The 1,059,814-nt window shown below is 47.6% G+C and overlaps 37 protein-coding genes and 2 pseudogenes across 44 annotated transcripts; 23 read left to right on the forward strand and 16 right to left on the reverse strand.

Moving 5' to 3' along the window:
• Nucleotides 1-518: 518 nt before the first annotated feature.
• LOC132585811 (sialic acid-binding Ig-like lectin 10) lies at nt 519-24,504 on the forward strand (the record flags this gene model as incomplete). The annotated part of the gene is made up of 7 exons (XM_060257690.1): nt 519-606; nt 4,109-4,516; nt 11,687-11,740; nt 14,524-14,790; nt 15,901-16,206; nt 17,937-18,021; nt 24,477-24,504. Coding segments are annotated over exons 1-7 (1,236 nt in total), but the record flags the coding sequence as incomplete, so codon positions are not given.
• A 213-nt stretch (nt 24,505-24,717) lies between these two features.
• On the reverse strand, nt 24,718-25,804 carry LOC132585812 (probable G-protein coupled receptor 33). Its single transcript, XM_060257691.1, has one exon. The coding sequence runs from the start codon at nt 25,801-25,803 to the stop codon at nt 24,718-24,720; it is 1,086 nt and encodes a 361-aa protein (XP_060113674.1). The 5' UTR covers nt 25,804.
• Nucleotides 25,805-43,512: 17,708 nt separating this feature from the next.
• LOC132585813 (chemerin-like receptor 1) lies at nt 43,513-44,524 on the forward strand. The gene is given in 2 exon segments (XM_060257692.1): nt 43,513-44,036; nt 44,038-44,524. Coding segments are annotated over 2 exon segments (1,011 nt in total).
• Nucleotides 44,525-61,120: 16,596 nt separating this feature from the next.
• On the forward strand, nt 61,121-62,203 carry LOC132585814 (chemerin-like receptor 1). The gene has a single exon (XM_060257693.1). The coding sequence runs from the start codon at nt 61,121-61,123 to the stop codon at nt 62,201-62,203; it is 1,083 nt and encodes a 360-aa protein (XP_060113676.1).
• A 22,072-nt stretch (nt 62,204-84,275) lies between these two features.
• LOC132585815 (chemerin-like receptor 1) lies at nt 84,276-85,382 on the forward strand. Its single transcript, XM_060257694.1, has one exon. The coding sequence runs from the start codon at nt 84,276-84,278 to the stop codon at nt 85,380-85,382; it is 1,107 nt and encodes a 368-aa protein (XP_060113677.1).
• Nucleotides 85,383-94,048: 8,666 nt separating this feature from the next.
• On the reverse strand, nt 94,049-95,104 carry LOC132585816 (probable G-protein coupled receptor 33). Its single transcript, XM_060257695.1, has one exon. It carries the CDS (start codon nt 95,102-95,104, stop codon nt 94,049-94,051), a length of 1,056 nt encoding a protein of 351 aa, XP_060113678.1.
• A 14,513-nt stretch (nt 95,105-109,617) lies between these two features.
• Nucleotides 109,618-110,625, forward strand: LOC132586187 (C3a anaphylatoxin chemotactic receptor-like). The gene has a single exon (XM_060258170.1). The coding sequence runs from the start codon at nt 109,619-109,621 to the stop codon at nt 110,588-110,590; it is 972 nt and encodes a 323-aa protein (XP_060114153.1). The 5' UTR covers nt 109,618; the 3' UTR covers nt 110,591-110,625.
• Nucleotides 110,626-127,473: 16,848 nt separating this feature from the next.
• LOC132585817 (hyaluronan synthase 1-like) lies at nt 127,474-152,624 on the forward strand. The gene is made up of 6 exons (XM_060257696.1): nt 127,474-128,094; nt 130,418-130,643; nt 133,804-133,936; nt 136,337-137,038; nt 141,962-142,064; nt 151,848-152,624. The coding sequence occupies exons 1-6, from the start codon at nt 127,474-127,476 to the stop codon at nt 152,622-152,624; spliced, it is 2,562 nt and encodes an 853-aa protein (XP_060113679.1).
• A 14,774-nt stretch (nt 152,625-167,398) lies between these two features.
• On the forward strand, nt 167,399-168,559 carry LOC132585818 (chemerin-like receptor 1). Its single transcript, XM_060257697.1, has one exon. It carries the CDS (start codon nt 167,399-167,401, stop codon nt 168,488-168,490), a length of 1,092 nt encoding a protein of 363 aa, XP_060113680.1. The 3' UTR covers nt 168,491-168,559.
• Nucleotides 168,560-180,113: 11,554 nt separating this feature from the next.
• LOC132586101 (chemerin-like receptor 1) lies at nt 180,114-186,950 on the reverse strand. The gene is made up of 2 exons (XM_060258048.1): nt 186,779-186,950; nt 180,114-182,011 (listed from the first exon to the last, which is right to left on the reverse strand). Exon 2 carries the CDS (start codon nt 181,970-181,972, stop codon nt 180,896-180,898), a length of 1,077 nt encoding a protein of 358 aa, XP_060114031.1. The 5' UTR covers nt 181,973-182,011; nt 186,779-186,950; the 3' UTR covers nt 180,114-180,895.
• A 9,564-nt stretch (nt 186,951-196,514) lies between these two features.
• LOC132585819 (chemerin-like receptor 1) lies at nt 196,515-197,561 on the reverse strand. Its single transcript, XM_060257698.1, has one exon. The coding sequence runs from the start codon at nt 197,559-197,561 to the stop codon at nt 196,515-196,517; it is 1,047 nt and encodes a 348-aa protein (XP_060113681.1).
• A 9,624-nt stretch (nt 197,562-207,185) lies between these two features.
• LOC132585820 (chemerin-like receptor 1) lies at nt 207,186-208,281 on the reverse strand. The gene has a single exon (XM_060257699.1). The coding sequence runs from the start codon at nt 208,279-208,281 to the stop codon at nt 207,202-207,204; it is 1,080 nt and encodes a 359-aa protein (XP_060113682.1). The 3' UTR covers nt 207,186-207,201.
• A 13,813-nt stretch (nt 208,282-222,094) lies between these two features.
• Nucleotides 222,095-223,168, reverse strand: LOC132585821 (chemerin-like receptor 1). The gene has a single exon (XM_060257700.1). It carries the CDS (start codon nt 223,166-223,168, stop codon nt 222,095-222,097), a length of 1,074 nt encoding a protein of 357 aa, XP_060113683.1.
• Nucleotides 223,169-235,209: 12,041 nt separating this feature from the next.
• Nucleotides 235,210-245,172, reverse strand: LOC132585822 (chemerin-like receptor 1; annotated as a pseudogene).
• A 4,780-nt stretch (nt 245,173-249,952) lies between these two features.
• Nucleotides 249,953-250,612, reverse strand: LOC132585823 (chemerin-like receptor 1). The gene has a single exon (XM_060257701.1). It carries the CDS (start codon nt 250,610-250,612, stop codon nt 249,953-249,955), a length of 660 nt encoding a protein of 219 aa, XP_060113684.1.
• Nucleotides 250,613-258,132: 7,520 nt separating this feature from the next.
• On the reverse strand, nt 258,133-268,823 carry LOC132585824 (chemerin-like receptor 1). Its single transcript, XM_060257702.1, has 3 exons — nt 267,860-268,823; nt 264,021-264,073; nt 258,133-258,381 (listed from the first exon to the last, which is right to left on the reverse strand). Exons 1-3 carry the CDS (start codon nt 268,821-268,823, stop codon nt 258,133-258,135), a joined length of 1,266 nt encoding a protein of 421 aa, XP_060113685.1.
• Nucleotides 262,140-738,502, reverse strand: LOC132586006 (uncharacterized). Of its 5 annotated transcripts, none has more exons than XR_009556342.1 (4): nt 734,111-734,248; nt 728,855-728,944; nt 723,568-726,479; nt 262,140-262,154 (listed from the first exon to the last, which is right to left on the reverse strand). XR_009556342.1 is itself a non-coding variant. In XM_060257918.1 (3 exons), exons 1-3 carry the CDS (start codon nt 734,174-734,176, stop codon nt 724,317-724,319), a joined length of 2,319 nt encoding a protein of 772 aa, XP_060113901.1. In that variant the 5' UTR covers nt 734,177-734,256; the 3' UTR covers nt 723,512-724,316. The 5 variants fall into 5 exon arrangements, 3 of the variants coding, with proteins under 3 accessions (XP_060113901.1, XP_060113902.1, XP_060113903.1); XR_009556343.1 differs by lacking the exon at nt 262,140-262,154 and having other exon boundaries at nt 724,106-724,138; nt 724,176-726,479; nt 734,111-734,239; XM_060257918.1 differs by lacking the exon at nt 262,140-262,154 and having other exon boundaries at nt 723,512-726,479; nt 734,111-734,256.
• LOC132585825 (chemerin-like receptor 1) lies at nt 288,394-289,467 on the reverse strand (annotated as a pseudogene).
• Nucleotides 298,472-299,479, reverse strand: LOC132585826 (chemerin-like receptor 1). Its single transcript, XM_060257703.1, has one exon. The coding sequence runs from the start codon at nt 299,477-299,479 to the stop codon at nt 298,472-298,474; it is 1,008 nt and encodes a 335-aa protein (XP_060113686.1).
• On the reverse strand, nt 330,697-338,260 carry LOC132586138 (chemerin-like receptor 1). The gene is made up of 2 exons (XM_060258101.1): nt 338,206-338,260; nt 330,697-331,813 (listed from the first exon to the last, which is right to left on the reverse strand). Exon 2 carries the CDS (start codon nt 331,798-331,800, stop codon nt 330,727-330,729), a length of 1,074 nt encoding a protein of 357 aa, XP_060114084.1. The 5' UTR covers nt 331,801-331,813; nt 338,206-338,260; the 3' UTR covers nt 330,697-330,726.
• On the forward strand, nt 389,481-426,123 carry HAS1 (hyaluronan synthase 1). 2 transcript variants are annotated; one of them, XM_060257922.1, is made up of 5 exons: nt 389,481-389,555; nt 415,683-416,380; nt 420,069-420,294; nt 422,896-423,028; nt 424,227-426,123. In XM_060257922.1, the coding sequence occupies exons 2-5, from the start codon at nt 415,685-415,687 to the stop codon at nt 424,900-424,902; spliced, it is 1,731 nt and encodes a 576-aa protein (XP_060113905.1). In that variant the 5' UTR covers nt 389,481-389,555; nt 415,683-415,684; the 3' UTR covers nt 424,903-426,123. The 2 variants fall into 2 exon arrangements, with proteins under 2 accessions (XP_060113905.1, XP_060113906.1); XM_060257923.1 differs by lacking the exon at nt 389,481-389,555 and adding an exon at nt 410,182-410,396.
• On the forward strand, nt 591,342-597,589 carry SPACA6 (sperm acrosome associated 6). Its single transcript, XM_060258645.1, has 3 exons — nt 591,342-591,486; nt 593,160-593,373; nt 597,473-597,589. The coding sequence occupies exons 1-3, from the start codon at nt 591,375-591,377 to the stop codon at nt 597,510-597,512; spliced, it is 366 nt and encodes a 121-aa protein (XP_060114628.1). The 5' UTR covers nt 591,342-591,374; the 3' UTR covers nt 597,513-597,589.
• LOC132586337 (protein BTG3-like) lies at nt 604,998-633,041 on the forward strand. The gene is made up of 5 exons (XM_060258371.1): nt 604,998-605,112; nt 618,618-618,798; nt 627,604-627,741; nt 629,761-629,965; nt 631,506-633,041. Exons 2-5 carry the CDS (start codon nt 618,626-618,628, stop codon nt 631,689-631,691), a joined length of 702 nt encoding a protein of 233 aa, XP_060114354.1. The 5' UTR covers nt 604,998-605,112; nt 618,618-618,625; the 3' UTR covers nt 631,692-633,041.
• On the forward strand, nt 671,871-717,086 carry KCNN4 (potassium calcium-activated channel subfamily N member 4). Its single transcript, XM_060257926.1, has 8 exons — nt 671,871-672,212; nt 701,997-702,092; nt 706,498-706,907; nt 710,180-710,315; nt 711,575-711,685; nt 712,744-712,862; nt 715,130-715,199; nt 716,934-717,086. The coding sequence occupies exons 1-8, from the start codon at nt 672,012-672,014 to the stop codon at nt 717,084-717,086; spliced, it is 1,296 nt and encodes a 431-aa protein (XP_060113909.1). The 5' UTR covers nt 671,871-672,011.
• A 2,690-nt stretch (nt 738,503-741,192) lies between the features above and the next one.
• SMG9 (SMG9 nonsense mediated mRNA decay factor) lies at nt 741,193-761,405 on the forward strand. The gene is given in 14 exon segments (XM_060257924.1): nt 741,193-741,210; nt 741,212-741,337; nt 741,425-741,499; nt 742,799-743,042; nt 744,899-744,996; nt 746,899-747,011; nt 747,842-747,953; nt 749,191-749,286; nt 751,046-751,131; nt 752,819-752,925; nt 754,595-754,702; nt 756,265-756,390; nt 758,536-758,680; nt 760,637-761,405. Coding segments are annotated over 14 exon segments (1,533 nt in total). The 3' UTR covers nt 760,716-761,405.
• A 5,893-nt stretch (nt 761,406-767,298) lies between these two features.
• LOC132585828 (interferon-inducible GTPase 5-like) lies at nt 767,299-771,739 on the reverse strand. Its single transcript, XM_060257704.1, has 2 exons — nt 771,717-771,739; nt 767,299-768,546 (listed from the first exon to the last, which is right to left on the reverse strand). The coding sequence occupies exons 1-2, from the start codon at nt 771,737-771,739 to the stop codon at nt 767,319-767,321; spliced, it is 1,251 nt and encodes a 416-aa protein (XP_060113687.1). The 3' UTR covers nt 767,299-767,318.
• Nucleotides 771,740-783,601: 11,862 nt separating this feature from the next.
• Nucleotides 783,602-789,641, forward strand: LOC132585688 (interferon-inducible GTPase 5-like). 3 transcript variants are annotated; one of them, XR_009556335.1, is made up of 3 exons: nt 783,659-783,812; nt 786,683-789,224; nt 789,404-789,641. XR_009556335.1 is itself a non-coding variant. In XM_060257556.1 (2 exons), the coding sequence occupies exon 2, from the start codon at nt 786,699-786,701 to the stop codon at nt 787,932-787,934; it is 1,236 nt and encodes a 411-aa protein (XP_060113539.1). In that variant the 5' UTR covers nt 783,602-783,812; nt 786,683-786,698; the 3' UTR covers nt 787,935-789,641. The 3 variants fall into 3 exon arrangements, 2 of the variants coding, with proteins under 2 accessions (XP_060113539.1, XP_060113540.1); XM_060257556.1 differs by having other exon boundaries at nt 783,602-783,812; nt 786,683-789,641; XM_060257557.1 differs by having other exon boundaries at nt 783,602-783,781; nt 786,683-789,641.
• A 4,915-nt stretch (nt 789,642-794,556) lies between these two features.
• Nucleotides 794,557-804,880, forward strand: LOC132585829 (zinc finger protein 665-like). The gene is made up of 6 exons (XM_060257705.1): nt 794,557-794,640; nt 796,902-797,031; nt 798,659-798,849; nt 800,505-800,634; nt 802,968-803,596; nt 803,681-804,880. The coding sequence occupies exons 1-6, from the start codon at nt 794,560-794,562 to the stop codon at nt 804,878-804,880; spliced, it is 2,361 nt and encodes a 786-aa protein (XP_060113688.1). The 5' UTR covers nt 794,557-794,559.
• Nucleotides 804,881-824,467: 19,587 nt separating this feature from the next.
• On the forward strand, nt 824,468-825,766 carry LOC132585830 (interferon-inducible GTPase 5-like). The gene has a single exon (XM_060257706.1). It carries the CDS (start codon nt 824,468-824,470, stop codon nt 825,764-825,766), a length of 1,299 nt encoding a protein of 432 aa, XP_060113689.1.
• Nucleotides 825,767-836,430: 10,664 nt separating this feature from the next.
• LOC132585831 (interferon-gamma-inducible GTPase 10-like) lies at nt 836,431-838,931 on the forward strand. The gene is made up of 2 exons (XM_060257708.1): nt 836,431-836,921; nt 838,337-838,931. The coding sequence occupies exons 1-2, from the start codon at nt 836,431-836,433 to the stop codon at nt 838,875-838,877; spliced, it is 1,032 nt and encodes a 343-aa protein (XP_060113691.1). The 3' UTR covers nt 838,878-838,931.
• Nucleotides 838,932-841,880: 2,949 nt separating this feature from the next.
• LOC132585833 (interferon-inducible GTPase 1-like) lies at nt 841,881-842,882 on the reverse strand. Its single transcript, XM_060257709.1, has one exon. The coding sequence runs from the start codon at nt 842,880-842,882 to the stop codon at nt 841,881-841,883; it is 1,002 nt and encodes a 333-aa protein (XP_060113692.1).
• Nucleotides 842,883-855,157: 12,275 nt separating this feature from the next.
• On the reverse strand, nt 855,158-857,643 carry LOC132586009 (interferon-inducible GTPase 5-like). The gene is made up of 2 exons (XM_060257925.1): nt 856,236-857,643; nt 855,158-856,003 (listed from the first exon to the last, which is right to left on the reverse strand). Exon 1 carries the CDS (start codon nt 857,617-857,619, stop codon nt 856,459-856,461), a length of 1,161 nt encoding a protein of 386 aa, XP_060113908.1. The 5' UTR covers nt 857,620-857,643; the 3' UTR covers nt 855,158-856,003; nt 856,236-856,458.
• A 9,540-nt stretch (nt 857,644-867,183) lies between these two features.
• Nucleotides 867,184-892,617, forward strand: LOC132585834 (uncharacterized). Its single transcript, XM_060257710.1, has 5 exons — nt 867,184-867,845; nt 871,316-871,912; nt 873,636-874,842; nt 888,895-889,598; nt 890,851-892,617. The coding sequence occupies exons 1-5, from the start codon at nt 867,184-867,186 to the stop codon at nt 892,067-892,069; spliced, it is 4,389 nt and encodes a 1,462-aa protein (XP_060113693.1). The 3' UTR covers nt 892,070-892,617.
• Nucleotides 892,618-900,489: 7,872 nt separating this feature from the next.
• LOC132585835 (uncharacterized) lies at nt 900,490-930,667 on the forward strand. Its single transcript, XM_060257711.1, has 6 exons — nt 900,490-900,669; nt 904,444-905,171; nt 906,190-907,403; nt 911,545-911,566; nt 926,953-927,660; nt 928,838-930,667. The coding sequence occupies exons 2-6, from the start codon at nt 904,462-904,464 to the stop codon at nt 930,054-930,056; spliced, it is 3,873 nt and encodes a 1,290-aa protein (XP_060113694.1). The 5' UTR covers nt 900,490-900,669; nt 904,444-904,461; the 3' UTR covers nt 930,057-930,667.
• A 31,814-nt stretch (nt 930,668-962,481) lies between these two features.
• Nucleotides 962,482-965,777, forward strand: LOC132586388 (interferon-inducible GTPase 5-like). The gene is made up of 2 exons (XM_060258430.1): nt 962,482-963,183; nt 964,361-965,777. Exons 1-2 carry the CDS (start codon nt 962,501-962,503, stop codon nt 965,577-965,579), a joined length of 1,902 nt encoding a protein of 633 aa, XP_060114413.1. The 5' UTR covers nt 962,482-962,500; the 3' UTR covers nt 965,580-965,777.
• Nucleotides 965,778-973,398: 7,621 nt separating this feature from the next.
• LOC132586012 (interferon-inducible GTPase 5-like) lies at nt 973,399-979,932 on the forward strand. Its single transcript, XM_060257928.1, has 3 exons — nt 973,399-973,516; nt 975,602-975,699; nt 977,098-979,932. The coding sequence occupies exon 3, from the start codon at nt 977,126-977,128 to the stop codon at nt 978,308-978,310; it is 1,185 nt and encodes a 394-aa protein (XP_060113911.1). The 5' UTR covers nt 973,399-973,516; nt 975,602-975,699; nt 977,098-977,125; the 3' UTR covers nt 978,311-979,932.
• Nucleotides 979,933-986,398: 6,466 nt separating this feature from the next.
• On the forward strand, nt 986,399-987,586 carry LOC132586011 (interferon-inducible GTPase 5-like). The gene has a single exon (XM_060257927.1). It carries the CDS (start codon nt 986,399-986,401, stop codon nt 987,584-987,586), a length of 1,188 nt encoding a protein of 395 aa, XP_060113910.1.
• Nucleotides 987,587-998,516: 10,930 nt separating this feature from the next.
• On the forward strand, nt 998,517-1,017,053 carry LOC132585836 (interferon-inducible GTPase 5-like). Its single transcript, XM_060257712.1, has 2 exons — nt 998,517-999,719; nt 1,015,862-1,017,053. Exons 1-2 carry the CDS (start codon nt 998,536-998,538, stop codon nt 1,017,051-1,017,053), a joined length of 2,376 nt encoding a protein of 791 aa, XP_060113695.1. The 5' UTR covers nt 998,517-998,535.
• A 6,788-nt stretch (nt 1,017,054-1,023,841) lies between these two features.
• LOC132585837 (uncharacterized) lies at nt 1,023,842-1,044,183 on the forward strand. Its single transcript, XM_060257713.1, has 3 exons — nt 1,023,842-1,023,883; nt 1,027,800-1,029,053; nt 1,042,937-1,044,183. Exons 2-3 carry the CDS (start codon nt 1,027,819-1,027,821, stop codon nt 1,044,147-1,044,149), a joined length of 2,448 nt encoding a protein of 815 aa, XP_060113696.1. The 5' UTR covers nt 1,023,842-1,023,883; nt 1,027,800-1,027,818; the 3' UTR covers nt 1,044,150-1,044,183.
• Nucleotides 1,044,184-1,059,814: the final 15,631 nt, after the last annotated feature.

The following is a 1,059,814-nucleotide window of genomic DNA, read 5'->3' on the forward strand; positions in this document are numbered from 1 at the left end:
GGAAAGATACTATCAAGCTGGTGTTTTGGACCCAGAAGCAGAAATCGGTGTTGCTCAGCACCCCACACTGTTGTTGGGGAGCATCTAGAAACCAAGACTGTAACTTGGCACAATCGAATCCCAACTGCGGAGCGAAAGTTCTTTGAGACCCTTTGCTTAAGTGACCTTCAGTCTTTTTTTCCGCTTGTACCTGTTCCCGTGTTGGAGAATGCTGCTTCCTTACATGACCCGTTAAAAGCATCCTTGAACGTCAACAAAAATCATTTAAAAGATGGGTCCCTTAGCTAAAAGCCCGTGCACAGAGAAATGGCTTGCAAAGGAAAGCTACTCAGGGAAATCACTGAGATACGAACCAGGCACTGCTTAATTTCTTGTGCTCTCAACCTCGGATCTCTGAGCACCCTCTGCGGTCAGTGTGGTTTCTGCTGTCTGCTCACGCACTGACTCTCATGTGCTACAGATCTCAGGTCAAAGTCCCGACTCACAAGAGGAGGTCACAAGGCTGGAGACTCGGGCAGATGATTGGTCGGTTCAGGAAGATGAAGTATCCGGCTTCCTTTAAGGCCAAGCTGGCTGTTGTGGTCTTCTTGACCTTTCTCTGCAAAGGTAGGTGCCACGGGCAAAAATGAGAATCACTTGGAAATATATCCTCTGGCTGTGTGCAAACGGGCTAGCTTCCATTTGCTCTGCTTTGGAAAGGAACACTTCATGAGTGAAATGGTCAACGAAGACTTCCGCCAGGGTTGCCAGTCTCCAAGTGGTGGCTGGAGATCTCCTGGAATGATAACTGGTTTCTAGGAGAGAGTGACCTAGCGTTGCCCATCCCCAGGCGGGGACAGGGGATCCCCGGTTTTGAGGCCCTCCCCCGAGGTCATCAGAAAGTGAGACGGGGAGGGAAATGTCTGCTGGGCATTCCGTTATTCCCTATGGAGACCGATTCCCTTAGGGAATAATGGAGAATTGATCCATGGGTATCTGGGGCCTCGGGGGCCTATTTTTTGAGGCAGAGGCACCATATTTTCAGCATAGCATCCAGTGCCTCTCCCCAGAATACCCTTTATGTTTCAAAATGCTTGGACTAGGGGGTCCAATTCTATGAGCCCTCAAAGTAGGTGCCCCTATCAATTATTTCCAATGGAGGGAAGGCATTTAAAAGGTGTGCAGTCCCTTTAAATATGATGGCCATAACTCCCTTTGGAGTTCAGTTATGCTTGTCACAACCCTACTCCTGGCTCCTCCTTCAAAGTCCTCAGATATTTTTTGAATTGGACGTGGCAACCCTAGAGTGATCAGTTCACCTGGCGAGAATGGGGTGTGTGGCCTAACATGCAAAGGAGTTTCTGCTTAAAAAAAAAAAAAGCCCTGTGCAAATAAGCTTATTACGCTCAGCTGAATCTGCTCAGGACAATATGAATGGAGTTGATTTAGTGCAGGGGTGGCCAACAGTAGCTCTCCAGATGTTTTTTGCCTACAACTCCCATCAGCCCCAGCCAGTATGGCCAATGGCTGGGGCTGATGGGAGTTGTAGGCAAAAAACATCTGGAGAGTTACCGTTGGCCACCCCTGATTTAGCATGTAGACTTCTTCCGTAGTGCTTTCTGTAGAAATTACGTCCCACTGCTTGTTAGTTATTCAGGGCCTTGTCCGGAAGCCCACAAACCCATTGCCTTCTAAACCACTTCCTTCCTCTCAGTGTCGTTGCTGGCATTATTAAAGCCCAGAAGTCTGGTCAAAATGTAAAAAGGAGATTTATCTGGGAGAACCAGGTTTGATTCCTCACTCCTCCACTTGCAGCTGCTAGAATGGCCTTGGGTGAGTCATAGCTCTCGCAGGAGTTGTCCTTGAAAAGGCAGCTTCTCTCTCAGCCCCACCAACCTCACAGGGTGTCTGTGGTGGTGGTGGGAGGGGAAGATAAAGGAGATTGTGACCACTCTGAGACGCTGAGATTCAGAGTATAGGGCGGGATACAAATCCAATATCATCATCATCTTCTTCTTCTTCTTCTTCTTCTTGGATATTTGGATAAGTTTTGTCCAGGCATAGAAGCATGATACCGAGTGCAGTAAATAAATCTCTCAAGAAGTATATCACAATAAATAAATAAAAATAAACTTACATTTATTTAAGTAGATTGAGTTCACATTCAGATTACAGTCGCAAGGACAGAAAGAAGCCGAATCTAAAGAGTCCTTTCCCTATCACAAAATGGGCCACCAATCCAGCAGGAGTATGACGGCATTCTATCTACAGAAGAGACGCACAGAGACATGTGTCTCTGTGGAAGGCCATGTGAGGAAGTGAGTGGACACAGGGAGAAAGGGAGGGGTCAGAGGGCAGTTCCCAGGTTAAGAAAAAGAGAGACATCCCATTCAAGGAGGTAACCCCTACACACACTTAGAGTGATGTAGCGTCCCCCAATCTCCGGGCATGTTGAGTTGCTCAGTCCAACACCACGTGAGCCGATCCCAGTTTTCTCTGAGACCAACACCAGGTTCTAAGCAGAGGCTTGCTGAATGTTGCCTAATTCAAGCAAGACGGTTTCTCTGCTTTTGCACGTGTCCTGGCATATCCCACGGCCACTTTCATGAAGCTGGGCACTATAACCTTATAACTCCCTCCTCCTCAGAATTTCTCCACTGTGTGCAGGGCATTTTTTTTGGTAGCAGGAATTCCTTTGTATATTAGGCCACACCTCATCTTTTGTCTTCTTCCTTTCCTACTGCCCCCAGCTTTTTCTAGCATTACTGACTTTCCCACTGAGTCTTCATTGTAGGTCCTCAACTTCTGTGTTCCTTGATCAGGGAGTTTGTTTCTCCAACTTTGCACAAATGCCTGAGAACGTATATTACCTACATTACAAATTCCTAGACAGGCTCAACGGTATATTTCCCCATGGTTGCCAACCAGCGATTAAAATTGGTCTGGCTGACTGGGATCAATTCCCCTGAACAAAAGGCTTTGGAGGCTGAGCTTTGTGGCACTATACCATGCTGAGATCCCTCCCATCTGCCTTTCCCTGGTTCCGCCCCGCCCCCGCGCCCCAATATTCCAGGATTCCTAACCCAAAGCTGGCAGCTCCTTCCCAGGATAGCCCGATCTCATCAGATCTCAAAAGCTAAGCAGGGTCGGCCCTGGTTAGTATTTCGATGGGAGACTATCAAATAGGGTTGCCAAGTACAGTTCAAGAAATATTTGGGGACTTTGGGGGTGGAGCCAGGAGACATCGGGGGTGAAGCCAGGAGCAAGGTTGTGACAAGCTTAATTAAACTCCAAAGGGAGTTCTGGCCATCACATTGAAAGGCACTGCACACCTTTTAAATGCCTTCCCTCCTTGGAAATAATGAAGGATAGGGGCACCTTCTTTGGGGGCTCGTAGAATTGGACCCCCTGGTCCAATCTTTTTGAAACTTGGAGTGTGTTTTGAAGAGAAGCACTGGATGCTATGCTGCAAATTTGGTGCTTCTAGCTCAAAAAACAGCCCCTCGAGCCCCAGATACCAGCCCAATTCTCCATTATTCCCTATGGGAATCGGTCTCCATAGGGAATAATGAGTGCCCAGCAGACATTCCCCCCTGCTTTCTGATGACCCTAAAGCATGGGGAGGGCCTACAAACCAGGGTTGTCAGGTCCCCTTGCCCATCTGGTAGAGGGATTTGCGGGGGGCATTCTTGGGGGTGAGCGGGGACATTTACAATGTCCCCGATTTGATGTCATCACCTAAAAGTGATGTCATCATGCCAGGGACGTTTTGCTATTTGGGTAAAACCCTACCAGGGTTTTGCCCTCAAAATCATAGAGTTTGCCCAAATACCAGAGCATCCCTGTGTAACGTCCCTAACATGATGACATCACTTCTGGGGTAGAATCTATGGCATTCTACTCCATTGAAGTCCCTCTCCTCCTCAGGCTCCACTTCTCAGATCTCCAAATATTTCCCAACTAGGAATTGGGGATCGTGTGCAGACGTCATGAAAACCTTCAATTGCTCTCCAGCCTGTAGGGTGGTCTTAAAAGGAAGTGGCAGAACTACTGAAGCACCAGTCCAAAACAGGACTTCTTTAGTCCACTGTTCACAAGCCAGTTAACTCCTTTCCTTTCTCCCTGGAAGGTTTGTGGAGCCAGAATTCGGATTATGTGCTGAAGATGCCTGCCTTCGTCTCTGTACGTCAAGGCCTCTGGGTTTACGTTCCCTGCAAGTTCACCTTCCCACATCAGGCCAGGTCTGAAGAACTCCATGGCTACTGGTTTAAGAAAGAGTCCCACGGCTACCCACCCCGCTTTCAGCCAGGCTGTCTGGTGGCTACCAATGATAAAAAGGCAGCAATTGCAAGATCTGCTGCAAACCGTTTCCAGTTCATTGGAGATCCCAACCAAGGCAACTGTTCCTTCGGTATTAAGAATGCCCAGTGGAAGGACGAGGGACAATATTACTTCCGAATTGAACAAGGAAGTTTGAAGTACACTTACGTTAACCACAGCAATAAAATCTATACTTCACCCTTTATTTCTGTGTTAGGTAAGAGATTTCCTTCTTATTCGTTTTACTTTCCGATTCCTGAGCTGGGAGTAGGGTTGCCAACACCCCTGCAGCTGCCAGTGGGGGGCTTTTTTTTTGGTACCATAGAGTTTCCCCTCCAAATTGCTAGAGTGTCCCTGCATGAAAACATAGAGTTCTCTGCAAATTCCTAGAGCGTCCCTGCGTGGCGTGCCCGACACATCACCTATGGGAGCTGCACATACTGTGTGGTGATGGGACTCTTTGGGTGGCGGGGATCCCCCAGAGGCCTCCTCCTTGCCAGCAGGTTGGGGCCCACCAAACTAGGGGAATTTGGCAGCCCTAGCTGGGAGGCCCCAGCTAGCCACATCTCGGAAGCTAAACAGGGTTGACCCTGGTTAGTGCACGAAGGCAGGCAATGAGAACCACTTCTCTTTGTCTCTTGCTGTTATGTATGTAGATTTATGTCAAGTATCTGAGTATTCCTATTTAGCTCATGGAGTCGGAAGAACGGAGCTAGGGAACTAGGAACAATTGGCGGCAGGATACCTGCTGCCCTGCATCAATCATAGGGCTCCGGCCAGTTTGAATGAACCAATAACCTGCTAGTGTGGGAACCCAGAGTTGTATGTAATTATGGCCCCATTGGCCGGTTCTCCAGTCTTGTTAGTGCAGCCACATATCATGCTGCCTCTAAAAAAGAGCTGTTATCACTGATACCTCGTTTCCTCGATACTTTGAACCCACTATATTATATTTGCCTTGAAAACCCTAGGGGTTATGTTAAATTAGCAGTGATTTGACAACACATTCCACCACCATCATTCCCTGCTTTTCCTACAGTTGGACTGAGAAGTTGAAAGCTTGGGAGAGGGGCAAGCTGAGCAGCCCCTGTGACCCTTCAAGCCAGCTCTTCAGGGGATGCTCAACTCAGACCCAGCCCGTATTGCCCATGATGGGTCTTGATTGACACATTCCTCATCTCCCGCTGCACTGCAGCCAACCAATGGTAATTCAGGAAGTGGCAACCGTTGTGGTGACACTGAGTGATCGCCATGGAAAGGCTCAAGCCTATCAGCCCCCAGGGCATTGGCAGAGCTACAGGGGGCTTCCCTCTGCCTCATCCTGGTTGCCAGGCTAGCAGCCCACCAGGAATTCGCCCCATATGTCAAGCGGCCATTTCCCCCTTGCTGGTGTGCTTCAGGGATTGGGAAAGGTATACTTACAATTACATCAGCCAGTCTGCACTCTGTGTTGATGTGATTCCTCATAATGCCTCAAAATGGCTGCCTCAAAATGGCTGCCTCAAAATGGCTGCCACAATTTACTTTCAGTGAAAATCTTTTTCCTGTGGTGGCAGCTGCTGCCCAGGCAATCTCTTCAAAAAGCTGCAAAGCCATTCAATTCTCAAATGGCCACTCAGAAGCCAACCTGGGAAAAGCTTTATGCAGAGGTGGAATTCTAGCAGGAGCTCCTTTGCATATTAGGTCACAACCCCCTGATGTAGCCAATCCTCCAAGAGCTTACAAGGCTCTTTTTTTGTAAGCTCTTGGAGGATTGGCTACATTGGGGAGGTGTGGCCTAATATGCAAAGGGAGCCCTGCTAGAATTCCACCCCTGGCTTTATGTATAATTACATCAGCAGGTCTGCACTCAAAATGGCTGCCTCAAAATGGCTTCCAGTTTACTTTCAGGCACACAGTGAAGATCCTCATGCTGTGATGGCAGCTGCTGCCAAAGCAGTATCTTCAAAAATCTGCAAAGCCTTCCAGCTCTTCAAATGGCCAATCAGAAGCCAATTTGGAAAAGCCCCACACCCATTTTCTATAGGCATCAGGAAAGGACACATGAGGCTGCCTTATACTGAATTGGACCATTGGTCCATCAAGTCTAGGGGTCCCAACCCTCGCACCCTGGCGGGGGACCCCAGGATTTCCACCCTCTTCCCCCGCTCCGCAAAAAAACGGAAGCGGGGGGAGGGGGGAAATGGTGAGCTGCCCCATCCCGGAGCGGGCGAGGCCGCCGCGCCGCTGCCGCCCCCTCCCCGACCAGTGAGGTCATAGGCGGCGGGCCCGCTGGCGCCCAGCAGCAGGAAGAGGCGGCGGAGGAGCTGTCGGCCGAGGGCCTCGCCGGCGGCGTTGGCACAGCAGAGGGGCAGCAGGAGCGCGGCGAGGAGGACGGGCGCGCTGGAGCGGCAGAGGCGGTGGAGCCAGGCGCGGCCACGGGCGGTGAGGGAGCCCTTGAAGGGGTGCAGGAAGGTGCCGCACAGCACCACCGCCCCGCAGCACAGCCCCGCCAGCATCAGCGCGGCAGCGCCGGAGGCCGAGGAGGAGGCCCCGAGCCCCCGACCCCGCTCTCCATGCCCGCGCCACTGCCCTGCTTCACCCAGGCCTCCAGCCTCAGGCGGCGGCTGAGGGGCGGGGAGGTCGAGCGGGAGGAGGAGGGAGGGACAGCTGCTAATGCGGCTGCGGCGCGGGAACCTCCGGCCCGCCTCGCCCGGGGCCTGCTTGCGTCAGGAGGGAGGATGGGCAGGCTTCTCCCAGCGCTCTTCAGGCGCCGGGCCTTGATGGCAATTATGCTTGTCACAGCCTTGATATTGGCTCCACCCCTAACATCTCCTGGCTCCACCCCCAAAGTCTCCTGGCTCCACCCCCAAAGTCCCCAGCTATTTCTTCAATTGGACTTGGCAACCCTAATCAAGTCAGTACTGCCTACTCAGACTGGCAGTGGCTATCCTGGGTCTCAGGCAGAGGTCTTTCACATCATGTGCTGCCTGGACCTTTTAACTGATGCCGGGATTGATACTGGGACCTTCTGCATGCATAAGAACATAAGAGAAGCCATGTTGGATCAGGCCATCTAGTCCAACACTCTGGGTCACACAGTGGCAAAAAAACCCAGGTGCCATTAGGAGGTTCAGCAGTGTGACCAGGACTTTAGAAGCCCTCCCACTGTTTGCCCCCCCGCCAAGCACCAAGAATACCTAGCATCACTGCCCCAGACAGAGTTTCATCAATACCCTGTGGCTAATAGCTGCTGATGGACCTCTGCTCCATACGTTTCTCCAATCCCCTCTTGAAGCTGTCTATGCTTGCAGCTGCGACCACCTCCTGTGGCAGTGAATTCTGTGTGGTAATCACCTTTTGGTCATTCTAACATCAAGCCACTCTTGATGTTAGAATGACTCAGGGCTTTTTTTTTTTAAAGTAGGAATGCACAAGAACGCAATTCAGGCTGGCTTAGTGCCTGAGGGTGTGACCTAATATGCAAATGAGTCCCTGCTGGGCTTTTTTTACAAATTACTCTGTGATAAGCAATGGTAACATCAGGGGATGTTGCCTAATATGCAAATGAGTTCCTGCTAAGCTTTTTCTATTTTTTTAAAAAAAGCCCTGGAATGACCTGTCCTTCTTTGCTAGGAGAGACCCTAAAGCTGTTTTTCAGATAAAAATCCTGATCCTAGAAGCTGGAGGGAGTCATACCACCCTGGTCCCTTCTTGGCCATCAAAATATCTGAGCAGCAGCTGCTCCTTGTGTTATGTATGGGAAGGCATGCCTGGACATGTATTGTGTCCTGAGCTTGAGACACAACACGGTAGACTAAGAGGATCCAAAGATCTGCATCCCGATTGGCTGCTTAATTCAAACTGGCCAATCAGGAGGCAGTATCAGAGGATCCTAGGATCTGTCAATAAGAATGCATATTCTGATGAAGGATCCAGAAAGGGCACAATCACAAGAGGTTTTCTGCTTCTTGGGGGCTAGGTTTCCCATACCCCAACTGTATATATTGCCACATATTCTGGTACTTAGCAGTAGTTTGTAGTCACTTAGTACAGATGCTGAATCACTAATAAAGAGCTTTAATCAGTATGCAAGAGCCTCCTCATGCATCAAACCCAGTATTTATTTCTCCCCTTATGATTTCTTTTTTGGCTTCTTTCAGCATATTGCCTTATACTCAGAGGAAGAATATAAAATTTTCCAGCATTGCTGTGTCAAAACTCACCTGCCCACCCCATTTTCCAGTTTAGAACTCCAGTATACAAACTGAACTTGTGATTCTTCATGTTCAGTTACTTCATGCCAAAGTTCTCCCCATATTTGTGCTGTACTCAATGGTATTTGTTCTTCTCTCAGTCAGCATTACACTTTGATTACGCAAATAAATCCTATAAACCACAAAAGACTGCATGGTTTCCATACCAAAACTGTACAGTGTGCTCTCAAAATCTACAGAACCTAACAGGAAGAAAGCAGAAAAACTGTGGCCCAAAATAGAAACCAATATAAACAAGGATCAAAAGATGGAACATTGTGTCCCTATTTAATATAGTACCGGTGGTCTGGTACATATAGCTCATTATTGGGTACTCTGACTCACAGTAGCTCTCCAAGGTTTCTGGAAAGAAAAGTTCTCTTCCGACAGCTGATCGCTCCTTTAAGTGGAGATGATGGGGAAATGAACACAGTCTTGCATGCAAAGCAAATTCCCTTCCATTGAGATGCAATTTCTTCCCCTAGAGCAGGAGTGGCCAAACTGTGGCTCAGAAGCCACATGTGACTCTTTCACAGTGGCAGACTGGGCCAGGGTGTCAGCTTGCCCGATAGCAAGTGGGCCCCTGATTTATTTATTTATATTTATTTATATTAAGATTTATACCCCGCCCTTCTCACCTAAGTGTCTCAGGGCGGCTTACAACATAATAATTGAAACACTTCAGTTTAAAACATTTAAGATACAGTTAAACCATAAATTAATAAAAACAAGATAGGATAAAACCGGCGGTCTGTAGCTACATTTTGTTCCATCCAAGATATTTTTCATAGTCAGTTAATGTCATAGGCCTGCCGGAAGAGGGCTGTCTTACAGGCCCTGCGGAATTGCCCTAGATCCCGCAGGGCCCGCACCTCTTCCGGCAGCTGGTTCCACCAATAAGGTGCCGTTATTGAGAAGGCCCGATCCCTGGTGGATTTTAGACGGGCCTCCTTTGGCCCGGGGACTACCAACAGGTTTTGTGAACCTGAGCGTAGTACTCTCTGGGGAACGTGTGGGGAGAGACGGTCCCTAAGGTAGGCAGGTCCTAGGCCATATAGGGCTTTAAAGGTAATGACCAACACCTTGTACCGGACTCGGAATATTACTGGCAGCCAGTGCAGACCCTGGAGCCCCTGATGAAGTGGGCCCCCTTAAACATTAGGCAATCTGTTAAAAATGTTAAAGTCCTTTTATTAGCTTGAAAATGTAACAGAAGTTCCACTATTATTACTGTAATGCAACTAAAATGTACATTGTATTTAAGGTTGCCAGCCTCCAGGTGGGGCCTGGGGATCTCCCTCTTTTACAACTGATCTCCAGCTGGCAGAGATCAGCTCCCCTGGAGAAAATGCAATCTGTATTTACATTTAATATCTACTGCATACTGCCAGCAAAATGTACAATATATGTACACTGTAATTACGAAAAATACATATACATTTATTTCACAAAAGTTTTAATTGTATCTTTTCCCCACTTCTGTATTTTTTGAAAATTTTCTTTATTTCTTATAAAAAATTAAATGATAGCCTTATAGCTGTGGGTGGGGCCCCTTTGTCTCCTGACAACCATTATTTTTAGACTCAGTCCGCCAGTGCTCTTTCATACCTATTGTGTGGCTCCCAGTGGTTCAGGAGGAAATTAATGCAGGCTTGCTCTCAAGTAAGCATACATAGCCTCATGACCTCAGTCAGCCTCTGAGCGCTGACCCACAGGTAGGTGCCTATTTCTGCCCTGTGTGAAGCAGGGAAGGAGGGGGAAATAGGCAGGTTTACACGCTCTTCTCCTCCACCACAGAGGTTGCACAGAGACCTAGAGCAGAGAAAGAGAGTGAAAGAGCCAAGGGAGCCACTGGAAGGAGGAATGGAATTAAAGAGGTTGGCACAGGATTCCCCCTAAATTTAATAGCTTTTGAAGGAATTGCTGTGACGGACTCAAGCCCTTAGCCTGAGTAGCTGAGAAGCAGGCTTGCAGCGATTGGCTGGAATGTTGCCCAAGCAACAGAAAAGTATCCTTTGGAGGTTTGCTCAGCAGAAAAATAACCTCAAGATTTTTAGTCTTAGTCAGGGTGTCTTTGAGAGAAGTCTTCAGAATACCAGTCTGAAGTGAAGACAGTGGGCTTAGGCCGGGCAGTTGTAAAACCAACTGGACAAGGGGCTGAGAGTGGCCAGAGTGGCTGGGCTCCTTGTGGCAGACAGAGCTGAGTGGACTCTGTCTGGAAAAGGGAGTTTTCAGACGGTTTGAAACTCTCTGAGGGAGATTTTGCCAGTGCATCAGGCAATCTCCAGCTACAAACAAGATCACACAAATACACACTGAGGGGAGAACTGGATTCTGGGGCTCAGCAGAAGTACCCAAGACTCAGACCAGAGGACTAGCTGTGGGGCTGAGACGCATCGGTATTGAGGGGTGCAAGTCCTGGAAGATAGCTAGTGTGAAAGGGTCTGTAAGGAATACTGACACCAGTCAGGAGTTCTCTATGTGTGTGTGGAAGAGTGACTGAAGTTTGTTATTTATATGATTTGGCACTGCCTAAGTTAGAGTAAAACATCTGAAGAAACAGCATTCTGAGTGCCCAGAAGGCACAGACAGTCTATGTGAAGTAGAATCTAGTGGGACTCTGAAACCTGCCTGGTTTATTGTTTATTTTAAGGATCTTCTGCCAAAGTCTATTCTCTGTAATTATTTTATTCTGCCAACCAGCTGCCAACTGATTTGCCTTTTAATATTGAACAGTTGTAATCAATATTATTTCATCCCCTCCTTGCCTTTTGTTTATCCAATAAATATTTTGTGGTTGTTAACATTAAAACCATCTGGTGGCTCTCAAACATCCGACGTTTACTTTACGTGACTCTTATGTCAAGCAAGTTTGGCGCCCCTGGGCTAGAGCAACCGATATGATAATGATTTCCCAATCCGGGTTTCTCACTCGTCTTCTCCCCTTGTCACTTGCTTGATAACAGACTGAGATAGTTGCATTACCAGGGATGGAGGTGGAGGAGGAATGTGTGGGTATAGAACTGGGGTCGCCAACCTTTTCCAGCTTATGAGTGCCAATGAAATTCTGACATTACGTGGTGTGAGCAGCCCCGAAATAGTTGCATTGAATTTTTGCTTCCCTGGTCTCAGGGTTTTTTTTTCTGTTTCAGGGTTTCCTCAGGTTGTCAAAATGCTGGCAAACATAACAAGCCATGGACATGCAGGTAAAATGAATCTCTAAAGGAATTTGCTTATCATTCCAGTCCGGCTTCCGCCCGGGCCATGGGACAGAAACAGTTCTGGTCTCCCTCATGGATGATCTCCGGCGACATCTGGACTGAGGCAGTGCGGCGGTATTGCTGTTGTTAGACCTTTCGGCTGCGTTCGATATGGTCCACCACCGGCTGCTGACCCGCCGCCTCGCCAACGCAGGGATTCAGGGGTTAGCCTTGCAGTGGCTTTCCTCTTTCCTGGAGGGTCGGGGACAAAGGGTGGCAATTGGGGGGGAGCTGTCCTGGAGGCACCTACTTAATTGTGGGGTGCCCCAGGGAGCAGTTCTCTCCCCGATGTTATTTAACATCTACATGCGCCCCCTTGCCCAGAGGTATGGGCTGGGCTGCCACCAGTACGCTGATGACACCCAGCTCTATCTATTGATGGGCGGCCGGGCTGTCCATGTTCCTATAAATTTGGACCGGGCGCTGCAGGCCGTAGCAGATTGGATCAGGTTGAGTGGGCTGAAATTGAATCCAGCGAAGACGGAGGTCCTGTGCCTGGGACGCGGTGCTCCGATGGAGGGATCTCCCTTCCTGCTTTTGACGGCGCGTCACTGGTACCAGTGCGCAGGGTCAGGAGCTTGGGAGTGCTACTGGAGTCTTCCCTGACAATGGAGGCCCAAGTGGCAGCCACTGCCAAATCCGCCTTCTTTCATCTTAGGCGGGCGAGGCAGTTGGCTCCCTTCCTGGAGCGCAGTGACCTGGCAACAGTGATCCATGCAACGGTCACCTCGAGGCTAGACTACTGTAATGCCCTCTACATGGGGCTGCCCCTGTGCCGAACCCGGAAACTGCAGCTAGTGCAGAACGCAGCAGCCAGACTGCTATTGGGCCTACCCCGGTGGGAACATGTGCAGGCTAGGCTGCGGGAGCTGCATTGGCTGCCAATTGTTTACCGAGTTCGTTACAAGGTGCTGGTTATTACCTTTAAAGCCCCATATGGCCAAGGACCTGTCTACCTTAGGGACCGCCTCTCTCCATATGTTCCCCAGAGAGCACTACGATCTAGCTCACAGAATCTCCTAGAAGTACCTGGGCCAAAGGAGGCCAAACTAAAAATAACTAGAGAACAGGCCTTCTCTATAAAAGCACCCCAATGGTGGAACCAGCTGCCGGAAGAGGTGCGGGCCCTACGGGACCTTAGTCAATTCCGTAGGGCGTGCAAAACCGCCCTCTTCCGGCTAGCCTTTCAAGATGGAGCTTGAAATAAACATCACGCCATCACAAATATTAATAACTGAGATAACACCGAATAGAGATATTTTAGACTGTTTTTAGATTGTTTTTAGATTATGTAAAAATTTAATAGTAAATTGTAATTTTATTGAATTGTACAACTGTTTTATTGTTCAATGGCTTTGCCATGCCTGTAAGCCGCCCTGAGCCTGCCTTGGCGGGGAGGGCGGGGTATAAATAAAATTTTATTATTTATTATTATTATCACAGCTAGCAAACCCTAGAAAACTGATGCTTCCTAGCACATTTCAAAACATCAATAGGAATCTGGAGTGGGTGGAGGAATCTCTATTGTACTCAAAAAACGCAGTTCCTGAGGTTATTTATTTATATGCTTATTTTATTTACTCTACTTGTTACCTTTCTTGTTGCTATCTGATGCAATCAATAGCACAAGACAGCTAAACATTTATATCAGGGGTGGCCAAGCTTGCTTTTAAAGTAAGAGCCACATAGAATAAATGTCAGATGTTTGAAAGCCACGAGAGGAAGGAGAAGAAGATATTGGATTTATATCTTGCCCTCCACTCCGAAGAGTCTCAGAGCGGCTCACAATCTCCTTTACCTTCCTCCCCCACAAAAGACACCCTGTGAGGTGGGTGGGGCTGGAGAGGGCTCTCACAGCAGCTGCCCTTTCAAGGACAACCTCTGCCAGAGCTATGGCTGACCCAAGGCCATGCTAGCAGGTGCAAGTGGAGGAGTGGGGAATCAAACCGGGTTCTCCCAGATAAGAGTCTGCACACTTAACCACTACACCAAACTTTCTTCCTCCAGGAAGGAAGGAAATAGATGGGAGGGGAAAGGAGGGGGAAAGAAAGCAACTGTAACTTTAAAAGCATTTTCCAAGTTGCCAGCTGGCTTGGCTTGGAAAAGTGATTTAAAGAGAGAAATACCTTCTCCAAGCTGGCTGATGGGGCAGAGGGGGCTTTGAGAGCCACAAGTGTGAAAGAGCCACATGTGGCTCCCAAACTACAGTTTGGCTACTCCTGGTTTATATCCTGCTTTTCTTCTCAACAGTGATAGCCCCTCTTCCTATTTTATCCTCACAACATCCCTGCATGGTAGGCTAGGCCGAGAAACAGTGAGAGGCCTAAGACATCCATAGCAGAGTGAGGATTCGAATCTGGGTCTCCCAGATGCTAGGCTGACCTGCTCAGCAGTACATTCAGCAGTGCAGCCCGCATGCCTGTCTTGCAGCTCTGAAGCATCTGAAATTTATTCTCTGTGGCCCTTTCGTTAAGCAAGTTTATGACCACCCCTGACCTCTGCCGGAGTTAATTGAAATGGGCTTTTGATTCATTTTACATTTGCTTCTGAAGCTGCGTTCTGAACAATGCTGTACGCTGCCCTGAGCGGTATAGCAGTACAGAAATAAACAAAGAAAATGCACGGTTGTTTGTGCTATAGCCCCTACCTCATTACAGGCCTCATCCCAGCATCCTTAGCAACAGGCTTCTCAAGGTAGTACTAGCTCTTTGTTTCTGTTTCTCTTTCAGCTTTGTGCTCCCAGGAAGCAAAAGGGAATGTGGACGTAGCAGTGGCTCGAGAGGGTGAAAGCATCAGCCTGCACTGTGAGGCAGAGAGCAGACCTGTCCCCACCATAAGCTGGAGGAAGGAGAACGAGACCCTCAACTGCACCAGGCAGGGCGAGGAGTGCGTTCTCTTGCTGTCCGATGTCAGACCAGAGGATGCTGGGGAGTATCAGTGCCAGGCAGAAACTCCCTATGGCTCAGCCAAGAAGACCCTGTGGTTGTGTGTGCAATGTAAGATCTGTGCACCTTTAGATGGGGGTTCTTGCCTTTGGTTTGGCGCTCTTCCTCCTCCCCTTTTGCCCTGAGGCGAGGCAGAAATCTAACAGGCAGACCTCATTTTGGGCAGCAGCTCACAGGAGCGAAGCTCTGGAACCCCTAAATTTTATCGTGCTCTTTCTTTGTTACCCCCACCCCCATACTTGCTTCTGGGCTCCATGGTTCAAACCCTCTGTGAGAATTTTGCTGAACTCTAAGACTGGACAAACGTTCTAATATTTTCCCCCACGAAAACAAAAAGGGAAAATAATAAAAACCTATCAAGCAGACAGATGGATCTTCCTCATGCCACTGCGACCACAGAGGAGAAAGTGATTTCAAAAGTATGATGGGAGTAAGGTTTTATTATGACCATTCTAATTCAAGAATAGGGCTGCCAAGCTCCTGGACCAGGTGGGGGTTGCCCCGCCGCAGAGATTCCCAACCCACCGGCCCACATTGGGCCGGCAAGGAGGATCCACCCCTGATGTCGCTGGCACTATGTTAGTGACGTCATCGTGCCAGCGATGTTGCACGCCAGCTGCTCTAGGAGCTTCCAGGAAAACTCTATGGTTTTCCCAGACGCTCTAGCAGTTTGGGAGGGAAGACTCTATGGTACCTATTGTATCATAGATGACGTGACGCCAGTTCACCGCTGGAGGTTGCAGGGGACTCGGCAACCCTATTCAAGAAGCATTTTAAGGTAGAAACTACCGTGAAACAAGGGCACAAGTACGACCTTGTTGCTATTCTGGACTGCTGGCTGCACATATAAAGAGACGTTGAACTGCTATTGAACTGATTTGACATCAACTATTAATTTTCATTTCACTTGGACTTTCCTGATATGAACTGGCATTGAGTTGCCAAAAAAATGGAGCTAGTTTCCTGGTGAATATGTTCACCAATGAGAAATTTACAATATATGATATTTATTATTGTTATAATTTTTCTGTATTTTTGTTCTTTTTGAGGCTGGCTTTCATAGGAGCGTTGTGCTTTGTATTCCCCTGTCCACCTGGAAGTTGGCAGCCTTATAGCTTGCATTTCACCAGTTTTCCTTGCACTTTCTTTGCACTTTCCCAGATGGGCCCAGGCTCAACAGCCCCCAACAAGCTTCCACGTGTCGGCGTGAGGACAATGACCTCTGGTGCACTTGTTCTTTGCACTCCTGGCCTCCACCCCGGATCCAGTGGCGAGTGGATGGGGAGACCATCAACCAGAGCATCCCCAGACAGGCACCGTGGGTCACTTTCGAAGCCCAGGGGAATCAGCTCACCAGCATCCTCAACTGGACTGGGACTCAGAACGGGGACCACAACATCATCTGTTTTGCGACCAATCCTTCCGGGGCCCACACCCTTCAGTTTGTTCTCAGTTCCTCCACAACAAGTGAGTCTCTCTCTATCCCAGACCCGGGGCTTTTTTTGAGCCAGAACACACAGAAACAGCGTTCCAGCTGGCTTGGTATCAGGGGGTGTAGCCTGATCTGCAAATTAGCTCCTGCTGGGCTTTTCCCTCAAAAAAACCCTGTGTGAAACAATGGTGATGTCAGGGGGTGTGGTCTAATATGCAAATGAGTTCCTGTGCCCAGATAATTTAGCCTAACCACTATTTTTTTTTAAAAAAAAAACAAGCAAGGAAAGAAAGAAAGAAAAGTTGGAGCCTAACCCTGATTCAGAAAACCCTCCTGCGCTCCTCTTCTTACAGTGCAGATGCTCACGAGGCAGCCAGTCATGTTCCCAAGAGGCTAACCCTGTAAGCTCCCAGGATGAGCACTCACAAAAACCAGACTGTTGCCTGTAAAATAATATTAAACTTATTCAAAAGATATAAATAAGGGGGGGGGAAATGATTGCCGACACATTACTCAAAAATCATGCAGGACAGAAAATAACAAAGCTAGCTGTCCAGAACTGAATTAAATGGCACCAACCATAGAGTTTCTTCTCAAATTCTTAGAGGGCCCCCCATGTGACATACCCAGCATGATGATGTCACTTTCTGAGTAGCATCATCATGCCAGGCACGTCGGGCGTGATGGAGCTCCTTGGGGGGTGGCAGGTTGGGGCCCCCAAAACCAGGGGAAACCCCACCCCCAGTGGGAGGAAGAAGACTGCAGATCTATACCCCGCCCTTCTCTCTGAATCAGAGACTCAGAGCGACTTACAATCTCCTGACCTATGTCTTCTTCCCCCACAACAGACACCCTGAGGAGGGTGGGGCTGAGAGGGTTCTCACACCAGCTGCCCTTTCAAGGGCAACTCCAGCGATAGCTATGGCTGACCCAAGGCCATTCCAGCAGGTGCAAGTGGAGGAGTGGGGAATCAAGCCCAGTTCTCCCAGATAACAGTCTGCACACTTAACCACTATACCAAACAGGCTGGGAACCCTAACTGTAATAGGTCCTACAGGGCCCTGTGGGACCCTGTTCTACCAGGCCGGGGCCAGGGCAGAGAAAACCTTGGCCCTTGTTGAGGCTAAACGAATGTCTTTTGGGCCCAGGATTACCCACTGAGCGTAAAGCTTTTTGGGACAGATATGGGGAGAGTTGGTCCCTGACAGCATAAGGCTTTGAAGTTCATTAACAGTACCATAATCTTGAATGAGATCCGGTACTTCATTGGCAGCCAGTGCAGTTGGCATAACACTGGATGAATGCATGCCCACACAGATGCTGCAGTCAATAGGTGTGCTGTGCTGCCACATTTTGCAGCAACTCCAGTTTCCAGATCAGGTTCGAGGGCAGCCCCATGTAGAGTGAGGTACAGTAATCTAACCTAGAAGTGACCATTGCATGGATCGCTGTAGCCAAATCCCCAGGGCCGTCCATACCAGTAGGCAAACTAGGTGATTGCCTAGGGCGCCAGCTTTCTGGAGGTCCCGAATTGGGTGCTCCCATGTGACTTGGTGATGTTATCAGTGCAGAAGGGGGCACCAGAAGTTAGCCTTGCCTAGGGTGCCAGACAGTCTAGGGCCAGGCCTGCAAATTCTGAGAGGAGAGATAGGAAGCCAGTTGTCCAGCTACAGATGGACAGATATTATGAAGCCAGAGCAGGGAGAAGAACTTGGCCTGTTGGGTTCTGCCTCAGTTTCTTCCAGCCTCATTTTTACCATTGCAGGAGCTCATCCCAACATCCTGATCTCTGCTTTCTGTGGGCCTTTGATCACAGCCAGCCTCTTCTTGCTAGGAATGTGCCTGATTCGGTGAGTTATTTTCCCTCTGCTTTTCTATACTTGCTCTCTACCCACCAGCCCAGTTCCAAGCAGTTCCTACCCTCCACTGTCTAGCTCAGGGGTGGCCAAACTGTGGCTTGGAAGCCACACGTGGCTCTTTCACACATACTGTGTGGCTCTCAAAGCTCCCACTGCCCCATCAGCTGGCTTGAAGAAGGCATTTCTCTTTAAATTACTTCTTCAAGACAAGCCAGCTGGCAACCTGGAGAATGCATTTTAAAGTTGTTTTCTTTCCAACTCTCCCTTCCCCATCTATTTTCCTCCCTCCCTCCCTCAAAACATTTGACATGGTGGCTCTCAAACATCTGACATTTATTCTATATGGCTCTTATGTTAAGCAAGTTTGGCCACCCCTGATCTAGCTTATCTCTGTGTTCTGATGGAATTTACTTTTAGGCTTTTGAAGCATAGGAAAGTTCCATCCCCTTCCAAAGGCCAACAGACAGCTGACGAAGCCAGCGAAGTCTACAGCAATGTCATGCTCAGGGAAGGCGTTGCACACAGCTGTGTCCTCCAGGATCCCGTTGGCCGATACAGCGGGCTTTACTGCAACATGCAGCCCCAGGAAAGCATCACATACAGCTGTGTCCTGGAGTGAAAGAGAACCAACATCTGGAGTGAAAGTAAATGTACAGAAGGGATCCAAAGGCACGCCACCCAAAATCATGCATTTTTATTTCAGGATTAATATTCCCCTGTTGATTTTGCACTCATGGCTGAAAATGCAGATTGAGCAGCAACTGTTCTAATTATTGAATGACTGTTAAAATCACACTTTTAGGCAATGCTGATATGGCGGTATAGGTTTGCTCCAGCCTGCAGGCCCTGTTCTGCCCTATCTTTTTAGGTTTTTCTCAGTACCTGGAGAGGCTTTTCTTTCACTCTCGGGTAGCTCACCACCGGCGTTTCCTCTAAGCTGTTAGTGTGAGCTAGCTCACAGTTTCTTAACTCCTGACTCACACTTTTTTGTCTTAGCTCAGGAGAAATAGCCACAGAGCAAACTAATTTATGCAGTTGCTCACAACTATAATGACAGTAGTTCACAATGTAGAATTTTTGCTCACAAGACTCCACAACTTAGAGGGAACATTGCTCACCACCCCCACTTGACCTTTGTATGGAATTGCCCACTGGGAGGGTCAGGACTTCCAACTTCCTTTCCATGTTCTGAGGCCTTGCCTCTGTGTCTCCTGCTGCCCAGCACCTGGTTACCATGGGGACAATTTGGTGCCTACATGCCCCTAGAGGAATGGCCACTTGCCAACTGCCTGCCGTCATCCTGGCACTCCTTTTAAAATAGCATGTCCAAGATGGCGGGGATCTGTGTGGTACAGAGAACTCCCAGCATCAAAAGTTATAAATTATTTATTAAAAGAAAATGTTCACAAGCCTTCTTTTCGCCCAGCTCCAGATTGGGCAAGGGATTCTAAAACAGATGGGTAAATCTAAAACAAATGGGCAAATCCTCAGTCCTTTTCTCTATACATGCCTTATTCAGGGATGAAATTCTAGCAGGAGCTCCTGTGCATATTAGACTACACACCCCTGATGTAGCCAATCCTCCAAGAGCTTACAAGGCTCTTTTTTGTAAGCTCTTGGAGGATTGGCTACATCAGGGGGGAGGTGGCCTAATATGCAAAGGAGCTCCTGCTAGAATTCCACTCCTGGCCTGATCCCATTTTAAAATAGGCCATGCTCTTTTTGCTTAGGATGTTAAAGATCCCTATGGAGTTACCACTGCCTTGAAGCTGGCTCCAGCTCTTGAGGTGAGCACATGGTCTGGGCGGAGGATGGCCTCGTCTCATTGACTCTGCTCCTAAGGGCAAGAGCTGCTTCCTGCTGCGAGGAGTTTTTATTGTATCTGTTTCTCCACCAGGGCTGGTCCTGCCACAAGACAAACTAGGCATTTGCCTGGTGTCAGGGGTGTAGCTTAATTAGCAAATGAATCCCTGCTGGACCTTTTCTACACCCCCCCCCCGTGCGCGACGATGGTGCTGTCAGGGGGTGTGGTCTAATATGCAAATGAGTTCCCGCTGGGCTTTTTCTACAAGAAAAGCCCTGAAAAAAAGTTAAGGGATATCTTTTAACTGTTTCTCTTATTTGTTTGAAAATATATCAAAACAATGATACATTGTTTTAGACCAGGGGCGTCAAACATATGGCTCGGGTGATGAATCAGGTCCCCTGAGGGCCCCTATCAGGCCCGCAAGCAACTCATCACAACTTGCTTTGCCAGGCTTGCTCAATCGCACAGGAGCAACAGAACAAAGCTCCTCCCTTGGGGAGGAAGTGGGGAAAGGACAGCTAGCTTTGCCAGGCTCTCTCAATGGCACAGCAGAGCTACTGAGCCAAGCCTCTCTTCTTTCTGTTGGCTGAGGCTCAGCAAGTCAGTGAGGTGGATTAAGCTGAGTGTGTGTGTGTGTGTCCTTTATTAAGTTTATATCTCCCTGACCTGGCATTACATTTTATGACACACATGGCCCGGCCTGACAAGGTCAAGATCTGGCCTTCATAGCAAACGAATTCGACACCCCTGCTTTAGAACATGTACAAAGAATGCTTAATTATCAAATAACGGTTGCCAACTTTGGTTTGAGAAATACGTGGAGAGTTTGGGGCAGATCCTGGGGAAGGGCAGGTTTTGGGAGGGGAGTAGGCTTCCCAATCCCCAGGTCCCAGCGGGGGATTCCCCGGTTTTACAGGCTTCCCCAGCCAGCTGGCCGGCGGGGGAAGCTCCTCCCCCACAGCCACCCTGTACCTCTAGATCTTGGGCAGGACCTGCAAACAGGTCCAGTTTTAAAATGTGTGTGTGTGTGCCTTTAAATTGGAGCAGGAAGTACTTCATGGGGAAGGGTTAGCAACAGCAGACCTCGTGAGAGTGCAGCCCCTCTCTTTGTTTTGCTTTCCTTTCGGACAAGTGAGTGTGTGTGTAAAAGAGCAGCGTAGCCCCTGTACTTTCCAGACCTGGTTGTGGAGGCACCAGAGACTCCTGCTTTGTTCTGCTGCTTCAGACCAACACGGCTGCCCACTTGCACCAGAGACAGTTAAGCGTGTGTGTGAGTGAGAGAGAGAAAACGGGGGGAGGGGAGGGAACTCTATTATTCCCTATGGAGACTTATTCTCATAGGAAATCATGGAGAATTGATCCGTGGGTATCTGGGGCTCTGGGCGGGGGCTATTTTTTGAGGTTGAGGCACCAGATTTGCAGCATAGCATCCAGTACCTCTCCCCAAAATACCTCCCAAGTTTCAAAAAGATTGGACCAGGCGGTTCAATTCTATGAGTCCCAAAAGAAGGTGCCCCTATCCTTCATTATTTCCTATGGAGGGAAGGGATTTAAAAGATGTGTGGTCCCTTTAAATGTGATGGCCGGAACTCCCTTGAAGTTCAATTATGCTTGTCACACCCTTGCTCCTGGCTCCGCCCCCAAAGTCTCCTGGCTCCACCCCCAAAGTCCCCAGATATTTCTTGAATTGGACTTGGCAACCCTAGAGGGGAGGGACCTGAGCAGATATAATGCCATAGAGCCCACCCTCTAAAGCAGCCATTTTCTCCAGAGGAACTGATCTTAGTTTCCTGGAGATCCACGGTAAGAGAGGGAGATCTCCAGGTGCCACCTTGGGGCTGGCAACCCTACAATTTATCAAAAGTCTTCGAAAACGCTGCTAGGAGCGTAGAATGTTCTAACAAACAAGGCTTTTTTGGTAGCAGGAACTCCTTTGCATATTAGGCCACACACAGCCCTGATGTGGCCAATCCTCCAAGAGCGTACAGTAGGCCCTGTAAGAAGAGCTTTGTAAGCTCTTGGAGGATTGGCTACATCAGAGGTGTGTGGTCTAATATGCAAAGGAGCTCCTGCTACAAAAAAGGGTCCTGCTAACAAATATTGTGGATGGTGCAGAGTGGTCACCTGCAGTACTGTAGTCCAAGCTCTGCTCATGACCTATGTTCAATCCCAGCAGAAGCTGGGTTCAAGTAGCTGTCTCAAGGTTGACTCAGCCTTCCATCCTTCTGAGGTTGGAAAATGAGTACCGAGCTTGCTGGGGGTAAAGCGTAGATGACCGGGGAAGGCAAAACAACAATAATAACAACAGCTTCTGTTCTCTCTCTGCATTTATCTAAGTCAAAAGCAGCCGGGAAATGTTTTCAAGTCACAATTTATTTCTGTGCACCAGCGGTACATTGTTATATATGTAAAATAAAACCATGATTTCTCTAGAAAGAAAGTAATTGAAAAGGAAAATGTCAAATAAGTGCAGTGTCTTGCATGAATATACATTTTACCAGGCTCCAAGGAGCTCCATTGTCTGTAATTTATTAACAGATAAAAATGCAGGCAAATTTAAAACCAGTCCCTTGGAAGCTGTTTATTTACAACATTTGCATTTCATTTTTCTGCTCAGGGCCACCAAAGTAGCTAACAGCATAAATTAAAAAGAGAAATACACAATGAACAAACTGGAACACCAAAACTCAAAAATACACATATAAAAGAGAAAACTGCTTCAAACTAGAGTTGCCAGGACTCTTGGCAATCAGCAGGAGGTGGGGGGGGGGCACTTACCTGGTGTGGGGAGAGGCCCAGGCATGCACCAGAAGTGATGTCCTCATGTCATGACATCGTGGTGACACTCTGGTATCTAGGCAAAAACCCTGTGGCAGCAATGGCTTCTCCTATTAGAGTTTTTGCCCAAATACCAAAGCATCACTGTGACGTTGCCAGTGTTTTGGCAAAAGTGATATTACAATGTCACCAGTGATGTGGCAGCAACAGGCCGGCAGCCCTACTTCAAACTTCAAACCCTGAGGTGGAGCAGCTGCCAGGGTCCATGGCTGCTGGTGAGGCCCCCTACTAATGACTCCCTACTCAGGTATCTCCTACAATACCTGCACTCACACCTTCCCACTGCCTGTTTGTGAGAGTGCTTTGTCACCTGTGCTCCCATCTGTCTGTCCGTCCGTCTGTTTGTCTGTCTATCTTTCTATCTATCTATCATCTAGCTAGCTAGCTATCTTATCCATCCATCCATCCACCCATCCATCCATCCATCCACCCCCCCACCCATCCACCCCCCACCCCCCCATCTATCCATCCATCCATCTATCATCTATCATCTATCCATCTATCCATCTATCCATCTATCCATCTATCTATCCATCTATCTATCTATCTATCTATCTATCTATCTATCTATCTATCTATCTATCTATCTATCTATCTATCTATCTATCTATCCATCTATCCATCTATCCATCTATCCATCCATCCATCCATCCATCCATCCATCCATCCACCATCCTCCATCTTCCATCTTCCATCCATCATCCATCCATCATCCATCCATCCATCCATCCATCCATCCATCCATCCATCCATCAAGCACATTTGAAAAACGGTGTCCAATAGAACATCAAAACTCCATTAACAAGCAGGGCTTAGTAACAAGACCAGCGGTAGGAAAGTTGCAAATAAAAATCATACACATTGTAGAAACTGTCCACTGACTTCCAAACACAATGACACATATGCAATATTTTAATGGTATAATGGAGACTATGGAAGAGGCATGGCTTGACAGGTGGAGTGTCATCTTCACCTTCAGAAGATCCCTGGTTCAGTCCCTGGCATCTCCAGTTAAAGACACTGGTAGCGGATGATGCGAAAGTCCCTGGAGAGCAGCTGGAGACCCTGGAGAGCAGCTGCCCATCAGATAAGATTGGCTTTGGTCTGGATCAGGATAAGGCAGCATCATGTGAACCTGTGAAACAGCTAGTCTCCTAAAGTGTATATATGCCTTTCTTGTGCCCAGGGGTCATTTTGTAGAACAATAGGTGGCAGAGTTCATTAGCATATGCTGCCCCCCCCCAGCCAAAAGCAACCCTATGCAAGAAAGGAGAGCCCTGGGTGAGTGAGGCCTGCTTGGGCTGGCTAGAGATTCAGCCAGCCCAAGCAGGCCTCACTCGCCTGGGACTCTCCTGCCCCCCCCCAATCAAAAGGCCAGCAAGCCACCTGCCACCCAAAATCACATAGGAAGTGGAAAAGGGGTGCTGTGGGCTTCTCCAGGGGTTAATGAGGGCTGCTGGGGGCGTGGCAAAGCCGCTGGTGGCTGCCTGGCTGCCCGCTCTCCTAATCCAGATTTTGTTATGCAGCTGCACCTCCTATTCAATGGACAAGGTAGGAGGGGAGGAAGAGGGGGAGCCCTCAGAAAGGTTCAGGAGCTGCGTTCCTGTGAGCTCCTGCTGAATCTGAGAGCTGATTGTGCCTAAAGATTAATTGCCCCAATGACTTGTCTTAGACTGGATTCTTCTTGCATGGAGATTAGACTTCACGCTTTGCAGACTGAACAATTAGTCCCGTGGTTCCATATGGAGTTCATGGTGGAAAGTGCCGTCAAGTCACAGCCAACGTACAGTGACCCTGTAAGGTTTTCAAGGCAAGAGTCATGGCCTGCCTCTGCATGGCAACCCTGGAGTTCCTTAGTGGTCTCCCATCCAAATACTGAGCAGTACATTTGTTCTTGAAAGAGCAGCTTCTCAGGGAGCCCTCTCAGCCCCGCCTACCTCACAGGGTGTCTGTTGTGGAGCAGGAAGATAAAGGAGATTGTAAGCTGCTCTGAGACTGATACAGAGAGAAGGGTTGGGTATAAAGCTACGGTCTTATTCTCTTCAAAGAGATGGCAGATGATTGCCCTCCTCCAAGTTGCTTTGGTTGTTGTTCAGGTGGCCTTCATCATCAGCACTGCCATCATCCTCAGGTGCGATGGAAATGCCCACAAAAGCTTTCTTCAGCAAAGCAAGAATGGACGTCTTACAGACTTGCTGGAATCTCTCCCCAACAAAGAGGTAGAGAACAGGGGTGACCCAGAAATTGAAGCACATGGTGATGAAAAGAATGACACGCAGAGTCAGACGTAATCTGTCGGGTCCTACCTTAAAGAGCAGTGAAGCATAGTAGAGATGGTAGGGAAGCCAGCAGACAAAGAAGGAGGCCACAGAAGCCACCAAGACACTGACAGGCTTCCTGTTCCTCACCAACTTTTTCTTCTTAATTTCCCGGCCCATCCCACAGTAGCAAGCCATGATAATGCAGAAGGGAATCAAGAAGGCTAGCAAAAACCGAACCAAAAAGAGAGTTAGGTGAACGTGATCCCTCAGGGCTTCTATTCCGGGATCTTCCCAGTCTCCAGAGAGAGCATAATTGTTGACACACTCGATCCTGCTCTTCTCTACTACTCGAGTCTCCCGGAATGCTAGGTAAGGAACACTCAAGATGAAGGAAGTCAACCACACTACTACGATCATTCTCTGTGCTCGGGAAATGGTGCGGTTATACTGGGACCAAACCGGGTGGTGGATGAGGAAGTAGCGGTCAAGGCTGACGATGGTAAGGAGAAAGATGGTGGTGAACATTCCCAGTGAACCAAAGAAGTTGACAGCTTTGCACATTACTATGCCAAAGACCCAGTGGAAGCCAAGGAGGCTGTAGACAGCGAGGAAAGGTATGTAAGAAGAAGAGACGACATAAGTGAGAATCAGGTGGAGGAACCACAAAGTATTCACTGTTCTCTTCATCTTCATCCCCAGTACCCATAGGCAGAGCCCATTGATCAATGTCCCCACGAGGAAGGACACCAAAATAAAGATGGCAACAGCCAGGTTCAAGGGACTTATGGCCACCAGGGAGTGAGTGGTGCTTATGATTGTGGTTGAGTCATTCTTCTCTGAGAGGACGGTCATGTTGGCTTTCTCCATAAGGTTCTAGAGGGAGATAAAAGAGAGAGTTAAGACTAAAGCTTATATTGTGTCAGGGCATAGAATATGCTAAAATTTCACCTTCCATACCACTAGACAGGGGTTTTTTTGAGCTGGAACACACAGGAATGCGTTCTGGCAGGCTTGGTGTCAGGGGGTGTGGCCTAATATGCAGATGAGTTCCTGCAGGGCTTTTTCTACATAAAAAAGCTCTGCCATTAGAATTACATGAGAATCCTCAGGCCTTGCAGAGAGAAGGCATGCTACATGCACTCCCCACTCCTGTGGTTACGTGTGCAGACTCTTATCTGGGAGAATTGGATTTGATTCCCCATTCCTCCACTTGTAGCTGCTGGAATAGCCTTTGGTCAGCTATAGCTCTTACAAGAGCTGTCCTTGAAAGGGCAGCTTCTGTGAGAGCTCTCTCAGCCCCACCCACCTCACAGGGTGTCTGTTGTGGGGAAAGAAGATACAGGACAGCGATGGTGAACCTTTCAGAGACCGAGTGCCCAAACTGCAACCCAAAACCCACTTATTTATCGCAAAGTGCCAACACGGCAATTTAACTTGAATACTGACGTTTTAGTTTAGAAAAAACAACTCATAGTGACATTAACAAACTGAAAGAACATTTGGTCTGGACAGCATTTGTTTAGGAAACCTACAAAATAGTAACATGTCAGAATGGGGGAATGATGATGGGAGTGTCATAAGGCAATAAATGGAGGCTGTTCATTGCTCTGTTGGTTGCAAGTCTGGGTTAAACTGAGAACATGCCTTTCCCAGAGGTGTTCCTGTCCACCTAATTTATTTTTGAACATATAACATACATTATAAACCTCAGTCTAGTTTGCCATTAGGACAAAAGAATCCATTAAAATATAGTGTGTTTAGTAGGAGCTGGTGGTTAGGGTGTCCAAATCCGATCTGGGAGGTCCTGATTCATATGCCCACTCTGCCCTGGCAGCTTGCTGGGAAACCTTGGACCAGTAATATACTCTGAGTTAACCCGCCTCATAGGTTCATTGTGAGGATAGAAGAGAAGGGGAGAGTGTGTCAAACCACTTCAGTGTCTTTGGGGGGAGGAAGGCAGGGGATACATGATGTTAGTTCATAAATTAAGTTGATGAAAGGAGTCAACTGATTTATATGGCTAAATCTGAGTCCAGCAGCATCTTAGAGAACAAGATTTTTGAGAGTCAAAGCTCCTTTAATCGAGGGAGCTCTAATGCTGGAAAGCTTGTGCCCCCTCCCCCAAATCTTGTTGGTCTCTAAGGTGCTCTTGGGCTTGAATCTAGTTGTTCTACTATGGACCAGCATGGCTACCCTTGGAAACTTCAGAGACAGTCTGAATTGTATTAACTAGAAAGTCTGATGTGAGAAAGGAGGGCCAGTTTTGTGTAGAGGTTAAGTGCATGAACTCTTATCTGGGAGAACTGGGTTTGATTCCTCACTCCTCCACTTTCAGCTACTGGAATGGCCTTGGATCAGCCACAGCTATCGCAGAGCTGTCCTTGAAAGGGCAGCTTCTGGGAGAGATTCTCTCAGCCTCACCTACCTCACAGGGTGTCTGTTGTGGGGGAGGAAGATAAAGGAGATTGTGAGCTGCTCTGAGACCCTGAGATTCAGAGTGAAGAGTGGGATATAAATCCAATAGCTTCTTCTTTCTTTAAACTAAAATTGAAATCCTGTGCAGAGAGTAGGTGCCACAGTGCTCATTGTAGATTACTCCAGAGTAACCATGGAGAGCAAGCCCAATGAGGAAAGGCTAAGAGACTTGGGGATATTCAGTCTGGAGAAGAGGAGGTTGAGGGGGGAGACATGATTGTTCTTTTGAAGTATTAGAAGGGCTGTCACTTAGAGGAGGGCAGGGAGCTGTTCCTGCTGGCAGCAGAGGAGAGGACTGGCATAGGAGAAACTTTTTAATAGTAAGAGTTGTTCAACAGTGCAATCAACCTCCTCATTGGCAGTCTTTAAGCAGTGGCTGGACAAATACTTGTCGAAGATGCTCTGAGAAACCAGAACAGCGATGTAACAGTTCAAAAACAGCTTATCAGCAGTTTGCCTTATGGTCCCTGTAGCTTGAAAGAGCTCTGCTCAGATACTGCTATCAGAAGCATTGTATTTGAAAGCAAGGAAGCCTGCAGTTGCTTCCTTTCCACTCCTAAACCAGAGGCGATCCTGGCCACTGTTTCTGCCAGATTAGTGGGATCCAACATTTCCTGTAATAAACCTACATTCCTTCAAAAAAACATGCTTGATTCAAGGTCCTGATCTCTCCTCTCCCCCCCCCCCCATCCCCACACACTGATGCTCTCTTCTTCCCTTCGGCTTGGACTGTGCCACAAGAATTTTGAAACCAGGGGATCCCCTGCCCCCACCTGGGGATTGGCAACCTTACACCTGAGTGAGTGCTCCAACCTGGGAACCCACTGCCAAAGGGGGACGTTATATGCTGTCAGAAGTTGGCCTGTATCTCCTTTGAGTCTCCAGCACTGAATAGGAAGGTTCCAGAATGTATCTCGCATAGAGCAATGGAACATTTCAAGCCTCCACCAGACCTACCCTTTGTGGGGAATTTAGGGAGGAACTGGAAGAGATGGGAACAAAAACTGAAGCTGCGCCTTGAAGTTACAAAGGCTGGAAAAGAGTCTGAGGATTACAAAACTGCAGTCATGCTTTATTCAGCAGTGTGAGTTTGGTCCTTCTCGGGATATCATGTTAAAGGACAAGGACTGGTAGCAAACGTCTGGAGAAACTCCTAGAGGAGCCTGATCTCACCATCCAGCAGACAATTGATATGTGCAGAACCAGGCCTCGGATTCAGTGGGAGCTCACAGGACCGCAGCTCCTGAACCTTTCTGAGAGTTCTACCTCCTCCTCCTGAGAGTTCCACCTCCTTGTCCAATGAATAGTGTGTGCAGCTGCATAACAATCCCTGGATGAGCTCCACCACCTATTTTTCTACAAAATGACCCCTGTGCAGAACAGAGGTTCTTACAAGTGCCCAGGCCTGAGCTAGGTCTGCAGAAGCAACACTGCGTGTCGTGGAGCAAAAGTGAAACTGTTCCACTCCTTGCCACAAGCATGCAAGCCTCCAGCACACCTCCCAACACAAATGTCTGCCCCATCTAAACTACAGAAGGTTTGCTATACATGTGGGAAGACACACAAGCCTAGGCAGTGTCCAGCCTTTGGGATTACTTGTTGCAAATGCTCAAGGAACAATCATTTTGCCAAAGTTAGCAGAATGAAAATACTATTTATGGGCTCACTGTCTACTCTTGATCGTTCTAAGACGGGGTGGCCAAACTTGCTTGACGTAAGAGCCACATAAAATAAACATCAGATGTTTGAGAGCTGCAAGACACGAGCAAATATTACATGCAGGTCTTTATTAGAACTCTTAATACTTTTTTTGCACAGAGAGATAAGATACATATGTATGCACTTTACAATATGACCATGCTAGAAGCAGACTTGAAAAAGAACAAAAGCTGGGAATAACAGTCCCCATAAGACCAGCCTAGGGAAAGGTTAGGGAATTATTTTTTGACACTGGTAGGAGAAGGAAATACACACATGCCATATAAATCCCTGACTACTGTTTGCATCCTTATGCATCTCTCTTTGCCTCGACATCAAAGTTGGTAAATAAAGCACCTTCCTACAAGAGCTATGAAACTAAGGGGGAACCCTGTGCAGCCCTCTTTATTCCATCCATCCTCCCAGTGGCTTCCTTGGCTCTTGCATTCTCTATGCCTGCTCTAGGTCTCCAGGCAACCTCTGTGGTGAAGAGCCTGCAAGCCTGCCTACTTCCTCCTCCTTTCCTACTTCACACACAGAAGAAATAATTGCCAACCTATGGGTGAGCACTCAGAGGCTGACTGAGATCCTGATGATAAGCATGTTTACTTGAGAGTAAGCCTTCCTTAAGCTCCTCCTTGATCTCTGGGAGCCGCACAATATGTGCGAAAGAGCCACATGTGGCTCCCAAGCCAATTTGGCCACCCCTGCGCTAAGGCATGGCACAGCACAGTAATAATAGCAAGCAGGGGTCGTTTTGTAGAAAAATATGGGGTGGAGCTCATTAGCATAACTCATTAGCATATGCTGCTGCCCCCAGCCAAAAGCAATCTGATGCAAGAAAGGAGATCCCTGGGCAACTGAAACCTGCTTGGGCTGGCTAGAGAAGCAGGCCTCGCTCACCTGCGGCTCTCCTGGGCTGGTCAAAAGGCCAGCAAGCCACCTACCACCCAGAATCACATAAGAAGTGGAGAAAGGGTGGTGCGGGCTTCTCCAGGGGTTAATGAGAGCTGGTGGGGGACTTATTGGGATGCTGTGGGAGAATGACTGCTCCAAATGTGATGTGCCTACCTTTGCATATTAGGCCACACCTCCTGATGTAGCCAGTCCTCCTGGAGCTTACAGCAGGCCCTGTACTAAGAGCCCTGTCAGCTTTTGGAGGAATGGCTACATCAGGGGTGTGTGGCTTAATATGTAAAGGAGTTCCTGTTACAAAAAAAAGCCCTGAATGTTATATTGAACATCTGCTAGAAGGTCATAGAAATGGACCTCTTCCCATCATTTCCTCACTAAACCTGCCCATCCACCCATTTTTTCCCACAAAGATGTTGAGCCTGATATCGAGGGAGAAGTGCCAGCTGCCTAAGTTGACCAAGGACAGCTTCTGTTATCTGAAGGTAGTTTCCACCACTGATGGACTAGCGGCCACTCCTTCCGGCACAATGAGTGACATTCTGAGAATTAGGAAGTTTCTCTTCCCTTTCTCTGCCTCCAACACTGAACTAGATCCCTGCATTGCCACAGAACGAGTGGCATTCTGCAAATGATTGGCCACTGGAGAGCTGACCGGCTGTGCAGATTAAGATGGCATCGCTTCAGACTGAGGCAGAACACACGAAGTTGCCTTATACTGAACCAGACCCTCGGTCCATCAAAGTCAGTATTGTCTACGCAGCTGCCATAACAGTGCTGATTTTATTCCCTGTCCTCTTTCCCAGTGTATTGTTAATTCTGGGCAGGTTCTGGAATTACTCCTGATCTCTGGACAACAGAGATCAGTTCCCCTAGAGAAAATCACAGCTTTGAAGGGTAGACTCTGTGACATCATAACCCGCTAGAGATGCCAACCCTCAGTTGGCGGGCAGGGGATTTCCCAGTTGGAGGCCCTCTCTCCACTTCAGAGTTATCAGAAAGCAAGGCGGGGTAGGGAAATGTCTGCCAGGCACTCCATTATTCTCTATGGAGACCAATCTCCCTAGGGAATAATGAAGAATCGATCCGTGGGTATCTGGGGTTCTGAAGGGGTTGGGGTTTTTTTAAGGTAAAGGCACCAAATTTTCAGCATAGCATCTGGTGCCTCTCCTCAAATAACCCCGCCCCCCCCCAAGTTTCAAAAAGATTGGACCAAGGGGTCCAGTTCTATGACCCCCAAAATAAGGTGCCCCCATCCTCCATAATTTCCAGTGGAAGGAAGGCATTTAAAAGGTGTGCAGTCTGTTTAAATGTGACGGCCAGCACTCCCTTCGGAGTTCAATTGTGCTTGTCACAACCTTGCTCCTGGCTCCACCCCCAAAGTCTCTTGGCTTCACCCCCAAAGTCCCCAGATATTTCCTGAGTCAGACCTGACAACCCTTTAACCCGTTAAGGTCCTCCCCCTCCCCAAACCCTGACTGCCCCAAGCTCCACCCCCAAAATCTCCAGGAATGTCCCAACCTGGAGATGGCATCCCCAGCTGGTATTCCATGCTGCTCCCCGTGGTTGTGCCCCTAACCGGAAAGTACTGGCTAAGAAACAGTAATAAAAACAGACAAGGACAGAAGGCAACAAAATTCCTGCACAGTTTATAACTTCAGGTAAAAACCCTACCGCTTGCAGGTTAGGCTGGCACTCCAATGACCAAATGGGAGTCACCCTTCGACACTCATGTGGGTCAGATTTCGCAAGGAAGCTTTGCAGAATTCCAGGAGCAACTAACAGCAGAGCTTTTCCTGGAACAGATCTTGGGCTACTAGTTTCTGGTGTGACACAGAGGAGGCGCAGGAAGTCTGCCAAACGCCAAGTGGGTCAGTCAGACCTCGCAGTGTTCCATTTGAAGCAAATTTGCCAGAACCTTCCTGTCCAGCAGTTCCACCCACTGCAGCCACAGGAAGTTCAGTCTCTCTCTGTTGCTATCTCAGTACACGGGCAGGAGGGAGGTGTTAAAGCGATAGCAAAGGGACAACGATGCGATACCTTTTAAAAGAGGAACCTGCTTTCCCGTACGCTTTCTCCTGAGCTGCAGAAACATAGCTTGATGTGTAGTCCTGGCCAGGCTCCTCCTGTGTATTTGTCTTACAAATATTTTATTTCTTTAAAACAGTTTTATGCCACTTTCCCACTTCTTCACCCAAAGAGTGATTCACACACGGAATTCACTGCCACGGGAGGTGGTGGCAGCTACGAGCATATATGGCTTCAAGAGGGGATTGGATTAACATATGGAGCAGAGGTCCATCGGTGGCTATTGTCTGGGGCAAGTGATGCTCTGTATTCTTGGTGCTTGGGGGAGAGTGGAAGGGCTTCTAGTGTCCTGACCCCACGGGTGGACCTCCTAGTATCCTGACCCCACTGTCCTGACCTCCTGGTGGACCTCCTGTGTGAGAGAGTGTTGGACCGCATGGACCATTGGCCTGATCCAGGGCTTTTTTATATATCAGGAACTCCTTTGCATCTTAGGCTACACCCCCCTGATGTATCCAATCCTCCAAGAGGTTACAGTAGGCCCTGTACTAAGAGCCCTGTAAGCTCTTGGAGGATTGGCTACACCAGGGGGGTGTAGGCTAATATGCAAAGGAGTTCCTGCTACAAAACCCCCCCCTAGCCTGATCCAACATGGCTTCTCTTATGTTCTTCTATCTGGGTCACTAAGGAAGTATAACAGCTGCAGCTTTTCTTTTCTTTTTTTAACCACAGAAAGGGAACTGTTGTCATCATGGAGAAAGCTACACCTGCTGAACGTCTGTCATAAAACAGTTCAAGGCTCAGGAACCTGAACACGAAAAAAAGGAAGTCTTACTTCCCACCTGTGTACATTTATTTCCTAATGCTGCTGCTGTTCATATTTCATGTTCCTCTAATTACGAACCTGGCCTTAGAATGCGGATTAATAAATCTGCAAAATGGAATTAGGGACAAGATAGCGGGGATTTGTCTACAAACCTGAAGGAATTCCTCAAATTTCAGAATATTCTGAAATGAAAAATAAAACAATAACAAATCTGGGGATCAGAAACCCCTAAAGATTTGGGGAAATGCCTGTAGCTTTAAGAAAAGAATGCCCACTGAGCTCTCAGTCAACACTGGAGGCCGCTAGGCAACCACAGCAATGTCGCTGAGCCTTCTGAGCCTTGATTTTTGGAAAACAAAGCCATGGATGAGGATTGACTGATTGATTGCCAGAACAGGTCTAATAAGTCCCCATTCTGTTATGGAGAAGGACTCATTGTGGCTGCCGGGGCGGGACTTCCCCTCACCAGCCAGCTCACCATTTATATGTTTTTAAAAATTTATGCCTTCCTTTCCTTGCAAGGTGGTAGACATTTCCAAATGTCATTCCATAAAGTACATATGAACATATGAAGCTGCCTTATACCTAATCAGACTCTGGGTCCATCAAAGTCAGTATTATCTACTCAGACTGGCAGTGGCTCTCTAGGGTCTCAAGCTGAGATTTTTCATGCCTACTTGCTGGGGGGAAAGTGTAGATGACTGAGGAAGGCAATGGCAAACCACCCCGTAAAAAGTCTGCCGTGAAAACGTGAAAGCAATGTCACCCCAGAGTCGGAAATGACTGGTGCTTGCACAGGGGACTACCTTTACCTTTTTTCCTTGCAAGGTGGTAGACATTTCCAAATGTCATTCCATAAAGTACATATGAACATATGAAGCTGCCTTATACCTAATCAGACCCTCGGTCCATCAAAGTCAGTATTGTCTACTCAGACTGGCAGTGGCTCTCCAGGGTCTCAAGCTGAGGTTTTTCATGCCTGCTTGCCTGGACCCTTTTTAGTTGGAGATGCTGGGGATTGAACCTGGGACCTTTTGCTTACCAAGCAGATGCTCTACCACTGAGCCACCGTCCCTCCCAGTGTAACTCGCTTCTCCCCCAAATATATGCAGTCTAAAAACTCCATTAAAAACTCCAGTGAATAAAACAGTCTTGCAACACCTCCTAAAAACTTCAACAGATTGTAACTACTTCACCTTTCCAGAGTGCCCATTCTATAGGCTGGCAGCTAATATAGAAAAAAAATTGGACTCCGGATGATGCGCCGTTGGCTACTTTAACAGAGGAAACAGCCACACAGCCATAGCTGTTGCACAAGGACATAGTTTAAATTCCCATTCCAAATATAAGATTTAATTCTTCAAATCTCATGTAAAAAATGGAGTATGTGAGCATATGAAGGCATTGTATTTGCAAGAGAGACCTTCAGAAACGTGCCTCCATGGAAGGCCATGTGCAGAAAGGGAGAGGACAAAGGGAAAGAGAGGTGGGGTCAAAGGGCATTTCCCAAGTAAAGACAAAGAGAGATATCCCATTCAAGGAGATAACACCTATAGACATTTAGAGTGATGTTTTGCCTTCCCCAGTGTCGAGCCATACTGAGTCACTCATACCAACACCCACCCTCTCTGCACCACGTTTTTTCCTGAATGCTGCTCTTCACTTTCTGTATTTATTTGCTTCATAACAGTTGGTCTTCTGCTACTTTCAGACACTGAAAGTTCAGTGTGATATATAACCATGCGAATTTTATTACAGAGAGAATTTGTAATCTTACAGGCAAAAATTTTGAAATTACAAATTTTGAAACCACAACAAGCTAATCCTTTGAATGAGAAAATTTTTTAAAAAATGTTTCGAAGGGTAGCTGCAAGAAAAATGGTTAGATATCCATATAAGACATCCAGGCTCCATAATGTAGGGAATTTAGTCATGTGTCACAAGACACTAATGATTACACCAGCATTACAGCAAGGATTCTTAAGAAATATTAGCTATTTAGAAAAAAGAAGAAGAGAGTGAATTTATACTCCGTCCTTCATGAGGAATCTCAGAGTGGCTTACAATCTCCTTTCCCTTCCTCTCCCCACAACAGAAACGCTGTGACAGTGTTTCCTTTAAGCTGAGTTAAAGTGAGCTAGTTCACAGTTTTTTACTCTCCAGCTCACACATTTTTGTCTTAGCTCAAGAAAAATAGCTCCAGAGCAAGCTAATTTATGCGGTAGCTCACAACTTCAATGCCAGTAGCTCACAAAGTAGAATTTTTAATCACAAGACTCCACAACTTAGAGAGGTATTGCCCTGTGAGGCAGGTGGGGCCAGGAGAGCTCTCAGAGAACAGCTCTGAGAGAACTGGAGCTGACCTAAAGTCACCGAGCAGCTGCATGTGAAGGAGTGGAGAGTCAAACCCGGTTCTCCCAGATTAGAGTCTGGCACTTAACCACTACACCAAACTGGCTCTCATGTAATTTGCTAATGTAACTCACCAGTACAACAGTCCTCCCTTCTCTTGATGCAGTGAGGAAACTGAATTGTGAGTTCAGATTGTGACGTTTCGGCAGACAAATGAAATCATAGACGCTTTGCTCGATTACGCTGAAACATGGGCAGAGTCCCCACGTAGTTTCTCCACCAACAACTGCATACAACTTTAGAGGTTTCTGCTGCTCCTTTGTCTCCAGCGGGATGGGTGCTCAATCAGAACATGAAAATAAAGTATCATCACCTGTGAAATACTATATCTAACTGCTGTCGTAGAGAGTGACGGCATTATTGAAGAGCATATTTGGTTGCCAGGGGATATCACTGATAAAACCTAAACAGATAACAAGCCCCAGTAGTACCCTTCAATGGTTTGCAGATGACTTTGATTTCAAAGACAGCACCACAATCTTTCCTTATCTTGATGTGGAATTTGAATAGACAGGTTGGATGGTGAAGTGGCTGCAGATGAATTAAGTCATATGCATTTCTCAGTTCCAACCCTTATAATCCCTACTGTTTGGAACCCCCCACCCTCACTTCCCTTGAAGTACTCAGGAACTTTTGCAATAAAGATCTAGAAATTTCTTTTAGTCAGTCACTTCTGAAGAAATGGATTTCCATTTCCGTTCACTTTTAGAAAGCCCAACCAAGAAATGAAAGGAAACCGTAATACAAAAATATCTAGCCAGGAATGTCATCAGTTCAATGTATACTAAATTTATCAACAGCCAAAGCCAGTTTGAATCCTAAAAAGCACACACAGGTGCATAAACACTTATGTCATTAGAAAACAAAATACAAAAGCAGCTGGCGGTGGCAGCTAACCACTGAGATGAGCACGCATCCACACAAGAAGATAAACTGTTTAGGGGTGTGCATTCGGTAAACAATAGTTTGGGAAAAAAGCTGAAATATGCCCTTTTCGGCATTTTTAGGCTTTTAAAAAGATGAATCAAATTATCTGATCTGATTCAGCAGCCAAATTAGAGAATTCTGAGGAAAAGCCTAAAAAGTTTGGCGCCCCCCCCCCCGCCCGCCCCCCTGGAAATGAGGAGAATGGCAGGGGGAAGGAGAGAACATTACAATCTTAACAATGAACATCCTCTTCCTTTCATACCTCAGGGGAATCTTTTGTCTCTAGAATCTGAATCATTAAGAGGTCTGAATTCACTCTGACCAGTCTTCACTCGGCCATCAAGTTAACAACTGTTTTATCAGTGAAGCAAAACAAAGATTAACTCCATCAGGACAATGGGAGGGGGGCGGGGAGGAATCGCATTTGCAAGATCGTTGCAACAAGTTTATTATTTGGCTGCAAATGATAAACGCTGAAGATTGGTTAATATTTATAATTTCGCACATACTCAGGAATGGATAGGAAAGGAATGGACTTCTGGAATAAAGCAATAGCTAAAAACAAGGCTGGTATGTAATGTATCACGCCTAATCTTCTTTGTGTTTCCTTAATTATGCAGTATAAATTTGCATAAAGCTAAATTTGCTTTCCTTTGTAAGGCTGTTGTAGCAGGTTGGGCTGCTATTGGCCAGCAGATTGCGGGGGGGGGGGGGAGAGATGGGCAATCTGGCCAATGGGGCAACAGAAAGTCATGCCAGTCACAGGGTTTTTCACATTTTGAAAATCTGTGCATGGCCAGAGAGCACAAAAGCAATCAGATTCCATGCTGGTTTGCTGTGCTGCCCGCTGCCTGAGATTGCGTGGCTTGCTAATTCAGCAACTGCTCTGTACTGGACCTGACTGACTGCTGTCTGTCTTTTGTATTACCCTGAGTGTTGCCCAGTGGATGCTTCTGGGTTTTTACAACTTAGTTAGGGCTATTATTAGGCTTTTAAAAATAATTAGGGTCTGAGACAGGAAATCCTTTGGGTAACATGGTTGGCATAGAGCTTTAGCACTTCCCCTGTAAGTAGGCCAAATAAGATCTTAAAAGCAGGAGATCTCCAGGCCCCACCTTGAGGCTGGCAACCCTAATTTAAGCAGCTGTTTTCTTCAAGGGAGCTGATCTCTGCTACCTGGAGAGCACTCCAGGCCTCACCTGGAGATTGGCAACAATGGTTCCCCAGGAAATCCCTCCTACCCAATTTGATCTTTGTCCTGTTAGGGTTTTTGTTGTTGTTGTTTTTTGGCAATGCCGCAGTAGCATTGCTTCTGCTGGGCACATGCACTGATTCTGCTGCTGACTGAAAAAACACTTTTTTAGGTAAGAGATTCTCTTATTTGACCTTAGTCATTTTTACCCCACAACTGAAACCAATGGAGTTTTCGCAGCCATTGATTTCAATTGGGATAGGGGCACCCTCTTTGGGTGCTCATAGGGTTGGTGGTTTGAAACTTGGTGGTTCTTTTTGAGAGAGACTCCAGCAGGCACCCAGCAAATTTGGTGCCTCTCACTCAAACCCCTTCCTCTCCAGCCCATGGAATGTACTCTATGGGATTTTGCTATTGACTAAAATGGCCCATAGAGTATAATGGAGCAAAAAAAAATTGGAAATACCAAATTTTTTCAGGTTTTTTTTCCTTTACCTAATATGACAGGAGTGGCCAACGGTAGGTCTCCAGAGATTTTTTACCTACAACTCCCATCAGCCCCAGCCAGCATGGCCAACGGCTGGGGCTGATGGGAGTTGTAGGCAAAAAACATCTGGAGAGCTACCGTTGGCCACCCTTGTAATATGAGATTCAGCTTTCCAAGGGAATAACAATTTTCTTCTGTTTAATCGACCCCAAACCGAATTTTAATGATTTTTTTCCCCCTGCACACCCCTAAAACTGTTACTTAGAAGTAGTAGGAGTCATTTTGTAGAAAAAGAGGTGCCAGAACTCATTAGGACAACTCATTTGCATAAGTTATTTGTATATGCCACATACTGAAGAAGAAGAAGATATTGGATTTATATCCCGCCCTCCACTCCGAAGAGTCTCAGAGCGGCTCACAATCTCCTTTACCTTCCTCCCCCACAAAAGACACCCTGTAAGGTGGGTGGGGCTGGAGAGGGCTCTCATAGCAGCTGCCCTTTCAAGGACAACCTCTGCCAGAGCTATGGCTGACCCAAGGCCATTCCAGCAGGTGCAAGTGGAGGAGTGGGGAATCAAACCTGGTTCTCCCAGATAAGAGTCCGCACACTTAACCACTACACCAAACTGGCTCTCATCACCGGAAGGTGTACTAAATTATATCAGCTCAGCATCTATCTTAGAATGCTTCTTGAATTAGAATGGTCATAAGAAAACCTTACTCCCATCATACTTTTAAAATTACTTTCTCCTCTGTGGCCACAGTGGTATGATGAAGATCTTCATCTGTCTGCTTTATATGTTTTGGTTATTTCCTCATTTTTGCGAGGGGAAATATTAGAAAGTTTGTCAAATCTTAAGAGTTCAACAAAATTCTCACAGGGGGTTTGAACAATGGAGCCCAGAAGCAAGTATTGGGAGAGTGGGGTAGGAAAGCAAGAGGGTTCCGGAGCTCCTCTCCTGTGAGCTCCTACCCAAAATGAGGCCTAAGAAGTAGTAACATAAACCAACAGCATTTTGTAACAAGAGGTTCAAATAAATATCTTTCCAGCAACAGTACAATCTCAGCAATGAACCATCATGAAACCTGTGAATCGTGACACAACGCTTGTCCTGGTGTACTTCACGTTTTGGTGTCCAATTTGTAAAGGTTGAAGGCTTTCTTTCTGGAACTGTAAAGAAGATAGACAATATAACAATACCCAACACTTCCCGTAAAGTTCTATTCCATACAGAATGAGTCATACCCACAAATCCTTTCAAAAGGCTCATGGCCAGCTGCACAGTTTTCATTAGACGGAAAGGTTCTCCAAGTTCTTCTCACGTCTTCCCTCTTTAAAGGGGCCATGCTCTAATTATTTGCAGCTGTCACTTATCCTGCACTAGTATATTTCACAGGGCTGCATTTATACATTTTTAGAAAAAAGAACAGTAATCCAAACTTTGGTTTAAACTGCGTGGTGAAAAAGTTCTCAGTCTACAAATGGTTCCTTTTTGCAGAAGTGTCTGTGTAATATCTTCTGCTCTATGTAGTTTATCAGTATATGCAAAGATGACACAAAATCTAATCTCTTCTGGTAAATGACTAGCACCAGGGCTTTTTTGTAGCAGGAACTCCTTTGCATATTAGGCCATGCACCCCTGATGTAGCCAATCGTCCAAGAGCTTACAGTAGGTCCTGTAAGAAGAGCCCTGTAAGCTCTTAGAGGATTGGCTACATCAGGCCTAATATGCAAAGGAGATCTTGCTACAAAAAAACCCCTTGGGCAGCACTTAGATAATGCTGAACCAGAGGCACCTCCCTAGCCTGGTTTCGAATTCATGACTAGTGTTCTAGAACAGATGTATGCACAGCATATGTAGAAATGCCCATATAATACAGTCCACAGGGACACTGAATTAAATACGCTACATTCTTAGTTGGACGTGCTGCAAAAAAATGGAAATGAAATACAGGTATTCTTAGTGCGGGGGTGGGGAACCTTTTTTCTGCCAAGGGCCATTTGGATATTTCTAACATCATTTGCGGGCCATACAGAATTATCAACTTAAAAAACAGCGCTCCGCCAAGGGAGAATGATTCAGAGCAGCAAAATTAATGCAAATAATTGTTTTTCTATTTGAAGTCATGTGAGCCTAATTTGGCCTGCTGCCCTAGGCAAATGCCTAGATCCAAGGCTTTTTTTGGAGAAAAAGTCCAGCAGGAACTCATTAGCATATTAAATCACATTCCCTAATATTAGGTCACACACTCATTAGCATATTAGGCCACACCATCTGGGATAATCAAGCGCATCCCTCCCTCCCTTCATGCGGAAACTGCAGTTGCTCCCAGCAGACCTTTAAAGGCATCCACATACCCCAACAGCAGTCCTTCACAATGCCCACCACTCAGGCTCCACAGAGAGAGAGGCGGAGAGAAAGAGAGAGAGGAAGGAACAGAAATAAAGAAATGGGGGGGAGGCCATGCAGCGTGGCTGGGCCCTACAATCTCTGCTAGGCCCCCGGGGTGGGGCTGCTGCACAGCACGACTGGGCCTCACAATCTTCGCCGGCTAGCCAGGCCCCGGAGAGGCCGCCATGTGGTTCGGCTTGCCCCAGTAATCCCCAAGGGCCACACCAAGTGATCTCAAGGGCCATAAATGGCCCTCGGGCCTGATGTTCCCCACCCCTGTCTTAGTGGGATCAGAAAAACTGCTGCCTTCTATCATATTTTTACAAATTTTACAATCTCCACAATGATGGTTCCCTTTACTTCCATCCTCCTTTCCTTTATTATATCTCAAAATGTCTGTGCTACCTTTTCTTTCTACCTTTTACTTTCTCCCTTTTCTAAGTCTAATCTCAGGTAAGTTCATGCAGCCTGGTGTGTGTGACACAATGTGCCAAATGTTTTGGTTCAATTGGTTTAATTGTTTAATATTGATTATATTCATATTTATTGTATTTGAAATGAAAGCCACCCCAAATCCCCTGTAGGGTAGAAATGAAGCCCAATTGCAGGGAGGGTGAAATAGAAATCAATCAATCGATAACTCAGGATTTCCCAAGCAAGTTCATCAATGGCTGGTTATATAGAAGTGCTTCTTCAAACCATGTTTAGTTAATTAAACTCAAACTGGGTGAAACCTGTAGGGCAGGGTCCAAAAGAAGATAGGACTTTAATTTGGTATTTGCTCTCAGCTGCTAGGACATTGTATGCGCAGTTGTGGAAGCAAGAAAAAATACCAGAGAAATGGGACTGGATTGTGAAAGTCTTATCGTGGAGCAAGATGGACAAATTAACAAGAACTTTAAGAGACTATGACTTGGACGTGTTTAAAAAGGAGTAGAAGAAATTTAGAGGATATATAGAGCAAGAGTGGAACGTAAAAAGATGGACAATTTTTTTAATATGAATGTGTGAAAAGAAAGACATTGAATTTTGATTGGTTAAGGGTACCTTTATAATTGAACTTAAGCATATAACCTCGGCGGGAGTCTAGTAACGGAGGGGGGATTGAAAATATCATATGGGTTAGAGATAGTAAGGATATAATTAAACATTGTAACCATATGTTATTAATAAATTGTTTAAACCCGAAACCTGTAGGGCAGGGGAGGCCAAACTTGCTTAATGTAAGAGCCACATAGAATAAACATCAGATGCCTGAGAGCCGCAAGATACGAACATCAGATGTTTCAGAGCTGCAAGACTGGCAGGCAAATAGATGGGGGGAGGGAGGGGTGAAAGAAAGCATCTTTAACTTTAAATGCATTCTTCAAGCCACTGGTTGGCTTGGCTTGGCGAAGTGATTGAAAGAGCCAAATGCCTTCTCCTAGCTGGCTGATGGGGCAGTGGGGGCTTCAAGAGCCACACAATATGTGTGAAAGAGCCACACGTGGCTCTTGAGCTGCAACTTGACCACCCCTGCTGTAGGGCTCAGTCATCAAAAAAGAGCCAGCCTAACAGCATCAAGATGGAACTATTGCAACTTTCTAGAAGTCTGTTTTGTGGTGGAATTATGGCTTTAGAAAAGAGGCAAATTGTGGAAGGTCAGGTTATCTGCAGCTGTCACAGGGAACCTTCTAATTCAGAAATGAGATGCTTTTAGCAACTACATGCTGAAGACATCACCAGGGATGTACATAGAGTCACTGGGAATGTATGTGGGGTCACTGGGGATATAGGTATGTGGAGGAGATATTTGTGAAGTTCCTGCATTATGCAGGGCTTTTTTTGTATCAGGAACTCCTTTGCATATTAGGCCACACACCCCTGATGAAGCCAATCCTCTAAGAGCTTACAGTAAGCCCTGTACTAAGAGCCCCGTAAGCTCTTGGAGGATTGGCTACATCAGGGGTGTGTGGCCTAATATGCAAAGGAGTTCCTGATACAAAAAAAAGGCCCTGGTGCAGGGGGTTGGACTAGATGACCCTAGAGGTACCTTCCAACTCCATGGTTCTATGATTCTATGATTTCAGGGCAAAGCTGTCCTTTTCATGTACTGCTTGTGAGGCTCCACAGGTAGCTGGTTCATTGCTGTTGAGTACAGATTGCTCAAGTAGAAGAAGATAATGGATTTATATTCCACCCTATAATCTGAATCTCAGAGTCTCGGAGAGGTCACAATCTCCTTTACCCCCCCCTCCCCACAGCAGACACCCTGTGAGGTAGGTGGGGCTAAGAGAGCTCTCACAGCAGCTGCCCTTTCAAGGGCAACTCCTACAAAAGCTATGGCTGACCCAAGGCTATTCCAGTAGGTGCAAGTGGAGGAATGGGGAATCAAACCCAGTTCTCCCAGATGAGTCCGCGCTCTTAACCACTACACCAAACTGGCTCTCAAAATTAAATTAAAATATAAGTAGGTGGACAGTGATTGGTGCCCTCAAGGTAGTCCTTACATTCTTGCGTTTTTCATCCAGAAGATGAGAGTGAAGGAGAAAGGAAATGGAGAAGACAACTCTACGGGTTACTCTTGCCTATAATAATCCCAATATCAACAATGTACATTGTGCATCCCAACAAAACTTGCAGAATGGGTTGCGCATCTTCTCCATGGCCGTCCACATCCTTGTCTTCTTACTGGGCATCAATGGAAACAGCCTGGTCATTTTCATCACTGGTTTCCATATGAAGAAGCCTCAGACTATTTTGCATTTCATTGTGAGTACTACTACATGTTTGCGATTTCTGCCACGGCTTTGGGTTCATGCTGCTCTTAACTACCCCAAAACATGTGGAACTCACGGCCACAAGATGATGCAGCGAGGACCGTGAGTTTAGAAAGCTTTAGAAAAGACACCTTGTGGGAGGTCAGGTTATCCGCAGCTGCCCCAGGGTACCTTCTAATTCAGAGGTGAGATGCTTTTAGTGACTAGAAGCTGAGGTGCACATTTCAGGGCAAAGGTGTCCTTTTCATGTACTGTTTGTGAAGCTCCACAGGAATCCAGTTCGTTTCTGTTGAGTACAGATTGCTCAAGTAGGAGGATAATGATTGGATCCTACAAAGGCAGTGTCTACATTTGTGTGTTTTTCATCCAGGAGAAGACAGAAGACGAGAGTGAAGGAGAAAGGAAATGGAAAAGAGAACTCTACCAGTTACTCTTGCCTATAACAATTCCAATATCACAGATGCACAATGCACAATACAAGAAAACTTGCAGAACGGGCTGCGCATCTTCTCCGCGGTCATCTACACATCCTTGTCTTCTTATTGGGCATCATTGGAAAACATAGTCTGGTCATTTTCATCACCGGTTTCCGTATGAACAAGATGGTCAACACTATCTGGTTCCTCAACTTGGCCATTTCTGATTTCATCTTAATTTCCTTGCTGCCCCTGAGCATTACCCACCTAGCTCTCAACTATTGCTGGCCTTTCAGGGAGGCCTTGTGCACAATCAACAGTGCTGTGACCTTCGTCAACCTACATGCAAGCGTCTACTTCCTCACGGTCATTAGCGTAGACCATTGTACTCCTGTTGTATTCCCTGTGTGGGCTCGGAATCACTGGACCCCCCGCTGGGCTTCTTTTGTGGCTTTGGGTGTTTGGATTCTGACTCTGACCCTGGGCTTTCCAAAGCTCCATTTCAGGAAGGTCACAAATGAGTCCTGCTGCATTAAGGGATTCAGCGGTGATGAGGAAGAAGCAAAAATCATCCATGGTGATCAGCCAGTTCATCTTAAGCTTTGCCATCCCGTTAAGCGTCACCACTGTATGCTACATGGCGATTGTTCTGAGGCTGAGGAGAGATCGCTTAACCCCGTCAAGTAAGCCCTTCAAGGTCATCACCGTTGCCTTTTTCATCTGTTGGTTCCCTTGCCAACTCTTTGTTCTCCTTGAGTCAGGCAGCAAAGGCTCCAAGATGTTTTGGGTATTCAAAAATTTTTACCCGTTAACGTACAGTTTGGTCTTCATTAACAGCTGCCTCAACCCCATCCTGTATGTATTAATGGGGCATGATGTTCAGATGGGGCTGAAATGCTCCATCCTCACAATGTTTCTAAATGCCTTGTCTGAAGAGACCAGCCAGAGCACCAAGCAAGGAAGGGTGACTGATACGAGCCATAGCAGTATGAATATTTCCAGGCTAGACGTTTTATCACCAACTGCAGAGAGACAGAAGGGAGTAATGGACATGAATGGATAAAACAGATCTATTGTATCTTGCTAGAACCAAGGGAAACTGGGGAAACAAATTCACTTTACGGTTTAGGAAAGCTCTCCAAATCAGTCAAAGTTGGAAATTTTTTGGGGAGGATGGCAGGGGGATATTCATTTAATCTAGCTTGGGAAAATATGTCATATGTATCTACATATTGGTATGTATCTCCCCATTAACTGGGCATAGCTAGAAATATATAACAACCAAGCATAAAAAAGGTAGTGCCCTGTGCAAGCACCAGTCGTTTCTGACTCTGGGGAGACATTACTTTTACAACGTTTTCACGGTAGACTTTTTACAGGGTGGTTTGCCATTGCCTTCCCCAGTCATCTACACTTTTCCCCCAGCAAGCTGGGTACTCATTTTACCAACCTCAGAAGCATGGAAGCTTCCACTGGGATCAAACTCAGGTCGTGAGCAGAGTTTAGGACTGCAGTACTGCAGCTTTAACACTCTGTGCCACGGGGCTCTTGCAATAACCAAGCATACATTTCCTGTTATTACTGGCTATGTTACTTAGCAAGACATTTGGGAGGCAAATTGTGAATATATCAATAAAACCGTACAGGTAAATTTGCTTCTAGACCTTGTTTACTAACCTTTTGGGGGGAAGTAGAATAGTCCTCATTTTATACCAGCTGTAGCCAGAATCCTCTTGGCAAAATATTGGCTTGCTCTGTTGCAGCTCCAACTTTGTGGAGTGGCGTGCCCAAGGAAGTCAGGAACACTTCTCATCTCCTGGTTGTCCACAACCTCTGCAAAGCTGAACTATTCAAGAGGACTTTTCGGCAGGCCCGGCACTAGGGGTTCTGCTGCCCCAAGCAGAACCCCACGCCCTGCCCCCCCCCCCCCCCGAATGCTAACCGCGCATGCTCTTGTGAGCTCCTGTTCAAAATGAGGCCTGGTTGTGGGCAGAAATTCTACTCCATGAGTGGAAAAATCTAGTAACATTTAAGTTGTAAGCAAGTCTACATTTGACTGTCATGTAAAAGAGTTTTTTTAGATTACTTCCATAACCATGCAAAAAAAAATTATCTCAAAATAGTTTGTATGTGCGTGTATTAAGAATAAACATTATAAGAGAAAACAGAATGAAGTCAAATTTCACCCACCCCTTTCCACTATATTGGTTGATCTATCCTCCAGAGAACAGGTCTACCCAGCCTTTTCTATTATATTGGTAGACCTGGCTTCCAATGAACAGGTCTGCCCAGCCTTTGCCACTATATTGGTAGACCTGGCCTCTGATGAACAGGTCTACCCAGCCCAGTCCATGATATTGGTAGATCAGGCCTTGGACTGTCACCCTGTGCTGAGCCTTAGAAAACATGCCATTTTGGGGAGTGGGAGGGAACTCTTGTTGTCTAATTTGATGGGGGGGGATGTAGTGAAATATGACAGCCCGCATTACAAGTAAAGAATAACAGAGGAGGAACAATCGCTAACAGAACCCAACCTATCCTAACAAACAGGAAGTTGCTTAAATGTTATCAACCTGACCAAACTACTTATTTATTTGAATATTTATATCCTATTTATCACTGTGACTTGAGGCAGCTTACAAATCATACTGAAAAACATAATAGGGCTCTGCAAAATAAAAAAAATAATAATTCCATCCCCTTCCCAGTTCCATTGTAGCCTACAGGGGATTATTATAGTCAGTGGCCCCATAGGCTATAATGGAGAATCAATCTGGGGGTATCTAGGAAACAGGGAGGGCTCTTTTTTTTTTAATGAAAAGGCACCAAATTGGTAGCATAGGTACTGGTGCCTCTCCTCAAAAACCACCCCAAATTTCAAAAATATTGGACTGGGGGTCCAAATCTATGGGCCCCAGAAGGAGGTTCCCCATCCTCCATTGTTTCCAAAGGAGGTTCTGAGCTGAAGCAGAAATCCCTTGAACTGGCTGTTAAAATAAAAAGTGTAGGGGCATGGCTACAGGAAGGGACGGGGAGAGAATCCATATTACCCAATCAGACCAAAGGCTCATAAGAACATGAGAACATAAGAGAAGTCATGTTAGATCAGGCCAATGGCCCATCCAGTCCAACACTCTGTGTCACACAGTGGCAAAAAAAAATTATTTATACACACACACACACACACACACACACACACACTGTGGCTAATAGCCACTGATGGATCTCTGCTCCATATTTTTATCTAAACCCCTCTTGAAGGTGGCTATGTTTGTGGCCGCCACCACCTCCTGTGGCAGTGAATTCCACATGTTAATCACCCTTTGGGTGAAGAAGTACTTCCTTTTATCCGTTTTAACCTGTCTGCTCAGCAATTTCATCGCATGCCCACAAGTTCTTGTATTGTGAAAAAGGGAGAAAAGTACTTCTTTCTTTACTATCTCCATCCCATGCTATTCGCTCTAGTCCGGCCTCCCTTCGCGAGGTGCATGCTGGGACTCGTAGTACTTGTGTCCTCTCCGGCTGCCGGGCGGCGTCTCCTCGGGGACTATGTTTCCCGGTGTGTCCCACGCGGCTCCTTCCGCAGCTGGGCAGCTGTGTGTGGCGGCCGAATGGCAGTGCGGGGCCGGCAGAGGCGATGCCGATGAGGGGAGCCAGGCCGTAGCCAGAGAGCGGAGGCAAGGCGAGGCAGCCGCCGGCATGTTTGGGTGGTCGCGCAGCTGGGGCGGCGAGCACGGCAGCACCGCCCACAATGTCCGCTCCCTCGACAACCTCAAGTGAGTCTCCTGGGCGAGGGAGGCGGGAGGAAGGGGGCTCTAACACGGATTCGGGATGGGGCACGTGGCCTTGATCTTGGCTCCACCCCTAATGTCTCCTGGCCCCTCCCCTAAAGTCTCCTGGCTCCACCCCCAAAGTCCCCATATATTTATTGAATTGGACTTGGCAACCCTATACATCAGGGATGTGTGGCCTAATATGCAAAGGAGTTCTTGCTACAAAAAAAGCCCTGCATCTCAAGCATGCAGCTTACTTTGGTCTCCTAGCTTGTGTAATGGCTTGTTTTCCCCTCACATCCAGTTAGTCTGGATTAATGGTTCTAAACAGAACGTTACTTATTCAAAAATGTTTAGTGGTAGATTTTTCCAGGATCTCTGTATTAAAAGCTGTCTATCAGTCTTTACATCTGATAATGTAAGTGGGTTATGTGTGACTTCCGTTCTTTGAACAATAATGAGCAAATGAAACTGAAAATCTTCAAAGGCTTTTACTGGAAAAAAATGAATAATTCTCTTTATTAAACAATATGCTAAGAAATACAGGCAAGTGAAAATTAATCCTATAATTAGTGTAAGAACTACTGCTAAAATTATCAAAGTTCCTAATATTTGCTAATCATTATAGTCAGTAATATTTTAAGAGCAAACCAGGTTTCAGGTTTTTTGTTTTACTGCTTCTAGGGATTATCAAATAAGACCCAGTCACACACACCCAGAAATTTCACCTAAAGCAAGATAAGAAGGCCAATCGAACTTTTACTCTCTGTCAAAAATAATTAATCTGATTTTTCTGTAACTGTTTCAATTCACTGCCAAAGATTAAAGTGACCTTCTCAGGCCTGGATAGCCCAGGGAAGCCTGATCTCGTCAGATCTCCAAAGCTAAGGAGGGTTGACTGTGGTTAGTACTTGGATGAGAGACTTCATAAAAACATAAGAAAGCCATGTTGGATCAGGCCAACAGCCCATCCAGTCCAACACAGTGGCAAAAAAAATTATATATACACACACACTGCGGCTAATAGCCACTGATGGACCTGTGCTCCATATTTTTATCTAAACCCCTCTTGAAGGTGGCTATGCTTGTGGCCGCCACCACCTCCTGTGGCAGTGAATGCCGCATGTTAATCACCCTTTGGGTGAAGAATTACTTCCTTTTATCCGTTTTAACCTGTCTGCTCAGCAATTTTATCGAATGCCCACAAGTTCTTGTATTGTGAGAAAGGGAGAAAAGTACTTCTTTCTCTACTTTCTCCATCCCATGCATTATCTAAATACCTAGTCAAGAAGTTGAAATACCTAGTCAAGAAGATGGGCAGATTATATTCAGCCACCTCTCTGAATATCCTCCAGGCCCCCAGTACGGGTCAGTCACCAGAAGTTGCCATGACTTCCAGGTGCATCTACCCCTACAAAGATATACCAAAAATACAAAAAAAAGATTAAAGTAATTATGCAACCAGAGTTCACCTACAGATGAAGATTACACAAATTTAGTAAGAAACAGGACATTCAGCAAGAAAACAGGTGACAGTACCACAATCCTCACTTCCCTTAAAGTAGTGAGGAAGCTGAACAGAGGGTGTGAATGGTCAAGTTAATGTCAAGAAATGAAACAGTATATGCTTTGCTCAGTTCCACTGAAACATGGGCAGATTAAGCAGCATGGTTTGTGAATCAACAGCTCCATACAACCAGGGCTTTTTTGGGGCAGGAGCGCACAGGAGCAGAGCTCCACCTGGGCTGGCCAGGGCTCCAGCTGGCATGCTGGGGAAGACACAAGGAGGCATCTTGAAACACCCCTGTGATGGCTTCAGCACTGGGAAGGTATGGGAGAATTTCTGCTGCACTTTTTCTACAAAAAAAAAAGCCCTGTATGCAACCTTAGAAACTTCTGCAGCTTATCTGCCTCTAACAGCACAGAAGTGTGAAAAGCATTTGACAATAGAACATTGTCAACTGTGAAATGCTCTATCTAACTGCTGTTCAAAACGAAGGGCAAGGTCCTGCAGAAAAAGTCTGCACAACCCCAGAAACAGGGTGTAGGTGCTAGAAATGGCTTCCCCAGATTCTCTTCTTTACCTTCAGAATGGTCATTTCCCCAGAATGCTTTTCCTATAACTTGTTTTGTCTCTATGCCAGGAGAAGCACTGACTAACAAAGATGATTGCATTTTAAATTGCCTCACCTCGCACTCTATACACTAAATTAACAACACCGACACAAGTGCACCAAAAACTCCGCATGATGACTGCAAGAGAGGCTCACATTTGATACATTGGGCAACACTGCTTGACTTCCTGCCCTTCCAAACCCACGACGTTTAGAGGCTGATGCAGATGATCAGATACGGCCAAACCCTCTGATAGTCATATGGGTTGAATTAAAGGCAAAGGGAGAGAGGTGTAGGTGGAATGGGAACAGCAGAAGACATTGGCTGTTATGGACAGAAGTTGAATTAGCCATCTTTTCGCCTTTAAACTATTGCGCTGAAGGCAATCCTGCATTGGATTCTGGGACACTGCTTCACTTCACTGCAGGTCAGTGCCAGAAAATCTGGGACCAAATGATGTAAAGATTGCTTATTTCCCTAGCTCTTGATGCCTGCGGATTTTTGGCTCAGTGGTGTTGTCCATCTCTTCTGAACTGTGGGGACTCTGCACTGCTGAATTCAAGCTATATTGAACTGGTTGTGTGTCTCTGCTTACGTAAATCTGAAATAACAATAGGAGCAGTTTAATTTGTCTTGTTCAGGCTTGGGGGTACAGTCATATTCAGAGTTATGGTTGCCAAGTCTGACTCAAGAAATATCTGGGGGTGGAGCCAGGAGCAAAGGTGTGACAAGCATGATTGAACTCCAAAAGGAGTTCTGGTCATCTCAATTAAAGGGACCATGCTCCTTTTAAATGCCTTCCTTCCACAGGAAATAATGGAGGATAGGAGCACCTTCTTTGGGGGCTCATAGAATTGGACCTCCTAGTCCAATCTTTTTGAATCTTGGGGAGGGGGTGTGTTTTGAGGAGAGGCACTGGATGCTGTGATTAAACTTTGGTGCCTCTATCTCAGAAAACAGCCCCTCTGAAGCCCCAGGTACCCTTGGATCAATTTTCCATTATAGTCTATGAGAATTGGTCTCCATAGGGTATAATGCAGTGCCCAGCAGACATCCCCCAAACCAGGGGATCCCATGCCTTCAATTAGGGACTGGCAACCCTGTTCAGAGTGCTCTGCCCAGCCTGAAGCAATGATTTACCCCATCTAGGAATTTCAAAACAGAAGTCATCTTCTGTTCTTGACGTGGCATTTGAGGAATGAGATTTTGTCTTTCAGACAGGAATTAAATTATGTCCTTGTATACCAGCTATGGTCATCTGGTTGTCACCTACCAGTTGTTCCCCCATTCAAAACAGGCTAGGTGGCATCAACCAGAGCCGATTGTTTTTTTTCTATGGTGGCTCCCACCCTAGAGAATGGGCACTTTGAGGAGGTGAAGTGGGCACCACCTATAGGAGGTGTTGCAAGGCTATTTTGTTTGCTAGGGGTTTTAAGGGGCTATAAACTGCAGGCATGAGGGGAGGATGGGGCATTGAGTGTGTTGCTGTCAAGTTGTTTCCAGCTGGCAGCAACCCTATGAATGAATGACCTCCAAAATGTCCTGTTGTTAACAGCCTTGCTCGGTTCTTGCAAGCTGACGGCCATGGTTTCCTACAGGGCTCTTTTTTGTAAGCTCTTGGAAGATTGGCTCCATCAGGGGTGTGGTCAAATATGCAAAGGAACTCCTGCTAGAATTCCATCTCTGCTGCTGCCTTTATCTTTTCTCCTAGCATTATTATTTTTTAAGTGAGGCTTGTCTTCTCATGATGTGGACAAAGAACTCAGTTCAGTCATTTTAGCTTCTATGATGAATCTAGGCTTGATTTGTTCTAGTACCCACTCCTTTATCTTTTTGGTGGCCCGTGGTATCCCTAAACCTCTCCTCCAACACCATATTTCAAATGAATCGATTTTCTTCCTGTCAGCTTTTTTCATGACCCAGTTTCTTGGGGTTTTACTGGACTTCATACAGTTAATTTGGATTTGCAAACCGTCTTAGAGAAAGAAGCTGTAAATATTTAATGTATAATCAATGGCGAGAAAGTTATTGAATTATGGTTTCCGGTACAAACATATTTACTAGAACAGAAGGCAATACCTGATAATCCTGCATATGAAGACTTACTTTATTTTTAATTTGTGAAATGAGCATATTGGTTATATTGTATGGTACTGTTTTGTGTTATATGAGTCTATTGTAAACGTATGAAAGAACAATAAAGAAAAAATTAAAAGAAATATAATCCATGGTGGTCGGTGTCCCCCAAAAGCAGATCAGGCTTCTATTTCCTAATCTTGACCTCCACCATTCTGCCCAATCCAAGATTTACCCTGCAATTTTTTCACAAAATTCACAATCGCAATTTGCTTTATCATAGTGTTCAAGCGATCCAGAAGAAGAGAGCCATTCCTTTGTAGTTGTTACAGCTGAACATAGGAGGCTGTTTAATGAGTTAAATCAATGACTGGATTGTTTATCTGTTGAAGGTGTTCAGTATCAATAAGAATGTTCTCTTGAACTTGTAAAAAAAATATTCTGATTCTGTTTTTATATTTCTGATGCTAACACTTCATAGACTATCAAATTATCTGTCCTGGGCTTTGAAATACTGTTCCAGATATTTCCATCATTTTGAGGAAATCGTTGATTCTGATTTCCAAAATAATCACCACAGTCCTCATTTTGAAGTACCAGTGGTGATAACCACGAGTTTAGATGGTTCTAGAAAATAAATTCTAGAAATGTCTATTTGTCACTTCTGAGGAGCATTTCACTTTTTCCATTCATTTTTTAAAAAAAGCTGGCTGAAGAAACAAGACAGCCACATATATCAGAGTAGGCTGGCTGTGCCTCCTGTGTATCTGTGTTAATCCAAATCCTACATAACCAAAATTTGATGAAGAATTATAATGCCTCTGTTGTGTCCTAGGTTCAAATGGAGAACTGTTACTTTTGGAGGGAACTGTTACTTTTGGAGGGAAGCTGAACAAGCCAAGCTTGTACTCCACACCAGGGTTCCAGAGAAGGCCTAAGCGTGCCCAATCAGGGGAAGGATTGAAACATAAGTAGCCAATCAACATCTAGGCTCATACTGTACCCTGATAGGCCCTTAGGCCTCTGTAAATAGCCAATCCATGTACATAGTTAAGGTCCAATCAGAAGGGGGCAAGAATTGTATAAAAGGAGCGGGAGGTTTGAATAGAGCTCAGTTTGTGTTGGTGTTCCTGAAGTAAAGCTTGCTGAAATCACTCTCCGACTCTGGTCTCTTACTGCGCCGACCCCAGTACTTTACACTGGCGACGAGGATGGGATGCCAGTAAGAACCAGCAACAAAACCAGGAACACGGAAAGGTGGCTAAATCCAAGCCATCTGGGTCCCCACCTCCGCTCTGCGCACACCCCATCTCGCAAGCCGCCCAGACACGCTGCCAAGAATGGAGGCTCCAGCCAACCTCCTGCAGCCCTTTAGCATCGATCGCCCCGAGCTGTGGGACTCGTGGGTCGAAGGCTTCCAGTCATACCTGACCTTCCGGAAGATTACAGAGACTACCATGCAGAGAGCTCTGCTTATCAGTACGTGTGGCACGGAGACCGTGGACTTAGCCAGGGCTCTTCTCCAACCCAGGAAGCTCTCAGAGACGCCGGTGGACGACATCATCAGCGCTCTGGAGAAGTATTTCCAGCCCCAGCCAACCAAGCTCACCCGGCACTGGGACTTCCGACAAAGGACACAGAAGGCAAGCGAAACCACGATGGCGTTCTTGACAAGCCTGCGCCGGGTGGCAAGCCGATGCAGTTTCGCAGACCTCAACGAAGCCCTTCTCGACCAGTTTGTATGGGGCTTGAGGGACGAAAAGCTAGTACAGAAACTCCTGTCCCTCTCCGAGTGCGACCTAACAAAGGCAATCGATGTGGCCACCAGCTGGGAGAAGGGCAGATCAGCAGGGCCACGGCTGACAAGACAGGCTGCGGCACACCAGATCAACCCTGAACCATCTACAGAGGACTCAGACAAGGACAAAGCTCTACAAACCGGCTATCGTTCAGCAGGAAGGAAGACCACTCATACCCCACAGGGCATGAGACACAAGACACCACCTGCATGTGCAAGCTGCGGGGGCCAGCACGAGCGAAAGACCTGCCAATTCCGGAATGCCACCTGTCAACTCTGCAGCAAGGAAGGCCACATCGCCTGCGCCTGCAGATCCACATCCCGAGCACATGTCCCGCAAAGATCTGCGCACTCCGAAGGCCAGCCAGACTTCGAGACCGACGCTCTCCACGCCCACCAATACCCGGTACAGTACCTACCCTCGCCAGTCAGGCCCTCCAAAATCCGGGTCAATGTAGAGATCGGGGGGGGTGCCCTGCCAAATGGAGGTGGACTCTGGGTCAGCATCATCTATTATAGCGGCAGAGACATTTTTTAAAATCCCCACCAGGCTGAGGCCTCGTCTCAGGGACCCGGGGTTTACCTTAGTGGACTTCCAGAAGAATAAGGTGCCTATCTTGGGAGTGGGCCTGGTCCCAGTCGAATACAAGGGGTTCAAGGGCCAGCTACAAGTGCTAGTGGTCAAGAACCACCTTACAAACCTTTTGGGTCTCGACTGGTTCAAGCCCCTGGGAATAGAGATCAGGGGGGTCAATAAGACTGTCGGAGTGGACTTTAACAAGGTTTGCGAAGAGTTCCCGGCCGTTTTCGATGGCACCTTGGGCTGCTACACGGGTCCCCCGGTTACACTACACCTCGACCCCACAGTGCGGCCTATTAGGCTTAAAGCGCGGCGAGTTCCATTCGCGCTCAAGCCTAAAATTGAGGAGGAACTGGATAAACTGATTGCACAGGGAATACTAGAGCCTGTCACCCACGCAGCCCATCGTGACTCCAGTCAAGCCCAGTGGGGAAGTGCGGATTTGTGCAGACTATAAGTGCACCCTCTACAAGGCTCTTCAGGCCCACGCATACCCTGTGCCCATCGTCAGCCACGTTTTAGCCACCCTAGCTGGCGCAAAAATTTTTGGCAAGTTGGACTTGGCCCAAGCTTACCAACAGCTGCCGGTGGATGAGGCCACGGCCAACGCCCAAACAATTGTGACCCACCGGGGGGCCTTTAGAGTAAAGCGGTTGCAATTTGGAGTGAGTGTGGCTCCGGGGTTGTTCCAGGAACTCATGGACTCTCTTTTAAAAGGACTTCCCGGAGTCACTCCATTCTTCGATGATGTGCTGATCGCTGCAGCCTCGCCTGAAGAATTCGCCGCCCGCCTTAGAGGAGTCCTACAACGTTTTGAAACAGCCGGCCTCAAGGTCAAACGGGAGAAGTGCCTCCTGGGCGTGGATCGGGTGGAATTCCTGGGGTTCTCCATCGATGCCCAGGGGGTCCACCCCTCCGACGCCAAGCTGCGTGCCATCAGAGATGCTCCAGCGCCCACCAACAAGCAAGAACTCCAGGCCTTCCTCGGCCTCCTAAACTTTTATCATGCTTTTCTCCCCCACAAGGCAGCGGTGGCCGAACCCCTGCACCGGCTTCTAGACAAGAACCGACCCTGGGCGTGGGGCCGCCAGCACGCTAAAGCCTTCCAGGATATCAAGGGCCTCCTGATGTCCAACTCCGTCCTTGCCCATTTCGACGAGACCCTGCCCTTGGTCCTTGCATGCGACGCATCCCCTTATGGCGTGGGGGCAGTTCTGGGCCACCGACTCCCTGATGGGACCGAAGTCCCTATCGCGTACTACTCGCGGACCCTCTCGTCGGCGGAGCGGAACTACGCCCAAATCGACAAAGAAGGGTTGGCAGTTGTGGCCGGCGTCAAAAAATTTCATGATTACATCTACGGCCGGCCCTTTACCCTCTATACGGACCACAAACCCCTCTTGGGCCTCTTTGCATCAGACCGGCAGACCCCTCAGGTGTTGTCCCCACGGGTCCTCCGTTGGTCCATTTTTCTAGCCGGCTACACTTACACCCTAGTGCATCGCCCGGGCAAGGCAATGGGCCATGCTGACGCCCTGAGCCGCTTGCCCTTGCCTGACGTGGATCCCGATCCAGCCCCGGCTCATCAGATCCTACTGATGGACATGCTTCCGGACAGGCCATTGCTCGCCCGCGACGTTGCTGCCCACTCCGCTCGTGATCCAGTCCTCTCCCGTGTCTTGGACTGGGTGGGGAGGGGGTGGCCCAAGGGCTCGACTGGGCCGGAATTTACTCCGTTTGCAGCCCGGAAAGACGAACTATCCACCCACAAAGGCTGCCTACTATGGGGCAACAGAGTCGTCATCCCCAAACCCTTGCAAGACCAAGTGCTTAGAGCCCTGCACGAGGCACACCCGGGCATAGTCCGCATGAAGGCTCTCGCACGAAGCTATGTCTGGTGGCCCGGCCTCGATGCAGAAATTGAGGCTTGGGTTAAAAGGTGCCCGACATGCCAGGTGTCAAGGCCTGACCCCCCACGTGGCCCAGTGCAACCATGGGAATCCACCAAACCCCCCTGGTCAAGACTGCATATGGACTTTGCTGGCCCCTTCCATGGGCGGACTCTACTCATACTAGTGGATTCATACTCCAAGTGGTTGGAGGTGGTCCAGGTGCCCTCGCCATCATCGCAGGCAACCATCACGGCTCTGAGGGCCATCTTTGCAACCCACGGGTTGCCGGAGACCATCGTCACCGACAACGGCACAGCATTCACGTCCGCAGTGTTCCAGGACTTCTTAGCCAGGAACCTCATCAGGCACATTCGCTCTGCCCCGTTTCATCCAGCCACCAACAGCCAGGCAGAGCGGATGGTGCGCACGGCAAAGGAGGCCTTGAACCGTCTGGGCCCCTCAGACTGGCCAAAAGACTTGGCGTGTTTCCTAATGGCCTACCGGACCACACCCACCGCCTCCACAGGTCGCAGTCCAGCCGAACTCCTCATGGGCCGCCGCATCACCACCCTGATGGACAAGCTGCACCCTGACCGAGCCCCAGACAGGCGACCGGCGCCGGAACACCTTAAAGCCCCCAGAGGGTTCTACCCAGGTGAGACAGTGTGGGCACGGAACTATGCCACCACTGGCCCCGCCTGGCTCCCTGGAAAGGTGGACCACGTCACAGGACCGGTCTCCTATGCAGTGACCTTGGAGGGTGGACATCTCCTGAGGCGACACATCGACCAACTCCGTGGTCGCCTGCCTGCCGGGGAGCCAAGGTCAGAGGCTCCAGATCCGGACAACGTAAGTCCCCGTGAGCCTGACACAGAACAGGGTTCCGTGGAGCCCGCTTCGGCCCAGCAGGAGGAGACCCCCGACCGCGCAGCTGAACCCAGGTCTTCCGGGGCCGCCGTCCCAGATGTCTCCAGCTCTGCAGCCGCGGAACCACCAACCGAGTCAGAACGCCCAGTCCCCTCGGAGCTCCGACGCTCGACACGAGACCGCCGCCCTCCGGCATATCTCCAGGACTATGTCACCTGATAGCTGGAACTATGGGGGGAGGGGTGTTGTGTCCTAGGTTCAAATGGAGAACTGTTACTTTTGGAGGGAACTGTTACTTTTGGAGGGAAGCTGAACAAGCCAAGCTTGTACTCCACACCAGGGTTCCAGAGAAGGCCTAAGCGTGCCCAATCAGGGGAAGGATTGAAACATAAGTAGCCAATCAACATCTAGGCTCATACTGTACCCTGATAGGCCCTTAGGCCTCTGTAAATAGCCAATCCATGTACATAGTTAAGGTCCAATCAGAAGGGGGCAAGAATTGTATAAAAGGAGCGGGAGGTTTGAATAGAGCTCAGTTTGTGTTGGTGTTCCTGAAGTAAAGCTTGCTGAAATCACTCTCCGACTCTGGTCTCTTACTGCGCCGACCCCAGTACTTTACAGCCTCCTAATCAGGACTTTTTTGTAGCAGGAACTCCTTTACATATTAGGCCACACACCCCTGAGGTAGCCAATCCTCCGAGAGCTTACAGGGCCTACTGTAAGCTCCAGGAGGATTGGCTACCTCAGGGCGGGGAGGGGGTGAGGGGATTATTATGCAAAGAAGTTCCTGCTACAAAAAAAGCCCTGGTCCTAATATATGACAAAACAGAGCAGTATAAGGTGCAGATCTGTCTTCAAACATCAGTCGCTGCCAAGAACACCTAAGGGGAAGGAATTTCCTGTTGAAAATCAGGATGAGGTAGGTGGCTGCTGAACTCCCCCCTCCCAATTTTTCTCTTTTTTTAAATTAATAAATGTATTGAAAAGTTGCCTACAAAAACACAATATTCATGGAGCTCTCTGAGAACATTTTTCTCCACTCTAGAAATGAACCTGCCTGGGTGGGAAAACAGGTTAGAGAGGAAGTTCTGATAAAAGGAAGTAGCAAGTGGAGTTAGAGTTCATGCCTCGTCCCTGACTCCAGCTATTCTACTTGAAATGTTCTTCCTCTTGTAGAAGTTCCTTTTGGTGACTTGTGTTTTGAAAACCCTGCCATTCCAGCATTGAGATGGAACTATTGCTGATCTGGTCTCCCTAATTCTGCCTTTGGATGAAATTAGAATGTGGGTGTAAGAAAAAGCCCCCTACTTTTCATACACATGGACATCGTGATCACCAGTACGGTTGCCAGGGTGCCTGGAGTTTTGACTCGCACATATCTGCTCTAAGAAGTGGACTTTGCCCACGGTTTCTAAGGCTTATGTGGATACTATAAGCCTCAGCTTTGCAGCAGCATTCTACATCTCTGGATGGGTGTTAGCCAGAACTACAGACGAGCTTCCAGCTGCTCCTTGCGTGCCCAGTCTTGGCCGCTGCAGTGGAAGAAGCCACACCACCATGAACTGTACAGGCAAACAGTTTCCAGCCTGTTTCCATAAACCAAAGGCTAACACCACCAGACTCCATCTTGTTTTCCTGATTCCATATCCAACAGCTGCTTCAACTTCTACATAAGGCAATCAAGTTTATCTTAGGCATGGATCCTGCCAGACCGCCTAAGCCTTTGTCTAACGGAACTCAAGACAAAAACTGAACAAGAGGAAGACCATCTTCAGCCAGAGCCAAGTTCCTTTGCGTAAACCGAGTGTTACCTTAGGTAGCAATTTGGCCATCTATTGTCACCTTTTTAGATAAGTTTGGTAAACTCAAGCACACCTCCACCCAGTAATTTCCCCCATTCTTTTCCCCATTTGGGGGCCTCACCCTGGTCCATTGCAACCTGAAAGTCCAACCAGCTACCCCTGGACCAAGCTTGTTCATTGGTCAGTCATGGGCACCCAATTAGGTGCCACCAATTAACTTGCTATTGGCTACTGCAGAAGTCCAGCCCTTATGGTCACTGCAGAGCCTCCCCTTTTCTGAGGTCATGTACCAGCTGACCACCTGTCATCCACCCCTGTACCTCCCATCCCCTAAGGGCTCAAGGTAGTCTATATAACCTGTAACACAGCTCCCCACATGTGCTTCTAGAGGTAACCCAATTCCGCTGTCTAGATCCATCCCCAATTCTAAGGCCAAGTTTCTCCCACTTCCTCGCTCATCACCATTGGAGCCTTCCTCGGAGACTACGATCGGTAAATATCACCCTGTTCGTCTACCCATGTGTTTCTCTATCTCTCTATTTTTCTTAGGACTGTATGTATGATTTTATGAGTATTTTATCTTGTATGGAAGCCTATATTTTTCTGGAATAAATTGTAATTGTTTTACTTAATTAGAGTCCCTAATATTTTTAAGCATTAATTTCTGGATGTGGAATCCTGTATACACAGGTAAAAGATCCTGATTAAGCCAGGTGCCCACCTGACAATTCCCCAACCTTGTTTTGAGGGCATTTTGGCTTACATGGGCTTAGTTAAATTACGTTAGGTTCCAGGGCTTTTTTGAACACACCAGAACAGAGCTCTGGAACCTCTTTGTGGGAACAAATTAAAAAAAAAATTCTAGCAGCTAAAAAGGCAAATGCAATTCGGGGCTGTATCAACAGAAGTAAAGTGTTCAGATTACTTGATGTGATGGTATCGCTTTACTCTGCTCTGGTAAGACCTCACCTGGAGTATTGTGTTCAGTTTTGGGCACCACATTTTAAGAAGGATATAGACAAGCTGGAATGGGTCCAGAGGAGGGCGATGAAGATGGTGAGGGGTCTGGAGACCAAGTCCTATGAGGAAAGGTTGAAGGAGCTGGGGATGTTTAGCCTGGAGAGGAAGCATCTGAGACGTGATATGATCACCATCTTCAAGTATTTATCATATAGAGGATGGTGTGGAATTGTTTTCTGTGGCCTCAGAAGGTAGGACCGGCACCAATGGGTTGAAATTAAATCAAATGAGTTTCCAGCTCAACATTAGGAAGAACTTCCTGACCGTTAGAGCGATTCCTCAGTGGAACAGGCTTCCTTGGGAGGTGGTGGGCCCTCCTTCCTTGGAGATTTTTAAACAGAGGTTAGATGGCCATCTGACAGCAATGAAGATCCTGTGAATTTAGGGGGAAGTGTTTGTGAGTTTCCTGCCATTGTGCAGGGGGTTGGACTAGATGACCCTGGAGGTCCCTTCCAACTCTGTGATTCATGAAGGGCACCAGGGGAGCATGACAGTCTTTGATCCAACAAAGTATGTTAAAACATGGTTGCTTCAAGGTCATTGCTCAGCATTAGGCACCAAAACCAAGACACGAAAAGAACTGAGGAAGTTGATAACATGTTTGGAAACTGCTTTAAAGTAGAGAGCAGGAAAATAATATTATTTCAAAGAATCCTATGTGTTTCTCCTTCATTTCCCTCTTGAGAGTTCTGGCACCTTTTTTCCTGGGTTTTGCAATGCTTTGTCTTCACATGTTATAGCCAAATTATTTTGAATTTTATTCGGGGTGTTAAATACATACATTTTCTGCGACAATCTTGGATTGATGTTGCTCTTAACTACTCCTGAAACATGTGGAACTCATGGCCACCAATAGTGGTGGTAATATTCATGAGTTTAGATGGCTCTAGGAAAGAATGAGGCATATTGCAGAGGGCAAGTTGATAGACCACTGTTACATATTCTAGTTAAATTGTGCCTTCTTATTCAGAAGTGAGATGCTTCTTTCAAACCAGATGCTGGGACACAAATTCCAGAGCAAGGCTGTTTTTTATGTACTGCTTGTGAAGCTCCACAGGTAAGCTGGCTAGTTGCCCTTTGGTGTAGTGGTTAAATGTGCAGACTCTTATCTGCTAGAACCACATTTGATTCCCCACTCTCCCACATTTTTTCTGCAGATTTATACCCCACCCGTTTCTCTGAATCAGAGACTCAGAGCGACTTATAATCTCCTATATCTTCTCCTCCCACAACAGACACCCTGTGAGGTGGGTGGGGCTGAGAGGGCTCTCGCAGCAACCGCCCTTTCAAGGACAACTCCTATGAGAGCTATGGCTAACCCAAGGCCATTCCAGCAGGTGCAAGTAGAGGAGTGGGGAATCAAACTCGGCTCTCCCAGATAAGAGTCCGCACACTTAACCACTACACCAAACTGGCTTACATGCCACTGCTGGAGTGATCTTGGGTCAGTCATAACACTGTCTGAAGCTGTTCTTCTCAAGAGCAGTTCTGGAAGAGCTCTCTTAGCCTCTCCTACCTCCCAAGGTGTCTGTTGTGGGGAGGGGAAGGGAAAAGAGACTCCTTAGGGTAGTGAAGGGCTGGGTATAAATCCAATCTCTTCTTCTTGTTCTATGGGGTACAAATTACTCGAGTAGGTGGACAGTGATCAGATCCCAGAAGGCACTACTTATATTCTTGTGTTTTTCATCCAGGAGAAGACGGAAGACAAGAGTGAAGGAGAATTCCCCTAAAAGAAAATGGAGAACACAACTCTACTGGTTACCCTTGCCTATCATAATTCCAGTGTCATGAATGAACAATTTGTGTGCCATCAAAACTTACTGTGTGTCTTCTCCATGGTCATCAACAGCCTTACCTTCTTATCTGGGGTCGTTGGAAATGGGCTAGTCATTTTCATCACTGGCTTCTATATGAAAAAGACGGTCAACACCATCTGGTTCCTCAACTTAGCTATCGCTGATTTCACCTTCACCTTCTTCCTGCCACTGAACATTGTCTACCTGGCCCTGGGCTTTCACTGGCCCTTTGGGGAGGCCATGTGCAAGTTCTGCAGCACCACAGTCTTAGTCAATCTCCATGCCAGCGTTTATTTTCTCATGATCATTAGCGTAGACCGCTGTATTTCTGTGAGATACCCCGTGTGGGCTCGGAATCACCGGACCATCCGCCTGGCTTCCTTTGTGGCTTTGGGTGTTTGGATTCTGGCCTTGGCATTGAGTTCTCCAAATCTCCAATTTAGGAAGACCGTGCGTGACAGGGATAGCGTCTGGTGCCACAGGGAATTCAGCAGTGACGAGGAACAAGCGAAAACCATCCACCGTGCCGTGGTGATCAGCCAGTTTATCTTAACCTTTGCCGTCCCCTTCAGCGTTATCGCTGTCTGCTACGGGGTGATTGTTTTGCAGCTCAAGAGCGAACGCTTAACAAGCAAACCCTTCAAGGTCATCACCGCAGTTATTGTGGCCTTTTTTGTCTGCTGGTTCCCATATCATGTTCTCGCTTTCCTTAAGGTTCAGGCCGCCGAGGACCATACCCTAAGTCCACTAATCACTGTTGGTGCTCCTTTGATATCCAGCCTGGCCTTTGTCAATAGCTGCCTCAACCCCATCCTGTATATCTTCATGGGACGTGGGATCAAGCAAAGGCTGAAACGCTCCATCCTGTCAATATTTGGGAACGCCTTCTCTGAGGAGTTCAGCCAGAGCACAAAACAAGAAAGGATGACTGATAGGAGCCATTGCAATGTGAATATTTCCAGACTAGTGAATTTTTCACCAATTTCACAGGGACAGGAGGAAGTGACATCTATACATGGATAAATAACGCCCCAATTCACTGTAAAAATGTCATGTCTTTTTAGAGTCAGGGGGGATAAAATTCGGTTTAAAATTAGGCAAGCTCTCCAAACCAGGCTCAAATCGACATAGTTGGAAACGGGGGCGGGGGAGGATGATGGGGGTATTCACTTGATTTAGCTTAGAAGAAGAGGACATGATTATGTACAAACTGACATGTCAGTGTCCCCATAAATTAACAAACCTGGGGAGGACTAGAAATATATTTCAACTGAGCATTTGTTTCCCATTGCTAGGGGCTATGTTGTTTGGAGTTGGGTATGTTTAGCCTAGAGAGGAGACAACTGAGGTGATATGATAACCATCTTCGAGAACTTGAAGGGCTGTCATACAGAGGAGTGGTGAAGACTTGTTTTCTGTTGCCCTAGAAGGTTGAACCAGAACCAAAGGATTGAAATTAAATCAAAAGAGTTTTCAGTTAAAGATTAGGAAGAGCTTCCTGGCAGAGTGGTTCCTCAGTGGAACAGGCTTCCTGGGGGGGGGGGGGGCTCTCTATCTTTAGAAGTTTTTAAACAGAGGCTAGATGGCCATCTGACAGCAATGCTGATTCCGTGAACTTAGGAAGACACTGAGACAGAGGGCAAGGAGGGTCGCATCAGCGCTTAGTTCCCATGGCCCTTTCTTACACGCTCAGGGAAATCCTGATTGCCACTTTGGGGTTAGGCAGCAATTTTTCTCCAAACCAGTTTGGCCAGGGATCCTGGAGAGGGTTTTATTTTTTTCTGCCATCTTCTGGGGTTGGAGCAAGTTTCACTGGAGGTGTATGTGGGGGGGGGGGGAGGTATTTGTGAACATCCTGCATTGTGCTGGGGGTTGGTCCCTTCCAACTCTATGATTCTATGAAAGACATATTGGGGGCAAATTGTGAATATATCAGTCAAACCTTACAGGTAAATTTGCCTTTAGATATTAATTAAGAAGGGTAGCCATGTTAGTCTGTAGCAGTAGAAAAAAAAAAACAAGATTCCAGTAGCAAAGCCTAAGCTTTTAATATGTTGTAAAGCACCAATATTTTGCTTTAAATTGTAAATGATGATGTCTTATTGTTTTATATCTGAAACTGAGATGTTGGTTTTATTTTGATTGTTAGCTGCCCTGAGTCCATTTGGAGTGGGCGGGATATAAATTGAAAGTAAATAAATAAAATAAATAAACATCTTCAAGACTCACAAAAATGGTTGCTAGGTAGGAGTTTTCTAGCTAAAGGTGACTCATGACAAACTCATACCTGGTCACAAATTTTGTTAGTCTTTAAGGTGCTACTGGACTCTTGCTATTAGCTGCAGCCAGAATCCACTTTGCAAGACAGCGGCTGTTAAAATCCCCCTCGCTTGAACGCATGACTCTTAACGGAAAAGAGAGGGAAAAGGTGAATGTGAATGAGCTCAAGTGTACTCAGGTCTGTGAAGGCCAAAGAAAGAACTGAGCGGGATATTTGACACAGGGATGAACCAGCACTGCCCTCTGCATTTTTAGCTGAAGTTTCTAAAAGTCTGCACTCCTCACCTCACAGGACAAGCTAATCTAAACCAATCTTTAACACAGATCCTGTTTTCTTAAACTACAGTAGTCAGCAGTTTGTGCTGCGCTTGTAGCATACCATAGATAAAGTAGTGGCATTCCTAAAAGTTTGCTAAGAAGGAATTGCAGATTGCTTTTCGATTAGTTTAGACCTGGTGCACTATTGAATTGTCGTTTTGTAATTGGTCTAACACTTCTGCAAAATCCTGATGTCAGTTTCCTAATGTATGCTTGTGCTTTTGTCTACAAAGCTGTCAGTGTCTTGAACTTTTGCACCGACAGAACAAAGTCTGAGTCCAGTGGCACCTTGAAGACCGACAAAGTTTTATTCAAGGTGTGAAGAAATGTTTTTTGCTTGGGAGGTTGGAGAGGGGCCAAAGGCTCGGCTGCGGTTTTTAAATGTCACTTCCCCCCCCCCCTCCAGACAGAGAATAGGCTGGGAAGGAGGAAGTCCATCCATGGCTGTCCAGGCTCGCCTCAGCTACCACTTAAGAAATGCTAACAGATCTAGTTAGAGACAATGGAATGGGCAAGTCCCCCCCCCCCCCCCGCACTTTCTCCACCTTCTCCTAGTAGGGAACAGAGGTTGAGAGGGAAAAATCCTCAATAGTCTCCTGGAAGGAAAATCCTGGAGGTCTCCAAGAAATGTCTCTTTGACCTAGTGTGACCTGGTAAGTGAGTGGAGTATGAGCAGGGTTGCCAATCCCCAGTTGGGGGCAGGGGATCCCCTGGTCTGGAGGCCCTCCCTCTGCTTCAGGGTTATCAGAAAGGGGGGGATGTCCACTGGGCACTCCATGATACCTTATGGAGACCAGTCCCCATAGGATATAATGGATAATCACTGTGGGTATCTGGGGCTGTTTGTTTGTTTTTTTAGATAGTGGCACCAAATTTTTAGCATAGCATCTGGTGCCTCTCTTCAACCCCTGCCCCCAAGTTTCAAAAAGATTGGACCAGGGGGTCCAATTTTAAGAGCCCCAAAAGAAGGTGCCCCCATCCTGCATTATTTCCAATGGAAGGAAGGCATGTAAAAGGAGTGCGGTCCCTTTAAATGTGATGGCTAGAACTCCCTTCGGAGTTCAGTTGTGCTTGTTGCTCCTGGCTCCACCCTCAAAGTCCCCAGATATTTCCTAAGGTTGGCCTGGCAACCCAAAGTACCAAAGTTAATAAAATCTCCTTATAACAGGAAAGTGTTGCTGGGTTTATGAGATGCTGGGTTTATGAGCACACACAAGACCTCTCATCTCACATTGAGGCAGCCATTGATCATGTGCTCACCTCAAGAGCTTAGGCAAACTTAATAAAACATTGCAGAGAGCTAGAACTTCTTAAAGCTAAAGAGGCCTCTCCTATTTTAACATCTGATAGGGTCTGCTTAAAGAAAAGGACAGCGGATTTGCTTTCCCCCCATTTCCTTTGCATTCTTTGCTCAGTTTGGCTCAGTGCTACAAGTATGCTTGTAAACATTTCCTTTTTAATAAATGCTTTATAACTTTAGATGCTGGCAGTGGTTCTCTGTATCACATAGACCTCCACGATCTAGGATGTGCTATTCTGAAAGGGGTGTGGAAACTGTATTATAATTAGGTCTTAATTTAAAATTGTTTTATCTGGTTATTTATGCCTTGAATTCTCTACATATGAATGTGTTTCCATGACTGGTCAAATGACCATAATAAAGAAAAAACTAACGGACTGAAAAGGGGCACCAGGGAGGCAGCTGACAAGTGGCTATTCCTCCAGGAGCAGGAAAGGCAGAAAATTGTCCCCATGCTAGCCAGGTACTGGGCAGCAGGAGACTAGAGTTGCCAGGTCCAATTTAAGAAATATCTGGGGACTTTGGGAATGGAGCCAGGAAACTTTGGGGGTGGAGCCAGAAGCAAGGTTGTGACAAGCGTAATGGAGCTCCAAAGGAAGTTCTGGCCCTCACATTTAAAGGGACCACACACCTTTTAAATGCATTCCCTCCACTGGAAATATGATGGATGGGGGCACCTTCTTTGGAGGCTCATAGAATTGAGGGTGTTTTGAGGAGAGTCACTAAATGCTGTTCTGCAAATTTGATGCCTCTACCTCAACAAATGCCCCCCCCCCCCCAGCTCCAGATAGCCATGGATTGATTCTCAATTATACGCTATGAGAATCGGTCTCCATAGGGTGCCCAGAAAACATTCCTCCCCCCCACGCACACACTTTCTCATGACCCTGAAGTGGGGAGGAGGGCCTCCAAACTGGGGGCATCCCCTGCCCTCAACTGGGGATTGGCAACCCTGCAGGAGACACAGAGGCAAGGCCTCAGAACTTGGAAGGGAAGCTGGGTGTCCTGAGCCACCCAGTGGGCAATTCCGTACAAAGGTCAGGTGGTGGCGGCGGTGAGAGAAGAAAACGTCTCCAGATATTGGGAAAACCTATGAGGTCAAGGTGGAACAGGGCCTGCAGGCCAGAGCAGGCCCCTTCCACCACAATACTGTACATCAACCCTCCATTTCCATGCTAAGAAGCATCTATAGGAAGCAGCCAGTTTGCAAAGGACAGCGCTGTTGATCTTTTCCTCCTGGGAAACGGCATCCCCAGTGCCCTCACAAAAGGGAAATTACCAGGGAAGGAAAAACCACCAATGCCATTTTTCAGGTGTGAATCAGCCCCTTCCCTTTTTTCAAAAAAGATGCAGGTTTCATTATAACATACTCCCAGGATCTAGCAGCAACCTCAGCCCCTAGACTTGACATGCCCTTCACAGTGTGGTGGTAGTTGCATAGATTCCAGCCGTATTGACCAATCCATTGTTCTGGGCTGCACTTCCTGGGGACTCTCACAGTCTCACTCATTCAGAACTGACAGTGAAATCAGCAGGCGTGAACTCGTCTGAGCTGGTTTTCAGGAAGCTGGTCACTTTCAGCTGCCAAGCATTCACTACCTGTTCAGGGACTCCACCCCAAATCTCCTGAAGCATCAAGTTTAAGAGTTATGGTACATCTCCATGAAGTTTTTGACACAGTCAACAGGAGCTGTACCTATGGCTCCATCACCACCTTCACATCCTGGGGAGTTGACCGAATCAAAACCCTGATTTGAGACCCTTCAACCACATATTTTCCCACTGTTCAATTTGTATATTACATCCAAAGTTTGCTGCCCATTTTATCATAACCTCTTTAATCTGTCGATGATACTGGATTTATATCCGACCCTATACTCAGAGTCTCAGAGCACCTCACAATCTCCTTTACCTTCCCCGTCCCCACAACAGACACCCTATGAGGTGGGTGGGGCTGAGAGAGCTTTTACAGCAACTCCTACGAAAGCTATGGCTGACTCAAGGCCATTCCAGCCGCTGCAAGTGGAGGAGTGGGGAATCAAACCTGGTTCTCCCAGATAAAAGTCTGTGCACTTAACCACTACACCAAACTGGCTCTCAGAGCTGATGACCGAAGAGGGTACTCACTTAATGTGCATCTTACAAAATCCTAGGTACCATTGCTAGCCTTTCTTGTCTAGTTCAACTTGTCTTATTGACTAAAAAAATATCATATATTTACCCTCAGCCAAGATTTTTCCCCACTGGATGACACCTACACAGTGCCCTCTAGTGCTCTATTGTAGTATAACAGGTTTTTTCACCCTCTAGATAGGCACATCTCAACCATTTTGGGTAGGAGTTAGGGTTGCCAAGTCCAATTCAAGAAATATCTGGGGACTTTGGGGGTGGAGCCAGGAGACACTGGGGTGGAGCCAGGAGCAAGGGTGTGACAAGCATCACTGAACCCCAACGGGAGTTTTGGCCATCGCATTTCAAGGGACGGCACACCTTTTTAAATGTCTTCCTTCCCTCCATCCTCCCCTTCTCTCATTTTACCTCAGAGGCGGAGCAGAGTGGGCTACGCCGCTGCGCTGCTGCTACCTCTTCTCTGCTTCACCGTAGCTGCTCCTCCGAGATGGGCTCAGGCTGAGCTTCAGTTGGGGGGAGGGGCTTGTTTTAATAATAAAGAAATACTAGAAGTGTGGATTCTGATCCAGGGAAGTTCAAATTCTAAAAAACAAGCAGAAATACGGGGCAAACCCACAGCCAGCTAACATTGGAAATACAGTTACTTAACACTTAAATGTGCCAGAACACGTTCTTCAGTGACAGAGCAAGCCAGTCTTCACATGCCCAGGAACCCTTTTTTTTTCAGGCATCGCTTCACACATTTATGAGACTTACGATCTTCAAAAAATAATTCCTGGAATTTAAATTAAGCCCTGGGTAAGAGCCCCGTGACGGAGAGTGGTAAAGCTGCAGTACTGCAGTCAGAGCCATCAGCTCACGACCTGAGTTCGATCCCAGCGGAAGCTGGTTCAGGTAGCCGGCTCCAGGTTGACTCAGTCTTCCATCCTTTTGAGGTTGGTAAAATGAGTACCCAGCTTGCTGGGGGGAAAGCGTAGATGACTGGGGAAGGCAATGGCAAACCACCCGTAAAAAGTCTGCCGTGAAAACGCTGTGAAAGCAACGTCACCCCAGAGTCAAAAACGACCGGTGCTTGCACAGGGGGACTACCTTTACCTTTACCTTTAGGACCACAGAACTGTGGAATTTCAAATAACCAGTGCTGCCCTTTACACACAGAGAACAGCAACAAATCTCTGTTGGTGTCTGGGATGAAGAGGTTTAGAAACCGAAACCAACAGTGCAATGGGTTTAGAAATGTGCAACTCTTTAGGATTGCCTTGCAAAATGAGAAAGAGCTTACCTAGACTGGAGTCACTCTGTAGATAGCTGGACTGGTGAGTTTTCCCCCACCACTTTCCCCCCTCCCGTAAGCAGTGTTCCCTCTAAGCTGAGTTAGCGTGAGCTAACTCAGTTTTTTAGCCTCCAGCTCACATATTTTTGTCTTTGCTCAGGAAAAATGGCCCCAGAGCAAACTAATTTATTTGAAGTAGCTCACCACTTTAATGCCAGTAGCTCACAAAGTTGAATTTTTGCTCACAAGACACTTGCAGCTTCGAGGGAACAGCAGCTTAGAGGCCGTAAGAGATGTTTACTTGATGCACCTCCATAGAACAATTATTTAATACCAGTATGTTAAATGACCTGGAAGCACCAAAGCCAATAACTAGATGCAAATTTTTTTAGAGCCAAACCCAGGATGCTGGTGGTGGATGGGAAATCCCAAGGACTTGGGGGGGGGGGGGGACGAAGGCCTTGGAGGCAGCAAGGAACAAGCCTGGGAGATGCAGCGGCGACCGGCCCAGCATCGCCCAAGGGGGCGAGGGTTTCCCTTTCTGCAAAGTTTCCCCTTTTGCAAACTCCCGCCCCCCCCAAGACTTTGAAGAAACCTCATCCCCATCCACCGTGTGCCAAGCAGTTGCCGGCAAAGGGGTGGAATAGGTGGCGGGCAGCAGCAAGGCTGGCAGCAGAGAAGGCATCACTGTGGGGGAAAAGAAGCCCGCCGGGGTCCACACCATCTGGCAGAGCTCTTGGCTGCCCTCACGGCCTTCCTCCACCCCGTCCTGCAGGCCGGGCGTGACCCCCTCAGAGCTCCTCCTCTGCCACTCGCTGCCTGCCTCTCTCCAGCGGCCAACCCACCAAGGCTGAGGGGGGCAGGCTGCAGAGCTGCTTGTTTCTCCCCCCACCCCAGCACCCAATCTCTCATTTTACCTCAGAGGCGGAGCGGGCGGTGCCGCTGCGCTGCTGCCGCCTCTTCTCCGCTTCACCGTAGCTGCTCCTCCGAGATGGGCTCAGAAGGACCCGGACTCGCGGCTCGCCACGCTCCTTGGCGCTGTTTCCCCCCTCCCCCCACTTCCGTTTTTTTGGAGAGCGGGGGAAGAGGCTGTAAATCCTGGGGTCCCCCGCCAGGGCGGGAGGCTTGGGAAGCCTAGTAGGAGCTCACCTCTAAATTTTATTGCGCTCTTGCTTTCTTACTCCACCCCACTCAAAAAAAAAGACTTGCTTCTGGGCTTCATTGTTCAAACCCCCAGTGAGAATTCTGCTGAACTCTTAATATTTGACAAACTTTCAGAAATTAATTATCTTAAAACTGTTTTGCAACATATGGGTTTTGGCCCGCATTTTTAAAACTCTATAGCAGTCATCTACAAAGCCCCAAAAACTCAAATAAACATTAATAATTATAAATCATATGAGATATATTTATCAAGGGATACACGTCAAAGATGTCCCTTTTCTCCAATTTTATTTGCCCTTTCATTAGAACCCCTAGTACATGTGGTGTGCTCAGATCCAGAGATAGAAGGTATAACGGTAAATGGTAGTTCTCATAAGATCTGCCTTTTTGCGGATGACAAGGGTTTTTATTTAAGTAATCCCCTACAATCTCTAGCTAAGCTAATGAATTCTATAACCACATTTAGCAAATACTCATGTCCAAATCGGAATTTTTTCCAGTAACTGTTCCTCCAGATGTCTACCAACAAATCTCGCATTCATTTCCTTTTAAATGGGTCACTAAATCGTGGCGACACTTGGGTATTCATATCCCTCTGATACTAACAAAATTATTTGAATCAAATTATAAACCACTTTTCACAGCAACTAAAGCCAATCTAACCATATGGTCTAAACTTAATCTTAACCTTTTGGGAAAAATCGATTTGTTAAAAACATTTGTTCTACCTAAATTTCTTTTTTTTATTTCAAAACCTTTCCATACCGATACCATGTAACAACATGAAGGCTTGGCAAAAGTGTTTGTCATTGTTTTTATGGAATAATAAAAAAACAAAGATCTCCTTTCACTTACTTTCCAAACCAGTAGCTCAGGGCTGGTTGGGCGCACCAATCTTAGACAAATATTATGTGGCGGCCCAACTTTGTAATGTTCTGTTATATGCCAGAAAGGATTGTCAAATACCTTGGATTCAGATTGAATCAACAAGTATTTTTCCTATACGTCTTAATGAATTCTTATGGAATACTAAAGCAAATAGGAAAAAGTCATACTGACTAATCCATATTTACGTTTCACTCTGGAGATTTGGGACAAGTACAGGTCTTCTGTCATTCAACCTTCCACACCAGTAACGGCTTTTTTAGGTCAACCCTGGTTTCCTCCAGGACTTTCAACAGTAAATTTTAAGATTTGGAGGCAACAGAAAATTCTCAGGATTTCAGATGTCACTTAAAAAAAACCAATTGTGTACTCGCAGCCAGCTGGAATCTTAATTTAAAATTAATATCCCATGGTATGAATATCATCAACTACATGGTGTATTAAATAAAGTAATCCTGGTTATGCAGACGACAAATCAGCTAAATGCATTTGAGAAACTCATACAGAAAGAAAAAACAAACATGAGAGGAGTAATTTTGAAATTATATTTATTATTAAACCAGAAAAATTGGTCACTTTTCACGTCACAACAAAATGCATGGCACAAAGATTGTGCTATTCAGTTCTCAGATGAGCAATGGACTACAATTTGAACTTCGCCACTCCGTAAGTCTAAATCTACTATTTTTAAATTGCAGCAATACAAAATATTTTTTCGCTGGTATCTTACTCTACTTTCTTTAAGTCATGCAAAGCAGAGTTCTAATCCCCTCTGCTGGAAAGGATGTGGTGAAAAGGATCCTTCATACATTGCTGGTGGACTTGCCATAAAATTCAAACATTCTGGACTACATTAATAAACAAAATTGAAGCCATTGTCAATGAAACCATTCCTCGCACTCCTGAATCTATTCTTCTTAATTTTTGGCCAAGCAATAACTTTTCTCCTTTAAAAGCTGAACTTATTTCCCCACCGCTTTTGATGGGGAAAATTCTGTTGGCAAAATTTTGGAAAGTTGCTAGAATTCCATCCATAACTCTATGGTTCCAAAAGGTATGGGACATTGTAGTGCAAGACAAAATAGCTTCCCAGCTTATTCTCAGTGACAATCCTAAGGCAGGGAAAAAATGTATTGAAAAATGGGATGCTTTTCTTGAATTTGTTTATAATAACTCAACAAAGAAGTGTAAGATGCCCCCAAAATACCTGAACTTCGTTCTATATTAATAAGCACTTGCCAGGGTCTCTATACGGCCCCTTTACTTCAAACCTCTAGGTTAGGCTGAAGAAGAAGAAGATGATATTGGATTTATATCCCGCCCTCCACTCCGAAGAGTCTCAGAGAGGCTCACAATCTCCTTTACCTTCCCCTCCCCCCACAACAGACACCCTGTGAGGTAGATGAAGATATTGGATTTATATCCCGTCCTCCACTCCGAAGTGTCTCAGAGCGGCTCACAATCTCCTTTATCTCCCTCCCCCACAACAGACACCCTGTGAGGTAGGTGGGGCTGAGAGGGCTCTCACAGCAGCTGCCCTTTCAAGGACAACCTCTGCCAGAGCTATGGCTGACCCAAGGCCATTTCAGCAGGTGCAAGTGGAGGAGTGGGGAATCAAACCCGGTTCTCCCAGATAAGAGTCCACGCACTTAACCACTACACAAACTGAATGTTATGTTTTTTTTATAAAAACGTGGTATTGTTAAATTGTGTTCATCATAGCTTGTTTTTCTGTTTAATTTCCTTCATATATAATGTATTTTGTATTTTGCTTTTTATGTATATTTGAAAATAAAAAAATTAAGTATTAAAAAAAAGATTTGACAAACTTTCTAATATTTTCCCCACTATAAAAAGGGGGGGGGGACCAAAACATATAAAGCAGACAGATGGAAATCTTTCCCGTGTCACTATGACCACATAGGAAAAAGTCATTTTAAAAGTATGATGGGAGTCAGGTTTTATTATGACAGTTGTAATTCTCAAGTTCATGACAGGCACTTGTGTTTTTCCTTCATTTCCCTCTTGAAAGTTCCGGCACCTCTTTTTGCAGAAAAAAAGTCCTGTTGGGTCAAAGAAAAATAGGGCTGCTTGACCAAACCTGAAAACTGGCTAGAGGGCTACGGGTGGGGATTTCGGGAGACATTTGTAATATCAGTGGCATTGCTGCCGTCACCACATGGATGCAAAACCCAGAAATGAAAACAGGTGGTTCTAGGAAATTGCTAGAAGTGTGATATGCAGCAATCCTTTTTTAACATAACAACATTGCTATTTTTTAATTTTATTTTTCTGCAGCTGGTGCTGAAGAGACCTTTGCATTGCTGGATCCCGTTGGCTCATGGACCTTACATCTTTTATTCCAGCTAAAACTGGATTAAGAGGGAAATGTCAAAAACTTTCAGAATGTTTATTTTGCACTATGATGGGCACAAACCAGCTCATGAAGGAAAGTTCACAACAAATTTTGGCTGGTTAGTGGCTTGCAAACTGAAGTTCTCAAACTTGAAGACCTACCACAAACTTCCATTAATTTTAAGGCAGTTTGTAGTGGTTTGTGAAGAGCAGAAAGCAGGAGTTTAAATGGCTCAGAGCCATTTAAACTCCTGTTTCTGCTCTTCATGAAAACAGCTGAACAGGCAGAACCCCAATGTGTGCTCCCAAAGTAAAAACTTTTGTGTGCACAAAGTGTGTGCGTGGGCACTCAGTGCCACTCTTTCAGCTCTGAGGGATCGAGAAAAAACTCGTTTGATCCCTCAAAGCCAAAGCAACACTCGGCCTTTCCCTTCCCCTGCGCCCTCAGAGGACGTCGGGGGGGGGGGGGGGAACATGGCTCTTTCATCTCTGAGGGATGGGGGAAATTTCTCCAATCCCTCAAAGCCAAAGCAACACTCAGCCATCCCCTTCCCCTGCACCCTCAGAGGATGCAAAGGAGGGAAACGTGGCTCTTTTGACTCTGAGGGATGGGGGGAAATCCTCCGATCCCTCAAAGCTGAAGGAACACTTGGTCTTTCCCTTCCCCTGCACCCTCAGAGGACACGGGAAGACGGAAACACAGCTCTTTCGGCTCACCTCAGAACCAAAAGAGCGGCAGAGGCTCAGGGACAACACGAGTGGGGAAGGGGCACCCGCCCCTGCTGGGAGCTGGTGCCCTAGGCAATCACCTAGTTCGCCTACTCCCACGTGCCGGCTCTGCAGCTGAAGAGGTGGGGAGCAGAAAGCAGGAATGACAAAGCGACACAAAGCAGTTCTGTTTGCAACCCAACCTCCTAGGCTGTATCGGTTCACGGTTCAGTTCGCCATTTGACCACAAGCCAAAACATTTTTGTGGTTTGTGCCCATCCCTAATAGTTAGTAATGTCGAGTGCCTTAAAACTTGATGCTTGCTTCAGGTTTCCTTTGTGACAGTGTTTGCTCTCTGCTCCTAGTTTGTTTTTTTTCTTATGAAAAACTTTTGATTTATATTGCTTACATAATAATAATAATAATAATAATAATAATAATAATAATAATAATAATAATAAATTTATTCTTATATCCCGCCCTCCCCCGCCAAAGGCGGGCTCAGGGCGGCTCACAAGCATGGAATTCCATGGTTCAATAAAACAATACAATACAACAACAATTTTAAATGTGTTTACATGTGTTTATATATCAAAGATTTCAGGTTTTCACGGCTGGTAACATCATTAGGGTTTGTAGAATCTTTCGGGCTCAAGTGCCGTGTTCTACTGGAGAAAGTTTTCCTTCCAGACGTTTCGTTCTCAGCTGCGGAGAACATCCTCAGTGGCGTTGCAGCCGGAGCAGGCGCTCTGACCTTCTTGGCTGCTGTGCATTGTGTGAGGCCAGGGCTGCTGGAGAGCTGCTATTTCTAGGCTGGAGGGGGTGGGTTCCTTATCACTACCCTTCTAGGAAGCCCCACCAAACAATGGGCACATCTACAAACCTATTGCCCTTTACCACACCCCCTCCAGCCTAGAAATAGCAGCTCTCCAGCAGCCCTGGCCTCACTCAATGCACAGCAGCCAAGAAGGTCAGAGCGCCTGCTACGGCTGCAACGCCACTGAGGATGTTCTCCACAGCTGAGAACGAAACATCTGGAAGAAAAACTTTCTCCTGTAGAACACGGCACTTGAGCCCGAAAGATTCTACAAACCCTAATGTGTTTATATACTTTGGATTTCTGGCAAAATATTTAAATATAAAAATGGAGAACAATGAAAAAAAATAGCTGTAGCGGTTATATCAAGTCATTGATGGTATGAAAAACTGTGGCTTGGGTCTTTTTTTAGTTCAGTGCATGAATTGTGAGGGAAAATATATGGGGGCCCCTTATTTAATCCCACAAGCCCCACACTCTCGACTCCTCTCAATATTAGTCCCTCTCACTGGGCTTCATAAGCACAGCTGTTTTTGCAGTAGGACTGCCAATCCCCAGGTGGGGGCAGGGGATCCCCTGGTTTGGAAGCCCTCCCCCCACTTCAGGGTCATCAGAAAGTGGGAGGGAGATGTCTGCTGGCCACTCCATTATTCGCTATGAAGATTGATTCCCCTAGAGTGTAATGGAAAATTGATCCGTGGGTATCTGGGGCTCTGGGGGGGGAGCTGTTTGTTGAGGTAGAGGCACCAAACTTTGAGCATAGCATCTGCTGACTCTCCTCAAAACACCCTCCGAGTTTCAAAAAGATTGGGCCAGGGGATCCAATTCTATGAACCCCAAAAGAAGGTGGCCTTATTCTTCATTATTCCGAATGGAGGTAAGGCATTTAAAAGTTGTGTGGTCCCTTTCAATACGATGGCCAGAACGCCCTTTGGAGTTCAATTGTACTTGCCACACCTTTGCTCCTGGTTCCACCCCCAAAGTCTCCTAGCTCCACCCCCAAAGTCCCCAAATATTTCTTGAGTCGGACTTGGCAACTCTATTTTGCAGAATGATAAGCCAAGTGCCATCAAGTCCCTGCTGATTTATGGTGGCCTTATGAATTAACGACTTCCAAAATGTGTTATCATTCACATCCTTGCTCGGGCCTCACAAACTGAGGGCTGTGGCTTCCTTGACTGAGTCAATCCATTCAATGTTGAGTCTTCCTTTTTTGCTGCTGCCTTCAACTTCTCCTGGCTTTATTGTCTTCTCCAGCGAGTCTTGTCTTCTTGTAATGTGACCAAAGTACAACAGCCTCAGTTTAGTCATGTTAGCTTCTAGGGGGAATTCAGGCTTGGTTTGATTTAGAACCCATTTTTTTTTTTTTTGTCTTTTTGGTGGTCCACAGTATCCATAAAACTTTCCTCCAATAAAAAAGGTCAAGGTAGTCCCCTGTGCAAGCACCAGTCGTTTCCAACTCTGGAGTGATGTCACATCACGTTTTCATGGCAGACTTTTTTTTTACGGGGTGGTTTGCCATGGCCTTCCCCAGTCATCTACGCTTCTCCCCCGCCCCAGCAAGCTGGGTACTCATTTTACTGACCTCGGAAGGATGGAAGGCTGAGTCAACCTGGAGCTGGCTACCTGAATCCAGCTTCAGCCAGGATCGAACTCAGGTCGTGAGCAGAGAGTTCGGATTGCAGTACTGCAGCTTTACCACTTTGCGCCACGGGGCTGTTTTTCCTCCAATACCACACTTCAAATGAGTCTACATTCTTCCTATATGCTTTCTTTATTATCCAGATTTCACATTCATACATAGCAATGGGGGAATATACCACAGTCATTTACCTCCTTGCTTGTTTGCAGTTCTCTAAAGTTTAACTATAATCATTACAATATCTTCAGTTTACCCGCTAATCTTTGCTCTCCCTCTTGTTCCTTTGTTATCTCAGCTATTTTAATCTTGTTTCCCGTCACTTGACATTTTCTTGTTAAGTCCTTATCGTTCTCGTGATGGCATGTCGATTTTTATCCCTTCTCACACCAAGGTTCCCCACCCACTCCGCATCATGCTTTTTTGATTCCTGGTTGTCCTTTTCTGTATTAATTGACTTTCGCAACAGATGGCCTTTTGGGTGATACAGTGGTGTGGATTTTATTACAGAGAGAGGCTGCAGTTTTTCAGGCAGGGATTCTGAAACCACAACAAGCTAATCTTTTGAGCCTTGTCCCAGTCTCACGCTCCTCTCCTCCACAGGGCTTCTGTCTGATTTTGAACAAGCTACTGCTGGGCTGCAACTCACTCCGCAAGCAGAAACTTCCTGTGGCAAGCAGAAACTCGTTTTCAGAGGATCTTGCTTGCCATGCAAAAGAGGCAGAGCGAATCGCAGCCCCGCGGCAGCTTGTGTGAAATCGGAAGAAAGCCCTGTGGAGAAGCAGAGTGTGAGACCAGGACAAGGCTAGTGGGGAATTGGTCCAGGGCATCTTTCCTCTCAGAGCAGCATGCACTAGACAGCCTGGTTGCCTCCCAATCCATATGCTGGCCCTCCTCCTCCTCTCTCACCCATTGGCCCCATTCCTTTATTGGCAAATCACTATGTCCAGGATTTGGGGGGGAATGGCTGAGGACTCTGCTGGTGGGGGGGGGCACAGATAGGCAGGTGTAGCTTCCACAATGGGGGCCCAGGCAAGCAGATGATGGGGGGAGGCAAGCAGAAATCCATCAATGTGGGGGGGGAGGAGACGAGACAAGATCTGATGATGTTGGGGAAGGTGAGACAAGAGCAGAGAGCCAACAATATGGGGGGAAGGAGAGCAGATACCTGACCATATGGGGCAGGATGGTGAGAGGGCAAGCAGAGAGTTGAAATAAAAAATATGACGTAAAGAAAATAAAGTTTTGGGGGGAAGAGGAGAAAAGGTGAAAAGGGAAAACATATAGGTGGGGAGATGAGGAAAACCAGGGCTTTTTTTGTAGCAGGAACTCCTTTGCATGTTAGGCCACACACCCTTGATGCAGCCAATCCTCTTGGAGCTTCCAGTAGGTCCTGTACTAAGAGCCCTGTAAGCTCTTGGAGGATTGGCTACAGCAGGGGTGTGTGGCCTAATATGCAAAGGAGTTCCTGTTACAAAAAAAGCCCTGGAGGAAACAAAAAGGGTGAGTGTGTAGGCATAGAAGCTGCCTAAACAAAAAGGGGGGAAACCAAGAAAGAAAAAAGTGGGGTAACCTCCTGTGAGTCCTGACAGATCCTCTACTTGTCTACATACTGATAGCAAAGTTGGTCAATTTTTCGGATACTTAAATCAAGTGACTGGGACTGTGAGCAGGTAAGACAGATTTTTCTACAAATCTGAATAGAGCCCTGTGTATGCAGAAAATGTGAAATCTAAAAGAAAAATACATTTGGAGTTTTTAACCCCCCCCCCCCCCAAAAAAAAAAAAATGATAAAAAGGAACACCTGCACATTTCAACAACATAATCTCTCAGTGGCTGTTGCTAGGCAATCACAGCATTCTAAGCTCGGTGCTGTCAAAACAAGAGAGGGGGAGGGACCTTTCCAGGCATATTTTGGCCTTTGAGGGATGACTCAATGGGGCCAGACCTAACTAGGGTTGCCAGCTTCAGGTTGGGAAATTCCTGGGAATTCTGTGGCAGAGTCTGAGGAGAGCAGGATTTGAGGAGAAGAGAAGCCTCATCAGGATGTAACACCATGGAGTCCACTGTTCAAAGCAAGCATTTTCTCCAGGGTGACAAATGTCTGTTGTCTGGAGTTCAGTTGTAATACTGGTATATCCCCAGGTCCCACTTAGAAGTTGGCAACCTTAGGCCTGGCAGCAACCTCTGAATGACTTGATACCAGCTGACTTGCATACCTCAACTGGGCCTGGTTGCTTACTATTGTTCAACAGCAGCTAGGCTTCCCAACCCTCCCGCCCTGGCGGGGGACCCCAGAATTTCCAGCCTCTTCCCCCGCTCCCCAAAAAAATGGAAGCGGGGGAGGGGGGAAACGGCACCAAGGAGCGTGGCGAGCTGCCCCATCTTGGAGCGGGCGATGCTGCTGCGCTGCTGCCGCCTTTTCTCCGCTCACCGTAGCTGCTCCTCCGAGATGGGCTCAGGCTGAGCCCATCTCGGAAGAGCAGCTAAGGTGAAGCAGAGAAGAGGCGGCAGCAGCGCAGTGGCATCGCCCACTCCACTCCGCCTCTGAGGTAAAATCAGAGGAGGGGAGGGTGGAGGCAGGCCAGGAGCGTGGCGAGCCGCGAATCTGGGTCCTTCTAGGACCCGGACTCGCAGCTCGCCACGCTCTTGGCCTGCCTCCACCCTCCCCTTCTCTGATTTCACCTCAGAGGCGGAGCAGAGTGGGCGACGCCACTGCGCTGCCGCCTTTTCTCCGCTTCACCATAGCTGCTCCTCCGAGATGGGCTCAGCCTGAGCCCCTCTCAGAGGAGCAGCTACAGTGAGCGGAGAAGAGGCGGCAGCTGCGCAGCAGCGTCGCCCGCTCCGCTCCGCCTCTGAGGTGAAATCAGAGAAGGGGAGGGTGGAGGGAAGGAAGGCATTTAAAAAGTTGTGAGGTCCCTTTAATAGTGATGGACAGAACTCCCTTTGGAGTTCAATTGTGCTTGTCACACCCTTGCTCCTAGCTCCACCCCAGTGTCTCCTGGCTCCACCCCCAAAGTCCCCAGATATTTCTGGAATTGGACTTGGCAACCCTAACAGCAGCCAAAATCTTCAAGTCAGTGTGGAATAGTGGTTACAGCTTCAGAGTCTGGTGTGGGAGACCAGGTTTGAATCCCCATCTTGTTGTTGAAGCTCACTTGGGTGGTTTTGGACCCGTCACATTTCAGCCCAACGTACCTCACAGGGACTCTGCTGGGGGTGGGGCACAGATAGGCATGTGTAGCTTCCTCAATGGGGGCCCAGGCAAGCAGATGATGGGGGGAGGCAAGCAGAAATCCATAAAGAGGAGAGGAGAATAATGTCTTGGTCCCTGCTGTGGAGACTAGTGGAATATAAAGGAAGTAAAAAAAATAAATATAGCTGAAGAAGGGAGGCAAATACATGGTAGGCTGGTGAATGACTGAGAACAAGAAAATGAGGCAGGTAAAGGCAGGCCTCAGATTCAGCAGGAGCTCACAAGAGCACAGCTCCTGAACCTTTCTGAGGGTTCCCCCTCCTCCTCCCACCTTGTCCATTGAATAGTAGATGCAACTGCATAACAATCCCTGGATGAGCTCCACCACCTATTTTTCTACAAAGCCACCCCTGGGTAAAGTGGAGAGGATATGGGAGTAACCAGGGGCAGGAAAGAGAAAATGTGGGGCAGGGCATACAGAGGAAAGTGAGGTGCCATGACTGTTCAGCTAAAATTGACTGAAAGAATATTTGATTTAAAAATGCCTCATCTTGTACTCTGTTCCCTTTCCTAACAACAGAGACTCAGGCACACACAATTATCATGAGTAACTGCGTAACGCTACCCAACTTCCTGCCCTCCCAAACCCACACTGCTTAGAGGATGATGTAGATTAATCACACACGCACACACACAGAGAGAGATTGCCATATAGAATCAAAAGCAAAGGGAGAGAATAAGGAGGTGGAAACGGAACAGCAAAAGACACTGGCCGCTGTGGACAGAAATTGAAGAAGCCATCTTTTCTCCTTTCCAGATTCCTTGCACTATTACTCTGAGGACAATCCAGCGCTGGATTGTGGGACATTGTTTCACTTCACTCCAGGTCAGTGGCTAGGGTTGCCAGGTCTGTGTTGGAAAATACCTGGAGTCTTTGGGGGTGGATCCAGGAGAGGGTGGAGTTTGAGGAGGGGAGAACCCTCAGCATGGCATAGTGCCCTAGAGTCCACCCTTCCAAGTAGCCATTTCCTCCAGGGGAGCTGATCTCTGCCAGCTGGAGATCAGTTGTAAAAGCAAGAGACCTCCAGGCCCCACCTGGAGGCTGTGTAAACCAAACAGAGAGTCACAGCTAAGAGCAGAAAAAGAAAACCCAGAAGGATTACATGATAACCAGCCTCACAAAAGAAAAAAAAAACCCTGATCCAATAAATTAGAGATTCTCAATATTCTCTTATCACTCTCATACAAAATGTCTTCCACAAGTCATACCCTGACAGCAAACACCATTATAGAGTGCAACAGAAGGACATAAATGAAATGCAGTCCAATCCTGGAAAAACACCAGAAAAATCCTTCCATTTGTAAAGGTGTCCCCAGTCCAATTCCTGAAGAGACTATGTGATGGTAAAAATTCCACAAAGTTCAGTAGTCTTGTACTGTAGTCTTTAGGAACATAGCAAACACAGCGACGAGGTAGTACCTTTATCTTCCCTCATTTCGATAGAAGCTTGGACCAGCTTTTCTAACAATGTCAGAGCATGGCAAAATTCCAGAATTTTAGTACACAATTAAGTTTCAATTTACAGGTCTTGACTGGGTGCTTCCCAGTCTGTGATTTGGGACCCAAAATTGGATTGCAAACAATGTTCCCTCTAAACTTCAGTCTTGTGAGCAACAATTCTACTTTGTGAGCTACTGGCATTACCATACCATACCATACCAAACCTTTAATAGCATAACAGTTGCAAATAAAAATACACAGAATATAAAAATTTAAACATTGGAGATAAAATCAAAATGAAACCGAGCTTACAGATGCATTCATACATGGTCAGATTTAAATTTAAAGATGTCAGTCAAAAATTTTGCCACCGCCTCGCTAACCTCCCCCTCAGTATTGTTCAATAAATAATAACAGGGTGGCAGAATAGACAATACTGGGGAGAAAGAAAGCTTGCAAAATAAATCTTTTTGGAGATTATGATAAAAGGAACAATCAAGCAATATATGCTGAATTGAGTCGGGAATATTAGCTCCACAGGAACAGAGTCTGTTGAACATATGAAGCTGCCTTATACTGAATCAGATCCTTGGTCCATCAAAGTCAGTATTGTCTTCTCAGACTGGCAGCGGCTCTCCAGGGTCTCAAGCTGAGGATTTTCACGCCTACTTGCCTGGACCCTTTTTGGAGATACCAGGGATTGAACCTGGGACCTTCTGCTTACCAAGCAGATGCTCTACCACTGAGCCACAGTCCCTCCTGTTGCCTAAAGGGACTCGATGACATCTCCCGTGTAAAACTTTGGAGGGAAACGCATTTAGTCTAGCCAACATAAATGCCCTGCGATGACTTGGAATGGTTAAGTTTGATAGATAATGGGGCATTTTGCCGCAGAAAGCATAAAGACCTAAGGAAGCTGGGGAGCAAATATAAGGGTCTGTTGGATGTAGTTTCGTTTCCTCCGACTCCAACAGTCTCAGCTACTGGCATTAAAGTTGTGAGCTACTGCATAAATTAGTGTGCTCTGGGGTCATCCTTCCTGAGCTAAGACAAAAATGTGTGAGCTGGAGGCTAAAAATCTGTGAGCTGGCTCACACTAATTCAGCGTAGAGGGAACACTGATTGAAAAGCCTCTGATGGTGAATCATGAGCCATCCCTCCCCTTTCCATTACTCTCTTTTGCAAACCAAAATCTGACCCTGGAAACAGTATCTTCCATGACATACATTAGTTCCTATTTTTTCTTCACTGCATATGCACATTGATAAAATAAAACATGTCCCGATGGTTATATAGCATGCTTCTTGGAATCATACAGGGGATTAGAGGGGCTAATGAAGAAAGAAAGGGAGGTCAAAGGCTGGATTGTTCAGGGCTTTTTTGTAGCAGGAGCTCCTTAGCATATTAGGCTACACCATATTAGGCTACACTATTTCTCCAGCCTAGAAATAGCAGCTCTCCAGCAGCCCTGGCCTCACTCAATGCATAGCAGCCAAGAAGGTCAAAGCGCCTGCTCTGGCTGCAACGCCACTGAGGATGTTCTCCGCAGCCAAGAACGAAATGTCTGGAAGAAAAACTTTCTCCAGTAGAACACGGCACTTGAGCCCGAAAGATTCTACAAACCCTAACAAACCATAGTTTTGCAGAGCCCCAAAGTGTATGATTCTTGGTTCCCTCCACTGAATCCTAAAACGGCTGCTGCAGAAGAGTTCCAGCTGCATTTGCAGGAACAACAGGAAAAAAACCTTACCTTTTCGCCGAGAACTCTGCATCTGCCATGCTTCCTTGTTGGAGGCTATTTGTATCCTTTCACAAAGTAAAAGTGTCTTTCCAGAAAGCCTCCCCCCCCCCCCCCCAATTCCTTTTGTCAGCCGTTACAGGGACTTATGACAAGCATGCCTATTGAAAACAATAGCAGGAGGGCCTTGCTGCCTAAAGGCCAAAAATGCCTATTGATTTGCATAGGTGCCATTGAAATAAAGCACCCAGAAGTTTCAAAGAAAAGGTGGACTGGATTAAAAGAAACTTCCCTGGACCTGGAATGAGATCCTCCGGAGTGGAATGATGATTCCTGGGAGTAGAAATGATGTCAGCCCTGTTGAGTTTGCACTGCTACAGTAGCATTAGGTTCTGCTGGGCATTCTGTAGATTCCCATATGAAGGGCTTTTTTTGTAGCAGGAACTCCTTTGCATAATTAAGCCACACACCCCTGATGCAGCCATTCCTCAAAGAACTTACAGTAGGCCCTGTACTAAGAGCCCTGTAAGCTTTTGGAGGATTGGCTACATCAGGGGTGTGTGGCTTATTATGCTAAGGAGTTCCTGCTACAAAAAAAAAAAGCCCTGGCCATATGTTATGTAACATGTTATGCTGGACTTGCACAAGTTCCCATCCCTCTCATTTTCAGTTTCTATTGCAGAGATTTTTCTGGTTTTACTTTGGTTCTGTTGGGCTTGCACTGCCACAGTGACACTGGGTTCTGCTGAGCTTCTGCACATTGCCATTTGTTCGGCTGGGCTTGCAAAATGCCCCCCCCCCCTTCGGTTTCTACTGTAGAGATTCTTTGGTTTGACTTTGGTTCTATTTTGCTTGGCACATTACCTTGTGGTACTACTGAGATTATTGGGTTCTGGAATGGTTCTATTGAGCTTGTTGCTGGTTCTTCCAAGGGAGACATTTGACCAGTGGTTGCTGTTTGCAGGCACTGATGCTTTCACCCTGGAAGTAACTTCGAGGTTTTCCCTTCTCCATAGGAAATAATGGAGGATTGCTGGGGGCAGTTTGTTCAGAGGCCCATCTAATTGGACTCCATGGTCCCATCTACTTGAAATCTGGTGGTTTTATAAAAGATAGGTGCTAGAAGCCCTGGTGCAATTTTGGTGCATTTATCTTTAAAAACAACCCTCCAGGCCAAATTGATGGGGAATATAGACCCCAAAAATTCAGATATCTTCCCAAACGCAAACACACACAAACACAATCCAAATCCAAATACCATATCAGTATTTGGAATTCAGGAATCTTGGGAATATTGATGGTCAGAGCATTTTTTGTAGAAAAAGCCCAGAATGAACTCATTTGCATATTAGGCCACACCCCTGACATCGCCATGGTTTTGTAGAAAAAGCCCAGCAGGAACTCATTTGTGTATTAAGCCACACCCCCTGATGCCAAGACAACCAGAACTGCATTCTAGTGCCTTCCTGCTCAAGAAAAGCCCTGCTGATGGTTTTTTGGTCCAATATATCTGAAACGGGGTGGGGGGAACCTGATTTTTATTTTTATTTTGCACGCCCTAAGTCGAATGCTTCTGATAGCCAGATGCTGGGCACACATTCAAGGGCAAAACTGTCCTTTTCATGGACTGCTTGTGAAGCTCCACCAGCAATTGGTTAGTTGCTGTTGGATACTGATTACTCAAGTAGGTGGACAATGGTCTGACCCCACTAGGCACTACTTATGTTCTTGTGCTTTTCATCCAGGAGAAGATAGAGGACAAGACTGAAAGAAAACCTCCCTGAAAGGAAATGGAGAATACAACTCTACCTGTCAGTCTTTTCTGGGCTAATTTCAGTTTCATAAATGAACGGTCTGCATTCTCGCTAAGCTTGCAAAAAGGGCTACGCATCTCCTCCATGGTCATCTACAGCCTTGCCTTCTTCTTGGGGGTCATCGGAAATGGGCTGGTCATTTTCATCACCGGCTTCCGTATGAAGAAGACAGTCAGCATCATCTGGTTCCTCAACTTGGCTATTGCTGATTTCACCTGCACCTTCTTCCTTCCGCTGAGCATTGCCCACCTCGCTTTGGCCTATCAGTGGCCATTTGGTGAGGTCATGTGCAAGGTCAGCCCTTCCATGATTATCCTCAACCTCCATGCCAGCGTTTACTTCCTCATGATCATTAGTGTAGACCGTTGTATTTCCGTGAGATGTCCCGTGTGGGCTCGGAATCACCGGACCCCCCGCCTGGCTACCTTTGTGGCTTTGGGTACCTGGATTCTGGCACTGGCACTATGTTCTCAAAACCTCTATTTCAGGAAGACCTCGAGTATTGGTCATATAGTCTTTTGCTATAAGGAATACAGCAGTGATAGGGAGCAAGCAAAAATCATCCACCGTGCCACAGTGATCAACCGGTTCATCTTAACCTTTGCCATTCCCTTCAGCGTTATCATTGTTTGCTACAGGGTGATTATTCTGCAGCTTAGGAGGAACAGCTCAGCTTGGTCAAACAAGCCCTTCAAGGTGATAACTGCAGTGATCGTGGCCTTTTTCATCTGCTGGTTTCCCTATCAAGTTTTCTGTTTTCTTGAGGTTCAAGCCCATGAGGACCCAAACCTGAATTCTATAGTCAATCATTTTTTCCCTTTGATAGCCAGCTTGGCCTTCATCAACAGTGGTCTCAACCCCATCCTGTATGTCTTCGTGGGGCGTGAGATCAAGGAAAGGCTGAAACGCTCCATCCTCTCAGTATTTGAGAATGCCTTTTCTGAGGAGATCAACTGGAGCACAAGACAAAAAAAAATGACTGATGATGTGACCCATTGCAATATAATTATTTTCAGACTGGACACTTTCTCACCAACTGGAGAAGAACAGGAAGTCTCATGCATGGATGAAGACAGAAAATAGAACAAAGAGACCTAATTCAGTGTTAAAATTATCCAGATCTTGCTAGAATCAAGAGAACTATGGGAAGGGGGAGGATTAGGAACGCTCTCTAAACCTGGCTTTAACCGGGCATAATTAAAAATGTTTACCTTATAGGTAAATTTGCTCTTAGATGTTGTTCACTATGCCTTTAGGGGGCAGGATGGTACCTATGGAAACTGGAATAATCATTTTCTAACCAGTTGCAGCCAGAATCCACTTTGCGAAATATCGGCTGTTGGAAATACCCCTGTCTTGAAGGAGTGATTCTTCAAATTTGGGGATCTAGCAAAAATAAGATAATCTGTTCATGAGTCTGGGTGAGAGTGAGGCATGATATTGCATTTTTTTAAAAAGCAGAGACATTAGTTTGTTCTGTGGTTCTGGGATGAATTCCATGTGCTGGTTCTTATCTTGGGCCTGTATATCTGAAGGACTGACTGCACTATGTTTGTCAAACAGGAATGTATTGATTTTGCTTCAGTGTATTTCTATAGAGATAATACTTTTCTCCAGTATATAACAGTGTGTTTCTTTTGTTTTCCCCCCATACTGAATTAATAACTGTTTCATATTTTCCCCCTCTAGTGCTAATGTTTTATCAACAATACTAGTATCTATCTAATGTCATACTAATAGCTATCTAACGGCCTGGAATCTATCTAATGTCAATACTATCTATCTCATGTCAATACTAATCTTTATCTAATGGCCTGAAATCTAGGAGAACCATTGCTGGTCTTTACTAAACAGATCAGGAAAAGTTTTTCTACATACCAAAATCAGGGCTGGAAAGGGCTGACAATTACGTGGATGAAGACTCTGTAAATATTACTTCCAATATTCATTGTTATCAGGGGTAGAATTCTAGCAGGAGCTCCTTTGCATATTAGGCAATGATGATGTAACCAGTCCTCCAAGAGCTTGCAAGGCTCTTTTTTGTAAACTCTTGGTGGATTGGCTGCATCACGGGTGTGGTCTAATATGCAAAGGAGCTCCTGCTAGAATTCCACCCCTGATTGTTATGATTAAAAGTGGCAAGAATGTACTGTGTAATTTTAGAGGGCATATGAGTATTGATAACTTTTGATGGCTTTAGAAGTTATAAAGTCATTAATTAACAAAGAATGTAAGTCCTATTAAACAGGACAGTTACTTATCATTGAAATTATTTTGAAATCGGATGAATTGCCAAATTCCCTGTGGCCGCTGGCAGGGGACTATTTTGGTACCATAGAGTTTTCCCCCAAATTGCCAGAGTGTCCCCACATGAAACCATAGACTTCCCCACAAATTCCTAGAGTGTCCCCGCATGATGTGCCTGCCACAATACATCACTTCTGGGCACTCCACATGCCACATGGTGACAGGACTCTTTGAGGGTGGGGATCCCCCTCCCCCAACAGCCTCCTCCCTGCTGGCAGGTTGGCGCCCATCCAGCTGTGGGATCCCTCACCCTTGGTGGGAACTCTGCAATCCTGTGAATATCAGAGTCCTTGATTGGTTATCAGCTTCTTAAAGGAAGCAACTTGCCCTGTGTGACCCCATGTGCTCTTGGGTAATACAACTATAGAACACCCTAAGGTAACTTTCTAAGGTAAGGAGACTGCCTGATATTTAACATCTGCCAGAAGGCCATAGAAATGGACCTCTTCCCATCACCCATCATTTCCTCACTAAACCAGCATATACACTCATTTTTTCCACAAAAATGCCGAGCCTGATATCCAGGGAGAAGTGCCAGCTGCCTAAATTGACCAAGGAGAGCTTCTGTTTTCTGGTCCTCTATCTTATCTCAACTGCTGGTGATGACCAATGATATCCCTAACTTAGTAGGTCCAAAATCCCTTTAGCCAAGGTACAAAAACACCCTTCTGCTTGCTTGCTTGTTTGATGAATTATAAACTATTTCAGAGAAAGAGTATTTCAGAGTATTTCAGGCTATTTCAGAGTAAGATAATCAATGGATTCATGCAATTGGTCTCCTTATTTTGTAACTATATATGTAGAATTAATAGTTGGTAGTATCATATTTGTGAATTTTTAAAAAAACAAACCTTTGGAGGCTTGAATTTAATTTTAAACAGTTTTTTCCTCTTGGGAAGGAGATTGTAAATCATTTTAAGATTCCTTAACAAAGAGAAAAGCAGAGTATGAAAACAACTCTTCTGCTTTAACAACACAGACACGAGCAAACACAATCACTGCAAGGGGCTCACGTTTGGTGCATTGTGCAACATCGCCCAACTTCTTGCCCTCCCAAGCCCACAATGTTTAGAGGCTGATGTAGATTATCAGACATGGCCACACCCTCTAATAGCCATCGAATGAGTAGAATCAAACGGCAAAGAGAGAGGCACAGAGGTGGAAGTGGAACCACACAGAAGATGTTGGCTGTTATAGACAGAAGTTGAATAAGCCATCTTTTCTTCTTTCCAAATTCCTTTAACTTTACTCCAACAGCAATCCTGGAGCATTGTTTGGCTTCACTCAAGGTCAGTGTCAACAAAGCTGAGGCCAAATGAACCGTCTGTGAGGTAAAGAGCACTTTTTTTACCCTAGCAAGTACTTCCGGGGGCCTGGCGATTCTTGGCTCAGAGCTGTGCTTCTTCTCTCTTGCCTTTTCCTCAGACCACTTGGGTCTTTTTAAAGTGTAGTTCAGTGCTTGAATTATGAGGAAAAGGCTGGGGGGAGGGGCTTTCTTTCTTTCTTTTTTGTATTTAACCAAGGGGGGAATTGCAAAGGAAACAAGAAGATCAGTTGTACTGCATATACCTAATATATCAATAAAGATCTAGCAATCCAGGGGTGTAATTCTAGTAGGAGCTCCTTTGCATATTATGCCACACTCCCTGATGTAGCCAATCCTCCAAGACCTTACAAGGCTCTTTTTTGTAAGCTCTTGGAGGATTGGCTACAGCAGGGACTCAAAATTTTAAATACTTGGGGATCACTTTTAACCACAAGTTAAGCTGGGTTTCACATCGTAACAACACCGTCAACTTGGCTAAATGTTCAGCTGCTCAAATTAAACAGTTTTTTCTTTGCAATTAGTTCCAGCAGCTATTAAAGTGTTCAAAGCCAAAACGCTTGCCCAAATCCTCTATGGTATCCCTATTTGGATCTCAGCTTTTACCAGGAAAGTGGAGGGCATTCAAGCCTCATTCTTTAGACAAATTCTTGGTTTGCCAAAATGTGTGTCCTACTTTGCTCTCTGCTCTGAAGTGGGTCAGTCTTTGGTGGAGACAAAAGCCTGGATTGCAGTGTTTAAATTCTGGCTCAAAATTCATTTTAGAACAGATCCCAACAGCCTTCTTGATTGTATGAAAAGAGACCCATATATTTCATCCTGGACAGCAGTGCTTCTGTCTAAACTCAATCAATTGGGGTTAGAGGTAGATGATTTTTCTACCGCTGATGAGTCATATATCTTCAGATGTATTAAACTGAGACTATGGGAATCGGAGGATACGAAATTACGGCCAACTGACCCTTATATTTGCTCTCCAGCTTCCTTAGGTCTTTATGCTTTTTGTGGCAAAATGCCCAATTATCTATCAGACCTAACCACTCCAAGTCATCGCAGGGCATTTATGTTGGCTAGACTAAACGCGTTTCCCTCCAAAGTTTTACAAGGGAGATATCAGCGAGTCCCTTTAGCCGACAGACTTTGCTCCTGTGGAGCAAATACCCCTGACTCAATCCAGCATATATTGCTTGATTGTTCTTTATACCATAACCTCCGTAAAGATTTATTTGGCAAGCTTTCTTTTTCTCCAGATTTGTCTATTCTGCCACCCTGTTATTATTTATTGAGTGATACTGAGGGGGTGGTTAGTGAGGCTGTGGCAAAATTTCTGGCTGACATCCTTAAATTTAATTCTGACCATGTTTGAATGCATCTGTAAGCTCGGTTTTATCTTGATTTTATCTCCAATGTTTAAATTTTAATATTCTGTGTATTTTTATCTGAATCTATTATGCCATTAAAGGTTTGGTATGGTATGGTACAGCAGGGGTGTGTGGCTGAATATGCAAAGGAGCTCCTGCTAGAATTCCACCCCTGCAGCAAACTATAACACACTCTAATCATATGTGTGTGTAAAGTACCATCAAGTCATAGCTGCAAGGGGCTCACACGGCAACTGAGAAGCAGAGGTGTTTGGCTGTTGCCTTCTTCTGCAGTCCTCTTTGGAGGTCTTCCATCCAAGAGCTAACCAGAGCTGACCCTTCTTAGCTGCCAAGATCAGGCTGTACCACACCAAATAGTCATTATCTTATTTGCCAACAAAATGAACCAGATTTTACATATTGATGCTATTTGTCTTGAAAGTATATTTCCCCCCCCCCCCTAATGGAACCATGAGGTATTTTTAAGATGTCTCCCAACACCTTCAACACGTTGTGCCAATATTTTTGCTACTAGAGATGACCACCATATATGAAAGAAATAGTTCCTTTTCCCTTTTACATCTCCAACGTCCTTTGAAGATTTTGTTTCCTATTTTTGTAAATCTGTCAAACAGGGGTTTTTTTGAGCAGGAAAGCAATTCTGACTGGCTTGATCTCAGAGGGTGTGGTCTAATATACAAATGAGTTCCTGCTGGCCTTTTTCTACAAAAAAAGCCCTGCTGTCAGATATCATCTATACATTATTTTCTCATATGTGTGTGTGTGTGTATTTTTATATATTACTCTTTATATTTAAGTCATTTTTAATGTCTTTATGCAGAGTGATTCATTTGTCATTTGAAATCTTAATCAATAAACCTCCCCCCCCGCCATCTTGTCTTATAAATTAATGGTTTCTTGTCAGTTTATAATAAAACCCAGAGACAGTGGACAGTAATTTAAATTGTTTTGGGTTCATTAACAATAATCTAAGCCCCTGAGAGTACAAGAAGATCCATATGAGACCGCTTAGCATTTCTCAAACTTTTAATCTGAAGACACTGAAATTTTGAAGGACATGTATTACCTGCTTTTGAGTTGACTTTGTGTAAGCTAATCTCTACAATATTGAATGAAACCTACTAACCCTATTAACCATACTCCAAAACCCCTGGGTTTTTGGTTCAGTAATAAGGATCCTAAGATCACTCTTTTAAAAAGGTAAAGATAGTCCCCTGTGCAAGCACCAATTGTTTCCGACTCTGGGGTGACGTTGCTTTCACAATGTTTTCACAACAGACTTTTTATGGGGTGGTTTGCCATTGCCTTCCCCAGTCATCTACACTTTCCCCCCAGCAAGCTGGGCACTCATTTGACCTACCTTGGAAGAATGGAAGGCTGAGTCGACCTGGAGCCGGCTACCTGAACCCAGCTTCCACCGGGATAGAACTCAGGTTGTGACTGAGCAGAGAGCTCAGACTGCAGTTTTACCACTCTGCGCCACGGTGCTACAAGATCACTCTAGCAATTGTGAAATTTGTCTCCTACCTTTTAGCCCTTGCATTTAAAAAAATAAGAAAGAAGTGGTTTTTGCTCCTCAAGATCTGTGAATTAATAAGCTTCTAACGGTACAAAAGGAACTAACCTTATAAATTCTAAATTTATCCAAGGTTTGAACATCTCTTGATCAAAGACTGGCATAAATTCTTCTCCTGAAAGGACAGGCATGCATAGTGAGTGCTTTAAGTCTAAAGATCTCTGACCTATCTCCCAGTCTCATACTATGGCTTCACAGATATCATATTCAAATACTAGCCAGGGTCAACTCTACTTAGCTTCTGAGATCTGGGCAATCCAGGCCAGGTCCACTCCCTTAACTCCTCTAAATAATATTAGTCCCTCTCTCTGACCTTCATATGCCCAGCTATGTTCTTGCAGAACAACAGGGCTTTTTTTGAGCAGGAACGTTGTTCCAGCAGGCATGGTATCAGGGGGTGTGGCTTAATATGCTAATGAATTCCTGCTGGGCTTTTTGTACCAAAAAAGCCCTGCGGTACAACAAACATATCATTCCTATGTAGATAGATCCAGGTGGGCAGCCATGTTGGTCTGAAGTAGCAGAACAAAACTGGAGTCCGGTAGCACCTGCAAGAAAAGCCCCGTGGCGCAAAGTGCTAAAGCTGCAGTCCAAACTCTCTGCTTATGACCTGAGTTCGATCCTGGTGGAAGCTGGGTTCAGGTAGCCAGCTCAAGGTTGACTCAGCCTTCCATCCTTCTGAGGTCGGTAAAATGAGTACCCGGCTTGCTGGGGGGGAAGTGTAGATGACTGGGGGAGGCCAGGGCAAACCACCCCGTAAAAAAAGTCTTCCATGAAAACATTGTGATGCGACGTCACCCCAGAATCGGAAGCGACTGGTGCTTGCACGGGGGACTACCTTTACCTTTAGCGCCAATAAGGGCAACAAAGGTTTATTGAGAATGGAAGCTTTCATGTGAATGCACACTTCATCAGACAATGAAATACTGTACAGTGAGTAGTGCTACATATAGCTTGTGGGTAGTGGTTAAGCACACAGAATAGTACAAACCCACCCTACTGTGGCTAATCCAACGAACGATGCAATCCTATGCAGAGTTGCCCAAGCTGAAATCCATTGAAATCAATGGATTCAGGAGGCTTTGCCACTAGACTCCATTTCTCACTAGACTTCCAGTTGGATAGCCCAGGCTAGCCTGATCTAGGGTTACCATTCCCCCAGCAGTGTCAGGGAAACCCCTGGCTTCCAAGGCTTTAGCCCACTGCCAGCCAGCTGGCCAGTGGGGGAAGCCCCATCCCCAAGCAGGAACATTACCATGTGACATCCCCAATGTGATGACATCACCCCAAAGTGACATCATTGTGCTGAGGATGTTGCACAGGGACACTCTGGTATTTGGGCATACACTATGGTTTTGAGGGTGAAAAAAACAACATAGTTTGCCCAAATACCATAATGTCCCTGGCATGTCATCAGTGGTGTCATGACATCATGTCAGGGTGACATCATGTCAGGGTGACAAAGTATCTCGCTCCAGCAAAAGCAAGACTTGCCAACCCTAGCCTGATCTCATCTGGTCTTGGAAGCTAAACAGAGACAACCCTGGCTAGTAGTAGTAGAAGAAGATGATATTGGATTTATATCCCACCCTATACTCTGAATTTCAGAGTCTCAGAGTGGTCACAATCTCCTTGACCTTCCTCCCCCAACAGACACCCTGTGGGGTAGGTGGGGCTGAGAGAGCTCTTACAGCAGCTGCCCTTTCAGGGACAACTCCTACGAGAGCTATGGCTGACCCAAGGCCATCCCAGCAGCTGCAAGTGGAGGAGTGGGGAATCAAATCCGGTTCTCCCAGATAAGAGTCTGCCCTTTCAAGGACAACTCCTACGAGAGCTATGGCTGACCCAAGGCCATTCCAGCAGCTGCAAGTGGAGGAGTGGGGAATCAAATCCGGTTCTCCCAGATAAGAGTTTGCACAGTTTCCCACTACACCAAACTGGCTCTCTTGGATCTCCAGGATTGCTACACAGAGGCAGGCAATGGCAAACTATCTCTGTGTGTCTCTTGCCCTTAAAACCCCAAGAGGGGCTACCATAAGTCAGGTGCAATTTGATAGCACTATCCACCATCACCAGACTCCTCTCAAATCATACAGTAAAAGGACATCGAGAGCATCAGAACAAAGTTTGAGTCCCGTGGCACCTTGAAGACCAACCAAGTTTTATTTCAGGTATGAGCTTTCACGTGCACACACGCACTGAAATGGAATTTACCAGTCCATACATGGAAGGCAGAGTATGAACACCAAATTAGCGTACAACATAATGAAGATGTTTTAACAGACTGAAGACCAAACAGCTGGTTTGATATGGTCGCCGTTGTTTGGGTTTAATTCCGGGGAGTGGAGGGAAATGAAGCAATAAATATGTCAAAATTGGAGATAGACGTGTAAATAAGGAGCATGAGACCGGAACAAGGCTAGTGGGGAATCGGCCTCTGTGTGTATGATCTTGAAAGCATTGGATGGCTTTTACATTTGCTTCGTCACTAATTGCTGCTTAGCTAATCAATGCGCTAGATCCAGGTGAACCTCCATGCTTGAGAGGGGACAGATGGAGCATGACAACAGGGTCTCAGGTAATTACTCTCAGTGCTCCACAATTGAGAATGATATATTCCCATGGTGCTTCTGTCCGATTTTGCACATGCTGCCGCAGAGCTTTGATTTGCCCTGCCTCTTTCCCAAGTTCTCTCCACGGCTTCAAAATCTGATTTTCAGAGAACCCTACAACCGCAAAGGGTACTTGGGAAAGAGGTGAGGCACATTGCAGCCCCGTGGCACCATGTGCAAAATCCGGCAGATGCACACGAGACTGCGACAAGGCTAGTGGGGAATCGGCCATAAAGAATCCTTGAACACAGTGGTTTCGTACACACTAATGCCTGTTCATGATATTAAGGAAACTGTCTAGATTTATAACATTCAATGTCCTTCTCAGCTTCAGTGGATGGCTGATCAAATGGTTGTTTCACATTGGATTTCTCCTCGTGGAGATTATATTTTGTAGACTACAGGCTGAATATCCATCCATGTGACTTCTCTGAGTAAATGGGGGTGGGGAAGATATTTGCATTCTTAGGAAGGGAAAGTCACTTTTGAAAGATATAGGAACCTTCTTTCTCTTGATGTGATCCAAGCGAGGTTCTTTAGATGGCAAGTCACTCCCTGATGTTTAGCTCCATTCTGCTACTGGCACGAGTCTGGGGTCCCTCCTCACCCGTGTTAACGTCCTCAGGTACAAAGAAAACATTCGCAAAACTTTTGTTAAACAGAAGAACAAGGGACATCTTGAAGACCTGCTGGAATTTCTCCCCAACAAAAACATAGAAAATGGGAGTGAAACAAATATTGAAACCCGCTCCAGTTAGCCCCAAGACATACAGAACCTGTATTACTACTTTAGGCATATCTGGAAGCAAAAGCGAACCGAAGTAGAGATGGCAAGGAAGCCAGCAGATGAAGAAGGAGGCCACGGCAACCGCCAAGACTCTGAAAGGCTTCCTGTTCTTCGCCCACCTTTTCTTCTTCATCTCCCATCCTATCCCACAGTAGCAGCCCATGATGATGCAGAAGGGGATCAAGAAACCCAGCAGGAACCGGACCAAAAAGAGAATCAAGTGAATGCGATCCCTCAGGGCTTTTATTCTGGGACCATCCCAGCCTCTGGAGAGAGCATAATTGTTGACACAATTGATCCTCCCGTTCTCTACTACTCGAGTCTCCCGGAAAGCCAGGTAGGGAAGGCTCAGAGTGAGGGAAGCGAACCAGACTCCTGCAATCAGTATCCGTGCCAGGGAAATAGTGCGGTTATGCTGGGACCAGATAGGGTGGCGGATGAGGAGGTAACGGTCCAAGCTGATAACGGTGAGGAGAAATACTGAGGTGAACATCCCCAGTGACGCGAGAGAGTTGATAACCTTGCACATAATTATGCCAAAGACCCAGTGGAAGCTGAGGAGGGTGTTGATGGCAAAGAAAGGTAGGACCATACAGGAGATTAAGTAAGCGAGAATCAGGTGGAGGAACCAGAGCGTATTCACTGTTCTCTTCATCTTCACTCCTAGTATCCAAAGGAAGACCCCATTGATCGATGTCCCAATCAGGAAGGATACTAAGATGAAGGTAGCGATGGCCACGTTCATGGGAGCTGTCTCTGCAGGAGAAAAACTGGCATTCGTTCTTGCAGCTGAGGCGTTCCTCCAAAGGATGGACATGTTTCCTGAGGAAAGATGGAAAGCTGATTAAGGATGGGATGGGAAGAGAGAATAGAGGAAAGAAGAAGAGACAAGAAGCCGTTGGAGGCATAGAATCTCTGGGGGGGGGAGGAAAAGGGGGAAAGTAATATTTCAGTCAACTTTATGCACTGTGCACTGTGCCAATAAACAGGGAGCATGAAAAATAACCAGCCAGCATGTGTGTGACTTCAAACAATGCTAAATCAGAAGTAAATCCCATTGAGGATAAGAGGCTTCCTCTCTCGTAAATGTGCTTAGTGTTCCCTCTAAGCCAGGGGTGTAGAACTTATTTGTTATGAGGGCTGGATCTGACATAAATGGGACCTGGCTGGGCTGGGCCACGTCAGGCCGGACCATGTGTGTACCGATTTAAGATTAGGTAGCAGAGATATGCTCAAATTCGTGTTTGATACATCAGTAACGCTGTCCAGCCATCTCATCTTTTGCCGTCCCCTTCTTCTTTTGCCTTCTGTCTTTCCCAGCATCAGGGTCTTCTCCAGTGAGTGCTTCCTTCTCATTTGGTAGCCAAAGTATTTAAGCTTCAGCTTCAGCATCTGACTTTTTAGGGAACAGTCAGGGTCGATTTCCCTGAGGACTGACTGATTTGATCTTCTTGCAGTCCAAGGGACTCTCAAGAGTCTTCTCCAGCACCACAGCTCAAAAGCATCTATTCTTCTGTGCTCGGCCTTCCTTATGGTCCAGCTCTCACAGCCATACATTACTACTGGGAATACCATCGCCTTGACTATACAAACTTTTGACCCTGATGCTGGGGAAGACGGAAGGCAAAAGAAGAAGGGGATGGCAAAAGATGAGATGGCTGGACAGCGTTACTGATGTAACAAACAAATTTGAGCAGACTTCGGAGGATGGTGGAAGACAGGAGGGCTTGGCATGACTTTGTCCATGGGGTCGCAAAGAGTCAGACTCGACTGTGTGTCTGAACAACAAAAGCAGACATATGAACTTTTAAAAGGACACAAACACGATTAAAGATTTTTTGAAAACAAACCTTAAAATAAACCATGCTTAAAACATTAGCACTTGTTGATCTTAAAGGTGCTTTCTTTGTATTTATCCCATGGGATCCAGGGAACTGGGCAAAGGAAGCTCTGGCTCTTTCCCTCCCTTCCCAGGGGATCAGGAGGGGGAGAAGCCTCAGCCAATGGAGAAAATCAAGGTTTTGCTCTGTAGCTCCTGTGTGATTGAGCAAGCCTTGCAAAGCAAGCTGTTATGCAGAAGGAAGCAAGAGAGAGGGAGAAGGAAACAGACATGAGCCAGTTGCTCAGGGGGCTGATAGGAGCCTTCTGGGAGCCTGTTTCGGCTCCCCCGACACATGTTTGACACCCCTTCTTTAAGCTGAGTTCAAGCGAGCTAGCTCAGTTTTTTAGCCTCTTGCTCACACATTTTTGTCTTAGCTCAGCGTGCTCAGGAAAGATGGCCCCTGAGCACACTAATGGATGCAGCAGCTCACAACTTTAATGCCAGTAGCTCACAAAGTACAATTTTTGCTCACAAGACTCCACAGCTTAGAGGGAACATATATTGTGAAGTGATTAAGAAAAAACAATGGTGCTGGCATGGGGAAGAAATTCTTTATTCCAGACATCAATACTGCTGCATGTTTTGCGCCTAGCTTCTTTGGTGGGGGGAGGGGGTTTTCTACACATATTTTACAAAATGAAAGAGAAAAGACAAAGGTCAACAAGCATCTTATTGCTGTTTCTCTTTCTTATTTGTTAAGAACACATCAAACCAATGATAAAATCATGTTTTAAAACACGGGTGTCAAACATGCCGTTCAGAGGCTGAATCAGGCCCCCAGAGGGCTCCTATCAGGTTCCCTGAGCAACTGGCTGTCATCTGCTTGGTTCCCCTTCTCTCTTGCTTCCTTCTGCATCATAGCTTGCTTTGCAAGGCTTGCTCAATCACACGGGAGCTACAGAGCAAAACCTCTATTTTCTCCTTTGGCTGAGGCTCCTCTCTTGGAGAGGAAGGGGGGGGAGGAACAGCTTGCTTTGCCAGGCTCTCTCAATTGCACAGCAAAGCTACTGAGCCAAGCCTCTCTTCCTCCTATTGGCTGAGGCTCCGCCACTCCTGTCCCCCGGGGAAGGAAAGAAACAGCCGCAGCTTCCTTTGCTCAGTTCCCTGGATCCTATGGGAGAAATACAAAGAAAGCATATTTAAGACCAATGAGTGCTAACGCCTTAAGCACATTTTAAGTTGTTCTTTTTGTTTTTAAATGTATTTGTGTTTGTCTGTGTTCTTTATAAAATTTATATCTCTGCTACCTAATCTTAAATAGGTACACGCATGGCCCAACCTGACATGGCCTAGCCCAACAAGGTTTCATTTATGTCTAATCTGGTCCTCATAATAAATGAGTTCGACACCCGCATTTTAAAAGATAGTAAAAGGAGTGTACAAAAAGAGCCAGCAGAAACAGTACTAGCAACCAGAGCTTTTTCTTTTTTTCTTTTTAGCAGGAACACACAGGAACACAGTTCCTGCTGGCTTAGCATCAGGGGGTGTGGCTTAATATGCAAATGAGTTCCTGCTGGGCTTTTTCTACAAAAAAGCCCTGCTAGCAGCTTAGAATGATGTCTCAATTATCGTATGTACAGACACAAGAGCTCCCAAGCTATTAATTTTTTTTTTAAAAAAAATCTCATACTAAAAGCTTTTTTAAAAAATCAAAACTCTATACTAACCCCTAGAATATAAATGTTGCACAAATCTCCTGAAAAGCCGAACAGCATCTGATGACCCTGCTATGTGGAACGCCCTCCCCGCAAACATCAGGGCCCTGCGGGACTTGCCACAATTCCACAGGGCCTGCAAGACAGAATTGTTTAAACTAGCGTTTAATAAATAATGGGGAGGCGACTACTATTCCACCATTCCACAGCACTGACACCTGAACCATCCCAGTACAAATCCAGAGTGCCAAATAACATCTTATAATATCATTACATGCAATGCTCAATAAGAATTAAAACCCACCATCTGGATCCTGGAGAGTGAACCTGGAACCGTACGACATATTTTAAATTGTATGAACTGCTGAAATGTTTTAATGATTTTATTGTACTTTGATTTTAACACTCTGTTATTTTAACTGTTGTTAGCTACCCTGAGCCCATTAGGGGAGGGTGGGATATAAATGCAATAAAATATAAATAAATAAATAAATGACTTGTATTAAACCAGCACTACACTGAAGGTTATCTTTTTGAAAGCTGAAGTCATGATCCAACCTCAAAGTTCAACTTCTTTATTTTATTTTTTTTGTCTTGCACATCTAGTTTCGATCTTACTCTTTATGATTTGTTGTATAATTTTGGATAATTCTGTATATTTTGGTCTCTCCAATACAAGTATATGTGCCAGAGAAGGACAGGTCAAACGGAGCTGAGGGTACGGGACTTCAGTTGGGAGCAATAAGATGGAAAAGCTTGAGCTTCTAAACTCATTTGCATATTAGGCCACATCCTCTGACATCACCATTGATTCACATAGGGCTTTTTTGTGGGAAAAGCCCAGCAGGAACTCATTTGCATATCAGGCCACACACCCGGACACCAAGCCAGCCGGAACTGCATCCCTGTGCTTTCCTGCTCAAAAAAAGCCCTGCTACTAATACTCAGGGCTTTTTTGTAGCAGGAACTCCTTTGCATATTAGGCCACACACCCCTGGGGTAGCCAGTCCTCCTGGAGCTTACAGTAGGCCCTGTACTAAGAGCCCTGTAAGCTCTTGGAGGATTTGCTACATCAAGGGGGCGTGGCCTTATATGCAAAGGAATTCCTGGACAGAGGGGCATGAAATAACAGACATTACAGATATTTGGTGGGATGGTTCCTATGACTGGAATGCAGCAGTGGACGGCTAAGAGCTGTTTGAGAAAAAGGAAAGGGTCAAAGAGATGCCACTGTTTGCAGGCAGGCCCAGCGCGTGGGAGTAGGCCATGTAGGCAGCAGCCCTCAGTGCAAATGGGGAGCCCTCAATGCAGACAGGGCAATCTGGCCCCACTCAGCCTGTGGGAAGGTTGAGGGGGGGGTTGCAAATGGGGCTTCCAGACTTTGCCGGGGTCTCCCGAGGCTCAGGAAGCCTCAGCAAAGGGGGGAGGGTGACAGTGACATCACTGTGATGTCATGGGCGTGCCCGCAAAGCACTCACGAAATTCACAATGGGGGGGAGGCGGAAGATCATGGCCCAGCCTAGGGGTGCAGGCACCCCTAGCGCCAAGCCTGTGCGCAGGGCTTTTTTTCTGCCAGAACTCTCAAGAAGGAAATGAAAGTGAAATACCCTGGTGTCCCTCATGAACTTTTAAACTTTTTTTGAGAAGTTTGTTTCCACAAAGAGGTCCTGGAACTCTGTTCCACTGCATTGCCCCAGAAAAAAAGCCCTGGCTGTGTGTAAGCAGAGGGTTTGCTTGTCAGGAAACTTTGGAGGAGGTGAGTCCCTCTGTATGTTGCATTAGTCAGACTCAGGGCTTTGTTTGTAGAAAAAGCCCAGCAGGAACTCATTTACATGTTAGGCCACACCTCCTGACATCCCATTGTTTCACATAGGGCTTTTTTTGTAGAAAAAAAGCAGCAGCAGCTCACCCCCTGATGCCAAACCAGCCGGAACTGCTTTAAATAAACCCCTGGTCAGACTGCACCTGGAGTACTGTGTGCAGTTCTGGAGGCCTCACTACAAAATGATGTGGACAAAATGGAGCCTATACAGAAGAGAACAACAAGGATGATTGGGGCCTGGAGACCAAGCCCTATGAGGAAAGGCTGAGGGATTTGGGAATGCTTAGAGAAGAGGAGGTTGAGGGGGGGACTAGGGTTGCCAGGTCTGGGTTTGAAAATACATTGAGGCTTTGGGGGTGGATCCAGGGGAGGGCGGGGTTTGGGGAGGGGAGGGGCCTCAGCAGGGAAGAATGCCATAGAGTTCAACCTTGAGAGCAGCCATTTTCTGGAGGGGAGCTGATCTCTGCCAGCTGGAGATCAGTTGTAAAAGTGGGAGATCTCCAGACCCCACCTGGAGACTGTCAATCCTAGAGGGGACATGATGCTGCCCTAATTATTTGAAAGGCTGTCAGTCGCAATAATGGGTTTACGGTAAATTATGAGCAGAAAAATACCAGCTGGATATTAGGACAAACGTTTGTCAGGGATGCCTTAGGCTGATCCTGCACTGAGCAGGGGATTGAACTAGATGGCCTGTGTGACTCCTTCCAACTCTATGATCTTATGATTCTATTCTATGGTCCTGCTTTTTGTCTTGCTTATTTTTATGGTCTTCTCTGTCCTTTCCCCCCATTGTTTTGTTTTTGAGCTTCTTTCCTCCTCCTCCATTCCTTCACGCACCTTGAGTTCTAAACTAAATAATTTAGCATTCGAGGCTCAGGATAAAATAAGCTGTGAACGTCCTGCACATTTTCAGCTGGTAGTGATCTGCAAAATGCATTTTAACACTGTGTTTAAAAGGTCTCAGCTCACTCATAATTGAAACACAAATGCAATTAGCCTTTCCAGTTGTTGGGAAAGGGTCCGTGACTCAGTGGTAGAGCACCTGCTTGGCATGCAGAAGGTCCCAGGTTCAATCCTCAGCATCTCCAGTTAAAAGATCTGGCAGCAGGTGATGTAAAAGACTTCTGCCCAAGACCCTGGACTGCTGCTGCCAGTCTGAATAGACAATATAGACCTTGATGGACCAAGGGTTATTCGGTACAAGGCAGCTTCATGCGTCATGTTTCATGTGATTCCAAGAATCAGGTCATCAGAAATGCACTGCTTCTGGTCATGGAAGTTTAATTTCTCATGCATTCATAGGCCTGACTTCCATAAATGTTTCTAATCATTTTAACCTGCTTGAACCAGGTTAGCCCAGTCTCCTGACAGCCCAGGAGCTAAACAAAGTTGACCCTGGTAAGTATTTGGATGGGAGACCACCAAGGAGGTTCAGAGTCACTATACAGAGGCAGGCAACGGCAAACCACCTTTGTTCATCTCTCGCCTTGAAAACTCTAATCAGCCGTGACTCGACAGCACTTTCCACTGGGGATGGGCATGAACTGAACAACAAAGCAAAATTCATGGTGAATTCTGCCCTGTTCGTGGTTCGTGAACCGAAGTTTGTGACGAGTCTACCATCACGAACTTCCATGAATTTTTTAAAGCCATTTCTAGCAGTTCGTGGTGGTTCATGGATAGAGCTTTTTTTGGGCTAAAGGGGCTGCACGAGAAAGCTTGGAACAGCTGAGCATCAAAATACAACACGCTCCACCACGTTACAATGAATTATGGACTAGTGCAATAATATAGGTTTACTTATAAATTGTAACAATTACAATATCAATTACTTATAAATTGTAACAATTATAACATCAGTTCAGCTGTTCTTAATATATATCCATGTTTTCAATATCTTATGTAAATATGTATATACAGGACTTTTTTTGTAGCAGTAACTCTTTTGCATACTAGGCCACTCCCCCCTGATGTAGCCAATCCTCCAAGAGCTTACAGGGCTCTTATTCCAGGGCCTACCGTAAGCTCTTGGAGGACTGGCTACATCAGGGGGAAGTGGCCTAATATGCAAAGGAGTTCCTGCTACAAAAAAAAGCCCTGTATGAGATAGAACATAACAAAACTTGTGAGGATGCTCCAGTGCACTAAACAAAATTTACTGGCAAAAGTCCATTCTTCCGTCCTCTATGAGAGTCAGCAGAAAAACTGTTACCTCCCTCCCCGCCCCCTCAAAAAAAAAGCCCCAGTGACAATGCACTCTCCAGATCTAAATACATTTTTGTAATCTTCTTCAAGGTCACAGTCTCAGCAAAAACCTGAATTTATTCTGCTTTATTTCCTTTTTACACAGCATACAATCATTCCATTTGTTCTTGAACTTAATAACTCTCTTGCCATGAGCCTACCAGTTTGCTTTGGTTCGTGGTTCGACCATGAACCGAACTGCATTTTTGCTGCTCATGTCCATCCCTACTTCCCACCAGGGCTTTTTTTGTAGCAGGAACTCCTTTGCATATTAGGCCACACGCTCCTGATGTAGCCACTCCTCCTGGAGCTTCCCTGTACTAAGAGCCCTGTGAGCTCTTGGAGGATTGGCTACATCAGGGGGGTGTAGCCTAATATGCAAAGGAGCTCCTGCTACAAAAAAAGCCCTGCTTTCCACCACCAAACTAGCAGGGTCTGTTTCAGCCTCTTCCCTCTCCTTCCCAAGGGAAGGTGGGATCTAAATTTGATAAAATAAAATGAAATGCAAATTTCATTTTTCTTGTTTTCCCTGCCTCCTTTTCTAGTCACAAAGCACAGAATAAATCGCACAGTGACTGGCATTTGCTTGCCACAATACAGCTGGGGATCCAGACATTTACGATCTGACTTTAACTTCTTCATTCTAACCAGGAAAGCCCCTTTGGGAAATGAACTCCGAGACAGCTGTGCATCTGCCCATTCAAAACTCTTGCCAGTAGGCTTCACATAGCCAAGAACTTTCAGGTCCCAACACCCATCCTTCTCTGTCTCACCTTTCAAAGCCATGAACAGCATCTGGGTCAGTCGAGTCCCAAGTACTCCTTCTCTCCTCCAGTCTTTCAGAGTATGCCCCACTCAACTGGTGGAGTCAAATTTCTTGCTTAGAAATGGTTCCCCTCTCGATGTTCACACGTCTGAATCAAAGGTAACAAAAGGGGGAAGACTACACCAGCCACACCAGCTCTTCCTAAAAATCAATCATTTGCAAATACCACACCGGTTCCTTTTTTCCACTCTCAATTCCTCAGATGTTGTTTGTTTCCATTAACCTCTCCACTTTCACTCAGGATCACAATTTTACTTTTGATTTCCTTTGGTTATCACTTTCTCTTTCCTCTGCATGGGAGAGAGCAGGTGACTTAATGGTGTCTTTGATTTATTTCCAAATATGCAGGCAGAGCATAGAGGTAAACGAGAGCTGCCAACTCTAGCTTGGGGAAATCCCTGCAGATTTGGAAGCAGCACAGGTGGATGCTGAAGTCCACGGCTGGAATTCTAGCAGGAGCTCCTTTGCATATTAGGCCACACACCCCGGATGTAGCTAATCCTCAAAGAGCTTACAAAAAAGAGCCTTGTAAGCTCTTGAAGGATTGGCTACATTAGGGGTGGGTGGCCTAATATGCAAAGGAGCTCCTGCTAGAATTCCACCCCTGCTGAAGTCTAAGGGGTGTAGAGAGCACAGTGGGGGGGTGCAATTCCTTAGAATCCACCAGGGCTTTTTTGCAGCAGGAACTCTTTTGCATATTAGGCCCCATCCCCGGATGTAGCCAATCCTCCAGGAGCTTTCAGGGCAGAGGTGCTGCTTCCCAGTCCAGGTGAGCCCTGGAAGACTTGATGGGTTGGAGAGGGAGTCAGGAAAGAGGGTCCCAGGGCTGCAAGGTCTCTTAAGGACCCACCTGGCTCTTTCCCTTTCCAGCCACCCAGGAGGAGGGTGAGAGGGAGCCCTGCCTTCAGTCCCTGAGCATCCTGGGTGGCTGCCTGCTGCTGAGGGGCTGTGCTGCGGCAGCCAGGTGGCACGAAGCCCAGTAGAAAGGTGGTGCTGCTGGGGAACATGAACATAGGCAAAATGTTGCTGCTGAATCACCACTGCCGGCTGTGCTGAGTCACATGGGGGGGGTGCCCAGTTAAGCACCCCCAGAGGTCCAGTGCACCCTAGGCCAGGTGAGAAAAAGAAAATTGTTTCTTTCTGTACCTTCCCTGCCTCGTACATAATTTTGTAAACCTCTGTGATGTCACCCTTCAATCTTCATTTCTCTGAGCGAAAGAGTCCTAATCTCATTAACCTTTCTTCATAGGGAAGATGTTCCAGGTGCCTCTTTCTGCACTTTTCCAATGCTATAATGTCTTTTTTGAGGTGCGGTGACCCGAACTGTACACATTATTTCAAATGAGACCTCAACATAGATTTATACAGAGGCATTATGATGCTGGCTGATTTGTTTTCACCCTCCATCTGTCAGATCCTGACACTTCCCTCAGAATATAGTTCAGAGTGCAGAATCTCTGCATCGTTTTGTATCAGACTGTAATGGAACCTTTCCATTACTTGAAAGTTAGTGCTGCAACTTGAAAGTTAGGGCCTGGCATGACTTCATCCATGGGGTCGCAAAGAGTCGGACTCGACTGTGCGACTGAACAACAACAAAGTGCTGCATAACGGTTTGTGCTCTGATCAGGGCTTTTTAGCAGGAGCTCCTTTGCATATTAGACCACACACCCCTGATGTAGCTGATCCTCCAAGAGCTTACAGTAGGCCCTGTATGAAGAGTCCTGTAAGTTCTTGGAGGATTGGCCGCATCAGGGAGTGTGGCTTAATATGCAAAGGAGTTCCTGCTACCAAAAAAAAAGCCCTGGATCCGACCACCGCACTGCTCTTTCAAGTCAAGTCAAGTTAGCCTTTATTGGCATAAAATATATAGATGTATATATCAGAGCAAGTTGGTTAAAAAAAAAAAGATAAAATGGAACGATTGCATACATAGACATCAGGAAAAGCATAAACATAAAATTATTTCTATGATATCCTCTGGCGTGCCTTTAAAATAGAATAAAGAAACTTAGCCACTTTCTCAATGACACTAAATGAAGTATCATTCAAAAGACTATAGACCTTAAGTGCATCAGAACAATCAACCATGCTAACTAAAAGAGGATGTAAATACTTGTGACGAAGAGCTGTATATAAATTACAATCAAGAAGAATATGAGTTACTGACTCCGCACATTTTTGCTTACAGAGACAGTATCCGACTGAGTAGGCTGTCTTGTGACATCTGCCATGAAGAATGGCAGAGGGCATGGCGTTGCATCTTTCATACAGTAGTCTCCTGAGGGCGCTAATATTAGGATGTCACTTCTTGTCACTTCCTTGCATTGTTTGTTTCAGTACTGTGATTTGGCAACACGTGGGCGGAGCTGGGGAGATCTTTCATTCTTTGTTGCAATCTGTTTCCTGCACTGTTCTTGTACCCAATTTGCGGAATCTGCCGAAGAGCTGACTGTTCAAGATACTTGCTGTCAGATGCTATTGTTGTTTTGAACCTGTGCAAGGTAAGCAGAGTGTGTGCAAAGTGGACCACGGAGTCTCCAGAAGGGATTTCAGATTTTGCATCACAAAGAGAGACTTGCAGTTTTGACCATGTCCAGATGATAGGGTTTTAGAAGATCAAAATGCATTATCAGTTTCTGCATTGCTCTAGTGCCTAGGTCAACAGGTTTTTGCAGTACTTAAAAACTTTTGCAGTACTTAAAAACTGTTTGGCGAGAGTGCCCAGCAGAACAGGACAAAATAAAGATGTGTCAGGGAGTCAAAACTAGCTCCGCTGCCAACTCCTGGAAACAACTGTCTGGTCGATGTCTTAGTTGTGAAAGGAGCCCCTCTGTAGAAGTTTCCTTCCAATTTTTCACAGATATGGAGTCTCCAGCAGAATTCTTTTCTCTTTCTGGAAAGGGATAGTCCCCTTCTGGCCATGAAGAACTGCAGGGGCTGGAAAGCATACAGTTGCATGCTGGTTCTGAGTATTTCTTTTTTTGACAAATGTGGTGATGATCAGGGGTGGAATTCTAGCAGGAGCTCCTTTGCATATTAGGCCATGCACCCCTGTGTAGCCAATCCTCCAAGGCTCTTTTTTGTAAGCTCTTGGAGGATTGGCTACATCAGAGTTGTGTGGCCTAATATACAAATGAGCTCCTGCTAGAATTCCACCCCTGGTGATGATGATCCATTCAGAACCTGCCAGATGGCAGCAACTGGAAGAGTTGGGTAGGATTACTCTGTTTCGAATCAGCCAAAGAGACCCTGTTGTTATGGCTACAGTGGGATGGGGGGGGGGAGGATTTTTATTTTGGGTAGTATTCCAGCCAGTCACCTGTGTGTCTCCATTAGCCAAAAATAAGGACAACTCATGGAGCCCAATGAATTCATGGTAGCATAAGTTCTCATGAGGCAGAGCTCTCTCAGCCATGATTTTGTTTCAGCAGGGGTCGTTTTGTAGAAAAATAGGTGGTGGAGCTCATCCAAGGGTTGTTATGCAGCTGCACCTACTATTCAATGGACAAGGAGGTGGAACTCTCAGAAAGGTTCAGGAGCTGTGCTTCTGTGAGCTCGCACTGAATCTGAGGCTTGTGTTTCACGCTGCTTTGTAGATTCTTTTACTAATGGCACATAGACTCTTGAGTAATTTAAAAATGCATGAAGAACCCTGATGGATCTGACAATTCCATGTCATCCAGCACCCAATTCCAACCATGTTCCTGTGGGCTCCATACAGGGCTGCCCTCCACCGGAGGAGGGGAGTCTGGTATTCAGAAGTATACTGCCTTCAGACATCAACCGTACAACTCCAAGCAGATCTGGACCTTTGTAAGGCCATCAAAGTCAATAGTCTTAACTCTATTCAGATTGCCAAATAAGATTAAGATTCTATTTAGTGGTCATCGGCAACAGCTGTTGATAGACCTCTTCTCCAGGATTTTTGTTTTTTAAAAAAACAACTAAGCTAGTGGCCATCTCCACATCTTGTGGCATCCAGTTCCATAAGAGTTTTGTGAAGAAGTATTTTCTTGTATCTGTGCATAAATGCCAATGAGCTTCACTGTACATCCCTGAGTCTAGTAAGCCTTCCTTTAATTTGACCTTCATTTGAAGGAAGAAAGGTTGGTGGTTGGAAAAGAAGCAGGGTTGTCTCCAGATTTCAGAAGAGGTTGAAATCTACTAGGCCCTGAAGGGTTCTGTGGTCAACTGAAGAACATCTGCTGGTAGTCCCTGATCCAAAAGATGTCCACTTAGTTCTCTGCCCTGGCCCTGATCTGATGGCACACATTCCCACTTGAGATTAGGCCCCTATCAGACTTGAGGCAATTCTAGGGTTGCCAGGTCTTACCTGGGTCCAGCAGGGGAAGATCCTAGCAATGACATCACCAGGAAGTGACATCATTGCACCAGGCATGTTGCGTGGGGGATGTTCTAGCATTCAGGTAAAAAACTCCTATCGTACCAGAGCTCTTTGGAGCTTTTGGGGGGTGGGGATCCCCCCACTGGCCAGCTCTGTTGGGGGTCCCAAAACTGGAAGAACCCCACCCCCAGTGGAAGACTGGGAACCCTATGCAATTCTGCAGGGCCTGTAAAACAGCTGTTCTACCAGACCTTTAGTTGAGGCGACAGACCCCTGAAGATCTTGGGTTCTCCTCCCTCTACTCCCCAGGTGAACTGCACTCTCTAAAGAGTGTATCTCTGGCATCTGCTGAATGGGTCTCATAAGCATCAAATGCCCTAAGGCGCTTTTTTGAGCAGGAATGCACAGGAATGCAGTTCCAGCTGGCTTGGTGTCAGGGGTGTGTGGTCTAATATGCAAATGAGTCCCTGCTGGGCCTTTTCTACAAAAAAACTTTTATGAAACAGTGGTGACATCAAGGGGTGTGGCCTAATATACAAATGAGTTCCTGCTGGGCTTTTTCTGCAAAGCTCTGTGCCCTGCTATTGTGAGAGGTGTTTGTGGCATTTTTCTGATGTTCTGAAGTTGTTATGTCTTAATTTATATGTTATATTTCAGTTGTTGTTACCTGTCCTGAGCTCTCTTGTGGGGAGGGTGGGAAATAATAATAATAATTGGAATCTCATTGGTTTCAGCTCTGTTTGCACTCTGGCCTGTTTAGTCATCTTCCACCTGAAATGGAGTAATTCTATTGTTTTAATTGTTTATTTACTTCTAATTGTATTGCCTATTGTTATTATTTAACCCTGTCATGATCCGCCCTGAGCCCGCTAGTGGGGTAGAGTGGACTAGAAAATAATAATAATAATAATAATAATTATTATTATTATTATTATTATTAGTGTTAATTTCTAGTCCTCCCTATAATAAAGCAGATGGCGTTCTAATCAATCTGGGAATGTAAATGGAATAGCTTATCTTCAGAAAGAACAAGGAGAGTTGTGAAAGGAAGTTGCATAAATCCTACCCAAGATTTGCACTCCAGAGAACATAATGGAGTCTGGGCCCCTCAAACCATTTCTGGTTCCCCAAGCTGTCCTCTGTCAATAAGCACAGCCTGCTCTTACTCAAGGGCCTGTTGTTACAGCGGGTCTCCTGTCCTTGACAAAGAGAGGGAAGCGGGCTCGCTGGTCCAAAATAAGGAAGTTGTGGTCTCTTCTGAGCTCGCGTTGCTGGGTGGTTTCTCAACTGCTTTTTCAGGATGTAAGAAATCTTTATGCACAGAGTAAGATCTGAATCTGGGTAGCCCACTCCAATCTGAAGTTTCTGCTTTGAGGAGGAATCTAGGAGAATTAAAGGTCTGAAACAAGCCTTTCTGGAGGTATGAGCAAGTGCGGTTGGAGGGATATGAATATTTCTGGTAATGCCATGGCCACGTCTCACCAGTGGCAAATGTGCTACAAGTTCTTCAGCCAAGAGATTCCTAGCCAGGGAATTACTATGAACCTCGGCCTTGGTAGCCCAGGCTACCCCGATCGCATCTGATCTCAGAAGCTAAGCATGACTGGCCCTGGTTAGTATGGGAGATCGGCAAAGAAAAGTCTAGGATTGCTATGCAGAGGGAGGCAATGGCTGTCCACCTCTGAACAACTCTTGCCCTGAAACCCTTACGTTGCCTATGACTTGATGGCGCTTTCTGCCACTACATTATTACGCTCTCCAAAACTATTTTTCATACTCAGATTTACTGCCTTCTTACAGGCTTCGTATACCGTGTAAGAGCTGGGATTTAAAGTTGGTCTAAAGCAGGGGTGGCCGCACTTGCTTAATATAAGTGCCACATAGAATAAATGTCAGAGGCTTGAGAGCCGCAAGACGTGAACGTCAGATGCTTGAGAGCCATAAAGGAAGGCAAATAGATAGGGGGAGGGAAGGAGAGGTGGAAAGAAAGCAACTTTAAATGCACTGTCCAAGCTTGCTTGGCTTGGAGAAGTGATTTAAACAGACCAATGCCTTCTCCAAGCCAGCCAATGGGGTGGTGGGAGCTTTGCAAGCCACATAACATGTGTGAAAGAGCCACATGCGTCTCCCAAGCCACAGTTTGGCCACCCCTGGTCTAAAATGCTTGAGCAAATTCTCTTGATTCAGATTTCATTGCAAAGATTTCAAGCGGGTAATCATTCAAAGGGAGGGAAGGTGGCATGGTATAGCCCAGTCTCGTCAGATCTCCGAAGCTAAGCAGGGTTGGTACTTGGAAAAGGAGACCACTAAGGAAGGCTTTGCAAAGGAAGGCAGCGGCAAACCATTTCTGCTTCTCACTTGCCTTGAAAGTTCCTTGCTGAATCACCATAAGTCAGCTGTGACCACACTGTACACAGAGTGGGGAGAGAGAAAGAGAATCATTCAATGCATTTGTTTCTTTGTTTACAGTATTGTCTATCACAGTTTGGGGTTTGGAAAAACAGGGTTTAGGTATTAAAATCTGGTTGCTTTCTTGCTTCTTACAGGCATCATGAACATCTCAGACGCTTACCAACACAACAACACCTCCAGGGTGGACGAGGCCATGCGCCATATCGCCATAGTGACCAACGTCATCATCCTTGTCTTGGGTGTGTTCGGCAACGGGCTGGTGGTGTGGGTTACCGCCATGAGGAAGAAGCGTTACAATTTTACTTCGACCTGCTATCTCAACCTGGCTGTGGCAGACTGTCTCTTCTCCCTAGGCCGCATCCCCGCCCTGGTACAGGAGGTCATGTACGGTCACTGGCCCTTTGGTGATCCCTTGTGCAAACTCCATACCTTTGCACGCTACCTCACAGTCTTCGCCGGAGTCTTCATCCTCACTCTTATCAGTGTAGACCGCTGCTTGCTGGTGGCACAACCCGTCTGGGCCCGGAACCACCGAGGGCCTCGCTTCCAGGCCCTATTGTGTACTGGGGCTTGGATTGCAGCTTCAGCCTTCAGTTTCCCCTATCTGGTGGTCCGGGAAGTTACCCTCAAAGATGGAGCAATGTCCTGTGTATATCGGAGAGATCTCAAGATCTCCACAGAGCTGCCCCTGAGGCTAAGCAGGTTCTTTGGGGGCTTCCTGGTACCTTTTGTCATTATTCTCTCAGCCTACCTGGTTCTGATCTTCAAGCTTCGCAACCGACGCTGGGAAGGGTCGCACCGAACCTTCGGTCTGGTGGCTGCCATTGTAGCGGTGTTTTTCATCTGTTGGCTTCCTCATCATGTCGTAGCGCTTGTCAGCACCGTGGGGGGTTCCAAGGAATCCTGGGGCATCGCCCTCAAGCTTTCAAATGCTCTGGCCTACCTCCACAGCTGTATCAACCCTGTGATCTATGTCTTGGTGGGTTATGTCCGGAGCCAAAGACTCCACCGCCGAGCCTCTTTCCTTGGGCTGTTCCGGAAGGCTCTAACAGAAGAGGATGAAAATTCCACGGGGGCTGAGGTGTCACGGAGCCTTAATCAGAAGGCCTAAGGTGCAGTTAGACACTCACATTCTAGTCTCACTGGAGAAGCACACTCACATTCTTGCCTAGTAAGCAAGGATCATAGTTTTTGTGCACATTTGTAGAATATGTGGAAGCTTACAAAGGAACTGGTGGCCTTCATTCTGATCACTGACTTCTGAGCTTCTTGATACCAAAGACATTTTTTGGTCATGCTGCTTAAGGTTTGCTGTAAATTAAGGTTGATATCCTTGGATAAGTTCCTGGAAATCTCTGATTCAGATCTCCAGTCATTTTCTAGTAGCTCTCAGAAGCAGTTGTATATGTGTGTGCACGCAGGGACTGAATCAGGACTTTGGTGCAAGAAGAAGTGAGTAAGCCTTTGCCTGAAACAATTTCCTGAACCGAATCAGCTTCCTAAAGCTGCTGTGTCCCCGTAGAGTACCAATATGAAGAAACCAAACCATGGCAAGGAGATTAGACATTGAAAGAGAAGAGTGGTTATGTGTCAGTGTTCACATTTCTGTGACAAAACTTGACGAGTGTCTTATCTCTCTATTCATTTGGTCATAGTCTATCTATCTAAGGCTTGCCACTTCCCTGGTAGGAGCAGGCAGTCTCCTGCCCCACTCTCAGTCCTCAATCATTTGAGCAGCAGGAGAAGAAAAACAGGAGGAATGGCATCAAAGGTGATGTTCTAGTAATTTTCTCTAATCTCTATGTTCTTTAACACAGAAATTGCAGCGATTGCTAGAGTATCACCCAGAAATGTCAACAGATTCATCAGCCTTCCACCTGGATGCGAAATCTGTCTTCCATGCTGCTCTAGGCATTCCCCCAAACTCTATGGTAAAGACCATAAAAACTGGGGGAAATCCTACAGGATCACCTGCAAGTCATGTCATATTCCTCTGAAATTCCACCCTCCACAGGCACTGCCTCCAAAATTTTCCAGTTAGTGTACAGTTGGAAAACCTTATCTATCTGCTGGTTGTACTCTATCTGTCCATCCAGATAATGTGAATATTTTCTCCATGAGAAATACTTAGTGCAAAGGACCTGCTTGGGATGTTTGTGCTGTGTCACAAATTGTGCTGAGACATGAACAAGCTTGTCTCATGCATGGGCCTACAAAGCACCTGAGGCCCACTGTCCAGCTTCATACTATTATTTCTACAGCCCCAGTTTCTCCCACCAACCCCAGTTAAGGGAAGAAATTACAAGTCTTGGTCTGGTTAGCGGAGTGGGGGGTGGGGAGGAGAAACTAGTGGTACCTCCAGCCCACTGGCCTCCGCTTCCTAACAGAATGGCCAATAGGCAAAAAAGAAGAAACCTCCCAAAACCTCCTATCACCTATAACCACACAAGTAAAACTTAAAATAAAAGTTGGGTTTAATTCAACAAACAGGGACAGGGAATCAAAGCACAACACACATATAAAACTCAGACTTTGACAACACAACTTAAAGTTGGAAACAAATAAGTAATTTGTCTTTCATTGTCTTCTGCAAGTCTCTCACACTCTGCGGTGATTCTGCTGCTCTTCAGGCTTTTTCTATTGAGGGGTCACTCTGTTCTCTGCCCATGAATGCAGATGGATTTTGTCTTGCCTTTTCTCCTCAGAACTGCCTTTTCCCTCAGGTCTCTTCTTTGGCTCCCTCTTGTGGCTCCTCAGGTCACTCCGTTCTGTGCTCAGACCCAGACATCTTCTGTCTCCCCTTTTCTACTCAGTACTCTCTTTTCCTCTCAGAACTATCTTTTCCCTCAGGCCTATTCTTTGTCTTCCTCTTGAGGCTCCTCAGGTCACTCTGTTCTTTGGCTTCCTCTTGGAGCTCCTGGGACCAAGATGACTTCTGTCTCCCCTTTTCTCTCTTCCTTCAGGCCTCTCCTTTGGCTCCCTCTTGTGGCTCCTCAGGTCACTCTGTTCTCTGTGTTCAAACTCAGATGGCTTCTGTCTCTCCTTTTGTACTCAGTACTCTCTCTTTTCCTCTCAGAGCTCTCTTTCCTCTCAGGCTTCTTTGGCTTCCTCTTGTGGCTCCTCAGGTCGCTCTCTTCCAGGGGTGGCCAAACTTGCTTAACATAAAAGCCACATTAAATAAATGTTAGATTTTTGAGAGCTGCGGAAGAAAGAAAGGAAGGACGGGCAAGGGAGGGAGAGCTGGAAAGAAAGTAATTTTAACTTTAAATGCATTCTCCAAGTCACCAGCTGACTTGGCTTAGAGAAGTGATTTAAAGACACAGACATCTTACCCAAGCTGGCTAATGGGGCGGTGGGGGCTTCAAGAGCTTCACAATATGTGTGTGAGAACCACATGTGGCTCCCAAGCCGCAGTTTGGCCACACCTGTTCTGTTCTCTGTCCTGAGACCCAGACAGCTTCTGTCTCCCCTTTTCTCCTCAGAACTCTTTTCCCCCTCAGAAATCTCTTTTCCTTCAGGCCTCTCCTGTGGCTCTGTCTCAAAGACACAAATACCTCCCCCCATTAGCCTTATTATTTCTAACCCCATCCCTCCACCATAGGAGGATGTGTATGTAAAAACTGTAAAGAGGCAGCCATGTTTGTCTGTCATAACAACCTTTATTTTAATATAAGCTTTCTGGAGTTACAGCTGGCTTGATGTAAATTACACCATAAATCCTTCAAATAAGTGTAAATCTCGATGTAAGGGGGAAGTTGTAGAAAGGAGTTGATGTAGAAAGATTAGGTGTAAACTCCATCATAAACCCACAGATTTAGCAGTTACACATTCTGGATGGTGAGAGAGGTCAGAAGTTGAAACACATAAACAAATAACTTAAGTGAAAAGTAACTGATATTTGTTCAACATTATAGTCTGAAAAAACATATCAAGGATAACCAATTAAAATATCCCTAAACAGAGTACTATAGAACTATCAGAGATTGTAGTGATTGAGGAAATCCATGTCTCTGTTTAAGCCAGGATGACACACTGCTGCTTAATTTGTGTGTGTGTGTTCCAATTCAATACTTTCATATTGCATATTCCCTTTGGTTAGTTAGCTAGTTAATTGATTAGTTAGTTAGTTAGCTTGTTGTGGAACAATGACTCTCAGGCCTGTAATAACGTGTCCAGGGAGATTAAAATGTTCTCCTGATGGTTTCTGCATGTTGTGATTTCTTATGTCTGATTTGTGCTGATCGATTCTCCCACACAGAGATTGACACGTTTGTCTAATGTAGACAGTAGAAGGTCATGGTTGGTGCAGGATGGCAGATCTGAAATTGGATGATGCAGATGTGGAAATTCACAGGTTGGTGTTGTGACCGCTCACTGCTTGGCCAGCTGGTTCCTCTCTTTCTCAGCCGCCTGTGCTTCAAGAGATTTGTGTTACAAGGATCCAGTCTCTAAAGGTCACTCTTTCATCCTCTCAAGCCTTTACAAACAATGCAGTCTAGACAATCCAATAAAAATATATATTCTCCGTCAGCCCCGTTTGTTCTCTTTTTATCTGCCTCCACTCAGCATTTTAGGGTGCTCCTCTCTTCCTAAGCCTTGTTCAGTCATTACAATATTGGTGCTTGAATGTTGTGTGGTGAATGTACCTATGACCTGCTGCAATTCTCTTGATATACACAGTCAACATAGGCATCTTATGTACATTCAGCTCTAAGACGTGCATATCCTCAAGAATCTGTGTTTATAGGGGGTATGTACCATTGGATATTGACAAGCTCCTGCTATCTGTGAAGGCCAGGGCTTTTTTTGTAGCAGGAACTCCTTTACATATTAGGCCACGTCCCCCTGATGTAGCCAATCCTCCAAGAGCTTACAGGGCTCTTAGTACAAGGCCTACTGTAAGCTCCAGGAGGATTGGCTACATCAGGATGCGTGGCCTAATATGCAAAGAAGTTCCTGCTACCAAAAAAAAAGCCCTGGTGAAGGCTACTACTCGTGCCCTGGAACTTTGACCATCTTGGCTGCTAAAATCATGTGACGGCCACGTCAACAAACCTCTGGTACTTATTATAAATCAACCTCTAACTCAGGGTACCTTTCCTCAGCAATTCAAAATGGCGGTTCTCCATCTGCTGCTAAGAAAAACTCAATCCTACAGAAAAATGTTGTACCAAATTATCATCCTGGGTGGTTTCACACTGGGAAAGTGATGCGATATTATCCCATCAGCAAAAAAACCCCACTTGAGTTTGATCCGTTTCAGAGGAATTGGACGCCAGCCGTTGAGGCAGCAAGATCCTGGCAGTGGTCTGTGGCTGCACTGCACATTCACACTGCTAGCGCGCCTCAACCATGGACCCACTGCGGAAAGGGTTGGGTTTTTTTAAAAAAATAGTCCCCTGATGTGTGCGCTCAAGCAGAGAAGCACACAAGGACTCCTTCAGAGAGGGGTTGGGGGGGGGGACCAACCATGCCAAAAACAGCTTGGCCCAATTACACAGGTCTTCTGCTTATAAGTGACACCCAGGTGTTCAAATGGCCACCAATTATGCGACCTAAATGCAATTCAGGTGGAAACTACCAGGAAAATCCAGGTGGCTTTTTAATCCAAATAGGAGGCATATGGAGATGGGGTGAGAACGGATGCGGCTCGGAGGGCAGGTGTGCTGGTGTGATCATGCGCATTTAATCCGAATGGGAGGCTAAGCTAGGTCAGGCCAACTGTCTTGCGCAAAACCATCCCCTGTCTTCAATCTGCCCTTCCTGGGCAAAGTCACTGAGAGAGCGGTAGCAGTCCAACTCCAAGTCTTTTAGGTAATTCATCTGCTCTGGATCCCCTTCAGCCTTGTTTCAGACCACATTATGGGACAGAGATGGCTCTCCTGGCTTTAACTGAGGTAACCTCCATGTGCAAGATCCAGAAGTCAGCAGGCACCTAAAATATTTGGATGAATTACAATATTAGTTTGCAGAGTGACCCTGCGCTTCCTTTGTGGTCCAGTATCTTTCAAATATATTTTATTGCATTTAAATCATCAGATACAAAGGTCACGCATATTATGTAGTATGATCATGCACCAAGCATATAACATAGTAATCTATAGTTTACTCATTAAAATCGGGGGTTTGGGGGGTGGGCTCCCTCTGGGAATCCTACCCCCCCAGGGAAAGTGCATGCGCAATACATAGCCTCTCCTCTCCCGGTGTAGTGAACGCCGCGTGGTCACTGTCTGGCTATGCCTGGCAGATGGTCACTGCAATGGCCTCTCCTGCATTACTGCATCCGTAGCAACACCTTCTCGCTGGTCCCCCCCGTTTTCACAGAGTTTGCTACGTCATGGTGCGACCGAATTGTCCGGCGGTATAACCGGATGGGCAGGCTGGGCCCACCAACCTTGCCAGCCTAAGAGAAGGAAAACTCTAACATCAAACCCGGGCAGATAGAGCTCGTTAATGTAACACCTACCACCTGGAGGACTCACTGCCGGCGTCCCGGCTTACTGGGCCATGGCAGATGACCCCCAGGTGAAAGGGTGGAGCCAGTACCGCGCACACTGCGCTTCACCTAAAAAATTCCTCTGCGCAGGCCTGAAGGGCATATCCACACACACAACCCACAACGCATCAAGTCCTGCAGCGATAGGCAAGGGGCGAAACGGCAGGTGGAAGGTGCCACTGGAAGCCGCAGTCCCGATCCTGCATGTAGGCGGTTCAGGATATTGGTCGCCTGATGCTAACCCGGAGACGAAAGCATCTTTCGGCAGCACCCTGAACGACCAAGCAGCCTTATCTAGGGACAGCACTGCTTGCTCCACACGGAGAGGGGCCTAGAAAAGGTGGCCTAAACAAAGCTCGTCTCCCCCACCCCAGTTGGCTAGCCGCGGTCAACGGGCATCCTTACTTGCGGTCGAAAAATAACAACAAAGAAAAGGCATGCACCTGCCTCACAAAGTGTGCAAAGACTAAAGCTTGCGTGTTGGAACATCAGAACCATGCTTGACACAGTAGGCAGTGGTCGCCCTGAACGACGCTCTGCTCTCATTGCCCACGAACTTCTCAGGTTGAATATCGACATAGCAGCTCTCAGTGAGGTCCGTTTCCCTGAGGAAGGTAGTCTTCAAGAACACGGTGCTGGCTATACCCTCTACTGGTCGGGTAAGTCAAAGGCTGAGAGCCGCCTTTCTGGCGTTGGCTTCATGGTCAGGAACTCCATTGCCTCCAAACTCGAAAACCTTCCAACAGGTCACTCAGATCGCATCATGTCCATGCGCCTCCCACTTCAAAACAAGCAGCATGCAACACTCTTCAGTGTGTATGCCCCAACCCTTCAAGCAGATCCTGCAGAAAAGAACAAGTTCTATGCTGATCTACGCAACCTCGTACGGAAGACCCCTACAGAGGACAAGGTGATCATCCTTGGCGACTTCAATGCCAGAGTAGGTAAAGACTCGGAAGCCTGGAAAGGAGTACTTGGCAAACACGGCATTGGCAACTGCAATGACAACGGGCGCCTCCTGCTAGAATTCTGCATGGAGCACCAGCTCACCATCACCAACACTATCTTCCAGCAGAAGAACAGTCTGAAGACAACCTGGATGCACCCACGGTCCAAGCATTGGCACCTTATCGACTACATTCTGGTGCGCCAGAGAGACCTTCGGGATGTCTTACACACCCGAGTAATGCCCAGCGCAGAATGTCATACGGATCATCGTCTTGTACGCTGCAATCTCCGTCTTCACTTTAAACCCACACCCAGGAGAGGAGGTATCCCTCGGAGGAAGTTTCAGGTTGGCAGCCTCCAGTCAGCCGAAGTTAAATCTGCCTTCCAGGCAAAACTCCAGTCAAGAATTGAGGACCTCAGTTGCCCCACAGACCCTTCTCCAGAAGCACTCTGGGAACACCTAAAAACTACCATCCTGCAGATCTCTGAAGAAGTCCTCGGGTTCTCCACAAGGAAGAACAAGGACTGGTTTGATGAGAACAATCAAGAGATCCAAGAATTACTGGCAAAAAAGAGATCTGCCTACCAAGCACATCTTGCTCAGCCCTCCTGTCCTGGGAAAAAAGCAACCTTTCGCGCTGCATGTAGCAACTTCCAGCGCAAGCTTCGAGACATTCAGAACGAGTGGTGGACCAAGCTTGCAGAGAGAACCCAGCTGTGTGCAGACACTGGTGATTTAAGAGGGTTCTACGAAGCCCTGAAGGCAGTATATGGTCCATCATATCAGTCTCAGAGTCCCTTGCATAGTGCAGACGGCCAAGTGCTCCTCACAGACAAGGCATCCATACTGAACCGGTGGTCGGAGTATTTTCAGGTTCTCTTCAGTGCCAACCGCGTTGTTCAAGATTCAGCAATCCACCTCACCCCACTTCAACCGGTGAAAACAGAGTTGGATGAGATCCCCACCCTAGAAGAGACTGTTAAAGCCATCAAGCAACTGAAAAGTGGCAAGGCAGCAGGAGTTGATGGAATTCCACCAGAGATCTGGAAGCATGGGGGCACAGTACTACATAGCTCACTTCACAAAGTACTTGTCACCTGCTGGGAACAAGGCAAATTACCACAAGACTTTCGCGATGCAATCATCATCACCCTATACAAGAACAAAGGGGAAAAGTCAGACTGCTCCAACTACCGGGGGATAACCCTGCTCTCCATCGCAGGCAAAATCCTTGCCAGAATACTCCTGAACAGACTGGTGCCCACCATTGCAGAAGAACTCCTCCCAGAGAGCCAGTGCGGCTTCAGAGCTAACAGGAGCACCACCGACATGGTATTTGTTCTCAGGCAGCTCCAAGAGAAATGCAGGGAACAGAACAAGGGTCTGTATGTGACGTTTGTCGACCTTACCAAAGCTTTCGATACCGTTAGCAGGAAAGGCCTGTGGCAAATCTTGGAACGTTTAGGATGTCCCCCAAGGTTCCTCAGCATGATCATCCAGCTACACGAAGACCAGCGAGGCCAAGTCAGACACTGCAACGACCTCTCGGAGTCCTTCCCAATAGGCACAGGTGTAAAGCAAGGCTGCGTTCTTGCGCCAACTCTCTTTACGATCTTCTTTAGCATGATGCTTCAAAGAGCCGCAGTAGATCTAGATGAGGACGATGGTGTCTACATCCGCTATCGCACCGATGGCAGCCTGTTCAACCTGAGGCGACTAAAGGCACACTCCAAGACAATGGAAAAACTCATCCGAGAGCTACTGTTTGCTGATGATGCTGCACTCATCTCCCACTCGGCATCAGCTCTGCAGCATATGACGTCCTGCTTTGCAGAGGCTGCCAAGCTATTCGGCCTAGAAGTTAGTCTGAAGAAGACAGAAGTTCTCCACCAGCCTGCACCCCAGGAAGATTATCACCCTCCCTGCATCACTGTGGGTGAATCAGTTCTGAAGACAGTCCAGCAGTTCAGCTACCTGGGGTGCATCATCTCCTCAGATGCCAAGATCGACAAGGAGATTGACAACAGGCTGGCAAAGGCAAACCGTGCATTTGGCCGACTGCACAAAAGAGTGTGGAGCAACAAGCATCTGAAAAAAGGCACAAAGATCAATGTTTACAAAGCTGTTGTGATGACAACCCTCATCTATGGCTCCGAATCGTGGGTTTTATACCGTCATCACCTGCGACTCCTTGAGCGCTTTCATCAGCGCTGCCTTCGCACCATCCTCAACATCCACTGGAGTGACTTTGTGACCAACACTGAAGTCCTCAAGCGGGCAGAGGTTACCAGCATCGAGGCACTGCTGTTGAAGACGCAGCTGCGCTGGGCAGGGCATATTTCTAGGATGGAAAACCACCGCCTTCCCAAGATTGCCCTGTATGGCGAACTCTCCACCGGCCATCGAAATAGAGGGGCACCAAAGAAGAGGTACAAGGACTCCTTGAAGAAATCCCTTAGCACCTGTCACATCAACCATCACCAGTGGTCTGACCTAGCCTCAGATCGCAAAGCATGGAGGCACACCATCCACCAGGCTGTCTCTTCCTTTGAGAACGCTCGCATAGCTGGTCTTGAGGACAAAAGGAGATTGAGGAAGAATCGCACTGCTACAGCACCAACCCCAAATCAGACTTTTCCCTGCAGCTACTGTGGCCGGACCTGCCTGTCCCGCATTGGTCTTGTCAGCCACCAGCGAGCCTGCAGCAAACGTGGACTATTGCACCCTTCTTAAATCTTCGTTCGCGAAGCCAAGCCGAGAGAGAGACTCATTAAAATTGGTTATACAGCTTTAACCTTCATATGAAAATGTACGTATATCATATTTAAACGTATTAACTGCGAACAAAAGGATGTCCTATTGTAAGCGCTAACAGCAGAGATGAGATAAAATTCTACTATAAAGAAAGACCATTAATTATTTTAGGAACAGATTCTTGTAAAGTGAGATATTCTAAAATAGGAAACCAGCTAGCAGAGAAAGTAGAAGATAAGAGAGGACGATCAAGTTGATTGATGTTATCAGAGATCTTAGCCATTATGTAAGCATTCCATAACTTTTGATGCCGGAGCTTTAAATCAGGTGATTTTTGTGGCTCACTATCTAAGAAAGAACCATGAAGCTCTAGAGAAATCCACAGCACCTGCCGATGGAGATGAAGTTGAGATGAAAGCACGGAACCCAGACAATGGTGTCCATGCTCACTACTGGCTACTTTCCACATACAAGGATGGATCTCATCCTATCTAGCTCTACACTATCCTATCTCTTCACTAGGCAGTCAAAATCTCACCCCCACCCCCCACAAATGATTTCAGAGTTGGAGTGACCGCCCTGCTGCCTGCAGCCCCTGCTGCAGCCTACACGTACCTTCTCGAAAGCCCCTTTGACAAGGCTGAGGGGGAGAGGCAGAAAGAGGCAAACTTGGCGATGACTCCAGCATCAGCCACACCAGGCAAGTCAGGCAAAGAGCGGTTCAGTTGCTGGCTGTGTGTGCAGGCTGGGAGGGCTGCAAACATGGGGAAAATCGGAGGGGGGGGGGTGGAGAAGCTGGCCCGGGGCCCCTAAAGGCATGGGGGCTCATAGGCCAGTGCCTACTTGGCCTAATTGTTAATCCGGCCCTGACTCCACTGAGCGAAGTCTGAAGCATTCCACCAGCCCTAAAGAGCCTTCTTCTGACTGTGGTGGCTCTTTCTCCAACTAGGATTGCCAACTCCAAGTTGGGCAATTCCTGGAAGATTTGGAGGCAGAGCATGGCAAAAGTTGAGTTTGAGGAGAGAAGGGAGTTCAGCAGGGACATGATGCTATGGAGTCCACCTGCCAAAGTGGCCATTTTCTCCAGGCAACTGATCTCTATACTCTGGAGATGAGTTGTAATCCCAGAAGAACTCCAGCACATACTGCTTTTTTTGTAACAGGAACTCCTTTGCATATTAGGCCACACCCCCTGATGTAGCCAATCCTCCAAGAGCTTACAGTAGGCCCTGTAAGAAGAGTCCTGTAAGCCATCAGTGGCTATTAGCCACAGCGTATTGTTGGAACTCTCTGCCTGGGGCAGTGATGCTCTGTATTCTTGGTGCTTGGGGGGCACAGTGGGAGGGCTTCTAGTGTCCTGGCCCCATTGGTGGACCTCCTGATGGCACTTGGGTTTTTTGGCCACTGTGTGACACAGAGTGTTGGACTGGATGGCCCATTGGCTTGATCCAACATGGCTTCTCTTATGTTCTTATGAGTTCTTGTTACAAAAAAAGCCCTGCCAACACCACAATGGAATTGGCAATTTCATCTTTGATGGAGGAGTCATTTAACTTGGAGGACAGATCTTTGGAAGAAGGTTGGGTCCATGCTACTGCGTAGGGTTGCCAATCCCCAGGTGGGGGCAGGGGATCCCCCGGTTTGGAGGCCCTCCCCCCGCTTCAGGGTCATTAGAAAGCGGGGGGAGGGGAGGGAAATGTCTGCTGGGAACTCTGTTATTCCCTATGGAGATTTATTCCCATAGAAAATCATGGAGAATTGATCCACAGGTATCTGGGGCTCTGGAGGAGCTGTTTTTTGAGGTAAAGGCACCAAATTTTCAGTACAGCATCTAGAGCCTCTCCCCAAAATATCCCTCAAGTTTCAAAACGATTGGACCAGGGGGTCTAATTCTATGAGCACCAAAAGAAGGTGACCCTATCCTTCATTATTTCCCATGGAAGGTGTGCGGTCCCTTTCAATGTGATGGCCAGAACTCCCTTTGGAGTTCAATTATGCTTGTCATAGCCTTGATCTTGGCTCCACCCCTAATGTCTCCTGGCTCCACCCCCAAAGTCCCCAGATATTTCTTAAATTGGACTTGGCAACCTTTCTACTGCGCTTAGTGGGGTTTTTAAATGGAGAATTTTTATTTTAAGTCACCTTGGGTGTTCTTTGAGTAGAAAAGTGGAATGCAAATCACCTGGTTTGATGGCAATAACTACTGCAAACCAGCCTGTTGTCTCCCACTGTCTTATTGTCCAACCTGGCAACCACCCCCTGTCCATATATATAATCCTCCTTATTATTCTATAGTTCCCTAACATCCTATCTTGTTTTCCTCAAATCACAGCAAATCCAGCAACCCCGCGTTGGATCCAGCACGTGCCGCACACACAAATGCACACACACTAATCTACTGTCTTCCCGTCTCCCCCAGCCTTGAATGCTTCAGACGGTTCTAAATGTCAAAGTAATCATAGCATTTCACCCAGAAAACGCCAGCTCAGCAACCAGTCTAATCTTCTGACTCATCCCTGCCAAACAGATAAAAAAAGCTTTTATCAATATCAGGTTTATGCTGCCACCTAGAGGCCCCTGGCATCATTGCTGTTCCTCCAGTTTTCCAGCTGTTATGTGAACTTTATGAGTTTACTTTCCAAGGTATGCTTTTCTTTTTAAAGCTTACGGGCAATTTTGCCCCATTGTTTGTTTGTTTGTTTGTTAAAAATATATATACCTTATGTTATCTCCCTGGCCTATTTCATTGTTTTTATCCTTTAAAGAAACCCTTCTCTGTCCTAATGAGACGCTGAAACAATTACAATATGTTACCCAGTTCATAGAATCCAGTCGTCTTCCCTCATGGTAGCACTTCTGCTGAGAAACACCAGAGCAGAAATAACCAGAGACAGGAGATGCAAAACCTTACAGAATCAAAACACACACACTCCAGTTGTTATATGGACAAATATTAAGTATTAGAGTAACGTAAGGAAGGGAGATGATGGGCTTTCCTTCCTTGGAGGTTTTTAAACAGAAGCTAGATGGCCATCTGACAGCAATGCAGATCCGATGAATTTAGGGGGAGGCAGGGCTTTTTTTGTAGCAGGAACTCCTTTGCATATTAGTTAGGGCTGCCAAGTTCCCAGGCTGGGTGGGGGTTCTCCCACCCTGGAGATTCCCAGCCTGCGGGATCCTCCCCCAATATCGCTGGTGCAATAACGTCACTTGGAAGTGATGTCATCACGCCAGCGATGTCGCACGCTGGCCGCTCTAGGAGCATCTGGGAAAACGCTATGGTTTTCCCAGACGCTCTAGCAACCCTCTCAAATTGCTAGAGCGTCCAAAAAACCCATAGAGTTTTCAAGGACGCTCCTAGAGCAACCAACATGCAACGTCGCTGGTGCAATGACGTCACTTCTGAGTGATGTCATCACGCCACAAGTGCTTCTTGCGTGCGAAAACAGTCCCATGCTGGAGGCCGTGGGGGACTTGGCAACCCTAATATTAGGCCACACACCCCTGATGTAGCCAATCCTTCAAGATCTTACAGACCTCTTATTACAGGACCTACAGAAAGCTCTTGGAGGACTGGCTACATCAGAGGTGTGTGACCTAATATGCAAAGGAGTTCCTGCTACAAAAAAGAGCCCTGGGGGGGAGGTACTTGTGAATTCCCCGCATTGTGCAGGGGGTGACCCTGGAGTCTTCTAGATGACCCTGGAGGTCCCTTCCAACTCTATGATTCTATGATTCTACATGAAAGCACAATAAATATCAATATATAAAACATATCAAGGGGGGGGGGGGAAATCAAACTATTCCAAACATGAATGTACAATAAAGACAACAGCCAATAGGTAAAGTTCATAAACAATGTTCCATCAGGAAATGCAATAAGCAATTTATGAAAAAAAATTTCAAGCAAAGATCAATTTTTCCAGTTGCAGACAGAAACTGACAGGTAGAGTTCATAGACAAGTTAGGTGAAGTTCATAAATAACATTCCAACAGGAACTACAATGTGCAGTCCACCAAATAAAGAAGAGTCTCGCATTTTTCAAGAGGTAAAGACCAGTCTTTCATATACTTTCCCACTGCAGGCAGAAACTAACAGGTAGAGTTCATAAACACTTGAAGTAGTACTCATAAACAATGTTGGCATTTGGGTCTGGGGTATTGGCTCTGCAATGGAGAACACAATCCATGGAGCTGCTTTTATTTAGACCAGCCGAAGGGCACACATTTTTCTGTGTCTACCACAAATAAAGGCCTATCTTGAGATCAGATTAAATGGGACAGTGGAGCTCTATCATTTTTAGTAGCGCCTATGATGGTGGACCCTCATCTGGATAGCCCAGGCTATCCTGATCTCATAAGAAGCAGGGTCAGCCCTGGCTAGTATTTGGATGGAAGACGTCCAAGAAATACCAGGGCCAGGATGCAGAGGTAGGCAATGGCATATGAACATATGAAGCTGCCTTATACTGAATCAGACCCTTGGTCCATCAAAGTCAGTATTGTCTTCTCAGACTGGCAGCGGCTCTCCAGGGTCTCAAGCTGAGGTTTTTCACACCTATTTGCCTGGACCCTTTTTTGGAGATGCCGGGGATTGAACCTGGGACCTTCTGCTTACCAAGCAGATGCTCTACCACTGAGCCACCGTCCCTCCCCCCCAAAACACCTCTGAACGTCTCTTGTCTTGGAAACCCTATGGGGTCACCATAAGTCAGCTGTGAATTGATGGCACTCTCCACTACCATGATGGTGAAAGTTGAATGGGCTCAGGGTTGTCCTGTTGGATGGGGGGGGGGGGGCGTTAATCCTTTCTCCCCCACCATTTTCCTGTTCTAAGTCCCTCTTCTTTCCAAACTGCTCTTTGTGCCAGTAAAAGTATACGTTGCACGGGATTTCTTACATTTGTTTCCTGACTAGGGTTGCCAGGCCTGTGTTGGAAAATACCTGGAGACAGTGTCCCCTCTAAGCTGAGTTAGTGTGAGCTAGCTCACAGTTTTTTAGCCTCCAGCTCACACGTTTTTGTTTCCGCTCAGGAAAAATGGCCCTAGGGCAGGGGTAAGGAACAGTGGCTCTCCAGATGTTTTTTGCCTACAACTCCCATCAGCCCCAGCCATTGGCCATGCTGGCTGGGGCTGATGGGAGTTGTAGGCAAGAAACGTCTGGAGAGCCACTGTTCCCTACCCCTGCCCTAGAGCCAACTGATTTATGCAGCAGCTCACAGCTTTAATGCCAGTAGCTCATAAAGTAGAATTTTTGCTCACAAGACTCCACAGCTTAGAGGGAACGTTGCCTGGAGATTTTCAAGGCAGATCCGAGAGAAGGCAGGGCTTGGGGAGGGGGCCTCAGCAGGGTATAATTACACAGAGTTCACCTTGCAAAGCAGCCATTTTCTCCAGGCGTGATAAACACAACTGGAGCCGGTGTGTTAGATAAACAATATAAGGAAACCACTGGAAACAATGTAATCTCCACGTAAACCGTGTGTGAATATATTTAGTGCAAAATTGAAAAGAACAAAAAACACAGAACACTGAGGATGCAATATATGAACTGTCCCCACAAAGTCTTGCCACAGCCTGATAAATGGTTTCTTCGACACAGAGGTGGGTGAAAACTTTACAACTCGGCGTTCAGCTCCAAACGGTATGGAGAAAGCAAGGAACCGCTTATTGCAGGACTCCTCGCGATTTCGATAGTCCTGCCATAAGCGGTTCCTTGCTTTCTCCAGACCGTTTGGAGCTGAACGCCGAGTTGTAAAGTTTTCACCCGCCTCTGTGTCTACTTGAAGAAGTCATTTATCAGGCTGTGGCAAGACTTTGTGGGGACAGTTCATATATTGCATCTTCAGTGTTCTGTATTTTTTGTTCTTTTCAATTTTGCACTAAATATATTTACACATGGTTTACATGGAGATTATATTGTTTCCGGTGGTTTCCTTATATTATTTTCTCCAGGGGGGTGGGGCTGATCTCTGCCATCTGGAGATCATTTGTAAAAGCAGATCTCCAGGCCCCACCTGGAGCCTGGCAATTCTATTCCTGACACGTGGGAAACAATGATCTCCTCTTCTGACTTCGGAAGTCCACCCTGCAGACAGCAGTGACGTCACAGAAGGTATCGGCCAATGGCAACCTGGAATCTGACGGTTGTCTTTCAAAAAGAAACTGTTGGAGGGCCGTCTCAGAAAGATTCCATTTTCGTCGCCAACCTGGTGTGGAGCTTTGTTGGGTGTTAGAGATGGTATGCTTTTAGCAGAAGGATATATGACTGGAGGTGGGGGGGAGGAGCTGTACACAAAGATGCCAAGAAGGTTACCAACTGATCCCTGCTTGAAGAATCGTTTGCTCTGCAGGCACAAGACATGTCGTACAATGCTCCGTGTGCTTATTTTGGCAGACTAGGGTTGCCAAATCCAATTCAAGGAATATCTGGGGACTTTGGGGGTGGAGCCAGGAGCAAGGTTGTGACAAGCATCATTGAACTCCAAAGGGAGTTGTGGCCATCACATTTCAAGGGACTGCACACCTTTTAAATGCCTTCCCTCCACTGGAAATCATGGATAGGGGCACCTTCTTTGGGGGCTCATAGAATTGGACCCCCTGATACAATCTTTTTTAAATGTGGAGGGTCTTTTGAGGAGAGGTGTTGGATGCTATGCTCCAATCGTGGTGCCTCTGCCTCATAAAACAGCCCCCTTAGCATCTCAGATACCCGCAGATCAATTCTCCATCATAACCTCTGGGAATTGGTCACCATAGGGTATAATGGAGCACCCAGCAGACATTTCCTCCCCCCCCCCACTTTCTGATGACCCTGAAGTGGGGGGAGGACCTCCAAACCGGAGGATCCCCTGCTTTCACTTGGGGATTAGGCAAACCGGAAACCACAGCGTACTGGTAAGTAACCACTAGAACAAACCACTTTATAATTATATGTTGCAAACGAATGCTAGAGAAATTTATTTTGTATTCTAATTCAAATGCATATATGTTTTTCACAAACCAAAATTCTTATCAATGTCCATGAATGCAGCACAGACAAATCAAAATGCAAATACTGCTACACGGGTGAAAAGTGGCACAATTATCGGTACTGTCTACATTTTTCAAGACAAGGAGTTACAGGACAGTGGACTTTAGCACCGTTTTTTAAAAGTATCGGAGAAGCATTTGCATTTTGATTTGTCCGTGCTGCATTCATGGGCATTGATAAGAATTTTGGTTTGTAAAAAACATACATGTATTTGAATTGGAATACAAAAGAAATTTCTCTAGCATTTGTTTGCAACATATAATTGCTCAGTGGTTTATTCCAGTTGTTACCCACCTGGGGGTTGGCAACCGTATTGCAGACTGAGCAACTGTTCTCTTGTCCTTTGTCAGCCATGTATGGAATCCTGTCAGAGGCTGAGAGGGAGACTTCAGGAAGCCATTGTGGCTGAACGGCTGCCCAATTTTGTCAGACTCCGATTGGGTCTGGTGTTTATGGCATAGCTGAGTCTAGGTTCTGGGATGGTGACCAGGCACTGAGGAACAGGAAAGGGGTCTGGTAGACAGAACCAGTGTGGTGTCGTGGTTTGAGTGTTGGACTAGGATCTGGGCTCGAATCCCTGCTCTGCCATGGATGACCTTGGGTCAGTCACACATTCTCAGCCTAACCTACCTCAAGGGGTTGTTGTGAGGGAAAAAATGGAGGAGAGTGATGTCTGTTGCTTTGGGACCCATCAAGGTGGAGAACATTTCATAGCTGTATCCTTATGTTTTCTTCTCCGTATGTTTTCTTCTAGTCCGTAGTCATGCCATTTCCTGTGGCCTCCTCCCCCCGCTGCTTCCTCACCTACTTCCTCTCTTTACTTCTCCTGACCACCATCTTGGCCTCCTACACTTTGGGCTTCCAACTGGTGAGGCATCCGCTGAACCTGGCTTCTCTAGGCCTCTATGGAGCTTTCTTGAGCCTCCACTTCCTGGCTCAGGGATGTTTTGCCTACATGGAACTACGCAAGCATCAGGGACCTGCCCTGCCTTGCAGCTTCTCCAGAACTGTGGCCCTCACCATTTCTGCCTATCAAGAGGACCCTTCGTACCTGCGCCAGTGCCTGGAATCAGCCCGAGACATGGCCTATCCAAAGCACCTTCTCTCCGTGGTGATGGTTGTCGATGGTAACAGCCCTGAAGATCAGTACATGATGGAGATGTTCCAGGAGATCTTTCGTGGTGAAGACTTGGGTACCTATGTGTGGAAGGGCAACTATCACAGTCACCCAGAGACAGAGGAACTGAAGGAGTCCCAACAGCGGGAAGTGGAGACATTGATCAGGAACAAAAGATGTGTTTGCATCATGCAGAAGTGGGGTGGGAAGCGGGAGGTGATGTACACAGCCTTTCGAGCTCTGAGGGACTCAGTGGACTACATCCAGGTATGAATTTTTCATTTCCACTGCAGTATATGTGTGGCTTAGTACAGAACCAAATCTGAGGAGCTGGGACTCAGTAGCAGAGCTGCTGCTTTGCATGCAGAAGGTCCCAGGTTCAATCCCCAGCATCTCCAGTTATAAAAACCAGGTAGTTGGTGACATGAAGGACCTCTACCTAAGACCTTAGAGAGCCACTGCAAGTCTGATGACCGACAGACAGCCTCTCTCCAAGGGCAACCAATGAGAGCTGACTGAATATGTTATTTATTATATTCATGAATCACCCAATCCCTGCTACTACAGGGCTCTGAGTGATGCACAATATCCATAAAAACAACAACAGGATAAAAACCAATTTAAAACTTTAACAGAACAGAACTACTCTGGTAAGACCTCACCTGGAGTATTGTGTTCAATTTTGGGCACCACATTTTAAGGATATAGACAAGATGGTGATGAAGATGGTGAGGGGTCTGGAGACCAAGTCCTATGAAGAAAGGTTGAAGGAGCTGGACATGTTTAGCCTGGAGAGGAGGCAGCTGAGAGGTGATATGATCACCATCTTCAAGTACTTGAAAGGCTGTCATATAGAGGATGGTGTGGAATTGTTTTCTGAGGCCCCAGAAGGTAGGATCAGAACCAATGGGTTGAAATTCAATCAAAAGAGCTTCTGGCTCAACATTAGGAAGAACTTCCTGACCATTAGAGCGGTTCCTCAGTGGAACAGGCTTCCTCAGGAGGTGGTGGGCTCTCCTTCCTTGGAGGTTTTTAAATTGAGGCTAGATGGCCATTTGACAGCAATGAAGATCCTGTGAATTTAGGTGGAAGTATTTGTGAGTTTCCTGAATTATGCAGGGGATTGGACAAGATGACCCTGGAGGTCCCTTCAAACTCTATGATTCTGATTCATTTTAACAACCGGATGGCAAATAGAAAACAAACCCAATGCTGACTACCAGCTACATTCACAGGCAAGGTGGAAGAGGGCAGAAAGTTGTTAATAGTAGAGAAGGGTGCCAGCCAGATGGAGGCTGTCGTTGTCCTCAACCAAAGGCCTGGCAGAACATCTCTTACAGACCCTGCAGAAATCCATCAGATTCCACAGGGCCCTGATAGTGTTCAGCAGAGAGTTCCACCAAGCTGGGGCCAAAACCGAGAAGGCCCTGGCCCTGGTCAAGGAGAGCCAGATGTCTTTAGAGCCGGGGACCACCAGAAGATTGTGGTCTGAGGAGTGCAACCTGGGGACATAATGAAGGAGACCAGCGGGGGGGGGGGTTGTAGCAGGAACTCCTTTGCATATTAGGCCACACACCCTGATGTCACCAATCCTTCAAGAGCTTACAGGACTCTTAGTACAGGGCTTACTGTAAGCTCCAGGAGAATTGGCTACATCAGGGGTGTGTGGCCTTATATGCAAAGGAGTTCCTGTCTCAAAAAAAGCCCTGGAGGAGACAGTCCTATAGGTACATCAGTCCCTGACCGCTTAAAGCCTTATAGGTCAAAACCAGAACCTTGAACTTGAGCGCAGACTAAAAAAAACGATAGTTAGCAGTGAGCAGCAGACAAGCTGAAAAGAGCTGATGTGAACAGAGGCTTTTCTGACTGAGGGCGATCGCCCCTTACCAAACCCTGCCCTCCTCAGGCTCCACCCCCCAAATCTCCAGGTATTTCCCAACTAGGGTTGCCAAGTCCAATTCAAGAGATATCTGGGGACTTGGGGGGTGGAGTCAGGAGACACTGGGGGTGGAGCCAAGAGCAAGGTTGTGACAAACATAATTGAACCCCAAAGGGAGTTCTGGCCATCACATTTAAAGGGAACACACACCTTTTAAATGCTTTCCCTCCTTTGGAAATAATGAAGGCTAGCGACATCTTCTTTTTGGGCTCATAGAACTGGACCCCATGCTCCAATCCTTTTGAAAATTGGAAAGTATTTTGGGAAGAGGTATCAGATGTTATGCTGAAAATTCGGTGGCTCTACCTCAAAAAAACAGCGTCCCCCCCTCCGAGCCCCAGATACCTGTGGATCAATTCTCTATTATACCCTATGGGAATCAGTCTCCATAGGGAATCAAGGAGTGCCCAGCAGACATTCCCCCCTAGCTTTCTGATGACCCTGAAGCAGGGGGAGGGCCTCCAAACTGGGGGAACCCCTGCCTCCACCTGGGGATTGGCAACCCTATACCCAACCCAGAGCTGGTAGCCTTACGGAGCTGAAGAGAAGTGTTCAAGAGGAAGTGAGATGGACAGGAAGGAGTTATGCAGGAAATGTGGGACGTGTCCACAAGCAAAGATCTATGGTTAAGAACTCCCCACTTCCACCCAGGTCTGTGACTCAGACACCAGACTGGATTTGATGGCAACGGTGGAATTAGTGAAGGTACTGGAGTCCAACGAGCGCTACGGGGCTGTCGGAGGGGAGGTGCGGATCCTCAACGTATCAGACTCATTCATCAGCTTCATGAGCAGCCTGCGCTACTGGATGGCCTTCAACATGGAACGCGCCTGCCAGTCTTACTTCGACTGCGTCTCCTGCATCAGCGGCCCCCTGGGTGAGTCTGGTTACCAGTTGCACGCAAACTTTGTTTTGGAGGGAAGAGCAGGGCCTATAGCTTGTATGGCCCCAGGACTATGGGCAGATGCTTCAGAGTCCGGGAACTCAGGATTGGGAACTTCAGTCGGCAGCCTTTGTTAGTTATTTGGGCATTTCCTGTCAAAAACCTTGCAAAAATCCGATCACTATGTGACTAATTTAAGGAATGTCTGATGATAACCAGAACTTAAAGAACTGTTCCCATGAGAGACTGAATGTGTAATACAACAGGTGTTCTGATTTGATCTCTGAGGTAGTTTTTTGAGCCAACATAGGACAATTTTATGGCATAAAAGTTCAGATTTTATAGCCCAACTCAACCCCAAACATGGAATCCAATCCGAGTGGACTCAAATGAGATTTGGTGGAAAGTGTAGAGAGCCAGTTTGGAGTAGTGGTTAAGTGCACGGACTCTTATCTGGGAGAACCAGGTTTGATTCCCCACTCCTCCACTTGCAGCTGCTGGAATGGCCTTGGGTCAGCCATAGCTCTTGTAGGAGTTGTCCTTGAAAGGGCAGCTGCTGTAAGAGCTCTCTCAGCCCCACCCACCTCATCAGGTGTCTGTTGCGGGGGGAAAGTAAAGGAAATTGTGACCACTCTGAGATTCAGAGTTTTAGGATGGGATATAAATCCAATATCAACATCTTCTTCTTCTTCTTTCAAGGAAAGTGAGAATCAGAGGTGGTTTCTATCACTTTCTCCTGCAGAGCCTCCCTTGGTGGCCTCCCATCCAAGTACCATCCCTGTTTAGCTATACCATGCTGCCTTCCCTCCCTAAATGAGGCTTACTTGCTAGTAAACATGCCTGTCATGGTGTCACACAGGAGACCTGCTTTCTGTATAAAGACCTCAATAGAAAGAGATCTGCATGGGGTGAGTTCATGAGGGCATTATCTTAGGAGGAAACTGAAAGGAAAGGTAAATACGGTCAAAACCCTTGGGGAAGCTTGGAGCCTATTTAAAACTATAATCCTAGAAGCTCAGATAAAATACATACCACAAGTTAGGAAAGGCACAAACAGGTATAAGAAGAGGCCAGCATGGTTAACAAACAAAGTAATGGAAGCTGTAAAAGGTAAGAAGGACTCCTTTAAGCGGTGGAAAACCAGTCCAAGTGAGATTAATAAAAGGGAACACAGGCAGTGGCAAATCAAATGCAAGACTGTGATCAGGCAGGCAAAAAGGGACTATGAGGAGCATATTGCAAAAAACATAAAGACCAACAATAAAAATTTCTTCAAATATATTAGAAGTAGGAAACCAGCCAGGGAAGCAGTGGGGCCCTTGGATGACCATGGGGTAAAAGGATTACTGAAGGAGGATGGGGAAATGGCTGAGAAGCTGAATGCATTTTTTGCCTCCGTCTTCACCGTGGAAGATGAGAAGTGTTTGCCCGCCCCAGAACCACTAATATTGGAAGGGGTGTTGAAAGACCTGAGTCAGATTGAGGTGACAAAAGAGGAGGTCCTACAACTGATAGACAAATTAAAAACTAATAAGTCACCGGGTCCGGATGGCATACATCCGAGAGTTCTGAAAGAACTCAAAGTTGAACTTGTGGATCTTCTAACAAAAATCTGTAATCTTTCATTGAAATCTGCCTCCGTTCCTGAAGACTGGAAGGTAGCAAATGTCACCCCCATCTTTAAAAAGGGTTCCAGAGGAGATCCGGGAAATTACAGGCCAGTCAGTCTGACTTCAATACCGGGAAAGTTGGTAGAAACCATTATCAAGGACAGAATGAGTAGGCACATTGATGAACACGGGTTATTGAGGAAGACTCAGCATGGGTTCTGCAAGGGAAGATCTTGCCTCACTAACCTGTTACATTTCTTTGAGGGGGTGAACAAACATGTGGACAAAGGAGACCCGATAGATGTTGTTTACCTTGACTTCCAGAAAGCTTTTGATAAAGTTCCTCATCAAAGGCTCCTTAGAAAGCTTGAGAGTCATGGAGTAAAAGGACAGGTCCTCTTGTGGATCAAAAACTGGCTGAGTAATAGGAAGCAGAGAGTGAGTATAAATGGGCAGTCTTCGCAGTGGAGGACGGTAAGCAGTGGGGTGCCGCAGGGCTCGGTACTGGGTCCCATCCTCTTTAACTTGTTCATAAATGATTTAGAGTTGGGAGTGAGCAGTGAAGTGGCCAAATTTGCGGATGACACTAAATTGTTCAGGGTGGTGAGAACCAGAGAGGATTGTGAGGAACTCCAAAGGGATCTGTTGAGGCTGGGTGAGTGGGCGTCAACGTGGCAGATGCGGTTCAATGTGGCCAAGTGCAAAGTAATGCACATTGGGGCCAAGAATCCCAGCTACAAATACAAGTTGATGGGGTGTGAACTGGCAGAGACAGACCAAGAGAGAGATCTTGGGGTCATGGTAGATAATTCACTGAAAATGTCAAGACAGTGTCCGTTTGCAATAAAAAAGGCAACGCCATGCTGGGAATTATTAGGAAGGGAATTGAAAACAAATCAGCCAGTATCATAATGCCTCTGTATAAATCGATGGTGCGGTCTCATTTGGAGTACTGTGTGCAGTTCTGGTCGCCGCACCTCAAAAAGGATATTATAGCATTGGAGAAAGTTCAGAAAAGGGCAACTAAAATGATTAAAGGGCTGGAACACCTTCCCTATGAAGAAAGGTTGAAACGCTTAGGGCTCTTTAGCTTGGAGAAACGTCGACTGAGGGGTGACATGATAGAAGTTTACAAGATAATGCATGGGATGGAGAAAGTAGAGAAAGAAGTACTTTTCTCCCTTTCTCACAATACAAGAACTCGTGGGCATTCGATGAAATTGCTGAGCAGACAGGTTAAAACGGATAAAAGGAAGTACTTTTTCACCCAAAGGGTGATTAACATGTGGAATTCACTGCCACAGGAGGTGGTGGCGTCCACAAGCATAGCCACCTTCAAGAAGGGGTTAGATAAAAATATGGAGCAGAGGTCCATCAGTGGCTATTAGCCACAGTATGTGTGTGTGTGTATATACATATATATATATATATAATTGGCCGCTGTGTGACACAGAGTGTTGGACTGGATGGGCCATTGGCCTGATCTAACATGGCTTCTCTTATGTTCTTATGTTCTTATCTTTTGGGGTGTATCATCTTTCCAGGCATGTACCGTAATGACCTCTTGCAGCAGTTCCTGGAGTCCTGGTATCATCAGACCTTCATGGGTAACAGGTGCACCTTTGGGGACGATCGGCATCTCACCAACCGTGTCCTGAGTCTCGGCTATGCCACCAAGTAAGGCCATGTGAGAGAAGAGCCCTTTGGGTTCTGTTTTTCCATGAAAGTTAAACATAGCACTAAGCAGAGGTAGAATTCTAGCGGGAGCTCCTTTGCATATTAGGCCACACACCCCTGATGTAGCCAATCCTCCAACAGCTTACAAGGCTCTTTTTTGTAAGCTCTTAGAGGATTGGCTACATCAGGGGGTGAGGCCTAATATGCAAAGGAATTCATGCTAGAATTCCATCCCTGGCACGAAGTGCACTAAATCACACATCCCAAGTCAGTCTGCACCTCTATTTTGTGTGCACTCAATGAAATTAATGAGCAGTAAGCAGATTAAAGGAAGGACTTCTTCACCCATAGAGTAATTAACATGTGGAACCGAGGGCCTCAGGTAATGGTGGTGGCTACAGGCATAGACAGTTTAAGATGGAACAGAGGTCCATCAGTGGCTATTAGCCACAAGGTATAGATGGAACTCTTTGTCTGGGGCAATGATGCTCTGTGTTCTTGGTGCTTGGGATGCAACAGTGGGAGGGCTTCTGGAGTTCTGGCCCCACTGATGGCACCTGGGTTTTAGCCACTGTATGACACAGAGTCTTGGACTGGATGGGCCGTTGGTGTGATCCCACATGGCTTCTCTTATTGTCTTATGTCTGGGGCAGTGATGCTTCTGTGTCCTTGGTGCCTGAGGGGCAACAGCGGGAGGGCTTCTGGAGTTCTGGCCTTGCTGGTGGCCCTCCTGATGGCACTTGGGTTTTGGCCACTGTGTGACACAGAGTGTTGGACTGGATGGGTCACTGGCCTGATATGACATGACTTCCCTTATATGATAAGGGTAATTCCCAGGGTCATAGAGACGAATCTAGCAGTTGCCTAGGGCGCCAGAGGACAAGGAGCATCCACCAAGCCAGAAGCTGCATGCAGGAATTATTTTTGTCCTCCTTCAATGGAGCGGTTGCCAGTTCTGGCTCAGGAAATCCTTAGATATTTGGGGGCGATACTTGGGGAAGGCAGTGTCTGGGGAGAGGAGGGAGGTCAGCAGGGAAGGGTTGCCACAGAGCCCGCCTTCCACAGTGGCCATTTCCTTCTGGTGGCAGATTCTCTATTGGCTGGAGATTGGTTGTGATTCTGGGAGAATGCTGGTGCCCCCCTGGAGGCTGACAATCTCGTTTGATGGTAAAGGGTGCAGGTAGCAAGCAACCTTGATTGATAGAGAAATTCCATAAATAGCTGTGATTTAATATCTCAAACATGCATGAACATAAGAATGTGAGAAGCCATGTTGGATCAGGCCAATGGCCCATCCAGTCCAACACTCTGTGACACAGTGGCCAAAACCCAAGTGCCATCTGGAGGTCCACCAGCAGGGTCGTAAGAACATAAGAGAAGCCATGTTGGATCAGGCCAATGGCCCATCCAGTCCAACACTCTGTGACACAGCGGCCAAAACCCAGGTGCCATCTGGAGGTCCACCAGCAGGGTCGTAAGAACATAAGAGAAGACATATTGGATCAGGCCAATGAAGCTGCCTTACACTGAATCAGACCATTGTTCAATCAAGGTCAGCACTGTCTTCTCTGACCGGCAGCGGTTCTCACAGTAGAGGTCTTTCATGTCACCTACTACCTGGTTCTTATAAGCTGGAGATGCCAGGAGTTGAACTAGGGATCTTCTGCATGCAGAGCGGGAGCTCTTCCAGAGCCACAGTCCCTCTTGCTATTAGGAAAGGCTGCTAAGAGACACCAAGACAAGATACAGACAAGTTTTAGTAAAATCCCAGCCCCAGGCCCATAGGTGGATGGTGAATCAGGGCTTTCTCAAGCCTCCAGAGTCCCCATGCCCATTCTCCTCACTCAACCCAAGCATCGCATGACCTTTGATTCCCCACTCCTCCACTTGCAGCTGCTGGAATGGCCTTGGCTCAGCCATGGCTCTCGCAGGAGTTGTCCTTGAAAGGGCAGCTGCTGTGAGAGCCCTCTCAGCCACACCCACCTCACAGGGTGTCTGTTGTGGGGGAAGAAGATATAGACAGGGGTTGCCAATGGTAGCTCTCCAGATGTTTTTTGCCTACAACTCCCATCAGCCCTAGCCATGCTGGCTGGGGCTGATGGGAGTTGTAGGCAAAAAACATCTAGAGAGCTACCATTGGCCACCCTGATATAGGAGATTGTAAGGTGCTCTGAGTCTCTGATTCAGAGAGAAGGGCGGGGTATAAATCTGTAGTCTTCTTCGTCTTCTCTCTGGCTTCATGGGCCCCACGTTGACTTGTGCTCCTGGACTTTGCCCAACCTCTCACCTTGAATGGGCAGGCGTATGAATAGAAGCAGCCATCTGCTGCCATCCTCTAACTGGGCTTTTAGACTTCCACCACCAGGCTAACCCTGTGCACCTTTCCCCTCTTCTTCACAGGTATGCCCCCCGTTCCGTCTGCCACTCCGAGACACCTTCCGTCCTCCTTCGCTGGGTCTCCCAGCAGACGCGCTGGTCTCGTTCGTACTTCCGTGAGTGGTCCTACATGGTCCTGTGGTGGCCCCGGCAATCCCCCTGGCTGGCCTACGAGGCCATCGTTTCGGGACTCTTCCCCTTCCTGGTGGCCGTCACGACGCTGCGGGTCCTTTATAGCGGCCGCCTCTGGTGCTCGCTGTGGATGCTCATCTGCGTTCAGATGGGTGGCCTGGGCAAGGCCTTGTACGCCACCATCCTCCGCCGCAGTCCCATCATGCTCCTGGCTTCCCTCTACTCTGCCCTCTACATGGCCATTTTGCTGCCCACCAAGCTCTTTGCCCTGGTCACCCTGCCCTGGGCAGAGGGTTGGGGCACCTCTGGCCGGCTCCATATCCGCACTAACTATTTGGGTCTCCTGCCTCTGCTCGCGTGGTGGGGGACCGTGGTGGGGGGATTGAGCTTCACCCTCTGTAATGAGGCTGCGAGAGGCTGGAGGGATCTGGAAGCGCTGAGCTACGGGTTGTCCGCCTGTCTGGCCCACTGGGGGATTCTGCTGGGCTTCTACTTGGTGCGAGTGCGTCACGTCTGCCGCCGCCGCCGTCAGATCTACAGGTTAGATCGAGCCTGGAGAGCCTGGGAGTGTGGAGAGCTGGGAACTCATGGAAGGTACAGATCGACTGCAGAAACAGGGTTCAGGTTGGAAGCTTGTCAGAGTTCCTATGTGTAAGGAGGAGACAAGGGTCAAGTGGTTTGATTCAGTCACTTCCAAAGGAGCTTTTCAAAAGGCAGAAGGACCCCTGTTTTTCCAAGGTGGACACCCAAAGGAAACAACCTTCTTTGGCCTTCCTTTATCATTATCTTGAAACCCCATAAAGAGTGCTTCATGCCCTTTTCCCATCATTGTGCATCATGAAAACTCCCTTGTGTGTGTGTGTGTGTTCGTATGTAGTAACCTCTTCCCTCTACAACGTTCCTCTTCCCTCTATCTAGTCCAGGTCCTCCACTTGGTTCCTCAGCCCTCTACCTGGTCCAGGTCTCGTGCCTTCCATATGGTTCCTCTACCCTCTACTTGGTCCATATCTGTTGTCCTCTACATGGTTTCTCTACCTGGTCCAGGCCTCTTGCCTTCCACATGGTTCCTCTACCCTCTACTTGGTCCATGCCTATTGCCCTCTACATGGTACCTCTACCAGGTCCAGGCCTCTCGTCCTTTTACATGGTTCCTCTGCCCTCTACCTGGTCCAGGACTCTTACCCTCCACATGGTTCCTCTGCCCTCTACCTGGTCCCGGGTCCCTTGTCCTCCATATGGTTCCTCTACTATCTACTTGGTCCAGGCCTCTTGCCCTCTACATGGTTCCTCTGCCCTCTACTTGGTCCATGCCTCTTGCCCTCTACATGGTTCCTCTGCCCTCTACTTGGTCCATGCCTCTTGCCCTCTATATGGTTCCTCTGCCCTCTACTTGGTCCATGCCTCTTGCCCTCTACATGGTACCTCTACCAGGTCCAGGCCTCTCATCCTTTTACGTGGTTCCTCTGCCCTCTTCCTGGTCCAGGACTCTTACCCTCCACATGGTTCCTCTGCCCTCTACCTGGTCCCGGGTCCCTTGTCCTCCATATGGTTCCTCTACTATCTACTTGGTCCAGGCCTCTTGCCCTCTACATGGTTCCTCTGCCCTCTACTTGGTCCATGCCTCTTGCCCTCTACATGGTTCCTCTGCCCTCTACGGTCCATGCCTCTTGCCCTCTACATCCAGACCTCCTGAATTCTTAACTTTGTGCCTTTAGCCGGTGAAACTTTCTAACAACACAACCTACCCTTAGTCAGTTTGGGATCTGTACCCCACTTCTACATGTACCTGGGATACCTAATATTATGTTGTTCGGTACTGACTATCATTATGTTATTAATTCTGCACTTCTGTTAACATTGTTGCATTCAAAAGCTATTAAAGGGATATATATTTATGCAATTTTTGCATTCAAAAGCTATTAAAGGGATATATATTTATGCAATGGTCCTTTGGTTTCTTGCCAATACTTTGAAGGAATCCCAGGGGAAGGGGGAGGGGGTCTCAGTTACAACTTGCAAAAAAAAAAAACCCACCCCAAACGCAAATCCACCTGCCCTGCATTGAAAATTGCACACCGTTTCATTTCCACTGTATCTGGAGATATAAACGAGTCAAGAAGTTTCCTTCTGGCCCCTCAAGGCCTGCTGTGGTTGAGCTGACCATCCTGCACAGAGCATAAGGGAAAGAGTTTGCAGCAAGTGGTTGCAAAGGTATCTGGTGGCATCGAGTAGGGGTTTCCACGTGCGCATATCAGACATGGTGAACGTGGCCTGAGGTTTTGCACAGGCAGCCTCTTTGCCTTTGAGCTGCCTAGCAGGTCACATTTGATAGACAGGCACTTCCTGTCACCAAGGAAGCAGGACTCTGTCTTAGCTGCAGATAAGCCAGAATGCGCTCCTCCTCTACCTGAAGTCAAGCACAGGTAAGATATTTTGATGACACAGATATAGCAAACGTAGTTTAGGGATTTATTTGTCTTGGCACTGGGAAAGAACAGGCTTGCTAACCTCCCAGTGGGGCCTGGCAATCTCCCAATATTACCGCTCATCCCCAGACAACAGAGATCAGTTCCCCTGGAGAAAATGGACGCTGAGGAGGGTGGAATCTATGGCCTTGAGCCATTTTGAGCATAAGCCGGTTTGTAAAATTGTTTTGGAGACTTGGTGTCCCTGATGGTGGATTTGTTTGAAAGCTTTTGGGCAGTTTTGGAATGCTGAAGTAACTTTAAAAGTTGAATTTTGGATTGTCTTCCTTGTATAACTTCTTGAAGTATCCTATGCTGGAAGAGTGGGTTAAAACAATTTTATTGGTAACATATGGTAATAAATCTATTTCTTACATCTTTAAAAACTTCTTTTATCTACCCCATATATTACTTTCTACCCACCCCTCCCCCCGTTACTTGACCCCCGCCGGTGTTATTTACTTAAAATGCAAATATTTAAAGGTACCCTTAACTATTAAAACAAAAAATTATATTCTTCTCTTTTTTTAAACTTAATCATTATCAAAAATTGTCCAATGTCCTTTTATTTTCCACTCTTTTTCTACATATCTTCTAAACTTTTTCCACTCCATCTTAAAAATTTCTAAATCATAGTCTCTTAATATTCTTGTTAATTTGTCCATTTCACTCCATGTCATAACTTTTATAATCCAATCCCATTTCTCTGATATTTTTTCTTGCTTCCACAACTGCGCATATAATGTCCTAGCAGCTGAAAGCAAGTACCAAATTACAGTTCTATCTTCTTTTGGAAATTTTTCCATTTGTAATCCCAACAGAAAAGTCTCTGCAACTTTCTTGAATTCATATCCCAAGATCTTTGAAATTTCTTGCTGAATCATCTGCCAATACTTTTTTGCTCTTTCACAAGTCCACCACATATGGTAGAAAGAACCTTCATGTTTTTTATAACTTCTTGAAGTATCCTATGCTAATAATAATAATAATCTTTTATTTATATCCCGCCCTCCCCGCTGAGGCAGGCTCAGGGCGGCTCACAAGACATGGTGTGTACCATGATTATAATCAGGGGTCCTCAACCTACGGCCCGCGGGCCAGATGCGGCCCACTGAGGACGTTTATGCGGCCCGCCGGGTTATGGCAAAATCAGACCGGAAGTGACGTTCGACCTAAACTCGCGTTAGCAACGCACCCTTCCGGCACTGGGCTGAGGCGGCGGAGAGAGTGTGAGGCGATACCGAGGTGAGGTGAGTTCCCAGGCCGGGGTGTGTGGTGTGGGGAAGGGAGAGAGATGCAGAAGACGGAGAACTGACAGCCCGCGGCCTTGTACAGTAACGGCAGCCCGGCCCTCCAACAGTCTGAGGGACAGTGAACTGGCCCCCTATTTAAAAAGGTTGAGGACCCCTGATTATAATAATACAATTGATATAATAAAATGCAATTAATAAATACGGTTAAAAGACACTTACATAAATATTTTAAAAACCACAATAATTAGAGGTGCTACATTACAGTAATATATATATCCAGATGGCCAGATGTCACTTTCAGGGTTCCACCTTATAGGCTTGTTGAAAGAGGACAGTTTTGCAAGCCCTGTGGAACTGGTTATGCGCAGGGCTCGCACTTCCTCCGGTAGCTGATTCCACCAGTGGGGAGCCATTATTGAGAAGGCCTGCTCCCTCGTTGCTTTCAGTTTGGCCTTCCTAGGCCCAGGGATTTTTAGGAGATTTTGGGAACTAGATCTCAATGTTCTCTGGGGAACATATGGAGAGAGGCGGTCCCTAAGGTAGGCAGGTCCTCGGCCATATAGGGCTTTAAAGGTGATAACCAGCACCTTGTAGCGAACTCGGAACACAATTGGAAGCCAGTGCAGCTCCCTCAGCCCAGGCTGCACGTGTTCCCACCGAGGTAGTCCCACTAACAGCCTGGCCGCCGCATTCTGCACTAGCTGCAGTTTCCGAGTTCAGCATAGGGGCAGCCCCATGTAGAGGGCATTACAGTAGTCTAATCTTGAGGTGACCGTTGCATGGATCAGTGTTGCCAGGTCGCTACGTTTCAGGAAGGGGGCCAACTGCCTCGCCCTTCTGAGATGGAAGAAGGCGGATTTAGCGGTGGCTGCTATCTGTGCCTCCATTGTCAAGGATGCTATGCTGGAAGAGTAATCGAAGCTGGAGTGCCAAGTCGACTTCCTGTTCATCGGGACTCCTTCATGTGATTCTTTGTGAATTCCACCAATTTAAACCTTCCAGTGGGGCATGGTGGTCTCCCAGTTTTATCACTCATCTCCAAACAACAGAGATCAGTTCCCCTGGAGAAAATGGCTACTTTGGAGGGTGGAATCTGTGGCATTGTACCCCAATGAGTTCCCTCCCTCTTCCTCTACCTAAACATGCCCTCCCCAGACTCAACCCCTAAATCTCCGGGAACTTCCTTACCCAGTGTTGGCAACCATAGGAAGATGGCTAGGGGGAGAGGTGTTTGTTTCTCAGCTCAGACAGAGATTCTCCGTTGGGTCAGGTTGAAATTACCGGGAAAATAAAGGGGAACGAATGCTCAGTCCCGGTCTTGTTTGGATGGCTGTTCCTAGTTCCATCCTCTCCTCTGGGCTTGAGTCAAGTCCAGGCTTAACTTACTTACTTGCAAAAAAAAAAAAGTCAGGTGGAGGGGAAGTGGCACATGTTCCCTCTGCAGATAGGCCCCCAGAATGCAGTAGGTTTAGAAGAGGGTCCTGCTTCAAAAAAATGCAGACTCTCCTCAGTTAAAAAGCACACAAGAATCCAGCGTCGCTAACAGAAACCAGGACTTTTTTTGTAGCAAGAACTTTGCATATTAGGCCACACATCCCTGATGTAGCCAATCCCCCGATAACTTACAGTAGGCCCTGGAATAAGAGCCCTGTAAGCACTTGGAGGATTGGCTACATCGAGGTGTGTGGCCTAATATGCAAAGGAGTTCCTGATACAGAAAAAAAGCCCTGACTCTCTTAATTCCTCTCTATCGTATTTATCCCTGAATCCCAAAGAGCCATTTGTTTCCTCCTTTTTAGGAATTTGGAGTCAGGTTTTAATCCGTTCGGTTTTGTTCAAAGAGGCATTCAAAGTGAGGAGGAGCAGGGAGGCCGGTTCCACGAATTTTCAGAATTTCGTTCTGTAGTGCAGATGCTCAGAGGCAGACAATACCAGTCTGAACCAACCTGTCCTATCACTACAGCACCATCTGGTGGTGCATAAAAACCATGGCAAGGGCTGAAGTTAACATTAGGTCTGGACTGATTTCCCGTGAGTGAAACCTGTCCCCTAAGAGTTATAGTCCAGTAGCACCTTTTCCGTAATTGCTGCTGCCTCTGAAATTTTATTCTTTTGATGTTTTTAAATTTTATTGTAATTTATTGTAACGAGTCCTTGACAGGGCCAGCCCTCCCACTAGGCAAACAAGGCGATAGCCTAGGATGCCAGCCTTCTAGGGGCGCTGAATTGGCCGCCCCCATGTGACTCGGTGACATTCTCAGCGCAGGGGGAGGGGCAACAGACGTTAGCCTAGCCCAGGGTGCCAGACAGGCCCTGGTCATTGACTCTGCTTTGTTGGAATCCGCTCTGAGCACATTTGGGGAGGGTAGAATAAAAATCTGATAGATGATAGATAGATAGATAGATAGATAGATAGATAGATAGATAGATAGATAGATAGATAGATAGATAGATAGATAGATACTAACAAAATCTGTGATAGGGTATGAGCTTCTGTGAGTCACTGCATAATTCACAAAAGCTCACACTCTGCCACGAATTGTGTTAGTCTTTAAGGTGTTCCTGGACTCTTTTCTTTTGCTACAGATAGGCTAACATAGCTACCTGTCTTAAGAACATAAGAACATAAGAGAAGCCATGTTGGATCAGGCCAACGGCCCATCAAGTCCAACACTCTGTGTCACACAGTGGCAAAAAATGTTATATACACACATACACTGTGGCTAATAGCCACTGATGGACCTCTGCTCCATATTTTTATCTAAACCCCTCTTGAAGGTGGCTATACTTGTGGCCGCCACCACCTCCTGTGGCAGTGAATTCCACATGTTAATCACCCTTTGGGTGAAGAAGTACTTCCTTTTATCCGTTTTAACCTGGCTGCTCAGCAATTTCATCGAATGCCCACGAGTTCTTGTATTGTGAGAAAGGGAGAAAAGTACTTCTTTCTCTACTTTCTCCATTCCATGCATTATCTTGTAAACCTCTATCATGTCACCCCGCAGTCGACGTTTCTCCAAGCTAAAGAGTCCCAAGCTAAAGAGTCTTCATCTATCTTAAAAGAGAATGAGAGGAATCAATAGCTATATCTGAAAAAAAGTGAATTGGGGAGGGGGAATCCCCTCACTATAGCAACACCACAACAAACCCCTGTTTTCTGGCCAAGGGGCAGCCCAGCCAGTTGGACGTGGACAAAACAATGTCATTTCCCCCATGCTACAAGTCCTTGGCATGCCTCTATACTCAGACATTAGTAGGCATCTCCAGGGCTTTTTTTGTTTGCCAGAAAAGCCCAGCAGAAACTCATTTGCATATTAAGCTACACCCCCTGACATCACCATTGTTTCACCCAGGGCTTTTTTGTAGGAAAAGCCTAGCAGGAACTCATATGCATATTAGGCCACGCACCCCAATGCCTAGCCAGCCAGAACTGCATTCCTGCTAAAAAAAAAACCCAAAAAAACTTCCCTGGGTGTCCCTATTAACTTTAGTGGACGAGGCAGATTCACAGTTGCGAGTTTCTTTAGAAGTGTCCTTCTGTGAGAAAGAACAGGGAAGCCCTTAGTGCTTTTCTGAGTTTCTTTAGCCGTTTAGGACTCGCCGGATCAAAGCAACAGCTTCTCAACCTCCCCGCCCCGATGATTAAATGGAAAAAGCCGAGATCTGTCTCTGGGCGACTCGTGAAGCTGAACGAGAGAGGCAAGTGTTATTACGCGCCCTGAACTGATGAAGCAGCAATGGCTTATAAATCCTGAGCAATAAAAGCAAAGCCCTCCAGCATCCATGTAATGCAATATAGTCTGTCTCCGGACCTGCTCCATTTACTCCTGGCTGAATCCTGCCAGGCAGCATTCTCATAAGCAAACAGTTCCCTAAACACCTGGAGCTTTTAAACAAACCAGTTAAAATTGCACTCCAGAACCTGTATAAATGATGACAATTAAGCAGTGTTGCATTAATCCCACCCCCTCTCCCCCGGTCTTGCTAGGTGTATTTAATTTGGTTGCTGCTGAATCGTAAGCAGCACCAGCCCACAGGCAGGTTCCCCCTCCTGCTCCCCTGACACCCCCCGCCACCGCCCCCCACTGCCGCCACCTTCCCTCCCCGTGCGCCGCACCGAGGCTGGTCCTTACCAGCTTCGATGTGGCTGGTGCAGTATCTTATCCTTTGAAGAGCCCACGGGAGAAGACTTCGCTTCCCTTCCTTCCCGAAACCGGAAGTGAGGGGGAGCGAAGTCTCCTCTCACTGGCTCTTCAAAGGATTAGAAGCTGCACCAGCCGCATCGAAGCCGGTAAGGACCAGCTTTGGCGCGCTCCTCTGATCGCGCCGGGAGCCTAATATGCAAAGGAGCCCCTGCTAGACACACCCCTGATGTAGCCAGTCCTCCCAAAGCTTACAGGACTCTTCTTACAGGGCCTATGGGAAGCTCCAGGAGGATTGACTAGATCAGCGGGGTGTGGCCTGATATGCAAAGGAGTTCCTGCTACAAGAAAGCCCTGCAAGTGTGAATGCGGCAGTATGGACAGGAAGTGACAGCCTCTGGCCTCATGGCCCACCATTCTGTCGGCCTCCACCTCAGGACAACCAGTTTTGCCTTTTGGATGGTTGTCATGCTGGAAGGCGGTGCAGGAGGAGCAGAGTAACAGGAGTGGATGTTTTGAAAGGATTGAGTTCTGTATGCCATTGAAATGTGGAGAGCCAGCTTGGTATGGTGGGAGAACCGGGTTTGATTCCCCACTCCTCCATTTGCATCTGCTGGAATGGCCTTGGGTCAGCCATAGCTATAGCAGGAGTTGTCCTTGAAAGGGCAGCTGCTGTGAGAGCCCTCTCCAGCCCCACCCACCTCACAGGGTGCCTGTTGTGGGGGAGGAAGGTAAAGAAGATTCTGAGCCGCTCTGAGACTCTTCGGAGTGGAAGGCGGGTTAAAGCCAATATCTTCTTCTTCTTCTTCTTCTTCTGAATCGGGGCCAGTTCCAGGGTTTGTCTTTTTATGGGGGGGAGCAGAGATTGCCAAGGTGCCCTCCCCTTTCTCTGCCCGCCACCAGATGCTCCTGCTCTCTGCTAAAGATACCAGCCTCCAGGTGGGACCTGGAGATCTCCTGATTTGACTACTGATCTCCAGCTGGCAAAGATCAGATTCCCTGGAGAAAATGGCTGCTTGGAAGGGTGGGCTCTGTGGCATTGGACCATGCTGAGGCACCTCCCCTCCCCAAATCCCGCCTTCTCCTGGCTCCACCCCCACAGTCTCCAAGTATTTTCCAACACAGAGCAGGCAACCCTAGTTCTCTCACACATCTACATGCCTTCCATCTAGAATTGCCAGGTCCCCCTGGCCACTGGTGAGGGGTGGGATGGGGTTGCCGGCTCCAGGTTCGGAAGCTCCTGGAGATTTGAGAGTAGAGCCTGGGAGGAGAGAGACCTCAGTGGGGTACAAGGCCATAGACTCCACTCTCCAAACCATCCACTATCTCCAGATCTCTGTAGCCTGGAGCTAAGCTGTCATTCAGGGGATGGAGACTGGCATCCCTAATTCTGCCCTCCACCCTTCAATCTAGGGGTGCCAAGTTCAATTCAAGAAATATTTGGGGACTTTGGGGGTGGAGCCAGGAGATTTTGGGGGTGGAGCAAGGGTGTGACAAGCACAATTGAACTCCAAAGGGAGTTCTGGCCATCACATTTAAAGGGACCACATACCTTTTAAATGCCTTCGCACCATTGGAAATAATGAAGGATATAGGCACCCTCTTTTGGGGCTCATAGAATTGGATCCCCTGGTCCTATCCTTTTGAGACTTGGAGGGCATTTGAAGGAAAGGCACTGGATGCAATGCTGCAAATTTGGTGCCTCTGCCTCAAAAAACAGCGCCCCCTCCAGGGCCCCAGATACCCACAGATCAATTATCCAGTACACCCTTTGGGAATTTGTCTCCCTAGGGAATAATGGAGTGCCCAGCAGACATTTCCCTCCCTTCCCCTGCTTTCTGATGACCCTGAAGTGGGAGGCGGGCCTCCAAACTGGGCGATCCCCTGCCCCCACCTGGGGATTGGCAACCCTACTTCAATCTCATCTTCAGTCAGCTCCACGCTTCCTCGTTTATGTCAGAACTTGTATCTTTGCTGCTGGTCCCCTATAATGTGACCAATGCTGTATGGTAGTTTTACTGTGCCTTAAAGCTGTATTGTAACTGAACCAAACTGACTCCATGTTGTAACCTCTGCTTAACCCAGAGTGCCTGAATAGTAATTAACCTTGCCCCACTGGTATCCAAAATATTTGGGGCTGTAGAATGAATTATGTCTTGTCTCTGCACATTCTCACACTGGGACCCTTTGAAGCCGAACAGCATGGCCTTCGAAGTAGGGAGGCATCCTCTCTACTGATAGTGATGGTGAGAAGACAGCTGCGCCCTGAGATGTGAATTGTGGCTTTGTGAGATGTTTGCTTTACGTGTATAAAATCAAGCTGATGCTGGCTCTCGCCATTACTGTTATCTTGCCTTTTCCAGCACCTAGTTCTCTTCAATAAAATCCTAGCTTTGTAACTAAGTATGGGATCCGTTTGACGTTCTTGAGTTCTGACATTATAACAGTAATCCCATTGTTCGTGGCTTATCTGTACTGGAGGCTTGGCCCGATGGCGGCAAAAGTACCAGACGACGGAGAGCCCACCACCCCATCGGAGGACCCGCCGCTCGACCCAAACGTGACGGGGGTCCGACGCAAAATTAAGGTTCCAGCGCCCTTCTCGGTCGACGCCGCTTTCCCGGCTCCGCGAACCTGGAGCCCACGGAAGTCCACGGCAGCCATCGACGCCGCGGAGCAGCGGTACCGAAGCATGTTGGGCGAAGGAGGGGCAGGAGACGACGACGAGGGCCAGGCGGAGGGCGCGGAGCCCCGAGGGGGGGAGGACCCGATCCGGACCCTCCGCAACGAATTATTCGATTGGGTGCGGGAGATCCACGGCGACGTGCACCGCTCCCGCGTGACGATGGCCGAGGAGATGCAGCAGAACCTGGGCGCTATCCACGACCAGCTCCGCACCTTGCAAACCGCGGTCCTGGGGATACCGTATGGAGTGTTGCCACTGGGGCAGCCGCCCGTCGCCCCACCGGCCCCCGCCCCGCAAGCTCCGGCCGCCCCGGCGCCGCCGGCCCCGGTGGGCCCAGCAGCCCCGGCACCTCCGGCCCCGCCGGCTCCGGCACCGCCAGCGCCACCTGCACCAGGGGCCCCGGCCGCCCCGGCGCCGCCTGCGCCACCCGTCCCGATCCCGCCGGCCATACCGGGCCCAGCGCCGCCGCCTGGGGCACCGCGAGCGCCAGGTGGGGCCGAGGGACGGGGAAGAGAGTTGAAGATTACGTTCGATGGGAATCCGGAGGACGTGGAATACTTTACTATCCAGTGCGACACGTTCTTCACCCACTGGGGTGCCGATTACCCGACCGAAGCCAGCCGAGTGTACCACATAGCGTCTCGACTGAGAGGGGCGGCCCGCAAGTGGTACGTGGGGCTCTTCATGGGAAGAAAGCCCGAATTAGCTACCGTGGCAGGGTTCCTGCACGCGATGCTCCGCCAGTATGGAGATCCCTTACGGGAGGAGAAGGCGGTCGCTGCCCTCCAACGCATCGAACAGGGCAACCGCTCCACCCGCGAGTACGCCACCGAATTCCTGGGGTACTGCGCGGCAGCAAGGGGATGGAACGAGGTCATGAAATACACCGCGTTCATCAACGGGTTGAATCCGAGCATCCTCGACCGCTGTTACAGTCAGGGAAGGCCCGATACGCTGGTCGGCTGGATCCAACTGGCCGGGGAGGTGGAGACCAACCTCCAACACGTGGGGATGAGGAGACAGCAACTAGCGAGAAAGGGAGCCAAACACACCCCAACTAAATCTGAAGGGAAGAAGGCCCCGACGACCTCCACCCCGTCTCCCGCCCGCAAATGCTTCCAATGCGGGGACCCAAATCATCTTGCTGCTAACTGCCCTGGGAAAGCGGGATCCACGCCACCCACGGCGCGGCCAACCACCCCGGGCCCGAAGAAGAAGAAGAGCAGCCGGTCGAAGGAGCCCAGTCGGGGCTCCGTCGCCACTTCCTTGGCGACTGACGAGGATTTTACCACCAGCCTGGCGGCAGTCGAGGAGTCGACCGAGGAGTCGGATGACACCGAGTCGGCGGGAAACGACAGCGACCTGCTTTAATGGGTGCCGCAAAGCAGGTCCAGCAACAGCCGGCACTCCTCACGGTGAGAGCAACTGGGGGTTTACTTTTTATGGCCGTTACCCTCCTAAACCCGAACCTAAAGAGATTCATGCACGCCCGAGCCCTAATCGACTCAGGGTGTAACAGGGACTTGATCACCCCCCGCCTAGTTGAGGCGCTGGGATTAGCCACTTCGCCCCTGCCACAACCGATGCAGTTTCAGCAAATGGACGGGGGGCCCATGAGGGGGGAACCGTGTGTTTTAGAAACTCAGGCGGTCCCGGTAGGGACCGAGGAGCATTGGGGAATTGAAACTTTCGTAATTGCCCCCTCCTGCTCTTTCGACGTGGTAGTTGGCTCAGCCTGGCTCGCCCGCCACCAACCCGACATAAGGTGGGAGGAACAGATCGTCCGGTTCCCAGATTGGAGGTGCGAGCATCACCACTGGCGCCCCGAGTGGGGGCCGCACGCCCCCCCCCCCCAAAACATGCGGGCGTGCCTCACACTTGAGGAAGTCGCCTCCATCCCCAAGGAGTACCGAGACTTAAAGCTGGCATTTAGCGAGAAGGAAGCGGATGAACTACCGCCCCACCGCCCTACAGACTGCGCCATTGAGCTAATCCCCGGGCAGCAGCTTCCCAAAGCGAAACTGTACTCCATGGGTTGGGCGGAGAAGGATGAACTACCGCCCCACCGCCCAGCCTTCTAACTTTTTAATTAAGGTTTCAAGTTGTCCCTGGCAACTCAATAGAAGGAGGGAAAACTCTTTGCCCCCATGCAAGAAAATACCTAGCGGGGCTTTCAGACAAGCCTCCTGTCATGTAGCAGCAGCCTCCATGTGACCCCCCTGAAGAATCAGCTGCTTAGAACGTTTTCTTACAAGCGGTGCCAAACGAGAATGCATTTTCACCCACAAGGCCTCGCGTTGAGAATGCCACGAACGTTGGCTTGAATGCAGAAGACGTCCCATTTAAAAATCAAATTTGCCTTCTAGCCCTCGTAGAGTAAACTTTTGCATCGGAATTCAGGGCACCTGGAACGCAAAAACAAAACAAAACAAGACAGCCCCTGTGAAAGGGCCCCAGAGATTTACTCGAATGCAGAGGCTGCTAAGGTGTACAGAAACACCACCTCGATAAGGGGGCATCTTCCCACAGCTGGTGCATTGCTCCTCCATTCCACATTGATCTGAGCTGATAAATATTGAGACCAAGGGCAGCTGCTGCGTTCAACCTTTTCTTGTAGAAAACTGGCAACAGGGAAACATGACTGCAACTGTGTCTAACAGGCTGGAACCTGAACTGAACTGCCTGCTTTTCTCCCCAGGGGAGAGCTGGTGGCTCTGCTCCCCAAGCCTACAGGGGCTCAGACAGTCCAAATTCATTATGGAGGCTAGATATATTTTAAAAAAACCCTCCTGACCTGGATTGCCCAGGCTAGCCCAATCTTGTTAATGCTCAGAAGCCAAGCAAGGTCAGCCCTGACTAGGATTTGGATGGGAGATAGAGTTGCCAGCCCCCCCAGGGGGAGCGGGGGAACTTCCACTTTCAGAAGTTCTTGCCCACCACCTGCCAGTTGACTGGCAGGGGGAAATCCCACCCCCAACTGACCTTTTCAAGTCTACTTCCGGTTTCTGGTTTGGGACAAAACTCAACGGTTTGAAGCCAAATATACCACAGAGCTCCATTGCACACAATGTGCTCAGCGCAATGACAGCACCTGGAAGTGACATCATCATGCCAGGCACATTGTGAGGGGACACTCTAGCAATTTGGGTAAAAACTCTATGGCACCATAGAGTTTTTTTAATCTAAATTGCTAGAGAGTCCCCGCACAATGTGCCCAGCACGGTGATTTCACTTCCAGGGGACGTCAGTGTGCCATGAGCACAAAGATTGCACACAAAGTGTGCTCCCCCCACTGGGAGCTAAGTTGACAACCACACTACAGAGATTAGTTCCCCTGGAAGAAATGGCTGCTTTGAAGGCTGGACTCTGTTATTGTACCCCACTGAAGTCCCTGCCTTCCCCAGGGTCCATCCCCAAATCTCCGGGAATTTCTCAACTTGGAAGTGGCAACCCTACTCCCATCCCGCACCAGCGGCCAGGGGGGACCTGGGATAGGGATGCTAGCCTCCCAGTGGGACCTGGAGATCCCCCAGAATTACAGCTCATCCCCAGACTACAGAAATCAAAGCCCCTAGAGAAAATGGATGATTTGGAGGGTGAGTAAAGTTGCCAATCGCCAGGTGGGGACAAGGGATCCCCCAGTTTGGAGGTTCTCCCCCTGCTTCAGGGTCATCTGAAGCTTCAAAAACATATCTTACAGAATAAAGATAGGCAACTGAAGTCTGTGAAATCTAAGTTCGCATTTTAATGTGCTTATGAGTTGTCTGCCGGGTTACTGTAAACCAGTTTATCGCTACAGTGCTGACTGAAGTGACAGCTCTTGGAATCTTTGCTAAAAGAATTAATCACTATACCCAATAGCCGAGGTCTGGGTTCCATGAGGACAACTAAACCTACACAATAGGGCCATTTGCCAACTGTTTCAAGGCACTCCTCATTCTGGGAGTCTTTATCCATGGACCCAGAAACAGCGCAACCTGGAAATCTTTCAGGGGGCATCGCCTGACCTGTTGTGGCTTGCTGCTGTGGAAACTTTCTGACCAATTCAGTGTGGAGAACTGGGTTTGATTCCCCATGCCTCCTCCACATAAGACCAATTGGGTGACCATGGGCCAGCCACAGTTCTCTCAGAGCTCTCTCAGCCCCACCTACCTCCCAGAGTGTCTGTTTTGGAGAGAGGAAGGGAAGGAGATTGTAAACCGCTCTGAGACTCCGAGTGAAGGACAGGTATAAATCCAATCTCCTCTTCTGCCTCTTCTCCTCTTTCTCCTCTTCCTTCTTCTTCCTCTCTTCCTCCTCCTCCTCCTCCTCCTCTTCGTTTTCCTCTTCCTCCTTCTGCCTCTCCTCCTCCTCTTCCTCCTCCTCCTCCACCACCTCCTCCTCTTTCTGCTCTTCCTTCTTCTTCCTCTCTTCCTCCTTCTCCTTTTTCTTCTTTCTCCTCCTCCTCCACCTCCTCTTCCTTCTCCTTCACTCCCTCCTCCTCTTCCTTTTCCTCTTCCTTCTTCCTCTCCTCCTCTTCTTCCTTCTTCTTCATCTCCTCCTCCACCACCACCTCCTCCTCCTCTTTCTCCTTCTTCATCTTTTTCTTCTCCTCCTCGTCCTCCTTCCTCTTCTCCTCCTCCTCTTCCTCCTCCACCTTCTCCCCTTCCTCTTCCTCCTCCTCCTCCTTCTTGTCACACATTAGCTGAATCCCCCACTTCTTGTCCCTCAGCAGTGCCTGTCAAAGTCTTTCCATGGGCTCTGCTAAGACAGACATCCTATTAATGCAACTTTTCAGCATCAGGCAGCCTCATTGCTGCCTGCTGTGCCCCTCACTGTTCTCTTTATTGTTTCTGCTTTGTTGTTAAATTTCTTCAGCACAAGTCCTGCTGTGCTGTGAGAGGCTCTCAGAAGAAAGAAGAAGCGTGGTTCACACGAGTCTCGCTAAAGATGCTGGCGGCGGCGTATGGCCTGGCTTTCCTCAGCGGGCTGATGTTAAACGGCTCCACCGTCCTCATCCTCTCCCGTGGGAAAGAGAGAGTCATTGACCTGATGTGGTCTCTCAACCTGGCCATCGTGGATTTCATCTTCATCTCGCTCCTGCCCCTCAGAGTTTGGTCCATGAGCTCCAGCTTCAATACCCTCCTGATACTGAACAGCAGCATCACCGCCGTACACATCGTCGCCAGGGCTATTTTCTTGGCCGCCATGACCACCTGTTGTACCATCTCCGTGGCCTGCCCTGCATGGCTTGAACAACCCCAGGCATTCTGGTGGGCTTTGATGGCCACTCTGGTCATCTGGGCTTTGTCCTTTGCATTCAGTGTACGTTACGCTGACCTCTGGGAAGCAGTGATGTTGTCCAGTGACACCCCAATTGACCTGGATGGATGGATGACCATGAGACCTCTCTCCACCACTCTCCTGGTCTGGTTCCTGTGCTTGCTCACCTTAATGATGATTTGCTATATCCTCCACACAAGCAAGCAAAAGAAACCCCACCACACCTGGTCCAGGGAGCTCATCAAACGCCCCTTCCTTTTCCTCCTTACGTTTTCCTTCTGCTGGCTCCCTTATCACGTTCTCTACTTCCTTCTAGTGATGTGGCTGGACTCACCTGACAAATCTTCTCCAGGCTTCATCTCAGGCTGCTAGGTGGCCCTCTTCCTGCCTTATTTCAGCTGTTGCTGTGATGCCATCATCTGCCTCTCCACGATCCAAGGACTTGGAAGTCATCTTCAACAGGAAGGCGGCCAACAGACTCCCAGGCACCAACATTCAGAAGTCCAGCACTTGGAGACTTTGGCTTAGGATAGTGGATCCTGGTTGAGAAATTCCTGGAGATTTGGGGGTGGAACTTAGAGAAGGTGAGGTTTGAGGAGGGGAGTTTGCAAGGACCCCTATCCAAAGTCACCATTTTCTCTGGGGAACTGATCTCTACAGCCTGGAGCTCCATTGTAATTCCTTGAGATCCCCAGGTCCCACCTGGAGTCAACCCGACTTTGGATTAAGGTAGAGGTGGTGGGAATGCATTCCAAGACATAGAATGGGTTCCAAATCCACTTGTACCAAGGATCAGACATCTGGCAAAACTGGTTCTTGGCCCGCTGGCAGAATTATCCTAGCAATATCTCATGCTTTCCTAGCATCTACGGTATATCAGATCATTTGCCTGCGCCTCACCCACCCCCCAAAAAGAATGAGGGCAGGAGGAGTGTAGATCTACAATCCACTCGTGGTTCATAGCTCCCAAATGTGCCATATAAAAGGAAATTTGGGGAGCTTACTTTCAGCATTGTTGTAAGGTGGGATAAAAGTCCTGAAAGACATTTAGAGGTCAGAAGGAAAAGGGTAAAAGAAAAATGAAACCACCTATATCAGGGTTGTGCACCCAGAAGGCCAGCGCCCTAGGCAATTGCCTAGTTTGCCTTGTGGCAGGGCTGGCCCTGTGCTGGCCCCCCACCTGAGTGCCACCAGGCAACACCAGGCTGGAGTCCATGCCAGGTTTTGCTGCACATTGCCACTTGCCTTTGGGAGGCAGCGCTCAGGTTGGCCAAGCCTGGCCCTCTTACGTCACAGCAGCAGCAGCATTGCATCTGGCTCTGTGCGGCCACCATAGCCAGCCTCTCATGCCAGACCCCGCTCCTTCCCCTCTCCAGCCACCAGGTCGTCTTCTGTCCCCTGTTGCCAGCTCAGGGGGCCTGGGCTAAATGGGAAGTTGAGGGCCTTTCCATGGGGCTGCCAAGCCCCTGGTCTGGGCAGGGATTCTCCTGCCTGGGAGGTTCCCAACCCGCCAACCCACACTGGGCTGGCAGGGGGAACCTCCCCCGACATCGCTGGCATAATGATGTCACCCGCGAGTGACTTCATCGCACCGGCGACATCGTGCACCGACTGCTCTAGGCATTTCCGGGGAAACTCTATGGTTTTCCCGAACACTCTAGCAATCTGGGAGGGAAAACTCTATGGTACGGAGACTGGAGGGGACTTGGCAACCCTACCTCTGCAGGAAGTCAGGGGTCTGGGCCCCGAGATGCCCCAACTTAGCTATGGGCCTGTGTGTACGCTTCCACAAGAAATGTCAATTGTTCCCGCCTCCCCTGTGCTTCCTCTTTAGACTTGGAATATTTAATGTATATGTGTTAACCTTTAAAAAAAAAAACTTGGTTCAGTAAAGGCTGTTAAAATCTACTGTCCATGTGTTATCTCGAATGCTAGTCCTGAGCCTTAAGTCGATTGCCAAGTCCCTCCGCTGCTGTGGTGGGAGCTCCTCTCATGTGCACTTTGCTTCTCAGCACCCAGAAGTGATGTCATCGCATCAGGCATGTCACTCCAGGGATGTTCTAGGCTTTGCAATAAAACTCTTTGGTATCATAGACAATGGGCCTCTTTGGGGAGGGGATCCCCCGCCCCCGGTGGGTGCATGGCAGCCGTAGCCTTAAAGAGAAATGAACTAAACACCAGTATGTCTCCCATATCTTAACTTCCATGCAGCTCCATTCCAATACCACATTCTCAGGCCTTGTGCATGGGCCATTGCTGGAGTGTACCCAATCCCCCTCTTACTGTGAACAGGAAACTAAGATCAACTGCAATATCTTGTACCGTTGAGGCAGCTCAGACGTCCGAGCCACAGATGAGATGGCCAGATGGATAGCTACCAAGCTGTACCGACAAAAATAAAGCCGTTGCTGGTGGGAGGAAACTTGCATGATCCTCAGGGCAGAAACCAGGGATGGCACAAAGCTGTCGTTCAGGTCTCAAAAGGACCAGAGTTCCCAAGCTCTCCTATAGCGGCAGACATGCACTCTTCTATCTCAACCACACTGTCCTGGGACTATGGTAAAAGTGACTAGTGCTGGGTCTGGTTTAGGATGGCTGGACTGGTCAGGAAGCCGTCCTTACCTTCACTTAGCAGAGCGCTACTTCTGAGCTCCAGCACAGCAACGTGGTCTAGTCTAATGGTTTCCACACTATCTCAGAAACTGCACAGAGAGCCCTTGCTTTAAGTTAAGAAACCAATATTGGTGGGTTTATTTAAATAAACATAAGAAATAAGTACTGTGGAGAGAAAGAGTAACTAAACCATTACCTGATGAGATATGGCTAGCCAGGGCTTATCAAGGTCCAGGCCTAGTCTGGTGCAGTGGTTAAGTGCATGGACTCTCATCTGGGAGAACCGGGTTTGATTCCCCACTCCTCTGTTTGCACCTGCTGGAATGGCCTTGGGTCTGCCATAGCTCTGGCAGAGGTTGTCCTTGAAAGGGCAGACTCTTATCTGGGAGAACCGGGTTTGATCCCCACTCCTCCACTTGCAGCTGCTGGAATGGCCTTGGGTCAGCCATAGTTCTGGCAGAGTTGTCCTTGAAAAGGCAGCTGCTGTGAGAGCTCTCTCAGCCCCACCCACCTCACAGGGTGTCTGTTGTGGGGGAGGGAGATAAAAGAGATTGTGAGCCGCTTTGAGACTCTGAGATTCGGAGTGGAGGGCAGGATATAAATCCAATATCATCATCTTCTTCTATATTAGAGAGCCAGTTTGGTGTAGTGGTTAAGTGCATGGACTCTTATCTGGGAGAACTGGGTTTGATCCCCACTCCTCCACTTGCAGCTGCTGGCATGGCCTTGGGTCAGCCATAGTTCCGGCAGAGATTGTCCTTGAAAGGTAGGCTTCCCAACCCTCCCGCCCTGGCGGGGGACCCCAGGACTTCCACCCTCTTCCCCCGCTCCCCCAAAAAATGGAAGCAGGGGGAGAGGGGGGAAATGGCGAGCCACCCAATCCTGGAGCTGGCAAGGCCGCCACGCCACACCGCTGCCACCCCCTCCCCGCCCACCGCAGTTGCTCCTCCGAGATGGGCCCAGGCTGAGCCCATCTCGGAGGAGCAGCCAAGAGGCGGCAGCAGGGGAGGGCGAGGCAGGCCAGGAGCATGGCGAGCCGCGAATCTGGGCCCTTCTAGGACCCGGACTTGCGGCTCGCCATGCCCCCGGCCTGCCTCCACCCCCCCCTCCACTTCCACCCCAGAGGCCGAGCAGGCGAGGCCGCCACTCCGCTGCCGCCTCTTCTCTGCTCGCCGTGGCTGCTCCTCCAAGATGGGCTCAGGCTGAGCCCATCTCAGAGGAGCAGCCACGGCGAGCGGAGAAGAGACGGCAGCTGCGGGGCGGCTCGCCACGCTCCCCAGCGCCGTTTCCCCGCTCCCCCCTAGCTCCACCCCAGTGTCTCCTGGCTCTACCCCCAAGGTCTCCTGGCTCCACCCCCAAAGTCCCCAGATATTTCTGGGGTTGGACTTGGCAACCCTATTGAAAGGGCAGCTGCTGTGAAAGCTCTCTCAGCCCCACCCACCTCACAGGGTGTCTGTTGTGGGGGAGGGAGATAAAGGAGATTGTAAGCCGCTCTGAGACTCTGAAATTCGGAGTGGAGGGCGGGATATAAATCCAATATCATTATCTTCTATATTAGAGAGCCAGTTTGGTGTAGTGGTTAAGTACATGGACTCTTATCTGGGAGAACCGGGTTTGATTTCCCACTCCTCCACTTGCACCTGCGGGATATAAATCCAATATCTTCTTCTTCATACCATCTATCAAATCAACCATGAAAATATGTAGTCTTGTTTTAAAATTTCTTGAGCACAGAGTTACCTTTCCCACAGTTAAAACTGACACCCATTTTTGTGCAGCAATTGCTTGTAAGTGGCACAGCATAAAAAGAATGGAAAATGGAAAATGCCCCAGAGAAATGGCTGGGGGTGAAAATGGACAAAAATTCAAAGCGATGAAATAGACATCCAGACATCCTTAGATTAAACCCGGGATGTTCTGCAATGGCTGGGGTGAAAATGAACAAAAATTTGAAGCAATTAAAGGAATACATCTTTAGATGAAATCTGGGCTGTTCTGCAAAGGATACACCCTGCCACTGTGCTATAATGACCTTCCCCGTGGATTCTGCCAGCCACCCTTGTCTGCCATCACCTGCAAACTGAATGCATGACTTGGGCAGAAGGCTACAGAAATAGTCTTGAAGCAGCGGTCACGTTCTGCACAGTTTGCAGCAAGACAACAAAGATAAACTCATGATGGAAGAGATACCAAAAGCAGGAAGCAATCGAACAAAGAGCTGGGTCCAGCTGCCCAAATTTGCTAAGGACTTCATTAAACAAGAAGAAGGAGCACGACATTGGGTGAGTATTACCCTGTGCGGTTTATATGTTGTCTCTCTATGGGTCGGGGAGAGAAGCAAAGTCCAATACTGGGCACTTGGAGTGCCCAAGAAAGACATGCAGCAGGGAGGAAGCATGGCGTTTCAGCTTGAGTTTATCCAGGGCTTTTTTTGTAGCAGGAACTCCTTTGCATATTAGGCCACACGCCTCTGATGTAGCCAATCCTCCAAGAGCTTACAGGACTCTTCTTACAGGGCCTCCTGTAAGCTCCAGGAGAATTGGCTACATTAGGGGAGTGTGGCCTAATATGCAAAGGAGTTCCTGCTACAAAAAATCTTTGATTCACTGATCCTGTTCTGAATGCCAGAAGCATAGAAAGCAGTAATAATAGTACCTCTAGGGCTTTTTTGTTGAGCAGGAACGCACAGGAACACTGTTCTGGCTGGCTTGGCATCAGGGGGTGTGGCCTAATATGCAAATGAGCTTCTGCTGAGCTTTGTCTATAAAAAAACCCCTATACTAAACAATGGTGATGTCAGGGGGTGTGGCCTAATATGAAAATGATTTCCTGCTGGGCTTTTCCTACAGAAAAGGCCCTGAGTACCTCTGAGCATGTACAGAGTTCTTTTGTTTCTCCCTGGTAAGGAACAGCAACGAGGGCTGAGAGTAGGAGCTCCTAAGTCAAAAAGGCTGTCGTTTTTCATTGGCAGAACTTATTTTCATTTGATTTTACTTCTACCCTGCCCTTCCCGCAAGCAAGCTCAGGGTGGGTTGCAACATAAAAACGACAATAAAACCAAGCACAGCTCGTATAAATCTTTTAACCCTTAAAAGACAAGATGACAGCCTGACAAATCATTCCACAGTGTCCCAGCACTATATCACAGTAAGGAAAAGAGAGGCCAAGACCTTTAAAATTTCCCAGTGGCACAGCTTACAGCGAGCACAGGAGGAGGGGCCAGGTGGCATTCGACATCTGCTGCCTCACCCAAAAGCCACATACACCATGCCTTGCTGGATCAGACCAGCGGTCCATCTATTTCAGCATCTTTTCTTACCGAGGGGCCAACCTGTTGTCCCGAAGGGCCAACAAACAGGAGAAGCCAAGGTTTTCCCTTGATGTTCCCTCCTAGCTGCCTCTGAATAAGGAGGATCTCTTTAGTCCCCATGGCTAGTAGTCTTCTTCTCCATAAATCTGTCTAAACCATCACCCCTATTAAAGCCATCTGTGTTCGTGGCCTTCGCTATATTCGCTAGCAGTAAATCTGTAAACATGTCAGGTCATATATGGTTCTTTTTATGCATTTGTCATGTTCAGGACTAGGGTTGCCAATCCCCAGGTGGGGGCAGGGGATCCCCCGGTTTGGAGACCCTCCCCCCGCTTCAGGGTCGTCAGAAAGCGGGGGGAGGGGAGGGAAATGTCTGCTGGGAACTCATGATTCCCTATGGAGATTTATTCCCATAGAAAATCATGGAGAATTGATCCGCGGGTATCTGGGGGCTCTAGGGGGGGGGTCTGTTTTTGGGGTAGGGGCACCAAATTTTCAGCATAGCATCTAGTGCCTCTCCCCAAAATACCCCCCAAGTTTCAAAAAGATTGGATCAGGGGGTCCAATTCTATGAGCCCCAAAAGAAGGTGCCCTATTCTTCATTATTTCCTATGGAAGGAAGGAATTGAAAAGGTGTGCCGTCCCTTTAAATGTGATGGCCAGAACTCCCTTTGGAGTTCAATTATGCTTGTCACAGCCTTGCTCCTGGCTCCACCCCTAATGTCTCCTGGCTCCACCCCCAAAGTCCCCAGATATTTCTTGAATTGGACTTGGCAACCCTATTCAGGACTTCTTTTTTTGTAGAAAAAGCCCATCGGGAATTCATTTGCATATTAGGCCACACACCCCTGACATCACCATTGTTTCATGCAGGGCTTTTTGTAGAAAAGGCCCAGCAGGAGCTCATTTGCATATTAGCCACCCCCACCCCCGGTGCCAAGTCAGTTGGGACTGTGTTCCTGTGCGTTCCTGCTCAAAAAAAGCCCTGGTCATGTCGATTACTTTATGAGGCTTTATTTTGGCCACTACAAGGTTTTACATGTTTTTGTAATAAAAGGGTGGGATCCCACCCGGGTGGGATCCCACCCGACACCACTGCCTGCTGAAATAACCAAAATGTGCCGCGCAAGCAGCAGCATCTTCAAGGAAGTGGCGCCAGGTTCTACTGGGAGTTGCAACAGACATGGCTGGATGCCGCAACACCTCTGGCCACGTTTCATCAGGTCTGCGCACTGCGGTTTCCTCTTTGGGTGATTGGGAGTTCCCTTCCCTTCAAGACCATAGCATGGTGAGAGGGGAGGAAAAATCCAGGACCGACCTCAGACCTTTGGGCCAGAACATCAGTGCATCTCCCTGGTCCCTTTCTAGCTGCTTGTTGCTCTAAGATTATGGGAGGCTATGGGACGGGGAATGTCCACTGTCACAGGATACAACCTGAAAGCCACACAATCAGGGCTTTTTTCTTTTTCTTTTTTTTTTGTAGCAGGAACTCCTTTGCATATTAGGCTGCACCCCTTGGTGTAGCCAATTCTCCTGGAGCTTCCAGTAGGCCCTGTACTAAGAGCCCTGTAAGCTCTTGGAGGATTGGCTACATCCAGGGTGTGTGGCTTAATATGCAAAGGAGCTCCTGCTAGAATCAGGGATGTGTGGCCCAAGGGTGGAATTCTAGCAGGCGCTCCTTTGCATATTAGGCCACACACCCCTGATGTAGCCAATCCTCCAAGAGCTTACAAAAAAGAGCCTTGTAAGCTCTTGGAGGATTGGCTACAGCAGGAGTGTGTGGCCTAATATGCAAAGGAGCTCCTGCTAGAATTCCACCCCTGTGTGGCCTAATATGCAAAGGAGTTCCTGCTACAAAAAAAGCCCTGCACACAATTAGGGTCACCAAGTAGGAGGGTTTGGAGGTGCAAGTAGGGTTGCCAATTGCCTGGTAGGGGCGGGCCGTCTCCCAGTTTTGTGAGCTTTTGCCTACCACCAGCCAGCTGGCAGGCAGGAGCAAACAGCAACATTGCCTGCAACAGGTCTGTGTCACCCAGAAGTGACATTGGCACATCGATGATGTTAGGGGGAGGGGGTGGTGCTCTGGCTTTTGGGCAAAACTCTATGGTTTGACGCTAATTATATCATGCAGTTTTTCTCCAAAACCAGAGCATTGCCCTCAACATCGCTGATGCGTCAAAGTCATTTCTGGTGGTGATGATGATGATATTGGATTTATACCCTGCCCTCCACTCCGAAGAGTCTCAGAGCGGCTCACAATCTCCTTTACCTTCCTTCCCCACAACAGACACTCTGTGAGGTGGGTGGGGCTGAGAGGGCTCTCACAGCAGCTGCCCTTTCAAGGACAACCTCTGCCACAGCTATGGCTGACCCAAGGCCATTCCAGCAGGTGCAAGTGGAGGAGTGGTGAATCAAACCTGGTTCTCCCAGATAAGAGTCCGCACACTTAATCATCGCACCAAACTGGCTCTCCAACACCAAACTGGCTCTCCAGGAATGATGCAGGAATGTCACATACGACGTCACTGTTGGGGGGAATGGGGGGGACAATATCACTTCCTGCTTGTGGAACATCCCCCCCCCCCCATCCCCCTTCCAATGGGTGATCTGGACCTGACAACCCTAGGGGCTGGAGTATTTGGGGCGGAGAGTAAGGGAAATGATATCACAGGTCACTCTAGGAATTCTCCAAGGTTAAAAGCGCCTTTGTCTGGGTTTGTTCAGTGTCTAATTCCCCTGAAACTCCCTGAAAGCTGCCTATAGTTCCGTGATGGCAAAAAGGCAGATTGTAAATTCAGCTAATACAGTTTATGGTTCTCAGCTCCGGAACTGTAACCCAAATTTCAAACTAAAAAGGCAAGGAAATACGGATTCCTTCATTTAAAAAACAAAACAAAACTGGGATCTACAGGCCCAACCGACCATCATTCTGGAGTCCCATGACTGGAAGTCCCATTGTGCAATCTGATCCAAATAAGCAGTCAGTATCTACTTCAGATCCATCGCAGGAGAAGGGGGGATTTAACTTCCCCCAATGCCATTTCCTTAGGGGGAAATGCCTTCACATATGAATGAAGCTGCCCTCTACTGCGTCATACCATCGTTCTGGCCCTGACCAGGATAGCCTGGACTAACCTGATCTCATCAGATCTTGGAAGCGAAGCAGGGTCGACCCTAGTCAGTATTGGGAAGGGCAACCACCAAAGAAGTCCAGGGTCACAACACAGAGGCAAGTAATGGCAAACCACCTCTGAATGTCTCTTGCCTTGAAAACACTGTGGGAGTAGCCCTAAGTCAGCTGTGACTTGATGGCAAAGAAGATGATTAGATAGATAGATAGATAGATAGATAGATAGATAGATAGATAGATAGATAGATAGATAGATAGATAGATAGATGATAGATAGATAGATAGATAGATAGATAGATAGATAGATAGATAGATAGATAGATAGATAGATGATAGATAGATGATAGATAGATAGATAGATAGATAGATAGATAGATAGATAGATAGATAGATGATAGATAGATGATAGATAGATAGATAGATAGATAGATAGATAGATGATAGATAGATAGATAGATAGATAGATAGATAGATAGATGATAGATAGATAGATAGATGATAGATAGATAGATAGATAGATAGATGATAGATAGATAGATAGATAGATAGATAGATAGATAGATAGATAGATAGATGATAGATAGATGATAGATAGATAGATAGATAGATAGATAGATAGATGATAGATAGATAGATAGATAGATAGATAGATAGATAGATAGATAGATGATAGATAGATAGATGATAGATAGATAGATAGATAGATAGATAGATAGATAGATGATAGATAGATAGATAGATAGATAGATAGATAGATAGATAGATAGATAGATAGATAGATAGATGATAGATAGATAGATGATAGATAGATAGATGATAGATAGATAGATAGATAGATAGATAGATAGATAGATAGATAGATAGATAGATAGATAGATAGATAGATAGATAGATAGATAGATAGATAGATAGATAACCTCCAGGGTCATTTAGTTCAATGCACAATGCAAAAAATTCACAAATACCTGCTCCTCCTAAATTCACAGGATCAGCATTGCTGTCAGATGACCATTTAGTCTCTCTTTAAGATAGATAGATGACAGACAGACATATGCTGGCAGGGTCAGAATAATCTGTTCTGACTGGCAGTAAGTTTCCAGGGTCTCTGATGAGGGTCTTTCACACCGCCCCTACCTAATCTTCTTAGCTGGAGGTGCCAGGGATTGAACCATGGACCTTTCACATGCAAAGCAGACAGTCTATCATTGAATCAGCCCCACAAAACTAAAAGGGTGTCAGATTTTCAAATCCATAAAATTGGCGGGACTTTGTATTAATAAAGAAAAATCGAAACTTCTATGTAAAAATATGCAAGTAAATAAACAAAAGGAATTGCAGAGGCTAACGGGTTGTGAAGTTACCTCTAAGGTAAAATATTTGGGTGTGGAGATAACAATGAAGAATATTGATTTGTTCAAAAATAATTATGAGAAGCTATGGTGTAAAATGGATATGTTAAAATGGAATAAACTTAATTTGTCATTGCTGGGCACAATAGCTGCAATTAAAATGAATATTCTACCAAGAATAATGTATTTGTTGCAAACTATCCCGATTGTGAAAGACAGTAAACAATTTAATAGATGGCAAAGAAAAATTTCAGAGTTTGTGTGGGCTGGAAAGAAACCAAGAATTAAAATGAAAATTTTAACAGATGCAGAAGAGAGAGGCAGATTCCAATTACCAGATTTAAAATTATATCACGGAGCAGTTTGTTTAGTGTAGATAAAAATGGATGCTGTTAAACAAAAAACTCTTAGCATTGGAAGGTCATGGAAATAAATTTGGCTGGCACGCTTATATGTATTATGGGGGAAAAAAGATGGATGGTTTTTTCTCTCACCATTATATAAGAAATAATTTGCTAAATACATGGATGAAATATAAGAAATATGGAGATGAGAGAAAACCATTATGGATAGTGCCAGCAGAAGTAATAAAAATAACAGCTGAGACGGGTGAAGAAAAGAGGTTGTCATATAATCAACTATTAAAAATACGAAGAGGCAAAATAGAATTGAAAACTGATGAAGAGCTGAATAATAAATATGATTGGTTCCAAATGCAACAAATAAAAAGCTTGGTGGATAATGATATTAAAACGGAAGGAATAAGAAAAGAGCAAACAGAAATGGAAAGAGTTCTGCTTGGAGACAATGAAAAATTAATTTCAAAACTATATAAATTATTTTTTAAATAGTCTATGGAAGATGAAGTAGTGAAATCTCAAATGATTAAGTGGGCAATAAATGTAAATAAAGAAATACAGATGGAAACTTAGGAATATTTGTGGAAGAACTCTATGAAGCTTTCGATGTGTCATAGAACTGTTTTAAAATGATGTATAGATGGAATATGACTCCTAAAAAGTTGGCAAAGATGAACAATAAGATGCCAGACAGATGTTGGAAATGTAAAAAACATGAAGGTTCTTTCTACCATATGTGGTGGTCTTGTGAAAGAGCAAAAAAGTATTGGCAGATGATTCAACAAGAAATTTCTAGGATCTTGGGATATGAATTTAAGAAAATTGCAGAGATTTTTCTGTTGGGATTACAAATGGAAAAATTTTCAAAAGAAGATAGAACTGTAATTTGGTACTTGCTTTCAGCTGCTAGGATATTATATGCGCAGTTGTGGAAGCAAGAAAAAATACCAGAGAAATGGGATTGGATTGTAAAAGTTATGACATGGAGTGAAATGGACAAATTAACAAGAATTTTAAGAGACTATGACTTAGAAGTTTTTAAGATGGAGTGGAAAAAGTTCAGAAGATATGTAGAAAAAGAGTGAAAAATAAAAGGACATTGGACAATTTTGGATAATGATTAAGTCTTAGAAGGAAGAAGAATGTAAATTTTTGTTTTTATTAGTTAAGGGTATGTTTTAATATTAGTATTATAAGTAAATAACACCGGCGGGGGTTAAGTAATGTGGGGAGGGGTGGTTAGAAAGTAATATATGGGATAGATAAAAAGAAGTTATTAATGATGCAGGAAGAAGAAGAAGAAGAAGAAGAAGAAGAAGAAGAAGAAGAAGAAGAAGAAGAAGAAGAAGAAGATGATGATGATGATGATGATGATGATGATGATGATGATGATGATGATGATATTGGATTTATATCCCGCCCTCCACTCCGAAGAGTCTCAGAGCGGCTCACAATCTCCTTTACCTTCCTCCCCCACAACAGACACCCTGTGAGGTGGGTGGGGCTGGAGAGGGCTCTCACAGCAGCTGCCTTTTCAAGGACAACTTCTGCCAGAGCTATGGCTGACCCAAGACCATGCTAGCAGGTGCAAGTGGAGGAGTGGGGAATCAAACCCGGTTCTGCCAGATAAGAGTCCGCACACTTAACCACTACACCAAACTGAATAAGATATTGTTACCATATGTTACTAAATAAAAAAATTGTTTTAACATAAAAAAAGAATTCTCTGAAAAACTTCTACATGCCTCAGCTATATTCCATAATCAAAGTAAATGCATAAAGGACCCAGTGACCCAAAGGTAACTGTGGATGTCTTCTTGTTTCAGTATCCTCTTTTTCAAGAATCGCTGTAATCTTTCAAACCAATATTTTACGAATTTCAAGGGAAACTATTGAAGAGCCTCTTTCTGACAGGAACACACCCCTCTCCTCTATGTAGATTCTTAGCTTGGGTTTGGTGCTCTTACTATTATTTCACAGAACACTTCTTAAGAAACTACTAAGGAGCCTCTTTCTAATCTGAACACACCCTGTTCCTTTCCGTTGATTTTTAATAGGGTTTGACATTGAAAGGGTCCCTGGGTCGTTTTATGCATTTACTTTGATTCCTTGAATATAGCTGAGGCACATAAAGGTTTTTCAGAGAATTCTTTGTTATTGAGAATTTCTTCTCAAGATCATGTACAATGAGAACCCCATATTTGTATAGGACCTATGTAAGACTTTTGAAAATATTGTACTATTTAACCCTGTATTTGTATGAGACTTATGTAAGAGTTTTGGAAAATACATTAGATTTTGTCAGGGCTTTTTTGGTAGCAGGAACTCCTTTGCGTATTAGGCCACACATCCCTGATGTAGCCAATCCTCCAAGAGCTTACAATAGGCCCTGTAAGAAAAGACCTGTAAGCTCTTGGAGGATTGGCTACAAACCGGAGGGGGGGAGGGGGTGTAGCCTAATATGCAAATAAGTCCCTGCTACAAAAAAAAGCCCTGGGTTTTATCATGATGAGTGTGGTTCTTCCATGGTTTATTCCACCGTGATCCCATTCTTGTTAATTTCATTGTACAGGTTCAATCCCTGGCATCTCCAGTTAAAAGGCTAAGGTAGGAGGTGATGTGAAAGACCTCAGCCTGAGAAGACAATGGTGACTGGCAGTGGCTCTGGAGGGGCTCAACACTTTCATATCACTTACTCTTTGATCCTTTTCACTGTGGATGTTGGGGGTTGAAGCTGGTGCTTTCTGAAGAGGCAATTTAGATTGGAAAACAGCACAGGGGGAAAGTTAACCTAGCCACCTGTCCAGCACCACAGGCCATTTTGATATCCTTCCCAGACCACCTTTGTATATTTTTGAAGTGGGGCCTTTAAAAGGCAGGAACATCTGTGCCAGAAAATCCAGAAGTTACAAAGGGTAGCTCTAGGAATCACGAGAAACTCTATAGCTTATCATAAAGTTTCTGGCAGTTCCTAGAGCTGGTTTGCATCACTTCTGGATTTCACCTGAAATTGATGTGTCAAGACAGATGGTGTCATGACCCTCCATCACCCCACCCCTAGACTTCCTGTTGGTAGCTAGGCACAGCCTGGCAACCCTATTTTGGAGCCGTAGCACTACTGGGTTAAATTTGAAAACATATCATTTGCCTTGGAAGCACAGAAGCTTAAGTAGTATCCCCGATCCCCCTTGTTTCCCAGTTAAGGGGCAAATGCTATTCAAACCAATTACAAAGATGATCTGACTCCAATGATAGCAAGAGAAAGAAATTTAATTACAAAAATGGAAGCACATCTTACATGGCATATATTCACGTAAGGGCATTTAACTTATTGTAAACAGATTAACTTCCAAAAGGTTAACTTGCTAGAGCTCCATGCCCAGGTTAAAGACAGAAGAAGAGAGGTCCCATAGAAGAGGAAACAGAAGGCAAACAATTGTCAGAGTGGCCCAGCAACATCTAAGTGATGAGAGGATGGGGCCAATTGCCTTGTGTAGCCGAGTTAGAGAATTCTCCTAACCTTTTTCCTCCCACATCCTCTTGCATGCAGAGTTAACAGTAAGTCAATAAGTACACACTTAGGGCGTTTTCGCACTCACCTTCAGCCGGCGCGACCCCCCTCTTCACTACCGCCAAAAAGCAGTTTGGCGTTTGCGCCGCAAAAGCGCCGGGAGTTTCCGGCTCTTCCGGCTGCTCCACGGCGTTTAGTGCGAAATCCGCGCAGATCCTGCGCGGTGAAGAGGGGGGTCGTGCCGGCTGAAGGTGAGTGCGAAAACGCCCTTAGTCTCTTTTGGTGTTGGGTATTTATTTATTTATTTACATTAGACTTTTATCCCACCCTCTCCGCTTACAACAGTCATTTACACGATTTAAAACAATAAGTCAATAAAATCTATAAAACATTAATACAATTAAAATTTAAAAACTATTCCACGGTGCTGTACCATTACTTTGTTGGCGGCTCTGCTTTTCAGACGGTTGGTCACCGGGAACTCTAGCTGATGTCAGGTGGCAGCTCTCACTCAGTTTAAGCATCGAAGGCCTGTCGAAACAATTCAGTCTTACAGGCCCTGCGGAATGTAGGAAGGTCCCGCAGGGCCCTTATGGCCTCCGGGAGAGCATTCCAAAACTCTGGTGGTGCCACCGAGAAGGCCCTGGCTCGTGTCAAACGCAACCTGGCCTCCTTTGGTCCAGGGGTGGACAGCAGATTTTTTGTCCCTGAACGCAGTGCTCTCTGGGGGATATATGGGGAAAGGCGGTCCCGCAGATAAACAGGTCCCAGTAGCCAAGCCCTACTTTTCTGCTCTGCGATAAAATAATGGGTTTGTGTGGTTGTTTTGCAGGCAAACTCAACGGAAAGAGACAGAAAGCCATTCCAAGGAGGTATGGATCTCCTTACCACTGTTCCAGATTATGCCACCGAATCCCCACCAACGAGCAACTCTGAATTCTACAACAACTGGAATGAAAGTTGGGCCTCAGAGTCCTTCTATAACAGTGCCCAAATCCAGCAGGTCATGAAAATGGTTTCCATGGTAATTTATAGCATCACTCTGGTGCTGGGCACCACAGGCAATGGCCTAGTTATCTTCCTCACTGGCTTCCGCATGAAAAAGACAGTCACCACCATATGGTACCTCAACTTGGCTGTGGCCGATTTTGTCTTCGCCCTTTCGCTCTCCTCAGAGATAGCGTACTTGGCTCTGGATTATCACTGGACTCTGGGAAGGCTGATGTGCAAACTCGACAGTGTGGTGACCTTCCTGAACATGTTTGCCAGTGTCTTCTTCTTAACAGCCATCAGCGCCGACCGCTGTGTTTCAGTGATGTTCCCTGTTTGGGCCTTGAACCACCGCACTCTCCAGTTTGCTTGCCTTGTGGCTGGGTGCATTTGGGCGGGCGCCTTGGCCCTCAGTTTACCATACCTCAGTTTCCGTGATACGAAACACCTTCCGGATGGTTCCATTTGGTGTATCTATAGCTTCGGTTCTGAGGATGACGACGATCTCAGGACACAGCGGCATTTTTCTGTAGTGATGACCGAATTCACGGTTGGCTTTGTCATCCCCTTCACTATCATATTGACCTGCTACTGTGCCATCATTGTCAAGCTGAGGGGAAGCCTCTTCAGTCGTTCCAGCAGGTCCTTCAAGATCATCGTGGCCGTGGTCCAGGTCTTCTTTTACAGTTGGTTCCCATACCATCTCTTTCTCCATTCTCGAAATTCTGGGAGAAGACAGTCTCGAAATGGAAAAAACCTCAACATAGGAGCACCGTTAGCTCATTGCCTTTTCTGCCTCAACAGTTGTCTCAATCCTCTTTTGTACGCCTTCATCGGAACAGGCTGCAAAGCAACTAATGGCCGATCCTTCTTGTCTTCCTTTAAAGGAGCTTTTGGTGAGAACTGGGTCCCACATGCCCTCTCCAGCATCAGAAATTCCAGCAGCACTTCAGCAGTGGAGTCCACCATGGTTTGACTTGTTCTTTTCATCCCCAGGCCTATGTGCATTCTTTGTACTCTCTCCTCCATGTACACCATTGTGCAACCAAACGTGCAACTTTAGCCCAGTTTTGCATCAGTTTTCTGTCTCTGTTAGCTGGAGGAGAGGGAAGGTGCTATATAATGAACATGAGGAGTCCCATTAGGTTGTCATCCTCCATAAGACCTTAAGAGTAGTCATGTTGGAACAGGCCAATGGCCCATCCAATCCAACACTCTGAATCACACAGTGACCAAAACCCAGGTGCCATTAGGAGGCCCACCACCAGGGCCAGAACTCCAGAAGCACTCCCACTGCTGCTCCCCAAGCACCAAGAATACAGAGCACCACTACCCAAGACAGAGTGTTCCATCTACACCTTATGGCTAATAGTAGCCATTGAAGGACCTCTGCTTCATATGTTCATCCAATCGCCTCTTGAAGCTGTCTATGCTTGTAGCTGCCACCACTTCTTGAGCAATAAATTCCACATGTTAATTATGCTTTGGGTGAAGAAGTCCTTTCAGGGGGAATTGGAGTTCTCCCAGAATTATGACTGATCTCCAGACTACAGAGATCTGTTCCCTTGGAGGAAAATGGGCATTTAGGGAGTCAGACTGTATGGAATCACATCCCTGCTGAGCATCTTCCTGAAACCCCGTCTTCCCCAGGTTCCACCACAAAATCTCCAGGAATTTACCTGCATGGAACTGGCAACCCTCTGTCCCACCTCCTGATGACTTGAAGCACGACACCAGCTTTGGCTTGAGATTCCCCCAGACCTTTGCCAAAGATTGCTGTGATCGGACTAGTACCATGCTCCCTGCACCACAGCTATAGTTCCCTCTAAGTTGTGCAGGGGGTGCTGGCACACACATTTTTAAAAGGCTGCTCATGGATTTCTGCTTCTTCCCACAGATACTGCTTCAGCCTTTTGGAAACAATGGAGAATAGGGGCACCTCCTTCTGGGTCCCATAGAATTGGACCCCCTGGTCTAATCTTTTATACATTTGGGGAGGTTTATGAGAAGAGGCACCAGCAGCTATGCTTTAAATTTGGTGCCTGTACTTCTAAAAACAGCCCCTCAGAGCTCCAGATGACCCCAGATTGATTCTACATTATATCTTATGGGGCCCATTGACTAATGTCAATGGGCCCCCTCCACTCATGAGGTAGAATTTCTGCTCACAACACTGTGGAGCTTAGAGGGAACATTGATTCCATTGGGCTTCTGTTTGGAGTGATGCAGGGATAATTCCAAGGCGTAGGAGATGCTTCCAAAATATTTCCAGCTACCGCTTGTGCAATCCTGCCCCAACCTTAAAAGAAATATATTTGATTATATGAATTCATTAAATACTGCACAATGTCATAATTCACCTTTGTGGCGTAGTGGTTAACATGTCAGATTAGGATCTGGGAGACCTAGGTTCGAATCTCTACTTGTGCCATGGTAGCTTGCTGGGTGACGCTGCGCCAGTCACACACTCCCAACCTAGCCGACCTCATAGCGTTGCTGTGAGGAAAAATGACAATGACTGAAAGTAAGGTATATCCTGGGTGCTTTTTTTGTAGGAAAAGCTCAGCCGGAACTCATTTGCATATTAGGCCACACCCCGATGCCAAACCAGCTGGGATGGCTTTCCTGTGTGTTCCTGATTTTTAAAAAAGCCCTGGATATGTTGCTTTGGTGAGAAGGGCAGGGTATAAATTATGCAAATAAACCAAATAAATATAACATTGCCCTGGGATAAAGTCAGAAATATATAAGTGATAAGAATAGCTTGTTTTTTAAAAAAAACTGGAAGCTTTTATGCACTCAAACATTTTTCTTACACAGTCAGAACAAGTGAATGTTCGTAAACATTCCGTAGCAGCTCAACAGCTGAGACAATGATTGGGGAAGGCCCCTCTCAGTTAATTGAAGCCAGAGCTGTTACACCCATCAGTGAGGATGATCTCAAAAAGTGCATCCTGCAATTCCAAAGGGACTGTAGCTCAGTGGCAGAGTCTGCTTTGTATGCAGAGAAGGTCCCAGGTTCAATCCTTCTCAGGGGTGGAATTCTAACAGGAGCTCCTTTGCATATTAGGCCACACACCCCTGATGTAGCCTTGAGCCCTTAGGGGGTAGGAAATGCAGGGACGGATTACAGGTGGTTAGCTGGTACATGACCTCAGAGAAAGGGAAGGCTTCGCAATGACCATAAGGGCTGGACTTGTGCGGTAGCCAATGGCCAGTTTATTAGGGGCACCTGTTTGGATACCCATACCTGGCCAATGAGCAGACCTGGCCCTAGTTACCTGATTGGGCTTCCAGGTAACAATGGGCAGAAAGGGGGAAGCTCCAGGGTGACCATTAGGGCAAAGAATGGGTGAGGGTATTGGGGTGGAAGTGATTTACAAGCTATTAAACTTATCTAAAGGTGACAATAGAAGGCCAAGGTGACACCCAATTTATACAAAAAAGTCTAGCTCCAGGTGAAGATGTTCTTCCTCTTCTTTACTTCTATACTGGCACCATCTATTGTTTTGGGTTCCGTTGGACAAAAGCTTAGGCAGTCTGGCGGGGTTTATGCTTAAGATAAGCTTGGTTGCCTTATGCAAAAGTTGAAGCAGCTGTTAGATAAGTGAGTCTCTTGCTTTGCTGTAATGGAGTCAGGAAAACAAGATGGATTCTGGTGGTGTTAGCCTTTGGTTCATGGAAACAGGCTGGAAACTGTTTGCCTGTACCATTCATGGTGGCATAGCTTCTTCCACTGCAACGGCTGAGATGGTGCACTCAAGGAGTGGCTGGAAGCTCATCTATAGTTCTGGCTAACACCCATCCAGAGATGTAGAATGCTGCTGCAAAGCTGAGGCTTATAGTATTCACATAAGCCTTAGAAACCATGGGCAAAGTCCACTTCTTAGAGCAGATGTGTGCGAGTCAAAACTCCAGGCACCCTGGCAACCATCCTGTTGATCACGATGTCCATGTGTATGAAAATTAGGGGGCTTTTTCTTACACAGGTCCAATTCAAGAAATATCTGGGAACTTTGGGGGTGGAGCCAGGAGCAAGGTTGTGACTAGCATAACTAAACTCCAAAGGGAGTTCTGGCCATCACATTTAAAGGAACCCCACACCTTTTAAGTGCCTTCCCTCCACTGGAAATAATGAAGGATAGCAACACCTTCTTTTGGGGCTCATAGAATTGGACCCTCTGGTCCAATCTTTTTGAAACTTTGGGGTATTTTGGTGCAATGCACTGGATGCTATGATGCAAATTTGGTGCCTCCACCTCAAAAAACCAGCCCCCTAGAACTCCAGATACCTGTGGCTCAATTCTCCATTATACCCTATGGGAATCAGTCTCCATAGGGAATAACGGAGTGCCCAACAGACATTTCCCTCCCACCTTGCTTTCTGATGACCACGAAGCAGGAGGAGGGCCTCTAAACCGAGGGATCCCCTGCCCCCACCTGGGGACTGGCAACCCTATCTCCCACCCAAGAACTACCCAGAGCCAACCCTGCTTAGCTTCCAAGATAGCATCGCTGTTCTGGGGGTGGGTGGGACATTGTGCACAATGTCCCCAACATGATGATGTCACCCAGAAGTGATGTCATCACATCGGCAACATCTGCATGATGCTCTGACTTTGAGGCAAAATTCTATGCGTGGGCAGAGCTTATTTGTAGCAGGAACTCCTTTTGCATATTAGGCCACACCCTTCTTACGTAGCCAATCCTCCAGGAGCTTACAGAGCTCTTATACAGGGCCTACTGTAAGCCCCAGGAGGATTGGCTACATCAGGAGTGTATGGCCTAATATGCTACCCCCAAAAAAGTCCTGTTGTACCACCTGGAAGTTGGCAACCCTGTGCTGGATGATGTAATTTCCTGTCACTGTTTCTGATCTTCCTTGTAACAATACAATAGGCCCTGTACTAAGAGTTCTGTAAGCTCTTGGAGGATTGGCTACATAAGGGAACTGTGCCCAATATGCTAAGGAGTTCCTGCTTTTTTTAAAAAAAAGCCCTTATTTATTTATTTATTTTATGACTTATATCCCGCCCTTCCCAACAAGTGGCTCAGGGCGGCTCACAACATAAAAAATTTGACATAAATAGAATTTAAGCATAAAAACAGTTAAAATAATTAATACATTTAAAATTTTAAGACATTTAAACCATTTAAAACATTGGGGACAGCAGACATCTAGTATAACTACACTTGGTACCATACAAACATAAAATGTACCTTGTACCATACAAACATAAAACGGAGAAAGTTACTCAAAGTAGCTTACAACAACAACAACAAAAATGCCCCACGACATCATAACCAAATAACTAAAGAACAGCAGGGCTGCTGGAAATTGCTTCTATAAATTTGTGAAGAAATCATTCTGCGGAATTAAAAAAAAAATTCTGCTGTGTATGTTATGCCATTAAAGACCTGGATGGATGGATGGATGGATGGATGGATGGATGGATGGATGGATGGATGGATGGATGGATGGATGGATGGATGGATGGATGGATGGATGGATGGGTGGGTGGGTGGGTGGGTGGGTGGGTGGATGGGTGGGTGGGTGGGTGGGTGGATGGATGGATGGATGGATGGGTGGGTGGGTGGGTGGGTGGATGGATGGATGGATGGATGGATGGATGGATGGATGGATGGATGGATGGATGGATGGATGGATGGATGGATGGATGGATGGATGGATGGATGGATGGATGGATGGATGGGTGGGTGGGTGGGTGGGTGGATGGGTGGATGGGTGGATGGGTGGATGGGTGGATGGGTGGATGGATGGGTGGGTGGGTGGGTGGTTGGTTGGATGGATGGATGGATGGATGGATGGATGGATGGATGGATGGATGGATGGATGGATGGATGGATGGATGGATGGATATCGAAGTTGTAAGTACTGGCAGACAGTCTTCTTTTGGAAATTGCTTCTTGCATTCAAAAATGCTTTTTAAACACTCATGGGGAGACCCTTCAACAACACAGAGAGACTCATTTGTGTGAGGATGGAGTGACTATGTTATGCTAAAATTCTATATATTGATTTTTTTATTCAGAATAGGGTTGCCACGTCCAATTCAAGAAATATCTGGGGACTTTGGGGGTGGAGCCAGGAGACATTGGAGCCAGGAACAAGGGTGTGACAAGCATAACTGAACTCCAAAAGAGTTCCAGCCATCACATTTAAAGGGACAGCACACCTTTTAAAACGTCTTCCTTCCATAGGAAATAATGAAGGATAGGGGCACCTTCTTTTGGGGCTCATAGAATTGGACACCTTGGTCCAATAGTTTTGAAACTTGGGGGGTACTTTGGGGAGAGGCACTAGATACTATACTGAAAATTTAGTGCCTCTACCTCAAAAAACAGTTCCCCCAGAGCCCCAGAAACCTCCAGATCTATTCCCCATTATATCCTATGAGAATCGATCGCTACATAGGGAATAATGAAGTGCTCAGCAGACGTCGTCCCCCCCCCCGTTTCTGGCGACTCTGAAGCAAGGGATTGGCCTCTCTACTCACGAGTTGCTGCCAACTTCTTCACAGCAACACAGACACACCATCCCAAGAGGAAGCCTTTCCAATCAGGGACTGAAGCCTCCGGAGGTAGAAAGGCACATTGTCCTCTGGGGGCGGGGCTTCCCCCCGCCAGCCAACTGACTGGAGGCGGGAAGGAGTCTGGGAAAGCGGAAGCACCCCCGCTGGGACCTGGGGATTGGCAAACCTAATTCAGAATATTATAGAGTGATTTTTGAATTTAAAAATTCGGTAGCAAATTTGCTACTGTCGTTATGCCAATAAAGGTTCTGTGACTATGAAAAATTCAGTGGATTTATATTACATGAAGTTTCATTGTTTTAAAAGTACATGAATTGGGAACATAGGTGTTCTTTAGTTTCTTGGTTATGATACTGTGTGTTGTTGTTGCTGTAAAAATCTCCAGGTGGTGGCTGGAGATTACCCGGGATTACAACTGATATGTAGGCGACAGATATCAGTTCACCTGAGAAGATGGATGCTTTGGAAGGTGGACTCCATAACATTATACTCCATTGAAGTCTCTCCCCTTCCCACACCACCCCCTTAAGGTTTCCAAGTCCAATTCAAGAAATATCTGGGGACTTTGGGGGTGAAGCCAGGAGACTTTGGGGCTGGAGCCAGAAACAATGTTGTGACAAGCATAATTGAACTCCAAAGGGAGTTCTGGCTATCAAATTTATATGGACTGCACACTTCTTTAAAAACCTTCCCTCTATTGGAAATAATGAAGTATATTAGCACCTTCTTTTGGGGCTCAGAATTGGATACCCTTGATAAGGGTAAAATACAGGTCTCTTGGGGCACCACACCCTGAACTGGTTACAAGACTATAATACAGGCCCTGTCAGCAGTTGCTTGGACTTGTGAGATACAGCAGCAATTGCTCAAGATTAGACCAGGTTGTGAAAACACCTTGCTAGCAATTACTCATGGAAAGTCTCAAACTTTGCTAAAACTGCTATCTCTTCAATTTATTTTTCTCCTCATGCCATTAATCATGGAAAAGTCCCAAATCTTAAAATGCTATCTCTGCAATTCACTGTTTTTCTTCTCGCTCAGCAAGTATTAATCATGCCGGACGAAGAGGGGCGGAATGTCCATATAGGGTTATCTGCGTCGGTTACAAGCCAGAGTGGGAGCCCTTCGTCTACGACCCGATTGGTCAAAGGGACAGTTAGAGGCTGGAGCGTCGGGAGCCTTAAAATGAGCTGTGTTGTACACAGACTTCAGAGACCACACCTATCTCAGGTGCTGCTCTCTCCATGCCTGCAGACATGTATACCAATAAACCTGCTTGTTGCTGCTGAAATTTGTTTGGTGTTTTCTTTATAGGACAAAAACTGCCCATAACACCCTGGTCCAGTCTTTTTGAAACTTGGAGGGTACTTTGAGGAGAGGCACTGGATGCTATGCTGAAAATTTGGTGCTTCTACCTCAAAAAGCAGTACACCCAGAGCCCCAGATACCTGCAGATCAATTCTCCGTTATACCATATGGGAATCGGTCTCCCTAGGGAATAATGGAATGCCCAGCTGTCCCTCCCCCCCCCTCACTTTCTGATGACCCTGAAGCAGGGCGGAGGGTCTCCAAACCAGGGGATCCCCTGCCCCCACCTGGGGATTGGCAACACTGCCAATCAGAGAAAGAGGAGAGCTGGAATAAAAGTCCAGGGCAGTAGAAGCCTTTGGTTCTTTTCCTAGGAGGCAGAGCTGAGGAAGGGCTACTGCAGGGAAGAGACCCTCACCTTTAGAGGAAGGGTGAGTAGGCCCAAGTCTGACTGAGACAGTCTAGGGACAGTAAGTCCAGATGCGTTAGGGCATTTATTTATTTTCCCTTTGCCCCTTTTACTGTTTAATGCACCTTGTTCATTTATATTGCACTGATCTGTTCTGTTGTTCACTTTTGTTCTGTTGTTCACTCTGCCTGGTCCTCACACCTATTATTCGGCCTTAGCTAAAGCAGGCCTGAAGGGATTGGGAGGGTACTCTGAGCCTTCCCAAGGGGGATCCTTAACCCAGAGTGGTGGCAGTGATTGGTAACACCCCCCTGAGTTGTGACAAAGCTCTTGGAGGATTGCCTAAACCAGGGGTGTGTGGCCTAATATGCAAAGGAGCTCCTGCTACAAAGTGAGCCCTGGATTACCGTTCTTGCTGCAGCACTAGGGTTGCCAAGTCCAATTCAAGAAATATCTGGGGACTTTGGGGGTGGAGCCAGGAGACTTTGGGGGTGGAGCCAGGAGACATTGGGGGCGGAGCCAGGAACAAGGGTGTGACAAGCATAATTGAACTCCAAGGGAGTTCTAGTCATCACATTTAAAGGGACAGCACACCTTTTTAAATGTCTTTCTTCCATAGGAAATAATGAAGGATAGGGGCACCTTCTTTTGGGGCTCATAGAACTGGACCCCCTGGTCCAATCATTTTGAAACTTGGAGGGTATTTTGGGGAGAGGCACTAGATACTATACTGAAAATTTGGTGCCTCTACCTAAAAAAAAAAGCTCCCCCAGAGCCCCCGAAACCTCCAGATCAATTCCCCATTACACCCTATGAGAAATATTTCACATAGGGAATAATGACGACGTTTCCCTCTCCTCCACACACCCCCTTCTCGCAAATCTGATGTAGGGGATTGGCTCTCTACTCACCAGCCAGCTTCTTCACAGTAACAAAGACACAGACACATAGACAGAAAGTTGAAGCCTTTCACCACCTCCGGAGGTGCAAAGGCACATGGTCTTTTAGGGCGGGGCAGGAAGCAGCCTGGGAAAGCTCCGGCTGCTGCGATGGAGCTGGAAGGGGAGGGGCAAGGAGAAGCTGCTGCGATCGGAGGTAAGAAGGGAAGGGAAGGGAGGAGGAGAACCATCAGGGATCGGTGGGAAGGGGAGAGGAGAAGCTGCTGGGCTCTAGGCTGCGTGGGAAGGGCAGCCACCCCCCCCCCCCGCTTTCTGGATTTTTGCCAAGCGGGGGGAGGAGGAGGCTCCAAATCGGGGGTCCCCCGCCCAGGCGAGGGATTTGGGAAGCCTGTGCAGCACATAGTTTCACAATTAATTCCTTTCATACCGGAGGAATTATTTTCAATTCTTTGTTACATAATTTGAACAGCAAAAAAAAAAAATCTATTCTCAATGGAATTGTATGACAGTAATAATCTGGATGGGGCATAATCTGGATGGGCCATTGGCCTGATCCAACATGGCTTCTCTTATGTTCTTATTAAAAATATGGAGCAGAGGTCCATCAGTGGCTATTAGCCACAATGTGTGTGTGTGTGTGTGTGTGTGTGTGTGTGGTTATAAAAATTTTGGCCACTGTGTGACACAGAGTGTTGGACTGGATGGGCCATTGGCCTGATCCAACATGGCTTCTCTTATGTTCTTATATTCTTAATATGATAAATTTGCTTTTATACTCAGGCCCAGCACCAGGGGTTCCGGTGCCTTAAACCCTGTCCCTGCCCCACCAGACCTGAGAGGGCAAGAAGGCCTCTATGCTCTTTGGAGACCTGCCTTCTCATGCAAGGGAAGACAGGCTCCAAAAGCACAAGCGTCCCACCCCGCTGCTTTTATCTTTGGGGAGGTGAAAGCGGCAGCTCAGTGCCTGCACCCCCGCTTTCTGGGGTCAGATGTGCAGACCCGGAAAGGTGATAGCAGCAGGGTAGCATGTGCACTCAGAGTGAGTGTACTATAAGGGGAGGGAGTGCTCAGAGCCTCAGTAGGTCAGGCGGTACCATAGGCAACCGTAGGGTTGCCAAGTCCAATTCAAGAAATATCTGAGGACTTTGGGGATGGAGCCAGGAGACTTTGGGGGTGGAGCCAGGAGACATTAGGTGTGGAGCCAAGATCAAGGCTGTGACAGGCATAATTGAACTCCAAAGGGAGTTCGGACCATCATATTTAAAGGGACCGCACACCTTTTCAATGCCTTCCTTCCATAGGAAATCATTAAGGATAGGGGCACCTTCTTTGGGGGCTCATAGAATTGGATCCCCTGGTCCAATCTTTTTGAAACTTGGGGGGTATTTTGGGGAGAGGCGCTAGATGCTACACTGAAAATTTGGTGCCTCTATCCCAAAAAACAGGCTCCCCAGAGCCCCAGATACTCGCAGATCAATTCTCCATGATTTTCTATGGGAATAAATCTCCATAGGGAATAATAGAGTTCCCAGCAGACAATTCCCTCCCCTCCCCCTGCTTTCTGACGACCCTGAAGCGGGGGGAGGGCCTCCAAACCGGGGGATCCCCTGCCCCCACCTGGGGATTGGCAACCCTAGGCAACCGCCTACCTGGCCATCTCATACTCTGTACCATTGGTCATTATGTTGTTAGCCGCCCTGAGCCTGCTTCGGCGGGGGAGGGCGGGATACAAATAAAATTTTACTTACTTACTTACTTACTTACTCATACGAACCGGCCTTGTTTGTACTTAAACTCAAAACTGCAGGATAGCCCTGTACTCCCAGTAGCAATGTTTGTATATGCCTTCAACTCCACAACCCTTCCAGCAGGGTGGACTGAGGGCATATGGTGTAATTTCTGTGGCAAGAGGTACCGTCTTGATAGTGTTTTAAAGAATTGCATTTTTATCACAACAGCTTTTGATCAGAACAGCTGAGGTTTTGTGAAGGGTTCTGCATTTCACCGTAGCCCTTTTGTGGTGACACTTTGTAGACTTGCTCATGATTCTGAGAGTAACCACAGTCTTAATTAGTTAGCGACCTTTGCTACAAACATTACAATGGAAAATGCAAGCCAATTAAACCAAGGATTTAAACATACACACTCTTCATCAATGCAGCATATGATACAGAGAGAGCTAACCTAGTCACAAGTGGGATAAATTGTTCAGGTGGGAGACTTTCCCTGCCCCATTTATTATAATCCTTGGCAGAAGGGAAACTCAACATCAAATGGAGCCTAACAGAATCTAACAGAAGGGAAGCTAAACATCAAATACCAAAATACCATTCTTCAGTGCTGCTTTTCTCCTTAAATCAGGGATGCAAGGTTCCAAATTACTTCTCAGGGAGAAAAGCTACTTAGAGGAGGTATTTTGAGGAGGGTGGGAGAAGTTTTGTCCCGCTCAAACTCAGTGGTGAGTTCTCATCAATTCCCCTGTGAGGGCTGCCTGATTTGTATCAGAACCACGTCATGCATGGATGCCAGATTTCCTTTATGTGCCATCTTCCTGAACTGAAGACATCGTCTTGGGCACTATTTGGCCTACTGGAGAAAGTCAGGTGTTTGCTAGGCTACTTGGGGGTTTCCCATCAGCCAGACCACTTCAGTTCAGGAAAATGGTACAGGGGGAGGCTGAAGCTGATTCATCACATGTAATGTAGTCCTAATCCAAGTTGGGCATTGCAGCCCTGGGAACTGAGAAGGACCCATAACTGCTATGGAATTGTTGTACAGGGTGTGGATTCCAGCAGGGCTTTTTTGTTGGAAAAGCCCAGCATGAGCTCATTTGCATGTTAAGCCACACACCCCGATGTCACCGTTGTTTCACACAGGGCTTTCTGTGTAGGAAAAGCCCAGCAGGAACTCATTTGCATATTAGGCCACACCCTCTAACACCAAGCCAGCCAGAAGTGCGTTGCTGGGCATTCCTGCTCAGAAAAAGTCCTGGACTCCAGTCCAGACTCAAAACCAGCGTGCTCTGTAATGTGTGACTCAGCAATCACAGAGCTTCCTGTCCTAGCTCATGAGCTCAACAACCATGTCAAACCAAACCTCTTTTTTGGTTTTAGAAAGGAGAAGGAAAGAAAACCACAGCGTTCACTGGCTTAACAAAAAAAGGGAATTTCACTTTTAAAACGTAGGGGAAAATGTCGACAATTTAGTTATTTCCCTTGTTTGTAATCCACCTTTATTACTGAGAGTGGAGCTCTATTACACATTGAAAGTGGATGCAGTCAATAGGATAAGACATCTGTATAATGTAAAAGGACTAGGATTAGTGAAACATGAAACAAAGCATAAATATAAGACAGGATATGTTAAACTCAATTTAAAAGGCAAGGGCAGTCCCCTGTGCAAGCACCGAATTGTAACCAACCCATGGGGTGATGTTGCATCACGATGTTTTATTGGCCGACTTTTTACAGTGTGGCTTGCCATTGCCTTCCCCAATCATCTACACAATTTAGGCCGCTACAAAATTGATAAGGGGAAAAATAAGATATAAGGGGGAAAATTAGAACTAAACACCCTGATGCAAAATAATATATGTCTGCTCAGACCCATCTTGGATCCTGTTTCTTGATCATAGAGCAGGAGCGATTGATTAAGAAACCATGGAATTTCTGTAACCCATTGTCACCTCTGGGTACAACCACATATTCCTAGATAATTCTAGGAATTGACAGAAAGTCTACGATTTTACTATAGAGTTTCCATCCATTCCTGGACCTACCCACTGCCACTTCCAGCTTGTACCCAGAGCTGATGTACCAGCATGGAAGCCAGCAGTGATCTTATTATTTTCTTCTTGCTGCCACTCAAGGCACAGGTGGGCAATGGAGAAGGTCAGTGAGGAGATTCCCCACGGGTGGAATTCTAGCAGGAGCTCCTTTGCATATTAAGCCACACTCCCTGATGTAGCCAATCCTCCAAGAGCTTACAAAAAAGAGCCTTGTAAGCTCTTAAAGGATTGTCTACCTCAGGGGATGTGGCCTAATATGCGAAGGAGCTACTGCTAGAATTCCACCCCTGAGCTTCCTTGTGTAGTGAGAGAATTCGTAGTCCTACAGACAGTACAGAGCAGGTTCTGTGTGGAATTATGAACAGAGACATCAAATGGTCTTGCAGGGAAAGCGGGAAATTTTAGAAACCAGGATCAGCAGCATTTATAAGCCCTGAGGGTCCAGGTCCACTGAGGATTTGGTCCTAGTTTGTGTTGTACTCTGGCTTTCCTCCTCAGCGAAGGCGTTCTCAAATACCGAGAGGATGGAGCGTCTCAGTCTTTCCTTGAAATCATGACCCATGAAGACATACAAGATGGGGTTCAGGCAGCTGTTGATGAAGGCCAGGCTGGATGTCAGAGGAATGCCAATAATGAGTGCCAGATGCAGGGTGGGGTCCTTGTAGACTTGAATCTCCAGGAAAGAGAAAACATGATAGGGGAGCCAGCAGACGAAAAAGGCCACAATCACTGCAGTGATGACCTTGAAGGGCTTGCTCGACCGGGCCAAGCGGTCCCTCCTCAGCCGCAGAACAATCGCCCCGTAGCAAATAAGGATGACTTGAAAGGGGATCACAAAGGCAAAGATGAAACGGCTGATAATCATGGCACGGTGGGTGACTTTTGCCTTTTGGGCATCATGGCTATAGTTGCTATAGCAGTAGATCCCATCCTCCCTCTGGAGGGTCTTCCTGAAATGGATGTTCGGTGAACTCAACACGAGGGCCAAAATCCAGACCCCGAGAGCCACGAAGGAAGCACATCGGGGGTTCCGGTGATTTTGAGCCCACACAGGGCATAACACGGAAATACAGCGGTCAATGCTGATCACCATGAGGAGGTAGACGCTGGCATAAAGGTTGACGAAGGCCAAGCTGCTGTTGAACTTGCACATGGCCTCCCCAAAGGGCCAGTGAAAGTCCAGGGCTAGGTAGGCAATGCTCAGGGGCAGGAAGAAGGTGAAGGTGAAGTCGGCAATGGCCAAGTTGAGGAACCAGATGGTGTTGACCGTCTTCTTCATACGGAAGCCGGTGATGAAAATGACCAGCCCGTTTCCAATGACCCCCAGAACAAAGGCAATGCTATAGATGACTATAGACAGGATGTTCAGCCTTTTCCGCAAAGTTTGTTGGAAGAGAATCGTTTCATCATCATCATAATAATAGTCATAATAGACGGCTGTGGTGACACTGGAACCAGGGTAAGCAACCCCATGAGGGGTAAGCTGAGTTGTGTTGTCCATGGCCTTTTGATGGAGACTCTCCTTTTTGCTTGTCTTCTCCTGGATGGAAAAAGAAGGAAGAACGTAAGTACTGCCTTGTGTGATCAGGGGATTGTCCATCTATCGGAACAATCGGTTTCCAACAGCTACCAACCACCTGTGGAGCTTCACAAGCAAAGACCTGTAGAGGACAGCTTTTGCCCTGGAATTTGTGCTCCACCATCTGGTTGCCAGAAGGCTGAACCACAGAGTTTTGGTGGGGTGCTAGAATGGCCATACTGATGTCACTTCCAGTCATGTTAGAATTGACATCAGCATGACCAGGGGTGAAATTCTAGCAGGAGCTCCTTTGCATATTAGGCCACACACCCTTGATGTAGCGCTTACAAAGAAGAGCCTTGTAAGCTCTTGGAGGATTGGTTACATCAAGGGGGTGTGGCCTAATATGCAAAGGAGCTCCTGCCAGAATTCCACCCCCAAGCACATCAGTATGCTGATGATTGTTCCTCTCAACCCCCTATGTTCTCCCATGGCTCAGATGACCAGCAGCAGGAAGAGTCCACTGAAGATGAGAGATTCCCCACTCCAGCAGGAACTTGGAAAGCCTATGGGCCAACCTGGCTCTGCCCTTTTGGAAGTGCTTGGTGTGATGACCCTGGGTCTCAGACTTGCAGAAGCAAGTGACCACAGAGTGTGCTATCAGATTGGCCAACTCTAAGCACCTTCCTATCTACTCTCTGCTGTCACCATCTCCCTTTAGAAGTGGAGATGAACACTCCATAGGGAGAAAGCAACTTCCATATTCTCTCTGACTGATTTTGCACTCAGCGCTTGCTTCACTTTCATCATGTGGTTGTTGGCTGAGGTTGGACTTGCCGGATTTCCCATTTGAGAATTTGCTGCGCCCGTGCTCTCAAGCCGATGGATTTCATATTTGATATTAAGCATTCTGGCCCACTTCTAACTCCCCAGTATGCCGGCGTCTTGGGTGTGTTTTCCCCCTAATGCTTCCTCTCTTCCCCCAACCCTTTCTCCTTTTTTTAAGGCATGCTTGGTCGCATTACAGCATGAGCATGAAAAAAAATGAGAATGCCTCTCTCTATTCCCCTCTCGCATCACTTCCTCTCCTCCCTGCCCCTTTCACCTTTTTTAGGCATGTGTGGTTGTGTTACAACATGAGCACAAACAAAAGGAATTGAGAACTTCCCTTTCTCAGTCCACCAGCATGCAAAGCATCATGCTGCAATAGGGTTGCCAAGTCCAATTCAAGAAATCTCTGGAGACTTTGGAGGTGGAGCCAGGAGACTTTGGGGGTGGAGCCAGGAGACACTGGGGTGGAGCTAGGAGCAAGGGTATGACAAGCATCACTGAACCCCAACGGGAGTTTTGGCCATCGCATTTCAAGGGACGGCACACCTTTTTAAACGTCTTCCTTCCCTCCACCCTCCTCTTCTTTGATTTCACCTCAGAGGTGGAGCGGAGCGGGCGACGCCGCTGCGCAGCCGCCGCCTCTTCTCCGCTTTACCGTAATTTCTCCTCCGAGATTCGCGGCTCGCCACGCTCCTTGGTGCCGTTCCCCCCCCCTGCTTCCATTTTTTTGGAGAGCGGGGGAAGAGGCTGTAAATCCTGGGGTCCCCCACCAGGGCAGGAGGGTTGGGAAGCCTATGCTGCAACCATGTGTGATAGGGCCAGTAACAGCTGTAGGTAGAGTTGCCAATCCCCAGGTGGGGGCAGGGGATCCCCCAGTTTGGAGGCCCTCCCCCTGCTTCAGGGTCAGCAGAAAGTGGGAGGCAGAAAGGGAAATGTCTGCTGGGCACTCCATTATTCACTATGGAGACCGATTCCCATAGGGTATAATGGAGAATTGATCCATGGGTATCTGGGGGTCTCGGGGGCTGTTTTTTTGAGGTAGAGGCACCAAATTTGTGGCATAGCATTCAGTGCCTCTCTCCAAAATACCCTCCAAGTTTCAAACAGATTGGACCAGGGGGTCCAGTTCTCTGAGCCCCCAAAGAAGGTGCCCCTATCTTTCATTATGGAGGGAAGGCATTTAAAAGGTGTGTGGTCCCTTTAAATGTGATGGCCAGAACTCCCCTTGGAGTTCAGTTATGCTTCTCACACCCTTGCTCCTGGCTCCACCCCAATGTCTCCTGGCTCCACCCCCAAAGTCCCCAGATATTTCTTGAATTGGACTTGGCAATTGGGGGTGGAACCAGGTTGTGACAAGCATAATTGAACTCCAAAGGGAGTTGTGGCCATCCCATGTAAAGGGACCACACACCTTTTAAATGCCTTCCCTTTTAAATGCCTTCCCTCCGTGTGTGGTCCTTTAAATATGCTCAGTTTCCCTCCATTGGAAATAATGGAGGATGGGGACATCTTTGGGGGGGGGCTCATAGAATTGTTCCCTTTGGTCCAATCTTTCTGAAAACTTGGGGGATATTTTTGAGGAGAGGGACTGGATGCTCTGCAGAAAATTTAGTGCCCCTACCTCAAACGACAGCCCTCCCAGACCCCCTTGGATCAATTCTCCATGATATACTGTGGGAATTGGTCTCTATAGGGAATAATGGAGTGCCCAGCAGACATTTCCCTTCCCCACCCGCTTTCTAATGACCCTGAAGTGGGGGAAGGGCCTCCAAACTAAGGGATCCCCTGCCCCCACCTGGGGACTGGCAACCCTACCACCCACACTCCAGATCTCCAGGAATTTCCCAACCCAGAGTTGGCAACGCTACTTAACCACACCAGCACCACCCTGGGGTACAACGCAGTTCAGAGTGGCACAAGTCCAGTTCCCTGTTTTGGTCAGCAGAAACGTAGATCCTGTTTCACGTCTCAGGCATTCGGCTGCAGTGCCAGTTTGGTGTAGTGGTGAAGTGTTTGATTCCCCACTCCACCACTTGCACCTGCTGGAATGGCCTTGGGTCATCCATAGCTCTGGCAGAGGTTGTCCTTGAAACAGCAGCTGCTGGGAGAGCCCTCTCAGCCCCACCTGTAGGATGTAGATTCAGATTCACTAGAGCATGCACAGAGTGCCAGATAGATTTCCACTAATCCAGATCACAGAACTCATTTTGCTCTATCCTGCCTTGCACTACTGTTATATTTGCAGGGCTTGCTTTAAAGTATATAGTACCTTTTCCTATGGATTCTAGGCCTAGTGGTCTGGGGTCAAAGAGTCCTTGGTAAGCACCAAAGGAAGCCTCTTCTCTAGCAAAATCGGGTTATCAGAGTTCTGTTAGCATCCTTTGATAAGGAAAACTTTTCTCCCTACCTCAGGGAGGACCCCCTAGCCTGAAGGAGCCCTCACGCCCACGTAGTAGAGATTGTACTTACTGACGCATTCTCTGGAACCAAGCCATCTGCACATTTTTAAAAGGAACACCTAACCACAAAGTTCCATGCAGATGCTAGATGCCAGGAAGACGGGAGACTGGGAGTAGAGAACAAAGAACTCCCTAAGAAATTACCCCATTCTGAGAGAGACGGGTTTCTTTAAACCAATGAGATACCATAAATTGCCAGAAGTGAGAACTTTGTAGCCAATCAACTGAATTTCCTTTGTTTACTGTGCGACTGAACAACAACGAAAAAAATAAATAAAATGATTATGTTTTGTAAAGGAAGGTCGAAGGAGAGCGGAGAAAGGGGTGGTTTGTTTTCTCCTTACCACATTAACGTGAAAAAACAATAAAAGAGATCTGCACATCAGCTCTTCTGCACCTCTGTCGTTTGGGAAGTCCTTTGTTTGGGAAGAAGGGGACTTTGTCTATGTGCAACAAGCCACCTCACAAGGTGTCTGATGTAGGGAAAGAAGATAAAGGAGATTGTAAGCCGCTCTGAGTCTCTGATTCAGAGAGAAGTGCGGGGTATAGATCTGCAATTCTTCTTCATCTTCTTCATCCCCCACTGCTGGCCAAGGGGGGCTGGCGGTAGGGTTGTCAGGGGATGGAGCCTGGGGAAGACAGGGACCTCAGTGGGGTGCAGTGCCACAAAATTCAGCTTTCAGACAGGGTCTTTGGGGGAGCAGCGGGGGCACTGAGAGACCCAGATTCAAACCCCCACCGGTGCCATGGAAGCTTACTGGTGTGACCTTGGGTTAGTCACAGGATTTCAGACTAACCTACCTTGCGGGGTTGCTGGGAGGATAAATCAGAGGTGGGAAGGGAATCATAGAATTATAGGAAGCAAGGAAGGATCAGGGTCATCTAGTCCAACCCCCTGCACATTGCAGGAAACTCATCAATACCTTCCCCCACACACAGCATCAGTTTTCTAAAAAAAAAAAACAACTCCATAAGGATATAAGCCATTTTTGGGTTCCCATTGAGGAGAAAGGCAGAATATAAATGAATTATTTGACAAATAGTTTCTGAGGGGCTACCAGATTCCTATTGAATTCTGCTGCTACAGACTTGCATATCCGCTGGAATCTCCTGACCTTCTAAGCTGATGGACTTCCATGGAATAAAATCATAGAACCATATAGTTGGAAGCAACCTCCAGGGTCATCTAGTCAACCCCCCTGCACAATGCAGGAAACTCATCAATACCTCCCCCCCCCAAAAAAAAAACACCCCTGTGACTCCTGATCTACACCCAGGAGATGGCAAATATCCCTCCAGGATCCCTTGCCAAACTGGTCTGGAGAAATTTGCTTCCTGATCCCAAAGTGGTGATCGGCATTTCCCTGGACAGGTAAGAAAGGACCACAAGTACTAACCACTCGTGCACCCCTTCCTGCCCTCCTTCTCAGCCCAAGTTCACAGAATCAGCATTGCTCAGAAGAATTTAGCTCTGCATGGTTCATTGGCTTGCACTGACCTGGACGGAGGATGAACAGTGTCCCAAATGGGAGAATACGGACTCCTGTGAGGGATTTCCCTCGGAAGAACAGATCAAGAGATTCTGGACGAACGAAAAATGAAGTCTTTCGGTCAACTGACAGCTGTTCAGTTGTGAAACTGATCCTCTGCTGACCCTTTTATTGCCCCACCTTCCTAGTTCTGCTTCTCAAGCCTTCCTCTTATAGTGGAGCTCTCAAGGGGGTGTAGAAATTCTGGGTGATCCACACCTAGGCGTCAACTTTGTGTGCAGATGGGGAAGTTGAATGCTGTTCTGTGACACACTCTTAACGTAGTGCTGTTAATGTAGTGTGTTTAAAAAAAAAATGCAAGATGAAAGTATGAAAGAAAATTGGGTTAAATGGATGCAGGACTTTGGTTATGCTATTGAATTAAGTGAATGGGAGAAAATATGGAAAGAAAATTTGAAATTGACAAGATCCTCCCAGTTTAAAGAAAATTTATACAAAATGGCCCATCGATGGTATTTCACCCTGGAAAAGCTTTCTAGGGCCTTTCCGAATACATCTGAAAAATGTTGGAAATGTGGCAAAGTAAAAGGTTCTTTATTTCATATGTGGTGGAAATGCGACCTTGCCAAAAAATACTGGATACAAGTATCGCTTTGGTGCAAAAAGATATTAAAAGTAAGCATTCCCCATGTACCAGAATTATATTTATTAAATATATGTAAAGTTCCACTACCTAAAACAACGAAAAAGTTACTACTCCACATTAATACAGTAGCGAGGATTTTATTTGCCAAATATTGGAAAACGTCTCAGATACCGACTAAAAGGGAGTTTATGTTTAACCTTCTTGATGCTGCAGAAATGGATACGTTAACTTATAGGTTGAAAGATGGTAATCTGGAAGAGTGTAAGAAAACTTGGTATCCAATGTATGAATGGGCCAAACAATTGGGATTTGAATGGATATAATAATATTACTTGTATTAGTCTCAGTAATTTCGCTCCATTAGATAAATGTATATAGGTTTATCAATAATGCTTTTCTTTTTGTTGTTGTCGTTGTTGTTTAATTGTTTATTTGTTTTTTGTCTTTTGTTGTTGTAAATAAAATTCTTTTTTGTGGGAAAAAAAATCCAAGGATTCTTTCAGCAACGGTTGAGTTTGCAGATACGTAAGGTGGAGCGGAACCCCACGTCCTGGCTGGCTCTGCTCCAAAGCCTTTAATATAAATTTGGTGTGGTTCTTATTGGCATAAACTGCAAAAGAATGGGAGCGGCTTCAGCTGCTTCATCTTGGTACGCAGGGGGGGTTTTTTCTGGAAAAACTGTTGCTGGAAATCTCAAGAGGGAAATGAAGGAGAAACACATGAGTGCCCCTGTTGTCTATGTGAACTGAAACCCGCTTATTATATGTGTTCCTGCCTGGCTCATTGGAGCCGGTAGGACTGGGCTAGGGGTCTCAGGAACAATGGGCAGTAGGATCCAAACCCCTACTGCCCTGCTCCAATCACGGGGCCCTTGCTGGTTTGAATGATCCAATGGCATGCCAGCATGGGAACCTGGAGTTGTATATAGTTGATCCATTGGGCCCAGTTAGCCAGTCTTGAAGTGTAGCCCTATACTACGCTGTACCAAACAAAAATATGATCACTACCACTTCGCCTCTTCAGTGCATCAAGCCCACTATACTATAGCCCCTCATGAACCTTTAAACATTTTGTGGATTTGTTTCCACAAAGAGGTTCTGGAAGTCCATTCCACTGTGTTCCCATAAGGGAGGGAGCCCTGTTGGTACAGCTGATGTCTGTCACCAGCAGAAGAATACAGCTGGAAAGAAGGGAGCAATGCCTCTGGCCAGGATGCAAAAAGACAAAGGGGGGGGGAGGGTGGAGAGAAGCATTTTTAATTAGTGTGGGGAAAATGTTTAGTCTGCAAGGTACCAGAAACCATCAGCCAGGGCTCCCACATAGGGCCACTGTGTGATAGTAACCGATTTCGCACACAGCTCACCTCGGAGTCACGTCCCTCTTCACTGCGCAGCATCTGGTCGGATTTCCCACCATCTGCGCCGGAGAAGCAGGAAGAGCCGCAACTTCTGCGTCACAAACAGAAATCGCTAAAACCCAGTTTCTGTTTGCGAGGAAGAAGCTGCAGCTCTTCCTGCTCCTCCGGCGCAGATGGTGGGAAATCCAACCAGACGCTATTTATTTATTTATTTATCTGGGATTTAGGGTTGCCAAGTCCAATTCAAGAAATATCTGGGGACTTTGGGGGTGGAGCCAGGAGCAAGGTTGTGACAAGCACAATTGAACTCCAAGGGAGTTCTGGCCATCACATTTCAAGGGACTGAACACCTTTTAAATGCCTTCCTTCCATAGGAAATAATGATAGGGGCACCTTCTTTGGGGGCTCATAGAATTGGACCCCCTGGTCCAATCTTTTTGAAACTTGGGAGGTATTTTGGGGAGAAGCACTAGATGCTATACTGAAAATTTGGTGCCTCTATCTCAAAAAACAGCTCCCCCAAGAGCCCCCGATACCCACAGATCAATTCCCCATCATTCCCTATGGGAATCGTTCATGGAGGTGCATGATGGCTCTGGGCACAGGGCTTCCCCCGCTGGCCTGCTGGCTGGGGGAGGGGGGAAGCCTGTAAAACCGGGGGATCCCCCTCTGGGACCTGGGGATTGGGAAGCCTACCAGACGCTGCGCGGTGAAGAAGGACGTGACTCCTAGGTGAGCTGTGTGCGAAATCAGTGTTGGGAATGGATGAGCTATTGGCCTGATTCAACATGGCTTCTCTTATGTTCTTATGGGTCTGCCAGTTCCAGGCTGGGAAATTCTTGGAGATTAGGAGGTACCATTGTGCAACCAATCATGCAACATTAGCCTACTTTTACATCAGTTGTTCTGTGTCTGCTAGCTGGGGGAGAGGCAAGGTGCTGTAGAATGAACATGAAGAGTCTCATTAGGTTGTCATTCTCCATAAGACCTTAAGAGCAGCCATGTTGGATCAGGCCAATGGCCCATCCAGTCCAACACTCTGAATCACAAAGTGGCCAAAACCCAGGTGGCATCAAGAGGCCCACCAGCGGGGCCAGAACTCCAGAAGTTCTTCCACTCTTGCCCCCCTGAGCACCAAGAATACAGAGCATCACTGCCCTAGAAAGATTGTTCTGTCTACAAGAACATAAGAGAAGCCATGTTGGATCAGGCCAATGGCCCATCCAGTCCAATACTCTGTGTCACATAGTGACCAAAACCCAGGTGCCATCAGGAGGTCCACCAGTGGAGCCAGACTCTAAAAACCCTCCCACTCTTCCCCAGGAATCTCCCTACATGGAGCTGGCAACCCTCTGTCCCACCTCATGAGGACTAGAAGCCTGACACCAGACCTTTGCCAAGGATTCCCCCAGGCCTTTGCCAAGGATTGCGGTGATCAGACTAGTTCCGTACTCCTTGCACCACTGGCATAGTTCCCTCTTAGCTGTGCTAGGGGGTGCTAGCGCACATCTTTTCTAAAGGCTGTTCACAGATTTCTGCTTCGGCCCACAGATAGGGCTTCATCCCATTGGAAATAATGCAGAATAGGGGCACCTCCTTGTGGGCAGTGGCAGCGCTGGGGGTTCTGCCAGCCCAGGCAAAGCCCTCCCCCAGCCCCTGGCTTCCAGTGTGGTGAGGGGGAGGCACAGCAGCGGGCTGCTCAGAGCTTGGGTCCAAGCACACTCACTGCTATTGGCACCCCCTGACCTCGCTCAGCCTTCCCAGATCCCAGGGGGGCTGAGCATGGTTGTGGCTGCAGTGGGCATGTCACTTTTGCATGCCGCCCACTTTTGCATTCCTCAGGTCTGTACATGTTACATATGTGGACTCAAGGGAGAACTGAATTGGGTGTTCCTGCCTGGCTCATTGGAGCCAGACGAACAGAGCTTGGGGACTTGGGAACAATGGGCAGCAGCATCTTAATTCCTGCTGCCCCGCTCCAATCACAGGCCCCCTGTGTTTGCGCGGGAACCCTGATGTGTATATATAGTTGGCCCTGTAGGCCCAGTCTTCATTCTTCAGCTTAACCTTTACTTTGCTGAAATCAATAAAAAGCAATACGGTGGCTCAGTGGTAGAGCATCTGCTTGGTAAGCCGAAGATCCCAGGTTCAATCCCCAGCATCTCCAACTAAAAAAGGGGGTTCAGGAAACCTTTAAACATTTTTTGGGAGGATTTGTTTCCACAAAGAGGTTCTGGAAGTCCATTCCACTGTGTTCCCATAAGGGAGGGAGCCCTGTTGGTACAGCTGATGTCTGTCGCAGGCAGATGAATACAGCTGGAAAGAAGGGAGCAATGCCTCTGACCAGGATGCAAAAAGACACTACCAACGGTGGAATTTTAGCAGGAGCTCCTTTGCATATTAGGCCACACACCACTGATGTAGCCAATCCTCCTAGAGCTTACAGTAGATTCCGTGCTAAGAGCCCTGTAAGCTTTTGGAGGATTGGCTATATCAGGAGTGTGTGGCCTAATATGCAGAGGAGTTCCTGCTATAAAAAAGCCTTGGCTTTTAATATAAACTTGGCGTAGTTCTTATTGGCATTAACTGCAAAAGAATGGGAGCAGCTTCAGCTGTTTCATCTTGGTACACGGGGGGGGGGGGGTTCTGGAAAAATTGATGCTGGAACTCTCAAGAAGGAAATGAAGGAGAAACACACGAGTGCCCCTTATGAACTTTTATTTTATTTTAGAATTTGTTTCCACAAAGAGGTCCCGGAACTCTATTCCACCGCGTCTCTCCAGGGGGAAAAAGTCCTGTTGGTACATCTGATATCTGTCCCAGGTAGGGAAATACAGCCAGAAAGAAGGGAGCAATGCTGGATGCAAAAAGACAGGAAGGGGGAAAGCATTTTTAGTTGGTGTGGGGGAAAAGTCTAGTCTGCCAGGTACCAGAAGCCATCAGCCAGGGCTCCCCCATAGGGCTGCCAGTTCTAGGTTCTGCATATTCATCGCCTGGAAATGACTGTCATGGGTACCAAAGATACTGGAGCAGATTTGAGTTCCATCAAAAAATCTTTGCTGGAAGGAAAGAACGCGCCTTATATAGGCTTAATGCATGTAGAGCCATATGAATGTTCTTCCAAATTAATACCTATTGTGAAACTGCATGTTAAATTTAGAAATTATTAAGAAATTATTAGGGCTGGTCCAGAGCTAGGGTTTTCTATGCCCCAGGCCGAAAACCATTCCTCCGTCCCCCCCCCCCCCCGAGTATATTTGGACACACGAAGCACACACACCCCAATGACATCATGTCACACACACCCTTACGCCAAGGTCTCCCAAGCCTCAGGAGGCCTCAGCAAAGTTCCGAATGCAGCGTGCACACTCACAGCCTGGATCTGAGTGTGCGCATTGCCACCTCCCCCCCAAATTTGCCATGCTCTACCAAGCCTTGGGAGGCCTTGACAAAGTTCCAAAGGCAACATGCGTGCTCAGAGCCCGATTCTGAGCGTGTGTGCTCAGGTCTCCTGAGCCTCGGCCCTCGGGAGGCCTTGGTGAAATTCTGAAGGTAGCGCGCATGCTCAGAGCTCAGATCTGAGAGCATGCGCTGCCATGCCCTTCAACATCGCCAAGGTCTCCTGAGCCTCGGGAGGCCTCAGCAAAGTTCCAAAGGCAGTGCGCTCACTGCCATGCCCCCTCCAACTTCGCACTGAACCACTGCACTCTTCAGTTTGCTCCCCTTTTGGCTGGGTGCATTTGGGCGGGTGCCTTGGCCCTCAGCTTACTGTACCTCAGTTTCCATATTACAAAACACCTTCCAGATGGCTCTAGGCTTGGATTTCCAGCCTCTTCCCCCGCTCCCCAAAAAAACGGAAGCGGGAGGAGGGGGAAACGGAGGGGGGAAATCTGGGTCCTTCTAGGACCCGGACTCGCGGCTCACCACGCTCCTGGCCTGCCTCCACCCTCGCCTTCTCTGATTTTACCTCAGAGGCGGAACGGGCGACGGCGCTGCTGCCGCCTCTTCTCAGCTTCATTTTAGCTGCTCCTCCGAGATGGGCTCAGCTTGAGCCCATCTCGGAGGAGCAGCTATGGTGAGCGGAGAAGAGGCGGCAGCAGCGCAGCAGCCGCATGCTGCGAGATGGGGCGGCTCGCCATGCTCCTTGGCGCCGTTTCCCCCCTCTCCCTAGCTCCACCCCAGTGTCTCCTGGCTCCACCCCCAAAGTCCCCAGATATTTCTGAAATTGGACTTGGCAACCCTAAGTCCTTCTGTACCACATAGTTTCCCCAACTGCCTTAATCCACACTACTGTAAGAGGGGAGTACAGGGAAGGGAGAAAGCATGCAGCTGACAAGGGTGCCAATCCTCCAGGGGTCTCCCAAAGAAGGACTTTGGTCTGTGTGGTAACTAGGTGCTGGGTTGGCAGAGGACCTTGAGGCCAGGCCTCAGAACTGGCAAGGGGGATTGGGAGTCCTGTTCCTCTCAGTCAGGAGCCCCTAAATTGAGCAGGTGGTGGCAGCGTGCCCAAGTGGCAGGAAAAAGATTAGCTTCCTCCAGGAGTTGGTGAAGGGGAGACCCCTGAATAATTAATAACTCTATAAAATAATAAATGAAAATATGCTCTTGTGTTTAAAAAGCAAAAAGGGCGTCTGATGTAATGTTGAAGTTGCAATGTGATAAGAAACCAGACAGCCCAAATGGGTGTGAGTCACAGATGCGTATTGATGGCAGACACATTTCTATAAGGAAACTCCGTGTTGAATAGATAAGCAGACACACTGGAAAACTACCAGGGAGAACGGGGAGGGGGGAAGTGAATCTGATAACTATGAGGGCCAGCCCGCATGCCTGCTTTGCTTAAAACGGATGGTTTGAGAAGTGAGCGGGGTTTCATTATTTTGGGGAGCTTTGCTGCTCAAATGAACCTTGTTATTAGTGCCAAATAGTAAAATACCTCATTTTCAATCAGTAAGTGTGCGGCCTCGTTATTCTACTGCTACATTGGCAAGCCAAAAAGAAGTTGACAGGACTGGGTCTGAAGGCTGAATCAGACCGGTTCCGTCACACACTTTTCCAGGGTTCCTCTAATTTTTATTTTCCTTATGGAATGCCCCTGCCAATTTCCTATCTGTTAGCAATTAGATCCGAAATGAGATTGGACCGGTTCTTTTATCGTCAGACTTTATCTTATGAATGTTGTTTATTATGGACAGTAGCTAAGTTGTGTGCACAGGATGGTCGTTTCACTGTACCATTACATTGTATCTCGTATATGAAATGTTGAATTTATTCTAATTATATTTAAATGTTGTCTTGTACACGGAGGGTATCGTTGTTATTTCTTGGAACACAGGACTTTGGCAGAATATACCAGACAGTTTATGAACAACTAACTGAGTTCCATTGCTGACAAACCAATGTGGTATGTTCTGCCACATTCCTGGCCAATCAAGATGGCTTCCTTCAGTTGCTGCTAAGAGCCCACAAAGAGGTACAAATGAGTGGCCTTAATGCTCCAATGAAGAGAGGTGGAGCATAAGGACTCAGCTGTTGCCAAGGTGATAGCAGTCATTGGGATCGTCTAAGAAACAGCATCCCTTTCTGCAGGTGCCCCTCAAGAGCTTCTCTTCTCACTTCAACTTATTGCCTGAATAGCCCATCTACCAGGCCAGAATAGGATTGCCAGACTGTGGCTAGCAACCAACAGGAGGGTTTGGGGTGAGGAAATGGAGGACCATGACATCACCTGCCTCAATACATCCAGGAAAAACCCAAAATTAGGACCAGAGCTGGGGTGTTTGCTGCTCCAGGCAGGCTCTGCCCCCCCGGCCTCCAGTGGGGGAGGCCCCCAGCACTGGCTCAAATCAGGCCCCATTTGCACAGAGGGCTCCTTCTCCACTCAATGCTCCCAAGCCGTGGGAAGTCTGAGCGGGGACAGATGGCCTCACTTGCACGGAGGGCTCCCAAGAGGTCTCCTCTATGCAAACACCCCCTTCAACCCTCCCATACCATGGGAAGGTCGAGTGGAGACAGATGGCCCCATTTACATGGAGGCCTCCTCTTGAGGAGCCCTCCATGCAAAGGCCCCCCTCGACACTGCCATGGCGCGGGAGCTTACAAAAAAAATGAGCGGGAGGCTCAAGGAAGGCATGAACAAAGTGGAGGCACCCGCCCCCCCTATCCTGCAAGGAGTTGGCATCCTAGGCAATCGCCTAGTTTGCCGACTCCCACACCCCAGCCCTGCCCAAAGTGATGCAATGTAGTTCTAGGAATTACCAGATACTATGATAAGCAATGGCCACCAAATGAGAAGGGAGCACTCACTGGAGAAGACCCTGATGCTATGAAAGACAGAAGGCAAAAGAAGAAGGGGACGGCAAAAGAGGAGATGGCTGGACAGTGTTACTGATGTAACTAACATGAATTTGAGTGGACTTCGGAGGATAGCGAAAGACAAGAGAGCCTGGCATGACTTGGTCCATGGGGTCGCAAAGAGTCGGACTCGAGTGTGCGACTGAACAACAACAATAAAATGATAATCTATAGAATTTCTGGTTATTCCTAGAGCTTGGAATTACAGTGGTATTCTGGGCCACTGCCTACCAGCTATGTACGGCTCTACTCAGCTATGTATGGCTTTGCTCATTGTGCTGGATTCCTCGTCTGATGAAGTGTGCTTAAGAACACACAAAAGCTTACGTTCTAAATAAAAATTGGTTGGTCTTAAAGGTGAAACTTGACTTCTGCTTTGTTCAACTGCTTCATACCAACACGGCTGCCCGCTTGGATGTGAATACTTCCATAGTTCAGTTCCTCCTTCCTTCCCAAAATGTTATTTCAGCATGGAGAAGAGCTGCTTGAATTTGAATGGAAAATCAGGGGAGGGGAGGGGCTGTTTAACTAGTGTTGCCAACTCTGACTTGGGAAACTCCTGGGATTTGGAGTCAGTAGCTGAGTCCTAGATTCTATGGCAAGGATGGGGAACAATGGCTCTCCAGATGTTTTTTGCCTACAACTCCCATCAGCCCCGGCCAGCATGGCCAATGACTGGGGCTGATGGGAGTGGTAGGCAGAAAACATCTGGAGAGCCACTGTTCCCCGCCCCTGTTCTATGGGATACCTCCAAAGCTATCAGCACAAGTATACAAGAAGGAGTAACGGTATATACAGTTGAGAACATGCAGAACCATCACTAGCACACCATTAATCTATACCGAGATCAATGCAATATATGTTGGTAAAATCACTTAAATTGCATGCAGGTGTTCTAGTTGTCCACAAGGTCCATACAAAGATCTCAAGTTATTTTATTCTTCATTTCAATTTAAAAATCTTCTACAAGAAGAAGACTGCAGATTTATACCCCGCCCTTCTCTCTGAATCAGAGACTCAGAGCGGCTTACAATCTCCTATATCTTCTCCCCCCACAACAGACACCCTGTGAGGTGGCTGGGGCTGAGAGGGCTGTCTCAGCAGCTGCCCTTTCAGGGACAAACTCTGTGAGAGCAATGGCTGACCCAAGGCCATTCCAGCAGCTGCAAGTGGAGGAGTGAGGAATCAAACCCGGTTCTCCCAGATAAGAGTCTGCACACTTAGCCACTACACCAAACTGGTATACAGCAGTGTATACTTCATTCATTCAATGAGAACACCAAAAGGAGGGATTTTGTGGTCTGCTGCTGTAACAACTTATCTTCCTTTCACATTATTCCTCAATTAGACTCAGGAACCAATCCGCAATCACATGTTAGGTAGGCATTTAAGGTAATTGTGTGCTTGACCTTTGCTGAGGACTTTCCTTCTCAGTGAAGGCATTCTCAAATATGGAGAGGATGGAGTGTTTCAGCCATTCCTTGAAATCGTTCCCCATGCAGACATACAGGATGGGGTTCAGGCAGCTGTTGATGAAGGCCAGGCTGGACGTCAGAGGAATGCCAATGATGAGTGCCTGATGCAGGGTGGGGTCCTTGTAGACTTGAATCTCCAGGAAAGAGAAAACATGATAGGGGAGCCAGCAGACGAAAAAGGCCACAATCACTGCAGTGATGACCCTGAAGGGCTTGCTCGACCGGGCCAAGCGGTCCCTCCTCAGCTGCAGAACAATCGCCCCGTAGCAAATAAGGATGACTTGAAAGGGGATCACAAAGGCAAAGATGAAACGGCTGATAATCACGGCACGGTGGGTGACTTCTGCCTGTTTCTTATCATGGCTAAAGTGGTTATAGCAGTGGATCTTATCCTTACTCTGCACGGTCTTCCTAAAATGGATGGTCGGCGAACTCAACACGAGGGCCAGAATCCAAACCCCAACAGCCACAAAAGAAGCACATCGGGGATTCCGGTGATTCTGAGCCCACACAGGGCATAATACAGAAATACAGCGGTCTATGCTGATCACCATGAGGAGGTAGATGCTGGAATAAAGGTTGACAAAGGCCAAGCTGCTGTTGAACTTGCACATGGCCTCCCCAAAGGGCCAGTGAAAGTCCAGGGCTAGATAGACAACATTCAAGGGCAGGAAGAAGGTGAAGGTGAAGTCAGCAATGGCCAAGTTGAGGAACCAGATGGCATTGACTGTTTTCTTCATACGGAAGCCGGTGATGAAAATGACCAGCCCATTTCCAATGACACCCAGCACAAAGGCAATGCTATAGATGAACATAGGGAGGATCTTCATCCTTTTCCGCAAAGTTGTTTGGAATATAACATCTCCATCATCATAATGATAGTCAAAATAGATGGCCATGGCAACACTGGAATCTGGGTGTGCAACCACAAGAGGGATAAGTTGAGTTGTGTTGTCCATGGCCTTTTCGGGGAGACTCTCCTTCTTTCTTCTGTCTTCTGGATAGAAAAAGAAGAAAAAGAAGAACATAAGTACTGCCTTGTGGGATCAGATCATTGTCCATCTATCTGAGCGTCCAACACATACAAGAGGACTGTGTACAACCTAGGAAACACATGTAAGCCTATGCCTACAGTCCACAAGATCAAATAATCATCAAAATCAAATAAAGGAGGTATTCATTTCAATATAAATTAATCACATGTAAGCTGACTCGGAACAAAACACTCATAACGTCATAAGATGAATGCGAGTCCTTTCAGCTTCAATGGCAGAAAACCACTCTAATTCATACAGTCCACGTAGATCCCGACGTTGCTAATCATTGTAAAATTCAGATAATCACTTCCATGGTGCAAATCTCCAAAATTATAAATCCAAATAAGCAGTGCTATGGTACACCATTTCTCTGATACATCCACTATAATATAATAATTTGATACATCTACTATAATACTATAATTGTATTGTACTATAATACTGTAATTGTATTATAATAGATGTACCTGTTGTACTTCAGTCTGATGATAATAGCAATGGTGGCAGATCACAGCTGAAACCAATTAGGTCTTTTTAGAATGTGTGTGTCGGGACGCTTGGTTTGAACTTTCTTGTTGTTGGGTTTTAAATTTGTATTAAGTGTCAATATAAAGGAAAAATGATGGTGCAGGGGTACAGAAGCAAAAAGTTGGGGAAACTTGGTGAAAATACAAAACAGAAAAAGAGAAGCAGTAAATATAGCTGTTACAGTTCCACATTTCGAACCTAATACTAAATTCTTTCTACCTTCAAGTCTTAAATTTTAATCCAATCCAACCAATATATTTTACAGTCTTATTATCTTATTAAACATTTTTGACTGATTATTACTTATTATATGATACTAAACTATTCATCTTTAATACCCACAGATAAGGAGAGCCCAGAAGCCAACCATAAAATAAAATCCACTAGCTAGTTTTAACCATATTGAAGATAAGTACTAACTTTAACAATACTGACAATAATCATAAGCAGAGAAGATCTCTTATCCTTGGCACTATCTTAATTATTTCCAGCCAAAAAAGAAATGGCAAAAATAACACAAGACCAAAATAAAACCTAGCAAATACTTTATCTGTTTCAGTATCAACAGAATCTACTTCTAAAAGAATAACCAAGAGCAGGACTTTAAAATTTTTAGATACCTGTGTTGTCTACCTTATTATAAATTGACCCAAATTAATCAATTATCTAGATTAAATATTAAAATATTTAACTTCATTGAACTTCTTGGGAAACTATATCTGTTAAAATCATACATTCCCTAAGACCCGCTCCCTGTTAAATTGCTCCATTTAACGTTATAAAAAGAGAGTAGAATTTCTAAGGAAGAGAAAAATGGCCTATAGAATCCATAAATGAAAATAACAGACAGCAGAGAAACAGTCAGATTAAAAGTCTCATTTGCCATTTCAAAGCTACACGTCTCTAGGAATCTTGTTTGCCATTTTCAATCTGTTTCACGGCCACATGCCAGTTCCCTTTTATTAATTCCATGATAATCAGTTACAAGAAAGAGCATCAGTTTATAATCTCTTCTTTTAAAAAGTTTTCTAGGACTTGAGCTTCTTAAAGTAGCCCGCCTTTTCTTCCTTCAGAATATGCATCCGTTGTATGAAAAGTGGTGAAGTCTCCACTCTCCATGCCGTCACTTCCTTCTGCAAAAACTATAATCAAGCTTGATTTCACCTCCTTTTTGTAACTGCACACAATGTCTCCATTTTGATTTTTTACGACTCCTTTCCCACCGGATCTTTATCCACCTCTCTCATCTCTGTAGACATCAGAAGCTTGTTAAAGAAAGAAAGCAGTCGGGCATTCATCTCTTACTGCCATCATGGCGACCGCAATGGTGGAGCATTGGGGCAAACAGGAGGAACAGGGACCAGCCATCTCCATTTCCCTGGCTCCTGTCGAGCCCCTTGCCATCGGAAGACCCCTTCGTGGTCTTCTGGGAGATGCCACAGCTGTGGCACCCCTCCTACCATCCAGTTCAGGGGGGCCGCTAAGAGCGAGCTCCACGGGCCCCACCAAGCTCAAGATCCCGCAGCCCGGAAGTTTTCTGGTTTCGGCGTTCTTGATGCCAGCAAGCAAGTATTGGCTTGACTCAATGTATGATTGATCATTGTATCATTGGTGAGCATTTGAAACATTGCATTATAGTGGTTGTATATTTTAGGAATGGTATGAAAAGAGCACTGGGGTGCAAGGAATGTACATGTAAGATGGTGTAATGCTGTGGGCCAAAATTATATATGGTTCCTCTTAATTTTAAGTTGGGCCGGCTTAACGCCTGCTTATAAATTTTTAAATGTTTAATTTTTCTTTGGCAAAGCCCTAGAACCTAAAGGTTAGGCCCATTAGAGAGGGCCTTGAGTTGGTGCACCTGCAGATTTGTTGCCTAGGGAACTGATGGGAGTCACCTGTGGCTGACACCCATATCTGGGTCTCATTAATGTTATTTTGTAGAGTGAGTTCTGATTGGGTTTTTCGAATCTACCCACAAGGGCTCCTTAGGAATAAAATATTACCTTTTTCTTTGCTCTGGGCCCTCTACGGGACAATTGGACTAGACTCTGGGACCCTAGACTCTACGTTGGGATTCCTTGTTTATGGACTCAGTGGACTTTGTTGCCTGATTTCTATGGAACCATATGGTGTCTTTAGTTAAGTATATTTTGCAACGTTATTGTTTTGGCTCACTGCTCTTAATGATAATTTTTAAGCTTATCTTTAAATAAACTCCTTTTTTGTTTTAAAAAGAGAGCTTTCTTGTTGCTTTGTGTGGGGGGTTGTAGCAACATGCCAAAAGCTTACTCGACCGCCCCGAAGGTCGCCTAATCTACCAAATAAGAAAAAATACCTTGTCTGGGGAACTCCCAGCCACATCAGCTGTGGTTGGGCTTTCCCTGGTCTTAGAGGATAAAACTCGGAGGTTGGGCTGGGATCTCAGAGTGTAAAAAGTAATCCAGCCTGGTGGCAGCTTACCCAAGGACCCGGTTTTGGACCTGGATATTTGGATTTTTGTTTGAGCCACCATTTTAATGGCCCGCCTGGTCTCGGCCATTAGGGTTGGTCCGTTACATGGTAAGCAGTGGTGGGATTTTGGCATTGTTGTATACCCTACCAAACTTGGCTGGTGCAAAAAATTATCATTAAGAGCAGTGAGCCAAAACAATAACGTTGCAAAATATACTTAACTAAAGACACCATATGGTTCCATAGAAATCAGGCAACAAAGTCCATTGAGTCCATAAACAAGGAACCCCAACGTAGAGTCTAGGGTCCCAGAGTCTAGTCCAATTGTCCCGTAGAGGGCCCAGAGCAAAGAAAAAGGTAATATTTTATTCCTAAGGAGCCCTTGTGGGTAGATTCGAAAAACCCAATCAGAACTCACTCCACAAAATAACATCAATGAGACCCAGTTATGGGTGTCAGCCACAGGTGTCTCCCATCAGTTCCCTAGGCAACAAATCTGCAGGTGCACCAACTCAAGGCCCTCTCTAATGGGCCTAACCTTTAGGTTCTAGGGCTTTGCCAAAGAAAAATGAAACATTTAAAAATTTATAAGCAGGCCTTAAGCCGGCCCAACTTAAAATTAAGAGGAACCATATATAATTTTGGCCCACAGCATTACAGATGGTGTTGTAAATTTTATATGTTTTATCTTTCAGTAATATGGTCTCCACAACATGCATGCGCCTGAGGAAGCCATTAGAGAAACGGTGTCTTACTGGTGTACAGTAACCCTATTTATTTGGATTTATAATTTTGGAGATTTGCGCCATGGAAGTGGTTATCTGAATTTTACAACGATCAGCAATATCAGAATCTACATGGACTGTATGAATTGGAGCGGTTTTCCACCATTGAATCTGAAAATACTCGCATCGATCTTATGATGTTATGAGTGTTTTGTTCCAAATCAGCTTACATGTGATTGATTTATATTGAAATGAATACCTCCTTTATTTGATTTTGATTATTATTTGATTCTGTGTGAAGGTTTTTGCAGTCGTGTACTATGGGCGTAGGCTTACGTGTGTTGCCAACTATCTGAGCGATCAGTTTCCAACAGCTACCAACCAACTGCCTGTGGAGCTTCACAAGCAAAGACCTGTGGAGGACAGCTTTTGCCCTGGAATTTGTGCTCCACCATCTGGTTGCCAGAAGGTTGAACCACAGAGTTTAGGTGGGATGGTAGAATGTCACCTGTAACCCACTGATGTCACTTCCAATCATGTCAGAATTGATTTGAGCATGTCCAGGGGTGGAATTCTAGCAAGAGCTCCTTTGCATATTAGGCCACAAACCCTTAATGTAGCCAATCCTCCAAGAGCTTACAGAAAAGAGCCTTTTAAGCTCTCAGAGGACTGGCTAGATCAGAAGTGGCTTAAAATGCCAAGGAGCTCCTGCCAGAATTCCACTCCTGAGCACATCAGTATGCTGACGATTGCTCCTCTCAACCCCCTGTGTTCTCCCATGGCTTAGATGACCTGCAGCAGGAAGGGCCCACAGAAGATAGGAGATTCCCCACCTCAACAGGAACTTGGAAAGCCTACAGGCCAACCTGACTCTGCCCTGTTGGGGAAGTGCTTGGTGTGATGTCCGTGGGTCTCAGACCTCCAGAAGCAAGTGAACACAGAGTGTGCTGTCAGGCCAACTCTAGGCATCTTCCTATCTACTCTCTGCTGTCACCGTCTCCCTTTTGAAGTGGAGATGAACACTCCTTAGGGAGAAAGCAACTTCCAACTTTAAATAGAGGCTAAATGGCCATCTGACAGCAATGAAGATTCTGTGAATTTAGGGGGAGGTATCTGTGAGTTTCCTGCATTGTGCAGGGGGTTGGACTAGAAAATATGGCCATTTGACATGCATATGGAGGGATATAGAACTGGTTGCTCTTCATGACCACTTGAAACGAGTGTTTACAGTCATAAACAATACTCCCTCTAAGCTGTGGAGTCTTGTGAGCAAAAATTCCACTTTGTGAGCTACTGGCAATAAAGTTGTGAGCTACTGCTTAAATTAGTTTGCTCTTGGACCATTTTTCCTGAGCCAAGACAAAAATGTGTGAGCCAGATGCTAAACAACTGTGAGTCAGCTTACACTAACTATTTGGAGGCCATTTATACTGCAATCCTAACAGGTCTCAGTTTTGTAATGCTTCCCCATTTCCATCTTCCTGTTGCTCGTGACTCAGCATACAAAAACTCCAGGGCTTTTTGTGTAGCAGGAACTGCTTTGCATGTTAGGTCACACACCCCTGATGTAGCCAATCCTCAAAGAGCTTACAGGGCTCTTTGTTCAGGGCCTACTGTAAGCTCTTGGAGGATTGGCTACATCAGGGGGGTGTGGACTAACATGCAAAGTGGTTCCTACTACAAAAAAACCCTGCAAAACTCTATTTTATGGATGGACACTCTGTGCATGAAGTGCATCCCCATCACAAAAGCCCAAGCTGGGGTAAATTCTGTTAGCATGTTATAGTGGTGAAGAGGGCCAGACTCACATCTGAAAGACACAGGTTTGAACCCCCACTTGTGCCATGGAAGCTCATTGGGTGTGACCTTGGGTTAGACACATGCTTTCAGCCTTGCAGAACTGCTGGGTGGATGAACCAGAAGAGAGAATCATGGAATTATAGAACTGGAAGGGACCTCCAGGGTCATCTAGTCCAACCCACTGCACACTGCAGGAAACTCATAAATACCTCCCCCCACAGCTCCAGTTTAAAAAAAAAAAAGATCCAGAAGGATATGAGCCACTTTTGGGTCCCCATCGAAGAAAAAAGCCTCGATGAATTACATTAAAAAATTAAAATAAATAGTTTTTTGAGGGTCTCTACCAGATTCCTATTGAATCCTGCTGCTACAAACCTACATATCCCCCAGAATCTCCTGCAATCATAAGCAGAATTACACACCTTCTAAGCTTATGAACTTCCATGAAGTAGTAATAGAATCATAGAATTGGAAGGTACTCGCACATTTGGGATCCTGTCTATGTTTTATCCCATTTAAGGCTTTAAAAAAATGTTTAATCATGTCTTCTGTTAAGCCCTTTTACTGTAAAATTTCATTCTATTTTTGTTGTATTTCAGGCTCAAGATTAAGATTAGTGTCCTTTTTATCCCTATTCTTATTAATTATCAACCGGCATCACAATTTGATGCAACTATATTGTTTTATGTTGACATACGGACAAATTGTATGCTCGTTCCTTTCTGTAGAAAACAACAACTGTGTACAAAATACACAATAATATTTCACAAAAGCTAGAGCTAGTGCCAATTGGAAATATTGTCAAGTGGTCTTAGTTGACATCAAAAAGAAAAACGGAGCAGATTGGCTCTTCGAGGAAGCATTTTATGCGAAACGTGATCCAAGTTGACGGGCACGTAAAGGGAAATCACCTTTGGAGCCAGGATTTGTAAGGAATTTGGATACCACACAGGACTGAACTGGAAGTGAGAAGGACGGGATATTCTCTGGACATAGAAACACTGTGGATTCTTTTCTTTTGTGAAATATTTTGGTATACTGTGTATTTTGTATTGTTGGAAACAGAGACAAATAAGAATTACTTTGTATATACATATATTTTTTATTGTGTGTTTTGTACACAGTTGTCATTTTCTGCTGTAGACTGTGTTGCCATTTTTGTAAGGCATTCCCTTCTGTAAGTTATTGTTATGCCATTAAAGGTTATTGGGATTGGAAAGTACCACCAGGGTCATCTAGTCAACCCCCCTGCACAATACAGGAAATTCACAAATACCTCCCTCCCCAAACCCCCTGTGACCCCTGACCTACACCCAGGAGATGGCAAAAATCCCTGCAAAATCCGTGGCTAAAGCAGCCTGGAGAAAATTGCTTCCTGACCCAATGTGGTGACTTGCATTACCCTGGACGTCTAACAAAAGCGCCACAAGAACTAACCATTCATGCACCCCTTTCTGCCCTCCTTCTCTGCCCAAGTTCACAGAATCAGCATTGCTCAAAAGGGTTTAACTCTGCATGGTTCATTGGCTTGCACTGACCTGGACGGAGGTTGGACGGTGTCCCAATGGGAGAATACGGACTCCTGTGAGGGATTTCCCTCGGAAGAACAGATCAGAGATTCTGGACGAACGAAAGATGAAATCCTTCAGTCAACTGTCGCCTGTTCAGCTATGAAACTGATCCTCTTATTGCCCCACTTTCCTTGTTCTGCTTCTCAAGCCTTCCTCTTATAGAGGAGCTCTCAAGGGGGTGTGGAAATGCTGGATGATCCACACCTAAGCCTCAGCTTTGTGGGTAGATGGGGAAGTTGAACACTGTTGTGAGACACACGGCAGTTGTTGTTGTTGTTCAGTCGCACAGTCAAGTCCGACTCTTTGTGACCCCATGGACAAAGTCACGCCAGGCCCTCCTGTCTTCCACCATCCTCCAAAGTCTGCTCAAATTCATGTTAGTCACATCAGTAACGCTGTCCAGCCAACTCATCTTTTGCCATCCCCTTCTTTTGCTTTCCATCTTTCCCAGCATCAGGGTCAAAAGTTTGTATAGTCAAAGTGATGGTATTCCCAGCTTCAGCATCTGACCATCCAGGGAACAGTCAGGGTTGATTTCCCTTAGGACTGACTGATTTGAACTTCTTGCAGTCCAAAGGACTCTCAAGATTCTTCTCCAGCACCACATCTCAAAAGCATCTATTCTTCTGCGCTCGGCCTTCCTTATGGTCCAGCTCTCAAAGCCATACATTACTACTGGGAATACCATCGCTTTGACTATATGGACTTTTGTTGGCAGACTGATGTCTCTACTTTTTATTATACTGCCCAGGTTTGCCATAGTTGTCCTCGCAAGGAGGAAACGTCTTTTCATTTCATGGCTACAGTCACCATCTGCAGTGATCTTGGATCCCAGAAATGTGAAGTCTGTCTCTACTTCCATGCCTTCCCCTTCTATTTGCCATGGTGTGATGGGGCCGGATGCCATGATCTTAGTTTTTTTGATGTTGAGTTTCAAGCCTACTTTTGTGCTCTCCTCTTTCACACTCAACAAGAGGTTCTTTAGATTCTCCTCACTTTCCCCACCCCTGCTTTATGGTCTCTCACCCAAGTACTACCCAGAATCAACCCTGCTTTGCTTCCAAGATAGCATTGCAGGGTCCCCTCGTCATCACGGTGGGGGGATTTGGGGGGTGTTCTGGGGGCGGGCAGGACATTGCGCACCACGTCCCCAACACGATGATGTCACCCAGAAGTCATGTCGGCAACATCCGCTCTAGTTTTGGGGTAAAACTCTATGGAAATTACATCACCAAGTTGGGGTGGGGTTTCCCCCAACTAGTCAGCAGCAGATCGAAGCCCCCAAAAGCAGGGGGAAACCCCATTGGGACCTGGGGGCTGGCAACCCAACTCCCAGATCTGATGATATCGTGCCAGCCTGGGCTTCTGATGCAGCAATTATATTTGACTTTCCCGCTGAAATAAAGTGAGTTCAGCCAGTTCTGAATCAACCAAGAACACTTTATTGCAAGAAGAAACGGTCACAGAGGAACACAAGTAAAACTGCAAGTATATACAATCTGGCCATGGTTAACCACATCCTCCTAGCAAGCAACAGTTACTCCCAGGCCTGGTGCATGGGGTTCTAAATCCCACCCCTCACCTCCCAGGAAAAAGCCATTGTGCGCATGCAAAGAGCAGGAAGAAGAAGAAGACGATGATGACTGCAGATTTATACCCCGCCCTTCAGAGACTCAGAGTGGCTTACAATCTCCTATATCTTCTCCCCCCACAACAGACACCCTGTGAGGAGAGTGGGACTGAGAGGGCTCTCCCAGCAGCTGCCCTTTCAAGGACAACCCCTGCGATAGTTATGGCTGACCCAAGGCCATTCCAGCAGCTGTAAGTGGAGGGATCAAGTGGAGGAGTGGGGGATAAAACCTGGTTCTCCCAGATTAGAGTCCACACATTTAACCACTACACCAAACAGGCTCTCAGGAGAGATTGATTAAGAAACCACGGAATTTCTGTAACCCATGGTCACTTCTGGGTACAATCTCCTACCCCCAGATAATTCTAGGAATTGACAAAAACTCTATGATATTATCATAGAGTTTCCATCAATTCCGAGAACTACCCACTGCCACTTCCAGATTGGACCCAGAACAGACATTCCAGCATGGAGGCCAACAGTGACCTTTTTTCTTGCCACTCAAAGCCCAAGCAGACAATGGAGAAGGTCAGTGAGGAGATTCCCTCTATAGCAAGGGAACTCAAAGTCCTACAGACAGTACAGAGCTGCTTCTGTGTGAAATTATGAATAAACACATTGAATGATCTTGCACAGTGCTTTTTTTGTAGCAGGAACTCCTTTGCATATTAGGTCACACCCTGTGGTGTACCCAATCCTCCTGGAGCTTACAGTAGACCCTGTACTAAGAGCCCTGTAAGCTCTTGGAAGATTGGCTACATCAGGGGTGTGTGGCCTAATATGAAAATAAGTTCTAGCTACAAAAAAAAAAGCCCTAGTTTTGCAGGAAAGGTGGGAACCAAGATCAGCAATGTTTATAAGTTCTGAGAGTCCAGGTGCACTGAGGATTTGGTCTTAGTTTGGGTTGTACTTTGGCTTTCCTCCTCAGCGAAGGCGTTCTCAAATACCGAGAGGATGGAGTGTTTCAGCCTTTCCTTGAAATCGTGCCCCATGAAGACATACAGGATGGGATTCAGGCAGCTGTTGATGAAGGCCAGGCTGGAAGCCAAAGGAACACCAATAAGGATTGTCGATTGCATTGCGGGATCCTTGTAGACGTGAAGCTCCAGGAAAGAGAAAACATGATAGGGGAGCCAGCAGACGAAAAAGGCCACAATCACTGCAGTGATGACCTTGAAGGGCTTGCTCGACCGGGCCAAGCGGTCCCTCTTCAGCCGCAGAACAATCGCCCCATAGCAAATAAGGATGACTTGAAAGGGGATCACAAAGGCAAAGATGAAACGGCTGATAATCACGGCATGGTGGGTGACTTTGGCCTGTTTCTCATCATGGCTATAGTGGCTATAGCAGTAGATCTTATCAATACTCTGCAGGGTGCTCTTGAAATGGATGGTCGGCGAACTCAACATGAGGGCCAGAATCCAGACCCCGAGAGCCACAAAGGAAGCACATTGGGGGTTCCGGTGATTTTGAGCCCACACAGGACATAATACAGAAATACAGCGATCGATGCTGATGACCATGAGGAGGTAGACGCTGGCATAAAGGTTGACAAAGGCCAAGATGCTGTTGAACTTGCACATGGCCTCCCCAAAGGGCCAGTGAAAGTCCAGGGCTAGGTAGGCAATGTTCAAGGGCAGGAAGAAGGTGAAGATGAAGTCAGCAATGGCCAAGTTGAGGAACCAGATGGTGTTGACCGTCTTCTTCATACGGAAGCCGGTGATGAAAATGACCAGCCCGTTTCCGATGAACCCCAGAATGAAGGCAATGCTATAGATGACTATAGACAGGATGTTCAGCCTTTTCCGCAAAGTTGGTTCAAAGAGATAGTCTTCATCATCGTCATTATCATAATAGACATAATAGATGGCCGTGTCAACACTGGAATCTGGGTGAGCAACTTCAGTTGGGGTAAGTTGAGTTGTGTTGTCCATGGCCTTTTGGGGGACACTCTTCGTCTTGCTTCTGTCTTCTCCTGGATGGAAAAAGAAGAACATAAGTACTGCGTTGTGGGATCATATCATTGTCCATCTATCTGAGCAATCATTTCCCAACAGCTATCAACCTGTGCAGCTTCACAAGCAAAGACCTGTAGAGGACAGCTTTTGCCCTGGAATTGGTGCTCCAGCATCTGGCTGCCAGAAGGTTGAACCACAGAGTTTTGGTGGGATGCCAGAATGTCTCTGGCAACCCTCTGATGTTACTTCCACTCATGTCAGAATTGACATCAGCATGTTAGTATGCTCATGATCGCTCCTCTCACCCCCCCCCCCATGTTCTCCCATGGCTCAGATGACCAGCAGCAGAAAGGACCCACTGAAGGTTGTAGATTCCCCACCCCAGCAGGAATTTGGAAAGCCTATGGGCCAACTAGGCTCTGCCCTGTTGGAAGTGCTTGATGCGATGTCCCTGGGTCTCAGACCTCCAAAAGCAAGTGACCACAGAGAATGCAAGCAGATAGGCAAACACTAAGCAACTTCCATTTGTCTTCTCTGTCTCTGTCTCTCTCTGCCTGTCTCTCACTGTCCCCCTCCCTCTCTCCCCCCCCCCCTTTCCCTTTCCATGCACACAAGATGGGAATCCAGAGTGCTCCTCTCTGTATCCACTCCCATCTACTAGCTAGAAATCCTGTAACTCTTCACCCTGAACTGTCTCACATGTATTAAAGTAGTTATTATTTTGTTTCAATGTGAAACATGGCTCTGTGTAACTTTATAACATTGTAAGCACATGGTCAGGTCTAAGACAAGCACTGCTGCATTAAAACCTTGTGCACTTTGCTAACAAAAGAAGGATCTGGACCACCAGAACCAGTACCCTTCCCAGCAGGTTATAGGCCCAGCCTATTGCACCTGCTCAGAACTGAATCAGAAGCTGAACTCAAACGACTTGATGATGTTACACACTATCAAGGCATACAGATACCAAAAAGTGGGTCACAAAGCCTCTGAAAGTGGGGCTTGGGCCAGCCCTCCCTAATTGCCTCCCTTGCCTTTTCCATTGCTCTTTTTTTATTTTGGAAGCCAAGATCTGATCTTGAAAAAATGTCTTCCATGTCATACATTAGTTGGTATTTTTTTTCTTCCCTGCTTATACATGTTGAGCAAGGAAAATGTGTCCTGATGGTGGCTAGAGGGAGTTGCTTAGAAGTTTAGGGGAAGGGATTGAAGTAGGGTTGCCAGCCTCCAGGTGGGACCTGGAGATTTCCAACTGATCTCCAGCATTAAGTTCTCCTTTCAGAGTGATCCAGATATGATAGACTTTCTGGACATGCTGGTTTTTCAGTTTGAGAACAACACAATAGCCATCAGAAACCATAAGAAACCTGTGGCTAAGAATAACTATTTACATTTTTCTTCATATCACCCACCCTATTTACGCAACAATTTGCCATATGGGCAGTTTCTATGGATAAAAAAAAATTGTACTCTGGAGAAAGATCTTTCCAAGGCAAGTAACCATTTGACTACACAGTTTAGGGAGAGAGGATACCCAGAACAAGTGATTAGACAAGCTAGATCGAGGTCAGCTCAAAAGAACAGGTCCAAGATATTAAAAGGCAGCAGGGCAGATGGGAAGGAGAACAGATTGTCATGCTCCTTTCAATACAGCCTGCGGGCATTAGAAATAAAAAAAATTATTCTGCCAACACTGGAATATTGTAGCAGACATCTCAAGTTGTCCCCTCCCCCCACTAGTAGGTTTCTGGAGATCCCGAAATATACGAGCTATTTTAATTAAAACTGACTTACCGAGTGAAAGTGTTCCTTCACGTTTGCCTGTTGGACATTTCCGGTGCGGGGGGTGCAAAGCTTGTGGATATGCGTTAACTATTACATCAGATAATGACCCTAGGTCCAATGTAAAGGTTGATCTAACTTCATTTACTAACTGCAACTCTAAAAATGTGATTTATGCCTTGATATGTGGAGATTGTTCTAAAATATATGTGGGTTGTTCAAAGAGAACTATAAACACACGTGTCTTAGAACATATTTCCCATGTTCGTCACCAGGTTCCGGGTGCTTTTCCAACATTTTATAGAGACTAATCATGATATCGAGTCCTTAAGGTTTGTTGTAATTCAGAAGTTGGAGAGATCTGAGTGTAAAGGAGGTGATCCATATAGGATTTTATTGGAAAACGAGGCTCGATGGATTCATCGCCTCAACTCAATGGAAACCTTTGACTTGAATCAATCTAATGATTTGTCATGCTATATCTAAGTGTTTACTGGAGTACATGTTGTAAAATAGTTTACTGAGTTTTATAGTCATGGTCATGTTGCGATTATGCGCAACAGCTGTGGTAGAAGTTACATTGCTTGTGTGCGAGTGCAATTCAAGCCATCTCTTGAAAAGAATGCCTAAAGAAATGGTGTTCTCCCAGAATTAGAACTGATTTCCAGGCTACAGACAAAATGGCAGCTTTGGATGGCCAACTCAATGGGATCAGATCCCTGCTGAGCTGTGTCCCCACCTCACCCTCCACCCACAAGGGTTGCCAGGTCTGACTCAAGAAATATCTGGGCACTTTGGTGGGTGGAGCCAGGAGACACTGGGGGAGGAGCCAGGAGCAAGGGTGTGATAAGCACAACTGAACTCCAAAAGGGAGTTATGGCCAGCATATTGAAAGGGACTGTGTGCCTTTTAAATGCCTTCCCTCCATTGGAAATAATGAAGGATAGGGGCATCTTCTTTGAGGGCTCATAGAATTGGACCCCCTTGTCCAATCTTTTTTAAAACTTGGGAGTTGTTTTGAGGAGAATCCCTGGATGCGATGCTAAAAATTTAGTGTTTCTGCCTCAAAAAACAGCTCCCCCCCCCCCCGAGTCCCAGATATCCACAGATCTATTCTTCATTATACCCTATGGGAATCGGTCTCCAAAGGGAATAATGGAGTGCCCAGCAGACATTCCTTCCCCCGCTTTCTGATGACCCTCAAGCAGGGGGGAGGGCCTTAAAACTAGGGGATCTCCTGCCCCAAAATGAGAATAAACAATTATAACAAATTTTAAAAAAACAAGAATAACAATTTAATAGACCAGGTATAAGGTTAAAAATCCATAGTTTGCAATGCACAATTCCATACAATGCCCTGTATTTCAGGCCACGGGTTGCCCCAACTGTGGATTGGCAACCGTACCACTGACACTCCAAATCTCCAGGAATTTCCCAACTCAGAGTTAGCAACCCTACTTAACCACACCAGCACCACCCTGAGGAACAAGGCAGTTCCGAGTGGCACAAGTCCAGTTCCCTGTTTTGGTCAGCAGAAATGTAGATCCTGTTTCACATCTCAAGCATTTGGCTGCAGAGCCGTCCCCACCATTCACCTCCGCAGCAGCGCTCCCACCCACATGAGGCCCCCCAGAAGCATTTGACAAGGAAAGGAGCACGCATCCCTTACGTGGCAACTGCCATTTCAGTGGTTCCCATGGTTTCCAGTGTTTCAGGCAGGTAGCCATGTTGGTCTTCAGTTGAACAGCAAGATTCGAGTCTCAGAGCACCCTGAAGACCACCAAGATGGCCAAAGCTCTCAAGAGTCAAAGTTCCCTTTGTCTGTTACAAGGAGGTTTCGATGGAGGGTCACCAGGTCTCTTCTGGGCACCAGAAGGTAGGGTTGCCAGCCTCCGGGTGGGACCTGGGGATCCCCTGGAAATACAGCTTATCACTGGACGGAAAATATCAGTCCCTCTGCAGAAAATGGCCACTTTTGAAGGTGGACTCTGTGGCATTGTACCTCACTGAAATCCCTGTCCTCCTAAGGCCCCATCCCCAAATCTCCAGGAGTTTCCAAACCTAGAGCTGGTAACACCAGACACAGTATCCCTGGCCAAACTGGCCTGGAAAAAATTGCTTCCTGACCCCAAACTGGTGATTGACATTCTCCTGGGCTTATAAGAAAGGGCCATAAGAACTAATCACTGATGTGATCCTTCCTGCCCTCCTTCTCTGCCCAAGTTCACAGAATCAACATTGCTCAGAACTCTGCATGGTTCATTGGCTTGCACTGACCTGGTTGGAGGTTGAACGGTGTCCCAAATGGGAGAATGCAGACTTCTGTGTGGGATTTCCCACGGAAGAACAGATCAAGAGATTCTGGACGAACGAATAATGAAGTCCTTCAGTCAACTGATGGATGTTCAGCGATGAAGCTGATCACTTGCTAGTCCTCTTACTGCCCCACCTTCCTTGTTATGCTTCTCAAGCCTTCCTCTTATACATGAGCTCTTAAGGGGGTGTGGAAATTCTGGATGGTCTATATCTAAGCATCAACTTTGTAGGTCGATGGGGAAGTTGGGCACTGTTCTGTGACACACTGTGGTTCATGTTGTTAATGTAGAAAAGCAACCCAAGGATTCTTTCAGCAATGGTTGAGTTTGCAGATAATGTAAGGTGGAGTGGAACCCCAGGTCCCAGCTGGCTCTGTTCCTAAGCCTTTAACAGGGCTTTATTTGTAGCATGAACTCCTTTGCCTATTAGGCCACACACCCCTGATGTAGCCAAGGAAGGACTTCAGTTCCTCCTAGGTTCTGTGCTATACCATAGAAACTGTCCTCCAAAGCTGCCATTTCCTTCCAGGGAACTGATTTCTGTTCTCTGGTGATCGATGGTGATTTCCATGTGATCTCCAGGCCTTACCTGGTGGTTGGCAACCTATCTGTTATGTATATGACTCTATGTGTACCAATGGGTGTTCCTGCCTGGCACATTGGAGCCTGAAAGACTGACCTTGGGGCCTTAGGAACAATGGGCAGTAGGATCTGTTGTGTCCTAGGTTCAAATGGAGAACTGTTACTTTTGGAGGGAACTGTTACTTTTGGAGGGAAGCTTGTACTCCACACCAGGGTTCCAGAGAAGGCCTAAGCGTGCCCAATCAGGGGAAGGATTGAAACATAAGTAGCCAATCAACATCTAGGCTCATACTGTACCCTGATAGGCCCTTAGGCCTCTGTAAATAGCCAATCCATGTACATAGTTAAGGTCCAATCAGAAGGGAGCAAGAATTGTATAAAGGAGCGGGAGGTTTGAATAGAGCTCAGTCTGTGTTTCTGTTCCTGAAGTAAAGCTTGCTGAAATCACTCTCCAACTCTGGTTTCTTACTGCGCCAACCCCAGTACTTTACACTGGCGATGAGGATGGGATGCCAGTAAGAACCAGCAACAGAACCAGGATCACGGAAAGGTGGCTAAATCCAAGCCATCTGGGTCCGCACCTCCGCTCTGCGCACACCCCAGCTCGCAAGCCGCCCAGACACGCTGCCAAGAATGGAGGCTCCAGCCAACCTCCTACAGCCCTTTAGCATCGATCGCCCCGAGCTGTGGGACTGGTGGGTCAAAGGCTTCCAGTCATACCTGACCTTCCAGAAGATTACAGAGACTACCATGCAGAGAGCTCTGCTTATCAGTACGTGTGGCACAGAGACCGTGGACTTAGCCAGGGCTCTTCTCCAACCCAGGAAGCTCTCAGAGACGCCGGTGGACGACATCATCAGCGCTCTGGAGAAGTATTTCCAGCCCCAGCCAACCAAGCTCACCCGGCACTGGGACTTCCGACAAAGGACACAGAAGGCAGGCGAAACCACGATGGCGTTCTTGACAAGCCTGCGCCGGGTGGCAAGCCGATGCAGTTTCGCAGACCTCAACGAAGCCCTTCTCGACCAGTTTGTATGGGGCTTGAGGGACGAAAAACTAGTACAGAAACTCCTGTCCCTCTCCGAGTGCGACCTAACAAAGGCAATCGATGTGGCCACCAGCTGGGAGAAGGGCAGATCAGCAGAGCCACGGCTGACAAGACAGGCTGCAGCACACCAGATCAGCCCTGAACCACCTACAGAGGACTCAGACGAGGACAAAGCTCTACAAACCGGCTATCGTTCAGCAGGGAGGAAGACCACCCACGTCCCACAGGGCATGAGACACAAGACACTACCTGCATGTGCAAGTTGCGGGGGCCAGCACGAGCGGAAGACCTGCCGATTCCGGAATGCCACCTGTCGACTCTGCAACAAGGAAGGCCACATCGCCTGCACCTGCAGATCCAAATCCCGAGCACGCGTCCCGCAAAGATCTGCGCACTCCGAAGGCCAGCCAGACTTCGAGACCGACGCTCTCCACGCCCACCCATAACCGGTACAGTACCTACCCTCGCCAGTCAGGCCCTCCAAAATCCGGGTCAATGTAGGGATCGGGGGGGTGCCCTGCCAAATGGAGGTGGACTCTGGGTCAGCATCATCTATTATAGCGGCAGAGACATTTTTTAAAATTCCCACCAGGCTGAGGCCTCGTCTCAGGAACCCGGGGTTTACCTTAGTGGACTTCCAGAAGAATAAGGTGCCTATCTTGGGAGTGGGCCCGGTCCCAGTCCAATACAAGGGGTTCAAGGGCCAGCTACAAGTGCTAGTGGTCAAGAATCACCCTACAAACCTTTTGGGTCTCGACTGGTTCAAGCCCCTGGGAATAGAGATCAGGGGGGTCAATAAGACTGTCGGAGTGGACTTTAACAAGGTTTGCGAAGAGTTCCCGGCCGTTTTCGATGGCACCTTGGGCTGCTACACGGGTCCCCCGGTTACACTACACCTCGACCCCACAGTGCGGCCTATTAGGCTTAAAGCGCGGTGAGTTCCATTCGCGCTCAAGCCTAAAATTGAGGAGGAACTGGATAAACTGATTGCACAGGGAATACTAGAGCCTGTCACCCACGCAACCTGGGAAACTCCCATCGTGACTCCATTCAAGCCCAGTGGGGAGGTGCGGATTTGTGCAGACTATAAGTGCACCCTCAACAAGGCTCTTCAGGCCCACGCATACCCTGTGCCCATCGTCAGTCACGTTTTAGCCACCCTAGCCGGCGCAAAAATTTTTGGCAAGTTGGACTTGGCCCAAGCTTACCAACAGCTGCCGGTGGATGAGGCCACGGCCAACGCCCAAACAACTGTGACCCACCGGGGGGCCTTTAGAGTAAAGCGGTTGCAATTTGGCGTGAGTGTGGCTCCGGGGTTGTTCCAGGAACTCATGGACTCTCTTTTAAAAGGACTTCCTGGAGTCACTCCATTCTTCGATGATGTGCTGATCACGGCAGCCTCGCCTGAAGAATTCGCCGCCCGCCTTAGAGGAGTCCTACAACGTTTTGAAACAGCCGGCCTCAAGGTCAAACGGGAGAAGTGCCTCCTGGGCGTGGATCGGGTGGAATTCCTGGGGTTCTCCATCGATGCCCAGGGGGTCCACCCCTCCGACGCCAAGCTGCGTGCCATCAGAGATGCTCCAGCGCCCACCAACAGGCAAGAACTCCAGGCCTTCCTCGGCCTCCTAAACTTTTATCATGCTTTTCTCCCCCACAAGGCAGCGGTGGCCGAACCCCTGCACCAACTTCTAGACAAGAACCGACCCTGGGCATGGGGCCGCCAGCACGCTAAAGCCTTCCAGGATATCAAGGGCCTCCTGATGTCCAACTCCGTCCTTGCCCATTTCGACGAGACCCTGCCCTTGGTCCTTGCATGCGACGCATCCCCTTATGGCGTGGGGGCCACCGACTCCTTGATGGGACCGAAGTCCCTATCGCGTACTACTCGCGGACCCTCTCGTCGGCGGAGCGGAACTACGCCCAAATCGACAAAGAAGGGTTGGCAGTTGTGGCCGGCGTCAAAAAATTTCATGATTACATCTACGGCCGGCCCTTTACCCTCTATACGGACCACAAACCCCTCTTGGGCCTCTTTGCATCAGACCGGCAGACCCCTCAGGTGTTGTCCCCACGGGTCCTCCGTTGGTCCATTTTTCTAGCCGGCTACACTTACACCCTAGTGCATCGCCCGGGCAAGGCAATGGGCCATGCTGACGCCCTGAGCCGCTTGCCCTTACCTGATGTGGATCCCGATCCAGCCCCGGCTCATCAGATCCTACTGATGGACATGCTTCCGGACAGGCCATTGCTCGCCCGCGACGTTGCTGCCCGCTCCGCTCGTGATCAAGTCCTCTCCCGTGTCTTGGATTGGGTGGGGAGGGGGTGGCCCAAGGTCTTGACTGGGCCGGAATTTACTCCATTTGCAGCCCGGAAAGACGAACTATCCACCCATAAAGGCTGCCTACTATGGGGCAACAGAGTCGTCATCCCCAAACCCTTGCAAGACCAAGTGCTTAGAGCCCTGCACGAGGCACACTCGGGCATAGTCCGCATGAAGGCTCTCGCATGAAGTCCGCATGAAGGCTCTCTGGTGGCCCGGCCTCGATGCAGAAATTGAGGCTTGGGTTAAAAGGTGCCCGACATGCCAGGTGTCAAGGCCTGACCCCCCCACGTGGCCCAGTGCAACCATGGGAATCCACCAAAACCCCCTGGTCAAGACTGCATATGGACTTTGCTGGCCCCTTCCATGGGCGGACTCTACTCATACTAGTGGATACATACTCCAAGTGGTTGGAGGTGGTCCAGGTGCCCTCGCCATCATCGCAGGCGACCATCACAGCTCTGAGGGCCATCTTTGCAACCCACGGATTGCCGGAGACCATCGTCACCGACAACGGCACAGCATTCACGTCCGCAGTGTTCCAGGACTTCTTAGCCAGGAACCTCATCAGGCACATTCGCTCTGCCCCGTTTCATCCAGCCACCAACCGCCAGGCAGAGCGGATGGTGCACACGGCAAAGGAGGCCTTGAACCGTCTGGGCCCCTCAGACTGGCCAAAAGACTTGGCGTGTTTCCTAATGGCCTACCGGACCACACCCACCACCTCCACAGGTCGCAGTCCAACCGAACTCCTCATGGGCCGCCGCATCACCACCCTGCTGGACAAGCTGCACCCTGACCGAGCCCCAGACAGGCGACCGGCGCCGGAACACCTTAAAGCCCCCAGAGGGTTCTACCCAGGTGAGACAGTGTGGGCACGGAACTATGCCACCACTGGCCCCGCCTGGCTCCCTGGAAAGGTGGACCATGTCACCGGACCGGTCTCCTATGCAGTGACCTTGGAGGGTGGACATCTCCTGAGGCGACACATCGACCAACTCCGTGGTCGCCTGCCTGCCAGGGAGCCAAGGTCAGAGGCTCCAGATCCGGACAACGTAAGTCCCCGTGAGCCTGACACAGAACAGGGTTCCGTGGAGCCCACTTCGGCCCAGCAGGAGGAGACCCCCGACCGTGCAGCTGAACCCAGGTCTCCCGGGGCCGCCGTCCCAGATGTCTCCAGCTCTGCAGCCGCGGAACCACCAACCGAGTCGGAACGCCCAGTCCCCTCGGAGCTCCGACGCTCGACACGAGACCGCCGCCCTCCGGCATATCTCCAGGACTATGTCACCTGATAGCTGGAACTATGGGGGGAGGGGTGTTGTGTCCTAGGTTCAAATGGAGAACTGTTACGTTTGGAGGGAACTGTTACTTTTGGAGGGAAGCTGAACAAGCCAAGCTTGTACTCCACACCAGGGTTCCAGAGAAGGCCTAAGCGTGCCCAATCAGGGGAAGGATTGAAACATAAGTAGCTAATCAACATCTAGGCTCATACTGTACCCTGATAGGCCCTTAGGCCTCTGTAAATAGCCAATCCATGTACATAGTTAAGGTCCAATCAGAAGGGGGCAAGAATTGTATAAAGGAGCGGGAGGTTTGAATAGAGCTCAGTCTGTGTTTGTGTTCCTGAAGTAAAGCTTGCTGAAATCACTCTCCGACTCTGGTTTCTTACTGCGCCAACCCCAGTACTTTACAGGATCCAAATCTCAACAGCCCTGCTCCAATCACAGGGCCCCTGTTGGTTTGAAAGACCCAATAACATGCTAGCATGGGAACCCAGTGTTGTATATCAGGGGTGGCCAACGGTAGATCTCTAGATGTTTTTTGCCTACAACTCCCATCAGCCCCAGCCATTGGCCATGCTGAATGAGGCTGATGGGAGTTGTAGGCAAAAACATCTGGAGAGCTACCATTGGCCACCCCTGTTGTCTATAGTTGGCCCAGCAGGCCGCATTTGCCAGTTCAGTTAGTGCAGCCAGCCACCATGCTGTACTCAATAAAGAGCTTGTTATCACAACTACATCGCCTCTTCAATACCTAAGAACCCACTATATTTTACTATCTTTAAACTTTTCCATTTCCATTGTTTGCACAAAATACACCCCTCCACATACAAGAGAGTTGCTGCTATTTAGTTATGCCTTTCATGACATATTTAGGATCTCACAAACCCCACTGTTTTCTTTCTAGACATCAGCCAAGCAGCTTCCAGTCAGAAACCGTTCAGTAGCCCAAGCCCAGGAGCTAGCCCCCCTCCCCACATCCAATAAAACGGGTGAAACTGAATATTTCCTCACATTTCTTCACTTTCTTCCCTTAAAAAATTGCTAGAGCTCCTTTCTTCCCTTTGGCTCACATCCTGCTCTGGCAGTCGAGTTGGTTATGCCAGTTATTTCCAAATGACGTTCTTTAAGTAAGAGGGCCAAAGCTCATTTCCTTTAGTCTCTGATCTGTTTACTTGGTTACAACCCTTGGCCTGGAAGGGAATATTTGTAGTCACCTTCATTGATTCTCTCCAGGCCTAGAATCCTGTAGAGACCCCAGAAATATATATATATTTTCACCCACTGACAGGTTCTTATGTGGCGGTGATGGAAAGCACTTTCTAGTCACAGCTGACTGCCGGAGATGTTGTGGGGTTTTCAAGAGAAGAGATGTTCAAAGGTGGTTTGCCATTGCTTGCTTCCTTGTCACAACCCTGGACTTCCTTTATGGCAGGGGTGGGGAACCTTTTATGCCAAGGGCCATTTGGATATTTATAACATCATTCGCGGGCCATACAAAATTATCAACTTAAAAAACAGTGCTCTGCTGAGGGAGAACGATTCAGGCCGGCAAAATTAATGCAAATAATAGTTTTTCTATTTGAAGGCAGATGGGGAGAGCCTAATTCAGCACACACACACAACGACCCACCACGCTAGGCAAATGCCTAGGTCCAGGCATATTAGCCCACATCCCCTAATATTAGCATATTAGGTCACATTAGCATCAGGTGTGATGTCAGTCTGTTGCTACCATCTGGGATAATCACTTGCAAATTGAACTAGTAGTAGCTGGCTCCCACCCCCCAACCCTGCCACCCCTCCCTCCCTCCCTTCAGCTGCTCCCAGCAGACATAAGAACATAAGAGAAGCCATGTTGGATCAGGCCAACGGCCCATCAAGTCCAACACTCTGTGTCACACAGTGGCAAAAAATTTTATATACACACATACACTGTGGCTAATAGCCACTGATGGACCTGTGCTCCATATTTTTATCTAAACCCCTCTTGAAGGTGGCTATACTTGTGGCCGCCACCACCTCCTGTGGCAGTGAATTCCACATGTTAATCACCCTTTGGGTGAAGAAGTACTTCCTTTTATCCGTTTTAACCTTTCTGCTCAGCAATTTCATCGAATGCCCACGAGTTCTTGTATTGTGAGAAAGGGAGAAAAGTACTTCTTTCTCTACTTTCTCCATCCCATGCATTATCTTGTAAACCTCTATCATGTCACCCCGCAGTCGACGTTTCTCCAAGCTAAAGAGTCCCAAGCGTTTCAACCTTTCTTCATAGGGAAAGTGCTCCAGCCCTTTAATCATTCTAGTTGCCCTTCTCTGGACTTTCTCCAATGCTATAATATCCTTTTTGAGGTGCGGCGACCAGAACTGCACACAGTACTCCAAATGAGACCGCACCATCGATTTATACAGGGGCATTATGATACTGGCTGATTTGTTTTCAATCCCCTTCCTAATAATTCCCAGCATGGCGTTGGCCTTTTTTATTGCAGATGCACACTGTCTTGACATTTTCAGTGAGTTATCTACTACGACCCCAAGATCTCTCTCTTGGTCAGTCTCTGCCAGATCACACCCCATCAACTTGTATTTGTAGCTGGGATTCTTGGCCCCAATGTGCATTACTTTGCACTTGGCCACATTGAACCGCATCTGCCACGTTGACGCCCACTCACCCAGCCTCAACAGATCCCTTTGGAGTTCCTCACAATCCTCTCTGGTTCTCACCACCCTGAACAATTTAGTGTCATCCGCAAACTTGGCCACTTCACTGCTCACTCCCAACTCTAAATCATTTATGAACAAATTAAAGAGCATGGGACCCAGTACCGAGCCCTGCGGCACCCCACTGCTTACAGACTTTTAAAGGCACCCACATATCCCACCAGCAATCTTTCACAATGCCCATGAGAGAGGGGGGCTCAGCCCAGCAAGCCCCGAGGCCCAGACCAAGTGATCTCAAGGGCTATAAACGGCCCTCGGGTCTGATGTTCCCCACCCCTGTTTTATGGTCTCCCACCCAAGTACTAACCAGAATCAACCCTGCTTAGCTTCCAGGATAACATTGCCAGATCCCCTCGTCATCATGGTGGGGGGATTTGGGGGTTGTTCTGGGGGCCGACAGGACATTGCGCACGACGTCCCCAACACGATGATGTCACCCAGAAATCATGTCGGCAACATCCGCTCTAGTTTTGGGGTAAAACTCTATGGAAATTACATCACCAAGTTGGGGTGGGGTTTCCCCCAACTAGTCAGCAGCAGATTGAAGCCCCCAAAAGCAGGGGGAAACCCCACTGGGACCTGGGGGCTGGCAACCCAACTCCGAGATCTGATGATATCATGACAGCCTGGGCTTCTTATGCAGCAATTATTTCCCGCTGAAATAAAGTGAGTTCAGCCAGCTCTGAATCAACCAAGAACACTTTATTGCAAGAAGAAACGGTCATAAAGGAACACAAGTAAAACAGCAAGTATATACAATCTGGCCATGGTTAACCACATCCTCCTAGCAGGCAAAAGTTACTCCCAGGCCTGGTGCATGGGGTTCTACCGCCCAAGGCCCACCCCTCACCTCCCAGGAAAAAGCCATCGTGCGCAGGCAAAGAGCAGGAAGAAGAAGAAGACGATGATGACTGCAGATTTATACCCCGCCCTTCAGAGACTCAGAGTGGCTTACAATCTCCTATATCTTCTCCCTCCACAACAGACACCCTGTGAGCTGAGAGGGACTGAGAGGGCTCTCCCAGCAGCTGCCCTTTCAATGACAACCCCTGCGATAGCTATGGCTGACCCAAGGCCATTCCAGCAGCTGTAAATGGAGGAGTGGGTGATCAAACCTGGTTCTCCCAGATAAGAGTCCACACGCTTAACCACTACACCAAACTGGCTCTCAGGAGAGATTGATTAAGAAACCACGGAATTTCTGTAACCCATGGTCACTTCTGGGTACAGTCTCCTACCCCCAGATAATTCTAGGAATTGACAAAAACTCTATGATATTATTATAGAGTTTCCATCAATTCCTAGAACTACGCACTGCCACTTCCAGATTGGACACAGAACAGACATTCCAGCATGGAGGCCAACAGTGACCTTTTTTCTTGCCACTCAAAGCCCAAGCAGACAATGGAAAAGGTCAGTGAGGAGATTCCCTCTATAGCAAGGGAACTCAAAGTCCTACAGACAGTACAGAGCTGCTTCTGTGTGAAATTATGAATAAACACATTGAATGGTCTTGCACAGCGCTTTTTTCGTAGCAGGAACTCCTTGGCATATTAGGTCACACCCTGTGGTGTACCCAATCCTCCTGGAGCTTACAGTAGGCCCTGTACTAAGAGCCCTGTAAGCTCTTGGAAGATTGGCTACACCCGGGGTGTGTGGCCTAATATGAAAATAAGTTCTAGCTACAAAAAAAAAGCCCTAGTTTTGCAGGAAAGGTGGGAACCAAGATCAGCAACATTTATAAGTTATGAGAGTCCAGGTGCACTGAGGATTTGGTCTTAGTTTGGGTCGTACTTTGGCTTTCCTCCTCAACGAAGGCGTTCTCAAATACCGAGAGGATGGAGTGTTTCAGCCTTTCCCTGAAATCGTGCCTCATGAAGACATACAGGATGGGATTCAGGCAGCTGTTGATGAAGGTCAGGCTGGTAGCCAAAAGAACACCAATAAAGATTGTCGATTGCATTGCGGGATCCTTGTAGACGTGAAGCTGCAGGAAAGAGAAAACATGATAGGGGAGCCAGCAGATGAAAAAGGCCACAATCACTGCAGTGATGACCTTGAAGGGCTTGCTAGACCGGGCCAAGCGGTCCCTCCTCAGCCTCAGAACAATCACCCCATAGCAAATAAGGATGACTTGAAAGGGGATCGCAAATCCAAAGATGAAACGGCTGATAATCACGGCATGGTGGGTGACTTTTGCCTGTTTCTCATCAGGGCTATAGTTGTTAGAACAGTGGATCCCATCCTCCGTCAGCATAGTGTTCCTGAAATGGATGGTCGGCGAACTCAACATGAGGGCCAGAATCCAGACCCCGAGAGCCACGAAGGAAGCACATTTGGGGTTCCGGTGATTCTGAGCCCACACAGGACATAATACAGAAATACAGCGGTCTATGCTGCTCACCATGAGGAGGTAGACGCTGGCATAAAGGTTGACAAAGGCCAAGCTGCTGTTGAACTTGCACATGGCCTCCCCAAAGGGCCAGTGAAAGTTCAGGGCTAGATAGACAATGTTCAAGGGCAGGAAGAAGGTGAAGGTGAAGTCAGCAATGGCCAAGTTGAGGAACCAGATGGCATTGACCGTCTTCTTCATACGGAAGCTGATGATGAAAATGACCAGCCCATTTCCGATGACCCCCAGAATGAAGACAATGCTATAGATTACCATAGAGAGGATGATAAGCCTTTTCTTCAAAGTTTGTTCAAAGAGATAGTTTTCATCATTATTACGCAAGACATAAGAGATGGCCGTGTCAACACTGGAATCTGGGTGAGCAACCTCAGTTGGGGTAAGTTGAGTTGTGTTGTCCATGGCCTTTTGGGGGAGACTCTTCGTCTTGCTTCTGTCTTCTCCTGGATGGAAAAAGAAGAACATAAGTACTGCGTTGTGGGATCATATCATTGTCCATCTATCTGAGCAATCATTTTCCAACAGCTATCAACCTGTGGAGCTTCACAAGCAAAGACCTGTAGAGGACAGCTTTTGCCCTGGAATTTGTGCTCCAGCATCTGGCTGCCAGAAGGTTGAACCACAGAGTTTTGGTGGGATGCCAGAATGTCACTGGCAACCCTCTGATGTTACTTCCACTCATGTCAGAATTGACATCAGCATGTTAGTATGCTGATGATCGCTCCTCTCACCCCCCCCCCCCCGTGTTCTCCCATGGCTCAGATGACCAGCAGCAGAAAGGACCCACTGAAGGTTGTAGATTCCCCACCCCAGCAGGAATATGGAAAGCCTACGGGCCAACCTGGCTCTGCCCTGTTGGAAGTGCTTGATGCGATGTCCCTGGGTCTCAGACCTCCAGAAGCAAGTGACCACAGAGTGTGCAAGCAGATAGGCAAACACTAAGCAACTTCTTATTTACTTTCTGCTGTTAACAGTGTCCTTTTGAAGTTCAGATGAACATTCCTTAGAGAAAAGCAACTTCCTTTTGTCTTCTCTGTCTCTGTCTCTCTCTGCCTGTCTCTCACTGTCCCCCTCCCTCTCTCTCTCTCCGCCTTTCCCTTTCCATGCGCACAGGATGGGAATCCAGGGTGCTCCTCTCTGTATCCACTCCCATCTACTAGCTAGGTAACCTAGGAATCCTATATCTCTTCAACTGTCTAACATGTATTAAAGTAGTTATTATTTTGTTTCAATGTGAAACATGGCTCTGTGTAACTTTATAACATTGTAAGCACATGGTCAGGTCTAAGACAAGCACTGCTGCATTAAAGCCTTGTGCACTTTGCTAACAAAAGAAGGATCTGGACCACCAGAACCAGTACCCTTCCCAGCAGGTTATGGGCCCAGCCTATTACACCTGCTCAGAACTGAATCAGAAGCTGAACTCAAACAACTTGATGATGTTACACACTATCAAGGCATACAGATACAAAAAAGTGGGTCACAAAGCCTCTGAAAGTGGGGCTTAGACCAGCCCTCCCTAATTGCCTCCCTTGCCTTTTCCATTGCTCTTTTTTTATTTTGGAAGCCAAGATCTGACCTTGAAAACAATGTCTTCCCTGCCATACATTAGTTGGTATTTTTTTTTATTCCCTGCTTATACATGTTGAGCAAGGAAAATGTGTCCTGATGGTGGCTAGAGGGAGTTGCTTAGAAGTTTAGGGGAAGGGATTGAAGTAGGGTTGCCAGCCTCCAGGTGGGACCTGGAGATTTCCAACTGATCTCCAGCATTAAGTTCTCCTTTCAGAGTGATCCAGATATGATAGCCTTTCTGGACATGCTGGTTTTTCAGTTTGAGAACAACGCAATAGCCATCAGAAACCATAAGAAACCTGCGGCTAAGAATAACTATTTACATTTTTTTCTTCGTTTAACCCACCCTATTTATGGAACAATTTGCAATATGGGCAGTTTCTATGGATAAAAAAAAATTGTACTCAGGAGAAAGATTTTTTCAAGGCAAGTAACCATTTGACTACACAGTTTAGGGAGAGAGGATACCCAGAACAAGTGATTAGACAAGCTAGATCGAGGGCAGCTCAAAAGAACAGGTCCGAGATATTAAACGGCAGCAGGGCAGATGGGAAGGAGAACAGATTGTCATGCTCCTTTCAATACAGCCCACGGGCATTAGAAATCAAGTAAATTATTCTGCGACACTGGAATATTGTAGCAGACATCTCAGGCTGTGCCCTCCCCCCAATAGTAGGTTTCTGGAGATCCTGAAATATATGAGCTATTTTAATTAAAACTGACTTACCGGGAGAAAGTGTTCCTTCACGTTTGCCTGTTGGACATTTCTGGTGCGGGGGGTGCAAAGCTTGTGGATATGCGTTAACCTTTACATCATATAATGACCCTAGGTCCAATGTAAAGATTGATCTGACTTCATTTACTAACTGCAACTCTAAAAATGTGATTTATGCCTTGATATGTGGAGATTCTAAAATATATGTGGGTTGTTCAAGGAGAACTATAAAGACACGTGTCTTAGAACATATTTCCTATGTTCGTCACCAGGTTCCGGGCGCTTTTTCAACATTTTATAGAGACTAATCATGATATCGAGTCCTTAAGGTTTTTTGTAATTCAGAAGTTGGAGAGATCTGAGTGTAAAGGAGGTGATCCATACAGGATTTTATTGGGAAAAGAGGCTCGATGGATTCATCGCCTCAACTCAATGGAAACCTTTGGCTTGAATCAATCTAATAATTTGTCATGCTATATCTAAGTGTTTACTGGAGTACATGTTGCAAAATAGTTTACTGAGTTTTATAGTCATGGTCATGTTGCGATTATGCGCAACGGCTGTGGTAGAAGTTATATTGCTTGTGTGCGAGTGCAATTCATGCCGTCTCTTGAAAAGAATGTCTAAAGAAATGGACAAGTAAAAGTGATACTTGAAGAGGTATTTTTGTAAGTTTGTTTCACAATTTACCCCCCTTTTTTGAATGGTGGAGGTTAGGCTTGTAACTCCTTTATTTTTCTACAGCAAATGCTAAGGTTGTTATTCGGCTTTGTTTAAGCGCAACATGGATCATATAGCCGGACACCACGTGAAGGAAAATTACCCTTTGGAGCTGAATTCTGAATATTGACTCTTTATGGATTGAACTTTAGATCTATTGTGACCTTTACTAAAGAAGAAAACTCGGAGGAGTCATACAGAACGAACTTCTTGTTGCTTTAAGAGACACTGGACCTTTGGAAGTACTGTTTTGAATTGTGCTATGTATCTTTTGTATTTACAGTGTTAACTTTATATTATATAGTTTTTCAATAGTTTTGTTTTTCAGGGGCAGTTGTTTTTTCTATTTTGTTATCACTGTACCGCAACTGGTTTGCTCTCCCCCTGGAGAAAATGGCTACTTGGAAGGGCTGAAGATATTGAAGAAGAAGATATTGGATTTATATCCCGCCCTCGACTCCGAAGAGTCTCAGAGCAGCTCACAATCTCCTTTACCTTCCTCCCCCACAACAGACACCCTGTGAGGTGGGTGGGGCTGGAGAGGGCTCTCACAGCAGCTGCCCTTTCAAGGACAACTTCTGCCAGCTATGGCTGACCCAAGGCCATTCCAGCAGCTGCAAGTGGAGGAGTGTGGAATCAAACCCGGTTCTCCCAGATAAGAGTCCGCACACTTAACCACTACACCAAACTGGCTTTCTATGGCATTTGACTCTACGGCATGGTACCAGGCTGAGGCCCCTCTCATCCCCAAACCCCATCCTCTCCTGGATACACCCCCAAAGTCTCCAGGCATTTTCCAACACAGATCTGGCAACTCTAAGGAGAAATGGAGAAGGAGAGGGTGGTCAGAGGCTGGAATCTCATCTCCTTGGGCAAACACCCAAGAAGTCAATGTTAGAATGTCACTTGCTTGGAGTTCAGACTAGGGTCAGCTGTGTCCTTTGGTTTGTCACTGTGTACAAAATGAAACGTTGACCTAGATGGGTGCCAAGTCTGGTTGTTTTTTGCCCAGGGTGCCAAAAAGCTCACCATACCAAGGCAATCTGGATTTGTTGGTCACCATACTGAAAAAGTTAGGGACCATTGCCCTCAGGGAAATGGCAGCTTCGGAAGGTGGAGTCCATAGCATCTCATCCCTACTGACCGCCCCAAATTTCTCCCTTTCCAGGCTTCGTCCCCAGGTCTCCAGGAATTCCCCAACCTGGATAGGGCAACAATAGACACAGGCAGCAGTGAATTTTATACAAGCCAAATTTTGCGGTCTGTATAATGAGGGTTACCAGGTCAGAGTTTGGAGGTGGTGGCAGCTACAAGTATAGCCAGCTTCAAGAGGGGATTGGATAAGCATATGGAGCAGAGGTCCATCAGTGGTTATTAATCTCCAGGAGTTTCCAAACCTAGAGCTGGTAACACCAGACACAGTATCCCTGGCCAAACTGGCCTGGAAAAAATTGCTTCCTGACCCCAAACTGGTGATTGACATTCTCCTGGGCATATAAGAAAGGGCCATAAGAACTAATCACTGATGTGATCCTTCCTGCCCTCCTTCTCTGCCCAAGTTCACAGAATCAACATTGCTCAGAACTCTGCATGGTTCATTGGTTTGCACTGACCTGGTCGGAGGTTGAACGGTGTCCCAAATGGGAGAATGCAGACTCCTGTGAGGGATTTCCCTCGGAAGAACAGATCAAGAGATTCTGGACCAACGAATAATGAAGTCCTTCAGTTAACTGATGGCTGTTCAGCGATGAAACTGATCACTTGCTAGTGCTCTTACTGCCCCACCTTCCTTGTTATGCTTCTCAAGCCTTCCTCTTATACATGAGCTCTTAAGGGGGTGTGGAAATTCTGGATGGTCTATATCTAAGCATCAACTTTGTGGGTCGATGGGGAAGTTGGGCACTGTTCTGTGACACACTGTGGTTCATGTTGTTCATGTAGAAAAACAACCCAAAGATTCTTTCAGCAATGGTTGAGTTTGCAGATAATGTTAGGTGGAGTGGAACCCCAGGTCCCAGCCGGCTCTCTTCCTAAGCCTTTAACAGGGCTTTATTTGTAGCAGGAACTCCTTTGCATATTAGGCCACACACCCCTGATGTAGCCAAGGAAGGACTTCAGTTTCTCCTAGGTTCTGTGCAATACCATAGAAACTGTCCTTCAAAGCTGCCATTTCCTTCCAGGGAACTGATTTCTGTTCTCTGGAGATCAATGGTGATTTCCAGGTGATCTCCAGGCCTTACCTGGTTGTTGGCAACCTATCTGTTATGTGTACTAATTGGTGTTCCTGCCTGGCACATTGGAGCCTGAAAGACTGAGCTTGGTGACTTAGGAACAATGGGCAGTAGGATCCAAATCTCAACTGCCCTGCTCCAATCACAGGGCCCCTGTTGGTTTGAATGACCCAATAACATGCTAGCGTGGGAACCCAGTGTTGTATATCAGGGGTGGCCAACGGTAGCTCTCCAGATGTTTTTTGCCTACAACTCCCATCAGCCCCAGCCATTGGCCATGCTGAATGAGGCTGATGGGAGTTGTAGGCAAAAACATCTGGAGAGCTACCGTTGGCCACCCCTGTTGTATATAGTTGGCCCAGCAGGCCCCGTTTGCCAGTTCAGTTGGTGCAGCCAGTCACCATGCTGTACTCAGTAAAGAGCTTGTTATCACAACTACCTCGCCTCTTCAATGCCTAAGAACCCACTATATTTTACTATCTTTAAACCTTTCCATTTCCATTGTTTGCACAAAATACACCCCTCCACATACAGGCAGCTGCTCTTCTCCTTAAATCAGGGATGAAGAGTTCCATATTACTTCTCAGGGAGAAAAGTCACTAGAGGAGGTATTCTGAGGAGACAGCCAGATAAGAGTCTGCACACTTAATAGGCCAACTAGTGCCCCCCCCCCCCCCGTGTTTTCAGTTCAGGAAGAAAGCTGGCATCCTTGCATGACATGGTTCTGATCCAAATAGAGCACCCCACGCATGAATTGATAAGAACTCGCAACTGAGTTTGGGCTGGACAAAATCCCCCAGGGGGGATTCTACACTGGGCAAAAGACCCAGTAATACTACCCTTTCAGATGTGACAATCTACACTGAAAACTGGCCTCACTACTGTCTTGCTCCAGCGTTTTTGCTACCATCTACACTTGAAATCCTGGAACAGCAGTGAAGCCGTATCCGGCTCGGTGTTGCTCCTTATTTTCCAAGACCAGAAATCCAGCGGAGTTTAAGTGGAGTTGATTCTTTTGGTTGCTTTTCTTCATTACCACCAGCAGGTGCCGTTTTCCGCAGCAATCCTCATAGGTCGGTCCTATGTGACGTCCTATGTTATCTGATCGGACTACCAGGTAACAATGGGCAAGGGGGAGGCTCCAGGATTACAATTAATAGAAAGAATGGAGAAGAAAACTTCTGGTATGATGGTGATGGAGAGCTGTTAAACATGTCAATGGATGGCCAAATTGACACCTAGGTGACACGTCTACACAAAGCTACTTGGCTTTCAGGTGAAGATGCCTTTTTTCTGCTGGCACAATCCTTTGTTTTGGGTTCTGTTGGAGAAAGCTTTAGGCAGTCTGTGCGCTTGAAATGAAATTGAGAAGGCAGTCCCTTTCTCAGTTCTGCTACCCAAGAATCATGAAGGAAGAATGGTCTCTCAGCCTATGCAGAGTTCCACACTCATGTCACAAGGCATTCCTTTTAGCAAGTACTAGCTCAAGCACTCTCACATGAGGAAGCCCCAGTCCTTTTCCCCAGAAATGTTCTGTTCTTAGCTCATCCCATTTGGGGAACTTGAAAGCCATAATTCTGGGGAACTTCAGAGAATGGCAGCCGGGGTTCCTTTGTCTGTGAGCCTCCCCTCCTCCCAAGGGAAATGTAACTTTAAAACTTGAATGTCTCCTAGAATAGAGAAACCTTCTTGTTTTGTAAGGTTAACAGGTAACAGAGGCATCTTTTCCCATAAAGAAAAAAAGAAGTAATATTAGACAAGGGCAGTTCTCCAGCCGAGAGCTAGAGACCCCCTGGAATCCCAGCAAGGTTTCCAGCCTTTAGTTTTCTCTGCAGGGTGAAGGGAGTTTGATGTAATATCTCTATTTTAACCCTTTAAAATGGCAGAATCAAGAACCCGAGAAAAAGAGGTTGAAAAAGGGTTTTGTTTTGTTAATTCAAAGCATTCAGGGCAAAAGGTAAGGAAATGATCATTTCAACTTTCAAATTGGCTGAATGTAAATCTTTGAAACTCCCAAGCCCATCTTTCTCTGCCACTTATAAAACCAGAAAGTATTCATTGCCTCAGCTCTATGAATTTTACAGTGGTATAGCCTCTGAGCTTGTACGGAGTGCCTGAAGACTAGCCCAAATAGAGCTGGCTAAAGCATTGCAAATGCTCAGCACTCTTGCTACTCCTCCATCAGGAAGAAATGCTAATCATCCCCCCTGTTGCTCACAAAAGCCCACCGTCAATCTCGGTAGGCTATATATATGTTTTATTTAAGGCAACTGACATAGGAAACTTTGTTCATCATGCAGTGTCCCTGAAGAGTCTTGGTAAAAGTCGGATCTACACGGATCTTCATGAATTCATATGATTTTTACATTGAAATGAAATCAAACCACTGTAATTCTATAGATCCTGTCTTAGACTATAGGCAGGACCACAAAAATCATGCCTCCACAAATTCGTGGCGCCTCAGCAGTGCAAAAACTGGGTTGCAAAGCACGGATCCTCATGAATTCATATGATTTTTATGGTGAAATGAAATCAAACCACCATCATGTTGTAGATCCTCTCTTAGACTTTAGGAAGCACCAGAAAAATCATGCCTCCACGAATTTGTGGCGCCACAGCACTGAAAAAACATGTTTCCAAACCATGGATCCTCATGGATCCTCATGTTTTTTGCTTTGGGCCACTCCAAGATAACCAGCCAATCACATATCCTGTCCATGGGAAGAGTTTGCACAACAGAAATCATGGATCCACGGCTTCGTGGCAGCCCCAGGGACCAAAAACTTGATGTTGGACCATGGATCCTCATGGATCCAGGTGATTTCTGCTTCGGATCCCCCCAAGTCCTCCATCCAGTCACTTATCATGTCCATGTGCAGAGTTTCCACCACAGAAATCGTGGATCCACAGCTTCGTGGCAGCGCCAGGGACCAAAAACTTGCTTTTGGACCACGGATCCACATGACTCTACATGATTTCTGCTTTGGATCCCCCCCAAACCCTCGATCCAGACACATATCATGTCCATGGGCAGAGTTTCCACCACAAAAATTGTGGATCCACGGCTTCGTGGAAGCGCCAGGGACCAAAAACTTCGTTTTGGACCACAGATCCTCATGGATCCACATGATTTTTGCTTTGGATCCCCCCAAGCCCTCCATCCAGACACATATCATGTCCATGGGCAGAGTTTAAAGCACAGAAATCATGGACTCACGGCTTCATGGCAGCCCCAGGGATCAAAAACTTGGTTTTGGACCACAGATCCTCATGGATCCACGTGAGATCTGCTTCGGATCCCCCCAAGCCCTCCTTCCAGTCACTTTCACTTATCATGTCCATGTGCAGTGTTTCCACCACAGAAATCGTGGATCCACGTCTTCGTGGCAGCGCCAGGGACCAAATCTTGGTTTTGGACCACGGGCCATGCATTTGGATCCTGGTGCGCATTGTGCCCAGTTTCAAAAGCCCAGTTTCTATTGCCCCATTTAGCCTGGCAGTAACACCCAATTATTGACCAGAGTGGCAAATGCAGTGAGCAGTACATGTACATGCAAAAGGGAGACGAGAAATGTGAGGATGACAAAAGGGCAAGCTTAGCGATTCAAGGATGGTATTCAAAAGCTGAAAGGAGACAGCTTTATATGTGTAACTTTTAGAAGCGATATTATTGTTTTCTACATGGAAAACCGGAAGATGCAAATCTCGCAGCTCTCCGACACTAGAGAAAAAAAAATGGTTTCCAACGCTTACTTTTCAATGGGCGCCAGAAAGCGATTAGCGACACCCTGGCAAGTCATTCGATTTAAATTTCAAAGTGAATGCAAGGGCAGCTGCCTTCAGGCCAACCAGCGAAATGCGGCTCAGTTTGGTAATAGAAATACGCCCTTGCCTGCTTAAACAAAAAAACCAGCCACAGCTTAACAGATGAAACAGCAAACCTTTATGGCAAGTCATTCATTATAGGTCTCCCCTTCGTCAAACTCTCTCCTTTTACTAGGGTTGCCAAGTCCAATCTCTAAGGCAGGCAGCAAGCTATGGCAAAAAACTTAAGGCTTATATAGAATCTGGCTATGAGAACGGGATGGTGGCTCAGTGGTAGAGTATCTCCTTGGTAAGCATAAGGTCCCAGGTTTTATCCCTGGCATCTTCAACTAAAAATGGTCCAGGCAAGTAGGCATGAAAAACCTCAGCTTGATGATGATGATGATGATGATGATGATGATGATGATGATGATGATGATGATGATGATGATGATGATGATGATATTGGATTTATATCCCGCCCTCCACTCCAAAGAGTCTCAGAGTGGTCCACAATCTCCTTTCCCTTCCTCCCTCACAACACCCTTGAGGTGGGTGGGGCTGGAGAGGGATCTCACAGCAGCTGCCCTTTCAAGGACAGAGGCTCAGAGTGGCCTACAATCTCCTTTCCCTTCCTCCCCCACAACAGACACCCTGTGAGGTGGGTGGGGCTGGAGAGGGCTCTCACAGCAACTGCCCTTTCAAGGACAACCTCTGCCACAGCTATGGCTGACCCAAGGCCATGCTAGCAGGTGCAAGTGGAGGAGTGGGGAATCAAACCCGGTTCTCTCAGATAAGAATCCACGCACTTAACCACTGCACCAAACTGAGGCTCTCTTAGCAGAAGTGAAAGGTGATTGTAAGCCGCTCTGAGTGCAATGGTTCCACCTTGTGGATAAAGTGCATCAATACAGCCCTCGTGTTCAGATCAGGCCCAGCAGTGTAGATGGTTTGAGAATACTCCGGATTTATATAAACCAGCTTCAGTTCACACAAAATCTGGCTTAAACATGAATGTAGAATCCCCCCTTGGAGAACCGGGTTTGATTCCCCACTCCTCCACTTAAACCTGCTGGAATGGTCTTGCATCAGCCATTGCTTTCTTAGGAGTTGTCCTCACATCGCATTTCCCCAGTATTTAGCTATCCTCACCTAGAAGCTTTTCAAACAGCCTATATATTCCACTTCAGGAACTGGACACTAACAGAATATTTTTGACATTGCTGCTGGCTTATTTTTACCTTTTCAGGAAAAATCAACTCTCGCACTCTGTACTATCTGCAGGGAGGCATGTCCCATTCAGGAGGTGCACCTGAAGCATTTTAGCTGAAAACTGCTTTCTTCTGTTTTCAATTCTATCTTCCGCTATGAATCGCTATAGTGGGCTGTTCAAAATGCCCCATAGCACTTCCTCTCGTGACTGGTTTTTCGCACCCTTTTTTCTGACTGCTTCATGTAATGCCACTTCCCCTTCTCACCCTGCTAGCCTTTGTGAGATCTTCAGCCGTGCGTGTGTGTGTGTGTAGTTGTTTCCCCCACTCTCTCCCCAAAAGAGAGGGAGGGAGGGAGGGGGAGAGAGAGAAAGTGGATTTTCCCCCCCTTCTTTCTGTTTCTCTGCTGCAATCTGAGGCAAGAGAGGGGGGGTTGCAAATGAGGCAGAAAGTTTTTTGGGGGGGGGTATTTCAAAAGTTTTCTTTATTGAAAATATAAACAGCTTACATAAAATCATAAAGCTTCAAAATATGATACAACTTAAATTCCATGCATAGATAATAACACAAACAATTAAATCTAAGTTAAATAATTAGCAAAACGAATTATTCAAAAAGGTGACCACGTTTCCATTACAGACTGATATTGAGGTTACAGCCCGTGACTGCACCTCATCAGTGATCTTATCAATAGCAAAATAACCCCAAACTTTGAGATACCAAGCCTGAATATTGGGAGACTGCACCTCTTTCCATTCACAAGCGATGACTGCTTTAGCTAATGTAAGTAAATTCATTATAAGCTCTCTATCTTGTTTTGAGGCAGAACCAGATTCCCATAGATTTAGAAGAATCAAACTTGGAGAAAATGGAATCTTAACACCTGTGATCCTGAAAATGGTAATTGGAGGGCAAGACCACCAAGCATGAAAAAAGGTTGCCCTAGAACCACAACCTTTCCAAGTGGCGGCAGGTCAGAGATTGAGTGCGAGAGCTGATTGTTTAAGGGATCGCCCTGAAGATAAATTGCTCTGGCTTTTTGGCTTTTTATCCTCTCAGCGATCCTATTACAGCCTTCACACACACACACAAAAACCACCAAAGGCTAAGAAAAAAGATCGCTGGTGAGCAGGAATGGGAAGTGGCACTTTGTGAAATGGCCAGATCGCTTCAGAGATGAGCCCTTAACGGACGGTGAACGACCCCCCCCCTCCCGCTTTACTCAGAACCGGCCCAATGACTGATATGATCCAGAATATAAAAGTAATGCGAAAAGGACCCTAGTTTTGCCCCAAGAACTAATACAGTTGCCTGGGGTGTGATAGCTTGCTTAAATGCTGCTCTTTGGTGTCAGGAGACCCAGAAATCATTTGTTTCCTGAAACAAATCTGTTATTGAGTTGCGACTGACACAGTTCTAGGGGCTTTAGGGGGAGTGGCATATGCAAATGAGTTATGCTAATGAGCTCCAGCAGCTCTTTTTCTACAAAATGACCCTTGCCCAGAAGTGGCATACCACCATGGAGGTCAGCAGTGATCTTTTTTCTTTATTTTCCTTTTGCCGCCATTCAAAGCACAGGTGGGCAATGGGGAAGGTCAGTGGAAAGCTTATAGTGGGAGAATGCATAGCCCTACAGATAATACAGAGCTAATTCTGTGTGGAACTATGTACAGAAACATTGAAGGTGGGGAATTTTGGAAACCAAGATCAGCAACATTATAAGTCTTGAGAATCCAAGCCCACTGTAGATGTGGCCTTAGTTTATGTCGGCCTGTGGTTTTCCTCCTCAGCAAAGATAGTCTCGAATACCGAGAGAATGGAGCGTTTCAGACTTTCCTTGAAATCGTGCCCCATGAAGTAGGGGTCCCAATCCTCCCGCTCTGGCGGGGGCCCCCCGGGTTTGCACCCTCCTCTCCCGCTGTCTCAGAAAACGGAAGCGGGGGGGGCGGGAAGGGGAGAATGGCGCAAAGGCTGCGAGTCCGGGTCCTTTGGAGCAGCAAGTTGAAGAAGAGGCAGCAGCGGCGTCGGCCTGCTCCGCTCCCCCCTCCCCTCTGAGGTCAATCAGAGAAGGGGAGGGGGCAGGCCAGGACTCAGCAAGAGCAGGCAGCAGCACGCAGCGGCCGCGGCCTGTTCCAGTCCTCTGAGGTGAGGAGGTCTGTCAGAAGGGGAGGGGGCAGGCCAGGCCAGGACTCAGGCAGCAAGAGCGAGCGGGCAGCAGTGCACAGCGTCGTCGGCCTGCTCCGCTCTCCTGCAGTCCTGAGGTGAGGAGGTCTGTCAGAAGGGGAGGGGGCAGGCCAGTGTGTGCGCGCGCGAGTGAGAGAGTCTGCTAAGGGGCCAGCCGCAGCGTGTGGGAGCCATGGATGGAAGGGGGGGGGGAGCCATGCACGCTCACTCTCCTTTCTCCTCCTTCATCCCATTGAAGCACCAACAAAGTTTTTTCCCCCTTCAGTGAATGTTTGGAGGTGTCCTTTTTCTCCCCCTCAACATCCCGTTCCAGCAGCTCCTTTAGAATCAACGATCTTCCCTGATTTGTTTGTGTGTGTCCTCGGTATCCCATTCCAGCTTCTTTAAGATCAACAAAAATCTTCCGGTATTTGTTTGTTTGTGTGTGTGTTGGAAGGGAGACTGTCGTCTCTGTTTCTCCCCCTCCCGTTCCAGCGCCTTTCAGTTCTCCCCCTATTCCACTTTCTTTCAAATCAACAAAGATCTTCCCTGAGTGTGTGTCGGGGATGTTCTAAAACCTATGACAAGATTGTCCATAGGGAACAATAGCAGAGCTTGGATTGTCCATTGACTTGCATGGGCTTAATTGAAATACACTGAAACACAGAAACAGCTGCAACAAAAACTTGGAATGGATTCTTTCAGGAAATTCAAAAGATACTACAAGTGTCCTGGAATGGAATTGTCAGGGGGAGGGTGGGTTGCCACACTCTGGGACTGCAGGGTAGAAGGGCAGCCTTGGGGACTGGAGGTTGGCAAAGTACATTTTCCCCTGTCAATCCAGTCCTGGAGGATGGAAAACTACCTTTTCCCCTGTCAATCCAGTCCTAAAGGCTGGCAGATTAGTTTTCCCCCTGACAATCCAGTCCCCTAGCCTTGCAGTCCCAGAGTATGGCGACCCACCCTCCCCCAGGACACTTGTAGTATCTTTTGACTTTCCTGAAAGAATCCATTCCAGGTTTTTGTTAAAGCCGTTTCTGTGCTTCAATGTATTTCAATGAAGCCCATGCAAGTCGATGGACAATCTTCTCTCCCATTATATCCTATGGACAATCCAGGCTCTGCTATTGTTTTCTATGGACAATCTTGTCTTTACATATTTAGTACTAACTACATATTTAGCTTTTCTTAAAAGTTTGTTAAAGATTAGATAGAAATAAAGAGTCTGTAACTGAAGAGCAACAGATTTCAAGCCATTCTTCCATTTACTTCAACAGTATATTGGCTACTGTGTTAAGACATTACTACTGATTGAACTTAACAAAGTTTTATAAAGCAGTGGATTTCATTACAGCTCTACTATTGTCATTTTTTCCTCAAGATTTCACTGTCTCAGAGAACTCAGCAGTTCCTCTTCTTGCTGTCTTAGTAGTGCAAACAAAGTTGTGACTTCTCTGTTCGTATAATGAGAACTTCAGAATTAACAGGAGGGCTTATTTCTATGAGTTGATGTCTAACTAGCATTCTTTGATTTCTTTGCTATTAAGTGTTCATCTCCATATTTCTGAATACTGTTTATTAAACATACAGGTCTGGTTCAAAACTCTGGTTTGGTGGTTTTAGAATACCAAATGAGCAGGGGAGTCCTGGGGAGAGAAGGTGTCAAGCATAGGTTGTATCTTTTGTCATCTTGCAGCCCATCCTTCTCCAATGATCAGCAAAGATATTCCACAGCCATTTGGAGCTGGGGTTGGGGGTGGGGAAAAGACAGTAAATCAGTTTTGCTAATTATTTAGAAATCAAAGAAGAGAACTGCCTATGTAGCTGGAATTTTATTTCAGAGTTCTCAACATCAATTAGTTCCAAATGCCCTCAAACACAAACCTCTGTGCAGTTTTCAGTACACCTTGCCTGGTTAGCAAAAGAAATTCCTGCAGTGAAGAGTACAAGCAAAGCTCCTGCTGTGCATGGAGTAGTTCTTTCCCTTCATATTATGTACCCATCCTTTGGATTCCAGCTTTAGAGTGCTGGACTAGGGTCTAGGAGACCTGGGTTTGAATCTCTACCTTGCCAAGGAAGCTTGCTGGGTAACATTGGAATACTCTCAACCTCTGATGGAAGCAGCTTGGGTTCCCACTAAAAGTAGGGTATAAATCAGGATTGCCAGCCTCCAGATGGTGGCTGGAGATCCCCTGCTCTTACAACAAAGGTTTGAGGGTCAGAAATCAATGTAAAGTGAGAAATTTAAATTTGGAAGGGGAAAATGACGTCACAGGAAGGCGTTTGGATGCAATATTCTGGAAGTGACATCATTTGAAGGGGCGGTGCTTGAGAAATGACATCACTTGACCTTTGACCTGTAAGTGACATCACAGGATATGACATCACAAAGTGATGTCACATCCTTTCTCCTGGCTCCACCCCCAAAGTCTCCTGGCTCCACCCCCAAAGTCCCCAGATATTTCCTGAATCGGACTTGGCAACCCTACCATGAAGACATACAGGATGGGGTTCAGGCAGCTGTTAATGCTAAACAGGCCGGTAGCCAAAGGAACAGCAGGAAAGAATATCCACTTCTTTGCGGGGTCCTTGTGAAACTGAATCACTAGGAAAGAGAAAACATGATAGGGGAGCCAGCAGACGAAAAAGGCCACTATCACTGCAGTGATGACCCTGAAGGGCTTGCTCGACCGCGCCAAGCGGTCCCTCCTCAGCCGCAGAACAATCGCCCCGTAGCAAATAAGGATGACTTGAAAAGGGATCGCAAATCCAAAGATGAAAAACTGATAACTATGGCACGGTGGGTGACTTTTGCCTGTTTCTCATCACGGCTATAGTAGCTAGAGCAGACGGTGGCATTCTCAGTCTGTATGATCTGCGTAAAATGGGTCCTCGACGAACTCAATGCCAGAGCCAGAATCCAAATCCTGAGAGCCACGAAGGAAGCACAGCAGGGCTTCCGGTGATTTTGAGCCCACACAGGACATAACACGGAAATGCAGCGGTCTATACTAATGACCATGAGGAGGTAGACGCTGGTATAAAGGTTGATGATGGACACACTGCTGTTGAGCTTGCACATGCCTCCCCAAAGGGCCAGTGACTGCCCAGAGCTAGGTAGGTAATGCGCAGGGGCAGGAAGAAGGTGAAGGTGAAGTCAGCAATGGCCAAGTTGAGGAACCAGATGACATTGACTGTCTTCTTCATACAGAAGCCGGTGATGAAAATGACCAGCCCGTTTCCCATGACTCCCAGAACGAAGGCAATGCTATGGATGACCACAGAGAGGGTTATAAGTCTTTGCTTCAAAGTTTGTTGCAAAATAATCTCTTCATAATGAGAATCATGGTCATAACTGATGGCTGTGACAACACTGCAGTCTGGGTGAGCAATCTCAGTTGGGGTAGGTTGAGTTGTGTTGCCCATGGCCTTTTGAAGGAGACTCTCCTTCTTGCTTCTGTCGTTTCCTGGATGGAAAAAGAAGAAAAAGAGGAACATAAACACTGCCTTGTGGGATCAGTTCATCGTCCATCTATCTGAGCGATCAGTTTCCAACAGCTACCAACCCAGTGCCTATAGAGCTGCACAAGACCTGTAAAGGAAAACTTTTGCCCTGGAATTTGTGCTCCAATATCTGGTTGCCAGACAGTTTAACCACAGAGTTTTGGTGGAATGCTAGAATGTCTCAGCAGCGTTTCTTCTAAGCTGAGTTAGTGTGAACTAGATCACAGTTTTTTAGTCTCCAAATCCCTGCAGAGCTCCCTCCTCTCCTCGGTCTCCAGCCACCCTCCAGATCTTCAGGAATTTCCCAGCCTATAGTGGGCAATTCTACTTGACCACACCAGCACAACCCTCAGGAACAAGGCAGTTCTGAGTGGCACAATTTCAGTTCCCTGTTTTGGTCAGCAGAAATGTAGATCCTGTTTCCCGTCTCAGGTATTCGGCTGTAGAGTCATCCCTGCTGTTCACCTCTGCAGCACCCCTCCCGCCCACATGAGGCCCCCAGAAGCATTTGCCAAGGAAAGGAGCACACATTCCCTATATGGCAATTGCCATTTCAGTGGTTCCCATGGTTTACAACATTTCAGGCAGGTAGCCATGTTGGTCCTCAGTTGAAGAGCAAGACTGAAGTTCTAGAGCACCCTGAAGACCAACAAGATGGTCGAAGCTCTCAAGAGACAAGAAGATCTGGAGGGAGGGTCACCAGGTCTCTTTTGGCCACCAGCAGGTAGGGTTGCCAGCCTCCAGGTGGGACCTGGGGATCCCCCTAGGAGAAATTAGGGTTGCCAAGTCCTAGCCAATCACCAGCAGTAGGTGGGAGGAGCTTTCTGGGAGTAGGGGGTGGGACAGAGAGATCCCAGGAGAACTTGGAGGTAGGATTGGCAGGGGGTGGAGGCTGAGTGTGGGGGGGAGGGACAGAGAGCCAGTTTGGTGTAGTGGTTAAGTGTGTGGACTCTTATCTGGGACAACTGGGTTTGATTCCCCACTCCTCCACTTGCAGCTGCTGAATGAGTTGGATCAGTCATAGCTCTCACAGAGTTTTCCTTGAAAGGGCAGCTTCTAGCAGATCTCTCTCAGCCCCACCCACCTCACGGGGTGTCTGTTGTGGGGGAAGAAGATAAAGGAAATTGTAAGCCTCTCTTGAGACTCTGATTCAGAGAGAAGGGCAGGGTATAAATCTGCAGTCTTCTTCTTCTCAGTGGGATACAGTGCCACAGAATCCACCCTCCAGAGCAGCCATTTTCTCCAGGGGACCAGATGTCTGTAATCTGGAGATGAGCTGTAATGCCAGGAGATCCCCAGACTCCACCTGGAGAATGGCATCCCTATTTGGAGGCATTTTACACTGCAGTCCTCAATTTTGTACTGCTTCCCCGTTTCCATCTTCCTATCCTTGTAACTCTACATACAGACCTCTCTCTTACATGGCTGTAGCCAGGATTCTAAAAGTCAGGGGGCTTTTTCAAAAGTCAAGGAGCACCCTTCCCCATCCACTGAGGGGCTTGCCACTTCTCAGAAGCTATATGGGGTAGGGGCAAAAGCTGGAGGCTCTGACTGTGACCACCTTGAGGCAGCCGACCTTAAAACTTTGGAGTCAAGAAGGGACTGCAGCTTGTGTGCAAGCAGGGGGATTTCCTTCCACCTCACTCTCCTCCACCCCAGCACTCTGCAGCCACCAGCTACATCCATCCGCCGACCGCACCCCCGCCCATTCAATGCAGCTTCCTCTGCCTCCTTCCTCTCTAGAGTTGCCAATCCCCAGGCGGGGACAGGGGATCCCCCAGTTTGGAGGCCCTCCCCCCGCTTCAGGGTCATCAGAGAGTGGGGGGAGGAGAGGGAAATGTCTGCTGGGAACTCTATTATTCCTCATGGAGACTTATTCCCATAGGAAATAATGGAAAATTGATCCATGGGTATCTGGGGCTCTGGGGGGCTGTTTTTTGAGATAGGGGCACCCAATTTTTCGCATAGCATGCAGTACCTCTCCCCCAAATACCCCCCAACTTTCAGAAAGATTGGACCAGGGGGTCCAACTGTATGAGCCCCAAAAGAAGATGCCCCTATCCATTATTTCCAATGGAGGGAAGGCATTTAAAAGGTGTGTGGTCCCTTTAAATGTGATGGCCAGAACTCCCTTTGGACTCCAATTATGCTTTTCACACCCTTGCTCCTGGCTCCACCCCCAATGTCTCCTAGCTTCACTTAGGCTTGCCAATCCCAGATCCCAGCAGGGGTTCTCCCGCTTTCCCAGGCTCCTTCCTGCTTCCAGTCAGCTGGCTGGCGGGGGGGGGAGGCCCGCCCCCACAGCCACCATGTGCCTTTCCACCTCCAGAGGCCTTGGACTCCGCTTGGAAAGGCTTCCTGTGTCTGTGTCTTTAAGGCTGAATGGGGGCCGGGGGGGAGTAGGCAGAAGAACATGGCTGCTCCCAGTGACTTTGAAAGCAGCCCAGACCCTCCGTTGGTTGCACAATCTTTTCAGAGGTCCTTTGTATAGGAACGATAAACTTGAACCTTTGGTTGCTCTGTGTTACTTTGAAGAAATTGGAAGTTCAGCAACTCCTGAGTAGAGATGCCAATCCCCAGGTTGGAGCAGGCCCTCCCCCGCTTCTGAGTCGCTGGAAACGGGGGAGAGGGAAATGTTTGCTGGGCACTTCATTATTCCCTATGGAGATCGATTCTCATAGGGTATAATGGCAAATTGATCTGGGTGTATCTGGGGCTCTGAAGGGATTGTGTTTTGAGCTAAAGGCACCAAAGTCTCAGCATAGCATCTGTTGACTCTCCTCAAAATGCTCTCCAAGTTTCAAAAAGATTGGACCAGGGGGTCCAATTCTATGAGCCCCGAAATAAAGTGCCCCTATCCTTCGTTATTTCTAATGCAGGGAAGGCATTTAAAAGGTGTGCAGTTCCTTTAAATGTGATGGCCAGAACTCCCTTCGGAGTTCAATTGTGCTTGTCACAACTTTGCTTATGGCTCCACCCCCAATGTCTCCTGGCTCCACCCCCAAAGTCTCCTGGCTCCACTCCCAAAGTCCCCAGATATTTTTTGAACTGGACTTGGCAACCCTATGCAGTGCGCTGTGCCCAGCTCAGCTCTCCCCGCTCTGTCTGCTGCTGCTGACACTTCACCAGCTCAGCCATGGCAAAAAGAAAAAGGAAAAAGCAGGCTGCGCCCCGGGACTGGGGAGCCATACTTGGAAGTCAGGGACAGTGCCCCCATAGCTCCCCCCTGTGGCTCTGGGCCTGCTCTCTTATGGATGGACACTGTGGATTGGATGAAATGAGTCCCCATCTAGGATAAATTCTGTCAGTGTGGTTATACTGGTTAAGAGACCCAGACTCACATCTGAGAGACCCAGGTTTGAACCCCCACTTGTGTCATGGAAGCTCACTGGGTTTGACCTTGGGTTAGACACAGGGCTTTTTTTTAACAGGAACTCCTTTGCATATTAGGCCATGCCCCCCTGATGTAGCCAATCCTCCTGGAGCTTACAGCAGGCCCTGTACTAAGAGCCCTGTAAGCTCTTGGAGGATAGGCAACATCAGGGGGTGTGGCCTAATAGGCAAAGGAATCCCTGTAGGCTTCCCAACCCTCCCGCTCTGGCGGGAGACCCCTGGGTTTGCAGCCTCATCTCCCGCTCTTTAAAAATCAGGAAGCGGGGTGGGGGGTGGAGGGTGGGGAGAACATACCTGTAGGCTTCATGTTATTATAGAGCTCCTGAGCCGTTTGTAAAATGTATGCCCCTTTAAGGCTGGGCAGGAAGGGCTTGGGAGAACGGCCCCTTCCTTTCTTTTGCTTTCCTTTTCACAGCAAGAGTTCTCCGGAAGAAGATCTGGTAAGTATTTGTGTGTGAGAGAGGGAGGGGGCAGGGGATTCCCTGGTTTGGAGGCGCCCCCCTCCTTTAGAAAGCATGGGGGGGGAATGTCTACTGGGCACTCTATTATTCCCTATGGAGAACGATTCCTATAGGGAATAATAGGGAATTCATCCGTGGGTATTGGGGGCTCTTTTTGGGGTGTATTTGGGGTGTATTGGGGTGTATTTTTTGAGGTAGAGGCACCAAATTTTTAGTATAGCATCTAGTGCCTCTCCCCAAAGTACCCCCCAAGTTTCAAAACGATTGGACCAGAGGGTCCAATTCTATGAGCCCCAAAAGATTGTGCCCCTATCCTTCATTATTTCCTGTAGAAGAAAGGCATTTTAAAAGGTGTGCTGTCCCTTTAAATGTGATGGCCAGAACTCCCTTGGAGTTCAATTATGCTTGTCACATATTTGTTCTTGGCTCCACCCCCAAAGTCTCCTGGCTCTGCCCCCAAAGTCCCCAGATTTTTCTTTAATTGCACTTGGCAACCCTAAGTCCCTGCTACACAAAAAGGCCTGGTTAGACACAGGCCTTCAGACTAACCTACCTCGCAGGGTTGCTGGGAAGATAAACTGAAGTAGAGCATCATAGAATGATAGAGTGGGAAGGGATCTCCAGGGTCATCTAGCCCAACCCACTGCACAATCAGGAAACTCATCAATACCTCCCCCCCCCCCCAGCTCCAGTAAAAACAAACAAGCAAACTCCAGAATGATATGAGTCACTTTAAGGTCCCATCGAGGAGAAAGGCAGGGTATAAATAAATTATATATAAAAAATATAATAAATAATTTTTGAGGGGCTGCTACAAATCTGCATACCTCCCGGATTCTTCTGCAATCATAAGCAGAGTTATGCACCTTCTAAGCTTATGGACTGCTGTGGAATAGAATCATAGAACTGGAAGATACCTCCAGGGTCATCTAGTCGATGCAGGAAATTCACAAATACCTCACCTCTCCATACCCCCGATCTACACCCAGAAGATAGTAAAAAAAACCCTCTGGGATCCCTGGCCAAACTGGCCTGGAGAAAATTGCTTCCTGACCCCAAAGTAGTGATCGACATTCCCCTGGGCACGTAAGAAAGGCCTATGAGAACTACCCATTGATGTGACCCTTCCTGCTCTCCTTCTCTGCCCAAGTTCATAGAATCAGCATTGCTCAGAAGGGTTTAACTCTGCATGGTTCATTGGCTTGCACTGACCTGGACGGAGGTTGAACGGTGTTCCAAACGGGAGAACACGGGCTCCTGTGAGGGATTTCCCTTGGAAAAACAGATCAAGAGATTCTGGACAGATGAAAAATGAAGTCTTTCAGTCAACTAATGGCTGTTCAGCGATGAAGCTGATCACTTGCTAGTCCTTTTACTGCCCCACCTTCCTTGTTATGCTTCTCAAGCCTTCCTCTTATAGATGAGCTCTTAAGGGGATGTGGAAATGCTGGATGGTCTATACCTAAGCGCCAACTTTGTGGGTAGATGGGGAAGTTGGTCACTGTTCTGTGGCACACTGTGGTTCATGTTGTTGATGCAGAAAAACAACCCAAGTACTTGAAGGGCTGTCATCTACAGGATGGTGTGGAATTGTTTTCTGTGGCATGATAACATGATAACGTCACCCAGAAACAACATTATCACACTGGACACTTTGTGGGGGGATGCTCTGTCACATGATAGAGGGTCTCCTGGTGATGTGCCCAGCAATGTCACTTCAGCACTCCTGAACCAAACAAACCAATGAACTACGATTCGTTCAGAACAGCAAAAAACACACAAAATGAAATGAACCACCAACTCAGGCAAACCAACGAACTACAAAATGAAACAAACCACCATTTTCGCATTTCATGCCCAACCCTATTTACAATCCTTGTCTTGGGAGGAAATATTGTCACTTTCTTTGATTCTTTCCAGGCCTAGAATCCTGTGGATACCTGAGAAACATTTTGTCAGCCATTGATAGGTGTAGTGGAAATTAGGTAAGTGATGAGCCATACAGCCCTTCTCCATGTGAATGGCAGTCCCAGGACAGCGTTAAATCCTACACAGCATTGTAAATGAAGAACACCTGGGATGGGAGAGCTGTGTAGATAAGAAGCAGGTAACTGTGGAGAGAGGGCGACGTCGGCTTCGGTGACAGATTCAGCAGCAGACGGTGGCTTCCGACAGCAGAGGGAGAACATGGAGCATAAGGGTCCCATACTAATCTGTGTATGATGCAGTACTAATAACCAGGTGTAGATAGTTTGTGAATATATGAATGGATAAGCTTTTTATTTGTGCAAGTTGAGAAAATGTTGAATGTAGTCTTGTAGACCTATACAAAGATCCCGGCGTGGGACTAAATGCTAAACATTTGTAATATATATTTCCAGGTGAATAACCCTTGCAGCAGAAATGAAACGTAATGTTTTGAGTGGAGCACAGAAGAGGAGAAGGAGAAAACTGGAAAACTTCCAAAATTAACATTGTGGTTCAACACAAGTGCAACGTCAGCCACTTATACCATTCCTTCAGATATGGCATCCACATCGGATATAGCATCCACATCTGCAGCCATTTCTACTCCTGCAATGTCAGACACTAGTACTGTTCTTTCAGATATAGCATCCACATCCAAATCCATTCCTGCTACCAATCATCCAGTTTCAGCAGACATACCAATAGTATCACCACCTGTTGCTGCTGCTGGTGACATTTCACAAGAGGAAATACCCAAATCTGTAACAGTAAAGGAGTTTCCAATCCAAGAGACAGATCCGGGGCTATGGAACATTAATGATGCTAACACAGTAGATTACTGGATTCGTAGTGGGCCCTCGTTATGTCAGAATCATGATAGCAACCTTTCAAACTCATGCAGAGTGTATAAAACAGGTGGAGTAGAGAGTATGAAGACAAGGTATTTATCAAATAATGTGTTCAAACGTGAACTGCGGAATGGCAAGTGCGTAAAACGTGAATGGCTACTCTATTCCCCATCCCAAGGTCATTTGTACTGTTTTGTATGTCGCTTATTGTCAAAGAAAGAATCTCCATTTGCTGCATCGGAGTTCAATGACTGGAAGCTCAGCAATGTTATTGTAGAACATGAAAATGGAGAAGAACATCAAAAGTGCATGACGACATATTTGATTAGGCATAAAGAAACTGGAAGTGTAGATTCTTTATTACTTAAACAACATCGCTCAGAGCAGGAATATTGGCATAAAGTGTCGACACGTGTGGTTTCTGTAATTCGCTTTCCTGCCTCCAGGGGATTGCCATTTCGTGGAGTAAATCAGATTATTGGGTCAGCAAAAAATGGAAACGTTTTAGGCATACTAGAGCTGTTGAGTGAATTTAACCCTTTACTTCAATAAATTCTTCACAAATGTTTGCAGATAAATATGATGGGTTCCCTTTTCCAGGATTTCCATTCAGTTTGAGATGTTCTTCCAAGAAAGGGTCAAATTCACTCAGACACTGTTGTGGATTTTCTTAATGAGAACAAAATTCCACTATCAAACTGCTGTGGTGAGTCCTATGACAATGCCTCAAATATGTCTGGACGATATACTGGATTGCAAGCACGGATTCATCAACTCAAGGAGTTGCCATCTATGTCCCCTGTGCTGGACACTGTCTGAACTTGGTTGGAGTAAAAGCAGCAGAGCGTTGTCTACAAACGGTGAAATTCTTTGACTTTGTTCAACAGCATTTTTGCTGCTTCTACTCATCGATGGAATGTATTGACATCATCTTTAGGAAAAGATTTTGTGGTCAAGCGTCTTTCTGACACACGATGGTCAGCACATTTTGATGCTGTTGTGTATGGGGGTTTCGAGAAAATAAAACATGCACTGGATTCTGTATCCTCTGACAATGAACAGGAAGTGAATACAAGGCGGGAGTCAGAAGGATTGAGCAAGAAAATGAAAAACCTGGAAACAATCTTTTCCACAATTCTTTGGAATGACATGCTAGAAAGGATGAACAAAACAAGCAAGGTCTTGCAGTCAAAGGATGTGAACATCTTTGTCGCCACAAATCTTCTTGAGTCTATGAAAACCTATCTTCGGGAAACTACAGATAAATTTAGTGAATATGAATTCAAAGCCAGGAGTATGTGCCCAGATAGAGATTACAGTGATGAGAAAAAACGGGAACGAAAACAAAGTGTTCATCTTACTAGATACAATGGATCAGCAGCAGGAGAAGAGGTACTTCTCAGTAAAAGTGAAAAGTTCAAGGTAGAAACTTTCCTCCCTATTCTGGACACTCTAATCTTTGAACTGACAAAATGTGCAGGAGCTTATTCACAGACTGGAAATCTGTTTTCTTTCTTCAGTGAATTGAAAACCATTGCTTCTGATGCACTGAAGAAAAAGTGTGAACATCTGGCTAATATGTATCACAAAGACCTTAATTAGGATGACCTTTTAAATGAATGTGAGCATCTCTAGCACTGCATGGCTCTTGACGAAAATTGTGAGACTCTCCCTACATTGTACAGAACAATAATTTCTGACAATTTGAAATCTATATTCCTGAATTTTGAAATTGCACTCAGAGTGTTCACGTGGATGATGGTGACCAACTGTACAGGATAACGTTCTTTTTCAAGACTGAAACTTAAAAAAAAATCAGCTTCGTAGCAGAATGGGGCAGCATCGTTTGAACTGGCTTTCACTCATGTGTGTGGAAAATGACATCCTGAAGACCATTGACTTCAAGCCAATAATAAAGCAATTCTCTGCTAAGAAATGCCACAAATGCCTTTATAATAAGAAATTCGCAGTAATTTCATGCGGTGACATCTAACCTGTATGGTTTACTGGGTATTATTGTGTTTTTCAAGCCTCCTGTATTGTTCAAATGTTTATCATGTTGATTAGTTGTTGCTGCACAGCATGTTTTTAATGTTTCAACACCGATTTTGTTGGAAGTGCCAATAAAATAAATATATATTTGACTAGGGAAGGCCTTTATTGGCATAAAATATATAGATGTATATATCAGAGCAAATTCGTTTAAAAAAAAAATAAAATGGAACGATTGCATACATATACACCAGGAAAAGCATAAACATAAACTATTTCTATGAGATCCTCTGACATGCCTTTAAAACAGAATAAAGAAACTTAGTCAGTTTCTCAGTGACACTAGATGAAGTATCGTTCAAAAGATTATAGACCTTAAGTGCATCAGAACAATCAACCATTGTTAACTAAAAGAGGATGTAAATACTTGTGGCGAAGATCTGTATACAAATTTTATCGACCATTTATATTTTTATTCCTGTGAGTAGTTGTCGTAGGGGCCCAGTACACTGCTTTGCCCGGAGCCCATAATGCTGTTAAGGCGGCCCTGCTTACAGGTAACTAGTATCTTTCCCCAGATTAGGTTAATATTAGCTTTAAAAACTATTTGAGGTCCCCAAAATGGGCCTGGGATAGGGTTGTAACACCCCTCTATATCTCCCCCAACGCACTCCCTACGCTAGGATCATCAGGATCTTCCAGCATATTGTCTAATTTGGGCTCCGGGTAGCAGTTTTGCCATCACAGTATTAAAACCGCTTTATTATTCAGGCAGTGCTCTCTACAGTTCATTTAGCAGCCATTCGGAACGTCTTGATCTTTACCTATGTTAAATAGTGGGTTCGATACATGAAGAGGCTCACCTGCGGTGATCAAAAGCTGTTTATTCAGTTACTGCATGGTAATGGTTAAACTGGGACTGGGGAACAGGGCCAACGGAGCCAACTATATACAATGGAAAGTTCCCATACTAGAATGTCATTGGGTCATTTGAAACAGCCGGGGGCTGGCGATTGGTCCAGGGAAGCAGAGATTTGGATCCTGCTTCCCATTGTGTCCAAGTCCCCATGCTTGGTCCTCAGGGCTCCAATGAGCCAGGCAGGAACTAACCCATCACATGCAACATAAAGTCCACCTACCCAACAACCTAGAAGTGGTTCTGACTGGCATTGCTGCCCTCCCATCACATTTCCTCAGTATTTAGCTACACTCACCTAGTTCTGTCCCAAGAGCTAACACAGTTGCCTGGGGTGTGAAGGCTTGCTGGAGAGCCAGTTTGGTGTAGTGGTTAAGTGTGTGGACTCTTATCTAGGAGAACCAGGTTTGATTCCCCACTCCTCCACTTGCAGCTGCTGGAATGGCCTTGAGTCAGCCATAGCTCTTGTAGGAGTTGACCTTGAAAGGCCAGCTACTGGGAGAGCACTCTTGGCCCCACCCACCTCAAAGGGTGTCTGTTGTGGAGGAGGAAGATAAAGGAGATGGTGAGCCACTCTTGAGATTCAAAGTGGAGGGTGGGTATGAATCCAATATCTTCTTAAATGCTGCTTTTTGGTGTCAGGAGACACAGAACTCATTTGTTTCCTGAAACAAATCTTTTAATGAGTTGTGACTGACACAGTTTTGGGGGCTTTATGGGGAGTGGCATATGCAAATGAGTTATGCTAATGAGCTCCAGCAGCTCTTTTTCTACAAAACGACCCTTGCCCAGAAGCGGCATACCACCATGGAGGCCAGCAGTGATCTTTTTCTTTATTTTCCTTTTGCCGCCATTCAAAGCACAGGTGGGCAATGGGGAAGGTCAGTGGAAAGCTTATAGTGGGAGTACTTGTAGCCCTACAGATAGTACAGAGCTAATTTTGTTTGGAACTATGAACAGAAACATTGAAGGTGGGGAATTTTGGAAACCAAGACCAACAATGTTTATGTCTTGAGAATCCAAGTCCACTGAAGATGTGGTCTTAGTTTATGTCGGACTGTGGTTTTCCTCCTCAGCAAAGATAGTCTCAAGATTGGACCAGTTCTTTTACTTTTTATCGTCGGACTTTATCTTATGAATGTTGTTTATTATGCGCAGTAGCTAAGTTGTGTGCACAGGAGGGTCTTTTCACTGTACCATTACATTGTAACTCATATATGAAATGTTGAATTTCTTCTAATTATATTTAAATATTGTTTTGTACACGGAGGGTATCTTTGTTATTTCCCAGAACACAGAACTTTGGCCGAACAAGGCCGCCCTGAGTCTGCTTGCGGAGGGCAGGATAGAAATTTAAGGTAATAAATAAAAATAAGTAAATACCAAACAGTTTATGAACAAGTGACTGAGTCCCATTGCTGACAAATCAATGTGTTTGACTGAATGTGTTCTGCCACATTCCAGGCCAATCAAGATGGCTTCCGTCAGTTGCTGCTAAGAGTGCACAAAAAGATACAAATGGGTGGCCTTAAGGCTCTAATGAGGAGAGGTGGAGCATAAGGCTTCAGCTGTTGCCAAGGTGATATTGTAACACAAGGGAAAAACTGTTTAAAAGTAACAACTGTTGATATAAGTCTTGGCTTGCTAGTCTATATGTCCCAAATTTGCCCTCCGTTTCTCACTGTCATTTACAACAGACTTCTACACATGAAATTAATAAAAATAAAAAGAACAATCGCCCCATAGCAAATAAGGATGATTTGAAAGGGGATCACAAAGGCAAAGATGAAACGGCTGATAATCATGGCACGGTAGGTAACTTTTACCTGTTTCTCATCAGGGCTATAGTTGTTAGAACAGCGGATCCCATCCTCCGTCTGCATAGTGTTCCTGAAATGGATGTATGGTGAACTCAACATCAAGGCCAGAATCCAAAGCCCAAGAGCGACAAAAGAAGCACAGCGGGGGTTCCAATGATTCTGAGCCCATACAGGACATAACATGGAAATACAGCGATCGATGCTGATGACCATGAGGAAGTAGATGCTGGCGTAAAGGTTGACAAAGGCCAAGCTGCTGTTGAACTTGCACATGGCCTCCCCAAAGGGCCTGTGAAAGTCCAGGGCTAGGTAGGCAATGCGCAGGGGCAGGAAAAAGGTGAAGGTGAAGTCGGCAATGGCCAAGTTGAGGAACCAGACGGGACTGACTGTTTTCTTCATACAGAAGCCAGTGATGAAAATGACTAGCCCATTTCCAATGACCCCCAGAATGAAGGCAATGCTATAGAATGAAGCTTTTTGGAATATATTATCTTCATAATAATAATAATAGTCATAATAGATGGCCATGGTGACACTGGAATCTGGGTGAGCAACCTCAGTTGGGATAAGTTGAGTTGTGTTGGCCATGGCCTTTTGAGGGAGACTCTCCTTCTTGCTTCTGTCTTCTCCTGGATGGAAAAAGAAGAAAAAGAACATAAGTACGGCGTTGTGGGATCAGGTCATTGGCCATCTATCTTTTTTTAAGCATAAATTTTATCGTTTTTTAATAAACAACAGCAAAAGAAAGAATGGAGAATGCGGTTAACGCATCCAATCCATTATGCAATGAATATATACTTGTGAACAATCAGTTTCACCCCCCCCCCCTATTGATTACATTTACCATAAAGTTAGCTTTGTTGTTACTTATGAATCAGGTTTGAATTCTTCTTTCAATAGATATGTTAAAATGTCTATCTCCGCTGTATCTAGTATCTTCTCTATGAGTTCTTCCATCGTTGGCATGTTCTTTTTTTCCCCATTGCTTAGCAAAAACTATTCTTGCAGCAGTTACCATATGTCTAATTACAGTTACCATATGTCTAAAAACGCACGTGTCGCGTGCGCGAATGTCCCCCGGCAGGGGATGAAGAGGACTTGGCAACCCTAGCTGAAACAAATTCTGTCAGTGTGGTTTGCTGGTTAAGAGGGCCAGACTTTCATCTGAGAGATCCAGGTTCGAACCTCTGCTTGTGCCATGGAAGTTCACTGGGTCTGACCTTGGGTTAGTCACGGGCTTTCAGACTAACCTACCTAGCAGGGTTGCTGGGAGGATAAACCAGAGGAGAGAATCATAGAGTTATAGAGTTGGAAGAAAGGTATCACATTCTCAGACAGAAGGTACCTCCAGGGTCATCTATTCCAACCCACTGCAGAATGCTGGAAACTCATCAATATCTTCCCCCCACACAAACACACACACCATCAGTTAAAAAACCAACTACAGAAGGATATGAGTCACTTTTGTGTCTCCATTGAGGAGAAAGTCTGGGTATAAATGAATTATATATAAAAAAAGAGTTTTTGAGGGCCTACCAGATTCCTATGGAATTCTGCTGCTATAAACTCACATACCTTCTGCAATCTTCTGCAATCATAAGCAAAGTTACATACCTTCTAAGCATATGGACTTCCATGGAATAGAATCATAGTGTAACGTACTCAGACATGAGACGCAGATAGGGCAACATTCTTTATTAGGAGCACGTTGCAAGAGAGAATACGCGGGCCGGGTCCCGCTTATATACAAACCCAGGTACAGCCTACTGGACAGGTCAAGCCAATCCTGGCCTGTTGAACTTCCCGCCGCTGCTGGTGATGGGCGGGGCTTGTCGTGCCCTGCGCTGGGCGCCCGGCCACCCGGTCGCCCTCGCGCATGTTTCATTGAGCTGCCGATACACTACACCCCTCCCCTCCTAGTAAATGCACATAGTCCTGGAGATAAGTTGGAGGTCGCCGATCCCTGGTGGACCGTCTTAGGGTTTCCGGGGGAGGTGTGGCTCCAGCTGTCGGTGGTTCTGCTGATGGTGGTGCGGGCAGCGGCTGCTGGTCTGGTTCCGCAGGTCTTTCGGGCACTGCCGGCCCGGGCGCTTCGTGTGCCGGAATACTTGGCGAAGGGGAGGTGTCCTCTGGCTGAGCCCTGGGCGGCTCTTCCCTGGGTCTTGCTTCTTCCATGTCCACTGGTTCTTCCGGTATTGTGCGGCGGCGTATTTGGTCAATGTGCCGTCGTACTACCTGGCCCCCTTCTGTTGATATATCGTAGTGGCGGGACCCCGTGACTCTCAGTACTCGTCCCGCCACCCACTCGGGGCCCCTGGCGTAGTTCCGGGTGTATACCGGATTGCCTGCAAAGAACCCCCTGGCTGCCTCCCTGACCTCGGGGTCCCCGCGAATGTCTGAAGCCCTGTCAGGGTGCAGCCTGTCGAGTCGGGTCATGAGCTTGCACCCCATGAGGAGTTCTGCAGAGCTCACCCCGGTGACGGGGTTGGGGATCACCCAGTTGTCGAATAGGAAGGCCGCCAGTCGTGTTCCCAATCCCCCTGTACGATCCGGCTTAAGGCTTCCTTTGTAGTGCGCACCATGTGCTCAGCCTGGCCGTTGGTGGCCGGATGGAACGGGGCGGACCGTATGTGTCTGATTAGGTACCTCTGGAGGAATGTCTGGAATTCCCCCGAGGTGAAAGCTGCCCCGTTGTCCGAGACGATGGTGTCAGGGATGCTGTGGGTGCATAACGCCCTGCGCAGTGCCCGGATGGCGGAGGCTGAGGATGTGGACGCTACGGGAAAAACCTCCAGCCATTTAGTGTAGGCGTCCACAATTATCAGGAAGATCTGCCCCTGGAATGGCCCCGCGAAATCGAGGTGAAGTCTCGACCACGGCTTCCTGGAGGACTCCCACCGTGTGGCGGGAGCGCTGGGCGGATCGGTCCGTGACTCCTGGCAGGCCTGGCACCCCCACACCCAGCTCTCAATCTCCCCGTCCATCCCCGGCCACCATACGTAGCTTCTGGCTAAGGCCTTCATTCGGACTATGCCGGGGTGGGTCTCGTGTAAGGACTCCAGTACCCGCTTTTGTAGCGGGGGCAGAACCACCACCCTACTCCCCCATAAGAGGCACCCTTTGTGGGCTGTTAGTTCCTCCCTCCTGGTTTTATATGGTTTGAATTCCTCCCCCATGTTTCCTTCAGGCCAACCCCTCACCACCCAGTCGAGCACCCGCGCCAGCGTCTTGTGTCTCTGAGTGGCCTTGGCGACCTCCGCCGCGTGTAGGGGTTGCTCCGGGAGGCTCTCCACTAGCATGATATGGTGTGCGGGGGCGGGGTCTGGACCCTCTTCAGATAGCGGCAACCGACTGAGTGCATCCGCGTGGCCCATGGATTTGCCCGCCCGGTGGACCAGAGTGTACATGTAGGAGTTTAGGAACTGGTTCCACCTCAATACCCTCTGGGACAGAATTTGGGGGGTCTGGCGGTCTGGCGCTAGCAGACCCAAGAGCGGCTTGTGGTCGGTGGCGATCGTAAACCTCCGCCCGTAAAGGTAATCATTGAACTTGTGGACCCCCGCTACTATGGCCAGCGCCTCCTTATCGATCTGTGCGTAATTGCGCTCAGCCTGCGTGAGAGTGCGGGAGTAATACGCGACTGGCACCTCCCTCCCGTCCGGGAGTTGGTGCCCCAGGACTGCGCCCACCCCGTATGGCGATGCGTCGCAAGCCAGTATGACCGGGAGGTTCTCGTCAAAGTGGTGGAGCACCGCATTTGAGACCAGCGTGTCTTTAACCGCCTGGAACGCGGCGGCTTGGCGTTTGCCCCATACGCAAGGGGCGCGTTTGTCCAGCAGTCTGTGTAGGGGTTCCGCCAATGCCGCCTTGTGTGGGAGGAACGTGTGATAAAAATTTAATAACCCCAAGAAGCTTTGGAGTTCAGCTTTGCATGTAGGGGCCAGGGCTTGTAATGTAATGGCTCTTGTTTTCTCCTCTGTTGGGTGGATTCCTGCCGCGTCTACAGCGAACCCTAGGAACTCCACTCGTGGAACGCCCAGCAAGCACTTTTCCCGCTTGACTTTGAGCCCCGCTGACTGGAACCGGCGGAGCACTTCTCGGAGGCGGTTGTTGAATTCTTCGGGGTCGGGAGCCGCGATTAGAACATCGTCAAAAAACGGTTGGACTCCGGGGATCCCTTTAAGGAGAGCATCCATTATGCTTTGGAAAATCCCCGGAGCCACGCTCACCCCGAACTGTAGCCTCCGCACCCTGAAGGCCCCCCGGTGTGTGACTATAGTTTGGGCCTCTGCCGTTTTTTCGTCTACCGGGAGCTGCTGATAGGCCTGTGCCAGGTCCAGCTTCCCGAAGATCTTGGACCCCGCTAGGGCTGCCAGAACATGGCTTACTACCGGTACTGGGTACGGGTTGTCTTGAAGTGCCCTGTTTATGGTGCACTTGTAGTCAGCACAGATCCGCACATCTCCGTTGGGCTTAACCGGTGTGACTATTGGAGTCTCCCACGTGGCGTAGTCTACTGGCTCTAGTACCCCTTGGGCCGTTAAGCGGTCCAATTCGGCCTCTATCTTAGGCTTGAGCGCGAACGGAACCCGCCTGGCCTTGGGCCTAATTGGTCGAACTGTGGGGTCCAGCGGTAGGGAGATGGCCGGCCCCTTGTAACTACCCAGGGACCCATCGAACACGTCGGGGAACTCGCGGCATACATCCCCGACCCCGCTGGTGGATAGGATTTGCCCCACCCCCTCCAGCCGTATTCCCAGGGGTTTGAATCACGCCAGCCCCAACAGGGTGGTTAGCTGGCGCTTGACCACCAGAATGTCCAACCGCCCCTTAAAGGACCCCCGCTCTACATGCACCCGGGCCCACCCCGCGGTCTGGACCGGGTTCTTCTGAAAGTCCCTTAGAACAAAGTCCGCCGGTCTTGTCTGAAACCACCGCCCGCGGCACAGGTATCTTAGGGTCTCTTCCGATATGATCGAAATGGAGGAGCCCGAGTCCACCTCCATTTGGCATGGGGTGCCCTCGATTAGGACCGCCATTTTGATTTTGTTGGGGATGCATGGGGGCAGGTTCAGTACCTGTAGGGAGGTGGAGGCGGTGGCTTGATAGCCCGCCGACTCTTGGTGGGTGGCGGGCCTCCGACGGCCCGTCCTGGCCCGGCAGGCCCTTGCGATGTGTCCGGTCTTCCCGCAGCTCCGGCAGTCCCAGGTTTGGTACTGGCAGTCCCGCCTGTCGTGGGGGTCGCCGCAGCTGGCGCACTTGGGGGCAGGCTGCCTCTCTGCCGCTGGAGGTCATTCGGCCGCTCGGGGGCGCTGTGAGGCTCGGTTGGGCGGGCCGGCTGGCCGGCACAGCTGGTGGGCTTCTCCCTCCTCCAGGCGGTCCTGGTCCAGGTCCTCGTGGTGCACGGCGTCCGACCGGGCCCTGGGAAAGGTCTTCGAGGTCCTCTCGAACGCCACAGCCTCGCTGAAGGCGCTCTGCAGGGTTAGCTCTTCCTTGGCGAAGAGCTTCTGTTGGAGCCTCTCATCGCGGAGACCCCACGTGAAGCGATCGGCCAGGGTCTCCTCTAGCTGAGGAAAATTGCAGTTCCCGGCGATCCTGCGGAGGGCCGCCAGGTAGTCGGCGGCCGATTCTCCCGCAGCCTGGTCCCTTCTGTGGAACAGGAACCGGCGGGCCACCCGCGATGGTTGAGGCAAGAAGTGGCCGGTGAGGAGTCTGCTGACTGCCACAAAGGACTTCTCCGTGAGGCGGACGGGGGCCGAGAGACCCTTAGCGATCTCGAAGGTGGCCGCCCCGCAGACGCTCAGGAGGATGTCCCTTTTCATGCTGTCTTCCGTGACCTTGTTGGCCCTCAGGTAGCATTCGACCCGTTCCAGGTAGGACTCCCAGGCCTCTGGATTCGCGGGGTCGAACTGCTCGACGTGACCGGTGCTTCCGCCCTGGTTAGCCATCGTGGCTGCGGCGGCAGTCGTAGCCTGGTGATGCCCTTGGTCTCCACCGTAGCCGATAAGGCTAGAATCCCATATTCGTCGCCACTGTAACGTACTCAGACGTGAGACGCAGATAGGGCAACATTCTTTATTAGGAGCACATTGCAAGAGAGAGAACACGCGGGCCGGATCCCGCTTATATACAAACCCCGGTACAGCCTACTGGACAGGTCAGGCCAATCCTGGCCTGTTGAACTTCCCGCCACTGCTGGTGATGGGCGGGGCTTGTCGTGCCCTGCTCTGGGCGCCCGGCCACCCGGTCGCCCTCGCGCATGTCCCATTGAGCTGCCGATACACTACACATAGAACTGGAAGGGACCTCCAGGGTCATCTAGTCAACCCCCCTGCACAATGCAGGAAATTCCCCTTCCATACCCCAGGCCCCCTGCTCTACATCCAGAAGATGACAAAAACCATCAGGATTCCTGGCCAAACTGAAAATTGCTTCCTGACCCCAAAGTGGTAATAGACATTTTCCTGGGCACATAAGAAAGGACCATGAGAACTAACCACTGATGTGACCCTTTCTGCCCTCCTTCTCTGCCCAAGTTCACAGAATCAGCATTGCTCAGAAGGGTTTAACTCTGCATGGTTCATTGGCTTGCACTGACCTGGACGGAGGTTGGACGGTGTCCCAAATGGGAGAACACGGACTCCTGTGAGGGGTTTCCCTCGGAAGGACCGATCAGAGATTCTGGATGAATGAAAAACAAAGCCCTTCAGTCAGCCGACAGCTGTTCAGCAATGAAACAGATCATCTGCCAATCCTGTTACTGCCCCGCTTCTCAAGCCTTCCTCTTATAGAAGAGCTCTCAAGGGGGTGTGGAAATGCTGGATGATCCACACCAAAGCCTCAACGTTGTGGGTAGCTGGGGGAGCTGAACACTGTTGTGTGACACACGGCTGTGCACGGTGTTAAAGCAGTGTGTGTGTGTGTTTAATCCAACGATTCTTTCAGCAATGGTTGAGTTTGCAGATATGTAAGGTGGAGTGGGACCCCAGGTCTTGGCTGGCTCTGCTCCTAAGCCTTTCATATAAACTTGGTGCAGTTCTTATTGGCATAAAGTGTAAAAGAATGGGAGCGGCTTCAGCTGTTTCATCTTGGTACACGGGGATGGGGGGAATTCTTCTGGAAAAATTGGTGCTGGAACTCTCAGGGGGGGAAAGGAGGAGAAACACACGAGTGCCCCTTAGGAACTTTTAAACTTTTTTTTTAGCATTTGTTTCCATGAAGAGGTTCTGGAACTCCATTCCACCATTTCCCTCCAGAGGAAAAAAAGCCTGTTGGCACATCCGATGTCTGTCACAGGTAGGGAAATACAGCCGGAAAGAAGGGAGAAATGCCGGATGCAAAAAGACAGGAGGGGGGAAAGCATTTTTAGTTGGTGCGGGGAAGATGTCTAGTCCGCAGGGTACCAGAAGCCATCAGCCAGGGCTCCCCCATAGGGCTGCCAGTTCCAGGTTGGGAAAATTCTCGGAGATTAGGAACTGAGCTTTTGTGCTTCGGCATGTTTCATTAGGCAGCAGAACCTGATCCTGCTTTAACGTACTTATTCTAACTAATGTATTTTACCTCTGTTTCTTATATGTATTGTATTGAGCTCCCGTTTTAATTCTCATGTATATTAGCGAAGAACTTTGATTGTAGTAAAATAAACTCAAGGCTATTAGGAGGTGGAGCCTGGGGAGGGCGGGGTTTGGAGAGGGGAGGGACAATTCTTTTAATGAGTGACGCAGTTCCGGCGATTTTAGGGGGTGTGGCATATGCAAATGAGTTGTGCTAATGAGCTCCAGCGGCTCTTTTTCTACAACATGGCCCCTGCCCAGAAGAGACATACTAGCATGGAGGCCAGCAGTGATCTTTTTCTTTATTTTTCTTTTGCCACTGGTCAAAGCACAGGTGGGCAATGGGGAAGGTCAGTGGGAAGCTTTCCATTTACAACGGGGAAACTGGTAGTCCTACAGACAGCACATAACTGGTTTGGTGTGGAATTATGAACAGATACATCGAATGGTCTTGCGGGGAAGGTGGGAAATTTTGGAAACCAAGACCAGCAATGTTTATAAGTCTTGAGCGTCCAAGTCCACTGAAGATTTGGCCTTAGTTTGTGTTGTGTTGTGCCTTCCGTTCTCAGCAAAGACAGTCTCAAATACAGCAAGGATGGAGTGTTTCAGCCTTTCCTTGAAATCATGCCCCATGAAGACATACAGGATGGGATTCAGGCAGCTGTTCATGACACCCAGGCTGGTAGCCAAAGGAACACTGATAAGGGATATCCACTTCTGTGTGGGGTCCTTGTGAAACTGAAGCTCCAGGAAAGAGAAAACATGGTAGGAGAGCCAGCAGATGACAAAAGCCACAATCACTGCAGTGATGACCTTGAAAGGCTTGCTTGACGGTCAAGCAAAAATCCCTGCAAAATCCCTGACTAAAGCGGCCTGGAGAAAATTGCTTCCTGACCCCAATGTGATGATTGGCATTACCCTGGATGTCTAACAAAAGCGCCACAAGAACTAACCATTCATGCACCCCTTTCTGCCCTCCTTCTCTGCCCAAGTTCACAGAATCAGCATTGCTCACAAGGATTTAACTCTGCATGGTTCATTGCCTTGCACTGACCTGGACAGAGGTTGGACGGTGTCCTAAATGGGAGAATACGAACTCCTGTGAGGGATTTCCCTCGGAAGAACAGATCAGAGATTTTGGACAAATGAAAGATAAAATCCTTCAGTCAACTGACGCCTGTTCAGCTAAGAAACTGATCCTCTTATTGCCCCACTTTCCTTGTTCTGCTTCTCAAGCCTTCCTCTTATACAGGAGCTCTCAAGGGGGTGTGGAAATGCTGGATGATCCACACCTAAGCCTCAGCTTTGTGGGTAGATGGGGAAGTTGAACACTGTTGTGAGACACACGGCAGTTGTTGTTGTTCAGTCGCACAGTCGAGTCCGACTCTTTGTGACCCCATGGACAAAGTCACGCCAGGCCCTCCTGTTTTCCACCATCCTCCAAAGTCTGCTCAAATTCATGTTAGTCACATCAGTAACGCTGTCCAGCCATCTCATCTTTTGCCATCCCCTTCTTCTTTTGCCTTCTGTCTTTCCCAGCATCAGGATCTTCTCCAGGGAGTGCTCCCTTCTCATTTAGTGGCCAAAGTATTTGAGCTTCAGCTTCAGCATCTGACCTTCCAGGGAACAGTCAAGGTTAATTTCCCTTAGGACTGATTTGATCTTCTTGCAGTCCAAGGGATTCTTAAGATTCTTCTCCAGCACCACATCTCAAAAGCATCTATTCTTCTGCGCTCGGCCTTCCTTATGGTCCAGCTCTCACAGCCATACATTACTACTGGGAATACCATCGCTTTGACTATACAGACTTTTGTTGGCAGGGTGATGTCTCTACTTTTTATTATACTGTTCAGGTTTGCCATAGCTGTCCTCCCAAGAAGCAAACGTCTTTTAATTTCATGGCTACGGTCACCATCTGCAGTGATCTTGGATCCCAGAAATGTGAAGTCTGTCACTACTTCCATGTCTTCCCCTTCTATTTGCCATGGTGTGATGGGGCCGGATGCCATGATCTTAGTTTTTTTGATGTTGAGTTTCAAGCCTACTTTTGTGCTCACCTCTTTCACCCTCAACAAGAGGTTCTTTAGATCCTCCTCACTTTCTGCCATTAGAGTGGTATCATCTGCATATCTGAGGTTGTTGATGTTTTCCCCGGCAATCTTAATTCCTGCTTCTGCTTCATCCAGGCCAGCACTCCGCATGATGTACTCTGCATATAAATTAAATAAGCAGGGTGACAATATACATCCCTGTCAAACTCCTTTTCCTATTCTAAACCAAGCAGTTGTTCCATATCCTGTTCTGACACTTGTTTCTTAACCCTTATACAGGTTTCTCAGGAGACATGTGAGGTGGTCTGATACTCCCATCTCTTTAAGGACTTGCCACAGTTTGTTGTGATCCACACAATCAAAGACTTTAGCATAGTCAATGAAACAGAAATAGATGTTTTTCTGATACTCCCGTGCTTTCTCCATAATCCATCGAATGTTGGTAATTTGATCTCTAGTTTCTCTACCTCTCCAAAACCCAGCTTGAACTTCTGGTAGTTCCCGATCTACGTACTGCTGAAGCCTAGCTTGTAGGATCTTTAACATGACCTTGCTGGCATGTGAAATGAATGCAATGGTGTAATAGTTTGAACATTCCTTGTCATTACCCTTCTTTGGGATTGGGATATAAACAAACCTTTTCCAATCCTGTGGCCACTGTTGCATTTTCCAAATCTGTTGACATAATGTGTGCATCGCTTTAACAGGATCTTTTAGGACTTTGAATAGCTCAACTGGGATACCGTCATCTCTGCTTGTTTTATTGTTAGTAATGCTTTCTAAGGCCCATTTGACGTCACACTCCAGGATGTCTGGCTCAGCATCAGTGATTTCACTGTCATGGTTATCAAGGACATTGAGGTCCTTCTTGTATAGGTAATTCTTCTGTGTATTCTTGCCACCTCTTCCTGATCTTTTCTGTTTCTGTTAGGTCCCTGCTGTTTTTGTCCTTTATCATGGCCATCTTTGCACGAAACGTTCCCTTGATTTCTCCAATTTTCTTGAAGAGATCTCTTGTCCTTCCCATTCTATTATTTTCCTCTATTGCTTTGTATTGTTATTTCAAGGAGGCCTCCTTATCTCTCCTTGCTGTTCTCTGAAAATCTGCATTCAGCTGGGTAAATTTTTCCTTTTCACCTTTGCCTTTCGCTTTTCTCAGCTATTTGTAAAGCCTCATCAGACAGCCACTTTGCTTTCTTGCATTTCTTTTTCTTTGGGATGGTACTGATTGCTGACTTCTGTACAATGTCACGAACCTCTGTCCATAGTTCTTCTGGCACTCTATCAACTCTAGTTCCTTAAACCTATTCTTCACTTCCACTGTATATTCTTAAGGGATGTGATCAAGGTCAAACCTGAATGGCCTAATGGCTTCCCCAGTTTTCTTCAGCTTAAGCCTGAATTTTGCAATAAGTAGCTCATGATCTGAGCCGCAGTCAGCTCCAGATCTTGTTTTTGCTGAATGTAAGGCGCTTCTCCATCTTTGCCTGCAGAGTATATAATCAATCTGATTTCTGTGTTGCCCATCAGGTCACGTTTATGCGTAGAGTCACATTTTAGATTGTTGGAAGAGGGTGTTCGCTATGACCAGTTTGTTCTCTTGACAAAACTCTACTAGCCTTTGCCCGGCTTCATTTTGTTCTCCAAGGCCAAACTTGTCAGTTGTTCTGGTTACCTTTTGACTTCCTACTTTGGCATTCCAATCCCCTAGGATGAGGAGGACATTTTTTTTTTTTTGGTGTTAATTCTAGAAGGTGTTGTAGATCTTCATAGAACTGGTCCAATTCAGTCTCCTGCATCAGTGGTTGGGACATGGATTACTGTGATATTGAATGGTTTGCCTTGGATACAGGCCGAGATCATTGTCTTTTTTGAGATTGTATCCCATTATTGTCTTCCTCACTCTCTTGTTAACTGGCCACTCCATTTCTTCTACAGGACTCTTGCCCACAATAATAGATGTAGTGATCCTCTGAGTTAAATTCACTCATTCCCGTCCATTTTAGTTCACTGATTCCCAGGATGTCGATGTTCAGTCTTGCCATCTCTTGTTTGACTACTTCCAGCTTACCTTGATTCATAGATCTTACATTCCACATTCCAATGCAGTATTGTTCTTAGCCTTTAATATAAACTTGGGCTGATAACAAACGGAATTTTGGTGCAGATAGGAGGCATCCCAAATTGGGACAGCTCAAAAAGAGCTGTCCTGAAGCCTCCAGACACTCCCCCGCAAGCCGTCCCCATCCCATCCATGGGGTGCCATGGGCACGTTCAGAAGGCCATTGCGCACCATTCCCGTCCCTATACATAAGTGTGCATGTGCGTGCATACGTGTGTGTGCACATGCATGTGCGTGCATATGCGTACATGTGCACACATGCGCTCATGCACACTGAACAGTTTTAATTTTTAAAAGCCGGATGCAACTTGGGGCAGCTTGGTGGTTTCACACCGCCAAGGTGACTCGCTTGTGCCCTTCTGCTTCTGGACGCCAAGGAGGTGACTGGTGTGCTGCTCAAAAATTTGCTACCACTTTGAAAGTGGTAGCTTTTTCAGTCGCACTGCAGAGGACGGAGGACGAGGTAAGTACGGGACAAAGAAGGGCAGCAGATCTTTGTGGGTGGAAGGATTTTTTGGGTCAATTTCAGAGGCGTCTGAGTCAACCCAAACTGCCGGTCTGTAATCACCCACGTGTAGTTCTTATTGGCACAAACTGCAAAAGAATGGGAGCATCCTTAGCTGCTTCATCTTGGTATACAGGGCTTCTCCCCTCCCTGGAAAAATTGGCGCTGGAACTCTCAAGAGGGAAATGAAGAAGAAACACGTGAGTGCCCCTTATGAACTTTTAAACTTTTTTTTTTTATTTTTGGAGGATTTGTTTCCGCAAAGAAGTTCTGTAACTCCATTCCACTGTGTTCCCTCAAGGGGGGGAAAAGCCCTGTTGGTACAGCTGATGTCTGTCACAGGCAGAGGAATACAGCTGGAAAGAAGGGAGCAACGCCTCTGACCAGGATGCAAAAAGACAAGGGGGGTGGATTATTTTTAATTAGTGTGGGGAAAATGTCTAGTCTGCAAGATAGCAGAAGTCATCAGCCAGGGCTCTCACATAGGGCCACTGTGTGATTGGGACTGGATGAGCCATTGGCCTGATCCAACATGGCTTCTCTTATGTTCTTATGGGTCTGCCAGTTCCAGGCTGGGAAATTCTTGGAGATTATGAGGTACCATGGTGCAACCAATCATGCAACATTAGCCCACTTTTACATCAGTTGTTCTGTGTCTGCTAGCTGGGGGAGAGGCAAGGTGCTGTAGAATGAACATGAGGAGTCTCATTAGGTTGTCATACCATACCAAACCTTTAATGGCATAACAGTTGCAAATAAAAATACACAGAATATAAAAGTTTAAACATTGAGCTTGCAGATGCATTCATACATGGTCAGATTTAAATTTAAGGATGTCAGCCAAAATTTTTGCCACAGCCTCGCTAACCTCCCCCTCAGTATCATTCAATAAATAATAACAGGGTGGCAGAATAGACAAATCTGGCGAGAAAGGTTGTCATTCTCTGTAAGAACTTAAGAGCAGCCATGTTGGATCAGGCCAATGGCCCATCCAGTCCAGCACTCTGAATCACAAAGTGGCCAAAACCCAGGCGCCATCAAGAGGCCCACCAGTGGGGCCAGACCTCCCGAAGCCCTCCCAATTTTGCCCCCCACCAAGCACCAAGAATACAGAGCATCACTACCCTAGAAAGATTGTTCAGTCTATAAGAACATAAGAGAAGCCGTATTGGATCAGGCCAATGGCCCATCCAGTCCAATACGCTGTGTCACACAGTGGCCAAAACCCAGATGGCGTCAGGAGATTTACCAGTGGGGCCAGAACTGCAGAAGCCCTCCCACTCTTGCCCCCCCCCAAGCACCAAGAATACAGAGCATCAGTGCTCTAGACATGTATACTTTGTGGCTAATAGCCACTGATGACCATTGTTCCATATGTTCGTCCAATCCCCTCTTGAAGCTAGGTTTGCCAGTTGCAACTCAGGAAATATCTGGGGACTTTGGGGGTGGAGTAAAGTGACTTTGGGGGTGAAGCGAGAGACTTTCCCATTCCAAATAAATAAATAAACAAACAGTACAGTTCTTCTGAATCCAGTCTTCATTTCCTCATCCTCTTTTTTGCCTGTTCCGCCAGCAGCTGCGCTATTACTACATGAAAATGAACACACACAGAGACACACAGACACAAACCACCCGAAATAAAACAGTTTGTATGCCCACATCTTTGTGATCTCCCTGGGGCAATGGTATAAATAGCTTTACTCACCTGAGTAAATGTAGCAATCCGCTCTGTTTCAGCCAACTTAAAGAGAAAGCAGCCTGGGGGATGAGTTTTCCTCTTTTACTATACAAACAGTTTCTGAAGGGAATTCAAAACAAACAGAAGGACTGAGCCACCACCAGCCAGAGTAGACAAGACTGACATTGATAGACCGGCAATCTGACTCATTATAGAGCAGATTCATGTGTGTGTGTTTGTTTCCCATCTGATTTTAGGTGGAAAGAAGGCCTCATGGTATAGCCCAGGGGTGGCCAAACTGTGGCTCGGGAGCCACATGTGGATCTTCCACACATTGTGTGGCTCTTAATGTCCCCACCACCCTTTTGGCCAGCTTGGAGAAGGCATTTATTCCTTTAAATTGCTTCTCCAAGCCAAGCCATCCAGTGGCTTGGAGAATGCATTTACAGTTGCTTTCTTTCCACCTCCCCATCTATTTTTCCCCTTCCTTCCTTCCTTCCTTCCTTCCTTCCTTCCTTCCTTCCTTCCTTCCTTCCTTCCTTCCTTCCTTCCTTCTGGCTCTCATACATCTGTTTATTCTATGTGACTCTTACATTAAGAAAGTTTGTCCACCCCTGGTATAGCCTAATTGCATCAGATCTCAGAAGCTAAGCAGGGTCAGTAGCTGGATGGGAGACCACTATGGAATACTTTGCAGAGGAAGGCCATGGCAGACCACCTCCGCTTCTCACGTGCCTTGGAGAGCCAGTTTGGTGTAGTGCTTAAGTGTGCGGACTCTTATCTGGGAGAACCGGGTTTGATTCCCCACTCCTCCACTTGCACCTGCTAGCATGGCCTTGGGTCAGCCATCGCTCTGGCAGAAGTTGTCCTTGAAAGGGCAGCTGCTGTGAGAGCCCTCTCCAGCCCCACCCACCTCACAGGGTGTCTGTTGTGGGGGAGGAAGGTAAAGGAGATTGTGAGCAGCTCTGAGACTCTTTGGAGTGGAGGGCGGGATATAAATCCAATCCAATATCTTGGAAGCTCCTTTCTGGGGTTGCCATAAGTCAACTACAACTTGACAGCTCTTTACACACACACACGCACACATCTGATTTTGGCGGTCGAATGAGCAAGACCTCAATCATGTTTCTACAACTACAGTGGGTGTCCAAAAAGTTTATTATCCAAAGCCGATTCTGACTTTTAAAAAGAAAGTTGCTGCTATTTAGTTATGCCTTTCATGACATATTTAGGACCTCACAAACCCCACTGTTTTCTTTCTAGACATCAGCCAAGCAGCTTCCAGTCAGAAACGGTTCAGTAGCCCAAGCCCAGGAGCTAGCCACCCTCCCCTCACCCAATAAAACTGGTGAGACTGAATATTTCCTCACATTTCTTCACTTTCTTCCCTTAAAAAATTGTTATAGCCCCTTTCTTCCCTTTGGCTCACATCCTGCTCTGGCGCTCGAGTTGGTTATGCCAGTTATTTCCAAATGATGTTCTTTAAGTAAGAGGACCAAAGCTCATTTCCTTTAGTCTCTGACCTGTTTACTTGGTTACAACCCTTGGCCTGGAAGGGAATATTTGTTGTCGCCTTCGTTGATTCTCTCCAGGCCTAGAATCCTGTAGAGACCCAAGAAATGTATACAGATTTTCACCCACTGACAGGTTCTTATGTGGCGGTGATGGAAAGCACTTTCTAGTCACAGCTGACTGCCGGAGATGTTGTGGGGTTTTCAAGAGAAGAGATGTTCAAAGGCGGTTTGCCATTGCTTGCTTTCTTGTCACAACCCTGGACTTCCTTTATGGCAGGGGTGGGGAACCTTTTTTTGGCAAGGGCCATTTGGATATTTATAACATCATTCGCGGGCCATACAAAATTATCAATTTAAAAAACAGTGCTCTGCTGAGGGAGAATGATTCAGGCAGGCAAAATTAATGCAAATAATTGTTTTTCCATTTGAAGTCACATGGGGAGAGCCTAATTCAGCACGCACACACACACAACGACCCACCACGCTAGGCAAATGCCTAGGTCCAAGCATATTAGACCACATCCCCTAATATTAGCATATTAGGTCACATACTCATTAGCATCAGGTGTGATGTCAGTCTGTTGCTACCATCTGGGATAATTACATGCAAACTGAACTGGTAATAACTGGCTCCCACCCACCCCCACCCCAGCCACCCCTCCCTCCCTCCCTTCAACTGCTCCCAGCTGACTTTTAAAGGCACCCACATATCCCACCAGCAATCTTTCACAATGCCCATGAGAGAGGGGGGCTCGGCCCAGCAAGCCCCGAGGCCCAGACCAAGTGATCTCAAGGGCTGCAAACGGCCCTCGGGTCTGACGTTCCCCACCCCTTTTATGGTCTCCCACCCAAGTACTTTGCAGAATCAACCCTGCTTAGCTTCCAAGATAGCATTGCCGGGTCCCCTCGTCATCACGGTGGGGGGATTTGGGGGGTGTTCTGGGGGCGGGCAGGACATTGCGCATGACGTCCCCAACACGATGATGTCACCCAGAAATCATGTCGGCAACATCCGCTCTAGTTTTGGGGTAAAACTCTATGGAAATTATATCACCAAGTTGGGGTGGGGTTTCCCCCAACTAGTCAGCAGCAGATCGAAGCCCCCAAAAGCAGGGGGAAACCCCACTGGGACCTGGGGGCTGGCAACCCAACTCCGAGATCTGATGATATCATGCTAGCCTGGGCTTCTTATTCAGCAATTATATTTGACTTTCCCTCTGAAATAAAGTGAGTTCAGCAAGCTCTGAATCAACCAAGAACACTTTATTGCAAGAAGAAACGGTCACAGAGGAACAGAAGTAAAACTGCAAGTATATACAATCTGGCCATGGTTAACCACATCCTCCTAGCAGGCAACAGTTACTCCCAGGCCCGGCGCATGGGGTTCTACCGCCCAAGGCCCACCCCTCACCTCCCAGGAAAAAGCCATCATGCGCAGGCAAAGAGCAGGAAGAAGAAGAAGACGATGATGACTGCAGATTTATACCCCGCCCTTCAGAGACTCAGAATGGCTTACAATCTTCTATATCTTCTCCCCCCACAACAGACACCCTGTGAGGTGAGAGGGACTGAGAGGGCTCTCCCAGCAGCTGCCCTTTCAAGGAAAACTCCTGCGATAGCTATGGCTGACCCAAGGCCATTCCAGCAGCTGTAAATGGAGGAGTGGGGGATCAAACCTGGTTCTCCCAATTAAGAGTCCACACGCTTAACCACTACACCAAACTGGCTCTCAGGAGAGATTGATTAAGAAACCATGGAATTTCTGTAACCCATGGTCACTTCTGGGTACAGTCTCCTACCCCCAGATACTTCTAGGAATTGACAAAAACTCTATGATATTATTATAGAGTTTCCATCAATTCCTAGAACTGCCCACTGCCACTTCCAGATTGGACACAGAACAGACATTCCAGCATGGAGGCCAACAGTGACCTTTTTCTTGCCACTCAAAGCACAAGCAGACAATGGAGAAAGTCAGTGAGGAGATTACCTCAATAGCAAGGGAACTCAAACTCCTACAGAAAGTACAGAGCTGCTTCTGTGTGAAATTATGAATAAACACATTGAATGGTCTTGCAAAGTGCTTTTTTCATAGCAGGAACTCCTTTGCATATTAGGTCACACCCTGTGGTGTACCCAATCCTCCTGGAGCTTACAGTAGGCCCTGTACTAAGAGCCCTGTAAGCTCTTGGAAGATTGGCTACATCCGGAGTGTGTGGCCTAATATGAAAATAAGTTCTAGCTATAAAAAAAGCCCTAGTTTTGCAGGAAAGGTGGGAACCAAGATCAGCAACGTTTATAAGTTCTGAGAGTCCAGGTGCACTGAGGATTTGGTCTTAGTTTGGGTCGTACTTTGGCTTTCTTCCTCAGCGAGGGCGTTCTCAAATATCGAGAGGATGGAGTGTTTCAGCCATTCCCTGAAATCATGCCTCATGAAGACATACAGGATGGGATTCAGGCAGCTGTTGATGAAGGTCAGGGTGGTAGCCAAAAGAACACCAAAAAAGACTGTCGATTGCATTGCGGGATCCTTGTAGAGGTGACGCTCCAGGAAAGAGAAAACATGATAGGGGAGCCAGCAGACGAAAAAGGCCACAATCACTGCAGTGATTACCTTGAAGGGCTTGCTCGACCGGGCCAAGTGGTCCCTCCTCAGCCGCAGAACAATCGCCCCGTAGCAAATAAGGATGACTTGAAAGGGGATCACAAAGGCAAAGATGAAACAGCTGATAATCACGGCACGGTGGGTGACTTTTGCCTGTTTCTTATCATGGCTATAGTGGCTATAGCAGCGGATCTTATTAATACTCTGCAGGGTGGTCTTGAAATGGATGGTCAGCGAACTCAACATGAGGGCCAGAATCCAGACCCCGAGAGCCACGAAGGAAGCACATCGGGGGTTCCGGTGATTCTGAGCCCACACAGGACATAATACAGAAATACAGCGGTCTATGCTGATCACCATGAGGAAGTAGACGCTGGCATAAAGGTTGACAAAGTCCAAGATGCTGTTGAACTTGCACATGGCCTCCCCAAAGGGCCAGTGAAAGCCCAGGGCTAGGTAGACAATGTTCAAGGGCAGGAAGAAGGTGAAGGTGAAGTCAGCAATGGCCAAGTTGAGGAACCAGATGGTGTTGACCGTCTTCTTCATACGGAAGCCGGTGATGAAGATGACCAGCCCATTTCCGATGACCCCCAGAATGAAGGCAATGCTATAGATTACCATTAGGAGGATGTTAAGCCTTTTCTCCAAAGTTTGTTCAAGGAGATAGTTTTGAACATCTTCATAATAATAAATGTCATAATCGATGGCCATGGTGACACTGGAATCTGGGTGAGCAACCTCAGTTGGGGTAAGTTGAGTTGTGTTGTCCATGGCCTTTTGGGGGAGACTCTTCATCTTGCTTCTGTCTTCTCCTGGATGGAGAAAGAACATAAGTATTGCGTTGTGGGATCATATCATTGTCCATCTATCTGAGCAATCATTTTCCAACAGCTATCAACCTGTGGAGCTTCACAAGCAAAGACCTGTGGAGGACAGCTTTTGCTCTGGAATTTGTGCTCCAGCATCTGGCTGCCAGAAGGTTGAACCACAGAATTTTGGTGGGATGCCAGAATGTCACTGGCAACCCTCTGATGTTACTTCCACTCATGTCAGAATTGACATCAGCATGTTAATATGCTAATGATTGCTCCTCTCACCCCCCCCCCCCGTGTTCTCCCATGGCTCAGATGACCAGCAGCAGAAAGGACCCACTGAAGGTTGTAGATTCCCCACCCCAGCAGGAATATGGAAAGCCTACGGGCCAACCTGGCTCTGCCCTGTTGGAAGTGCTTGATGCGATGTCCCTGGGTCTCAGACCTCCAGAAGCAAGTGACCACAGAGAATGCAAGCAGATAGGCAAACACTAAGGAACTTCTTATTTACTTTCTGCTGTTAACAGTGTCCTTTTGAAGTACAGATGAACATTCCTTAGAGAAAAGCAACTTCCTTTTGTCTTCTCTGTCTCTGTCTCTCTCTGCCTGTCTCTCACTGTCCCCCTCCCTCTCTCTCTCTCCCCCTTTCCCTTTCCATGCACACAAGATGGGAATCCAGGGTGCTCCTCTCTGTATCCACTCCCATCTACTAGCTAGGTAACCTAGGAATCCCATATCTCTTCAACTGTCTAACATGTATTAAAGTAGTTATTATTTTGTTTCAATGTGAAACATGGCTCTGTGTAACTTTATAACATTGTAAGCACATGGTCAGGTCTAAGACAAGCACTGCTGCATTAAAGCCTTGTGCACTTTGCTAACAAAAGAAGGATCTGGACCACCAGAACCAGTACCCTTCCCAGCAGGTTATGGGCCCAGCCTATTACACCTGCTCAGAACTGAATCAGAAGCTGAACTCAAATGACTTGATGATGTTACACACTATCAAGGCATACAGATACAAAAAAGTGGGTCACAAAGCATCTGAAAGTGGGTTTTGGGCCAGCCCTCCCTAATTGCCTCCCTTGCCTTTTCCATTGTTCTTTTTTTTATTTTGGAAGCCAAGATCTGACCTTGAAAACAGTGTCTTCCATGTCATAAATTAGTTGGTATTTTTTTTCTTCCCTGCTTATACATGGTGAGCAAGGAAAATGTGTCCTGATGGTGGCTAGAGGGAGTTGCTTAGAATTTTAGGGGAAGGGATTGAAGTAGGATTGCCAGCCTCCAGGTGGGACCTGGAGATTTCCAACTGATCTCCAGCATTAAGTTCTCCTTTCAGAGTGATTCAGATATGATAGCCTTTCTGGACATGGTGGTTTTTCAGTTTGAGAACAACACAATAACCATCAGAAACCATAAGAAACCTGTGGCTAAGAATAACTATTTACATTTTTCTTCATTTCACCCACTTTATTTACGCAACAATTTGCAATATGGGCAGTTTCTATGGATAAAAAAAAATTGTACTCAGGAGAAAGATTTTTTCAAGGCAAGTAACCATTTGACTACACAGTTTAGGGAGAGAGGATACCCAGAACAAGTGAATAGACAAGCTAGATCGAGGGCAGCTCAAAAGAACAGGTCCGAGATATTAAACGGCAGCAGGGCAGATGGGAAGGAGAATAGATTGTCATGCTCCTTTCAATACAGCCCGCGGGCATTAGAAATCAAGAAAATTATTCTGCGACACTGGAATATTGTAGCAGACATCTCAGGCTGTGCCCTCCCCCCACTAGTAGGTTTCTGGAGATCCCGAAATATACGAGCTATTTTAATTAAAACTGACTTACAGGGAGAAAGTGTTCCTTCACGTTTGCCTGTTGGACATTTCTGGTGCGGGGGGTGCAAAGCTTGTGGATATGCGTTAACCTTTACATCATATAATGACCCTAGGTCCAATGTAAAGATTGATCTGACTTCATTTACTAACTGCAACTCTAAAAATGTGATTTATGCCTTGATATGTGGAGATTGTTCTAAAATATATGTGGGTTGTTCAAGGAGAACTATAAAGACACATGTCTTAGAACATATTTCCTATGTTCGTCACCAGGTTCCGGGCGCTTTTTCAACATTTTATAGAGACTAATCATGATATCGAGTCCTTAAGGTTTTTTGTAATTCAGAAGTTGGAGAGATCTGAGTGTAAAGGAGGTGATCCATACAGGATTTTATTGGAAAAAGAGGCTCGATGGATTCATCGCCTCAACTCAATGGAAACCTTTGGCTTGAATCAATCTAATGATTTCTCATGCTATATCTAAGTGTTTACTGGAGTACATGTTGTAAAATAATTTACTGAGTTTTATAGTCATGGTCATGTTGCGATTATGGGCAACAGCTGTGGTAGAAGTTATATTGCTTGTGTGCGAGTGCAATTCATGCCGTCTCTTGAAAAGAATGTCTAAAGAAATGGACAAGTAAAAGTGATACTTGAAGAGGTATTTTTGTAAGTTTGTTTCACAATTTACCCCCCTTTTTTTGAATGGTGGAGGTTAGGCTTGTAACTCCTTTATTTTTCTACAGCAAATGCTAAGGTTGTTATTCGGCTTTCTTTAAGCGGAACGTGGATCATATAGCCGGCAACCACGTAAACGAAAATTACCCTTTGGAGCTGAATTCTGAATATTGACTCTTTATGGATTGAACTTTGGATCTATTGTGACCTTTACTAAAGAAGAAAACTCGGAGGAGTCATACAGAACGAACTTCTTGTTGCTTTAAGAGACACTGGACCTTTGGAAGTATTGTTTTGAATTGTGCTATGTATCTTTTGTATTTACAGTGTTAACTTTATATTATATAGTTTTTCAATAGTTTTGTTTTTCAGGGGCAGTTGTTTTTTCTATTTTGTTATCACTGTACCGCAACTGGTTTGCTCTCTCCCTGGAGAAAATGGCTACTTGGAAGGGTTGAAGATATTGAAGAAGAAGATATTGGATTTATATCCCGCCCTCGACTCCGAAGAGTCTCAGAGCGGCTCACAATCTCCTTTAACTTCCTCCCCCACAACAGACACCCTGTGAGGTGGGTGGGGCTGGAGAGGGCTCTCACAGCAGCTGCCCTTTCAAGGACAACTTCTGCCAGCTATGGCTGACCCAAGGCCATTCCAGCAGGTGCAAGTGGAGGAGTGGGGAATCAAACCCGGTTCTCCCAGATAAGAGTCCGCACACTTAACCACTACACCAAACTGGCTTTCTATGGCATTCTACTCTATGTCATTGTACCAGGCTGAGGCCCCTCCCATCCCCAAACCCCATCCTCTCCTGGATACACCCCCAAAGTCTCCAGGCATTTTCCAACACAGATCTGGCAACTCTAAGGAGAAATGGAGAAGGAGAGGGTGGTCAGAGGCTGGAATCTCATCTCCTTGGGCAAACACCCAAGAAGTCAATGTTAGAATGTCACTTGCTTGGGGTTGAGACTAGGGTCAGCTGTGTCCTTTGGTTTGTCACTGTGTACAAAATGAAACGTTGACCTAGATGGGTGCCAAGTCTGATTGTTTTTTTCCCAGGGTGCCAAAAAGCTCACCATACCAAGACAATCTGGATTTGTTGGTCACCATACTGAAAAAGTTAGGGACCATTGCTCTCAGGGAAATGGCAGCTTCGGAAGGTAGAGTCCATAGCATCTCATCCCTACTGACTGCCCCAAATTTCTCCCTTCCCAGGCTCCGTCCCCAGGTCTCCAGGAATTCCCCAACCTGGATAGGGCAACATTAGACACAGGCAGCAGTGAATTTTATACAAGCCAAATTTTGCGGTCTGTATAATGAGGGTTACCAGGTCAGAGTTGGGAGGTGGTGGCAGCTACAAGTATAGCTAGCTTCAAGAGGGGATTGGATAAGCATATGGAGCAGAGGTCCATCAGTGGTTATTAATCTCCAGGAGTTTCCAAACCTAGAGCTGGTAACACCAGACACAGTATCCCTGGCCAAACTGGCCTGGAAAAAATTGCTTCCTGACCCCAGATTGACATTCTCCTGGGCATATAAGAAAGGGCCATAAGAACGAATCACTGATGTGATCCTTCCTGCCCTCCTTCTCTGCCCAAGTTCACAGAATCAACATTGCTCAGAACTCTGCATGGTTCATTGGCTTGCACTGACCTGGTTGAAGGTTGAACGGTGTCCCAAATGGGAGAATGCAGACTCCTGTGCGGGATTTCTCTCGGAAGAACAGATCAAGAGATTCTGGACGAACGAATAATGAAGTCCTTCAGTCAACTGATGGCTGTTCAGCGATGAAACTGATCACTTGCTAGTGCTCTTACTGCCCCACCTTCCTTGTTATGCTTCTCAAGCCTTCCTCTTATACATGAGCTCTTAAGGGGGGGTGGAAATTCTGGATGGTCTATATCTAAGCATCAACTTTGTGGGTCGATGGGGAAGTTGGGCACTGTTCTGTGACACACTGTGGTTCATGTTGTTCATGTAGAAAAACAACCCAAGGATTCTTTCAGCAATGGTTGAGTTTGCAGATAATGTAAGGTGGAGTGGAACCCCAGGTCCCAGCCGGCTCTGTTCCTAAGCCTTTAACAGGGCTTTATTTGTAGCAGGAACTCCTTTGCATATTAGGCCACACACCCCTGATGTAGCCAAGGAAGGACTTCAGTTTCTCCTAGGTTCTGTGCAATACCATAGAAACTGTCCTCCAAAGCTGCCATTTCCTTCCAGGGAACTGATTTCTGTTCTCTGGAGATCAATGGTGATTTCCAGGTGATCTCCAGGCCTTACCTGGTTGTTGGCAACCTATCTGTTATGTGTACCAATGGGTGTTCCTGCCTGGCACATTGGAGCCTGAAAGACTGAGCTTGGGGACTTAGGAACAATGGGCAGTAGGATCCAAATCTCAACTGCCCTGCTCCAATCACAGGGCCCCTGTTGGTTTGAATGACCCAATAACATGCTAGCGTGGGAACCCAGTGTTGTATATCAGGGGTGGCCAACGGTAGCTCTCCAGATGTTTTTTGCCTACAACTCCCATCAGCCCCAGCCATTGGCCATGCTGAATGAGGCTGATGGGAGTTGTAGGCAAAAACATCTGGAGAGCTACCGTTGGCCACCCCTGTTGTATATAGTTGGCCCAGCAGGCCCCGTTTGCCAGTTCAGTTGGTGCAGCCAGTCACCATGCTGTACTCAGTAAAGAGCTTGTTATCACAACTACCTCGCCTCTTCAATGCCTAAGAACCCACTATATTTTATTATCTTTAAACCTTTCCATTTCCATTGTTTGCACAAAATACACCCCTCCACATACAGGCAGCTGCTCTTCTCCTTAAATCAGGGATGAAGAGTTCCATATTACTTCTCAGGGAGAAAAGTCGCTAGAGGAGGTATTCTGAGGAGACAGCCAGATAAGAGTCTGCACACTTAATAGGCCAACTAGTGCCCCCCCCCCTCCGTGTTTTCAGTTCAGGAAGAAAGCTGGCATCCTTGCATGACATGGTTCTGATCCAAACAGAGCACCCCACGCATGAATTGATAAGAACTCGCAACTGAGTTTGGGCTGGACAAAATCCCCCAGGGGGGATTCTACACTGGGCAAAAGACCCAGTAATACTACCCTTTCAGATGTGACAATCTACACTGAAAACTGGCCTCACGACTGTCTTGCTCCGGCGTTTTTGCTACCATCTACACTTGAAATCCTGGAACAGCAGTGAAGCCGTATCCGGCTCGGTGTTGCTCCTTATTTTCCAAGACCAGAAATCCAGCGGAGTTTAAGTGGAGTTGATTCTTTTGGTTGCTTTTCTTCATTACCACCAGCAGGTGCCGTTTTCCGCAGCAATCCTCATAGGTCGGTCCTATGTGACGTCCTATGTTATCTGATCGGACTACCAGGTAACAATGGGAAAGGGGGAGGCTCCAGGACAACCATTAATAGAAAGAATGGAGAAGAAAACTCCTGGTATGATGGTGATTGAGAGCTGTTAAACATGTCAATGGATGGCCAAATTGATACCTAGGCGACACGTCTACACAAAGCTACTTGGCTTTCAGGTGAAGATGCCTTTTTTCTGCTGGCACAATCCTTTGTTTTGGGTTCCGTGGGACAAAGGTTTAGGCAGTCTGTGTGCTTGAAATAAAATTGAGAAGGCAGTCTCTCCTTTCTCAGTTCGCTACCCAAGAATCATGAAGGAAGAATGGTCTCTCAGCCTATGCAGAGTTCCACACTCATGTCACAAGGCATTCCTTTTAGAAAGTACTAGCTCAAGCAATCTCACATGAGGAAGCCCCAGTCCTTTTCCCCAGAAATGTTCTGTTCTTAGCTTATCCCATTTGGGGAACTTGAAAGCCATAATTCTGGGGAACTTCAGAGAATGGCAGGCGGGGTTCCTTTGTCTGTGAGCCTCCCCTCCCCCCAAGGGAAATCTAACTTTAAAACTTGAATGTCTCCTAGAATAGAGAAACCTTCTTGTTTTGTAAGGTTAACAGGTAACAGAGGCATCTTTTCCCATAAAGAAAAAGAGAAGTAACATTAGACAAGGGCAGTTCTCCAGCCGAGAGCTAGAGACCCCCTGGAATCCCAGCAAGGTTTCCAGCCTTTAGTTTTCTGTGCAGGGTGAAGGGAGTTTGATGTAATATCTTTATTTTAACCCTTTAAAATGGCAGAATCAAGAACCCGAGAAAAAGAGGTTGAAAAGGGTTTTGTTAATTCAAAGCATTCAGGGCAAAAGGTAAGGAAATGATCATTTCAACTTTCAAATTGGCTGAATGTAAATCTTTGAAACTCCCAAGCCCATCTTTCTCTGCCACTTATAAAACCAGAAAGTATTCATTGCCTCAGTTCTATGAATTTTACAGTGGTATAGCCTCTGAGCTTGTACGGAGTGCCTAAAGACTAGCCCAAATAGAGCCCAAATTTTCCTTCACGTGGTTGCCGGCTATATGATCCACGTTCCGCTTAAACAAAGCCGAATAACAACCTTAGCATTTGCTGTGGAAAAATAAAAGAGTTACAAGCCTAACCTCCACCATTCAAAAAAAAGGGGGGGGGGTAAATTGTGAAACAAACTTACAAAAATACCTCGTCAAGTATCACTTTTACTTGCCCATTTCTTTAGACATTCTTTTCAAGAGACGGCTTGAATTGCACTCGCACACAAGCAATATAACTTCTACCACAGCTGTTGCCCATAATCGCAACATGACCATGACTATAAAACTCAGTAAACTATTTTACAACATGTACTCCAGTAAACACTTAGATATAGCATGACAAATTATTAGATTGATTCAAGCCAAAGGTTTCCATTGAGTTGAGGCGATGAATCCATCGAGCCTCTTTTTCCAATAAAATCCTGTATGGATCACCTCCTTTACACTCAGATCTCTCCAACTTCTGAATTACAAAAAACCTTAAGGACTCGATATCATGATTAGTCTCTATAAAATGTTGAAAAAGCGCCCGGAACCTGGTGACGAACACGGGAAATATGTTCTAAGACACGTGTCTTTAGAGTTCTCCTTGAACAACCCACATATATTTTAGAACAATCTCCACATATCAAGGCATAAATCACATTTTTAGAGTTGCAGTTAGTAAATGAAGTTAGATCAACCTTTACATTGGACCTAGGGTCATTATATGATGTAACAGTTAACGCATATCCACAAGCTTTGCACCCCCCGCACCGGAAATGTCCAACAGGCAAACGTGAAGGAACACTTTCTCCCTGTAAGTCAGTTTTAATTAAAATAGCTCGTATATTTCGGGATCTCTAGAAACCTACTAGTGGGGGGAGGGCACAGCCTGAGATGTCTGCTACAATATTCCAGTGTCGCAGAATAATTTTCTTGATTTCTAATGCCCGCGGGCTGTATTGAAAGGAGCATGACAATCTATTCTCCTTCCCATCTGCCCTGCTGCCGTTTAATATCTCGGACCTGTTCTTTTGAGCTGCCCTCGATCTAGCTTGTCTATTCACTTGTTCTGGGTATCCTCTCTCCCTAAACTGTGTAGTCAAATGGTTACTTGCCTTGAAAAAATCTTTCTCCTGAGTACAATTTTTTTTTATCCATAGAAACTGCCCATATGGCAAATTGTTGCGTAAATAGGGTGGGTGAAATGAAGAAAAATGTAAATAGTTATTCTTAGCCACAGGTTTCTTATGGTTTCTGATGGCTATTGCGTTGTTCTCAAACTGAAAAACCACCATGTCCAGAAAGGCTATCATAGCTGGATCACTCTGAAAGGAGAACTTAATGCTGGAGATCAGTTGGAAATCTCCAGGTCCCACCTGGAGGCTGGCAACCCTACTTCAATCCTTTCCCCTAAAATTCTAAGCAGCTCCCTCTCACCACCATCAGGGCATAAGAACATAAGAGAAGCCATGTTGGATCAGGCCAACGGCCCATCAAGTCCAACACTCTGTGTCACACAGTGGCAAAAAATTTTATATACACACATACACTGTGGCTAATAGCCACTGATGGACCTGTGCTCCATATTTTTATCTAAACCCCTCTTGAAGGTGGCTATACTTGTGGCCGCAACCACCTCCTGTGGCAGTGAATTCCACATGTTAATCACCATTTGGGTGAAGAAGTACTTCCTTTTATCCGTTTTAACCTGTCTGCTCAGCAATTTCATTGAATGCCCACGAGTTCTTGTATTGTGAGAAAGGGAGAAAAGTACTTCTTTCTCTACTTTCTCCATCCCATGCATTATCTTGTAAACCTCTATCATGTCACCCCGCAGTCGACGTTTCTCCAAGCTAAAGAGTCCCAAGCGTTTCAACCTTTCTTCATAGGGAAAGTGCTCCAGCTCTTTAATCATTCTAGTTGCCCTTCTCTGAACTTTCTCCAATGCTATAATATCCTTTTTGAGGTGCGGCGACCAGAACTGCACACAGTACTCCAAATGAGACCGCACCATCGATTTATACAGGGGCATTATGATACTGGCTGATTTGTTTTCAATTCCCTTCCTAATAATTCCCAGCATGGCGTTGGCCTTTTTTATTGCAGACGCACACTGTCTTGACATTTTCAGTGAGTTATCTACCACGACCCCAAGATCTCTCTCTTGGTCAGTCTCTGCCAGTTCACACCCCATCAACTTGTATTTGTAGCTGGGATTCTTGGCCCCAATGTGCATTACTTTGCACTTGGCCACATTGAACCGCATCTGCCACTTTGACGCCCACTCACCCAGCCTCAACAGATCCCTTTGGAGTTCCTCACAGTCCTCTCTGGTTCTCACCACCCTGAACAATTTAGAGTCATCCGCAAACTTGGCTACTTCACTGCTCACTCCCAACTCTAAATCATTTATGAACAAGTTAAAGAGCATGGGACCCAGTACCGAGCCCTGCGGCACCCCACTGCTTACCATCCTCCACTGCGAAGACTGCCCATTTATACTGACTCTCTGCTTCTTATTACTAAGCCAGTTTTTGATCCACAAGAGGACCTGTCCTTTTACTCCATGACTCTCAAGTTTTCTAAGGAGCCTTTGATGAGGAACTTTATCAAAAGCTTTCTGGAAGTCAAGGTAAACAACATCTATCGGGTCGCCTTTGTCCACATGTTTGTTCACCCCCTCAAAGAAATGTAACAGGTTAGTGAGGCAAGATCTTCCCATACAGAACCCATGCTGAGTCTTCCTCAATAACCCGTGTTCATCAATGTGCCTACTCATTCTGTCCTTGATAATGGTTTCTACCAACTTTCCCGGTATTGAAGTCAGACTGACTGGCCTGTAATTTCCCGGATCTCCTCTGGAACCCTTTTTAAAGATGGGGGTGACATTTGCTACCTTCCAGTCCTCAGGAACGGAGGCAGATTTCAATGAAAGATTACAGATTTTTGTTAGAAGATCCACAAGTTCAACTTTGAGTTCTTTCAGAACTCTCGGATGTATGCCATCCGGACCCGGTGACTTATTAGTTTTTAATTTGTCTATCAGTTGTAGGACACATTTTCCTTGTTCAACATGTATAAGCAGGGAAGAAAAAAAAATACCAACTAATGTATGACATGGAAGACATTGTTTTCAAGGTCAGATCTTGGCTTCCAAAATAAAAAAAAGAGCAATGGAAAAGGCAAGGGAGGCAATTAGGGAGGGCTGGCCCAAAACCCACTTTCAGATGCTTTGTGACCCACTTTTTTGTATCTGTATGCCTTGATAGTGTGTAACATCATCAAGTCGTTTGAGTTCAGCTTCTGATTCAGTTCTGAGCAGGTGCAATAGGCTGGGACCATAACCTGCTGGGAAGGGTACTGGTTCTGGTGGTCCCGATCCTTCTTTTGTTAGCAGAGTGCACAAGGCTTTAATGCAGCAGTGCTTGTCTTAGACCTGACCATGTGCTTACAATGTTATAAAGTTACACAGAGCCATGTTTCACATTGAAACAAAATAATAACTACTTTAATACATGTTAGACAGTTGAAGAGATATAGGATTCCTAGGTTACCTAGCTAGTAGATGGGAGTGGATACAGAGAGGAGTACCCTGGATTCTCATCTTGTGTGCATGGAAAGGGAAAGGGGGAGAGAGAGAGAGGGGGTGTTTTCGCACTCACGTTTTACTGGCACCACGACCATCCTGACGCCGGCGAATCTGCATGGATTTCGCACCAGAAGCGCCGGCGCTCCCAGAAGCGCCGGCTACTTCCGTCGCTAAGCCAGCGCAAACGTTTTCCTGCATCTTTGCGATTTCCGTTTGCGCTGGCTTAGCGACGGAAGTAGCCGGCGCTTCTGGGAGCGCCGGCGCTTCTGGTGCGAAATCCATGCAGATTCGCCGGCGTCAGGAAAGTCGTGGCGCCAGTAAAACGTGAGTGCGAAAACGGCCAGAGAGAGAGAGAGAGAGGGAGAGGGAGGGGGACAGTGAGAAACAGGCAGAGAGACAGAGACAGAGACAGAAAAGACAAAAGGAAGTTGCTTTTCTCTAAGGAATGTTCATCTGTACTTCAAAAGGACACTGTTAACAGCAGAAAGTAAATAAGAAGTTGCTTAGTGTTTGCCTATCTGCTTGCACACTCTGTGGTCACTTGCTTCTGGAGGTCTGAGACCCAGGGACATCGCATCAAGCACTTCCAACAGGGCAGAGCCAGGTTGGCCCGTAGGCTTTCCATATTCCTGCTGGGGTGGGGAATCTACAACCTTCAGTGGCTCCTTTCTGCTGCTGGTCATCTGAGCCATGGGAGAACATGGGGGGGGGGTGAGAGGAGCGATCATCAGCATACTAACATGCTGATGTCAATTCTGACATGAGTGGAAGTAACATCAGAGGGTTGCCAGTGACATTCTGGCATCCCACCTAAACTCTGTGGTTCAACCTTCTGGCAGCCAGATGCTGGAGCACAAATTCCAGGGCAAAAGCTGTCCTCTACAGGTCTTTGCTTGTGAAGCTCCACAGGTGGATAGCTGTTGGAAAATGATTGCTCAGAGAGATGGACAATGATATGATCCCACAATGCAATACTTATATTCTTTTTCCATCCAGGAGAAGACAGAAGCAAGACAAAGAGTCTCCCCCAAAAGACCATGGACAACACAACTCAACTTACGCCAACTGAGGTTGCTCACCCAGATTCCAGTGTCGACACGGCCATCTATTATGTCTATTATAATAATGATGATGATGAAGACTATCTCTTTGAACAAACTTTGCAGAAAAGGCTTAACATCCTCTCTATGGTATTGTATAGCATCCCTTCATTCTGGGGGTCATGAGGATCCGTGGTCTGGAAACATGTTTTTTCAGTGCTGTGGCGCCACAAATTCGTGGAGGCATGATTTTTCTGGTGCTCTTCAGGGACACTGCATGATGAACAAAATTTCCTATGTCAATCACCTTAAATAAAACATATATATAGCCTACCGAGATCGACTGTGGGCTTTTGTGAGCAACAGGGGGGATGATTAGCATTTCTTCCTGATGGAGGAGTAGCAAGAGTGCTGAGCATTTGCAATACTTTAGCCAGCTCTATTTGGGCTAGTCTTCAGGCACTCCGTACAAGCTCAGAGGCTATACCACTGTAAAATTCATAGAGCTGAGGCAATGAATACTTTCTGGTTTTATAAGTGGCAGAGAAAGATGGGCTTGGGAGTTTCAAAGATTTACATTCAACCAATTTGAAAGTTGAAATGATCATTTCCTTACCTTTTGCCCTGAATGCTTTGAATTAACAAAACCCTTTTTCAACCTCTTTTTCTCGGGTTCTTGATTCTGCCATTTTAAAGGGTTAAAATAAAGATTTTACATCAAACTCCCTTCACCCTGCACAGAAAACTAAAGGCTGGAAACCTTGCTGGGATTCCAGGGGGTCTCTAGCTCTCGGCTGGAGAACTGCCCTTGTCTAATGTTACTTCTCTTTTTCTTTATGGGAAAAGGTGCCTCTGTTACCTGTTAACCTTACAAAACAAGAAGGTTTCTCTGTTCTAGGAGACATTCAAGTTTTAAAGTTAGATTTCCCTTGGGGGGAGGGGAGGCTCACAGACAAAGGAACCCCACCTGCCATTCTCTGAAGTTCCCCAGAATTATGGCTTTCAAGTTCCCCAAATGGGATAAGCTAAGAACAGAACATTTCTGGGGAAAAGGACTGGGGCTTCCTCATGTGAGAGTGCTTGAGCTAGTACTTTCTAAAAGGAATGCCTTGTGACATGAGTGTGGAACTCTGCATAGGCTGAGAGACCATTCTTCCTTCATGATTCTTGGGTAGCAGAACTGAGAAAGGGACTGCCTTCTCAATTTCATTTCAAGCGCACAGACTGCCTAAACGTTTGTCCCACGGAACCCAAAACAAAGGATTGTGCCAGCAGAAAAAAGGCATCTTCACCTGAAAGCCAAGTAGCTTTGTGTAGACGTGTCGCCTAGGTGTCAATTTGGCCATCCATTGACATGTTTAACAGCTCTCAATCACCATCATACCATGAGTTTTCTTCTCCATTCTTTCTATTAATGGTCGTCCTGGAGCCTCCCCCTTGCCCATTGTTACCTGGTAGTCCGATCAGATAACATAGGACGTCACATAGGACGGACCTATGAGGATTGCTGCGGAAAACGGCGCCTGCTGGTGGTAATGAAGAAAAGCAAGCAAAAGAATCAACTCCACTTAAACTCCAAATAGAGCACCCCACGCATGAATGGATAAGAACTCGCAACTGAGTTTGGGCTGGACAAAATCCCCCAGGGGGGATTCTACACTGGGCAAAAGACCCAGTAATACTACCCTTTCAGATGTCAATTCATGAGTGGAGTGCTTTAAGAAGCAAAGGCATTTTCTCAGCCCTTTGTGGAACCGTTACTCCCCAAAGTTTCCTGTGGCAAGAATCCTCAATGGTCCAGGACTGAACCTGCTGATGTTTTTAAAAGTGTCTTTAAAAGTGGGAGCACAACTGAACAACCATCGACGATGGCCTTGTCCCATAAACTGATACGGTCAAATTCAGACCATTCTCTGGAGGATGATATACTAGAAAAAGAGGTGCTGGACTTATTTAGGGATTTAACATATGTTGAACAAATGAGGATTACAGATAATTTGGAAGCTGTCAGAGTAAACTTACTCAAAAACATCGCACACCCTCCTCAGTCAAATCCCTCTGTGCAAGTGGAGGAACTTACTCCTACATTTGATACTTCAGAAGAACCGGGATCACCAACGGAAATGAGGTCAATACAAGCTGTTGTCCATCAGCCCCTTCTATTAATGGATGAGTCTATTACAGCTCACGGTGAAAACCAAGAACTTCAAGATACTCTACCAGAACCTGGATTGCCAAAGGAGATGAGGACAACACAAGCTGTTATTCATCAGTCCCTTCTACTGACGAATGAGTTTACCTCCACTTGGGGTGAAAACCAAGATTGGTCAATTCCATCACAAGAACTTAAGAACGACATGAGGGGTGCGGACAACTGCTGTGTCCATTATGATGTCAATAACTCTCTAGAACAACTTACTGTAGTTGATTGACTCCTAGACTCACCCACCCCAGCTATAATCAAAATCATGTCTTGGAATATTGCAGGGTGGAGGAGTAGGTCTAGGGACGATGATTTTATAGAATACATCAAAGGTTTTGACATTGTACTTTTCCAGGAGACATGGTCCCAAACACAAATACATGTGGAGGGATTTAAATCTTATTCCCTCCCAGCTTGTAAAGCCAACCTTAGGGGCCGTTCCCAAGGTGGCCTATCCACTCTTGTTGCTGCCCATCTAAAATCAAAGTTGATTACCTCACTGGCTTGCAGCCCTATGTTGCAAGCTGTTAAGCTAGTATTGGATAAATTTACTTTACTTATAATCAATGTATATGTACCTTCCGGTTTAAGTGGCTTAGCCCTATCTTACCACTGGAACCGGTTAACAGCTCTTATGGAAGACATGGAAAAGAAAAAACATGTTTCCAAACCACGGATCCTCATGGATCCTCATGTTTTTTGCTTTGGGCCACTTCAAGATAACCAGCCAATCACATAAAAGTCAGCTCTACACGGATCTTCATGAATTCATATTATTTTTACATTGAAATGAAATCAAACCACTGTAATTCTATAGCTCCTGTCTTAGACTATAGGCAGGACCACAAAAATCATGCCTCCACAAATTCGTGGCGCCTCAGCAGTGCAAAAACTGGGTTGCAAAACACAGATCCTCATGAATTCATATGATTTTTATGGTGAAATGAAATCAAACCACCATCATGTTGTAGATCCTCTCTTAGACTTTAGGCAGCACCAGAAAAATCATGCCTCCACGAATTTGTGGCGCCACAGCACTGAAAAAACATGTTTCCAAACCACGGATCCTCATGGATCCTCATGTTTTTTGCTTTGGGCCACTCCAAGATAACCAGCCAATCACATATCCTGTCCATGGGAAGAGTTTGCACAACAGAAATCATGGATCCACGGCTTCGTGGCAGCCCCAGGGACCAAAAACTTGATGTTGGACCATGGATCCTCATGGATCCAGGTGATTTCTGCTTCGGATCCCCCCAAGTCCTCCATCCAGTCACTTATCATGTCCATGTGCAGAGTTTCCACCACAGAAATCGTGGATCCACAGCTTCGTGGCAGCGCCAGGGACCAAAAACTTGCTTTTGGACCACGGATCCACATGACTCTACATGATTTCTGCTTTGGATCCCCCCCAAACCCTCGATCCAGACACATATCATGTCCATGGGCAGAGTTTCCACCACAAAAATTGTGGATCCACGGCTTCGTGGAAGCGCCAGGGACCAAAAACTTCGTTTTGGACCACAGATCCTCATGGATCCACATGATTTTTGCTTTGGATCCCCCCAAGCCCTCCATCCAGACACATATCATGTCCATGGGCAGAGTTTAAAGCACAGAAATCATGGACTCACGGCTTCATGGCAGCCCCAGGGATCAAAAACTTGGTTTTGGACCACAGATCCTCATGGATCCACGTGAGATCTGCTTCGGATCCCCCCAAGCCCTCCTTCCAGTCACTTTCACTTATCATGTCCATGTGCAGTGTTTCCACCACAGAAATCGTGGATCCACGTCTTCGTGGCAGCGCCAGGGACCAAAAACTTGGTTTTGGACCACGGGCCATGCATTTGGATCCTGGTGCGCATTGTGCCCAGTTTCAAAAGCCCAGTTTCTATTGCCCCATTTAGCCTGGCAGTAACACCCAATTATTGACCACAGTGGCAAATGCAGTGAGCAGTACATGTACATGCAAAAGGGAGGCGAGAAATGTGAGGATGACAAAAGGGCAAGCTTAGCGATTCAAGGATGGTATTCAAAAGCTGAAAGGAGACAGCTTTATACGTGTAACTTTTAGAAGCGATATTATTCTTTTCTACATGGAAAACCGGAAGATGCAAATATCGCAGCTCTCCGACACTAGAGAAAAAAAAAATGGTTTCCAACGCTTACTTTTCAATGGGCGCCAGAAAGCGATTAGCGACACCCTGGCAAGTCATTCGATTTAAATTCCAAAGTGAATGCAAGGGCAGCTGCCTTCAGGCCAACCAGCGAAATGCGGCTCAGTTTGGTAATAGAAATACACCCTTTCCTGCTAAAACAAAAAAACCAGCCACAGCTTAACAGATGAAACAGCAAACCTTTATGGCAAGTTATTCATTATAGGTCTCCCCTTCGTCAAACTCTCTCCCTTTACTAGGGTTGCCAAGTCCAATCTCTAAGACAGGCAGCAAGCTATGGAAGAAAACTTAAGGCTTATATAGAATCTGGCTATGAGAACGGGATGGTGGATCAGTGGTAGAGTATCTCCTTGGTAAGCATAAGGTCCCAGGTTCTATCCCTGGCCTGGCATCTTCAACTAAAAATGGTCCAGGCAAGTAGGCGTGAAAAACCTCAGCTTGATGATGATGATGATATTGGATTTATATCCCGCCCTCCACTCCGAAGAGTCTCAGAGCGGCTCACAATCTCCTTTCCCTTCCTCCCCCACAACACCCTGTGAGGTGGGTGGGGCTGGAGAGGGCTCTCAAGGCAGCTGCCCTTTCAAGGACAGAGGCTCAGAGTGGCCTACAATCTCCTTTCCCTTCCTTCCCCACAACAGACACCCTGTGAGGTGGGTGGGGCTGAGAGGGCTCCCACAGCAGCTGCCCCTACAAGGACAGAGGCTCAGGGCGGCCTACAATCTCCTTTTCCTTCCTCCCCCACAACAGACACCCTGTGATGTGGGTGGGGCTGGAGAGGGCTCTCACAGCAACTGCCCTTTCAAGGACAACCTCTGCCAGAGCTATGGCTGACCCAAGGCCATGCTAGCAGGTGCAAGTGGAGGAGTGGGGAATCAAACCCGGTTCTCCCAGATAAGAATCCACGCACTTAAGCACTGCACCAAACTGAGGCTCTCTTAGCAGAAGTGAAAGGTGATTGTAAGCCGTTCTGAGTGCAGTGGCGCCACCTTGTGGATGAAGTGCATCAATACAGCCCTCGTGTTCAGATCAGGCCCAGCAGTGTAGATGGTTTGAGAATACTCCGGATTTATATAAACCAGCTTCAGTTCACAGAAAATCTGGCTTAAACATGAATGTAGAATCCCAGAGAACCGGGTTTGATTCCCCACTCCTCCACTTAAACCTGCTGGAATGGCCTTGCATCAGCCATTGCTTTCATAGGAGTTGTCCTCACATCACATTTCCCCAGTATTTAGCTACCCTCACCTAGAAGCTTTTCAAACAGCCTATATATTCCACTTCAGGAACTGGACACTAACAGAATATTTTTGACATTGCTGCTGGCTTATTTTTACCTTTTCAGGAAAAATCAACTCTCCCACTCTGTACTATCTGCAGGGAGGCGTGTCCCATTCAGGAGGTGCACCTGAAGCGTTTTAGCTGAAAACTGCTTTCTTGTTTTCAAATCTATCTTCCGCTACTGAATCGCTATAGTGGGCTGTGCAAAATGCCCCATAGCACTTCCTCTCGTGACTGGTTTTTTGCACCCTTTTTTCTGACTGCTTCATGTAATGCCGCTTCCCCTTCTCACCCTGCTAGCCTTTGTGAGATCTTTAGCCGTGTGTGTGTGTGTGTGTGTAGTTGTTTCCCCCACTCTCTCCCCAAAAGAGAGGGAGGGAGGGGGAGAGAGAGAAAGTGGATCCCCCCCCCTTCTTTCTGTTTCTCTGCTGCAATCTGAGGCAAGAGAGGGGGGGGTTGCAAATGAGGCAGAAAGTTTTTTGGGGGGGGGATTTCAAAAGTTTTCTTTATTGAAAATACAAACAGCTTACATAAAATCATAAAGCTTCAAAATATGATACAACTTAAATTCCATGCATAGATAATAACACAAACAATTAAATCTAAGTTAAATAATTAGCAAAACGAATTATTCAAAAAGGTGACCACGTTTCCATTACAGACTTATATTGAGGTTACAGCCCGTGACTGCACCTCATCAGTGATCTTATCAATAGCAAAATAACCCCAAACTTTGAGATACCAAGCCTGAATATTGGGAGACTGCACCTCTTTCCATTTACAAGCGATGACTGCTTTAGCTAATGTAAGTAAATTCATTATAAGCTCTCTATCTTGTTTTGAGGCAGAAGCAGATTCCCATAGATTTAGAAGAATCAAATTTGGAGAAAATGGAATCTTAACACCTGTGATCCTGAAAATGGTCATCGGAGGGCAAGACCACCAAGCATGAAAAAAAGTTGCCCTAGAACCACAACCTTTCCAAGTGGGGGCAGGTCAGGGATTGAGTGCGAGAGCTGATTGTTTAAGGGATCGCCCTGGCGATAAATTGCTCTGGCTTTTTGGCTTTTTATCCTCTCAGCGATCCTATTACAGCCTTCACACACACACACACACACACACAAACCACCAAAGGCTAAGAAAAAAGATCGCTGGTGAGCAGGAATGGGAAGTGGCACTTTGTGAAATGGCCAGATCGCTTCAGAGACGAGCCCTTAACGGAAGGTGAACGACCCGCCCCTCCCGCTTTACTCAGAACCAGCCCAATGACTAGGGTTGCCAAGTCCAATTCTAGAAATATCTGGGGACTTTGGGGGTGGAGCCAGGAGACTTTGGGGGTGGAGCCAAGATCAAGGCTGTGACAAGCATGATTGAACTCCAAAGGGAGTTCTGGCCCTCACATTTTAAGGGGCAGCACACCTTTTAAAATGCCTTCCTTCCATAGAAAATAATGAAGGATAGGGGCACCTTCTTTTGGGGCTCATAGGATTGGACCCTCTGGTCCAATCCTTTTGAAACTTGGGAGGTATTTTGGGGAGAGGCACTAGATGCTATAATGAAAATTTGGTGCCTCTATCTCAAAAAACAGCCCCCCCAGAGCCCCCGATACCCATGGATCAATTCCCCATCATTCCCTATGGGAATCGTTTGTGGAGGTGCATGATAGCTGTGGGGGCGGGGCTTCCCCCGCTGGCCAGCTGGCTGGGGGAGGGGGGAAGCCTGTAAAACCGGGGGATCCCCCTCTGGGACCTGGGGATTGGGAAGCCTACCAATGACTGATATGATCCGGAATATAAAAGTAATGCGAAAAGGACCCTCGTTTTGCCCCAAGAACTAATACAGTTGCCTGGGGTGTGATAGCTTGCTTAAATGCTGCTCTTTGGTGTCAGGAGACCCAGAAATCATTTGTTTCCTGAAACAAACCTTTTATTGAGTTGCGACTGACACAGTTCTGGGGGCTTTAGGGGGTGCGGCATATGCAAATGAGTTATGCTAATGAGCTCCAGCAGCTCTTTTTCTACAAAGTGACCCCTGCCCAGACGTGGCACACCACCATGGAGGCCAGCAGTGATCTTTTTTCTTCATTTTCCTTTTGCACCCACTCAAAGCACAGGTGGGCAATGGGGAAGGTCAGTGGGAAGCTTCTAGTGGGAGAATGCATAGCCCTACAGATAATACAGAGCTAATTCTGTGTGGAACTATGTACAGAAACATTGAAGGTGGGGAATTTTGGAAACCAAGATCAGCAACATTATAAGTCTTGAGAATCCAAGCCCACTGTAGATGTGGCATTGGTTTATGTCAGACTGTGATTTTCCTCCTCAGCAAAGATAGCCTCGAATACTGAGAGAATGGAGTGTTTCAGACTTTCCTTGAAATCGTGCCCCATGAAGACATACAGGATGGGGTTCAGGCAGCTGTTCATGCTAAGCAGGCTGGTAGCCAAAGGAACAGCAGGAAAGAATATCCACTTCTTTGCGGGGTCCTTGTGAAACTGAATCACTAGGAAAGAGAAAGCATGATAGGGGAGCCAGCAGACGAAAAAAGCCACTATCACTGCAGTGATGACCCTGAAGGGCTTGCTCGACCGGGCCAAGCGGTCCCTCCTCAGCCGCAGAACAATCGCCCCGTAGCAAATAAGGATGACTTGAAAAGGGATCGCAAAGCCAAAGATGAAACAACCGATAACTATGACACGCTGGGTGACTTTTGCCTGTTTCTCATCATGGCTATAGTAGCTAGAGCAGATGGTGGCATTGTCAGTCTGCATGATCTGCGTAAAATAGATCCTCGGCGAACTCAATGCCAGAGCCAGAATCCAAATTCCGAGAGCCACGAAGGAAGCACAGCGGGGCTTCCGGTGATTTTGAGCCCACACAGGACATAACACGGATATGCAGCGGTCTATACTAATGACCATGAGGAGGTAGATGCTGGTATAAAGGTTGATGATGGACACGCTGGTGTTGAGCTTACACATGGCCTCTCCAAAGGGCCAGTGACTGCCCAGAGCTAGGTAAGTAATGCGCAGGGGCAGGAAGAAGGTGAAGGTGAAGTCAGCAATGGCCAAGTTGAGGAACCAGATGGCATTGACTGTCTTCTTCATATGGAAGCCGGTGATGAAAATGACCAGCCCGTTTCCAATGACTCCCAGAACGAAGGCAATGCTATAGATGACCACAGAGAGGGTTATAAGTCTTTGCTTCAAAGTTTGTTGAAAAATAATCTCTTCATAATTAGAATCATGGTCATAATTGATGGTTGTGACAACACTGCAATCTGGGTGAGCAATCTCAGTTGGGGTAGGTTGAGTTGTGTTGCCCATGGCCTTTTGAAGGAGACTCTCCTTCTTGCTTCTGTCGTTTCCTGGATGGAAAAAGAAGAAAAAGAGGAACATAAACACTGCCTTGTGGGATCAGTTCATCGTCCATCTATCTGAGCGATCAGTTTCTAACAGTTACCAACCCAGTGCCTGTACAGCTGCACAAGACCTGTAAAGGACAACTTTTGCCCTGGAATTTGTGCTCCAATATCTGGTTGCCAGACAGTTTAACCACAGAGATTTGGTGGAATGCTAGAATGTCTCAGCAGCGTTTCTTCTAAACTGAGTTAGTGTGAACTAGATCACCGTTTTTTAGTCTCCAAATCCCTGCAGAGCTCCCTCCTCTCCTCGGTCTCCAGCCACCCTCCAGATCTTCAGGAATTTCCCAGCCTATAGTGGGCAACTCTACTTAACCACACCAGCACAACCCTCAGGAACAAGGCAGTTCTGAGTGGCACAATTTCAGTTCCCTGTTTTGGTCAGCAGAAATGTAGATCCTTTTTCCCGCCTCAGGTATTCGGCTGTAGAGTCATCCCTGCTGTTCACCTCTGCAACACCCCTCCCGCCCACATGAGGCCCCCAGAAGCATTTGCCAAGGAAAGGAGCACACATTCCCTATATGGCAATTGCCATTTCAGTGGTTCCCATGGTTTACAGCATTTCAGGCGGGTAGCCATGTTGGTCTTCTGTTGAAGAGCAAGACTGAAGTTCTAGAGCACCCTGAAGACCAACAAGATGGTCGAAGCTCCCAAGAGACAAGAAGATCTGGAGGGAGGGTCACCAGGTCTCTTTTGGCCACCAGCAGGTAGGGTTGCCAGCCTCCAGGAGAGACCTGGGGATCCCCTGGAAATACAGTTTATCGCTAGATGGAAGCTATCTGGTTCCCTGGAGAAAATGGCCACTTTGGAAGCTGGACTCTGGCACTGTACCTCAGTGAGGTCCCTGTCCTCCTCAGGTCCCATCCCCAAATCTCTAGGTCTCCCAACCTGGAGCTGGCAACACTACCTCCCACCCCCCATTGTTGATCAAGGGGGACCTGGTAACCTGGAGATCCTAGGAGAAATTAGGGTTGCCAAGTCCTAGCCAATCGCCAGCAGTAGGTGGGAGGAGCTCTCTGGGAGTAGGGGGTGGAGCAGAGAGATCCCAGGAGAACTTGGAGGTAGGGTTGGCAGGGGGTGGAGGCTGAGTGGGGGGGGGGGGACAGAGAGCCAGTTTGGTGTAGTGGTTAAATGTGTGGACTTTTATCTGGGACAACTGGGTTTCATTCCCCACTTCTCCACTTGCAGCTGCTGAATGGGTCAGTCATAGCTCTGGCAGAGTTGTCCTTGAAAGGGCAGCTTCTGGGAGATCTCTCTCAGCCCCACCCACTTCACGGGGTGTCTGTTGTGGAGGGAGAAGATAAAGGGAATTGTAAGCCTCTCTGGGACTCTAATTCAGAGAGAAGGGCGGGGTATAAATCTGCAGTCTTCTTCTTCTCAGTGGGATACAGTGCCACAGAATCCACCCTCCAGAGCAGCCATTTTCTCCAGGGGAACTGATGTCTGTAATCTGGAGATGAGCTGTAATTCCAGGAGATCCCCAGACTCCACCTGGAGGATGGCATCCCTATTTGGAGGCATTTTTACACGGCAATCCTCAGTTTTGTACTGCTTCCCCGTTTCTATCTTCTTGTTCCTTGTAACTCTACATACAAACCTCTCTCTTACAGGGCTGTAGCCAGGACTCTAAAAGTCAGGGGGCTTTTTCAAAAGTCAAGGAGCACCCTTCCCCATCCACTGAGGGGTTTGCCACTTCTCAGAAGCTATATGGGGTAGGGGCAAAAGCTGGAGGCTCTGAATGTGACCACGTCGAGGCAGCCGACCTTAAAGCTTTGGAGTCAAGAAGGGACTGCAGCTTGTGTGCAAGCAGGGGGATTTCCTTCCACCTCACTCTCCTCCACCCCAGCACTCTGCAGCCACCAGCTACATCCATCCGCCAACCGCACCCCAGCCTATTCAACGCAGCTTCCTCTGCCTCCTTCCTCTCTAGGGTTGCCAATCCCCAGGCGGGGACAGGGGATCCCCCAGTTTGGAGGCCCTCCCCCCGCTTCAGGGTCATCAGAGAGTGGGGGGAGGGGAGGGAAATGTCTGCTGGGAACTCTCTTATTCCTTATGGAGACTTAGTCCCATAGGAAATAATGGAAAATTGATCCATGGGTATCTGGGGCTCTGGGAGGGGCTGTTTTTTGAGATAGGGGCACCAAATTTTTTGCATAGCATCCAGTACCTCTCTTCCAAATACCCCCCAAGTTTCAGAAAGACTGGACCAGGAGGTCCAACTGTATGAGCCCCAAAAGAAGATGCCCCTATCCATTATTTCCAATGGAGGGAAGGCATTTAAAAAGGTGTGCTGTCCCTTTAAATGTGATGGCCAGAACTCCCTTTGGACTTCAATTATGCTTTTCACACCCTTGCTCCTGGCTCCACCCCCAATGTCTCCTGGCTTCACCTAGGCTTCCCAATCCCCAGGTCCCAGCGGGGTTCTCCCACTTTCCCAGGCTCCTTCCTGCCCCCAGTCAGCTGGCCGGCGGGGGGGAGCCCGCCCCCAGAGCCACCATGTGTCTTTCCACCTCCAGAGGCCTTGGACTCCACTTGGAAAGGCTTCCTGTGACTGTGTCTTTAAGGCTGAATGGGGGCCAGGGGGGGAGTAGGCAGAAGAACATGGCTGCTCCCAGTGGCTTTGAAAGCAGCCCAGACCCTCCGTTGGTTGCACAATCTTTTCAGAGGTCCTTTGTATAGGAAAGATAAACTTGAACCTTTGGTTGCTCTGTGTTACTTTGAAGAAGTTGGAAGTTCAGCAACTCCTGAGTAGAGATGCCAATCCCCAGGTTGGAGCAGGCCCTCTCCCACTTCCGAGTCGTCGGAAACGGGGTGGGGGGGAAATGTCTGCTGGACATTTCATTATTCCCTATGGAGATCGATTCTCATAGGGTATAATGGCAAACTGATCTGGGGCTCTGGAGGGGTTGTGTTTTGAGCTAAAGGCACCAAAGTCTCAGCATAGCATCTGTTGACTCTCCTCAAAATGCTCTCCAAGTTTCAAAAAGATTGGATCAGGGGGTCCAATTCAATGAGCCCCAAAATAAAGTGCCCCTATCCTTCGTTATTTCTAATGTAGGGAAGGCATTTAAAAGGTGTGCAGTTCCTTTAAATGTGATGGCCAGAACTCCCTTTGAAGTTCAATTGTGCTTGTCACAACTTTGCTTATGGGTCCACCCCCAATGTCTCCTGTCTCCACCCCCAAAGTCTCCTGGCTCCACCCCCAAAGTCTCCTGGCTCCACCCCAAAGTCCCCAGATATTTATTGAACTGGACTTGGCAAACCTATGCAGTGCACTGTGCCCAGCTCAGCTCTCCTGGCTCTGGCTGCTGCTGATGGCAGCTCAGCCACGGCAAAAAGAAAAAGGAAAAAGCAGGCTGCGCCCCGGGACTTGGGAGCCATACTTGGAAGTCAGGGACAGTGCCCCCGTAGCTCCCCACTGTGGCTCCGGGCCTGCTCTCTTATGGATGGCCATTGTGGACTGGATGAAATGAGTCCCCATCTGGGATAAATTCTGTCTGTGTGGTTATACTGGTTAAGAGGCCCAGACTCACTTCTGAGAGACCCAGGTTTGAACCCCCACTTGTGTCATGGAAGCTCAGTGGGTTTGACCTTGGGTTAGACACAGGACTTTTTTTTTTTAGCAGGAACTCCTTTGCCTATTAGGCCATGCCCCCCTGATGTGCCCAATCCTCCTGGAGCTTACAGCAGGCCCTGTACTAAGAGCCCTGTAAACTCTTGGAGGATTGGCTACATCAGGGGGTGTGGCCTAATAGGCAAAGGAGTCCCTGCTACACAAAAAGGCCTGGTTAGACACAGGCCTTCAGACTAACCTACCTCGCAGGGTTGCTAGGAAGATAAACTGGAGTAGAGCATCATAGAATTATAGAGTGGGAAGGGATCTCCAGGGTCATCTAGCCCAACCCACTGCACAATCAGGAAACTCATCAATACCTTCCCCCCCACCAGCTCCAGTAAAAAAAAACAAGCAAACTCCAGAATGATATGAGTCACTTTAAGGTCCCATCGAGGAGAAAGGCAGGGTATAAATAAATGATATATAAAAAATAAAATAAATAATTTTTGAGGGGCTGCTACAAATCTGCATACCTCCCGGAATCTTCTGCAATCATAAGCAGAGTTATGCACCTTCTAAGCTTATGGACTGCCGTGGAATTGAATCATAGAACTGGAAGATACCTCCAGGGTCATTTAGTCAATGCAGGAAATTCACAAATACCTCCCCTCCCCATACCCCCTGATCTACACCCAGAAGATAGTAAAAAAAAAAAAACCCTCCGGGATCCCTGGCCAAACTGGCCTGGAGAAAATTGCTTCCTGACCCCAAAGTAGTGATCGACATTCCCCTGGGCACGTAAGAAAGGCCAATGAGAACTACCCATTGATGGGACCCTTCCTGCTCTCCTTCTCTGCCCAAGTTCACAGAATCAGCATTGCTCAGAAGGGTTTAACTCTGCATGATTCATTGGCTTGCACTGACCTGGATGGAGGTTGAACGGTGTCCCAAACGGGAGAACACGGGCTCCTGTGAGGGATTTCCCTTGGAAGAACAGATCAAGAGATTCTGGACAGATGAAAAATGAAGTCTTTCAGTCAACTGATGGCTGTTCAGCAATGAAGCTGATCACTTGCTTGTCCTCTTACTGCCCCACCTTCCTTGTTATGCTTCTCAAGCTTTCCTCTTATAGATGAGCTCTTAAGGGGGTGTGGAAATGCTGGATGGTCTATACCTAAGCGCCAACTTTGTGGGTAGATGGGGAAGTTGGGCACTGTTCTGTGGCACCTATAACTTTATTTTTATTAAACCTTGTTTTTAATTGTAAATTTGGTCACCAATCTAAAACTATATTTTGCCTTGCCAACTCACTATTTGTTTTCAAAGCTCCATCCTCACTCAAAAGATCATCATATCTCAGTATTTTATCAGAATTTAATAAATGTGGCTGGGTAAAAGCTTCAATAGATAAAACCCACTTTGATATTTTTAGCATATATACCAGGTCTTACTTTGTTCCATGTTATTATTAGAGTTTTCCTAATTAAATTATTTTTAAAATATCTGTTATACCACAAAAGGGTATGCCAGGCCAGTTTGAGCCCATGAACGTCTATAGCTAATAAGGTCATTATCCATCTGAGTGATTGGTTTCCAACAGCTATCAAACAACTGCCTGTGGAGCTTCACAAGCAAAGACCTTTAGAGGAAAGCTTTTGCCCTGGAATTTGTGCTTGAAATGTGGCTCTGTGTAATTCTGTAACTTTGTAAGCACATGTTCAGGTCTAAGACAAGCACTGCTGTGTTAAAGCCTTATGCTCTCTGCTAACTAATAAAGGATCTGGACCACCCGAACCTGTACTCTTCCCAGCAGGTTATGGGCCCAGTCTATTGGACCTGATCAGAAGTGAACCAGAACTCAAGCAACTTTGGTGATGTTACATACTACCAAGGCATACCGATACAAAGAAAACTAGATGGCAGTTTTCTCATCAGTTGAGAAGCCAGAAACTGGATGATGCTGCACCCACATACATTCCCATGGAGCCAAACTACATCAGACAAAGGGAAGATTCTGCAGAGCTACCTGAAAGCAACCAACACCATGAAGAACTAGGTAAGTTTTTGCACTTTTCCACTCTGACCAGACTAGACATTACATTAGCTGTGGGACTGTTATGTAGGAAGATTGCAAAACCTGCAAAAAGAGACTGGAAGGCTCTTGTTACCCTTGTGAAATAGTTAATGACTCTTGCAAAACTTAAACTTGAGTTACCTGTTAATGACAGTCCAGATGCAGACGGGGATGGCAACTTAACAGATAGGAACTCTACCAATGGCAATATAGTTTTCTCTAGAGAATGACCTATAAGCTGGTGTACTGAGAAACAGACTAGAGTGTCAAGTTCCCCTGCTGAAGCAGAATATGTGTTAGCAGCCCAAGGTTGTCAAGAGACATAGTGACTGCTACAACTACTAAACAACATGGGCCTAGACTAGGGCTGCCAAGCTCCCACCAGGGGGCGGAGGATTCCCTGGTCTGGAGGGCCCAACCTGCCAGCAGGGAGCAGACCACCAGGGGGATCCTCACCCCCAAAGAGCCCCATTGCTGCACACTGTCCCTTGCAAGATAACATCATCCAGAAGTGATGTTATCGTGCCACAGACATTGGGCTGGGGATGCCCTAGGTCTTGTGGTAAAACTCTATGGTACTATAGAGTTTTATTGCAAGTTCTAGAGCATCCCTGGTGTGACATCTCCAGTGTGATGATGTCACTTCCAGGTGACGCCATCACGTTGCATGCACTTTGCGGAGGGACACAGCAGCGGAGAGACTTGGCAGCTATAGCCTAGACATACTATAGTCATCGTAGAGTGTGAAGACAACAAAAGTCACATCCACTTTTCTGACAAAGAAGATGTGAGTCAGCACATCTGTGTGAAATATCACTTTGTAAGAGATCTGCAAAAGGAAGGAGTTGTCAAACTGCTCCACTGCCTGATGAAAAACGCGCGTGTCGCGTGCGTGAATGTCCCCCGGCAGGGGATGAAGAGGACTTGGCAACCCTAGCTGAAATAAATTCTGTCAGTGTGGTTATGCTGGTTAAGAGGGCCAGACTTGCATCTGAGAGATCCAGGTTCGAACCTCCGCTTGTGCCATGGAAGCTCACTGGGTCTGACCTTGGGTTAGTCACGGGCTTTCAGACTAACCTACCTAGCAGGGTTGATGGGAGGATAAACCAGAGGCGAGAATCATAGAGTTATAGAGTTGGAAGGAAGGTGTCACATTCTCAGACAGAAGGTACCTCCAGGGTCATCTATTCCAACCCACTGCAGAATTCTGGAAACTCATCAATATCTCCCCCCCACACACACACACACACACACACCATCAGTTAAAAAACAAACTGCAGAAGGATATGAGTCACTTTTGTGTCTCCATTGAGGAGAAAGTCAGGGTATAAATGAATTCTATAATAAAATAGTTTTTGAGGGCCTACCAGATTCCTATTGAATTCTGCTGCTATAAACTCACATACCTTCTGCAATCTTCTGCAATCATAAGCAGAGTTACGTACCTTCTAAGCTTATGGACTTCCATGGAATAGAATCATAGAACTGGAAGGGACCTCCAGGGTCATCTAGTCAACCTCCCTACACAATGCAGGAAATTCCCCTTCCATACCCCAGGCCCCCTGCTCTACACCCAGAAGATGACAAAACCATCAGGATTCCTGGCCAAACTGGCCTAGAGAAAATTGCTTCCTGACCCCAAAGTGGTAATAGACATTTTCCTGGGCACATAAGAAAGGACCATGAGAACTAACCACTGATGTAACCCTTCCAGCCCTCCTTCTCTGCCCAAGTTCACAGAATCAGCATTGCTCAGAAGGGTTTAACTCTGCATGGTTCATTGGCTTGCACTGATCTGGACGGAGGTTGGACGGTGTCCCAAATGGGAGAACATGGACTCCTGTGAGGGGTTTCCCTCGGAAGGACCGATCAGAGATTCTGGATGAATGAAAAATAAAGCCCTTCAGTCAGCCGACAGCTGTTCAGCAATGAAACAGATCATCTGCCAATCCTGTTACTGCCCCGCCTCCCTTGTTCTGCTTCTCAAGCCTTCCTCTTATAGAAGAGCTCTCAAGGGGGTGTTTGAAATGCTCAAGGAAATGCTGGATGATCCACACCAAAGCCTCAACTTTGTGGGTAGCTGGGGGAGCTGAACACTGTTGTGTGACACACTGCTGTGCATGGTGTTAAAGCAGTGTGTTTGCGTGTGTTTAATCCAAGGATTCTTTCAGCAATGGTTGTGTTTGCAGATATGTAAGGTGGAGTGGGACCCCAGGTCCTGGCTGGCTCTGCTCCTAAGCCTTTCATATAAACTTGGTGCAGTTCTTATTGGCATAAAGTGTAAAAGAATGGGAGCGGCTTCAGCTGTTTCATCTTGGTACACGGGGGTGGGGGGGGAGAGTTCTTCTGGAAAAATTGGTGCTGGAACTCTCAGGAGGGAAACGGAGGAGAAACACACGAGTGCCCCTTATGAACTTTTCAACTTTTTTTTTAGCATTCATTTCCATGAAGAGGTTCTGGAACTCCATTCCACCACTTCCCTCCAGAGGAAAAAAAGCCTGTTGGTACATCTGATGTCTGTCACAGGTAGGGAAATACAGCCGGAAAGAAGGGAACAATGCTGGATGCAAAAAGACAGGAGGGGGGAAAGCATTTTTAGTTGGTGCGGGGAAGATGTCTAGTCCGCAGGGTACCAGAAGCCATCAGCCAGGGCTCCCCCATAGGGCTGCCAGTTCCAGGTTGGGAAAATTCTCGGAGATTAGGAAGTGAGCTTTTGTGCTTCGGCATGTTTCATTAGGCAACAGAACCTGATCCTGCTTTAACGTACTTATTCTAACTAATGTATTTTACCTCTGTTTCTTATATGTATTGTATTGAGCTCCTGTTTTAATTCTAATGTATATTAGCGAAGAACTTTGATTGTAGTAAAATAAACTCAAGGCTATTAGGAGGTGGAGCCTGGGGAGGGCGGGGTTTGGAGAGGGGAGGGACAATTCTTTTAATGAGTGACGCAGTTCCGGCGATTTTAGGGGTGTGTGGCATATGCAAATGAGTTGTGCTAATGAGCTCCAGCGGCTCTTTTTCTACAACATGGCCCCTGCCCAGAAGAGACATACTAGCATGGAGGCCAGCAGTGATCTTTTTCTTTATTTTCCTTTTGCCACTGGTCAAAGCACAGGTGGGCAATGGGGAAGGTCAGTGGGAAGCTTTCCATTTACAACGGGGAAACTGGTAGTCCTACAGACAGCACATAACTGGTTTGGTGTGGAATTATGAACAGATACATCGAATGGTCTTGCGGGGAAGGTGGGAAATTTTGGAAACCAAGACCAGCAATGTTTATAAGTCTTGAGCGTCCAAGTCCACTGAAGATTTGGCCTTAGTTTGTGTTGTGTTGTGCCTTCCGTTCTCAGCAAAGACAGTCTCAAATGCAGCAAGGATGGAGTGTTTCAGCCTTTCCTTGAAATCATGCCCCATGAAGACATACAGGATGGGATTCAGGCAGCTGTTCATGACACCCAGGCTGGTAGCCAAAGGAACACCGATAAGGGGTATCCACTTCTGTGTGGGGTCCTTGTGAAACTGAAGCTCCAGGAAAGAGAAAACATGGTAGGGGAGCCAGCAGATGAAAAAAGCCACAATCACTGCAGTGATGACCTTGAAAGGCTTGCTTGACTGCACCGAGCGGACCCTCCTCAGCCGCAGAACGATCGTCCCATAGCAAATAAGGATAACTAGAAAGGGGATCGCAAAGGCAAAGATGAAACGGCTGATAATAATGTCACGGAAGGTGACTTCTGCCTGTTTCTCATCATGGCTATAGTGGCTATAGCAGTAGGTCTGATTATTATCCTCTGTGGTCTTTTTAAAATGGATCTCTGGTGAACTCAACACGAGGGCCAGAATCCAGACCCCGAGAGCCACGAAGGAAGCACATCGGGGGTTCCGGTGATTCTGAGCCCACGCAGGACATAACACGGAAATACAGCGATCGATGCTGATGACCATGAGGAGGTAGATGCTGGCGTAAAAGTTGACGAAGGCCAAGCTGCTGTTTAACTTGCACATGGCCTCCCCAAAGGGCCAGTGAAGGCTCATAGCTAGGTAAGTAATGCGCAGGGGCAGGAAGAAGGTGAAGGTGAAGTCGGCAATGGCCAGGTTGAGGAACCAGATGATGTTGACCGTCTTCTTCATACGGAAGCCAGTGATGAAAATGATGAGCCCGTTTCCAATGACCCCCAGCACGAAGGCAATGCTATGGATGACCACGCAGAGAATATTCAGATTTTTCCACAAAGGTTGCTGGAAGATATCGTCATCGTCATGAGAGTTATTGTAGCTGGCCATGGTGACAATGGAATCTGGGTGAGCAACCACAAGAGAGGCAAGTTAAGTTGTGTCTTCCATGGCCTTTTGGGGGAGACTCTCCTTGCTTCTGTCTTCTCCTGGATGGAAAAAGAAGGACGTAAGTACTGCCATGTGGGATCAGATCATTGTCCATCTATCTGAGCGATCAGTTTTCAACAGCTACCAACCAACTGACTGTGGAGCTCACGAGCAAAGACCTGCAGAGGACATGAAATTGTTGAGCAGTAAGGTTAGAATGGATAAAAGGAACTACTTCTTCACTCAAAGGGTGATTAACATTTGGAATTCACTGCCACAGGAGGTGGTGGCGGCTACAAGCATAGACAGCTTCAAGAGGGGAAAGGATAAGCATATGGAGCAGAGGTCCATCAGTGGCTATTAGCCATAGCTTATTGGTGGAACTCTTTGGGGCAGTGATGCTCTGTGTTCTTGTGCTTGTGGGGGGCACAGTGGAAGGGCTTCTAGCCCCACTGGTAGACCTCTTGATGGCACTTGGGTTTGGGGTTTTTTGGGGTTGGGGTTGGGGTTGTGTGACACAGAGTGTTGGACTGGATGGGCCATTGGCCTGATCCAACATGGCTTCTCTTATGTTCTTATCTTTTGCCCTGAAATTTGTGCTCCACCATCTGGTTGCCAGAAGGTTAAACCACGGAGTTTTGGTGGGATGCTGGAATGTCACCAGTAGTCTTGCCAGTCCCCAGGTCTGGGAGAGGTTCCCCTAGTTTTGTAGTCTCACTACCAGCCGGTTGGCCTTTAGATCTCAGGCAAGTTCAGAAGCTTGCAACTGCTTCTGCTTTTGAAGGTGTGTGGGTGCCTTTAAATGTCAGTGAGACTGAATCTGCAGCAGGGGGGGCACTGGAAGGGAAGGGAGAGGGGCGGCCCCAGCCTCTCCAGTTTCCTGCTCTCACCACCACGGCTCCCTCCCCCTATGACCCCCCCACCAAGTTCCCTCCCCACCCTCCCAAGGCCCCTAGCTACGGGGCTGGGTCTAAAAAGCCCTGTATATGTGTGTGTGTGTGTGTGTGTATATACACACACACACAGTCCATTTCAAACAATTAGTCCTTTGTCAAGGGTTAACCATAATAGTTCACACTAGTTGTAGACTCTACTTCTCACTGGCGGCCAATGAGCTGTGTAATTCCACTGGTTGGCCGTTTAAAGTTTCAACACCAGAGAAATCAGTGACTTTCACCAAGAAAATAAGTTTCTGAATCACAATACTTTTGTATTCGGAACACTATACCAATCTTCATTACACCGTTCACAAAAATACATTGAACCCTACATTGCTTGAGGGGATATGGCAGCTTTGGAAGGTGGAGTCTATAGCATCTCATCCCTACTGCTCCCCTCCCAACTTTTCCCTTCCCGGGCTCCATCCCCAGATCTCCAGGAATTCTCCACCCTGGAGTAGGCAACCTTAGACGCAGGCAACAGTGAATTTTATACAGACCTTGCTGTCTGTATAATGAGGGTTGGAAAGGAAAGGTCCCCTGTGAAAGCACCAGTCGTTTCCGACTCTGGAGTGACGTTGCTTTCACAACGCTTTCACGGCAGACTTTTTATGGGGTTGTTTGCCATTGCCTTCCCCAGTCATCTACACTTCCCCCCCAGACCTCGGAAGGATGGAAGGCTGAGTCAACCTCAAGCCGGCTACCTGAAAACCCAGCTTTCGCCGGGGATCGAACTCAGGTCATGAGCAGAGCTTAGGACTGCAGCTTTAACACTCGGTGGCACGGGGCTCTTCAGTAATGAGGGTTACCAGGCTGGAATTGAGAAATAACTGGAGATTTGGGAGGGGACGTGGCTTTGGAGGGCGGGGTTTGGGGAGGGGAGGAACTTCAGCAGAGTAGAATGCCATTCTCACCTGGAGATCCCAGGAGACCTTAGGGTTGCCAAGTCCTAGGCATTTGCCACAGGGAAGTGGGAGGGAGCTTTCTGGAAGTGGGGGGGAGGGGTCAAGGTGGCATTGCTATGTGTGATGTGCCTGCTGTGATGACATCACACATGATTCTCATCATGAGAATTATAGTAACTGGCATGGTGATGCTCTGGTCTTTTGGGCAAAACTCTAGAGTTTTGGCCCAAATACCAGAGCATTGCTGCACAAAGTCCCCAGTGTGATGATGTCACTTCCACGTGATGTCATCACATCGGGGACATTGCATTGGGGTGTGGCTGTTGGAATGTGGCTTCCCCCCATGACCAGCTGGCCAGCGGCAAGCAGGAGCCCACAAAATCAAGGGATCCCCCACTCCCACCTGGGGCAAACCCTGGGAGAATTCCAGCCAGGGGTGGAATTCTAGCAGGAGCTCCTTTGTATATTAGGCCACCCCCCCCCCCCGCCCGATGTAGCCAATCCCTCCAAGAGCTTACAAAAAAGAGCCTTGTAAGCTCTTGGAGGATTGGCTACATCAGGGGTGTGTGGCCTCATATGCAAAGGAGCCCCTGCTAAAATTCCACCTCTGACTCCAGCCATCACCTGCTAGCCAGCAACCTTCATGGGCACCACATTGGGGACCCCCTGCCTGCTCTAGGTAGAGCCTGGTGTTCTCCTAGAATTATAACCAGACTTTTTTTTTTTTTTGCAGAGAAAGCCCAGCAGGAACACATTTGCATATTAGGTCACACCCTGGCACCAAGTCAGCTGGAACTGCATTCTTGCTCAAAACAAGAGCCCTGATTAGAACTGATTTCCAGGCTACAGCTTTGGAGGGCCAGCTGTACGGGATCACACCCCTGCTGAGCTCCTTCCCCTCCTCAGCTTCTGCCCACCCTCCAGATCTCCAGGAGTTTCTCAGCCTGGAGTTGGCAACCCTGCTTAACCACACCAGCACCACCCTCAAGAACAAGGCAGTTCAGACTGGCACGAGTCTAATTTCCTGTCTCGTTCTGCAGAAATGAACATCCTGTTTCACGTCTCAGTCATTCAGCGGCAAAGCTGTCCCCACCGTCCACCTCATAAGCACCCCTCCCACCTAAGAACAGGAGGCCCCCAGAAGCATTTGCCAAGGAAAGGAGGACACATCCCTTATGTGGCAAGTACCATTTCAGTTGTCCGCATGGTCTACAATGTTTCAGGCGGGTAGCTGTGTTGGTCTTCAGTTGAAGAGCAAGACTGAAGTTCCAGAGCACCCTGAAGACCAACAAGACGGTCGAAGCTCACAAGAGTCAAAGCTTCCTTCGTCTGATACAAGGAGAGTTGGAGGGAGGGTCACCACATCTCTTCTGCCCACAGCAGGTAGGGTTGCCAGCCTCTGGGTGGGACCTGAGGATCCCTTGGTAATTCAGCTTATCACTGGAAGGATAATATCAGTTCCCCTGGAGAAAATCACCACTTTGGAAGGTGGACACTGTGGTATTGTACTCCAATGAGGTCCCTGTCCTCCTCAGGCTCCACCCCCAAATCTCCAGGAGTTTCCCAACCTGGAGCTGGCAACACTACCCACCCTTCCCTGCTGTGGGAGACCTGGTAACCCTATCAGCAGGGGTGGGTAGCTGGGGGTAGGGCTGCCAGGGTTTGGAGGCTGGGGAGGACAGAGACCTCAGTGGGGTACAGTGCCACAGAATCCACCCTCCAAAGCAGCCATTTTTTTCTCCAGGGGAACTGATCTCTGTAACCTGGAGATGAGCTGTAATTCCAGGAGATCTCCAGGCCCCACCTGGAGGATGGCAAACCTATTTGGAGGCACTTTCCACTGCAATCCCAGCAGGCCTCAGTTTTGTAATGCTTCCCATTTCCATCTTCTTGTTGCGTGTAACTCAAGATACAGAAACTCTCTCTTAAGGATGGACACTCTATGGATCGGATGAAGTGTGTCCTGATCACAAAAGCCCAAGCTGGAATAAATTCTGTCAGTGTGATTATCATGGTTAAGAGGACCAGACTCACGTCTGAGATACCCAGGTTCAAAACCCCATTTGTGCAATGGAAGCTCATTGGGTTTGACCTTGAGTTAGAGGGGTAGGGAACAGTGGCTCTCCAGATGTTTTTTGCCTACAACTCCCATCAGCCCCAGCCATTGGTCATGCTGGCTGGGGCTGATGGGAGTTGTAGGCAAAAAACATCTGGAGAGCCACTGTTAGACTAACCTGCCTCGCAGGGTTGCTGGGAGAATAAACCAGAGGGGGAATCATAGAATTATAAAGTTGGAAGGGACCTCCAGGGTCATATAGTCCAACCCACTGCACAATGCAGGAAATTTGCCAATACCCCCCCACACACACACCAGTAAAAAGGAAGGAAGGAAGGAAGGAAGGAAGGAAGGAAGGAAGGAAGGAAGGAAGGAAGGAAGGAAGGAAGGAAGGAAGGGAGAGAGAGAAAGAAAGAAAGAAAGAAAGAAAGAAAGAAAGAAAGAAAGAAAGAAAGAAAGAAAGAAAGAAAGAAAGAAAGAAAGAAAGAAAGAAAGAAAGAAAGAAAGAAAGAAAGAAAGAAAGAAAGAAAGAAAGAAAGAAAGAAAGAAAGAAGAAAGAAAGAAAGAAAGAAAGAAAGAAAGAAAGAAAGAAAGAAAGAAAGAAAGAAAGAAGCAAGCCACTTTTTGGGAGAAAGGCAGGGAGAAGAAGAAGAAGAAGAAGAAGAAGAAGAAGAAGAAGAAGAAGAAGAAGAAGAAGAAGAAGAAGAAGAAGAAGAAGAAGAAGAAGAAGAAGGAGATTATTCATGTGGAGAAGTGGAGAATCAGCCCCAGTTCTTCCAGATAAGAGTCCGCATACTTAACCACTACACTACACTAAACTCACTCTCAAAATAGTTTCTGAGGGGCTACCAGATTCTTGTTGAATTCTGCTGCTACAAACTCACATATCCCCCCCCCCCCCCGAATCTCCTGCAATCATAAGCGGAATTACACACCTTCTAAGCTTATGAATTTCCATGGAATAGAATGAGAATCATAGAACAGGAAGAGATCTTCAGGGTCATCAAAGTCCAACTCTGTGCACAATGCAGACAATTCACACACAAACACACACACATCCACACACCATGACTACCCAAAAGATGGCAAAACCCCCTCCAGGATTCCTGGCCAGGACAAAATTGCTATCTGACCTCAAAATGGTGATCAGCATATCCCTAGGCATGTAAGAAAGGACCATAAGGACTAACCACTCATGCACCCCTTCCTGCCCTCCTTCTCATGATCGGCCAAATTCACAGAATCTGCATTGCTCAAAAGGATTTAACTCTGCATGGTTCGTTTGCTTGCACTGACCTGGATGGAGGTTGAATGGTGTCACAGCAGACAGGAGAGCACAGAGTCCTGTGAGAGATTTCCCTTGGAAGAACAGACCAGAGATTCTGGATGAATGAGAAATGAAGTCCTTCAGTCACCCAACAGCTGTTCAGCAATGAAAGTGATCATCCTCTTACTGCCCTACCTTCCTCGTCCTTCTCAAGCCTGCCTCTTATAGAGGAGCTCTCAAGGGTGTGTGGAAATGCTGGATGATCCACACCTAACCCTCAACTTCGTGGGTAGATGGGGGAGTTGAACGCTGTTGTGTGATATGGTGAATGTTCTGAATGCAGTGTGTGTGTTTAATTTAAGGATTCTTTCAGCAATGGTTGAGTTTGCAGAAAGAAGAAGAAGAAGAAGAAGAAGAAGAAGAAGAAGAAGAAGAAGAAGAAGAAGAAGAAGAAGAAGAAGAAGAAGAAGAAGAAGAAGAAGAAGAAGAAGATGATGATGATGATGATGATGATGATGATGATGATGTTGGATTTATACCCCAGCCTTCTCTCTGAATCAGAGTCTCACAATCTCCTTTCTCTTCTTCCCCATGACAGAAAACTTGTGAGGTGGGTGGGGCTGAGAGAGCTCTCCCAAAAGCTGCCCTTTCGTGGACAGCTCTGTGAGGGCTATGGCTGACCCAAGGCCATCCAGCAGCTGCAAGCAGAGGAGTGGGGAATCAAACCCAGTTCTCCCAGATAAGAGTCCACACCTTAACCACCACACCAAAACTGGCTGGCTCTGCTTCTAAGCCTTTAATATCAACTTGGTGAAGTTCTTATTGGCATAAACTGCAAAAGAATAGCAGAAGCTTCATCTTGGTGCATCTGATGCGTGTCGCAGGTGGAGGTATGCAGCCGGAAAGAAGAGAGCAATGCAAAAAGAATTATAGGGGGGGGGGAGGTTAAAGCATTTGTAAATAATGCGTGGGGAAGATGTCTAGTCTGCAGGGTACCAGAAGGCATCAGCCAGGGCTCCCCCATAGGGCTGCCAGTTCCAGGTTGGGAAAATTCTTGGAGATTAGGAAGTGAGCTTTTGTGCTTCGGCATGTTTCATTAGGCAACAGAACTTGATCCTGCTTTAACGTTCTTATTCTAACTAAGGTATTATATTCCTTATATGCAGGCCTCATTTTAGGCAGGAGCTCACAGGAGCAGAACTCCAGAACCTCTCAATTTTATTCCATTCTTTCTTTCTCTCTCTCCACACACCCCCCCACTTGCTTTTGTTCACCCCCTACCTCCCGGTGAGAATTTTGCTGAATTCTTAAGATTTGACAAACTTTCTAATATTTTTCCTCACAGAAAATGGGAAAATAACCAAAACATATAAAGCAGACCGGTGGAAATCTTCCTCGTGCCACTGTGGCCACACAGGAGAAAGTAATGTTAAGTTTGATGAGAGTAAGGTTTTATTAGGACAATTATAATTCAAGAAGCATTTTAAAGTACGTGCTGAGCTGATAGAATTTAGTGCACCTTCTGGGGTGTGTGACATATGCAAATGAGTTGTGCTAATGAGCTCTGGTACTTCTTTTTCTACAAAATGACCCCTGCTTGTATGTATTGCATTGAGCTCCCATTTTAATTCTAATGTGCTATAGCGAAGAACGTTTGACATGCACCTGATCTTTGATCATAATAAACTAAACGCAAGGCTATAAGGAGGTGGAGCCTGGAGTGGGCAGGGAGAGACCTCAGCAGGATGTGATGCCATAGAGTCCACCCTTCAAAGCTGCCATTTCCTCCAGGGAGATTCGTCCCTGTCATCTGGGCAGGTGTAATTCTGGGAGAATGTAGGTGCCCACTTGGAGGCTGGTGACTCCAGTTTCTAGGTCCAGCATACCAGGGCTTTTTTTTGTGCTGGAGACCACCGGAGTGCAGCTCTGAGTGGGCTGGCCAGGGCTCCGTAAGAAGAAGGCAGCCATGTGCTCCCAGGCCAGCACTTTATGACCCCAAAAAATTATCATCTCGCTCTGGTATTTGCTGGTTCCACTGTCCGTCACTCTGTCTGTGGTCAGATTGGTGCGGTTCCCACGTCTTCCTGTGGAATGCGTTGCTTTCCCAGCTTCTCCCCACACGCCCTTCCCTGGCTTCCTCTACTCAGTATTGTACATTAACCACAAATCCAAATCTGGCACTAGGCAATATACAAAGGAAATAAAGTCTCACGTAGATATTTTCTTAGCCCAGTTTCTCCAAACAAAGATCCAGGTGCTTTAAATTTCTCTGTTTTAATTTCTTAATACAAATCTTCCAGAGTGGTTAGGCTAAAAAAAACATTTACAATGAAATTAATAAAAGTATACAGAAATGAATTCATTGTTCATCAATTTATATTTATTATCTTTTACAGGCTGACCTTTCAATCAGTGTTCCAATTCGCATCACAGCTTATGTTCGTTCTATTTCTTATTTCTGTTCAATGTAACCAATAAAAAAGAAAATTGAATTAGTGCCTACAGCTTTATTATTATTTTTAAAATTTTATTACTTTTAGTCAATTAATCCTGCTAACCTTTTCTTTTAACTTCAAGGAAATTATTTATGTCAATTAATGATTATTCTTCTGTTCTAAACATAAAATAAAATAATCATTATGAATTATCCATGTCTCTCATCAATTTTATTCATGGCAATTATTAAAATAGTTCATGAGAGTTCTGGAAACTTACCCTTGTTCTGAGCTGCTTAATGGGATCTCGCTATGGAGTCGGAAACCCATGATTATTTTATTTTATGTATGTCTGTTTTATTTTATGTCAGTATAATTGGACCAATAATAGGCAACCAAAGATGTAATTCCTAGGTGTCACTGACCAGGGCCAGCCTTAGACTGTCTGGCACCCTAGACAATACTAACTTCTGGCGCCCCACCCCTGAACTGATAATGTCACCAAGCCACATGGAGGCACCAAATTCAACACCCCCAGAAGGCTAGCGCCCTAGGCAATTGCCTAGTTTGCCTAGTGGTGGGGCTAGCCCTGTCACCAACATTTCATAGACTTTTGACAGGCGAGCTTCATGGTTATCTAATAACCATCTTCAGTAATGTATGTTAGGATGCAGAAATAATTGCTATGCCATACATTTAGTCGCTAAGATAAGATTGTCCCAAATTAAATTGACTTACCAAGGAGTTCAAAAAAATACTTTTCAAGGCCCCAGTATTTTTGTCACTGCTGCAATTCCTAATAGTCATTTCATCATTGGTAAAGCCTGGGATGCTCAAGATTTAAATGGTAAGTAAAATGATAAGTAAAATGGTAAGTAAAAACAGTTGCTGTCTGTTGAAGGGACTTGACAATTTTACAAAAATTCTGAAAGATCCAGGGACTAATTAAGTCCATGTGAAGCCTGGGACTTTAGCCTGTAAATCCACTAGAACTTAGTAACATGTACATCTATTCTAGAGTAAGAATTCATTTCTAACCTCTCCAAAACTAAAAATCTAAAATCCTCAAGGGTGCAGCTCTGATCCCCAAAATGTTGGGCAAAAGCAGTATCTATTACTAAGTCTTCTTCAAGACTTAAGTTTGATAATCCTGGATCTATGCATAGGAAGTCCTATATACATTTTTGACATGTACCCTGGATGAGATACACTGCCCATTTTGTTGAACATGTACTGAAAAAAATTAAGTTCCCATTCAAAATTAGGAAGGGCCAACTTTTTAGTTTCCCATGCTTGGGGGCAGATGGAGCATGCCCCACACTTGATTTACTCCCTTGGGCTTGGATTTTGTCTGGAAATAGGTAGACAATCAGACCTAACAATATTTTTTATGCTAAGAGTTTTCCCAAATCCTACAAAAGGAGGTGTTTCACATCCTGGTATATTCCTAAAGATATGCCAGTGTTTCAAAATTATTTCCTTTATTGAATCTGCTAAAGTAGAGAAATCAAAGGCACATTTTACATTATTTTGTGAACGAGATTTCTTTTCTTTCTTTTCTTTTCTTCTCTCTATTTTTTGTATGTGTTCCCTGGCTTTCTCTATAACTTCAGTTGGGTAGCCATGTTGTCAAAATTGGCATGCCAGGCATGCCACTTGAGGTTTAAAGTCAATATCATAAGTAGGGTTATGCTTTAATCAGAGGAAGTGACTTACTGGTAAATTTGCACATATGTGCCTAGGGTGGTGAGATGCATGGTGTTGATATGAATTTTTGTCTGATTTTTTAATAAATAGTCTCACAGCTAGATTCATGCTCATATCATATAGCCGTCTACATTTTATGGATGGATGGTGTTAAAGCAAGGCACCAAATTGTCTATTTTAGTCTTATCAGATAGTGTTAATATAACATCATCAATGTACCTTGTATAGAACAGGATACAGTATTAAAATGGATTAACTGAGGCACTGCTAACAAAATCCCCCTCCAATTGTGCCATAAATGCATTGGCCTCACTAGGGGCAAATCAACTGCCCAATGCCACGCCTTTTATTTGGAAACAGAAGTCCCCCTTATATCTAAAATAACTTTTCTCTAGAATTAATTCAGCCAATTCCAACAGAAAGTACATTGGTAGCACTTGTTTCTGTCTCGTCTCTAGGGGAATCTACACATAACCAAGCCTCCTCATGTGGAATGTAAATGTAAATTGATGAGATGTCTAATGTCACTAAGATTGCATTTTTAAGAATAACCAATCCCTCTATTTTACAAATATTTTTCATATTTGTATGAATATGTATTAGTATGAATTAGTATTTTTCATAAAAGAAGGTATTCTGTTTACAAATGACTGCAAAAAGGTCAATACATTTTGAAAGAGGCTCTAATATCAAATTGGATGCTGAGACTATAGGGTGTCCAGGAGGAGGTGTGCCAACCTTGTTATTTTCAGCAGCGTATAGAAAACTGGAACACAAGGGTGTTCATTTATTGGAAACTGAACTGTATTGCCACTAATATGCTCCCATAGTATGAGCTTCCTGTGCTATGATTTTTATTAGGCTCAAGATCTGTTGAGTGGGATCATGAGGAACGGAAACATAGAATTCTTGATCTTGCAATTGATGCATCACCTCAGTATCCTAGTCTACATAATCCTGCACTGGTATAGCTCCCCCCTTATCTGCCTCTTTAATTATGATGCTTTTGTCTGCAGCTATCTCTTTAAGAATCCTATCTATAATTAAAAGTATTAAATCAAAGGTGTGTTTGTTTAAAATGGCCATCCATTTTTCTCAAAAAGCTTCATTGTCGGGTGGGGGGGTCGTGGTAGATAATTCACTGAAAATGTCAAGACAGTGTGCATTTGCAATAAAAAAGGCCAATGCCATGCTGGGAATTATTAGGAAGGGAATTGAAAACAATTCAGCCAGTATCATAATGCCCCTGTATAAATTGATGATGCGGTCTCATTTGGAGTACTGTGTGCAGTTCTGGTCGCCACACCTCAAAAAGGATATTATAGCATTGGAGAAAGTCCAGAAAAGGGCAACTAGAATGATTAAAGGGCTGGAACACTTTCCCTATGAAGAAAGGTTGAAACGCTTAGGGCTCTTTAGCTTGGAGAAACGTCGACTGCGGGGTGACATGATAGAAGTTTACAAGATAATGCATGGGATGGAGAAAGTAGAGAAAGAAGTACTTTTCTCCCTTTCTCACAATACAAGAACTCATGGGCATTCGATGAAATTGCTGAGCAGACAGGTTAAAACGGATAAAAGGAAGTACTTCTTCACCCAAAGGGTGATTAACATGTGGAATTCACTGCCACAGGAGGTGGTGGCGGCCACAAGTATAGCCACCTTCAAGAGGGGGTTAGATAAAAATATGGAGCAGAGGTCAATCAGTGGCTATTAGCCACAGTGTGTGTGTGTGTGTGTGTGTGTGTGTGTGTATATATATATATATATATATTTGGCCGCTGTGTGACACAGAATGTTGGACTGGATGGGCCATTGGCCTGATCTAACATGGCTTCTCTTATGTTTTTATGCTCACAAACAATAAAAGCAATACATCACAGTAAAGCAGTTCAATTCAATCAAACATTAATGAAACATTTAAACAATTCATCAGTTCAACGATTAAAACGATTAAAACAATATGGTGCCAATGGATGGTGCTGATTGATCATTGGCAGGTAGATATAATACCCCCGGAGTTTACAAGTTCAAAAGGACCAACTCTCTCCCCCCCCCCACCCGACAATGAAGTTTTTTGAGAGAAATGGATGGCTATTTTAAACAAGCACATCTTTGATTTAATACTTTTAATTATAGATAGGATTCTTAAAGAGATAGCTGCAGACAAAAGCATCATAATTAAAGAGGCAGATAAGGGGGGAGCTATACCAGTGCAGGATTATGTAGACTAGGATACTGAGGTGATGCATCAATTACAAGATCAAGAATTCTATGTTTCCGTTCCTCATGATCCCACTCAACAGATCTTGAGCCTAATAAAAATCATAGCACAGGAAGCTCATACTATGGGAGCATATTAGTAGCAATACAGTTCAATTTCCATTTTATAGAATACTCCTTTTGTTAAAATTATCCAATAAGTCAAATCAATCAGAGAAGGAGTTTGTAGCCCAATTCTGACTTGGGTTTTTTTTCTGCAGAAGTTTAGGTGTTGAAGATTTATAAAAGTCAAAAAGCCATCTCTTAAGTAACATCTTGAGCACCAGTAAACACAATTATTTCATAATCTTCAACAGCTAAACTTCCTTGGAAGTAACAAACACAATTATTTAGAAATCTTCAAGAACTGAACTTCCAAGGAAGTTTTGCTGTTGAAGATTTCTAAATAATCGTATTTACTGTTACTCGAGATGTTACTTAAGAGATGGCTTTTTGATATGGGATTGTTGTAATGCCAATGCACTTATTGTTTCAATAGCCACACAAGCTATTTTGTGGTATCAAAAACTTGAAGGACACTCCTATTTTAAAAACCATTGGTTTCGAAAATCTCTGTACCACATCTGGTCATGGTTGAAGCCGAGAATTTATCAAAAAATTCCAAGATGGGTTTCGCCAGTAGAAGCATTTACTCACCCAAATCTTTTAAAAACAAACCAGAACTATAAGTATGATGACTTGTTGGGAAAAGACAATCAACTGAAAACCAAAGAGGAATTGGAAAACATGGATATTAAAATGAACTGGTGGTTGAGAATGCAAGTTAGATCGAGATATGCCAAAGATAAGATGATAGGCTTTAATACAGAGCAATATGTATTTGATAAAATTCTGTTGGGTCCACAAGAAAAGTTAATTTCTAAACTATATGCATACCTACTTCAAATGAAGACACAAGACAAAGTTGTAAAGGACTGTATGGTTCAATGGGCAAAAAACTTTGGATATAATATTGCATTAGAAGACTGGGAGAGACTGCGGAAATTCAATGTCAAATTAACTAAGTCAGTAACCTTTAAAGAAAACCCATATAAGATGTTTTATAGATGGTATCTGACACCACAGAAATTATGTAAGATTTATACTAATATGTCCAACAAATGTTGGAAATGTACCAAACAGATTGGTTCCTTTTTCATATGTGGTGGACATGTGAGACTGTGAAAGGATATTGGAAAATGGTCCATGAAATGTTACAGAAGATCACCAAGACACAGATTCATTTCAAACCAGAACTATTTTTATTGAATATATCCCCTGAGGACTATTCCAAAGAGAAGAGACATTTGTTGGCACATTTTAATACAGCAGCTAGGATCCTCTTGGAGCAAAGATGGACGTCTCAGGAAATCCCCACGAAAATAGACTTAGTGGGAAAAGTTTTGGAAACAGCAGAGATGGACTTCTTATCCCAGTTGTGAACTGGGAAATTTAAAGAAGCAGCAAGAAAATATTGGATTAAATTCTACGCCTGGTTAGATAATCAAGACTCTTAAGATTCTCTGATGTGAACTTATTTTTTCTTTTTTCCCTGTATTCTATATTACAAAACCTGTTTCTATTGGAACTGTCAGAATTATTGGATAATTTTAACAAAAGGAGTATTCTATAAAATGTGAAATAGAATTAGTGTAGTTGAGACAAAAATATTAAAGGATACTTTATAATAAGAAGCATTGGTAGAATTATAATTTTTGAAAGGTTTTTTTAGGTAAAATAATACCGGAATGTATTGTGCTTTCTATCTCCCAATTCCCTACCCCTATCTTTTTTTTCTTCTAAAACTAATAAAACATTTTGAAAATGAAATGTCACTTAAGATATGGCTTTTTGATATGGGATTGTTGTAATGCCAATGCACTTATTGTTTCAATAGTCACATAAGCATTTTTGTTAGACAGACAGACAGACAGACAGACAGACAGACAGACAGACAGACAGACAGACAGACAGACAGATAGATAGATAGATAGATAGATAGATAGATAGATAGATAGATAGATAGATAGATAGATAGATAGATAGATAGATAGATAGATAGATAGATAGATAGATAGATGGATGGATGGCTCAGAGTCTTTTTATTGATTTTTTGGTTTGGTTTAGGCATTTTTGATCTGTGGTTCCTCTTTCTGAGATACCTTTGAGCCCTGAGAGACAGCATCAGAGGAAAGCCTCAGGCTCCATGGCCTGTTTGTTTGGCCCTCCAGGGTGATTGGCTGGCCACTGTGTGACATAGGATGTTGGACAGTTGGCAACTGGAGATCTTCTGCTATTATATTTGATCTCCAGATGACCAAGAACAGTCTCCTGGGATGAAATGGCTACTTTGGAGGGTGGTCTCTATGGTCTTATTCCCAGCTGAGGTCCCTCCCATGCCTTCTCCGAAGTCCACCATTCCCAGGCTCCACCCCCCCAAAACCTCCAGGTATTTCCCAATCCAAAGCTAGCAAACCTAATGTTGGACTAGATGGACTGTGTGTCTGATCTAACAGGACTGTTCTGGGGTTCTTTTGAGAGGGTAATTACTGCAGGGTTCTGAAGCTTTAGGTGGGCCTAGAATTATATCTGATCTATGCATATCAGTTCCCTTTTGAGGGTAGACTGTATGGCATCACATTCCCACAGATCTCCTTCTGTTCCCCAGACTCCACCCTCCCCAATTACCATCCCCAAATCTCCAGAAATTTCCCAAACTGGAGCTAGCAATCCTAGATCAGCTGAAAGTTCTTTCTTTCTTTCTTTCTTTCTTTCTTTCTTTCTTTCTTTCTTTCTTTCTTTCTTTCTTTCTTTCTTTCCTTCTTTCCTTCTTTCTTTCTTTCTTTCTTTCTTTCTTTCTTTCTTTCTTTCTTTCTTTCTTTCTTTCTTTCTTTCTTTCTTTCTTTCTCTCAATTGCTATATTGTGAGTCACTCAGAGTCACCATTTGGGACAAAAAGCAGGGTAGAAACAATGAGATCAAGACATGGGTGTGCCTTCTGGTTGAAAAACAGTCATGGACAACATCTCATGCAGAGACATAACAGGCACCTTTCTCCATCCATAGGCCATTCTGTAGTATTGCTGCATAAGGAATGATTGAATGTTCCTGCTACACCCAGTCCAGAAGTACAACAGAATTATACCCCCCACATGAACAGCAAACAATTCAGAGATACAACAGGCAACCTCCTCTGTGGGTGGGAACTTTGGACTCACAGCCAGGTCTAATTATTTAAATTAGCATTGGCTTGGAGCACACAATTGGGTGGATGACTCTTTTACCAACATAGGCTGAGACTGTTAGCATTTACCAAGGACAAAGGCCATTTCTCTGACACCCATCCTTGGTAAGAGGCTGCCTTTGAGTATGTTAGTTCACTGGGACTTGCTTTGGAGTAAATGTGCCAAAGAGTGCAGCCAGGATGACCGAACCTGGGATTGAATGGACAGGAACGCAGTTCCAGCTGACTTGGTGTCAGGGGGTGTGGCCTAACATTCATATGTCCCTGCTGGTTTTTCTACACAAAAGCCCTGTGCAAAACAATGGTGTTGTCAGGGGGTGTGGTCTAATGGGAAATGAGTTCCTGCTGGGTTTTCTCTACAAAAAAAAGCCCTGAGGAAGACATTTCCTGTTTTACCAAAAACTGCAATCTGATTCACTCTTCCTCTTGAGTCATGACACAAACATTTCCCCCCTTCTCAAATCTTCTTGAAGTTTATTTTTGAACAGTAATAGGTAGTCAACTGACGCTGCTTTTGAAAGGTAGTCAACTGACGCTGTTACAGCACAAGGAATGCAGAAAGCAGAGAAGGAGGAGAGGCCATGGCTCAGTAGGAGGGCAATAGATTCACATGCAGAAGGTAACAGGTTCAATCCCCGGCATTTCCAGTTTGAAAGATCAGAGAGGAGGGGATGGGGAAAACCTCTGCCTGAGACCCCAGAAAGCAGCTGCCAATCAGAGTAGACGATACCAAACCTGACAGACAAAAGGTCTGACTCAGTAGAAGGCAGATTCAGATATGTTCACAGTTCACAGGAGCCTTTTGCTGTGCATGGTGCAGGGTGGGTGGGCAGTGTTCGGTAGGCAACGCTGGAGGAGAGCAGGGGGCAGCAGGACTGGCCCCCCACCAGGTTAGCGTTGCCAGGTCTTACCTGGCTGCCAGCGGGTGGGACTGTCCTCACGCATGTAAAGTGTGCGCAACATGATTACATCACCCGGAAGTGATGTAGTCACACCGGGCACATCAAGGGGGGACGCTCTAGCATTGTGGTAAAAAAACTCCATGGCTCCATAGAGGCTTTTTTTTTACCAAAATGCTAGAGTGTTCCCATGCAATGTGCCTGGTGCAATCATTTTGCTTATGGGTGATGTCATTGCACCAGGCACATCGGCAGGGGTGGGCATGGAGCTCTTCAGGGGTGAGGCTCCCCACTGGCCCCAAAATGAGGGGAAACCCCACCCTCAGTGGGAGGCTGGGAACCCTAACCCAGGTGGCCACTTGGGACGCTACGATATGGAGAGGGTGCTGGCTCAGCATCAGAAATCCCCTTCCTTCCAGCCAGTGACGGTGCAACAGGAAGTGAGGGCAGCGCCTGGGGTGTATTATGTGCTATCAAGTTGCTTCACCAAGACTTAGAGTGACCTTGTGAATGAATCGCCTCGAGAACATCCTGACCTTAACAGACTTGCTGAGGTCTCATAAACGGAGGGTCCTGGCTTCCGTGCTTGAGTCACTCAGTCTCGTGCTGGCTCTTCCTCTTTCCCTGCCGGCTTCAACGTTTCCTAGCACGATTGTCTTTTCCAGTGAGTCTTGCTCGCTCATAATCTGACTAAAGAATAACCTCCTTTGAGTCATTTTAGCTTCTGGGAGAAAATCTGGTGTGATTTCATCTAGATCCAGGGCTTTCCTTGAGCAGGAACCCACAGGAACACAGATCCAGCTGGCTTGGCATCAGGGGGTGTGGCCTGATATGCAAATGAGTTTGTTTTTCTACTCCAAAAAGCCCTGTGAAACAATGGTGATGTTAGGGGTGTGGCCTAATAGGCAAATGAGTTCCTGCTACTTTTTTCCACAAAAAAAAGCCCTGTGTGAAACAATGGTGATGTCAGGGGTATGGCCTAATGTGCAAATGAGTTCCTTCTGAGCTTTTTCTACCCAAAAAGCCCTGTGTGAAACAATGGTGATGTCAGGGGTGTGGCCCAATGTGCAAATGAGTTCCTTCTGGGCTTTTTCTACAAAAAAAGCCCTGTGTGAAACAATGGTGATGTCAGGGGGTGTGGCCTAATACGCACATGAATTCCTGCTACGTTTTTTCCACAAAAAAGTCCTGTGTGAAACAATGGTGATGTCATCAAAAGCCCTATCTAGATCCCACTTGTGTTGTGCCCCTTCTCACCTCCTAGATAGGTGCCACCGCCAGCCAGGTCCCCAAGTGAGCCCAAAGGGACTGAATCTGAGGTTCACTTGCTGAAGCTGCCTCAGGTGTGTCGGAAGAGTTGATGGGTGTGGTTTGCATCACGTTCTCACCACTGCCGGCTGGGTTTTGCAGTTGTTGGAAGAACCAGATGTGATGTGCCTGTGCCTCAGCCTCCAAGAAGCAAGCGGCCAGAGTTGCAGCTAGATTGGCAAACATTAAACGTCTTCCTGTTTACTCTTCTGTTGCTGAACCCTTTGATGTGCAGATTGCTGCTCTTAGGGAAAACAACTTCCTTTCATCTCCCCTCTCTTCCTGCAGGCATACAAAGAAGGCAGATGCGTCTCTCCCTCTTTGGAACCTTCTTTTGGCATCTGCATCCATCACTAGCTGGACAGAACAGAAACTGTCACTGCCTCTAAGCTACACTATCCAGTACGTAATTCTTAAATGAAGTAGTTCTTATTTTCTTTTAAACTGGTAAGTGGCTCTGTGTAACCTGGTAGTCTTACAAGCGTACGCTGAACAAAGGTTTCATTGTGAGCCTTTAGTGCACTCTGCAAATTTAGCCAGGGATCTGGGCTCACCTAACAGCTCTCTCAATAGCAGGCACAAGTTTGGTGTACTGGTTAAGTGTGCAGACTCTTATCTGGGAGAAACAGGTTTGATTTCTCACTCCTCCACTTGCAGCTGCTGGAATGGCCTTGGGTCAGTCGTAGTTCTCACAGAGCTGTCCTTGAAAGGGCAGCTTCTGTGAGAGCTCTCTCAGCTGCAACTACTGTGTCTGTTGTGAGGGAGGAAGGTAAAAGGAGATGGTGAGCTGCTCTGAGACTCCTTCAAGTAGTGAAGGGCAGGGTATGAATCCAATCTCTTATTTCTATTTCTCCTTTTCTGGGGCACTTTCTGCTAGATTAGATCCTATCTCTATCTCTCATCTATAGTCTCTTGAATGGGGTTCCATATCATAATGAGTCAGTTTGGTGTGGTGGTTAAATGTGCGGACTCTTATCTGGGAGAACCAGGTTTGATTCCCCACTCCTCCAATTGCAGCTGCTGGAATGGCCTTGGGTCAGCCATAGCTCTCGTAGGAGTTGTCCTTAAAAGGGCAGCTTTGGTGAGAACTCTCTCAGCCCCACCTACCTCACAGGGTGTCTGTTGTGGGGGAAGAAGGTAAAGGAGATTGTAAGCCACTCTGAGATTCAGCAAAGGGTGGGGTATAAATCCAATATCATCATCATCACATTGCCAACATCCAACTGGAATCAGACCAGCTTTGTACCAAAATTCCCCTTGAATTTACAACTGATCTCCAGACTCCAAAGATCCATTTCCACTGGAGGAAAAAGCCACTCTTGAGTGCAGACTCTATGGCATCACATCTCCTCTGAGTTCCCTTTCCAGGCCCCACCCCCCAAACCTCCAGGAATTTTTCCAAGCTAGAGTTGGCAACCCTACGGCATTTGCTAGTACCACGGGACTTGGGGTTCACTTTGCTCATGGGAGGAGAGAACAACGGGTGCCCACTGTGGTGGCACATTGCCTTGAGCTGGGCCCTGGGGGTGTCACAAATGTGCCTGTGGTAGAGCCCTAAATTTCATCCAGGCAACAGTGGAGGGGCTTTGGCTTTTCATTCACTAGACCAGGGGAGTCAAACGCATTCGTTATGAGGGCCGGATCTGACATAAATGAGACCTAGTTGGGCCAGGCCATGTCAGGTTAGGCTGGGCCATATTGGGCTGGGCCTTGTCCGGTTGGGCCATGTATGTACCTATTTAAGATTAAGCAGCAGAGATATAAACTTTATAAAGGACACAAACAAAAAACATTAAAGGGTTTTTTTAAAAAAAACCCACAACCTTAAAATAGAACATGCTTAAAACATTAGCACTCGTTGGTCTTAAAGGTGCTTTCCTTGTATTTCTCTCAAGGGATCCAGTGAACTGGGCAAAGGAAGCTCTGGATCTTTTAGGGCTGCCAAACCCCCGGTCTGGGCGGGGAGGTTCCCAACCCACCAGCCCACATTGGGCCAGCGGAGGGAATCTCCCCCTACGTCACCAGCGTGATGATGTCACCCGGAAGTGACATCATCATGACAGCAACAGAGCGCACCGTCTGCTCTAAACGTTTCCGGGAAAACTCTGTTTTCCCCAGACGCTCTAGCCATTTGGGAGGGAAAACTCTATGGTACAATAGGTACTGTAGTTTTTCCCCTCCCAAATGGCTAAAGTATCCAGGAAAACCATAGAGTTTTCCCGGAAATGCCTATAGTGGCCGCACATGGTGTCACCGGTATGATGACATCCCTTCCGGATGATGTCATTGCACCGGCGATGTAGGGGGAGGTACCGCAAATGGCCCCCACTCTGGGTTGAAGAAGACTTGGCAACCCTAGGTTCTTTCCTTCCTTCCCAGAGGACCAGGAGGGGGAGCAGCCTCAGCCAATAGAAGGAAGTGAGACTTGGCTGAGTAGCTTTGCTGTGCGATTGAGAGAGCCTGGCAAAGCCAGCTCTCTCTCTCCCTCCCCAAGGGAGGAGCCTCAGCCAATGAAGAAAGTAGAAGCTTTACTCTGTAGCTCCTGTGTGATTGAGCAAGCCTGGCAAAGCAAGCTGTGGTGCAGAAGGAGGCAAGAGAGAGGAAGGAAGCAGATGACACCCAGTTGCCTGATAGGAGCCCTCCGCGGACCTGATTCGGTCCCCAGGCCACATGTTTGACACCCCAGCAGTAGATAGTTGCTTTCTGCGCAAATAAAAGTCTGATTTCGCATTAGCCTTGGTCCCAGTTTTGTTCTCGACTCTCAAGTTTGCACAGGGCAGGGAGCAAGCAGTGAACACGCAGCCCCGCTCCAGAGATGCGAATGCAGTACCCAGGAAGAAGAGCCGCTGCGAGGAGCCCCACAAGAAGGCAGGCAAGTCCTAAGTGCAGAATCAGTCAAAGCAGGATTTTTTTGTAGAAAAAGCACAGAAGGAAATTTGCCTCTTAGGCCACACCCCATAAGAACATAAGAGAAGCCCTGTTGGATCAGGCCAGTGGCCCCTCCAGTCCAACACACTGTGTCACATAAGAACATAAGAGAAGCCATGCTGGATCAGGCCAATGGCCCATGCAGTCCAACACTCTGTGTCACATAAGAACATAAGAGAAGCCCTGTTGGATCAGGCCAGTGGCCCATCCAGTCCAACACTCTGCGTCACATAAGAACATAACAGAAGCCCTGTTGGATCAGGCCAGTGGCCCATCCAGTCCAACACTCTGCGTCACATAAGAACATAAGAGAAGCCCTGTTGGATCAGGCCAGTGGCCCATCCAGTCCAACACTCTGCGTCACATAAGAACATAAGAGAAGCCCTGTTGGATCAGGCCAGTGGCCCATCCAGTCCAACACTCTGTGTCACATAAGAACATAAGAGAAGCCATGTTGGATCAGGCCAATGGCCCATCCAGTCCAACACTCTGCGTCACATAAGAACATAAGAGAAGCCCTGTTGGATCAGGCCAGTGGCCCCTCCAGTCCAACACTCTGTGTCACATAAGAACATAAGAGAAGCCCTGTTGGATCAGGCCAGTGGCCCCTCCAGTCCAACACTCTGTGTCACATAAGAACATAAGAGAAGCCCTGTTGGATCAGGCCAGTGGCCCCTCCAGTCCAACACTCTGTGTCACATAAGAACATAAGAGAAGCCCTGTTGGATCAGGCCAGTGGCCCCTCCAGTCCAACACTCTGTGTCACATAAGAACATAAGAGAAGCCCTGTTGGATCAGGCCAGTGGCCCCTCCAGTCCAACACTCTGTGTCACATAAGAACATAAGAGAAGCCCTGTTGGATCAGGCCAGTGGCCCCTCCAGTCCAACACTCTGTGTCACATAAGAACATAAGAGAAGCCCTGTTGGATCAGGCCAGTGGCCCCTCCAGTCCAACACTCTGTGTCACATAAGAACATAAGAGAAGCCCTGTTGGATCAGGCCAGTGGCCCCTCCAGTCCAACACTCTGTGTCACATAAGAACATAAGAGAAGCCCTGTTGGATCAGGCCAGTGGCCCCTCCAGTCCAACACTCTGTGTCACATAAGAACATAAGAGAAGCCCTGTTGGATCAGGCCAGTGGCCCCTCCAGTCCAACACTCTGTGTCACATAAGAACATAAGAGAAGCCATGTTGGATCAGGCCAGTGGCCCATCCAGTCCAACACTCTGTGTCACATAAGAACATAACAGAAGCCATGTTGGATCAGGCCAGTGGCCCATCCAGTCCAACACTGCGTCACATAAGAACATAAGAGAAGCCCTGTTGGATCAGGCCAGTGGCCCATCCAGTCCAACACTCTGTGTCACACTGTGGCCAGAAAAACTAGCTGCCACCAGGAGGTCTACTGGTGGGGCCAGGACACTAGAAGCCCTCTGTCTGTGCCCCCCCCCCCAAAAGCACCCAGAATACAGAGCATCACTGCCCCAGACAGAGAGTTCCAACAATACTCTGTGGCTAATAGCCACTGATGGACCTCTGCTCCATATGACCCCCTGATATCACCATTGTTTCACACAGGGCTTTTCTGTAGAAAAAGCCCAGCAGGAACTCATTTGCATATTAGGCCACGTCCATGATGCCAAGGCAGCCAGAACTGCATTCCCATGAGTCCCTGGGTCAAAGAATGTGATGATCAGAAAGATTTTTAAAAAGAAGAGCTGTTGAACGAGAGGGATGGCAAATTACATTTTCCAGCTGCGTAAAGAGATAAGACGGCCAAGGCAAGAGAGCAATCAAGGGTGGGAGGATAAGCGGAGTGCAGGGAACGGAAAGACAAGATGCTCGAACTTTTGAGGTCTGCCTTGGGTGGTCAAGGAAGCAAAAGTCTGGTGTCAGAACAAAAAAAGCTTCATGACATTGAAACTGAGCTTTTTTTGCATCAGGAGCTCCTTTGCATATGAGGCCGCACCCCCTGATGTAGCCAATCCTCCTGGAGCTTACAGGACTCCTAGTACAGGGCCTGCTGTAAGCTCCAGGAGGGCTGGCTACATCAGGGTGTGTGGCCTAATATGCAAAGGAGTTCCTGATGCAAAAAAAAAAAGCCCTGCATAAAAACGCAGATCATTTAAACGCAGGCTCTATGTCATTATACCCTGCTGAGGTCCCAACCATCCCCAAACCCTGCCCTCCCCAAGCTCCACCCCCAAAATCTGCAGGTATTGCCCAACCCAGACTTGGCAGTGTGTCTTTTTTTTTTATTCCTTCCTTTATTTACCGTCTGACCTCAGTGATTCTCAAGGTAGATTACAAGTTTGAAAATAATGCAACAAATACAGTGTAATACATATTGCAAACAAAGAAAAAAAACACCCTGGATTATAAAGTTAGAAAGGAAAGGAACGGTCCCCTGTGCAAATACCAGTCGTTTCCGACTCTGGGGTGACATCACTTTCACAACGTTTTCACGGCAGACTTTTTACGGGGTGGTTTGCCATTGCCTTCCCCAGTCATCTACACTTTCCCTCCAGCGATTAAAAAAAAACAGTATAATGCAAATAACAAACAATGCAAACAAGACTGGATTACAAAAATTAGAAAACAGCAACATGCAAACAGCATAATAATGCCATCAACAGTGCAGGAATAAAACTGGCTAAAACGTTTACAGCTATTAGAGTTATAGCCCTTTCTGTTGGTGCTGGAGAAGAATCTTGAGAGTCTCTTGGACTGCAAGAAGATCATATCAGTCAGTCCTAAGGGAAATCAACCCAGAATGACCATCCAACCTGGAAAGTCAGATGCTGAAGCTGAAGCTCAAATACTTTGGCCACCAAATGAGAAGGGAGCACTCACTGAAGAAGATCCCGATGCTGGGAAAGACAGAAGGCAAAAGAAGAGGAAAGGAAAGGTCCCCTGTGCAAGCACCAGTCGTTTCCAACTCTGGGGTGACGTTGCTTTCACAAGGTTTTCACGGCAGACTTTTTATGGGGTGGTTTGCCATTGCCTTCCCCAGTCATCTACACTCCCCATCCCCCAGCAAACTGGGTACTCATTTTACGGACCCTGGAAGGATGGAAAGCTGAGTCAACCTCAAGCCGGCTACCTGAACCCAGCTTCCACCGGGATTGAACTCAGGTTGTGAGCAGAGAGCTCAGACTGCAGTATTTCAGTTTTACCATTCTGCACCACGGGGCTCTTTTACAGTGGCCTTATACACAACCTTAGGTGCTCCCTGACTGGCTAAACCACATAATCAGAGAAAAAAGAGTTTGAGCAGGGAGACTCTGAAAGACAGAACTCTCACACCTCGCTCAGATTTGACATTGTACATCATTCTGTAGCCAAATTTGACTGGCTGCACAGTGCAGCAATGTTATACATGGACTTAAGTGCTCCCTGGTTGGCTAGACCACATAACCTGGAAAAATACTCTTTAGAAAAAAATGAAAATAATGCCACCAAAGAAACAAGCTTCTGGGAGTTAGGAAGATGAAAGGTTTTGCAGGAAGGGCTTTTTCTCTGAGGAACATGGTAAAACAGAGCTACAAGACCTCTTCAGGGAAACAAAATTCTCAAAGAAACGTTTAAAAGTTCATGAGGGGCACCGGTGTGTTTCTCCTTCATTTCCCTCTTGAGAGTTCCAAGCACCTCTTTTTTCAGAAAAAAAGCCCTGTTTGCAGGTGCAACATTCACTCTTTACGGTCTGAAGCCGCTAAGTCCCATTATGACCCTCTTGGGAGCTGCTAGCTCAGACCCAGAATTTCAACATTTTCTTTCCTCTTAGGAAATCAAGAGTTGCTGTTGAACTAGCCAAGTATGATGCAACTTCTTCTTTTTTTGGCACCTCAAAACCTCCAGTTGCATCCAGAACTTAGACAAGTTTCTTCTAACCAGGGCTTTATTGGTAGGAAAAGCCCAGCAGGGAGTCATTTGCATATTAGGCCACACCCCCTGACATCACCATCATTTCACATAGGGCCTTTTTGTAGAAAAATCACAGCAGGAACATGTTTGCATATTAGGCCATACCCCGACATCACCATTGTTACACACAGGGTTGTTTTGTAGAAAAAGCCCACCAGGAACTCATTTGCATATTAGGTCACACCCCTGATGCCAAGCCTGACGGAAGTGCGTTCCTGCTCCCAAAAAAAGCTCTGCTTCTAACTACCAGGGGGTTATCCTCTTCCCCCTCCCGCACCCCAGGAGTTCTGTGCCTTTTAACTGCTGCACATCAGGCAGAAATTCAACCAGAGAAGTGTTCCCCAGCATGGGTGTGCAGAGGCTGAATTTTGGCTTTTGCACATAGGGGACAGAGAGTGTTGCCAAACCTCCTGGTGGGGGCTGGAGATTTCCTGGAATTACAACTGAGCTCCAGACCACATAAACCATGTATTTACTTAGATTTATTCCACTTCTCATGGAATTCACTTGCTTTGGAAAGTGGACCTCTGGGTTTTATACCACTTCCCCTCTCTAAACCCCATCCTCCCATGCGCCGCCCTCAAAACCTCTGCTCTGTGGTATACCACAATGAACCCTCCCAAGCTATGGCATACTACAGCACTTAGGAAAACCCAAAGTCCTAGAGAAGAGAGTAGAAGAAGAAGATTTATACCTTCACCCAGAGTTTCAGAGCGGCTTACAATCTCCCTCCCCTTCCCCTTCACACAACAGACAACCTGAGAGGTAGGTGGGGCTGAGAGAACTCTGACAGAAACTGCTCTTAAGCAGAACAGCTCTAAGAGAATTTGTGACTGATCCAGGCCTTAATTTGGGCAGGAGCTCACAACAGCAGAACTCCAGAACCTCTAAATTTTATTGTATTATTTCTCCTACCCCCACCCCAAAAAAAGACTTGCTTCTGGGCTCCACTGTTCTAACCCCTTTTAGAATTTCACTGAACTGTACGATTTGACAAACTTTCTAATATTTTCCTCACACAAAAAATGGGGAAATAACCAAAACATATCAAACAGACTGATGGAAATCTTCCTCATGCCACTGTGGCCACATAGGAGAAAGTAATTTAAAAAGTATGATGGGAGTAAGGGTTTATGATGACCATTATAATCCAAGAAGCATTTTCAGGTAGATGCTGAGCTGATGAAAGTTAGTCCACTTTCCGGTGATGTCAGGGGTGTGTGGCATATGCAAATGAGTTATGCTAATGAGCTCTGGCACCTCTACTTCTATGACATGACCCCTGGACTGACGCAAGGCCATTCCAGCAGGTACAAGTGGAGGAGGCGGGAATCAAACCCGGTTCTCCCAGATAAGAGTCCGCGCACTTCACCACTACACCAAACTGGCTGGAGTGCATCCTTGAAAAAGTCCCCCTCCTCTCAAAAATCTGCCCTCCCGAGGCACACCCCACCCCCAAATCTCTAAGAATATCTCAGTGTTGGTAGGCCTCACTATAGGGTTGCTGGCTGGAGATCTCCCATTATTACAACTGATCTTCAGGCAGGACAGATCAGTCGCCCTGGAGAAAGCGGATACTTTGGAAGGCGGATTCTACAGCGTTATACCCCACTGAAACCCCTCCCCAAACCCCACCCTCCCCGGGCTCCACTCTCTTGTATTTCCAACCCAGAGCTGGCATCTTGCTGCCATCTTGGTTCCATTCTCCTTGCTCCTGCACTGTGTGTCTTGTGCAGGGCTTTTTTGGTAGGGAAAAGCCCAGCCGGAACTCATTTACATATTAGGCCACACCCCTTGACATCACCATTGTTTAGCATAGGGCTTTTGTGGAGAAAAAGCTCAGCAGTAATTTATTAGCATATTAGGCCACACCCCCTGACGCCAAGCCAGTCAGAACTGCACTCCGGTGCGTTCCTGCTCAAAAAAAAGGACCTGGTCTTGTGCTTTTGACAACGAGAACTTTAGCAGGGGGAAATTTTGTAGGTATCAAGAAAGGAACATGCAAAGAGGATTGGCTACATCAGGGGGACGTGGCCTAATATGCAAATGAGTTCCTGCTACAAAAAAAAGCTCTTGTTACAACAATGCTGCAGAGCTCCAAGGTTCTCTCATCCAATGGAAACGAACCTCAGACTGTCATCCGTGAAGCTTCACATTGCTGGTAGGGCTGCCAATCCCCAGGTGGGGGCAGGGGATACCCCAGTTTGGAGGCCCTCCCCCCGCTTCAGGGTCGTCAGAAAGCAAGGGGGGTGGGAATGTCTGCTGGGCACTCCATTGTTACCTATGAAGACAGATTCCCACAGGGAATAATGGGGAATTATTAGGTATCGGGGGCTCAGAAGGGGGGCTGTATTTTAAGGCAGAAGCGCCAGATTTTCAGCAGAGCATTCAATGCCTCTTCTCAAAACACCCTCCAAGTTTCAAAAGGATTGGACCAGGGGGTCCAATCCTATGAGCATCCAAAGAAGGTGCCCCTATCTTTCATTATTTCTAATGGAAGGAAGGCATTTAAAAGGTGTGCGGTCCCTTTAAATGTGATGGCCAGAACTCCCTTTGGAGTTCAGTTGTGCTTGTCACAACCTTGCTCCTGGCTCCACCCCAAAAGTCACCTTGCTCCGCCCCCAAAGTCCCCAAATATTTCTTGAATTGGACTTGACCACCCTAATTGCTGGGAGAACTGGGAATTGTGTAATGATACATTCCAGTCCAACGGCCATAATGAATAGTTTTTCAAATGAGCGGTCAGCAGTTTTGCTGTGGGTGGGGAGCTCATGCCTCACCCTGGCAACAGCCGAAGCAGAAACAGGAAAGAAATATGGGAAGAAATAAAAAACAGCAGTCTGTCTCAATTTCTCTGCAGGTCCAGTTTGGAAGGATGACATCACTGCACTCTCTGCAAGTCTTTTCCCCCCTTGATCCTGAGAGATCACATGTTACAATGAATGCATGGACATCCTGCCTGTGCATGGAATACATTGGGCTGCCAGCTTCCAGGTGGCACCTAGAGATCTCCAACTATCATGTGTGGAATTCTAGCAGGAGCTCCTTTGCATATTAGGCCACACACCCCTGATGTAGCCAACCCTCTAAAAGCTTGCAAAAAAGAGCCTTGTAAGCTCTAGGAGGATTGGCTACATCAGGGCTGTGGCCTAATATGCAAAGGAGCTCCTACTAGAATTCCACCCGTCAACTATTATGCTTAATCTCCAGGTGACAGACATCAGAAGTCTTCGAGTAAATGGCTGCTTTGGAGGACGGATTCTATAGTATCAGGGGTGGAATTCTAGCAGGAGTTCCTTTGCATACTAGGCCACATACCCCTGATGTAGCCAATCCTCCAAGAGCTTACAAAAAAGAGCCTTGTAAGCTCTTGGAGGATTGGTTACATCAGGGGTGTGTGGCCTAGTATGCAAAGGAACTCCTGCTAGAATTCCACCTCTGTATAGCATGATATCCTGCTGCACACCCTCTCCTCCCCAAATTCTACCTTCCACATGCTCAGGGCTTTTTTTTGAGCTGGAACGCACAGGAACGCAGTTCTGGCTGGCTTTGTATCAGGGGGTGTGGTCTAATCTGCAAATGAGTTCCTGCTGGGCCTTTTCTGCAAAAAAAGAAAAGCCCTGTGGGAAACTATGGTGAGCCGCTCCAAGACTCCTTCGAGTAGTGGAGGGCGGGGTATAAAAACAACTCTTCTTTATTTAGCTGGCCTAAGGGAAGTGGTCATTTGGGAAGGGGGATTTTGTGATCTTCTCTTACAGCGTTGAAATTCCCCTTTCTTTCTTTCTTTCTTTCTTTCTTTCTTTCTTTCTTTCTTTCTTTCTTTCTTTCTTTCTTTCTTTCTTTCTTTCTTTCTTTCTTTCTTTCTTTCTTTCTTTTTTTTCTATGATTAGCTTCTATAGATTGTAATAGATGCATTAGATTAGTTTAGGTTGTGAGGATTATTTTATATAATTCTGTATAATTTTTTTTCTATTTCTCTAACTATTTTATAATGTTGTTTCTTGGAATTTATCTTAATAAAAAAAGAAAAAGAAATTCCCCTTTCTGACCCCTCGGCAAAGGGTTCAACAGATATCGAAAGGAGGGTGGCAAGATTCAAGTCACCAGCAAATCAGCTAAAACTTGGGCAGATTTCAACTGGACGGGCTAAGCATGAAAGATTTCCATTCCGATTTCACTCAGTTCTCTCTCTTCAGAGACATCTATAGCTAGAATTCCCAGACTCCAAGGGAGGTCTGGAGATCTCCAGGCAACAGTTCCCCCTGGGGAAAATGGCCGCTTCAGAAGGGGGACTCTACGGCATTATATGCCACTGAAGTCCCTCCCCTCGCCAAACCCCGCCCCCCTCAGGTTCCACCCCCAAATGTGGTTCAGCGCAGAACCAAATGTGGCCTTTAAAAAAGGGGGGAATCACATATTTAAGTTAAGCAGTGTTGGAGGAGTGAGCGGGATGCCAGAAGAATCGGTTTGTGAAAAGAAGAGCAGGCAAAGATTTTTTGTGTGTGGGACTAAGAGTGATTCCTCACTGGCATTTGCTCCGCCCCCACTCTTCTCCCTGCGCCAACTCAAGCGATGGATTCCCCACTAGTTGCTCTATGGGCGCCTCTTACATCACGGCTACTTTCTATTACCTTTGCAGCAACAGGGGACAGGTTTTTTGGAGTTCCAGTTGCTGCGACGGGAATCGAAAGTAGCCCCGAATCAAGATGTGCTGTGGAACGACTGGTGGGGAATTGATGGCTTGCGCCGATGCAAGGAGAAGCGTGGGGGCGGAATAAACGCCAGTGAAGAATCACTCTATAGGGCTTCTTGCCCCGACCTAGATGACGCAGGTTAGCCCGATCTCATCAGACCTCAGAAAATAAGTAGAGTCAATCTTGCTTAGTACTTGGATGGGAGACCACCAAGGAAGTATAGGGTTACAACACAGACCCAGGCAGTGGCAAAATGGGTTGCCAATCCCCAGGTGGGGGCAGGGGATCCCCCGGTCTGGAGACCCTCCCCCCTCTTCAGGGTCATCAGAAACTGGTGGGGGAGGGAAATGTCTGCTGGGCACTCCAAACCCAATGGAGACTGATTCCTATAGGGTATAATGAAGAATTGATCTGTGCATATCTGGGGCTCCGAGGCGACTGATTTTCGAGGTAGAGGCACCAATTTTCAGCAAAAAGACTCTCCTCAAAAGACTCTCCAAGTTTCAAAAAGATTGGACCAGGGGGTCCAATTCTGTGAGCCCCCAAAGAAGGTGCCCCTATCCTTCATTATTTCCAATGGAGGGAAGGTCTCTTGAAATGTGATGGCCAGAACTCCCTTTGGAGTTCAATGATGCTTGTCCCAACCTTGCTCCTGGCTCCACCCCCAAAGTCTCCAGATACTTCTCAAATTAGACGTAGCAACCCTAGTGGCAAACCACCTCTGCTTTGAACTTTCCACCACCCAAGGATTTCTTGAGGTGCTTTTCAGAACCGGAAATAAAAGAGGTGAATCATTCCTGGTAATCTCTGTGCGAACCATGTGCTGATATCTGCCAGTGCACTAAAACAATTGTACAGGATAGATTTACCATTTATGGATGCTAATTTATTGTAGACTTTCAGTAGCAGCCCCACGGCGCAGAGCAGTAAAGCTGCAGTACTGCAGTCTGAGCTCTCTGCTCACGACCAGAGTTTGATCCCGGCAGAAGCTGGGTTCAGATAGCCGGTTCAAGGTTGACTCAGCCTTCCATCCTTCCGAGGTCGGTAAAATGAGTACCCAGTTTGCTGGGGGGGAAAGTGTAGATGACTGGGGAAGGCAATGGCAAACCATCCCGGAAAAAGTCTGTCGCGAAAACGTCGTGATGCAATGTCACCCCAGAGTCAGAAACGACTGGTGCTTGCACAGAAGACTACCTTTACCTTTTTCAGTGTGCCAGCTCCTTAAAAAGGACTTACAACTAGCAGTGTGTTGGGCTGCAAAAGCTTTATGGATTATTAATCCACATATTCGTGATCAATAATATTAAATTGTATTATTGCATGTATACAAATGGGCTTTCTTATACTGGCTCTTTGTTGATCTCTTGCTCTGAAGTCTGATACCATTTGACTCTTGAATGATAAGAGTTTGCTGACCCCCTATGTTAGATGTTATGTATTATTGATTAAAGGCATTTCTCCTCCATCTTTCCACCAAACTGCTCAAGGCGGCTTAACAAGATCATAACACTGTGAAAAATCCTGTAAGATGCTAACTGCATCAAAGCAAATTAAATCGACAGCAATTTTGAAATCATAAACAGCAGAGGTATTTTTTTAAAAAAAAAAATCAGTGTGACTTTTAGGGCTTTTTTGTAGACAAAGCCCAGCAGGAACTCATTTGCATATTAGGCCACACACCCTGACACTAAGCCAGTCAGAAATGCGTTCCTGTGGGTTCCTGCTTAAAAAAAAAAAAGCCATCGTTACTTTAAATAAAGTCTGGATGGAACAGGGTTTCACCGAGCATCTAAAAGACAAGAGACACAGTGATGGAGTGACACAAATTACCATATCTTACCGGTAGAGTAGATATATAACCTTATTCCTGACTCCACCCCCAAAGTCTCCTGACTCCACCCCCAAAGTCCCCAGATATTTCCTGAGTTGGACCTGACAACCCTATGAATGCCTGGTGGTGGGCAAAAGATGGGAGTAAGTCTGACAATGTCCAGTTGGGGCCAAGTGATCTCCTAGAATTACAACAGCTCTCCAGATTCTAAAGCTCAATTCCCTTGGAGAAAATGGCTGAACTGGGGGGGGGGGGCCTGTATTGCATTCTCCCTTGCTAAGGTCTAGCCCACCCCCAAATCCCACCTCCCTCAGGCTGGACCCCCAAATACCCAGGAATTTCCTGGAGTTGGCAGCCCTAGTGGGGAGGGTGGCCCTGGGCACTATCTGCCTGGGCTCTCCCCAAACCTGAAACCTGACTAGAGGCTAAAAGGATGGCATCATCAATTGTCTAACATTCGAGTGTAGACAAAACACCAGCTGGTTGCGCTTGATCACTCATTACTCAAGGTCTTATAAACATGGGGGCAGAGGCAGTGCGAGGAGTAGACCCACAGATACAAAGGAAAAGGCAGAGACACAACAGTTGTGCAATGAGGACCTGAGGCTATGAAAAGAGCTGTTAACTCACTGCCTCTGGCCCCATGAGACCACTTCTGACACATTCTCTCACATACACAGAGAAGGATGCTGAGGTACAGGCTGTTCAGAAGATTCTAGAACTCATTCTCCACTTTTGTGAGAATTTTTTTTAAAGAAACCTCCATCCCCATTTCCTTTCTCCCAAGGGTTCTGGTCTAGACTTGGGCTTTCTAGACCAGGTGATTGTCAACACCCGAGCTAGATTTGCTCTTAGTGAAAGGCAGGGAAACCTGGGCTGAAGGCTCACTGAAGGCACTCTCGAAAGCTGCGAGGAGGGACATCCGCAACTTTTCTCTGAAATCCTGCCCCACAAAGACGTACAAGAAAGGATTCAGGCAGCTGTTGAGATAGGCCAAGCCTGAAGCCAATGGTGTTCCCACCACCAGAAGAGTCTGTTGCCACGGCGTTACCACAGCTAACGACATCTCGAGGAAGGAGAAGACGTGGTAAGGGAACCAGCAAATAAAGAAGGCCAAGACCACGGCCACCATGATTTTGAAGGGCCTCCCAGAGCGGACGAGCCGGTTTCCCTTCAACTTGGCTGCAATGATGCCATAACAGACCAAAATGATAGTGAATGGCACCAGGAAGCCAGCCACAAAACGGGTCAACACTATGGCGCGGTGTCGATATTGTTCCAGCCTGACGACTTCCTCTGACTGAAATTCGGTGGACAAGGCAAAATTGTTGTAGCAGTGAGTAATGTTCTCATTGGTGGGTGACTTTCTGGTGTCACGGAACACAAGATGTGGGAAGCTGAGCATGAGGGCGGCTGCCCAGACGCCTAGCGCTACCAGCGACGCCAGCCGGGCTGTGCGGCAGTTCTGGGCCCAGACTGGACACGCCACTGAGATACAGCGGTCCATGCTGATAACAGTAAGGAGGAAGACACTGGCAAACATGTTGAAGAAGGCCACCGTACTGTTAAGCTTGCAGAGAGCCTTTCCGAAAGGCCAGTGAAAGCCCAGGGCAGTGTGGGCCACGCTCAGGGGCAAGAAGAACGTAAAGACAAAGTCAGCGATGGCCAAATTGAGAAACCAGATGGTATTGACGGTTCTCTTCATGCGGAAGCCAGTGACGAAGATGACCAGGCCGTTTCCAACCACCCCCAGTACAAAGGCGATGCTGTAGACCACCATGGAGAGAGTGTGCATGGAGTCACGGAGAGGAAGGTCCTCTTCAGAATCAGAATAGTCCTCATATTCTCCATAAACGTTTTCTTCCCAAGTGGTGTTGGCGGCCATTTCGGATGCGGACCTGTAATGAAGACACGCAGATATGAGAAGTGGGAAATATTGTGTGAGAGAGTCTATGTTCCCCGGCGTCTGAGATGAGAGCTAGCTTAGCATAATGGTTAGAGGGTCAGAAAAGAATTTGGGAGATCTAGATTCGAATCCCCACTCTGCTATGGAAGCTCACTGGGTGACCTTGGGCCAGTCACACACTCTCAGCCTCACCTACCTCACAGGTAGGGTTGCAAACTCCAAGGGGAGAATTTTTTGGGGGGGGATCCTGAGGAGGGGGGGTTGAGGAGGGGAGGGACTCCAAAGGGGTATAATGCCAGAGTCCCCCTTCCAAAAGGGCCATTTTCTCCAGGGAAAATGATTTCTCTCGCCCGGAGATCAATTGTAATCCCAGGAGATCTTCAGCCACCACCTAAAGGTCAGACACCCTACTCATAGGGTTCTTGTGAGGACAAAATGAAGGGCTGAAGAATGATGCACATTGTTTTCAGTAGAGCTTTTTTGTAGCAGGAACTCCTTTGCATATTAGGCCACACACTCTTGATGTAGCCAATCTTCCTGGAGCTTACAGTAGGGCCTGTAAGAAGAGCAGTGTAAACTCCTGGAGGATTGGCTACATCAGGGGTGTGTGGCCTAATATGCAAAGGAGTTCCTGCTACAAAAAAAGGCCTGTTAAAAACACTGAATGGGTGCCAGAAAAGGTTTCGGCAGACACCTGGCACCCAAAGGCACCTGCTTTAGCGTGTTGCCGGAAGTTCAGAGGGTCTTGCCAATGTATTATCTTCTACTCTCTCATCACACTTTGAATTGTACAGTTGACACAGCTCCCATAATCCTCAACAGGGCTTTTTTTTTTTCGTAGAAAAAGCCCAGCAGGAACTCCTTTGCATGTTAGGCCACACCCCGACATCACCATTGTTTCACACAGGGCTTTTTAGAAGAAAAGGCTCAGCAGGAACTTGTTTGCATATTAGGACACGCCTCCTGCCACCAAGCCAGCCAGAACTGCATTCCTGCTCAAAAAAAAGCCGTGATCCTCAGCCTGAAGCTATTGGGATGGAGCCGTTTCTTCTTAGGCTTTTTTTCCAGCTGCAGATTCCCCCTTGCCTTTTGCCCTACAAGCAGTAATTTATAGGTGCAGAAGCACTCAGAATTTCAAGATCTCAAAAGGGCCGTTGCTACGCCCCCATGTTGCATATTAAATCATTCAAGTACTCCCGTGGTTTTAAAAGCAGTTTTCACTCTTCTTAGACCCTTGACTTTTTGGAAGAACAGCCCCTCTGCAGCCACAATGGAAGCGCCATAAGTAGCTACACACTCTATGGCCACTAGATGGGAGTAGAACAACACACAACGTTAATAGATCAAAGTTTGAGGCCTGTGGCACCCTTTAAGATCAACAAAGCTTAATTCTGGGCATAAGCTTTCGTGTTAGGGTTGCCAAATCCAGTTCAAGAAATATCTGGGGACTTTGGGGGTGGAGCCAGGAAATTTTGGGGGTGGAGCCAGGAGACATTGGGGGTGGAGCCAGAAGCAAGGGTGTGACAAGTATAATTGAACTCCAAAGGGAGTTTGGCAATCACATTTAAAGGGACCATGCACCTTTTAAATGCCTTCCCTCCGTTGGAAATAATGGATAGGGGCACCTTCTTTAGGGGTTCATAGAACTGGACCCCCCCGGTCCAATATTTATGAAACTTGGAGGGTATTTGGGGGGAAGGGACGAGATGCTATGTTGAAAATTTGGTGTCTCAAAACAGCCCCCCCAGAGCCCCAGATACCCGCGGATCAATTTTCCATTACACTCTATGGGAATCAGTCTCCATAGGGAATAATTGAGTGCCCCGCAGACATCCCCCCCCTTTCTGATGACCCTGAAGTGGGGGGAGGGCCTCCAAACTGGGGGATCCCCTGCCTCCACCTGGGGATTGGCAACCCTATTTTGTGTGCATGCCCACTTCTTCATGAAAGCTTATACCCAGAATTCAACTTTGTTGGACTTGAAGGGGCCGCTGGATTCAAACTTTCTTCTATTGCTTCGGACCAACAGGCCTCCCCACCTGAATCTACACAGAGTTAATGCAGCCCAGGCAGTTTCTCTTCCATCCACCAGAAGCATGTGTGACAGAGGAATCCACATCTGCTCAGCATCTGTCTGAGCAGCACACAAAGATGGGTGTGGTGCTGGCACATTGGGTTTCTATGAATTAGTGGGTTCAATGCATAGAGGAGAGGCGGTGGCCATGATCATAGCCAGGGCTTTTCGGGTAGGAAAAAGCCCAACAGGAACTCATTTGCATATTAAGCCACACACCCCTGACATCACCCTTGTTTCTGTGGGAAAAAGCCCAGCAGGAACTCATTTGCGTATTAGGCCACACCCCCTGACACCAAGCCATCCGGAACTCCGTTCCTGTGTGTTCCTGCTAAAAAAAAAATAAGCTCTGATCATAGCTCTTTATTGGGTTACAGAATGGTAACTAGCAGCTAACGAAGACTGCTCAACAGGGCCAACGAGGGCTTTTTTGGTAGAAAAAGCTCAGCAGGAACTCATTTGCATATTATGCCAAGCCATCTGATGCCAAGCCAGCGGGAACTGAATTCCTGTGCGTTCTTGTTTTAAAAAAAGCCCTGGGGCCAACTATATACCGTCCAAGGTCCCCGTGCTAGAACACCATTGGATCATTTGAACCAACAGGGGGCCTCTGATTGGACCAGGGCAGCAGGGATTTGGATCCTACTGCCCATTGTTTCTGAGTCCCCAAGCTCAGTCCACAAGGCTCTAATGAGCCAGGCAGGAACACTGGTAAAGGAATATGAACACGAGTCCCCATACACAACAGTTTCCATGACTTCCCTCAAAGGTCCTTGGGAATTATACTTTCATGAAGGTGCTGTGATCGCAAATCAGCTGGCTAGCATTCAGTCGCAGACAAAACATGAGCCAGTTATGATGCTCTTCAGCCAGCTGAGGAACAGGCACTCTGCACGTGCTCAAAAGCACCCTTGTCTTTCCGCGCAGTTTGCATTTGTTTCAGGGCTGATATTCAGGACTGCCTTTTAAAAAACACATGTAAAAACAAAGGAGTCCTCTTGCGTTAGCTGCCCTGGTAGTGGCTTGAAAAAATTCAGTCCGTGTATGCTCTGTGGACAATCAGTCTTTATCTTTACTGCTGTAGCACTCTCCTTTGCCACCACAAGAAGCAACAAAACAGTCCATCCAGGGCTTTTTTTGTAGCAGGAACTCCTTCGCATATTAGGCCACACACCCCTGATGTAGCCAATCCTCCCGGAGCTGATAGTAGGCCCTGGACTAAGAGCCCTGTAAATTCTTGGACGATTGGCTACGTTTTCCCCTCCACTACATGAGGCAATACGAACGCCACTATGTTTGAAAAGGATACTGGGCTGTGCTTCTCTTACCCCACCGACAGAGGTGAGAATACCGCTTTCACATGTTAAAGGATGCCGTTTCAATCCACTTCAGTGACTGATTGCCAAATGCCAAGTGGATTTTGCCACTTTGCCCAAAGTCTCCAGGCATTTTCCAACACAGACCCAGGCAACCCTCGTGAGCTCTAGGGTCGCCAAGTCCAATTCAAGAAATATCTGGGGACTTTGGGAGTGGAGTCAGGAGGACTTGGGGGTGGAGCCAGAAGCAAGGGTATGACAAGCAAAGTTGAGCCCCAAAGGAAGTTCTTGCGCTATCACATTTAGAGGAACCGCACACCTTTTAAATGCCTTCCCCCCATTGGAAATAATGAAGGATAGGGGCACCTCCTTTGGGGGCTCATAGAATTGGACCCCTTGGCCCAATCCTTTTGAAACTTGGAGGGCATTTTGGGGAGAGGCACTGGATGCTATGCTTAAAATTCAGTACCTCAAAAAACAGCGTCCCCGGATACCCGCAGATAAATTCTCCATTATATTCTATGGGAATCGGTTTTTCATAGGGAATAATGGAGTGCCCAGGAGACATTCCCCTCCCCCCCCCACTTTCTGATGACCCTGAAGCAGGGGGAGGGCCTACAAACCGGGGGATCCCCGCCCCCACCTGGAGATTGGCAACCCCAGTGAGCTCTGAGAGGAGGGCTCTAGTGGAGGCAGGGCTGAATTAACAGTTAGGCGAAGTAGGCACTGGCCTATGGACCCCCACACCTTTAGGGGCCCCACGTTGGCTCCCACCCTGTTTTCGACCCTTCTTGCAGCCCTCCTGTTATGTATTGCATCCAAGTCTTCGGGTATAACACAGCGAACGCTACAGAGGCGACCAGGGGAAACCCACTGGTCCCCGGATGTAGCTTGCTAATACGCTCCGCCTATCAAGATCTGTGGTGGGAAGTTTAACTGGCCAGGATTGGACCTGGCCAGATGGAGGGTTGTTCCGGGGCATGTATATAATCGGGACCCGGCCCGCCATTCTCCCTCTTGTGATGTACCAGCTAATAAAGTATGTTGCCTTCAACATGTCTCATCACTGAGTACATTACACCTCCCAACCTGCATGCGCAGCCAGCAACTGAGCCGCTCTTTGCCCGACTTGCCTGGTGCGGCTGCTGGCGTTGTCTCCACGTTTGCCTCTCTCTCCCTCTCCCCCACAATTTTGTCAAAGGGGCTTTTGAGAAGGGGCCTACAGGCCGAAGTGAGGGCCACGGGGCGGGTGCTCAGACTCTGAGATAATTTGCAAGGGGGCCCCCAAGATTTTGACTGCCTAGAGGCCTCCACAGGGTTTAATCCAGCACTGAGTGGAGGGGAGCTGAGTGGCTGCAATCTATTAAATTCATCCCTGGCGGATCCCCAGAAGGAAAAAAGGAAGGCAGGCACGGCATTGTGGCAGGTTCAGCGTTGTAGACAGACAGACAGACAAAGATAGGATTAAATTATAGAAAAGCAGAGAAAGTCATCATGCAATTCGTTTATCTCCTTTTTCACATTATAGACAGGCCTACAGGGAATGTGTATGAAGAGGGCATTCAGGGATTTACGGAGATCATCTAGTTCCCATTATTCTAAATGAATAAAGACGAGAATTAGAAAACAGTTCACTACTGCCTAAGAAGGCATGCTATTTTCCTTGACTAACAATCGACGCTTTCAAAGTAGATTTCACTTTGGGTTTTTTTGTTGTTTTTTAAAAAAAGCTATTTTATTATTTACCTCATGTATGCCGTGCTTTCCGCCCCCGTGGGGATCCAAAGCCGCTTATCTCATTTATCCTCTGCTCTGTTTTAATCTCACAACAACCCTGAGAGGTAAATTAGGCTCCAAGTGCATGACCAGCCCGAGGTCATCCACAGCAGATTCGAACCTGGGCCCACTGCAATTCAAGGCCGGCCCTCCAGCCGCTACTCTACTGTGTTGTATCTCTGCAAGGCTTCAATTATCCTACCTTCACCAGCCATAATGACCAGCCTAAGGTTGCCAATCCCCAGTTGGGGGCAGGAGATCTCCCCGTTTGGAGGTCCTCCCCCTGCTTCAGGGTCATCAGAAAGCAGGGGGGGGAGGAAAATGTCTGCTGGGCACTCCATTATTCCCTATGGAGACTGATTCCCATAGGAAATAATGGAGAATTGATCTGCGGGTATCTGGGACTCTGGGGGGGTCTGTTTTTTTGAGGTACAGGCACCAAAGTTTCAACACAGCATGCACTTCCTCTCCTCAAAATACCCTCCAAGTTTCAAAAAGTTTGGACTAGGGGGTCCATTTCTATGAGCCCCAAAAGAAGGTGCCCCTATCCTTCATTGTTTCCAATGGAGGGTAGGCATTTAAAAGGTGTGTGGTCCCTTTAAATGTGATGACCAGAATTCTCTTTGGACTTCAATTATGCTCCTGGATCCACCACCCCCCCCCCCCCAAAGTTCCCATATTTCTTGAATTGGACCTGGCAAACCTATGCTCAACTTCCCTCTGGCTCAGCAACAAAGTACCCACCTTTTCATATTAGGCCACACCCCCTTGATGTAGCCAATCCTCCAAGAGCTTACAATAAGCCCTGCAAGAAGAGGTTCTGTAAGAAGAGCTCTGTAAGCTCTTGGAAGATTGGCTACATCCTGTCCTTTTCAATGTGATGGCCAGAACTCCCTTTGGAGTTCAGTTATGCTTGTCACAACCTTGCTCCTGGCTCCACCCCCAAAGTCTCCAGATATTTCTTGAATTGGACCTGGCAACCTTAGACTAGCCACATCCTAAAACACTGAGCCATTTGCTCATATTGATATGTATATTTGCTACTGTTTTGTGTTTCTGCTGCGTTTGTAAGTTACATCTTAAAATGAATTTTAAAAATATAAAAGAAAACTTTAGAAAAAATAATTATATACAAAGACCACAATATGTCAGCCAAACCTGAATGGACTGCAAGCTCCACTGTCCTTTCCACCCAAAGATGCTGCCCGTCAGCCTTACCTTTCCCCACCTTTCCCTCTGCCACTTTCCTGCAGTCCTTGGGCCTTTAGACTTCTTGCTTCTCCCACAAACTCTGACCCTGGCTAGGAGCTCTTTGGAAACCTGACGGGCTCCTGCAGAAGAGAGAGGCTTACTAACTGGGTGTGTGCATTCTTGGAGAGACAGAGCGCTTGGACGGATGTGTGGCTAGTGGGAATGCTCCATGCCCACAGCTTGTTGTGCAATCGTCTTCTTTTTTATTTTCGGCTGCCGAAGGAAAACTGGCATGGAGGCCAGGTTTTTGTTTTAAACTTTTCATAACTTTGTTGAAAGTCAAAAGGATACAGGAAAAAAAGGATACAAGTCTGAATATTAGAAACACTTGCTAAAAAAGAGATCGGCTCACATAAGGAAAAGCAAATATACAAGCCTATAAACTTTGCTTACAAAACAGAGTGACGAGCTTGTCCATTAATATACCCTAGAGTTAAGCGATCTTAGCTTTTAAATGTCTCTAAGGCTGTTGAGCAATAGTTATATAACCTGTTAGATTTTATATTTCTTACCAATATTATACAAGATTAGCAACGAGAAAATATCAAACTGGTTGACTACGGATGGGTTTTGTGGAAGGCTAAGTCTCCAACTTAGGTATGGTGACCATTTTTCACACAGTGGATTCTGGGGGGGTAACTTTGAGGGAGTTTGCCTAAAGAGGCCAGGTTTGTGAACTCTTCTAACCCTGCCTCCTGTTCGCTCCAAGGGAGACCACCGGACCGCTGTCCTTCTCCAACATATCTGTAAATCTCACACTCCAGAAAAGCAGCTCACCACCAGGCCTCATTTGGGGCAGGAGCTCACAAGAGCAGAGCTCTGGGACCTCTAAATTTTATTGTACTTATTCCTTCTTTCCACCCTGCCACCCAAAAATACCTGCTTCTGGGCTCTATTGTTCAAACCCCTTGAGAGAATTTTGCTGAACTCTAAGATTTGACAGACTTTCTAATATTCCCCCCCCCAAAAAAAATGGAGAAATAACCATTGCCAATCCCCAGGTCTCAGCGGGGGTTCTCCCGCTTTCCCAGGTTCCTTCCCGCTCCCAGTTAGCTGGCTGACGGGGGGGGAGTACCACCCCCACAGCCACCATGTGCCTTTCCACCTCCGGAGGCTTCAGACTCCACTTGGAAAGGCTTCCTCTTGGGATGGTGTGTCTGTGTCTTTAAGGCTGAAGGGGGGTGGGGGAGCAGGCAGAACAACATGGCTGCTCCCAGTGGCTGTGAAAGCAGCCCAGACCCTCTGTTGGTTGCACAATCTTTTCAGAGGTCGTTTGCATAGGAAAGGTAAATTTGAACCTTTGGTTGCTCTGTGTTGCTCTGAAGAAGCTGGAAGTTCAGCAACTCATAAGTAGAGATGCCAATCCCCAGGTGGGAATAGGCCCTCCCCCACTTCAGAGTAATCAGAAACGGGGTTGGGGGGGGGGAGGGAAATGTCTGCTGGGCACTTCATTATTCCCTATGGAGATCGATTCCCATAGGGTATAATGGAGAATTAATCTGGGGGTATCTGGGGCTCTGGAAGGGCTGTTTTTGAGGTAGATGCACCAAATTTTCAGTATATCATCTGATGACTCTCCTCAAAATGCTCTCCAGGTTTCAAAAAGATTGGACCAGGGGGTCCAATTCTATGAGCCCCAAAAGAAGGTGCCCCTATGCTTCATTATTTCTAATGTAGGGGAGGCATTTAAAAAGTGTGTGGTTCCTTTAAATGTGATGACCAGAACTCCCTTTGGAGTTCAATTGTGCCTGCCACAACTTTGCTTATTTCTTGAATTGGACTTGGCAGTCCTATGCCCAGCTGAGGTCTCTCCTCTCTCCCCAAACCCTGCCCTCCCCACTCAATTCTGCAGCCCAAAGATGCAGGGTGCATGCTCAGCATAAGGCAGGAGTAAGCCTTGTGCACGGATCATGCCCACCCACTTTGGCTTGTTTGTTGCAACACATGGCTTCACACTTAAGAGCAATGCGCCCACGCATTCTGTCCAGCTCAAAGAAAGGGTGGGTGGGTACACGGCTGCAGGTGATTTGCGCATTAATTGCAGCAGCCATTTGTTCCTGCAAAATGTTCCATGCCTGGAAGGGGAAAGAAAGGGTCATGTTACATAGGGCTGCCAACCTCTAGGTAAGTCCTGGAGACCCCCTGGAATTACAGCGGATTGCCAGAGTTTGGAGATCACTTCTTCTGGAGAAAATGGCAGAATCAGAGAACAGACTCTTTGGCATACCATAGATTCTAGGAGAAGCCCTTCCACAAATTCTTCCCTTCACAGGTACCACCTCCAAATCTCCAGGAATTTCCTATGCCAGAGTTGGCAACCCTAGGGTTTCCAAGTCTGCATTGGAAAATTCCTTGAGATTTGGGGCTGGAGTCTAGGGAGGGAGGAGTTTAGGGAGGTGAGGAACTCCAGGTGGATATTACTAGGGCTTTTGTTGTAGAGAAGAGCCCCGTGGCGCAGAGTGGTAAAGCTGCAATACTGCAGTCGGAGCCCTCTGCTCACAACCTGAGTTCAATCCCAGCAGAAGCTTGTTCAGGTAGCCGACTCAAGGTTGACTCAGCCTTCCATCCTTCTGAGGTCGGTAAACTGAATACCCAGCTTGCTGGGGGGAAAGCGTAGATGACTGGGGAAGGCAATGGCAAACCACCACGTAAAAAGTCTGCTGTGAAAACGTTGTGAAAGCAACATCACCCCAGAGTTGGAAACAACTGGTGCTTGCATAGGGGGCTACCTTTACCTTTACTTTGTTGTAGAGAAAGTCCAGCGGGGACTTATTTGCATATTAGGCCACACCTCCTGACTTCACCATTGCTTCACACTGGGCTTTTTTGTAGAAAAAGCTCAGCAGGAACTCATTGGCATATTAGGCCAGGCCACCTAAAACTACATTCCTCTGCATTTCTGCTCAAAAAAAGTCCTGGACATAATACCGCAGAGTCCTCTGTCTGAAGCAGCCTTTTCTCTAGGGAAACTGATATCTGGAAGCCAGTTGAAAACTGGGGGATCCACCACCCCCAACTGGGGAATGGTATCCCTAATTCCACCCTGGATTTCCGGCCCCGCTGGTGGACCTCCTGGTGGCACCTGGGTTTTGGCCACTGTGTGACAAAGAATGTTGGACTGAACGGGCCATTGGCCTGATCAGGCCTTGGATTCAGCAGGCACTCACAGGAGCACAGCTCCTGAACCTTTGTGACAGTTCCACCTCTTCATCCCCACCTACCTTGTCCATTGAATAGTAGGTGCAGCTGCATAACAATCCCTGGATTAGGAGAGCGGGCAGCCGGGCAGCCACCAGGGGCTTTGCCACACCCCCAGCAGCCCTCATTAACCCCTGGAGAAGCCCACACCACCCTTTCTCCACTTCTTATGTGATTCTGGGTGGTGGACAGCCTGCTGGCTTTTTCACTGGGTGGGGGGAGGTCCAGGAGAGCCCCAGGCAAGTGAGGCCTGCTTGGGCTGGCTGGATCTCTAGCCAGCCCAAGCAGGCCTTGCTCACCCGGGGCTCTCCTTTCTTGCATCCGGTTGCTTTTGGCTGGGGGGGGGGCAGCATATGCTAATGAGTTATGCTAATGAGCTCCACCACCTATTTTTCCACAAAACGACCCCTGAGCCTGATCCAGCGTGGCTTCTGTTATGTTCTGGATCTGGCAACCCTCCCCTCCCCATCTCTCACCAGGGGCACCACCTGGCAACCCTAAATAAATATAACATTTGCAGTCCTCCCCCCATGCTAATCCTAACTCACTGGACCGTTCACTGGACCACATCAGTAGAAAATTCCATTCAAGGCCTCTCCTGTCATAGGAGAAAGAAGAGCTATTACAGTTTTGGTATCCCTTCCATCTGCTAGGGTGGATTGGGCCCACAGGGAGAGAGCAAACGAAGGGGCAGAAGAGAGGATAACAGACAACACCCAAGGGACCTTATCCAAACCCCTCTCTTCCCCCCTTGTGAACTGCTAGTAGTTAGAGCAGCAGCTGGTTGTGAGGACTTTTGGGTTCTCCACCCAGCCTCAAGACACAAACAAAGCCATCAGGGAGACCACAAACTTGGTGCATGAGGGAACTCAAGGCGCAGTTAGTCACGAAACCCGTTTCTTTTCGGAAGGATGGGGTAGACGGGTACCCATCCAGGCTTTGTTATTGGGACAGCTTAAATGGGTTAAAGAAAATGATTCAAGAAGAGGGGAGGAAATAAATCATTAAGAAAACAAAGCTAGATAAACCCAAAACCTCCAGTGACTGGCTCAACCTGGGAAGTTCCTGGATGTTCAGAAGCAGCCCTGAACCAGAGAATAAACACTTCAACCGCTAGCTGCTGAGCTAACATTTCTAGACCCGGGCTGGGTGAATCTTCCAAGGCAATGAAAGGGGCGCAGATGGGTCATGGAGCTCCATCCCAGACCAATATTATTCTAACCCAGTAGCGCACCAGGAGAGTTAGAGGGCGGAGAGAGAAAGAATATGAAGTTCAGAGCAAAGGACAGCAGCTGTAGTGTTTTGTTCTTTTCTCTGCGCTGTGATCTACGGCATCCTAGGGTTGCAAACTCCAGGCTGGAAACTTCCTGGAGATTTGGGGATAGAGTATGGGAAGGGCAGAGCAGGGCTAGGAGAAATGGTCCCTGTCGTCTAGAGATCTGTTGTGATTCTGGGAGAACACTGATCATTTATTAACCCTTCGATTCATATATAGCAATTGATCAATAAATCACAGGATTATCATATCTTAGCTAAAATCCTAACTATGGTTGGGGTTGCCATGCTCCAGGTGGGGCCTGGGGATCTCCTGGAATTACAAGCCTGGAATCCTGAGCTCCAGACAACAGAGATCCGTTCCCCTGGAGAAAACAGCTGCTTTGGCCGATGGACTGTATGGTATTCTACCTTGCTGAGGCTGCTCCCCACCCCAAATCTTGCCCACCCCTGGCTCCACCCCCAAATTTCCAGAAATTTCCCAACCTGAAGCTTTAACAATCCTCTGGGATGCCAACCCAGAACTCCCAATGCACATCTGCTTTCGCCCCCCTGAGCAGCCCTGGCTGGCCCCTTGAATCACTCAGAGACATAACGGGCACTGTCTTCTCCGACGAGGACTGCCAGTAGACAAAAACTAGATCAAACAAATGCAATCTGGAAAAAAACAGTCTTCAACCATCTCCTGAACACAGGCATTGCGGGGACCAGGAACTGATCTGCCCCAGTTATTAAGAGAGAAAAAAGAGGGATGAGCAGAAAGGCAATAGCTGAGATCAAGGGGAACTTGCTTGCTAAGTCCCTAGGGGGGGGAAGTGGGGTTGGCCCACCGCTGCCATTCACTCCAGAAGTGGTCTTCCCACAAAAATATTCCATTAGCCTTCTCCCTCCCACCCCAGTACCTGTCTGTTCTGGGTCTCTGGCTCCACGAAGATGTTTTCTCATTGTGGCCAGAGCCGTAATTCCATACCCGTTATTATTGGCACACACCATAATTAGAGCCCAGCAGCTGGGAGGGAAGAAAGCTCTGCCCCCCTCCCGGTTGCTGGCACAGCCCTGAATTCAAACCACTGGCATCCACCACTCCCTCTTCCACTCCGATTCCACTGCTGGCCACAAATCTGAGACCATTCGTGCCCCCAAATGTGGCTTCCCCAAGTCACGAGGGAAAAGGAGCTTCTTCAAGCATCCATCAGACAATTTCGGATCTAAAATCCATTGTGAGAGGTGGCAGCGGGTGATCAGCCATCTGTCTTTTAAGTGGTTGATTAGATTTAAATTCGGGGCTTTTTTTCTTTTTTTCTTTTTTGTAGCAGGAGCTCCTTTACATATAAAGCCACAAACCCCTGAAGTAGCCAGCCCTCCTGGAGCTTACAGTAGGCCCTGTCCTAAGAGCCCTGTAAGCTCCTGGAGCATTGGCTACATTGGGGGCTGTAGCCTAATCGGAGGTGGAATTCTAGCAGGAGCTCCTTTGCATATTAGGCCACACACCCCTGATATAGCCAATCCTCCAAGAGCTTACAGTAAGCCTTGTATTAAGAGCCCTGTAAGCTCTTGGAGGATTGGCTACATCAGGGGTGTGTGGCCTAATATGCAAAGGACTTCCTGCTACAAAAAAGCCTTGCTACTACTACTACTTCTACTACTACTACTACTACTACTACTACTACTACTACTACTACTACTACTATTATTATTATTATTATTATTATTATTATTATTATTATTATTATTATTATTATTATTATTATTATTATTATTATTATTATTATTATTATTATTTCATTTCTATACCAACCATAGCCGAAGCTCTCTGGGCAGTTTACAACAAATATTAACCAATAAAATACAATAGATAAAAGCATTAAACATTTAAAAAAATTAAGATAACATAAAAACATTTTAAAAAATACACCTGACCAGTATTCCCTCTCAGCTGAGTTAGTGTGAGCTAGCTCACAGTTTTTTAGCCTCCAGCTCACATATTTTTGTCTTAGCTCAGGAAAAATGGCCCCGGAGCAAATTAATTTATGCAATAGTTCACAATTTTAATGCCAGTAGCTCACGAAGTAGAATTTTTGCTCACAAGACTCTACCGTTTAGAGGGAGCATTGCATCTGAGCCCGAAAGATCTCATCCAAGTGAAAGAAAAACACCTGGAGAAATGTAGCTGCCTATTTGGTTGCCAACCTCCAGGTAGTGCCTGGGGATTGCCCAGAATTACAACTGATCTCCAAGCTACAAAGATTAATTCCTCTGGAGAAAATAGACACTGAAAGGTGGACATTATGGCATTGTGCTCTGTAAATTCCCTCCTTTCCCCAAAACCCCACCCTCCCCAGGATCCACCTCCTAAAATCTCCAGGAATTTCCCAGCCTGCAGCAGGCAACCCCAAGGGTATGGAGAAAGTTTGAAACATAAGGTTGCCAGGTCTGTGTTGGAAAATACCTACAGGGCTGGACCACCCATTAGGTGAATTAGGCAATTGCCTAGAGTGCTGACCGTTCAGGGGTACAGAACTGGATTTGGCATCCCACCCCCCACCCCCCATATCTCTCGGAGTCTCTGACAGGTGCCAGTAGCTGGGTTTTCTTCTTGATTTGCACCCTGGGGTGATCTCTCTGTCACCTGTGCAGGCTGGCGGGGCAACCCCTTCTCTGGGGTCAGGCCACAGCAGCGGCCCGATCTCTCCATTCTAAAGAATGGAGAACTTGGGCCAACACCGCAGTGCAACCGGAGAGAAAGGGTTTAAAGTTTAAAACCCCTTCTCTAGCATTGCACCACAGAAGTGGCCTGATCTCTCCATTCTGTCCAAGGGAAGAGAAAATAGAATGATACCTGAAACCAGGGGCGGAAGAGGGGGAACCATCAGAAAGGTTCAGGAGCCATGCTCCTGTGAGCTCCTGCTAAATTGGAGGGATGGTGGTGGTGGTGGTGGTATTGGATTTATATCCCGCTCTTCATTCTGAATCTCAGAGTCTCAGAGCAGCTTATAATCTCCTTTACCTTCCTCCCCCACAACAGACTCCTTTAGGTGGGTGGGACTGAGAGAACTCTGAGAGAACTGCTCCTGAGACAACAGCTCTGCAAGAGCTATGGCTGACCCATTCCAGCAGCTGCAAGTGGAGGAGTGGGGAATCCAACCCGGTTCTCCCAGATAAGAGTCTGCCCTTTCAAGGACAACCTCTGCCAGAGCTATGGCTGGCCCAAGGCCATGCTAGCAGGTGCAAGTGGAGGGGAATCAAACCCGGTTCTCCCAGATAAGAGTCTGCCCTTTCAAGGACAACCTCTGCCAGAGCTATGGCTGACCCAAGGCCATCCCAGCAGCTGCAAGTGGAGGAGTGGGGAATCCAACCCAGTTCTTCCAGATAAGAGTCTGCCCTTTCAAGGACAACCTCTGCCAGAGCCATGGCTGACCCAAGGCCATCCCAGCAGCTGCAAGTGGGGGAGTGGGGGAATCAAACCCGGTTCTTCCAGATAAGAGTCCGCTCACTTAACCACCACACCAAAGTGGTGTAGGGCTGCCAGATCCAGGTTGGGAAACTCCTGAAGATCTGGGGATGGAGACCTCAGTGGGGTACTGTGCTAGAGTCCACCTTCCAAAGCATCCATTTTCTTCAGAGGAACTGGTCTCTGTAGTCTGGAGATGATGTTTTCTGGAGTCTGGAGATGATAATTTCCAGGAGATTCCCCAGGTCTCACCTGGAGGTTGGCATCTCTAGTAGAATGCCACTTGCTCGGGGCTCACAGTGGCAACTGCGCCCTTAGTGTGATGTTTGTTGGTCTCTCCGAAACATCTGGTTAGCCACTGTAGAAAATAGGATGCTGCAGGGCTTTTTTTGTAGCAGGAACTCCTTTGCATATTAGGCCACACACCCTGGATGTAGCCAGTCCTTCAAGAGTTCACAGGGTTCTTCAGGCCCTACTGTAAGCTCCAGATGGACTGGCTACATCAGGGAGATGTGGCCTAATATGCAAAGGAGTTCCTGCTACAAAAAAGCCCTCAAGATAAGCAATGATGGTGGTGGAGAAGATGTCTTATCTCCAGTGCATCTATAAGCTGGTGCATGAACACTAAAGCACCCTGCCATTTATAGCCTGCAGCTCTTGAGGCATGGGTGGAATTGATGCTTAAGGCAAGGCAATTCATGTTCCGCTCTAAAAGAACAACCAGGCTTTTCAGTCCTTGGAGGACAGAATAAATCCATGGAGCCAGGGAGGCACAGAATCTTCCACAAGGTTGCTCATGGGGTGGAGCTGGCAGATCTCTCTCTCTCGTCTCTCTCGGCTTGGCTTCGCGAACGAAGATTTAAGAAGGGTGCAATAGTCCACGTTTGCTGCAGGCTCGCTGGTGGCTGACAAGACCAATGTGGGACAGGCAGGTCCGGCCACAGCGGCTGCAGGGAAAAGTCTGATTTAGGGTTGGTCCTGTAGCAGTGCGATTCTTCCTCAATCTCCTTTTGTCCTCAAGACCAGCTATGCGTGCGTTCTCAAAGGAAGAGACAGCCTGGTGGATGGTGTGCCTCCATGCTTTGCGATCTGAGGCTAGGTCAGACCACTGGTGATGGTTGATGTGACAGGTGCTAAGGGATTTCTTCAAGGAGTCCTTGTACCTCTTCTTTGGTGCCCCTCTATTTCGATGGCCGGTGGAGAGTTCGCCATACAGGGCAATCTTGGGAAAGCTGGCAGATCAATTGCACAAAAACAGGAGTCCATCTGACATCAGACCACCTAGTCATCTAATTTCGCTCACCGTGGCCTGAGGCAGGAAAGATTCTAACCGGCGATATTGGGGGACTGGTCAAAAGGAAAGTTGGGGAGATTTAGATGAAGGCAGACTAGAAATTGGGGGAAGGAATGATAACAATTTGAGATATGCAGATGATGGCACATTACTGGAAGAAAATAGTGAAGACATAATATGACTCCTGGTGCAAGTGCCAAAGCCAGATTAGAGCCGAACTTCAAGAAAACAAAAATAATAACCAGGGGTGGCCAAACAGTGGCTCGGGAGCCACATGCGGCTCTTTTGCACATATCGTGCGGCTATCGAAGTCCCCACAGCCCCATTGGCTGGCTTGGAGAAGGTATTTCTGTCTTTAAATCGCTTGTTTGGAGGTTCTAGCAGGGGAGCACACCTATTGTATACACTTGACGGAAGAATGTTACATGGTCATCCTCTTCCACCGAGCTCGCGACTTTGGAAGGGATGCATACGGAGCGGTGAGGGAGGTGGGGACACCGCTTAGCCAGAAGGATCAGCCAAATCAACCCTGGCAATCAATGGGGTGACAGTCGTCACTGCCTGATCGCCCTCATCTCTGCCTTTAAATGGCTTTCCAAGCCAAGTCAGCCAGCACTTGAAGAATGCATGTAAAGTTAAAGTTGCTTTCTTTCCACCATTCCCTCCCCCATTCATTTGCCACCCTTCCTTCCTTGACTTGCGGCTCTCAAACATCTGACATTTATTCTATGTGGCTCTTATGTTAAGTAATTTTGGCTACCCCCAGTAACAGCTACTGAGGAATTATACAACTTTAAGGCTGATGATGAACTTGTTCAAGATTTTCTGTTCCTTGGCTCCCTCATCAACCAAAGAGGAGAATGCAGTCAACCAGGGTTCTTCTTGTAGAAAAAGCCCAGTGGGGACTCGTTGGCATATTATGCCACACCCCCTGATGTCACTATTGTTTTGCACAGGGCTTTGTGTAGACAAAGTTTGCATATTAGGCCACACCTCCTGACCAGCCAGCCAGAACTGTGTTCCTGCTCAAAAAAAGCCATGTTGTTTATGTAAGATAGATTGCTTTAAGTTTTATGGTGTTTAAGAACATAAGAACATAAGAGAAGCCATGTTGGATCAGGCCAATGGCCCATCCAGTCCAACACTCTGGGCGTTTTTGCACTGACCTTAATCGGTAGCGACGCCCTCGTCACCACGCAGGATCTGTGTGGATTTCGCACTAATTGCCGCGGAGCACCCGGAAGAGCAGGAAAGTCCCGCGGCTTTTGCGGCGCAAACGGAAACCGCCAAAAACCAGTTTCCATTTGCGCCGCAAAAGCCATGGGACTTTCCGGCTCTTCCGGGTGCTCCGCGGCAATTAGTGCGAAATCCGCGCAGATCCTGCGCGGTGAAGAGGGGCGTCGCTGCCGATTAAGGTCAGTGCGAAAACGCCCTCTGTGTCACACAGTGGCAAAAAAAATTATACATACACACACACTGTGGCTAATAGCCACTGATGGACCTCTGCTCCATATTTTTATCTAAACCCCTCTTGAAGGTGGCTATGCTTGTGGCCGCCACCACCTCCTGTGGCAGTGAATTCCACATGTTAATCACCCTTTGGGTGAAGAAGTACTTCCTTTTATCCGTTTTAACCTGGCTGCTCAGCAATTTCATCGAATGCCCACGAGTTTAAGTTGGTCGAATACAATTAGAAGAGTTTGATCATGTATTAATTCGTTAGAATGCTGTAATATTTTGTAAAACGAGGTTACTTTGTCAATAAAAATTATAAAAGGGGGGGGGGGGGAACCTCCCACAAACCCTGGCAAAGTTACTGTGCAGAATAAAGAATTATCATTTATTGTTAAAGCAGCAAAAAAAAAAAAAAAGCCCTGGCAGAAGGAGACCGAGATTGGGAAAGGCTGCCATGAAGGAGCTAAAAAAGACTCTTAAGGATGTGTCACTGGTGACCAGGAGCATGCCATAGTCTTCCCCATTACTATGTGAGGGCGTGAAAGTTGGACAACAAAGAAAGCTGGCAGGAAGAAAGTTGACTCCCTTGAAATGTGGTGCTGGAGGAGAGTTTTATGGATAACCGTGAGCTGCCCAAAAAAGCCAAATAAGCGAGTTCTAGATCATATCAAGCCTGATCTCTCCCTAGAACAGGGGTGACCAAACTGTAGCTCAGGAGCCACATGTGGCTCTTTCACACAAATTGTGTGGCTCTCAAAGCCCCCACCCCAACCCCATTGGCCAGCTTGGAGAAGGCATTTTTGTCTTTAAATAACTTCTCCAAGCCAAGCCAGCTGGCAGCTTGGAAAATGCATTTAAAGTTAAAGTTGCTTTCTTTTCCACCTCTCTCTCCACATCGATTTTCCTTCCTTCCTTCCTCCCTTCCTTCCTTCCTTGCAACCCTCAAACATTCTATGTGACTCTTACATTAAGCAAGTTTGGCCACCCCTGTGTAGAAGCTAATTTGACTAAAATGAGGCTATCATACTTTGATCACATTATTAGAAGACAGGAGTAACTGGGAAAGGCAATAATGCAAGGAAAAGTTGAAGGCACAAGGAAAAGAGGAAAACCTAGCTCGAGAGAGATTGTTTCCACAGATGAAGACATGACCTTCAGATTGTGATCCTCAGCAAGGCTGTTAACCATAGAACTTAAAAGATATATATCTATATCTAGATAGATAGATGATAGATAGATAGATAGATAGATAGATAGATAGATAGATAGATAGATAGATAGATAGATAGATAGATAGATAGATAGATAGATAGATAGATAGATAGATAGATAGATAGATAGATAGATAGATGGATGGATGGATGGATGGATGGATGGATGGATGGATGGATGGATGGATGGATGGATGGATGGATGGATGGATGGATGGATGGATGGATGGATGGATGGATGGATGGATAGATAGATAGATAGATAGATAGATAGATAGATAGATAGATAGATAGATAGATAGATAGATAGATAGATAGATAGATAGATAGATAGATAGATAGATAGATAGAGATATATATATACTTGTAAATTGCTAGAAGCCAGAAGCTACCCTGAGAGGGCTTAACACATGCATGCATTAGGGGATCAAACCTGGTCCTTGCAACATGCAAGGTGGGTACTTTGCTGCTGAGCCATGGGGAAGCTGAGCATAGGGTAGCCAGGTCCAATTAAAGAAATACCTGGAGACATTGGGGTGGAGCCAGGAGACTTTGGGGTGGAGCCAGGAGCAAGGTTGGGACAAGCATAATTGAATCCCAAAGGGAGTTCTGGTCATCACATTTAAAGGGACTGCACACCTTTTAAATGCCTTCCCTCCATTGGAAATAATGAAGGATAGGGGCACCTTCTTTTGGGGCTCATAGAATTGGATCCCCCCCCTTTTTTTTTTAAACTTGGAGGGTATTTTGGGAAATGGATGCTGTGCTGAAAAATTGGTGCTTCTACCTTAAAACAAAAAAGCTGGGTTCAGGTAGCCGGCTCAAGGTTGACTCAGTCTTCCAAGGTCGGTAAAATGAGTCCCCAGCTTGCTGGGGGGGGGGGGGGCGGGGCGGGGTGTAGATGACTGGGGAAGGCAATGGCAAAACCACCCCGTAAAAAAGTCTGTCATGAAAACGTGATGTGACGTCACCCCAGAGTTAAAAGCGACTGGTGCTTGCACAGGGGACTGCCTCTACCTTTTTAACCTCAAAACACAGCTCCCCACCCCCCGAGCCCCAGAAAGCTGCAGATCCATTCTCCATTATACCCTATTGGAATTAGTCTCCATAGGGAATAATGGAGTGCCCAGCAGGCATTTCCCTCCCCCTGCTTTCTGATGACCTTGAAGCAGAGGGAGGGCCACCAAACCAGGGGATCCCCTGCCCTGCCCCCACCTGGGGACTGGCAACCCTTGTTGAGCAGAACAAGCTACTGTACACACAGATTCCTCTTTTCCTCTCTCTAGCGCTGCAGGGCAGGGAGACTCATCCGCTCCCACCAAAGTGAACTCGATGGCCGTAGGCAAGGAGCCGGAGAGGATGTGGTTGACCCTAAACCAGATGTGGCTGAACTTCAAGGAGTCCCGGATGTTCAGTCAGGCTTGGCTTCCTTCCAGCTCAATGCACAGCCATGTCTCAACCTTTTCCTTCCTCCCAGGGGGGAAAAAGTGAAAAGAACGCTTTCCCCCAAATATCACCCCTGCCCCAGCTACTTCCCGCTGCTCCATTTTCACCTTTGCAAGAGTTCTGTGAGGTAGATGCAGCTGAGGGAGAGAGGGACTCACCCAGTGAGCTTCCATGGCAGGTGGAGATCCAAACCTGGTTCTCTTTTGAGCCCCCTGCCTGGGTGCAACAGCCCACCTGAAGCATAAGAACATCAGAGAAGCCATGTTGGGTCAGGCCACTGGCCCATCCAGTCCAACACTCTGTGTCACACAGTGGCCAAAAAAAACCAGGCGCCATCAGGAGGTCCGTCAGTGGGACCAGGACACTAGAAGTCCTCACACTGTTGTCCCTCCCAAGCACCAAGAATAGAGCATCACTGCCCCAGACAGAGTGTTCCAACAACACGCTGTGGTTAATAGCCACTGATGGACCTCTGCTCCATATGTTGATCCAATCCCCAAGCAATCAGGGAAGTTCTCATGTCTGTCATTCCACAAAGGACAGAAAACAGAACTGTTCAGGAGGGCTTTTTTATAAAGAGCTCAGGGTTTGGCACTAGGCAGTAGGCGGAAGAAAGACCACCAAGGAAGCCCAGGGTTCCTAGGCAGAGGCAACCAATGGCAAAATACCTCTGAACATCTCTTGAGAGCCAGTTTGGTGTAGTGGTTAAGTGTGTGGACTCTTATCTGGAAGAACCAGGTTTGATTCCCCCCTCCTCCACTTGCATCTGCTAGAATGGCCTTGGGTCAGCAATAGCTCTCCTAGGAGTTGTCCTTGAAAGGGCAGCTGCTGTAAAAAGCTCTCTCAGCCCTCACAGGGTGTCTGTTGTGGGGGAGAGGGAAGGTAGAGGAGATTGTGACCACTCAGAGACTCTTGAGATTCAGAGTATAGGGCGGAATATAAATCCAATATCATCATCATCATCTTGCCTTGAAAACCATACAGGGTCACGATGTCCACTGTGACTAGAGGGCAAAAAGAAAAGAACTGTATTATAATGGAAGGTGTTTTTATAAAGGGGACAGGACTGCGGACCGCACCGCTATCTGCAGTTTGTAATCTGTTGGTTGCCAAAGGTGGAGCTTGGAGATCTTGTGGAATTGCAGCTGATCTCCAGACAACAGAGATCAGTTCCCCTCGAGGAAACCAGCTGCTTTGGAGGGTGGACTCTTATGGTGTGATACTCTGCTGAGGTCCGCCCCCTTCCCAAGCCCCCCCTCCCCAGGCTCCATCTCCAAATCTTTCAGAAGTGACATCATCGTGTCGGTGCCATCGTGCATGATGCTCTGTTTGGGGGCAGAACTCTATGGTTTTCTGCCTTCAAAACCATAGAGTTTGCCCCAAAAACCAGAGCGTTGCTGCATGACATCCCCAAAGTGAAGATGTCAGAGGTGAGGTCACCCCGAGGTGTAGAGTTGCCAGGTTCAATTCAAGAAATATCTGGGGACTTTGGGGGGAGGAGCCAGGCGACTTTGGGGGTGGAGCCAGGAGACATTGGGGTGGAGTCAGGGGCAAGGTTGTGACAAGCATAACTGAACTCCAAAGGGAGTTCTGGCCATCACATTTAAGGGGACCGCACACTATTTTAAATGCCTTCCCTCCATTGGAAACAATGGATAGGGGCACCTTCTTTTGGAGCTCAGAGAATTGGATCCCCTGATCCAATCTTTTTGAAATTTGGAAGGTCTTTCAAGGAGAGGCATCGGATGCTGTGCTGCAAATTTAGTGCCTCTACCTCAAAAATGACACCTCCCCCGAGCCCCAGATACCCACAGCTCAATTTTCCATTATAACCTATGGATGGGTCTTCATAGGGAATAATGGAATGTCCAGCAGACATTTCCCTCCCCTCCCCCCCCCCCCCGCTTTCTAATGACCCTGAAGCAGGGGGAGGGCCTCCAAACTGGGGGATCCACTGCCCCCACCTGGGAATTGGCAACCCCTACAGAGGTGACATCAACTTGTCAGCATTGGATTGAAGCCCCCAAAAGTGGGGGAATTTCCGCTGGGACCTGGGGGCTTGCAACTTGCTGCTGCTGAGTTTTTCAGGAAGTGGGTGGAGCCATTGTAAGGCAGGGCTTGCTATTGGCTGCCCGCATTCAAACGAAAGGGTTTTCCACTGGAGGATCAGAACGACCAGGAAACACATATATCCTTAATCAGTGTGTGATTCCACTACCCTCCTTTCAGCCTTTCCCTCTTCCCAAGTGGTGTAAGAAGAGGTGCTCCATTTTCTCTGCCTCCTATACAAGCCATTTCTGGTTTGATTTTCAAACAGTTTGAGTTAGAGCTCTCAGTCTCAGCTAAGTGAGCCTGGGAAACCCTCTCCCCACAGGAATAATGAATACATGAGCACTACAAGCACTTCCTACAAGCACCTTCTGCCTTTCAAGTTTGGAGCTTGGACTATATGCATTTCGAGGGACTTTTCCACTTAAAGCATTTTTGAATGTGTATTTATGAAGTGCTACATTGTAGATTGTATTGTAAACTGGGCTGAAAAATTGATATATAAGACGCTCATAATTTTGTAACAGGTGGCATTATTGTTCAGTCACGGTAGTGTTTTGTTGCTTGAACATCAGGTAGGGCTCAAAGTTCTAGAATTACAACTCATTTCCAAACTACAGACTTCAGTTCCCCTGAAGAAAATGACAACTTCCAAGGGCAGATTCTATGGGATACCATACATTAGGTGAAATCCCTCCCCAAATTCTTCCTTCTGCAGACTCCGCCCCCAAATCTCCAGAAGCCACTGTGGTGTGGTGGTTAAGGGTGTTGGACTAGAAACAAGGGGACCTGGGTTCGAACCCCCACTTGTGCCATGGAAACTCACAGGGTGACCTTGACCAGGTATTCTCAGCCTTACCTACCACACAAGGTTGTCGTGAGGATAAAACAGAGGAGAGGGGAATGGTGTAAACTGCTTTAGGTCCCTATCGAGGAGAGAGGCGGGGTACAAATGAAGTGAATAAATACATTTCCCAGCCCCAGAATTGGCAACCCAAACGAAACCTGTCCGTCCCCATTTCTTGGACCTCTGCTGACACTTCTACATGGGTGCTTTTAAACAGGGGTCATTTTGTAGAAAAACAGGTGGTGGAACTCATCCAGGAATTGTTATGCAGCTCCACCTACTATTCAATGGGCAAGGTAGGTAGGTGGGGAGGAGAAGGGGGAACCCTCAGAAAGGTTCAGGAGCTGTGCTCCTGTGAGCTCATGTGGAATTCAAGGCCTGCTTTTAAATCTCAGTCCTTCTTTTATCTGCTTGCTATGGAGAAAATCAATCCCCCCCCCCCCCCAAAAAATCATAAATGTGCAGGGAGGGCTCTGTACTGAACTAGAGGCCCAAAGCTTGTATTGCCTTGAATGGCCATCAGATGGCACTCACACCTTAAGAGACCATAAAATTTTCTCTTTTATAATATTGAATTCATGGCCCTAGGGCAGTGGCTGAGGAGAGAATCAGGGTCTGAGAGAGTCAAGACTCCTGGGTTCCTAGTTTCCTGACTGTTGAAGAAAACAGGGTTCAGACAGGGCAGAGAAGAAAGCAATGCAAAGGCCTTGAGCAGTTTCCATGGCAACCAAAGGCCAGGGCTGGCCTAAGATACCCAACTAAGCCAGATTTACACAGACCTCCTTCACAATAGCGGCATCTCTAACACAAGATAGCCGTCAAGCTTCTTGGGGGTCCCCAAGTGGGGATGCTTCTGGACTCTTATTAAAAGAAGGAGGCACACAAATTGGTGCGGGGCATCTGGTCGTGAGGGATCTGAAACGTTTTTCTTTTTACAAAAAGCAATACAACCACCAGGCTTCCCAATCCCCAGGTCCCAGCGGGGGATCCCCCGATTTTACAGGCTTCCCCCCTCCCCCAGCCAGCTGGCCAGCGGGGGAAGCCCCACCCCCACAGCCATTATGCACCTCCACCAACGATTCCCATAGGGAATGATGGGGAATTGATCTGTGGGTATCGGGGGCTCTGGGGGGGGGCTATGTTTTGAGGTAGAGGTGCCAAATTTTCAGTCTAGCATCTAGTGCCTCTCCCCAAAATACCTTCCAAGTCTCAAAAGGATTGGACCAGGGGGGTCCAATTCTATGAGCCCCAAAAGAGGGTGCCCCTATCCATTATTTTCTATGGAAGGAAGGCATTCTAAAAGGTGTGCCGTCCCTTTAAATGTGATGGCCAGAACTCCCTTGGAGTTCAATTATGCTTGTCACACCCTTGCTCCTGGCTCCGCCCCCAATGTCTCCTGGCTCCACCCCCAAAGTCCCCAGATATTTCTTGAATTGGCCTTAGCAACCCTTGTTCCTGGCTCCACCGCAATGTCTCCTGGCTCCACCCCCAAAGTCCCCCGATATTTCTTGAATTGGGCTTGGCAACCCTTGCTCCTGGCTCTGCCCCAATGTCTCCTGGCTCCACCCCCAAAGTCCCCTGGCTCCACCCCCAAAGTCCCCTGGCTCCACCCCCAAAGTCCCCTGGCTCCACCCCCAAAGTCCCCAGATATTTCTTGAATTGGACTTGGCAACCCTAACAACCACCCTTTTAAAAAGTAATCAGCTCATGCTGACTCAGTCTTCACCGGAAAATCCAAACAAAACATTAAAAACCTCACCATCACACATTCTCTATCACGTATAATGCCACAGAATTCATTCTCCAAAGAGGCATTTCGCCGGGAGAAGTGATCTCCGTTGTCTAGGGTTGCCATCTCTGAGTTCGGAACTTCTTGGAGATTTGGGGTACAGCCTGGGTAGGGGACAGAGTTCAGGAAGGGAAGAGCCCTCAGCAGGAGAAATGCCATTTGGTTCCACCCTCCAAAGCAGCCATTTTTCTCCATGGGAACTGATCCCTGGCGTCTAGAGAACAATTGTAATGGAGGCTGGCAACCTTATGTTGCAGGGTCGCCAATCCCCAGGTGGGGTCAGGAGATCCCCTGGTTTAGAGGTCCTCTCCCTGCTTCAGGGTCATCAGAAAGCAGGGGGTGGGAATGACTGCTGGTGGGCACTCCATTATTCCCTATGGAGGCTGATTCCCATAAGCTATAATGGAGCATTGATCTGTGGGCATCTGGGGCTCTGGGGGGAATGTTTTATGAGGTAGAGGCATCATATTTGTTGCATAGCCTCTGATGTCTCTCCTCAAAACACCCTCCAAGTTTCAAAAAGATTGGACCAGGGGGTCCAATTCTATGAGCGCCAAAAGAAGGTTCCCGTAGCCTTCAGCATTTCCAATAGAGGGAAGGCATTTAAAAGGTGTGCGGTCCCTTAAATTTGATGGCCAAAACTCCCTTTGGAGTTCAATTATGCTTGTCCCAACCTTGCTCCTGGCTCCACCCCCAAAGTCCCCAGATATTTCTTGAATTGGACTTGGGAACCCTAAGAGCAGTTGTATTCCAGGCAGTCCTCCAACCCCACCTTGAGGTTGGTAATCCAAGGATTATTCCAGAGATAACCATCAAGCACCCTGCAAACTAGATTTGGGCTCAGGATAATTGGATGTGACCCCAGGTGCCCCCCCCACCCCACAAGGCATGATGGAAAGATTGCTCAGAGAGTTCTTTTCCAGGGAAAGAAACATTGTCAATTTAATAAAGTTTGAGCCCAGTGGCACCTTTAAGACCAACAAAGTTTTATTCAAGGTATGAGCTTTCGTGTGCATACACACTTCTTCAGATATAAAACCGTTCAAACTTCTGGATGGAGGCTGAACAGCAGATTAGTATATAACATGATCAAGCTATTTTAAGATATGTGGAGACAATACAGGAATAACAAAGTGTATAGGGTCAACAGCTGTATGGATTTAATTAAGGGGGAACAACAATTGAAGCAGTAAATATGTCAAAATAGGAGATAAATGTGTAAGAGAATTATGGGAAGTCAACTGAGACTCCTTTGCGAGGGCCCATTTGTCTCCTCTCAAGTGTGAAGGTAACAAACAGCATTTTTTTTTCTTTTGTTGGGGTGGGATGCAGTGTAAGGTAGGGAAATATATTTTAATTTTCATTGCAGTTTCATTACAATTTCACTGTTAATTTGTGAGAAACAGAGGCATTCGGATCTTAACATTACATTGCTCTGTTTGAATATGTTCTCTGCAGATGTATATATTTGCATTTCATGAGGACATGCAGTGGCGGCCCGTCCACTAAGCAGACCTAGGTGGCTGCCTAGGGCACGGGCCGGGGGGCACCAAATTGGGCCCGCCCCTTCACCCCTGCATCCTGGGCAATTGATATTGCCTGGGAAGAGAGGCCCTCTTGGAGCCAGGAAGAGGCCGTGCACCGCCTGGCCTCCTCCATGGCGCCAACCACACCCCACCACCCACTTGGGGATCCCACACCTTTTAACTGCCTTCCCTCAATGGGAAATAATGAAGGATAGGGGCATCTTCTTTGGGGGCTCATAGAATTGGACCCCCTGGTCTAATCATTTTGAAACTTGGGGGGGGGGGTTAGGAGAGTCACCAGATGTTACGCTAAAAATTTGGTGCTTCTACCTCAAAAAAACAGCCCCCCCCCCGAGCTCCAGATACCCACGGATCAATTATCCATTATTCCCTATGGGCATCGCTCTCCATAGGGAATAATGAGTGCCCAGCAGACATTTCCCTTTCCCCCTCCCCCACTTTCTGATGATCCTGAAGCAGGGGGAGGGCCTCCAAACTGGGGGATCCCTGCTACCACCTGGGGGATTGGCAACCCTGCCCAAGTGACATCATTGCGTCAGGGATGTCATGTGATGACATCTCTATTTGAGAGTGGGGTCTCCTCTGCCAAACAGCTGGGGGGCAGTGGATTGGGGCCCTGAAGACCAGGAGATCCCCTGGCCAAACAGGGGGTCTGGCAACCCTAACTATAATAGCAGGATGTCTCCACGTGCCATCTGGAGGTTGGCGACCCTATGTCCAGGGCTCACAGTGCCGATTGTGCTGATTCACTCTGACACTCGGCCTCTCCAGAATTACCCAACTGCCGGGGAGGCCGAAGTCTTTGATTGACTCACGCTCTTGTGCAAAACTGACCAGAGGGAACCACTGCCTGCCACGGTGCCATTCCTGGGTGTTGAGGCTGCCCCTTGAGTGCAGGGTTGTGCCCACATTCTTGCCTTTGCCCGGAAGCACTTGCCAGCCTGGCTGATTTCAGCTGCAGGATAAAGAGAGGAGAGGAGTAGGCCCCGTGCCAAGACGGGAGTAATTTAATTCATTTTCCCGGGTTGGGACATCACATTTTCCTCTCTGCTGTGTAATTTCTCAGCAGGCTTCCTTCAGAGAGATAAGCAAAAGCTGGTTCCTCTCAACAGCTTTCGTTTGTCTAAAAATAGCACAAAACGGGCATCCCAAAGGTTAACTCACACAAACACAAGACGCTTCCTTTTAGTGAATAAGATCTTTAGTCCACCAAGGTCAATATTGTCTACCCAGCCTGGTAAAGGCTCTCCAGGGTCTCAGGCAGAGGTCCTCCAAGGTTTGAAGTGCCCCCAGGCCACCGGGAGGGGTGCTATGGTTGCCAGATCCAGGTTGGGAAACTCCTGGAGATTTGGGGGTGGAGCCTAGGGAGGAGAGGGGCCTCAGTGGGATACAATGCCCTTGAGTCCACCCCCCAAAGCACCCATTTTCTCCAGAGGAACTGATCTCTGTCATTTGGAGATCAGCTGTAGGGTTCCTAAGTCAACCGCGGCCTCCGTCACCTATTGTACCATAGAGGTTTTCTTACCAAATTGCTAGAGCATCTGGGAAGTTTTCCCGGAAATGCCTAGAGCAGTCAGTTCACAGTGTCGCCGACACAATGATGTCACCCCAGGGACGAGGAAAATGGGATTATCATGCGGCAATCTGAATCTCATGCTCACATTGCTCTGTGAATTTCTGCATAAAACTGCATGATTGAACTCCAAAGGGAGTTCTGGCTGTCCTCCTTTCTCTATGGTTGGGGGACAAAGGGTGGCTCTTGGCGAGCAGACCTCCATGAGTCACCCACTGGGATGCGGTGTACTGCAGGGAGCTATTCTCTCGCCAATGATGTTCAAAATCTATATGCGCCCCTTGCCCAGATCGCTCGAGGTTTTGGGCTGGGTTGTCACCAATATGCGGATGACACCCAGCTCCATCTGCCGATGGATGGCCATCAGACTCTGCCCCAGATCATCTGACTAGGGCTCTAGAAGCTGTGGCTGGATGGTTGCAACAAAGCCGACTGAAGCTCAGTGCAGCTAAGATGGAGGTCCTGTGCCTGAACCAAGGGGGATTGGAGTTGGGTCCCCGACTCCCAACCCTGGACGGTGCATCTCTTGCGCCGGTTCAGAAGATGAAGAGTCACAGCAGTTGCACAATCTGCCTTCTACCATCTTCGGCAGGTCAGGCAGCTGGCACCCTATCTATCTCCCCAGGATTTAGCTACAATGATCCATGGAACAGTCACTTCCAGGCTGGACTACTGTAACTCGCTCTACGTTGGCTTGCCCTTGGGGCTGATCCTGAAACTCTAGGTGGTGAAAAATGCAGCAACACGGCTGTTAACTGCATTGCCTTTACGGGCAAGCATTCGGCTGGTGCTGTGCCGGTTGCACTGGCTACCGAGTACCGGATCCGCTTCAAGGTTTTGGTACTGACCTTCAATCAGCTTTACACGGCCTGGGACTAACATACTCAAGGGACCGCCTTTCTCCATATACGCCCCAGAGGTGGTTGCGATCTGCTACACAACACCTCCTGACCACCCCGGCCCGAAAGACATCTGTCTTGCTTCAACCAGGGCCAGGGCTTTCTCGGCTCTTGTCCCTGCCTGGTGGAATCAGCTCCCTGTGGAGATCCGGCTCTTACCTGAGTCACTACCATTTTGTAGGGCCTGTAAATGGAGCTGTTCTGCTGGGCTTTTGGTTGAGGCAGCAGACATCCTATTCCAGCTATTATTCCATCAATCGGCCTCCCTTGTTGTGACATCATGCTTTACAGCCTGGTTGTGGCGCTGAATCTGATTATTAACACCATTGCTTCTTCTTGAACAAAAAACTGCTGTATTTTGCTGAATGTGCCCTTCCCGCCTCTGATGCACCTTATTTTGTTCTATTGTTTTGGGGTTTCGCCGTATTGTTTTAACTTTAAATCGTAGTTTTTTTTATTGTTCAATTCACGTTGTGATCCGCTCTGAGCCCGTTATGGGAAAGGGCAGAATATAAACCCACTTAAACAAACAAACAAATAAAGGGACCGCACACCTTTTAAATGCCTTCCCTCCATTGGAAATAATGAAGGATAAGGGCACCTTCTTTTGGGGCTCATAGAATTGGACCCCCTGGTCTAATCCTTTGGAAACTTAGAGGGTGTTTTGAGGAGAGGCATCAGATGCTATGCTGCAAATTTGGTGCCTCTACCTCAAAAACCAGTCCCCCAAGAGTCCCAGATACCTGTGGATCGATTCTCCATTATACCCTATGGGAATCAGTCTCCATAGGGAATAATGAACATGAACATATGAAGCTGCCTTATACTGAATCAGACCCTTGGTCCATCAAAGTCAGTATTGTCTGCTCAGACTGGCAGCGGCTCTCCAGGGTCTCAAGCTGAGGTTTTTCACATCTATTTGCCTGGACCCTTTTAGTTGGAGATGCCAGGGATTGAAGTGCCCAGCAGACATTTCCCTCCCCCCTCCCCATATTCTGATGACCCTGAAGCGGGCGGAGGGCCTCCAAACCAGGGGATCCCCTGCCCCGACCTGGGGATTGAGCAACCAAAAAAGAGCTATGCGGATAATGGAGCAAGGAAATACGGAAAAACCCTCCGCGAAAACCAGCCTCACAATAATAATAATAATATTTTATTTATATCCCGCCCTCCCCGCCGGAGCAGGCTCAGGGCAGCTAACAACATCTTAATCCATACAGTAAATTATACAACGGATTTTAAAAACACGTTCACTTAAAAACATTCCAGTTTTAAAAATAACATTTCTGGTAGTAGTAAAGAAATTCTGTGTTTCATTAATACTTTTGAAAATACAAAATCACAGATTTGCAAACATAATAAGAACAGTGCATAAGGAACAAAGGCCAACCCCCAAAGTCACTCGAAGGGCAATAGCGGTCCGATATTTTCCGAGGCGGAGTGTTGACAACAATTCCAATTGAAAAAATTCTGTGAGGAGAACCACACTCCAAAGAGTGATACTTGCGAACGGCAGTTTTTCAAGGAGACCTATGCTCCATAAAATCCTTCTTTTGTACAGCAAGGCACAGATGGTAGATCGCAACGCGGCAGTACTTTATCCAGCATTTTGCTTTTTGCTTCTACAAGCTGATTGTGTCATTACCTTCTCCTAGATCTCCTGGGGAAGACTCCTGGCTTTTGTTCTAATTATGTTTGTAAATCTGTGATTTTTGTATTTTCAAAAGTATTAATGAAGCACAGAATTTGTTTACTGTTGTGAGGCTGGTTTTCGCGGAGAGTTTTTCCCTATTTCCCTGCCTCACCTGGGGATTGACAACCCTACCCCAAGTGTCTACCCGTGCTGTGCCAAGCAACAGTGGGGAACTCGTGGTGAAGGGTGGGAGGTCACCCCCCACTAAAGCAGGAGATAGGGGTCCCAATCCTCCCGCTCTGGCGGGAGACGCCAGGTTTTCCAGTCTCTTCCCCCGCTCCCCCCAAAAACAGCAGCGGGGGGAGGGGAGGGGAGGGGAGGGAAACGGCGCCTTCTGAATCTGCAGATTCAGAAACGAATCTGACTCTGCAGAAGGAAGTTCTGAGGAAGAGGTGTGCGTGCGTGTGTGAAGCGGCACGCGCAGGTTTCTGTCGCATGCGCAGTGGCTGAGGCTCTGTTCGAGAGAGCGCGCCATGCCGTTGAGGAGCAGGCTGAGGGAAGGCGGGTCGGCCAGCTCGCGGCTGCCTGGCCTCGGTCTGTGGCGGCTCCGGCGCCCGCAGGACGTTCCAGAGTCCCCGGGGCTATGACCTGCCTCCCTGGCTTCCTCAGCGGTGGCTCTCCCTGCGCCGCCCTCCGCTCCCTAAGTTTCCCCTCCTCGCCTCCACCGGGCTCCCCGCGCCTTCCTCGGCGCAGTCGTCGCCCTCGCCACGGCACCTCAGCGTGGAATCAGTCGTCCCTGGGATCTGTGACTGTCAGCCATGAACACAGATGCCTGTCTCTTGATGAAATTAGATGGGGGTATGTGAAGAGAGCAAGCACACACACACACACACAGAGCTCTTATGGTTTTTTCTGTGTGCTACATGATAGTGATCTGTTTGGAAGCTACAATGCCTTTTAAAATTTAACTATGCCTCTCTTCTTATATTTCCTTCTGTATATAGTAGGCCAAGGGCTATTTTAAGTTTTAGATTTGGAAACATGTTTTCTTTCTGGCATGATTAGGGCTGTTTGTTTTCTGCCAGCTGCTGGTTAATATTTGGGCCGGGGGGGGGGTTAACATTAGAATAGGCAATAAGCAACTTTAGCTTGACATATATGTAAATGAAGAGTTATATGAAAATAGTCTGTGCCCTATTTTGTGCCCTCAGAGTTCTTGTTTCACATTCACAGTAGAGGAGCTTTTCCTTTATAGAGTGTCACAAGATTGCTAGAAACTATTTTAATAGCTATTTTTGCCATTTTGAATGTGAAGTAAGGTATAAAAACAGCAGGTTGGACCAGGGGGTCCAATTCTATGAGCCCCAAAAGAAGGTGCCCCTATCCTTCATTATTTCCTATGGAAGGAAGGAATTGAAAAGGTGTGCTGTCACTTTAAATGTGATGGCCAGAACTCCCTTTGGAATTCAATTCTGCTTGTCACAGCCTTGATCTTGGCTCCACCCCTAATGTCTCCTGGCTCCACCCCCAAAGTCCCCAGATATTTCTTGAATTGGACTTGGCAACCCTAGCAGGAGAGCTGGTCCTCTATGGACAGCAGCCAGATCACGGTGTGATGCAGGCCTTAAAAAGAGAGAATGCAACTGGCCAGACGAAGACTGCTCCCTCTGAGTTCCTGTTTCCTTCTGCGCTCCCTTCAGGCTGCTGCTATGACTTTTAAAGATCTGGGATCAGCCATCTTTCCCTTTGACAGGCAGGGTGATGGAGCGGTTAACAGCAGAGCACTGTCTGCTGGAGATCCCCACTCCTCCTCTATGCGAAGACTGCTGGGTGATCTTGGGCCAGTCACAGCTCTCTCAGGACTCACTCAGTCCCATCTACCTCACAAGGTGGCTGTTGTGGGGATAGGATAAGGTTGCCAGGTCCCTCCAGGCAGCTAGTGGGCGATGGGGGGTTCAGCTTACCAGGAGCTGGGAGTTTCTTTGCATGTTTCATTGACATGTCCACGTGACCACCGATGGGACCCGGAAGTGATGTAGGCCTGTTGGGAACGTTGGGGTGATGCTCTGGTTTTAGGTAAAATGGTGATAGAATTCACTTCTACCATGGAGTTTTTGCCCCAAAACCAGAGTGTCGCTCTTGATGTCCCTGTGTCACAATTCCAGGTCACATTGAAGTCATGTAGGCATGTTGCAAAATGTTGGGTGTTCCTCTCTTGTTTTGGGGGTAATTCCCCGCCACACACACTGGTCAAGAGCCCCATGGCGCAGAGTGGTAAAGCTGCAGTACTGCAGTCCTAAGTTCTGCTCACGACCTGAGTTTGGTCCCCGAGGAAGCTTGGTTCAGGTAGCCGGCTCCAGGTTGACTCAGCCTTCCATCCTTCCGAGGTCTGTAAAATGAGTACCCAGTTTGCTGGGGGGGGGAAGTGTAGATAACTGGGGAAGGCAAGGGCAAACCACCCCGTAAAAAATCTGCCATGAAAACGTTGTGATGCGATGTCACCCCAGAGCCAGAAATGACTGGTGCTTGCACAGGGGACTACCTTTACCTTTTTACACACTGGTCAGCTGATTGACAGTGGAGAGGGGGCCTGGCTGTGGGAGACCCCCATACCCACCAGGGGGTCTGGAATTTCTAAGAGAGGACAGGAAGGCAATTGTAAGCTGTTTTGAGATCCCTCGATGCAGAGAAAAGCAGGTTACAAAAATCTTTTCTTCTTCTAGTTAAGATCTTCGGGAAAGGGCCCTTCTGTTCAGGCAACACTTTCTGAGGCAAAATGAGTGGCCAGGAGGGATTCTGTTTTTTCTGTGATGGCACCCCTGGAATTCCCTCTCCACAAAAATCTGACCACACCCCTGGTCAACCTAGTTTAAGCACCAGAAAAAAACACTACTGTTTGGTCAGACATTTGAGTGACTTTTTAAAAAATCTTTTTCCCTCTTCCACTTTGATTGCCCATTTTTATTGCCATTTTATTGTTTCTGGGTAGGCTGAATTGATTTTATGACCATTTAAAATACGAGTTTGTTTTTCTAAATATATCTATGTTCAAACACTTCTATCATGTACTTTTTGACTCTTATGGGTCTACAAGGGAGTCTCGTTCATAAAATATGATACAATATTTAAAAACTCAGTGAAATAATTAATAGCCCCGACAGCAGAAATCCCAATTAAAAATTCCGGACTATGATCATAAACCAAAAACAAACAAAAAAAAACGCACCCACTCTTTAAAAACATATGTTAAAGCCTAGGTATAAAGTACACTTGCCAACTTCCATATGGGTTGAAACCTGGAGATAACCGTGGAGATAATTCTAAACAACAATTCAATGCACTTCCATAAATATTATATGCCATATCATATATACCAAAAACAGTTTCTGAAATAGTACAATCACAACAAAATTAGATACAAAGGTATTTACAATTGATCAGCACTCAGTTAAAGATATAGAGTCCACAAAATGAAGATTGTCTTCTTTTTTCTTTGGTATAAGCATACCCGACAGGGGCAGGCAATTCCTTCAGAATAGGAACAAGCTTTGGATTTAAAGTGACACGCTTCCTAGGTAAAATGGGGCGTGTTTCAGTTGATCCTTCGTCTGACAATAAATCACTCTTCTAGAACCAATGCTCCATATACTAAATGCAAGCTGTAGTCAATTTCATTCATCGGGCACAAGCAGTTCTCCTAATAGCAGCAAAAGCCACACCATAGCGATCAATGCAACCTGGAGTATAGACCGGTTATGCCTGCAAGTTGTCTGTGGTACTTAAAATTGTGTTGGAGTATCCGCTGCATACATTGTGCAAATCCAGCCTTATTTGAGAATTTTCGTCACCAGTAAAAGGATTTGGATTGGATTATGAAATCATATTTTGTGAAAGTGTTTTTGATTGGACTTTTGAAGATAGGGAGCTGAAAAGATGCGTATTATACACGGAGCTGTTGCTCGTTCTTTTCCACCTGGGGATTGGCAACCCTAAGCTGTCCCCCTGCAGACCAACATGGCTACCCTCGGAAACGATCCTCATTGGAGGAGTTATTGAAGTGAGGGGCCACCTCAAAATAGGCCCTGTCCTTTATGGCTGCCCGCCTACTTATCCCATAGACTACTTAGCTATAAAATCTTACTAGTTGGGCACAAAAATACAATTTTATTCCATCTCTAGATTATTTTGCGTTCCTCTTGGAAGCTGCCTCCAAGGGCTTACAAGCACGAGTAGGCCTGTAGCCACAGAGGGTCCTGTGGGGGCACTGCCCCCTGACTCCCAGATGGCCCTCTGGGGTGCAGCCTGCTTTTTTTCTTTTTCTTTTTGCCATGACTAAGCCGGCGAAGCATCATCTGTGACAACTGGAGCTGGGAGACCTGAGCAGGGCACTGCTGCAGCCAAAGCAGCAGGTGGAGAGAAGGGAGGTGGAAGAGCCAGATGAAGCTGCATGGAATGGGCCAGAGAGGGGGAAGCAGATGGAGCTGCATAGCACCAGGGCGGGGGATAGGGAGGTGGAAGGAAACCCCCCTGCTTGCATGCATGGTGCAGTCCCTTCTTGACTCCAAGGTCTGAGGGCTGGCTGCCTCAACTTGGCTACATTAAGAGCCTTCAGTTTTCGCCCCTACCTCAGAAAGCTTCTGAGAAGCAGCAAGCCCACAGTGGATGGAAAGGGTGCCCCCTGGCTTTTTAAAAAGCCCCCCAACTTTTAAAACCCTGGCTATAGCCCTGAGGAAGAGGACTCAGTCTCGCAGTCTGCCGATAAATTTTTCCTTGCCCACCCAGAAACAGGACTGGCGAGACTGTTGTGTTCCCCGGGTAACCAAATGTCCCGAGTGTTTCCCAAACTGTGTTAAAGGTTTCATCACCGCAATACCGAGCAACTGTGCAAGAGCTACATATATCGCTCTTCTTCTTTTTTTTCCGAATAAGCAAGTACATCTCAGACACCACGGTTGCCATCCACACAGCTTCTCCTTCAAAATAATCATAATGACGTCCAAATCATCATAAGGACACACTGAGTCAGACTCCCCTCCCACTCCCGGCCGGTTCATCTCCCGTTCAGAAATTTTACTTTTGAATGACGCCAAACCCAAGGGGGAAGTTCACCACCAGGACTTTTGGGGCGGGGGTGGGGGGGAAGCAGACGACACAGAATTTGCTAGGAAACCTTCCAAAATGACCGCTTGTTTTAAAAACAAAATCATGAGCTCCTTTCAGCCTTGTCATCTTACTCCATGGCAAGAGAGAACTGTGGTCTGCACATGCTTAACATTTTTTTTTTCACTCTTAAATAAGCTTCAACAAAGGACTCCCAAGGATTCTTAAATTCCGGCTCAGTTCCATCTTTAGAAACACCAACTTACTGTAAATGCACATTTTAAATGTGGGCATGCTAGAATCACATGTGGTTCTATTGTCAGAGTTTCCCAAGACATCTCGGATCCAGAGTCTTCAAGTAAGAATTGCTTCGTATTTGAGTGTTGTCAGGTGTTTTTAGTTATTTTTTTACAGTGTATAATCAAATACGAAATTAATACAGGGAAGAGCCTGCCAGCTTGGCATTCACATGTCAATCATAACCTGAAATTATCTGATATGCAGGGATTCCCCCCACCCACCCCTCTGTACAAGAATCATCCTCACTTGCATATTAGGCCACACCCCTGATGACAAGCCAACTGGAACTGCATTCCTGCTCAAAAAAAAGCCCTGCTCACACATATTTGGTTAACACGTTAATCAGGACTTTTTTTGTAGCAGGAACTCCTTTGCATACTAGGCCACACTCCCTTGATTGTAACTATGACTCTCTTAGTTACTGGTAGTAGCCAATAATTGGGATCACCGCCTCCTCGTGGCCCCGCTGGAAACAGAGTAATTCTCTGGCCAAGAGTGATTCCGCTACTGCCCATCTCAAAAACATATATTGCTACATTGTATTTGTGCGGCTTGAGTGTCAGACACTCACTAGTCTAGCGATGAGAAATCTATGTAGCCCACAATGCCCCTACTACCACATGTGGGGGACCACACTATCCTGGACACGGACAGGTAGTGCCCATATCTTTGCACCAGTGCTGTGCAAACTGAAACCCAACAAAATCTCCGTGGGAGTGCAGGCTGACACAGAACAGGGCAAAGCCGAAGTCCACGTCGAGACAAACGTTGGTGAGACAACAACCCAGACATGTGACACTTTAACCCGGACTTGGAACCCTATGGAAGTGGAGGGTGACCCCAAAGCCCAGAGAGATACAAAGGGGGATCCCAAATTTCCAGTAGGGAGTCAGGTAGGTAAACCGGACACGGACACCATTATAGAAGAGAAAGGGAAAAGTGAGGAGAGAATAGGAAAAGAAGAAAACCCAAGGAGGAAAGAAAATAGCTCAGATAAGAGGGGGGGGAGACAGGGGAAGAACGCGGAAGACAAACCCGAGGAGGAAGATAGTCAGGAAAGAGCTCAGAGAGAGGGGAGCCAGGGGGAAGAGCTGACGGTGGTCCGGTTACCAGACAATAGTCCAAAATGCCCAATATGCGGAGGATTTTTTGGTAAACCAACTAGCCTCTATAAGCACATATTGGGACACCACAAAGACCAAAAGGTTTGGTTCGAATGTGGAGGCTGTGAAAAGAGGAACAGTAAGGTGCACTCAATATTGGTACACATAGGAAAATGCAAAGGGACAGTCCAAAAAACAGGAAAAGAGAAAAAAGAGAAGTGTGGACAATGTGGCAGAGGGTTTGAGACAAAAATAGGACTCTCACAACACAAAAATCACAAGCACCCAGCAGTAAGAAACCAAGAGAGAATACAAGGGATGGAAGGAAATAAAGGGAGCAAAGTAGGAGGCCACAATAAAGTCTGGTCAGAAACAGAGATAATACAAATGGTAGAACTGTACAAGAAATACAAAACAGTTAAACACTGTAACGTAGCAATAGCAAAGGAACTGCATAGTAAAACCAACAAACAGATAGCAGATAAACTGAAGGATATGAGGAAAAAGGGGAGACTAAATGAAGGAGGAGCTGAGATAGGAAAAGAAAACAAAGAGAGAGATGAGGGGGAGGCCCTCAAGGAAAAATTAAGGAATCAAGGAGAAGAAAGAGAGGGAGTAGAAGAGATGGAAAACCATTTCAGAAAGAAATGGGAAAAGCAAGAATTACGCCTAGATAACCTAGAAGGTATGAAAGAAGTACTTGAGGGGTGGTATAGGAAGGAGGAGAAATGGAAATGCAAACTAGAGGAACTAACAGAGAAATTTCTGATAGGATGTATGCCGGAACCAGAAGAGAAAAATGGGAAGCAGCCTAGGAACAAAAGGGGTAAAAAGAGGAACAGACGGAAGCAGAGAGCAAAACAAAAAGAATTCAGTTACGCAAGAATACAAAATTTATATAAAAAAGATAAAGCCAAGGTGGCTGCACTCCTGTTAGATGGGAAAGCAGATCACAAATGTGGAATCCCAGTAGGAGTGGTAGAGAAAACATACAAAGAGAAACTAGAGAAAACCTTTGAATTTAAAGGGCTAGGACAATTTCAACCATATGCGAAAGCAGAAAATACAGCCCTGTACGAGTTGATAGATGAAGAAGAAGTGTGGAACCAGTTAGGAAAAATGGATGATAAAACAGCAGCAGGACCAGATGGAATCAGAGTAAAGGACCTAAGAAATAGAGACCCAGGAGGGAAAATGCTGGCCGGACTCTATAATGTATGGCTTATCACCGGCCGAATCCCGGAGGCGGTCAAAGAATGTCGGTCCATACTGCTGCCCAAAGTAGAGGAGGAAGAAAAACTGAAAGACATAGGGAACTGGAGACCCATCACAATAGGTTCAGTGGTGGCTAGACTATTTTCGAAAATAATGGTTAGTAGGCTACAGGAAGCATGCAAGCTACACCCCAGACAGAAAGGATTTGTGGCGGCCCCGGGGTGCGCAGAAAACTTAGAAATTTTGAGAACAATAATAAAAATGGCCAAGAATGAACAAAAAGAATTAGGGTTAGTAATGGTTGACATAGCCAAAGCGTTTGACTCAGTATCCCACGAACATATAAAAAGAGTACTAAGAAAGAGAGGACTAGATGAACACATAATCGGGCTGATAAGCAGTGGCCTGGAGGGAGCCACCACTAGATTCAAAGTAGGAAAAATGACAACAGGGCCCATCAGGTTCAAATCAGGAGTTAAGCAAGGGGATCCTCTCTCCCCACTTCTATTCAACTTAGCAATAGACCCGCTGATCACAGAATTAGAAAAAGTGGGAGGAGGTTTTCAGGTCAAGAACAATCATATAACAGCAATGGCCTTTGCCGATGACCTAGCACTAGTTAGTGGAAATTGGAAGAACATGGAGAAACTGTTAAAAGTAGTAGAAGCATTTTGCGAGCTATCAGGCCTAAAAGTCCAGGCCAAAAAATGCCACGGATTCTTTATAGCTCCAGCAGGCCAATCATACGTAATTAACAACTGTCCACCTTGGTCGATAGCAGAAGACGAACTACATATGATAATACCAGGTACCGAAGAAAAATATCTAGGAGTACACGTAGATCCATGGAGGGGTTTCAGAAAATTTCAGAAAGGGGGCATAGTTGAGACCTGGCTAAAAGAAATTGGAAGAGCATCACTAAAACCCACACAGAAATTAGAAATTTTAAATACATACTTGACACCAAGATTGCTATATTTAGCAGACCAGCTGGAAGCAAAACCAGCGAACCTAGGACCATTAGATGAAATGATTCGAGCCCATGTAAAACAATGGATGCATCTCCCAAACTGCACCACCAACTGCATTCTGTACTCCCGAAGGAAAGACGGAGGACTAGGTATCTGCTGCCTAGAAAAGCTGGTAACATCTATCCAAATGAGGAGATTGTGGAGAATAGCTCAGTCAGAAGACCCAACAGTAAGGGAGATAGCAAAAGAGGGAGGCATACAGGAAAAATTCAACTTAATATGGACAAAGCAGGAAGGAGAAGGGAATGAGGCCCCAAATATATTTGAAAAGCCAGAAGAAATAAGGAAAGGGATAAAGGGGAAAGGGGAACAATTCCAGCAGCTAACAAACTACAGGACAAAAGAATTTGAAAGATGGACATCACTAAAGTGTCAGGGTAGCGGGGTGCGGATGTTCCGGAACGACACAATCAGTAACGCTTGGGTAGGAAAGCCAAGGGGTTTCACGCAAAGACACTATATAACAGCACTGAAACTAAGAGCAAACGTGCTTCCAACAAGGGAATTCCTAGGAAGGGGGATCACAAAAGAGAACAGAAGCTGCAGACACTGCCAAGCGAAGTATGAATCGCTACCTCATATATTAGGCCAATGCCAGAGCCTGCAGAGGATGAGAATACTGAGGCATAATAGAATATGCCAAATATTAGCAGATGTTGGAGATAAAAATAAATGGAAGATCTTCCATGAACCAAACCTAAGAACAAAGAAGAACCAACTGCGGAAACCGGACCTAATCTTTGTTAAAAACAAGAAAGCATTAGTGGTGGACGTCACGATTAGGTTTGAATACAAAGAGAAGGGTCTGAGACAGGCGGCGAAAGAGAAGGTCGAATACTACAAAGACTTAGAAAAGCAAGTAAGAGAACTAACAGGAGCTGAGGCAGTTGAATTCTTTGGTTTCCCGATAGGGGCCAGAGGAAAGTGGATTGAAAACAACAATAAACTGCTGAGAAATCTAGAGGTAGAGCCCCAGAAAAGAAGATGGCTCAGCCAGCTCCTATCAAGACGAGTACTGCTAGCATCAGCAGACATGATTCATACGTTTTTAAACTCGGATTGGAATCTACAGTTGGAGGAAGGAAGCAGAAGAGGGATGTGCGAGCACGGGTAGAGTAAAACTATACTCTCAAACCAAACTCTTCCATGGGTAGAAACTATACTCTCAAACAGAAATCTCCCAAGGTTAGAGCAGAATACATATAATACTCTCCCACACAAAGCCAACCCTCAACCTCCTCCACTCTTTATTTCTTCCTCAACCCCCCCCTCTCAACTCTATCCATACTATATACCCTCCCATACCCTCCCGTCTTTGTCATGGGATCTCGTAATGATTACCGCCGATATCGTAAGTGACACCTGCTACGATCCCTCGGCCATGCGAATGTCACTATGGATGGCATGGTCGGTAAACGGTGGACGGGCCACCTCGCATTGACCAAGCGAAAAACTCCGAAATTAGGGCCTCGAGCCCCCAACGCTAAATAGCCAATCCTCCAAGAGTTTACAGGGCTCTTAGTACAGGGCCTACTGTAATCTCCAGGAGGACTGGCTACATCAGGGGTGTGTGGCCTAATATGCAAAGACGTTCCTGCTACAAAAAAAGCCCTGGCATTAAGTTTTGCCTGAATGAGTCCAAAGAGCTTCCTGGATTTCTTCTTTAGCTCAGAACAGAAACATGGCTTACATTTGTATGATATTAAATTGCTCACCTGAGCTCTGTTTTTTTCTCTGCTGTTTTCCAGATGCAAGTGCCCAGTCAAACTTGAACAACTGTTGACCTACTAACTCAATACTAATACAACCTCGCCATGAAATGTGCTGCAAACAAGCTATATGTATGAATACTGCTTACAAAAAACATAATAAATACTTAAATAAAGTTAGTTGAATATTCAATATGTGTGTGTGTGTAAAATCAAAAAACCATGTATCACTGGCACATATGCAATAATTCAAACAACATATATACAGATCGGAAGGTGTACCCAAAAAGGCATTTTAAAAGTGTGTGGTCCCTTTCAATATGATGGCCAGAACTCCCTTTGGAGTTCAATTATGCTTGTTCCAACCTTGCTCATGGCTCCACCCCCAAAGTCTCCTGGCTCCACCACAATGTCTCCTGGCTCCACCTCCAAAGTCCCCAGCTATTTCTTCAATTGGACCTGGCAACCCTAACAGGCAGGGGGTTTTTTGAACAGGAATGCAATTCCAGCTGGCTTGGTGTCAGGGTGTGTGGTCTAATATGCAAATGAGTCCCTGTGGGCTTTTTCTACAAAAAAGCACTGTGTGAAACAATGATGTCTGGGTGATGATGTCTGGGTGTGTGGCCTAATGTGCAAATGAGTTCCCACTGAGCTTTTTCTACTAAAAAGCCCTGTGTGTATCAATGGTGCTGTAGGGGGTGTGGCCTCATATGCAAATGAGTTCCCACTGGGCTTTTTCTCCAAAAAAGCCCTGAATGAAACAATAGTGACGTCGGGGGTGTGGCTTAATATGCAAATGAGTTCCTGCTGGACTTTTTCTGCAAAAAAGTCCTGCCCCTGGGCATGCAAAAGTAGGAAGAGAGGCAAAGAGCCTTGTACCTCACTAGGGTTGCCAAGTCCAATTAAAGAAAAATCTGGGGACTTTGGGGGCGGAGCCAGGAGACTTTGGGGGTGGAGCCAGGAGACACTGGGGGTGAAGCCAGGAACAAGGGTGTGACAAGCATAATTGAACTCCAAGGGAGTTCTGGCCATCACATTTAAAGGGGCAGCACACCTTTTCAAATGCCTTTCTTCCATAGGAAATAATTAAGGATAGGGGCACCATCTTTTGGGGCTCATAGAATTGGACCCTCTGGTCCAATCGTTTTGAAACTTGGGGGGTATTTTGGGGAGAGGCACTAGATGCTATACTAAAAATCTGGTGCCTCTACCTCAAAAAATAGCCCCCCAGGGCCCCCAATACCCACGGATCAATTCCCTATTATTCCCTATGGGAATCATTCTCCATAGGGAATAATAGAGTGCCCAGTAGACATTTCCCTCCCACCCACACACACACTTTCTAAAGGGAGGGAGGGCCTCCATACCAGGGAATCCCCCTCCCTCTCACACACACACAAATACTTACTTGGTCTTCTTCCGGAGAACTGTGCCTGCTGAGAAAACGAAAGCAAAGAAGGGAGGGGCCGTTCTCCGAAGCCCTTCCTGTTTCCTCCTTCCTGCCCAGCCTTAAAGGGACAGGGATTTTACAAACTGCTCAGGAGCTCTACAACAGGAGCTCTATAGGTATGTTCTCCCCCCCTCCACCCCCCCACCCCCCCGCTTCTCAATTTTTGAAGACCGGGAGATTAAGCTGGGAACCCAGAAGTCTCCCGCTAAAGCGGGGGGATTGGGAACCCTATACCTCACTGAAGTTCTTCATCACCCTGACAGCACCCCCTAGAAGTTTTCTTCAGTCACCCTGACTGATGTTTGAGATTTCAGCAGGCCTCAGCCTCACCCTCATAGTCACGAGGACCAGAAACCTGGCTGCTCAAAATGAAAGCCGAGCAGTCCGATATCAAGAAGAGAAGAGGTTACTTAAGGCATGATCCACACTGCTGCACACCTTACGTCAAACAGGCCTTGACAGCAGTGTGTTCAGAGGACTGAAACACAAAGACCATAAACAGGAAAGTGCTGTGGGGAAAAAAAATGTGTATGGTGCATTGAACAGGCTAAAATGTGCTTTTTGAAAAAAACAAAATGGCAATAGTCCAGGCTTCTTAGCGTAATGAGGGAAAAGGTGAACACGCATAGATGTGGCATCTGCCACACCTCCTGAAGACCAAGCCTGGATACCATCGTACTGAACAGCTGACGCTTCGGGCGTCTCCCCCTATTCTATATTTATCTATCAGGTGTGCAAATAATGAAATTTGGTGACTTCGCTTGACCTTTTCCTCATTTTTCCCACCAATTCACTATAACTGTCATGGGGAGAGTTTCCTAAACAGTCGACACCCAGATACCACAATCTAAACAAAGAGCATCCCGCACGGAGATTAAACATGAAAGAATTCTATTGATAGGGCTGTTTGAATTCCATTCTTAAAACAGCCCCCAAAAGAGAGTTATAATCTTAGGCAAACTCCATTCCATGCCCAGAATAGCTGTTCTGTACAATCAGGAAATATTAATCATCCGTGAACAGTTTCTCTTATTTTGCATGGCTCAATAGACAGTTTTTGGCATAATGTGTCGTGTCTCTGCTTACTGGGCAGACGGGCAAAGATTTATGCATACCAGGTTGCCAGCCTCCAGGTGGGACCTGGGGATCTGAAATTAACCCTAAGCCAGCCAGAACTGCATTCCTGCTAAAAAAAAAAAGCCCTGCTGAGGTCCCTGCCCTCCATCCCCAAATCTCCAAAAGTTTCCCATTCTGCACCTGGGAAACATACCCCGCATCAGGGCTTTTATTGTAGAAAAAGTCCAGCAGGGACTCATTTGCATATTAGGCCACGCCCCTGATGTCACCGTTGTTTCTATAATATAGTACAGGGGTGGCCAACGGTAGCTCTCCAGATGTTTTTTTGCCTACAACTCCCATCAGCCCCAGCCAGCATGGCCAATGGCTGGGGCTGATGGGAGTTGTAGGCAAAAATCATTTGGAGCGCTACCGTTGGCCACCCCTGATATAGTGGGTTGTACACATTGAAGAGGCGAGGTGGTAGTGAATAACAGCTCTTTATTAGGCACAGCATTGTAGGTGGCCGCACTGTAAAGACTGGAGAACTGGGCCCACGAGGCCAACTATATGCAACTCAGGGTTCCCACGCAAGCACGTTGTTTAAAAGGGTGGAGACTTGTGATTGGTGTAGGGCTGCAGGGATTTGGATGCTACTGCCCATTGTTCCCAAGTCCCCAAGCTCCGTTCATATGGCTCCAATGAGCCAGGCAGGAACAACCCATTTAGTCCTCTATTGAGTTCACATACACAACAGTTTCACAGGGCTTTTGTGTAGAAAAAGCCCAGCAGCAACACATTTGCATATTAGGCCACACCTGCTGACACCAAGCCAGCCGTAACTGTGTTTCTGTGCGTTCCTGCTAAAAAAAAAAAAGCCCTGCCCCCCATTCTCCACCCATAGCCACAGGGAACATGGCAACCCTACCAGAAATGCTCCCCCCCCTTTCAATTTAGCCACCTTTTGAGATTTCAGTAGACATCAGCCACATGCAGTTTCAAATCTGTCCTTGCAACCCTGAGGACTAGAAACTGGTTTAAAATTTAAGCTGAGATTCTCAGGAAATTGAAATTTTGCCAGGGCTTTTTTGGTAGTAAAAGCCGGGCAGGAGCTCCTTTGCATATTAGGCCACACCCCCTGACATCACCATTGTTTCACACAGGGCTTTTTTGTAGAAAAAGCCCAGCAGGAACTTATTTGAATATTAGGCCACACCCCTTGACACCAAGGCAGGCGGAACTGCGCTCCTGTGTGTTCCTGCTTAAAAAAGCTCTGAATTTTGCCACAAATACCTCATCATGCAAATACCTCATCATGCTCTCTTTCTCTCTCATACAATCATATAAAAGCTGTGCTTATGCAGCCCCTACCTAGGAATGGGATGAGCCTGGAAGGGGTGGAGCCTTTAGATGCAGAAGGGTGCAAAATGTGTGGAAAACAGAAGGAAGCAAGACTGCACTGCCTGGGAGATTGAACCTTAATCTTAGGCTCTTAACACCTTGTTTTAGGGAACTCTGATATGTGTATAGAAACAGTTAAGGGAGAGAGACTTTTGTTCTAAATTGTGTTATTGTTTCAGAGTCGTGTTTATCTAATGGGGAATTCCTTTGGGATCCTCATCTTCGAAGCCAGTGCACTGCGTTCAGCTGAAGACTTCTTGGGCCACCAGCAAAAGGACTTTGGGGCTGCAATCGCACACACTAAATAATGCATTTTCAATCCACTTTCAATGCACTTCCCAACTGGATATCGCCAGCTCACACAAGTAAAATCCAGTTGGAAAGTGCATTGAAAGTGGATTGAAAGTGCATTGTTTAGTGCATGTGACTGCAGCCTAGGAGTGGCAAGCTATGAAGGAGGGGGAAGTAATTGCTTGGACTTTAAAAGGTCATTGTTCTGTTGTGTTACTAGGTTCTGTGTTTTTGTTACATATGACGTTAAATGAAAAGTAAAACTGTTTTCTTCCGTTTGCATTATTGCAGGATTCATTCCAAGTTCTGCCCCGCAGAACCCACAAGCTGAGGTTATGTTTATGGACCAGGACTTTCATGGCTATTAAATAATCTTTGCTGTGCTAGTGTTGCCAACTGCCAGGTGAAGCCTGGAGATCTCTCAGAATTACTAACTGATCTGTAGATGGCAGAGATCAGTTCCCCCCTGGAGAAAATGGCTGCTTTGGAGGGTGGAGACTCTGTAGGATTGCCAAGTCCCCCACAGCCTCCAGTGGGGGACTGTTTTCCATCCCAAATTGCTAGAGCAATGGTGGCCAGACTTGCTTAATGTAAGAGCCACATAGAAAAAATGTCAGATGTTTGAGAGCTGCAAGACGTGAACATCAGATAGTTGAGAGCCACAAGGCGGATGAACGGAGGGAGGGAGGGATGGACGGAGGGAGGGAAATAGATAGGGTGGGGGGAGAGAGAGAGGTGGAAAGAAAGTGACTTTAACCTTAAATGCATTCTCCAAGCCACCAGTTAGCTTGGCTTCAAGAGCCACACAAGATCTGGTTCCCAAGCCACAGTTTGGCCACCCCTGTGCTAGAGAGTCCGGGAAAACCATAGAGTTTTCCCAGAAGCTCCTAGAGCAGCCAGTGCATGATGTTGCCGGCGCAATGACATCACTGTGAGTGATGTCATCATACGAGCGATGTCGGGGAAGGATCCCCCCACCAGTCCAATGAGGGCTGGCAGGTTGGGAACCTCCAGGGTGGTGGAAATCTCGCCGGGCCCAGGAACTTGGCAGCCCTAAGTCTCTGGCATTCTATTTGGCTGAGGTCTCTCCCTACCCCAAACCCTGCCCACTCCAGTCTCCATCCCAAATCTCCAGGAATTTTTTCAACCCAGAGTTGGCAGTCCCAATTTCTGTGGTATAAATAGCTCATGCTTACGTATAATACTCAGAGCTCTGGGGAAAGAAAAGCTTTTTTCTTTCTCCCCTGAGGTTCACGGAAATTGAAACTACCTGTTTCTCGTCACACAGAGAGAATTCATCTCATGAAGAACCCACACACATTAGAGTTTGGAAACGCTGCTTTTCCTCCTCCTCCCCCCCCTCCCCGCTTAGGAGCTCACATAAGGCCCAGCCTGACCTTGATTTATCAGATCTGAGCCACACGCAAATTCTGAGCATACCCATTGAAGCAAACCTGGAGATTCCAAGGCTGAAGGAGAAGGTGTGTTTAGAATGTCGAAAGCTCACAAATAAATGTGACAGTTTGGATCTTGGCCAGGGTCAGCTATCAGGAGAACCTAAGGCTGACAGTGCTGTGAAGTCAGAATAGACTTTTAAATGCGTGTTGGGGGTGGGGTGAAACACATTCTATGCCATCCATTAGTATGTGCTGATCCCATAACTAAGGTGACTGGAGGGGGGACAATCTAGAGGTGAATATATGGGCGGGATTCTAAGCGGCACACAGGCCATATCAAGAGGCCTCAAGAAACCTTGATATTTAAAGAAGCAAGGAGAAGAAGGGGAAAAAATAAGAGAGCAGAAGCTCTATATTTAGGGTTGCCAAGTCCAATTTAAGAAATATCTGGGGACTTTGGGGGTGGAGCTGGAAGACATTAGAGATGGAGCCAAGATCAAGGCTGTGACAAGCGTAATTGAACTCCAAAGGGAGTTCTGGCCATCATATTTAAAGGGACGGCACACCTTTTCAATGCCTTCCTTCCATAGGAAATAATGAAGGATAGGGGCACCTTCTTTTGGGGCTCATAGAATTGGGCCCCTTGGTCCAATCTTTTTGAAACTTGGGGGTATTTTGGGGAGAGGCACTAGATGCTATACTGAAAATTTGGTGCCTCTACCTCAAAGAACAGCCCCCCCACCCAGAGCCCCAGATACCTGTGGATCAATTCTCCATTATTTTCTATGGGAATAAATCTCCCTAGGGAATAAAAGAGTTCCCAGCAGACATTTCCCTCCCCTCCCCCCGCTTTCTGACGACCCTGAAGCGGGGGGAGGGCCTCCAAACTGGGGGATCCCCTGCCCCCACCTGGGGATTGGCAACCCTATCTATATTGGAGCCTCTTTCTAAAAATTCAGAGCACGTGACTCCAGACTTTGAATACTATGGGCTGTACAGATTCCAGTTGTGGCACTGATAGAGCTAGCATAGGGTCTTCAGCCCTGTTCAGCCTGTGGGCACATCTGGAATTCTGGCATGGCATTGTGGGTGCTGCAACAAAATGGCTGCAGCAAAATAAGAGGCAGAGCCAGCCACAAAATGGCTGCTGCAGCTTAAGAAGAAGAGAACGGATTCATATCCTGCCCTTCACTACCCGAAGGCGTCTCAGAGTGGCTTACAATCTCCTTTCCCTTCCCCTCCTCACAACAGACACCCTGAGGTAGGGGGAGCTGAGAGAAGGCTTGCTAATCACCAGGTGGGGGCAGGGGATCGCCTGGTTTGGAGGCCGTCCTCTCACTTCAGGGTCATCAGAAAGTGTGGTGGGGGAGGAATGTCTGCTGTGTACTCCATTATTCCCTATGGCGATTGATTCCCATAGAGTATAATGGAGAATTGATCTGTGGGTATCTGGAGCTCGGGGGGGGGGGTGTTTTTCTGCAGTAGAGGCACCAGATTTTCAGCCTAGCATTCAATGCCTCTCCTCAAAACACCCTCCAAGTTTCAAAAAGATTGGACCAGAGGATCCAATTCTATGAGCCTCAAAAGAAGGTGCCCCAATCCTTCATTATTTCTAATGGAGGGAAGGCATTTAAAAGGTGTGCGGTCCCTTTAAATGTGATGACCAGAACTCCCTTTGGAGTTCAATTATGCTTGTCCCAACCTTGCTCCTGGCTCCACCCCGCAATGTCTCCTGGCTCCACCACCAAAGTCCCCAGATATTTCTTGAATTGGGCTTGGTAACCCTAGCTGAGAGAACTCCAACAGAAACTGCTCTTAAGAGGAACAGCTCTGCAAGTACTTGTGATTGGCTCAAGGTCGCATCGGCAGGTGCATGTGGAGGAGTGGGGACTCAAACCCAGTTTTCCCAGATAAGAGTTCATGCACTTAACCAGTACACCAAAATGGCTCACAGTCACACTTAGTACAGTGCAGATCCTTTTACTGAGGTGGCAGCCGCTGCCGAAGCAACATTTAAAAAAAAACAATATGCAAAGCCAATCAAAATCTCCAGTGGCCAATCAGAAGCTTTACTGGGTAAAAGCCACACCCGACACCACCTACTTCCTAACAACGCTTGGTGGGCACCGGAAGGAGTGTGGATGGGCATCATGACACCCACAGAGAACTCTGGGGAACCCTGAGCTAGCAGCTGAAACTCTGCCTGAAAAGTTTGACGTGATATTTTTGCTACTGTGACCCACTAAAAAACAATCCAAAATACCAACAACAAATTTGAGAAGGAAACTGTCTGCTAGATGACAGCAGTCGCTTTTATTATAAATAAAGGATAAAGTAAAATTATAAAGAAACATTCTCCTACAACCAAATACAAATACAGACAAGATATTTAGTGTGACTTTAGATTTATGCGTTGTGTATGTCAAACTGTGGGCTTCTAAAGATATCTTTACATTTCACTAACTATAGGCTTTACTAAGAGGTATAACTCAGCCGCCTTATCAATCCGTTCCCCCTTTTGGGGGAGGAGAGAGTCTGCTGTTTCCAGTGCAGGACAGAAAAACCAGACGAGTGGCAGCAATCCCGGTAAGAACAAGGAGAGGATAACGAGCCTGTATTAACACTTCATATAGAAGGAGAACTTCCAGAATGCAAGGCAAATCCATATCAAGGCTACCTGATAAACTCAGGGTTTTTTTAAATCTGACGCAGCATATACTTTTCCCGTTATATGCATTTTCTCGAAAAGGACATAATCCCAAACGTAAACACCCTTGAAACTGTTACATATACATAAATTTTTGCTGCTGGACATGGAGTTGCCAAGTTCCAGGTGGGGCCTGGGGATCTCCTGGTATTACAATGGATCCCCAGCAATGTTCCCTCTAAGAGGAAGAGTCCTGTGAGCAAAAATTCTACTTTGTGAGCTACTGGTGTTAAAGTTGTGAGCTACTGCATAAATTCTTGTGCTCTGGGGTCATCCTCCCAGAGCTAAGACAAAAATTTGTGAGCTGGAGGCTAAAAATCTGTGAGCTAGCTCACGTGAACTCAGCTTAGAGGGAAGACTGATCTCCATGCAAGAGAGATTGGGTGTTTTTACATTCAGTTTTGATCCAGAGTTGAGTATTCAAATCGCCTGCCACTGTTCCTCTTTAATTATTTCCTTTTACATTTGTGGATTTGCTCTGCTCATTTTGTGGAGCTAAACTTCTGTATTGCAGCTCATGCACAGACTGCTGATGCCAGTTACAGGATCTGCAGATATATGGTTCTGAGACATCACATTTTATCCGGAAGCCTGATTGCTACATTCTGCAGATCTTTCCAATGTTCACAGTTTCCTTATTACTCCATGATGTGGATTATTGTGAGCAAAAATTAAACTTTGTGAGCTACAGTATAAGCTCTGATCAGGGCAGCCAGAATACCAGTGATGTATATGACTGCTTAGAAATCCTGTCACAACTACAGTCACCATGCAAATATAAATTGAGGCAAGCAATGAGATATAAAAATTTCAAGTGCTGTCAATTCTCATGCAAATTGGTGGCACCTTGTGGCTTTCAGAGGGACAGGGAGTGGGGTCTGAAAATACAGAGGAAAACTTCCACAACCATTCATTTGATACGCCTCTTGAGAAATGTCCAGATCAAAACTAGTTTCAAGAAAAACGAGGCAATAGCAGAGTCGGCACCCATTTCGCCTAAACAAATGTTGATGTTTCGGGAAGCAACGATGCAAGACAGTCGTGAGCATGTTCTATAGTACAGGGGTGGCCAAAGGTAGCTCTCTGGATGTTTTTTTTTTGCCTACAACTCCCATCAGCCCCAGCCAGCATGGCCAATGGCTGGGGCTGATGGGAGTTGTAGGCAAAAAAACATCCAGAGAGCTACCGTTGGCCACCCCTGGTGTAAAAGGTGAGTTTCCAATGCTGAGATAGAGAGCAACAAACTGTCAGTGTAAAAACACCCATTAGTTCCCCTGAAAAAAATGGCTACTTTGGAGAGTCAACTCTATGACAATGTACCTTGTTGAGGTCCCTCCTCTCCCCAAGCCCTGCCTTCTCCAGGCTCCTCCCACAAAATCTCCAGGTATTTCCCAACCCCAGAGCTGGCAACCGTCAAAATTGGACATAACTGTAAATCATGAATACAAATGTAAGATGACCTTCCCCCTTTCTTTGATGGCATACCTGGGGGGAAAACCTAGACTCCCATTTCACTAAACATGAGTTGTTTTCAGGACTGGAGCATAATGCATAAGTATAAAGAGTTGAATTAAAAGATAGAAAAAAAGATCTTGGATATGTAATTCAGATGTTTGCGAGTTTCTTTGCTCTGCGGTTTCCACTTGTGTTAGCTTGCTGGTCCATGAAAACTTCATTAAAATGGCAAATTGGCGGCATCTGTCTTAGTTATACAAGAGAACTACCGGAAATTGTTGATTGTCTAATTCTGGAACGGTTTACAATGGAACTGTCCAAGAATGCAAAGGTTTGGGGGAAGGTGGCTAATATAATTCCTTTAAACTCCTCAATCGTGACCTTCAAAAACCTTTTCCTTGTGAACACCGAAAGACTGGAATGACACCGTCTTCTTTGTATTTAGCCAAAACAGTTTTTATGCAAGGTTGCCAAATTCAGCTTGGGGATTTTCCTGGAGATCTGGGGGCAATACTTAGAGAAGGGGGGGGCATAAGGAAGGGAGGCAGCTCAGTGGGATTTGATCCCATTGAGTTAGATCCCTCAGAGCTTGAATTTCCCCCGGAGGCAGGGCTGGAATTCTAGCAGGAATTCCTTTGCATATTAGGCCACACACCCCTGATGTAGCCAATCCTCCAAGATCTTACAAGGCTCTTTTTTGTAAGCTCTTGGAGGATTGGCTACATCAGGGGTGTGTGGCCTAATATGCAAAGGAGCTCCTGCTAGAATTCCACTCCTATCCAGAGGAATACAATTGCCAACCTCCAGGTAGCACCTGGAGTTCTCCTGCTATTACAGTTGATCTCCAGTCAACCAAGATCAGTTCCTCTGGGGAAAATGACTGCTTTGGAGGGTGGACTCTCTGGCATTATATCCTGCTGAGGTAACCATCTTCTCTTGGATTCACCCAGGCATTTCCCAACACAGAGCCAGCAACCCTAGATTTTGATGATGCAGAGATAAGCTGTAACACTAGGAGCCCCAGGCAAACTAGGTGATTGCCTAGGGCGCTAGCCTTCTGGGGGTACCAAATTGGGTGCCCCCCCCCCATGGGGCTCGGAGACATTATCAGCACAGGAGGGACTGCCAGAAGTTATCATTGCTTAGGGTGCCAGACAGTCTAGGGCCAACTCTGCCTGGAGATTTGGCAATCCTAAAACATGTCATGACCAGTGTTCCCTCTAAACTGAGTTTAGCATGAGCTAGCTCACAGATTTTTAGCCTCCAGTTCACACATTTTTGTCTTAGCTCAGGAAGGATGACCCCAGAGCATAAAAATTTATACAGCAGCTCACAACTTTAATACCTGTAAGTGGAATTTTTGCTCACAAGACTCTGCAGCTTAGAGGGAACATTGGCTCATGACCATTTTCTTGTGCATTAAATCACAACTGCATCTAAGTCCCATCTCCCCCCAGATGTTAAAAGTTCCCAGGCTCTGAACGGGCTTTGAAGTCTGAAGATCTGGCAACAGAGGCCAAAGGGGAAACGGAGAAAGAGATAATTTATTACTGTAGATGAACCCGGTTCCAAGTTATTTCATTCATCTTTCCAACGGGCTGGGCTTCTGTTTGCGGCTTCTTCTTTCCATCATAGCAAGGGAGTAACCCGGTACTCATCATTCATACCATGTGCCCCATGGAGTCAGCAAATTCTACCCAAGGAAAAAGCAGCCTTCAGATGATGGCCCAAGAGATCACTTCCCCGTTAGGTTTGCCAACCTCCAGGTGGGGACTGGAGATCACCCTGAATTACAACTGATCTACAGATGATCAAGGCCAGTTCTTCTGAGGGAAAATGGCTGCTTTGGTGGGTGGAGTCTATGGAGGGTTGACAGGTCAGTATTGGAAAATACCTGGAGTGCCGGATTAAATCCTGTGGAGACACCTAGGCAGTCAAAACCTCAGGGGGCCCCTTGCAAATGATCTCAGAGTCAGAGCACCCACCCCGTGGCCCCCACTGCGGCCTGCAGGCCCCTTCTCAAAAGCCCCTTTGGCAAAACTGTGGGGAAGAGGCAGAGAGAGGCAAACTTGTAGGGTTGCCAATCTCCGGGGGGGGGGCAGGGGATTCTCCGTTTGGAGGCCCTCTCCCTGCTTCAGGGTCGTCAGAAAGCGGGGTGGGGCGTGGGGAGGGAAATGTCTGCTGGCCATTCCATTATTCCCTATGGAGACCGATGCCCATAGGGTATCATGGAGAATTGATCTGCGGTTATCTGGGGCAGCTGTGTTTTGAGGTAGAGGCACCATATTGCAGCACAGCGTCCAGTGGCTCTCCCCAAAGTACCCACCAAGTTTCAAAAAGTTTGGATAAGGGGGTCCAATTCTATGAGCCCCAAAAGAAGGTGCCCCTGTCCTTCATAATTTCCAATGAAGGGAAAGCATTTAAAAGGCATGTGGCCCATTAAATGTGATGGCCAGCACTCTCTTTGGAGTTCAATGATGCTTGTCACAACCTTGCTCCTGGCTCCACCCCCAAAGTCCCCAGATATTTCTTGAATTGGACTTGGCAACCCTACAAACTTGGCAACGATGCCAGCAGCAGCCACACCAGGCAAGTCGGGCAAAGAGCTGCTCAGTTGCTGGCTGCATGTGCCGCCTGGGAGGGCTGCAAGCAGGGAGTAAAATGGTGGCGGGAGCTAGACCAGGGCCCCTAAAGGCGTGGGGGCTCATAGGCCAGTGCCTAGTTGGCCTAATTGTTAATCGGGCCCGGAATACCTGGTGATTTGGGGGCTGGAACTGGGAGAGGGTGGAATTTGGAAAGGGGAAGGGCCTCAGCATGGTGCAATGCCATAGAGTCCACCCTTCCAGGCAGCCATTTTCTCCAGGGGAGCTGATCTCTGCCAGCTGGCAATCAGTTGTAAAAGTGAGAGATCTCCAGGTCCCACCTGGAGGCTGGCAACCCTATGAGTGGTGGCCAACCAGTGGCTTTGAGGTTGCAGCCAGGATGATAAAGGAGGATCCACGTGAGCCTGGCTGCTGGCGTAGAGTCAGACTTACCCACCTGCTACTGTTGCCAAGTTCCAGGTGGGTCCTGAAGATCTTCCAGAATTGCAACTGATTTCCAGATGACAGAGATCAGTTCCCTGGGGGGAGGGGGGGAATGGCTGTTATAGAGGATGGAGTCTCTGATATTACGCCCTGCTGAGGTCCTTCCTCTCCCCAAACCCTGCCCTTTCTCGGTCCCACCCTCAAATACCAGGAATTCCCCAACCTGGAGCTAGCAACACTAAGAAGAAGAAGTCTCAGAGCAGTCACAATACCCTTTACTTCCCCCCCCTCCCCTACAACAGACACCCTGTGAGGTAGGTGGGGCTGAGAGGGCTCTCCCAGAAGCTGCCCTTTCAAAGACAGCTCTGTGAGAGCTATGGCTGACCCAAGGCCATTCCAGCAGGTGCAAGTGGAGGAGTGGGGAATAAAACCCGGTTCTCCCAGATTAGAGACCACGCACTTAACCACTGCACCTAACTGACCTACTGATCAGCGGGACCTACTTTGTGACTTCTGTTGAAGTTGAACTCTTCAGCCCTAGGCTGGACTTTTTGGGTTTCCCAGGCACACACCCCTCCCCTGTCCTACTTTCTGGCATGCTAGGCAATTATCTAGGTACACCCACCCCTTCTTTGGATCCTTTATTTCACCACTGGATTTCAGCAGGAGTCAGGCTGCCAACTTCAGCAACGGTCTTATAGCTAGAGCAGAGGTGGCCAAACTGTGGCTCGGGAGCCACGTGTGGCTCTTTCACACATCTTGTGTGGCTCTTGAAGCCCCCACTGCCCCATCAGCCAGCTTGGAGAAGCTTTAAATCGCTTGTCCAAGTCAAGCCATCTGGCAGCTTGGAGAATGCATTTAAAGTTAAAGTTGCTTTCTTTCTACCTCTCCCTCACCATCTATTTGCTTTTCTCCCTCCCTCTCTTCCTTCTTGTCTAGCAGCTCTCAAACATCTGATGTTCATGTCTTGCGGCTCTCAGACATCTGGCATTTATTCTATGTGGCTCTTACATTAAGCACGTTTGGGCACCCCTGAGCTAAAGGATCAAGAGGATAGTCCTATAGCTAGGGTTTTCAGCTCCAGGTTGGGAAAGACAGAGATTTCTGGCAGATCCCTAGGAAGGCAGGGTTTGGGGAGAGGCGAGACTGCCGCGAGGTTGAATGCTATAGAGGCCACCTTCCAAAGCAGCCAACTTCCCCAGGGGAACTAAACTCTGTTACCTGGAGATCAGTTGTAATTCCAGGAGATTGCCAGCTACCACCTGGAAAGTGGCAACCCCATCAGTTTCTGTCCAGGGTAAATGTTAACAGCAATACATGTTTCATTCTGAAGCGAGAAAGATGCACTTGCTGATTTTACAAAGACAAAAAAGGTCAAGGTAGTCCCCTGTGCAAGCACCAGTAATTTCCGACTCTGGGGTGACGTTGCTTTCACAATGTTTTCACGGCAGACTTTTTTTTACAAGGTGGTTTGCCATTGCCTTCCCCAGTCATCAACACTTCCCCCTAGCAAGCTGGGGACTCATTTTACCGACCTCGGAAGGATGGAAGGCTGAGTCAACCTGGAGCCGGCTACCTGAACCAGCTTCCGCTGGGATCCAACTCAGGTGGTGAGGAGACAGCCCCGACTGCAGTACTGCAGCTTTACCACTCTGTGCCACGGGGCTCTCTACAAAGACAACCTCCTAGCATATCCACCTGACACCATCGTCAGCAGTCTCCAGCAGAGAAAGACGTTTTCTAAAAGCTGCCACCTTTTCAAGAACCTTGGAGATGGCAAAACGTGAGCCTGGGACCTGTTGCACATCAAAGTGCGCTCCACCAAGGAACCGCAGTCCTCCAAGTTACAGAAGCGTGGAGTGTTTTGTTTTTAATTTATCCCCCAGCCAACGACAACCCACAGCAGCGATAGCTTCAATTTTTTTTCTCATAATTGCTTCAGTTTTATATATATAAAAAAAGAGTCAGGTGGGTTGAGCAATACAGCCTTCCTAAGAAGTGGCTGATTGAGGAGATGCAGTTTGAGGAAATTCCCAAAACCACAGCTATGCCAGGAATGGAACTGCCAAACACAGATTTTTCAAAGTGCAGCTTCTAATGTTGACTCACCTGGGCTAAACTGGCATTAGCTATCAGTGCATGTCACCACAAGCTGCCTCCGTTCCCATGCATGCTTCATGATTTTGACAGAGGACACTGTAGCTAGACAGCCTGCAGTTCTTTCTGCCGAGGGCTGGCTTGCCACCTGTTTTTTCCTGGCAAGGCTCTTCTGCCTTTAACAAGGGCCAATTCCTCAGGAAAAACTTGCCTATTGCTATGTCCGCTTGTATGGAAAGTCTTTCGCCTGCTGGTTTCCTGCTTGTTCGAAAGCAATCTTCTAAATATTTACTTCTTTTATACCCCACCATTCTCCTCAGCAGGGCCTCAAGGCGGCTTCCGTAATTTCCTTTCTTCTATTATATTCACACAACAACTCTGTGAGGAAGGTTGGGCTGAGAGAATATGAGTAACCCAAAGTCACCCAGCAAGTTTCCATTGGCAGAGCGAGGATTCAAACCCAAGTCTCCCAGATCCTAGTGACTAGGTGGCCAAACTGCTTAATGTAAGAGCCAGACAGCTTAAACGTCAGATATTTGAGAGCCGCAAGGAAAGCCAATAGATGGGGGAGAAAGAGGTGGAAAGAAAGCAGCTTTAACGTTAAATGCATTCTCCAAGCTGCCGGCTGGCTTGGCTTGGAGAAGTGATTTAAAGAGACAAATGCCTTCTCCAAATCAGCCAACAGCGTGGTGGGGGCTTTGAGAGCCACATCATACGTGTCAAAGAGCCACATGTGGCTCCCAAGCCACAGTTTGGCCACCCCATCCTAGTTCAGCACTCCAACTGCTACACCCTGCTTACTCTTGCTAGGAAATCTTGCCAGGAAAAAAAGCAGGGAAGTGCAAAAACAGCTCTGCAGAGAAAACTGCTGCTCTGTGGACTCTGTGGCATTATAACCTGCTGAGGACCCTCCCCTTTCCAAATGCTGCCCTCCCTGAGCTCCAACCCCCCCCCCCCAAATCTCCAGGTATTTCCCAAGTGGGAGTTGGTAAGGCTGAGAGATTGCACACAAAAGCTTAGACCTTGAATAAGACTTTGCCGGTCTTAAAGGTGCCACTGGACTCAAACTTCCTTTCTTGTTAGTTGACGGTGAAAGAATAGTAGGAAATAAGGTTACCAGCTCTGGGTTGGAAAACCCCTGGAGATTTTGGGGTTGCAGCCAGAGGACAGCATTGGGGGAGGGACTTCAGTTGGGTTAAATTGTAGGGTTGCCAATCCCCAGTTGAGGGCAGGGGATCCCTCAGTTTGGAGGCCCTCCCCCCACTTGAGGGTCAGGGGGGGGGAGGGAAATGCCTGTTGGGCATTCCATTATACCCTATGGAGACCGATTCCCATAGGGTATAATGGAGAATTGATCCATGGGTATCTGGGACTCTGCGGTGGCTGTTTTTTGAGGTAGAGGGGCCAAATTTTCAGCATAGCATCTGGTGCTTCTCTTCAAAACACCCTCTAAGTTTCAAAAAGACTGGAGCAGGGGGTCCAATTCTATGACCCCCAAAAGAAGGTGCCCCTATCCTTCATTAATCCAAATGGAGGGAAGGCATTTAAAAGGTGTGCACATCCTTTAAATGTGATGGCCAGAACTCCCTTTGGAGTTCAATTGAGCCGGTCACAACTTTTCTCCTGGCTCCACCCCCAGGTATTTCTTGAGTCGGACCCAGGTATTTCTTGAGTCGGACCTGGTAATCCTAGTTAAATGACGTCGAGTCCACCTGAAAAACTGCTGGTTTTCTCCAGATGAACTGATCTCTGTCACCTGGAGATCTGTCGCAATCTCAGATCTCTGGCAACTCAAGAAGAAAAGCCAGAGTAATTGGGTGCACATGTTTAAAAGCCACCCCCCACCCCCCCAGTAAAACAGGGAAAACATGTTAGCAGGAGCAGCTACCAGAAAGTAGGTTTTATTAGTAAACAGAGACTGCTGGGGCATTTGTGAGCACAGTAGCACTTTGCTTCTAAAGAAGCAGTCATAAAAGTGGGCTGAACTCCTTTTTGAGTGGAATGCCTCCCAGCTTAATCTTTCCATCTTAATGACACGTGTGTGGAGGGGTTTATAGGAGCGAAATAACCAGTCCTTAGTTAAATATCTTTGTTTTGCTTTTGATCCAATCTTAGTGGGTAGCATTCTTGCGTTTGAGTCTTCCTCCATTTTGTTAGGAGCCTCAGGTGTTTCTGGGCCTGGTAAGAAATGTCAAAATGGCCACCTCCTACACAGCCTAGAGGTTGGGTTTTTTTCATGACCAACCAAAATGGAGTCTGGAAAGAAGTCTCCCTTGTGGAGTATGCTGCTCATAGTGACTGCTACATACATGGTAAGGCCAGAGAAGACGTTCAGTATTTTTTTAAAAAATACAACACTTCCTAACTTCTCTACCTTTGAATTTGCTCCTGAGGAATCTCCCAAGTGCTGCAGGAAATTCTGTGCACCAAATGAGGCAATTCTGTGGGTTTCGGCGCAGAAGGGCCCCAGTCCTATGCAGAGTTTCTCCAGTGTAAGTCCTCTGGCTTTAGGGTTGCCAACTCTGGGCTTGGAAAATACCTGGAGGTTTGAAAGGGAGGCTGGGGTTTAGGGAGAGGAGAGACATTGGTAGGGTTTATAATTCCGTGCAGTCTACCTTCCAGAGCAGCTATTTCTGGGGAAAGTGTAATAATTTTTTTACAGGGGTCGTTTTGTAGAAAAATTGCTCATTAGCATAACTCATTAGCATATGCCACCCCCCACACACACACCAAAAGCAACCGATGCAAGAAAGGAGAGCGCCGGGTGAGCGAGGCCTGCTTGGGCTGGCTAGAGATCCAGCCAGCCCAAGCAGGCCTCACTCACCTGGGGCTCTCCTGGGCCGCTGCCCCCCCCCCAACGTCAAAAGACCAGCAAGCCACCTGCCACCCAAAATCACATAAGTGGAGAAAGGGTGGTGTGAGCTTCTCCAGAGGTTAATGAGGGTTGCTGGGGGCATGGCAAAGCCCCTGGTGGCTGGCTGGCTGCGCGCTTTCCTGATCCAGGGATTGTTATGCAGCTGCACCTACTATTCAATGAACAAGGTAGATGGGGAAGAAGAGGGGGAACTGTCAGAAAGGTTCGGGAGCTGTGCTCCTGTGAGCTCCTGCTGAATCTGAGGCCTGGATTTAAAAAAAATGATTTATGAAGTCTGGAGGTCAGTTGTAATTCTTGGAGATCTCCAGACCCTGCCTGGAGGATGGCAACTTAATCCGGTTTCAGTGGATTTGGAATAGAGTAACTCTGCATGAGATTGCATTGCCAACTACTTTAAAAGATGGGCAGAGTATTAACTTATCTCCTTTTTATTCTGATGTTTATACTACCTTGAAGTGTGTGTTTGGGGATGGGAATCTTTTCTTGGGCACCAAAACATCTTGGGTGGTCTCTGACCTCTGATAAGCTTGTAAAGGATCTGGAACCTGATCTGAAAACCCTCTTCTGTCCTGAAATGGCCTCAGGCTAATAACACTTAAATGTTGACTGGCATTTTTCCAGCTAGAAGGGCATTTTTAAAAAATGTCTCTTTAAGAGTGGCCTTGTTTTTGCTGGTGGGTTTTCTTCATCAGATTCAGAAGTAAACGCCAGAACCAATTCAGGCGTCGTTTGCCTTCCCACGTGCGCTCCCAAATGGGTCTGTATTCGTGGTCCTGCTAGGGCAGGGGTGGCCAAACTTGCTTAGCATAAGAGCCACACAGAATAAATGTCACATGTCTGAGAGCCACAAGACATGAGCATCAAATGTCTGAGAGCCACAAGACATGATTGTCAATTGTTTGAGGGGAGAAAGAAAGGAAGGAAAATAGATGGGGGATGGAGAAGAGGTGGAAAGAAAGCAACTTTAACTTGAAATGCATTCTCCAAGCCGGCCAACGGGGGGAGTGGGAGCTTCAAGAGCTACACAATATGTGTGAAAGAGCCACATGTGGCTCCTGAGCCACAGTTTGGCCACCCCTGTTCTAGGGCCTCCCTTGTTCTAACATTTGGAGACCATCTGGGGAGAACTAATTCCACTGAGTTCAGTGGAGCTTTCTCCACAGTAAGTGTACATAAAAATTCAGAAACAGTTACTTCAATCCTGGGATAAAAAAGAGACAAAAATGGCAATTCTATGGCTCAGTTCGGAGGCAACATGAAAACCTGGTTTGCTTACTTATTTCCCACTTTTCTCTCCAGCGTGGAGCAACGTAGCTTGCAGCATTGTTCTCCGCTTTTCAAGTTTATTCTCCAACAATTAGGGTTGCCAACCTCCAGGTGGAACCAGGAGTTCTCCTGGGATTACAACTGATTCCAGGCAACAGAGATCAATTCCCCTGGAGGCTCCACTTTGGCAAGTGAAATCTATGGCATTATTACCCTTGTGAATCCCTCCCCAAACCCAGTTCTCCCTAGAATCCCCCCCCCCAAAAAAAGTCTCCAGGTATTTCTAAACCCCAACCCTGTGAGCAGGGGTGGAATTCTAGCAGGAGCTCCTTTGCATATTAGGCCACACCCCCATGATGTAGCCAATTCTCCAAGAGCTTACAAGGCTCTTTTTTGTAAGCTCTTGCAGGATTGGCTACATCAGGGGTGTGTGGCCTAATATGCAAAGGAGCCCCTGCTAGAATTCCACCCCTGCCTGTGAGGTAGGTTAGGCTGAAAAAGTGACTTATCCAAGGTCACCCAACAAGCTTCCATGGCAGAAGGGAGATTTGAACCTGAGTCTCCTAGATCCTAGTCTGACACTTGGACCACTACGGAGGCCCCTGGGGCTGTTGACTTCTTGAGACAGATGTGCTCAACCATGGAAGCTTGCTGGTTGACCTTGGGCCAGTCACACATTCTCAGCCTAAGCTTCCTGGTCGGGTTGTTGTAAGAATATGGAAGGAAGAAAAATGTCAGACGTTTTGGATCTCCATGGGGGAGAAAGGCAGGATATAAATAACTGTGTGCCTGTCTGAAATAGGGTCGCCAGCCTCCAGGTGGGGCCTGGAGATCTCCTGCTTTTACAACTGATTTCCAGCTAGCAAAGATCAGCTCCCCTGGAGGAAATGATGTGACGACAAAGGGGAACTTAGCGCAGTTAATTGTATAGAAGAGCAAGCCAAAAAAGGCCCGTTAAATAATTACCATTACAGAATGGTAATTACTGTGATGGTAATTGCTTAGCATGCCTTTTTTGGCTTGCTCTTCTATACCCCTGGAGAAAACGGCTGCTATGAAGGGTGGGTGCTACAGCATTGTACCCGCTGAGGCCCCTCTTTTCCCCAAACCCTGCCTTCTACCGGCTCTACCCCCAAAGTCTCCAGGTATTTTCCAACACAGACCCTGACAAATGGCGTGATTTGGTCATACGCATGTGTAATATCAAGAGCCCCATGGCGCAGAGTGGTAAAGCTGCAGTCCTGCAGTCGGAGCCCTCTGCTCATGACCTGAGTTCGATCCCAGCGGAAGCTGGTTCGGATAGCTGGCTCCAGGTTGACTCAGCCTTCCATCCTTCCGAGGTCGGTAAAATGAGTCCCCGGCTTGCTGGGGGTGAAGTGTGGATGACTGGGGAAGGCAATGGCAAACCACCCCGTAAAAAGTCTGCTGTGAAAACGTTGTGAAAGCAACGTCACCCCAGAGTCGGAAACGACTGGTGCTTGCACAGGGGACTACCTTGACCGTTTTTTGTGTGTGTGATATCAGGCTGCAAGCAGAGAATTCTTTTTAACATGGTTTAAAACAAAATATTTACGGCCCACTTGCCAATACACTTTGTCTTTGAAGGCAGAGAGGATACTCCAAGTAAGTAAATACTGCGGGTAGAGAAGTGGGGTTGGCAGAGCGGTGTACGAGCTCCAAAAGCAATCTCTGGCGTGGGAATTAGGGGGATTCCAAGTCCTTAAGAATTCCTGTTTCCGTTCTCTAAAAAGTTGGAGGGTATGTTCCATATTCGTATTACATGCTGAAGTCATTGCAGCCAACAGGACTGCAGCTGTGGGAATAGAAAGGCAAAGTGGAGGGTGGGGGGGAGGATGAGAGGTATTTTGCACTGGAGTACTGCGTCATCCAGAACTCATTCCAAGGGTACTTAGTAGCAGGAGGCAAGCCGCAGTTATCATGAAACTGGGTGCGTTCTTCCTGCTCTGTACCTGAAGCAGTCAGTCATTCCACAGGGCGGAAAGGTCAGGAAATGACTGGCAGAGGAGGGTATGGGCAAAACTTGGCAGAGAGAAGAGGGCCCTGGGGCGGTGTTTGGGAAGGCCGTAGGCAGTAGCGGGGGTTTTGCAAACCTGCAGGTAGGCAGAACCAGGGATTAGGATGGAGGGGAGAGGAGGGGTGGGATGGGAATCTAGACGAATGAAACAAAACTCACAAACAGCTGTCAGGACATCAGACTGAGAAGTCAAGGGGTAGGAATTTAGTAGCAGTTTTGCCAACTTAGAGTCCTTATCCAAGAAAATTTGCTCCTTGGGGAGAAGAGAGCTTCACTACTAGGGTTGCCAATTATGGATTGGGAAATTCACAGCAATTTCAGGGTGAAGCCAGTTGGAAGGGGGAGAAGGGATGTATGGTTGCCAACCTCCAGGTGGTTTGGCAAATAAAGGGGGAAAAGCATGTTAAGGTTGAAGACCTGGAGATAACCTTGTACTACGTTACTAATATATATATGCTATTTACTATCACTTCTTTAGCACTGAACACTAGTTTGCTTACAAGGATCACTTTACATAGTGAAAAAGGGTTGTAATACAGCTTAACAACCACTCATAAGAGATGCAGAACAACTTCATAAATACACTTATACATTAAGAAGAACAACACATAGGTTCCATAGGGTGAATGTACTCCTAGAGTCCACTAGGACTGGGGAAATAATCCTCTTCTCGATGTGCTCAGTAGTCAAGGTGCTGGCAATTCTCCAAGAAGGAAGAAAAAAGTGACACGCTTCCGGTAAAAAATAGGCGTGTTTCCTAGGTAACGTCCTTCGTCCGACTAATAACTTGATCATTCTGGAACCAATGCTCAATTCTTTGTGGACACAAAGTATAGAAATCACTTTCACAAGGCTCAAAAGGTTCTCCTATGCGGCATGAACGCCGCGTTCTCTCAGTGGTTAGATAATCCTGGAACTAGTGCTCAGTCAATGAAATTGCAGATGTCAGGTCAGTTACTCACAAGGCATTTGTGCAAGGCACTTCTGCAATTTCATTGCAGAAAGTAGCGTCCATGCCATTAGACCCCAATGAAATCCCTCCTCTCCTCAAAATCTCCAGGTTTTTCCAACCGGCAACCCTAGAAGGGACCTCTGAGAGGTATAATGCCATGTACCTTCCTACAAAGAAAAGAGTTCACCCCACAAAGCATCCATTTTCTCCAGGAAAACTGATCTCTGTCATCTCTAGGGTAAAGACCAGAATACCAAGGGCCCAGGTCACCCTGGGGCCCAATTAGGGTTGCCAGCTTCCAGGTGGCCCCTGGAGATCTCCCACTATTACAGTTTGTCTCCAGATGACCAAGATTGGTTCCTGCGGAGAAAGTGGTGACTTTGAGGGTGGTCGCTATGGCATTGTACCATGCTCAGGTACCTCCCCTCCCCAAACCCTGCTCTCTCCAGGCTCTGCCCCCAGAATCTCCAGGTATTTTCTCGATTCAGAGTTGGCGACCTTAGGCCTCATGGACTGGGGCAGGTGACTAGTTTTCAGACAATATTTGGCTTGGATCTGGGTGGGGTGCATAGGGCTGAGGGAATCTTTGAAGGCCTAAGGTGTCCCTTGACTGTTCTGATGTCACACTGTTCTGGAACACCTCCCTCCCACGTGAGCCATCCCCATCTCGGGAACTTCTGTCAACCGTCACAATCCTCCATAATCTTTCTCTCTTTACCTGAAGCAGCAATGGCTCTGCCCATTATTTGCTGACTTGCAACTATGCTTAATGTATAGGAACTCTCCCCCCCACCAATCCACACACACTTTCCCTGTTCAAACAAAGCCCAGTCAAAAGATCCTCAGCCTTTCCCACCCTGCTTTTCAAGAAGATATTAGAAAAATATGTTGGATTTATATTCCGCCCTCCACCCCAAATCTCACGCACAATCTCCTTTACCTTCCTCCCGCACAAGAGACACCCCGTGAGCAGTGTCCCTCTAAACTGAGTTAGTGTGAGCTAGCTCACCATTTTTTAGCCTCCAGCTCACACATTTTTGTTTGGTGTAGAGCCAGTTTGGTTAAGTATGCAGGCTCTTATCTGGGAGAACCGGGTTTGATTCCCCACTCCTTCACTTGCAGCTGCTGGAATGGTCTTGGGTCAGCCATAGCTCTCATAGGAGTTGTCCTTGAAAGGGCAACTTCCATGTGAGCTCTCTCAGTCCCACCCACCTCACAGGGTGTCTGTTGTGGGGGGAGAAGATACAGGAGATTGTAAGCCGCTCTGAGTCTCTGATTCAGAGAGAAGGGCAGAGTATAAATCTGCAGTCGTCGTCTTCTTCTCAGCTCAGGAAAAATGGCGCTAGAGCAAACTAATTTATGCAATAGCTCACAACTTTATGCCAGTAGCTCACAAAGAAGATTTTTTGCTCACAAGACTCCACAGCTTAGAGGGAACATAGGATGGGAGTCTGCGCACTTAACCACTACACCAAAATGGGACCAGCAGCTTGCAGTTCATGGGGGCATGCTCTGCCATCTAAGCTTCTGTTGTGCCTAGAAGGGTCAGGAGGACATATTCTGTATCCTCTTTTGCACAACAACTCCGCTTGCTTTAAAAGGGAACACAGGCTGTGGCAAATCAAATGCAAGACTGTGATCAGGCAGGCAAAAAGGGACTATGAGGAGCATATTGCAAAAAACATAAAGACCAACAATAAAAATTTCTTCAAATATATTAGAAGTAGGAAACCAGCCAGGGAGGCAGTGGGGCCCTTGGATGACCATGGGGTAAAAGGATTACTGAAGGAGGATAGGGAAATGGCTGAAAAGCTAAATGAATTTTTTGCCTCCGTCTTCACTGTAGAAGACGAGAACTTTTTGCCCGCCCCAGAACCACTAATTTTGGAAGGGGTGTTGAAAGACCTGAGTCAGATTGAGGTGACAAATGAGGAGGTCCTACAACTGATAGACAAATTAAAAACTAATAAGTCACCGGGTCCGGATGGCATACATCCGAGAGTTCTGAAGGAACTCAAAGTTGAACTTGTGGATCTTCTAACAAAAATCTGTAATCTTTCATTGAAATCTGCCTCCATTCCTGAGGACTGGAAGGTAGCAAATGTCACCCCCATCTTTAAAAAAGGTTCCAGAGGAGATCCGGGAAACTACAGGCCAGTCAGTCTGACTTCAATACCGGGAAAGTTGGTAGAAACCATTATCAAGGACAGAATGAGTAGGCACATTGATGAACACGGGTTATTGAGGAAGACTCAGCATGGGTTCTGCAAGGGAAGATCTTGCCTCACTAACCTGTTGCATTTCTTTGAGGGGGTGAACAAACATGTGGACAAAGGAGACCCGATAGATGTTGTTTACCTTGACTTCCAGAAAGCTTTTGATAAAGTTCCTCATCAAAGGCTCCTTAGAAAGCTTGAGAATCATGGAGTAAAAGGACAGGTCCTCTTGTGGATCAAAAACTGGCTGAGTAATAGGAAGCAGAGAGTGAGTATAAATGGGCAGTCTTCGCAGTGGAGGACGGTAAGCAGTGGGGTGCCGCAGGGCTCGGTACTGGGTCCCATGCTTTTTAACTTGTTCATAAATGATTTAGAGTTCGGAGTGAGCAGTGAAGTGGCCAAGTTTGCGGATGACACTAAATTGTTCAGGGTGGTGAGAACCAGAGAGGATTGTGAGGAACTCCAAAGGGATCTGTTGAGGCTGGGTGAGTGGGCGTCAACGTGGCAGATGCGGTTCAATGTGGCCAAGTGCAAAGTAATGCACATTGGGGCTAAGAATCCCAGCTACAAATACAAGTTGATGGGGTGTGAACTGGCAGAGACTGATCAAGAGAGAGATCTTGGGGTCATGATAGATAACTCACTGAAAGTGTCAAGACAGTGTGCGTTTGCAATAAAAAAGGCCAATGCCATGCTGGGAATTATTAGGAAGGGAATTGAAAACAAATCAGCCAGTATCATAATGCCCCTGTATAAATCGATGGTGCGGTCTCATTTGGAGTACTGTGTGCAGTTCTGGTCGCCGCACCTCAAAAAGGATATTATAGCTTTAGAGAAGGTGCAGAGAAGGGCAACTAGAATGATTAAAGGGCTGGAGCACTTTCCCTATGAAGAAAGGTTGAAACGCTTGGGACTCTTTAGCTTGGAGAAACGTCGACTGCGGGGTGACATGATAGAGGTTTACAAGATAATGCATGGAATGGAGAAAGTAGAGAAAGAAGTACTTTTCTCCCTTTCTCACAATACAAGAACTCGTGGGCATTCGATGAAATTGCTGAGCAGACAGGTTAAGACGGATAAAAGGAAGTACTTCTTCACCCAAAGGGTGATTAACATGTGGAATTCACTGCCACAGGAGGTGGTGGCGGCCACAAGTATAGCCACCTTCAAGAGGGGTTTAGATAAAAATATGGAGCACAGGTCCATCAGTGGCTATTAGCCACAGTGTATGGAGCACAGGTCCATCAGTGGCTATTAGCCACAGTGTATGTGTGTATATAACATTTTTGCCACTGTGTGACACAGAGTGTTGGACTTGATGGGCCGTTGGCCTGATCCAACATGGCTTCTCTTATGTTCTTATGTAAACGCACCGGAGCCCTCCTGGAGAAAGAAAGAGGACAACGTAGCTGCTGAAAGTTTGGAAAGCTGGCTCCTTGGGAAAGCAAGGTGAGAAAAAGCCGGGGACCTTTTGACTGGGCTTTGTTTGATCAGGGAAAGTGTGTGTGTGGGTGGGGTGGGGTATGGGTGTGGGGGGGAGGATCCCTATATGCTTTTAAGCATTATTGCAAGTCAGTAAATAATGGCCAGAGGCATTGCTGCTTCAAGTACAGAGCAGAGAGATTATAGAGGATTGTGACGGTTGACAGACATTCCTGTGGTGGTTGACTGAAGTTCCTGTGATGACCATCAGGATAGTCAAGGGACACCCTCTGCCTCAGTCATCTGCACCCCACTTAGATCCAAGCCAAATATTGTCTGAAAACAAATCTAAAGACCTGAACAGTTCCTATACACTTTTCAGCACCGTTGCAAGCCAGCAGATAATAGCCAGAGCCATTGCTGCTTCAGGTAAGGAGCAAAGACGTTGGAAAGACATCAGGAAATCTGTTCGCCAACTTTTCCTGTGGAGGCTGGAGGAATCCAGGACAGGGGTATGCCCGATTCATCCCTAATGTGTTACCTTCTCAGGGAACACCAGAAATATCATATGGATATCCATAGGTGATTGTCCCTCTGGCAAAGAAAGGTATTATCCCATGGAGAGCCAGTTTGGTGTAGTGATTAAGTGCATGGACTCTTACCTGGGAGAACCAGGTTTGATTCCCTACTTCTCCACTTGCAGCTGCTGGAATGGCCTTGGGTTAGCCATAGCTATCGTACGAGTTGTCCTTGAAAGGGCAGCTGCTGTGAGAGCCCTCTCAGCCCCCCCCCCACCTCACAGAGTGTCTGTTGTGGGGGAGGAAGATAAAGGAGATTGTAAACCGCTCTGAGACCGCTCCCACCTCACAGAGTGTTGTGGGGGAGGAAGATAAAGGAGATTGTAAACTGCTCTGATTCAGAGAGAAGGGCGGGGTATAAATCTACATCTTCTTCACATAAGCTAATTCCAGGTTACAGTCACTTGTCTGCATTTCTGGAAATCTCTTCTGAAACAGTGGCATAAAGAAATGTGTATGTTACCTCCCTACCAACCCACCCATTCCTCCTCCCGCTGCCACATAGGATGACCATGTTCAGGAGGGCACTGTTACAAATGCATTTTTATTCGTTTACTTTTTAGATTTATATCCCACCCTTTCCCGCAAGTGAGCTCAAGGTGGCTTGCAACAGACAGTTTAAATACCTATTACAAATTAAAACATCATAAAAACATAACAATATAAAAACATAGCAGTATAAAACAAAGACAGTACAGTGTCACAAACATAGGCGATGAGCCAGCAACAGCATACAGGCTGATACCTTCAACACAGCACAGTCATCATGATTTTTTTAAAAAAAATTTCAATTTATAGCCCGCCCATTCCCAAATGGGCTCTGGACGGATAACAATGATTAATAATACAAGATTAAAATCAAATACGTATAATAAAACAATACACAATCTAAAAGCAATATGGTAAGGTGATGGGGAGGTTAATACCATAAATGCACTACAGCATTGTGGTCTATTACACATATCACCTCCCTTGCTGTTACAATGTGTTGGGATTTTGCCTTTAAATAAAGGAAGAGCGCAAAGACGGCAGCCAAATACTGTGCTTAGGTTTGGAAACGTATAAGTTTACTGGAAAACAACAGGGAAGGGAACCGAACTCTGGATAAATCAAAATACGACCAAACTGTCCTTCTCGAGAACTCTGGGGACATCCGATCAGCCCAACATGATGATCTCTAGACATCTTTGGCCTGATGATTCCCCATCCCCGTTTCTTTGTTTGTTTTTAGGGATTTACTCTTTAAAAGGCAGTTTCTTTAAAAATGTTGTCATTCAAAAACTGCAGGAGGAGGACTAATGGGAAGAGGACACCTCAGCCGAGATATCAAGGGAAGCGTGGGCACCCCAGCTCCTCCTTACCATGCCTGATCTCTGGCCTTTCCCTATCTTTCCCAGCTAGACAGGCCGCACCCGCATCAGGGAAAAGCCCTTTGAACTGGAAGTTGCCGGCTAAATCCCACGCTGGGGGGTGGGATTTGGCCTTTGCTAACCTCGAGGCGGGGATGGAATACGGGAATCGTCAGAGCTGCTGGCAAGCCGACTTCTGAAGTGACTAATCCCAGCAGCATCTGGCTAGAGATTCCCCGTGTCAGAGTCCGCAGGGGTGACATATACCAGAGATGGCCGGGGTTCAGGGAAAACGGAGGAGAGATGCAAATTTACATCTCTCTTAAAAACAGAAGGTCTGGGTTTGAGTCTGGGATTTATGGTAATCAGCGTTTGGTAGGGATGCTGGTCTCCCGGTGGATCCCCTGGAATTACAGCTCATCTCCAGACTACAGAGATCAGTTCCTGGAGTGCTTGGAAGGATGGACTTTCTGCCATTGCACTCCACTGAGACCCCTGTCCTCCGTAGGCGCCATCCCCAAATTTCCAGAAGTTTCCCAACCTGGATCCGGTAACCTTAATTTGAAGACACGGCTTTACTGACTTGTTGACTTCATTTAAGGTTGCCAGCATCTAGGTGATGCATCTAGGAGAGCCAGTTTGGTGTGGTGATTAAGTGTGCGGACTCTTATCTGGGAGAAGCGGGTTTGATTCCCCACTCCTCCACTTGCACCTGCTAGCATGACTTTGGATCAGCCATAGCTCTGGCAGAGGTTGTCCTTGAAAGGGCAGCTGCTGTGAGAGCCCTCTCCAGCCCCACCCACCTCACAGGGTGTCTGTTGTGGGGGAGGAAGGTAAAGGAGATTGTGAGCCGCTCTGAGACTCTTCGGAGTGGAGGGCAGGGTATAAATCCAATATCATCTTCTTCTTCTTCTTCTTCTTCTTCTTCTTTCAAATGACATACAAGCAGGCCTCATTTGGGACAGGAACTCACAGGAGCGGAGCTCTGGAACCTCTACATTTTATAGTGCTGTTTCTTTCTTACTCTCCCCCCACCCCACCCCCCAAAAAACTTGTTTCTGTGCTCCATTGTTCAAACCACCTGTGAGAATTCTGCTGAACTCTAAGAATTTACTAATATTTTCCCCCACAAAAAATGGGGAAATAACCCAAACATATAAAGCAGACAAATGGAAATCTTCATCATGCCACTGTAGCCACATAGGAGAAAGTAATGTAAAAAATATGATGGGAGCAGCGTTCCCTCTAAGCTGAGTTAGTGTGAGCTAGCTCACAATTTTTTAGCCTTCAGCTCACATATTTTTGACTCGGCTCAGGAAGGCTGGCCCCAGAGCAATCTAATTGAAGCAGGAGCTTACAACGTTAATGCCAGGAGCTCACAAAGTAGAATTTTTGCTCACAAGACTCCACAGCTTAGAGGGAACATAGGATGGGAGTCAGGGTTTATTATGACAATTATAATTGAAGAAGCATTTTAAGGTAGATGCTGAGCTGATATAATTTAGTACACCTTCCGGTGATATCAGGCATATGCAAATGAATTGTTGCTAATGACCTCTGGCACCTCTTTTTCTACAAAATGGCCTCTGCATACAAGTATACTGTTATATAGAACTACAGGAGGAGGTAACAGTATAGTCACAGTCCATGAATGATGAAAAACTATTTATGTCCCAGCATGGTGTTCTATAGTTGCAGTCCCAGGATCATACCAAAATGAAATAGAGAGTTCTTTCTGCTTTTCTTTCACAGGTACCACTGGGACTTCTTTAGAACACCACGTTGGCCTGAAATAGTTTTTCATCATTCATGGACTGTGACTATACCGTTACCTCTTCTTGCAGTTCTATATAACAGTATACTTGAAGAAGATATTGGATTTATATCCAGGCCTCAGATTCAGTGGGAGCTCACAGGAGCACAGCCCCTGAACCTTTCTGAGAGTTCTAACCTCCTTGTCCATTGAATAGTATTGTAGCTGCATAACAATCCCTGGATGAGCTCCACCACCTATTTTTCTACAAAACAACCCCTGTTTGTATCCCACCCTATACTCTGAATCTCAGAGTCTCAGGGCGATCACAATCTCCTTTACCTTCCCCCCCCCCCCAAACACACACACACAAGAGACACCCTTGTGAGGTAGGTGGGGCTGAGAGAGCTCTTATAACAGCTTCCCTTTCAAGGACAACTCCTGTGAGAGCTCTGGCTGACCCAAGGCCATTCCAGCAGCTGCAAGTGGAGGATGGGGGAATCCAGATAAGAGTCCGCACCCGCTTCAGATATGAGTCCGCACACTTAACCACTACATCAAACTTGCATGTCATTTGTAAATTGCATGGTCTTGTTATTGTTTTTGCTCTGTTCAGAACCCCCCAGTTCCTTGTGTTTTGTTAGCATCTAGATGGTAGCTGAAAATCCCTTGGGATTACAATTGATCTCTAGCCAACAGAGATCAATTCCCCAGGTGAAAATGACTGCTATGGCATTAGATCCCATTGGAGTCGCTCCCTCTCCCAAACCCCTCCCTTTTCAGGCTGCTCTCTGAAAATCTCCAGGTATTTTGCAACCAAGAACTGGCAACCTTGACTTCATTTACATTACTTTTCTTCTTGGTGGGGACCCCAAAGCAGTTTACAATAGTCTCCCCTTCTCCAATTTTAAAGGTGCCATCAAACCTGAAGAGACATATTTTATTTATATAATTTTTTTACCCCCCCCCCCCTTTTCTCCTTAAGAGAGACTCCCAAATGGCTCACACTGTTCTCCCCTCCTCCAAGGAGAGAAGGAGGAAGAGGTGGAAAGAAAGCAACTTTAACTCTAAATGCCTTCTCCTTTGCTTGGAGAAGTGATTTAAAGAGACAGATGCCTTCTCCAAGCCAGTCAAAGGGGCGGTGGGGGCTTCAAGAGCCACACAGCATGTGTGAAAAAGCCACATGCAGCAGCTCCCAGGCTGCCCCTGCTCTATGTCGTCCCTCTTGAAGATAGGGATATGTTGATCCTGCACAACCATAAGAGTGCTTTTCTTGTCTTTTTGTCTTTGAAATGTACGGACCGTGGTCACGTGAAAAGGTGGGATTAAAAACATTTTCAGTAAACAAATCTCGGGAGTCTGTAGAATAGTAAAGAGTCCAGCAGCACCTTTAAGACTAACAAATTTTACTGCAGCATAAGCTTTCAATGCACCTGACAAAGAGAGCTCGAAATGCTGCAGTGAAATTTGTTAGTCTTAAAGGTGCTGCTGGACTCTACTATTTTGGTGCAACAGGCTAACGCAACTGCATCCGAGTCTGTAAGACAGATATAGCCAGGCACACGTTATCTGCAGATGTGTGTGAAAAAAATTTCCTTATCACTGGTACCATATCACTTGGTCGGAAAATAAAGATGACCCTTACCCTGAGATAGTTTGATCACCTAATGGGGTCCTTTGCTAGAGTACACTTTGTTTTTCTTTCTTCTTGAGAGCCAGTTTGGTGTAGTGGTTAAGTGCACAGACTCTTACCTGGGAGAACCGGGTTTGATTCCCCACTCCTCCACCTACAGCTGCTGGAATGGCCTTGGGTCAGCCATAGCTATCACAGACCTTGTCCTTGAAAGGGCAGCTTCTGAGACAGCCTCTCAGGCCCACCCACCTTACAGGGTGTCTGTTGTGGGGGAGGAAGATAAAAGGAGATTGTGAGCCGCTCTGAGTGGAGGGCGGAATATAAATCCAATGTCGTCGTCTTCTACTTTGCAATCAGTGCAAACATCATTTACAGAAGAAGAGGAAGATTGCAGATATATACTCCGCCCTTCTCTCTGAATCAGAGACTCAGAGCGGCTTACAATCTCCTTTACTTTCCTCCCCCACAAGAGACACCCTGTGAGGTGGGTGTGGCTGAGAGGGCTCTCACAGCAGCTGCCCTTTCAAGGACAACTCCTGCAATAGCTATGGCTAACCCAAGGCCATTCCAGGGGCTGCAAGTGGAGGAGTGGGGAATCAAACCCAGTTCTCCCAGATTAGAGTCTGCACACTTAACTACTACATCAAACTGGCTCTTGTGTCCAAACATGGACACAAAGAGAGTCGGAGAAGCACATGGGTGCATTTGTTGGTGAAGATTTTGGTTTCCCAATACGAAGTATTCAGGCGAGCTCTTTCCCGCTGTCCTTTAGTTATTTTGGAGCCTCTCTCTGCCCCACAAACTCTGCTTCCCCCAACCAGCAATTTTTGTCTGACTAATTCCGACTGCCGTGTGTGGGTGATAAGGATGCCAGGTGGGCCCTAGATGGCTCCTAGAATTCTAACCAGATTACAGAAATAAGTTTCCCTGGAGAAAATGGATGCTTTGGAGGAGGGGTGTCCAGACTGTGGCTCAGGAGCCACATGTGGCTCTTTCACATATATTTTGTGGCTCTTGAAGCCCCCACCGCCCCTGCTAGCCAGCGTGGAGAAGGCATTTGTCTCTTCAAATCACTTCTCCGAGCCAAGCCAACCAGTGGCTTGGAGAATGCACTTACAGTTAAAGTTGCATTCTTTACACCTCTCCCTTCCCCCCCCATCTATTTGCCTGCCTGCCTTCTTGTCTTGTGGCTCTCAAACATCTGGCAGCCATGCCTTGCGGCTCTCAAACACCTGATGTTTATTCTATGTTGCTCTTGTGCTCAGCCACTTTGGCCACCCCTGCTGCGGAGGATGGCCTCTATGTCATTATACCCCACGGAGGTCCCTGTCCTCCCCTAGCTTTCCCCTCCCCACAAAAAAAGAAACTTCATAAGTTTCAAAACCTGGAGCAAAACCAACAACAACAGATCCAAACAAATCCCTGAGAAAAGGCCAAGAAACTCAACTGTTACAAAACTGATGTTTTAACAATGAAAATTAGGCCAAACAGCACCTTCCCCCCCCCACAAGAACCAGAAGAGAAAAGGAATAGCAGCAGCACAACACAGCAGCAACAAATCAAACACAGAATCCTTTTAAAACAGAAAAACTTGACTTTTAACTAGGGTTGCCAGTCCCAAGTTTCAAAAAGATTGGACCAGGGGGTCCAATTCTATGAGCCCCAAAAGAAGGTGCCCCTATCCTTCATTATTTCCTATGGAAGGAAGGCATTTAAAAGGTGTGCCGTCCCTTTAAAAGTGATGGCCGGAACTCCCTTTGGAGTTCAATGATGCTTGTCACACCCTTGCTCCTGGCTCCGCTCCCAATGTCTCCTGGCTCCACCCCCAAAGTCTCCTGGCTCCACCCCCAAAGTCCCGAGATATTTCTTAAATTGGACTTGGCAACCCTACTTTTAACAATGCAGGAACTTTACCAACCCCTCCCCCCCCCAAAAAAACCCCTTCATCCTAACCCCAAGAAATCCAGGCCACCCAAATCAGGAAAAGTAAAAGGACACTGCACTTTTAAAAGTCCTCTCACTAAAGTAAAATATAGGCAAATTGGCAAACCCCCCCACCCCAGGCCCCCACCCCAGGCCCCCACCCCCAGCAGAACCCCCTAACCCTAACCCCAAATAAGCTACCCAGTACCCACCTACCCAAATCTGGATAAGCAAAGGGACTCTGAGTCTTAAAAAGTCCTTTAACTTTTATCCTAACTAAAATAAAAACAAGAACCCCAAGACTGTCTTACCTTAGATGTCTTCTCTTCTCCGGACAGGTCAGGCAAGGCTGAGAGAGAGCAGCAGCAGCTGAGGCCAAGAGCCAGCACAGCACAATCTCTCTCTCACACCAACACCAACACAGCAGCAATGGAATGGAGTCCAGACAGGCAGACTCCTTAAAAAGGTTCTCTGCCCCTAAACAGAGCAGTTTCAAAAAATACCACTGCTCTGTGATTGGCCAGAGAACAGTGATGTTGCTGATGGCTGAGGGATTAGCCCCGCCATCAGCTACACAACAGCCCTGCAAAGCATGCATTTTGCAAATGCATGCTTTGGATTGACTGCTGGGGCTCCTCTCCCCCTTCCCCTCCCTCCCTGATCCCAGGGAGGCTATGGGAGAGGCGGGAAAAGGCTTCCAAAGGCGGGAAAAGAGGCAAGCAGCTCCCCTGATGCTGCAGAAGCTCCTTTCCCGCGTTTTCGGAGACCAGTGTGGTATAGACGCTAGCATGCCACACGATTAAAAGTATACAGGTTCAAATCCTGCCAAATTCTTAACCCAGCCTACCTCACAAGGTTGTAGCGAGGGCAGAATGAGAGACAGAGGAACTGTGGGCATTACCCTGAGCTCCTTTGCAAGAAGAATCAAAACACAGTTGATAAGAGGAATGTGTCCGTTGTGTGCTCTTCGCAAATAGCATTTACAACTGAAAGGTCAAACGCTGCTTCTTAGGAAAGGCGGTTTCAGTTCCTACTTCTCAAGTTTCTGACCTTTCAATATTGGGAAGTTGACTGAAGCCACATTATAGGATTGTCCACTCTGGGTTAGCAAACACTTGGAGATTTGGGGGCGGGGGGTGGAGCTTGAGGAGAGACCTCAGCAGGGTATAATGCCATAGAATCCACCCCCCCCCCCCCAAACGGCAGCCATTTTCTCCAAGTGAACCAATCTTGGTTGTCTGGAGATCATTTGTAATAGTGGGAGATCTTCAGGTACGACCTGGAGGTTGGCAGCCCTAGTTGCATAGTCAGCGGATACAGGAACTCATGGTCAAGTATATTTAACTTGAACGTAACTAAGCTTTTGTATACTGAGTCAGAGCATCTGAGTCAGGCCTCGCTGGCTCACGCCTGTCTGCTTCGATTGGTTCTCAGAGACCTCTCTCAGCTTTTAAAGTTGTGATTGTCATAAGTGGGGACGAGTTATGGCTACTGGCTACCTATGACTCTGTGGCATTACACCCCACTGAGGCGCCTCTCCAGGCTCCCCCCACAAATATCGAGGAATTTCCCAACCCTGAAGGTCCCACACACTTAGCCTAACCTATCTCATAGGGTTGCTGTGAAGATATCACCATGAGCGCCATAACCGTTAAAGATCTTGGATAGTTGCTGATTATTATTTGTAAATTTGCTGACTATTTTACTGGATAGTATGGCTTTTAAATTTTATATTTCGATGTTGTTTTATTGGTTGTGAGCTGCCCTAAGCCCGCTGAGGGGAGGGCGGGATATAAATCAAATAAACAAATAAATAAAATGGAGAAGTGAAAGTATTGTAAGACACTTCGGGGTCCCTGTCAAGGAGACAAGAGGTGTAAATGAAGAAAGCAAATAAATACCCTGGATCTCAATGATATGTTTTATGAATAGAATCTGTTATGTCTGAAGCCTTTATTTAGGTGGCATAATCTGTAACTTAATTTTTTTAAAAAAAAAATGCATAAGTGAGGTCTGTCACTGGACTGAATAAATCTTAGCCAGTTAATTCATTCACCTGAGAAAGTGGTTAAACCTGTGGAGACTTGCTCATGAGGCCTACTTGTTTCTTTGAGGGCAGCTGCTCATGCCAACTCCAACAACAATCCTCCCACCCCTTAAAAGAAGCTTTCCTGGAAAGGTACTTCACAAATAATGCCTAAGGTTGCCAATCTCCAGGTGGGGCCTGGAAGCCTCCTGGAATTCCAACTGAGCTGCAAATGACAGAGATCAGTTCCCCTGCAGAAAATGGCTGCTTTGGAGGATGAATTATATGGCATTATATCCTGCTGAACCAGCCCCGTGGCGCAGAGTGGTAAAGCTGCAGTACTGCAGTCCAAGCTCTCTCCTCACAACCTGAGTTCGATCCCAGCAGAAGCTGGGTTCAAGTAGCCGGCTCAAGGTTGACGCAGCCTTCCATCCTTCCGAGGTCAGTAAAATGAGTACCCAGCTAGCTGGGGGTAAAACATAGATGACTGAGGAAGCCACTGGCAAACCGACCCATAAAAAATCTGTCATGAAAATGTTGTGATGTTACATTACCCCAGAGTCAGAAACAACTGGTGCTTGTACAGGGGACTACCTTTTTATCTTTTATATCCTGCTGAGACCCCCTCCCCTAACCAAAACCCACCCTTCCCAGGTTTCACTCCAAAATCTCAAGGAATTTCCCAACTAAGAGTTGGCAACCTTCCCTGCCAACTAGGGATGCCAATCCTCAGGTGGGGGCAGGGGATCCCTGGTTTGGAGGCCCTCCCCCCACTTCAGGGTCATCAGAAAGCGGGGGGGGGGCAAGGAAAATGTCTGCTGGGAACTCCATTATTCCCTATGGAGACTTATTCCCATAGGGTATAATGGAGAATTGATCCGTGGGGGCTCTGGTGGGGGTCTCTTTTTTGAGGTAGTGTATGTGAATCCATGTATTACCGAATGGTGTTCCTGCCTGGCTCACTGGAGCCTGAAGGACTAAGCTTGGGAGCTTGGGAAGAATGGGCAGTAGGATCCAAATCCAAACTGCCCTGCTCCAATCACAGGCCCCCTGCTGGTTTGAATGACCCAATAGCGTGCTAGCGCAGGAACCCAGTGTTGTGTATAGCTGGCCTTCCTCAGTCTTGTTAGTTCAGTCACCTACCATGCTGTACTTGATAAAGAGCTTGTTATCACTACCACCTCCCCTCTTCAATGTCTAAGAACCCATTATATTACAGGTAGATGCACCAAACTTTCAGTATAGCATCCAGTGCCTCTCCCCAAAATACCTCCAAAGTTTCAAAAAGATTGGATCAGGGGGTCCAATTCTATGAGCCTCCAAAGAAGGTACCCCTATCTTTCATTATTTCCTATGGAAGGAAGGCATTTAAAAGGTGTGCAGTCCCTTTAAATAGGATGGCCAGAACTCCCTTTGGAGTTCAATTATGCTTGCCACACCCTTGCTCCTGGCTCCACCCCCAAAGGCTCCTGGCTCCAACCACAGATATTTCTTGAATTGGACGTGGCAGTGGCAACCCTATTTCAACTATCTTCGTGGGTTTCCCCGCCCCCCCTCCCCCAAATAGTCCAAGCTTTCCCGTTCAAGTGTATTCCATAGGCCGTCTAATATCTAGGGTTGCCAATCCCCAGGTGGGGGCAGGGGATCCCCTGTTTAGAGGCCCTCCCCCGCTTCGGGGTCAGCAGAAAGGGGGGGAGGGGAGGGGGAGGAAATTTCTGCTGGGAACTCCATTATTCCGTATAGAGACTTATTCCCATAGGAAATTATGGAGAATTGATCCTCGGGTATCTGGGACTCGGGGGGGGGGCTGGTTTTTGAGGTAGAGGCACCAAATTTTAAGTATAGCATCCAGTGGCCCTCCCCAAAGAACCCCCCCCCCCCAATTTTCAAAACTATTGGACCAGGGGGTCCAATTCTATGAGCGCCCAAATAAGGTGCCCCTATCCTTCATTATTTCCTATGGAAGAAAGGCATTTAAAAAGGTGTGCGGTCCCTTTCAATGTGATGGGCAGAAGTCCCTTGGAGTTCCATTATGCTTGTTACACCCTTGCTCCTGGCTCCACCCCCAATGACTCCTGGCTCCACCCCCAAAGTCTCCTGGCTCCGCCTCAAAGTCCCCAGATATTTCTTGAATTGGACTTGGCAACCCTACTAATATCTGGAAACTTTGTTTTTCCAAATCTCGTCGGCGGGTTTCCCCCTCATATCCACGAAACCCTTCATTGCAACATGCGGTCTCTCCCCCTCCTTCTGCCTCGCAGGAATGATCCTTCCAGCCAGTTTTCTTCGGAACTTCAGAAATAATTTTCTTAAGGAAGTCGCTAACGGTTTTTTTTTTTAATCCTTGCCAACATTTTTATTTGGAACGCTTGTCACACGCCCAGACCGCAAAACGGATTGCGAAAACGGATCCTGTGAAAAACCGGGATTGGGGATTGATTGATTTTTTTAGCACCCCAGATTTCCGCCCCCCCCCCGGAAAAAAACAACCACCAACGCCCCCCACCCCCGACTCAGAGCAATCTGTAGATCTTGCGCCCCCATCCGCCTTTTTAACCTTCTCCGCCTAGAATGCAAATTACAGGCTTTTGATAATTCTTCATGGTTTAAAATGTTAACTATGGACCCCAAAATAGGTAACTTCTCCCTTTTTACCCTAACCTTTCCTTCTTTTTACTGTAACTTAATCGAACTATTTAAACAAGAATGCAAATTAGCGAGAGATCAAGGATTCAAACGGGCGGAAGCGATTTGCACTCTGTACATGCCCAGCGGCGCCCTCTTCTGGCATGAAAAAATACGCCGAAGGCTCTAGGCTTCTTTTTAAAGGAGCGAAGCCTATAAGCGGAAAAAAAGTGAGTGAGCGAAGGGGCGGAAGAAAGGGAAGGTTGTCTCGACGCGTGTAAATGCGCGTGTAAATGCATTGCAGAAGGGTGACTGTTCAGGATGAGCTCAGCGGGCCCCGGCCCAGCCTGACGCAAGAGGGAGGACGCCTCCCCTCCAGTCCCCCCCTCCAACCCGAGATTCAAAAGCTTCCCCCGCCAGAGATCAAACAGCCCAGATCTCCTTTCAACCAGACTCCGGATCCGACGCTGGCTGATTCCCTGGCTGCTTTAGAGCTGCAGGTGAGGAAGGGGAATCCGGATTTGGGGTGGGGGGGGGGAGATCCCCTTGGGCAAGGAGCCCCCGTTCTCCTGCTTTGGGAAGAGGGGGAGGTCCGAGCTGAAGTTAACCCCTGGGGAGGGGACCGAGACTCAGGTTGAGGAACTAACCCTGGAACAGGAGGAAGCCGCCTCAAACATGTGCAGAGTGTCATTTCCCTCCTTGTCACCAGGGTTCCCTCTAAGCTGAGTTAGGGTCAGCTAGCTCACAGATTTTTAGCCTCCAGCTCACACATTTTTGTCTTAATTTATGCAAGAGCTCACAACTTTAATGCCGTTAGCTCTCAAAGTAGAATGTTTTGCTCGCAAGACTCTACAGCTTAGAGGGAACTTTTGTTTTATTTTATCAAATTTATATCCTGCCCTCCCCTGACGGGCTCAGGGTGGCTAACAACAACATGAAGGCCCAGACGGGTTCAGAGGACCTCTAGATCAGTGTGGGGGGTGGTGGTTTGTAACCCCCAGTACCTCCCCCTCTCCCCAAATTAGGACTGGTCATGGGATGAATGAATCTAAAATCTCAGATCCAAGGAGAAAAAGGGGGGTCCCTTATATGCACTGATAGATGCTCCAGTTCGTAAGTATTGTGCAAGTTTTAAAAACCATTTTGGGGGGTTAAAAGGTAATGAAAAAAACCTCTTTCTGAGCCTCCAACATGAGTACACAGGAAACTACCTTATGCCGAATAAAACCAGAAAGGTCAGTATTGCTGTCTACTCAGGCTAATAGCAGCTCTCCAGGGTCTCAGGTAGAGGTCTCACCTGCCTGCTCCTTTTCTTAACTGGCAGTGCCGGGGATTGAACCTGGGACTTTCTGCATGCCAAGCAGATGCTCTACCAGCGAGCCACAGGGAGCAATTGTTAGAAGGTCTACTCATACCCTGTGGCGCAGAGTGGTAAAGCAGCAGTACTGCAGTACTGTGGTCTGAACTCTCTCTGCTCACGACCTGAGTTCGATTCTGGCAGAAGCTGGATTCAGGTAGCCGGCCCAAGGTTGACTCAGCCTTCCATCCTTCTGAGGTCGGTAAAATGAGTCCCCAGCTTGCTGGGGGGGAAGTGTAGATGACTGGGGAAGGCAATGGCAAACCACCCCGTAAAAAAGTCTGCCGTGAAAACGTTGTGAAAGCAACATCACCCCAGAGTCGGAAACGACTGGTGCTTGCACAGGGGACCTTTCCTTTCCTTTTCCTACTCATACCATGTTATTCAATGGGGATTACTCCCAGGAAAGTGGCTTTAGGGTTGCAGCCACAGCCTCTGTCCGTGGACATTTAAATGTAAAATGGGTTGTGTGTGTTTCTAGTCCACATTAGGAACGGTATAGAATTAGGTTGAGTTCGGCAGGTTGCGTTCATGAGTCTGGCGTACAAGAATGGGAATGCACCCTGGACACAAAGGTAGTTATTTCTTGGCAGGACCAGATCTACATGTTTTTTGAGGGGGGGCAAAATTAAAAAATGACACCCCCTTATGGGCCATCCATACCCAATTTGGCAACCCCGGGGCAAGCAACCCCCCTCTGCCCGCCCCCCCCCCCTTAGATCCGGCCCTGTTTCTTGGGTGTATGTGTGTGGAGGGGTACTAATTGCCTCAGGAAATATGAGATGTGTTTGGTAATATTGGCCCTCGCTTGCCCTTAATTCCCAGACTTTTCCATTTTAGCAACAGCAATTGGAGTAGCACGCAGTGGTTGGGCTGCGTGGTTCTCGGGTGCTGCTGTTGGCACAGAGAGGGGAAGAAAGCCTAGTGGTTCTTGCAGAGGTTAGGGGTAGTGACCAATTCAACAGACCGCAGGCACCGATCCCTCTTTCAAATTGCTCTTAGCAGTTTGACAAAAAGGATTGTCTCTCCTTAAAATAATCCTGTAAGGTAGGCCAGTAGGATTAGTCCCATGTTGCAGAAGGGGGACTGAGAAAGTGTGGCCACCTGCTGTAGAACAAAGATCTGAAACGAGGCCTTCCCGCCTCTGGGTTGCCCTCCTACCCAATACAGTAGTGTGCAACATTGCTAGAAAGTTGTTTTCATGGAGATGTCCCGTATTGTCATTCTTGCAGTGTATCTTGTCTGCCCTTTCTCCTACTTCTGGTTGCATCTGAAGGCCTGCTCGCATGACTGTCTGGGCGCATGGTAGCCATCAGAAAAGCATGCATGTTTTCTTCCTGGTCAGTCGTGCGCTTCAGCCATCGTGCAAAGGATCCAGCTTTTGGCATAGCACCTGTGTGTTGCTTTTCAAAAGTCTATGTCAGACTGTAGAACTTGTGAGGTCACTTGAGTTTTGTAGTTCCAGGAGGGCCAGGACTTCTTGTCCTGAAGGGTTAGATCAGGAAACGGGGTTCAATCTACTGGTTGCTGGGCGGCGGGGTTTGTGTGGGGTGGCATATGTACCCTTTGGAGCAGTTTGTCATCTGTTTGTTCAATTACCCATTCGTGCCAATCGCAGTAATTTTTTGAAAACGCCTCTTCATTGGCCTTGTTAATTATTTTTTTATAGCTTTACTTTGCCAGGAGGTTGGTTTGGCGAGTCTTTGGCATGGAGGTGCCCAGAGGGGAGGATAATTAAAAATGCCAAGGGGGTGTCCAGCAGTTTTGGAACCAAACCAGTCATCGGGGCGTGGGGGTTGGCGTAGCTGTTGTGAGTTACCCAGTGGCACCTTCTAGGGGTTAAGCCAACGTCTGTTCCTAGTATGGACAGCCCCCCATCCTACAGAAATCTTAACTTCAGGCTGTGTCTCTCTTGATCACTCATTTGGGGTGCAGCACATTGTTCTTTTTGGAAGGGGTGCAGTCATGAATTTCCAAAACATTCTCGAATAATTACATTAAATTACATTTCTTTTCATGTATGAGCGATCATGGATTTTCCTTTTAACAACGTTGAGCGAAGAAGAAGATGATGATATTGGATTTATATCCCGCCCTCCACTCCAAAGAGTCTCAGAGCGGCTCACAATCTCCTTTACCTTCCTCCCCCACAACAGACACCCTGTGAGGTGGGTGGGGCTGAGAGGGCTCTCACAGCAGCTGCCCTTTCAAGGACAACCTCTGCCAGAGCTATGGCTGACCCCAGGCCATTCCAGCAGGTGCAAGTGGAGGAGTGGGGAATCAAACCCGGTTCTCCCAGATAAGAGTCGGCATACTTAACCACTACACCAAACTGGCGAGGCATCTGTCAATGCGAACTATTCACCTAGCACGGTGGAGTGGTTAGAGTAAGGTTCGAATCCTCACTTTCAGGGGTTGTTTCATAGAAAAAGAGGTGCTGGAGCTCATTGGCACAACCCATTGGCATACGCCACACACCCCTTGACATCTCCGGAAGGTGTATTAAATCATATCAGCTCAGAATCTACCTTCAAATGCTTCTTGAATTCTAATTGTCATCATAAAACCTTACTCCCATTATAGAACAAATGTCAGATTTTTTGAGAGCTGCAAGACTTGAACATCAGATGTTTGAGAGCAGCGAGGAAGGAAAGAGAATAGTGGGGGAGGAGAGGTGGAAAGAAAGCAACTTTAACTTTAAATACATTCTCCAAGCCACTGGCTGGCTTGGAAAAGTGATTTAAAGAGACAAGTGCTGGCCAACGGGGTGGTGGGGGTTTTGAGAGCCGCATAATATGCATGAAAGAGCCACGTGTGGCTCTGAAGCCACAGTTTGGCCACTCTTTGCCCAAAGAGTCGCCGTAAGTTGGCTGCAACCCGACAGCCAAGATAAAAAGTGTATTACCCTGCAAATATAAAAATGTAATACTAATCATTCTGTGTCTGAGCCGGTTCAAAGTAGCTGGAGCGCAGGTTAGATCGTTGTCTTTAAAGTTCATGTCCAAACTGGAATCGAACCTGAAAGATTTTTTTTTTTAATCTGATGGAACGTGCATTGGAATTGTACACAATTTCTTTTTAATAGCTTGGCTCTCTGGTTTTTATTGTATTTGATCGTGTTTTAAGTGTGATCTTGCTGACGGCTAATTGCTTTGAGAACTTTCATCTCTCGGTCTGTAAACAAGACTGTGTATGCTCTTGCTCGAAAGGAAACCAAATATCATTTTCTGCCCAGAGAATCCAGGTCGGTGCCTAGACCAGCATAAATTGTGCAAACTTCCCGGTTTTCTATGCATTTGTTGGGTAAATTTATTCTGTTTTTGTCAGTCATAGGTCCAAACTCGAAATTTTCCTCTTCAGCTATTCTCTGGCCTTCTGAGACTATAGCCAGGATTACCCATAGTCTTGTGTTTCCATTCTTGAGGACTAGAAACACTGAAGATACATTCTGTGCTCCTCTTCTGTTCTTTTGATTGCGGAATCATGTCATAAGAAGAGCCTTGCTGGGTCAGACCAGCCGTCCTTCTAGTCCAGCATCGTGTCTCGCATAGCGACCAACCAGTTCCTCTGGAAGTCCAGCAGCAGGGTGTAGAGCAGGGATGGCCAAACTTGCTTAATGTAAGAGCCACCTAGAATAAACATCAGATGTTTGAGAGCTGCAAGACAAGGAAGGAAGGGAAGGAAGGCAAATAGATGGGGGAGTGAGGGGGGAGTGAGAGGTGGAAAGAATACAACTTTAAATGCATTCTCCAAGCCACTGGCTGGCGTGGCTTGAAGAAGTGACTTAAAGAGACAAATGCCTTCTTCAAGATGGCCAATGGGAGTGGGGCTTCGAGAGCCACTCCTGGCAGAGAGGCCAAGGCCTTCCCCCGGTGTTGCCTCCTGGAACTGGGATTCAGAGGATGGCTGCCTCTGAACATGGAGGTTCCTTTTAGTCACCATGGCTGGTAGCCATTGGTAGATCTGTCCTCTGTGAATCGATTGAATCCCCTTTTTAAAGATGTCTGTAATGCCTGTGGCCATCGTTGCATCTTCTGGCAGCGAATTCCACATTTCACTTGCTGTCACTGTGTGGCTAGATGGCCATCTGTCAGCAATGAGGATCCTGTGCATTTAGGGGGAGGGGTTTGTGAGTTTCCTGCATTGTGCAGGGGGTTGGACTAGATGACCCTGGAGGTTCCTTCCAACTCTAGGATTCTCTGTGTAAGGAAGTATTTTCTTTTTTCTGTCCTGAATCTCCTGCGCATCAGCTTCATTGGGTGCCTCAAGTTCAACTATTTTGAGAGTGGAAGAAAGAGTTATCTTTGTCATATCTCTCCGCCCCTTGCATAATTTTAATGTGTAATATGAGCAGAAAACAGTCATGCCACATATATATATATATATATATTGCTTGTAGAAAACTCAGTTTTGTGATATTTCCTTCCAGGGATGGACGCAGCCAAAGCCCCCAAGGTCTTCGTTTCGACCGGTCGCCGTATTCTCACCATCGGGTTCGCCTTGCTCATACTGGCAGTCTTGGCTTGGGCCTACATCGCAGGAGTCCAGCTAGTTTCTGACCGGTACCACATCATGGCTTTCGGCCTGTATGGTGCCTTCCTGGCAAGTCACCTCGTCATTCAGAGTTTCTTTGCCTTCCTGGAGCACAAGAGGATGAGGAGGGGCTCACTGGCTTGCAGCTATACCAAAACGGTGGCCTTGACCATCTCAGCGTACCAGGAGGATCCGGCCTACCTACGTGAGTGCCTTCAGTCCGTCAAGGCGACCTTGTACCCCTCGGACAAGCTCCGGGTCATCATGGTGATAGACGGCAACAGTCCAGAGGACCAATACATGATGGACATGTTCCAGGAGGTCTTCGCCGGAGAGGATGTGGGGACTTTCGTCTGGGAGAACAACTACCACCACCAGCCGCAGCTGGATGTGGACGAGGGGGACAGTGGTTACCAGGCTGGGGATGAGCCGTCGGCCTACAGTGAAATCGATATGGAGGATCCGGGGCAGTTGGCCGTGGAGGAGCTGATTCGGACTCGGAGATGCGTCTGCATCATGCAGAAATGGGGTGGGAAGCGGGAAGTCATGTACACCGCTTTCAAGGCCCTGGGCAACTCGGTAGACTACGTCCAGGTAAATGGCTCCTGTCCAGTTCTCTAATTGGCTAATAATCCAGGTCCTACAACTTTGTTTGAAGCTAGGGATTGCATTTGTGACTTCCTGTGATGCTGTACTTCTGCAGTAGTTGTGTTTTGTATGCAAGAGATCGCCAGTTCAGTCCCTGGCATCTTCCATTAAAGAATCTTGGGATGCAGGTCTGGATTCTCTCCTTGAGACCTTAGAGCAGGGATGTCAAACTCACTTGTTATGAGGGCCGGATCTGACATAAATGAGACCTTGTTGGGCCGGGCTATGTCAGGTTGGGCCAGGCCATGTGTGTACCTATTTAACATTAGGTAGCAGAGATATAAACTTTATATAAAGGATGCAGACAAACACAAATATATTTTTTAAAAAACCTAAAACATGCTTAAAACCTTAGCACTCATTGGTCTTAAACATGCTTTCTTTGTATTTCTCCCATGGGATCCAAGGAACTGGGCAAAGGAAGCTCTTGCTCTTTCCTTCTTTCCCCAGGGGACTGGGAGGGGGAGGAGCCTCAGCCAATAGAAGGAAGAGAGGCTTGGCTCAGTAGTTCTGCTGTGTGATTGAGAGAGCCTGGCAAAGCAAGCTCTGCCTCCCTCCCCCCTCTTCTTTCCCAAGGGAGGCGCCTCAGCCAATGGAGAAAATAGAGGTTTTGCTCTGTAGTTCCTGTGCAACTGAGCAAGCCTTGCAAAGCAAGCTGTGATGCAAAAGGAAGCAAGAGAGAGGGAGAAGGAAGCAGATGATGACAGCCAGTTGCTCGAGGGCCTGATTTTTGACATGTTGTAGGGTTGTCAGGTCCCTCCCCACTGGCCAATGTCAGCAGGTGGGGAGGTAGGGTTTCCGGATCCAGGTTGGGAAATTCCTGGAGATTTGGGGATGGAGCCTGGGGAGGACAGGGACCTCAGTGGAGTGCAATGCCATGGAGTCCACCCTTTTACTCTGCCGATCTTTGTAGTCTGGAGATGAAGTGTACTTCTAGGGGATCCCAAGTCTCACCAGGAGGCTGGAATCCCTAATGCACATCTGATGAATTTCTCATGCACTCTTCTGAATGACTGTGCATTGGATTAGTAGGACTGTGTAAATGGTCTGTCGCTGTAAATCTTCTTAGCACCTCCTAGGTTTCTACAAGCTGCATGACAACCACTAAACTGAAATAAAGACAGAGCTGGGAGAGAGTCACATATGTTCAGAAAAGTCCCAGATGATTAAATTGCACGAAGAATTCAGCATTCCGGGAACTTTAGCTTTCGTTTTGAAACATGGGGAGTTCTTAGTGTCTCGCGGAGATAAGCTTTGAAGTTACATGAGCCACATCTTTGAAGCCAGAGTGGGATATCCAGGGGTATTGGGGGTGGGAGTGGGGAGGCATCAAGTTCCTGTGTCGTGTTTGGCAGAGGTAGAAGCCATGATGCAAAATAAGGAAGTCTTTGCAAAGCGGGCAGATTTGCATAATCTGTATTATAGCGTTTGGGTTTTATTCTTGGCACGAGAGTTTCCGTTTGTTGCCCTTTGTTCAGCAGAGAGCACCCACAGTCCTTGACGACGGCTATTCCGTGTTAGTTGCGTCAGTGGATGATTCCGTCAAAATTTTAAAAGATGGAATTTATGGACAGTTTCGTGGGAAATCTTAGCATGCATAACGATAATGGCAAATATCTCAAAACGTAACCATCAAACGGGCTAATGACCTAGACTGGGGCAACTGGTGTGCAGGTCAACTGGGGCAACTGGTGTGCAGGTGTGCTTATGTTGGCGTCCCTTGTTGTCAACTTTATGGTGGTAGGAACCAGGGCTTTTTTTGTAGCAGGAACTCCTTTGCATATTAGACCACACACCCCTGATGTAGCCAATCCTCCAGGAGCTTACAGGGCTCTTATTGCAGGGCCTACTGTAAACTCCAAGAGGAATGGCCACATCAGGAGGGTGTGGCCTAATATGCAAAGGAGTTGCTGCTACAAAAAAAGCCCTGGCAGGAACAGACCTTAACATCTGGAACGTAATAAATTTATTCCTATCAGTCCTTAATGTAGATCCTCCCTCCATCTTTGTTTGCTGTTAATCATCTCCTTGCTGTTAATCATCTTCTTCCCCTAAACCTGTTGGGATAGTTGAAATTTGAACTAATCCCACATAAGACCCTTTTCATCCTCCTTAAATCTACCGAGGTGTCCCAGACTGTATGTGCATCCTCGGACTTCAATCAGGGATCCCCAACTTTTTGAGCCTGTGGGAGCCTTTGGGATTCTGACAGAGGGTGGTGGGCGCAACCACAAAATGGCCGTCACTGTAAGTGGTACCCATCACAAAATGGCTGCTTCGTGAGACAGAGCCACACAGAGAGAAAGGAAACTCAAGTGCAGGAGAGAATGGAGGTAGTTTATAAAATTCACTGGGAAAGAGGAGTGAGAGAGAATAAAACCAACACTGTGGTAGCAGCTGCCACTTAATGCTATTTTAATCTACCCATTCCAGTCAGTCAGATTTTCAGTGGCCAGTCAGAAACCCTGGTGGGGTAAGGGCCCCACCCACTTTCTAAAACCACTTGGTGGGCCCCAGCAAAAGTGTTGGTGGGTGCCATGGCACCCACTGGAATGACATTGAGAACTCCCAGCTTAGATCCTTAGCCGTGATTAAGTTTGGGCCCCTCTTCATTCATGGTTGAGGTATTCCTTCATAGTGCATTTTCCTCAGATGTGAGGTGCCTTTCACTTTGCTGACTTATTGGAGGTGCATGAACAGAAGCTTCTAGCGCTGGAGGAACACGCTGCACAGCAAAAGAACCATCCCTACAACAGGAAGGGTATAGTGTGAACCAAATGGCAGCAGGGGTGGAATTCGAGCAGGAGCTGCTTTGCATATTAGGCCACACCCCCTGATGTAGCCAATCCTCCAAGAGCTTACAAAAAAGAGCCTTGTAAGCTCTTGGAGGATTGGCTACATCAAGGGGTATGTGGCCTAATATGCAGAGGAACTGCTAAAATTCCACCCTTGGGAAGTAGTAAGCTGGTTGGTCAAAGTCCCAGACTGGTTTGTGCATCACTTGGTTACTGTTCTTATAGCACAGGGGTCCTCAAACTACGGCCCGCGGGCCAGATGCGGCCCGCTGAGGGCGTTTATGCGGCCCGCCGGGTTATGGCAAAATCAGACCGGAAGTGACGTTCGACCTAAACTCGCGTTCGCAACGCACACTTCCGGCACTGGGCTGAGGCAGCGGAGACAGAGTGTGAGGTGATACCGAGGTGAGGTGAGTTCCCAGGCCGGGGTGTATGGTGTGGGGAAGGGAGAGAGATGCAGAAGACGGAGAACTGACGGCCCGCGGCCTTGTACAGTAACGGCAGTCCGGCCCTCCAACAGTCTGAGGGACAGTGAACTGGCCCCCTATTTAAAAAGTTTGAGGACCCCTGTTATAGCAGATGCGTGCACTAGCAGAATTTCTTTAAAAGCATTGTGTTTTTGGCAAATGGCTGTGAAATTTCAGCTACAGGCGCTTCCTTCAAGCATGGAAGTCATGACTTGGGTCTTAAGAGTCCCCTAGTAATGAAACAAGCTTTGGAAATGAGAACATGTTATCCGATCTCCCCCTGACCCATCAGTGAGTGTTCTGCTGCACACAGATCTCGTCTGGTTATTCTGGGGCGACCCCATAACAATGAACTGTCATGATGTTTTCTAGGTTTGCGACTCAGACACCAAGCTAGAGCCAGTGGCGACGGTGGAACTGGTGAAGGTCCTGGAATCGAATGAGCACTACGGGGCCGTCGGGGGGGACGTGCGCATCCTCAACCTCTCGGACTCCTACATCAGCTTCATGAGCAGCCTGCGCTACTGGATCGCCTTCAACATCGAACGGGCCTGCCAGTCTTACTTTGATTGCGTCTCCTGCATCAGTGGCCCCTTGGGTAAGGACTGATTGATTTCTGCTTATTTAGGGCATATTTTATCCTGATTTTACTCCTCAGCTGACACCCAAAATGGCTTACAGTTTGGTGTAGTGGTTAAGTGAGCAGAATCTTATTTGAGAGAACCAGGTTTGCTTCCCCCATTCCTCCACTTGCAGCCACTTGGCCTTGGGTCTGCCGTAACTCTCGCAGAACGGGCAGCTGCTGTAAGAGCTCTCTCAGCTCCAACTACCTCACAGAGGGTGTCTGTTGTGGGGAGGGGGGAAGGAGATTGTGACCCCTCTGAGAGTCTGAGATTCAGAGTAGAGGGTGGGATATAAATCCAATATCATCGTCTTCTTACAAGAAATTAACCCCTACTATTTAAGTAAACAGAATGCAATGCAAGTCAAGAAATGCCCTGACACAAGCGGTCCAGGCTATTTATTTATTATTTTACTTGTTCAACTTCTGTTCAGCTGTCCCCCGTGGTCATGGGACTCGAAGCAGATTACAGCATAAATCCTGACAGATTTTGGAAGGTAAACAGGGTCAGTTAGTATTTGGATGGAAGTCCAACCAAAGAATATCGGGGTTGCTCTGCACAGGCAAGCAATGGCAAACCACCTCTGAATGTCTCTTGCCCTTGAAAACCCTACGGGGTTGCTCTAAACCAGCTGTGACTTGATGGCACTTTCCATAATCCAAGAAGGAAGGAGGAAGGAAATAACATCCCGGGCTGGGCTAGAGTGGTCCAATGAGGATTTGAGCCACAGGGATTAAGGGCCAAGAGTCCTTCGGCTTGTGCCAAAACGCTCATGTCTCTGACCACGCCCAGGCTTGAAGGACCAGCAACAAGAGAGAAACAAAAGACTGTACAGAAGAAGACCGTAGTTTTATACCCTGCCTTTCTCTCTGAATCAGAATCTCAGAGCGGCTTACGGTCTCCTATACCTCCTTCCCCCACAACAGACACCCTGTGAGGTAGGTGGGGCTGAGAGGGCTTTCACAGTAGCTACCCTTTCAAGGACAACTCCTGCGAGAGCTATGGCTGCCCCAAGGCCATTCCAGCAGGTGCAAGTGGAGGAGTGGGGAATCAAACCTGGTTCTCCCAGATAAGAGTCTGCACACATAACCACCACACCAAGCAGAGCTGGCAGCCATCTTCCCACAATTCCCCTTCTTGTGCAGCTTTGTGTTGTCTACAGGGTTTTTTTTGTAGCAGGAACTTCTTTGCTTATTAGGCCACACACCCCTGATGTGGCCAAATCCTCCAAGAGCTTACAGGGCTTTTCTTACAGGTCCTACTGTAAGCTCAAGGAGAATTGGCTGGATCAGGGGTGTGTGGCCTAATATGCAAATGAGTTCCTGCTACAAAAAAGCCCTGATTGTCTGTGAATGTTAGAAGAAGAAGAAGAAGAAGAAGATATTGGATTTATATCCCGCCCTCCACTCCAAAGAGTCTCAGAGCGGCTCACAATCTCCTTTACCTTCCTCCCCCACAACAGACACCCTGTGAGGTGGGTGGGGCTGGAGAGGGCTCTCACAGCAGCTGCCCTTTCAAGGGCAACCTCTGCCAGAGCTATGGCTGACCCAAGGCCATTCCAGCAGGTGCAAGTGGAGGAGTGGGGAATCAAACCCGGTTCTCCCAGATAAGAGTCCGCACACTTAACCACTACACCAAACTGGGTTGATGTTGTATCTCTTTCCTCTTATGCCTGATGCAAACGGGCATCTCAGTGGGTCAGATTCCAGCTAGGCTCTGGGTCTCCTGCTATAGATCCCGACAGTGCAAGGATCCTATTCCCCAGCATGAGGATGAAAAATGGAGGGTTTGGTCAACAGAAGATGGGTTTAGCAGTTGCCTTTTCTCTACATAGTCATCCTAGTTTGGCATAATGGTTAAGTGTGCGGATTCTTACCTGGGAGAACCAGGTTTGATTCCCCACTCCTCCACTTGCAGCTGCTGGAATGGCCTTGGGTCAGCTAGAGCTCTCGCAGAGTTGTCCTTGAAAGGGCAATGGCTGTGAGAGCTCTCTCAGCCCCACCTACCTCACAGAGTTTCTGTTGTGGGGGAAGAAGACAGAGGAGATTGTAAGCTGCTCTGAGACTCTGATTCAGAGAGAAGGACGGGGTGTAAATCTGCGGCCTCCTTCTTCTAGCTCAGAGAAACGATGTCACTCGACTGTATCTCCTAGCATTGTGTTGCAATCCCCCACCTAGCTAGGGCTGCCAACTTCCACAAGGAGCCTGGAGATCTCCAAACTGATCCCCCAGCTTATCTCCAGATTCCTTGGAGAAAATAGTTTTTTTTGGAGTGCGGATTTTACGGCTCCACCTCCAAATCTCCAGGAATTTCCCAATTAGCAACCCTACGTCTAGCATAAATAATAGCGTAAATAATTTGTGAAACGTGGCTTTCTCTGGAGTGGGGCAGTTGATCCTCCCTAACAAATAGGAGCCCTGCCCAGGAGTTGGTCTCCTGGTACAGAATCCCTTCTGTGCTTTTTGCCCTGTCACACGCAGCAACTGTTGAACATGGAACATGGAAAGATGCCCGGGTTAATGCAGTGAATGGGTTCCTGTTCCCATCTTATCTGTTCTCACTGCTGCTCCCTGCAGGCCTGTATCGGAATGACCTCCTGCAGCAGTTCCTGGAGTCCTGGTACAATCAGAAATTCCTGGGCACCCACTGTACCTTTGGGGACGACCGGCACCTCACCAACAGGATGCTGAGCATCGGCTATGCCACCAAGTAAGGAAGTTTTGGATGCCTGGGTTCTTTGGAAGAAGAGCAATGCAGAATAAACTGGATGGAGAGTTGGCGGTGGGCACCGGATAGCCAAAGCTATATAGGGCTGTAGCCGTGCAGTTGGGGAGTCTGGGTAGATCTGGCTCTTTCTTTGAACGGTCAGCTATCATTTTATAATGAAATGAGAGTTTTCAGTCTTTATGCTCACTGTGTGTTGTAGTGGTTAGACTGGGTTGTGGCAGATCTGAATTCAAATCCCCAATCTGCCACAAAACTTGGTAGATGAACCTGGGCAGTCCTAGTTAGTACATGGATGTGAGACCTCCAAGAAAGTCCTCACAGGATTGTTGTGGGAGTTAACTTGGGGAGGGGGAGACCAAGTACACCACTCTGACCCTCCAGGAGGAAAGGTAGAATAACCATGTACTCGATAGATAAGCAAGAAGCACTATACTGGAAATCTTCATTCATTCATTTAATTATTTGCCAGTTTGGTGTGGTGGTTAAGTGTGCGGACTCTTATCTGGGAGCACTGGGCTTGATTCCCCACTCCTCCACTTGCAGCTGCTGGAATGGCCTTGGGTCAGCCATAGCTCTTAGAGAGTTGTCCTTGAAAGGGCAGCTTCTGGGAGAGCTCACTCAGCCCCACCTACTTCACAGGGTGTCTGTTGTGGGGGTGGGGGAGGCAAAGGAGATTGTGACCATTCTGAGATTCAGAGTATAGGGCAGGATATAAATCCAATATCATCTTATTTATTTATTTATTTATTTATTTATTTATTTATTTATTTATTTAAATGTGTACCCACCCTTCTGCCCTGATAAGGGCCACCAGGGCAGCTAACAAACAAAAACCTATGTAATAATCACATTTTTAAAACCATTAAAAGAACAACAAAAAATCCCACATCGTTAAAACAATTAAAACCACAGCCAAAATACAGATGCAAACATAAACACAACGACACACTGGACAGGAAAGGAAGGACTGCTGTCAAACAAAACACACAAAACAAGTCTTCGCCCACTGGCAGAAGATGTCAGTAAAAGGAGACAGCTGAATCTGCCTGGGGAGAGAGTTCCAGAGTTTGGGTGCTACTACCAAGAAGACCCTCTGCATTGCCACTCACTTCATCTTTAAAGGTGGGGCAGCTGAAGCAGTCTTGTGTTAACTTTCTCCTCTTTCTTCTCCTTCTGCCAGGTACACAGCCCGCTCTCGCTGCTATTCAGAGACGCCGTCCTTGTTCCTCCGATGGCTGGCCCAGCAAACCCGTTGGACTAAGTCCTACTTCCGCGAGTGGCTCTACAACGCCCTCTGGTGGCACCGCCATCACCTGTGGATGACCTACGAGTCGGTGGTCTCCGGCATCTTCCCCTTCTTCGTCACGGCCACTGTCCTGCGGCTCTTCTATGGGGGCAACTTGTGGGACATAATCTGGGTGTTGCTCTGTGTCCAACTGGTGGCCTGCATAAAGGCCCTGTATGCCTGCTGGCTACGGGGGAACCTCGTAATGATCTTCATGTCTCTCTATGCAGTGCTCTACATGGGCGGTCTCCTCCCGGCCAAGTATTTTGCCATCGCCACCATGAACAAGAGCAGCTGGGGGACGTCAGGGAGAAAGAAAATGGTGGGCAACTACATGCCCCTGCTGCCCGTTTCCATCTGGGGCCTGCTACTCTTGGGGGGCATAATCTATACCATCTGCTTGGAGGCCCGGGCAGACTGGACAACGGATGCCAAGCAGGCGGAGATCTGGTACCTGCTGTCTGGCTCGGCCATATACTTGGGCTACTGGGCTTCCATGATCTTGCTTTACTGGGTATGGATAAGGAGATGCTGCCGGAAGCGAGTTGATTTCTATAGCATCCAGGTGTGAGCCAGACCGACGGTTAGGGGTAGGGGATCCCGGAAGTCTGCATCCCTGGCTGCGAGATGGAACCTTAGCCTAGGGACCAGATGTGAGCCAGGTCGACGGTTAGGGGTAGGGAATCCCAAAGTCTGCGTCCCTGGCTGCGAGATGGAACCTTAGCAGAGGGGCCAGAAATCGAGACTCTTGAGAGCTCTGTAGAGAGCAACCTGATAAGGATAGTTCTGGGATGAGAAGTGAGAGTTTATACACCGGGTTAATTTACATCCCTTTTTCATCATGAAGTATGGTCTGTCTGTAGAGTGGAAGAGTCAATTCGTAGGGTTCTCTTCTAGAACCCAGCATGGAGCTGGTGGGGCACGCCACTCCAGATTTCCTATAACTCAGGGAGGATACCGTTGTATCCAACAAGACCGGAAGAGCTGTTAAGTGTTGCCCTTCTCTCCCACTTGAACTGGGAGGGAAGTGAACCATTTCTGACCTCAGTTTATTTATTTTGCATTGAGTTTTCATGTACTGAGCGCCAGCGCAACTCTGCCATCTCGTTCGCAATGCAGCCACCTCTGGGGTGGAGCGCTTCAGGGATGGCCGCCTGGGGAGTGATCTCGTTGTACCACAACGCTGTTGCCCCTCAAAGAACAGAGAGACTGTTGTAATTTTTTTTTGTCTTGTTTGTTGCTGGTCTGTTGAAGTTTTGGACCGGGTTGGATCTCACCGGGGTGGGGGAGCCACACTTTGCCGAAACTGGAGATTAGCCCTTGTCACCTGGGAATTCTTTCATGTGTTACAGTGTTCTCTCTCTTTGTGTGTGTGTGTGCGCGCGTGTGTATGTGCGCACTGAAAAAAAAGCAAGAAGAAAAGCAGAAACCTTTTCCTTTTGGACACTTCTTGACTTGTACAAGAAGCACCGGAGTTTACAATTTTGCAACGGAAGCTGGATAAATACTGCCTTTGTTTTCACGTGGGAAAAAAGAGGTTGGCAACATGGCAAAGAACAGGGTCCAGTTGGATCCAACGGCCTCTAGATTTTGCCACAGTATTGACTACCGGGGAGGGGGGGTTGAATCGCTGCAGGCGGAGGAGGAAGTCGAAAACTTTATTTATTTGCCGTATTTTAATAATAAAAGACTATTTAATGATTTTAGGATGAGCTAAAAAATGAGTTATTTTTACCAAAAAACACTTTTTATACAAAAGGCGTAGAATAAAACATACCTTTTTGTTTTGGAACGCTTTCTCCTTGTGTTTGTTGTAACTTTGTTTTTTGCAGGGTAAGACAGAATCTCATGATCCAACAATCTGATTTTCCATTTGGTTCTATATAGCAGGGGTCCCCTACCCCTGGGCCGTGGACCAGTACCTGTCCGTGGCCTGTTAGCAATGGGGCTGTGAGTTGTCTAATTATTTCATTATATATGACAATGTTGTAATAATAATAATAAGAAGAAGAAGAAGACGACATTGGATTTATATCCTGCCCTCCACTTCGAATCTCAGAGCGGGTTACAATCTCCTTTATCTTCTTCCCCCACAGCAGACACCCTGTGAGGTGGGCAGGGCTGAGAGAGCTCTCCCCAGAAGCTGCCCTTTCAAGGACAGCTCTGCGAGAGCTATGGCTAACCCAAGGCCATTCCAGCAGCTGCAAGTGGAGGAGTAGGGAATCAAACCCGGTTCTCCCAGATAAAGAGTCCACACACTTAACCACCACACCAAACACTTTAGAAATAAAGTGCACAATTGTATCATCCTGAAACCATCGCCTCCCCCTGCGCCCCTGCTCCGTGGAAAAATTGTCTTTCACAAAACCGGTCCCTGGTGCCAAAAAGGTTGGGGACCACTGCTATATACTACCGGGGACTTTCTTGATTTCCTTGCACTCCTGCCGGTGCAGTTTTGCAGGGCGCAGTAGCTTGTGGAGTCACCTGGTTGGAGTCGATACTGTGTCTTGCCACAGAATGTCTGACATTGTGGCCCAACCCTTTGGCCCAACACAGATGTAATGATGCTGCTAACTGTGCCTTGGGGTGTGTGTGTGTGGGGGGGCATTTTACTGACTCTTCTGGTCAGGATCCCCATTCAACTTTACGCCCGCCAAACCAGGATTGCCCCTGCAGTCAATATCCTTAATTTCCACTGAATTTAATAATGTTATCTCTGATGGCGGTGGAAAGTGCTGTTATGTCAGTCACAATCAACTTAGGATAACCCCATAGGGTTTTCCAGGCAAGAGACCTTCAGAAGTGGTTTGTCGTCGCTTGCAATCTTTACATAGCAACCCTGGATTTCCTTGGTGGTCTCCGATCCAAGTACTAACCACTGACTTTGCTTTGGCAAGCTCAGGCCAGCCTGGGCCATCCAGGGCAAGGCAAAATTTTACCCGTATCAAGTTCGAAATGCCATCTAGAATCCAGTCTCTCATTAGGGTTGCCAATCCCCAGGTGGGGGCAGGGGATCCCCCGGTTTGGAGGCCCTCCCCCCGCTTTAGGGTCATCAGAAAGCGGGGGGAGGGGGGGAAATGTCTGCTGGGAACTCTGTTATTCCCTATGGAGATTTATTCCCATAGAAAATCATGGAGAATTGAGCTGCAGGTATCTGGGGCTCTGGGGGGGGCTGTTTTTTGAGGTAGAGGCACCACATTTTCTGTATAGCATGTAGTGCCTCTCCCCAAAATACCCCCCAAGTTTCAAAAAGATTGGACCAGGGGGTCCAATTCTATGAGCCCCAAAAGAAGGTGCCCCTATCCATTATTTCCTATGGAAGGAAGGAATTGAAAAGGTGTGCCGTCCCTTTAAATGTGAGGGCCAGAACTCCCTTTGGAGTTCAATTGTGCTTGTTACAGCCTTGATCTTGGCCCCACCCCCAAAGTCTCCTGGCTCCACCCCCAAAGTCCCCAGATATTTCTTGAATTGGACTTGGCAACCCTATCTCTCATACAGTGCTGTCGTCTCAAAGTCTGCAAAATACACAGGGAGTCTTATCTGCCAAAAGGTATTCATGACCAAATTAATGGGCATTCCAATCTTTTCCTCTTGAAATGCCAAATGCATGGGAACCTCAAATTCAGAACCCCAAGACCAGGGGCACTAAACTTCACCTTGTGCCATTTTCCTGACCAGAAATACCCTTGGGCAGCCACTCAATCCTTTTAGGGTATCTGTATATTTGCTCCAATGGGGTAAATAGTGGTTGATTCAGGCCAGGAAAAATGGCTTTACACACACACATCCTTTACATCAGGGGCAGTGTTCCCTCTAAGCTGAGTTAGTGTGAGCTAGCTCACAGATTTTTAGCCCCCAGCTCACACATTTTTGTCTTAGCTCAGGAAAAATGGCCCTAAAGCAAATAAATAGATGCAGTAGCTCACAAGTTTAATGCCAGGAGCTCGCAAAGTAGAATTTTTGCTCACAAGACTCTGCCGCTTAGATCAGGGGTTTCGAACTGACAGAAATGAGATCTTGTTGGGCCAGGCCCTGTGTGTCATAAAGTAATAACAGGTAGTGGGGATATAAACTTTATAAAGGACACAAACACAAAGGTTTTTTTTCAAAACTTAAAAAGATTAGCACTCTTGCAAACTTTGCCACTGTGTACCTCAGTGCAGATTTGAACCCGGATCTCCCTGCTCTGGGTCCAGCGGTATACTCATTACAATGCACTGGTGCTTCTACATCAATTCCTTAATAACAATTCAGTACCATCAAGCCACCACCAATTATAGCGACCCCATTGTGTACCATCTTAGGGGGTTTTCAAGGCAAGACATGAGCAGAGGTAGTTTGCCATTGCGTGAACTCTGCATAGCAACCCTAGCTTTCCTCAGCGGTCTCCCATCCAAGAACTAGCCCAAGCCGGTCCTGCTTAGCTTCCAAGGTCTAATGAGTTTGGGCAACTCAGGCTTTTTGGCAGCTGTGTCAATTCCTTAGGCATGCCTTAAAGCCCCGGCTGGCAACTCCTTTGTTTGTAGAAGGACCATGTTTTGAACTGAGAGGTCGGCTGTGGATCCACCCAACTTCCAGACGAGATGACCTAAGGGCTCTTTAACCTCTCCCTGCCCACCACGCTCAGCTCCAGCAGCCTTGGAAGAACCCTTTTGTGCCTCAGCCGTTCCTGCGTGCATGTGTCCTGGATGATACTCGGGACTCAGCAGCTGCTGAAAAGCATCATGGCGGAACACTGCTACTGAGGGGATTTGTAGAGGGGTGTAGAGAAGAATGCCTGTCTCTTTCCCTCTCCATTATGTCTTCGTTCCAAATCACTTATATTCCCCCTCACCACAGCACTCCAAAATGGTAACTGGATTCCATTCCTAGTTGAGGACACACACATCCAGAAATGCTTGAAATTCTGGACCAGGTTATTGTATCGAAGGACAGTTTATGGCTGCGATCACACACACTAATAAATAATGCACTTTCAAACCACCTTGAGTGCACGTTCCAACTGGATTTTGCCAGTTCACCCAGTAAAATCCAGTTGTAAAGTGCATTGAAAATGGATTGAAAGTGCATTATTGTGTGTGTGCTGCGATCACACTGCGATCACACTGCAATCACACTGTGGCTGCGATCACACACACTAATAAATAATGCACTTTCAAACCACCTTGAGTGCACGTTCCAACTGGATTTTGCCAGTTCACACAGTAAAATCCAGTTGTAAAGTGCATTGAAAATGGATTGAAAGTGCATTATTGTGTGTGTGCTGCGATCACACTGAGATCACACTGTGGCTGCGATCACACACACTAATAAATAATGCACTTTGAAACCACCTTGAGTGCACGTTCCAACTGGATTTTGCCAGTTCACACAGTAAAATCCAGTTGTAAAGTGCATTGAAAATGGATTGAAAGTGCATTATTGTGTGCGTGCGTGTGTGTGATCGCAGCCTATGCATGAGCAGAGTTACCATGGGAAAGGACCCATGGTTTACTTTATAGTCTAACAACAAACCACAGTATATATGAAATAACACTATATATGGCTGATATATATTGTTTATCTTCCAGATGTGCCTCTAACAACTCTGTTATATACTACTGACCACTGAAAGCAGCCGAAACACATAGACTGATTTCCCACTCACCTTACGCCGCTCTCACTTTCGTGCAGCAAACAGAAGCTGGTCTTTTGCGGTTTCTGTTTGCTGCGGGAAAATGTCAACGCTTGCTTCAACCCTGGGACAGATAGTGTGAAATTGGAAGGAAGCTACCTTGAGAAAACCAACGTGAGAGTGGCGTTAGGTGAGTGGGAAATCGGTCATAGTCTTGTGTTGGTCATTTGATACTTATCATCAACTTTGTTTGAGGCATTTATAATAGCTTGTGTAAAATTGATTCTCGATTAATCCAGCCTGATATTCAGGCCCTATCTTTTTAATTGCATTACATTACATTAATTGTGTGCATACACTATATAATAAATATATATCTTTTGATACTAATTTTATCGGCTGCAGCTCGACTTTTGAGGCATTTTCGGTACATTTCCAGTTGAGTTTTGTTTCCTCCCTTCTCCTTTGCTTCTTTCAGTAGCAGGCGAATTCATGTGTTCACATTGATACTTGTATATGTTACTTGCTTGGAGAACATCAGGTAAAGGACATGTTTGTGAGACATGTGGCTATGCTAGCAGTTCCTGCAGGATGGATGCTGGAGCCCCTAGGCCAAATTTTTCTTCTTACCCTAAAATGTCACTGAGTACAGAAAGCTCCCTCTGGCTCAAAGCTACCCCATTTCCCAATACAAGCCATAGCATGAATTCATCCAAAGTAAGGAAGAGAAAGTTACAGCAAAAGAGAGAAAGTCCCCCCCCCACCCTGCTCAGAGTGAATTATGAAAATGTCAGTCGGTTATCCAAGCTGAATAAGCACTTCTGCTACCCTTTTGTTAGTACAGCTCTGAATAAAGATGACTGCTTATGTCAGGAGTTCCCAACATGGAGCCCAGGGGCACCACAGAACCCGCCAATACCTTTCCTGGAGCCCACCAAGCGTTTTTACAGAGTGGGTGAGACCAAGCGGGTTTCTGCCCAGTAGGGTTTCTGGTTTTCTATTGGAAATCTGATTGGCTGGGCAGATGAAAATAACATCTCAGTGTCAGCCGCCACTCTGTGTCTGTTTATTTTCTCTGACTCCTCTTTCCCAGTGTATTTTTAAAAGTTACTCCTCTCGTCCCCTGCACTTTCGCTTCCTCTGTGTCTGGTTGGCTCCACCTCCCATGGTGGCCATTTTGTGATCTACCTTCCATAGCAGCCATTTTGTGATTGCACCCTGTTTCAGAATTCCAAAGGTGCCTGCAGGCTCAAAAATGTTGGGGACCTCAAGCTTGCGTGGTAACTTAACCAAAGGGTTAAGGTTGCTGAGTAGTCACATTCTGCCAGTGGGGAGGATGAGAGAAAGCCTTCTGGGAGGGGCTCCATCCCAAACAGTGACATCATTGATGTGATAACATTATGCTGAAGTGATGTCATCATGTTAGCAATGTTGCGTGGGACACTCTGGTTTGAGGAACACACTCTGTGGTAAATTTGCCCTCAAACCTTAGAGTTTTGTCCTCAAGCCAGAGTGTCCCCACATGACGTTGTCAATATGAGGATGTCACTTCCACACACTGTTATTGTGGTGGTGACGTTACATGGCAACGTCGTTGCTTGAGGGTGGGAAGGAGTGTGCAAAATCCCCTGCTTCCACCTGGGGACTGGCAACCTTATACAGGCTGCTTGTAAGCCGATTGTTTGTACTGGCCTAAGAAGAAGTAAAAAGAAACCCTAATAAAAAAGAATTTAGCTATGCAGATTTCACTGTGGGTACAAAACTGAAACAAACATCTCCTCAACCAGAAATACAGACAAGGCATATACTGTGTGGACAGCAGTCCTCTCCATTCCCTGGCGCTGAGGATTCAAAACATGGCAAAATTCTTCCCTGGCACAAGACATGAGGATCGAGATCCTTACTGGTGCAATGGCCCCCTCAGGCAGTGGGCTGGGAGTTCTGTTCAAGAGCAGCAAACCCACAATGACTTATCACATTTTAATGAGGGATTGTGTCAGAGCCAGGTTTTCCTGTGCTGGGGTCAGCCAAAATTCTTTTTTTTTCCATGTGTGGTGAATATTTGAAGGAAAAAAAGATGAAATGATGCAAAGGAAAAAATAATATTTAATAATTATACAAACTCCACACACATTTCGTGTGCAGCTTCATCGGGGGAATCTTTCAGATTCTTTTTAGTATCATCATTCCCATGCATATACTACTTGAACGAAATCTTCGGACTGGTAAATATTTGGTCATGGGGAATCAGTTTTACAAACCAAGTTTGGATTTGAGTGCCAAAAGATCTTCCTGTGAAAGATTTCATCTTAAGGTTTATCCTGTCTGGTTTTCTGTTTCCAACAACTCCCACCCAAATTCCTCCTGGGGAACTAAATTATAATCCTCTTCTGGTTGTGGTCGTAAAATCTGATAAACAGAGAGATGTTGGTTAATATGGATAGTCCATAATAACTATTTTAAAATGGTTGAGGCTTTTTCCTCTTTAAAGACACCAACAGATGAGCGAGCAGCCATCTTGTGGCAACGACTTCTATCAGAAATACTTCATGGCCAAGTCACCTTTCGCCAAGGAAGGATTTGCCCTCAAGAACTGAGTCTGTGTCTGTTCTCTTGCCATATGCCCTAACTAACTGCATCTCAGGAGGGGGAAGCCTTTCAAAATGACTCAAGTCAGGATGTGATAAATCACCACAGATGGCTTTCTTGATATTGTGAAATACGGTTTTTACTCTGCCGAGATCTATTCCACCCCTTTTGAACTTGTGGTGACTTTAACCAGTTCAAAATGCTCACAGAATTCCGCCTTGATGACAACTTGGGCATTTCCCCATTTTTAACAAAGGCTGTATCAACATGGTGAGGGGAGTCTCTGTTTCCCCATTGCCAGTGCAGACATGCTGGACAATCCTTATTTATTTTGTCTGCAAAAGTTGGTCCAATGTTAGGGTTGCCAATCCCCAGGTGGGGGCAGGGGATCCCCTGGTTTGGAGGCCCTCCCCCCCCCACTTCAGGGTCATCAAAAAGCAGGGGAGGGGGAGGAGGGAAATGACAGCTGGGCACTCCATTATTACCTAGGGAGACCGATTCCCATAGGGTATAATGGAGAATTTATCTGTGCATATCCGGGGGGCAGTTTTTTGTGGTAGAGGCACCAAATTTTCAGCTTAGCATCCAGTCCCTCTCCTCAAAACACCCCCCCAAGTTTCAAAAAGATTGGACCAGGGGGTTCAATTCTATGAGCCCCAAAAGAAGATGCCCTTATCCGTCATTATTTCCAACAGAGGGAAGGCATTTAAAAGGTGTGCGGTCCTTTAAATGCGATGGCCAGAACTCCCTTTGGAGTTCAATTGTGCTTGTCACACCCTTGCTCCTGGCTCCACCCCCCAATGTCTCCTGGCTCCACCCCCAAACTCCCCAGATATTTCTTAACTTGGACCTAGCAACCCTGTTTTGGAAGGGGTGTTGAAAGACCTGAGTCAGATTGAGGTGACAAGATAGGAGGTCCTACAAATGATTGACGAATTAAAAACTAGTAAGTCACCAGGTCTGGATGGCATACATTCAAGAGTCCTGAAAGAACTCAAAGTTGAGCTTGTGGATCTCCTGACAAAAATATGTAATCTTTCATTGAAATCTGCCTCCGTTCTTGAGGACTGGGGAATGTCACCCCCATCTTTAAAAAGGGTTCCAGAGGAGATCCCGGAAATTACAGGCCAGTCAGTCTGACTTCAATACCGGGGAAGTTGGTAGAAACCATGATCAAGGACAGAATGAGTAGGCACATTGATGAAGAGAAGTTATTGGGGAAGACTCAGCATGGGTTCTGTAAGGGAAGATCTTGCCTCACTAATCTGTTACAGTTCTTTGAGGGGGTGAACAAACATGTGGACAAAGGGGACCCAATAGATGTTGTTTACCTTGACTTTGAGAAAGCTTTTGATAAAGTTCCTCATCAGAGGCTCCTTAGTAAGCTCAAGAGTCATGGAGTAAAAGGACAGGTCCTCTTGTGGATCAAAAACTGGTTAATTAATAGAAAGCAGAGAGTGAGTATAAATGGGCAGTCTTCTCAGTGGAGGACGGTAAGCAGAGGGGTGCCTCAGGGGCTCAGTACTGGGTCCCATGCTCTTTAGCTTGTTCATTAATGATTTGGGGTTGGGAGTAAGCAGTGAAGTGGCCAAGTTTGCAGATGACACTAAATTGTTCAGGGTGGTGAGAACCAAAGAGGATTATGAGGCACTCCAAAGGGATCTGTTGAGGCTGGGTGAGTGGGCGTCAACATGGCAGATGAGGTTCAATGTGGCCAAGTGCAAAGTAATGCACATTGGGGCCAAGAATCCCAGCTATAAATACAAGTTGATGGGTTGTGAACTGGCAGAGACTGACTAAGGGAGAGATCTTGGGGTCATGGTAAATAACTCACTGAAAATGTCAAGTAGGGTTGCCAAGTCCAATTCCAGAAATATCTGGAGACTTTGGGGGTGGAGCCAGGAGACATTGGGGGTGGAGCCAGGAGCAAGGGTGTGACAAGCACAATTGAACTCCAAAGGGAGTTCTGTCCATCACAATTAAAGGGACCTCACAACTTTTTAAATGCCTTCCTTCCTTCCACCCTCCCCTTCTCTGATTTCACCTCAGAGGCAAAGCGGGCGACGCCGCTGCGCTGCTGCCACCTCTTCTCTGCTTCACCGTAGCTGCTCCTCCGAGATGGGCTCAGGCTGAGCCCATCTCAGAGGAGCAGCTAAGATGAAGCGGAGAAAAGGCGGCAGCAGCGCAGCGGCGTCGCCCGCTCCACTCCGCCTCTGAGGTGAAATCAGAGAAGGGGAGGCTGGAGGCAGGCCAGGAGCGTGGCGAGCCGCGAGTCCGGGTCCTAGAAGGACCCAGATTCGCGGCTCGCCATGCTCCTGGCCTGCCTCCACCCTCCCCTTCTCTGATTTTATCTCAGAGGCGGAGCGGGCTATGCCGCTACGCTGCTGCCGCCTCTTCTCCGCTTCATCTTAGCTGCTCCTCCGAGATGGGCTCAGCCTGAGGAGCAGCTACGGTGAAGCGGAGAAGAGGTGGCAGCAGCGCAGTGGCGTTGCCCGCTCCGAGATGGGTCGGCTCGCCACACTCCTTGGCGCCGCTTCCCCCCCTCCCCCTGCTTTTGTTTTTTGGGGGAGCGGGGGAAGAGGCTGGAAATTCTGGGGTCCCCCGCCAGGGCGGGAGGATTGGGAAGCCTAATGTCAAGACAGTGTGCGATTGCAAAAAAAAAGGCCAATGCCATGCTGGGAATTATTAGGAAGGGAATTGAAAACAAATCAGCCAGTATCATAATGCCCCTGTATAAACCAATGGCACGGTCTCATTTGGAATACTGTATACAATTCTGGTCACCGCACCTTAAAAAGAATATTATAGCATTGGAAAAAGTGCAGAAAAGGGCAACTAGAATGATTAAAGGTTTGGAACACTTTCCCTATGAAGAAAGGTTAAAACGCTTGGGGCTCTTTAGTTTGGAGAAACGTCGACTGCAGGGTGACATGATAGAGGTTTACAAGATTATGCATGGGATGGAGAAAGTAGAGAAAGAAGTACTTTTCTCCCTTTCTCACAATATAAGAACTCTTGGGCATTCAATGAAATTGCTGAGTAGTCAGGTTAAGATGGATAAAACGAAGTCTGTCTTCACCCAAAGGGTGATTAACATATGGAATTTACTGTCACAGGAGGTGGTGGCGGCTACAGGCATAGCCAGCTTTAAGAGTGGATTGGATAAAAATATGGAGCAGAGGTCCATCAGTGGCTATTAGCCACAGTATATGTGTGTGTGTGTGTGTGTGTGTATACACACACATATATTGGCCACTGTGTGACACAGAGTGTTGGACTGGATGGGCCATTGGCCTGATCCAACATGGCTTCTCTTATGTTCTTATCTTATATTACTGTATTCGGCGATTCAAAATGGACTTTGGCAGCTGTGCCTTAACCTCCCAAACCTTAACCTCCCAAACAGCTTTTTGAGATGCTACAATGAAGAGTTTTTTTTAATGTACCACAGGGATTCAACCCCCTCTCAGCCATCAGTTGGGCCTTAAACTGTTTTAAGTATTCTGTAATTCCTACTTACTATGTAGTACAATTTCTATGTTATGTTTTAAATTTTGTTCTGTGATCTGCCCTGAGCTCACTTGTAGGGAAGGCAGAATATAAATGGAAATAATAAATATGGGGAGGGTGTAGGGTTGCCAAGTCCATTCAAGAAATATCTGGGGACTTTGGGGGTGGAGCCAGGAGCAAGGTTGTGACAAACATAACTGAACTCCAAAGGGAATTCTGGCCATCACATTTAGTGGGCCACATGCCTTTTTAATGCTTTCCCTTCACTGGAAATTATGAATGACAGGGGCACCTTATTCTGGGTCTCATAGAATTGGACCCCCTTATCCAATCTTTTTGAAACTTGGTGGGTACTTTGGGGAGAGCCACTGGATGCTATGCTGCAAATATGGTGCCTCTACCACAAATAACAGCCCCCCTAGAGCCCCAGATACCTGTGGATCAATTCTCCATGATCCCCTATGGAAATTGGTCTCCATAGGGAATAATGGAGTAGCTAGCAGAAATGTTCCTCTCTCACCGCTTTTTGATGACCCTGAAGCGGGGGGAGGACCCTCAAACCGGGGGATCCCCTGCCCCCACCTGGGGATTGGTAACCCTAGAAGGGTGAATGATATATAAAGTTGCCAGGAAGCTAGGGTTGCCAAGTCCAATTCAAGAAATATCTGGGGACTTTGGGGGTGGAGCCAGGAGACTTTGGGGGTGGAGCCAGGAGACATTGGGGGCGGAGCCGGGAGCAAGGGTGTGACAAGCATCATTGAACTCCAAAGGGAGTTCTGGCCATCACATTTAAAGGGACGGCACACCTTTTAAATGCCTTCCTTCCATAGGAAATAATGAAGGATAGGGGCACCTTCTTTTGGGGCTCATAGAATTGGACCCCCTGGTCCAATCTTTTTGAAACTTGGGAGGTATTTTGGGGAGAGACACTAGATGCTATACTAGAAATTTGGTGCCTCTATCTCAAAAAACAGCCCCCAGAGCCCCTGATACCCGCAGATCAATTCCCCATCATTCCCTATGGGAATCGTTCATGGAGGTGCATGATGGCTGTGGGGGTGGAGCTTCCCCCACCAGCCAGCTGGCTGGGTGAGGAAGGAAGCCTGTAAAACTGGAGGATCCCCCTCTGGGACCTGGGGATTGGGAAGCCTACAGGAAGCTCTTGTTTGGGGCAGGTTGCAGATGCTCCATATTAACACTTTGCGTGTGCTCAGAGACACTCTTGTCATTACAATTCTGTGGGTGTGAGCAGGGCCAAAGTCTGGCATTTGAAATAAATAAATCAATTCCAGCGGCTGAGGCCTACAAAGGCCTGTTTCAACATAAGGCCTACTTTTCTCTCCCATCCACATCTGTCTTTAGCTGTTGGGTCCTGAGATGACCTTCCTGTCATGGGTTGGCACAAGGGAGCTGTTTGGCCACACACCTGGTGCCAACAGGGTGGTACCCGTCTACCAGAACTCGTTTAACATACATTGGATCCATGCCCTTCCCAATGAGCAACATTCCTCATCAGCTATAGCTTTTCCTTTCCCATGGGTCCTCAGCTTTGGATCCGAACCCATCTCCCTTTAGGCCCGCCATTACTAGACTATTATGAGGTGGGAATTATTCATACTTGGCTTGGGGGGAACCGTTTCTGAGCTGCTTGGATTAGTCAACAACTTCCCCTCCCCCTCCGTCCCCAAGTCTAGAAGACGTTGGCAGACGACTACATGACGTCGCAGACAGTCTTTGGCCCACCACCCTCCTCTCCGAGAACATTTGCTTCGGTTGCTATGAAACATCTGGCTTGAGGGATCTAGGCAGGCGTTGAGTCAGGGCTTGGAAGCCGGGCAGTCAGCCCCATACTGGAAATGATCAATTCTAGACACAGACAAATCTGCCAGGAGGGGAAGCAGTTGAAGGAACTGGGGGGGGGGGGGCGGGATAGGTCTTTTTCGACTGTGATCGAGGGGCAGGAGGAGGGTTGAGTCACTCACTCGTTGAAGGGATTTGCACAAAGGGAAAACCACTTTTGATCGCAGAGATACCCTGGCCAGACTTCAAGGGTGGGGTGGGAAATCCGAAAGCCCTGGTGTCAGATTCAATTGCAAAAGGCACAAAGAGAGAGTATTTAAAGAAAATGTACTACAATTACTATAATTATCTTTCGGAAACTGTATCTCACAATGGTGAACCGCTAGATCGTTTTGGACAACTTCTCCGCTTTTGGCTCCTGAACGTGTCACTACACGCATCACTTGATCCTTGGTTATTTGGAATCTGTTAGTGAATTAATTGAACGTCTGGCTCGCTCCATCCCAAGGGCTTGGGTTGGTCGGTTGACGGTACACAACGACATTATTCCTGGCTTCCAGATAATTATTTGGAGAATGCTTTTCTAAAATCTTATACCAGTTTCTAAAGACACACAAAGACTCAAGTTTCAGGTGGTCTTTAAGGAAACGGAATTCCAAAGCTGATTAACTTGGGTTGCCAATCTCCGGGTGGTAGGGGAATCCAAAGCACAACGCTTCCGTGAAAACCAGCCTCAATAAGAACAAAAGAGTACAAAAAATTACAGCAAGCAATGAATACAATATATTATATAAACACAGTTTAGAATAGCGAATAGTGTATTCAGTCTCTTATAAAATACAAGGAACGTATTCACCAAGGAACCAGCTCCATTTCTTCCATGCAACTGAATGCCAACTCTTATTAGGAAAATCCGAGTGAAGTGGAACTTGATAATTGATGTCAAATCAGTCCAATATGTCTTGAGATACGCAGCCAGCAGTCCAAGATAGCGACACCGCCATACTGGTGCCCTTGTTTCACGTTAGCTTCTTCAAGCTTCTCACATTTCAGATACAGGGTAAGAACGCCACACAGGTGGTGTCTGGCGATCTCCTGGGATTACAACCGAGCTCCAGGCAACAGAGGTCAGTTCACTGGGAGAAAACGGCCACTTTGGAAGGTGGGCTCCAGGGCGTTACGCCCCACTGAAGCCTCCCCCTCCCCAAATCCTGCCCTCCTCAGACTCCGCCCTCAAAATCTTTGGATATTTATTTCCCAGTTCCCAACTCTCGATGTAGCCTACTTGTGGCCTCAACTTGGTGCCTATATGGTACATCCTCAAATTTTCTTCCAGTGGTTGTGCACCATAGGAAACCATGGAAATGTGTATAGGATATTGAGGACCTTACAGCTAATCTGTTACCAGCAGACTGCAAGGGGCTAAGTTGCCAACCTCAAGGTGGTGACTGGAGAGCTCCTAGAATTACTACTGATCCCCAGACTACAGAGATCAGTTCCTCTGGAGAGAATGGCACCTAAAGAGCGTGGATTGGACCAGGGGGAGCCAAACTGTGGCTCAGGAGTCTCAGCCACATGTGGTTCTTTCATACATATTGTGAGGCTCCCAAAGCCCCCACAGCTGGCCTGGAGAAGGCAGTGCTCTCTTTAAATTGATTCTCCAAGCCAAGCCAGCCAGCAGCTTGGAGAATGTATTCAAAGTTAAAGTTGCTTTCTTTCCATTTCTTTCTCTCTCTCCTTCCTTCCTTGCAGTTCTCAAACATCTGACATTTCTTCTATGTGGCTCTTATGTTAAGCAAGTTTGGCCACCCCTGGATCGGACTCTGTGACATCTAAGGTTGCCAGCCTCCAGGTGGGGCCTGGAGGTCTTCCGCTTTTATGATCTCCAGCTGGCAGAGATCAGCTCCCCTGGAGAAAATGGCTGCTTGGAAGGGTGGACTCTATGGCATTGTGCCATGCTGAGGCCCCTCCCCTCCCCAAACTCTGCTCTCTACCAGATCCACCCCCAGAGTCTCCAGCAACACAGACCTGGCAACCCTAATGACATCCCATCACTGCTGAGGTCTCTCCTTTCCCCAAACTCCACTCCAGAGTTGGCAGCCTTAATGAGGGACCATATTTCTCTCATTGTACCATTATGGCATTGGTTACTATTCTGTTTCCAGAACTAATTGTCAGTCGATTTCCAGAAGTAAGATGCTGGTTCTTACACCTGTGTTCGCAGTAATACTGGAGGGTTCTGATTCGAATAGTATAAGAGGAATGGACTTGAGGCTATAGCCCATTAACACGTTGTGTGGACCTTTAACGGGCCTGTATGAGTTGAAGTGAGAACTCTGGGTATACTGTATAAGACTGCATCTTTTGGGAAAGTTTATGTATGAATGTTATTTGTGCATAGGGTTGCCAAGTCCAATTCAAGAAATATCTGGGGACTTTGGGGGTGGAGCCAGGAGACTTTGGGGGTGGAGCCAGGAACAAGGGTGTGACAAGCATAATTAAACTCAAAGCGAGTTCTGGCCATCACATTTAAAGGAACTGCACACCTTTTTAAATGTCTTCCTTCCATAGGAAATAATGAAGGATAGGGGCACCTTCTTTTGGGGCTCATAGAATAGGACCCCCTGGTCCAATCGTTTTGAAACTTGGGAGATACTTTGGGGAGAGTCACTAGATACTATACTGAAAATTTGGTGCCTCTACCTCAAAAAACAGCTCCCCCAGAGCCCCCGAAACCTCCAGATCAATTCCCCATTATACCCTATGAGAATCAATCTCCACATAGAGAATAATGCTCAGCAGACGTGAGAGGATGCAAGGACTACAAGTCCCAGCATGCACCTTGCAAAGGGAGGCCTGACTGGAGCGAATAGCAGGCCGGCAGTGGGCGGGTCTTTGTGACCCGGAGGAAGGCAGAAGCCTGAAGCCAGGCAGGGAAAGAGACACGACGCCGTTCCACCCCCCGGCACCGCCGCTATCAGATTTTTAGAGAGCGGGGGATTAGGCTGCTAATTCAGGGGTCCCCTGGCAGGGCGGGGGGGTTGGGAAGCCTATTTGTGCATGTTTTGAATTGTGATAAACAGAACACATATACACAATAGCGTGTAAAAGTGAAGCTTTACTCTGGTGAAGTGTTTGGTTTTTCCATTAACTACATCGGAGCCTATTGCTGCACATCATTTTCTCCAGGGGAACTGATCTCTGTCGCTTGGAAATCAGCCGTAATTCCCAGATATCAGCTGTAATTCCCAGAGGTTGTATTTTAAAAAGTACCGTGTGCAAAACCAATTCTAACTGTATGGTTAGCAAATGTACAATTCTTTAATATGAAACATCAACAGTATACATATATCAAATGTCATGCAACGATGCTTAACAGTATAAATCCAAGATTTACGACTGATAATTTGCAGGGCTTTTGTGTAGAAAAAGCCCAGCAGGAACTCATTTGCATATTAGGCCACACACCCCCGGATGCCAGGCCAGACGGATCTGCGTTCCTGTGTGTTGTGTTCCTGCTCCAAAAAAAAAAAGCCCTGCTAATTTGATTTTAAAGCACAACACAATTACACAAGAAATTACACAAGAAATATTCACAGGGGTTTTTTAATCGCTACTTACACTGTGGTCCGTATAGAAATTAGACACACCTGGAGGCTGGCAACTCTAAATTTATCAGCCCATGGGACAAATTTTATGAATTGCCCTACCTTCTTCAAGGTATGTCCTTGCTGGCCACTGGTAGGGCGTGGGGTGGGGGATATACTTTCCAGCTCAAAGTTGGGAAACTCCTGGAGATTTGGGGGAGGAGCCTGGGGAAGACAAGGACCTCAGTGGGGTGCAATGCCATGGAGTCTACCTTCCAGAGCACCTCCAAGGCAACTAATCTCTGTAATCTGGAGATAAACTGTAATTCTAGGGCAGGGGTGGCCAAATGTGGCTTGGGAGCCACATGTGGCTCTTTCACACATATTGTGCGGCTCTCGAAACCCCACTGCCCCATTGGCCAGTTTGAAAAAGGCATTTGTCTCTTTAAATTACTTTGCCAAGCCAGCTGGCTGCTTGGAGAGTGCATTTAAAGTTGTTTTCCTTCTATCGCTCCTTTCCCCCCCGATCGAGTTGCTTTCTTTCTACTTTTCTTTCCTCCCTTCCGGCTCTCAAACATCTGACGTCCATGTTTTGCGGCTCTCAAACATCTGACATTTATTTTATGTGGCTCTTACATTAAGTAAGCTTGGCCATCCCTAGGGCCGCCAAGCCCCCGGGTCGGGCAGGGGCTCTCCTGCCCTGGAGGTTCCCAACCCACCGACCCACTTGCGGGCGACGTCATTGCGCGAGGCCGCTCTAGGCGTTTCCATGGAAACTCTATGGTTTTAGACACTCTAGCAATTTGGGAGGCCAAAACTCTATGGTGCCTAGGGTACCGGAGAATGCAGGGGACTTGGCAACCCTAGCCATCCCTGTTTCTAGGGGTTCCCAAGCTGGCAGCCCTATCTGCTAAGGACCCCAGTGGCCACCCTCAGTTTTTGGAATGGCCTCCCAGAAGAACTTAGGAACTGGAGAAGAAAAAGCTTAAGCCCACCTTCTCTTAGGAATGCAAAATCAGTTGTGTGGTTCCTGGAAGCTGTGTGTTCTTCTGCTTCAGTTAGGGTTTCCAGTTCTAGCTTGGGAAATCCCTGAACATTTGCGGGTGGTTCCTGACAAGGGCGAAATTATGGAGGAGGGGCGGGGGGGGGGGACTCAGCAGGGACTTGACACCAAAGAATCCACACGCAGAAGCTACCCTCTTGGGCAGGTGAAGAACCTGACTCTCTGTACTATGGAGATCAGCTGGAATTGCAGGAGAATTCCAGGCCCCCCTCAAACCAGCACCTCCACCAATTCAATAGAAAAACACGGTGATCATTTTTTCCGGGCAATTCCCCAAAGGGAAGGCGAGCTGTTATGCAGAAAAGGGGGTTCTTCTCACCACAGATGATACGTAATTCTCTTGCGCTAGCCATCTACCCGATGATCACGGCTGCCGGAAGCTCTCCGTCTGGAAACACCCTAAGGGGAGTTAGCCAGAGCAGAGATTGCCAATTTAATGTCGTGACTCGTGTGCATGGTGGTTTTGCTTTCCTTCTTCGTGGAAACGTTGTGCATTTAACATGAGGGAGGATTCGAGTTAATTACTTTTTTATTGGGAACAATGTCCAGTTTTTGGAAAATTCTGCTTGTGGATGTAAACTTGCATCCAAGATTACTAGATCCCGCCCCCCAGTGAAGTTGGGTGAAAATCCAGTGCTTTTTTTGCTTAGTTTTTTCAAAAAAGGGTACCAGTACTCATATATATATGCATCGATTTCTGCCAAGTTCCCTCTCAGGACTTGGAGAGTCCTCCCCACACCCCAAGTCACCAGTATCCAGTACCAGTGAGTGCCATTATACTAAAAAAAAAATGCCAACTTCCAAGTGGTAAATGGAGATCTTCCGCTATTAGAACTGATCTCCAGGCAACAGAGACCAGTTTCCCTGGAGAAAACGACTGCTTTGGAGGGTGGACTGTACGGCATTGGACCATGCTGAGGTGATGTCCCTCCCCTCCCCAAACCCCGCCCTCCCCAGGCTCCACCCCCAAAATCTCCAGACATTTCCCAATCCAAAGTTGGCAACCCTAGGAAAATCCATAAAAACATTCAGATTTTAGAAAGGTATATTCCTCATTTTTCCCGATCATTCTTTTCATCAAAACTGAACATACGCATCTCTGTAATCGGTTAAAGACTAATTAGAACTAGGGTTGCCCCATCTGGGTTGGGAAACACCTACAGACTGTGGGCCTGGATCCGGGAGAGGGTGGGGTTTGGGGAGGGGCCTCAGCCTGGGACAATGCCATAGAGTCTGCCCTTCCAAGCAGCCCTTTTGCCATCTGGAGATCAGTTGTAAAAGGGGGAGATCTTCGGGTCCCACCTGGAGACTGGCTACCCTAATTAGAACACAAGTTTCCTCAGATCTAAGGGGCATTGTTCCTGCTTTTCAGAAATCCAAACTACCTTCCTAGATCTGAACTCAAAGCTGGATTTATCCACAAGCTAAACAACAGCCTAGGGCAGTGATGGTGAACCTTTTAGAGACTGAGTGCCCAAACTGCAACCCAAAACCTACTCATTTATCGCAAAGTGCCAACACAGCAATTTAACCTGAATACTGAGGTTTTAGTTTAGAAAAAAACAACTCATAGTGAAATTAACAAACTCATAGTGAAATTAACACGATTTCTGCCAACTCCTATTGATGAATGATATTTCTCCCAGGTTAACCCCAGAAGTGGCATCATGTAGTCATGCTAATGGCCATTTCCCCCCCTCCCACTGTTGCTCTGGCAATCCTACCAGGAAGTGATGCTAATACACAAAGTGATGCTCTAGGAATTCCCCCAGTTTCTATGGCAAAGGATGAAAAGGTATATCCTTAGGTACATTTCTTATATTCAGAGCCGGCTCTCTGGCTCATGCCACCCAACCGAGCGCTGAGCATGAGTGCCATTGTGCTACCAGGTCTTGGCTTGCTCCCAGCCATTGGTGGCAGGAGATATGATGGCAAGCCAGCAGTCGCCAGGAATCTGTACTGCCAGGGGCCCTGTGCAATAGGACTCCCCTCTCTGGTGCAAAAAGGCCACGAGGAAGAAGCACATCTTGTAGGGTTGCCAGGTCCAATTCAAGAAATAACTGGGGACTTTGGGGGTGGAGCCAGGAAACATTGGGGGTGGAGACAGGAGACATTAGGGGTGGAGCCAGGAAATATTGGGGTGGAGCCAGGAGACATTGGGGGTGGAGCCAGGAGACATTGGGGTGGAGCCAGGAGAAATTGGGGGTGGAGCCAGGAGACATTGGGGTGGAGCCAGGAGACATTGGGGTGGAGCCAGGAGACATTAGGGGTGGAGCCAGGAGACATTGGGGGTGGAGCCAGGAAACATTAGGGTGGAGCCAGGAGACATTGGGGGTGGAGCCAGGAGACATTAGGGGTGGAACCAGGAGGCATTGAGGGTGGAGCCAGGAGACATTAGGGGTGGAGCCAGGAGACATTAGGGGTGGAGCCAAGATACATTGGGGTGGAGCCAGGAGACATTAGGGGTGAAGCCAGGAGACATTGGGGGTGGAGCCAGGAGACATTAGGAGTATAGCCAGGAGCCTTTGGGGGTGGAGCCAGGAGACATTAGGGGTGGAGCCAGAAGACATTAGGGGTGGAGCCAAGATCAAGGTTGTGACAAGCATAATTGAACTCCAAAGGGAGTTCTGGCCATCACATTGAAAGGGACCGCACACCTTTTAAATGCCTTCCCTCCACTGGAGATAATGAAGGAAAGGGGCAACTTCTTTTGGGGCTCACAGAATTGGACCCCTGGTCCAATCTTTTTGAAACTTGGAGGGTGTTATAAGGAGAGGCACCGGATGCTATGCTGAAAACTTGGTGCCTCTACTTCAAAAAAACCGCAGATCAATTCTCAGTTATATCCTCTGGATCTCATAGGGAATAATGGAGTGCCCGGCAGATGTTTCCCTCTCTTTCTGATGACCCTGGAGCAGGAGGTGGGCCTCCAAACCAGGGGATCCCCTGCCCCCAGCTGGGGATTGGCAACAGAAAAAAGTCACACGGATAGGAGACAAGGAAGAAGCAACAGTTCCGTGTAGGATGCACCTCTTGTCAATTTCCTATCATCAAAAAATCCACTCAAAATATTGGTTTTGTATTCCAAATTTTTACTTTTTTGAATAAGTCCAGATTTGCACAGTGTAGGCAAAAGAGACTTCAATACTCTTTTTAGTATCCGCTACCAATAATTTGCTTATGTTTCTCACACTTCTATGTCATTCTCTTTAAGTTCTTTCCAACCTTCACCGTTAATCAAGTGACGGTTGGCGAGAACTTAACGGCTAAATTAACAGTGAAGGCTGGAGAGAACTTAACGAGAATGAAATAGAAGTGTGAGAAATATTATTGGTAGCTGATACTAAAAAAGTGTATTGAAGTATCTCTTGCCGACACCGTGCAAATCTGGACTTATTCAAAAAAGTAAAAATTTGGAATACAAAACCAATATTTTGAGTGGATTTTTTTAAGGATCGGAAATTGACAAGAGGTGCATTCTACACGGAGTTGTTGCTTATTCCTTTCCACCTGGGGACTTGCCAGATCCTTGGTCTGCGATGGGGTTTCTCTGGGCATGGCTCAAGAGACAGCCAGGAGGGGCCTGTGCATGCAAAGGGGCTTGGGGGGGTGGCGGTAGTCGTGATGCTCAGGAACTGAGCGTTTTGCAATCGCAGCAGCCGATGCTGGTGTGGTCGGGACAGACAGATCTTGCTGGGAAAGGAAGGGCGGGAGCTGAGGGAATGGAAAAGAGGCTCCGAAAGGGCATTGAACAGAGATGCTGAAAGGCAGACGAGGCCCACCCAGCTGAGCTCAGCACTGCAACTCAGCTGGGGGGCGATGGAAGGCCCAGTCGCACAGGCAGGCACGTGGCAATGTGGGACCTGGGGTGTGACGATTCGGCAGGAGCTGGGGCCTCCAGACCATGGGCTAGGGTTGCCAATCCCCAGGTGGGGACAGGGGATCCCGTGGTTTGGAGGCCCTCCCCCCGCTTCAGGGTCATCAGAAAGCAGGGGGGGGGGGGAATGTCTACTGGGGCACTCCATTATTTCTATGGAGACTGATTCCCATAGGGTATAATGGAGAATTGATCCGTGGGTATCTGAGGCTCTGGGGGGGGAGGGGCTGGTATTTGAGATAGAGGCACCAAATTTTCAGGATAGCATCCAGTGCCTCTCCCCAAAATACCCTCCAAGTTTCAAAAATGTTGAGCTAGGGGGTCCAATTCTGTGAGCCCCCAAAGGAGGCGCCCCTATCCTTCATTATTTCCAATGGAGGGAAGGCATTTAAAAGGTGCGCAGTCCCTTTCGATGTGATGGCCGGAACTTTCTTTGGCGTTCAGTTCTGCTTGTCACAACCTTGTCCACCCTCAACGTCTCCTGGCTCCACCCCCAAAGTCCCCCGATGTTTCTTGAATTGGACCTGGCAACCCTACGGTGGGCAGCCCCACGCATTCTGAGAAGCCGATGCTCGGATAAGTCACACTTCTGGGCAACGTGCTAAAGAACTTGCACATTGCTCCTGTCGCATGATGTAGGCTTGCGTGGTAGGCGTTGCGTGGCAGGAGGCACCACTCCCACATCTGGTGTTGCGGGTTTTTTTAACCACTTCCCAGAATTTCTAAAGACAGCTGGAAAATTATGAAGTCTGTATGCCTAAGACATGAGAGAGCTTTGGAAACACATAGCGATAACATGTGGGTCGCCATTCCTGGATTCTGCTTCTCCCAAAGGCATGTGCGTGCATGCGTGTGCGAAGGGCAGGGGGCTGCGTGCTTGTATCAGGGTTGCCAGTCTCCAGCTGGGGATGAAACAAGCAACAAAAAGATACACAGAAAGGATGGCTCGAGTAGCTGGAGTTAGACTGTGAAGAAATTACTAATATAAACAATTCTATCAATTGATAACAAATGCATTCCAAGGGAGAAATGCAATGTTAGAAACAGTCTCAAGGGGTGTTCCAGTACGGAGTTGAATCTTTATGTTAATGCGATGTAATACAACGTAATCCAATCCAATAGTGTCTCCGCAAAATGTCTCTGTAGTCCAGTAAATTTCCAGAAGTGTCAAAGATGGAATCAGTAATGGGATGTCTCAGAATCACCTCAACGGAGTTGGCTAACTTACTGGTCCGTTTCAGAGACCTTCCTCATGGAGGGGCTGAATACCGTCCAATGGGGCTTTTTTCTTTTCATTTTTTTTTTTGAGCAAGAACACACAGGAACACAGTTCTGGCTGGTTGGCATCACCAGGGCCTGCGCATGGGAGTAGGCCAAGTAGGCGGCTGCCTCGGGCGCCACTTGGCGTAGGGGCACCATGAGGCGCCCCCTCTCCCCACACCTGCTGCCCTCTGTCTCCCCGCGCCCACTGCCGTCCACCTCCCTGCGCCCGCAGGGCTTGCGGCGCTGGCCGGTGACACTTGTGTGCGAGTGCTCTGCAAGGCTGGCCCTGCTGCAAAGGGAGCCAATCAGATCCCTTTGAAGCAGGGGAGGGGCCGGGATGAGTGCTGCTGCTTTGTGTGCGCAGCCTGATGACGTCACTTCCGGTGATGTCATCAGGTTGTGCGCACTTTGCGCACGAGAGAAGAGACGGGGGCAGGGGAACTGGCCTCAGCCTAGAGGCGCCAGAATCCCTACTGCTGGGCCTGGACATCAGGGGTGTGACCTAACATGCAAATGAGTTTCTACTGGGCTTTTTGTACAAAAATAGCCCTGTGTGAAACAATGGTTGTGTCAGGGGGCGTGGCCTAATATGCAAATGAGTTCCTGCTGGGATTTTTCTACCAAAAAAGCGCCTTTTTGTCCACAATTTGTCATGTTCTAAACCACTAGTGAGAGGGCATGAGTTACCAAGTCCATTTGGGGAAATTCCTGGAGATTTGGAGACAGTGCCCGCAGATGGGTAAATCTGGGGAAGGATTTCTCCTAGAATCTACCACAGAGTTCACTCTCCAAAGCAGCCATTTTGTCTCTCTTACTGAGCTCAGGAGGCTGAAGATCAGTTGGAATTCTGGGAGAATTCTAGGCCTCACCTGGATGTTGGCAAGTCTGAGCTAATAAGAAGCCTTCTTTATAGAGGAGGAGAGAATTCCCTGATCTTTGATCTCCCCTGCTGTTTCCCCCATAGACCTCTAACTTTTAAAGGTAAAATAATAATTGGCCCTATAAAGTCTTTTATTTGTTTCCTTTACTAGGCCAAGGGGCTTTTGGCTTGAAAACTGATTATATGTGTCCTCCTGAGCCACATTTATCCAATCCGGGGGTGGGGAAAGCCCTCCTATCCATCTGCATTCCACTTTCCCCAGCATTTGTTCCTGATCCAGGATATCTATCTCATTCTCCGTGTTTCAGTGTTTGCATCACATTCTATTTTCGTCCTAGTTTCACGTTTGCTGTGGAAGAAGCATCACAACAACCTGAAGGAGGGGAAATAACACCCTGACCCATGCACAGAGGCAGGGTTGTCAACCTCCAGGCGAGGCCTGGAGATCTCCCAGAATCGCAAACGACCTGCAGATGACAGAGATTGATTCCTCTGTAGGGTTGCCAGCCTCCAGGTGGGGCCTGGAGATCTCTCACTTTTACGACTGATCTCCAGGTGGCAGAGAAGATGATGATGACGATGATGGAATTAAATCCCGCCCTTCACTCTGAATCTCAGTGTCTCAGAGTGGCTCACAATCTCCTTTCCCTTCCTCCCCCACAACAGACACCCTGTGAGGTGGGTGGGGCTGAGAGGGCTCTCACAGCAGCTGCCCTTTCAAGGACAACCTCTGCCAGAGCTGTGGCTGACCCAAGGCCATTCCAGTAACTGCAGGTGAAGGAGTGGGGAATCAAAGCCGGTTCTCCCAGATAAGAGTCTGCACACTTAACCACTACACCAAACTGGCTCTCTGAGAACGCCTGCCCTGGAGAAAATGGCAGCTAGGAAGGGTAGGCTCTATGGCATTGGACTAGGCCCCTCCCATCCCCAAACTCCACCCTCTCCTGGCTCCACCCCCAGGTTTTTTCCAATATAGACCTGAGTGGCAACCCTATCTGGACAGTAGAATCATATACCCACCGAGCTCCCCCACCCCTCCCCAAACTCAGCCATCCCCAGGGCCCACTGGGCTTCCCAGTTCAGAGCTGGTAATGCCACAGTTGAAGCTGAAGCTCAAATACTTTGGCCACCAAATGAGAAGGGAGCACTCCCTGGAGAAGACCCTGATGCTGGGAAAGACAGAAGGCAAAAGAAGAAGGGGACGGCAAAAGAGGAGATGGCTGGGCAGCGTTACTGATGTAACAAACACGAATTTAAGTAGACTTCGGAGGATGGTGGGCCTGGCGTGACTTTGCCCATGGGATCGCAAAGAGCTGGACTTGACTGTGCGACTGAACAACAACAACCCCACAGTGGTTCAATGGCATGTTATTTAGCAGGCAATGTTGTCAACCTCAGGGCCAGGGAAATAGTCAGCTGCTCTTTTCCACACATTCCACTTCTTTTAAAGTGGGAAGGGATCCTCGTCGGCATCTGAGGAGACAGCATCCGAGGAACAAGGGAGTGAGGGCAGGGTGGTGGGGGGGTCAACCCGCTCCCCCCTATTCTGCATCTGAAAGAAAAGCCAAGTGGACAGGGGCTGCCCTCTACACTGGCATTTGGCGCCACCTCCTGGATGAACAACGCAATGGCAGCAAGTCACCCACCTGTAAATTCTCCCAAGCGCTTTACCCCCATGCCCTCCTCTAGAATAGATCTCCCTTCCCCACCTTACTTTGACATTACAGGAGCCTCACTAAAAGCTAGGCAGTAATCCCACTTACCCGTGGTTTAAATCCAGAGATGAAAAGTGGATTTGCAAATCCTTATTGAGATGCCCAGGGTTAGATTTAATATCGGTTCTGATCTAACATTGAACGATGGTTAATGCAGGTACAGGAAATGGTGGAAGCAGAGGAAAGGGACATATGAACATATATGAACATATGAAGCTGCCTTATACTGAATCAGACCCTTGGTCCGTCAAAGTCAGTATTGTCTTCTCAGACTGGCAGCGGCTCTCCAGGGTCTCAAGCTGAGGTTTTTCACACCTATTTGCGTGGACCCTTTTAGTTGGAGATGCCGGGAATTGAATCTGGGACCTTCTGCTTCCCAAGCAGATGCTCTACCACTGAGCCACCCATGGGATCTGGCATCTTCTTCCTGTGCCCTTAATCCTGGTTAAGTAACAGAGAATGTTTTACGTATCATATTTGTGTTTGGTGGAGCAGTTAAGAGCAGTGGACTCTAATCTGGAGAACCAGGTTTGATTCCCCACTTTTCCACATGCAGCCCGCTGGTGTGACTGTGGGGCAGCCCCAGTTCTCTCAGAGGTGTGCTCACAAGAGCAGTTCTCTCAGAGCTCTCTCAGCCTCACCTACCTCACAGGGTATCTGTTGCGAGGAGAGGCAGGGAAGGAGATTGTAAGCCGCTCCGAGACTCCAAGTGAAGAGCAGGGTAGAAAGCCAATCTTTTCTTCTTCTCCTTGTTTGTTTTTTTTGCCACCAATTCACAGCTGACATACAGTGACCCTACAGGGTTTTCAAGGGAAGTGATGTTCAGAGGTAGTTTGCCATCGCCTGTGTGACGGAACCGGCCCGATTCTGCCTTCAGACCCGGTCCCGTCAGCTCCCTATTGAGTCGCCAACTCCTGGAGGGAGCTATTTCTCCTCCTGCCCCTTGGGCTCGCTGCCACCACCTGCTCAGTCTAGGGGTTCAGATTGAGAGGAACAGGACTCCCAATCCCCCTCTCCAGCTATGAGGCCAGGCCTCAAGGTCCTCTGCCACCCTGCACTTGGGTTTCACAGAGACCTCAGCACTTCTTTGGGGCACCCCTGGAGGATTGGCACCTTATCCAACTGCATGCCTTCCCCCCTTCACCTGGGGCCCCCTTCTTAACACAGCGTGGTCTAAAGCGGTTTGGGGATCTATGTGGTACAGAGTTTGACTGCCAGCATTTAAAACAGCAAAAAAATATTTATTTAAAAGAGAAAAAGAAAGGGAAAGAAAAACAAAACAAAAACAGTTGCATTTAAAAAGTTAGCACAGCACAGCACCCGCACAGCAAACAGCATGACAAAGGAAATGTGGTTATAAACGCATCCTACTGTCCCTGATCTAAACACACCCTGCCTTTTGGGATGACTTACTTGGTCTTACTGCCTGGAGGCCTCATTTGCCTGACTAGGCCGCATGCACAGGCAGGAGCCCCCACACTGGCAACCTCTTCCTTCGAGCTGCAGCTGAGAACTGCTTTCTCTTCCTGCCTAACACATGCCAAGAACAAAAGAACTTCCTGCCTCTCTAGGAGGCTTTCCCCCTGGAGTTGTTGGTTTGGCTCTGGAAGGGAGGGGGGAGTGAGGGGAAGGCTAGGCCCAAGCCTGCTTCGCAGTTTCATGTTTTCCCTCCCAATGAAGCACCAACCTTGACTAAAATGGCGTTTCTCCATAGCCTGCTTCTGTGTAAGAGCCCCCTTGGACTTTCTTGGTGGTCTCCCATCCAAGCACAAAACTGGACTTACCCTGCTTAGCTTCCATGGTCTGACAAAACCAGGTTAGCCAGGGCTATCCCGGTCAGGGTGCTTGGCTAGGCTTTAATTCTAAAATGGTTCCAGGGCTTTTTTTGTAGCAGGAGCTCCTTTGCATACTAGGCCACACACCCCTGAGGTAGCCAATCCTCCAAGAGCTTATAGGCTCTTAGTACAGGGCCTATTGTAAGCTCAAGGAGGACTGGCTACATCAGGGGTGTGTGGCCTAATATGCAAAGGAGCTCCTGCTAAAAAAAAAAAAAAAGACTGATGGTAACCTTTTGTGAGCCATTTTTGTATTTATACCCCACTTTTCTTCCCCAGCAGAAATTGAAAGCGGATCAAAAAATCTACTCTCCCCTTCTTTTTATCTGTACTAAAGCAACCCTGTCTGGAAAGTTAGGCCAAGAGTATGCGACCAGCCAAAGTCACCCAGTGAGCTTCCATGGCAGCGGGGAGATTCGAACCTGTGTCTTCCAGATCCTAGTCTGACACTCTAACCACACCTAGGGATGCCAGGAAGGGGGGGGGGGAGTCCTGTCCCTTTCACAGAGTCTTTATGTGTGGAAAAGGGCAGGTGAAGATTTTGATGATATAGAATTAAACAATTTCACCTGATAGTTATGACAGAGCGAATGGATATTAAACCGATTACTAGTGAGGCTGGCTTAAAAGATGCCAACTGAAACTGTGCCAGCTCTCAGGGGTGGGTGGGGGGCTAGCAAATGCAACACAGTCCCATTAGCCTGGACTCTCTCCGGTGAGATTTCTCCCTCACAACAAACCTGGCAGGTAGGCTAGACTGAGAGACGGTGACTTCAGGCCTGCCAACCATCTGCGCAGCTAACTTACCTCACAGGCTCATTGAGAAGATGAAGACGTGAAGGCCAGATGTAACTTGACACCTTCCACGTCTGGCGAAACATAATAAATCAGGCATTCGGCTAGCCATCAAAACTGATGGGCCTTAAGCTAGTAAATAATAATTTTCCCTTCACACGGCTCAATGCCTCACATCAAGCGGTTCCTCGTTTATGAAAGCTTTTGCCAGAGGAGGCCTGAGTCTTGAAGATGCTCTTTTCCCCCCAACGGCAGAGGCTTTCGAATCGGACTCTGGAATTCATAAGAAACCTATGTTCAGGCAGGGTGTGTGTGTGTGTGTGTGTGGATCTCTTAGGTTGCCAGGTCTGTGTTGGAAAATACCTGGAGACGCTGGGGGTGGATCTGGGAGAGGGCAGGGTTTGCGGAGGCGAGGGGCCACAGCATGGTACAATGCCGTAGAGTCCGCCCTTCCAAGCAGCCCTTTTCTCCAGGAGTAGCCACAGCCCACTGGAAACTATTTAACTCTCACATTGAGTGTATATGTATATGCTCATGAATTTTATACAAACAACAAATAAAGGCCATGACTAATTCAATGCAGCCTTTTCCTTTTCCTTGAACGCAGCAACTGGTCCTTTAACAGAGTCCAGGTTCTTATATAACATCCTTAAGATGTAATTCATAAAGTGTTCCTTTGGGCTACATATGCCTCCAAAGTAGTATATCAGTTTCTGTTGAACCCTTAAAGATCCAGATAATGTTAAAGGAGTCCAAAGTTTCCGAAAGAGAGATTATTGGGATCGCACTCTTGGGACTTTCCACAGTTTCAATCCTTCTTCAACCTGATCTCCCGTTAAAGCTGCATCACAGAACCACAGTATGAATTTTTAAGTTTGGATCAACGCAAATGGTGCACAACTTCTGTTTCCAGCTCTCCTGCTGACGTGCACCTGCTGAGGTGGCCTTGAGTCAGTCATGAGTTCTCGCAGAGCTGTTCCTCTCGGTTTCTGTCAGAGCTCTCTCAGCTCCACCTATCTCACAGGGTGTCTGTTGTGGGGAGAGGAAGGGAAAGGAGATCGTAAACTGGTTCTGAGACTCCTTCGGGTAGTGAAGGGCAGGGTATAAACCCAGTCTCCTCCTCCTTCTTCTGTGACTTGACTTCAAAAATAAATTGCATAACATTCCACTCTGCAGACCTGGCTACAGTGGACAGTTCTGAAAGAATCAGAACCCATGCCAAAAGTTTCACAATTGCAGATAGCTCTTCAGTGGTCATTATTATTATTATTATTATTATTATTATTATTATTATTATTATTATTATTATTAGTAGTAGTAGTAGTAGTAGTAGTAGTAGTAGTAGTAGTAGTAGTAGTATTCTGTTAGATTCCCCCCCCCCCCAGTAGCCAGGCTCAGGGCAGTTTATATTCAAGCACCCACAGAAAACAGTTAAAACCTGTATAAATCAAACATCAGATTCCCTAAAAAGCAGATGGCATCAAAAACCCAATAGTACAATCTCGTGACACTATCTAGGTCCCGGTGGTTCCACTATCTTGGCAGGTGGGGTGCAGAAGAGGGAGTGCCAAGACTGCACCGTCACTACCCTCAATCAAACGCCTTGCGGAAGGAACATATCTGCCTTGCAGGCCCTGTGGAAAGACAGCAAATCTCGCAAGGCCCGGGTGGAATTTGGCAGAGAGTTCCACCAGGCCGGGGCCAGGGCAAAAAAGGCCCTGGTCCAGGACAGCCAGATGTCTCTCAGGGCAGAAACCACTAGCAGATGCTGATCGCCAGAGCACAAGGCTCTCCTAGGAGTATAACCAGGAGAGGTGGTCCTGAAGATACGTGGGTCCCAGGTTGTTAAGGGCCTTACAGGTCAACACCAACACCTGGAATCTGAAGCCTCCACTGGAAGCCAATGCAGCTCTCACAGCACCAGAGAGATGCGAGCTCTGTGTGTAGAGCTGCCAGGTGGGGGTTCTCCTGCTTCAAAGGTCCCCAACCCGCCGGCCCACATTGGGCTAGTGGGAGGATCCCCTTCTGACGTTGCCAGGGCAATGACATCACTCGCAAGTGATGTCATCGCGCCAGTGTCGTCGTGCACCGGCCACTCTAGGAGCTTCTGGGGAAACTCTATGGTTTTCCTGGCTGCTCTAGCAATTTGGGAGCGAAACTCTATGGTACCAGAGACTTGGCAACCCTGTCTGTGTGGGGTCCCTGTAAGGATTGGAGCCACTGTATTCTGAACCAGCTGGAGTTTCTGGGTCAGCCAACCTCTGGGTGGGGCTTGGAGAGTTCTCAGAATGACAACTGATCTTCAGATGACAGCGATCAGTCCCCTTGGAGGAAACGGCGGCTTTGGAAGACAAACTCTGTTAATATTTGGACAGGAGACCGCCAAGGAAGTCCAGTGCTGCAACAGCAAGCCTTCTCTGAACATCTCTTGTCTTGAAAACACTACAGCAGGCGTGGCCAAACTTGCATAACATAAAAGCTAAATAGAACAAATGTCAGATGTTTGAGAGCTTTGAGACAGGAAGGGAGGGAGGGAGGAAGGGAGGGAGGGAGGGAGGGAGGAAGGAAGGAAGGAAGGAAGGAAGGAAGGAAGGAAGGAAGGAAGGAAGGAAGGAAGGAAGGAAGGAAGGAAGGAAGGAAGGAAGGAAAATAGATGGGGAGGGGAGGTGGAAAGAAAGCAACTTTAACTTTAAATGCATTCTCCAAGCCACTGGCTGGCTTGGCTTGACAAGTGATTTAAAGAGAGAAATGCCTTCTCCAACAGGGTGGAAAGGGCTTCAGGAGCCTCACAGTATGTGTGAAAGAGCCACATGTGGCTCCCGAGCCACAGTTTGGCCATCCCTGCCCTACAGGTTCGCCCTAAGTCATTGGTGACTTGATGGCAAAAAAGTGTTTAAGCAAACTGTTGTTTTGGGGAGGGAGGGGTGTGTGTCTTGAGCCAGTCTGGTGTAGTGGTTAAGTGTGCGGACTCTTATCTGGGAGAACCGGGTTTGATTCCCCACTCCTCCACTTGCACCTCCTGGAATGGCCTTGGGTCAGCCACAGCTCTTGCAGAGGTTGTCCTTGAAAGGGCAGCTTCTGTCAGAGCTCTCTCAACCCCACCCACCTCACAGGGTTTCTGTTGTGTGTGTGTGTGGGGGGGAAGGTAAAGGAGATTGTGACTGCTCTGAGATTCAGAGTATAGGGCGGGATATAAATCCAATATCTTTTTCCTCTTCCTCCCTTAGTTTTTTATAAAATGAGTCTCTTTCGCCATATGAAGCAGTTCATCCTCTCTGAGACGACCGACTACCCTACAAAACCTGGCAGGCAAGATTCCAGAGAGAGTTCTCTGCTCGTCTTTTGCAAATGCACAAGTCAGTAGGAACTTTTCCTACTGAGAGGCATCGCCTGTTGGGGAATTCTTTTAATTGCTTAGTTTCTGTTCAGCCAAAGTATCTTGATATGTGGGCGAGATCCGGGAAGATGTGTGTCTGTGGAGGAATCTTCAAAATCAGGAGAGTTCGGACGTTTGGTGGGTTTCGAAGGAAAGGGTGTGTGTCCAAGTGTGTGCAGTACCCAAGAAGGACAGCAGGGGGAGAAATATCATCTCATGAGATGGTGCTGGAATAGCCCCTTACAGTGCCTCCCTTTCTGCACACAAACACACACACACACACAAATACAGTGTTTGTGTACAAAGAGATCTTGTTTGCTCACGTCCTGTCTTTTTACCCCAGCCCAGGGCTTCCTTCCCTTCTGTACCTCAGTTCCTTCCTCTCTTTCTCCCCCAAAGCTTTCCCCCAACCCTTTGGCTTCCTCCTTTCTGTTGCCACCGTGCTGATGGAAGGCTGCAAAGGGTTAACATCTTCCAGACACAACAGGGGCAGGGAGGGGGGGGTCAGCTTCTTTGATCTGCCATGACCTAGTGACCCGCAACCTCTGCCTTCATGGCTGGTCGGTGATGGGGAACTAGAGAGCAGCTGGGTCAGTCGGCCCTGGGAGGCCGTTCACCCTCCCGAAACAGGCCACATCCTGGCTCATCCTTTGCCCTGGAGTGGGAAAGAGAGAGCAGAGCTTTGGGCGGTGCTGATGGGGAAAAACCATCTTTTCCGCCCATGCCTGGTCGCCTGGAGGGGATTCTGCCTCACTGTAGGAGACCAGCGGCTATTGAAGAAGAAGAAGAAGAAGATATTGGATTTATATCCCGCCCTCCACTCCAAAGAGTCTCAGAACGGCTCACAATCTCCTTTACCTTCCCCCCCCACACACACAACAGACACCCTGAGAGGTAGGTGGGGCTGAGAGGGCTCTCACAGCAGCTGCCCTTTCAAGGACAACCTCTGCCAGAGCTATGGCTGACCCAAGGCCATGCCAGCAGGTGCAAGTGGAGGAGTGGGGAATCAAACCTGGTTCTCCCAGATAAGAGTCCGCACACTTCACCACTGCACCAAACTGGCTCTCCGACAGAGCTGCTCAGACATATGCGGTGCTTCTGCTCTAAAGAGGAGCATCCCATAGGGTCAGGCATCAGGCAAAGGTAATGCTGGTTCAGAAATCCCTTGAGGCCTAGTGCAGGGGTGGCTAAACTTGCTTAATGTAAGAGCCATGTAGAATAAATAGATGTTTGAAAGAAGGAAGGAAGGAAGGAAGGAAGGAAGGAAGGAAGGAAGGAAGGAAGGAAGGAAGGAAGGAAGGAAGGAAGGAAGGAAGGAAGGAAGGAAGGAAGGAAGGAAGGAAGGAGAGGTGGAAAGAAAGCAACTTTAACTTTAAATGCCTTCTCCAAGCTGCTGGTTGGCTTGGCGAAGAGACTTAAAGAAATATCTTCTCCAAGCAGGCCGATAGGGCGGTGGGAGCTTTGAGAACTACACAATGTGTGAAAGAGCTGATGGCCTGGAGAATGCATTTAAAGTTTCTTCCTTTTTACCTCTCCCTCCCTCCCCCATCTATTTGCCTTCCTTCCTGCCTGTCTTGTGGCTCTCAAACATCTGATGTTACTTTTATGTGGCTGTTACATTAAACAATTTTGGCCACCCCTTCTCAAGCGGTCTCACCCCAAGGCCTCTATACCAGGCAACTCTCTAAATGGGCACCTTCTAAGCAAGGTTTCTAATGCACTTCATGCTGCCCCCTTCTGGAGGGAAGGAGACTTGCTGGAGCAGCACGCTCTTCTCAAATCCAAGGGCCATGCTGCAATTTGTGGAGCGGGGGTGGGGATATGGGATTTGTGAAGAGGGGAGGATCATAACCAGGCCTTGAATTCAGCAAGAGCTCACAGAAGCGCAGCTCCTGAACCTTTCTGACAGCCCCACCTACCTTGTCTTTTGAATAGTAGGTGCAGCTGCATAACAATCCCTGGATAAGGAGAGCAGGCAGCCAGCCATCCCCCAGGGGCTTTGCCACACCCCCAGCAGCCCTCATTAACCCCTCGAGAAGCCCACACCACCCTTTCTCCACTTCTTATTTGATTTGGGGCGATGGGTGGCTTGCTGGCCTTTTGACTGCGGGGCAGCGGCCCAGGAGAGCCCCAGGTGAGCGAAGCTGCTTGGGCTGGCTGGATCTCTAGCCAGCCCACGCAGGCCTTACTTGCCCGGGGCTCTCCTTTCTTGCATCGGGTTGCTTTTGGCTGGTGGGGGGTGGCGGAATATGCTAATAAATTATGCTAATTAACTCCACCACCTATTTTCCTACAAAAGGACCCCTAATCATAAGCATATTTTCCTCCTCTGTAGAAACCACCAGACCATGTGTGTACCTATTTAAGATTAGGTAGTAGCAGAGATATAAACTTTATAAAGGGCACAGACAAACAAATATTTTTTTTAAAAAAAAAAGACTTAAAACATGCTTAAAATGTTAGCACTCATTGGTCTTAAAGGTGCTTTCTTTGTATCTCTTCCATGGGATCCAGGGAACTGGGCAAAGGAAGCTCTGGCTCTTTTCTTCCTTCCCCAAGGGACTGGGGGGGAGGACCCTCAGCCAATAGAACGAAAAGAAGTCTGGCTCAGTAGCTCTGCTGTGCGATTGAGAGAGCCTGGAAAAACAAGCTCTTCCTTTCCCCCCTTCCTCCCCAAGGAGCCTCAGCCAATGGAGAAAAATAGAGGTTTTGCTCTCTAGCTCCTGTGCAATTGAGCAAGCCTTGCAAAGCAAGCTGTTCTGCAGAAGGAAGCAAGAGAGAGGGAGAAGGCAGCAGATGACAGCCAGTTGCTCGGGGGTCTGATAGGAGCCCTCTGGGGGCCTGATTTGCCCCCCGGGCTGCATGTTTGACACCCCTGGTCTAGGGCCAGCCCTGGCCGTGGGCCTCCAGCATCCAGTGGGGGCCAGGAGACCTCCTGGAATTACAGTCCCCCTGGAGAAAATGGTTGCTTTGGAGAGCTGAATCTATGCGGCATCATGGCCCACTGAGGTCCCTCCACTCTCTAACTGCCCCCCCCTTCCCAGGCTCCACCCCCAAATTGGCAGAAATTTCTTAACCCAGGGCTGGTAACTGTAGATAATTGTGGGGTGGGAAAACAGCACCCAGAAGTTGATGCCTCTCCCTTGCACAAGTGAGCTGCCCTCATCTGCATTGGGTCACCTTTTCTGTCTTTCCCCCTCCCCCCCCCCTCCTCAGCTTCTCGTTTTTTAAAAAGGGGAATGATGGTTCTTCTGCCTGCATTTGTTCCGATCTGCTGGCTAAACACCCAGTGTCTAGGCTTCTCTCCCCCCCCCCCCCGCATGTGCTGGTCTTTGCGGGGGAAGACAGTATTTGCAATTTGGGCCTGCCGAAGGGAGGGAAACCTGCCCTGGGTACGCACTGCCTGTTCTCTTAAAACTCTGAGCATTCCATCACCGTAGCTGATTTTAACTACTGCAAACCGAGCACTCTGCACTGAGCAGGGACGGTGGCTGGCTGCGGTGGGAACTGCGAGCCTCCAGCTGAATCTCAGTAAATGCCATCATCACAGCGGGGGAGGGGGGAATATGAAGAGGAAGCCCCAGAACCGGAGGTGGAATTCTGGCAGGAGCTCCTTTGCATATTAGGCCATACACCCCTGATGCAGCCAATCCTCCAAGAGCTTACAAGGCTCTTTTTTGTAGGGCCTGTAATCTTGGAGGATTGGCTACATGGGGGGGGGGCTATTATGCAAATGAGCTCCTGCAAGAATTCCATCCTGCCCAGAACGAAGGCTGCAAAAGCCGATTCCCTGCAGGGAGCCCCATTGAGGGGTGCCAACAGGACCGGATCCAGATGTTTTTGAGGGGGGAGCAAAATTAAAAAATGACGCCCCCTTATAGTCCACTTCTGTCTTACAGGCTCATAGAATAGAATGGACTCCATATCCAATTTTCTGCCCCCCCCCCGGTGGTGCCCAGGGCAAGCGCCCCTCTGCTCCCCCCTAGATCCAGCCCTTGGTGCCAACCTCCAGGTGGGACCTGGGGATCCCCTGGAATTGCAACGATCTCCAAATAACAGCCACCAGTCTCCCCGGAGAAAAAGGCTGTTTGGAAGGCGGACTCTGTGGCCTTGTACCCCGCTGAGGTCCTTGTCCTTCCCAAGGTCCATCCCCAGATCTCCAGGAGTTTCCTACCTGGATCTGGCAACCCTGCCCCCCCCCCAACTCTTACTGATGGTCGGGGACAATCCTAGACTCCCCCGCCCCCCCCAAAAAAAGCAGTAGTTCTCTTTGGCATAGTGGTTAAGTGTAGTGGTGTAGTGGTTTGGTGTAGAGCCAGTTTGGTGTAGTGGTTAAGTGTGCGGACTCTTATCTGGGAGAACCGGGTTTGATTCCCCACTCCTCCACTTGCAGCTGCTGGAATGGCCTTGGGCTAGCCATAGCTCTTGTAGTTGTTGTCCTTGAAAGGGCAGCTGCTGTGAGAGCCCTCTCAGCCCCACCCACCTCACAGGGTGTCTGTTGTGGGGAAGGAAGGGAAAGGAGACTGTGACCACTTTGAGTCTCTGATTCAGAGAGAAGGGTGGGGTATAAATCTGCAATTCTTCTTCTTCTTTGCATTCAGACTCGCTAGCGTGGCTTCGAATCTGCCGCTCACCCCTCCAGAGTTGTTTGCCGATATTATTACAGGGTGGCCCCAAAAAAGCCCAAGAGTAACCAAACCATATTGGGCTGCCTTGAATGAGACCCCCCCAGCATCCTGTCCGCGGGAGGAGGGGTGGCATCTGATCCCAGCAGGGCTTGAAACCGGTCCTCCTGGGCTGGAGTTCATTTTCTCTATTGTGGGAAGAAGCCAACAGCGGCTCTGTGCAAGGGCGTCAGCCCACATGCCACAGTGGTGTGAAGTGTCCTTGGGTGACCTCCGCGCTCACGCGAAGAGCTCTGCAGCTTGAACGTGGGGTGGGGAGACGGAAGGTTCTCTCTGTCTCTCTTTCAGAAAAGCCGCAAGAAACGGGATGCAAGCAGTGCTGAAAGAAGTTCCGGCCTGAGCTGCTGTAACGTACTCGAAGCGGAGACGAGAGTAGGGCAACATGGTTTATTAGGAGCACGTTGCAAGAGAGCGAACACGCGGGCCGGGTCCCGCTTATGTACAATCCCGGGTACAGCCTACTGGGCTGGTCGGGCCAATCCAGCCCCGTTGAACTTCCCGCCACAGCTGGAGATAGGCGGGGACAGGCTCCCGGCGCTGGGGCTCCTGGGACTGCCCAGTTGCCCCCCCCGTCGGGTCGCATGACATTTCTTGATACACTACACCTGCATTGTGGTCAGTGGCGGACTGGGCCAGGGTATCAGCTTGCCCCATAGCAAGTGGGCCCCTGCTGAAGTGGGCCCTTAAACATTAGACAATATGTTACAAATGTCAATGTCCTTTTAGTGGGTTGAAAATATAATAGAATTTCCAACGTTATTACTGCAATGCAACTAAAATGCACACTGCAATTCGGGTTGCCAGCCTCCAGGTGGGGCCTGGGGATCTCCTGTTTTTACAACTGATCTCCAGCTGGCGGAGAATCAGCTCCCCTGGAGAAAATGCAATCTGTATTTCCATTTAATATCTACTGCACACTGCCAGCCAAATGTACAATAGATGTACACTGTAATTACTAAAAATATAAACACATTTATTTCTCTAAAGTTTTAATTGTACCTTCTCCCCACTTATGTATCTTTTTTTAATTTTTATTTATTTCTTATAAAAATTAAATGGTAGCCTCAGAGTTGCGGGTGGGCCCCCTTTGTCTCCTGGGAACCAATATTTTTAGACCCAGCCCGCCAATGATTGTGGTGCTTGTATTAGTGATCACCAACCACAGCTCCAGGGATGCCTAATGCCAAGGCAGGGGTAGCCAAACTTTGGCTCAGGAGCCACATGTGGCTCTTCCACACATATTGTGTGGCTCTCGAAGCCCCCATCACCCCATCGACCAGCTTGGAGAAGGCATTTCTCTCTTTAAATCACTTCCCCAAGCCAAGCCAGCGGCTTGGAAAATGCATTTAATTTATTTACTTCGATTATTTATATTCCACCCTATCCCCGAAAGGGCTCAGGGAGGATAAGGAAAAAGAAAAGGTCCCCTGTGCAAGCACCAGTCGTTTCCGACTCTGGGGTGACGTTGCTTTCACAACGTTTTCACGGCAGGCTTTTTACAGCGGTGTGGGGAACCTTTTTTCTGCCAAGGGCCATTTGGATATTTATAACATCATTCGCGAGCCATAAAAAATTATCAACTTAAAAAACAGTGCTCCGCCGAGGGAGAATGATTCAGGCCAGCAAAATGAGTGCAAATAATTGTTTTTCTATTTGAAGTCATGTGGGGAGAGCCTAATCTGGCGCACGCACACACACACCCCTGGCCTGCCGCCTTAGGCAAATGCATAGGTCCTGGGCTTTTTTTGTAGAAAAAAACCACCAGGAACTCAGTAGCGTATTAGACCACATCCTTTAATATTAGTATATTAGGTCACACCCTCATTAGCATATTAGGCCACACCATCTGGGATAATCAAGTGCAAACTGAACTGTGACAGTTACTTTTCCAGGCCCTGCAGCAATTCTGGCCGGCCAGCCAGGCCCCAGGGAGGCTTCTGCACAGTACATCTGGGCCCTGTGAGCCCTGCCTGGCCCTGGGGAGGCTGCTGCACAGCGCGGCTGGGCCCCATGATCCTCGCTGGGCAGCCAGGCCCCAAGGAGGCTGCCACATGGCTTGGTTTGGCCCAGCAATCCCCGAAGGCCACACCAAGTGACCTCAAGGGCCATATATGGCCCTTGGGATGGAGGTTCCCCACCCCAGTTTTACGGGGTGGTTTGCCATTGCCTTCCCCAGTCATCTACACTTTCCCCCCAGCAAGCCGGGTACTCATTTTACCGACCTCGGAAGGCTGGAAGGCTGAGTCAACCTTGAGCCGGCTACCTGAAAGCCCAGCTTCCGCCGGGGATCGAACTCAGGTCGTGAGCAGAGCTTAGGACTGCAGTACTGCAGCTTTAACACTCTGCACCACGGGGCTCAGGGTAGATAACCTCATTATAAAAGCAGTATAAACAACAATTAAAACATATCACATCAATAAAACAATACAACTTGATCATAAACAGTTACAGGTGGTGGCTCAGTTGGACACATGTTATATAGATTAAGAGTCTGGCACAGTAAAAAGGTAATTTAATATTACGGCAGAGATGGTACCGCCGCATAGAGCCAGCCGATGGAAGGAACACCGATAGAGTAGGACGTCTGATGCCTCAACGAAAAGCCTGGCGGAATAGCTCCATTTTACAGGCCCTATGAAAAGATAATCGTTCAGTGAGGGCTCGGATCTCCAAGGGGAGCTGATTCCACCAGGCTGGGGCCAAGGCCGAAAAGGCCCCGGCCCTAGTTGAGGCAAGCTGGACATCCTTCGGGCCAGGGACGGTCAGCAGATGCTGTGTGCCAGATCGTAGTGACCTCCGGGGCATATATGGGAAGATGCGGTCCTGTAGGTATGTCGGTCCCAGGCCGTGTAGGGCTTTAAAAGTCAATACTAAAACCCTGAAACAGATCTGGTACTCAACTGGTAACGAGTGCAGTTGACGGAGCGCTGGCCGGATGTGTGCCCAGCTAGGCAGTGTTATCAACAAATGTAAAGTTGCTTTCTTTCCACCTCTCCACCTATTTGCTTTCCTTCCTTCCGGCTCTCAAACATCTGACACTCATGTCTTGCAGCTCTCACACATCTGACGTTTATTCAATGAATTCAATCTGCAGGAGCAAACGAAGCCACACATCATTCAAGCTCTTATGCGGTGCAAGCAACTGAGGGACTGACACTTTGGTTTCATTTCAGTTTCTCCAGGAGGAAGAAGATATATTTGTATGAGACTGTTATTTTTCTTATGTATTCCAGTGATTTCATACCTGAAAGCATATAAATGTTTAAACCTCCTGCTGGTGGCTGGAGATCTCCAGCTCTCACAACTGGTCTCCAGGTGGCGAGATCATTTCCCTTGAGAAAAATGGCCACTTTGGAAGGCCGGCCCTATGACATTATAGCCCACTGAAGTCCCTCCCCTCCCCAAACCCCGCCCTCCTCAGGCTCCACCCCCAGGTATTTCTCAACCTTGAGCTGGCAACCCTACGCTTACCTGGATAGGACATAAGCTAGGCATCTGCAAAGTGGAGAGATAAAGGGAGAATGAGGGAACGCATTCAGGCATGAACTAATGCGGTGTAGTGCTGGAGTAGGAACTGGGACAGCAGTCCCCAACTTTTTTGGCACCAGGGACCGGTTTTGTGGAAGACCATTTTTCCATGGACCTGGGGTGGGGGGTGATGGTTTCGGAATGATACAATTGTGTATTTTATTTCTATTAGTTTGGTGCGGTGGTTAAGTGCATGGGCTCTCATCTGGGAGAACCAGGTTTGATTCCTCACTCCTCCACTTGCAGCTGCTGGAATAGCCTTGGGTCAGCCATAGCTCTGGTAGGAGTTGTCCTTGAAAGGGCAGCTTCTGGGAGAGCCCTCTCAGCTCCACCCAACTCAAAGGGTGCCTGTTTTGGGGGTGGGGAGGTAAAGGAGATTGTGACTGCTCTGAGACTCCGAGATTCAGAGTGGAGGCCGGGATATAAATCCAATGTTGTCATCTTATTATTATCACTACACTGTAATATATAATGAAACAATTATACAACTCAAGGCCCGGTTGCTAACAGGCCACGGACTGGTACCGGTCTACGGCCTAGGGGTTGAGGACCCCTGAACTGGGAGACCCAGATTCGAATCCCCTCTCTGCCATGATGCAGTTATCTTGACAACTGCAGGCCACTTGCTATCTTTACGCTGAATACACTTTTCAGGGTTGCTGTGGAGAATGGAGAGCGGGGGGAAGCATACTCTACCCTCAGCTCCTTCAGGGAACGGCAGGATAAAAATGCACTAAATCAATCCAATGTTTGACAGAGATTGACAGATTTTTTTAATTTTATTTGTATTTGTACCCCGACTCTCCCCAGCAGCAGCCCAAAGCAGCTTCTAACATCACGCTCCCCTCCTCTATTTTATCCTCACAGCGACTCTGTAAGGTAGGTTAGGCAGAGAGACAGAAGGAGGATTTGCTGCGACTGGCCCAAGGATGTCCAGCTAGCTTCCGTGGCAGAGTAAGAATTCGAACCTGGGTCTCCCAGCAACTAGGCTGACAACCATTAAACCACAGTGGCTCTCCCATGACAGTCTCACTAGATATGCCAATGTGGCATGCGCCCAGCACCAGGGCTTTTTTTGTAGCAGGAACTCCTTTGCATATTAGGCCACGTCCCCTGAGGGACGGTGGCTCAGTGGTAGAGCATCTGCTTGGTAAGCAGAAGGTCCCAGGTTCAATCCCCAGCATCTCCAACTAAAAAGGGACCAGGCAGTAGGCGTAAAATACCTAAGCTTGAGACCCTGGATAGCCGCTGCCAGTCTGAGTAGACAATACTGACCGAGGGTCTGATTCAGTATATGGCAGCTTCATATGTTCATATATGTAGCTCCAAGAGCTTACAGGGCTCTTAGTATAGGGCCTACAGTAAGCTCCAGGACTGGCTACATCAGGGGTGTGTGGCCTAATATGCAGAGTTCTTGCTACAAAAAAACCCCTGCCCAGCACCCAGATTCAGGGGTCACAAACTCTGCATACCCCACACATTATTTTTCATAATTTCCATCCCATTGTCAAAAATCACCAGTTTTGTCTCTGTTTCTCTCCATCACAAACAGCGAAGCTCCTTGGTGCGAAGCCTTACGCAGTTCCATCCAGAGCCGGTGAGGAAACAATCTTCTCTCACCACCCAAACCTTCCCCCATTCTCAACACTTCTCCATCCCTGTGGGAGATAACAGGATCTCCAGCGCGGTCTCATCTTTAACACCACCTGGTAACAGCTCCACGGCAGGCAGAAACTGACAGCTTTCTCCAGTGGGGAGACTCAGGGAAAGAAGATGCACCCACTGATTTCTGCCAATTGCAAACCCCAGAGCAGGGCAGAAGGTAAATTTATAGATACAAGCAGCCTTTGTAAATGACAGGATTTGATCTCTAGGATTCGCCTTTTCTTCGCTGCGCCTCCTTTACCAGTTATTATTATTATTATTTATTGGATTTATATCCCACCCTCCCCGCCAAAGCAGGCTCAGGGCGGCTCACAGCAATTAAACTAAAACAATAAAACAGCAGATCAACACTAGAGTTTAACAAGTAAGCCAAGTTAAACGATAACAATTAAATAATTTAAAACGATTTAACAGTTTTGGTGCTAGTATCATTCGTTCCAGTGTGTTCAACGATGTTGGGCATCCTCTTACACTATTATTCAGTTGAAAGCGAGTCGAAATAATGCTGTTTTACAGGACTTGCAGACTGGGCGAGATCCTACAAGGCCCTTACCTCTTCTGGAAGTTGGTTCCACCAGTAGGGGACCGCACCAGTTGGTTCCACCAGTTTAGTTGGTTCCACCAGTTTGGTGTAGTGGTTAAGTGCACGGACTCTTATCTGGGAGAACTGGGTTTGATTCCCCACTCCTCTACTTGCAGCTGCTGGAATGGCCTTGGGTCAGCTGTAGCTCTCACAGAACTGTCCTTGAAAGGGCAGCTTCTGGGAGAGCTCTCTCAGCCCCACTCTCCTCATATGGTGTCTGCTGTGGGGCGGGGGGGGAGGTAGAGGAGATTATGACCACTTGGAGACTCTGAGAGTCAGAGCATAGGGTGGGATATAAATCCAATATCTTCTTCTTCTTCTTCTTGTATAATCTTCTCAATCTATGGCTGCATTCACACTACACTAAATAATGCATTTTGCAACTGGATTATTACTGTATAAGTACAGCAAAAATCCAGTTGCAAAGTGCATTATTTAGTGTAGTGTGAGCGCACCCTATCTGTTTCCCACTTTTTGCACAAAGGGGAACAAAAGGAGCTTCCAATATTGTTCTCACCCTCTCCTTTGTTGTAACCCTCACAGCATCTATAGAATGTGAAGAAGTGCGCATGTACACAAAAGCACATGCCCTGAATAAAACTTCGTTGATCTTCAAGGTGCCGCTGGTCTCAAACTTTGTCCTGCTGCTTCAGACCAACACGGCTGCCCATGTGAACCTAACGACAACCCTGTGAGGTAGGTTAGGCTGAGGTCATCCAGCAAGCTTCCTTGGCAGACAGGGGATTTGAACCTGATTCTAAGCACTATACCACACTGGCTCCTTGGTCCCTGCAGCGGCCATCTCCCTAAAACAGAAACAGCCCAGGAACAGCCAACAGCGTCGGCCTGACCCTTTCGCACAGAGGAAAGATCCTAGTGCAGCCTGCACTGTGCAGGGGTGTCAAACATGCGGCCTAGGGGCCGAATAAGGCCCGTGGAGGACTCCTATCAGGCCCCCGAGCAACTGGCTGTCATCTGCTTCCTTCTCCCTCTCTCTTGCTTCCTTCTGCATAACTTGCTTTCTCAGGCTTGCTCAATCGCACAGGAGCTACAGAGAAAAACCTCTATTTTCTCCATTGGCTGAGGCTCCTGCTTTGGAGAGGAAGGCGGGCAGCTTGCATTGTTAGGCCCTCTCCATTGCACAGCAGAGCTACTGAGCCAACCTCTCTTCCTTCTATTGACTGAGGCTCCTCCCCCTCCTGGTCCCCTGGGGAAGGAAGGAAAGAGTCAGAGCTTCCTTTGCCCAGTTTCCTGGATCCCATGGGAGAAATACAAAGAAAGCACCTTTCAAACCAACGAGTGCTAATGTTTTAAGCATGTTTTAAGTTTTTTTTAAAAAAAAAAATTAATTGTGTCTGTGTCCTTTATAAAGTTTATATCTCTGCTACCTAATCTTAAATAGGTACACACATGGCCTGGCCCAACCCGACATGGCTCGGCCCGACAAGGTCTCATTTATGTCTAATCCAGCCCTCATAACAAGTGAGTTCGACATCCCTGTAGGACTACTTGAAGGCCACTGGCAACCAGGAGAGAGCTATACCATGTGGTTTGTGATCCGTGGACAATTCCACTGCAGCTGCTAAGGTTACCAACAGGCCCGGAGGGGGGAAAGAAGTCTTGTGCATTTCACTGGAAAATACCTGCAGTTTTTTTTTGGGGGGGGGGACTCTGGGGAGAGCTGGATTTGAGGAAGGGAGGGACCCAAAGCAAGGTGTCACGCCATACAGTCCACCTTCCAAAGCAGCCATTTTAACCCAGGGAAAGGATCGTGATTGTCTGGAGCAGGTGTGGCTAAACTGTGGCTCTTTCAAATATACTGCGTGGCTCTCAAAGCCCCTGCCACCCAGCTTGGAGAAGGCATTTGTTTCTTTAAATCACTTTTCCTACCCAAGCCAGCTGGCAGCTTGAATAATGTTTAAAGTTAAAGTTGCTTTCTTTCCACATCTCCCTCATCTATTTGCCTGCCTTCTGGCTCTCAAAGTCTGACATTCATATCTTGCGGCTCTCAAACATCTGATGTTTATTCTATGTGGCTCTTACATTAAACAACTTTGGCCACCCCTGGTCTGGAGATCTCCAGCTGCCTCGTCCTAGAGGGGCTCCCAGGAAGCAAAGCCTCCTCCCAGAGGGACTCCCACGCCAAAAAGCCTTTTGCACGCCCAGCGGGAGAAGTTGCACCCTTCGAGATTCTCCCTGCCTATGCACAGAACCACCTATCCCCTTTGGCCCCAGTCCACTCCTAAACGGAGGCTGTCCCCATTCGAAAAAAAACCAAGGTTTTTAAACAGAGGCTAGATGGCCATCTGACAGCAATGAAGATCCTGTGAATTTAGGGGGAGGTATTTGTGAGTTTCCTGCATTGTGAAGGGGGTTGGACTAGATGACCCTGGAGGTCCCTTCCAACTCTATGATTCCTCATGGGCTGGGGATCAGCAAAGGGCGCGGACGAATGCACTGCGTGCGAGTCTCCGCGCGGCGATCAGCACGACCCGCCCCGCGCCCGTCGCCTTCCCCCGGGGTCCTGCCCAGGTCCCCCCTCTGCCCGGGCTCGCCTCCCCCTCCAGCGCCGAGAGCAGCCACTGAGCGCGCGCATTCCAGGGCACCGCTTAGAAGGCCGGCCCCAGACCAATCAGAAGCGGCCCCGGGGAGGAGGGGGGGCTGCCTGCGTCGTCGGTGTCCTTGGCTCACCCCTCCCCTGAGCGCAGCCTGCAAGGGTAGGGGGAGGAAGGCGGGGCCGGGAGATTCCTAAGAAGCTTCCAGATGCAACTAAGCGGAGATACAGATGGGGAAGGCGGCAGGCCGGGTCACGCCCCGCCTTTCCCGCCTGCGAGCATGCATGGAGTGGGGAGAGGCTCTTCGGGGGGGGGCGGGGCCTGGCGCGCTCGGCTTTGGAGGAGCCGGTGCGGCGGGGAGGGGCTGGGGCCCCGACGCTCCCAGGTGTAGGGCCGGTCTGAACGAGGGAGCGCTTGGCTTGGGGGTTTGCAGAGCGGAGCTTCTTCCCCCCAACCACGGTGACCCAAATGAGGCGCTTGGTTGGAAGGCCAGCCCCCCAACACACACTTGCATGGCTCCTGCAAGGCAGAACAGAATTTGGGGCAGAACAAATGTTGAGAGTCCAGCGCCGCGGCACCTTTAAGAGCAACAAAGGTTTTAGTCAAGGTCTAAGCTTTCGTCTGCAGGCACACTTCCTCAGGTACAGTGAAGTGGAAGCTAACAGGTCGTCTGTGTGTATATATAGAGAGAGAGAGGCGCGGGGCTTTTTTTTTTTAGCAGAAACGCAGTCCTGGACTGGCTTGGCATCAGGGGTGTGGCTTAATATGCAAATGAGATCCTGCTGGGCTTTTTCTCAAAAAAAGAACAGAAAAAGCCTTGTATATAGGTAGTGGAGCTAGGGATGCCAGCCTCCAGGTGGGACCTGGGAATTGCAGCTCATCTCCAGGCTACAGAGATTAGCTTCCCTGGAGAAAATGAATTCTTTGGGGAATAGACCACTGAGGTTCTTGTTTTCCCCAGGCTCACTTTCCAAATCTCCAAGAGTTTCTCAACCTGAATCTGGCAACTCTATCCCACCCCCCATCACTAGCTGGTGGCCATGGAGGACTTAATGAAGATGTTTTGATGTATGCAAAGCCTAAGGAGCTATAGCAAGCTAAGGTTGTGGCAAATTCAGGCAGGTGGCCATGTTGGTCTGAAGTAACAGAACAAATTTTGAGTCCAGCGGCACCTTGAAGACCAACAAAATTAAATTCTGGATATAAGCTTTCAGGTTCACCTTTGCTTCTTCAGATATGATGCAGTGTGCACGTGCACGGAAGCTTATACCCAAAATTCAACTTTGTTGACTCAAAATTTGTGGCAGGCAGGGCTTTTGGAGCAGGAACTCCTTTTGCATATTAGGCCACACTCCCTTGATGTAGCCAATCCTCCCAAGAGCTTACAGGGCTCTTAGTGCAGGGCCTACTGTAAGCGCCAGGCGGACTGGCTACATCGGGGAGGTGTGGCCTAATATGCAAATGATTCCTGCAACAAAAAAAGCCCTGCGTGGGTCTTGCTCTTTTCCTGCTGCCTTCCACTTATCCTGGCATTCTTGCCTTTTCCGGTGACTCTTGGCTTTTCAGAATGTATAAAAAAAGGTAGTCCCCTGTGCAAGCACCAGTTGTTTTCGGCTCTGGGGTGACGTTTTCACAGCAGACTTTTTACAGGGTGGTTTGCCGTTGCCTTCCCCAGTCATCTACACTTTCCCCCCAGCAAGCTGGGGACTCACAAGGATGGAAGGCTGAGTCAACCTGGAGCCGGCTACCCGAACCAGCTTCTGCTGGGATCGAACTCAGGTCGTGAGCAGAGGGCTCCGACTGCAGTAAAGCAGCTTTACCACTCTGCGCCACGGGGCTCGTGACCAAAGTACAATAGCCCCAGTTTTAGTCGTTTTCACTTCTACGGGGAGTTCAGGCTTGATTTGGTCTAGAACCCACCGAAATAATATATATACTGAAATAGGTTGGTCCACCACCAGGTGGGGTCTGGAGATCTCTGGGAAATCTGGAATGAGGATTGTTCTCCAGAGATCAGTCCCGGGGGGGGGGGGGGGGGGAGAATGGCTGCCTTGGAGGGTGGGCTTTATGGCGTTGTATCCTGCTGAGGTCCCACCTCTCCCCAAACCCTCTCCTCCCCACTCCCCCAAAAAATCCTGGCAACCCTATTGGGAACCTCAACAGGGATGATAGAAGCAGGGCTTTTCTGTAACAAGAGCTCCTTCGCATATTAGGCCACACCCCTGATGTAGCCAATGCTCCTGGAGCTTACAGTAGGCCCTGTATGAAGAGCCCTGTAAATTCTCGGAGGATTGGCTATCTCAGAGGGGGTGTGGCCTAATATGCAAATGAGTTCCTGCTACAAAAAAAAGCCCTGGCTGCAAGAATAATAAATAGGGATGGGTGACGGAAATGCTGAAACACTGTAGATGGGAGCAGTGTTCTCTCTAAGCTGAGTTAGCATGAGCTAGCTCACACATTTTTGTTTTCGCTCAGGAAGGATAACCCCCAGAGCACAGTAGCTAATGCAGCAGCTCACAACCTTAATACCAGTAGCTCACAAAGTAGAATTTTTGCTCACAAAAGTCTGCAGCTTAGAGGGAACACTGGATGGGAGCGAGGGGTTGCCAGCCGACAAATGAGGCCTGAAATTCTCCTGGAATTGTAAGCATTCAAGGATCAGTTTCCCTGAAGGAAATGGCAGTTTTCAAGGGTGGAGGCTGTGATATTATACCAAAGGTGGCCAAACTGCAGCTCAGGAGCCACATGTGGCTCTTTCATACATACTGTGCAGCTCTCGAAGTCCCCACTGCCCCGTCGGCCAGCCTGGAGAAGGCATTTGCCTCTTTAAATCAGTTCCCCAAGCCAGCTGGCAGCTTGGAAAACTCATTTAAAGTTAAAGTTGCTTTCTTTCCACTTCTCCCTCCACCTCCCTCCCCATCTATTTGCCTTCCTGCCTGCTGTCAAAAATCTGACATCCATGTCTTGCAGTTCTCAAACCTCTGATGTGTATTCTATGTGGCTCTTACGTCAAGCAAGTTTGGCCACCCCTGTACTAGTATACCCCACTGAGGTCCCTCCCCTTCCCAAACCCTGCCCTCCCCAGACTCCACTCCCCAAATCTCCAGGCATTTCCCAACTTGGAATTGGCGCCCCCTGCTGCCCTGTGTCCTGTAAGACAGCACAAAAGGTGGGAAATCATTACACCCTCCCCAATGCTGTTATCTTCATGCTTTTTAGGCTGGTCATTCTAGCGGTCCCTTTAATGCCAGTTTGATCAGCAGCATTTAGCAGGTTCTGTTGTTTAGCTCCGTGCCCTGAAAAATTAGCGTGTGGGATTCACTGCTACAGGAAGCGGTGGTGGTGGTGATGATGATGATATTGGATTTATATCCCACCCTATACTCTGAATCTCAGTCTCCAAGCAGTCACAATCTCCTTTACTCCCCCCCCCCCCCAACAGTAACCCTGTGAGGTAGGTGGGGCTTAGAGAACTCTTACAGCAGCCACCCTTTCAAGGACAACTCCTACGAGAGCTATGGCTGACCCAAGGCCATTCCAGGGCTGCCCCCCCCACCCCCGAGAAGAACAACATTTACCAAGGAGTGAGCAATGACTCTCAAAAATTCATATTCCCTGCCACAAATTGCGTTAGTCTTCGAGATGCTTCTGGACTCTTGCTCTTTTCTTCTGCTAACATTTACTAGTCATTATAGAAATAAGGAGTGGGTAAGCTGCAGTACTGCAGTCCAAGCTCTGCTCGTGACCTGAGTTCGATTCCGGCGGAAGCTGGTTTTAGGTAGCCAGCTCAACGTCGACTCGGCCTTCCATTCTTCCGAGGTCAGTAAAATGAGCGTAAATGACTGGGGAAGGCGCCGGCAAATACCCCGTAAAAAGCCTGCCAAGAAAACTTCAGGATATGACGTCACCCCTTTGGGTCGGTAATCACCCAGTGCTTGTATGTGGGTATGAGGGCATTGTATCTATGGGAGAGACCTGCAGAGATTTGTGTCTCCATGCAAGGTCATGTTCAGAGAAGGAGAGGACAAAGGGAGAGATGAGGGGTCAGAGGGCAGCTCACAGGTTAAGACAAAAAGAGGCATCCCATTCAAGCAGATAACACCTATATGTACTTAGAGTGATGTAGACACACACACACACACACATTGTTCAGGCATGCTGAGGCTCACTCTGGGAAAAAAAGAGCACAAACTGAGTAGCACAAACACGTATAATCTTAAAGATACAGTGCCACACCAAAAACAAAATTCCCACAAAGTCAATGCATGAAAAAGTCAACGGTGGAAAATGGAATCCTCAATGTCCATCGTTCCTTGACTTGAATCCAGGGTCCATCAATGTAGCAAGAAATAAATCCACGATAAGGTAGTCCACAATACCAGTTTCGGTCACACCTTTTTCAGTTGTAGACTGTTATAGCAACCAATGCATCATGGTTTCCCTATCATAAAACAAGGACTCAATACTAAAACAGTCTAACACCACCAGCCCCGCTTAGCTTCCCAGATTGGGCTATCCCAGGGTTGGCCAAACTTGATGAATGTAAGAGCCACATAGAATAAATGTCAGATATCTGAGAGTTGCAAGACACGAACGTCAGAGGAAGGAAGGAAGGAAAATATATCGGGGAGAGGTGGAAAGAAAGCATCTTTAACTTTAAATGCATTCTCCAAGCTGCCTACTGGCTTGGCTTGGGAGATGTGATTTAAAAAGAGAAATGCCTTCTCCAAGCTGGCTGACAGGGTGGTGGGGGCTTCAAGAGCCACACAATATGTGTGAAAGAGCCACATGTGGCTCCCGAGCCACAGTTTGGCCAGCCCTGGGCTATACCATGCCACTTCTCCTCCCTTGTACCACCAAGGGATGTCAGTTTTGTTAAACAAAGCAGCCCTTTACACTTTTGAAACATTTAGCACTTGAGCCACAGCAATCTAGCAGTCTGTGTCGCCCACAAACATATTCTGCCATATTGTCAGCTTGGCTACTGGTTTTTGTTCAGGGGGAAAAAATCGAACACACTGACGTACTGCAGGACGACTTCTGTGCTCAGCAGATAAAGGCACAGGTAACCATTCTGCCAGGTTTCCAGGTCTTGGCAAACCTTGTACAGCAAGATGAAAACAAATCCTTATCGTTTGATTGTTTAAACGTTTATTGTTTTCCTTCCCTAATACCAGCCATTCCATACTTCAGATTCCATACTTCAGATCGAGATCAGGACAAAATGTGCCTGGGAGAAGTGGGGAGAACCGTCCCTTTCTTGGAGTCTTGCTACATAACAGTTTCACCCACCCACCCCCCATAGGTTTTTTTAATTAACCTGGGCCGAGACCATCCTTGGGAAGTGTTTTCTGAGCGCAGAGGGAAAAGTAAAAGAATATTAACTGTAATTCTGGAGGAGTGCTTCTGAAATGTGCTTGGGGTGGCTCCCATAGCACTCATCAGGCCTGCTGCTAGGCTTTCCTGCACCCGAGGCCTAATTTCACTTTACTGCCCCCGCCCCCAGTTTCATATTTGACTGGGGGGGTGGCCCAGGAGAGCCCCAGGTGAGCAAGGTACCCCAATGACATCACTGATAATGTCACTGGCATGCCCCCTCTTTGCCCAGGCTTTCTGAGCGTTGGGGAGCCTGGATGAAGTCAGGACTGGCACGGGCGCGCGGAGAGGGGACGCCTCGTGGCACCCCTAGGCCAGGTGGCGCCCAAGGCCGCTGCCTAGTTGGCCTACTCCCATGTGCTAGCCCTGGCATTCGTTGAAAGCATCCTGGCAATGTTCCCTCTAAGCTGCAGAGTCTTGTGAGCAAAAATTCTACTTTGTGAGCTACTGGCATTAAAGTGGTGAGCGACTGCATAAATTAGTGTGCTCTGGTGTCATCCATCCTGAGCTGAGGTAAAAATCTGTGAGCTGGAGGCTAAAAATCTGTGAGCTAGCTCACACTAACTCAGCTTAGAGGGAACATTGGTCCTGCGGTGGAAAACCCAAAAGACTCTTCTTAGATTTTTAGAAAAAGAATGACAACTTTCTGCCTTTCATGGAAGAAAAATGTAGTTCATCACGGGCTTCCCCCGCAGTAATGTTGGTATGTTGTTGTCCTGCCCTCCTTCTGATGATCTTGGCAGATGTGGTTCTTCCTTCGTTTTATCCTCACAACAACCCTGTGAGGTAGGCTGAGAGAGTGGAGTGACTAGCCCAAGCTCACCCAGCAAGCTTCCATGGCAGAGTGGGGATTGGAACCTGGACTTCCCAGATGCTACTCTGACTCCCTAACTGTGACACCAGTCGGTTTTAACCAGGGGTCCTTTTGTAGAAAAATAGGTGGTGGAGCTCATTAGCATATGCTGCCCCCTCACCAGCCAAAAGCAACCCGATGCAAGAAAGGAGAGCCCTGGGCGAGCAAGGTCTGCTTGGGCTGGCTAGAGATCCAGCCAACCCAAGCAGGCCTTGCTCTCCTGGGCCACTCCCCACCCCCACAGGCAAAAGGCCAGCAAGCCACCCACCACCCAAAATCACATAAGAAGTGGAGAAAGGATGGTGTGGGCTTCTTCAGGAGTTAATGGGGGCTGCTGGGGGCGTGGCAAAGCTCCTAGTGGCTGGCTGCCTGCTCTCCTAATCCAGGGATTGTTATGCAGCTGCACCTACTACTCAGTGGAGAAGGTAGGTGGGGAGTAAGAGGGGGAACCCTCAGAAAGGTTCAGGAGCTGCACTCCTGTGAGCTCCTCTTGAATTCAAGGCCTGGTTTTAATAACCTTTTAAGGTGTCAGAAAATACTACTGTTCTATTCAGGATCTGGGTTTGTGATTATCATACCATGCAGCCATAGAATTGCCAACCTCCAGTTGGGGCCTGGAGTTCACCCAGAAACACAGCTGATCTCCAGACTATAGAGATCAGCACCCCTGGAGGAAATGGCAGCTTTGCAGGGCAGACGCCATGACTGCACGTCCTCGCTGAGCTCTCTCTCCTCTCCCCAAACTTCCCCCTCCCCAAGCAGTGCCCTTAAGGGATTTCTCAAGCTTGAGTTGGCAAGCCTATTAGTGAGCCTTCTGGAATACAGCTGCCAACCTCCAGGTGGGGCTGGAGATCTCCTGGAATTGTCTCCAGACTACAGGCATCTGTTGAAGATGAGATGATACTGGATTTACATTCTGCCCTCCACTCAGAGTGGCTCACAATCTCCTTTGTCTTCCTCCCCCACAACAGACGCCCTGTGAGGTGGGTGGGGCTGGAGAGGGCCCCCACAGCAGCTGCCCTTTCAAGGACAACCTCTGCCAGAGCTATGGCTGACCCAAGCCCATTCCAGCAGGTGCAAGTGGAGAAGAGGGGAATCAAGCCCGGTTCTCCCAGATAAGAGTCCACACACTTAACCACTACACCAAACTGGCTCAAACTGACTGACTTGGCAAAGTGATTTAAAGAGACAAATGCCTTCTGCAAGCTGGCTGACTTATAGTGGTGACTTATAGTGACACTGTAGAGTTTTTAAGGCAAGAGATGTCCAGAGGCGGTTTTGCCATTGTCTTGGTTCTGTGTAGCAAGCCTGGACTTCCTTGATGGTCTCTCATCCAACCTTTAACCAGAACTGATCCTGCTTAGCTTCTGAGATCTGACTAGCCTGGGTTTTCCCGGTGAGGGCAAGAAGCAACTTTTGGTCATTGTAAAATGACGCAGCCACACTAGAAGTTGACGCTGAAAACAAAAGAAGACTGCAGATTTATACCCTGCCCTTCTCTCTGAATCAGAGTCTCAGAGCAGCTCACAATCTCCTTTGTCTCCTTCCCCCACAGCACCCTGTGAGGTGGGTAGGGCTGAGAGAGCTCTGACAGAAGCAGCCCTTTCAAGGATAGCTCTGCAAGAGCTACGACTGACCCAAGGCCATTCCAGCAGATGCAAGTGGGGAATCAAACCCGGTTCTGCCAGATAAGAGTCCGCGCTCTTAACCACTACACCAAACTGGCTTATAGCCAGCTTGGTGTAATGGTTAAGAGCGGTAGACTCTAATCTGGAGAACCGGGTTTGATTCCCCATTCCTCCTCCACTTGCAGCCAGCTGGGTGACCTTGGGTAAGTCTTTCCACTTACCCCTGGTTTGATCCAGAGGTGAAAAGTGGATTTACAAATCCTTACTGAGTTACCCAGGTTAGGTTTCATATCAGTGCTGATCTAACCTTGAACGATGGTTAATGCAGGTACAGGTGGAGGCAGAGGAAAGGGACATGGGATCTGGCGCCATCTGCCTCTCCTTTAGTTCTAGCTAAGCAACAGAGAATGTTTTATGTATCATATTTGTGTTTGGTGTTGCAGTTAAGAGCAGTCGATTCTAATCCGGGAGAACTGGGTTTGATTCCCACTTCTCCACATGCACCTGCTGGTGTGACCTTGGGTCAGCTGCAAGTTCTCTCAGAGCTGTTCTCTCAAGAGCAGTTCCCTCAGAGCTCTCTCAGCCCCACCTGACTTATGGGTTGTGGGGAGAGGAAGGAAAGGAAACGCCGAGTGCAGGGCAGGATATAAATCCAATCTCTTCTTCTGGGGTGGGGAGGAGTGGTTGTTTTGGAGGGTGGACTCTATAGTATTATACTCCACTAAAGTCCCTCCCCTCCCCCAAACCCCACCCTCTTTAGGCTCCACCCCCAAAATCTCCAGGCCTTTCTCAACTCAGAGCTGGCAGCTCTGACACCCTTCTGTGATGTAAATAGCCGATGCTTATAGACAGGCTTTTCTTGAGCAGGAATGCACAGGAACCCAGTTCTGGCTGGCTTGGTGTCAGGGCAAATGAATTCCTGCTGCACTTTTCTACAAAAAAAGCCCTGTGTGAAACAATGGTGACCAGGGGGTGTGGTTTAATATGCAAATGAGTTCCTGCTGGGCTTTCTCTTTAAAAAAAAGCTCTTCTTACAGATAATATAAGAGCCCCGTGGTGCAGAGTGGTAAAGCTGCTTTACTGCAGTTGGAGTTCTCTGCTCATGACCTGAGTTCGATCCCAGCAGAAGCTGGTTCAGGTAGCCGGCTCCAGGTTGACTCAGCCTTCCATCCTTCTGAGGTCGGTAAAATGAGTCCCCAGCTTGCTGGGGAGAAAGTGTAGATGACTGGGGAAGGAAATGGCAAACTACCCTGTAAAATAGTCTGCCGTGAAAACGTGAAAGCAACGTCACCCCAGAGTCGAAAATGACTGGTGCTTGCACAGAGGACTACCTTTACCTTTACAGATAATACACAGCACTCTTGGGGGTGGGGGAACGGCTTTTTTCTTTCTCCCCCAAGGCTCGGAGAAATCAAAACTGGCGTCCCCATGAAGAACCTAACCTGCCCTAGCAACCTTCCCTCCAGCCTAAGCCACCTCGCACGGTTGTTGTGATGTATTTGGTCAATGACCGTAGAAATAAATTATATATATAGGAGACGATTGCGTAACACCGACCTGGGCTCTTTGGAAGGGGGAGAATGGGAAATAACAATTGCAATCCTTCAATACAGAATAGACCAGTCTGGCCCACGGCCTCCTAAAATCCAGCACACGCACTCCTGGGTTGTATGTGTAGGGTTGCCAGGTCTGTGTTGGAAAATACCTGAAGACTTTGGGGCTGGATCTGGGAGAGGGTGGGGATTGGGGAGGGGAGGGGCCTCAGCAGGGTACAGTGTCCTAGAGTCCATCCTTCCAAGCAGCCCTTTTCTCCGGGGAGCTGTTCGCTGCTGGCTGGAGATCATTTGTAAAAAAAAGGGAGATCTCCAGGCCCCACCTGGAAGCTGTCAACCCTGTTATGCGGCTCTTGATGCACAAGAGGAGGTGTGGGGGGGGGAGCACCAGCAGTTGGTCTTCCTCCATCTCTGCGCTCAGCTTCCCAAGCTCCTCCCCGCCTGCTCTTAGCTGCAGCAGCCAGCAAGGGATGGGGGGGGGGGGGTAGAGAGAGGAGAGATGGAATTTTTTCCCTTGGCTCCCAGCCAAAGGCTCAGCCTGACTGCTCGGCCAGAGTGAGCGATTGCAGGGGGGGGGAGGGAAGGGAGAGAAGGAGGCCTCTGAACAGCAGCAGCAGCAGAGAACGGAGCCTCCTCTCCTCTCCTCTCCGTCTCTGTCTCTCTCTCTCTCTGCAGCCAGCCGCGCAACCACATGCACAAGGAGACGCAGAGAGAAAGAGAGAGCATGGCGGTGTGCCCGCGGCAGCCCACACAGTTCCGCTTCTTTGGGCCTTTCGGGGTGCATGATCAAGCGCCGCTAGCAAGTCAAGGAAGACGTTTTTTCTGGGCAGGGCCGGCCCAGCCACTAGGCAAACTAGGCAATTGCCTAGGGTGTCGGCCTTCTGGGGGTGCCGAATTGGGTGCCCCCATGTGACTCGGTGACATTATCGGTGCAGGGGAGGCACCCAAAATTAGCCTTGTCAGACAGTCTAGGCCCAGCCCTGTTTCTGTGTCCCTGTTGGTCACATAGGCGAACCCTGGGGGGCAGTGGATCTGTAACGGCCAGGATAGGCTTGAAAGTTGGGGACAAGCCGCCTTTCTGGGCATGGCTCCCGCTTTTCGCTGCCCGCAGCTACGCCAGGCCCTTCCATGGGCCCCAGCCGCTTGGATCCCCCTGATTCACATGCCCACACCAAGAGAGAGGCCCTTGAAAAGAAAAATCGCCAGGTTGCTTCTACAGTCGCAAACGTTGGCACGCTTCCAAGGCCTCTGTATTGTTGGGAAGAGACGGAACGGGCCTGGTGTTTCAGTGCGTCGAAAAGACTACCATGATGCTCTCCCCCTGGGGAGAGAATCAGCTCTCTGGCCCTGGCACCAGACTCAAGGGCAAGGCTTGAAGGCCAGCAGCCTCTGGGGCGGCTCGGGTCATTGGAGGGTGGGCAAGGCCTCCAACGGATGACGCCCTGCCAAAATCAAAGGCATCTGGGCAGCCCTGTAGCTAGGGGCTGCAGGGGGCCATGGGAGGGCCTTGGTGGGACAGGGCCATGGGGGAGGAGAGCAGGAAGCTGGAGAGGCTGGGGGCCATCCCTCCCCATTTACAAGATTGTACACGGGATAGATAAAGTAGGTAAAGAAGTACTTTTTTCCCTTTCTCACAATACAAGAAGTCGTGGGTACGCAATGAAATTGCTGAGCAGTTGAGAGTGGAATTGTCTATTTTTTTTTTGTGTGTTAATTTTGCTGTACTGGTTCTGGTGCCTTTACTAGGACCCTAAAGTAACAGAAAAGAGAAACGCGGAAAAGTGGAGCAGGAACAAAGGTAAATACCTCCGCAAGTAACCAGCCTCAGAACAGAAAAACTATAGAAAAAGAATAAATATTTATAGCAATATGACATGAAATCGATCACAATACAGAAGCCACACCCACACCCCAGTTTCAAAAAGGCGAAATTGTCCAAAATTACAGTGCAAAGGTCCGAGTTCTGGCAGAGGAGCAGTATTCACAGGAGTCCCAAGCTCAAAATCTTTACAACAATTTGATGGAGATATTCCTGTGCAGCGAGGCTAAAATACAACGCTACAGGGTTGTACAAAATTCCCTGTTTCACAGTAAAAGCTTCCACGAGCTTTACAATTTATTTATACATTTTACAAGAGCACTAGGCTTCAGAATTCTTGGCTCAAGCAGGAGCCCAATCAGATAATCACATAATTATCTGATTGGGCTCCTGCATGAGCCAAGAATTATCAGATTGGGCTCCTGCATGAGCCAAGAATTATCAGATTGGGCTCCTGCATGAGCCAAGAATTCTGAAGCCTAGTGCTCTTGTAAAACGTATAAAGAAATTGTAAAGCTCGTGGAAGCTTTTACTGTGAAACAGGGAATTTTGTACAACCCTGTAGCGTTGTATTTTAGCCTCGCTGCACAGGAATATCTCCATCAAATTGTTGTAAAGAAGTTTTTGAGCTTGGGACTCCAGTGAATACTGCTCCTCTTCCAGAACTCGGACCTCTGCACTGTAATTTTGGACAATTTCGCCTTTTTGAAACTGGGGTGCAGGTGTGGCTTCTGTATTGTGATCGATTTCATGTCATATTGCTATAGATATTTATTCTTTTTCTATAGCTTTTCTGTTCTGAGGCTGGCTACTCGCGGAGGTATTTACTTTTTTCCCTGCTTCTTTATTAGGATCCTGGCAGATAGAGGACTTAACCCCTACGATCAAAAAGATTTAAAGTTGCCAATAGTGTGGCATAGTGGTTAAAGTGTTGGACTAGGATCTGGAAAATCAGGGTTCGAATCCTTATGCCATGGAAGCTTGCTTGGAGGACCTTGAGCCAGATGGACACTCTTGGCCTAACCCACCTCACAGGGTTGTCGTGAGGATAAAATGGAGAGAAGAATGATGGGAGCCACTTTGGGTCCGATTGGGATGAACGGTGGGATAGAAATAAATAAACCACTGGGGGGGGGGGCCTGGAGATCTCTCGAAATTATTCATGACCTCCAAGCTATTGGGATAAACTCCCCTGGAGAAAATAGCTGCTTTCTAAGGTGGGTTCTAGGGCATTATACCAGGGGTGGCCAAACTTGCTTAAGGAAAGAGCCACATAGAATAAACATCAGATGTTTGAGAGTCGCGAAGGAAGGAAGGAAGGAAGGAAGGAAGGAAGGAAATAGATTTGAGGAGGGAGGGAAAAGTTAAAAGAAAGCAACATTAAATGTATTCTCCAAGTCATTGGCTGGCTTGGCGAAGTGATTTAAAAAGACAAATGCCTTCTCCAAGCCAGCCAATGCAGCAGCGGGGGCTTCAAGAGTACATGCTGCTAGGAGATAGTTTTGCAATTAGGCCCATAGCCAGGGTTTTTCATTCGGTGGGGCCCGCAGCCAGGATTGGCGTTTAGTGGGGCACATTTTTTTAAGGGGGGCCCTAAATATTATGCTTCTAAAAAGAGACAGCAACTAATAAATAAATAATGCAGACCCCTCTGAGCATAAATGAATATGTGTGAAAGATCCACATGTGACTCCCGAGCTGCAGTTTGGCCACCCCTGCATTATACCCTGTGGAGCTCTCCTCCGCAGTGGCCACTGACCCTATGCAATAAAACTGAACCGAGATCTCTTCCTTCCCCAAACCCTGCCCTTCCAGGCTCCACCCCCAAATCTCCAGGATTTTTCCCACCTGCAGTTGGGAACACTGTAAATCCCAAGTTGTGTCAAAGGCACAGGAACAATTAATTACTTATTCCCATAGAAAATAATGGAGAATTGATCTACAGGTATCTGGGGCTCTGGGGGAGCTGTTTTTTGAGGTAGGTGCACCAAATTTTCAGTATAGCATCCAGTGCCTCTCCTCAAAACACCCCCCCCCCAAATTTCAAAAAGATTGGACCAGGGGGTCCAATTCTATGAGCCCCCCAAAGAAGGTGCCCCTATCCTTCATTATTTTCTATGGAAGGAAGGCATTTAAAAGGTGTGTGGTCCCTTTAAATATGAGGGCCGGAACTCCCTTTGGAGTTCAATGATGCTTGTCACACCCTTGCTCCTGGCTCCGCCCCCCAATGTCTCCTGGCTCCACCCCCAAAGCCCCCTGATATTTCTTGAATTGGACTTGGCAACCCTAATGGCAGCCTTATGGAGGAGAAGGAGTCTTTTCTGCCTAGTTGCAGAACTGTCACAGTCAACCTATCAATACACAGCTTTTCTTCCTTTCCCTACCTTATTTCGTGCTGAAGCTTTGGGCTTCCTTTGGTTCAGAGTTATACACTTCCGTCTCATCCCCTTCCACCGCCTGGGCGTATTCTTCCTCCTAAACATCAAAGACCTTAGCAGCGGCCATAAACCCTATTAAACCTTCCCGGGGAAGCCAATTACCACCTGTAAATGCATTATACTTGATCAGCGAGGGATTAATCTGCCCAGCAGCGAAGTGGGGCTCAAATCGGGGGATGGAGAGAGAGAGAGACCGAGAGAGACTCGCAGGACTCAGCAGGTGGGGGAAAAGGACTGAGGAGTCTACAGGGGGGGGGGGGGGAGAAACTCTTGCTTTGGGTTGGAAGAGCAGTGTGCCCGGAGGAGGCGCGAGGGCCCCCAAAAGTGGATTGTTCCTTGGCTGTTCTGTTTCCTGTTAATTATGCCTGCCCCAGTTTGAGTCAACGATAATCCCTTTTTATTCTGCATTATTTTCCATTTGTCCTTCCAGTGGGATAGCTATTAATATACCCGCGCAAACAACAACAGTGTGTTAAGCCCTCGAGTGCTCGGTAAGACGGCGAAAAGCAAGGGCGGGCGGTAGAACCCAGGGCAAGGGTCTGGAAAGGGCGGGTTCAAAGCCGACAAGAGCCAAGGCGGGAGCCTGTACGCGTGTGTTAGTGTGTGTATTTATTAGGGTTGCCAAGTCCAATTCAGGAAATATCTGGGGACTTTGGGGGTGGAGCTAGGAGACTTTGGGGAGGGGCAAGGGTGTGACAAGCATAATTGAACTCCAAAGGAAGTTCTGGCCATCACATGTAAAGGGACTATTCACCTTTTATATGCCTTCCCTTCATTGGAAATAATTGGGACTACTAGAATTGGACCCCCTGGTCCAATATTTTTGAAACTTGATGGGTGTTTTGAAGAGAGGTACGGCTTGCTGGGAGGAAAGTGTAGATGACTGGGGAAGGCAATGGCAAACCACCCCGGAAAAAGTCTGCGGTGAAAACGTTGTGAAAGCAGCATCACCCCAGAGTCGAAATCGACTGTTGCTTGCACAGGGGACTACCCTTTTTATTGCAAATTTGGTGCCTCTACCTCAAAAAACAGCCCCCACAGAGCCCCATATACCCACGGATCAATTCTTCATTATTCCCTATGGGAATCAGTCTCCATAGGGAATAATTAGTGCCCTGCAGACATTTCCGCCCCCCCCCCCAGCTTTCTAATGACCCTGAAGCAGGGGGAGGGCCTCCAAACCGGGGGATCCCCTGCCCCCACCTGGGGATTGACAACCCTAGTATTTATGAGAGCAAGAGAGATCTTGGCCAATGAGGCTTTCCAGCCTGCAGGACTTAGAACTCATCTCCAGGTGACAGGTGTCAGTTCCCCTGGGGAAATCTGCTTGTTGGTGTTTGCTGATTGTCTATTATGGGCAAGAACCATTTCAGGAACGCTTGTGGTTTGCTGAATATATGGCCATTCTATTAAGCTACATTGTGAAGTTGAACATTTTATTTTAGGGATTTTGTGGACTGCCCGCAGACCCCTCTTTGAAAAAGTTTCAGAAATGGTGGATCCCAGAAGCTGGCACCAGGGTCTGTAAGAGGTGGCTTCCGGGAGTCTTTGGTTACTGCCAAGGGTGGAATTCTAGCAGGAGCTCCTTTGCATATTAGGCCACACACCCCTGATGTAGCCAATCCTCCAAGAGCTTACAAGGCTCTTTTTTGATTCAAGTAGGCAGCTGTATTGGTCTGAAGTAGTATAACAAAATAGGAGTAGATTGCACCTTTAAGACCAACTTAGTTTTATTCAGAACGTAAGCTTTCGTGTGCTCTCTAAGCACACTTCATCAGACGAGGAATCTGGCACAGTGAGCAGAGCCATACATAGCTGGTAGGTAGTGGCCCAGAATCCAAAATGGTACAGATTTAAGAACCAATGACAGTGAAGTAAAATTATCTGGTAGGCAGTGATTTAGTGACTTATGCATTGTATGATGGTAGTCTAAGCAGAATAGATTTATACAGGGCTTTTTTGTAGAAAAAGCACAGCAGGAACTCATCTGCATATTAGGCCACACACCCTGACACTAGAGTTGCCAATCCCCATGTGGGGGCAGTGGATCCCCTGGTTTGGAGGCCCTCTCCCCACTTCAGGATCATCAGAAGTCAGGGGGGGAGGGAAATGTCTGCTGGGCACTCCATTATTCCCTATGGAGACTGATTCCGATAGGATAGAATGGAGAATTGATCTGTGAGTATCTGGGGCTCTAGGGAGGCTGCTTTCTGAGGTAAAGGCACCAAATTTGCAGCATAGCATCCAGTGCCTCTCTTCAAAATACCCTCCAAGTTTCAAAAAGTTTGGACCAGGGAGTCCAATTCTATGAGCCCCCCAAAAAGGTGCCCCTATCTTTCATTATTTCCAATGGAGGGAAGACATTTAAAAGGTGTACAGTCCCTTTAAATGCGATGGCCAGAACTCCCTTTGGAGTTCAGTTATGCTTGTTGCAACCTTGTTCCGGCTCCACCCTCAAAGTCTCCTGGCTCCACCCCCAAAGTCTCCTGACTCCACCCCCAAAGTCTCCTGGCTTCATCCCCAAAGGTTTCATGAATTGGACTTGGCAACCCTACCTGACACCAAGCCAGCCAGAACTGTGTTCCGGTGCATTCGTGTTAAAAAAAAAAAAAACCCTGGATTTATATTTGATTAAAATTTAAATTTGTTAATTATTCACATGGTATTATTGTGTAGCATTGCCCCTGGAGAAAACGGTTGCTTTGGAGGATGGTCTCTATGCCATTATACCCTGCTGAAGTATCTCCCCTCCCCAAACCCCACCCTCCTCCGACTCCACCCAGGCATTTCCTGACCCACAGTTGGCAACCCTAACCTGTCCACACGTAACTGGATATTGTGTAATAGCAAGCAACCATTTGCTGAAGGATTCTCTTTGTCCCTGTGAGATAATCCAGCTGCATATGGTGGACCTATGGCATAGGGGTAGAAGCGTCTGGTTGGCAGAAGGTAACTGGTTCAATCCCTGGCATCTCCAGTTAAAAAGATCGGGCAGTCGGTGATGTGAAAGACCTCTGCCTGAGACCCTAGAGATCTGACAGTCTGAGTAGACAGTGGTGACTTCGATGGACTGATGGTCTCATTCAGGGCTTTTTTTGTAGCAGGAACTCCTTTGCATATTAGGCCACACACACCCTGATGTAGCCAATCCTCCTGGAGCTTACAGTAGGCCCTGTAAGAAGAGCCCCTGTAAGCTCTTGGAGGATTGGCTGAATCAGGGGTGTGTGGCCTAATATGCAAAGGAGTTCCTGCTACAAAAAAATGCCAACCACCACATGTCAGAGAATGAGGTCAGGCGTAACTCCAGCAATATTTTTTTTTTAACATTGAAGTCAGAAGCTCTGTTTAACAGGATACCTTTGAAACTGAATGTATTCAGTGGTGGAATTCTAGCAGGAGCTCTTCTGCATATTAGGCCACACACCCCTGATGTAGCCAATCCTCCAAGAGCTTACAAGGCTCTTTTTTGTAAGCTCTTGGAGGATTGGCTACATCAAGGGTGTGTGGCCTAATATGCAAAGGAGCTCCTGCTAGAATTCCCCCCCGAATGTATTGTTTAGAAGTATTTTCTTGCCATAGAGCAGTGTACAGTGCCATAGAATCCATCCTCCAAAGCAGCCATTTTGAAGCATAGATCTTGCCGTATTTAAGAAGTTGTCCCATTGGACATGTAAAATACACATCTCCCCCTCCCCACTGCCCCACTGATAACACCCTATTCATTTGGCATTTCATAACTTGCATAAAGAATAGGTTATTTCCCACCGTCTTGCTGCCACAAGACAAATGCTTCCGACGCTTACGGGTCAACCCCAAAATGGCTAGAAGGAGTGCGGCCTGTTGTTGCTAGGCAACCCTGCGGCCCTCTTTCAGCCTCCCTAGGCATCACTGCCAGGCAACTGGGACTAAAGGGGAAGGTGGTTGTGGGAACGCAGCCAGAAGATGAATAGGGGGCACGTTTTTGTTTTTTGTTTTAATTGAAACAGCGGGTATATGGGCCCTGCACGTTGTTCGGGAAATCAAGGAGCTCGGGCACGAGGTGTCAGTTTGGGCTAAAACTTTCCACGCATCAGGTCTGCCTCAGGCTGTGAATTCTTGTGGCCTATTTTAAGCTTTTAAAATACCCAGCCATTTTAGAGGACGAAACCAGGCCAGGAGCGATTGCGTTTCCTTTGTTAAAAGAGAGCTGGATTTTCACAAGTTAGAGTCTCTCTCTCTCTCTGTGCCATTCCTTAGACTTCAGATCTGATAACCGAGGTCGCCTTTGCAGTCTAGGATGAGCCCCCTTTTCTCTTTGGCCTTCCCAGAGCCTGATTTATCAGTCTGGAGAGAAGATGAAATTCTTCGCCAAAGACTTCATTTATACCAAGCGTGCGCCAGGCTTTCAAGGCCCAGGAAACGTCTTCCCCCGCCCTGCAATTACTTTCCAAGGTGGGTTTGAGGGTCTTAACTGGCTCCAGAAACTAAAAATCACAGAGAATCTCTCTCTTCTGATTTTAGTGCAGTTTATCCGACTGCAAGCCATGATTGCAAAAGGTAAGCATTTGGTTAATGCTTTAGCAGCATACGTACGTTTAAAGGACATGAGTGACTACCTCCTGTCCAAAAGAGAGGCAGTGCTAGAAGGTCAGACTAGGATACTGGGAGACCCAGGTTCGAATCCCGCTCTGCTACAGAAGCTCACTGGATGACTCTAAGCAAGTTTTCTCTCGGGATAAACTACCGTCCAGGCAAGGTTGCCAACCAACAGGTGGCCCCTGAAGATCTCCTGGGATAATAGCTGATTTCCAGATGACAAAAATCAATTCTGGAGAAAATGGCTGCTTTGAAGGGCGGGTTCTACGTTATTCTGAGGGGTCATTTCGTAGATAAAGAGGCGCCAGAGCTCATTAGCATAACTCATTGGCATATGTCACACACCTCTGACATCACTGGAAGGTATACTAAATTACGTCAGCTCAGCATCTACCTGAGAATGCTTCTTGAATTATAATTGTCAGAATAAAACCTTACTCCCAGTCCCATCATACTTTTGGTGTACTGGTTAAGTGGCCAGTTTGGTGAAGTGGTTAAGTGCATGGACTCCTATCTGGGAGAACCGGGTTTGATTCCCCACTCCACTTGCAGCTGCTGGAATGGCCTTGGGTCCGCCAGAGCTATTGCAGGAGTTGTCCTCGAAAGGGCAACTGCTGGGAGAGCCTTCTCAGCCCCACCCACCTCACAGGGTGTGTGTTGTGGGAGGAGAAGATATAGGAGATTGTAAGCCGCTCTGAGTCTCTGATTCAGAGAGAAGGGCGGGGTATAAATCTGCAGTCTTCTTCTTCTTTATTCCAGAGCAGGACCGCCTTAACAGCATTATGGGCTGCGGGCAAAGCAGTGTACTGGGCCCCCCTACGACAACTACTCACAGGAATAAAAATGTAAATGGTCAATAAAATTAAATATATATTTATTTTATTGGCACTTCCAACAAAGTCGGTTCTTGAAACATTAAAAACATGCTGTGCAGCAACAGCTAATCAACATGATAAACATTTGAACAATACAGGAGGCTTGAAAAACACAATAATACTCAGTAAACCATACAGATTAGATGTCGCAGTATGAAATTACTACCAATTTCTTATTATAACAAGCATTTGCGGCATTTCTTAGCAGAGAATTGCTTTATTATTGGCTTGAAGTCAATGGTCTTCAGATTAGTATGGGGCCCCTGTGCTCGTGGAGCCCACGGGCAAGTGTCCATCAGGCCCCCAGAGAGCTCCTATCAGGCTCACGAACAAGTCTGCTTCCTTTTCCTTCTCTCTCGCTTCTTTCTGTGTCACAGCCTTTGTCAGGATTTCTCAATTGCACAGAAGCTATAAAGCAGAGCCTCTATTTTCCCCATTGGCCGAGGCTCCTCTCTTGGGGTGGACGCGGTGAGGGGGGCGCAGCCTGCTTTGCTACTGACCACAATATTGCAAGAGTGCTGATACTTTAAGCACATTTTATTTTAAGTTGTTTTTTTTTAAAAAAAATCTTTAATTGTATTTGTGTCCTTTATAAAGTTTATATCTCCACTATCTGGCATTACATTTTATGACACAAATGGCCTGAACCGACAAGGTCTCGTTTATGTCAGATCCGTCCCTCATAAACACGAGGAAGATTTCCATCTGTCAACTTTATATGTTTTGGTTATTTCTTCATTTTTTGGGGGGGGGGAGGAGGATATTAGAAAGTTTGTCAAAGTTCAGCAACATTCTCACAGGGGGTTTGAACAATGAAGCCCCAAATCAAGTGTTTGGGGGGGGGTAAGAAAAAAAGAACACAAAATTTAGAGGTTCTGGTGCTCCGCTCCTGTGAGCTCCTGCCCAAAATGAGGCCTGGTTCCCCAAACCCTGCCCTCCCAAGCTTTACCGCACAAATCTCCAGGAATTACCCAACCTGGAGCTGGTAACCCTACTTGGAAAAGGAAAGGTCCCCTGTGCAAGCACTCCAACTTTGGGGTGACATTGCTTTCACAACATTTTCACAGCAGACTTTTTACAAGGTGGTTTGCCATTGCCTTCCCCATTCATCTACACTTCCCCCCCGCCCCAGCAAGCTGGGTACTCATTTTACTGACCTCGGAAGGATGGGGGGCTGAGTCCTCAGGCCGGCTACCTGAAAACCCAGCTTCCGCCGGGGATCGAACTCAGGTCGTGAGCAGAGCTTAGGACTGCAGTACTGCAGCTTTAACACTCTGCACCACGGGGCTCTTACAACCCTACTTACAAGATGATAAAATGAAGGAAGGGAGAATGACATCTGCTGTTTTGTCAGCTGCCCTGGGTTCCCATTGGTGAGGAAAGTGGAGTATAAAGATCTATTAACAGTGCCCAAAAGATCATCTTGCCTATTGTGTTGGCCATAAGTAACTGCACCCCCATTTCAGGTGCTGAGTCAAAAGTAGAACTTTCAAAAGTAGGTTCTGACCCCTCTCATTTGGGACATGAAACACTGGTGAATTAACTGAGGGCTGAAGAGATATCCCTTATGTTTAAACTGAAATGCTGTGGACTACTGACCTCCTTTCCCCAGTTTCTATCCCACCTCTGAACCCCAGGGTCTTCCTCATGAACTCTGATGTGATTCATACACAACCACAGGAAGAAAAAAAAACATATAACACATTATATCCTGTCTAAGTTAGCACCTCTCTGGCGTTGATGCCACTCAACAGACTGACTCCAGCGATCAAAACACAACAGGGAAATGCCCTGCGTATATGGATTCTGGCAGAAACAATAGTAATGTTACATTAATGCATAATGATGCCAAAATACACCCACAAGGTAGTTCCATAAAGATATGATGTATGTATTCCCTAGAATGCCTTCAAAAGCATCATCTGGAGCAGTTAAAAGACAACAATGTGAATCCATTTGAAATATTTTTTTTTTCTCAGAGAGAGCCTTTGGGTTTGACATGACAGGCAGCATTCATATATCTGTACAAACAGACCGATGTTCTTCGCTCTATTCCTCATAACTTTCCAACTCTATGGGTCAGCCAGCACCAAAGCAGGGCCTTTTTGGTGGTTGCCCAAGTTTCGGAAAAGGGCTGTACTCATATCCTGATGTTTCTGAGGGCCCAACAGAATTATTTAATCTATTGATGTCATGTAGAAATGTTTCTTTCATGACTCCTGAGATGGCATATATGGAACAGGATTGTAGAAGGAGGTGTATGTTATAGGTTTATCCAGGGGTGGAATTCTTAGTAGGAGCTCCTTTGCATATTAGGCCACACACCCTTGATGTAGCCAATTCTCCAAGAGTTTACAAGGCTCTTTTTTGTAAGCTCTTGGAGGATTGGCTACATCAGGGGTGTGTGGCCTAATATGCAAAGGAGCTCCTGCTAGAATTCCACCTCTGGGTTTATCCCAAGCCTGGAGAAAGGATGGCTGAGTGTTGTGATAATGGAACATCCTCCAACACTGCTCTTTTCTAGGCTGCTTTTGGGGGGAAATTATGCTAAGTGAGCTCTTGTTTTATTTCTTCCTTTTTTGTGTCTCTCTGTGTGTGAGCATCTTCTAGGCTTTTACATTTTTGTTGTGCTGCCTTACACAGTGAAAATGCCTGTGTATGCTTTTTAAAAAAAAATAAATAAAAATTGACAGCAAATCAATTTAGCTTTTGGTTTCACACCATCAAAACTAATCCAATTTAGTTTGCAGTATGTCCCTGATTTGCATTCGAGGACTGCAGATTTCAGGATTTAAGAGTGTCAAGCCTTGAAAAAACTTCCCTTCCCTTTATTTGTGCAGAACCTCTTACCTGGGGAAGAGTTTTAGGAATCTCCAAAAGCTTGGCCGTTGAATTGTAATGCATGTGGTTTTGTGATATTTTGGTAAGTCCTGATTAGAAGGTAAAGAACAGATAAAGGGAAGTACTTTTTCACCCAAAGGGTGATTAACACATGGAATTCACAGCCACAGGAAGTGGTGGCTGCTGCAAGCATAGACAGCTTCAAGAGGGGATTGGATAAGCAGATGGAGCAGAGGTCCATCAGTGGCTAAAAGCCACAGCATATTGTTGGAACTCTCTGTCTGGGGCAGTGATGCTCTGTATTCTTTATGCTTTTGGGGGGGGGGGGGGGCGGGGAAACAATGGGAGGGCTTCTAGTGTCCTGGCCCCACTGATGGATCTCCTGATGGCACTTGGGTTTTTTGCGCCACTGCGTGACACAGAGTGTTGGACTGGATGGGCCGTTGGCCTGATCCAACATGGCTTCTCTTACGTTCTTAAGGTATTACATAGATTGGGGGTTTTTGTAAAATGATTTAGGTTTCTCCTCTTCAGAGGAACCACAGCGGAGCATGATTAAAAAATACTCCTGTGTCCTTCTTCTAGTGATGTTATATTTCCTCAGTATATCTTAGGTAGACACATGTCCTTCAACAGTGAATCATCCCGTAAATATTCCTCTCCCCAAATGTCATGGTTAGTAGGGTGGCCAATCGCCAGGTGGGGCAGGGGATCTCCCGGTTTGGAGGCCTTCCTCCCACTTCAGCATAGCATCCAGAGCCTCTCTTCAAAACACCCTCCAAGTTTCAAAAAGATTGGACCAGGGGTTCCAGTTCTATGAGCCCCCAAAGAAGGTGCCCCTATCTTTCATCATTTCCAATGGAGGGAAGGCATTTAAAAGGTATGGGGTCCCTTTAAATGTGATGGCCAGAACTCCCTTTGGAGTTGAATTATGCTTGTCCCAACCTGGCTCCACCCCCAAAATATCCTGGCTCCACCCACAAAATCCTCAGATATTTCTTGAACTGGACTTGGCAACCCCAGTAGTTAGCCATGCCATGGTTCTGTTCCTCTGCCAGTCTCGGCTTCAGCAATGATCCACTGATCCACCACCGTGCGATGTACTTTAAAACAGCTTTCTAGAGCTCCCAGGGAGTTCTGCTGTATCATCCATAATTCTCTGCTGGCCGCTTTGGTGCTCTTGGCTGTGGATTAACAGTGGCTGGCACAGGGAACCATGGGTGGTGGGGAGGGGGGGGGGTGGCATAAACCCTGGGTGACCCTCCTCAAGGAAATGGTGGTACTGATACTGCACAGGCCAGGAGACAGTAAGTTCAGAGAGGATTTCCCCCCCCCCCTTCTGGAATTTGCAAAAAAGTGAAAGGCCTAGGTCGGGCTCCTTTGCTGTTTTCATTTGGTGGCAATGAGAACGAAAGTAGGACAAACTCTCATTCATAACGTTTTAATCCTGGCTGGCTCCCTTCTTGTGACCCTGCCTGCAGAGAGATTTATCCAACGGCCGGGGAAGAAAAAGATTTGGGATTTCTTGCTTCTAGATTGTTTAGGAGCAAAATGGAAGGAGAAGCAATTTAAAAAACTGGACGTGAATCCTGCCTTTAGCATGTGTTTGGGACGGGGTGGGACTGGCTGATTCAGAAAGGGGGGGGGGATTAGGATTTTCTTGTCTAAAAATAGCTGGCCCCAATCCATTGGGAGCAGGAAAGGCAAGTTTGCTGTCACTGACTGGGGAGAGTTGGGCAGCAAATTTAACTCATTGTTGGTTAGGATAATGGTGTTTTAAAAAATAAAAACGCTATTTTTCCCCATCTGAGCTGAGTGTAAAGATAAGATCATAGAGTTGGAAGGGACCTCCAGGGTCATCTAGTCCAACCCCCTGCACAATGCAGGAAACTCACAAATACCTCCCCCTAAATTCAAACGATCTTTATTGCTGTCAGATGGCCATCTAGCTTCTATTTAAAAACCTCCAAGGAAGGACAGCCCACCACCTCCTGAGGAAGCCTGTTCCACTGAGGAATCGCTCTAACGGTCAGGAAGTTCTTCCTCATGTTGAGCCGGAAACTCTTTTGATTTAATTTCAACCCATTGGTTTTGGTCCTACCTTCTGGGGCCACAGAAAACAATTCCACACCCTCCTCTAGATGACAGCCCTTCAAGTACTTGAAGATGGTGATCGTATCACCTCCCAGCCGCCTCCTCTCCAGGCTAAACATTCCCAGCTCCTTCAACCTTTCTTCATAGGACTTGGTCTTCAGACCCCTCACCATCTTCGTCGCCCTCTTCTGGACCCGTTCCAGCTTGTCTAGATAGAGATGCCCTCTCCATTAGTGGAGATGCCCTCCACTAATCATACTACAGGCCAAAGACTAAGAACACAATAATAGTAATACAAAGGTTTAGAGAAGTGTAACTCTGTTTTTAATTGTTTCAGGTGGGTAGCCATAGCAGTACAAAATTCAAGTCCAGCAGCCCATCAAAGACTAACAATATCTGATGAAGACAAATTCAGGCGAGTAGCTATGTTGATCCAAAGCAACCTTCTCTGGAAGGTTGTTCGAAAATTGTATTCTCCTCAGAAAATCTGCAGCGTTGCAAACATAACTAGGCATGTTGATGGCGTAGGGTCCTAGAACAGAGTCCATGTAATCCAGATACTTCCACAGTGATAGTTGCTATGCCTGAGACAATGGGGTGTCCTGGGTTGCCAAGTTTGTGTGTTTTGGGTAGAAGAGAAAAGATTATAAAGGAATTATCCCTGCACATTCAGGAACAAATCCTTTCAGACACACCACAGGAACCTTGATTGGGTACATTTTCTACCTGAAATCTCTTCCAGGGAATACTATTTTAGCCACCACGGATGTAGTGCTATGCTAATCTGTTATTCCAAATAAGAAGTAAAATAAAATAAAGAAGACATATGGCCTTCTGGGGGATTGATGAGAATACAGATGTAATGGCTGAATGAGGTTAACATATGTAGAATCATACAGTTGGAATGGACCTCCAAGGTAATCTAGTCCAACCCCCTGCACAATGTAGGAATGTTAAGTCCTGGGGATATACCAACATCCCATGCGAAGATGGATTACAAGGCATAAGGAATATAATTTTGGACAACACCACAGCTGACTTTGCTACCAAACTGTGCCATTTTGTTCTCACGCATAACCAGTTCAGATTTGGCGGTGACTTGTTCCTTCAGATCAATGGTACAGCCATGGGCACCCGCATGGCCCCACAATGTGCTAACATCATTATGGCTGACTTGGAGCCCTGCTTCCTAAATTCTCACCCACTCATATCTTTCTTATACCTATGGTACATTGATGACATTTTTATCGTCTGGACGCATGCTGAAGAAGTCCTGGACATATTCCACCAGGCATTCAACGACTTTCATCCCACCATCAACCTGACAATGAACTAATCTATGCAAGAAATACATTTTCTGGACATTACTGTAAAAATATACAATGAACACATATACAGCATCTTATACCGGAAACCTACTGGCCAGCAATCATACTTACGTGCCTCCAGCTACCATCCCAAACAATCCACTTTGGTATCTACACTACAACCACATCTGCTCCAGTCCTAAAGACAGAGGGCTCCCTTGAGGAATCTACAACAAACCTTTTAGAAATTAAAGTTCCCAAATGACTCCTGATGAGGTAAAGAATAATAATAATTCTCCAGGAGGATGGGCTACATCAGGGGTGTGTGACCTAATATGCAAATCAGTTCCTGCTGGAAAAAAAAAGTCTGCTTTAGGGCTGTGGCCTTGATACCCAGGCTAGCCTGATCTCATCTGATCTGAGAAGCTAGCAGGGTGGACTCTAGTTGGTAGTTGGATGGGAGCCCACTAAGGAAGTCCAAGGTTGCTGTGCAGAGGCACACCATGGCGAAACCACCTATGATGATGATATCGGATTTATATCCCGCCCTCCACTCCAAATCTCAGAGCAGCTCACAATCTCCTTTATCTTCCTCCCCCACAACAGAACCCTGTGAGGCGGGTCGTAAGTTGGTCGTAAAGGTGCAACTTGACTCCTAGTTTGTTCTACTACTTCAGACCAACACAGCTGACTACTTGGATCTAACTACACCAAACCGTCTTTCTGAAGTGGCTACGGGGTTGCCGTAACTCACTTGCAACTTGAGAGCACTTTCACACATGCTGTTATAGGACATCTAGAATGCATTATCGGAGTGTGGTGGGGAAGGAACTCCACACATGGTCGGAAGCACCATTCTCTCACGATGCCAGCGTTCTAGGCCTCAGCCCTGCCCATTTCCTGGCCCAAGCCCTGCAGCACTTGACTTGAGCGGATGGGAGGGGGGGGGAGTAGAACCAAGAGCCTAGGACAGGGGTGGCCAAACTTGCTTAAGGCAAGAGCCACATAGAATAAACATCAGATGTTTGAGAGCCGCAAGGCATGAACGTCAGATGCTTGAGAGCTGCAAATTGATGGGGGAAGAGGAGGTGGAAAGAAAGCAACTTTAAATACATTCTCCAAGCTGGCCGATGAGGTGGGGGTGGGGGCCTCGAGAGCCACGCAATGTGTGAAAGAGCCACACGTGGGTCCTGAGATGCAGTTTGGCCATCCCTGGCCTACGAGCCCGGATTTCGTTGCCCAAGTCTGCGTTCTTCGTGGTCGGCTGCAGGGGGCGCCAGTCCTAGTGACTTGAGTGTGTGTGTGAGGGGGAATGGGAGCCCACTGAGTGTGTGTGTGTGTCTTGGGGTAGTGTGTGCGTGTGTGTGCATGAGAGAGAGCGAGTGAGAGGACCGGCCGATGCCCGCAATGAGAGCATTTGCAGCAAGCCAAAGGGAGGTGGGGGGTGTTGCTTAGCGCAGTCCAGTTCAAGCGAATCAGCAACTCCCAGGACAAGAAGGAAGGAGGGGGAGAAAGGCTGGGTGCTTCGCCCGTCCTTTCCCTCCCCCCCCCCTTTTCTTTTCCGGGAGGGGATCCAATATCCCGCCGCCCCCCCTCCGACCAATGACATCACCAGCACCCCCAAAGAGCCTCTCCCAGCATGCAGCGCTGGCGGGCCCCGGAGACTCGGGCTTCGTCGTCGGCTCGTTGCCGGTGGAGACGCAGAGGAGGCGGAGGCGGGAGACGGCGGCGGCTCTCGGTGCCTGCAGCAGCGGCGACTTTTGGCAGGTGAGCGCGCAGCGAGGCTTGCAAAGAAAGATTGGGGTGCAAAGCGAGATTGCAAAGAAAAGAGTGGGGTGCAAAGCAAAGCTTGCAAAGAAAAGATGGGGGTGCAAAGCAAAGAATGCAAAAAAAAGAGATGGGGTACAAAGCAAAGCTTGCAAAGAAAAGATGGGGTGCAAAGCAAAGCTTGCAAAAAGAAGATGGTGCAAAGCAAAGATTGCAAAGAAAAGATCGGGGCGCAAAGCAAAGATTGGGGTACTCTTCTTTCTCCCCCCCCCCCACCCACCAGCATTGCACGGCGCGTGGTGGCCCCCGCTTTCTGCACGCCCCCGTGCAACACTCCCCCCCCCCCCCGGCAGGCTTTCTCCTCTTGCAACTCCCTAATCTCTTTCTCGCTCTCTCTCCCCCCCAAGCCTCGGGGTTTTTTCCCCCTCCCTGTCACCTTATCTCCGCCCGCCCCCTTCCTTCCTGCCGGCTTCGCATCCCCGCTGGAAGTTCGGCGGCTTTACTCCAGAGTAAGTGGCCTAGCGCCGGCTCCCCCGCCTTTTCTCCGGGGTGTGTGCCGGGGGTGGTGGCGGCGGTGTCTCCCTTTGCTCCCCTGAAGGCCATCCCCGCTTCGAGGATCCTGTCCCTCTTGGGGGGGGGGGTCCCGATCCCGATGGCTTCCACCTCCCCCCCTTGCCAAACCTGGCTCTCTACTGCTCTATGTAGCGCCCCCCCCAAAAAAAAACTCTCCTCGCCTGCCCCTTTGCTACGGCCTCCCCCATCCTTCAATCCGTGCATTTCTTCTCCCCCCCTCCAACAAACCTGGCATCCTTTCTCCCTCTCCCCCCCCCCCATCTTCCAGCTGCGGTAGGAGAGCCGGTGGCACCCCCCTCCCCATTCTGTGGGGTGAATAGATGCCTCCCTCCCCTGCAGGTGCAGCGACTCCTGGCTGAACGGTCCCCCCCCCTTTTTCCCCAATCTCTCCCCGCTTCCCCTGCGGTGGCCCCTTTCCACTTTCAGCCTCTCCGAGCTGTGTATTTTCCTGTGCTGGAGGCTGGAGGGTGGTTGGGGGGGGGGGGGAGAGAAGAGAAGGGGAAGAGATTGGAGGTCAAGTTTGGAGAGAGAGAATCGGGAGTGGGCAAAAGGGGATGGGGGGGGGGGGAAATCTGGCTTCTCGCCCTCCCAGATCAGAGGCACAGAATTGGGGGAGGGGAGATGACAGACTCCCCCTTTTCCTTATCCCCCCTGTAAACCTTTAGAGGCGCATTCTTTGTTCCTTTCCTTTGGAACAGGCGGGGGGGGGGGAGTGGATCACTGCAGCCCCCAATGGATCAGGTAGGTAGGTGGGTAATTGGGTTGGGGGAGAGAATAATAGGAGGCTGAGGAAGGAAGTTGGGTGGGGGGCGATTAGAGGGCATCTGGGTTGATTCCAGCAAATCCTTTTTCGGATGCCCTTCCTGGCCCCTCAAGTAAGAAGCTGTCCCAAGTATTGAGCCCCCCCCCTCCGCTTTACTCTTTTCAGAACCCCTTTATTAAGGTTGAGGACTGGACACACATCTGCATTGCATGGTGGGGACCTTTTGGATAAGGTTCCCCACCCCTCTTTTGTACACATCTGTGCTGAGTTGTCTTCGAAATGGGAGGGGGGGATACACCTGGTTTCTATCCTTGGGTTGTGGGAGAACAGGGAGGTTTTGGGGGGCGGGGATTAGGATCCCTTTCTTCTGAGGAGGGGCAGTTATAGGATGGAGAGGGTGGTGTTCTTGGGAACGGGGCCTTGTACTAATTCTCTTTTTTTGCACGATCCGCTGTGGAGGAATCTGATCGAGATATTAATGACTGTGACGATTTTGTGCTCCTGGAGAAATCCCGGGATGCGTGCATGCACACACCACCAGTAGTGCCTCGGAGACTGCAGAAATTTGCTCTCCCAACCAAGCCCTGTTTCTGCCCGTCTCCCTTTTCCTCCCTCTCTCTCTGAATCCCTTGCTCTCTTTCCTCTGTCCCTGAATTCTGCCATATAATTTATTCATCCCAAGATGCACCTCTCCGCAGTTGCAGGCAGGAATGGGGGAGGGAGGCCAGAAGAGATCGTCTCGTCTCTTCTCCCCCCCCCCCCCCATGACTGTACATTTTGATGCTATGGCAGCCACCTAACCTCCCTTTGGTGGAAAAGGGGGGCACGGTGGAAGACGGAGAGGGGGGCATTAGCAGAGATGAATATGTGGGATGTTTTAAGGTTTGATGGGGCGTGGGGGGGGGTGGAACAAGAGAGTAGGAGGAGGGGGGGAATCACTTTGGGTTCAGACGGGATGGGGGATATTTTTCGGTGTTGGAGCAAAATCTTCTCTGCCGTGCTCCCCCCCGCCCCAGTTTTAACTTGAACTTTCGGAATGATCAAGATGGGTAGCTGCGTTAGTCTGTCTGCAGCTGTGGAAAAGAGCAAGAGTCCAGTTGCACCTTTAAACGCTAACTGGATTTGTGGCAGGGCAGGAGCGTTCGTGAGTCACCACTGACGAAGTGAGCAGTGACTCACTGAAGCTCATACACTGCTCCAAATCTCATTATCCTTTCAGACTGAAGGATATTCTGTCCAAGAAGGAGAAATGGGGTGGAGGGGATAGTATGGTCTTTGGGGTAGAGCTTAAAACTCTTGTATGAAGCGGCTTTGGATTCTCTGTTTTGAAATAGATTTGCTGAGCATTTGGGGAGGGGGGGGGCTACATTTACCTCCGTCCCCTCCCCCCCATCCTGAACCAGCTTCGGGACTGGGGAGCGGTTTCTGTGTCCCGTCTTCATCTCTGCGAGCCGGTTGCTCTTTTTGGGAGCGCTGCGGCGCTCATGGGGTTAACGTCTGGCAGTCTCCTTGGTGGGGAAGGGCGGGTCTGGAATTAAAGGGTCAAGGGGGAGAGACCCAGCTGCAGCCTGTCTGTGAAGCCAGACAGGGTCAGAGGTCATGGGCGAGGTCAGGGGTCTCTCCCAGCCGCAGCCTCCATTCATTGGGAAAGCTGTCACCTAAGCATAAATCAGTTTGCCTAGGAGGAGAGCGGGGTCTAGAGGCGACCAGCAGAGAGGAGAACTCAGCCGTGCCGTTTGCAGGCCTTATATAACGCGGCCTCGCAGTCCTCCATGCGTGAAAGCACACATCCCCTCCCTTCCCCTTCTTCTCTTCGAGCATAACAGGCAAAATCCATACAGGCCTCCATGTTGCACCATCGTGAACACGCCACCAGAAGTTTGCACAGGTTAATAATAGCCACGTCTGTAGTTCAGCAAAAGAAATGCATAGATTCTTCACCTGAGTTTTCACGGTGTGTGTGGGAAAACTGCCTCTGTTCCAAGAAGCGTGTGGGGGGGGGGGGGGGTAGTCTTTGAGCTCTGCTGTTTCTGACATCTATGGCCCAGTCAGCTGTGCCTAGGAAACAACCAAGGCCAAGGGTGCCAGATCCATGTTCCTGACCCGTGCAGGGCTTTTTTGGTGGCAGGAACTCCTTTGCATATTAGGCCACACACCCTTGATGTAGCCAATCCTCCCAAGAGCTTACAGTAGGCCATGCAAGAAGAGCCCTGTATAAGCTCCAGGAGGATTGGCTGCATCAAGGAGGTATGGCCTAATATGTAAAGGAGTTCCTGCTACAAAAAAAAGCCCTACCTGTGAGCAAACACAAATGGTTATCTACCAGTTCATCTCGTTCCTAAATGCAGGGGTGCGAATGCAAGATTCCCCGCACATAGGATGGACGCCCTGATAGGCACCTCAGCTTTCTCTAAACCTCTGCATTTGTTCCTCTCTGTGTTCGAAACCGTCTCAGAACTTATGGCCTGACAAGAAGTCCAGAACCTGCTTCCATCTTTTTGCATAAGTCCAAGCATCATTCCACCACTACCTAAGTGACAGAGGTGTACCTCTGTTCTATAAAAAAGTCTGCTCCTTCCACATAGGTGTTGATTCAACTTATCCCTTACATGGTGGCAAAGCACACGCCGATGCTGGGGCATGCGTTCAAGTCCTGACCACATGAAGGTGAGATCCCATGCATGTTTTTGTCTGTAACGGAATGATGAACGGTGCTTTTTAGTTGGGTGTGTGTTTCAACGCTGCCCTTCTGAGCAGTGATTCAGCAGATAAGTGTTCACGCGTGGGGGGGGTAAAAAAGCCAGAAATTCCACTCGCGCAGCTTCGGCGAAGGGGTTGCTTATTGATTCCGGCGTTCGTCTCTCCCGTGGTCGCTTTCGATGGTCAATTCTGAGAACAAAGCCGGAGATGCGCCTGCCTCTAGGGTGTTGCATCGCGGCGGCTGATTGGGTTTTGAATAGCTTGTGCATAGTGACCAGGGTTTTGCATGCGAGGTGGACAGAGACTGTAGGCTGTGGGGGGGAAGCCTTTGAGGTGTGACAGTGCACCTCCATCTGCGTTGCTTCCATGGTGATCCTCCATCGCCTACACCCAGGGCTCCTCAAGTTATTGCCTACTTTGTACAGGCGAGCTAGGTGAAGTGAGAGTAATGGGGACTCCGGCCTGTTCTTTTCTACCAGGTTTTTTGTGCAATCCTATGTGTGCCTACTCAGAAGTATGTAGCGATGAGCTCAGTGGGACTTATTCCCACCTAAGTATGTCCAGGATTTCAAGCTTTAGAAGTGTTCCTTTTTGCACGTGGCTTAATTCACGTGAGTGTTAGTTTTTTCTCTGCATGTGCAATTAGACCAGGTGTTTGGTTTTTTTCTTTAATCGTGCTTGGCCTTTGCCCGGTATTCTGACCCCACTGCTGAATCCAGCGAAATTATAATTTTGTGTGTGTTTGCGTGCATGAGGGCGGGGGAGAGTTGGGCATCGTACACCTGGTAGGGTCTGCGTGTGTGTTTGTAGCTGGCGGACTGTAAGCCTTTTGGAGAAGATTTGCTGGGGGGGGGAATGGGGACGGGGGGACGTGGCAGGGTGTGCCGAGGCATTGCGCTTCTGGGGACATGCTCGCTTTGTGAAGCACCCATGCACACTTGGTATTTCGTGCATAGAAATGCTTGTGTGCAGCCTTATAGTCGGTCTTCCACTCGCCCCCCCCCCCCTCCTTCCCCATGCAACAACACACTTTCACTCCCTGTGTTAGAGCCAGAATCCTCTTAAGAACTTAACCTCTCTGAGGCGGGTGATGTGTATGTGAGAGAGAGAGAGAGAGCGCTCAGGAAGGGAGTTGCAGCGGAGTAGGGGACAGAACGGGGAGGTGAGCCTGCTGCGTTGGCCACACCCCCAGCCATTCTCCTCCTCCTCTGCACCTCACCCATCTTAACCTCTCCAGCGGCCTCTCCCTTTCTCCCATAGATTTCCTCGCCTCTCCCTGTATCTTCTGGGTTTGCAGTCTCTTGTCTTAGGAGGGGGGGGGGGGGGAAGAAAAAGGCACATATTCCTCTCTACCCATCTCAGCCGCTTTGCCTTGTGGTTTGAGGGACATGGAGGTCCCTGGGGGCGGGGGAGCTGCGGTCCTTCTGGATGGGTGCAGCCACCATTGAAGAAATGGATTTTACGGGACGGGGGCTGCAGCAGGATAAATGATCCCTGGTGAAACTGTAGAGTTACAGCCTGTGGCATGTCAAGAAGCAAAGGGGGTTCTCTCACCCCTCCTTTCCCACCTGTCCAGGTATAGAGAGGGCCTTCATGGCCACACATTCCCGTTTGACCATCCAGCGTCCTTTCCTCCCCTTTTTGCCTATTGCAGTAGGCAGCCCTTCTTTTCTTTCCATGTATCCATCTCTCTCTCCCACATGCTTCCTGGATACTCACCTGTTTTTGCCCATGATAGGCACAACCTCCCGCCCATCTCTGTATCCACTGACCCGCCCACCATTGCTCCTAAGTCTCATCCAGCCAATCAACCTCTTACAACCTTTAGCGTTTGACCCCAGTGTACTGATTTTACTTAGACATCTGCATGGTACAGCCAAGTACTTGCCAGTTTTGCCATCGTGCCAGTTTCTGCCCTCGCTTTGCCGCCCATTTCCAGCAGTTCCCAGAGGGCAAGAGAGAACTTGGGTTTATGGTCTGACATGGGTCACGAGACCATAAAGAGTGTGTATGCAAGCTTGTACCAGGGAATGACAAAATTTCTGCTTCCTTATAGGGTTGGAGTCTGACCTTCTTTTTCTTTCTGTGTGCGTCTCTCATACATACCTAATGGATTCTTTTTGGGAGCATCCCCATGTCTCCAAGATTTGTGCAGATGTTGAGGATGAGGAAACACAGAAACGCTATCCCAGTTGCAACCATTGTAGAGAGCCAGCATTTGACATGGGTGGAGGAAATTCCCATTTCCCCATTTCTGTTCCTGTGAACTTTGGGATAGACAGGGGCCCAGTGGTGGTGAAGGAACACAGAGAAGGAAGAAAGGGCTGTAGAAAGACCCTCTTTCAACAGGGTCATCCGTCGCGCCTCCTAGAATTCCGATCCATGAAAAGTGGTGCTGAAATAGGGGAAAGTATCATGTCTAGATTCTTGTCCCGCTGCATGTTATACCAAAATAGGGTCGATCAGATTGGACGACTAATTTTGGCACAGTGAACAGAATGGTGAGCTAGAGTCTGGGAGATCCAGGTTCATATCCTTACTGCTGTGGAAGCTTGCCGGGTGACCTTGGGCCAGTTGAATGCTCTCAGCCATGTTGTGAAGATAAAATGGAGGAGGGAAGAATGAAGTAAGCCGCTCTGGGTCTCCACTGGAGAGAAAATCTGGGTATGAATGAAGCAAATAAATACTTTTTCTTGTTCCTTCCTTTTGCAGTAAGGGGAGAGGAGGACATCAAGAAGTTTGAAGCTCATGCAAACTTCTGAAAAGGGGCGCCTCTTTTGCACTAAGGAGAATTTCATGATGAGGGTGGGGCCTTCTCTTCCCATCTCCAACACCTGGGCACTTCTAGCCTCCCCCCACCCCCGTTGACATTTCTTAATGCTTCCTGAATGAATTTTTAGTCATGAGGATCATGAGATGAAGGCTACGGGATGTGAGCATCCCAAGCTAATTTTGGGAAGCGGGTACGCAGTGCACAAACGGCGCCATTATGGTGACCAAACGGCACTTCTCTGTGCAGATCTGAGATTTGGCACTCCCTGTGAAGGATTTCAGATGGTCAGGATTATAGGATTGCCTTTAAATTCCTTTAAAAAGGAGATAAACGTATTGAGAAACCCGTCGGGTCTCTTAATATGATTAGTTGCTTCTAATTGTCACCTCCCCCTCCCAGTCCCCTGCTGTGCATCTTTGAGAATAAAAAGGGAAATAGGGAAATTCTAATTTGTGTTAATGATTATGAACCAGGTGGTGTTGATCCCAGATTAACAGTGAGTAATGAGGGGGGGGCAGTGCTCTTCTTAAAGTATGGTTGGCCCTGTGTGTTCCCTTCCCAGAAGGGGAATAGTGGAAGATCCCTAAATTCAAGCAAACTCGCAGCCTATGCTTTCCAGAGCATAGTTTGGCTCTCTAGGTAGTTTCCGCAGAGAGAGGATTCTTCTTGTATACTCAGGACCAAGGGTTCCCTCTAAGCTGAGTTAGTGTGAGCTAGCTCATAGTTTTTTAAGCCTCTGGCTATCGCACATTTGTCTTAGCTCAGGGCAAATGGCCCCAGAGCAAACTAATTTATGCAGTAACTCACAGCTTTAATGCCAGTAGCTCACAAAGTAGAATTTTTTCTCACAGGACTCCACAGCTAAGAGGGAGTATTGCTCAGGACCTGTAGTGAGACCCTATTTTCCTGATCAAGAGGCCCATTTCCCCCATCCTTCTGAACAAAGTCCCACCAGCTCACCCCTTCTCGTCGCTCCCTACAAATTACAACTTCTTCTAGGCTTCTGTTTTGGAGCTGAAATCAGAGCTTTTTTTGGCAAGGGGAAAGCAGAGATCTTTGCTCTGTGAACTAGGAGATATTGAGACAGGATTTTATCATTTTTTTAATTACTTTGCGTATACCCTGCCTTTCTCCCCAGTGGGGACCTCAACATTGTTCTGTTCTGTTCTTCATTTTCTCCTTACAACAAAACCCGTCAGGTAGGTTAGGCTGAGAGTGTGTGACTTCCACAGCAGGGTGGGGATTCAAACCCGAGTCTCCTACATCCTAATTCGATGCTCTAACCACTATACCACTCACTGTCTCTATATCCTTTGGGTAAGAGTGCAGCATGCATATTGTATGCACATTTCCTAGTGCAGGTCCCACCCCCTCCCCAAGATAGTGCCATCTTCTCCAGAGTCAATAGGTGTTGAAAGACTGGATGAGAAGACGCTGACTTGGGGGGGGGGGTGACTACCATATTGCTGTGAATTCACAGTTGCCTTCTGGTGACAAAAAGGATACAAGTCCAGGATTTGGGGAACTGCTCGTGAGGGTATCTGATCACACCTCCCCCAGAACATCAGGTGTGGGGCATAAGCCTTGTTAGAAGAAAAATCCCATAAGATTGAGCCGTTAACGTATTAATGCAAAGATATTGCACCTCATGGGACGTTTGCGCCTTCTGCACTGTGGGTCCATGCCGTTGGCTGCCTGGCTCTCTGGCCTTTTCTCTTGTTGGCTTTCGGAGTGGCCAAGCCCTCAGCTCCGTCCCTTTTGCCTTTGTGTAGCTCTTGGGGAGCGCGCGGCCTGGTGCGGTCGTGTCTCACAGCACCGTGACGCCGCATTCTGGTTTGGTGTGAGAGTACTAACCGTTGGGCCCTGTTCGGTTTCTCTTTGTGGTGCTGCTGCCTTTTCTTTGTGGTGCTGCAAGGTTGCAGTTTTTTTGCACCTTTGCATGCCGGTGGCATTGTGATTTATCTGCTGCTGCGTGTTACTCGAGAGGTGAAGGCTGTGGCCGCTTAGTTCCTTTGTCTGCATTGCTGTGCTTGGTTTTTATGCTGATATATCTCTGCATGCGAGGCTGTAGTTCCGGGGCCCATGCGGTGGTTGAGTGCCTGGGTATCGTCCTGCCTCTGTGTGTGAGTGTGTTTTTGTGAGACGGCCTTGCTTTAAGTATGTATCAGGTGCTAGACTGGTTCTCCTGGGACTCTGCTCCAACCCCACCCGGTAGTGTCTGTCTCACAGTCTCTCCCCCCCCCCATCCCCCTTCAGGGGTCAGGGAGTGCCAGCGAGACAGTCTGCTGCCATGGCAACGAGGCCTAACACAAGGCTGCAGCCTGACAGTTTTGCTCCCCCTTAACCCTTCCAGGCCCAGACCTTGCTGCGCCCCCCCCCCCCCAATCCGGGCTAGTTCTCCCATTTAGCAGCTCTGCTAAAACCATCCTGCCCTAATCCTTACAGTAACCCCCCATATTGCTTGAAACATGGGGCTCTGCCATTCCTGCTGATACTGTCGAATCAAATCAACTTAAGCTCTCTGGACCCCACTTTGACAGCTTTAATGCCCCTGATGTTCTGATCTTCAGTTGTGCCACTAAAATTTGATTCCTCCCCGGCTTTTCTCCAAAGCAGTGCACATTATTCACCCTCCTCCATTTTATTCTCTGGATAGCAACTCTGTGAGGTAGCTGAATGACCCAAAGTCACCCAGTGACGTTCCATGGGACAGTGATTCGAACCTGGTTCTCTAAGCTCCTAGTCCAGCAGTCTTAACTAGTACATTCATAGTGCTTTCTAAAGGCCACAGTATTAATGTGGATTAAGATATGCTTACTGAACTAAACCGAACTAAAAACAGGCCTCGGATTCAGCGGAAGCTCACCTGAGCACAGCTCCTGAACCTTTCTGAGTGTTCCACCTCCTGCTTCCCACCCTGTCCATTGAATAGTAGGTGCAGCTGCATAACAATCTCTGGATGAGCTCCACCACCTATTTTTCTACAAAATGACACCTGACTAAAAACGTTAGTTTTCTCACTGTGCATACTACCAGCAGCGAATACAGATGGGGTTCAGTATCTGTTCTTCGGTTACCCCTTTTAGTTATACATTTCACTGGTTGGCAGATTTTCTTTTTCTTTTTTTTTGCTTCTGTAGTGAATCTCACAGCTTTGCTGTTGCGTGCCTTGGTTTGAAGTTCTCAGAATATTGGGGCGTTGGATTTGTGTGGCAGAATGAGAAACGCAGAGATGCAGAAGCTAGACATAGAAGGATACAGTTCGTGGGTGAAAGGGAAAATATATATTTTGAAGTTAGGATTTTCAGGCGGGGGTGGGTGTCCAGGACAGCTGTCTGCCACATCCCCCCATATGGAACTCCTGTAACATTAAAAAAAGAAAAGAAAGGGCACCTATTTTTAAGCTAACAAATGCTGGGAGGTCACGTCGAAGCCACGGATTGACAATACACAGCAGCTGCCAGGAGGTAAGGTGTAGAAGGGAGTTAAGAGTTTGCTTTCAAGCAAAAATATTTAACTCAGGCTCAGCCAACCTCTTGATATTAAGCTCTCCATTTCTAAAAGTTAGATGGATGAGAACATTTTAGCTGCTTTACCTTTTAAAACCCCTATGCCAGCATGATATGATAAGCTGCTGTTTGCCATAATATTGTGATTATCCTATGAAACTACTGAAGAACCCTAATGTTGAGAGGTTGGCCAACCTTCCTCCATTTTGTTGATGCAGACATTACAAAGTTTACACCCTTCGCAGGTTGGATGTGTGCCTACTCGTCTTGTAAAGGGGGGGGTTGATTTCTGGTTATCCCTCCATTACTTTACTGTAAAGGGCAAGTTCCCTGGAAAGGTGGCATAGAAATTATCCAAGTAAATAGATAGATATGATTCTCTTAATGGCAGTACGGGAAACAGTGTTGGGGACTTTGGTTCATAAAGCCAGTGGATGACAGTACATTAAGGCCCACTCTGTGCTGAATAACCCTTACAAAAGAACAGAACGCTGAAAGTTTCTGTTCATATGAACACATCCTAGTTACACGGGGGTTTTGGACGTTGTTGGTCTTGTTGCACCCATAGCAGATTGACCATGTGGCACGTCAAATTTAAGTCACAGGGTTAGCAGGAGAAGGTTGCATGTTTACGCGAGCGTCCTTCTTCCCAACTGACCGTTGGTTGGGCAGATGGGGCCATTGTCCCAAGCGCATGTGGGTGAGAGGTTAAAATAGTCAATCAGTACAGGAACAGGCGGCCGTTGCTTTCTGCTTCTCAGCCCTGACCTGACTGACCAATTAGCTGGGCGTCAGATGGCTTGGTGTCCGTCTTTCCATACCTACTTATAGCACGGGCAGGGCTCTTTTTTTGTAGCACGAACTCCTTTACATATTAGGCCACACCCCTCTTGTATAGCCAATCCTTCAAGAGCATACAGGGCCTACTGTAAGCTCTTGGAGGACTGGCTACAAAGTCAATGATGGGGGGGGGGGAGCCAAGGTTAGAACTTCAACCCGTGGGCAACAGAGCAAGCCTGCTAGGACAGGAAGTGCAGCTTAGGTGGCAGGAAGTATCAAACCAAGAGGTATAATCTTGGAGGAGTCTTCACCACCACTGGGTTGACCTTGCGTCTTTTGTCTTGCAGTTCCTGTCCTCAGTGTGTCTGCAATCAGAGGCAAGCTCTCTATCCATGCTTCCTGTCCAAAAAAGCATCAGCCTGTTCCCAGTAAGCTAGATAGTAAGCTCACAACCTACTTGAAGATCTCTGTTCCTTGGATGAAGACCACCGGTTCAGGAGGTGGGGAATAGGGAGAAAGCTTTGTGGTAGCTTAGCAACTGCAATGTGTCCCCCCCCCTTTCTATTTCCCCACCCCCAATTCCTTGGAAATGACTGGCTATGACTAGGGCGGGGGCGCTACGCCTCTGCCGCAGGAAGCGAGCACCATTGTGGAGGTGGCATGTGCGTGCGGGCCATGTATTTATGCACTGAGTGTTTGTTTTCTTCCCTCACGGTTTCCTTAGAAGGGGCCTTGTCACACCTGGTGACCACTAAAAAGAAAAACCAACATCAAATCATTGTTTCCAATGGGATGGGGGGGGGGACTGTGGGCTTCCTGGAGAAGAGGTTTGTGGAGAGTGGCTGTTACAAAGAAGGCCCTTTTTCTCCTTGCCTGTGCCAATCCAAACCTCCGAGAAGGAAGGGACACAGCAGGGCAGTTTTAGAGGGCCTTAGGATCTAATGGTAAAGCCCGCTTTCCCCCCAGGTCCTTGTTAAAATGACTGTGTGCTTGGAGTTCCCGGATCTTGAGGTGCGTGGGCCCCAAGGATCTGAGGAAGTGTGCTTTTAGCACACAAAAGCTTACATCCTGAATAAAACTTGCGACCAGACTCCATCTTTGTTCTATTGCTTCAGACCAGGGGTGGCCAAACTGTGGCTCAGGAGCCACATGTGGCTCTTCCACACACATTGTGTGGCTCTTGAAGCCCCCACCACCCTGTTGACTGACTTGGAGAAGGGATTTCTCTCTTTAAATCACTTCTCCGAGCCAAGCCAGCCGGCGGCTTGGAGAATGCATTTAAAGTTGCTTTCTTTCCGCCTCTCCTCCCTCCTCCTGTCTGTTTTCCTCCTTCCCTCTCTCCCTGTCTTGTAGCTCTTAAGCATCTGATATTCATGTCTTGCGGCTCTCAAACATATGATGTTTATTCTGTGTGGCTCTTACATTAAGCAAGTTTGGCCACCCCTGCTTCAGACCAACACAGCTGCCCACCTGGATATAGTTAGGGTGGTTGGTAGGTTGAGGGGGAGAGGGCGCTTCAGTCTTCCCTTTTCACCATTTTCCTGACATGAAACTACCCTGGGGATAGTTTCAGGTGAGTGGCTGTGTTAAAGAGCAAGTTTCAAGTCCAATAACACCTTAAAGACCCACAAGAGTTCTAAGGTATTACTCTGAGGAGCTGCTGTTTGTTGGAAAGCCTACACCTGGTCCATCCGTACACTTATGCTTCCCCAATAGGGTTGCCAGGTCCGACTCAGGAAATATCTGGGGACTTTGGGGGTGGAGCAAGGGCGCTTTAGGGGTGGAGCCAGGAGCAAGGTTGTGACAAGAACGCTGAGGGGAGTTCTGGACATCACATTTAAAGGGACTGTGCACCTTTTAAATGCCCTCCCTTCATTGGAAATAATGAAGAATAAGGGGCACTTTGTTTTGCGGCTCATAGAATTGGACCCCCTGGTCCAATCTTTCTGAAACTTTTTTTTTCTGAGGAGAGGCATCGGATGCTATGCTGAAAATTTGGTGCCTCTACCTGAAAAAAACCAGTTCCCTCCACAGCCCCAGACACCCACAGATCGATTCTCCATTATACCCTATAGGGACCAGTCTCCATAGGGTATAAACGCTGTCCAGCAGACGTTCTCCTTCCCTCCACTTTTTGATTACCCTCAAGCGGGGAGAGGGCCTCCAAACTAGGGGATCTCCTGCCCCAAACTGGGGATTGGCAACCCTAATCCCCTAACAGGGCAAACTTTTACTTTCCGGGGCTGTTTTGTGTTAGCAAAACAGAATGGGAGGGGGGCATGGAGTTCCTTTTCTCCACACTCCATCTTCCCTACCTGAATTTCTTCTCCCCCCCTCCCCCCACCAAAAAAATGCAATAGAAAATCTAAATGAGAGCATATGAGACTCGAGGAGATCTTAGAACACAATTTTGCTTTAGGGCTGTCTTTAAAGGTGCGTGTATTTAATTTGTTTAATTTTTTATTGTTCATAGCAGCTGAGGTCAGTGTCGAGATTGTGCAGTGGGAAGTGACAAGTTGAGGAGGATGTATTGAAGGGGTTGTCTGCTTATTTGTAATAAGAGTGTGCCATCGTTCCTTTTTATTGATATTTGGACTCAAGCCCTCAAAGTTATGCTGCCTTTTGGGACAAAATTTTAATTCCTGGCCATCCTTCAGAATTCAGTCACTTGATGGATTTGGCCACTTTGGAGAGGGGTCTGGGTGGGCGGGGGGGGGGTGCTTTGTGTGTGTTTGTTGGCCAAACCACATGAAATGGGTTAATTTGTTCCATCAATGGCTTGTCCAAACGCAAGTCCGGTTAATCTGTTGACGAACCTGATAGATTCGACTGACCTTCTTAACATTAGGCCTTCATTCCTGACTGCTAGGAAGGAAAAAAAAACGTTTTGACCTAGCTGTCTATTGCTGTAGCAGAGAAGCAAGCTGCCATGCTAGGAAGTGCAAGGCCAAAGCCGCGAGGAAGCCATTAGCTGTCCTACCAGGCTTTCCTAGCACAAGATGTAAACTGGCTCTCATTAAAGCAGGACTTTTTTTGGTAGCAGGAACTCCTTTGCATATTAGGTCACACACCCCTGATGTAGCCAATCCTCCAAGAGATTACAGGGCTCTTCTTACAGGGCCTACTGTAAGCTCTTGGAGGATTGGCTACCTCAGGGGTGTGTGGCCTAATATGCAAAGGAATTCCTGCTATGAAGAAAGCCCTACATTTAATCATCTTTTTTTTTTTAACAAAAAAACCTTCCAAAGGATTAAATGAATGTACAAAAGGCAGGGCTTTTTTTGTAGCAGGAATTCCTTTGCATATTAGGCCACACACCCCTGAGGTAGCCAATCCCCCAAGAGCTTACAGTAGGCCCTGTAAGAAGAACCCTGTAATCTCTTGGAGGATTGGCTACATCAGGGGTGTGTGGCCTAATATGCAAAGGAGTTCCTGCTACCAAAAAAAGCCCTGACAAAAGGTATGTCTATTAATACCTGTTTGCCACCAAATGGAGCCTCTAAGTAGTACATCTGTTTATCAGATGCCAGAGATTTTTTTTAAGCCTTCGCAGTACCCCCTCCTCTCCATGCCATGCTGACAGAGTTTCCAGAGACATTAGGAAAGGTAGCTGTTAGAGATTTCTTTATTTACTTCATTTATACCAGGGGTGGCCAAATTGCGGCTCAGGAGCCACATGTGGCTCTTTCACACAAATTGTGTGGCTCCCAAAGTCCCCAACACTCCATTGGCCAGCTGGAGAAGGCTTTTTTATCCACAAATACAAATCACTTCACCCAGCCAGTCTGCAGTTTGGAGAATGCATTTAAAGTTAACATTGCTTTCTTTCTACTTCTCCCTCCCAATCGATTTGCTTTCTTTCCACTTTTCTTTCAATCATTCCTTCCTTCCTTCCGGCTCTCAAACATATGACATTCCTATCTTTTGGCTCTGAGATATCTGACGTTCATTCTACATGACTCTTATGCTCGGCCATCCCTGATTTACACCCTGCTTTTCTCCCCAGTGGGGGACCCAAAGCGGGTTACATCTTTCTCCTCTCTCCTCTGCTGTCCTCAGTTTTATCCTGTTTGTGATGTAGGTTAGGCTGAAAGCATGTGACTGGCTTAAGGTCACCTAGCGAGCTTAAGAACATAACAGAAGCCATGTTGGATCAGGCCAATGGCCCAGTCCAACACTCTGTGTCACACAGGGGCCAAAAAACCCCACCAAGTGCCTTCAAGAGGTCCACTAGTGGGGCCAGAAACCCTTCCACTGTGACCCCCCCCAAGCACAAGAATATAGAGCATCACTGCCCCAGACAGAGAGTTCACAACAATACGCTGTGGCCTCTGCTCCATATGCTTATCCATTCCCCGCTTGAAGCTGTCTATGCTTGTAGCCGCCGCCACCTCCTGTGGCAGTGAGTTCCACATGTTAATCACCCCTTGGGTGACGAAGTACTTCCTTTTATCTGTTCTAACCCGACTGCTCAGCAATTTCATTGAAGCTTCTGTGTCGAAACGGAAATTCAAACCTGGGTGGCCCATATCCTAGTCCAATATTCGGGCCGCTGCACCACATCAGCTGTTGGAGAATCCTGGCTTTAGTAGACGTTGGTCTTTTCCAGCAAGGCATTTTTTGAGCTCTTAGAACCAGAAAGGATCTCATCTGTTTGGGAAACAATAAAAAAAACCCCACACTCCTTAAACCAAACCTCAAGCAATACAATAAACCTTCCCCATTGCTGGGCCTGGAATAGGGTTGGGAAATAATTTGGGGGGAGGGGGTGGAGCCTGGGAGGGACCTCAGCAGGGTATAATGCCATAGAGTCCAACCTCCATTGCAGCCACTCTCTCCAGGGGAACTAACTTTGGTTATCTGCAAGTCAACTGTAACAGCGGGAGATCTCCAGGCGCCACCTGGAAGTTAGCAACCCTACACTGGCATATGAACCAGTGTTCATAGCAGCAGGGATTTGGGTTGTATCGCTCCTACCCCACTCTCCACAAATACAGATATATCGTCCGAGAAAGCATTAGAGGTTGGCACATCCGGAGATGGAATGTCAGGTGCTGTCATCCAATGCAAGAGCATGAATACATGATTTCTATGTCAGGGATCAGATATATTCATTTAGCAGAGTTCCCCATGCCCAAGTTCTGTAGTATCTGCTCTGATCCCCCCCAGTGGGAATGGTTATGGGATTGCAGCTTGTGTGTTCAGCTTCGATATCCTGGAGGAGGGGTGGCCAAACTTGCTTAACATAAGAGGCCACACAGAATATTTGTCAGATGTTTGAGAGCTGTCATACATGAATGCCAGATGTTCGAAAGCTGCAAGGCAGGCAGAGAAATAGATGGGGAAGGGGGGGAGAGAGAGAGGTGAAAAGGAAGCAACTTTAACTAAATGTATTCTTCAAGCTGGTGTCTGGCTTGACTTGGAGAAGTGATATAAAGAGACAAATACCTTTTCCAAGCTGGCCAACGGGGTTGGTGGGGGCTTTAAGAGCCACATGTGACTCCCGAACCACAGTTTAGCCACACCTATCCTATAGAAAGGCATCTGTCTTTCCAGTGGCCACTGCCATTGGATGCTACAGTGCTTAACTAGGCTCTGGGGATCTGTCAGGACAGAAGAACACTCCTACTGAATCAGAGCAATGGTCCCTGTGGACTAGCACCCTGTGGCTGCCCAAGTGACCCCCACAATTAGGACATAGAAGTTAGACTTTCCCCCCAGATCCTGCTCCACTGCAATTGGCATTTGGGGGCTCTGAAGATGGAAGTCTCATCCATCTATAACTGTAAAGAGAACCGGTTTGGTGTGGTGGTTAAGTGTGTGGACTCTTTCACTTGCACCTGCTGGAATGGCCTTGGGTTAGCCTGCAGGAAAGAGATTACACTGGATGGTTTTTTCCCCCCTTCCCTTTTTTAAATGTGCTTAGTTGGTACGTTGCTCCTTGGCTCACTGCCTAGATCCAGCTGAATGTTTGTAGCAGATCATCCCTTGCCTGTAGGGACCCCCATATTGCTTCCTGCACCTTGTTGTACATTATGCAATCTGGAAGATACGATTTAATATGCTTATTGACTATTGCTGCGATGGCACCCTACAAACTCTTAGTAACTGATGGCTTGGAGAAAACCTCAGCACTAGGGGTGCTTTCTTGCTGTGGCTGGAGGCCCCCTTCACTCCCCTCCATTGCCCGCCAGCCCCTCAAAGGTGGTGTGGGGGAAGAGGGAGAAAAATGGGGTGGCTGGGCTTGTGTGCAACATCACTTCTGACAAACCCTTGGAAGTGACATCCTGACGTTGGGCATGATGCTGTAGCACAGGGGTGGCCAACGGTAGCTCTCCAGATGTTTTTTTGCCTACAACTCCCATCAGCCTCAGCCAGCATGGCCAATGGGTGGGGCTGATGGGAGTTGTAGGCAAAAAAACATCTGGAGAGCTACTGTTGGCCACCCCAGCTCTAGGATTTGTTGGGGGCAAATCGATGGTTTAACCATAGAGTTCTGGCAAATCCTAGAGCATCGCTCACAGTGTGTGTGTGTGTTTTTATGGAAATGACATTTCCCCTGTCTCCGCCTTCCAGACCTTCCCTAGAGTGCCACAGAGTGGCCTTGGCATCCTTAGTCAACATCCTTTTCATTTTAAACAATAAAAACAAATATGTAATCTTTAAGATCAGGAAGACAGACTTAAATGTGTGCAAGCGCTGGCAGGCGAAACCTTCCAGAAGCCAGAAAGGACACTGAGCCTGAATTTTATCAGTCAAAAGTGGAGAAGTCCACATTTTCCATTGCTTAGCCCAGGGGTGGGCAAACTGTGGCTTGGGAGCCACATGTGGCTCTTTCACACATATTGTATAGCTCTCAAAGTCCCCACCGGCCCATCAGCTGGCTTGGAGAAGGCATTTCTCTCTTTAAATCACTTCTCCAAGGCAAGCCAGCCTGCCATTTGAAGAATGCATTTAAAGTTCAAGTTGCTTTCTTTCCCCCTCCCCCATCTATTTCCCTTCTTTCCAGCTCTCAAACATCTGACATTTATTCTATGTGGCCCTTATGTTAAGCAAGTTTGGCCACGTGTGTCTTAGCCCCTTCTCCTCTTTGTGTCAAAGAGAAGCACAATCAGTTCTGCAAATGTGTGCAGCTCTCCTTAATTTTGCAAAGGTTCTATCCGGCACAGAACATGGGTTCTTGTGGCACAGAATCTTTGCTTTCGTACCAGCAGTTTTCACCAGGCCTGATAACCACTTGCTCATTCCATCTGGAAAATCCAGATGATGTTGCTTGCATTTCTATGTCTTCCCTGGTGTTATTTTTTTCGCCAAGGGTTTGTATGTGGTGGTGGGGTTTTTCCAGAGGCAGTTGCAATGCAGTCTGTGCGTGTGTAGACTGGCATTAGCGCTATTGTCTTCCTTTCTGTAGAAGAGTCTTCCGTGAGGCGGATGGTGGCACAGCTGGTGATGGCATCTTTTTCTGTGGCTTTCTGCTTCCAGGTGGCATTACATGCCCATGCCTCAGCCTTCACGTTCCTGCATCACTCTTTTACAGTGCAAGCAATTTCTTTGCGTACAGGTGTAGTCACACAAAAATGATGAGCCTGTTCAAGTGCAGTACGGCATGAACAGCAACCGCTGGCAAGTTCTTCCCCCCAAGTTTGGGGAGGGGGTCATTTTTGATCAACTTTGCAGGTAAGGAAAAAAAAACCCAGTGTAGTGTTCTTGCTCACCTGTCATGCACCAAATGTCTCCGCCCAAGTATTAACATCTTCCATTTTTGCATTTGTAGCAGGGCTTTTTTTGTAGCAGGAACTCCTTTGCATATTAGGCCAATCCTTCTGAAGTTTACAGGAGGCCCCGTACTAAGAGCCCTGTAAGTTCTTGAAGAATTGGCTATATCGGGGGTGCGTGGCCTAATATGCAAAGGAGTTCCTGCTACAAAAAAAGCCCTGGTTTGTAGTATTGGATATTGCACGATGCTGCTTGGAACTATGTATGGAACTACAGTTAGAATCCCTCCCCTGTCTGATTGTGTATAGCCCTAGTTTAGACATGCCTTCTGACACCCCAGATGTCAGGGCCAGCGTAAGGACAGATTTCTCCTTTCTGGACAGTTTCATCAGTGGCAGAAGTTTTGAAAGGAAAGGTAACAGACAGGTGTTTGAAGACCCTGTAAACGTTCATCCCTCCCTCCCATGAAACACAGCATAGGAGAAAAATTCCAAGCTCCTTAGAGGCGAACCGTCCCACCAACGTGAGCATCTTCCTTGTGTGTGTTTAATGCACTGCAGATGTCTGTAAATTTAGTTAAGGTTCCTAACAGTCTGACCTACAAGTCTGTGATTGAAAGAAAGTAGGAGTCCAGCGGAAGAAAGTGTTGAGGACAGAGTGGAACAATGGCCAGAATGAGAGGTATTGTGATCAGTACTCCCTCCCTTTGAGCAAAAATTCTACTTTGCGAGCTTCTGGTGTTAAAGTTGTGAGCTGCTGCATACGTTAGTTTGCTCCGGGGCCATCTTCCCTGAGCTAAGACAAAAATGTGCGAGCTGAAGGCTAACAGACTGTGAGCCCCAGCTCACATTAACTCAGCTTAGAGGGAACGCTGATCGTAATAGATTCCTATGCATCTGCTAAAGTTAAGGCAGGGGGTTCCATGTCTCTGAGCATCACAGCACCCACCAACAAATTGACACTGTACTGCACTGGAGGCCTTTGGATGTAATGCTGAGAAACTTAGTGCTGCCCAAGGCCACCCTAGGCTTCAATAGTGCGTGCCCACTGCAATGAGGACAGCCCAGGAAGGTATCGGGAAAAGCACTTGGCCCTTCTCCACGCTTGGAAACTTCTTCGCATGCTGGGCATAGGTTTGCCAGCCCCCAGGTCCTGGCAGGTGCTCTCCTGCTTTGGGAAGCTTTGGCCCACCTATGGAGAGAAAACCCAACCCACAGCGAGGTCACCATGCGATGTCCCAATACCATGACATCACTTCCGGGTGACATCATTGCACAGGGACAATGCTCTGGTTTTTGGGCAGACTTTATGGTTTTGAAGCAAAAAACCCCCCAGCCTGATAAGAGTTTTGCTCAGAAAAGAGAGTGTTACCTCTGGTGTTGCTGACACAGTGACGTAACTTCCAGGTGACGTCCTCACATCCTGCCCACACCTGGAACGCCTTCCAAATTCCCCCACTGCGACGAAGAGGAGGCCTGGCAACCCTACCAGCACTGCCTCAGCAAATGGCAGGAGATTCCTGAGAGTGGTACCTGAAGAGAGTGGACTTCGGAGAGGCTGCAGTGGCATTTTTGGGTGATGTTCTAGGAATTTCCCCTGATCTCTGTGGTGAAGCCCATAAATGGCTGGGGAGATTTCGAGAGCATCCCTGTGGTTGCCATTTTTTCTCTTGCTGCACAGTTCCTCCAGGTCGGGTATTGGGGCTAAAGTCAGGAGTTTACCCACTGCGGCTGGGCAGACGACAAACTTAGCTGTTTCCAGAATGCATGTTGAAGCCCTAAAATGTGGCAGAGTTTGGGTCTGTTCCAGAAAAAAAAAGATTGCTTCGGTTGGAACCATCCAGTGCAGGTTCTGTTTGTGCAGACCCTTAACTACGTTGCTCAGTCCTAACCCAGATGCCGATTCCTTTTCATGTGTGACGGTGTCGTCCTAAGCAGTTCCACCCTTCTAAGCTCACTGATTTCACTGGATTTGGAAGCATGTAACTCTGTTTAGAATTGCACTCCAAGGCATGTCTAACTTCCTGTGTCATTGCTTAATCTGCCGAACTATAGACTCGATACCTATTCCTGACCACGCCTGGGTAGAAGCCGTCAAAATGCAGCCTGCCTTACAATGAGGTATTTTAATACTCAGCATCATTTTAAGTATAACCACTGGCCTCATGCTTGCTGTATTGTCCACTTCTCCCTCTGCGTTCCCCCTTTTGTACTTGGTAATGCTCCCTCTGCTTTTTGAACATACGTATCTCAGAGATACATCCCATTTTAGAGAGACATTAGTTTGAACATATGAGGCTGCCTTATACTGAATCAGACCCTTGGTCCATCAAAATCCGTATTGTCTACTCAGACTGGCATCGGCTCTCCCGGGTCTCAAGCTGAGGTTTTTCACGTCTCTTTGCCTGGACCGTTTTTAGTTGGGATGCTGAGGATTGAACCTGGGACCTTCTGCTTACCAAGCAGATGCTCTACCACTGAGCCACTGTCCCTCCCCTTCATTTCTTCATTATCCTGGTGTGAGCTGAAAGGAAGATGACCTGGAATGTAAGGCAACCTGTCTTTTAAAAGTTACATGCACCAGGGCTTTTTTTTGTAGCAGGAACGCCTTTGCATATTAGGCTATACTTCCATGATATAGCCAATCCTCCTGGAGCTTACAGTAGGCCCTATACTAACAGTCCTGTAAGCTCCAGGAGGATTGGCTACATCAGGGGGGAGTGGCCTAATATGCAAAGGAGTTCCTGCTACAAAAAAAGCCCTGATTTGGGCAAACAAAAATTATACTGGATATAACTGTAACCTGCATGTGAATGTAAGACAGCCCCCTCTTATGGGGGGATGGTGTAACTAGGGGAAAAGCCCTAGGCTGGATTTTGAGTCAGTACAGTAAATTTTTTCAATGTCAAACAGAGGAATGGGAAAAGAGCCTTGAGGAAACTGTAGAATGGGATGAGGCCCCTTAATTCAGCACTTAAGAGTGACAGCTTCTAATTGACATAAGAGAAATTCTTGTGTACCAGTACCAGTCTGGAAAATGAATGAAGGCAGTCTCAGAATCCAGCAAGATTTTTGTACTCCATAACTAGGAAAATGGCTTAAGACAAATCCAAGGTTCCCAGGCCTTATGGGCTTTGTGAACTCTGCCTGCATGTAAAGCCTTCTAAAAGCGTTTTAGTGTTCTCTGTGCCAAAGCAAACCATCATAATTCTAGGCTCAGAATAAATTAAAATAGGTATAACCTACAGTTAAAGAAGCCCAGTTCCCACCTGGTTCCTGTTCTCACGCATTCCCTTTGTCTGATCTTCTCCCGGCCTTGGCTAGGAGGGATTTTTGGTGGATAATTACATCAAGTGAACCCATTAACAGAATTGGGCATGGAGTTACTTCCATCCAGTTAAGGGGGACTTATGAAGAGGAACAAAATTTTGAGTCCGGTGGCACCTTTAAGACTTGAACTTTGTTCTGCTGCTTCAGACCGACACGGCTACCCACCTAAATCTGTCATAATGAAGAGGAAGTCACTAGTGCAGTTATGCCCCGTGCATTTGCTGAAAGCATGGAACATGATGTGAGAAAAAACAGTATTTCAGAATCCAAGGCACCACGTGAAGCAGTCGAACACATGAGAAGCCAAGCATCAGGAAAAGTTCTAGAGCAAAACCTTCTGTATTTATTATTTTCTTAAAATTTTGATAAGCCAACATTTCTCTTCCTTGGGAAACTATTGGGGAGGGGGATGAGAGGTGAAGGGATTGGCGAGATTTCTGACAGTCTGTGACCTGTTTCAGAAATTTCTGCAAGTCAAAGGTTCTTCTCTCCTGCTAGAAGCATGTGTGAAATCCTCACCACTGTAACCATTGACACGAGTGCCCAATTACCTTTCCCACCAGGGTTGCAAATTCCAGATTGGAAAATTCCTGGAGATTTGGGGGTGGAGCCAAGGAAAGGCAGAATTTAGGGAAGTGGACGAAACTCAGCAGGGTTATAATCAGCTTTTTAATAATAATAAATTTTTATTTATACCCCGCCCTCCCCGCCGAAGCAGGCTCAGCATTGTAGGCTGGGTTTTTCCCCTACAATTTTTTGTAGGGAAAAAACCCAGCAGGAACTCATTTGCATATTAGGCCACACCCCAGTGTCACCATTGTTTCACACAGGGCTTTTTTGTAGGAAAAGCCCAGCAAGAACTCATTTGCATATTAGGCCACACCTTCTGGTGCCAAGCCAACCGGAGCTGCATTTCTGCTAAAAAGAAAACCCTGGTTGTAATACCATAGAGTCCACCCTCTGAAGCCGCCATTTTCTCTGGGGAAGTGATCTCTGTAATCTGGAGGTCTGTTGAAATTCCAGGAGGCCTCCAGGGTCTACCTCAAGGTTGGCAAACCTATTTCCAACAACTATGCTTCTTTAGAAATTTCAGTGGGTACCTACTAAGAATGAGGCCTTCTCAGTGGTAGCACCAAGACTGTAAAATCCCTTCCCTTGAGAAGCTCATTTCCACGGACGGAATAATACTGCTCTGTTAAGGCAGGCTTTTGGTTGGACTTCATTTGAATGCTGATTTTCATGGCGTGCCGCTGAACCAAGCTCTTTTTCTTCATCAGATTGAAATTAGTTCTTATTTACCGTAAGTAGTTTTGAAAGCCTTTCCACCCCAAAGCAGTGTAGGAATACATTAACCAAGCAAACAAAAATAAATTTGCTTTCTTCCCGCCTTCTCTTCCTCCCTTCTGAGATGGAAAAATGGCACAATCTGATCTCTTGCCTGTCCAGTTTCCTACATAAAATGCCCACATGGCACATTACGTTTTGAGCCCGGAGGAGGAGGGCACATGAGCTGTTCTTCCACAAGAACAGCATGTTCACCCCAACTCAGTGTCTGAACCAGGCCATAGGTATCTTTTTCACAATCAAATCCATTCAATGTAGGGGTTTTTAAAAAATTCTTTTCATTAAAACCTGTTTGATATCATTATTGGGTTGCATGGGGGGATAGGGTCATTGACCAGCTCCGGAGAACCGAAGACTTTTTAGAAAAATGCAGAAGATACCTTTCCTCCCTTCTGAAGCAAAATGTCTGCCTGATCAGATACTCTGAACTGAAGTTGCAAATGTCTGCCTCCATGGTTCTTCTGTCTAATTTCCGTAGCGCCCCTGATATGTTACAGAGCACAAGAGGACAGGTCCTGCCTCTGAGGTACAAGCCGTTAAAAATTGGAGATGATCAGATCAGGGGTGGGAGATGCAGGAAGGGATACTTGTGGAAGACTTGTGTGCTCGCTCCGGTTCTGATGGGATATCTGTCCACCTCAGTTGCTGTTCCTTCTCGAAACCGGATCTGAAATCTTTACAACTAGGGACATATGAATGGAGTTTTTGTAAGCATTGTGTCTGGTAAAACTGAAATGACTACCGGACATCCCACCACTGACACGAGTGAGCATCACATACCCAACTAGAACAACCGGATATGAGTCCAGTAGAACCTTAAGAGGCCAACAAGATTTTTGACAATAGGTTTTCAAGAGTGAAAACTCCCTTTGTCAGATACCCTGAAATATACCCCTAAAATCATGTTCGTCGACTCGAATTTGATGTTCTACTGCAGACCGACACAGCTATCCCCTGAAAATACCCAACTAGGAATCCAGGTGATGTCCACTCTTCGTTCCCTTCCTGCGACCCCAGCACCTGTGCTCTCTAATGGTATGGATTGTAGCATCACAGGATCCGGTTTCAATTCCTGACCGTGCCAATCCCCCTTTACCCTATTTGGGGAGGATCCTGACCATTCTGTGCAAGGTATCCTTCACTTTCCTCCAAGATCCCTATAGTCCTTAGTGTTGCCTAACCCAGGAAGAGACAATGACTATGAAAACCAGCTTAAGTCAGCAATGTAGATATATTCTCGCTTTGAGTGAAGTGTTATCCCTCTCCCCACTGGCAATACCCTTTGTTGTGACAAATGCCTTTGCGCAAGGCGAGAAGCCAGCGTATGCTCCAGCCGCGTGTCTGCCTGCAGTGGCCGTTGCAGATGACTCCACCCTAGGTATCCTACTTGCTTCTTTTTTTTTTTGTTTCAGTTTGTCGAGGAGGGATGGGTGGTGGTCAGTGATGTTTTTCCCACGCTTATTTCTCAAAAAAACAAAAACAAAACATGGCTGTGCACGATTCTGTGTCTGAGAAATCAGCTGGTTATTTGGGAAGGTTTTAGATTCGATCAGTTTATGTAGGTGAGCTGCAGTCCCATTTGGAAGCACGCTCGCACCGGAATGCACACATTTAAACAATTACAGGCATCCTGAAACTGCTTTCTGTCAAGGTAGACCATTGATTCATCTAGTCTAGTTTTGCTTATCCTTAGCTGGGCATGGCCCCCTGAGGCTTCAGGCAGAGGTCCTTCTTAGCCCTGAGATCTTTTAAAACTGAAGGATACCCGGGATTAAGTCTAGGAGTTTATTTATGCAAAGCATGCGCGTTACCAGTGCACTGCTGACTTTCCCCATTTCTGCAGAAAACAATGAAGCACGGGAGCGATCAAAAGAGCACTGGTTCAAAATGAAAACTAGAGGGACATACGAGAACGACTCCTGCTTTAGACATGGTGGGATAGCTTACCATGCTGTAGTTTCAGGAGGGCAGCCATGTTGGCTCGCACCAGAGGATCTCAATTCGAGTCCAGCAGCATCTTAAGAGAGCAGCAAGATTTGCAGGGTGTATTTGTGGGGCCTGTCCACACAGGACCATGCTGGCCGAGTGTGGAAGAGGGTCTATGGGAAGTGCTGCTCAGAAGAATGAGACCAGTGTGGCTTGGTGGGCTTTCATGCAACAGTAACTCCCCATTGCCTCTGCCACCTGTGCATAATCAGCAATTTCCTGCTGCTTCCCTTATAGACAGATGAGGTATTTGTGTGAGGATGTGCATGGCTTGCCATGAGGTCAAGGAATACTAAATAAGCACATCTGAGACCACTAATCCTCCCCCCACATGACCCCCATGCAAACACAGTCTTGTAGAACGTTGCTAATGCCTAATGGGAAGGTGGCGCACACCTGGGGTCCGATATGACCTTCTCGGAGTGGTGCTCATGGCCGACGTTGGAGTGTGGCGAGATGGGGCAGGGGTGTCCCAAAGGTGGCAAATAGCCTACAGGGGCTACCGTTAGACAGAGCATACAAGAAGGCTCAAGACAGTATGGAGCAGTGTTCTCTCTAAGCTGAGTTAGTGTGAGCTAGCTCACAGGTTTTTTAGCCTTCAGCTCACACATTTTTTTGTCTCAGCTCAGGAAAAATGGCCCCAGAACAAATAAATGTATGCAGTAGCTCACAACTTGAACGCCAGTAGCTCACGAAGTAGAATTTTTGCTCACAAGACTCCTTGGCTTAGAGGGAGTATGGGTGTGGAGTTTATAAAATTGGGAACAAAACGGGGGGGTGGGGGGTGGGGTGGAATATCCAGAGAGATTTCCTTCCTCTCTCATAATACTAGAATTCAGAGTGACCAGAAGTTTGGTAGTAGATTCAGGAAGAGACAAAAGGGGAGCGCTTCTTTTCCCAGAATATACCTTTAAATGTATGGAATCCACTATCACACAATGGTTTCGATAGCAGCCGGAGTGGCTCAGACAAATTTTCGTGGGAGAGGTCTTTCGAGGGCTGTTAGCCATGTAGGTCAGGGGTGGCCAACGGTAGCTCTCCAGATTTTTTTTTTGCCTACAACTCCCATCAGCCCCAGCCATTGGCCATGCTGGCTGGGGCTGATGGGAGTTGTAGGCAAAAAAAAAACATCTTGGGAGCTACCGTTGGGCACCCTTGATGTAGGTTGTATGAAACCTCCATGCTCATAAGCAGTATGCCGCTGTTGCTGTGGAGTGTGGCAGAAGGAGGGTCCTTGTGGCTTCCAATGGAAACAGAAATCTAGACCTAAAAGGCCCTCACAGTGGCCTTAATATCTTGGCAGTCTCTCCTGTGGTGTTCGCTTACTTTTAACAAAGTCCACCCACCCCCATTCTTTATTGTCAGGAAATACTGCGGGGAAGCTATGCTCAGTTGCCAGGGCAAGAAAAGTTCTAAAATGGCTGCCGCGGGATACTCGTGCCTAAGCAGCTGGTGTGAAAAACGTAGTTCCGCGTGAGGAGAAAAGCTGGAGAAAGTCAGCAAAAGGGAGAAGTGGGACATGAAGAAGCACTTTTACAAAGAAAAAGGGGGCCTCCTGTCAGGGTCTCGGGTCCAAGGTGGCCGCCAGGTGTGAAAAGCTGAAGACGGTTTATGTGCCGACTTCCCGTGCTCCCCCTTCCCAAGGGGCAGAGAAAATGGGCATGTGAAGGGTCTGTTTATATGGAGCAGTTACATTGCACAAGAGAGGGAGCAGGATCGAAAAAGCAGGTTTTCTTAGGCTGTAAAGAGAACAGGCTGTTGAAAAATAATCCTGTCCGAATTTGAGGTTTACCCCATGCTAGCTGGGGTACTCTGTGCTCTGGAGAGGCAAGCAAGCGCCTGCCGCGTTGAGCTGAGCCGGGCGGGGTGGGAGGAGAGAGTTAACTAGGGCCGTTGGATCATGGCCCAGAGCTCCGTTTTTTTTCCCAGCGTCCCTCTCTCCTTTGCTCGCTCTCCCTCCCTCCCTCCTCCTCTCTCTTTCTCTTCCCCCACTTCGCTGGCATTGAGCATTCACTTATCCTCCCAGCAAAACACCCCACCTCCCTGGCAGCTAACCCTCTCCAGCTATACCCCCATTCCCTCTGTTGTCTCTTCCCCTCCCTGCACCGAGCTTCGGGCAGGAGCTGCCCCAGCTTGGCACACCCTGGCAGGACTCCCGGCCTCTCGTCCCTCTCGCCCTCTGTGCCAGCCAACCCCCTCCATTTTCTTTCTCCCTCGCTTTCTAACCTGCGCTCTTCCGCTTTTGTCCCCCCGCCCCAGGACATATCTCTGCCGCACCCCGAAGATTGCATCCCCGAAGATGACCCCCGTCCCGAGCAGGGTGAGGCATCATGTGATAGACTTTTATTTCCCTTTCGTGCCAATTTTGCAAAAAAGAAAAAAAAAGTTTCATTTGGAACTAGCTGCAAGGCTGCAGGGCGCGATTCAGGGGCATCCCCAGGGCGGACAATACGGAGTAAGGTACTGAAGGGCTTTAGGACTGAGGAGGAGACGGGGATGCCGAATAAAAGCAGAGCTTTATTTTGGGGTCGAGGGGGAACCCAAGATAGGCTAGGGAGTCATACATGGCGTTTCTGGCTTGATCTTCGCTGTGACGAAGTCTCAGTGAACACGAGGCGCAGGCGGCCATCCTCGGACCTTCATGAGGGGCAGGCGGCCATCATATTTTTGCTTCCCCCCCCCCCCCCCGTGTTAAAGTATACCAGAGAAAGGGAAGCGTGGGCCAGAATTACTGACCATATTGTGCTGTATATGTAATTTCAGCTGATCAGATCCCATGCTTCTTCCTCTAAGCTGTGAACGTTGAGGCATATATGGCTTAAGAATTGTTGTCATTTGCCTCAAGACCCCTGATGTTGCATTTTGGTCACTCTCCTGATGTGGCTCTTGATTCTGGCACATGTCCTCCGGTCTCACAACCTCGGGAATCCTTCACCCTTCAGATTCCACTAAGGCAAGGCATCTCAGTATTGTAAAATCCGGTACGCGGAGGCTTGCTTTCTATATCCTTACTGTCAGACACGGTTCTGGTACCGCCGCCCCTCCATCCCAAACGTTAGCTTAAGCTCCCCGGGCTTGATTGTAAAATTCTTTGGCCGCAGTGCTGTTGTGTAACAGGACTGAAGGCCTTTCAGGAATTCCCCCATCAGCCTCTGGGCTGGAAGATCACAGCCGAGTTACAGAAGGCGCGGGGTTTGCTTTAAGCCCCACGGTTCCCAGGGAATCTGAGCAGGCCTGGCTACAGGATTCGGGAGCAAAATGCAGCAGCAGTATAGGGGGGATTACTAAATCCTCAGGCCTCATTCAAAACCCTCTTTCGTTTGCATCTATTTTGCCATCAGCTCCTTAGTTTCCATTTATCCGACATTCAAAGCTGGGTTTTTGCCAGCACAGGGTCAAAAGAACAAGGGTTATGTGGAGGGGAATTTAGGGCTGCTGGGATACGTGTGCGGGAGGGTTGCAGCTAAGGAGCGGTGTGAGGGTTGTGTGTGGAGGATGTGCAGGGGGGGGGGGAGGGAGCCGCAGTGGGTCTGGGCTGAGAGACAGAGTCACAGTATTGATGTAGGCTGTATGCGCAGAACTGAGAAGGGGGCTGGCGGGTGCCATGGGCGATGGATCGGCACAGGGAGGGTGGATTGGCACAGTGCCAAGGCCTAGGCGGCCGTTGCTAGGAAACCCAGGTTCCCTTGGCAGCCAGACCGCCGTTTCACTTTCACTAAAGGGTGAGGGAGACAGAGACCGAGAAGAAATGGGGAGGGGAGCCCGGTCAGGCGGAGACCTTTGAAGGGGCAGCAGTGGAGTTTGGTCAAGCCAGACCCATATGGGGAAACGGGCAAGCGTCTGGTGTGGAACTGGGCCTCAGGTGAACCAGTCCCCATGAAAGTGGTGCCAATGGATTCTTCCCCTCACCAACTCCCAAATGGCAAAGGAACCAACTTTTCCTTCCGCAAGAGGAAGTGTGTGTGGGTACCCTCACAGGGGGGTGGACCATTTTTAAAAAAAGAGAAATGGATTGAACTGTAGTTGCATCGGTGGGATTTGTGGGGAGGTGAAGCTCCAGACCTAGTGAATGCTAGGGATGTCGTTGCAAGACAGTGGCGTAGAGTCCCTCCCCCACAGAAAGCCATACAACAGTCATAAAAAAAAAAATACCCCCAGCGACTAGGCTTACTGTGCCCCGCCCCACCCCTTCGCTCCATTTTTACCCTGGCACCCTCTCTAACCAAGAGAGGACAATCGTAGACCCATCCTATTCCCTCCTTTTACTCCTTCCACAACTGGACAATTTGGTCTGCCATTGTTGCCAATAGTTCTCCCTCTAATGGGGTTAGCACGGGCTGTTTTTTGAAGCTGGGGCATTATGGGAGAAAGGCGGCACTGGGGAGGGGCATCTGTGAGCATTCAGATCAGGATTTCGGTGGGGGGGTGGGGAGGGAGGTTATGAGATGGTCAAGAACAGTCTTGACTTTTCTGAAATAGATGTGGTTGAGAGCTGGCAAAGAGAGTGCAGGGTTTTGTGCTCGGTGAATATTGGCTGGCACTCAGGGAGCTGGCTAGCTGGAATGGGGGGAAGGTCAGCGGGGCTGGTATTCCAGCAGCAGCTGGCAATCTGGGAGGGGGGGTGCCAGGATAAAGGCTCTCACGAAAGGAAGATAGATAGCAGGAGGGGTGGGAGGATGGCCGCCCTGGGATGGAAGGGCCCAGTTGGCAGTCGCGGTTGGCAAAGGAGATGGCAAATAATGATATAGGAAAGGTTTGGCAGTGGGTTTGGGAGCGGGAGGGGAAGGCGTTCTCAGGCCAGGTTGGCCAGCGGAGAAGGGCTTGCAGGCAGGTGGGTGGGGGCGGAGGGCTGGCTGCTTGGCACTTCAGGGGGCGGAGGGCTGGCTGCCTGGTACTCTAGGGGCCAGCCTGCTGGCAGGCAGGTTGGCATAGCATACCGCAATACAGCGTGATGTGAATTCATTAGAGGCCAGAGTGAGAGAGCGAGGCAGGGAAAGAAGGGAAGTGGCGGACGGGGGGGGGGGGAGGGGAGGAGGGAGACGGGCATTGACCCAAAGGCCAGACAATGGCAGCAGGTAACCATGGTGATGTGCCCGGCTGTGCCAGCCTAGCCGCTGAAGTGGGGAGAGAGTTATCCAGACAACCCCTGGGGAATTACCCGCCCACAGTGGTGTGAGGTGTGGGAGAGGGGAGGGTCTCTCTTTTTAATTCTTCCCTTCTGTCTCCTATTTATGAATATGTCGCCGGTGCCAACGTGCCTCCCCCCGCTTGTGCTCCTTCTGCTCCTGTATTCCGTTTCCATCTCCTCGGCTGTCTTCCCAACCTTCTTGCACCTCTGTCTTTTCATTCCTCTGTTGCTGTCTGGCTCGTTGCCCCCCCCCCCCCCCGCCGTGCACTCCCCAGTGGTGTCCCTTTCTTTACAGTCCAGGCCCCTTCCACATTCCCTTTTCCAACTCCGGACCCTCCTGTGTTGGTGGCGGTGCCTGAGGGAGGGGGCAGGGAGGTGGCACCGTGCCCAGATTCAGTACTCTTCTTTGCCTGCACGTCTCTATCTGTCTTCCCTATTGTCTGCCTCAAATTTTGTAAAAAAACCCCTCCCCCGTACACCTTTTCTCTCATTCTGCGCACCATCGTCACGGCTGTCTGCCCATTTCTCCCGTCTCGCCATGTTGGGCCCCCTCCATCGTTCCGGCCCCCCAACGAAATCTTGGCCCAAAATGCTCGACAATAGACCTTATGTAGTTTTATCTCCCCTTTCTGCATAATCAGCGAGGGGAAGCCCCGCAGAAGTGACTGTAGATTTGCCTTCCCCAGTTCCTATTAAAACCCCGTAATATTTTTAAGGTATGGTGGGGGGAAAGCACGTCTGGTCTTTCTCTTCTCCTTTCCTTCCCACATCCATCTTCTCCTTCCAGCTCTGTTTTGTCCTTTGTATGTCTCCTTTATTGGCTTTGTTCCTGCCGTCTCTTGCGGCAGGAGGAGCTGGTGGCAAAGGGAAAGATACTCCACATATTAGGTTCTGGGGTTAACCTGGGTGAAAGCGGTCTTGGCTGCTGTGGGTCTGGACTGAAAGAACAATACAGATTTTTGTCACCACAGATGGAATTAGTTATATATCCTGATTGCGGGAAGGTACAAAAGATCCATTTCATTCTGACAAAATGTCCTCAAGGGATTCCTAACATAGGAAAAGAGATGACAGAACCGGACCTGCCCGTGGGGATAGTCAGTTCTGGCATAAATTCTTCCATGTCGTTTCCTCTAGGGGAATGTTTCCTAAAGCAGGTCCCATGAAAAAACATTTTCTCTCAAGAGTGGTAGTATGTACAGCACCTGACCCCGAGAAACGACAGTAGTTCTATTGGAAATACCTTCTCTCTGGATTTCCTACGACCTGATATCAATGCGATGCTGGTTGAGGCAAAAAAGATTTCCCTGTGGGACCTGATAGTCGCCTGGTGTCTTGTTTAAATTGGGCTGCTACCCATCTGAAGTAACTGTGTGAAGCATGTCAAAAATCCACCCGGATATATAATGTCCTGTAGTTGGATCGTGTCCTCAATCAAGCTTCCATTGTTAACACCTGCAAAGAAGCGTCCAGAATTTTGACTCAAATGAGATTAAATTTCAACCTTTTTCTGCAGGACCATCATTTTAAAAGTTGCTGGTCTGAACAATTGGGGTGGAGTGGACTTCCCTTGGAATTTCTCAGCTCTATTCTCTGTTGGTGAAATTTTGGCCTGAATTTTGCTGTAGGCCTGAGGAAAAATGGCTGCCGAATTTTGCCTACAACAAGAATTTCACTGCAGGCGAAATTTCGTTGTAGGCGAAATTCGGCAGCCACTTTTTTCAGGCAGTTGAAGAGGACCCTCCATGCTCCTAGGGGCATATGCTTGGACGTGTGTTGCCCTCCCATCTATGGCATTCATTCCTGATTGCCATTTTTTTTAAAGAAGCCTGTTTGCCCCCAAATTTCCGAGGGTACAGAAGGGTACTCATTACAAAACTTATGAAGAGAGTTCATATAGGGAAGCAGAGATAGGAGCACACACTTTTTGATTTCTACCTTAGAAATGATCTCGGGACCCAAACCTACTTCATGAAACTTTCGAGACAGACACGTTCTACAGAAAAGAGACCCCAAATACTGAGGAACCATGTGGTGTAGTGGTTGGAGTGGAGATCCCCAGATTTAAATCCCTGCTCTGTCATGAAGCTCACTAGATTACCTTGAGCCACTCACCATCTCTCAGACTAAACCTACCTCACAGGGTTGTTGTGAGGATAATGTGGGCCAGGTTTTAGCCTTTCAATACCAGGAACATATAGAGCATTCGACTGTGCTTGTCTTTCATCACCTGCCAGGCTGATTGAAAGAGAGTGCCTCTGAGAACATGTGGGGCATATTTTGTTCTGGGACTCAGTAATCACTCATGGAGGGCCAGAGAGATGTAGCCGCTAGAGTGTTGGACATGGAAAACCCAGATTCAAATCTTGGCATGGATATGAAAGCTCAGGGGGTCACATTAGCCAAAGTGTTTGAGTGTTTAAAATGTAGTCATTCCACATGGCTGTATCGAGCCAGTATGGTTAGTTTATAGGGTGTATAAGGAGATTAAAGTTCAAATCCCTACTCTTGCTGGATGACTTTGAGCCTCTTGCTCTCTCAGTCTGATCTACCTCACGGGATTATTGAAAGGATAAAATGGGGGGAAAGACCACCCTGAGCCCCTTAGAGGAAGGGAGACTTATAATATGCCGTATTTACTCAGAAGGAAGACAACCCTGAATGTAAGATGGTCCCCCTCCCAGTGATATGCACCCCCCCAAAAAATGACTCTGTATACAACTATAACTTGTATGTAAATTTAATGACTCCCCCTTTTTTTCCCATCTGACATCCCTGGAAAAGAAAACATGCCTAGTCTTACATTTGAGTAAATATTGTACTAAATGGACACTCTCCCAAGATCATTGTAAGAATTGACGAGTTATGAATGTATATTTTAAAAGCAGGATATCAGAATGTGTTAGTTTCCAGCCATGTTTATTATGCCCCCCTTGTAAGATGCTGCACCATCTTATCACATTGTTCTGCCGGACGACTCTGTTGAATTGAATGTTGCAATTGGCTTTTTTATTATTATGCTGCTGTGATTTTATTGTGATTTTATTATTTATGTGGTACTCCGCCCTGAGCTCCTATGGGGGAATGGGTGGAATATAAATAAACAGATAATAATAATAATAAAAATAATAATAATAATAGGAATCTACTTGTTGATCCCAAGTTTTTACTCAAAGCCAAAAAAAATCCACAGATCCACAAATCCTGACTTCCACCTTCAAACCAGTTAACCCTTCTTCTGTTTTTTCCCATTTGCGCAGCTTTCTTCAAGCTGAGATCCTGGGGCCAAAGAGAAGTGAGCGAAAGGGCTCTCCTAGAGGTAAGAGAGAGTGCTAAATATTCTTTCCCTGACCACCCCTACCACTCCCCACTTCAGTTTTGATCCATGTCCCCAAAACATTTCAAGCTTTCGAAAGGAAAAAAAGCGCTGTGCGTTTCTGATCTCCTTCATTCACACATCGACAAGTAGTCCCTTTTTTACAATACATTTACACCAGGGCTTTTTTTTTTTTAGCGGAAACTGCTTTGCATATTAGGCCACACACCCCTGATGTCGCCAATCCTTCTGGAGCTTACAGGACTCTTAGTACAGGATCTACTGTAAGCTCCAGGAGGATTGGCTGCATCAGGGTGTGTGGCCTAACATGCAAAGGAGTTCCTGCTACAAAAAAAACCCTGAGGGAAAGAATGAATTTCCTCAGAGATACCAGAAAGTTCATTGACTGTTTTGAGATCTGAACTCAGACCTACCAGATCTTGCAGTGTCCATTAGTTTGCATTGGACGTCCTGGGTGGGAAACAGGTATTTGGCTCTCGCCTTTTGACTCACGCTGCTGGCCATGCCCAGGCTAAGTTACCTGTAAGCGAAGAAGAAACAGAAGCTCAGCTGAGATCCCATGCAATGCCAGGCGGGGGGGATTGCCCAGTTCTGAGCACAGAGCCTTTCTCCCCAACCTCTAAGTGCCTACCCAAAATAATCACCCTCCAGTTACCACAGCCAGTGAGGAGTTGTGAGGCCACAGAACGATGGGCAGAGCCAGCATTTGGCTTGCAATGATGGGAAAGAGAACAGTTGTCTTGGGGTGATAGTTGACCATGGGAAGAGATCAGGGGTGGAATTCTAGCAGGAGCTCCTTTGCATATTAGGCCACACACCCCTAATGTAGTCAGTCCTCCTGGAGCTTACAAGGTTCTTTTTTGTAAGCTCTCGGAGGATTGGCTACATCAGGGATGTGTGGCCTAATATGCAAAGGAGCTCCTGCTAGAGATAGTTGCATTTTTGTGCCTCCAAGAAGTATGGCAGATATTTAAAACAATTGCAGAACATCTTCAGCTTCAGCAATTCAGACATCACACTGACCAGAACTGCCTGTCTTCAAGGCATCATAGTTCGGCTGTGTGAAACCAACCCTGTCAACTTAGTCTGAGCCTGGTCCGTACACTTTCCCCCTTTCTGCCCTGTGTGTCTGAAAACCAGCATTGCATCAACTGAACGATTCAAGAAATCTTGAAAACTCTGTCTTTAAAGTCAGTGAAAAGGGTTCAGTTTAAATAAGCACACAGCTCCCAAAAAAGCTCTGTATTCAGTGTGTTTTTGAGAATGTTGGCAGACGCGAGGTAACATAAAATTAGACAAGACCTACCCTTCCCCCTTTGAAGAGAAAACATTCGTGTTTTTTCATTACATGTGAATCAAATATTATACAAGTTTGATCTACAATCCCCAATGTAGCGTAGTGGTTAGAGTGCTGAAATAAAACCTGGGAGACCCAAGTTCGAATCCTCACTCTGCCGTGGAAGTTTACTAGGTGACCTTGGGCTAGTCACTTTCCCTCCATCACTGGGTGGTTATTTGAGCATATAATGGAGGAGGTGAGAACCATATTTTAAGGCTGTTCTGGGTCCCTATTGGGAACCCCATTTAATTAATCACAGAGGTATGTTCGTCACTTGAATTCTCCATATTTGAGGATGGACAGCAACCTGAGAAGAGACTTGATTGGAAACTTGTTTTTTTATTGTGAACTGTTGTGAACGATTTTTTGTTGTGAACTGTTGTGAACGATTTTTTTCTTTTCTGCCTCTCTGTTCGTAAATGTATGCAGTCATTGGATGTAACAGTTACCAGTTCTGGCGAAGTGGCCCCAAATCCCCAGTAGATCCATCTCCAGTTAACTAATTAAATCCAACAGCCCTTCAAAAACTGGTATAAGAGTCTGGACCACAAGACTTGATGAGACAAGATGTCTGTCCTTTGGGTGGTGTGTGCTGGCCGAGAGATGCAAACAAATTGTGTGTCCTGAACCAGACCAGGATACTATCATAGGAAGGTACACAAGTATCACTGTGCTAGAAGTTAACTTCTCCAAAGAAGCTTATAACAGTCTTGTGAGGCAGGTTTATTTGCCCCTCTCATAACAGCTCTGTAAGGGAGGTTTATCTGAGACCTAATAACTAGCCCAAGGTCACCGAGTGAGCTTTCATGGTGGAGTGTAGAGTTGAATCCCAGTTCCATTGGTCCTAGTCTAAGCCTTAGCATAGGGAGTGAGGAGGAATGGGTGTCTGAGGTAAAACCATAGAGTATGGGGCAATACTCCCTCTTAAGCTGTGGTGTCTTGTGAGCAAAAATTTGACTGTATGAGCTATTTGCATTAAAGTTGTGAGCTACTGCATAAGTGGCCCCTTGCTCTGGGGCCATTTTTCCTGAGCTAAGATAAAAACGTGTGAGCTGGAGGCTAAAAAACTGTGAGCTAACTCAGCTTAGAGGGAAAACTGGTATGGGGTGAGTCTTAGCATGCCATGCTGACATGGTGACATCATTTCCAGGTAGTATAGAGGAATGAGGAGGAATAGATGTCTGAGGTAAAACCATAGGAGTATGCGGTGAATCCTAGCATGCCATGCTGGTGTGGTGACATCATTTCCAGGTTGTATAGAGGAATGAGGGGAAATGGATGTTTGAGGTAAAATGGTAGAGTTTGGGAAGAATCCTGAAGCATCAGGCCAGCGTAGTGACATCATTTCAGGGTATTCGTTGAACGTGACATTGCACCATCAGCATAAGCAGGGGTGGAATTCTAGCAGGAGCTCCTTTGCATATTAGGCCACACCCCTCTGATGTAGCCAATCCTCCAAGAGCTTACAAGGCTCTTTTTTTGTAAGCTCTTGGAGGATTGGTTACATCAGGGGGTGTGGCCTAATATGCAAAGGAGCTCATAGAATTCCGCCTCTGAGCATAACACCATTTTTTCAGCTGTTTTTTTCTCCCATCTCCCCACTCTGTGGGTCAAGGAGAGGGAGGCCAGACCCTCGGTGAGTAAAAGCTGAGAACTGGTCCTCAAGTAGCAAATTTGGGGCACCTGAAAGGGCAGCAGAGTAGGAGGCAGGCAGAGCTAATCCACGGAATGCAGTTCTTCCGCCCCCTGCCGCCACTGTTGCAGTAGGAGCTGAGCAAGAGAACTCGGTGGGTAGAGGTTGCCCCCAGTTTTAATTGGGAGGAGGTGCCGGTTTGATTTGCAGCTGCAGGCACCCAAACAGCTTCGACTTCCTATGTCTCACTAGTACCCCTGCCCCGAAAATTCTAACATTTGTTTGCTGCCCCTTTGTCAAGACTCCGCAACGAAGGTAATCCTTTACTTCCGGCTTTCCGAGCCCTCCGTTGTCAATCTGGCTCGAGTTACTTTCAGATTTGACTTGATTCATGGTTTCCTCTTACACCCTGCAGTGAGTCAGCGCTTTAAAAAAAAGAGAAAGAAAGAAATCATTCCTTATTTTGTTCCGAAAAGGAGGAGGTGAGGCCTTTGTTCAAATTTCCGGAGGCACAAATGTATGTCGAGCGGTGTGGAATCAGGAGCGGGTCCACAGAGTGGGGACTAGAATTCTTGGGCTCTCTTAAGATGGCAGGGGGTTTCTGAAATTCTCGACCTGCTGATTTGGAATCGCCTGTGTGGCACCGGACTAGGGGGGTGGCAGCAGGTGTACAGTAACTGGATCTTTCCTGAGGGCAGAGCCTACAGAACAGAAGAGAGCCCAGGGCCTTCTACTGGCCATCGCCTCCCTCCCTTCAGATATTGCAGCCTCACCTGTGCAAGCGTAAGGCTGAGATTCTGGACTGGGCGACCAGAACGTGCTTTTGCTGCCTGACCTGGAATCGTGGGAGAGCCAGTGTAGTCTAGTGCTTAGAGTGTAGGACTAGGATCCAAGACAGCCAGGTTCGAATCCTCACTCAGCTGTGATAGAAGCTTGCGGGGCGACCTTGGCCCGATCGTACACTCTCAGCCTGCCTACCTCACAGGATTGTTGTGAGGAGAAAACGGAGAGAAACAGAACGATATAAACTGCTTTGAGGTCCCCACTGGAGAGAAAGGAGATAATGAAATTAATGATGATAATAATAATAATGGCAGCTTTGGAACAGGAGCTCATATTAGACTACACACCCCTGATGTAGCCAACCCTTCAAGAGTTTACAGTATGCCCTGTAAGAAGAGCCCAGTAAGCTCTTGGAGGATTGGCTACATCAAGGGGGTGTTGCCTAATATGCAAAGGAGTGCCTGCTACAAAAAAGCCATACTACTACTACTAATAATAATAATAATAGACTAGTTACAGGTCTTTCCAGTCCCACAATCTGAAAACACTGGGAGTTCTCAGGGACGTCTTCTGGACTCTTCTTCACTTCAATCAGGACAGCGGGATCCGGCAGACACCGCAAGTAGGAGCTTTGTGTGTGGCTATTAAGGCCATGTTGGGGATGGAAGCCCAGGAACTTCCCTATGAGCTCCAGAGACAGAGTATTTCAGAGCCAAGAACCCACACCCATCTATTTCCTTCCTTCCTTCCTTCCTTCCTTCCTTCCTTCCTTCCTTCCTTCCTTCCTTCCTTCCTTCCTTCCTTCCTTCCTTCCTTCCTTCCTTCCTTCCTCCATCCCTCCCTCCCTCCCTCCCTCCCTTGTGGCTCTCAAACATCTGTCGTTTATTCTATGTGGCTCTTATTTCAAGCAAGTTTGGCCAACCTTGGCCTAGGCACTTTTTTTTTTGCCTAACCTCCCTCACAGGTTTGTTGTGAGGTTAAATGAAGGGAGAAAGACCAAAGTGCCCCATTGGAGTACAGATAGGGTAAAACATACGTAGTGAGTGAATAACCCTGGTCTACGACCTGTTTTTTCCCCAAATGGGTTTACTATACACCCCCATCTTGCTTAAAAAAAAAACAATGAAAATGATAGTTGAGAAGAGATTGTTCACTTGGAGCCTGAGTGGCTTCAGTCTCCTTCCCCTCCCCACAACAGACAGCCTGTGAGGTAAGTGAGGCTGAGAGAGCTCTGAGAGAACTGCTCTTGAGAGAACTGTGACTGACCCAAGGTCACTCAGCAGTTGCATGTGAAGGAGTGGGGAAATCAAACTCTGTTCTCCCAGATTAGAGTCTGTTCACTTAACCACTACACCAGACTGGCTAGTTAACATTGCTGGCGCAAAACCAAGGTTAGTTGGAGGTTGCAGCTCAGTAGTTTTGAAACCCGAGGAAATAAACTATGCTCTGAGAAGGCTGCAGCTTCAACCTCCGAGGCTGAAACCTGAGGCTACTTTTATTATTCACACATTTTGCTTGCTCAGTCTCAAGCAAGGTTGCGGGGGTAGGTGGAGTCTGCTTTTTACACAGAAATTAGGGGGAGAGGAACTGTAATTCCATCCCCCAAACACAAACACCTTTCCTTAGGCCAGTTCCGCACTAGAACTTTAATCCAGATTCAACCCTGTCCTCAAACTGATTTTCTACACTAGAATCATAAACTCACATTTGGTTTCTGGGATTCCATGATGGAAGTATAGAATGTCACTCATAGTCTCCATTTTGTGTTATGTTAGACTGGTTCCTTCCCTCCCCCCACACATGCAAACAGGGCTGGTGAGTGGATGGTCTTCATTTGTCCCTAAGCGAAGGGGCAATTGGATATTTTAGTACACTTTTTAAAAAATATATTTCCTTTTCCCAAGAAGCTCAGTACACCATTTATGGCTCTGCTTCTCTCCTCGTATGATTCTCACAACCAGGGCTTTCTTTTTATAGCAGGAACTCCTTTGCATATTAGGCCACACACACCCCTGATGTAGCCAATCCTCCAAGAGCTTACAGGGCTGTTAGTACAGGGCCTATTGTAAGCTCCGGGAGGACTGGCTACATCAGGTGTGGCCTAATATACAAAGGAGTTCCTGCTACAAAAAAAGCCCTGCTCACAACAACCCTGTGAGGTAGCCAAGGCTGAGGTGGGCTCAAAGCCACCCAGATAGGTTCATGACTCCCAGCTCAGAATTTGAAATCAGGTCTCAGTTGAATGCTCTGGGGAATCTGGCCCAAGATTCCAACCATGGGTGTTTGGAGTGGTTCAAGTCCTAGACCTTCCAGAGAGAAGCCCTTGGCTCCTTCACCGTCTGTCTGCATGTGCGTTCCAGCACTTGATATTTTAAGACAATATTTTTTAGAAGCCTAGGAGAAAAATTTACTCTGAACATTTGCAAAGTTCGCATATCAGACCCCACTCGAGTGTAAGGGGGCACACAGCTTTCAAAAAGTGGCTTTCTGGCAGTCTCCATTTTTCCTCCCAGGCTTGTTTTAGCAATCAAACTCATGGCAAGCAGCCTCACGCCTCAGGATTGGCCAGGCTTGGTATAAATAGTCAGGGCCTGGCCTTCTGCCCTTGCCTGGTCAACAGAGTGGTATCTTCTGCTTTCTGCTCTCCAGATCAGCTCGAGTCATTGGCTGCAGCCACAGCCCACGCTATCTAACTAGAGGAAGCCTGTGCAGGAAGTTCGCTGGCTCGTGCCCCGGTTTTGGAGTGCCATTGTTGGCGTCAGGGCTTTTTTTGTAGCAGGAGCTCCTTTGCATATTAGGCCTCACACCCCTGATGTAGCCAATCCTCCAAGAGCTTACAGTAGACCCTGTAAGAAGAGCCAGTTTGGTATAGCGGTTAAGTGTGCAGTCTCTTATCTGGGAAAACTGGGTTTGATTCTCCACTCCTCCACTTGCAGCTCCTGGAATGGCCTTGGGTCAGCCATAGGTCTGGCAGAGGTTGTCCTCGAAAGGGCAGCTGCTGTGAGAGCCCTCTCAGCCCCACCCACCTCACAGGGTGTCTGTTGTGGGAGGAGCAGATATAGGAGATTGTAAGCCGATCTGAGTCTCTGATTCAGAGAGAAGGGCAGGGTATAAAACTGCAGGCTTCTTCTTATCTTGGAGGATTGGCCTACATCAGGGGTGTGTGGCCTGATATGCAAAGGAGTTCCTGCTACAAAAAGCTCTGGTTGGCATGGCCTCCTCTCGAGTGCGGCCTGCCTCAGACATCCATAGCATATCCCTTTGTGAAGAGTTATTTAAAATAGGGTGGTCTACCTTGGAAGTGAGCTGCATGTTCCAGGGAGGGGGCAACGCTCCCTCTAAGCTGTGAGCAAAAATTCTACTTTGTGAGCCACTGGCATGGAAGTTGTGAGCGGCTGCATTAGTTAGCTTGCTCTGGGGACCTCCTTCCTCAACCAAGACAAAAATGTGTGAGCTGGAGGCTAAAAAACTGTGAGCTAGCTCACACTATCTCAGCTTAGAGGGAAGGGGGTACGGCTTAGGGTGGTCCGACAACCAGTGGGAGAGGTTGGTACTTATTGTGGGGAGGGAGCAGTCTTTGTCGCTGTGGAATGATATCACTTCTGGCGTGCCCCAAAAGCGGTGAATTGGGATGATGCTGTAGCACCCCGAAACTATGGAGTTTCTGGGTGGGGGATAGAGTCTTGCCCCAGTGCGATGCCGGTGCTTTCGGGTTGCTCTGACACAGCAACAAAGATCCCCTGCCCGTTTTGCCAGCCCGCTTCCACTCACTGTTCAGATGAGTATCAGCAGGGGTGGAATTCTAGCAGGAGCTCCTTTGCCTGTTAGGCCACACCCCCTGATGTAGCCAATCCTCCAAGAGCTTACAAGGTGCTTTTTTGTAAGTTCGTGGAGGATTGGCTACACCAGGGGGAGTGTGGCCTAATAGGCAAAGGAGCTCCTGTTAGAATTCCACCCCTGAGTATTAGTAGGCATTTGCAGCAATTGCAAGGGGTATGCTCACCTTTAGTCCTGCCTTCTCAGAATTTAGCCATTCCGGATTTCCCCTGCACCCCAGGCACGCACCCCTCCAAAATGACGCAAGATACGCAATTGAGTGTCTGTAGACCTGCTTCAGTTTCTGTAAATTCTAGAATCAGGCTTTCCCCTCAAATTATTAGGCCATTTTTAGACCAATAATCATGTTTTTTAAAAAAAAAGAAAAAAGAAGAGTTGATGATCTAAAGCACCACTGTGGAAATGGTTTTAGTGTCGTGTGAGAGACAGGTAAATCTAAACACAGCAATGACAAGCAGGATCTTAAATATTATTTTCACACACACACACCCCCATCCAAAAGCACAATAGGCATCTATGGTAACATGTTGCGCTCTGTGGTTAGAATAGAATGGCCTAGGTAGATGGTAGTGGTGCAAGTCCGCCCCCTTGTGTTTTTTACCCTGAACTGAACTCCACTTTTCTCATTGCTCCTGTCTCTTGGTGCTTCTCTGTGTCTTCTGTGAAGGCCCACGTTTCTCTTTGTCTCCAGACTCTAAAAGGTGGTCTGAGGTGGGGTGGGGGAGCAGATTTCTACCAGCTGGAAGTAAACTGGCAGAAAGGGCTCTTCATCTGAGAGGCACCGCAGTTCAGTCGAGAGAACTGGTCATTCCAAAGAGGTAGGCGTGTTAGTCTCTCGCTGCAAAACAAACAGGAATCTCACAGACTCTTATTCCAGTAAGAAATGCCGTGGACTAGAGAGGCCACTTCAGAGTGCTGTGAGCGAATCCCCACTGCTCAGTTGTTTTACGTAGGAGGGTTTTTTGGGAAAGGGCAAACCAGGTGGAGGAAGTACAAGGTGAAATACGTCAAATGCAGACATGATTGGGAAGAATGCAGCGAACATTCCCAGGTTATGCTGAGCTAATTAGCACTAGGGTTCCCTCTAAGCTGAGTTCGTGTGAGCTAACTCACAGGGTTTTTTAGCCTCCAGCTCACACATTTTGGTCTACTCAGGAAGGATGGCCCCCGAGCAAACTAATTTATGCAGTTATGCTCACAACTTTAATGCCAAAGGAGCGCACAAAGTAGAATTTTTGCTCACAAGGCTCCACAGCTTAGAGGAAGCATTGGTTAGCACCAGTGTCCCTTCTAAACTGAGTTAGTGTGAGCTAGCTCATAGATTTTTAGTTTCCAGCTCACACGTTTTTGTCTTAGCTCAGGAAGAATGACCCCGGAGTACACTAATGTATGCAGCAGCTCACAACTTTAATGCCAGTAGTTTACAATTTTAATATCAGCAGCTCATAAAGTATAATTTTTGCTCACAAGACTCTACAGCTTAGAGGGAGCATTGGTTAGCAGCACTTGTCATGGTCATAGGGGAAAAGTGCGTACAAGTTTTGTGAAGCTAGACACAGGTATATTGACCGGTGAATCTCCATTTCTACCATGGAAGCTCACTGAGTGAACTCTAGGGGCAGTCACATTCTCTCTGCCTTCTCTACCTCACCGGCTTGTTGTGGACAAACGGAAGAGGAAAGAACGATGTTCTAAGCCACTTTAAGTCCCAGAGAAAATCAGGATGTAAAGGCAAAAGCATAACAGTCCTAAATGCCGAAGAATCCGGGCTTTTTTTTGTAGCAGGAACTCCTTTGCATGTTAGGCCACACCTCCCTGATGTAACCAATCCTCCAAGAGCTCACAGGGCCTACTGTAAGATCCAGGAGGATTGGCTACATCAGGGGTGTTGGCCTACTAGGCAAAAGAGTTCCTACAACAACAACAAAAGCCCTGCAAAGAATGATACATGATCAAAGACTCCATAAACTACTTCTTAAAGGCTGCTTTTCACTGCATTATTCTTTGGATGTTTGTAAGGGGGGGGGTTGTCTTCTGTTGTCATAGTTGATGGTTTGGAGGGTTGGGGTTGTGGAGGTTTCTGATATTTGTTGACATCGTTAGATCAGTTATATTATTCACGTTGATATTTATGTTTGATGGTTTGTTTTCCAAGGGAAATAGATTAAAAAAATGTTAATCTACCCCACCCCCCACCCCAGTGTTCCCTCCAAACGGAATTAGTGTGAGCTAGCTCATAGTTTTTTAGCCTCCTGTTCATGCCTTTTTGTCTAAGCTCAGGGAAAGCGGGCCCCGGAGCAAACCCAATTGATGCAGAAGCTCGTAACTTGAATGCCAGTTACTCAGGAAATAGAATTTTTGCTTACAAGACTCCATAGCTTAGAGGGAGCATTGCCCACCCACCCCCCAACCCTAATTTAATTTTAAGTGTTGGGAAAGGGAAGGGCATATCCCCACTCGGCCGTGTCTGTACCATCTGGCCTTGTGGAAGCTAGCAGTGCCAGATTAAACCCTGTGGAGGCCCCTAGGCAGTCAAATTTTTTTTTTGTGGGGGGGTTGTAAATTATCTCAGAGTCGGAGCACCTACCTCACAGCCCCCGCTGCAGCCTGTGGGCACCTTCTCAAAAGTCCCCTTTGACAAAGCTGCAAGAGAGAGGCAGACTTGGTGACAACGCCAGCAGCAGCCGCACCAGGCAAGTCGGGCAAAGAGCAGTTCAGCTGCTGGCTGCGCATGCAAGCTGTAAGGGCCGTAAGCAGGGCGGAAACCAGGGGGGAAAGCCGGCCCAGGGCTCCTAAGGGAGTGGGGGCCCATAGGCCAGTGCCTACTTGGCCTAACTGTTAATCCAGCCCTGGAAGCTGGTATTTCTCAACCGCAGGCCACCATCTGTAAAATGGGGCGGATAGTTTCCTACCTTTGGAGGATGTTTGCTTAAGGTGAGCCTAAATTCGGGGAGCCTAGATTCACGGAAGATGAGTGCATCAAAGGCTACTAGCCACGGTGACGGAGAGGAACCTCCACATTCAAAAGCACTAAGCCTCTGAACCACCGTATGGGAGTCAAAGCGCCATAGAACAGTTGTCCAGCAGTGCTTTGGGGGTCACATCAGTCTCGGATGCTGCCGTAGATGTATCGTTCACAGAGCTCCCCTTATTCTCCCGAGTGCATGGAGACAGGAACTCGGACCGAGCGGCCACTGTGAGCCAGAAAACAACCAGAGGGTGGAGAAAAAAGGGACGGTGGCTCAGTGGTAGAGCATCTGCTTGGTAAGCAGAAGGTCCCAGGTTCAATCTCCGGCATCTCCAACGAAAAAGGGTCCAGGCAAATAGGCGTGAAAAACCTCAGCTTGAGACCCTGGAGAGCCGCTGCCAGTCTGAGCAGACAATAGTGACTTTGATGGACCCAGGGTCTGATTCAGTATAAGGCAGCTTCGTTTGTTCACATAGGTTCACATAAAAGAAGGGCTTCACTGGGAAGATTGCTTGGGAAAACTCAGCCCTCCCAGCTTGGGTGGGGAACAGGAATCTTGTCATTCAAACAGGTCGGCAGTCTGGATTCAGAGACTCCCATTTTGCAATACACAAGGTGCCAAAAGCCCCAAGTTCGATCCCCAGCATTTCTCATCAAGGTATCTCAGCAAATAGGTCTGGGGAGAAGCCTTTTATTCCCAAGACCCCGAAGAGCCGCTTTTAGTTAGAGGAGACCATCCTGACCTAGATCAGGGATTTGACCTGGTTTAAAATAGCTCCAGGCATTCCTCTTACAAAAAAACGGACAGGAGTTACTACTTGGCGATCCTCCAGCCCCAGTCCTTGAATCAAATCCAGACGTACCCCTTTCCAGGAGCAGAACTTTTTTTTGTAGCAGGAACTTCTTTGTGTATTAGCCCCCCCCCTCCCCCCCATGCAGCCAATCCTCCAAGAGCTTACAGGGCCTACTGTAAGCTCTTGGAGGATTGGCTACATTAGGAGGGTGTGGCCTAATATGCAAAGGAGCTCCTTCTACAAAACAAAGCCCTGGTTCTCGAGATGCATTTACTTATTTATTTCATTTCTATCCCTCCTTTCGCCCCGGTGGGGACCCAAAATGGCTCACATCATTTTTCTCTCCTCCGTTTTATCTTGGCAACAACCCTGCCAGGTAGGGTAGACTGGCACAAGGTCACGCAGCGAACTTCTGCTGGGATCCAAACGTGGATCTCCCAGATGACCCCAGTCTGACATTTGAACAACTACGCTGCACTGTCGTGTCAGGGCCTTTTTTTTTTTTGCAGCAGGAACTCGTTTGCATATTTGGCCACACCTCCCTGATGTAGCCAGTCCTCCTGGAGCTTACAGTAGGTCCTGTAATAAGCACCCTGTAAGCTCTTGGAGGATTGGCTACATCAGGGGTGTGTGATCTAATATGCAGAGGAGTTCCTGCTACAAAAAAAGACCTGGTTGCAGCAAAGAGACTCGGCGATCTCCTAGGCCAGGGGTGGCCAAACTTGCTTAATGTAAGAGCCACACAGAATAAATGTCAGATGTTTGAGAGCCACAAGACAAGAAGAAGATCAGATGTTTGAGAGCCATAAGGCAGAGAAGGAAGGAAGGAGGGAGTGAGGGAGGGAGGGAAGGAAGGAGGGAAAGAAAGAAAGAGAAAGAAAGAAAGAAAGAAAGAAAGAAAGAAAGAAAGAAAGAAAGAAAGAAAGAAAGAAAGAAAGAAAGAAAGAAAGAAACTTTACCTTTAAATGCGTTCTCCAATATGTGTGAAAGAGCCACATGTAGCTCCCGAGCCACAGTTTGGCCACTCCTGTCCTAAGCTTAGGGTTGGGGGCTTCAGCCCCCCCCCCCCCCCCCGTCCCGCCTTCTGCTCAGGGTGGCTCTCAGGTAGAATTAGTAGCTGGTCAGGCTTAACCAGAAGCGAGGGGCCATGACTCAGCAGTAGAGCATCCCCTGCGTATGGAGAAGGCCCCAGGTTCGACTCATGACATCTCAAACCTGGTAGCAGGCAGTGTGAAAGATCTTGACCTGAGGGAGACTGCCAGTCTGTGCAGACAAAACTGCCTTTGGCAAACACACACAGATGAAGCCGCCTTATCCTGAATTAAACCCTCAGTCCATTCGAGTCAGTGTTGTCCACTCAGACTGGCAGTGGTTCTGCAGGGTCTCAGGCGGAGGTCTTTCCCATCATCTCCTGCTAGATCTTTTAACTGGAGACCCCGGGGGATTGAACCTGGGACCTTTTTCATGTCAAGCAGATACTCTACACTATTGAGCTATAGCTCCACTTCATGGCTCTTCAGGGTCTCAGGCTGCTGTGAGAGCCCTCTCAGCCCCACCCACCTCACAGGGTGTCTGTTGTCGGGGGAGAAGATATAAGAGATTGTAAGCCGCTCTCTGATTCAGAGAGAATGGTGAGGTCTAAATCTGCAGTCTTCTTCTTATCATCTACTGCCTGGTCCTTTTAGCTGGGGATGCCGGAGGTTGAACCTAGGACCTTCTCTATGCCAGGCAGATGCTCTACCATTGAGCTACAGCTCCACTTCATGGGTCTTCAGGGTCTCAGGCTGAGGTCTTTCCCACCTCTTCCCATCTGGTTCTTTTAACTGGAGGTGCTGGGGATTGAACCTGGGACATTCTGCATGCCAGGCAGATGCTCTACCATTGAGCTACAGCTCCACTTCATGGGTCTTTGGGGTCTCAGTCTGAGGTCTTTCTCATCACCTCCTGCCTGGTCCTTTTAACTGGGAATGCCGGGGATTGAACCTGGGCCTTCTGCATGCCAGGCAGATGCTGTACCATTAAGTTGAAGCTCCACTTTGTGGTTCTTCAGGTCTTTCCCATCACCTGCCTGGTCCTTTTAACTGGAGGTGCCGAGGATCGAACCTGGGACGTTCTGCATGCCAAGCAGATACTCTACACCACTGGGCTACAGCCCCACTTCGTGGCTCTCCAGGGTCTCAGGCTGAGGTCTTTCCCATCCCCACCTGCCTGATTCTTTTAAATTGGAGATGCCAGGGACTGAACCTGGGACCTTCCACATGCCAAGCAAATGCTCTACCAATGAGCCACAGGTCTGAGTCTGGATCAGGCCTGTCTGTGCACAATGTAGAGCAGCAACAATGAAGATCCTTGTGGTACCAAAGGATTCCCCTTGATTATTTTTCTTCCGAGATTTCCACTCTCCACCATGCAGTGAGCTTCACTGTTCCCTCTCCACCTGCTTCCCTTTCCCCTCTTTTATTTCCCTCACAGCTACGCAGAGTTTGGCGCTCCTGTCTTGCTACGCAAGTATCTCCAGCTTCTCTGCTCATCCCATCTCAGATCCGGGGATGAGGCGCAAGCTAGTTCCCTCATCCCCTTTCCTACTCCCACCCTCAGCCTTGGAAGCATCCAGCTGCCCCCCCCCCCCCGTGGTCATTGCCAGTTGCCATAAACCCGTAGATCCGAACTTGCGGTACAGCGTCCTCACACAAGTTCGAGTCTGTGGGTATGTGTCGATCTTGGCCAGGACGTCTGGACCTAGGATCACAGAGTCGGAAGGGACCTCCGGGGTCATCGAGTCCAACCCCCTGCACAATGCAGGGAATTCACATACACCTCCGCTCGCCACAACGCCCCCGCCCCGCACCCTCAGTGGCCCCTGCTGCAGGCCCAGAAGATAGCAAAACGAAAACCCTCCAGGCTCCTCCTGGCCTGGAGAAAAATTGCTTTCTAATCTCAAAGCGACGATCAGCATTTCCCTGGGCGTGTAAGAAAGGGCCTTGAGAAGGAAGCAATCCTTCCTGCCCTCCTTCTCGTGATTTGCCCAAGTTCAGCATCGCTGTCAGACGGCCATCGAGCCTCTGCTTAGAAACCTCCAAGGAAGGAGAGCCCACCACCTCCCGAGGGAGCCTGTGCCACCGAGGAACTGCTCCGACCATCAGGAAGTTCTTCCTGACGTTGTGCGGGAAACTCTTCTGATTTCATTTCAACCCGTCGGTTCCAGCCCGGCCTTCTGGGGGAATCAGAAAACAACTCGGCGCCATCCTCTATGGGACAGCCCTTCGAGGGGTTGAAGGTGGTGATCATAGTGACCTACCGCTGCTTCCAAGGTGCGGGGCGGAGCCAAGGATTACCCCCCTCTGAGTTTCAGAGGGAGCTGGGGGTTTTCTGTTTGGGTTTTTTTTTTGTCCCCAGAGGGAAGGAAATGATTTTTACATCTCCCAGTAACCCGGGGCGATAGCATGAAGCTGGAGAGGCCGGGGCCACCCCTCTTCCTCCCCCTCCCCTGTGTGATTTAGAGCCGGCCAATAAGTTGCTTGGCTCACCCTTTAAATGGCGCAGGACGGGCAGTGGCTGCTCTTGGGTGCCCCTACTGTACAATTAAATTGCACTGGGAGTGGGAGGGAGAAGGGCAGCCCTGGGAAGGGGGGGGGGTTGAGGGGCCCCAAAAACTGCCAGGGGGCCAGGCCCTGTGCGCCCCTGGTTAGCTACGGGCCTGGTTATCCGGCCAACTGAGAATCTCAAGTTTCACGTTGAATGGGCCACAGCAAAACCCACCCCCTCACAACATTCTCGCCCTTACAGCTGCAGAGTCATGGCGGAACTCTATGCCTGCTGACCCAGAATCCAATTGGGTGAATAAGGCAGAGGTTAGCGGCCTGGGATGGGGTTTCAGTGACCCACAGAGCTCTGTCCCTCGCCTCCCAATTAGTCAGCAGCTGGGCTTTTTTTTTTTAGGAGGAACGCACAGGAATGCCGTTCCAGCTGACTTGGTGTCAGGGGTGTGGCCCAGTATGCAGATGAGTTCCTGCTGGGCTTTTTCTCCCAAGAAGCCCCATGCGAAACGATAACATCAGGGGTGTGGCCTAATATGCAAATGAGTCCCTGCTGGGCTTTCCCCACTAAAAACGCCCTCGTCGACAATGGGAATAAGCAATAGGGACTAGCCAAGAAGTAGCATCCATTGTGCCAAAGAGCAACTTGCACGTTTATGCAGGTCACAAAACAGGAATTGCCTGCATGCTGGATTTTTTTTAAACTTTCATTTTGTTTTTCGCAAGCAGAAGGCGGCCAGGAATTACTGCACACATAGGGATGGGCTTAGGGACGCCAGCCTCCAGGTGGGGTTTGGGGATTCCCAGAATTCCAGCTCATCTCCAGACTACAGAGATCCTTTGCCCTGGAGACAATGGAGGCTTTGGAGGATGGCCTCGATGGCATTTGTAGCCCACCGAAGAGCCTGTCCTCCCCAGGCTCCACCCCCAGGTTTCCAGAATTTTTCGAACCTGGAGCTGGCAACCCCTCTCCCCCCCCCATCACCCTCCAGTGGCCAAGGGCAACATGGCAACCGTATGCCCCGAATTACAGAGAGGCAGGCTGACCGTCGGTCTCTGCAGCTATATTCCGTGCTTGCATGCCCAGCTGAGCTGGGCAATGATTCTTTCCCTTCCCTCTGCCCAAGAGCAAGAGAAATGCTGGCATTTCTGCTGCGCATGCATAGAAGGGAAGGTGCAGCCCAGAAATAACACCCCTGAGCCTAGAAGTTCCTTCTCCTAGTCTCCAGCGCTTTGAAGCTGGCTAGGATCATGCCGTGGCCAAAGAAAGGACCTTACTGCCATCTTTTGGGGGACAGAATTAGGAGGACCCATGGAAAATCCTTTGGCCCGTTGGCCTTTGTGAGCCTAAAGCCTATTCTTGTCCAGAGCCGGGTGGCAGCTGAACTCCATAGTGAGCAAAACCCCCCCCGCTGTGCTCTAATTCAGGCAGCGGGTTTCTGTGATCTAGAGGTAGCAAACCTGGCCACGCCCTGCAGTTGGATGTTCACCTCCTACAGCTGGATCTGCCTTCTAGTCGACACGCGGCCAAGAGTTCCCGTCTCCAGCGGAATTGGTCTCTCCATGCCGGGACGGCACCTCGTCACCCGGCGAAGCCTCGGGGCACCTTCTTCTCCTCCTCCGACTCAGCAGCGTGTCTCGAGTTGAGGTAGTAGGTTGTATGGTTTAGAATAACACCATCAGGAGATAACTGTACAGCCTCCTAGCTTTCCCTGGGACAGCGCCAAACCACGAGAGACGACTTGTCCACCTGCCAGCCGGGAGCCGTCCGCCATAAGGGGTGAGTAGCACGGAGACTTCCTGCCGCTAGACACAATTTGGCTTCGCCGCAGCCTGCGAAAACGCACCAGAATGTGCGCCATGTGCAGGGTTTGTGTGTGCGCGTGCCACCATGCAGCACAAGCACCAGGGAAAGACAAAAAAAAATGTGGCGCCGGTTGTGGGGATTCATACTCCTGAGAATTTGCGATTTCCGCGTTAACTGAGATTCTGTCCCTTATGTCAGGGATGGCCAAACTGGCTCGGGAGCCACATGTGGCTCTTCCACACATATTGCGTGGCTCTTGAAGCCCCCACTGTCCTGTTGGCCAGCTTAGAGAAGGCATTTGCCTCTATAAATCACTTATCCAAGCCAAGCTAGCTGGCAGCTTGGAGAATGCATTTAAAGTTGCTTTCTTTCCACCTCTCCCTCCCTCCTATTTACTTTCCTCCCTCCCTGTCTTGTGGCTCTCAAACATTTGATGGTCATGTCTTGCGGCTTTCAGATATCTAATGTTCATGTCTTGCAGTTCTCAGACATCTGAGGTTTATTCTATGTCTTAAGTTATGCAAGTTTGGCTACCCCTGCCTTATGGTTTCATCGATGCTGCTTCGTTGATGGGCCAGACCATCCGTTTGTGTTGAGAGTGGTTCGAAAGAGGCTTTCTTTCCAGCAGTGGGCGCACACAAGTTTTTTGGGGACCAACTTTCCCCTCGGGCCAAAGAGGTTTGGCAGGTTTGTGAAATGACACAACCTGCTGAACCTGTTTGGCCAAAGGAGAAAGGAGGAGGAGTGTCCGTGCCACAAGCAGCAATCCGCCTTTCGGAAACCGCCTTTGGCTCTGCAGTTGAAAGTTATCAGTCTCTCACCAGACCCCACAGGCTGAGCGGTTTCTGAATAAGTTGTCTGGTGGTCAAGGGGTGGGGCTGTCAACGGCTGTCATTATTCCTAGCTAGCAAATATTTTTTTTGGGGGGGGGGGGGTAATTATGTAAATAGAAGGGGCCCCATGGCGCAGAGTGGTAAAGCTGCAGTACTGCAGTCAGAGCCCTCTTCTCACAACCTGAGTTCGATTCCAGCGGAAGCTGGGTTCAGGTAGCTGGCTCCAGGTTGACTCAGCCTTCCATCCTTCCGAGGTCGGTAAAATGAGTACTCAGCTTGCTGGGGGGAAAGTGTAGATGACTGGGGAAAGCAATGACAAACCACCCCATAAAAAGCATGCTTTGAAAGCAACGTCACCCCAGAGTCAAAAAACGACTGGTGTTTGCACAGGGGACTACCTTTACCTTTAATTATGCAAAAAGTAGAGCTTGTGGGGGGAAATTATGGTGTATTGGTTAAGTGTGTGGACTCCTATCTGGGAGAACCGAGTTTGATTCCCCACTCCTCCACATGCAGCTGCTGGAATGGCCTTGGGTCAGCCATAGCTCTGGCAGAGGTTGTCCTTGAAAGGGCAGCTGCTGTGAGAGCTCTCTCAGCCCCGCCCACCTCACAGGGTGTCTGTTGTGGGGGAGAAGATATAGGAGATTGTAAGCCGCTCTGAGTCTGATTCAGAGTGAAGGGTGGGGTATAAATCTGCAGTCTTCATCATGCAAAAATAAAAGGAATTATGCACATGTGCACAAGGCTGCAGAATTAATCTTATCCTGGTACAGGAGGTTTCATGTTTATTAATACAGAAATGTACAGTACTGAACGTGAGTTTACTGAACTGTTCTTCTGATTTGTGTTCTCTTACATGCAACGAGGGGGGCAGGAACCAGTATTTATTGTTATTTTTTCAATATGAACATCCTGACTTTCTTCCACGCCGCCCCAAGAGTGCTGTTTGCAAGTTCTCCGAACCAGGGGTTCACCAGGATCCGTCCCTTGTAGCCCCAGCGTGGTTTTTCAGGGGTGGCCAAACGGTGGCTCAGGAGCCGCATGTGGCTCTTTCACACATATTGCGTGGCTCTCAAGGCCCCCTCTGCCCCATCAGCCAGCTTGGAGAAGGCATTTCTCTCTTTAAACCACTTCTCCAAGCCAGCCAGCGGCTTAAAGACTGCATTTAAAGTTGCTTTCTTTCCACCTCTCTCTCCCCACCCTTCCTTCCTTTTCTCAGATATCTGACATTCATGTCTTGTGGCTCTCAGACATCTGACATTTATTCTATGCGGCTTTTACGTTAATGAAGTTTGGTCACCCCTGGTTTATCAGATGCTTTGCAGAGTTAAGAGCAGAAATATACCTGCTCTTGGTAGGATGCGGCTTTTGTCCTGGGCTGACTGCCCTTCTGAGAGATACTAGTCTTCTGGAGCGTGGGGCTAATGATCTAGGGCAGGGGTCCCCAACCCCCAGTCTGTGGACTGGTACCGGTCCGTGGCCTATTGGCAACCGGGCCATGAGTTGTATAATTATTTCATTATATATTACAATGTAGTAATAAGAAGACATTGGATTTATTTCCTTCCCTCCACTCCGAATCTCAGAGTCTGGGAAGGGCTCACAATCTCCTTTACCTTCCCTCCCCCCACAACAGACACCCTGGGAGGTGGATAGGGCTGAGAGAGCTCTGACAGAAGCAACCTTTTCAAGGACAACCTCTGCCAGAGCTATGGCTGACCCAAGGCCATTCCAGCAGCTGCAAGTGGAGGGGTAGGGAATCAAACCCGGTTCCCCCAGATAAGAGAGCTATGGCTGACCCAAGGCCATTCCAGCAGCTGCAAGTGGAGGGGTAGGGAATCAAACCCGGTTCCCCCAGATAAGAGAGCTATGGCTGACCCAAGGCCATTCCAGCAGCTGCAAGTGGAGGGGTAGGGAATCAAACCCGGTTCCCCCAGATAAGAGTCCGCGCACTTAACCGCCACACCAAATTAATAGAAATGAAGTGCACAATGGTATCATCCTGAAACCATCCCTCCTCCCCCCCCCCCCCCCCCGTCCATGGAAAAATTGTCTTTCAGAAAACCTGGTGCCACAAAGGTTGGGGACCACTGATCTGGGGAATCGAGGGTGGGGGGTCCTGGGAGTGGTGCCAGTCACTGATCCTGGTCCTAGGAGAAAGTCAAGGGAGAGAGAAGGGAGGGTGGAAAAAGCAAGCACCACCTTCATCTGCTTGCTTGTTTTGCTGTTGAGCCATAGCTGGCTTGAGGGCGACCCCAAGGGGGTTCCGAGCACAGAAACTTTCAGAAGTCTTTTGCCGGAGCCTGCTAGTTGGGTGTAGTGGTTAAACCAGTCTGGTGTAGTGGTTAAGTGCGCGGACTCTTACCTGGGAGTACCGGGTTTGATTCCCAACTCCTCCACTTGCAGCTGCTGGGATGGCCTTGGGTCAGCCATAGCTCTCTTGCAGAGCTGTCCTTGAAAGGGCATCTTGTGGGAGAGCTCTCACAGCCCCACCCACCTCACGGGGTGTCTGTTGTGGGGGGAGGAAGATAGAGATTGTGAGCCACTCTGAGATTCAGAGTATAGGGCGGGATATAAATCCAATATCATCATCTTCTTCTTCTGCGTCACAACCCTAGTCTTCCTCCGGGTACTGATCAGGGTCAACCCTGGTTAGCTTCCAAGACCGGGCTACCCTGGGTCATCCAGGTCCGGACCCCCCCCCCCTTCCTTTCAGGACATGACACATACAGAAAAGAGGCTGCGGCAGGATTGTGTGTCCCAAAGAGTTCCGGATGTGCACTGTGTGAGGTGGAATAGTCAGAGCCAGCCCCGCAGTGAGACTAACTAGGCAATCGCCTAGGGCGCCCGCCTTCTGGGGGTGAAAAATTGGGATCCCCCCGCCCCCCATGTGACTCCGTGACCTGGGCTGTCTAGGTCAGGGAGCAGTTTCATGTGTTGTGCTTTTCACATTTCCCACAATTCATCTGTTTTTGAAAATTGGGAAGCAGGGTGGGGCAGAAGTTCGCCTTGCTTGGGTGCCGGATGGTCTAGAGCCAGCCCTGGGAACAGTTTGCGTGTTTCTCTTTCTCTCTGCTGAGGCTCAGGTCAGCATCAGCGGCGCGTTTGGGTGTACCGAGTTGAGCTGGCCCTTCGGGGTGCATGTTTGAGATCTGCTCACGTGTGCTCTCTCCTAAGTGAAGCCTTCAACAGCCTGTTGCGTTTGCCCCACTTAGGAGAAGTCAAAAGGGGTCAGCATGAGACCTTGCCTCTCCTCCCCAGAAAACATGGCATTTTAAACCAGGGTGGCCAAACTCGCTTAACATAAAAGCCACATGGAATAAATGTCAGCTGTTGGGAGGGGAGGGGAAGGAGCGGTGGAAAGAAAGCAACTTTAACTTTAAATGCATTTTCAAAGCCGCTGGCTTGGCTTGGAGAAGTGATTTAAAGAGAGAAATGCCTTCCCCAAGCTGGCTGACGGGGCGGTGGGGGCTTCGAGAGCCACACAATATGTGTGAAAGAGCCACGTGTGGCTCCCAAGCCGCAGTTTGGCCACCCCTGTTTCAAACTGTGGGACAGATTCCTACCGCAGGCCCAGGCAGATGCTGTTCATCCCAAACCGATTTTTCCTGAACCAAAAAAGTGTGCCGTCCTGAAGGCCGTCTTTTCCCATGCAAGCCTCTTCAGAGTTAATCCAGATTAGGGGAGGGGAGGGACGGTGGCTCAGTGGTAGAGCATCTGCTTGGTAAGCGGAAGGTCCCAGGTTCAATCCCCGGCATCTCCAACTAAAAGGGTCCAGGCAAATAGGTGTGAAAAACCTCAGCTTGAGACCCTGGAGAGCTGCTGCCAGTCTGAGTAGACAATACTGACTTTGATGGACCGAGGGTCTGATTCAGTATAAGGCAGCTGCATATGTTCATATGAAACCTACTGAAAGCAACCGGATTAGACTGGACTAACTCTGCACAGGATGGCACTCTGGAGCAGTTCTTTTCGGAGGTTTCCAACACCTTCCTTTTTTGTGAGACGGCGTGCAAACGCGTCGGAATACGTGGATTGGCTGCGGTTCCTAACCTTTTGCAAAAAAAGGGGGGAAAAACTTGCAGTCTGAAGGATTCTTTGTTTGCCGTCGCTCTCTCGTTCGGGCAGCGAGCGACTGTCTGGTGCCGTGCGGAAGCTGTATTATGGGATGGTGCCTTTGTGAGCAAGCCTTTGCAGCGTGAGACGTTAGAATGGGGTGGTGGGCATAGGCCACAGGCCTCTTTTGGTGGCAAGGGGAAGATTCACAGCTGGAACATGAAGCACCTAAGAGAATCTCTTGCCTGGACTAGCATTTCGGGTTACAACTAGGCTTTAGAAACCAGCTGTGAAGGGACAACCGTTGTCGCTTTTCTCCCTGGCACACAGAGATGCACTGCCTCTGACTATGGAGGCTCTCTTCGCATAGCCCCGATCCCCTGGGAATGTAGCTTTTTCAGAAAGCTGCCAGCCGCCACAGCCGTTACACCATCCAACCGAGTTGCCTCACTGTGTTGTACTTTGAGGCTGCAGGGAACGGCCCGTGAAACGTTGTGGGGCTGCGCCACCCTGGGCGGTTGTGCGCTCCAAACCTGTGGCAGGTGCCTGGGTCAGGACTGCATGTGCGGGGCTTTTGTGCACGCTGCCGCTTTTTGCAGCCTTGCTGTTTCCCCATCGCCGCCTCTAGAATTGGCACGCTGCGTGCTCTCTCACGTCTCGGGCAAGGCTCCGTGGGGTCTGCGGGGGGCCAAGCGCCGGGCCGGCCCCACCTGCCCGGCTCACCTGCGATTCATTGTCTCGGTTTGATGCCATTTGAATTTTTCCTAGCCAGCCAGCCAGCTCCCCTCCCCGTCCTCTCCTCCGCCGCTCCCTCTTCTGTTCTCCCTCCCTCCTTCTCTCCCTCCCTCTCCCCACCCCCCCCCCTCGCCGTCTGGATCTAGGCAAGTCTGATAAAGTTCCATTCCAGACAACAGCCGCATTGCGTTGCTACAGCATAGACAGCGGCGCGGCCCAGGGAGAGAGAGAGAGAGACGTACAGCCAGAACAAGGCGGCGATGGGGAAACAGAAGAGAGAGCATCCGTCAATGCGCTCCCCTGCCAACAGGAGCCGGTGCCAAGGACGAGGGACGGCACCCGAGGAGGGCGGATGGCAAAAAGGACCGGAGCAGGTTAAATCTTCCCTCTGTGGGCGCTGGGAGTCAGTCCACGGGGAGGGGGAGGAAATTAGCAAGGGAATTGGAAGGACCAGGAAAAGAGGGGGGGGGAGTGAGAGAAACAGGTGATGAAGCCCAGAGGGAGGGAAGAGGGCTGGCACAGGAGAGGAAGACGGGGCAGCCAGCGGGGGGGGGGGGGGGGGAGATGGAGACGGAGGTATTGGGGGGCGGGGTGGGGATACAGGGTGACAGGTGGGGGGCGCCAGGAGCCAGCGGAAGGGAAGCGCAGGGGACGACGGAGAGGCTCAGGGTAACAAGTTTGATCGTGCAGAAGGGGAGGGGACGCGTTTGGGGGGGGCGGCTGCCACCTCCCTCGGAGAGACGACAGACGGTCGCCCGTGCAATGTTGTCTTCCCCTCCCCGGGGAAACACACAGGGTGTTTGAGAATGAAAAGGTGGCGGTCGTTCGCGGGGGAGGGACGGCGATGGAGGGACGCAGTGTCTTTCTCTGGGGGTTCAACAGTTGCCAGGAGGGGCTTCTGGGTCCAGGTGTTCCAGGCATCTCAGAGATGCAGCCTTCCTTCCAAGGAAGGGTAGGCATACAACTAGCAGCTGACCTGAGGATTCCATGTGGGCATCCCTTGCCCAACTCCGTGGGCATTTCCTTACCCACTTCCGTGGGCATTTCCTTAGCATGAAACACCTGGACCCCTGCTTCCCTGGGAGGGGGAGGGAGTGTCATGACCATGCCCCGAAACCCTCTCCTTTCCCCAGAGGAAGATGGACACGCACGGCTGTTAACGCATTGGAAGATTTTTTATTAATTTTATTTCTGTCTTCGCCTCAGGGACCACACCCACCCCACGGGATCCCCGGATCCGTGTACCCCACATACGCAAAGCCCACTTTCCCCAGCATGGCGTTGTCCTTTCCTTCCTCAAACGCCTGTGCAGGCACACACTCACACAGAGAGAGAGAGATGGTAGGAAGAACCCTTCCTGGTTTGGACAAGGATGAGGCGTCCTGTGTGGGAGGGCCCCCCGTGCGCATGCCAGAAGCAGAAAAGACCAGGGGGATGGTTCCTAGGATGCCTTTTTTTGCGAGGATGAGCCTGTGAATGCGTGGAGTGTGGGTAAGTGGGGACCAGTGGGCAAGTTGTGCACGGGGTGATGCTCTGCCACATTAGTACACTAGAGAAGCAGCTACTGGTCACACACAAGCAGCATGTATAGAAAGGGACTTAAGGGGGGACAGAGGGGCAGACGCAAGGGGAGAGCATTGTCTGCAAAGAGGACAGTGCGGTGCAGGGGAAGGGTATCTTTTGTGCAGCACAGGGTGTCACAAAGGACGTATAAAGGGGATAGCCAAATGGCAAAGCATGCTGCACTCGTGTGCATCTGATAGGCAAAACACCTTTGAGCATTTAGCGTGTTTTGATGACGAAGTGGCGTTTCTGCGTGCGCGGTGCCCTGTGCCAGTCCTTAATATCTGTCCAGACAGAACGCACTCCGAGCGCAATCCCCGAGCACGTCTGCCGGAGCTGTTTCCCAGTGTTTTTTCATCGGAGGCACGTTCCAAAGGCTGCTTGGGATCCCGCCTAGTTGTGGACTGATGGAAAAGCGCTCTGCGCGCGCGTCCGTATGTGCAGGAGTGCGTGAGGCACATACGTTATGAGTTGGCTACAGAGTGATCCGCGGAGGCTTGCTCTGGGGGTTACCTGACGTTACGATACAGGTTGCGCGCGAGAAAGAAAAGGAGGTCGCAGGTGAGTCCTCGTTTTTGGAAACGTGTATATGTTCGTCTTCCCCCTTGACGTTGTTCATGGTATCTATTTTGGTCCAGCTCCTGACGGGTCCCGTCCAGCGGCAGTGAGAAGACAGTGACCAGGTGAGTGGGGGCAGGATTCAAGGGTATGCAAAACAGCCTTTCTGCTTGGGAAGAGGTGCGCCAGCTGGCCCCCCTGAACCCACCTCACACATTCCTCAGAGGATCGCCTTGCCCCACACTTTGGTCCCTGTGGCTCCTACCTCAGGTTTCCGTCACCTCTGGCCATCCTGTGGTTAACTGAGGGGATATTTTACACAGTTGTTCTGTCCTGGCTTTTCCCCTCAGCTTGTGGGTCAATCGCCCTGTCTCCCATAAGCCAAGATGGCTGCTGTCTCAAAAGGATGTAGGCTAGAACTGTACTGCAGTTTCATCCCCGAGCAGACAAGGAGCGTCTGACGACCAGCCACCAGAAAGGAGACCCACCTTGGTTTGAAGAATGGGCGTGGGCGCCATATTTGAGAGGGCGGGCAGTTCCTCACGGGAAGAATAATTGTGGCCTTTGTGGGATCCAGGCTAAGAAGCAGCAGTCCTCTCCCTTAAAGGATGAATTTTAACATGGCCCCAAATCTCCCTGGGCCCAGGGGTTGCCATCTTTGGGCCAGAAAATTCCTGGAGATTCAATTGTGGTGCCTATGGCAGGAGGAACTTGGGGTGGAATTTCAAATAGAATATCTGGTTTGCCATAGAGGCCACCTTTCCAAAACCTGCCATTTTCTTCAGGGGAACTGGAGACAAATTTAATTCCAGGAGAACTCCAGGGCCCACCTGGAGGCTGGCAACCCAGCCTCAACCCCTTTTGTCAACTTTTGTCAAGGAATCAAGAGCTGGAATCCCATTCCCCAGACACTGAAATCATCTCTGCAGTTCTCAAAGGAGGTGGGATGCAAATAGACTCTATTCTCTAGCGTATGCTGGAACCTTCCAGAAATGTAGGCCCGTCCTTTATCCATCACGCAAGGAGCCTTTCTAGAACCACAACAGGGGAAAGGCCTGCACTGCAGAGTAGGCTGTATCCAAAATATTTCTTCTGAAACAGTCCTTTTGTTCCCTCCTCCTACTCCTCTCCGGCCTTGACACCAACCCGCTTTTGCCAGATTTCTCAGTGAGTATTTTGTTCTCATGGTGATCAAACCCTTGTCCTTAAAAAGAGAACTTTCTAGGCCACGGTTTACCTCAGAACTTCCACATACAATTTCTTTCATCAAGTGGCTTTCAGTCATCTGGATTTTAAACCCGTTTCACAATCTTGCCTGGTATCTTTTTGAACTGTTTTCCTCCTCCCACCCACCCCAAATCCCCTCCCCCCCTCCGTTTTATAATTTGTTCCCTTTTAGGACCCCGCCCCGATGCCATCTTGCTGGCTCTGACCGATAACCTTTTCAAGTTCATCTAACTGCTTGGCTCCGCCCCCCACTGCCGCCATTATATTCCCCGTGGACTTGAGCCTGTAGTTCCATGGCCAAGGCTGAACATACGCACCACTTTCCCTGAGAGCCACTGAGGGAATTTCTCGACCTCTCTTTAAAGCTGCTGGCTGTAAACTTTTACATCTGAATTGGCAGGAAGAAAAGTTCTTTTCTTTAAGTGACAGGCAATCCTGTTATTCAGATCGGTTCAAACGTTCCAACATGAGAAGTGAAATTCTCATCCACCAGAATTCTTCTTCATGATTGATGTCTACACAAAGCCAACATTTAAAAATAAAATGAAAGAGGGATACGCCCAAAGATCTTTGATCCCCCTCCTGTCTCTTGGGTGTGTGCTTTACCCAGTAACTAGCCTGAAGAAGAATCCTGTGGAACTCCAAAACCTGCCCATTACTTTGTATTGCTCATAAACTGGTTTTTTTTTTGCTCTATAGCTATGTTTGGATTTCTAGATGATTTTTCGATGTGCCAAAATGGGGCGCCTAACAGGAGACAGAGTGCGCGAGTCGCTGCAAAGAGCAGGGATATGTCAGTGCTCAGAGAAAATGTTTGCAAATGTTTGCTTTATTTGCTTAAAACTCACCTTTCCGTTCCATTAATCTCTGTTGGGGTTTACATGCAGTGCCCCCCAGAATTAACCAAAACATCATTCTGATGCTGATCAAAAGAAGAGCTCATAAGTAATAACTTTATCTGTCCATTAAAACCTCCCAGAATCGCCCTGACCCAGATAGCCTAGGGAAGCCCAGTTTCATTAGATCTCGGGAGCTAAGCAAGGTCGACTCTGGCAAGTACTAGGATGGGAGACCTCCTTGGAAAACCAGAGCTGGGAGGCAAGGGCGGGCTTTATTCAACCATCTCTCTGAATATCCCCCTTGCCCCCAATAGGGGTCAGTCATCAGAGGTTGCCACGACTTCCAAATGCCACTCACACGCACCAAATGCACATTGCAAAATATAAACATAACCCCCAAAAAGCCTTAGGGAAAATGAATCTAAAGAACATGGCAAGCGAAGACAGCTGAGGGAGTGGTTCTGCATGTCAGGGGGGCCACAACGGAGAAAACCCCGTCTCCCTAGAAGCCGCTCACCTAACCTGCTAACATGGCGATCTCCAGAACAAGGTCTCTTCTGCTGAGTGAAGCCTCACTGGAGAAAGTAACTGGGCAGAAAACTTGTGATTCTGATTGCTAGAAGGTGGTGCAGGGAGATTGACGGCTCAGAGCTGGGACTGATCTAGGGAGGGTGGGCAAGGGTCGCAAGACATGGGGAAATTTCCAAGACGCCTCCCCCAAGGAGAGATGATTGGCTTTCAGCTTGCCTTCTTTGACCCCAGAGAACCCCTTCCTCTTTTTCCCGGGGGGGGGGGCGGGTGGGTCACCTGCAGATAATCAGGGAAGCTCTCTGCACATGCTCAAGAGCAGGGGTGGGCAAACTTGCTTAACATAAGAGCCACAAGGCATGAATGTTTTGAGAGAGTTGAAAGATGAACATCAGACGTTTGCAAGCCACAAGACAGGGAAGGAAGGAAGGCAAATAGAGGTGGGGAGGAGAGGTGGAAAGAAAGCAACTTTAACGCAGTCTCCAAGCCACCGTCTGGCTAGGCTTGGAGAAGTGAGTTAAAGAGAGAAATGCCTTCTCGAAGCTGGCCAGTGGGGCGGTGGGGGCTTCGAGAGCCACACAATAGCCACGTGTGGTGTGAAAGAGCCACGTGGCTCCTGAGCCGCAGTTTGGCCACCCCTGCTCAAGAGTCTTACTTTCTGTGAACACCGCAAGGTCGGGCCGCTTGACTTCGAAAGATGCCTAACTCTCTGAGAAAGAGAGGGCTTGGCAGACAAGTCTAGCAGATTCTTATGCCAGACTCCAACTTGGAATTGGAGAAAAGTGTTATATTCTAAAGCAACTTCACGGGTGAGTTTCGAGGGCCTGCGCATTTAGGAAGTTTGCCTCTGCAGAAGATTTGTGGGTGTTGTTGGAGCTTTCCCAACAGTGCCATTCTGCTTTGGGAAGGTGATGGGGAGTGAGGGGGAGGGACAAAATTTGGGGGAGGGGGTACACACAGGCCGATCAGCCCCGAGGGCACATAGGTGGTACGTTTGCTTCCAGTTTTTATCCCTGTTGTGCTATCCCAAGGGTGTACGTTTTCTGCCCCTTTTCTCCCCCTGTGTTGCATCCCCTGGGGAAACAATCATTTCCTCCTTCCACGCCTGCCCTCCCCCACGATCTCCTCTCTGCCTTCTTGCTTCCTGGCCCCCTCTCTGTCCCTGAGACCCTTAACCTGTGAGGAAGCCCGAAGGTCACAGGTGAGGTTCTTGGGAACCGAGTGGACGGCCCTGTCCCCTCCAGCTCGAAATCACGCATCCCAGCGTCACCACCCACACCTGACTTCCAGGTGGATGCAACCAAGGGACTTCATTGGCCGAGCCGCTACATATCTCTGTCTCTTTGTCTCTCTCTCTGTCTCTCTCTCTCTCTCTCTCTCTTTGAACGGGCATTGATCTCAAGAATGACAGACAAAGTCGGGGAAGACAGCTACAAAAGGGGGAAAAGGTTCCTTCTCAGGCTGGGGGGAGTCCGCCCCACCTGTAGATGTGCCATGTTAAGTGCCGTCAAGCGTAGAGTTGCCAAGTCCAATTCAAGAAATATCTGGGGACTTTTGGGGTGGCACCAGGAGACTTTGGGGGTGGCTCCAGGAATAAGGTTGTGACAAGCATAATTGAACTCCAAAGGGGGGTTCTGGCCATCACATTGAAAGGGGCCACGCTCCTTTTCATTGCCTTCCTTCCATTTAGAATAATGGAGGTTAGGAACACCTTCTTTGGGGGCTGATAGATCTGGACCCCCTGGTCCAATATTTTTGAAACTTGGGGTTTTTTTAGGAGAAGCACCAGATACTATGCTGAAAAATTTGGTGCCTCTACCTAAAAACACACACACCCCTAGAGCCCCAGTTATTTGTTTTTAGATGCATTTAAATGGTCTATGTATATGTCCTTTTTGGGGGGGGGGTGTTGATGCGTTGGTATGTTTGTGGAAGAGCACCTCATTTCGTTGCTCTCATTTTCTTTTTTGAGAACAATGACAATAAATTTATCTATCTATCTATCTATACCCTCAGATCAATTTTCCATTACGCCCTATGGAAATCAGTCTCCATAGGGAATAATGGAGTGCCCAGCAGACATTTCCCTCCTCCCCCTCCCCCGTTTTCTGATGCCCTGAAGCGAGGGGAGGGGCTCCAAATTGGGAGATCCTCTACCCCCACCTGGGGATTAGCAAGCAACCCTAGTCAAGCCACTTCCGATTTATGGCGACCCTCTGAACGCATGTCCTCCCAAACTTCCCGTCATTAGCAGCCTGGCTCAGGTCTTGCAGATGGAACGGCCACGGCTTCCTCGATTTAAAGCCAATCCCTCTCCCGTTGGGTCTTCCTCTTTTTCTGCCGCCTTTCAGCTGTTCCCAGCGTTCTCTCTCCTTCCCAGAGACCCTTCTCATAATGCGATCGAAGCATGGGTCACTTTTCAAAGGAAAGCCAGTCCGCTCCCATAGATCCAAGTAGGCAGCCGCGTTGGTCGGAAGTAGTAGAACAAAATAGGAGTCGATTGCACCTTTAAGACCAACTTGGCTTTGTTCAGAACGTACGCTTTCATGTGCTCTAAGCACACTTCGTCAGACGAGGAATGGGGTACAGTAAGCAGAGCCACATATAGCTGGTGGGGTTTGGAATGCAAAGTGGTACAAACTTTGTACCACTTGCACACGAAATCGACTCCTGTTTAGTCCGCTCCCATGTCCTTCTAGCCTTAAAACAACTGGCCTGGGGAGCACACAGGAAGCTGGGCTCCCTGCTTTCTATAATTCTGCCCCCATGTTACTAGCAAACCTTTCAGCTGCCCGCCCAAGATAAGCCCATTTTTCAGCTGTCTTTGGCAATACAGCCTGAACCAATGCTTCCTCTAAGCTGTGGAGTCTTGTGAGCAAATATTCTACTTCATGAGCTACAGGCATTAAAGTTGTGAGGTTCACAACTACTGCGTGAATAAGTTTGGGGCTTTTTTTCCTGAGCTGAGACAAAAATGTGTGAGTCGGAGGCTAAAAAAACTGAAACTAGCTCACACTAACTTAGCTTAGCTTGAACGCTGGAAGAAACAGAGATCGGAAGCCAGCTGAACTGAACTGAGTTCTGCAGGTCTGTCTGTTAGGCAGAAGGAAACGGGTTCCAAAGGCTTTATGCAAAGGACACCTGGGAATTGTACGGATTTCTTTAAAGTGCCATGGAAGCCTTGCTGTGAAGACTTTTTTTTCCCCCTCAGGGTTGTCCCTTCCTATCTCCCTGAGCAACTCCTATAGTTCTTTCTTTGGAAGGAAGATGCGCCAGAGTTAAACTGACAGACATCAACAAAATAGACTCATCTGGTATATATTGCCTTTGTCATTGCAGGGCTGCATGCTATACTTAGAGGGCTGACTGGGCAGGGAGTAGAGAGAGGTAGAAGCTCCTTTGCTGTTCAGGGCTTTTTTTTTTTTGTAGCAGGAGCTCCTTTGCATATTAGGCCACACTCCCCTGATGTAGCCAATCCTCCTGGAGCTTACAGTAGGCCCTGTACTAAGAGCCCTGTAAGCTCTTGGAGGATTGCCTACAGCCAGGGGTGGAATTCTAGCAGGAACTCCACTGCATGTTGGGCCACACCTTCCTGAGGTAGCCAATCCTCCCAAGAGTTTACAAGGCTCTTTTTTGTAAGCTCTTGGAGGATTGGCTACCTCAGAGAGGTGCTTGGCCTAATATGCAAAAGAGTTCCTGCTACAAAAAAAAAAAGCCCTGCATCTTGATCCTTGCCAAGGGATAGACGAGGCCCTGATTCAGAGAGTGCAGGTGGTGTACACCACTTGGTCTACTCTGGCCATTGATAAATGCCTCACCTAGGCACGGATCACAAGTAGCAGGCACATCATTACTGCTGGCAGTGGCCAATTTGATTCTCTTCCCATGTCTGTTATCACTGGTCTGGTGGGTGGTCACCAGCAAGTCTTGGAAGTGCTGTCTGCCCCCCCCCCCCCAGCATGAACCGCAACTGATTTCTTGCTGGCTGCACCGATGCCATCCCTTGTGCTAGCTCAAAATTGTACGCATTTACCCAGCTGGACCATAACTGCCAAATCAAAGGAGATCTAACCCTACCTGGCCCGTGGCTGGAAATAGATTCTACCATCGTGCACAGCTCTACGTTTTTGTTTTCCAGGGCATTTTTTTGTAGCAGGAGCTCCTTTGCATATTGGGCTGCACCCCCCTGCTGTAGCCAATCCTAGAGCTTACAGTAGGCCCTGTACTAAGAGTTCTGTAAGCTCCAAGGGGATTGGCTACATCAAGGGGTGTGGCCTAATCAGGGGTGGAATTCTAGCAGGAGCTCCTTTGCATATTAGGCTGCACCCCCCTGCTGTAGCCAATCCTAGAACTTACAGTAGGCCCTGTACTAAGAGATCTGTAAGCTCCAGGGGGATTGGCTACATCAAGGGGTGTGGCCTAATCGGGTAGAATTCTAGCAGGAGCTCCTTTGCATATTAGGCCGCACTCCCCTGCTGTAGCCAATCCTGGAGCTTACAGTAGGCCCTGTACTAAGAGCCCTGTAAGCTCCAGGATGATTGGCTACATCAGGGAGGTGTGGCCTAATATTCAAAGGAGTTCCTGCTACAAAAAAAGCCCTGGACTTCTTTCAGTATCGCCACCCACCTCCACAGTCTTTGGAGGTTTAGCGCCAATTATAAATCCAGGGAGGGGAGGGTTGCCAACTCTCAAGTTGGGAAATCCCTGGAGACCTGGGTGCCGAGCCTAGGGAGCGAGTTCATCAGGGATGTGATGGCACAGAGCGTATGCTCCGAATCTGCCACTCCCTCCAGGGGAATCAATCTCTGTCACCTGGAGATCAGTTATAATTTAGGTGGAACTCCAGCCTCAACCTGTAGGTTGGCAACTCTAGTTGCAGTAAAAAAAAGCCGTTATTCTAAAGATTGGCAATAAAGTTTGCAAAAGGAATAAAATAATGTTGGGAGTCCAGTAGCGCCTTAAAGACCAACAAAGGTTTATGGAGAATGCAAGCTTTCGTGGGCACGCCCGCTTCGTCAGACGAAATGGGTTACAGCGAGCAGTGCTACATATAACTTGATGGGCAGTGGCTGAGCATGCAAAAGAGCACAGAGTTAGAATCCAATAGCAAAACAGTGAAATTAACAAATTGAACAAATAAGAAGTTTGGTCTGAATAGTATAGGTTGCGTGAGAAATTAGCGAAGGAGATAAACATGTCAGAATTATTCCATTTTGCATGCTTAACCACTACCCACAAGCTGTGTGTAGCACTGCTAACTGTACCCCCGTTTAATTGTCGGACAGAGTGGGCATGCACACGAAAGCTTGCATGTTCAACAACTTTTTGTTGGCCTTGAAGGTGCTATCGGGCTCCTACTTGGTTCTGTTGCTTCAGACCAACAAGGCTGCCCACCTGGATCTATCTAAAGGAAGTAAAATGTTAGTCTTCTAAGGTGCTGCAAAACTCCTACCTGTTATAATAAAGCACCCTTGGACATGTTTGCTGGTCTTAAAATGCCTTCCCCCTGTGTTTTAAAGCAGGATATATGAGAGAACCAGAACGTCAAGTCGGTTGCTTCCCAAGGCTTGATCCAAAACAAGTGCACGCCCCGCCCAGAGGCTACCATTCAACCGGTGATGTTCCTTGCTTCTGCAACCTTTCTACACATAAAACTGCCTTATCCTGGCACTGTTCATACATTACACTGAACCAGGAGTGAAATTCTAGCAGGAGCTCCTTTGCATATTAGGCCACACACCCCTGATGTAGCCAATCCTCCAAGAGCTTACAAGGCTTTTTTTGTAAGCTCTTGGGAGGATTGGCTACATCAGGGGTGTGTGGCCTAATATGCAAAGGAGCTCCTGCTAGAATTCCACCTCTGTTCTGTACATCCGCTTGTAAGAAAGAGTCCACACGCATTCACTTTAAAAATGAAACAGACTGGTACCTGGATAAATGTGAATCACGTGCTCAGCTATACGCGCTCTGAATGTAAGATAAGAATTGCTTGATGCAAACTTACCCAAATCCTCAAGGGTACCCTATGCTCACCCTGTAATTTTTGAACAGAACTTCCGAGTGAGACCCTCGGTCCGTCCACTCAATGTGTTCTACTCCAGCGGCTCTCCTTAGATGGAGGTCTTTCACGTCACTTTCTACTTGATCTATTTTAACCAGAGAGGCCAGGAGATTGAACCCAGTACCTTCTGTATGTGGGACAGATGCTCTATCGCTGAGCCGCTGCCCCCTTCCCTGGTAACAGACTTGTGGGAATAGAACCCAGGCTGCTCAAATGAATCCCCACATTGGCCTTCAACAATCCCAATACAAAATGTAGGCCTATCTTATTAGAATTCTATTTCCCAAATCTGTCAGCCCAAGTTGGTGATTTGGATGCTAATTGGACCCCCCACCCTGGAGTGGCAGGGCTAATGCCTATATGAGGAACCAGTGGGTTGAAATGATATCAGAACCATTGGTCTGAAATGAAATCAGAAGAGTTTCCGGCTCAACATTAGGAAGAACTTCCTGGCAGTCAAGAGCGGTTCCTCAGTGGAACAGGCTTCCTCGGGAGGGGGTGGGCTCTCCTTCCTTGGAGGTTTTTAAATGGAGGCTAGATGGCTGTCTGATAGCAATGCTGATCCTGTGAATTTATGGGGAGGTATTTGTGAATTTCCTGCATTGTGCAGGGGGTTGGACTGGATGTCTCTGGGGGTCCCTTCCAATTCTGTGATGGATTTCCTAGATGACTGGGTCAGTTCACATGTTCAGCTTGCAACGCGGTCACTCCCCAAATGAACCATTTTGCAGCTAGTGCATACAAAGCTGCCTGATCTCCACATAGGAACATATATGAAGCTTGTACTGAATCAGATTTCTGGTCCGTCAAGGTCGGTGTCATGTTCTCAGACTGGCAGTGGCTTTCCAGGTCTCAGGCTGGGGTCTTTCACGTCACCTTCCACCTGATACTTTTAGCTGGAGATGCCGGAGATTGAACCTGGGATCTTCTGCATACCAAGCAGATGCTCTGCCACTGAGCCATGGCCCTCCAGCCAGAGCACCTTCGCATGGAGCTGCCTCCTCTGTCAGCTAGGTTTTTTCCGGGGTCTGGGGCAGAGAAAGGCTTTCTCCAAGCCCTGCTACCTGGAATCCTTTAGCCGGGGACACGTGCAAACTTCACGGGCTGTATTGGGGATCACTGCTGTAGGGGCCAGGGCTGTTTTTTTGTAGCAGGAACTCCTTTGCATATTAGGCCATACACCCCTCATGTAGCCAATCCTCCCAAGAGTTTACAGGGCTCTTAGTGCAGGGCCTACTATAAGCTCCAGAAGCATTGGCTACACCAGAGGGGTGTGGCCTGATATGCAAAAGTGGGGACATTCATTACAGTCATGTTTCAAAGAGACAGATTTTGTCCTCAGTGGCTTGGTCCTTTTCATAACAGCCTTGAGCCTGTACAGCAAACCTTGGTGCCCAACACATCTAATTTCTCCCAGATCCCAATCCAACGCTAGCAATCAGGCCTTGAATTGAGCAGGAGCACAGCCCCTGAACCTTTCTGATGGTTCCCCCTCTTCCTTCCCACCTACCTTGTCCATTGACTAGTAGGTGCAGCTGCATAACAATCCCTGGATTAGGAGAGCGGGCAGCCAGCCAGCCACCAGGAGCTTTCCCGCACCCCCAGCAGCCCTCAGTTTGGTGTAGTGGTTAAGTGTGCGGACTCTTATCTGGGAGAACCGGGTTTGATTCCCCACTCCTCCACTTGCACCTGCTGGAATGGCCTTGGGTCAGCCATAGCTCTGGCAGAGGTTGTCCTTGAAAGGGCAGCTGCTGTGAGAGCCCTCTCCAGCCCCACCCACCTCACAGGGTGTCTGTTGTGGGGGAGGAAGGTAAAGGAGATTGTAAGCCGCTCTGAGACTCTTCGGAGTGGAGGGCGGGATATAAATCCAATATCTTCTTCTTCTTCTTCTCATTAACCCCTAGAGAAGACCACACCACCCTTTCTCCACTTATGTGATTTCGGGTGGCTTGCTGACCTTTTGACTGAGGGCGGGGAGTGGCTCAGGAGAGCCCCAGGTGAGCGAGGCCTGCTTGGGCTGGGTAGATCTCTAGCCAGCCCAAACAGGCCTCGCTCACCCAGGGCTCCCCTTTATTGCACAGGGTTGCCTTTGGCTGGGGGGGGGGAGCATATGCTAATGAGTTATGCTAATAAGCTCCACCATCTATTTTTTTACAAAGGGACCTGTGGTAACTATACAACACTGGTTCTCTGTGGAGCAGATTCCAATTGGAGAAAGACTGGCAATTCTGGGGCTAAGATGCCGACAGACGGGAGGGTAGATACCCCCTGCCTTCCCAACCATGTGTTGAAAACCACCAAGCAGACCATTTTGGCCTCTGGGAAAAGGTCTGCCTCCAAGCAACCAGGGCCAGCCCCCAAAGTGCTGTGTGGAGGTGATAAGACATGGTTTGCCATTGCCTGCAAGGGCCAGGCAGCTCTCAGCCATCTCCTGTAGGGCACATCCCTTGCTCAGTGGCAAAACATTTTGCTCCACATACAGAAGGTGCTAGGTTCAGTCCCCATCATTTCCAGTTAAAAGGATCAGGTAGCACTTGCAGGGGTGGAATTCTAGCAGGAGCTCCTTTGCACACACCCCTGATGTAGCCAATCCTCCAAGAGCTTACAAGGTTCTTTTTTGCAAGCTCTTGGAGGACTGGGTACATCAGGGGTGTGTGGCCTAATATGCAAAGGAGCTCCTGCTAGAATTCCACCCCTGGCTAGCAGCAAATGTGAAAAACTTCTGCCTGGAACCCCGGAGAGCTGCTGGCAGCCAGAGTAGGCAGTAATGACTAGTGGTCTGATTCAGCGTAAGGCAGCATCGTTTGTTGGGGAGGGCCTGCGGTTCAAGGGTAGAGCATCTGTGCGACATGCAGAAAGATCCAGGTTCAGTCTCCAGCATTTCCAGTTAAAGGTATTGGGTAGGTGCAAGGCTTTTTTTGTAGAAAAAGCCTGGCAGGAGCTCATTTGCATATCAGGCCACACCCCCTGATGTCACCATTATTTTGCAGGGCTGTTTTGTAGAAGCCCAGCAGGAACTTGTTTGCATATCAGGCCACACCCCCTGGTGTCACAATTGTTTTGCGGCGCTTTGTGGGGGGAGCCCAGTGGGAACTCATTTGCATATCAGGCCACACCCCCTGGTGCCACAATTGTTTTGCGGCACTTTGTGGAGGGGAGCCCAGGGGGAACTCATTTGCCTATCAGGCCACACCCCCTGGTGTCGCTATTGTTTTGCAGTGATTTGTGGGAGAAGCCAAGCAGGAACTCATTTGCATATCAGGCCACACACCCCTGATACAAAGCCAGCCAGAACTGTGTTCCTGTGCATTCCTGCTCAAGAAACAAACAAAAAAACCCTGGGTAGTTTATGTGAAAGACCTGGACCTGAAACCGTAGAAAGCCATCGTCGGTCGGAGTAGACAATGCTGATTCAGTATAAGGCAGCTTCTTGCATTTATGCATGTTCAAGAAGATGCTTCTTGCTGCCCTCCTTTTGTTTGCAGGTGCGCCAACACTGTTCACAGGTAAATGTTGACTTAAGCCTGTTCTCTGATCCTTTGAAGGCTCTGACAGGGAGGAGTCCAGGAGTGTCTGGGATCCAGACTCTGGATTTCGGGCCTGGCAGATGCTCCGTCTCACACCTGCCCTGTGGGAGGCCAGCACAGCTGTTGGACCATGTTGGGGCTACCAGTCGCAACTCGTTTAATAGCAAAGCAGTGGGGCAAAATCTGCAGAGGGGACTGCTTTACCACTCCTTTCCCAACCGAGGGAGCAGCTTTGACGGGTGTCTCTGTGCCTTGCCGGCTTCTCAGATGGAGGCACCATCAAAATGGCTGATCCCCAATATTTTCAACGGGGGGAATTCCAACCCCGCCCCGTGCAATTTGAACTGGATGACTCTGGTACAAGAGCAAAGATCTGGTCTTACCGTATGTTTCTTCCCCCATGCTCTTAACACACGTTGCCAGCTCTCTCTTTTAAAAAGTATGTCTTCCTCGATTACAAATGGGGTAGGGTGGGGTAAATGGATATAAAATAGAAGGGGGTAGAACTTGACAGGAGCCCTGTGGTGCAGAGTGGTAAAGCTGCAGTACTGCCGTCCTAAGTTCTGCTCATGACCAGAGTTCAATCCCAGCAGAAGCCGGGTTTTCAGGTAGCCGGGCCAAGGTTGACTCAGCCTTCCATCTTTCCGAGGTCGGCAAAATGAGTCCCCAGCTTGCTGAGGGGAAAGCGTAGATGACCGGGGAAGGCAATGGCAAACCACCCCGTAAAAAGTCTGCCATAAAAGCATTGTGAAAGCAACGTCACCTCAGAGTCGGAAATGACTGGTGCTTGCACAGGGGACTACCTTGACCTTTTTTAGGACTTGACTGTGTGAGTAGACCTGAGCCCTGCTGGATCATGGTCTATCTTATCTAGTACAGCATCCCGTTTCACTCAGTGGCCAACTAGCTGCCCTGGTGAGCCAACAAGCGGAGCCTAGAGGCCAAGGCCTTCCCCTAATGTTGCCTCGTAGCTCTGACATCTCAGAAATGTGTTTCCTCTGAATATGGAGGTTCCCTTTACTCGCCACAGCTAGCAGCTATTGATAAATCTCTGCCATTTATCTAACCTTTTCAGCTCATCTACACCTACGGCCATCGCTGTGTCCACCAGCAGGAAATGCCGCAGTTAAATTACTGATTAAGTAAAGAAGGATTTCCTTTTGACCCTCACGAAGTCTGTGGCTCATCAAACTTAATTGGTCTCACCTTCCCAGTGGTACTTTTTTACTATGGTTAGAAAAAGGTCAGCGTAGTTCCCTGTGCAAGCACCAGTCGTTTCCGACTCTGGGGTGACGTCGCATCATGACATTTTCACAGCAGACTTTTTACGAGGTGGTTTGCCATTGCCCTCCCCAGCCATCTGTACTTTCCCCCCCAGCTCATTTTACTGACCTCAGAAGGATGGAAGGCTGAGTCAACCTTGAACCAGCTACCTGAACCCAGCTTCCAACAGGATCGAACTCAGGTCGCAAGCAGAGAGCTTGGACTGCAGTATTGCAGCTTTACCACTCTGTGCCACGGGGGCTCTTAATACTATGGTAGAGGAAGATAAAGTTCTTCCTGTCAGCTTTCTCTGCTCCGTGCACAACTTCCATTGTTTTCTTCTAAACTGAAAATTCTCACGTTGGCCTTTCCTGCTTTCTCTAAGCACTGGGAACATGCTTCAAAGTTACATGGCCAAAAACACAAACAGTGGAAGACCCTACCAGTGTGTGATGCTCAGCTCACATTTATGGGACTGACAAGATTTGTTCCAAGTTTGGGAGAAGGTGGAGTAGTTTTGGTTGGGTTTCTGGCCTCCTTTTGCAACTCGCTCTGGGCAGCTGCACTACCTAAGTGTGGTGTTTTTCCCAGGCTGAAAGGCTAACCCAAAGAGTCCTTGGGTGCCACGTTTGGGCTGTCCATAAAGGAGGTGGAAGCGTTGTGCCACTTGCCGCTGATGATGTGACGGGCGCTGGCCAATAGGTGCTGCTTGGGCAACCATAAATTATGTACCACATATCTGGTGGGGAAAGTCACGAAATGCATTGGTTTGTCGTTTGAAAAGCTCAGTTTTTCCTCACAGGAGAAACAATCCTTCCAGCAGGCATTTGAATCTTCTGTGTAGGGACACGAGTGCCAGGAGTTGACTACTTTCAGCAATACCCAATAAATGGGCTTTCAAGGCCAGTGAGAAGCAGAGGCCATTGCCTTCCTCTGCAGAGTCTTCCTTGGTGGCCTCCCATCCAAGTACTGAGCCTGTTTGACTTCCAAACCTGAGAAGATCAAGTTATAGCATGCTACCTTCCTTGGGATCTTCTCTGGTGACTGAATAATAACTGAAATACTTGGAAGAAACATATTCTAACCTCCTGCAACTACTAAGGTCTATACCAGGGATGGCCAAACTGTGGCTCAAGAGCAATATGTGGCTCCTTCATACATATTGTGCGGCTCTTAAAGCCCCCACCACTCCCATCAGCCGGCTTGGAGACCGCATTTAAAGTTGCTTTCTTTCCACATCTCTCTCCCTCTCCCCATCTATTTGCCTTCCTTCCTCGTGGCTCTCAAACATCTGACGCTCAATGTCTCGCAGCTCTCAAACATCTGATGTTTATTCTATGTGGCTCTTACCGTAAGCAAGTTTGCCCCCCCCCGGTCTATGCATTGTCCTAAATGAGCCCCAGAGGTCATTGCGCTTGACCAGCCAACATCTCCTGACCACCCCTGGCCCAAGGGACATCCGGCTTGCCTCAGCCAGGGCTTTTTCGACCCTGGCCCCGACCTGGTGGAATCAGCTCCCTGTGGAAGTGTGGGCCCTACTGGATTTGTTGCCATTCCGGAGGGCCCGTAAGACAGAGCTGTTCTGCCAGGCCTATGGCTGAGGCGGGCGGACGTCCTTATCCTATTATTCCATCTAAATTTGCCTCCCTGCACTGATTGCTTAAAATCGGGCTGATACAGCCGATACCTTTGGACACCTAGGCTGGGGCAAGTATGCCTTAAGTGATACGTCCGCACCTTCCATGACTGAATTGCCATCCATGCTTCCTTGAACTAACTCTGAGCTGCGGCTTAACTGTTTTCTTTTTAATCTTTTAATCTGTTTTAACAGTTTGATTGTTTTACTATTTATTTGTTAGATTGCTTATTGTTAGTTTTAATGGTTTACTATGTTGGAATCCGTCCTGAGCCCACCGTGGGAAAGGGCGGACTACAAAGCGACAGAAATAAAAATAAGTAAAAATAAATTTAAAAGGATCCTTGGGAAAGACCACCAAAATGGTCCCATATTCTCTTTAATTCAGTGAAGGTGCATGGAAGACTATACCTTGGAAAACATACCCAGATTTCTGCCTAACAACATTATATTCCATAACCATCCTTACGTGCTATTTCTTTATTGCCTCCACTTTAAAGCGTGGCTTATTGTCTTTATTCAAAGTTCTGGCAGCCAGAACTCAGTGCCTCTGAGCGTGCACCAAGTTCTAATCTTAAAAAAGCCTCTCTCAAACACACACCCCGAAGAGGCCCTGTTGGGAAATGGTCTCTGACAACATGCCTTGTGCCTTTTCCTTTGCGAAGGACATACGTGCTCACCCTTCTGGGCAAAAAACTGCAGAATCTGCTAAGTGTGCCAAAGCCTGCCAAAGGGCTGGGAGCTCACAGAGGATGTGCAGCCTGATCTAATATGGCTGGCCGAGATGGTACTACAGAAACATCGCTCCTGTGCGATGCCTTCGCGCACTTGTGTGCAATATGATAATGAACATATGTGAGCAGACTGCAAGAACAGCGCTGCTGGCTCTTTCTCTTCCCCGCCCCTCCGAACCAGGGAATGCTTTTAATTCTACCAGCTAGTCGAAAGGAACCGATCCCAGCGGGGGTCACTAAAATTCAAACTGGGTTGCCCTGCTAGTCAACCCTAGCTCTTGAGACTAATGTTTATCCAGCTCCTGTTCTGGGCTCAAGCAGCAGAAAGATAACCTACGCGGGAAGTAGGGTTGCCAACACTAGGTTGGGAAATACCTGGAGGTTTTGCGGGGGGGGGGGTGAAATCTGAGGAGGGGCAGGACCTCAGTGGGGCGTACCACCACACAGTACAGCTGCCACCTGAAAGCTGGGAAGCCATTTATTCCGACCTCAGTCCCTTCCCTGAGTCTCCATCCACTTTGAGGTGTTAACAGTTCCCAGGCTGCACTTTGCCGTGCATGAATGGACTCTCAAGTGCCCATTGTGCTTTTAAACCTTCCTAGATACGCTGTCGCTGGGTTTTGCAGCCCTATTGGCATACAAAACATTAAAAAGAGGGAAATATATTTTTCAAAGTCCCTGCTGAAGGGCAGGGCACGGAGATGGGCAGAGATAAAAAGCCGGCGGCAGGATTTGGAGGGCCGAAGGAGCACAGGACGGGGAACGAGGGCTCAAGACCTGAGCTTGTGCAGCCTCTGCGGTTCTCCTCCGTTCCCTTATCGATCTAGTTGTCATGGGTAAGGGCACCTCCTGCCACCCCACCCCCCCTTTAAAGGACATATTCTCAGCTTCAAGCTGAGCTGTCTGGTTTCCATGGCGACAGAGGTCTGAGGCCTACAGCTCTCTCCACTTTCCCATTACAGTCTTGCATACACACACATTTCTCTCCCCCCCCCCCCCACTTCTATCGCCTGTCAGGATGCCAAGAAAATCCAGAACTCTGCTGATGGGGGGGGGGGGGGGGGAGAGAGGAAAGAGTCACAATGGGCAGTTTTTCATCCTGCCGGCACGAGGCTTCATTCTCTCTGGGCCTCTTTGTCTCCTCGAATGGTCCTGATCCTTTTTCAAGGCGCTTCTGCAGAAGCTGTTGAGTGGGCATGAGATGCAGGAGAGGGCAGGTGGGGACCCTAAAAATCCTGGTCCTGCTAGGGTTGCCAATGCCAGGTTGGGGGATACCTGGAGATTTGGGGGTGGAGTGGGCCAGGTTTGGGGAGGCGAGGGACCTCAGCCCGGTATAGTGCAGGAGTGGAAAACTGTGGCTCTGGAGCTATATATGGCTCTTTCACATATACTGTGTGGCTCTCAGAGCCCCCCCCCCCTTCCTGTCAGCTGCCTTGGAGAAGGTATTTCTTTAAATCACTTCTCCAAGCCAGCCAGCGGCTTAGAGAATGCATTTAAAGTTGCTTTCTTTCCACCTCCCATCTATGTGCCTGCCTGTCTTCCGACTGTCAAACTTCTGATGTTCATGTTTTGCGGCTCTCAAACATCTGACATTTGTTCTATAGGGCTCTTACGTTAACCGAGCTTGACCACCCCTGGTATAAGGAAACTATAGGATTTTAGCATACATAAATATAAATTTAAAAAAATGCTAAGAGACACCATAAATTTTAAACAAGGCAGTATAATGCAGAGGTCAGTGGTGTTCTGACCAAGCTTGCACATAGAACTTCAAATAGACAAGAGCATGTAGCGAAAAGACATTCACAGAAGACAGTTCAAAAACAGTCTTTCCAATCACAAAGGAGTAACAATATTCCAGTATTTAGTTCAAAGAACTAAAGGAAGCCCTTCCGAAGACATCTGTTCTAGATATCAAGACGTTTCATCTGTCTGTCTTCAGTTTGGAGGCTTATTTATCACTGGAACCCAATAACATAAGAGAAGCCATGTTGGATCAGGCCAATGGCCCATCCAGTCCAACACTCTGTCACACAGTGACCAAAAAAAGAAAGTGCCATCAGGAGGTTCACAAGTGGGTCTAGAAGCCCTTCCACTTTGCCCCCCTTCCAAACACCAAGAATACATAGCATCACTGCCCCAGACAGTTTCAATAATATACTGTGGCTAATAGCTGCTGATGGATCTCTGCTCCATATTTTTATCCAATCCCCTCTTGAAGCTGTCTATGCTTGTAGCCACCACCACCTCCTGTGGCAGTGAATTCCACATGTTAATCAGCCTTTGGGTGAAGAAGTACTTCCTTTTATCAGTTCTAACCCAACTGCTCAGCAATTTCATTGAATGCCCACGAGTTCTTGTATTGTGAGAAAGGGAGAAAAGTACTTCTTTCTCGACTTCCTCCATTCCATGCATTATCTTGTAAACCTCTATCATGTCACCCGGCAGTCGACGTTTTTCCAAGCTAAAGAGCCCCAAGCGTTTTAACCTTTCTTCAAAGGGAGAAAGAAATATTGTATTCCTTATAATACATTCGTAGAAGACCAACAAGGTTCAGAACATGTCTGTTAGATTTCCAGGTTCTCAAAATAGAACCTGGAAATATAACAGACATTGTTTGGAAACCTGCTCCTTCTTCTGTATGAGTTCTGGAAAAACTGCAGGTTGTTTGGGTTACTGAGGGTACAAAAGGTGTACTAAAGTAAATCCCGTCTCAACAGCTTTTTAAAATAAAAATAAACAGTAATAAATAATTATAACCAGGGGTCGTTTTTGTAGAAAAATAGGTGGTGGAGCTCATTAGCATAACTCGTTAGCATATGCCACCTGCCCGCCCTCCGCACCAGCCAAAAGCAACTCGATGCAAGAAAGGAGAGCCCCAGGTGAGTGAGGCCTGCTTGGGCTGGCTAGAGATTCAGCCAGCCCAAGCAGGCCTTGTTCACCTGGGGTTCTCCTGGGCCGCAGCGCCCCCCCCCCCCAGTCAAAAGAGCAGCAAGCCACCCACTGCCCAAAATCATATAAGAAGTGGAGAAAGGGTGGTGTGGGCTTCTCCAGGGGTTAATGAGTGGTGCTGTGGCCGCGGCAAAGCCCCTGGTGGCCGGCTGACTGTCTGCTCTCCTCATCTAGGGATTGTTATGCAGCTGCACCTACTATTCAACGGACAAGATAGGTAGGTGGCGAGGAAGAGGAGGAACCCTCAGAAAGGTTCAGGAGCTGTGCTGCTGTGAGCTCCTGCTGAATTCAAGGCCTGATAATAACAATCTTGGAGGTCCCTTATGACATCACCAAAGGGTTCTTTTCTTGAGCATTCCATCTCCACGGGATCATCACGCAGATGATACCTACAGCGTACCCTGTGTTTCTTTGGCTGGCCTTCTCTTCCCAGGCTGGCGCCTGCCTATACTGCTTCTCCACAGAGGACAAACGCCTTCGGGTTTGCCAGTATTTTCTGGGCTATGCTAATGAGCAGCACAAGGCCTGCCTGGGAACTCTGTCAAGTGCCTTTGAGCCATACGTCAATATCCAGGTGGGTAAGTGAAGTCCGGTTCAGAGCTGCCCCCAAAGAGTCGTACTTTGGGGCAAGCAAAGTAGATCAGGGGCTGTCAAATATGTGGCTCAGGGGCCAAACCAGGCCCTCGGAGGGCTCCTATCAGGCCCCCGAGCAATTGGCTTTCATCTGCTTCCTTCTCCCGCTCTCTTTCTTCCTTCTGCATCACAACTTGCTTTGCAAGGCTTGCTCACTTGCACAGGCACTACAGAGCAAAACCTCTTATTTTCTCCATTGGCTGAGGCTTAGGGGGGGAGGGAGAGCTTGCTTTGGCAGGCTCTCTCAATTGCACAGTAAAGCTACTGAGCCAAGCCTCTCTTCCTTCTATTGGCTGAGACTCCTCCCCCTCCTGCCCACCCCCCCCCCGGGGAAGGAAGGAAAGAGCAAGAGCTTCCTTTACCCAGTTCCCTGGATCCCGTGGGAGAGACACAAAGCACCTTTAAGACCAAGAGTGCTAATGTTTTACGTATGTTTTATTTTAAGGTTTTTTAAAAAAAAAAATCTTTGTGTCCTTTATAAAGTTCATATCTCTGCTATCTAATCTTAAATAGGAACACATAATGGCCCGGCCCAACAAGGTCTCAGTTATGTCAGATCCAGCCCTCATAACAAATGAGTTCAACACTCCTGGAGTAGATGGCCATGGCAAACTGATTTATAAAGGTCATGGCAGGCAGTCCCTGAGGCTCCCCTGATGTTGGTAAGCCTGGCACAGGGCTCCCCCCAACTTTTTGGAGCCAGCACCTTTGGAATTCTGACCATGCTGGGAACAGCCACAAAATGGCTGCCAGAGAAGGCGGAGTCTGCCGCAAAATGGCTGCCACCATTTACCTTCAGTCACTGTGTGGCAGCTGTAGCCAAAGCAATATTTTTTTTAAAAAAAATGCATAGCCAATCAAACTTTCAATCACCAATCACAAGTCTTGCTAGGCAAAAGCCCCACCTGGTCCCACCTACTTTCTAAAAATACTTGACAGGTGCCTGGGAAGGTATCAGCGGCCCAGGCAACAGGTTAGGGAACTCTGACCTAGAAAGATGACAAAGGCAACATCCAAGGGTAGATCTTCAAGTTTGGCCAACAGTTTCAAAAGTCTGAAGTCTTGAATCACAGTCTTTCGAGAAAATGCTCTAAAATCTCAAGGCAGGCAGACCAAAGCAGTGGGCAACTTTGCTTGAGAATTTTTGCTAATTAGATCCCCAACACCTAACTTATAGAGTTTAGATACCTGCCACTCTCAAGAGGCCCTGCCCCGGACATAGAAGAAGATGATATTGGATTTATATCCCACCCTATGCTCTGAATCTCAGAGTCTTAGAGTGGCTCACAATCTCCTTTACCTTCCCCCCCACAACAGACACCCTGCAAGGTAGGTGGGGCTGAGAGCTCTTACAGCAGCTGCCCTTTCAAGGACAACTCTTACAAGAGCTATGGCTGACCCAAGGCCATTCCAGCAGCTGCAATTGGAGGAGTGGGGAATCAAACCTGGTTCTCCCAGATAAGAGTCCGTACACTTAACCACTACACCAATCATAGGAAGCCCTGCCCTGTTTCACCCATTCCCCATCTCCAAGACTCTAGGACCTAACCACTTAAACAAGAGGTGAGGGAGAGCTCTTCACTATCTGTCTCATTTCCCAGGTGTGTCCGAACTGGAAAAGCTGAAAGACATTTTTGCCAGGATCCTCTTTTACCTGGAAGAGAAAGGCATGGCCAAGGGTGGGTACCGAATTCTTCCCAGAGCTCCTGCCCTTGGCAGATCTCTTAGCACACCTTGTTGCAGGGGCCCAAGGGGGCTACAAAGAAATATTTGCCACTCTTGTGTGCTTGCCCTGGATGCAAATCCTCATGGATTCCAGTGAGACAGACTGCCAAGTAAGTGCACACAGGATCTTAGTCTTCACTGGGTCTATGCATTCCTGAGAGGGAAAAGAAAGAAAACCTGATCACCAAAACAGAACTAGGGGTGGATGAAGGGGGCAGCCCAGGAAAACTCCAGGATGGATAGATGGATGGATAGATAAGACAGACAGACAGACAGATACAGGGCTTTTGTTGTAGAAAATGCCCAGCAGGAACTCATTTGCATATTAGGCCACATCCCCTGGTGTCACCAATGTTTCACATAGGGCTATTTTGTAGGAAAAGCTCAGCAGGAACTCATTTCCATATTAGGCCACAACACCTGATGTCACCAATGTTTTCACATAGGGCTATTTTGTAGAAAATGCCCAGCAGGACTCATTTGCATATTAGGCCACATCCCCTGATGTCACCAATGTTTCACATAGGGCTATTTTTGTAGAAAAAGCTCAGCAGGAACTCATTTGCATATTAGGCCACAACCCCTTACATCAAGCCAGACGGAACTGCGTTCCTGTGTGTTCCTGCTCAAAAAAAGCCCAAGATAGAGAGAGAGAGAGAGATTGATTGATTGATGATAGATATAAGGTTTACATCCTACCTAGTTGCCAACCTCCAGGTGGCAACTGGAGACCTCCTGCTATTACCCTCTGTCTCCAGGTGACCAAGGAGAAAATGGCTGCTTTGGAAAGGTGGATTCTAAGGCATCATCGGGGTCTCATTTTGTAGCAGGAGTCCCTTTGCATATTAGGCCTCACACTCCTGATGCAGCCAATCCTCCAAGAGCTTACAGTAGCCCCTGTAAGAAGAGCCCTGTAAGCTCCTGGAGGATTGGCTGCATCGGGGGAGGCGTGGGCCTAATATGCAAAGATCTCCAGCTACAAAATGAGCCCTGGGCATCATACCCCGGTGAGGTCCCTTCCCTCCCCAAACCTCACCCTCCCCAGGCTCAGGGCACCCGCCTCTGTCTCTCCCCACAGTGCCGTATCGTCAAGCCATTACGGAGGCTGCGGGAAAGGTTCAAAAGGAAGTGGAGCAACTCCAAGCAGGTAATATAGGGATGCTGGGGCGAAGGGGTCCCACAGAGGAACCGTTCTGAAGCCTTTCTCCCTTTTGGTGTCTCATGGATGGTTTCCAGTAGGTAGGGCTTTTTTTTGTAGCAGGGACTCCTTTGTGTATTAGGCCACACACCCTTGGTGTAGCCAGTCCCCCAAGAGCCCTGTAAGAAGAGCCCTGTGAACTCTTGGAAGATTGGCGACATCAGGGGTCTGTGGCCTAATATGCAAAGGAGTTCCTGCCACAAAAAAGCCCTGCGTAGGTAAACCTATTGGCTGGAATCATCTGGGGATTTGGGGTGAGGCATTGTCACCGTGCCGTGGCCTGGATGGCCCCCAGCTTGCCTGATCTCCTCTGATCTCAGAAGCTAAGCAGGGTGGGCACTGGTTAGGGATTGGATGAGAGTTCACCAAGAAGGTCCAGGATTCTTAAGCAGAGGTGGGGCAATGGCGCACCACCGCTGAACGTCTCTTGCCTTGGAAACCCGATGGAATTGCCTGAAGTCAGCCGCAACGTGATGGTGCCTTCCACCACCACCGTCAGCATGGTACTGGTGACACCCGGCTGTCTTTCTCCGTAGATAGATAGAGGAGCGGTTCTCCCAGATAAGAGTCCGCACACTCAACCACTACACCAAACTGGCTTCAAGGAGCACCTTAAAAGTCTTCCAAAGCAGCCATTTTCCTCCAAAGGAAATGATCTTGGTTACCTGGAGACCAATGGTAATAGCAGGAGATCTCCGATGCCACCAGGAGGCTGGCAACTCTAGGTTGGATGTAAACCTCTTTATCTATCTGAGAGCCAGTTTGGAGCAGTGGTGAAGCGTGCAGACTCTTATCTGGGAGAACCGGGTTTGATTCCCCACTCCTCCACTTGCACCTGCTGGAATGACCTTGGAATAGCCATAGCTCTGGCAGAGGTTGTCCTTGAAAGAGCCGCTGATGTGAGAGCCCTCTCAGCCCTCTCAGGGTGTCTGTTGTGGGGGGAGAAGATATAGGTCAGAGATTGTAAGCCGCTCTGAGTCTCTAATTCAGAGAGAAGAGCAGGGTATAAATCTGCAATTCCTCTTCTTCTTCATGGGAGTCAGATGGTGTGGTGGATGAGCCCAAACAGATGGCCGGAGGTGACCGTGGGTGCAAGAGGACTCTGATCAGCCGAAAGCTGAGCCCAGACAGGATGAGGGCGTTCTTCCTCGGGGGATAGGGCTTTCCAGCCTCGGGTTGCTGAAAGTTTCAAGCTCACATAGGGTTGCCAGTCTCCAGGTGGGGCTTAGAGAATCTCCTGGAATTACAACCAATCTCCAGTCTACCAAGATCAGTTCCCCAGAAGAAATGGCAATTTGGAGTGACAAAAATGATAGAATCCGATGCCTCTTAAACTCCCTGCCCTCCCCAGACGCTGCCCTCGGCAGGAATGTCCAGAGCTGAGTTGGCAACCGTAGGGGTACTTCTCACATGGGGATGCAAAAGCAGCTTCTGTGGCTCAAAGGCCTTTTACCAGCTTTAGCTGACATGCCAGCTGTGCCGTTGTCTTGGAAAGGTATGGCCTCACACCACATTTTCCATGCCCTGGTAAAATGACGGTTAGACTGCTGTAACACACCCCTTTGTGGGGCTCCCCTTGGAAACGTGTTGAGGACTTCAGCTAGTAATGGCAGTGAAGAAACGCTACCCTATTTTACAGGACTGACAAAGGGAATTAAAAGTGCTGGTTTTACCTTTCAAGCCAAAAATGGTGAAAATCAGAATATCTGAATGAGCTACTGACATTAAAGTTGTGAGTTACTGCGTAAATTAGTTTGCTCTGGGGCCATTTTGCCTGAGTCTGCCGTGAAAACGTTGTGAAAGCAATGTCACCCCAGAGTTGGAAAACAACTGGCACTTGCACAGGGGACTACCTTTACCTTTTTTGTTTTGTTTTACTTTTTAAGACCAAAATGTGTGAGCCAGAGGCTAAAAAAAACTGTGAAGTAGCTCACACTAACTCAGCTTAGAGGGAACACTGGGTAGAAGTATGATCTATGATATGCCAGGGGTCGTTTTGTAGAAAAATAGGTGGTGGAGCTCATCCAGGGATTGTTATGCAGCTGCACCTACTATTCAATGGACAAGGTGGGGCGGAGGAGGGGAACTGTCAGAAAGATTCAGGAGCTGTGCTCCTGTGAGCTCCTGCTGAATTCAAGGCCTGAGATATGATACAGGAGATGTAAATAGAAATGGAGATCTCCGAGTCTTTGTTGCCCCAGTCAGAAGGTGGGACTACAAAATGAGTTTAGGATTGGGGGGGGGGGATTCCATTGTTCTGATTCACAAATTCAGAACAACGGCACCTCCACAGGGACACAGGATTTTTTATCTCATAACAGATGCTAATTTTCTGCCCCCCCCAAGCACTTCCTCTCTGCTCTAATCAAGGTGATCACAATACACATTGAAGGAGTGAGGAGGGACTCACAAAAGCTCCTCCCCGCCCACAAATTGTATTAATCCTTTAAGGTCCTCCTGGACTCTTGCTCTTTTCTCCACCTACAGACAGGCTCACATGCCTGTTCATCTTGAGCTACAATATGCACGCTTCTACATCATACAATACGCCTTCGAGTGGCCATTGACTCACAAAAGCTCATGCCTTGCCACAAATTTTTGTTAGACTCTAAGGAGCTCCTTAAGGCCAGTTTGGTGTCGTGGTTAAGTGCGCGGGCTCTTATCTGGGAGAGCCGGGTTTGCTTCCCCACTGCTGGAATGGCCTTGGGTCAGCCATAGTCTCATAGGAGTTGTCCTTGAAAGGCAGCTGCTGTGAGAGTCCTCTCAGCCCCACCCACCTCACAGGGTGTCTGTTGTGTGGGAGGAAGATAAAGGAGATTGCGAGCCACTCTGAGATTCGGAGTGGAGGGCAGGATATAAATCCAATATCATCATCATCATCATTTTCTTCTTCTCCTGGACTCTTGCTCTTTTTCTGATGCTTTGTTGTTCAGTTGCACAGTTGAGTCCGACTCTTTGCGACCCCATGGACCAAGTCACGCCAGGCCCTCCTGTCTTCCTCTGTCCTCCGAAGTCTGCTCAAATTCATGTTAGTTTACATCAGTAACGCTGCCAGCCATCTCATCTTTTGCCATCCCCTTCTTCTTTTGCCTTCTGTCTTTCCCGGCATCAAGGGTCTTCTCCAGTGAGTGCTCCCCTACTCAAATACTGGCCAAAGTATTTGAGCTTCAGCTTCAGCATCTGACTTCCAGGGAACAGTCAGGGTTGATTTCCCTTAGGGCTGACTGATTTGATCTTCCTGCGTCCAAGGGGACTCTCAAGAGTCTTTTTCAGCACCACATCTCAAAAGGATCTATTCATCTGCGCTCGGCCTTGCTTATGGTCCAGCTCTCGCAGCCATACATTACTACTGGGAATACCATCACGTTGACTATATGGACTTTTGTTGGCAGGGTGATGTCTCTGCTTTTTATTATACTGCCTAGGTTTGCCATAGCTGCTACAGTCTTACATGGCTACCCATCTGGATCTATCGTATGCACAGTACCTTGACACACATCCTTTACAGCACCCTTCTTACATTTCTGACTAGGATAAAAGAACTTGGAGATCTCCGTCCCTGCTTGTAGCCGACAGAGAGCGCTTTAACTCTGGTTGTTTTCGCACTCACCTCCAGCTGGCGCGACCCCCTCTTCACTGCGCAGGATCTGCGCGGATTTTGCACTAAATGCCGCGGAGCAGCCTTTTGCGCCGGAAACTCCCGGCGCAAAAGCCGCTCAAACGTAAAATCGCCAAAAAGCAGTTTGGCGTTTGCGCGGGCTTTTTGCGACGGGAGTTTCAGTGCAAAAGGCTGCTCCGCGGCATTTTAGTGCGAAATCCGCGCAGATCCTGCGCGGTGAAGAGGGGGGTCGCGCCAGCTGGAGGTGAAGTGCGAAAACGACCTCTGGAATGCTCATATTCTGAAAATCCTAAAGGCTTCTGGACTTGATTTGGAAAAGCTGGATAGAAACGGGCAAGCATTCAGCCAGTGCAGCGCCAATTGCACTGGCAACCTATTGAGTACCGGATCCGCTTCAAGGTTCTGGTACTGACATTTAAAGCCTTACATAGTCTGGACCAACATACCTGAGGGACCGCCTTTTCCCTATATACACCCTGGAGGTCATTGCGATCGGCTACGCAAACCTCCTGACCACCCCTGGCCCTAAGGACATCCGAATTGCCTCTACCAGGGCCAGGGGCCTTTTCAGCCCTGGCCCCTGCCTGGTGAAAATCAGCTCCCTATGGAGATCTGGGCCCTACCTGAGCTACTGCCATTTCGTAGGGCCTGCAAAATGGAGCTAGCCTGTGGTGCACTGTATTTATTGTTTTACTGCTTCTACTTGTTTAATTTTAATGTACTGTTTTAACTCTGAATTGTAGGTTTTTATTGTTGTTACTGTATGTTATGATCGGCCCTGAGCCTGTTTACAGGAAAGGACGGAATATAAGCCTACTAAATACATAAATAAGCCATGTTAACGAAAGAAAGCAATCCATCCCAAAATTTCCCCCATTTCCTTAGTTAGTTGACCCCATCTAGTGATTCAAGAGCACAAGGCCAGGGAAAAGCCTGAAAATCGTCCCTTGTTGAAGTGCTATTCCATTGGAGTGCCGCTGCATCCATTTTCTCCATCTCATTATCACCATATTGCCAAGGGGAGGCCTGTGGCTCCATGGAAGGAGACTCTGCTTGAAGGTCCCTGGTTCAATCCTTGGCATTCCCAGTTCAAAGGGCCAGGCAGGAGGTCAGGGCTGGCCAAACTTGCTTAACATAAAGGCTGCATAGAATAAATGTCGGATGAGGAAGGGAGAGGAAGGAAGGAAGGAAAATAGATGGGGAGGGAGAGAGGTAGAAAGAAAGCACCCTTAAATGCATTCTCCAAGCTGCTGGCTGGCTTGGCTTGGAGAAGTGATTTAAAGAGAGAAATGCCTTCTTCAAGCCAGCTGATGGAGCATTGGAGATTTCAAGAGCTACACAATAAGTGTGAAAGAGCCACATGTGGCTCCCAACTCTGCCTGAGACCCTGGAGAGCCACTGATGGTCTGAGCAGACAAAGACCTTGATGGACCAAGGGTCTGATTCCGTAAAAGGCAGCTTCATATGTGCTCAAGGGTGACACGTCTAATGGCTGCCAGAATCCGTCAGCTCCTTCTCAATGGCCAGAGAAATACACTGAATTTCTGAGTGACCAATGAAACACCCAAGGCTTTTTTTGTAGAAAAAACCCAGCCGGAACTCATTTCCATATTAGGCCACACCCCCTGGTGTCACCATTGTTTCGCACTGGGCTTTTTTTGTAGAAAGAGCCCAGCGGGAACTTATTTCCATATTAGGCCACACACCCCGATGCTAAGCCAGCTGGAACTGTGTTCCTGCGCGTTCCTGCTCAAAAAAAAAAAAGCCATGGAAACCACCCCCATCTATTTGTCAATATCCCACCTTTCCAAAAAGTTCAAAATGGCTTGCAGAACCTCGGAAACAAATATGTTGAACGCTGTTTCTAAAACAACCCCTTCCCTGTCTCCACAGCTCCAGCCTGCATCCCGCCATGTGGTAAGTCCAACATCTGAGCGCTTTCCTCTTCTCCTTTCCCATCCTGAGAGGGACCCCTTACAGGCGGAGGGTCCACCTCACCCTGCCACCCCTGGCCTTCGTTCCCCCCCCCCCGCCAGCAACCTCTGTTGTCCCTCGCAGGGTTCCAGAAAGAGGCACGTTCCTACAGATGCAAATCTTGCCGCGTTACGGATTGCCCACTGCCTATCGACTGCCCAGGTACGCATCCCCCCCCCCCCCCCCCGTATCTTCCCCCTAGATTTATTGTTCAGAGATTTGCTGTGGATTCTAATTCTTTGTGAGATTCATGTCTGCCTTTTCTTTACCCTGCCCTCCCTCTAAGGATTTCAGAGCAGCATGCATTTTTCTGTGCTCCTCTATTCAATCCTCACAATCCCCCTCCCCCCCATTAGGTTGAAGAGCCAGTTTGGCGTTGTGGTTAAGAGCAGCAGACTCTAATCTGGGAGAACTGGGTTTGATTCCCCTCTCCTCCACATGCACCTGCTGGTGTAATCTTGAGTCAGTCACAAGTTCTCTCAGAGCCAGGCCTCATTTTGGGCAGGAACTCACAGGAGCGGAGTTCAGGAACCTCTAAATTATATTGTGCTCTTTCTATCTTACACCCCCCCTCCTGAAATAACGTACTTGCTTCTGGTCTCCATTGTTCAAACCCCTATTTTGCTGAACTATAAATCTGACAAACGTTCTAATATTTCCCCCACAAAAAATGGGAAAATACCAAAAACATATCAAGCGGACAGATGGACATCTTCCTCATGCCACTGTGGCCACATAGGAGAAAGTAATTTTAAAATGATGGGAATAAGGCTTTATTATGACAATTATAATTCAAGAAGCATTTTAAGGTAGATGCTGAGCTGATATAATTTAGTACACCTGGTGATGTCAGGGATGTGTGGCATATGCAAATGAGTATGTAAATGAGTTGTGCTGATGAGCTCTGGCACCTCTTTTTCTACGAAATGACCCCTGCTCAGAGCTGTTCTCTCAAGAGCAGTTCTCTCAGAGCTCTCTCAGCCCCACCTCCCTCACAGGGTGTCTGTTGTGGGGAGAGGAAGGAAAGGAGATTGTGAGCTGCTCTGAGACTCCTTCAGGTAGTGAACAGCGGGGTATAACATCCTCCTCCTACTCTTCCTTTCTAAAAATCTCCTTTTGCTCCATCCTAGGATTTCCAATTCCAGCTTGGGATATTCCAGGAGATTTCTGGATGGTGCCTAGGGAACGCAGGAAACCCCCCCTGCCCATATTTACTACTATGCCCTGAAAAGCTTCACTGGTCCATTTCTACTCTATTAAAAGGACATGGCATTTTGCTCCAGGACCTGTTGGCAACCATCCCCTCTCCCATCCTTCAGAAACGAGAGTGGCCAAGGAGCCTTGGGTCGAACCCCATGGGTCCCCAGAGCTGTTGCACACAAGTGAGCGGATGAGATTTTTAATTTTAAAAAGAAGTTTATATTATAGTTTATTTAAATTCCAACAAAATAAAGGTTCAAAGGACAAGCAACAGAATTCTACATCAGGAAAGCAAGAAAACCAGCTTAACGGTCGAATGCTTCCCAGATGGCACAAACCTCAAATCCAAAAGTCAAAAGGCACAAGCGTTCTATGCGTTGCTAGCAATTGCAATTTAAGTGTGACCTAGTTCAAATCTTTAGTCCATTTGAATCCAACTAGTTTATTTCTCCAAGTTCTTAGCTAAGTTATACATTTTTGGTCAAGTAACATCAGATGATGAAGATGGCACTCAGTCATTCAGCACACAGCCTTGCTGGAATCCTCTAGATTACCTCACTGCTCCCGACCTCTCTGCTCCCACCCAGTGACTGCAGGCTCTCAAAAGAAGCTAACTGCCAACTTATCAACCCTGGCCTTGAAGATGATAAGGGCTAGATAGGCCCAGAGATCAATTAGTAAGGCCTGCAGAGTAAATGAGCCATTACCATTTAAATTAACCCTTGAGGGGGAAAGAGGTACTTGGCCTCACAGTATCTAGGTGGGGGTGAGTTCTTACCCACCTTCAGGAGAGGCCTGGAGATCTACCAGAATTCCAACTGACCTCCAGACTACAGAAGAAGACTGCAGATCTATACCCCACCCTTCTCTATGAATCAAATACTCAAAGCGGCTTACAATCTCCTATATCTTCTTCCCCCATAACACACCCTGTGAGGTGGGTGGGGCTGAGAGGGCTCTCACAGGAGCTGCTCTTTCAAAGACAACTCCTGCGATAGCTATGGCTGACCCAAGGTCATTCCAGCAGCTGTAAGTGGAGGAATGGGGAATCAAACCCTGTTCTCCCAGATAAGAGTCCACAAAGTTAACCACTACACCAAAGTGGCTCTCAATTTCCCTGATGAAAATGTAGGGTTGCCAATCCCCAGTTGCAAAGCAGGAAAAGTCAATTTCAGCGAAATTTACAGGAATATGCTGTAGTTGCTCAGTCCAAATAATTTTTTTAAGACTCGCCATTGAAGGAATATCTCATACTATTTTATAACACGTAATGTATATATCCAAAATTAAAAATCAAAATTCCAATAAAGCATTTGCCATTTTGCATCATGAAAGAGTCCAGGCGTTGAGTCTTCAATGTCCTGCAAAGTAGCTTTTGACGTCGCAGACCACATCGTCATCCATCTGGAGAGGTCAAAGCGCGCCTACTAGGACTTTGCACTCCTTGGAGTCTTTACTCTGCATGGACTCTTTCATGATGTAAAATGGCAAACGCTTTATCGTAATTTTGATTTCTAATTTTGGATATATACGTTGTATGTTATAAAATAGTATGAGATCTTCCTTCAATGGCGAGTCTTTAAAAAATTCTTTGTATTGAGCAAGGACAGCATAGTCTTGAAAATTTCACTGAAATTGACTTTTTTGTAGAGCACAGGTCTCCCCTGCTTCCCAACTTTACTGGGTTCATCCCCTTTGGTTTGCTAATCCCCAGTTGGGGGCAGGTGATCCCCCAGTTTGGGGGCCCTCCCCCCACTTCAGAGTCATCAGAAAGTGGGGGGGCGGGGAATGTCTGCTGGGCACTCCGTTATTCCCTATGGAGGCCGATTCCTGTAGGGTATAATGGAGAATAGATCCATGTGTATCTGGGCCTCTGGGAGAGCTGGTTTTTTTCGGGTAGACGCACCAAAGTTTCAGCATAGCATCTGGTGCCTCTTCTCAAATAAAACCCCAAGTTTCAAAAAGATTGGACCAGGCAGTCCTATTCTGTGAGCTTCATAAGAAGGTGCCCCCCATCCTGCATGATTTCTGTGGAGTGAAGGCATTTAAAAGGAGTGCAGTCCCATTAAATGAATTGGCCAGAATTCCTTTTGGAGTTCAATGATGCTTGTCACAACCTCGCTTCTGGTTCCACCCCCAATGTCTCCTGCCTTCACCACCCCTCCAAAGTCCCCAGATATTTCTTGAATTGGACCTGGCAGCCCTAAGAAAATGGCAGTGTTGGAGGGCGAGCTCTATGGCATTGCAATTTGCTGAGGTCCTTCCCCAGTCTCCACCCCCAAATTCTCCAGGAATTTCCTGTCCTGGAGTTGGCCACCTTATTGTCACCTTTGCATGGTGGGGGCAGCGGGGAGGTAGGATTACCAATCCCCTGCTTTGGAGGCCCTCTCCCCACTTCAGGGTTAGCAGAAAGTGGGGCAGGGGAGAGGAAATGTCCATTGGGTACTCAATTATACCATGTGGACAGTGGTCCCCGTAAGATATAATGGAGAATAGATCTGGGGTTCTGTTTTTAGAGATAAGGCACCAAAATCTTAGCATAGCATCTGGTGTCTCTTCTCAAAACACCTTCCCAAGTTTCAAGAAGATTGGACAAAGGGTTCCAACTCTACAAGCCCCAAAAGAAAGTGTCCCCATCCTCCATTATTTCCAACGGAGGGAAGACATTGAAAGGAGTGTGGTCCCTTTAAACGTGATGGCCAGAACTCCCTTCGGAGTTCAATCGTGCTTGACACATCCTGGCTCCACCTCCAAAGTCTTCAGATATTTCCTGATCCTGAGTCAGACTTGGCAATTTTGGTGGGAGAGTGAGAGTGTCGGTTTGCTGCCTTACCTCGCACTCGTGACCTGAATGACAGCAACTGGAATGTTGTCTGGTAGATCCAGATGCAGGCATAACTGAAAGGCATGCGCTTACTTCCCTTGAGTAGCTTTCACTGGTTTTCATACGAAGAGCCAGAGTACTGGGCTCATAGCTTAACCAGCATCTCACGTCTAATGGAATGTTCCTCCTCTGTCTCAGTCTCTCTGTCCCTGTCTCTCTGTCTCTGACTCCCTCTCTCTCTCTGTTGCATTCCCTAACTCCAGTCCAGTACGTTCACAAAGCCGAAGGGGATATCACCATTCTGCAGTGTACTGTGAGGTTCCCGATTCCCCCTGAGAAGATCGTCAAGTGGAGGTTTGCCAAGGATGTAAGTGAGGGTTTCTGGGTCCACACCAGGCCTTGCCACGACAGCCCCCGTCACTTCGAAAGACCCACAGCACATAGAACTTTTGAGGCTCCTTATAAAATCCCTTCCCCCCACAAACAGTCAACAAATGTTTTCTCCTGTATGCAGGGCTGGGCCTAGACTGTCTGGCACCCGAGACACAGCTAGCTTCTGGCACCCCTCCCCCCCTGCAATGATCGCATCACTGAGTCACATGGGAGCACCCAATTCAGTGCTCCCAGAAGACCAGCGCCCTAGGCGATCTCCTAGTTTGCCGAGTGTCAGGGCTGGCATTGCCCTTATGGCTCCTCACTCCTGTTTAAAGTTCCAGAGAAAGGGGGCCACTTAACTCTTCCTTTTCCAGAGGTTAGCTCAACACGCCCCGCCCCCCCCCCCCGCAAACACACAAACACAGAGGGGGGAAAGGATTGGGGGGCTGATTTTGAACAGAAATGGCTAACAAGGGCATGGTATTTAGTAGACACTTCCCCCTCCTTGCCAATCCTCTACTCTGTCTTAAGCCATCGTGCCTACGAAAAGAGAAGGGTGAGGGTGTCAGCGGGGATGGTAATAGAATTCCAGGTAACTCTTTCCTCCCTCGGTAACTGCTCAGAGCATTCTGTGGGGAGGACTTTTGTGGCTTCCCCTTGGTGACGTCACGCAAGCACTATCCAATGGGTGCCTGCTGATCTGCAACCATGTCCTAGGCCAGGGGTGGCCAAAGACATGAATGTCAGATGTTGGAGAACCACAAGCCAGGGAGGGAAAGTAGGAAGAGGGGAGGAGAGGAGGAAAGAAAGCAACTTTAACTTTAAATGCATTCTCCAAGTCACTGGCCGGCTTGGCTTGGGGAAGTGATTTAAGAGACAAATATCTTCTCCAAATTGGCTGACAGGGTGGTAGGGGCTTTAAGAGCCACACAATATGTGTGAAAGAGCCACATGTGGCTCCCAAGCGGCAGTTTGGCCACCCCTGTCTTAGACTACATTTTAATAGTCCCACCTATGTGTATGGAGGGCAATGCATTTTCCTAACCACAAGGCACTACTGCACAACAATTTATTTACTCATTCACTTCATTTATATCCTAACTTTTCCCCCGGTGGGGACCTGGAGCAGCTTAGATCCTCCTCCTCTCCTCCATTCTTCATCCTCACAACAGCCCTGTGAGGTAGGTTGGGCCAAGACCATGTGACTGGCTCAAGGTTACCCAGCAAGCTTCCATGGCAGAGTGGGGGTTCGAATTGGAGCCTCTCATCAAGAGTCGCCAGCCTCCAGGTGGGGATCTGGAGATCTGGAATTACAGCTGATTCTCCAGACAACACAGATAGCTTATTATTTATCTTTTTTTTTTTTAAAGGTAAAGGTAGTCCCCTGTGCAAGCACCAGTCATTTCCGACTCTGGGGCAGCGTTGCTTTCACAACGTTTTCACGGCAGACTTTTTACAGGGTGGCTTGCCATTGCCTTCCCCAGTCATCTACACTTTCCCCCTAGCAAGCTGGGTACTCATTTTACCGACCTCAGAAGGATGGAAGGCTGAGTCAACCTAGAGCTGGCTTCCGCTGGGATCGAACTCAGGTCGTGAGCAGAGCGTAGGACTGCAGTACTGCAGCTTTACCACTCTGCGCCACTTTATTTCACTAATTCCACTTTTGGAAGGAAAAAAATGGCTGCTTTGGAAGGTGGACTGCTTGGCCTTATACTCTCCTGAGGCCTCTCCCCTCCCTAAAGCCCATCCTCCCAGGCTCCACCCCCAAATCTCCCCGTACTTCTGAACCTGGAGTTGGCAACCATACCCAAACCCTAGTCTAACACACCACTACACACTAGCTTTCAGCTAAAAACAGTGCATATGTTGTTGGTTTTTTGGTATAGTGATTAAGTGCGTGGACTCTTATCTGGCAGAACTGGGTTTGATTCCCCACTCCTCCACTTACAACTGCTGGAATGGCCTTGGGTCAGCCATAGCTCTCATAGAGGTTGTCCTTGAAAGGGCAGCTGCTGTGAGATCCCTCTCAGCCCCACCCACCTCACAGGGTGTCTGTTGTGGGGGGAGAAGATATAAGAGATTGTAAGCTGCTCTGAGTCTCTGATTCAGAGAGAAGGGCAGGGTATAAATCTGCAATTCTTCTTCTTCATTCTTCTTTCTTTGTGGGGGGGGGGATTGATCTGAATTCTGTACATCAAATATACTATTTGGTGGAAAGCTTTTAGAAATTCTGCCCATTTCCCTCCCAAATCTAAGGACTGAGAAATTTGTTTATGTCAAAAATATACTCTTGTGTGCTGGGTGGTCTTGCTCCCTCTAGTGGTCAAAATAAGAAATGAAACTCATTCATCCATGTATCAGGAGGTCCCAAAGACCTGAGGTTCAACGAATGGGCTTTCCTCCTGGGTCCCTGTCCCTTGCCTAAGAACACAGGGGTAAATAGCCAATAAACCAACATATACCATAAATATAAGGCACAGTAATCTATTGTCTAGCAGCACCTTGAAGACCAACAAAGTTTAATTAAACATAGCGTAAGAACATAAGAGAAGCCATGTTGGATTAGGCCAATGGCCCATCCAGTCCAACACTCTGTGTCATACAGTGGCCAAAAAAACCAGTGCCATCAGGAGGTCCATCAGTGGGGCCAGGACACTAGAAGCCCCCCCCCACTGTTCCCCAAGCACCAAGAATACAGAGCATCACTTGCCCCAGACAGAGAGTGCCATCTACACCCTGTGGCTAATAGCCACTGATGGACCTCTGCTCCAGATGTTTATCCAATCCCCTCTTGAAGTTGGCTATGCTTGTAGCTGCCACCACCTCCTGTGGCAGTGAATTCTGGATATAAGCTTCCGTGTGCATGCACACTTTTTCAGATATCTTCATCATGAAGTGTGCACACACCCAGAAGCTCTCGTTTTGAATAAAACTTTGTTGGTCTTCAAGGTGCCAATAGACTCAAACTTGCTTCAGACCAACACAGCTATCTTTCTGATTCTATAGTATCGCTGTCACTTATCTAGTTTTCCAAGAGGGAGGGAAAGTAGCATGGCAAATCTCTGTTTTGTCAGATCTTGGAAGCCACACAGGCTCAGTACTTGGAAGGGAACCCACCAAGAAAGGCTCTGCAGAGGAAGGCAATAGCCAACCACCTCTGCTTCTCACCAGCCTTGAAAGCCCCTTGCTAGGGGACACTAAGCAGGGGTGGTACTTGGAGGGGAACCCACCAAGGAAGGCTCTGCAGAGGAAGGCAATAGCCAACCACCTCTGCTTCTCACTGGCCTTGAAATCCCTTTGCTGGGTTCACCATAAGTTGATCTCATCAGATCTCGGAAGCTAAGCAGGGTCAGACCTTGGAGGAGAGACCACCAAGGAAGGCTCTGCAGAGGAAGGCAAAGGCAAACCACCTGGCTCTCGTTGGCCTTGGAAGCACCTTGCTGGGGTCGCCATAAGACAGTTGCGACTTCAGAGCACTTTACACACGCATGTGCGCATGCGCACGCACACACTTATCACCTAAATTAATCTCGAACGCCAAACGTGTTTTGGCTTTCACCTTCTTCAGCGGTGTGAACGCGCTGCACATGGCAAGTCACGACTTATCACAAGCTAAAAATTCCAGATAATAAGTTATAAATAACATCATGCATGGACTGCAAAGAGGAGCAGCGTTCCAAGGAAACAAGAGACAGGAAGGGTCCACTGTGTGACACAGAGTGTTGGACTGGATGGGCCATTGGCCTGATCCAACATGGCTTCTCTTATGTTCTTATGAGTTCCTGCTGGGCTTTTTCCACAGAGGCCCTGTGTGAAACAATGGTGATGTCAGAGGTGTGGCCTAATATGCAAATGAGTTCCTGCTGGGCTTTTTCCACAAAAAAAGACCTGCTCCTCCCTATCATTGTCCCAAAGAGGGAGGCAGAGATGAGAACGTGAGAAGCTGGTGAGGAGGAAAGAAAAGAAATAGCTGTTAAGGGCAGGAGCGGCCATTCCAGATGATTCACAGGTTGGGGAAGGCTGGTGCTGTGGACCTGAGAGGACTGAGTTCAAATTCCCACTCAGCCATGATGTCTCTCACTATCTACCTAACCCACCTCCCGGGGTGGTTGTTGGAAGAGCAGAATGAGGAGGGATAGAACTCTCAAACGCCACTCGGAGCCACTTGCGGGGGCGACAAATAGCAAGTTTGCTTTGGGAAAAGGGCACCTCTCCATTTATTTCACGCAGCCTCTCTTTCCACCTGTTCTCTCACAGATCCTAAGTCAGGACCTTTCGTTCTTCGAGGAGCTTTACACCGGGATGGAATCGTCCTTCCTGATCCGACCCACAACGGGAGCCCATCATGGGACTTACGCCTGTGAGATCTTGGAAGTAGACGACGTGCTGGTCAGAAAGTACATTTTTCTCAACGGTGAGACCCGGAGTCCTTTTCAGAGGATGAGGAACGGACCGGCCTGCAGAGGTGCTGACAATTACTCAGTGGGTTGCCAATCTCCAGGCTGCTGGAGATCTCCAGGGATTACAACTGATCTCCAGGAGACAGAGGTCAGTTCACCTGGAGAAAATGGCCGCTTTGGAAGATGGTGCCATTATACCTCACTGGAGTCCCTCCTTCCTCAAATCCTGCCCTCTTCAGGCTCCACCCCAAAAAAATCTTGTGGTATTTCTCATCTTCCAGCTGGGGCCTGGGCTCCTTTGGTCCATCAGGCTTGGAGGCCAAATGTGGATTGATGGATCCATTTTTCATCTTCCCCCTCCACCGAGGAGTTCTAGAACCCCGTTTTCTCCTCACAGCAACCCTATGAAGTAAGCTAGGCCAAGAAGGAGGGCCTAATCTGACACTTCAGTCACGTGCAGTTTTTTGGCATTTATTTCTCTAGATCCCAACTGGGGGGATCTCCTGCCCCTAACTGGGGATTGTGTAAATCAAAACAGAGAACATGGAGGAGAGGGGCAGGAGAAAACCCAAAGGGTTCCACATAAACCAGCCTCAGTAATCACACAAGGACCAGCACTGAGAAAATTAAATACTTTCTATTAAACTCATATAAATAATCTCTTAACCACCATACCCTGATACACCAATCGTAAGTGTAATAGAAGGACTTAAGTAGGTACTTATTAACAGTCTGAATCAGTAAAACAAGTCCTTCAGCTTCAAAAGGATCCTCTGTCTTGCTTCCGAGGAAGTCCAAAGATGTAGATAGATTTCACTTCATAAAAGGATTCTTCAGTGTAATATTCCAAAGCGCAGCAAGCACAGCGAGGTAGTGCTTTTATCTCCCCCCGTTTCAATAAAGCTTTGACTAGCTTTTTGTTGAACTTATCAGAGCGTGCCAAGATTCCATAGGCTTTACACACAGTTAAGTTCCTATTCACAGGATTGGCAAATGGCAACCCTAGGGTGGCTTTAGGCGGGAGGAGTGATGAGCTGTTAACCTATAACTTATATTTAGCTTGTAAGTTTCACTTTATATTTGTCTGGCAAGGCAGTAGCCTTGGGTAACATGATATAAGTGTTTGCTATATGTTCCTTCATTAAAGCTGCTTCTGCAATTACTCGAGAAGCCTCGTGACGGATCCTGGGCAAAACCTTCCACCACCTTCCACGGAGGCCATTTTGTTCAGGGGAACTGATCTCTGTTGCCTGGAGATCACTTGTAATCCCTTGGAGATTTCCAACCACCAGGGCTTTTTTTGAGCAGGAACACAGTTCCAGTTGGCTGGGCATCAGGGGGCGTGGCCTAATATGCAAATGAGTTCCTGCTGGGCTTTTCCTACAAAACCCCACTGTAAAGAAATGGTGATGTCAGGGGGTGTGGCCTAATTTGCAAATGAGTTCCTGCTAGTTTTTTCTACAGAAAAAAGCCCGGCGCAAAATGATGGTGATGTCAGGGGGTGTGGCCTAACCTGCAAATAAGTTCCTGCTGGGCTTTCTCCTACATACAAGTCCAGTGTGCAAAAACGGCGCTGTCAGGGGGTGTGGCCTAATATGCAAATGAGTTCCTCCTGGGCTTTTTCTACCCCCAAAAAGCCCTGCCAGCTGCCACCTAACCACTGCCTCTTTTCTCCTCCCTGCTGCAGTGACAGTGAAGCGGCTGGGGAAGGAAAAGGAACTGCAGGCCATGTTCCACGACATCCTGAACCCCCCGCCGGGGGTGGCTGCAGCCGAAGAGGTGGAGCAAAGCTCTTTCCTGGAAGACCTGCTGCGGGAGCCCGACTCCCTGCTCAAGGCCAGAGTCCTCCTCATCATCCTGGGGCTGGTCATGAGCTCCATGCTGGTGACCCTCCTGCTCATGTGAGTGTCCAGAGGGCAGCGCTGGAGAGTTGCCGGGCTCCCTCCCTGCCTTTGGGGTCCAGATTCTGCCCCTGCTGAGAATCTCCTCCCCGAGTAATACTTCCTTCTCCCTCTTTCTTGCTTCCTTTTGCATCACAGCTTCCTTTGCCAGGCTTGCTCAATCACACAGCAGAGCTACCGAGCCACGCCTCTGTACCTTCTATTGGCTGAGGCTCCTCCCCTCCTGGCCTCCCCAGAAAGCTTCCTTTGCCCAGTTTCCTGGATCCCATGGGAGAGATACGAAGAAAGCACATTTAAGACCAATGTGCTAATGTTTTAAGCATGTTTTATTTTAAGTTTTTTTTAAAAAATATTTAATTGTGTTTGTCTTTGTCCTTTATAAAGTTTATATCTCTGCTACCTAATCTTAAATAGGTACGCACATGGCCCGGCCCGACATGGTCCATCCCAACAAGGGCTCATTTATGTCAGATTTGGCCCTTAGGACAAATGAGTTCAACATCCCTGATCTAATCTAATCCATTTATCTCCTACTGCCTCTAAACTATGGAGTCTTGTGAGTAAAAATTCTACTTTGTGAGCTACTGGGATTAAAGTTGTGAGCTACTGCATTAATTAGTTTGCTCTGGGGCCATCCTTCCTGAGCGAAGACAAAAATGTGAGAGCCAGAGGCTCTAAAACTGTGAGCTAGCTCACACTAACTCAGCTTAGAGGGAACGCTACTATTTATCTGTCTGTCTGTCTGTCTCTATGCACACACCCATTTTTTTCCATACACAAGGTGGTTTATAAATCCAAATTTAAAAAATACAAGGAAACCCCACATAATCCCCTCTTCCTAGGGCTTTTTTGCTTTGTTTTTTGTAGCAGGAACTCCTGGACCAGCTGCAGTCTGTGTGCTGTCTTCAAGGGCAGCCCCAGGTAGAGTGTGTTACAGTAGTCTAACTAAGAGGTTACTTAAGCAGGTTTGGTGAGAGCCAGTTTGGTGTAGTGGTTAAGTGTACGGACTCTTATCTGGCGGAACCGAGTTTGATTCCCCACTCCTCCGCTTGCAGCTGCTGCAATGGCCTTGGGTCAGCCATAGCTCTCATAGGAGTTGTCCTTAAAAGGGCAGCTGCTGTGAGAGCTCTCTCAGCCCCACCCACCTCACAGGTTTTCTGTTGAGGGGGAAAGAAGGTAAAGGTGATTGTAAGCCGCTCTGAGATTCTGATTCAGAGAGAAGGGCGGGGTATAAATCTGCTGTCCTCTTCTTCAGGGATCAACAAAGCCAGATGGGTTAAGTCTAGGAAAGGAGGGAGTCGGAGAGCCACTGGCAGCTGACAAAAGGCATTCTTGGGCATCACACCCATCTGCTTTTCAAACAGCAAAGCTGGGTCCACGAGCAGCCCTACGCTCTTCCCCTCCTCTGAGCAATGCAGCGGTTCAAGTGTCCGTCTAGGATCTGGGAAATCCAGGTTCAAATCCTCACTTGTGCCTTGGAAGCTTGCTGGGTGACCTTGGACCAGTCACACGCTCTCAGTCTAACCTACCTCACAGGGTTGTTGTGAGGATGAAACAGAGGCGAGGAGAAGAATGCGAGCCGCTTTGGGTCCCCATTTGGGGGGAAAGGCGGAATATGAATGAAGTAAGTCAAGAAATGGAATCATGCCAGCTCTGCTCCGTTCCCCACAAACCCCTCTGAAACATAAGCCTCCCTGGCCATCTTTTTTTGGCTGGAAAAGCAAAACAGAAATAACCAATACTGCGGTGCGGAATTAAACCCTGTGGAAGCCCCTAGGCAGTCAGAAACTTGGGAGGCCCCTTGCAAATCATCTCAGAGTTGGAGCGGCCACCCCACTTCCCATGACCCCCACTGCATCCTCCAGGCACCCTCTCAAAAGCCCCTTTGACAAAGCTGCAGGGGAGAGGCAGAGAGAGGCAAACTTAGTGACAGTGCCAGCAGCAGCCGTACCAGGGAGGTTGGGCAAAGAGTGGCTCAGTTGCTGGCTGGGAGGGCTGCAAGCAGGGGGGGAAGCCATCCTGGAGGCCCATAGGCCGGTGCCTACTTGGCCTAATTGTTCATCCAGCCCTGCAACACTGCATCGTCCCGAATTAATTTCCAAACAGAGAAGTGCTGGGATGGCGGCGTTGGTAATGCAGAAGCCACAACCAGGATCTGATCCCATGGCAACCAGCTAGGGTTGCCAACCTCGAGGTAGGGCCTGGAGATCTCCCGCTTTTCCAGCTGATCTCCAGCTGGCAGAGATCAGTTCCCTGGAGAAAATGGCTGCTTGGAAGGGTGGGCTGTATGTCATTGGACCATGCTGAGGCCCCTCCCCTCCCGTCCCTAAACCCCACCCTCTCCCAGCTCCACCCCCAAAGTCTCCAGGTATTTTCCAACCCAGACCTGGGAATCTTAGGCAACCCCAATGACAGAAATGTAGCCCTGGCAGATGTTTCTGATTGAAGTACTGAAATCCAGGAAAACCCCTGCCGGAAGAACATTTAGTTGGGTTTTAAGATGCCACCAAGCCGCCTCCTCATTTTTCCCACAGCAGACAAAGGCTGCAGTCCTGAACACACTCACCCAAGCTGGGAGTCAACTCTATTGAACCCAACAGATAAACCCACAGGAGAACATTTTAAACTTCCAAAACGTTCAGTGGGTGACCTCGGAGTTGCTATTTTGCTGCAAAGGAACTTCAAGAACAGAATGGAGAGGGAAATTGCTGAATTACAAATTATTATGAAACACCTCCCCAGGACTGAACAGGGATATTGGATTTTTATCTCATTACACATACTAAACCCGCTTTCACCAAGTATAGCTATATATCCACAGTATTTCAACGTATTTCTCTTTTAGAATAGTGTATCAGAAAAATGTTTTTTTGTATTGATAAAGTCAAATAAGGGATTTTGGCTGTTTATCTCATTACATATACTAACCCTTCTTCCACTAACCCGTCTTCCAGGAGGTGGTGGCGGCCACAAGTATAGCCACCTTCAAGAGGGGTTTAGATAAAAATATGGAGCACAGGTCCATCAGTGGCTATTAGCCACAGTGTGTGTGTATATATAAAAAAATTTGCCACTGTGTGACACAGAGTGTTGGACTGGATGGGCCGTTGGCCTGATCCAACATGGCTTCTCTTATGTTCTTCTTATGTTCACTATATTTTAGTGTATTTTTTTATAACAGCAAACTAGAATGATATTTTTATATGTGTGTTACATGTTTAAATTAAGCCTCTGAGAACCTTATGCCTTTCTTTTAACCCAGAGCAGACTCTCATTTATTGCAGGATACTTAATGGACATCAATCTGCTATTCTGACGTTTATGACTGTTTTTGTTGTTTTAGCCCAGTGGACACAGGCTGCCAGGTGCTAGGCCCCGGCTTGTGATTCTTTTTAATCTGCTAAGGGGCATTTCCATGATTTTGCATGCTGATTCATTGCCCACTTTTCTCTATATTTAGGACGGCTTGCCATTCCATCCTACTGTCTGACGAAGTGTGCTTAGAGCACACGAAAGCTGACGTTCTGAATCAAACTTTGCTGGTCTTAAAGCTGCTACCGGGCTCTGCTTGGATCCACCGAACCCAATGAGACTTCCTTCTGCAGAAGCATACACTAGGTGGCGCTGTAACACGGCTGTGCTCCTGGAATTCTTCCTTTGTTGGATGGATCCAGGTGGGGTGGCAGGCCTGTTGGTCCGGAGACGTAGAACAAAACAAGAGTCAAGTGGCACTTTTAAGACCAACCAAGTTGTATTCAGAATGTAAGCTTTTGTGTACTCTAAGACAGATAAATAAGAGAGATAAAGATGCAGCTTGACTTGCTTTGTTTCTTCATCTGAATTAGATTAAGACACAATCACCCTAAATCACCACAGAATCCTGAGTAGAGTCACACCCTTCTAAACCAAAGGTGTTATCTCACCATTTACTCACCGGCAACAATAGGCACTCTCTCCTGGATAACAACCCCATTGCAATTTGGGCTGGGTAATCATTGGAATCTAAATGCCTTAAAGCATGCCATTTCTGGTGCTCTAACCTAGAATGATTTCGAAAGCCCTTCTTAGAGTCACACTGTGTTTTTTCCTGTCTTCCCAGGGGAGTTTATTATTGGGCTACAGACGTAGAGAGATCCTGAATCAGGAAGAAGTGCGCAGAGATATTCCAGCCGTTCCCTCTCCTTGATCGTTCTGCAGTTCCTAGCAAAGACCGTACAGAGATGTATTGTTAACGCAATAAACCCCCCAAATCAACTCACACGTTAGTCTTCTAGGAATTATATAAAGGTAAAGGTAGACCCCTGTGCAAGCACCAGTCGTTTCGAATCTGGGGTGACATCACATCACGACGTTTTCACGGCAGACTTTTTACGGGCTGGTTTGCCACTGCCTTCCCCAGTCATCTACGTTTCCCCCCCCCTCCCTCCAGCAAGTTGGGTACTCATTATACTGACCTCAGAAGGATGGAAGGCTGAGCCAACCTTGAGCCAGCTACCTGAACCCAGCTTCCACCAGGATCAAACTCAGGTCGTGAGCAGAGCTTAGGACTGCAGGACTGCAGCTTTACCACACTGCGCCACGGGGCTCTTGTATGATATACAAGTTTAGAATTAGCCACCCAAGATTCAAGATCATGTCTCAAAGAAAGAGAGGCTTCTGGACACGTGAGTCTGGAACCTAAGCAGCGTCTGCAGAGTGGGGATTTGTAGTCTTATGGTTCTTGAACCAAATCTGGCTTTTTTTTTAAAAAAAAGAAAGTGAAATCTTTATTGAGAGGGTAGCTTTTCAGGAAAGCCCGATCTCATCTGATGTCAGAAGTTTAGCAGGGTCGGTCCTGCATGGGAGACGTCCAAGGAACACCAGGGTCACAATGCGGAGGCAAGCAATGGCAAACCATTTCTGAACCTCTTTTGCCTGGGGGAGGGACAGTGGCTCAGTGGTAGAGCATCTGCCTGGTAAGCAGGAGGTCCCAGGTTCAATCCCCGGCATCTCCAACTAAAAAGGGTCCAGGCAAATAGGCGTGAAAAACCGCAGCTTGAAACCCTGGAGAGCTGCTGCCAGTCTGAGTAGACAATACTGACTTTGATGGACCGAGGGTCTGATTCAGTTTAAGGCAGCTTCATATGTTCGTATGCCTTGAAAACTCTACAGGTCACCATAAGTCAGCTGTGACCTAATGGCACTTTTCACCACCAAGTTTGGGGAGGGGGAGAAAGCCCTGTGGGAATGTGATGTCACTCTAGGACTTCCATTTCTCCCAGACCAGGGGTGGCCAAACTGCTGCTCATGGGGCTCTTTTACACATATTCTGTGGCTCTCAAAGCCCCCATGGCCCCATCAGCTGGTTTGGGAAAGGCATTTGTCTCTTTAAATCACTTATCCAAGCCAAGCCAGCTGGCAGCTTGGAAAATGCATTTTAAGTTGCTTTCTTTCAATTTCTCCCTCCCCCACCTACCTACCTACCTTCCTTCCTTTTCTCAAACATCTGATGTTTATGTCTTGCAGCTCTCAAACATCTGACATTTCCTCTATGTGGCTCTTATATTAAGCAAGTTTGGCCACCCCTGTCCTAGACTGTCTGATTTGGGACACCTCTGAAGAGGCTGTTTCCTCCAAGGGCGCTGATCTCTGTAATTTGGAGATCAGTTCTAATGCCAGGAAAACTCCAGCCCACCTCTGGAGGTTGGTAACCCTACGTCTTAGAAACGTTTTTACAGAAAAAGAACAATTGCCAGTAATCCCAAGTGCAATAAAATAATTCAGCAAGGCAGACTTGTGTGAATTTATCTCTTGTGCAAGGCCCTGCGTGTGCCGCTTCCTAAGAAAGCAATTGTAGCAACCAGTGTCTGGCCATGGGCTCTTTATGGATTGTCAATCAACACGACAATTAACAGCAACAGTTTCAGTGATGCAAATGGACTTGCAAAAACTGGCTCCTCTGTTGATTTCTTCCTCTGCATTTTGACATGGTTTGGCTTCCTTAATTGCATAAGCTAGCTGAGTCCTGTCCCGCGACATCCCAGATTCAGGGAAGATCACAAGTCCTACAAGTTACAGTGCAATTGTAAGAACACCTTAACAATTTTGAGCAGAGCAGCTTAAAGGTGGCTCTATTTGGCTCTGAAGACAAGAGATGCACAGAACTGGAGGAGAGATGGAGAAGAGCCATCCACCAGGAACTTCACTTCCTTTCACTCCATTGGCCCTGCTGCCCGCCCATAATCCTTTCCCATATGCTATTGGATCCTAGATGCTGCTGAAGAGATTGTAACATAGGGTTGCCAGCTCCAGGTTTGGAAATACCTGGAGATTTTGGGGGTGGACCCTGGGGAGGGCGGATTTTGGAGAAGGGAGGGATTTCGGGATGGTATAGTGCCATTGAATCCACCCTCTATAGCAGCCACTTTCTCCAGGGGAAGAAGAAGAATTGCAGATTCATACCCCGCCCTTCTCTCTGAATCAGAGTCTCAGAGCGGCTCACAATCTCCTATATCTTCTCCCCCCACAACAGACACCCTGTGAGGTGGGTGGGGCTGAGAGGGCTCTTCCAGCAGCTGCTCTTTCAAGGACAATCTCGGCCAGAGCTATGGCTGACCCAAGGCCATTCCAGCAGGTGCAAGTGGAGGAGTGGGGAATCAAACCCGGTTCTTCCAGAGTCCGCATACCGTACTTAACCACTACACCAAATTGGCTCTCTCAGCCCCACCCAGAGAGAGAGGGGGGGGGGCCTTGTCTTAATTAAATTTCTCTCAGAGATAATTACATCTCCCTCTGTCTCACAGCCTTTTCTGGCCCTTTGTCCTTGCTGTTTAACAAAGGGGGGAAAGGCTGCAGCTTTTAGGGCTATCAACTTCAAGATGGGGCCTAAAATTCTCCCAGAAACACCACTGAAGAAGATATTGGATTTATATCTCACCCTATACTCTGACTCTCAGAGCAGTCACAATCTCCATTATCTTCCTTCCCCACAACAGACACCCTGTGAGGTGGGTGGGGCTGAGAGAGCTCTTACAGCAGCTGCCCTTTCAAGGACAACTCCTGCGAGAGCTATGGCTGATCCAAGGAGGCCATTCCAGCAGGTGCAAGTGGAGGAGTGGGGAATCAGACCCGGTTCTCCCAGATAAGTCTGCACGCTTAACCACTACACCAAACTGGCTCTCTTTACTGCTTTCGAATAATCAGTCCCCGCCCCCCTCAGAGAAAATGGGAGCTTCAGGTGATGGTTTCCATGGCTACACAACTCTGCTCAGCTCCCTCCACCACAAAATCTCCAGGAATTCCCTCAGCCAGAGTTGGCAAGTCCAGTAGCCGAAGAGGATCCACTGACTGTGTCTGAGGAAACAGGTTCACCGAAGGCTGGAAACCTGCTAGCCTTTAAGGGGCCCTGCGAAGTGTGGTGTACAGAGGGGGAAGGGCTGAAAAGAGGGAGAATCGGAGAGGAGAGGGTGGGAAGGCAGACAGAAGAACGTCTGTCGGAAGAGCCATGCCGGGCCCATGCTCTAGTCCAGTTTCCTGAAGGGAAACCAGCTGTCCTGAAGGGAAAATTAACAGGGCAGAGAGACTTGATATTCCCTAGTTCAGGGGCGGCCAAACTTGCTTAAGAGCTACGTAGAATAGATGTCTGAGAGCCGTAAGATATCAACGTCAGATGTTTGAGAGAGGAAGGAAGAAAGGAAATAGAAGGGGGAAGGAGAGTTGGAAAGAAAGCAACTTTAAATGCATTCTCCGAGCTGCCTGCTGGCTTGGCTTGGAGAAGTAAGAAGAAGAAGAAGAATTGCAGATTTATACCCTGCCCTTCTCTCTGAATCAGAGCAGCTTACAATCTCCTTTATCTTCCTCCCCCACAACAGACGCTCTGTGAGTTGGTTGGGGCTGAGGGAGTTCTCCCAAAAGCTGCCATTTCAAGGACAACTACGAGAGCCATGGCTCACCCAAGGCCATTCCAGCAGCTGCAAGTCATGGAGTGGGGAATCAAACCCGGTTCTTCCAGTCAGCATACTGGCTGTCAGAGACAAACTGGCTCTAAAGTGACAAATACCTTCTCCAAGCCAGCCAGCGGGGCAATGGAGGCTTCAAGTGCCACGTGTGAAAGAGCCACCTGAGCCACAGTCTGGCCTAGAGTTTCAGTTCACTGCCTCAGAGTGTGGAGTTCCCTTTAGTCGTCCTGGCTAGGAACCATTGGTGGCTTGATTATCCACCCCAGGATTCGAACTCCAACCACCCTCGCCCAACCTTAACCACTGCACCCTCTGCCTGCTGCGGCATTCTGCATGAACTCTCAACCGCTGAAGCTTGTGCATTTCTATGTGCCAGTGGCTATTAGAATAAGGGGAAACATGCATGCGTTTTATGGTTCCCAACCTCCAGGTGGGAGCTGAAGACCTCATGGGATTACAACTGATCTCCAGGCAACAGAGATCAGTTCCCCTGGAGAAAACAGCCACTTTGGAAGGTGGGCTCTATGGCATTGCACCCCATTGAAACCCCTCATCTCCCCAAACCCCACTCTCCTCAGGTTCTGTCCCCAAAATCTCCAGCTGTTTCCCAACCCAGAGCTGGCAACCCTAGTCTGTGTTTATCTGACTTTTGTGCCTCATATTTTGAAGCATTCTGATGCTACCAGTTTGGTGTAGTGGAGAGCCAGTTTGGTGTAGTGGTTAACTGTGCAGACTCTTATCTGGGAGAACTGGGTTTGATTCCCCACTCCTCCACTTGCAGCTGCTGGAATGGCCTTGGGTCAGCCATAGCTCTGGCAGAGGCTGTCCTTGAAAGGGCAGCTGCTGTGAGAGCCCTCTCCAGCCCCACCCACCTCACAGGGTGTCTGCTGTGGGGGAGGAAGGTAAAGGAGATTGTGAGCCGCTCTGAGACTCTTCGGAGTGGAGGGTGGGATATAAATCCAATATCTTCTTCTTCTTCTTCCACCCCTCCTCCCCCATCTGAGATGCATTCTACGTCCAGCCTGTTCAAGAGGCTTGGAAAGTTCCCTTCCATGAGCTGAAATTGGTCCCAGTTGCGTCGATGGGGACACTGGAAAGTTGGCCCTCTGAGTTTTGAAGAAGATGATATTGGATTTATAGCCTGCCCTACACTCTGAATCTGACCCTCAGAGAAGTCACAATCTCAGCGGAGGGACGGTGGCTCAGTGGTAGAGCATCTGCTTGGTAAGCAGAAGGTCCCGGGTTCAATCCCCGGCATCTCCAACTGAAAAGGGTCCAGGCAAATAGGTGTGAAAAACCACAGCTTGAGACCCTGGAGAGCCGCTGCCAGTCTGAGTAGACAATACTGACTTCGATGGACCGAGGGTCTGATTCAGTAGAAGGCAGCTTCATATGTTCCATATGTTCCTTAACCTCCCCCCGCCTCACAACAGACAGCTTGTGAGGTAGGTGGGGCTGAGAGAGCTCTTACAGCAGCTGCCCTTTCAAGGACAACTCCTACGAGAGCTCTGGCTGACCCAAGGCCATTCCAGCAGCTGCAAGTGGAGGAATGACGAATCAAACCCCAGATAAGAGTCTGCACACTTAACCACTACACCAAACTGGCTCTCCTGAGGGCAGACAGGGATTTGAATTCATCTCTCTCCCCCTAGGCCTGTGTTCAAGTCCCTAAAACAGATAAGAGAACACTTATCCACCCTAATCTTGCATCCCATTGGCATCTGTTTGGCCACTCAAAGCCCCTAAATTCCTAAAAAGCCTTTTTTTTTAAACGCAAAGTTACACAAAGGGAGGGGTCAGCTTAGGATAGCCTCCTGGGGTGTTTTCTGAAGCCCAACTTATCTGGCCAGTCTCTTTATGGTAGAACAGATTTTTGTTTTCTGATTCAATCACTGGGTAGGGGAAATGGGCATGTCTCCCCCCTCCCCCCACTGAATCAATCTGAATCCCCAAAATGCTTCCTTATCTGGACTGATAACATTCTCTGAAGGTAACTAGGCTTCTCCCACAGGGCCCTCTGGATACAGGCCTTTGATGCTGGTTGGGCGCTGAATCCTTTGTGTACCATTTTCATGGCAATGTAGGAATGAGAAAACCAGGGTCTCTAAACACGTGGGTCATAAGAAAATCCACAGGACCAGGGGTCGTTTTTGCATAACTTATTAGCATATGCCACCACCCCGCACCAGCCAAAAGCAACCCAATGTGAGAAAGGAGAGCCGAGCGAGGCTAGCGAGCGAGCGGTGGCTAGAGATCCAGCCACCCCAGGCAGGCCTTGCTCCTGGGCCCCTCCCCCTCAGTCAAAAGGCCAGCAAGCCACCCGCCACCCAAAATCCCATAAGAAGTGGAGAAAGGGTGGCGCGGGCTTCTCCAGGGGTTAATGAGGGCTGCTGTGGCCATGGCAAAGCCCCTGGTGGCTGGCTGGCTGCCCGCTCTCCTCATCCAGGGATTGTTATGCAGCTGCACCTACGATTCAATGGACAAGGTAGGTAGGTGGGGAAGAAGAGGGGGAACCCTCAGATAGGTTCAGGAACTGTGCTCCTGTGAGCTCCTGCTGAATTCAAGGCCTGCACAGGACCTTAAAGACTCAATATGATTCCAGCACCAGGTTCCACAGACTATTAAGATGGGTCGCCATGTTAGTTTGCCTGCAGGAGAGCCCAATAGCGCCTTAAAAGACTAACAAAATTGGTGGCAGGGGAGGAGCTTTCGGGCCTCGCTGCTCACTTCCCCACATGCATGCAGACAAAAGCTTATACCCAGAGGAAAACTTTGTGGGTCTTTGAGGTGCCACTGGACTCAAACTTTGACGGGCCCAAGGCCACCCAGCCAGTTTCCGTGGCACAAGTGGAGATTCGAACCCGGATCTCCCAGACACTTTTAACACCACCTTGTCACAAAAGCCAACAGAACCAGCTGCCCTCTAAGCATACCCAACTGTTCAAGCTGCTTTTCATATTAAATGTTCAGTCTTTTGTAGTATTATTATTATTATTCTCCCGTGAGATCTCTTGGGGGTGCCCCTCGAGAAGAGGCATATAAATTGCTTTACTCGGTTATCTCTAGACGGGGTGTGTGTGTGTGGCCAAACTCTGGTTCGGGAGCCACATGTGGCTCTTTCACACATATTGTGTGTCTCTTGAAGTCCTCACCACCCCGTTGGCTGGCTTGGAGAAGGCATTTCTCTCTTTAAATCACTTCAAGTCAAGCCAGCAGCATGCAGAATGCATTTAAAGTTGCTTTCTTTCCACCTCCCTCTCCCCATTTATTTTCCTTCCTTCCTGCCTCTCTCAAACATCTGATGTCCAGCTCTTATGGCTCTCAAACATCTGATGTTTATTCTGCATGGCACTTAACGTTAAGCAAGTCTGGGAAGCCCTGCTTTAGACTATCAAATATTTGCGCAAAAGAAATCAGGGTTCGAAATTTGATCATTTGTAAAATGAAAGCATCAGGATCTGCTTGGGAGGGTAGAATAAAAAGTAGAAGATAATGTAGACTTTTCCTAACCGCCCCGCCCCCTCCCCCCCAAAAAGACGTGAACCCCCCCTCCGCCCCGCCGAAGCTTCAAACTCCCCAACTGCAGCGCCTCCCCGATACCTGGAAGTTCCCACGCGGCCAGGATCTCCTTTTATGGTCCGTGACATACACGGAACGCCAAGGGAATCCCCTCCCCTTTTCCGCTGGCGGGGCCGCCGAGGGTGAGTCAACGCCAGCCGGGAAGAGACACGCACACGCTGGACCGTAACAGAGAACCGCGTGGCTGGGAGAGGAGAGGTCGGAGCGCGCCGTGACTGGCAAGGTAACGACTCGAATCGGGGCCGTGCGTGAAAGGGAGGGGGGAAAGAAGAGCCCGGAGTTGGGGGCAAGAATTTTCTTCAGTTTTGTGTGTTTTTACCCTCCCCCCCTTGAAATATTTGAACGGACTTTGTTAGATTTCTGTAATGTTTAGGAAGATGGGGGCGCCCACGTGTTCTCACCCCCCCCCCCCCAATCGTGTGCTTACCGCCCGCGGATTTTAATCCCCTTCTTTCTCTCCCCCCCCCCCCCCCATCTCTGTCCAGGACTTTCCTGGAATTAGGGTTCTTCTGGCGGTAGGATCGGACCCTCCACTGAGGACGGGAGGTCCAGGGGCGATTCTCCCCTCCCCTCTAGATTTCCCTGATTTGTTAGATGCGCGACTCTGAGTTGATCTCTCCCACCCCCCTGTCCCCGTTTCTACTAATGGGCGCGATCTTTTGCGCCGTTTCCTGGAAAAGAGGCGGACTCGAACTCGCGGCGCTGTGGACTGCTTTCTGTCGCCTGCGGTGACCCCCCCCCTCTTGCCTTGCCTCGTTGCCTCTTACCCCGCCGTGGCACCGTAGACAGACCCCCCCTCTGCGCCCCCCCTCCCCTTCCGTCCGCTGACCCTCAGCACAGACCGCTGTGGGCCTCCTCATCCGCTCCCCACTCCTGACCCCCAAGCCCAGATCAGCTGGTCCACCCCACCGCCCGCGATCCTCAAACCTCTCGCCCCCTGCTGTGCGCACCCCTGCCCCGCTCCCATCCCATAATACTCCCCCTCTCTGCCTGCTTCCCCCTTCTCGACCCCTCCTGTTGTCTAGCTGCGCGTTTCCTCCTCCACGGGTGACGCTCTGTTGCTTTCATCAAGCTGATGAAATTGGCCTGCAAACTCGCCCTCTTGGGCAACCGAAGGCTTTAGCAACGCCAGACCGAGAGTCGGGCATGAGATGATCCTGGGGGGTCGGGGAGAACCCCGACTATCCCTGGGCACTGCCTTTGCGCACCCCCCCCCCACCTCCAGCTAAAAACTTGCTTGTTTTCAGAGTGTCTTACTTTGCGAGGCCTTTGTGTCGGCAGATCATTTGATGTCGTATCGCTAGCTAGGGATGCCAGCCTCCAGGTGGGACCTGGGGATTCCTCCCGCCTCCCCAAATTGCAGCTCTTTTCCAGACTACAGAGATCAGTTCCCCCTGGGGGAAATGGGTGTTTTGGAGGGGGGATTGTAAGGCATTGTACCCCACTGAGGTCTCTGTCCTCCTAGGGATGCCATGACGACTAAATGGATCCTCCATGTTCAGGAGCGGTGTGGGGCCGAGGATCATTTGCCGGGAGCAACAGTGGAGCCGATCTTTGGCTAGTTGGCATATAGGCCTCCTGGGTTCAGATAGCGGGCTCTGCTTGGGAGGGTAGAATAAAAAGTAGAAGATAATGTAGACTTTTCCTAAGTAGAAGATAATGTAGACTTTTCCTTGACTCAGCCTTCCATCCTTCCGAGGTCGGTAAATTGAGTCCCCAGCTTGCTGCGGGGGAAGTGTAGATGACTGGGGAAGGCAATGACAAACCACCTTGTAAAAAGTCTGCTGTGAAAATGTCACGATGTGACATCACCCCAGAGTCCGAAAGGACTGGTGCTTGCACAGGGGACTACTTTTTTTTTTTTTTAAGGCCTCCTGGAGCGGGGGGATCTGGCTGTCAACTGTGAAAGATCGGACTCTGGACTCAGATGGACCATTGGTCCGATCCTGCAAGGCTCTTCTTGCGGACCTATCCAGATCTCACTTGGCTTGTGAAGTTCCAGCATTGTGCAGGGGGTTGGACTAGATGACCCTGGAGGTCCCTTCCAACTCTATGATTGTGTGACTCCCTTTTGTGCTCTGTAGGCATAAACAGGGGTTGATGTGTAGAAAAATAGTTGGTGGAGCTCATTCAGGGATTGTTATACAGCTGCACATACTATTCAATAGACAAGGAGGCGGAACTCTCAGAAGGAGGAGGAGGAACTCTCAGAAAGGTTCAGGAGCTGTGCTCCTGTGAGCTCCCACTGAATCTAAGACCTGGGCATAAATATAATGTAGATGTAGCGCTCAAATGTTTGGTGTAGTGTAGAGAGCCAGTTGGGGTAGTGGTTAAGTGTGTGGACTCTTATCTGGGAGAATCGGGTTTGATTCCCCACTCCTCCACTTGCAGCTGCTGGAACGGCCTTGGGTCAGCCATAGCTCTCATAGAGTAGTCCTTGAAAGGACAGCTTCTGGGAGAGCTCTCTCAGTCCCACCCACCTTCACAGGGTGTCTGTTGTGGGGAAGGAAGATAAAGGAGATTTTGAGCTGCTCTGAGATTCAGAGTGGAGGGTGGGATATAAATCCAATATCATCTTCTCCTTCTCGTTCTTCCAGAGCGTGACAAAGACATGTTCTCCAGCGCATACATGCAGCATTGTTCAGTGACCACATTTAGTTGTCAGCTTCCTCAAATGTTTGGTGTAGTGTAGAGAGCCAGTTTGGTGTAGTGCTTAAGTGTGCGGACTCTTATCTGGGAGAACCGGGTTTGATTCCCCACTCCTCCACTTGCACCTGCTAGCATGGCCTTGGGTCAGCCATAGCTCTGGCAGAGGTTGTCTTTGAAAGGGCAGCTGCTGTGAGAGTCGTCTCAGCCCCACCCACCTCACAGGATGTCTGTTGTGGGGGAGGAAGGTAAAGGAGATTGTGAGCCGCTCTGAGACTCTTCGGAGTGGAGGGCAGGATATAAATCCAATATCTTCTTCTTCTTCTTCCTGCTGAGTGGAACATCCTGATTTGCCTTTGAGAAACATGTGGGGAAAGTCTGCCAGGTGAAATTTGTCAAAGGCGTGGAACCATTGTTATGGGGAGCTGGTTTCATTTCCATTGCCTCTTGGAAATAAGCAGCGCAGATCATTTGCGCTCTCGGCCATCTGTTTACAACGCTTTTGCGCCCATTTTACAGCTTAGGGAAAGGGATTTGGCCAGGGTTGCAGAGTGAGTCTGTGGCGGAGGTGGGCTTTGAATGCTGGTCTCTCGGGGATAGAGCAGACACTCGTCAATCTGCATGAAACCACCTGGACCGCACACGGTGATGAAAACTTCATAGCTTGTCAAATTCACTTCTGGCGTGACCAGAGCACTTGACCTCCTTAACCGTCTGTGCTGTGTAGGGGTGTGACAGGGATTTTCCCATGAGGAAGTTGTAAGCTGCAGAGATGGAGAGTTTCATAATATACACTGGGGCCTTCCCCCACCTGCACTCTGAAGGACCGTTTTGGAAACGGGAAAGGGGGTGGCAATGCCAGCAGCGGCAGGTGTCTCTTAACGTTGCTATTTGCAGTTCAATTTCTTTAAAAACATTGAAATATCTAGTGATATTATTGATGGACGGCAAGGCACGCTTTTACCAAAACAATCCCACGTTGTGTATGTTTAGAAGAAAGGCTTTGCGCTTTTGGCATGCATTCTCAAGCCTATGAGAGAATCTGGACTGGCATTAGGTCTCAGAGAATTGAAATGACCCATTCCACAGCTGCTACAGGGTGTATGGCAGGTGGTGGGGGCCAACATTTACAGAGGGCACACACACACAGACACACAACCCGCCGCCCTAAGCAAATGCCTAGGCCCAGGACTTTTTTTGCAGAAAAAGCCCAGAAGGAATTCATTAGCATATTAGGCCACATCCCTTAATATTAGAATATTAGGCCATGCTATCTGGGATAATCAAGTGCAAACTGAACTGGTGGTAACTGGCTCCCACCCCTCCCTCCCTTCAGGTGGAAATTGCAGCTTACAGAGTGACCTTGGGCCAGTCACGTACTTAGCCTGACCCACCCCATGAAGTTGTCGGGAGGATAAAATGGAGGTGATGAGAAAGATGGCGTAAGCCGCTTTGGATTCTCACTGGGAGGGTGAAGAGCGGAGTAAAACTGAAGCAGGGCTTTTTTTTGGTAGCAGGAACTCCATATTAGGCCACGCCCCCTGAGGTAGCCAATCCTCCTGGAACTTCCAGTAGGCCCTGCGCTAAGAGCCCTGTAAACTCTTGGAGGATTGGCTATCTCGGGGGGGGGGGGGGTAACAGGAAGTACAAGCGGTTGCAAGAGGGGAGACACCTTGTCTCTCTTCACCTGTCACTGTTAGGGCTGCCAATCCCCAGGTGGGGGCAGGGGATCTCCCAGTTTGGAGGCCCTCCCCCCGCTTCAGGGTCGTCAGAAAGCGAGGTGGGGTGGGGGGGAGAGGGAAATGTCTGCTGGGCACTCCATTATTCCCTGTGGAGACCAATTCCCATAGGGAATAATGGAGAATTGATCCGCAGGTATCTGGGGCTCTGGGGGGGAGGTGATTTTTGAGGTAGATGCACCAAATTTGCAGCAGAGCATCCAGTGCTTCTCAAAAGGCTCTCCAAGTTTCAAAAGGACCAATCCTCAATTCTGTGAGCCCCCAAAGAAGGTGCCGCTATCCTTCATTATTTCCTATGGAAGGAAGGCATTGAAAAGGTGTGCAGTCCCTTTAAATGTGATGGGCAGAACTTCCTTTGGAGTTCAGTTGTGCTTGTCACACCCTTGCTCCTGGCTCCACCCCCAAAGTCCCCAGATATTTCTTCAATTGGACTTGGCAACCCTAGTTGCTGTCTTTGCTTTGGGAACAGGGAAAGACAAGCTGGAAAGTCCGGACTTTGTCCTGGGGAATTCCTGTCATTGGAAAGCACCTGGCTTGTCCCTCCTCTCTGCTTGGCGAAAAGTACAGTTTCCTGGAAGAGCAAGGTGGAAAGGGAGAACTAGTGGATACGAGAGACCTGGAGGGGGGAATAAACTTTACTTTTGTGATGGTTTTGTTTTCAATCGTGCAAGCAGCCAAAGTGGGGAAACCCTCGTGGCCAATGAAATAAGTGGGGATTCCCCTCTGGCACCCGATTCTTGGTTTTTTGTGGGGATTCAAAGAGGGTTTCTAATCTCCAGGTGAGGCCTGGAGAGGTCCTGGAATTAGAACTGAGCTCCAGATGACCAAGATTGGTTCCCCTGGAGAAAATGGCTGCTTCGGAGGGTGGGCTCTATGGTGTTGGTCCCTCCCCAGACCCCTCTTTCCCCTGGCTCCCCCTCCCTAAATCGCCAGGTATTTCCCAACCCAGAGCTGGCAATCTGCAAAATGGGGCAGCGGGGTGTCACGTACATTTGTGCATGACTTAGAACAGAGGTGGCCAAACCGTGGCTCAGGAGCCACATGTGGCTTTCACACATATTGTGTGGCTCTTGAAGCCCCCACTGCTCCACTGGCCAGCTTGAAGAAGACACTTCTCTCTTTAGATCATTTATCTAAGCCAAGCCATCTGGCAGCTTGGAGAATGTATTTGAAGTTGAAGTTACGTTATTTCTAGCTCTCCCTCCCACTTCCTCCTATCTTCCTTCCTTCCTTCCTGTTTTGTGGCTCTCAAACATTTGGCATTTATTCTCTGGGGCTCTTATGTTCAGCAAGTTTGGGCACCCCTGACTTAGAACCTCATTATCTCAGCACAGTGCATCTGATGCAAGGAAGGCTTGACTGAGGAAATGCAAAGCGGTTAGTCTTGGAGATACCTCAAGACTCTGGTTCATTTTTCCTGCCGCAGGTGAACATATGAAGCTGCCTTATACTGAATCAGACCCTTGGTCCATCAAAGTCAGTACTGTCTTCTCAGGCTGGCAGCGGCTCTCTAGGGTCTCAAGCTGAGGTTTTTCACACCTTATTTGCCTGGACCCTTTTCAGTTGGAGATGCCGGGGATTGCTGGGACCTTCTGCTTCCCAAGCAGATGCTCTACCACTGAGCCACCGTCCTCCCCTAATGTTTGGAAATGACCAATACCTTGAGGCTCATTTACTTATTTATGCTTTTTATAGTCTGGTTTTCTAACTGAGGGTCCAGGAGGACTGGACAGAGGGGGTCCGTACAATCCAGAGGATGATCTATTCAGAAGATATTGGATTTATACCCCACCCTATGCTCTGATTCTCAGAGTCTCAGAGCAGCTCCCAATCTCCTTTATCTTCCTCCTCCACAACAGACACCTGGTGAGGTAGGTGGGGCTGAGAGAGCTCTGACAGAAGCTGCCCTTTCAAGGACAAGCTCTGTGATAACTATGGCTGACCCAAGGCCATTCTGGCAGCTGCAAGTGGAGGAGTGGGGAATTAAACCCGGTTCTCCCAGGTAAGAGTCCGCACGCTTAACCACTACACCAAACTGGCTCTCTGCAAACACTGAAATCAGAATTTGGGCTGTAGAACCAACCTAAAGTCTAAATGACAGAACTGTTGAGTCACAGCTGACTCACGGTGACCTCGTAAGGTTTTCGGGGACAGAGATTTTCAGAGATGGGTTGCCTCATGACCCTGGTCTTCCTTGGAGGCCTCCCATCCAAGCCTGACCCTGCTCAGTTTACAAAATGAGACCAGATCAAGCTAGCCTAGGCACATTTAATGACACATTAAAGCAGGGCTTCCTTGTAGCATGAACTCATTTGCATATTAGGCCACACCTCCCTGCTGCAGCCAATCCTCCCAGAGCTTACAGGGCTGCTCTTAAAGGGCCTCCTGTAAAGCTCCAGGAGGATTGGCTACATCAGGGGAGGTGTAGCCTAATATGCAAAGGAGTTCCTGCTCAAAAAAGCCCTGCATTAAAAGGTGTCACAATATACTGGTTATATGATTTCAATTCCCAGTAGATTCCTGATGAGCTGGGGGTGAGGGGGGGAACTGAAGAAGTTAGAATTGCTGCCACATTTTTGATAGATCAAGATGGGTCTCCCTGTTTGTCTATAGCAGTAGAAAAGAGCAAGAAGCCAGTAGCAACTTAAGGAAAGGAAAGGTGCCCTGTGCAAGCACCAGTCGTTTCCAACTCTGGGGTGATGTTGCTTTCACAACGTTTTCATGGCAGACTTTTTACAGGGTGGTTTGCCATTGCCTTCCCCTGTCATCTACACTTTCCCCCCAGCAAGCTGGGTACTCATTTTATCGACCTCAGAAGGATGGAACAACCTTGAGCCAGCTACCTGAAAACCCAGATTCCACCGGGGATCGAACTCAGGTCATGAGCAGAGCTTAGGACTGCAGTACTGCAGCTTTAATACTCTGCGCCATGGCTCACACAATTTGGGACATGGGAGGAGAGCAGCGATTGACGAAAGCTGATCCAGTTTGGTGTAGTGGTTAATTGTGCAGACTCTTATCTGGGAGAACCGGGTTTGATTCCCCACTCCTCCACTTGCACCTGCGGAGATAGCCTTGGGAAAGCCATAGCTCTGGCAGAGGTTGTCCTTGAAAGGGCAGCTGCTGTGAGAGCCCTCTCCAGCCCCACCCACCTCACAGGGTGTCTGTTGTGGGGGAGGAAGGTAAAGGAGATTGTGAGCTGCTCTGAGACTCTTTGGAGTGGAGGGCAGGATAGAAATCCAATATCTTCTTCTTCATCATCCCTGGCCCCAACTTGTGCTGGTCTTTAAGGTGTGACCGGACTCTTGGTTTTTTCCCTGCTGCTTCAGTTCGCAAACCTGTTTGGTCAGAGAGACCAATGGGAGCAAACAAAACTCACGTGAGCCAAGCAAGACGGGCGTCTCGAGCCGCTTTCAGTGTTTTGCTTGTCCAGCTTCAGTCTGGAGGGAGACGAAAATGAATTTTGAAGAGAGACAGGCTATTCTGGATTAGTGGGGTGGGGGGAGGATCTCTCAGGACCTTGACATTTGGGGGCCTTTGGAGTGGATTTGTTGGGAGAAGACAGGGTTATTTCTTGGTTTCTCCTTTATACCCCACCTCTCTCTATTGGGGACCTGGAGTGGCTCACACCATTCACCCCTCCTCCATTTTATCTTTACCAGGGCGTTTTTTTTGTGTAGCAGGAACTCCTTTGCATATTAGGCCACATCCCCCTGATGTAGCCAATCCTCCAAGAGTTTACAGGGCTTACTGTAAGCTCCAGGAGGATTGGCTACATCAGGGGTGTGTGGCCTAATATCCCAAGGAGTTTCTGCTACAAAAAGAGCCCTGATCTTTACAACAACCCTGTGAGGTAGACTAGGGTGAGAGGATGTGACTGGCCCAAAGTCACCCAGCAGGTTTCCACGGCAGAGACGTGTCAGAAGGGTAACTAAAGAAGGCTGCTTTGACTGTGGAAAGGTTTTCCCCCAAAAACCTTGTCTCTTAAGGTGCTACTGGACTTGAATCCAGTCTTCTGTTGTGGGGGTTGCCAGCTGTGGGCTGAGAAATACCTGGAGGTTTGAGGGGGTGGAGCCTAAGGCGTGTGGCGTTTGGGGAGGAGCTTCAACGGGGTATAATGCCGTAAAGTCTGCCCTCCAAAGCGGCCATTTTCTGCTGGTGAAATGATCTCCGTTGTCTGAAGATCAGTTGTAATAGCGGGATATTTTATGCCAGTGAAAGTATGAAACTGAAACTGAATAGCGGGAGGTTGTTCTTGTAAACAGCTTTAAAAGGGGATCACATTCTCAACCCCGGTGACTGAGGGGAACTTCCACATTCAGAGGCACGAATCCTCTGAATCCCAGAGCCAGGAGGCAACATCAGGGGAAGGCCTCGGCCTCTGTGCCCTGTTGCTGTCCCTCCAGAGGAACTTGTTGGCCGCTGTGTGAGACAGGATGCTGGACTAGATGGACCTTCACTGGTCTGGTCCAGCAGGGCTCTTCTGATGTTCTTATGAAGGCCTCAGCCTCTGGGCCCTGTTGCTGGCCCTCGAGAGGAACTGGTTGGCCGCTGTGTGAGACAGGATGCTGGACTAGATGGACCACTGACCTGATCTGGTGTTCTTAATTTCCTTATGAGATCTCCAGCCCCCCCGCCTCCCCGAGGTTGGCAAGCCCATATGTGGCAGAGTAGGAATTCGAACCTGGATCTCTCCAATCCTAGTCCAGCCTTGCATCTGCTAACAGCGATGCAGTTTGTTGTCGATGTCCCTTTGGATCTCAGGCCAGTCCCCAAGGTAGTTTGTGAATCTCGGATGTCGTGTTTTTATGTTCTTTTCCCCGTCTGTTTCCAAGAATGCGCTTTTGTGCAACCTTCTTGGCCCAGCTCCATTATGAGGTCATGTAAGTTTTCACTGTCGCGGGGACAAAGGCAGGTGAGACAGCTGAATTGGGCCACGGCGAGGAAGACGTCAGCCGACTGAGTGGCTCATGCGTATGATGTGGGGCTGTTGGGGGGATGGGGAATGGTGAACCTTATGAAGTGACAAAGACCTGAGGTGGTGGAATGACCCATGGCATTTGAAAACTGGATCGGCTCCCGAATCAGGGAGCTGCACCTATAGCCTCAGCTGCCATCAATGCAGCAAGGCCCTGACCTCTTCTGTTGGCTCAACTGTCATTCATGCTTCTATCACTCTAGATCTTCAGGGCACAATTCATGATGTCGAACAAAGCAGGAGTCAAGGAGCGCCTTTAAGACCAACGAACTTTTATTCAGAACATACGCTTTCGTGTGCATGCACGCTTCTTCAGACGAGGAATTAAGAAGTGCGCACGCACCCCAAAGCTTACATTCTGAATAAAAGTTTGTTGGTCTTAAAGGTGATACTTGATTCCTGCTTTGTTCTGCTGCCGCAGACCAACACGGCTGCCCGCTTGGTTCTAATTCAAGATGTTTTTTTGTGAGCTATATAGATTTAGAAAGGGTTGGGCTCTAAATAACTCCTGGGCAGGCGGCTCTCTTTCGCTGCTTTTACCATAAGAAATACTACTGTAAGAAAGAAGGGTGCATAAAAGACATTTGGGGCTATACAATTGCAGGATTTGAAATCTGTTAAATCAGGGCTAACCAAACTGCGGCTTGGGAGCCACATGTGGCTTTTTCGAAGCCCCCACTTGCCCCATCAGCTGGCTTGGAGAAGGCATTTTTCTCTTTAAATCACTTCTCCAAGCTTAGCCAGCCAGCAGCTTGGGGGAGGGGGGGGGAAAAATGCATTTTAAAAAGTTGCTTTCTTTCCACCTCTCCCTCCCTCTATCTATTTGCCTTCCTTCCCTTCCTTCCTTGTGACTCTCAAACATCCAACATTCATGCCTTGCAGCTCTCAAACACCTGAAGTTTATTCTATGTGGCTCTTACATTAAGCAAGTTTGGCCACCTCTGTTAAATACTAAAAGACAGATGCACAAAAGACATTGCGGGCGATCCAGTTGCAGAATTTGCAATTTGTTAAGCGTTCCTTGGGGGGGGGGGGCTGGTTTTCAGTGGCTGGGATGAAGCAAGTATTTTTAAAGATATTAATGCCCCCCTTTTCTCCCCAGCGGGGACCCCAAAAGTGATAGCATTGGTCTCCCTGTCTCTGTTTCATCCTCACAACAGCCTTGCAGGGTGGGCCAGGCTGAGAGAGAGAGAGAGAGTGAACGGCCCATGGTCACATGCCGGAGAGGGGAGTCGAACCGAGGTTTCCCGAATACTAGTCTGGCAGCCTAACCCCTACACTGTGTTGACATTCTCTGTCTAGGTGAGGAGTAGCTGTAGTTGAATGGGGAATACCCTGACGGGTTCAGACTTCGGGCAGCATTCTGTTTACAGTAGTGGCCAGCTTAGATCCTGGGGCACAGGGGGCACAAGCTGGGGACAAAAGCAGCAGATCTGGCCTGTGGGTTTGTTCCTAGCAGTTGGTGCTCTGAGATAGACTGCTCCCAAAAATGGACGCTTCGTTTAGTTAGCATGGCTGCTAGCTCTTGAGAGGGCTTACCTCCGTGTGTCCCTCTAATCTTGGTGCTCACCAGGGCTTTTCTCATAGCAGGAACTCCTTTGCATATTAGGCCGCACCCCCCTGATGTAACCAATCCTCCAAGAGCTTACAGGGCTCTTAGTACAGGGCTTATCGTAAGCTCGGGGAGGATTGGCTCCGTTAGGGGTGTGTGGCCTAATATGCAAAGGAGTTCCTGCTACAAAAAAAAAAAGCCCCGTTGCCCACAGAATTGCCCACAGGCTCATAAAGGTGCGGGACCCTGCCCTAACCACTGTGCCGCACCACCTCTCATTGCAAACAGGCTCCCAAATCGAGCCACCTGCAAGCGCACCCAAAACAGAACAATAAATCTTTAGTTGATGGGGTGAGTCTGACCCCTTTCTTTTCCCCCTTTCTTTTTTTTTTGTTCTTCCACAATCCCCCACCACGCCCGATCAAAACAATGACTCGAAAGAGCCTGTTGGACCACATTCATGTCATGTTGAGTTCTGGTAAACACCGATCCGTGCAGGAGGGAGCAATTTGACCTCGGCAATAACAAGCCGTAAATCTCTCCTCGGAGGACAAAACAGCCTTCGGTGCCCAGCAGTGTCTGCGAGGGAGACGAGGAACGTGCCTCTAATCATGCGCTTGTGTTGATGCAAAGGAGCGTGAGGCACTCCTTCTCCCCTCCCCGCTTTGTTTGGGTCCTTTCAGGCCCACCCTCTCTGTCGCAACCGCCTACACACTAACTCCGTGTGTACTTCCGTGTCCCAACATGGGCTGTCCCTCCGCAGACACAGGCTATTCCAGGAAACCGGGCCACTTAATTTGATGAGGAAAGGGGTGGCTGTTGCCGGTAACTCAAGACTGAGAGAGCTGAGGATGCCGGGTCCAATTCAAGAAATATCTGGGGACTTTGGGGGCGGAGCCAGGAGCAAGGTTGGGACGAGCAGAATTGAATGCCAAAGGGAGTTCTGGCCATCACATTTCGAGGGACTGCACACCTTTTAAATGCCTTCCCTCCATTGGAACATCTGGACAGTTGATGAATGACTGGCAGACATGGCTTGGCTCGCTTACATGAGTGGCTCGGAACATGCGCTTGCGCCAAGCGCTCTGCTTGTGTGCAGCCAGCTGGCTTTGGGCAGAGGTCGCCAGCCTTTTGGGGAATGGTGAGTCAGTCCCCACCCAAAGGACAGCAACAAGATCTGTGCCGCAGTCAAGACGTAGTTGTGCTTTGCAGGGCTGCCAAACTCCTGCTGAGAGATTCCTGGAGTCTTGAGGCCAGAGTGTGGACTTTAGAGAAGGGGCTGAGCTCAAAGGGGATGTGATGTCATAGAGCCCGCCCTCTGAGGCTGCTGTTTCCTCCTGGGGAGCTGAGCTTTGTCGCCAGTTGTGATTGTAGAATTCCAGGCGGTATCTGGAAGTTGGCAACCCTATACGCTGTGGCTTGGCAGCTTTTTTGGCAAAGCAGGAAAACCAGGCTGGCTCGATGCTATAAGCCAGGGGTGGCCAAACTGTGGCTCTTTCAAACATTTGTGTGGCTCTCAAAGCCCCCACTGCCGTCAGCTGGCTTAGAGAAGGCAATTCTCTCTAAATCACTTCTGCAAGCCAAGCTAGCCAGCAGCTTGGAGAATGCATGTCAAGTTAAAGTTGCTTTCTACCTCTCCATCCCCCCCATCTGTTTGCTTCCTTCCCTCCCTCCCTGTCTTGCGGCTCGGCTCGCAAACAACTGATGTTTATTCTGTGTGGCTCTCATGTTCAGCAAGTTTAGCCATCCCTGCTATAAGCGAAGCATCCCTGATTCCAACTGCAGGATAGCCTTTCTTCCGGCATGATTTGTGGGTCACGAATAAAGCTGCCAACTCTAAAGTGGGAGATTCCTGGAGATTTGAGGGGGGCGGGGTAGATCCTTAAGAAGACGGGGTTTGGAGAGGGGAGGTATACAGCCATTAGCATCCATCCCCAGAGCAGCCATTTACCCAAGGGAAACTGATCTAGAGTTCAGTTCTAATCCCAGGAGATCTCCAGGTCCCACCTGGAGGCTGGCAACCCTAGATTAGCCACCTGCAGTGTCCACTCTAAGATGAGTTAGCGTGAGCTAGCGCACAGTTTTTTAGCCTCCAGCTCGCACATTTTCATCTTAGCTCAGGAAAAATGGCCCCAGAGCACGCTAATTGATGCAGGAGCTCGCAACTTTAATGCCAGCGGTTCACAACGTAGAATTTGTTGCTCGCAAGACTCTGCAGCTTAGAGGGAACATTGGCCACCTATGAAAGACTCTGAAATTCAGAGTGGAGGGCAGGATACAAATCTAGTGTATTATATATTACAATGTAGTAGCAGTAACAGTAGTAATAATAACGAAATAATTCTACAACTCATGGCCCGGTGGTCTCCGTTGTTCTGGGTGCAATTGTCCATGGGAGCGGGGAGGGCTTGTTTTCCAGGGGGTGGGTGGGGCTGATGAAACAGCCTTTGGTCCTTCCTATGAAAACAAACCTGCTCCCCCCGCCCCCCCCGCAGCCCAGCCCGAGGCCAGAGTTGTGACCCAGTTGTTGCCGTAACGGCTCCACAATCTCCCTTCCCCACGGGTGACTCAGTCTGATATCACAAGCCAGAGTCGCTTCTTAATGGCCTGTGTCGCAACTTCAGAACAAAGGCTTGCTTTGTGCCGGGACAGGAACTCTCGCCTACCTGCTGGGTCGGCCTCCACGGGAGCGTGGTGTTCCTCACCCCCACCCCACCCCGGCAGAAGGTGCTTCTTTTCAAGGAAATCCTCAGTCTTGCGGCGCTCGGGCCCACACCTCGGTCACTGAACAGGGGTCCCCGTTTCTTCGGCAGGTGTCACCATGAAAGAGGAGGTGGAAACCGGCGTCAGGTTCATCTCTCGCCTGGTGAACCGGCACGACAAGCTAGCCAAGGAGCAGGTGCGGCTCTTCGGGGAGAGCTTGGTCACGGTGCTGTGCGAGCGGTTCAACCAACACTGGTACCCCGAGAACCCTCTCAAAGGACAGGCGTACAGGTAAGGAGGTGTGATCGGCGGAGGGTGGATTGCCGTTTGTGTGTGTGTGTGTGCCTGTTGCGCTACAGTTCTGATCCCCAGGCATAGTCCGGGACGATGTGGCCTGCCCAGGGTCAACAGTGAGATTTGAACTCGCGACTCTGCCGTTACATGACGCCAGGCCATTAATGACAAAGGCCCCTTTGGTTGGTCTACAAACCTGCTGCGAACCCTGAGGTTAATTTTTAAAAATGTTATTGACTTTATTATACCCCAGTGAGATTTGAACTCGTGACTCTGCCATTACGTGACGCCAGGCCAACAGTGATGAAGGCGCCTTTAATTGGTCTAAAAACCTGCTGGATTGGGAAATGACTGGAGGTTAATTTTTAAAAACGTTATTTACTTTATTATACCCCACCTTTCTTCCCAATGTGAACCCAAAGCAGCTTATTTTGTTCTCCTCCATTTTATCTGCACAACACCCCTGTGAGGTAGGTGAGGCCGAGAGCATGTGATTAGCCCAAGGTCACGCAGCAGGCTTCCATGGCACAAGCGGGGATTCGAACCCGGGTCTCTCAGATCCTAGTCGGACATCCTACCACTGCACCGCGCTGGTTCTAAACACAAAGGAAGGGTGTTGTAACTGTCTGAGAGATTGGCTCAAGCTGGTTGTATGGAAGTCATGAAGCTGCCTTTTGTCAGCTTTGAACGAAGGAAATCCCAGGGCTGGTAGCTCAGCATCCCCAGAGGCAGACTTACAACGCAGGATTCCTTTCTCCGCAGAGACTTAACAATTGTAGCACACTGACATCATCCAGAACAATTGTAGCACAATGACCTCATCCACTGCAATAGGTTGGTTTAGAGTAGTGGTCCCCAGCCTTTTTGGCACCAGGGACCAGTTTTGTGGAAGATAATTTTTCCACGGACCGGGGTGGGGGGGGGGAGGGGAAGGACGGCGATGGTTTCGGGATAATACAATTGTGCACTTTATTTCAATTAGTTTGGAGGGGTGGTTAAGTGTGCAAACTCTTATCTGGGAGAACCGGGTTTGTTTCCCCTCTCCTCCACTTGCAGCTGCTGGAATGGCCTTGGCTCAGCCGTCGCTCTCACAGAGCTGTCCCTTGAAAGGGCAGCTTCTGAGAGAGCTCTCTCAGCCCCACCTACCTCACAGGGTGTCTGTTGTGGGGGAGGAAGGTAAAGGAGATTGTGAGCTGCTCTGAGACTCTGAAATTCAGAGTGGAGGGCAGGATATAAATCCAATGGGTTATTATTACTACTGTTACTACTACCACGTTGTAATATATAATGAAATAATTATACGCCTCATGGCCCGGTTGCTAACAGGCCGCAAACCAGTATCAGTCCTTAGCGCAGGGGTTGGGGACCCCTAGTTTAGAGGGCGTAGCATTCTCAGAAAGCAGCTTTCCCTCCACCGGCCTTTTAACGCAGCGGCTTTCTCCACAGTGTGAAGGATCCCTGTCGCTGGTTCTTGCTTTCCCTGATTTATAGCCAAGAGCTGAGTTCCAATCCAGGTGGGGAGCAGTTAAGCGTTTGTTTGCTTCCCCTCTCCTTTTTGCGAGGCTGTTCCAATTCCAGCGTGTGACCCTAATGAGGAAAGGGGAAAATGATCCTAAATGTCCCCCCCCCCCCAAGCGGGTGCTCCGATCTTTTTAGTTACGCAGTTAATTTTTCACTTCCTTCAGAGTCTCCCGAAAAAGCTCCTGTACTGAGGTTTGGGGAATTTATGAAGTCAGAATTAATTGCTTTAAAAGCACCACTTGTGGTTTTACATTTTGAGCAGTACCTTTCGACTTTTTTTAGAACTGGAATCCACCTAGAAGCCGGGCTGCAAACTGAGCCCCGGTTTTGATCATTTTGATGTGGTTATTCCTTGTTCTTCTCCGTATTTCTCCTATATATATATATATATATATATATATATATATATATATATATTTGGGGGGGGGGGTTGGGTGGGAACATATTGGTTTATCCGGTATTTCTTCTCCCCAGAGAGCTGCAGAAAATAATGTTCATTCAGCATATTTTGTTTTACCTGCTGTTTCTGCCTGGAACTCAGGATGCTGAATGTCGTACTCTTCCTCCACTGTTATCCTTACGACAGCCCTGTGAGGTAGGTCAGGCTGAGAGAGATTAATAGGCTCAGCAACCTTCTGGGGCAGAGTGGGGGGATTTGAACCTGAATCCTAAGTCAGGCACTCTAACTGCTCCCCCAGGTTGGTTGTCCAAAGAAACTGGTGACAGGGACCGATGTCCCCTCTAAGCTGTGGTGTCTTGTGAGCAAAAGTTCTACTTTGTGAGCGACTGGCATGAAAGTTGTGAGCTCTGGGTTGTCGCTTTTGTCTGGGTTGTTGGTTGTGTCTTGGCTTTCTGTGGCACTTCCGCAGGTCCTTCAGACATCACCCCGGTTTTCACCTTCAGGGGTCTTCCATTCTTAGGGTTGCCATCTCTGGATTAAGAAATGCCTGGAGATTTGGGGGGTGGAGCCTGGGGCAGGCAGGGTTCAAGGAGCGGAGAGACTTCAGCAGGGTGTTATATGCCATAAAGTCCACCAGGGCTTTTTTTTGTAGCAGGAACTCCTTTGCATATTAGCCCCCCCCCCCCCCCCCCGATATAGCCAATCCTCCTGGAGCTTACAGTAGGCCCTGTACAAAGAGCCCTGTAAGCTCTTGGAAGATTGGCTACATCAGGGGTGTGTGGCCTAATCAGGGGTGGAATTCTAGCAGGAACTCCTTTGCATATTAGGCCACACACTCCTGATGTAGCCAATCCTCCTAGAGCATACAGTAGACCCTGCGCTAAGAGCCCTATAAGCTCTTGATTGGCTATATCAGGAGGGTGTGGCCTAATATGCAAAGGAGCTCCTGCTACAAGAAAAAGCCCTGGAGTCCACCCTCCAAAGCAGCCATATTTCTCCAGGGAAACTCATCTCTGCAGTCTGGGGATCAGTGGTGATTCCAGGAGACCTCCAGGTTCCCTCCTTGGAGGTTTGCAACCCTCTCCATTCTTAGATCCAGGTTGGGAAACTCCTGGAGATTTGGGGATGGAGCCTTGGGAGGACAAGGACCTCAGCGGGGTCCAATGCCACAAAGTCCACCCTCCAGGGCGACTCTTTTCTCCAAGGGAACTGATCTCTGTAGTCTGGAGAGGAGCTGTCATGCTGGCACATCCCCAGGTCCCACCTGGACGCTGGCATCCCTGATTCCCTCCTTCTTTCTATGTTCAGCTGTGCCAATAGAAAGGGTAAACAAAACATCCAGGGTCGTTTTGTAGGCAAATAAGTGGTGGAGCTCATTAGCATAATCATTAGCATATGCCAACCCACCCACCCCCAGCCAAAAGCAACCTGATGCAAGAAAGGAGAGCCCCGAGCGAGCAAGGCCTGCTTGGGCTGACTAGAGATCCAGCCAGCCGAAGCAGGCCTCACTCGCCTGGGGCTCTCCTGGGCTACCGCCCCCCCCCCAGCTCTGCCCAGTCAAAAGACCAGCAAGCCTCCCGCGGCCAAAATCACATAGAACAGGGGTGGCCAACGGTAGCTCTCCAGATGTTTTTTGTCTACAACTCCCATCAGCCCCAGCCAGCATGACCAATGGCTGGGGCTGATGGGAGTTGTAGGCAAAAAACATCTGGAGAGCTACCGTTGGCCACCCCTGAATAGGAGGTGGAGAAAGGGTGGTGTGGGCTTCTCCAGGGGTTAATGAGGGCTGCCGGGGGCATGGTGGCTGGCTGGCTGGCTGCCCGCGCTCCTCATCCAATAATAATATTGAATTTATATCCTTCCCTCCGCACCGAAACAGGCTCAGGGCAGTTTACAACATAAAAACGCATGTTACGCATCTTACAGTTTTTCCGTGGCGGCGATATTCCTTCTACAGTAAATTCCTTCTTAAGTAAAGGCCTGCTGAAAAAGAGTGGTCTTGCAGGCCCTGCAGAACTGGGCAGGGCTCCGCAAGGCCCACACCTCCTCTGGCAATTGGTTCCACCAGTGGGGGGCTACAATCGAGAAGGCCCTTTCTCTAGTGACATTCAGTTTGGCCTCCCTCGGCCCAGGGATTACCAATAGATTTTGAGAACCAGATCGGAGTCCCCTCTGGGGAATATATGGGGAGAGACGTCCCTAAGGTAGGCAGGTCCTCGGCCATATATCCAGGGATTGTTATGCAGCTGCACCTCCTATTCAATGGACAAGATCATGGGGAGGAAGAGGGGGAACCCTCAGAAAGGTTCAGGAGCTGGGCTCCTCTGAGCTCCTGCTGAATCCGAGGCCTGCCAGTAGCACCTTTAAGACCAACTAGGGTTGCCAATCCCCAGGTGGGGGCAGGGGATCCGCTGGTTTGGAGGCCCTCCCCCGCTTCAGGGTCCTTAGAAGGCGGGGGGGAGGGGAGGGAAATGTCTGCTGGGAACTCTGTTATTCCCTATGGAGATTTATTCCCATAGAAAATCATGGAGAATTGATCCGTGGGTATCTGGGCTCTGAAGGGGCTGTTTTTTGGGGTAGAGGCACCAAATTTTCAGTATAGCATCTAGTGCCTCTTCCCAAAATACCCCCCAAGTTTCAAAAGATTGGATCAGGGAGTCCAATTCTATGAGCCCCAAAAGAAGGTGCCCCTATCCTTCCATTATTTCCTATGGAAGGAAGGCATTGAAAGGTGTGCCGTCCCTTTAAATGTGAGGGCCAGAACTCCCTTTGGAGTTCAATTATGCTTGTCACAGCCTTGATCTTGGCTCCACCCCTAATGTCTCCTGGCTCCACCTCCAAAGTCCCCAGATATTTCTTGAATTGGACTTTGCAACCCTAGTCCTCGGCCATATATCCAGGGATTGTTATGCAGCTGCACCTGCATGGGGGAGGAAGAAGGGGAACCCTCAGAAAGGTTCAGGAGCTGGGCTCCTCTGAGCTCCTGCTGAATCCGAGGCCTGCCAGTAGCACCTTGAAGACCAACCAGGTTTTATTCAGAATGTCAGCTTTCGTATGCACGCAGACTTCGTCAGAATGGGAGAATGGTGGGGAGGGACACGCTACTGTATTATTGGTTTCCCACGCAAATGCTATCCAGATCGAATGTTCTTTCAATTTGATAATTTCGCCATGTCGCCATTGGATTCTAACTTCGTACCACTTTGCATTCTTAGCCACTGCCCCCCCCCCCAGCTATAAGTACGTAGCTCTGCTGACTGTACCCCATTCCATTGCCTGATGAAGTATGCATGCATACGAAAGCTTACAATCTGAATAAAACTTGGTTGGTCTTCAAGGTGCCACCAGATTCCTACTTTGTTCCGCTGCTTCAGACCCCCACGGCTGCCCACCTGGATCTATCGAAATAGAAATTGTGTCAGCCGAGCCCTAAACTGCAGCCAGGGGGCGCCAGATCCTTTGTCTGTCCCCGTAATCGCGCAGACTAAATTAAAAAGTTCCTGTCCTTTAGAAAAAGGGAGGGGCGCGGCAGTGACATTCCACGCTGGAGGGTGGGCTGCAGCTCGGCGGCAGGCAGCTGTTTAGACTCTCGACTTTTGCCTCGTTGTTTGCCCGAGTGCACGGGGCAGACCGGCGATCCTAACTGCTGCTTTACGGAGTGCATTGTTTGCAGAGCGAGCAAGGCTCTTTGTGTCGCTGATCCCGACACCCATTTGCGTAGCTGTCGGCTGGGTGTTGCTACCCCGGAAAGCTCTGCTGTTTATGGGTGGCGGGACCGTCTCAGGCCAGCTGGATCCGTAGATTATTGCCCGGCAATTCTATTGTGCTTGTGTACACAGTAGGTAACGCGGCTGAATGCGCTGTACAGGACATCGTGTACCTGAGGGGAGGTACTGTACTAAGCACAGAGGCTGGTGCTGCAATTCCTTGGGAATAAGTTCTCGGGTAGCCCAGGCTAGCTCAGTCTTGTCGGATCTCAGAAGCTAAGCAGAGTCGGCCCTGGCTAGTATTGTAGCAGGAACTCCTTTGCATATTAGGCCACACACCACTGATGTAGCCAATCCTCCAACAGCTTCCAGGGCTCTTAGTACTGGGCCTGCTGTAAGCTCCGGGAGGATTGGCTACATCGGGGTGGGTGGCCTAATATGCAAAGGAGTTCCTGCTACAAAAAAAGCCCTGCTTCAGTTATACCCCACCTTTCCCCCTCCCAGTGAGAATCCAAAGCGACTTACAGCGTCTTTCTCGTCATCTCCATTTTATCCTCCAGACAACCTTGTGGGGTGGGTCAGGCTAAGAACGTGACTAGCCCAAGGTCGCCCTGCAAGGGACCAGGGCTGATTGGACATTTGAACTCAGGTCTCCCAGACACTGCAACTGCTGTTCCACATTGCCCTTCCCACGTGGTGCTCAGGGGGGAGGGGAGTGTATGCAGTTGTTCCAGTTCACCCTCCCAACAACTTTGTGAGGTGGGTTAGGCTCACAGGTAGCACATGGTCCAGACTCATCCATCTGTGGGTGAGAAGGGATGGGAGACCACCAAGGAAGTCCAAGGTTGCTACTCAGAGGCAGGCAATGGCAAGCCGCCTCTGAACGCTTCTTGCCTTGAAGATCCCACTGGGTCACCATAAGGCAGCCGTGACTCGAAAGTGCTTTCCACCACCCATTTCCTTTGGCCCTGGTAAGCGTTTGGATGGGCAGCGGCTAAGGAAGTCCAGGATCGCCGCGCAGAGGCAGGAATTGGAAACTACCTCTGTTCGTTGCTTGCCTTGGAAACTCCATGGAGTTTCTACTGCCAAGTTTTTCTGGGCCTTAATCTTAAATGTGCAAAAGTTTTAAAAGGTAAAGGTAGTTCCCTGCGCAAGCAGCAGTGGTTTCCGACTCTGGGGTGACGTTGCATCACGACGTTTTCACTGCAGGCTTTTTAAAGGAGTGGTTTTGCCATTGCCTTCCTCAGTCATCTACGCTCCCCCCCCTCCCAGCAAGCTGAGTCCTCATTTGATCGACCTCGAAAGGCTGAGTCAACCTTGAGCCAGCTACGGGAACCCAGCTTCTGCCGGGATCGAACTCAGGTCGTGAGCGGAGAGCTCAGATTGCAGCACTGCAGCTTTACCACTCTGCGCCACGGGCTAATGTGCAAAGAGAGAGGGGAAATGTCTCATGTTGTAAGGGCTCAGGGTCACCTGGTGAAACAGATGGGCTGTTAATTTAAGGCAGACAAAGCAAAAGTCCTTCACAAAGCAAAGGTCCTCACACAAGGGACTTACAGAACTCACTGCCACAAGAAGTGGTAGCGGCCATTGGTTTAGGTGGCTTTTGGGGGAAAGCAGGGCTTTTTTTTGTAGACAAAAGCCCAGCAGGAACTCATTTGCATATTAGGCGGCACTTCCTGGTGTCACTATTGTTTCACACAGGGCTTTTTGCGTAGAAAAGGCCCAGCAGGAACTCATTTGCATGTTAGGCCACACCCCCTGGTGCCAAGCCAGCCAGAACTGCGTTCCTGTGTGTTCCTGCTCAAAAAACCACCCTGGGAAAAAGACTAGGCAATCGTGTGACCTATTTGTGGCTGTCACCTGTGAGTAGGGTTGCCAATCCCCAGGTGGGGGCAGGGGATCCCCGGTTTGGAGGCCCTCCCCCCGCTTCAGGGTCGTTAGAAAGCGGGGGGAGGGGAGGGAAATGTCTGCTGGGAAGTCTATTATTCCCTATGGAGATTTATTCCCATAGAAAATAATGGAGAATTGATCCGCGGGTATCTAGGGCTCTGGGGGGACTGTTTTTTAAGGTAGAGGCACCAAATTTTCAGCACAGCATCTAGTGCCTCTCTCCAAAATATCCCTTAAGTTTCAAAACGATTGGACCAGGGGGTCCAATTCTTTGAGCCCCCAAAGAAGGTGCCCCTATCCTTCATTATTTCCTATGGAAGGAAGGCATTGAAAAGGTGTGCCGTCCCTTTAAATGTGATGGCCAGAACTCCCTTTGGAGTTCAATTATGCTTGTCACAGCCTTGATCTTGGCTCCACCCCTAATGTCTCCTGGCTCCACCTCCAAAGTCCCCAGATATTTCTTAAATATCTTAAGATACTGGACTTGGCAACCCTACCTGTGAGGGCTAAATTTATTTCTTTAATTTATGGGAGATTTTTTCCCACCTGATCAGGGTCCCCCAAGATGACGACTGTAAAAACATTAAAGCACTTAAACGATTGCAAAGAATGTTTAGAATGATAATTCAGTAAAAACACATAAACATCGCCAGAACGAGGGGGAACGGCCACTAACCATCATTGGGGCTATGCCAAACAATATAAAGAAATCCCCAGGAAAAGTGAAAATGAAACCTCCATAGTCAGAAGTCCGAAGAAGTATAGTCAGAAGAAGTAAATGAGTGAGAGAGCCAGTACGGTATAGGGTTTAGGATACTGAGCTAGAATCTGGGAGGCCGAGATGGAAATCCAGGGCTTTTTTGGTAGCAGGAGCTCCTTTGCATATTAGGCCACACCTCCCTGATGTAGCCAATCCTCCAAGAGCTTACAGTAGGCCCTGAACTAAGAGTCCTGTAAGCTCCTGAACTACATCAGATGGGTGCAGTCTAATATGCAAAGGAGTTCCTGCTACAAAAAAAAGCCCTGCGGAAATCCCGCCATGGAAGAAGCTGACTGGGTGACCTTGGGCCAGTCTGCCAAACCCACTTCACAGGATTGTTGTGGGGCTAAGACGAGGAAGGGAAAAGCCATGTACTCTTCGTTCCTCAGAGACGGTAGGATGAAAACATACCAGAGAATGAACAACCACTAATTTTTTTTTTAATGATTCTACTTGCCGTTCCCGAGCCGCTTCCTGCTCTAGACCTAAGCCCCGTTTTCGACTCCTCTCCTCCCGCTCAGGTGCATCCGGATCAACAGATGGCAAAAAGTGGACGATACACTCCTGAAGGCCTGCACCGACTGCGGCCTGGATTACTCGGAGCTGGCGTTGCCCCGCGAAGTCTCAATCTGGATCGATCCTGGTGAAGTCTGCTGCAGGTGAGGGCATCGAACTCCTTTCTCTTGAGAATGGGTTTATAGCGCCACCCTGTGATAAATGTGGGGGTTTGTCCATGACTGGGGCAGTGTTGTGCGATGGCATGAATTCCTGTCAGCACCTGGCATGAGTGCAGACCCTTTGCTTTTGATTACGGCCAGGGGTGAAATTCTGGCAGGAGCTCCTTTGTATATTAGGCCGCATACCCCTGATGTAGCCAATCCTCCAAGACCCTACAAGGCTCTTTTTTATAAGCTCTTGCAGGATTGGCTACATCAGGGGGGGGGGCGGCCAAATATGCAAAGGAGCTTCTGCTAGAATTCCACCCCTGATTACAGGGATACAGAGGAGACAAGATCACACTCTGAGCCCCTTAAATGCAAAACTGCAGCCTCAGTTAGCCTTGGGGTTGTGCCAAGTCAATCTAAGTCTTGCAAGATTGCAACTCAGTATGGGGTGGCCGCACGTCGGCACCTGACAAGGGTTTCACTGCGACGCAGACCCTTTGCTCTTGACTACTGGCCCTTGTTGTGGCATAGAGCTCAGAGGAAGCAAGGTCTTGTTCTGGGTCCCTTTTAAATCCAGACTGCAGCCTCAGTTTTCCTCAGGGCCATGCAAGCCAATACAGCGACTGCTGCTCAGTGGTGGTGGTGGGGGGGAGAGGTCATATATTAGTGGGGGGAGGGTCCGCAGGGCTTGCAAGACAGCTTTATTTCAACTTGCTTTTAATTGAGAGCTACCTAGGAGGATACTCAAGAAGGCTGAAGTTATCGGAGCCTACCATTAGCACCAGATTGTTTTAATGTTTTGATCGTTATACTGTTTAAGGTTTTAATTAGTTAACACTCAATATTTGTAAATGTTTTTATTGTTGTAAGCTGCCCTGAGCCTGCTTCGGCGGGGAGGGCGGGATACAAATCTAGTAAAATTAATTAAATAAGATAGAAACACGCAAATACAAAATGGGAGGCTTTTTCTGATGCCGTTTCCTGAATTTAAGAACCTACTGAAGCAGACCAGTGGTCCATCTAGTCCAGCATCCTGTTTCACACAGTGGCCAACCAGTCCCTCTGGAGGTCCAACAACAGGGTAGAGAGGCCGAGGCCTTCATAAGAACATCAGAAGAGCCCTGCTGGATCAGAACAGTGAAGGTCCATCTAGTCCAGCATCCTATCTTAAACAGCAGTCAACCAGTCCCTCTGCGGGGCCAACAACAGGGAACAGAGGCTGAGGCTTTCATGAGAACATAAGAGCCCTGCTGGATCAGACCAGTGGTCCGTATAGTCCAGCATCCTGTCTCTTTAGAGGACCAACAACAGGGCAGAGAGTCTGAGGCCTTCCCTTGATGTTGCCTCGTGGCTCTGGGATTCAGAGGCCTGGTGCTTCTGAATGTGGAGCTTCCCTTCTGTCACCAGACCTAGCAGTCATTGGTAGACTTGTCCTTCCTGAATTTATCTAATCCCCGTCCGTGGCCTGTTAGCAACCGGGCCGTGAGTTGTATAATTATTTCATTGTATATTACAATGTAATAATAATAAAAAGAAGATGATGAGATTGGATTTATATCCTGCCCTCCACTCCGAATCTCAGAGCAGCTTACAATCTCCTTTACCTTTTCCCCCCACAGCAGACACCCTGTGAGGTGGGTGGGGCTGAGAGAGCTCTCCCAGAAGCTGCCCTTTCAAGGACAGCTCTGCAAGAGCTATGGCTGACCTAAGGCCATTCCAGCAGCTGCAAGTGGAGGAGTGGGGAATCAAACCCAGTTCTCCCAGATAAGAGTCTGCGAATTTACACCAAAAGAAAGTGCACAATTGTATCATCCCAAAATCACCACCCCCAACGCCAGTCCTGGTGCCAAAAAAGGATAGGAATAAGGTTCCTTGCAGTATATCCTTATCGACTGCAGGGCAAGCCTGAATAGGCAGAGGCACCTGTTGAATTTCTGCCTGTTAGAGTATCTTAAAGTCAGCTCTCCACGGAAGTACCAGTGGTCTAACATCTACCCACTCCATCCCTGTCAGGCTGGGTGAGAACAACCAGTATTTCAAGGTCAAGGACGAAGAGAGAAGCAGTGGCAGAGCATCACCGGAGCTGGAGACGTCCGACTACCATTCCGAGTCTCCTTCGGAGTGCTCATCGGAGGACGAGGGGCCGGCTAAAACCGTGGCAGCAACACCAGCAGCGCCGAGCAAAAATCAGCCTGCCGGAAGCAGTTCTACCAAACAGGTGAGAGAAGAAGGTTCCAAATTACCAAACAATACTTATTCGTTTTTTAACGGTCGATCCAATAAGAACATAAGAGAAGCCATGTTGGATCAGGCCAATGGTCCATCCAGTCCAACACTCTGTGTCACATAAGAACATAAGAGAAGCCATGTTGGATCAGGCCAATGGTCCATCCAGTCCAACACTCTGTGTCACAAAGTGGCCAAAAAAACCCCAAGTGCCACCAGGAGGTCCACCAGTGGGGCTAGAAGCCCTCCCACTGTGTTCCCTCCCCCCCCAAGCACCATGAATACAGAGCATCACTGCCCCAGACAGAGAGTTCCAGCATCTAATAGCCACTGATGGACCTCTGCTCCATATGCTTATCCAATCCCCTCTTGAAGCTGTCTATGCTTGTAGCTGCCACCACCTCCTGTGGCAGTGAATTCCACGTGTTAATCACCCTTTGGGTGAAGAAGGGCTTCCTTTTATCCATTCTAACCCGACTGCTCAGCAATTTCATTGAATGCCCACGAGTTCTCGTCTTGTGAGAAAGGGAGAAAGGGACTTCTTTCTCTGCCTTCTCCATCCCATGCATAATCTTGTAAACCTCTATCATGTCACCCAGCAGTTGACGTTTCTCCAAGTTAAAGAGCCCCAAGCGTTTTAACTTTTCTGCAATGTACGCCTCGCCACCGAACCAAACGCTGCGAGCAAAAGCGAAACCAAATCTGAGTCAGATGACACTTGCGGGCACCATACTGTCAACCCGGGGCTAAAAGCCGAGAGCCCTTCAGTTCTCCCCCTTTGGCATCGGCCTCTGGTCCCGCTCAAGTTAAAGACGGTGTGTGTAATGTGGCACTTTCACACATGGGTAAATTATGCAGTTTCAGTTCTCTTCAGTGACTGTTAACAAGTATATTTTGCCATTTCGCACATTAAATCCAGTTGCAGCGGACTGGAAATGTGTTATTTACCATCCAAAATACATTGCCCTCAGACAGAAAGGGAGAAAAAAGGTGTTTCTTCTAAACCAGAGGTGGGCAAACTTGCTGAACATAAGAGCCACATAGACCGTTAGAGCGGTTCCTCAGTGGAACAGGCTTCCTCAGGAGGTGGTGGGCTCCCCTTCCTTGGAGGTTTTTAAACGGAGGCTAGATGGCCATCTGACAGCAATGAAGACCGTGTGAATTTAGGGGGAGGTACTTGTGAGTTTCCTGCATTGCGTAGGGGGTTGGACTAAATGACCCTGGAGGTCCCTTCCAACTCTTATGATTCTATGAAATGTCAGTTGTTTGAAAGCTGCCAGATGGGAGGAAGGAAATGGATGGAGAGGGAGCGGTGGAAAGAAAGCAGCTTTAACTTTAAATGCATTCTCCAAACCACCAGCTGGCTTGGCAAAGTGATTTAAAGAGAGATGCCTTTGTGAAGCCAACTGACGGGGCAGTGAGGGCTTCGAGACCCACACGATATATGCGAAAGAGCCACATGTGGCTCCCAAGCCACAGTTTGGCCACCCCTGTTCTAAACCTTCTTCTTTCCTCTCTTTTTTCTTCTCCAGACGCCACAGTATTTCTACATGCCGTCTCCTCTCTGGGTCCCGAATCCCCAGCCATTGATCAGCTACATCCCGGCTTATCCACCCGTCACCGTCTACTACATCGACGTGGCCTCGAAACCACCGGCTCGCAGGAAGCCCAACCCGAACCTCGTGAAGCGGCTCACCAACCGGGCTTCCAAAGCGTGAAGTGGGCGGGAGAGGCTGGGCGGAGCCGGTAGGCCGCAGGCCTCGCCCAGCTCTCTCCATAAGATGCCTCTAGGCGTTGGGCCTAGTCTGCAAAGACAAATGGGGCCATTAATTTCAGAATCTGGCGGTCATTTTATTCCCTCCTGGTGAGAACTGAATCCTAGGGATTCTTCTCAGAAGTATACGCTAGGTGAAGGGATCCTGGCTGTCTCTTAATCTCTCCCCCCACTCAACTCTTAGGCATGGAGGGGAGGATTATTTTATCCCATGGTGCTGAAACAAGTGTAGCATTCCGATTGTGTATTAACCAGCACTTGTGTGTATAGTATGGACCAGAAGGGAGGGGTGCTCCCATACTGGACAGAGATGAAACTCCGAACCAGACTATTGGGGGATGTATTTCCTCTCCGGCAGGGAAATGAAGTTTTTAAAATATATATATTTGCAGGTTTCAAAAAATAAATAAATAAAAAAGGGTTCTGTTTTTGATCTCGTGAACAGATTGAGATTCTGCGAAGAAGATCCAGGGACTGGGGTTCTTGCCTCCTTCTTTCTCCCTGTCTCTGACTTTCCTTAACAGATTTCCCGTTTCCGTGACACTGGAATAGCAACAGCAGCGATCTGTGCTTTCAAAAAAACAAAACAAAAAGAGACGCTCTAGATTCTGGAGACAAGAAAACTAGGCATGGCTTTGCTTGTGGATAAATGATCGAAAAAAGGAGCAAATCTGCGTACGGTTGACTTATTTTTCTTAACCTTTCCAGCCATTGTGGGCGGGGCAAAGGTCATCAAAGCCCCACCTCCTCGCAGTGGAGCTCAAAGCTTACCCAATCAGCTTCTCTGGTTTCACCAGAAGTTGTCTGCTATGCTTTTAACGCCACGTAGACTAGAAACCTGCTTTTAAAAAGCAAGAAAAGAGCACAAAGAGTTTTTAGGATACAAAAGTCGGCACCCGGCGCCAATTTCTATGCTTGCGCAATTGCAATCTCTGCACACAAACTCTGCAAATAATACTTAACCTACCTCAAGAGATGCTGTCTTGAAAAAGAACGAAACTGGAGGGTGTTTAAAAAATTTTGCATTTTTTGAAGGACTTGTTGTTGGGCCAAGTATTATTAATATTGTTATTGATGTTGATAGTTTATATATTATTATTCTTCTGTAAATACCAATCGGGAATGTTAATTTATGAGACGACAAATAATTGTGTAAATAACTTTTTATCTGCAGCTGGTTTTTAACGCGCCATTGGTAACGATTGCATCTTGCCTTTTTTTAAAAAAGAGAGAAAAAAATAGGTCTTTCCTATACGGAGAATGAATTATTAAAAATAATAAATTATACCCAGGACGAGCAGTGCGTTTTGTGTGTTTTACAGGGTAGACGGGTCAGAGAGTGAAAGAAAAGCAGGAATCCTATGCCTTTTTAAAAAACCCTGATATTTTGTACATAGGAGGGTTGTTATTCTAGCACCATTCATGCAAGGGGTTGGTACTTACATTGAAAGCCTTATATGGCCAGGGGCCAGCATAGCTACGGGACCGCCACTCCCTGTATGAGCTCCGTAGGTCTTTACGATCAGCAACCCAGCAACTTCTGGTAATATCCGGCCCCAGAGATGTCCATCTGGCCTCAACGAGGGCCAGGGCCTTTTCAGCCCTGGCCCCTGCCTGGTGGAATGAGTTTCCCCTGGAGATCTGGGCCCTGCGGGATCTGCTTCAGTTCTGCAGGGCCTGTAAAACAGAGCTCTTTCGCCAAGTTTTCAGCTGAGGCAGTGGGCGTCACTTGTTATCAGCCTCCCCCCTTCATTCCAGCTGGACCAGCTGGACCTGGGCTGTGAGGTAGAATTTGCCATTTTAGTAGCTATTCTCTGTAATCTTAGATTTTATATATTTTAATTTGGGTTTTTTACTGTTGATTGTTTTTATGATGTAACCCACCCTGAGCCTGTTCTACAGGAAGGGCAGGCTAAAGAAAGAAAGAACAGAATGGTCTCTGCCCCCCGGAGATAGCAGTCCAAAAATAGGGCCTGTTTTTAGGCCTAGAAAGAACATCAGAAGAGCCCTGCTGGATCAGACCAGTGGTCCATCTAGTCCAGCATCCTGTCTTACACAGGCACCAACCAGTTCCTCTGGAGGGCCAATAACAGGGCACAGAGGCCAAGGCCCTCTGATATTTCCTTAAGAACATAAGAGAAGACATGTTGGATCAGGCCAGTGGCCCATCCAGTCCAACACTCCGTGTCACACAGTGGCCAAAAAAAAAATTTAAATATACACACACACACATATATATACACACTGTGGCTAATAGCCACTGATGGACCTCTGCTCCATATTTCTATCTAATCCCCTCTTGAAGCTGTCTATGCTTGTAGCCATCACCACCTCCTGTGGCAGTGAATTCCACATGTTAATCACCCTTTGGGTGAAGAAGTACTTCCTTTTATCCGTTTTAACCTGACTGCTCAGCAATTTAATCGAATGCCCATGAGTTCTTGTATTGTGAGAAAGGGAGAAAAGTACTTCTTTCTCTACTTTCTCCATCCCATGCATTATCTTGTAAACCTCTATCATGTCACTCCGCAAGCGACGTTTCTCCAAGCTAAAAAGCCCCAAGCTTTTTAACCTTTCTTCATAGGGAAAGTGTTCCAACCCTTTAATCATTCTAGTTGCCCTTTTCTGCACTTTTTCCAATGCTATAATATCCTTTTTGAGGTGCGGTGACCAGAATTGCACACAGTATTCCAAATGAGACCGCACTATCGATTTATACAGGGGCATTATGATACTGGCTGATTTGTTTTCAATTCCCTTCCTAATAATTCCCAGCACGGCGTTGGCTTTTTTTATTGCAATCGCACACTGTCTTGACATTTTCAGTGAGTTATCTACCACGACTCCAAGATCTCTCTTTTGGTCAGTCTCTGCCAGTTCACACCCCATCAACTTGTATTTGTAGCTGGGATTCTTGGCCCCAATGTGCATTACTTTGCACTTGGCCACATTGAACCTCATCTGCCACGTTGACGCCCACTCACCTAGCCTCAACAGATCCCTTTGGAGTGCCTCACAATCTTCTCTGGTTCTCACCACCCTGAACAATTTAGTGTCATCTGCAAACTTGGCCACTTCACTGCCCGCTTCCAACTCCAAATCATTTAGGAACAAGTTAAAGAGCATGGGACCCAGTACCGAGCCCTGCGGCACCCCACTGCTTACCATCCTCCACTGCGAAGACTGCCCATTTATACTCACTCTCTGCTTCCTATTAATTAGCTAGTTTTTGATCCACAAGAGGACCTGTCCTTTTACTCCATGACTCTCGAGCTTTCTAAGGAGCCTTTGATGAGGAACTTTCTTCCAGCACTGCCTCTGAATGTGGGGGTTCCCATTGGTCAGCATCACTAGTAGCCACTGATACAGCTCTGTCCTCCATGAATCTATCTAACTCCCTTTTAAAGCCATCGGTGCCTGTGGCCATATGCGAGCCATGCAGAAGAGTAAAACCAAAACGGTCTCTGTCACAGAGATGGCAGTCTTAAAAAAAAATACAAAATGGTCTCTGCCCCACAGAGGTAGCAATCTCAAAATACACACTAGATAGAACATCAGAAGATCCTCGGGTCTGTGAAGAGGCAAGATTATAAGTTCACTTGTACACACTTAGGAAAAGTCCTGTCCAGAATAAGAAGATGAAGAAATCGGATTTATACCCCGCCCTTCACTCTGAATCTCAGAACGGTTTACAATCTCCTTTTCCTTCCTCCCCCACAACAGACATCCTGTGAGGTAGGTGGGGCTGAGAGAGCTCTCACAGAAGCTGCCCTTTCAAGGACAGCTCTGCAAGAGCTATGGCTGACCCAAGGCCATTCCAGCAGCTGCAAGTGGAGGAGCGGGGAATCAAACTCGGTTCTCCCAGATAAGAGTCCACACACTTAACCACTAACTACACCAAACTGACTCTCTGATCTAACAGTAGCCCTCTTCACAAGTTATGTACATAAAGTCCATATAGAGTGTAAACTTAGATTCTTTGAAAGATTCTCATGTTGCATTCAACACGAGTACAGCTGAACATGTGACTGAAGTCCCACATTTATCCAGGACTTGGTCCCTAGCCGTCTTCCCTCTAAGCTGAGTTAGTGTGAGCTAGCACACAGTTTTTTAGCCCCCCAGCTCACACATTTTTGTCTTAGCTCAGGAAAAATGGCCCCAGAGCAAACTTTAATGCAGTAGCTCATGAAGCAGAATTTTTGCTCACAGGACTTCACAGCTTAGAGGGAGTGTTGGTCCCTAGTGGGGTGGAATTCTAACAGGAGCTCCTTTGCATATTAGGCCGCCACCCCCCGATGTAGCCAATCCTCCAAGAGCTTACAAAAAAGAGCCTTGTAAGCTCTTGGAGGATTGGCTACGTCGGGGTGTGTGTGGCCTAATAAGCAAAGGAGCTCCTGTTAGAATTCCACTCCTGGTCCCTAGTCTCTTTTGTAAAGTGAATGTGCATCAGCTGTCTTGTAATATATGAATATATGAGCAGGCTATGATGTGCATTGGCCATAATGTAAACAGAGTTACTATCTAGAGCTTATGGGAAATCGGGGCTAGCTCACTATAGAAGCAAATTACATTTACTGGGGATGCCAAATCAATGGGGAATGGAGGGGGATGAAGGAGAAACTTGCAGGTCTGGATGAACCTGCTGGAACTGCTGTAGATGGTAGGATAATGAAGTGATTTTTGACCTGTTCACTGGCTGATCAAAATACTGGATGTTTGCATTTTATTACCAGTTCCCACTCTGTGTTCTGTGAGGAGATGCCTTTATAGTTTTAGCCATGCAATAGTCAAAATGCAGCTCTAGCCTCCGTTTGTAATTTTTCTTTATTTTTCCCCAAAGTTTTCCCTTCCCTAGTTTAGATAAAGTTACTTCTGCTTTCCACACAAACACATGGGCATCTGGCTCTTGTTTATTTTCTCTGCATTTTAAGAACCTCTCCCCCCCCCCAAAAAAAAGCCCTAACTTGTCCTGTCCACTTTCTAAAAACAGTTGGTGGGCACCAGGAAAGGGGCCAGCGGGCACCATGAGGTTCCTGGGCGCTATGTTTTCTGACCCCTGAATTAAAACCTAGCTGGGGCTGGCAGGGGCTGCAATTCTGCCTCAGACCACCAGAGTGGGCTGTTTGCTTGCACGCCTATGACGGGGCTGCCGTTTTCCAGACACTGGGCTGTTTCTCTGGCTTCTCACCTCAGTGACTTGGGTGTGTTTTGAGCAGGGACACACAGGGAATGCAATTCCGGCTGGCTTGGCATCAGGGGGTGTGGCCTAATATGCAAATGAGTCCCTGCTGGACTTTTTCTACAAACAAAGCCCTGGTGAAAACCTTCATGGCCCCAAAATATGGAAAAGCAGGGCTTTTTTCTTTTCTTTTTTGCGGGGAAAGCCCAGCAGGAACTCATTTGCATATTAGGCCCCACCCCCAGATGCCAAGCCAGCCCGAACTGTTTTCCTGTGCGTACCTGCTAAAAAAAACAAACCTGTAGAGTTGCCAAGTCCAACTCAAGAAATATCTGGGGACTTTGGGGGTGGAGCCAGGAAACTTTGGGGGTGGAGCCAGGAGCAAGGCTGTGATAAGCACAATTGAACTCTGAAGGGAGTTCTGGTCATCACATTTAATGGGACCGCATACCTTTCAAATGCATTCCCTCCATTCAGAATAATGAAGGATAGGGGCGCCTTCTTTTGGGGCTCATAGAATTGGACCCCCTGGTCCAATCTTTTTGAAACTTGGAGGGTGGTTTGAAGAGAGTCACCAGATGCTATGCTGAAAATGTGGTGCCTCTACCTAAAAAAACAGCCCCCCCAGAGCCCCAGTTACTCATGGATCAATTTTCCATTATACCCTATGGGAATCAATCTCCATAGGTTATAATGGAGTGCACAGCAGACATTTCCTCCCCTCCCCCTGCTTTCCGATGGCCCTGAAGCAGGGCGAGGGCCTCCAAACTGGGGCTCTCAAACATCTGACATTTATGACTTCGGGCTCTCAGACATCTGACATTCATGAATGAGGCTCTCAAACATCTGACATTCATGACTTATGTGGCTCTTACATAAAGCAACTTTGGCCACCCCTGCTGTATAGCATTATTCCCTGTTGAAGTCCCTCCCCGGTCTCCACTCTCCAAATCTCCAGGAATTTCCTAATCCAGAGTCGGCACAGCCCACCTTTCTCCTTGAGATTCCAGGCAGATTACAGACTGGGGTGAAATAATCATGCAGCATTTGTCATTATCATTTCTAAGTAAAGAAAACAATACGTAAAGTCTTGCAGAACCTCAAACGTTTGTGTTCTGAAGCGCTACAAACAGAATCTAGTCCTGTACAAATCTGTTCCACGGAGCTTTCTTTCCTTCTCCTTCATAATACGTTGGGTTAGCCTAAAAGGGCAGACTCAAGATCTTATTATCTCTGTTATAGTAATATAGTCCTTGTTTCTCGAGCTCTTGCTACCGCACATTCCCCTGCAGATAGCAAAGCTGTAACCGGTTCCTTATCATCCACACACACGCTTCTGTTATTCATTAATAGTCACTGCATGCCGTCAATTGCCAGCATGGTGTAGGGGTCAGTGTCGAGCCCGGATTCGGGAGACCCAGATTCGAATTCTCGCTCTGCCAGGAAACTCACTGGGTGATCTTAGGCTAGTCACGCACTCTCTATGGTTGAATCATGGAATCCTAGAAACCAACTCTATGAGTTTATGATTCTAGTGCAGAAAATCAGTTTGGGGACAGGGCTGGACCAGAATTAAAAGTCTAGTGTGGAACTGGCCTGTGCTCCAGATGAAAGAGGGTGCGAAAGAGGCTCCTTCAAGGCTACTTAAGCAATCATATTCACAGGCAAGATTTGAACTGGGGACTTCCCAGGAGGAAGCCCAGTCTGTTAGCTAGTTCCCTTTCCACCTTTCTTCCTCTTGTGGGCAGTTTTAGAAAGCCAGTGGGATGTAGGGTGTTGGACGAGGCTCTGGGAGACCCAGGTTTGAATCCCGACTCATACCATGGAAGTTCGCTGAGTGACCTTGGGCCAGTCATTCATAAGAACATAAGAGAAGCCATGTTGGATCAGGCCAATGGCCCATCCAGTCGAACACTCTGTGTCACACAGAGGCCAAAAATTATATATATATACATATATATATATATATATACACACACACACTGTGGCTAATAGCCACTGATGGACCTCTGCTCCATATTTTTATCTAACCCCCTCTTGAAGCTGGCTATGCTTGTAGCTGCCACCACGTCCTGTGGCAGTGAATTCCACATGTTAATCACCCTTTGGGTGAAGAAGTACCTCCTTTCATCCGTTCTAACCCGACTGCTCAGCAATTTCATCGAATGCCCACGAGTTCTTGTATTGTGAGAAAGGGAGAAAAGTACTTCTTTCTCTGCCTTCTCCATCCCATGCATAATCTTGTAGGTCTAATCTTAGCCTACCTCACAGGGTTGTTGTGAGGATAAAGTGAAAGAGGGAAAACAGTGCTGTAAGCTGCTCAGGGAGAGAAGCAGAGTATACATTAATAATAATAATAATAATAATAATAATAATAATAATAATAATAATAATAATAATAATAATGTTACAGTCTTCGGATCTCCTGGCTATTCTACACACAATGCCATATAACAACAACAATAATGATTGTATGGCATTGTGCATAGAATAGACAGGAGATCCTAAGATTGTCTGGTAGCCAGAAGTTCTAGTTCTTTTAGCACTGTGCACCACTAGGTGCATGAGCTAGACTTGTTTGCAAGGCAAGAGACGATTCAGAGGTGGTTTGCCGTTGCCTGCCTCCGGGCAGCAACTCTGGACTTCTTTGACTGTCTCCCAATTCAAGCACTAACCAGGGCCCACCCTGCTTAGCTTCCAAGACCTGATAGGCCTGGGGGAGCCTGGGCTATCCAGGTCAGGGCTTAAATACATAAATAAATAAACATACCCACAAAAGACCAGACCACAGGAAGCCCTGCTGGATTTACCAGTTTGGTGTGAGAGCCAGTTTGAGTACAGTTTGGTGTAGTATGCACAGACTCTTATCTGGGAGAACCGGGTTTGATCCCCCATTCCTCCACTTGCAGCTGCTGGAATGGCCTTGGGTCAGCCATAGCTTTTGCAGAGCTGTCCTTGAAAGGGCAGCTTCTGTCAGAGCTCTCTCAGCCCCATCTACCTCACAGCATGTTTGTTGTGGGGGAGGAAGGAAAAGGAGATTGTGAGCTGCTCCGAGAGTCGGAGTGGAGGGTGGGGGTATAAATCCAATATATTCTTCTTCTGCTACTACTTTCCACAGACTATTACAGGGTACGTTGGTCAGAGTCTGCTAACCTGGCTGTGTTTAGAGTTGAACTTGTGACAGAAGTCCAACAGATTCTGAGAGTGACCACAAATGGCATCCTCTCTTAACTCCACCCCCAGCCAACTTTTCACAGTGGATTTGATAATGCAGAAAAGGTGATAATTGCTACCTTGAGCAGGCTAACAGCATTTCAGTGAGTCAAGGAGGAAGGGGGGGGGGGAACTGGTCGCCTTAGATCTGGGATTAACCTTATCCAGCCACATAAAAGATCCTTTTGTGTTTTTAAAATGACAGTTGGGAAGTAGTTTACCTAGGCAGGGATGTGTCACCCATAGGCCTAACTTTTGCTTTCAGTGTGTGTGGGGGTGGGGAGGAGAGCTGCTTTGTTCCTTTAAGAAAACAGCTTAATCTCTAGCAGCAATTAGCAGGCACACCATTTATCTCCCTTGGAAAAAGGTTCACCTGCTAAATGCTGCAGTTGGTATGAGGCACAAATACACACTGAAAAACAGCAACTTTAGCCTGAGGGGGGGGGGATCCTGATAACACCAAAGCAAAGACTAGGGCCTGCAGTTGTCCCAGAATTACAAATGACCTCTGAACTACAGAGATCAGCTGCTTGGAAGGCAGCCTTGACAGGGCGATTCAGGCACCACCCAGGGTTGCCATTCTTCAGGTGGTGACTGGAGACTTCTGGGCAGGGGTGGAATTCTAGCAGGAGTTCCTTTGCATACTAGGCCACACACCCCTGATGTAGCCAATCCTCCGAGAGCTTGCAGGGCTCTTTTTTGTAAGCTGTTGGAGGATTGGCTACATCAGGGGTGTGTGGCCTAATAGATAGATAGATAGATAGATAATTTTATTTATATCCCGCCCTCCCCGCCGGGGCAGGCTCAGGGCGGCTAACAGTAACAGTAACATTCCATTGTATAAAAACAAGGTTACATTCAACATTAAAATTCTAATAGATTTAAAATTAATTACAGTTATAAAAGTGCTAATGCTATTGCTATTTGTTCTTTATTATGATGGCGGTATCATTAGTACTTAATTTTCTACATCATCGAAAGCCAGTCGGAAGAGGAAAGTCTTGCAGGCCCTGCGGAATTGTTCAAGATCCCGCAGGGCCCGCATTTCCTCTGGAAGTTGGTTCCATAAGCTCGGGGCCACAGAGGAGAAGGCCCGATTGCGGGTGCATTGCAACTTCACCTCTCTTGGTCCGGGGATAGTCAGCAAGTTTTTTCCAGCTGACCTCAGTGCTCTCTGGGGTTCATATAGGGAGAGACGGTCCCTGAGGTAGACAGGTCCTCGACCATATAGGGCTTTAAAGGTAATGACCAGCACTTTGTAACGAACCCGGTATATAACTGGCAGCCAGTGCAGCTCGCGCAGCCCAGGCTGTATGTGCTCCCATTTAGGGAGCCCCAACAGTAGCCTGGCCGCTGCGTTCTGCACCAGCTGCAGCTTCCGGGTTCGGTACAGAGGCAGCCCCATGTAGAGGGCATTACAGTAATCCAGTCTCGAGGTGACCGTTGCGTGAAGTACCGTTGCCAGATCTTGGCGCTCTAGGAAGGGAGCCAACTGCCTTGCCCGCCTCAGATGGAAGAAGGCTGACTTGGCAGTGGCTGCAATCTGGGCCTCCATTGATAATGAAGGCTCCAGTAAAACTCCCAGACTCCTAACCCGGTGCGCCGCTTTCAGCGGCGCTCCGTCGAAGACCGGAATATGCAAAGGAACTCCTGCTAGAATTCCACCCCTGCTTCTGGGAATAAGGACTGGTCTCCTTAGCACAGAGATCTGTTCCCTTGGAGAAAATGGCTGAGTTGGAGGGTGGACTCTGTGGCAAGGGGGTCAAACTCATTTGTTATGAGGGCCGGATCTGACATAAATGAGACCTTGTCAGGCCGAGCCATGTTGGATCAGGCCATGTGTGTCCCTATTTAAGATTAGGTAGCAGAGATATAAGCTTTATAAAGGACACAGACAAACACAATTAAAGATTTTTTTTAAAAAAAATATCTTTAATTGTGTTTGTCTGTGTCCTTTATAAAGTTTCTTTGTATTTCTCCCATGGGATCCAGGGAACTGGGCAAAGGAAGCTCTGGTTCTTTCCTTCCTTCCCCACGGGACCAGGAGGGGGAGGAGCTTCAGCCAATAGAAGGAAGAGAGGCTTGGCTCAGTAGCTCTGCTGTGGGATTGAGAGAGCCTGGCAAAGCAAGCTCTGCCTCTTCCCCCCCTTCCTCCCCAAGGGAGGAGCCTCAGCCAATGGAGAAAATAGAGACTTTGCTCTGTAGCTCCTGTGCAACTGAGCCAGCCTTGCAAAGCGACTGTGATGCAGAAGGAAGCAAGAGAGAGGGAGAAGGAAGCAGATGACAGCCAGTTGCTTGGGGGCACCACCTTCAAAATCTCCAGGTATTTTCCAACCCAGAGCTGGCAACCCTACCCCTGTTTGATTCCTTCCCCTCTTCAAACTCCATCTTCCTCAGTGACCCCCCCCCCCCCCACTCCCCATCTCCAGATATTTCCCAAGCTGGAGAAGGCAAACCTAGGACACATTCCTAGGCATCTCCTGGAATTAAAACTCCAGACTACAAAGATAAGTCTCTTTGGAGAAAACAGGTGCTTTGGAGGGTGGACTCTGGCATTGTTCCGCACTGAGGCCCATATTCTTCACCCCCCTCCAAATCTCCGGGAACGGAGTTGGCAACCCTAAGGACTAGGGTTTCTTTCTCCTCCTCCTCCCCCCACCCCCCGCAAGTCTTGTTACCTAATAGAATCCAGTTTTATTGGCTGAATCTGTGCAGTGAGAATTCTGAGAATTCTATGCTGAAAATTCTGTACCTGAGAATTCTGTGCTGATGAATGGATTGCTGTTCTTTCAGGACAACTTCAGCATCCATAGCTGTATGACTTTTTTTGTAGCAGGAACTCCTTTGCATATTAGGCCACACACCCCTGATGTAGCCAATCCTGCAAGAGCTTCCCGGGCTCTTCTTACAGGGCCTACTGTAAGCTCCAGAAGGATTGGCTACATTGGGGTGTGTGGCCTAATATGCAAAGGAGTTCCTGCAGCAACTCTGACCCCTAACTTTAGTTGGTAGCACTTTTCCTCTTGAGATATTTCTGTAAGTCTGTAATTTTACCAGAGCCCTACCGGGAAAGAGAAGAAAGAAATCTAATCTGCACCTGTTGGATTTCTGCCAATTGTGCAACTTTGAAAAGTTACAGGCAGCCATTCTGAAGAGACTCAGAGCAAAGCCAAGCATTTCACAGTATGTGGTGAAAGGACTGCCCCCCCCCCCCCCGTCCACTTGTTCCTGGGCCTTCTAGAATTAGATGGCAGACAGAAATTCTATAGATGACGTTTCTGCAGTCACTCCCATCTCCATGCTAGGAAAGCTTTACCTGGTCAAGTTTTATCAAGATGGGTAGCCATGTTAGTTTGCCTGTAGCTGTAGAAAACAGCAAGACTCCAGTACCAGCTTAAAGACCAACAAAATTGGCGGCAGGGGAGGAGTTTACCTGAGTCACTGCTCATTTCTCACTCCTCCTTCTAGATCAGGGATGGCCAAACTTGCTTAACAGAAAAGCCACACAGAATAAACGTCAGATGTTTGAGAGCCACAAGACAGGAAGGGAGGCAGGAAAAGAGAGGAAGGAAGGAAGGAAGGAAGGAAGGAAGGAAGGAAGGAAGGAAGGAAGGAAGGAAGGAAGGAAGGAAGGAAGGAAGGAAGGAAGGAAGGAAGGAAGGAAAGGGGAGGGAGGGAGAGAGGAAGGAAGGGAGGGAGGGGAGCAAGGAAGGAAAGGAAGGGAGGGAGAGAGGGAGGGAGGGAGAGAGGGAGGGAGGGAGGAACAGAGGGAGGGAGAGAGGAAGGGAGGAAGGAAAGGGGAGGGAGGGAGGGAGAGAGGAAGGAAGAAAGGGAGGGGAGCAAGGAAGGAAGGAAAGGAAGGGAGGAAGAGAGGGAGGGAGGGAGAGAGGAAGGAAGGAAAGGGGAGGGAGGGAGAGAGAGAGGAAGGAAGGGAGGGGAGCGAGGAAGGAAGGGAGGGAGGGGAGCAAGGAAGGAATGAAAGGAAGGGAGGGAGAGGGGGAGAGGGAGGGAGGAAAACAAATAGATGGGGGAGAGAGGAGGTAGGAAGAGATGGAAAGAAAGCAACTTTAAATGTATTCTGCCAACTGGCTTGGCTTGGCAAAGTGATTTAAAGAGAAAAATGCTTTCTCCAAGCCTGCCGATGGGGCAGTGGGGGCTTTGAGAACCACATGACACCTGTGAAAGAGCCACATGTTTGGCCACCCCTGTTCTAGATGTACCTGAAGAAGTGACCAGTGACTCATGCAAGCTCCACCCCCCCCCCCCCCCCCCATTTCTGTTAGTCTTTAAAGTCTCGATCTTTTCTGCTGCTGCAGACAGACAGACAGAGGCTGCCCGTTTTGATCTGCTCAAGATACATTTGTCCTGCAGGAGCAGGTCGAAGAGCTCAGCCAGAAAAATAACCAGCAAACTCTTCCTGTCTGAAAAGTGTGTTCTGCTAGGAGGGAGTCCCTCCTCCCTTCCCCAGGGGTCTTGTCTCTTTCATTGTTGCTCCTCTCCCCCCCCCCCCCCGCAATGAAGCGTCTCCCGGCAGGTGAGAAAAAGGTTCCAGGTGCTACATTTCTATTTGCAGGGCACCGGAGTTCTGCCAACAGAAAAGAAAAGGGGAGGGGGAGGGAAGAGAGAGAGCAAACCTAGATTGCTAAATTTTTCAGCCTACCGATTAAAATTCCTCCCCGGATTTGCGAGGCAACCGGAGCTAATTAGCAGGCTCAGCTCTGCAGTTTTGTAACACATCGCAGGGATTAAGGCTGCCAGCTCTGGCCTGGGAAATGCCTGGAGATTTGGGGTGGAGCCTGGGGAGGGCGGGCTTTGGAGAAGGGAGGGATCTCAGGGGTGGGGTACAAGGCCATAGAGTTCATCCTCCAGAGTGGCCATTTCCTCCTGGGGAACTGATCTCTGTAGGCCAGAGCTGGTTGTAATTTCAGGCAGGTCTGGTTTTTTTGTAGCAGGAACATATTTGCATATTAGACCCCACCCCCCTGCTGTAGCCAGTCCTCCTGGAGCTTACAGGGCTCTTCCTACAGGGGAGGTTCCAGCTGCTACATCAGGGGGGTGGGGCCTAATATGCAAGGAAGTTCCTGCTACCTCTCCCCCCCCCCCCCCCCCAAAAAAAAGCCCTGACAGGAGATCTCCAGCCCACCTCTAATTAGAAAAATGCTCAGTGAGCGATGCTGGGGGTTATTGGATTATCATTCAACCGTGTGTTTTTCTTCTTCTAGCCCTAACTGTGAACAAATCAAAGAAGCAGAGAAGACAGCACTCCCAGATAGCTAGGGTTGCCAACTCCAGGTTGGAAAATTCCTGGAGATTTGGGGGTGAAGCTTGTGGGAGCCGGGTGGAGGGGAGGGACCTTAGCGAATGCTATAAGCAGGGCTTGTTTGGTAGAAAAAATATCTTCATATGCTGTTCATGTGTGTGTGTGTAATCTACTTTTTGGAGAGGAATGGTGGCTCAGTGGTAGAGCATCTGCTTGGGAAGCAGAAGGTCCCAGGTTCAATCCCCGGCATCTCCAACTAAAAAGGGTCCAGGCAAATAGGTGTGAAAAACCTCAGCTTGAGACCCTGCAGAGCCGCTGCCAGTCTGAGTAGACAGTTCTGACTTTGATGGACCGAGGGTCTGATTCAGTATGGCAGCTTCATATGTTCAAGGAACTTGTTTGCATATTAGGCCACACCCCTCATTTGCATATTAGGCCACCCCTGATTTTACAATTGTTTTGTGCATGAACTCATTTGTCTATTAGGCCACACCCCCTGACCCAAACCAGCTGGAAATGCATTCCTGTGCGTTCCTGCTCATAAAAGTTCCTGGCTATAAGTGAGCAGTGTCTCCCGAAAGCTCCTATCCTGTCAGAAATTTTGTTCATCCTTATGGTGATCCTGGACACATGCTCTTTTCTACTGCTGCAGGCAGACTAATGCAGCAGCCATCTTGATCTATAACCCTATCCAGTCCACTCTCCAAAACAGCTGTTTTCTTCAGGGGGAACCGATTTCTGCCGTTTGGAGATCCGTTGTATTTCCGGAAGGTCTCCCAGCCCTGCCTGGAGATTGGCAGCTCTCCTGGTAGAGATTCGGCCTGCACCAGAGGTGAATGCTCAAGCCCGAGATGGGACATTCCACGCATAGAGTTCCCGATTTGCAGTTTAGCAAACTGGGAGGTAAGCTGCTAAAGCGATTAATGCAATAGGTTTGTTTCCCGTTTGGGTGTCTGAAGGGCTGAGCTTTGCTGGGAGCGGTTTGGCTAGCTTATCCCTTCAAATGTCTCCAGGATATCGATGAGTGACAAGCTGTCCCCTGTTGTGCCCGCGCACTGCCGGGAAGGGGTGACGTACCTGTTGCTATACCCAGAAGGAAGAGATGCCTCTCTCCCCCTTGTCAAATATTTTGGATTTGTTCTGGTCAAAGACTTCTTTCTTTATGGATGTTTTCTAAACAGTGGGGCTGGGGTGGGACAGTGGTTGGAGCATAGAGCACCTGCTTTGGCACGCGGAAGGCCCCAGGTTCAATCCCTGGCATCTCCAGTCAGCATGAAGATCTTGACAAAAAAAACCCAAAACACCCTTTCTCTGCCTGGGAACTGGGAGACCTTCTGCCATTCTGGGTAGGGAAGACTGAGCAAAATGAACTCGGTCTGTTTTAAGAGAATATTTGGTGTAGTGGTTAAGTGCGCAGACTATAATCTGGGAAAGCCGGGTTTGATTTCCCTCTCCTCCACATCCACCTGCTGGTGTGACCTTGAATTAGTCACAGGTTCTCTCAGAGCTGTTCTCTCAAGGGCAGTTCTTGGAAGAGCTCTCTCAGCTTCACCTTCCTCACAGGGTGTCTATCATCATAATCTCCTCCTCTTCCAGTTTGGTGGAGGAGAGCCAATTTGGTGTAGTGGTTAAGTGCGTGGACTCTTATCTGGGAGAACCCGATTTGATTTGCCACTCCTCCACTTGCAGCTGCTGGAATGGCCTTGTAAGCTCTTGGAAGATTGGCTATATCACGGGGTGTGGCCTAATATGCAAAGGAGCTCCTGCTAGAATTCCACCCCTGCTGCTAGGTCATTGCTGACATATTTCGACCTCATAGAGTTTTTATGGCAAGAGATGACCGAGGTGATTGCCTGTCTCTGCATCACAATTCTGGATTTCCTGAATGGTAGGGTTGCCAGCCTCCAGGTGGCACCTGGAGATCTCCTGCTATCACAATTGATCTCCAGATGACCAAGATCAGTTGCCCTAGAGAAAATGGGCTTCTTTGGAGGGCGGGCTCTATGACATTACACCTGGCTGAGATTCCCTCTCCTCCCCAAACCATGCCCGCCCCAAAATCTCCAGGTATTTCCTAACCTGTAATTGGGAACTCTACTCTTGTCTTGACACATGGTTGTATAAAGAAACCCTGTGAGGTTTGCTCTTTATAGCTTTGTTTTGTTTTGCTTCCAAATCCAAACTTTGGAATAAGTTTTTCGTTGTCAGGGAAGTCTTAAGTCTGTTTCTTAAGAACATAAGAGAAGCCATGTTGGATCAGGTCTATGGCCCATCCAGTCCAACACTCTGTGTCACACAGTGGCCAAAAAACACAGACACCATCAGGAGGTCCACCAGTAGGGCCAGGACACTAGAAGCCCTCCCACTGCTGCCCCTCCCCCAAGCACCAAGAATACAGAGCCTCAGTGCCCCAGACAGAGTGTTCCATCAATATGCTGTGGCTAATAGCCACTGATGGACCTCTGCTCCATATGTTTATCCAATCTCCTCTACACGCTATGGCTGTAGCCGCCATCACATCCTGTGGCAATGAATTCCATGTGTTAATCACCCTTTGGGTGAAGAAGGACTTCTTTTATCAGTTTTAACCCAAATGCTCAGCAATTTCATTGAATGTCCATGAGTTCTCGTATTTGGAGAGAAGTACTTCTTCTCTCAGTGTGCGATTGCAATAAAAAAGGCCAACGCCATGCTGGGAATTATTAAGAAGGGAATTGATAACAAATCAGCCAGTATCATAATGCCCCTGTATAAATTGATGGTGCGGTCTCATTTGGAGTACTGTCTGCAGTTCTGGTCGCCACACCTCATAAAGGATATTATAGCATTGGAGAAAGTGCAGAAAAGGGCAACTAGAATGATTAAAGGGTTGGAACACTTTCCCTATGAAGAAAGGTTGAAATGCTTGGGGCTCTTTAGCTTGGAGAAATGTCGCCTGCTGGGTGACATGATAGAGGTTTACAAGATAATGCAAGGGATAGAGAAAGTAGAGAAAGAAGTACTTTTCTCCCTTTCTCACAATACAAGAACTCGTGGGCATTCGATGAAATTGCTGAGCAGACAGGTTAAAACGGATAAAAGGAAGTACTTCTTCACCCAAAGGGTGATTAACATGTGGAATTCACTGCCACAGGAGGTGGTGGCAGCTACAAGCATAGCCAGCTTCAAGAGGGGATTGGATAAAAATATGGAGCAGAGGTCCATCAGTGGCTGTTAGCCACAGAGTGTGTGTGTGTGTGTGTATGTATATATATATAATTTTTTTTTGGCCACTGTGTGACACAGTGTTGGACTGGATGGGCCATTGACCTGATCCAACATGGCTTCTCTTATGTTCTTTCTCTGCCTTCTCTGCCCATGCATAATCTTGTCAACCTCTATCATGTCACCCCCTCAGTCAACATTTCTCCAAGCTAAAGAGCCCCAAGTGTTTTTAACCTTTCTTCATAGGGAAAGTCTTCCAACCCTTAGTCATTCTAGCTGCCCTTTTCTGCACTTTTCCCAATGCTATGAAGTATAATGTAATTCTTACATGGCTTCACCAGTTCTGAACACGTGGGAAAGAACCTGAATGTAGCTGCCCTTCTGTTTCAAAGCAGAAGGCCTCAAGTTCTCAGCAAACGGAGGTAAACATTGTGAAATGTGAGAGCATATAGATCAATCAGATCTTGAAAGCTAAGCAAAAGCCTCCTGAAATGCGCATGCCATGCAGAGTCACAGAGATATTAATCTATTTTTTGGTGCTGAAGCACGACAAGTCCATTTTTCTGCCTGAAGTGGGAAATATAATTTGCTGACAGAAGACAAATTGTTAGTATCAGTTTTCTTTTGGTTGGTCATTTAGGGAGAGATGCTACAAAAAAATCAGACTTGCAAAAGTCGCCTGTGGCGAGTCAGAAGTAGCTCCAGGCGATCAAGCAAGGGATCGTTGCAACATATTCTCCCCCACCCCCCACCTTTTAGCTGACAAATTACTACCACGTGTATTTTGTGTGAAAGGCTGGGCTCTTCTGTAGGTTACCTGATTTTCACGCTTTCGCTTCTCAGAAAGTGCCAGGGTTGCAAAACATGATGATCATGAAAGGTCTTCTTCAGAAGCCTTTCTCTGGATATGGCTGCTGATGGAGAAAGGGCAGTGTGACCAGGGGCAGGGGCTTCTCAGTGGTGGCACCACATCTCTAAAACGCAAAGGTTGCCTGGCATTCTCTTCTTCTGCTATTCAGACTTAGTTGGCCAGCTGATCCCTGTAAATAGGGGGAATCCTGTTTCCTGTGAAAATGAATCTGAGTTGCAAGGGAGAGGGGGATAACACCTTCGAGGTGATACAGCCTGAAAATTCTGCTTGTTGTAAAAATCAAGATGACACAATGGTTTTGCCTACTTTGGCATCAAATTACCTTTATAGCTGGCTTAGCATCTCACTCAGATCCAACCTCTGTACCAGGAGCGGCCAAACTGTGGCTCTTTCACACACATTGTGTGGCTCTCAAAGCCCCTATTGCCCAGCTGAGGGAAAGCATTTCTCTCTTTAAATCAGTTCGCCAAGCCAACCAGCAGCTTGGAGAATGCAACTAAAGTTAAAGTTGCTTTCTTTCCACCTCTCTCTTCCACATCCATCTATTTTCCTTCCTTCCTTCCTTCCTTCCTTCCTTCCTTCCTTCCTTCCTTCCTTCCTTCCTTCCTTCCTTCCTTCCTTCCTTCCTTCCTTCCTTCCTTCCTTCCTTCCTTCCTTCCTTCCTTCCTTCCTTCCTTCCTTCCTTCTCTCAAACATCTAACGTTTACTCTATGTGGCTCTTACGTTAAGGAAGTTTGGCCACGCCTGCTCTATACCCTGGCCTGAGAAATCTGCTTTCCACCCTCTGTGCTTCTTTAATAGTGAAATGTTCACCCGATACAGAATCCAGGTGGGCTCAAAACTTCACAGAGTGTTTTGTGCTAATTTGCTTGGGCTGGTAAAAGGATATTACATGGATTTTGTTCTGAGTTTTGCTGGGGGTAGGGACTTTTGCATAGCCCTATACAGCTGGACCTCGGAGCAACCACCTTCTCTCAGAAAATTTGGTGCCTCTGCCTCAAAAAACAGCCCCCTCCCCTGAGCCCCAGATACCCATGGATCAATTCTCCATTATATCCTATGGGGACCAGTCTCCATAGGGTATAATAGAGTGCCCCATAGACATTTCCTCCCCCTCTCACTTTCTGATGACCCTGAAGTGGGGGGAGGACCTCCAAACCAGGGGATCTCCTGTCCCTAATTGGGGATTGGCAACCCTACCTGTAGTATAGCTTAGTGGTTTCATTTTAGAAGGAGAGGGCATCTCTGTTTGAATTTGTCTTTGGCTTAGTGCCATTGGACTTCCTTTGTAGCCTCTCATCCAGGGCTTTTTTTGTAGCAGGAACTCCTTTGCATATTAGGCCACACACCCCTGATGTAGCCAATCCTCCCGGAGCTTACAGTAGGCCCTGTACTAAGAGCCCTGTAAGCTCTTGGAGGATTGGCTACATCAGGGGTGTGTGGCCTAATATGCAAATGAGTTCCTGCTACAAAATAAAGCCTGTCTCATCCAAATATTAAGCAAGGCCAACCCTGCTCAGGTTCTGAGATCTGACCAGATAGGGCTAGCCGGGGCCATCCATGTCTGAGCAGAGAAAGGGAAGGATTGAAATATACTAAAGAGACAGAACATGAAATTGATCCTCTTCCTAGCCGGGACTTTTCAAGATGCCCACTCAGTGAACCTACAGTAGCAGGAAACTTGTATTCCTCATTCGTCTGGCTGACTAATGGCGTTTTATTTTCGTTCTGCTTTTGGATGAGTGTGTGTGTTTTGAAATGGTTTTTTTTGTTGCCTCTTCTTATAGTTCCTGGATGTGAGATGCTGTCATTCATCTGGGTTGTTCTCGCTCGGTCTCCTTCCTTCCTTGTAAATGTTTTGAAATCTTTTCTTTTGCAGTGCTCTGTTGTAGTAGCAATGGATGGTTTTATTGGGTTTTTAAAAGGGTTGGTATAAGCCACGTGGAATGATTGACTAGAGAAGGTGGGAGCATAACTTTTTATTTTTTCGTTCAAGCAGTGGGAACTAGGATAGCCAGCTTATTTACAGACCCATGCTCTGTGCAGTATTCCCTCTAAGCTGCAGTCTTGTGAGCAAAAGTTCTACTTCGTGAGCTACTGATATTAAAGTTGTGAGCTACTGCATCAATTACTGTGCTCTGGGGTCCTCCAGTTTGGTGTAGTGGTTAAGTGTGCGGACTCTTATCTGGGAGAACCGGGTTTGATTCCCCACTCCTCCACTTGCACCTGCTGGAATGGCCTTGGTTCAGCCATAGCTCTCGCAGAGCTGTCCTTGAAAGGGCAGCTTCTGGGACAGCTCTCTCAGTCCCACCCAGCTCACAGGGTGTCTGTTGTGGGGGCGGGGAAGGTAAAGGAGATTGTGACCGCTCTGAGACTCTTGAGATTCAGAGTATAGGATATAAATCCAATATCATCATCATCTTCTCCTTCTCCTTCTTCTCTGTCCCATGCATAATTTTGTAAACCTCCATCATGTCACCCTTCTGTCACCATTTCTCCAAGCTAAAGAGCCCTCACCTCTGTAGCCATTCTTCATAGGGAAAGTGTTCCCTCCTCTTAATCATTGTCCTTTCCAGTGCTGAAATGTTTTTTTGAGGTGCAGTGGCCAGAAGTGAACCCAGTATTCCAAATGAGGCTGCAGCACTGATTTTACAGGAGCATTATGATATTGCCTGATTCATTTTCAATCCCCTTCCTATTAATCCCCTGCATGGCATAATAAATACATGCATTTTAGTATATTTGTTGATATATGTTAATTTTTAAATCGACTAACAGCATTATTTGGCCGGTATGTTTTTGTCTTTTTAACCTTTAGATCAGGGGTGTCAAACATGCAGCCCGGGGGATGGATCAGGCCCTTGGAGGGCTCCAACTGGCTGCCATCTGCTTCCTTCTCCCTCTCTCTTGCTTCCTTCTGCAGAACAGCTTGCTTTGCCAGGCTTGCTCAGTCGCACAGGAGCTACAGAGCAAAGCCTCTATTTTCTCCATTGGCTGAGGCTCCTCCCTTGGGGAGGAAGGGAGGGAGGGACAGCTTGCTTGGCCAGGCTCTCTCAATTACACAGCAGAGCTACTGAGCCAAGCCTCTCTTCCTTCTGTTGGCTGAGGCTCCTCCCCCTCCTGGTCCCCTGAGGAAGGAAGGAAAGAGCCAGAGCTTCCTTTGTCCAGTTCCATGGATCTCATGAGAGAGATACAAAGAAAGCCCCTTTAAGACCAATGAGGCAACTTAGTGATCCACACTTCAGTGTCAACAATAGAATGGTTTGGAGACTTGTTTGAGAAAAAATGTTTGAGAAAAAATATGGAACAAAGCTTGCAAAGACCTACACTAGCTAGCACTAGCTAGCACTTTAAGACCGCCCGCAGGAGCGGGGTAATTTTTGATTAATTGGAACTTCTGGAAGTATTTTATGAAGACAAAGTATGAACTGTGATAAGAATGGTTGAAATTTTCTAGCTTGCACCTTTTTGAAAAGATTGCGTATGAATTTGCACTTTAATATTCTGAATGCTATTTAACCTCTGGATGTAATTTGATGTTTATCATATAGGAAATTACTCTTAGCATCGTTATTTTTCACGATGGCATTGTTGTTGTTTCAGGCCATTGGTCAGCGCCTGATAAACCCACTGATCAGATGGAAAGGCGGCATAAAGTGTTGCAAATATATATAAGTAAACAAAATCAGAAGCGTATGGCCCAAGCGTATGGGAGAGTGTTGTTTATTGCTCAAATGCCTGGAAGGTTCCCAATGAAGACTGAGTATTGAGCAATACTTTTCTTCTTGCAGAAACTTCCTCCTTTGTCCTTCTCCGGTGGGGGATGGGTGGGAGGACAGGGCTGCACATCGCCCTGGCCTTCCACATCTTCTATAGTTCCCACCTCTTGAGCTACAGAACTTGCAGTTGAGCTAATTGTTATACGCTGCAGGAGCTATGAAACCAAAGCTGGGAGAAGGCCACTGCATGTGACACAGTCTGGGCCATTGACCTGATCCAACATGGCTTCTCTTCTCTTCTTAAGGCATAGAGTCGAAGAATGGACATTGGGGAGGGCCTGTTTTTTGAAGCTGGCTTCTTGGCAGCCTGAATGTCTCAAGTCCAATCCCTGGCACCTCCACGGAAAGGTGCTTCAGCAGTAGATGTTGGGTAATGGAGGGAGTTCAGCAGGGAAGTGACACCACCCTCTCTGAGCCCATGGTGGGCACCTTTTGAATTCTGTCTCACGGTGCTGGTTGCAGCCACAAAATGGCTGCCATGGCCGTGAGACCCAACCACAAACACAGAGGAAGGCCAAATGCAAGGGACAAGAGGAGTCAATTTCAAATATATACTGGGAAAGAGGAGTCAGAAAGAGAGAGAGATCATGAGCTGTAGTGGCAACTGCTGCTAGCGTTACCAACTGGAGATTTCCCAGAATTCCAACTGCTGTCTAGACTACAGAGATCAGTTCCCCTGGATAAAATGGCTGCTTTGGAGGATGGACTACTGTATGGCATTATCCCTTCCTGGTGGACTGCGTGGCATTATACCTTCAGTCTCTAAACTCCGCCCTCCCCAGACTCCATCCTCAAATTCCCAGGAATTTCTCAACTTGGAGTTGTTCACCCTAGTTGTTGCTGAAATGTTATTGAAGTCTGCAAAGCCAATCAGATCTCCGGTGGGGCATCAGGTGCCCTACTCAGCAGGAGCATTTTGTAAAAATACTTTGTTGTGTGGGCACCAGGAAAAGTGTTGGTGGGGACCATGTCACCCCCCCCCCCGGCACCACAGGGACCCCTATCAATAGAGTCTAGTCCAGAGATGGCCAAACTTGCTTAATGTAAGAGCCACATAGAATAAACATCAGATGTTTGAGAGCTGCAAGACATGAGCATTAGATGTTTGGGAACAGGAAGGAAGGAAGGAAAAAGAATAGATGGGGAAGGAAAGCGAGGTGGAAAGAAAGCAACTTTAATTTAAATGCATTTTTCGTGCCACTGGCTGGCTTGACTTGGAGAAGTGATTGAAAGAGACAAATGCCTTCTCCAAGCCGTCCGATGGGACAGGGTGGGGTGGACTGAGAGCCACACAATATGTGTGAAAGAGCCACTTGTGGCTCCCGAGCCACAGTTGGGCCGCTCTTGGTCTAGTCTACCTACACAGAAAAGAGCTGGCTAGAACAAGGATCCCTCCCTTCCTTCAGCTGCCCAGGAATACTTTGACAGATGTGTAGAGTAATGTGTAGACAGGGTTTTTTTGTAGGAAAAGTCCAACAAGAACTCATTTGCATATTAGGCCACACCCCTGATGCCAAGCCAGCTGGAACTGGGTTCCTGCTCAAAAAAGCCGTGTGTAGACAACACTTCTTGCAAAAACAACAGTAAGGTATTTTTTAAATTATAAATCACTATTACACAGTGATTATATATTTGGCTTGCTCGTGCGGTACACTGTGGTCCCTTTGTAGTTTTGTCGACCCAGCTGGAGGATGGTGACCTTCATTCAGCACCCTGAAGTCCACGTCAGCCGCGGCCTTCTGAATCACCTTTGTTTTGTCCCTCTATTCTTTCCAACACAGGACCTTTCCTGTTTCTTTGACTAGCCCTCTCGCTTCTGCTGCTGGACAGAATCATAGCGTTGGAAGGGATCTCCAGGGTCATCTAGTCCAACCCCCTGCACAATGCAGGAAACTCACAACAACCTTCCCCCACGCATATCCACTGACACCTGCTCCATGCCCAGAAGATGGCAAAAAACCCACAAAACCCTCCAGGATCCCTGGCCAAACTGGCCTGGAGAAAATTACTTCCCGACCTAAAAGTGGCAGACAGCATTCCCTGAGCGTGTAAGAAAGGGCCATGAGAACTAAGCCCTTCCTGCTCTCCTTCCCATAGCCTGCCTAAATTCACAGAATCATCATTGCTGTCCGATGGTCATCTGGCCTCTGTTTAAAAACCTCCAAAGGAGAACCCACCAGGACAGGCTTTTGCCCAGTGAGCCAAAGGAAGGGAGGAATCCTCTTTCCAGCTATTGCTTTTCTGTGCTTTGCTGTGAATGACTCTTCCTCCATGGGGCGACGGCTCAGTGTTTCCAGGCTCCGCTGAGGAGACCAACTTCCAAGGGTTCCCCGCCCTGTATGAAAATAGTAGCTTCTGTGTCATAAACGGCCTTGGGGTGAATCATAATTCCTCCGCCTCTCTGTGCCTGGTGGCAGCATTATTTCAAAGGGGAAAGGAATTCTGGGAGAATCTTATGCAAGAAACGCCTTATGTTGCAGGAGAGGAGATGCGTTGAGAAGTTTCTGGAGAAAGTGTTTGGTGTGTGTGTGTGTGTGTAGGGCCGGATCTCCAAGACTGCTTTCCTGTTCATTTAATTTCGCTTTTGCCGGTTTTATTGTCGGGCGCAGCCCTGCTTTAGAAACCAGGGAGTTAATAGCTGCTGGGGCTGTTTTTATGGCACCTCTTTGATGTGGCTGGTTTGGATTATGGGACTGGGCTTTATTTGATTGTTTTTTAGTGTGGGATTAAATGCTCTTGTTAAAGGCGGAGATATTATATGTAGCTTCGAGTGCCTCTGGACAGAGAGGTGGCATAAATACATCACTCTGTGTAACTATACCGGCTCAGGAGTCACATGTGGCTCTTTCACACATATTGGGTAGATCTCAAAGCCCCCCCCCCCCACCTTGTCAGCTGGCTTGGAGAAGGTATTTCTCTTTTTAAATCACTTTTCCAAGACAAGCCGGTTGGCAGCTTGGAGAATGCATTTAAAGTTAAAGTTGCTTTCTTTCCACCTCTCCCTCCTCCCTCTACTTCCTTCCACCCTCCCTCCCTCCCTCAAACATCTGAAGTTCATGTCTTATGGCTCTCAAACATCTGATTCTATGTGGCACTTACACTAAGCAAGTTTGGCCACCCCCTGAACTATACACATCTGCTATACACACGTATCATTTCCTGGAAAAATGGCTAATAAGAGAGGCAGTGACTCAGTGACAGAGCATCTGCTTGGCATGCAGAAGGTCCCAGGTTCAATCCCCGGCATTTCCAGTGAAGAGGCAGGTAGGAGGTGAGGTGAAAGACCTTCGCCTGAAACCCTGGAGAACGGCTGCCAGTCTGAGTAAACAATACCAACTAAAGTGGATTGATGGTCTGATTCAGTATAAGGCAGTGACATGCATTCTTGGGAATCATTTCTGTGTTAATACTGATAGTATAAAACAGGGGCAGCCAAACTTGCTTAACATAAGAGCCACACAGAATAAATGTCAGATGTTTAAGAGGCACAAGAGATGAACATCAGATGTTTGAGAGAAGGAAGGAAGGAAAATAGATGGGGATGGAGAGGTGGAAAGAAAGCAACTTTAACTTTAAATGCATTCTCCAGGCCACGGGCGGTTTGGCTTGGATAAGTGATGTAAAGAGACAAATGCCTTCTCCAAGCCAGCCAATGAGGTGGTGGGGGTTCGAGAGCGACATGTGTGAAAGAGCCACATGAGGCTCCTGAGCCACAGTTCGGCCACCTCTGATTCTTGTATCAAACGATTCCCCCTCTAAGCTAGAGCTGGAACAAAATTTGTCAACATCTTCTGATTTTTGTGACTCGTCTGGCAGATTAAAATTTCAAATCCAAAGGATGCCATGTGTTTGAATTTCCAAGAGGCATCTAACTGAAACAGGATGGCCGAATTGGTGACCCTGTAGTCTGATCTGGCCAGGCTTAACTTTGTAACTTTGTGTAGTGGTTAAGTGCACAGACTCTTATCTGGGAGAACCGGGTTTGATTCCCCACTCCTCCACTTGCACCTGCTGGAATGGCCTTGGGTCAGCCATAGCTCTGGCAGAGCTGTCCTTGAAAGGGCAGCTGCTGTGAGAGCTCTCTCAGCCTCACCTGAAAGGGCAGCTGCTGTGAGAGCTCTCTCAGCCTCACCGACCTCACAGGGTGTTTGTTGTGGGGGAGGAAGGTAAAGGAGATTGTGAGCTGCTCTGAGATTCAGAGTGAAGGCCAGGGTATAAATCCAATATCTTCTTAAATCCAATATCTACAGTGTATATTTCTGGGTTTTTAAAGTTCAAAGTGATTAACAGCTCTTGCTAGACTGGCAGGCCTAAAAGATACCCTGTCATAGATTATCAACTCTTGCCACTGTCAGATACTGGATTCCATTGTTTCTCCACTTTCCTGTATTGTCAAACAGCAAATACCCTCAGGCATCACACATCAAATGCAGTCGTATATCTAAATAACATTTCTGGATGTCAAGTGCATATATTGTTTCCAGGCGTACTCGGAAAATATTTGATGTGGCAAATCTCAGACGCGGAAATCTTTTACATCCAGGAGGAGTTGTGTGTGCAAGGGGTAAAAGGCAAAGGCAGTCCCCTGTGCAAGCACCAGTTGTTTTCAACTCTGGGGTGACGTCGCATCACGGTGTTTTCAGGGCAGACATTTTTACGGGGTGGTTTGCCATTGCCTTCCCCAGTCATCTACACTTTCCCCCACCAAGCTGGGTACTCATTTTATCGACCTTGGAAGGATGGAAGGCTGAGTCAACCTTGAGCTGGTTACCTGAACCCAGCTTCCACCGGGATCCTGAACCCAGCTTCCACAACTCAGGTTGTGAGCAGAGAGTTTGGACTGCAGTACTGCAGCTTTACCACTCTGTGCCACGGGGCCCTTTGTGTGCAAGGGGGGGTTAATTTTAAATGAAATCTGAGTGTGTGCAAAGTATAATCTGTCCATTGCCAAGAGACTGATGCATATCTTCAGATAACCTGTAGAGTGTTGAACTGTGGGTCTTGGCATAGTTTGGTGCCCAGAGACGCTGTATAAGGTGCAGAGGTGGTGGAAATACTTGATTCAAGGAGCCACCCGTATGTGGCACTAAATTCCCTGGGCTGGCACAGTGGCTTGTCTCCTAACCAATTTCTCCCCCCTAAACTGTGAAATCTTGTGAGCAAAAATTCTACTTTGTGAGTTACTGGCAGGCCTCAGATTCAGCAGGAGCTCACAGGAGCGCAGTTAGTGAACCTTTCTGATACTCCCCCTCCTCCCCACCTACCTTGTCCATTGATTAGTAGGTGTAGCTGCATAACAATCCCTGGATTAGGAGAGCAGGCAGCCAGACAGCCACCAGGAGCTTTGCCACACCCCAGCAGCCCTTAACCCCTGGAGAAGCCCGCACCACCCTTTCTCTACTTCTTATGTGATTTTGGGTGGCTTGCTGGCCTTCTGACTATGGGGGGAAACCCAGGAGAGCCCCAGGCGAGTGAGGCCTGCTTAGGCTGGCTGGATCTCTAGCCATCCCAAGCAGGCCTCACTCGCTCAGGGCTCTCCTTTCTTGTGTTGGGTTGCTTTTGGCTGGTGAGGGGGGGGCGGCATATGATAATGAGTTATGCTAATGAGCTCCACCACCTATTTTTCTACAAAACAACCCCTGGCTACTGGCATTAAAGTTGTGAGCTCCTGCATCAATTAGTTTGCTCTGGGTCCATTTTTCCTGAGCTAGGACAAAAATGCATGAGCCGGAGGCTGAAAAACTGTGGGCTAGCTCACACAAAGCTTATTGCATTGCACAGAGCTCTCCATGAAATGCAAGAGATGCTGACCATGTGCCCAATCTGCGTTTGTGGTTTTATTAGAGACAGAGCAAAGCTAACCCTGTTCAACAGGCAGTCAAGGCGGAAGGAGGAAGCCCTCTGTTTGCAGTAGCACTGATGGCTGTCTTCCTTAATCCCATGAAGCTGCCTGGTACTGAATCAGACCCTGGGTCAATCAAGGTCAGTATTGTCTACTCAGACTGGCAGCTGCTCTCCAGGATCTCGGGCAGAGTTCTTTCGCATCACCTCCTACCGGTGTTCCCTCTAAGCTGAGTTAGCGGGAGCCAGCTCACAGCCTCCAGTTCACACAGTTTGTTTGTTTGTTTATTTATTTATATCCCGCCTTCCCAACAAGTGGCTCAGGGCGGCTCACAGCATAAGATTTCACGTAGTAACATTTAAGCATAAAACAGTTAAAATTAATTAATACATTTAAAATTATACAAATATTTAAAATTAAATATATAATTATACAAATATTTAAAATTAAATATTTAAAGTTTTGTCTTAGCTCAGGAAGGATGACCCGAGAACACACTCATTTAGGCAGTAGTTCACAACTTTAATGCCAGGAGCGCACAAAGTAGAATTTTTGCTCACAAGACTCCACAGCTTAGAGAGAACATGGTTGTTTTTAACTGGAGATGATGGGGATTGAACCGGGGACCTTCTGCATGCGAAGCAGAGGCTCTTCCACTGAGCCAGATGCCCTCTCCCTCTGATCCAGCACTCGGAGGTCGCCCACTGCCGGATGCTGGAAAGAAAAACTTCCCTCTGTGGCTGAGCAGCTGATCATACAAAGCGGTGGAGGAGGCTGCTGTATTGGATGGAAATTCCCAGCCCCCCCCCTGCAGTAATTGCGCTGGTTTGCCCTTCCTTGTCATTTGGAAAACCGCTTCTGGCCTCTGATGAAAGAGGGACCTCCAGTGCAAGAAAGCCGGGTCCCTGAGCCTCCTTGGATGGGCCGAAAGCTGAAAACCTCCGCAACGTTCTGCCGATGACTCACCGAGTACCACCAACCTCAGTGAATCAGACCCAAGCTGAGAGCCCAGGATAGGACAGTTGGTGGTAGAGATTGGGAGTGGGAGAAGCAGGGTTCTGTGGTCATGATTCAGCAGGTTCCCACTCCTGGCAAACAACCGCAGGCCAAGGAGGATGCGGAGATTTCTGTGCTGCCCGTTTGGCACATTCTGAATGCAGGATCAGGTTTCGCCACTGAGCGTTGGATCTGCCAGATGAGACCAGCATTTCATCTCGTCCAGCATCCTCTCTCATGCATTGACCAGCCAGTGACCTTGGAGGAGGAGGAGGAAGAAATTAGATCTGTACCCCACCCTTCACGTCAGAGTCCCAGAGCGGCTTACGGTCTCCTTACAGAGAGCCAGTTTGGTGTAGTGGTTAAGCGTGTGGACTCTTATCTGGGAGAACCGGGTTTGATTCCCCACTCCTCCACTTTCAGCTGCTGGAATGGCCTTGGGTCAGCCATAGCTCTTTGCAGAAGTTGTCCTTGAAAGCCCCACCCACCTCACAGGGTATCTGTTGTGGGGGAGGAAGATAAAGGAGATTGTGATCTGATCTCTGTAATCTGGAGATAAACTTTAATTCGGGGGGGGGGGATCTCCAGGTCCCAACTGGAGGCTGGCATCCTTATCCGGAAGCGAATTCCAAAATTCCCAACCTCTCCTTGGGCAGTGAAGTGTTTCCTCTTGCCCCTCCTGAATGTATTGCTCATCAGCTTCCTGGGATGGCCCCAAATCCTATTATTCGGAGAGAAGGAGAATGAAACGGTGTAGCTGCCGTTGGCTGTCCAGAGAGCACACACAGGGACCATCCATTGCATTTGGTTTCCACATTCCTGCAAGCCTCAAAACCCCAGCTGGCTGGCTGTGCAGGGCAAAACTGTCATGCATGATGAGATAAAGCAGGGGTGTCCAACTCATTGGTTATGAGGGCCGGATCTGACATAAATGAGACCTTGTCGGGCTGGGCCATATTGGGCCATGTCTGACTGGGCTATGTGAGTACCTATTTAAGATTAGGTAGCAGAGACATAAACTTTATAAAGGACACAGAGGCTGAGAACAGATGGGTGTCTCTAAGTCAATCCAAAGTGCCGACAATTAAAGGTTTGTTTTTTTTTAAATCTTAGATCATGCTTAAAACACTATCACTCATTGGTCTTAAAGGTGCTTTCTTTGCAGCTCTCCCATGGGATCCAGGGAACTGGGCAAAGGAAGCTCTGGCTCTTTCCTTCCTCCCCCAGGGGATGAGGCGAGGGAGGAGCCTCAGTCAATAGAAGGAAGAGAGGCTTGGCTCAGTAGCTCTGCTGTGTGATTGAGAGAGCCTGGCAAAGCAAGCTATCCCTCCTCCCCTTCCTCCCCAAGGGAGGAGACTCAGCCAATGGAGAAAAGAGAGGTTTTGCTCTGTAGCTCTCTTTGCTCTATAGCTCCTGTGCAATTGAGCAAGCCTTGCAAAGTAAGCTGTGATGCAGAAGGAAGCAAGAGAGAGGGAGAAGGAAGCAGATGACAGCCAGTTGCTCAGGGGCCTGGTAGGAGCCCTCAGGGGGCCTGATTCGGCCCTGGGACCCTGAGTTAAAGTGTAGAGGAACATATGAAAACTCTTAGCTATGCCCCTAGGGAAGGGCTGTGGCTTAGAGCTAAAGCATCGGCTCAGCAGGCAGAAGGTCCCAGGTTCAATCCCTGGTGTCTCCAGTTTAAAAGATCTGGCAGTAGGTGATGCGAAAGCAACCCTGGGGAGCTGCTGCCTGAGGGAGGGGCTGTGGCTTAGTGGCAGAGCATCTGCTTGGCATGCAGAAGGTCCCAGGTTCAATCCCCGGCATTTCCAGTTGAAAGCACCAGGCAGCAGGGATGCGAAAGACCTCTGCCTGAGACCCTGGAGAGCTGCTGCCAGCCTGTGCAGACAATATTAACCTGATTCAGTATAAGGCAGCTTCGTGCGTAACCGTCCTGCATAAAGAGGAGGAGGGTATTGTGAATTTGAATCAGCAGGGTGGGTAGGTACGGAGACGGGGCTCGCCCAAGATCTTGGCATCTAGGGTGGAAAATCCAAGTGGTGCCCATCCCATTGTGAAGCCTGTAATGATAATAAATAGCTGAACGTTTGCCTGTCTGTGCTGGTGCAAAAGCCAAGGAAAGGAGCTGCATTTGCAGAGTTGGCCCTGAAAGGGAATCAGGCAGCAGAGCGCTGTATCCTTGATCAAGACAGGGCTTGCAAATTGGGACTGGAAGTTATCGGCAGCGTCAGCACCAACCAGACCAGGGTTCCTTCTGAGTTAATGTGAGGCAGCTCAAAGTATTTGAGCCTCCGGCTCACACATTTTTTTCTTAGCTCAGGAAGGATGGCCCCAGAGCAAGCTAAATGATGCAGGAGCTCATCGCTTTAATGTCAGTAGCTCGCAAAGTAGAATTTTTGCTCACTAGGCTCCACAGCTTAGAGGGATCATTGGTTGTGACTTAAGCAAGACTGGGCTCTGTTAATTGGGGGTGGCCAAACTTACTTAATGTAACAGCCACGTAGAATAAACATTAGATGTTTGAGAGCTGCAAGACATGAACATCAGATATTTGGGGGAAGGAAGGAAGGAAGGAAGGAAGGAAGGAAGGAAGGAAGGAAGGAAGGAAGGAAGGAAGGAAGGAAAATTAGAGGGGGAGGGATGGGAAGGGGGAACTAAAGCAACTTTAAATGCATTCTCCAAGCTGCTGGTTGGCTTGGCAAAGTGATTTAAAGAGAGAATACCTTCCCCAAGCTGGCTGATGGGGCAGTAGGGGCTTGGAGAGCCACACAATATGTGTGAAAGAGCCACATGTGGCTCCCAAGCTGCAGTTTGGCCACCCCCATTTTTGGATAATAAACAACTGCCTTCCTTTGAATCCTTCCTTGCCATTCCTTCGGTGTTCATTTATCTCACGTTTGTATCTTGTCCATGCTCCAAAGAGGCTAGAGCGGCATTTGTGGTTCTCCTGTTCCCCCATTTTGTCCCCACAACAATCCTGCGAGGTAGGTTAGGCCGGGAAGGCCTGGGCCAGGGTCACCTGATGAGTTTCAGAGCAAGTGGCGATTTGAGCCTGGCTCTCCCAAATCCTACTCCGACCAGCCATTGCGCCGCACTGTCCCTGAAGGATGGTTTCGGAAGGTAGCCACGTCGGTCTGAAGTGGATGAGCCAGACCAATTTCCCACTAGTCTTACGTTGCTCTCACTCTCCTCTGTGGGGCTTCCCTCGGATTTCACGCTATCTGCCCTGGGGCTGCAACCCGCTCCACCTCTTTCACGCAGCAAACAAGAGCCTCTAAAAACTAGTTTCTGTTTGCTGCGCGAAAAAGGCGAAGCAAGTTGCAGCCCCGAGGCAGATAGTGCGGGGAAGCCCCGCGGAGAAGAGGAGCACGAGAGCAGCATAAGGGTAGTGGGAATGGGTACGAGATTCAAATCCAGTAGCACCTTAGAGACCAAGGTTTTCAGGGAATCATCTTTCGAGTATCAAAGCTCTGACATATCTGACAAAGGGAGTTTTGACTCTCCAAAGATTATACCACAAAAATCTTGTTGGTCTCTAAGGTGCTCCTGGATTCGAATCTCGCTTTTCGAATGGGAGAGATGAAATTGAATCCTTTTACCATGATGAGAAGATTGGATTTATACCCTACCCTTCATTCTGAATCTCAGAGTCTCAGAGCAGTTTACAATCTCCTTTACCTTCCTCCCCCACAACAGACACCCTGTGAGGTAGGTGGGGCTGAGAGAGCTCTCCCAGAAGCTGCCCTTTTGAGGACAGCTCTGAGAGACCTACAGCTGACCCAAGGCCATTCCAGCAGCTGCAAGTGGAGGAATGGGGAATCAAACCTGGTTCTCCCAGATAAGAGTCCGTGCGCTTAACCACTACACCAAACTGCCATAATTCAAATCCTTTTTCAAAATCCAGCTTTTCCTGGTCTCTTTTAATGCTCCCCCATCCACTGTTAAAGCAAGCCTCAAAACTGAAATTATTATAACAAAATTTGAGTCCAATGGCACCTCGGTCTTAAAGGCTTTGCTGGACTCACACTTTGTTCTGCTGCTTCAGTCCAACGCAGCTGCCGGCCTGAAATTAATATCCTTTGACTTTCCCTTTGCAACGCTGGATGACTCCCTACGGTCACATTTCAGATGGGTCAGGTCCTCTGATGGGACAGGGACAGGCAGCACGTGGAAGGTGCCATAATGCAGTGAAAAGATTAAGATTCGAGTTCCACAGCACTTTGAAATCCAATAATATTCGCAGGGTATGAGCTTTTGAGAGTCAAAGCCTCTTTCACTAGATGCGAGTAGGAGTAAGATTGTCAGACTGTCACCAGAGAGATGGATTTAAATCCCCACAGACCTTGGAACTTAAGTGTGGCCTAGGGCTTTCTCTCTCTCTCTCCAGTTTGGTGTAGTTGTTAAGTATGCAGGTTCTTATCTGGGAGAACCAAGTTTGATTCCCCACTCCTCCATTTGCAGCTGCTGCGATGGCCTTGGGTCAGCCAGAGTTCTTGCAGTGCAGAGGTTGCCCTTGAAAGGGCAGCTTCTGTCAGAGCTCTCTCAGCCCCACCTACCTCACAGGGTGTCTGTTATGGGGGAAGGGGAAGGTAAAGGAGATTATGACCACTTTGAGACTCTGAGATTCAGAGTATAGAGCGGGATATAAATCCAATATCATCATCTTCTCTCTCTCTCTCAGCCTAACCTACCTCACAAGAGTGTTGTGAGGAGAACGTAAAGGAGGCGAGAATCAGGGATGCTGCCCCTAACTCCCTGGGGGAAGGGCAGGATTAAAAAGCATCAGATAAATAATGCAGAGGGTCCTGGGTTTGATCCTTGGCGTCTCTGACTGAAAGGATCTCATGAGGGAGGCGCTGGGGAAAGATGCAGACAAGGCGAAGCTAGCTGGCGTAAGGCAGCCTCCGGCATTCACTCTTCCTGTGCCCTCAGGGTGCCAGTTCCCTTGCCTATTAAACAAAATGACTCATTTTCGGCAGGTGTTGTCATGAGGATGAATAAGGACTCTGGGAAGGCCCTGTGTGCGTTTCCCAAGTGTTGTGTATTAATAACTCCTTGACACAATCCGAGGCCATGATTCGAGCGGCCCGCTCTGACTCATTCCTTGCCATGCAGGCCATCAGGGTAATTCCCTCGCCTTCTCTGAGGCCTTTGAGTCGTGCTCCACCCACCTCTGTTCCTTCAGGTCCCAGAAGAGCCTTTGGGGATGGTTGGTGAGTTTGTATGTGCATCTCAGAGGGGAACTTCTAAAGCAAGAGAAGCAACATTCTGAGGAGAAGGAGGAGGAGAATGGATTTACATCCCGCCCTTCACTCGGAGTCTAAGAGCAGCTTACAATCGCCTTCCTTTCCTCTCCCCACAGCAGGTGGGGGCCGAGAGAGCTCTTTTCAGAAATGCTCTTGAGAGAACAGCTCTGGGAGAACGTGGGACTGACCCAAGGTCACCCAGCCGGCTGCCTGTGGAGGAGTGGGGAATCAAACTCGGTTCTCCCAGATTACAGCGCACACACTTAACCATTTCATCAAACTGGCTCTAGGAAGTCACAGGTTTGGCTCGGTAGGCCTGACTCCACAGCGTTGATGTCTCGCATGAATACAGACATGAAGCTGTCTTATATGGATTCAGACCCTCAACCCATTAAGGGGAAGGCTCACATCGCCTCCTACCAGATCCTTTCACCTGGAGATGCCGGGGATTGAACCTGGGACCTTCTGCATGTCAAGCAGATGCTCTGCCAGCAAGCCATAGCCCTTCCCTAACAAATGGACACATTAAGCTGCCTTATACTGAATCTTTAGCCTATACTTTCTCTACCTTAAGGAATCTCAAAGCAGCTTACAATCACCTTCCCTTCTTCTCTCCACTACAGGTACCCTGTGAGGTCAGTGGGGCTGAGGGAGTTCTGAGGGAGAACTGAGAAAGTTCTGAGGGACTTCTGAGGGAGCTCTGAAGGAGAACTGAGGGAGTTCTGAGCAGATTCTGAGGGAGTTCTGAGGGAGAACTGAGCAAATTCTGAGGGAGTTCTGAGGGAGAACTGAGCAAATTCTGAGGGAGTTCTGAGGGAGAACTGAGCAAATTCTGAGGGAGAACTGAGAAAGTTCTGAGGGAGAACTGAGCAAATTCTGAGGGAGTTCTGAGGGAGAACTGAGCAAATTCTGAGGGAGTTCTGAGGGAGAACTGAGGGAGTTCTGAGGGAACTGTGACTAGCCCAAGGTCACCCAGCTGGCTTCATGTGGAGGAGGAGTAGGGAATCAAGTTCAGTTCTCCAGATTGGATTCCGCTGCTCTTAACCCCCTACATCAAACCGGCTCTCTAGTGTGGGACTAGAATCTGGGAAAACAAGAACAACAAAATGTTTCATGTCAACTGCCAGAAAAATATATAGACTTTGTATTCTATTAAGTCTCTCTACATAATATTGTAAGCATAATGGGATGGCTAAAGTTATAGATATTGTAATAGTTGTATGTGTTGGATTGTTATTGTTATTGTTATATTAATATTAATAAATTTATTTAAAATTGAAAACAAAAACAAAAACAAAGGCTCGGATTCCCACTCTGCCACGGAAACTCACTGGGTGATCTTGGGCTGATCACACACTCTCAACCTAACCTATCCCGCAGGCTTGTTGTAAGGATACTGTGGAAGAAAAGATACTGATGTAAGCCCCCTTAGTTCCCCTTTGGGGAGCAAAGTAGGATATCCATGAAGTAAATAAATACATTTAACATCACTGATCATTGACATGCCAGACTGTTTCTTCAGCTCAAGCACTGGTTATTGTGAGGTCCTTTCTTAGGAAACGGTGCACACCACATTTCACAATAAACCAGAAATATACACAGCACCCTGTGCTATTGGTTTCACAGCAGAAATCGATTCCTGGCATCTGTTCGCCTTTATCATTTTCCTTCTCGGAAAGCCTCTTAAAAGCCCTTTAAAAAGGTAGTCCCCTGTGCAAGCACCAGTCGTTTTCGACTCTGGGGTGACGTTGCTTTTACAATGTTTTCACGGCAGACTTTTTACGGGGTGGTTTGCCATTGCCTTCTCCAGTCATCTACACTTTTCCCCCCAACAAGCCGCGTACTCATTTTACCGAGCTCGGAAGGATGGAAGGCTGAGTCAACCTGGAGCCGGCTACCTGAACCAGCTTCCGCTGGGATCGGACTCAGGTCGTGAGCAGAGGGCTCCAACTGCAGTACTGTAGCTTTACCACTCTGCACCACGGGGCTCTTAAAGGTAAAGGTAGTCCCCTGTGCAAGCACCAGTCGTAAAAGCCCTTTAGTCCCACAATAAAACATTTTTGCCTACCCCCCTCTCCCCAAATACTGGTCCTTCTAGCGTCCCACCTACCCCTCCCCCACCAGCATACCTTTACTTAAATATTTCATTTAAAGAAAATAAGATTTAGATAAACATGTGGAGCAGAGGTCCATCAAGGTATTGATGCAATTCTGTCTGGGACAGTGAATCTCTGTATTCTTGGTGTTTGGGGGGGGGCACAGTTGGAGGGCTTCGAGTGTCCTGGCCCCACCTGTGGACCTCCTGATGGCACCTGGTGTTTTGGCCACTGTGTGACACAGAGTGTTGGACTGAATGGGCCATTGGCCTGATCCAACATGGCTTCTCTTATGTTCTTATGGTTCTGTTCAGATTCACATTTTTTTTGGAGAACAGCATCTCATATGAAAAGGGGAAGAATCAGCAGTGGGGAGGGGAGGGTAGAAAACTCCTCTCAACTTCAGTGAACTCTTGTTTTCTTGTAGCTGTTGATTCTTTCCCCATCTGAAAATGCTGTTTCAGTGTAAAGGTCTCATACAGTCAACACTCGCCCTGCACCTTGCAAGGAACCAGAAAGAAAGGAGTAAAGTGCTTGCGTTTGCAGGGACATTTAAGAAGTTCAACAAACTCTCTGCTTTCCAGTAAATGGGGCTTCATTCCCTGCCCCCCCACCCCTTTTCAAGAATGCTGTGTCAGGACAAAAGTTCCCTCCTTGCTTGTGCTGGATCAATTTCAGACTGAAACTGGATCAGTTTCAGATAGCCAGTTTGTTGTAGTGGTTAAGTGCGCGGACTCTTATCTGGGAGAACCAGGTTTGATTCCCCACTCCTCCACTTGCACCTGCTGGAATGGCCTTGGGTCAGCTATAGCTCTGGCAGAGGTTGTCCTTGAAAGGGCAGCTGCTGTGAGAACCCTTTCACCCCACCTACCTCACAGGGTGTCTGTTGTTGGGAAGGAAGATAAAAGAGATTGTGAGCCACTCTGAGATTTGGAGTGGAGGGTGGGATATAAATCCAATATCTTCTTCTTCTACTACTTCTTCAACCATTCCTGGGGAAATTCAGCATTTCTCGAACACAACCTGAGCACCGTTTCTCTGGGCCTGGAACAAACTTGCCACATGGGTTCTCTCTCCCCTTATTAGAATCCCTTGAAATGAAGGTTGGTAACCAGTGTTTCCTCTAAGTTGAGTTAGTGTGAGCTTTTTTTTTAGCCTCTGGCTTACACATTCTTGTCTTAGCTCAGGAAAAATGGTCCCAGAGCAAACTAATTTATGCAGTAGCTCACAACTTTAATAGGAGCCCTATGGCGCAGAGTGGTAAGCTGCAGTACTGCAGTCCAAGGTCTGCTCATGACCTGAGTTCAATCTCGGTGGAAGCTGGGTTCAGGTAGCTGGCTCAAGGTTGACTCAGCCTTCCATCCTTCTGAGGTCTGCAAAATGAGTACCCAGCTTGTAGGTGACTGAGGGAGCCAACGACAAACCACCCTGTAAAAAGTCTGCCAAGAAAATGTCATGATGTGACATCACCCCATGGGTGCACAACTCAGTGCTTGCACAGGGGACTACCTTTACCTTTTTAAAGCAATTTTTAATGTCAGTAGCTTGCAAGGTACAATTTTTGCTCACCATACCCCACAGCTTAGAGGGAGTATTGTTGGCAACCTACAAGTCCAGAGCCAAAAGGGGGAGGGCAGTACCTAATCAAGAAAAGAAAGCATCTCCAAGGAAGGAGAAGTTGAGAGATGGTGATGGAGCCTGAGAACATCTAGTGAACTTTAGGCATGACAGGAACTCACATCTCCCTGGACCCAGTTAAACTTAAACCCACATCTTCCTGGTCCTAGTTAAAAATAATTTTTAATTAAAAAAAAAAAACTCTAACCACTGCGCTGCACTGCCTGTTTGAGGAAGGGCTGTTTTTAAGGTTCTTGGTTTCCCAAGCAGCTGTTGGTGCTCTCCCAGTGGGATTTGCAGGCTGATGGAACCTTAACAAACAAAGAAACAAAAAAGACACAGGCATTTCAACTGGCTGTTTGTGGCAGGCGTGAAAAGCATAGGCGCAGGGGCCAGTAAAAAAAGTTGGCAACTTTGTTTTAGGGACCCTCAGTTCTACTTCAGTGGGGCAGGATTGGTAAAGGAAGTCCTTGCAAAGTGTGAGAGAGGAAAAAGGCTTTTGTGGGGGGGGGGAATCTGTTTGCTCCATTTACAGTCAACGGAGGTAGGAGATGAAGATAGGAAAATAGAGAGTGCGAGAGAGAGTTATGGAATTTGGGGGCAATAGGTGCCCCCATCACATTCATGCCCAGCCTCTGTAATTCCCAGTGTTATTTCAATCTGCCTGCCATAGCAAATCAATTAACTCAAGGCTCAGATGAACCCAATGTATCTCTTCTTTGAAGAGGATACCTGCTGCCGCTTCTCTGCATGAGTCACTCTGACACCTGGGACTGCTTCTATTCAGCTCCTGCTGGGGTGGATGATTCTGTTGCATCTCTGTACCAGTTAGGGGCCTGGCTGTCTCATTCTTCCTCATGCAGATATACAGTAGATCACCTGCCCTTAAAGGAGCTTGCATTTCATGCATCTGTATGAGTCACTGTTCTAGGCAGGCTTACTTCCAAACAACAAAGATGCCCAGAGCTGCAACCTAAACAGGAAGTGATGTTTTCTGGGGATGGAAAGTTGTTACTCTTTCCCCCTTTAAAAATAAGATTTTGCAAATATCGGAGTGAAGGATTAAAAAAAAAAATCTGTAGGAGCCATCAGACATTTCGGGAGCGGATGAAGTTTGTATTTTACATTTGGCGAGCAGCTGCAACTTAGCCAACCTGCAACTAAATGGCAAAAAGGAACTCTGTGCATGCTCAGGGGCACTCCTTTCTTGGTACTTCCTAGAGCCGAAGGCCTTGGTACCTGGCCACTTCATGGGGGCGAAATTGTTAGGCTGGAGAGCCCAGCAGAGTCCAGCTCAACAGTGCCTGCAAAACAAGCCTTGTGAGCAGCGTGCGTCTGAGCATATGCAGAGTGCTCATGATTAAGAAGAAGACTGCAGATTTGTACCCCACCCTTCTCTCTGAATCAGAGACTCAAGAGTGGCTTACAACCTGCTATAGATCTTCTCCCCCTTACAACAGACACCCTTTGAGGCGGGTGGGGCTGGAGAGGGCTCTCACAGCAGCTGCTCTTTCAAGGACAACCTCTGTCAAAGCTATGGCTAACCCAAGGCCATTCCAGCAGCTGTAAGTGGAGGAGTGGGGAATCAAACGGGGTTCTTCCAGATAAGAGTCCGCACACTTAACCACTACCCCAAACTACGTAAATGGTGAGAAGTGACTCTGTGCATGCCCAGGGGCCATCCTTTCTTGGTATTTTCAGTCTGGAGAACTGGGCAGAATCCGGCTGCGAAACTTGTGAAAAGCGTGCCTCTGGGCATAGGCAGAGCGCCACCGCAGCACCCTCCACCAGCCCTTCGCACACGCAGGGTGGAATCTATCCTTCCCAAACAGCTCTGAGTCCCGCCACCTGTTTTTTTTTGGGGGGGGGTCCGAATCAAGAGCCTGCCCCCCTCCCGCGGGTCCCCCGATGCCCCCTTTTGCCCTCCGCCCCACCGGGCTCAGCTCCGCTCGTCCAGCCGCCCTCCCGCCCTGCCGCCGCGCCAGCCTCCCCAGGGAGCCCCCGCCCCGCCCTGCCCTGCCCCGTGACGAAGCTCAAGGACCGGCCCGCCGGCGGCACCCAAACTCCCTCCAGGCAGCTCTCGGCCGTGGGCGGGCCGGCCGGCTGTGCGCTCCCAAGCCCTGGCACCTCACCCCGGGCGCCCCCTCGCTCTCCGCGCCTGCCTTCCAGCCTCTCGCCCCCTGCTGCGCCCAGGGCGCACTGGCCGCCGCCTGCAGGATCTCCCGGGCCCTCGGACGCTCGCTGGTGCTGGCCGGCAAGACTGCTGCTCTGCGGAGGAACCGGCCAGCTTTCCCCCTCTACCACTTGCCAGTCCCTTTCGGCTGGAGCCACCCTCCCGCGGGGCTTCGGTCCACACCAGAGCCGTCGAAAGGACCCCTTTCCTGCCTTTCTCCCCAGTGACAAAGCGGGTAGGATATAGCCCGTCCTCTTTTATTTCCACCCTTGCCTGAACTTACTTACTTACTCTTTCTTTCTTTCTCTCTCCCTTTCTCTTTTTCTTTCTTTCTCTCTCTCTCCCTTTCTTTATCTCTCTCTTTTTCTTTCTTTTTCTCTCTCTCCCTTTTCTTTCTTTCTCTCTCCCTTTCTCTTTTTCTTTCTTTCTCTTTCCCTTTCTTTCTTTCTTTCTTTCTTTCTTTCTTTCTTTCTTTCTTTCTTTCTTTCTTTCTTTCTTTCTTTCTTTCTTTCTTTCTTTCTTTCTTTCTTTCTTTCTTTCTTTCTTTCTTTCTTTCTTCCTTTCTTCCTTCCTTCCTTCCTTCCTTCCTTCCTTCCTTCCTTCCTTCCTTCCTTCCTTCCTTCCTTCCTTCCTTCCTTCCTTCCTTCCCCAGGCCCCTCCTGCGGCCTCCCTGCTCCCTCACCCTGGCTGCCTGCTGGCTGCTCAAGAGGCAAGGATGGGGCTCCACCCAGGGGGTCTTCCCCCCCTACCTCCCAACCCCAAGGGCCAAGCGTTCGCCGGCCCCCCAAGAGATGCAGAACAAGGGCGACCCCGCTGAGACCATGGTGCTGCCCATCCCCGGGGAGCCGGGCGAGAACCTGCGACGGCTTCGGCTACGGAAGATCCTGCTGGGAGAAGAGCGCAAGCTGGCTGGCTGGGCGCTGGGCACTGCCCTGATGGGCATCCTGCTGATGATTTTGCACACCGAGCTGGCCTGGTTTGGACACTGCCAGGTGAGTCCCTTCCTTTATTTCCATCTCCTGGCTGCTGGATTCTGTCTGAACTTTTAGGATTGCCAAATGCACCCCTGTCCAGTGTTCCTTTTAAGCTGAGTTAGTGTGAGCCAGCTCACAGGTTTTTAGCCTCCAGCGCACACATTTTTGTCTTAGCTCAGGAAGGATGACCCCAGAGCACAATAATTTATGGGGTAGCTTTCATGCCAGTAGCTCACAAAGAATTTTTGCTCACTTTTGCTGCAGCTTAGAGGGAACATTGCCGCTGTCTGAAGGTATTTCTTTTGTTGTTGTTGTTCAGTCGCACAGTCGAGTCCAACTCTTTGCGACCCCATGGACCAAGGGATAACAGGCCCTCCTGTCTGCTCAAATTCATGTTAGTTACATCAGTAATGCTGTTCAGCCATCTTATCTTTTGCCGTCCCCAACTTCTTTTGCCTTCTGTCTTTCCCAGCATCAGGGTCTTCTCCAGTGAGGGCTCCCTTCTCATTGGGTGGCCAAAGTATTTGAGCTTCAGCTTCAGCATCTGACCTTCCAGGGAACAGTAAGGGTTGATTTCCGCATTTCCACTCAGAGCAATGCTTAGTCTCTTTGCCAGCCTTCCACTGCGATAGATCTGGGGCCCAGAAAGAAACTTTCTTGAAAACTGGCTACTGAGCCGAGATGTCTAGCTGGCCGGGCAGGCTGTGTGCAACGGTGTCTCAGCTACCGGCCGCCTTTCTGTCTGATGAAAGAGCTCTGTGAAACTTGGAACGATTGCCTACACTTAGTTCAGCCGGAGTCCATCCAATTAATAACACATTCTGGGCATAATCTACCAGGAAGTTCTGCTGTGTGAACCTCTTTCAATTAGGGATGTGGAGTTCATTCAATCAAGCGACGGTTTCGGCGGTCAAAACACCGACTGCTTAAACATTAACTGCTTCACAATCTGTCTAGCCCGTGTGCATATTATTACGTATGATCTGCTCTGCGATGGATTTTTGTTCAGAACAACAAAAAAAAATCTGTTACTGTGCTCTGGAGGGGGGGCGGGTCAGATTGTGTGCAGATGGTTTAAGAGTAAGGCCGGGGAAAACACAAGTTCTGCCAGCGCAGGTGATCTTTGTCCGTGCAGGTAATCCTTCCAAGTTTTTTGGGGAAAGCTTTCCACGTTGACAGCCACAAAGAAATAGCAAGTGAGTCTTTTACCGTTTGATCGCTTCAGCATCAAACATTTGCATCTGTAGCTGAAACAGATGCGTCACCCGAGCCCCCGAAATAGATGCTTTGGAGGAGATATCAAAGGAAACACGAGAAAGTTTACGGTTTCCTGAACTAAAGTTGTCGGGCGCTCTGTAAACCTTTTTGTTTCTTTTTTCGTTGCCTGGAGTAGCAACATGTCAGGGCTGGACAATATATATATATATATATTTTTTTGGTGTGGGGGGGAGACACAAATTAATAAGCAAGTGTTATAGTTAATGCCTGCTCCATTCATTCAAACTGGCCCCCTACCAAGGAACCTGCTAAAACTTCAGCTGAGTAAGTTACCAATGAAAGTATATTGAATGGGGACACCAGCATCCAGATGGGACGCTGGAAACACTCTGGAATGTGGGGAGGGATGGTGGCTCAGTGGTAGAGCATCTGCTTGGTAAGCAGAAGGTCCCAGGTTCAATCCCTGGCATCTCCAAAAAAGGGTCCAGGCAAATAGGTGTGAAAAACCTCAGCTTGAGACCCTGGAAAGCCGCTGCCAGTCTGAGAAGACAATACTGACTTTGATGGACCGAGGGTCTGATTCACTATAAGGCAGCTTCATATGTTCATATATATGTTCATATGTTCTTGCTGACCTTCAGATTACAGAGCTCAGTTCCCCTGGAGAAAACAAGATGTTTTGGAAGGTGGACTCCACGGCAATTGCACCCCACTGAGGTTCCTGTCTTCCCCAAATTCCATCCCCAAATCTCCAGGAGTTTCCCAACCTGGATCTGGCAACTCTACCCCACAACCAGTGTTCCCTCTAAGCTGAGTTAGCATGAGCTAGCTCACAGTTTTTTAGCCTCTAGCTCACACATTTTCGTCTTAGCTCAAGAAAGATGGCCCCAGAAGCAAACTATTTATGCAGTAACCCACAACTTTAATGCCAGTATCTCACAAAGTAGAATTTTTGCTCACAGGACTCTGCAGCTTAGAGGGAACATTGCCCCAACCCCCCACTGGTGGCCCTGGCAAACAACCCCAATGATTATCAGCCTGTGGGACTCGCTGCCACCACGTACAGTGAAGGTCTCGAGCAATGTTCCCTCTAAGCTGTGGAGTCTTGTGAGCAAAAATTCTACTTTGTGAGCTGCTGGCATTAAAGGGGTGAGCTCCTGCTTCAATTAGTTTGCTCTAAGGCCATTTTCCCTGCGCTGAGACAAAAATGTGTGAGCTGGAGACTAAAAAATTGTGAGCTGGCTCACACTAACTCAGCTTAGAGGGAACATTGGTCTCAAGCATACATGCCTTTAGAAGCTGGTGGGATGAAAATGGAGAGGACCCGCTGCTGCGTCAGCAGCTGTGAACCATTCTTTTTTCCAACGCTAGGAAAAGTTCCAGCATGGCATGTACATTCTTTCCTTATGGAATTATGTCTGGCTCCCTGGAAACTGTTCCGAGGGGGCCCTGGCCAAGAGACAGCAGCCTCAGGTGGGCTTCCCAAGATCATCCAAATGATAAAAGAGGTCCCCAGCATCTCTTTTTCCAGTGGTGTCAAACTCATTTGTTATGAGGGCTGAATCTGACATAAATGTGACCTTCTTGGGCCAGGCCACATCGGGCTGGTCCATGAACATATGAAGCTGCCTTATACTGAATCAGACCTTTGGTCCATCAAAGTCAGTATTGTCTTCTCAGACTGGCAGCGGCTCTCCAGGGTCTCAAGCTGAGGTTTTTCACACCTATTTGCCTGGACCCTTTTTTGGAGATGCCAGGGATTGATGCCATGTGTGTATTTAAGATTAGGTAGCAGAGATGGAAACTTTATAAAGGACACAAACACACAATTAAAGATGCAATGGAAGGAAGAGAGACTTGGCTTTATAAAGGACACAAACACAATTAAAGATGCAATGGAAGGAAGAGTGACTTGGCTCAGTAGCTCTGCTGTGCGATTGAGAGAGAGCCTGGCAAAGCAAGCTGTGCCCCCCACTTCCTCCCCAACGGAGGAGCCTCATCCAATGGAGAAAATAGAGGTTTTGCTCTGTAGCCCCTGTGCAAAGGAGCAAGCCTTGCAAAGCAAGCTGTTATGCAGAAGGAAGCAAGAGAGAGGGAAAAGGAAGCAGAGGGCAGCCAGTTGCTTGATAGGAGCCCAGTCTAGGGGCCTCATTCGGCCCCCGGGCCGCATGTTTGACACCCCTGCTTTTATCAATCCCTGATAAAAGGATTGGGTGGGCGGTGTTGTGAAAGACCTCTGCCTGAAACCCTGGAGAGCGACTGCCGGTCAGAGCAGACAACACTGACCTTGGTGGACCACTGAAGTCCAATTTATAACAAGGCAGTATCACAGAAATGAAGGAGAGGAACTGTTCATTTGAATGGAAGCAGCACAGGAAACTTTCCTTGTGGAATAAGCCCCATCAGGAACAAGTGTGTGCATGACGAGGAGGTGTGTGTGTTGGGGAGGGGGCCGCCCTTCTGATTTTCTGCTTCAAGCTTTATTTTATTCATCTAATACCCTGCCTTTCTCTCCACCGGGGACCTGAAGTGGCTTCCATCATTCTCCTCTCCCTCGTTTTATCCTCATGACATCCCTGAGAGGTAGGGTAGGCCGAGGGTGTGATGCTGGCCTGAGGTCCAGGGTTGGCCCTAGGCTGTCTGGCACCCTGGACAAAGCTAACTTCTGGTGCTCCCCCTCGCACTGATAACATCACCGAGTCACATGGGGGTGCCCAATTCTGAGCCCCCAGAAGGCCGGCACCTTAGGCAATCACCTATTTTGCCTGGAAGAAGAAGAAGACTGCAGATTTATACCCTACCCTTCTCTCTGAACCAGAGTCTCAGAGCGGTTCACAATCTCCATTATATTCCTCCCCCACAACAGACACCTTGTGAGGTGGGTGGGGCTGGAGAGGGCTCTCACAGCAGCTGCCCTTTCAAGGACGACTCCTGCGATAAGCTGTGGCTGACCCAAGGCCATTTCAGGAGGTGCAAGTGGAGGAGTGGGGAATCGAACCCGGTTCTCCCAGAGAAGAGTCCGCACACATAACCACGACACGAAACTACCTAGTGGCAGGGGCAGCCTTGCTAAGGTCACCCAGCGAGATTCAAACCTGGGCCTCCCAGATACTGGTTCAACACTCTTAACCATGACACCGCACTGGCTCTTTGCCCCAACCGTGGCAAGCATGCAGCGTTCATTCATTTAGGCCATTCCCTGATCCTCCAAAGGGAAGACGCTTGAGTCTCTGTGTCACTCCAGTTTCCTCCCCAAGGATGCTTCACCCCTCCCCACCCCCCACGTACCTCCTAGCCATGCGATGACTGAGCTTTCCTCTGTTTCCTGGACTCTTAGACATTTACTCTCAGTTTTCAAAAGTTTTTATTGGTTTCAAAAAAGTTTAGAAAACGGGAGACAGAAAGAAGAGGGATAAAAGCACAGTACATTCCGGTCTTATTTTTATAAAATACTTTCCAAAGTCAAAAGGATAGTTCTACCGTATTGTCTTAGCATATGTTATCTCTTATCGTTATTTTAATCTAAGCAATGTATGTGTATATTCCATTTTGAAGTTATATAATATAAATCGCTAGCTATATTCTAGCATTTTGCCAATTTTATTCAAAATAAATTTAAACATTCGATTAAGGATAAATATTGTAATATAAGCACGGGGGGGGGGGAGGGAGAGAAAGAAAAATCAGATCACACCAGAGAATCTTAAGAGTCTTGAGTGTCCAACCAAACATAACATTTCATCCAGTTTTTTCTCGCTTAGACATCTTTACTCTCCGAGAACCTGCCTCGCGCTGGCTTCTGATGCAAGGGCGTGTTGCTAAACTGACCCTGACTGTTTCCTTATTCAAAACCATAACCTTTAATTGCATGATTAAACTCACAATGGGCTGGACTTTCTGGAGAAGTGATTATGCTGGGATAGGAGGAAAGTGTTCATAGGCCAAAAGACGGGCTGTTCACTGTTTCTAAAGAGCAAAACAGCCATGGAGGGTGGGGTGGATTGGAGCTGGGGAGGGGGCTTAACCCCCTTAACCCCCCCCTTTAATCTGTTTTGCAGATTAAAATTGACACCCTGAAGGAGTTCTTTGGCATACAGAGAAAACATCCAGGTAATCCATAGGTGCCTTAGTCTCTTCCCCAAGAGCAGGTTTAATTCATCACCTATACGCCCTCTAAGCTGTGGAGTTTTGTGAGCTCAAATTCTCCTTCATGAACTACCGCCATTAAAGCTGTGAGCTACTGCATGAATAAGTTTGCTCCGGGGCCATTTTTCTGGAGCTAAGACAAAAACGTGTGACCCAGAGACTAAAAAAACCCCATGGGCTAGCTCACACTAACTCACCTTAGAGGGAACCTGCGTGAAACGACGTTTGCAGAAAAGGAGGTGCCTGAGCTCATTAGCACAACTCATTTGCATAACCCATATGCATATGTGCCATACACCCTTGACATCACCCCAAGGTGTACTAAATTATATCATCTCAGCATCTCCCTTAAAATGCTTCTTCAAGTACAATTGTCATCATAACACCTTGCTCCCGTCGTACGTTTTCAATGACTTTCTCCTCTGTGACCCCAGTAGCGTGAGGAAGATTTCCTTCTGTCTGCTTTAGATGTTTTTGGTTATTTTCCTCTTTTTTTTGTGAGGGAAAATATTAGAAAGTCTGTTTAAGATTTAAACAGTTCAGCAAAATTCTCACAGGGGGTTTGAATAATGGGGCCCAGAAGCAAGTATTTTTTTTGGGGGGGGGGGGCGTAAGAAAGAAAGAAAACAATACAATTTTGAGGTTCCAGAGCTCCTTCCTTCCTCAGCCTCACTCTGAATTACCTTCCACAAGCCGAAGAAAAGGGCAAGGGTCCGGAAACATCTCCAAGACTAACAACATTTGGCGGGAGGAGCAGAAGAAGTGAGCAGTGACTCAGTAAAGCTCTTACGCTGCCACAAATTTCCTTAGTCTTGAAGGTGCTTATGGACTCTTGGCCTTTTCTGCTGCTACGCAGACTAGCACAGCTCCCCATCTAATTCTCCCTCTCCAGTTTTAGCAAAAAGAAAAGGGGGGAAAGCAGGGAATTCTGGCAGGGCTTGTTTTTTTTGTAGATAAAGCCCAGCAGGAACTCATTTCCATATTAGGCCACATCCCCTGACCTCACCATTGTTTCACACAGGGCTTTTTTTTGTAGAAAAAGCCCAGCAGGAAGTCATTTGAATATTAGGCCATACCTTTGACACCCAGCCAGCTGGAACTGCGTTCCTGCTCAAAAAAAGCCCTGGATCCTGGAAATTCCACATCTCACATATGTGTATGTACTAGGATTGCCAAGTCCAATTCAAGAAATAACTGGGGACTCTGGGGGTGGAGCCAGGAAAAATGGGGGTGGAACCAGGAGAAAGGTTGTGACAAGCATAATTGAACTCCAAAGGGAGTTCTGGCTGTCACATTTAAAGGGACTGCACACCTTTTAAATGCCTTCCCTCCAATGGAAATAATGAAGGATAGGGGCACCTTCTTTTGGGGCTCATAGAATTGGACCCCCTGGTTCAATCTTTTTGAAACTTGGAAGGTCTTTTGAGGAGAAGCACTGGATTCTGTGCTGCAAATTTGATGACTCTACCTCAAAAAGCCACCCCAGAGCCCCAGATACCCACAGATCAATTCTTCGTTATTCCCTATGGGAATTGGTCTCCATAGGGAATAATGAGTTTCCAGCAGTCATTTTCCTCCTCCCATCCCACTTTCTGATGACCCTGAAGCGAAGGGAGGGCCTCCAAACTGGGGGATCGCCTGCCCCCACCTGAGGATTGGCCGCTCTGGTATGTACTGAAGTTGATACTCCTGGGAATTTTTTTTTAAAAATACTTCACTTTATTTCTATCCTACCTTTCTCTGTTGAGAAACCCAAAGCAGATTACATCGTTTTCCTCTCCTCCATTTTATCCACGCAACCACCCTGTGAGGTAGATTAGCTTCAGAGCATGTGGCTGGCCCAAGGTCGCCCCAGCAAGCTTCGGTGGCCGAGACAGAGATTTGAACCTGGGTATCCCACAGATCGTAGTCTGATGCTTTAACCACTACACCACGCGGGCCCTCAGCACGAAAAGAGGGACATGCAGAGAGATTGCTGGTGTCTGCTTGAACTCCAGGAGAAATTTTCCCTGTGGGTCAAACATGGTGACAGATTCGGGGCGTGGGCTTTACAAACCTTCCCTGTGGCGCCATCTAACATGGCTCGTTTCTCTGAGTCACCCTGGATCCGGTTTGAGCCAAGTCTTCCTTACCCCGCGGGCATCTTTCCAGTCGTGTTCCTGAATTTAGGTAATGGAAAGGATGCTCACCTGATTTTTACAGTTGGTGCTTTAGGGTGGTTTCTGCCTTTCCTCAAACTTGTAGTTTGGAATGAGGGGGTAATGGGGGAGGCGGGGAATATCTCCATTGGCTAGACCGGACTTGTGCTGCTTCAATGCCGCTCCAATCCTCTGAGCCATGTGCTGCGCAATTGGCAGTTCTGAAGGACAACCTATCAGGGCTTGGGTGAGAGGGCCAGTTGGCATGCCCCCTGCTGAATGGACTATAAAGCACTCGTGGACAAAATGGCTCCCCTTTTTCTTGTTTGGGCCAAATCAGACAAGACGCAGGCTTCGAATGGCGTGTTTTACATTTAAGGTCAAAACAGCCATGGATTATAGGGAAGTAACGTGGCACAGAGTGGTGAGAGGCTCTCTGCTCATGACCTGAGTTCAATCCTGGTGGAAGCTGGGTTCAGGTAGCCAGCACAGGTTGATTCAGCCTTCCATCCTTCCGAGGTCAAAATGAGTCCCCAGCTTGCTGGGGGTAAAGTGTAGATGACTGGGGAAGGCAATGGTAAACCACCCCATAAAAAAGTCTGCCGTGAAAACATAGTGAAAGCGACATCACCCCAGAGTCGGAAACGACTGGTGCTTGCGCAGGGGGCTACCTTTACCTTTAATGTGAGGGAAGGAGGTTTATAACCCTTTCCCACTCTGCCATTTCCCCTCTTGAGAGCCAGTTTGATGCAGTGGTTAAGTGCGGACTCTCATCTGGGGAAAACCGGGTTTGATTCCCCACTCCTCCACTTGCAGCTACTGGAATAGCCTTGGATTGGCCATAGCTCTTGCAGAGCTGTCCTTGAAAAGGCAGCTTCTGTCAGAGCTCTCTCAGCCCCACCCACCTCACAGGGTGTTTGTTGTGGGGAAGGAAGATTCATAGTGAAGGGTAGAATATAAATCCAATTTCTTCTTCTTTTTCATCATCTTCTTCTTCTTCTTCTCTAAATTAGTGCAGCGTCTTCTTGATTAGTGCATCAAGGGTAGGATCTGAGGAACCCAGGTTTGAATCACAGCTCTGTCATGGAAGCTTGCCAAACAGAGTTGCCAGCCTCCAGGTGGGTCCTGGAGTTCTCCTGGAATTACAAGGGATCTCCAGACTACCGAGCTGTTTCCCTGGAGGAAAGGACAACTTGGAAGAGCAAACTCTATGGTGTACCATAGAGCCTAGGAGAAATGAAGTCCTAGAATGACATCCCAAGCCAGAGCTGGCAACTATATTGCCAGAGTCCATCCAGGAGTCAATGTGTTTCCCAAGCCAGACATAAAAGTGACTTGCAGCTTGCATTGGGTATTTGGAGGTACACTGCTTTTGGCTATGGAGGTTCCATTAACCTATGATATTCAGATATCTGCACTATGTTCCATTAATACAATCTTGTGTGTGTTGGCGACTAGTTTTTTGTGGAGGGGGTAAACTTGCAAGTCCTAATCTTTGGCCAATGTGGGGAGGCGAAAGGACTGGATTCTCACCATCTCAAATGGAATGTTGCACTGTTCCTTTAGGGTTGCCAGTCTCCAGGTGGGGCCTAGAAATCTGCCGGAATTACACCTGATCTCCAGAAGACAGAAATTGGCTTCCCTGGAGAAAATGGTTGTTGTTTTTTTTGCAGGGGGGGGGGGTGATCACTTTCCTTCTCAAACCCTGTCCTCCCCAGGCTCCACCCTCAGACCTCCAGGAATTCCCTGACCTGGAGGTGGCAACCTAATGTTCGTTATCACTCATTGCTCCTGTGGCAATTGGAAAGTTTCTGTGTGAAGGACATCCAGACCACAATGTCCTTATTCGAGGGTGGGGTGGCAGGGCTGGAAGATTTGTAGCCATTAACGTGGCTCTAGAGATCCCAGGGTCCAAGCTTTCCAAGGGAATTCTGCTCCATAAAGTGTGGTTTTACGCATGAGCTGGTAGGGTTGCCAAGTCCAATTCAAGAAATATCTGGGGACTTTGGGGGTGGAGCCAGGAGCCTTTGGGGGTGGAGCCAGGAGCAAGGGAGTGACAAGCATAGTTGAACTCCAAAGGGAGTTGTGGCCATCACATTTAAAGGCACCACACACCTAAGCTGAGTTAGTGTGAGCTGGCTCACAGTTTTTTAGCCTCTGGCTCACACAGTTTTGTCTTAGCTGAGGAAAAATGGCCCCAGAGCAAACTAATTTCTGCAGCAGCTCACAACTTTCATGCCTGAAGGTCACAAAGTAGAATTTTTGCTCACAAGACTCCCCAGCTTAGAGGGAACATTGGTGGAGACCTTCCTCAAATCCCGTGATTCGGCAAGTGTGTATTGGAAGTGTGTGTCGGAAGTGTATGTTATTCCCTGTGAAGACCAATTCCCTCTAAACTGGCAGCTCCGCAGATCTGGCTTTTCAACTCGCAGACATGCTCAGATTTCACTTTTGAGATTTTGGCCGTCAACAGAAACGTAAAAGGGTCAGAGGTCCTTTTTAGGGCTCCGTTGGTTGACCAAGGGGAGCAGTCCCGGCACCTTGGAGACCGCGCCCCCCACCTCCCCTCAGCCCAGTCTCTACATTCAACACTATCCTTAATGTGGAGCATTGAAAAACACTGAATTAGTACCGAATAACACTTGCAAAATTAATTCCAGTGAGGAGAATTTGCTTGAGAATCTCCCTCCCACATTTCCCTTCAGCTCTGTGAAGCCTATTGTGTTCCATTATACCCTCCTCCCCCCCCCCCAATAATGCATTTGGCCCGTTTAGCCTCCTTGATCTCCTTTCCTAATAAAGTCTAATTTTTCATTCTTCCACAAAAGCAGAACACAGGAAGTCCCTGTTCTGTCTTGCCTGCCTTGTCCCCTCTCTATCGTTCGTTATCACTCATTGCTCCTGTGGCAATTGGAAAGTTTCTGTGTGAAGGACATCCCGACCACAGTGTCCTTATTCGAGGGTGGGGTGGCACGGCTGGAAGATTTGTAGCCATTAATGTGGCTCTAGAGATCCCAGGGTTCAAGCTTTCCAAAGTTTTTCTGCTCCACAAAGTGTGGTTTTACGCATGAGCTGGTAGGGTTGCCAAGTCCAATTCAAGAAATATCTGGGGCCTTTGTGGGTGGAGCCAGGATCAAGGTTGTGACAAGCCTAATTGAACTCCAAAGGGAGTTGTGGCCATCACATTTAAAGGCACCGCACACCTTTTAAATGCCTTCTCTCCATTGGAAATAATGAAGGATAGGGGCACCTTCTTTTGGAGCTCATAGAATTGAACCCCCTGGTCCAGTCTTTTTGAAGCTTGGTGGGTAGTTTGGGGAGAGGCACTGGATGCAATACTGAATGTTTGGTGCCTCTAACTAAAAAAAAAAACACCCCTCCCCAGAGCCCCATGGATCAATTCTCCATTTTTCTACAAAAACCCTGTGTGAAACAATGGTGACATCAGGGGGTGTGGCCTAATATGCAAATGAGTTCCTGCTGGGCTTTTTCTACCAAAAAAAGCCCTGTTTTTTAGGTGAGGAAGGTTAGGCTGAAGGAGCATAACTGCCCCAGCATGGGGGACATAAACCTTGGCCTCTTTATGTCTTAGCCAAAAGCTCTTCACTCTAGGGTTGCCAAATCCAATTCAAGAAATATCTCGGGAGTTTGGGGGTGGAACCAGGAGACATTGAGGTGGAACCAGTAGCAAGGTTGTGACAAGCATAATTGAACTCCAAAGGGAGTTCCGGCCATCACATTCAAAGGGACCGCACACCTTTTAAAGGTCTTCCCTCCAAACCTGGCGATTGGCAACCCTACTTCACTCTGTGGTTGGTACCATTTGAAAAAGTTCCCACTTCTTTCCTCTAACAGCCCGGGACTTCCTGCTCATAAGCTAGTTCCGTCTCATGAGGCTGCCAAAGCAGGATAAATCATCCAAATATCCCCTTCCCAGGCTTTCGGTCTATAAGAATGCTGCTGACTAGGAATGCCAAGTGGACAGAGAGAGAAAATAAATCAGGGGATGGGCTTTTCCCCTTTAGTGGCGGCTTGCTAAGCTGGGGAGACAAGGCCAAAGGGATCTTTTTCAGAGCGTGGAGATCAAGCGCATGGTTCTTTGATCACAGCCAGTGTGGTTTGGTGCTATGGTTGCCAATCCCCAGGTGGGGGCAGGGGATCCTGTGGAATGGAGGCCCTCCCCCTGCTCCAGGGTCATCAGAAAGCAGTGGGGGGGAGGGAGCTGTCTGCTAGGCATTCCATTATTCCCCATGGAGACCGATTCCCATAGGGTATAATGGAAAATTGATCTGCGGGTATCTGGGGCTCTGGGGGGCCTGCTTTTTGAGGTAGATGCCCCAAATTTGCAGCATAGCATCCAACGCCTCTCCTCAAAAGACTCTCCAAGTTTCAAAAAGATTGGACCAGGGGGTCCGATTCTATGAGCCCCCAAAGAAGGTGCCCCTATGCTTTATTTCCAGTGGAGGGAAGGCATTTAAAAGGAGTGTGGTCCCTTTAAACGTGATGGCCAGCGCTCCCTTTGGAGTTCAATTATGCTTGTCACACCCTTGCTTTGGCTCCACCCCCAATGTCTCCTGGCCCCACCCCCAAAGTCTTCCAGCTCCACCCCCAAAGTCCCCAGATATTTCTTGAATTGGACTTGGCAACCCTATTTGGTGCCAGACTAGGATCCGAAAGACCCAAGTTCAAAGGTTTCCACCTCTGGGTTGGGAAATCTGGAGGTTTTTTGGGGGGTGGAGCTTGGGGAGGGGAGGGACCTCAGCAATACATAATGCCATAAAGTCCATCCTCCAAAGCAGCCATTCCCCTCCCCAGGCCCCACTGCTGCACCATTTTTTGTCCTGGCCCCACTGGTGGACTTCCTGATGGCACCTGGTTTCTTGGCCACTGTGTGACACAGAGTGTTGGACCGGATGGGCCCAACAGCCTAAGGATGCTGGTGAAGCTTATACTTATACTCGAATATAACTTATATTAGAATAGCAAATTGCACTCAGGGATCCTTCTCTCCTATTTGGAAACTTGTCTCTTGTTCAAGAGAAGTGCCATTGACTAGCGGAAGAAAGGAGGAAAGCACTTTCTATGGGACTATATTTGTAGAACGCCAGTTTTTGGACTGAAAAGGGTTTTCACCATTCATGGATTGTAACTTCATCCAATTTGTTTGCTTATTCCACACTGTAATATACATATGCATAAGTTTGTCGTAAACCACCCAGAGGTTGGCAACCCTGGATTAAAGGGCAGGATCTGGCACCGCTGGCAGCTCTCACGATGACCCATGTAGATGTCTGTCTTGGTTGGGCATGACTCACAGGGAAGCCTGACTCCCGTGCTGGGGTTGAGATTAAGTTCTGCTTCTGGATTGTCCAGAATATCCCAAATTGCATCAAAAGAATCGTGTCTGGCAGAATGTGGGGCTTTTGGAGCCCGACCAGCTCAGCAGGTACATCCGGCAGCCTGTCAGGGCCTTGGGAAGACAAGCCTCTCAAAACGAAGCGTTTATTCGAGCGCCAACTTTGCTAGCCACACGTTTTTATAGCGATGACAGCCTATGGCTTAGCGGGTCATGTGTTGTGTGGGCTGAAATTCTGCCAGCTGAACCCGTTTGCATCCGCTTCCTTTACTCTGTGTAATTTATTCATCTGCCAAGTTGGGTTGCCAGCCTCCAGGTGGGGGGCAGGAGAACCACGGGTTTCACGATAGACCAGCCTCCAAAACACTTAAGAACTAAACAAACTCAACGATATTGATATCCAATGATAACAAATTTGAAAGAATTCAAATATCACATGTTTCCAAACCGTACTTCAAATTAGGACAGCAATAGATGAGACAAAAACCTGTTTGCTACACAAAATCCAGAGTCATTCACATAGAATCAGTCCAATGTATCCATCAACCAAACAATCTGTTAGGGGAGGGCGGGATATAAATACGATAACAGAAACGTATTTGTAAAGTCCTCATAATGTGCGGCTAAGCACAAATATCCTCATTGCGCAGCTATGCATGATGAATCCTTGGTGCAACGGGATAGTACTAGGTTGTTCCTCTTTTCACTGATGCTTCTTCAAGCGTAATGCTTCAGAAATCAGGACATGGCTAGAAAGCTTCAAGGCACCTTCCACTCTCTGGTTTAGAGAGGGGTAGGGGGTTTCGTTGCCAGGAGATGCCTGGAGATTTGGAGGTGGAGGCTGGGGAAGACAGGGACTTTGGTGGGGTACAATGCCATAGAGCAGGGATGTCAAACATGTGCCCTGGGGGCCAAATCAGGCCCCCAGAGGGCTCCTATCAGGCCCCCAAACAACTGGCTGTCATCTGCTTCCTTCTCCCTATCTCTTGCTTCCTTCTGCATCACAGTTTGCTTTGCAAGGCTTGCTCAATTTCACAGGAGCTACAGAGCAAAACCTCTATTTCTCCATTGTCTAAGGCTCCTCCCTTGGGGAGGAAGGGAGGAGAGAGAGTTTTCTTCGCCAGGCTCTCTCAATCACACAGCAGAGCTACTGAGCCAAGCCTTTCTTCCTTCTATTGGCTGAGGCTCCTTCATGTCCTGGTCCCCTGGGGAAGGAAGGAAAGAGCCAGAGCTTCCTTTACCCAGTTCCCTGGATCCCATAGGAGAGGTACAAAGAAAGCCCCTTTAAGACCAACGAGTGCTAACGTTTTAAGCATGTTTTAAGCTCCTTAAAAAACATTTAATTGTGTTTGTGTCCTTCATAAAGTTTATATCTTTGTTACCTAATCTTAAATAGGTACACACATGGCCTGGCCCAACAAGGTCCCATTTATGTCAGATCCGGCCCTCATGAGTTCGACACCCCTGGGTTTACCTTCCAAGGCAGACGATGAAGATGATATTGGATTTATATCGCGCCCTCCATTCCGAATCTCAGAGTCTCAGAGCAGCTCACAATCTCCCTTATCTTCCTCCCCCACAACAGACACCCTGTGAGGTGGGTGGGGCTGGAGAGGGCTCTCACAGCAGCTGCCCTTTCAAGGACAACGTCTGCCAGAGCTATGGCTGACCCAAGGCCATTCCAGCAGCTGTAAGCGGAGGCACGGGGAATCAAACCTGGTTCTTCCAGATAAGAGGAAAGGAAAGGTCCTTGTGCAAGCATCAGTCGTTTCCGACTCTGGGGTGACGTTGCTTTCACAGCATTTTCACGGCAGACTTTTTATGCGGTGGTTTGCCATTGCCTTCCCCAGTCATCTACACTTTCCCCCTAGCAAGCTGGGTATTCATTTTACTGATCTCGGAAGGATGGAAGGGTGAGTCAACCTCGAGCTGGCTACCTGAAAACCCAGCTTCTGCCGGGGATCAAACTCAGGTCGTGAGCAGAGCAGTACTGCAGCTTTAACACTCTCTGTACATTTATCCACTACACCAAAAAGGCACCAATTTTCTCCATGGGAACTGATCTCATAGTCTGGTGATGGGCTGGCTCCATCCATCTCCAAATCTCCAGGAGTTTTCCAGCCTGGATCTAGCAAACCTATGCCCCCCATCCCCCACCAGTGTCCGGGGGCGGGGGCACCCTGACAGTCCTTAACCTACTCTCCAAAGTGTCCATTTTTCTCCAGGAGAACTGATCTCTGTAGTCTAGAGATAAACTGTAATACTAGGTGATCCCCAGGTCCCACCTAGAGGTTAAAAAAAAAAAAGCAACAGAGCCAGGGAAACTGTAGAACCAATGAAAAAGCCAAACAGCTTCCCAAATAATTAGTAAACAAATGCGATTGTAATCATAAAGGGAAAGAACCTAACAAATCACAAAATCATATAAGAAAGCACACAATAATCCAATAGACAGTCTAAAAGGAATTCGATCAATCACCAAGCAGTCCACTTCAAACAAGTTTTTTAAAAGCCTTTAAGGAACAGAGCCCACATAAAGATGTCTTCAAACAATGTACCGGAGATTCCCAAAACTTGTAGTCCTGTAGCGGGTCTCCATCAGTAGGATGCAACGCATGTAAGGATGTCGAAGGCCGATTCCAAAATGCACCTAAGCCAAAAATTCCATATTCAATCTGAGAATCTCTTGACAATATCGCTCATCAATGTACAACTTCGCTTTGTCTTATTGACACTTCTGCACAAGCACTTGAACTTAACTGTATTGTATTGAAGGGGTTTTTTTTGGGGGGGGGGTTGGGGGGGGACTCTAATACCCAGTGTTGCATTGTTATTGGAGTTGAACTTTAATGAATTTTCAGTGCATTTCTTAAAAATGTAAAATATTTTTAAAAATATTTCCCCCTGTGTTAGTAATGAGTCCACAGTCTAATTTGGGTTACCGGAGATCTCTTTCCCGTGTAGCTCTTTGTGGCTATTGATTCCCGCCTGGAGGTTGGCAACCCGAGGTGACCAAGGCGGAAGGAGCGTGACTGCTGCAGTTTCCCTTCCCTCTGAGGGCCCAGCTGGTGGGACACATGTCAAATCTCCTCCCACCCTCCAGGGTTCCTTCTAAGGAAGCACCTGGCCGGCATTTCCTTGCGAGGAGGCTGGCATTGAGGGGGAGAGAAAAGCCCCCTTCCCTTTTGTTCTGTTTTTTTTTTAACATTTTTATTAACAGGTTTTCAGTTCACAATAAAGGACACTGTAATCTGTCACCTCAAAGAAAGCAGCCTCGGTGAGGATATAATCGACAAATTAAAACCCCCCAAGGAAAAGTAATTCATAAAGCAGAGCAACAAAGAGCAATCGTACAATCATACTGAAGAGCATCCAGTGCCGATACATCCTATTGGCTGATTCGCAGGGCTTTTATGGAGCAGAAACGCAGTTCCGGCTGGCTTGGTGTCAGGGGTGTGTGGCTTAATATGCAAATTAGTTCCTGCTGGGCTTTCTCTACCCAAAAAAGCCCTGTGTGGAACCATAGTGCCATGAGGGGATGTGGCCTAATATGCAAATGAGTTCCTGCTGGGCTTTTTTCCACCCCAAAAACCCCTGCGTGGAACCATAGTCCCATCAGGGGGTGTGGCTTAATATGCAAATGAGTTCCTGCTGGGCTTTTTCTACAAAAAGAGCCCTGCTAATTCTACTGTAGGAATGTACAAAGAACCGTCCCAATATTGTATTGAGAGCTCACACCTTTTTGTATTCAGACCAGAGGAGAGAGCCCAGAACAAAGTCCCCTTCCCTTTGGAAACTCTGGCTTTGCAGAAGCTCTTGGAGCTGGATAAAGAGGAAGGAACCCAGGAGGAGTCCCTGCTGGCACGCACCCCCCCCCCCCCGATCCTCAGCCTGGCGGGGCTGCTTCCCTTCTCCCCTCCCTTGGCCCTCCTTGGGGGGAGCACCAGGCCCTGTCTCCAAAGGGCAGGGAGCTCCGCCGCAGGTTTCCTCTGGGCGCCCAGGCTGCTTTCCTGCGCCTCCGTCTGCAAGCAGACCTCGGATCCGTTCTGGGCCTCCTTGGGCGTTTGCTGCGTGCCCGGGAGCACGTTGGAGGGGAAGGTGGGGAGGGGAGGGGAGGGCCCAGGGCAGACAGGCGGAGGAGATTGGAGGAGGCTTCGTTTGGGAGTTGGGCGCCTTCTAGGGTTGCCAGTCCCCAGGTGGGGATGGGGGATCCCCTGGTTTGGAGGCCCTTCCCCTGCTTTAGGCTCATCAGAAGGCGGGGGGAGGGGAGGGAAATGTCTGCTGGGCACTCCATTATTCCCTAGAGAGACCGATCCCCATAGGGCAGGTGTGGCCAAACTTGCTCAATGTAAGAGCCTCATAGAATAAACATCAGATGTTTGAGAGCTGCAGGACACGAATGCCAGATGTTTGAAAGCAGCATGGGAAGGAAGGAAGATGGTAGGTAGGTAGGTAGATAGATAGGGAGGGAGGGAGAGAAGGAGGGAGAGAGAGAGGTGGGAAGAAAGCAACTTTAATTTAAATGCATTTTCCAAGCCACCAGCTGGCTTGACTTGGAGAAGTGATTGAAAGGGACAAATGCCTTCTCCAGGTCAGCTGATGGGAGGAGGTGGGGTGGGCTTTGAGAGCAGCACAACGTGTGAAAGAGCCACAGGTGGCTCTTGAGCTGCAGTTGGACCACTCCTGAACAATAGTATAGCATTGTTGTATAGCCAGAAGATCCAAAGGCTGTCGGGCAGCCTTAAGTTCTATCTGTCTTGTGGCAAGCTAGACTTATTATTTTTTTTGGGGGGGGGGATGAGAAAGTTCTGAAAGAGCTGTGACTGAGCCAAGGTCACCCAGCTGGCTTCCTGTGGAGGAGTGGGGAACTGAAGCCGGTCCTCCAGATTAGAGTCAGAGGTTCCAGCGAGGGCCTGTGGTTTAAGCTGGCAACTCAGCCTGCCCTTGAAGAGTTGACCTCTCTTGGGCAAGCTGTGTTGACTTAGGAGATTTCAACCAAGCAGCAAGCTCTTTGGGAATGTTTCACTGGAAATGTGGAACGGAAAGTGATGCAGGAAGCGACGAATAAAAGAGACTGGCAATGTAAATCTTAATGCTGAGAACGTGCCACTCAAAACTGTGCAGTTGACAGAGAATTCTTCCTCCCCCCTCCCGCAAACAGCTGCTGATGACACTAGAAAAACAACATAAATAGGAGGGGGCGAGCAAAGGAAGAAGTCCTTTCTTGCAGGATTAGGTGTTAGGCTAGCCCTGGGGTGCCCAAACTGTGGCTCGGGAGCCATGTGTGGCTCTTTCACACATATTGGGAGGCTCTCGAAGCCCCCACTGCCCCGTCAGCTGATTGGGAGAAAGCATTTCTCTCTTTAAATCACTTCGCTAAGCCAGCCGGCAGCTTGAATGCTTTTAAAGTAGCTTTCTTTCCACCTCTCCTTCCCTTCTCCCTCCCCTCCATTTATTTTCCTTCCTTCCTTCCCCAACCCTACTTAGCTTGGAAAATGCACTTAAAGTTAAAGTTGCTTTCTTTCCACCTCTCTCTCCTCCCTCCCCTCCATCTATTTTCCTTCCTTCCTTCCTTCCTTCCTTCCTTCCTTCCTTCCTTCCTTCCTTCCTTCCTTCCTTCCTTCCTTCCTTCCTTCCTTCCTTCCTTCCTTCCTTCCTTCCTCCCTTCCCCAACCCTGCTTAGCTTCAAGATCTCACAAGATCAGGCTTTCCTGGGCCATGCAGGTCAGGGCTGCTGCTATGGCGAAACCAAATATTAATCCCCAGAGCACCACCCAGCCATTCGCAGCAGACGGCTGTTCCTTGCCTCCATTCATTCGCCCGACCACAGCTTTATGGAGCAGGATGTGTAGAGCAAACGGGACCATTTTCTCAGAATGTTTAGAAGAAGGTGGATGGACGCAACGAGGCTGGTTGTGCGCATTGTGATGCAGCCGCCACTCAAACGCAGAACCTTTTGCTGCTCAGATAAGGTGCCTGGCTGAGGCCCCATGAAGCAGTGTGTGGTGCTCACTGCATTGCATCTAAGCCATTGGATTAAGTGACTTTGAGCTAATTCTTGGAGGAGAGAGCTCTGTCTATCACCGGCTATTTGCTGTAACAGCTAAATGGATCTCCCAGGTTCAGAGGCAGGCTGCCCTTGCAGGGCTAGGAGTGTGGAGGGGAGCTGTAGCTCAGTGGCAGAGCATCTGCTTGGCATGCAGAAGGTCCCAGGTTCAGACCCTCGGTCCATCAAAGTCAGTCTTGTCTTCTCAGACTGGCAGCGGCTCTCCAGGGTCTCAAGCGGAGGTTTTTCACACCTCTTTGCCTGGACCCTTTTTTGGAGATGCCAGGGATTGAACCTGGGGCCTTCTGCTTCCCAAGCAGATGCTCTACCACTGAGCCACCGTCCCTCCCCATCCTCCCCATCTACCTAAGCCAAGGAATTCTCTTGAGTGTGCAGTTTCTCAGGCTTATGAGCGGGTGTGTGTAAAGACTGGTCAAGTCACAGCCAAATGTATGGTGAATCCATTGAGTTTTCAAGGCAAGAGACTCACAGAGGTGGTTTGCCGTTGCCTTCCTCTGTGTAGCAGCTCTGGACTTCCCATCCAAGTACTAAAAAGGGCCAACGCTGCTTTCCTTCCAACCAGGCCTCAGATTCAGCAGGAGCTCGCAGAAGCGCAGCTCCTGAACCTTTCGGAGGGTTCCCCCTCCTCCTCCCCGCCTACCTACCTTGTCCGTTGAATAGAAGGTGCAGCTGCATAACAATCCCTGGATTAGGAGAGTGGGCAGCCAGTCCTCCCCCAGGGGCTTTGCCACACCCCCAACAGCCCTCATTAACCTCCGGAGAAGCCCGCGCCACCCTTTCTCCACTTCTTACGGGTTTCTGGGTGGCAGGTGACTTGCTGGCCTTTTGACCCACACATGGATCTCTAGCTAGCCCAAGCAGGCCTCACTCGCCCAGGGCTCTCCTTTCTTGCATTGGGTTGCTTTTGACTGGGGTGTGTGTGCTAATGAGTTATGCTAATGAGCTCCACCACCTATTTTTTTCCAAAACGACCCCTGCTTCCACGATAGTATGAGATCAAGCCGAGGTCATCCAGGGCAGGGTTTTGGCTAGGAACAGGGACCAGGAACGAGTGTCCTTTTGAGAATTTGCCCTTGTCGTGCAAAGCGCTGAAGGGAAACTGAGGCCCACCCCCCTTGGCGTCTCTCCTTGCTCCGTGTTTTCTCTTCCCTCTCCTGCTTCCTTATCCAACAGTTCCTGGCACCCAACGTCACTTCTCCAGGCCTGAGGTGCGAGCCAAAGATCCTTCCGTGATTGTTTCGGACACAATCGCTCCCTTCATGGCCAGGGCTGGCGCGCTGGAGGTGGGGAAAGCGATCCCGGGACCTGGGACAGGATAAATATTAATCCGGATGGGCCAGGTGTCACACGGTTCTTTCTGGCAGAGCCACAAACCTTGGCCATGGGACCTGCTTGTGGGGGGGGAGCGTGGGGAGGGTGCCAAGAAGCCACCTGGAGTTTGTTCCGAGCATGTGGAGGGGAACAGGGAAAGGGAAGGGGAGGTGGCAGGGTTGCCAATCCCCAGGTGGGGGCAGGGGATCCCCCGGTTTGGAGGCCCTCCCCCTGCTTCAGGGACATCAGAAAGCAGAGAGGGGGAAGAGAGAAATGTCTGCTGGGTACTCCATTATTCCCTATGGAGACCAATTCCCGTAGGGTATAATGGAGAATTGATCTGTGGGAATCTGGGGCTCTGGGGGGGGGGGCTGTTTTTTGAGACAGAGGCACCAAATTTACAGCATAGCATCCACTGCCTCTCCCCAAAATACCTTCCAAGTTTCAAAAAGATTGGACCAGGGGGCACATTCTATGAGCCCCCAAAGGAGGTGCCCATGTTCTGCATTATTTCCACCGAAGGGAAGGCATTTAAAAGGTGTGTGGTCCCTTTAAATGTGATGGCCAGAACTCCCTTTGGAGTGACAATTCTGCTTGTCACAACCTTGCTCCTGGCTCCACCCCAAAGTCTCCTGGCTCCACCCCCAGTGTCTCCTGGCTCCACCCCCAAAGCCCCCAGGTATTTCTTGAATTGAACCTGGCAACCCTCGGGGATGGAGGTAGAGAATCTGCAAAGACAGTCCGGTGAACTCTGGAGAGTGATACTTAGAAAGTGGCAGGGAGAGGGAAGGGAGCCAAGAGGGAAATCTTAACCTTTTTATTACAAAGCTTGGAAGGGATTTAAGGATTTGCGGGTAGGCAATGGAGCGGGCATGGCTCTGTGGCGGAGCATCCGCATGGCATGCGAAAAGTCCCAGGTTCAATGTCCAGTTTAAAAGACCCGGCAACGGGTGATGTGAAAGACCTCTGTCTGAGACCTTGGAGAGCTGCTGCCAGTCTGAACAAGCAACAGCAACCCTGGATAAGACAGCTTTATGTGTTCTCGTTAAGGGGGGTGGGGTGGGGCGGGGCGGGGCTCCATGGCAGAGCACCTGCTTTACATACAAAAGGCCCCAGGTTCAATCCCTGACATCTCCAGTTTGGCAGTAGGGGATGTGAAAGATCTCAGCCTGAGACCTTGGAGAGCTGCTGCTGGTAGGTAGTAGGTGATGTGAAATGCCTCCACTAGCCCAGGGGTGGCCAAACTTCCTTAACAGAAGAGCCACATAGAATAAACCTTAGATCAGGGTGTCAAACATGCAGTCCGGGGGCCGAATCAGGCCCACAAGCAACTCACAATCATCTGCTTCCTTCTCCCTCCCTTGCTTCCTTCTGCATCACAACTTGCTTTGCCAGGCTTGCTCAATCACACAGGAGCTACAGAGCAAAACTCCTCCCTTGGGGAGGAAGCTAGCTTTGCCAGGCTCCCTCAATCGCACAGCAGAGCTACTGAGTCAAGCCTCTCTTCCTTCTGTTGGCTGAGGCTCAGCAAGACACTGAGGCGGAATAGGCTGAGTGTGTTTGTGTTTGTCTGTGCCCTTTGCCCTTTATAAAGTTTATATCTCCCCTACCTGGTATTACATTTTATGTTGGCCCGGCCCGACAAGGTGAAGATCTGGCCCTCATAACAAATGAGTTCGACACCCTTGCCTTAGATGTTTGAGAGCCGCAAGATATGGACGGTAGATGTTTGAGAGCAGGAAGAAAGGGAGGGAGGGAGAATCCCCTTGATCCTAGTCAGAAACTGAAACCAGTCCTCTGTGCTGGCTCTCAGTTGGACGGTATCTTCACAATTGATTATCCAGGAAAGCTGTGGGTGACTTTGCAGAAAAAGCACAATGAAGGAAAAAATAATAGAAGTCTGGATCATTAGGCTTCAAAAAGGGAGCATTGCAGAGTGGGAGAATCAAGGTATGTCTCTGCCTCCCCCTGCCCCACCCCTCGCCCCCTGGAGCTCTCGGGTATCCTTCATCCCCCCTGCCTTTCGTATACATCTCTTGAGTGCCATCCCATCGCAAGCACTTTCCCCGCTGTGAAAATATTTGCCCAAGGAGTCTCCCGGCTCGTCTTGGCTGCCTTTCAAAAGCCACGTCCAGGTGCCAAGCTCTGGAAATGTCACCTCTTTGCAGGAAAGCGAAGCCTTCCTTCCAGGAGGGGATCCAGACGGAGCGATGTTGTGTCGGGAGATCTGGGTTCGAATGCAGGCTCGTGGGGCAACTTGGGGGCAATCGCTTTCTCTCTCGGCCTATCCAACCTCGTAGGGCTGTTGTGCAGGTAAAGCACAGAAGGGAGGAGCACGTGCACCAGCTAGAGCTCCTTGAAAGGAGATTAAAAGTACAAAATAAAACAAATAACACTTGCAAAGACAGAGGCTGCTGTTTCCCTACGCTGAACATGTAGGGGGGAGTACCACCTGGAGCGGCTTCAGTCCCTTTAGAAACCACCTGTTTCAGGTGGCAGCCAGTTACCTGGGTGAACAGTGTTGCCTGAAACAAAACCACAATGAAACTATTGTTGTAGTGGGGCTTTGGTCACACACCTCACCTGCCTTTCTGCTCACCTGAGTTTAACTCCTTCCATCCGATCCACCGCAAAGGAAATAATCTCAGTGCTGTGTGCTTCTGCATCAAACATTACAAAGCAGGTTTTTCTCATACATTCGCCCTAGTGAATGACTGGGAATTAGGGAAGGAATGTGGCTCGGTGGTGGAGCCTCTGCTTTGCATGCAGAAGGTCCCAGGTTCGAATCCCAAATCTGCAGGTCAAAAGGTCAGATTACAGTAAGGGTTGCAAACTCTGGGTTGGGGAATACCCGGAGATCAGTGGAACAGGCTTCCTCGGGAGGTGGTGGGCTCTCCTTCCTTGGAGGTTTTTAAACAGAGGCTAGATGGCCATCTGACAGCAATGCAGATTCTGTGAATTAGACAGATCATGAGAAGGAGGGTAGGAAAGTGCTGTGTGTGTGTGGGGGGGGGGGAGTATTTGTGAAGTTCCTGCATTGTGCAGGGGGTTGGACTAGATGACCCTGGAGGGACCTCAGCAGGGTACAATGCCGCAGAGTCCACCTTCCACCGCAGCCATTTTCTCCAGGGAAACTGATCTCCATAGTCCGGAGATCACTTGTAATAGCAAAAGAGAGCGATTAAAATGTGGAATTTGCTTAGGGTTGCCAATCCCCAGGTGGGGGCAGGGGATCCCCAGTTTGGAGGCCCTCCCCCCACTTCAGAGTAATCAGAAAGCAGGGAGGGGGAGGGAAATGTCTGCTGGGCACTCCATTATTCCCTATGAGAGCGATTCCCATAGGGCACAATGGAGAATTGATCAGTGGGTATCTGGGGAGGGGAGACTGTTTTTTGAGGTAGAAGAAGCACCAAATTTTTGGCATAGCATCTGGTGCCTCTCCTCAAAACACCCTCCAAGTTTCAAAAATATTGGCCCAGGGGGTCCAATTCTATGAGCCCCCAAAGAAGGTGCCCCTAGCCTTCATTATTCCCAATGGAAGTAAGGCATGATGGCCAGAACTCCCTTTGGAGTTCAATCAGGCTCGCCACACCCTTGCTTCTGGCTCCACCCCCAAAGTCCCCAGATATTTCTTGAATTGGACCTGGCAACCTTAAATTTGCTGCCCGAGGATGTGCTGATTGGTGGGCACAGGAATAAACAGCTTTAAAAAGGGATGAGATTGATTCATGTAGGATAAGTCTATCGATAGCTAATTGTCACGACTGAAGGGAGCTTCCACATTCAGAGACACCAAACCTCTGAGTTCCGGAGCCAGGAGGCAACATCAGGGGAAAGCCTTGGCCTCTATGCCTTGTTGCTGGCCCTCCAGAGGAACTGGCTGGCCACTGTGTGAGGCAGGAGGCTGGACTAGATGGACCACTGGTCTGATCCAGCAGGGCTCTCCTGATGTTCTAATGACTGCTGTTTAAGATAGGATGCTGGACTAGATGGACCACTGGTCAGATCCAGCAGGGCTCTCCTTATGTTCTAATGAAGGCTTCGGCCTCCATGCCCTGTTGTTGGCCCTCCAGAGGAACTGGCTGGCCACTCTGTGAGACAGGATGCTGGACTAGATGGACCACTGGTCTGATCCAGTGGGTGTCTTATGTTCTTATATTCTTAGGACGTGATGCGCTAGACCATCTGAAACCTTGGAGAGCTGCTACAGTCAAGGTAGATAATTATTATGGTAGATGAGTGGTGTCAGGGCTTCTTTTGTAGCAGGAGCTCATTTGCATTTCAGGCCCCACCCGCCTGATGTAGCCAGTCCTCCAAGAGCTTACAGTGCTCTTCTTGCAGGACCTACCACAAGCTCTTGGAGTATTGGCTACATCGGGGGGGGGGGGGGTTGGCCTAATATGAAAAGGAGTTCCTGCTACAAAAAAAGCCCTGATGATCTGATTCAATTTAAAGCAGCTTCATGTGTCGAGTTGTTAGGAAGGAGCCGTGGCTCTGTGGCACAGCCGCCGCTTTGCGTGCAGACGGTCCCAGGTTCAAATGCTGCCCAACTCCAGTTCAAAAGATCAGACCAGAGGAGGCGTTGTAGAAAACCTCAGTCAGGAGAGCTGCTTTCACCCAGAGCAGGCAATATTGTCCTTGGTAGATTAGCAATCTGACTCAGTCAAAGACAATTCTGTTGACACAATTCCGGGGAACTGTATGAATGAACAAGGCTGCATACGCTAAATTAACACTGCCAGTCATTGTTCAAGACGATAATCATCTCGCTGGGTTAAACCTGCTTCCACCAGCCACAGGGAGGGAGCTAATAAGCTGGATGCGATAGCCTTTCTCCTCTCATTTTCATCCTCACAACAACCTTGCGAGGTAGGTTAGCTTCAGAGCTCATGACTGACCCGAGGTCAACCAGCGAGCTTCCATGGCAGAGTGGGGAATTTGAACCTGGGTCTCCCAGATCCTAGTCTGACCACTACACCACCATGGCATGTTCCAGAAGTGAATTTACTTGTGTGCGCTTGCACTAGGCTGAGAGACCAAGTCACCCGGCAATCTTTCTGTGGCAGAGAGAATATCTGAACCTGTACCTCCCAAAGCCTTATATGACACTATATTAGGGTTGCCAAATCTCCTGCGTTCTCCAGCAGGGGATTTTTGTGCACGCGACACAATGACGTCACCCAGAAGTGACATCATGGCAACATTACGCATGGCCGCTCTAGGCATTTCTGGGAAAACACTATGGTTTTTTTGAACACTCTAGCCATTTGGGAAGGGAAAAACGCTATGGTACCTATTGTACCATAGAGTTTTTCCTCCCAAGTGGCTAGAGCGTCCAGGAAAACCATAGAGTTTTCCCAGAAACATCTAGAGTGGCCACCACACAACATCACCAGCATGATGATGTCACTTCTGGGTGACATCATCGCACTGCTGATGTAGGGGGAGGTTCCCCCCACCGGCCCCTGCCTGGACCGGGGGCTTGGCAGTGCTACACTACATATATATCACACTGACTGTACATATACCTAAGGGACAGTAGTTACTCCTGGTCAATGAATCCAGAACACAGAGATGCTTGGTAGTAGGTGAAGCCAGGCTTGCCAACCTCCAGGTGGAGCCTGGTGATCTCCTAGACTTACAGAGGTCAGTTTCCTTGGAGAAAATGCCAGTTTTGAGAGATAGCATCTCTCCCCTGGCATAATCTCTACCCTGGCATAATCTCTCCCCTCCCCAGATTCCACACTTCCCAGGCCCTATCCCCAGACATCCAGGAATTCCCCAGCCTGGAGTTGGCAACCAGAGTGAAGCCATTTCCAGAGCAACCCTGGTTATCCCCACCACCGCCGCCACTGTTTTTTTGGGGAGGGAGAATTTTGACTGAGGAAAGAGCAACCTGGGACACAAAGATAGGCGTGGATCTTCTGCATAATGTGTCATTTTTGACCTTCAATGAGGAAAAAAAGCATTATTTGAACTCGGGGCTTCACAGCCTGGTTTTGAAACCGAGCCTTGGGGAAGTGTCAAAAGTTGAATTTATTATCTATCTGGTTTAGCTTGTTGATGTGCCTTTGCCAGCATTTCAGACAAAGAAACACTCATAAAGCTTTTCTTCCCAATATGCTTCAACGATCCTTTTGTGTTCCATGACCTTATCTTTGGACGGCTACTTAGTTAGACCCCACCTCTGTCTCTTCTTCTGGCCTCCTTCCCTTTCTCCCAAGAATCTTTTAAAATCACAGTGAAAGTGAGATGTTTATGCTGTTTCTAGATTTTCCCGTTTGTGTATATCAGGGGTGGCCAAACTGTGGCTTGGGAGCCACATGTGGCTACTGCACACATATTCTGTGGCTCTCGAGGCCCGCACCACCCAGTCAGCTAGCTTGGAGAAGGCATTTCTCTCTTTAAATTAAGTTAAAGTTGCTTTCTTTCCACCTCTTCCTCCCTCCTCCTATTTCCTTCCTTCCTTTTTTCCTTTTTTCCTTCCTTCCTTCCTTCCTTCCTTCCTTCCTTCCTTCCTTCCTTCCTTCCTTCCTTCCTTCTTTCCTTCTTTCCTTCCTTCCTTCCTTCCTTCCTTCCTTCCTTCCTTCCTTCCTTCCTTCCTTCCTTCCTTCCTTCCTTCCTTCCCATGCTGCTTTCAAACATCTGACATTCGTGTCTTACAGCTCTCAAACATCTGACGTTTATTCTATGTGGCCCTTAAGCAAATTTGGCCACCGTTGGTGTATATATTGGTACAAACAGGGCAGCAGGGTGGTCAGGATTCCGTTTTTGTGAGACTGCTTAATTTGTGGCATTGGATTCCAAATGCACCCACCTTCAAAATTTCATTTTTTTTAAAAATCCTCAAGTTTCTAGCCCCTATGGATATCATGTGAAGGTATGCCTAAAAGAACCAGGCCAGTGCCTGACCTACCCAAGAGCTGTTTGAATTGGATTCTGGTATTCTTTCCTCTTGCAATGATCTGGCTGGCCCAGGCTAGCCCGATCTTGCCAGATCCTGGAAACTAAGCAGGGTCAGCCTTGGATAGTGCTTGGTTTGGGAAAGCCAAGGAAGTCTAGGGTCACAGAAGCGAGCAGTTTGGTGTAGTGGTTAAGTGTGCTGACTCTTATCTGAGAGAACCGGGTTTGATTCCGCACTTCTCCACTTGCACCTGTTGGAATGGCCTTGGGTCAGCCATAGCTCTCACAAGAGTTGTCCTTGAAAGGGCAGCTTCTGGGAGAGCTCTCTCAGCCCCACTCACTTCACAGAGTGTCTGTTGTGGGGGAAGAAGGTAAAGGAGATTGTGAGCCGCTCTGAGATTCTGAGATTCGGAGTGGAGGGCGGGATATAAATCCAATATCATCATCATCATCATCATCTTCTCCTTCTCCTTCTATTGCAAACCACCTCTGCATTGTCTCATGCCTTGAAAACCTCATGGGCTTGCCATAAGCTGACTGCGACTGGATGGCACTTTTCCCTTCCTATTTCTCCTCTCAGTGCAGAATCTGAATTGACAGAGCACAGGTTTTTCAGTTTTATTGCATGGCATGTGTAGGTCCTTGATTATTTCATGCCATGCTTCAGTGGTGCCAGGTCCAGCTTTCCTGGATCTGGATGTGGTATTTGTTGTAATATTTGTAATATTTTTGTGCTTGTCACAACCTCGCTCCTGGCTCCACCCCCAAAGTCTCCTGGCTCCGCCCCCAAAACCTCCAGCTATTTCTTGAATTGGACCTGGCAACCCTATTAATGTCACATGGCGGGAAGGAGGGGTTGTTTGTTGTCATTCATTATGATCATTATCCCTTCTGCCCCTTCTCCAGACTGGGGAAATCACAACATGGAGTTAAAAGATTTAGACCTGTTCCAGTTCTCAAACCAGTTGTGGAGGATTTGATGATAACATCCCATAAGAAACACTAAAAAAGTCACCTTTCCTGCTGGAGAGCCTAATTCCAGATCATTCTGTCTAGGTTTCACCCATCAGTGTGATCTAGAGGCTGGAGGGATGGCAATAATGCGGGTGCTTTTTCAGAAAACTGTCCTATCGCTCAACGTTGTTTGAGATAAGGTGAAACCCCTGCTCTGGTCTCTGTAGGCAAAATGCTGGGACAGCCAGGGTGTTTGCAAGAGAGAATCAGTGAGACCAGCATGTAGGAGCATTTAACTCCCCCCACCCCCCAATTAAGAGTCCCGTGGCGCAGAGTGGTAAAGCTGCAGTACTGCAGTCGCTCACAACCTGAGTTCGATTCCAGCGGAAGCTGGCTCAGGTAGCCAGCTCCAGGTTGTCTCAGCCTTCCATCCTTCGGAGGTCAGTAAAATGAGTACCCAGCTTGCTGGGGGGGGGGGAATGTAGATGACTGGGGAAGGCAATGGCAAACCACCCTGTAAAAAGTGAAAGCAACGTCACCCCAGAGTCAAAAATGACTGGTGCTTGCACAGGGGACTACCTTTACCTTTTTTTTTTTACTCCCCACATTCCCCTTCCTAATTCCTTCCCCCAAAATCATTGTTCTTCCAGTTGGGTTAGTTCCTGGTCTCAAAAATTGGGAGAGATTTGGGGGTTTGCAGGGGAAATTGACAGATAGAGAAGGATTCAGTACCTCTCCCTTTGACAAATATCTCATCTGGTGTAAATGAATAACCCACTTCCACTCCAATCCCTTCATTAGCACTGAGATGAAAGCAGGCCCTTGGGAATCTTACAGTTGCATCATCCATAATAGTTTTACCCTAGAGGCAGCCTGAAGCTCAGAAATTTAGCCGATGCTTTCCCACATACTTTCGTGGAACGGTGCTAAAACAGATGGGAAATCTTGATCTGCTAGATTTCCACATGCGAGGCTGGTGCTTGAAGATGTCAGAATGAGGCCAGCAACAAATATGGCACGGTTGAGTTTTTGGATTACATCTGACCTAAAAAACTCTCACCACCACTGAGGGGTTTCTTTTGCCCACCCAGGAAGAAGGGCGCGAGGAAGTGGATTCTTGGGCTATGTCCACATATAGCAGGTGACCCCAGCATCCTGCCTGCCGACCCTTTTCCTAGCCCCCCCACCAGGTGTTTTTAGAAAGTGGGCATGGCCATTCGGGGCTCTAGCCCAGCAGGGCTTCCGATTGGGCACTGGAGATTCGATTGGCTGTGAGGATTAAAATCAAATTGTTTCAGTGGCGACTGCCACCACAGTCTCGGTTTTGTTCTCTCCTACTTGTCTTTCGATTGCGTTTTTCAAATTACCCTTCTTCTTCCCCGCACTCGGGCGTCCTCTTTGCGTGCCGCCTCGCCTCCTGCGGCAGCCATTTTGTAATTGTTCCCACCACCGTGTCTCAGAATGCCAGAAGTGTCCACAGGCTCAAAAGGGTTGGGGAACGCTGCACTATAGTGACTGTGCACCATTGGAAGTTTTGTCCACAAAAGAATATCCAGTTGTGAACTATCACTGTAGGGCAACAATAACACACTCTCCAGTGATAGGTGGGTGGATGGTGCCAAAAGGGGACTTCATCATGCCAGAGACCAGGCAAATGGGGATTTGATCCCTTGCTTACCTCTCTCCCCTGTCCTTTCCCCCCCCTGCAGTGGTTTGCCTATTCCTTCACCGTGAAGTGCCTTATCACCCTCTCCACAGCTGGCCTGCTAATCCTCATCCTAGCCTTTCACATCAAAGAGATCCAGGTAGGTAACTGATGTTCCTCTGAAAAACGGAGGCTCTTCGCTGAGAGTCGCTTGTCTGTTGGCTTGTTTACCTCAGTTATACCCTGCCTTCCAGTCCCCAAGGGGGCAGGGGATCCCTATTTGGGGAGGGAAATGTCTGCTGGGCACTCCATTATTCCCTATGGAGACCGATTCCCATAGGGTATAATGGAGAATTGATCTGTGGGTAGGGAAATGTCTGCTGGACACTCCATTATTCCCTAGGGAAACTGATTCCCATAGTGTATAATGGAGAATTGATCCGTGGATATCTAGGGTTCAGGGGCAGGGGGAGTGTTTTGAGATAGAGGCACCAAATTTTCAGCATAGCATCCGGCACCTCTCCTCAAAACACCCCCCCCCCAAGTTTCAAAAAGATTGGAGCAGGAGGTCCAATTCTGTGTGCTCCAACAAAGAAGGTGCCCCTATCCTTCATTATTTCCAATGGAGATAAGGGATTTAAAAGGTGTGCGGTCCCTTTAAATGTGATGGCCAGAACTCCCTTTGAAGTTCAATTATGCTTGTCACAACCTTGCTCCTGGCTCCACCCCCAAAGGCTCCTGGCTCCACCCCCAAAGTCCCCAGATATTTCTTCAATTGGACCTGGCAACCCTACTTCCAGCCCAGCGGGGAACCAAAGCAGCTGACATGATTCTCCTCTCCTCAGTATTATCCTCACAACAACCCTGTGAGGGAGGTTAGGCCAGGGGTGACCAACGGTAGCTCTCCAGATGTTTTTTGCCTACAACTCCCATCAGCCTCAGCCAGCATGACTGGCCAAACATGGAGGGTTTTCAGCTTCCAGGTGCTGGCTGGGGACCTCCCAAACTTTCAGCTGGTCTCCAGCTGACAGGACTCACTTCCCCTGGTGAAAGCAACTGCTTTGGAAGTTGGTATCCGGGGCATCATATCCTGCCTTCACCGAACCCCTCCCTCTTAGGATTGATAAAAGATATAAAGTTCATACCTCTGCTACCTAATCTTAAATAGATACATATATGGCCCGGCCCAACAAGGTCTCATTTTAGGGTTGCCAAATCCAATTCAAGAAATATCTCGGGACTTTGGGGGTGGAGCCGGGAGACTATGGGGGTGGAGCCAGGAGCAGGGGTGTGGCAAACATAATTGAACTCCAAAGGGAGTTCTGGCCATCACATTAAAGGAACCACACACCTTTTAAGTGCCTTACTTCCATAGGAAATAATGAGGGATAAGGACACCTTCTTTGGGGGGGTTCATAGAATTGAACCTCCTAGTCCAATCTTTTTGAAATTTGGGGGGCACTTTGGGAAGAGGCACTGGAAGCTAAACTAAAAATTTGGTGCCTTTACCTCAAAAGACAGCCCCCCCCCGGGCCCCAGATACCTGCGGATCAATTCTCCATGATTTTCTATGGGAATAAATCTCCATAGGGAATAATGACGTTCCCAGCAGACATTTCCCTCCCCTCCCCCCGCTTTCTGATGACCCTGAAGCTAGGGGAGGGCCTCAAAACCGGGGGATCCCCTGCCCCCACCTGGGGATTGGCAACCCTAACAGACCTGGCCCTCTTAACAAATGAGTTTGACATCCCTGCTCTATAGCATGGTACCCCACTGAGGCCCCTGTCCCCCCCCCCCCAGGCACCATCCTCAAATCTCCAGGAGTTTCCCAACCTGGAGCTGGCAACCCTATGGGATTTGAGGCACAGAGTAAGGCTTTCCCCTGCCATAAAGAAATATCTTCAAATATAACGTATCACTTCTAGGTTTTGGAGGGAAACAGAGGCGAATGGAAAGAGCGGGTGGGAAGCTGGGACTTGTCCGTTCAAAGCCTGGGACAGGAGCCCAGAAGTCGCCCATGTAGGCCTAACCGCTCTCGGCCTCCACTGGAAGCACAAAAGAGCCGGTGACACTCGGAAAATACACATCAGGCGGGTTTTCTTTTCCTCTGGGCCGTTTGATCGAGCGGCTGATTTGAGAGAGAGAGAGAGAGAGAGGCGTTCCCCGGCTGAGTCACAACTGCCTCTCAACCTGCTACAGTCAAGCTGCTGTCGGGGAGGGTGGATGTTGTGGCCGGCTCGAGGAGGTGATTCCTCAGTCAATTGTTCAGGCCTGCTGAGACCTTCGGTTATTTTCTGGGCAAAAGTAGTTGCTGCTGCTTCCAATTCAGTTCCAGGTTCCTGGACAAGTTCAGCGCAGCAAAATCAGTCAAGTACTGACTTTTTAAAAAAAAAAAATGTATCTGTCAGGGATGTCAGCAGCCTCCAGGTGGGACCCGGGGATTTCCTGGAATTAGGGCTCATCTCCAGACTATGGAGATCAATCCCCCTGGGGAAAATGGATGCTCCGGAGGGTGGAGACTGCGGCATTGGACCTCACTGAGGTCCCTTTTCTCCCCAGGCTCTGCCTCCAAATCTCTCAGTTTTCCAACCTGGAGTTCACTACCATACACATCCACCCACCCACCCCCGCTGGAGGCCAGGGAGGTCTTGGCAAACCTAGGTAGGGTTGCCAGCTCCAGGTGGGAAATACCTAGAGATTTTGGGGATGGAGGGTAAGATTTGGGGAGGGGAGGGGCTTCAATGGTGCATAATGTTTACTTGAGAATAAGCCCCATTGAACAGACTGGAGTAGGATTCAGAGTAGACCCGGTTCTGTAGAAGCACAGAGTCTTTTTGCGGTAAGACAGACATTCCATAGGTATTATCAGCCTGCCGAGTGCCGAAAGACACTGTCCGCTTGAGTCACACAAACAGGCACGCCCGGAGGCGCAAGGCTGCTCTCAACGATACCTGAGCTGCCAAAACACCTCCCTAATCGCTGTTCGCACCCGTGGACACAAATGCTCCTAATGAATTAAACCACAGAACAGCAGTTCCTGTACTCCAGGTTGCATTTGCTTTGCGCTTAGCTTTTAGAAAGGGAGGGAGAGGAAAAGATCAGGGCTTCTTTTGTAGCAGGAACTCCTTTGCATATTAGGCCACACCTCGGGCTCCCAAGTTCCCACCAGGGATGGGGAATCCCCTGGTTTTGAGGGCCCCGACTGGCCAGAAGGGAGGAGGCTGTCAGGGGGATCCCCATCCCCCCAAGAGCCCATCGCCACACGGGACAATTATGTCAACCAGAAGTGATGTATTGCACTGGGAATGTTGCACAGGACGCTCTAGGAATTCGTTTAAAACTCTGTGGTTTCGCACGGGGATGCTCCCCAAATTGCGAGTTTCAAGCGAATTCCTAGAACGTCCCGTGTGATATGCCTGGCGTGATATATCACTTAATTTTTAATTTGATTTACACCCCAACCTCTCCCACAAGCAGGTGATGTCATAATGCTGCTCATGCTGTCCGTGTGCAATAAAAAGTCCCCTGCCAGCAGCCGCGGGAGACTTGGCAACCCTGGCCACACCCCTCTGATGTAGCCAATCCTCCTGGAGGTTACAGTAGGCCCTGTAAGAAGAGCCCTGTAAGCTCCTGGAGGATTGGCTGCATCAGGGGTATGTGGCCTCAAATGCAAAGGAGCTCCTGCTACAATAAAAACCCTAGAAAAGATACTCCAAAGCTCCTCCCAAAACTGGTGTCTGCGGGATTTATGGTGGTGGTGGTGATCTCCCACTAATACAACTGATCTCCGGTTCACCTAGAGAAGATGGCCACTTTGGAAGGTGGACTCTATGGCATTATACCCCATTGAAGTCCCTCCCCTCACCAAACCGTGCCCACTTCGGGCTCCGCCCCTAAATAACCAGGAATTTCCCAAGCTGGAGTTGGCAACCCTCTTTTGTTGTGAAATGAGAGCCAGTTTGGTGTAGTGGTTGAGGGTGCGGACTCTTATCTGGGAGAACCAGGTTTGATTCCCCACTCCTCCACTTGCACCTGCTGGAATGGCCTTGGGTGTTTCCCAACATTGGGTCAGCCATAGCTCTCTTGCAGAGCTGTCCTTGAAAGGGCAGCTTCTGGGAGACCAATCTCAGCCCCACCTACCTCATAGGGTGTCTGTTGTGGGGGAAGGGAAAAGGAGAGGAGATTGTAAGCTGCTCTGAGACTCTGAGAGTATAAGGTGGGGTATAAATCCAATAAGGAGCCCTGTGGCGCAGAGTGGTAAAGCTGTAGTACTGCAGTCCGAGCTCTCTGCTCACAACCTGAGTTCAATCCTAGCGGAAGCTGGGTTCAGGTAGCCGGCTCCAGGCTGACTCAGCCTTCCATCCTTCCGAGGTCGGTGGAATGAGTACTCAGCTTGCTGGGGGGAAAGTGTAAAAGACTGGGGAAGGCAATGGCAAACCACCCCATAAAAAAAAGTTTGCTGTGAAAACATTGTGATACGATGTCACCCCAGAGTCAGAAACAAAAAGGGGACTACCTTTTAACTTTATAAATCCTTCTTCTTCTCTTTACCTTCTCTCCCCTAGCTCTTCATGCTGGACAACTCCCTGGACGACTGGCAGGTCGCCATCAACACTTCCAAGCTGGGCCTCGTGGCTCTGGAGCTCGTAGTCTGCTCCCTTCACCCCTTCCCCCTGGGAGACTCCCTCTGCCTGGACCCGAACCCCACGAGGACCTTCGTCTTCCTCTCGGACGTCGACATGATTCTCTCCCTCCTCATGTTCCTCCGGCTCTACCTGGTGCCTCGGGCCGTGCTCTTGCGGAGCAGCGTGCTGGGCGACGCCTCCTACCGCAGCATCGGCTCCCTCAACAAGATCCACTTCCAGTATCCCTTTGTGCTGCGGGTGATGGTCAATAGCCAGCCGGGGCGGGTGCTGCTCATCTTCACCGTGGGGCTCTGGATCATCGCCTTTTGGGTCCTATCTGTCTGCGAAAGGTGAGAAACTGACCCCCTTCTAGGGCTGCCAAGCCCCCGGGAGGTTCCCAACCCACCAGCCCACATTGGGCTGGCAGGGGGAACGTCCCCTGATATCGTTGGCACGATGACATCACGATGACATGAGTGGCTGCAGCCACTCTAGGCGTTTCTGGGGAAACGCTATGGTTTTCCCGGACGCTCTAGCCATTTGGGAGCGAAAACTCTATGGTGCAATAGGCACCATAGAGTTTTCCCCTCCCAAATGGCTAGAGTGTCTGGGAAAACCATAGAGTTTTCCTGGAAATGGTTAGAGCGGCTGCGAGTGACATCACCAGTGTGATGACGTCACTTCCGGATAACGGCGGGGACTTGGCAACCCTAGTCAGCTCTGGATTGGGAAATTCCTCAAGATTTGGGGGCGGACAGGGCTTTTTTTGTAGCAGGAGCTCCTTTGCATATTAGACCACACCCCGCGATGTAGCCAATCCTCCAAGAGCTTACAGGACTCTTAACACAGGGCCTACTGTAAGCTCCAGAAGGATTGGCTACATCTGGGAGGTGTGGCCTAATATGCAAAGGAGTTTCTGCTACAAAAAAAGCCCTGGGGGCAGAGACTGGGGAGGGACCTCAGAGGATTCTAAGCCAGTAGAGCCCACCCTCCAAAGCAGCCATTTTAATTGATCTGTGTAGTCTGGAGACCTGTGGGAAGGGTTGCCAGGTCTGTTTTGAAAAATACCTGGAGACTTTGGGGGTGGAGCTGGGAGAAGGTGGGGTTTGGGAAGGGGAGGGGCTTCAGCATAGTGTCCACCCTTCCAAGCAGCCATTTTCTCCAGGGGAGCTGAGCTCTGCCAGCTGGAGATCAGTTGTCAAAGCAGGAGATCTCCAGGCCCCACCTGGAGCCTGGCAACCCTATAATTCTGGGAGAATTACAGGCTCTTCCTGGAGGTTGGCAGCCCTAGTTCCTGGCCTTCCTTTGGCATTAAGTCACCGTACAAGGCCCAAAGGGATCATGGGAAACAAGGAGGGACAACAAAAGACGGCTGAGAGTTCTGACCAAGGCTGCAATTACATATGCTAAATAATGTTCTTTCAATCCATTTTCCAACTGGATTTTACTGGGTGAACTGGCCAAATCCAGTTGGAAAGTGCACTGAAAGTGCATTCTTTAGTGTGCGTGATCGCAGCCGAAGACAGCCTAACTTGTCTGTTGCGAAATAAAGCTGAAAAGTCCAGTGAACGGCTTAAACCCTGTGGAGGCCCCTAGGGAATCAAAACCTTGGGGGGGGGGCCTTGCAAATTATCTTAGAGCCTGAGCATCCGCCCCACCGCCCCTGCTGAAGCCTGCAGGCCCCTTCTCAAAAGCCCCTTTGACTGAGCTGCGGGGGAGAGGCGGAGAGAGGCAAACTTGGCGACAACGCCAGCAGCAGCCGCACCAGGCAAGTCGGGCAAAGAGCAGCTCAGTTGCTGGCTGTGCATGCAGACTGAGAGGGCTGCAAACAGGGAAAAATGGGCGGGGGGGGGGGGGCAGAAAGCTGCCCTGGGGCCACTAAAGCCGTGGGGCCCATAGGCCACTGCCTACTCGGCCTAATTGTTAACCTGGCCCTGTCAAAGACTAATGACATTTCCCTTGGGGTGAGCTGTCATGAGTCAAAGCGTGATGCATCAGATGTAGTGAGACTCTGACTCACAAAGCCTTGTGCCGGAATATATTTTACTAGTCTTGAAGGAACCCTCTGGGCTCGTGTTTGATTCTGCTGCGACAGACTAACTGGCGACTCCCCTGGGATGACCGTGGGTTGCGTCAGCTCCTGTGAGCCAGAAGTTTGCTTCGTCAGCAGACCCAGGAAAACAGGGACACGGTCTGGGAATGGCGGTCCAGTGCTTTCAGAAAGTGGGCAGGGCTAGGCGGAGTTTGCCCAGCAGGCCTTCCTAGTGGCTGTGCAGATGGAAAGGCATCCCATTCAACAGGGCTTCCGCCTGAAATGTTGAAGAGTTACTCAGTGTTCGTATAGGAACAGGGTCAAGCTTCAGCCGGGACGCCTTGTTTTTAAAGGGTCATCTCTTCTGTCTCACGCCCACCATAAAGTCAATAAACTCACTGGGTGAGCATCTGTTTAGGACTGCCAGCTCTGCCCTGGCAAATAACAGATTTGTGAAGGAGTGGTACCTAGAGAAGGTGGAGTTTCAGTGGATACGACGTCACACACCTTCTGACGGTCTAGACATTTTCTTGGTTTCTATGGCAAAGCGGCAAAGACTGACGTTCCTAGAGCAACATACGATTTCACTTCTGGATGGCGGTTTGGAGAATGTGATGCCACTTCCTGATGATGCTCTAGGAATCATTGCAATCTCTGTGGTCTTTACCTTAAAGAGGGGGACAATTCCTGGAGCTTATTATCAATGCTATTCTCCCCCCGTTTTTTCTCCTGCTCTTCAAATCAACAGAGGTAGAGGATTGCAGCCAAGGTGGGCAAAGGACAAGCCTACATCTCTTTCATCCGAAGTGGGTGTGGGAAGTATAAATTTTATTACTGGTTAGGTGACAGTGATTTAAAAATGGGCAAACTCCTTGAATCACATTTCAAAGCACCCAATAGCCTTAGAACTGGCAGTCGGAGCTCAAAACTGGAGAACTGGTACGTGTCCTGGTGCATGATGGGAAAGTACACAGGCAGAGCCAATCAGAAGCCCAGGTGGCCGCATATCACCAAGCTGTGCTGGTATAAAGTTTTGCTGGTTGCCTAAGCTGCCTACCAGCTAGAGATGCCAACCTCCAGGTGACAGCTGGAGTTCTTCTCGGATAACAACGGATCTCGAAGTGACAGAGATCACTTCCAGTGAAGAAAATGCCTGTTTTGGAGGGTGAATTCTGTGGCATTGTAACCCACTGAAGCCTCTCCCCTCCCCAAACCCTGCCCTCCTCAGCCTCCATCCCCCAATCTCCAGGTGTTTCCCAAGCAGGAGCTGGCAACCCTACCACCATCTCACTTTAGGATTGTGCCCAGAGCAATGTGAATTGCATTTCACCGGGGCTTTTTTTTTTGTAGCAGGAACTCCTTTGCATATTAGACTACACACCCCTGATGTAGCCAATCCTCCAAGAGCTTACAGGGCTCTTCTTTCAGGGCCTACTGGAAGCTCCAGGAGGACTGGCTACATCAGGAGGGTGTGTCCTAATATGCAAAGGAGCTCCTGCTACAAAAAAAGCCCCGCATTTCACAGTGGCCCCCCCTCCAGCCCTGTGGAAGAGGGTGTCCTTACGCAGCTCTCTCATTTCCACTTAACAGGCAGCACATGGAGACTGAAGACTACCTGGGTAAAACAGTTTGGCTGATTCCCATCACGTTCCTAACCATCGGCTACGGGGACGTGGTGCCAGTGACGGTGTGCGGCAAGATGGTGTGCCTGTTCACAGGCGTCATGGTAAGTGGCATCACTGTATACTATGCTTGCCAGGCCTGGACGGCCTCCATTTGCCTTTTTTTTTTCCTGGTGGGGGGGGGACTGGAAATGCTGGGGATTGAACCTGAGACCTTATGCATGCCAAGAAAGCTGTCCTGCCACCGAGCTGTGTGGGCACAGTCAATTTTTTGTAAGATAAATATATCAAAAATAGAATAAAGGTAAAGGTGGTCCCCTGTGCAAGCACCAGTCGTCTCCAACTCTGGGGTGATGTCGCATCATGACGTTTCACGGCAGACTTTTTACGGGGTGGTTTGCCATTGCCTTCCCCCAGTCATCTACACTTTCCTCCTAGCAAGCTGGGTCCTCATTTTACCGACCTTGGAAGGATGGAAGGCTGAGTCAACCTTGAGCTGGCTACCTGAACCCAGCTTTCACCGGGATCGAACTCAGGTCATCAGCAGAGAGTTTAACTGCAGTACTGAAGCTTTACCACTTTGCGCCATGGGGCTCTCTAAAAATAGAATACAAAGCAACTAAAATCCAGTAACCTTGCTGATAGAATATTTAAGGGTTGCATTTAGAAAAAAAAATGCAATAAAAGCACGGATAAATTTACAGAGAAAGAAAGAGGGGTTACATGATAGAGGTTTACAAGATTATGCATGGCATAGAGCAGGTAGAGAAAGAAGTACTTTTCTCCCTTTCTCACAATACAAGAACTCATGGGCGCTCAAGAAATTGCTGAGCAGTCGGCTTAGAATGGATAAAAGGAAGTACTTCTTCACCCAAAGGGCGATTAACACATGCAATTCACTGCCGCAGGAGGTGGTGACAGCAACATGCATAGATGGCTTCAAGAGGGAATTGGAGAAACATCTGGAGCAGCGGTCCACCAGTGACTATTAGCCACAGCTTATCGTTGGAACTCTGTCTGGGGCAGTAATGCTCTGTATTCTTGGTGCTTGGGCGGGAGGCAACAGTACGGGGACTTCAAGTGTTCTTGCCCCATTGGTTGACCTCTTGGCACCTGGGTTTTTTGCCACTGTGTGACAAAGGGTGTTGGACTGGATGTGCCATGGGCCTGATCCAACATGTCTTCTCTTATGTTTTTATGTTCTTATGTAATCCCCCAAGGGTCACCCTGCAAGCTTCAAGGTAGGGATTCGATCCTGCATCTCTAAGTTCCAACACTCTAGCCACAATGCCCTGGGGGGCTCTCTTTTCACCACTAGCACCCCAATATTGTTGCCTCACTCTGCCTTCTCCTTGGTTCGCAGGGGGTGGGCTGTACAGCACTCTTGGTGGCCGTGGCTGCCGATAAGCTGGAGTTCAACAGGGCCGAGAAGCACGTTCACAATTTCATGATGGACATCCAGTGCACCAAAGAGGTAACCGGACTATCTGCTTCCCCTGTTGCACGGATCACAGCGGTTTGCCTAGCCGAACACAATCCCTGCCTACTCAGTCACTTCTGAGCCCGGTTGCAGCATAGGGCAGGGTATAAACTGAAAAATTAAATTAAGATTAAATTCAGTCTTCAGTGGCCTGAGACCCTGGAGAGCCGCTGTCAGTCAGGGAGATATTTCTGAGCTAGGTGGACCACAGTTCTGACTCCATAGGCGCTCCCTATACTGCCTTTGAGGTCTTCTGCCCCACTCGGTCTCCCACTTGTTGTTGAGCAACCTCAGTTGTTATGAGGGCCAAATCTTCTGACATAAATGTCGCTTTGTCAGGCCGGGCCATGTGTGTCATAAAATGTAACACAAGGCAGCAGAGATATAAACTTTATAAAGATTATTTCAGATGCTGAATGGCAACAGCAGGCTTGATTGGGTTAGGTGTGACATGCAGAGGGGTAGTAGGCATGGAGATATCAGCGTTGGCAATGAGACAGGAAACCGAGGTCTCCGTTTGGTCCCAAGAGGATGCAAAGAATAAATGAAAATAAGTCTGAAGAAGCGAGTAGCGACTTCACAAAAGCTGAAATCCTACCACAACTTTTGTTAATCTTTAGGAGAGGTCCATCAGTGGCTACTAGCCCTGGTGCCTAAATGGAACTTCTGTAGGCAGTGTATTTCTGAATATCTGAGCCTGAAGGCAACATCAGAGGAAGGCCTCAGCCTCTGTTCTCTGTTGTTGGACTTCTAGAGGAATGTGCTGGCCGCTGTAGGAGACAGGACGCTGGACTAGATGAACCACTGATCCAACAGGGCTCGTCTTAAGTTCTTAAACCACAACCATGGAGACTAAGGAGAACCTCCGCATCCAGGGGCAATCAGCCTCTGAAACCCAGTGCTAGGAGGCAACATTAAGAGAAGGCCTTGGGTTTTTTTATGCCGTTTGTCGGCCCTTCCAGGACAAGTGGCTGGCCTCTGCGAGACAGGAGCCTGGACTAGATGGGCCACTGGTCTGATCCTGAAGGGCTCTTCTCTTTTTTTACTCCCAGATGAAATGTTCAGCTGCCACTGTGCTACAAGAGGCTTGGCTGCTGTATAAGCACACGAAACGGAAGGATGGGCGAAGGGCACGCCAGCACCACCGGAAGCTGCTGTCAGCTATCCACAAGTAAGTCTGGTGTACCCTGTGGCTAATTGCCACTGATGGACCTCTGCTCCATGTTTATCCAATCTCCTCTTGAAGCCGTCCTATATATTGCCAATGCACCCCCCCCCCCCCAAGGGTCACTCTGTGAGCTTCAAGGTAAAGTGCGGTGTCGCAGTTAAGAACAACGGACTCTTAATCTGGAGAGCCAGGTTCGATTCTGCACTCCTCCACATAAAGCCAGCTGGGTGACCTTGGGTCAGTCACAGCCCTTCAGAGTTCCTTCAGCCAATAAAACCCATGTCTAGCTCGCCACCTAGTGGTGCATTAACACTAAAAGAGCTAAAAATTTCAGGCTCCCAGACTTTCTCAGACTTCCTGGCTATACTATCCATAATGCCATAGCATATTTGTTATTACTCAAGTCTGGCTTATTTGAGAGCTAGTGGTTAGAGCAAAAAAAGGAGATTGTTTAGCTGACGGGTTGGCTCAGACCCCTGCAGTGTAGGTCGGATAGCCGGGATAGGTTCAGGTAGGGTGGTAAAGCCGGAACTCCCAAGACACTTTAGGAGGGGGTATACGGGGAAGGGGGAGGGATGTTGTTGACACAGTGACTCCATTTCCTGCTAAAACCCGGAAGTGATGTCACGGACGCTCTGGGATTTCACCGATCTCAGATGCTTTTGCCATGGGCGCCTGCAGGCAAGACATTAATCCAGGAACATTCAATTCAGATTTCAGGGGACACAGCTGCATCTAAGAACACTGGGTTCTGGAATATCGCCAGCAGCTGGGCTAGCCACGTCAACTGCATCCAGGGGGCGAGCCATTTCCAAGGAAAGGGCTGGAAGGGAAGGGAGGTGGTCCTTGAAGTCCACCCCAAGCTCTTTGGAGTGCAGATTCAGTGGTTGCCGGAATCAACTGGTGGTTTACTCTCCCCCACCCTGCCTCTTTCCAAAGCGGGCTTATTGGAGAATGGGCTTTTTTCAAAGCAGGGGAGTCGATTAAACTTCACTAGTAAACAATAAGGCCCAGGAATCATCCGAGATTAACGCAGAGCGTGACCTCGGCCCCGGTTGCCGTTCTCGTACAAGGAAAGGTTTGCTGCTGTTGTTTTTAAATATAGCAAGGAGGTTGCCATCAAGTCGCAGCTGACCAATGACGGCCCTGCAGGGTTTGACAAGGCAAGAGATGTTCAGGAGTGGTTTGCGGTTGCCAGGGCCATTTGTTGCAGCAGGAACTCCTTTACATACTAGGCCACACACCCCTGATGTAGCCAATCCAACAAGAGCTTACAGGGCTCTTAGTACAGGGCCTACTGTGAGCTTCAAAATTGGCTACATCAGGGGTGTGTGGGCTTTTTTTAAATAGCAAGAACTCCTTTGCATATTAGGCCACACACCCCTGATGTAGCCAATCCTCCAAGTGTTTACAGCAGGGGTCCTCAAACTACGGCCCGCGGGCCAGATGCGGCCCGCTGAGGACGTTTATGCGGCCTGCCGGGTTATGGCAAAATCAGACCGGAAGTGACGTTCGACCTAAACTCGCGTTAGCAACACACACTTCCGGCACTGGGCTGAGGCGGCAGAGACCGAGTGTGAGATGATACCGAGGTGAGGTGAGTTCCCAGGCCGGGGTGTGTGGTGTGGGGAAGGGAGAGAGATGCAGAAGACGGAGAATTGACAGCCCGCGGCCTTGTACAGTAACGGCAGTCCGACCCTCCAACAGTCTGAGGGACAGTGAACTGGCCCCCTATTTAAAAAGTTTGAGGACCCCTGGTTTACAGGGCTCTTCTTACAGGGCCTACTGTAAGCTCCAGGAGGATTGGCTACATCAGGGGTGGGTGGGCTTTTTTTGTAGCAGGAACTCTCCTTTGCATATTAGGCCACACTCCGATGTAGCTAATCCTCCTGGAGCTTACAGTAGGCCCTGTAAACTGTTGGAGGATTGGCTACATGGGGGGGTGGGGTGAGTACGGCCTAATATGCAAAGGAGTCCCGCGACAAAAAAAGCCCAGCTCACAACCCCTGGTGTTCCTTGGGAGGTCTCGCATCCAAGTACTCACCAAGGCCTGCCCTGCTTAGCTTCTGAGATCTGACAAGATAGCCTGAGCTATCCAGACTGGGGCAACACAGCAAGTACCCACCCCCAACTGCAATTCCCAGGGTTTCCTTCGGAAGGTGCAAGGGTGGCAGTGGTATAAGCTTTGTGTCAGTTTCATCGCACTGGGGAGGGGAGAAGCATGTTGGGGCGTTCCGTGGTCGAGGGTTCTCACTCTATCCTCCTTGCAGGTTCCGGCTTGTGCGGGTGAGGCACCGGAAGATCCGCGATCGAGTCAACGCGATGGTGGACGTTTCGAAGGTGAGTTGGTCTAACTGGGGCCAGTGTCGTCCAGAGAGGGGAGCCTTCACCAAGAACCCAGGACAAGGAGAGTCTTCTATGGCAGAGGTGGCCAACGGTAGCTCTCCAGATGGTTTTTTGCCTACAACTCCCATCAGCCCCAGCCAGCATGGCCACTGGCTGGGGCTGATGGGAGTTGTAGGCAAAAAAAACATCTGGAGAGCTACCGTTGGCCACCCCTGTTCTATGGCAATTAAGCTTGTAGCATACTGAACATTTGCCCATTTGCTGCACAATAACACTCCAGACCTTCATTGGAGGTAGTGCTTTTTTAGCAAAGTATATTGGTTTCCAGGGCTTTGGGGGGGGGCAGAAAAGGCCCAGCAGGAACTCATTTGCATATTAGGCCACACCCCCTGATGTAGCCAATGCTCCAAGAGCTTACAGGGCTCTTCTTACAAGGCCTACTGTAAGCTCCAGGACGATTGACTACATCCATGTGCAAAGGAGTTCCTGCTACAAAAAAAAGCCCTTGGTATCAAAAAACAGCATGAGAATTTTAACACATTGGTACTTAACCCCACAAGCTTTTAGCTCATTCTAATTCTAGCTATAATCCCTTATGTTGGGGGAAAAAATGTGAGACGATTGGAATTTATTCACGTTGTTGGTTTGCTTGTCCTTAAATCCAAGAATTCTGGAATTTAATCTTAGCAAGAATTGAAATTATTCCTGATGTCAAAATTCAGCCTTCTTTACAAAATCTATTTTTAAATGGCTGGAAAGACAAGGCATGTCCAAACCACAAAGTTGACCTAATTTCTATATTAATATCTGCAGCACAAACTGCGATAGCAGCATGCTGGGGAAATCCACATTCCTCCAAAAATAGCGTTGCGGCGTAGGAAATTATGGATTATATTCTAGCAAAAATAACAGATGATATTGCCTGTCTCCACTCCACCTACTCTCCTTATGACTTTGCCGCAACTTAGGTTACCTATTTTAGAATATTTATGGGAGAAATTCCAAGTGGAGTTAAATCTCTACAATTATGGTGATAATGTAGATTTTGCAGCAGGAACTCCTTTGCATATCAGGCCACACACCCCTGATGTAGCCAATCCTCCAGGAGCTTACAGGGCTTTTCTTACAGGGTCTACTGTAAGCTCCTGGAGGATTGGCTACATCAGGGGTGTGTGGCCTAATATGCAAAGGAGTTCCTGCTACAAAAAAAGCCCCCGCATTTTATTGTATAAATAAGATATTTTCATCAAAGTCAAACAAAGAGAGAATATAAAAAAATTGAACAGTACTAATATAGCTGATAACCAGGACTTTTTTTTGTAGCAGGAGCTCCTTTGCATATTAGGCCATGCCCCCTGATGTAGCCAATCCTCCTGGAGCTTACAGTAGGCCCTATACGAACAGCCGTGTAAGCTCTTGGAGGATTGGCTACACCAGGGGGGAGTGGCCTAAGATGCAAAGGAGTTCCTGCTGCAAAAATTAAAAAGCCCTGATAAAATGTTTGGAAAAAAGAGAAGCCAGCAAGAGTCGACACTGCAGCTAAACCCCAAGTTCCTCTGCATGCCGCTGGAAAGAGAATAAGGATCTTTGTGTCCAGCTTTGGGCACAGAATGGGCTCCCCCCCCAGCCCATTCCCAAAGGAGACAGCGCCACCTAGGGGCCTCCTACTAGGCAACAGAAACGGCAGGCCCGACATTTAATGGGCCGACCGTGTCCTTTCCCCGGCAGATGCAGATGATCATGTGCGACCTCAGCTCCAGCCTCAGCAACTCTCACCGGGAGCTGGAGAAGCGGATCGAGGCCCTGGACGGCAAACTGGAGGAGGCCATGAAGCTGCTCTCGGCCTTGGTGGAGTCCAAGCAGCAGCGGCAGGGCCTTTGAGCTCCCCGGCACGGCCCACCAGGTATGGTTGGGCAACACAGAGCATGGTCCTCTGATCCCTTCTCTTTTTGGATTGCAAGCACTTTACCAACTAGGGCTGCCAATCCCCCGGAGGGGGCAGAGGATCCCCTGGTTTGGAGGCGCTCCCCCCCCCCTCAGGGTCATCAGAAAGCAGGGGAAGGAAATGTCTGCTGGGCACTCCATGATTCCCTATGGAGACCAATTCTCATAGAGTATAATGGAGAACTGACTGCAGGTATCTGGGGCTTGGGTGCTGTTTTTTGTAGCATAGCATCCAGTGCCTCTCCTTAAAACACCCCCTAAGTTCCAGAAAGATTGGATCAGGGGATCCAATTCTATGAGCCCCCAAAGAAGGTGGCCCTATCCTTCATTGTTTCTAAATGGAGGGAAGGCATTTGAAAGACGTGCCGTCCCTTGAAACGTGATGGCCAAAACTCCCTTTGGAGTTCAATGATGCTTGTCACAACCTTGCTCCTGGCTCCGCCTCCAATGTCTCCTGGCTCCACCCCCAAAGTCTCCAGATATTTCTTGAATTGGACTTGGCAACCCTATTACCTACTATACCACACCGCCTGCACAAGGTGAAAAGCTGGCGGGACGGAGAGCGTCCCCATTTCCCAGACACGGGAACCAAACTTTTCATTTTCACCAGGTTTTTTTTAAAATAGAACTTTCATGCCCACTCCTTTATCTTGCCCCCTTTCATCCTCAAATAATGACTTCTACAGGCTCCTGGGTAACACCCAACCAAAACATTCTTTTGTATTATGGGAAGATGAGGTTTAGCACCCCGTTGGCCTCCGGTTGGGTTGGCTAAATTTTTATGGTGCTTCTTTTTCTTTTTAAAAGCCGTACGCAAGGGTTCTGCGTTTTTCCATTACAGGGCACAGGTCCTCAAATGTATCCAGATTGCACAGGAACAAATAGATATGACCAGGGGTCGTTTTGTAGAAAAATAGGTGGTGGAGCTCATTAGCATATGCCATCGCCCCCCAGCCAAAAGCAACCCAACGCAAGAATGGAGCCCCAGGTGAGTGAGGCCTGCTTGGGCTGGCTAGAGATCCAGCCAGTCCAAACAGGTCTCGCTCTCTTGGGGCTCTACTTGGCCCACCCCACACCCTGTCAAAACGCCAGCAAGCCGCCCAAAATCACATAAGAAGTGGAGAAAGGGTGGCGTGGGCTTCTCCAGGGGTCAATGAGGGCTGCTGGGGGTGTGGCAAAGCCCCTGGTGGCTGCCCGCTCTCCTAATCCAGGGATTGTTATGCAGCTGCACCTGCTATTCAATGGACAAGGTAGGTGGGGAGGGGGAACCCTCAGAAAGGTTCAGGAGCTGTGCTTCTGTGAGCTCCTGCTGAATTCAAGGCCTGGATATGACGTTTTGCACTGTGCCTTTGCATCCCAAGTGCCTTCTTTGCAAAACACGCCCCCTCCTTTGACTAGGATATGAGGGCTCCATTCCTACTTGTATCTAAAATAGGAAGATCTGACTCTCAAAAGCTTATTCCCTGGAAATCTAGTTGGCCTCTAAGATGATCCTGGGTTCGAATCCTGTTTTTCTACTAGGACCAACATGGTGACCCACCTGAAACGAACGTATCTACCCAGTAGGGCGTACGTATAAAAAGGGAATTCTCTCCATCCATCTCCTGTGTATTCTTTTGCATGGGGACAAACATTATACCAGCACCTTGATTAAAATTTACCCAAGCCAGATAAAAATATTGGGGGTGGGGGCGGATTTAGCTAAAGGTGCCTGGGAGCGACAAATCACCTATTCGTTGCACCAGGGTGACTTCCGTCTTCTTTTCCTTTCCAGCTATCAACGGAGATCATTTTTCATCTCAGGATTTTGGACCACCTACGGCAACAAGGAAACCTCAAACCAGGACTTCGTGGTAGAGTGGTGGGTAGGGACTGTACTCCCACCTAGTGGCAGAGGTGCAGCACGACATGCTTTTAAAACAATTTTAAAAGCTCACCGTGCTGCAAATATCTCCGTAGCGAAAAGGACTAGAGAAGCGGCGCCTGCACTTCTGCTCTGTGCCAAAAGCCTCAGACTGAATGTGAAAAGATGGGAAGTCTTTAACAAGAAACATCCTGGGTGCACAGAAGATGACACATCTGCTTTCCCCAACAGAACAGAAGCAGTTCAATTATTTTTTTAAAGTTGCGGGAGAGGCGGGAAATAATAGCATAAGGCAGGCGCCCTACGGTGGGATCCAGAAATGGGACCTGAAGCTGCAGGAAGCAACTAGCGGCTTGTTGCACACCTTCTATGGGATGGGGGAGATTCGTCAATCCAGACTTGTAGACCACTATTAGGCTAGTCGCCGGTGGCAACAGTTGTCTCCAGGTGACCAGGCGTGGAACTTTTTATGTACTGGCTGAAAAGCGAGCTGGGCATGGTTTTTTAAAAACCACTAAGAGGCCGCTGATGCAGCACGAATGATTACTGTAGACACGCAAAGGGTAGGCAAACGAAAGCCTGTGGACTAGCGACTCTGGCATTTATCAAGATTTGCAAGCCCACCCTTAAGCAAACGCTGCTCATGTTGGAACAAGCGTGCCTTAAATGTTCTGTTGTGCGTACAAAGCGATTGGGTGGCGATAACAGAGCCCCCCCCCCCCCCCAGGATTGAAACGTCTGCAGTTCTCACACTGTGGGCTGGTGTACCCTGGGGAGGAGTTTTCTGTGCAGTACCCCAAGTTCTAAAAATCCTGGAAATGACACAACTGATAAGTGGCTGCAGGGGTCCCCCCCCCCACTTCCCTCCAGGGAATTCTGCATTCGACAGCCGGAATCTTGCAACGGCTGCAGCAGGCGAGCGACCCTTTCGCTGGGCAAGAGCGAGCCTGCAACAGACTCGGGAATGGAGCTTTTAGAGCCGCCTGCTAACATCTGCCCATCAGTGCCAAGCAAAGAATGCCATGGCTTCCTGGGTGGGAACCAGTGTTCCCACTAAGCTGAGTTAGTGTGAGCTACCCCACAGATTTGTATCCTCCGGCTCACACTTTTTTGTCTTAGCTCGGGAAGGATGGCCCTAGAGCAAACTAAGATATGCAGCAGCTCACAACTTGAATGCCAGGAGTTCACCAAGCAGAATATTTGCTCACAAGACTCTGCAGCTTAGGGGGAATAGTGGGGGCAGCTGTTTTTGATGCCTGAGAAGCCATGAGGGGAGAGAAACCTGCTCTCGGACCTGCTGCAAAGAAAGCAGATTCTTCTCCCCGGAAACACATTTTAACTGACTCTGCAATACACCCAGCCTACCTCACAGGGTTGTTGTGAGGATAACAGAACAAATATCTTGGAACCCTGATCCTCTCAATGGGGAACTGATATCCAGCTCAATAAATGCATTTTTTTGGAGGGGGATAACGTCCGAGTTATCATGAGTTGGTAAGAAAGTAAAAACGGAGGATCCAGTGTGAACATCTGTCCCGCTCGCTCCCTTGAGGATAGAACACATCATGCCCAGTGCTCCCTCTAAGCTGAGTGTGAGCTAGCTCACAGTTTTTTAGCCTCCAGCTCACACTTTTTGGTCTTAGCTCAGGCAAACTGGCCCCAGAACAAACTCATCTCTGCAGGAGCTCGCAACTTTAATGCCAGTAGCTCACAAAGTAGAATTTTTGCTCATGCGACTCCACAGCTTAGAGCAGGGGTGGCCAAACTGTGGCTCAGGAGCTACATGTGGCTCTTTCACACATGTTGTGTGGCTCTCGAAGCCCCTACCACCTCATCAGCTGGCTTGGAGAAGTATTTAAAGTCGCTTTCTTTCCACTCCTCCCTCCACTCGTTCGTATAGGGCCTACTGTAAGCTCCAGGAGGATTGGCTACATCAGGGGTGTGTGGCCTAATATGCAAAGGAGGTCCTGCTAGAATTCCTTACAGGGCTCTCAGTACAGGGCCTACTGGAAGCTCCAGGAGGATTGGCGACATCAGGGGTGTGTGGCCTAATATGCAAAGGAGGTCCTGCTAGAATTCCTTACAGGGCTCTCAGTACAGGGCCTACTGGAAGCTCCAGGAGGATTGGCGACATCAGGGGGGCGTGGCCTAATAGGCAAAGGAGGTTCTGCTAGAATTCCTTACAGGGCTCTTAGTACAGGGCCTACTGTAAGCTCCAGGAGGATTGGCTACATCAGGGGGTGTGGCCTAATAAGCAAAGGTGCTCCTGCTACCACCCATCTATTTTCCTTCCTAGCTCTCAAACATCTGATGTCCATGTCTTGAGGCTCTCAAACATCTGACATTTATTCTATGCGGCTCTTATGTTAAGCAAGTTTGGCCACCACTGGCTTAGAAGGAAGACTGAGCACACAACTGACAGTTTGGGGTGGCAGAGACAAATAGAAAAGATCTCCCTCACTGGCTGCCCCCGGAGTGTATTTCCTCAGAACGTAGGAGGATTATTACCCAGAACACTTGAATGGAACCATAGGTTTTTAAGCAGAGGTGAGATCGGGGTGGCCAAACATGCTTAAATGTAAGAGCCACATAGAATAAATGTCAGATTTGAGAGCCACAGGACATGAACATTGGATTTTTGAGAGCCGGAAGCGAGAGAAAGAGGGGGGGGGGGGCAAATATAGGGGAGGGAGAGATGGAAAGAAAGCAACTTTAACTTAAAATGCATTCTCCAAGCTGCTGGCTTGGCTTGAAGAAGTTATTTAAAGAAAGAAATGCCTTCTCCAAGTCAGCCAACGGGTGGGGGGGGGTGGAGTGCTTTGAGAGCCACACAAGATGTGTGAAAGAGTCACATGTGGCTCCTGAGCCACAGTTTGGCCACCCCTGGGCTAGATGATCAAGTGACACCCTTTTCTGGTGTGACTCGCTATGGATTTCTGCAGACTGTGGAAGGGAGGGCAGGAAGGGATGAGCCAGTGTTTGGCTCCTGCGGCCCTTATAAGACCCATGGTAACACCAATGGCTGCTTTGAGGTCAGGAAGGAACTTTCCTCCAGGCAGGAAGGTCCAGGGATCCTTTTTGACTTCTGGACAGAGAGCAAACATCACTGGGGGAATAGCTGTGAATTTCCTGCGACGTTCAGGGGGGTTGGACTAGATGACCTCTGAACAACGCAAACATGCGGGGGTGGGGTGGGGAAAAGCTTTCCCCTTCGTTTGTTCCAGGCAATGGTTATTTGAGGCAACAAGCATCAGGATCTGCAGAGCCAAACTTCAGCCAACTCAATCCCTCTCTGCCTCCTCTCAGCACACTTCTGAAGTTCCCCTGGGACAACCTCACTTTTTCCCTCCCTAGACTGGACCCCAACCAGTTTTATCACACTGTTCTTCCCTCTTTCGCTCTCACCCAGCTACTACATGGTGAGGTAGGTTACGTAGGGTAGACTCTGACCTGGAGACCCCAGGTTCACATGCAGCCAACTGGGTGACCTTGGGTCAGTCACAAGTTCTCTCAGAGCTGCTCTCTCAAGAGCAGTTCTCTCAGAGCTCTCTCAGCCCCACCTACATCACAGAGTGCCTGTTGTAGGGAGAGGAAGGGAAGGAGATTGTAAGCCGCTCTGAGACTCGGAGTGAAGGGCGGGATATGAATCCAATCATTATTATTTCTCCTTCTCTGGGGACACCTGCTATATTAGATCCTATACTCTCTTGAATGGGGTTCCATATCACAAAGAATCAGTTTGGTGTAGTGGTTAAGTGCACAAGACTCTTATCTGTGAGAACCGGGTTTGTTTCTCCACTCCTTCTCATGCACCTGCTGGAGTGACCTCTGAGCCCCGCCTACCTCACAGGGTGTCTGTTATGGGGAAAGGAAGGGAAGGAGATTGTAAGCCACTTCACGACAACTTTGGGTACTGAAGGGAGAGGTATAAAACCAACTCTTTTTCTGAGAAGCTGCGACGGGCAAGCTGCCATGACAAGAGCGGGCATTCCAATCCAGTTGCCTCAGGTTCTGTTCCCACAATTTAAACCATTAGCTTTCTATTTAAACCAATCTCACAGCTTGGGGATAAGAAGATGATGTGGGCCTAAAGCTGCACATTTATCTCCACCCCGCCCCCCCCAGAAGGACTACCCTGCCTGTAGAAGCAGCACCACACAAGAGACTGTTCCTGGCATGGAGAAGCAGAAAAAAAAAAGCTTCCTTTGCTGATATTGGCCATCCAACACACCTCTTAGTGACACAGGCCAGCTAGAAAGAGAGCTGACCATACTTCTCTGTTCTGACACCGCAGGAACAGTGAGAAAGAAACCAATCCCTTATGGAGTAATTCGTACTGTGATGCTTTGTGGGGTTCGGTTTTTGTTTGACCAAACACAGCCTACACAACACTTCTGACCTCCGTGTTGGACACTTCTCTAGACCTCTGCCGAGGAGTGCCCTCCAGTTTCCTGTCCCCAAAAAAATCATCTTTCGGAGGCAAACAAGGAGCGAGGGACTCTGAATCTCTGTTGTTTAATTACCATCCAGCATAATTACACTGCCCAAAATAACAAAAGAACTGAAAACATACATCCCAAGAGAAATCGGTTTAGCATCCAAAACTAGTAAACCATTTTCGCCGAATGTTCCTTCAAAGGAAAAATAAAAGGCATCACCCTAGAGTTATCTCCCTCTCTGAACCAGACCTTGGACTGCAAAGCTCCATGTTCTCCCCTCAGACTTCCATATGAGAAGCTCCATATTCACCCCCCTCAGACTTCTAAGTGAGAAACTCCACATTCTCCCTTCAGACTTCCAAGGGAGAGGCTCCATATTCCGCCCCCCAGACTTCCAAGTGAGAAACTCCACATTCTCCCCTCAGACTTCCAAGGGAGAGGCTCCACATTCTCCCCTCAGACTTCCAAGTGAGAAACTCCACATTCTCCCCTCAGACTTCCAAGGGAGAGGCTCCACATTCTCCCCCTCAGACTTCCAAGGGAGAAGCTCCATATTCTCCCCTTCAGACTTTCAAATGAGAAACTTCATTCTCCCCTCAGAATCCCAAAGAAGCTCCATATTCGCCCCCCCTCAGACTTCTAAGTGAGAAACTCCACATTCTCCCCTCAGACTTCCAAGGGAGAAGCTCCGTATTCTCCCTCTCAGACTTTCAAATGAGAAACTTCACACTCTCCCCTCAGAATCCCAAAGGAGAAGCTCCATATTCTCCCCTCAGACTTTTAAGTGAGAAGCTTCACATTCTCCCCTCTGATTTCCAAGGGAGACGCTCCATATTCTCCCTCCTCCTATCAGTCTCCCGCAGCTCAGCCTGAGGAGAGGAAGCCCGAAAGGGTGTAAACCCTCAGGCCAGGGCGCTGGCTCTTCACATGGTGCCAGAGGTAACGGGACAAGCGCTGGAAGCTGATGCCACAAGGGCAGCCAAAACGGGCCGGCCCGGGATGGCAGGTGCCATGCCGGGCTAGGCCTTTGTGTCCTTTGAGGGACTTCCCGCAGGTGGCGCAGATAAAAAGGGCTTCCTCCAGGTGCAGGAGCTGATGCCTCAGGAGATGAAGCAGGCCCCGGAAGGAAGCACCGCATTCACACAGATAGCTTCGCCCTCGGCGCTTCGGCCCCTTCTGGTGGGAGCGGAGCTGCGACATCCGGCTGTAGCGCACGCCGCAGTCCGGGCACTTGAAGCGCCAGACGTGGTTCTGGTTGGCGGGTCCCATAATCCTGCGGAGGGGTTGCCCTTGGGGGCTGTCGCGGGTGCGATCCACGGCCAGGCCTTGTTCGCATGCATCAGCCTCCACCTCCACAATGATGAAATTATCCTCTACTGCCTCCTCAGTAGTGTAGGTCTCCTGCCCGGTCCCGATGCTGGCCTCCCACGGTTCAGAGGCCACCGGAATGCCCCCTCCGGTGTCATACTCCAGGTCTAAGACCTCCGGGTGCTCCCCGGAGGCACAGGGAACCAAACGAACCACCAAGGAACCTTTGGGCGAAGGACAAGAGGTTGCGGTAGGAGACGGCTGCTTATTTTGCTGGTATATGTTTGGCAGGTAACCCGGGAACTGGAAAGCCGTGGTCTGGGACTCCCAAGCCTTGTCCTCTTCCTCTGCCGCAGCCGTATGATCCACGGTCAGTGAGCTGCCGTAGGGAACGGTGATGAACTGAGGCTCAGAATGCACAGGGACAAACTGAAGAGTTGCCGAGTCCAGAGAGGAGAAGTGAGATTCTGTGTCCACGAGCAGAGTGGGCGAGACCTCCGACGTCTTGATGATCACTTGCTGGAGGGGGTTGGGCTCCGCCTGGCCGTCCAAGATGGCCGCCGGCTCGTCCGCTTGCAGGACCACGGTCCTGAACAGGGTGCACGGGTTCTGGCCTACCCACCCGGACGTGACGGCTGCTGGCTCCTTGCCCCCTCCCAGCTGAAGAGAGCCCACGTTAACCTGAGTGTCCAACACGGGGGCCTGCTCCTCCGCTCTGAAGAAGACAGGCCTCATGGCGCTCTCCTGGCTGTCCAATAGGGCGGCCTGCACTTCGGCGTAGTGCTGTTCTGGCCCACCGGGCCTGGCCTCGGCCGCCTCCTCGTCCAAGATGATTATCTGGTTTTCGGCATCGATGACGGTCGGCTGGAAGAGCCCTCCCACCACCTCACCTCCCAAGACGGCCTCCTGCTTCTTCTGCCACGGGTGGAGAATGCTGACGCCAACCTCGCCGTCCAGGATGGTAATGGAATTTTCCGGATAGGCGGGGATCAGCAGCTCCTCGTCTCGAGAGACCTCCGAGGGCGTGCTTTTCGGGTGCCGGGCGCCCTTCCGCTTACCGGCCCTCTGGGGCTTGGGCGCGTGAAGATTCTTCGCTTGCCTTGAATTATCCTGGGCAACTGGAAGGCTGGAGCCGTCTCTTGCCTCCGGCTGGTTGCCGGCAATGGTGCCAAGGGGCTTGTAAACGTAGGAAACCTGGGACGAGCGCCGGCTGCCCTTCTTGCGGCAGATCTTGATGCCCTTGCGCACCAGCTTCAGGTGCCACTTGGTGTGCCGCGCGAAATGCTGGGGGTGCAGAAACCGCTTGCCGCACTCCAGGCAGCGCAGCTTCCGAGGCGGGGAGTGGGGCTGGGCGTGCGTCTGCAGCGCGGCTTGCTGCTGGGCTTCTTCATGAGCGTGGTCTTGCAGGTGCTGGGAGTAGTGCCATTCTTCCATAAACACCTGGAGGCACTTTTGGCATTGGTAGGCCTCGAAGGCCGGGATCCCAGGAGAAGGAGGGGCAGCCGGGCGCACCGGACAGGGGTACAAGGGCGGGACCCGTTTCTCGCAAGCCAGTGAGCGAATGGCAGAGGGAGAGGTTGGTGGCTGCTGAGCTGGGAGCCGTGGCGTGGGCCGGGGAGGGCGCCTCACTGGCAGGCAGAAGGTCAAGTATGCCTCCCCGTCGTCATCGCTGCTCGAGATGTCCAGGGATTCCCAGGAGAGGCAGTTCTTGGCGTTTTCCTGGTGGCGAAGGAGAGAAAGCCATTAGCAATCAGGAAGGGCAAACTGCATCTGCCACAGCCCATCTGAGCAGGGAACAAAAGGGGCAAGAATGTGGCATCCAGAAAGTAATGGAGCTGCACAACAACTTCTGCCCATATTTGCTTTGCAAGTTTCTAGCCCTCACGGTTGTAAACACATGCTCAGAATACGTACATGAGTGCATACGGCAGGGGAAGGGTGGACACAACACTGGTGCACAAACTGGGCTTCTTGGTCTTGAACTCCAAAGTCTTGAAAGGGCAGACTGACTTACTGACTGACTATCTATCGTCAACCAAGAACAGCCTGCTTGAACACCTATGACCTGTAGACAGGTGTTCTCAACAGTTGTTCCACATTTATGGAGTTAAACTTAGGTCTCACTCTGAATGTAGTGCCAAAGGATGGCAAGGAACTTTACACATCCAACCACCACCTAGTCCAAGGGTGTCACACGTGTGGTCCAAAGGCTGGACAGGTCCCCAGAGGGCTCCTACCAGGCCTACAAGCAACTCACTGTCATCTGCTTCCTTCTCTCTCACTTCCTGCTGCATCACAGCTTGTTTTGCCAGGCTTGCTCAATCGCACAGGAGTTACAGAACAAAACCTCTATTTTCTCCACTGGCTGACCAGACCAGCACAAGAAGCAACTTATGTACAAAAGCTTGAAATGCCCATCCATTTCATGTTTTCCCCTGGGTCTCGGGCTCAAAGCACTGACTGTGAGATTTCTGTAATGAATGTCATTAAATCTTAAGTAGGTTTGCAACTTACACACACCCCTGAACAGCATACTCAAGACTGCTACAACATAGACACTGTCTCCAGATTTTGATGCAGTAATTCAGAGTATGAGCTGTCAGTTATCAGAGACTTGTTAAATAAACAAAATATTGCAAAAGTGCTAATCTTTTAATGCAACTTGCCAGATCTCTGTATATATTGGAATATTTATTAATTTTATGGTTTTATCTGTTTTAAAGTTATTCCCTTACATGTTTAAATATTGGTTAATTTATGTTGGATCTAATGCTGGAAGCCGCCCTGAGCCACTTGTGGGAAGGGCGGGATATAAATTCTAAATAAATAAATAAAATATTTTAAGGTTTTGTTGTTGTTGTTTTTTTTTTAAAAAAACCCTTTGTGCTTGTCTGTGTCCTTCATAAAGTTTATATCTCTGATAACCTGGCATTACATTCTAAGACACACATGGCCCAGCCCAGCAGAGTCTCATTTACGTCAGATCCGTCCCTCACAACAAATGAGTTCGACACCCCTGATCTAGTCATTCCGTAAGATGTTGCACGCCTCATTCTCAGTGATGCTTAAAATGACTGTACAATATCAACTGTGTTAGTCTTGCATGACGGATTGTCGGGCCGCTCCCCAAATTCGCCACTGAGCTGAAATATGAACCCTGAGATCTATGCTAGCTCCCGGTGTTGGCAGAAAGTGCTGTCAAGTCACAGTCAACACATAGTGACCCCACGAGGTTTTCAAGGTTAAGGTAATAAGAGGTTGCCTGCCATCACCTGCCGCTGCGTAGCAACCCTGGACTTCCTTGGTGGTCTCCCATCCAAGTATTAATCAGGGCTGACCCTGCTTAACATATGCAGCTGCCTTCTACTGAATCAGACCCTGGGTCCATCAAAGTCAGTATTGTCTACTCAGACTGGCAGCGGCTCTCCAGGGTCTCAAGCTGAGGTTTTTCACACCTATTTGTCTGGACCCTTTTTAGTTGGAGATGCTGGGGACTGAACCTGGGACTTTCTGCTTACCAAGCAGATGCTCCGCCACTGAGCCACCGTCCCTCCCTTGCTTAGCTTCCTAGATTTGAAGAGCTCAGACTTGCCTGGGCCATCCAGGTCAGGGCGCGCTTGCCAATCCTACGATTTAATCTGGGGAACGGGGATAATTGAAAACGTAGCATGGTCTAGCAATATTCGATACTCGCTCCTGAGCCTCTGGGGTTAATAGATAACCGGCTTATTAAAGCTAAGAATTGGGAACAACTGCGGAGACTGGGATTGGAGCAGACATCTGGGAGGCCAGGGTTCGTGCTCTGCCCCGCCAACTATCCTCCCCATAGGCCCCACAGCAGAGCCCTGTCCGATGCTCACGCCCAGGTAGAAAAAGCACACGATGAACTCATTTGCTTATTAGGCCACACCCCCTGACATCACCCTTGTTTCACATAGGACTTTTTGTAGGGGAAAACCCCCCAGCAGGAATTCATTTGCATATTAGGCCACACCCTCGGACGCCAGGCCAACCGGAACTGCATTCCTGCTCAGAAAAAGCCCTGCTCGCGCCCAAGGCAGGAAAAGGATTCTAACTGTAGGCATCCCACATACCAAATGCAGAGGCAATTCCTCCAGGGTCCCGTCTTCGGTCACTTCGATTTCGGCCCCGACTTCCATCCCTGCCACCAAGTCCATAGCGCCCTGAAGCCAGCAGGGAGAACAGAAAAAAAAGGAAAGAGAAAGAGTCATTGAGTAATCTTTTCTCCAGGAAACCAAAACCAACCCGGAAACTAAAACCGACAGGGTGAGCCAACGTCCATGCACTTTAACCCCAGAACACACCACTGCACAGTCTGCTGAGCTGGAAAACCAGGAAGGAGAACAGAAAGAAATAAAAACCCAGCAAATGAACCACAGTGTGCCCACTGGGCAAAACGGGCAGAGGGGACCAGATGCTGAGGAGCTTGCCACTTCACAGGGCTGCGAGGCTGTGGCTGCCGACAGCCTGTCATGTGTCCATGTGGCAGGGTCCCACCCCAGGGTGGAATTCTAGCAGGAGCTCCTTTGCATATTAGGCCACACACCCCTGATGTAGCCAGTCCTCCAAGAGCTTAGAAAAAAGAGCCCTGTAACCTCTTGGAGGATTGGCTACATCAGGGGTGTGTGGCCTAATATGCAAAGGAGCTCCTGCTAGAATTCCACCCCTGGTCCCACCAATATAAATGTCTAGCCTGTACATTACTAAGGATATAGGAATGCAGAAAGCACCTCACAGGGACCGTTCCTTTACTTCTGAGTGCGCTCAACGAATCTCAGGTGCCAGGTTGCCGCAGCACTTCAGACATTTCACCGCTGTGCCTGGCATGGTTAAAATACAGTCCTCCACACCCAAAAAAGAGCCTGGTACCTCCGTTTGATTCCAAGAGCCAAAGAAATCTGCTCAAGGCCTTTCTATCAATCCTCCACTTCTGAGTTCCAGAGCCCAATGCAGAGATCTGGCTTTTCAACCTCCTTGCTGCCTCTCCCAAAGATGGCACTTGGGAAATTCAGACCACCAGCACAGACCCCACCCCCTTCCCATTATCTAGGAGTCACAGTCTGGGCAATTACTCAGTGCTTAGCCTCCTTATTTTTTTGATTTATTTAATAGGCTTATATTCTGCCTTTTCCCCTAGACGGGCTCAAGGCGGATCACAACATATAAAAACAATAAAAACCTACATATCAAAGTTAAAACACCAATTTAAAATTATCAGTAAAAACAATAAATAAAACGCACCACCGGCGGACAGGGCACAGCATATCAATAACCAGTTGTAGGCCCACCGTAAACGATGGTAATAACAATAGGATAGCACTGTAATAAGCATGATGTCCCCACAAAGGAGGCCAAATGATGGAATAATAGGACGCTCGCTGCCTCACAGCTCTGTCTTGCAGGCCCTACGAAATGGAAGTAATTCAGGTAGGGCCCGGATCTCCACAGGGAGCTGATTCCACCAGGCAGGGGCCAGGGCTGAAAAGGCCCTGGTCCTGGTAGAGGCAAGTCGGACGTCCTTAGGGCCAGGGGTGGTCAGGAGGTTTGCGCAGCCGATTGCAATGACCTCTGGGACGTATATGGGGAAAGGCGGTTCCTCGGGTATGTTGATCCCAGACCGCATAAGACTTTAAATGTCAGTACCAAAACCTTGAAGCGGATCCGGTACTCAATAGGTAGCCAGTGCAGTTGGTGCAGCACTGGCTGAATGCTTGCCCGTAAAGGCAATGCCGTTAACAGCAGTGCTGCCGCATTCTGAACTACCTGGAGTTTCCGGGTCAGCCGCAAGGGTAAGCCGGCGTAGAGCGAGTTACAGTAATCCAACCTGGAAGTGACCGTTGCATGGATCACAGTAGCTAAATCCTGGGGGGGATAGGTAGGGCGCCAGCTGCCTGGCCTGCCGAAGGTGGTGAAAGGCAGATCGAGCAACTGCTGTGACCTGGGCCTCCATGGTAAGTGAGGCATCCGGTATCGCTCCCAGACTCCTCACCTTCTGAACTGGCGCAAGAGATGCACCGTCCAGGGTTGGGAGTCAGAGGCCCAATTCTAGTCCCCCACGGTTCAGGTACAGGACCTCCGTCTTGGTTGGACTGAGTTTCAGCCGGCTTTGTCGCAACCATCCAGCCGTGGCTTCCAAGACCCCGGACAAATGCTCCAGAGTGATGTCTGAACGGCTGTCCATCAACAGATAGAGCTGGGTGTCATCTACGTATTGGTGACAGCCCAGCCCCAAACCTCGAGCGATCTGGGCAAGGGGGCGCATATAGATGTTAAACATCATTGGTGAGAAACGAGTTCCTTGCGGTACACCACACTCTAGTGGGTGTCGCAAAGAGGTCTGCTCACCAAGAGCCACCTCTCTGAGAAAAAAACGTGCCAAAAAAGTGATTCGTGTGTGTGTGCTTCCCCAGTTCACTTCTGCCTCCATTTTTACCCCCTTCAACTATTACATCCTCCTGGATAAAATCTGAGTCTAGCGGCACCTTTTAAGACTGACAAAGTTTTATTCAAGGTATAAGCTTTTGTGTGCAAGCACACTTCCTCAGATACAGCGGAACAGAACCTCTTCAGCCATTACCTATAGGGGGTGGGTTGGGGGCTGTTGTCAAGAAGGGCCATTTAGAGTCAAGATGCGTAAGTGCTGGGTGATTATAGCCGAGACTGGATATAAGAGAGATCTGCGGATAGCAGTAAATCAGCGTACAAGAGTTAACAAAACAGATGTGGGAACGAGGTTTGAGACTAGTGGCCCCTGCAAGACAAACGAAGCTCAGTTCTGGGTACAAGCGAGAACTGAGGGATTTCGTATGTACACTTCTTCAGATTCATTGAAACGGATTTCCTCAAATATTACATATAGATAGCAATGTTTTCTCTAAGCTAGGAGTGTCAAACATGCAGTTCTGGGGCTGAATCAAGCCCCCGGAGGGCTCCTATCAGGCCCCTCCTATCAGATAGGAAGCTGTCATCTGCTTCCTTCTCCCTCTCTCTTGCTTCATTCTTAACAGCTTGCTTTGCAAGGCTTTCTCAATTGTACAGGACCTACAGAGCAAAACCTCTATTTTCTCCATTGTCTGATGCTCCTCCCTTGGGGAGGAAGGCGAGGGAGAGCTTGCTTTGCCAGGCTCTCTCAATTCCACAGTGGAACTACTGAACCAAGCGTCTCTTCCTTCTACTGGCTGAGGCTCCCCCCCCCATCCCCTGGGGAAGGAAGGAAAGAGCCAGAGCTTCCTTTGCCCAGTTCCCTGGATCCCATGGGAGAGATACAAAGAAAGCACCTTTAAGACCAATGAGTGCTAACTTTTTAAGCATATTTTAAGTTTTTAAAATATATATGTGTGTTTGTCTGTGTTCTTTATAAAATGTGTATCTCTGCTACCTAATCTTAAATAGGTACACCCATGACTCCGGCCTTCATAACAAACGAGTGTGACAACCCTGCTCTAAGCTGCAGAGACTTGTGAGCGAAAATTCTACTTGGTGAGCTACTGGCATTAAAAGTTGTGGGCGAGCGATTTGGCTACTGCATAAATTAGTTTGCTCTGGGGCCATCCTTCCTCAGCTAAGACAAAAAAGTGTGAGCCAGAGGCTAAAAAGCTGAGCTAGCTCACACTAACTCAGCTTAGAGGGAACACTGATGGGTAGAATACGCTGTCACTGGACTCACAATCCCCACATCTGTCGTTACCTCCTTTAGTATCCAAATACCAACTTACTGCTATTTACATGTCTAACTTAATGGGTTAGCTGTATGTGTTGCTCAGTCACTCAGGCCTCTTGATTCTAAGCAGCTCTTCCTGGCAACTAATCCCCGCCCCCTAATAATATATAAGGAAATCTGACATTTTGAATAAAACTTTGCTGGTCTTAAAAAGGCGCCACCAGACTAAAACATTTTGTTCTGCGCATGCAAAGCAGATGGGAGGGACGGTGGCTCAGTGGTAGAGCATCTGCTTGGGAAGCAGAAGGTCCCAGGTTCAATCCCTGGCATCTCCAAAAAAGGGTCCAGGCAAATAGGTGTGAAAAACCTCAGCTTGAGACCCTGGAGAGCCGCTGCCAGTCTGAGAAGACAATACTGACTTTGATGGACCAAGTGTCTGATTCAGTATAAGGCAGCTTCATATGTTCATATGCACTGTTCTTTATATCACACACTGAATCCTTAGCTCCAAGAGAAGCAGGTGTTCTACTGCGGGGCCAAGGATGGCCTATCATAAGCAATAGAATATGTCTGATCGGACTACACGGCAATGATTTCCCCACCTCACACTCCAGCACACTTCCAACTTGTGCTGAATAATGTACTTTCCACTTTAGCTATTTGTGAGTGCAGGGCTTTTTTTGCAGCAGGAACTCCTTTGCATATTAGGCTACACACACACACACCCCCGATGTAGCCAATCCTCCAAGAGCTTACAGGGCTCTTAGTACAGGGCCTACTGTAAGCTCCAGGAGGATTGGCTACATAAGGGGTGTGTGGTCTAATATACAAAGCAATTCCTGCTACAAAAAAAGCCCCGCGCAAGTGGATTTTGGCCTTTGGCACCTCAAATCCAGCTGCGAAGTGCCCTGAAAATGGATTGAAAGTGCATTATTCTGCAAGTGTGAAAGTGGCTACAAAGAAATGACTTATCTCGGCTTTGAGAACACTGCTGGCTTTTGGGCACAGCACACTGCCTTCCCTGAGTCAGGTCTAGCAAGGTCAGGATCGCCTGCTCTGACCAGCAGCAGCTCCCAGGCAGAGAGGTCGTTCCCATCTCCTCCTGCCTGGTATCGAACCTGGCACCTTGTGAATGCCAAGCCGAGGCTCCCCCGCCGAGCCCCACAGTCCCTCGCACTGCTGGGAGAAACTGAAACTGCGGCCAATTCCGCGCTAGGCTTTTAATCCTGGTCCAGCCCTGTCCCCAGACTGATTTTCTACACCAGAAACAGAGAAGCAAAAACTCATAGAGTGGGTCTCTATGATTCCATGATTCAAGTACAGAATTTCAGTTTGGGGACAAGGCTGGACCAAGATTAAAAGTCGAGTGCGGAAGTGGCCTGTGTCTTCGCATTGCAAACCTGCAAGTTTGGGGGACAGGGCTGGACCACGATTAAAAGTCTAGCGCGGAATTGGCCTTCCCGTTGCAAACCTGCAATGCCTGGGAAGCGCGGGGCTCCGCTGCAAAACCATTATCATCATCCTCATCCCCATCCCAGAGCCAACTCTGCCGCCCAGCCCTCCTTTCAGCCCTGCCTCCGCTCCCAACTCCAGCGTCACCCGCTAAGCAGGACCGACGCGCAGCCTTCCTTCGTCCCCGGGCTCCATGCACACGGCCGCGGTCACCTACCAAGGCGTGTCCTGCTGCAGGCCTAGCAGCTGCTGCCGCGGGCCAGCTCGGCGAGCCCTCCCGCATGATGCTCGCTGCAAGGCGGCCGGAAGCTTTCGGCCCCTCCGTTTACCACGCGCCCGCCAGGGAGCTGCGGCCACCTCCCCTTCGCAAGGGCGGGAGGCTGGGGGCGGGGAGGAAGCCCGGCTCTTCCCAAACGGCGCCCTGGGCGGCAAGGGCTGCTGGGAGTTGTAGTCCCGTCTCCTCCCACTGCAAGAGCTTTGCGACTTGCAGAGGTTTTAAAGGGGTTGATTGGAGGGGGAGGAGGGAGGAAACGGGGGCTGAGAAGCCTACCTCATGCAAGACTTAATCTTTTAATTTCTTAAATTAATTTTTAAGAGGGGAGGAAACCCCATACACCAGTACAAAGCCAGATCTTGAAGAGGCTAGCACAGGGGTGGCCAAACTTGCTTAACATAAGAACCATATAGAATAAATGTCAGATGTTTGGGAGCCGCAAGACAAGGAGGGAAGGAGGGAAGGAAGGAAGGAAGGAAGGAAGGAAGGAAGGAAGGAAGGAAGGAAGGAAGGAAGGAAGGAAGGAAGGAAGGAAGGAAGGAAGGAAGGAAGGAAGGAAGGAAGGAAGGAAGGAAGGAAGGAAGGAAGGAAGGAAGGAAGGAGAGATGTGGAAAGAAAGCAACTTTAACTTTAAATGCATTCTCCAATGCACTTAAATAAGAGATTTAAAGAGAAAAATGTCTTCTCCAAGCTGGCTGATGGGGCAGTGGTGTCTTCAAGAGCCACACAGTATGTGTGAAAGAGCCACATGCATCTCTCAAGCCACAGTTGGGCCACCCCTAGGCTAGCATAACAATGGCAACAGCTGAAATCAAATATGATAACTACAATAGTATGTGCAAGAACACAGCAAAAATAGAGCATATCCATTTTGTAACAAAGGACAGCTTTTACATAAACTAAAATCAAGATGTACAAAAATCACAATTGAAGAAGTTACCATAGGTTCAAATCCTTGACTATATTAGGGCATTCACGATGATTCAACAAGTACTCGAAAATACCTAATGCCAGACTTCTTAATGTCATTTCAGGGTTTTTAATTGCACACTTCCTTGATTTTAAAAAGTCACACAAGCAATGTTCCCTCTAAGGTGAGTTAGTGTGAGCCAGCTCACAGGTTTTTTAGCCTCTGGCTCACACATTTTTGTTTCAGCTCAGGAAAAATGGCCCCAGAGCAAACTAATTTCTGCAGTAGCCCACAACTTTAATGCCAGTAGCTCAGGAAGTAGAACTTTTGCACGCAAGACTCCACAGCTTAGAGGGAGTGTTGGTCACAAGATTCACCCCCTCCACCAACTTTTTAATAGCTGCAACAAAGCGATAACCCCGCGGCCTCTGTCTGAAATTTACTCCTGAGGAGGCTTTCGTTTTCACATGCCCGAATCCGCCTTCGTTTCTCACTTGCAAGCGGAAGGGGGAACAGCTGGGAAAGAAAAAAAGAAACTGCAAGGCTGTACAAAGTGCTTTGCCGTTGGCTTCAAGTTCCTGGTGTGGTTGAAACACTGGGAATTCCCCGAAGTGGGTGGTGTTGAAGTGGCTGGGAAATAGCTGGTAGGGGTTGAATTGCCTATTCAGATTTGAAGGAAAGCAAAGCAAAGGTCCCCTGTGCAAGCACCAGTTGTTTCCGACTCTGGGGTGACGTCGCTTTCACATTTTCATGGCAGACTTTTTACGGGGTGGTTTGCCACTGCCTTCCCCAGTCATCTACACTTTCCCCCCAGCAAGCTGGGTCCTCATTTTACCAGCCTTGGAAGGATGGAAGGCTGAGTCAACCTGGAGCCGGCTACCTGAAAACACAACTTCCACCGGGGATCGAACTCAGGTCATGAGCAGCCAAATGCTTTGCGTATGGGCTTCCTTTTGGCTGTGATCACACACACTAAATAAAGCAGGAGTCAAGTTTCACCTTTAAGACCAACCGAGTTTTATTTAGAACGTAAACTTTTGTGCGCTGTCTAAGCACGCTTCATCAGATGAGGGGATCAGTACCTGATCCCTTTGTCTGATGAGGTGCGCTTAGAGAGCACACGAAAGCTTACATTCTAAATAAAACTTGGTTGGTCTTAAAGGTGTCACTTGACTCCTGCTTCATTCAGCTGCTTCAGACCAACACGGCTGCCCACCTGGATCTGCACACTTGGTCTGAAGCAGTAGAACAAATTTATTTATTTATTACTTTTGTCTTCTATCCCGCCCTCTCCGCAAGCGGACTCAGGGCAGGCTAACAATCAATTCAAAACATTTTATGATTACAATTTAAAAGGATAAAATAACAGTTAAAATGCATTTCATGGTGCTGTTCAGCTTCGGTATAGGCGGGATCTTTCTTTCTTCTGGCAGTGGTCCTACAGCGATCGTAGTTCCTCAGCAGTGCAGGGTGTCAAAGCAGAGTCAAGTAGCACCTTTGCGACCAACAAAGTTTGATTCAGAATGTAAGCTCTCGTGTGTTAGAAGCACACGTCATCAGACTGTAGGATGGAATGGCAAGCAGTCCTAAATATAGAGAAAAGTGGGCAGTGAATCAGCATGCAAAACCATGGAAATGTCCGGTTTGTGATTCTTTCAATTTGCTAAGGGGCATTTCCATGATTTTGCATGCTGATTCACTGCCCACTTTCTCTATCAACAGAAGTATAGTGTCCAGATCACGTGATGTGATGGTATTGGTATTACTCTGCTCTGGTAAGACCTCATCTGAAGTATTGTGTTCAGTTTTGGGCACCACATTTTAAGAAGGATCTAGACGAGCTGGAACGGGTCCAGAGGAGGGCGACGAAGATGGTGAGGGTTCTGAAGACCAAGTCCTATGAGAAAAGGTTGAAGGAGCTGGGGATGTTTAGCCTGGAGAGGAGGCGGCTGAGAAGTGATATGATCACCATCTTCAAGTACTTGAAGGGCTGTCATATAGAGATGGTGCGGAATTGTTTTCTGTGGCCCCAGAAGGTAGGACCAGAACCAATGGGTTGAAATTAAATCAAAAGAGTTTCTGCTAGAGCGATTCCTCAGTGGAACAGGCTTCCTCGGGAAGTGGTGGGCTCTCGTTCCTTGGAGGTTTTTAAACAGAGGCTAGATGGCCATCTGACAGCAATGAAGATCCTGTGAATTAAGGGGAAGTGTTTGTGAGTTTCCTGCATTGTGCAGGGGGTTGGACCAGATGACCCTAGAGGCCCCTTCCAAATCTATGATTCTGTATTTAGGACTGCTTGCCATTCCATCCTACTGTCTGATGAAGTGTGCTTAGAGCACACGAAAGCTTACATTCTGAATAAAACTATGTTGGTCTAATAGGTGCTACTTGACACACTAATAATACACTTTCAGTGCACTTCCCAACTGGGTTTTACTGTGTGAGCTAGTATATTTTTAATGAGTATATTTTTTAATTCTTTAATATTTGTAAACAATATATTCATGCTTTCTATTTATAAATTCTTAATAGAAGCTTAATACTGTTCCAAAATGAAAAAGCAAATGTAAGTACTGCAACTACTCTCATTGTTTGTTAGTTACAATTTTGACTGCAAACAATATAGCATTTATTGTACTGCTTGTTAAAATAATTAAAAAATTATATGGGGGGAAAGTTACCCCTATTAGATGTCACTACCACCCTTACAAGGAGAAGCTCCTGTCCCAGGGGTTGCCAAACTGAGGCTTGGAAGCCACATGTGGCTCTTTCACACATATTGTGTGGCTCTTAAAGTCCCCAACAACTCCACTGGCCAGCTTGGAGAACGTATTTGTCTCTTTAAATCACTTCTCCAAGCAAAGCCAGCAGTTTGGAGAATGCATTTAAAGTTGCTTTCATTCTACCTCTCCCTCCCCACCTTCTATTTTCCTTCCTTTTACAGCTCTCAAACATCTGATGTTCATGTCTTGTGTTGTGGCTCTCAGACATCTGACATTTATTCTATGTGGCTCTTACATTAAGCACGTTTGGCCACCCCAGTTCTGTCCCATTCATTTTCCACTGCACATACTTGTTGCCATCTCGCGCATGCGCAAGAGAATCCAACCAAGCCTGCGGGGCGAACCGCCCCTGCGCCTCAAACTGCCGGCCGCAGACTGAGCATGCGCTGTCTCCAAGCCAGCGGCGCTGGCTGCTGCTATCCGCCCGCCGACGTCTTGCGCGTGCGCACTGGGTTACACCAACGGTGGCCGGCGAGGCTCCTTCCTCCCCTACCGTCTAGATGCGCTGATTCACAACCGACGCATCCCACCTCAACGTAAGCGAGCCGTTCTGGATACCAAACGCCACCTTCGAGCTCGAGTGACGGCCGGCCTAGCGGCTTTCCGCCATAAACGCGGGTCATCGGCCTTTCGCCTCGCCGCCGCTCAGGTATTTCACCGAAGATAGATAGTTCCGGGTTTTGCTCTGATATCCTTCCGCGGAGCGTTAAAGGAGCAGCAGTTAGACGTCTATCAGCCGTATCCGTCCGCCAAAGATATAGTGCCGGCTGCTCGTGATGACCCACTTATATCCCTCCGCAGGGCCAGATGTGAGTGCTGCGACCGCATCTGGTACGCAGAGATCTGTCCGCATATTGTTACAATCTCTTGTTCCTTCAACTCTTATGATGGACAGAAGCTATGCAAAGTGTTAAGTTTTTATACAGCATTGTAAGATACCTTGGCAGTCCACGTTATTTTACTTATTTATTTACGTTATTTATAGTCCGTCTTTCTCATATGAACTCGAGGCGGATTACACGTAGTGAGATATTTAGCAACTTGTGCATGGAGATAATTTAAGATTGGAAACCATGGCATCTGTCATATGACACATTAAGCAGTGCCAAAATTGCATAATAGGATCCTGTTTATGGCATGCGATGTACAGCAGAAAAGGCCCTCAAGTCTCAATGGTTTATTCAAGTAGGTTTGTGAAATTTTTCTGTGTGTGCAGTAGGCTTTATTACTTGTGCCAAGATTAGTGGAAAGGTGGGATCACAAAAATGCATCAAATACATCATCAATTTACCTTTTAACATGTAACATAAATATATACATATTTGTGTATATATTAATGTTACATGTTAAAAGGTAAATTAGTTGGACAGGAAAAATGCCTTCTTTTTGACCCAGGTTTATTAGCAATAGAATAATTAACAGGCATTCTCACATTCTGACATGGCACTGTTTTATGGTTTCCCATGCTAATTCAACCCAGATCAAAGGTTTTCTGAATTTGTTAATTTTACTATTCTGCTTTGGTTTTTAACTTTGCACCACTTGGCATTCCAACCCCCCCCCCCCCCCCAGCTATATGTGGTTCTGCTCACTGTACCTCATTCCTCGTCTGAGGAAGTGCGCATGCACACGAAAGCTTACGTTCTGAATAAAACTAAGTTGGTCTTAAAGGTGCAATCAACTATTTTGTTTCAGAGGCTGTTTGCCATCACTTGCCTCTGCGTCAGGACCCTGGTATTCTTTGGAGGGTGCTCATCCAAATACCAGCCAGCACTGACTTGCCAGATCTGACAAGATTGGGCTCGCCTAGGCAATTCAGGTCGGGCCTTGAGGGACTGAAAGTCTGATTCAGTAGAAGGCAGACTGGGGATTTGAGCAGGCATTTCCCAGGGTAGTGGGAGCCCTGCGGCACAGAATGGTGAGCTGCAGCATTGCAGTCCAAGCTCTGCTCACAAATGGAGTTTGATCCCAGTGGCCCAAGGTTTACTCAGCCTTCCATCTCTCCAAGTTCAGTGCAAACTTGCTGGGGGTAAAGTGTAAGATGTCTGGGGAGGGCAGTGGCGAACCACTCTGTAACATCATTAGGGTTTGTAGAATCTTTTGGGCTCAAGTGCCGTGTTCTACTGGAGAAAGTTTTCCTTCCAGACGTTTCGTTCTCGGCTGCGGAGAACATCCTCAGTGGCGTTGCAGCCGGAGCAGGCGCTCTGACCTTCTTGGCTGCTGTGCACTGAGTGAGGCCAGGGCTGCTGGAGAGCTGCTATTTCTAGGCTGGAGGGGGTGTGGTGAAAGGGCAATAGGTTTGTGGATGTGCCCATTGTTTGGTGGGGCTTCCTGGAAGGGTAGTGATAAGGAAACTGGCTGTGGAATGTGACCATTGTTCTGTGTTAATTGCTGGGAGGGTTGGAAGGGGTGTGAAGATAAGGAAGATGGTTGTTGACTGTGCTGATTGTTCTGTGGAATGCACTGGTTGTTCTGTGAATTTCTGCAATTTATAGTCTGCAGGGTGTTTTGCAGAGCTGGATACCAAGAATGGTGGATGGAAATGCCTTCTTCCTTTCTGTTAAAGTTGTGCTGGTGTTTGTAAATCTCAATAGCTTCTCTGTTCAGGCGGGTATGATAACGTGAGGCCGCAGAAAGGACTTCAGTTCTTTCAAAGTGGATGATGTGGTCTCCTTCTTGAAGTGCATGTTCAGCTACAGCTGATTTTTCTGGCTGAAACACGCGACAGTGTCTCTTGTGTTCGGTGAGGTGGGTGTTGATAGTAGTGCCAATGGGTGAGGTGGGTAGTGCCAATGTAGACTGCACCACAGGAGCAGGGTATTTTGTAGACTCCAGGGGTTGAAAGGGGATCTCTCATATCTTTGGCCGAGCGCAGCATGTGGCGGATCTGTAACAGTAAGTCTGCCAAGAAAACATTGTGATGTGATGTCACCCCATGGGTCATTAATGACTCAGTGCTTGCTCAGGGGACTACCTTTACCTCTCATTGTGGGGATTTGAGCATGGCCCTCCCAGGTCCTAATCCAGCACTCTAACTGCTACATGTATCACCCTGCCATCCCTCCCAGGTTTCTAAAGAGGTTTATGTTTTCCAGAGGGCAAAAGAAGAAAATCTTTGCCACGCCGCCTAAATCCTTCAAGAGCTTACAGGGCTCTTCTTACAGGGCCTACTGTAAGCTCCAGGAGGATTGGCTACATCAGGGGTGTGTGGCCTAATATGCAAAGGAGTTCCTGCTACAAAAAAAAGCCGAGTCTCTCTAGTATCCACTTACCTTGTTTTTATTTAGCAGTTCCATGAAGTTCTCTGCCCCTCTCTCAGGTCCTGCTTCCCAATGTCAGAGTCGGGACACAGGCCAGCCGGGGCTGTACGAACGCCGACGCCGCTGGAACCGTGATAAGGAACTGGGTCACCAGAGCCTGTCTGGGCCAGGCCGGGACCGGGACTATGTCCCCTGGGACCGCGATCGAGAGCGGCGGGTAAGATCTGAAGTCTTGGGGGCCATGGTGAGAATGAAGGAGCAACCTCAGGGGGGGCCCAGCCTAACCCCTTCTCTCCTGTTTTAGGACCCCGTGGACGAGCCAATGGGATCCATGATGCAGAAGACCCCCATCATCCTGGCCAAGCCGCCCGCAGAGAGGGTAGGGCGGGGAAGTTGAAGCGGCATTCTGTGACCTGACAGGGTTCTAGCTAGGGTTACCAGACCCCCTGGTGGAGGTGGGGGTCCTTTCCTGCCACCCAGTTGCCGATCAGCTGACTGCTGGGGGGAACTTGCCTTGCAGTTTGGTGTAGTGGTTAAGTGCGTGGACTCTTATCTGGGAGAACCGGGTTTGATTCCCCACTCCTCCACTTGCAGTTGCGGGAATGGCCTTGGGTCAGCCATAGCTCTGGCAGAGTTTGTCCTTGAAAGGGCAGCTTCTGTCAGAGCGCTGTCAGCCCCACCCACCTCGCAGGGTGCCTGTTGTGGGGGAGGAAGGAGATTGTGAGCCTCTCTGAGATTCGGAGTGGAGGGCAGGATATCAATCCGATCTCATCATCATCAAAAGAGGGAGGTTCCACTGACACGCAACAACGTGCCTGTGTCGCTGCCCATCTGACCTGGAAGCGGTGTTCCCTCTAAGCTGAGTTAGTGTGAGCTAGCTCACGGTTTTTTAGCCTCCGGCTCACGCATTTTTGTCTCAGCTCAGGAAGAAGGGCCCCAGAGCAAGCTAATTGATGCCGTAGCTCACAGCTTTCACGCCAGCAGCTCACAAAGTTGAATTTGGGCTCACAAGACTCCACAGCTTAGAGGGAGTCCTGCCTGGAAGTAACATCACATCAGGGCGCCGCTCTGGTATTTGGGCAAAAACTCTATAGTAGAAGCCAAAGTTACCATAGTATACACCGTAGTGCAAATTTACCGTTGTAGACATGCTTTGCCTTTTGCTTTTCGTCCTTTCCATCTGACTTGGATTTTTGGAAAACAGCTGGAGGAAGGTGGGGAATGTAGAGTCTGAATGGTAGGCCCTGCGGAACTTAGACCAGTTCCGCAGGGCCTGCAAGACTACCCTCTTTAAACAGGCGTTTATCAATGACTGAACTATGGGTGCACAACAAAGGAAACGCCAAAATAGTGTTAGATTTAGAAATGCTTTATTTCATTATTGATTGGTTTTAATGTGATGTTAATGTCTTATTATTGTATTGTTCACTTTTGAATGTTGTTAGCCGCCCTGAGCCTGCTCCGGCGGGGGAGGGCGGGATACAAATAAAATTTTACTTTACTTACTTACTTACTTTACTTACAGTGAATGGCTTCAAGGTGTTTTAGGTGGCAAAAGATTGCCAGGCTACCCGCCCCCCTCCCCCAGTCAGAGGGACCCAGCTGTTTGGGCAAATGCAGCTGTGTGTCTGCTTGTGGCCTTGAGAAGAATCAGGTCTCAGTCTCCATCTCTTTGCAGTCCAAGGGAGCCCCCCTGCCCCCTCCCACCCCAGCGCCTGCCGCCGCCCCACCCATCGAGAAGCCCATTGTGCTGATGAAGTCCCGGGAGGAGGGCAAAGGCCCTGCAGGGGCAATGGAGACGTCTGCCCTGCCCCCCGCAGCTGTTGCCAAGGTAGAGAAGGAGGGCCAGCGCCCCACGCAGCCCGTCTATCAGATCCAGAACAGAGGCATGGGCTCAACCGCACCCAGTGGCGCCATGGACCGTAAGTACAAGGCAGCGGGGCTTTCTTTTTTTTTAAACTAGAAGAAAGTTTTTATTGATAAAATGTAAAATGATACAGGTAATTTGTTTCACGTTACAAAGGCACAGAAGGGATATATCGCTAATATGAACGTGCCAAACAGTTCAGACATTCCTACAATTCAGATTCCCGCTGCAAAGCCAGGGGGGGTGGAGTCTAGCAGGGGTTCCTTTGCATATTAGGCCACACACCCCTGAGGTAGCCAATCCTCCAAGAGCTTACAAGGTTCTTTTTTGTAAGCTCTTGGGGGATTGGCTACATCGTGGGGGTGTGGCCTAATATGCAAAGGAGCTCCTGCTAGAATTCCACCCCTGTATAAAGCTGTAGCATGCATTCTTAATATAATCCAATAATTGTCATATAATCATCAAAAGTTGAGCGAGGTTGTTTGCCAGAACTGAAGTCCAAAAAGAGTAATGGTTGCCACTTTCTTAGCAGGGGGTGTTGTGTGTTGCAGTCACGTTTGGTTGGACATAAGTCTGCTGTTTTATCGAGGAGAAAGTACTCCCAAGGTTTTTGGGCCCATATCTTTAATGATGGGGATTCCTTGGACTTCCAGGTAGCAGCTATTGTGTGTTTCACTGCTGTGAAGAGGAGAGATAAATTCTTGCTGTTGTTTTGGTACTGGAAAAGCACCCCATAGGTTCAATAAAATTAAAAGCGGGTTCAATGGTAGTAACACCCGTTAAACTCGTGACTTTTCTTAATATTCATTGCCAGGAGGTTTTTATAATAGGACAGGTCCGCCAATTATGGTAGAGGGTGCCTCATTCACCATTTTTCTTCCAAGGCTGAACCGAAGCCATGATGTATGATAATTTAACCTTTAAAGCCCTATATGGCCAGGGACCTGCTTACCTTGAGGACCGCCTCTCCCCATATGAGCCCCCGGAGAGCACTAAGATCAAGTCCTCAGAATTGTGATTCCCCAGGCCAAAAGACGCTCAATTGGCTACCACCAGAGCTAGGGCCTTTTTGGTAGCTGCCCCTGCCCTGTGGAACGCTTTCTCTGAAAATATCAGGGCCCTGTGGGACTTGACACAGTTCTGCAGGGCCTGTAAAATAGAACTGTTTAAATTAACTTTTAATAACTAACGGGGAAGCGACCACAGCACTGATATCTAAACCCATCCCAGTATAAATAGAGCGCCAAGCAATATCTGACAACATTACTGTCTGCAGCGCTAAATGCGAACTAATAATATTGACGCCATCTTGGATTTTAGGATTGAAAGTGCAAATGCACGTGTACAATGAATTGTAATGATTTTACTGTATTTTATTTTAACATGATGTGTTTTTACTGTTGTTAGCCACCCTGAGCCTGATAGGGGAAGGCGGGATAGAAATGTAATAAAATAAATAAGCAGGCGGGCTTTTTTTGAGCAGGAATGCAGTGCCGGCTGGCTTGGCATTGGGGGCGTGGCCTAATACGCAAACGAGTCCTTGCTGAGCTTACAGAAAAGCCCCGTGTGAAACAATGGCGATGCCAGGGGTGTGTGGCCTAATATGCAAATGAGTTCTTGCTGGGCTTTTTCGACCAAAAAAGCCCTGCGAAGCAGCAATATGAATATAGGGAAAGGGGGGAAAGAGGGCTGCCAAATGAGACGCTCACCAGCACGTCCAAGGCCTGTGAGATGTTTTATGGTGCTGTCAAGGATGCTACATTATTTTTGAAAGCTGTTTAAAAAAAAAACCCAAAACAAAACTTGTGTTGAGTGACAAATGGGTTGCCACGATTAGTATTCTTGTCGGGACTCGTCTGTGGGACCGTCACCTGGCCCTCTCTGTCTTTAGACCCGTTCTTGTCTTTCTAGCTGTGGTTGGCCAGGCCAAGCTTCTAGCCCCAGAGAAGATGAAGCACAGCATCAAACTGGTGGATGACCAAATGAACTGGTGCGACAGCGCCATCGAGGTACCGTGGAAGGGCCCGAGATTGCCCGGCTGCCATCTTTAACTGAGTTTCCCTTCCTCGATCAGAGAGCCAGTTTGGCGTAGTGGTTGAGTGTGCGGACTCTTATCTGGGAGAACCGGGTTTGATTCCCCACTCCTCCACTTGCACCTGCTAGCATGGCCTTGGGTCAGCCATAGCTCTGGCAGAGGTTGTCCTTGAAAGGGCAGACTCTTATCTGGGAGAACCGGGTTTGATTCCCCACTCCTCCACTTGCAGCTGCTGGAATGGCCTTGGGTCAGCCATAGCTCTGGCAGAGGTTGTCCTTGAAAGGGCAGCTGCTGTGAGAGCCCTCTCCAGCCCCACCCACCTCACAGGGCGTCTGTTGTGGGGGAGGAAGATATAGGAGATTGTGAGCCGCTCTGAGATTTGGAGTGGAGGGCGGGATATAAATCCAATATCATCGTCATCGTCTTCTTCACTTCCTGCAGTTCTCCCTAGATACGTTAGGTAGAATGATCTCCACGAAGGATCTCTGTGGAGCTGTACTCTGTGGGAGGAAATTACATGCTACATTCGTAGCACAAAAAGGACGCTCAAGAGCTGGGGAAAGCGCAGAGGAGTTCAACCAAGACGATTAGGTGGTTGGAGCACCTTCCGTACGAGGAGAGTCTGAAGAGTCTGGAACTTTTCAGTTTAGAAAAAGAGACAACTGGGGAGGGGGGGCATGAGAGAGGTTTATCAATCATTCACCCTCTCCCAAATGACCAGAGGGCATCCGATGACGCTGATGGGCGGTATGTTTGGGACAGACAAAAGGAAATACTCCTTTACATAGGGAGCGGTTAGAACGTGGAATGCGCTACCAGAGAATGGCACGGCGCCTACAGGAAGAAGCAGTTTTTAGAGGGGATTAGATAGATTCAGGGAGCATGGGTCTGCCCATGGTTACTAGCTCTTGTGACTGAGGGGAACCTCCGCTTTCAGAGGCATCAATCCTCTGAATCCCAGAGCCAGAGCTATCGGTGCGTGTGTGTGCAGAGTGAGAAATAGAGAACTGTACAATAGTAAGCTCCGGAAGGAAGGTGAGCCACACACCAGCACCTAGTATTAAAACAGTGTATTTACAAGATATATACAAAGCTACTAGTGCGGTGACAAACATAGATCTGAGCGACAAAGTGCTCCGCCAGCATCCACCTCTCGAGTGAGAGAACTACATAGAAGCAATGCAGTCCTTATATATGTACATCAGCCAATCGAGGCAGTCCATATGCTTGCTGACTCCAGCAGGTACTTTCCCTTAGTCATTGTCCAGCCAGAACCGGCTTGCTGACGAGGTTACTCTGACCTGACCTGTCAGATAGATCCACCTGCTTCCTTGTTGCTCCTGTCATGCTGTGGAAGGAGGACTCCATACACCGACAGAGGCGACATTAAAGGAAGGCCTCGGCCTCTCTGTCCCGTTGTTGGCCATCTAGAGGAACCGGTTGGACTTTGCGTGAGACAAGATGCTGGATTTGATGGACCAGGGCTTTTCTTGTAGCGGGGACTCCTTTGCATATTAGGCCACACCCCCCTGATGTAGCCAGTCCTCCAAGAGCTTACAGGGCTCTTTGTACAGGGCTTACTGTAAGATCTTGGAGTATTGGCTGCATCAGGGGTGTGTGGTCTAATATGCAATGGAGTTCCTGCTATTAAAAAAAAAAAAAGCCCCGCGATGGACTGTCAATCTCATCCAGCAGGGCTCCAGCATGAGGAGCCCTTTCTCCAGCCCTTTCTAGTGTGCCAGTGGCTTCTTCAAAGGGGGTTGTGTTTGTAGGCTAATCCCTTTCCCCGCCCAGGGTTACAGAGAATGCTGTTCCCTGGATTTCCATTCTAGCCAGAGTTGTTACCAATAAATTCTGCCCCATTGTTTCCAATTAGTACCTCCTGGACCAAACGGATGTGCTGGTGGTCGGCGTTCTGGGATTGCAGGGTACTGGCAAATCCATGGTGATGTCACTGTTATCGGCCAATCAACCTGAAGAGGACCAGAGGTACCGGAGAGCTGGGGACTGTGAAGGAGGACAGTTGGAAATAGCTACTCATGGGGTGCTTAAGGGAAGAGGCTGGGAGGAGGAGTTGTAGGAGGATGGTAACTGATGAGATTCTGGAAGTGTTGCATAAGGTGCTGGTGCCTGAACTGCGGGTAGGTTGGACTTTAGGTACTTGGCCAGGTTGCATCAGGACTGGCACTGGGTAATAAAAGACCGGAAGTAACAGAAAAGGGAAAGGCTTTGTCAGGTGGTGGAATTCCAGCAGAAGTCCTTTGCATATTAGGCCACACCCTCTGGATGTAGCCACTCCTCCTGGAGCTTACAGTAGGCCGTGTAAGAAGAGCCCTGTAAGCTCCTGGAGGATTGGCTACATCAGGGGTGTGTGGCCTAATATGCAAAGGAGCTGCTGCTACAATTCCACCCCTGGGTTTATTCATTGCTGTCATAACTGGGGCAGGGGGTTGGGGATTAGAAAGCCGGTGTGGTGGAGAGGGACTGAAAGCTTCCTGTCAATGAACTGGCTTGTCGGTTCAAGTTGATGCATGAAGTTGAATCCCCCCCCCTTCCCCTCTCTTCCTGCATCATATTTATTAAACGCCATTTCATTGCCTCCTAGGGCCTAGGAGAAGCTTTAACCCCTGATCATTTCCTCTTCCCTCACGGAAACATTCTGTTAGCTTTTGGTCCCTGAGCCCTTGGGGTGTTTCTGAACATTTCCATGCCATCACGTCAATTAGCGATAGACGTTCCGCTGCCGCAAGTACCACGCGATGCAGATTTTCCAGCCTTCTTTGCTTCTTGCCTACTGTTCCGGTTTCCTGTTTTTTCAGAACCTACGTGTTTCGCACTCAGAGCCAAGAGATCAAGGAGCGCGGGGGCAACCAGACCAGCGGCATTGACTTCTTCATCACTCAGGAGAGGATCATCTTCCTGGACACTCAGGTCTGCAAAACAGTCTCCCGTCAGTAGTTCCTTCCCTGTGTCCACTAGAGGAGCTCCCGCATAGAAGCCAGCGTGGCGTAGCGATTAAGAATACCAGAGTAATATTTGAGAGACCCAGTTTCAAATCCTCACGTGTGCCGTGGAAGCGCGCTGGGTGAACTTGGTCCAGTTGCACTCTCAGCTTAACCAACCTCATAGGTTGCCGTGAGGATAAAAGGGAGCAGAAGGAGAATGATGTAGGTCCTCATTAGGGAGAAGGGCAAGGTATAAATGCATAAATAAGCTACCGCATTTGATCATTTCAGTTCCCCTCCTCAGAGGTTTCCTCCATCTCCTGTGGAATAAAACTGCTTGTTCTCATTCTGGGACAGAATGCATTTAATTAGGATGTGAAGCATTTGATTAAGATATTAAGATTTAATTAGGATATTAAGCGTCTAATTCGTATTTAATGAGGGTAATTAGTTCAGCCCTGGAGGCAGATAGCAATTCCTCTGTGCCAGAGGACACAGCCCCACCAGCAGTGAGTGTGCTGGATAGCCCAGGCAAGCCCGATCTTGTCAGATCTCAGAAGCTAAGCAGGTAGTAATGGCAAGTAACCGGATGGGAGACCTTCTTGGAATACCAGAGCCGGGAGGCATGGGCAGGCTTTATTCAGCCACCTCCCTGAATATTCCTCCCGGCCCCAGTAGGAGTTGGTCCCAGAGGTCGCCATGATATCCAGGTGCAGGCACAAAAATACTAAAAAAAAAAAAAGGTGTGTGCATGTCAGAGGTCCCCATATGGGGCTCAAGGGGACAGGCAGCCTTCTGAATTTGCTGGAAAGACCGACTGAGGGAGCAAAGAAAGGGCCAGGGGGATCCCAGGTCATGCAAAGCTGCTTTATGCTGAATCAGACCCTCGGTCCGTCAAGGTCAGTAATGTCTGGCAGCGGCTCTCCAGGATCACAGGCAGAGTTCTTTCATGTCTCCTCCTTCTCTGTCCTTTTACCCCGGGGGATGCTGGGGATTTGGACCTGGGACCTTCTGCTTTTGCCAGGCGGAGGCTTTACCGCTGAGTGGCAGCTGAGTGAAGGAAGCCAGGTGCGTGCAAGGGCAGGAACATCAACCGCAGCGGTTGTTCTCTTGCTTTGCCAGGCGTCGGAGCAGTGCTGCATCCAGGAGCTGGGGGGAGGGGGAGAAGGCAGGGAATGCCGCACCAGCGCCCTCCAAAGTCCCGCCTCTCTCTCTCTTTGCAGCCAATCCTCAGCCCCTCCATCCTCGACCACCTCATCAACAACGACCGCAAGCTGCCTCCCGAGTATAACCTTCCCCACACCTACGTTGAGATGCAGGTAGGGATCGTCCCCGTTCTGCATGAGGTGGCCATTTGGGAGGGCGGGAGGTGGCCGCAGGGTGCAATGAAGGCTTTCACCGGGGCTCTTTTTTGTGCAGCAGGAACTCCTTTGCATATTAGGCCACACACCCCTGATTTAGCCAATCCTCCAAGAGCTTACAGGGCCTGCTGTAAGCTCTAGGAGGGTTGGCTGCATTGGGGCGGTGTGGCCTAATATCCAAAGGAGTTCCTGCTACAAAAAGAGCCCTGCGTGTCACACCTTCAACAATTCTCTCATTTGTTGGCATCATTTCCCAGTTGAGTCAATCTAGACCTGTAGCCCTGACCTGGATGGCCCAGGCTGGCCCGATCTTGTCAAATCTCAAAAGCTCCAAAGGGTCGACCCTGGTTAGGACTTGGAGGGGCAATGGCAAGCCGCTTCTGTTCACCTTTGCCCTGCCTTGGGTAACCCATGCTAGCCCAAACTCATCAGCTCTTGGAAGCTAAACAGGGTCGGCCCTGGTTAGGAGTTGGATTGGACACCACCAAGGAAGTCCCGGGTCGCTTTGCTGAGGCAGGCAATGGCAAGCCACCTAAAAACGTAAGAGAAGCCGTGTTGGATCAGGCCAGTGGCCCATCCAGTCCAACACTCTGTATCGCACAGTGGCCAAAAAAACTCAGGCGCCATCAGGAGGTCTATTAGTGGGGCCAGGACAGTAAAAGTCCTCACCCTGTTGCCCCTCCCAAGGACCAAGAATACAGAGCATCACTTGCCCCAGACAGAGAGTTCCAACAATACACTGTTGCTAATAGCCACTAATGGACCTCTGCTCCAGATGTCGATCCTCTGTTTACCTCTGCCCTGCCCTGGATAACCCAGGCCAGCCCAAACTCATCAGCTCCTGGAAGCTAAGCAGCGTCGGCCCTGGTTAGTCCTTGGATGGGAGACCACCGAGGAAGTCCAGGGTCGCTTTGCAGAAGCGGACAATGGCAAGCTGACTCTTCATATCCTGCCTGGAAAACCCCACGGGGGTTCCCGTAAGTTGGCTGCGATTTGATGGCGCTTTCCACCACCACCACCAGCAGTCATGTTGCATTCTTTCTTGGATTGTCTTTTGTTGTCTCGTTCAATTGATTCCTTTATCTTTGTAATGCATCTTCGGTTTTGGTGAGATAGGCAAGCTTCACATGAAATAAAACAAACTCTACAGGAACCTTGGCTTTTAGCAGGAGAGGGGTGGGTCTCCCTATCCAAAGCATAGGAGAAAGGGTACAGTTCTGAATAGGTGGGGCCTTCCCTGTGATGTGTTCCTGGCCTATGATGGCAAAACGATGCCGGACTCCTTTTCAATCTCACTCTGCAATTCTATCCCCTGCCCCAACTTTCGTCCTTGTAGCAGATCCACTCATGTTTCTCTCCTTCCCATTTACTGCTATCCCCAGTGAATTCTAAATCATCTCCCTTCCCAAGGTGGAAACTTTTGAAACATGGTGTAGGTCCACAGTGATGGACCTCCTGATGGCACCTGGGGGTTTTTTGGGGGGGGGAGGGGTTGGCCGCTGTGTGACAGAGTGTTAGACTGGATGGGCCATTGACCTGATCCAACATGGCTTCTCTTATGTTCAAAGATGCTCTTGGCCCTTCCTTCTTGGGACAAGAGTCCCAGAGGCCTTTTCAGAGGTCTCAGCTGGGACCTCTGAGAACCTCCTAGCATCCTTGGGACCCACGTGATGTTGCTCCCTGCCAGCTCTCCAGCTCATAGCTGCTTTCCTCACAGTCTCTCCAGATTGCCGCTTTCCTCTTCACCGTCTGCCATGTGGTGATCGTGGTGCAGGACTGGTTCACGGATCTGAGCCTGTACAGGTGAGAAGTGCATGTGTGTGTGTGTGTGTGAGAGAGAGAGAGAGAGAAAGAGAGAACAAGATACCAGCAATGGTCATAATAAGAGTCCTGTTGCACCTTAAAGACTAACAACACTTGCAGCTCATAGGCTTTCATGTGTCACCGCACACTTCTTTAGATACCTGGTATCTGAAGAAGTGAACAGTAACTCATGAAAGCTTTTGAGCCACAAATTGCGTTAGTCTTTAAAGCACTCCTGGACTCTTGCTCTTTTCTACTGCTACAGGCAGAGTAACACGGTGACCCATTTTGGTCAGAATAAGGCGTTTTAATACAGAAACAAACTAGAGGAGGAATCTTAGATTTAGTCTGGAGACCCATTTTATTCAGTGGTTCCTACTCCCAGGGAAGTGCTCTAAGGACCACAGCGTCAGTATTCTTATCGGCAAGAAAACACAAGTCAGTCCATTGCAACAAGAAATATTCCTGGAATTGTCAAATTTTGGGGGCACTCTGCCTTATAATTGGAAAACTTTTTGTTTTTGTTCCAGGCAGGGTTGCGCTTAACTGTAACCTTTGCTCATTGAGTAGCCTTTTGTGCAGGCGCACATCTCTCCCTCTGTCTCCGCCATGACGGTCTTAGCATTTCTGGGCAGCTATGGAGAACTGAGGGAAGGTTGTTGGCTCCTCCCACATCACACAATCTTTGGGCGGGAAGCGCATAGCATTGAGGGAAAAGAGCCAACACTTGGGATACTAGAATCTTCTATTCAGCTCGCTAGCTCCTCCTAGTGGCAGGCCTGTGGAAACGTCCCCATGTATGCCTGCACAGAAGGCCACTCGATGAACAACGGTTACAGGTAAGCGCAACCCCTGTTTTTTAAATTCCAGGCAGCCTCGCATGATTCTTGGTGAGGTGGATTGACGGGACCGGGATTCCCTGTTCTTTGGGATGTAACTGGAGACCAGTAGATGCTGGATCAAAATCCTCTAGGTGAATGCAGAAAAGGAGCTGAATGGAGGTGGAGGGTACTATTTGTTACTTAAGACATTTATTAGCTGTCTTTCTTCCTTATGGTGCTCAAGGCAATTGACAATATAAATAAAATGTATGAAATCGAGTATATAAAAATACAGAGAACCAAAATTTAAAATCACAGTTAAGAAAAGATTTTATTTTTACCCGACCCTTCACTTGAAGTCTTAGAGCAGCTTACAATCTCCTTCCCTTCCTCTCCCTGTGGGGCAGGTGGGGCTGGGAGTGCTCTTTTGAGAACTGCTCTTGAGAGAACAGCTCTGAGGGAACTTGTGATTGACCAAAGGCCGTTCCAGCAGCTGCAAGTGGAGGAGTGGGGGATCAAACCCGGTTCTCTCAGATTAGAGTCCATGCACTTAACCACTACACCCAGGACTATTTTAGTCAAATGCAGTCTTAAGTATATTCTTTCCTAGCTCCTTTTCCTGCCTGCTAAATTCTGCATTCATCTTTGAGGTCGTCTCCAATCTCTCCCTGCATCGTATTCCTCATTGGGGATCTGTCAGACCACAGCATTGCTTGTTTCCCTTGCAGCAGCAAAAATCAGAAAACGTAACTGCTAGCACAAAGCTTGTGCGGTTCCTTCTATTCCAGTTCCAGGGAGGGGATTTATTACATAGCATAGCCCGTTTGTTCCCCGACTGCTCAAGCTCTCTTCTCTGTCCCTGGCAGGTTCCTGCAGACTGCCGAGATGGTGAAACCTTCCACTCCGTCCCCCAGCCACGAATCCAGCAGTGCCTCCGGCTCAGATGAGGGCACGGAGTACTACCCGCACATCGGTATGGAAGAACGCAAGGGTGGTTTTGCAAGGCGGGAGCAACAGCTGGTCTTCTCCAGTGCTCAGCCTCCGAAAGCAGTTATGTCTGGAGGAGGCAGTGGGGCTGGAAACTGGGTAATAGTGGGTTGTGGAGGTTGACCTTGGGGGTGCAGATTTGACAAAATTGTGGGGCCATGCAGAAAGAGGAAATACTCCTTTACGCAGAGAGTGATTAAAATGTGGAATTTGCTGCCAGAGGATGTCGGGATGGCCACAAGAATAAGCAGCTTTAAAAGGGGATTAGATAGTTAATGCAGGATGAGTCTAACAGTGGCAACTAGCCATAGTGACTGAGGGGAACCTCCACATTCAGAGGCACTCAACCTCTGAGTCCCAGAGCCTGGAGACAACATCAGGGGGAGGCCTCAGCCTCTCTGCCCTGTTGCTGACTGTCCAGAGGACCTGCTTGGCCCCTGCGTGAGAGAGGAGGCTGGACCAGATGGACCCCTGGGCCTGATCCAGCAGGGCTCTTCTGATGTTCTTATGACTTCCTGCAGAGTTCTACCTTCTCACCTGAGCTTCTAAACATTTTCTCTGGTGAAAGCCGCGATTCCCAGGATGTAGAATTTTACGGTGACAAAAAAAAATGCCATCGAGTCACAGCTGACTTACGGAGACCCCGTATGCTTTCAAGGCAAGAGTCGTGCAGGTGTGTCGCCATTACCTGCCTCTGCAGTGCCACCTCGGTGGTCTCCCATCCAGTTTCTAACCAGGACTGAGCTTGCTTAGCATTCAAAACCTGATGAGATCTGGACAGCCTGGGCCGTAGGGGTCAGGGCATGGGATTTTTTTTTTACTGGAGATGAACTTCCATACTTGTGCATCTTGCCTGTAAACAGCCATGTCTCTTGTTACTTCAGGAGACCAGAAGCACATTTCGCTTTCCTCTGAATATAGCATTGGAAAAAGTGCAGAAAAGGGCAACTAGAATGATTAAAGGGCTGAAACACTTTCCCTGTGAAGAAAGGTTAAAATGCTTGGGGCTCTTTAGCTTGGAGAAACGTCGACTGCGGGGTGACGTGATAGAGGTTTACAAGATTATGCATGGGATGGTGAAGGTAGAGAAAGAAGTCCTTTTCTCCCTTTCTCACAATACAAGAACTCGTGGGCATTCGATGAAATTGCTGAGAAGTCGGGGTAGAACGGATAAAAGGAAGCACTTCTTCACCCAAAGGGTGATTAACATGTGGAATTCACTGCCGCAGGAGGTGGTGGCAGCTACAAGCATAGCCACCTTCAAGAGGGGAATGGATAAGCATATGGAGCATAGGTCCATCCGTGGCTATTAGCCACAGCTTATTGTTGAAACTCTCTGTCTGGGGCAGTGATGCTCTGTATTCTTGTGCTTGGAGGGGAGGCACAGTGGGAGGGCTTCTAGCCCCACTGGTGGACCTCTTAACGGCACTTGGGTTGTTGTTTTTTACCACTGTGTGGCACAGAGTGTTGGACTGGATAGACCATTGGCCTGATCCAACATGCCTTCTCTTATGTTCTTATGAATGCCACATCCTGGTCAGCGCTGGGGGCAGGACGGCTGGCTTGACGCGTCTTCCTTGCACTCCTGAGCAGCGGAGACAGAACATACGTCCGTTTGCGATGCTTGTGACGCTCCCGTTTTCCTCTCTCTCCAGTCTTTCTGCAGAACAAAGCCAAGAGGAAGAACTTCTGCCCCCGGAACCTGAAGCAGATGCACCTCGTGATCGATAAGATCATGATGCACTCCCATCTGAAATACAAGGGTAACGTATCTTTCCGAGTCTGCCCAAAGGCCAGAAGGCAGAGATAAATAATTGTAGCGGACAATGGGGCAAAAGGCACATGAGCCTGTCTGTGCCCCATGTGTGGTTCAGGGAGAAAAAGGGAGGTTGGGCCCGAACCTATATGGGTGTTGGTGGTTGGCCTTTAGAAGCAGTCTTCCGTCTTCCCAGAAGCAGAGAGATGGAGGAAGGGCTTGTAAGCAAGGTTTTTGGCAGGGCTTTTTTTTGTAGCAGGATCTCCTTTGCATTTTAGGCCACACACCCCTGATGTAGCCAATCCTCCTGGAGCTGACGGTAGGCCCTGTAAGAAAAGCTCTGCAAGCTCTTGGAGGATTGGCTACTTCAGGGGGGAGTGGCCTAATATGCAAAAGAGTTCCTTCTACAAAAAAGAAGCCCTCATTTTTTTGTTGATGTTCTTCACTCTATTGTGGTATAAAAAGTTGTTCCACGCTGTATTTGTCTGTGCTGTGGCAGAGAACCGTAACTTGATTGACACTACGGTTTTGCTCGGTACCATGCAGGACAGAAAGGACAACTGCCTCATGGGCATCTTTGTCTGCTTAGACAGGTGAACAGGTCAGCTCCTTGGGACCCTGTTTATCTGCCTTATGTTGCGCAGGCCACCACATCTCACTTAATGACAAATTATTGGGGTTTTTCGCACAGCTGCCACAGCTCAGTATTCAGTGGCAGCTGCCATCTCAGAAGAACACTCCGTCAGAAGTGCCTTGACGTAACGACAGCCCCCGTAGCCAATACTCCCTTTAAGTTGTGGAGTCTTGTGAGCAGAAGTTCCGCTTTGTGACCTACTGGCATACAAGTTGGGAGCCACTGCATAAATTAGCTGGTCTGTTACCGAAGAAACGACCTCTTCACCTAAAGAGGCCTGGAAGCTTCTTAACAATTTGGTTTTCAGATGCTCCCAGAATCTGGGTCGGTTTTGCCCAAAGGGCAAGGATAAAGCAGCCCTGTCCTTTATTTCTCCTCTGAACAGAAAGGCACCCCCTGGAGCACAACGGTACTTCCTTCCTTGTCAGTCTGAAGATGCTAGGACCAGTATTCCCTCTAAGCTGCAGTCTTTTTACTTTGTGAGCTACTGGCATTATAGTTGTGAGCTGCTGTGTAAATGAGTTTGCTCTGGGGCCATTTTTCCTGAGCTAAGACAAAAATGCGTGAGCCGGAGGCTAAAAAACTGTGAGCTAGCTCACTCCGCTTAGAGGGAACACTGCCTGTGGCTGTAGAGGTGGTGAACGGTGCCATCAAGTTACAGGCAACTTTAGGCAATCCCGTAGGATTTTCAAGGCAAGGGATGGAGAGAGGCGGTTTGCCCTTGCCTGCCTCTGCAGAGCAGCCCTGGAGTTCCTTGGTGGTCTCCCATCCAAGGGCTGCCCACGGCTGACCCTGCTTAGCTTCTGAGATCTGATGTGATCAGGCTGGCCTTGATCCATCCAGGTGAGGGTGCTGGAGGGCGGCCAAAATGCATCTTGAGAATCTCCATGCATAGACTTTGTCCAGCTAAGCTGTTTTTTCCCCCCTCCTGCCAGGCACCCTTTCCATGCTGGACTGCAATATATTCCCCGGCCTGCCCCCGAGTTACCTGGACACGGAGGTCAACCTGTTCTTGCTGCCTTTCATGGACACGGATGCAGACGACGCTTTGCCCAGAGCTTGTAAGGAACCCCAGTTCCTCCCTACTCCTTTCTGGCTATATGAATGGCAGCGAATCCGAGGCGCTTTTCCTCCCACCCCTGACCTGGGCCCATCACGTTCACCTGCATAATCCAGCATTATCAGCGCCCATCACGTTTCTCTTGCATAATCCAGACCGCAGGGCATGGGGAGAGAAACTGCCCTATGAGACTGGCAGAGAGCGCTGAATGGATCACATAAGTGAGCCAAGCTGCAAAGGAAGGGTCACTAGGCAATACTGAGCCAGGTTGACTTCCCGGCTCTGTGCGTCGACTCCAGCTTCCAGGCAGCCATCTGTTGCCTTCCCTATTACTTAAGGTGGCCTGAATGGCATTGAGCGGCACCTGGGCCCTTTCCCACATCGTTCCAGCTCTGGAATGGGTTCCCTCAAGAGGTGAGGCATGGCCTCCTCCCTTGGAGATCTTCAGAAGGTGCTGCAAATCTTACCTGTTTGCCAGGGCTTTTGAGGGAGTTTGAATTGGCAGGTATCTTTGAAGGTATCTTCAAGGCAGGGAGACATTTGAGGGTCTGTTATTTTATTCTGGTTTCGTCTCTGAACTGTTGTCATAAGCCACCAAAACGAGGTATAAATGTTTTGATTAATAAATACAATTGGTTGAAAAGATCCTGGAGGACACAGCACAAATCCCGTGCGGTGCGGGGGTTGAAGAGTGCCAGACTAGGATCTGGGAGCCCCGGGTTCGAATCCCCACGCTGCCATGGAAGCTCATCAGGTGACCCTGGGCAGGTCACACGCTTTCAGCCTTGCCTACCTCGCAGGGTTGTTGTGAGGATAAAATAGAGCAGCGATGTAAGCCGCTTCGGGTCTCCACTAGGGAGGAAGGCAGGGCATAAATGAATTAAATAAAATCCATTTAATAAAAAAAGGAGCCCGGTGGTGCAGAGTGGTAAAGCTGCAGTACTGCAGTCCAAGCTCTGCTCACGACCTGAATTCGATCCCAGCGGAAGCTGGTTCAGGTCGCTGGCTCAAGGTTGACTCAGCCTTCCGAGGTCAGTAAACTGAGTACCCAGCTTGCTGGGGGGTAGATGACTGGGGAAGGCAAGGGCAAACCATCCTGTAAAAAGTCTGCCATGAATAGAGATGTGAAGGCCTGGAAAAAAACCCAGAAAAATTCAGAAAAAACCCCAGAGATTGTTGCTCCATTTGTTACAATTACAAATAAATATTATTTTAAAAGTAAATTCTGTTTGTAATAATTGTTTGGCTACACTATATTTTTAATGTGCTGGTTGTGATAATTTCATGCCAAGTAAAATTGTCCATAGTCGTATTTGATGTTCCTAAAATAACAGAATGGCTTTCAATCTGGGAAAGAAAAAAGAAGTGCTAACGTAGCATTTTTTTTTTTCAATTTTTCCAAAAATGTCCGGTTTTTTTCCTCAAAAAACCTGGCAAAAAAACGAGTTCTTTTTCCCAAGCTTCAAAATTTCCAGAAATTTTACATCTCTAGCTGTGAAAACGTCCTGATGCGACATCACCCCAGAGTCGGAAATGACTGGTGTTTGCACAAGAGTCTACCTTTACTGAATTAAAAAAAACCCAGAAACCCTGCCTTCCCCCAAACATGCACTGAGAAGACTCCCAGCCACCAAGCACTCTGTAGTTAGGGAGACCTTTCATGCCCTCTGTAGCTTTTTCCTCCTTCCCACCCCGAATCTTTGCAGTCCTCCCGGGGAAAGGAGGGCCTGTCATGTAGTGAAAAGCTTCAGGTGCTTTAACAATAACCGTAGCTAGTTCTGTCCCTTTTTCTTTTCCCTTACATGTTGTTTTGAATTTTGTTCCCCGCCCCCAGTTTGTTAATGTCAAGCTTTGTGTATTTGTTGAGTAGTTGACTAGTTGCATGCAATGTTCCCTCTAAGCTGCAGAGTCTTGTGAGCAGAAATTCCACTTTGTGAGCTACTGGCCTTAAAGTCGTGAGCTGCATGAATTATTATGCTCTGGGGCCATTTTTCCTGAGCTAATGTGTGAGCTGGAGGCTAAAAATCTGTGAGCTAGCTCACACTAACTCAGCTTAGAGGGAACACTGGTTGCATGTATTTTTCAAAAATGCAACAGGTGAGAGTCAGTGTATTCTCTCTCTTCCGCCTGCCTCTCCTTTTCACAGCCCCGGGAAGCAGCCCACTCTTCTCCCTTCTGCCTGGCTACAAGGGGCACCCCAGCTTCCAGTCTCTGATCGCCAAGCTCCGGAGCCAGATCATGTCCATGTCTCGGCCTCAGCTCTCCCACACCATCCTGACGGAAAAGAACTGGTGAGCAGACAGCAACGGGAGGAGGATAGAAGGGGGCTTGGGCTGCAAAGAGCATCTGTGCAGTTTCTTGCCAAATGGAAAATAGCACCTTCAGGTTACTCTAAAGCAGGGGTGGCCAAACTTGCTTAATGTAAGAGCCACATAAACAATAGATGTTTGAGAGCCACAAGACATGATTGCAGATGTGTGAGAGCTGGAAGGAAGGAAGAAAGGAGAAGAAGATGATACTGGATTTATATCCTGTCCTATACTCTGAATCTCAGTCTCAGAGCGGTCACAATCTCCTTTACCTTCCCCTCCCCCACAGCTGACACACTGTGAGGTAGGTGGGGCTGAGAGGGCTCAGCTGCCCTATCAAGGACAACCTCTGCCACAGCTATGGCTGACCCAAGGCCATTCCAGCAGCTGCAAGTGGAGGAATTGGGAATCAAACCCGGTTCTCCCAGATAAACGTCCATGCACTTAACCACTGCACCAAACTGGAAGGAAGGAAGGAAGGAAGGAAGGAAGGAAGGAAGGAAGGAAGGAAGGAAGGAAGGAAGGAAGGAAAGAAAGAAAATAGGTGGGGGAGGGAGGGAGAGGTGGAAGGAAATCAACTTTAACTTAAAAATGCATTCTCCAAGTTGCTAGCTGGCTTGGCTTGAAGCGATTTATTGCTTCCTCCAAGCCGGGCAACAGGATGGTGGGGGCTTTGAGAGCCACACAATACGCGTGAAAGAACCACATGTGGCTCCCAAGCCGCAGTTTGGCCAGTCCTACTCTAAAGCGATGAGTATGTTCCAATTTCCTGGATCCAAAGAGGTAGACAAATTCTGCCTTTAAGGTGCCACAGCTTGCTGCATTGGGTTCCTATACACCACTCCCTCACCCTGCATTTGAAAGGGGGAAATGTCTTCCTTGGAGAGCTGGCATGGTATAGTGGTCAGCGTGTCAGATCAGAATCTGAAAGATTGGGCTTCAATCTGCACTCGGCCATTATTTATTTCATTCGACTTCTTACCCGCCCTCCTGTGCCCCACAAGGCTCAGGGTGGGTCACCAATTGCTGCAGAAACTTGTGGCGTCCCCTTGTGCCAGACACCTGCTCCTGGTGTAACCTACCTCGCAGAGTTGTTGTGAGATTAAAATAGAGATGTGAATGATGTAAACTGCATTAGACTCCCCAAATACGTAGAAAGGTGGTGCATAAACGAAGCAAATAAATATGGGGATGAAACCAATAAATAAGACAATGCATTTTTTGGAGACACCCTCTCCACCTGCCCACTTTTGAGGCCTTAACCCAGGGGTGTTGAACTCATTTGTTATGAGGGCCGGATCCGATATAAATGAGGCCACATCAGGCCGGGCCACGTGTGTTCCTATTTAAGATTAAGGTAGCAGAGATATAAACTTTTTAAAGGACACAGACAAACACGACAAAAAAAACCTCCCACCTTAAAATAAAACATGCTTAAAGCATTAGCACTTGTTGGTCTTAAAGGTGCTTTCTTTGTAGTTCTTCCAGGAGATCCAGGGGACTGGGCAAAGGAAGCTCTGGCTCTTTCCCGCCCTCCCCAGGGGACCAGGAGGGGGAGGAGCCTCAACCAATGGAGAAAATTGAGGTTTTGCTCTGAGCAAGCCTTGCAAAGCAATCTGAGATGAAGAAGGAAGCGAGAGAGAGAAGGAAGCAGTCAAGAGCCAGTTGCTCAGGGGCCTGATAGGAGCCCTCCGAGGGCCTGATTCGGCCCCCGGGCCACATGCTTGACACCCCTGCCTTAACCTTTCCCTCCGTATGTTTTCGAGTGGGTTTTAACAACCCAGCATAAGATGCAGAAATAGATGCAATTATATTTGATGCTGTTCACTCTGCACACCTGTTCTTTGGAGGCGCACAGCCCTGACCCAACGATACCGCAGAACCGGTCAATGGAAATGCACTGGATCTCACGGCGACATCTCTCTTTCTCTTGGGCAGGTTCCACTACGCGGCGCGCATCTGGGACGGTGTGAAGAAGTCCTCTGCCCTTGCGGAGTACAGCCGCCTGCTGGCGTGAACGTGGTGCCTTCGTGCGTGCTGGAGCCAGACGCCTCCTATCTCGAGTCGGGCGAGCCGGAGTCCCTGTTCCCGCCGTTCAGGGATACCAAGTGGTGTGCGGAACCCAGTGGGGGAGCGTAGAGGCAGGGCCGTCAGGTGCCATAACGAGATCAAGGAGCAGACAACCGCCGGAAGTGGAAGACGTGTCGTCGTTTCTGTGCTGGGCCGTCGTCCTGCCTGCCACCCAGCACGGATCATGTCTCTCGTTGCCGTTTCTCATTTCCATCTGCACACCTAGAAGGAAGAGCTGTTCTCTTGAGCTGCCGTATCCTTCTGGAAATGGGGAGTCTTTCAGCCCAGGTGAAGGTTCTACCAAGACCAGCTGACCCCCCCCCCCCCAGCCCTGCAGCACCAGAGAGACCCCTCTGCATTAGCTTTGGTGGGTCAAGGTCAGCGGGGAGTTAACTTTTGCGGCTTGGAGGATGCTGCTGTCTGATTCGTCTTTCCCCTGACCCCTCCCTTTCCTTCTGTACTTTTCTTGCATCCATCCACCTCAAGGGAAAGGGTATTTAAGCCTCCCCACCCTCTTTGCTATATCCTGTGTCTCTCCCAGAGCCATTCTGGGATTCCCCATTCTTCTGCCGCAAAGTGAATCGATCACTCCCTTTTGCGCATCCGTTCCATTGTTCAATAAAGCATGTTGAATTGCTTTGTGCTTCTGTTTCAAAGGTCTAGCGCCGTATGAGGCTATCGCTAACCCTCTGTTACGAGCCCCGTGGCGCAGAGTGGTAAGCTGCAGTATTGCAGACCAAGCTCTGCTCACGACCTGAGTTCGATCCCGGCGGAAGCTGGATTCAGGTAGCCGGCTCAAGGTTGACTCAGCCTTCCATCCTTCCGAGGTCGGTAAACTGAGTCCCCAGCTTGCTGGGGGTAAAGTGTGGATGACTGGGGAAGGCAATGGCAAATCACCCCGTAAAAAAAGTCTGCTGTGAAAATGTCGTCAGCCCAGAGTCGGAAATGACTAGTGCTTGCACAGGGGACTACCTTTACCTTTTTAACCCTCTGTCGACCTACTTTCAGAAGGTAGCCGAGCTGATCTGCAGCGGGACATCTAGATTTGCATCCGGGAGCACCTTAAGAGCCTGGTCTCGATAGCCCAGGGCAGCCTGATCTCACCACATCTCAAAAGCTTAACAGGGTCAGCCCTGGTTAGTATCTAGATGGGAAACCGCCAAGGAAGACCAGGGTTGCTATGCAGAGGCAGGCAATGGCAAGCTGCCTTTGAACATTTATTTATTTATTTATTCCGGGATTTATATCCCGCCCTTCCCACGAGTGGCTCAGGGCGGCTTACAACAGACAACAAAACAATAAAATCAGAATAAATTAGTTACATTTAAAATCAAGCATTTAAAAACCTAAAACCTTAAAATTAGTATTAACTATAGAGTTATCACAGAAATCTAAAAGCTACATTTATCCAGTCAGGGGTAGGCTAACCAGAAGAGGGTCGTCTTACAGGCCCTGCGGAACTGGGTAAGATCCCGCAGGGCCCTCACCTCTTCCGGTAGCTGGTTCCACCACATAGGGGCCGTTGTAGAGAAGACCCTGTCTCTCGTTGTCTTGAGACGCACTTCCTTAGGCCCGGGGATGTTGAGAAGATTTTGGGTCCCAGACCTCAGTACTCTCTGGGGAACGTGTGGGGAGAGACGGTCTCTCAGGTAGGCAGGTCCCAGGCCATATAGGGCTTTAAAGGTAATAACCAGCACCTTGTACCGGACCCGGTATGTTATTGGGAGCCAGTGCAGAGCCCGAAGACCCGGCCGAATGTGCCCCCATCTTGGGAGGCCCAATAACAGCCGGGCCGCGGCATTCTGCACCAGCTGCAGTTTCCGGGTCCGGCACAGGGGCAGCCCCATGTAGAGGGCATTGCAGTAATCCAACCTCGAGGTGACCGTAGCGTGGATCACTGTTGCTAGGTCGTCGGGGTCCAGGAAGGGGGCCAACTGCCTTGCCCGTCTAAGATGAAAAAACGCGGACTTGGCAGCGGCCGCTATCTGGGCCTCCATCTTTAGGGACGGCTCCAGTAGCACCCCCAGGCTTCTGACCCTGTCCGCTGGCCTCAGCAGTACTCCGCCAAAAGTTGGCAGGGGGATTTCCCCCCCCGGTCCCCGATGGCCCAAACAAAGGACCTCTGTCTTCGCAGGATTCAGTGTCAGTCCACTCAGTCTGAGCCACTCAGCCACAGCCTGTAATGCCTGATCTAGGTTCTCTGGGGCGCAGACCGGTTGGCCGTCCATAAGTAGATAGAGCTGGGTGTCATCAGCATACTGGTGGCACCCCAGCCCATACCTTCGGGCAATCTGGGCAAGAGGTCGCATATAGATGTTGAATAACATCGGGGAGAGAACCGCTCCCTGGGGCACCCCACAGTTAAGTGAGCGCCTCTGGGATAGCTCCCCCCCAATAGCGACCCTCTGTCCCCGACCTTCAAGGAAAGAGGAAAGCCACTGCAAGGCTAACCCCTGAATCCCCGCGTCGGCGAGGCGGCAAGTCAGCAACTGATGGTCGACCGTATCGAACGCTGCCGATAGGTCCAACAACATCAGTACCGCCGAGCCACCCCGATCCAGATGCCGTCGAAGGTCATCCACCAGGGCAACCAACACCGTCTCCGTCCCATAGATCCAGGTAGGCTGCCATGTCTACTGTCTGTAGCAGTAGGAAAAAGCAAGAGTCCAGTAGCATCTTAAAGACTACCAACATTTGTGGCAAGGCATGAGCTTTCGTGGACCTCTTGCCTTAAACCCCTAGGGGGTCACCATAACTTGGCTGCGACTTAACAGCAAAAAAGTCCCCCAAATTATTGGGGTATAAGCTTTTGAGAGTCAAAGCTCCCTTCGTCAGGTATTCATGCTCACAAAATCTTGTTGGTCTCTTCAGGGGCCACTGGACTCCAAAACGGATAAAAGGAAGTACTTCTTCACCCAAAGGGCGATTAACACATGGAATTCACTGCCACAGGAGGTGGTGGCGGCTGCAAGCATAGCCAGCTTCAAGAGGGGGATTGGATAAGCATATGGAGCAGAGGTCCATCAGTGGCTATTAGCCACAGTATTGATGGAACTCTCTGGGGCAAGTGATGCTCTGTCTTCTTGGTGTTTTTTTGGGGGGGCAACAATGGGAGGGCTTCTAGTGTCCTGGCCCGATCGGTAGATCTCCTGATGACACCTGGAGGTTTTGGCCACTGTGTAACAAAGTGTTGGACTGGATGGGCCATTGGCTTGATTCAACATGGCTCCTCTTATGTTTAGCTGTTCTTGTGCTTCACAGTTTCTTCTCTATGGACCTCCTCTTCTTGCAGGCGCACTTGGAGTTTTTCAGGCTGAGGAGTCTGGACTTCAAAGAACACATCCTGTAAAGAAGGGAAAAGGCGATGTACCATTCTTTCCTCCCCCTTTCAAAAGAAAGTGAGAAAAAGCAGTGCTTCTGGGTTGTGAGAAGGGCTGAGCTTGGAATTCTTGCTTCTCCTTCACATACTGGAACTCTCAGAACTTCACTTTAGCAGTCAGGCAACTTTTAGGGCAGGATAGGCTGACTCAACGTAATTGGATAATGCAGTGCACCTTACCAGCTCCACCCAAATGCGCAGGCACAATTTCTCTGGCATGTGCTGAGGGACTAGGCAAATTCCTTGCCTGTCTTGTCTGTTCCAAGATGACAGCGCAGGCCAATGAAGCCTTGAAAATTGGCCTGAAGCCCTGACTTGGCGGAACTGCTTCCAGAAGAACACCCATCTTTGGTCTGTAGCTGAAGAAACGGCCTCTTCACCTAAAGAGGCCTGGATGCTTAAAGGTTTGATTTTCAGATGCTCCCAGAATCTGGGTCGGTTTTGCCCAAAGGGCAAGGGTAAAGCAGTCCTGTCCTCTGAACAGAAAAACACCCTCTGGAGCACAATGGCATTTCCTTCCTTGTCAATCTGAAGATGCTAGGACCTATAACACTGCTTAGAGCAGGGGTGTCGAACATGTGGCCCGGGGGCCAAATCAGGCCCCCAGAAGGCTATCACACACACCCCTCCGAGTAACTGGCTGTCATATGCTTCCTTCTCCTTATCTCTTGCTTCTTTCTGCAGTGTCAGCAAAGGGTTCATTGACGTTTCAAAATGATCAGACTTGTCTTTGTTGAAAAAACTAAGTTGACTTTATTGATAACGACAATGTTACCCTCTACATGGATTCATTGGAACTGATAACAGATAGCTTGAACCATTGGCATTTATGAATACACTTGAAAGGGTTTGGGCTTTAAACTATTTCCCATAATAAAACTACAGTTTGTCCCTGCAAGTAACACTTTCACATGCCTGCTTATCTTTTACAGTTGATGGTTGCATCCCCCTCCTGGTGATGTCCTTGCTTTGCTCCGGAGGCGCCAGGGAGGTTAGCTGAGCATTTTACACTTCAAAGGCCTCGCTGGCCTTTGGAACTTTGGTAACATTTATTCTCAACCCCCCCCCCCCCTACTATGCAGGGCACCTGGGTTAGTGGCTCAGAAATCTATTAAGCATTCATGTTAGTAAGCAGTAATTAATAAATTCAGAAAGCAAAGGCAACTTCAATGAAACATAGTCTGACATGCAGAACAGCTTGCTTTGCAAGGCTTGCTCAATCACACAAGAGCTACAGAGCAAAAACTCTTGGATGAGGCTCCTCAAGGAGGAAGGGGAGAAGGCAGAGCTTGTTTTTCCAGGCTCTTTCAATCGCACAGCAGAGCTACTGAGCCAAGCCTCTCTTCCTTCTATTGGCTGAGGCTCCTCCCAGTCCCCTGGGGAAGGAAGGAAAGAGCCATAGCTTCCTTTGCCCAGTTCCCTGGATCCCATGGGAGAGATACAAAGAAAGCACCTTTAAGACCAACAACTGCTAAAGTTTTAATCATGTCTTAAGTTTTTTTTTTAATGAAAAAAATAATTGTGTTTCTCTGTATCCTTTATAAAGTTTATATCTCTTGCCACCTAATCTTAAATAGGTATACACATAGCCTGACCTGACACGGCCCGGCCCAATCTGACATGGCCCGACCCAACAAGGTCTCATTTATGCCAGATCCGGCCCTCATAACAAATGAGTTCGATGCCCCTGGCTTAGAGTGATGAGGCACTTAAAATTAAGGGAGAAGTCATCTGTTCAGAAGGCTTGTTGAATTCATTCCCGCTTTTCTCCCTTCACTCCCAATTTGTACGGGATGCACAGAACGCTGGAACTCTTCTGACACTGGCTTGTTCTCGCACAGCGTAGGGTTAAGTACACATACACACGGATGCGTATGAAAATGCCTTATGCTGCATCTGACTCTCGATCCACCACAGTCAATACCGTTTGCTGAAGGTGGGCAGCAGCACCCCTTTCACTGGAGACGCCAGGGATTGAACCTGGGACCTTCTGCACGACAAGCTGTTGTTTTGCAACTGAACCCTAGACTTTCCCCTAAACAGACAGTCCCAAAACCCGTCTCTGGAATACTGTGGGCTCTGAGCTGGTTCCTACTGAACTTGGCGGACACACCTGAGGATGAACGAAGCAGGAGTCAAGTTGCACCTTTAAGACCGACCAAGTTTATTCAGAACGTAAGCTTTCATGTGAAGAAATGTGTTTTTAGCGCACGAAAGCTTACGTTCTGAATAAACTTGGTCGGTCTTAAAAGTGCGACTTGACTCCTGCTTCAGACCAACACGGCTGCCCTCTTGGATCTAGCTACACCTGAGGATGGGGCTCGGTTATGTTATTGCAGCCTGCTTCTTTGTGCATGCAACAAAATCCTTTATATAATAAAAGCATAGCGCTATTGGCAAAATGAAGCTCTCCCATTGGTTGAAACCTGATCAGAAACCATTGGCCCATCACACGTCACTCTGCATTCTTCTTGGCTCACTTCTCTCCCCCCCCCACCCACTGGAGAACGGCAGAGCCACATATTTGCTAGCAACAAGACATTTTCTTGGTATCGAAGGAAAAGAAATAGGCATAGCTGTTCCAGGATCAATTTTTATTGAGGATTACTTCTCGCCCTTGATAAAGATTTCATTTTGTTTGTCAAAACTGCTGCTGAGCAATGGAAAATGCGTGCAAACACGTTTGGGCAGTGGAGACTTTGGAGAATATCATTCAAGCCCTTTTCAGTCTGTTGGGGTCTGGTGAAATTGATGGATCTTTAAACATACTTTTGCACACCTGAGAACCCCCTTTGGAAGACTTTGCAAGCTCTTTGTATAGGTTTGGAGAGAGTGCCTTGTTATAGATCACATTGTATATGTTTCCTATAGTTTTGTGAATGAATGGCATGCACCTTTAAGTAAACTACTATACTTATACTCTTATTTGTTCTCAATGAGATGCTTTTTTGCTTTCTGTACCTCGATGAACTAAACACGGCGAAAGAAACAAAAATGCAGAAACCCCAGTGCTGTGATCATCCAGCATTCATAGTCTTGTGCCCCTTCCTGCTTACACCAGAAGATTACATAAGTGGTCAGCGAGCAAAGAAAGAAACAGCTACATTAGTTTGATTGGAGTTGTATTCAGAAAGGATTATTTGCCCCAGATCTTCCATCCCAAGAATCTTTTTAAACGTCAGACTCAAAGGCTTTGATGAGAACATTGTGAGCATCGTCTGCTACTTCATTGAGGGAACTCTGGAGCATGTGGTAGGTGGTTCCAAAGGAGATCCCCCCAGCAGCCAGAGAACCAAATATGGGCACTATGCTAGCATAATACTTAGCCATCATCAATGCCCTGTCTCCAGCCTTGCTCAGCATCTTCAACACCACATCCTTGGAGATCTCCCTGGCCAAGGGGGACTTAATCACCCCTTTGATCTCCTCCACAGGCTTGCCCACCTTCTCTGCCAACTTCTCCAGGGTGTAGTCATCCAGGCCAAAGCTCTTGTGGTACTCCGAGAGGGTCTTGATCAGGATAGTCACGTCGCAGGCCATGGAGAATCCTGGGATGGGCACTGCTGCCACAAAACATGAGACAGTAGCAAGCTTCCAGATCTGCTTCTTTAAGGCCTCCTTCTTTTTGTGTAAGATTTCTAGAGAGACGTTGGGCAGGGCAAGGAGGAAGGCGTGTCTCTTGTGGCTCGGAAGCTCTTTCTCCAAGGTTTCCCGCAGCAGCACAAAGTCATACTTGCTCAGCTCCCAGTTGCAAAGGAGAAAGATACACGGTGATACCACTTTTTCAGCCTCCAGGCACGCTTTGCAGTTCTCACGGATCTGTCGCAGGATGTCCTCCTCATTGTAGGCATGTGGTCGACGCTTTTTGGTGGCCTCCAGGTCCGCGTCTACTTTGGAACGTACAAAATAGAAGCGTTTGCCCTGCTTCTCAATCTCTTTGGCCAGATGGGCATGGTTGGCTTTGAAGCGTTCTGAGGCGATGAGAATAAAGAAGTCATAGCGGGAGAAGTTCACCTGTTCCAGGTAAGTGTCAGACTGGAAGTTGGGTGTACCGATTCCTGGCAAGTCCCAAACCGTCACTTTGGGATGCTTGGGGTGCAGGTAGGGAGTTGGCTTTACAGTCGTCTTCACCACCCCGGTGGGGGCAGATCCATCGTCTTCATCTCCTAGGCCTCGGATGGCGTTAACAAAAGAGGACTTCCCGGAGCCAGACTCTCCTATTACTGCGATATCAAGACAAGCGTTTTCCAAGGCCTGCAAGTTTTCCATGATCTTGGAGGCAGCATCTGCCATTCTCCCTCCTTCAAGAGCATCTTTAATCTCTTCAATGTTCTCAATGTCACATTCTCCTGTGAGCTCAGCCACTGGGGGCTGAACCGTCCCCGGGTCAAGTCGACGCCTGAGAGGAAAGGGGGAAAGAAAAATACAATGTTTATCATGAAACCTTTAAAAGAAACAAGTCTTTGTAACTTGTTTGAAACAAGTAATTTTTCTCCTGGCCAGATTGGTAAGGGATCCTGGAGGTTTTTGCCATCTTCTGGGCATGGAGTAGGGATCACTGTGCATGTATGTGTGGGTGGGAGGTATTCAGGGCTTTTTTTGCAGCAGGAACTCCTTTGCATCTTAGGCCACACACCTCTGATGTAGCCTATCCTCCAAGAGCTTACAGGGCTCTTCTAACAGGGCCTACTGTAAGCTCTTGGTGGATTGGCTACATCAGGGTGTGTGGCCTAATATGCAAAGGAGTTCTTTCTACAAAAAAAAGCCCTGGAGGTATTTGTGAATTCCCTGCATTGTGCAAGGGGTTGGACTAGATGCCCCTGGACATCCTTTCCAACTCTTATGATTAAGGAAGCCATGGCCATCATTTTGCAAGACCCAAGCAAGGCTGTTATTTAAGATGTTTTAGAGGCAGTGGTCATTTTGTAGAAAAATAGGTGGTGGAGCTCATCCAGGAATGGTTATGCAGCTGCACATACTATTCAATTGATAAGGAAGTGGAACTCTCAAAAGGAGGAGGTGGAACTCTCAGAAAGGTTCAGGAGCTGTGCTGCTGTGAGCTCCCACTGAATCTGAGGCCTGTTTAGAGGTAATCAATTCATAGAGTCGCCATAAGTTGGAAGTGACCTGTCAGTATTTAACACACATAAGTAATGAATGCACAGAAGAGTCTCGTAATAAATTAGTATCGAAACTCTCCACAGTTGCCTTTTTGGATCAGTGGCAGAACATCTGCTTGGCATGCAGAAGGTCCCAGGTTCAATCTCCGGTATCTCCACTTAACAGATGGGCAGTAGGGGATGAGAAAGACCTGGGGAGCTGCTGCCAGTCTGAGTAGACAATACTGACTTTGATGGGCCAAAGGTCTGATTCAGTATAATGCAGTTTCATATTTCCATATGGATGAAATTGCCTTATAAGCTGCCCTTGGTCTATCAAGGTCAGTACTGTACTCAGACTCGCAGCAGCTCTCCAGGGTGTCACGTAAATGACTTTCACGTCACCTTCTGCCTGGTCCTTTAAACTGAAGATGCCAGAGATTGAACCTGGAACTTTCTGTACGCCAAGCAGATGTTCTGCCACTGAGTCACAGCCCCTCCACAAAATAATAACGCACATGACTCACACTTGGATTACCGCCAGCTGTTCACCTCTGTCAACTTTCTTTTCTGTAAAATACTTCTAAGAAGCCCTTGAGTCAGGGAAAGAGCCGCTTATCTTGGATGAGACTCAGAGCGGCTTACAATCTCCGACCTATATCTTCTCCCCCCACAACAGACACCCTGTGAGGTGGGTTTGGGCTGAGAGGACTCTCACAGCAGCTGCCCTTTCAAGGACCTCTGCCAGAGCTATGGCTGACTCAAGGCCATTCCAGCAGCTGCAAGTGGAGGAGTGAGGGAACAAACCCGGTTCTCCCAGATAAGAGTCCTGTCAAGCTCTGTTCATTCTTTAATGCCTTAATGAAATGCTTTAATGAAATGTAATCATGTTATTAACCAGGTGCACAGCTATGGCACATCAGAATACTAGCGTGGTGGTCAGCCCCCTCCTTTCCTACTAACAAATGTTAAAACGTATGCTTTGAAGTAGAAATTCCCTAGGCATGCAAGGTCGGCGCCCAAGGTAGTTAGCCACAAACGGAAAGAGATAAGAGAGGCTGTGTGAATTCTCACACTCCATTGTGGGACTGTTTTGAGAATGTAGATTTGTTGATAGATCCTTTGATGTGCTACTTTCAAATATGCTCTTCTGTTTCAATTGTGTATCAGTTCCAATCCTTCTCATGCTTGAGTAACTTGGATTTACCAATAAACTGCATTTCATTGGTTTCATTGAACCAAAGGCTGGTTATTTTGGGATCTAATGAACTTTATCGCTTGACAAGTCCGCACACTTAACCACTACGCCAACTGGCTCTCCCTGGAGTGAGGTGCAGGAGAAGGGGAACAAGAAGATACAGAACGTTTTTCCTTTCTGCAAGTGTGGCGTAGTGGTTTGCATCTTCACTTGCCCTGAAATGTACTGGTTGCTCTTGTGCCAGTTTCTCCCTCTCTCAGCATAACCTACCTCACAGGGCTGTTGTGAGCATGATGGAAGTACGGAGAACTTTGTGCACCACCTCAAGCTGCTTGGAGGAAGAGGATGAAAAAAATATATACCAAATAAACAAAATTCTGTTTGATAGAAAATAACATTTCTTCACACAAGGTGTTTCCTAGCACCACAAATTAAGGATAAATGGACCAGAAAAAAATGGCAAGATATCCATAGATATGAGTAAAGTGTTGTCCATCTCTGCAGGGGGTTGGAAACTTTGGAAAGGGGTGAGGATTGTCTGGGAGACAAAACTAACTCAGACACATAATATTCAACCAGTTTCACAGAATTATTTATCTCATTCTTAATCCAAACAGCTCAAAGTGCATTTATTGCAATTGAAAATGAAACAGAACACTGCAAACCACCTGTCCCAACGAAGGGTAACTTATTATGCCTCATTTCCTTGAACATTCCAAAATGTCACTGAGGATCTTGGTAACCAGCACATGAATTTAAACTGGTTCATTAGCTGACCCACTGCTTCGAAAACACAAGATTAAACTGGTTGCAAAAAGAAAAGGAGAGCACTGCAACAAGGCCCATTTGGCAGAGGTGAGAAGGTGCCTTCGCTGGTGCAAAAATCTAAAAAGGACAAAAGCTTTGCATTCAGTCACTGCAAAAATTGCCAAGGGGGATTTTTCGTTCATGCCAACGCTACTGAGCACACACCACCGGTCTGATGTTCTGGAACAGGGGTGGCCAAACTTGTTTAATGTAAGAACCACAAAGAATAAATGCCAGATGTTTGAGGGAAGGCAGGCAGCCAGGCAAATAGATGAGAGGAGTGGAGGTTTAAAGAAAGCAACTTTAAATGCAGATCCCGCGACAGACCCTACACTCCGCAGAATCTCTGCTCTACAAAGCCCCCTTGTGACTTTTGGTGGGGAGGGGAAGAGAAAGTTGGGGAACATTTTTGCCAAGCCGCCCGAATAGGGCTGCCCCCGATTTCTTGCAAAACTCTTCCTTTACCTTTTCCGCCCACTTGGTGCCATCTATGCACCTGATCCCCAAGGAGCAGCACCAGACGTCCGCAACAAGAAAGAGGTGACGTGGAGTCTGGAGGAGTCTCAAGAGAGATCGAAGTTGCTATGGGACGTGCAGGTTTCGTTTCCTGCTTCTATTCAAACCCGGACTTGTTGCCAGGGGCGGGATGTATTAAAAACGAATGACAAAATTGTCCATAGAAAACAATGGGAGAAGCTGGATTGTCCGTAGGATATAATGGGAGAGAAGATTGTCAGTATGGGCTCCAGGGGCTACTACAATCACACACAGTAAATAATGCACTTTCAATGCACTTTCCAAATGGGTTTCGCCTGTTCACCTAGTAAAATCCAGTTGGAAAGTGGATTGAACGTACATTATTAGGGCGTCTGCCTGTGATCGCAGCCAGAGTGTATGTGCGCATGGGAGTTAAGGACTTTTGCCTGCTCTCCCCCCCCCCCGCCCCCTTAAGGCGGGCGTGGAAAGGCACGTGTTTTATCTACGTGCAAACAAACCCCATTTGTTTCCAGGGCGGACTTCGAACCGGAATCGGAGAGCGGAGCAAAGACTACTGCAGACGCTCAGAGCAATTGGAAAGAAAGGGAGGGGAAAGGGAAAACCCGGGGGGGAAATCCGCTGCTGTTCAACTTCGCCCTGCAGGTAGCTAGATAAGGATGTCCGCCGAAGAGAGACCAGGCGCAGGCAGATCCCGGCTAGATCACGTGGAATATAAGAAAGTGAAACTTGAAATGCTTTTTTTTTTGTGCGATTTCTCATCAAAAGAGAGAAAATGGCCGAAGGACCAGCTCAGATCTCGTAAGTACCAAAGCGCGGCAGAAGGAAAGAGTCGATCTAGGGTTATTATTATTATTTAATGGTGAGAATTGTTAATATTCCACCGCCCGACCCAAAGCACTTTGCAGGATCCCTGCAAATATTACAGCTGCAATTCCCCACCCCCGTTTGTAACTTTGAAAGGGGATCTTGCACTGGAGATGTGGTTCGCTTGGAATGCTTTCTCCCTGTACAGAATCGCGCAGAACTGGCGCAGGCGCAGCATCCTTCAGTGTTGGGTCTACCCCACGCTGTTCTTTCGGCAGGTTTTCACTTATCCGGAAAGATTTTCATTGAAAGAATATGCCATTTAGAGTTAATTTTGGAAAAGTTTAACGCAGGTAGGTAGTACTCTGTGTCTGTTTGGAAAGAGCTATGGATAGGATTGCCAGCTGGGAAAGACCTGGAAATGTGGGGGTTGGGAAATACCTGGAGATTTTGGGGGTGGAGCCTGAGGAGGGCGTGGTTTGGGGAGGTGGAAGGACTTTAATGGCTTATATATGGTGCCATAGAGTCCCACCTTCCAAACCGACATTTTCTCCAGAAGATATTGGATACTGGATTTATATCCCGCCCTATACTCTGAATCTCAGAGTCACAGAGGGGGTCACAATCTCCTCTACCTCCCCCCCCCTCCCACAACAGACACCCTGTGAGGTGGGTGAGGCTGAGAGAGCTTTCAGAAGCTGCTCTTTCAAGGACAACTCTTGAGAGAGCTATGGCTGACCCAAGGCCATTCCAGCAGCTGCAACTGGAGAAGTGGGGAATCAAACTCGGCTCTCCCAGAAAAGAGTCCGCGCACTTTACCACTACACCAAACTGGCTCTCTCCAAGCACACTGATCTCACCTCTCTCTCACCTGGAGAAAAGTGGTAATCCCAGGAGATCTCCAGCCACCACCTAGAGATTGGTAGCCCTGACTGTGATCCTTTTTGCCATTCGGTTCATTGGGCTCACGGTTTGCTACTCTTGGCTACTCTTGGCAAACTGGCCAAGGTACCATACAGAGAAAAGGATTTCCTGACACTTGTTACTCCGAGCATTAAGGGGATGTATGCAGTTCTGGAGCACAATTTGGGAAGGTAACGATGGAATAGGAGCAAGTAATTGAGCCAACACACCAGGCTGCCTTATACTGAATCACACTGCCGATTCAGCATAGTCAATCTTGTCTTCTCAGAACGGCAGCTGCTCTTCCGGGTCTCAGGAAAAGGTATTCTGCACCCCCAATTACCTGATCCTTTTATCTTGAGATGCCAGGGATTGAACCTGGGACCTTCTGGCGTGCACAGCAGATGCTTTACCACTGAGCCATGGCTCCACCCCCCTTATAGTGTTCTTTTGGGTATGTCAGGTGAGCAAGGAAGGTTCTCCTTCTCCAAATACTCAGGTTCTGTTGTTAGTCCCTCGGCAGTTGCATGCTAGAGAAAAAGATGGCGACCTTTCAACATTTCCTGTCACAACATTTTGTATTTACTCTAAACTTAAGCATCCCAGGGCAAGGAGAAGTAGCTTGCAGCTTTAAAAAAAAATCAAAGTACAGAATGATGTCTTTGAATTATTACCTCCCCATTCTTTTGGGGGGGGGGGAGGAGGTTGCACTAATCTCTGCCAGTTCCCCCCTCAGGGCTTCGGAGAGTCCTCCTAAAAGGGATTGGAATGCAGTACTGATGAGTACTACCACAAAAAAAGCCCTGTTAGCTTCCAAAATTAATGTCAAATCTCCCTCTCTTCCTTCCTTTCTTCCTCCCTCCCTCCTGTTTTTAGGAACATGGCTGACCTCTTCAGAAACGGCATCCAGTGGGCCCTCAGTGGATTCCTCCGATCCTTTCTAACACAAGTTAAGAGAATCCTGATGGTGTCCACCACAATGATTGTGGCTTCTGTTCTCTTGTCTGCCTTCTGGCTCACTCTGGAGAAGGCGGATTATTCTCTCTCAGCCTCTGGGCATGAGATGGCTGTGAACAACAAGCATAAGTGGGCCCCGCATGGGATTGTCAGCATCCTAAGGGACTTCCTGCAGTATGCATCCATCCTGTTGTCCTCCTATGAACCGCTGAGCCTTGGGAACCTCCTGAGGCACCGCGATCGGCTGAGCGGGGTGAACTATATGCTCCAGGCTTGTTTCAACGAAGCCATCGACGGCTTTAATCAGGAGCCTGTCTTGGTGCAACAGAATTCCAAAATGGTCATCCAGTGTGACGGACAAACCGTGCAGTTCCTCGCCGGCAGCGGGGACTGCGAGATTTCAGTGTATCTCTTGCACAACGCCATCCATTTCGACGTCCGGGAGCGGACTGCCGACATGTACCTCGCTCGGCTGTCCAGACGCCAGGAGCCATTGAGTGTTCGCGATCTCCTGAGGGTGAAAAGTGAGTTACAGTCCTGGGGGGTGCTTTCGGAAGAACTGCGGGGCTGCCTGGAGTTCACGGTGCAGGAATACGCCAAGGAGCCTTTGTGCGTCCAAGACAACGCCAACCTGGTTGTAGACTGTGGGGGCCAAGTGGTGAGGTTTGCTTCCGGGCGTGAGAACAACCACATCAATGTCTTTGATGTACGGGATGGCACCATTCACTACCGCGTCAAGATCTCAAGTCTTTGGGCCAGCACCGTGCGGTTCTTCAACGGGAACAGGGACCACGCCCAAACACGGGGGATGAAGCTGTTGCAGTTAGAATGAGCCAACGTTCACTCCTGCGTAACTTGAAATGTGTAGATATGGTGTAGTTCTTCCAGGATGACGCCACATTGGGTGCTGCGTTTGAATCTCCCATGTTTAAAAACTCCCCTAAATGTTTTTATTCATGAAAAACTCTCTTCGGACTGCATGTGACTGTCAGTTCCATTTTGGAATTATCTTCCACTGAGGGGGGGACCCCCAGATCTTCTTGCTTGTAGAAAACGAGTACATCAAAGAGAAGGCTAGGCTTTCAACCATAAAACAGAAATTGCAAAATAATAAAGCCTTTTCCCTAGCTTTCCACAGGCAGGGGGACATTTTATACATGGGTGTGTGTTTAAATAATGGTGCAGGAAGACCACCAAGGAAGTCCAGAGTTTCAATGCAGAAGCAGGCAATGGTAAACCAGCTCTGAATGTCTCTTGCGGAATATATATATATGAGACTTGTCACCTTCCACCTGCAATTCAAAGTGGTTAAACCCAGGAAAGGAACTGGCCCCATTTCTGTATGGTTGGGGAAACATCCTTGGGGAAACATACTTAGGTGGGACTTTGCTGTGGCCTAACTTCAGTGGTTTATTTGTTATTTAACGGTATAAATTTTGCCAATTTTCAACCAGACATGTCCACAAAGAGGCTTATGGTGAAGAGAAATGTGGACTAATAAATGGTAAAGCTAACTGTGAACAGTAGACCATACCGTTGACATAGAAAGAACTGCCCCACCAATCAAATCCCAATCTTTTAATGCAGAAAATGCAAGAAAATGATTGTCTTTGCTCCCTCTAAGCTGCAGAGTCTTGTGAGCAAAAATTCTACTTTGTGAGCTACTGGCATTAAAGTTGTGAGCTCCTGCATAAATTATTGTGCTTTGGAATCATCCTTCCTGAGCTAAGACAAAAATGTGTGAGCTGGAGGCTAAAAATCTGTGAGCTAGCTCACATTAACTCAGCTTGGAGGGAATGTTGGTCTTGACTTGTCCCAGGAAAGCAGCCATGCTGGTCTACAGTAGAACTATAGTCCAGTCCAGTCGCTCCTTAAAGACCAACAGGATTTTGAGGGAATAAGCTTCCAAGAGACAAAGTTCCTTTTCTTAGATCTCATGGCATTTAAAAGCCAGCAAGGGTGTTGTTTAGGACACAACCAGAAATGATCCAGTGAAAGATGTGTTTTTCTGGGACATAAGAATAGCACGAAGCTGGCTGTGCACTATGGGCTTCTCTATGTAAGCCACTGACCTTGTGATTAAAACTACTGAAGGCCAGTTTCTATGAAAAAGATCCCATGGGTTGCTGCAGTTTATCTATTCACATTATTTATAGTTTGCCTTTCTCACAGGTTGGATTACACATAGCGGGTCAGTACAATCAACAAAACAGGGCATTTTGTAACCAGTGCATTAGGATTTTAGAAGTTGAGGACTACCAGAAAGAATTGAAGCACAGCATAAATATCCACAACACATTAAGCTAGGGTGTTGAACCCATTTGTTATGAGGGCTGGACCTGACATAAATGAGAGCTTGTCACGCTGGGCCATGTGTGTCATAAAATGTAATGCCAGGGGCTGATGGGAGTTGTAGACAAAAAACATCTGGAGAGCTACCGTTGGCCACCCCTGTCCTATTCCATTGTTGCCTCCCCAGATGGCATTCCAGAATTGCTGCTGTTTCCTGTAGCAACATGACTATTTGCTCTGTGTAATAAATATTTTTTGTAGCTGGTTTTCTTGTCTTTATTTATTTTACTTCTGACATGACTTTTGGTCTTCACAAGGGAAAGGAGATGCGACTTTGAAAAAGAAGATGGAAACATGACTGTATGCCTAGGATACACATCATCACATGACTTACATAAATGACTGACCTGTTCATTATTTTGTCGTATTAAGAAGCTTGGAACTAGATGCGTTATGTTGTAAAACTTGACTTGGAGCTTATGATTGCATTGAGTATATGCAAGCATTTGTGATAAGTTGAAGTCACGGTGTTTCCTTGTGATTCTGTATAAGGAAGCCTGGTGTGGCCGCCTCATTAATTTGGCTCAATGACTTGCTCCTATTCAATTGTTGTTTAGTCGCACAGTCGAGTCCGACTCTTTGCGACCCCACGGACCAAGTCACGCTAGGCCTTCCTGTCTTCTACCATCCTCCAAAATTCGCCCAGATTCATGTTACCTTCTCAGATTGTGTTCTGGAATCACGCAAGTCCCCTTAATGCTTGAAGCAACAAGTGGCAAGGAAATCCCTTTCTCTCTGTGATACCCTGACAGTGTTTGCCAGTAAGAGTAGCAAACAGTGAGTTCAAAGGACTGAACAGCAAAAAGGATCACATCACTCTAAACAGATGCAGAGTATCTACAGCATAGAGTCCAGTAGCACCTTTAAGACCAACAATGTTTTATTCAAGGTATAAGCCAGAGGTGGCCAAACTGGCTCAGGAGCCACACGGCTCTTTCATACATCTTGTGAAGAAGTAGACTGCGGATTTATACCCCACCTTTCTCTCTGAATCAGAGACTCAGAGCGGCTTACAATCTCCTATATCTTCTCCCCCCACAACAGACACTCTGTGAGGTAGGTGGGGCTGAGAGGACTCTCACAGCAGCTGCCCTTTCAAGGACAACTCCTTGACCCAAGGCCATTCCAGCAGCTAAAAGTGGAGGAGTGGAGAATCAAACCCAGTTCTCCCAGATAAGAATCCCCGTACTTAACCACGACACCAAACTGGCTCTCGTGTGGCTCTTGTCAGCTGGCTTGGAGAAAGCATTTCTCTCTTTAAATCACTTCTCCAAGCCAGCTGGTGGCTTGGAAAATGTATTTAAAGTTAAAGTAGCTTTCTTTTCACCTTTCCCTCCCTCCTCCCTCTATTTGCCTTCTTTGCAGCTCTCAAACGTCTGACATTCTTGTCTTGCGGCTCTCAAACATCTGACATTTATTCTTTGTGGCTCTTGTGTTAAGCAAGTTGGGCCACCCCTGGTATAAGCTTTGGTATGATATAGTGTGTACACATACAAAAGCTTATACCGTGATCTGTGAATAAAACTTTTGTTGGTTTTAAATGTGCTACTGGACTCTTAACTTTGCTTCAGACTGTGGAGAAACAGCATTTTGACTGGCGTTTGTCTGGGAGTTGGCTAGAAGGAGGTTGTCAAAGTGGAGACAGGCTTTGGGCCTAGTCTCTTCCTCCCCCCCTCCCCTGTCTGGGAACAGCAATTCTGAGACCTCCTAGAGCGACAGGAAGTCTTTCAGGCTGGTCTCCCAGAATGCTGCAAGAAGGTAAACCAGTTCCTGGGCGGGAACTGGATTTTATATTGAAGATTTTGGGTGGGAAAGTCCTCAGTTAAAAGTTGTCAGGGGAAGCAGACAGTTCAGTCTGAGTTGGGCTTTGAGTTCAGTCAGTTGGGTTGGTGAGTCAGTCTGTGCTGGATGGCATGGTCATTGCAAGTATTGTATAACAGGGAAAGAAGGAGCGTTTCCCCCTACTTTCATTTATTTCTTCTGTTCACTATTTTAAAATGCCTGTATATAGTTATAAATTTTAAATAAATGTTTTGTCTTTTTAAAAGGTGGTCCCTCTGTACCACATAGTTTTCCCCAACCACCTTAGACCACACTACTGCAAGAGGGGAGTCCAGGGAAGGGGGAAGACATACAGTTGGCAAGGGTGTCAATCCTCCAGGGGTCTCCCAAAGAAGGACTTTGGTCTCTGTCATAACCAGGACCTTGAGGCCAGGCCTCAGAACTGGCAGGAAGGGGGATTGGGAGTCCTGTTCCTCTCGGTCAGGAGCCCCTAAATTGAGCAGGTGGTGGCAGCGTGCCCTAGTGGCAGGAAGATCAGGTCCCTTCAGGAGTTGGCAACTCAAAAGGGAGTTGACAGGACCGGGTCTGAAGCCAGAATCGGGCCGGTTCCGTCACACAAACCAACACCGCTATCCACCTGGATCTATCTTTGTAGAGTATGTATGTGCAGCAGTTTTAAAATTAAATGTCAGTGGCATATTCCTTCAAGGAAAATCAGTCTAAATAACCGACAATCTGCTATAGGAACGATGTGGATGTACCCACACTAACAGCAGTTATGGATGCGGGTCAGTGTCCCCTCTAAGCTGAGCTCACACATTTTTGTCTTCACTCAGGGAAAATGGCCCCAGTGCAAACTGATATATGCAGTAGCTCACCACTTTAATGCCAGTAGTTCAAGAGGTATAATTCTTGCTCACAAGACTCCACAGCTCCATCCTGCTTCGTGTCTGGTCACTGCAAAAAACGCAGAGGGAGTTTTTTCAGCCATCCCAACGGTGCTGAACACACACTGCCGGTCCGGTATCCCTCCCTGTTGTTCAGTCGCACAGTCGAGCCCGACTCTTTGCACTCCAGGCCTTCCTGTCTTCTACCATCCTCCCAAGTCTGCTCAAGTTTGTGTTAGCTACATCAATAACACTGATAGCCACCTTCAAGAGGGGTTTAGATAAAAATATGGAGCACAGGTCCATCAGTGGCTATTAGCCACAGTTTGAGTGTATATATAAAAATTTTTGCCACTGTGTGACACAGAGTGTTGGACTGGATGGGCCGTTGGCCTGATCCAACATGGCTTCTCTTATATTCTTATGTTCTAACACTGTCCATAAGAATATAACATAAGAGAAGCCATATTGGATCAGGCCAATGGCCCATCCAGTCCAACACTCTGTGTCACACAGCGGCCAAAAAAAAAGGAGGCTCACAAGTGGGGCTAGAAGCCCTTCCACTTTGCCCCCCCCCCCCCCAAGCACCAAGAATACAGAGCATCACTGCCCCAGACAGTTCCAATAATATGCTGTGGCTAATAACCACTGATGGGCCTCTGCCCCATATTTTTATCCAAACCCCTCTTGAAGCTGGCTATGCTTGTAGCCGCCACCACGTCCTGTGGCAGTGAATTCCACATGTTAATCACCCTTTAGGGGAAGAAGAACTTCCTTTTATCCGTTCTAACCCGACTGCTCAGCAATTACATCGAATGCCCACGAGTTCTTGTATTGTGAGAAACGGAGAAAAGGACTTCTTTCTCTACTTTCTCCATCCCATGCATAATCTTGTAAACCTCTATGATGTCACCCCGCAAGCGATTGCAAACAACAAATATGAAGAAATCGTATTGGCTGCCATTTACCCTTTCTAGATATTCCTCAGCTTTGAAATTAGGTGGCCCAATTCCTGGTAGGTCCCATATTATTACATCTGGAACGGTGGAGTGTGGGTAGCCCACTGGCTCCATTGTAGTTTGCATCGCACCCGTTTCAGCGGCCCCCTCATCATAATCTGACAGACCTTGCAGGGCACTGACAAGGGATGATTTACCAACACCCCACGTCCCTGTGATGGCAATGTCGAGTGTGGTTTGTTCAAAAGCTTCCTGTCTTTGTTCCGTTGAGTTTTTACCACCCATGATGGCTCTTGAATATTCAGTTGATCTGAAAAATAAACACAAATATTGGGTCTGTTAACTCTGACTGCTACGTAATATTTACATGTCGTTTTCCTCATACAATCTAGATTTAGCTGTGGGGAAGGGATCAGTTTACTTGAGGTGTTTACCATGGGTAGAACAATTTCTACCCATTTCTTTGTTATATTATGGAAAGCCCTATATGGTATGGGACCAGATTCAGTAGGAGCTTACAGGAGCACAGCTCCTGAAACTTTCTGATGGTTCCCCTTCTCCCTCCCCACCTACCTTGTCCATTGAATAGTAGGTGCAGCTGCATAACAATCCCTGGATTAGGAGAGCAGGCAAGCAGCCAGCCATCAGGAGCTTTGCCACACCCCCAGCAGCCCTCACTAAGAACGTAAGAGAAGCCATGTTGGATCAGGCCAATGGCCCATCCAGTCCAACACTGTGTCACACAGTGGCCAATATATGTGTGTGTGTATATACACACACACATATATATACTGTGGCTAACAGCCACTGATGGACCTCTGCTCCATATTTTTATTCAATCCCCTTTTAAAGCTGGCTATGCTTGTAGCCGCCACCACCTCCTGTGGCAGTGAATTCCACATGTTAATCACCCTTTGGGTGAAGAAGTACTTTTTAAAATCCATTTTAACCTGACTGTTCAGCAATTTCATTGAATGCCCACGAGTTCTTGTATTGTGAGAAAGGGAGAAAAGTACTTCTTTCTCTACTTTCTCCATCCCATGCATAATCTCGTAAACCTCTATGTCACCCCGCAGTCGACGTTTCTCCAAGCTATAGCACCCCAAGCGTTTTAACCTTTCTTCATAGGGAAAGTGTTCCAAACCTTTAATCATTCTAATTACCCTTTTCTGCACTTTTTCCAATGCTATAATATCCTTTTTGAGGTGCGGTGACCAGAATTGTACACAGTATTCCAAATGAGACCTCGATTTATACAGGGGCACTATGATACTGACTGATTTGTTTTCAATTCCCTTCCTAATAATTCCCGGCCTTTTTTATTGCATTGCACACTGCCTTGACATTTTCGGTGAGTTATCTACCACGACCCCAAGATCTCTCTCTTGGTCAGTCTCTGCCAGTTCACAACCCATCAACTTGTATTTGTAGCTGGCATTCTTGGACCCAATGCGCATTACTTTGCACTTGGCCACATTGAACCTCATCTGCCACGCTGTCACCCACTCGTCCAGCCTCAACAGATCCCTTTGGAGTGCCTCACAATCCTCTCTGGTTCTCACCACCCTGAATAATTTAGTGTCATCTGCAAATTTGGCCACTTCACTGCTTACTCCCAACTCCAAATCATTAATGAACAAGCTGAAGAGCATGGGACCCAGTACTGAGCCCTGCGGCACCCCACTGCTTACCGTCCTCCACTGTGAAGACTGCCCATTTATACTCACTCTCTGCTTCCTATTAATTAGCCAGTTTTTGATCCACAAGAGGACCTGTTCTTTTGCTCCATGACTCTCAAGCTTACTAAGGAGCCTTTGATGAAGAACTTTATCAAAAGCTTTCTGGAAGTCAAGGTAAACAACATTTATTGGGTCCCCTTTGTCCACATGTTTGTTCACCCCCTCAAAGAACTGTAACAGATTAGTGAGGCAAGCTCTTCCCTTACAGAACCCATGCTGAGTCTTCCCCAATAACTTCTCTTCATCAATGTGCCTACTCATTCTGTCCTTGATAATGGTTTCTACCAACTTTCCCGGTATTGAAGTCAGACTGACTAGCCTGTAATTTCCCGGATCTCCTCTGGAACCCTTTTTAAAGATGGGGGTGACATTTGCTACCTTCCAGTCCTCAGGAACAGAGGCAGATTTCAATTAAAGATTACATATTCTTATCAGGAGATCCACAAGTTCAACTTTGAGTTCTTTAGAACTCTTGAATGTATGCCATCCGGAACTGGTGACATTAGTTTTTAATTCATCAATCAGTTGTAGGACCTCCTCTCTTGTCACCTCAATCTGACTCAGGTCTTTCAGCACCCCTTCCAAAATTAGTGGTTCTGGAGCGGGCAAACACTTCTCATCTTCCACAGTGAAGACGGAGGCAAAAAATGCATTCAGCTTCTCAGCCATTTCCCTATCCTTCAGTAATCCTTTTACCCCTTGGTCATCCAAGGGCCCCACTGCCTCCCTGGCTGGTTTCCTGCTTCTAATATATTTGAAGAAATTTTTATTGTTGATCTTTATGTTTTTTGCAATATGCTCCTCATAGTCCGTTTTTGCCTGCCTGATCATAGTCTTGCATTTGATTTGCCACAGCCTGTGTTCCCTTTTATTAATCTCACTTGGGCTAGCTTTCCAGGGCTTAAAGGAGTCCTTCTTACCTTTTACAGCTTCCATTACTTTGTTAACCATGCAAGCCTTTTCTTATACCTGTTTGTGCCTTTCCTAACTTGTGGTATATATTTCATCTGAGCTTCTAGGAATGTAGTTTTACATATCTGCACGGATTCTGCAAATTGGGTTAAAGGCCACGATGGGCCAGACGGTGAAATTTTAACAACACTCAGCATTATGAAATTTTAGAAATTCCGTTTAAAAAAAGAAAGAAAGAAACCTTTCTGCAACAGAATCTGAGCCGCCCTTTCGGCTATTTCCTCTCATTTGATAAGAAATCACTCCCCCCCCCCCCATCATTTTAAGTTTCACTTTCTTGTATTTCGCTTGATCGAGTGGGAAACCGGCCGCAGCAGTCTTGGCCGCGGACTTCCTTATCCAGCTAATGGCAAGGCGAGGTTTGCAGGCAGCGGGCTTTCCCCGGGTTCTTTCCAAGGGCACTTTTGCAGGAGTCCATCCTCGGTTCGAAGTCCGCCTTGGGAACAAAAAGGGTTTTCCCCACGCAAGATAAAAACACGTGCCTTCCAGCAGGGGTCAGGCGAGCGCCGCCATCTCTTGCGCACGCATTTACACGCGCCCCAAGACAGGAAAGTGCCTGTTTTCGGAGAAGCAGGAAGCTGCACCGGCTTGGGCGTCCTAGCAACTTCATTCTCTCTCGAGAAACGCCTTCCGAACCCACCCCTTTCCTCGTAGCCGAGTTGCTCCTTGCTGCTCAGGTGCCTGGATTGTTACACACGGGTGGAAAAGGTAAAGGCGGAGGAGGGTTGGGGCAAAGGACGAGGCCGGGATGGGGGTTGCAAAGCTTTTGCAAGAAATCGACAGGCAGCCCCTTTCGAACGGCTTTGCGAAAACCTCCGCCTTCCCCAAAAAATCACAACTAGGCTTTGCAGAGCAGTGATTCCGCGGAGTAGAGGGATTGGTGGCGAGATCTGCCCGGGAGTTTCGGGACGGTCGTAGGCGGGTCTCCAGATTGCATGTTGCAAGCGGCCGGCGGATGAACAAGTCACCGAGGGGCTTCACGGGTCGTTGGAAAGGAAAGGTCCCTTGTTCAAGCACCAGTCGTTTCCGACTCTGGGGTGACGTCGCTTTCACAGCGTTTTCACGGCAGACTTTTGATGGGGTGGTTTGCCATTGCCTCCCCCAGTCATCTACATTTTCTCCCCAGCAAGCTGGGTACTCATTTTATCCACCTCGGAAGGATGGAAGACTAAGTCAGCCTCGAGCCGGCTACCTGAAAACCCAGCTTCCACCGGGGATCGAACTCAGGTCGTTAGGAGGGGACGAAATGTGGGTTTCGTGCCTGTTTGCTAGCCCTGTTTAACCAGTTTGGTGTAATGGTTAAGTGTGTGAACTCTTATCTGGGAGAACCCGGGGTTGATTCCCCACTCCTCCCCTTGCAGCTGCTGGAATGGCCTTGGGTCAGCCATAGCTATCTCAGGAGTTGTCCTTGAAAAGGCAGCTGCTGTGAGAGCCCCTCTCAGCCCCACCCACCTCACAGGGTGTCTGTTGTGGGGGGGAGAAGATAAGAGTCCGCACACTTAACCACTACACCAAGCTGGCTCTCAGTTCCCCTGAAGAAAAGGGATTGTTTGGAGGGTGGACACTACAGCATTGTGTCCCACAGAGCTCCCTGTCTTCCCCAGGTTCCATTCTGAGATCTCCAAGAGTTTCCCAACCCTGGAGCTGGCAGCCCTAACCCCCCCCCCCCCATTCCCTGCCAGGGGCCAGAAGACACCTGGCAACCCTAGGAGCAGGAGGGGTTGCATTTCTGGATGAGAGGGAGGGATACATCCATTTTGTTGAGGCAAAGGGTTACGTGGGTTACGATTAGAAGTGATCTGAGGAGAAGATCCACATCTCTCCTATACAAGGGGCCCTTCAGTGGCTTTGAAAGGACCTAGGAAAGAGGCTGATTTGAGGCCTAGAACAAGATGGCTGCCGAGGCACCTGATGAACCAGAGTTTAGTGGAAGCCGCTCTAAAAAGTGATTTGAGATTTCTTTACGTGATGTTGAGGGGACACTGTTCCCTCAGTGGTTTTGAGGCTGAGGAACAACTGTGGGGCACTATCAGCTGTTCACTGCTCTCTGTATTTCTCTGTGGGATTATGAAATTACATATTTATGCTTCTTAACCAAGGCTAATTGTTTAGATTATAATTTTTGCCCTTCCCCAGAGAGCAGAGCACTTGATTTTGTTGGGGTAGTTGACTCTGTCGTCAACATGCTTCACCCCCTTGAATTTACACATAGATGTGGAGGGTCTGGTTCTCCCCTCAGGATAAAGCGGGGAAAGCCATACCTGAATAATACCGCATTCAGTTTGGGAGTCCATAGTGACTTAATCCAGATTAGTTATCCCCTTAATGCTATATGTACCAATGGTGGTTCAAGAATGGGCTTTCCTTCGGTATGGATTAAGGCGGTGAATGTGAATATTTGTATCCCCAAAGGAATAAAAAAGAGACAAATGTTGAGAGAGGTTGTATGATGTAGAAGCAGGAGCTTTGAACTATGACTGGAGAAACCTGAGTTCTAATCCTTGCTTGGCCATGAAAGTCACTGGGGAACTGGGATCGGCCATATGTGTTTAGGCCTAAATCTACCTCACAGGATTGTTTTAAGGAACAGGGGAGGGAGAACCAAATGCGTTCTTTGAACTGTTTGGATGTGGAATGGGATAAATAATACCTAAAACTGGTTGAATTTCATGTGTCTGAGTGAGTTTTGTCTCCCAGACAACCTTCAATGGAGAGCCAGTTTGGTGTAGTGGTTAAGTGTGCGGACTCTTATCTGGGAGAACCGGGTTTGATTCCCCACTCCTCCACTTGCACCTGCTGGAATGGCCTTGGGTCAGCCATAGCTCTGGCAGAGGTTGTCCTTGAAAGGGCAGCTGCTGTGAGAGCCCTCTCCAGCCCCACCCACCTCACAGGGTGTCTGTTGTGGAGGAGGAAGGTAAAGGAGATTGTGAGCCGCTCTGAGACTCTTCGGAGTGGAGGGCGGGATATACATCCAATATATCTTCTTCTTTTATCTTCTACCCCTTTCCAAAATTTCCAACCCCCCTGCAAATATGAAGACAACACTCCACTCTTGTCCATGGGTTCTTTGCCAGGATTTATCTGGCCCATATATCCTCAGTGTGTGGTGCTTGGAAACACCCTGTGCTTGGAAACATTATTTTATATCAAACACAGATTTTTTATTTATTTGGTGTATTTTCTTCATGCTGTTTCTCTAAGCAACTTGAGGCAGTGTACATAGTTCTCCCATTTTACCCTCACAGTAAGCTCTGTAAGAAGAGCCCTGTAAGCTTTTGGAGGATTCGCTACATTAGGGACGTGTGGCCTAATATGCAAAGGAGTTCCTGCTACAAAAAAAGCCCTGAGCTTTCTTATCCTGGGTCTGTGTTGATCTGAACGTTGATGTAGTTTTAGCTCTAGTATAAAAGATGGCTGATCTCTGCAAAGGCGAAGTTTCCTTGTATCTGAGAAAAAGCTTCAAATGTTGCTGAGTGGAGGAATACGATGCAGGCTAGTGTTCCCCAAACTGAGAAAGGAAGGTCTGTTTTTAAATGTTTCACAGTAAGAGTTGTATACTCTCTCTCCTTTCCTCTCAGGCCTCGACTTGATCCAATGGCGGTTCAGCCCCCAGTGGCTTTGCCCAGCAGGGCTGAGCTCATAGAAGAATATGACATCATTACCGAAGAGGACATTGAAGAGATTAAAGATGCTCTCGAAGGAGGGAGAATGGCAGATGCTGCCTCCAAGATCATGGAAAACTTGCAGGCCTTGGAAAACGCTTGTCTTGATATCGCAGTAACAGGAGAGTCTGGCTCCGGGAAGTCCTCTTTTGTTAACGCCATCCGAGGCCTAGGAGATGAAGATAATGGATCTGCCGCCACCGGGGTGGTGGAGACGACTGTAAAGCCAACTCCTTACCCACACCCCAAGCATCCCAACGTGACGGTTTGGGACTTGCCAGGAATCGGTACGCCCGACTTCCAGTCTGACACTTACCTGGAACAGGTGAACTTCTCCCGCTATGACTTCTTTATTCTCATCGCCTCAGAACGCTTCAAAACCAACCATGCCCGTCTGGCCCAAGAGATCCAGAAGCAGGGCAAACGCTTCTATTTTGTACGTTCCAAAGTAGACGCAGACTTGGAGGCCACCAAGAAGCGTCGGCCACACGCCTACAATGAGGAGGACATATTGCGGCAGATCCGTGAGAACTGCAAAGCGTGCCTGGAGGCTGAAAATGTGGTATCGCCCCGTATTTTTCTCCTTTCCAACTGGGAGCTGAGCAAGTACGACTTTGTGCGGCTGGAGGAGACCTTGGAGCAAGAGCTTCCGAGCCACAAGAGACACGCCTTCCTCCTTGCCCTGCCCAACATCTCTTTAGGAATCTTACACAAAAAGAGAGAGGCCTTACAGAAGCAGATCTGGAAGCTTGCTACCGTCTCGTGTGGTGTGGCAGCTGTGCCCATCCCGGGTCTCGCTGTGGTGTGTGACGTGACTATCCTGGTCAAGGCCCTTTCAGAGTACCGCAGGAGTTTTGGCCTGGATGGTGACTCCCTGGAGAAGTTGGCAGAGAAGGTGGGCAAGCCTGTGGAGGAGATCAAAGAGGTGATTAAGTCCCCCTTGGCCAGGGAGATCTCCAAGGATGTGGTGTTGAAGATGCTGACCAAGGCTGGAGGCGGAGCATTGATGATGGCTGAGTATCTTGCTAGTGCAGTGCCCATATTTGGTTCTTTGGCCGCTGGGGGGATCTCCTTTGGAACAACCTACTACATGCTCTGGAGTTCCCTCAACGAAGTAGCAGACGATGCTCACAATGTTCTCATCAAGGCCTTTGAGTCTGACGTTTGAAAAGATTCTTGGGATGTTGTATGGAAGATCTGGGACACATCCTCTCTAAATAGAACTCTGGTCAAACGAATGGAGCTTTTTCTTTCTTTGCTAACTGAATTCCTGTCTCGTCTTCTGGTGTAAGCGGGAAGGGGTACAAGACTACGAATGCTTGACGATCACAGCACTGGGGTTTGGTCTTCTGAATTTCTGCTTCTTTTGCCGAGTTTAGTTCTTGTGGATTCCATCCCCGGGGTCCTGAAAATGAAGTGGTGTGGTGGCTAACAAACCTCTAAAATTTTTCACCGGCGCTTCTGCAAATTAGCCCATTTCCAAGACTCTGTGAGCTTACACCTGTATGAAATTCCTTTTATTTGTTTGTTCTTTCTATTTCTATTCCAGTTGCCTCTGCTATTGTTGCATAGAGGTGCTCGAAACTCGGTGCTTCCCGGATTTAGCACTTAGAAGTCTTGGTTTTGGTCCAGAGATCTCCTTGCAATGGCCTAATCCATTGACAAGGCAGAACATCACTTTTTAGTACGATTTCTCTAGTGATTTTTAATTAAAATAGAGTTTGTTAGATAACCTAACTTATGGTGCTGAACTTTTGCAGAAAATTCAATTGGTTTGATTAGTTCTTGTGGATTCCATCCCAGGGATCTTGGAAAAAGGAAATAGTGTAAGTGGCTAATGAACCTCTAAAACTTCTCACTGGTATTTGCAAATTTGCCCATTTCCAAAGCTCTTTGAGCTTACACCAGTGTGAAGTTTCTTTATTTGTTTTTTCCTTTACAGTTTATTAGATAATCTAGTTTATGGTGCGGAAATTTTGCAGAAGACTCCACTGGTTTGATTTCGTGGGAGCGGCATTTACTTATACAGGACTGTATTAGAGGACTTAATTTGTGACCAGTTGGGCTAGAAATTAATTCTTCTCAGGCCCTGAATTTTCAGTCCACCATTTTGAGCCACTTGAACCTTAAGGCCTTCTCCCTCGCACGTCATTCTGTGAGAAGGCCTTGAGCATACTGATAGGTTGACCTGGCAGAATGATACTCTCCCCCCCCCCCTCCTCCCGGAAACTAAATCTTCTGGCTTCTATGAAGGGAAAAGTTAATGCCAAAACCTGTTTCCATCCTGTCTTCTTTCTAGTTCTTGGGAACTTTTTAAAAAGATACTCTATTTTTTAATGGGAAAAATTAAAAGACTGTGAAAATCATTTTCGAGATGAAGGGCCTTTGCTTTCACAAATCAGTTTGCCAAGTCGCAGGTAGATCTCCAAAAGTCCTTAAATAAAGCATTCCTTGATAGGTGGTTGCAGGGGGGTTTTTGTAGCGGGAACTCTTTTGCATATTAGGCCGCACCCCCCTGATGTAGGCAGTCATCCTGCAGCTTAGAGTAGGCCCTGTACTAAGAGCCCTGTAAGCTCTTGGAGGATTGGCTACATCAGGGGGTGTGTGGCCTAATAGGCAAAGGAGTTCCTGCTACAGAAAAACTCCTGGGTGGTTTTAAGATCAAGGTTGGCCATTAATCACGCACTAGAAATTCTAGCTGATTTTTTGGGGTCATTGAAAATCTACTGACGCTGCCCTTGACCCAGCAATTCCAGCAGTGGACCAGGCGATCTGCTTTATTGAGATCCGGAACTCGTTTTGTGTTTTGACTGGAAAGGTTGTTCGCCCTCAACTTTTTAAAAAAACTTAAATTCACATAAAATTTGTTTCTGTACTACTGAGTCCAGTCTGGAAATTTCTTTCACATTTATGAAATACGTTGTAATCCAGCAGTAGGTTTCTTTAGGCAAGGAAGAAGTTCTACAGCAATACAGCTTTGGGGGAAACTCCCAGATGTTGGATCTTGACTGCTCTCTCAGCCCCACCTATCTCACAGGGTGGCTGTTGTGGGTAGGGGGAAGGTAAAGGAGATTGTGAGCTGCTCTGAGATTCAGAATATAGGGTGGGGTATAAATCCAATATCATATTATTATTTCACCTTCAGTTGCAGGCATAGAGAAGCAGGCCTCGGTAGCATTACTGGGCACCATCTTCTGATCTGTCTGCTGAGTTCAATAGGTTCTAGCTCACAGTCCAAAGTATTCAAGAGAGCCAGGGGTGGAATTCTAGCGGGAGCTCTTTTGCATATTAGGCCACACACCCCTGATGTAGCCAATCCTCCAAGTGCTTACAAAATTCTTTTTTGTAAGCTCTTGGAGGATTGGCTACATCAGTGGTGTGTGGCCTAATATGCAAATGAGCTCTTGCTAGAATTCCACCCCTGCAAGAGACAAAGGGTTTATGGGGCTGTCCGTACAGTGGGAGGGGCTGGGGTTCAGTTGCCAAACATCTGCTTGTCACGCAGAAGGTCCCAGATTCAATCCCTGGGCATCTTCAGGGAAAGGATCTGGCAGTAGGCAATGGGAAAGACCTGTGCGTGAGACACTGGAGTGCTGATTAGTGCATCAAGGGTCAGATTCAGTATAAAGCAGCTTCATAAGTGTTCATGTGGAGATGTACTTACTAATCCCTGACAACGTGCAAGAAGAAGCCAGTGTGCATCCTATAGGAATTGGGAGTGAAGGGAGAAGAGCGGGGAAAGAACTCAGCAACCCTCTTTGTGTTTGAATTAACACTTCTGAGCCGATGATCTTCTACCTACTTTTTAACTGCTGCGTCGCCCTAAGCAGTAGGGAAGGTTCTAACATCTTCAGATTGCATTCCCATGTCTGTGGTCAAGGAAGGATGCTCTGTCGCACTCCAGAGCAGGGGTGGCCAAACTTGCTTAACGGAAGAGTCACGTAGAATAAACATCGGATGTTTGAGAGCCACGAGACACTAATGTCAGATCTTAGAGAGCTGCAGGAAGAAAGGGAGGAAGGGAAATAGAGGGGAGAGGTGGAAAGAAAGCAACTTTACATGCATTCTCCAAGCTGCTGGCTGCCTTGACTTGGAGAAGTTATTTAAAGAGACAAAGGCCTTCTCCAAGCCAGTCATTGGCTCAGTGGGGGCTTTGAGAGCCACGCAATATGTGTGAAAGCGCCACATGCAGCTCCTGAGCCACAGTTTGGCCATCCCTGTTCTAGAGGGTGTGTATCTGTGCAAAGTTCAGCTGATTTTCAGGGTAAATGAGGACAGAGGCGGAATAAGGAAGATGAAGATACTGGATTTATATCCTGCCCTCCACTCCGGATCTCAGAGCAGCTCACAATCTCCTTTATCTTCCTCCCCCATAACAGACACCCTGTGAGGTAGGTGGGGCTGAGAGAGTTCTCCCAGAAGCTGCCCTTTCAAGGACAACCTCTGTGAGAGCTATGGGTGACCCAAGGCCATTCCAGCAGCTGCAAACGGAGGAGTGGGGGAATCAAACCCAGTTCTCCCAGATAACACTTAACCACTACACCAAACTGGTTCCAGAAGGGCAAGACAGCTTTGTCCTTGCTCTTCGGGCAAAACCAACCCAGATTCTGGGGGCATCTGAAAACCTAGCCTTTAAGACGCATCCAGGGCAAGAACCCTCTTTAGGGTAAGAGGCCATTTCTTCAGCAACAGACCAAAATGGCTGTTCTTCTGGAAGTGTTCCCACTAGGTTGGGAATTTAGGCCAATTTAAGGTGAAAGAATCAAGGTTTTATTGGCGTGAGCTGCCATTTTGGGACAGACAAGATAGGCAAGGAACTTGTCCCTATGCACATGCCAATGCAGTTTTGACTACATTTGGGTAGAGCTGGCAAGATGCCCCACATTGCCTACATATCTTGAGCCAGCCTAAAGGTAAAGGTAGTCCCCTGTGCAGGCACCAGTCATTTCCAACGCTGGGGTGATGTCGCATCATGACGTTTTCTCAGCAGACTTTGTGCCGCTTTACCACTCTGTGCCACGGGGCGCTGCTGTCTCCTGCTACAGACAGACTAACACAGCTACCCATCTTGATCTATCCCTGCAAATGAAAACTAATCCTGCAGGAAGCAGGCTAAGCCAAAGCGTGTCTCCTTGATATCTAATTGTTTTTAACTCTTGCAGAGTTTGTAAGGGAGCACTTAAAAATGTGAGCAGAGAGCTTGGACTGCAGTACTGCAGCTTTACCACTCTGTGCCACGGGGCTGCTTGAGCCAGCCTACACTGTTGTAAAAGTTGCCTGAAAAAGAAGTTAATTCCCCACAACCCCAAAGCACTATTTTTTCTCACTGACAACATGTGACTGGCCCAAGGGGAATTCAGACCTGGTTCTCTAAGGTCCTCATTCAGCACTCTTACCACTATACCACTCTGGGTCTTGGTAGGCCAAAAGTAGCACTCAGTATAAGAAAGCTGAGTTAGCGTGAGCTAGCTCACAGATTTTTAGCTTCCCGCTCACACATTTTTGTCTTAGGAAGAATGACCCCAGAGCACAATAATTTATGCAGTAGCTCACAACTTTAATGCCAGTAGCTCACAAAGAATTTTTGCTCACAAGACTCTGCAGCTTAGAGAGTACATTGGTTTTCAAGTGTCTCCACAGATTGTATTTAGTGTTTCCCTGAAAATGGTCACCTCACATTCTGAGGACGGACAGTGTCCTATTCTCCCTAACCTTTGTTGAGTTAATTCACTATCAAGTTCACAGCCAAGAAGGAAACTTTGCAAACAGTTAAATGTCAACGAAAGATGTATCACGCAGGGAGCATAATATGAGATTTCCTTTTTGTTCCTTGGTTTCAGTTTTGTGAATAAAGCTCACCCATCAGGAAACTCTGTTCAAGTCACTTTTCTCCTCTGATGATATCTAAGGGACACTTCACCTACTGTGCCTGTTTGTCTCCTCTAGAGACAGTAGCAGTTTTTCCTGCTGAAGAATGAAATTTAGGTTATGGAGAAGGCTGAGGGGATGGGATTGAAAATCCGCTCCGTGTTCCTTATCTGAGAATTGGAGAAGCCCCGTGGTGAGGAGTGTTTAAGCTGCAGTACTGCAGTCCTAAGCTCTGCTCACCACCTGAGTTTGATCCCCGGTGGTAGCTGGGTTTTCAGGTAGCCGGCTCGAGGTTGACTCAGCCTTCCATCCTTCCGAGGTTGGTAAAATGAGTACCCAGCTTGCTGAGGGGAAAACGTAGATGACTGGGGAAGGCAATGGTAAGCCACCCCGTAAAAAAATCTGCCATGAAAATGTCGTGAAAGCAAAGTCACCCCAGAGTCGGAAACGACTGGCGCTTGCACAGGGGGCCTTTCCTTTTCTTTCCTGGCATCCTGAGGAACACCTGTTTGACAAACTGTCTTTGGTTTTGGTGTTATCTTGTTTCAAGTAAAGATTGGTTCACATTTGCCTAGTATCCTGCCTCCAATAAATGGGGGTTGCCATTTTGTATACATTTGAAATGAGGCAGCCATTTGGAATTCAAATGTTGAAACTGTTCATTTTTGAAAATTTCATGGGGCAAAAATGAATAGATTGGAAGACAGGTCTTGATGTTTGCAGTGTTACGCACCAACTTAAGAACATAAGAGAAGCCATGTATTTTTATCTAACCCCCTCTTGAAGCTGGCTATGCTTGTAGCTGCCACCACCTCCCGTGGCAGTGAATTCCACATGTTAATCACCCTTTGGCTTGCCAGATTCTGTCTTGTGTTATGCCCCGTAGCACAGAGTGGTAAGCTGCAGTACTGCAGTCCAAGCTCTGCTCACGACCTGAGTTCGATCCCGGCGGAAGCTGGGTTGAGGTAGCCAGCTCATGGCTGACTCAGCCTTCCATCCTTCCAAGGTCGGTAAAATGAGTACCCAGCTTGCTTTTGGGGGTAAAGTGTAGATGACTGGGGAAGGCAATGGCAAACCACCCTGTAAAAAAGTCTGCCATGAGTCGGAACGACTGGCACTTGCACAGGGCATTAGCTTTATGGTATTTTCTAACATCAAACCTCGTTATGAGACGTTGCTAGAAATGTTCCTTTTAAAATGAAGGATTAAAGCAAATTCAAGAAAGAAGCTTGCTGCAACCCCCTGCCCCACCCGGGACACAGCTTTAGTTGGGAGGGCCACGAGCATCTTTAAAGGTTAACACACAGACCCCGTGGCGCAGAGTGGTAAAGCTGCAATACTGCAGTCCAAGCTCTCTGCTCACGACCTGAGTTTGATCCCGGCGGAAGCTGGGTTCAGGTAGCCAACTTAAGGTTGACTCAGCCTTCCGAGGTTGATAAAATGAGTACCCAGCTTGCTGGGGGGAAAGTAGAGATGACTGGGGAAGGCAAGGGCAAACCACCCCGTAAAAAGTGTGCTGTGAAAACGTCGTGATGCATCGTCACCCCAGCGTCGGAAACGACTGGTGCCTACACAGGGGACTACCTTTACCTGTCTTTAGGGCTGACTGAGAAGGAACCCTCCGGAAAAGTTACCAACATTCCAGTCTTCTCTATAACCTTCCACTGTGTTTTACTGCATTTCTACTGTGTTTCTAAGCATTTGGCAGCCCCCCCCCCCCCAATAAAATTTTTAGGCACGGCAGCAGGAGGCTGCCCCACTCTGCCACTGTAAATGGAAGAAACCTCTTTGCAGACATCTCTCCTTCCTCCGGGGCTGGTAGTCGTTGCAGGGAACTACATTTCCCAGATAGCCTTGCAAACCCCAGTAAGGTCAACCCCGCCTTTGGGTTTTGCATCGAGGCAGAGAGGGAAATTTGGGGGAAGATGGAGTTCCGTGGGGCTTCTCTCCTCTCGCCTCTCCCCGGGCTGGAGGGAGAGTTTGGCTTTTGCAAGGGTGCAGGAAAGGTGAGTGGAGGAGGTCCTGCAATCGGTTTGGGGCCGGAATAGGGGACGGGAGAGAAGAGATGCATGAATGGGAGAGGTGGCCGGAGGGAGCATCCAGACAGCCTTCCCGGTCTGTTCCAGCAGGGTTCTTTGTTTGTCTGGCCTTGCTGGGTCTCCTGAGCTGGCTGCCCGCAAGCGGTATTGTTCTTTTTTGCACGGTGCACAGACCCCTTGCCATTTGGCCCTGCTTTGATCTTGGAGTTAGATTTTGACTAAATCTTGTTGCTTTTCTCTGCTTTGTCTTGTGATCCCCAGGGAGCCTCATCCGTGCAGGAGGGAATCGGCGCCGCTCCCCCGGCTTGTGCCACCTCCCCCTGCCTGGCTTCTCGGGAGTAAACCGTCTTTTCGGTTGCAAAATGCTAGAGGGGCTGTTGTCGTCGTTAATCTTGCCAGGATGTGTCCATTCCAGTGTTCCCTCTAAACTGAGTGTGAGCTAGCTGGCAGGGTTTTTTAAGCCTCTGGTTCACACTTTTTTTTGTCTTATTCCCGGGAAAATGGCCCCAGAGTAAATTGATTTAGGCAGGAGCTCACAACTTCAATGCAGGAGCTCACAAAGTAGAATTTTTGTTCACAAGACCCCACAGCTTAGAAAGAGTATCCATTCCCTTCCTTTTTGGTAAGACAGCTGCCACAATCATCCTGAACCCAGTACTGAGGCTTCTATCATTTATTTTGTTTTTGTAGATAAATAAACCGCCATATAAGCATAAACAGCTTCAAGAGAGGATTGGATAAGCACATGGAGCAGAGGTTCATCAGTGGCTATTAGCCACAGCATATTGATGGAACTCTGTCTGGGGCAGTGATGCTCTGTATTCTGGGTGGTTGGAGTCGGCAACAATGGGAGGACTTCTAGTGTCCTGGCCCCACTGATGGACCTCCTGATGGCACCTGGTTTTTTTGGCCACTGTGTGACTCAGAGTGTTGGACTGGATGGGCCATTGGCCTGCTCCAACATGGCTTCTCTTACGTTCTTATAAGCTGCGCCCCCCCCCCCCAATTTAGTAATCGTTATGGTTGTGTTGAGGTGTTTCTATTCCGTGAAATCCAAAATAGAACAAAATCTATGATGAGCTAATTTAGGCCAGTTTATGTTTACAGATCTTTAGACTAACACAGAAAGCCTCTGTGTTAAAACATATTTAAAGTGGGAACCTTCTCTGGAAAAAAACCAATGTTGATGTATTTCTGGGTTGAGACATGCAAGCATTTATAGCAGATGGACTTTCGGCAATCAATTTAGAGTTCTTTTGTTTTTTTCATTTAATTGGACCAAGAGAAGCCCAGTTTTGGGCAGTTTCCTGAATTGGTATTTCTTGGAGACTTTTGCTACATTATAAAAGTTAGAGCAGGGGTGTTAAACATGCTGTCTTCTTGCTTCCTTCTGCATAACAGCTTGCTTTGCAAGGCTTGCTCAATTGCACGGGAGATACAGAACAAAACCTCTGTTTTCTCCATTTGCTAAGACTCTTCCCCTAAGGAGGAAGGAGGGGGAGGCACAGCTGGTTTTCCTAGGCTCTCTCAGTTGCACAGCAGAGCTACTGAGTCAAGCCTCTCTTCCTTCTATTGGCTGAGGCTCCTCCTTCCAGTCCCCTAGGGAAGGAAGGAAAGAGCCACAGCTTCCTTTGCCCAGTTCCCTGGATTTCATGGGAGAAATAAAAAAGCACCTTTAAAACCAACGAGTGCTAATGTTTTAAGCATGTTTAAAGTGTGTATGTGTGCAGGGTCCAGGCAAATAGGTGTGAAAAACCTCAGCTTGAGACCCTGGAGAGCCACTGCCAGTCTGAGAAGACAATACTGACTTTGATGGACCAAAGGTCTGATTCAGTATAAGGCAGCTTCATATGTTCTTCATATGTACATATGTGTATATATTTAATATATATATATATATATTTAATTGGGTTTGTCTGTATCCTTTATAAAGTTTATATCTCTGCTACTTAATATTAAATAGGTACACATATGGCCCAGCCAGACAGGGCCCGGCCCAACAAGGTCTCATTTATGTCCGATCCGGCCCTCATAACAAATGAGTTCGACACCTCTGAGTTAGAGGCTAAAAAAAAAAGGAAAACTAATGCAACTTTTCTTGCCATCTTTTTGTGTGTGTGTATTACATGTTTTTGATGGATTGAGTGGGCGATGGGATCCTGTCTTTCCTTCTTGAAAGTTCAGAGACAGGAACAGATGCTCCAGTGGGGCATATTTTCCTCTTTCAGAGACCCTTGGTGTCCTTTGCGGACGTAGCTGTGTTCTTCATGGAGGAGGAATGGACTCTGCTAGATCCAGGCCAAAGAAAACTCTTTTGGGAAGTGATGGAGGCAAATTATGAGACCGCGGCATCTCTGAGTAAGGCTCTTTTCCCTTTTATCAGGGGTCATCTCATAGAAAGAGAGGTGCTGGAGCTCCTTAGCACAGCTCATTTGCATATGCCACACACCCCTGACATCACCGGAAGGTGTGCTAAATTATATCAGCTCAGCTTCTTACCTTAAAAGGCTTCTTGAATTATAATTGTCAGAATAAAACCTTACTCCCATCACACTTTTCAAAATTGCTTTCTCCTGTGTGGCCAACGTGGCACGATGAAGATTCCCAGCTGTCTGTTTTATATGTTTTGGCTATTTTCACATTTTTTTTTGCAGGGGGGGGGGGGGGATATTAGGAAGTTTGTCCAATCGTAGAGTTCAGCAGAATTCTCACAGGAGGTTTGAACAATGGAGTCCAGAAGCAAGTATTTTTTTTTTTTGGAGGGGTGGCGGTCTAAGAAAGAAAGAGCATGATAGAATTTAGAGCAGGGAGCTGCGTATGGCTCTTTCACACATATTGTGTGTGGCCCTTTAAGCCTCCACCGCCCTCTCAGCTGGCTTGGAGAGTGGCCAAGGACCTGACTACCTTAGGGACCGTCTCTCCCTATATGAACCCCAGAGAGCACTGAAGTCAGCTGGGAAAAACCTGCTGAACATTCCGGGGCCGAAAGAGGTGAAGCTGCAAAGCACCCACAACCGAGCTTTCTCTACTATGGCTCCACGCCTATGGAACCAACTTCCAGAGGAAATGCGGGCCCTGCGGGACCTTGAACAGTTCCGCAGGGCCTGCAAGACTACCCTCTTCCGATTGGCCTTCACTGATTAAGAGGGAAACTGTTAAAGAACTCGCCATCGTAAACGTAAGCGTAATCATAGCATGAGTATATTTTATTAATTTTAGAATTTTAATCAGAATTTTAATTAAACTGTCAATGTAGTTTTATTTAATATTGTATGACCAATGTATGAGATTATGTTGTTAGCCGCCCTGAGCCTGCTCCGGCGGGGAGGGCGGGATACAAATAAAAATTGTTGTTGTTGTTGCTGTTGTTGGAGAAGGCATTTCTCTCTTTAAATCATTCACCTAGCCAGTCAGCAGCTTGAAGAATGTATTTAAATTTAAAGTTGCTTTCTTTCTACCTCTTCATCTTCCTTCCTTCCTTCTTTCCTTCCTTCCCTCAAATATCTGACATTCATCTCTTGCAGCTCTCAAACATTTGACATTTAATCTATGTGGCTCCTATGTTAAGCAAGTTTGGCCACCCCTGATTTCGAGGTTCCGGAGCTCTGCTCCTGTGAACTCCTGCCCAAAACGAGGCCTGCCTTTTACTATGAACGCAGCCGAAAAGGGAGGAATGGCATCTTCCTTTGACCTCTTGAAGTTTCGAACACACTTCCACGTTGTTTCCTTCTTGTTCTCATATAAGGCTTCCCCTCAGTGACCAGATGTTCATGGGGTAGGAAGTATAAAGCCCTTGTGCTGCTGCAGTAAAGTAGGTTTTGGACTGACCCCGAAGAGATCCCAGAAGCAGTGGGTTTGATCAAAGAAGGAAGATTAATTCATACATACAGGAAGCTGTCCCACAAAACCACAAATGAGCAAAGAGATCATCTTTCCACATTCTGAAATCATTAAAAAAGTTCTGTTTGGCTGTTGCTTGTTGCAGGAGACTGGATTTCTCAGAAGGACTTGCAAGCGCTAGAGAGATCAACCCTACCTTTTCCTGGTGCCCAGGGCACAGTTTTTCCTCGAGACGGTGACAAAAATGTATGGAATATGGAGTTCCATGGGGCCTCTGTTCTTTCTTGTTTGCCCTGGCTGGAGGGAGAATTTGGCCTTGGCTTGTCTGCAGGAAAGGTGAGTTTAGGATTTCGTCTGCAGCTCTTGGGAGAGAATAGGGGAGGGGGGGGAATCGCTTCTCAATGGAAACCCCCTTCAGCTCCATCTGTTTCGGCTTGGCACTCCAGATTTTGGGAACAATATGTTTTAGCCAAACTAGCTTTTAATCTTCATTCCTTGCCTTCACCAGCAACGGTTACCACATTTAAAAGAACCTAGTCTCCTATTTCAAACGATTTGGCAAACAACAGAGGAATTCCAAAAGAACTTTATACCTGTTATATTTAATTTAAGCTCCCCCCCCCTTTTGCTTTGTTGGGATTGCTGCACCACTGTTTTAGTTTTTGAGTAATTAATTTTTTTTTAATCATTTGGAAAAAAAAAAAGAAGTGACCTGACAGAACTGACACACACACGGGCGTGAGTGTTAATCTTTGCCTTAAGGCATTTCTCTTATAAAAGTCCAAAATCTGATCAGATGGTGGAATCGCTTACTTGCCATTCAGGGACAGAAGGTACGAACTGCCTGTTTTCCACAATGCGCAAATATCTGGGAAGGTCTCTGAGGCAGCAAGTTTGTGCTGTGGACATTTTGAGCCCTGCATCTTTCACCCACCAGGCCCCGAGGATCGCACAGCCTGGGGTGAATCAGCCTTTGGTTTGTTAGGGGGAGATCAGAATGAAAGACACCTTGACTTGAATTCGAGAAGGTTATGTTTACACATCGGGATGCAACTTTTAGAGCAACACAAACTTCTCTGGAGACCAAAACGTTTAAAGCAGAACTTTTCTCTTGAACACTTTTTTGGGTCGATTTCTGGGATCAAACGTGCAAGGTAGTATAATGTCAGCTATACAGTCTATTATTATATTTTCCTCGCATGTAAGTGGATTTGTCCAAGAGAAGCCCAGCTTTTTGCAGTTGCCTGAATTTATATTTCTTGGAGATGTTCAGTATATAATACCTGACAGAGTCTGAAAAAGAAATGAAATGCTATTGTGCTTGCTTGGTATAGTGGTTAAGAGCGTGGAATCTAATCTGGAAGAACACGGTTTGATTCCCTACTCCTTCACAAGCAGCTGCTGGGTGACCTTGGGCAAGCCACAGAGGTGTTTTCTTAAGAACAGTTCTATTAGAGCTCTCTCAGCCTCACCTACCTCTCAAGGTGTCTGTTGTAGGAAAAGGAAGGGAAGGAGATTGTAAGCCACTCTGAGTGAAGGATAGGATATACATATTCTCTCTTTTTTACAAGTTGGCCATGCTAGGAGGAGACTTTTTTTAAAAAGTAAAAGCTGGGAATAACAGTCCCCATAAGAGCAGCATAGGGAAAGGCTAGGGAATTGTTTTTTGGCACCAGTGGGAGAAGGAAACACATGTACCATATAAATCACTGGCCACCATTTGCATCATTATGCATCTATCTTTGCCTTGACACCAAGATTAGAAAGTATAGCTCCTACAAGAGCTATGAAGCTAAGAGGGAACCTGTATGTCCCTTTTTAATTCTGTCCCTCTTACCAATGGCTCCCTCAGCTCTTGCACTCTCTTTCCCCACTCTGGGTCCCACTCTTCTTGCTTCGGTTTGATGTATTGCATTCTTTAATCAGTTGATTGGTTGAGAGGATTCTTCTTTCTTTATTGAATGGTCAGGGACCATATTTTTCTCTTTCAGAGATCTCCAATGTCCTTTGAGGGGCTGGCTATGTTCTTCACAGAAGAGGAATGGGCTCTTCTCAATCCAGGGCAAAGAAAACTCTACTGGGATGTTACAGAGGAAAATTATGAGACTGTGGCCTCTCTGGGTAAGGATCTTTTCCCTTCTGTTATGATCATGAAAGCGAAAGGAGGGAACTTCCACAGCTGGGGATTGTACAACACCTAAAAAAGAAAGTATAGAAAAGAGAAACCTTCTTCCCTTCCCCTGAAATGTAAATGTCAAAATAGCAGAGATATAAACTTTATAAAGGAGACAGAGAAACACAATTAAATATTTTGTATCTCTCCCATATGATCAACAGAACTGGGCAAAGGAAGCTCTGCCTCTTTCCCTCTCCCTGCAGGGGATGAGGAGGTGGTGGAGCTTCACCCAATAGAAGAGGCTTGGCTCCGCAGCTCTGCTGTGCGATTGAGAGAGCCTGGCAAAGCGAGCTCTCTTTCCTCCCCAAGTGAGGAGCCTCAGCCAATAGAGAAAATGAGACTTTGCTCCATAGCTCCTGTGTGATTGAGCAAGCCTGGCAAAAGAAGCTGTGATGCAGAAGGAAGCAAGACAGAGGGAGAAGGAAGCAGATGACAGCCAGTTGCTCAGGGGCCTGTTAGGAACCCTCCAGGGGCCTAATTGAGCCCCCGGGTCTCATGTTTGACACTCCTTTTTTTAGGGTGTTGAAACCCCCAATGTACTTTATCCCACCAGATTCTTCTGCAAGCTTGGATCATTTTCCAGGCTTGTAGAAAGATCTATCTTGTCTGTCCACATCTCCAGTCTCTGGATTTAAGGGTTCCATATTTTATCCTTTTCATTTAATCAAAACATTTCACTAAAAATCAAGGCTTTGAAAGCATTTCTTTTCCTGTTCTATTTTATGTGGTCCCTAAACAAACGAAAAACAAAGGGGGGGAGCTTAACCCAAAAACTGGAATTAAGAACCTGAAAGGTTAATATACAGTAAGAGCCAAAAATTAAAAGCAGGATCTAAAGTAAAATAATAAGAATACATGTATTTATTAAAAAGGTAAAAGTAGTCCCCTGTGCAAGTACCAGTTGTTTCCAATTCTGGGGTGACGTCGCATCATGACGTTTTCTCAGCAGACTTTACGGGGTGGTTTGCCCTTGCCTTCCCCAGTCATCTACACTTTCCCCCCAGTAAGCTGGGTAGTCATTTTACCGACCTCGAAAGGACGGAAGGCTGAGTCAACCCTGAGCCGGCTGCCTGAACCCAGCTTCCGCCGGGATCAAACTCAGGTTGTGAGCAGAGCTTCGGGCTGCAGTACTGCAGCTTTACCACTCTGTGCCACAGGGCTCTTCCATGTATTTATTACAGAAAGTTAAAAATCATTTAGGGCCCATCATCAGCCTCCTGACGTAGTAAAATCATACGACCACAATGGGAAACCACTTTGACCTGAAATGTATTTCGACCTGAAATGGACTTCTTCAGAGGTCAAACAAATATACACACATACAGGCTCATATTACACAATAGAACAAATCAATAAATCAGTGCTGGACCAAAAAGAAAGTAGTTTAATACTGTGACAAAGGCTAAGAGATGTAAACAAACACCAGAAAACTTGTCCTGACCCCACTGATGGACCTCCTGATGCCACCTGGGTTTTGGCCACTGTGTGACACAGAGTGTTGGACTGGATGAGCCATTGGCCTGATCCAACATGGCTTCTCTCTTTTCTTCTTACGTAAAACTTATTCACTTGACTGTGATCTCAAGAGCAAGTTTCTGTAAGAGAAGCAAGAAATTACCTCTTCCTTCCTTCAGTGAAGCATTCCTTCTTTTCCAAGTTATCCTGGTCTGTGTTTAAATATTGCTGAGGTTTTCCCAATCTCTTGACTCTGGTTCTAGAAAATACCATTGACTACCGACTGTACTTTATAACTCAGGGGTGTCAAACTCATTTGTTATGAGGGCCGAATCTGACATAAATTAGACGTTTTCACGCCGGGCCATATTGGGCTCGGCCGAGCCATGTCAGACTGGGCCATGTGTGTACCTATTTAAGATTAAGTAGCAGAGATATAAACTTAATAAAGGATGAAAACAAACATGACTAAAGATTTTTTTAAAAACTTAAAACGTGCTTAAAACATTAACACTCATTGGTCTTAAAGCTGCTTTCTTTGTAGCTCTCCCATGGGATCCCAAGGGAGGAGCCTCAGCCAATGGAGAAAATAGAGGTTCTGCTCTTTAGCTCCTGTGCGATTGAGCAAGGCTGGCAAAGCAAATTGTGATACAGAAGGAAGTAAGAGAGAGGGAGAAGGAAGCAGACAACAGCCAGTTGCTCGGGGCCTGATAGGAGCCCTCCGGGGCCCTGATTCAGCCCCCGAGCTGCATATTTGACACCCCTGTTCTAACTAGTATTTGTACTTTTTCATTCTTATATGATTTTGGTCCCTCTTTTGCAGTTGCATCTGTGAGGGAGGAGGGGAGTGAGAAGGAATCGGGAAGGAGCATTGTGGAAAAAGGCAACAGTCTGCCGGTGGCAGCAAAACCTGGGGATCAAGTGGTACCAAAGAGAAAGTGCAAAAGGATAAGGGGCCCAGAACAGAAGCAAAGGAAGGAATTGATTGCCTGTGAGAGCAGATCTAAGCCTGAGGACCCAGCCCAAGATGAAACAGGGAAGAGAAAGAGAAGGCCTAGCGGTGACACGAACCAGAAAGGGTTCAACAGCAAATTCAATGCTAAAACGTATCACAGTGTTCCAGCAGTCTCGGAAAGGTATAAATGCACAGAATGTGGCAAGTGTTTCCGTGGGAGAGGTAATCTAACTATACATCAAAAGATACATACTGGGGAGAAGCCGTTTAAATGCTCGGAGTGTGGACAGTGCTTCTATCGGAAAGAAAGCCTAACTGCACATCAAAAGATTCATACTGGGGAGAAGCCATATAAATGCTTGGAGTGTGGGAAATGCTTCTGTCTTCAGGGTTACCTAACTACACATCAAAAGATTCATACTGGGGAGAAGCCATACAAATGCTTGGCATGTGGAAAGTGTTTCCCTCAAAGTAGCCAGCTAACTTCACATCAAAGGGTTCATACTGGGGAGAAGCCATACACATGCTTGGTTTGTGGAAAATGCTTCTCCTATAGTGGCAGCCTAGCTACACATCGGAAGATTCATACTGGAGAGAAGCCACATAAATGCTTGGAGTGTGGGAAATCCTTCTGTCAGAAAGATGAACTAATCAAACATCAAAGTGTCCACACAGGGGAGAAGCCATATAAATGCTTGGAGTGTGGAAAGTGCTTCTCTTGGAGACAGAGGCTAACTATACATCAAAAGATTCATACTGGGGAGAAGCCATATAAGTGCTTGGAGTGTGGAAAATGCTTCTCTCAGAATAGTAGCCTCACTAATCATCAAACGGTTCACACAGGGGAGAAGCCATATATATGTTTGGAGTGTGGTAAGTGCTTCTCTGTAAGTAGCAGCCTAAGGATGCATGAAAGGTTTCACACAGGGGAGAAGCCGTTTAAATGCTTGGAGTGTGGAGAGTGCTTCCATCGGAAGGACCGCCTAACAACACATCAAAGGATGCACACTGGGGAGAAGCCATTTAAGTGCTTGGATTGTGGAAAGTGCTTTTCTGTGAGTAGCACCCTAAAAACACATCAAAAGTTTCATACTGGGGAAAAGCCATATAAATGCTTGGAGTGTGGTAAGTGCTTCTCTTTAAGTAGAAGCCTAAGGAATCATCAAAGAGTTCACACAGGGGAGAAGCCATATGAATGTTTGGAGTGTGGAAAATGCTTTTCTTTTGATTCCAGCCTAAGGGTTCATCAAAGGGTTCACACAGGAGAGAAGCCGTATAAATGCTCGGTGTGTGGAAAGACCTTTCCTGCACATTCTCAGCTATCTAACCATCAAAGGATTCATACTGGGGAGAAGCCATATAAATGCTTGGAGTGTGGAAAATGCTTTTCTGATAATGGTCGCCTAACCAATCATCAGAAGATTCATACTGGGGAGAAGCCTTATAAATGCTTGGAGTGTGGAAAGTGCTTCTCCCAGAGTAGCCACCTATTTGAACATCAAAAGATTCATACTGGGGAGAAGCCACATAAATGCTTGGAGTGTGGAAAATGCTTCGCTCAGAAAGGTGGCCTAACCATACATCATAGATTTCACACAGGGGAGAAGCCGTATAAATGCTTGGAGTGTGGAAAATGCTTCTCTCAGCTTGGCCACCTAACGACACATCAAAAGATTCATACTGGGGAGAAGCCATATAAATGCTTGGAGTGTGGAAAGTGCTTCTCTGAAAATGCCTACTTAAGGACGCATCAAAAGGTCCATACTGGGAAGTCAGGCTGAGACAAGATGCAAGAATATGCAGTTATGGCAAAACTGACAAAGTACATTAATCAAAGACCAAAAGATGAATTTGAATATACCGTAACTGGCAAGGCTTGTATGATTATTATAACCAATCTCTACAGATGTATAACCACAGTTATACATTTGAATAGTTTGATACTATATGATACTAAGAGCCCCATGGTGCAGAGTGGTAAAGCTGCAGTACTGCAGTTGGAGCCCTCTGCCTGTAGCATTTGCAAAGGAAGGCTAGTTTAAACGTTTACCATGGAATGAACATTTTTGTCTCCTGCTAAACCCAGCACAGAGTTGCAAGTGAGTTTTGCCGCTGTTGGATTTCACGGACAACTAGCACTTTGCACCATGCAAAGTAAATTTTGCAAATGTGATTGCTTGTTCCTCCTGGGGTTTACAGAGTACCAGCTCTCTCACCCTCTTTCCTGACTTCTCCCATGCATAAAGGTTGCAAATAAGGGTTGTCTGCTTCTCTAGATTACAGAAACTCCACCTCCTTTCTTGCTGCTGATCTGCTCATTACACTTTCTGGATCCAGAAAGTGAAAGTGAAACTTTCCCAGCTTTGGAAATTTCCTACTTGCCAGAAAAAAAAATCTAACATCTTGGTGTCAGGCAGGTGGTTCTGCGCATGGCTGTATCTGAAACCACATTTTGTAGATGGCTTCTAAGAGGACAGTTTTTAATATGCAGTGGTTGGATTTTAGACTTCATCCTGGCTTCGTTTCATGGTTATCACCAGTTGCTGGGGGCAAATGCAAAGGTTATTGTAAAGTGTGCTACAAAACCTTTGAACTAAGTAATATGGCAATTAGAGCTATGGAGTCCCGTGCACAAAGACCATTACGTCAGAAGAACCTGAAAATTAAATCAAGTCAACAATCCATCACAATGTGTTTAGATTCAAAGCCAAGTACAAGTTCAGATGGTAAAACCAGAGAGGGCGAAGAGACAGCCTCAGAGTGATGAAAATGGCAAAGAATTACCCACCACACAAACTAGTATGGCTGCCTATGTAATCAAGGACTGTGTCAGGAGACGGGACACCAGAGTGCTTGTGTGCTTTGCAACTGGCAATGAAGAAAACGTCATTTGACACTTGTAACAACATCAGTGAGTTAATGTTCTCAGATAGCTCAACAGTCTCATCTTGGAAAAACAAAGGCAATGTGTATGTTGCTGCTTTTGGCTTGGCGCCGTATTTCACTGATCTTTGACTGAAACAGCTGAAACAATGTAAACATGTTTAGGGTTTGTAGAATCTTTCGGGATCAAGTGCCGTGTTCTACTGGAGAAAGTTTTCCTTCCAGACGTTTCGTTCTCAGCTGCGGAGAACATCCTCGGTGGCGTTGCAGCTGGAGCAGGCGCTCTGACCTTCTTGGCTGCTGTGCATTGAGTGGGGCCAGGGCTGCTGGAGAGCTGCTATTTGTAGGCTGGAGGGGGTGTGATGAAAGGGCAATTGGTTTGTGGATGTGCCCATTGTTTGGTGGGGCTTCCTGGAAGGGTAGTGATAAGGAAACTGGCTGTTGAATGTGACCATTGTTCTGTGTTAATTGCTGGGAAGGTTGGAAGGGGTTTGAAGATAAGGAAGATGGTTGTTGACTGTGCTGATTGTTCTGTGGAATTTGCTGGTTGTTCTGAGACTTTCTGCAATTTATAGTCTGTAGCAGACTATAAATAGCAGACTATAAATTTCTGCAATTTATAGTCTGTAGCAGACTATAAATTGCAGAAAGTCTCAGAACAACCAGCAAATTCCACAGAACAATCAGCACAGTCAACAACCATCTTCCTTATCTTCAAACCCCTTCCAACCTTCCCAGCAATTAACACAGAACAATGGTCACATTCAACAGCCAGTTTCCTTATCACTACCCTTCCAGGAAGCCCCACCAAACAATGGGCACATCCACAAACCAATTGCCCTTTCATCACACCCCCTCCAGCCTACAAATAGCAGCTCTCCAGCAGCCCTGGCCCCACTCAATGCACAGCAGCCAAGAAGGTCTGAGCGCCTGCTCCGGCTGCAACGCCACTGAGGATGTTCTCTGCAGCTGAGAACGAAACGTCTGGAAGGAAAACTTTCTCCAGTAGAACACGGCACTTGATCCCGAAAGATTCTACAAACCCTAATGATGTTACCAGCCGTGAAAACCTGAAATCTTTGATAATGTAAACATTTGTTATCCGTTTCGATGAAGCTTTGAATAAGGTGGTTCAAAAGGGACAGATGGATTTAGTGGTTCGTTTTTGGGATGATTATTGTCATTTCCAAATGGTATCTAACCAGTGTTTTTCTTCAAACTGCTACTGCTGAAGACCTTCAGCTTGGGTTGCCAAGTCCAATTCAAGAAATATCTGGGGACGTTGGGGGTGGAGCCTGGAGACTTTGGGGGTGGAGCCAGGAGACATTAGGGGTGGGGCCAAGATCAAGGCTGTGACAAGCATAATTGAACTCCAAAGGGAGTTCTGGCCATCACATTTAAAGGGACGGCACACCTTTTCAATGCCTTCTTTCCATAGGAAATAATGAAGGATAGAGGCATCTTCTTTGAGGGCTCATAGAATTGGACCCCCTGGTCCAATCTTTTTGAAACTTGGGGGGTATTTTGGGGAGAGGCACTAGATGCTATACTGAGAATTTGATGCCTCTACCCCAAAAAACAGCCCCAGATACCTCGGATCAATTCTCCATGATTTTCTATGGGAATAAATCTCCATAGGGAATAACAGAGTTCCCAGCAGACATTTCCCTTCCCTCCCCCCGCATTCTGACTACCCTGAAGCGGGGGGAGGGCCTGCAAACCAGGGGATCCCCTGCCCCCACCTGGGGATTGGCAACCCTACTTTCAGCATTTTCAAGAAGGCACGTCTTCTTTATCAGTTGCAAAATTATTGCAAGTATCTACGGATGGGCCAAATGTAAATCACTTTTTCCTGAGAAAATTAAAAGAGATTAAAACCAACCTTGACTGTAAAGAAGGAAAAGGATTGACTTTGGAACTTGTAGCCTTCGTGTTGTACACGGGTCTTTTAAAACAGGATTACAAGCAGTGAAATGGGACCTGAATTCAGTCTTGTGCAAAGGCTTATCTGTTCAAAGATTCCCCAGCTAGGAGAGCATCATACACTGCTATGACTGGAAGCACACTATTTTCTCTGAAGTTTTGCTCCGCTAGGTGGCTGGAGAATGTTAAGTGCCTTGACAGAGCTATGAGCGTTTTTGACAACATCAAGAAGTATGTGGAAGCAACCCCCCCCCCCCCCCCCGTAAACCTGCAATTTGTATAAAAGCTGCAATGCAAGATCCACTTGTGAAGTGCAAAATGGCTTCATGAAAATGATTGCTGGAGATAGTGAAACAAAGGTTTCAAAACGAAGAACCACTGGCACCTTTTTTGTCTGAAGAACTTTGTAAGCTAATGAGTCGTTGCATGAAATCGGAAACGCTGCAAAACGTGTCTTCTGGTTCCTAGTTGCTAACAATTGACATGAAATTGTCTGAGAACTTGCTTGACAAAGCAAGATTGACATTGGCTTTGCAGCAAGAAGCTGTTGAAAGAAACTAAACTGAGTGAACGTCAAGTGGCCGAGTTTTGCCTAGGGCGTTGAAACATGGTAGTTGTTGAAAAGTTGATGGAGAGAAATCCTTTGAAGTTCAAGATGGTGCGTGGCCTCTCAGCATTAGATCCAACTATCATTTTATACAAGCCAAATCTTGGAATCAACAGAATACGGGCTGTTCTTGAAGCTCTACATGCAGCAGATCAGATCAATGAGACAGTAGCGGAAAAATCAAAGCAACAACACACTACTTTAACCACAGCTGCCCACAATGCGTTCAAGGCTCAATTTCAAGCAGATGTTGCAAAACAAAACAATGAAGTTAGCCTGGATATGTTTTACTGTGGTATTTTGATGTCCTACGAACAGGCCCATAGCCAGAAAATTTCAGATGGAGGGGGCATGATATAAAATTTTGGGTGGAGGGTGATATAAAATTTGGGTGAAGTTTTGGTGGCCCCCACTCTCTGCTGCCGCCACTCTGGCAGCCCTTGATCTCCCTGGGGCTCTGGCAGCCCCGCCCCCCCTCCGTGGCGCTTCCCCCTCCCTCCAAGCCACCTGGTGAAAGCCCACCCCTCCTTTCCCTTCCATTTGCACCCTCCCCCAGCAAGTTGCCCGCCCGCCGCCTGTGCCGGCTTGCCACAACTGCTACCACCACCTGCCCCTCCTTTCCCTTCCTGTCACCCTCTCCCCCTCCCCGCGATCACAGCGCACCGTGCCTGAGCCCTGCCATCGTGCCGGGGGGGGGCGTGAAGGGAAAGGAGGGGCGGGTAGCGGCAGTAGCGGCGGGACAGGCCGGAGGAGGTGGCCCAGGCGGTGCTCTGGGGGGGGGGGGGTGCAAGTTCAACGGAGCACGGCACTGGGCCGGCGCTAAATGGAGGGACCCTACAGGATTAAGGGGGGGTTTAATAAAGGTGCCGTGCCCTCCTGCCCCCCCCCCCCCCGTGGCCATGGGCCTGCCTACAAAAGTTACTCAGACCCATGGACTGTTGTCAAAATATGCCTTATCCTGTCTCATGGAAATGCTTCTGTTGAAACTGGATTTTCATTTTAATAAGTTAATGTTAATTGAGAACTTGTATGAAGAAACTGTAGCCTCTCAACGTCAGGTTTGCGATGCTGTCTTGAACTGTGGAGGACTTGAATCTGTTGTAATTGATAGGAATCTGTTGCAGTCAGGCATGCTACTCCAGAGCACTTGGAGGCTAAACACCATAAGCCACCAGAAGAGATTCAGAAGAAAAGAAGCGACTTGAGGGACAAATGAAACGTTTTGAAAATGCTAAAAAAAAAACCCAACAGACTGAGAGAAGAAGCCAAAATGGAAGAGGAAACAATTGATGAGAAACTAAGAGTCACAAAATAAAAAGAGAAAACTGTAGAAGTGATAGTTTTATATCTTAAATCTTCATTCTTTAAAAACAGATTACTTGTATTCTAATTTCTAACTTGATTATTACTGCAATTTCAAAACTGTAAGTTTCGCAATGTGGCTCCAGGAAAACAATTTGAGATAGAACGTTTATGAAATTTTTTAGGGTACCTTTAAAACAATAACAAAACACGTTATATCGTTCGTTAGCATTCAGAATTTACTTGAATTTTTGGTGCAATTGTAAAACAGATGTTGCTGCAGTTAAGTGTTGAAGCTGATATTAAATCTGTTTTCTTTGACAAATATTTTTGCAGTTGAGACTTGTGTCATTTTAGAGTGGAACCTTTCATTAAGCCTTGCATTAATGCAATGCGACCTATTCATTTTTTAACTTGTGGTTATATCTGAATGGTGATCAGGGAACTCGACAAATGTTGGTCAGGGAAATGAAAAATAAAATTTTAGTGGCAACCCTGCTTTCTCATTCTCCCAAAAACATAAATAAAAATACAGCAGTACACTTCCCCTGAATACAGCATTTCCCTATACCCCAGAAGATGGCTGCCCTTGCACTAAATATGCACACGAACAATGCAGCCAAATTAAACACAGTCAGCAGACACACACCCTTGTGGTCTCACTGGGGCAATTGTCTCACTGGAATGCTAAACGTAATCATTGGGGGGTATTTCAAACCAGCTTCTTCAGACTTAACAGTGGGGGGGGGGGAAGCAGAGCAGCCTAGGGGGTGGAGTTTTCCCGCAGAGAACCAGTTTGATGTAATGGTTAAGTGTGCAGACTCTTATCTGGGAGAGCAGGGTTTGATCCCCCACTCCTCCACTTGCACCTGCTGGAATGGCCTTGGGTCAGCCATAGCTCTCGCAGAGGTTGTCCTTGAAAGGCCAGCTGCTGTGAGAGTCCTCTCAGGCCCACCCACCTCACAGGGTGTCTGATGTGAGAGAGGGAGATAAAGGAGATTGTGAGCTGCTCTTGAGATTCAGAGTGCAGGGAAGAATACAAATCCAATGTCATCGTCTTCTTCTACTGCTACTACTTCGGGACGCTGCTGCTTCTCTTCCATTTACACACTCACCAGGAAAGACCCAAGTGGCTCTGCTTACTCACCCCACTCATTCAGTTTTCCTCTTGGTCTGCCATTCAAAGTGGCTGCAATTCCACAAAATAAAACTGAACACACACACATGCACATTCACAAACCATCTGCTGTATTTCAATCAAACTCAAACTAACGGGGGGGGGGGGGGAAGCAGCCTAAGGGGGTGCAGTTTGCCTCCAAACAACGGGGGTCTGCTGCTTCTCCTCCTTTTACACACTCGCCAGGAGCCCTCAACTGGCTTTCTGTGCCAGTTTCCCTCTTCCCTCTGCCAATCAATGGAAGGCTTTCTTTCTCTCCTCTGTGAAGCAGTGTCTCAGTCCTCAACCAGTGGAACACGACAGACCTTGATCGATGGTTTGACGAGTGAAAGGTTGATGCAGTATGGTCCCAGCCAATCAGTGTGCTCCATTTTGCCACCACAAAAAGGCTTTTATTATATAAAGGATGCAGGACCAGAAATGTCAGGAATATTCTTATAAAATTGGACATCTGATCAGCGCATTATGGAATCACAAACCCTAGGAGGGCATTTTCATTATGGGTCTTGTTTTATATGCTAATTGGCTTGGGAAATGGATGCGATCCATTTAGCATTCTTTAGGAAGAAACTGACAGCCTGGACTTGGTGTGCAACAAGAAAAATGGTTTTTTTGATAAAATGTGCTTGTTCAAAATTATATGTGGGTTCTTCAGTGAGGGAAGTAAGGGCATGGATGGATATTTGAATATAAGTCCCAAATCTGGACACTTAATTTGGAGGCTTCTTTTACGCAGCATTTTGTGTCAGCTAAACATTCAACACTTTTACTTTTGGGGGGGCTGGAGAAATTTGATCCACGCCTATATTGTGCAGATTGATATTCCTAAGTACTTGCTTTGCTGTTAATATTATTTTATACATGCTCTTAAAACATTGGCTCCCATGGGTCTTAATCAGACTATGGAGTTATCATCTTTCCTTTAGATACAGTTGTTACCGTCACTTTATTTGAGTAAAGGCAGCTGCACCCGTTCAGGTAACTGGAACGTTTGGCATCCCTAAAATGTTCTCGTAGTATGAGACTTAAGACAGGGGTAGCCAAACTTGCTTAATATAAGAGCCACATAGAATAAGTGCTAGCTATTGGAGAGCCACAAGACATGAATGTCAGATGTTTGAGACAGGAAGGAAGGAAAAGGATGGGGAGGTGGAAGGAAAGCAACTGCAAGCTGCCAACTGGCTTGGTTTGGAGGAGTGATTTAAAAAGACAACTGTCTTCTCCAAGCCAACCAATGGGGTGGCGGGGGCTTTGGGAGCGACACAATATGTGTGAAAGAGCCACATGTGGCTCCCAAGCCACAGTTTGGCCATCCCTGGACTAAAAAGCTTTACCAGCCTTGTGGATTTCAGAACAGTGGTTGACTTCAGCGGTGTTTCCAAGAATAGTACTACAGAATTTGGGTTGAGTTTGTATGTGTGGGGCAGTGTTCCCTCTAAACTGAGTTAGTGCGAGCTAGCTCCCAGTTTTTTAGCTTCCAGCTCACACATTTTTGTCTTAGCTCAGGAAGGACGGCCCCAGAGGAAACTAATTTATGCAGTAGCTCACAACTTTAATGCCAGCAGCTCACAAAGTAGAATTTTTGCTCACAGCTTAGAGACAGCTCTCACCCTGCAGCTTAGAGGGAACGGTGGCTGTGGGGTACTTTATAAATATTAGTATGAACTATGTATGGAAGACTGAATGTAATTTTTGTTATGTAGCTGTGAAGCTATTAAACTGAAGAAGGACTTAGGACTGTAACCGGTTCTCTGGTGACCGCGTTTTGATACGCATCCGAGGGTGTCACGACTTCCTTTTAATATATCTAACGTTGTCACTAGGAATTTAATTCTAAACCTTTTATTTAATTAACCTTTCCCACAATATTGTGCCCAAGCTCTAAAAGGCTTCTTTATTGGACTATGTGGCTCTGAGGATGAAATTGTTACGTTATTAAAATCATAGAACAAAATTAATACAAAACAAAACTTTACGTGTAGAATAAGTGTATTGGTTTCAAGATGTTTATAGCTTAATTCTTCAGTGAATAAGAATAGCTTCTGACTGAGGTGTCACGCTTTCACATGTTTCTCACTCAAATCCTTCTTTCTCTTCCTAACTCAACTTTCTGACAACTTCTGTCTCTCACCCTCCTCTAATACTCTGACAATATTAGGTCTTGGCTCTCTATCTAGCCCCTAATATGTCCAATAAAGCAGGGGTCCTCAGCCTCCAGGCCACAGACCAGTCCCGGTCCATGGTCTATTAGCAACCAGGCCATGAGTTATATAATTATTTCATTATATATTACAATGTAATAATAGAAATAAAGTGCACAATTGTATCATCCCAAAGCCATCGCCCCCCCACGTCCGTGGAAAAATTGTCTTCCACAAAACTGGTCCCTGATGCTAAAAAGGTTGGGACCACTGATCCAAAGTATTCTACTTTTCTTCCCTAGAATCTTAATGCCTTTCACAGCACTAGTATAGGATTCTAATCAGAAGGCTGCTTCTCAGACTCTGCAGACTGCTGACTGGCCACGATTGACAGTTAACTGCTGTCACTCTGCTGAAAGTTCACTGCTGGTTGACTTCTCTCTGTCTTTACAAACATTTCATTTCATTTAATTTTATTCAATTTATATCCCCCCCTTCCCACCAAAGCGGCTCAGGGCGGCTCACAACACAAAAGTTCTAACATAGGATTAAATTTTAAAATACATAAAATTACAACATTTAAAACAATAAAACAGTAAAACAAAGCCATTTACCAAAGTACTATACTACAGCCTTCTATTTGAAATTTTCAAGTACCGATCAGTTGTATGCCAACCGGAAGAGGACTGTCTTACAGGCCCTGCGGAACTGCCCAAGGTCCCGCAGGGCCCTCACCTCTTCCGGTAGCTGGTTCCACCGGCAAGGGGCTGTGATTGAAAAGGCCCTGTCTCTGGCCGACTTAAGACGGGCCTCCTTTGGCCCGGGGATTGCAAGCAGATTTTGAGAACTCGATCTCAGCACTCTCTGGGGAATGTGGGGAGAGAAGGTCCCTAAGGTAGGCAGGTCCTAGGCCGTATAGGGCTTTAAAGGTAATAACCAGCACCTTGTACCAAACTCGGTATATTATTGGCAGCCAGTGCAGTCCCCGGAGCCCCGGCTGGATGTGCTCCCATCTAGGAAGCCTTAATAGCAGCCGGGCACCATATTTGTCGCCCTCAAGGTTGCCATTTGCAACCAGAAGGCCCAGCTTATCAATTAAACGATTGAGCATCAGGCCATGTCTGTTTACAACAGAGTCTTTCGAGTGCCTCCTACCATTATAAAATTCGCCATTAGACCCCATACCTAGTCTCCTAGTCCTAAACAGTGTTCCGTCTAAACTGAATTAGTGTGAGCTAGCTCACAGATTTTTAGTCTCCAGCTCACACATTTTTGTCTTAGCTCAGGATGGATGACCCCAGAGCACACTAATTTTTGCAGTAGCCCACAACATTAATGCCAGCAGCTCACAAAGTAGAAATTTTGCTCACAAGGCTCTGCAGCTTAGAGGGAACATTGGTCCTAAGTAAATCGGGCAGTCATGCGATAAGAGGAAAAGTCCCCCTGTGAATTAAAACTGGTTAATTAATAAGAAACAGAGTGAGCATAAATGGTCCAGTGCTTTTTAACTTGTTCATTAATGATTTGGAGTTGGGAGTAAGCAGTGAAATGGCTAAGTTTGTGGATGATGCTCAGTTGTTCAGGACAGTGAGACCGAGAGGATCGTGAGGCTCTCCAGAGGGATCGGTCAAGGCGAGGTGAGTGGCCGTCAATGTAGCAAACAAGGTTAAACAAGGGCAAGTGGAAAGTAATGCTCATTGGAGCCAAAAATCTTAACTATCGATATATGTTGACAGACCTGAACTGGCCGTAACTGACCAGGAAAGAGCTCTTGGTGACCGATGACTCACTGAAAATGGCGACTAAAGGCATATGCCGTGCTGGAGATTATTAGGAACGGGACTGAAAACAAATCAGCCAGTATCATAATGCCACTGTATAAATCCATGGTGTGGCCTCATTTGGAGTATTGTATACAGTTCTGGTCACCATACCTCAGAAAAGATTTTACAGAATTGGAAAAAGAGGAACTAAAATGCTAAAGGGATGGAGCACCTTCCTTATCAATGGTTTTTTTTTAGAAAAAGCCCAGCAGGAACTCATTTGCATATTAGGCCACACCCCCTTCATCTGAGTACTGATCTGCTGCCCTGGACTCATGCTTGACCTTCCTGCCCACAAGTCAGATGGAGCTGATCTCATTCAGCCACTTGTGATGTATTCTTCCTTGCCAGATCAGAGTTAAGAGGTAAGAAGCAGAACAAATAGAAACCACAGAGAGCATAAATCAGAGTCCTTTCTCACAGCCAGTTTGCTGTATTGCTTAAGTGTGTGGACTCTTATCTGGGAGAACCGGGTTTGATTCCCCACTCCTCCACTTGCACCTGCTGGAATGGCCTTGGGTCAGCCACAGCTCTGGCAGAGGTTGTCCTTGAAAGGGCAGCTGCTGTGAGAGCCCTCTCAGCCTCACCCACCTCACAGGGTGTCTGTTGTGGAGGGAGAAGATCTAGGAGATTGTAAACTGCTCTGAGTCTCTGATTCAGAGAGAAGGGCGGGGTATAAATCTGCAATTCTTCTTCTTCAGATTTGTTTTGAGGAGACGCAACAGATGCTATGCAGAAAATCTGGTGCATCTGCCTAAAAAAACCAGCCCTCCAGAGCCCCAGATACCAGTAAATAAATTCTCCTTTGTATCTTATGGGAGCTGGTTTCCATAGGGAATAATGGAGTGCCCAGCAGACATTCCCCCCCCCCTCTTTCTGATGACCCTGAAGTAGGGAGCGGGGATGAAGTGGACCCTGAAATGAGGGATCCCCTGCTCCCAGCTGGGGATTGGTAACCCTAGCCAGGGAAACCTGAAAGTGAGAGCACCTGGGCAGGGCAGGGCGTGGAGAAGAATGCACCCTGCTTGGCTGCTCTTGCTTTCAAGGCGAGAGCAGCCGGGCGGAGTGCATTCTCCTCTGAGCCCAGCTTCCCTTGTGAGGGAAGTCAGGCTCGGAGAGTGCTGCCGATGCGCCGTCTAGCAGCTCTCAGCCAAGAGTGGCAGGCAGGGGGCGCCCCATAGGTGAGGTGACACCCCAGGCCACTGCCTTCCTTGCCTGCTCCCATGCACCGGCGATGGGTCCTGCCACCCCAGACAAAGACGCCTGCCCCTCGTGGTGGTGTTCACATTGCTGCTGCGCACCACCTCTTTCGCCTGCCCAGGACCCAGGCTGGTGAAGGAGGTGGCGGGGCACCTCTCCACCACTTGGAGGCTGCCTTCCTTTGCAAAGGAAGGCAGCCTCTGAGCGGTGCGCATGTTGCCATCACCTCTTTTGCCTGCCCAAGACCCAGGCAGGCCCAGTGGTAGGGCTTCAGGCACCCCAGGGTGGCACCTGCCCCGCTCCTCCCCACCCACGCCTGCCCTGCTGCCGCACTCTCATCCATGGGGAGAGCAAGCTATGTGGCATGGAAGGAGGGCTGGGCGGGCTCTGGTTGAGCCAGGCCTGCGCAGTGCACTCTTGGAGGCGTGCAGCACCTCTGAAAGCAAGCTGCTGAGGCGTTCTCCTCTGAGCTGCCTTGTCTGGCTGCTGGGGTGTGTGTGTGCGCGCGCGCGCGTTCTTGTCCAGCTTGAAGGAGAGCACACACCATTGCGCCTCACACCTAACGACTTCCTGAATCAGTGCCCTTGCAAGGACGGGGCTTTGGGGAGGAGTTTGAAAACTCGGAGGAAAACTAGACGTACAGCTTTAGATCCGAATCTGCAGGAAACCCCAGTTCAAAAGGGGTCTTGTAAAGTGAAGAGCAACTCTGTGGTGAAAATGCTCTTGATACCAAGTCAAGAAAGTCGATGTAAACTACTCCGAAAAATCCAAAGCAGGACAGAAGCGACGGCTGTATGCAATGTAAACTAACACTTTTCAAAGTGCACCAAAAGAGAATCTTCTGCCCATTGTAAAATCAGCCAGCGTGAGACTGCTGCCAAAGGTGATTCAGACTACACAATGTCTGGATGGAACTCAGCAGTTGGAATGATATCTCCTGATCGCGGTGTTGGAAACAGGTCTGGGGTCACCACCAGGACCTCCCCTTAGTCCCAAATCAATTGACCAAACTGAGTTGTTCGAAGAGAGGCAAAGAGCTTTTATTGCAACAAAAGCGGAAGACTGCTTTAGCAAGCCAGCAAGTTCCTCAGTTTCACACAACTAGTCATAGCTTTTTCTACATGCTGCATTTTACTGGTAACTTACTGTGATTGGTTAGATGTTGTCAAAGGGCATATTCCATCACACGCACATCTACTCTTGTCTTGGCAGGGTCATCGAATATGGACTTCCTGTCTGTTGTTTTTCTGTTATTCACTCAGTGATCTTTTGCTTTGCCGTTTGACCCTTCAGTGCTCCTAGTGTGACCTTTCAGCTACCTGCTTTGAGAGCCAGTTTGGTGTAGTGGTTAAGTGTGCGGACTTGATTCCGCATTCCTCCACTTGCAGCTGCTGGAATGGCCTTGGGTCAGGCATAGCTCTTGTAGGAATTGTCCTTAAAGGGCAGCTGATGTAAGAACTCCCTCAGCCCCATCTACCTCACAGGGTGTCTGCTGTGTGTGTGTGTGGGGGGGGGGGGAAGGTAAAGGAGATTATGACTCTGAGATTTAGAGTATAGAGTGGGATATAACTCCAATATCCTCTTCCTCCTCCTCCTTCTTCCTCCTAGATGTTCCTGTCATGTAGGCCTGTGGCTTCTCCTCACAGACTATTATAGCAACACCCGTCGCCCTATTCAGAGCCAGTGTCTATCAAAACAGGAAACTTTAGCTCACTTGTTTTACCGTTTACTCTTCATCTTGGTTTCTGTGGTTAGCTAAACAGTCCCGCTAACGAGCCTTTGCACCTAGTAAGTGTTAACATGATAATTTGGTTGAATAAACTCTTGCTTTCTATATTAGATCTATTATGCAGCAAAACCATAATTTGGTTTCCTATTAGACTTTACACTCCACCTCCCAGCTACTTCCCTCAGTGGCAGGGAATAAAAAAAATGCTGATCTCCACAGATCTTTGTAAAAAAACCTTCCTTAACATGAAACCTTAATGTGTACATTAGCTCAAGAGGGGGGACCCCAAACTAGCGGGTGCTCCCAGGTCTTTTAAGACTCTGAAGTGGAAATCCTCCCTCAGAGTAGCATATTGGTCAGACGGGGACCGATTTCCCACTCACCATACCATATACCTCACGTTTCTCTTCCAAGTGGGGCTTCCTTCCGAACTCACATTATCTGCCCCTGGGCTGCAAATAACATCAGGCAAACAGAAACTGGTTTTTAGAGGATTCTCAGTTCAGCTACTAGATGGCAGCAAAGTTCTTTCTTATTTGAATTTTATAGCTTTCACCAGATGCGACTGTTGGATCCATCAGAAGCTTTGTAGTGCAGGGAAAGAAGGAGAAGGCAGGGCATTTTACTCCAACATGGGGAAGCTCTGGGGTTGCTAAGATAAGGCTGGCTTCCTACCCTCTTTAAGGGGGGCATCTGTGTAGGAAGGATAACTGTACGGTTAGTGCTTTGTCTGTAAACTGGAGGGGTTAAGTGTGCGGCATGACTCTGGCTCACACATAAATTATAACTGTCCAAAGCAGGGCTGGCCAAACTGTGGCTTGGGAGCCACATTTGGCTCTTTCATACATGTTGCGTGGCTCTTGAAGCCCCCACTTGCCCGGCTTGGAGAAGGCACCTTAATAGCTATATTATATATAGAAGAAGATATTGGATTTATATCCCGCCCTCCACTCCGAAGAGTCTCAGAGCGGCTCACAATCTCCTTTACCTTCCTCCCCCACAACAGACACCCTGTGAGGTGGGTGGGGCTGGAGAGGGCTCTCACAGCAGCTGCCCTTTCAAGGACAACCTCTGCCACAGCTATGGCTGACCCAAGGCCATGCTAGCAGGTGCAAGTGGAGGAGTGGAGAATCAAACCCGGTTCTCCCAGATAAGAGTCCGCACACTTAACCACTACACCAAACTGGCTCTGGAGTTGCTTTCTCCAAAGGGGTAAAAGGCTTGGTGGAGCCTTTTCTCTCTCTGCCTCTCAGAAACTATCATCTTATCTCTGTTGTTTGGTAAGAGGCTGAAGTCCCCTTAATATTGAAAGCAAAACTCAGTTTGTTTATCAGGTCAAATCTCTTGGCATACCTCCCCACCCCAGCAACAGTGGCGTGATTTCCCATAACCAGCGTGAGTTTTTGTCAGCCACTGCATCTATTGTCTGGGGCTGCCCATTAGACACACCATTTCCTTCCTTATCCCAAACACAAACATTTGTTGCTGCGAATAAACATCTCAAAAGATGAAGCAGGCTTTCAAGAAAAGAATCAATAGTAAGAAAACGGTGCAAAAGATTACAATTCTACTCACAAGACACCCTCATCCCTGGCTGCCTGCTAGGATTGCCAGGTTGCCAACTCAGGGTGGGAAATTCCTGGAGCACTGGTAAGGTTGCTGGGTCCAACTCAAGGAATATTTGGGGGCTTCAGGGGGTGGAGCCAGGAGACTTTGGGGGTGGATCCGGGAGCAAGGGTGTGACAAGCACAACTGAGCTCCAGAGGGAGTTCTGGCCATCACATTTAAAGGGACTGCATGCCTTTTACATGCCTTCCCTCCATTTGGAAATAATGAAGAATAGGGGCACCTTTTGGGGGGCTCACAGACTTGGACCCCCTGATTCAGTCTGTTTGAAACTTTGGGGATGTCTTGAGGAGAGGCACTGGATGCTATGCTAAAAAATTGGTGCCTCTACCTCAAAAGACAGACTCCCCAGAGCCCCAGAATCTCACAGATCAATTTTAAATCATAGCCTATGGGAATCCGTATCCACAGGTAATAATGGAGTGCCCAGCAGACAATTCCCTCTCCCCTCCCTGCTTTCTGACGACCTTGATGGAAGTAAGGTTTTATGATGACCATTATAATTCAGGAAGCATTTTAAGGTAGATGCTGAGCTGATGTAATCGAGTCCACCTTCCGGTGATGTCAGGGGTGTGTGGCATATGCAAACGAGTTGTGCTAATGAGCTCCGGCACCTCTTTTTCTACAAGACACTCCTGCTTTTGAGATGCTTTTAATGTGGCCACGCTAGATATTAGGCAAGTGACTTGTGAACACATCCTTTTATTTTTAGTTTGAGCCCATAATATGACAATACATCGGTCATTTTACTGCAACTCCAGCTGATGGCATCAGAACAAATTGGTGTTGTGGAGAGACTGAACCAGATGGATTAGAGCACAGCATAGATAAGAAAGGAATGAAATATCTGTTCATGCCAACCATAAAAAGCAAACAGAACAGGCCAATAAAGTGGGAAAGCCCCAGAAGATAGGTGCAGTGGCTGACAGAAACTCATTCTATTTATGGGAAATCACCACTGTTTCTGGGAGGGGCCAAGTCAGGAACTTTCAGTGCAGCCCTCTGATATATGAGCTCATTTATTGCTTTCATTCTTAGAGAGACTTCAGCTTTTTATCAAACAACAGAAAAAAGATCATTGCTTCATCTCTCCTCAAGGCAACCCTGGACTGTAAACAGTAGGTAAACTTTTCCCGGTTATCAGCCTTCTTATTTCCATAGTGTCTGCCTGCCTTGTGAAGGAATTATTATCAGATCAAGGTGCGGCTACAATTCTTCTAGTGCAGACATTTATTTTAAAAGTTTTGTAGAATGCAGCCATCAGGGTTGCCGTTTATCAGCCAACACTGGCATGGGAGATGTTTAATCTTTGGCAAGGAAAGGAAAGGTCCCCTGTGCAAGCACCAGTCGTTTCCGACTCTGGGGTGACGTTGCTTTCACGACGTTTTCACGGCAGACTTTTTACGGGGTGGTTTGCCATTGCCTTCCCCAGTCTTTTGCAAAGGCCACTCTAAACAGGTACATGCAAGCTTTCTCCAAAGGGGTAAAAGAGGCTTGGTGGAGCCAGTGGCAGACTGGCCAGGGTGTCAGCTTGCCCAATGGCAAGTGGCCCCCTGATGAAGTGGGCCCCCTTAAACATTAGACAATATGTTAAAAATGTTAATGACCTTTTAGTAGCTTGAAAATATAATAGAAGTTTCAGTATTATTACTGTAATGCAACTAAAATTTACATTGTATTTAGGAGGGCCAGCCTCCAGGAGGGGCCTGGGCTCTCCTGCTTTTCCAGCTGATCTCCAGCTGGCAGAGATCAGCTTCCCTGGAGAAAATGTAGTCTGTATTTACATTTAGGATCTACTGCATACTAACGGTAATATGTACAATGTATGTTCACTGTAATTACTAAAAATATATATTCCGCAAAAGTTTTCATTGTACCTTTTCCCCACTTCTGGGCTGTGATCATACATATTAAATAATGCACTTTCAATCCACTTTCAGTGCACTTTTCAACTAGACTTTACTGTGTGAACTGGCAAAATCCAGTTGGAAAGTGCATTGAAAGTGCCTTATTTAGTGTATGTGATCACAGCCCTGTATTTTTTTATATTTATTTCTTACAAAAATTAAATGATAGCCTAATATTTGTGAGTGGGTCCCTTATATCTCCTGGCAACCAATATTTTTAGAACCAGTCTGCCAGTGGGTAGAGCAAAAGACAATATTTGGTGTGAAAATGGTGTAGTGAGAAAATCTAAAGGTAAACACCTCCCCACCCCACAATTACTCTTTTCTTTTAAAATCATAGCATTGTGTGAAATCAAAAACTGTCTGCAAAAAGAAATGAGTCTCAGCCTTTGTGACATTCAGAACAATTTTTCTCCTTGGCAACCGTTTTAGACTTCATTTGGGAGCGTCAAATTCACAGCCCAGTTGAGAAGGTGCTGTAGTTACTGCCTAGAACTAAGATGATAGAGCCATCAGGCACAGGGTTGCCAACTCTGGGTTGGAAAATTCCTGGCGATTTGGGGATGGAGCCTGGGGAGGGGAAGGTTTGGGGGGCAGAGGGACCTTAGTGGGATATAATCCCTTAGGTTTCACCCTCCCAAACTGCCATTTTTTTTCTCCAGGGGAACTGATCTATGTAGTCTGAAGATCAGTTGTAATTCTGGGAGATCTCCAGCCCCCACCTGTAGGCTGACTCACCTGGGCAGGGGTATTCTTCAATTGAGTTGAGTGAAGGACTTTGTGATGTCTTTTAGTCTCAGACTTCAGAGTTGGGACTATAGAGCCAGACAGATAGACAGGTCAGGAGGAACCCTGTGTACCCTTTCTTCCCTTTTAAGGTGTAGATTGTTGCTCTGAGGGAATTTTTTCCCCCTTCGTTCCAGCTCATATCTTCTCTTTCTTCTCCATCTTGCTACCATAAAAGCAGGACACACGTTTCTACCTATGCATTCATCCTAGTTTAGTTAGCTAGTTTAGAATGGTATTTCTAGCCTGGGCTTTTCCTCACGGGCTTTTTCTGTGCGTTTTCTGCAGAGATTTTTGTGCCTTTAGTTTTCACTTTAGGATTTTTGTTTCCCCCCCACGTATTTTGAGACCACTCTTACCTAGAGTTGCCAGGTCTGGGTTGGAAAATACCTGGATACTTTGGGAGTGGAGCGGCGAGAGGGTGGGGTTTGGGGGAGGGGAGGGGCCTCAGCAAGGTCCAATGCCATAGAGTCCACCTTTCCAAGCAGCCATTTTCTCCAGGGGTTACAAACATTAGGGTTTTAGTGTGCAACAGGCAACAACATAAAGAACCACTGAAATATCATGAGTGCAAATAAGCCTCCGTGTCAATTTTAAGCACACAAAAACTATTTACTGTGACACCAAAATTTTAACAAGTATATCCTATCACATTGAAAACACAATTACTGTTCCTTTCACCGAAGTAGAGCTTCAAGGACACAGTCTCTCTTGCTTCCATGGTGACTTGTTTCTTGTGTTCAGTTTGGTCCCGCGGGTACCAAAAATGAAAAGGTCACTTCTTTAAAGCCAAATGAAGATAAGAGACTGCAGTAATGACAACAAATGGACACACCTTCTGGTAGAGCCTTTGGGACTTGAGAATGGAAACTCAAACTTACAATCAGAAAATGAAACGTTATAAAGCTGTCAACAAATGTGAGAACTGAGTTGGAGCCCAGTGGCACCTTTAACACTAACGAAGTGGTGTCTATAGCCCCCTTCACAGTGCCTTCTTACTTTTTGATATTTTTTCAGACACTAGAGTTTCTGGGGTTACACAGACACAAACAAATATTTCTCTGACATCAGAAATGGTTTTTTTTTTTTGCTAGGGGGTAGGATGGGGTATAAATTGAGATGAGGAGGAAGAAGGAGGAGCAGGATATTAGTATTGAGTTATATCCCGCCCTGTACTCTGAATCACAGTGGCTCACAATCTTTTACCTCCCCCCACCCCCAACAGACACCCTGTGAGGTAGGTTGGGCTAAGAGAGCTCTTACAGCAGCTGCCCTTCCAAGGACAACTCCTACGAAAGTAATGATTGACCCAAGGCCATTCCAGCAGCTGCGTGGAGAAGTGGGGAATCAATCCGGTTCTCCCAGCTAAGAGCCTGCGCACTTAACTACTGCACCAAACTGGATGTCACCAACTACATGTTGGGTTCAATATATGTTACAGTTACAGCTGCTGTTGATACCTAAATCATTCAGTTTTCACTTATACGCAGAAATCAAACTTTCATTTCATTTCATGTATTCCACATATCCTGCCCTACCCACAACATGGGCTCAGGATGGCTCACATCATAAAACCATCAGCAGCAAAACACTGGTTAATATGCGTATTGACATCTAGCCTCTGGTGGGAGAAGCTCAATTAGCATTTCTAAGAAGCTGAGGTTGTAAAGTCATTCACTGACTTTGCAGCTCAGAGGGGAAAAAACACATAGCCTTTATCACCCCATTCATGCCTTTGAAGCCCCAAGTCCTGTGTTGGTTAGTTTACGCCTATGGGTCCAACCCATATCGGATGATTTTTAGTATCAAGTAACACATCTAGAGTTCCAGTCATAGGATGTGACATGTAGTTCAGCCCTAATGCAAAGATTAAATTGTAAAGTTACATATTATCAGGGGGGTTTTTTGAAGCAAAAACTCCTTTGTATATTAGGCCACACACCCTGATGTAGGCAATCTTCCAAGAGCTTACAGGGCTCTTCGTTCAGGGCCTACTGCAAGCTCCAGGATTGGCTATATCAGAAGTGAGTGGTCTAAAATGCAAAGGAGTTCCTGCTACAAAAAAAAGCCCTGCGTATTATTTAAGAAAAAAATCTGGATTTCCAAGTATGACCCTTGGATGGACAGCAGAATTTAAGTTTTTGTGTCTAGTTGGTTGTTTTTTTTATTTTGTAAAACTGTCCCATAATTTCCAATGCAAAGTGATTATTTTAGGGTTTTCTTTTGCCATCCTAATTGTTTATTTCTCCCCTTTTATAGGAAAAATGTCACTCTCCAAACAGCTGGAGTCTCTTGTAGATGAATTAAGCAACTTCGCCTGGAACTCAACCCCACAAAAATATTACAATGTAATAAACCAGATAATTGAGCTGTTCAAAGATGGAGGAAAGGATGAAATAGTTTCTGAAGCAGAAGAATACCTAAAAATTTGGGAAAGCACGGACCTTAACATTGCTGTCACCGGAGAGGCAGGAGCTGGGAAATCTCTCTTCATCAATACTATGCTGGGATTGAGTCCTGGTGATGTGGGTGCTGCTCCCATAGGAGTAACGGAGACAACACAGAAGCCAGATGCTTATTTTCCTCCTAACTTCCCCAATGTGACCTTCTGGGACCTTCCAGGAATTGGAACCCCAGGATTTCCTCCAGAAACATACCTTAAACAAGTAAATTTCCACCGTTATGACTTCTTTATCATTATATGCTCAAAGCGGTTCCATTCCACTGATGTTCAGCTAGCTCAAGAGATCGAGGCCATGGGCAAGAAGTTTTATTTCGTCCGTTCCAAAGTGGATGAAGATTTGAGAAATTCAAAGAGGGCCAATCCTAGGAAATACAGTAAAGAAAAGGTCTTAAAAGAAATCAAGGATGACTGCAAAAAGAATCTGGAGAAGCACTTGGAGAAGCAGTCCAACCATCAGATCTTCCTGATTGACTGTTGGGATCTTGAGAAGTTTGACTTCCCTTCCCTGCTAGAGACTTTGGAGGAAGATCTGCCCACCTTGAAGAGTCTGACCTTTGTGCTCAGCCTTCCCAACTGCTCCCCTGAGGTCATACAGAAGAAGAAAAAGGCATTGAAGAAACAGTTATGGAAACAAGCTCTAGTTTCTGCTTTCATCAACGCTGTGCCCATCCCAGCCCTTACAATATGTTGTGATACTGCTTACATAGTGAAGACCATGCTTGGCTTCTACAAGCAGTTTGGGTTGGATGACAGCTCCCTAACTCGATTGGCCTGCTGGATGAAGAAGTCAGTTGAAGAGCTGAAGGCTGTGATTCAGTCACCACCTGCAAAAGACGTTGGCACAAATCTCTTGGTGAAGGCATTTGGCTCTGTAGTGGGAGGAATACTGAGCTTTGCTTTTCGCACAAAACGTCTTGTTGCAAGTGGGGTTGCAAGTGGGGTGCTTTCCTTCGTAGCCACATACTACATACTCTCCAAGTTCTTAGATGAAGCGGCTGAAGATGCTGAAAGAGTTCTCACGATAGCCCAAGAGCACGCCGAGGCAGGAGCTCCGTCTGCCGAAACTCACCTTAAAAGCCAGAAAATCAAAGTACAATAAATTTTTAACAAATCCTGAATATAAAATAAATTTCCAGTTCACCCCAAGGAGGAAAAGTTGGATGTTGTGACTCAAATAAATGGGTTTTGCAGATATTTTCCTAAATTAGGTTGTGGGGGCAGAGCGTGTGATAAGATTTTCTCTGTAGGTTAGACCCCCCAATGTTTCTAGTTTTAGCTTGCTTCTGTTATAAACATAAGTATAGTTATATGGAGGCTGGTCCTATGGTCCAGAGTCCAGGCCAGGGCTTTTTTTGAGCAGCAATACATAGGAATGCAGTTCCAGATGGCTTGGTGTCAGGGGGTGTGGCCTAGGGTTGCCAAGTCCAATTCAAGAAATATCTAGGGACTTTGGGGGTGGAGCCAGGAGTCTTTGGAGGTGGAGCCAGGAGACATTGGGGGAGGAGCCAGGAACAAGGGTGTGATAAGCATAATGGAACTTCAAGAGAGTTATAGCCATCACATTTAAAGGGACAGCACACCTTTTTAAATGTCTTCCTTCCATAGGAAATAATAGATAGGGGCACCTTCTTTTGGGGCTCATAGAATTGGACCCTCTGGTCTAATCGTTTTGAAACTTGGGGGGTACTTTGGGGAGAGGCGCTAGATGCTATACTGAAAATTTGGTGCCTCTACCTCAAAAAACCGCTCCCCCAGAGCCCCCGAAACCTCCAGATCAATTCTCCATTATACCCTATGAGAAACGATCTCCACATAGGGAATAATGAAGTGCTCAGCAGACGTTCTCCCCCCCAGCCGCCCCCCCTCCCTGTTTCTGGCAACTCTGAAGTGAGTCAGGAGTTGCAGCCAGTACATGTCAAAAGCAAAAGCCTACTCACAAGTTGCAGCCAACTTCTTCCAAGTAATACAGACACCCCATCCCAAGAGGAAGCCTTTCCAATCGGATACTGGAGCCTCCAGAGGGGGTAAGTCACATGGTGGCTTTGGGGGCAGGGCTTCCTCCGCTGGCCAGCTGACTGGGGGCGAGAAGCAGCCTGGGAAAGTGGAAGAACCCCCGCTGGGACCTGGGGTTGGCAAGCCTAGTGCGGCCTAATGTGCAAATAAGATCCTGCTGGGCTTTTTCTACCAAAAAAAAGGTCCTGGTCCAGGCTAAGATGGCTTCCATAAAATCTGAATTACAACAGAATAACTAGTTTGGCTATTAGTAGTGTGGCACCAAAATCATGGGCTTTTTCACATTCTCATTTTACTTGCTGGTGACTTCCTGTTTCTTGGGGAGGGGGGAGGTCTGCTCCACATGTGTTTTGCTCCTTCTAGTGATCAATTTGATATCACACCAATTTATTTCCAGCAGATTTAAACTGCAGGGAGATATAAACCTGTGGGATATTGAATCGACCGCTAGAAGAAGCAAAACACACATGGAACAGATTCCCCCCCCCCCCCACAAAGAAATAAGAAATTACCACTGAGTAAAATGAGAATGCAAAAAAGCCCAATATCTAGTTGCAAGGAATATAAAGATTGGATCCAGGCGAAATTGCCCACTTACGGAAAGGCAGATGTAATATTCAACTTCCCCCCCTACTTGCTGCAGATCTCAGATTTGGTCCCCATGCAGTTCTCAAGAGGCCACTGCCCCCCGCCCTCTCCACCCCGAGAACAGCATTTCAGGGAGATCAGTGGGCTACAGTGGAAGAGCCAGAAAAGTTCTGTTTTGCTGCCTTCAGTTCATGAAAAATTTAGACCGGATCCACTGTCAAATATAAGAGCCTAAAAGACAGGTATGAGGGATAGTCACGGCCAACGTTTGTGGGAGCATTTAGGAAGTACCCACACTTAGAACGATGTTCAGTTTTTCAGTCTAAGTTTCATGTAATATGACATCGTTAATGTCAACCTCACATTCTTATGTCAAAGACTGCATTATCACAAACCTGCTCTGTCTTTACAAAGAATGAGCTAGAGCCTTGTGAGGAAAAGACAGGATTTTTGGGTTCCACTTAAAAGCCAACAGTCTTGAAAAAGGCAACGAAACATTGCCAGGTAATGTGGGCACCAGCTAACATGGACTGGCTTTGTGTGGATGAACTTATTCTTTATACTAACAGCTCATTGAAACAATAGTGGACTGAACGTGCAAGACTGTGAAGTGGGATAATTTGTTTGTTAAAGCGCCTGTGTGCAATCTGGATGAAAGAATTCATTACAGACTGTTTTCTCATGATTTTGGTTTACGAGTCAAAAGCAGACTCTTAATCTTTAAAAAGTGCCTGTGTGCATTCTGATTTATTTTTCTGCAGACTGTTCAAATTCTTTTTAGTGCAGCCTGTTTGGGAAAAGAGGTTATGTCAAAGTGCCTGCGTGCACTCTGGTGTTTCATATTGCAGTCTGTTTAAAGGTAGAAGCTCTGGAATATTAAAGTCCCTGTGTGCACATTTATATTTCTCATTTTAGATTATTTAGACGTAGAGTCTACTCAGAGGTAGAGGTTACAAGGTTTTTCCTATCACATTTTTTTCCCCTGTAATAAATGTTTTGATAGTATAGTTTCACCCTGACGTTTCTTCTATTATAGTTTATCTTGTAACCTAACATGTATCTTGTAATTTAGCATGTAGAATGTAAGGGTCCAATCTTGCATTTATGTATCAGAAATTATGCTTGGGCTTAGAATCAGAAGACTAACAAACAGCACAACATACACAAAGAAAAAGAAACAAAAAAAGTCTAAAAATGACTATGGCGCTGCATCCTTGAAGACTCTGACCTGAGGGCTAATGCAAGTTTTCTATGTGCAGTTAGATGCAGCAAATGGACAATCCACATGGATTATCTGGAGACCAGTCACCTCTGAAAGACTGAGCTTTACCAAGAGCCAGCCAGCAGATGCTTTTCCTGTAACCTTGCTGATAAGCCTTAGTTTTGCATATAGCCCTGTCACAATCCTAGGCCTAGAGAGGCCTCTAGGGAAGCCTGTACCAGAGTAGCTACAGGACCTATATCTCCCAGGATCCTTTCTGTCCCCCGGACTGGGTGAAAGCAGTTTTGGAGGGAAAAGTGGCCCAGAGCAGTGTTCCCTCTAAACTGAGTGGGAGCTACCTCACAGTTTTTTTAGCCTCCAGCTCACACATTTTTGTCTTAGCTCAGTAAAAACGGCCTCAGAGCAAACTAATTTAAGCAGTAGCTCACAACGTTAATGCCGCTAGCTCACAAAGTTGAATTTTTGCTCACAAGACTCCACAGCTTAGAGGGATGGGACCTGGGAAGAAAGCATAAAAAGGCTAAGCTACAGACAGGGTTTGTAGCCTCTGGAGAGGCTGCAGACAGAGAGGTTCTCTCTGGGAAATGCTGAGCTAGAGGCAGGCTGCAGCCAGAGAGGGATCCCTCATCCAAGGAGGGTGAGTTGGCTTGAAGTTAGAAGAAGGGAGTGCCTAGTTGGTTGCATCAGGGCTTTTATTTCTTTGTACCAATCTTTACTGTTTTTCCATATTCTCTGTTGCAATAAACAGTTTTTCAAACCACTTATTATTTTTGAGCACTTACAATAAACCTGTTGTTATGGTTAAACTGCCTGGGTCCTCAACGTCTCTTCGGTCACAGATAAAAGGTTTTGCTAATAAGGATGATGGGTGGTCAGGGCCAGCCCTAGGGTGCCCTGCGCCCCAGGCAGTTGTTCCATGGTGCTCCATCTGTGGCGCCGCCCTGTGGCAGCGAGCCCTGCCGCCCCTTCCCTCTGCTCACCTGCTTATGCCACGCCCCCTCTCGCCCATCCCTCCTTGTGTTATTTGCGGCACTGTTTTTGGCACCATGCTCCAGTCCCCACCTCCCTGGCGCACTCACAGGAGTGTACCGGTCTCCTCATCCAGGCTGCTTTAACCCGGGCATTTCCGTAACACGTTGTCTTAAGAGAGAGCATGACGTGAAGCGCTCTCTCTTAAGAGAACGCTTTACAGAAATGCCCAGGTAAAAGCAGCCCAGGTAAGGGGAGCACACTGGAGGTGGTGGTGGCAAATTAGGCGTTTGGCTGGGGTACCGGGAAGGGGGGAAGTCCGATTTGGTGCCCCCTCCTCCTGCAGCCCTAGGCAAATGTCTAATTTGCCTAGTGGGTGAGCTGGCCCTGTGGGTGGTTGAATGCTCTGGGCCCTCCTGTACAGATCCTTACCAGAGTGGTGGCAGCCATTGGAAGGCCCTTCCTGGTCTCCTGCTGTGTGACAGGCCCCAATAAAGAACACTGATTGATTGATGGAGAACTGATCTCCAGGGTCTGTTTATTCCACTGCAATAAACCGGCAGCTACTACTATTAATTGTTTATTTTCTTCATTGTACCTCCCCTTTCTCTCCATTGGGGATCCAAAGTGACCTGCATCCTCCTCCTCTCCTCCATTTTATCCTCACAACAGCCCTCACAACAGTGTGCGGACTCTTATCTGGGAGAACTGGGTTTGATTTCCCCACTCCTCCACTTGCAGCTGCTGGAATGGCCTTGGGTCAGCCATAGCTATCACAGGAGTTGTCCTTGAAAGGGCAGTTTCTGTCAGAGCCTTCTCAGCCCCACCCACCTCACAGGGTGCCTGTTGTGGGGGGAGAAGATACAGAAGATTGTAAGCCGCTTTGATCGTAAGACTCTGATTCAGAGAGAAGGGCGGGGTATAAATCTGCAGTCTTCTTCTTCTTCTGAGGTGGGCGAGGCTGAGAGTCTATGAACACATGAAGCTGCCTTACACTGAATCAGAAAGGGCTTGAGCACAGGATAATGCCAGAATCCATCCTTCAAAAGAGCCATTTCCTCCAGAGAAACTGATGTCTGTAGACTGGAGGTCAGTTGTAATTCCAGAAGACCTCCACGCTGGCAACTTCACCCACCAGTGCCACCTTGATCATTCTGTCTTCTAAATGCCAAGCATTTTGATCACAGGCCTGCTTCTTCTTCTTCCTCTTCTAATTTTTCAAGAACGTTTATTTAAACCATAAACAAATAAAGCAGTTTCAAATACGTCAACATGTAACAATTATGTGGAAAAAACAATCTTATAGATAATAACCTAAGCCACAATTACTCAAAACAAATATATATAATTAAAAAGAAAAAACAAGAAACAATCCTGCACATTATTCAAAGAAGTAATAACAAAATGCATTACATTACTGAAGCTCAGTAGAAAACAAAGTCCAAATATTTTTGAGGCAGTTTACACTTCTGTTACGCAATTGGTACACTCAAAATGTTCCTAACCATAAATTGAAAATTACTTCTCTTTTTCTAATGGCAGCTAAATTATTATTGGCTCTATCTTGGAAATCAAATTCTATTCCTTCAGTTCAACAATGGTACTCTAAACCAGGGGTCCTCAAATTTTTTAAATAGGGGGCCAGTTCACTGTCCCTCAGACTGTTGGAGGGCCAGACTGTTGTGGTGGCTGCCGTTACTGTACAAGGCCGTGAGCCGTCAGTTCTCCGTCTTCTGCATCTCTCTCCCTTCCCCACACCACACACCCCGGACTGGGAACTCACCTCACCTTGGTATCGCCTCACACTCTGTCTCCACCGCCTCAGCCCAGTGCTGGAAGTGTGCGTTGCTAACGCGAGTTTAGGTCGAATGTCACCTCCGGTCTGATTTTGCCATAACCCGGCGGGCCGCATAAACGTCCTCAGCGGGCCGCATCTGGCCCGCGGGCCGTAGTTTGAGGACCCCTGCTCTAAACTATGGGACATTGCAGCAATGGATAAAATTGCTTCTTATCTAGTTCAGGTCGAATCATTAAGTGGTAATAATTATTTCTTCGAAAAATGGTTTCGTTTTTTTGAATTTGTACAATCTATTCAAGAGACCGGCTTCTTAGCCACACCACCTTATATGGCTACCTGGCAGTGCCAGCATCAGCACTGGGTGAGGTGAAGTGTGTGCTGAGGGTTAGCCCTGCTGTGAAATAACCAGTTTTTTTCCTCAAAATTTGCACACTTCAGTAAAGGGGAGAATGCAAACGTTGGATTTACAATGTTGGATTACCTTAGGAAGCACACTCTCGACAAAGTGCCAAACCCCACCCTCTCCTGGATCCACACCCTAAGTCTCCAGGTATTTTCCCACACAGACTGGAAACCCTAACAGAGGCTGAACAGTGCATTAGCATGTAACATGATTGCTTTATGATATGCGGAGACAAAAAGGGAATAATAACTTAAGTTTATATGGTCAATAGTTGTTTAATTAGGGGGAGCAACAGTGAAGCAATAAATATGTCACATTAGGAGATAAATGTGTAAAAGTATCCTTTCTAATTGTGGGAAGTTAACTGAGGCTCTGTTGCTATGTTTCATTTGTCTCCTCTCAAGCATGGAAGTAACAAACAGCATTTTTTTCTTTGTTAAGGTGGGGTGCAGTATCATGTCAGAGAAATACATTTCAATTTTCATTGCATTACATTACAGTCACTATACCGATATACTGTTCTTTCAAGGTGTTATGTCAGAGCAATCTATTCCAATATATTGCATTGCATTACAATCATTATTCCAATGCACTATTAAAAACACACACACACACACACACATAAAAATACAGAGGGTGTATAGCTCTTCTTGGTGAGAATAAGTTTAGCTTATGTAATGAAAAAAGAAACCAATATCCTTGTTAAGCCCTGGAGGGTGTTTGTTCCAAGTGTTGTAATAACTTGTAATCCAGCAATTTCCTTTTCCATTCTGCTCCTGAAGTTGCTCTGCAATTAAACAGCTACTTTGAGGCCACCTAGTGAATTTCCCTGTTCAGTCCTGAGGAAGTATTTGTTCCAAGTTTCATAATAATTTGTAATTCAGCAATTTCTCTCTCCATTCTGTTCTTGACGTTCCTTTGCAGTAAAACAGCTACTCTGAGGTCACCCACTGAATGCTTTGGAAGGTTAAAGTGTTCCGTCACAGGTTTCTCAGTCTTGTGATTCCTGATGTCAGATTTGTGTCCATTTATCCTTTGGTGCAGAGTTTGACCTGTTTGCCCTATGTAGAGAATTTAAGGGCATTGTTGACATTTAATGGCATATATGATGTTAGAAGATGAGCAAGTAAATGAGCCTGAGGTGGTGAAGTTGATATTGTTACTGACAGTGTCCTATTCCTTTAAGGAAAATTGGAACTGTCGGGGGTTGAGTCATCCTTGACTACAGGTGGTACATTGTCATCAGGTGTAAGCCACTTAACCAATTTGTAATGTGATTGGCTAAGACCACTAGAAATGCAGTAGCCAGCTACCAGTTCAGTGTGGGATAGGAAAGAAGGAGACCAGCGTGGCATACTGCTTGGATGGATATTGAATTGATGACTTTGGACCGTGTATTGACTATTCTATTGGACTCTGTATTTGTACCTCTGCCTGTCTCTACTTGTGTGTAAGTATATGACTATTGGACTGCCTATTGACTCTGTTACCTAGGGTTACCAAGCCTCCCGCTCTTCCGGGGGCCCCCCGGATTAGACCCATCCTCCCCCGCTCTTTAAATATCTGGAAACGGGAGGCGGGGAGGGGGGGAACCGGCGCGTCTCTTCTCCTGCTTGTCTCCCTGGCAGGCTTTCTAATATCCCTTCCTCTGGGTCACAAAGACCCACCCACTGCCGGCCTGCTATTCGCTCCAGTCTGGCCTCCCTTCGTGAGATGCATGCTGGGACTCGTAGTCCTTTCGTCCTCTTTGGCTGCCGGGTGGCATCTCCTCCTCGGGGAGTCTGGCGGGGGTGGGGGGAGGGTCATGTGCGTTTCTACCTCGGGAGGCTTCAGTCGCTGATTGAAAGGCTTCCTCTTGGGATGGTGTGTCTGTGTTACTTTGAAGAAGTTGGCAGCAACTCGTGAATAGAAAAGCCCATCCCCTTCAGAATCGCCAGAAATGGGGGGGGGGGGAGTCTGCTGAGCACTTCATTATTCCCTATGTGGAGATTCTCATAGGGTATAATGGGAAATTGATCTGGAGGTTTCGGGGGCTCTGGGGGAGCTGCTTTTTGAGGTAGAGGCACCAAATTTTTAGTATAGTATCTAGTGACTCTCCCCAAAGTATCCGCCAAGTTTCAAAACGATTGGACCAGGGGGTCCAATTCTATGAGCCCCAAAAGAAGGTGCCCCTATCCTTCATTATTTCCTATGGAAGGAAGACATTTAAAAAGGTGTGCGGTCCCTTTAAATGTGAAGGCCAGAACTCCCTTTGGAGTTCAATTATGCTTGTCACACCCTTGTTCCTGGCTCCGCCCCGATGTCTCCTGGCTCCACCCCCAAAGTCTCCTGGCTCCACCCCCAAAGTCCCCAGATATTTCTTGAATTGGACTTGGCAACCCTACTGTTACCTGCCTGAACCCAACACAGTTTGTTTAACCTGCTGTTTCGAGTGTCTTCCTTGGAACTCCTTCCTGTGACTGGTCTGCCCGGGGGACACTGCTTCTGCACCTCTGACAGTTACGCCCAGTGACTGTGTTGTCTGGGAATATGTGGCAGCAAAGTTGGCATCTGGGTTTACTGCAAGCTCTGGTGCCAGTGTCCATGTTCAAATTAGATGTTGCATTATTGTGGGTGAGGAGTGGTTTGATTTTTTTTTGGGAGGGGGGGGGCTGTTGTGCGCAAGAAAAGATTTGTTCCCCAGTGCTTGTGAAAGAAGAGCCCTGTTGTGCAGAGTGGTAAAGCTGCAGTACTGCAGTCCAAGCTGTCTGCTCACGACCTGAGCTCGATCCTTCCGAGGTCAGAAAAATGAATACCCAGCTTGCTGGAGGAAAAGTGTAGATGACTGGGGAAGGCAATGGCAAACCACCCCGTAAAAACGTCACCCCAGAAACGAGTGGTGCTTGCACAGGAGACTACCTTTACCTTTTTACTCAATCCAAAGGCTCCTACCGGCTGGACTGATTCAGAGGCGGGTAGCCGGGTTGGGACGCCCCAGGCTGCAGTCTGCAGCTCTCCCGAGCTTTCTTCCTGGAAGGGCGGACCAATCAAGGGGGCGGAGCTCGAACTCTGACAAATACAAAAGTTACTTTCAGTTCTGCTGCCCTTTTGACTTTGGCTCTTCCTTATCGGGAAAAGGCAAAGCAGCTTTTGAAAGGGAGGAAGGAAAACACCGCGCCCCCCCCCCTCGAAACAGGCCTCCATCTCCTCGGTGAGTTTACAGACTCTGTTGATTCTTCAACCCCGTACAGGCAAACCATGATCCGGGTTGGTAAACTGGTCTCTCATTACTATTCTCCTCTCTGCCTCTCCGGTGTTTCTGCAGCTGCTGTTTAGGAATCAGAACGGACAGTTTCAAACACTTAAGTTTTCTTTTCAAATGTGGGCATAAGGCAGGTTTCTCCAAGGGTCACAAGGACAATCCCTTTGAAATAATACATCGAAGAATAGTTGGGAGCACCAGTTTGGTGTGGTGGTTTAAGTGCGCGGACTCTAATCTGGGAGAACAGGGTTTGATTCCCCACTCCTTCACTTGCAGCTGCTGGAATGGCCTTGGGTCAGCCATATCTCTTGCAGAGTTGTCGTTGAAAGGGCAGCTTCTGTCAGAGCTCTCTCAGCCCCACCCACCTCACAGGGTGCCCGTCGTGTGGGAGGAAGGTAAAGGAGATTGTAAGCCACTCTGAGATTTGGAGTGGAGGGCTACATATTATTCCAATATCATCTGCCTTTGAAGAGAGGGTTGCAGAGTAATGTGTCAGGTTCTGCCGTCTGATTATGTATTTCAAGAGCATTTCTTATAGGAAAGGAAAGGTCCCCTGTGCAAGCACCAGTCGTTTCCGACTCTGGGGTGATGTTGCTTTCACAACGTTTTCATGGCAGACTTTTTACAGGGTGGTTTGCCATTGCCTTCCTCAGTCTTTTACACTTTCCCCCCAGCAAGCTGGGTAGTCCTTTTACTGACCTCAGAAGGATGGAAGGATGAGTCAACCTTGGGCTGGCTACCTGAATCCAGCTTCCGCTGGAATCAAACTCAGGTCGTGAGCAGAGAGTTCAGACCACAGTACTGCAGTACTGCTGCTTTACCGCTCTGCGCCACGGGGCCATTTAACAAGTGGCTTATAAAACTATGAAGGCAAAAGCCTAGCAATACCTTAAAGACTAACAATATTTATTCCAATATGAGCTTCCATGAGCCTGATGAAGTTTGGAAATAGATGACAAAGGTGTGTGTGTGTGTGTGTGGGGGGGGGTCTTCATGATAGAAGTTTATAAAATTATGCCTGGGGTAGAGAAGCCTGGTCTCTCTAGGAGGCCTCCTCAGAATTGCTGCTTCCAGACCAGAGGGAAGGAGGAAGAGACTAGGCCCAAAACCTTCTTTCAGTTTGACAGCCTCTTCCTGCCAACTCACAGATAACCATAGCCTAAAATGGCGTTTCTCCACAGGGGGTAAGAAGGAAAGAGCACAACAAGATTTAGGGGTTCTGGAGCTCCGCTCCTGTGAGCTCCTGCCCAAACTGAGGCCTGGTCTGAGGAAAATGACATCTGAATATTAAGTAGCAGCCAGAGAACAGTCACAATCTTTGTTTGTTTTTTTCAGATTAGCAGAATGATCTGGAACAGTTATGGGTGGTCAGAGCGCAACTGAACAGACTGAATGCTTTTGGAAAAACCACACTTGACATTGCTGTCACAGGAGTATGGGGTGCTGGTAAATCATCCCTCATCAGTGCCTTGGGGAGTCTGTCAGATTTTGATGAGGGGGCAGCTGAAACTGAGGTGACACAAACTACAATGGAGCCAATGTGTTACCCACACCCCACTTTTCCAGATGTAAGAATATGGGACCTACCAGGAATTGGAACCCCTGGGTTTGAAGAAAAGGAATACCTAGAAAGGATAAAGGACAGCCAATATGATTTTTTCATCCTTGTGGCTTGTCATTGCTTCACCACCTATGACATCCAGTTGTCCCATACAATCCGGGAAATGGGGAAACGGTTCTACTATGTGTGGTCCAAAATGGACGTTAGCATTAGGAATGAAAAACGGAAACCAGACTTCAGTGAGGAAGTGACCCTTCAAAAAGCCAGGAAATATTGCCTCTATCACTTGAAGAGGGCTGGTATTTCTTCTCCGGTGATTTTCCTCATATCCATTTGGTATCAGGATAAGTATGATTTCCCTCTCCTGAAGAGAGCCTTAGAGAATGAAATCAATGAACTCAGAAAATGTATCTTAAGAACAGCAGTTTTGCAAGATTCTGAAAAGAGAAGCCATGACAGGTATGTTGGGTTTAGTTAGGGATTTAATACAGTGATGTCGAACTCATGAGGGCCGGATCTGAGCTAAATTGTACTTTTTGAGGCTGGGCTATGCAGCCATGCATTACATAAAATGTAATGCCAGGTAGCAGAGATATAAACTTTATAAAGGACTCAGACAAACTCTATCTATCTAACCGAAGAAGAAGAAATTGGATTTATATCCTGCCCTCTACTCTGAATCTCAGCGTGGTCACAATCTCCACAACAGACACCCTGTGAGGTAGGTGGGGCTAAGAGAGCTTTTACAGCAGCTGCCCTTTCAAGGACAGCTCTTCAAGAGCTATGGCTGACTTAAGGGCATCCCAGCAGCTGCAAGTGGAGGAGTGGAGAATCAAGCAGAAACTAAAAATATAAAATGTTCTGAGCCTTGGAAAACATGAAATGGCTGGCCATTGCAAGCTTCCCCCACCACCACCCCGATCTACTCAGATTGGCAATGGCTCTCCAGTGTAATATTTCCCTTTGGCTGTGGATTTGAATGGACTTGAGAACTGGTGCCTAGTGAGTACTCTAATGTGAGTACTCACTAGGCACCAGTTCTCAAGTCCATTCAGGAGAGACAAGCTGGCTCAAAGCATCCACCCTATTTGCAAGGACACAACTCCAGCAAGTAACAGCTTCAGCTGGCCATAGGAATGCTGGAAACTGAAACTGAGCTCCACTGAAACACATTGCAGCACAGACAAAGTTGCAAGGAAAATGTGGAATGGATTTTCTGTTAAGGTCTCTGGGCCCACATAGACTATCTATCTGGGCACAGAGACCTTAGTGGAAAATCCGTTCCAGATTTTCTGCATTTTTAGTGTTCATGAACACTGTGGAGAGGAACTTATTTTCCTGATTTTGGAGGGGGGGGGGTGTAAACAGTATGGCAGTTTGTTTTTCTTTAATTGCTTTTTTCAACACAATGGTATATCAATAAATCACTTATTAATTTGTCGTTCTAATAAGCCGTCATCTAGTAAGATTGTCTTCTGGCAAACTGTTTTGGTAGCAAGTTTCTTTCAAATAAGTAGGGTATAAATACTTTTATGAATAAAAATGAGGATGTATTTAATAGAATCATAGTGTTGGAAGGGACCTCCAGGGTCATCTAGTCCAACCCCCCTGCACAATGCAGGAAACTCACAAACACCTTCCCAGTTTTTATTGGGGTCCTTCTGATTATAAATTTAGTTTTAAAAACCTGAAAAAAATAAAAATGGGGAAGATGTAATACATCTGATAAGGCTGTGTTTTTCTATCCAGGGAGTTTTAAGCGAATTGACACCTCCCCCCTCCCCCAGCAGTTGAATCCAGATTGTCAAAGTAAAATGCAGTGGGAGCACTCATTATATGGAGGAGTTATCACAATATTTGTATTTATTTTTCAGGTCAAGAAGACACATAGATGGGAAAAGTTTGATGCCAGTGGCTAGCAGGAAACCTGAAGAGAGGTCTACCGGGAAAGAAAGAAACCTCTCAGATCTGACTGCATCAAGAAAAAACACACTTGACATTGCCATCACAGGACTGACAGGTGCTGGCAAATCGTCCCTTGTCAACGCCCTGCGGGGTCTATCAGATTTTGATGAGGAAGCAGCCAAAACTGATGTGATAGAAGGAACAAAAGAGCCAATGGGTTACTCACATCCCGCCTTTCCAGATGTAACAATATGGGACCTGCCAGGAATTGGGACACCTAGTTTTAAAGCTGAGGAATACCTAGAAAGGGTAAATTACAGCCAATATGATTTCTTCATCATTGTCTCTTCGAATCGCTTCACTGTCTATGACATCCAGCTGTCCCATGCAATTCGGAAAATGACAAAGCGGTTCTACTACGTGAGGTCCAAAATGGACCTCAGCATTGAGAATGAAAAACTGAAACCAGATTTCAATGAGGAAACAACCCTTCAGAAAGTCAGGAAATAATGTTTTGATAGTTTGGTGGAGGCTGGTATCTCTTCTCCACGTATCTTCCTTGTCTCTAGTTGGTATTGGGAGAAGTATGATTTTCTATTCCTGCAAAGAGCCTTAGAGGATGAACTTGAGGCTCTGAGGAGACGTATTTTAGGACCCAGATTGAGAAAAGGAGATGACCAGTACGTTGGGTTGAATTGATTCTTGATTTGATGCCTTTGAACAAAATTGTATTTAAAAATGGAGATCTGGGCCTATTATGCACGCACAACTTACTGCAAATTTTCTGAGCAGGAAGCCTTTAATGTTAACTCTGGCACCGATTTCCCACTCACCTTACACGGCTGTCACGTTCCTTCCTTCTGATTTCACACTATCTGCCCCAGGGCTGCAACTAGTGTTCCCTCTAAGCTGCAGAGTTTTGTGAGCTACTGGCATCAAAGTTGTGAGCTACTGCATAAATTATTGTGCTCTGGGGTCATCCTTCCTGAGCTAAGACAAAAATGTGTGAGCTGGCGGCTAAAAATCTGAGCTAGCTCACGCTAACTCAGCTTAGAGGGAACACTGGCTGCAACTAGCGTTGATGTTTTTGCACAGAAAAATTTGTTTGCCGCGCAAAAACGCTGACGTTACTTGCAGCCCCGGGAAGGATAGTGTGAAATCGGAATGAAGTCCCACTGAGAAGAGGAACGTAAGAGTGGCGTAAGGTGACTGGGAAACCGGTCTGGATTTTGTGCCTGATTTATGTACCTTTCCTTTTCCTCTGGTGCATTTATTCTGCAATTACAATTTTTAAAATGCACTTTTCTAAATTGGGCTAGAATGTCATTGGACATGAAATAACATCAAATGATATTAGCACCTGACTGTTTTAATGTTTATGTGTAATTTTAATTATGATGTAATTATGGGTTAATTTATGTGTATTGTGATTTTATGGGCTGTGAGCTGCCCCGAGCCTGCTTCGGCGGGCAGGGCGGGATATAAATCTAATAAACCTAAACTTGTGATGTGTGGGGGATGGTGTCCAAAGTTTTTTTTTAAATTTATGCAGTTTCTGTATCACAGCTGAGCAGTAGCATCCAGCAAGGGCTTTCCACTTAAAATCTTGTGGTGCAGGTTTTGCACCTGCATTTTAATGGTGGTTGGTTGAATGAAAGGGAACAGAAAGGAACACAGGCAAAGGGGGAAAACCCAATGTTGAAATTGACAATACCTTTTTTGAAACTGACAAGAAGCTGCAAAGCCCCATTTCTCATATTGGGGCGCACTTGGGGTTTCTCTGCTGTGTTATCAGACCCTGTGCAAAATGGGAAAGAGTCACATGATCTCAATATGGGGAAACATGTTGAGTGTACAGTATGCATAGTAGAACTCACTGACATTGGCATTGCAAGCCATTGATAGTTGGCAATGTCTGTGGGCTGGCTCCGCCTCTTCTGGCTACCATTCTGGGGTTGGCTCCACCTCTTTTGACAGCCATTTTGTGTTTGCATGCGCCACTCTGTGTCACTTACCCAAAGGTGCCCACAGGCTTAAAAAGGTTGGGGACTCCAATGCAGGCATGAGGAACAAGAAATAAGACCCAATGATAGGATGCAGAGAGTGCCAGCAAGAATTGCTGGGGTGGCTAAAACTAAACCAAAGTAAAAAAATCAGAAACAAAAGTCAGAGATCTGACTGACAATTCCCTAAATGAGTACACTGGGAATGTTTCTGTGTGTGCGCATGCTAGTTTTGGTCTTAACGTGTCTGAGGATGTAGTTTTATACTGCTCTGCAGCCCCTGACTTGGGCTGAAAGGTGGGACAGAAGTCTTGTTAGTGAAAATAAATTAATGAATCTTTGCCATGACAAAACACCCAGTTGCTATTGAAATGGTGATCCAAATGATGAACATTTAAAGAAGTATTTTATTTGCATCATCTCTTGAAAACGAAACAGCTGCACTACAGTCAGAAGGCTGGGGGGTGGAGTTTGTTACAAATATCGCTAACACTGAGAAATACTCTCCCCCCCCCCAAAAAAGATTTTTTCCTGGTTTTCAAAGTAGTTTTTCTCATGTTATTAAACAAAAATGCATAAGGGATGTTTTACCATCCATTCCTCTCACTATTCTTTATAAATCAGTAACTATAAGGATCATATGGTGCGTGGGGGGTGCTATTTTCATATTGGGAGCATGGAGGGGCCCTTTCTCACGACTTGTGGTAGCTTTTGACAGCCAGAAAAGGAGAGCTCTTTTATACTGCTCACTTCACCTTGGAGTTAGAATCCCAAATTCTAGATTTTGTCTTCCCTCACCAGGACTTGTAAAATTGGGCCCCCAATAAACAGGACTCAAGGAGTGCCATGGCGCAGAGTGGTAAAGCTGCAGTACTGCAGTCAGTACTGCTCACGACCTGAGTTCGATCCCGGCAGAAGCTGGTTTCAGGTAGCTGGCTCAGGTTGACTCAGCCTTCCATCCTTCCGAGGTCGATAAAATGAGTACTCAGCTTGCTGGGGAAAATCATAGATGGCTGGGGAAGGCAATGGCAAACCACCCCGTAAAAAGTCTGCCGTGAAAACGTTGTGAAAGCAACGTCACCCCAGAGTCAGAAAGGACTGGTGCTTGCACAGGGGACTACCTTTACCTTTAAACAGGACTCAAAGTTAGCATTAAAAAATTGGCTGATGGCTGTAAGGCACAAGGGGTCCCCCTGAGCGTGGAAATGGGCTTTCACTCCATCGTGATTAGCAAATCCAGAACATGATTATGCAAAATAAGAAATTATACAAATGTATTCTGCTTGCAGAATTTGCATGGCTCACGGAAATCAGTTCTTGGCACTGAATTTGAGTAACATCGTTTTCAAGGCATACAACCCTGACCGTTTTGCGTCATGTGGTCTAGAAACTTGGGTTTTGCTTTAAACAGATGAGGAATTCTATCCATGCCAAGCGAGTCCTCTATTTCCAGAAACCTGACCGAGGTATCACAGAATACCCTGTCATTGCATCTGCAGATTGGTGTCTTCTAGACCGACATCTTCTCTTTGCCTTTCAGAACTCTAGAGAGGATGTTTGGGATATAGTTGGTGATGGCTGTTAGGCATCTACATAGTAGATGGTAGATGGTAAAAAATAAGTCCATCACTGCCTGAAAGACTGCCACTGGCTTGTCAATGGCCAGAGCTCTAACCAGGCCAAAGAATTGGTAGCACTGAGAGCGGAACCCCCCAAGGAAGAACACGGCAGCCTCGAACAAAAGCACTGGCAGACACAGCAAACCCCAAACCCACGAGTACAAGACTGTGAGCCAATTCTTCCCCTTGTTCTCCAAGACAGATTTCGAGAGGGAACGCAGTCTGAAAATGAACGCTTCCTTCTTCAGCCACAAGAGGTCGCTCTGCAGCTTCTCCCGCAGGAGGGGGAAGTCAAAGCTCTGGGCGTCCCAGTTGGACACCAGGAAGACTTGGGGATCATTCACATTTTCTCTCAGCAAGCAGGCCGTGCAGTCCTCCTTGATGTGTTGGAGGACCTTCTCATCGTCATAGCCTGATGGTTGCCGTCTTCGGGATGCCTGCACATCAAGGTCCGTTTTGGCCCGTACAAAGTAGAACCTCTTGCCCATCGCCTGGATGTCGTGGACCAGTTCAGCGTGGATGGTCCGGAAGCGCTGGTAGCCGACGATAATGAAGAAGTCATAGGCTTTCAGGTCCTCTTGATTGGTGTGGGAGCCGAAAGATTCTTCTCTCCCGGGCAGGTCCCAGAGGACGACTTGCGGCAGCGTAGGATGTGGGTAATCCCTGGCCTTCATCGTTGTCATTTGGATGCCAGTCTCTGCAGCACCTGGGTCACCGGAGCATTTGCCCAGCATGCTGTTGATGAAGGAGGATTTTCCTGAGCCTGGTTCACCCACCACGGCGACATTGAGCAGCGTGTTGCTAAAATACTGCAGCGGTTTTGCATTTGTCATAGAAATGGCCTCTGACAGCTTCCTCTGATGAACAGCGACCTGAAATTCATCCATAGCCATCGATCTGGGTGTTCTGCAGCGAAAAGAAGGAGGAAGATTTTTAGCGTCACCGATTCCTAACACTGTTTTTAAAATAAGAAACTTTTCTGCTATTCATTTTCCTTTTTAAAATGTGTGTGTGTGTGTATATATATAAATTATTTATAGCCCAACTTTCTCTCTGGAACTCAAGGAGGTTTACATAGGGTGAGTCGATGAGATCAATGGGACGGGGTGTCCAGTAAACAATGCAACAGAATTGCACTGGAACTCTTAAAACAGAATTAAAGCAAAGCATAAGTATAAACACGACACATTAAATGATGCAAAAATACGTACCAGCAAGCTACACACACAGTATAGACCAGGGGTTGATTAACCTAAGAGCCACAGAATAAAAATCAGATGTTTGAGAGCCACAAGACATGAATGTCAGAGGAAGGAAGGAAGGAAAATAGATGAGGGGAGGGGGTGAAATAGAGAGGTGGAAAGAAAGCAACTTTAACTTTAAAAGCATTCTTCAAGCCATTGTACACTGGCTGGCTTGGAGAAGTGATTTAAAGCAACAAATTTGGGGGTTGGGCTAGATGACCCTGGTGGTCCCTTCCAACTCTATGATTCCATGAAATGCCTTCTCCATGGCAGCAAGTTTGGGGTTGGTGGGCGGGTTGGTTGGAGTCTTACTTCAACGGGAGAGACCACAAGGGGGCAGAATGATCAAGCCCCTTCTTTCCCCATGCTGCAGGCTCAACAGTCAGCTGCTATTTGCTTTTCGTTTCAGGTGGCGGCAGTACCGCTGTACCGGAGATGAGTAAGACTTGAGTCCGGCAGCACCTTAGAAGCTAACAAGATTTCTGGAGCATGAGCTTCTGAGAGTCAACGTTTCTCGCGCCAGATATTTGTTTCTAACAAATGCTGGGGAGTCCTGGTTGTCTCTCCCCCCCCAGTGCCAGGTCTGGCTAGATATCCCTGGGGAATCAGCTGGCTAGGAAGGCAGAGGAGATGCTTTGACTGGTGAAATGTCTGGCTGAACTTTCTCCCTTGCCGGCTTTGGTGCCTGAAAATTGCACGCTGGAAGACCTGCCTAATTCTGCCTCTCGGGGTTGCCAAGTGGCCCGGAGAAATATAAAAACAGCTGCCCGTTTAGTAGACACTTAACAGCATCTCATTCAGGTAGATCCAGGTTGGTCTGAAGCAGTAGAACAAAGTAGGAGTCCAGTGGCACCTTTAAGCCCGACAAAGTTTAATTCAGAAGGGAAGCTTTCGTCTGCATGCACACTTTTATCAGATAATGAAATGAGGTACAGTGAGCAGAGCTACTTATAGCTGGTGGGCAGCGGTTAAGAATGTAAAGTGATAAAAAAAAGAGTTAGGATCTAATGGCAAAATAGTGTAATAAACGAACTGAAAGAGCATTTGGTCTGGATAGCATTTCTGGGAAACCCATAAAGGATAATAACAGTTGCTGATTAATTACTCTTGCAACAAGTCTAGGTAAAACAAAAGGACATGCATTTCCCAGTGTTCTTGTCCACCTAATTCATTCATGTCATGATGTGAAGTGTTTTGTTTTATTTTTTAAAACATTTCCCACTTTTATTCAGAGGGTACGGCATTTTTCGCCCTGCCTGTTGGCAACCAGACTCTTCAGATCTTTCCTCTGTGGCACACCCCTAGCTCAAGAGCCCCCGACCCCAAAAATGCAGCTGAAAGGGCAATCCAATGCTCCTTTGCTTCCCCCCCCCCCATTCCCCAACTCTCCCTTGCCTTCTCTGCCTGAGAGCTTTGCACAGAGACATTTTGCATCTGACCAAGGGTAACAGAGAGCCCCGTGGTGCAGAGTGGTAAAGCTGCAGTACTGCAGTCAGAACCCTCTGCTCATGACCTGAGTTCGATCCCTGGTGGAAGCTGGGTTTTCAGGTAGCTGGCTCCAGGTTGACTCAGCCTTCCATCCTTCCGAGGTTGGTGAAATGAGTGCCCAGCTTGCTGAGAAGGGGGGGGGAAGCGTAGATGACTGGGGAAAGCAATGGCAAACCACCCTGTAAAAAGTCTGCGAAGAAAATGTGAAAGCAACGTCACCCCAAAGTCGAAAATGACTGGTGCTTGCACAGGGGACTACCTTTACCTTTTTAACCTCTCATGGAAGACTGTTGATTTCTGAGGCTCCAACTGCTATACAACAATTGTAAAAACTGGAGAGTATCTAAATATAAATTTGAAGGAAATACTGGGCATTCCGTTACTGAATTCAAGGCTTTGCCTCGTGTACTGCAGCCTGAAGACGGTGAATGAAATGGAGAGTCACCTAGACAATCCATGGTTGCTGCTGCTGTAACATCAACCCTCCATTGTAATTTTGCCAATGTTAGTAAAACCTGGCATCGAGTGCAGGGATGTCACATGCAGTTCGGGGGGCCAAATCAGGCCCCCCAGAGCAACTGGCTGTCATCTGCTTCCTTTTCCCTCTATCTTGCTTCCTTCTGCATAACAGCTTGCCTTGCAAGACTTGCTCAATTGCACAGCAGACCAAAACCTCTATTTTCTCCATTGGCTGAGGCTCCCCCGTCCCAGTCCTCTGCGGAAGGAAAGAAAGAGCCAGAGCTTCCTTTGCCCAGTTCCCTGGATCCCATGGGAGAGATACAAAGAAAGCATCCTTAAGACCAAAGAGTGCTAACATTTTAAGCATGTTTTAGGTTTTTTAATATATATATATATATATATATGGGTGTGTGTATATGTACACACACACATATATACATACATACACACACACATATATATATACTGTGGCTAATAGCCACAGATGGACCTGTTTGTTTGTTTCAAAATATAGAGAAGAAGGCCAAGACTTGTATCAACAGTTGTTACTTTTATACAGTTTCCTCCCCTTTCTTACAATATCACTTTTCTATACAGCCATCTCTTTCTGTATAACCCTTCTAAAATGCAGCCGAATCCTATGATCCGATGCTCTTTTGCTCCCCCCCCCCAACAGTCCCCCAAACCTCCCTGGCCTGCAGGACCGGATCTAGGGGGGGGGGCAGAGGGGGAGGCAGAAGGGGCTGCTTGCCCCGGCCCAGACCGAGAGGGGGCGCCAAACTGGGTGTGGAGTCCATTGTATTCTATGGGACCATAAGACAGAATGGCTCATAAGAGGGAGTCATTTTTTAATTTTGCCCCCCCCCCCTCAAAAAACATGTCGAGCCGGTCCTGCTGGCCTGCCTTCCAGCCAATCTAACTCCAGAATCTCATTCCCTTCCCGGCCCTGGGAGCAAGAATCCCGGCTAATGCTCACCGTGGGTCTCTCTCAACAGCCCCGCATTGCACTGAGGCCCTTCAAGCCCCCCGCCCCCGGCCCACCGACCCACCCAAACGCACCAGCCAGCCGTCAAACCCCCTGCAAACTCCGTGACGCCCAGCCGCCGCAGTAGCAACACAAGCGATCGCGGACACCAGGCACCCAGATGTGCCCGCGGGCGCATCTGCACCACAGCTGGGGAAAGCGCAGCGTTTCCCGGGGGTCGAGGAGCGCCGCTGCAGCTGCCGACTCCTGTCTCGGTCTCGGTGGAGCCGGGGAAAGACACAGCGAGGAGGATGTGGTGGGGCAGGATCGCCTTACCTTCTGCTCCCCCGGCGTCCAGCGCGACTCCTTCCGGGCTTCCTCGAGTCTCTCAGCGGCTTTTTGTCCCTGCAGGGCTGTTCCCCCGACCTTCAGACTCGGCGCTCCCCTCCTGTCGCCCCGGTGCAGAAAGCGAAAGCCAAAAGCCGATTTGCGCGTCTGCAGCCCAGAGCCCGCTGGCCACCAGGGGGCGCCAAAGGGCAGCGCGCTTGGATAGATCCGGGCTCGCTTTTCCAACTTTCTCCCGGGTTTATCAGCTCGTTTTCGGCTCTTGGCCTCTGGCCGAGCACAATCGACTGGACTCTCTCCCGACAATAAAATCCATCGTTGCAGCGGGGCGTGTTAGCAATTTCCCAGCTCGGAGTCGGCGAGCCTGACACGCACAGCTCCCCCGCCCCCCCTTTCACCGCGTCTGCTGGTGAATGTCCGGAAAAGGAAAACGAAATCCGTTTGGCTTCAGGTTCCCTTTCTTGGAAATCAGCTCTTTGAGCGGCCGAGCCAGGGAGGAAGGAGGGGAAACAGGGCAGCGCTCCCGGGGGGAAGGGACGGCTCAGCTGCCAAGTTGCAAAAATTCTCCCAGTTTGGCACGCAGCCATAGAGCACCCGCAGCTGGACTGCTGTCTCCAAATTCTTTGCTTGCTTTAGAGTTACCAACGGAATCAAGAAAAGCTTTGGGGGGGAATCTTGGGCGCCCCAGCCGCAACTGACCCAGGCTGGCCTGGTCTCATCAGATCTTGGAAGCTAAACAGGATTGGCCCTGGCTAAAGTTGGGATTAGGGTTGCCAGTCCCCAGGTAGGGAATTATTAGGAAGGGAATTGAAAACTAATCAGCCAGTATCATAATGCCCCTGTATAAATCGATGATGCGGTCTCATTTGGAATATTGTGTGCAATTCTGGTCACCTCAAAAAGGATATTATAGCATTGGAAAAAGTCCAGAAAAGGGCAACTAGAATGATTCAAGGTTTGGAACACTTTCCCTATGAAGAAAGGTTAAAATGCTTGGGGCTCTTTAGCTTGGAGAAACATCGACTGCAGGGTGACATGATAGAGGTTTACAAGATAATGCATGGGATGGAGAAAGAAGTACTTTTCTCCCTTTCTCACAATATAAGAACTTGTGGGCATTCAATGAAATTGCTGAGCAGTCAGGTTAAAATGGATAAAAGGAAGTACGTACTTCTTCACCCAAAGGATGATTAACATGTGGAATTCACTGCCGCAGGAGGTGGTGGCAGCTACAAGCATAGCCAGCTTCAAGAGGGGATTGGATAAAAACATGGAGCAGAGGTCCATCAGTGGCTATTAGCCACACAGTGTGTGTGTGTGTGTGTGTGTGTATTGGCCACTGTGTGACACAGAGTGTTGGATTGGATGGGCCATTGGCCTGATCCAACATGGCTTCTCTTATGTTCTTACGTTAGGGACAGGGGATCCCCTGCTTCAGGGTCATCAGGAAGCAGCGTGGGGGAAGGGAAATGTCTGCTGGGCACTCCATTATTCCCTATGGAGACCGATTCCCATAGGGTATAATGGAGAATTGATCCATGGGTATCTGGGACTCTGGGGAGGCTATTTTTGAGGTTGGGGTACCAAATTTGCAGCATGGCATCCAATGCCTCTCCCCAAAATACCCTCCAAGTTTCAAAAGGATTGGTCTAGGGGGTCCAATTCTATGAGCCCCCAAAGAAGGTGCCTATCCTTCATTATTTCCAATGGTGAGAAGGTGTGTGGTCCCTTTAAATGTGATGGCCAGAACTCCCTTTGGAGTTCAGTATGCTTGTCCCAGCCTTTCTCCTGGTTCCACCCCCAAAGTCCCCAGATATTTCTTGAACTAGACTTGGCAACCCTCGTTTGGATGGGAGATCTCCAAGGCATACGAGGGTCATGGCATGGCGGCAGGCAACAGCAAACCATCCCCGACGTTTCGTCTTGAAAACCCCATGGGGTTGGCATCGGTCGGCTGTGACTTAATAGCGCTTTCCACGCAGACACAGACGCACCAGGAAAAAATCTTGCAAACCTCGTGTTGGAAATGGTGGCAGAAAAATATGCATGGCTGACGTCTAATACTTGAGGGCAATGCTATCGGAATGGGGCCAAAGAAGAAGATATTGGATTTATATCCCGCCCTCCACTCCGAAGAGTCTCAGAGCGGCTCGCAATCTCCTTTACCTTCCTCCCCCACAACAGACACCCTGTGAGGTGGGTGGGGCTGGAGAGGGCTCTCACAGCAGCCGCCCTTTCAAGGACAACCTCTGCCAGAGCTAGGGCTGACCCCACGGCCATGCTAGCAGGTGCAAGTGGAGGAGTGGGGAATCAAACCCGGTTCTCCCAGATAAGAGTCTGCCCTTTCGAGGACAACCTCTGTCAGAGCTATGGCTGACCCAAGGCCATGCTAGCAGGTGCAAGTGGAGGAGTGGGGAATCAAACCCGGTTCTCCCAGATAAGAGTCTGCCCTTTCGAGGACAACCTCTGTCAGAGCTATGGCTGACCCAAGGCCATGCTAGCAGGTGCAAGTGGAGGAGTGGGGAATCAAACCCGGTTCTCCCAGATAAGAGTCTGCACACTTAACCACTACACCAAACTGGCTCTCCAAAGGGGTGCACGCCACTGTTCGGGAGGGTGGGGGGAGGGAAGGGTTCCTCAGGTGGAATAATCTGCTGTAAGTAGCACTTGGAGAGAAAGAGGAGGCATCAATGAACCGGAGGACATTAGGGCCCTGCGAGAGTTCCCACAGTTCCACAGGGCCTGTAAAACGGCACTCTTCCACCTTGCTGTCCCATAATGGCAACTTCTACAGCAACGGATTAGGCCCCTAAACCAGAAATTTAACACCACTCTGGACTTCCTACCACGCTATGGCGATCTGGGGTCCCTTTGGAGCACCTAATACTGATCATTCTGTTACACGGCGCTACCATCGAAAAGAACCGTTTCATAATGCACTAGCACCTACTGAATATGTTGTTTTATAACTGATGTTTTATAATTGTTTTATGTTCCTGTGTTTTATCGATGTTTTATCTTGTTCGGTCATTTTTTTGACCCCAACCAGTGAGCCGCCCTGAGCCTGCCTCTGGTGGGGAGGGTGGGATATAGAATAAATAAATAAACTAAATAGCAGCTTAATGGCTACCGATTGCCCAAGTCTCTTGGGGACTGTGGATTGCTGGGAGGGCAGGTCCTGAAGATTTGGCTGGAGATTCTTTGTCTGTGTTGTGGTCCCTTTGTGAGGGACTAGCCACCGCCTTTCCCGCCCTCTTCTTTATTGCTGCCACCCCTTTAGGTGAAATCTAGCCCCTCTTTCTCTCTTGGATCACACAAGGTGAACTCTGTGAGGCGTCCCACTGTAGAAGAACACAGATTTATACCCCACCCTTCTCTCTGAATCAGTGTCTCAGAGCGGCTTACAATTTCCTTTATTTCCTTCCCCCTCAACAGACACCCAGAGGTCCATCAGTTAGCCACAGCGTATTGTTGGATCTCTGTCTGGGGCAGTGATGCTCTGTATTCTTAGTGCTTGCAGGGGGCATAGTGGGAGGGCTTCTAGTGTCCTGGCCCCACTGATGGACCTCCTGATGGCACTTAGTTTCTTTGGCCACTGTGTGACACAGAGTGTTGGACTGGATGGGCCATCGGCCTGATCCAACACGGCTTCTCTTATGTTCTTACCCTGTGAGGTAGGTGGGGCTGAGAGAGCTCTCGCAGAAGCTGCCTTTTCAAGGACAACTCTGCCAGAACTATGGCTGACCCAAGGCCATTCCAGCAGCTGCAAGTGGAGGAGTGGGGGAATCAAATCCGGTTCTCCCAAATAAGAGTCCGCGCACTTCACCACTGCACCAAACTGACTCTCTAGCAGGACAAGGAGTCAAGGCAGGTCTCGCTTTCGGCTCTTGGCCTGTGGCCCACCGAAATTGACGGGACTCTCTCCTCCTCATAAAAATCAATCCTCGCAGTGGGGCACCTCAGCAATTGCCCAGTTTGGAGTCGGAGAGCCTGAGAGGCACATCCCTCCCCACCACCCCCTTTCTCAGCGCTCATGCCAGCGAGTGTCCGGAAAAGGAAAGCAAAATCCCTTTGGCTGCAGGTTCTCTTTCTTGGAAATCAGCTCTTTGAGCGGCTGGAGCAGGGAGGCAGAAGGGGAGACGGGGCAGTGGGGGGGACGAGAACAACTGACAGCAGGCAACTGTTCAGCTCAGCCGCTTCTTGCAAAAAAAAAAGTATCCCCGTTTTGCAAGCAGTCAGAGAGAGCCCAGGGGTCTGCTGGCTCCAAATGCTCTTGCTCGAGGGTTACCAACCTCCAGGGGGTGGCTGGAGATCTCCCACTATTACGATTGAAGAAGATGATGATATTGGATTTATATCCCGCCCTCCACTCCGAAGAGTCTCAGAGCAGCTCACAATCTCCTTTACCTTCCTCCCCGACAACAGACACCCTGTGAGGTGGGTGGGGCTGGAGAGGGCTCTCACAGCAGCTGCCCTTTCAAGGACAACCCCTGCCAGAGCTATGGCTGACCCAAGGCCATTCCAGCAGGTGCCAGTGGAGGAGTGGGGAATCAAACCCGGTTCTCCCAGATAAGAGTCTGCACACTTAACCACTACACCAAACTGGCTCTCTAGGCAACTGGTCTCCAGGCAACAGGGATCTGTTCGCCTGGGGAAGACAGTGGCCTCAATTGAAACGCCTCCCCTCCCCAAACCCCAACCTCCCCAGGGACCCCCCCCCCCCCAAGTCTCCCGTCGGTATTTCCCAACCTGCACCTGGCAGCCCAACTTTGGGGATGTCAATTTGGTGTAGTGGTGAAGTGTGCGGACTCTTATCTGGGAGAACCGGGTTTGATTCCCCGCTCTTCCACTCGCAAGCCGTCAATTGAAAATTGTAATTTGGGCGTTGGAGAGAGGCCGGTCTGAGGACCTTGTCAGTTGGCCTGTGAAGAAGCTGCAGGTGCAGCGAACACGATTTAAGCTGGGGATTGCGTGAAGGCAAGAATTTCTCCTTTGGAAGCTGACATCAGTGGAAGGACTCCGTTTGGAATTTACTCTCGAGTAGTATTACTCCTTATAGACTTTTTTTGCAAAGAACTCGTCGGGGTCGTCCTTAGGAACAGTGTTTCTGTTTGGGACTTTATGCTCTCTATGTGGTTCTAGAATGAAAGTTGGATGTTTTTGTACAATATAATATAGAGATTTTTGCAAACGTTGTCCAACTGTGTTCTTGACACCATTGTTGTCCGATTTCTGCTTATATTGTGCTGCCATTGTTTTCTCTGCATTTTCTCCAGAGGAGCTGATCTCTGCCAGCTGGAGATCCGTTGTAAAAGCAGGAGATCTCCAGGCCTCACCTGGAGGCTGGCAACCCTAACCCAATATAAAGGGAGGGGGGAATCCTGCCTCTCAGAGCCAAATTTGCACTCGCTGCCTGCTTGGAGTTTAAAATCTGCCTCCCTTAGAAGTGTCTTTACTCTACGTCCTCTCCTTTCACCCCATCTCTGTCTTTGAAAGAAGTGCAGACAGCCCATAATAAGCTTCCACTGCTCTCCCTTCCAAAGGAAATTTCCCTGGATGAGGTTGCTGTGATCTCTCCCCCCCCCCGCCCCCAAGGAAGGGGGAGCATGAAACAAAACACCCCCCCCCCCTTTGCTAACAGCAAAACCAACCAAATCAAAAACTTTGGGTGTACTGTTGAAGAGCCGGTTTGGTGTAGTGGTTAAGTGTGCGGACTCTTATCTGGGAGAACCGGGTTTGATTCCCCACTCCTCCACTTGCACCTGCTAGCATGGCCTTGGGTCAGCCATAGCTCTGGCAGAGGTTGTCCTTGAAAGGGCAGCTGCTGTGAGAGCCCTCTCCAGCCCCACCCACCTCACAGGGTGTCTGTTGTGGGGGAGGGAGATAAAGGAGATTGTGAGCTGCTCTGAGACTCTTCGGAGTGGAGGGCGGGATATAAATCCAATATCTTCTTCTTCTACTGTTGGACGTCATAGGTTGGCCCACTCTCACCCTGTCTTGGAAGTTAAACAGAATTGGCCCTGGCCGGGGCTTTTTTCTTTTGTAGCAGGAACTCCTTTGCATATTAGACCACGCACCCCTGATGTAGCCAATCCTCCTGGAGCTTCCAGTAGGCCCTGTAAGAAGACCCCTGTAAACTCCTGGAGGATTGGCTACACAAGAGGGGTGTGGCCTAATCTGCAACGGAGTTCCTGCTACAAAAAGCGCTGGCCCTAACATTTGGATGGGAGATCTCCAAGGGATACCAGGGTCACGAAGTGGAGGCAGGCAACAGCAAAGCATCTCTGATGTCTCTTCTTGAAAACCCGATGGGGGTCACCATCAGTCAGCTGTGACCAGGGGTCGTTTTGTAGAAAAATAGGTGGTGGAGCTCATTAGCATAACTCATTAACATATGCCGCACCCCCCCCCCCCGCCAAAAGCAACCTGACACAAGAAAGGAGAGCCCTGGGCAAACAAGACCTGCTTGAGCCGGCTAGAGATCCAGTCAGCCCAAGCAGGCCTTGCTCACCTGGGGCTCTCCTTGGCCTCCCCCCCACCCCAGTCAAAAGGCCAGCAAGCCACCTGCTACTCAGAATCACATAAGAAGTGGAGAAAGGGTGGTGTGGGCTTCTCCAGGGGTTAATGAGGGCTGCTGGGGGTATGGCAAAGCCCCTGCTGGCTGGTTGGTTGGCTGCTCTCCTAATCTAGGGATTGTTATGCAGCTGCACCTACTATTCAATGGACAAGGTAGGTGGAGAGGTAGAGGGGGAACCCTCAGAAAGGTTCAGGAGCTGTGCTCCTGCTGAATCTGAGGCCTGGCTGTGACTTATCGGCACTTTCCACACAGACACACCAGAAAAAAGTTTTGCAAACATCATGTTGGATATGGTGGCAGAAACATATGGATTGCTGGTATCTAATATTTGTAGGCAATGCTATTGGAATGGGGCCAAAGGAGTGCACACCACTGTTCGAGGTGGGGTGAGGAATCCTCAGATGGAATCTTCAGCTGTTAAGTAGTGCTTGGTCCCCATTGGAAAGACAGGGCATCAATGAACCAACTAGATAGCAGCTTAATGGCTACCGATTGCCAGTCTCCTGAGGACTGTGGTTTGCTGGGAGGGTAGGTGCCGAGGCTTTGGCTGGAGATCCTTTGCCCGTGTTGTGGTCTGCCACCTCTGTGAGGACTAGCCACAGCCTTTCCCTCCCTCCTCTTTATTGCTGCTTCCCCTTTAGGTGAAATCTAGCCCCTTTCTCTCTTGGGTCACACAAGGTCCGTAACGGTGTATCACTGTAGCATACCAGACTAATTACACCACTCTGAGACTCCTTAAGGTAAAGAAAAGGAAAGGTCCCCTGTGCAAGCACCAGTCATTTCTGACTTTGGGGTGACGTCACGACAGACTTTTTATGGGGTGGTTTGCCATTGCCTTCCCCAGTCTTTTACACTTCCCCCCCAGCAAGCCGGGTACTCATTTTACTGACCTCAGAAGGATGGAACGCTGAGTCAATCTTGGCCAGCTATTTGAACCAGCCTTCGCTGGGATAGAACTCAGGTCGTGAGCAGAGAGTTCAGATCACAGTACTGCAGTACCGCTGCTTTACCACTCTGCGCCACGGGGCCGCGAAGGTAGAGAAAACAGGGGTATAAAAACCCAATCTACTTTTTCTCTCACATCCTCCTAATAACAGAGATGCCAGTGTCCCTGTCCATTGCTATAACTGTCACAGCATCTCTTGCCCCCCCCCCCCCGTTGCCCTTGCACGGTATATAGTAGGGGTGGCCACGCAGAATAAACATCAGATGTTTGAGAGCCGCAAGACATGAGTGTCAGATGTTTGAGAGAGGAAGGCAGGCAGGCAAACAGATGGGATGTAGAAAGGGGTCCTGAAAAGAAGAATACTTGATATGTTGATTATTCACTGGGTCTATGTAGGGCAGGGGGTCCCCAGAATGTAGCCCCTAGATGTCTCTAGCACCTACCATGCATTTTCAGGAAGGTGGCAGGTCTTTGGGGCATGTTGTGATTTGCTGTGGAAAGAAAACTGTTTTTAGCAGTGGAAGCCGCAGCACAGGGGTTTTCTCTCAGGAACAGCTGTTGTTCTCATTCCTATGGGAGTATGGTGGGGGGGGGGGGGTAGGATTCTTTTCCTCCTGAGCAGCCGTGCCTGAGAGGAAACAAGGCTAACAAGCTTGTAGCTGGCTCCGCCTCTTCCGGCAGCCATTCTGTGCTTGGCTCTGCCTCTTCCAGCAGCCATTTTGCGTTTGCGCAAACCACCCTTTTGTCAATATCGCAAAGGTGCCCACAGGCTGAAAAATGTTGGGAACCCCAATGTAGGCAGTGGAAACAAGAAGTAAGACCCCCATGATGGGATGCAGAGAGTGCCAGCAAGAATTGCTGTGGTGAGTAAAATTAAGAAAAAAGTGCAAAAATCAGAGAAACAAAAGTCAGAGATGAAACAAGTACTTTCCTAAATTAGTACACCAGGAATATTTCTCTCTGTGTGTACATGCTGGTTTGGGTTTTAACGTGTTTGGGGATGTATTTTTATACCTGTCTGAGCCCATTATGGGGAGGGTGGGATATAAATCTAATAAATAGAAATGTTGTTAATGGAAATAAATTAATGAATCTTTGCTGCGACAAAACACCCAGTCGTTACGGAAAAAGTGATCAAAACGGTGAACATTTTAAGAAGTACTTTATTCGCATCACCTCTTGAAAACTAATCAGCCATGGTACAATCAGAAGAGGGGAAAAAAGAAATCTGCTACAAATATTCCTCACACTGAAAAATAAAAAACCCTCATTCCTGGTTTTCAAAATATATTTTCTCACATTATTAAACAAAAACGCATAAGGAATATTTTACCATCTATGTATGTCTCACTATTCTTTCTAAATCAGTAATTCTTTATAAGGATCATATGGTGTGCGGGGACTGCTATTTACATATTGGGGGCATTCAGGAGGGGCATGGAAGAAGAACTGCTTTTATACGCCTCTCTTCACTTCCTGAAAGAGTTCTAGGGTAGTTTACAATCTCCTTCACTTCCTCTTTCTACAACAGACACCCCATAAGGTAGGTGAGGCTGAAAGAGCTCTTTTAAGAACTGCTCTTGAGAGAACAGTTCTGAGAGAATTGACTGACTCAAGGTCACCCAGCTGGCTGCATGTGGAGGAGGAGTGGGGAATCAAAACCTGGTTCTCCAGATTAGAATCCGCTGCTATGGACCACTCCACCACAGTTGGTTCTCACAGCTAGAGTGGCCCTTCTCACAACTTGTGGCGGCTTTCGAAAGCCAGCGAAGGAGAGCTCTTTTATACTCTCCACCCCACCCTGAAAATAAAATCCCAAATTCCAGATTTTTGTCTCTCCTCACCAAGACTTAAAAAAAAAGGCACCCAGTAGATAGGACTCAAAGTTAATACTAAAAAGTTGACAGATGGCTTTAAGGCACAAAAGATCCCCCAAACATGGAAATTGGCTTTCACTGACTTGCATCCAGGGCTTATTATTGTAGCAGGAACTCCTTTGCATATTAGGCCATGCCCCCCTGATGTAGCCAATCCTCCAACAGCTTACAGGACTCTTAGTACAGGGCCTAGTGTAAGCGCCCTGAGCCCACTATGGGGAGAGTGGGATATAAATCTAATAAAATAATAAAAATAAAATATGCAAAGGAGTTCCTGCTTCAAAAAAAGCCCTGCTTGCATCATGATAAGCAAACCCAGAACACAATTACGCAAAATAAGAGAAACCGTACAAATGTATTCCGCACGCACAATTTTCATTGGTCACAAAAATAATTTCTTCTTGGTCCCTGGGTACCAAATCATTTTCAAGGCATGCGACCCTGACTGTTTTACATCATGCGGTCTAGAAACCTGGGATCTGTTTCAAACAGATGCAGACTTCTATGCCTGTCGACCGAGTCCCCTGCTTCCAGAACTGTGATCGCATCTGCCTCTAGATCGGCATCTTCTAGATCGGCATCTTCTCTTTGCCTTCCAGAGCTCTAGAGAGGACGTTTTGGGTATCTTTGGCGACGGCTGCTAGGCATCTATGCAACATGTAGTAGCTGGTAAAAAATGAAGGAACTCCTGCTAACAAGGAGCCGGCGTAGGGGTAGCGTTGCCACCAACAAATTTCCATCATTATCAGAACGGCTCCTAGAAGGTCGGGAAGTCTCCAAAGAATCAGGGGCATTAGCTTTCTGGACGTCATCACTGCCTGAAGAGCCGCCACTGGTTTGCCAACATCCCTCGCTAGAGCTGTGAGCGACGGGACATCTAAGCCAAAGAATTGGTAGCACTGATTGCGGAACCTCACAAAGAAGAACATGGCGGCTGCGAACGAGATCCCAGGCAGGGGCAGCAAACCCAAAACCCCCGAGTAGAGGGCCGGGAGCAAAATCTTCCCCTTCATCGTGGCCTGCTTGTTCTCTAAGACGGGTGCAGAGAGGGAAGGTAGGCTGAAAATGAATGCTTGCCTCTTCAGCCACAAGAGGTCGTTATTTAGTTTCTCCCACAGGATGGGGAAGTCAAAGCTCTGGGGGTCCCAGTTGGACACCAGGAAGACTTGGGGGTCGATCACGTTTTCGTTCAGCAAGCAGGTCACGCAGTCTTCCTTGATGCGTTGGAGGACCGTCCGGTCGTCGTAGCCCGACGGCTGCCGTCTCCGGGACGCCTCCACGTCGAGGTCCGTTTTGGCTCGTACGAAATAGAACCTCTTCCCCATCGCCTGGATGTCGTGGACCAGTTCAGCGTGGATGGTCCGGAAGCGCTGGTAGCCGACGATAATGAAGAAGTCATAGCACTTCAGGTCCTCTGGATTGGTGCGGGAGCCGAAAGATTCTTCTCTTCCGGGCAGGTCCCAGAGGATGACCTGTGGAAGTGTCGGATGCGGGTAATCCTTGGCCTTCGTCGTCGTTGCTTGGATGCCGGTCTCTGCAGCACCCGGATCGCCTGGCTGTTTGCCCAGCATGCTGTTGACAAAGGAGGATTTCCCCGAGCCTGGCTCACCCACCACGGCGACATTGATTGGGGTGTTGCTAAAATACTGCAGCGGTTTCGCCTGCACCACGGAGATGGCATCTGACAGCTTCCCCTGATGAATAGCGACCTGGAATTCTTCCATAGCCATAGATTAGGATGCTCTGCAGAGAAAAGGAGGGAAGTTTTAGCTTCGCTGATTCCTAAGGTTGTTTTAAAGAGAAGAAATTTTTCTGCTATACATTTTTTTAAAAAAAAATAATTATTTACGGTATTTAAAGTCCACCTTTCTTTCCGGGACTCAAAGAGGATTATACAGGTGAGTCAATAAGATCAACAGGATGGGATGTCCAATAAACAGTCCGACAGGTTTAAGGTGGAAATCTAAAAAGGGAATTGAAGCGAAGCGTAAGAATTAATACAACACATTAACTGATGCAAAAATACAGACTAATACACTACTTACAGCAAGCTATACACATAGTATAGACCCAGGGTGGCCAAACTGTGGTCCGGGAGCCACGTGTGGTTCTTTTACTCAAATTGTGTGGCTCTCAAAGCCCCCACTGCCCTGTCGGCTGGCTCAGAGGAGGCATTTGTCTCTTTAAATCACTTCTCCAAGCCAAGCCAGCTGGTGGTTTGGAGAATGCATTTAAAGTTAAAGTTGCTTTCTTTCCACCTCTCTCTCCCTCATCTATTTGCCTTCTTTCCTTCCTTCTCTTGAACACCTGACATTCACATCTTGCGCCTCTCAAACATCTGATGTATAATCTGTGTGGCTCTTAAGTTAAGCAAGTTTCACCACCCCTGGTATAGACCGCTCTCTACTTGTTGATCCAAGGAACTTTGTGAATCATTTTGTATGTGCGTTGAATTCATGTGCATATATGCTCTAAAGCCAGAATGGGCCACCCCCCTTCAGCCACACATGTGCTTGTCCATGAAAGCTCACTGGTTAACCTTGGGCCAATCACCCTATCTCAGCCTAACCCACCTAGCAGGGTTGTTGCGAGTATAAAATGGAGAAGGCGAGAGTGATGGAATCCACTTTGGGCTCTGACTGGAAAGAAAAGCACGCTACAAATATCTAACTACGTAACTAAAAGGCCAAGATTTCAGTCTAGCAGCTCCTTAAAGACCAACCAGATTTCTAGGGTATAGGCCAGGAGTGGCCAAATGGTGGCTTGCCATATGTGGCTCTTTCACACATATTTGTGTGGCTCTTGAAGCCCCCATTGCCCCATCAGTTGGTTCGGAGAATGCATTTAAAGTTAAAATTGCTTTCTTTCCACTTCTCCCTCCCCTCCCATCTATTTTCCTTCCTTCCTTCCTTCCTTCCTTCCTTCCTTCCTTCCTTCCTTCCTTCCTTCCTTCCTTCCTTCCTCAAACATCAGACATTCATGTCTTGTGGCTCTCAAACATCTGGCATTTATTCTACATGGCTCTTATGTTAAGCAAGTTTGGCCACCCTTGGTTTAGAGGGAGTATTGGTGGGCGGGTTAGTTGACATCTTACTTCAGCAGGACGGGGGGGGGGGAGACCACAAGGGGGCGGAATGATGAAGCCCCTTATCTCCCTGTGCTGCCGTCTCAACAGTCAGCTGCTGTTTGCTTTTAGTTTCAGGTGGTGGCGGTGCCGCTTTATCAGAGAAGTGGAATATTTGAGTCCAGCAGTACCTTAAGAGGTTAACAAGATTTCTGGAGCATGAGCTTCCGAGAGTCACTGTTTCTTGCGTCAGTCATTTGCTCCTAACCAGGGGTGGAATTCTAGCAGGAACTCCTTTGCATACTAGGCCACACCCCCTTGATGTAGCCAATCCTCCAAGAGCTTACAAAAAAGAGCCTTGTAAGCTCTTGGAGGATTGGCTACATCAGGGGGTGTGGCCTAGTATGCAAAGGAGCTCCTGCTAGAATTCCACCCCTGCTCCTAACAAATGTTGGGGAGCTCCGATTGTCCCCCTCTTGGTCTGGTTTGATCCCTGCGGGATTAGCTGGCCAGGAAGACAGAGGAGCTGTTCTGGCTTGTGAAATGCCTGGTTGAACTTTCTCCCTTGTTGGCTCTGATGCCTAAAACATGCATGCTGGAATGTCTGCCTCTTAAGCTTGCCAAGCGTCCCGGGGAAACAGAAAAACGTCTGCCCCTTTCGTAGGGACTTCATGGCATCTCATTTATGCAGTGACTTCAAGGTTTTTTTCTTTTTCTTTTACACTTTCTTTCTTTCACCAGCTTGGGGACCCCGCCTGGGTGGAAAGGCAGGATTAAAATGTTTTTAAATCAACAAATTGTAAATTGAATCCTACGCTTCCACTGCTCACGTTCACACCCGCTCTTTATTCAGAGTGTAGGGAATTTTTTCTCCTGGCTGGTTGGCAACCAGATGCTTCCGATCCCCCTCCTCTTTGGGGTATTCCCTGGTCTGAGAGCTCCCCTCACCCTCCCCAAAATTAAGAAACTACTGTGCGATCCCTTGCTTCTCGTTTTTCCCCTCCCCATACCTCCCTTGCTCACCTTGAAGCCAATCTTACTAGAATCTGGTCCCCTTCCCAGCCCGGGGCATATCAATGGAGGGCCAGAAACAGGCTAAAACTCAGGGTAGGTCTCTCTCAACACTGGTAAGGGGACCCAGAGAAGGACAGGGAAAGTCCGGCATTGCACCGATGCTCCCCCCCCCCAAGCTCCCCTCCCGCACAACTACCCCCCCCCCAAACACATAGGCTGCGATCGCACACACTAAACAATGCACTTTCAAACTGGATTTCACTGTTTGAACTGGCAAAACCCAGTTGGAAAGTGCACGGAGAGTGGATTGAAAGTGCATTCTTCAGTGGGTGTGATCCCGGCCATAAGCGGCCCTTACAAAACAACTCCTGCAAAAAGCTGAGCCGCGGGCAACGCGAGAAAACGGGGGACTCCAGACGCCCAGATGTGCCCGCGAGCGCACCGGCCTCACAACGGGGGGTGGGGGGGGGACGCACGGCTGGGGCAGCAGTCAGCCTAAACAGCTGAAGATTTGAGCTCTGCTCGCCCAGCTCCAGCCTGCCTCCTCCCTCGGGGCACCCTTTTCGAGTAGGAAAGTGGCACAGAAATAGATATCTTTTGTTTTTTACAATATATTTTTCAGTTACATTTTTTTTTTAAAAAGAAAACATTCACCAGCTTTTGGGGTTCAGAGAATCAGACCCCCGGGTCCAAACTTTTCTGAAACTTGGCGGGTGTTTTGGGGAGATGCTGAAAATTTGGTGCATCTGCCTAAAAAACCCCCCAGCCTCCCCCCCCTCCCCGGATACCCCCAGATCATTCCCTCCCCTCCATTCCCCGCTTCCTGGGCGTCCTCGGCTGCTTCCTCCTTGCCTCGATCTCAGCTCGCCTTACCTGCTACTTGCAAGGCGCCCAGCGCGACTCCTTCCTCGCCTCTCCGCTCCCGACGAGGTTTGCCTCTGCCTTCCCTCCTATCCGTCGGCGGCTTTTCGCCTCCGCCCGCCTCTTCCGACCTTCGGACTTCAACGCTCCCCTCCTCCCTTGGATCTCGCCGAGAAAAGCCGCGGCTGCAGAAAACGAAAGCAAAAGCGGATTCCCCCGGCGGCTGCGGAGAGCCCGCTGGCCACCAGGGGGCGCAAGAGGGCAGCGCGATCGGACGGGTCTGAACTGGGTCCCCCCCCCCCCACGCTTTTTATGCCGCCCAGGCGGGGCAGTTTTGGACTCTTATCAGATGACCTAGCGAAGTCGACTGGACTCTTCCCCCTCCTAAGATCAACTCCTGCAGCGGGGCGTGCCAGCAATTGCCCAGCTTGGAGTCGGCGAGCCTGACAGGCACATCTCCCACCCCCCTCGCAGCGCCTGCTTGTCAAGCCGGCGAGAGTTCGGAAAAAGAAAGCGGAATCCTTTTAGCTGCAGGTGCCCTTTCTCGGAAATCAGCTCTTTGAGCGGCTGGAGCAGGGAGGGAGGCTGGGGGAACGGGGCAGCGCTCCCGGGGGAGAGAATGACGGGCAGGCAACTGTTTCGCTCAGTTGCCTCTTGCAACAACAACAACAACAGATATCATCATCATCACAGTTTTTTTGGTAAAAAAAAGCCCAACAAGAATCATTTGCATATTTTCCTGCTTTAAAAATCAATCTATCTATCTATCTATCTATCTGTCTGTCTGTCTGTCTGTCTGTCTGTCTGTCTGTCTGTCTGTCTGTCTCCCCCCCCCCCCCCCCCAGTTTGGTAGCCACAGAGAGCCCGCAGCTGGTCCCTTGTCTCCAGGTTTCCTCTTGCTTTTCATAGGGTTACCAGGCTTTAGGGGGGTGGCTGGAGATCTCCCACTATTACAACTGGTCTCCAGGCAACAGAGGTGGGTTCACCTGGAGAAAACAGTGGACTCTATTGAAGGCCCTCCCTTCCTCAATCCCTGCCCTCGGCACCCCGCCCCCCAATCTCAAGGCATTTCTCTCTCTAAATCACTTCTCCAAGACAGCCAGCAGCTTGTAGAATGCATTTAAAGTTAAAGTTGCTTTCCTTCCTTCCTTCCTTCCTTCCTTCCTTCCTTCCTTCCTTCCTTCCTTCCTTCCTTCCTTCCTTCCTTCCTTCCTTCCTTCCTTCCTTCCTTCCTTCCTTCCTCAAACTTATGATGTCCACGTCTTGTGGCTCTCAAACATTTGACGTTTATCCTATGTGGTTCTTAAGATAAGCAAGTTTGACCGCCCCTGATCTAGGGCTATCCCACCTTGAATGCCAATCCTTTCCTGGCTCTGAGGGTTCTTGCTGGGTTCTGCTGGACACTGGACTTACCTGTTGAATTTGCACATTTGGATTACCCGCTTTGAGCTGGATTTGTTCCGTGTATGGTAGAAAAGAATTTTGACGGCAAATTATTACATAATACTTTGAGACTTTATTACAATATTTTGACAAAAAATCTCTATTGTCATTGAGACCTTGCTTAGATGGTGGCTTGTGCCTGATTGGGTTCCTGCTCTCTGTGTTTCTCTTTTTTTTCGCTCAACCTCCAGGTGGGGCCTGGAGATCTCCCAGAATTACAGCTGATTTCCAGAGTGTCCTGGAGAAAAGGACCGCTCTGGAAGGTGAACTCTGTAGCATGATACCTGGCTGAGGTCTCTCCACTCCCTGAAGCCACCTTGCCTGGGCTCCACTGCCAAGATCTCCAGAAGTTTCACAACCTGGAGTTGGCTACGCTAGTGAGAAAGCGCTTAATAACTTAACTAGTTAATAAAAGGACAGTTGAATGTGCAGTTTTCACTTTGAGAGCTGCAAACTAGTGGTATTCTGGTTTTTCTCAGAAGATCAATACTAATTACGAACACAAGAGAAGCCATGTTGGATCAGGCCAATGGCCCATCAAAGTCCAACACTCTGTGTCACACAGGGGCCATAAAAACCAAGTGCCATCAGGAGGTCCATCAGTGGGACCAGAACTCCAGAAGCTCTCCCACTGTGGCCCCCCAAGCAGTGTTCCCTCTAAGCTGAGTTAGTGTGAGCTAGCTCAGATTCTTAGCCTCCAGCTCACACAGGATGACCACAGAGCACAATAATTTTGTCTTACCTCAGGAAGATGACCACAGAGCACAATAATTTTGCAGTAGCTCACAACTTTAATGCCAATGGCTCACAATTTTAATGCCAGTAGCTCATAAGGTAGAATTTTTGCTCACAAGACTGCAGCTTAGACGGGCCTTTGCCCCTAAGCACCAAGAATACAGAGCACCACTGCCCCAGACACGGAGTTCCGCCTATACCTTGTGGCCAATAGCCAGTGATGAACCTCTGCTCCATATGTTTAACCAATCTGCTACCTAAAAAGGACTCCTACTAACAGAACTTTTGTTGCAGTTCCCCTCAGCTTTCTTCTTGGAACGGTGAAGCAATGCAAGGGAGTGGAACAGACTCTGAACGAACTAAGTTGCTTTCACTTTTGCTGCCTGCCTGACTTTGGCTCTTCTTTATTAGAAAACGCAGCAAAGACTAGAGAAGCTTTTTAAAGGGTGGAAGGAACCAAGCCTCCAACTCAAATTTACAGATTCTTCAGCCCCTCCAAACAGACCTCAACCAGGGACGGTAAGCTGCCTCTCTTTGTGATTTGTCCTCTACTTCTCCTGAGTTTCAGCGGCTGCTGCTTTCTGACCTGCACTGACAGGATTTTCAAATACTAATGGTGTTTGGTTTTTTAAAATGTGAGTGCAAAGCAGATTTCACCAGGGATTATGAGGAAATACTGAATCTAGCAGTGGTTAGAGGGGCACATTAAGATTTTCAGTAAGGTGCTGAGTCCTGCTGTCTGATAATATACAAGACTCAGTTTTAACAGTGTACTTCAAGAGCATTTCTTAGGGTGTGCAGCTTACCAAATTATCAGAAGAGAGCCAGTTTGGTGTAGTAGTTAAGTGTGCAGACTCTTATCTGGGAGAACCGGGTTTGATTCCCCACTCCTCCACTTGCAGCTGCTGGAATGGCCTTGGGTTAGCCATAGCTCTCGCAGAGGTTGTCCTTGAATGGGCAGCTGCTGTGAGAGCCCTCTTAGCTGCACCCACCTCACAGGGTGCCTGTTGTGGGGGAGGTAGATAAAGGAGATTGTGAGCCGCTCTGAAATTCGGAGGGTGGGATATAAATCCAATATCATCATCATCATCTTCTCCTCCTCCTCCTTCATCTCAATTCCAGCAGTGCCTTAAAGACTAACAATATTTACTCTAATAGGAGCTCTTCTGAGTTTGATGAAGTCTAGAAAAGAGATTATGGAGGGGAAAGACATTATAGAGGTTTATAAAATTATGCCTGGGATGGAGAGTTGAGAAAGAGAAAAAATTTCTCTCTCCAGAGAATACTAGAATTTGGCATCAAATGAAGCCCGTGGACAGCAGATTTAGAATGGACAAAAGGAGATAATTCTTCACACAGAGAGTGATTAAAATGTGGAATTCGCTGCCAGAGGATGTAGTGATGGCCACAGAAATAAACAGCTTTAAAAGGGGATTTGAGAGATTCGTGGAGGAGAAGTCTGTCAGTGGCTCCTAGCCATGGTGACTGAGGGGAAACTCGACGTTCAGAGGCAGTCAGCTTCTGACTCCTAGTGCCAGGAGCAATGTTCCCTCTAAGCTGCAGAGTCTTCTGAGCAAAAATTCTACTTTGTGAGCAACTGGCATTAAAGTTGTGAGCGATTGCACAAATTATTGTGTTCTGGGGCCATTTTTCCTGAGCTGAGACAGAACTGTGTGAGCTGGAGGCTAAAAACCTGTGAACTAGCTCACGCTAACTCAGTTTAGAGGAAATACTGGCCAGGAGACAACATAAGGGGAAGGCCTCGGTCTCTCTGCCCTGTTGTTGGCTATCGATAGGAACCGGCTGGCCGCTGTGTGAAACGGGAGGCTGGACTAAATGGACTATTGGTATGATCCAGCAGAGCTCTTCTTACATTTTTATGTTCTTAAGTGATCTGTGACTCAGAAAAGCTCACACTTGGATAAATGTTGCCTTATTTTTAAGGTAAAAAAAAACATTGGACTTTTGTTTTGCTGCGATAGATGAACACAGCTCCTCCATTGGATTTGTAAGACTGTCAACACTGGATAAAGGGGGTGTCCCTTTGAAAAGCAGTGTGCTTTCTGGCTTTGGCACACTCAGCCAGACAGCATGTCTCATGGGGTTCCACAGGTCTCAGTTCTGCCACTCCTCCATCAACCTCATTGTAGAGCCTTTAGGGTTAAGTGGGACTGGGGGCTTGAGGGTGTTCAGGAGCTGTCCCACCTTGCAGGCAGGGCTTTTTTTGTAGCAGGAACTCCTTTGCATATTAGGCCACACCCCCATGATGTAGACAATCCCCCAAGAGCTTACAGGGCTCATAGTACAGGGCCTACTGTAAGCTCTTGGGGGATTGTCTACATCAGGGGTGTGCAGCCTAATATGCAAAGCAGTTCCTGCTACAAAAAAAGGCCTTCTTGCAGGAGTAGTCTGTAGTGGGTAGTCCTGCCAGTCACACAGCAACCCAAGGGAACTCCCTTGCAGCTGCCTCTGTTGTAGAGAGGGGGGTAGTCTTCATTCATCAGATGGGCCATTGTTAGGGTTGCCAAGTCCCCCACGGCCTCTGGGGGACTGTTTTTGCGCTCACATTAGTGCACGCGGCATGATGACATCACCTGTGATGACGTCATTGCGCCGGCGACGTTGCTCGCTGGCCACTCTAGGCGTTTCTGGGAAAACTCTATGGTTTTCCCGGACGCTCTAGAGGTAAAAACTCTATGGTACCTATTGTACCATATTGTGTGGTACCTATTGTACCATAGAGTTTTCCCTCCCAAATGCCCGAGCGTCTGAGAAAACCATAGAGTTTTCCCGGAAACGCCTAGATCAGCCAGTGTGTGACGTTGCCGGTGTGATGACGTTATCGTGGGTGACATCCTTGCGCTGGTGACATTGAGGTGGTTCCCCCTGCTGGCCCCATGTGGGCTGGTGGGTTGGGAACTTCCCAGGCGGGGGAACCCCCACCCGGCCCAGGGGCTTGGCAGACCTACCCATTGGCCTCATCCAACATGGCTCCTCTTAGGTTCTTATGCACAGGGAAGGCAGAGTTCTGAACTTTGAAGAGATTCCCACAGACCCTTTTCTGCCCAGGAAACATGGAGACAAATTCACCGTTGAAGCATACGTCACTGAGCAACAGAAGGACAGTCGGAGCATTGAAGAAAACCTCCCATCTCCCCAAGCATGAAGAGACCGCCTCCTTCCCAAAGGCTCAATCCCTTCCTTCCTTTCAGGCAGGGAAGCATCTGCCACAGAGAGACACAGACTGAGAGGAAGCTAGGTATTGGATGCCAACACAAGCTCTTCCCACCCCCCCCCCCGCAACAGAGGAGAGGGTCAGCAAGATGATGACAACAATGACCCTATGCTGCTCTGTGCCGGGGAGAAAGCTCCAGAGCTGTGGTGCCATAACCGAGAAGGCCCTCTCCTGGGTTGCCACCTGCATGAGTCCCGAAGGCAGGGACACCCAAAATAAGGCTTCTGAAGATGAACATACTTGTCAGGCAGGTGGTCCTTCAGATATGCTGGTCCCCAGGGGTCATTATGTAAAAAAAAAAAAAGGTGGTGGAGCTCATTAGCATAACTCATTAGCATATGCTGCCCCCCATAGCCAAAAACAACCCAATGCAAGAAATGTGAGCCTTGGGTGAGCAAGGCCTGCTTGGGCTGGCTAAAGATCCAGCCAGCCCAAGTAGGCCTCGCTCACCTGGGGCTCGCCTGCCCCCCCTGCCCCAGTCAAAAGGCCAGCAAACCACCTGCTGCCCAGAATCACATAAGAAGTGGAGAAAGGGTGGTGTAGGCTTCTCCAGGGGTTAATAAGGGCTGGTAGGGGTGTGGCAAAGCCCCTTGTGGCTGTCTGGCTGCCTGCTCTCCTAATCCAGGGATTGTTATGCAGCTGCACCTACTATTCACTGGACATGGTAGGTGGGGAGGAAGAAGGGGAACCATCTGAAAGTTTCAGGAGCTCCTGCTGAATCTGAGGCCTGCTGGTCCCATACCATATAGGGCTTTCCATAACATAACGAAGAAATGGTCTGTTTTGTTCTACCCATGGTAAACACCTCAAGTAAACTGATCCCTCCCCCACAGCTAAATCTAGATTGAGGAAAACGACATGTAAATATTACGTAGCAGTCAGAGTTAACAGACCCAATATTTGTGTTTATTTTTCAGATCAACTGAATGTTCAAGAGCCGCCATGGGTGGTAAAAACTCAACAGAACACAGACAGGAAGCTTTTGAACAAACCACACTCGACATTGCCGTCACAGGGACTTGGGGTGTTGGTAAATCATCCCTTGTCAATGCCCTGCGAGGTCTGTCAGATTATGATGAGGGGGCCGCTGAAACTGGTGCGCTGCAACCTACAATGGAGCCAGTGGGCTACCCCCACTCCACCGTTCCAGATGTAATAATATGGGACCTACCAGGAATTAGGCCACCTAATTTCAAAGCTGAGGAATATCTAGAAAGGGTAAATGGCAGCCAATACGATTTCTTCATATTTGTTGTTTGCAATCGCTTCACTGCCTATGACATCGAGCTGTCCCATGCCATTCAAAAGATGAAGAAGCAGATCTACTATGTGCGATCCAAAGTGGACATCAGCGTTGAGGCTGCAAAACGGAAACCAGGCTTCAGTGAGGAAGCCACCCTTCAAAACATCAGGAAATATTGCCTTAATTGTTTGGTGAAGGCTGGTATTTCTTCTCTGAAGATTTTCCTCACCTCTGTTTGGAATCAGGGCATGTATGATTTCCCTCTCCTCCTGAGTACCTTAAAGAACGACATTGCTGAATTCAGAAAATATATCTCAAGACCAGCAGCTCTGCAGGACACGGAAAAGAGAAACCACGACGGGTATGTTGGGTTTAGTCAGGGCTTTTTTGGTAGAAGAAGCCCAGCAGGAACTCATTTACATATTAGACCACACCCCCTGACACTAAGCCAGCCAGAACTGTGTTCCTATGCGTTCCTGCTCAAAAAGCCCTGGGTTTAGTTAGTGGTTTAATGCATGTCTTGATATGGCATGTTTTGGAGAAGAACAAAAGTTTTTTTTAAAGGCTCTGGAAAGGGAACAACATGGGTCAATTAAAAGAAAATTGTAAGCTTTGACTATGCTGAAAATTTGGTGCCTCTATCTCAAAAAACAGCCCCTCCAGAGTCCTAGATACTCCCAGATCAATTCTCCATTATTCCCTAAGAGAATCAATCTCCATAAGGAATAATGAAGTGCCCGGCAGACATTTCCCTCCCCCCACCTGGTTTCTGACGATTCTGAAGTGGGGGAAGGGCCTGCTCCCACCTGGGGATTAGCAAGGGAGCCCCTAAAGGTTCTGTGACTAAACCAGCCTCCAATATGCTCAACAAATTCTCATTAAAGTTTATAAAAGAAACATAAACAAACACTTAAAGCAGTGAATGGTACATAAGATGAAGTCATACAATATGCATGGTCCTTAATAAGGACAAAATAGGTGAAGTTATACAATATGCCCAGTCTTTCTTGGGACCAATACTCCTTCAAATGGTTTCAGCCAAGAACTGGCAAGATAGAGTCTTCTTCACAAGTCAAACTGCTGTAGAAAAAAAGCCAACAGTAGCAGACAGCTACGAAGGCGGCACCTCTCTGCCTCCGTTTCTCTGAAGCTTCCACAGGCTTAACGCAAAAAATTACAAAGTTGATAATGGAAATCAATCCTTCAAGTGCAATGAAAGTAATGTTTATAATGTGGTGCTCCAGCTTCTTCAAAGTAACACAGAGCAACCAAAGGTCCTATGCAAAGGACCTCTGAAAAGATTATGCAACCAAGGGAGGGTCTGGGCTGCTTTCACAGCCCTGGGAGCAGCCATGTTGTTCTGCCTGCTCCCCCCACCCCCATCCAGCCTTAAAGACACAGACACACCATCCCAAGGGGAAGCCTTTCCAAGCGGAGTCTGAAGCCTCCAGAGGTGGAAAGGCACATGGTGGCTGTGGGGTTGGGGCTTCCTGCCGCTGACAAGCTGACTGAGACCGGGAAGGAGCCTCGAAAAGCAGGAGAGCCCCTGCTGGGACCTGGGGATTAAGCAAACATTACAGGAAGCCACAGCTTGCAGATAATTAAACACACAGAACCAAAGCTGTGCAAATAAGATTTAAGTATTCATCACACCATTTATTTATATAACCTTTTTTTCCTTTCAGACACTTCTGTCCTTAAAAGTTTTTTCAGAATCCTTCACAGTCCATTTCATAATACAAAATAAAAAAAAATCCATTCTTGGATGCCAAATTTCGTTGTAAGATATCAACACCTGCTGTCCAGTGTGACTTTTACTCGCAGGAAGTACCATGTGTTCAAATTCCTTTCTTTTCAGGCTGCAGTCCGCTTATCCACCAGGTGCAGTAACACGATTCCGGCTATTCCCGTGTTTCATTTAAACTTCAACAGGCTGCATATTTATGCTAGGAACGAACAATATCACAAATTAATAATTATACCAACACATAATTCCGAAAAAACAAAGTAATACACACAACAAACGTCACATTTACAAAGTCTCACCCCGTGCTTAAGCAACTGCTCTCATTGGCTTTTACGCTCCGTTCACAATCTGTACGACACGGTTCTCTACCACAGACTTCCCCCCATTCATTATATACTTCAACACACATGTTGTCAATTACCCCACCCTGTAGTTATTTTACACCATATACAACACCTTTCGCCAATTTTTAACAACTTTGAATTATTTACATTTTGCGTTGTCCATGTTTATTATTTTATGTGGGGTCCGGTACACGTAGCCTGAGGGCACATTTCCTGGAACACCGGTCCCGGGTTCGCCAGGGCATTTGTGAAGCTCCACCAGTGCAACATTGTATAAATACGAATCATACATTTGATGAGCTTAAATGTACAGTGATTTATGCTCTTAAAGGACACCGATACAATGTTGAGAATGCCACAAGGATTTTGCTGCAAAAAGAGGCGTTCTTCATTCATTAGTTCCGTACCGTGCCTCCTACGGGACTAAATGCGTCTTTAGATTTATCTGTTTTTGTTTGAAGTTGTTAAAAATTGGCAAAAGATGTATATAGTGTAAAATAACTGCAGGGTGGGGTAATTGACAACACGTGTGTTAAAGTATATAATGAATGGGGGGAAGTCTGTGGTAGAGAACCGTGTCGTACAGATTGTGAATGGAGCGTAAAAGCCAATGAGAGCAGTTGCCTAAGCACGGGGTGAGACTTTGTAAATGTGACGTTTGTTATGTGTATTACTTTGGTTTTTTTGGAATTATGTGTTGGCATAATTATTAATTTGTGATATTGTTCGTTCCTAGCATAAATATGCAGCCTGTTGAAATTTAAATGAAACACGGGAATAGCCGGAATCGTGTTACTGCACCTGGTGGATAAGCGGATTGCTGCCTGAAAAGAAAAGAATTTGAATGCACGGTACTTCCTGCGAGTAAGAGTCACACTGGACAGCAGGTGTTGGTATCTTACAACGAAATTCGGCATCCAAGAAAGGATTTTTTTTGATTTTGTGCTATGAAATGGACTGTGAAGGATTCTGAAAAAACTTATAAGGACAGAAGTGTCTGAAAGAAGACAAAGGTTATATAAATAAATAGTGTGATGAATACTTAAATCTTATTTGCACAGCTTTGGTTCTATGTGTTTAATTAGGGACTTGGGGATCGGCAAGCCTAACATTCTCTCATGTCTCAGGGTGGTCTACTCTGATGCAGGAAATTTCTGGAGACTGGGGGATGGGAAGGGAGGGAGCTCAGCCAGATATAAACCAAAGCAAAGCTGCCCATTTTCTCCAGGGAAACTTGTCATCTGGAGATCAGTTATAAGTTTTGCAACTCTAGTGCCTGGTCTGAAACCAGAAGCGATGGCTACAGACACCATGTTTTCTTCAGTTTTGCAATGAACTCAGTTCAGATATTTCTTCTGCTCAGTTTTTAAGAAATCATTCTGTGATGAATATAAAATTGATAGGTTTGTGCTTGCCACCGCTAGGATTTAATATTGTGATTTGTTTTAGTATTGTCTTAAACTGGTAGCAGCCAAATGCATCTGATAAGGGTTTCTTTTTTTTCCTTGACAGGGGTGGCCAACGGTAACTTTCCAGATGTTTTTTGCCTACAACTCCCATCAGCCCCAGCCATTGGCCATGCTTGCTGGGGCTGATGGGAGTTGTAGGAAAAACATCTGGAGAGCTACCATTGGCCACCCCTGCCCTAAGTGCATCTATTTTTTGTCTCAGCTAAATCCAGATTATTAGAAGGAAATCACTGTTTTCTAGCAGGAGTTAACTATTTCAACTCTTTTTCAGATCAACTAATCAAGGACTGAATGAGTTGAAAAAAAACACATTTGAAATTGCCATCACAGGGGTATCAGGTGCTGGAAAATCATCTTTTGTTAATGCCCTGCGGGGGATATCAGATTTTGATGAAGAGGCAGCCAAAACTGATGTGATAGAAGGAACAATGGAGCCAACAGGTTACCCACACCCTACTTTTCAAAATGTAACAATATGGGACTTACCAGGAATTGGGACACCTAATTTTAAAGCTGAGGAATACCTAGAAAGAGTAAATTACAGGCGATACAATTTCTTCATCATTGTGGCTTCTAATCGCTTCACTGACTATGACATCCAGCTGTCCCACGCAGCTCAGGAAATGGGGAAGCAGTTCTATTACGTGCGCTCCAAAATGGACAACAGTATTAAGAATGAAAAAATCAAACCAGACTTCAATGAAGAAGCCACTATTCAAAAAATCAGGAAATACTGCCTTAATAATTTGGTGGAGGCTGGCGTTTTGTCTCCAGAGGTTTTCCTCATCTCCAGTTGGTACCGGGATAAGTATGATTTCCCCCTCCTGCGAAGGACTTTAGAGAACGTAATGGACGAGAGTCATGAGAGGTATGTTGGGTTCAACTAAGGCACAACAATGTTGACTTGTAATTTGGTGAATAACCCAGGCTGATTCCTCACTAGCAGTCACTTGATCCACGGACTTCTGCTTTTCTTGGATCAAGCGATCAATTCCCCACTAGCTGTTGTGCAGCTGCATTTTGACCCGCGGCTCCCTCCACATCCCCTCACATCTTCTTGATCTTGTTTTTTTAGCAATCAAGAAGATGCAAGGGAAGTTGGAGGCAGCTGTGGGCCAAAATGTGGCTGTGCAACGACTAGTGGGGAATCAATCACTCGATCCGAGGAAAGCAGAATCCCAGGGGTGCTAATGAAGAATCAAACCAGTCTAGTTTGCTGATCTTTGCCCATCCCAGTGTGGGTTTCTATGTTCATGGTAGTGATGCTTTGGAGGCCATGTCTCCCATTGCCTCCTGATACCAGGTGATTCTACCCATGTCCCAAGTGCAGAAGAACAATGCTCTGTGTGGCTCATCACTACCATACACCCTACCAGTCTTCTCTGAAAGGCTGAGGATCACCACTGTGCTTGAGTGGATCAGATTTGGTGTATGTGTGTGTGGTAGGTCTTGGGAACAATGAGTCAGTCCACTGCCAAATGTGAAGATTTATTTTCTGCTTTCTTTGGTTTTAGAGTTTCTAATCTGGGTAGGAAAAAAAAGAGATCCAGCATGGTATTCTTGTGAAGTTGCCCTTTGCTGTTGAGACTTGTATCCTAGTCAGGAAGGGGTAGGCTTTGTAGAAGAGGAAAGTAAGCCAGGCCATTGGGGGCTTGGGTCAGTGATATGATTTTGAATGCATAAGAGAACTGTAATCTTGACCTAGATCAGGGGTGTCAAATATGCGGCCCAGGGGCCAAATCAGGCTCCCGAAAGGTTCCTATCAGGCCCCCGAGCTTCTGGCTGTCATCTGCTTCTTTCTCCCTCTCCCTTGCTCCCTTCTGCATCACAGCTTGCTTTGTCAGGCTTGCCCAATTGCACAGGAGCTACAGAGCAAAACCTCTATTTTCTCCATTGGCTGAGGCTCCTCCCTTGGGGAGGAAGCAGGGAGGCAGAGCTTGCTTTGTGAGGCTCTATCAATCACACAGAAGAGCTACTGAGCCAAGCCTCTTTTCTTTCTATTGGCTGAGGCGCCTACCCCTCCTGGTCCCCTTGGGAAGGAATGAAAGAGCCAGAGCTTCCTTTGCCCAGTTCCCGGGATCCTATGGGAGAAATACAAAGAAAGCACATTTAACACCAAGTGCTAATGTTTTAAACATGTTTTAGTTTAAGTGTTTTTTTTTTAAATCTTCAATTGTGTTTGTTTGTGTCCTTTATAAAGTTTCTATCTCTGCTACTTAATTTTAAATAGGAACACACACAGCCTGGCCTGATCTGGCGTGGCCCAGCCCAATGAAGTCTCATTTATGTCTGATCCGCCCTTCATAACAAATGGGTTTGACACCCCTGGCCTAGATGGCCGAGATCTTTGAAGCTTTAGCAGGGTTGGCTCTGGTTAGGACTTGGATGGGAGACCTGGCAACCATAGCCTTGTTCCTCTGCCCCCATATATTATTGGCCATTACCTGTTCCTGGGTTTAAAAGGATTGCATTATCTTGCTATGTTATATTTTAAAAAACCCTTTTTATTTGTAAGAATCCCTGAGTGCTAATTTAACAGAAAGATGTGGTAGGAATTTCCAAAATCAACATGCATTTCTTTTATTTCTTAGATCAACTGAGCTATCTCTAAGTATTGGAATTTACAATTTCATCTCAAAAACAAACTTAACATTAGACCTCGCAAAGTTGAGAGGCACTGTAGCGCAAAAATCTCTCAAAGAAGTGACAGCTGAAATTCGTCGCGAATTGGATGCCTTAGAAAATGCCAAGCTTAATATCGCGATCACAGGGGCTTCGGGTGCGGGTAAATCGTCCTTTGTCAATGCCCTGAGAGGCATGACTGATTATGAAGAAGGTGCAGCCAGTACTGGAGTGAAGCAGACAACTATGGAAATCCATGAGTATCCTCATCCCTTATTTCCCAATGTAATTTTATGGGATCTACCAGGTATTGGGACACCAGAATTTCTGCCAAAGGATTACCTACAGAAGGTCAATTTCAGCAAGTACGATTTCTTCATTCTGGTTTCCTCTGAACGCTTCACTTTGCACGATGCCATGCTGGCCGAAGAAATCCAGAAAATGAAGAAGAAGTTCTACTACGTGCGCTCCAAAATGGACGTCAGTATGGCTTCGGAAGCTAGGAACCCAGACTTCGATATGGACAAAACCATTGAGGAGATAAGGGACTACTGCTGTGAGAATTTGAAAAAGGCACGGGAGACTTCTCCAAGGGTTTTTCTCATCTCCAGGCATGATTTGGACATGTATGATTTCCCACTCTTGCAAGAGGCTTTAGAAAACGACATGGATGGTCTCAAGAAGCACGCTTTTATAGCATCTCTGCCCGTTTTCTCACGAATAATCCTGACAAAGAAAAAGGCTGCAATGGAGGATCTTATATGGAAAGTAGCCCACACATCTTGTAATATTGCAATGATTCCTGTCCCAGGATCCTGTGTCATCTGTGATTGGAACATCTTGGTGGTGACCATGAAACTCTTCTACAAGGTCTTTGGCTTGGATGAGGATTCTCTCCGCAGAGCTGCGAAACTGGTTGGCAAAGATTACGACGTATTGAAAGCCGCTATCAAAAAATCTCCAGTATCCAGCGAGATCACTCCAGAATTCATCAGCGGCCTCTTAGCCAAGTCATGGCTGTGTTGGTCTGTGATGACGGTACAAACGGTCTTGGATTTTGTACCTCTGTTGGGCTCTCTGGCTGGTGGAGCTAGTTCTTTTATCAGTACATTCCACATGCTGAAGCGTTTCCTGAAAGACATCGTGGAAGATGCAGAGAATGTTCGTGCAACGGCTGCTGAGCCTTAAACATTACGATATCGTCAAATAAAAATCCTCGAAACCGATTTGGAAGACGAGTATGAATTGTGCACAGGACCAGCACTCAAGTATGAGAAAGAAAAGTGTGAATACAGGGCTTTTTCTGTAGCAGGAACTCCCTTGCATATTAGGCCACACATCCCTGATGTAGCCAATCCTCCTGGAGCTTACAAGGCAGGGCCTACTGTAAGCTCTTGGAGGATTGGCTACATTAGGGGTGTATGGCCAAATACGCAAAGGAGTTCCTGCTAGAAAAAAATGTCCTGTGTGACTATCTGGTTCAATGCTTATTTCCCCCAAGAACATAAGAAAAGCCTGCTAGATTGACACCAGTGGTCCTTCTAGTCCAGCATCTTATTTCACACAGCAGCCAACCTGTTGCGATGAAGGACCTACAACAGGGCATAGGAGCCAAGGCCTTCCCATGATGCTGTTTCCCTGGACTGGTGTTCAGAGGTCTGCTGCCTCTGGTTCTGGAGGCTCCGCTTCATTCACCTTGACTGACAACCATGGATAGACTTCTGCTCTGTCAAATTGATACCTGGACAAAAGAATGTACGTAATTGAGCACCTTCATGTGAAATAAGGAACGGTTCTATATAGATAGTTCCAGGCAGGGCCTTTTTTGTAGAAGAAGCCCAGCAGAAGCTTATTTGTATATTAGGCCACACCCCCCGATGCCAAGCCAGCCGGAACTGCGTTCTTGCTCAAAGGAAGCCCTGGTTCCAGAGGGAGGCTTTCCACCCCCAAGTGTGCCAGTTCAGTGCACTTGATCTGCAGAAGTCACATGAGACTGGAAACATCCTTTGCCAATCCATACTGGTCCAAACACAATGCTAGCCAGCAGGGGTGGAATTCTAGCAAGAGCTCCTTTGCATATTAGGCCACACACCCCTGATGTAACCAATCCTCCAAGAGCTTACAAGGCTCTTTTTTGTAAGCTCTTGGAGGATTGGCTACATCAGGGGTGTGTGGCCTAATATGCAAAGGAGCTCCTGCTAGAATTCCACCCCTGCTAGCGGGTAGCTCGTCCTTATAACATTGTTTCCCTGTTTTTGCACGGCAGGCCTCAACCTGTGACAAGGCATAAATAATTTGTAGGTAGAAAAAAAAATTTTTTTTTCTTCCTTTCTCTGACTGCAGTGCTTTTCATTGTATTAATAAGCCTACCTTCTTGTGAAAGTAAAATTTGGGTTCTGATTTTTGTGGTGATGGTGAGGTGCACGGCTTATATCTATGTCTCTTCATATTAATGCTTTTGCAAACACTGAAAACTACGGAGGGTCGTTTTGAGCAAGGTCTGTTTTTATATAGACAATTTAGGATTTTGTATTTTATATTTTATTATACTACTATATACAATTCATTTGGATTTTAATATAGAAGCTAAGATGTTAAATTTTAATGGATTTCCTAATACAACTTGTCCTGATTGTTTGGACTGTACTGGTCGTTGACTGCAATAATAAAGATTGATTGATTGATTGATATTAATGCTTTAGTTCTCTCAGCCAAGAATTGTATGCTAGTCTTTTTGGGTAGTGGGTAATTAGAAACTGGGATCTGGAAGAGTGGCTTCTCAGAGCTCCAGATGGATTTCTAGATGGATTTCTAGACGCTATAATAAGGTAAAGGTCGTCCCCTGTGCAAGCACCAGTCATTTCCGACTCTGGATTGACGTCGCATCACATTTTTGCAGCAGTATTTTTATAGGGTGGTTTGCCATTGCCTTCCCCAGCCATCTACACTTTCCCCCCAGCAAGCTGAGTACTCATTTTTTCGACCTCGGAAGGATGGACGCTGAGTCAACCTTGAGCCGGCTACCTGAACCCAGCTTCCACCGGGATTGAACTCAGGTCGTGAGCAGAAAGCTCAGACTGCAGTGCTGCAGCTTTAACACTCTGCGCCCTATAATACATTAACCTATTTAGGATGTTTATGTTCTCCTTTTCTTGCTGAGGGTGTTGTACACGGGGCTTTTTTTTTTTTTTAGTAGGAACACACAGGAACGCAGTTCCGGCTGGCTTGGCATCAGGTGGTGTGGCCTAATATGCAAATGAGTTCCTGCTGGGCTTCTTCTACAAAAAAGCCCTGCGCAAAACAATGGCGATATCAGAGGGTGTGGCCGAATATGCAAATGAGTTCCTGCTGGGCTTTTTCTAAAAAAGAAAAGAAAAGCCCTGGCTGTACAGATCTGCAAACCTGAATGCTTTGGCTAATAAATGACATACAGCTGAAGTTCAGGTGAAGGAGTAAGAAAAAACATTCATTGCAATAACCGGAGAGCAGAGCCAAGCCAAAACCTGACTACTAAACTGCTCTAACCTTTCAAAATGGTCATAATCTTATATTATTGATGCCACATTGGCACATATTAGCATATACACACACTAATTGGCTTCAACGTCTAGCATACCTTCATTGCAGGAGTCAGCTACACCCTACTGATACACTCTGCCAGGCTGGCAAAATCTCATTGGACGGAATTTATGTAGCAGAAAGAAATTCTACTTCGCCTGTGTCTTGACCGGATAAATCTGGTTTGGACTATAAAAGCCCCTTCTATTGTTGCTTAGAAACACGGTGGAAATACAGTAAGGCTGTAGATAAGACTAGTGTGTTATAGATAAGACTGGTGTGTTGGGAACTCTTCCATTTTTTTCCCCCTTCTCAGTCAGGCCTAGCTGTGGGTTAATCCATAAGGATGTTACTAAAGCAGGCTTGTGGTCTTCCTAACTAAAGCTGTGTCCCACAGGAGGACCCAAAGCTGCTCGCCAAAATATCCCCCTCACAAAAGAATGAACCAATAAAAATGAGAAGAAACAGTTCGTAGGCTGGTTCTACTCAATAATACTGGCTAACGAAAGGACTTGGGCTAAGAGCCAGAATGTCAGGTACCTTCAGGAAGAGGAAGACACAACTTATCCTGGATGCAGGCCCGGTGCCAGAGTTCCTGGCACCTTAGGCTGTGCCCCTGCCCCCGCCCTTGGCAGACCTGGGAAGGCAAGGGCGGGGTGGAGCAGCGCATGCTCTCCTCTGAGCTTGCCTTCCCTTGAAAAAGAAGGCAGGCTCAGAGGAGAGCACATGCTGGTGCACCACCCAGCTGCTCTCGCCTTCCCAGGTCTGCACAGATCCAGGAAGGCAAGAACAGTGGGGTGGGGGGGAGGGGGCATTCAGTAGTGCCCCTAAATGCCAGGTGGTGCCCTATGCAGCTGACTACCTGGCGTATCCCTATGCGCCAGCCCTGCCTGGATGGAACTCGGCTGCTGCTGGCTGACTGGTAACAAGCAGGCAAGATCTTCCTCAGTACTCTCCTGAGGGCAGAAGATATGAATTCTCTAGTTCTGTGCTAGGTGGAGGCAAGTTTTGTTTGGGAGGTGAATTGGGGTCCAGTGGTAAAGCTGAAATACTTCTGTAATTTCATTTCGCAAATTAATTCCTTGAGTGCTGAGGAAAGGAGAGATTGAGGAATTCTTCGAGGGAACTCAGGGACACGGCAAATGTTTCAACTGATTTACCTGGAACAGTCAGTCAGTCACCTTTATTGGCCTACCTGGAACAGACAATAGTTTATTTGGCCCGTGATTTTCTGTGTCCTAGAATCATAGAATCAAAGAGTTGGAAGGTCTGTGGGGGTCATCTAGCCCAGCATCCTCCACAATGCAGGGAATTCACAAGTAACTCCCCATATTATACCCCCCAGTGACTCCTGCTTCATGCCCAGAAGATAACAAAAACCAAACAACAACAGCAACAAACACTCCTTCAGGATCCCAGGCCAAACTGGTCTGAAGAAGAATTGCTGCCTGACCCCCAAAGTGCTCAACAGTATTCCCTGGGCATGTAAAAAAGGGCACAAGAGCTAAGCACTAATGCAACCCACCCTGTCCTTCCCCATGTTAACCGGTTTTAGGAGCTATGCCCCTATCCAAATAACAATGACCAAGCTGGAGACCTTTTTGTTCAGAGAAAACAGCTTTATCTTCGCTTTCTGCAGACAGCGGAGAGAAGAGCAAGCAAAACGCCCTTCTCTAACTAGCCTGACCAACCCCCTGCCTCTTCAAGAATTCCCGACGTGATCCTCCTATCTCGCTCTGTGGCAATTTGCCATTGAAGAGCTTACAATCTAGCTTTGACCGGCCGTGAGGCTGGGCTTTTGGTCATACAAAGAAGATCAGGTTACTTAGGAAGTTACAACATTGCCTAGCAACAATTTTCCCTTATCTACTCAGCAAAACAATAGAATTTATGTGCATGGCCCCAGCTTGTGTTCACAGCTTGTCCTTGTACTTCTTCATGCTACATGCCATAAATTGTAACAGCCTGGCTTTTGAAAACTTTCCCAACCAAAATGTTATCTATTGCTGACTAGAAGAACAAATGCTGTGGAAAAATTAAAACACAAGGAACGAAAGAAGGGGGGGGTGGGTCTAACTCTAAGTCTGAAAGCTGAATGCACCATATCAGAAAGCTAGCACACAGAAGTTTAAATGCTAAAAATTGGGGAAATGTGGGGGTCCCCTTTTCCCTATAATGAATGAATGAACATTATCCATATCTTCTTTCAACACCTAGACCCATTTTAAAATAATAATGTGGCATGCCAGTGCTCTTCAGGGGTGGGGCTCCCCCCACCAGTGAGTTGGAGGTCCTGAATTCCATTTTACATGCCCTTCGGAGCTGTAAAAGTGTATAAAAATATAGGCTGCAAAAGTATGCAGCCTAGGAGAAATGGAAGACCACGAGTGGTTGCAAACAGTGGACATTCAAGGACAGGGGTGTCAAACAGCCCCCTCCTGGAGGGTTCCTATTAGCCCCTGAGCATCTGGCTGTCATCTGCTTCCTTCTCCATCTTTCTTGCTCCCTTCTGCATCACAGCTTGCTTTGCCAGGCTTGCTCAATTGCACAGGAGCAACAGAGCAAAACCTCTGTTTTCTCCATTGGCTGAGGCTCCTCCCTTGGGGAGGAAGGGGGGCAGGGGGAGGAAGAGCTTGCTTTGTGAGGTTCTGTCAAACACACAGCAGAGCTACTGATCCAAGCCTCTCTTCCTTCTATTGGCTGAGGCTCCTCCCCCTCCTGGTCCCCTGGGGAAGGAATGAAAGAGCCAGAGCTTCCTTGGCCTAGTTCCCTGGATCCTACCGGAGAAACACAAAGAAAGCAGCTTTAAGACCAACAAGTGCTAATGTTTTAAGCATGTTTTAGTTTTAGGGGGTGGTGGTGTTGTGTTTTTTAAAAATCTTTAATTGTGTTTGTTTGTGTCCTTTATAAAGTTTCTATCTCTGCTACCTAATCTTAAATAGGTACACACATGGCCCAGCCAGAATTGGCCCAGCCCAACAAGGTCTCCTTTATGTCAGATCCCATCCTAGGGTTGCCAATCCCCAGGTGGGGGCAGGGGATCCCCCGGTTTGGAGACCCTCCCCCCACTTCAAGGTCGTCAGAAAGTGGGGGGAGGGGAGGGAAATGTCTGCTGGGAATGCTATTATTCCCTATGGAGATTTATTCCCATAGAAAATCATGAAGAAGTGATCTGCGGGTATCTGGGGCTCTGGGGGGGGCTTTTTTGGGGGGTAGAGGCACCAAATTTTCAGTACAGCATCTAGTGCCTCTCCCCAAAATAACTCCCAAGTTTCAAAACGAATGGACCAGGGGGTCCAATTCTATGAGCTCCAAAAGAAGGTGCTCCTATCCTTCATTATTTCCTATGGAAGGAAGGAATTGAAAAGGTGTGCCGTCCCTTTAAATGTGATGGCCAGAACTCCCTTTGGAGTTCAATTATGATTAAGAACATAAGAGAAGCCATGTTGGATCAGGCCAACGGCCCATCAAGTCCAACACTCTGTGTCACACAGTGGCAAAAAATTTTATATACACACATACACTGTGGCTAATAGCCACTGATGGACCTGTGCTCCATATTTTTATCTAAACCCCTCTTGAAGGTGGCTATACTTGTGGCCGCCACCACCTCCTGTGGCAGTGAATTCCACATGTTAATCACCCTTTGGGTGAAGAAGTACTTCCTTTTATCCGTTTTAACCTGTCTGCTCAGCAATTTCATCGAATGCCCACGAGTTCTTGTATTGTGAGAAAGGGAGAAAAGTACTTCTTTCTCTACTTTCTCCATCCCATGCATTATTGTCACAGCCTTGATCTTGGCTCCACCCCCAAAGTCCTGGCTCCACCCCCAAAGCCCCCAGATATTTCTTGAATTGGACTTGGCAACCCTATCCCGTCCTCATAACAAATGAGTTTGACACCCCTGCTCTAGGATGTCAGTTCAGGCCTCCTGAAACTTGTAGCAGGAGGGACTTGAATTTTGGAGTAAGAACAAAGCCGCTCTTGTCTGCTTAGGGCTCTGTCTAGCTTCTTTTGACTACTGCGTGTCAAGTCTGCTATATGTCTAGATAGCTTAATCCTAAACTCTGGTCCAGGAAATGACTTCTGGGTAAAAACCATACTGTATTCAGATGCTGCTAGCTCCAACTCTCCTGCCCCCCTCCCTTCCTTTCTTATGTAGCAATGCTTTGCAACTTGAATATGGGAACAAGATTATGGTGCCTTCTCAGAGATAATCGGTGCCCAGGAAGCGCCCAAGGCCAGCCAAGGCCTGAGAACGATAAAGTAACAACAATGTGTGAATGTGCGAATGTACCCCGCATAAACTGCGCCCCCCCCTAAGGAATTCCTTTGACGCGTACCTTAAATGTTTGCTCTTTGTGTATGCTCGCCAGTCTCTCAATCTTCGCCTATAGTCTAGCAACATGTTAACAATAAACTAGAAACTTTTTTATCAAGAAGGTCTCGTTATTGAAACATCAGACTTGACATTTTGAGAGAATTTTTAGGAATTCCATGTGATGTGAGTGTGACAGATTGTGGGGAGTTAACCCTGTAAACAGCTTTAAGCACACTTTGGGCAGAAAAGTGGTTAACCACTAAACACAACTAAATAATAGGACAGCTGAATATGCAGTTTTCATTTTGGGAGCTGCAAACCAGGGGGATTCTGGTCTTTCCCAGAACATCAATACTACTTGGAAAAGACTCCAACCAGCTGGGTTGTTACTGGGAGGGCAGACCAATAGAAGGAAGCGGAGCAGAAACCCTGGGAAAACAGAATTGCTTTCGAGTTTGCTGCCTCACTGTAGAGAAGCTTTTTAAAGGGAGGAAGGAAAGGCTCTGCCCTCTTTGAGCCTCTGTCCACCCTGTGAGTTTACAGCCTCTGCTGATTCTTTGGCCTCTCTGAGATCAGGAACGGTAAGCCGGACTCTCGTTGCTATTCCTCCCCCTCTCAGCTTCTGTATTTCAGCAACTCTGCTTAGTGATCAGAACTGAAACTGTTTGAAATACTAGTTTTCTTTTCTTTTTCTAACTGGGGGCGCCAAGCAGATTTCACGCAGGGCTGCAAGGCCGAATAAGGAAGCCGTGTCCCTGCCTTTACTTCCTTTGAAATGATAGATTCGGTGGCAGTTCAGCCCTGTGGGAAGGTTCACAGCAGACCTGTTTGATTCACACATTTCAAGCAGCAGAAGACAGTTATTTCTTAATTTTTTTAAGGGTTAAAAGGACTGGGACAAATTTGGCATTTGTTGGAGCAGAGGTGGCCAAACTGCGGCTTGGGAGCCACCTCTTTCATGCATACTGTGCGGCTTCTGGATGTTAAAGATGAACTTAATGCAGGCTTACTCTCAAGTAAGTGTGTTTAGTATCGGGGCCTCAGTCAGCCTCTGAGGGCTGCCCATAGGTAGGCAAATATTTCCATTGTGCGTGAAGGAGGGGGAAATGGGCAGGCTTGCAAGCTCTCCTCCACCACAGATGTCACCCAGAGGCCTAGAGCAGGGAAAGAGAGTGCAAAAGCTGAGGAGGCCACTGGAAGGAGGGACAGAATTAAAGAGGGGCAGCAAAGGGTTCCCTTTTAGTTTCATGGCTCTCATAGGAACTGTATTTACTAGGGTTGCCAAGTCCAATTTAAGAAATATCTGGGGACTTTGGGGGTGGAGCCAGGAGACTTTGGGGGTGGAGCCAGGAGCAAGGAAGTGACATCACTTCCAAGTCAAAGGTCAAGTGATGTCACTTCCTGAGCTTCACCCCTCTATATCACTTCCAGCACACTGCATCAGACCCCACCTCTAAAACCCTTCATGGGGGTTTAGGAATCCTAATCTCTACATCACTTAAATTGAATGTGTCCATCTAAAAAATTCAAACCCATGGGCAATGGCTATCCTCCTACACTTCAAAATGGGGTCTCTTCTAATACTAAATGTATATATCCCTCCCCAGCAAAAATGATCAGATATTGATGGACGACCGGGCTGGTGATGTCCCAGCAAATTTGGACCGGGCACTACAAGCCGTGGCTGACTGGCTCAGGCTGAGCGGGCTGAAGTTGAATCCGGCGAAGACTGAGGTCCTTTGCGTGGGCCGTGGCGGACCGGGAGGGGAGACTACTTTACCGGCCTTTGACGGTGTGCCACTGGTACCGGTGCGCAAAGTCAAGAGCCTGGGGGTGCTACTGGAGTCCTCCCTATCAATGGAGGCCCAAGTAGCTGCCACTGCTAGATCCGCCTTCTTCTATCTCAAGAGGGCGAGGCAGTTGGCCCCCTTCCTGGAACGCGCCGACCTGGCAACTGTGATCCACGCAACGGTCACTTCGAGGTTAGACTACTGCAATGCCCTCTACATGGGGCTGCCCTTGTACCGAACACGGAGACTCCAGAACGCGGCGGCCAGGCTGTTGGAGGGACTACCACGGTGGGAGCCTGCACGGCCTGGGCTGCGCAATCTGCACTGGCTGCCGGTTGTCTACCGTGTTCGCTATAAGGTGCTGGTTATTACCTTTAAAGCCCTATATGGCCGAGGACCTGCCTACCTAAAGGACCGCCTCTCCCCATATGTACCCCGGAGAGCACTGAGGTCTGGTTCTCAGAACTTATTAACAATCCCTGGACCAAGAGAAGTTAGGTTGAAGGCCACTAGGGAGCAGGCCTTCTCGGTGATAGCCCCTCGTTGGTGGAATGATCTCCCAGAGATGGTGCGAGCCCTGCGGGACCTGAACCAATTCCGCAGGGCTTGCAAAACATTTCTCTTTCAGTTAGCATTTGAATCACCATGTGGTAACTAAGACAGAACCTGATTAATGAATGAATAGACACTTAGCCATCTTAAATACATCATTTTAGCACCTATTTTTATATCTTACATGTTTATATGTTTTTATGTATTTTAAATAATTTATTGTAATTAATGTTTAAATTGTTATGTTTTATGAATCACGGGACTCCCATGTCTATTATTGTTTAATGTGAATCATGGGACTCCCGTGTCTGTTAGCCGCCCTGAGCCTGCCTGGCGGGGAGGGCGGGATATAAAAATAAAATATTATTATTATTATTATTATTATATAGCATGGTGCTGTAATTAATCTGAATTTTTTTATTGAAGAACTTTTATTAGATACTCCAGCACACCTGATTCTAAAGGGGAGGAGAGACTTTAGTGCTAGACTCAATTCAAATGATAAGATTCTAATTGACAAATTTGGATGAAAGCTTGCTAAATAATGTCACTTAATTCAGAACAGATATGGGCTTCCCCCTTAAACAGTGGAAGCCATTCCCAACCTAGTAAGACTTAGTTACTGCTGTCTTCTCAGGTCAAACACAATTACAAGCCTAAGTAGCTCTATCATACCTCTGGTAATAATGTGGTCAGGTATTTCTCAGTTGCATTCCCTTCGCCACAAAAAAGAATTTGTATCTCTTTATGCTTCAGAAATTTGGCAATTTGGAAGCTTAAGATAATTCACACCAGAGAAAATTCTTATATACACACTAGAGCATTTTATGTCCTCCTCTATGTCTAGCAATTGGGAGTGGAGGTTTGCATATATCACCCCTACCAAAAATCCTAATAAGCAGCTCTGGTTACCATCATGTAATAGAATAGCTCTAGGGTTGCTAGGACCTGTCACTGACCAGAGGCAGGAGTAGGGTTGCCAGCTCCAGGTTGGGGTATTCCTGGAGACTTGGAGGTGGAGCCTGGGGAGGACACGGAACTCAGTGGATTACAATGCCCCCAAAGTCCACCCTCCAAAGCATCCATTTTCTCCAGTAGAAATTGACTTTGTAATCTGGAGATATGCCATAATTCCAGGAAATACTTTCAAGTATCAGTTATTCATCTTTCCATTTAGTGGGATTAGAAAAGGACACAATATCAAAACAATATCTGCAGTACTGCATTTAGAACACCTGAGACTCAGAAGCAATGTTCCCTCTAAGCTGTGGGGTCATGTGAGCAAAAATTCTACTTTGTGAGCTATTGGCATTGAAGTCATGAGCTCCTGCATAGATTAGTTTCATGTGGGGCCATTTTTCCTTAGCTAAGACAAAAATGTGTGAACTGGAGACTAAAAACTGAACTAGCTCACACTAACTCAGCTTAGAGGAAACATTGCTCAAAAATATGTTTAAATGTCATCTAGAACCAACATATTCATAATGCAATAAACTATATTGCTTCCTTTTCACAAAAAATACAATTCCTGTCAAATTATTTGATCTTTACCTAGAAAATCCCTCCCCCCAGTTGTTATAGGATTGGTTTGTTTGGTGTGTTTGTTGTGATAAAAAACCTGCTATATCTTAAGGGGGGGGGGGAAGGAGAGCAGGACAATTAACTCAGCTAAACAATGCTAGCAAATAAAAATAGGTTAGTTTTAACACCCATTTTCTCAAGTGAAAATGACTTCTGTAATCTGGAAATGCGTTGAAGAAGTATGCTTGCACATGAAAAATATACTTTGAATTAAACTCTGTTGGTCTTAAAGGTGCTACTGGGTTCAAAGTTTTCGCAAGGTTTTAAAAATTAAGACAAATTTCTTCAGAATGTTCCAGACACCCGGGCCAGCATATACCAAAGTTAAGCTGAATATGGGGTAGCCAAAGGCAATAGAAGCAGAGGAGGCAATAAATCAGATAAGACAATGAAAAAATAAACAGTCTCCACAAGAACACAAGGCTGGGACTGCGCTTAGCCCAGCCCGGCTGAAAAGCACATAAAACGAAAACTTAAGCACTCTAAACCAATACCTTAAATCATTTAAAATCAAGCACTGTAGAAAGCACCTTAGTCGCAGAGCAAAACAGCGTCAGGAGACTACTCCTTGCCTGCACACACGCCCACTCTCTGTGCCTGGAAGGAATGTTTATTTACACACCAACCACCGTTTGAGCAATGAGATCTACAAATCGCGCAGGCTCTACAAATCTTCCGTACTGACAGGACACCCCCCTCCCTTCCCTTCTTTTTCGGCTCTTGATTAGCATGCCTGGGTGATGACTGGACTCCAGTGCCAAGCCTTCGGTGGGTGCAGGGAATCAGGCAGGCTCTCTCCGGGAGAGGCACAAAATTAATGCCGTTCCCCCCACCCCCTCCCGCTTCCAGATATTTGGATAGCGGGGGAGGAGGCTTCCACCCCGGGAGTCCCCCGCCAGGGCGGGGGGGGGGGGTTGGGAAGCCTAGTATTTACTAACCTTGGTGTCAAGGCAAAGAGAGATGCATAATGATGCAAACCGTGGTCACAGTTATTTATATGGTACATGTATGTTTCCTTCTCCCACCGGTGCCAAAAATAATTCCCTAACCTTTCCCTGTGTTGGTCTCATGGGGACTGTTATTCCCACGTTACAACACAACCTTGCTAGAATGCTAGCATGGTTGTGTTGGAAAGTGCATGCATATGTATTTTATCTTTCTGTGCAAAGAAAGTATAAAGAGTATTAATAAAGACGTGTGTGTAATATTTGTTTATGTCTCACGACTCTCAAACATCTGATGTTTATTCTGTGTGGCTCTTACATTAAGCAAGTTTGGCCACCCCTGTGTTACAGTGTTCTTAGGATCCTTATCACTGAGCAAGGGTTTACAGAGTACAGGGGGACAATTGGTTGAATAAAGGCTTAATATAGTAACCCCTCATAATTTCAAAAAGTCTGCATTTCAGTACAGTGTGGAAGGATGTATCAGTCCTGTAAAGGCCACAAAGGAAGCTGTGGTAGCCATTTTGTGACTAGCTCTGCCTCCTGAGGCACTATTTTTTGGCAGCCATTTTGTGACTGCACCGTGTCTCCGTCAAAATTCTGAAGATGCCCGCAGGCTCAAAATGGTTGAAGATTCATGATCTGAGTAAAAAAATTATTCACATAAAGAACTTTTGTTTATCATGAAAAGGATCTATTGGTTTTAGAACTTATTTGTTACCCTCCTTGTTATTAGCTGTATTTCAACCAATGCCCCCTTCCTGTACCATCCCAAAAATGTTCCGTTTCTTTGAGAGAGGAGATACTTTTTTTAGTATGTTTTTTTCGTGTGTGGGTGCACCTGGAAGTCACATTGCTTCAGAATTCCAAAGGTGTTTGTAGGCTCAAAAAGCTTGGGGACCGATGAATTAGGACATTATAGGGAACATCTTGTTACATATGAGTTTTCAGAGAATCAGACTCTGAGATACAATTGCCAGCTCGCGGTTGGGAAATACCTGGAGATTTTGGGGATGGAGCCTGGGGAGGGCAGGTTTGGGGGAGGGGGGGGGAAACCTCAGCAGGGTTCAGTGCCATAAAGTTCACTCTCCAGAGCAGCCATTTTTCTCCAGGGGAACTGACCTCTATTGTCTGGAAACCAGTTGTAATAGTGGGAGATCTCCAGACCCCACCTGGAGGTTGCAATCCTGTCTGGACAAAAGAAACAATGTTTTGTAATACATGCTGCTTTTGAAAGTTCTGTCAATAAACTATGATTGTGGTATTACTTTCTGTTAACTGTTAGCTCTAGCTTTCTTTAAATCAGGCAATTGTCTTTATTTGTTTGTGGCATGAGGGAGTGTTCAGAGAAGCAAAATCCCCAAACTTGTTTTGAAACTACTTTTGCCTGTTCTATCATGACTAGCTCATTCACTCAGGTTTCCACCAGGGTACCCTTGCCCTTCAAAACGAAGAAAGAAATGACCAAAGACAGGGCCTTTTTAGTGATGGTGCCATGTCTCTTGACAGTTGTCCCCAGGGTGTCTGCATTTGTTAGTGTTCGTGCACATGATTGGGGGGGGGGGACTTATTTTCCTCTTTTCTGGGATGAACTGAGTTTAGCAATCTGTTTTTTCCTGTTTTTCAGCCTGCTACAATATACCAATAAATCACTTACTGATTTGTCTTTCAAATAGGCTGCCTTCTAGTAAGACTGTCTTCAGGTAAGCTGCTTTGGATGCAAGTTTCTTTTGGAAAAGTAGGGTATAAATACTTTTATGAATAAAAATGGTGATGTAATTCATCTGATAAGGACAAGAGTCTAGTAGCACCTTAAATATTAACAAAATACGTGGCAGAGTATGAACTTTCGTGAGTCACTGCTAACTTCTTCAGATACCAGATCTGATATGGGTTTGTTTTTCTATCCAGGGAGCTTTAAGTAAATTGACCCTTCCCACCCCCCACAACAATTGAATCCAGCTTATCAGAGAATAGGGGTGTTAACCCCTGGTCCGGGCGGGGAATCCCCTGCCCGGGAGGTTCCCAATCCACCAGCCCACATTGGGTCAGTGGGGGGGGGGGAACCTCCCCCTACATCGCTGGCGGGATGACATCACCTGGAAATGACATCATCAAAATGGTGGTGCCTGTGCAGGGCCGCTTTAGGCATTTCCGGGAAAATTCTATGGTTTTCCTGGACGCTCTAGTCATTTGGGACGGAAAATTCTATGGTACAATAGGTACCATAGAGTTTTTACCTCCCAAATGGCTAGAGCGTCTGGGGAAACCATAGAGTTTTTCCAGAAACACCTAGAGCGGCCCCACACGGGTGCCAACACTTTGATGATCTCACTTCTGGGTGATGTCATTGCGCTGTGCGCACGCTTTATGCATGCGAAAGTCCCCCGCTCTGCTTGGCAACCCTACCAGAGAAACATGTGAAGGAAACATTATACGGAGGAGTAAACAATCACAGTATTTGTATTTGTTTATCAGGTGAACTGAATCATCAAGAAGAGCCATGGAAGGGAAAAGTTCAACACCAGTGGTAAGCAGTGAACCTGAAGAGAAGTCTGGCAGGGAAAAAGGAAATTTCTCAGATCTGACTGCATCAAGAAAAACCACACTTGACATTGCCATCACAGGACTGACGGGTGCTGGTAAATCGTCCCTTGTCAATGCTTTGCGGGGTCTATCAGATTTTGATGACGAAGCAGCCAAAACGGATATGATAGAAGGAACAACAGAGCCAATGGGTTACCCACACCCCACCTTTCAAGATATAACAATATGGGACCTACCAGGAATTGGGACTCCTAATTTTGAAGCCAAGGAATACCTAGAAAGAGTAAATTATAGCCAATATGATTTCTTCATAATTGTTGCTTCAAATAGCTTCACTGTCTATGACATCCAGCTGTCCCATGCAATTCGGAAAATGAAGAAGCAGTTCTACTATGTGTGGTCCAAAATGGACCTCAGCATTAGTAATGAAAAACTGAATCCAGACTTCAATGAGGAGGCAATCCTTCAAAAAGTCAGAAAATGTTGTTCTGATAATTTGGTGAAGGCTGGTATTTCTTCTCCGCACATTTTTCTTGTCTCCAGTTGGTATCCAGAAAAGTACGATTTTCCCCTCCTGCAAAAGACCTTAGAGAATGAAATTAAGGCTCCGAGGAGACATATCTTAACACCAGCTGACAAGTATGTTGGGTTTATTCAGTTCTTGATATGATTTTCTTTGTGCATGAACAAAAAGCATGGCTAAATATGCAGACCTGGTTCAGGAGTGATGGAGGAGGGGGCAACTGCATGGATTAGAGTTAACTGCTTTTGTATCTTTACCTCAATTTTAAAAAGCTGTGCATTAATTTTAAACATAGGTATAAGTATATTATGACAATCAAATATACCATATGGGGCTTTTTTTGAGCAGGAATGCACAGGAGTTCAGTTCTAGCTGGCTTGGCATCAGGAGGTATGGCCTAATATGCAAATGAGTTTCTGCTGGGCTATTCCCACAAAAAAGCCCTGTGCAAAACAATAGTGATGTCAAGGGTGTGGCCTAATATGCAAAGGAGTGCCTGCTTGGCTTTCTCTACAAAAAAGCCCTGTTAGTATATATAAATACACTAAGTGAATTTAAGTCCTGCTCCCATATGGCAAAATAAATCTACTGTGTACTTTTCTTTTCCCTTATTACGGTTTAAAACCCATGAGAGACGTGATTTCTGATCGGAGAAATGACCAGGGTTGGAATTCTAGCAGGAGCTCTTTTGCGTATTAGACCACACACCCCTGATGTAGCCAATTCTCCAAGGCTCTTTTTTCTAAGCTCTTGGAGGATTGGCTACATCGGGGTGTGTGTGGCCTAATATGCAAAGGAGCTGCTGCTAGAATTCCACCCCTGGAAATGACCATGGGTAGATAGAACAGTTATGACTCTATTTCCCAGTGTGTGGCTCCAATCCCCCCGGACTGTTTTCTGGTCAGAAAGAACTTACAACCAGACTTCCAGTCACATAATTGTGTCACTTTTCAATGCAGAAAATTGATCAAGACATTTTCAGCTTTATTTCTGGATTCATTCCAGCGTTATACAGAACATGTCAACAATTGCAAGATCTCTGTAGACCTGCCATAAATAAAACCGATTCTATTTTGATGGACACCTAGTGGGTGCATTGGATTGTTTTCTTGATACATTCCCTGTTCTGGTGGCTTTTCTGATAACAACAGAAGAACAGCTTGAATAACAACTGCTATTGCTTGATTTATTGCTGTTTGTTACTATTAACTTCTTGTGGTCACCTGTTCTTAGGTTTTAAAGGATAGCATTTTCTTTCAGGTTCAAAAAAACTTTCATCTGTAAGCATCCTCAAGTACTCACTTAAAAGACAGGTGAATGAGGGTAGGAGCTTTCTAAATAAATTACATATTTATTTTTGCTTCTTAGATCAACCAAATCATCCAAAGGAAGTGGAATCCATTTCTTCCTCCCTCAAAAACTCTTAAAAATCGACCTTGCAAAGCTGAAGGATGCTCTGATGAATAGAAATCTTGAAGAGGTGACTGAGGAAATTCGTCAAGAGTTAGATGAATTAGAAAACGTCAAGCTTGACATCGCCATCACAGGAGTGTCGGGTGCTGGTAAATCATCTCTTGTTAACGCCCTGAGGGGCATGAGTGATTATGAAGAAGGTGCAGCTGAGGTTGGAATAATGCAAACCACTATGGAGTGTCACGCCTATCCACATCCCTTGTTTCCGAATGTAACCATCTGGGATCTGCCAGGGATCGGGACCCCTGAATTTAAGCCACAGGATTACCTCAGGAAGGTCAATTTTAGCCAATACGATTTCTTCATGATCGTCGGTTCAGAACGTTTCACAGAGAATGACGTCCTCCTGGCTCAGGAAATTAAGAAAATGAAGAAGACATTTTACTTCGTGCGCTCCAAAATGGATGACAGTATAGCTGCTGAAATTAGGCGACAAAACTTCAATATGGAAAAATCTGTTCAGAAGATACGTGAATATGTCTGTGATAACCTGAAGAAGACAGGACAATCTAATCCAAGGGTTTTCCTCATCTCCAGCCGAAATATGAGTATGTATGATTTCCCAGATCTGCAGGAAACCTTGGAAAATGACCTGGACGATCTCAAGAGACACGCCTTAATTATGGCTATGCCACTTTTCTCAAGAAAAATCCTTGCAAAGAAAAAGGCTGCTATGGAGGCCCTTATATGGAAACTTGCTATTGTATCCTGTGTTTTGGGGGCTATTCCTATCCCGGGACTTTCTTTTGCTTGTGATCTTGGCATCTTGACAGGCGCACTGATCCATTTCTACAAAGCCTTTGGCTTGGATGAAGAGTCCCTCCGCAGAGTTGCCAAAGTGTTTGGCAAAGATTACCAAGTGCTGAAATCTGCGATCAAAAAGTCTCCGATGTCCAGCGAGATTACACCCAAATTTGTAATTGGCCTCTTGGGCAGGTCATTGTTTTTTGCAAGTCTCACAATAATTGAACTGGTCTTGGATTTCGTACCAGTGTTGGGCACTCTGTTTGGAGGAGCTAGTTCCTTCGTCACCACATTCTTCATGCTGAGGAGCTTCTTGAAGGACATTGTGGAAGATGCAGAGAGTGTTCGGGCAAAAGCGACTGAGCCTTGAACCGTCACGATGTCCTGGCACAAAGACCCAAGACACCAGTTGGGGAAGAGAAGGCCAAATGCTAAATGTCTGGAACTGTTCTCAGGACCAGAACTCAAGAACGAGTGAACAAGGCAACCGGATTTGAATTTCAGATCAGAAGCTTATTTTCCTTTTAATTGATTCCTAAGATCATTGAACTTTACAATATGAAATAACAAAAAAAAGTCTAGATTTTTCCAGATTTGAAGCCTCCTTTTCCCATCCCTGCTTGTCCAGAGCCAGTCAGGGCCTCTAATGAATGGCAGGCATGGCATAATTCAAATCAGAATTTTATTGAAGAAGAAGAAGCGCACGCTAGCTAGCTAATACTGTGTAATTGTGACCTTATTTTTAGATATACAACTTTAATGATGAATTTGCAGTTGTATTTTAATGCTAACTGGAAAATGTTTAATTTTAAAATCATTTCATTATGTTTTTCCTTTTCAATTTTACCTTATTCTGTACTGTTCTTATGGCTTTTCTTTGCTAATGCAATAAAGAATAATTGATTGATTCACAATAAAGGCCACTTGGTCACTTGCTTGGGCTTGGATTGCTGTGAGGGGGAGGAACAGAATTCCACCTTCCCTCCCATGCTGGGCCAGGCAAGGCTAACTTCTGCCCCCCCCCCCATTGATAACATCACTGAGTCACATGGGAGTGCCCCATTTGGCGCCCCCAGAAGGCTGGCATCCTCACATTATAGATACCAGAATTCAGGAGGTGCCAGCTATATTTGATCCCCAGTGGAGAGGAAAGTGAAGTAGAAACATTTAACTAACTAAGTAAACGGATGGGGCTGTCAGTCACTTTGTGTTTTTTTTGGTTGTTTACTTCATTCATGCCAAATGGGGACTCGTAAGTGGCTGATAACATTCTCCTCCTCTCTGTTTTCCCCTCACAACAGCCTTATGTCTTGAAGCACACAACACAAAACCACTGCGTAGAATGCTGAGGCAGCTGGTGAAGGGTAGACTCCTAATGGGGTGTTTGTGTGTGTGTATGATTGAGGGTGTCCAGTGCTCACTTGAGCGTGCAAAGCCCCCAGTTTCTTATTCATTGGCACAATGGCAACAGGTAATGTGGACACACCATGCTTGTGCACAAGTTATTGTGGTGGTACAAAGTTTATTTAGGGGTACAAACCCTTTAATCACATAGATCAAGGGTGTCAAACAGGCAGCCTGGGGGCTAAATCAGGCCCCCAGAGAGTTCCTATCAGGCCTCTGAGCAACTGGCTGTTGTCTGCTTCCTTCTCCCTCTCTCTTGCTCCCATCTGCATCACAGCTTGCTTTGCCAGGCTTGCTCAATCGCACAGGAGCTACAAAGCAAAACCTCTATTTTCTCCATTGGCTGAGGCTCCTCCCTTGGGGAAGAAGAGCTTGCTTTCCCAGGCTGTTTCAATCACACAGCAGAGCTACTGAGCCAAGCCTCTCTTCCTTCTATTGGCTGAGGCTCCTCCCCCTCCTGGTCCCCTGGGGAAGGAAGGAAAGAGCAAGAGCTTCCTTTGCCCAACTCCCTGGATCTCATGGGTGAAATACAAAGAAAGCACTTTTAAAACCAACAAGTGCTAATTGGCATTAAAAAAAAAGTTTAGAAGTAAACAGAAGAATTGTCAGGTCCCACCTGACCACTGGCAGGGGTTGGAGGGGTGGGTTTGGGTTGCCAGATCCAGGTTGGGAAACTCCTGGAGATTGGAGGATAGAGCTTGCGGAGGGCAGGGACCTCAATGGGGTACAATGCCATAATATCTACCCTCCAAAGCACCCATTCTCTCCAGGGGAACTGATCTCTGTAGTCTGGAGAGGAAATGTAATTCTGGAGGATCCCCAGGACCCATCTGGAGGCTGGCATCCCTCTGTATAAAGATCAGAAAGTTGGATTGGTTAAAGGGTATTGGCTGACCTACTGTGACCTATTGCTGCCTATCATTGTAAGCAGGGGTGGAATTCTAGCAGGAGCTCCTTTGCATATTAGGCCACACACAGCCAACCGTTGGACTGCACTTGATTTGCACAACTTGATCTGCCTTGAGTCTCAGCCACAGAGGCGGACCATAAATAACCACTATGGATAAACAAATACAATTTTGTATGAGGAATTTCTCCATAACAGTCATGTATGGGTGGGGGGGAGCTTATTTCCAGCTGCAAAGGACCCCTTTCCTTATTCATGCTATATTAACAAAGCACGACACAGGTGTATCACGCTAGAGAACACAGATATGAAGCTATGGGGTTAGGTTTGCCAACTTCCAGATGCAGTTAACAGCAGAAACACCAAGCGAACACGGTCAAGCTTAAGTAAACACAAGATATCACTGTGTAGCAATAATTGCACTCTGCGCTACTTGCTGGACTTCAGCTTGTATTAGTAATATGTAACACAAAGGCCATTACTGCCGGAAGAAGAATAGAGACTAATGCAATGGAAGCGCTTGAGCAGTGGTTCCAAAATCAGTAATGTGGTCATAAGAAAATTTGCATTGCTCTCAAAACATGCTAGGGAGCATGTAGCCACTAGCCACATCTGTGTATGTTTTTTTTTTTTTTTAGTAACAGTTGACATGCACATAGTCACCAACATTATCTTTGCACATAGCCCTACCAACATTAGGGCTTTTTTTGAGCAGGAACAGTGTTCTGGCTGGCTTGGTATCAGGGGGTTTGCCGTAATATGCAGATGCGTTCTTGTTGGGCTTTTTCTACAAAAAAGCTGTGGGTGAAACAATAGTGATATCAGGGGTGTGTGGCCTAATATGCAAATGAGTTCCTGCTAATGAGTTTCTACAAAAGAAAAGAAAAAAGCCCTGAGTAAGAGAAGAAGATGATATTGGATTTATATCCCGCCCTCCACTCCGAAAAGTCTCAGAGCGGCTCACAATCTCCTTTACCTTCCTCCCCCACAACAGACACCCCGTGAGGTGGGTGGAGCTGGAGAGGGCTCTCACAGCAGCTACCCTTTCAAGGACAACCTCTGCCAGAGCTATGGCTGACCCAAGGCCATTCCAGCAGGTGCAAGTGGAGGAGTGGGGAATCAAACCCGGTTCTCCCAGATAAGAGTCCGCACACTTACCACTACACCAAACTTACACCCCAGTGGAAGTTTGCATCGAGGACTGTGATTCAAGGACTTTCCATTACTACACTATGCCTTTATTAAGCGCTTTTGGACTTTATGTGAATAAATTGCAAAAAATCATTTCAATTAATGGTCTGTTTAAGATATTACCAGAGGTGGAATTCTAGCAGGAACTCCTTTGCATATTAGGCCACACACCCCTGATGTAGCCAATCCTCCAGGAGCTTTCAAAAAAGAGCCTTGTAAGCTCTTGGAGGATTGGCTACATCAGGGTTGTGTGGCCTAATATCCAAAGGAGCTCCTGCTAGAATTCCACCCCTGGATGTTACTAATAGAAGCTGAAGTTCAGCAAGTAGTGTGGAGTGCAATTACCGCTACACGGTATTATCTTGTGTTCACTTAACCTCCAGATATGGCTCAATGTTCTCCCAGAATTGATCTCCAGATGTCAGAGATCAGTTCCCCTGGATTTGATTTGGGATAGTTCCAACAGTATATGTGAAGTCTGGCTCATGGTTCAGGCTGTTTGTGCAGTTCTGTGATGCTTATCAGGCCAGAAGGCACATACACCCTCCCTCCCTGCTCACAGCCTATTCCTCTCATGGCAGCTGCTGACAGGAAAACGAAAGCTAAATCGCTAGGCCTAGGCTTCTCTTTCTTGTAAATCAGCTGACTGAGCAGCCAAAGGAGGGAGGAGAAGTAAATAAGGAAGCATTCCAGTGGAAGTAAACAGAAGGTTTGGCTGAATTCCCTTGTCCAGTCTATAGTTACAAAGCTGGCAATATGCCCTGAGTGTATTATTAACATGAAGTTATCTTGTGGAAGGTCAGTTCAGAGTTTCCTCTGGCCAGCCCTCACATGAAATCCGTGTCCTCCCAGATTCCTGGCATCAGAGCCAAAGCAACACCAAGTCTAACTTTTTGATTTATGTTTAAATTAGTTTATTCCTTCAAAGGTCTGCAAACTCGAGATACATTTTGTCAGTCTTTAGGGTGCCTCTGGACTCCTGTTTGTCTGACGTTGGGGAGGGAGAGTGAATGTAGGGATGCCAGCCTTCAGGTGGGATCTAGGGATCCTAGGGTTGCCAAGTTCCTCAGAGCCTCCGGCAGGGATCTTACCTTGCATGTGCTTTGCACGCGCAGCGCAATGATGTCACCCACGAGTGACATCACCGCAACGTTGCGCGGCGGCCACTCTAGGCGTTTCCAGGAAACTCTATGGTTTCCCTGGATGCTCTAGTCATTTGGGAGGGAAAAACTCTATGGTACCTATTGTGGGGGAATCCCTCGCCTGGACCGGGGGCTTGGCAGCCCTAAGGAATCCCCCACAATTACAGCTTATCTCTAGACTAGAGAAATGTTTTGAAAAGTACTGAGTTCGATGCATGAGGGTGCTCATGTGAGAGTGATTTCAGCTCTTTATTTAGTGATTACAGCATTGCCAGAGAGAAACTGAACTGGTTAGCGGGGCTCATGGCCCTGCTTATATATATGCAAATAACCCCACCCAAACCCCAACAGACATAACCATAGGTACAAGAAGGGGTGGGATTCTAGCAGGAGCTCCTTTGCATATTAGGCCACACCCCTGATATAGCCAATCCTCCAGGAGCTTACAAAAAAGAGCATTGTAAGCTCTTCAAGGATTGGTTGCATCAGGGGGCATGGCCTAATATGCAAAGGAGCTCCTGCTAGAATTCCACCTCTGGATACAAGGCCCACTGACTCATGATTGGCCTCCTCCCGGAGTCCAGGTGGCTATTGTTCTGGAGCATGAAGGTCAGCAAAGTCTTTGGAAGAACCTTAAGGCAAGTTCCAGTCCCAATACATAACACGTTTCCTTGGGAAAAAATGGTGCTTTGGAGGGTGGACTCTATGGCACTGTACCCCAGTGAGGTCCCTGTCCTCACCAGGCCCACCCCCAAATCTCTGGATTCTGTCATCTATTATCTATCATCTATTATCTAGACAATAGATAATAGAGGGGTTGCAAATACAGTAGAAGATAGAAGCAGGATACAGGATGATCTTGACAGGCTAGAAACCTGCGCTAAAACCAATACAATGAATTTTAACAGGGATAAATGTAAAGTTATGCATTAAGTAGGAAAAATCCAATGCACGGTTATAGGATGGCGGAGACTTGTCTTAGCAGTAGTATGTGCAAAAAGGATCTACGGGTCTTAGTAGACCAAATGCTGAACATGAGTCAACAGTGTGATGCGGAGGCAAAAAAGGCAAATGCAATTTTGGGCTGTATCAACAGAAGTATATAAGCGGCCCCGTGGCGCAGAGTGGTAAAGTGGCAGTACGGCAGTACTGTGGTCTAAACTGTCTGTTCACGAACTGAGTTCAATTCCGGCGGAAGCTGGATTCATACGAACATAAGAGAAGCCATGTTGGATCAGGCCAGTGGCCCATCCAGTCCAACACTCTGTGTCACACAGTGGCCAATACACACACACACACACACACACACTGTGGCTAATAGCCACTGATAGACCTCACACTGGCTCTTGATTATTTATGCTGGATCTTCTGCGAGATAAAATTTGTTGTTTATATTACTGCATTTTGTTACCACTGATGAATTTTTAGTTGCTCTGCAATCTGGGAAGAGGAAGAACAGGCTGGTAAAATTATTAGGTCACAACTGAAGGCATATTACGTCTCACATTATAACCTTTACCTGGGGGAGAAAAGAATATAACAAAATGGTCAAGATTTTGTGAAATTATTCAATCTCAGGGAGAGGACCAAGATAAGTCTCGATGCATTTAGATGAATCTTCTCAGCTGGCAGATTATTCAAAGTGATTTGTGTTCTAAAATTGTTTTCTCTTTGAGAAAGAAAACGAAGGATCGTTGTATTTCTTGTTCTCACAATTATTTTAAAAAATAGCAATTTCAAGGGTTTTTTGGGGGGGTGTTTTGTGTGTGTGTGTGTATGTGTACACCTGGAAGTCATATCAAGCTCTGGTGACTTATCTCTACTGGAGGCCTGGAGGATATTCAGAGAGGAGGCTGAATAGAGCCTGCCCTCCCAATATTTCAAGGTGGTCTCCAGAGTTACTCCAAGGGCTGCGGAGATTGCACTGGCTGCCAATAGTATTCTGGATTTGCTACAAGGTGCTGGTTATCACCTTTAAAGCCCTATATGGCCGAGGACCTGCCTACCTTAGGGACCATCTCTCCCCATATATTCCCCAGAGGGTACTCAGATCTGGGTCACAAAACCTATTAGCAATCCCTGGGCCGAGGGAGGCGAGACTGAAGGCTACTAGAGAAAAAGCCTTCTCTATAGCGGCCCCCCACTGGTGGAACCAACTCCCAGACGATGTTAGAGCCTTGCGGGACCTTGCCCAGTTCCACAAGGCCTGCAAAACAACACTGTTTCGAATGGCCTTCAACCAAAGTACATAGATATCTAATACCACTGAATATATGGCATGAAACTAGCACCAAAACTATTGTTTAAAAATATTAATCTTAGATTGTAAACTGTTTTAACTTTTTAATTGATTTCATTGTGGTTGCTTTTATAGTTTTATTGTTGATATTACAGAGTTGTTAGCCGCCCTGAGCCAGCTCCGGCCGGGAGGGCGGGATATAAATATGAAATATAAATAAATAAATACTTCCAGAGTTGGCCCTGCTTAGTTTCCAAGATCTCACAAGATCAGGCTTGCCTGGGCTATTCAGGTAATTTCAAATTTTGTGCTTTTCATTTCCCCCCACAATTCATCTGTTTTTACAAACTGGTTATCAGTGCTTGGGGGAGGGGAGGGCAGAAGATAGCCTCGCTTCAAGCCCCAGATAGTCTAGGGACAGTCCTGCCTCTTACACTGGGAAAGGGGAGAAGAAGAAGAAGAAGAAGATATTGGATTTATATCCCGCCCTCCACTCCAAAGAGTCTCAGAGCGGCTCACAATCTCCTTTACCTTCCCCACCCCCACAACAGACACCCTGTGAGGTGGGTGGGGCTGAGAGGGCTCTCACAGCAGCTGCCCTTTCAAGGACAACCTCTGCCAGGGCTATGGCTGACCCAAGGCCATTCCAGCAGGTGCAAGTGGAGGAGTGGGGAATCAAACCCGTTTCTCCCAGATAAGAGTCCTCGCACTTAACCACTACACCAAACTGCTTGGTCTACACCAAGATGCTCGGTCTCCACTGCCTACTGTGGTGCATGACCCTTTCCCCACCACCACTACTGCTGCTCTACTAGAGTTTGCTGCCCTACTCCACTCTACTTTCGTTTCAATACATCTGTCCCCCCCCCCCCTGAAGGCAATGGGGGCAGCAGCACAGCCCGGCTCCTTAGGCAAAAGGAAATAAATTTGCTGCACTGACGTGTCAAGTGGTCCCTCAGGAGAAGGGACCCTAACCCTCATTCACAGGGAGAGAGGGTGGGGAGCCTAGGTGAAAGGGGAGGAGAGTTTGAATCCCTTTTAGCTTTTGTTTTTGCTTGCCCCTTATTTTCTTCCCCTGGCAAACTCTACCCTTCTCTGTAGATAATCCAAGCGGGCAGCTGTGTTGGTCTGAAGCAGCTGAACAAAGCAGGAGTCAAGTGGCACCTTCTCTGAGTTCCACTAGCAGACGTGGAAGAGGCAGATAGAGGCAACTTCACTCGTTTCCCCCTTGCCAGTGTGTCCACTTGAAACTCTGATCTGATCTCCTTCTCAAAGTAATGCTGATAGGAAAAAAAAAAAATTCAGAACCATATTTTTGTACTTCTTACTAAGTAAGCAACTTATGACATGTGATTTGTCTCCTAAAATTTAGTTTAAGCCTTTGCAGTTGTCCCCCCACACATAAGTCCAGTGGCCAGCGCCTCTGGAGTTGTTTATTAAGTATATCAAAAAACATTGATTATATACATATGCATAAGGGAAAAAAATTAAGGGGGCCATTTTTTACTTTTGCCCCCCCCCCTTAAAAAATATGTAGATCCGGCCCTGTTCAATGGACAAGTTGGTGAAACTCTCAGAAAGAGGAGGCGGAACTCAGAAAGGTTCAGGAGCTGCGCTCCTGTGAGCTCCCACTGAATCTGAGGCCTGGATAGATCGATCATTTCTTCCCTATGGAGTCCCAACGTAGCTGACCTTGCTCTCTTTCCCTCTTTTCCAACAACAATCCTGCGAGGAAGGTTCGGCTACCAATGCACGAGTGTGGCTCAAGGTCACCCAGAGAGCTTCCACGTTGGATTCGAACCTCGGACTCGCCAGATCTTAGTCAGGCGCTCTACCCGTTTGGCCTCGCTGCCAGACTCCCTCCTCCTTCCCCTCCATCACGAGTGCGAGGCTGAAACAAACAAAGCGCCTTTCGCTTTTGCTCTCCGACTGTTTCTGGCTTCAGCGTCGATCAAGAAGCGCTGGAAAGGCAAAAGGGGTTTTGGAAAGGGGGGAAGGAGAGGAGACGACAGCTCCCCCCACCTCCAAATCCACCCCACCGGTTGAATTTCCAGACTCCCCCCAGATTCTCCAGGCGAATTTTGCTGGTAAGCAGATCTCGCTCGCTCCTCTTTGCCTTCTCTGCTTTTCCGCGGCCGCTGCTTTATCCTGCGCGCGCAGCCTTTGCCCCAGAACGGGCTTAATTGTCCCCAAATATTCTTCCCTCTGGCAATCGCCTTCCTGGGCTTGGAAAGTCTGCCGGGGGAAGCCGATTCTCCTTTTCGAAAAGGCAGCACGTTGTGGCTAGTTGGTAGGGCTAGAAAAGGAACGGGCTAGCTTTAAAAAGCAAAGCAAAACCACCCGCAGAACAACGAACATGCTTTTGAGCTCTTCCAGAACTTTTTAAAAATGTTGGATATTCAGGAAAACCCGAAAGGGGAGGGAGACACACACAGAGAGGGCTTTCCCAACGTCTGTGTCAAGCACCGATATTTCCAATAACCAGTCCTTTGTGTTTCATCAAAAGAAAGCTTTATTTGAAAATTCAGGAGCTGTGCCAAGGAACAGATCCTTGGGAGTAATGAAACCTATTGGTTACAACATCGCTATATAAAACATATCAAAGGTTAGTGTACAGGCCAGTTCAAAGGTTAGTATTCATTATCTATATATTGTTAAAGAATGCAGCCTATTCCACCTGTTCTCACACTTCCCTCTGGTCGAGATACTGCTTGGCTGTGTGAACCTGGGGGAGAGGCCTTTGAGAACGATATCAATTCAGCCCGGGCCTAAACATCCTTGGGAACAGATGGATTTACTGTTCTCTCCCTTGTTGGAAAAGGGAGGGCAGAATAACATACGTTTCGGGCCTGTTCTACTTCTACGTTAAGACACAGAAATATGCATGCTTACAGTCTGTTTGATGGAAAGCGCCCACAGACTGGAATTTTCACTGCAACCGCCTTTAAGAAGGGAAACTGAATCTTAGAAGCCTGTAGGTCCTTTTTTTTTTTTTTTTTGGTAGCAGGAACTCCTTTGCATTATGGCCACACACACTTCAGGAAGCCAATCCTCCTGGAGCTTACAGTAGGCCCTGTACTAAGAGCCCTGTAAATTTTTAGCGGATTGGCTACATGAGGGGTGTATGGCCTAAGATGCAAAGGAGTTCCGCGTGTAAAGTTATCATTGGGGGGGGGGGAGTGTCTTCCCTTTGACGTTATAAAAACCCAGAAAAAATTCGCCTCTATCTTTGAACGGGGGGGGGGGGTGCTGTTTCAAGACAGGAGTAGGAGGTAGAGAGGTCGTGCTTGAAGGCCCATAGTCTGATGTATCAATTTTTTAAAAAAAATAGTATATTGTTAAGAGCGTTTCTTGGAGTCATAGGCTGGCCAAACTGTGGTTCAGGAGCCACATGTGGCTCTTTTACACATATTGTGTGGCTCTTGAAGCCCCCACCACCCTGTTGGCTGGCTTGGAGAAGGCATGTCTCTTTAAATCACTTTTCTAAGCCAAGCCAGCTGGCAGCTTAGAGAATGTATTTAAAGTTAAAGTTGCTTTCTTTCCACCTCCCTCAATCTTCCTTCCTTCCCTCAAACATCTGACTTTCATGTCTTGCGGCTCTCAAACATCTGATGCTTATTCTAAGTGGCTCTTATGTTAACCAAGTTTGGCCACCCCTGATCTATACTATGTGTATATTCACCTACTAGAAATAAGTCCAGTTGTGCTCAGTAGGGCTTTCTACCTATAGCCCCCTTTTGGAGACAGGAAGCTTGCTGAGCCTATGAGCCACCCCCCTAGACTTCCATGATGTAGTACAGCCCTGTTGTTTCAATGGTGAACATTTGAATGACAACTGCAATACCGGTTTTGACCATTTCAAGTGGGTAGCCATATTGGTCTGCAGCAGAAGAGAAAGTAGCACCTTAGAGATGAACAAGATTTCCAGGGCATAAACTTTCCAGAGTCGGAGGGAGTTTTTGAGTATCAAAAGGTTACACTCTGGAAATTGGATGGGTCACTAAGATTTTACCGGACTCAAATAGCAGTTGTATGCCTTTTGCACTTTGTGTGTTTGCCTGCAAAATCTAGGGTTGCCAATCCCCAGGTGGAGGCAGGGGATCCCCCGGTTTGGAGGCCCTCCCCCCACTTCAGGGTCATCAGAAAGTGGGGGGAGGGGAAGGGAAATGTCTGCTGGGCATTCCATTATTTCCTATGGAGACCAATTTCCATAGGGTATAGTGAATAATTGATCTTCAGGTATCTGGGGCTCGGGGGGGGGGCTGTTTTTTGAGGTAGAGGCACCAAATTTTCAACATAGCATCCAGTGCCTCTCCCCAAAGTACCCACCAAGTTTCAAAAGGATTGGACCAGGGGGTATATTGAAAAACAATGGAACCTTAAAGGACATATGACGATTTTTGACAATGATTAATCTAAAAAAAAATCTTTATATGGATTATGAAAAAAGATGAGATTATTGGATTATATATTTTTCATTTCTCTGTGAAGGACTGAGAAGGATTATTATCAAGTTGGATTATAAATATGTTTTTAAAAATTCTTTTTAAATGTCTTTTTATGAAGAAAGATTCTTTAATAGATAGTTTATTACCTTCTAACAAATTAAATAAAATAGCAATAGGGAACGGTTTGTAAAAGAGGTAAAATTTGCACTGCCCGGGGTCACGAAAAGTCGGGAGGGGTAGAGAAAACGTAACGTAATGTATTTGTATTAATTTTTAATAACCAATGATTAAGTGGAATTGCAATATATTACATTATAATAAATAAATTGTTTTGAAACAAGAGGACCAAGCGTGGTGGAACCAGCTTTCAAATCACACAAAGGACATTCTTAAAGGGAAGAAAATGCAACTTGGAAAAAAAGTGTGATGGCTAAACCATGTCCTTGTTTCCTTTTAAAGGTGCGATGGAAGGAAATCTTGCTGAGTAATTTGGTTAGGGGCATGCCTGGTACAAAATATCCTCATGCTGAAAGAGAGAGCAAATGGAGAATTTTGTTTTGGAACTACAGATACCAACAGTGCAAATAGGTAGTCCTTAGCATAGGTGTATAGTGCATGCTAGGTACAGAGTTAATAGATGCCAAAATAGGATGTGTGGCCAAATTAAATACCTGCAATCTTTAATTTTTGAAGATTTTCTTGCAAAGTGGTATGTTACAATATGTTCATATTTTGACAGATATTTACTACTTTTGACAATGTTTCTTAATTTTGGCAAATTATTATTGCTGTATTACTGACAGTCTTAGCTCTGAGTTTCTTTTAAATTATGCAATTGTCTTTGTTCGCTTCTGGCAGGAGAGGGTGGTCACAGAAAAGGCAAACTCAGGTCTCTATGACAGGTCTTTTCTGACTGGGTAGCCCTGCCTTCTGAAGTGAACCCAGTGATGACCAGAGTCAGGGTCTTGTTAGTGGTGGTTCCATGTCTCTGGAAAGCTACCTCCATGTCTTTTTTATCCCTCACCCCTCACGTTTTTGGTTGACTTCAATTTTCCCCCCTGCTTTAGCAATCAATATCATTCATGTATTGACTTGCACTGAACTAAGTTAAATATTGGGGATTTGTGTGTGTGTGGGGGGGATATATTTCTTATTTGTAAGTTGCTGTAGATAGGGCTCTTAAAAAGCAGGGTTTATAGGTTTATTAAATTATTAAAAGGTGTAAGTATTTCAACAAGAGAAATTATAACCACCCAAACCATCTGATAGTGGGCTAATTCTCTATCAATACAGGAGCCCCCTCAGTAAACTGACCTCTCGAGAAACAGCTAAAACCTAGTTTGTCAAAGGAAGATCTTGCATGGATGGTATCTAACAGAAGTGACCAATCATAATGTTTGTTTACTTTTATAGGTCAACTGAAAGGCAGACATGGGAATTGGAAGTTCAACACCAGAGGAATACGAAGAGATGAAGGCAGATAGGGAAGAAGATTTCACAGACTTGGCAATGGAAGCTCATAACGGATGGGATATATTGGAGAAAACCACAGTTGACATAGCCATCACAGGGGCATCGGGTGCTGGCAAATCGTCCCTCATCAACGCTCTGCGGGGTCTGTCCGATTTTGATGAGGGGGCAGCCGAAATTGATGTGATACAAATCACAGAGGATCCACAGGGTTATCCATACCCCGTGTGTCCAAATGTGACATTATGGGACCTGCCAGGAACTGGAACACCTGAGTTCTGTGCAGAGAAATACCTAGAAAGGGTAAATTATACCCGGTATGATTTCTTCATCCTTGTTGGCACTGAGCGCTTCACCATGTATGACTTCCAGCTGTCCCAAGCCATTCAGGAAAGGAAGAAGCGGTTCTTCTACGTGCGCTCCAAAATGGATACCAGTATTGAAAATGAAAAAACCAAACCAGACTTCAACGAGGAGGCAACCCTTCAAAAAATCAGGGACTATTCCCTCCGTAAGTTGGAGGCGGCTGGCATTTCTTCTTCAGAGATTTTCCTCGTCTCCAGTTGGTACTGGGATAAGTACGATTTCCCCCTCCTGCAAAAGACATTGGAGAAGAAAATTGAAGACCTCAAGCGATGCGCCTTAATAGCACAACAGGAGGAACACGAGAGGTATGTTGGGGCTAGCTAAGGCACAATAATATTTTCTTGGCTGATGTGAAATTTGGTTGACCGACCTGACTTGGATAGCCCAGGTGAGCCCCATATTGCTTCTCAGAAGCTAAGCAGGGTTAGCCCTGGTTAGTACTTGGATGAGAGACCAGTTTCCATACCATATCCCAAGAACAGAAGCCATATTGGCTTTCAAAGGATTGGTGGACTATATGTTATCGAAGGCTTTCGCAGCCAGAGTCCATTGGCTGTTGTAGATTTTCTGGGTTGTGTGGCTGTGGTCTTGGCATTGTGAGACCTGACATTTTGCCGGTAACTGGGACTGGCATCTGAGGAGTTAACTGGGACTGGCATTCTCCTCAATTTGACTCAGAGAGACCTCCAGTTTTCTGGGTTATACCTCTTGTAACCCAGAAAACTGGAGGTCTCTCTGAGTCAAATTGAGGAGAAGATGGTAGGCAAGTAATTTATATCTATTCAGGCAGGTGGGGTAGGGATGAGTCATTATCTTGTAGGATCTTCCTGGGCTGTGACATGCTAATGGAGGAGCTTACCTAAGGGGGTTCTTTTGTATACGGATTGGCTATTGAAATTCTAATCTTATCCATAGTGCTGTTGTTAGCTGTAGAGCATTTTGTGTTTTTCAGGACTGGAAGCCATGCCCTATTCATTTTTAAACTTTCTGCCTTCCTGTTGAAATTGTGTTTTATGTTTATGGATTTCAATGGCTTCTCTGTGTAGTCTTACATGGTGATTGGATGTGTTGTCCAGCATTACAGTGTCTTGGAATTCGATACTGTGTCCTGTTTGAGTTAAGCTGTGTTCAGCCACTACTGATTTTTCAGGTTGGTCAAGTCTGCAGTGTCTTTCATGTTCTTTTATTCTTGTTGGGACTACACAATGTAGCATCCAGAGAAGAATAAAAGAACATGAAACACACTGCAGACTTGGCCAATGCTGTTACAGCTATAAAGGTGGGATAGAAATGTTCTGAATAAATGTTTGTCTTCCTTTCTAGATCAATGGCAGCATCAGGGATGACTGGAATTGGCACTTTCTTCTCAAACTACATCTTAGGAATTGACCTTACAGAGCTGCAGGATGCCACAGCACAAAGCAGTCTTGAAAAGGTGGCAGATGAAACTCGTCAAGAATTGGATGCATTGGAGAATGCCAAGCTTGACATCGCAGTCACTGGGGTGTCAGGTGCCGGTAAATCATCCCTTGTCAATGCCCTGCGGAACATGACTGATTATGAAGAAGGTGCGGCCCAGACTGGAGTGATGGAGACGACGATGGATAGCCACGGTTACCCTCATCCCTTGTTTCCCAATGTAACTTTATGGGATCTACCAGGAATCGGGACACCTGAATTTACTCCAGAGAATTACCTACAGAAGGTCAATTTTAGCCAATATGATTTCTTCATCATCGTTGCTGCAGAACGGTTCAGTGAAAATGATGCCCTCCTGGCTCAAGAAATTAAGAAAATGCAGAAGAAGTATTATTTTGTGCGTTCCAAGATGGATCTCTGTATGGATTCTGAGAGAAGGAAACCCAACTTCAGTGAGGAGAAAACCATTGAGAAGGTTAAGAACTATTGCTGTGACAATCTGATAATGGCAGGAGAGCCTTCGCCAAAGGTCTTCCTCATCTCTAGGTGGCATTTGAATATGTACGATTTCCCTCTCTTGGAAGAGACCTTGGAAAGGGAACTAGATGGTCTCAAGAGGCATGCATTTATTTTGGCTTTGCCAGTATTCTCAAGAGAAATCCTGGAAAAGAAGAAGGCTGCTATGGAGACCCGTATATGGAAAATTGCTCTTGTGTCTTGTGCTATTGGGGCAGTTCCTGTCCCAGGACTTTCTTTGGTCTGTGATGTTAGCATCTTGGTAGGAGCGCTGCTCGGTTTCTACAAAGTCTTTGGCTTGGATGAAGATTCCCTCCGCAGAGCTGCAAAACGGGTTGGCAAAGATTATGAAGTGTTGAAATCCACTATCACGAAGTCTCCAATGTCCAATGAGATCACTCCAGAATTTGTAGTTGGTCTCTTGACCAAGTCATTGGTTTGTGGGACCATGAATGTGTTATATCTTGTACCAGTATTGGGCTCTCTGATTGGAGGAGTTAGTTCCTTCGCCACCACATTGTACGTGCTGCAAAATTTCCTGAAAGACATCGTGGAAGATGCTGAGAATGTTCGGGCAAAAGCTGCTGAGCCTTCTGAAACCAGCAACTAGGGATCCAAGACCCTCAGTTGGGATGTGAGTCCCACAAGAGCAAAATGTGCGAATGAATGCACAAGATCAGAGCTCAAGCATGAGAAAGATTTGCATTTCTGTTTGGTTGCTTTCCCCCCTCCCTTTTAACTGACCTCCAAAGAGAACAGTAGAACTGAGTACTCTTGTGTGATAGGAAAATTTCCATCCAGATGTTTCAAGGAGACTTTTTCAAGTCTTCAAGTACAATGTATCTGACATCTGGAAGCCATCTGAAGCGTCCAGGTAGCAGATCTGGGTAGAAGAACAGCATGAGCGACAAAGTTCTGAAGAAAGAATTCTTGAATGACTAGTATCTTGTGATACTAGTATCTTGTGATACTAGTGTGCTAGTATCTTGCGTGCTAGTATCTTGTGATACTGTTTCCATCTAGAGTTGCCAGTATGGCCTGGCGAATGGTGGGAAATAGGAGGAGTGGGAACTTACTGGGGCAGGGGGTTAGGATAATCGCTCCTGCACAATGATGCCGCTTCTGGCAGGACTTCTGGTGTGACCCAGAAGTGGTGTTATTTGCAGGGCAATGGTCTAGCACTCACCCCCAAACTGTATGACTTCCATAGAGATTCTGGCCAAGTGTTAGAGCAGGGGTGTCAAACTCATTTAATAATACAATAGCCTTTATTGACATGATGTCGAACATAACAGAGAACCAATCCATCCATCAAATGGCAATTTGTTATGAGGGCTGGAACTGACATAAATGAGACCTTTTTGGGCTGGACCATGTCAGACTGGGCCAAGCCATGTTGGGCTGGGCCATATATATGCTTAAAACGTTAGTACTCGGTCTTAAAGATGCTTTCTTTGTATTTTTCCCATGGGATCCAGGGAACTGGGCAAAGGAAGATCTGGCTCTTTCCTTCCTTCCCCAGGGAATTGCCGGGGGGGGGGAGCCTCAGCCAATACAAAGAGACTTGGCTCAGTAGCTCTGCTGTGTAATTGAGAGAGCCTGGCAAAGTAAGCTATTCCTCCCCAAGGGAGGCGCCTCAGCCAATGGAGAAAATAGAGGTTTTGTTCTGTAGCTTCTGTGCAATTGAGCAAGCCTCGCAAAGCAAGCTGTTATTGAGAAGGAAGAAAGATATAGGGAGAAGGAAGCAGATGACAACCAGTTGCTCAGGAGTCTGATAGAAGCCCTCCGAGGGCCTGATTTGTCCCCCAAACTGCATGTTTGACACCCCTGTGTTAGAGTGTCACCCATGGTGCAGCACCATAGAAGTTGCATCACAATATGAGGATGATGACTGCAACACTCCCCACCCCCAAGTTTGGCTAACCTATTTCCACCTGCCAACCAGCTGAGTGTCATTGGGCAACTGGAGCAGCCCCTGGAGGTCTCTCGCCATAAGTGGGCAAAAGGTAGGCCTATTTCCATCACGTAGCACAGCTGCTCTCAACATGCAAAGTGGGCTTGGGTGCTTGAAATCGTGTTCTTGTTTGTTGTAGTGAGCAGGCTCAAGATCCACTGGACTTCCTAAGAACAGGTCCCCAGCCTTTAATGAAGGAACTCAACGTGTTTATTTACACATTGCATACTTTAATCCGACAGGCCCTAAATGAATCCAGATTTTTCAACGTCTACTCCTGGTTCTTCCCGCTTCAGTAGCTGTAGTTTTAATTTTATGTAAAACATGGGAAAAGGGTATACCTAATTCCCATACCTGTGCATATGGAATGAATATCTAATCCATTGCACACCTTCTAAAACATGCACCAAGGTATGTTTTTTCCCCCCAAGCTGTAGTCCATTCAAGACATTTTCCTCAGGAAATTACTTCTCTCAGTATTAAATAAACATGGACTATCAATGAATGAGCCGGTCTTGCATCAATGAATGAGCAGGATTTTGTTTGATTCTCTGTTCTTAAATATTAAATTCTTCTTCATTATTTGAAGGACTGTTTTCTTCCATATGTCCCTGTGGGCCTACTACACTCATCAGGAAGTCCCCTCCAACCCCCCCCAAGTCCCAAAAAGATTGGGCCAGGGGATCCCATTCCAGGGGCACCCAAAGAGGGTGCCCCTATTCCATCATTATACCCTATGGGCCATTGACATCAATGGCAACATAGGGCATAATTAGAGGCTACTGGGGGGGCGGGGGGCAGGGGGTTTGAGGCAGACCTGGCTGCAGCAAACCCAGATGCCAGCTCTGCAGCCCTGCCCCAAACAACACAGGGAGAGCTGGCCAACCACAACAAGCCTGCTGGTTCTGGGTCTCTCACCCAGGTGCCAGCTTCCCTGCCACAGAACACACAATTTACAGATGCCAGCTCTCCAGCCCTGCCCCAAACAACATGGGGAGAGCTGGCCAACCACAACAAGCCTGCTGGCTCTGGGTCTCTCACCCAGGTGCCAGCTTCCCTGCCACAGAACACACAATCTACAGATGCCAGCTCTCTAGCCCTGCCCCAAACAACACGGGGAGAGCTGGCCAAGCACAACAAGCTTGCTGGTTCTGGGTCTCTCATCCAGGTGCCAGCTTCCCTGCCACAGAACACACAATCTACTCTATAAAAACAAGAAAGTGACCCAGCCCACACAGCCCACACACACCCTGGCCAACCCCCACACCATCCAGAGGTAATTTAAAAAAACCAAAACAAAACCAGCAGAATCACAAAAGGCCAAGTGTTTAAAAAGTGGCCTTTTCACCAACAAGAAAGCTCAGGCCAAATCAGTCAACAACAACACCCCCACCCCTAAAACCAGAACCAGGAAAAGGGGGACAAAAGTGGCCTTTTAAACAATGAAAATTAGGCCAAACAGCACCCCCCCAATAACCTGAAGATAAAAGTAACAGCAGCAGCACAACACAGCAGCAACAAATCAAACACTGAATACTTTTAAAACAGTAAAAAAACTCAACTTTTAACAATACAGGAACTTTGCTAACCCCCCCCCCCAAAAAAAAAAAACCCTTCACCCTAACCCCAGGAAATCCAAGCCACCCAAATCAGGAGAAGTAAAAGGACACTGCACTTTTAAAAGTCCTCTCACTAAATTAAGATATGGGCAAATTGGCAAACCCCCCCCACCCCAGGCCCCCTCCCCAAGCAGAAACCCCTAACCCCAAATAAGCTACCCCACCACCACCACCACCACCACCACCACCACCACCCAAATCTGGATAAGTAAAGGGACTCTGAGTCTTAAAAAGTCCTTTTACCAACAATAAATAAAAACAAGAACCCCAAGACTGTCTTACCTTGTCTTCTCTAGTCCAGGGAAGTCTGGTAAGGCTGAGTGAGAGAGCAGCAGCCAGCAGCTGAAGCCAAGGGCCAGCCAGCAGCAGCACAATCTCTCACACCAACCAACACAGCAGCAATGGAGGAGTCCAGCCAGGAAGACTCCTTAAAAAGCCCTGCAAAGCATGCATTTTGCAAATGCATGCTTTGGATTGGCTGCTGGGGCTCCTCTTCCCCCTCCCCCCCCTCCCTGATCCCAGGGAGGCTATGGGAGAGGCGGGAAAAGGCAACTAAAGGCGGGAAAGTAGGCAAGCAGCTCCTTTGAGGCTGCAGAAGCTACTTTCCCACCTTTTGAATTGACAGCCGTATACTTCCGAATAGGTATTCGGAAGCATACGGCGAGCCGTATTCGGCTGCCGTGTAATGGGTGCCTATGGGGATCGGCTTCAGTCTATTCCGTATACAGCCGAATCAGTGGTGATTCGGCTGTAAATATGGTTCGGCCGAACCGAATGCACATCCCTAGTGTTAAGTAGTTGGAGCTAGCTTTGTTGTTTTTTTGTTTGATTTCAGAGAAGTGTGCTGGCAATAATGTTATGGTTATACACTCTGATAAGTAATACTATGCATTAGGCTTTATTATGCTGTTATTTCTGTCTTTATCTTGTACCTTTAATTTTACTTTGTATGGAATCTGTACTCTCCTAATCTGTAATCTCCTAATCTGTAATTGGCTGGCATGTTGTATATGTCTATACATGCCAAAAATTCATCGTCTGATGATGAATACTAATCTTTTTGTTAATATTTGATAAATAAACTTTATAATTATGTTTAAACAATAATCTGGTTCTTGTGTACACTTAACCTTGCAAACCCACAGGGTTGACCTCGTGTTTCCCTGACAGTTTCCAATGAAGCTGATGGGCAGTAAGTTCAGAATGAACAAAATTCTAATTCACAAAAAGAGTAGTTAAAATGTGGAATTCACTGCCAGAGAATGCAGTGACGGCCACTGGAATAAACAGCTCTGAAAGGAGATTATAGATTCATGGAGGGTGTCTGTCAATGGCTGCAAGTCATAGTGGCTGAGGGGAACCTCCACATTCAAATGCACTTAGCCTCTGAATCCCAGAGCCAGGAGGCAACATCAGGGGAAGGCCTCAACTTCTGTGCTATGCTATTGGCCCTCCAGAGGAATTGGTTGGCCACTGTGAGACAGGATGCTAGTCTAGATGGACCATTGGTCTGATTTAGCAAGGTTCTTCTGATGAACCAAAGCCAGCATTTCACTGAGTGGGTTCTCCATAGTTTAAAATGGTTGCTTATTCTTTTGCACAAAGAGCCTTAACGACTTCCAGTGATCCTCTGACCTGCCGACCACACATCAGCTCAGACAGACTGAATCCTAAACTATGTTGCTTCGTCTCCTAGTGTGCAAAAAGTAGCTGGCACAGGTTTCTTATTCCAGTCACGGGGATGCTCTGCAACATCTTAATCACTGCACTCCCAAAGTGGCATTGAACTGCTCTATGGCTCTGTTGGTCTCATGATAATAAGTTGCAGAGTGCTAGAGTTCCCCCCTCAGTATTCCCAACATACCACAAACGTGCTGGAGAGGAAAGTGGTCCCCAAGTTTGTGAGGACCTCCTTTGGAATTCCTAGCCTGGCAAATATAGGGATGAGGGCACCAGTTACAGAGTTCCCATCCGTTCTGGACAAAGGCTGGACTTCAGGAAAATGAGTGGCCTGATCCAACAGAATCAACATGAAATGTTTCCCCCTCTGGGTGGAAAATGACTGCAGAAATGCAGGGATCTCCAATGCTATGGTGCTCTCCAGGGCTTTTTTGGTAGGAAAAGTCCAGCAGGAACTCATTTGCATATTAGGCTAGAACCCCTGACACCAAGACAGTAGGAACTGCATTCCTGTCTGTTCCTGCTCAAAGAAAGCCCTGGTGCCCACCAACCCCGTTGCTGGCACTCAAGTGTTTTTAGAGAGAGGGTGGAGCTAGATGGGTCTTTCGTTCAGCAGGGCTTGTGATTGGCCCCTGGAGATCTGATAAGCTGTGCAGATTTTTAAAAAGTTGCTTCGGCAGCAACCGATGTTTCCAAATCACAAGCCTAGTTGCAAAGTACCTTTTGGCTGCCATAACAATCAGGGAGCAAAAGATTAGCTCCTCCCCCTTATGTTTGACTGGTTTTTATAACTGAAACTCTGTGTAAATTTGCCATGCTGTACTTTTTATTTCTGTGCCAATAAAGGTTGTCCCGCCCAGCCCGGGCAGGGACTGCGCGGAGGAGACCCCCCGGCGCCTGCCAGCCGCTCCAAGCCCCCGGCATTGCCCCAAGAGCCCCCCCCACCTCTCCAAGCCCCTGTGGAGGCCCCACCCCTCACCTCGACTGACGGGGCGAAAGCAGCCACCCGAGCGACGCCTCCCAGACGGCGAGCCCGGCTTCGAGTCCGTGAGGTCTGGCCGGGGCAAGACGCCGGAGAGCAAGAGGGAGAGCCATTCAGCTCGTCGCAGCACGAGACGCTCCCTTGCAGCACGCCGCTGAGGGCTGGGACGCCCGAGGCACGCCCAGTCAGCCCGTCCCCGAGGCACCTCTCCTGGGCGTCTGGGGCTTTGAAGGGGGGAGGAGCCAGAGAGGGGCAGGTCCTGGGAGGGGGGAGGATGGGTCGGGAAGCATAAAAGGAGGGAGGGAGGAGGTCGCTGAGGAGAGCTGGCTGATGCGCAAAGAGGCTGCCTCGCGCGAGAGAGGGACAGGAGCCATAGCACAGCCAGGAGGGAACGGGGGCCTGCGGTGAAGTAACCCAGTGCCCACCCCCCTGTTTCTGAGACCTCCGGGGAACGCCCCAGAGTGCCCGGGTGGGGCAACGGCGACGCCGGGGGACCGGGAGGGGCACCAAAGACCTGACAAAGGTATTTGGATTGGAACTGCCCCCCCCCCCAGCACTATGATCTTCACTGTGAGTGAAGGTAAGCTTTCCATATGCAAGAAAACCACTTGTAAACGGTATGTCTGTTTGAAAAGGCATCCCTTTAAACAGATCTACCTGAAAGGTTAAAGAGTTACTACTGGATGATGTCATTCATTTAAGCATGACATCACTTCCTGATATCTTTGCCTCTGCTGGCAGTCATTTTGTGGTTGTGACCACCACCCTGTGTCAGAATTCAACAGATGCACACAGTAGGGCTATGGACCCTGGCTTCAGTCCAATAACAGCACAACCTGTAACAATGTGTGGATGTGTCCCTTGTCTTTACTTTACCCATTCTCAAGTCAGATGCCCATTCCCTGGCAACCCAAGAGTGGACCCTATGACATTATACCCCACTTAGAACCCTCCTTCCTCTCTAGGCTCAGCCTCTATCTCCATGAATTCCTTATCCTGGAATTGGCAACTCTGCACCTAGCTGGTTTACAGGAAAGTGAAACTTCAACTGGAGAGAAGGGCATGCAGGGTTCCAAGAAATGCAGGGAAATTTCTTCTTTTGTTTACAGTTTCAGTCTAGTATGTTACAATGAGGAGAGTGTAGCAATTGGGGGCAATGCTCTTAGTTTTCTTCTGGTGGGGTGTTAGAGGATCATGTTTCAAGGAACAAACTCAGGGCTTTTTTTGAGCAGGAACGCAATTCCGGCTGGCTGGGTGTCAGGGTGTGTGGCCTAATATGCAAATGAGTTCCCGCTGGGCCTTTTCTAAACAAACACCCTGTGTGAAGCAATGGTGACATCAGGGGATGTGGCCTAATATGCAAGAGTTCCTGCTGGCCTTTTCTGCAAAAAAAGACCCTGAAGAAATTTATTGAGATTATAGAACAAGAGACAAAATCTTAATTTGCATCCCTCCCTCCCTCATACTTCTCACCTCTCTACCTCAATGGGAACCTAAACCAGTTTATATCATTATTGGCTGTAATTTGTATATATTCAGACACATATATACATGTTGTTGTAAGCAAAATCTCTCCTTTATGTCACCCCTCCACACTACAACAAGATAACATCCTGGGCTGAAACCTATCTTCCCTCCACTCCTATAAATCTAGAAGAGGTTTTTCAGGAAATTGTTCTTTACCTTCATTGCTTATTCTGGGTCTCCACAAGCTACCCTCAGCATTTCTTCTGGGACAGAAGTTCTGTCCCCTTCCTCCTCCGGCAGTATGGCTGCCTCCCCAGATTCCACCCCTAAATCTCCAGACATTTCCCAACCTGGAGCTGGCAACCCTATCCAGGTGGGCTCCAGCCCAGCTAAATAGACTTTTGTCTTCCTGTGTGTTTAGGGATGCTGAGAGGCCCTACATGCCACCCAGATCTTAGCGAAATTTCACACAAAAACAAGTTTCTTGGCTCTTTTGGGCCACTGGAATCTTGTTCCCCTACTGATGTTCCCCCGCACTCCCAACCGCCCAGATGTTAGCTGCCCTGAGTCTGCTTGCGGAGTGGGCGACATATAAATCCAAAGTAAATAAATAAATAAATAAACAAACCCCAGGAGCCATATCTGTGGGTCCTGATAACATTTAAGTAGTATTTGCCTCTGATGTGAAAGCTATCAGTTCGTGATTGTTTTCTGTTTTGCCGTTTTTAGGAGTTCAGACTGCTTTATAGAAACAGAAAGCTGAAATGGCCCAAGAATCACATTTTTCTTTTCAATCCACCGAATAATGTGCATAGCCAGTCAAGAAGATTCTCTTAACTTTCTGGGAAGTCTGTATTCAGCCTGACAAATTCCTCTTGCCTAGACTAATGTGCAATTCTTAGGACACCCTCCTTATATTCTCTGGAGACTGTCAGTTTTGAAAGTCATACAATTAATGATAAAATTTTCTGCACTTGAGGGCACAGCTGGAAGTCCATAAACATAATGGAAAACAGAGATGGCAACACAGAACCCCATTTTGTTGCTGTTGTTTCCTCTCCCTAATTTGCCAAGGGGTGGCAGAGGGGACTAACAGGGTTCACTGTCTAACATGTTGATTTTTATCCTTCCATTGCTCCAAAGAGCTCAGGGGCTGCTGCCTCATCCTTCACTCCTCCCTTTAGTTTCTCCACATTTTTCTGAGGTTGCTCCTTCTCTCTCAAGGACTGTCCAAGGCCATCCAGCGAGTGTCCTGGCTGAGTGGGAACTAGAACGTGGGTCTCCCTTGTTGCAACACAGCATCCTAACCATTATACCGCACACCCAGCTCTTTTTCCTCAGTTATTGATGGCAGATATCATAAACTCCCATGGGTGGAGAGATTCTTTCCTTGCAATGGAGGTGAGATAGAGACGCTGGCACATGTTTTTTCTCCATTGCGTCTTCTATAATGAGATTCGTACTGCTTTGATTCCTCTGTTACTTGAACACCGTTCAGTCACTTTTGATTCCGGGACTATTACTATGCTTCTCTCTGATATAAATACTGAGACCACCCAGAAGGTTGCCACATTTTGTTCCCAAGCAATTAAATTGTGCGCTATCTGGATTTCCAAAGTTGATGCTGAGGTAACAGATTGTAATTTTAATTAGTGTATTCTAGTCAGGGCTTTTTTGGTAGAAAAAGCCCATCAGGAACTAATTTGCATATTAGGCCACACCCCATGCCAAGCCAGCTTTAAAAAAAGCCCTGATTGCATAACTTTTCCCATTAGATGCGCTAAATCAGATGCCCTGACTGCATAACTTTTTCCATTAGACGCACTAAATCAGAAGAGGTGGATTGGTACTATTTTGTCTGCAATATTTTGCTATTTGCATTAATATTTAATCTTTTATGTTTATATTTTATGTACTCATGTGTCTTTTTATAATCTCCCTGTGGTTGCTGCTGTTTGCACTGTGCTGTGCTTCTGGTTGTAAACTGAACTAGAGCCAGCTTTCTTTAGCTTTTTTAGTACTGGATAATTCTAGTTAGGTCTATCTGCAAAAGACTGTGCTCAACACCTGCAGCAGTTCTGCACACAGACACTGAGGTCCTTGAAAGGCCAAAGAAGCTGAAATGCAGAAATGTCACTTCACAGACTTCAGCTTCTCTGTGGCAATTTGCCATTGAAGAGCTTACAATCTAGCTTTGACCGGCCGTGAGGCTGGGCTTTTGGTCATACAAAGAAGATCAGGTTACTTAGGAAGATACAACATTGCCTAGCAACAATTTCCCCTTATCTACTCAGCAAAACAATAGACTTTATGTGCATGGCCCCAGCTTGTGTTCACTGTTGGTCCTTGTACTTCTTCATGCTACATGCCATAAATTGTAACAGCCTGGCTTTTGAAAACTTTCCCAATCATAATGTTATCTATTGCTGACTAGAAGAACAAATGCTGTGGAAAAATTAAAACACAAGGAACGAAAGAAGGGGGGGTCTAACTCTAAGTCTGAAAGCTGAATGTACCATATCAGAAAGCTAGCACACAGAAGTTTAAATGCTAAAAATTGGGGAAAAGTGGGGGTCCCCTTTTCCCTATAATGAATGAATGAACATTATCCATATCTTCTTTCAACACATTTGTACGTATTCAATAGTATTGTACTGTTCCCTGCCCTGAGCCTGGTTCTACTGGGGAGGGCAGTTAATAGAAAAATAAATCCAATTAATTTTTTAAAATACGAACACTTGCACAGCAGTGTTCGGTGTGTCAGACTTGGACTGGGTAGATTCTGGTTCGAGTTGCCAACTGCCCGGGGGGGAAAAAGTCCTGTGCTGTTAATAGAGGTTTAATAGTATCGTATTTGAATGAATGAATTTATTTATAATGGTCATAGACCAACAAACAATTCATAAAAGTCCAATTCATAACCAATAAAAGGTGATATAAATATACAATGATTATTATACAATACTAAAATACGATATTACCTAAAATATACATAAAATATGGATACAGACTTTAAGACACTGAAGATGGAAAATTAGTGTTAAAACCAAGGATAAACTAAAAATCCTGTCTAGACCTCTTTGCTTCTTCCCTTAATAAATAAATGGTTCATTCACTGCCTAAGCCAGCATTCAAAGCAGTGAAATCATACAAAATTAAAACCGATTGACCACAAAATCATACATAAAAGGCATAAAATACTGTTATAAAACTACAAAACGTGGCAGTTACAGCAAACAGACTGGCAAAGGTGTTTAGCCATTTCCTGACTGAATTATTAGAGTTTTTCCTTATTCTTGTGGCAAGCCAGTCACATTTTGCTAATTTGTATGTAACCTCAGAGTTTCTGTCGCCAAAAAGATTCTTAAGGAGCTGCAATTTTTGGCTTCTGGTAAAAGGTATGGCCGTGGAAAATGGAAATACTTCTCGATGATCATGATAAGCCTCAGTCAAATATGACATGGACTAAAGATTCAATACCATCATTGCAGCAGGGACATAATCATTCTTGGAATGGCCCTTTTTTGTATCTCCCCTCTACCACCGCTGAAGGCAGAACGTCCCACCTCATAAGAGTAAACGTTCTCCTATATTCATTATTTGTTAAGTGGTATAGGTAGGACATCGGGGTCACTCTGTTGATTGGTTCTGTCAGAGCTCATCATTTGGTTGTGCTATTAAGGTCATTTTGTCTGGCAACATCCAATATTCTCTGTTTCACTATCTCTCTAGGATTATCATAGTGAGAGAACTGAGATATTGTTTGGAAAGGCCGTAATAATGAATTCTGTCCTCTATGGCCCTAATCCATTTTAAGACCAAGGTATCTTGCAGAATTAAACTGATTAGGAAAAAACATAAGTTTCAACCAGAACTGGATGGCCAAAATCCAAAGCCTCGCTTCTACTGTAATCATGCCAGTTTCTTTCTTAATTAATGCATTCAGAATGCCCTTGGGTACCTGGAGAACTGTTCTTAAAATTTTTGATTGAATGCTCTCCAGTTTTTGGTAGTTTGTAGTGATGTTGATTGGGGCACCAGATGTTAGCTGGCAGAGGGATTTGGCCTTAAACAATCTAAGGGCCGCAATTATGCATTTACCCCCTTTGCCCTAGTAGAATTTTTGGATAGCCCCAGCACTCCTTTTGGCATTTGAGGTAATCATGTTTATATTGGTGGTTCTTCTTCCATTTGCTTGAAACATGACCCTCAGGTACTTAAAGGATGAAACTTGTTCAATGGGAATAGAATTTACCATATTTTTTGGACCATAAGACACACTTCCCCCCCAAAAAAAGTGGGGGAAAAAGTGTGTGCGTCTTATGGAGTGAAGGTACGTACCTTCCTGGGGGGGCGATCTGCTGCCTCTGCCTCCGATCCGGCGCTTCCCCGGCGCCTCCCTGCTTGGCTCCAACTTCTTCCAGCAAGCGCTGGGATCGCTCCACGTGGCCCCACTGCAAACCCTGCACTTCGCGAGCGCCGGCTGTGGAGGGAGCAGCGTGCTTCCTCCTTGCCTGTCTGCCTGGCCCCAGCTCTGATGCTTAAATCAAGCGCTGGGATCGCTCCCTCCGCCCTCCGAGAACTCCTGCACCGGCTTCTAGACAAGAACCAGCCCTGGGCATGGGGCCGCCAGCATGCTAAAGCCTTCCAGGATATCAAGGGCCTCCTGATGTCCAACTCCGTCCTTGCCCATTTCGACGAGACCCTGCCCTTGGTCCTTGCATGCGACGCATCCCCTTATGGCGTGGGGGCAGTTCTGGGCCACCGACTCCCTGATGGGACTGAAGTCCCTATCGCGTATTACTCGCGGACCCTCTCGTCGGCGGAGCGGAACTACGCCCAAATTGAAAAAGAAGGGTTGGCAGTCGTGGCCGGCGTAAAAAAATTTCATGATTACATCTACGGCCGGCCCTTTACCCTCTATACGGACCACAAACCCCTCTTGGGCCTCTTTGCATCAGACCGGCAGACCCCTCAGGTGTTGTCCCCACGGGTCCTCCGTTGGTCCATTTTTCTAGCCTTCTACACTTACACCCTAGTGCATTCCCCGGGCAAGGCAATGGGCCATGCTGACGCCCTGAGCCGCTTGCCCTTGCCTGACGTGGATCCCGATCCAGCCCCGGCTCATCAGATCCTACTGATGGACATGCTTCCAGACAGGCCATTGCTCGCCCGTGACGTTGCTGCCCGCTCTGCTCGTGATCCAGTCCTCTCCTGTGTCTTGGACTGGGTGGGGAGGGGGTGGCCCAAGGGCTCAACTGGGCCGGAATTTACTCCGTTTGCAGCCCAGAAAGATGAACTTTCCACCCACAAAGGCTGCCTACTATGGGGCAACAGAGTCGTCATCCCCAAACCCTTGCAAGACCAAGTGCTGAGAGCCCTGCATGAGGCACACCCAGGCATAGCCCGCATGAAGGCTCTCGCACGGAGCTATGTCTGGTGGCCCGGCCTCGATGCAGAAATTGAGGCTTGGGTTAAAAGGTGCCCGACGTGCCAGATGTCAAGGCCTGACCCCCCACGTGGCCCAGTGCAATCATGGGAATCCACCAAAACCCTCTGGTCAAGACTGCATATGGACTTTGCTGGCCACTTCCATGGGTGGACTCTACTCATACTAGTGGATTCATACTCCAAGTGGTTGGAGGTGGTCCAGGTGCCCTCGCCATCGTCGCAGGCAACCATCAGGGCTCTGAGGGCCATCTTTGCAACCCACGGTTTGCCGGAGACCATCGTCACCGACAACGGCATAGCATTCACGTCCGCAGTGTTCCAGGACTTCTTGGCCAAGAACCTCATCAGGCACATTCGCTCTGCCCCGTTTCATCCAGCCACCAACGGCTAGGCAGAGCAGATGGTGCGCACGGCAAAGGAGGCCTTGAACCGTCTGGGCCCCTCAGACTGGCCAAAAGACATGGCGTATTTCCTAATGGCCTACCGGACCACACCCACTGCCTCCACAGGTCGCAGTCCAGCAGAACTCCTCATGGGCCGCCGCATCAGCACCCTGCTGGACAAGCTGCACCCTGACCGAGCCCCAGACAGGCAATCGGCGCCGGAACACCTTAAAGCCCCCAGAGGGTTCTACCCAGGTGAGACAGTGTGGGCACGGAACTATGCCACCACTGGCCCCTCCTGGCTCCCTGGAAAGGTGGACCGCGTCACCGGACCGGTCTCCTATGCAGTGACCTTGGAGGGTGGACATCTCCTGAGGCGACACATCGACCAACTCCGAGGTCGCCTGCCTGCCGGGGAGCCAAGGTCAGAGGCTCCAGATCCAGACAATGTAAGTCCGCAAGAGCCTGACACAGAACAGGATTCCGTGGAGCCCGCTTCGGCCCAGCAGGAGGAGACCCCCGACCACGCAGCTGAACCCAGGTCTCCCGGGGCCGCCGTCCCAGATGTCTCCAGCTCTGCAGCCGCGGAACCACCAACTGAGTCGGAACGCCCAGTCCCCTCGGAGCTCTGACGCTCGACACGAGACCGCCGCCCTCCGGCATATCTCCAGGACTATGTCACCTGGTAGCGGGAACTATGGGGGGAGGGGTGTTGTGTCCTAGGCTCAAATGGGAGAACTGTTACTTTTGGAGGGAAGCCGAACAAGCCAGAGCTTGAACTCCACACCAGGGTTCCAGAGAAGGCCTAAGCGTGCCCAATCAGGGGAAGGATTGAAACATAAGTAGTCAATCAACATCCAGGCTCATACTGTACCCTGATAGGCCTTAGGCCCCTGTAAATAGCCAATCCGTGTAGATAGTTAAGGACCAATCAGAAGGGGGCAAGAATTGTATAAAGGAGCGGGAAGTTTGAACAGAGCTCAGTGTGTTGTGTGTGTGTTCCTGAAGTAAAGCTTGCTGAAATCACTCTCCGACACTGGTCTCTTACTGCGCCGACCCCAGTACATTACACATAGTATCATATTTAGGAGCCCTGTGGTGCAGAGTGGTAAAGCTGCGGTACTGCAGTCCAAACTCTCTGCTCATGACCTGAGTTCGATCCTGGCAGAAGCTGAGTTCAGGTAGCCAGCTCGAGGTTGACTCAGCCTTCCAACCTTCCGAGGTCGGTAAAAGGAGTACCCAGCTTGCTTTGCTGGGGGGCAAAATGTAGATGACTGGGGAAGGCAAGAGCAAAACACCCCATAAAAAAGTCTGCAATGAAAACGTGATGCGACATCACCCCAAAGTTGTAAACAACTGCTGCTTGCACAGGGGACTACTTTTTTTTTAAGGTTTCCTGGAGGGGGGGGGGATCAGCCTCCATGCCATCAAACGCTTCAGTGACTCCTTTCCACACCTGAGTCTCTATTACAGGGACAGGGCACTTTTCAATCGTGTGTACATATATTGGTCCGCAAGATGTTATTATTTTTTTTTTTTAAAAAATCAAATGTGTCCAGTATTTTTGTTGACACCATCCAGCAACCCTAAAATTCAAGAAATCACGTGATTTATTTTCTCTAAGTGTCCTCTCCCCACAAGGGGGTGGCAGGTCCCAGAGCTCAATACAAACAAGCTTGCTTTCTCTTGCATTGCCAGTCAGAGTTCAGGCTTTCCTCAGGATAACAGGGGGTTTCAACGTGCTGGCTTCTCAGAGGAGCACTTGGCTGTGAGGGGTAAGTGGATTTTTCTTGATATTAAACTTATTTGTAAGTAGGGCTGCCAAGTCTGACTCAAGAAATATCTGGGGACTTTGGGGATGGAGCCAGGAGACTTTGGGGGTGGCGTTATATCTTGCTTACCAGGAGCAAGGGTGTGGCAAGCACAATTGAACTCCAAGGGGAGTTCTAGCCACCACATTGGAAGGGACCACACTCCTTTTAAATGCCTTCCCTCCATTTGGAATAATGAAGGATAAGGGCACCTTTTTGGAGGCTCATAGAATTTGACCCCCTGGTCCAATAGTTTTGAAACTTGGGGGTTATTTTGAAGAGAGGCATAAGATGCTATGCTGAAAGTCTGGTGCCTCTACCTCAAAAAGCAACTCCCCTAGAGCCTCAGTTACCCGTGAATCAATTTGCCATTATACCCTATGGGAATTGTTTTCCATAGGGAATAACGGAGTGCCCAGCAGACATTTCCTCCCCTCCCCTGCTTTCTGATGACCCCGAAGCGGGGGAAGGGCCTCCAAACCAGGGGATCCCCTGCCCCGACCTGGAGATTGGCAGCCCTATTTGCAAGCCTTGTGGTATTTCAGCAGCTTCTACACCTAGCATGGGTATTCAAAAACTCTGTGAATCTCCTTTAAGGATTCTTTCAACAAAAAGACACACTGGGCCTGTTCAGAGGCACAGTTTAATCCAGGGGTGTCAAACTCATTTGTTAGGAGGGCTGGATCTGACAGAAATGGTACTTTGTGGGGCGGGGCCATGAGTGTCAGAAAATATGCCAGGAAGTGGAGATATAAACTTTATAACGGACACAGACAAATGCAATTAAAGATATTTTTTAAAACTTAAAACACAAACATGCTTAAAACTCTTCCAATGGTTTAAGTTGGAACGGTCGGGGACTAGTGGAATTTGGCAATGCCATTTTTAAAATAAAACATCACAAGGCTCTGACTCTGTGGAAACAATGAAATGGCATTGCAAACTTCTCCCCACCCGTCTACTCAGACTGGCAAAGCCTTTCCAGTATAATATCCCCTTTTGACTGTGGATTCCCACATTAGAGTACTCACTAGGTTAGGTCCATTCAAGAGAGATAAGCTGGCTGAAAGCATCAATCCTCCTTTGCAAGGACACAACACCAGGAAGCGTGAGTTTCAGCTAGCTGTAGGAAAGCTGAAAATGTAACCATCTCCACTCCATTTGAAACCATTGCAGAGTATAGACAAAGCTGCAAGGAAAATGTGGAATGGATATTAAAATCCACCCCATTGTTTCCCTTGCAGCAGCCAGCAAAGAAACGCAGGAAGAGCCTCAAAGGGGGCTTCAAACTGAGAGTCTCTGCCTGGAAGCTTCAAAGAGCTTGGGAGGAATGCAGGGGAGAGTTTGCTCCCCCTCCTTCCCAAAACTGGAAGTGAGGGGGAGCAAATCTCATGGGCCCTTCAAAGGAAGCTGCGCCAACTGTGTTGAAGCTGCTAAGGACCAGGCTCGGCTCGGCGACGGCGATACAGCATGACGCTGGCATGCAGCACTAGGGAGAGAGGGTGGCAGTGGGGGGGGGGCGAGGGAGAAGAGGGAGACAGGCAAACCAGCCATTTGCCATGGGCACCGGCGGGGGGGGGGGGAGGGGAGCCCAATCCGGTGCCACCCTAGGCAACCGCCTAGTTTGCCTAGTGAGTGAGCCGGCCCTGTTCTCGGCTCCGATCGCTTAGAGCTGAGAAAGAACAACACGCCCCCTGCCCAGCTCTCCAGTCCGAACCCAGAGAGGGCTGGGCAGGGGGATGCGCAGAGCATTCTTTCTCGGCTCTGAGTGATCGGAGCTGAAAAAAAAAAACACTTGTGAAAAGCGCACCGTCATGATGATGTCATTTCTGGGTGACATCGTCGCACCCTGCGCGCACTTCGGGCGCACACAAATGGAGCCCATGGGGGGGCGGCGGTGCAGTATTCATTCTGGGGTGGCAGAACCCCTAGAGCTGGGGCTGCTTCCTGTGCAAGTGCAGTTAGCCTGCCAGGAGGAGGCAGAGACATATCAACTTCTCCATTTAGGTGGGAAACAAGCAGAACAGCAGCAGTGCCTGAAACTCCACAAAGACTGAGTGAAGACTTATCAAGGTGAATGCAATTATGGGCTAGGTTGATAATCTAGAGGGTTATGCTGTGGTCACCTTTACATACCAGTTGGTGATAAAAGAGCCATTTTCTCATGGCTTTTTTTTTGTAGCAGGAGCTCCTTTGCATATTAGGCCACCCACCCCTGATGTAGCCAATCCTCCTGGAGCTTACAGTAGGCCCTGTACTAAGAGCACTGTGAGCTCTTGGAGGATTGGCTACATCAGGGGTGTGTGGCCTAATATGCAAAGGAGCTCCTGCTACAAAAAAAGCCCTGCATTTTCTCCAGGGGAACCGATTTCTCTGCTGTGGAGTTCAGCTGTATTTCCAGAAGATCTTTAATTTAATTTTATGTGATTTATATCCTGCCCTCTCTGCAAGGCAGGCTCAGGGTGCCTTACCAAGTCATGTAATAGCATGATAACATCAGAAGATAAGGGATTAAAAATCCAGGCATTTAAAATTCTATGCCTAAAAAATCAAAGTATAAATTTCCAGAATGGCAACACAAAGATAGAAACCTTCTGAGCAGTGTCGTGGAATGATTGAGTTACTAGCTGCCGGGCTGAGCTGACAGAAGGGGAGACTCAAATAGGGTTGCCAATCCCCAGGTGGGGGCAGGGGATCTCCCGGTTTGGAGACCCTCCCCCCGCTTCAGGGTAATCAGAAAGCGGGGGAGGGGAGGGAAATGTCTGCTGGGCACTCTGTTATTCCCTATGGAGATTTATTCCCATAGAAAATCATGGAGAATGGATTTGCGGATATCTGGGGCTCTGGGGGGGCTGTTTTTTGGGGTAGAGGCACCAAATTTTCAGTATAGCATCTAGTGCCTCTCCCCAAAATACCCCCCAAGTTTCAAAAAGATTGGACCAGGGGGTCCAATTCTATGAGCCCCAAAAGAAGGTGCCCGTATCCTTCATTATTTCCTATGGAAGGAAGGCATTGAAAAGGTGTGCGGTCCCTTTAAATGTGACGGCCAGAACTCCCTTTGGAGTTCAATTATGCTTGTTACAGCCTTGATCTTGGCTCCACCCCTAATGTCTCCTGGCTCCACCCCCAAAGTCTCCTGGCTCCACCCCCAAAGTCCCCAGATATTTCTTGAATTGGACTTGGCAACCCTAGACTCAAAGATAGAAATTTGCATGCCCACTGCCTCAACTGAAAATCCGGTGGAACAGCTGCATTTTACAGGCCTTGCAGAATTGCAGTGGAATCTGCAAGGTTCTGATCTGAAATGAGAGCTTATTCCACCAGATAGGCTTCCCAATCCCCCGGTCCCACCAAGGAACCCCCAGTTTTCCAGGCTCCAAGAGCACACTGTTCCGGCCTGGTTCAGCCATGTCTGCTGTCCCCATGGGGTGTGGTGGCGGGGAAAGCACGGGTGGGGGGCACAGGGTAGGTGCCGGCCTGGCATGCCCAAGGCCCTAGCATTGGGCCTACCTGGTCCCCGGGCAGGTGAAAGGTGGTGGGAAAGAAAGGCAGCCTCCAAGTGGTGGAGAGGTGCCTCACTGCCCCCTTCACCTGCCTGGGTCCTGGGCAGATGAAAGAGGTGGCACGTGGTAGCAATGTGTGTACTCCCGTGCGGGGGGTGGGAGTCTTGCCAGGAGCTTCCTTCTTTTTCAAATATAGAAGTAAAACTCTGCAAAAGGTGAGGAGCAAATTTTTAAATGTAGAAGCATTTTGAAAGATGTGAGTTTGTAGAAGGCAGATTCAGTGCCTAGTAGATCTGGAGCAAAGCTGAACAGAGAAAGGGCCTTTCTCTCACTCTTTCCTCCCCATCTTTTCCCTACCATTCTTTCTCTGTCCCTCTCTCTTTTTTCTTTCATTTTGTTTGTCTACCTTCCTTCCTGCCACCCATGGGTGGCACTGGGGTTTTTGCCTCCCCAGGCCGCTGCCCCACCCATGCCCCTGTTCCTGCCCCCCATGGGGGGGTCTTTAAATGGGGGGGGAGGCAAGGCTGTTTCTGCCACCTCCCTGCTATGTGGAGAAGGAGCAGAAGCAATTAATCTGCCTTCCCCCTCCCATTTAGGGGAGGATGGTGGCTCAGTGGTAGAGCATCTGCTTGGGAAGCAGAAGGTCCCAGGTTCAATCCCTGGCATCTCCAACTAAAAAGGGTCCAGGCAAGTAGGCGTGAAAAATCTCAGCTTGAGACCCTGGAGAGCCACTGCCAGTCTGAGTAGACGATACTGATTTTGATGGGCCATGGGAGGTCTGATTCAGTAGACGGCAGCTTTGTATGTTCATTTAAAGGCCCCCCACTGATCAGCTGATCGATGGGGTATTTAAATAGTGAGGAGGCTGGTGACTGTGGTGCTACCACTTTCGTCTGCCTGGTTGGAGCGGGCGAAAGAGGTGGTGTGGCACTTTTGCCTCACTCTGAGGCTGCCTTTCAGGAGGCAACCTCAGAATGAGGTCTCACCGCCTCTTCCATCTGCCCGAGATGGGTGGGCAGAAGAGGCACAAGGCATTGGGCAGTGTGTGGGGAAGGGGGCCTCGTAGTGCCCCGTAGGCCAGGTGGTGCCCCAGGCAGTCCCCTAAATGACTTACTCTCATGCACTGGCCATACTGCCACCTACACATTCATTACCCCCTCCCAAATATTTTTCTAGGGCCTCATTGTAGGGTCCTCATACAATGGGCTTTACTGCTAGTCTCTAATAGGTCTAGTGAGAACAGAGGAGAAGGAAGTGTAATTGCTCCAGGTTTGGTGCTTTGTTGCATATTTATTTTTCAGGTCAGCCGAGTCCTCAAGAAGAGCCATGGGTGGGAAAAGTTCGACACCAGCGGGTAGCAGTGAACCTGAAGAGAGCTCTGCCGGGAAAGAAGGAAACCTCTCAGATCTAACTGTGTCAGGAAAAACCACACTTGACATTGCCATCACAGGAGTATCAGGTGCTGGTAAATCATCCCTTGTCAATGCCCTGCGAGGGATATCAGATTATGAGGAGGAGGCAGCCAAAATAGATGTAATAGAAAAAACAGCAGAGCCAAAGGGTTACCCACACCCCACCTTTCCATATGTAAAAATATGGGACCTACCAGGAATTGGGACACCTAATTTTAAAGCTGAGGACTACCTAGAGAGGGTAAATTACAGCAAATATGATTTCTTCATAATTGTTGCTTCAAATCGCTTCACTGTCTATGACATCCAGCTGTCCCATGCAATTCAGAAAATGAAGAAGCAGTTCTACTACACGTGGTCCAAGATGGACATTCACATTACGAATGAAAAAACGAAACCAGACTTCAGTGAGGAAGAAACCCTTCAACAAGTCAGGACATATTGTTTTGATAATTTTGCGAACGCTGGTATTTATACTCCACACATTTTCCTCATCTCCAATTGGTACCGAGATAAATACGATTTCCCCTTCCTGCAAAGGACCTTAGAGAATGAAATTGAGGCTCTGAGGAGACGTATCTTAAGAACAACTGACAAGTATGTTGGGTTTAATCAATTCTGATTTTCTTTGTACATGAACAAAAAGTATGTCTAAAAATGCAGATCTGGTTCAGGCGCAGTGGAGGGGCCAGGCAACTACATAGATTAGAATTATTTTTGTACCTTCAACCCAATTTAAAAAGATGCATACATTTATTTATTTATTTGTTTGTTTATTTATTTCCTTAAATTTCTATCCCGCCCTCTCCACAAGCGAACTCAGGGCAGCTAACAGACATATATATTTACAATTTAAAACCAATAAAATACAATCACAATTAAAACATAGTTTTAAACATACGTAGTTTTAAACATAAAACATACATAATTTTCAACGTAAGTATAAGCATATTATGACAACCAAATATATCATATATATTTAGTATATATAAATGCACTAAATGAATTGAAATCCCACTCCCATATGGCAAAATAAATGTACTGTGTACTTTTCTTTTCCCTCACCAGGGTTTAAAGCCCTTGAGAAACGTGATTTCTGATTGGTGAATTGACCATGGGTGGAGAGAACAGTTATGACTCTGTTTCCCAGGGTGTGGCTCCACTCCCCCTGGGCCTATGTTTTTGGGTCAAAATTGACTTACCACTAGAGGTCCAGCAGCAGAATCACATCTCTTTTCAATGCAGAAAACTGATCAACAAACGTTCAACGTTATCTTTTGATGCATTTCGGCATTATTCAGAACATGTCAACCATTGCAGGATCTCTGTAGACCATAAATCCATAAAACCTATTATATTTTGAAGGTCACCTGGTGATTGCATTGGATTGTTCTTTCAATAAGATCCCTGTTCTGGCGTTTTTTCTGATAACAGCTGATGGCTGCTGTTATTGCTAGATTTATTGCTGGTTGTCACTATTGACATCTGTCCTGCTCCACAGCTGTTACTTCTGATGGTTGCCTGTTCCTCGGTTTTTAAGGATAACATTTTCTTTTAAGTTTTTAAAACTATCTATAAGCAGCCTTGAGAACTCACTTAATAGGCAGATGAGAGTAAGAACTTCCTAAAACAGGGGTGTCAAATGCCCAGCCCGCGGGCGAGAAGTGGCCTTCCCAGGGCCTTGATCAGGCCCACGGAGCTCTTTTCTCCCCTCTCCTCCCCCTCCTGTCCTAAAACTTCCTAAATTAATTGCACATTTCTTTTTGTTTCTTAGATCAACCAAACCATCCAAACAAAGTAGAATCCTTTTCAGCTTCCTTGAAAAAACCTTAAAAATTGACCTTGCAATACTGAGGGATGCTCTGAAGGACAGAAAGCTTGAAGAGGTGGCTGAGGAAATTAATAAACAATTGGATGGACTGAAAAACGTCAAGCTTGACATTGCCATCACAGGAGTGTCGGGTGCTGGTAAATCATCCCTTGTCAATGCCCTGCGGGGCATGACCGATTACGAAGAAGGTGCAGCTGGGTCTGGAATAATACAAACAACTATGAACCGTCACAACTATCCTCATCCCTTATTTCCGAATGTAACCATATGGGATCTACCAGGGATTGGGACACCTGAATTTAAACCAAAAGATTACCTAGAGAAGGTCAATTTTAACCAGTATGATTTTTTCATGATTGTCAGCTCGGAACGTTTCACTGAAAATGATGTCCTCCTGGCCCATGAAATTAGGAAAATGAAGAAGAAATTTTACTTTGTGCGCTCCAAAATGGATGTTAGTATGGCTGCTGAAATTAGGGACCCAAACTTCGATGAAGATAAATCTCTTCAGAAGATACGAAAATATTGCTGTGATAACCTGACTAAGGTAGGAGAATCTAATCCAAGGGTTTTCCTCATCTCCAGATATAATTTAAATATGTATGATTTCCCAGATCTGCAAGAAGCCTTGGAAAATGACCTGGATGATCTCAAGAGACACGCCTTAATTTTGGCTATGCCACTTTTCTCAAGAAAAATCCTCAAAAAGAAAATGGCTGCAATGGAGGCCCTTATATGGAAACTCGCTATTGTGTCCTGTGCTATCGGGGTGATTCCTGTCCCAGGACTTGCTTTGTTCTGTGATCTTAGCATCTTGGTAGGTGCGCTGATCCATTTCTACAAAGCCTTTGGCTTGGATGAAGAGTCCCTCCGCAGAGTTGCCAAGGTGTTTGGCAAAGATTACCAAGTGCTGAAATGTGCAATTAAAAATTCTCCAATGTCCAGTGAGATTTCAAAAAAAATTGTAGTTGAACGCTTGAGCCAGTCGTTTCTGTGGGCAAATCTGAGAATAATTGAACTGGCCTTGGATTTCGTACCAGTATTGGGCTCTCTGTCTGGAGGAGCTATTTCCTTCGTCACCACATTCTACATGCTGAGGAGCTTCTTGAAGGACATTGTGGAAGATGCAGTGAGTGTTCAGGCAAAAGCAATTGAGCCTTGACCATCACGATGTCCTGGCTCAAAGACCCAAGACACCAACTGGGAAAGAGAAGCCCAAATGCAAAATGTGTGGAATTATTCACTGGACCAGAACTCAATAACAAGTGCAAAAGGCAACTGGATTTGAATTTCAGATCAGAAGCTTATTTTTCTTTTAATTGATTCCTAAGTTAATTGAGCTTTTCAATATAAAATTACAGATATAGAGAAAGATAGATAGATAGATAGATAGATAGATAGATAGATAGATAGATAGATAGATAGATAGATAGATAGATAGATAGATAGTTCTAGATTAGGAGCCTCTTTTCCCTATCCCTGCTTGTCCAAAGAGCCAGTCTGGGCTCTGAAGAATGCCAGGCAAGGCGCAATTCAGATAAGGATTTCCTTCAAACCTCCTCACCCCCCCCCCCCCAAATGCACACTATCGTATGTTCTTGTGACCTTACTTTGCTTGCTTTGCACAGCAGCCCTTAGTCTTCAACAAGGCTTTTTCAGTAGATAATCTGTAGGTAGCAGGCCCATGGCAAGTGTATCCGATTTTGTCTTTTATTTGATTTCTGTACCAGGGTTTGCATTTCATGAATAAATCTAATTTCTTATTCAAATAAAGTGTGTATTGTTCTGATTTCAAGGGAGGGGATTCAACTTAAGACCCTCTCCTGCCCCACATTAACATCTGGGTTCTCTCAGCCAAGAAACGCTTTCGTGCCCTTTAGGGTGGGGGGTGATTGAAGACTCAAATTTCACAGGGTAGATTCTCAGTGAGATCTCTTCCCAGTAATCTATGTAGGTCTGGCTGTTCTGTAGCTCACTACGTAAAGCTGAAGTTCTGAGATACCCATCAGATCCCATCTCACAAATTAATCCATGACATGTTGGGGAATGGATTATTTGAAGAACCCCGCGGACATGAAAATGTTCCCACTAATTTAACTGGGAGCAGACAGTAGCCAGTTTGGTGTAGTGGTTAAATGCATGGACTCTTATCTGGGAGAACCGAGTTTGATTCCCCACTCCCCCACTTGCAGCTGCTGGAGTGGCCTTGGGTCAGCCATAGCTCTCACAGAGCTGTCCTTGAAAGGGTAGCTTCTGGGAGAGCCCTCTCAGCCCCACCCACCTCACAGGGTGTCTGTTGGGAAGGAGGAAGGCAAAGGAGATTGTAAACTGCTCTGAGATTCTGAGATTCAGAGTGTCGGGCAGGGTATAAATCATCACCATCATTATCTTCTTCCTCTTCTTCTTCTTCTTCCTCTTCCTCCTCCTCTTCTGGCTTGTGATTTCCTGGATGCTCCTAGATTACTCTTAGCTTCCTCCTTAAAGAACAATTGCTACTGTTATTAGTATTTGTAGAATCAAGAACTATTAGTATTTATCATTAGTATTTGTGTCATCCTCATCCTCATCTATCAATCTTCTTCTACATTTGTAGTCCGCCTCTCTCACCAAAACTCAAGACGACGGATTACAAAATACTATGAATTCAGGCAACAGCACATATCTCTGGTTTAAAAAAATATCAGTGCAGTGGGCTAGAACTGAAGAGCTGAAAAACAATGCATTTAAATAATAATAATAAAAACACCCTGTCTAATGCACAACCCCAAACCAAACAAAAAACACAGTAGATTTGGGCAAAGGACTACGTAAGGCAACACAACTGTATAAGGGTAGACCTGGATGATATATGTGACATCAGCCAGGTCAGGAGTCTGAGGTTGTCAGGTCTCCTCTGGCCACTGGCAGGGGATGGGGGAGTAGGGTTGCCAGATCCAGGTTGGGAAACTCCTGGAGATTTGGGAATGGAGCCTGGGGAGGAAAGGGACCTCAGTGGGGTACAATGTCATACAGCCTACCCTCCAAAGCATCCATTTTCTCCTGTAGAACTAATCTTTTTTGTCTGGAGATGAGGTGTAATTCCAGGGGATCCCCAGGTCCCACCTGGAGGCTAGCATCCCTACGAATCTCCCAACCCCCTTCAATGTCTCATGTACCTTAAAACCCCCTTGGCCATTTGTTATGGCTCAGATTGTTGTGAGGGGGGACAACAGGATTCCATCTTCCCTTCTGTGCTGTTTTCCCTTGAATAAAGGGCTGTGAGGGGCCTGTTTGTCCCTTCCTCAGACTCCATGATTGCTGATCACATGATCCCAGGACACGTGGAGTCAGAAGAAGGGACAAGCTAGGGGCCTCATGGCCACTTCCGCTAGGGGAAACAGCCTGAAAAAAACCCTCTGGTTTCCCATGGAAGGGGGAATGGCAGTTTCAGGGTGCTAGGGCAAAGAGGATGCAGGGAAAACTTCTGGGTTGACATGACTCCATTCTGCAGTGGGAAGAAACACAGAACATCTTTGCTGTGCGGATTGTGCCGAATTTGCCTGTTTTCTCTGCCAAAACTGAGGGCTAATCCAAAATAGGTACCCACCCATAGAAGCTTTTAAATAAAATTAAAGACACTGAGAGATACCATATCCTTCCTTATCTTAGATCACTCACATGGTTATGCCTCCCCCGCCGTGTTACAACCTTTTGTTCATGGGGAACCAACTGTGTCTGCAGCAGCAATCTTGCCTGCCTGTCTTTTGTACTTATACAATCCATCAGTGTGTATGTGTGTTTATATGTATAATGTCTACCTCTGCTCTTTGAACAGCAGCCCACAAGGAAAACTTCAGCCCTTCTAAGTAGCCAGCATAACTATTAGTGGACTGAATAGCACAGTAAATCCAAAAAAAAAGGGGAACTGTAACATTGTAAAGAGCAATTAAGTTTCTCAATCTAGAAGCCAGAGACAGCCAATCTTTTGGGGCCTTTTTGAACCTTTAGCGTTCTGATGCAGTGGCAGCTGCAGCCACAAAATGGCTGCCACAGATGGTGAGGCCAGCTACAAAATGGAACTACACAGGGCTTTTCTTGTAGCAGGAACTCCTTTGCATATTATTCTACATTCCCTGCTGTAATCAATCCACCAAGCGCTTACAGGGCTTTTCTTAAATGGCCTACTGTAAACTCTTGGAGGATTGGCTACATCAGAGGCGTGTGGCCTAATATGCAAAGGTGTTCCTGCTACAAAAAAAGCCCTGGAACCACATACACAGCGGAAGCCCAAGTGCAGTGGAGAAGAGGGGTAATTAAAATATACTGGGGGAAGAGGAATGAGAGAGAATACAACAAACACTTTAGTGTAGGGTTGCCAAGTCCAATTTAAGAAATATCTGGGGACTTTGGGGGTGGAGCCAGGAGACTTTGGGGGTGGAGCCAGGAGACATTAGGGGTGGAGCCAAGATCAAGGCTGTGAGAAGCATCATTGAACTCCAAAGGGAGTTCTGGTCATCACATTTAATGGGACAGCACACCTTTTCAATGCCTTCATTCCATAGGAAATAATGGATAGGGGCACCTTCTTTGGGGGCTCATTGAATTGGACCCCCTGGTCCAATCTTTTTGAAACTTGAGGGGTATTTTGGGGAGAGCCACTAGATGCTATACCAAAACTTAGTGCCTCTACCTCAAACAACAGCGCCCCCAGAGCCCCAGATACCCACGGATCAATTCTCCATGATTTTCTATGGGAATAAATCTCCATAGGGAATAACAGAGTTCCCAGCAGACATTTCCCTCCCCTCCCCCCGCTTTCTGACGACCCTGAAGCAGGGGGAGGGCCTCCAAACCGGGGGATCCCCTGCCCCCACCTGCCCACCTGGGGATTGGCAACCCTACTTTAGTGGCAACTGCCACTAAGACTTTATTTGATTCTGCACAGCACGTGGTGCCACCTAGGGCTCTTTTTCTAGCAGGAGATCCTCTGCACAGTAGGCCATGCTCCCTGAATGTAACCAATCCTTTTGGAGCTTACAGTAGACCCTCTTGGAGGATTGGCTACATCAAGGAGCGTGGCCTAATATGCAGAGGACCTCCTGCTGGAAAAAGAGCCCTGGTGCCTCTTTTTCTGGCACCCACCAAGTGTTTTTTTTAAGGAAGGAAGTGGATAGGGAGGGGCTTTTGCCCAGCAAGGCTTCTGATTGACTACTAGAGATTTGATTGACAATGCAGATTTTTTAAAATGTTGTTTGGTAGCAGCTGTCACAACAGCACAAGGATCTGTAGCAATCATTTTGTGGCAATTTGTGGCAATCATTTTGTGGATGGCTCTGCCTCCCGTGGCAGCCATTTTGTGGCAACCATTTTGTTGCTGCACTCACCATGCTGTGTCCCATATATGCCTGCAGGCTCAAAAAGGTTGGAGGGCCCTGACAGAGCAGACCGGATCTTTAGAAGCCCTGTTGGGTAAGAGGCCTACCTGGTCTTCCAGGAAGACTACTGTAAAGTACAAAATGCTCTAATTCAGGGGTGACCAACGGTAGCTCTCCAGATGTTTTTTGCCTACAATTCCCATCAGCCCCAGCCATCAGCCATGCTGGTTGGGGCTGATGGGAGTTGTAGGCAAAAAACATCTGGAGAGCTACCGTTGGCCACCCCTGCAAAGACACACCATGCTTCTGGGAGGTACAAAAGTCCTATCACATACAATACAAAGTCCTTGCACTGTTCTCCAACAAGGACTTTGAAATGTGTAGACAGGCCCTAAGGATGGGCAGGCAACCCAAAATAAGAGATAGTTGCAGATAAAATTGATATTAACGGGACAGCCAGAGGCAGGGCTTTTTTGGTAGATAAAGCCCAGCAGGAACTCATTTGCATATTAGGCCACACCCTCTGATGGAGCCATTGTTCCACATAGGGCTTTTCCGTAGAAAAAGCCCAGCAGGAATTCATTTGCATATTGGGCCACACCCCCTGGCACTAAGCTAGCCGGAACTGTGCATAGGCTGTTGTAGGTGAGGTTCAAGCTTTGGGGACTCAGGCAGTAATCTGTTATCATTATTGCAATAGTGTCCACTTTCCATCTACTGAAAGTTGGGGGACGTTATTGGCTGTGAACTGGTTGCCAACAGGGTGGACAACACAGCAAGGAAAGCAACCTGGCCTTCAATTGTACCTTAACCTTCATTTGGTCTGCAGACATCAGCAGGAACAGCTTCCTTGGTGGCAGAAAGAGCAAGGTCTCCAGCTCATGGCTGCAGACCAAGCTGCTGCTCATGAACACAGGAATAGGATGCTGTGGCCAAAGCTGGACACCCTCCCCAGCTACTTCCTGTCCTCTGTTAGGTTGAAAAAGTCTCACACTCGACACCTGCAGCACTTTTGCATGGAGGCAATCAGGTCATTGAAAGGCCAAAGAACCTCAAATGCAGAAATGTCACTTCACAGACTTCAACTTCCCCAATGTGTTATGAGAATCTCCGCCCTGAGCCTGTTCTATGGGAAGGTTGGGCTAAAAATCGAATAAAATAAAATAAAACTATCATGGTGTATGAACAATCATCCCTGGCAGTTGCCAGAGAACCTGATTTTGTTCCAGTGGGTGGTGAAGGAAGCATGCAGCTCCATTAGAGTTGCTTATAAAATATATCTGCACTTCCAAGGAGAGAAGGGACAATATGGGAATTTGCAATGGGAAGTGGGTCATCGGTGAAATAAGGGAAACTGGGGCCATGCCGAAGGAGGCCATTAAGGGTTTCACAATTTAGGATTATTGCCACATGCAGCCCCTGCATGACATGCAGAAATTCATACAATTTCTTTCTTGTGCAGCTGAATAGATGGTAAAAAAGTGCTGTTGCATTTCCTCTTCTTTTACGGTCTTTCAGAGTGCAGTTCTTAGCCGAGTTGCATCCTTCCAGCCACTGAGTTCACAAACAGAAAAGAGCCGGTGTGCATCTGGGAGGCATAAAACTCTTTTTGTGCATGTGAAAGGCCATGTGCGGCCTCCCAGCAAGCACGAGCACTTTGTAATGTGTACATGGAGTAGGGTTGCCAGGTCTGACTCAAGAAATATCTGGGGACTTTGGGGGTGGAGCCAGGAGCAAAGTTGTGACAAACAAACATGATTGAACTCTGAAGTGAGTTCTGGCCATCACATTTAAAGGGACTTAAATTTAACCCTTTGGAGTTCAATCATGCTTGTCACAACCTTGCTTCTGGCTCCACCTCCAAAGTCTCCTGGCTCCACCCCCAAAGTCTCCTGGCTTCTCCCCCAAAGCCCCCGGATATTTATTGAATTGGACTTGGCAACCCTACATTGGTGGCAGAGTGCTTGTAAGCAAGCGAGTGGGGGGAGGGGGAGTGGGCAACAGGAGAGGTCTGTGGTCAGTGACGGTGGGCCCTGACAGCTGCTGTGCCTCAGGATATGCTGACGCCAGCCCTACAGGCCAATCATGCTAATATAAACCACAGGTGGAGAATAAACCACTGGTGAGGATAGAAATGGTGAGATGTGAGGATTCAATATATTCCGCTGTGATACTTTGACCGAGATAGATAATGGAGTGGCATTTGGTATCCAAACTGGAGATTAGGTCCTTTAGAGTTCGATTTCATCGTCTAGTCTCCAGTTGTCTACTCCCACGTTAAAAATATTTTTTTTGTGTTGAGAAAAGGCAGAGTACAGGATTGTATGGAGATGTAGGTCTTAGGAAAACCAGGAAGGGAGTTTAGAAGCGATGATGGATTTCTCCATATATCTTTTTTAGGTTCACAATTTGGACCTGGACAATAGTGTATGGGGAAGAGCAGGGCAGGCCCAGCCACTAGGCAAACTAGGCAATTGCCTAGGACATCAGCCTTCTGGGGGCACCAAACTGGGCACTCCCCATATGTGACTTGGTGACATTAGCAGTGTGGGGTGTGTGTGTATGTATGTGCCAGAAGCTAGCCTTGCCTAGGTCGCAGGACAGTCTAGGGCCAGCCCTGGGGAAGAGGAATTAATTCTGGCCCCACTCGTATAGTCTGTATGGCACCCTCCCAGACAAATAGCCTGGGAGAAGTTCAGATCCTATGAAGCTACCTTATTCCTGAATAAGACTCTTAGTCGCTGTTCCCTCTAAGCTGAATTAGTGTGAGGTTAGCTCACTGTTTCTTAGTCTCCGGCTCACATATTTTTGTCTTAGCTCAGAAAAAATGGCCCCAGAGCACACTAATTTAGGCAGCAGCCAAATCACTGGCTCACAACTTTAATGCCAGTAGTTCATGAAGAGACATTTTTGCTTACAAGATGCAGCTCAGAGGGAACATTGCTCTTAGTCCATCAAAGTCAATATTGGGTGAGGTCAGACGTTCATAAAATCCCACTACGAGCATGAGTGGAGTCCGGAAGCATGTCGGATTTTAAGCGGTTGTCCAAACGTCAGCATCTGCAAATGGTGGTTAGCTCGTTCGAGTCCCGCGTTGAGACGACTGGGGTGCAGACTAATTTGATACTGCTTTAAATCAGGAACAAAATCCTTCTGACGGTTCCTGAGCGGAGTTTCTCTCTTTGAACGCTCCATCGTTGGTGACTCGTCGGAAGCGCACCACCGCTTCCCTCCCAAAGCCCCTGCAAGTGATATCACTGCACCAGTGAATGAGCGAGCGAATGATGGCTCGATAAATCATTTACCCGCCCTTATGTCCGGAAACAAAAATAGCTTTTGAAAGTAGATGTGAACTAGATGTGAACTGATTTGAATTCCTGGGTTCTTTTCTGCATGCGTAGTGCTCGTGCTGGAAAAGTAGTGCCAACGGACTAGCAAAACTTTAGTGATCTAACCCATTTAAAAGCGACACGCTGCAGATAGCGAGCATTACTGCGCCTGCGCTAATGCAGATTGACGTCTCATGAAACGAGGTCCGGTAGAGCAATCTGATCGACCAGCGATGGGACCCACATGGGATAGAACGGGAGCCTGGCTGTTGTCTGATTGGAAAATTGGTTGTGCGGATTATAATGCAGGCGCGTTGCAGATGGATTTAATGGTGAGTGTGACCGCACCCATTGTCTATTCAGGCTGGAGTAGCTCTCCAGGGTCTCAGACAGAGGTCTTTCACATTACCTACTACCTGAACCCATTTAACGGGAGAAGATGGGGGTTGTACTTGGGACCTTCTGTATGCTATGCTATGCTGATACTCTACCCCTGAGCAATGACCCCTCCCACACAAATGACATGGGGCCAGCAATGAATGTCCTTTCCCCACATCACACACATCACAGCTAGAATTTTAAGCTTTAAGGAAAGCAGGGGGACTCAATCATAGATTTGTTCCCAGCATGTCTGGTTTGGCCCTCAGACCTTGGGTCTGATGCAAACCACTGCACTTTTCCAAAAAGAAGATTAAAAGGGAAAACTTCAGCTCTTCACCTTTAGCCTGGATTTCTTCCTGCCTTTTTCCTCACCTTGGAATCTGGGTAAACAGCCAACTTGGTCAATAAGTTTTTATCAGATGTGTCTAGTGTTTTTGTTGAAACCAACAGGCGACCCTAAATTCAAGAAATCACGTGATTTATTTTCTCTAAATCCCATCACCCCACAGTAGGATGTCAGCCAGGTCCTAGAGCTCAAAAGGCTTGCTTTCTCTTTCCCTAGGGGAGCCCCAATCCGGTGCCGCCCTAGTTTCTATTTGTAATCCCAACAGAAAAGTCTCTGCAACTTTCTTAAAATCATATCCCAAAATTTTAGATATTTCTTGTTGTATCATCTGCCAAAACTTTTTCGCTTTTCCACAAGTCCACCACATATGATAAAAAGAACCTTCATGTTTCTTACATTTCCAACATCTATCAGAGTGGGTGACATCCTCGTAATAACACATTATATAGTTAAAATGATAATTTCAAAACAAGAAATACAAGAAATAGCACAAACCCAATCAGAGACATCTGTAACATAACTAAAAGATAGCTAAAATCCTGGAGCCAGTAACATTTTAAATCCATCTAATATGAAGGTGAAGGGAGGGGAGAAAGGCGGAGATAGGAGAGGAAGCCAATTTAAGATGGTGAATTGTCATTATAAACACCCTGGGGCTAAAAAACGCATTTCGTGCAGTCTTTTGCACATAGACCTAGCTAGGAATGGGCAGTGTTAAAGAAGCCAAAGAGAGTTGGGAGTGTGGTGTAATGGTTATGAAGCCATAACAAGGGCGACCTGGTTTTGGTTCCACTTCAGCCATAAGCTGACTGGATGACCTTGAATGAGAGAGAGGACCAGTGTCAAAAAAATGTAGTAAGGCTAAAAGGAGGAGGGGAGAATGAAGTGACAACCCCTGAGTGGCTTGTAGGCAAGCAGGGGTAAAAATTCAGAATTGGTTGGACAGTGAACCCTGTTAGTCAGTAATGCCACCCTATGGCAAATAGAGGTGAGAGGGGAAACTCACTGTTTGGAATTCCCAGAAAAATAAATATGTTATCTCTGTTTTCCCAGTTTCTTTATGGGCTTTCATCTGCTCCATAAAATACAGGACGACTTATGACATTTGTGTCAGCATCAAAATAGAAGGATCTTAAAAGTTGTTCATAACTCTGTGGAGGAGCTATTTGTCCGTCAGAACAAAGTTTCCAGAAGGTAAGAGAAACAATTTGGGTTGCGGCTTGCATTGAGAAGACTGAAAAGAAAATGTGGTTCTTGGGTCATTTCAACTTTCTGTTTTTATAAAGCAATCTTTTTAAAATAAAAATTATATATATATATATATATATATATGAAATATGCAGGAATTATAATGGGTGCAAAACATTTAAAAACAAGGTGTACAATATGCTCTCCCTGTTTTCGCTATCAAGGGAGTTTAAATGAGGCAAAGAATCAGTTGCCAGGTCCAATTCAAGAAATATCTGGTGATAAAAGAGCCATTTTCTCATGGCTTTTTTTTTTGTAGCAGGAGCTCCTTTGCATATTATGCCACACACCCCTGATGTAGCCAATCCTCCTGGAGCTTAGAGTTAGGGTGGCCAGACCGTCCCGGGTGCCCGGGAATGTCCCGGTTCTGGCCCCCTATTCCCGCCTCCCGGGCTGGCTATACCGAGACCATTTAGAGGTCCCGGTTTAGCCAGCCCCGGAGGCGGTGGGCCGCGGGCGCCGGCGGGGAAGGCGGCGAGTGAGGGAGGGAGCGTCCCTGCGCGTGCGCAGGGCCCCTGCACACGCGCAGGGACGCTCCCTCCCACACTCGCCGCCTTCCCCGCCCGCGCGCGGGGCCCGGCGGTGGTGGCGGAGGCCTCTCCGCGGCCTCCGCTGGTCGCTGGAAGCCCTCCAGAGACTCTGGAGGGCCTCCAGCGACCAGCGGAGGCCGCGGAGAGGCCGCGGAGCAGCCGGTGCTGGTCCCGGAAGGCCTTCCAGAGACTCTGGAGGGCCTTCCGGGACCAGCGCCGACAAGCGAAGGGCTCTCCGCGGCCTCCGCTGGTCGCTGGAGGCCCTCAAGAGACTCTGGAGGGCCTCCAGCGACCAGCGGAGGCCGCGGAGAGGCCGCGGAGCAGCCGGCGCTAGACCCGGAAGGCCTTCCAGAGACTCTGGAGGGCCTTCCGGGACCAGCGCCGACCAGCGAAGGCCTCTCCGCGGCCTCCGCTGGTCTCTGGAGGGTCTCCAGCAACCAGCGGAGGCCGCGGAGAGGCCGCGGAGCAGCCGGCGCTGGTCCCGGAAGGCCTTCCAGAGACTCTGGAGGGCCTTCCGGGACCAGCGCCGACCAGCGAAGGCCTCTCTGCGGCCTCCGCTGGTCGCTGGAGGCGCTCCAGAGGCTCTGGAGGGTCTCCAGCGACCAGCGGAGGCCGCGGAGAGGCCGTGGAGAGGCCGCGGAGAGGCCGCGGAGAGGCTGCGGAGAGGCCGCGGAGCAGCCGGCGCTGGTCTTGGAAGGCCTTCCAGAGACTCTGGAGGGCCTTCCGGGACCAGCGCCGACCAGCGAAGGCCTCTCCGCGGCCTCCGCTGGTCGCTGGAGGCCCTCCAGAGACTCTGGAGGGCCTCCAGCGACCAGCGGAGGCCGCGGAGATGCCGCAGAGCAGCCGGCGCTGGTCCCGGAAGGCCTTCCAGAGACTCTGGAGGGCCTTCCGGGACCAGCGCCGACCAGCGAAGGCCTCTCCGCGGCCTCCGCTGGTCGCTGGAGGGTCTCCAGCGACCAGCGGAGGACGCGGAGAGGCCACGGAGCAACTGGCGCTGGTCCCGGAAGGCCTTCCAGAGACTCTGGAGGGCCTTCCGGGACCAGCGCCGACCAGCGAAGGCCTCTCCGCGGCCTCCGCTGGTCGCTGGAGGCCCTCCAGAGACCAGCGGAGGCCACGGAGAGGCCGCGGAGCAGCCGGCGCTGGTCCCGGAATGCCTTCCAGAGACTCTGGAGGGCCTTCCGGGACCAGCGCCGACCAGCGAAGGCCTCTCCGCGGCCTCCGCTGGTCGCTGGAGGCCCTCCAGAGACTCTGGAGGGCCTCCAGCGACCAGCGGAGGCCGCGGAGATGCCGCGGAGCAGCCGGCGCTGGTCCCGGAAGGCCTTCCAGAGACTCTGGAGGGCCTTCCGGGACCAGCGCCGACCAGCGGAGGCCGCGGAGAGGCCGCGGAGCAGCCGGCGCTGGTCCCGGAAGGCCTTCCAGAGACTCTGGAGGGCCTTCCGGGACCAGCGCCGACCAGCGAAGGCCTCTCCGTGGCCTCCGCTGGTCGCTGGAGGCCCTCCAGAGACTCTGGAGGGCCTCCAGCGACCAGCGGAGGCCGGGGAGAGGCCGCAGAGCAGCCGGCGCTGGTCCCGGAAGGCCTTCCAGAGACTCTGGAGGGCCTTCCGGGACCAGCGCCGACCAGCGAAGTCCTCTCCGCGTCCTCCGCTGGTCGCTGGAGGCCCTCCAGAGACTCTGGAGGGCCTCCAGCGACCAGCGGAGGCCGCAGAGAGGCCGAGCAGCAGCCGGTGCTGGTCCCGGAAGGCCTTCCAGAGACTCTGGAGGGCCTCCAGCGACCAGCGCCGACCCGCGGAGGCCGCGGAGAGGTCGGCGCTGGTCGTTGGAGGTCCTCCAGAGACCAGCGGAGGCCCTCCCCGGGCTCCGCAGCCGCCGCCGGCCTCGCCAGCAGCACCAGCCGCCGGGAGGAGAGGCCGTCACCCCGCCCTGGAAGAAGGTAAGCAGGGAGGGTGGGGGCCGAAAGCGGGGGGGCTGGCGGGAGGGGGCGGTCTTCCTTCCCTCCCCCCTCCCTTCCTTTCTTCCTTCCTTCCCTTCCTTCCTTCCTTCCCTCCCTCCTCCCTCCCTTCCTTCTTTCCCTCCTCCCTTCCTTCCTTCCCTCTTCCCTTCCTTCCTTTCTTCCTTCCTTCCTTCCCTCCCTTCCTTCCCTCCCTCTTTTCCTTCCTTCCTTCCTTCCTTCCTTCTTCCCTTCCCTCCCTCCTCCCTTCCTTCCCTCCCTCCCTCCCTCCTCCCTCCCTCCCTTCCTTCCTTCCTTCCCTCCCTTCCCTCCCTCCTTCTTTCCTTCCTTCCTTCCTTCCTTCCTTCCTTCCTTCCTTCCTTCCTTCCTTCCTTCCTTCCTTCCTTCCTTCCCTCCCTCGCTCCCTCCCTCCTTATGTTCTTATGTCACACAGAGTGTTGGAGTGGATGGGCCACTGGCCTGATCCAACAGGGCTTCTCTTATGTTCTTATGTGACGCAGAGTGTTGGAGTGGATGGGCCACTGGCCTGATCCAACAGGGCTTCTCTTATGTGACGCAGAGTGTTGGACTGGATGGGCCACTGGCCTGATCCAACAGGGCTTCTCTTATGTTCTTATGTGACGCAGAGTGTTGGACTGGATGGGCCACTGGCCTGATCCAACAGGGCTTCTCTTATGTTCTTATGTGACGCAGAGTGTTGGACTGGATGGGCCACTGGCCTGATCCAACAGGGCTTCTCTTATGTTCTTATGTGATGCAGAGTGTTGGACTGGATGGGCCACTGGCCTGATCCAACAGGGCTTCTGTTATGTTCTTATGTGACGCAGAGTGTTGGAGTGGATGGGCCACTGGCCTGATCCAACAGGGCTTCTCTTATGTTCTTATGTGACGCAGAGTGTTGGACTGGATGGGCCACTGGCCTGATCCAACAGGGCTTCTCTTATGTTCTTATGTGACGCAGAGTGTTGGACTGGATGGGCCACTGGCCTGATCCAACAGGGCTTCTCTTATGTTCTTATGTGACGCAGAGTGTTGGACTGGATGGGCCACTGGCCTGATCCAACAGGGCTTCTGTTATGTTCTTATGTGACGCAGAGTGTTGGACTGGATGGGCCACTGGCCTGATCCAACAGGGCTTCTGTTATGTTCTTATGTGACGCAGAGTGTTGGACTGGATGGGCCATTGGCCTGATCCAACATGGCTTCTCTTATGTTCTTATGTGACAATACTTTGGTGGACCCAAGCACTGATTCAGTGTAAGGGAGCTTTGTGTTTGTGACTGGAGTGGACAATACTGACTTTGGTGGACCCAAGCACTGATTCAGTGTAAGGGAGCTTTGTGTTTGTGTCTTCTGGTGCAATTTTGTTCTCAGATCCTGTATTTACTTCATCAGTATATGGGATAAGGCACTTTCTCAACTGTGCTGCATAATGCAGCCTATTTATTTTGTCCTGTTTGCTCTGTTGGCTCTATCTGCGCCACCTTCATCACTTTCGGGGTGTGGATCCCCCAGTGGGGTGGTCTCCCGACTCCCTCCGCCGACTGTTTCTGATAGCCCTGCGCCCCCTTTTTCATTTGATATGTGTCCCGTGCGGGTGCCACCCTCCCGCCGGGAGATGCCGCAAAATGAGCCCCCTTGAGGCTTATGGCGGCAGGGCTCGGGGGAAGCGAGCTAGACTGCTGTTCTTTTGAGGGGTTATAGAGTGTTTCGAGCCCGTCCCTGTGGCATCGGTCCCATCGTTGTGGGGCCCAGGGGGCCGGCGCAGCGGCCCGCTGAAGCAGCCTGTCGGTCACTTCCGGGTTCCTGTCCTGCATCTCGACCTGTGTTATTAGTGACAGGCTGCTTCGGCGTGCCGCTGCTCCGGCCCCCTGGGTCCCACAATGATGGGACCGATGCCACAGGGACGGGCTTGAAACACTCTATAACCCCTCAAAAGAACAGCAGTCTAGCTCGCTTCCCCCGAGCCCTGCCGCCATAAGCCTCAAGGGGGCTCATTTTGCGGCATCTCCCGGCGGGAGGGTGGCACCCGCACGGGACACATATCAAATGAAAGAGGGGGCGCAGGGCTATCAGAAACAGTCGGCGGAGGGAGTCGGGAGACCACCCCACTGGGGGATCCACACCCCGAAAGTGATGAAGGTGGCGCAGATAGAGCCAACAGAGCAAACAGGACAAAATAAATAGGCTGCATTATGCAGCACAGTTGAGAAAGTGCCTTATCCCATATACTGATGAAGTATATACAGGATTTGAGAACAAAATTGTTTCCGGCGGTGATATTTGGGGGATTTTTGGGGACGTCACAGGAAGTGCTGTGAAGTCACTTCCTGTTTCCGGCAGTGGCATTTGTGGGAAATGATGTCATTCGGGGGAAGTGATGTCACAGGAAGTGACGTCACTTCCCGTTTCCGGCAGGTGACGCGGGGATATGATGTCACTGGAAGTGGTGTCACTTCCTGTTTCCGGCGGTGGCATGACATCACCGGAAGTGACGTCACCGGAAGTGACGTCACTTCCTGTTTCCGGCGGCGCGCGCACTTCGCACGCGCACCCCTGCCTCCCCCCTTCCCCCCCCAAGGTGTCCCTGGCTGGCCTTCAGACATTATGGTCACTCTACTTACAGTAGGCCCTGTACTAAGAGCACTGTGAGCTCTGGGAGGATTGGCTACATCAGGGGTGTGTGGCCTAATATGCAAAGGAGCTCCTGCTACAAAAAAAAGCCTGCATTTTCTCCAGGGGAACTGATTCTCTGCTGTGGAGTTCAGCTGTAATTCCAGAAGATCTTTAATTTAATTTTATGTGATTTATATCCTGCCCTCTTTCTGCAAGGCAGGCTCAGGGTGCCTTACCAAGTCATGTAATAGCTTGATAACATCAGAAGATAAGGGATTAAAAATCCAGGCATTTAAAATACTATGCCTAAAAAATCAAAGTATAAGTTTCCAGAATGGCAACACAAAGATAGAAACCTTCTGAGCAGTGTCGTGAATGATTGAGTTACTAGCTGCTGGGCTGAGCTGACAGAAGGGGAGACTCAAAGAGAGAAATTTGCATGCCCACTGCCTCAACTGAAAATCCGGTGGAACAGCTGCATTTTACAGGCCTTGCAGAATTGCAGTAGATTCTGCAAGGTCCTGATCTGAAATGGGAGCTTATTCCACCAGGTAGGCTTCCCAATCCTCTGGTCCCCACCAAGGAACCCCCAGTTTTCCAGGCTCCATGAGCCACACTGTGCAGGCCTGGTTCAGCCATGTCTGCTGTCCCCATGGACAGGGGTGTGGTGGCGGGGCAAGCACGGGTGGGGGGCACAGGGTAGGTGCCGGCCTGGCATGCCGAAGGCCCTAGCATTGGGCCTACCTGGTTCCTGGGCAGGTGAAAGGTGGTGGGGAAGAAAGGAAGCCTCCAAGTGGTGGAGAGGTGCCCACTGCCCCCTTCACCTGCCTGCAGCTCAGAGGGAACATTGCTCTTAGTCCATCAAAGTCAATATTGGGTGAGGTCAGACGTTCATAAAAATCCCGCTACGAGCATGAGTGGAGTCCGGAAGCATGTTGGATTTTAAGCGGTTGTCCAAACGTCAGCATCTGCGAATGGTGGTTAGCTCATTCGAGTCCCGCTTTGAGACGACTGGGTGCGGACTAATTTGATACTGCTATAAATCAGGAACAAAATCCTTCTGACGGTTCCTGAGCGGAGTTTCTCTGTTTGAACGCTCCATCGTTGGCGACTCGTCGGAAGCGCACCCACCGCTTCCCTCCAAAGCCCCTGCAAGTGATATCACTGTGCCAGTGAATGAGCGAGTGAATGTTGCTCAATAAATCGTTTAACCCGCCCTTATGTCCAGAAACAAAAATCACTTTTGAAGTAGATGTGAACTAGATGTGAACTGATTTGAATTCCTGGGTTCTTTTCTGCACACGTAGTGCTCGTGCTGGAAAAGTAGTGCCAACGGACTAGCAAAACTTTAGTGATCTGACCCATTTAAAAGCGACGCACTGGCAGATAGCGGGCATCACTGTGCCTGCGCTAATGCAGATTGACGTCTGATGAAACGAGGTCCGGTAGAGCAATCTGATCGACAGCGACGGGACCCACATGGGATAGAACGGGAGCCTGGCTGTTGTCTGATTGGAAAATTGGTTGTGCGGATTATAATGCAGGCGCGTTGCAGATGGATTTAATGGTGAGTGTGACCGCACCCATTGTCTATTCAGGCTGGAGTAGCTCTCCAGGGTCTCAGACAGAGGTCTTTCACATTACCTACTACCTGAACCCATTTAACTGGAGAAGATGGGGGTTGTACTTGGGACCTTCTGTATGCTATCCTATGCTGATACTCTACCCCTGAGCAATGACCCCTCCCACACAAATGACATGGGGCCAGCAATGAATGTCCTTTCCCCACATCACGCACTGATCCCACACAGCTAGAATTTAAGTTTTAAGGAAAGCAGGGGGACTCAATCATAGATTTGTTCCCAGCATGTCTGGTTTGGCCCTCAGACCTTGGGTCTGATGCAAACCCCTGCACTTTCCAAAAAGAAGATTAAAAGGAAAAACTTCAGCCCTTCACCTTTAGCCTGGATTTCCTCCTGCCTTTTTCCTCACCTTGGAATCTGGGTAAACAGCCAACTTGGTCAATAAGTTTTTATCAGATGTGTCTAGTGTTTTTGTTGAAACCAACAGGCAACCCTAAATTCAAGAAATCACGTGATTTATTTTCTCTAAATCCCATCACCCCACAGTAGGATGTCAGCCAGGTCTAGAGCTCAAAAGGCTTGCTTTCTCTTTCCCTAGGGGAGCCCCAATCCGGTGCCGCCCTAGTTTCTATTTGTAATCCCAACAGAAAAGTCTCTGCAACTTTCTTAAAATCATATCCCCAAATTTTAGATATTTCTTGTTGTATCATCTGCCAAAACTTTTTCGTTTTTCCACAAGTCCACCACATATGATAAAAAGAACCTTCATGTTCTTACATTTCCAACATCTATCAGAGTGGGTGACATCTTCGTAATAACACATTATATAGTTAAAATGATAATTTCAAAACAAGAAATACAAGAAATAGCACAAACCCAATCAGAGACATCTGTAACATAACTAAAAGATAGCTAAAATCCTGGAGCCAGTAACATTTTAAATCCATCTAATATGAAGGTGAAGGGAGGGGAGAAAGGCGGAGATAGGAGAGGAAGCCAATTTAAGATGGTGAATTGTCATTATAAACACCCTGGGGCTAAAAAACGCATTTCGTGCAGTCTTTTGCACATAGACCTAGCTAGGAATGGGCAGTGTTAAAGAAGCCAAAGAGAGTTGGGAGTGTGGTGTAATGGTTATGAAGCCATAACAAGGGTGACCTGGTTTTGGTTCCACTTCAGCCATAAGCTGACTGGATGACCTTGAATGAGAGAGAGGACCAGTGTCAAAAAAATGTAGTAAGGCTAAAAGGAGGAGGGGAGAATGAAGTGACAACCCCTGAGTGGCTTGTAGGCAAGCAGGGGTAAAAATTCAGAATTGGTTGGACAGTGAACCCTGTTAGTCAGTAATGCCACCCTATGGCAAATAGAGGTGAGAGGGGAAACTCACTGTTTGGAATTCCCAGAAAAATAAATATGTTATCTCTGTTTTCCCAGTTTCTTTATGGGCTTTCATCTGCTCCATAAAATACAGGACGTCTTATGACATTCGTGTCAGCATCAAAACAGAAGGATCTTAAAAGTTGTTCATAACTCTGTGGAGGAGCTATTTGTCCGTCAGAACAAAGTTTCCAGAAGGTAAGAGAAACATTTTGGGTTGCGGCTTGCATTGAGAAAACTGAAAAGAAAATGTGGTTCTTGGGTCATTTCAACTTTCTGTTTTTATAAAGCAATCTTTTAAAAAATAAAAATTATAAATTATAATGGGTGCAGAACATTTAAAAACAAGGTGTACAATATGCTCTCCCTGTTTTCGCTATCAAGGGAGTTTAAATGAGGCAAAGAATCAGTTGCCAGGTCCAATTCAAGAAATATCTGGGGACTTTGGGGGTGGAGCCAGGAGCAAGGGTCTGACAAGCACTATTGAACTCCAAAGGGAGTTCTGGCCATCACATTGCACAACTTTTGAACCCTCCATTAGAAATAATGAAGGATAGGGGCACCTTCTTTGGGGGCTCTTAGAGTTAGACCCTCTGATGCAATCTTTTTGGAACTTGGAGGGTGTTTTGAGGAGAGGCAAAGTCCCATTGTCCTTTTAATGCAATCCAATGCCATCTCCTATAAGGGAGTCCGGTGGTGAGGAGTAAAGAAGAACTGGCGTACATCATCTGCCTCAAACTCAGGCAACAAGAACTAGGGGGTGTGGTTAATAGGGTTGCCACCTAGGGCACCACTTGGCTTAGGGGCACCATGAGAGACCCCCTGCTCCTACTGCCTCCCCATACCCCACCTCCTCCCCACATCCACTGCCCATCGCCTCCCTCCGCCTGCTGGCCTCCGTTCCCCTGTGCCTGCCGCCCTTCGTCTCCCCACGCCCTACCTCCTCTCCATGCCCGCCGCCCTCCATCTCCCCTTGCTCGCTGGTGTCCAATGACGCTTCCTATGAGCACTCTGCTCGGCCCGCTCAGCATTTTTTTATTCCCTGCCACTGAGGGAAATAGCTGGAGAGGTGGAGTGTGAAATCTAATAGGAAACCATCCTAAATTGAGGAATATGGCTATAGAAAGCAAGGGAGAGCCAAGCAGAGCGCTCCTGTGACGTGCATGCAGCTTTATGACATCACTTCCGGTGACATCATTGGGCCACACGCAAGAAGGAATGGGGAGCAGGGGACAGGCCTCGGTCTAGGGGCACCAGACCCCCTAGAGCCAGGCCTGGTCTCATCACTTGGGTGTGCCATGGAAAGATGTGATCGTTCCACTCCGCATGAGAGATGTGATTGTTCCACTCCGTTTCCAGCACGTCCCTTTTTTTCTCCTCCAACCCCACACCAAAGTGCACTTCAGCGCCCCCATAGGATGGACAAGGAACATGTGTGCACTTTTCCAATTCTGCAAATGCACAGCTGGACATTAAAAAACAAACCCATTCCACCATGGATCCATGGTTGCAATGCAATGCCAATCTGAACAGCGGACCACAGGCCTGTGTCACTCTGATGCTGGCTTAGCGGACGCTGTCCAAACTCAAGCAGCTTTTTAAAAGCTGAGATACTGGCGCGGCATCCTGCCCATCTTCCTACACCAGAATCTGAACAGACTCTGAACACCACAGTGTGCTTTCAAAAATATGTGAATTACCTTTAGGCCAGGGGTGGTCAAACTTGCTTTTTTAAAAAGCATTTTTTTTTCATGTTTATTGGTAGAAACATTTCAAATTACAGCAATTGCAACAATAGCATTTGGGTCATTGATACATAGACCCAAGTGAGGAAACATTTGCAGAATACGTAGCACAGCAAATTCAATATAGTCAATAATGAACATATGATATAGATAGACACATGGAGAAAATACTGATGAGGAACAATAATAATAATGTATTCTCTACTGCAATAGTGATGTTATAGAATCATTGAACTACAATACTACTAACCAAGTGAAGAGACAATTAAGAAGTATGGTTTTCGCTACATCAGACAACCATAGTATATTGTTTTGGTTAGAAATATAGTTTACAAAAGCAAACCATAAGGCCTCAAGGTTAGAGGTAAAATTGCCAGTTTCAGATTCATGGGTGATGGAAGTGATTTTATCCATTACACAATAGTCACAGTTTCAACTGCTCAGAAGTAGATGGAATGCAGTCTGAATTCCAAAACCGAGCTAGTATTTTTTTGGCAACTGAACTATAGAGCCAGTTTGGTGTAGTGGTTAAGAGCCAGTTTGGTGTAGTGGTTAAGTGTGCGGGCTCTTATCTGGGAGAACCGGGTTTGATTCCCCACTCCTCCACTTGCACCTGCTGGAATGGCCTTGGGTCAGCCATAGCTCTGGCAGAGGTTGTCCTTGAAAGGGCAGCTGCTGTGAGAGCCCTCTCCAGCCCCACCCACCTCACAGGGTGTCTGTTGTGGGGGATGTTGAAAGAAGATATGGATAATGTTCATTCATTCATTATAGGGAAAAGGGGACCCACACTTTTCCCCAATTTTTAGCATTTAAACTTCTGTGTGCTAGCTTTCTGATATGGTACATTCAGCTTTCAGACTTAGAGTTAGACCCCCCCTTCTTTCGTTCCTTGTTTTTTAATTTTTCCACAGCATTTGTTCTTCTAGTCAGCAATAGATAACATTTTGATTGGGAAAGTTTTCAAAAGCCAGGCTGTTACAATTTATGGCATGTAGCATGAAGAAGTACAAGGACGAACAGTGAACACAAGCTGGGGCCATGCACATAAAGTCTATTGTTTTGCTGAGTAGATAAGGGAAAATTGTTGCTAGGCAATGTTGTAACTTCCTAAGTAACCTGACCTTCTTTGTATGACCAAAAGCCCAGCCTCACGGCCGGTCAAAGCTAGATTGTAAGCTCTTCAATGGCAAATTGCCACAGAGCGAGATAGGAGGATGACGTCGGGAATTCTTTAAGAGGCAGGGGGTTGGTCAGGCTAGTTAGAGAAGGGCGTTTTGCTTGCTCTTCTCTCCGCTATCTGCAGGAAAGCGAAAATAAAGCTGTTTTCTCTGAGCAAAAAGGTCTCCAGCTTGGTCATTGTTATTTGGATAGGGGCATAGCTCCTAAAACCGGTTAACAGGGAGAAAGGTAAAGGAGATTGTGAGCCACTCTGAGACTCTTCAGAGTGGAGGGCGGATATAAATCCAATATCTCTTCATCTTCTTCTATATATAATATAGCTATTAAGGTGCCTTCTCCAAGCTGGGCAAGTGGGGCTTCAAGAGCCACACAATATGTATGAAAGAGCAAATGTGGCTCCCAAGCCACAGTTTGGCCAGCCCTGCTTTGGACAGTTATAATTTATGTGTGAGCCAGAGTAATGTCTCCTATCCCCTCCAGTTTACAGACAAAGCACTAACCGTACAGTTATCCTTCTACACAGATGCCCCCTTAAAGAGGGTAGGAAGCCAGCCTTATCTTAGCAACCCCAGAGCTTCCCCATGTTGGAGTTAGGGTTGCCAAGTCCAATTTAAGAAATATCTGGGGACTTTGGGGGTGGAGCCAGGAGACTTTGGGGGTGGAGCCAGGAGCAAGGAAGTGACATCACTTCCAAGTCAAAGGTCAAGTGATGTCACTTCCTGAGCTTCACCCCTCTATATCACTTCCAGCACACTGTATCAAACCCCACCTCTAAAACCCTTCATGGGGGTTTAGGAATCCTAATCTCTACATCACTTAAATTGAATGTGTCCATCTAAAAAATTCAAACCCATGGGCAATGGCTATCCTCCTACACTTCAAAATGGGGTCTCTCTAATACTAAATGTATATATCCCTCCCCAAGCAAAAATGATCAGATATAGCAAGGTGCTGTAATTAATCTGAATTTTTTATTGCAGAACTTTTATTAGATACTCCAGCACACCTGATTCTAAAGGGGAGGAGGAGACTTTAGTGCTAGACTCAATTCAAATGATAAGATTCTAATTGACAAATTTGGATGAAAGCTTGCTAAATAATGTCACTTAATTCAAAACAGATATGGGCTTCCCCCTTAAACAGTGGAAGCCATTCCCAACTAGGGATGTGCATTCGGTTCGGCCGAACCGTAATTTACAGCCAAATCACCACTGATTCGGCTGTATACGGAATAGGCTGCAGCCGATCCCCATAGGCGCCCATTATACGGCAGCCGAATACGGCTCGCCGTATACTTACGAATAGCTGTCAATTCAAAAGGTGGGAAGTAGCTTCTGCAGCCTCAAAGGAGCTGCTTGCTACTTTCCCGCCTTTAGTTGCCTTTTCCATAGCCTCCCTGGGATCAGGGAGGGGGGGGGAGGGGGGAAGAGGAGCCCCAGCAGCCAATCCAAAGCATGCATTTGCAAAATACAGTGCAAATGCATGCTTTGCAGGGCTTCTTAAGGAGTCTTCCTGGCTGGATTGACTCCTCCATTCCTGCTGTGTTGGTTGGTGGTGTGAGAGATTGTGCTGCTGCTGGCTGGCCCTTGGCTTCAGCTGCTGCCTGCTGCTCTCAGTCTCAATCAGCCTTACCAACTTCCCTGGACTAGAGAAGACAAAGTAAGACAGTATGGGGTTCTTGTTTTTATTTATTGTTGGTAAAAGGACTTTTTAAGACTCAGAGTCCTTTACTTATCCAGATTTAGGTGGTGGTGGTTGTGGGGTAGCTTATTTGGGGTTAGGGGGTTAAGGGTTTCTGCTTGGGGAGGGGGCCTGGGGTGGGGGTGGGGGTTGCCAATTTGCCCATATCTTAATTTAGTGAGAGGACTTTTAAAAGTGCAGTGTCCTTTTACTTCTCCTGATTTGGGTGGCTTGGATTTCATGGGGTTAGGGTGAAGGGTTTTTTTGGGGGGGGAGGGGTTGGCAAAGTTCCTGTATTGTTAAACGTTAATTTTTTTACTGTTTTAAAAGTATTCAGTGTTTGATTTGTTGCTGCTGTGTTGTGCTGCTGCTGTTACAAATTTCCATTGTTTAAAAGGCCACTTTTGTCCCCCTTTTCCTGGTTCTGGTTTTAGGGGGTGGGGGGTGTTGTTGACTGATTTGGCCTGAGCTTTCTTATTGGTGAAAAGGCCACTTTTTAAACACTTGGCCTTTTCTGATTCTGCTGGTTTTGTTTTGGTTTTTTTAAATTACCTCTGGTTGGTGTGGGGGTTGGCGAGGGTGTGTGTGGGCTGGGTCACTTTCTTGTTTTTATAGAGTAGATTGTGTGTTCTGTGGCAGGGAAGCTGGCACCTGGGTGAGAGACCCAGAACCAGCAGGTTTGTTGTGGTTGGCCAGCTCTCCCCGTGTTGTTTGGGGTAGGGCTGGAGAGCTGGCATCTGTAGATTGTGTGTTCTGTGGCAGGGAAGCTGGCACCTGGGTGAGAGACCCAGAACCAGCAGGTTTGTTGTGGTTGGCCAGCTCTCCCCGTGTTGTTTGGGGGCAGGGCTGGAGAGCTGGCATCTGGGTTTGCTGCAGCCAGGTCTGCAGAGCAGACCTTGAGCAGATTGTGTTTTGTGTGGCAGTGACATTGGCAACTGGGTTTATATTGCTTCCAGGCCTGCAGGGTTCATAGAGTAGATAGAGGGATGTAGTGCATCTGGGTCCTATAGAGATTCTCTGATGTGGTTAGGTTTGGCTTTGGGTACCCCAGGCCTTGTGGGTTTTGTGTGGGACAGTGCCCTGAAGCTGCACAGCAGTTTGGGGGGCTCTTCTCAAAACCCCCTGCTCCCCAGAGCCACTTTTCCCACGACAATTACAGTGAGGAAGTGGCTAATTGGGCTTTCCCCATCATTGTTAGCAATGGGCCTTTTGGGGAGCCCAAAGACAGGGAACCCCTGGCCCAATCTTTTTGAGACTTGGGGGGGGGGTTGGAGGGGAGAGTCCCCTGCAGGTCCCCTGAAAATTTGGGGGCTCTCCCTCAAACCCCCTGCCCCCCAGTAGCCTCTAATTATGCCCTATGTTGCCATTGATTTCAATGGCCCATAGGGTATAATGATGGAATAGGGGCACCCTCTTTGGGTGCCCCTGGAATGGGATCCCCTCCAACTTGGGGGGGTTGGAGGGGAGAGTCCCCTGCAGGTCCCCTGCAAATTTGGGGGCTCTATCTCAAACCCCCTCCCCTCCATGCGGCTTCAAATATACCCTATTTGCCATTGATTTCAATGGCCCATAGGGTATAATAGAACCGTATATTCGGTAATAGCCGCGCATCTACCGTATATGCGGCTATTCCGAATGTGGTATTCAGGAGTATATGGGGATTCCGAATTCCCCCCCCCCCGTATACTTCCGAATCCGTGTCAATCCGAATTTTTTTTTTTGCACATCCCTATTCCCAACCTAGTAAGACTTAGTTACTGCTGTCTTCTCAGGTCAAACACAATTACAAGCCTAAGTAGCTCTATCATACCTCTGGTAATAATGTGGTCAGGTATTTCTCAGTTGCATTCCCTTCGCCACAAAAAAAGAATTTGTATCTCTTTATGCTTCAGGAATTTGGCAATTTGGAAGCTTAAGATAATTCACACCAGAGAAAATTCTTTTTTTTTTTTTTTTCATTTATATCCCGCCCTCCCCCACCACGGCAGGCTCAGGGCGGCTAACAACATTCTACAATCATACAATAACAAGTAAAACCTTAAAATTACAATATAGAGCAATAAAACATTAAAATATTAACTTAAAACCAATCCAGTAATACAGTTGTGATGCGGTATAGATCTTTAGACCGCATTGGCGGACCCTTGGTTACCGTTTTTCCTAGCAGTCCGAGTATGCTAATTTAAAAAGGGTGGTCTTGCAGGCCCTGCGGAACTGTTCAAGGTTCCGCAGGGCCCGCACCTCCTCTGGGAGTCGGTTCCACAGGGTAGGGGCCGCGATCGAAAAGGCCCGTGCTCTGGTACTCTGATATTTAATTTCCTTCGGCCCAGGGGCAGTCATTAGGTTTTTCCCGGTTGACCTCAGTGCTCTCTGGGGTTCGTATGGGCAGGGAAGCTGGCACCTGGCATCTTATATACACACTAGAGCATATTATTTCCTCCTCTATGTCTAGCAATTGGGAGTGGAGGTTTGCATATATCACCCCTACCAAAAATCCTAATAAGCAGCTCTGGTTGGCATCATGTAATAGAATAGCTCTAGGGTTGCCAGGACCTGTCACTGACCAGAGGCAGGAGTAGGGTTGCCAGCTCCAGGTTGGGGTATTCCTGGAGACTTGGAGGTGGAGCCTGGGGAGGACACGGAACTCAGTGGATTACAATGCCCCCAAAGTCCACCCTCTAAAGCATCCATTTTCTCCAGTAGAAATTGACTTTGTAATCTAGAGAGATGCCATAATTCCAGGAAATATTTTCAAGTATCAGTTATTCATCTTTCCATTTAGTGGGATTAGAAAAGGACACAATATCAAAACAATATCTGCAGTACTGCATTTAGAACACCTGAGACTCAGAAGCAATGTTCCCTCTAAGCTGTGGGGTCATGTGAGCAAAAATTCTACTTTGTGAGCTATTGGCATTGAAGTCATGAGCTCCTGCATAAATTAGTTTCATGTGGGGCCATTTTTCCTGAGCTAAAACAAAAATGTGTGAGCTGGAGACTAAAAACTGAACTAGCTCACACTAACTCAGCTTAGAGGAAACATTGCTCAAAAATATGTTTAAATGTCATCTAGAACCAACATATTCATAATGCAATAAACTATATTGCTTCCTTTTCACAAAAAATACAATTCCTGTCAAACTATCTGATCTTTACCTAGAAAATCCCTCCCCCCAGTTGTTATAGGATTGGTTTGTTTGGTGTGTTTGTTGTGATAAAAAACCTGCTATATCTTAAGAGGGGGGGGGGGAAGGAGAGCAGGATAATTAACTCAGCTAAACAATGCTAGCAAATAAAAATAGGTTAGTTTTAACAACCATTTTCTCAAGTGAAAATGACTTCTGTAATCTGGAAATGAGTTGAAGAAGTATGCTTGCACATGAAAAATATACCTTGAATTAAACTCTGTTGGTCTTAAAGGTGCTACTGGGTTCAAAGTTTTAGCAAGGTTTTAAAAATTAAGACAAATTTCTTCAGAATGTTCCAGACACCCGGGTCAGCATATACCAAAGTTAAGCTGAATATGGGGTAGCCAAAGGCAATAAAAGCAGAGGAGGCAATAAATCAGATAAGACAATGAAAAAATAAACAGTCTCCACAAGAACACAAGGCTGGGACTGCGCTTAGCCCAGCCCGGCTGAAAAGCACATAAAACGAAAACTTAAGCACTCTAAACCGATACCTTAAATCATTTAAAATCAAGCACTGTAGAAAGCACCTTAGTCGCAGAGCAAAACAGCGTCAGGAGACTACTCCTTGCCTGCACACACGCCCACTCTCTGTGCCTGGAAGGAATGTTTATTTACACACCAACCACCGTTTGAGCAATGAGATCTACAAATCGCGCAGGCTCTACAAATCTTCCGTACTGACAGGACACCCCCCTCCCTTCCCTTCTTTTTCGGCTCTTGCTTAGCATGCCTGGGTGATGACTGGACTCCAGTGCCGGGCCTTCGGTGGGTGCAGGGAATCAGGCAGCCTCTCTCCGGGAGAGGCAGAAAATTAACGCCGTTCCCCCCCCACGCTTCCAGATATTTGGATAGCGGGGGAGGAGGCTTCCACCCCGGGAGTCCCCCGCCAGGGCGGGGGGGGGGGTTGGGAAGCCTATCTAGAGCCTCAGTTACCCGTGAATCAATTTGCCATTATACTTTATGGGAATTGTTTTCCATAGGGAATAATGGAGTGCCCAGCAGACGTTTCCTCCCCTCCCCAGCTTTCTGATGACCCTGAAGCGGGGGTCATTTGCAAGCCTTGTGGTATTTCAGCAGCTTCTACACCTTGTTTACCTTGACTTCCAGAAAGTTTTTGATAAAGTTCCTCATCAAAGGCTCCTTAGAAAGATTGAGAGTCATGGAGTAAAAGGACAGGTCCTCTTGTGGATCAAAAACTGGCTGAGTAATAGGAAGCAGAGAGTGAGTATAAATGGGCATCTTCGCAGTGGAGGACGGTAAGCAGTGGGGTGCCGCAGGGCTCAGTACTGGGTCTCATGCTCTTTAACTTGTTCATAAATGATTTAGAGTTGGGAGTGAGCAGTGAAGTGGCCAAGTTTGCGAATGACACTAAATTGTTCAGGGTGGTGAGAACCAGAGAGGATTGTGAGGAACTCCAAAGAGATCTGTTGAGGCTGGGTGAGTGGGCGTCAATGTGGCAGATGCGGTTCAATGTGGCCAAGTGCAAAGTAATGCACATTGGGGCCAAGAATCCCAGCTACAAATACAAGTTGATGGGGTGTGAACTGGCAGAGACTGACCATGAGAGAGATCTTGGGGTCGTGGTAGATAATTCACTGAAAATGTCAAGACAGTGTGCGTTTGCAAGAAAAAAGGCCAACGCCATGTTGGGAATTATTAGGAAGGGAATTGAAAACAAATCAGCCAGTATCATAATGCCCCTGTATAAATCTATTGTGCGGTCTCATTTGGAGTACTGTGTGCAGTTCTGGTCGCCGCACCTCAAAAAGGATATTATAGCATTGGAGAAAGTTCAGAAAAGGGCAACTAGAATGATTAAAGGGCTGGAACACTTTCCCTATGAAGAAAGGTTGAAACGCTTAGGGCTCCTTAGCTTGGAGAAACGTCGACTGAGGGGTTACATGATAGAGGTTTACAAGATAATGCATGGGATGGAGAAAGTAGAGAAAGAAGTACTCTTCTCTCTTTCTCACAATACAAGAACTCGTGGGCATTCGATGAAATTGCTGAGCAGACAGGTTAAAACGGATAAAAGGAAGTACTTCTTCACCCAAAGGGTGATTAACATGTGGAATTCACTGCCACAGGAGGTGGTGGCGGCCACAAGCATTGCCACCTTCAAGAGGGGGTTAGATAAAAATATGGAGCAGAGATCCATCAGTGGCTATTAGCCACAGTGTGTGTGTGTGTGTGTGTGTGTGTATTTGGCCGCTGTGTGACACAGAATGTTGGACTGGATGGGCCATTGGCCTGATCTAACATGGCTTCTCTTATGTTCTTATTATGTTTTAGCATGGATATTCAAAAACTCTGTGAATCTATTTTAAGAATTCTTTCAACAAAAAGACACACTGGGCCTGTTCAGACGCACAGTTTAATCCAGGGGTGTCAAACTCATTTCTTAGGAGGGCTGGATCTGACACAAATGTAGGGTTGCCAAGTCCAATTTAAGAAATATCTGGGGACTTTGGGGGTGGAGCCAGGAGACATTAGGGGTGGAGCCAAGATCAAGGCTGTGACAAGCATAATTGAACTCCAAAGGGTGTTCTGGCCCTCACATTTAAATTGACGGCACACCTTTTCAATGCCTTCCTTCCATAGGAAATAATGAAGGATAGGGGTACCTTTTGGGGGGGCTCATAGAATTGGATCCCCTGGTCCAATCTTTTTGAAACTTGGGGGGTATTTTGGGGAGAGGGACTAGATGCTGTACTGAAAATTTGGTGCCTCTACCTCAAAAAACAGCCCCTCCAGAGCCCCAGATACCCGCAGATCAATTCTCCATGATTTTCTATGGGAATAAATCTCCATAGGGAATAACAGAGTTCCCTGCAGTCATTTCCCTCCCCTCCCCCTGCTTTCTGAGGACCCTGAAGCGGGGGGAGGGCCTCCAAACCGGGGGATCCCCTGCCCTCACCTGGGGATTGGCAACCCTACACAAATGGTTCTTTGTGGGGCGGGGCCATGAGTGTCATAAAATATGCCAGGAAGTGGAGATATAAACTTTATAACGGACACAGACAAATGCACTTAAAGATATTTTTTAAAACTTAAAACACAAACATGCTTAAAACTCTTCCAATGGTTTAAGTTGGAACGGTGGGGGACTAGTGGAATTTGGCAATGCCATTTTTAAAATAAAACGTCACAAGGCTCTGACTCTGTGGAAACAATGAAATGGCATTGCAAACTTCTCCCCACCAGTCTACTCAGACTGGCAAAGCCTTTCCAGTATAATATCCCCTTTTGACTGTGGATTCCCACATTAGAGTACTCACTAGGTTAGGTCCATTCAAGAGAGATAAGCTGGCTGAAAGCATCAATCCTCCTTTGCAAGGACACAACACCAGGAAGCGTGAGTTTCAGCTAGCTGTAGGAAAGCTGAAAATGTAACCATCTCCACTCCATTTGAAACCATTGCAGAGTATAGACAAAGCTGCAAGGAAAATGTGGAATGGATATTAAAATCCACCCCATTGTTTCCCTTGCAGCAGCCAGCAAAGAAACGCAGGAAGAGCCTCAAAGGGGGCTTCAAACTGAGAGTCTCAGCCTGGAAGCTTCAAAGAGCTTGGGAGGAATGCAGGGGAGAGTTTGCTCCCCCTCCTTCCCAAAACTGGAAGTGAGGGGGAGCAAATCTCATGGGCCCTTCAAAGGAAGCTGCGCCAACTGTGTTGAAGCTGCTAAGGACCAGGCTCGGCTCGGCTCGGCGACGGCGATACAGCGTGACGCTGGCATGCAGCACTAGGGAGAGAGGGTGGCAGTGGGGGGGGGGGCGAGGGAGAAGAGGGAGACAGGCAAACCAGCCATTTGCCATGGGCACCGGCGGGGGGGGGGGGGGGGGGGAGGGGAGCCCAATCCGGTGCCACCCTAGGCAACCGCCTAGTTTGCCTAGTGAGTGAGCCGGCCCTGTTCTCGGCTCCGATCGCTTAGAGCTGAGAAAGAACAACACGCCCCCTGCCCAGCTCTCCAGTCCGAACCCAGAGAGGGCTGGGCAGGGGGATGCGCAGAGCATTCTTTCTCGGCTCTGCGTGATCGGAGCTGAAAAAAAAAACACTTGTGAAAAGCGCACCGTCATGATGATGTCATTTCTGGGTGACATCGTCGCACCCTGCGCGCACTTCGGGCGCACACAAATGGAGCCCATGGGGGGGCGGCGGTGCAGTATTCATTCTGGGGTGGCAGAACCCCTAGAGCTGGGGCTGCTTCCTGTGCAAGTGCAGTTAGCCTGCCAGGAGGAGGCAGAGACATATCAACTTCTCCATTTAGGTGGGAAACAAGCAGAACAGCAGCAGTGCCTGAAACTCCACAAAGACTGAGTGAAGACTTATCAAGGTGAATGCAATTATGGGCTAGGTTGATAATCTAGAGGGTTATGCTGTGGTCACCTTTACATACCAGTTGGTGATAAAAGAGCCATTTTCTCATGGCTTTTTTTTTTGTAGCAGGAGCTCCTTTGCATATTAGGCCACACACCCCTGATGTAGCCAATCCTCCTGGAGCTTACAGTAGGCCCTGTACTAAGAGCACTGTGAGCTCTTGGAGGATTGGCTACATCAGGGGTGTGTGGCCTAATATGCAAAGGAGCTCCTGCTACAAAAAAAGCCCTGCATTTTCTCCAGGGGAACCGATTTCTCTGCTGTGGAGTTCAGCTGTATTTCCAGAAGATCTTTAATTTAATTTTATGTGATTTATATCCTGCCCTCTCTGCAAGGCAGGCTCAGGGTGCCTTACCAAGTCATGTAATAGCATGATAACATCAGAAGATAAGGGATTAAAAATCCAGGCATTTAAAATTCTATGCCTAAAAAATCAAAGTATAAATTTCCAGAATGGCAACACAAAGATAGAAACCTTCTGAGCAGTGTCGTGGAATGATTGAGTTACTAGCTGCCGGGCTGAGCTGACAGAAGGGGAGACTCAAATAGGGTTGCCAATCCCCAGGTGGGGGCAGGGGATCTCCCGGTTTGGAGACCCTCCCCCCGCTTCAGGGTCATCAGAAAGCGGGGGAGGGGAGGGAAATGTCTGCTGGGCACTCTGTTATTCCCTATGGAGATTTATTCCCATAGAAAATCATGGAGAATGGATTTGCGGATATCTGGGGCTCTGGGGGGGGGCTGTTTTTTGGGGTAGAGGCACCAAATTTTCAATATAGCATCTAGTGCCTCTCCCCAAAATACCCCCCAAGTTTCAAAAAGATTGGACCAGGGGGTCCAATTCTATGAGCCCCAAAAGAAGGTGCCCGTATCCTTCATTATTTCCTATGGAAGGAAGGCATTGAAAAGGTGTGCGGTCCCTTTAAATGTGACGGCCAGAACTCCCTTTGGAGTTCAATTATGCTTGTCACAGCCTTGATCTTGGCTCCACCCCTAATGTCTCCTGGCTCCACCCCCAAAGTCTCCTGGCTCCACCCCCAAAGTCCCCAGATATTTCTTGAATTGGACTTGGCAACCCTAGACTCAAAGATAGAAATTTGCATGCCCACTGCCTCAACTGAAAATCCGATGGAACAGCTGCATTTTACAGGCCTTGCAGAATTGCAGTGGAATCTGCAAGGTTCTGATCTGAAATGAGAGCTTATTCCACCAGATAGGCTTCCCAATCCCCCGGTCCCACCAAGGAACCCCCAGTTTTCCAGGCTCCAAGAGCACACTGTTCAGGCCTGGTTCAGCCATGTCTGCTGTCCCCATGGGGTGTGGTGGCGGGGAAAGCACGGGTGGGGGGCACAGGGTAGGTGCCGGCCTGGCATGCCCAAGGCCCTAGCATTGGGCCTACCTGGTCCCCGGGCAGGTGAAAGGTGGTGGGAAAGAAAGGCAGCCTCCAAGTGGTGGAGAGGTGCCTCACTGCCCCCTTCACCTGCCTGGGTCCTGGGCAGATGAAAGAGGTGGCACGTGGTAGCAATGTGTGTACTCCCGTGCGGGGGGTGGGAGTCTTGCCGGGAGCTTCCTTCTTTTTCAAATATAGAAGTAAAACTCTGCAAAAGGTGAGGAGCAAATTTTTAAATGTAGAAGCATTTTGAAAGATGTGAGTTTGTAGAAGGCAGATTCAGTGCCTAGTAGATCTGGAGCAAAGCTGAACAGAGAAAGGGCCTTTCTCTCACTCTTTCCTCCCCATCTTTTTCCTACCATTCTTTCTCTGTCCCTCTCTCTTTTTTCTTTCATTTTGTTTGTCTACCTTCCTTCCTGCCACCCATGGGTGGCACTGGGGTTTTTGCCTCCCCAGGCCGCTGCCCCACCCATGCCCCTGTTCCTGCCCCCCATGGGGGGGTCTTTAAATGGGGGGGGGGAGGCAAGGCTGTTTCTGCCACCTCCCTGCTATGTGGAAAAGGAGCAGAAGCAATTAATCTGCCTTCCCCCTCCCATTTAGGGGAGGATGGTGGCTCAGTGGTAGAGCATCTGCTTGGGAAGCAGAAGGTCCCAGGTTCAATCCCCGGCATCTCCAACTAAAAAGGGTCCAGGCAAGTAGGCGTGAAAAATCTCAGCTTGAGACCCTGGAGAGCCACTGCCAGTCTGAGTAGACGATACTGATTTTGATGGGCCATGGGAGGTCTGATTCAGTAGACGGCAGCTTTGTATGTTCATGTTCATTTAAAGGCCCCCCACTGATCAGCTGATCGATGGGGTATTTAAATAGGGAGGAGGCTGGTGACTGTGGTGCTACCACTTTCGTCTGCCTGGTTGGAGCGGGCGAAAGAGGTGGTGTGGCACTTTTGCCTCACTCTGAGGCTGCCTTTCAGGAGGCAACCTCAGAATGAGGTCTCACCGCCTCTTCCATCTGCCCGAGATGGGTGGGCAGAAGAGGCACAAGGCATTGGGCAGTGTGTGGGGAAGGGGGCCTAGTAGTGCCCCGTAGGCCAGGTGGTGCCCCAGGCAGTCCCCTAAATGACTTACTCTCATGCACTGGCCATACTGCCACCTACACATTCATTACCCCCTCCCAAATATTTTTCTAGGGCCTCATTGTAGGGTCCTCATACAATGGGCTTTACTGCTAGTCTCTAATAGGTCTAGTGAGAACAGAGGAGAAGGAAGTGTAATTGCTCCAGGTTTGGTGCTTTGTTGCATATTTATTTTTCAGGTCAGCCGAGTCCTCAAGAAGAGCCATGGGTGGGAAAAGTTCGACACCAGCGGGTAGCAGTGAACCTGAAGAGAGCTCTGCCGGGAAAGAAGGAAACCTCTCAGATCTAACTGTGTCAGGAAAAACCACACTTGACATTGCCATCACAGGAGTATCAGGTGCTGGTAAATCATCCCTTGTCAATGCCCTGCGAGGGATATCAGATTATGAGGAGGAGGCAGCCAAAATAGATGTAATAGAAAAAACAGCAGAGCCAAAGGGTTACCCACACCCCACCTTTCCATATGTAAAAATATGGGACCTACCAGGAATTGGGACACCTAATTTTAAAGCTGAGGACTACCTAGAGAGGGTAAATTACAGCAAATATGATTTCTTCATAATTGTTGCTTCAAATCGCTTCACTGTCTATGACATCCAGCTGTCCCATGCAATTCAGAAAATGAAGAAGCAGTTCTACTACACGTGGTCCAAGATGGACATTCACATTACGAATGAAAAAACGAAACCAGACTTCAGTGAGGAAGAAACCCTTCAACAAGTCAGGACATATTGTTTTGATAATTTTGCGAACGCTGGTATTTATACTCCACACATTTTCCTCATCTCCAATTGGTACCGAGATAAATACGATTTCCCCTTCCTGCAAAGGACCTTAGAGAATGAAATTGAGGCTCTGAGGAGACGTATCTTAAGAACAACTGACAAGTATGTTGGGTTTAATCAATTCTGATTTTCTTTGTACATGAACAAAAAGTATGTCTAAAAATGCAGATCTGGTTCAGGCGCAGTGGAGGGGCCAGGCAACTACATAGATTAGAATTATTTTTGTACCTTCAACCCAATTTAAAAAGATGCATACATTTATTTATTTATTTGTTTGTTTATTTATTTCCTTAAATTTCTATCCCGCCCTCTCCACAAGCGAACTCAGGGCAGCTAACAGACATATATATTTACAATTTAAAACCAATAAAATACAATCACAATTAAAACATAGTTTTAAACATACGTAGTTTTAAACATAAAACATACATAATTTTAAACGTAAGTATAAGCATATTATGACAACCAAATATATCATATATATTTAGTATATATAAATGCACTAAATGAATTGAAATCCCACTCCCATATGGCAAAATAAATGTACTGTGTACTTTTCTTTTCCCTCACCAGGGTTTAAAGCCCTTGAGAAACGTGATTTCTGATTGGTGAATTGACCATGGGTGGAGAGAACAGTTATGACTCTGTTTCCCAGGGTGTGGCTCCACTCCCCCTGGGCCTATGTTTTTGGGTCAAAATTGACTTACCACTAGAGGTCCAGCAGCAGAATCACATCTCTTTTCAATGCAGAAAACTGATCAACAAACGTTCAACGTTATCTTTTGATGCATTTCGGCATTATTCAGAACATGTCAACCATTGCAGGATCTCTGTAGACCATAAATCCATAAAACCTATTATATTTTGAAGGTCACCTGGTGATTGCATTGGATTGTTCTTTCAATAAGATCCCTGTTCTGGCGTTTTTTCTGATAACAGCTGATGGCTGCTGTTATTGCTAGATTTATTGCTGGTTGTCACTATTGACATCTGTCCTGCTCCACAGCTGTTACTTCTGATGGTTGCCTGTTCCTCGGTTTTTAAGGATAACATTTTCTTTTAAGTTTTTAAAACTATCTATAAGCAGCCTTGAGAACTCACTTAATAGGCAGATGAGAGTAAGAACTTCCTAAAACAGGGGTGTCAAATGCCCAGCCCGCGGGCGAGAAGTGGCCTTCCCAGGGCCTTGATCAGGCCCACGGAGCTCTTTTCTCCCCTCTCCTCCCCCTCCTGTCCTAAAACTTCCTAAATTAATTGCACATTTCTTTTTGTTTCTTAGATCAACCAAACCATCCAAACAAAGTAGAATCCTTTTCAGCTTCCTTGAAAAAACCTTAAAAATTGACCTTGCAATACTGAGGGATGCTCTGAAGGACAGAAAGCTTGAAGAGGTGGCTGAGGAAATTAATAAACAATTGGATGGACTGAAAAACGTCAAGCTTGACATTGCCATCACAGGAGTGTCGGGTGCTGGTAAATCATCCCTTGTCAATGCCCTGCGGGGCATGACCGATTACGAAGAAGGTGCAGCTGGGTCTGGAATAATACAAACAACTATGGACTGTCACAACTATCCTCATCCCTTATTTCCGAATGTAACCATATGGGATCTACCAGGGATTGGGACACCTGAATTTAAACCAAAAGATTACCTAGAGAAGGTCAATTTTAACCAGTATGATTTTTTCATGATTGTCAGCTCGGAACGTTTCACTGAAAATGATGTCCTCCTGGCCCATGAAATTAGGAAAATGAAGAAGAAATTTTACTTTGTGCGCTCCAAAATGGATGTTAGTATGGCTGCTGAAATTAGGGACCCAAACTTCGATGAAGATAAATCTCTTCAGAAGATACGAAAATATTGCTGTGATAACCTGACTAAGGTAGGAGAATCTAATCCAAGGGTTTTCCTCATCTCCAGATATAATTTAAATATGTATGATTTCCCAGATCTGCAAGAAGCCTTGGAAAATGACCTGGATGATCTCAAGAGACACGCCTTAATTTTGGCTATGCCACTTTTCTCAAGAAAAATCCTCAAAAAGAAAATGGCTGCAATGGAGGCCCTTATATGGAAACTCGCTATTGTGTCCTGTGCTATCGGGGTGATTCCTGTCCCAGGACTTGCTTTGTTCTGTGATCTTAGCATCTTGGTAGGTGCGCTGATCCATTTCTACAAAGCCTTTGGCTTGGATGAAGAGTCCCTCCGCAGAGTTGCCAAGGTGTTTGGCAAAGATTACCAAGTGCTGAAATGTGCAATTAAAAATTCTCCAATGTCCAGTGAGATTTCAAAAAAAATTGTAGTTGAACGCTTGAGCCAGTCGTTTCTGTGGGCAAATCTGAGAATAATTGAACTGGCCTTGGATTTCGTACCAGTATTGGGCTCTCTGTCTGGAGGAGCTATTTCCTTCGTCACCACATTCTACATGCTGAGGAGCTTCTTGAAGGACATTGTGGAAGATGCAGTGAGTGTTCAGGCAAAAGCAATTGAGCCTTGACCATCACGATGTCCTGGCTCAAAGACCCAAGACACCAACTGGGAAAGAGAAGCCCAAATGCAAAATGTGTGGAATTATTCACTGGACCAGAACTCAATAACAAGTGCAAAAGGCAACTGGATTTGAATTTCAGATCAGAAGCTTATTTTTCTTTTAATTGATTCCTAAGTTAATTGAGCTTTTCAATATAAAATTACAGATATAGAGAAAGATAGATAGATAGATAGATAGATAGATAGATAGATAGATAGATAGATAGATAGATAGATAGATAGATAGATAGATAGATAGATAGTTCTAGATTAGGAGCCTCTTTTCCCTATCCCTGCTTGTCCAAAGAGCCAGTCTGGGCTCTGAAGAATGCCAGGCAAGGCGCAATTCAGATAAGGATTTCCTTCAAACCTCCTCACCCCCCCCCCCCCCCCCAAATGCACACTATCGTATGTTCTTGTGACCTTACTTTGCTTGCTTTGCACAGCAGCCCTTAGTCTTCAACAAGGCTTTTTCAGTAGATAATCTGTAGGTAGCAGGCCCATGGCAAGTGTATCCGATTTTGTCTTTTATTTGATTTCTGTACCAGGGTTTGCATTTCATGAATAAATCTAATTTCTTATTCAAATAAAGTGTGTATTGTTCTGATTTCAAGGGAGGGGATTCAACTTAAGACCCTCTCCTGCCCCACATTAACATCTGGGTTCTCTCAGCCAAGAAACGCTTTCGTGCCCTTTAGGGTGGGGGGTGATTGAAGACTCAAATTTCACAGGGTAGATTCTCAGTGAGATCTCTTCCCAGTAATCTATGTACGTCTGGCTGTTCTGTAGCTCACTACGTAAAGCTGAAGTTCTGAGATACCCATCAGATCCCATCTCACAAATTAATCCATGACATGTTGGGGAATGGATTATTTGAAGAACCCCGCGGACATGAAAATGTTCCCACTAATTTAACTGGGAGCAGACAGTAGCCAGTTTGGTGTAGTGGTTAAATGCATGGACTCTTATCTGGGAGAACCGAGTTTGATTCCCCACTCCCCCACTTGCAGCTGCTGGAGTGGCCTTGGGTCAGCCATAGCTCTCACAGAGCTGTCCTTGAAAGGGTAGCTTCTGGGAGAGCCCTCTCAGCCCCACCCACCTCACAGGGTGTCTGTTGGGAAGGAGGAAGGCAAAGGAGATTGTAAACTGCTCTGAGATTCTGAGATTCAGAGTGTCAGGCAGGGTATAAATCATCACCATCATTATCTTCTTCCTCTTCTTCTTCTTCTTCCTCTTCCTCCTCCTCTTCTGGCTTGTGATTTCCTGGATGCTCCTAGATTACTCTTAGCTTCCTCCTTAAAGAACAATTGCTACTGTTATTAGTATTTGTAGAATCAAGAACTATTAGTATTTATCATTAGTATTTGTGTCATCATCATCCTCATCTATCAATCTTCTTCTACATTTGTAGTCCGCCTCTCTCACCAAAACTCAAGACGACGGATTACAAAATACTATGAATTCAGGCAACAGCACATATCTCTGGTTTAAAAAAATATCAGTGCAGTGGGCTAGAACTGATGAGCTGAAAAACAATGCATTTAAATAATAATAATAAAAACACCCTGTCTAATGCACAACCCCAAACCAAACAAAAAACACAGTAGATTTGGGCAAAGGACTACCTAAGGCAACACAACTGTCTAAGGGTAGACCTGGATGATATATGTGACATCAGCCAGGTCAGGAGTCTGAGGTTGTCAGGTCTCCTCTGGCCACTGGCAGGGGATGGGGGAGTAGGGTTGCCAGATCCAGGTTGGGAAACTCCTGGAGATTTGGGAATGGAGCCTGGGGAGGAAAGGGACCTCAGTGGGGTACAATGTCATACAGCCTACCCTCCAAAGCATCCATTTTCTCCTGTAGAACTAATCTTTTTTGTCTGGAGATGAGGTGTAATTCCAGGGGATCCCCAGGTCCCACCTGGAGGCTAGCATCCCTACGAATCTCCCAACCCCCTTCAATGTCTCATGTACCTTAAAACCCCCTTGGCCATTTGTTATGGCTCAGATTGTTGTGAGGGGGGACAACAGGATTCCATCTTCCCTTCTGTGCTGTTTTCCCTTGAATAAAGGGCTGTGAGGGGCCTGTTTGTCCCTTCCTCAGACTCCATGATTGCTGATCACATGATCCCAGGACACGTGGAGTCAGAAGAAGGGACAAGCTAGGGGCCTCATGGCCACTTCCGCTAGGGGAAACAGCCTGAAAAAAACCCTCTGGTTTCCCATGGAAGGGGGAATGGCAGTTTCAGGGTGCTAGGGCAAAGAGGACGCAGGGAAAACTTCTGGGTTGACATGACTCCATTCTGCAGTGGGAAGAAACACAGAACATTTTTGCTGTGCGGATTGTGCCGAATTTGCCTGTTTTCTCTGCCAAAACTGAGGACTAATCCAAAATAGGTACCCACCCATAGAAGCTTTTAAATAAAATTAAAGACACTGAGAGATACCATATCCTTCCTTATCTTAGATCACTCACATGGTTATGCCTCCCCCGCCATGTTACAACCTTTTGTTCATGGGGAACCAACTGTGTCTGCAGCAGCAATCTTGCTTGCCTGTCTTTTGTACTTATACAATCCATCAGTGTGTATGTGTGTTTATATGTATAATGTCTACCTCTGCTCTTTGAACAGCAGCCTACAAGGAAAACTTCAGCCCTTCTAAGTAGCCAGCATAACTATTAGTGGACTGAATAGCACAGTAAATCCAAAAAAAAGGGGAACTGTAACATTGTAAAGAGCAATTAAGTTTCTCAATCTAGAAGCCAGAGACAGCCAATCTTTTTGGGCCTTTTTGAACCTTTAGCGTTCTGATGCAGTAGCAGCTGCAGCCACAAAATGGCTGCCACAGAGGGTGAGGCCAGCTACAAAATGGAACTACACAGGGCTTTTTTTGGTAGCAGGAACTCCTTTGCATATTATTCTACATTCCCCTGCTGTAATCAATCCACCAAGCGCTTACAGGGCTTTTCTTAAATGGCCTACTGTAAACTCTTGGAGGATTGGCTACATCAGAGGCGTGTGACCTAATATGCAAAGGAGTTCCTGCTACAAAAAAAGCCCTGGAACCACATACACAGCGGAAGCCCAAGTGCAGTGGAGAAGAGGGGTAATTAAAATATACTGGGGGAAGAGGAATGAGAGAGAATACAACAAACACTTTAGTGTAGGGTTGCCAAGTCCAATTTAAGAAATATCTGGGGACTTTGGGGGTGGAGCCAGGAGACTTTGGGGGTGGAGCCAGGAGACATTAGGGGTGGAGCCAAGATCAAGGCTGTGACAAGCATCATTGAACTCCAAAGGGAGTTCTGGCCATCACATTTAATGGGACAGCACACCTTTTCAATGCCTTCCTTCCATAGGAAATAAAGAAGGATAGGGGCACCTTCTTTGGGGGCTCATTGAATTGGACCCCCTGGTCCAATCTTTTTGAAACTTGAGGGGTATTTTGGGGAGAGCCACTAGATGCTATACCAAAACTTGGTGCCTCTACCTCAAACTACAGCGCCCCCAGAGCCCCAGATACCCACAGATCAATTCTCCATGATTTTCTATGGGAATAAATCTCCATAGGGAATAACAGAGTTCCCAGCAGACATTTCCCTCCCCTCCCTCCGCTTTCTGACGACCCTGAAGCGGGGGGAGGGCCTCCAAACCGGGGGATCCCCTGCCCCCACCTGGGGATTGGCAACCCTACTTTAGTGGCAACTGCCACTAAGACTTTATTTTATTCTGCACAGCACGTGGTGCCACCTAGGGCTCTTTTTCTAGCAGGAGATCCTCTGCACATTAGGCCATGCTCCCTGAATGTAACCAATCCTCCTGGAGCTTACAGTAGACCCTCTTGGAGGATTGGCTACATCAAGGGAGCATGGCCTAATATGCAGAGGACCTCCTGCTGGAAAAAGAGCCCTGGTGCCACTTTTTCTGGCACCCACCAAGTGTTTTTTTTAAAGGAAGGAAGTGGATAGGGAGGGGCTTTTGCCCAGCAAGGCCTCTGATTGACTACTGGAGATTTGATTGACAATGCAGATTTTTAAAAAATGTTGTTTGGTAGCAGCTGTCACAACAGCACAAGGATCTGTAGCAATCATTTTGTGGCAATTTGTGGCAATCATTTTGTGGATGACTCTGCCTCCCGTGGCAGCCATTTTGTGGCAACCATTTTGTTGCTGCACTCACCATGCTGTGTCCCATATATGCCTGCAGGCTCAAAAAGGTTGGAGGGCCCTGACAGAGCAGACCAGATCTTTAGAAGCCCTGTTGGGTAAGAGGCCTACCTGGTCTTCCAGGAAGACTACTGTAAAGTACAAAATGCTCTAATTCAGGGGTGACCAACGGTAGCTCTCCAGATGTTTTTTGCCTACAATTCCCATCAGCCCCAGCCATCAGCCATGCTGGTTGGGGCTGATGGGAGTTGTAGGCAAAAAACATCTGGAGAGCTACCGTTGGCCACCCCTGCAAAGACACACCATGCTTCTGGGAGGTACAAAAGTCCTATCACATACAATACAAAGTCCTTGCACTGTTCTCCAACAAGGACTTTGAAATGTGTACACAGGCACTAAGGATGGGCAGGCAACCCAAAATAAGAGATAGTTGCAGATAAAATTGATATTAACGGGACAGCCAGAGGCAGGGCTTTTTTGGTAGATAAAGCCCAGCAGGAACTCATTTGCATATTAGGCCACCCCCTCTGATGGCACCATTGTTCCACATAGGGCTTTTCCGTAGAAAAAGCAGCAGGAATTCATTTGCATATTGGGCCACACCCCCTGGCACCAAGCTAGCCGGAACTGCATTATTGTGCATTCCTGCTAAAAAAAAAAAGCCCTGGCCAGAGGGAGCCATTTAAAAGGTGGCAGCCCTACATAGGCTGTTGTAGGTGAGGGTCAAGCTTTGGGGACTCAGGCAGTAATCTGTTATCATTATTGCAATAGTGTCCACTTTCCATCTACTGAAAGTTGGGGGACGTTATTGGCTGTGAACTGGTTGCCAACAGGGTGGACAACACAGCAAGGAAAACAACCTGGCCTTCACTTGTGCCTTAACCTTCATTTGGTCCGCAGACATCAGCAGGTACAGCTTCCTTTGTGGCAGAAAGAGCAAGGTCTCCAGCTCATGGCTGCAGACCAAGCTGCTGTTCATGAACACAGGAATAGGATGCTGTGGCCAAAGCTGGACGCCCTCCCCAGCTACTTCCTGTCCTCTGTTAGGTTGAAAAAGTCTCACGCTCGACACCTGCAGCACTTTTGCATGGAGGCAATCAGGTCATTGAAAGGCCAAAGAACCTCAAATGCAGAAATGTCACTTCACAGACTTCAACTTCTCCAATGTGTTATGAGAATCTCCGCCCTGAGCCTGTTCTATGGGAAGATTGGGCTAAAAATCGAATAAAATAAAACTGTCATGGCCTTCCACAGTGTGGATGAAAAATCAACCCTGGCAGTTGCCAGAGAACCTTGTTTGGTTTCAGTGGGTGGTGAAGGAAGCATGCAGCTCCATTAGAGTTGCTTATAAAATATATCCGCACTTCCAAGGAGAGAAGAAACAATATGGGATTTTGCAATGGGAAGGGGGTCATCGGTGAAATAAGGGAAACTGGGGCCATGCCGAAGGAGGCCATTAAGGGTTTTACAATTTAGGATTATTGCCACATGCAGCCCCTGCATGACATGCTGAAATTCATACAAATTTCTTTCTTGTGCAGCTGAATAGATGGTAAAAAAGTGCTGTTGAATTTCCTCTTCTTTTACGGTCTTTCAGAGTGCAGTTCTTAGCCGAGTTGCATCCTTCTCAGCCCACTGAGTTCACAAACAGAAAAGAGCCGGTGTGCATCTGGGAGGCATAAAACTCTTTTTGTGCATGTGAAACGCCATGTGTGGCCTCCCAGCAAGCACGAGCACTTTGTAATGTGTACATGGAGTAGGGTTGCCAGGTCTGAGTCAAGAAATATCTGGGGACTTTGGGAGTGGAGCCAGGAGCAAAGTTGTGACAAACAAACATGATTGAACTCTGAAGTGAGTTCTGGCCATCACATTTAAAGGGACTTAAATTTAACCCTTTGGAGTTCAATCATGCTCGTCACAACCTTGCTTCTGGCTCCACCCCCAAAGTCTCCTGGCCCCACCCCCAAAGTCTCCTGGCTTCTCCCCCAAAGCCCCTGGATATTTCTTGAATTGGACTTGGCAACCCTACATTGGTGGCAGAGTGCTTGTAAGCAAGTGAGTGGGGGGAGGGGGAGTGGGCAAGAGGAGAGGTCTGTGGTCAGTAACGGTGGGCCCTGACAGCTGCTGTGCCTCAGGATATGCTGACGCCAGCCCTACAAGCCAATCATATAAACCACAGGTGGAGGATAAACCACTGGTGAGGATTCAATATATTCCGCTCTGAAACTTTGACAGAGAAAGATAATGGAGTGGCATTTGGTATCCAAACTGGAGATTAGGTCCTTTAGAGTTCGATTTCATCGTCTAGTCTCCAGTTGTCTACTCCCATGTTAAAAATAATACTTTTTTTGTGTTATTATATTGAGAAAAGGCAGAGTACAGGATTGTATGGAGACATAGGCCTTAGGAAAACCAGGAAGGGAGTTAAGAAGTGATGATTGATTTCTCCATACATCTTTTTTAGGTTCACAATTTGGACCTGGATGATAGTGTATGGGGAAGAGCAGGGCAAGCCCAGCCACTAGGCAAACTAGGCAATTGCCTAGGACATCAGCCTTCTGGGGCCACCAAACTGGGCACTCCCCATATGTCACTTGGTGACATTAGCAGTGCAGGGTGTGTGTGTATGTATGTGCCAGAAGCTAGCCTTGCCTAGGTCGCAAGACAGTCTAGGACCAGCCCTGGGGAAGAGGAATTAATTCCTGGCCCCACTCGTATAGTCTGTATGGCACCCTCCCAGACAAATAGCCTGGGAGAAGTTCAGATCCTATGAAGCTACCTTATTCCTGAATAAGACTCTTAGTCGCTGTTCCCTCTAAGCTGAATTAGTGTGAGGTTAGCTCACTGTTTCTTAGTCTCCGGCTCACATATTTTTGTCTTAGCTCAGAAAAAATGGCCCCAGAGCACACTAATTTAGGCAGCAGCCAAATCACTGGCTCACAACTTTAATGCCAGTAGTTCCTGAAGAGACATTTTTGCTTACAAGATGCAGCTCAGAGGGAACATTGCTCTTAGTCCATCAAAGTCAATATTGTCTATTCAGGCTGGAGTAGCTCTCCAGGGTCTCAGACAGAGGTCTTTCACATTACCTACTACCTGAACCCATTTAACTGGAGAAGATGGGGGTTGTACTTGGGACCTTCTGTATGCTATGCTGATACTCTACCCCTGAGCAGTGACCCCTCCCACACCAATGACATGGGGCCAGCAATGAATGTCCTTTCCCCACATCACACATATCACAGCTAGAATTTTAAGTTTTAAGGAAAGCAGGGGGACTCAATCATAGATTTGTTCCCAGAACGTCTGGTTTGGCCCTCAGACCATGGGTCTGCTGCAAGCCACTGCACTTTTCCAAAAAGAAGATTAAAAGGGAAAAACTTAAGCTCTTCACCTTTAGCCTGGATTTCCTCCTGCCTATTTCCTCACCTCGGAATCTGGGTAAACAGCCAACTTGGTCAATAAGTTTTTATCAGATGTGTCTAGTGTTTTTGTTGAAACCAACAGGCAACCCTAAATTCAAGAAATCACGTGATTTATTTTCTCTAAATCCCATCACCCCACAGTAGGATGTCAGCCAGGTCCTAGAGTTCAACAGGCTTGCTTTCTCTTTCATTGCCAGTGGGATTTCAGACTTTCCTCAAGATAGCAGGGGGTTTCAAAGAGCAGAGAAGGAAGGAATCCTAATAAAACAGCCGATCACCACCAGCTTCTCAAAAGAGCACTTGTCTGAAAAGGGTAAGCAGATTTCTCCTAATATCAGACTTTTGTGTGGGCTTTGTGGTACTTCAGCAGCTTCTATGCCTTGTACTGGTATTCAAAAACTCTGAGAACATATCTTAACTCTTTCAACAAAAGGAAAGACACAGCAAGCCCTTTTCCTGTACTTGGAAAGTTTGATAGTAAAGCAGTATTTGAAACAGACGCCCCTATTTCATATTTGAGTTGGAGTCCAAAAGGAAAGCTCACAGAAAGGCTGAATGGCATGTGTTCTGTAGCAAGATGAAGACGGTGAACGTTCATAGTTAACTTGCAGCGATTGTGGGAAACTATCAGCAACAGGAAGCCTGTGTTTTTGCAAAATACCCAAACAGAGCGGTTTATTTACAGCTTTGGCAGGGGCCCCTAGATAAGAAGGAAATATTTCATACACAGCTAGGGTTGCCAACCTCCAGGTAGAGTCTGGAGATCTCCCACAATTACAAGTGATCTCCAGACGCCGGAGGTCTCTGGAGAAAATGCTTCCTTTGAAGGATGGACATTGTAGCATTCTACTCTGCTGACACCCCTTCTCAGGCTCTACCCCCAAAACTCAGGAATTTCGCAAGCCAGAGGTGCCCCGCCATATGCAGACCAGGGAGAAGGCTGCAAGAATGCAACTTTATTACTGATCTCCTCTTTTTCCCCTCTCTGTCCTCAACAGTGTGTGTTCTCTTCATGAAATGTCTCTTGACATCCCATATTCTCCACTCTAAGGCTTTCCTCCAGGACCGGATCTACATGTTTTTTGAGGGGGGGCAAAATTAAAAAATGACGCCCCCTTTTGGGCCATTATGGTCCCATAGAATACAATGGACTCCATACCCTATTTGGCGCCCTCCCCCCCGTTGGCGCCCGGGGCAAGCACCCCCCCCCCCCGATCCGGCCCTGCTTTCCTCTCCCTCCAAGTGCTGACTGAGTTGCCCCTTATTGCCTCCTCCTGTACATCTTTGCATCCTATTTTCAACATGCACCATGGAATGGTCTTTTGTGTTGGCACTGCCCTAGATCTCTCTGCTCCTGCATCTCTCCATTCTGTATGTTTCTTCCTACAGCCCAAATTGTTAAAACAGCTTCCTGAAGCAACACACTCTTTTTCATTATTAGGGTTGCCAGCTCGGGGTGGGGAAATACCTGGAGATTTGAGGGGGTGGAGGATGGGGTTTGGGGAGGGACTTTAGCCAGGCACAGTGCCATAGATTCCTCCCTCCAAAGCAGCCATCTTCTTCAGGGGAACTGATCTCTGTCACCTGAAGATTGATTGTAATAGCTGGAGATCTCCAGGCCCCACCTGGAGACTGGTAACCCTATATTGGCTGTCAGGGAACTGTAATAATAGGCCCAGTTTTCTTACTCTTGTTTTTTTTTTCTGCAAACCCGTCTCCTCTTTGAAATTAAGGTATCCAGGTTCTCCCGGCCACCAGCAGAGGTTGGGTGTGAGTGTGTAGGGTTGCCAGATTCAGGTTGGAAAACTCCTAGAGATTTGGGGCTGGAGCCAGTGGGGTACAAGAAGAAGACCCCACCCTTCTCTCTGAATCAGAGACTCAGAGTACCTTACACTCTCCTGTGAGGTGGGTGGGGCTGAGAAGGCGCTCACAGAAGCTGCCCTTTCAAGGACAACTCTGACGAAAGCTATGGCTGACCCAAGGCCATTCCAGCAGCTTAAAGTGGAGGAGTGGGGAATCAACCCCAGTTCTCCCAGATAAGAGTCCACACACTTAACCACTACACCAAACTGGCTCTCAAGGCCATAGAGTCCACTTTCCAAAGCATCCCTTTTTCTCCAGGGGAACAGATCTCTATAATCTGGAGATCAGCTGTAATTCCAGGGGATCTCCAGGTCCTGCTGAAGCCTGGCTTCCCTATTTGAAATGCTTATCTACAGCAATGAATATTTGTGTTTGAGGTGAGGAAGGCAATAGTGTTTCTAAGCGGCACTCCCAGAAGATAAATGCAATGGCTGACCAAAAGTTATCCTGCTTATTGGAAATCATTGCTTTTTTCTAGCATGGGGCCACACTGGGATATGGGCTATAAATGTTCACTTCTTCCTTTCCTTTTCAGCTGAGAGAGTTTCTGAGACCCAGGGGAGAAAGTCCACCCAGACAAGCTCCAGGTGGCCATTGATCCTCATTCCTGAAAGAAGCCCTTGGCTACAAATGGTAAGCAAATCTCTCTTGCTATCAACCTTCTTCACAGGCTTTTAGCAGAATGTCAGCACCTGCTGTTTTCACTGCTGATACTGAAAATACTTTATTTCAGAAAAAACACCAGGGAGTGTCAGGCCCTTTCAGGTGCTTCAAAAGTCTGGCGGGACTTGGGAGAGAACGGTCATCATTAAACAGAGGCGTCATTTTGTATTTGAGTCGGGCAGGAGGAAACAAGATTCACAGAGAGCCAGTTTGGTGTAGTCGTTAAGTGCACGAACTCTTATCTGGGAGAACTGGGTTTGACTCCCTGCTCCTCCACTTGCAGCTGCTAGAATGGCCTTGGGTCAGCCATAGTTCTCGCAGGAGTTGCCCTTGAAAGGCAACTTGAGAGCCCTCTCAGCTCCACCCAACTCACAGGGTGCCTGTTGTGGGGGGGGGGGGAGAAGATATGGGAGATTGTAAGCCACTCTAAGTCTCTGATTCAGAGAGAAGTAAAAGTAAAGGTAGTCCCCTGTGCAAGTACCAGTCGTTTTCGACTCTGGGGTGACGTTGCTTTCACAACGTTTTCACGGCAGACTTTTTTTTTTTATGGGTTGGTTTACCATTGCCTTCCCCAGTCATCTACACTTCCCCCCACAGCAAGCCAGGTACTCATTTTACCGACCTTGGAAGGATGGAAGGCTGAGTCAACCTGGAGTCGGCTACCTGAACCAGCTTTCGCTGGGATCGAACTCAGGTTGTGAGCAGAGGGCTCCGACTGCATTAGTGCAGCTTTACCACTCTACGGGGTATAAATCTGTAGTCTTCAGTCTTCTTCTTCAGAAGGGCTGAAAGGCATTTTAAAATGCAAAAAAAGATCATGGCTTCGACGAGCTTTTGCAGTTATTTGTTTATATCTTGTAATAACTACAGCAAGGGGTCTTTATAGATTTTAAAAAAATCCAAGCAGTCTATTTTATTTTAAAATAATTTCAGTATTTGGGTACACTTAATTGACTTAATATAACAGTGGCCAGAGAGCAGGGCTGCCAGCCTCCAGGTGGGACTTTACTATCTCCTCTCAGGGGTCGTTTTGTAGAAAAATAGGTGGTGGAGCTCATTAGCATAGCTCATTAGCATATGCCACTCCCCCAGCCAAAAGCAACCTGATGCAAGAAAGGAAAGCCCTGGGTGAGTGAGGCCAGGCCAAGGCAGAACCTAAGTCTTGCAGTGTGTTTTCTTTTTAAATAACACCATCCCCTCTTCCATCATGAAAAATCTAATGTGTCAAGTGCAGATCTAAATTTTCACTGGTGGAAAGATGCTTCGATACATCCCCAACACAATTAAATTTAGCACGCCAAAACAAAATATCCATTTAACTATCATCCTACAAGAAGTAACAAACATTATCCTTCTGTTCTTATTCAGATCTACTGAAGCATCCTGAAGAACAGCTATGGCTGGCACCAACTCAAAACAATCCTTAAAAGAGGATCTTGCTGGGATGAAGACCACTTTGGGACAAAAATGCCTCCAAGAAGTATTAGCTAATGTTGATAAAGAGTTGGAACTGTTAAAGAACACAAAGCTTGATATTGCTTTCACAGGGGAATCAGGGGCTGGCAAATCATCCCTTGTGAACGCCTTTCGGAATATCTCCGATTACGAAGAAGGCGCAGCTAAAATAGGGGTGGAACAGATTACGATGTTTCCAGAGAGATATCCCCATCCTAAATTCCCAGAACTAACATTATGGGATCTACCAGGAATCGGGACACGTGAATTTAAGCCAAAAGAATACCTAGAGAAAGTCAATTTTAGCAGGTATGACTTCTTCATCATTGTCGCCTCTGAACGCTTCACGGTGAATGATGCAATGTTGGCCATGGAAATCCAAAAGATGAATAAGAGGTTTTACTTCGTTCGCACCAAAGTGGATCAGGCGATCAATTCTGAGAGAAGGAAGCCAAACTTCAATAAGGCACGGATGCTGGAAAGGATAAGAACATATTGCCTCTCCAATTTGAGAGAAGAAGGAGCAGTCAACCCAAGGGTTTTTCTCATATCCAGCTGGCATTTGAATATGTATGATTTCCCTCTCCTACAGAAGACCCTCGCGGATGACCTGAATGATATCAAGAGATCTCTTCTAATCATGGCGATGCCGGCTTTCTCAAGAGAACACCTGCAAGAGAAGAAGGCTGCTATGGAGGCCCTCATCTGGAAAAAGGCCCTTTTGTCTTGTGGCGTCGGAGTGCTCCCTATCGCAGGTCTCTCTCTCATTTTTGATATTACCCTCTTGGTGAACACGATGAAAGAGTTCTGCAGGAACTTTGGATTAGACGAAGAGTCCCTCCGTAACCTTGCCCAGCGGGTTGGCAAACCTGTTGATGTGCTGAAATCTGCGATCAAAAAGACTCCGAAGGCCCAGATCGACTCGGAATTTGTGCGTTCTCGGATGACCGCGTCACTGATGGTTGTCTCTGCAACGGTGCTGGAGGAGGTTTCAGATTTCGTGCCTGTCTTAGGCTCTCTGATCGGTGGAGTGAATTCTTTTGCCACCACATATTTCCTGCTGAAGGACTTCCTACAAGATGCAGTGGAAGATGCCGAGAGTGTTCTAGCAAAAGTTGCTGAGTAAAGATCCTGCTGAAAAGACCTTCATTACCCTTTGGGTAGCAAAGAAAAGACAGACTTTTCAGAGCAAATAATATCCGTTACTTCCCTCTAAAGAAAGCTTACCCACTCCTGTTAGACTCTTGAGCGGGGTTGCTGGATCTGACCTTAGCCAGAGACCAATCTTGTACCTTTAAGAGAACAGAGTTTCCTTAGGCTCTGCTTCTCATTCTACTCTAGCAGCTTTCTTTTATATGTAACCCTTAAAAGTACCAGAGTTCTCTCAAACTGGGTTTGTGTACTCATACAAAAAAGTGCAGATATAGTTTTTGATGGCTTTTTTTTTTGTAGCAGGAACTCCTTCGCATATTAGGCCACACACTCCTGATGTGGCCAATCCTCCAAGAACTTACAGAGCTCTTCGTACAGGAACTACTGCAAGCTCCAGGAGGATTGGCTACATCAAGGGGGTATGGCCTAATATGCAAAGGAGTTCCTGCTACAAAAAGCCCTGGTTTTGGGGAAAACCATAGGTTTCTGCCACGATTATCTTGTGCTGTTTTCCGGACATTCTGTTTCAAGATACGGTTGCCAGGTCCATCTCAGAAAATGTCTAGGGATTTTGGGGGTGGGGTCTGGAGACTTCCAGCAGTGCAGTTCCTCCGAATACAATCTTCATTTTCCCAGCAGCTGCACCTCCACTATATAAAAGTGAGTACACACACTCACAAAGCAGTGAAAATAAACACAAACATTTTGTAAGTACTTTTGTGATCTCACTGGGGCAATTTTAAAGTCAACACCTTTCTCCATGCAACCGTGAGACTACCTCCAAACAACAGAAATGTAGAAAAAGTCCAGGAGGGAGGTAGATGTTTTGCTGTGTCTCCAGCCTCCAATGACATTTCCCCACCTCAACCTCCCTTCCTTCTAAGTCCTTGGGAGTCTGACAGATGAGAGGCCCAGAAGCCTGGTGGAAGAATCCCATCAACCTTTCAGGATCCTCATTAGGGTTGCCAAGTCCCCTGCGTCCCGGCCTGGTACCTATTGTACCATAGAGTTTTCCCTCCCAAATGGCTAGAGCATCTGGGAAACCACTGAGTTTTCCCAGAAATGCCTAGAGTGCCCGCTGCGCGCCACCACTGGCATGATGACGTCTCTTCCGGGTAATATCATCACTCTGGCAACATAGACGGAGATTCCCTCTACCGGCCCAAAGTAGGTCAGTGGGTTGGGAACCTCTCGGGTGGGGGAACCCCCGCCTGGACCGGGGACTTGGCAGCCCTAATCCTCACACAGGAAGCTATGAAACAGCTTTGCTTGGGAACCAAGCTTTAACTAGAAGGGCAGGAGAGTGGTAGGGTGGCAGCTAGTATTTAGGGTGGCTAACAAGCATTAAGCTTGCTGCCCTTTCTTTAACCTTTCAAGAGTATTTGCAATGCGTGATGGCATATGGTTCATGCTTCCATATACTTTCTATTCCGTATATTTACTATTGGGGACTGGATTAGATGTGCCCCATATACACATCTTTCTGTGCTTTCTCTAGCCATGCCTCTTACCATTTGTTCATATAACAGGAGGTTACTTTTGTAATGTATTGTACCACAGTGCCTTCCAATAAACCTTTTCGATTTGTATCAGTAACACCTCAGAGTCTGTCTTTCTACTGATGGTCGTGTAGTCATCAGGGTGGTAGAACTTGCATTAGCATGAGTCTCTTGCTCAAGGGCTGCTGATTAAGAATTAGGAATGTGCCTGTGTGATGGTTTGGTGCATAAGGCTGAGCAGGTTTGCCAGAGACAAAACATCCCTTCCAGGAATCTCTCCCATTTCTCCCACTCCTGCTTTCATCCTGCTCCCTTCAGGCCTGGAGCAGGTAAGAATCTTAATTGCCTCCCTCCGCTCTGGCTGTACACCTTTACAGGAGATGGTCCAGAGCACCCTCTCTGGCCCCTGGGCAAGCTCTGCTTTAGTCAGGGCATGTTCTGATGGCTGAATATGAAGTATTATTAGTATTATTTATTAAGTGTTTATACCGTTTTCCCTGCAGAGCGGGCTCAGAGTGGTGCACAACATTTTACATTGAAACATTAAAAAGTCTAATAGTCTAAACATACAAACAGAACACAAACAAATGGCACACAAAGAAGCATAAAACCTGTATGGCATCACAGGACAAATTTGGCCCCCAGTGGCAGGAGGAGAGAGTGAGAAGACAACCGATTGACCACGTTGGTAATAAAAACTGTTGCTGTCGTCAACCATATCCTTGGTGGAACACCTCTGTCTTACAGGCCCTGTAGAACTGCAACAAGTCCTGCATGGTCCCATGTCACTCAGCAGACATTTCCACCAATTATGCATAGGGTTACGACTCTGGGTTGGGAAAAACTTGGAGATCTTGGGGGTGGAGTCTGGGAAAAAGGGGAAGTGCAGGCCTTCAGTGGGTCATGATGCCATAGAATCCACCCTGTAAAGCAGCCATTTCCCCAAGGGGTACTGATCCCTGTTACTGGGGGATCAATTCTAATTCAGGGAGAGCTCCAGGCCTCACCTGGAGGTTGGCAAACCTAACCAGGAAGAATGAACAAAATGAGGTATGGTTGAATCTGAGATATCCAGGCAACTTGAATAAGAGAAGCCTTATTAAACAATATTATTGCAATTAAACAGGGTTGCCAGTCTCCGGATGGTATCTGAAGATCTCCCTCAATTTCAACTTATCTCCAGAGTACAGAGATCAGTTCACTAGGAGAAAATGGCTGCTTGTGAAGGTATCTTCTGTGGCATTATACCCCGCTGTTACAATTTATGACAAGAGATGTTTGATCAGACTCCCACCTAGGGGAGGGACGGTGGCTCAGTGGTAGAGCATCTGCTTGGGAAGTAGAAGGTCCTAGGTTCAATCCCTGGCATCTCCAAAAAAGGGTCCAGGCAAATAGGTGTGAAAAACCTCCGCTTGAGACCCTGGAGAGCCGCTGCCAGTCTGAGAAGACAATACTGACTTGATGGACCAAAGGTCTGATTCAGTATAAGGCAGCTTCATATGTTCATATGTTCACCACACACTTCTTCCATGGTTGACCTTTCAGATTGGTGTTGCACATCAAACATGGAGTGCACGGTCTGATCTTTTAAAATTTTATTTTAAGTGTCATTTTTTGGAAACATTTCTTGGGTGCACATGTGTGCACATGCCCTGCCATTTCAAAAAACAGAATGGCAAAACTGGAACTAAAGGCTCACACTTCTGAACCAATTTGAGTGCACACCAGAGTTCAGACATCTGGAAACACAGCATGAATGCGTGGGGATCCATGAGCACCAGACTTTATCTGGTGGCTATTTATTCAATATCCAACTCATCCCACGATGGGGTGAGTATGACTCTGGAACAGCTGCCAGATGTGCAAATGAGCCCATTTAATCAGTAGAGGAAAACAACTATATCGGGCCAAACTGCCTGTCTGACCGCAGCCTACGCCTGCTTCATGTGCTTGGAAGGTTTGGTAGTAAAAAAAGTGTTGCATTTAAAGAGAGGCACCATTTCTTATTTGAGTTGGGGTTAGGCAGAAAGCTCACAAGGAAGACTGAAAGGCATGTTCGATGGCAAGGTAAAGGCAGTGTTTTTGAAGAGCTTTCATGAATAACTTGCATTAATTATGGCAAGTTTTTTAAGCATTATTAGCGGTCCAGAGCTCTATGTACACTAGAATTTGAAACCAATTGGGAAATGTAAGAGTTTGAAGCGTTGGATCATTGGAAGTGCCTTGTCATGTACTGAAGGTATGTTACAGGGAAATTAACCAGAGATTAATTAACACATAGAGCAGTCCATTTTTTAAATATTTTATTGTTCATCTTAGGGTTTCCAAGTCCAATTCAAGAAATATCTGGGGACTTTGGGGGTGGAGCCAGGAGACTTTGGGGGGTGGAGCCAGGATACATTGGGGCGGAGCCAGGAGCAAGGGTGTGACAAGCATAATTGAACTCCAAGGGAGTTCTGGCCATCACATTTAAAGGGACAGCACACCTTTTTAAATGCCTTCCTTCCATAGGAAATAATAAAGGATAGGGGCACCTTCTTTTGGGGCTCATAGAATTGGACCCCCTAGTCCAATTGTTTTGAAACTTGGGGGGTATTTTGGAGAGAGGCACTAGATGCTATATTGAAAATATGGTGCATCTACCTCAAAAAACAGCCCCCCAGAGCCCACGATACCTCCAGATCAATTCCCCATTATACCCTATGAGAATCGATCTCCACATAGGGAATAATGAAGTGCCCAGCAGACATTTCCTCCCCCCCCCCCCCGCTCGTTTGTGGTGACTCTGAAGCGAGGGATTGGCATCTCTATTCACAAGTCTTTAAAATAACACAGACACCCCTTCCCAAGAGGAAGCCTTTCAAGCGGAGACTGAAGCCTCCGGAGATGGAAAGTCACATAGTCCTCTAGAGGTGGGGCTTCTCCCCGTCGGCCAGCTGACTAGGGGCGGGAAGGAGCCTGGGAAAGCGGAAGAACCCCCGCTGGGACCTGGGGATTGGCAAGCCTAGTGTTAGCCTGCCAGGAGGAAGCAGAGACATATCAGCTTCTTCATTACGTGAACCATTTTTTTTTAGCAGGAATGCACAAGAACTCAGTTCTGGCTGGCTTGGGGTCAGGGGGTGTGGCCTAATATGCTGGGCTTTTTTTCCTACAAAGAAGCCCTGTGGATAAAATGGTGACATCAGGAGTGTGGCCTAATATGAAAAAGAGTTCCTGCTGGGCTTTTCCACCAAAATCAGCTCTGATGTGAACAGTAAACAGAGGAACAGTAGCACCTGAAACACCAACAAGATTAAACAATAGTTGAAAGTGAATCCAGAGGGTTATGCTGAGGTCACCCTTACATGGCAGTTGGTGATAAAGAGACGGTCTGGTTTGGTATCCAAAAGATTAACTTACACTGTCACACTGTCAGAACTTTGGAAAAAAACTCTCTCTCTCTCTGTTTTATTCAATTTATAGCCTGCCGTCCCCTGTAAACAGGGCTCAGAGTGGGTGACATCCTCGTAATAACACATTATACAGTTAAAATGATAATTTCAAAACAAGAAATACAAGAAATAGCACAAAACCAATCAGAGACATCTGCAACATAACTAAAAGATAGCTAAAATCCTGGAGCCAGTAACATTTTAAATCCATCTAATATGAAGGGGAAGGGAGGGGAGAAAGGCGGAGATAGGAGAGGAGGCCAATTTAAGATGGTGAGTTGTCATTATAAACACCCTGGGGCTAAAAAACGCATTTTGTGCAGTCTTTTGCACATAGACCTAGCTAGGAATGGGCAATGTTAAAGAAGCCAAAGAGAGTTGGGAGTGTGGTGTAATGGTTATGAAGCCATAATAAGGGCGACCTGGTTCTGGTTCCACTTCAGCCATAAGCTGACTGGATGACCTTGAATGAGAGAGAGGACCAGTGTCAAAAAATGTAGTAAGGCTAAAAGGAGGAGGGGAGAATGAAGTGACAACCCCTGAGTGGCTTGTAGGCAAGCAGGGGTAAAAATTCAGAATTGGTTGGACAGTGAACCCTGTTAGTCAGTAATGCCACCCTATGGCAAATAGAGGTGAGAGGGGAAACTCACTGTTTGGAATTCCCAGAAAAATAAATATCTCTGTTTTCCCAGTTTCTTTATGGGCTTTCATCTGCTCCATAAAATACAGGACGTCTTATGACATTCGTGTCAGCATCGAAACCGAAACATTACAGAGAATATAAAAGAAGGATCTTAAAAGTTGTTCATAACTCTATGGAAGAGCTATTTGTCCGTCAGAACAAAGACTTTCCAGAAGGTAAGAGAAACATTTTGGGTTGTGGCTTGCATTGAGAAGACTGAAAAGAAAATGTGATTCTTGGGTCTTTTTAAAAATAAAAATTATAAATATTTATATATATATATATATATATATATATATATATATATATATATATATATATAATTATAATTCCTGCATATTTCTACTATATATATATATATATATATATATATATATATATATATATATATATAATTATAATTCCTGCATATTTCTACTATATATATATATATATATATATATATATATATATATATATATATATAGTAGAAATATGCAGGAATTATAATGGGTGCAAAACATTTAAAAACAAGGTGTACAGTATGCTCTCCCTGTTTTCGCTATCAAGGGAGTTTAAATGAGGCAAAGAATCAGTATCCCCACTCCTGGGTTGCCAGGTCCAATTCAAGAAATATCTGGGGACTTTGGGGGTGGAGCCAGGAGCAAGGGTCTGACAAGCACTATTGAACTCCAAAGGGAGTTCTCACCATCACATTTAAAGGGATTGCACACCTTTTGAACCCTCCATTAGAAATAATGAAGGATAGGGACACCTTCTTTGGGGGCTCTTAGAGTTAGACCCTCTGATCCAATCTTTTTGGAACTTGGAGGGTGTTTTGAGGAGAAGCAAAGTCCCATTGTCCTTTTAATGCAATTCAATGCCATCTCCTACAAGGGAGTCTGGTGGTGAGGAATAAAGAAGAACTGGCATACATCATCTGCCTCAAGCTCAGGCAACAAGAACTAGGGGGTGTGGTTAACCATGGCCAGATTGTATATAGTTTGCCATCTTGCCAGTGCTTCCCTGTGACTGTTTCTTCTTGCAATAAACCATTCTTGGTTGCTTCAGAGCTGGCTGAACTCGCTTTATTTCAGTGGACTCTACGACATTGTAGCCCACTGAGTTCCCTGTCCTCCAAAGGCTCCACCCCCAAATCTCCAAGAGTTTCCAAACCTGAATTTGACAGTCCTTCCTCCAGGGGTAGAATTCTAGCAGGAGCTCCTTTGCATATTAAGCCACACACCCCTGATGTAGCCAGTCCTCCGAGAGCTTACAAAAAAGAGCCTTGTAAGCTCCAAGAGGATTGGCTACATCAGGGGTGTGTGGCCTAATATGCAAAGGACCTCCTGCTAGTATTCCACCCCTGCCTACCTCCCATCTCCCATTGGTGGTCAAGGGGACCTGGCAAACCTAGGCTGAAGCCTGAGGAAGGCAGGGCTTGAGGAGGGGAGGAAGCTCAGTGGATATAATAAGGGCTTTTTTGTAGAACGAACTCCTTTGCATATTCGGCCACCCCCCCATCCCGATGTAGCCAATCCTCCTGGAGCTTCCAGGGCTCTTAGTACAGGGCCTACTGTAAGCTCCAGGAGAATTGGTTACATTAGGGGTGTGTGGCCAAATACACAGAGGAGTTCCTGCTACAAAAAAAGCCCTGGGTATAATTCTGTACAGTCTACTTTTCAAAGCAGCCATTTAATCCAGGAGAACTGATTTCTCTGCTGTGGAGATTAGCTGTAAATCCAGCTTCATGCTTCACCTGGAGGTTGGCAAGCCTATTTACTTCATATCTGATGTGATATCCCTTCGCAGAGAAGGTCTCTCTCTTCTTTTTGTGATTAACACACACACAATAAATAAGATAAGGAAAGTACAAATACTCAGGGGTTGCTTTGTAGAAAAATAGGTGGTGGAGGTCAATAGCATAACTCATTAGCATATGCCGCCCGCCCTCCAGCCGAAAGCAATCCAACCCAAGAAAGGAGAGCCCCAGGCGAGCAAGGCTTGCTTGGGCTGGCTAGAGATCCAGCCAGCCCAAGCAGGCCTCGCTCACCTGGGGTTCTCCTGAGTCCCCCCTCCCACAGTCAAAAGGCCAACAAATCACCTGCTGCCCAAAATCCCATAAGAAGTGAAGAAAGGGCGGTGCAGGATTCTCCAAGTGTTAATTAGAGCTGCTGGGGGTGTGGCAAAGCTCCTGGTGGCTGGCTGGCTGTCCGCTCTCCTAATCTAGGGATTGTTATGCGGCCTTACCTACTATTCAATGGACAAGGTCGGTGGGGAGGAGGAGGGGGAACACACAGAAAGATTCAGGAGCTGTGCTCCTGTGAGCCCCTGCTGAATCCAAGGCCTGCAAATAGTTACACATAATAAAATAAGGCATACAGAACTGTATAGATGTACAGATACATGAGGTAACAAACATTATCCTTCTGTTCTTATTCAGATCCACTGAACCATCCCGAAGAACAACTATGGCTGGTGCTGACTCAAAAGAATCTATGGAAAAGGGTCTTGCTGAGATGAAGTTATTTTGGGGACAAAGTAGTCTCCAAGAAGTATTAGCTAATACTACTAAAGAGTTAGAATTGCTAAAGAATACCAGACTTGATATTGCTTTCACAGGAATCTCAGGAGCTGGAAAATCATCCCTCATGAATGCCTTTCGGAATGTCTCAGATTCTGAAGAAGGTGCAGCTAAAACTGGGGTGAAACAGACAACTATGGAGCCAAAGAGCTATTCCCATCCTAAATTTCCAGAAATAACATTATGGGATCTACCCGGAATTGGGACACGTGCATTTAAACCGGAAGAATACCTACAGAAAGTAAATTTTAGCCGGTATGACTTCTTTGTCATCGTCAGCTCAGGGCGCTTCACTGATGACGACGCCAGGCTGGCCTCCGAAATTCGAAAGATGCATAAGCGGTTTTACTTTGTTCGCACCAAAGTAGATCAGGATATAGATAATGAGAGAAGGAAGGGAAACTTTAGTGAGAAAGACACCTTGGGAGAGATACGCGAAGACTGCCTTTGCAATTTGAGAGAAGAAGGAGTGGTTAAGCCAAAGGTTTTTTTAACATCCAGGTGGCATTTGAATAAATACGATTTCCCTCTCCTGCAGAAGACTCTAGCAGATGACCTGAATGATCTCAAGAGGTGTCTTCTAGTTATGGCGATGCCAGCTTTCTCAAGAGAACTCCTGCAAGAGAAGAAGGCTGTTATGGTGGCTCTCATCCTGAAAAAGGCCATTATGTCTTGTGCCGTTGGGGCGATTCCTATCCCAGGTCTCTCCATTATTGTTGATGTTGCCCTGTTGGTAGACACTATGAAAAATGTTGCAGAGGTCTTTGGCTTGGCTGAAGATTCCCTCAATAACCTCGCAAAATGGGTTGGCAAACCTGTCGACAAGCTGAGATGCCATGCCAATAAGATTCCATTGGTCCAAAACATCACCATCAAATATGTGTTATCTCGATTGGCTACATCAGCACTGGTTTATACTGCAAAGGAGCTGAAAGATTTTTCAGCTTTCATTCCAGCTTTAGGCTCTCTAATTGGTGGCATTACTTCCTTTGTCATCACATATTACATGCTGAACAGCTTCCTAGAAGATGCCATGGAAGATGCTGAGCGTGTTCTGGCAAACATTTTAGAATAAAGATCCTGCTGAAAATGTTCTGCAATTAACCTTCATTCTCCAGCCAAGGTGTGCTTTTTAGAGCAAATAATATTTTTTACCACCCTCTAAGGAAGACCTACCTGCTCCAGTGACTGCATCAGTGGTGAATAGCTCTGAATTGGTGCCTCGGGTTTTATGCCTTGGACTCTCTAGCTGGTGGAGTTAATTCTTTTGCCACTGTATATTGCATGCTGGAGGGCTGTCTGGAAGGTACAGTGGAAGAAGCTGAGAATGTTTTTGCCAAAGTTGTCAAATAAACATCCTGCTGAAAAGTCCCAAGAAGTGACCCCTCTGAAAAGATTCCTCAATTAAACTTCATGCTCATGTGGTTTGCAAATAATATACAGGTTCTTTAGAGGAAATAATATCCATCATCAGGGTTTTTTTTGAAGCAGGAACTCATTTGCATATTAGGCTATGCCCCCTGATATCACCATTGTTTCACACAAGGCTTATTTTGGTAGAAAAAGCCCAGCAGGAGCTCATTTGCATATTAGGCTACACCCCCTGACATCACCATTGTTTCACACAAGGCTTTTGGGGGTAGAAAAAGCCCAGCAGGAACTCATTTGCATATTAGGCCACACCCCTGACACCAAGTCAGCCGGAACAGCAGTCCTGTGTGTTCCTGCTCAAAAAAAGCCCTGATTTTGGGCTACCGGAAGAAATGATGGAGAATTGCATTTTCCAGTCTCCTGGGTGCCAAAGTAAGCAATAAATGAATGAAACCCAAAGTCCTCGCCTCTCTCCACACCACTGTGATACTATTCCCAACCAACAGAAATGCAGAAGTCCAGGAGGCAGACAGGTGGGCAGCAGCCTTTACTTTGGAGAGCCCACCTGCCTTGAGGATGTTTTGTTGTGTCTCCAGGTCTCCAATGGCACTCCCTCACCTCAACCTCCCCACCTCCTAAGTCCTCAGGATGGCCGAGAGGCCCATAAGCCTTTTGGAAGAACCTGTCCTACCAACATTTCTGGATCCTTGGACAGGCAGCTATGAGACTGCTTTGCTTTGCTAGGGAACCGAGGCTGGTTGGTTGCGACAGAGCCGGCTGAAATTGAATCCATCAAAGACCGAGGTCCTGTGCCTAGGTTACACGGGGCTGGGATCAGAGACCAGGCTCCCATCCTTTAATGGGGCTCCATTGATGCCCACATTGAGGGTGAAGAGCTTGGGGGTATTCCTGGATGCCTCTCTGACTATGGAGGCCCAGGTTACCACCACTGCCAGATCGGCCTTTTTCCATCTGAGGCGGGTCAGACAGTTGGTCCCATATCTCGTCCCCCATGACCTGGCCGCAGTGACCCTTGTGATGGTCACTTCCAGGGTAGATTATGGTAACTCTCTCTACGTGGGGCTGCCCTTGACCCTCCTCTGAAAACTCCAGCTGGTGCAGAATGCTGCTGCACAGATGTTGACATCGTTGCTTGTATGGACACGGATCCATCCTGTGCTGCATGAACTGCGCCGGCTACCTATTGAGTACCGCAGGGGTGGCCAACGGTAGCTCTCCAGATGTGTTTTGCCTACAACTCCCAGATGTTTTTTTGCCTACAACTGCTGACTGGGGCTGATGGGAGTTGTAGGCAAAAAACATTTGGAGAGCTACTATTGGCCACCCCTGGAGTACCAGATCCAGTTCAAGGTGTTGGTACTTACCTTTAAAGCCCTGTACGGCCAGGGGCCAACATACCTTCGGGACCACCTCTCCCTGTGTGAGCCCCGGAGGTCTTTACGATCAGCAACCCAACAACTTTTGGTAATACTCGGCCCCAGAGACATCCAACTGCCTGGTGGAATAGGCTTCCCCTGGAGATCCTAGCCCTGTGGGATCTGCTTCAATTCCGCAGGGCCTGTAAAACAGAGCTCTTTCGCCAGGCTTTCAGCTGAGGCAGCGGATGTCACTTGTTACAGACCTCCTCTCTTCATTTCATTCCAGTGCTATAAGATTTGCTGGACCTGGACAATAGCCCATGTTAGTGAGGCAGAACCTGCCATTTTAGTCTCTATGGTCACTGGAGTTTTAGATTTTATATATTTTAATATGGTCTCGTTTTTTATTGTTGATTGTTTTTATGATGTAACCTGCCCTGAGCCTGTTCAAAATCTAAACATAAATAAATAAATAAGGGCAGGAGACTGGTAGGGGGGCGGCTAGTATTTGTGGTGGCTAACAGGCATTAAGCTTGTTGTCCTTCCTTTAACCTTTCAAGAGCATTTGCAATGCATAATTGTATGTGGTTCATGTTTCCACTGCCTACTATGTTTCCTGTGGGGGACTGGTTTAGCTGTGCCCCGTATACACATATTTCTTTCTCTATTCATGCCTCTTACCATTTATTCCTATAACAGGAGGTTGCTTTTGTAACGTAGTGTACCACAGTGTCTTCCAATAAACCTTTTTGATTTGTATCAGTAGCACCTCAGAGTCTGCGTCTTCCTACTGACGGTCGTGTACCCATCCGGGCGGTAGAACCTGCAGTGGCGCAAGCCTCTTGCTTCAAGGCTCCTGATTAAGAATCAGGAAAGTGCCGGTGTCCTGGTTTGGTGGACAAGGCTGAGGAGGTTTGCCAGAGACAGGACATCCCTTCTGGGAATCTCTCCCACCTCACATACACCCTCTTTTCCTCCTGCCCCATTCAGGCCTGGATCAGGCAAGGAACTTAATTGCCTCCCAACACTTTGGCTGTACACCTTTACTGGAGATGGCCCAGAGAAGAAGAAGGAGAAGAAGACTGCAGATTTATACCCCACCCTTCTGTCTGAATCAGATACTCAAAGCGGCTTACAATCTCCTGTATCTTCTCCCCCCACAACAGACACCCGGTGAGGTGGGTGGGGCTGAGAGGGCTCTCACAGCAGCTGCCCTTTCAAGGACACCTCTGGGAGAGCTATGGCTGACCCCAGGCCATTCCAGCAGGTGCAAGTGGAGGAGTGGGGAATCAAACCCGGTTCTCCCAGATAAGAATCTGCACACTTAACCACTACACCAGACTGGCTCTCCAGTTAGCAACAAACCCCACCAGCTATATGTGGCTCTGCTTACTGTACCTCATTCCTCGTCTGAAGAACTGTGCATGCACATGAAAGCTTACGTTCTGAATAAAACGAAGTTGGTCTTAAAGGTGCAATTAAAGGTGCAACTATTCACCTAGTTATATTTCCATTAATATATGGGGATCCCCCCCACCAAATTTTGTTTGACTTAATTGGCAATGCCCGGAATTCAAGATCATTTGTTTATTTGTTTCATTTTAATACGATCAACAACCAGCACAAATCAGAGAAAAATTAACAAAAGCTAAAATACTTACAAAATATTCAAGATAACAGTAGGAAATAAGGTATATAAAATTGCAATTAAAATTTAGCTTCAGAACATAATATATCTTTGCGAACTTTACATGCAATTGAAATGAACCTTGCACAATGACCTGTAATATGTGGATTCACACCCATAAGGAACTTCCTAGTGACCTCAAAATTAGAAAGACTGGAATAGCCCTGAAATCTACTTATTAAGGGAGTAATTAATTTCTCCTGTATCTCCTGGTAAAATTGGCATGAGAGGAGAACATGTTCGACAGTTTCGATGATCCCTGCTCCACAAGGGCAGACCCTCTTATTCTCAGGGATTTTTCTATATTTCCCTCTAAGACTGCAGAAGAAGAAGATGGCAGATTTATACCCCGCCCTTCTCTCAGAATCAGAGACTCAGAGCGGCTTACAATCTCCTTTATCTTCTTCCCCCACAACAGACACCCTGTGAGGTGGGTGGGGCCAAGAGAGCTCTCCCAGATGCTGCCCTTTCAAGGATAACTCCTGCGAGAGCTATGGCTGACCCAAGGCCATTCCAGCAGGTGCAAGTGGAGGAGTGGGGAACCAAACCGGGTTCTCCCAGATAAGAGTCCACACACTTAACCGCTACACCAAACTGGCTCAGAGGGGGGTGCATGCCATCTGGCTAGGGAAAAGGCTTTACGATGAACAGGGGATTCCAGGGATGAAATCATGCCCCCTTGGGGTAGGCTACTCTACTGTCAGGGAAACAACTTTTGGGAACCCCACATGACAAGCAGAAGAAGCAGCTGATGTCAGCTGTTAAAACTGGTGATGACTGGGATGCTTAATAACTATGTATTCAGACAGGAAGCTGAATAAAACTTGCCCCCGCCTCCCAACAGCTGGTATTCCAAGGTATTCCCATCCAGGTACTTGCCAGAGTTGATTCTGCTTAGCTTTCAAAATTTGACAAGATTGGGTTTTCCGGGGCTATCCAGGTCAGGGCTAAATTTTTTTTTTGGGCTGGCAGCCATGGATGAGGATGTGCTGTGGGTGGGACTGACACAGCTTGGTTACTGTTCTCCATTTTTGTCCTGTTTGAAACCCCGTTGTGCGCATAGATCCAAGGGGGCAGCCGCGTTGGTCTGAAGCACTAGAACAAAGCAGGAGTCAAGTGGCACCTTGAAGACCAACCAGTTTTTATTCAGAACATAAGCTTTCGTGTGCTCTCTAAGCACATTTCATCAGGCGAGGGGATCAATACCTGATCCCCTCGTCTGATGAAGTGTGCTTAGAGAGCACATATATACGAACATATGAAGCTGCCTTATACTGAATCAGACCCTCGGTCCATCAAAGTCAGTATTGTCTTCTCAGACTGGCAGTGGCTCTCCAGGGTCTCAAGCTGAGGTTTTTCACACCTCAGCACATGAAAGCTTATGTTCTGAATAAAAACAGGTTGGTCTTAAATGCGCCAATTGACTCCTGCTTTGTTCTGTTGTGTGCAGTGTGTGAAAGGAACATTGGCTAAACCCAGAAACCTCAAAATAAAGTGTAGTGGCCGATAAGAAATGTTACTGTTTCTCAGAAATGACATCAGGCCCCTTGCTGCTCATTTGGCAAATAACTGAACCAGCGTTCTAGAAAACAAACGTGCTTTCTCTTTCATTGTGGGCGAGCCTTCAGACCCCTCTCAGGCTTCACAACATATAAAGAGAGGGAGTTTCTGCAGAGGCAGGGAAGGAAAGGCTCCTGATCTTGCAGCTGATCAGTGCTGATCCTCCAGCTCTTCAAGGGATTCCCTTGGCCAAATCTGTCCAGCAGCTCCTGCCTCAGCATCTGGAAGAGCACAGGTAAGTTTCACAATGCAGGCAATGGGGACTCTGTGGCGGGTGAGCTTGAGGGTGTAAAAACAGCCGGGAAGCAAAGGGCTGTCGCCACAAACAAAGCAGATGCTGTGCATCTGGGAGTGTAAAAGTCCCACCGAGGTTACCACCAGTGTTCCCTCTAAGCTGAGTTAGTGCGAGCTAGCTCACAGTTCTTTAGCCTCCAGCTCACACACATTTGTCTTAGCTCGGGAAACATGGCCCCTGAGCAAACTCATTCATGCTGGAGCTCGCAACTCGAATGCCAGTAGCTCACAAAGTAGCATTTTTGCTCACAAGACTCCTCAGCTTAGAGAGAACATTAGTACCAATGACTCTGGCTTGAGAAATTCCTGGAGATTTAGAGGCAATGCCTGGGGGAGGCAGGATTTGGGGAGGAGAGAGAGCTCCATGGGGGATTTGGTGCTGTAGAGTTTGTCCTTTCCTCCAGGGGAATGAACTATCTGTGGCCTGGAGATGAGCTGCCATTCTGTGACAACTCCAGGTCTCATCTGAAGGCTGGCAACTCTACCTCACGTCATATGTGTGATATAAAGCCCTCGTGTTGTTCCCCAGAAAACATAAGGACTTTGTAAAATGTAGGGTTGCCAATCCCCAGAAAGGGGCAGGGAATTCCCCCAGTTTGGAGGCCCTCCCCCTGCTTCAGGATCTTCAGAAATTGGTGGGGGGTGAGGGAAATGTCTACTGGGCACTCCATTATACCCTATGGATACTGATTCCCAAAGGGTAGAATGGAGAATTGATCCATGGGTATCTGGGGCACGGGGGGGGGGCTGTTTTTTGAGGTAGAGGCACCAAATTTACAGCATAGCATCCAATGCCTCTCCTCAAAATACCCTCCTAGTTTCAAAATGATTGAACCAGGGGGTCCAATTCTATGATCCCCAAAAGAAAGTGCCCCATCCTTCATTATTTCCAAGGCATTTAAAAGGTGTGCAGTCCCTTTAAATATGATGACCAGAACTCCCTTTGGAGTTCAATTATGCTTGTTCCAACCTTGCTCCTGGCTGCACCCCCAAAGTCTCCTGGCTCCACCCCTAAAGTCCCCGGATATATCTTGAATTGGACTTGGCAAGCCTATGTAGAGTCTTATTGTACAGCTGTAGTAAGCCTGCCAGGAGGAAGCAGAGACAGACCAGCTTCTCTATCAGGTGAACCCGCCTTGTAAGCTCTTGGAGGATTGGCTGCATCGGGGGTGGGGGGGTGGCCTAATTTGCAAAGAAGCTCCTGCTAAAATTCCACCCCTGAGGTAAACAATAAACAGAAGAGTACCAACACCTGAAATGCCACATGACAGAGTGAAGACTTATCGAGGTGAAGTAAATGATGGCCCGGGTTGATAGCCAGAGGGTTATGCTGAGGCCAGCCCTAGGTACTAGCTGGTGATAGACAGGTGGACTTGTCTGGTTTGGTATTAGGGGGAAAAAAGAACTTGACCTATCAGCAATGTGGAAGAAAATGCAAAACCAAAACTACATACGTGTTTTTTAAAAAACCTCTGACTAAAACCCACAATCTGTGGGAGTCTTTTGCACGTAGACCTAGCTAAAAGTACCCAATACTAAATAAGCTAAAGAAAGCTTGGAGAAGTATGTGATTGGGAGTCCAGGGCTCACTTTGTAGCAGGAGCTAATTTGCTAATTTGCACCCCCTGATGTGGCCAATCCTCCAAGAGCTTACAATAGACTCTGTAAAAAGAGCCCTGTAGGCTCTTGGAGGATTGGCTACATCAGGGGTGTGTGGCCTAATATGCAAAGGAGCTCTTGCTGCAAAGTGAGCCCTGGTTGAGAGAAACTGTAATAAGGGAGACCTACTACCAGTTCCTAGTTGGCAGTGAAACTCACTGGATGACCTTGGACAGTCCTTGAAAGAGAAAAGCCGGCTTTAGAAAAATATTGGAAATTGAAAAAGGTGAAAGGTAGGAGACCCGTGTTGCTTGGGGCAAAGGAAGGATAAAAATTAAGAACATAAGAACATAAGAGAAGCCATGTTAGATCAGGCCAATGGCCCATCCAGTCCAACATTCTGTGTCACACAGCGGCCAAATATACACACACACACACACACAACCACTGTGGCTAATAGCCACAGATGGACCTCTGCTCCATATTTTTATCTAACCCAATTAAGAACAGATTAGACAATGAACACTGTTAGTCAGCTTTGCCAGCTTTTGGTGAATTAGGGAAAGGAAAAAAGAAATCACAGGGTCCTCTATTCCTAGGAAAGCACATCTGCTATCTCTGTTTTTCATTTTTTGTATGGACTTTCATCCGTGCCATAAAATACAGAGTTTTATGACAACTGTTTGCGCAAGCCTTGAAACTGAAACACTCCAGAGGATATAAAAAGCTGTGCATAACTCTGGGAAAGAGCTTTTTGTCCATCAGAGTAGACTTTCCAGAAGGTAAGGGAAACTTTTCTGATTGCGCCTTGCACATTATTCGGGAGAGTGGAAAGAAAATGTGATTTGTGGGCTGTTTCAGCTTTCTCTAAAGCGATCCCAAGAGCTTAAAAATAGCATGAATAGATGGCTTTAAACTGTTATAATTATGTTGACCCAAAAGTCTATTCATGCTATTTTTAAGCTCTTGGGATCACTTTAGACAAAGCTGAAACAGCCCAGAAATTGTAAACTAATTGTAACAGAATTAAAAGTTTAAATTGTAACTGAGTGACTGCCTCCAAGAGACCTGTTCTTCACTCCAAATCTGGGCAGGGGGCTGGGGTGGTGGTAGTGGTGGGACTGCTGCCCTAGTGGAAAATGCCACATGATTGCTTTAAAGCTTCCTTTCTGTAGGGGTCAATCTCAGGATACAAAAGACCCGAAAGTGAGACTTGTACATTTTAACACACTTGTAAGGGAATCAGCAGGATAAAACTTAGGGAAAACTACTTAATTAATTAATAATGTGTAGGCAATGGAGTGACTGCACAGTGTGTGTGGGAGTGATATTATGGAAGTTCCACCTAGCTCCTGATAGCAGCTGAGCTAAAAAATGTTAAAAGTAAATATTCCACATGTGCCTGAATTGTATTTGCTAAATATATGTAAGAACTCTATTCCGAATGCAACCAGAAAATTATTATTAAACATAGCGACTGTGGCAAGACTAATATATGCCAGACATTGGAAATCCCAGCAGGTGCCAGGGAAAGAGGAATTTATACAAAAATTATATGCGACAGCAGAAATGGACATGCTAACGATTAAACTCAGAGAAGGAAATATAGAGAAAGGCAATGAAACTTGGAAGCCGTTATATGACTGGGTAAAAGTTTGTGAATAATGAAAAGATGGTATTTGATGTATTTATATTGCGTTAATCCTTAAGCTCCTTTATGTGTTTGGTTTTAAGTCAGGTTAGGTTTGTTTAAATTTATGTACCATTGTCTTGTATTTTTGCTGACTGTTTTTTTGTTCTGTTCAATAAATAATATATATGATATCAAAGATTTCAGGTTTTCATGGCTGGTAACATCATTAGGGTTTGTAGAATCTTTCGGGCTCAAGTGCCGTGTTCTACTGGAGAAAGTTTTCCTTCCAGACGTTTTGTTCTCAGCTGCAGAGAACATCCTCAGTGCAACGCCACTGAGGATGTTCTCCGCAACGCCACTGAGAACGAAACGTCTAGAAGGAAACGTCTGGAAGGAAAACTTTCTCCAGTAGAACACGGCACTTGAGCCCGAAAGATTCTACAAACCCTAATATATATGATAGTAGCTGAGCTGCGGCACTGCCTACCAACTCATATTTTTATCCTGTCCTTCGATGAACCAGCTCAGGGAAGCATGCAGGGCTCCCTCCTCATCCATTTTATTCCTACAGGCAGGGCTTTTTTTTGTAGCAGGGACTCCTTTGCATATTAAGCCACACCTCCCTGATGTAGCCAATCCTCCAAGAGCTCATATCGTTCTTCTTACAGGGCCTACTGTAAGCTCTTGGAGGATTGGCTACATCAGCGGTGTGGCCTAATATGCAAAGGAGTACCTGCTGCAAAAAAAAGCCCTGCCCACAGGTCACATTGAATTGGTGTGTGTGTGGGGTGGGGGGTGGGGGGAAGGGTACAAGCCCACACTATGATCATTACACACCCACCTGGAACCAGAGCAGTAGATACCCTTGCATGCATGGACTTATTGAGAACAGGAGAAATGGGGAAGGAGAAGCTTTCCCCCCTTACATTTAGAAATTTTATTTATTTTGAAATTTTATTTATTTAGAAAATGGATTGCTTACTACTCAAGGATTAATCTGTAGTATGCCTTATGTCATGCTAATTGTGATGTTACTCGTTCTGCCGTTCCTTCGACTTTTATTAAAGGGTCAAAAACAATACTCCCTCTAAGCTGTGGAGACTTAAGGTTGCCAAGTCCAATTCAAGAAATATCTGGGGACTTTGGGGGTGGAGTCAGGAACAAGGCTGTGACAAGCATAATTGAACTTCAAGGGAGTTCTGGCCATCATATTTAAAGGGACAGCACACCTTTCTAAATGCCTTCCTTCCATAGGAAATAATGAAGGATAGGAGCACCTTCTTTTGGGGCTCATAAAATTGGACCCCCTGGTCCAATCGTTTCGAAAATTGGAGGGTATTTTTGGAGAGAGGCACTAGATGCTATACTGAAAATTTGGTGCCTCTAGTTTAAAAAAAAACAGCCTCCCCAGAGCCCTCGATACTCACAGATCAATTCCCCATTATTCGCTATGGGAATCATTCTCCATAGGGAACAACAGAGTGCCCAGTAGACATTTCCCTCCCCCCTGCTTTCAAAAGGGGGGCAAGGGCCTCCAAACCAGGGAATCCACTGCCCCTTCTCTCTCCCTCACACACAAACACTTACTGGGTCTGGCTCCTGCACCACTTTACTTGCTCTGAAAACAAAAGCAAAACAAAGGGAGGAGCTGTTCTCTGACGAAACTGTTACTGACCCTTTCCCATGAAGCGATTCCTGTTTCCTGCTTCCTGCTCAGCTTTAAAGGCACACATTTTAAAAACGGACCTGTTTGCAGGTTTCTAAACCTGCCAGAGCTCTAAAGGTACATAGTGACTGTGGGGGCGGGGCTTCCCCCGCTGGCCAGCTGGCTGGGGGCAGGGGGAAGCATGTAAAAATGGGGGATCCCCCGCTGGGACCTGGGGATTGGGAAGCCTATGGAGACTTGTGAGCAGAAATTCTACTTTGTGAGCTACTGGCATTAAGGTTGTGAGCTACTGCATAAATTAGTTTGCCCTGGGGCCATTTTTCCTGTGTTGAGATGAAACTGTACAAGCCAGAGGCTAAAAAACTGTGAGCTAGCTCACACTAACTCAGTTTAGAGGGAAGCTCTGGCTCTTTTCTTCCTTCCCCAGGGGATCACAAGGGAGAGGAGCCTCAACTAATAGAAGGAAGAGAGGCTTGACTCAGTAGCTCTGCTGTGCAATTGAGAAAGCCTGGCAAAGCAATCTCTGCCTCTTTCCATTCCTCACCAGGGGAGGAGCCTCAGCCACATGAGAAGATAGAGGCTTTGCTGTGTAGTTCCTGTTCAATTGAACAAGCCTTGCAAAGCACATCTCCTGTGATGCAGAAGGAAGCAAGAGAGGGAGAAGGAAGCAGATGACAGCCAGTTGCTCGGGGGCCTGATTTGGCCCCCGGGCCACATGTTTGACACTCCTTATCTAGAAGATCAAACTGTCCATTTCACCATTATCCTACATGATGTAACAAACATTATCCTTCTGTTCTTATTTAGATCCACAGAACCATCCTGAAGAAAAGCCATGGCTACCACCAATTCAAAGGAATCCATAAAAGAAGGCCTTGCTGAGATGAAGGCCTCTTTGGGGCAAAAAAGCCTCCAAGATGTATTAGCTAAAGCTGATAAAGAGTTAAAATTGTTAAAGAACACGACACTTGACATTGCTTTCACAGGGGTTTCAGGAGCTGGCAAATCATCCCTTGTGAACGCCTTTCGGAATATCTCCGATTACGAAGAAGGTGCCGCTGAAACTGGGGTGAAAGAGACAACTATGATGGCCATGAAATATCACCATCCTCAATTCCCAGAACTCACATTATGGGATCTCCCAGGAATTGGGACATCTTCCTTTAAGCCAAAAGACTACCTAGAGAAGGTCAATTTTAGCAGGTATGACTTCTTCATCATTGTGGCCTCTGAGCGCTTCACTGTGAATGACACACTGCTGGCCTCAGAAATCCGAAAGATGAACAAGAGGTTTTACTTTGTCCGCACTAAAGTGGATCTGGCGGTGAATGCTGAGAGAAGGAAGCCAAAGTTTAGCGAGACACAGACCCTGGAAGAGATACGCAAATACTGCCTTCGCAATTTGGTAGAGGAAGGAGCAGTCGATCCCAAGGTTTTTCTCATATCCAGCTGGCATTTGAATATGTACGATTTCCCTCTCCTACAGAAGACCCTTGCAGATGACCTGAACGATCTCAAGAGACCTCTTCTGATCATGGCGATGCCGGCTTTCTCAAGAGAACACCTGCAAGAGAAGAAGGCTGCTATGGAGGCCCTCATATGGAAAAAGGCCCTTTTGTCTTGTGGCGTCGGGGCGATCCCTGTCCCAGGTCTCTCTCTTCTTTTTGATATCGGCCTCTTGGTGAGCACAATGAAAGAGTTCTGCACAGCCTTTGGCTTGGATGACGATTCCCTCCGTAACCTTGCCCAGCGGGTCGGCAAACCTGTTGATGTGCTGAAATCCGCGATCAAAAAGACTCCGATGGCCAATCTGATCAACCCAGAACTTGTGCGTTCTCTGATGACCACGTCAGCAGTGGTTGGCACAGCGATGGTGCTGGAAGAGCTTTCAGATTTCATACCTGTCTTTGGCTCTGTGTTTGGCGGAGTGAATTCTTTTGCCACCACGTTTTACATGCTGAAGGGCTTCCTACGAGATGCCGAGGAAGATGCCGAGAATGTTCTGGCAAAAGTTTCTGAGTGAAGATCCTGCTGAAAAGATTCTGCAGTGAACTTTCATCCCCATGTAGCTTTGCAAACAAAATATAGGTTTTTTTAAAAAAGCAGATAGTATCCTTCACCTCCCTCTAGGGAAGGCCTACCCATTCTTGAACAGGGATGCCAGTCTTGTACCTTTAATCAGGGCTTTTATTGTAGGAAAAGCCCAGCAGGAACTCATTTGCATATTAGGCCACACCCCCTGACATCACCGGAAGTGACATCAGGTTAATTTCCTCATATTGACAGAATACTACAGTGCCATCAGCTGCATTTCATGGATGTGTGCTCTCACATAGCCCAATGAGAGACCTTGTTTCACCGCCCCCCTCAAACATGGCCAGAGAGAGCCATGTGTGGCGGGATGGGCAGCGGCAGGCCCAGATTCTCCTGGGAGGGGGCTCTCGCTCTCTTTGCAACCCCACTGGAGGCGGCAGAGAGAACGGAGCACATGGTCTGGGGTCATGTGGCTGCCTAGTGCCTTCCCTCTGCTGAAGACCTTTTTTGTTGCTCTGGAGCTCTGGCCAAGCCAGCCGGAAATGCGTTCCTGTGTGTTCCTGCTAAAAACAAAAAGTGCCATGCCTTTAATGAAAGTAGAGTTTCACCAGGCTATGTTTCTCATTGTATTACAGGAGCTTTTGTTTATATGAAAGCTCTGGCCAAGCCAGCCAGAACTGCTTTCCTGTGCGTTCCTGCTAACCCCCCCCCAACCCCTCCCCATGCCTTTAATGAAAGTAGAGTTTCACCAGGCTATGCTTCTCTTTGTACTGCAGCAGCTTTTGTTTATGTGAAAGCCTTACAATTTTTCCAGTTCCCTGGGCACCAAAGTAAGCAATAAGCAATGGAAAAATTAAGTCCACATATGGTGCTATTGAACAATGGAGTTGTAGAGGAAGCCCAGGTGGAAGGCACGTGGGCAGTTCACCTTTACTTCCTAGGATCCACCTGCTTTAAGGATGTTTTGCTGCATCTCAAGGCCTCCAATGACCTTCCCCTTTTTAGTAGAGTCCAGCAGCACCTTTCTTCTGTCGCTTTGGAACAACATGGCTACCCTGGACCTACTTTCCCCAACTTGGCCTTCCCTCCTCTTAGTTCTCAGGAGTCTGATAACCTCAAACCTGCTGGAATATCCCATCCTTTCAGCCTTTCTAGTTCTTTGCAAAGGTAGCGGCTTTGTTTTGCTGGGGAACTGAGTGGGGCAGGAGGGTGGCAGGGTGGCAGCTAACATTTTTAGTATTTAGATTGACTAACATGCATTCAGTTTGGTCCCCTGGCTGTAACCTTTCATTTCAAGAGTATCTGCAATGCGTGCTTGTTTATGGTTCATCTTTCTGCTACCTGGTGTGTCTTTCATAGGGGTCTGGTTTCGAATTGTACCGTAGACCCATATTTGCTCATGCCTATGCACTTGCCCCCTATATATACCTTTCTGAGTTTTGTCTGTCCATGTCATGAACCATCCAGGGTGCTCTTTTAGTGTATTGTACTACAGTACCTTCCAATAAAATATTTTGATTTGTATCAGACACACTTTGGAGTCTGTGTCTTCCTGCTGACTAGGGCTGCCAAGCTCCAGCCGGGGGCGAAGGATCCCCTGCCCTGGAGGGCCCCAACCCACTGACAGGGAACAGGCCACTGGGGGGATCCCTGTCCCTGAAGAGCCTCACCAGCCTGCACCAACTCTGGCACAGTGATGCCATCACACCAGGGGCATCACGGTGGGGACGCTCTAGGACTCACGGTAAAAACTCTATGGAACCATAGAGTTTTATCGTGAGTCTTCGAGCGTCCCCAGCATGATGTCCCCACTGCAATGATGTCACTTCCAGGTGACACCATCATGCTGGGTGTGCAAAGAGTGCCTGAGGACCAAGTCCCCTGCCTCAGCGGCAGAGGGACTTGGGAACTCTACTGCTGACAGTTACACCTTTACCAGGGTTGCAGGAACCTGTGATTGCTGAGGCTTCTTGCTGAAAGTGACCTGGTTAGCACTTATGAATTTACTACTGACATGGCATGGGTTGGGTTGCCAGCTTTGGCTTGGGAAATACCTGGAGGTTTTTTGGGGGAGGGTTGAGCCTGGGGAAGCCAGGGTTTGGGGAGGCAAGGGACCTCATCAGGGTATAATGCCATAAATTCCACCCTCCAAAGCAGCCATTTCCTCCAGGGGTACTGATCTTCGTCATCAATTGTAATAGCAAGAGGTCTCCAGCTGCCACCTGGAGGATGGCAACCCGGCGTAGGGCCGAGCAGGTTTGTAAGACAGGACATCCCTTCCAGGGATTTCCCTTTCCCTGCACACACTCTCTCTTTGGACTAGATGAACCTAGAGGTCCCTTCCAACTCTATGATTCTACTTCCCTTGGGCCTGGGGCAAGGAAGGGCCTTAACTGACCATCACTGCTCTTGTTCTAGGGTTTTACTGGAAAGGGTCCCGAGCACCCTCTCTGACCAACGTTCCCTCTAAGTTGTGGAGTCTTGTGAGCAGAAATTCTGCTTTGTGAGCTACTGGCATTAAAGTTGGGAGCTACTGCATACATTAGTGTGCTCTGGGCCATTCTTTGTGAGCTAAGATAAAAATGTGTGAGCTGGAGGCTTAAAAACTGAGCTAGCTCAAACTAACTCAGCTTAGAGGGAACACTGTCTCTGACCCCTCTTTAGTCAAGGCCTGCTTCAAGGACCCAGGCAAAGCGAACAAGGAAAGGTTTAATAGACAATATTTCAGTAAGCAAAGAGAGTGGCCAACCTCCAGGTTGGGCCTGGAGAGTTCCCAGAATTTCAATTGATCTCTAGACTTCAGATATCAGTTAGCCTGGAGTCAGTGTTCCCTCTAAGCTGAGTTAGTGTGAGCTAGCTCACAGATTTTTGGGCTCCAGCTCACACATTTTTGTCTTAGCTCATGAAAAATAGCCTCAGAGCACACTCATTTATGCAGTAGCTCACAACTTTAATGCCAGTAGCTCACAATGTAGAATTTTTGTTCACGGGACTCCATGGCTTAAAGCAGGGATGTCAAACATCTGACCTGGGGGTCAAATCAGGCCGCTGGAGGGTTCCTAACAGCCCCCCAAGCAATTGGCTGTCATCTGCTTCCTTCTCCCTCTCTCTTGCTTCCTTCTGCAGAACAGCTTGCTTTCCAAGGCTTGCTCAATTGCACAGAAGCTACAGAGCAAAACCTCTATTTTCTTCATTAGCTGACGCTCCTCCTTTGGGGAGGAATAGCTTGCTTTATCAGGCTCTCTCATTTGTGCAGCAGAGCTACTGAGCCTTCTATTGGCTGAGGCTCCTCTCCTCAGTCCCCTGGGGAACAAAGGAAAGAGCCAGAGCTTCCTTTGCCCAGTTCCCTGGATCACATGGGAGAAATACAAAGAAAGCACCTTTAAGACCAATGAGTGCTAATGTTTTAAGCATGTTTTAAGGGTTTTTATTAAAAAAAATATCTTTGCGTTTGTGTCCTTTATAAAATTTATATCTTTGCTAGCTAATCTTAAATAGGTACACATGTGGCCCAGACCTACATGGCCTGGCCCAACAGTGTCTCATTATACCCTGATGAGGTCCTCCCCAAACCCTGTACTTCCCAGGTTCCACACCCCACCAATCTCCATGAATTTCCCAAGCCAGAGTTGGCAACCCAAGCAGGAAAGTTGCAAAGATGGGTCGGAATTAACAACAAAGTTCCCTGACCCCCACAACCTCGTTTTAGTTCACATTCCATTGTACTGAAGCCCCGTGGTGCAGAATGGCAAGCTGCAGTACTGCATTCCAAGCTCTGCTCACGACCTGAGTTCGATCCTGGTGGAAGCTGGGTTCAGGTAGCTGGCTCAAGGTTAATTCAGCCTTCCATCCTTCTGAGGTCGGTAAAATGAGTCCTCAGCATGCTGGGGAAAAAGTGTAGATGATGATAGGGGAAGGCGAGGGCAAACCACCCCGTAAAAAGTCTGCCATGGAAATGTATTGATGTGACATCTCCCCAGAGTCGGAAACAACTGGTGCTTGTGCAGGAGACTGCCTTGACCTTTTCTGTTGTACTACTTGTTTCCAGTAGCCCAGATTCACCTCACCACAGCGAGGGATTTAGTTTAGTTTAGTTTATTTATGATTTATATCCCACCCTTCCCACCAAAGTGGCTCAGGGCGGCTAACAACACATAAAATCTAACATAAAAATATAAGTTTAAACATTTTACACAGTTAAAACATAGCAGAAATCTAATAGAACTACACTCAGTTTCTTATGCCGGTTAGTTATAAGCCAGCCGGAAGAGGGTTGTCTTACAGGCCCTGTGGAACTGAGCAAGGTCCCGTAGGGCCCTCACCTCTTCCGGCAGCTGGTTCCACCAGGAAGGGGCCATTACAGAGAAAGCCCTGTCCCTGGTAGATTTCAGGTGGGCTTCTTTTGGCCTGGGGACAACGAGAAGATTTTGGGTTCCCGATCTCAGTACTCTCTGGGGAACATGTGGGGAGAGACAGTCCCTCAGGTAGGCAGGTCCTAGGACATATAGGGCTTTAAAGGTAATGACCAGCACCTTGTACTGGACTCGGTATATTATTGGCAGCCAGTGCAGAACCCGGAGCCCTGGCCGAATGTGCTCCCATCTTGGGAGCCCCAGTAACAGCTGGGCAGCGGCATTCTGCACTAACTGCAACTTCCGGGTTCGGCACAAGGGCAGCCCCATGTAGAGGGCATTGCAGTAGTCCAACCTTCCAAACTCCTTCCAAACTCAGCCTCGCAGCTGCTCAGTCTTCAAAGAGTGAATATGCCGCACCCACCTCACAGGGTGTCTGTTGTGGGGGAAGGAGATAAAGGAGATTGTAAGATGGTCTGAGACTCTGATTCAGAGAGAAGGACAGGATATAAATCTACAGCTGTCTTCTTCTTCTTCTTCTTCTTCTTCTTCTTCTTCTTCTTCTTCTTCTTCTTCTTCTTCTTCTTCTTTGTTTGCATCAGAAGTGAGGTCCTGGAATTATTGTGATGTGTATTTGCCAACCACTTCCTATTACCACTCTACCAAACAGCAGCAAAGAACTGGGATTGCTGGATGGGAGTTCTCCGTTTATAGCAGCGGTGGCCAACGGTAGCTCTCCAGATGTTTTTTGCCTACAACTCCCATCAGCCCCAGCCAGCATGGCTGATGGCTGGGGCTGATGGGAATTGTAGGCAAAAAACATCTAGAGAGCTATCATTGGCCACCCCTGGTCTATAGAGTGAACCTGGCCTCCCTATAGCAAGCCTTGCCCCTCCCACATTTGGAAAAGCTCAGTGGATGACAGACCAAGTGGCAGAAGGCACCATGGTGCTCATGGGCACCACAATGGGGAGCCCTGCACTTTGGTGAAAAAAAGGAGTTTGACATGTTATGGGCAATGTTCATTATTACGTTGTTTCTCTCCTTCCCACATGGAACTCTTGATTTGCTGAATAGACCCCATGCACCACATTCTCTCCTCTTGGGAGCACCTTTAACATCTCTGCCTCCCTATCTCTCCAGTCTTGGGTTGTCAAGTCCCCTGTGACCTCCGGCGGGGGACTTTTGCGTGTGTGCAAAGCGTCACGCACAACACAATGACATCACCTGGAAGTGACATCATCACGCCGGTGATGTCGCGCTCAGCCATTCTAGGAGTTTCCAGGGAAACTCTATGGTTTTCCTGGATGATCTAGCAATTTGGGAGGGAAAACTCCATGGTACAATAGGTACTATAGAGTTTTCCCGGAAACGCCTAGAACGGCCACGCAAGAAGAAGAAGATGAAGAAGATATTGGATTTATATCCCGCCCTCCACTCCGAAGAGTCTCAGAGCGGCTCACAATCTCCTTTACCTTCCTCCCCCACAACAGACACCCTGTGAGGTGGGTGGGGCTGGAGAGGGCTCTCACAGCAGCTGCCCTTTCAAGGACAACCTCTGCCAGGGATATGGCTGACCCAAGGCCATTCCAGCAGGTGCAAGTGGAGGAGTGGGGAATCAAACCCGGTTCTCCCAGATAAGAGTCCGTGCACTTAACCACTACACCAAACCGGCTCTCCACACCAAACTGGCAAGACATCGCCGGCGCAATGATGTCACCTGGAAGTGACGTTCCTCATGCCAGTGACATTGGGGGAGGTTCCTCCCACCAGTCCAACGTGGGCCAGAGGGTTGGGAACCTCCAGGGTGAGAGAACTCCCGCCCGGCCCTGGGGGCTTGGCAGCCCTACTCCAGTCTTCCTTTCACTTCATTTAGACATGTTCTGGCTCCTCTTCCATGTTTCTCAAATCCTCCAACAGCATGCCAGAGTTTTAAAATACATTCCTGATCCAAGATATGGCTTTCAAAAATTATTTCTAAGTTGAGAATGAAAGTGGATGAAAGTGTGTTTTTGGTGGGACTGACACAGTTTCCGGAGTGCTCTCCATTTTTGTATTGTTTCGAAGCCCTGCAGCAGAGGAAATCTGCCGTTTGTGTAGGAAACCTCAGTTAAACCTGGGAACCCTGCAGGAAAAGTCCAGCGGCTGATAAGGACAGCTGCTGCTTCCAAAACTGGCATGGTCTAGTCAGATCTGGGAGTCCAATTCTATGATCCCCAAAAAGAAGGTGTCCCTAATCGTCATTGTTTCTAAATGAAGGGAAGGCATTTAAAAGGTGTGCTGTCTCTTTAAATGTGGCTAGAATTCCCTTTGGAGTTCAACCGTGCTTGTTGCATCCTCGCTCTTGCCTACACCCACAAAGTCCCCAGATATTTCTTGAGTAAGACCTGGCAACACTATGCCCTGCAGTCAACTGGGGATTGGCAACCCTACCCATAAGACATTGCAGGAGGCTCTTGACGCCTGACAATGCACCCTGCACTCTGCTCTAAAAAGAACTGTTTACATGAGTTTGAAGTCAAAACATCGAGATATTAACGGCTGTGGCTCCAGGCTCTTGAGATCTCTATAGCTTCTGACCTAGTGAGGCAATGACTCTGGCCAGAGATTTCTGGTCATCAGGACCATCTCGTTTCTTGACTGACAGTTAATCCGGATTCTAAAGGTATTTAACTGAAGGGTTTGAGATGCTAAGGGCCTTCTGCCAACACTGCGCTTGGGTTTTGACAATGCGCCAGAATGCATTCCTAAATAGGTAAAGTGCACTGTTTATAAGTCTTGATTTGTTTTCCCCACTTCTGTAAACTGAATACTGAAAGTGCTTCTTGTTTGAAAATTTGTGCAGCATGGTTTTCTTTCAATAAATCATGAATACTTTGGAACAAGTCTCTCTCTCTCCCCTTTCTCTCCCCCCCTCTCTCTCCCTCTCTCCCCCTCCTGCCCTCCCTCTCTCTCCCTCCCTCTTTCCCTCCCTCCCTCTCTCTCCCTCCCTCTCTCTCTCCCCCTCCCGCCCCCCCTCTCTCCCTCCCTCCCTCTTTCTCAAATTATGGGGGTTTTGCCACCAACCTCCTTACTAAACCCAGTGGGAATATGAATCCTAGGTAAAGGGTCCTACACTCCTAACATAACACAAGGAAGCCCTTGACCAAATCCCTGAAGAAACTCCTCTCTTGGGTCATACATCCTCAGGAAAAAATGCAGGTAAGTTTTGCAATGGAGCCAACAGAGATTCCATGGCTGCTATTAGATGGGCAGTTAGGGGTGACTCAGAGATGCCTCAGAAACCAACTTAGAAAACCCTTCCAAACGAGCACATCAGCCGCCCGCTCCCATCCTGCATTCACCCTGCCTTCCGGCGTCCTCAGAGTGGCTCAAAAAGCTACCACTTTTGAAGTGGTAGCAAATTTCTGAGCCGCACGCCAGTTGCCTCTTCGGCATCTGAACACAGAAGTGCTCAAGCGAAGTGTCATGGCAGTGTGAACCTGCCACGCCACCCCAAGCTGCTTCTGGCTTTTTTTTTTTTTTTAAAGATATTGCTTTCAAGTATATGGATGCAGGAGTGCACATGCTCATAACCAATAAATGAATGGGGAAAAAAGAAACCCAAACCAAGCTACAGGGATGGTGCGCAACAGCTGTCCGATCACGCCAAGTCACCCTGTGGGCAGGATTTGAACGGTTTGTGTGGGGCCGTGTGGACGGTTTGGGACTCTTCTTTCTGATCCAGCCCTGTTTGTGATGCCTCCCATGCACCCCAAAATGCCGGTCTGTTAGCAGCCCATGGGTCAGTCTGAGGAGGTGAAAACAGCAGGGAGGCGTAGGGTTGCCAGGTCCAACTCAGGACCAATGTTCTCTCTAAGCTGCAGAGCAAAAATTCTACTTTGCGAGCTACTGGCATTAAAGTTGTAAGCTCCTGCAGAAATTATTACGCGAGGTCATCCTTCCTGAGCCAAGACAAAAAACATCTGTGAGCTGGAGGTTAAAAATCTGTGAGCTAGTTCTCGCTAACTCAGCTTAGAGGGAACACTGCTGAGGACATATCTGGGGATTCTGGGGGTGGAGCCAGGAACAAAGTCGTGTCAAGCACAATTGAACTCTGAAGGGAGTTCTGGCCATCATCTTTAAAGGGTCCGCATCCGTTTAAATGCCTTCTGGTTTGGTGTAGTGGTTAAGTGCATGGACTCTGTTATGTCTTGAAACATAAGCTGATGTACCGCATGACGATCGCTACAGAGGCGACCCACGGGTCCCCGGATGTAGTTCGCTAGACACCCCGCCCATCAAGATCTGTGGCGGGAAGTTTGACTGGTCGGGATTGGACTGGTCAGACTGGGGGGCAGTTCCGGGGAATGTATATAAGCGGGACCCGGCCTGCATGTCCCCTCTCTTGTAATGTACCACTGAATAAAGCATGTTGCCTTCAAACTGTCTCGCAACTCAGTACATTACAGACTCTTATCTGGGAGAACCGGGTTTGATTCCCCACTCCTCCACTTGCACCTGCTGGAATGGCCTTGGGTCAGCCATAAGTGTTAACTGATATAGTAAAACAGGATAAAAATGCAGAGTATAAACAGCAAACTATTTACCACCCACAGCAGAGGATCCAGTGTTAAGCCCCAAGCTATGCCTGGGCAGGCAGGGTTATTTGGGGCTGGTGGTGGTGGAAGGTGCTCCATGGGGCTGTGATGCTGTAGAGTTTGCCCTTTCATCCAGAATAGCTGTGGCCTGGAGATCAGCTGCCATTCAGGGGAAAGCCCAGGTCTCACCTGGAGGCTGAGATCCAGTCTTCACACCACGCATGCGAGATCAAGCCCTTGTGTTGTTCCCCAGGAAGCATAAGGACTTTGCACGGCGCGGATGGAGTCTGATTGTACAGGTGCAGTTAGCCTACCAGGAAGAAGCAGAGGTGAACAAGAAATAGAACAGCAGCAGCATCTGGAACACGAATAAGATTAAGCGATAGCTTATCGAAGTGAACTAACTTCATGGCCTTGGTTTGAAATCCAAATGGTTACGCTGAGGTCGCCCCTATGCAGCAGTTGGTGATAGACAGATAGTTTGGTTGGCTATTGGCAGGCCTCATTTTGGGTAGGAGCTCACAGCAGCAGAGCTCTGGAACCTCTAAGTGGAGAGCCAGTTTGGTGTAGTGGTTAAGTGTGCGGACTCTTATCTGGGAGAACCGGGTTTGATTCCCCACTCCTCCACTTGCAGCTGCTGGAATGGCCTTGAGTCAGCCATAGCTCTGGCAGAGATTGTCCTTGAAAGGGCAGACTCTTATCTGGGAGAACCGGGTTTGATTCCCCACTCCTCCACTTGCACCTGCTGAGATGGCCTTGGGTCAGCCATAGCTCTGGCAGAGTTTGTCCTTGAAAGGGCAGCTGCTGTGAGAGCCCTCTCCAGCCCCACCCACCTCACAGGGTGTCTGTTGTGGGGGAGGAAGGTAAAGGAGATTGTGAGCCGCTCTGAGACTCTTCGGAGTGGAGGGCGGGATATAAATCCAATATCTACTTCTTCTTCTAAGTTTTATTGTGCTCTTTCTTTCTTAATCCACCCCCACCCCCCAAAAAACCCCACTTGCTTCTGGGCTCTGTTGTTCAACTCCCTTGTGAGAATTTTGCTGAACTCTTAAGATTTGACAAACTTTCTAATATTTTACTCCACCAAAAATGGGGAAATAACCAAACCACATAAAGCAGACAGATGGAAATCTTCCTCATGCCACTGTGACCACAGGAGGAAGTAATTGAAAAAGTACGATGAGATGAGAGTAAGCTTTGATGAGGACAATTACAATTCAAGAAGCATTTTAAGGTAGATGCCAAGCTGATATCATTTAGTCCACCTTTCAATGATGTCAGAGGTGTATATGCCAATGAGTTGTGCCAGTGAGCTCCATCACTTCTTTTTCTACAAAATGACCCCTGATGTATTGGGGGGAAAAAGAACTTAACCTGTCAGCCATGTAGAGAAAAACAAAAACAAAACTACACACACATTTTAAAAACCCTGTAGCCAAAACCCACAATTTGTGGGAGTCTTTTGCAGGTAGAAGAGCCCTGTGGCACAGAGTGGTAACGCTGCAGTACTGCAGTCCTAAGCTCTGCTCACGACCTGAGTTCGATCCCCGGGGAAGCTGGGATTTTAGGTAGCCGGCTCGAGGTTGACTCAGCCTTCCATCCTTCTGAGGTCAGTAAAATGAGTCCCCAGCTTGCTGGGGGGAAGTGTAGATGACTGGGGAAAGCAATGGCAAACCACCCTGTAAAAAGTCTGCCATGAAAGCAACGTCACCCCAGAGTTGGAAACAACTGGTGCCTGCACAGGGGACCTTTTTTTTCCTTTGCAGGTAGACCTAGCTAGAAATGCCCAATACTCAATAAACGAAAGAGCACTTGGGAGAGGGGTATGGTTGGGATGCTGTAATAAGGGAGATCCTCTTCCAGTCCCTGCTTAACGTTAAAACTCACAAGATGACCATGGACAGTCCTTGAGAGAGAAGACCCGGCTTTAGAAAAATGTTGAGGGGATTAAAAAAGGGGAGGATGAGGTAGCTGCTCCTAAGCCGCTTGGAGCAAAGGAGGGATAAACATTAAGAACAGATTAGGCAGTGAACACAGTCAGCTTTGCCACCTTATGACGAATTGGGGAAGGGGGTGGTGGAGAAACAGGGTTCTATATTCCCAGAAAAACAAATCTGCTCTCTTTGTTTTTCAGGATCTTTATGGACTTTCGTCTGTGCCATGAAATACAGAAACTTCCGTGACAACGAAATGTCTAAGCCTGTCAAAAAATGAAACATTCTGTCGGAAGTAAAATGGAAGGCCTAAAGAGCTGTGTATAACTCCGGAGAAGAGCTATTTGCCAGTCAGAGTACAGATTTCCCAGAAGGTAAGAGAAACTTTTCTATTTTAAAAATGTAAGATTTGTTTTCATTTTTAAAGCCATCCAAACGTATAGCCTGTTAATGTTAAATGTCTGGTTATAAGTGTAGGCAATTCTCCTTACAGCAATGGATTGAATAGGTCAAAACAAAATAGTATATCATTCCCAGTTATTTGTTTAATTTTTTTGAGAATCTGTAAGTAAAAAAACTTAATCTGAGAACAGTCCCACCAACAATAAATGAAATCAGAAATACGATAAAGTTTTATAATAGCTATTGTGAGATAGGACCTCTTTTTCTGCTAAGCATTCCATAACTGATTTCCACATATCTATAAAAAGTCATAAATGGGTTATTTACTATTTTGCTTAAAATAAAATGATCCCAGTGTTATTTTCTATAGGTTTGTACAGCTGGTATTTTACTGTCCTTTCAATTATAAGCTATTAAGTTTCTAGCAACCAAAAGTAATACTGAAATTCTAGCATTTTAAAAATTATTGTAATTAGTATTCCAATAGTTCAGTATCACTGTCTCCAAAGTAAGAGGTACCGGTAAATCATGCCCAGTTGTTTGTTTAATTTCTCTGAGAATCTGTGACACAAAAAACTTAATCTGAGAACAGTCTCACCAACAGTGAACGAAATCCGCTATAGTACCACAGCCTTTCCAGCATTGAGAATCTATAGGAGGATTTATTCTGTGTAAGTTTGCTGGAATCTTATACAATCTTACCATTATTTTATACATTTGAAAATGGATGTTAAATATTCTTGAAGTGTTGGCAGGGGAAAGAGGGATCCCGTATTTCCCCCCAGACTTCACATGTTAATACTTTATCCCAAACTTTTCTGATTGTGGCTTGTGCATTGGTGGATTGAAAAGAAAACGTGGTTCTTGTGCCATTTTAGTTTTCTCTGTAAAGCAATTTGAAGCTTTTTTTTAAAAAGCATGAATAAATGGCTTTTGGGTCGGCACAGTTAAAACATTGCAAATTGTAACTGAGAGACCACCCTCAAGTGACTTGTTGTTTGCTCCAAATCTAGCGACTGAGGGAAATTGCTGGCCAAATGTAAAATGCCTCATAACTGCTTTAAAACTTCCTTTCTGTTGGGATTAGAGACAGGATGCAAAAGGACCCCAAATGAGACTTGTACATTTTTGTGTGCTTGTAAGGGATTCAGCAGGATCAGATTGTGTATACTGAAATGCTACCAGGAGCTACAGATTAGGGTCACCACCAGGGCAGGGGGAGGGGGACAAGATACCAGAAGCTGAAAGAGCCAGGAAACTCAGCATTTGTTTTCATGTGAAGTTGAGGTTATACTGGAATGGTATGTGAAGCCTTTTCAGCATCCCTGAACACACAGGAAGAGTCTATCTAGCTGTGTGGGAGCTCCACTAGAGGAAGGAGGCAGAGCTTCTGTCCCAGATAGGGTTGCCAGGTCCCCCGGGTCTTCAGCAGGGGATAAGGGGGTAGAGTTGCCAAATCCAGGTTAAGAAACTCCTAGAGGTTTGAGGATGGAGCCTGGGGAGGACAAGGAACTCAGTGGGATACAATGCCCTGGAGTCCACCCTCCAAAGCACCCATTTTCTACAGGGGAACTGATCTCTGTAGTCTGGAGAGGAGCTTGAGATGGCCCCACTGATGGACCTCCTGATGGCACCTGGTTCTTTTTGACCACTGTGTGACACAGACTGTTGGTCTGGATGGGCCATTGGCCTGATCCAACATGGTTTCTCTTATGTTCTTATGGAATGCTAGGAGATTCCCAGGTCCCACCTGGAGGCTGGTATCCCTGATCCCAGAAGGAATGCTGAGGGTAGATTATTGAGATTTAGATTGAGGAATGAATGCAGGGAACAATTTCCTAAAAAGTCCCTCATGGAATTACCGGGGTGGTGGAAGAATAGGTTCCAGCCTAGAATCTTATATTGGCATAGTGTGAAGGGGAGACAAAATGGATGTAGTGATTTCACTTGGAGAAGGGGAGCTTGATGAATAACCCAATGTGGATCACACTATCATCTGCTGATATCCACTTCTAGAGGTGTTAAATCTGAATTGGGAAATGACGTCACATGGAAGTGATGTCATAACATCAGCAATGCTCTTGTCTACCAGAGCACCACCCCAATGCAACTTCCCCCAACCCTAACAGGTGGCCAGGGGTGACCTAACAACCTTAAGTTGGAGCCTGAGGAAGGCAGGGCTTGGGGAGGGAAGAACTTCAGTGGGTATATTTCTATATAGTCTACCCTCCAAAGCAGCCGTTTTCTCAAGGGGAACTGATTTCTGTGAAGATCTACTGTGAAGATCATCTGTAATTCCAAGAGATCTTCAGGATGCACTTGGTGGTTGGTAATCCTGTTGACTTCCTATCTGAGGCGCTACCCCTGATTCCCGGGGAATCAGTGCATTCATTCCTCAATCTAAATTATGTCAGTGCTGGGGGACGTTTCCATTTCTTTGCTCCACCTCCCACAAGGGTATTGAGAACTGAGGAGAAGAAAGGGCAATTGCTCCAGTTTTGAGACCTTGTTGGGAGGCAAGTAGGTAAAGTTCAGAAGAACATAGTGCAAGTTTTCTCATTTCAGTGCAACTAAGTAAGAAAGGGGACTGCTGGTTGTTGTGTTCTTTGGTCACGTGTAATGCAGGCTTGTGTGTGTATGCGTGTCTAGGACCACTGTCCGTTTTGACCCAAATTCACTCTAGGGGAAGCCTGAACATAATGAGCTAATCTTCCTTCTGCAGTCTTTCCTGTTCTTCATGGCAGGTTGCCAGGTGCCCCCTGGACTTGGGAGTAAGCAGTGACTTTTGTGGATAATCAAATGCTGTGCTGGGGATTATTAGGAAGGGGATTGAAAACAAATTAGCCTCTATCATAATGCTGCTGTTTAAACCTACGGCAGCTGCAAGCACGGGTAGCTTCAAGAAGGGGTTGGATAAACATCTGGAGGAGTTCCATCATTGGCTATTAGCTACGATGTACAAATGGAATACTATTTCTGGGGCAGTGATGCTCTGTATTCTTGATGCTTGGGAGGGCTTCTGGAGTTCTGGCCTCACTGGTGGACCTCCTGATGGGACCTGGGTTTTGACCACTGTGTGACACAGAGTGTTGGATTGGATGGGCTACTGATCCAACTTGGCTTCTCCTATATTCTTATGAATCTATGGCAATATACCCGATTGAAGCCTTTCCCCTTCTCAAACCCCATTGTACTCAGCTTCCACCCCCCAAATCTCCAGATATTTCTCAACTCAGAGCTGGCACCCTAGCAAAAAAAGCCCTGGTTGGCGGAACTTATTTATCTTGATGGGGAAACTTATCTATCTTACATTTCCCTAATAGGCCCAAAAAGGAGATGACTGAGAGGTGATATGATCACCATCTTCAAGTACTTGAAGGGCTGTCATATAGAAGATGGTGTACAGTTGTTTTCCATGGCCCCAGAAGGTTGGACCAGAACCAGAAGGGTGAAATTAAATCAGAAGAGTTTTTGACTAAACATTAGGAAGAACTTCCTTACAGAGTGGTTCCTCAGTGGAATAGCCTTCCTCGGGAGGCAGTGGGCTCTCCTTCTTTGGCGGTTTTTAAAGAGGCTGGATGGCCGACAGTAATGCTGATTCCATGAGCTTAGGCAGATCATGAGAAGGAGGGCAGGAAGGGTTGCATCAGTGCTTAGTTGTCACCATTTCTTACATGTCCAGGAAAATGCTGATCGCCAGAATTTGGGGTCAGGAAGCAATTTTCCTCAAGACTGGCCAAGGATACTGAAAGGTTTTTTTTTTTGCTGTCTTCTGGGCATGGAGCAGGGGTCACTGGGTCTGTGGGGGGAGATATTTGTGAATTTCCTGCATTGGGCTGGGGTTTTAACTAGATGACCCTGGAGGTTCCTTCCAACTCTATGAACCTATGCTTCTAGCCTGAGCAGAAGCTCCCTGAGGGTGCTCCAAGTTGGGAACATGATACTAGGGCAAGAGAAGGGGAGAGGGAAGCCTGAGAATTAAGTTTTGAAAACTGGATGATTTAGGGTTGCCAAGTCCCTCGTGGCTGCCTGCAGGGGACTTTCCCCCCCTTCACACACTATGTAAGTGTGGCATGATGATGTCACCTGGAAGTGATGTATCATGGTCGGCATGCTCTAGGAATTTGAGGGAAACTCTATGGTTTCATGCAGGGATGCTCCAGTAATTTGGGTTCACCCCATAGAGTTTCCCATGAAACCATAGAGTTTCCTGTGAATTCCTAGAGCGTCCCCGCACAATGTGCTCAGTGTGATAATCACTTCCAGATGCCGCACATACTGCACAGCGATGGGACTCCTTGGGGTGGGGGGATCCCCTGGTGGCCTCCTCCCTGCTGGCAGGTTGGGGCCCGCCAAAGTGGGGGATCCCCTGCCCCCCGGTGGAAACTTGGCAGCCCTAAGCTGATTTGACAAGACCTGGGCATATAAACCATATAATGTTTGGTTAGGCCCTTAGTTCCAAGGGTTGAATTTAGAAAATGTCTTTGCCATAAATGTCCCAAAAGTCTTAGAAGTAACAATCCCCATGTGAATTTACCTTAGCCGGCAGGGTTCCTATTCAAGTAACATAGGGAGAGGTGTAACAATGGGATATTAGGTTGGATGACTGAAGGAAAAGCCAAAGAGAACCACAGTCTTGCAATGTGTGCTTTTTTACAATACCACCATTTCCTCGTCCATCATGGAAATCAAATACATCGAGCAGAGATCTAATTCTTCAACAGTGGAGGGTTGCTTAAAAGCAATATCCCCACACAATTAAATCTAGAACCTCAAAATGTCCATTTCACCATTACCCTACATGAGCTAACAGACATTATCTTTCTGTTCTTGTTTAGATCCACTGAACCATCCTGAAGGACAGCTATGGAAGGCACCAACTCAGAATTCACAGAAAAGGAACTTGAGGCAACAAAGGTCTCTTCGGAACAAAGAAGCTCCCAAGAGGAATTAACTAAAACTTCTAATGAGTTAACATTCTTAAAGAACACGACGCTTGATATTGCTTTCACAGGAGTTTCAAAGGCTGGGAAATCATCTCTTGTGAATGCCTTTCGGAATGTGTCAGATTACGAAGAAGGTGCGGCAAAAGTAGGAGTGCATCAGACTACGATGCGTCCAGAGAGATATCCCCATCCTCAGTTCCCAGAACTAGCATTATGGGATCTACCAGGAATCGGGACACGTGCATTTGAACCAAAGGAATACCTAGAGAAGGTCAATTTTCACAGGTATGACTTCTTCATCATCGTTGCCTCCGAATGCTTCACTGTGAATGACGCGATGCTGGCCTCGGAGATCCGAAAGATGAATAAGCGTTTTTACTTTGTTCGCAACAAAGTGGACCAGGTGATGGATGCTGAGAGAAGGAAGCCAAGTTTTAGTGAGACACAGACCCTGGAAGAGCTAAGAAAATACTGCCTTTCCAGTTTGGTAGAAGAAGGAGTGAGCAGTCCAAGGGTTTTTCTCATATCCAGCTGGTATTTGAATATGTACGATTTTTCTCTCCTTCAGAAGACCCTTGCAGAAGACCTGAATGATCTCAAGAGGTGTCTTCTAATTGTGGCTATACCGGCTTTCTCAAGAGAACACCTGCGAGAGAAGAAGGATGCTATGGAGGCCCTCATCTGGAAGAAAGCCCTTTTGTCTTGCGGCGTTGGGGCACTTCCTATCCCAGGTCTCTCTCTTGTTTTTGATATCGCCCTCTTGGTGGACACAATGAAAGATTTCTGCAAGGCCTTTGGCTTGGATGAAGATTCCCTCAACAATCTTGCAAAGCGGGTCGGTAAACCTGTTGACGTGCTGAAATCTGCGATCAAAAAGTCTCCGATGGCCAACCAGATCAACCCGGAATTTGTGCGATCTTTCACAACCAAGTCCCTGGTGGTTGGCTCTGCGTTGGTGCTGGAAGGGGTTTCAGATTTCATACCTATCTTAGGGTCTCTCGTTGGTGGAGTTAGTTCTTTTGCCATCACCTACTACATGCTGGACAGCTTCCTAGAAGATGTTGTGAACGATGCAGAGAGCGTTTTGGCGAAAGTTTTCGAGTAAAGATCCTGCTTGAAAAGATTCTGCAATTAACCTTCATTCCCTTGTGGCCAGCATAGAAAAGATATGCTTTTTAGAGCAAATAATAGTCTTCACCACCCTCTATGGAAGGCCTACCTGCTCTGATGACTACATCAGTGATGGTTGACTCTGCAACGATGCTGTCTTAAGGATGTTTTGTTGTGTCTCATGGCCTCCAGTGACCTTTCCCCGCTTTGACCTCCCCTCCTCTTAGTTCCTTTTTCAAATCTCCTTTGAAATACAGGCTTGTTGGGGGTACTCCAAATAGAAGCCTGTGGCTCCAGAACCAATATTTGGACTGGGCACCGCTGTATGTCCTTTTGCAGGGTACAGTCTCCAGAAGTGGTGTTCCCTCTAAGCTGAGTTAGCGTGAGCTAGCTCACAGTTGTTTAGCCTCTGGATCACACATTTTTGTCTCAGCTCAGGAAAAACAGCCCCAGAGCAAACTAATTTGTGCAGGAGCTCACAACCTTAATGCCGGTAGCTCACAAAGTAGAATTTTTGCTCGCAAGATCCCGCCGCTTAGAGGGAGTATTGCTTCAGGGTGTGGGGATGTGTCACTTGGGGGTGGTCCAAAGATAGTTTTGGGGTGCAGCCTGGGCTCAGTGTCTGCTTGTGTGGTTGCCCTGATGTCACCCCACTTTGGAGTGGCTGGCACGAGAACTGCTCCTTAGACCAGCAGAGTCCCCTTAACATGGGGGTGTATGATGTATGGTGGTCCAAACCTTATATGTTCAGACAGCCAGGAAACACGCCTTGCATGCACTTCAGAGATTTGGTACTGGGAAGTTCTCAGTAGCTATTTAATCCAGTACCAGCCCATGGTAAAATAAGGTATGTACAGGCAGGATTTGGGGGGCAGATGTGTGTGTGTGTGTGCGAGTGCACACATTAAATCTGGAAGGGAGGCATGGCTAGGTCAGGCCAAATCTGCTGTGTGAGCTCACCCTGAGTCAGTCCTGACTAGCATTAACATGGGAGACCTCCAAGAAATACCAGCATTGTAACAGAGAGGCAGGCAAGGGCAAACCACTTCTAAATGCCTCTCACCTTGAAAACCTTGTGAAAACCATAAGCACACGTGAGCACATGCATGCACACTCGGCTTTTTTGGTAGAAAAAGCCCAGCAGGAACTCATCTGCATATTAAGCCACACCCCCTGATGCCAAGCCAGCCGGAACTGCGTTCCCTGCACACACACAAAACTCTCCAAGGCTTAGCCAAAAGTAACGCTGTCAGAAGCACAACAGGACTGTTTCTAAGTAAATGTAGGTATTTTCTTAATTACTGGAGGAATCTCTGAAGGAAGACTGAAGGATTATAAAATGCAGGTAGATAGATAGATAGATAGATAGATAGATAGATAGATAGATAGATAGATAGATAGATAGATAGATAGATAGGTCAGCTCTGTGCTTTGGAAAATCTGTAAAGCTATTAATCTATAAATCGCCCCAGCAATTCATATTGCTGCTGAAATAAGCAGGGGTCGTTTTGTGGAAAAACAGGTGGTAGAGTTCATTAGCATAACTCATTAGCATATGCTGCCTTGCCTCCCACCAGCCTAAAGCAACCTGGCACAAGAAAGGAGAGCCCTGAGTGAGCAAGGCCTGCTTGGGCTGGCAAGAGATCCAGCCAGCCCAAGCAGGCCTCGCTCACCTGGGGCTCTGCTTGGCCACCCCCCCACACACAGTCAAAAGGCCAGCAAGCCACCCACCACACACAATCACATAAGAAGTGGGAAAAGGGTGGCATGGGCTTCTCCAGGGGTAAATGCGGGCTGCGGGGTGTGTGGCAAAGCCCCTGGTGGCTAGCTGGCTGCTCGTTCTCCTAATCCAGGGATTGTTATGGAGCTGAACCTACTATTCAATGGACAAGGTAGGTGGGGAGGAGGAGGGGGAACCCTCAGAAAGGTTCAGGAGCTGTGCTCCTGTGAGCTCCTGCTGAATTCAAGACCTGGAAATAAGTAACCATTAAAGAAACAGGCTGAAAAACAAAATGCGCTTTCTCTTTCAAGTCGGCTCTGTACGTTGGAAAATCTGTAAAGCTATAAATCTACAAGTTGCCCCAGCAATTAATATTTATGAATTATTAAGGTGGGTGGCAGCTGCTGAAATAAGTAACCATTAAACAAACAGGCTGAAGAACAAAACACCCTTTCTCTTTCAGCTCAGCTCTGTACTTTGGAAAAGCTGTAAAGCTATTAATCTATAAATTACCCCCGCAATTCAGGTTTATAACTCCTGGAATTATTAAACACAGTGGCAGCTGCTGCTGAAATTAGTAACTGTCATGTTTTGGTGAGCTTGAAACATGCTTCTATTCCCCCCTAGGATCTTGGTGCCTTCATACTGATTGGCTGTTCCTATGGAACTGGCCAATCAGGATGACGGGCACTCCTATGGGTTATGCAAATGAAGGATCCTAGGGAAACCAATGGGTTTGTTTGGCGCTTAAAATAGGGTAGGGTTGCCAATCCCCAGGTGGGGGCAGGGGATCCCCCGGTTTGGAGACCCTCCCCCCGCTTCAGGGTCATCAGAAAGCGGGAGGGGGGAGGGAAATGTATGCTGGGAGCTCTATTATTCCCTAGGGAGATTTATTCCCATAGAAAATAATGGAGAATTGATTCACGGGTATCTGCGGCTCTGGGGGGGCTGTTCTTTGAGGTAGAGGCACCTAATTTTCAGTATAGCATCTAGGGCCTCTCCCCAAAGTACCCCCCAAGTTTCAAAAAGATTGGACCAGGGAGTCCAATTTTATGAGCCCCCAAAGAAGGTGCCCCTATCCTTCATTATTTCCTATGGAAGGAAGGCATTGAAAAGGTGTGCTGTCCCTTTAAATGTGATGGCCAGAACTCCCTTTGGAGTTCAATTATGCTCGTCACAGCCTTGATCTTGGCTCCACCCCTAATGTCTCTTGGCTCCACCCCCAAAGTCTCCTGGCTCCACCCCCAATGTCCCCAGATATTTCTTAAATTGGACTTGGCAACCCTAAAATAGGGGCGTGTTGAGGGTTGCTGGAATGTATATAGCTGGCATTGTTCTGAGAGTTGGGTAGCTGTTCTATCTGCAAATAAAGATCTGTTTGGTTGATTCGCGCTGTCTGGACTCACTACTCAACAGTATCCACTAAAGAGGCTGGAAAACAAAATGTGTTTTCTCCTGCTCTTTCACTGCTCTTCAGGCTCTTACAGGAAAGAGAGTGAGTATGTAGGTTACAGAACAGGTTGGTTTTATTCAGATTAGGACATTTCTGTTGCTGTTCATCTGTTTTATTTTTTGCCCCCCTTCCTTTTTATGATCTGCATAAAAACTCTAATAAAATATTATCATGAAATTTCTGCTGCTTTCCCTTGCCTGGCCATTTGTAAAACTTCCTGTCATCTTTTTGAGCTTACTGTCATCTTGCACCAGGGTTGTCAGGTACTTCCCCCTGCCAACCCTTTTCCAGAGTGGCTTTGTTGGGTGGCAGGAGAAAAAGAAATTAAAGAAAAAAAATCACTGTTGGAACATCGGCGTTATGTCACTACCAGGGAAAGTCTGGAAGTAAGGGCCCGAACCTGCAGGCAGGGAGCATGCCGCCGAGGGGATCCCTGCCCTCAAAGAGCCCCGTTGCCACATGACTTGCCCTGCGCAATGATGCCACGGATGCTCTAGGAATCATGGTAAAACTCTATGGTAACAGAGTTTTATCACAAATCCTAGAATGTCCCTGGCATGATGCTCTAGGAATCGTGATAAAACTCTATGGTGCCATGGAGTTATATCACAAGTCCTACAGTGTCCCTGGCGCAACATCCTTAGCATAATGACATCACTTCCAGGCGACATCATTGTGCCACATGTGCTTTGCATGCATAAAAGAACAGCCCCCCACTGCAACAGCAGAGGGACTTGGCAACCCTATCTGGAAATGACATCACACTTCTCTTGGAATTGCCAGGAAGTCTATGGTTTTACCACGCTAGAAAGTCTATGGTTTTACCATAGAGTTTCCAGTGGTTTCTAGAGCAGCGCAAACCCACTTCTGGATTTTCTGGAAGTAACATAACACTGTTGCACATGTCCCCACCCCCAGACACCAGCCGGTTGCCACATGCTGGCCGGCTACCCTATCTTGCATTGACCTCAGTCTCTTTTGCCACAAACAGCTATGCAAGTGATCAGTTTCTTTTGAATCACCTCTCTTTGACATCTCTTATTAGCAGGTTTTCACACTTTTGGCCCTTTCTGTCCTGAATGTATTCCTTTAATTGAAGCGTTAAAACTCTGTTGGGGTCTTTCTCAACTCGAACTTGCCTACTTGTCACAGTAAGTGAGGCACCCACATGGGAAATAGGAGGAAGAAAAGGCCTCTGGCTTCTTTTAGAGCAGGGGTCCTCAACCTAAGGCCCGCGGGCCAGATGCGGCCCGCTGAGGACGTTTATGCGGCCCGCCGGGTTATGGCAAAATCAGACCGGAAGTGATGTTCGACCTAAACTTGCGTTAGCAATGCACACTTCCAGCACTGGGCTGAGGCGGCAGAGACAGAGTGTGAGGCAATACCGAGGTGAGGTGAGTTCCCAGGCTGGGGTGTGTGGTGTGGGGAAGGGAGAGAGATGCAGAAGACGGAGAACTGACGGCCCGCGGCCTTGTACAGTAACGGCAGCCACCACAACAGTCCGGCCCTCCAACAGTCTGAGGGACAGTGAACTGGCCCCCTATTTAAAAAGGTTGAGGACCCCTGTTTTAGAGTAATAATGCCAGAAATGCTGGAGGTAGTGGCAACACATATTGTATCTAATCCATCTAGGGTAAACTAGGATAGGTGCAAGGGAGCAGTGGGGTGAGGGATGGCTTATCAGGGTGCTGCACAGTGAGAGACCCTGTGCCAGCCCCCTCCCTCCCTTACACCAACTGGCTTCCACAACAGCAGGGGTTTCCAACCTCTTCTGGGACTACAGGCACCTTTGGGATATTGCAACTGGATGTAGAGTGTCACCCCTAAGGGCGTGATGAGCATCACTCAGCAAGGGCAGCCAATTTGAGCGTATCTCCAAGGAGCCTCTCAAACAGTGGGCTTCATTCAAATGGATGTTACCTGATTGGCTGGCTCAGCAAGGGCGGCCAATCTGAATGCAGCTGCAAGCAGTCTCAAACAACGGGCTTCATTCAAATGGATGTTACCTGATTGGTTGGCTCAGCAAGGGCAGCCAATCTGAATGCAGCTGCAAGGAGCCTCTCCAACAAAGAGTGTTCGTTTGACGCTCCCATTACATTACACCTCCTCTTCTCATTTTTCAGAATTTTTAAAGGCTTCTTGCTTTTTGGGGATGCCTTCCCACAGTAATGGACATTTATACTGCATGGAGGGATTCAAGGTTAAACCTGGCCACTCTGCAGGAGAAGCGTAGCTGCTGAAAAGAACTGATGTTACTTACTGGAAATGATGCCCAGGGTCAGTAAACCATTAGGACAACTCTCTGGAACACAATCCTGCTTTCTTTTGCTCTTACAGAATGAGCGACACTTCAGACTCTTATCAGCAGAGCATTTTTTTGTAGCAGGAACTCCTTTGCATATTAGGCCACACCCCCTGATGTAGCCAATCCTCCAGGAGCTTACAGGGCTCTTAGTACAGGGCCTACTGTAAATTCCAGGAGGATTGGCTACATCAGCGGTGCGTAGCCTAATATACAAAGGAGTTCCTACTACAAAAAAAGCCCTGCCTATCAGACATTGCAGTCCAAAGTTCAGAGTTCCAGAATGTGCTGTGAACATGGACGGTTTTTTAATGTGCAGATTGAGTTTGACAATACAGGAGTAGTTAGTCTGCCAGGAGGAAGCATAAACATACCAGCTTCTCCATTATGGGAACAATAAAGGGAAGGCTAACAGAAGAAGATATTGGATTTATATCTCACCCTACACTCTAAATCTCAGAGCGGTCACAATCTCCTTTACCTCCCCACCCCCACAACAGACACCTTGTGAGGTAGGTGGGGCTGAGAGAGCTCTTACAGCAACTGCCCTTTCAAGGACAACTCTGCAAGAGTTATGACTGACCCAAGGTCATTCCAGCAGTTGCAAGTGTAGGAGTAGGGAATCAAACCCGGTTCTCCCAGATAAGAGTCTGTGCGCTTAACCACTACACCAAACTGGTCTCTGAAAGACCAACAAGATTCAGTGATAACTTGTTAAATTATGGCCTAGGTTGGCAGTCCAGAGGATTATTCTAAGGTCACCCCTACATGCCAGCTGGTGATGGATAGATGGTCTAGCTTGGTACCAAAATGAACTTGACCTCCCAGCAATATAAAAGGTAGGTAGATGTGAGGTGTGTGTGTGGGGGTGGGGAAGAGATCACACTTTGTGGTAGTCTTTCCCACATGGACCTAGCTAGAATTACCCAATACTAAACAAGCTAAAGAAAACTGGGTGTGTGGTGTAATGGTTAAGATGCTGGACTGCAAGAAAGGAGACCCATCTCTGGTTCCCACTTTGTCAGAAACTGACTGGATAATCTTAGACAGTGTTTGAGAGAGAACTGCTGTGCAGATATAAAGGAGAGAAGAATGAGGTAACAGCCCCTGAGTTTCATAACCCTTCAGCAGATGAGAGACAGAGAGAGAGAGAGAGAGAGAGAGAGAGAGATCAGCTATCTCTGTTTTTCAGTGTCTTTATAGACTTTGATCTGTGCCACAAAACACAGAAAGTTTTACTATAATCAGTATAGGAGTTTCAAAAGAGAGATTATAAAAAGGCTGTCCTACCAGCTGTGCATTACTTTGGGAAAGAGATATCTGTCGGTCTGAAGAAAGACTTCCCAGCAGGTAAGAGAATCTTTTCTGATTGTGGCTCGCACACAATGTTAGTGTATTGAAAGGAAAACTTGGTTTTTGGGCCATTTCAGCGTCCTGTTTCTATGAAGTAGTTTGAAACGATTAAAAAAGCATGAATAGGTAGCTTTTGGGTCAGCACCATTGAAACATTTCAAATTGTTAACTGATTTAACCACCCACAAGAGCCAGCATGGTATGGGGGTTAAAAGTGGTGGTCGGTAAACTCTAATCTGGAGAACCAGGTTTGAGTCCCCCTTCCTCCTCCACATGAAGCCAGCTGGGTGATCTTGGGCCAGTCACTATTCTCTCAGAACTCTTCGCCTGGCTTAGCTTGCAAATTTCAAGGATTCGGGTAATACCTCTTCCGAGCTAAGCCAGCTGGAATGTTGTGATCGGGATTCGGGACCTTGGGAAATGAAAATCTTATTGCAGAATGAAATTTTCTCCTGAAGAAGGGCTTTATTCCCGAAATGCTGGATTTATCTGGAAGTCATGCAGCATTTATTCTTCTTGGAACTTTCACCTGACAATGGACTCTCCTCTTCACAAGCTCTTCTTACGGCTTGCTTGGACTCTTATTTCTCATGCGTTGTTCTAGCAAAATTGGAAGAGTCCTAGTCTTTACATTATTCTGGGGATCTGAGAAATTGTATCCACCTTTCTATGTATGTTTATTATGATTTGGTGTCATAGTAGTAAAAGTGCTAATATATCTTCTACTTTGTAGAAAAGGAAGCCATCCTTTCTCTGGTTGAAAGCGACTCTCTTCTGCCCTTCCAGTGCAAGACTCAGAGGCATCCGTTAGTTGGGTACACAAAAACCTATTTCATTCCGCCTCATGCTTTACGCAATAAAATATGACATGAGACAGGTCTTCAATAGACATTTGATCACAGGGGCAAACTCTTTTCTCGTCAGGTATCCGCTTAAAACGACCTTCGTTGGCCAGTAATGGCAAGATATCAAAACGAGCCCTAGTAAAAGGGTTTCGATACTTGAAATTAGTTAGATTAACAAAATACGGAGAAGATACCAGAGATGACGGAGATAACCACTGTGGGTCGTTTTCTTAGGATGTCATTGGATAAATTTTATTGATAATTCAGCCTAAATTTTATCATGATTAATATAATTCTATTGTTGTATTGAATGTTTTATTGAGCTTTTTAAAAAAATTGTTGTGTCTGGTTGTCGGTTGCTATGGCATTTTGTTGCAAATGCAATAAAAATTGATTGTCTGAGGTTAGTTGGGGTGGCTCCTCAGTCCCTTGCAGAGCCCCTCTTTCCTGGCAAGAGGTAGTGCCTGCTCCCCCCCGCCTTCTGCACAAAGCACCAGTGCCTCTTCTAAGCAGATATGTCCAAAGGTGCACTGGCGTAGAGTCTCCTGGTGCTAGCTTGTGCATGGCTGATATGAGCTCTCTCTGCCTCTTCCTCCTCCTATGGATTTCCTGCCTCAGCATCCCTCTCAGTGTTGACCATCAAAGCTTTTCCCCGCTGTCTCCCCCCTTCCCCGGCTGCTTCTTCACCTTTCCATTCTAACTCTTCTGGGCTTCCTTATCCCCCAGCAGCTGGCTGCTCTCTCTCTCTCTCTCTCAAACACACACACACACACACACACACACACTCACACACAAAGCAGCCAAAATAAACACAGTTTGGAAGAACACATTTTGTGATCTCACTGGGGCAATTTACTCACCAGGTATACTCAACCAAGTTCTTCAGACTAACACAGGGAAACCAGAGGTTCTACTTTACTCTTTACTCTCTATTTTATTGTGCAAATGACTTCTGAAGGAACTGTAAAGCAAACAGAGAGACTGGGCTGATTCCCTTTCCTTTCTCATAACAGCCATGTTGTCCTGCAAACTCGCCCCGCCCCCATTCAGCCTCGCTCTGGAGATTTAAAGGCACACACACATTTCAAAGCATTCCCAAGCATCTTCTAAGCCTTCTGAGGTGGAAAGGCACGTGGTGGACAGGAAACAGCATCCATGCTGGCTTGGAATGTCTCTAGTACCTGCACCCTTTCCCTCTCCTCAATGCTTAGTGTTCTTTCTGGCATTCTTAACTATTGCTTGGAGCCTGAAAGTTGCAACCAGTGGGTTTCAAGCGGGGCTGCTGTGGGGTATCTCTCTCTTTCCCTTGCCTTTCATTGAGGTCAGCTGTGCAATGGCAACTGCCTCAGCAATGAAGCTAAGAAGGGACCTAAAGGTAATCTAACCCAGCCCTGGTTCACTCATGTTAATCCTATCAGAAGGACCTTTTGATTCCTCTACAGGAACCCTGCCTGCCCTGTAACCCCTTTGGCCTGCTGGGTGCTGATGCTCCAAAATTTTGCCCAGTCTGAAATCAACACATTATTTCACTTTGGAGAGATTCCCCACTCCAGAGAAAACAGATGAAGAAAAGAAAGAAAGAAACCTAAGCTTGCAATTTTTATTAGTGGAAAGGAGCAAGAGTCCTGCAGCACCTTAATGATTAACAAAATTTGCTGCAGGGCATGAGCTTTAATTAGTCACTGATCACTTTTTCAGATACAGCTAGAATGTAAGTCCATCCATGCTTATATCTTGAAGAGTGAAGTGATTTCAGACTCCAAATGACAATAGCAGGTGCTTGTAAGGAGACAGGAAACCTAAGACTCAATTCAGTCCTGGAGGATGCAAAATTTATTTCTCAAGTACCTTGTGTCACATTTTATAGCATGCATAGCCTGCCCTGGTAAAGTGACATCTGGCCCTCATAACAAATGAGTTTGACACCCATTTAAATGCTTTTTGGGTGCACTTGCTGTGGAGTTGCATGGCTTGGAGAAGGCATTTAAAGGGACTGCAATTCCCTTAAATGCCCTTTAAGTATGGGTATCTGGTGGCCCGCAAAATCCCAAATATTTTCAGGATTTTTGGGTATCAGCCATTTTGGAGAGCTGAAATGATGCTCTGTTCAGAAATGGGCTTTAAAATTACCAGAAGAATACTGGTAAAGTATTTTTTGGCTCGGTTTATGCCAAATGTACAGTCATTGGCATGTTGAAATAAATCTGCTTTGTGGCTTTTATGGAGGGAACAGAGTGTAGGAGCTTTCTGTATTGCATTTGGTAGAACGTTTCACAGCATGGGAACAGCCACTGCAAGTGAGCAACCTCCAGAGGAATCTGTTTTCTCACTCAACTAAATCCAGATTAACAAACGAAAGTCTCCTTTGAACAGTGTGAGAACAGTTTTGCATAGTGGCAGGGCTGGGTTAACAATTAGGCCAAGTAGGCACTGGCTATGGGCCCCCACGCCTTTAGGGGCCCTGGGCCGGCTTTCCCCCCTAGTTTCCCCCCTGCTTGCAGCTCTCCCAGCCTGCACATGGAGCCAGCAACTGAGCCACTCTTTGCCCGACTTGCCTGGAGCAGTTGTTGCTGGCGTCATCGCCAATTTTACTTCTCTCTGCCTTTCCCGCACAGCTTTGTCAAAGGGGCTTTTGAGAAGGGGCCTACAGGCCGCAACAGGGCCTCAGGCAGTGTGGCAGGTGCTCTAACTCTGAGATAGTTTGCAAGCCCCCCCCCCCCCCAAGATTTTGACTGCCTAGGGGCCTCCACAGGGTTTAATCTGGCCCCGTGTAGTGCTTAAGTGTACAGACTCTTTTCTGGAAGAACTGGGGTTTGATTCCCCACTCCTCCACTGCTGGAATGGCCTTGGTCAACCATAGCTCTCACAGAGCTGTCCTTGAAAGGGCAGCTGCTGTGAGAGCCCTCTCAGCTACACCTACCTCACAGAGTGTCTGTTGTGGGGGGGAGAAGATATAGGAGATTGTAAGCCATTCTGAGTTACTGATTCAGAGAGAAGGGCGGGGTGTAAATCTTCTTCTTCTGAAGTGCTGGTTTACTGATTAGCTATTTTCCCATTTCTCTGAACAGGAAAACAAGAAGAACCAGAATGGGGTCTTCCATGTCAGAAGTAATGGCAGCCACCAGTCCGGAGAAGATAATGAGTCTTTTGGAAAAAGCCAATCTCCAATATGTTTTGAATCAAATTAATGAAGAATTTAATTTACTGAACAGCTCGACACTTGACATCGCCATCACAGGGGTGTCACGGGCTGGTAAATCCTCCCTTGTCGATGCTTTGAGGGGAATGAATGATTTTGAGGAAGGCGCCGCTGTGACTGGGAAAGTATCAAAATGGAAATGGAAATGGAAATCAAAAGAAACAGTCAAACTAACGATGGGCCCAAAGAAATATCCACATCCTGTATTTCCTAGAGTAGCCATGTGGGATCTGCCAGGAATTGAGAAAAAACATTTCCAAGCAGAGGAATACCTGAAGAGGACCAATTTTGCAGAGTATGATTTCTTCGTTATTGTTGGTGCAGGACGCTTCACAAAACAGGATGTCCTTTTAGCCAAAGAAATTCAGAAAATGAACAAAAAGTATTATTTTGTGTGTTCCAAAGTAGATCTCAGTATAAAGGCCAAAAAAGGGAAAAGGAGGTCAAATTTCAGCGAGGAAGAAACACTGGAGAAGATTAGGAAACGTTGCTGTAAAAATCTAAGAAAAGCAGGCGAACCTAACCCAAGGGTTTTTCTCCTTTCCAGCTGGAACTTGAGCGCGTATGATTTCCCCCTCTTGCAAAACACCTTGGAGAATGAACTGGATGACCTCAAGAGACAGGTTATCATTGAATCCATGCCAGCTTTCTCAAAAGAAGCCCTGGAGAAGAAAAAGGCTGCTATGGAGGCTCATGTATGGAAATTAGCCCTCGTGTCTTGTGTGATATGTGCCATTCCTGTACCAGGCCTCTCACTTATTTGCGACACTTCCTTCTTGATGGCTACCATGAAGAGATTCTGCCAGGTCTTTGGCTTGGATGAAGAGTCTCTTGGTAGACTTTCACGGCGAGTTGGCAAACCTGTCGATGAGTTGAAATCAGCTATCAAAAAGGTGCCCTTGGCCAATCAAATCACCAGAAAATTTGTATTTGGTCTGGCATCTAAGTCAAGTGAATGTGGGCCACTGATCAGATTTTCACTTAAGTTCGTATCTGCGTTGGGCTCTCTAGCTGGCGGGATGGCTTCATTTGTAACTACCTTCAACATGCTGAAAAACTTTCTGAGTGACCTCAAGGAAGATGCTGAGAATGTCATGGCAAAAGTCGCAGGGTCGCAGGACAAGTGACGTGCCAGAACACCCATCGGGAGAACAGACTGAAGTCTATTTCATACACACTAAATAATGCACTTTCAACCCACTTTTAATTCACTTTGCAACTAGATTTTGCTGTGTGAAACCACTGGTGGACCTCCTGACCTCCTGATGGCACTTTTTTTTTTGGCCATTGTGTGACACAGAGTGTTGAACTGGATGGGCCATTGGCCTGATCCAACATGGCTCCTCTTATGTTCTTAAGTTCATGATGGGTTCACCATCAGAAGTGTTGGCTTCTCAACCAGTTTGTAGCAGTTAGTGGACAGAAATGAAGCCAGGGTTTTAACAGAATGGGCTGGGAAGACTGTGAAAGAAGAGAAGTTTCAACAGCAGAAGGATTAACCTTCTCTTCTGCTACAAGTGGGGAAAATGTATACCGAATTTCTGTGTAACATGGGCTGTGCAAAATGATAATTTGCAGTTGTAAAACCCTTTATGGCCTTCTTTAGCCTTGCCAAAATTTGCTATGGTTGAACCAGTGACCCCCGTTCCCATCACATACAGATTGTCCCTTCTCTTCTTGGAGATGTAATATGCATGATAAGTAGCCCTAATGGAGCTGTGTGTTTGTTTCATAACCCACCGAAACCAAATTGGGTTGTCTGGGAACTTCTGGGGCTGATTGTTCTTCTTCACTGTGGAAGGATTCAATGGTCTCAGGGATTCCCACAATGTGTTGCAGAAGTTGAAGTCTGCAAAGTGACATTTCCCCATCTGACTTTCTTTGACCTTTCAAGGACCTGAGTGTCTGCGTGCAAAACTGCTGCAAGTGTTGAGCGTGAGAATTTTTCAATTTGATAGGGAACAGGAAAGGCTAGGGAGGATCACCAACGTCATTCACAGGGTCCTGTGCTCCTATGCCTGTAAACAGCCGCTTGATCTGCAGACATTAGCCTGTGATCTTGATATTCTTCCTGCCCCAACAATTCTGTACCTCCTGATCTCTGCCAACTACACCATCCTTAAAAACACAAGAGCAGGCCAGGTTCTTCTCCTTGCAGCTCTCAGGCATTTGATGTTTATATCCTGCTGCTCTCAAATATCTGTTTGGCCACCCCTGATGTAGGCTATAATGTGAAGATTGAAGTGGGCAGCCATGTTGGTCTGAAGCAATAGAACAAAGTAGGGGTCCATTAGCACCTTTAAAACCAACAAATTTTATTCAGAATGTAAGCTTTCATATGCATGCCTACTTCATCAGACAATGCAATGGGGTACAATGAGCAGAGCTACATATAGGTGGTGGGCAGTGGTTATGAATGCAAAGCGGTCTAGCGGCGACATAGTGAAATTAACAAATTGAAAGAACATTTGGTCTGGATAGCATTTGTGTGGGAAACCAATAAAACTGTTAACATGTCAGAATGGGAGAATGATGGTGAGAGCGTCATAAGGCAACAAATGGAGTCTGTTAATCACTCTGTTGTTTGCAAGTCTGGGTTAAACTGAGAACATGAACAGGAACACCTCTGAGAGAGACATGTTTTCAGTTTAACCCAGACTTGCAAGCAATAGAACAATTAACAGACTCCAGCCTCTTATCTAACATAGGGAAACTCTATGCTAAACGCTTATTAAAGAAGCTGTCTGCTTGGATAGTGGCCATAGTTTGCCAGGGAAGGAACAAATAGGTTTTTCAGCTAACAACTCCACACTATCCTTTTTAGCCTGCTCTCCCTTGCCACGGAAGGCTTCTGCAGCAAGGGAGGACAGGCTACGATTGCTTTTGAGCACCTGCACCGCCCCACCACCCCCAATCAGCCTCCCTGAGTCTGTGCACAAACCTGGGAAGGCTGAGTGGGGGCAGCACAGGTGCTCGGATGCACTCAGAACCTGCCCTCCCTTGCTATGCTTAGGGCTCCAAAACCCCTAGTGCCGGCCCTGCCACTGGCCCATCCAGTCCAATATTCCATGTTACACGGTGGCCAAAAACCAGGTACCAAGATCCAGGTGGAACCTGGAGATCATCTCCCACTGGTGAGATCATGTCCCACCAGCCTCTTTGAGGAGTTCTGTCAGCACAACGAGGTAGACTCCTAGTTAAACTGAGAACACTCAACTACTCTGAAGGGAGGACTGGATTCGGGTGGCTAGAAGGGAATCCCAAGTTTCAGACTAGGCATCTAGCTGGGGCTGAGACACATAGGAGTGAGGGGCAGGTATTAGCTCTCAGAGGTGTGAGTCCTGGATGCTAGTGTGTGTGTATATTCCATGTTACATGCCAAAAACCAGGTACCAAGACCCAGGTGGAACCTGGAGATCATCTCCCACTAGCAAGATCATGTCCCACTAGCCTCTTTGGATCCTTAGACAGACAGCTGTGAGACTTATTTGCTTTGCTTTGCTAGGGAACTGAGCTCTAACTAGAAGGGCAGGAGGGTGGTAGGGTAGCAGCTAGTAGTTTTAGCATTTAGAGTGACTCACATGCATTCAGCTTGCTCTCATGGTTGGAACCTTCCATTTCAAGAGTACTTGCAATGCACAATGGTTTATGGTTCATCTTTCCACTATCCAGTGTGTCCTCCATGGCGGACTGGTTTAGAAGCATATTGTAGAGTAGACCTGTATTTGCTCATGCGCTGCCTGTTTATGTGGCCCGTGTGATCTTTCTTGGCTTTCCTTATCCATGTCTGTTACCATGCATTGATGTATCATGCAGGTTGCTTATGTAGTATATTCTACTACTGTGTCTTCTAATAAACAGTTTTGATTCATGTCAATAAGACCTTGGAGTCTGTGCTCTCCAACTAAAAGTCACGTATGGGTAAAATGGCTGCTTTGGAAGATGGACTTTGTGGCCTTGTACCCTAATGAGTTCCCTCCCCTCTCCAAACCCAGCCCTCCCCTGGCTTCCCCCCCTAAATCTCTATGAATATCCCACTTCGGAGATGGCAGCCCTAACAGGAAAGTTATACATTAGAATTAACCACAAAGTTCCCTAACACCACTACCTTATTTTTTGTTTCCATTCTGTTGTACTATCACATTCCAGGGGCCCAGACTCACTGCACCATGGTGAAGGTTCAGCTCCCTCCAAGATAGGGTGGCCAAGTCCAATTCAAGAAATATCTGGGGACTTTGGGGGTGGAGCCAGCAGACTGGGGGTGGAGCCAGCTGACTTTGGAGGTGGATCCAGGAGACATTTGGGGTGGAGCCAGGAGCAAGGTTGTGACGAGCATAATTGAACTCCAAAGGGAGTTCTGGCCATCACATTGAAAGGGACCACACATCTTTTAAATGCCTTCCCTCCATTGGAAATAATGAAGGATAGGGGCATCTTCTTTTGGAGCTCATAAAATTGGACCCCATGGTCCAATCCTTTTGAAACTAGGGGGGGGGGGATCTTTTGATGAGAGGCACCAGATGCTATGCTGTAAATTTGGTGCCTCTACCTCAAAAAAACAGCCCCCTCAAGCCCCAGATACCCATGGATCAATTTTCCATTGTACCCTATGAGAATTGGTCTCCATAGGGAATAATGCAGTGCCCAGCAGACATTTCCCCCCCCTCCCCACTTTCTGATGATCCTGAAGCAGGGTGAGGGCCTCCAAACCGGGGGTTCCCCTGCCCCCACCTGAAGATTGGCAGACCTAAGCAGCTAAGGAGACCCTGTGAGTTTACCAGGTTCTCCTGATTCTCCAGAAGCTGTGGCTGTTACAGCAGCCAATCACAAATCAGGATTGCTAAAGAAGTGTTGCCAACCAGTGGGAGGTTTTGGGGGAGGGGACATGTAAATAGGCATTATGACATTCCGGCACCCACCTGGAAGCGACATCATCATGTCTGTTTTATTATAGAGTTTTGGCAAAATCCTAGAAGTTTGCATCAATATGACTTCTAGGTTGGTGCCAGAAGGGAGGTCATGGTGTCGCCATGGTGCCTATTCCCCAACCATTCCCCCCATCGCTCTACCAAGTGGTGGCAAAATACTGGAGCTGCTGTATGGGAATTCTTCCACTATAGCAGGGGATCTGGCCTCCTTATAGCAAGTCTTGCTTTACAATGACGCTGCATACGTTCTGAAAAACTCAGTGGTTGACGGGCAAAGTGGCAGAAGGTACCACGATGCCCATGGACACCACATTGGAGAACCCTTCGCTTAATTTTTTTAAAGTAAATTTTTATTGGTTTTTCATATTTAAAAACATCCACCAAAAAGAATCATGCGACCAATACTTTCACTTAACATTAATTTCCCAGAAACAAAACAGGTCACTTTATACAGCTCTATGTTTATATATGTACGGAGGAAGGGTATGAGCAAATTCCTTATTTTTATACCTCCTTTAGCAAATATCCATCTACTCTCCAATACTAAATGCTAAGTTATGCAATTTATAAACTTATACAGGTTCTGTAGCAATATCAACTGGTAAGTGCTTTTTACGTTATTTACATTATTTATAACCAATCATATACCATTTCCTAAGAGCCTCTTGCTTAAGTTTGCCGTTTACTGAATTTGTCAATATATCTAATTCTGCAATCTCCAGGGTTTTTACAGTCAGATCCTCAATTATTGGCACATTAGTTTATTTCCAGTAAATTGCATAAAATTTCCAACTACAGTTATAAAATATATGACATTGTGTCTGCTCTCTTTTTCAATTCCCTATTGCACCACACTGAGTTTCAACAGTTTTTGGAACCATTCATGTGGCTTCTCCCAGAAATTGCTAATTTGCCCATTTTCTTATTTTCCAACAGAGACTTCTTGTTATTTATAGATTTTTTCTTCTTGTTTTGTTTCTACTCTTGCAATTTCATCCTGGTCCCTCTCTGGCTCTTGATCTGTGTCGCTGGATCTCTCGGGAGAATTTCTAGAGTTCTTTTCACCTCTTTTCCTGAACCAGCTTTTGGCTTGGTTGTCTAAAAAAATCTTTTAAGTTTTAAGGTTGAATCTATCTTGTATCTTACTGTCTCAAAGATAAAAAAAAAAGTTGCATCAACATGACTTCTAGGTTGCTGCTAGATGTGAGGTCATGGTGTCGCCATGATGTCTATTCCCCATCCATTCCCCCCATCGTTCTACCGAGTGGTGGCAAAATACTGGAGCTGCTGTATGGGAATTCTTCCACTATAGCAGGGAATCTGGCCTCTTTATAACAAGTCTTGCCTTACAATGACGTTGCACACATTCTGAAAAACTCAGTGGTTGACGGGCGAAGTGGCAGAAGGTACCACAATTCCCATGGACACCACATTGGAGAACCCTTCACTTTAGGAGGAAGATAAGTTTGATATATACGTTATGGTCATGTCTCATTGTTATGCCATTCCCCCCCTTTCCATATGGATCTTTTGGTTTTCCGAATACACTCCATGCAGCACATTCTCTCTTCTCTATTTCTCTGCTTCCCCATCTCTCCACTCTTCCTTTCTCTTCATTCAGACCTGTTCTGGCTCTCTTTCTAAGTTCTGCAGGCAGGCACAACAGAAAGACTCCTCAAATCCTAAGAACAGCTTTCTTCCTGTTCTCCATTTTCATATTGTTTGGTTCCCTGTGCAAGAAACCTCTGTTCAACCTGGGTACCTGCCAGAAAAGGGCAGTGGCTGATAAGAACTGAGACAACTTATCGGAAATGACATCTGGCACTGGGGCATGGTCCAATCAGTAAATCATTGGAATATTTTTCTGAAAAAGAAAATGTGCTTTCTCTTTCATTGTGAGTGAGACTTCAGTCACCCGTCAGGTTTCACATACAATAAGAGGGAATTTCTGGGGGAGCAGGGAAGGAAAGACCCTTGACCAGGGTTCCCTCCAAGCTGAGTTAGCGTGAGCTAGCTCACAGACTACAATCCTCCAGTTCACATATTTTTGTCTTAGCTCAGGAAAAATGCAGCTCACAACTTTAATGCCAGTCGCTCACAAAGTAGAATTTTTGCTCACAAGACTCCGCAGCTCTCCAGCTCTGGACCAAATCCCTCAAGGAATCCTTGCCTCAGGCCAAACAGCCTCTGGCAAAACACAGGAAACTTTCACAATGAAGCCAAGGGTGACCCTGTGGATCAGTTTGCAGAGCTGAAGACAGCAGGGAGGGGGGATGACTAAAGCCCGTGTGCATCTGGGAGAACAAAACTCACAGGACTGCCAATTCTAGGTTGGGAAATTCCTAGAGATTCAGGGGCAATGCCTGTGGTGGGCATAGTTTGGGGTGGGGCATGGCTTTTTTTGAGCAGGAACTCACAGGAACACGGTTCTGGCTGGCTTGGCACCAGGGGGTGTGGCCTAATATGCAAATGAGTTCCTGCTGGGCTTTTCCTACAAAAAAGCCCTGTGCAAAACAACAGCGCTGTCGGGGGCAGTGGCCTAATATGCAAATTAGTTCCCACTGGACTTTTTCAACGAAGAAAAGCCCTGGGGTGTCAGCTTGTGTTCTAGTGATGCCATTGATACTAACCATATGGCCTATAGTGTTTATTTGTTTAGGACTAACCCTAGTGATCCAAGGTAGAATTTTAGGCATGCCTGAGGGGGAAGAGAAAGGTGGGAGGGAGTTGGGCGCCAAAAGCAATAAACGGCTGGGAAGCACAGAGAGAGACACCGCCGCTGCTTCCCTGGCGCCGCAAGGCCATCGGCTGGAGGGGGAGGAAACGTGGCCAGGCAAGATAGATAACAGGCGTGTGAATCAAACACCTCAGAAAGTAGAAAGCAACTTTATTGTGAGAATGATTTAAAGCCCCTGGCTTTGATGTGCCCCCATAAATGCTAGTGCTTGTTCCATGTATGTTATCACTCTCAATAACCTGATGCAAGAGTAACATTGTGTATTCAATAAATGAAACTTATTTTCAAAAGAGAAGAGTCATCTCATTGTTGAAGCACTGATGAACCCTGCGCTGACAGGGGAGGAAGCTCACTGAGAATGTGATACCACACAGATTGCCCTCTGAAGCTGCCATCTCCTCCAGGGAAACTTGGTCACTGTGCCCCAGAGATCAGCTGTAATTCTGGGAGAACTCCCCCTCTTACCTAGAGGTTGGTAACCCATCTTCCCATCATATGTGTGCTCTAAGGTTCTCATGTTGTTCTGTAGCAAGCATAAGGACTTGTAGATGGGAGTCTTAGTGTATCGGTGTTGACATTAGCCTGCTAGGAGGAAGAAGAGACATGTCAGCTTCTCCATTATCTGAAAAATGAACAAAAGAATATTAGCACTTGAAGCACAGTTCATGATCGACAAGTAGTCTGGTTTGGTATTAGAAAACATTAATGTAGCCTGGAGAGCCAGTTTAGTGTAGTGGTTAAGTGTGCGGACTCTTATCTGGGAGAACCGGGTTTGATTCCCCACTCCTCCACTTGCACCTGCTGGCATGGCCTTGGGTCAGCCATAGCTCTGGCAGAGGTTGTCCTTGAAAGGGGAGCTGCTGTGAGAGCCCTCTCCAGCCCCACCCACCTCACAGGGTGTCTGTTGTGGGGGAGGAAGGTAAAGGAGATTGTGAGCCGCTCTGAGACTCTTCGGAGTGGAGGGCGGGATATAAATCCAATATCTTCATCTTCTTCTTCTTCTCTCAACAAGGTATACAAATTGTGAGAGCCTTTTGCATGTAGACCTAGCTAGAATTGCCCAGTACTAAGAAAGCTAAAGAGAGAGCTGGGAGGTTAGGGTGCTGGGTTGCAACAATGGGAGATCCATGTTCACTTTCCCCCTCAACCATGGAACTCATTGAGTCAAGTCAGCCTTTATTGGCATAAAAATAGCAGTACAAAATTAATATAGCGTAAAACAGGATAAAACACACAACTTTCATGTACGTATATGAACATATGAAGCTGCCTTCTACTGAATCAGACCCTTGGTCCATCAAAGTCAGTACTGACTACTCAGACTGGCAGCGGCTCTCCAGGGTCTCAAGCTGAGGGTTTTCACACCTATTTGCCTGGACCCTTTTCAGTTGGAGATGTTGGGGATTGAACCTGGGATCTTCTGCTTCCCAAGCAGATGCTCTACCACTGAGCCACCGTCCCTCCCCATGTACACTTGTATGAACAGAAATTATTACTTTAGAGCAGAGTATAGAAACTTGGCTGACCTCTCAGTAATGTAGATAGAACAATCATTCAAGCATCTATGGACCTTAAGTGCATCTGAGCAGTCAATCGGTTTGGTGTAGTGGTGAAGTGTGCGGACTCTTATCTGGGAGAACCGGGTTTGATTCCCCACTCCTCCACTTGCACCTGCTGTTATGGCCTTGGGTTAGCCATAGCTCTGGCAGAGGTTGTCCTTGAAAGGGCAGCTGCTGGGAGAGCCCTCTCCAGCCCCACCCACCTCACAGGGTGGCTGTTGTGGGGGAGGAAGGTAAAGGAGATTGTGAGCCGCTCTGAGACTCTTCGGAGTGAAGGGCGGGATATAAATCCAATATCTTCTTCTTCTTCATACTGGCTAAAACAGGGTATAATAAATACGAATAACTTAGATCCGTATACAGATGGCAGTGCAGGAGAGCATGAGTAATTGATTCAGCACATTTTGTTTACAAGGGCACTACCTAGCTGAATAGGCTGTTTTATTGAATCTGCCATCAAGAATGGCAGAGGGCATAGCATTGTACCTAGCGAGAGAAAACGCTCTGTGTTGTTGTGGCACCTGCAAAGGCGATAGATGGGAGGCCATCTTCCCTGTGCTGAGAGGGATCTCAAAGTTCAAAGGGGAGCAGATTTCGTTAGCCAGACTATTTAACTTCTGGCGCTCAGTGTCTAAGGTCCTGTTTTCGATCTGTTGGGATGCAGCAGCAACATAAAACTCATTGGACAACCTTGGACAGAGCTTGAAAGAGAAAGACCAGCTTCAAAAAAAAAAAAAAGGTTGTGAGATTAAAAAGAGCTGCTCAGAACGAAGGGGGGATAAAAATTAATGATATATGAGATAGGGACACTGTTAGTTCTCCGCCCTTTGGCAAATTAGTGACAAAAGATTGGATTCTGTGTTCCCAGAAACTGGATTCTGTATTCCCAGAAAAAACAAATCTGCTATCTCTGGTTGCCAGCATCTTTGGGGACTTTCACCCGTGCCATAAAATGCAGAAAGTTTTATGATATTTAATCGTGTGCGCCTTGAAACCGAAACCCTCCAGGGAATAATATAAAAAGGGTGTCCTAAGAGTTGTGCATTAACTCTGGAGAGAAGCTATTCCTCAGTCAGAGTAAAGACTTTCCAGAAGGTAAGAGAATCTTTTTTGATTGTTGCTTGCACATTATTGGGTGGATTGAAATGAATATTTGACTCTTGGCCCATTTCACCTTTCGATTTCTGCAAAACAGACTGAAGTGCTAAAAGTAACATGAATAGAAGCCTTTCATGTCAGCACAATTAAAACATTTGAAATCGTCAACCAAGAGACCCCCCCCTCCCCACGAGACTGAGTTCCTGTTGTCCCAAAGTCCACTAGCCAGGGCAGCTTGCTAGCCCAATGGGAAAGGCCTCACCAATTGCTTTAAAATTTCCTTTCTGGTGGAATCAATGACAGGCTGCAAATAAGGCTGCCAATCCCTAGGTATGCAAAACAAGAAACACACACACACACCAAATGTTGCAATATCAGTGCGAAAGCACTCTTTTACTCAAACATTTTATCACTGAAATTCTTAAATGTCCTTTAAAGCAAATGAACAGCCCTTAGTAGAAGCTCAAACTTTAAATGTTGCCAGGTGTAAAAATCTGCTGTCTTCTTATCTTTCTGTTGAGAGACGCAGATAGCCCGACTGTTCCTCTTTGAAGAGTAATTAATAGGGTTGCCAATCCCCAGGTGGGGGCAGGGGATCCCCCGGTTTGGAGGCCCTCCCCCCGCTTCAAGGTAATCGGAAAGCGAGGAGAGGGGAGGGAAATGTCTGCTGGGTACTCATGATTCCCTGTGGAGACTTATTACCATAGAAAATAATGAAGAATTTATCCACAGGTATCTGGGGCTCTGGGGGCCCTGTTTTTTGAGGTAGAGGCACCAAGTTTTCAGTATAGTATCCAGTGGATCTCTCAAAAATACTCCCTAAGTTTCAAAAAGATTGGACTAGGGGGTCCAATTTTATGAGCCCCCAAAGAAGGTGCTCCTATCCTTCATTATTTCCTATGGAAGGAAGGCATTTAAAAGATGTGCGGTCCCTTGAAATGTGATGGCCAGAACTCCCTTTGGAGTTCAATTATGCTTGTCACACCCTTGCTCCTGGCTCCACCTCAATGTATCCTGACTCCACCCCCAAAGTCCCCAGATATTTCTTGAATTGGACTTGGCAACCCTAGTAATTCAGCAGGTGTAGTAGCAGCTCTGGTGGAAACTCTGTTGGCACCAGATTACAGCCAATAATGTCCTTCAACATTTAGCAGATGGAAAGTGGACACCGTTGCAATAATTATGACAGATTACTGCCTGAGCCCCTAAAGGAAATACCTCTTTACACAGCAATTCATTAAAATGTGGAATTCCCTGCCCAAAGACATAGTGACAGCCTCAGGCATAGATGATTTTATAAGGGGATTAGATAGATTCATGGAGGATTGGTCTGTCAGTGGCTACTATCCCTGGTGACTAAAGGGAATCTCCACATTCAGAGGCAGTCAGCCTCTGAATCCCACTGCCAGGAGGCAACAGCTGGGGAAAATCTTGGCCAATATGCCCTGTTGTTGGCCATTCGGAGGAACTGGTCGGCCACCATGGAAGACAGGATGCTGAACTAGATGGACCACTGGTCTGATCCAGCAAGGCTCTTCTTATGTAATCAAATGTTATTATGTCATTGGATGTTATCTACTGCACACTCTTTTTAAACTCTACAATGACCTGTTTAGTGTTGCAACCTTTTAAACGTATCTCTCTTGCTGTCCATCTCATATCCATTTAATCTTCTGCAATAACCTATATAGGGGTTTCCTGGCCATCATTAGTGCCCATCTACACATTTTTAAAAAGTTCTTCATTTTTGTTGCAAGGACTTCATACCATATTTTTGGTGGAAGTTTTTGTACCTCCCAGATGCACAACAGCTCTTTTCTGCTTGCCACCGGAGCATGCAAGAGAAGCAGTTTTAGCTCCCCCTCCCATATACTCTTTTAGCATCATCATATCACAAGAACATGTTGGATCAGGCCAATGGCCCATCCCGTCTAACACTCTGTATCACGCTCCCTGTGTCACACAGGAGGGCTGAATTTAGATAATATGTTTGACACTAATGTTCCGTAGTCTGCACAGAAACAGACAACTGGTCATGAAAGAACAACTGCGACAGTCACCTCAAGATTGGATTACTGTAATGCCCTCTACATGGGGCTGCCTTTGTGTTGAACCCGGAAGCTGCAGCTGGTGCAGAACGCGGCGGCTAGGCTGTTACTAGGACTCCCAAAGTGGGAGCACATACAGCCAGGGCTGTGCGAACTGCACTGGCTGCCAGTTACATACCGGATTCGCTACAAAGTGCTGGTCATTACCTTTAAAGCCCTATATGGTCGAGGACCTGCCTACCCGAGGGACCGTCTTTCCCCATACGAGCCCCAGAGAGCACTGAGGTCAGCGGGGAAGAACAAGCTGACTATCCCCGGGCCAAAGGAGGCGAAATTAAGAACATAAGAGAAGCCATGTTAGATCAGGCCAATGGCCCATCCAGTCCAACATTCTGTGTCACACAGCGGCCAAATATATATATATATATATATATATATATATATATATATATATATATATATATATATATATATATATATATATATACACACACATACACACTGTGGCTAATAGCCACTGATGGACCTCTGCTCCATATTTTTATCTAACCCCCTCTTGAAGGTGGCCATGCTTGTGGCCGCCACCACCTCCTGTGGCAGTGAATTCCACATGTTAATCACCCTTTGGGTGAAGAAGTACTTCCTTTTATCCGTTTTAACCTGTCTGCTCAGCAATTTCATCGAATGCCCACGAGTTCTCATATTGTGAGAAAGGGAGAAAAGTACTTCTTTCTCTACTTTCTCCATCCCATGCATTATCTTGTAAACCTCTATCATGTCACCCCTCAGTCAACGTTTCTCCAAGCTAAAGAGCCCTAAGCGTTTCAACCTTTCTTCATAGGGAAGGTGTTCCAGCCCTTTAATCATTCTAGTTGCCCTTTTCTGAACTTTCTCCAATGCTATAATATCCTTTTTGAGGTGCGGCGACCAGAACTGCACACAGTACTCCAAATGAGACTGCACCATCGATTTATACAGGGGCATTATGATACTGGCTGATTTGTTTTCAATTCCCTTCCTAATAATTCCCAGCATGGCATTGGCCTTTTTTATTGCAGAACACCTGCACATGGGCCTTCTCCATCGCAGCTCCATGCCTATGGAACCAGCTCCCGGAAGAGGTGCGGGCCCTGCGAAGTCTTGACCAATTCCGCAGGGCCTGCAAGACCATCCTTTTTAGGTTGGCCTTTGCAGACTGCTGATCAAGGATCGCTTATTAATGGATCCGCCAAAGTGATTTGCCTCAGTGATCTTCGCCATCACACAAACTAACAGAATAGTGCCAGGAACATCATTGTTATTGTTAATTTATGTTAAATGTGAACTAGTATAGTTTTAAGATTTTAAAGTTTTATATAATTATTGTATTGTATAACTTTGTATGGATGTTGTTAGCTGCCCTGAGCCTGCCTCGGTGGGGAGGGCGGGATATATATATATATATTTAATTATTATTATTAATGATAGTGTGAATTTGCCTTTAGCTGGTCAGGCTTATATTCAGGCAATGTGGGGATAGGGGTACCAATGGAACACCATGTTTGCCTTATATTTTTAGTTGTTTAATGCCAATATATGTTTGCCAACTACCAGGGGCTCAGTGGACGGGGACATGGGGTGGGGTTGCTGTTGGTGATGGTATGACATCACTTCTGGGGAAAAACTTTAAGTGACATCATGCCACTCTAGGAGTGTTTGAGAACGCTATTGTAAAACCAAAGTGTTTCAGAGATTTCTGAAGAGGACTTTTCCCAGAACTGACCTCATGCCATTGCCCTGCTGGCTATTTTTTAAATTCTCCTGACACCATCCCAAGCAACAGCAGGAAACAGGAACTGGGGTAAGGGAGTCCACTACGCTCAACTGGGGGCATGGCAGCCCTAAGCCAAAGGGAACCAAAATCTTGCAATTGTTTTTTAATTCCAATATTCCCTCCATCAAATTCATCTGGCACAAATCTTGTTTTTTCACCCATGGAAGAATGGTGTCAATATATCAGCCCACCCACAAAAGTAAACATGAATAATAATATAATATAATAATAATAAATTTTATTTATATCCCGCCCTCCCCGCCTAGGCAGGCTCAGGGCGGCTAACAACAAGTTCAATAAAATTATACAATATATAAGAAGTTTAAAACAGCATTTAAATTATACAATAATTTAAAACAACAATATCTAAAAACCAGTTCCGGTTGTCTAAGCCATTCCATAATTTAACAGTGGTGGTGGTGTTCCTGATGTTATTCTGTCCATTTATATAATGGCAGAGATCACTAGATAGAATCATTTGGTGGGTTGAACAGCCATCTTGTCAGCGGTCTACAAAGGCCTGCCTGAAAAGAATGGTCTTACAGGCCCTGCGGAATTGGTCCAGATTCCGCAGGGCCCGCACCTCCTCTGGGAGCTGATTCCAGAGGCACGGGGCTGTAACAGAGAAGGCCCGTGCCTGGGTACTCTGTAATTTTGCCTCCTTTGGCCCAGGGATAGTCAGCATGTTCTTCCCTGCTGACCTCAGTGCTCTTTGGGGCTCATATGGGGAGAGACGGTCCCTCAGGTAGGCGTCAAAGGCAAATGTTGTTTGAACATCCTGTAGCATGAGGTAACAATGATCATATCTTCTGTTCTTACTCAGATCAACTGAACCATCCAGAAGGACAGCTATGGCTGACATCTCAAAAGGATTAATAGAAAAGGACCTTGCTGAGCTGAAGTCTTGTTTGGAACAAAAAAGTTTCCAAAACGTATTAACTGACGTTGATAAAGAATTAAAACTACTAGAGAACACAACTCTTCATATTGGTTTCACAGGGAATTCAGGAGCTGGTAAATCATCCCTTCTGAATGCCTTTAGGAATATGACAGATTATGAAAAAGGTGCAGCTGAAACTGGGGTGGAACAGACAACTATGAAGCCAGAGAGTTACCCCCATCCTAAATTCCGAGGAATTATATTATGGGATCTGCCAGGAATAGGGACACCTGAATTTGAACCAAAAGAATACCTAGAGAAGGTCAATTTTGGCACGTATGACTTCTTCATCATTGTTGCTGCAGAGCGCTTTACCGTGAATGATGCGATGCTGGCCTTAGAAATTCAAAAGAGAAATAAGCGGTTTTACTTTGTTCGTACCAAAGTGGATCAGGCTATAGATTCTGAAAAAAGGAAGCCAAATTTTGATGAAACACGGACCCTGGAAGAGATAAGAAAATACTGCCTTTCCAATTTCACTCAGAAAGGAATAGTCGATCCAAAAGTGTTTCTAATATCCAGGTGGCATTTGGATAAGTACGATTTCCCTACCCTGCATAAGACCCTAGCAGCTGATCTGAATGATCTCAAGAGATCTCTTCTGATTATGGCAATGCCTGCTTATTCAAAAGAAGAGCTGCAACAGAAAAAGGCAGCTATGGAAGGCCTCATCTGGAAAAGAGCAGCTCTGTCTTGTGGCGTTGGGATGATTCCATTGCCTGGTGTCTCTCTTGTTTGTGATATTGCCCTCTTAGTAACAACAATGAAAGATTTCTGCAAGGCTTTTCAGTTGGATGAAGATTCCCTCTGTAAACTTGCAGAACGGGTTGGTAAACCCATCGACGTGCTGAAATCTGCTGTCAAAAAGACTCCGTTGGCGAGCCAGATCAACCCGGAATTTGTGCGTTCTCTGATGACCACATCAGTGGTGGTTGCCTCTGGGATGGTGCTGGAAGAGATTTCACATTTCATACCTGTCTTAGGCTCCCTCGTTGGTGGAGTTAATTCTTTTGCCACCACTTTTTATATGCTGAAGGGCTTCCTAAATGATGCAATGGAAGATGCCGAGAGTGTTCTGGCAACAGTCACTGAGTAAAAATTCTGCTAAAAAGATTCTTCAATTAACCTTCATTCCCAAATTTTGCTAGTCTGTAAAGTGCTACTGGATTTTTGCTCTTCATTCCCATGTGGCTTGCAACGAGGGTTTTTGTTGTTGCTGAGCAAATAATATTCTTCACCTCCCTCTAGGTAAGGCCTACTTGGTCTTGTTAAACTGTTGAGCAGGGCTCCTGGGTCAGAGACTACTCTTGGCAGGAGGGAGGCAACTAATACTTAGAGTGGCAAACAGGAATTAAGCTTGCTTACCTCCGTAACCCTTCAATTCAAGAGTAATTGCAACGCATGATAGTTTATGGTTCATCTTTCCACTATCCAGTGTGTCCTGTATTGGGGGCTGGTTGAGAACTGCACTGTAGACTCATATTTGCTTATGCCTATGCACTGTCTGTTTATGTGCCCCATATACACATCTCCTTGGGCTTTCTCAATCCATGCCTTTTACCATGTATTTGCATTTCATGGGGTTGCTTTTGTAGTGCATTGTACTGGAGTGCCTTCCAATAAACTGTTTTGATTTGTATCAGCAAGAGCTTGGAGTCTGTGTCTTCCTATTGACAATTCTGTATCCAGGGTTCTGGGTTTTTTGTAGCAGAAACTCCTTTGCATATTAGGCCACACACCCCTGATGTAGCCAATCCTCCATGAGTTTACAGGGCTCTTAGTACAGAGCCTACTGTAAGCTCCAGGAGGATTGGCTACATCAAGGGGGTGCGGCCTAATATGCAAAGGAGTTCACACATCTCTCTGGGCTTTCTTGATCCATGCTGTTTGCCATGTATTTGTGTATCATGGGGTTGATTTTCTAATGTACTGTACTAGAGTGCCTTCCAATAAACCATTTTGATTAGTATCAGCAAGACCTTGGAATCTGTATCTTACTGACAACTGAGTAGTAGCAGAGGCTTCTTGTTTTAAGTGACCAGATTAACAGTTTAGTGCACAAGGCTGAGCAGATTTGCATTTGCCAGAGACAGGACATCTCTTCCAGGGGTCTGTCTCTCACCCAACACACCCTCCTTCCCCCCTAAAATCATAGAATCATGGAGTTGGAAGGAATCTCAAGGGTCATCTTGCCCAAACCTCTGCTCAATGCAGGAAACTGACAGATACCACCCTCTCCACACTCAGTGACACCTGCTCCACAACCAGAAGACCGCAAAAATCCGTTTCAGGCTCCCTGGCCAAACTGTCAAGATCCCTTGCCATGAACACTTTTTACATGGTTTTCCTGTCTTATGTTGAGGTTAAGCTGACCTGTGTAATTGGGAAGAGGGAAGCTTTGGCTTGCATGGTACCGTTTGTAATACATACATAGTCTCTCACCCTTGCAGGGGAGGCCTGGGAAGCCAAGGCCACTTGGGTACCTCTGCACAGACTATCTTGCACCTGACTTGAGACCTGCAGCTATGGGGGGTAATTCAAACCTTCATGTGAGCTTGCCTTGGCAGGAAGTAACAGTTTGGGGAAAGGGTATAAAGATCGGCTAGCCTGTCAATTGCCAGATCTGACACACGGAGTCATGCTACTACCTTTGTCTATCAAATGAACTACTTCATTTGAACTAACAGAGAGTCCTGGTTATTGAAGGCTATTGCTGAGCTGACAAAAACTGGCCTAGAGAAAAATTGCTGCCTGACCCCAGAGCAGCAAACAGCATTTCCCTGGGCATGTAAGGCCTGAAGTAGTTACAAGAATTACTTCACATTTCAATCCTTCTTTAAAGATTTCCTTGTGTACATCTGGAATTTATAGGGTTGCCAAGTACCTTGAAGCCTCCAGTGGGGGAGTTTCCTCATGCGCACGCTAGTGCACATTGCACAATGACATCACCCGGACATATGTACCATAGAGTTTCCCCTCCCAAATGGCTAGAGTGCCCATGAAAACTATAGAGTTTTCCAGAAATCACCTAGAGTGGTCACCGTGCGATGTCACCGGCCCGATGTCATCACTTCCGGGTGAAGTCATTGCACCGGTGACGTCAGGGGAGGTTCCCCCAACCGGTCGACGGGTTGGGAACCTCCTGGGTGGAGGAAACCCCACCAAGGCCGGGGGCTTGGCAGCCCTGGGAATTTATAGCCCATCTGCCAGTTTGGTGTAGTGGTTAAGTGTGCGGACTCTTATCTGGGAGAACCGGGTTTGATTCCCCACTCCTCCACTTGCACCTGCTAGCATGGTCTTGGGTCAGCCATAGCTCTGGCCGAGGTTGTCCTTGAAAGGGCAGCTGCTGTGAGAGCCCTCTCCAGCTCCACCTACCTCACAGGGTGTCTGTTGTGGGGGAGGAAGGTAAAGGAGATTGTGAGCCGCTCTGAGACTCTTCGGAGTGGAGGGCGGGATATAAATCCAATATCATCATCATCTTCTTCATCTTCATCTTCTTCTTCTTCTTCTTCTTCTTCTTCTTCTTCTTCTTCTTCTTCTTCTTCTTCTTCTTCTTCTTCTTCTTCTTCTATTTGATGCCTTCAAGTTCTAGTATATGAAGAGAGGGAGATTTTTTTAAAAATAACTTTGCTACCTCTCTTCTCTCTATGTATAATGTTTAAAATTTCTGTCGTGCCTCCCCCTCCCAACCTTGGTCATCTCCTTTCTAAATTAAGCACAACAGACTCTTCAGCCTTTCCTCACAGGAAAAGTGCTCCAAGCTTCTAAGTATCATGGTTTCCCTCTTCTGCACTCTTTCCAACATTGTTTTTAAGAAACGTAGAGTTATGTATAGCAGAGAAGTAAGATTGCCAACTTCAGCTCCGATCATTCCTGGAGATTTAGGAAGCTGGGTACCTGGGAAGAGCAAAGTTTGGGGAAGGTTGTGCACATTGCAGAATGTGATGTCCTCCCAGCCATTTAAAGGGAAGATTCCTTTAAATGGTTCGGAAAAGCAGGTGAGTGTGCATGGTACTGTGTTCCCAGCATGATGATGTCATTCTACATGACATCAACATTGAGGATGGTCCCTTCCCCTCCTGGGACACTTCCCAAATCCCCCTGCTGGGGAGAAGATGGGATCTGGAAACCTTAATCAGGGCTGGGACTTATATTCCTGTGAGCAAAAAATTCTACCTCGTAAGCTACCGGCATTAAAATTTTGAGCTACTACATAAATTGGTTTACTTTGGGGCCCTTTTTCCTGAGTTAAGACAAAAATGTGTGAGCCCAAGGCTAAAAAAATGTGAGCTAGCTCACAGTAACTCAGCTTTGAGGGAAAATTGGCTGGGAGACATGTGTGTCTGTGGGAGGGGGGTGATAAGAGGGCAGAGGGTTTTGTTTGCCCAGTCCCCCAAGCAAGCACTCTTTCTATACACAGGAATGGGCAGAGGTGCATATGAAGGAGGATTGCCAGCTCTGGGTTGGGAAATTCCTGGAGATTCAGAGCAAGGGAGCCTGAGAAAGGACCTCCATATGTTATAACATAATAGGATCCACCTTCCACAGTAGCCACTTTGCTCCAGGAGAACTGATCATTGAAGTCCCAGTCTCCAGGCACCAACTGGAGGCTGGCAACCCTAAATGAATACATAGGAATTGGTGCTCCCATAGTCAGCTTACCTTTGTTAGGTGGGGTTGCCTCATTTCCAAAGAGAGTCTTGGAATGAATGAATGAATGAATGAATGAATGAATGAATGAATGAATTGGAAACCACAAAGTTCCTCACAGCTGTTGGGTTGGCTGGGTGGACTAATTTGGGTAACCAACATCTACCATTTATTTTGACAAGGGTTTCCAGATCCAATCCGGTCACCAGCGGGGGATGGGGAGGTAGGGTTACCAGATCCAGGTTGGGAAACTTCTAGAGATTTGAGGATGGAGCCTGGGGAAGACACAGACCTCAGTGGGGTACAGTTCCATGCAGTCTACCCTCTAGAGCATCCAGTTTCCCCAGAGGCACTGGTCTCTGTAATCTGTAAGGAACTGTAAGGCTGGGAGATCCCCAGGTCCCACCTGGAGGCTGGCATCCTTACCTGCTTCAAACTAACAGGAATCCAGAGGCACCTTAAAGACTGACAAAAGGTATCCCAATACAAGTTTTCATGAGCCAGGGCTCAGTAAGGGTTGCCAAGTCCTCTTCATCCCCTGGTGGGGGACATTCGCACAACCAATGCATGTGCGTGCGATGAACGATATTGCTCAGAAGTGACATTATCAAAATGGCAGCGCCCGTGCGGGGCTGCTCTAGGCATTTCCAGGAAAACTCTATGGTTTTCCTGAATGCTGTAGCCATTTGGGATGTTAAAACTCTATGGTGCAAAAGTCCTCCCAAATGGCTAGAACGTCTGGGAAAACCATAGTTTTCCTGGAACCGCCTAGAGCGGCCCACATGGGTGCTGCCATTTTGATGATGTCACTTCTGGGTGACGTCATCGCAGAGGGATGTTCCCCCCGCCAGCCGGATGTGGGCCAGCAGGTTGAGAACCCCCCGGGCGGGGAATTACCCACCTGGACCGGAGGTTTGGCAGCCCTAGGCTCAGTTGAAGATGCTCCAAGAAACAAACTCATGAAATCATAAACCAAAATGCTCTGTGTGGTATTGCTAAGGCCCTTCCAAAACCTCCGAAACAGGTAGCAGAGTGGCATCAGGAACCAAGAGGGCACAAATTCCTCAAGAGGCCTGGCCAAAGGAAACTGTGCACTGACCTTCCTCAAGATAGTCTCATATTAATAATATAATAATAACATTTTGGGGTATGTTGCCAGCTCTGTAACTATATATCCTGGACATTCAGCTAAACCTTTTGAATACCACCTTGTTTACTCTTCCTCCCTGCTTTGGCTGCTCAGTCAGCTGATTTACAAGAAAGAGAAGCCTAGGCCTAGATTTAGCTTTCGTTTTCCTGTCAGCGGCTGCCATGAGAGGAAATGGCTGTGAGCAGGGAGGAGGTCTGTATGTGCCTTCTGGCCTGATAAACCTCACAGGACAGCCTGAATTGTGAGCCAGATTTCACATACCTCAAATGTTTCCTCTAAGCTACAGAGTCTTGTGAGCGAAAATTCTACTTTGTGAGCTGCTGGCATTAAAGTTGTGAGCTACTGCATCAATTAGTGTGCTCTGGGGTCATCCTTCCTGAGCTAAAGCAAGAATGTGTGAGCTGGAGGCTAAAAATCTGTGAGCCAGCTCACGCTAACTCAGCTTAGAGGGAACACTGTAAGTCAGGCGGAGCCAGGAGCACAGGTGTGACAAGCATAATTGAACTCCAAGAGAGTTCTGGCCATCACATTTAAAGGGACAGCACACATTTTTAAATGCCTTCCTTCTATAGGAAATAATGAAGGATGGGGCACCTTCTTTTGGGGCTCATAGAATTGGACTCCCTGGTCCAATCGTTTTAAAACTTGGGGGGTATTTTGGGGAGAGGCACTAGATCAGGCGTCCTCAAACTTTTTAAATAGGGGGCCAGTTCACTGTCCCTCAGACTGTTGGAGGGCCGGACTGCCGTTACTGTACAAGGCCGCGGGCCGTCAGTTCTCCGTCTTCTGCATCTCTCTCCCTTCCCCACACCACACACCCTGGCCTGGGAACTCACCTCACCTCGGTATCACCTCACACTCTGTCTCCGCCGCCTCAGCCCAGTGCCGGAAGTGTGCGTTGCTAATGCGAGTTTAGGTCGAACGTCACTTCCGGTCTGATTTTGCCATAACCCGGCGGGCCGCATAAACGTCCTCAGCGGGCCGCATCTGGCCCGCGGGCCGTAGTTTGAGGACCCCTGCACTAGATGCTATACTGAAATTTGGTGCCTCTATCTCAAAAAACACCTCCCCCAGAACCCCGGATACCTCCAGATCAATACCCCATTATACCCTATGAGAATCGATCTCCACATAGGGAATAATGAAGTGCCCGGCAGACATTTCCCTCCTCCCCCCTTTTCTGGCGACTCTGAGGCAAGGGATTGGCCTCTCTACTCACACGTTGCTGTCAACTTCTTCAAAGTAACACAGACACACCACCGCAAGAGGAAGCCCTTCCAATCGGAGACTGAAGCCTCCGGAGGTGGAAAGTCACATGGTGGATGTGGGGGCAGGGCTTCCGCCGCCGGCCAGCTGACTGGGGGCGGGAAGGAGCCTGAGAAAGCAGAAGAACCCCCGCTGGGACATGGGGATTGGCAAGCCTACACTGACCCTAAGTAAACTCAGAACCATCCCAAATCAACTCCCCCCCATGAGTGGAGGATTTCTCCTTTAGTTCCATGCCTGGTTCAAATATGCTAGGGTTGCTAGTTCTTGCTTGGGGATTTCATGTAGGACTGGGAACAGTGCTTGGGGGTGGTGGGGGTTTTGAGGGTGGAGGGCGTTCATTGGGGATTGTGAAGTTGTATGGTCTGCACTTGGAGGCTGCTGAGATCTCTAGGGGAACTGACGGTCTGGAGATCAGTTCTGGGATAACTTCAAGCCACACCTGGAGGTTGCAGGAATAAAGGAGAGAGCCAAAATCCTATAAGTTCATAGGTTCATAAGTCCAAAAGTTCATAAATCTAATTCATGCAGCATATCCATATATCCTTTTTTCACTTACCGGCACCCCCCAATTCTGGTCAGCAGTAGATTGGTATAAAAATCACAGGTCTCTATACTCCAAAACACCAGAGTACGGGCCTTTTCAGTTGCGGCACCTGCACTGTGGAACCAGCTTCCGGAGGAAGTGCGGGCCCTGCGGAACCTCGACCAGTTCCGCAGGGCCTGCAAGACCGCCCTTTTTAGACAAGCCTATAATGACACTGACTGCTGAGTTGCCTGGTACAAAGAACCGCCATCTATAAGATTATCTAAACTGGCAGAACCAGCGCCATAACAGTTTTATTGCTGCCAGTTATATTTATATATATATAGTGTAACGTAAATTATATATTTTAACTTAACTGACTGGTTTTTATGTTTAATTTTAGTTGTTAAATTCAAAGTTTTATTATTTATGTTAACGTGTAAGTTGTTGTTAGCCGCCCTGAGCCGCCTAGGCGGGGAGGGCAGGATAGAAATAAAAGTTGTTGTTGTTGTTGTTGTTGTTGTTGTTGTTGTTGTTGTTGTTATTATTATTATTATTATTATTATTATTATTATTATTATTATTATTATTATTATTCCTTTACCAATGCAGCTGCCCTAGGGATGCTAGCCTCCAGGTGGGACTTGGGGATCTCCTGGAATTACTGTGGGGTATTGCAGGGCTCAGTACTGGGTCTGATGCTTTTTAACTTGTTCGTTAATTATTTGGAATTGGGAATAAGCAGGGAAGCGGCTAAATTTGCGGATGACACTAAATTGTTCAGGGTGGTGAGAACCAGAGAGAATTATGAGGCACTCCAAAGAGAGATCTGTTGAGGCTGGGCGAGTGGACATCAACATGGCAAATGAGATTCAATGTGGCTAAGTGCAAAGTAATGCACACTGGGGCCAAAAATCCTAATTATAAATGCAAACTAATGGAGCATGAACTGTCCGCACAACAAGGTAGACTCCTAGTTTAACTGAGAACACTCGGCTACTCTGAAGGGAGGACTGGATTTGGGTGGCTAGAAGGGAATCCCAAGTTTCAGACTAGGCATCTAGCTGGGGCTGAGACACACAGGAGTGAGGGGCTGGTAATAGCTCTCAGAAGTGTGAGTCCTGGATGCTAGTGTGTTTGTCTGTGAGGGAAAATTTATCAGGCACCAGTCAGGAGTCCTCAGTATGTGTGGATGTGATGTCCCTCTAGCCATATAAAGGGAAGGTCCCTTTAAATGGTTGAGAAAAGCAGGTGAGTGTGTTTCCAGGATGATGATGTTATTCTACATGACATCAAATTGAGGAGAGTTTCTCCCCCTGCTGGGGAGAAGTTGGGATCTGGAAACCTTAATCAGGGCTGGAACTAATACTCCCTCTAAGCTGTGGAGTCCTGTGAGCAAAAATTCTAAGCTACCGGCATTAAAGTTTTAAGCTACTACATAAATTGGTTTGCTTTGGGGCCCTTTTTCCTGAGTTAAGACAAAAATGTATGAGCCAAAGGCTAAAAAAATGTGCTAGCTCACAGCAACTCAGCTTAGAGGGAACATTGGCTGGGGCACATGAGTGTGTATTTGTGTGGGAGATAAGAGGGCAGAGGGTTTTTTTTGCTTGCCCAGTCCCTCAAGCAAGCACTCTTTTTATACACAGGAATGGGCAGAGGTACATATGAAGGAGGACTGCCAGTTCTGGGTTCTGAAATTCCTGGAGATTCAGAGCAAGGGAGCCTGAGAAAGGACCTCCATATATTATAATATAATAGGATCCACCTTCCACAGTAGCCACTTTGCTCCAGAAGAACTGATCATTGAAGTCCCACTCTCCAACCACCAACTGGAGGTTGGCAACCCTAAATAAATACATAGGAATTGATGCTCCCATAGTCAGCCTACCTTTGTTAGGTGGGGTTGCCTCATTTCCAAAGGGAGTCTTGGAATGAATGAATGAATGAATGAATGAATGAATGAATGAATGAATGAATGAATGAATTGGAAACCACAAAGTTCCTCACAGCTGTTGGGTTGGCTGGGTGAACCAATTTGGGTAACCAACATCTACCATCTATTTTGACAAGGGTTTCCAGATCCAGTCTGGTTTCCAGATCCAGCGGGGGATGCGGAGGTAGGGTTACCAGGTCCAGGTTGGGAAACTTCCAGAGATTTGAGGATGGAGCCTGGGGAAGACAGAGACTTCAGTGGGGTACAGTTCCATGCAGTCTACCCTCTAGAGCATCCAGTTTCCCCAGAGGCACTGGTCTTTGAAATCTGGAAAGGAAGTGTAATGCTGGGAGATCCCCAGGTCCCACCTGGAGGCTGGCATCCATACCAGGCCTCAAACTAACAGGAGGCCAGAGGCACCTTAAAGACTGACAAAAGGTATCCCAATACAAGTTTTAATGAGCCAGGGCTCAGTTGAAGATGCTCCAAGAAACAAACTCATGAAATCATAAAGCAAAATGCTCTGTGTGGTGTTGCTAAGGCCCTTCCAAAACCTCCGAAACAGGTAGCAAAGTGGCATCAGGAACCAGGAGGGCACAAATTCCTCAAGAGGCCAGGCCAAAGGAAACTCTGCACTGACCTTCCTCAAGATAGCCTCATATTAATAATACAATAACATTTTGGGGTAGGCTTCCCAACCCCCCCCCCCCCCCTGGCAGGGGACTCCCAGGGTGGAAGCCTCCTCCCCCGCTATCCAAATATCTGGAAGCGGGGGGTGGGTGGGTTGGGGGGAACGGCGTTAATTTTGTGCCTCTCCCGGAGAAATCCTGCCTGAATCCCTGCACCCACCGAAGGCTCGGCACTGGAGTCCAGTCATCACCCAGGCATGCTAAGCAAGAGCCGAAAAAGAAGGGAAGGGAGGGGGGTGTCCTGTCAGTACGGAAGATTTGTAGAGCCTGCGCGATTTGTAGATCTCATTGCTCAAACGGTGGTTGGTGTGTAAATAAACATTCCTTCCAGGCACAGAGAGTGGGCGTGTGTGCAGGCAAGGAGTAGTCTCCTGACGCTGTTTTGCTCTGCGACTAAGGTGCTTTCTACAGTGCTTGATTTTAAATGATTTAAGGTATCGGTTTAGAGTGCTTAAGTTTTCGTTTTATGTGCTTTTCAGCCGGGCTGGGCTAAGTGCAGTCCCAGCCTTGTGTTCTTGTGGAGACTGTTTATTTTTTCATTGTCTTATCTGATTTATTGCCTCCTCTGCTTTTATTGCCTTTGGCTACCCCATATTCAGCTTAACTTTGGTATATGCTGGCCCGGGTGTCTGGAACATTCTGAAGAAATTTGTCTTAATTTTTAAAACCTTGCTAAAACTTTGAACCCAGTAGCACCTTTAAGACCAACAGAGTTTAATTCAAGGTATATTTTTCATGTGCAAGCATACTTCTTCAATGCATTTCCAGATTACAGAAGTCATTTTCACTTGAGAAAATGGTTGTTAAAACTAACCTATTTTTATTTGCTAGCATTGTTTAGCTGAGTTAATTATCCTGCTCTCCTTCCCCCCCCCTCTTAAGATATAGCAGGTTTTTTTATCACAACAAACACACCAAACAAATCAATCCTATAACAACTGGGGGGGGGGGATTTTCTAGGTAAAGATCGGACAGGAATTGTATTTTTTGTGAAAAGGAAGCAATATAGTTTATTGCATTATGAATATGTTGGTTCTAGATGACATTTAAACATATTTTTGAGCAATGTTTCCTCTAAGCTGAGTTAGTGTGAGCTAGTTCAGTTTTTAGTCTCCAGCTCACACATTTTTGTCTTAGCTCAGGAAAAATGGCCCCACATGAAACTAATTTATGCAGGAGCTCATGACTTCAATGCCAATAGCTCACAAAGTAGAATTTTTGCTCACATGACCCCACAGCTTAGAGGGAACATTGCTTCTGAGTCTCAGGTGTTCTAAATGCAGTACTGCAGATATTGTTTTGATATTGTGTCCTTTTCTAATCCCACTAAATGGAAAGATGAATAACTGATACTTGAAAGTATTTCCTGGAATTATGGCATATCTCCAGATTACAAAGTCAATTTCTACTGGAGAAAATGGATGCTTTGGAGGGTGGACTTTGGGGGCATTGTAATCCACTGAGTTCCGTGTCGTCCCCAGGCTCCACCTCCAAGTCTCCAGGAATACCCCAACCTGGAGCTGGCAACCCTACTCCTGCCTCTGGTCAGTGACAGGTCCTGGCAACCCTAGAGCTATTCTATTACATGATGGTAACCAGAGCTGCTTATTAGGATTTTTGGTAGGGGTGATATATGCAAACCTCCACTCCCAATTGCTAGACATAGAGGAGGACATAATATGCTCTAGTGTGTATATAAGAATTTTCTCTGGTGTGAATTATCTTAAGCTTCCAAATTGCCAAATTCCTGAAGCATAAAGAGATACAAATTCTTTTTTTGTGGCGAAGGGAATGCAACTGAGAAATACCTGACCACATTATTACCAGAGGTATGATAGAGCTACTTAGGCTTGTAATTGTGTTTGACCTGAGAAGACAGCAGTAACTAAGTCTTACTAGGTTGGGAATGGCTTCCACTGTTTAAGGGGGAAGCCCATATCTGTTTTGAATTAAGTGACATTATTTAGCAAGCTTTCATCCAAATTTGTCAATTAGAATCTTATCATTTGAATTGAGTCTAGCACTAAAGTCTCTCCTCCCCTTTAGAATCAGGTGTGCTGGAGTATCTAATAAAAGTTCTTCAATAAAAAAATTCAGATTAATTACAGCACCTTGCTATATCTGATCATTTTTGCTGGGGAGGGATATATACATTTAGTATTAGAAGAGACCCTATTTTGAAGTGTAGGAAGATAGCCATTGCCCATGGGTTTGAATTTTTTAGATGGACACATTCAATTTAAGTGATGTAGAGATTAGGATTCCTAAACCCCCATGAAGGGTTTTAGAGGTGGGGTTTGATGCAGTGTGCTGGAAGTGATATAGAGGGGTGAAGCTCAGGAAGTGACATCACTTGACCTTTGACTTGGAAGTGATGTCACTTCCTTGCTCCTGGCTCCACCCCCAAAGTCTCCTGGCTCCACCCCCAAAGTCCCCAGATATTTCTTAAATTGGACTTGGCAACCCTAACTCCAACATGGGGAAGCTCTGGGGTTGCTAAGATAAGGCTGGCTTCCTATCCTCTTTAAGGGGGGCATCTGTGTAGGAAGGATAACTGTACGGTTAGTGCTTTGTCTGTAAACTGGAGGGGATAGGAGACATTACTCTGGCTCACACATAAATTATAACTGTCCAAAGCAGGGCTGGCCAAACTGTGGCTTGGGAGCCACATTTGGCTCTTTCATACATATTGTGTGGCTCTTGAAGCCCCCACTTGCCCAGCTTGGAGAAGGCACCTTAATAGCTATATTATATATAGAAGAAGATGAAGAAGATATTGGATTTATATCCCGCCCTGCACTCCGAAGAGTCTCAGAGTGGCTCACAATCTCCTTGACCTTTCTCCCTGTTAACCGGTTTTAGGAGCTATGCCCCTATCCAAATAACAATGACCAAGCTGGAGACCTTTTTGTTCAGAGAAAACAGCTTTATTTTTGCTTTCTGCAGATAGCGGAGAGAAGAGCAAGCAAAACGCCCTTCTCTAACTAGCCTGACCAACCCCCTGCCTCTTCAAGAATTCCCAACGTCATCCTCCTATCTCGCTCTGTGGCAATTTGCCATTGAAGAGCTTACAATCTAGCTTTGACCGGCCGTGAGGCTGGGCTTTTGGTCATACAAAGAAGATCAGGTTACTTAGGAAGATACAACATTGCCTAGCAGCAATTTCCCCTTATCTACTCAGCAAAACAATAGAATTTATGTGCATGGCCCCAGCTTGTGTTCGCTGTTCGTCCTTGTACTTCTTCATGCTACATGCCATAAATTGTAACAGCCTGGCTTTTGAAAACTTTCCCAATCAAAATGTTATCTATTGCTGACTAGAAGAACAAATGCTGTGGAAAAATTAAAACACAAGGAACGAAAGAAGGGGGGTCTAACTCTGAAAGCTGAATGTACCATATCAGAAAGCTAGCACACAGAAGTTTAAATGCTAAAAATTGGGAAAAAGTGGGGTTCCCTTTTCCCTATAATGAATGAATGAACATTATCCATATCTTCTTTCAACATCCCCCACAACAGACACCCTGTGAGCTGGGTGGGGCTGGAGTGGGCTCTCACAGCAGCTGCCCTTTCAAGGACAACCTCTGCCAGAGCTGTGGCTGACCCAAGGTCATGCTAGCAGGTGCAAGTGGAGGAGTGGGGAATCAAACCCGGTTCTCCCAGATAAGAGTCTGCACACTTAACCACTACACCAAACTGGCTCTTAACCACTACACCAAACTGGCTCTATAGTTCAGTTGCCAAAAAAATACTAGCTCGGTTTTGAAATTCAGACTGCATTCCATCTACTTCTGAGCAGTTGAAACTGTGACTATTGTGTAATGGATAAAATCACTTCCATCACCCATGAGTCTGAAAATGGCAATTTTACCTCTAACCTTGAGGCCTTATGGTTTGCTTTTGTAAACTATATTTCTAACCAAAACAATATACTATGGTTGTCTGATGTAGCGAAAACCATACTTCTTAATTGTCTCTTCGCTTGGTTAGTAGTATTGTAGTTCAATGCTTCTATAACATCACTATTGCAGTAGAGAATACATTATTATTATTGTTCATCATCAGTATTTTCTCCATGTGTCTATCTATATCATATGTTCATTATTGACTATATTGAATTTGCTGTGCTACGTATTCTGCAAATGTTTCCTCACTTGGGTCTATGTATCAATGACCCAAATGCTATTGTTGCAATTGCTGTAATTTGAAATGTTTCTACCAATAAACATGAAAAAAAATGCTTTTTAAAAAAGCAAGTTTGACCACCCCTGGCCTAAAGGTAATTCACATATTTTTGAAAGCACACTGTGGTGTTCAGAGTCTGTTCAGATTCTGGTGTAGGAAGATGGGCAGGATGCCGCGCCAGTATCTCAGCTTTTAAAAAGCTGCTTGAGTTTGGACAGCGTCCGCTAAGCCAGCATCAGAGTGCCACAGGCCTGTGGTCTGCTGTTCAGATTGGCATTGCATTGCAACCATGGATCCATGGTGGAATGGGTTTGTTTTTTAATGTCCAGCTGTGCATTTGCAGAATTGGAAAAGTGCACACATGTTCCTTGTCCATCCTATGGGGGCGCTGAAGTGCACTTTGGAGTGGGGTTGGAGGAGAAAAAAAGGGACGTGCTGGAAACGGAGTGGAACGATCACATCTCTCATGCGGAATGGAACGATCACATCTCTCCATGGCACACCCAAGTGATGAGACCAGGCCTGGCTCTAGGGGGTCTGGTGCCCCTAGACCGAGGCCTGTCCCCTGCTCCCCATTCCTTCTTGCATGTGGCCCAATGATGTCACCGGAAGTGATGTCATAAAGCTGCACGCACGTCACAGGAGCGCTCTGCTTGGCTCTCCCTTGCTTTCTATAGCCATATTCCTCAATTTAGGATGGTTTCCTATTAGATTTCACACTCCACCTCTCCAGCTATTTCCCTCAGTGGCAGGGAATAAAAAAATGCTGAGCGGGCCGAGCAGAGTGCTCATAGGAAGCGTCATTGGACACCAGTGAGCACGGGGAGATGGAGGGCGGCGGGCATGGAGAGGAGGTAGGGCGTGGGGAGACGAAGGGCGGCAGGCATAGGGGAACGGAGGCCAGCACAGGTAAGTTTCACAATGCATGCAATGGGGACTCTGTGGTGGGTGAGCTTGAGGGTGTAAAAACAGCTGGGAAGCAAAGGGCTGTCGCCACAAACAAAGCAGATGATGTGCATCTGGGAGTGTAAAAGTCCCACCGAGGTTACCACCAGTGTTCCCTCTAAGCTGAGTTAGTGCGAGCTAGCTCACAGTTCTTTAGCCTCCAGCTCACACACATTTGTCTTAGCTCAGGAAACATGGCCCCAGAGCAAACTCATTCACGCAGGAGCTTGCAACTCGAATGCCAGTAGCTCACAAAGTAGCATTTTTGCTCACAAGTCTCCTCAGTGTAGAGGGAACATTAGTACCAATGACTCTGGCTTGAGAAATTCCTGGAGATTTAGAGGCAATGCCTGGGGGAGGCAGGATTTGGGGAGGAGAGAGAGCTCCATGGGGGATTTGGTGCTGTAAAGTTTGTCCTTTCCTCCAGGGGAATGAACTATCTGTGGCCTGGAGATCAGCTGCCATTTTGTGACAACTCTAGGTCTCATCTGAAGGCTGGCAACTCTACTTCACATCACACGTGTGATATAAAGCCCTCGTGTTGTTCCCCAGGAAGCATAAGGACTTTGTAAAATGTAGGGTTGCCAATCCCCAGGAGGGGGCAGGGAATTCCCCCAGTTTGGAGGCCCTCCCCCTGCTTCAGGATCTTCAGAAATTGATAGGGGGTGAGGGAAATGTCTACTGGGCACTCCATTATACTCTATGGATACTGATTCCCAGAGGGTAGAATGGAGAATTGATCCATGGGTATCTGGGGCTCGGGGGGGGGGCTATTTTTTGAGGTAGAGGTACCACATTTACAGCATAGCATCCAATGCCTCCCCTCAAATCACCCTCTACATTTCAAAAGGATTGGAGCAGAGGGTCCAGTTCTATGAGCCCCAAAAGAAAGTGCCCCTATCCTTCATTATTCCCAATGGAGGGAAGGCATTTAAAAGGTGTGCAGTCCCTTGAAATATGATGGCCAGAACTCCCTTTGGAGTTCAATTATGCTTGTCACAACCTGGCTCCATCCCAATGTTTCCTGGCCCCACTCCCAAAGTCTCCTGGCTCCACCCCCAAAGTTCCAAGATATTTCTTGAATTGGACTTGGCAACCCTATTTTGGGGTATGTTGCCTGCTCTGTAACTATATATCCTGGCCATTCAGCTAAACCTTTTGTTCACTCCCTCAGGAATACCACCTTGTTTACTCCTCTTCCCTGCTTTGGCTGCTCAGACAGCTGATTTAGAAGAAAGAGAAGCCTAGGCTGAGAGGTTTAGTTTTCGCTTTTCCTGTCAGAAGCTGCCTTGACAAGAAGAGGCTGTGAGCGGGAAGGGTGTATGTACCTTCTGGCCTGATAAGCACCACAGAACTGTCTGAATTGTGAGGCAGATTTCACATACCTCAGGGCCCAAACTAAGCTTGGAACCATCCC

Source organism: Heteronotia binoei, chromosome 17, assembly GCF_032191835.1.
Source record: "Heteronotia binoei isolate CCM8104 ecotype False Entrance Well chromosome 17, APGP_CSIRO_Hbin_v1, whole genome shotgun sequence".
Classification (NCBI taxonomy): domain Eukaryota; kingdom Metazoa; phylum Chordata; class Lepidosauria; order Squamata; family Gekkonidae; genus Heteronotia; species Heteronotia binoei.

Excerpts from the sequence above, each read along its gene's own strand:
- LOC132585834 (XM_060257710.1), top strand. The coding sequence starts at position 867,184 with ATGGGTGGTAAAAACTCAACAGAACACAGACAGGAAGCTTTTGAACAA. Across the intron at positions 867,846-871,315 it reads GAAAAGAGAAACCACGACGG|ATCAACTAATCAAGGACTGA; the intron begins GTATGTTGGGTT and ends ACTCTTTTTCAG. Across the intron at positions 889,599-890,850 it reads ATCTTAACACCAGCTGACAA|ATCAACCAAATCATCCAAAG; the intron begins GTATGTTGGGTT and ends TTTGCTTCTTAG.
- LOC132585817 (XM_060257696.1), top strand. The coding sequence starts at position 127,474 with ATGCCATTTCCTGTGGCCTCCTCCCCCCGCTGCTTCCTCACCTACTTC. Across the intron at positions 128,095-130,417 it reads ACTCAGTGGACTACATCCAG|GTCTGTGACTCAGACACCAG; the intron begins GTATGAATTTTT and ends ACTTCCACCCAG. Across the intron at positions 130,644-133,803 it reads CTGCATCAGCGGCCCCCTGG|GCATGTACCGTAATGACCTC; the intron begins GTGAGTCTGGTT and ends TCATCTTTCCAG.
- LOC132586012 (XM_060257928.1), top strand. The coding sequence starts at position 977,126 with ATGGCTGGCACCAACTCAAAACAATCCTTAAAAGAGGATCTTGCTGGG.
- LOC132586009 (XM_060257925.1), bottom strand. The coding sequence starts at position 857,619 with ATGGCTATGGAAGAATTCCAGGTCGCTATTCATCAGGGGAAGCTGTCA.
- LOC132586011 (XM_060257927.1), top strand. The coding sequence starts at position 986,399 with ATGGCTGGTGCTGACTCAAAAGAATCTATGGAAAAGGGTCTTGCTGAG.
- LOC132585831 (XM_060257708.1), top strand. The coding sequence starts at position 836,431 with ATGGAGCCAATGTGTTACCCACACCCCACTTTTCCAGATGTAAGAATA. Across the intron at positions 836,922-838,336 it reads GAAAAGAGAAGCCATGACAG|GTCAAGAAGACACATAGATG; the intron begins GTATGTTGGGTT and ends TTTATTTTTCAG.
- LOC132586337 (XM_060258371.1), top strand. The coding sequence starts at position 618,626 with ATGAAAGAGGAGGTGGAAACCGGCGTCAGGTTCATCTCTCGCCTGGTG. Across the intron at positions 618,799-627,603 it reads CTCAAAGGACAGGCGTACAG|GTGCATCCGGATCAACAGAT; the intron begins GTAAGGAGGTGT and ends CCTCCCGCTCAG. Across the intron at positions 629,966-631,505 it reads GAAGCAGTTCTACCAAACAG|ACGCCACAGTATTTCTACAT; the intron begins GTGAGAGAAGAA and ends TTTCTTCTCCAG.
- HAS1 (XM_060257922.1), top strand. The coding sequence starts at position 415,685 with ATGGACGCAGCCAAAGCCCCCAAGGTCTTCGTTTCGACCGGTCGCCGT. Across the intron at positions 420,295-422,895 it reads CTGCATCAGTGGCCCCTTGG|GCCTGTATCGGAATGACCTC; the intron begins GTAAGGACTGAT and ends TGCTCCCTGCAG. Across the intron at positions 423,029-424,226 it reads AGCATCGGCTATGCCACCAA|GTACACAGCCCGCTCTCGCT; the intron begins GTAAGGAAGTTT and ends TCCTTCTGCCAG.
- LOC132586006 (XM_060257918.1), bottom strand. The coding sequence starts at position 734,176 with ATGCGGGAGGGCTCGCCGAGCTGGCCCGCGGCAGCAGCTGCTAGGCCT. Across the intron at positions 728,945-734,110 it reads CTGCAGCAGGACACGCCTTG|GGCGCTATGGACTTGGTGGC; the intron begins GTAGGTGACCGC and ends TGCTGGCTTCAG. Across the intron at positions 726,480-728,854 it reads AGGAATTGCCTCTGCATTTG|GAAAACGCCAAGAACTGCCT; the intron begins GTATGTGGGATG and ends CTTCGCCACCAG.
- LOC132586187 (XM_060258170.1), top strand. The coding sequence starts at position 109,619 with ATGAACATCTCAGACGCTTACCAACACAACAACACCTCCAGGGTGGAC.
- LOC132585824 (XM_060257702.1), bottom strand. The coding sequence starts at position 268,823 with ATGGCCATCGATTATGACATTTATTATTATGAAGATGTTCAAAACTAT. Across the intron at positions 264,074-267,859 it reads CGCTGAGGAAGAAAGCCAAA|GCTGCTTTCTCTTTAAGTTG; the intron begins GTACGACCCAAA and ends CTCATCCCCCAG. Across the intron at positions 258,382-264,020 it reads GGATTGCTACATTTACTCAG|CTTCAGTTTCACAAGGACCC; the intron begins GTGAGTAAAGCT and ends TCTTTCCTGGAG.
- LOC132585835 (XM_060257711.1), top strand. The coding sequence starts at position 904,462 with ATGGGAATTGGAAGTTCAACACCAGAGGAATACGAAGAGATGAAGGCA. Across the intron at positions 911,567-926,952 it reads TCCAATGAAGCTGATGGGCA|GTCAGCCGAGTCCTCAAGAA; the intron begins GTAAGTTCAGAA and ends TTTATTTTTCAG. Across the intron at positions 927,661-928,837 it reads ATCTTAAGAACAACTGACAA|ATCAACCAAACCATCCAAAC; the intron begins GTATGTTGGGTT and ends TTTGTTTCTTAG.
- LOC132585829 (XM_060257705.1), top strand. The coding sequence starts at position 794,560 with ATGGAGTTCCGTGGGGCTTCTCTCCTCTCGCCTCTCCCCGGGCTGGAG. Across the intron at positions 798,850-800,504 it reads TTGGCTTGTCTGCAGGAAAG|AGATCTCCAATGTCCTTTGA; the intron begins GTGAGTTTAGGA and ends TTTCTCTTTCAG. Across the intron at positions 800,635-802,967 it reads TGAGACTGTGGCCTCTCTGG|TTGCATCTGTGAGGGAGGAG; the intron begins GTAAGGATCTTT and ends CCTCTTTTGCAG.
- LOC132585820 (XM_060257699.1), bottom strand. The coding sequence starts at position 208,281 with ATGGACAACACAACTCAACTTACCCCAACTGAAGTTGCTCACCCAGAT.
- LOC132585821 (XM_060257700.1), bottom strand. The coding sequence starts at position 223,168 with ATGGACAACACAACTCAACTTACCCCAACTGAGGTTGCTCACCCAGAT.
- LOC132585826 (XM_060257703.1), bottom strand. The coding sequence starts at position 299,479 with ATGGCCAGCTACAATAACTCTCATGACGATGACGATATCTTCCAGCAA.
- LOC132585819 (XM_060257698.1), bottom strand. The coding sequence starts at position 197,561 with ATGGACAACACAACTCAACTTATCCCTCTTGTGGTTGCACACCCAGAT.
- LOC132585818 (XM_060257697.1), top strand. The coding sequence starts at position 167,399 with ATGGATCTCCTTACCACTGTTCCAGATTATGCCACCGAATCCCCACCA.
- SPACA6 (XM_060258645.1), top strand. The coding sequence starts at position 591,375 with ATGGAATCGTCCTTCCTGATCCGACCCACAACGGGAGCCCATCATGGG. Across the intron at positions 591,487-593,159 it reads AAAGTACATTTTTCTCAACG|TGACAGTGAAGCGGCTGGGG; the intron begins GTGAGACCCGGA and ends TCCCTGCTGCAG. Across the intron at positions 593,374-597,472 it reads CTGGTGACCCTCCTGCTCAT|GGGAGTTTATTATTGGGCTA; the intron begins GTGAGTGTCCAG and ends CTGTCTTCCCAG.
- KCNN4 (XM_060257926.1), top strand. The coding sequence starts at position 672,012 with ATGCAGAACAAGGGCGACCCCGCTGAGACCATGGTGCTGCCCATCCCC. Across the intron at positions 672,213-701,996 it reads CCTGGTTTGGACACTGCCAG|TGGTTTGCCTATTCCTTCAC; the intron begins GTGAGTCCCTTC and ends CCCCCCCTGCAG. Across the intron at positions 710,316-711,574 it reads GCCTGTTCACAGGCGTCATG|GGGGTGGGCTGTACAGCACT; the intron begins GTAAGTGGCATC and ends CTTGGTTCGCAG.
- LOC132586138 (XM_060258101.1), bottom strand. The coding sequence starts at position 331,800 with ATGGCCGCCAACACCACTTGGGAAGAAAACGTTTATGGAGAATATGAG.
- LOC132585836 (XM_060257712.1), top strand. The coding sequence starts at position 998,536 with ATGGCTACCACCAATTCAAAGGAATCCATAAAAGAAGGCCTTGCTGAG. Across the intron at positions 999,720-1,015,861 it reads GTTCTGGCAAAAGTTTCTGA|GACAGCTATGGAAGGCACCA; the intron begins GTGAAGATCCTG and ends ACCATCCTGAAG.
- LOC132585837 (XM_060257713.1), top strand. The coding sequence starts at position 1,027,819 with ATGGGGTCTTCCATGTCAGAAGTAATGGCAGCCACCAGTCCGGAGAAG. Across the intron at positions 1,029,054-1,042,936 it reads GTCGCAGGGTCGCAGGACAA|ATCAACTGAACCATCCAGAA; the intron begins GTGACGTGCCAG and ends GTTCTTACTCAG.
- LOC132585688 (XM_060257556.1), top strand. The coding sequence starts at position 786,699 with ATGGCGGTTCAGCCCCCAGTGGCTTTGCCCAGCAGGGCTGAGCTCATA.
- LOC132585815 (XM_060257694.1), top strand. The coding sequence starts at position 84,276 with ATGGAGAATACAACTCTACCTGTCAGTCTTTTCTGGGCTAATTTCAGT.
- LOC132585833 (XM_060257709.1), bottom strand. The coding sequence starts at position 842,882 with ATGGCTATGGATGAATTTCAGGTCGCTGTTCATCAGAGGAAGCTGTCA.
- LOC132585816 (XM_060257695.1), bottom strand. The coding sequence starts at position 95,104 with ATGTCCATCCTTTGGAGGAACGCCTCAGCTGCAAGAACGAATGCCAGT.
- LOC132585828 (XM_060257704.1), bottom strand. The coding sequence starts at position 771,739 with ATGGCACCAAGTGGGCGGAAAAG. Across the intron at positions 768,547-771,716 it reads GCACCAAGTGGGCGGAAAAG|GCGTCGACTTGACCCGGGGA; the intron begins GTAAAGGAAGAG and ends CTTTCCTCTCAG.
- LOC132585830 (XM_060257706.1), top strand. The coding sequence starts at position 824,468 with ATGTCACTCTCCAAACAGCTGGAGTCTCTTGTAGATGAATTAAGCAAC.
- LOC132585814 (XM_060257693.1), top strand. The coding sequence starts at position 61,121 with ATGGAGAACACAACTCTACTGGTTACCCTTGCCTATCATAATTCCAGT.
- LOC132585812 (XM_060257691.1), bottom strand. The coding sequence starts at position 25,803 with ATGGAGAAAGCCAACATGACCGTCCTCTCAGAGAAGAATGACTCAACC.
- LOC132586388 (XM_060258430.1), top strand. The coding sequence starts at position 962,501 with ATGGGTGGGAAAAGTTCGACACCAGCGGGTAGCAGTGAACCTGAAGAG. Across the intron at positions 963,184-964,360 it reads ATCTTAAGAACAACTGACAA|ATCAACCAAACCATCCAAAC; the intron begins GTATGTTGGGTT and ends TTTGTTTCTTAG.
- LOC132585823 (XM_060257701.1), bottom strand. The coding sequence starts at position 250,612 with ATGGCCATCTATTATGACTATTATTATTATTATGAAGATAATATATTC.
- LOC132586101 (XM_060258048.1), bottom strand. The coding sequence starts at position 181,972 with ATGGACAACACAACTCAGCTTACCCCTCATGGGGTTGCTTACCCTGGT.